Consider the following 1,153,433-nt stretch of genomic DNA (forward strand, 5'->3'; position numbering starts at 1 on the left):
TGAACTGTTTTAAAATAGCAATGTGAACCCGACGGATGGATGCCAGGAGAAAGCTAAGGGAAGTGAATCCCGCATTGTGAGAAAACTAAGTGAACAGTGTTATTTTGGCAAATGTGAACCCGGCTGAGGGATGCCTACGAATTAGGGTGAAGAGTAATATACCCGTGAACATTGTGGCGACAAATGTGAGCCTGACTGAGGGATGCCCACAGTGAGGTGTTGGTCTGAGCCCAACAGAGGGAGGTTAATGTTGAGAGAAGGCTCGGACCCCGGCTGAGAGGGATTCAAGGGTGAAGAGTAATCGCCTGATGTGAAGATTAGTAGAAGGAACTTTTGTTTTGTTGTTTATGGCGAATCAGGCCCTCTAAAGCAAGAGACTTTGCATGAAAGAGACTTGGGCACAGAAGGCCTTGGTATTAAGAAAAGTAACAGTAATCTCATGCCGGAGAAGCCCAGGAGTGTGCTGGGCTCAAGAGTCCTGTCTTGTCCCGTGCTAAAAACGTACCCCGACCTTAACATCCTGACTTATCATTTTGTGAACACTTCATTCTTTTCTTGTGAACATTACCCACACTATTTTGTAGCATAACAGTAAGGATTGGCAATATTTTTTTTAGCATAGGCCCTTTTTATTTGACTAAGACTGCACTAGGACTGTATTATTATGATTTGATGGTTGTAGCTTGCTCCCATCTTAGATTAGGCGTTTATCTCACCCATTTTACAGTTTAATGAACACCCTTGAACAGTGATCACTTGTGTCTGTCTTACTGATACAATACCTTCCTTACAAAGGACAGATGAAAATGTCGGGGAGAAGCTGGATCCCCCCCCACCCCCAGGGCAGTGGGGGGCCAGCAGCCATAGCCTCACCAGCTATGGGAGGCCCCAACACCTCCCATATGGCCCCCAGAAATGCAACAGAGTTCCAAGCAGGCAGCAACATGTTTCAAACTGCTTTATTTCTAGGCACAGAAGAGAAAAAAAAGCCAAAGAAAAGCATCGTGTATCGCGAGTTCAGGCGCCGTCTCCCCCGGGGCTGTCTTGCAAGTAAGTTTTATAATCACACTGCAGGCTGACCTCACAAAATTGGATCAGCTCCCAGAAACCTATCTCCTCCTGTTATTGGCTGCAGAGTGGTGGGTTACATATGTAGCACTTATAGAGAGCCTGATAATTGGATATTTACCTCCTGCGTCAGTGGGTTGATTTAGCTGTGCCAGCCCCCCTTACCTAATTCTAATCATGTTGCAATGTGACTTTGTTCCCATAACTTTTTAGCTGGACAAGCAGTTCGCACCTGGTTCTGGCTTGTTACAAATTATGTTTCAATGTTGTGCGTGTCCTTGAGAAAATGTCTTTCTTTCCCAGAAAGAAAAAAAGCACACTGGGTTGCCGTGGTTTATTCGCATTTGTGGATAATTAAAAAATGTCTGTCTGCAGAAAGTAGTTTTATCTTGAATTTGCGGCCTTGGCAAGTCGGACTTGTTTTGCGAGGAATGTTGATAAGGCTCCCGCAGCCAGTGTTCAGTGTTCAGTGAGTGAAATGAACTTAGCTGTAATTTTCCTGAAACATCGCTTTACACTGTGCATTTAGACCATGTTAATTCATATAGGCATTTGCAAGCCTTTAAACAGGGATTTTTGTGTTTGTAGATTCTGATATTGCAGCGTTGATTCTAATGTAGCATAGAAGTTGCACTGTTGGTGAAGTGGGTGTGTTTCAGCATATTTGTCACCCATGGGTGCGCTGGGGCGCTTGGGGTGCGGGGGCATGGATTTGGTCTCCATTTTCCCTCTTCAGTCCCCCCTCTGGTCGACTTTTGTCGACCACACCACCAAGCAACATTCACCTCCTTCCGGTCTGCATATCTTTGCCAATTCCTTGAAGTGTCCATAATTTTCTGCATTGTTGTTGATCAACACTACATATAGGAGTGTTCCCCTTCTGTGTTCCACCACACTCACTCCCCTTCGTACTTCCTCTGATCACAGGGAGTGGCCACCTTTATTACTGCTGGAACCATGTTGCGCACCGCTATCTTAGTCCGGCTCTTCCTTTCACCATGTCTCTTATTTGCATTCCGATGTCTTCTTCTGTTGTTCTCTTGCAATGTATCTCTATCTTGCACAATGGTGCTGTGCTCGGTACTCGTCCTTCCGTTATCACCTTCAAGCAACCAGGCAGTCATGATGTCATCCATCACCATGCAAGCACTAGCTAGTTCTTTGCTTTCTCTTTTCAGATGCATTTTTTGCTGATCATTCTTTGGTATGCTGGTACTTCACCCACTCATCCTTCTGTCTCGCTCGAGAAGTAATTCCCCCCTCTTTTTACTTCTCTGTCTGTTTCTCTTCTTCCGTTGTTTTCCACCTTGGTGAATGTGTCACTCTTCACATCTTCCTTGGTCATCACCAACAAGGGCATGCTGATGCGCTCCAATGAACACTCTCCTCCCCAATTCAGTGGTAGTTTCTCTTGACCTTTGGATGCATGTGCTCAATAGTAGTCCATAAGCAGTGATGTTCCTGCTCTCATCTCGCAACTTCTCTCAACCTTCTTTCATCCAGCATGATTGTCCACTTCTTGTCACTGTTGTGCTGGTAACATAACGTTGGTACCTTAACAGTATACGTCCTTCTTCAGTGACCATCTTTGCTCTTTTCTCTCACTCTGTTAGGCACTTATCATATTTTTGTCTCTTATTATTTTATTTGTTCTTCTCTCCTTTTGTTTTTCTTTCTTCTTTTATTATTTATTTATTTATTTATTTTTTCAATCTCAATGTTGCTGTTTTCCCTTGCAATCTTCTTCGCACCTTGTCATACATGGGCGTCGTGCTTTGCTGTAGTAATTTCTGTTGTAATCAATTCTCTTCCGGCATATGTTAAAGAACAGTCAGGACAGCTCTCTCCAGTGGTGTCCCTACCAATTTTGTACACGTGTGCATGTTGTTGGTCACTTCTGATATGTGTGTTATGTGTATGTTTTACTCCCCTTGTGTCTGCCCTTAACTCTCTTTACTTTAGCAGCAGCTTTTCCTTACCCACTGACGCCGTAACTGTTCCTGCTTAGGTTAGGGAATGTTAGCAGGGGATACAGCGGTAATGCTCATTATTACAAATAATTTTCAAAGTACCACCCCCATAATTTCGTTCATCATTAATAGTCCCATCGTGAAGGTAAAAGTCCTTATTTGCGTGCCCATAACCACTTACGCTGCTGGGTCCTTGCAGCTGATGAGATGATAAAGTTGCCCGCCTGAAAATCGCAAGAAAAGCGTTAATACGTTAGTACATGTTAGTAACATCAAGCTCCGCGAACTAATCAATCACTAAGGGCAAAATCAAACCTCCCCCTGGACATTTCGTGTTTTCAAAATTTCTCAATATGGGTAGGGAAAATCTTGGGCTGTTTATTCAATGGAAGCAAGGAAATATACTTCAGGGAAACATGCTCTAAGGGGTCTGAGGTTCTTGATAGGGTGGGCAATTGAGTGGGGAATGCTTCACAATGTTTTACTAAGTTGACCTCACAGTTCCTAATGGAAGATAACATTAAGGAAATTTCCTACACATTTCTAACAGCATACATACGCAACAACCTGCATGTGCGGGGAAAAGAGAAGAAACAAAACAGTGTTACAGCTGTAGGTGCACAAAATGTAATATGAAACTCAATTAAACTTTGGAAATGCGTGTGTCAGTCCCTATTCTAGTTGCTAGTGTGCGCTGGACCATGGGATGGCCATGTTTCCCTAACTCGGGAGAGCTCGTGCTATTTTGCAGTTCATGAAAATCTCTTGCGTTGGCCCTGTCGATCGTTGCTCCCTCGTTGCCAGGGTGGCCACCGCTTTGTAGGGCTTGACGCCTTACACTTCTGACAAAGTCTGTCAGGAGGGGAAAATGTCCCACTGTAGTCCATAGCCATTGGGTGTTGGTTGTCCGTTGTCTTCAGGCCTGCCCTGGGTCCTTTGTATCTGGCGAGAAATGAAATGGAAGCGCTTGAGACCTGAGAATTTACATATTCTTCATTTTCTTGACCTAACCTCTCTGCACTACTCTCACATTATTCAGTGTCCTAGTGGGAGGAGCCAATGGTACACCTCTGCACCATCCTGTCACCACCTGGTGGCGTTCAATGGCGGTCTGACTGTAAATTATTACACAATTCGGAATGTACCCAGAAAATGGGTAGGCACTTAATTTTTGTGAAGATACTCATTACACACTTGGATCATATATATGCAAATTGGGTGCTAGTGTACAAATGGGCCTTTGGATCTTTGTATTTACTGTGCTTTTGTTGTAAGTTATTTATAGTGCGTGCCTTTGTCCCGTGGGGCATCAGGCACTGACAAGCTAAATAGGGAAACATCAGGGTGGTAAATTTGTCATATAGGGTGGCTGTGTTTCTAAATTAAGTGCACCATGTTACTTAGTTAAGATGATCGCAGGGTTTTAAAATCCTTTTTTTTTAATTTATTTATTTATTTATTTTTTTCTATGGCTCCTCTCACACTTCTCAGGGCGTGCCTCGCAGTGAACTGCAGGCACTTTAAGCTGGTACTAATGAAATCCGCTACCAATTTACTCTCATTCTCTCTATCCCACCCCATGTCCACTTTTTAAAGCTTACCTACTCTGTTAATTACTCATTTAATCTAGTATTTTATTACTCCACTACTGTAATTACTGTTACATTTAAACAATATATATTTCTAATTACTGTTACATTTAAACAATATATATTTCTAATTACTGTTATATTTAAACAATATATATTTCTCCCCCCAATATCTGCTTTCAAATTTTAATACAACCATCATTCTCCAGTTCGTGCAGCAATGACCTCTTTCCCTATGTGTGTTGGCTAATGCATTTGTGCCAGTGTTATTTTCAAAAGCGCTAGTGGCAGTACTACTTGCACTGTTATTTTGTCGCCAAATTAATTCTGTTGGGAACATGGATCATCCACTCTTTACCCCTATTTCTCTCCTCCTGTTGTGAACTGTCAATGAAATGTAGTCCTCCCCCCTCAAGTGCACCTTCTTCTACCTTGTGTGTCTCATTTAATTGTTCTGTGTTAATCGTGTATTCATGAGCCCAGTCTCCTCACTGAAAGATGTGTGCTCAAAATGTAGCTAAATGTACTCTCTTGTGATGCGCTATCATTATGCACCCCCCTCTGTATCGTGCACCCCCATTATTCTTAAACAATCTTCCTTACTTTCAACATGTGTATGTCTGGTGTTTAACAAGTTATGTATTTCTCTGTTAATAAGGTGGTCATATCCACATTGCTCATGATGTCACAAATGTCTCTTCCCTAATGCATGGCCTAGTCGCCCCACTGTCACCCAGAAAAGAAAATGTTTTGATACCTATCACCACCCCTATGCAATTGTCCTCTGCATTATTGAGTGTGCGTGAGTGTGTGTGTCGGCGCGCGTCTCGCCCGCTCTGTCGGTGAAGCGGAGCATGAGTGTGTGTGGCAGAGTGAGTCAAATCAAGTTTGTCTTGGGCTGTCCTATTAGCGGTATAATGTCAATCTATGTCCTTTGAAAGATTTGTTCCCCATCAGGAAGACCCCACCCAGTCATGTAACCGGTACCATTGCTATTGTGTCAGTGTTCTGTATGGGTGCTGGCTGCTGTGCAGTGCCCCTGTGTTGTTATTCTAGTCAGTCCTGGGGTAGTGGTGCTGTCATTTGTTGTGTCTGTACATGTAGTGGTGACAGTACCTGGATTGGTGCTTGTGGTGTCTGCTGAAATGATCCCATCCTGCCCCATGTATCCTCCCCACATGGGCGGTTCATATTGTGGTGATTGTTGACACTGCTATTGTGATTCTTGTGCGTGTGTGTTGAAGCTGTTTTTAACTGCCCCTCCCATCCCATGCTTTAATTATTTATTTTGTGCCTACTTGTCCTCATCTGCCTTTCTCTGCCCCTGTGTCATCAAATATTACACTCGCGGAGGTTCAGAAGGGTGAATCCCCTCTTCCCTCTGCTCGTGTTTGTTCAACATCAGCTGACCCCTCGCATTTTCCTTTTCCTTCGTGCACACAGTTCAACTGTAGCCATGTGCTTTTAAAGCTATTCCCGTGTAAGTGCTGTGTATGTGTGTCCTTAGCGATTGCTGCACATGTGCTTTTAAAGCTATTCCCGTGTAAGTGCTGTGTATGTGTGTCCTTAGCGATTGCTGCACGCTTCTGGAGAAGCCGCCTATGAGCAGCCATGGTCTTTTTAATTTACCTTCAGTACTTTTGAATCTTTGCACACTATGTTTTACTGACTTATTTCAGCATGGAAGCTGTGTGCTACACAACAAGTGAAGGGGAGTCATTTCTGTATTGTGTGATACATTTTACCTCTATTCAATTCGAAAATTTCGGTAGTCCGCTGTTCAGGGAGCAAAAGTTAGAAGATAATTGAACAATATTCAACTTCTGTGAGCCTTCTTGGCTCCGCACCTTAGCCAGTGCACTCCACGTGCAATCCATCTTCACCAAACCATTGCCTTCTCCGGCACACTCCCAAAATCTTGCGCATGTGTCTTCCACACACCGCCTCTTGGTCACCTATTCTCCAAATCCAAAACCACACCACTATCTCCTCACCATCAAAACTTTGTGTCCTTATGCATCAATCTGAAGGTGACGTCACCAAACTAAAAACACAATGCAAATGAAAAGACAAATGTGCATACACAGAACAATAACCCATTTCTCCCAACCCCACAAAAAATCCCAAAATAAAACCCCACAATCCCCACAGCTGTCTTCCTGTCTCAACTGGAACAAGGTAAACCACAATAAACTCTTATAATTGGACTGCACACACTGCGTCGCCTAGTGCATGATACGCTCCTCACCAGGGGACCTTAACCAGCCAACTATCTTCCGCACTCGGGAACAATGTAGCTACCTCCTGCGGGGAAACATCATCCACTCACTGAACTAAAACGCTCAATTAGCAGGGAACCTCATCTACTCATTGATCTATAACGTCAATTCATAGGAAATCCAGACCCCGTACATGAAATCACCATCCAGACCAATCAGCGCGGCAATCCTGTTCTAGACCAATCAGCGCGGCACTCCTGTTCTATGTGTAGGGAGTCACTACCCCACCCAATATGCTCAAAAACACAAGAAGGGACCACTGCCACCACCCCAGTCCCAACTACAATTCACGTGCCGATCACTACCAATGCGCTGAATTTTGTGACAATGTACAATCACCCACCACCCAATTTACAATCCCTCCCTAAAAAAAAATTAAAAAAAAAAAAAATTAAAAAAAAAAAAAAAAAAAAAACACTTTAACATTTCTACTTTAAACATTTCCCCCCCTCAGAGCCCATGTTGCTTGTTTACTTACATTTTCCTATGCTGCACTGGCAATTGCACCACTGCTGGACACTCCCTCAATGCACTTCACCGGACCCCTTCTCCTGCAGGGCTCTCACCTGCCCTCAAGCGGGGTATTTCCAAGTGGCCCCCGAAGCCTTTAGCCGGTTACGCGTTTTTCCGGTGGTCTTCAGGTGCAGGCGAGGGTCTCACAGCTTCCTTGAGTCGGCGGCAGGGAGCTCAGTCCATCACAGGGCTTGCGCAGGCAGAGCTCAATCACTCATGTTACAATGAGCAATGAGCCTCACAGAGGGCACCAACTTGTCGGGGAGAAGCTGGATCCCCCCCCACCCCCAGGGCAGTGGGGGGCCAGCAGCCATAGCCTCACCAGCTATGGGAGGCCCCAACACCTCCCATATGGCCCCCAGAAATGCAACAGAGTTCCAAGCAGGCAGCAACATGTTTCAAACTGCTTTATTTCTAGGCACAGAAGAGAAAAAAAAGCCAAAGAAAAGCATCGTGTATCGCGAGTTCAGGCGCCGTCTCCCCCGGGGCTGTCTTGCAAGTAAGTTTTATAATCACACTGCAGGCTGACCTCACAAAATTGGATCAGCTCCCAGAAACCTATCTCCTCCTGTTATTGGCTGCAGAGTGGTGGGTTACATATGTAGCACTTATAGAGAGCCTGATAATTGGATATTTACCTCCTGCGTCAGTGGGTTGATTTAGCTGTGCCAGCCCCCCTTACCTAATTCTAATCATGTTGCAATGTGACTTTGTTCCCATAACTTTTTAGCTGGACAAGCAGTTCGCACCTGGTTCTGGCTTGTTACAAATTATGTTTCAATGTTGTGCGTGTCCTTGAGAAAATGTCTTTCTTTCCCAGAAAGAAAAAAAGCACACTGGGTTGCCGTGGTTTATTCGCATTTGTGGATAATTAAAAAATGTCTGTCTGCAGAAAGTAGTTTTATCTTGAATTTGCGGCCTTGGCAAGTCGGACTTGTTTTGCGAGGAATGTTGATAAGGCTCCCGCAGCCAGTGTTCAGTGTTCAGTGAGTGAAATGAACTTAGCTGTAATTTTCCTGAAACATCGCTTTACACTGTGCATTTAGACCATGTTAATTCATATAGGCATTTGCAAGCCTTTAAACAGGGATTTTTGTGTTTGTAGATTCTGATATTGCAGCGTTGATTCTAATGTAGCATAGAAGTTGCACTGTTGGTGAAGTGGGTGTGTTTCAGCATATTTGTCACCCATGGGTGCGCTGGGGCGCTTGGGGTGCGGGGGCATGGATTTGGTCTCCATTTTCCCTCTTCAAAAACAAGAAAATAAATCAAATGTTTCATAGAAGACGAGCTTGAATGTATTGGCACTATTGTTAGTAATCCCAAAAGGGTAAATGAACCACGAGTCTCACTGAAAGTAACAGTAGATGTTACACTATCTCAAGCAAAGGAAGAATTTGAGGATATTGAGAAAAATATTAGAACCCTTCTTTAAGCAGCTATCATTTTACAGAGAGCCGTGCTAACTTGTGAATAATGGAAATTCACTGAACGTTTTGAAGAAGTGAATTTGCCAGATGTTGTTCCAAAGGAAGTTGCTCTTTTTTGCAAGTGGTGCTGTCAAGGACAGATGGATATGAAAGGTAATTCAGAAAAGCGGGATACCACTGTAATGAATAGGGCTCATAAATTGTGACAGATTTTAAAATATGAAATACTATCACCATGACAAGCTTCCTACGTGATCACTTCGACCACACGGCACACCCACAAAATGCCCTTGCAAGTGGCAGTTTGGCTCACGATGCACGCAGCTACCCACAGCATATTCATCTTTCAATTTTTGCATAGCATGGGAGCTTCTCTAGATTACGCCAGAGTCCTTTGGTTTGAGAGACAGATCGCCACAGAGGTAATTAAACACATGGATGAGCGTGGAGGATGTTACGTTTCCTCAGTATTGGTCAAAGGCAGAATTGTCTATTGTGCTGCTGACAACATTGACTTCCTCAATGGTAAAGGAACTTTGCACAGGACAGTTATGGTGGTCTATCAGGAGAAGGAGGAGTCAGATGTCCTACGCCCAATTGAAATATCAGGACCATCACCACTTCGATCACTGCATAAGATTCCTTAGTTCCTGTCTGAGGTCATGTCTTGCAACATTCCCAAAGAGTGTAGACCACATAATCCTGTAAGCAGTCAAATCACTGATTATACAGAGAGGAATAAGGTGTCAAACACTGTTGTTATAGGTGGGTTGTCAGCAATATCAATGTTCACCTCGCCTTCCTCCTCACCTGTATCCTCTGAGGAAACCTCTTGCCGGGTGAACCTCTTTTTTGATCTTTTCTTCTTGGAGAAGAGAAATGGTCATCCTCGGTAAGAAGCCACCCTGATTCCCTTGCAAACAGGGAAGCAGGGGACTCCCTTCCCGCGGAGATCAAGTAGGAGAGGAAAAAAGCAGCCGCTTAAAAAAACCTCTCAGTAGACGTCATGGTAGAAGACTTCCGGGTGTTTCTCACTGTCCAGGACCAGATTGGAGGAGATCCGTAAGAACACACAGAGAAGGTAGTAGAAGTGGGGGGAGTCCTTAACTTGAGCTGAAGAGTAGAAGCTGAACTGGATCGGTAGCCTTGGATGTAGATGGGCGCAGAGTAAGAGCAGAGTGCAGTGTTCAGGTAAGTCCAATGTGGCACTCAAGGTGAGGAGGAAGAAAGGGAAGCCAGAGAGAAAGGGAAACAGAATCAAAAAGGGAAAGCACAGAACAGGAAAAGACGAAGGCAGGGAAGCCAAGCAACAAAGGGGAAAGAATGAAGGGAAAGCGGGAGAAGCCAGGAGAAGTCCTGGAAGGGAAAAGCTTGGGAAACAAGCAGGGAAGTAAGATGGCAAGCAAAGGCAAGCAGAGAAAGTGCGAGGAATGAAACACGGGAGCACGGCAACAGAGCGAAAGTAACAAAGTTGCAATGCGCTGGCCCCAGAGGTGGGCGGGGCTAAATGCAGAACCGGCGCGGAAAAGCAAAAAGACTAGACCGATAAACCAGGAAGTGGAAAAAGACCCTGGAACAGTCTAATGGCGCCACCAACGCCAGGCGTTCCATAGCCGCCAGCGGCCACCGGCAGACGGCGGTGTGACATAAGGTTAATAAGATTGGAGCTGGGTTTGCCCTCTTTGATATCCGTATGGAAGTTATATTGTTGTAATTTTGCACTGTCTTTGACTTCCCCTTTACTAGACCATGATTCGCTGTTAGGACTCGCAGTAGAATATGTCTAAGCTTTTATTTTTTCTTCTATTTAACTAATGAAAATTTGATTTATTTATATTTTAATAGTGCTGTATGTTACTGTGTGCTAAAGGTTTGCTTAAACCAAATGTACTAAATAAACAAAACAAAACAATAAGCATATTTTAGATTCCAACAGGCATGAGGACCTGCTTTGGATGATGGTGGAAGTCTTTCTGCTGAGTGATTTTCAAGAATGTTTTGATGAAGAGTTGCTGGCTACACATTGTAATCTCATTGAAGAAACCAAGACTGATGAATGTGAGACAGAGTCACGCCCCCACACTACAGTTCCAACTTGGTCAGTTTACAATTCCATAATAAGTTTTCCACCAACTAAAGAAACTCGAGTTTGTGTACTTCCACTCAGAGATGCCAGCCCAACCAGCACACAAACAGCTCACATTCATGAAGAGGATGGAGAAAATAACATATGTTGTCACCCCAGAATCAAAAAAAGTTGTAACATTGGATCTTGGCCTTTACACGCCTGTTTTAAAATTAGCTATGGCTAAAAAGACTTGTCAAAGAACTGAATGCTTAGACCATGTGAGCTAACTATAAAAATGGTGATGCTTCGAGCTCTCGGGTCATTCTTGGATGGTACAGGGATTGAGGCTACCTTAAATGTACTTTATAATGCTAATGTTGTATCGAAGATTCTATCAGGGTAGTGCCTAAGGAGAGCAGTTGAAGCACACAAGTCACTAAGGCTTGCATTTTTCAAATGCATCATCGATAAATTCTGCAAAGAGCATTTTGAAATCAAGGAAAGGATAGAACCTGAGCTTTAGAAGTTACCTACAAGTTTACAAGTGGATTATTCCCTAGAAACCAAATACGCCCATAATTACATTGTGACAGTTCTGACAAATTTGAATGTGATGGCCAAAATGGAAGCATTTGAGGTTAACAAATCTCAAGAAAAACCAACACTGAGAGTTGCTCTTCAATACATTCATGTGGTGGGCACAATGCTTTTATTTATCAGATCTGTCCGATCTGCAAACTGGGGTTTACACCTTGCATCACTTGAAGAGTTTAAGCACTTTTTCGCCCTCAATTTGATAAACTGCGCAAGTATGATAGCATGGTACTTAGCAGAAATGAAAAATCTTGAAAGCAAACACCCAGAATTGTGGAGTGAGTTTCAGAAAGGCAATTGGGTAGTAAGCAAGGCAAAAGTACCCTTTTGTGCTATACGTTCAGATGAATATCTGAAACATCAAAACAGGGCCATGAACGTACTTGGTGGTGTGGTTAATATTACTCAAAAGAAACAGGCCATAGCATACTTTTTAGCCTCTCCTGAGCTGTCATGGCTGTCTACAGAAGCAAAAAGTGTAGGAATCACAGATTACGACTGGTCAAAACATCACCACCTAACAGCATTCAAAGCAACACGCCAGAAGGAAGATGTTCAACAGATCTTCAACTCGATCATGGCATTGATTAATCCTGTGAAATATGATGGATAAGAACTCATCAACATCTCCACAAAGGCAGTTTTCGATGAAAAACCTCTGAAGGACACATCAAGAATGACAGAAAAAGGTTGCCAAATGTACAACTGCTTTAAAGAAGACCGGATTGAATTAGACAGTTGCAGCCTGTGGGCACCAATGAAGAAAGAGAACCTTCAGCTGTGTAAAAGTGCACACAACGTTGTTAAGACAAAAGTATCAGGCACCATAGTGCAATTGAAGGTAGATCATTCTTTGTTAACACGTTTGCTGTTTGCTTCATGAAGACGAACTGACATTGATCTACAGGAATGCTTGAGTTATTACGAATTCTCTTTCAATGTTCAACTTGAATGGTAGAATGATTTTAGCTGCAAACAAAAGCAAGCTGATGAATATACTGGAAGATGAACAACACTCAGAGGATTCTAACAACATGACAGAGGTCTCTTCATTTGTTACTGAGGACAGATTATCTGTACCAGAGCAAATATGTACCAGAGCGACTGACCCTCAGAGTCAGTTGCTTCTCCAAGCAACGAGTTGGTGGTAGATCTCTTTCTTCTGCTGGGGCCTCCCTCTGGAACAGCCTTCCTGCCTCTCTGAAACTTGAGGAGAACCATCTCCGGTTCCGGAAGCATCTCAAGACCTTTCTCTTTGCTTCTGCTTTCTCTCCTCCTCTCCCCTGCTGATCTCCTGGTTGAAACTGAAACTGCACTGGTTACCTGGCTACCCCCTGATCTCGGGCCCAGGTCCTCTCCCCGCCAGTTGCACACCTGCACTGCCCCTCTGGCAACCCTTGCACTCAGGGACTGTTTTTGCATCCCTACAGCCCCCTTACCAGCACTTGACACCTTATGTCTGCCCTTACCCTTGCACTATTATTTCGGACATTGTTCAACTGCCTTGGTGGATGTTCATAAAAACAGAGATGCAAAATGAAAATCTGATGCCAACAAGATCCTCTCTAATACCATACATCTTAAAGACTTGTTGCCAGGTATTGGAGTGGCAACACACTGATCAACAACACCCGATTCTCTCAGAGCCATCACAATTTGGATTGGAGAAGTCAGATAATCAATATTCTCCTACTATGTGTACGCTTCCATGTACACCCAAACAATCATAGAGCTGGTACAGTGTGCATGCGTCAAGGGACAGTGTGCTGTGCATTACGAATGCCTAATTAAGTCTCTAAGGTGCACAGAATTGTGTAAGTGTGGTGGCGACGTCGAAGAGCTCTGTGGTAACTTCGATTTTGTAGATGATGAAAATGAACTCAGAAGATGCCTGTAACACCTTCATTTCTCTGTTCAAATGTAAGTAGCTATTGTAGTTTTAATAAATAGCATATTTCAACGAGAAAGTTGCACATTAGTTCTGTCTTTCAAATATAGCGAGTATACCGTAGAAGGTTTGCGATGAAGTACCAATTATTTACTATGCTATATCTCGGAAACGGAAAAAGATATAAAAAAATTCTGCATATGAACTTTTAGATTCATTTGATCATGTTTAACAACAATCCTACTTAGCACATTTTTCTTAGATCCACCCTAAAAGCAGTTAAAGCTTAAAAACAAAATGAGTGTCCGTAACAGTGGCCATCTTGGAATAATGACATCACACAGGCCCTCTGCCACAAATTCAGACAAAACCCCTGGTAGTGCATGATTGTATGCTTCATTATCAATGCATCCCAAGTAGGCATAGCCTCCCTTCATTCAAAATCCCATGGACTAGGTTATTGTAACAGATGCCCCTTAACTATAATATATAACATGGAAATCGGGACAGGCCCAGTTTTCCATGTTAGATTTACACCTGTGACAACACGAGTTGTAAAAGCCACCTGCCTTATGTGTGCATGGTATACAACATTTACATTGATTCCTATGGAACCCGTCTGTTTTTTTGCAGGTGCAAAAAATAACCCAAAGCACCTTCCTTCTAAATCAGAGGCTAACAGAGATGCAGTAGGATTTGGGAGCTGGAGTGGATTCAGGTGGCACATTCAATCGGTGCCCCTGGCTCAGGCTCACAAATCAATGAAAATCGCACAGTGTGCACGTCTTAGGACACTAAAGAAATTATCCCACTGTGCAATTTTCTAAATAATTCTTTGATCCAGAACTAGCTATTCCTGTTACCTCATTAGATTTTCAAATCTTTTCTTTTGTGTTGTTGTTTTGGTTGCAATGGGTATGATCATTACCATTTGATCATATTGACTAGAGCATCTCCCATCACAATTGTTAGGTAGATATTTATAATCGCTCTTTTAAGAATGCTTTCTGCCATTCAAAATAATTCCTCTGTCATCCAGATATGACCGCATTAGAGACATTTGACTATTTCCTACCTAACCAACTGCGAATAAATTGTTTGACTTCAAATAAAGTAAGAAAGTGACACTTTATTTTTATTTATTCTGTCATTTATTGATTATATCCACATTTTTATTGTAAACCATGTAAACTACATGCAATGTAGATGAAAAACAGTGATCAAGACACTAATTTTCATGTTCGTATTATTAAATGCCCTGAATGGGATTTTCAGGCAAACAAACATTACATTTGAATGAGTCTGTGTTTTTGATTGTCCAATGTACACAACATATTTTAAATTACATCAACATTAAACAATGGCCATGATAATGTAAGCTATGATATGTATAACCAAACAAACATTTATTTAGGATCTTTTCACCCAGGAAAGCCTGTGCCACAAAGGAAAGCTGCCTGCTGTGAAATCAGTACTTCACAATACACATAGTACTTTTATACAACACCCATTCTTAAGAAGATTGAGAAGTTGTGATGAATCACCTTCCGGGGTGCCAGTGGTCCTGGGGTGAATATCGGTTTTAAACCATCCATTAGCCCCACACCTCTAATACCCCAGAAGAGACCCAAACAGATTGGAATAACAAGCAAATTACAAACCTTCTTGTCCAGTTTTGGTAACATGGACGGAACAGCAGGCTTATCTCTGAAAGGTGGTGGATCAGTGGTTAGTTGCAACACAGCGAAAATACAATTATTACACAATGATAAAAGGGACTGCCCAGTCAAGGTTGTATCAACCATATCTGCTTTATTTATATCACAACAGACAGTTCTAGCAACACTAAGAAATACAAACCACCCTGTAAAGGAATGCCAAGGACAGACAGTTTCAAAGAAGGAAAGGGTATTCAATCTGGATTCTGACACGAGGGTAGTCAGTATGGTTAATAACCACAGCAGTTTAAGGTTACTTAGCTTCAGCACAAAGGGAGTAATGGGTCTTAACATATATCTAGGGGCCTTGCGGGAAGGACCAACGAGATAGAACCACAATGTACCTTGTGCCGTAGGCGTTCTTGATGTTTGACAGGGTTGAATCATCTTCAGGACACTTTGTAGGCTTCTAAGATAGAGTTCAAGATGGGAGTCAGCTGCGGGTATCAGGCGGCAAGACGGCTCAGTGAGCAAAGCTGGATCAATGGCTGCAGGCTGGCCCAAATGGCAGCTCTGTGTTAAGAATTGTTGTCTCAGTGCTGGTCAGTGGTTCTGAAGAACTGGTTGAGACGTCTCGGATGCCTTTAAGCAAATGGAGCTTGACAATTGGCAGTGTTGCATTCGGTTGCAGCTTGAGGCACTCGACTGGCTCAAAAATGTCCTTTAATGCAGACGTCATCCTTTAAGGCGGATGGCCCAAAGCTGATGAGTGTGTTGCAGGCAGCTGCCTTGTCCTTTGTTGTAGGTTCAGAGACCTTCTGGCGCGTCCTACCTAGGAAGCTTGCTGCAGAGCCTATTGGGGCACGCTGTGTGCTGGCTGGGTACTCTGAGATCTTTATCTCCTTTTGTTCCCTGGGAGATTTATAAGGGAGGGATCTTGCTTCCCTCTTTGGAGGTCCTGGAATTCCTTCACTGGTGGAAGATGTAAGGCAATGCACCTTCACCCAGGGCCCAATGATGAGTTCTTCTTTCTACTCCTTGCAAAGTCTTCAGATGATCTGTCAAAAGCCAAAGGGGCCACAGCGATTGGCGTAGGCTAAGCCTACCTTAATGAACCAATCCTGGGGTCCTCACCAACAATCTCCCATATTCATGAAGTCATAACCAGAGTGCTTTGCAACAGGAAAGGTAAAGGGGTGAAAACCTGTGATACTAAGTCCCACCCACCTTCCTGTCTGTTGCTGATACAAGAGTCTCTCTGGTTAATGGATCTCTCTGTGATTCCTGATTAAAGCGGCAGGTCTCCCTTGAAGTTGCAGCAAGACCTGACTCTCTGGCTCGTGCAATTCACATTCTCGTACCTGATGAATGGGGTCCCCTAACAGGGAGGCCTACTGCGAGGAGGGCTACTGTGGACACACAGTCCCAGACATGACAACTCATTGTCAATGATGCTGAGGGCGGGAGCTGGCTTCAGGTTGATACAGTTGCATATGGAAGGTTGTTGGGGTTTCCTGTCTCCTTTGTTGACCTCTGCAGCCAGGCCCCACATGGGCCTGTTTGAAGTACACGCGAATAGTATGATAATCGCTGCCACCAGCTGAATGGCCCAACAAATGAGCAGGGCAGATCCATGGAGCCTTTGTTAGTTAATCAGGCTGACCATGGCAGGGGGAATGGTGGCCCTCCTCCTTTCTGGAGAGGGCATAGTGTACTCTTGGCTGTCATATACCAACTAAATATGACAGGGTGGACTGTGCTTGTAGGCTGTGTCCACCCAGAGTACACAGGTCTATGCCTGTGTTGTGGTGTGAGCATAGGAAATTGTGTGTGGATTAGGCCCACACATGTTCCTGACGTTGATCTACCAACATTCCATTTAATAAAACATTTTGTAAAGCCCAGGCGAGCGCACAAACCACTGTGTGGATGGTCAAATTCCTGACAGTAGTGAAACATGCATTGCAGACTCAATTTCTGTGAGTTTCCACATCAAGTGCAGACACTGCCATTCTTTGAAGCTCAATCTGGCCTTGTTGCATAGTTTGTGATCCTCAATACTTTGATCTGCTTTTCTAGTGTCACAGCGCTGCTTCTTTTCGAAAGAATTTACACTGTCGCCTCAGTATTTCCTATGTTCTGTTTGTGAGGCGCAAGGCAGTTTGTTTATCTCTGTGTTTCTCAACATGATATTATCCTGTCTTCTTCCAGTCTCTAATGCTTCCTTCCTGTGACATTTAAGTCTATTTAAGACATAGGAAACTATCATTTTCAGAAAGTGTTTCATTGGGGTGTAGTTTTCGATCTGGAAGGCTGTCCCGACCCTTACTCTCATGACCTGCAGTTTCCCTAACGCAGGTTGATGATTTTTATCCCTTTCCCTGACTATGCCCATATATGAGTGAAGGGGTGAGGAGGCGGGGACACTCCACTGAATGACCTCGTTTTCCCCACTCCTAAACTCTTCCCTGACAACCTCTCACCCCTGCCCACTGAAATGTGTTAACATTAACAAATGGCATTTATCTGGAGCATGTTCCATGAAATGTCACTAGTTAACATCCATTCGGGATAATGACAGCATGATGCATCACATAATATAGCCTGGAAAAGTAGGCAGGGTAGTGGAGTATGAAATCGTGGTGTATTATGATTTGCAGCTGATATTGTATCTCAACTAAACAGCTAACTTCCTATTCGTCTGTACTAGCATAGAAGAAGAACAGCGAAAGAAGTTGAAGAGTGAACAACTTTGTGGTCCTGGCTGAGCAGCAGAAGATCATATTGTGGAAAGGAGTCACTAACACAGTGCAAGTGAAGTTATTTTTTATTATTATTATTGTGGTATTTATTGAGCGTGGATTTAGATTTGGAAAGCAAAGGTGCGCTTTATAATAATAGCTCACTTATTGCCAGAGACCACCTCACACTATGGTCATCAGCGTGGTCAGACTGCAATTGTATAATTATCAGACAAGCAAAGGTGCAAGATGCATGTGATGACATAGCAGAATTTAGTACATAAACGGTACACAACACCTCTACCCTGTTCCACATTGTAACAGTATACCAGAGGACAGTTTTATTTTTAGCATCAATAATACCACGAACCGGAACCTTCCCCCTGGCAATAATGGAGAACTCAGCAATGGGGAAAATTGATCCGCCTTTTATTCTCCAACAAACATAGATCATATAGCAAACAACAAAATCTCTTGCAATCTCAGCATTTGAGCCTGTGTCACCCTGTTTTGTATCATGGTGACACGCAACCATTAACACGATCCCCAAAACCTAAGGGGCATTCCCATTTGGTAGCTCGGGTGGTATTACCTATAGATGTCCCATGTGTTAGTTATCCCATTGGTTTACCATGTCAGGTGGCTTCGCCTGAGACTTCCCCAAAAACTATCTATTACTTTGTTGCACGGTCGCATGGAGACCATTGACCTGTGCAACATTTTACACCACCCCATGATCTGAGAATCTGGATTGGCTGGAGCAGGCTCACCCAGGCGTGGTACCCTGTTTTGTTCACAGTGCTCGGTGGACCTTTTCAAGGTAATGAGAAAGACTGTGTGTCCCCATTGTTGCCACTGCTCTGATGACCTAGCCTGAGAAATTGCCTGCAGGTTGCAATTATTGGTGGACAACGCATATATCAATCGTGTCTGCTTCGATGGGAACAGTTCCTCACCATGTGTAAATAGCCATTGTTCAGCTCTGCTGGGTCACGTGTACGAGGACCACTAAACTGAGCCTTTTTGTCTGCAATTATGAGGATTTAATTCTGCATTTCGCAGGTGGCTCACTGCCTCTGGAATCTGGAATCTTCCACCCGCCCTTTGTCCTTGGCTGTGAACACCGTCTCTGTGCTTTGTGCTGCAGAGACTGCACTTTTCCCTCAATGTATTTGAGGCCTGTGGTTTTATGTGTATTCACTGCAGTCATTCTACGGTTTCCCTACATGTCCTAATATCTTCTTAGAGGTTAGTTGTGATAGAGCCCTATAGTCCCCTTTTATGTTCCCGTAGCTCTTTATTATTAGTTGCGATAAATTGGTTGCAGACTTGCTCCATGTATGCTTGGCTTTCTTGCGTTTCTGCGTTTGGCTAATGAAAAGGAAAAGCTCTTGACAGTATGAACATGTATCTGTCCTCTATCTATAGAAGGTGTAAGCATGTCCTTCGTGTGTGTGTGTGTGTGTGTGCACGTATCATTCTGCAGAATGCGAATTTGCTTTGTGACTAACGCTGCTATGTTGTGTTGTCACTAGTGATGTCATCACAGTTGGATCTTGTCATCAGTCAACCTGATCCATTAATGAGGCACCTGTCTCTTCTAAACCGTCAGCTGGATAAGGCTTAAAGGGTCATCTGAGCGAATATCTCTTTGCATATGTGGGATACACTGGCGCACCTGGTGATTGGCCGAACAGTGAGTTGCATCGTTGGTTTGTCATCCTTCGGGCTGACATTCCCATAGGGGACACGAGGGCCCTTCCTAGGACCCCCTTTTCAGTCCTCCCTCTGATCGGCCTGTCAACCACTTCTCCAAACCTGTTCACCTTCAACTTCGGGAGTCAAATCTTTGTCACTCCCCCTAGGTGTCCACAGAATCTTGCATGGTCATCTAAGCTTAATGCCAGGTAACAGCAATCTCCTCCAGGGTTGCACCAAACCCATTTCCCCCACTAGTCTCTGCATTCTCTTTGTCGTCGAACACTACTCCCGTTGGGAGCAGAGGACAACTGGTTATCTGTGCTCTCAGGGTATCTCAAGCTACTATTATCTTGTTGTCTTCGGAAGTAGTTTCTGCTAGTACTTTCATGGCTACGATCTTTTCGGTCATCTTTCAGCATTGTGTAATGCATATTCTGATGATGCAGAATGTCAGCAACACTATTACTGATGCTACTAGTAATACCTTCAGTCCATTGGCAATCTATGTTGGTATTCATGAGAAGATGTATGACAGCAAGCCTTCATCTTTTCCTGTATCTATTGCTTCTGCTTCCATTTGGGCATGCATTTGTGATAGCCTGGTAACTGCTTCAGTGAGTGTCCCATTGTCTTTGTCATTTCCTGGAACTAATGTACAGCAAAAAGACCCTATCTTGGTGCATATTCCTCCCTCCATAGCCGTCATGAGGTCCAGAACATATCTATTCTGGTGTGCCATTAATCTTACTGCTTGGAACTCTGTCTTTATAGCATTGAAGCCCCTGACGGTCGAGTTTGTTGTCTGCATCAGCTCACACTGCATGATCTGGAGCCAGTTTGCATTCGTGTAGGCTTGCACTGCAGGAACAATAGTGCAAATAACATTTCCGTCCTGCTGAACAATCTATGCTCAGGCGATATCTAATCTAGGAAGTCCTCCATTGCTGATGATATATAGTTTCCCCTTTTCACCCTTGTTAGTTCTACAGAGCTCTTCTTCCATCTGTTAGAATCCATTTTGATGTCCTTCTGTGGCACTACTAATTCTGGTGTGTTGATGTGCACCAATGAACACAGCCCTCCCCAATTGGGTGGTAATTTCTCATACGCCTTGGATTTGCAGGCCCAATAATGATACATTAATACTACTGTTCCAATCTTCATGCCTGGAGCTTTTATTGTCTGCTTATACTCTTTGCTTTCGCCAATCTTTATTGTACCATTGTTCTGGAAACATAATGCTGCTCCTTTGAGTGGTACTATGGGCATGGGCCCAGCCTCATTCTTTTCCTATGTTAGTAGCTTTGCACTAGCTTCCTATTCTTGAAGCCATTTGTCATTCTCCTCTTGTACTGTATGAAATGGAACTGTTAGGAGCATATGTGCTTTGTTCCCCACCAACCCTTCTTTCCTTCCATCGGCTGTGAACACTTTACCATATACAAGCATCTGCAGTCTTTCCCTGCATCCTGGTTCTCCTCCTACCTCTGCTGGTCCCCTCTTGGGACAGGGCAATTCCTTTAATGTGATGGTTCTTGACTCTCCCTTTTGTGGGCCTTCACTTATGTATTCTATAGCCTGGTTATTTTTCCAGTATTTGTCCATGATGTCTAGGGTTTTTGTATAGTTATCTTCATAATGAAATGTTCTTGTCGACATCCACCGTAAGGTTGCTGTTTTACCTTGGAACCTTCCTCTTGTGGTGCACAACAATAGGTACATAAGGCACTGTGCTCGTGCTGTTGTGAGTTCAGTTGCCACAAACATTTGGGTACGAAAGAATACATTTGAAGATGGTCTTCTTTCTCACTTGGACCTCCTAACAAAATGGACAAATTGGCCTTGATAGGTCATGGGATGTGGGTCCCGGGGAATCATGGGACACTAGAGAAATCACAGTTGCTACTTTCACGATGAATACCTAGGTGTAAAGAAAGGAAAAAAACAAACAGACAGCGTGTCCTCACTCTGGATGTGTAGGAAGTCCTTTTCCTACCTCTGTCGCTCTAGAGCATGTAATCATTGGTTGGCCCTTGCTGGGCTGTGATAATCCTTGCTGATCTTTTTGTTCTTCTTCTTGCATGACGTTGGCCCCCTTCTCATCGCTGCTGGGAGAGGCCGCTGCTCCACAGGGCTTCACATCCCCAAGAAAGTTCCAGGCCTTCTTCCCTCTGATCTTAACGGCTCTTTTTGTTACTTCTTCGACAAAGTGGTGTCCCATGAACCTGGGCTTGTACCAGATCTGGGTAAAATTCCGTAATAGTACTAAGTTGCCCGGGTAGAGTTGTGGCTGCTTGAGTCTATTTTCACAGTTTTCTGTATTGTTATCTTCCTCGTTCCTTTTGGGCCTCTCCCGTTGTACTTGCGGTTGGTGAGAAATAAAAGACGCACTAGCCATCAAGGCAGCAATGAAATCATAAATTTCTTTCCCGAACACATTAGATGCTGCCTCTGCATCTGTTAAAACCCTAGTAGGCCTAAGCAAGGGGAAGTTGCATGCGCCATCCGGTTACCATGCCATGTGGGGTTCAGTGGTGGTCAGACCCTGGTTTATTGCTCAATGCGAACAAGGCTAAAGGCAGGCAGTGGAGCCAACTCTTATTCAGGATTACTTTTATTTTGGCAATGGTCTCCCTGAGCAGCCCGTTGAGGTGGTCGCAAATTCCGTTTGCTTGTTGGTGATATGCAAAGGAGAATTTGTGTTGAATTCCTAGCTAAGTGGCAATGCGCTGAAACATTTCATTGGCAAAGTGAGGGCCGATGTCAGACCGTAGGACCTCACACATGCCCCATCTTGGGAACATTTCTCTAACCAGGAATTTTGCCACTCTAAGGGCATCGGGATCGGAACAGGGACCAAATTCAATCCATCAGGATAATGGGCACACAACCACCATCATGTAGCGGTAGCCCTGGCATACTTGGAGCAAGTCAACATAGTTGACATGAAGGTGTTGGAATGCACGCAGTGGACGAGGTATGGCTCCTATCACTACCCTCAATGCATGGCCTGCTGTGAAACTCCTGCAGACAATGCAATTGGTCATAAACTCTGCCACATGTTCTGCCAGGTTGGGACAAAACCAATCTTCTCCAATGTGAGCAGCAAGTACATCCTTCCCCATATGAGTAGGATGGTGTAGTTGTGTCAGTGCTGTGTGTAACAATGATAATGGCATCACAACCTTACCCGTGTTTCCCTGTCGCCATAGGGCATCTGAGGGGGATATAGAACACCCCCTTTTCACCCACAACTCCTTTTCTTCCTTTGGCGCATTCCCTTCCAACACCATTTTTTGTGTCACTGATAACGTGTTCTACCCTTCCTCCAGTACCATAGTTTGTGCATAATTACGCACTTGGGGTGTGTTATCCATATCTAGGATGTCCTCCAAATATGCTGCATGCTTTGCTTCTGCATCTGCTGCTTCGTTGCGCCTGGAGACGGAATCCTCCCCCCTCATGTGGGCCTGGCACTTCGTGACTGCTATGCCTATTGGTAATCGGAGCACCTCTGTCAATATACCCAATAAGAGAGCGTGCTGCACTGGCATGCCATCAGTATGTCGGAAGCCCCTCCACAGCCAGCGTGACAGTCCAGAGTGGACTGTAGAAGTCAAATAGGCTGAATCCGAATACACTGTCACCTTCTGATTTTTTCTTTGTTCCAATGCCAATATAAGAGCCACTAGTTCTGCAGCCTGTGCTGAAAAATTTGACAGTAAGCACGCACTTATTACCACTTCACCTATCCCATCCTCCTTTCACCTCAGTAATGCCATCCCAGTATGTTTTTCTCCTGTGGTCTGGTCTATCGTGGATGAACCATCAATATAAAGTACATCTCCTCCCTCAAGTGGCTTCTCGCTCACTCTTGGGATGTCGTCGTAGGTTTCGATGTTTGTGGTGCAGTCATGTACATAATCTCCTGCTTCTATGGGCTTGGCGTCAAATGTCCCTGGGTTCACAGTTTGACATCTCACTATCTTAATAGCGGGATTGGACAATAGTATTTCATACCCTGAAGCTCTTTGTGTGGTAAGTGTGCACTTGGGCCGTCCTAGTATTGCAAAGAGAGCATGCTCCAGAAAGAGATTGGCACTGCTTCCCATGGTAATACTTGTTGACTTCTCTACCGCAAATGCGGCAGCAGCCAGTGCTTATTCATAGGGGGTGCATCCTCTCAGTACTGGATCTAGTGATCAGAGTGTATCCCTTACGGATAATCCCTATAGATCTTAGTTGGTTGCCCCTTGCATGTCAGGTTGCTGGCCTGCCCCTTCCCCAAGAAACTATCCATTACATTGTTACATTGTTGCAGGGTCGCAGGATTACAATTGACCCTTTGCTCCCTGCCATCCACCCCTGGATTTCTGGCCCCTGATTGGCTGGAACTGGTCTCCCCAGGCCTGGGACCCAGCTCTGTTCTCAGTGCTCTGTGCACCTCTTCAAGGTGATGAAAATGACTATGTGTTCCCAATGTATCTGTTAGCAGTACCACTTTTGCCTGTGAGATTGCCCTCAAAGTTGCAATGTTATTAACAAGTCCATGTTCCACTTCATGTATGTGTTGCTGAGAACCACCTGTCTTCCCACCGTGGGTGAATGACCATTTTCTAGCTCAGCTGCATCACGTGGTTGAGGACCAGGAAATCAAGCTCTTCTGGTCTGAAATTTATGAGGATTTATTTCTGGTTTTCTGCAGATGGTCCATTGTCGTTTTAGGTTTGGAATGTGTTGCTTGTCTCTGACCTTGGCTGCGAGTCCTGGTCTGCTGTTCTGTGCAGCCTTGTTCTGCTTTCCCTCGTCTCTTGTCCTGGGGCTTGTGGCCTCCCTTTAATCCTCATTATACTTATACTATGATTTCTACATATCTATACTGAGCTATAGTTTCCATAGGTTAGTCGAATTTGGTCCTTCCAGGCTCCTTATGTGATCCTGTAGTTCCATATTGTTAGTTGCCATAAGCATCTGCAAGCTTGCTCTGCATCTCTTCTTTGCCCTGTGTTCAGCGTTTCTGCACTTAGCTAATGAGAAAAATAATAACACATTTTCACTGAATGTACATGTATCTGTCCTCTATCTACAGAACTGTGTAAGCATGTGCTTCGTTTGTACACTTGTGTATTTGTGTAACTTTGTGCATGGTTGCAAGTGTACTTTGTGATTAATGTTGCAATGTGGTGATGTCAGTAATGAAGTAAGCACAGTGGTTTCTCAGCATTAGTCAACATCATCCATCGAGGCATTTGGGTCCATGGCTAATGTTGAAGCACCTGTATCCATAAAGACATTGGGACTCATTACAAGTTTGCCGGTCCGGAAACAAGGGTTCTGGTAAACTCACTGGTGCCCTTGTCTCCGGACCAGCAAACTAGGAGTCTGCCTGATGTAGGCATTGTGCCTGACAGGTCTAACCCTGGCAGGTGCAGCAGCCATGGTAGGCAGACCAGTCACGCAAGCGCTGGCACCGTTTACAACGATGCTGGTGCTTTTGAGTCCTGTAGGACTCTATGGGATTGGGGACCTACTTTTTTACCAGAGCCTGACTTCCCGGGCCACCGGAAGTGTACTCTCCTGGTGGCACTGGGAAGCCAGTCGCCGGTAAAATGTAACAAGTCTGGCGGCAACCCCCCAATAGCACCGGCAGGGTAACCACCAGACTCGTAATGAGGCCCATTGATTGGATAAAGTTTGAACGGCTGTCTAATAATGGGGCTCATTACGAGCCCTGCGGTGACCATGCCGGTACTACCAGCAGGTTGCCGCCAGACCCGTAAATATTTACCGGCGCAGGACTTGCCGGAAACACTGAGGTATTACAACTGGTAAATTGTAAGTCTCCATTTCCATGGAGTCTAATAGGACTCCATGGGAATGGTGAACATGGAAGCACCGGCATGCCTACTATTGGCCGATGTGTCCGGCTGGGTCTGCCGTGTCAGGCGCAATGGCTCTGGCAGGCAGACTGGTAGCATGCCGGTCTGGAAAACAACGGTGCCAGTAAGTTTACTGGCACCGTTGTTTCTGGACTAGCATACTTGGAAGGAGCCCAAAATCTTTCTGTATACGTGGACGTCACTGGTCTTCTTGGGGGTGTCCAAATAGTTAGTGGCTTTGTGTGTTCTTGACTCTCCAGGCCGTCCTGTTCAAGGGGGTGAAGAGGGGTATTCCAGCGACCCTCTTTTTAGTACATGTCACCCACCCCATAAAACCTCCTCCTATGGGTGGTGGTCTGTAATGCGCATGCGGTGTACCTGTACCTTCTGTGCTTGTTAACATCACCCCTTCCATAGCATATTTTGACAATTTCTTCTGCATTAACTTTGTCTCTTCCTGTTTTCTTTCCATTGTGCTTTTTCTCACGTTTTCTTGAATTAGCCTACAATAATGTACTATAGTGAGTTCAATTTCGGACCACGGTTTAGCCTCCATTCCCACTAACTTCTTCAGATGTGTTTGCACCTGCCCAGTTAACCCATGACATAATATATGATAGAACAACCCCACTGTTTTATCCCACAGTTCACCTGTCTCAAGTCGCCATTTCTCTTAAACAGCCTGAATATAATATAAGGGGTCTTCATCTTCCTCCATTTTCCGTGACATAATCGCACTTGTGTCTGAAGTGTCTGGGTACTGCACCCTTAGAGCGCACCACACAGATACATGACAGTTGTTAAACAGTGACCCATCATGCACCGTATTCTGTGTGGTTACTTCTGGGTAGCCAGCCCTTTTCCATACATCGTCCGCAACCTCCCTGAAAACAGCCCAAAGTAGGCTTTTCATCTCACCCAGGTCATCCATGCTGTCAATCTCTATCTCATATATCCAGTTCCCAGATCCTGCGGTCAACGAGGCTAACTTACACCTCAAGTTATCCTTATCAATCTGTTGCCATGGTATGTAATGAGGTCACCCCCCTCCCTTCTCTAATAGTGGATATTGTGTCAGTCCTGTCTTTCTACCTTGTCTCCCTATCTCTTTCGTGGCAGTGAACGCCCTCGGCAATTCTCTGAGATCTCTGAGCCTTTGCATGTATGGGGCAATGCTGTCTGCGCTTTGCGATATATCCCTGGAATGCTGCGATCTTTCGCCCCTGTCCTCCCTTAGTCTATCTGTGTCCTTATCGTCTCCCCACACTGTGTCTCGGTCAGGGCTCTTCCCTTGAGAATGATGGAAAGACCACCCTACCCCCTCGTCCTCACTTCCCACTAAGTCATCATCGGTTCCTGTATCCCCATCAGTACTGTCAAAGTTCTCCTGGAAGCTGAGCCTCCTCAACACTGCGCCTGCCAGCTGCCTCTCTTCTATGTTACTCGCATTTCCTCACTCCCCACTCACGGGCAACGCATTGTCATCTTTATCTATTCGTGGGGTAGCTCTGCTATGTTTTCCGCCTTGATCTTGCTCCTGCCTCCCCAGCGCCTCTGCTTCTTTGTCATTGTCAGGTTTCGTGGGATTTGGTTGAATGTGGTAGAATGAGGATATGATTAACATAAAGTATGGTTTGGGCCTTAACTTTCTGTGCAGAGTGTGGAGAGCTTCCCAAGTCAAAATGGAGACTTCCAAAAGGATCAGTGATTGGTCAGAAGTAACAGAAAGGCATTGTTGGAACATTCTAAACCGCCTTTCATTGTCAGAAGCCCAGCTGGAAGGTCCTATGTTTGAAGCTCTGAAGATTTAGAAAACTTTAGTTAGGCCCTTGTGCCTAAAATTAGTTATTTTGGTTCTGGAAAGTGTTGGAGATTTAAGAAGAAACTTAGAAAACGTTCCGGTGAAAGAAAGAAGCAAGCTAAGTGAATTCATTATCTTTTATGGATCTTTGTGATTTTCAAGCAGGAGTTAAATATTAATTCCATTAATTAACTTGTTCCTGTTTTTATTAGTTTTTGTTAAAATAGTAGTTCATTTCGTTCTTTCATGAATCTATTTTTGAACTTCTAGAACTGTATTTAAATTTACTGAACTGCGTCACATTTTTTGCAATTGGCTAGTTGGAGTGTGGAGGTCTGTTTATCATTTTAGCGTCGTGTGTTTTTTCGGCCGTATAAAATATTGAGTATTGTACCCTTTTTGGTAACAGTGCTTTTATTAGCGTCGGACTAGCGTTAGAAATCTTACACTGTCTGCGCAAGTGACAGTGTGGTAGCCATGCGACTCTGAAGCGTTATGTTTAATTTACTAACATTCTAACCTGGCGCGTGATCATCACTGGGCTGCCTCTTCAAGGATTAGTGTCCGGAACTGAGGACTTTCTCCTTCCTGTTTGAACACTTCATATTAAGAAGAGTGGAATACTATTCATTTACGCATGCGCCCATGCCAGTTTCAGTTTTGAACTCATTTCCTTGTTTTTGTGCGCTTCCATTTTAGAAGGAGTAAACAATATCTTCACGCATGCGCATATTCTGGTTAAAAGAACGCTTCTTTTATGAGCGATCATCTTTGCCAGCAAAAGATCCAATTAATGAACACTTTTATATATTCAGGAAACAAACCATTTTAACTTGAATAGCCAGAGTGTCATTTTTGGAATTGGTATTGAAGCAGCTAGAAATCATCAATACAAACTACATGTATAATATTTCCAGCGGGTTGTTTGGGTAAATGCCATTGGAACTGCTTGAAGATTAACTCATTAAACTGAGAGAGATTAGCAGCTTTTTCACAACCGAATTGAAGAAATTAGTAAGAGCATCTGAGACTCTATTTTTCTGTTTTCTTCATTTGAATTCACACACACGTCCTCTAAGTTATTCACAGAGGATAATCAGGTATGGTGGCGTGTTTATTTACTTAATATTATAACGAGAAGTCAGAGCCAAGGAATTCAAAGGTTAGTGACTAAAGTGAATTTGTTGTTATTTTCACCAACAGGTTGACAGATAAAGAAGCTGAGCAAAACCTGAAGTTTATTATTTTGTCCCATTTTCCCCCTTTCCCTTGGGGGTGCTCTCAACTGAACTGTTTGATACCAGTTAAGAGGTTAGCATCCAAAGGGGGCTGCGGGGGTTCAGCAGCTTCCGGGGACAACATCAGATTTGAGAAAGCCTGACAGTATGAAAGGCCTGAAAAAATAGTCCTCCTAAGCTGTCATGAACCCCGAGTTCTCAATGGAAGCGTTAAGTGTTTTAGTGAGGGAATTACAGGAAGAATTAAAGGTGGCATATCAAGAGAATAAAAAATTAGGACAACGAGTAGATGAGTTAAGTGAAAAGATGGCACAGACGCAGGGAATTGGGAGAGAAGAATTTCCCCCGGAATTGGTAAGGGTTGGTGAGGAGAGAGGTGTGGGTAGAGGTGATGGGGCAGAGGGAGGTTTTAGGGCATTAGTTATGCCAGTACCTTTGGCAGCTCCAGAGCGTTACTACGGAGATTCAAGTAAATTTCAGACATTTGTAACCCAATGTGAGTTGCACTTTCTTAGTAGGCCCGAACTATTTCCTTCTGATGCTTCCAAAGTTACTTTTATGATGTCTTATTTATCTGGAGAGGCTTCTACTTGGGCAGGTTTATTGGTCAGGCAGAAGAGTTTATCTTTAAAAAATGTTTCTCTTTTTATGGAAGAATTTAAGAAAATGTTTGATAAAAGACAACTGTCCTTAGAAATTGATGGTGAATTATTAGATTTGCGTCAAGGAAACAGAGACTTGGTTACATATATCACACAGTTTAGGTCTTTGGTTTTAGAATCCCAGTGGCCAGCAGAGAAGAGGTCTTCTCTTTTTTATAGAGGCCTCAAGGAGGAGTTGAAGGATGCCTTGTCCAGTGTAGTCCAACGCCCTTCTTCTTGTGAGGAATTGATTGATTTAGTAGTTCAGTTGGACTATCGTATAAGTGAAAGGAAAGCAGAAAGGCGTCGTTGTACTCAGGGGGAGGTGAGGTCAGTCATTAGAGGAGAGCGTTCAAAGCTTGAGGTGGGTAGTAAAGAAGTGAAACCAAGGGTGAATGATCAACAAATTAGAATAAAAGGTCCTTTATCAAAAGAGGAAAAAACTAGGAGGCGTGAGAATAATTTGTGTTTATATTGTGGTAGGGGCGGTCATTTTTTAGGAAATTGTCCCTTTACACCCAAAAAATTTTCATCAGCCGGAGGAAAAGCACAGCAGGTTGCAAATACAGTTCAGTCAGCGGTTCCACATATAACTGTAAATGTATCCTTGTATTTGAAGGAGGAAAAGAAAGGGTATGGACCGGTAGTGATTGATTCAGGAGCCACCGGGAACTTTATGGATTGGGGAGTAGCTAAGGCATTGGGAATACCACTAGTGAGGAAGGAAGTTGTGGAACAAGTTCGGGCTGTAGATGGAACTTCTCTTTCATCAGGTCCTATAACTCATGAAACTGGTGTCTTGGTTATGGAATTACTTGGAGGTCATAGAGAAGAAATCTCATTTGATTTAATTGATACACCAATTTTGAAAATAATTTTAGGCATGCCATGGCTAACCTTGCATAATCCTCACATTGATTGGAGTAGACGAGTGGTAGAATTACAGTCTAGTTTCTGTTTAGAAAATTGCCTTTTGAAAGGTAATCCTGGGAGGGAAGAAACACAAGGTTTAGTTTCCTCTTTTCTGACTGATGCAGGTATTACAGGACATAATATAGGAGCGGTGTTAGGACATCTTCCGGAGTGTTATCAAGGGTACAAGGAGGTGTTTGATGAAAAGGAGGCAGGAGAATTACCTCCACATAGGAGTTTTGACTGTAAAATTGATTTGGAGCCCGGGGCGGTTTTACCAAGTAGTCGAGTGTATGCATTAACTGAAAAGGAGAATGATTATCTTAAAGAGTACCTTGCAGAAAATTTGGCTAAAGGTTTTATTCGTCATTCTCAATCTCCAGCCGCATCTCCATTATTTTTTGTACCAAAGCCAGATGGGTCTCTCAGAACATGCATTGATTATAGAGCTGTGAATAGAATTACAATCAAAAACAAGTATCCTCTCCCTCTAATTTCGGAAATCTTGAATCAGGTCCAGGGAGCCACAATTTTTTCCAAACTAGATTTACGTGGTGCCTATCATCTGGTGAGAGTCCAGGAGGGTGATGAGTGGAAGACGGCATTCAAAACCCGATTTGGGCTTTATGAGTACTTGGTGATGCCTTTTGGTTTATGCAATGCTCCAGCTGCCTTTCAATTCTTTATGGATGAAATTTTAAGAGATTTTTTAGATATATTCGTAGTAGTATACATTGATGATATTTTGATTTATTCTCAGGATTTAGAGTCGCATAAAATTCATGTGGGAAAGGTTCTACAAAGACTCAAAGAGAATCATTTGTTTGCTAAATTAGAAAAATCTCAGTTTCATACTAATTCAGTGGAATTTTTAGGATACATTGTTTCTCCCAAGGGATTGGAGATGAATCCGAACAAAGTTCAAGCCATCACGGATTGGCCAACACCAACGAAAGTAAAAGAAATTCAAAGCTTTTTAGGTTTTGCGAATTTTTATAGAAGATTTATTGAAGGATTTTCTCGATTGATTACTCCCATAACAAAACTTTTAAAGAAAGGTGCCAAATTTGTGTGGTCGACAGAGGCAGAGGAGGCATTTCAAGAATTAAAGAAAAGGTTCAGTTCGGCCCCTATTTTAATTCATCCAGATCCATCTCAGCCTTTTTATGTAGAAGCGGATGCATCGAATCTTGCCATGGGGGCTGTTCTTTCTCAGAGACATCGAGAGACCGGACAACTTCATCCAGTGGCTTATTATTCTAAAAAATTCTCTATGGCAGAACAAAATTATACGATCTCAGATCGAGAATTATTGGCAATCAAGTTTGCTTTTGAAGAGTGGAGGCATTTTTTAAAAGGAGCAAGACATACAGTGACTGTGTTAACAGACCATAGAAATTTGCTTTTTCTGAAATCAGCCAAGACTCTCACACCAAGGCAGTTAAGATGGTCATTGTTCTTTGCTGATTACGATTTTGTAGTGACATTTAAGCCAGGTAGGCTTAATGGAAAGGCTGATGCTTTATCACGTCAATTTCCTGGAAGTGAGATGGAATCAGAAAAGGAGATGATATCCATTATCGATCCATGCTGTTTTATTTCTGCCGGAATACAGAAAATTGAGGATGTTGAGGAAGAAGTTCGAAAGTCCATGTCAATTGCACAAATGGAGGAATGGGTCCGAAAGGATCCGGTTCGAAAAATTGAGAAAGGATTGCCGTTCTTTGAAAATAAACTTTACTTACCTATTTTGGAATTGAGAGAGAGAGTAATAAGAGACTGTCATGAATCTATGCTGTCCGGACACCCAGGTTTTAGAAAGACGCTAGAATTGGTCAGGAGGAGCTTCTGGTGGGAAAAAATGCGTCAGGACATCTTAAATTTTGTAAAAACTTGTGCTATTTGCGCTCAAATGAAGAGTCAAACCGGAAAACCAGTCGGGTTGTTGGAGCCGTTGCCTATTCCACCTCGTCCTTGGCATACAATTTCCCTGGACTTCATTACAGATCTTCCTTGTGACAAGGGTTGTACATCTATTCTAGTTGTGGTGGACCTCTTGTCAAAAGAGGCTCACTTTGTTCCAATGGAGGGAGAGGTTACTGCAGACAATTTGGCCAAAGTCTTTTTGCGAGAAATAGTTAGACTGCATGGTCTGCCTAATCAAATTATCTCAGATAGAGGTCCTCAATTTATTTCTAGATTTTGGAGGGTTTTTTGTAAGGATTTGGGTGTGGAAGTCAGTTTATCATCAGGTTATCATCCCGAGACCAATGGACAAGTAGAAAGAGTAAATCAAGAACTGGAGAAGTATTTGAGGTGTTATCTACAGGCAGGGGAAGAATGGGTGGATTTGATTTGGCTTGCCGAATTTGCTTATAATAATTGTGCTAAAGATTCAACTAACATGTCTCCATTTTATCTTGGAAGAGGTTTTCACCCACGGTTTTTAAGTTTTGAAATTACTGAAGAGTCAGAAAATCCTGGAGTTGAGGTTCGATTAAAAACTATGAGAAAAAATTTGGAAAGAGCAAAAAGGGTACTTTTCGATAGTAAACAGAAGTACAAAAGATTTGCAGATCAAAAAAGGAGGTTGGGTCCTAAATATAAGGTTGGTGACTTGGTTTGGCTTTCGACGAGACATTTGAGAATTAAGGGCAAAAACAAATTTACTCCACGTTTTGTAGGTCCATTTAAAGTAGAAAAGATAATCAATCCAGTGTCAGTACGGTTAAAACTACCTACTTCCTTGAAAATACATCCAACTTTTCACATTAGTCTATTAAAACCTGTGATTCCGGGGACTAGAGTTGTACATCCACCTTCACCAGTTCAGTTAGAGAATTCATCCGAAGAGTTTGTGGTGAAAAGAATTGTAGATTCCAGGAGGTTAAGAGGGAAACTACAATATTTAATAGACTGGGAAGGTTTCGGACCTGAGGAACGTACATGGGAAGACGAGGTGAATGTGCATGCACCACAATTAGTCTCAAAATTTCATAGAAAGTATCCTTCTAAAGTTGGCCCTGGGACAGGGCATTAAGGGGGGGGTACTGTCAGGTTTCGTGGGATTTGGTTGAATGTGGTAGAATGAGGATATGATTAACATAAAGTATGGTTTGGGCCTTAACTTTCTGTGCAGAGTGTGGAGAGCTTCCCAAGTCAAAATGGAGACTTCCAAAAGGATCAGTGATTGGTCAGAAGTAACAGAAAGGCATTGTTGGAACATTCTAAACCGCCTTTCATTGTCAGAAGCCCAGCTGGAAGGTCCTATGTTTGAAGCTCTGAAGATTTAGAAAACTTTAGTTAGGCCCTTGTGCCTAAAATTAGTTATTTTGGTTCTGGAAAGTGTTGGAGATTTAAGAAGAAACTTAGAAAACGTTCCGGTGAAAGAAAGAAGCAAGCTAAGTGAATTCATTATCTTTTATGGATCTTTGTGATTTTCAAGCAGGAGTTAAATATTAATTCCATTAATTAACTTGTTCCTGTTTTTATTAGTTTTTGTTAAAATAGTAGTTCATTTCGTTCTTTCATGAATCTATTTTTGAACTTCTAGAACTGTATTTAAATTTACTGAACTGCGTCACATTTTTTGCAATTGGCTAGTTGGAGTGTGGAGGTCTGTTTATCATTTTAGCGTCGTGTGTTTTTTCGGCCGTATAAAATATTGAGTATTGTACCCTTTTTGGTAACAGTGCTTTTATTAGCGTCGGACTAGCGTTAGAAATCTTACACTGTCTGCGCAAGTGACAGTGTGGTAGCCATGCGACTCTGAAGCGTTATGTTTAATTTACTAACATTCTAACCTGGCGCGTGATCATCACTGGGCTGCCTCTTCAAGGATTAGTGTCCGGAACTGAGGACTTTCTCCTTCCTGTTTGAACACTTCATATTAAGAAGAGTGGAATACTATTCATTTACGCATGCGCCCATGCCAGTTTCAGTTTTGAACTCATTTCCTTGTTTTTGTGCGCTTCCATTTTAGAAGGAGTAAACAATATCTTCACGCATGCGCATATTCTGGTTAAAAGAACGCTTCTTTTATGAGCGATCATCTTTGCCAGCAAAAGATCCAATTAATGAACACTTTTATATATTCAGGAAACAAACCATTTTAACTTGAATAGCCAGAGTGTCATTTTTGGAATTGGTATTGAAGCAGCTAGAAATCATCAATACAAACTACATGTATAATATTTCCAGCGGGTTGTTTGGGTAAATGCCATTGGAACTGCTTGAAGATTAACTCATTAAACTGAGAGAGATTAGCAGCTTTTTCACAACCGAATTGAAGAAATTAGTAAGAGCATCTGAGACTCTATTTTTCTGTTTTCTTCATTTGAATTCACACACACGTCCTCTAAGTTATTCACAGAGGATAATCAGGTATGGTGGCGTGTTTATTTACTTAATATTATAACGAGAAGTCAGAGCCAAGGAATTCAAAGGTTAGTGACTAAAGTGAATTTGTTGTTATTTTCACCAACAGGTTGACAGATAAAGAAGCTGAGCAAAACCTGAAGTTTATTATTTTGTCCCATTTTCCCCCTTTCCCTTGGGGGTGCTCTCAACTGAACTGTTTGATACCAGTTAAGAGGTTAGCATCCAAAGGGGGCTGCGGGGGTTCAGCAGCTTCCGGGGACAACATCAGATTTGAGAAAGCCTGACAGTCATCACTAAAACGTGCTAATCCCATCTTCAATTGCCCTTACCTCACAGCATGCTTATCTTCTTCCCTGTGCCATTGCTCTGTAAGGAGCTGCTCAACTTCTAACTTCCTCTTGTCCTTCTTTATTTGCACTTGCCTTTCCCTCTCTTCTTCTGCTCTTCTTACCATGTCCTCATGCTCTCTCAACCTCTACGCTTCCCGCTCCTTGCGCTCTTGTGCTTCTGCCTCTCTCTCTGTGTACTCTTTCATTCTCTCCCTCCACCTCTTTCTCTCATCTCTCCACTTCTTCAATTACCTGTGCACATTCCCTTGCTTCATCTACACCCTTGCAACCTACTGCTTGTTGGTTAGGGGCTTCCATCTCTCCTGCTATCTGCCCATCTAGTTTAAGCAGTATTTGTCCGCCTACCCACTAATTCGGAATTATATGCTCTGCTGCGCTCCTTGCCCTCGCCGCCTGCACTTTGAGCTCCCATAGTCACTTGTTCAGTCTTGTCCTGCCTCTCCCTCTTTCTATACACTGGCACTGGAGGTGCGAATGTGGGAATGGTATACCCCCCTGCTGCTCTTAATTCCCTCGCTGGATATAATCCCTGGGCCCCCGCTGTCGCACCTTCCCTTTCACATACAGCAGGAGGAGGAGGAGGAGTTGGGGCCTAGGGCTTTTCGCCACTGCCTCCTGTTGGTTCAGCATCCAGTGATGCAGTGCCACCACCCATTGTCCTGAAACATCTTTCACAGCTCAAATATAGCCATTCACTTGCTCAGCTTTTTCCCCTTGTAAGCCTTGTGTATATCTGCGTGTAATGGTTGCTGCACACATTATTAGAAGTTCCCTCCTTTTGGCCATGGATTAGGCAGTTTACCCTCTGTGCATTCTGCCCATTCTGCGCTATACTTACAAATCTTGTTGTTATAGCGTGGAAGGGATTTGCACATGTGCTGTAGGGGCGTATACTCATGGTTTTACTGGAATACATTATTTCATTACTTACTTGACCCCAAATCAGGGTTTTCGACACTTCCGCTGGTACCAGACAAATTCACTTTATTTTACCTTAACACCAAACGTTCAGATAGTTCTCCGAGCCAAAAATATCACCAGCCTCTCTGGCTTTAAACCAGTGCCCTAGGAGTGCTCCGCGCACTGCCCTTGAGCAATTCTCTGCCTGCAAAGGCACACCCACCACTCCTGCACATGCACCTTCTGCGAACTGCCACAAAACACAACTCCTTTAATCCACAGTTGTCATTTACAACCGCAAAAGAATTCTGCACCCTTTGTGTGCTTCAAGTCCTATACAAAAACCTGATCAGTGATGTCACCTCTACAATACAGGAAAGAGATAGAAAGAGAGAATCACTGACACCTCTCTCTTCAGAGTTATCCCAACATTTCCCAAATGCACCAACATTTGAACAAAGACAAACAACATATATACGGCCATCCTCCTGCCTCCTAACAGGGAATACCAACATGCCACGTGTTCAATCTGTACATCAAGGTCGCCTTGTAGATAAAACGCCTCTGTGAAACTTAACCAGAAAAACACCTTCCACGATTCAACCTAGCTTCACCTGCTAAGCCCTATACATGAACCAACAGGAAATCCAATATTTACATAACCTCTGTCATCCGTACCCTTGAGCCAATCATCTAGGCCAACTGCTGGAAACTTGTCACCCAAGAAGAAATGTTGTCTAACCACAAACAATTAACATCACACCACCCCTGAAATATTCATCACCACCCAACATCTGGTTACCACTTCCCATTATTTGCCGTATGGCTGAGTCTATACTTACACTCTGTGATCAGCTGATGTTGCTTGGCCACCGGCTCTCCCTCAACGTGCCACTCCACGTTTCTGGTCTGCTGGGCATCCTATGGACAGTGGGCAGGAATTTCTCCGCGGCAGTACCTGAGGACCCCTACATGGAGTGCACCTCCTCTCCTCTCGGTCTCCGTGGGTCACCTCACAGCCCACCAGGCATTGCAACGAGATGGCTTTGTGCTGATCGAATGTAGCCAACCGTTGTCTACCACTTTGCAATAGTATAACAGAGGATGGGGGGTTGTTCGCATCAATAATACCACGAGTTAGCAGAGTATATGGGGCCCATCCGGAACCTTCCCACTGGCAATAATGGAGAACTCAGCCTTTGGACAAATTGTACTGCCTTTCATTCTCCAACAGGCAGGGATCATACATGAAACAACAAATTTGCTGTCAATCTCAGAGTTTGAGACTGTGTCAGCCGGTTTTGTATCATGGTGATGCACAACCATTAACACATCCCCGAAACCTAAGGGGCATTCCCATTGGATAGCTCGGGTGGTATTACCTATAGAAGTCCCACATGTTAGTTATCGCATTGGTTTACCATGCCAGCTGGCTTCGCCTGAGACTTCCCCACAAATGATCTATTACTTTGTTGCAGGGTCCAACAGATGATCTGAGCGTTGGGGGATATTTTGACCCATGCCGGTATGCCCCACTGCACCACTTTACCAAGGTGGAAAGAAACAGCCAAAAATGGATGCGCTAACCACTGTGCGCGCAAACATCTGCAAAACTGCACGTGGGTCACAATCACAAAAGGCTGCACACCCCTGCCACGCATTCAAAGTGGGGGTAACAACATAATTCTCACTGCAGGAGAATGCCAGTGGGTGCTGTTACATTTAACATGAACGAAGGCCAAAGAATTGGGCTAAAAACCAAAAATGCCTTTTAAAATGCAGCTTTGCAACCTTCAAAGTGCTGTTTTGGCACTAGATCCATTCATTTTCCAGTGAACCATTGAAATTAAAAGGGTACAGATCATCCAGTGTGGCTAGAGAAACCAGGCCTCATTGACTGACAGCAGCTAAGAAATGTACTGCATGAAAAAGGCAGCCCAGCAACATTGTTTTCAGTTCCACGGGAAAAATGCAGCTAAAAATGGCAAAACATGTAACAATTTCAGCTGTGCAGAGAAATATCCAAGCAAAGGCTGGATACTTACTTCCAGACTGCAAACAAATCTCATCATTTAAGAGAAGAACTGGCGCTGAATAAAATGTTGCTGCAGAGGAAACTCTGATGTAAAGGATTCAGTTTAAATGTGTTTTTCCCTGAAGAAAGTGCAAAATCGCCTGTTTAAAAGCTTATTTTTGTGAAAGGCCTAATTCTTTAAATGTCAAAATCCCTTATAAACTGTATACATTTGTATATGTTTAAATGTAAGATTTAGGTGAATCTTAAAGCCAAAACCCAGTCTGGAGTTAATTAAATAATTAATTCTGACTTGACAGTGCCCAGCCTGGGAAAGATGACACTTCATGTTGACACTCCTCTGCCAATAGGAAGCCTTAATTGCTGCAGGAGGTTCTCTCACATTGACAACAATGAACTGGTTAGGCATTCGTCTGGGGCCCAGCCAAGGAAACTGGCTGGCTGAACACTGATCCCTCCAGGAGAGGGGCAGGGAACTTCCCTCTGGACCCCCATCCTGATCAGAGGAATTTGACAGCTGTTTCCAGTTGAAAGAAGAAGAAAAACTGCTGAAAGATATTTGTGGTTTAAAATGCCTATTTGTGATTAAGCTATGACAACCTTTAACTTTGCCCCATGAAGGAGGACAAATCTAGAAATTGGTAGTTATAAATCTAATTTCATGCTCTTTCTGTAAAGACGTGAGTGAACCCTGCACCACATAAGGAACCAAAGTTACACAAAAAGAATAATTTTGGCAAAACTATTGATGCTGCAAATATAATATTGTATACCCGTGTTCTAGGGTTGGTTGCCCAGATATGTACTGAATTTGGAATTGGTAGGCCAAACCTTATGATTAAAATGGACAAAATTTCACAGAACGACAAAGATAGCTCTCACTGAGATGGGACTTAGATGTCAGGATAACTGACAAAATATGTAATGTATGTGTCCGATTTTATCAGAGGGCATAATTATAGAAATTAGTTTTTTTGTGTAAAAGTTATATTGTGGTCCAAATCGTTGTGGGAGTTCCCAAATCACATCATAAAATATGACAGCTCTTTCTGACTTCCAACCAGAAAGAGGCAAGTGCCTCTGACCTATCACAGCCATGGGGGTGTGGTTTGAAATTCTGCACCTACCATAAACTGAGTGATGCCACTTGGCATGATAAATATAGGAACTTTACCACATACACGGACACTGATTCCTGACTACATCCTGATTTCCACGTGACGCTCTGATCCTGAATTCTTCATCCTGTTCCAGAACTTTTCATCTTGTCCTGATTCCAGACTACTTTGCAAAACCAAGGCCCAGCATTTGCTGAACTCTTTTCAGCTAGGCCCAAATCCTAAAAACCAGCCAAAACCGAATAATTCTTACACAGTTTGGCTCGCTACCATCCAGGCTTGCTGGCTGAAACTCGCCATCATGCTAACCTACAGTGTCCAGTGCCCAGAAGGGCCAATCTAATCCAATCCAGTCTGAGTTGCTGTCCGATTGACCAGAACCGCCCAGCTGATCCAATTCCACCAGACATGCCCTGCTGCCTGTAGATTGATATGTGATGACCAGAACTTGACAGTCGAATCTGAAATTACAGTGGACTGTTAGTATCAATAGGAATCCTAGTGACCGATAGTATATTTGCCTTGTCCAAACCCATCTCTCAACCTATCCCATCTTTAACTTAAGAACATTTAACCTTGTCAGAGCCATTCTTGCAACCCTGTTTACAATGCCAAAGTAATTCCCATAAAGAAAACCTAGTATCCGCCACGTGAAGAGTTACAAGCGGCTGTGCGTAACTGTGGAGATTCACAGGTGGCATTCTCTTTTTCTTAGTCATTAATATGGTTTAAATAAAACCAATCTGTCATTTTAAAACCAAATTTCTGCTTTTCTCTGTTCTATTTCTTTCAAAAACAACTCTCATTAAAATTTACATAATTTCTTCATTTTTATAGCTAGAGATCTAATTTCAACTCCCAGTTAAACCTAAGACCTGTAGCTACATCCACACACTGAAACATTGTATTTGACCCATTTCTATTAAAAATGGCATAGTGAAATTTAGGCGCGAATTCGCATTTTTGAAAAGGTTTTACACATGTTTTTCCCATTCAAAGAGTTTCTTAACTTCCATTCTGATTTAAAGTGTGTTCTGTTGCTTATCTTGTAGCTCATGTTGGTTAGAATCTTTTTAGTATTGCTCCCATAGGAATTTCTATCAATTTAAGGATTTTTGCACACTTTTCATTGTTTCACACAGCCATTTTCAACTGTCATTTGAAAAAGTGTAAATTTCCCAAAAACAGTTTTCTCTCTTGTTTGGGGAGGGAAGATTGCATTCAAACTCTAGATAATGTTCTTTCATTCCTGAATACCTGCTGCTTGCTTACATCTGTGTAGAATTGCTCATTTGTGCATTAAGAGCTTTCCAGGGGGAAACTTTAACCTAAACGCTATCTTTTCACAGGCCAAAACTGTTATCTTTCCTGTGTTTCATCTTCTGTATTGCTATAAGTGAATTCAATTGCTTTACTTAATTTCTGAATTGTTTTTGTGTTTCATCTTCCGTATTGCTATAAGTGAATTCAATAGTTTTACTTACTTTCTGAATTGTTTTGTCACCACATTGGTGATTGCTGCCCCATATATATATATATATATATATATATATATATATATATATATATATATATATATATATATGTGTTGATTTGAATTTTAAATAAATATTTACCTTTACCAACCAGCCTGATTCCTGTTCCACTGTGACCTGGGGTATTTTGAGATGGGTGTGATATGAGTGGTATATTACTCAGAATATTGAACTTATAGACATAATAAATAAGTATTTGATCTGTGCATTACATCCTAGGCGAGACCCGGGTGTGTGCCTGACTGAAATCCTTAACAGATTTTGGGGGCTTGTGCTGTGATTCTGAGTTTGAGTTACAACCCGTGACAGTCTAACACATCATACTAGCCTGCAGGGTACAGACACCTTGCTGGTGTTGGTGTACTGTGCTACACTGTACAAGCACCGCTCAAAATAAATACTCCAAAATCAGGCCTTTTGTAAAAGTAAATTAACTCTAAAATAAGTCATAAGGAAATTGATATTTCCAAAATGGCGATCCCAGTTGAAATTAATATGGCTAGGGAACACTTCCTGCACAAACTGTTTGTCAGGGGTGGGTGGCCTGAACAGAACTAACAGGTATGGATGCAGGAAATCAAAGAACAAGTCACTGCCATGGACCTAGATACATGGCAGGACAAGGGCCCATTACACCAAGCTCTTAGTGAACTGTACATGGTCCCAAAAGTAAAAGAGGAGCAGAGCAAAATTGCCAAAATATTGGTCTACCTGTACCTCCACATAGGAGTAAAGCATGCAGAAAACATAGTCCTGGCAAAGAAGCAAATGGAAACACTAGAGAAAATCCAACTAATCTAGACTCTGCAGAGCAAAGGCTACGAAAGAGCCAAGAATCAGAGACAGAAGCTAGGCAGTATCTAACAAAACTAAAGGAAGATCTGGCTCTCCTAGAGCAAGAGAAGGCAGAGGAAGATACCCAAGTTCAGGCACTGAAAGATGAGTTTCAGGAAAGGGTTGACTCCTTACAACAGAGTCAACAAAAGCTGGCGCAACAATTATATTTTAATAGAGCCAGCGCGGAGCAGGTAGTCACCTTACAAAACCACATAGAAATCTTGAAAGAGGAAAATAATACATTGATTATTAAAGACATCCACTCTCAAGAGGAATTTGATGGGGAGTGCCAGAAATCCCATGCATTTAAAAAACAAAGGAACGACTTGGCTGAACAGAGGGGCACTCTAAGTCAGGAGAGGGACCCCTTACGCCAGGAAGTAAGCCAATTAAAAACTAAGCTAGAGGAAAGAAAGCTGGCCCTCCAGGAGCTCAGTGAAGTAAAAACCAAATATGAGAAGCTACTAGAGCACACCAGGCGGGTAGAGGATGCTCTGGAAAAGAATAACCAGACCAATGATGCTAACACCCAGCAGGTGAGTCTCCTGCAGCAGAAATTAGCCCAGTATTTCCAAACCAGGCAGGAAGCACAGAGAGACAATGAGGCTCTTTGTGAAATGATAGGCTCCACCACATTTTGAGTACTTCTCTTGACAAATATAGAACCAGCATGTGGTAAAAATGGGAGGGGCGCTGAAATAAATAAATGAAGTTGCGAAGATTTCGTGGAACAGTCGAGGCACCTTCTAAAGTGGATCACTGTCTGTAAATTGATATTGGAAGGCACGATATAACAGAAAGGCAAATGCATAACGATCGAGCCTTTAGTATAACAAGAACTTACATCACAGCCTAATACTCCGGTCTCTGTTACAGATAGAACACTCCAGGAGAGAAGAAAGGACTCTGCACCTTCCTCCCTCACACAGGACTGAATGTCTAAGACAGGTAAATGAACAAACTGAGCACTGTATACATACAAAGTGTTACTTTGATCACTTAAGTAAGCAAATGGGATTCTAGGATTGATTTCCCATCTCTTACAGAATCCTGCAAACAAGACATGCAGCTGAGGTCAAGATACCCGCAGCACATAGCAGGCATGAGAAAGAACTCTGATATATAGAGGTAAGGAGCCCTCTAACTATAAAGAGATGGTAGGACCATCTATTATACAATTTGAATAGGGTTTTAGTAGCACTTTGAGACTGATGCCAGTCCCACCTGTCTCTCTTGTCTTTTTCATCCTTTAGGATCAGGGACTATTCCATTAGAACCAGGTGGACCCTGGAAGATATCCTCAAAAACTTCATAGAATTGAAGATACTTATAGAATACTAGATCCACAAGTATTCGTCCTGAAGAAAGCGGCACCCAAGAATCCCGCTGAAACCGGTTGACTGTTCTTATAGAAGTACTGGTTGATAACCCTGACTCCGATACCCTTACATATTGAGAAAAGGGCTTGTAAAAATACATTTATTAAGTTATCACCACTCATTCTCTACCCTACATAACATAGTGGTGAGAAAATACGTTTTTTAAAAAGAAATTCTCTATTGATCATTGGTCATAGAGTTTTTGCTAGTTTGTTTTTTAATGATAAGACACATGCCTTGGGGGCGGAATAATTAAATATAAGATACCGACCTCCACCTTGTGTGCACTTACTTGTAGACACTAGGAAAGTGGTTTAGAGAGGATAGGGTCAGGATCTCAACATCCCCTTGTAGTCGGCGCAGCACCAATAACTATGGCCGTCAACATATGGATACGAGATTTTTTACAGATAGGGTCATTTAACTTTGTGCTAGGGACTCAGCGTTAGGAATAATTTTATAATAAATTAGCCTTCTGTTAGATATGTGTTACAATCCACCAATAGATAGCCATGCAAGAGCAAATCATTGAGACCAGTAAGGCCCTGACAGAGGAACAAAAGATCCAGATTCTGGCACATCACCAGGGAATAGGGGCGGAAAGAGAAGAGGTAGGGAGGGACAGAGAAACCCCCAGCATAACATCAGGACCCCTGTAATCAGGGACTCTAACCCCTTCAGTACCATGGACTCTGCCAGCTTCATGTCCACTGGCTCATATGAACCAAGGGCCATGGGGATGGTAGACTTCAGCAGAATTGTTAACATGGGACTGACAGACCAGCGCCTCCCAGAAATTGATGGACGGGCATCTCTGTACAGATCCCCAAATGTTAGGGCTAGCTTCTCTGATCAGGAAGATTCCTGTGAGGGGAGAGTCAGGGAATTGGATCCTCAAAAAAACTGCCTACCAAAGCGTCAGTTTGTAAAATTTGGTGGGGAACTACAGGAAATCACGCCCAAAAAGAGTATCCTAAAGACCTCTTCCCATCTAGGGCAGTAGGGGGGTACTCTGCCAATCCTGAGAGCAGGGGAGAGTCAGAAGACTCTTCTGAGCACCACATGCATAGGGAAAATAGGCCCCCACATTCTGCAAGCCCTTCTCAAGCTCGCAGAATCAGGGAGAGCCTAGAGGATCACATAGCCACCTCCAATAGTAGTGCTTCTGAGTCAGAGGACGAGTGGACTCGGGTGACTAAGACCAAAAAGGCCAACAAAATTAAGAGGGCTCTATTAAAAGATCCCCTGAAACAGATCAAGGCCATTAGGAGCGTTATAAATCCCTAGCACAAAAATGCAAAGTATTCAGTCTGGGAACATCTGGAATTATACGAACAGATGATGGATACTTTTCATCTGAAAATTAGTCAGAGTTGCATCCAATATGTAAAATGGACATTTTCCCCTGAGTACTCCAGCTTCTTTGCGGGGCTGGAAGATCAGAACCACTCAAGATGGTCCATCTACAGGGCGGCCATCTTGAAACATTTTTCTGTCCAGAGGAACCCCCAAGAGGCCCGCAAGGCGGCCTACAATCTGCAGTGTGGGGAAGATCAGGCCCCACAAGAATTTGTGCAAGAACTAAAACGTGCCTTTGCACAGACCACCAGGAGGGTGAGCACAGACAGTAGGGAGTTCATTAATATCTTTTTCCATGCACTCCCCAAATACATCATGACCCAGCTGGTAAAGCACTTTCACGGGAAGAGACCATTAGACTGGGTCATTGGACAAGCGACCCGTATTTATGAAGTGCAGAAACCTGTAGAGAACAAAAACACCAATAAAAACCCCAAACCATCCAACTCCCCTGCGGCTGCTAAGGTGGCGGAGGTGAAGGTTGCCCCCATTTTAGATCTGGAGATGGGGGGCCTAAAAATATACCTGCACAGAACCCATCCAATCAAGGAACCAGAAGGCCGTCGGGCCAATCCCAAACAGGTAGTCAGGGAGGTAATCCCACAAATGGGACGCCTAAATCCCCTGACTACATTAGCACCCGATAAAAGGGCAACAAACCCATCCTGGGGTATGTGTGGACTCCCCCAGCCCAAAGGGGGGGTTCCAATCAGGTAGGCACCGCCCCGGGAAACTTCACTCCTAACTTTCCCCAAGAGGGCAGTAATCCCCCAAATTCTGGGTTGAGCTTCTTTCCCAGCTACCCACAAAATGTTAACCCACAAAACAACCCTCCTTTCTTTCCCCCACTTTCCTGAGCCCAGACAGCCCAATCGGGAGAGGGGAGGACAAGGGTGGAGGGGTACCCAAACTATCCCAACGCAGGGTATTATGGGAGATGGTACAGTTACCCTTCCCATGATCCACCTAAGGGTCTGGTACTCTAGAGCAATGATGGGGAGAGAACCCCGACAACTCACCGGTTCCAAAGGAGGAGGCACGAGGGTAAAAGGGGTGTAAAGCCTTAGAGGAAGCTTCCTTCCCCACTTGTGAAAAGCCCCTGGAAATCCAGGAACCGGAACCAAAATCTCCTGCCCCCGAAAGTCTGCAACCTAAGGAACAGAGGGCGGGTAGGAGAAATAAAGGACCTAAAAAGACCCATTTTGTGGAGCAGGTTAGTATCCTCCAGTTTGAAGGAGAGGGGTCCTCAAAGGACTCTGGGAAAAAGATCTTCTCCTTCAGGGATGGCGGAACTCCTCCCAAAGAAATATGGGTCCCGAGAGATCCTAATCAAGACTGGATAAATGTGGAGACTGTGTTAGAATTGCCCACTATTGAACCCCAGAAGGATTGCTTGGAAAACCACACTGCGCAAAAATATTCTGTTGACTACCTTCAAAAAAGGGGGAGGGTGGGGGAGGGCGGCCCAGAATCAGAACCAGGGGAGCCCAAAACTCCCCCAATATCCAACTGCCATATTTTTCTTACAGATCCCCATGCTCCCACACAGAATCCTGCCCAAACTACCCCTGTGTCTGAAGCAAGAATCACAAAACTAACCCACCAACTGGCCCAAAATGCACATTATCTTTGACCCCTTGAGGAGAAGGAGGGAAGATTTTATGCCCCGGTCCAAGGACAAGGGCAATGTACATTTTTGGCTCTGGTGGACACTGGATCCCAAGCCACTCTTCTGTCAAAAAGAGCCTTTGATCAGCTGAATTCAGAAAGGGGGTTGAGATATCAGATCCCTCTCACCCCTCTTCCTGGACAACTTTAGAACTTCGATGGGAATGAAATTCCTGTCGAGGGGACTGCGGATTTAGAAATTAAAATTGGGCGACACAAGGTGAAACACCCGGTCATAGTTGTGACTCCGGTGGGCACACCATGTTTATTGGGGAATGACATCCTGCGGTAGATTGTCTCCCCTCCTAGACTGTGTAAACAAGGTCCTCTGGACCCAGACTAACTGACCCATAAAATTAAAACATAGTGTCAACCATGTTAGTTTAAATAGCAAATGCCACATGGTTGAACAAAAACAGGATCACATTGAGTTCCATTTTCAAAACAACCAAATCCCTGATGTGACTGTAATTGCAGTAGGACAACAAACTGGTGATGGGAATTCCTCTCTATTTCTGAAAATCAACCTTCCTTCCAGTCTCAAGTGGCATTCCACACTGGAGGGAAATACTCTGAAATTCTATACCAATTCACAATCAGAAAATCCCACTTCCATAGTCCAAAATGATGAGAAACCAGCAAAGAAATTAGCTGACGTTCAGAAAATTGGAGAACAGTTGTTTATCCCTATTCAATTAAATGAGGGGAAGGACTCTGTTCTCGCCCGAGTGTGCGTGAACAACAGTAAGAGCTTCATCAGCAAAGCCATTTTCCGAAAACTCCCAAAAGATCCAGCCATTCCCACATTTAAATTGATAGACAAATGGGAAATGGACCTGGAAACTCACAATTCCAAACATCTCCTACCTAGCAGGTGTATGCTCAAAATTTCCATAGGCAACAAGAGCATAGTACATAACTGTTGGGTCGTGCGAGAAGTCCCTGATGCATTTTATTTAGGCAATGACATTCTCAATCGCTTTGACATTAGTTTGGACCTGATAAACTTCAAAGCCTGGTCCCGATTAGGGGGTAATCCCACGGACTTTGATGATTCAGAAAAAGCATTTCGGTCAGCTCAATTGCTGCCGTATGCAGTTGAAATTCAAATTGAAGAGGAAGTCACTGTCCCAGGATGGACACGACTAGCTCCACTTAAAGTAAAAATTAAAAGAGGACAGAAACTGCAAAATCCTGACGCATATGTTCACCTCAATGCCCATCTCCAAAAGCAAGGGTTGGGTTAAACCCAACACCATTAGTCAATACAGAACACAACACCATTCCAATAGTGGTGGATAACAGCGACCTTAGGAGTATCACACTGGGTGCAGGCACCATTATTGGAATGGCGGTTGATGACCAACATTTCTCCATAGATTTAGGTAAAGAACTGATAGGACCAATCCCCAATGACTGTTTTGACAGTGATAGCGACAATGACACAACACCAGACAGGATCTTCACCCGGCATGGGTGGAATTTCCTGGTGTACTCTTCCTGCCCTTATGGTAAGGAAGAAGTGGACTGTGAGTTCAGGATGGAGGAGGTGATCTTCCAAGTCCACAAGGACTGCCTTCCGTGCCTGGAACCCTCAGTCCAGGTCAATACTTTAACCAGGCACTTCTCCACCCAGCTGGAGGAGGCCGCTGAGATAGCCAAACCAGAAGTCTTTCCGGGCTTCAGGCAGATGGTTGAAGAGAGAGTCAATCTTGCTGATGCCTGTGAGACTCTGGAGCAGAAGCAAAAGTTGAAACAAGTTTTCTTAGATTTTTAGGATCTCTTTGCAGTGGACTCATATGACTGTGGTCGCACTGAAATCCATACAACCACCATTCCCATGAACCCCGGTATGACTCCAGTGTTTGTGAAGCAATATCGCTTGCCTCTCGCATCCATGGAGTCCCTCACAGAAATAATTTAAAACCTGAGTCCCGTGGGATAATTCGTCCAGTCCACAGCACCTTTCATAATCCGGTGCTGGGGATTTTAAAACCAAACGGCCAGTGGAGACTCTGTGCTGACCTAAGGGAGCTAAACAAATTGGTCCACACTTCCCGATGGCCTCTTCCCTACATTGACCAAGGGCTGGCCTAGATCCAGGGGTCAAAGGTATACACTGCCATTGACCTGACCAATGGGTGCTGGACTGTATCTGTCAGTAGGGAGGACCAATACAAGCTGGCTTTTACCTCCGGGTAGCAGCAGTACACATGGACCCGGACTCCCTTCGGATATATCAACTCCGGCAATGAATTTAATAACTTCTTGCATAAGGCCATGCCCGACTTGGGTGAAAGGGGTAATCTGGCCTATGTAGATGATGTTCTGATCAAAAGCTCCACTGTGGAGGAACACATAGTGGAGATCCGTTATGTTCTGACACAGTTGAGGGCTGCTGGAGCAAAACTATCTTTCCAAAAGGCACAGTGGTGCAGGACCCTTGCCAATTGCTTGGGGCATGAGATAACTCCTCAGGGTCTCTGTCCGCAGGAAAAGAAAGTGGAAGCATTCCTGAAACTAAAAGAACCCACAACTCTGTGTGAGCTAAGGAGCCTCCTTGGACTGACTAATTACAGCAGAAAGTTCATTGAGGATTACACAGAGATCACAAGACCCCTGATCCATCTGTTGAAGGGGGGGTCAAGTGGGAGTGGGGTCCAGAAAAATCTGAGGCAGTAAGACAACTCAAAAGAAGCCTCTCACAAGCGCCTTGTCTAGCTTACCTGGTCAAAGAGTTCTTCTTGGAGACAGGGTTCTCAAATACATGCTTGACCGCAGTATTGTATCAAAAGCATGACAAGTTCAATAAAGTAATCTCCTATGCATGTAAGACTTTATCCTCTGTGGAGGAAAAATTCAACGATTGTGAGAAGGCACTCCTGACAACGGTGTGGGCATTGAAGAATTACCGCCCGTTCATCCAGGGGGAACACATCATAGTGGAGACTCCACACCAGCCTCTGCAATATCTTCAAAGTGACAGAATCTGGGCCGGAAATGTGAGTAATTCCCGAATTACTTCCTGGATTCTGTCAATGCAAGGCTTTCCTGTGGAGGTCAGATATGGCCAAAACAAGAAGAGTCCCCTCACGCAAGGTCTGGTTGACTTGCATGATTGTGCCACAGAAAACTGTCTCGAGGACGAAAGTTTTAAAATCAAAGACAACATGGAGGCATACCTCAATTCCCCACACAAAGTCTATGAAGAAGACAAGTGTGAGGGAATGCCCACTGTCTATTTGGATGGGTGCTCCTACCATGTTGACAAAAACAGGGAAGAGGAACTAGTGGCCGGTGTGGGGAATGCCTGGGTGAATGATGCCCCAGAACCCTCCGCTGGGTACAAAATCGGTCCGCATAGTAGTCAGGTGGCAGAGCTCATGGCAGTGCATCAAGCCATCCTCACTGCTGTCCAAAACCAACTCCACTAAGTGGTCATAATAACTGATTCAGATTATGTCCGGAACGGGTTCGTGGAGCACCTGGTTAATCGGAAAACCAGAGGCATGCTATATGCTAAAAACAAACCACTAAATCATGGAAAATTAATACAGAATATTGATGATCTGGTCACCTCTAGTGGGATGACCATCTACTGGAAAAAGATCAAGGGTCATTCTAAAGTAGAGGTACCAGACAAAACTGGAAATGACTTAGCTGATCAGCTGGCCAGAACCAGAGCCATCCAAGGGGATCTCCTTGAGATTGAGTCCCTGTTGGGGGAAATCCAGGTCACTGCTATCACTAGGTCCCAGACAAATGCTCACAATGCACTCTCAACTGCCCAGTGGAATAAAGAGACCCCAGATGCTGATTTAATCACGGCTCAAAAAGGGGATCCAATCATTGGTAAGTTTTATCAACACATTGAGGACCCTGAAAACTTTCCCTTGACGGTTACCGATTGCATTGGGAAAGAGGACCTCAGAGTGTTGATGAAATGTCCAAAAATATTCCGGATCCAAGACGGTTTGTTGGTGAGGAGATCCATGTCTGTCTGGGACCAGTGGGCGGCCTTACCTCATTCCAAAGCCTGATGCTAAGTCACGCCCATGATGCGGCCACAGCTGGTCATCGGTGGGGTTCATACTACATTAGAAATCTTGCGAGAGGTTGCATACTGGCCACACATGGGGCAGGACCTCGACCAATACTTGAAGGGGTGTCTTGTGTGTGCACAATTTCAGCCAACATCACTCACACACCGAGCTCCCCTCCAAAACAGGGGGATGACACTGCCTTGGTCAGATTTGCAAGTCAATTTAATCGGGCCCGTGATTCGCTCCTTTAGGGGGAACAAGTACACGTTAACGGTAACATGCTTGTTTACTAAGTGGGTGGAATGGCTCCCGGCCCCAAATTGCAAGGCAGAAACAGCAGCTGCCCTGATGATCAATCACATCTTCTCGCATTTTGGACTACCCCAAAGGATTGAGTCAGACCGGGGTAGTCACTTCACCAGCGAAGTAATGACAAAGATGTGGGAGATACTTGGGGTAAAAAGGAAATTACACATTGCATACCGCTATCCTCTAATGGTGGAGTTGAGAGGTACAATAAAACCATTGTGAGCACATTAAAAAAGTTTGTGGAAGACTCTGGGCCTAGTTGGGATATTCGATTACCCCTTGTCCTGATGGCCATCAGATCTACCCCTTCTTCTGCAACTAAAATGTCTTCATTTGAGCTGATAACTGGACGAAGGATGGTGCTACCCCAGCATCTGCTCTATAGAACCCAAGAGCAGACATTGATAAATGCCTCCACAACTCATGAGTATGTTGAGAATCTGAGAAAACACCTTCAACATGCTTTTGTGTACGCTCAGCGGAATCTAGAAAGATCTGCAGACTGTATGAAGAGCCGCTATGACCTTAAGACAACCAAAAAGGAATATCAAGTAGGAGACAGGATCTTCTTGTACAATTTCCAAAGGAACCAAACCAAGGAGCACACATTTTTGCCCAGCTAGCGGGGACCTTTTGAAATTGTGGACAAAATCTCACCAGTCGCTACAGAATCCGCATCACCAAGGGAAATTTGACAGAAGGGGAAGACAAGTGGGTCCACATAAACCAGCTAAAGAGTTGTCATCCCAGGCGCACTTTGCAGCAAATAGAAGAGCCTACCGAAAACCCAGAGGGAGAGAATCCGGACACCTAGGAAATTGTTAAATTTGTCATGATCTCTGCTTCCAAAAGATCAGGACTTGCCCGACTCCCTTGGAAGCAGACCCATAACCCCGGTTCTGAGTGCCAGCCAGTCCCAATTGGGACCTTTTGTACCCTGTCCTGGCGCCAGTGGCACCAGCCTCATAAAGATGCCCAGTCCCAGCGCTGGAAGCGCCGGGCTCATAATGCTTGGGTGGACTTACCTGCAGCAGACCATGCTGCTTACTTACCTGCCAGTTGAACCCCTGATCCTCTTCTGTTTGGGACTACTTTTCCTGTTGGGTGGGGCAGGAGCCACTCCCTAGGTTCAGAACACTGGAACTCTTCTGGAAAGCAGGAACTCTTTTCTTACCTAGGCGTGGCTGTGGAAGGAGACACCTAAGCACTACAGGAGGCTATTTAAACCACACCCGATGGATGAATCTTGCTTTGCGTTATTCTGCATTCTCTGCAGCAGAACGCTCATCGTGTCTTCTGCTTCTGATCCTGGGCCTAAGGGAACAAAGGCTTACCATCCTGGAATCCAGTCTTCAGCAGCACCTGTAAAGACAAAGAAAGAACAGGTTAGCACTACGGTCTTCAGTGGCAGTGCATCTCTTACCTGGTCCATCGGCTGTCACCAACGCCTCGTGCTGCATTCCGGCATCTGAAAGACAAAGGCTTACCTACTCTTCGCATGCTCCGGAGGTCTTCGCACTGCATTCCGGCATCTGAAAGACAAAAGCTTACCAGCTCTTCGCACGCTCCGGAGGCCTTCGGCGCTGCATCCCGCATCTGAAAGACAAAAGAAGGTGCGTTTAAAGACATTGGGCAACTTTATTACTCACGTGCCATTACTCCTTCCCACGCCGAATCCAGTGGGTATTCCAGCACCCTTCAGCTTCTCTAAAGCTCCGAACTTGTACCTGCAAGATAAAAGGGACAGTTAGTGCGCATTGTGAAGCAGGCTACAAGCGCTTACTTACGTGCTTCCAGGCGCTTCTATTCCTCACGCGGGTTCGATCCTCAACTCTCATCAGCCCGCCATCCGCCATCGCCGGAACCCTGCAAAACAAGAGATATCATTACAAAAGACTTTTAAGACATTTGAAGTGCCCAGAACTTACCGTTCGTGTAGTTAACGACGGACAGCAGTCCTCTGAGGTCAAGAGGCCTGCACCCTTATCCAGTGAAGAAACTGGTTACGGCACCCTGCCCCGAGGCAGATGGAGAGCTCGGCGTTCACTTACCTAAGGTGAGGGTGTTAACCTTTGGGGTTCTACAGGAGAAGAGAAAGGGAAGAGGAGAGAGGCACCCAATAACCCCAGTTCATTAATCCCATATTTTCTATCTGCAGACATCTTACTCTTCGAGTCAGACATACAGTGCACAGAGGTCCAGCCCAAAGAGCCAACCGTGTGTTACACATCACCTTTGAAGATACGGCATTCACCCAGTCAAGACCGGCGCCTCTGCGGGAATCAGGTGAGCGTTACAGAACGCAAAGCCAATCGCAAAACTCCCACCCAGGCGCTATGGAAACCTCGGATACCGACCAGCTAGCCCAGTTACTTGGGGAACTAAGAGCAGAAGTGCATGCAGCCCGTCAGGAAACTAATGCTCTAAGAAGGGAACTGATTATTTCCAAGGAGCGAACAGACAATCTCGCTAGACAATTGCTACAGTCACAAGCCGGACAAACTCCGTTACCCGCATCAGGGGCAAATCTTCCTTCAACATCCTCTACGAACCCAGTGCAGATCAACCTACCTGGGAATGTACCTCTGGCTCCGCCCGAACGATTTTCTGGTGACCCAAAGAGGTTTACAGTATTTATTAATCAGTGCCGGTTGCACTTCTTATGCCGGCCAGCAGCCTTTCCAACTGATCAAGCTAAGGTAGCTTTCGTGCTTTCGTACCTTAGTGGCAATGCGGCAGACTGGTCGATCCCTCTAGTTAATCAAGATGATCCGGTTCTCCATGATTTTCAAGCTTTTCAGCTCAGTATGGAAAAACTGTTTGCAAGACATTCACAGGGGCAGGCCTTGGACAATGAGCTCCTTTCATTGCGACAGGGTAATCAAGACCTTTTGGCTTATATTGCGTCTTTCAACAGACTGATAGTGGAAACTCGATGGCCTGAGGACAAAAGGATTACGCTGTTTTATAGAGGTCTATGTGGAGAGCTCAAAGATGTGTTAGCCCAAGTAGTGAGTCCCCCGCAAGACTGTTCGGACTATATTGACTTAGTCGTTCAAATTGACCACAGACTGCAGAACAGGAAGGCCGATCGTTCCAAGTTTGATGCTCGAGTATTTCCAAACCACCAACTCCTACCAAAGGAGTAGACTCCGGGGAACCCATGCAAATAGGGGGCCTGAAAGGACCACTAACACAAAAGGAGCGGGAAAGGAGAAAACAGCTGCAATTATGCCTCTATTGCGGAAACTCGGGGCACTTTCTTCGAGACTGTCCGGTGAAACCAGCCAAGAAGGCAGTAGGAGCTGCAGTTACCAGGGTCACAAACTCTGAGCAGGGAAACGACCTCGCCCGACAAGAATAGAGGTCCTCTTGCCGAGCGTTAAAACCAGTTCCGTGACCTCGCATTTCGTGATACCTATGGTCCTCATTAGCCCTGAACATCCGGATCGATTACATGCGATTGAAGCTTACGTCGACAGCGGTGCCATCGGCAATTATGTGGATCATGAAATGGTTTTGAGGATGAATCTGACTCTTTGTCCAAAGGCTGTAAAGGACGTCATTACTACGGTGGATGGTACGGAGATAGCCTCCGGACCAGTAACGCATACCACCCAAGAAGTGACGCTAGTAAGTCAAGATGGACACCATGAGAAGAGCGTGTTCGATGGGATCAAGGCCCCTCAGTTCCAGATTATTCTAGGAATTCCTTGGTTAGAGAAGCACAATCCTCGGATCGATTGGCGAGCAAGAACGGTTCAGTTTCCAGAATGTGTCTCTACTTGTCACCCTCGACCTGGTGTTGCACTGGCAGCAACTTCCTCGGAGGCTCCTCAGTTACCTCCTGAATACCTAGAATTCCAAGATGTTTTCCAGAAGGATCAGGCTAACTCTCTACCTCCTCATAGGTCTTATGACTGCCAGATAGACCTGATACCTGGATCTACTCCTCCTTGTAGTAGAATTTATGTCCTCACCGAGCCTGAGAATCTTCACCTCCGACAATACCTGGATCAATACCTAGCGAATGGGTTTATTCGTCCTTCCAAGTCCCATGCTTCCTCAGCTTTGTTCTTCGTTCCAAAAAAAGAAGGGGACCTTAGAACTTGTATAGATTATCGCGCCCTGAACCAGATCACCGTTAAGAATAGATATCCGTTACCTTTGATCCCTGAACTCCTGGACCAAGTCAGAAAAGCATGCATATATACAAAGCTGGATCTTAGAGGAGCCTACCACTTGGTACGAGTAAAAGAGGGCGATGAATGGAAGACGGCCTTCCGCACCAAGTATGGGCTATTTGAATATCAGGTCATGCCCTTCGGACTTTGCAATGCCCCGGCCGCCTTTTAATATTTTATGAACGATGTCCTCAGGGAGCTCATAGATGTGTGTGTTGTTGTTTACATTGACGACATCCTCGTTTATTCTTCATCGGAAACTGAACATCGGAAACACGTGAAAATGGTCCTCGAGAGATTGCGTCAACACAAACTTTTCGCTAAGTTGGAAAAATGTGTTTTCAACGTGACTGAAGTTGAATTCTTGGGATTCATATTATCACCTAGCGGAGTGCATATGGATTCAAAGAAGGTCGATGCAATTCTCAAATGGCCATCGCCATCCTCCGTAAAAGGTGTTCAAAGCATGTTAGGCTTCGCTAACTTTTACCGCAGGTTTATCCCCGAATTCTCTCGAATAGTCCAGCCCATCACCGCCTTGTTAAAGAAAAACAAACGTTTTGAATGGTCTACCGAGGCGGAACAAGCTTTCCAGAATTTGAAGACTAGATTTATCTCTGCACCGATCTTAAAACATCCTCGCCCAGAACTCCCCTACATCGTTGAAACTGATGCTTCGAGCCTTGCCATGGGGGCAGTTCTATCACAAAAGGACCCAGTAACCAATCAGTTGCATCCCGTGGCATTTTGGTCCCGCAAATTCTCGCCTCCTGAAATCAATTACACTATTACTGATAAGGAACTTCTAGCTATCAAGTCCGCCTTTAAGGCTTGGCGGCATTATCTTCTGGGGGCCCGACACACCGTTACTGTGATTACAGATCACCGAAACCTGCAATATTTGAAAACCGCAAAAGCTCAATCCTCTAGGCAACTCCGTTGGGCACTATTCTTTGCCGAGTTTGACTTCATAATTATCTATCGAACTGGTACAAAAAACGGTAAAGCTGATGCCCTTTCTCGGATGGGAGTGGAAGAACATTTGATCAATCCTAAACCTGTACCTATCATTCCCGAACAAAGAATTCTAGGTGTAATCGCCACACAATCCATAGAGGAAGTTAAGGATAAAGCCAGGCTACTGGTAACTCCAGCAGACATACAGAATTGGCATCTGCAGGGAAAGGACTTTACGGTGAAGGACAACCTATTATATTTCCAAGAACGGTTATACCTGCCCAGTACAGATTTACAGAAAAAGGTAATCTCTTGTTAACACGATTCTTTAATGGAAGGACATCCCGGTATGACCAAGACCTCGGAAAAGATCAAGCGCTACTTCTGGTGGCCGTCTTGGAAAAAAGATATCAGAGACTTTATAATGTCCTGTGGAGTATGCGCCCAAAACAAGAGTCAAAAGGAAAAACCAGCCGGCCTCTTACGCCCTATTGACATCCCGCCTCGCCCTTGGCATACGCTTTCTATGGACTTCATCACCGATCTACCTCCATGCTCCGGATACAATACGATCCTAGTAATCGTGGACCTATTCTCCAAGATGGCGCATTTCATTCCACTCAAAGGCTTACCAACAGCAGCAACTCTGGCCCGAGAATTTCTCGAAAACATCGTCCGACTGCACGGTTTTCCTTCAGTTCTAATTTCGGATCGAGGTAGTCAATTTATTTCTCATTTTTGGCGAAGTTGCTGTCGGTCGGCTCAAATTGATGTGAGACTTTCAACCAGCCACCACCCTCAAACCGACGGACAAACCGAGAGGACCAATCAAACTCTGGAACAGTATTTGCGCTGCATGCTACAACAAACTGAAAAAACTTGGAAAGATATCCTTTGGATAGCCGAATATGCCTACAATAACTCTGTCCACTCGGGAACTGGGAAGACCGCGTTTTTTCTTTTATACGGTAGTCACCCTCGAACCTCGGAGTTGGATCCACTCCAAGATCTTGGAACACCAGCAGTAGACCACCTGCATTCTACAATCACCCAAGCCTTTAAGGAAGCCGTTTCTCACCTTCAAAGGGCTAAAGAACAATACAAGAAAGGAGCAGTCCAACATCGGAAGGAAGCCCCCCAATATCAAGTAGGAGATCAAGTCTGGTTATCCACCAAATATCTACCTCTAAAAGGACCACGCACATTCAACCCAAGATACCTTGGTCCCTATTCCATCACTACCATAGTAAATCCAGTAGCGGTCAAGTTGGACTTGCCCCCTCACATGAAGATACATCCGGTCTTCCACGTCTCTCTATTAAAACCCGTGCAACCTCAAACCTGACTAACTACATCTCCAAAACCTATTCTAGTTGATGGAGAACTCGAGTTTGAAGTCAAAAGCATCCTGGATTCCAAGATCTCCAAATCTAAACTATTTTACCTGATTGACTGGAAAGGCTAGGGTCCCCAAGAAAGATCCTGGGAACCTCCAGAATATGTCCACCCGCCTCGTCTAATCAAAAGATTTCATCGAACATTTCCTAACAAGCCCAAACCCCCGGAGAAGCCCGGTTTGGGAGGGGCCTTGAGGGGGGGTGCTGTCATGATCTCTGCTTCCAAAAGATCAGGACTTGCCCGACTCCCTTGGAAGCAGACCCATAACCCCGGTTCTGAGTGCCAGCCAGTCCCAATTGGGACCTTTTGGACCCTGTCCTGGCGCCAGTGGCACCAGGCTCATAAAGATGCCCAGTCCCAGCGCTGGAAGCGCCGGGCTCATAATGCTTGGGTGGACTTACCTGCAGTAGACCATGCTGCTTACTTACCTGCCAGTTGAACCCCTGATCCTCTTCTGTTTGGGACTACTTTTCCTGTTGGGTGGGGCAGGACCCACTCCCTAGGTTCAGAACACTGGAACTCTTCTGGAAAGCAGGAACTCTTTTCTTACCTAGGCGTGGCTGTGGAAGGAGACACCTAAGCACTACATGAGGCTATTTAAACCACACCCGATGGATGAATCTTGCTTTGCGTTATTCTGCATTCTCTGCAGCAGAACGCTCATCGTGTCTTCTGCTTCTGATCCTGGGCCTAAGGGAACAAAGGCTTACCATCCTGGAATCCAGTCTTCAGCAGCACCTGTAAAGACAAAGAAAGAACAGGTTAGCACTACGGTCTTCAGTGGCAGTGCATCTCTTACCTGGTCCATCGGCTGTCACCAACGCCTCGCGCTGCATTCCGGCATCTGAAAGACAAAGGCTTACCTACTCTTCGCATGCTCCGGAGGTCTTCGCACTGCATTCCGGCATCTGAAAGACAAAAGCTTACCAGCTCTTCGCACGCTCCGGAGGCCTTCGGCGCTGCATCCCGCATCTGAAAGACAAAAGAAGGTGCGTTTAAAGACATTGGGCAACTTTATTACTCACGTGCCATTACTCCTTCCCACGCCGAATCCAGTGGGTATTCCAGCACCCTTCAGCTTCTCTAAAGCTCCGAACTTGTACCTGCAAGATAAAAGGGACAGTTAGTGCGCATCGTGAAGCAGGCTACAAGCGCTTACTTACGTGCTTCCAGGCGCTTCTATTCCTCACGCGGGTTCGATCCTCAACTCTCATCAGCCCGCCATCCGCCATCGCCGGAACCCTGCAAAACAAGAGATATCATTACAAAAGACTTTTAAGACATTTGAAGTGCCCAGAACTTACCGTTCGTGCAGTTAAGGACGGACAGCAGTCCTCTGAGGTCAAGAGGCCTGCACCCTTATCCAGTGAAGAAACTGGTTACGGCACCCTGCCCCGAGGCAGATGGAGAGCTCGGCGTTCACTTACCTAAGGTGAGGGTGTTAACCTTTGGGGTTCTACAGGAGAAGAGAAAGGGAAGAGGAGAGAGGCACCCAATAACCCCAGTTCATTAATCCCATATTTTCTATCTGCAGACATCTTACTCTTCGAGTCAGACATACAGTGCACAGAGGTCCAGCCCAAAGAGCCAACCGTGTGTTACACATCACCTTTGAAGATACGGCATTCACCCAGTCAAGACCGGCGCCTCTGCGGGAATCAGGTGAGCGTTACAAAATTGTCATGGAATACATGCGAGGAATACTTTAAATTGTTATTGAATACAAGCGGGAAATATTGTAAAATGTCATTGAATGCATGCGTCTATCCCACTGCTGAAATCCCCCTGGGAACAGTAGTGGTAAATGTTCATAACCGGGTTATGTTCTGTTTTCTAGTATTGCACCAAGTACACCTAATTACCAAGGAAGACTCTTCTGGAGTGTCGCTCCACACTGGAAAAGAAAGCATGAGAGAAGATGGGAGTATCTTCCCATTCCAACCAGAGCCGGCAAGGAGAGCGTGTCGCATCATTCGCTGACGGGAGAAGAAACCGGATTTCTTCACATGGATGGAAAGAAAAATCCCACATGCCCGACTTCCCCACGACTGGAAGTCAAGCCAAAGTTGTGGGGGGCTTATGTGAGATATTTTGACCCATGCCGGTATGCCCCACTGCACCACTTTACCAAGGTGGAAGGAAACAGTCAAAAATAGATGCGCTAACCTCTGTGCATGCATAAATCTGCAAAACTGCGTGTGGGTCACAATCACAAAAGGCTGCACACCCCTGCCACACAGACAAAGTGGGGTTGACAACATAATTCTCACTGCAGGAGAATGCCATTGGGTGCTGTTACATTTAACCCGAAGCAAGGCCACAGAATTGGGCTAAAAACAAAAAATGCCTTTTAAAATGAAGCTTTGCAACCTTCAAAGTGCTGTTTTGGCGCTAGATCCATTCATTTTCCAGTGAACCATTGAAATTAAAAGGGTACAGATCATCCAGTGTGGCCAGAGAAACTGGGCACCATTGACCGACAGCAGCTAAGAAATGTACTTTTTGAAAAAGGCAGCCCAGCAACATTGTTTTCAGTTCCACAGGAAAAATGCGGCTAAAAATGGCAAAACATGTAACAATTTCAGCAGTGCAGAGAAAACTCTAGGTTAAGGCTGGATACTAACTTCCAGACTGCAAACAAATCCCAGCATTTAAGAGAAGAACTTGTGCTGAATAAAATGTTGCTGCAGAGGAAACTGATGTAAAGGATTCAGTTTAAATGTGTTTTTCCCTGAAGAAAGTGCAAAATCGCCTGTTTAAAAGCTTGTTTTTGTGAAAGGCTAATTCTCTAAATGTCAAAATCCCCTATAAACTGTGTTCATTTTTATATATTTAAATGTAAGATTTAGGTGGGTCTTAAAGTCAAAACCCAGTCTGAAGTTCACTAAATAATTAATTCTGACTTGACAGTGCCCAGCCAGCAGGGAGGCTTAATTTCTGCAGGAGGTTCTCGCATATTGACAACAATGAACTGATTAGACAATTGTGTGGGGCCCAGCCAAGGACAACAGCTGGCTGAACAGTGATCCCTTCAGGGGAGGGGCAGGGAACTTCCCTCTGGACCCCCACCCTGATAAAAGGAATTTGACAGCTGTTGCCAGTTGAAAGAAGACAAAAAACTGCTGAAAGATATTTGTAGTTTAAAATGCCTATTTGTGATTAAGCTTTGAAAACCTTTAACTTTGCCACATGAAGGAGGACAAATCTAAAAATTGGTAGTTATAAATCTAATTTTATGCTCTTTCTTTGAAGACGTGAGTGAACCCTGTACCACCCCATAAGGGACCAAAGTAACACAAAAAGAATAATTATGGCAAAACTATTGATGCTGCAAATATAATATTGTATACCCTTGTACTGAATTAGGAATTATTGGGCCAAACTGTTATGATTAAAATTGACAAAATTTCACAGAACGACAAAGACAGCTCTCACTGAGCTGGGAGTTAAATGTCAGGATAACTCACAAAATATGTAATGTATGTGTCATATTTTATTAGAGGGCATAGTTATAGAAATGTGTATTTGTGCAAAAGTTAAATTGTGGTCCAAATCATTGTGGGAGATCCCTAATCACATCATAACATATGACAGCTCTTTCTGACTTCCAACCAGAAAGATGCAAGTGCCTCTGACCTATTTCAAACCACACCACCTATGGGGGTGTGGTTTGAAATTCTGCCCCTACCATAAACTGAGTGATGTCACTTGGCATGATAAATATAGGAACTTCACCACATACACGGACACTGATTCCTGACTACATCCTGATTACCGCCTGACGCTCTGATCCTGACTTCTTCATCCTGTTACAAAACTTTTCATCTTGTCCTGATTCCAGACTACTTTGCAAAACCAAGGCCCAGCATTTGCTGAACTCTTTTCAGCTAGGCCCAAATCCTAAAAACCAGCCAAAACAGAATAATTCTTATCCAGTTTGGCTCACTACCATCCAGGCTTGCCGGCTGAAACTCGCCATCATGCTAACCTACAGTGTCCAATGCCCAGAAGGGCCAATCTAATCCAATCCAGTCTGAGTTGCCGTCCAATTGACCAGAACCGCCCAGCTGATCCAATTCCACCAGACGTGCCCTGCTGCCTGTAGATTGATATGTGATGATCAGAACCTGACAGTCCAATCTGAAATTACAGTGGACTGTTAGTATCAATAGGAATCCTAGTGACCGATAGTATGTTTGCCTTGTCCAAACCCATCTCTCAACTTATCCCATCTTTAACTTAAGAACATTTAACCTTATCAGAGCCATTCTTGCAACCCTGTTTACAATGCCAAAGTAATTCCCATAAAGAAAACCTAGTATCTGCCACGTGAAGAGTTACAAGCGGCTGTGCGTAACTGTGGAGATTCACAGGTGGCATTCTCTTTTTCTTAGTCATTAATATGGTTTAAATAAAACCAATCTGTCATTTTAAAACCGAATTTCTGCTTTTCTCTGTTCTATTTCTTTCAAAAACAACTCTCATTAAAACTTACATAATTTCTTCATTTTTATAGCTAGAGATCTAATTTCAACTCCCAGTTAAACCTAAGACCTGTAGCTACATCCACACGCTGAAACAGTGTATTTGACCCATTTCTATTAAAAATGGCATAGTGAAATTTGCCAGCTGAAACTCATCATTATGCTAACCTACAGTGTCCAGTGACCAGAAGGGCCAATCCAATTCAATCCAGTCTGAGTTGCCATCCAATTGACCATAACCGCCCAGCTGATCCATTTCCACCATAGGTGCCCTGCTGCCTGTAGATTGATATGTGATGACCAGAACCTGATGTTTACAATCTGAAATTACAGTGGAATTTAAGTATCAATAGGAATCCTAGGACCCATAGTATATTTGCCTTGTCCAAACCCAACTCTCAACCTATCCCATCTTTAATTTAAGAACCTTTAACCTTGTCAGAACCATTCTTGCAACCCTGTTTACAATCCCAAAGTAATTCCAATAAAGAAAACCTAGTATCTGACACGTGAAGAGTTACAATTGGCTGTGCGTAACTGTGGAGATTTACAGGTGGCATTCTCTTTCCTGTGTTTTATCTTCTATATTGCTATAAGTGAATTCAATTTCTTTACTTACTTTCTGAATTGTTTTGTCACCACATATTTACCTTTACCAACCAGCCTGATTCCTGGTCCACTGTGACCTGGGGGGTATTTTGAGAAGGGTGTGATATGAGTGGTATATCACTCAGAATATTGAACCTATAGACATAATAAATAAGTATTTAATCTGTGCATTACATGCTAGTCGAGACCCGGGTGTGTGCCTGACTGAAATCCTTAACTGCATCTGGATTGGCTGGAGCAGGCTCCCCCAGGCCTGGCACCCTATTCATAATCTGTGTTCCCTTTCAAGGTAATGTCCCCATTGTTGCCACTGGTCTGATCACCTAGTCTGAGAGAGTGCCTGCAGGTTGCAGTTTTTGGTGGACACTGCATGTATCAATCTTGTCTGCTTCGCTGGGAACAGCTCCTCTTCTCACCATGAGTAAATAGGCATTGTTCGGCTCTGCTGGATCACGTGTGTGAGGACAACAAAACTGAGCCTTTCCGTCTATAATTATGAGGATTTTTTTCTGCATTTTGCAGGTGGCTCACCACCTCTGGAATCTGGAATCTTCCACCTGCCCTTTGTCCTTGGCTGTGAACACCGTCTCCGTGCTTCATTCTGCAGGGACTGCACTTTTCCCTCCATGTATTTGAGGCCTGTGGTTTTATGTGTATTCACTACAGTCATTCTATCATTTCCCTACATGTCCTAATATCCTCTTAGAGATTAGTTGTGATAGAGCCCTATAGGTCTCTTATATGTTCCTGTAGCTCCTTATGATTAGTTGTGGTAAAGCGGTTGCAAGTTCGGTCCATGCATGCTTGGCTTTCTTGCGTTTCTGCATTTAGCTAATGAAAAAGAAAAGCTCTTGACAGTATGTAAATGTATCTGTCCTCTATAGAAGGTGTAAGCATGTTCTTCATGTATGTTTGTGTGTGTGTGTGTCTGCATATTTCCATGCAGGAATGCAAATTTGCTTTGTGACTAACTCTGCAATGTCGTGTTTTCACTAGTGATGTTATCACGGCTGGATCTTGTCATCAGTCAACCTGATCCATCAATGAGGCACCTGTCTCTTCGAAACCGTCAACTGGATAAGGCTTAAAGAGTCGTCTGGTTGAATATCTCTTTGCATATGTGGGATACACTGGCGCGCCTTGTGATTGGCTGAATAGCAAGTTGCATAATTTGTTTCTCATCCTTCGGGCTGACATTCGCAGAGGGGCCATAAGGGCCATTCATGGGACCCCCCCTTCAACATCGAACAATTAATTTAAATATATAACCATTTAGCCTTACAGTGAAATGGCTTATTCTTGCAGTGGGATCAAGTTGAACATTATACCACCATGAACCCACAGATTATAGCAGCTCCTGACCAGTATTTCCACACTTCTGCTGTCCATCTCCAACATTCCTCAAGTCAGACAAACGCATTCCACCTCCATAATCCAACTCATTTCTATTTACATTTGCTTCCATCTGCATTTTCCCACCATCAACCTTGAATATCCAGCTCAGACTCCGTCTCGCTACATTCTCCAACACTACAAACCCCTTCCATACCTTCCCAACACAATTAGGGTGCTAAGGTTGACCTCTGGCCTGGAAGGATAGCTCAAGGGCAACACGTTTGTCTTGGAATCTCTGGTCTTAATCACGGTATAAAAGATCAATTAATTAAATAATACACAATTCAGTGAAACGCTAGATAAAAACATAGGGCCTTTGATTCTCAACAATTTACTCATTCACACATGGGATTTATCCATACTACTTTTCCTATTGTGGTACAATAGGTATTTATTTTAGCTCCAACTCCGATCCATGTTTTCTAGAACCTCCTGTCTATGCACAATGGACTCTCTCCATTTTTCTACTGCCATATGGGACACAACCTATGCCCTGCTGCTCTGTCTCACTTCACCACAAGTGGTGAATGTAATTTCACTGAATGCCGTGTTAATCTATGAGCTTTTACGACTTCTCTCTATGTACTTTGCATAGATAATTTCTGACAACTAATTTTATTGCCCAATTGTGTGAATTCTCTCCACCTTCGCATTTGCCTTTGAATTATACAACGTAGTGCAATAAGTGTCAACAGCTAACAAATTCAAGAAAACACACATTTTCTAAGAATATAACAGCATGCAGCTGTGAGCGACATGTCATTTGGTGCTACTTTAACCATCAAGTACTGCCATTTTAAACTCAATTATGCTGTCCTCGGTAATTGTGTCAACACATTTAATTTCTGTTTATTTCAAAGAGTAACCCACCACCAAATAAATTCTGCATATCCCTAATCTGGCATCATGCCCAGTTTGGGGCATGTGTTTCCGTTCAGAAGGGATGTGACCTAACAGATCCAGCTGGAATTCTCCTTGAGTGTGACCAGGCCTGATTGCCATATGGTCTTTCCCCTTCTGTAAGAGCATGCCAGGCTGGAAAACAATGGTCTGGACGGTTGTCCAGAGCAATTGCCAGGGTTTAAGATTCTTTCATAACCTTCCAGTCATCAACCTTTAGTTTTACATTTGTCACCCTGACTGGAACGGATATGCCCAGACGTGGGCCTGAGGCTACTGTGCCTAAAGCCCAAGACACATCACAGTGATGACACCCAATGAGGCTGAAACATGTCTTGGATTGTTTGTGATATTTTGAAAAAGGGATGTGACCCAACAATTCTGGCTGGTCTGCCCCTTTAGCGGTGGAACCATGCCTGATATGCATATGATAGCTGCCCATCTGTAATGGAGTGGCAGGCCTAGAAACGAGGATCTGGAAGTTTGCAATCTTTCAGCCATCAACATTCTGTGTTGGCTTCATCATGCGCACAATACCTGAAATCAATGGCTGATTATACACCACTTGATTCATTATCCTTGGCACACATGAAACACTGTTCATTGTCACAGGGTCAATCTGTGCATCAATTTTAGTTCAATTATATAATTGTCTCAAAACTTTGACAAGCTTTTTCCTACATTATCCCAGTAAGCCAAAACTGCTAGCTTTTCATCATCATCAACAGGTACCTCAACTGAGAATTCCCTAAAGCCCAAGTTTAACTCAAACAGTACCGTGGTAGAACAGACAATACACTCCTTATCTTGTGGCCAACCTTCAGTAAGGCCTTTGTGATTGACATTTTCCCCATAGCTCCCTTTTGTTTCATTACCCCACATTGGCGAGTTAACTACTCATTCCATTGAATAAGCTTCCTCTACATCTCTCTGCTAAATCGCAACTGTGACAAATAGTTTGCCATGAAATTGTTGTCGTCATGCACATACTACACCTAAAAGTTATGGGGCCTCATTACGACCCGGGCGGTAAGGGATTACCGGTACCGGTAAGGGCATTGGTGCCAGTAATCCCTTACCGCCCAATTCCGAGGTCCCTTTGCGGGTCCTCCCTTAACGGCTGGTTTTACCTTGGAGGTAATTACGGTACCGCAATTTGCGGTACCTTAATTACCACCTTCCCCTATGGGGGCAAACATGGGAATGGGGAAAGGCCATTGGTGAATGGGGAATTACCGCCCTGCCAACCTTGGAATGGGGTGGTAATTCCGCCATTCACCATGGCGGAATCGGTAAGGTCCGGCATCAACATTCGGCTTGTTACCAACACGTAAACAACGAAACCCTGGTGCAAGGAAACAAGGTCAGACAACTGCCTTTCCTAGCTAATTAGCCTATGATCTCTCATCAGTTAGGCCCTAAGCCAAGACTTCTTCTTTGTAGTTGACCTTGCTGCATGTTCTCTTCCTTAGAACTTTAAAGGGAGCGAAGGTACATTGCTATCATTGTCTGGAGCTGTATGAATAGGCCTTGTCTTCTGCTCCTGTACCATGTGTGAGGAGATAATGATTGTGTCCATCTGTCCTTTTATTTAGTGCTATTTAATTCAATTATATTAGGTGCTATTAATATAAGAGAAATATGTCTTACGTACAAGGCTCATCCTCTTTTGAGCCATGTAGTTGCTCTTGCTGCGGCATCCTTGATTCTGAGAAAACAAATACTTTGTTCTTGCACAAATTTATATTTCAGTGCCTGTCAGCACTGCAGCCTTGGTTTCCCTTCTCAAAGCTTCTTGCTTACTATTATACAATGCTGATGCACATTTTCTCAACATGGCTGCTTTACTCGCGTTCCATTTTCTACTTTAGCAAGCTTCTATGTTGTCTTATCTGCCTTGCGTTTCTGCGTGTATGAATCTATTATAACTCTTGTCACTTATCTTCTTAGTGTATATGGTTTTCCTTTTCCTTTCGTATATATGTTTACTTTGTGCCGCTATAACATTTTCATTCTTTAGATATCCATACATCAGGTTTAGTGCGTCCATGTATCTTCTCTCTTTAGCGTCACCTTTTATCTGTCAGACTTTACATATAGTTCTTCTATATCCAGTGGTGTCTGCAAGCGTATGTCTACCGCATCAGTTCAAGGGTACATACGATAAGGTTGTCTAGGCGCATAACGTCTCTCATATCTTTGATTGGTATTGGGATTATACTAGGTGTCATGCACAGTGTTCTCTTGCTGTTCTTCCAGTATGACGAAGGTGAGGGGGTGGGCTCTATAAATGACGTGTACATCTGCCTCTCTACAACTTACTCACCACCCCTCTCCTTAGGGAGCTGGCCCAATTAAAATAAGCCCTACAGTCCCACACTACGCAGAAGGCCTACTTTCCTATAGTCATCTGTGAATCTCACCTCCCTGCCGCCCTCCAATATACTTAGAACACTCCCAATCAGCGCTCTCATGCAGTCACTGACTCCCCTGTCACAGGCAGGATATTTAATAGAGAAACAATATTCTGCACTGTGGCTGTCTGGGTTCACCTGCAATGCCACCTGCGAAACTGCATTCTACTATTCACCCACACCATTAAGGTGTATAGGGCCACCCATGCCACAACTGTGTAAACAAACTGAGCAAATATTCATTAAACATGTGGATTAACACACATTTAGTTCCTTAGCTATGAAGCTGAATACAGACTGATTGCATAAAGCACACCTCCCTTCATACTGAACTTCTCTCTTCTCAGACTGGAACTACTGCCCAGCAAAATGCATCAACATCCTTGGGGTCCCACCAGAAGACACAGCATTTGTGCTCTCAACTCCATGCCCTAAACGTCTTCTTGCGCTTCAGCTGGCCGTTGTGCCACACAGTGCGTTCAGACACTCATTGGAATGCATTTACATATGCACACCCGACCAAACCACTGGGAAATATATGCCCTTCATGCAGTGTCTGTTTGAGAGACACCTTAAATCCCCCGAGCACTTAGCACGAGCTCCTAGATTTCTTCTAAGGAAACTGTGGCGAAGCTGTAACAGTCTATCTTTCGCGTTTGGCATGGAGTTCAATGAAACAACCTTTTTATTTAGCAATCTTTCTTTCAGTAATTGTAAGGATTGCAAATGTCAATAACAGTATAGTGTCTCGCATAGATTTGATATGTCTTCTTTCACTCAGACTCTTGGGCTCCTCACTTCCAGTTCCACACTGCACAGCTGTGTTACTTTGCTTCATTTTACTTTCTTTCTATATTTGTTATGCATGGATATCTCCATTCTAGTTACCAGAGAGCAGCATTATCTTACTTTGCTCAATCTTACTTTCTATCCACAGTTGTAATGCCTGGGACGTCTTACTCCTCTTTCCAGAGTGCACGGGTTTCCTTTTTTGTTCAATTCCCTTCTTCAGGCTTGTGGTGCTCTTGGGAGTCTCACTACAGTCCCATAATGCAGCGGGTTTACACTCCATTCCCTGCTCTTTTCCTTACTTGTTATGCTTTGGGATGTCTTAGTACAGCTCCCAGAAGGTAGAGCTTACAATGTCGAATTATTTTGTTGGTACTTGCAACTCTTTGGGATTCCTTGATAGAGTTGCCATAATGCAGTGCCTTCACGCTTGGTTAAATTCTCCCTTTTGTACCTGAAATGCTTTGGGATGTATTACTCTAGTTCCAGAAATGAAGCATTTTCACACTTGGTTCAGTTTTCTAGTACATATTTGTAATTCTATGGGATTTCCTAATACAATTCCCAGACTGCAGTGTTTTCACACTTGATTCATCTCGCATTTTCATACTTGTAATACTATGTGATTTCTTGCTACAATTCCCATAATTCAGCAGTTCACACTTGATTCAACTGTCACAGAATATACAACTGTATCTGTGATAAAAACGATTACTCCTCTGCAGGAGTACATGGATCAGTAGTGGTGCCTAAACTCTTTCTCAGCCCACACTACTACTAAACAAGAAGTGATCTCAATCTTAAAGCTGAAATAGGCAAAACATGAATGGTGCACCTTATTTGCCTCTTTAAGTTAGCATAGGCTGAGGGAAGACGGTTCTCTTCAAGAAGGGTGAGAACCAGCAAGGAAGCAACCTAAACAACAAAAGAACTGTGGCACAGTTGGGCATGGCAAAGTGGAAATGACCAGTGGTTTCTAAGCAGGGACCAGGGAATCGACCCTATGTTGCACCGTGTCGTCTTGTTTCCAAGGCGAGCATGTTGCCCAGGAGCTATCATCCCATAAAAAATCCTTTTATGCATGCATTTGTTTCGAACTATTATTCATTAACTTTACCTCAAATTCTTCAAACAAACCCTATGATTTATGATGTATTTTGTTACTGTACTCACATGGCTACTGAAAAAAGCTCTATAAATGTACATCATATAAGGAGATGACTCTTTCTTCAGCCACAAATCTCAAAAAAACTAAAAGTGAATCTCTGCCTCATTCAGACGTGTCAATATATCGGGCCATGCAGGCCATTTTTTGCTGAGATGAGGCCTTTTAATCCTTTCATGGAAGTTAATAATTTCAAATTACTGTAGTAGGATTATATATGGTACTCTTTTGAATCCAGAATTGGTGAAGTTGAAAGCCGGATTAGTGATATGGAAGATGCAGCTAAGTGGGTGTTGCAGTTGGAAAATTCTGCAGAGTTACCTGTTGAGGCCCTCTGGACATTGCTGGCTAGATGGCATTTGGAAACCCTACCACGTTTCTCGGATCTCAGCACAAGCCAACATTTGTGTGTGGGTTTGTGGCTTGGTGAAGCATTGTTCCTTTTACAATTCCAAAAGGTTTCACCAATCTGCACCAAATCTTGCATAGTTACCTGATAGGACCATTCAGACTTTACTGGCTACATGAGATTTGGATACCCTACACCTTTCCCTGGATTTCAGCACCTCCACACATAAGAGACGGTTGTCTGAAATCGGCGAAGCATCAATGTGGTCGTAGAAGGACCAGACCCGACAAGAGGAACAACACTTGAGGTCCAGGCCCTAAGATCAGATTTAGGATATGCTTCCGGTCACAGTTACAGAGTACTCAATCGATATGATGGTGGATGCCAACAAAGCCGTGAACTATCCAACCGAATTCCTCAACGTACTCAACCCCCGGGAATGCCACCATATCACCTTCGACTGAAAGTTGGGTCACCCATCATGCTGCTTCGCAATCTCGACCCACATAGGCTGTGTAATCGCACAAGGCTATGCATTAAAACATTGCTACCCAATGTAATTTAAACAACAGTGTTCACCCAGCAGGGAAACACAAACTGTTGTTTATAAACAAGCCTAATAATTAACATGTACTTTAGCAAGATTGAACTTTAGGTCCATAGTTGCTGGCACCATCAGCATCATGTCACCCATCATGCTGCTCAGGAATCTCCATGTTGTTGTCACATACAGTTATACGTTTCAGAATGACTTTTTAAGAAGAACAATACATTGTGATGTGTAGTCTTTATAAGAAAAATATTTTTAAATGAGAAATAATCGAAAGATTTAGTGAATTCTTCTTTTTACCTTTCTTATGGAGCCTTTCCGAAAAGTGTGAAGCTACCTTAGGGTGTCTCTAACAAATCGTACCTTTAAGAAAAGAAAATCTCGGGCAAAGCCGGGTATATGAGCTAGTGTTCTATATGTATCTGTTGTTATTAACATGAGCTTAATAAAATCAGTAAACCTAAAACATATATCTGTGGCATTGAAATAGAAGAAATATCCAATCAAGGTTCTATAATAACACAAGACTTTAATCAACTAAAAGGACAAGCAAACTAACAATCCACCCATCCCTGTAATGAAACACACATTATTATCCAGGCTTTCAGTTTAAAGGGGCACTCTGCATATGATGCCTGGGGTATCCAGGCAATTGTCTGTACAGCAGTGTTCAATGTTAGGTATATGTGTATTAAAAAGTTAAGGAGGGGGGTCTCAGTTGTCAATAGGACCCCTCGACCAAGGCCAAGGGGGCGGCAGAACCATTGAAGACAACTTAATATCGACAACTCAATATCTTCTTTCTGAGCCTAGCAGCTTCAAACCAGGCATCTGTGCACTTTCCGGGGCATCAAATCAAGGTTGAGGTGGTTGAGATGGTGCAACTGGATTCAGCAACCAGGTGCAAATCAACAATCAGCAAAAACACTGGATTTGAAAAAGCTTGGGACAGTCAGGCGTTGTTCGTGTCAGCATAGCTCTTGAGCACTTGAATCATTTCAAAATTGCAGAGAGAGCAACACACAGACTTTTTTTATTTACTCCTGTTGCCCTGTTGTAAGGCCCTGTTTGAGGTCTCTGAGGAAAGGTGAATCCTTCTTCTGACCCCCAGGCCTCCAGATAGAAGGTGGCCAGGGACATTTCACCCGCAGGCTTTGCCTGTTGAGCAAAGTCCTGGGTACCAGTGTTCAAGCAGCACACAGGCTTTCCAACAACAGAACCTTGATTTGCAGTGAGACCCTGCAGCTGGCTCCATTTTCTGCCCTTCCCAGCCAGGAAGGCTGCTAGGGACACTTTCAGAGTTGCAACTTCTGAAGACAGAGTCCTGGGTAGCGGAGTCCAAGAAGAAGGCAGGATGTTTACAACAGTAGGTCACTTCATATGTTCCCCTGAAGAGGGTCAGGAGAAGGCCTTTCTCCCTCCTTGGAAATCTTTATCTTTTTTTTTTTAAAACACTCTTTATTGGCATTTCAAATACCAATCCCTCCACATACTTGAACGTAATTAATCAAACAATTCAACGGATTCCCATTCCCACCCCCCCTCACCACTTCCCAGTGTCCCATCTAGTTCCTTTTGTCTCCATTGGTCACAGCACACCAGGCTTCAGTGTCAATTGTTCGTTGAGAATTGAGCCAATCCACCTTCTGGTCACACCTCCGGGCTACCTCCTCCCCCGTAACCTTCTCATATTCCCCCTCCTCGTCTGCCTCTTCACAGTGGACGTAAATCATTGTCCTTCACCTCCTCCCGGTCCTCTTCCGTCTCCCAATTCTGCAGCACCGTTAGTTCCGCTAGCCCCCACCTCCGTACATCCTTCCGCCATAAATTGAACATCGGGCCCTGGGGCGATTTCCACGCTATCGCCATTCGGCGCTTAGCCAATATGAGCAGAAACCAGCCCATTCTATTCCATACCTTGTTTCGCTTCCCCCCGGAGCTTCCCCCACAGACAGGTCTCCGGACACCGTTCCAGGTTGGTTCCCAATACCTCATTCACTACTTTAAGCACCTCGTCCCAGTATTCTACTGTAACCTCACATTCCTACACCATGTGCCACAACCCCGCCTGCTCCTAACCACATCTAGGACATTCGCCCAACCGATCCCCAGTCATCCCCCTGAGTGCCAGAAGGGTGACATATACCCTATGCAAAATATTGAATTGGAACAGCTGAAAGCGGGCATTCCTCGATGACTTCCGGACCAAGTCCCAGACCTGCCCCCATTCTTCACCTGATATAGTCCGCTCCATATCCACTTCCCACTTCTCCTTAACCTCCGGCTCTCCCTCTACCTCGCCCTCCCCCAGAGCCCTATATATCTGCGAGATACGCGCCCTACCCCCATCTGGTCAAGTAATACTCAAAGAACTGGACATGGCTCCGGCTCTTCAGGAATTCCTTCCCATAACTCTGCCATTCTGCGAACCACCGCCCCATATGCCAGAAAAACTCCCTGCGGCAAATCAAACTTATGACACCACTCCTTGCAGGTAAGAAGCTTCCCATGCTAAAAAGGGTCCCCACCTTCTCACATCCCTTCTCCCTTAACCTCTGTATCCCCACCCTCCCAATCGCCTGACGGAGCTTCTGGTCGGCCCCCCATGGGAGATTGCTCTCATAGCGGCCCCTCACCCATTTACCGCCCACATATTTTCTCCATGTCTCCCTTACCGCCATGAAGACCACCGATGAACCTGTAGCTCCCAGCGGGTGCCACAGGAGCTCTACCGCACTACGATCCGGCTGCAAGGGCCCTACCAATGCCTTAAGAAACTCTGCCCCCGGTTGATCCCACACCAACACCGACTGTAGCGGAAATCTTTATCTTTAACCCAATATCTGGGAACTTTGGGTAGACTTACCCCGACAAAGTTCCAGTGAAATACGCTTCAAGATGGTTCAAAATTAGTCGAAAGGATGATGATTCAACTAATGGGGGTGTTCTCATCCCCTTATATAGTCATTCTATCAGAGCGAATTGGCCGATTTGAACCCTTCTGTGAGGGACCAATCTCAAATTTGAAAACCTTCTTATGGTAGCGCCCAGTGTGCCTTGTCTGCAGGAAGTAGGAAAGGGACACAGGAAGGAGTGGGACTTAAACATTTCCAAAAGGCAGAGGCCCTTCCACTCGGGACAGCTACACTCATAAGCTCCTCTATATTCCCCTTGTTTATGTCTGTCTGATGAAAGAGACTATAGTAATTATTCCCCTGGAGCGATTTCCCCTTTGTGCTGGCACAGCTTAATTTGAGGCACTGTCTCCCACCCTGCTGGCTCAGGGTTTGTTCTGGTCTTCTGGGAAAGTGTGAAGCCTTCCCTGTAGAGAACAAATGGAGCCTCATGCTGGACCCAGCAACATGTTTGGGTGAACACCTGCCCCAGACAGTAATACACAAAAACTCTGCCAGCTACAGGAGTCACTGGAAACTAGTTGATATTAAAGTGGCACCAGATGAATGTTGGCAATTAAAATGATCTCTTTAGTGGCCACTATATCAAACCAAACATAGGTTTATATTTACATTTTACCAAAGTACTGCCGCCATGTCGTGGGGAAACACAGTTAATAATTGAAAACCTTCTAAAGCTGGCAGGCTAATCTAGGTACAAACCCACCAAAAACAGTTTTTAAAACGCAGAGTGCTGTCTGACATTGAGACATTTTTGGAGATCTTGGTGATTCCCCCTAGCAGATGGACATTCGTCACAGTGGCTTAACCTTTCTCCCTGGGGGTTTATTTTCAGCTTGCAGGAGACCCTAATTTGAGATCTGGTAATTGGACCAGTCTCTGCTTATGCTCTGTATCTTAGGCAATTTCAACACTTTCTTATCAGCTTTATCTTCACTTTCTTGCTCACGTCCTTTTGTCTCTCCTGGAATCATGCCTCACAGTCATTGATGGGCCCCTCAAGGTTCCATCCATTTCCCTCTTGCGATGTCCCCTTAGCCTAGGTCATGGAGGTTCTTCGTAGACTTTCGTCTAGTTTACCAGAATAATCTCAGCAGCCCACTTCCTTCAGCATATGGTTGTGTGCTCTGGGTGTTCCTTCACCATCTACACCATCGCAGCTTTGCTTCCTACAGTGAAGTTGGAGCGTTTCTGAAACTTGGGTCGACTGGCGTCCTTTGTGATACTTGAGCAATGGCTTCTCACTCTTTGTTGGGCAATCTCTCTACACTGACTATTGTTTAGGCATCCTACATTTTCAGCACCTGCCACCCTCCTCAACAGTACGGCATGATGCTCTTCTACTTGTCACTTGTTAGCCTTGCCTCCTCAGTGCTGCAGGGTCCATACCTCACTGCTCTCACTGATGTTCACAACGGTGTTCCACCAATGGAGTTCCCAACTCTCAACTTGACTTCCTGAATTTGTCTTAATGTTATTAGGCCTCTGCCAGGCCTGGTGCATCCATCACTGACATAGAGATATCATGTTTTCTACTCTTCATGGGTCAATTTGACAACCTGTAGATGGTGACTCACTACAGAACTCTCCCCATCAGTTGGCTCATTGTTGGCTACAGTTTTGCTGTACTTTGTGCTGACCTTCCACCACACCAATGGTCTTGCTGACACTCAAACAGAACTGCCAGAGTGGCCATAGGGTGCTACTGGCGATCTTCAGTTACCAGTGACATAAATTCCAGGAGGAAAGCAAGTTGAAAGGTATGCTTATCATCAGACAGCACCCAACACAGGTGTCATCACCATGGACAGACTTCAAGTGATTACCCTCAGAGATCTGTAAACAGAGATTCCAGAAGTGCAAGGTTCACAAGATGACATAACAGAATACAGTAATACAAGACCGTTAATTCAAGCTTGTTTACAAAATAACGAGTGATTCAGCTTTCAACACATTGGTTGACCAAGACAATGAAACTAGAGGCTTTACATTGAAGGATGTCTGAGGAGTTTAGGAAATTGTGCTAGCACCACTAACTACCCTATTCAGTTGATCTCAAGAGACTGGGCTTGATCTAGAGTTCTGGAAATAGATTAACTTGTTACGCTCCAGAAAGAAGTGTCAACCAGGAGGCTGCATTTATTTAAAGAAATGTAGCAGGCGCTCCTCTCCAGAAAGAACATGGCATGATAACCTGTTCTGAGATGAGAGTTTGCAACACACGCTTTTTGCTCACTGTACCTATCACAGATGGGAAATATCCATTTGCATATCAGTCTTTGTCCCGCCCACATGGGCAGTCCAGCACCGAAATGCTATGGCAATTCATCTCTGAACAAGAGTACCAACAGCAACCCCATACATGTGTTTCAGCCTTGTTGGGCCTCATCAGTGAGGTAAAGCTGTGCCTCTCTGAGCACAGTGAGCATGGAGTCCACATCTGTTTGCCCCGAGGTAACTTAGGGTGACCAAACCCAAGTTCCTTGCAAATATTTCAAAAACGGTAGCAGGCGCTCCTCTCCAGAAAGAACATGGCATGCTAACCTGTTCTGAGATGAGAGTTTGCAGCACATGCTTTTTGCTCACTGTACCTTTCACAGATGGGAAATATCCATTTGCAAAACAGTCTTTGTCCCGCCCACATGGGCAGTCCAGCACCGAAATGCTATGGCAATTCCTCTCTGAACAAGAGTCCCAACAGCAACCCCATACACGTGTTTCAGCCTTGTTGGGCCTCATCAGTGAAGCTGTGCCTCTCTGAGCACAGTGAGCAGGGAGTCCACGTCTGGTTGCCCCCAGGTAACTTAGGGTGACCAACCCCAAGTTCCTTGCAAATATTTCAAAGCCTGATATGCAAATGGATATTTCCCGTCTGTGAAAGGTACAGTGACCAAAAAGCGTGTGCTGCAAACTCTCATCCCAGAACAGGTTATCATACCATGTTCTTTCTGGGGAGGAGCGCCTGCTACCTTTTTTGATATAGGAGGCTGCATTCTAAATGAAAATTAGCGGGGTCTCATTTGTGAGAACATTAATGTATGGAATCAGAAAACAAATGGAGTAGCTTGAAATAAATGGGGTGCAAGATCGAGGATCTAGAATAGACCAAAGTAGAGTGAGGTATGTGTTCTTGTTAGATTTCAGTTAAGCATCCCATATAACTCTGCACAGAAGCTTGCAAACAAGATGAACACCTGGGGGATGGAATTCAAGTTGGTGAAGAGCATTAGAAATTGCTCCTTGATCAGAAGCCCAAACTACTGGTAAACAGTGTTTTATCTGGATCTATGAGCTTTCATTGTTTATTTTTTGCAGAATGCAACTTTGCTGAATTGTTTGGGCTGATTTACCACCAGACCCCTGCATCCACACTTTATATATACGAAACCCAAACTTAACATCTGTAGGTTTGTGGTAAAAAAAAAACGAGTAAAGTAATTGGCCAAAAATAAATTGTCAAAGTTACAGAAAAGTGAGAAATAACTTTTATCTGAGGAAAACATACATTGCAAGTGTGGAGCCACACTGATACATACATTCGCAATCTGATTCAGTTCAATACCATCATTTGTTTCCTTTTAGAGGAGCTGATTGGTAAGGTGCATATGACATTTTATAGATGATCTTTTATTTTTTTATAAAAGAGAGATGGGGCGGGTATGCTTTAAAAAAGCTAAAGGTGCCTTAAAGGAGTTGGCAACTTAAGTGCAATTCAGTAAAGTGCATGTCAGGATTTAATGACAAGAGAAAGACGGAAAGGGACAATGCTGAGAAATGCAGTTCAGACAGGTTGCAAGATATGACCCAGATGGAGACTGGGTGGAAAAACAGTAAGGAGACCAAGGGATCCGTTTGGTTTGGGATTAGGTATTCTTGGGAGCCAGTCACCAGTCCAAGATGGCCCACAAATAACATTTATAGGAACAAACATAGACAAAGGACTAGTCTTACTAGGTTATTGACTTGACTTTTAATAACAAGGACAAGTGGTAGAGAATCACTTGCCAGCGTCCTTCGGTAGATCTTTTCTTGTTTCCCATTTCAGAAATTATCTCACCAGTTCCTTTCCGGACGTATGGTAGTGGCCCAGCTTGCCTTTTGCATCCCACTGTCAGTGTTTTGATCTGTTCTTTTCTGTCTCTGGTTTCTTCTTCTCACCACCTACACCCACGCTTTGTTACCCACTTTTGCCTCCCATTTGATGCGTTACTGCATATCCCTCCCTGCCTTTGTGTTCCCACTTTGCCTTGCATCCCCTTCTTAACAGTATTTTATTCCCTGCCTGCGCCAGAACCCCTCAGCAGGGTAGAGGGTGGGGCAAATGGTTGCTTGTGGGGCACTGTGTCTTTAAGTCCTCTACCAGGGGAGTTCCCAGTTACAGTCTCGTAGTTTCTCTTTACTGCAGCTCTACGCTGATACCTAATTTGTGTGCTTTTGTACCACATAGGGATCTTGTGAAGAGCCTGCTCCTTACCTGCCCTTGTTTTGCCTTCCATCTTCCCTTGGGCAGTGGAATTCAAAGATGTACTATGAGGAGGAGAGGGTCAAAACATCAGCATCATTAATGCTTCTCTCACAGAAGGCTCTATCCCAGGCAACCACAAGAATGGTCTCATACGACCTCTTTTGAAGAAAACAACTCTAGACCCAGGTGACCTGGCTAATTGTCCAACCCATCACGAACCTCATTATTGGCAAAATCCTGGAAAAAGTAGTTGCTACACAACTACTTGCCAGAATTGAACATCCGCAACTCTTTAGCAACTATCAGTGGGTGTTCTGTACCAAGTGTAGTATCGAGACAGCCTCCATACAGGTGATAGATGATGCCCTCCAAATCATGGATATGGACAACTGGTGCCTCCTCGTCCTCCTTGGCCTAACGGCTGCAATTTACATCATCAAGCACCCCATCCTCCTCTTCCCTCCTCACTGACAGGATGGGATTCTCTGGCACTGTCCTGAACTGGTTTACCTCCTACCTCTGGGCCACACATCAGGCTGTCCAGATGAACACGTTGTGCACTAACTGACCCCCAGTCTCCTGCATAGTCTGCCATCGCTCCATCCTCTCACCAATCCTTTTTAATCTTTACATGGGGCCTCTGGGCACACTCCTTAAAGATCCCAAAATAACCATCCATCAATATGAAGACAATACTCACTTGTACATGAGAGTAAAAAGCCCACAGGATATCAGTCACCTCCATGATTATCTAGTAATCATCCACTCCTGGATGTCGACTGTCTACCTCAAACTTAACCCATCCAAAATTGAATTTATTTTCATCGATCACCCACTAAACAATAAATTGCCCAACCATGACTCAATAATCTGCGCCTAGACGGATTTGATCAGCAACTCTCAGATCCAGCAAAATCCTTAGGCTTCACCATTGACAGAAGCCTGTCCATCCAGAAACACATAGGGAACATGGCCCAAACGGGCTGACTCCAAATCTACAACCTTTGCAAAATCAAACCATTCAGCCCGCCACCAGATTTCTGGACCACAGTGCATGCCCTTCTGATCTTGCACATAGATAGGGGAAATCCTCTACTAACGTGGTTTGTAGATGCTCACTTGTCTCCCCTAAAAGCATTCCACCATGCTGTAGCACATCTTATTACAGCTGCACAGAAATTTGACTGAATCACCCCATCCTACGCAAACTACACTGGCTTCCTCTCCATGCTAAGATATATATATATATATATATATATATATATATATATATATATATATATATATATATATATATATATATATATATATATATACATATATATTTGGTTATTTATAACACGCTTAATACCTAGAGGTTTCTAAGCGTGGACCCAGGGGACGAACCTGTGTTGCTCCATGTCGTCTGGCTTCTGAGGCAAGCACGTTTCCCCTGAGCTATCCTCCCGAGACATACTGTTCAAGACTGCATATATCATCTACAAAACAGTCATGAGTAGCACACTAGCATGCCTGGTGGCTAAGCTCCACATGTCTGGTAGCACACACCTCTTGTGCTTCAAATTGACCAACTGACTCGAATCATAACTCGCCGGCAAAGCGAGGACCCGCAAATCATCCTTCTCTTGCCACGCACCTACCCTTTGGAACTCAATCCCAGTATTGGCTCGGAATGCCCTCACACTTCTCCAATTTTGTAAATCTTTAAAAACTTGACTTTTCTAACAACATCTGACCAAGGACTAATCCCATTGGATGTACAGACTGACACACAGACCGTAACTCACTGTACTGCACTACTGTTAAAAGATGCCAGTTCATAGCCTGTCAACCCACACCATGTACAGCGCTCCACTGCTCTCAATCTAGGTCTGCACTTTAAACAATAAAACACAAAAGATTAAATATAGCACTGAGAACCCATGTTCATTTACTAGGCATAAGGGAAAACCAAAGCAACGAGAACCACACGCGCATTTACTAGGCGCAGAGGAAGGCCAAAGCACTGACAACCACATGTGCATTTTATAGGTGGAAAAGAAGAATGTCAAAGCACTGAGAGTGCCATGTGCATTTTGTAGGCAAAGTAGAAGGCACAGCGCGGACAATCCCACATGCCTTTTGTAGGTGGAGAAGGCAAACACTGAGAACCCCATATGCTGCTACTAGGTGTAGGGAAAGACCAAAGCATTGACAAAGCCACATGCATTCGCCAGGCATGGGAGGGGGCCACGCCACTGAGAGCTTTGTGTGCATCATGTAGGAGGAGAGGGCCAAAACACTGAGAACCCCATGTGCATTTACTGGGCATAGCGGAAGGCCAAATCACTGAGAACCTCATGGGCATTTTGTAGGCAGAGAAGGTACATCCCTGGAAACCCTGTGGACATTGACTGGGAGTAGGGGAAGGACGCAACACTGAGAAATCTACATGAATTATGATACATGTTAGAAGTACAAAGCTCTAAGAAACCCACATGAATTGTGTAGGCAGAGAAGGCCCTAGCACTGACAGTCGCATTTGAATTTTCTTGGCATAAGAGATGGCCTAAGCACTGAGTGCCCCATATGCACTTACTAAGCGAAGGAGAAGCACTGAGATCCCCATGTGCATTTTGTTGGTGGAGAAGATAGCTAAAGCATTGAGAACATCATGTGCATTTTCCCCATGTGTATTTAGTAGTTAAAGAGAAGTCAAAGCACTGAGAACCCCCTCTCCATTTGAGAGGTGTTGGGTAAGACCAAAGAGATGCAAATCTTGCATTCATTTCGGATGCACAGGAGAAGGAAGTCCGAAGAACTGAGAACTCCACATGCATTCAGTAGGTGAAGGAAAAGGTACAGCAATACAACCCCAATGTGCATTGGGTGTAGGGGAAGACCGAAGCACTCAGAACCCCACATTCATTTACGAGACATGGGAGGAGGCCAAAGCACAGAGAAATTAACATGACATTCATAGGCAAGGAAGAAGGACATGGCACTGAGAACCCCATGTAATTGGTTATTTATAACGCGCTTAATACCCAGAGGTTTCTAAGCGCGGACCCGAGGATCGAACCTGTGTTGCTCTGAATTATCTTGCTTCCAAGGCAAGCGTGCTGCCCCTGAGCTATCCTCCCTAGACAAAGCGTAGGAAAAGCACTGAGAACCCCATGTGCATTTACCCCATTTTCATTTAATTAGCAGAGGAGAAGGCAAAGCACTGAGCACCCCATGTACATTTATTAGACATAGGAGATGGACTATGTACTGAGAACCCTAAATGCATTTATTGAAGGAAAGTGTGAGTTATATTACCATGTCTGAATCTACTGCAGGACCCACACTTGGTAGGGAAGAGTAAAGGACAAGAGAGGAATGCATCTGTTGAGTGTTTTGATGTACCAGCCTCCATGCACCCCTCAGCGTTAAGAAATAGACACATTTGCACAACCATTCAGCACCACTAAACCAGAGTATCTTGCTTACTGACAGATGTTCACAAGCTCTTTCACAACACAATTTTTGCCTGCTGATTCCACAGCACGCAGACGTATTATTCTCCTCTCACCGTGCCATCCCACTATTGCTGATATTTTTGAGTGTGTTCAAAAATATCACAAAAGACAGGAAGAGCTCTGTTATTCAATGGCAACTTTGGTTTATCATGTTGCCAATAGATTTACACCCTTTTTCATTGTAGAAAACTGTGGATTGAGATAGTTCCTGGCCTTCTTGATTCCCGCTGGTAAATCTAGCATTGATACTACTTCAAACAACTGTCAGTACCATGCCTCTATGATCATATTGTGGAACCAGTGGGCATGGCACCTAATAATGAATATGTGGCCAGTGCTCAAGGCACAGCTTTCATGACCAACAGTGGACGAAGGGTCATCTGGGGATATCTCTCATCAGCAAACCCAGGACAGCAGTCAGCAAATGCAATTTGCTAGCAGGTCACTTTGTGTGCAGAACGGTTTGACAGCATGTATCAGAGGGGAGTTGATCTCTTGGAGTTATGAAGGGAGGTTGTGGCATCTTTGCTTACTCCTTCCTGGTGGTTCAGTAGTAGGCTGTGGGCAGATGACAATGGATATAATGTTGTATCTGGCTTGAGGATAGATGAAACCATGCTTTTGGAACCATATAACCATGATGAAGAGAACTTAACCTTACTACTCATAGCAGTTTTCAATGTAGTAAGGAAGGGACCGTAGATGCTTTGGAGAGGATGGACAATGGGAAAATCTGGGTGCTAAAACCTTGCTTTTTCTTATTTCTTTTTTCTCTCTTTCCTTTCTCTTTCTTTTTGTTATTGTGAATTTCAGTATTATATGATGTTATGGATAAATAAAACGTTTTTTTAATAAAACTACAACATTTATAAAAAAAAAAAAAAAAGAAACCATGCAAATGTCCTGATTTGTCCATGTCCTTTACCTTGTGGTGTCATACTTCATAAACTGGTCCATGCTTAGAGAGCACATGCCAAGTGTGGCCCAGAAGGCCCACTTTACCCACTGAAATATGTTAGTAAATCTGCACCTGTACTATCATCTCCCTTACAACCAGCTGACAACTGCAATACTGGCTCAATGGAACTCACCCCTCCATTTGCTAGACCATCTGTAAAAACAGGGCAAGACATTGACTGGGTAACACAATTGCCAGAGCCAGCAATTGGACAGTGCCTACCTAGAATGTGCACATTGGCAAATATTGGAAAACTAGTGCAAAAGCCTGTGTACACGGGCCAAAGTGCGCAAAGTAGGCACGTTTTATTGGAAACCGTCTGCTTCTCAAAAGGAATGTTAGTTCAGTGTTGGCAGGGGCTACATCTATTCATGGGATAAACACCATCATGTTTTGAGCTGTTCCTTTGAGGACCTACACAATTATTAGATTGGCTTAAGATCATTAACTAACAATCTGGTTCCATTGCACAGACCTCTTTTTGTGTTAAGATTTCCAAGCAACATAATAATACTTCCAGCTTCAATTTATGAAGAGGCATTCCCGATGGATCCAACCCATTTAAAAATTCTAGTGGATAGTTTTGAGCATCTTCATCCGTCTGATCGTTAATGAAATCCGAACTTAGATATGTTTTTTCTTCACCAGCACAACCACTATGCATTTCCTAAGGCAACAGCTCCCTCCAACGGTGACAACAAGCAAAGCGTGCAGACTCTACTGCGCATGACTGCATCAGACAAAAATACATCTGGCCTTTTACTATATAGGATGTTTGCTCTTTGTTGGAGCCATTTGAAGAGTCGACCCCAAGGGTTAGCCTGTACTCTACACCACTAAGAAGGGTGCGGCCACTGGTTTACCTATTGGAATTTGAATTAGCCAACATAATACATGAACATGAACTGTCTGCTGATGAAGAAGCAAGGCATCTGTCTATGAATCTGCTCTCAACCTTTTGACAGATCCATGCATTTTTTGAGTTAAGGGGAATAAGACGTATTTCCTGGCATCTTTGCTTGATCCACGGTTTAAAGTCAAGGTGGTAACTTTTAAAAGGTGTAAGGTTGAAGATGTAAGAGGCTGACACACAGGTGGCATAGTGATTGATAAATACTTTTATTTAAATGAAAAAGAAAGGAAAAACCTATATGTCCCTATTACTAAAAGGGGTTTCCCTAACTCAACTAAACTACTAAGGAGTCTGTCAGGATGTCAATAAATCAATAGTCCGCCGTCCTCTGTCAAAACCCTATTTCTGTCCCTTACACTCCAAAGTAAACTAATGGTAAGATGGGCTTCCTTGGTCCAGAAGAATGACTCCCTTTTTCTGGACTGAGGGTTAGTGTTCACCTCCTGGTGATGAAATGTATTCTCCAAAATGTGCCAAACAAAAGTTCCAATAGTTCGCTTGGGTGGTTTCTTCATAAACAATAAAACATAAAAGAAAGTCTCCCTAAGTCACTTTTCCTGGTCACAATAGCGGGGGTCAGGGGAGTGACTCCCTCCCCTCTGGTTCTTTGTGTTAACAGTCAGTCAGGGAGAATCTCTCCTTCCCCTGACTTCCTCTGGGATGGTCTTTCCCACCAGGGGGAATAGCTTCCTTCCCCCCACTTTGCTTAGATTTACAGTTCACAATGTCAGGGGGATCACTCCCTCTCCCTAACCTTCTTCAGGTTTACTTTTTGCAGTTCTCATCACCAGGGGGAATGTCTCCCTTACGCTGTCCTTTCTCACTTTAGTTTCACACACACAGTTCCTAACTTCTCTTCTTTGATTGGGGTTTACTTGGTATCTCCCCTTTAACAAGTACTGCAATGAGGAAGATGACTCATGCTGTGTGCAATTTTCAGGTCCCATAAGCTGGTTTCTCTTGCTGTTTGATTCTGCCCACTTAGTTCACTTTCCTGCCAAGTGGGACCACTAGGAAGACATCTCACTTCCTGGTTTGGGTCCCAGACCCCTGGTTCTCTCCTTTTTATGTTCCGCTCCCTTAGCTTGCTCTCCCGCCAAGTACGGATGCAAGGGAGATGCCCAGCTTCTTGGTGGGGGCCTCTGGCCCCTATTTCACTCCTTCCTACTTCTCTTTGGCAGACCTCATTCACTATCCTGCCAAGTACTGTGACTTTTCTCACTTCTCTCTGGCAGAACTGATTCACTATCATGCCAAGTTCCAGACCCGTCTTTCTTTTTCCCAAAGATTTCCTTTCTCTCCCTAATTAGCTGGGTCAGGCTATCCCACTGCTCCCTTCTGCCCCTACCAATTGTCCCCTTCTCTGGCGTGCTGCAGCGGCTATGCAGTGTTCGGTCCCTAAATGCGAGCGCTTCTTCTCTCGACCAAGCTGTCCCTTGGTTTTGCATGCCTAGACAGCTTCTTCTCCCTCTGTCCAGAGTGTCCTATCACGTTGGACCAATTGGGCGCACCAACATAGACCTTGTAAGCCCTGGTTCTCTCGGCCCCTTCTGTTTGCCGACAGCTCAAGCCTCAAGCTTTCCCCATCCCCAGTTCTTCCACAGAGGGCTTCTCTCTGTTCCTGGTTTTCCCTCTTCTATTTTGTATTGGCCTCAGCCAATAGGAATTTGTGAAACACTGGATTGCTCAATCGTGTTTAGTGGCGTGCTCTTCATACCTTTGCACTTCCTCCCTCTCCTAGTACATAGGCATCCTACTGTGGTAGCCTCTACTCTTCTTTGTGTCAGTAGTTGTTAAGGGAGCCATGTCTACGTAGTCCCTACTCTTCCTCATCTCAGTAGTTGTTAAGGGAGTCAAGCCTAGGTAGTCCCTACTCTTCCGCATCTTAGTGAATCTTATTTTACTGGTCCTAACCAAATACATGGCATGGTTGGGCATTGTATTGTGATGCACCCTAGGTGTAGGCAAAAGAGAGGTAATTGGGAGGGTGTCATACCACGTTCTCTGGGTGTCTGTCCCTGCTCCCAGACGGAGAGTCACTCCCAATGAGATCCTCCCACTGTGTTACTGTGATGAATCAGAGGTGATTCACCCAGGAACCCTGACCTGGAACTCATTTCATGTGTCCAGGGAAAGTCAGACGCTTTATGATCCTGACCCTCGGGTGGTATTAGCCGGGAGGATCACATGGGAGGGGAAACAGGTCAGGAGGAATGGGAGACTCCCTTAAGTAATTTCCCCCAAGACCTTAGTCTCCTAATAGCCTATTGTAAAATAAAAGCTGTTGATTAAACTAACTTTTGTGTTAGGGACTTCAAGTCCCAGAATCCCCAGAGTACTGGGACGAAGAAGAGGACTGGAGAGGCACCATGTTGCAGAGTGCAGCCTTTTAAGGTTAATGACCCATACCGGAGGATCGCTGAGAGGTATAAAAGGCCCCATCAGGTGCAGGCCATGAGAACCAGCTGGAGGAAGGAGAGGCAGCCAAAGCAGCAGCAGGATGTCAGTGGTAGTTGTGTTTGGAGGAGTTTTGAAGCTCCCAAGAAGCAGCAGAGGAAGAAATTGCAGAAGAGCCAGGATGCCGTGACCAGATTGGTGAGATAAGTTGATGCCGGTCCTCAGAGGGTTGTATGGGCTTGAGATTTCAGCTGCAGAGGTCGCACAGCGGACAGAGTAACTTTGTGTGACTTTCATCACTGTAAAATGCTCAGTGGTGGCAGGCAAGCACCAGAGCACTGGGGAAGCCGTGAGGGCTGTTGCAGAGAGGTTGCACAGTGGAAAGCGTACCTAGTAGTGACTCTCCCCAATGTGAATCAGTCAACAGTGGCAGGCGAGCATCGGATCACTGCAGAAGCTGAAATGGCTCTGAAAGCAGCCAGTGCAGGACACAGGAAGCCGTGCAGGAGAGCTGGCCGGACTGTGTATGAGTACTGAAGAAGCTGTAAGTGATTTCAATCCAGCACATACCCAAGTCAACACCTAGCATGTAGTGCACAACTGAAATCCTTATTTATTTTTGTCTAAAAGTTCTTTATTCTGAACGATATGCCACTCATATCACGCCCTTCTCCTGGAACCCCCCCGGTCACACTGAACCAGGAATAATGGAAGAATCGCATGGATTTGGAATGCGGTTTTAGGTGCGATTGATAGATATGGATGTTAGCTACTAGCAGAAGTTGAAATTTTGTTTCTATCACAAGAACGGAGGAAGTTATAGACCTTTTAGTAGAGGTTGTTTTTTTGAGAAGGGAAAACAGGAATGCGCTTTTAAAATGACAAATGGGTTTTCTTAAGCTAGAGGATGACTATGAACAAAATGAATACCACACAGGAACACAGTCACTTGATCAGGGTGACTGGCTGCTAAGGAGACTCGCCTTCTTCAGATGAGAAAGGATCAGCGCAAAGATAGGTTTAACAATACTTGTTATGGAGGAAAGATAGGATGGTTTGGAAAAGAGGGTTCAGACAATGCAAAGATACTCCTAACAATACAGGTTCTGAATACAAGATAAGATGGGTCTAAGATTGGGAAAAGACTATGCAAAGTACATATGCTAGTGACACAATTCTTCCTATTTATACTCACTGGATATGTTTTTAAAGGGAACCGTCAGGATTCTGGACCGTCAGGATTCTGGACCTATCAGGGACTGACAGCTGGGCACATCGGGCTGGGCAGCGTCAGCAAGGCACTCTGGTCACAGCAAGGCACAGGACTGGACTGGATCTGCCCTTCTTGGTTCTGAGGATATTTATTTTCAGCAGGCAAGCAGTAACAGCACAGCCCGGCTGTATTATGATGCTTCCCCTTTATGGCTTGTGGGGTTCTGTTCTGGAATTTGAGGCCTAGCTGAGAATGGTTCAGCTATGCAGTACGCCTTTTGATTTGCCACGTTTCTGGAGTCTGGAGCAAGGAAGATGTAGAGTTCAGCGGCAGGGTGCTCCGCCAGCATCAGGATAGTGAGTGAATCTGTCTGTCCTTATGTGTGGTGAGCTGTCTCTATTTATGCTATGAACTGACATGATAAAGGGGGTGTGTGGGCCGGTTTAGCCTAAGCTTGCCCCTTTGAAAGATGATTGGGTCAGAGTCTGCACTCTGCCTTGATAGGAGGAGAGAAACAGAGAGTCATTTTTATGGTGTGATTTTATGAGGCTGAGAATCCACCCCTAGCCCCTGGAACACAAAATCTACCTTTGGCAAAATACATACTTCCACATGTGCAACCTCTCTAAAAATCACATATATAGATTACATATTTTACATAACAGCTATTGCTCAAAACCCCATAGCTTTGGGATCTTGTGTCCGCTTTTCACAGAATTCTGCCCTTTTCACTAGGAACACAATGTCCCATTTTTAAGCAAATTTCTGCACATATGCATGTTTAACATGGGAATAAGTGTCTGAAGCATTATAAACATGGGAATAAGTGCTTCAGACACATGGGAAACACTTCTAGCGGAAATACATTTTGCGTAAAATCACATTTCTTGCCATATCGGTCCAGAACATGTCACGCAGTTCTGGGGCCTCTTTACCCGTGCATCCAGAAATTACATTAACCATTCTGTTATTTTTATATTTTTCACAATTTTCCATAGTAAGTTATCAGTATTTTTAAAATGTGTTCTTTGTCCTTCTTAAGCAGCAAATGGTTGTTTGGCTCCACCCCTTGGTCTCTCCCTGGAAGCCCAGGAACCATCCCCCATGTTTGTTCCTTGCAGAGGCCATTTTTGACTGTCTTTGCACTTCGCATTTCCTGCTGCAGCCTGTCACTGTTCCCTTTGCCTCCGTAGGCCAGGTTCTTTCATACCCTGTAATTAACACTTCTCCGTGATTTTCTGCTGGGGGAAAGACCTTTCTTCTGTGAGAAAAACCTGTTATTCAAGTTCTGCAGCTTCAGCCAGGTTTAAATTAATTGTTAAATTCTGTGGCCTTTTCCTTAGCACAAAACACACGTGTTGGATCAAATAGCAGCTACAATTCTCATTCAAGATTTTAAATCATGGGATCAAAACAATTACACCATGAGTTACTATCAGTAACAGGCCTCTTAGATTGCAAACATTTGATTTTCAGTTTATACATGTTAAAGTTTAATCAGGCAGGCCCCTGACAGCTGTCATCACAGCAGCCCTCTGCTGCACAGAGATTTTTGACAGATCCAGAGACAGCCCAATTTTGCTGTGGAAATCTCCTTATGCTTTCAGCCTTTCAGGGCATTGTAAGTTCACAATGATTTCTTAAACTAAGTGAATTGTAGCACCCAGCAAGAATTTTGAATAGTTGAAGGTGTTCTGTACTGGCATTCTGAAGTTTCAGCAACAACGAAAAAGTGATTTAAAGCAATATTTAGAGTTTCATTTAGCAAAGCACTGCTTTTTCCTTCTGCCCTCCACTTTCAATTGTTGTGGAGCCCAGTGACACATTTCAGAAGTGAGAGCTCTGTTCCACCACTGACAACATGCATGGCAGATTGGGCAGCCATCTTTTTGTGCATTGAAATGCGCGATTTTCAGGGGTTTTGGCACGCACAGGTGTTTTGCGGCCCTTTTGCTGTTTCTGATCCCATCATAACAAAGTGATGCAGCATAGCAGAGCAAAAGCGGGTCAATACATCCCACAGAGCCCCCCCTCCTGACCTGAGTTTGACCACCCATCAAGAGGAAGTTGGGAGATTGGGATGTTCTTTTCTTCTTTGGTCCAGGTGGAGAAAGTCAGCTGCTTCTCCTATCAGTGCTGGAGGCGATCCGCTCTCCTCGCCGGTTCTGATCAGGAGTATTGCTGGTTCTGATTGGGATTATGGAGTGGCACTCCGGGCTCCCTGGTTCTTTCCTCCCGGTCCCCGAATGGTCCTCCTTGGTAATTAGAATTTCTTAGTTCCAATGCTAGGAGACAGAACAGTGCATGGTTATGGAAATTCCCCACTATTACTCCCAGAGGGTGTAGTGGGGCAGATGCATACATTGAATACAATTTACAATATTCCCCGCCTGTATTTACTAATGGTTTTACAGGTGGATTCTTCTAGGTTGCCGGAATTTCCCCCTCTGGGTTTCCGGTTGGCTCCTCTATTTGCCACAAAGTATGTCTGGGATGGCAACTCTTCAGCTGGTTGATGTGGACCCACTTGTCTTCCCCTTCTGCCAAACTGGCCTTGGGGATGCAGATTCTGTAGGCGACTGGTGAGATTCTGTCCCCAATTTCAAAAGGACCCCGCCAACTTGGGAGTCATTTGCGCTCTTTGGTCTGGTTCCTTTGGAAATTGTACAAGTAGACCCGGTCTCCTACTTGATATTCTTTTCTAGTTGTCTTAAGATCATAGTGGGTCTTCATACTGTCTGCAGATCTTTCTAGATTCCGCTGAGCGTAGGCAAAAGCATGTTGAAGGTGTTTTCTCACATTCTCAACATACTCATGAGTTGTGGAGGCATTTATCGAGGTCGGCTCTTGGGTTCTGTAGAGCAGATGCTGGGGTAGCACCATCCTTCGTCCAGCCATCAGCTCAAACTTAGATGTTTTAGTTGCAGAAGAAGGGGTAGATCTGATGGCCATCAGGACAAGGGGTAATCAAATGTCCCAACTTGGCCCAGAATCTGCCACAAACTTTTTTAATATGCTCACAATAGTTTTGTTGTATCTCTCAACCCAACCACTAGAGGATCGCCGGTAGGCAATGTGTAGTTTCCTTTTGACCCCAAGTATCTCCCACATCTTTGTCATCACTTCCCTAGTGAAGTGACTACCTCGGTCTGACTCAATCCTTTGGGGTAGTCCAAAACGCGAGAAGATGTGATTGATCATAAGGGCAGCTACTGTTTCTGTCTTGCAATTTGGGGCCGGGAGACATTCCACCCATTTAATGAACAAGCATGTTACGGTCAACATGTACTTGTTCCCCCTAGAGGAGCGAATCACGGGCCCGATAAAATCGACTTGTAAATAGGACCAAGGCAGTGTCATCCACCTCTTTTGGAGGGGAGCCCGGTGTGTGAGTGATGTTGGCTGAAATTGTGCACACACAAGACACCCCTTCAAGTATTGGTGGAGGTCCTGCCCCATGTGTGGCCAGTATGCAACCTCTCGCAAGATTTCTAATGTCGTATGAAACCCCTGATGACCAGCTGTGGCCGCATCATGGGCGTGACTTAGCATGAGGCTTCAGAATGAGGTAGGGACCTCCCACTGGTCATGGCCAGCTATGGATCTCCTTACCAGCAAACTGTCTTAGATTCGGAACATTTTTGGACATTTCATCAACACTCCGAGGTCCTCTTTCCCAATGTAATCGGTATCCGTCAGGGGAAAGTTCTCAGGGTCCTCAATGTGTTAATAAAACTTACCAATTATTGGATCCCCCTTCTGAGCCGTAATCAAATCAGCATCTGGGGTCTCCTTACTCCACTGTGCAGTTGAGAGTTCATTGTGAGCATTTGGTTGGGGCATAGTGATAGCAGTGACCTGGATTTCCCCCAACAGGGACTCGATCTCAAGTAGATCCCCTTGGATGGTTCCGGTTTTGGCCAGCTGATCAGCTAGGTCATTTCCAGTTTTGTCTGGTGCCTCTACTTTAGAATGACCCTTGATCTTTTTCCAGTAGATGGTCATCCCACTCGAGGTGACCAGATCATCAATATTTTTTATTAATTTCCCATGTTTTAAAGGTTTATTATTAGCACATAGCATGCCTATGGTTTTCCAGTTAACCAGGTGCTCCACGAACCCGTTCTGTACATAATCTGAATCTGTGATTAGGACCAGTTCGTGGAGTTGGTGTTGGACAGCAGTGAGGATGGCTTGATGCACAGCCATTAACTCTGCCATTTGACTACTTCGGGGACTGATTTTGTACCCAGCAGAGGGTTTTGGGGCATCATTCACCCATGCATTCCCTACACCGGCCACAAGTTCATTTACCCCGTTGTTGTCAACATGGTAGGAGCACCCATCCACATAGACAGTGGGCATTCCCTCACACTGGTCTTCATAGACTTTTTGTGGGGAATTAAGGTAAGCCTCCATGTTTTCCTTATTTTTAAGACTTTCGTCCTCGAGACAGTTTTCTCTGGCACAAGCATGCAAGTCAGCCAGACCTTGCGCGAGGGGACTCTTCTTGTTTTGCCCATATCTGACCTCCACAGGAAAGCCTTGCATTGACAGAATCCAGGAAGTCATTCAGGAATTACTCAAATTTTTCCTGCCCGGATTCTGTCACTTTGAAGATATTGCAAAGGTTGGTGTGGAGTCTCCACTATGATGTGTTCCCCCTGGATAAACAGCGGTAATTCTTCAATGCGCACACCGTTGCCAGGAGTGCCTTCTCACAATCGTTGAATTTTTCCTCCACAGAGGATAAAGTTTTACTCGCATCGGAGATTACTTTATTGACCTTGTCATGCTTTTGAAATAATACTGCAGTCAAGCATGTATTTGAGAACCCTGTCTCCAAGAATAACTCCTTGTTTTTGATGGGGTAAGCTAGGCATGGCGCTTGTGAGAGGCTTCTTTTAAGTTGTCTTACTGCCTCGGCTTGTTCTGGACCCCACTCCCACTTGACCACCTCCTTGAACAGATGGATCAGGGGTCTTGTGATCTCTGCGTAATCCTCAATGAACTTTCTGCTGTAATTAGTTAGTCCAAGGAGGCTTCTTAGTTCCCGCAGAGTTGTGGGATCTTTTATTTGCTGGAGGGCTTCTACTTTCTTTTCCTGGGGACAGATACCTTGAGGAGTTATCTCGTCGCCCAAGAAATTGACACGGGTTCTGCACCACTCTGCCTTTTGAAATGAGAGTTTTGCTCCGGCAGCCCTCAACTGTGTCAGGATATAACGGATCTCCTCTATGTGTTCCACCACAGTTGAGCTTTTGACTAGAACATCGTCTACATAGGCCAGGTTACCCCTTTCAACCAAGTCGGGCATGGCCTTATGCAGAAAGATGTTAAATTCATTGCTGGAGTTGATGTATCCAAAGGGAGTCCGGGTCTAAGTGTACTGCTGCCCCCCGAAGGTAAAGGCCAGCTTGTATTGATCCTCCCTACTGACAGGTACAGTCCAGTACCCATTAGCCAGGTCAATGGCAGTGAATACCTTTGACCCCAGGATCTGGGCCAGCCCTTGGTCAATGTAGGGAAGAGGCCATCGGGAAGTATGGCACGTTTGTTGAGCACCCTTAGATCAGCACAGAGTCTTCACTGGCCGTTTGGTTTCAAAATCACCAGCACCGGACTATTGAAGGTGCTGTGGACAGGACAAATTATCCCACGGGACTCAAGGTTCTTAATTATTTCAGTAAGGGACTCCATTGATGCGAGAGGCAAGCGATATTGCTTCACAAGCACTGGAGTCATGCCAGGGTCCGTGGGAATTGTTGTTGTGTGGATGCCGGTGCGACCACAGTCATATGAGTCCACCGCAAAGAGATCTTGAAAATATAAGAAAACATGTTTCAATTTTTGCTTTTGCTCCAGAGTCTCACAGGCATCAGCTAGGTAGACTCTCTCTTCAACCATCTGCCTGAAACCTGGAAAGACTTCTGTCTGGTTTGGCTATCTCAGCGGCCTCCTCCAGCTGGGTGGAGAAGTCCCTGGTCAAAGTACTGACTTGGACTGATCACTTCAGGTGGGGAAGGCAGTCCTGGTGGACATGAAAAATCACCTCATCCCTCCTGAAGTCACAGGTTACCATAAGGGCAGGAAGAGTACACCAGGAAATTCCCACCATGCCGGGTGAAGATCCTGTCTGGTATTGTGTCATTGTCGCTATTACTGTCAAAACAGTCCTTGAGGATTGGTCCTAACAGTTTGTTACCTAAATCTATGAAAAAATGTCTGTCATCAACCACCATTCCAATAATGGTGCCTGCACCCAGAGTGATACTCTTTAGGTCGCTGTTATCCACCTCTATTGGAATGGTGTTGTATTCTATATTGACTAGTGGTGTTGGGTTTACCCCAACCCTTCCTGTTGGAAAGCATTGAGATGAACATAGGCGTCAGGATTTTTCAGTTTCTGTCCTCTTTTAATTTTTACTTCCAGTGAGAATTGTCGGGTCCGTTCTGGGATGGTGACTTCCTCTCCAATCTGAATTTCAACTGCATATGACAGCAGTTGAGCTGACCAAAATGCTTTTTCTGGGTCATCAAAGTACATGGGATTACCCGCTAATCGGGACCAGGCTTTGAAGTTTATTAGGTTCAAACTAATGGCAAAGTGATTGAGAATGTCACTGCCTAAATAAAATGCAGCAGCGACATCTCGCACGACCCAACAATTATGTACAATGCTCTTGTTACCTATGGAAATTTTGAGCATACACCTGCTAGGCAGGAGATGTTTGGAATTGGGTGTTTCCAGGTCCATTTCCCATTTGTCTACCAATTTAAATGCGGGAATGGCTGGATCTTTTGGGAGTTTGCGGACAATGGCCTCGCTGATGAAGCTCTTACCGTTGTTCACACATACTCGGGCGAGAACAGAGTCTTTCCCTTCATTTAACTGAATAGGGATGAACAACTGTTCTCCAATTTTCTGAATGTCAGCCAAGCTTTCAGCTTATTTTTCATCATTTTAGACTATAGGAGTTGGATTTTCTGATTGTGAATTTGTATAGAATTTCAGAATGTTCCCTTCCAGTGTGCAACACCACCATAGACTGGAAGGAAGGTTGATTTTCAGAAATAGAGAGGACTCCCCATCACCAGTTTGTTGTCCTACTGCAATTACTGTCACGTCTGGGATTTGGTTATTCTGGAAATGGAATTCTATTTGGTCAGGTTTTTGTTCAACCATGTGGCATGTGCCATTTAAACTAACATGGTTGACACTATGTTTCAAATTTATTGGTCAGTTAGTCTGGGCTAGAGGACCTTGTTTACACAATCTATGAATGGAGATAATCTACTCAGGATGTCATTCCCTAGTAAACATGGTGTACCCTCTGGGGTCTCAACTATGACCGGGTGCTTCACCTTGTGTCACCCAATTTTAATGTCTAAATCCGCAGTCCCCTCAACAGGAATTTCATTCCCATCAAAAGTTCTGAAGTTGTCCAGGAAGAGGGGTGAGAGGGATTTGGTATTTCTCCCCCCTTCCCAAATTCAGCTGATCAAAGGCACTTTTTGACAGAAGGGTGGCTTGGGATCCAGTGTCCACCAGTGCCAAAATTGTACATTGCCCCTGTATTTAGACTGGGGCATAAAATCTTTCCTCCTTCTCCTCAAGGGGCAAAGATAATGCACATGTTTGGCCAATTGGTGGGTTAATTTCTTTGCTTTGGATTCTGACAGAGGGGTAATTTGGGCAGGATTTTGTTTGGGATCTTGGGAACCTGTAAGAAAAAGGTGGTAATTGGATATGGGGGAAGTTTTGGGCTCCCCTGGTTCTGATTCTGGGCTGTCAGCCCCCCCCTTTTGGAGTCAGTCACCAGAATTTGTTTGAACAAGGATTTTCTTGCTGGTCATTCTGGGGTTTGATGATGGGCGGTTTTAACTCGGCCCCCACATCAACCCAGTCCTGATCAGGATCTCTTGGGACCCATTTTTGTTTGGGAGGAGTTCCCCCATCCCTGAAAGAGAAGATCCTTTTCCCAGAATCCTCTGAGGACCCCTCTCCTTCAAATTGGAAGATTCACACCTCCTCCACAAAATGGGCCTTTCTAGGCTCTTTATTTCTCCTACCCAACCTTAGGTTGCAGATTTTCGGGGGCAGGAGATTCTGGTTCCGGTTCCTGGGTTTCCAGGAGCTTTTCACAAGTGGGGAAGGCAGCTTCCTCTAAGGCTTTACACCCCCTTTCCCCGTGTGCCTCCTCTTTGGGAACCGGTGGGTTGTCGGGGTTCCCTTCCCGTCATTGTTCTGGAGCACCAGACCCTTGATTTGAGGAGTTCTGAGTCGGCATGCTCATCTGGGGGTTCTGTTGAGCCATCAGCATGCGACCCAGATCCTATGCCAAGTTCGGGACCTGGCGCTCCAGTTGGGACACTAGCTCTGGCTGGTACGGGGTTCTCTGGTCTACCCCTGGTTGATCACGGGAAGGGTAACTGTCCCTTCTCCCGTAATACTCCCGGTTAGGATAGTTTTGGTACCCCTCCAACCTTGGCCTCCCCTCTCCCGGTGGGCTGTCTGGGCTCAGGAAAGTGGGGAAAGAAAGAAGGGTTGTTTTGGGGGTTGAGGTTTGGTGGGTTCCGGGAGAAGAAACTCAGCCGGCATTTGGGGGATTACCGCCCTCTTGGGGAAAGTGTGGAGGGAAGTTTCCTGGGTTGGCAGTTGCCTGGTTTGTTTGTTTGTTTGTTTATTACATTTATAAGGTGCATCAGACCCAGGAGTAGCAGGGCGCAGAAGGATATGCGAAGCTTACAAAGGTTACATAATATACAGGCAATATACGAAAGGTTGACATTACACACGAAATAATACAATATAATACAATATACAAGACTTAAGCTGCACGGAGAGGCAGAGTTATTTACATCTTGGTAGTTGAAGCTATACACAAATTACAATCTAGCAGCAGGTCGTGCTAACGAACCAACATTTCAGGGGAGAACTAATTCTCAGTCAGGTTGAGGTGAGTAATGAGGTTCTTTCTGAAGAAAGAGTAGGGGGGGTCGGCTCTCAACTGGTGTGGCAGGGAGTTCCAAAGTATAGCGGCTTTCATAGGGAAACTGTTGCCGCCAATCTTAGACAATTTGAATCTGGGTACGACCAAGCAATTAGTATTAATGGTTCTGGACAGTATTTTAGAAGTTCTTCTGGATATTCTGTCAATTAGGTAGCTCTGTGCCACATTGTGTAGTGCTTTATGTGTCAAGGAGGCGATTTTTAGTTGTATTTTGTTGTGGGTCGATAACCATTTGTGATGACGTCTGATAGCAGAGATATGCACTCTTTTGTTGATGCCTAGTGCAGCTCTAATGGCATTGTTTTGCAGTATTTGGAGTTTTTGGATAGTGGTTTTATTAGCACTACTGTAGAGGGCGTTGCAGTAGTCTAATCTTGATAGAATGAATGCTCTGGCCAGTACAAGGCAGCTGTCGTTAGAAAGGAAGGGCCTGCCTGCTCTGATCAGCTTGCAAGTGTAGGCTGTGGTAGAGGCCAGAGAGTTTAGTTGTTTAGTAAAGGACATCATTGCATCCAGGTAGAAACCAAGAGTTTTTGCCTCCTTGGAGACAATGGTATTATTACCGTCAATGATGAAAGAGGCATATTCATGCCCTAGTTTGGAGATGTTGGAAGGGGAGCCAAGGATTATCAACTCTGTCTTGTCATCATTCAGGCATAGGCTGTGAGTGGCCATCCATGCCTGAATGATGAGATAGATTCTATTCACCAACGCCAGGTCCCTGCCATGAACCCCCGGAAAGCGGGAGGAGAATCTGAGTGTCACCTGCGTAGTTAGTGTAGGTGACACCCAGAAGGTCCAGCTCATCGAACAGTGGCTTGGTGAATATATTGTAGAGAGTGGGGGACACACAAGAACCCTAAGGGACCCCACACATGATAGGGATGGGATCCGCAGCTACAGAGGGTGAGAATACTCTGCTAGTTCTGTTGCTCAAGAAGGATTCTATCCACTAAACAGCGCCTATAGAGAAATGGGCTGCTGTATCAAAATGCCTACAAAGGACCTAGTGATCGTCCAAGTCGAATGCAGCTGAGAGATCGAGTAGCAGCAATAATGCTGTTTTCCCTTGGTCTCTCAGCTCATCGATCTGTGTCTTCAGGTCTATCAGTGCAGTTTCTGTCCCGTGTAATGGTCGGAATCCTGATTGTCGGACCCCTAGGTGTTTGTGCTGTTCGAGGTGTTTTTGGATCTGCAAATATGCAATTTTATCCAAAATTTTGAGTAGAAATGGTACTGTTGTGATGGGGCGGTAATTGGTAGCGATAAGTGGGTCTAAGGTTTGCTTTTTGAGCAGCGGAAGCACCCAGGATTGTTTCAAATTAGCTGGGACGGAGCCGGAAGCAAAGGAGGCATTTATCAGTTTGGTGATGAAGGGTGAGAGGTCTCTGGCAGCCTCTTTTATGATATACGCTGGGCAGATATCTCCTTTACAATTAGACGGTTTGAGAGAGAGGATCATTTTTTCCACTTCGGGGATTGTTGTTTTAGTGAAGCAGAATGTGGAATTAGGATCGAAGGTAATTGCATTAGGTGGAGGGTGGTAGTTGCTTGGTTGAGATAAGTTCACAGAGTCTTTCTTGTTTTTTATTTTAGTTTGGAGGGTGTTGATTTTATTGGTTAGTGCTTGTTGTATCTCTGAGCACCAATTATTGTCTGTAATGCAAATATCGGGGGGAGAGATAGGGGACTCTAATTCTTTTAGAATTGTGAATAATTCTTTTATGCTAGAGTTGGACTTAGCTATCCGTTCATTGTAGGAGTTTCTTTTTGCCTGACAGATTTCTTTTTTATAGTGTGATGCAGTGGACGCTAGCTTCTTTTTGTTGTCATGGGAGGGGCAAAGGCGCCAGTCCGTTTCGCATTTTCTTTTTAATAGTCGCAGGTCCTTTAACTGTGAAGTGAACCACTTGTTGAGGTGTAGTGTAGCTTTACTAGCTCTCAGTTTGAGAGGGGCGACTTTGTCTAAGGTGGAGAGCATGATCTTGTTATATTCATGTACCATCGTACTTGGGTCCAGGTTGTCTGACAGAGAATTTAGGGTGGGTAGAATATTAGGGATCACACTGTCCACTGTTATATTCTTTTTTAACCTGGTTAGGCAAGGTGGCACTTCTTGGGGAGCTATGAGTTTTTGTCTAGTAGTGGAGAGTGTCAAGGACACAAGGAAATGGTCAGTCCAAGATAGGGAGGAGATAGAGGTAATGGTAGCTGTACAATTGTGGTCGGCTACCCAGTCCAGGGTTCTACCCTTGATGTGGGTAGGAGCGTTCACCTTTTGAGTTAATCCTAATGCATTGAGGGAGTTTACTAATTGCACAGCCTGATTGTCTGAGGGGTCATTCAGGCCTAAATTAAAATATCCAAGCAACAGTACTTGGGAGGTAGGTATGAAATTACTAGCAATTAGGTTATGCAGATCCTCTTCAAAAGTGCCAATAGGACCAGGGGGTTTGTAAACTATATGCATGGTGAGTGATTGGGAGTTCTTTAGTGGGAGCTTGATAGAAAGGGATTCACATGATTGCAGGTCATGTGGGGCTACTAGTCTCAACGACAAGCTCTCTCTAGATATGATAGCTATTCCGCCGCCTCGGGAACCATCTCTATCTTGTCTGAGAATAGTGTATCCTTCTGGGATAGCTAACGTGAGTGCATGTCCTGCAGCCTTATGTAACCATGATTCGGTTACGGCTAGGAAATCTAGGCTGTCTTCTGTGATTAGGTTGGCTATGTCGATAGCATGGGCCACTAGAGACCTAGCGTTAAGGAGAGCTCCTTTTAGGGGTGGATTATCTTCTTTAGTTGTGGTTAGGCATGTGGTAGGGCTAGTGGGGGCCGATGCCTTGGAGATGAGTATGGGGATCTGCATATCAGACGTGCTACACATGGGTAGAGTAGTGGGCCATTTGGCGCTAGTGGTTGTCATAGTGTGGTAACAATTAGTTTTCTTATTGGAGGGTGGTAGCGATCTGGTAAGAGGCTCGTAGATTTTAGGGAGTCTGCTACGTAATTTAAGATTTCTAATGTACGTAGTACAAGGGGTCATAGTATATTCTCCTGTGAACTGGTAGTTGGGATGGGCAAGACTACTAGGCTTGGGTATCATATTAATGGAGGTATGAGGGCGTGATTTCTTCTCAGCTAGGAGGGTAGCGTTAGGGTAGTCTACTAAGCAAATGAGCAGCTGAAGAATGATAGGTCTCATAAGGATATAAAGGATGCGGCGGCCAGGCATATTAGTGGTAAGAAGTGGGTCACAGTAGGCCAGTTCAACTTTAGCTAAGTGGACCTGAGAGACAGTATGCACGGTGCGCAGAATGTTCTAAAACAAACCAGAATAGTCAAATTCAACTTTGGCTGTGAGGACCTGTAACACTGGATACAAGAACACAGAGTGCTCTAGGACACAAAACATAGGGCTATTACAGCATAGGGCAATGAGGCTAGGTAGCAGTGCAAAGCTCGGGCTAAATTGACATAATGGTTATAAGGCTGCACAAGAGCTAAGTAATGAATGCAATGGTATCATGGTAAGCAAGTCCATATGGTACAGCCTAAGTACAATTCGTAAAGCAATACATACATAATCAGGAAGGTGCATTTACAGTGCCAGAGTGGATACGAGCAGTCTAGGCTGAGAGGAGATCAAACTACAGACAATGAAGAAAGAGCAGGGACGGTTATGGGTGATTGAAAGGTCAGGCACCACATGAAGGAGATTAAGGGGAGAGTTTGTGCCGCTAATGTTACTGGACAACAAAGGTAGCTTGGGGGGTCAGCGTACTCACGTGGATCAACGAGCACGCTTCAGACAGGGAGTCTGGCCGACAGCACAGTACCTCCTTACAAAGTGACTAGGCAGGCAGTGTGCAGGTCCGAAGTATGTGGCTGCAGTTGTCGAGAAGCAAGTTCCGGGTTGTTCCAGCAGGCCGCGTGTGCGCAGGGTGTTTCAAGAGTTACTGTTGCGGTGTGTGGATAAGGCAAGTAGGATGATGTGAGAATTGGCTACACAAATTGGTCATCTGGTTATGTGTGCCAGGAGATCATTAGGAGCTCTGCCAGGATAGCGGATGGGTGGTGCAACTTACAAGGTTTACGAACGGATGCAAGGAGGACTGACTGCGGAGCAGTGTCCTGCACCGTAGCGCAGGTGCGGACAGGGGCAGACAGGAAGGGGCCTTAACTTCTGTGGGCCTTAGAGGATGTGGGCCGGCTTCCGCCTCCGGTTTACATTTTCTCTTTTTGGCCGCACTCGTACGATGGTTGCTAGGCAACCGGAGTAAACAAATGGCGTTCGGGGTCGAAGGTGGCCATTTTGTGCACAGCTGATGCACGGCTTTGGTGGCTTCGTCGTGGCGTGATGTTGGGAACGAAGCGAAGGTGCTGAGACCAGCAGGGCGCAGGGGTGCTTGCTGGTTGCTGGCGTGCAATTATTGCAGATAGCAGGATAGCAGGCGCGGATCATCGGGTGCACGGAGATCAATTACGTGGACGTCTGGTTGCCGGGTGTAGCTGCTCCTGCAGCAATGGTGGCGAGCCTCAGGAGGACTCGGATGGGGCTGTGTTCGGGCTCCAGCCCAGAATGAGATTGGAGGCTGAGGGGCAGACAGGAAGGGGCCTTAACTTCTGTGGGCCTTAGAGGATGTGGGCCGGCTTCCGCCTCCGGTTTGCCTTTCCTCTTTTTGGCCGCACTCGTACGATGGTTGCTAGGCAACCGGAGTAAACAAATGGCGTTCGGGTTGAAGGCGGCCATTTTGTGCACAGCTGATGCATGGCTTCGGTGGCTTCCTCGTGGCGTGATGTTGGGAACGAAGCAAAGGTGCTGAGACCAGCAGGGCCCAGGGGCGCTTGCTGGTTGCTGGCGTGCAATTATTGCAGATAGCAGGCGCGGATCATCGGGCGCACGGCGATCAATTATGTGGACGTCTGGTTGCCGGGTGCAGCTGCTCCTGCAGCAATGGTGGCGAGCCTCAGGAGGACTCGGGTGGGGCTGTGTTCGGGCTCCAGCCCAGAATGAGAGGGGGGCCGAGGGGCAGACAGGAAGGGGCCTTAACTTCTGTGGGCCTTAGAGGATGTGGGCCAGCTTCCGCCTCCGGTTTGCCTTTCCTCTTTTTGGCCGCACTCGTACGATGGTTGCTAGGCAACCGGAGTAAACAGATGGCGTTCGGGGTCGAAGGCGGGCATTTTGTGCACAGCTGATGCACGGCTTTGGTGGCTTCCTCGTGGCGTGATGTTGGGAACGAAGGGAAGGTGCTGAGACCAGCAGGGCGCAGGGGCGCTTGCTGGTTGCTGGCATGCAATTATTGCAGATAGCAGGCGCAGGGAGATCAATTACGTGGACGTCTGGTTGCCGGGTGCAGCTGCTCCTGCAGCAAAGGTGGCGAGCCTCAGAAGGACTCGGATGGGACTGTGTTCGGGCTCCAGCCCAGAATAAGAGGGCTGGACCCCCCTCTTGAGCTGGAGGAGTCCACACATATCCCAGGATAGGTCTGTTTCCCTTGTAACGGGGGCTGATGTAGTCTGGGGAGTTAGGGGTCCCAGTTGTGGGGTTACCTCCCTGACTCCCTCTTTGGCATTGGCCCGAGGGCCTTCTGGGTCTTGGGTTGGTAGGATTCTGTGGAGGAATGTTTTTAGGCCCCCCCATCTCCAGATATAAAATGGAGGCAACCTTAACCTCTGCCACCTTAGCAGCAGTAGGGGTGTTGGTTGGTTTTGGGGTTTTATTAGCACTTTTACTTTCTACTGGTTTCTGTACTTCGTAAATGTGAGTTGCTTGTTCGATGACCCAGTCTAGTGATCTTTTCTCATGAAAGTCCCTCACCAGCTGGGTCATAATGTATTTAGGGAGTGCATGAAAGAAGGTATTGACAAATTCCCTACTGTCAGTGCGCACCCTCCTGGTGGTCTGCGCAAAGGCACGTTTCAGTTCTTGGACAAATTCTTGTGGGGCTGGTTTTCCCCACATTGCAGGTTGTAGGCTGCCTTGCGGGCCTCTTGAGGGTTTCTATGGATTGAAAAATGCTTTAAGATGGCCGCCCTATAGGTGGACCATCTTGAATGGTTCTTATCCTCCAGCCCCGTAAAGAAGCTGGAGTATTCAGGTGAAAATGTCCCCTTGACATACTGAATACAGCTTTGGCTGTCCTTCAGGTGGAAAGTCTCCATCATTTGCTCAAACAATTCGAGGTGCTCCCAAACTGAATATTTGCCATTTTTATGGTAGGGCGTTATGACGCTCCTAATAACCTTGATTTGCTTCAGGGGATCTTTCAATAGGGCTCTCTTAAATGTATTGGCTTTTTTAGTTCTGGTCACCCTGGTCCACTCATCCTCTGACTCAGAGGCACTGCTACCTGAGGTGGCTGTCTGTTCCTCTAGGCTCTCCCTGATTCTGCGGGCTTGGAAATCACTGGCAGAATGTGGGGGCCTAGTCTCTTGAGACCTGTGGCGCTCAGAAGAGTCTTCTGACTCTACCTTGCTCCCAGGATTGGCTGAGTACCTCTCCACTGTCCTAGCTGGGAAGAGGTTTTTAAAATGCTCTTAGTGGGCCTATTTTCATGGAATTTTCCACCAAATTTGACTGACTGTTCTCTAGGTAGGTGATATTTCTGAGGATCCAGTTCTCTGATTCTCCCCTCACTGGAGTCTCCCTGATCAGAGAGGCTGGCCCTAATATTTGGGAACCTGTACATAGATGCCCGCCCATCCATTTCTGGGAGGCGTTGATCCGTCAGTCCCATATTTCCCATTGTGTTGGAGTATACCATCCCTATGGCCCTTGGTTCATATGAGCTAGTGGACATGAGGGTGGCAGAGTCCATGGAGTTGAAGGGATTAAAGTCCCTGATGCCAGGGTTCCTGAGGTTATGCTCAGGGGTTTCTCTCTCCCATTTTACCTCATCTTTTTCAGCCCCTATTTCCTGATGACATGCCAATATCTGACATTTTTGCTCCTCTTTTAAGGCCTTATTGGTCTCTATGAGTTGTTCTTGCATGGCTATCTGTCTATGGAGCCTGTCATTCTTTTCACAGAGAGCCTCATTGTCTCCCTGTGCTTCCTGCCTGAGTTGGGAGTATTGGGACAATGTTTGCTGCAGTAGACTCACCTCCTGAGTTTGGTCCTTACTGGTCTGATTATTCTTTGCCAGAGCATCCTCCACCCGCTTTTCATAATCCATTTTGATTTCCTGAAGGGCCAGGTGATTTTCTTCTAACTTTGTTTTTAAATGGCTGACTTCCTGGCCTAAGGCGTCCCTTTCCTGACTTAGAGTGCACCTCTGCTCAGCTAGGTCGTCCATCTGTTTTTTAAGGGCACCCGCTTTCTGGCGCTCCTCATCAAACTCTGTTTGGGATTCTAGATCTTTGATAATTAATTTATTATTTTCCCCTTTTAAGGATTCTAGGCGGTTTACTAAGGTGACTATCTGTTCTGCACATGCTCTGTTAAAAGTTAATTGCTGCGCCAGCTTTTGTTGACTCTGTTGTAGGGAGTCCAACCTTTCCTGACACTCTTTTTGCAGTGTCTGCACCTGTGTAGGAGAGCCAGATCTTCTTGGAGTTTGGTACCATATTGCCTAGCCTCTGTTTCAGATTCCTTGCTATCTTGGAGCCTTTTCTCTGCAGAGTCCAGATTGCTCTGGATTTTCTGCAGGGCTTCCCCTTGCCTCTTAGCGAAATATACCTGGTCTGCATACTTTTCCTGTATGACTCCTATGTGGAGGTACAGGTAGGCCGCTATTTTGGCAATTTTGTATTGCTTCTCTTTTATTTTAGGGGTCGTATACAGCTCACTGAGTGCTTGATGTAATGGCCCCTTGTCCTGCCAGATATTAAGGTTGGTTTCAGTGACTTCTTGTTTTATTCCCTGCAGCCATACCTGTTCGTCCTGCTCTAGCCATTCAACCCAGACATACAATTTGTGCAGTAGGTGTTCCCTTGCAATATTGATTTCCACTGGGGTCGCCATTCCGGAAATATTTATTTCCTTCTGACTTATCTCAGGGTTACTTTACTTTTGCAAACAGGCCCAACCCCTTTGAGTATTTCTTTTGAGGGATGCTTATACAGTGTAGCACAGTATGGTAACCCAACAAGGTATATGTACCCTGTCAGCTAGCACGCTGTGTTAGACTGTCACGAGTGGTATGTCTAATTCAGGATCTAGCCACAAGCCCCCAAGCTGTAAGTGATTTCAATCCGGCACACACCCAAGTCAAAGCCCAGCATGTAGTGCACAACTGAAACCATTATTTATATTTTGTCTATAAGTTCAATATTCTGAACGATATATCACTCATATCACACCCTTCTCCTGAGACCCACCCGGTCACACTGAACCAGGAATCAGGCTTGTTTGCAAAGGTAAATATTTATTTATGTATTGAAAATTTTATCACAATATCTTTTAATAGATAAACAACAATCACCAATGGGGTGACAGAATACAGAATAACATCTTTAATACCCTAGGAATAAGTAATAAGCAAAACAAATGCAGCACAGAAATTAATACTTTTGTGTTAGTTCAGATCAGATAGCACTATGGTTAGAGGCTCCCCCTGCAACACCCCTCAACCCCCAATGGGCAATTCAAAGAGATGGGAGGAGATAGCAGGTATTCAGGAAAAGCACAAATCAAACAGAATATCAGTGCCACCTTCCCCCCATAAAACACAAGAGAAAAACAGAATTGACTTTTCAGCTTTCAGGATTGGCTTTTACAATTGTCTTTAGAATTGACTGGGCAAAAACACAAAATGTGGTCAAAAATACTTAATTTGTTCTAAATTCTTATGGGAGCCACGTTGAACAGTTGCACACAATCACAAGCAATGATTTAGTCCAAAGAAAACATTTGAAATCTTAAAATCCAAGTTGGAAGCAGTTTAGAGCTATTTTACATGTGTAAACCTTTCAGATTTTTAAAATCGCGGCAAACTTTTCATTGCGTGATATTCGCGATAACGGGAGAATCACACTGATTGTGCAGTTTTGGGTTCTATGGATAGCTACAGATGTCAGGTACAAGTAGGAGTAGAAATTTCGTTTCTATAACAAAAACCGAGAGAGTTATAGAGGTTTTAGTAAAGGTCGTTTTTGCGAGATAGGCGCGAGAATGGAAAACAGAAATGCACTTTTGAAAATGACAAATGGGTTTGCTTACACTAGAGGATGACTATGAAAAAGTGAATACCACATAGGGAACTTACAGTCACTTGATCAGGGTGACCCACCTGCTAAGGAAACTTGACTGCTTCAGATGAGAAAAGGGTCAGCGCAAAGATGGTTCTAACAATACTGGTTCTGAAGGAAAGATAGGATGGGTTTGAGATAGGGATAAGGCAATGCAAAGATACTCCTAACAATACCGGTTCTGAATGAAAGATAGGATGGGTTTGAAATAGGGATAAGACAAAGTAAATATACTATGGGCCACAGTTCTTCCTATTAATACTCACAGAATACGTTTTTTTTTAAATGGACCGTCAGCTCTGCTCATAGGATTGGGTCTGGTCTAGGAAAGACAGCACATCAGGCATGGTACTGGAACAGCTAGGCCGTTTGCCGGATTTGCACAGGATCTGCCCTCCTAGTCTGTGGGTATTTGAATCAGCTGGATGGCGAGTTCCTCAGGCAAGCCTAGTGGTGGCAAGCCAGAGGATTTCAGGATACTGGTTCAAAAGGCCTTCTCACACCACCCAGCGCTTTACTGGGTGGAGAGAATACATTTGAGGATCTGGGCCTTGCTGAAATCAATAGTCTCTGTTGCTTGCAAGAGTCTTGGCATCTGGATCTGGAAGAATAGTAAAGCTGCATGTAGAATGCTGGATTAGAGTGCTTCGCCGGAATCAGGAAAGTGGCTGGATCAGTGAGTCCCTATTTGTTGTCAGCTGTCTCTATTTATGCTATAGAATGACATCACAAAGGGGGTGTGTGGGCCGGCCTAGCTAAGCTTGCCCCTGTGAGCTGGGATAGGACCACACTTCATCCCCGCCTTGCAATTTGAGTGATTGGATCAAGGCCGGATGATATCACATTTTATGATTTGCTTTACAGTCCTCAGAGACCTCCCTTTAGCCACTGGTCTCAAAATCGGATTTGATACTAAATGTACATTTCTACATTGGTCACCTTCATACAAATCACACACAAAGATGCCATATTTTAAGTCACAGCTATTCCTCAAAACCCCGCAGCGGTGGGATCTTGTCTCAACTTTCTAAAGAATTTTGCCCTTTTTGCTATGAACACAATTTCCAAATGGTATGCAAATTTCCACAAATGTGCGTGTTTAACATAGGGATATGCGTGCACATTTTCAGAATTCTAAAAGTAATACATTTTGCATAAAACCACATATATTGCCATTCCTGTCCAGAACATGTCACACAGTTCTACCGTCTCTTCACACGTGCAGCCAGATATTAAATTAACAACTCTGTCCTTTTTATATTTTTCACCATTTTGAATAACAAGTTATGAGTCTTTTAAACATTTGTTCTTTGTTCATGTTTAGCAAGAGATGGTCCACCTCTTTTTGTCTCCCTGCAGTCCAGGGCATCCCCCTCCTTGCTTGTTCCTTCCAGAGGCCATTTACTACCCCCTTCACACTTCCAGTTTCCCGGGCTGCAGCTTTGTCATTGTTCCTTCGCTTTCTGTAGACAAGATTCTGTTCTAACCCTCATTTAACACCCTCCAGTGAGTTTCTGCTGTGAGGAAGGCCCTCCTTCTGGGAGAAAAAACTGCTTTTCCAGTACTTGCAGCTTCAGCCAGGCTAATTAACTTCTTAAACCCAGCAAAAACCAAATTTGTTACACCAAATATAAATACATTTCTTTCTTGGCCTTAAAATGTGTGGGAAAAACACAACTAAAATCTGTATTCCTTTTTGGCAACAATCCTTTTTATGTTTGCTAATCCAGCAGACATTTTAGTTTTAGGTCCTTTTAGAGTTTCCTCAGTACTCCTCTGACAGCTGTCATTCATGTACTGCAGCCAGAGTTTGGCCTATGCTGTCAGTTTTCAGACAATCCAGTTCGTCTGAAGAATGTTTTGCTCTTCACATTGGGACTTTGCATGTTCACAATGTTTCATTAGATACTTGAATTTTAGCACCAGGCAATATTTTGAAATTTGAGAAGCGTTGTGTATAGGTATTTGGGAGTTTTTAGCAACAAAGCAGATGTCATTTGTAGGCACATTTTTGGGTTTCACTTGCAAAGTGCTGCTTCTCTCTCTGCACTCTGTTTGCTGGTCATGGAGCCCACTGGCACATTTTTTGCAGGGTGTGCTCTATCCCACCACACATGCACCATGGGTGGCAGGTTGTGCATCCCTCTTTTTGTGTGCTGAAGCACACGGTTTTTGTAGGTTTTTTTTAGCTTTTTGGCTCACGCAAGAGTTTTGCCATCATTGTTGCTGTTTCTTTCCCCATAACTGGCAGGGTGATGCCGCATAGCATAGCAGAGTGGGTCAATACATCCCACAGAGTACGATAGTTGATTTCACATCCTTACTGTTCATGGCCTGTAAGAATGTCATTGTATTTTCTCTTGTTCTTGCCTTGAAGCGCTTTGAAACACATTGTGTATAAGCGCTATATAAATAAACGATCTTATCATATCATACTACAAATATCAACGAGAATATTTATTCCCTGCTATTAGTGAAGCTTGGAACATTGAACAAATGTCAATTGAAAGGACATTCTGTGACAAACAGTTCAGGCTTGCTGGCGATGGACAGTTTGACAGCCCCGGAGTTTCTGCAAAGTACTGCACATACCACTTTCAGGACATGGAAGCTAAATAAATTGTGAGTTCGGGGGTCGTGCAGGTGTCCGAATATAAATCCTCAGTGGCCATGGAGAAACATGGTTTTATAAAATCCCTGGAAGATCTCCAATTGAGGGGAATGCAAATAGACCTCATGGCCACCAACAGACATGTTTCAATAGCCAAGGCCTTGCGAGAGCAGTTTCCATACATTCACCATCAATTTGATGTATGGCACGTTACCAAATCAATCAATAAAAAAATCACAGCTGCTGGTAAAAAAAAAGGTTCTGAAATTATTTTACAGTGGTCCCAGTCTTTGAGCAACCATATTAGGTGGAGCTCCAAAACTTGTGGTGGGTCTGTGGAAATTCTACTTGAAAAATTGCACTCATTGATGCACCACTGTTCCAATGTTTACTCATGGACAGAGAACCAACATTTTCACCAATGTGCACATGGACCTTTATCGGAGGAGCTCGAACGCAAGAAGAAGTGGTTGGTTCCCTCTTCACCTCCACACAAAGCTCTTGAGGAGATTGGGTTTGATAAAACTCTATCAAGAGATCTGAAGGGACTCACAGAATTCTGACACACAGGAGATTTGGAGGTGTTCCACAATATGTGCCTAAAGTACAGGCCCAAGAGGTTGCATTTCAGCATAGACAGGATGCAATATCGGACATTACTAGCGCATAATGAGAACGTAGGGAAAGAACAATCGAGGACTCCGGGAAACTTTGGAATGCTTGGTTACACAATGGCCTTTACGAAAAGAAGCAAAAAATGGGTGGTCAAGCCAATATACCAGGAAATGGAATTCGATTTTGTGAAAGATCTTACTTTGACTGTGTTGGACATAAATACTCATGGAATCGCTCATGATTTTGTTCCTAGGACACATACATGCCACAAAACATTGCAAACGTGCCCTGTCCACCGGAAGCAGACCTCGTGGAACAGTTCACTTCCCGGTTCAAATGATTAGCAACAATTTATTTGTTCAGCAATGTTTATATAAAGTGTCAAAATAAAGTGTCCAAAGTGCCTTTTGAAATGTATCCTCTTTGTCCATTCTTTTTGCAAGAAGTGCCTTTTGGAGGATGCCATACAGTGTAACGCTGTGCTTTCACACTACCCGCTTTCGTCACGCTTTTGTGGGTCCTTCACTGATCGGGGGAGGGTCAGATGGATATCAGCATGAAAGCAACTTTGGGGATCTGCAGTTGCCTTATGTATCCAAATAGCTGAATAAATACGCTTCCCACAAAGGAATGAGACCTAGGCTACATAAAAACTTGGCACGCAAGAACTATTGACTGTAAGCAAAACAACGCATCAAACATCAACGCATCAAAGGGTTGGTGCATTCTGAACTATATTTCTATGGGGGCGTGTGTTAGGGGTCATGCTATGGGATGCCTTAACAGATGGGCCAATCTTTGATTTGCGGCCCTCGGAGTCTAACAATTTCAAACGCAGTGGGGATAGGTGTCAAAGTTACCAAAATATATAACCGCTCCTGATTAGGTGTATGGGAGGTGAAGTTGAGGTGGTGCGGGGGTAGGGTCTGAGGACCAGATGCATTCAAAAGGAACAGGGGTCATGTGGTTCCCAGGACCGCGGCCTGGCAGGAGGGGGTTGGAGATGGCATGAGTCAGTGAGCAGATACGGATTGTGCACTAAGGTTGGAGGAGGGCTTGTTCTGATAATCTCGTATGAGCACATTTTGTCAGGGCTCGAGACTTGCTACTTGGAAAAATGATTAGCTGATTTGCTGTGAGAACAGGAGATGGGCTGAGCTGACAGGTGGTGGTGGCTTGCTGTGCGCGGCGCTGGGAAAGTGAACAGTTCACCAGAGGTACACTAAAAATAAGGCATTTGGAAGTAAACTAACTGTAACTGTTTTCATTTAAAAAAGTAAATCACTAGAAATTTTGCGCTGCATTGGTGGATGCCAGCAAACAATTTGTTTGTTTTTCAAAAATATTTCAGGTGCCGCTGTTCGCTCACATTGGAAATAAAGGTCACTGCGTTTGAATTTTGCTTGTGAGCTGTGCCCACACACGCATCCTACACAGTATAAGGTTCGATTGTTTTTCGTCCTTGCAATAAAGGGAGGATTCCGTATGGAATGAATGAAGAGAGGTGTGTAATATCGCCAAATATGATAAGGTTCACCATTTCAAAACTGGACAAAGGAACATTTAATTTAATTTTATGAAAATTTGCCGATCTGTACGGAGTCTCTGCGTTACACCGAGAGAATGGAAATGCTGAATATTATGTACGTTTTACTGTAGATGATTTTATAGACGAACGAGTCAAGGTTTCATTATCTGACCATTATTGGTTTACATTCTAATGGGTTGTTATTTGTGGCATATTGCAACGACACGCAAAAAAACCTGTGTCTATTTGTCTTTGTCCCGGGCAAATGGGCAGTCCAGCACCAAAATGCATGTAGTTCACATCTAGCTTCCCCCAGGTTGCACCAACACCAAATTCTACGCTACTATTCCGTTAAAATGCCGTCTATCTGTTCTTCGAATTCTTCCATCAGCTTCCGTATCCTATAGCGAGCTAAACATACTCTCCATAGAACTAACCTCTCAAGCACATCGTGGACTCCAACTTTCCACAATGTTTTCTCTTTGTTTCCATTCTTTCACGTTTGTGTTCATCATTAGTTTTCACACGGTCCAGAATTAATGGGTAAATTGATACATTAGAATAAAGAACGGCTACTGAGACACATTTCTGTTATGTTTTCTACACAGCTACATCCTGCCTTTCTGTGAATGTCATCTATTCCAGATACCAATTGATGGCTTCTTTAGCCGGCAGCTGCAGGTACACTTAAATGGCTGGATTACAATGACGCTGTTTTGGGACGATCGCACCGGGCCCATATGCCCTTTCACGTTACCAGCCATAAGGAGCAACCTGACATCGTTTATGGTGGCCTAGCACCAAGCTGATGCCGAAGCCTTGCGATTCACTGTGCGTCCAATGCGCTTATTATCTCACGATAAACATTTGTGGATCGAAAACAAAGAAAGAAATTACCAATGTGGTTGAATAAGGCAATCGGCAGATGTTCTCGGAGCGTTTATTGTGAAATAAAAGCACATTATAAATTAAAGTATTGCGGTTTTCTTTAAAAATTATGTTTTGTATTCAAAATTGGGACATGCTGTGTTGTGAGAGGATGTGTGTTGATATTCCGGGTTCTGCGTCAACTGATGTCCACACATAGGTGATGACTGGGCGCATTTGGCTACGCTGCCCAGTAACGTCATAGAGATAGGCAGAGAATATCGCTTGGAATGGTGATGTCAGACTCAGGGGCGGGGGATATGATTTAGAGACGCCAGGGCAGTTCACCTTAGGGCGATGCAGCATCGGATAAGATTAGCACAAGATGGCCGCGCCCTGCTGCCTGATTTCTTGTGTGTAAAAGTGAGTAAACTACGATAAGGTGCATAGGAAATGTTTGTACGATCGATCAACGTATGCTTAAAAACACATACCGAACTCTCGGTATTGTACGAAATTACTGATTTTAAAAGTCCGACCCCACCAAAAGACCTAAAACACACACCACGAAATGTTCTAACTACCAAAAGTTTGAACTTTTTGTGGTGTGTGTTTAGGTGTTTCGGTGGGGTCGGACTTGGGGCTTGGGGGGTGTTCCTACTACAGTGAGCGAGGGTTGTGGGGACACCCCTCCAGCCCCCGAAAAATAAAAAAAAAAAGCTGGGGTCTGCTGGGGTGTACCCCGCAATACCCTGCTCACTATGCTATACAGGATAGTGAGTGGGGTGTTGCGGGGGACACCCCCGCAGCACACCTGAGGAAAAAAAAAAATGGGGGCTGCGGGAGTGTCCCCCGCAACACCCCACTCACTATATTTTATAGTATAGTGAGTGGGGATTGCGGGGCAAAACCCCTGCAGCTGCCTGGAAAAAACAAGAAGAAAAAAGAAAAGGACTCTGCGGCGCTGGTTCCTGATCACGGAAGTGAAAGGGAACTGGTGCCACAGGGACTCAGCTCGTCTTCAATGGTAAGAAGTGTGGGGGTATGTTGGGGTTGTGGGTGGGTGTGTGTTGTGGGTGGGGGTGTGGGTTTGTAGGGGTTTTTACTGTATGTTTGCATGGGAAATGTACAAACCTTTTGTAGTACGTACATTTCTCATGCAAACTTTTCCGTCGCAGACTTTTCCACGATGGAAAATTCACGCAGATCCCGAACTCTCGAGACAATAATATTTTTGAGCGCACTATTCCTTTAGGTAACCCAGAGCCAGAGTGTGTGTTTTTATTTTACTGTGACAGCTTACACTCTTACTTTTTTGCTGTTGCCCTCTGACTGTTTGGTTCTCCTTTTTGGCATATTGAACATGCATAATAACGACTATTTATGTAGTAATTCTGTAACTGATGAGGAAGTCAAGGAACAGAGGATCTGATTTTTAAGATCACTGAATCCCTTATGAAAGGGGGAAAGATGAATGGTGGGCTGGGGATGATCAAGCATAGACAATTAAACTCAGCCCTAATTACTGAACAGAGTGGTGGTACGGGCCTAACTGGCTTGTTTAAGGACTCGACCCCCGTTGAACAGTGTACGGGAACACTGGCTGCAACACTTAGGAGAAATAGAAGGAGAGCAGTACTGAGTTGGGCACCCGCAATGCTTCTATGACGTGTAATATGGGTTGCTCTGTGAATTATAGCATTACAGTAACAATTACTTGGCCATTCGAACAATGGGAAGGTGGGCTATTGAGACGCTGGCACCCATAGCCCTGATGCTAAGTATGCAGGGGTCGGAAGCGGATGTGGAGGTTTCTAATCCTCTGCCATCCGATGAAGACAGCGCAATTGGAAACCATGTTGTAATTTTAGATGCAATGTCTGTATCGACAGGAGAGAGCATAACTACAAGCTACATGCCCCTCGTAGATTAGCTAGGGGAACAGGATTGGCCTGTGAAACAGAAGTAATTGTATTGAGCAATATTGTCCCTGAGGAGTATATCAAGCACAGTTTGAACATCGAGATTAGTTAAATCTGGAGAATTCAGTGGATAAGTGGATAAGTGGAACCGAATGAGGGCATGGGCATAGTGGGATTGTTGAGTGGCGATAAGCCTGCTGCTATGCAAGAAAACTATTGCAGCTGCTAGTGGACTGTCAACCTAACATAGCTTTGTGATTATGTAAGCATTCAAAATAAATGTCAGGACGCTGCATGAAGGCAGGGGCACAACTAGAGGGGAACAGCCAGAGGCTGCCATTACACTCCTTTACGAATGGGGTAAAGATATTGAGCCCCGCTGTATGCCCGCCTACTAGAAAACCATCTCAGATTATTACAAGACAACAGGCCCACTGGCAAGTACGGACTTACACCCCCAAGCAGCGGCCATACATGGAGAGAAATGGTGGCCTTGTGTGAGAATGTTATTGGTGACCAGAGCTTATTGGACCTGGGCTCACCTGTGGCCCCATTTACAAATGATGAAACATATTTTAAGGGACCTGAGATCCTGAATGCCCCTTTTGAGATTGATAATTTTCCTTCCTTCTTAACTGAGCACCCAATTAGTCCAACTAATTCATTGGTGGAGGATACCGTTGGAAAAATGATTGCTCTGCAGCCACAACTTCACAACTTGCTTAGAGAGCTGGATAACTAGGTTAGGCTGGGAGCTCCTGAGATTTCAGCTATTAACATGCTTTTAAGCTGTCTCTCATCACGGTATAATAATATCCGACTGGAATTGATGACTCACACCCTACAACTCAGTCAAGATAAATGTGTAAACGGTTCACAATTTTGTCACTTGTTTGATCAATGTTGAGGATGTGTGGGGTCATAACACCTGAGAAAGTGTCCTAGAATTGACAGAGAGCCATGTACAGACTGATTCTATGAGTGTGGCAGTGTTAGCCAGTATGGACAGAGAAAGGGTCCAAGTGCGGACTGAGACCTAAGTGCAGACGGAACCTACAAATGCAGCAGTGTTAACCAGTGTTGAGATGCAGGACTGGGAACAAAAGCAGAAATCCTGTAGATCAAATTCTAGGAAGCTCATGTGCAATATTCATCTAACAGAAGTGAGTTGTGGCCAAGCGAGGGAGGATGCTGCTCGGTGTTCTTTCACATGAAGGTGTGCGAGAGACATCAGAGTTGGAACAGGAAGCTTCGGTGATTGAAGAGGAAAATGGTTTTATTGACCAGCATTCTCAAATACCCCAGGAAATGCTGGGTGCAGTTACATCTGGGGATGAGCAGATGGAAGGCAGTGTGATTAGAGGTATAACTGAATCCAGAGAGGTAGTGATCATGAGGGACATGGGCTCCCAATGTGATAAGCCCAGTGACGTGCAGCTAATACAGAGAATTGAGTATTACCTAATCTTTGGTTTGGGACGCTGCAAGTCCAAACAGCAGTTATTGACAGCAGAGGGGGGAAATGCAAGTAATAACGTGAGTTCACAAAGCAGTGGGCAAATATTGTCTGAAACGAATTAAGTAAGACTTGAGAGAGTGCCTAAGCGAGAGAGTGTTGAGGCTATTCTTGTTAAGGCCCCTGTAGAGAAAGGAAAGGAGCCAAACAGTTCAAACCACTTGGAAATTAGAAATAATGTTATGATCTATAGAAAAGATTGCCATGATCAGACTTCTGATGGATTCCGGTCTGCTCTTTATGAATTCTATTCCACTCGGGACACAAACAAAGGGAGCCTTGAGCGGTACAATCTGCTATTTGAGGGATTTGTAAATAACAACATAAACGAAGAAAGTCGGCTGTGGGTTTGTAACTAGAACACAGTTATTTGGTGAAAGTAACCTGCTCGCTGGGCCAAAGTATTGGCAGGGTGGTGGAACATATACAACCTGTACAGTCAAATAACCCGGATTGGAAGTGGAAGTGGCTTGCAGAATCTCTTGGATGGCCATTTAGGAAGCTTGGCGATTCTGGCACAGGGCTTTAGTCACCTCAACTGCTCCAAGGAGTTTGGCTATACTGAACTGGAACTACGGAGGTTACAATAGTTTCCTAGATACAAGGGAAAGGACTCAAGTGTTACACAGCTTTGATATAATCACAATCAAGAAGGTGTGGCTGTTTGATCCAGTTATATTTGATGGTTATACACTTGTGCAGAAGAAACCGGTTAAGGGAGCGAAGGGCCGCTCATCTGGGGGGTTGATAACCGCAGTGAGGAATACTTTATTGGTAAGCCTGGAGTTAATATCTAATGATGTGTATGGCCTGATGGCTGTAAAAATCAAATTGGAGGAAGAAGTAATGTCTAAACCCATTCTCTTGGTGAACATTTATAGTAACCCTTGTGGGCTGACTTCCTGAGTGACGGTAATGAACGTCACATTATAATCATGGGAGACCTAAATGCCAACTGTATTGCTGCATCACATAATAATAACTTGGCTAGGAATAACTACCCTAATCGACATAATAGACCAAAAAGGGGTGTAGTGAAATAGATAGATTTTACAGGTGCCTGGAATCTTAAGATGGTAAATGGTGCGATACCTGGAGATGTTCCTCCAAATCATACTTGATCTTTAGGGGAGAAAACGTAATTTATGGACTATATGTTCTTATCCTCTGAACTGTTTGATCGTTGCGTGGAAGTAAGAATTAGAAACACTGATCTAAGTAACCAAAATGTTAACAGCCCATCCGAATTACTTGGTAGTTAGTGGTGGGTCTAGCGAATTTGGTAACATTGTGGTAAATGAAGGTTTAAATCCATTGTCCTGATAGGTAGGAAACATTGATAAGTATAAGGCTAGAATTCTTTCATCATTTCCACAACTTTGGAAGAAAAAAGCAGTAGCACCTATAGCTTTTCAGGCATTTGTTGATCAATTTAAAGGGTGTCAGTCGGCAACAGATCGACAGTCCGACCAGTGTCGCACTATTTTGATCCAATAATTCAAGAGAGGAAAAAAATACTGAAAAGAGCTTTAACTGGTCTAGCTAGGCTGGGCCTGAGTACGGTTAGAGAAAGGGTGGGTGCAAGAAAGCTTAAACAAAAGCATACAAATTTGATAAAATGCTGTAAATTCACCTTTGCACAAAACGAAGGAGTAAGAATGCTGGAATTCTTAATCAGGAATGATTCACGCAATCTCTGGGAAATGATAAATAGGATGAATATCAGCAAAAGTATTTGATGAGTAACCCTGTTGCCGAAAACATCTGGGTAAATCACTTTCAGCATTTACATGGAGAATCAGACAGTTTAGTTCCCTTTGAGAGACAAAATATCCCCTGGGCCGTCACCCACTCTGTAGATTTAATTGAGGCTTAAAAAAGAAAGCCTCTAGTTGTAGGGTATCAGGCCCTAATGGGTTGTCCAACGTAGTCCTGAAGCGGGACCCTTGCTTGTGGGCAAGTGTTCTTGACATTTCAACAGGCGTCGCACCTCCATTCTGGGACTTGGCGGGTTATAGTGCCTATATATAAGAAGGGAGATAGGAACAGTCCTCTTAACTACTGTCCTATCTCCCTTCTTCTCTGTCCTGGTTCTGAGAAATTTGGAGAGCTGGGCATCTTCTACTGGTTGTTTGAAGAAGTTCCAGACGGGCTTCAGAAGAGGCATAGGCACTGACTTGAACAGCTTTATAGTGGACTGCCTGAAGGAGGATTCAAAGAGGGTGGGAAGTCGTCTGGTTTTTATCGCAGCCATCGATTGCTCCCAGGCATTCCACTGTATAGACTATAACCTATTGTGGCCAAAACAGAGGAATTGGTTGATTTCCCCGACTCTTCATGTCATTTTGGTACACCTGTATGACTCAACCTTTCTCCAGGTGCGATTGAACAGGCAGGGAGCCCTTATGGAAGGCTTTGAATCAAAAACAGGCCTCCGCCAGCGCTGCGATTTGGCTCCCTGCATGTTTAATCATTATTTGTCAGGCCTGGGAGTGTTCTTGAATACATCCTGGTTTTCCCCCCAAGGCTGTCAACTTTGACAGTCCCCTATCCCACTTATGCTGATGATGTCCTCCTACTGGATTCAGCCCCGGTGGACTTGCAGAAACAGCTTGAGCTGATCCGAGAGTACTCAGTGAGGAATAGTCTCAGCATAAATGTGAACAAAACCAGTATCATCAGATTCCATCACAAGTTCAATAAACGCATGGGCTTTGGTTGGTCATTTTGAAATTCGAAGATAATTCCGACTCGTGGTTTGGTGTATCTTGGCTTTGGAGTGGATGTGGTTGACAATGAGGGGATTTTGTCATCGCGTATAATTGACAAGGCAAAGCAATTATCCATTCAAATGCGTAAAATCAATGCTCGGCTCTGCCGCTTTTTAATATGCCCTCTCCTAACCTTTTGTAAGATGAAAGTAGTTCCTAAACTACTGTATGGTATGGAGATTGCCATTAAAACTAGGTCTATTAAATTTTGATAAGGTAGAGTCTATAGTGTGCAGAGGGGCCCTGAACTTCCCAATTTTCGTCCAAACAAAAGCCCTACGATTTGAAGTGGGTTTGGTATCATTGCGCTGTCAACTGGAGGCGAAGATCTTGACGATTTATACAAAACTGTTGGTTCCACCAGAGGGTCCCTATTCACAGATATTGGTGAGATCATGATGTCCCCTTTTTTGTTGTTCGTTGGTGAACTTCAAAAAACAAGCAGATGAGATTTTGTTCTGATGTGAGGAAATATTGAATGCTCTCATCTCTAATCAAATGCTGGTAAAAAAATGATTGCTCGAGTATGATTGGATACTGACAATGGGCCTCATTACAAGTTTGGAGGTAGCCATGCCTGTAATACAGGCAGGCTACCTCCAAACTTGCAAAAAAATCTGGCACCCGCGAATGGGCAATTAATGGGGTATTCCGGCCCTGCTGGACTCAGTAATTGCTCTTTTGCGGGTGCCGGAATCGGGTGATCCCCATTCCCATTTGAGCCCGATAGGGTTCAATGGAAATGGGGATGCCGGTAGCACTGGCACCAATCATCACGGTGCTTGTGCTACAGGCATGCTGTGCTCGCGGGTGCCTTTCATTCCGCCAGGTCAGACCTGGCAGAATGAAAGGTATCCGCGAGCACAACTCAGAGTTTGACGGTCCGGATACAATGTTGTATCCGGACAGGCAAACTCGTAATGAGGCCCAATGCCTAAAATGAGAGCCTTGACATTCTATACTAGCTTGTTCCCTCTTGACAAACCTATGGGGGCTATTCCGAAATATTTTTAAAAATTCCCCAATGTATATTAATGTGTTTTTGAGGTATAGGCTAAATTCGCTCCAAATGGGATTAATTAATAGTATTAGGTCGTCTCTGGAACAGGCCAATGAAGGATGAAGCCTCTGTAATAATGTACAGGTGGTTCAGGCTTGAGAACATATTCTGGTGGCCTGTCCCTCATTGCAGTCCCAAGGATGGTGGCTGTTAGGACGATTCATTCATAACCAAGAACATGTAATAATGGGGAATCTTTTCTACAGAATCTCCAGTGAGGATGAAGCGGCCGTGACTATCTCAGTTGCTAAACTCTTGTAAAAAGCAGGTCTGATTCGAGTGACATGGCGACGAGGGTGCACCGTAGTGATACGGAATATGTGGGTGTTGTAGAGTCTTGCCGGTCTTAGTTTGAGGCTCTCCTCCTTCCGGCTAACCGTACTCGCCCTCCTTCCTGTTTACAGATCCGCCAGAGTGCATGGGGACCAATTCCGTTGGTGACAGTGCGCTATGTAAGTACCTTCAACATAACATAACATCAATTCTGCTTTGTTATTTTATTGTATATTTTAATGTTTGATTTTAAGAAGAATTGTATTATGGAAAAGTTATTTTGTAATATGGGTATTTGTGTAAGATTGTCCTTGATTCATTTAATGTGTAAGGTTGGGTTTGAACAACGAAATCACAAATACAAAATAATAAATATATATATATATATATATATATATATATATATATATATATATATATTACCGTCTGTTGGTCTAAATAAAGGGTTACAATTCACCAAACTCCGAATGAGACCCTGCTATGGTTGGCTTTACGCATGTATTTAAAAAGCTATTTTCGGCTTGGTTTACTTAATATATGGTTCCTCTATCCAAAGGAAGATACTTAGGCTTCATTTCCTTTTAGGTCTTGGTTCGGATCCCATCATAGAGACTTCAGCCTCTTTCGCTGCTGACTTTTCATCTCGAGTCCTTTCCGGAAATACAGTAAGTAAAGAAAGAGTTATCCCTGCTTTTCATGTGCTCCTTCTCATAATCTCCCCAATACAGCCGCCCTTTCCTTCCATCTCCATACATATGTTTCAAGTAGGATTTGGGACGTCAGGCCTGTCATAACGTTACATTACACTTTCCATTTTTAGTAGAGTGGACATGTTTTCTTTTTCCTCGGATGGAGTACTTCGTGATACCCACTACATGTATTTGAACACAGCAAGTCTAATTTTAGACGGCAAACAGTAAACGGACTAAAACGCGGTTTTCGTTTGCAAAGTAATTTCTCTGCGCCAAATCACAGATCAGCCATCGAGTTCACGAGCAGGCGAATAAAGGGGCTCCTATACGCTGAATAAATTGAATCCGCCTAATCGGAGGGCGGCGGGTCGCGAAGCACCTTCAGACATCAAAGTGCTGGGCCTAGCCTGACAGCCATTCCTTTCTCTCCAGTAAGTACATTTGTGAAAGCAGGAATGAAGGGAACTGCGTTTGATGTTTTCTGCCCTCAGAGGCTTGACACAGCTGCCAGTTTTTTTGAACATCTGAGGGGAGATTTTTTTGTTTGTCACTGCAGCATATATTTCCATTTAATATGAGATCAGGTGTGAAGAGAGCCACTCCTGCCCTTCATAACAGAGGAACCACTTTAAAGCAAATGTACGCGCGAGGAAAATCGTTTTTCAGGCAGCCGTTCCAAGTGTAGCAGACAATCATCCATCGCTAGCGTTTCAGTTGTATGGCTGGACGTTAGGGACCCTTGACTGAGCTCTGCTCTGATTTTTTTAATGTTAGGTTCAAAATTGGCCATTTCTGTGTGGAGATTGCTTCTGTGCTAAATACAGACCCCAGACCCCACACCAATCCAGGTGACACTATCTACTTTCTTTTCTCATCAACTTTATATTTAATCCCAACCCTTTGTTGCTTTCTGTGCTCCACCATCTCAGGCTCCTAGAATCATACTCCCTCAGCACAAACTAGATTTCGGATGTTGCTCACGGCCAATGTGCCCTTTACTTCAGCGTAGATGCAGCACCAAGGCACCGACACACTTCCATTTTCATCGCTTTGACGTGGGCAGTGAGGTGGTGGAAGCACCCAGGGTGTAGTCACTCTGTGGTAAATGCCTACAGTTCGTATCTATGTGAAAATGTCTCAAAGGGGATTCTTAATGCATTGAATGCGGGAGCACCAATGGAGTGGCTTCCCCTATGATCATGCCTATAGCGAGCTTCACTGGGACACTGGTACTTCTCTGCACTTTATAGCAAGTAGGGATGGTGTGACGACCTCTAGGCTGCAGCCACCCCTGTGCACAAGCCTATAGCGGGCATCGCTATGACACTGACACACTGGCACTTCTCAACACTTCAGAGTGAGCATGGATGGTGCAGGGCTCCCTGACATGGCCCCTCCCAAGCATAAATACCACTGTGCCACTGATGTACTTGCAGTTCTCAATCATTGGTAGTGGGGTTGTGATGGGATGTAGCCTCTATGGTGAAATTAGCACACTGGTCTTTCTCAAACCTTTGAAGAGCGCAGTGTGGGGGTGGAACCACCAGGATGCATCAGCCCTAGGCACATGCATACAGTAGCCATTGCGCAATCTAGCACTTCCTGTCATGAATCCTCCAGCCAATTTGAGTGAAGAACTCTATCAAACAGCCTAGTTTGTGAAGGCCATTTCTCAAAGTTTCCTGCTTGGCAGTTGTGCTTGGACATTTGTAATCTTGGGCTACAGTGTTTTTTATACTGTACCAATCACCACCACAGTGGTCTTACAGCACTGAGATCTTGTCTAATAAATTGTTGCAAAATGATCCCTTTAGAGATGCCCAGACCATAGTCTAGACTAAGGAAGATTAGTAAAGATAAACAAAACAATAGAGACAGGAATAATGTGGTCTCAAGGTACATTGAGACACAAGAGGATGAGAACAATGAGGATTTGGGAAGAGGTGGGGTTACTATAGTTAGACATACGTAGGCACATTGTGGGTTGTTGGAAAAATAGTCATGATGCGGAAAAAGGAAAATGTGGCTCCTTGTAGAGACACGTATTTTCCCATGAAGGCAGTTTTTCTAAAAAGACAGAGAGAAGTGTTTGGGAAATTATCGAAGCATAGGTGTATGATGGGCTGAATATGCCATTTTCCACGATATGATACCCTGCATCTCGGTGAGCAAACTGTTACGCATTTCTTTTTTCCCCCTCTCATGATTTGCCTAAAAGAAAACTAAATGCACAGCTCTGCTCCATCAATGGTGTGCTGCTAGACGCTAATCTCACTGCCCCTGTGCCAAGGTTTAGTCATACTAAACATAATGCATTATATACTGTCCTGCAGCACTCAGAATTTCTCTTCTTCTGATGGTGCATATGTTGACCTCAATCTAGGGGGATGTGGATTAGGGAAGATGCCCTGCTCTGGGGGTGGAGGCAGATTATTCCAATGTGGTCTGTTAGGCATTCGTTCTACAAATGGCCCTCCTGTTTACAATAATTACAACCAGTCTGGCTGGAGAAGTCTATTGGCTGCCTCACTTCTTCTGGGGGCACCCCTGCCCCTTCCTCATCCCCTTCCACAGAAGTGACCTCGGAAATAACCCCCCCACCACTAGAGGGGGCTGCCCATGCAGATTCTCCAGCTCCATATTCTATTCCTATTTTTCTTGATAAGCGACATAGTGGTTTGCCACCATCAGTTCAGACCGGGATAGTGGTTTGCCACCATCAGTTCAGACCGGGATGTATCCTCCCATACAATTAGATCCTTTTCAACGGGCCCTGGAGTCTGGGCTACAGTCCTCTGACAAATGCTTTGGCTACTGCTACTTCAGTGGCCCTTGGTTTTTACTATGCCTGAATGTTGGTTGTATACTAGCTTTAAACGTTGCATATAGTCCTCTGGTGACTCCTCTTCATGATCTTTGCAGTTGTTGATTTTCCCTGATCCATCTTGCTCACACACACCTCTGAAATAGTGGTTAGTGTCTATTTCGAGTTCGTTCTAGTTCATTTCCCCCTCCCAGGCCAGCAGTTGGCTGCTGACTCTAACCTCAGCTGGCATTATCACCCTCATATGCTGATTTATATCAGTATAAGTGTGGTTGTAACTATGGAGGACGGTTTGAAGCTCCTTGACAGATATCCGAGGTTCTAATCTTCGGTAATTGACCAAGTTCCTTAGGTTTCCAGGAGACCACAGCACATATATCACCAGGGTTTTCTCTTCCCCATCAGTTCATGTTGTCCCATTCCCGGCATCTGTCCTAACGATGCTTGAAATATCAGAGGGCCTCTTCCGTAATTCATTCCTCCTCTTTTAGAGAGACAGTGAACAGCAATGAAACATGTATATGCGAGAATCTGGGAGCAGCCATCTCCTCTGGAATCAGTATTCAGGTTTAGGATAGTTATGGCCACTATGTCTTGGGTCTCTGAAGGTCATGCAAGCTTGCAGATAGCTGCTGAGGAGCAGTTGGTCTTTGGTCGGGCATGGGCTGCTGAACAATTAGGGCCCGAGGTCTCTGTTGCCTCACTGCTTGTGAGTACATGGCAGTCATTGTAATGGTTGAGGGTGTGGCAGTCGCAACATCCATGTGTGTTCCTTGGTAAACAGACTTATGAGCACTTGTGAAATATTCTAGTAAATCCTGTGCAGCTTCCTCATAAAAAAAATATGTATTGATTTTGATAATATAGATGGCATAATAACCTACAGATTACCAAAACAACCTGGATCATGTTTCAGCCTTTGACATTCAGTCTCCTCATCCTACGTATCCTCTACCAATTGAGGGTAAAGCAGAGTGGCCCATGGACCCCTTTATTCTCTCTTCTCCCCTTCATTGCTTTTTTTTTCTTTCATTTGGTCTCTTAGCCTTCTTTCTTTCTAGTAGTTCAACCCCCTTATTTTAGATGCATTATATCTTTTGTATGCCACCTCGTTTCAAGGGGCATAGTCCCTCCACTGTTTTGTGCTAACCTTTACCCTACTTGATTCTAATGTACACTTCAAATTGGCTAATCGATTGAAAAGAAAGGTACCTTCAAGCAGGAACTGGCTATGCTAATTCTCCATGTTCCTATGTATTTGCACGTGACACTTACATTTCATAAACATCAAAAGACATGAAATGAGCCCGGCATCCATTTAAATGGTATGGGGACTTGCTTAGACTGTCTGTTCCCATCTCAGTTCCTGTTTTAGTTCCTCTCACATAGTTCCCAATTGCTCATTGTGCAGGCACACAACACAGCTTTCCTTCCTTCCAGGTAAGGAAGAGTTTTGCGTACTTGACACTCTTCTAAGTAGTCCTGTCACGGATAAACAGTCCACCTCTATGTGCACCAGCCCTATTTAATTCACACCTGATTTATTACCAGTTTTATAGTTATTGTTTGCAAGACATACATTTACCTGGGGGCCCATATTCCAGATTACATTATTCCGTTTTTTTTAGTTAAACAGACACTGTCCATACTGTTACTTTGTTTTACAAAATATCTACCAGAGAGTACCAGAGAAAACGTAATAGCCTGTATCATGTATTCCTCCTGAGAGAAAGCCCTTGGCCACCCTGAGCGGTTATGCAAATGCAGCAGAATTGTCAGAGAAACACTACACACTACATTTGAGTTGAAGCAAAGACAGGGCAGCTTTATTTGACTTGAAAGATACAACTTGACCTGCCTTCCAGACTGCCACTTTTATAGGTCTATGTCAGGTGACAGACACAAAACCTTCCACAAACCTTCTAGAATTCATGGATATTGGCCTAAACAGTGGCAAGAGGGTCTGCCACATCAACAATTGCCTACAAACCTTACTACAACAGTCTGTCATCGATGCAGGTGACAGATCACATGACGAATCCCTGTACCTGCTCTTGTCGGAGGGACTTACCGACCCTGCCTATCATGACATAGCCTCATATTTCCAAACACAGTCCCTTTATATGTTCATGTTTGCCTTTTGGGTTTGTACTTGTTCCCTGCGTCATGTGCTCACACGAGTCCTTGGCAAGGAAAAGTGCCAGACAGTAGTTTTTTGGGTCCACGTCCAATATTTCTTTTTCAACAGCGAACGCCGCGGAAGGAAGCAGTCTACTCACATGGTCAAGACAGGTTAGAAGCTCAGGCGAAGGAGGGTATGAAGTACTACAAAAAGCTACCTCCCTAAACAGCGAGAGATCTCTAACTGAATGGAGACTTATTTGTGTGGAGATACTAAATAGTCTCGCACTGAATGAAGAGACCTTATTGAGTAATCCTGATCACGTTAAGAAGAAACTTTATGATCAGGATTGGATAGACACATGTGAATGGATCCAGAGCATGAAAAGTGGTGGGGGCATAACGAAAGACTTCAGGAAACGTGGTCAAATTCCAAACTACCTGACTAAGTTTCCCTGTCCCACAATTAGACAGGAATTCATGAGGTTCCATTTTAACCTGTTTCCTACAAAAGAGGTTCTCGAGAGACGCATAGTACCCTTGGAGAGAAACTACACATGGCGGCTTTGTAATGGCTCGCTTGAAACTTTAAAACACTTAACAACTGAATGCGAGTCATTGAAGGACCTAAGATCACTATACCTGGGACACTTGTATCAGAAGTCAACAGCATTACTTCCGAACTCATTTTGGGATAGCCTGTGTCAAGGGAGAAGAAACACCGAGATTCTAGCTCTGATGGCCTATGTCAAAAAAATCTTTGAGAGATTGAAGACAGAAGAAGATGTGGAAAAAGCTTCAACAAGATGAGAGGAATGAAATAGATGATGCAGGAGCGATTTTAGACTTGCAGGATGGGAATTGGGTTTTTTTTCTTTTTTTTTCATTCTTTCTCTTCTTTTTTCTCTCCCCTACTAATTCTATGAGCTGAGAGGAACATCACAGACGACGTTGGAGCGAGTTTAGACTTTCAGGATGGGAACTGGGCCTTTTTTTTTTTCTTTTTTATTCTCACTCCTCTTTTTCTTTTCTTTTTTTTTTTAAAAATTTTATGAGCGTTGGTTTTGTTTTGTTTTTAGTAAAAAGCATAAAAAAGTTTTTGATAATATAGATGGCATAATAACCTACAGATTACCAAAACAACCTGGATCATGTTTCAGCCTTTGACATTCAGTCTCCTCATCCTACGTATCCTCTACCAATTGAGGGTAAAGCAGAGTGGCCCATGGACCCCTTTATTCTCTCTTCTCCCCTTCATTGCTTAGGTTTTTCATTTGGTCTCTTAGCCTTCTTTCTTTCTAGTAGTTCAATCCCTTTATTTTAGATGCATTATATCTTTTGTATGCCACCTCGTTTCAAGGGGCATAGTCCCTCCACTGTTTTGTGCTAACCTTTGCCCTACTTGATTCTAATGTACACTTCAAATTGGCTAATCGATGGAAAAGAAAAGTACCTTCAAGCAGGAACTGGCTATGCTAATTCTCCATGTTCCTATGTATTTGCACGTGACACTTACATTTCATAAACATCAAAAGACATGAAATGAGCCCGGCATCCATTTAAATGGTATGGGGACTTGCTTAGACTGTCTGTTCCCATCTCAGTTCCTGTTTTAGTTCCTCTCACATAGTTCCCAATTGCTCATTGTGCAGGCACACAACACAGCTTTCCTTCCTTCCAGGTAAGGAAGTGTTTTGCGTACTTGACACTCTTCTAAGTAGTCCTGTCACGGATAAACAGTCCACCTCTATGTGCACCAGCCCTATTTAATTCACACCTGATTTATTACCGGTTTTATAGTTATTGTTTGCAAGACAGACATTTACCTGGGGGCCCATATTCCAGATTACATTATTCAGTTTTTTTTAGTTAAACAGGCACTGTCCTATACTGTTATTTTGTTTCACAAAATATCTACCAGAGAGTACCATAGAAAACGTAAAAGCCTGTATCATGTATTCCTCCTGAGAGAAAGCCCTTGGCCACCCTGAGCGGTTATGCAAATGCAGCAGAATTGTCAGAGAAACACTACACACTACAGTTTGAGTTGAAGCAAAGACAGGGCAGCTTTATTTGACTTGAAAGATAAAAAATAAAACAGAAAGACATCTCCACAGCATTGTAACTGACCACAACAACTTGACCTGCCTTCCAGACTGCCACTTTTCTAGGTCTATGTCAGGTGACAGACACAAAACCTTCCACAAACCTTCTAGAATTCATGGATATTGGCCTAAACAGTGGCAAGAGGGTCTGCCACATCAACGATTGCCTACAAACCTTCCTACAACAGTCTGTCATCGATGCAGGTTACAGATCACATGACGAATCCCTGTACCTGCTCTTGTCGGAGGGATTTACCGACCCTGCCTATCATGACATAGCCTCATATTCCCAAACACAGTCCCTTTATATGTTCATGTTTGCCTTTTGGGTTTGTACTTGTTCCCTGCGTCATGTGCTCACACAAGTCCTTGGCAAGGAAAAGTGCCAGACAGTAGTTTTTTGGGTCCACGTCCAATATTTCTTTTTCAACAGCGAACGCCGTGGAAGGAAGCAGTCTACTCACATGGTCAAGACAGGTTAGAAGCTCAGGCGAAGGAGGGTATGAAGTACTACAAAAAGCTATCTCCCTAAACAGCGAGAGATCTCTAACTGAATGGAGAGTTATTTGTGTGGAGATACTAAATAGTCTTGCACTGAATGAAGAGACCTTATTGAGTAATCCTGATCACGTTAAGAAGAAACTTTATGATCAGGATTGGATAGACACAGGTGAATGGATCCGGAGCATGAAAAGTGGTGGGGGCATAACGAAAGACTTTAGGAAACGTGGTCAAATTCCAAACTACCTGACTAAGTTTCCCTGTCCCACAATTAGACAGGAATTCATGAGGTTCCATTTTAACCTGTTTCCTACAAAAGAGGTTCTCGAGAGACGCATAGTACCCTTGGAGAGAAACTACACATGCCGGCTTTGTAATGGCTTGCTTGAAACTTTAAAACACTTAACAACTGAATGCGAGTCATTGAAGGACCTAAGATCACTATACCTGGGACACTTGTATCAGAAGTCAACAACATTACTTCCGAACTCATTTTGGGATAGCCTGTGTCAAGGGAGAAGAAACACTGAGATTCTAGCTCTGATGGCCTATGTCACAAAAATCTTTGAGAGATTGAAGACAGAAGAAGATGTGGAAAAAGCTTCAACAAGATGAGAGGAATGAAATAGATGACGCAGGAGCGATTTTAGACTTGCAGGATGGGAATTGGGTTTTTTTTTCTTTTTTTTTTCTTTCTTTCTCTTCTTTTTTCTCTCCCCTACTAATTCTATGAGCTGAGAGGAACATCACAGACGACGTTGGAGCGAGTTTAGACTTTCAGGATGGGAACTGGGCCTTTTTTTTTTTTTATTCTCACTCCTCTTTTTCTTTTCTTTTTTTTTTTTAATTTTATGAGCATTGGTTTTGTTTTGTTTTTAGTAAAAAGCATAAAAAAAGTTTAATTGTAAACTAGAAAATATGCTAAAAAAAATAAAAATAAAAAAGAAGCTCATAAGAGCAACAAGGCCGAGAGATAAAGCCCTAAAGCTGGAGAATCGCTCTGAAATGCATAGGCTCGCTAGCCATGTTTAGGCTTGGGAAATGCTTCCAACTAATTAACTTATAATCAAAGGACCCATGATGAATAAATAAAATTAATTTTTGTAACTAAGGAAACACAAGAATCACTTGTTTTTTGACTATAGAAAATGGTTGTATGATAAATGGAATGAATGAACCTGAAGGAACTTGCATGGAATCAAGTATAATATTGATGTGAGCATTGTGAGAGCACCGGATTTAGCTGGGTGAGCCCATCTAGCTTTTTTGTTAGATTTCTTAATAGCACAATATAAACATAAATAATCATTGTCAAAGCCAAATACGTAGATGATACACCATGCAATCGAATGAGTTTGATGAAAAGAAAAGACTGTTAGGAAATTGATAAAACAAGATCTTGCCATCCAGAAATTCACTTTGACTTTAAGACAAAATCTATCTATGAGCAATTTATTTTACAAACATTTGGAAAACCGACATGTTGAGTGTTCTTAAGTGGGGATATTAGCCTTAATTGGCACAGGCAGTTTGGACACATATTTTTATTGTGGCATAGGCTTTGTATTGGCATTATGGGAACAGCCAACTGGATGTGTTTTCTTCCATTCGGACATCCAGTTGGGCATGTTTTCTTGCAGTGGAATAGCATTTTTACTTGCTTTACGGGTAGAGCCAACATGATGAAAGTTCCAAAGGGAGGACAATATTCTTCATTGGAGCAACCATTATGGGCATGTTTTCGTACAGTGGCATATCATTTTTACTGATATTATGGGCAAATTCAACATGATGAGTGTTTTTAAGTCAGTAAACTGGTCTACTTTGGTGCTGGCAGTTTGACAATGTGTTCTTATGTGGCATAACCTTTTTACTGGCTTTATGGGCAATGATAACATCACGTGTGGTCTTAAGTGGGATTGCTGACCTAAATTGTGCAGCCAAAACATAGATGTGTTCTTACAGTGAATTAGCATTTTTATTGGCATTGTGGGCAATGCCAACGGGATGATTGTTCTTATATGGAGACATTGGCCTAAATTGGTGCTGTCAGTGTTTGTATGATGTCCATATTAACAGCACCAATTTAGCCTATGCTTTCTTACAGTGGCGTATCATTCGTAATGGTATTTGGGCAAAGCCAATCTAATGGTTGTTCATATGTAAGGAAAATTGCCTAATTTGGATTTTCTAAAAATGGCAGCAAACATGACGTGCTACTGTAAGAAAACATGGCCTACATTGCTTTAGCTAGTATGGATATCATGTCCATACATGCTGCAACAACGCAGGCCAATATCCCACTTAAGAATACTTATCATGTTGGCTTGCTCATAATGCCAGTAAAAATGATTTGCCAATGTAAAAAAAAATCTATGTTTTATCCACCAATGTAGACCAGCATCCCTTCTGAAGGTTTACATGCAGGAACGCCGAACGCAGCATTATGTACCTGACTAAGGACATCTAGAATGATGGTGCAATGAATTGAGAGAGATTAACACACTCACAAAGCTTCATGCATCACCAATGGGTATGCAACAAGATGTTCCTGAAATAGGACTTCTAATATATTAGATTTAAGGGCTTGAAAAAGAAATTGACACCAATGAAAACACAGAGTTTATCACCATAGTTGTGAGGGGGGATATCATTGACCTATACTAGGTATTCAGCTCATTAACAGAGTATACACTGATTAAGTGAACATTAGAATCTACTGACCATAGTATGAAAATTGAGGAATGTTTGAAGTTAAATTTAAGCCTTGATAAGCACTAAGGGCGAAACACATGTCGGCTTAGATGGTTAGGATGTTCATTTTGTGTTAAATAAGGATCGGCTTAAAGGGTTAGGATGTTAAATTTGTGTTAAATAGAACCATAAGCCTCCGGTTGCTTGCAAGGATATTTTGTAAACTATTGTCAAATGTCAATACAAAAAAATATTTTAAAAAATGGAATTGAATTTTTCTTTTTTCATAATCACTATTCATGGGTGAGCTCATTCCTTTAGGATTAACATATTGTTAAAGTTTTTCTGATTGAGGCTTTGGGCAAGGCCTTAGTTAATCCTTTATGCAGAGAAACCCATCTGAAGGAATACACTATTGAGCCCAAGCACACTGAAACCCGGATCTGCCCAAATATTGTACTCCCCTCTTAAGAAAATTCATCATGTTGACTTTGGCCATAGTGTCAGACAAAATGCTATGCCACTGTAAGAAAATATGACTTGCAGTGGTGCTTCCAGTATGGACATCATGTGCCCATAATGCAAGGAGAAATGCTACGGCACTGACAGAAAGAAAGCACATACTGGCTGCACCAATGTAGGCCTGTATTCCCACTTAGGAATACTCAACCAGTAAAAATGCTATGCCACTGGAACACATAGTTCCATATTAGGTACACAAAGTAGGTCAGCATGCCCATTTAAAAACTCTCATCATGTTTGAGGTTGCCTATAATGCCAATAAAAATGTTAATCCACAATAGGAAAACATATCAATTCTGACTGCATCAATGTAAAACAGTATCCCCCCTTAAGAACACTCATCATGTTGGCTTTTCCCATAATGCCAATAAATGTTATATGGCAGAACTGTGGACTTTGGCTAGTGAAAGCCAGCGGTGTGGGTTGCACACCCTTACTCTAGATAAAGAGCCAGAGAAATGTACGTCGAAATTTGTAAAACAGAATTAGGATACAGTTACAGCCTTGAAGAAGCTCATTAGACTAAACTAGGAAGATTGTGTTCAGTCCAAGCGAAACCCTTGTTGGCAAATTGATATCAATATTCCTTGTTTCATTTGTACTGTGACAGTGTGAAGATATTTTGCATCACTAAGCAAAAGTCGAATAATGAAGCTTATATCATGATTTATGTGTTTTGAATAAATGTTAATTGAAGGGCGCAAATAGGGTTTAATGGTGTTTTATTGATTGTAATTGGGAGCCCCTACAGTACATCCCTAGTGGACAGAATAACTATGAATCTGTATATTATGTAGGCATAGTTATAGCGCAAAGAGTGAACTACACAGGAAACTGTATTTTTATTTTATTGTGTTTCTTTCAGTGTCTTAGCATTTTTAATGGCAGTATGGGCCAAGATAATGGGGGTCATTAGGAGTCTGGCAGTAGCCGCACCGGTAAATACTGGCATGGCTGCCACCAGAGTAGTTTTTTACCAGAAAATATTACTCCTCATTCCCTTTTGAGTCCCATTGGACTCAATGGGAATGGGGAGGATGGATGCACCTGCACCATTCACTGATGGTGCCGGTGCATCCATCAAGGTCTGCGAGCGGGTGCCGTTCTGCCCGCCAGGTCAGACCTGGTGGTCGAAAAGGCACCTGCTCGCAGAAAACGTAGTTTGCAGGTCCGGAAACAACAGTACCAGCAAGCTTACGGGTACCGTTGTTTCTGGACTGGCAACCTTATAATGAGGCTCAATGAGTCTACTTAAGTGGGGATATTTTCCTACAGTGGTGCAGATAGAGTGGACATGTTTTACTGCAGTGGCATAACATTATTAGTGGTATACTAAAGCAAATATGATGATGATACTTGCCTACAATTTTGCAGCTTGTATGCTCATGTTTTCTTAACTAGCATAACATTTTACCTGGCATTAAGGACAAAGCCATCATGATCTTTGTAGGATACTGTGGGGGATAAAAGAGGGACTACCTTTGTGTACCCATTATGCATATGTTTTCTTACAGAGTCATAGCTCTATCAACATTACAGCAAAACAACCATGATGAGTGTTCATAAGATGGCAAACAGGCCTTTGGTACAGCCATTTGGACACATATCTATAACAGTGACATAACATTTTTACTGGAATTATGGGCAATGACAGCACGTTGAGTGTTCTTAAGTGGAGACACTAGCCTACATTTGTGCCTTGAGCATGGACATGTGTTCTTAAAGAGACGTAAGATTTTTACTGGCATTATGAGAAAAAATACAGGATTGGGTTTTTACATGGCGAAACTGGCCTGCTTTGGTACATGAAGCCTGGCAATGTTTTTTACAGTCGCATAGCATTTTTAAAGGTATTAAGGGCAACTCCAACATTAAAATTGACTGTTGTACTACGCGCACTCTGTTTCTTTCTGAATGTATATGTCTCATCTGTTTGTCCCCGTCAAGGACTAAACTAATACAATGGAGTAACACAGCATTTGTTGCTTGCTGTCAGTGAGGCAAATTACCATGTAGTGGTGTTTGGCTGCCTTTGTTCTCCAGAAAATTCAGTCAATGATTTATGTGATTCAAAAATGAATTCTTTAAATCTCTATATTAATTGAAAGTGCAGAACTTCAAATAGGCAGTTTACATGTTATCTGCCATGACATGCACATGTTTTAATCCTACAGATAGTCTTCAGGTGGCTGATAATAAAAAATTCCCGTCTTCCGTTTAATTATAATTGTTCTTTTATAATGCGCTTAATAGCAGAGATTGGTTTCTAAGCGCAGGATCGGGACTCAAGCCTGTGTTGCGCTTCATTGTCTTGCTTCCAAGACAAACGAGTTGCCCCAGAGCTATTCCCCGAACAACCGAATACTCAAATAGTCTTCTAGTTGAAATGAATAAACATGCACATGTCATGTCAGATAACATGTAAGCAACCCATTTGAAGTGCTGCATTTTAAATTAATATAAAGAATTAAAGAATTCATTTTTGAATCACATAAAACATTTGAATGTATTGTTGGAGAACAAAGGTGGTCAAACACCACTACTTGGGAATTTGTCTCACCGACAGCAAGTTTCAAATGCTCAAAACACCTGATTGCAATCAGGTGTATATTGAAGATCACAAATGGAATCAAAACAACACATCATAATCACTGGGTCGTAAAAGATGCTATTTTGGATGATCATATAAGTAATGACATATGACATACTGCATTGATTAGCAATTAGTTAGGATGTTATAAACAACAACGTGTAGTCCAGATTCGGGGTAAACCTGGTGGATTTTGTGATCTCGAGAAAACATTTTGGTCTGCTCAATTACTACCTATGCTGTTGAAATCCAAGTAAGTGAACGCGTTATTTTTCTTGTAAATATACAACATGTCTTGCCTATAAAGATCAGAAAAGGAAAAACCTTTTTTTGATGAAGATGCTTTTATTCATTTGAATTATAATTTTTAACAACAAGGACTTTCTCTAGATCTGCCTCTATTTCAAAGATGATAACATTTGAATACTGGTTGACAATAATGATCCTCAAAGTGTGGGTCAAGATAACTCTAATGGAATGGAAATTGATTACAATAATTATTTAATTGACACATGATTTGCTATGGGCCCGATCAGCATGTAAATGGGCAGGGCTGCATATTGTTTTGGTTACAGGTTCAAATACCTGAGCTCAAAAGAGCTAACATGAAAATATTATACAGAAATAGTGCACAACAACTTAGCCAACAATAAACAATGACGACTATTTTCACATAAGGAAGACCTGTGGGATTCACCCCTTCCCACTACACAATCACCTGCTGTTTGACCTGTCCCCATGCAGACAGGAGGAGAAGCATGCGTGCCTGGCACTGTGCTGTAATCAAAGTGTCAGCCCAGGGTCAGCACGCACTCATGTGTGCACCCAGACCTGAGTGCTCCTTCCCATGGCTGCTTTACATGCTGGTGGGGGAAATGCCAATCATCACTGAAGCAAATCGGAACTCTTTAGGTAGGAAAATTAGCAGGGTGATCCATGTCATATCTATTGAGTGGGGCAACATGAACTGGGGTGCCATTATGAGGCTCACATTATAAATGACATCATTATAAATGCGCTGTTTGTATATTCCTTTTTTTCTGTGATACAACGTGTTGAGGGGCCTCATGATCTGTTCAACTAGGATGAAAATATTTCTTTTTTTAAGCCCAATGGTTGGTTAGGTCTCACTCCTTCATTGACCGCACATTGGGAGAACGAGATCCTCAAACCCCCCTAAATAAATCATAACTCTTTCCATTGTTTGCCCCTCCCCACTCTGGTCATGCTGGATGGTCCCCAATCAAGCCCAATGATGGGGCAGTCCCGGGGAATGACCTCTGTCACCATCACTCTCAAGGAGGTGGCAGCCATGATCTCATGAAGAGCTAGGACCATTGAGCTGGTTGACACGACTGGACCTGTAAGTGCCTTTCATCAGGGACGGACTGGGGCATAAAATTGTCTCGGGCACCAATGAAAAAGTGGCCCACAGTTGCAAAAGGCAATTTATTCCTCTTGTAACCAACTGTTTGAATAGTACCCAAGGGGGAGTTCTTTGATAAACTCATAGTTCTCCACAGACCACCTTCCTTAATTACAGATTTTAACGATCAGCTGAACACCCTAAAGGGACCCAACACAGGCACACTGTTATTGGGAGACCTTAATAGATGGAAAGGAAACCCCCAACATAAAGACACGATCTCTCTCGAAAAGGAGCTAATCTCCATTGACTACCATGTTCTCAACTCCAAGTCCACCTGCACTAGCAGAAACCTACTTGACTGTATTATTTCCAACAATGTAAATACCACTAACCTTGAGACATATCTCTGCATGTGATCCGACCACCATAAAATTGAGCTGAACCTCATCCCCAAAGAAAACACACAAAAATTTCATAATACCCCAATCATCACTGTAAGACTTTAAAAAGATTACACAAGTCCACCTTCAGCTAGGTATTGCTCATATACTGAACTCCAAGAAGGAAGAGGATTCATGCGAAAAACTAATAGCCACCTACAACGACCAATTCATAAACATCCTCAACCAATACACTCCTCTCAAACAAAAACTAGTAAGGCCCAACAAAAACCATCAGCATTGGTTTAATGCTGAAACCAATAACCTCAAAAAAGTGAAGAGAAAAGTCGAAAGTAAATGGTCTAAAGACCCCTCGGTTAGTAAAAAAGTGTGGGATATTTTAACCCACTAGGCTCTGCCCTGCGACATCCCTGTGTGCTGATGGTGCAGGAATCATCAAAATGGCTGCAAAGTCCTACGCGCGCTAAACCTATGAAAATTGCGCTTTCAAACCGAAAAACATGGCTGCCAAATCTACTTTGCCTGTTGTCAGTGTTGGAAGGAGACCACACTGCTGAAACATGCCACTGGGCTGCCTACCAAGGAAAAATGAAAACTGCAGGAAAGGCAGCGCTTTATTGCAAGAAACCCAGAAAGTGCTCTTAAATCCCCTTTTTCTAGCTTGCTGAAAATACAAAATACCGGACCAAAACATCACAAAACATCCTATATCTTTGCTTGGTGTTACCTGCCACTTAATTCAAGGAATCAATGGGAACACACAATGTCAGGAAAAGTGGAATCTATCATGAAAATATCCACAGTAAAAAGTGTGCTCGCCTGTGAAAATCTGTCAAAATATGGGCACAGTACCAGCGACCGCCTGTGACTGTTTCAAAAGCCTGCATTTAAACTGCAAATCTGCACCATTAAGATCCAATTTCTTAAAATCTAAGTGATCTGTCATTAAGAGGAATATAGGTTATACCTATTTAATCTCCATGATTTAGAGACTGGAATCAGAGTTCTAGCTGCTTGATTAAAAATTCCAAGTTTTATTTTAAATTAAGAAAAATGTTATAAATTCACAGTGGATTTGGCTGAACTCAGAGTCACCAAATCAGTTTTCCCCAGCTTTCCCCTAACAAAAGGCATCTCCCCTGCTTCCCACAAAGACCAGGAACTCACATTCAGGTGTTGATTAAGAGGGGAGGCGATTTTGGGCTGCTGCTCCTGGGAGAGACAAAGAACCTTCCTTGGCTGAAAGGATATGTGGATTGTAAGTGTCAACAGTGGCCTCTGCCAGAGGAAGAAGGCGGGGATTGCTCTTGAGCTAAAGAAAGCTTTGGAGGCAGGGATTGACATTTTTGTTGATTCTCAATGGACAGAAAGCATATTTTTGGAAAAGACTGATAAAGGAATGTGCGAATTTGTAAATAATAGAGAACTAACAGCATTGTGAATGGGATTTTTTTGTGCACATTTTAAAAGGAGCCAGAACTCTGTGCGATGTTCTGAGAAGACACAGTGAAAATTCTGGTTTTGTAACAATTGTATTTATTTCAGGAGCATGAAACTTCATATGATTATGCCCAGATATCATGCGCACATATGTACATAATTGTGGACAAATCAGATGTTGTGTCCTGGACAAAAAGTGCGAAAACTTGTCAAATCCAGACCCAAGATCCCACCGCAACGAGGATTGGAAGAGGGTTTGCTCCACAAAATATGTGATCTATGTATGTCATTGGTATAAAGATTGTACACATGTAAAGATGTATTATATGAAAAATAGATTTTATGTGCAAAAAGTCAAGGGGAGGTTTTCCCTGCATCATAAACTACATCATCATGATGACACTCTGTTTTCTCCTCCAATCAAGGGAGAGAGCAGACTATAGCCAATAGACTACCTAGGGAATGCGCCTAGGATAATTCAGCTTACCCACCCATTTATGAAACACATACATAGAGACAGCTGAGGACATAGAAACACACTGATCCACCCACCATACCGAATTTGGCGACGCACTCTGACGGAGATCCATCCATACTCCTTGTTCCAGACTACATAAACTTTGCAAGCAGAAAGGCTCAGAGCATAGCTGAACCACTTTCAGCTGGGCCTAACTTCCAGAACCCATCCCTCAATTTAAAGGGGAAACCAAGAAGCAGCCAGGCTGTGCTGTAACTGCTTGCCTGCCAAAGAATCATTTTCATAACCAGAAGGGCAGATTAAACCCCGTCTGGTGCAGTGCTGTGCAGACCAGAGAGCCATTGCAGATGCAGATCCAGTCCAGTCCTGCCGTGCGGTGTCCAGAGGGCCTTGCTGATCGCTGACCCGCCCAGTCCGGTGTGCCCAGCAGTCTGTCCAAGAAATCCCTGACCAGATTCCCAGACGGTTCCATTCAAAACATTGGTAGTGAGTATCCATATATAAGATTGTCACTAGCCTATGTACTGTCCATAGTCATCCCTATCCAAATCAAATGTATCTTATATCCAGAACTGTATTGCTGAACTCTCTCTCTTATCCCATAATCCTTCTGTCATAATATTGTTAAAATAATCTTTGCGCTGATATATTTCATCTGAAGAGGTCAAGCGTCTCGACAGGCAAAAACGTGATCAGTGACGTCCTAATCTGGTGGCTGTGCTGTCGTGTAGTTTGTTTTTTCATAATCCATCCCTAGTGTAAAGAAGCCTTGTTTGTATTTTAAAAGCGCATCCTTGTTTTACATTTTTGCCTCTTTCTGAAAAAAACGTTCATTACTTCTTCATACTTTATGCTAGAAACGAAGTTTAAGTGTCTACTTGAAGCTTATAGTTATTCCGCAATCGCGCTTACTGCGTGCGGAAACGTTTGCCACAAATTTTTCATTTGGCTCAAATCTATAATGTGTGAAATAGCTTTTCATTGCACCCGACCAAAAATTAAGTTGTCAACTTGCTTATTACTCTCAAATCATTGCTAGTGTTTGTCTGAAACCATACAAAGTGGCTCCCATTAGAATTTGAACACTTTCAGTGAATTAAACCATTTTCAGTGTTTTACCCATTGCATTCAAGCCAACTTTAAAACCATTTTTGACAAGTTTGCCAATCAATTCTGTTTTTCTCTGGTGTTTGCTGGGGGAAATTGGGATTGATATATTGTATTGACTTCTGCATTCCTGAAACCTGTTCTCTCTCCTTCTATCGCTGTATATTGGATCTTGGGGGGATTGAGGGGTGTGCAGGGGGAAATAGTAACCACCTTGCATTTGATTGAACCCACACAAAAGTATTATTTCTGTGCTGTAGTATTTTTCCCATCATTACTCCTTGTGATTAAAAAGAATGTTTAGTGTAACATTACCCCATTGATGATCATTGTATACCCATTAAAAATAGTGTGATATATTGTGCAATCCACAAATAAATATTTTAACTTTGCAAACCAGCCTGATTCCTGGTTCAGTGTGACCGTGGGGATTCAAAGAGAGGGGCGTGATATAAGTGGCAAATCGTTCAGAATAAAAGAACTTATAGACACCAATAAATAATGAAGGGTTTCAGTTGTGCATCCCACGCTAGGCATTGACTTAGGTGAAGTGCCGGATTGAAATCACTTACAAAAGAAAACTGGAAAAAGTTAGACCTGGCAAACAGAGAAAAACTGACGTCAGCAAAAAAAGCTACTATAATGACCAAATGACCTCAGCATCCAACTCTACAGGCAAACATTTTCAAATTCTCAAATCAATTGACAAACCTGCTACCCTATCTCCCCCATTCCAGCAATCTCAGGGAGACTGAGATGGTACAAACGTCGTTTCACAACAAAGTCTTGAAAGCCCGGGAGAAAATCCAGACATGCACTACAACAAATCAATCCTTCACTCAACCCAACTATGAAACCAAGACCATCCACCCAGATTTGACTAAATTTCAGTTCTCGAAAACCACAGTTAAAGAAATAATCAAAGTCCTTGCATCCACTAAGTGCCCCTCCTGTACAGAAAACACCCTCCCACCCAAAATGATTCTTGACAACACTGAGCTCTTTGCCCCTTTTTTGTGCAGAATGGTTAACTCATCCTTTAGATACCGCAAGGTACCCACATCCATCAAAACAGTAATGGTCACACCATTGTAAAAAACCCTGGCAGTAATGGTGACACCATTGTAAAAAAAAACCCGGCTTAGACAAACGTGACCCAATCAATCTTCGACCTATCACGAATTGCAACTTTCTCTTAATATTCTAGATAAAGTTGCTACAAGCCAGATGCAAAAATATATCGACCAGAATAATCTATTACATACCCAACAGTCAGGATTCATGGAGGACTATGGCACAGAATCCTCCCTACTGGACCTCCAGACCAAAATGTTGGGTACAATGGATAAAGGCAAATCAGGACTACTAATCCTGCTGGACCTCTCGGCAGCTTTTGATCTGCTAGATCATCGGAAGCTCCGAGAGGCCCTAGAGAAGTCAGGCAATTGTTCACTAGATGCCATCGAATGGATAGCCTCCTTTCTGGGAAACAGGAGTTCCAGGATCCAATGGGGTGACCACACATCAGCCTCCCAGCAGGTAGATTGTGGTGTCCCCCAAGGAGTCAGTTTTTCACTGCTGTTATTCAACATCTATATGCACTGTCTCTGCACCCTTCTGACCAACTTGGGCATATTTTTCACAAACTTTGCAGATGATACGCAATTGGTATTAGAACTAACTGGCTGCCACACCACGGACAATAGTAGGCTTGACTCGATCTACAACTCCACTGAGGCGTGAATGACGATCAACTGGATGTGCCTCAATGGAGGGAAAACTGAACTCATGGTGTTCGATTCCCCTCAAGCACGAGCGGAACTAGATCCAGCTTATGCGACCTTTAACATTAAAAAAGTGGTCTCAGAAAAAGTGAAGACTCTTGGTGTGTACCTGCAGGCCTCCCTGGGAGCAGAAGCACAGGTGGCATACCTCAAACGGACATGCCAATACCACCAAAGACTGTTAAAACGAATCAAACCTTATTTGAGTCAACAAAATAGCTCCAATATCGCTAGAGCTATTATGCTATCTAGACTAGATTACGGAAACTCCCTAATGCTAGGTGCCAATAGAAAGTGCCTTAAGCAATGTCAAGTCTTTCAAAATAATGCCATAAGGACAATCACTGGCAAATCTAAAAGAGACGATATTACTGAAGAACAAAAAACCCTTCACTGGCTCTGTATTGAAGACTGTATTACTTTCAAGTCTTTGGGCCTCATCACGAGTTGGGCTGTATTCCCGGTTGTAATTCCACCAACTGTAATAGCCCTAGCACCGACCGGCCTGGTGGTATTACCACCAGATCGTGGGTTGGGCCTTAACGGTAAATCCCCATTCCTGATTGGCTCCATTGGATCCAATGGGAACTTTTCGGTACTAATACTGCGGTCTAATACAGCCAGATGTAATACCGCTGAAAACAAGGATTTTCACCTCCAAAAAAAGCTGAAGGTAAAACAGCCGATTTAGCGCCCAACTCGTGATAGGGCCAGCCCTTAAAGGCGGCAGTAATACCGTTATTACGGCACCTTCCACGCTTCTAAACTCCTAATATCCTCCCTTATTTTCTCCTGCCTTTTCTACTGCTTCTCTCTTCTCTTTGGACTCCCTGTCTCTCACCTGACTCCCCTAAAGTCCATTTACCACTCCTCTATCCGTACTTGGGCCTCATTACACGTTGTGCGCTAAAAATCGTAAATTAGCGGCATGGCGCAATTAACGTGTCCGCCCTCGCAAGAGGGCGCTAATAGCGTGACATTACGAGTACGCGGACACAAGCATTGCGCCATGCCGTTAATGACCCTACCGCCATGCCGCTAAAGTGACCAAAAAGTCCCTTACCGGCCTCCCCGAAGGTGCAGATAGCACCTCCGCCCTCGCGCAGCATGCAAATATCGGTGACCGCTATTAGCGGTGACCGCTAAAAAGCGGAAACGGAAATAGCGTCATCGCACAGGAACGGGAAAGAGCGCGGCGGCCATCTTTAAAAACACAATCCATTGCCATCCTCTGCCCCCTGGACCTGTACGTGTTACCTTGCTGCCTGGAAACCATCGTCATACCCTTACCATGCCCAAGGCACTAAAGAAATCCACAGACAGGCAGCGAAAGGAGAAGTTCTCCACTGAGGAGTTAGTCATGCTAACTCAGACATTAGTAGACAATGCAGGAGTGGTCTTTGCTAATGACATGCGGAGGGAGACCCTCCTAAAGAAGAAGGCCATCTGGGAGGAAGTGTCAACCAGAGTGAGTGCCGTTGGCAGCAGCACGTACACCGTACGCGACTGCCAAAAAAGATGGGACGACCTGAGACTCCGGGTCAGGATGATCCTGTCCGAGAATCACAAAACTGCCACTGCTGGAGGATCAGGGTCTCCCATCAAGTTGAAGGAGTGGGAAGAGACTTGTGCAAACCTCATCGGGGTAGAATGCATTGAGGGTGTCGGAAGGATGGAGCACGGCGTGCAAGACACATCTGATGGAGGTAAGTGCACTGATGCAAGCATGCAATGTGAATGTACAAGTCCCCACAAATGTCAGCCCGGGATCACTGCATGTTTGGCCCAGCACCCACACATGCATACATCAACAGAGCCAAGTGCCACACACAACACTGCATGGATGAGGCACTGAAATGACACCTCACCTGCATCCTCCACAATGATTTTGAAATGGGCCCAAATATAATCATGATGTAGCTTGCATTGAGTAAATGCGACCATAACCAATGACATCCCCCTTCTTGTCCCCGACAGGGTCGCATTCAGACAGGTACCCCCTGTGCAAAAGAAGCGAAGGCCACAGCCCCGCAAGGATGCCCCAATGACATCCAGGGGAAAAGGGCCAAGGCCCCGATTGCAGCCTCCACAACAAGACCTGCGCGCCACCGCCAGTCCCAAGCAACACCCTACTGCCCCGGCTCACGAGGTCTACTCCCCCCCCAAAATCCCAGCCACCGAGGGTCCACCCTCAGCTGCAGCCAGTTCGGCAGGGAAGGCTGCAGCAATTGGGCCATTGTCCGACGTGGATGAGCCCACGTATCTAGATCTGCCCATGCACACCCCAAGCCCTGCTGTAACCCCAGAGCAATCCCCCGCCCCCACACCTGGCTCACACGTCACTGCTGACGAGTCATTAGAGGCCTTCAGTAGCCCCCCAGAGGCGGCATCTGCAGACCGGCAGGCATCCAGATGCGCAGCAGACACACCACCACAGGCCGCCACTGCCCTTGACCTGGCCACCGTCATCCAGCGCCAGCAGGCTCTAACAGTGCTTGTCGGTCAACATGTGGAGGAGGCTGCCCGTCTCAGGGCTGACCTCGCTGAGACATCCAGGCACTCCATGGAGGGGATGGAGTCCTGCACGGACAGGCTGTGCGGCGAGCTAACACGCGTCCGGGAGGTGCTGACCCGCATCACAGATGCAATGGAGCGCCAATTCACACAAGGACAGTCTGCCACCTCTTCAACCTGCAGTTCGCGGCAGACGAGTCCACTGAGACGGTCTTCACGCACCACCAGGCGCACCTCCAGCCAGCCCCCAAATGCTGGCCCTGGTAATGGACAATAGGGCGTGAACGTCCATTGACCTTGATGCATGCCAGAACACATGCATTGTTGAAGACTTATGAGGGACAGTTGTGGGGGGTGGGGGGAAGGGTGTGATGGGACAGTTGTGGGGGGTGGGGGGAAGGGTGTGATGGGACAGTTGTGGGGGGTGGGGGGAAGGGTGTGATGGGACAGTTGTGGGGGGTGGGGGGAAGGGTGTGATGGGACAGTTGTGGGGGGTGGGAGGAAGGGTGTGATGGGACAGTTGTGGGGGGTGGGGGGATGGGTGTGATGGGACAGTTGTAAGGGTGGCGGGATGGATGGGGAGTTGCACATTTTTCTGTTTCTGTTCATTAATACACAGTTGTTTGAGCAAAACACAGGCCTGGACTCCTTCATTGTGTATGATCAATTTATTGACGCCAAGGTCCATTGTGAGCTAACAAACCGACACCAGTGCCCCACCAGCCATATACAGGTGACAGTATGACTACATGTAACTCAGAACAATTGGTTGATCAAATGCTGTCTCACAGCGCGTCCCTCCTGGCCATCCCCTCTTGCATGACCTGCATCCCCTTCACCTCCATCCTCATCCCCATCATCATCCTCATCAGGTGCCTCCATTTCAACCTCAGGGGGCAGTGGCACATTCCGTCTCATACACATATTGTGCAGCATGAAACATGCCGTGGTGATCTTTGCCACCTTCTCACGGCCATATAGGAGTGCGCCACCAGACCTGTTTATGCACCTAAACCGTGACTTCAGAAGTCCAAAAGTCTGCTCAATGACAAGGCGGGTACGGATATGGGCACGATTGTATTCTTCTTCATGCCTGTTCTGTGGGTTCCGTACAGGTGTGAGGAGCCACCTCTTCAGGGGATAGCCGGCATCACCTATATGGGGGGAGGAATGGGTTCATGTTACTTTTCGGCACATGTGTGGCCTGTTCATGTCACATACTTTGACCTATCATTGAGAATCATGTGCACATTCAACTGCATCAATGAATATGGTCTGTGTGACTGCTTTGTGCAAAGGTGAGCGCAAGCATGCAAGTAGACATGCCCCATTGATGCCTCCTACAGTAATTCCCATGTCCTGGGTGAGGCCAGGTAATTGGTGTCCCTGTGGCCAGGCAGATTTGGTACCACACTGGTGGTGTACAGTGCTTCCGACATTGATCTTGCCATGCTGAGAGGCAACGCCTCAGAGGTGCCATGTGTTCGTGGTGCATTGCCATGGCTAGGGGGGTCCCAATGCATGCATCCAAGGGCACAATGCATTGTTGATGTTGTGCTGTAGGAATGCTGCATGACTATGTTGATGTCATGGATGTCATATGTGCATTCCATGGCGTGGAGTGTCGTGCAATGTGGATGAGGATTGGTCTTTAATGTCAATGGGTTTGGATTGGCAGCTGTGTCGTGTGCCATATACTTGCATGTCCGTTCATCCCAAGTACGTTGCTGCCCTCACAGATGCCCATTAGCGTACATCTGTATGTGCATTTGTGCAACGGACTACAGGCCACACCCAGTTGGAGGATCTCTCTACACCCCCATGCACACCCAGTTGGAGGATCTCTCTACCCCGCCTGCACACCCAGTTGGAGGATCTCTCTACCCCCCCACACACCCAGTTGGAGGATCTCTCTACCCCCCCATGCACACCCAGTTGAAGGATCTCTCTACCCCCCCTGCACACCCAGTTGGAGGATCTCTCTACCCCCCTGCACACCCAGTTGGAGGATCTCTCTACCCCCCCTGCACACCCAGTTGGAGGATCTCTCTACCCCCCCATGCACACCCAGTTGGAGGATCTCTCTACCCCCCCAATCACACTGCCATGTGCTTGCCCTGCTACTCACCAAGTAGCCACGAACGTTGTGCCGTTGGTCGCACCATGTAGCGGGGGATAGTTGAGTTCCGCAGGACCATGGAATCATGGGTAGATCCGGGAAATCTGGCACAGCAATGTGTGATTATATTGTTTGCGTCACATACCATTTGGACATTGATTGAGTGGAATTGCTTCCTGTTTCGGTACACTAATTCATTGTGATGTGGTACAACCAATTCCACATGTGTACAGTCGATGGCCCCAATGCAACTTGGAATGCCTGCCAGTGTATAGAAGCCAACTTTGGTGTTTGCAATCTCCTGGGCAGTCCGTGGCATGGATATGTGTTCGGGTGCATGCTTCAGGAGGGCATCGAGTACCTGGTTCAGTGTGCGTGAGAATACTGGTTGGGAGATGCTATGCATCTGCCCCACTGTATGCTGGTAGGTTCCTGTGGCCAGGAAGTGGAACACTGACACCACCTTCAGTAGAGGGGGGATGGCAGTTCTGATGTCTATGAGGCTCACAATGTCGTCGTGTATCATGTCCACGATGCTGGTGATGGTGTCCCGGTCCAGACGGTACAGGGTGTGTATCTGCTCAGGTGTTAGGTTGAATGGACTGGCTCTGATCCTGGGAATTGGTGGGTGCCTCTGTGGTATGAATAGGTGGCGTGGTGGTGCTTGCTGTGCCTGTCTGGCCCTCCTCCTCCTCCTGCGTCTCCTTTGTGCAGCCTGTTGTTGTAGCAGCAGCACTGCAATGAGGTCCTCTAGGCCATGCAATTCTGCCAGTATTGGAACCATCTTGGTGTGGGAAGGGGTGTGGGAAGGGGTGTGGTGTGCTCCTTTTGAGCTGCCACAGTGTCCATTGCCTCCACCTGTGCTGATTGTGTCCACCTGTGGCAGGTGGGAACAATGCTCAGTTCTATTAACGGGTGGTTCGCGATGCCGGTATTAGCATCATGGCGGTAAGGGGTTTGGGGGCCTTTACCATGCCGCAATTACCATGTCCGCTCGCCTTGTGATGGTGTGCTATTAGCGGCATGGCGTTATTTACGGGATGGAGGGTCGCGCGCACGCGGCCTGACCGCTATTAGTGGCACCGTACTTAGCGGTGCCGCTAATAGCGGTGAGCCAGGCCGTGATTGGCATGGGGATTTAACGTTACCGGTATTACGTTACCGGTAATGTTAAATCCCTACCGCCTACCGTGTAATGAGGCCCTTTGTCTTCTCGGCCCTCGTGACTCTATTTCTACCTCGCTTTCTCAACTCGGCTGGCTTCCCTTCCTCTCACAATTGAAATTTTAATTCCTCTTTCTTGTCTACAAATTTCTCCATGACCTTCGCCCCCCATCTCTCTTCTCTCCTCTCATTTTACTACCCCTCCCGCTGTCTCCGATCCGCCGATCTCTACCTTCTCACTGTACCCCCTGCTCCTTGTGCCACCTCACGCTTCCGCTCCTTCCAACTCTTGGCCCCCCTCCACTGGAACTCCCTACCTCTCTCTATCCGCTCCTCCCCCACCTACTAACTAATCCTTCCGCTCCTCCTTGAAAGCCCTTCTTCTCCACTCCCCTCTGACTCTCCTCACCTTCCTCTCTCCCCCTAAAATCCCTGCCCCCCCCTCCTCTCACCTCCCTCCTTTCCCCTCCTCCCGCTGACGTCATAATGGACACTGCTACCAAGAGGCGTAGGAGGCCACCTGGGGTACCCCCCCTCCTGTACCCCTCCTCCCCCTTTCTGCCACTCCCGCTGACCTCAAACCTGACATTTATACCCCTTAACCTACCTCCTCTCCCCTTCCCTCCCTCCTTCTTCCCCGCCCTTTGAGCAGTTCCATATACTGTACTTCTGGTTTGTTTCATGTTTGTAAATATGCTTCTTTCAATTCTGTATCTTGTTGTTACTCTGTAAAGCGCTTTGGCATAAAGCGCTATATAAATTCAGTAAACATAAACATAAACATAATAGACCAGAGGTTGTTTGGGTCGTCCTGCTCCCTGCAGTGTCGTGATAATCAGCACAAATGAATGTTACTAGGAAAGGGATTGTGTTGCATGAAGGAATTAATAGTGTCAGAGCATGTCTTTGCAGCGGACATGACCCAAAACCAGTTTTATATGATTTAAATCTGTTCATTTTCATGTATGAATTCAAGATTAAAATAACAATCCTCTTGTGGATAAGGATAAGTGAGGTCGGTTGTATCGGTGTGCCCAGTGGTTTAAAAAAAATAACAAACTTTCTAAGTGAAATGAGTTTCCAGAAAGCACAAGCCAGGTTGATGTAGACTACTTTCTACATATACCATGTTTCATTTAATTACTGAGTTCAGGCTATTAACCTTCCACGAGAAAATATTGTACGTTTCCACACTGTGCTATCTCAATGAGTACTCATCAAGGTTTCTTTTTTGGAAGCTACTTCGAGTTTGTATTTTTCAGGTTCTTTTTCAAGTTAGCAGTTTCTGCTGGAATTACCTGCCATATTTGCTTTGCGTTTGACCATTTTGTATTAATGTCCTTTTTGCTAACAGCACCTATTTCACTTTGTATTTCGAAGTGGGTGAATAGTTGAAGAGTGAGACATTTTATGTCAACTGTTCTGGCATCTGCCTAACTTCCTCTTCCTCCTCCTCCTGCCCCCCCCCCCCAGCAGTTGTCTCCCACCCCATTACATTCTCCAGTACCTTCAATGCTGATCGTCGCAGTAGTATGGAGGGCTGCCGGGCGCTGCTGCCTTTCAATTTTCCCAGACTTCAAGAAAAGGCCTATTGCACCACGGAGTTTCAATAGAATCAAACGCTGTACTAGAAATAGAGAAGGGGTAGAGTTGAACAGTAGTAAGTTACAGTTGGTGAAAATAATGATAATACGGTTTTATTTGTTTTGCATTTGCAGTAATGCAGCACATGTAAACTTATGATATGATATGATATGATATGGTATTTGTAACGCGCCTATACACAAGTGTTTCAAGGCGCGACGAGGCAGGGAGGGAGGGAAACAAGGGGAAAACAGACAAACGATCCTACTAGGCCAGGTGTCATTCAGATCGGGCAAGTGCAGAGGTAAGGGGAAAAGGAGGAAGTGCAGGGGGGAGGAGGTGGGGGGGGAAGTGCAGTACAAGGTAAGTAGCGTAAAAAAAAATAAAATAAAATAAATAATAATAAATAATAAATTGTACCAAGTAATACAATGTTACTATTATGAATGAGTCAACGCACATAATGTACATGTAACCTAATCTGTGCGGCTGATACCTGGCCATTTTGCCTTGATCACCAACCATTTCTGACACCCTCAACAAAGGACAGTCCCATATCTCCTGAAGAGAGCAACTTTCTCCTGAATATAATGCATAATTAATTCATAGGTCGGAATCAGTAATAATTGAATAATTGAAACATTGAGTTGATTCTAAAAACTGATAAAAAAAGAAATCATCAGTTTACTTTGTCATTCTGATTGCCAAATTCAGACAAACAGGAGAGCTTCTGGTACACATGACAAAAGATTACAAAATGTATGCCTAATAAAAGTACTATGTCTTAGCATATTGACTTGTGATTAAATATTTTCCACACTCTGAAATTCCAGCAGATCAGATAATTCTTGAATATTAGCCAAGCCCAATTTTCTCTTGTTATGGCTGTATACATTCCATGAATGAGATTTTAGCATGTGCAGGTTCCTCAATAAGACGTGCGCTGGTTTTGGATATGGTTTTCCAAAGAAAGTCACAAACCCTGAAAATACTCGACCAGTTTAAGAGAATGAACTTGACATATCTCTTTACCTGTTTTACACCATGAAGACGATGAATTTACTACAGTGTTACCTACACCCATTCGCTATAGCTTCATGATTTTATTGCTTGCAGATTTGTTTGGAATTTCGAAGCATAATCGCAATGGTATAGCGATACACTGCCACTGATCATAAGCCATGTTTATAGAAAATTGAGGTGACAATTCATATAAAGCCGGTCCCATAGCACAGCGAGTAGAGTGCTCGCTTTGACATCTTTGCAGAACCTGCTGACACAGGTTCGAATACTGGCGGGGCCAAACTCAGCCTTTCATCCTTCCGAGGTCGATAAATGACCACCACTCACCGTGGGTAATACAAAGCAACGCTCAGATACCTGAGGGTTCATAGCGCTATATAAATACTAAATGCTAAACAAGTAGTGTTTATGTTCGTCAGGGACTACAATGGGGTTGGACGAATATTCATTATTTTATGCACACACATTTTATCATCCAAGTGGCCTTTCACCTCCAGGCACACTGCTGCTCTCCCATGCATCAAAGGGGTGAGAATGTGGGCATTTTACATGCCTGTATTCTCGCTCCTCTGGGGTGTCCATGCGTCTTTGAGTCTGATAGGCCAACTTACAGGACAAATGTTATTTAAGGTGGGGAGATATTTTTATTTTTCGACAAATCGTGTGGTTGTAAAATATGCGGTAATCATGACTTATTTACTGCATGTGATGTTCCTGAAATAGAACATAATGAGTGTAGTTGGTAAGAAGGCTGCATTAGAATTATCACCTGTTTTTATCATTACCTTCACACTCATTATTACCATCTTGGTCTATTTCTGTGCAAATCCCTTCCACTTAAAGACCTCGGGTGGTGTGGTAAACCTGCTCAATCTAAAACTCTACCAGATTTAGTTTGCTCTTCTTGGTCTGAGCTTCCTCCTGGGAATCAGAAACAGTGATAGTTCAGTGTATTGGGGGCTTGAGAGGGTTATTCATTATTTGGAGTCTCTGTAGCCATACTTGAGGATTATTAAGACAGGAACACGATTGTGTGCTTGTTTGCAAATATCCAAATAAGACAATGAGAATGCAAATGTATTCTGTACTACAACTCAGTTCTGTAATTGGATTATTTGCACGCCCTCTGATATTATATACCTATGATCTGTCAAGTTCAAGACCCTTTGCATTGTTCACAAGGCTTTCTGGGGCCTGGGCTATCTGCAACGCTCTCTTCCTAAATACTCTCCTTCCCGAGCCCTCCGCTCGTCTTCCCCCAACTCTCTACGGGTGAGCCTCTTCTCCAAGCAGAGACTTGAGGGGAGATCTTTATCCACTGCAGGTGCCTCCCTCTGGAACAGCCTCCATGCCTCTCTCTGCCTTGAGCCGGATCTCCTTAAGTTCCGGAAACTCCTCAAGACTTTCTTCTTCACCTCCTCCTTCTCTCTCCCTCTCCCCTGCTAAGCACCTCTTTCTGCACTCTTGCTCTCCCTCCTCTACTTCTGCTCAGTTTCGCTGACTGGCTGCCTGGTGTACCTTCAGATGCTCACAGGTCCCAAGCTTCCTCACCATTCTCCTGCACTTACCCCCAGGCCTTGCACTTGCCACAGCACTTCAGTTACGACCCATAGAGTGCTATCTCTGCACTGAACCCATGTTCTGACAGGACTGGGTGCACTTGGTCCCTATTGCCCCCCCACATGCACTTTCTTTTCTGTTCTCCTGCATGATTTGAATGTACCTTGCCTAGTAAGATTGTTTGTCTTGTCTTCCCCTCCCATGCATGGTTGCGCTTTGAAACCCTTGTGTATAAGCGCATAATAAATAAATAATCAATCAATCAAAACTCTGATCTCTCAGAAGATGGCTTATTATATGAAGAAAGTGTTAGGTGCTTCTTTTCAACAAAATACGTTGTTCAAGATTATTCACGCATTTCATTCACCGTCATTATGAATGGGATATTTAAAATGCAGACCATGTGATGAATCAACTTCCGGGACAACAGTGGTCCAGGGATGAATATCGTTTTCTAAACCATCAATCAGCCTCTCACCTCTAGTCCACCAGAAGGGATCCGAAGAGATTGGAAACACAAGCAAATTATAAACCTCTTTGTCCAATTCTGGTGACATGGACCGAACGGCAGGCTTATCTCTGCAAGGTCATGGATCATTGGTTAGTTGCAACACAGCGAAAATACAACTATTACCCAATGATAAAAGAGACTGTTCAGTCAAGTTTGTATAAAAATATCTACTTTATTATTATCACAACAGCCAGTTCTAGTACACTACAAAATACAACCCACCCTGTAAAGGAATGCAGAGGACAGACAGTTTCAAGAACACAAAGGGATGCACTCTGGATACTGACAGTAAGGTAGTTAGTAAAGTAATTACATTTTTTTTCTTTTTTATTTATATTTGGTTCAACAATTTTACTAGTTTTTCCAGGTTATGTAGGCTTTAAATCGTGTTTTGATAGTTTCATCTAATAGTTTGTCTTGGATCTTCTTCAATCATTTAAAAAGTCTTTAGTTTCACAATTCATTTTTTTGGGTCTTCTTCAATGCTTTACAAAGCCTTTCATTTCACAATGCATAGTCCTTCGTGTTTCAATGAATTCCTTGTTTCTTGACTGTTATATTGCCTGACAACTATCTATCTACGGCCAGTTTGTTGTCCAGGTCAAGGCTCGCCAAGAAGTTTCCCACAGCGATCACAGGTTTGATATTTTCTCCGTTCATGAGGCACGTCCACCAATATTCCTCGTCCAGGCTGCAAAAGTGTGTGTAGAGGTGGGCGAGGTGTGTTCCTCTGTTGGCCGACAGACCCTTGCAGCTAAGGAGTAAGTGTTTTAGTGTTTCAACTGATTGGGCTTCCTCACAATATCGGCATTTGTTGGACTTAGTTTTGTCTCTGATTGCTTGAATTTCTTTAGTCTTCAAAACGTTCAAACAGGCTCTCATTAATCACAATACTTCAAGGCTACTTGGTTTCAACACAAAGGGAGCAAATGGTTGTAAAATGTCACTAGAGGACCAGGGGGACAGAACCACAATGTACCTTGTGCTTGTATAAATTCTTGGTGCTCGGCAGTGTAAAGTCGGTTTCAGAGTGCTTTAGAGCTTCTGCGACAGTTCAAGGCGGGAGACAGCTGCAGGCGTCTGGAATTTTGGTAAGCGAGGCTAGACGAACAGCTTCAGGCTGGGCTATACGCTGGCTCAGGGTCAGGAATCATTGTCTCAGTGCTGGTCTGCAGGTCTAAAGCACTGGTTGAGGCGACTTGGATGGCATGATCGACTGCGGTGTAACAACAGTCAGCAGGGCAGTCGTTTGCAGTTCGAGGGGCTCAACTGCCTCGAAAATGTTCTTTAAGGTGGATGTTGGTGGATGCTTGTCGATGTATTCCTCCTAGCTTCTTCACTTGTCTTGTGTAGTCCGTTAATGGAGATGGCCCAACGCTGGGGAGAGTGTTGCAGGCTACTACCTTGTCCTTGGTTTGGTTCAGAGACTCTCTGGCACTTCCCACCTCGGAAGCTTGCTGCAGAGCCTAGCAGGTCATGCTGTGTGCTGGATAGGTACTGGTTCTGGAGCTGCTGGAGGGTCTTCTGTATTCAGTATCTCCCTCTGTTCCCTGGAGATGTTTAGGGGAGGGATCTTTCTACCCTCTTTGGAAATCCTGACCTTCCTTCACTGGTAAAAGCTGTAAGGCAGACTGTACCTTCAGCCATGGTCCAATGGCGAGTTTCTCTTGTTACTCATTGCAAAGTGTTCAGATGATCTGCCAAAAGAGGGGCTCAACCCTCTGTTAAAGCCAAATGGGCCCCAGTGATTGGTGTAAGCTAAGCCTAACTTAATGAACCAATCCTGGGTCCCCACCAACAATCTCCAACATGCATGAGGTCATAACCAGAGCACTTTGTGAAAGAAAAGGTAAAGGGGTGAAAACATGTAATACTAAGTCCCATCGATCTTCCTTTCTGTTGTGGATCAAAAGGTCTCTCTGGTTAATTGAGCTCTCTTTTGTTCCTGATTAAAGTGGCAGGTCTCCCTTGAAGCAGTGGTGAGACCACACTTTTGGCTGCGACCAAATCACATACTCATACCTTCTGAATAGAGTCCCCCTGCGTGGGTGACTACTATAAATACATAGGGCCTCATTACGACCCTGGCGCTCGCGTAATGAAGGGTGCCGGTACGGGACCGGCACCCCTCATTACAGGAGCACCTATTACGAGGTTCCCTTTGCGGGACTCGGAAAAGACGTCTGGTAAAACCAGACGTCCTTTCCGGGTCCCGCCAGGGGAACAGGGAGCTAATAACGGGCCATTATTTACGTGCCTGTAATTAGCTCCCTCCCCATTCCCAATGAGCGCTATGCAGGCTCAAATGGCAATGGGGAATGGTTCCTTCAAGGAGGAATTAAAGGGTCCTCCAATGTTGGAATGACCCGGTTATTCCTCATTGAAGGAACCCGGTTTTGGAGCCCGGTATGGAGGCAGCCATGGCGCTAATAGCACCATGGCTACCTCCATATTCGTAATGAGGCCCATAGTCCCAGACATGACAGGTCACTGCACTTGCTACTGAGAGGTTGGAGCTGGCTTCAGGTTGACACAGTGCATATCAAAGGTTGTTGGGGTTTTCCTGTCTTTTGTTCACCTCTGCAGCTAGGCCCCATGTGGGCCTATTTGTAGTATAATTAGTGTGCTAATTAAGCTCATTGTTGCCACCATTCTGCAGGGCATTCACAAAAGGACATGGCGGATTCATGGACCCTTTGATAGTTAATTAGGCTGTACATGGCAGGAGGAAGGTCTTGCCTTCCCCCTTCTGAGATGGCTTGATGTACTCCTGGTTGTCATATTCCAACTAAATATGACAGGGGGTCCTGGCGCCTGTACGTTGTGTCCACCCAGAGTACACAGGTCTATGTGTATGTCATGCAGTGAGCATAGGAAAATGTGTGTGGGTTAGCCCCACACATTTTCCGGAGGTTGATCTACCATCATTCAATTTCATTTAATATTTCAAAAAAGCCCAGGCGAGCGCACACACACACCATGCGGATGGTCGATTTCTCACAGACTTAGCTGGGAAGCAGCAGAGCACTGTACAAAGGGGTTGCACCCAAGGGTTACAAATGTGGTTCAGGGTTAGCAGAGTTGCTGGGATGGATAGGGGAGTATGAGAGGGGGTATCCATGGGAGTAAAGCAATCAAAGATTGGCAAGATGTTCTTTGAATAGTAGGGTCTTTAGGTCCTTCCTGAAGTGTAGGATGAAGGAGGCCAGTCTTATCAGTTGAGATCTTTATCTCTCCATCTCAAGAACATTGAATGATACCATAATTTACTTTGTCTCCTAATTGTGAGTTGATAACTTCTCTTTCCTGCACATTTGTTTTGTTTAAGCCTTTCAACCAAGATAGTGTGAACCTGCTGCTATAGTCTTGCAACACTTGATGGTCACACTCTTCACATCTGCCCACCCTCTTCTGCCATTTGAAGCCTACAGAATAGCACCCCCTACTGCCCTTACACGTGTTCATCTGTTTACGTTTCCTTTATTGCTGGGGAGGCCCCTACATCTCATTTCTGCAACCACCCCCAAACTTGCAGGGAAGAAGTACAGAGTCAGATCTTAGAACTAGATGACCTCCTCAGGGAGGAAGATCAGGTATAGATTATGGTTGAGTCTCTGAATTCCAGGGATCATTAATGTTGTTGCTGTTCTGTGCCTTGTAATTTATCTGATGCAATCTCATGTCACGTTTTTGCATAATAATTCTCAGGGATCTGAATACTTACAGTAACTGTCCTTGATATTTTTGATATCAGCCGACACGCACTGAGCCTTGTCCCCCGATGTGAGGCCCATTGCATCATTGAGTGACCAATAGCTGATTGATTTCTTTTATCCTGCCACTGATATTCCAGAAGAGTAAGTAACTGCACCCCTCCACTCTCTCCACATTGGGGTGCCAGACAGAAACCGCGCTTTGCATGTGCAAGGTTTGCCCGAGCTGAATACATGGATAGCCTTCCAAATGAGGAACAGCCGTGAGAGCTTGGTTTAAATACCACCTCTGCGAATAACTGGGCTGCAGCGACAGTCATATGGTAATTGCGACACCCTTCTTTTTCGTTGATTGCAAGGCATGTCAAGACAGTGGCTTTCTATAGTTACATTATCCGTTCAGTCCAGTATTCTATTTTATGTGATGTAGAGGGGGAATTGCATTGCAGTGGTCTGTGGCCTTCTCACTTGATGAAGGACATCTCTGCCCCACTGCGACCATGCAGCTGGCATGGACTGGAAACCTTCAGCAATCTTTCTTAAATATTGACACAGGAATTACATTTATTTAAGATTCAAAATAATTGTAGATTTGCCTACTTGGTAATCTCCTGCGTTCAGCCCCTCCAGAACTTTGGAGTATGAATCCTGCTGGCCCGTCATGACTTATATTTCTAGAGGACCCAGACGCTTCGAGAAATTATCCTTCGATAACTACAGCGCCAATTGTAAATTCTGATACCGAAAATCTCTCTCCAATGGCTAACCCTCAACCTGCGATTAGCAGGTGCACTTTTATTTCTTTTGGTGCCTACATTTAAGAAATCTCACCTGGAAATCTCACTTGGGAGGATGAGTCATTTCCAATCTGGTGCTCCTTCTTTGGAGCTCTTCTCTCATTCTTTTTCCCTCAAAATGGTAGAAAATAAAAGGATCTTCAGAAAACAGCTTGACACCTGGTTATTTCTGGAAGTCTGAGTTAGGCTCAGAGGATAGCTTAGGGGCAAAAGACTTGTAAGCAATGCAATACAGAGCATGCGTTTGATACTGAGTAATGTTCTTGGAGGCTGGACTCCGGTGTGAAGGACGGTATAAATAGAAATTACATTTTTGTTGACGTGTTACATTCCATATTCCTATTTTACAGGCAGCAATATTTCAAATTAAGGGTGCTACTGCAATAACAAACTCTCGGTTAAAATAACATACATTTTTAATTCCAAATGCTTAGCTAAAATGTCCCTCTAGCCAAAAGAAGACAAACCAGTTAAGATGATGTGGTGCATGCTTGAAGTGTTAAGTTACTGAAAAATAACAGCACTTCATACATGAACATTTCAAATGGATTTCTTTTTTCATTCAAATTGGAACATACATAATGTAATGTCTACATTGACATGCTTGTGATTTGATCATAGGTTTAACTTCTTGTAAGGTGTCAATTCATGTAAGTGAACACTGTTCCAAGCAGGGCTAGCACCTATCAATTGTATGCAGGATTTTAACATGAATCCACACAAGAACATCAACATCAACCACAAAGGGCCTGATTTACAAATCGTTTTCCAATGGAGTTTTCCCCATAGGAAAAGGCTTTTGTAAATCAGGCCCAAGACGTCTCCAGACACAGACAGGACTACCCAAGAGGTTTTAAATGCAGGGGATATTACCAGATACATCTTGCACTCATTACACAATTGTTTAAATGACAAAGATTAGCAGCTATGGACAATGAACTGCCAAGAATGTACGAAAGGAAAATGTTGCTTTTAGATTTATTTTCAATTTGTTGGTAAAAAATCAAATTTGTGCAATGGGAAACGCAAAATTCGCAAATGGATCATGTGTGAAACTGAAGAGTAAACCCCAATGAGCTATAGCCAAAATAGCCCAATAAATTTGAAATGTTATTAATTTTCTGATCATTTATTAGGTGCCAGTTGTGAGACCAGTCACTTCAAAGCGCCCGTCAGAATAAAGGTAAATGCGACAGAGCATCTGCAGGGTAGAGGGAAGGATACTGCCAGTGCTTTAAGTGGGCGCTGGCCAGCTTAGCCAGGCCCCCACAGACTTCTAAAAGTGGGGATGAGGTGAGGCCCTGCAGGGGCCCCCCAGTCCCACCACTCCATAGCGGGATACATTATCCCGCCGCAGCAGTAGCTGTGACGGGAGATGCGCCTGCCATTTTAAAGTCAGACAAGCTGTGACTGACAGAAGTGCCAGCCAGCCACAGCATCACTGAAACTGGAATATTTCAGCAACACTGTGGCTGGCTGGAACTTCTGTCAGTCGATGTAACTTCCTCTTGTGACCCCTCACGTGAGGGGTCATGAGAGGAAGTTATGGTCCCTTTGTTTCCCAACCCCCTCCCCAGGTCACTGACCCTCGGTGAACCTGGGAGCTCCGAGATCTAATCTGTAGATTAGATCACACAGTCCCCAGGTTCGCCGAGGGTCAAAGACACCTCGGGCTAGGTGATGTAATCTGCTCTGAAGAGCAGAGCACAGATCACCCAGCCCGAGGTGTCTTTGTCCATTGGCAAAGCTTTATAAAAGATGGCTTGAATTGCGTACTTTTCAAGCCATCTTTTATAAAAATAGAAACCATAGTAAGGTACGCACACAATTATATATATTTATATAGTTGTGTGCGCACCTTACTATGCTTTGTGTACTTTTCAAGCCATCTTTTATAAAAATAGAAATCCGTAACATATTTATTTATAAAAGATGGCTTGAAAAGTACATAAACCATAGTAAGGTATGCAAACAAATATATAAATGCTTACATGCATTTATATATTTGTTTGCGTACCTTACCATGGTTTGTGCATTTTTCAGGCCACACCCATCATGGAAGCCATTCTCCCTAATGAGGACCCTCCCTCAATCCTCAATTTCTTTCCCCACTTAAAGCACTATATACTGTAAGTGCAGAACAATGTTAACAGCTGAAAACAGCATTAACAGCAAATAATTAAACACATCATTGTTCGACTGGCAAAGCATAAGGGTAGTAGGATAAGTGCAAGGCTAACCACCAACACAGTTTTAGACAGGGGCATAAAACAGAGAAGTTGAATGTCCAGTTTCCTTTCAATCCGGATGAAAGCGTCAAGGATTCTTTAAAAAGAAATATGTTAAACTAGTATTTATTAAGCACTGGGTATTTCGGAGTACATTACAGAATAAAGCAGCAGTAAAGCGAGTAACAAAGTAAGAAAACGTAAGAAAAAGCATAATGTGGACAACACATTATGGTTGATTTGCGGAAACAGTAATTATGGCCCATTTGAAGACGCCATATGTTGGACCTGATCATCTCTTAGCAGGGTGTGCAAGCAGTTCCGAAAGGCCAACCAAATGTCCTTGGGGCGCCAGCCCAACCGTAGCATAGTGATATACAGTTCCTCCATGTCATTTGCCCATACCATACTGGACATCAACGTATCCGGCGAGGGGGCCATGCAGCTCTTCAATCTCAGCAATATACAGTGTTTGGTCAATAACAATCCCAGATTGATAAGTCTGTGATAGACATTTTACCAGTAACACCCAACATGCATGTACGTGGAGTTGCTAACACATGAAGACCCCAAGCCCACTTTAGCCTGACAGTAAATGCTACTGCCAGTGCGTTTTGTTGCATTTACCCATAAAGGGTGGGCCTCCCACTCATTGTCTCTGCAGAGTTCAATATGTGAGTTAGGCATGCGTGGTGCGGGATCTCATCTGGGAACAAGGGCTGGTGGTAATACAGTAGTTGCAGCAGACCCCCCCCAAATCTAGGCTTAGCGCTATCCCAATCTATGAAATGCCCCTCCACAAACATGTCACCCAAAATGTAGTAACGGGCTGCCTGCCAGGTTTTGCATATCCTGTTGTCCATGGTAGTATTCAGAGCAGGGTTACACCATATGGGCAGGTTCCTATCAAATGGGGTGGCGAGCGACTTAACAACTTCTTCCAAGCAAGAAGCATTGCTCCCACTGGGTCCTGAGGGTTGTCTGGTTTATACCATCCACCTAGTATTAAGGTTTGCAGCTCGACACCGTTCGTCAAGCCCCTCTTTAACCTAAAATGGGGGAAAGCCGGCTCAGCTCCATACCAGCATGATGCAAACTGTGCTTGCCCAACTAAGTAGTATAGGCCAACCTTTGGAGCTGCTAGGCCTCCAGATTCATATGGTAGTGCTAGAGCCCACTCAATTTCTGAGCAGAGCTTCACAAGCTTCTTGAAGAAGGCTCTGCCCAGCTTCATCGGTATATTCACGAACATATGCAGCAGTTTCAGCATTATGGTCATTTTAAGTGGCAAAACTCTGCCCATCAATGACATTGGCAATCCCCTCCTTGACAGCAGTGACCACAATTGCACCAAATACGTTCTATAGTTACAGTCAAAGGTACGGTTGTCCAAGCACAGGAATATTACACCCAAATATTTAATTGCGCCATCTCCCCATTTGAAGCCCTTGATCCCACAGGTCGTGGTGTGTTTCTTGTTCGTGGGAATACCTCTGACTTTACCCTATTGATGCATAACCCTGACAATCTACAGAAAGTAGTCACCTCTTGAATTATAGGTTCTATGTTTTGCTCTGGGTCGCTAACAATTAGGAGAATGCTGCACGCATCTAGCAATATCTTCTCAGGGAGGCCTCGCAGTCTAATGCACATGTTCTTGAATTTGCCTCTGATGGCATTGGCCAAGGGCAAACAAAATTAGGGAGAGGTGGCAGCCTTGCCTCGTACCCCTGGCTAAGGGGAGGATCGGAGATTACTACTCGTTCGTACAAACTCTAGCGTACGGTTGTGTGTACAGCAATCTAATCCATTCTACATATTTAGAGCCAAAACCACATGCCTCAAGCTCTTTAAATTGGAACAATAGCAAAAGAAAAGAGGTTATGGCTGGAAGGTTTAGAATGAATCTTAACCTCTGGCATTGCTGTGGGCAACCCTCCAGACCATCATTCTTCGCCTGCCAAGCCATTACAAAAGGGGAAAGACCATATGCAAATCAGGCTTGGTCCCACCCCCAAAGGAGTAGTCCAGCCCGAACTGCTAGGTCACATCCCTTCTGCACGAGACCACAAACATCCGCAGACATGTTTCAGCCTTGTTGGGCGTCATCAGTGAGGAGTAGCTTGGGTCTTTAGGCCCAGCAGGCACGGCACCCACGTCTGGGCAAAACATCTGGAGGAATGGTCGTCTTTTATCAGTTTGGTACTTGAACGATGCGCCGAAACAAAGAGTCTTCCTGTCTCCTGGACGTCCTCAGTAGTTGTCCCGATATATAAAAAAGGCAACAGGGACAACCCCTCAAATTTCCGCCCTATCGCTTTACTGGATGTGATTGGCAAAGTTTACGGCTCTCTACTTTTAAGGCGATTCCAAAACTGGGCACGAGAATCAGAATGTGATGACCCCTTCCAGTCGGGTTTTAAGAAGAACATGGGCACCACAATAAACATCTTGACTCTCAGTATCCTAAAGGGAAAGGCGATGGCGCAAGGAAATCGACTTTATATGGCTTTTATAGATCTAAGCCAGGCTTTTGACCAAGTCGATAGACCGACCCTGTGGAAAAAACTGCGTGCTTGGAAATGCCCGGAAGAGATCCTGCAACCAATTATTTCATTACACAAAAATACCACGATGCAAGTACGACTTAACAACCAAGGGCTGTTATCGGCAGCGATACCGACAAATCAGGGAGTAAAACAGGGTTGCCCTTTGGCCCCAGCTCTTTTCCTGTTATATATGGGAGACTACAAAGATTCAGAACACGAAGTACGATCCTTTCCTCCACAACTAGGCAAGAGTAACATTTCTAGACTGCTTTATGCTGACGATGTCATCTTACTGGATCAGGCAGCTGTTGGTCTCCAGAGGCAATTGACCAACTTTGTGAAATACATTACCAATAATCATCTGGAGATTAACAAGTCTAAAACTAAAATATTGATTTTAGGAAAAAACAGAGAAACCTCGGACAAATTCAAATGGTACGTGGAGAGTGTACAGATTGAAAAAGTGTCCGAATTCAAATATCTAGGAGTTACGTTAGATAACTCAAAACAGGAAAAGGCGATGCAATCAGTCTTACGATTAAAAATAAGAAGTCTGGGCGCCCAGGCACAGGCTGTGGACATAAAATTTGTCTGCTTCTCTCTCGCACCAGTACTAAATTTCTATAAAGCAAAGGTTGTTCCCGCCATCTCCTATGGAGCAGAAGCCATGCTATTTCTACCAAATTCGATATGGACGGAACTGGAAAGTTACTTCTGGCGAAAAGTTCTCAACCTTCCAACTTCTACTCCTATCTCGCTTATAAGACGAGAACTAAGTTTGTTGTCATTGAAGGGAGTAATAGAGCGAAACACCCTCATGCTCTACAGAAAGACTCTCTTAGAAGACCGTCCTAAACTTCTCAATGCCATGTATGAAGAACAAATTGGTGCTCAGTGCTCCCACTTAAACCGTTGGACAAAAGCTCAGGAGGAAAAACTGAAAGAGATCCAAAGCTCGCTAAAAGGACTACTAGAGAATCCTGTAAAAACACAAAAAAGATTAAATGAGCAAGACTGGATCCAAACTCTGGACACGGCAGCAGCATATAAATTGCAGGCTCACTTACCTCCACAGGCGTGGAAGCTTAACGAGCCGCAGCCTTTCTTGGCAAAGTATCCAAAGAAGAAACTTCGAAATCTATTTTTAAGGGCTCGACTGAACTTGCTTCCCACTAATGAAATCTTACGTATTAGAAGCCAGTCGGAATCCAACATTTGCAGATTCTGCAAAAATCAATCCGCGGTGGAGACCGTCCGACACCTTCTATTACTATGCCCAGCTGTTGATCATATCAGAAGACCTTACTTGGAAAAAATCTTCGCCTCGTCGTACATACAAGACGAAGATCTTTGGTGGTCTCGTCTGATAGGAGGAAAGAAAACATCTTGGGTAACGGCCACAGCAAAAATTTTGGACTGTGTCTTTGAACGTCTCCGAACGACAGAGGGACAATAGAGAAACTTTGCCTCCTTTGTTCTTTCGTCATTCTCAGTTTCTTTTGTAAAAACCTTTGTAGGTTAAAAACAAAAATAAAAAAAAAAATAAAAAAAAATAAATACCCGTCCCACTCGGGGTGACAATAGCAAAACCAAAGAGGTGATGGCTGGAAGGTTTAGAATGAATCTTAACCTCTGGCATTGCTCTGGGCAACCCTCCAGACCATCGTTCTTCGCCTGCCAGGCCATTACAAAAGGGGAAAGACCATATGCAGATCAGGCTTGGTCCCACCCCCAAAGGAGTAGTCCAGCCCGAACTGCTAGGTCACATCCCTTCTGCACGGGACCACAAGCATCCCCAGACATTTTTCAGCCTTGTTGGGCGTCATCAATGAGGAGTAGCTTGGGTCTCTAGGCCCAGCAGGCACGGGACCCACGTCTGGGCATACCCGTCCCACTCGGGGTGACAATAGCAAAACAAAAGGCAAAAAAACAAGGCCGAAACATGACTGGGGTTCCTTGGTTTTCTGTGCAGAGGGGACCTGGCCTAGCAGTTTGGGCTGGGCTGCTACCTTCGGTGGCGGCAGCTGCTAACTGATTTGCACATGGCTAGTCCCCTTTTGCAATGGTGCAGACGGGCTAAACAACGGTGGTGTGGAAGGTTGCCCAGAGCAATTGCCAGTGGTTTAGATTCATTCGAAACCTTCCACCCATCACTTTTGTGGTCACTTTAAATTGGAAAGGCCAGAACACTGAACTGAAGACCTACTGCACGTCCACAAAGACTGGCCATTTGGTCTAAATGAGACATCCTATTGTAGAGTGTGCATAAATTGAAAGACGTGGACCGGCCTGGGATGAACCCAGACTGATCTGGGTGTATTAAGTGCAGCATGAGAGGTAAAAGCCTGGACACTATTACCTAAGCATTAATCTTAATGTCCACATTGATAAAGAACAATGGGCGATAAGATCTGCAGCTCTCTGCCGGTTTGTCGGGGTTGAAGAGTAGGTTTATGATAACTTCCCTTAATGTGTCAGGTAATGTCCCTTTCAAGAGGGATTCCTCCCAAAGCTGCAACAAATATAGGGCTATGAGTTCTCAGTATTCTTTATAAAACTCTGAACACAGGCCATCCAACCCCACTGCCATGACATTAGGTAGGCCTCAGATTGCTGCTTTTACTTCTTCCAATGCCAAGGGAGTCTTCAGTAAGGAGCTGGCCTCTCTAGCTAGCAGAGATATGCATATATAATCCAGATACAGCGACATTTCAATGTCTCAGATGACCTGCAGAGGGCTATAAAGATTAGAGTAAAATTGATCAATGGCATCGTTTATACTTGATTTTGTGTGCAGCACCACCCCCTCATGATTTAGTACACATGGGATTGCATTAGTGCCCGGTCCCATGTTGACCAGCCTAGCCAACAGCCTGCGTGGCTTCTCAGCTTCACCACATCGTCTAGCCCTTTTCAGCCGGCTGAGAAATTTTAATTCCCTTTGTGCTCTCTCCCATAAGGTATCTAATTCTGATTTTAGATCTAGCTGCAGCTGAGGTGTTGGCCCCCTAGCATATTGACTTTCCAGCTCGTTAAGCCTTTTATCAGCATTGCGGATATCTTTCTGTATCGCCATCAAAATGCAGAACTTAGTCGACATGGCAATACCACATACAAATACCTTGAAGGTCCGCCAAAGGGTAGCTATAGAGGAGACCGGCCCTACATTATGTTTCAAAAACAGTGTAATCTGGACATACAAGTTAATCAAGAATGCTGTGTCCAACAGCGCTGCATATTTGAACTGCCAGGGGGTCTCGTGAACCCCTGACTGCAACATTTCTACTACTAGCTTGATGGGAAGAGTGGTCCGAGAGAGTCCTGGGGAGGATGCCACATGACTTAACCACATTCAATAGGCGGGATGACAGCAGCCACAAGTCTATTCTGGAATGCGTATCATGCACAAGGTGTATTCCCTATCTGCACCACGGGGAACCCTCCAGGCATCCAGGTAATCTTCCTCCTCTATGCCCTGTAGAATGGCAGAGGCCACATTACATAATGATCCACCAGATTTGCCTGTGTGGTCCAAAGCTATATTCAAAATAGTATTAGTGTCCCTTCCCCAGATCACTGCCACCGTGGGGTATCCTAGGCAATAGTCAAAAACCTTCTTTCATTAATAATAGGGCCATACATATTTACTAACATGACTTCCACCTGGTTAAGGTTACCATGTATAATAACATAGCAGCCCTTCATTTTAGCCGTGTCATTCAGTGCCTGAATGTGTTGCTATCTTTGCACTAGGGTACTAGGCATCGTACCGGATAACCTCAAGGAAGCGTGGGTCATCCCCGTACTCAAAAAAATGTCCTTAGACCGGAGCATCCCTACTAATTACAGGCCCATCACCACCGTCCCCTTCTTACTTAAAATCCTGGACCGAGCTGCTTACCTGCAGATCCAGGAATATCTAGAATCCAATAAATTCCTCTGCCTTAGACAATCTGGCCTCCGACCGAGGCATGGAACAGAAACAGCCCTTATCGACTTAAAAACTCAAATTGAGGACCTTAAAGATAATGGCAAGCTAGCCCTCTTACTATTGCTATACATATCGGCAGCATTTGATCTGGTTAACCATCAAATTCTCTGCCACCATCTCAAATTTGTAGCCCACTTTTCCGACAAAGCCACCACTCCGGCCTCTGCTGAACCCTCGCCAGTCCTGTGTGGGGTCCCTCAAGGATCATGCGTTTCACCGACACTCTACAACGTGTTCACGAAATATTCTAGTCAATATTCTTGACTATTTGGGTGTCACCTACGCTAACTATGCAGATGACACCCAAATACTCATCCCTATCACTGGTGACCACACAGTTGACTCCAAAGCTCTAAAGGACGTCTATTAGGTCATCCAGGCATGGATGGCACAACACGGGCTCTGTCTTAACGATGAAAAGACAGAGCTACTCATTCTTGGGTCCCACCACAGACTCAACAGATTAGATCCAGCATTCAAATCTTTTATCATTGATGGCAATACCATTAAGGTATCCAATGACATGAAAATCTTACGCATTTATCTTGATTCAACCCTGTCTTTTACAAGACCAACCAATGCCCTAATCTCTTCATCATCCTACACATGTAAACTTATTACAGCATGTCGACCTTTCCTTATCACTGCCAACTGCACCATCCTTGCCAGAACCCTCATCATGTCGAAACTTGACTATTGCAATGCGCTCTATCTAGCGACCAGTCAACTGAACCTTAGCAAGTTACAGGTAACTCAAAACAACGCTATCAGGGCAGCACTAAATATTCAGAGGAACCAGCACATCTCTGACACCAGATGTAGCCTACACTCATGCACAAATGCCTGGCCAACCAGGCTCCAAAATATCTGGTGAACCGTTTCACACCCCACACCTCTATTCGCCCACATAGAGCAGTCCATGCAAACTGTCTTTCACTACTGAGGTTCAAGCTTCAAAAAGCACGGGGTGGCAGTTTCCCGGTCCGCGTCACTAAGTTGTGGAACTCGCTACCCAATCCACTCAGATCTGAATCCTCCTTCCACACCTTCAAGAGTAAAGCTACAATGTGGCTCATAGCACAGGACTCTTACAGCTTCCACCTGCCACATTGCCCACTTTGACCATAACAACCTACACAGCTTTTCTGCTGCCTGGTGTTGGTAGGCCTTGCCGTTTTCACTAACATCTTTGTAAATTTCTTGTAAATATCTTGTAAGTATTGAAATGTGTATTGTTATATGTTTGTTGTATATTATGTTACTGTAACCTTTAAGAAATGCGCTCAGATATCATTGGGCCAGGCGCGCTATATAAATAAACAAAATACAAATACAAGTCTCTGGCCCGGGAAGAGTATGAAGTGATATCTTTGATCTTTGGCAAGGACAGCCCTCCTGCTGTGACAGCGAGGCTGGAATGAATGGGGGAAAACTGTTTAAAATCAGGTCTCTAAGACTTGGAAAGCAGAGTCAACCACTTGAATGAAAGAACCGAAGACGAGCTGAAGGAAGAGGACTGCTGCAACTCCTGGATGACAGGTGAAGCTCTGCTGCAGGTCCGAATTGCTGGAAACTCCATCGACAGAGAAGCCCTTCAAGGTTAACCTTTTCCCTTGAGTTTGGTGGGAACAACCAACTTGTAAGCCGCCTGGACACCGTCCCCTCCTGGTTGAATTTTCTGCACAGTGCTGTGGAAAACCGGATAGCCAGTGGGAAGGATACCATTTTGTGGACTTTAAGGCACACACACTTTAAAACTGATGTTTTGCTAAGCTTGTGGCCTCATCCCTGGGCAGTGCAGGAACTTCCCAACGTCCTCCTTCTTGTCCCCATGACAGAAGCTCAGGAAAAGCGAAATCTGCTCGAACTGCCAGGAACAACTGCCTCATCTACAGCTCTTCTTCAATACAAAGGTACTGTGCAAATGTGGTGTGGAAATCTTTTCGGCCATTGCGGAATTTCGTGGAACTTTCCCAAATTCAAAGGTTTGTCCTTCCCTAAACATTCGTAAAACTTTTTGCCTAGCCAAATTCCTCTAAACTCTGTGGGAAAGACTTTACCGTTTTCTACCAAAACTGTGCTATCCTATACAAAGACTGTGAACCCTTGAATTTGGCCCAGGCCTATGAAGTGAATTGCTGGTTGTAGTTTACTGAAACCCTTTGACCTGCCTATGAAAGTATCTGGGCTGTCTATTCTTATAACCTTGTCTTTTTACCCCTTTGTAAAGTATCTGAAGTGCCATTTTGCTCCCACTTCAGGGGAGCTGAACTTGTTCAGTAACTTATTGGTTGAGTATTTGTAGTATACTAGTGTCTGATATTGAGCTGCTCTTGCTAGTGTAATGTTTTCAAACTGACTGTATAAATAATTGTATATTTTTTTCCCAAGAAACCTTGAGTAAGTGCATATTTGAATCACTGTATTTGTTGGTCCTATGTGTAACTTTTTCTACTGCTCACTCAACTCTTGAGATAAGTCTAGCTTCTCAGCGACTGCTACCACATAACTGTGTAGTACAGGCTTGTACCAAATGTGCCATTTTGCTGACACTTGTAGTCTTAATTGCTTGTAGTGTTCCCAAAGGGTACTGCATGTGATTCTGCCTAACACTGGTGTACAGTGGTGAGGATAAAGTATACTTGTTACATTTAGAGTACTGCTCTTAACTTTGTTCAAATAACCCTCACAAGGCTAAGCAACACTAGAGAAGCAATTGTTTTATCATGACTGATATGCAAAGCTACAGGCAGGAGACCCTAGCCACTTTAACAGTTGATCAATTGAGAGATGTGTGCAAAGCTAGGAATCTCACTTTAAAAGGCAAAAAGGTTGAATTGATAGAAATGTTGTTAGAATACCAAAGTCTGAAGAGTGGGTCTGAAACCCCCAACCCGGCAGCAAATGTGGAATATGCTGATAAGGTTGATAATATGTCAGAGCCCAGCTCTAATATTGGGATGGGTTAGATGAGGCAGAAGAGTCTCAGAATGTAGGCCCTGTCTTACCTCTACCTGCGCATAGGCCTCAAACTTTGACAACAGGGACCCCATCAGGTCCCTGTTGTCAAAGGTTGAGTCCTGAATCTGTCACTTCAGAAAGAATGAGACTTGAGTTAGAGTTGAAAAGAATCCAAGCTCAAACTGAAAGCAAACATCAAGAACTTAAACTCAGAGAAATGGAGTTAAACCATGCACTTGAAATGAAAAAGTTGTTTCTTGAAAATGGTTCTCTCCCAGAGTCTTCTAGCTCTTACATTCCTAAGAGGCCTTGCATGCCCAAAGATGCAGTAAGTATGTATGAGGTTAATCTTGATATTTTGTATTGGTTGGCTGCTTTTGGATATAACCATGGGATTCAAGACATTACAGGGAATCAATTAATTCCTTGGCTTTTTTCTAGGCTACCCCCTTTTGCAACTGATGTAGTAATGGAGTTGGGGGATATAGACAGAAAGGAGTATGAAACTGTGAAGCTAGCTTTGATAGCTAGATTTGGGAAGACCCCTTCTCAATACCTTAAGAGGTTTAGAACCCTCAAAAAGCATGATGGTACCCCTTGGGTGACTGAATGTTTGAAAAACGTAGATAGATGCGTTAAGGGTTATAGAGTTAGCACTTATGAAGGTATGAGAAATCTGTTTATGTTGGAATCTATTTATGATGCCTGCTCTCCTGAGCTGAGACAGCACTTGGCTGAATCTAAGGAAATTGATCCAAAGAAGTTAGCAAGGGCTGTTGACTTGTGGGCTGCCAACAAGGCTACACACAAGGATTCTGGGGTAACTCAGAAGAAGGATGAGAGAAAGCAGCACAAGAAAGATAACAAAGAGAATTCCAATACCTCTGCTCCAAAAGAGGGGCCCAAACATAACAAGGGCAAGCCACCAGGGAAACCGAATCAGGCTAGTGTACCTCCTGGTGCCAAACCAGAAGGAGGTCAGAACAAACCCCCATTTATGAAGACATTTGGAAAATGTTATGATTGTCGGCCAACTGACCATGTGAAATGGGATCCCAGATGAATTGGGTAAACCTTCAGGGGTCCACACTCTCTCCTTAGCCTTCTCCCCAGAGGATGAAGTACCAATGGCAAGTGGAAACTTTCACTTATTGGCTGAGGAACCCATGAAAGTCTCAGCCAGTGTTTCTTTAGTATCCCTGGGTCTGTGGGAACAACAGAACTTAGATGTCTACAATTCCATCCCAGACAATACTAAAGAGCATTACAAAGACAGTGTTCTTGTGAATGGTCAGGGGACCCCTGCCATCAGAGACACTGGGGCCAGCATAACTGTAGTTATTTGATCATTTTTCAAGGTTGAGGATGTTGCTAAGGCACCCGAATTCCTAACTAAGCTTGCTGGAGGTCCTGTCAAAATGCTTCCACAGTTACCAGCTCTCATCCAGTGCAATGACATGACTGTCAAGATACCTGTAAGTGTGCAGAGTGAAGTACCTGGGAGAGTCCTGTTGGGGAATGACTTAAAACTCTTGGTGTTGTATCAAGCACCCCCAGGCCTCCCAGTAAAAGTAAACAGGAGCAGACTAGGAAGGCCAGAGAGAGTACCTTAAAAGGCTCTCAAGAGGAGATTATAGAAGAAAATATAACTCCCAGTCCACAGGACGTACTGACTGCAATTTGAAAGAAGAAGGAGGAAAAGGGGAAACCTAAAACGTCCAGAAAGAAACCAGCTAGCACTCCTGTGCTACCAACAAGGACATCCTTGAGAGGACTGTCTGAAGTCACACCTGTGACTCATCCACCAGCTCAGGCTGAGTGTGTGGAACAACCTTGTGTGGTTGAATCAGCTGCTGAGGAATCAGAGCTGGAAGAGGACCTTGCTCTTGTTGGAGATCTGGATCCTGCAGACCATCCTGAGCTGCAGTCGTTACTGGCAGAAAGTGGACCCTGTAGGGCAGACTTTAGCAGAGGTCAAAGAGAGTGTTCTACTCTTGAAGGTGTTTGCCAACAGGCAGCTTCCCAGCTGGATGGGCAAGAGCCAGGGGAAGCATAGGTTGTACTGGGAAGATGGCCTCTTCTACAGTGAACCGACTGAGTCTATCCCAGGGGACTACATAAGACTTGTAGTGCCTCTTGAAAGTAGACTCCAGTTCCTACAGTTAGCCCATAAAATACCTTTGGCTGGTCACTTTTAGATTTACGAAGACCAAGGAAAGGCTCTCTTTATATTTCTACTGGTCTAAGTTGGGGTCTGAAATAGATAAGTTCTGTGGGAGCTGACACACTTGCCAAATCTCTGGCAAGAGTGGAGCCAAGAATGTGGCACCCTTGGTGCCTCTCCCAGTGGTGGGAGTCCCTTTTGAGAGAGAGGGTAGGAATCAACATTGTTGGTCCCTTAGACCCTCCAGAATCTTCAGGAAACAGTTTTATCCTGGTTGTAGTATACCATGCTACTAGGTATCCTGAAGCCATACCTATGAGAACTGCTACAGCTCAGGCTGTTGCTAAGGCCCTACTTGGTATTTTTACCAGGGTAAGTTTTCCTAAGGAAGTTATCTCTGACAGGGGATCCAATTTTATGTCCCACTACATGCATGCCATGTGGAAAAACTGTGGAGAAACTTACAAGTTACATCCTCAGACAAATGGATTGGTAGAGAGGTTCAACCATACAATGAAGAGCATGATAGGTACTATAGAGGTACCCCTTAGAAGAAAGTGGGACCTTCTACTGCCATTCCTTCTATTTGCTTATAGAGAAGTCCCTCAGGAGGGAGTTGGATTTAGTCCCTTTGAACTTCTCTATGGCCATCCAGTTGAGACCCCTTGGCCCTAATTAAGGAGGGGTTGGAGAGTGCTCCTTCCCCCAAGCAGTGAGAGTCACTGACTATGTGATAGGTCTCCGGAGAAGAATGTCACATATGATGGCAGAAGCATCAGATAACTTGAAAGCAGATCAGGCTCTGGTGAAGCATTGGCACGACCAGAAGGCCAACATGGTTGTATTTTCTCAAGACCAGCTAGTTCTAGTTATGGTACCTACAAGGCACAGGGCCTTACAGGACAAATGGATAACCCTTCAAGGTTGTGGATAAACTTGGAGAGGTCAACTATCTGGTGGATTTAGGCAATCCTAAGGAGGCTCTCAGAGTCTTTCACACCAACCGTCTAAAGGCTTATGTCTCAAGAACAGAAGTGGGAGCTTTGCTTCTAGCTTCAGCTCAAGAGGAGGAGGCGAGTGAAACTCTACCTGACCCACTCAGAGGCCAACCTTTAGATGAGAACATAGAAGGAGTCAATCTCTCTTCTAACTTGACACCTGAACAACAGGATGAGTGCAAGTTTCTGTTAAATCAGTTTGCCTCCCTGTTTTCACTATCACCGGGCTTGACCCCTTGGGGCCAGCATGATATTCTCACTGGTGACTGCTTACCTGGTAAAAGCAGAGGTTACAGGATGTCAGATCATGTAAGAACCCACATCAAGGAAGAGGTCAACAAGATGCTTGATCTCGGGGCAATAGAGCCCTCTACCAGTCCATGGTCTAGTCCAGTTGTTCTAGTGCCAAAGGCAGGATCCAAGGAGTTGAGATTTTGTGTGGACTATAGAGCTCTTAATGCAGTCACCAAGACGGATGCCCACCCCTTACAGAGGACAGATGAACTGGTGGATAAACTTGGTTCAGCCAAGTACCTCAGTACATTTGATCTCACTTCAGGCTATTGGCAAATAGCACTGACTGACCATGCCAAGGAGTAAACTGCATTCCCGACCCCAGCAGGCCTCTACCAGTTTAAGGTAATGCCTTTTGGACTAAAGAATGCACCTGCTACATTCCAAAGGATGGGATGGAGGACTTCTGCATGGCATACTTGGATGACATTGTAGTGTTCAGCCCTACTTGGAAAGAACATGTTGACCACTTAGGATATGTTTTGCAGGCTCTTGAGCAGGCCCATCTGACCATAAAGGCTAGTATATGTCAAATTGGTGTGAGTAAAGTGGTCTACCTTGGACATGAGGCACAGCATGTTTTTGTATTGCCTCTGGGGCAGTGTGTCTGGAATGTGGGCCTCCCCTCAGTGCAAAAGCAGGGTGGAGATATGATGTAATGGCCACGGGAGAGACATTGCAACCAAAGAACTTTAGGCCGCACCACCTGAGTGACAACACTTGCGCCCCCCAGCCCTGTACAGCCACACCCAGATGCTAGCAGACGCCTCAGTGCCACATGTTGGGGTGATCCAGCAAGTCTCCCAACAGGGCCAGGGACCCACGGCAGTACAGATCTTTCCTCCTCCCCACAGCAGGCTCCAGGCAAGCCTCACACCAGGCAGATCGCGAGTGACAGAGCCGCAAGGGGGCTCACACCATCATGGAGCAGAGCCAGAGCAAGAGCAGAGGCTCTCTCTGGTTGCACTGCTAGGAATCCTCCAATGTTCAGAACGGCGGCTGGGGTCCTCTCCCAGGGGGACGCCAGTAAAGGTGTGGGGAGGCCCTTTACAGAGCCGTCCCTTCTTGCAGCCACGTACCTGCTCCCAGACGAGTCCCCAGCCACCGGTGCCATCCACTGCACCAGTCACAGATCAAGGCCATCTTCCCTCACCAGGCCTACAGCAGGCATGAGCGGCGTCTGCCAGCCACCCTTGCAGATGGACTGGCTAGCCCCCAGTGCAGACATGTGTCTCCCAGGGGAGCCCACAATGCCGGGCCGTAGATACAGCACCAAGCTCGACTAGGGAGCCGCCATCTTGCACGCTTCCCCGACAGTGGCCTCCATGTGCAAATGATCTTTGAAAGAGAAAAGTATTATGTTTTTTAAGAAATTGGAGATGGTTCTCTTCAGATATGTAGGCCATTGCAAGTTCAGTCCTGGAGATTCCACAGCAGTGTTTAATGCTTTGCCACTCTGTTTTGCTTTCCGGGAGGTTGCTTCTAAATGGGGCTTGCAGTTGAGGGATCTGTGCTGCCTGGGTGGACAGTATTTTTTCACTTTGTAGGTCAAGTATCAGCGGGCATCGTTCCAATAGGCTCTAGGCATGATAAATAGTATCTTGAATTCGATGTGAGCTGCTACAGGGAGCCAATTAAAAGCAATCATTGTGAGTAATGTGGTCATGAGTTTTGAACTCAAGGACCATCTGCCCATCTTACTTTGTATTGTCTATAGCTGTTTGTTAGGCATTTATGAGATTCAAGTAGAGACTGTTGCAATGGTCTAGGTATGTCATTACCATCAAGGTTACTTGCAGTCACTGTGACACATTTAAAAGATGGAGGATCCTTGGAAGAACATTGAGGTGAAAGTGGGATTTCTGTGTGAGCTCAGGCATCTGCTGAGTAAGGAGCCCATTAATTACCCTATCCAGGCTTTTTGCTGTGGATCAGAGGGTGGGGCAAGCATTGATGGCTTTGAGAGCAAGGGTGAAGGTGGAATGGAGGAACCACAGTGGATGGCCTCAGTTTTTGATGCATTCAGACAAAGGCTGTTGTTGATCATCCAATACTGGATTTTAAACTGACAGGTGCAGTTGCACTGTAGGTCCAGTGGTGAGCCAATGAGTTTGACTGTTCTCTGTGTATCGTCTGCATATGGCCGAAACATGGCAGCAAAAGGAGATATGATGGCTGCTAGAGTTTAAAAGTAGAAGTCAAGGGGAGAGGATGAATCCTTGGGTTGTCGAAAGACATCATTTATGAAGAGCTAAACATTCAAATCAATATGGAATTATTCAATTGGTGTTTAAGCAGCCAACTTGTGAAAGAAGGAAATATTGGATAAAGAAATAAGAACCATTATGATAAAATAGTTACATAGCTCAGGGGCAACGCGTTTGTCTTGGAAACAAGACAACACAGTGCAACACAGGTTCAAAAACCTATCCTGCGCTTAGAAACCACTTGTTGGTATTAAGCGCATTATAAATGAACAATTATTATTATATCACTTAATACACTTTTACACCAGAGTAGTAATTGAAGATTTCCTTAGTAAAATGGCCAAAATAGATATGGAAATCCAAAGAATTTTGAATGTTGAAAACCAGAGCGAAACAAAAGTTACTAACATATTAATTTTGAATTGTTGAATTGGTGCTCAAGCACACTGTCAGTGAGATATTAAAAACTGTGGCTAAATACAGAAAATGAAGCAAAAATGTGCACGATTAGGATGAGGTATATCTCTTAATAGTCTTTCTCATCAGAGCGAACCACTATTTCTGCGCCAGGTGGATGATTTGACTGATATACCATGACTGATCAGCCCTGTTAACAACCTATTGGACCGCTTCAATGAAGAAGCAGCCGTCGCCACACTTCATCCTACCAACACCAATGTGGAAACACCACGACCAGACAACTACAAACTTGAACAACGAATAACCACAAAACAAAATCACACCCCGAGAATCCACTGTAACTTAATAAACACAAGGTCAATGTCCAAACATTCAACGGAAATATATATGACCTCCTACCAGAAGGAGGCATGGACATCTTATTTGTAACCGAAACATGGCTAGACGACAACAACAAGATCACCCTCAACAACTGCCTGCCTGAAGACTTCAAATGCATCCAAGCAAACAGGAAATCCAAACGAGGGGGGGGGGAACTAGCGATCATCCACAAGGAACAACTGGCCATCAAATTGAAAGATTCACTAAACAGTGATAAATGTGAATCCTTAATACTACAGCTATCAGTAAATCCCAAAACTACCCTGAAATTCATACTGATATACAGACCACCAACCTACGATGCGACTTTCATAGATGCATTCACGGAAGCAATCACCATCCTAGCCATCAAGTACAATCATCTGATCATCCTCAGAGACTTCAACATCTGGTTCGACGAAGAAACCACAACCACACAAAAATCCTTAACTGCCCAACTAGCAGCCATGAACCTACAACAACTAGTCAAAGAAGCAACACACTCAGCAGGGCACAAACTTGACGCAATCTTCGCCTAAAAGGATCTCATCACCACAGCACCCCCAATTCAAATACTCTGGAGCAACCACCTCATCATTCCATTCATAATCATAACGGCCGCTCAAACAAAAAAGCAACAAGAAAAACCACTGATCATGATGAAAAGAAACTGGAGAAGCATAACAAACTCCAACCTAACCGAGCTCAAACCACAAGCATCAACCATGGAAGAAGCAGACCTAGACAAAAAAGTTGCCCTGATCCACACCTGGATCGCAACAACTCTAGACAACATCGCCAAAAAAAAGCCCTTCACCCCATCACGTAAGAAAACAACAGCGAAATGGTTCACCTCACTACTCAACGCCATGAAAAGAAAAAAAACGAAAATTAGAATCTGAATGAAGGACCAACAACACCACTGCAAACAAATTGAAATTCCTGCAACAGATCCGCTCATAAAAAAAGGAAATACAAAAAGCGGAGAGGAAACATTACGACAACCGAATCTTCAGAGCACCAAACGCACAAAAAGAACTCTTCGAAATCATAAACGAAATAAAGAAAACACCGGGCTGCAACAACACGCCAATTCCATCAATGAAACCTTGCGATGACCTAGGAGACCACTTTAAAAACAAAATAACCTCCATCCAACACACCATACAAAACAGACCAAGCAATCACAGCTCAAACCCCAGCAACACCGACGAGGAACACCAAAACAAGTTACGAAGCTTCACAGAAATATCAGTTGAGGCTTTCGTCAAACTGGTAAACCAAAGCAACAAATCAGGCTCTCCTGAAGACCCTTGCCCCGCGGACATATACAAAACAATTCTCAAACAAGGAACCCCCGTGGAATACCACAGGAATCTCCTCAACCTCTCAATCTCAACAGGTAAAGTACCACAGGCCTTCAAATCAGCGTACATAAAGCCACTACTCAAAAACACAACGGGAAACGTAGAGGATTTATCCAACTACAGACCCATCTCTACACAGCCACTACCCTACATAGCCAAATTGCTAGAAACGTACGTCTACAAAATAACCCAAGAATTCATAGAAGAGCACTGTTGGGTTCAGACCAATGAGAGGAACAGAATCAGCTCTCCTCTCAATATGGGGCGACTTAAAAACGAACGCAGACTCGGACAACAGCACCGCCCCGATTCACCTTGATCTGTCCGCAGATTTCGACACTGTCAACCATGACATCCTCATAAAGAGATTAGAAGGTCTAGGGATAACAGACACCCCGCTACTATGGATCAAATCCTTCCTAACAAACAGAACCGAAACCGTTTGAATGAAATCTTTTAAATCCAAACCTAGAGACTCCATGTGCGGAGTACCACAAGGATCCTCCTTCTCGCTGCTTCTATTCAACATCTACATGTACCTATTAATCAAACTCATCAAAAAACACAGCCTCACATGCTACAACTACGCTGACGATACTCAAATAATCTTCAACATACAAGACACCCGAGAAGAAAACACTACACTAGAGAAATGCCTTTTTGGGATATTCAACTGGATGAACCTCAACCACCTCAAAATCAACCCAGGCAAAACAGAGATAATGATTGTTTCAAAAAAGGGAGGAGACATCAGCTACATCCCCTGGCCAAGAGAGCTCGGCACCACACCAGAACCATCATCAACTGTAAAAAACCTAGGGGTCCTGATGGATAACAGCCTCACTCTAGAGCCACAAGTAAACTCTCTACTCAAGAAATGTTTCTTCCCCCTGTGAACAGCAAAAAGGATCCTACAATTCCTGTCGTTTGCCATAGCAAACACTTACCATCATCGCTCTGATCATGTCCAGAGTAGACTACTCCAATAGCCTATACCTGGGCATGCCCGAACGACCTCTAAAAAAACTACAATGCATACAAAATGCAGCAGCCAGACTCCTCCTCAAGGTACCCAGAAGAGAACACATCACACCCGCGCTAAAAATACTTCACTGGCTACCATTAAAACAGCGAATAAAGTTCAAGTCCATATGCATCACGCACAGAGCAATACACAAACAAGGCACAGAATTCCTTAGCGATAAACTACGCCTACATCAACCAACAAGAACACTGAGATCAAGCACCAACATCCGCCTGTAACCAAAACCCTATAACAGAAGAAAACTCAGAGGATCCTCTTTCTCTCACCAGGCACTAAAAACATGGAATGACCTACCTAAGAATATACGGAACACAACAAACCACCTAGCATTCAGGAAACTCCTCAAATCATGGCTCTTCACAGCGTAACCACAACAGTAACACACTAGAATGCCCACCCCATTAAAACAACAACGAAAATAACACCAACCTCAGCCACTCTCAAATGGGCAAACACTGAACCCAAAGAACCAACCACACGACAGACCATAAGATATCATGGGAAATAACCACAAAAGGAGACCTCCAGAGACTGATCACATACTCAGACCCAGACAAAAGCCTAAATGTCTCACCCACTCCCCCCGGACATACCATATCCAAACAGGCAGATGCATTTAGATAGAAAGTATGAGAGGAGTCTGCTACACCAGCCCCAGCACCCAATGAGGAGAATAGACACCCAACCCACATTAATCAATCCATCAGCATTAGAACACCTACAGAGCTGGCTAGAATAGAACGGCGAGGTGCAATCATAACACTAACAAAGCACGTTAGAACAGCACAGGGGGTGCCCCACACAAACCAAACCCTGCCAGGCTTAGCCCTTTTTCCCACCCCGATGAAATTGGGTGGATTGGCGAGTGCCACACTCTGACAGATTTCTGAACTTCTCTTAACCTTCATACAACCGACAAACAAAAAACTCAGCATTTCTGCAGACTTATCTGACTCAAAAATCTCACACAACCATCTCTCGCACAACAACCCGCATGCACGTTACAACACCGCAACAACACATACGCAACACCAACAGCACACGAGGACTGACATCAATCCAATCTCACTATCCTACTCCCGCTTCACCTACTAACCCATCCCACCTTCTCATTTGCAGATCCGCCAGAGCGCCTGGGGACCAACTCCGTTGGTGACGGTGCACGGTACAAATACCTTTAACATATAACATTTAACATATACTTATAGTAAACATGGACATGGTAGAATCAGACTCACATAGAAAATATGGGGATATGTCGGAAGAATACACCTGATTTTGACTAGAACAGACAAAGACACTCAAGCACGCCTTGGCACATACTTTACACTGCAACTACCATAGATCTGATCAAAGGGATACACAGGAAATAGAAATGGGACTGTTCAGCCCAAGACACAATCCACATGGCTGATGGTGGCTATAGAGCATGGACACAGAAATAAATAGGCAACGATGGGTAAGTAAGTAAGGAGACGTGCATACAGAATAAATGTATCCGTTTACACCTAATTCTAGAATAAGAAACAACAATAGTTGGTTGTTTTTTTTTACCCATCCTTCTATGTTCTCAATAAAAATAACTACCAAGTGGATTTAAAATAACCCATCATGAAGCAGAATATAAAAGTAGAGCAATGATAATCTCCTTACCTGCATGTGGAAGAATAAGTGTCTGTGGGTAGATGTTAGGGTAAGATAGAATATCTGTGACCTCATTCACTCATAACTGGGGACCCTCGGGAAAATTCTTCATAGGGCTGGCAGTGAAAAGGTCAAGGTACATATCCCCAATCAGCAGTACATAGGCTACATTTCAGAAGCAACTATACGGGAAGAAATCAACAAGTCATGAGTACAAGCGGACCTGCTAGCTGAAAAGCCTTACTTGGACCATTTTCTAGTGTTGGTTACCAAACCAAAAATGTATTCAATATGGCCAGATTCAACTAAATAGACCAACGTTTGGGGTCGTTCAGTCCAGGTTGTTTTGAGTTGCGAGTAAGGTTTCTTTTTTCCTGTTGTAGTTTCAATGAGGAATTAAACTTTGGGACCGACCTCGGTCATGTCCCTCTCTTGATAAAATAACAGAAAACCTTCTTGAAGGAGTGACTATTACATTATGTTTTTCTCTGGCTTTGTGGCCGTTTGTGCAACAGTCATATGAGTCTCAGAATGATCTTTTTAGCATGAAAACGCCGCGTGACCATTATTACACAGGCAATATAACCACCTTTGTAATATATGAGTGCAGTGGTATCCTGTGGGTACTGCAGCCAGGCGTACTGTGGGCAGTGCCATGGCAGAAGGCATTGCCCTCTGTTAATTCAGCCATGGTTATTGGTCAGCGAGTTCGGTGGCACAGACCCTGCTTGGTTTGGTGTTGTGTGGTATAAATATTGTCTGTTTTTCGGTTAAATACCGTTTGATGTCTTAATGCTTAATTGTTCATTTATAGTTTGATTTGCGCAACTCGTGATATAAACAAATGAGACTTGTCTCATCAACAGAATATCGAAGAGTGATTCCTTCTTTATACATTGCAGAGTTTGACAAGTTCTAGGAGTTTTGTTTTTTGAGCGCAGTGTTCTTGGACCTATTCAATTGTCATTTTTGTTTTCTATTGAACCCTCCTGGGTAGAATAGGCTCCAAACCAGGAGGCCAATTTTTGAATCCCTTGACCTCTGATGACATCACATGGAGTGATGTCATTTGACCCCACCCCAAAATGACATCACAGGAAACGATGGAACACAACCTTTCACCCCTTCATAAAAGAGGAAGTGGCATCACATAGCATTGTTTCTAAGCACAATACGAAAAATATGGTTACGATATCACTGTGAAGTAATATATATTTCATACAAGAACGGATCACCATATGTATCGTTAACATCAGTGAGAATAGACCCATATTGCCAAAAGACTGTGAATGGAAACAGACGTCGAAGACCAAATGATAATGATGTGGCATTATATAGCACTTATGCTTAAGCGCTTCATATATAACAAATATACATATCATATCAGCCAACCTGTGTTGGTACTCATTTATCAACCTCAGCTGAATGAAAGGCTGATTTGACATTGCTGGGAGTCCAACCTGCAACCTGCAGATCACACACACAGTGCATCAGTGAGCACTCAACCCAGTGAGCCATCTTACCCACTATAGCTATCAGAAAACCAGCCACTGCCAAAACAAAGAGCCACATGCTGCTGACCATAGCCCAGGAGCCTCAATTTAAAAAAAAAAAAAAAGTGTTCTTTTTCTTTTTTTTTCAGGGATAGCAAGGGAGACCACAGTGGTAGCAAGAGAGACCTCAGGGATCGCAAACGCGACCCCTGGTGACCACCAAATGACGTCCCTGCCCACAGCACACCCACTTCTTTCTAGAACCGTTCTGTCTTTTTAAGTATAATATACCCCCATAGCCCGCTCCGAGGCCTCCATCTTCATAAAATGCAGATTAAAGGCATTTCTTAGGAGGTCGTAAGTCTGTCCATGTTGTGACTGTGGTGCTTCTAACAATCTTTCGCTGGAACACTGGAAAAACCCCTGAAATTATGCCCCTTCCGGGCACAGGTGTGTTGGAGACAGAGAAAATCCTGTGACTGCAGCCACTGATCCCAATGCAACCCATTCGTTTTTGAGTTGCATATGGCTCTCATTCGGAATTTTAGCAACAGATCCTGAGTGCGTTGTGCATCAGCAAGGAAGAAAGCCTGATCGAAGCATTATTATTTTTTTTTTAAAGATTAAAATTGGGAACACCTGCTTAACTCATCAATAAGCTGCTATAAAAAAAACTCTTCTGGTATTTCTACTTCTTTTGTCACAAGCTTTAATAATGTTATTAATGTTTAGTTTGCATAATTAAGGGTAAGAGAGTTGGATGGAATCAGAAACATCTTGGAGAATAAAACATGGTGGCCTCCCAATAGATGGTGAATAGGAAGGAACATCTAAGCAGCCAGACACATTTCAAAATGTAGTCTGAATTCATAGAGCCAAAGGCCCTCAGCAAAACCCTATGGTAACACTGTGATAACCCCTTTATTTTTCATCACTAAATCGGAAGAATTGGCGGTGCCATTTGCTCTTTTTTAATGTTTTCAAGTCCAGAAATAGCAAATAAACATCCCAAAAAAAACATCTGCATTCCACTGAAGGGGAGGGGTGCCTACACCAGTTAATTAAAAAAATATGTTTTAATGTTTTGGCCAGGGGCTTCAAGGAAGACAGCAGGGGTTGCAAGGAAGACAGCAGGGGTCGAAGCTGCGACCACTGGCGACCCCCAAATGACATCCCTGCATAATATGTATATGCAGAGATGAAACATTACACGCGCAGACATATCATTGCTAACGCAGACAAGCGTGAAACACATTTTGGAATATGCGAACACAATGGGCCTACTGGCCCTGCAACCCCACATCTACACACCTTTACCCGCAGGGTATCACCTCCTTCCTTTTCCCATCACTGCGAGAGCCCGATGGGCTCTCACTTGTCCAGTTTCAGTCACTAGAGCTTCCACTGCTCCAACATTATGGAGTGTGTGGCTAGCCATTCACGCAGTGGGCTAGAATCCATTCTCCTGGTAGTCACATACTGGGGAGTGAGTGAGCGGATGGGGACGTTACAATGCCAGGGCTCTGGGAATTGGGTAGTGCATCACTCTTGGTAGATGCGTTGCTTTATTCGGATGCTCTGGATTTGTAGATTTGGAGAAGGCCAGATCTCAAACATGATAAGGTAACCACAGTGTCAGGAATGGCCTTAAGGCAAGAACATGAGCATGAATCGGCGACACTAGGGCCTGATTGCACATTCAGTTTATGTGTTGCAGAAATACAAATGGCAGTGAGTTCCATTGAATAGCACAGTTGCAAAGTTTGCATTGAAATGGATTGCTTTCAAGCGAGCCAGCTACCTTCATTGGGGGTTACAAGGACAAGTATGTGAGCTAGCAAGAGGCTAATATTAGGAGACCTACAAAGCTGTGATCATCAGTGGCCAAAAGAAAGGTATCCGGTGTGGTTACCAGAGATCTCTGAATGTTGGGTAATTGAGACTGAAAAGTGTATGGCGATGGGGGAGGAAGCAAAGGAGCAGAAGGAAATGGCAATGCTGGGATCCCTGGTTCTGTTAAAGGCGAAGGCCTGCAACCATGGTGACGGGCAGAGGGCTAGAGTATGAGGCACACATGGAGAGGCGAGGATTGGTACAATAAAGAGAGTGTCACCGCAGTGGGATGAACAGAGGATTCAAAGTCAGGGTATCAGGCGTTTTAGTGCAGAAACACAAACGAAGGGAGTAGGCTTAAATGAAGTCACTGAATGACAAGTCAACAGAACACACCAAATGAGGATAGTCTGTAGGGCCATGGTTCTCAGTCCTTTCCTCTACCCCTGGACTCTGCCTTCCTGGACGAAAACAAAAATAAGTCCGTCTTTTGCATTCTAAGTGCCTTCACAATTCTTTCTGGGCGGTTTTAGGTACTTGTTTGCATCACACAGGTGTTAGGTTGTTGCCCTTAGCCTTCAAGAAATAACAGCACCACTAATGAATGCTAGTGTCTCCTTCATCTGGATAGGGTCCAGGTGCAAGACTCTTTAGAATCCCATGCAGGGCAACTTTGGGTAGTTGTTTATCCTAACCGCTTGACCTTCTTGGTTACTGCTCTTCACCAAGCTAGGAGCCGCCCTAGAGACTTGGTTGTCGAACATCCCTCTTTAACTGTATCACACTATTTGGCAACTTTCACCTGATGGCCTCTCTATCCTCCTTTCCCCCTGGAACATCTGCAATGCTCTATTAATGTCTTCCTCCACCAATCTCTCTCTCTCGTCATCTCTGTCACCCTTTCAGTGGGTTAGCAGATTCTCCTCTCGCTCCCTGTGTAGTAGCCAGCTCCTACCGTTTATTTTTTGCTTCCCCATCTTCTCCTCTTTATGATTCTCTCTCTTTTACTTTCCCTCTCTAATTTTTGCTCCACCTTCACCTCTTTCTTCTCCACTCCTCCTATTCTTTCTAGTGTTCTTTGCTCCTTCTACTGACTTCTCCTCATTACTTTTGTCTCATCTCCTCCCTTCTTATGGTCTTCCCTCCTCCTCCTCCTCCTGACTGCTACTCCGTAGATTCCTCTCCTCTTCTTTTTTACTGAGAGTCTCCCCATGACCTCTGTTGTGCTCCTCTCTTCCTTCACCTTCACCAATGATTCCAACTTTCTATGATTTTCCTTCTCACTGGTCGGCCCTTTTCCTCTTGACTCCAATTCCTCACTACAACACTCCTCCTTTCTTCCTTCACCTATGTATGCACCCGCATAACAACCTGTGGCCTGCTCCTGTGGTTGATGATTTTCAACTGGTAGCCACTTGTGAGTGGATGCTGACATTGCCACTCACCTTGAAGGTCCATACATCTATCACGAGTGGCTAATCCAACACCGACCGACTTGATATGTTTTAATTATGCTCAGACTCAATCTTGAACTCAGATGTATTGTCTCCAAGTTCCCTGATATTGTTCCATGCCTTTTACATTCCCAAATTGGTAAGCGTGACTGCCTCTGGTGCGCGCCATGCTTTGCAGGTTCTCTGTGACAGAGCTAACGCGCAGGCAGACAAATAATAACTGTTGATTTTTGGTGTTGTGCATGCAGTGTCTCTGCATCTGAATCCTGAGCTCCATGATCACCCGCGGCAGCCATCCTCAACCCACCAAGGCCAAAACATCACCATGTGTAAAATTACATGGCCTAAGCATACTACAATTAACATCACAGTTGTTTTCTTTGAAGTCCATAATGTTCCCTCTTATAGTCTTACAATCTTCTTAGAGGTTTTTAGGTTGAGTGAAATATTGTGCCCTCCATAGCTTCCACAAAGGCCACCTTCTCTAATTAGCAAGGCATTCTGAAAGGACATTAAAGGAGTCTGTTGATTTGGCACTTCTCTCTGCTGAATAGGCATCACTAAATGAAGTTTACTGCTTCTTTGTATCTCGGAAAGGATTATCCAGGGTTCGGGAAGATCAGTGACTTGGGTTTCTGGATTTCTTTCCTCCTTATGTTTATGTTTGTTTATTTAAATCCTATAGCGCCTTCGGCAAGAATCACCAAAAAGACAGAAACGGAATAGTTCTGTGCCAATTTCAGCATAGCAACTGCCCGTAACAATGGCTCTAAAAGGACCTGAAACATAGCCTCAGATGGAAGTCAATGCTGGTAAACAAACGAAGTCCCCAGATTGAATCCAGGCACTTGGAACCATGGCCTCCCCCAATCTCAGGACAGCCACTGGGAATGCCAGACCACCACCAACGGCACATGGAGTTTGGGGGCCTCCTTAAACATGCAGGAGCACCGGCTTCTACTCTGGCACCATCTCCAGAGGCACCTTGGCAGCTGTCACAGGCCACAGATCGCAGCAGCAAAGCAGCCTGCCCCGGCTAGTTGCTTCACCCATGTCCTCCTTGCCGCCCCCATGTCCTCCTTGCCGCCGTCATCCTCCAGTGCGCAATGTCCAGAGCCGACAGTCAGCAACCACAACTTGATTCTCCAAGGGGCCATGACCCTCTGGTGCTGCAGACGCACAGACCGGGATAGTGCATCCCTTTGAGGCCCACTTCCAGAGCGTGGATTGCAACGCCAGGGATCCAAACACTGCCATCGCCACAATGGATGAACTGCGCTGGAGGGCCAGTGTCGGTCAGATGAAAGGACTCATAATTTAGCCCCTTTTGTTCTTCATATATATGATATGATATGATATGGCATTTGTAACGCGCCTATACACAAGTGTTTCAAGGCGCGACGAGGCTGGGGGGGGACAAGGGGAGACAGACAACGATCCTACTAGGTCAGGTGTCATTCAGATCGCGCAAGTGCAAGGGTAAGGGGACTGGGAAAAGTGCAAGGGGAAGGGGAGAGGGGGGAAAGGTGCTGTACATGGTTAGAAGAATACAAGATAAATAATAGGGCCAGGTGGTGGCAAGTGCAAGGAAAGTGCAGTACATGGTTAGTAGAATACAAGATAAATAATAGGGCCAGCTGGTGGCAAGAGCAAGGTAAGGTCCGGGAGAAGGGGCTGAAGGATACAGAGACAGTCCCAAGTGCAGGTAGGCAGTGCAGGGAAGAGTGGCTGGGCCAAGGACCGAGATCAGTAAGTGGCCCAGTAGCAGATTCAGTGCAGGTTCAGTGAATTTAGCAGGGGAGAGAGGGAGAGAAAGCGGAGGCAAAGAGGAAGGTTTTGAGGTGCTTCCGGAACCGGAGATGGTTCTCCTCAAGTTTCAGGGAGGCAGGAAGGCTGTTCCAGAGGGAGGCCCCTGCTGCGGAGAGAGATCTACCCCCAGCTCGTTGCTTGGAGAAGCAGCTGACCCTGAGGTAGTTGGAGGTGGATGAGCGAAGATCTCGAGAAGGAAGATATTTCGGAAGAGAGAGTTGAAGGTACTTTGGCCCAAGGCCCCCGAAGGCCTTGTGGACAATGCAGAGGGTTTTGAACTTAATCCTCGCAGCCACTGGGAGCCAGTGTAGTGATTTCAGTCCTGGAGAGATATGGTCCCTGGGCTTGAGGCCAAGGACAAGTCTCACAGTCCTGTTCTGGATGAGTTGCAAAGGGCGGAGAGTAGAGGCAGGAAAATTTAGATAGAGGCTGTTACAGTAGTCCAGCTCGAGAGAACCAGGGCTCTGGAGACAGTGAGCTTCTGGGGGAAGGAGAGGAAAGGAAGGAAAAGAAGGATACCCCTGAGGAGGTGTAGCTGGTAGTGTGCCTTCTTGGAGACGTCAGATATGTGAGGAGAGAAAGAGAGTGTGGAGTCAAAGATGACCCTAAGGTTTTTTGCCTTGCAGGTAGGCGCAGGAAGAGGGCCCAGGGAGGCCGGCCAGAGAGCTGCAGGGAAGGAGGGAGTGGGTGTGCCGATAAGTAGAATCTCAGTCTTACTAGCATTAAGGCAGAGGTCGTTGGCGGCACACCATTCCTGGATAGCAGAGAGACAGTCAGAGATGAGGGAAGGGGAAGAGGAGGCCGAGGGTAGCCTGAAAATGAGCTGGGTATCATCCGCGTAGCACTGAAAGTTGGGACAGAGAGCGATACTGTTCTGGAGACCCCACATTTTCTGCTCATCCTCCGACAATAAGGTACGTCAAGTTATATGATGGGAATGGTGGATTTAAGGCAGGTGACGGACTTTGGAGCTTGGGCGATCCTCTGTGTGCCTCTTCTGGGGCTTGCACAATGGAGAGGGTGTGGGCACCAGGTCTCCAAGTTAACCTGAGCCCCATCACACACCACATCACAGAGGGGCATCCATCACTCTTGGTTTCTGATTGATAGGGTTTGGAGGTGTGAACCGGTGCGAGTTTATGGAGGGGAAGATGGCATGCCTGCATCTCAACCTGTTGACTCTCCAAGTTGGGAAGTCAGGAAGGCAGTGGTGGTGGCAGGATAGTGGACGCTCGAACAGGCACATGGAATACTGGCGTAAAGTGCATCCCATTTCGCACCCCCACTACGCCTACACAAATATTGAAAACAAGGTGTTTAAACCTTTTATGCAAGGATTTAAAATCTATTTTTGATCCATGGGATTCAAAATGAAGTCCCATAATGTTTAGACAAAAATTTAGTTTGCATCCTTTGGGCTTACATTTCCCATATGATGAAAACCTCTTTGTGTAAGCAACTATATGCAAACTCTTGTAGTCCATATTTCTTTTATCACGATTCCAATGTACATTTGTTTCTTTTCCGAAGGTTTACCCTGTAATTTGTGTATTGGAATTAATGATCAGAAAGTGTCTGTTGTGACAAATAGGCAGGGGGTGAAGGTTGAAAGGTATTGTTCGTGTTTTAACTGTGTGTGTGTACAGTATGTATGTTAACTTTGGATGCCTAAACTGCGCATCTAAAAATGAAATTTAGTGCAACGGTACACTAGAAGTAATTTTAAAGCTGTTTCAGCAGTGTGATGGAACTTGCAGTGATGGTCTAGTGGAGCTGTGATTCAGAGGAGAAGTCGTGTGTACTTTGGTGCAAATCTTAGCCCTTTTTTATGCTTTTTCACTTTTGACTCAAAGGCGTTGGTTTAGCGCCACTTTGCCAAAACTATTGGTATGGATTGCCAAAGGGGACGTTTGCATCCAGTGTACTCACTCCACATGCCTGGAATTGTCATCCTATACTAGTCGTGTGTGTATGGTAGTTTATATTGACGCGTTTGCTGTTAATCTGATAGAAAAAGCTATTTTGCCACACAGGGGATTTCTTTTCTTAAAGACTGTTATCTCACACTTTGTCACATTAAAACCGATGGGGCACACAGTTTATTTTGCTGGTTTATGCATCAGTTCTGCGAAGTGCTACATCTGTCCCAAACACAAATACATGGCTAATTACTCAGTGGAGTGGAATGCAAAACAAGAGTCAATAAATAGTTTTTGCTCTGGCACTCGTGCCAGTGTTTTCATGGCTTGTCGGTTTGTGGTGCATTGACATTTAATATGAGGTTTTATTCTTGTAGTCCGTACCATAATTGACGTACAAGTGTGTATGCACCACAGTTTAAAAATAGTAAACAAACAATAGTTTTTGGAAACACAGACATGCATTACACACATTTCGAGGTACTGCAGTTGTATGAAGGCTGTACTATACGTAATACAATGTGCTTCATGGTATAAAAAATGCACATAGGTTAGTTTATAATTATGGTATTCAATTTGACATTTTTGTTGTTGCAGGTGTCGAGTTTGTCCCCTGTTTCAAAGCACATTAATACCAGGTGTTATTATTACACTATGTAATGGTGCTCAATAATTTGACATCAGAAGTGTGAAAAGTCATGCCCAACATCAAATGCTCTAACGTGCAGGATACACACATATTTCTGCAGCAAAGTCTCAACACACTGAGCTAATTTAAAGGCAAACAATAGGTTGCAACATACAACCTAGTGCCAAAGTGCTCTCCTTTACCAAACGCTCTAATTATCGTCTGTAACGCAGTGTAAGGATCGCCGTGTGGACTGCCCTATCAGGTGCCAAGAATGCCATTACTCATAACACAACGCCTACCATTCCCAGATGTGTAATCCTTTTACAAAATAGTCTGGCATAGCCCAACAACCTGCCTGACAAATTGTGCCAACACAAGTGTTCTACAACAAAATGAATACAAGAAAAAGGGTAGAAGCATAGATCCGCATTTTCACTTACAAAGCAAGTATATATCTGGCGCCCACATAGGGTCTGTGCTAGGAGTAGGCAAGGAAATATGCATCAGTGTTACTACTGCACTCTTTCGTGCCTCTCAGTTGCAAAGTTTGCCTTAGAATCACTTGAGAATCGGATCTGGCATAAGGATGGCCACTTAGGGAGCAGTTTGCATACTAGTGTAATGCTTTTGGCGCTCGAAAAAGTGTTTTGTTGTTGTTGAAACTATACTATTTTTCTAGCAAAGTACTTTTTTGATTAGAATCGTATTTTAACCTTTGCTAAATTGGCAAGGTGGCCATATTAGCACCCTTGAATAGCAAGCAAGATAGATCAATGGATCAATGCAGAACAGTTGTGCATCTGTGATGAATTGCCATCTGGCAAAGGTGTTAAATAATAAAATGATGCAGGTAATTCTATCTCTGAAAGGGAAATCTGCTAATCAGATCCCCCTTTCATAAGCTCCATGCCATAAGCATTGTGTGTACTTGTGATTTGCTGCATCGGAATCCTGATTTTCAGTGCCTGCTCTACCAGTGGCAAAGAGCAGGTTCAGAGGCCACAGGTGCTCTCTTGACAACTGCAGTGACACTGAAGTTTCTGCAGCACAGGGGCTGCATTTAAAGACGTTGTCCTGGTGGCACACAGAGCTGTAAATATAAGCCATACCTGAGTAAGGGTATGGTGGACAGCATCTTTTGGAGTTATCCCAACCACATTAAATTGATTTCGCACATGTGTTAGCCCTGGGCTGAGTTCAGCTGTGAAGGATTATGTGTATTTCTCCCAGACAAGGCCCACCCCTAACCACTGACAGGACTAGCTGTGGAGGATTGCTTATCTTTTTTACTTTGTAAGGGTAGGTAACACCCTTTCCTCCCCAAGGACACCTACCCTACAGGATGCTGGCCTGGGAGCCAAAACCAAGAGGCATAGCCATTCACAGCGAGTCACGCCTCACAACAGGGTGCAGCATTTCTAAAGGTCCTTTGATGCTATTGAGGAAGGGATGTGGTGGAGGTAGGATAGCCAGAGAGGGGTCTGTATAGTCCTTGGAAGATCCTTCCATCTTCTATCTCATATAGCAGGGCCAGCGTTCCCTCACATTTTGGTTCCACAGCAATCCAGCCCTTCTTCCTTGCTAACCTTGACAGACCAATATACAACAGGAATTGTCCCTTATGTAGGCCATATTCTGTCATAACATCCGGGAACCTCATCAGTATCCCATCTCGAAAAAAGTCCCCCCACATGGCTCGTCTCAGGTCCTTGGGAAATACCATGTCTCGCCTAGGTATGTCTCACTCCCAATACCAAATGACCCTCCACCCAGGTGATTCTCCCTCGCTTCTCCACCTCGAGGGTCAGGATCCAAGAGCGATGGCCTTTCCCTGGCTACCTGTGCAGAAGGTCTCAAGGGAGTGGAAGTGACAATACCCTCAGGTTTCTCACACCACACAGCAGACAAATTCAATTAATTGTAGAAAGAAATTAGAAGCACCCACTGAGATTATGCTTTCAACTGCCCAAGGCTGATGTGCCTGAACAGCTGCCAAAATTAAACTATATATTTCATCTAGATTTGCATATTGCAAAATCATTAATTAGGTCTGAAAATTCTACATCTTGAAACATTCCAGACTCAATGCTTAACTAAATCCAACAAATTAAATCTGGCCTCAATCATAAAGGTAAAACAGGGACAGTTAAGAGATATACCTCCTTCACCTTTTGTCGTATCGTGGGCTGAGTGAAGGCTGTGAAGGTGAATGAGTAGGAACCCAAAACAACTCAGGATCACAGTCCAAAATAAAGGGACCGTCCAATCAAGGGTCTATAAAAATAAATATACTTTAACTTAACACACCACCTGTAATAGAATGAATAAAAAATAATATAAAACATTCCACCCTGAAGGAAGAACAGAGAAGATTTAAGAATAAACTCCCACTGTGAACGTGGTTCCAGGGGTCGTAGGAAAATTACTAGGCACAAAAAGGATATGTCGATGTTGAAAACAGGTGCAGTCGAGACCTAACCAGTCTCTAGGTCCCAAGTGGACTCAGGGGGCAGTTCAGGGTCAACAGTACCTAGTTTCAGTTCTTGGTGGACGCCGAGTAGGGGCAAATGTGGTTGCTCTGTGCAGCAGAAGGGGAACTCTCAATGACTGAGGTCAAAGCGGTCCAAGGATTGCTTTGCAGTTGAACCAGGTTGAGTCAGGCTTTAGCCACTGGATGGGGTAGATGAGTGACGCTCCAGTGGTTCAAGTTGGTGGACAACGGTCATCAAAGTGGTCACTTTGGGGATGTTAATGTGTAGGTAGATGAGACGGCCGTTCAAGGGCTAGCTGGGTTGAGACATGGTTGTAACCTCTGGTCAGAGTTGGTGTGTGACTCACCAATTATTCAGATCGGTTCCCGGCATCGAGCAATCGATTTGGGCATAGCAGGTGACAGGCTTAGATAGTGCATGAGGCAGCGTCAAGCTAGTTCAAAGTGCAAGCAATAGTTTGACTTGGTGGAGGAGTACAAAAGCCAGCGCCGACACCTTCTTTCTCATTCATGGTGCAAGAAACATGGAGCGACCAGTTCGGTAGAACAGAGAGCTTCGACTGGTCTGGCTCTACAGCTGCTGTGATGGCCTACTTAGGGGGATCGAGGACAGGATGGCTCCAGCTTCAGGAGATTCTGGCACAGAGTGGTAGGTCCTGATCCACCACAAAGGTCACTACTGATGTGCCCTGGCAGTGGGTAGGGTGCAGACCTTCTTATGCCTTGGAAGGCTCCTTCTTCACCTCAGGCTGAGGGCTTTGGAAAGCACAACTTTCCTAAAGGAAGTCCAGTGAGTTCTTCTTAGGTGACTTTTCGTGTCTTGCAAGGATCTCAGAGGATCTGAGAGAATCTAAAGAATGGGTGGGAGGCCCCGTCTTTTAAAGGCAAACGTCCTCAGGTGAATTCACTAAAGCTAGCCTGACTTAGTGGTCCAGTCCCTGTTCTTGAATGGAGTGGACTTTGCCATTCTGATGTCACACCCAAAGTGCTTTGATCCAGAGGAAGTGCAGGGGACAGGAAAGAGAAAGAAACAGGGACAGAGAGAAGCAAGATGGTGTAAGTCTCCTTCCATTAACCAGTTTACTTGTGCCTACTCTAATCCCACGCCTTATCCTTCTCTCTGGGAACAAATGCCTTTAAATATGCAGCACCCTGGTGTGGGGCTGCTCCTTTTGAATGGTTGTGCTCCTTTGATGCTTGCGCCCATGACAGCTGCCTGCTGTGCAGCTGTCTCAGGTGGAGGGTATTACTTGCCCTCACAAAGAGATCAAAGAAGAGGCCCGGTTCTCCAGGAGTCCCATCATCTGGCAGTCTCTGCCCTGCTCACCAGAATACACATCACCTTCCACAGCAGAGTTGCCTCACAGGAGTTGACACATGCGCGATATTAATTGGGATGTGGCAGCCATGATCATAAGTAGTACCATGCCTAAACTCAGGCATAGCTTTATTTAGAGTTACCCTGCCACCATCATGGGTTACTCATGAGCATAGTAGTTTCAGTATGGGTGTTATATCTTAAATGCTGTCCTTGTGCGGCATAAACTTGGCTGTCACTGCAGCTGTCAAGTGGGCATCTTCTAACCTTTGAATCAGCTCTATGCCATGAGCAGAGCAGGTGCGCGGATCAGGCTACTGATTCAGCAGGGGTACTCTATGATTTTAGCATGGAGTTGACAAAAGGGGGAATCTGGTTGGCAGGTTACCCTTTTGAAGATAGAATTACCTACATCCTTTTATGTATCAACAAAAATAAAAAGCCAGGGCTTTGCACACTTCACAGATGCCAATTCTTCACACTTGGTACATTCTGAAATGTGACATACGTCATGCTCAGGAATTGATTAATAAAAACAGGGCATTGACCAAAAGGGACCCATAATATGAAAGGTACGTCTCACAGAAAGCACAAATTAAGGTAAAGTAAAGAGATGAAGAGGGCAATTATAAGGGGGCTTTTAGAAATGCTAATATCACTTCCCATTGCACATAAACCAGTAGATGGGCGAAACTGAGAAATGTAGCAGCTATAATTTATCTTACAATGCTGTTCTTGCTATAACAAATGTTGGCGTAAGGAAAGACAGGCATCACCGCTAACAAGACCAGCACCCTGATAATGCTACATAACTAGTTCTTTTTATTGCAGGTATGTTGTTTAGTAGCACAGTAAGTGCACCTATAAACAGCATGAATGCACACAAATATGAACCCCACCTCATGAACGCACATCTCTGCAACAAGTGTTTAACACACTGAACTATCTTCTTCACCATGGTGGAACTCAAACTTATCAATATTAATTTCAACTTTGATTAGTGCATTCTATTAATATATTTCCCAAAGAAAGATGGAATAGCCACAAAGGTTGTGCTGTACTGAATGCACAAACTGAGCATTTAGAGGTTTGGTTGGTCTGATGTGAACTTGGTTGCAATACCTCATAAGCACACTATGCATTATCATGATGTGTTTAAGTCTTTTAAAAAAGTGTAATAACTTCTTTGCTGGATAGCCAGGTGCAACCCACAGTGCAACATCTTAGTGTATGCAGACAAATAGATCACACTTTTCCTGCCTGTTATGACTCTCATTGTGTTGTCAGCCATCACCTTAGCTAAGCGCTGATTGAGATTTACAAGGGGCTAATGGCTACGGTGTGGATGCCAGCCCTGCATCAAAGATGAACTGGAACAGGCATTCATGGAAGCTAGCATGTCAGTATGTTTTGCATTTCAAAATGATTGCCAACATTAACTGGCAGGGACTAAGGCGATATTACAACCTATATCTGTTTATTCTAATTTTTACAGCTCCTCCTACAACAGTATGACACACATATAATTGCCAGAGAAAATATTCTCAACGAAGGTCTTTACACATTAAAACATATTTAACAACAAAATGTCCATTACTATTATGTTCCTGTTAAATCTGGGGATGCAGCCCATCTGTCACCTGCTTTTGTTTTCTCTTGGAGACACAGGCTCCAGGGAGGTTACCCTGGCCAATAACGACTGTGAATCAAATGTGCCATGGCTTAGAAGTAGCCCCGTATATGACTGGGATAGCATTTTCCCGGCCTATGTGTGGCACAAGGCGCTATACAAACAATTCGAAGACAAAGACATAATTGAACTCGTACAGCATGCTGTGCGAAAACTGTACCCAGTTGCTTTCAGAATGATTGCCCTCTCGGGCTATACATCTCTGCTTTCTGAAACAATACACTTATTTATGGACCCTGTGGATGGAGGAGTCCCCTCACTGTGTGCCTCACCGAATCAAGGGCTCAGGGTGGGCTGCTATGCTGCAAATACTTTCCACTAAAGTGAAGACCTGCCAATGCCTTCCTCAGCCCGACCCCCAATATGACTAACTCATTTCTTCCTCAGACAAGCATTTTTTTTAGATCTATGAGTCATGCTATTTTGGGCACTTTAAACTAACCTGGCACTTAAGTAATCAGGGCTTTCAATTCTCAGCTAAATGGTAGTCATTTGATCCACCTCTGAAAAGATGAAAGCTCAGTCTGCCCTGATGGGTTTCAGAAAAGGCGTCTTGCAGGTTACAGAGTTTAGCGCTCCATTTCTATTCCCTGTATATGTCTTTTACTCTGTGCACATTATTACAAATCCAACGTAATGTAAAAGGCGATCTTTTCCTGCCCGTCTCCCATATCCTGTGGATAAAAGCTGATATTTGAGATAGATGGTGGCAGGGCCCCCCTCAAACATACGCTACCGCCCGCATAACAATCTGGCCTTGGGACTGTGGAGGCCAAGTTAGAGAATCATAGAGGTGATGGGACGATATTGCACACCGCAGCACAGCACCCGAAAGCTACATTTTCTCATCACATTTAATATAATTGCACTTTTAGACATGGTGAGATGCAGAATAACACAATGCTGATCAGGTACTGAAGTTAGGATTTAAATTGAAGTGTCTGCATGCTAAAGTCAGCAATGTGGACACTAGTCCACACATCCCAATTATTTGTCACTGGGACTTGGCTGCAGGTGCCAGAAGTGCTCTGCAGATAGTAACCTAAAATACAACATGTGAGGTACCCCCCATCCAGCAAGGCTGCCCTGCGAGGTTCGGGGCAGTTTGTTCCTCTGACTGGCACTCCCCTTTGAATGGCCATGCATGGATGATGAATGTACGTGCCACCCCCCATTTGAGACCATTAATCTCCCTCGCCCCAAGCCTTGAGGACGAGCGACACAAGGAAGAGCTCCTCAGGGTCCTGGCTTGCTGTCCTTCTGTGGGCTGTAGGCTGTAGGCAGCAAAGTGAAAGTGCTGATCATAGGGGGGCAGATAAACAGTAACATTGGTGGTGACCTGCTACACCACACACATAGGGAAGGCAGAGCAGCCGCCTCAGGCAAGATGCTGCAGCGTGCCACCCTCATAGGAGGGGGGAAGCATCTGATCCAAGGCAGGCAGGAATCTGGATAGATGCCAGGGCCTGCTACCTCTCAACGCGTGGGCCCTCGTGCTGCTTGACTCTTGAGGTTCATGCAGGTGCGCTCCCTCGCTTTTGCACCTATGGCCACACCCAGCAGTCAGGGAAGGCAGAGAGAACAGTGACACATTATTGCAAGGAGGGGTGGAGCCATCAGACAACACAAACACCTCCATGTCAATCATCATTACTGTTTTTTTAGTTTGCAGTATTAGGTCACGCTATAAGCCAAAACGATTGCATTAGATCCCAGATAAGGTGGGACACGAAGCTTGAAGGTGTTGTTTGGCTATTTGCCCGCCCATTGACTGGCCATGGCTATGCTAATCCCTATGGCCATTGCCTCCCAATTCCTGCCCCGCCCCACCCAAAGCACATCTTCATGGGAACTCTTTCAGCTTGTTTAAGTAAAGCATTACCATCAAACGTTGCTCTCAAAGTGCCTGCCAGTGTTTTTTCAAAGCAGTCGTCTGAAAGTTAATGACTTAATCTGAGTTGTAAGAACGCTATTGGCATAATAAAAATGTCAACTTGGTCTGCCTTGAGCCACTTGATTTATAAGCACTATGCATGTCCTTCACTGAAGTCCTATTAAACACAAGCATTGGCAAAGCCAATAGCTTTTGCTTGTTTATAAGTATTAGGCATTTGCCAGGCGCTGCTATTAGATGCCCATGTACTCTCACCATTTTGCACCTGATACCATCAATGGCCAGTTAATAGTCCCACACAATGCCTGGCAAGTGCCTTTCACATGTCTACACAAAGCTTTTTTTTGTGTCAAATGTACATGCAGGCATGCACGCACAGAGCATATGTTGTTTTCAGTGTCTAAATGATGATGTAAATGTGAGAAAGAAACAAAGAACACAAACATGTTTCTGGCCTTGTAACTTGGCCACACACCATAAAGTTATGACCCCCCAAAGCAGTGCCACCCCAAACCCCTCATAGCTGGGCAGCAGGTGGACCCCCCAAAGGTGGGGGCCTGGGTCACATGCCCTATTTGCCCACCCATACAATCGTTTCTGTCTGTATGATACACAAAGCTGCTGCAGTTTAACTGGCTTAAGGATCAGGACAATCAATAATTCCTGCTAATGTTGGGGTAGGCAGTTCTTTTCACATGTAGGCTCAAAAACTTTAAGCAATTTAGGCACCATCACATTTCCATATGCTTTATACCACTCGGCTAGGAAGCCGTCCCCTTGGCGTTTTCCCGGCTTTTAGGAAAGTAATCACAGCCCTCACCTCTCCTTCCATCAGTCGAGCTCCCAGTATTTTTGCCTGTTTTGGCAATAATTAGGGCAACGGTATCTGCGATAACATATATTGAACTTCTTCCTGATCCACCTTGCTCATGAATTCATATAACTTATTGTTATATCTGCCTAATGTCCCATTAATCTCCCCGGTGACCTCCAGTGCTCCCCACACTTATCTACAATTTCAGAAATCATGTCTCTTGAGGTCTCTCTTCGACATAGCCACACCAGCAATTTACCTGGTGTATCCGCTTACTCATGCTGTCTTGATGTGTACACCTCCAAATCAAAGTTACATAGATATTCCCATGCTCCTCTGCATTGTTGCCTGGGAGTAACCAATTTATCCTACCCATCATTCTTGCACTGGTCTTCCTTTCCCTGAAAATTCTGTTCTATAATCTCCAGCGCTTTTCATAATTCCCTTCGGATTCCCCCGCCTTAGCTATGGCTTCCCCTTTCATCACCACCTTAAATGCATCCCAAAGGGTGAAACAATCATCCACACTACTTTCATTGATCTCAAAGTATTCTACTATTGTATCCTCGTGACAGTTACTGAAATACTCGTCTAGCAAGGATTCTGTGTGCATGCGCCATGTGGGGATTGTAGGGGAGCCACCCCACGAAATTCACTTCACTGCCAATGGCGAGTGATTAGAGATGGACTGACCCAGGTACTCCATATCAACAAACTCACTCACATAGTCTGCACCAGTGAACATGTAATCAATATGTGTATGCATCTTTTGATGAACAGAATAATATGATTACCCACTACTATCTGCATTATTCACCCGTCATATGTCTTCTAAATATAAGTCACGCAATATATCCTGCAATGCTCCACTGACACTGATGGCACTGTGTATTTGTTGTCTGATAGATCTAATTTAGGCTCTAGGGTACAATTGAAATCCCCCCTCACAACCAGAACATATCCCTCATGCATGCCAGTTCAGCATATAACGACCAGAAAAAAAAACAGTTGCATGGTTCGGGCATACGAATTCATGATATATACCTCCCTATGCTCCACGAAACCGTGTACTGCAACCATCCTTCCTCCCTTGTTAGTGTGGACTGTGACCGTTTTAAACAGGTGGAGCCCGCCAACCATATGAGGATCCCTCTGGCATAGGTTGAATAATTAGAACAAAAACTCTGCCCCCCCAATTTCTCAGTGACTGCATGTTATTTCTCATCTATCAAATGGGTTTCCTCTAATAAGGCTATCTTCACCTGTTTCCCCCAAAGAAATTAGCCCACCATGTTCCTTTTAATATGGTTGTTTATCCCCCGGATGTTCTATGTCACTACCTTCAGAGTAGTCACCATTCTTGCATATAACCGTGCTCACCCACCTCCCGGTTAGATATCCATGGTGCTATCCGTGAGGTCTCCTTGCCGGCAGAACCTCCCCAGCACCAATGGAACACTCAGTATAATTTCTGTAACACTTGTTGACGAGCTTAAGCAACAGTAAAACCATAACACATAACTAAACAAAGCCCTCAACAGTGTACCATCATTCGAGGGAGGCCGCCTTCCTCGTCCATTTCCAGGCAAACACCCAAGTGGGTCAGTATATACCCAACTATGGGTAGAGTGCTTAAATAAACAGGTTTTGCGATAGTCCACCACCATCCATGGTTACAAACTGTACACATGAATACCGTTGTCACGGTTTGTGAATGGAGCACTCGCTTACCATATAAAAGGCGCCGTCCCTCACAATTCACCCTGCACTCCTGTCGGTTGCCGTGACGCTTGTATAAATGCCCTCTGTTTACCCCAAACATTGCTCATCGATTTACAAGCTCTTCCCCTGTTGCCATAGCTACGTGGCGTACAGCTAATATGCGACGCACGTCTATACGTCACTCCGTGATACGGAAAGACAGAAGTATAAAGTAATGAGCGTCCATACCACCAGCCCTTCTGATCTCAGTAAGTCCTCCTTGATTCCCTTTCCTGTATTCTTATTACGTCCTTGACTACCGGTGGGGACTCCTGCTTTGTGTCTACTCAACTTCCCTTTGATCACATCTTTGGTACCATACTGACATCTTGGTTGACCGGACCCTTCTTCTTTTACTTGGATTGTCTCCTGGATTGCCCTCATTGGTTTTGTTTACTTTGGCCCAGACTGCACAGGTCTTGTGGGATCTATTGGCCTTTTGCTCAACAGTATGCACTGGACTTTGGACGCTACACTGTGACATAGAGTGCATCCTGTCAACCGTTAGTGCGTCCTCGTGTCACCCGTCAAACAGGTCCCAACTAACTCTATTAATTTTCCTCTCCCTTTGTGCCTAGCCTCCTTCCCGTCCTTTTCTTTATTCTTTCTTCACAATCATATTCAACCAAGCTAGGAGTTTGTATTGCCATCACCTAGTTCCTTACTTTGAAGCTCCTTCCCAGTGCAATTCAGGTTAGTGCCTGTCACTCTGTTCAATTTACTTTTCATTGTACTCAGACACTAAAACTTGTTCTTTGTTTTCCTTACAGCCTGGTGAATACCTGGTGGTATTTTTTGCTCTTTCATCTGAACCTCAGTCCTGTCCAGATAAGGGACAGCGCAGTGTTTCACAGGAAAAGTCCAACTCTTTGAGGAGGCCCACAGTGGGCTGGTCAGCTGCAGCATAATCAACGGCAGATTCTTCCTTATCGTTCAAGGGTTTGTTGTACCCACACATTGGTCACGTGAGTACTGACAACCTTTGAAGATTCGGACAAGTGCTCCCGGGCATATCTTACACCCACTTGTGTGCGTCCCCTTGTCAAGTGACCCTGCACCTCCATAATTCAACCAGTTGAATTCAACTCTAGCCACTTCAGGCCTCTTTATCGACTCATATTTCCGTCATCCCTTTGCTATCGATCCATTGATGTACCACTTCCGGAGTATCAAAGAAGAGAGCCTTCCCATTCTGCAACACCTTCAATTTAGCAGGATATATCAGCATATACTTTAAGTCCTGTCTCCATAGCCTTTCCTTTGTGGGGATGAACATGATGCGTCTTCTCTGCACTACTGCCGTATAGTTGGGGTATATCGCCAATGTGTAAGATCCCCTCTTGATGTTACCATCTTGATGTTGCTTCTGCTTTTCCTCCTCCTCTCCCCTGCTGACTTCCTGGCTGAAACTGAATCTGCACTGGTTATCTGTTCTCGGGCCCAGGTTCCCTCCCCCGCCAGTCGCACACCTGCACTGCCTTCCTGGCAACCCCCGCACCAGGGACTGTTTTTCTGTATCCCTACAGTTCCAATACCAACACTTACACCTGTTGTCTGCACTTACCCTTGCGCTTGTCACCTGATGTCTGCACTTACCACCAGCTAACTGTACTCTACTTACTTAATTATTCAATTATCCCAGGTACTGCACTGTCTGTTGTATAGTGTCTGTCTGGTATGATGAAGCTAGTGATGTCACATGGAATGTTGACAAGTGAATGATGGAATGTTCTGAGTGAGAGTTCTGAGTGGAGGCAGCTGGCCTGCCTGGGTGATGGGAGGCAGTGTTGTCCTAGCTAATGTCCTGTGTATTCCTTATTGTCTCCATGTGGAACTGTAACTAAGAAGCATGTAATAAATCTACATGAAGTAATCCTAAAGGGCCTGGAGACAGCATCTTTTCATTGGCGACGAGGCGGATTAGGAAAAGGGAACCTATGTGAAGCAAGGAGAAAAAGACACTGAAGGACCCTGCTATGTGGGTTGCAGGAAGGACAAGGACAGCTGCATGAGGAAGGACAACACCGCACCCAAAAACCAGTAAGTCCCATCACAAAGGGTGCAGAGAGGAACAGAAAACAGAAAACATGGCCCCATAACTAAGGGATCAGAAGTTGGAGTAAGAAAAGAGAGCTGTGTCCCAGGGGCTGGAGAAGAAGCAGGACCCTGCCAATGTAAAGTAAATGTGCCCTTCCTGCAGCGTATCAGCAGCTCATAGGTACTGGGAATGCTTGATCCGAGGGTTTAAGGGTGCCCGCAAGTGAATTTGTGTAGGATGGAGCATAACGGGGCAAGAGGAAAATGCTGATGCAATGGAAACTTGTTTTTATTTAATGTGAATTGCCCTGTACTGAAGAGTTAGCTTCAATGGAAAAATATGCTTTACATGAGAAGCTCTGGTAGTGGCTAGGGCATAAGGGACTGAAAATGCCGTACTTTAGTGGATTGAAAGATCCAAGGTGATGGTAAGACTGTCTCAGTGTCGGTGATCTTACTTGGTGTCCGTTGGTCAAAGAGAGCTCTAAACTGCTCCGTGAAGCATGTGTGACTGATGACATCACACAGCTGTTTGGGGGAGATGGCGAAGGAGAGGAACGCGGCTCCGCTTACATTCCATCCAGCGAGCCCATAATGCCTAGGCAGTTCTTGGTCATGCGAATGCTGAAATGAGAAGTGAAGTGCCGGGTTGTGAGTAAAGGACCCATCTTGCTTTACGCAACACGATGAGGACATCAGGAGGAAGTCATAGTTTGAATATTATGTTCGGCTGGTGATGCCGCTCCACCTCAGTTTTGTGAGGCGTTAGCAAGTGGCCAACATTGGGAATGTTCTCTTTGATGGAATTGGAAGCCTGGAGGAAATATGAGAAAAAGGTCGCCGCTCCGCCCAGATTATGGCCCTCATTACACGGTAAGCGGTAAGGGTTTACCGGTACCGGTATTTTAACGGTACCGGTAAACCCTTACCGCCTTACTACGAGGTCCCTTTGCGGGTTGGTACATTAACGCCTGCTTTTAGCAGGCGTTAAAAAACGAACCCGCAAAGGGACCGGGGTGCTAATTACGGTACCGCAATTTGCGGTACCGTAATTAGCGCCTTCCCCATTCCCATTATGCCCTATGGGGCAAAAATGGGAATGGGGAAGGGCAATGGAGGAAGGAGAAATTACCGCCTTCCCAACCTTGGAATAGGGCGGTAATTCCCCTTTCCTCCAAGGCGGTACCGATAAATTACCGGCATGAACCATGGCGCTAATAGCGCCATGGTTTACCGCCTACCGTGTAATGAGGTCCACTGAGGCGTACTGCAGCGGCAGGCATTCACTAGATAACACTCCATTTCAGGCAGTTGGGTGAACAGATGCCGCCGACTGTCAGGTGTAAGAGTGGCATTTTTTATTTATTTGTATTTTTACTCCACTTGATGTGCTACTTATGCTTTAGTTGCGCATCAAGACTAGGCATTTGGATGTAGAGTAATGCCTATGTATGTGATGTAATAAGGGTCAAGCATATCACATGTGGAAGAGAACATATTTGGTTAAGAGTAACGTATTCTTAGTATATATAATCTGTTTGGGCATAGGGCAAAGATGAAGGTATGAGGTTGCTCTATATGGTTGATTATGGTATGTGTGAGTGCTGCAAAGTAAACAAATAGACATGGTTTGAGTATGTCTGTTTAACACTGAGGTAGGGATTGAGGTATATGGTTACTGCAGAAATGTAACTAACTTTCAGGATTTGCAGGGATGTGGACTATGCGTAAAAAGGCTATGGACTATGTGAAAAGTTTTGAAATGTTTATAAATCTGACGAGCTATTAGTTTGGATGCAGGGGTTCAAGTATGGAGCTTAATTGAGTGAATGAGCTAGATTAACACTTTGAGGAATTCTTGGTGTTAGGTTGTTGAGAACAACAAGGACTTTTAGGTGTTATAAACCTAATCTTCGTACGGAGTTGTAGCGAATAGAGTTGCACGATGCAACGTGGACTGGTATGTTAGAAATGGCATGTTTAAAGTAGTGCTCATTCGGGTTTATGGACTGTTAGGTATGTTTGAGAACCTAAAAAGGTTATGGACCTTTAGGCTCATAAAAGTGTAGGTTTAGGTGTTGTGCTTTTCTTTGAGCTGAATATGGTTATGGCACTTCATTGTTAAGATGCATATGTTTCACTGTTGTTTCACTGTTATGTGTTATTTGCAACACAACATATAGTTACTGCATTCAATGGTTTTAGAATGCATGATAAATCAGACTCTGTTGATATGGAGAGAGAGTCAGTTAGAGCCTGGTGATGGATTGTACTCACAGTGTGCATGGATTATGTGTGTGAGTCTTTCTGAATATGCAAGGTAGCAAATGCGTATGGTATGAAGAAGACTTGTACAAGTGGAGCGCAGTGCAATGCATGGGTCGTGTTGTTTAGGTGATGTATCTGGGAGTCATTGTCTTCCTGTTTGGGTATTGGTCTGGTTTATGGATTTTACCTGACTTGGTCAAAGTTGAACAGCCACGTGGTTGTTCTAGAGCGAGGTAGCGCCTTGGCTCTTTTAGCTTTAGGAGGTTTGGTTTTACTCATTTATGTTGGATATTGGTTTGGTTTATGGAGTCTAGATGCTTTTGGTAAGGGTTGAACAGCGATGTGGTCGTTCTGAGGGGAGGTAGCGCCTCCTCTAGGGCTTTGTTACCCTTCTCATCACTGGGGACAAGATGTAGTTGGAGGTAAGGGGTGAATGTCTGGGGACGCCTGGAAATGACCATTGGAATGGAGTGTGCTGGTGTCCTGAGGTGATGAGACAATTGTTTTTCATGTCACTTGTGGTGTTGAGTTGTGGACCTGTTTTATATTATGGGTCCAATGTTCCGACTTGTGTGAGAATGTCATCTGAGTGGATTGGAGTGTTTAGCTATACCAGTAGTTGTTGATGGAATTGGGAGTGTGTGGCCACCATTCCCAATGTGTTTGGTAGGTTTTTACAACATGGTCTGGTGGAATGCTCTTGGTTTGTCGAGTCAATGGGTGTGTGTGTACTGAGTGATGTGTTTCCACTGTGTGTCAGTTTCTTGCAGGTGTGTGGTTGTGGTTGGCTTTTTGGGGGGGCTTTGAGGCCTGATTGTGCTCTAGAGTGGCAGTCTAGAGGCCTGCTGGAGTTCCAGGGTGGCAGTTTGGAGACCTGCTATAATGTAGGCGGGGGCGGGTGGTAGGTGGCGAAGACATTTTGTGGTGGTGTCAGTACGTAGGCGAAGTAGCCCAGTCCCTGGGTGGGTTTGGCCCTGGGGTGAGAGCTCAGTTGTCTGTTTGTCGCGGGAACAAGCGAGGGAGTATTGTTGTCTTGATGAAGGGTTTTCGAGAATGTAGGATGTTTTAGTTTGTTGTCTTGATGGTGGGGAACATGCTATGGAAGTGTTGGTCTGTGTGTGCTGTGTCGTGTGTTGGTGTGGTTTGGCAAAGGAGGGAGGTGTGTTGTGTAGTGCCTGTATGTTATGTGCTCAGTGTAAGTGTGGTTAGGTAAAGGAGGGAGGTGTGTTGTATAGTGTCTTTCTGGTATGATGAAGCTAGTGATGTCACGTGGAATGTTGACAAGTGAATGATGGAATGTTCTGAGTGAGAGTTCTAAGTGGAGGCAGTTACAGCTGGCCTGCCTGGGTGATGGGAGCCGGTGTTGTCCTAGCTAATGTCCTGTGTATTCCTTATTGTCTTCATGTGGAACTGTAACTAAGAAGAATGTAATAAATCTCCATGAAGTAACCGTAAAGGGCCTGGAGACAGCATCTTTTCACTGTCCCTTCCCATGCACTTGGCGATCTGAATGACACCTGGCCTAGAAGGATCGTTGTCTGTCTTCCCTCTGTTCCCCCGCCCTTGCCTTGTTGCACCTTGAAACACTTGTGTATAGGCACGTTATAAATGCCATATCATATATCATATGATATCATATCATATCATACCACCTCCCCTTAAAAATGTAAGGATCTTTTCCCTATCCCTAAAGTCCAGGACTCATGCAATTATAGGGAATGCGAGTGCTCCCGACAATGGCCTCCTCAACAGAGATCTATGCACCCTCTCAATCGTGAAGCCTTGCACCTATTGCAGCAGTGGGTTCCCAATGAAAATTGTGGATCTTGTCCCTCCTCACCTTCAGGCAGCCCGAGGATTCATACATTTTTGCGCCTCATCCCCCCCTTTGCATCCTCCACCTTATATTCCTGGGTCTTATTTTGCTTCCTGAGTTCCTTTGCCAGAATCTTTAGCATCTCTTTGGTGTCTATGTTTTCTGATAGGCTAGTTTCAGCAGTTATGACTCTATTCGATAAAGAGCAGACATCCCAATGCAGCAAATGCACATCGATCTTGATCTCCTTAATTTTCAGTTCCACAGAGGCTTGCAAGGCCACAATAGCTTCAAGCATCTTATCCTCACCTATCCGTTTCTGCCCGTCCACTCACTCATAACCAGCTTTGCCCACCCTTGCAGCAAAGGTTGCATGCCCATCGTTCTTGCTCATGAAGGACTCCATTTTGGTTTGTTTCTGGGCCCCGTTGGGCTTGTGGTTCGGAATGCCCTGTTTGTGGGTTAACCACTTGGCCATATTCATCGGCTGCAGCTAGTGTAGCCACCTCTACCCCTTATGGGTCGCACATCAGTCCTGTGCTCCGTTCCCTTCACTGGCTGCCAGTAGCAAAAAGCATTGAATTTAAGTCTATGTGTCTGGTGCACAAAGCTTTTTACCATCAGGGTGCGGAATATGTTCCAGACAAGTTTCAACTCTTTGTGCCTGGCCGGGCCCTTTGTTCCTCAACTGTACACTTATTTGTCATCCCCAATTCCTGCCGTCTAGGGTCTGGGGGGAGTGGGGCATGCCTTCTCAGTTTTGGTGGCTAAATTATGGAACAATTTACCCATCGCTCTTAGGCAGGTTGAGAATCACTTACATTTTTGCACTTTCTAAAAAAAACTCGACTCATCTAGGTTATTGTTAGCCATTTGCCGATGGTGTCCTTCGCACCATGAAGCCCTTGGATGACCGTGCACATTACACATTCTGATAACATAACATAACATAGCATAACATAACATAACATAACATAACATAACATAGCAGGAGGTCGTACAGAGGTCTCTAAAAAGTCAAACTTCCTACTACACCTCCTCAGAGGTACTCTCCCTTTCCTCTCCTCTCCTTCCCCCAGAAGCTCACTGTCTCCCAAGCTCTGGTTCTCTCTAGGTTGGACTACTGTAACAGCCTCTTTCTAAATTTACCTGCCTCTACTCTTCGCCCTCTGCAACTAATCCAGAACAGGACTGCAAGACTTGTCCTTGGCCTCAAGCCCTCGGATCGTATCTCTCCAGCTCTGAAATCTCTCCATTGGCTCCCAGTGGATGCAAGGATTACATTTAAAACCCTCTGCATTGTCCACAAGGCTTTCTGAGGCTGGGGCCCAAAATACCTTCAGCTATCCCTCAGCAAATACCTTCCCTCTCGAACCCTTCGCTCCTCTACCTCTAACTCCCTCAGGGTCAGTCATTTTTCAAAGAAACAAGCTGGGGGGAGATCTCTGTTTTTGGCTGGGGCCTCCCTCTGGAGAATAGCCTCTCTGCCACTCTAACACTTGAGGAGAACCATCTCCGGTTCCGGAGGCACCTCAAGACCTTCCTCTTTGCATCTGCCTTTGCTACCCCTCTGCCCTGCTGATCTGCTCTCTTGGCACTGTGCACCTGGCCACCTTCTGTCCCCTGGGCCCAGGTACCTGCTCACCCTGCCACCCTTCTGCACTGCCTCCCGGCCACCCCTCGCGCTGAGGACTGTATTTGTAACCCCTACAGTCCCCCACACCCCATTTTTCTTCTTTTATGCACGTATCAGACTTACCCAGTTCTGCTGGCGTAAACACAGCTCTTGCCACTTGCTGACCGCACTAAACCTGTTTATTGATTCATTATCTATTTATTTGTATTTATTATTATTTATCTGTTCTCCTCTGCTTTGCACTTTCCACTCTCCCCCTTCTAGGCACTTTTCCCCTTTCCCTTTCCCATGCACTTGCACGTTCTCAATGTCACTGGGCCATAATAAGATCATTGTTTTTGTTCTCCCCTGTTTCCCCTCCCTTGCCTTGTCGTGCTCTGAAACACTTGTGTACGAGCACGATACATATAAAATATCATATCATATAATAGCAGGTAATGGATAGCTATAGCCAGATGCACTGTTACCCGTAATCTCCAATCCTCCCTCGTCCCAGTCAGCTCCTCCTTCCTCCCCCTCCTGGTCATTGTGATTGGGTTGTTGAATGTCCCCATACTGCAGTGGCAGCAGGGACAGAGCCTCAGGCGGCTATGAACTCAGCAGCCTCAAGGGCCTCTCCCAGGATCCCGGCCCTACAAAGTATGTGGGTGTGTGTTGAGCTGCAGGCTGCACACAGTGTCCCCCAGAAGACAACTGATCCCCTGCAGTCATGGCCCACTGTCAGCCCCTCAGGACATCTGACTCTGGGGGCCAGGCTTCCGATGGCAGTCCATGGGCCCCCACAGGGTAGAATGTAGTCACTCAGGTCTCTCCCTCGATGCTGCAAAGGATAATGCTGCTGCCAAGATCCAGGCGGCAGGCATTATTGGCAGACATAGTCTGCCAGTAATGGTTTCACAGCTGACCCATAAGACCACTCTCCTTAGACTCTGAGGGCCAGTTGGATGCCCACAGTCATAACAGTGACCCACCTATCATGGATGGTACAGAGGTCAGTGTCCTCAGTAGGCCTTGCTGTCCCCCTGCAGGGCTGTGAGGTCCGCTCTTCAGAAGCGCAGTTCAGTCCAAAAATCAGAGCAATTCCTGCTAACATGCACCAGTTGGATAATGTTGGGAGGAGCAGCCAAGTACATTTCTGGCAGCGGCGGGTCTGCCTGTGGACTTCAGCACCGACCCAGCAGGAGCGAGATCACAGGACATCGGCCATAGTCAGGGCACTCTCCGGGCATCCTCTGTGGTCCACCACCAATGAGTCATCTCGCCACCAATGGACTTGCGGCAGTCTCTGCTATCTCGAGCGCTAGCTCTTCACTGCCGGTGAGCAAAGTGCACACCACACCAGCCTGGCAGGCCCACCTCCAATGTGGGGAGCCCCCAGCAGCTCTGGTGCCCCCACCAGCCGCCACAGCTCTTCCCTGGAGCTGCTGTTCCACTTATGCAATATGACCCAAGTTGGCTGTGCATCCCCTCGCCCCCCTTCACACCTACTGGTCGCCTCATCTTGTGAAAAAGGCCAGCTTTTCAGTGAGCCCCCATATCCATTTACCCCTCTAGCTCTCCTCTATCCAGCGGATTTCAGGCTCCCCAGCGGGCTGCAAGCTCCTCTTGCCCAAGGTCCCTGACGGCCCAAGGAAGCCATCCAAAGGATAATTTTGTAGCTTCGTACAGGGCACAAAAAAGATCACCCCCGGGAGCTTTGATCTTCTAGGGCCTCATGCCATGACAGTTGGCCACACCTCCAGTATCTACAAAGCTATAACAAAGCAACCTTATCCAGCACACTCCTCACTAGCCCTTTGCAACTCTGTCAACAAGTAAGAAATAATCCCTCATTCCTTCAAAAGTGCCTACATCAAGCCCCTGCTAAAAAAAAGAACCACCGCAGATCCACACAATCTGGCAAACTACTGCTGAATTTCCAACACACAATTAATTGCTAAAATCCTTGAGAAGTTTACTTATGAACAGTTATAGGAATGCATGAAAGCAATAGCCTCCTTTAACTGTCACAGAGTGGATTGAGAACAGTGGAGGAACAGACTGCACACCAGGTTCAATAAGTATAAAGAACATGAATTCCAGTTAGTCTAAATCACTTATTTTCCCCCTTTTCTGACAGCCTTTGCCTATAGCTCCAAAACTGTACCCACTCAGTATGCCACAAATAGTCAAAAACAAAGCAGATAGACTTTTTCTGAAACATTGACGATAAGAAAGCATCATTACATCCCTATAGACACTGAACGGGTTCCCGATCAAATGGAGGATTCATTTCAATACTCTGTGAATTGCCCAATGCATCTTCCAGAGTAGAGGCCCAGAATCCATTACAAGTAAATTAATTTGCTGGTAAGAGTTGAGAGTGCTTCGATACAGGAATGGTGCCCTAAAATGGTGCCAAGCTTCAACCAGAAATGCCTTGGGGATCTTCCTTCTCCTTCCACTGAACCAAACTCTGAAATTCTCTGCCAATAATCTACATACACGTCACCTGACCTTTAGAAAACCTGTCTATTCAACTACCACCATAATGAGGTCAGCGCTAACACCTCAATCAACAGATTACCACTTGTGATAACATCGACCTGAGGGAAACTCCACTAACAAGTTATACAATCAAACCATGAATTCTGACATGCAAATCATCAATTAAAGGCCTATGAGAGAACTGACTCAATTGGGTTGGGTTATATGTGGCCTTAAATGGAATTGAACCAATACTGTTGCGAATGTGCAATGGACCAGCACACAACAGGTTATCCAGGGGGTACTGAACACTGATATCATTGGGGTAGAACTCTCCTCATAACCGTTTCAGCTAAATCAGAATGTCAACAACTTTCACCAACACGTTTTTATAAGTCAGTAATTACACAAAACCAGACCAGCTATATGAACTGACTTTAACAGAAAATGAGTATTAAAAAACTCATCCAACTTGTGTCCATGGAAGTTAACACCATCCAGACATGACCTCAAGATTATTAAGAAATACCCCAAACCAACACTCAACTGACCAGGAAGGGACTTTATGAGATAAGATTCATTTGAGTTGTTAGGAGGACCCCCAGGCGGGCAGAGCCGTGCTAGGAGTCTGTTGACACCCAGTTTACGGAAGGCCCTAAACCCTTCCATTGTCCCCAAGAAGTTGAGGTCCACACAAGTTGCAAAATGTCACTGTGGTTTTATTACAGACACCAAAACACACAGGGGTCACATGCATGGAGGGAAGTCCAGGCACATCTCGCCGCATTCAAGCTCGCAGGCCAGTTTTCTTACATTGTGACATCACAAGTGGCATCACTAGTTAGGTGCTTCCCTAAAACCTATTGCCACTCAGGATAGGTCGCTTGGTGGTAGTCCCTGTATGGGACCCTATAGAGAAATGATGTGTTTGGACGAGGCTGTGTCAGATGGTACGCTTGGATCATCCCTCAAAACTGTTACATAAAACTTGTTACAGTTTGCGGACCCTGTGATTGGTCAATTACCCCGCCATCTGCCCCTAAACCCAAGGGTTCTGATTGGCCAGGCCACGGGCCCCCATGCCTGGAACAAACTCTGTTCCCAGCCCGAGAGACACCTGTTTGGAATACATGTATACTATGTGTCAGCAAGTTGCAACTATGTGTTAGCATTTACAATAGTGTGTAGAAGGGTATCCGGTTAAATTCTCGAATACATATTTTCGAAGTGTCATTTCTTCGAAAACAAAATGCCCAAAAAGTTTTTTTGAATGTTTTTTTTTATTTTATGTTTTTTTTGTTTTGTTTCAAAAATAAAATAAAAAAGAAACCATTTTGAAAAAAAAGAAATTCAGCAAAATTGTGTCGAGAAAATGCCATTCGAAAATATTACATTCGAAAATATCACTATAAACCGTGTAGAAGACTACTGCCATGAGAGCGCTCCATTCCCATCGTACAAGAGTATCTGGAGAGTTGCGAATTTTGTTGCAACCCGCTGTCTGGTCGTGGGACAGTTGCTTTTTCCCAGCCTCCGAGTCCTAGCCCAGTATCAGCTTGGCTGTGTCATGTGTTTGGATACCATGCAATTGCTTCGAATTAATGTGTATTTTGCAGGGAATATTCCTTGCTTCAGCCAGAGTCACCTTAGATCTGTGTGTGGAATTTCATTTGCAACATTGTGGCCTTGGCAGTTCCGTGGCTTGCGCAGCATCTTGTGAGCCTTGAGATTTCTCTTGAGACGATCATGGCCTGCTGGATTTCCTAAGGCCTAGTCTGGCTTCTAACATGTGTTATCCATAGTGTCCATAGGTTAGTGCGTTATGGCTGCCAGGTCCCAGGTCCCTTGAGTGCTCCTGTCACGCCATTGGTTTAGTTGCATCTAAGCATCTGCAAGCATGTACACAAGCTCTTCTTGATTCTTGCGTTGCTGTAGCAAGCCTAAATGGCAAAATAATAAACGTGCAGACAGTATGTACATGTCACTGTCCTCTACCTCATAGAGCTGTATGCATGTGTTCTTTGTGTAGGTTGGATGTGTGAGTGTCCCGAATGTGCAGACTGCACGTCTGCTTCCTGTCTAACGTGGCTGCTTCGTCGTGATGTCTCCAATGACTTGAGGCATGGCTTCTAGGTACTTTTAGTCGATTCTGTCCATATAGCTATTTTCAGCTCTGTCTTGTGTGTCCTCGTCCACTCTGGGTAGAGTTCGTATTACTGCATTCTTATAAGGTCAGATGACAGGGTATCTTTCATGGTAGTTGTCCATCGTGGGAGCAGTGGGAATTGCTGTGAACTTGTACGATCAACGGCCATATTGTCGTTGGTGCTTCTTCTGGCTGGGGCGTCTTTCGGGACGGAAGGCATATTCTGATTTTCCCTCTTCAGTCCTCCCTCTGGTCACTTGTCGACCACACCAACATTATTTCTTCCATCGTCTACCAGGCGCCACACTTTTGTAATTCTAGCCATATGTCCATAGTTGATAACATGATCTACAAATGACCAGTACATGTAGACGTATCCACGTCCAGGTTTGCAGTAAACCCGCTTCCCTTCATACTTCTTTGGGTTTCGTGGGTTCTCTACCTTCATTCCTGGTGGGAATATATTGGATTATCCTATCTTCTGTCTTAATCTTTCTCATTCCCTCAATATTTCATCCAACGGCTCATCGTTTTCCATTGTCATCAGTAACTTCATTCCCACAACTTCTTCTGCTGTCGTCTTGCATTTTGCCATGCATATCTTTATCCAGTATAAAGATGCTACTCCAGTTATCAAGCCTCAGGTTATCACCTTCAGACCGTCAGCAAGCCAGGAGGGCATTCATGACCGGAGGTAAGCAAACTAACGCCCATATTTCTTCATACCCTTCAATTCTTCTTCTATTTTAGCATGCATCTGGGCCAATTGTGCTACTGCTTCTGACAGCATCCCATTGTCCTTGTTGTTGGCTGGAATAAAGTGCAGCAGGAACTTCCTATCTTTGAGCACACTCCTCCTTCCATCACAGTGAAGAGGTCAAGAACATATCTGTTCTGTAGGGCCACTAATCTTATTGCTCTTATTTCTTCTTTTGTTGCGTTGAATCCATTGACTGCCAAATGTATTGTCATCATGAGCTCCCATCGAGTAATTTGGGGCCTTTTTGCATTTGCATATGCCTGTAATCCGGGATGCAGCAGTGATACAAAGAACATTTGTGTTCTGCTGAATAGTCTGTGTGCTGCCGGTACATCATCCAGCGCAACTTCTGATCGTCCCCATAAGTAGATTCCTTCTCTGTTTATCCTTTTCAGCCCCTCTTTCTTGTCAGTGCTGTTATGTCATGGGCATGTTGGCTGCAGTGACCTCTTCTTTCTCTTAATTTCTTCGTCTATTTTGAGGAACTCATCAAACTTGACATCTTTTCTAGGTACGACCAATGAGGACATGTTGACGTGCGCCAGGGAGCATATTCCTCCTCAGTTCAGCGGGAGCTTGTCATATGCCTTGGATCCACAAGCCCAATAGTGGTCCATGAGCACTGCAGTTCTTGTTTTCATTTCAGCGATTTTCTCTCTTCGTCTGCAGCCTTCATTTTCTCCTACTTTGTCTTCGCCATCATGTTGGTAACACAAAGCTGGTGTTGTTAGGGGAATGATAGTGAGTTGTCCGTCTTCCTTATCCACCCACATTAATAAACGTGCACTTTTGTCCCATTCTTTTAGGCACTTATCATTTTCTTCTTGCACCTTGTTCACTGCGCTTTCGTTAAAGTCAGTGCCTTACTTCCCAATACCCCCTCCTTCCACCCAACCTTTGTATACACCTTTCCATTTATCAAGATTTGTGGTCATTCCCAGCAACCAGTTTCTACTCCTGTCTTTTTCGCTTTCCATTTGCATAGCAGGTAGTCTAACTTGATACTCTTTGTTTCTCCCTTTTCTGGACCCTCAGTAATGTATTGTACAGCACCTGTGTGCTGCCAGTAGTTGTTCATCATCAGTAATGTTTTAATGTAATTATCTTCATAAGGGAAGGTTGCCCTACACATCCATCTTAAAGTCGCTGTCTTCCCTCGGAACCTTCCTCGTGACTGGAACATTGCAATGTATAGGAGACATTGGGCCTCATTACGAGGTTGGAGGTAAAAAACTGTTTTTACCAACATAGAGCAAATACTGTGTCCGTGTAGGTAAGAGGCCGCTAACAGTGGCCCATTAAGAGTTTGCGTGCACGAGTGTAGCGGCATGCCAGTAACGATATTACCGGCATGCCGCTAAAGTCCCAAAAATGCCCCTTAGTGGCATCATGGGAAGCGCAGACAGCATTTCCGCCACCGTCCACTACTAAATAACGGGCCCGGCATCAAAGGATATGGCATTAGCGGTCACTGCAAATAGCGGAACCGGAAGTAATATCATCGCGCCGGAACGGGAAAGGGCACGGCGGCCATATTTAAAAACACAATCCATTGCCTCCCTCACTACACAGGACCTGGAGCCTCATTCCGACAGAAGAAAAACATCTACTCCACCAGCATCATGCCAAAAGCACTGAAGAAAGGGGCATCGCGGCAGCGTAAGGACCGGTTCTCAGAGGACGGGCTCACAATGCTAGCAGACACGCTGGCTGAAAATGCTGAGGTGGTCTTCGCAAATGACCTCAAGAGAGCAGCCCAGCTTAAGAAAAAGGAGATCTGGGAACTAGTAGCCCATAAAGTGAGCGCAGTTGGGAACACCCCCTCACAGTGAAGGACGTGCGTAAACGTTGGGACGACCTGCGCCTCAGAGTGCGTAACATAATGTCAGCCAACTGGAGCCAGGGCATGGCTACTGGCGGTGGCCCGAGCTCTCCTATTAAACTCAGCCGCTGGGAGGAAACCTGCGCCAGCACTATTGGCATAGAGTTGATTGAAGGTGTGGGCGAGATGGAACAATGCGCCACATCATTGACAGATGGAGGTGAGTGTCCTAAGAAAACACTGTAATGCAAAGTATGATGATAGTCCACCAATGTGACCGTGCCATGAGGCAATGCATGGCCCATTACAGACACATGGACACATCCCTGCATAAATGCCGTCCTCAGCAGTGACACATCCACATGCATGCAGCATGCCAATGCCATACCTGAGAAACATCCCACAAACATGGAAATGGCATTTGTCACACTGTACGCAGTCCACAACAAAAAAGCCTGTCACACAGCATAAACCACTTCAAGCATGTGTTAACCTGACGTATGCCTGCATGCTCCCGCCATAAAGCAAGCAACCTGAATGTCAAAACTCCAATACCTAATCCTCTCTAATGTGTAGAACAGCAATAATACCAATGTATGCATGATGCATGTAGAACCATCACTGATGACATCCCTCTCTCGGTCCCCCACAGGCTTAGATCCTGACAGCGAGGCCCGGACTCAGCGGTGCAGGCAACAACTCCTAGGAAGAAGGCCAGTGGCATGGAAGAAGGCAACAGGCCTGCTACATCAAAAAGCCCAAGCAACCACAACTGCCACAGAAGGGGAAGGCACCACAGGATGCTACGTCACTGGGGCGGCCAAGAGCCACTGCCACAGCAACTGTGCCCACAACTGCTGTGCCCACTGCACAGGAGCCAGTGGGCGATGGTGTCCTTTCAGCTACCAACAGCTCTGTCGGGGCAGCCACGGCCCCCCACAGTGATGAGGATGTACAGAGCCAAAGCCAGGTGTGTGTCCCTGTGGAGGATGAGTCATCAGATTTACCTGCCACACCCAGCCCCCCACCATCACCCCTGATCACCCCATTCAGCACCACCAATTACAGCACACAGGAGCAGTCTGAAGGGGAGCCAGGGCAATGGCGATGGAGCCCCACATTGGAGGTACATAATCTGGGACACTTGCCACATGCAGCACCCACCTCCACTGGTGGCCGGGATGGGGTGCAGCAAATGGCACACACGGAGAAATGCCAGGAGGAGTTGACAGGGCTCGTCAGACATTTTATATCGGACGGTGCCCAAGCAAGGCAGGAGGGCCGGGACAACACAGAGTCTTTGAGACAGGCCATTGAGGCGAGCACAACTCGCATATGCGGGGAGTTGTCTGCATTAAGGCAGGTCCTTTCCCGAATAGCGGATGCCTTTGAGGCAGAGCGTCACGCCCCAAGACTGGAGCAAGTGGGCACAGCCTCCTCCTCGAGCTCCACTCAGACCAGCCCCCTTCGCCAGTCTGAGCGCACCTTGCAGCGCTCAGACATGCCGCCACCAGATGCGGGAAGTGGGAAAAAGTAGCAGGGGCAGCCTGATTATGGCAATTGATGCTGCAACCTGTAGCATCCAATAGAACACCATGTTTGGGGGAGTTGTGGGGGGAGAGGGAAGGTGGAGATGGTGTGTGGGGGAGTTGTCAGGGAGTGGGGGGTGTGTTAGAGGTGGATGGTATGAGCACTTTTTACTATTTACAGTTTAATACACCCGTTGTGTACCTGAAAAAATACTTGAGTGGACATTCCTTATTGTGTGGCCTCTTATAATTATAATGTCAGCCGCAGACTGAAGCCAGAGTGAACAGTTGTATTCAGATTATGGCTTTGTAGGCACAGTCTGTCAAGGCGACAAATATAAGTTATAGACACAAATATTTTGAAACAAAAGTAACGTCTGTGTCACGTCTAGACTGAGTTGTGGTTGAAAAAGCCAATTAAACCACTGATATAGGTTGCATAATTCGAATAACTCAGGTTAAAGACGGTGCCAAATCCAGTTTTGCAAAGAAAAAAAGGTTTTAATTATTCATATTGCCCTTGTATGACACGTGTTTCGGCTACATCCACTAGCCTTTCTCAAATCAGGGCCTTAATATAGCAATAACAAAACAGAAAACAATTAGGAGTGAAAGAGTGGAAAAGGAGGAAGGGAAAGGGGATGAATAAATTAAATTTGCAATTATTTAGCTCATAAGTCATATTCATCACAATAAAAAACAAAAGATGGAATAAGTCAAAGGATCAGTCATATTCATCACAATAAAAAACAAAAGACCTTTTGGAGAAGAATTTAAACTGCAGCTCGAAAAAGATGTTAGAACTCCTGATAGAACATGCTACGAGGGAACACAAGAGAGTAATCAAACTAATTGATAAGACAAAGAGTGAAATTAGTGAGAAAAAAATCACTTGAAGCCACAAAGGAAAAGAATTATAACACAATGCACGACATTTTGAAAAATTACCAAGATGAAATGAAATTAAATTGAGGAAATTACGGAACATTATAGAGATGAGAGAGACTATACAGAAGATAGAGTTTACACCTTCCAAACTAAATACAATCAATATACAAAAGTGGGATCCAAAACAAGTACACCAAACACATCCTCAGCAAGCTCAGATGCAGACTCTGAAGGTGAAGCAATCAGCACAGATAAAGGTACTACAGAAGAAACAACTAAAAATAAAAATCAACAAGGCTATATGAACCAAATAAAATGTTATAAGAAAGGCAACAGAAACCAAATACCCAAGCAGGTCCGTTTTCAATTACCAACGAACATGGCTCCTACGCCACTTACACAAGGAGGAGAGGAAGGAGGGGGGGTACAAGACCTAACAAATCAAGAAGCACAAGGAAACACAAACAGAAAATTTACCCGAGCGAGTGCGAAAGAATACAACAGGAACAAATAGGACAAGACCTTGTTATCAATTTATCTAAGAGAATACTGACCGAAACTGAAAATAAACTATTAAACAAGGGATTATCGTTTGCACCCACCACCTGGTTCAATGACATTGATATACATATCGACCTATTTAAATTTGTGCCCAAACTAATACCTAAAAAGTTTTTTGCAACTAGGGTACCAACTAACTATGATAAGTCAATACAGATAAACGAAAGTGAACATATGATTAAAGAAATTGAAGAGATACTCCTTCTAAGATCAATTGGTGAATCAGAAGAGTATGAAATACCAGAAGTCCTTCGTGAGCTAAACATACAACTGGACATGTTACCAAGCCAAGAATTGAAGCCTAAATCGAAATTTGTGCCTCAACTAGCACCGGATAACATCAGAGACACTTTTTATAAAGCTGTCACAGAGGACTTTTACAAACTTAAGAATAAGAAAGCTCGAAAGACCCCGATGTATAATCTGTCGCCTCAAGAAGAGAAAGCTTTGCAGGATCTAGCATCAGACTTCTCCATAGTAATAAAGGAAGCAGACAAAGGGGGCAACGTTATCATCATGGAGAGACAGGATTACCTAGAAATGGCCATGCGACATTTAGAATCATCTGGCTGCTACAAGACACTCTCGACTGATCCAAAAAAATTAATTTTGCAAAAACTGGAGCAGGAAATACTGGACTGGCACAAGAAAGGTCTTTTGACTGACGAAGAGAAAACTTTCCTGTATATTAAGGAACCAGTAATTCCCACCATGTATATTTTTTACCAAAAGTACACAAGGACTATGACAGAATACCTGAAGGCTGGCCCATCCTAAGTGGCATTGGGTGGGCAACGGAAAACATCTCACAATACCTTGATAACATCTTGAGACCAAGAGCAAGCAAACTGAGAGCGTATCTTAAGGATACCACCAATGTTATTCTTAAACTCAAAACTATTGAATGGAAACAAGATTATCAACTGGCAAGCCTGGATGTCAAGGCACTTTACACGTCCATTCAACATCATTGGGCGATCAAGGCCATAGACCATACCTTCAAAGGGGACTCATCATCACTTTATCTCCAAGTGGAAATGATCAAGGAAATGCTCAAACTAACATTTTATTGCAATATATTTACCTTTAACAATATCTTCTACCAACAAACAAAAGGTGTGGCAATGGGCACAAAATATGCCCGGCCCTGGCAAACCTCGTTATGGGCTATCTGGAAGACATCGTCATTTATCAGGACATAGCTTATCAGAAACAACTACTCAAATGGATGAGATACATAGACAATGTCTTAATAGTTTGGAAGGGCACAATACTGGAATTCAATGACTTTGTAAACCGCATCAACAATAATGTATTTGGAATAGAGTTCTCTGGAAGCTGTGACGCCTACTCAATCAACTTTCTTGATTTAACAATTTATGTCGAACAGAATGAACTGAAGATGTAACCATACAGAAAACGTACTGAAATCAATTCCATACTACACGCCAAAAGCTGTCACCGAAAATCCACCATTCTCAATATACCCACAGGAGAGTTTATCTGACTGAGACGAAACTGCCAAACCTCTGCAGCTTTTGCCAAAGAATGTACCCTATTAGAATCCAGGTTCATCGCCAGAAGATACCCAGAAGACTGTGTGAAAAAAGCTATAAACAGGAGTAAAGTACTCACACAACAACAGACCTTAACACCAAGCACCAAACGGACAGAACAACCCAGAGTGGGGTTCATTAACAACTTTAGTAGCAATCACAAATGATTGAATAAAATTCTTTACAAACATTGGCATCTCCTTAAACTCGATGAAAACATTAGAAATAACATTGATCCCAAACCACATATGATTTTCAGAAAGGCAGAAACTCTGAGGAACAAGTTGAACCCCTCATTATTACAGGATCCTGGAAAATGACCACCTCAAATTGGTTATAACCACCTATGAATGGATTCAGAAAATGCGGAAACTGCATAATGTGCAAATATGCTTATGATAAAGCTAATATGTTTAAAGATTCATTCAACAACGAGTTTAAGATCCAACAACCAATTAATTGCAGAACTAAATGCTTTGTCTATGGCATTATCTGTGTGTGTAATTTGGTATACATTGAAAGTACCAGTAGAGAACTTAGGATACGCATTCAAGAACACTTAGCCAAAATTGGGAGCCAAGACCAGAGAATCCCTCTGACCAGCCATTGGCAAGACAAACATCAAATGGCAAACAAAGCAGACATCAGATTTATAGGTTTACAGAAAATTACAATTGGCAGAAGAGGAGGCAATAAGGAGAAAAAGTTACGCCAAGCTGAGGCCAGGATCATATGCAAATTTATTTTGACTGTCCAAGGCCTCCACAAGGACAATGAAATGGTGTCATTTTTATAATCGCTTAACTTTTGAACTAATGTGCATGGTATAACTACCCTACTTATATACACCAATGTCGAGGTCAACACATAAGCACTTAGTGGTTACTCAGATAAGTATAACAAATACCCATGAGTTTGCCTCCTCACTGAGATTTCACTCAGAAATCATACTCCTGTGATTAACTACGAATATAACCATGTACTTTTGGAAATCTACATACAATAGGGGTCGTATCACGCCAGAAAGCACCTTCCGTATTAATATATGCAATATATTCATTAATAACCCTAGATTGAGAATTGATATGGAAAACATGTATCACGTAATATACTAGAATTGCGTTATTGCAAACATCGAATTAGGCACTCAGTAATAGTTTTTCAATTTATAAACAGTGAATTGGGCAATTATAATCAGTAAACGTAGATACTACGATGAACCGATTCCCAAAAGATGGCACACGCCGCGGCGCCCACAGGGGAAATAGTAGAAGACTGCCGTCGTCATGAGGATGATGGCAACAACAAACATCTTAATACAGACGCCATTCGGCGCCTCATAGATTAGACCTAAGCGCGAGAGCGCATCGAGGAAATGGTGCGGGTAAGAGACCGTCTTTAAATTACAATCCTTAGTGAGCATCTATTTAACGCAGTACCAATATGTAGCGAGTATAGTCTACTCTGTGACCCCACATCTGTAATGTACTTTCTGAACGTGTTACGCGTTTTGACGCATAATTAGAAGTTAGATTTTTTAACTCGGATGACTTGTGAAAAATGATATACTGATGAACAGAATGCAATGAAGCAGCGCTTGCATTACGAATATAGACTTTTCTGTTACCGCATACCTGCAGTAGATATACTGATGAACAGAATGTAATAAAGCAGCGCTTGCATTACAAGTATAGAGTATTCTGTTACCGCATACCTGCAATAGATCATTAGAACGCATTACGCGTGTAACATATAATTACAACAATAGAATATGTAACTCGGGTGTTTTGTAAGAACGATTTACGAATACATAGAAAGGAATGAACCAGCACTAACATTGTGAGCACAAATTACTTTGTAAACATATCACCTGTTAACATTGTAAGAGACCTTGAGAACGCATTTTGCGCAAGACACACTAATAGAACCTAGAGTCCCTAACTCTGGAGTTTCTTTTCTAAAATGATTTGTTGATACACGGAAAGGAACGCATTAGTGCTTGTATTGCGTAACCCTAATAAACATCATTCTTTAGAAGTCCGAGGACGTAAGTACACTAGAATTCACAAGAATACAGAGTCTTTGCACTTATTATTTTTTTCAAAGGGATTGAACCCATATATCCGTGAACTTGACTTAATACAGATATTTCAGAACATACAGTAATAAGGTACAACATTTGCACAATTTTATAAAATGGCTAAGCAATTTGTAAAATGGACTTTTAAGGAAGTACCTGGACTAATTAAATATCTTTCTTTATGTTGTTTCCCTTTGTTCTTGATATACTGTTTCATATTTGTTCTTTACCCCATGAATCCTCCCCTTTGCCAACCCCTGCTTTTCTGTGACTACTCTTTTAACTATTCCGTCTTTTGTTTTTTATTGTGATGAATATGATTGATACTTTGACTTTATGCGCTAAATAATTGCAAATTTACTTTATTCATCCCCTTTCCCTTCCTCCTTTTCCACTTTCTCACTCCTAATTGTTTTCTGTTTTGTTATTGTTATATTAAAGCCCTGATTAGAGAAAGGCTAGTGGATGTAGCCGAAACACGTGTCATACAAGGGCAATATGAATAATTAAAAAAAGGTTTTCTTTGCAAAACTGGATTTTGTGCCGTCTTTAACCTGAGTTCTTCGGATTATGATTCCTTATTGTGTATGTGTCATTTATTGGTTTACAGTGCATAGTGTCCATGTACTCCCACACCCAGTGCCCTCAGTCCCACTTTCATGGCACCCTCTGCACCCATGTGTCTCAGAAATATTGGCCAATCACAGACTGGCGCATGGCACGTCCCTCCTGCGCATCACCACCGCGATGATGTGCGCCCAAATCTTCTTCATCTTCTTCATCATCACCTGGTGGTTGCTGTTCAATGTCAGGGGGCAGGGGCACGTTCCGTCGGATGCACATGTTGTGCAGCATGACACATGCCATGATAATCTTGGCCACCTTCTCATGCCTGTAGAGGAGTGCCCCACCCGACCGGCTGAGACAGCGAAAACATGCCTTCAACAGACCAAAAGTCTGCTCGATGACCACACGGGTACAGTATGGGCACGATTGTAGTCCTCTTCGTGCCTGTTCTGCGGGTCTGGACAGGGGTGAGGAGCCACGTCTTCAAGGGATAGTCACTGTCACCTGCATGGGTGCAAAATAAGGTATGTGTCAGTCAAATCATGATGGACCGCTTTACTTATCACACATGCCTGTAGATATTTGTGGTTCACATGCACATGTCCCTGGTTGTATGCACACATTTTACCTTGCCACAATGTGTGCTGTGCCATGGACTTATGGTGTGGATTGCATCTTCAAGTTGATACACAGTGTACACTGCCTTGATGTTACTCATGCACTGTGAACGCATACCGCTGTGTTTGTTTTGAATATGTGATGTTTAGTGTTCAGTATGATTTACTGACTGGCAGCGTTGGCAGTAGTCTCTGCATTATTTAACATTCAGCGCTTATTATTCCCATGGTGACATGCTGCACTACTGTGGTGATGGCCCTGTGACAAGCAGTGGATTCCCTTGGTGGTTTTGATTTGTGCACTCTCATGGATGCTTGTCCTGTGTAGTGATTTGCTGCAGACATTTACATTGTGCATACTCACAGCATGTTGCTGGATTGTGTTACGGAGGGTGAGGACTGATGATGGGTGGTGAACGTGTTGTGGGATCTGGGGTGGTAGGAAGTTCGTCATGTTGTGCTTGGTGTGCAGCTTACATCATTGCTATGGGGATTGGTTGTCATGTTCAGTTTGGGATGCTTTGGGGCACAGTGTTTTGGAATGTGGACACTGTGCAGTCACCACAACTATGACACCATGGTGGTGTGTGCATCTCTCCCCCCATTATACTGCCATGTGCTTGTCATGCAATTTACCAAGCAGCCAGGCACGTCGTCCTGCATGTCGCTCCATGTAGCATGGTAGCATGGAGTTGCGCAGGACCATTGAGTCATGAGTTGATTTGGGATATCGGGCACAACAATGTGTGATGATCTTGCTGGAGTCACATAGCATCTGTACATTGATGGAGTGATATATCTTACGGTTGAGGTACACAACCTCTGTTGCATGCGGGACCACCAATTCCACATGGGTGCAGTCAAGTGCACCAATATAATTTGGCATGCCTGCCAGTGCATGGAAGCCAACTTTTGTTTCAAAGATCTCCTGGGCAGTCCATGGTAGGGATATGTAGTTCCTTGAGTGCTTCAGGAGGGCATCCAGCACTTGGTTCAGCATTCGAGAAAATAAGGGTTGTGATATGCCATGCATCTGCCCCACTGTGTGCTGGTAGGTGCCTGTGGCCAGGAAGTGGAGCACAGACACTGCCTTCAGTAGAGGTGGGATGGCGGTGCGTATTTCAATCAGGCTGACAATGTCATTGTGTATCATGTCCACAATAGTGGTGATGGTGTCCCCGTCCAGACGGTACAAGGTGTGGATCTGCTCAGGGGTTAGGTTGAATGGACTGGCTCTGATGCGAGGGATTGGGGGCTGCCAACGTGGTACCACAGGCTGAACTGGTGGGGCTTGCTGGGCCTGTCTCATCCTCCTTCTCCTCTGTGGTGCCTGTTGTTGTTGCTGGTGTAGCAATGCAAGCATGTCCTCCAACCCCAGTATTGCTACTACAAGTGGAACCATTTTGGTGTGGAAAGGGTGTGGTGTGTGGGTGTGCTCCTTTTGTGTTGGACCAGTCTCCATTGCCCCCACCTGTACTGATTGTGTGCACCTGTGGCAGTTGGGAACACTGCACATTGCTGTTTGTGGGTGGTTCACGATGCCGGTATTGCCGGCATCCCGGTGCCCCTTTTTACTGCCTTCATGATGCTGGTATTTGCATGTCCGCCTGACTTGTGATGTCCTCCTGTTAGCGGCATCCCAGTATTGCCGGACCGAAGGGCCCCGTGCCTGCGTGCATGCCTGTACGGTGGAGCACAGTATCAGCGGTGCCGGTAATCCCTCACGGGCATCGTTTTTCCATTACCTCCAACCTCGTAATGAGGCCCATTGTGCTGTTGCCACTGGTACTTCAGTTGCTACGAATGTTCTGGAGGTACTCATGGCATAGGGAATCAGCGAGCTGTGGGATATATTGAGCCACTCAACAGGATTTCTCCACATCACCAAGCTGCATTTGCGCAAGAAACAGCAACCTGACTGCGCTGGCTCCTGTGCGCACCAGGACCTCAAAACTGCATTTTTTCAGCAACAAATAAAATGGCTGCACCGTCCTGCCAAACACACTTCAGGCAGGGTAGAACAAGGGGACACACTGAAGGAGCGTGCCAGTGTGTTCTGAAACCTATAAATGGAATAAAGTGAAAAGGCAGCACTTCCTTGCTGGAAACCCAAAATTCCCCTTCAAAATGAAACTTTTCCACTCTTTAAAATGCTGTTTTGACGCTAATACCATCAGTTCTGTCTTAAACTACTGTGATTAAAAAGGCCCTGCCATGTCCAGGATATTTCATCGTGCCTCAGCAAAACCAGGCATAATTCCTGAATGACAGGCCCAGTCAAACCACCTCTGAGAGAAATCAATAAGCAACTTCACTTTCACTCGCACAGGAACACGCGTTTATTTCTTTCCAAAAGTATCCCGGCTCAGCAGTTCAAAGAGACTTTAACTCTCTGAGCCAGATCAGTGTCAATGTATCTATGGTTCAGATAAAACTCTTGCATTCAAGGAAGTGACTATAGCTGCAAAGACAGTGTGGGAATCTGATGGAGCTGCCAAACCAAATTTAAAGAAAGAAATGCTAGCAGTTTTCAACACATGTGGACAAATGGGCTTTTGCAAAACTAAAGGAAAAAAAAATGGCCTGTTTAAAAATAAACAGTTGCATGAAAGCCTGCTTATTTAGCCATGTAAAGGGGTTTTGTTGCTGGTGAAAAGACATACATGGGATATTTCTTTCACAGGTTTGTTTAATCCAGGACCAAAAATAAGAAAATAAAGGTTTTAAATCACATGGGCCCTCATTACGACCCTGGCGGTAAGTGAAAAATGATGCTGGTAATCCTTTACCGGCATCGCTTACCGCTCCGGCCGATTATCACCTGATAAAGCGCTACTAGCAGCACCGTACTTAACGGTGCCGCAAAAAGCGCCAAGGGCGCGGGCACGCGACCCTCCATGCCGCAAATACCAGCATGGCGCAAAGTGGGGAACATTACAAGTCGTGCGGACATGCAATTAACGCCCTAGTGAAGGCCGTAAAGTACCCTACCGCCATGGTGCAAATACTGCCATTGTGGACCATCCGTAAACGGCCATGTGCAGTGTTCCCAACTGCCACAGGTGCACACAATCAGCACAGGTGGATGCAATACAGACTGTGCAAGCACAAAAGGAGCACACCCCACCCCTTCCCACACCCAGTCACACTCCACAATGATTCCAATACTACTAGCAATGCTGGGGCTGGAGGACCTGATTGCAGTGGAAGTGCTACTACATCAACAACAACAACAATAACAACAACAACAAGCAGCACAGAGGAGACGCAGGAGGAGAAGGAGGGCAAGGCAGGGCCAGTATGCCCCACCAGCACAGCCAGTGGCACCACGCAGGCAGCCCCCAATCCCACACATCAGAGCTGGTTCATTCAACCTAACCGCTGAGCAGATCCACACTCTGTACCGTCTGGACCGGAACACCATCACCGCCATTGTGGACATGATATATGACGACATTGTCAGCCTGATTGAAACACGCACCGCCATCCCACCCCTACTGAAGGTAGTGTCTGTGCTCCACTTCCTGGCCACAGGCACCTACCAGCACACAGTGGGGCACTTGCATGGCATTTCACAACCATTATTCTCACGTACGCTGAACCAAGTGCTTGATGCCCTCCTCAAGCACACAGACGACCACATTTCCTTACCACGGTATGCCCAGGAGATCTCAAACACCAAAGTAGGTTTCCATTCACTGGCCGGCATACCTGGTTGCATTGGCGCCATCGACTGCACCCATGTGGAATTGGTGGTCCCACATGCCATGGAGGTAGAGTACTGCAACCGTAAGCTATACTACTCAATCAATGTGCAAATGGTATGTGACTCGAACAGGATCATCACACATTGTGGTGCCCGATTCCCCAGATCAACCCATGATTCAATGGTCCTGCGGAACTCCACGATACCACGCTACATGGAGCGACATGCAGGGCAGAGATCCTGGCTTCTCGGTGAGTCGCATGTTATGCCCATGGAAATGTGATATGGGTAGGTGATTGAGGTATAGATGCATACTTCACCTGGCTGAGATGGGGGTGAGAGATGCATACTTCACCTGGCTGAGATGGGGGGGAGAGATGCATACTTCACCTGGCTGACAATGGGGGGGAGAGATGCATACTTCACCTGGCTGAGATGGGGGGTGGAGAGATGCATACTTCACCTGGCTGAGATGGGGGGGAGAGATGCATACTTCACCTGGCTGAGATGGGGGGGAGAGATGCATACTTCACCTGGCTGCGAGTGCTAGAGGGAATGGCGCATGCTCATACCCCAAAGCAGCCTGGACTGGAGCTGACACCTGACCACATAATGCAAGATGTAAGCAGCCCTACCATGTAAATGAAGCAGTGTCACAACCATTCCACAGCCATCTGCATGTGCACTGTACCAAATCAGACCGCATCCCCCTCAACAAAATGCAGCTACAAGCAATGGCTATAGCAAATACACAGCACCAAACACCATCAACTGAAAGGACAGTCCCCCATTACTGCGTCCAAAGGAATCACATGAGGGTCAAATACATCAATACACCACTACACTGACACAGAGGCCCAACTGAATTGCCTGACACCATTTGGTGTGCGTAGTGAGATCATCATGAGGCTGACATCAACGGTGCCAGGATGCAAGCATACAAATTACTGGACATCTGCCAGATCACAGAAACACCCGTTTTGGACTAACACAGTGCATGAGCACTCACAAGGAACTGGACCCCCCTGCGCCCACTAGTTGATGGCATGCAAACCAGTCCATAAGAGGAATACACACATAGCAGTCACATCGTGTGTCTCCATTCATGCATGGAAATGGGGTTGAATTTAAGAAATAAATGCATGCCACGGTGTCACTTAATGAGGTCAAATATGATGTGATAACTTACACATACATTGTTGCCCACATGCAGGTGATGCAGGCTATCCCTTGAAGCGGTGGCTCCTTACCCCAGTCCGGAACCCACAGAACAGGCACAAGGAGGACTATAATCGTGCCCATACACGAACCCGTGTGGTGATTGAGCAAACATTTGGCCTCTTGACGGCACGGTTTCGCTGCCTCAGCAGGTCTGGTGGGGCACTCCTGTACCGCCATGAGAAGGTGGCAAAGATCGTCATGGCATGTGTCATGCTACACAATATGTGCATCAGACGGAACGTGCCCCTGCCCCCTGATGCTGAACTGCAACCACCTGACGAAGAGGATGAGGAGGGTGGGGATGGGGCAGCACCTCAGGGAGGCAGCGATGCACAGGAGGGACGTGACATGCCTCAGACTCTGATCAACCAATGTTTCTAGCACACATGGACGGGGGGTGTTACATGGAGATGGCACTCGGGGCACTGGGTGTGTCAGGGACATGGACACTGTAGACTGTTAACCAATAAAGCACACTTACGCAATAAGCAATGTCCACACATGTGAATTATGAGTAACCAAAATGTGTATTGAAGAAGCATAACTAAGTGAACAAGCCCTCCACCCCACACACCCACTCCCTCTCCCCCCTCAACTCCCCAACACACACTCTCCCCCCTCACCCCTCCCCTCTAAACTCCCTCACACACCCACTCCCCCTGCCTCCCAAGTCCCCCACACACCCACTCCCCCTGCCCCCTCAACTCCCCAACACACCCACTCCTTCCTCAACTCCCCAACACACCCACTCCACCTTCCCCCTCAACTCCCCAACACATGGTGTGTAGTACTGACCACCAGTGGACCACATGGCACCAGTATGCAAGGCTGTGCCTACTGGCATCCCCCTCTTCCAGCACCAGGTGCCCCCCTGTCTGATCGGCGTAGGTTCCTGCCAGACCTGTGCACTGGGCTGGTCCTGGTGGAACTAGCAGCTGAAGATGTACTTGGTTGCTCGGATGACTCTGGTGGACGCATGTCCTGCATTGCTGCCACCATCTCAGACAGTACGTGTTGCACTGCGGCCAGTTCTGCACATATGTCCTTTGAGGATGACTCTATTTCTGACTTCAGGGAAGCAGCACATTCATGGATGTCGTCCCTTACACTACCCCATTCAGCAATGTGCTGCGTCAAGAGGCCAGTGAGCTGCTGCTAGCGCCTTACAATGTCCTGGATCCTCTCTTGGGTGTTTGGGGCTGGGGTGGATGTTTGAGGGGTTCCCGAAATACTGTGTTCCTCGGGCACAGTTGGGGTGAGGCTGGGAGTTGCCGGCCATGAGTTAGCCGGAGACAGTCCGTGCATGCTGGTGTCGGGCAGGCTGCATGGGGACGGGAGTGAGGAATGCAGGGGGCCAGTGGGGGGAGTTGCAACATGCAGCACATCGCCTTCCTCGTCATCCGAGATTGCTGCTGTGGCAGCTGTTTCCCCAATGGTGCTGCTTGCAGCCGATACAGTCCCTTCTGCCGCCGACACTTGGGGGATGGTGGCTGTTGTGGGCACCATAGTGAGGGACGTAGAGCACATTGGTGCTGTGGCCTGTGTAGTGGTCTTGGCCTTCTGATGTCGTGCCGGTTGGCCTATGCCCCTTGAAGTGGAGGGGCGGTGTTGTCCCTCCTCAGCCCTGGCCTTCTTCCGTGGTGTGGCACCGGTGTCCTCATCAGCGCTGTCAGATTGTGTGCCTGTGGGGGACCAAAGGAGGGAGAGGGTTAGTGATGGGTCTACGCGCATTGAGCATGCATTGGGGTGGCTGCATTGGTATGGATTGGTAGATGAGTCACATTGGGGGGAGTGACATACAGGTTGCCTCACTCTTGGGTGGGTGATGCATGGAGGCATTTGGGTTGCAACACAAATGGGGTGCATCATGCATGTGGACAAGGTAATGCTCTGCACTGCCTGTATGCAGTCTTGTGCTTATGTGTCTGGTGGACCCTTATATACATCATTGCACTGTCAGTTCATGTGGACATCATCATGGTGCTGCATCGGCTGATGACGGGGCTCCTCTCTCCAGGTCCCCGACTCCCTCTATTGACTCGGTCCCTATGGTGGAGGCACAAATCTCCTCCCATGGTTGGAGTTTTATGGGCGACTCTGCACCTCCCCCTGTCGCCATCCCAAGGTTTCGGTTGGCTGACAGTATGCTTCGCACACGTAGACGTAGGTCGTCCCATCGCTAGCGGCATTGTTTTGGTGTGCGGGGTGTGGGGGCGACAGCACTGACCCTCTGGGCGACCAATGCCCAAATCTGCTTTTTACGCAGCAGCGCTGGTCCGACATGTCAATTGCAAACACCACGTCTGCATGCTCCTGAAGTGTCTCAGCCAATATGGTGAGCTCCTCTCTGGAATAGCGCTCCTGGCGCAGCCGATCTCCAGTTTTTTTGACAGCTTTTGGCATCCTAAATTCAGACAGGTGGTAGTTGAGGTGTGTGGGAATTCTGGGGGTCAGATGAATCCTGGTTGTGGTGGATGGCAATGGATTGTGTTTTTAAAGATGGCCGCCGTGCTCTTTTTCGTTCCTGTGCGATGACGCTACTTCCGGTTCCGCTTATTTACGGTCACCGCTAATAGCGGTTTCCGCTATTTGAGGTGACCACTATTAGCTGTGACCGCTAATGCCGATGGCTAGGATGCCGGAGGTGCTATTTCCACTGCAGACGATGCTGGAAAGGGGGATTATTTGGGCTTTTGCGGCATGGCGGTGAGTTTATTACCGGCATGGCGCAAAACGCGTGCCCTCGAACTCGTAATGGGCCGCTTTTAGCGGTCTATTGCCAGCACGGACACGGTAATTGCGCCATGCCGGTAATGACCGGTACTTACCGCCAGGGTCGTAATGAGGGCCATGGGCTGAACTTGCAAGCTCTCAAAAACCAGTTATTCCAGTTGTCAGCCCTGAAACCTCCCCCTGAGGAAGGGAATCACACCATAAACTCAGCAGAGACTAACAACCCACTGATAATCACGGGGTGGAAAGATTCTAGTCTAGAGAAGCCCACTGACAATGGGACTCCCAGGGCAAGGAAGTTGGAAGTGTGAAGGGGCAATAAAACCTCCAATCAAGATGAGAAACCCCCACCTTGCCTTGAAGGAAATGACAGTTGGTTGCAGTTGAAGGAAGAAAAAAAATGATCTAGTGACAATGGACTGCCTTTTGTTTCCCAAGACTATTTCATAAATAAACTGTATAGACTTGTATCTCAGCAGCAAGCTTTTGTAAAAATGTAGAATTTTTGAAGTGTAAAAGTGAATTTTTGGCCTTTCTTTGGTAGAATTCACTGACACCTTGGGGACAGAGATGGGAGAATATGGTGGATTACAGGAAAAGCATCCAAAATGCAAATATTTGTACATACACCCTGATTATCATCCATATCCATGTATAAAGTCATAGACTGTTGAGTAATATATATCCCAGTGAAAAGCGCGAAAAACTGGTAGAAGGGCGAAACAACAATTTGCTAAGAGATTGCAATTGTATAAATGTATGTTTGTGGCAAAATCAGATTTTAGTTAAAGTAACTGTGGGAGGTTTTTGGACATTGTAAAACTCACATCATAAATCTGACATCATTTTCCTGCAATCCAACCAACTGAGAGTGAGGCGGAGACTATCACCCTTGTCCAATCCTGTTGTTAGGGGTGTGTTTAGTTAAGCCTGTCCCAGTCATTTACTGTGATGATGTCAATAGGCATTATAAATAAGAGTCCCTGACATGACTCTAGGGAGACACACAGAGACAGACTTCCTGATTTTCCTGCGCCGGCGTCCTGTTCCGGTTCCATCCATCCAGACTCCAGATCCCAACTACAAGGTCCTAGCATTGCTGACCATACTGCAGGGCCCACTGCATAACCCAAGCATTGCTGATCCTGCTCCAGCAAGGCCTCAATTCTTTAAACCACTAAAATTCCCAAATAACCAAAGGGGAAAGCTGTGGTGTTTTTGGGAAGCATCCTGATCCCACTAACTGCATCCAGAGGTACCTGTGCCATCCAGCTGATCTGTAGTATCCAGTGACCAGAATTGCCAGTCCAGACGTTCTTCCTGGTGACCAGAACTGCCCAGCTGTTTGCCAGGCACCCTGCCGTGTAATGACCTGAACTGTTGACTGTCCAAAATCCAAAAACTAAAAAGTGGACTGTGAGTATCAATTGCTACCCCATCTAAACCCATAGCCTATCTTGTCTTTTTCCTCATCGCACTCTCTAAGTCATCCTATCCTTATCCTGATACATTGTTCAAACTGTCAGAATGATTCTTGCAACCCTGCCATTGATTTCTAGTGTTAGCGCCACGTTTCCCTTCATTTCTGTCTTGCATAGATTCTAAGTCATTAGCGATATTGTGTTTAAATGAATACATTTTCCCTTCAGAAAAGAGGTCCACTGTATGAAGGGTTACAACTGCAGCATAACTTTTGTTATTCACGGGTGTCGTTCCTCTTTTCTTACCCATTAAATCTAGTTTAAGTAAGATTTGCCTTTCAATTTTAAAACCGATTCCTCTTTTAACTGCTATATTTTCCTAAAAACTAACCTCACTCTACCTTCCATATCTCTCTCAATTTACCCGCTAGAGACTTACTTTCACTTGCATATCGTACCTGTATTCTATAGCTACACCCGAACCAAATGACTGCACTCCAAATCAGTGTATTTCACCCATTTTTATTAAAAACCGTTTGGGTAATTTCAGGTGGGAATTGCAAAGTTTACAAAGTTTCAAATGTGTCTTTTTGCTGCAATCTGTTTTAACCCTGTCATTCATTTTCGAACTGTATGCTTTTTGGTAATCCATTCTTTGTGATTGTTAGCGTATTTGCATTGTGGCTTTAGTGAGGAATTATATTTACTTCCAGGTTTTTAACACACATTCATTATCTATTTGTCCGTTTCTGAGTGTCATTTTATAACATTGCACGGGGTTTAAAATCCGTTTTTCTCTCTTATTTGGGGAGGGAAGGTCAGATTTGAATTATGTTTCCTATTTGTCATTCCTGATTACCTGATGCTTCTGTTCATCCACTCAGAATTGATTATTTGTGGGTTGAGGGACCATTCTGGGAAATTCTAACTTAAGTGCTATCGTACCTAAACCAAAACTGCTCCTATTCTTCTGTGCTGTGTATATGTTCCACTAGCAAGTTAAACACATTGTATTGCTCCCAGTTTCATTGTTAGTATCACCCCACTGGTGATTGCTGCCCCATATTAAAATGTGTATGATTTCTTATGAATTTTATAATAAATAAATAAATATTGTATTTTACCAACCAGCCTGGTTCACGGTCCATTGTGACCCGGGGTATTTGAAAAGGGGGTGTGATATGAGTGGTGTACCATCTCAATATTGAATCAAGATAAAAAGATAAGCATTTCAGTTGTGCGCCGCATACCAGGCTGGGACCAAGGTGTGTCGCCTGATTGAAATCCTTAACAGAGCATACAAAGCAGCTCTCCCCTGTAGTGTCCCTACCAATTTTTGACATGTGCTTATACCACATGTTGTTTGTTACGTGTGCAGTGTCAGTGAGGTATGTGTCAACGGCCATAATGTCTGTGTCAACACTGTGCTTACCTCTCCTTACCTTATCAGCCGCGTCTTCTGTACCACCTGACACAGTAATCCTTGCAGCTTGGGCAGGGGAAGTGTTAGAATTTGATACAGCAGAAATATGCAAAGCGTGCCAGGCATAACTGCCAGAGGGCAGTAGCTAAGAGGCCAGTAGATAGCAGTAACCACACAGTTATTGTATGCAATTTTATGAACAATGTCATTCTTATTGTACTTACACTGCCTGTTGAGAAGCTGATGAGATGATAACGTTGCCCGTCTGAAAATTGCGATAAGAGAGCGTTATTGCATTCGTTTTTGTAAGTACTCTTAAGCTCTGTATACTAAATAATCATGTAATGCCCATACAAATATCTGTTTCCAAATGTTCTGTATAAAGGAATCTCAGCGTGTGGGCAGGACAGGATATGCACTTTGGTCAGGTGGTGGGTATGTTTGGGCCAAATACTCTATGAATACTTGGTAGTACATCTCAGGTGATTGTGCTCTAAAATTTCTGGGCCTCCTGATGGCGTGGGCACATTGGTTGGAAAATGGTTCAGGACGGGCAACATTGAGCACCTCAAGCAACTTTAGGTAATTACAAATGTTCCTTACTAATTATATAACAGTCGCAGAACCCTGTATGTGTGAATAAGAAGAATGTTAAGACAGTGTTAACACAGTGTTGTGAACAATAAAAACTGTGCGTGCGGAATGGTCAAGTTAACTCAGGGTGCTCCAACATATTTACTATGATTTGTTTGAGGCAGTGGAAGAGATGTTGGACAGGATAATATATTCCTTTTTGATTATATACTGTTGTGGGGATGGGGACCATGTTCTTTTACTGGTCAAGTTGCACCAGCGTTGTAGTGGGAACATCAGGCCCTTGGAAGCATCTGACCATTGGGTGGCCAGTAGTCTCTTGTTCACCTTTACTTGGGAAATTATCAAGTTCAGAAGTGGTTGGGGTACTAGTACTTTCTTGTATGTTGTTTGTTGCTGTAGCATTGACCCTGTCGATTTCTGTTGTGGCGCGCTGGGGTGAGGCCGATGCTTTGTAGGACTTGATGTCTTGGGAGTGGTACTAAACCGGCTTCCTTTCTAGTTTGACTGCTCTCTCTGTGACCGCCTCGACAGTGTAGGGATCTGTGAAACGAGGCACGTTCCAGCGTCTCTTACATTTTTTTAGGAGAACCTGATCCCCTATTGTAATGGGCGGTTCCTTATGTATCTCTGGGATATTGTCGTCTACTTTTATACTGTCTTCCGACCTCACCTGTGTTTGTTGTTTCTGGCGAGAGATAAAAGAAGCGCTAGAAATAAGTGAATTCACATATTCATACATCTAATTTCCAAAAATATCAGATACTGATTCACAATCCTTGATCGCCCTCGTGTGTGGAGCCAAAGGGAGATGCATACAGCATCCTGTTACCACCGTGTGGGGTGTTAAATGGTGGTCGGACCCAGGTTTATTTTGTAATTCAAACAGGGCATGGGGCAGACAATGGAGACAATTCTATTTGATGCTCTGCTGAGTTTTTGCTATGCTTTCTTTTAGGAGGCCGTTGAGGCTTTCACATACTCCATTGCCCTGTAGGTGATATGCACAGAAAAGTTTGTAGTTTATTCCTAACAGGTCCATTATGTGTTGGAACAGTTTATTGGCGAAGTGAGGACCGTTGTCAGATTGCAGGATCTCACATACTCCCCATCTTGGAAACACTTCTCGGACCAGGAATTTTGCGGCCCTGAGGGCCCGCCTCTACCCATCTTACAAAGGGACAGACCACCACAATCATGTATCAGTAACCTTGACATATGTTGATCGTATCCATGTAGTCAATGTTGAGATGTAAAAACAGGCCTTCGTGTCGGGGTATCGGTCCTCTTATTACTGTTAAAGTGTGTCCAGCAGTGAACTGTTGACACGTTAGGCAATTGCTGATGAATTTAGCAACGTGTGCATTTAGGTCGGGACAGAACCATGATTCTCCAATGCGTGTTGCAATGACCTCCTTCCCTGTGTGTGTGGGATGATGCAGTTGTGTTAGTGCTGTTTTTAATAGTGCAAGTGGCATCACTACCTTCCATGTATTATTTTGTCACCATAGGGCATCACTAGGAGACATTGAACATCCTTTTTTTACCCAGAGTTCTTTTTCATTCATTGGTGCAGCTGCCTGTAATTCCGTTATTTGAGTTTCTGGTAAATGATTGTACCCCTCTTTCATAAATATTTGTCTAACCCCTCCTCTTTCTTTTTATTTTTCTTTTAAATCCCACATTTCTCCAAAATATGATGCACACTTTACGTGATAGTCTGCTGCTTCATTCCCCTTTGAGATGGGATCCTCCCCGTTAGTATGTGCTTGGCACTTCACTAATGCTAATTCCACTGGATATGGTACAACCTCTATTAGTTCTCCTAACAGTAATGCATGCTCTACTGGTGTCCCATCAGCTCTCCTGAAGCCTCTTCTTGGCCATCGTGCTAGTCTGAATGAACTTTTGACGTCTCGTAAGCGCTGTCTGAGTAATTTGTCACTTTCCTCCCTTCACTGAGTGTCTCTGTGCCCCCCTCCATCCCCCATGCACCCCGTGAGTGTCTCTGTGATCCCCACCCACTCCCATGCCCCTGTGAGTGTCTCTGTGCCCCCACCCCCATGCCCCTGTGAGTGTTTCTGTGCCCCCTCCCACCCTCATGGCTCCCATGAGTGTCTCTGTGCCCCCTCCCACCCTCATGCCCACACTCTGTGCCCCCACCCACCCTCATGCCCCCTGTCAGTGTCTTTTACCCCTTCCCACCCCCATACGCCCCGTGAGTTCTCTGTGACCCCACCCACCCCCATGTGCCCCGTGAGTGTCTTTTACCCCCTCCCACACCCATGCCCCCTGTGAGTGTCTCTGTGACCCCCACCCACTCCATGCCCCCTATGATGTTTCTCGTAGCCCCCCTCCTATCCCCATGTCCCCCTTTGAGTGACTCTGTGCCCCCCTCCAACCACAATGCCCCCTGTGAGTGTTTCTGTGCCCACCGCTCACCACATCCCCCATGAGTGTCTCTGTCTCCCACTCACCCCCATGCCCTCTGTGAGTTTCTTCTACCCCCTTCCCACCCCATGCCCCCCTGAATGGTGTTTCGCCCCTTCCCCCCTTTTCTCTGTCCTCCCTTGTTGTGGTTTCTTCCCTCCTTCTCCCCCTCTCCCTCTCCAGCACTTTACTTTTCATACTTGTCTATTTATTTGACCTGTATGAGGGTTGCATGTCTATGTCTGACCCCCTCCTCTTGTTTCTTCTCCTCCCCCACAGCATGACTTGATAGGTCTTCTGACCTAGTAGGTTGTCGCTTCTGCCCTTCCCCTTCTCCTCTCCTCTCTTCCCTTACCTACCCTATTCACTCCACCCCTCCTCCCCACCCTTTCACCCTCCTGTTAATTTCTGGCACTACCTCAATTGCTGTCAGGCATAGTAATCATAACGGCCAGCTTTTTGCAGCCACCTGCCCTCTCTTCCCCCTACCCCTCCCCCCTGCTTGTTAAAGTCTGGCACTACCGAAATTGCCATCAGGCATAGTAATCGTAGCCGCCTGTCTTTCGCAGCCACCTTTGCCCTCTCCTCCTCCCCCTCCCTCTTCATGTCCATCACCACTTACTATTGTCATTTGTCCCGTGACTTTTTATAGCAGCTTGTCTCTCTCCCCCCTTCCCTCCTTGTCGTCTCCTCCCGCTCCCCCTCTAGCACTATTTTGAATCATCATCTGACCTAGGATGATAGTTGCTTGTTTTGTTCCTCTCCTTTCCCCCTCACTCCTTACCCCCTCCCCCATCCCCATCCTCTTGTTATACTCATGCACTACATCAATTGTCGTCAGGCATAGTAATGTTACTGCTTGTTTTGTCTCTTTCTTCCCTTCCCCTCTCAACCTTAATTGTTCCTTGCACTTGCAAGGAACATCAGAAATGTTGCCAGGCTGATTATGATAGTTATTTCACATTCTGAATTGTTTCAAGGACTTGTAAGAATGTAAGTGTATTCTCCCATGTTCCCTCCCTCCTTGAAGCACTTTGAAACACATTGGGCCTCATTACGAGTTTGGAGGTGGCCATGCCGCTTTTAGTGGCATGGCTACCCCCAAACCGGGTACCGGGTACCGGGTCCGGCTTCCGGAAATCGGGAATTACCGGCCATGCCGACTTTGGCAGGCCCGGTAAGTCCCATTCTCGGTACCCGGGCCCGGTACATCCCCATTCCCATTTGAGCCCTAATAGGGCTAATAGGGCTCAAATGGGAATGGGGTGAGTTTTTTAAGTTATTTTTGAGGATCATAGAGATGTCCTCATCAAAGGTTCCTATGGGACCAGGTGGCCCATAGATGAGGTGTATATTAATGGAATGAGAGGGTGAGATTAGGAGTTTGGCAGTTAGGGATTCGCAAGATTTGGTATTAGGTGGAGTTTCTATTTTTAAGGTGAGATTGTTTTTAGCGATAATGGCAAGGCCGCCTCTTCGAGAGGTGGTTCTTTCTTCTCTGAGAATGTTGTAGTTTGGGGGCAGGACGAGCATCAGAGCAGGCCTTGCTGCTTGATGGAGACAAGTTTCTGTTAAGGCTAGGAGGTCATAATCACCTGTTTGGATGAGATCAGCAATTTCAGTGGCGTGTGCTATTAATGACCTAACGTTAGCGGGGTGTCTGGTTTAGGTGTCATAGGCGTGATGTGGTTTTTCTTTTTAGTTGACCTGTTGCTTAATGTACAGTAAATGTTAATAGGGCTGTTCAGGTGGGCCTCACTCTTGGAGGGGGAGGTAGTTATTTTAGTCGCGTTGAGTTGGGAGTTTATTTTGTTACTAAATTCAGTGACTAGTCTGGCTGGAGGTTCATAGATTTTAGGTAATCTTGAACGTAGTTTAGCATTTCTGCTGATGGTGTCACACGGGGAGTTTGTTATGGAGTAGGGGATAGGTAACTTAGTAGGCTGACAGTCAGTCTCTAAGGTGCGTGTCAGAGGGCGCTCCTCAGAGTATGTTGATACAGTGGGCCTGGAATGCGGTAAGATATTTATTATTGTCATTTTGGACCAGAGAATGGTCGGATAGAGGAGGGTGGGGTTCATCCTATCCTAAGGATAATTATTTGTGTCTGGTAGTGGCCACAGTCATGTCTAAGTGATCACTGATATAGTGTGGGGTTTATAGTTTCTGGTAATATAGCAATACTGCTGACAGTATTGGTAGGCAAACCTAAATCAAACTATCAGAAGGCAATCAAGTGAAGGCTAGATGCTAAATACAGCTATCAGGTGGCAATGCATGTGAAGACTAGATGCAAAATACAGCTATCAAGTGGCAATGCAGATAGGGCTAGATGCAAAATACAGCTATCAAGTGGCAATGCAGATAGGGCAGGATGCAAAGTACAGCTATCAAGTGGCAATGCAAGTAAGGGCTAGATGAAAAATACAGCTATCAAGTGGCAATGCAGATAGGGCTAGATGCAAAATACAGCTATCAAGTGGCAATGCAGATAGGGCCCGATGCAAAATACAGCTATCAAGTGGCAATGCAAGTGAAGGCTAGATGCAAAATACAGCTATCAAGTGGCAATGCAGATAGGGCTAGATGCAAAATACAGCTATCAAGTGGCAATGCAGATAGGGCAGGATGCAAAGTACAGCTATCAAGTGTCAATGCAAGTAAGGGCTAGATGAAAAATACAGCTATCAAGTGGCAATGCAGATAGGGCTAGATGTAAAAAAGAGCTATCAAGTGGCAATGCAGATAGGGCCTGATGCAAAATACAGCTATCAAGTGGCAATCAAGTGAAGGCTAGATGCTAAATACAGCTATCAGGTGGCAATGCAAGTGAAGGCTAGATGCAAAATACAGCTATCAAGTGGCAATGCAGATAGGGCTAGATGCAAAATACAGCTATCAAGTGGCAATGCAGATAGGGCAGGATGCAAAGTACAGCTATCAAGTGGCAATGCAAGTAAGGGCTAGATGAAAAATACAGCTATCAAGTGGCAATGCAGATAGGGCTAGATGCAAAATACAGCTATCAAGTGGCAATGCAGATAGGGCCCGATGCAAAATACAGCTATCAAGTGGCAATGCAAGTGAAGGCTAGATGCAAAATAAAGCTATCAAGTGGCAATGCAGATAGGGCTAGATGCAAAATACAGCTATCAAGTGGCAATGCAGATAGGGCTAGATGCAAAATACAGCTATCAAGTGGCAATGCAGGTAGGGGCTGGATGCAAAATACAGCTATCAAGTGTCAATGCAGGTAGGGCTAGATGTAAAATGCAGCTATCAAGTGGCAATGCAAGTGAAGGCTAGATGCAAAATACAGCTATCAAGTGGCAATGCAGATAGGGGCTAGATACAAAGTACATCTAACAATGGCAATGGAAGTGATGAGAAGATGCCTGGTAGGTACATTCTGTTATGTATAGGTGAAGTGCAACAGTCAAATAGTATAGTGCGGCCGCCATTGTCCGCCTGCTCCTCGTGTCTCAGCGAGTTTCAGGAGCTCAACCTGAGGCAGAATACGGATACTTGCGTGATCGGGGTGGGGTGGATGGGTCTCCAGGGGTTGGGGGTAAGGTGTGGGGTGCTTGGAGATGCACTCTTGAGACACCTTACCGCAATGGACGCTGGTAACTGCTCCAGGTGACTCCTTCTTCCTGCTGTGTAGACGGAGCAGGCTGGGCTCCTGCCCACCTGAACATCGCGGGTGTAATGAAGGTGTAGGGCACAGACAGGCCTGTGCCTTTGCTGGGTGCCTTCGATGGAGGGCCGGCTGACGCCTTCCGGCGCGGCTGTAGGCAGGATGTGCGAGCGGGGGCCAATGAGCAGCAAGCTCGTATGGTGCTGCTAGGCAACCAGATGCACAACAAGTGTGGCTGTCATTTTCCGCCTGCTCCTCGTGTCTCGGCGAGTTTCGGGAGTGCCTTTTCATTACTGGATCTAATTGCCCAATGTAATAGGCAATTGGCTTGTGGCCCATGCTTGTATTTTGTGTCAGTACTGCTTTGATGACCACACCGTCCGAGTGCAAAAACAGGAAGAATTCCTTTTTATAGTCTGGCGCCCCTAGAACTGGAGCTGCAGAGATCGCTTCCTTCAGCTCATTTAATGCTTCTGTCATTTCCCTAGTCCAACCTAGTGGCTTTCTTTCCTTCTGTGCTTCCTTTAGTGCTGTAAGAAGAGTACATGTGTTATGCAGTCAAAGACCCATGCTCTACAATAATTGCATAACCCTAGGAACTGCTGTAACTCCCTTACTCTTTTAGTTTGTGGTGTGTTAAGTATAGTCTGTGCTCTTTTTGGCGCTATGTGTCTGCCATATTGGGCTATCAACTGTTCAATGTACAGTACTTACTTTTGACAGTACTGTAGTTTTGTACCCCTTTTCTGCCAGCACAGTGAGTGTCATGATGCCTACCCCCGGAGTACCAGGCCAGGCCCAGCACCCCGGGAGCAGGCATCACGCCCCCGGGTAAAAGCCCAGCGGCCCTTTATAGGGGCTCTTTGGACTCTGTCCTGGCGCCGTTGGCGCCAGGCTCATGTTGGACATCAGTCCTGGCGCCATAGGCGCCAGGCTCATAAGGGGAAGTGTTTGGTGCACTTACCTGAAGCAGACCATGCTGCACACTCACCTGATGCAGACCATGCTGCATGAAGAACCAAGCCAAATGAGGCTTAGGAGGGACTATTTTTCTGAGGGAACTATTTTGTTACTTGGGTGGGGCTGTGGAAGAATACTCACCTGGAACTTCTTCCAAGGCTATTTAAGCCACGCCCGGACAGCCACACGTGCTTCGCGTTGTTCTGCATCCCAGCAACTGAACGCTCACCATGTCAGCTCCTGCACCTGGACTCCAGCCACGCCCGCCTCGAACCTGGAACACCTGTAAGGAAAGAAGAGAAGAGAAAGGTGAAAACCAAGAACTTATTCAACCTTCTTACCTGCATCCGGAATCTTCACGCCAGCATTCCTGAAGGAGGACTTCCATTTAAAAGCACCTCGTTGCTCGCTGCAGCGCCGCACTTCACTCACCTGTTCCCGAGACGCCGCCCGGCTCCATCGCGGCTCTCAGCACCAGTCGCCACATCTCTGCACCTAGGGGAGAGAAGAAGAGACAAAAGGTGAGCAAGGGAACACAAGAGGAAGGACGAAATTTTGAGCCATATTACTTACAGGCTTTTCTTGGTGAACCATTCCACATCTCGGGTCCGCGCCGCATCTTTGGCAGGTACCGCACCCCGGCCCCTATGGGGAAAGGACAAAAGACATTACTGGGGAATTATAAAGACATTTAGAGGGGTCGCCCTCATCACTAACTCACCTGATTTTACCACTGGCAATTTAACCCCTCAACGCATCGTCTTGGTTCTGCACCTGAAATAAAGGACAGATCACAGGTTAGGAGAAACAACATAAAAGGAGGCTCACACTTGAACTTTAGCATCTTCATACTTACGGTGTATCGCTCAGAAAAGTCAAGTGGATTTGCCAGCGCCATTCTGAAAACCAGTGAAGTAACTGGACGAAACCGCGCCTCTGCACCAGAAGCAGGATGGAGAGTTCATCCTTCCAAACCATAAGGTGAGCTTAAACCGGGGGGTTTTGGAGGAAGTCAGAGGAGAACGAAGGGGGAAAGGGGGGAGCAAGCACACTATTCAGCAGACAGTTAATCCCTTTTCTCATCTGCAGAAGGATATTCCTACGGGCCAGACAAGCAAGATTTGGGGGTCCTGTTCAATCGGTGGTCCGAATTCTGCGCATCACGCTTGAAGAGGCCACAGCAACCCAGACCATACCAGCGCCTCCGTGGCAGCCAGGTGAGCGTTACAGTGAGCATGTTCCTTTTGAAATAGAAATATAGGGAGAATGATGGTGAAATGTTCACTAGATTATGCTCCTGCTGTGCTCCATTATTTATTTATTTATTCACATTTGTAGAGCGCACAGCATCCGTTAGGCATCGTGGCACTTCTTATAGAAGGTGATCTCAGCTTAGTTACAGTACCAGCATATATACATTTTGAAATGTTTGATAATATACAAGAATTAAGGAGAGGGGAGACGTACAGGGTATGATGTAGGTGTGGAGATATGACGGGGGAGTGTTAGTTGAAGAGTGATGTTTTCAGATTTCTCCAAAAGGCAGAGAGTGAGGTTTCAGCTCAGAGAGCATTAGGGAGTGAGTTCCAGAGCTTCGGTGCTATGTAGGGGAAGCCTAACCCTCCTGCTTTGGCCCTGTTGATGTGTGGGATAGTGAGTTGATTGGTGTAGCATGTTCTAATGGGTCTTGCTGAAGTGGTTCTTGTAAGTGTTACTGATATATAGGAAGGTGAAGTGGAGTTGATGCATTTGTGGACTGTGGTGAGGATTTTAAAACTAATGAGGACTTTGACTGGAAGCCAGTGGACTGACTGTCTGGCTTGAGAGATGTGATTTCTTCTTGGGATGCTAAGTGCTGCTTTTGGCACATTGATTTGAGTGTTTTGAAATCTGTTTACATGTTTTATGGAGGTGCCTGCTAAGAGAGCATTGCAATAATCTAACTTGGCACCTATATTGACTCTGGCTATTGAGAGGCAGTTCGACTTAGTTAGGAACAGTTTAATGGCATTGATGAGTTTGGTGCTTAAGGCGGACGCCGAAGCTATGGCATTGACTTTCTTATTCATAGATAGCGTGGCATCAATGTGAAGCCCTAATGTCGTGAGGGATGAGAGGACCGGGAGGATGGAGGTGTCAATGCTAAAGTTGGAGTAGAGACAGTCTAATTTGGTTAGTGTGGTTTTTTGACCAAGGATGAGAATCTCTATTTTATCTCCATTGAGGCATAGACCATTTTCCACCATCCAAGCCTGGACGGTGGCGTAGATTTGGTTTAGAGCGGCCACATCTTGGTTCTATGAGCCGGTTAGTGGTAGGAGTACTTGGGTATCATCCACATAGTTGGTATATGCTATCCCAAGTGCATCCAGCTTGTCAAAAAGGGGCATGGTAAAAAGATTGTAAAGCGTTGGCGCAGTACATGATCCCTGTTGGACTCCACAATGAATGGTAGTAGGTGCTGCGTTTTCTATGTTTGAGAAAACTTAAATTGCTCTTCCTTCTAAGAAGGAGGAGATCCAGGAAGTAACTTGTTTGGAAAATTGTGCTGTTTGAGTGAGGTGAGCGGTGAGAGTTTTATGGTCAACCAGGTCGAAGGCCGCCAATAGGTCTAAGAGGAGGAGGAGGGCAGGCTTACCTTTGTCTAAGATTTGGGTGATTTGTTTTTTTAGGTCTAATAGTGCAGTTTCTGTGCCATGCCCTTTGCGGAATCCTGACTGTCTTTTTACTAGGACATAATTATTCTCCAGGTGTAGTTGGATCTGGTTATGAGCCGCTTTGTCCAGTATTTTAAAAAGAAACGGGACTGTGGTTATGGGCCAATAGTTGTTAGGCTAGGCAGGATCTAACAGGGGTTTCTTCAGAAGAGGGCACACCCAAGCCTTTTTAAGGTTGGCGGGGATGATGCCTGTTGGCCATGAGGAGTTGATGAAGGCCGTGAGAAGAGGTGCAAGGGCCTCGGCACAGTCTTTTATGATTTTAGGAGGGCGAATGTCTTCCTTGCAAAGGGATGGCTTAAGGTGTTTGAGAATGTCTATAACTTCGAGTTCTGTGACATACTTAAAGAAGAATTTGGGGAGGTGTTGTAGTTTATGATCAGGTGTTGTCTGTGTGGGCCTATTTTGGTTTTGTAGTGCTTTATAGTGAGCCTGGATTTTATTTTATTTTGGAGGAGGTCTCTTTTATTAAGCAAAGCCGCTTGGATACTTGTGCACCAAGCTTTGTCCTTAATGATTTCGTCAGTGCTGGTAGGAGGAGCTGTGACTTTAAATATGGTGAATAATATGGTGAATAATTCTTTAGTTTGGGAGCTCGCATTAGATATTCGAAGATTAAATGAGTTGGATTTTGCAGAGAAGATGGCTTCTTTGTATGTCAAAGCAGCCAGTTTAAAGCTATCTTTGGTAGAGTCACATGGGTTAGTTTGCCACATTTTGAGAGCATGTTGTTTGTTTGAACGCAGTGTTTGTAGTTCATCTGTGAACCACGAGTTCGAGTGAAATTACTTTTTTTCTTTCTTGCATTCTAGAGGTGCCATGGAATGCACTGCCTTAGAGAGGTTGTCTCTAAAGATATCCGCTAGGATGACAGGGTCTTGTGAGAAGGGAGGTTCTAGGCATGGGTTGTTAAGGTGTGGACGGGTGTTATCTGCTGTAGGTTTTTTGGACCTTCTTGCTAAGCTGGTAGGGGCGGACATTGTGGTTTTAGTGCAGGAAGCTGTGGGGATGGTAAATTGAATGCAATTGTGGTCAGTCCATGGATAAGAGATTGGACGTGATGGAGGAATTACAGTTGTGATCGACAATCCAATCAAAGGTGTGACCTTAGGAGTGGGTAGGGCTAAGAATTTTTTGGGTGAATCCTAAATTTTAGAGTTCCTTGGAAAGTGTGTTAGCGGCTTTGTCTTTGGGGTCATTGAAGCCTAGATTCAGGTCCCCTAGGAGTAGCGTTTTAGTGGATTATTTGAGGTTGTCACTAAGTATGTGGATGATGTGTCCCTGGAAGTCTGCCGGGAATCCTGGTGGCCGGTAAAGGAGATGGATATTGATGGTATTGTTAGGTGAGAGTGATAGTTTCACCGATAAAATATCTACGCCGCCCTCCCAGAGGTGAGGTGTGGACTTTTTGGATAGGGTATCTTTGTAGATTATTGCAACCCCCCCTCCTATTTTTGTGATCCTATCCAGTCTAAGAATGGCATAACCTGGTGGCAAGTCTAACGTGATAGAGGGGCCTGATGCCTCATGTAGCTACGCTTCAGTGATGCCTAAAATGTCTAGGTCTTGACTAAGTAGGAGATCATTTATTTCCAGTGCGTGGGCGTGGAGAGTGCGAACATTGAGCAGGGCGCATTGAAGATCAGAAGATTGTAAGGTTTTGTCTGATCGCAGTTTAGCATGGCAAGCTTTGGGTGGTGAGTTAGGGGGCTTGGGACAAGAGAGTGAAGGCCAAGTGTCCTGAGGCTGTGTTGACTTTACTTTGTGAGTAGATGTGTTGGAGATGTGCTTGGGGTGTCTGATCGTGGTACGGGGTCCGAGTCTAGAGTTCCTGCAGGTGGTGGTTGTGGGGAGGGCGAGAATGAGCATCGGCTGAATGCGTGTTCTAAGTCTATGGTGTCTGGTGGGGAAATTGGGAGAGTGTGTAGAAGAATGTACTGGTTCCGTTGTAGTGTGAGAAGAGCCACATAAGTCAATGATGTACTCAGTAAGGAGCAATACTGTGGTGTTAGATGATGGGGTGAGCGTGTGAGTGGAGGAGGTATTGGTGGGTGGTTGGTGGATTGTGTCAGTAAACGCTAAACATGCGAGAAGTATGGGGAGTATGAAAAAGTAAGTAGCGTGTTGTCTAAGAAGAACTTTCAGCTTCACGTGAGAAGTGTGAGAGTAGTAGTGTATCGTAAGATAGTAGTGCGTGTGATAAGATCACAGTTGGCTGGTATGAATAGGCAGTTAATTAAGAGATGATAGCAGTACAGTGGAACTTGTACAGTTTGTTAACGATATTTGGCAGTAGAGTTTTACAGATATCACAGAATAAGTAACGCCTTACCGTACAATTTAAGAGGCACAAGATGCAGCATAATACAATTTTGTGAACAGATGAGACGGCGCAGTGAATTAATATCATTAAAGAAGGTACACGTGTGTATGCCAAAATGGCGGAGTTAGATGCGTGCAACCATACAATAATGTAACTATTGGTAATCAGGATGGCGAAAGAGTGTTCCGGTCCATTGATCCTGACTCAGAGTCAATCCATGTAGGGTTGGGGGACTAGCAGCATGCGGCAGGTGCGGAGTCACATAGAGTTCACAAGAATTAAAACAACCTCTGCAATACAGACGTGAGCAAGTACAAATGCAGGTAGGAGGTAAGAGACCGCAGCAAGTTTAAGGCGAAGAAGTGGTAGTGCAATGGGGGTCAATCAGGCGGTGAGCCTTACCGCATAGGTATATTGTGCGAGATGCAGCGTTTCTGGCCTACTGGCCCCAACAGGCCATGACAGGCTCAGGACAGGAGCCTTTTGCAGTGCCCTCTGCGCGGGTCGGCTGCGCCTGCCGGTTCGCCCTGATTGGATTTCTTACTGTTGGATGTCCTACTGTTTCTATAACAGGGTGCCACTTTGCTTGCATGGGTTAACTCAACTCTGTGTGAAAATTACATGGTTTCATTTTGAATATTGTGCTTGCCAACCTCAGTCTTTAGAGATGTATTGCATATGTGCTTCCTCAGTTAAAGAGCACAGAGGACTCCCTATTGGATCGTTGAAGTGTAAATACTTGAGGGTAATAGAAATAGAAATGTATTTTCCCAAAGTATTTTTCAAACTCTAGTAGACCCCAGCATCCCTCTGACTTGCCATTGTATCATTTGGAAATGTAGCTCAAACATAAGAAAAAGTTGAGCCTCGGAAGAAGATGGTAATTTTCCCTTTGCAGCCAGAAGGTATGATCGTGAAAGTTATGGCATAAAACACTGTATCCAGAATACAAAGTTTACCTTTAAGTGATTACCGATAGATGTGGATATTAATTAGAACATATGTTGGGTTTCCTTTTCATACACATGTTTTTCCATACGGGACTCCCCTGCATTCAACCCACTGCCATTTAATTGTTTGTCCAGAAGGTTGGTCTTGATAATCGTTATCAATAGCTAAGAGATTTTCGGCACTAAAAAGCCATACAGATGTTAGATTGGTATGGTTAATTGCAGGTTTACATCCAACTTTATGTTCTTCAGCAGCGGAACAAGAATGGTCCTGTAATACCTTTTCCTCGCTACTATATGCATGCTAGAATATGAGAAATGTAAACTAGTTAGAATACTTAGCTGTGTTAATAATAGCATTCGCCATATTCGTATGAAGATCAGTTTGCTATGGACAGCAGTGTAAGTGTTGCTCGGTGTCGGGTGTGTCCAGGAGGGTATCTGATACTGGCCCTCATTACGACCCTGGCGGAGGACCATGGTGCAATTTGCACCATGGTCCATGGCGCTAAGCTGCCAACTCCGCCATGGTGGTTGGCGGACTTACCGCCCCATTCCGACCTTGGCGGGGCGGTAAGTCCCCAATCCCCATTTACCCTTCCCCATTCCCATTTTTGCCCCATAGGGTATAATGGGAGTGGGGAAGGCGTTAATTACGCCACCGTAAATTACGGTGGCGTAATTAACAACAAGTCCCGTAGCGCCATGGATTTTTCCGCCTGCAAAAAGCAGGCGTAAAAATCACCATGCCGCTACGGGAACTCGTAGTCAGGCGGAAAGGTGCGCCATGGTTTACGCCGGCGTAAACCCCTTTCCGCAAGGGTCGTAATGAGGGCCACTGTGCTGTGACACTGTTGAAATGCCTGGTCAGAAGTTCAATTACATGAAAGGAATGACTGCAGCAAGTCATACGAGTACTAAACTGCAAACTTGTTCCCGCAGCTTCTTATTGTGTAACATGCGTAATGTATTCCTATATAGTGCTTTGAAGTTCTGTGGGTGATTTCATGTTAATTCCCGTTGAAGGTTTTTGATGCAGCACAACACCCTATGGCCCTCATTACGACCCTGGCGGTAAGTATCGGTCATTTCCGGCATGGCGCAATTATCGTGTCCGTGCTGGCAATAGACTGCTAAAAGCGGCCAATTACGAGTTTGCGGGCACGTGCTTTGCGCCATGTCGGTAATGAATTCACCGCCATGCCGCTGAAGGCCGAAAAATCCCACTTACCGGCATCGTATGCAGTGCAAATAGCACCTCCGGCATCCTAGCTATCGGCATTAGCGGTCACCGCTAATAGCAGTAACCGCAAATAGTGGGAACCGCTATTAGCGGTGACCGTAAATAGGCGGATCCGGAAGTAGCGTCATCGCACAGGAACGGGAAAGAGCATGGTGGCCATCTTTAAAAACACAATCCATTGCCATCCGCCACAACCAGGAGACATCCGACCCTCGGAACTCCCACACACCTCTACCAACACCTATCTGACATCAGGATGCCGAAAGTTGTGAAGAAAAGTGGAGATGGGCTGCGCCAGGAGCGCTTCTCAAGAGAGGAGCTGACCATGTTGGCTGAAACCCTTCAGGAGCATGCAGACGTCGTGTTCTCAACAGAGATGACCTGACTGGCGCTGCTGCCGAAAAAGCAGATCTGGTCAATGGTCGCCCAGAGGGTCAGTGCTGTCGGCACAACACCCTGCACCCCAAAACAATGCTGCAAGCGATGGGACGATCTACGTCTCCGTGTGAGGAGCATACTGGCGGCAAACAGGAATCTTGGGATGGCGACAGGTGGAGGTGCTGAGTCGCCCCTAAAACTCCAGCCATGGGAGGAGATATGTGCCTCAGAATTTATCAAGTTCAGAAGTGGTTGGGGTACTAGTACTTTCTTGTATGTTGTTTGTTGCTGTAGCAACATGGAGTCCATAGGCATGGAGTCCATAGAGGGAGTTGGGGACATGGAGAGAGGATCCCCGTCATCAGCTGATGCAGATAGGTGTCTCAAATCTAACTATGCCAATACCACCACAATGATGTCCAGATGAATGGGAAGTGCAATTATGCATACCAGGGTCCACCAGACACATAAGCACAAAACTGCCTACTGGCAGTGCAGAACATCACCTTGTCCACATGCATAATGCACCCCATTTCTGTTGCTACCCACATGCCTCCATGCATCACCCACCCAAGAAGGAGACAAACTGTATGTCACTCCCTCCAATGTGACTCATCCACTGGTCCATATCAATGCAGCCACCACAATGCATGCTCAATGCCCGTAGACCCATCACTAACCCTCTCCCTCCTTTGGTCCCCCACAGGCACACAATCAGACAGCACCGATGAGGACACTGGTGCCACCCCAACTAAGAAGACCAGGGCCACCAAAGAGGGACAACACCAGCCCTCCACTTCAAGGGGCATAAGGAAACCCCTACGACACGAAATGGCCAAGAGCACACCACAGGCCACAGCACCAATGTGCTCTACGTCCACAACTTTGGCACCAACAACAGCCAGCATCAGCCAAGTGTCGGGGCCAAAGGAACTGCCTCGGCTGCAAGCAGCACCATTGGGGAAACAGCTGCCACAGCAGCAATCTCGGATGACGAGGAAGGGGATGTGCTGCATGTTGATACTCCCCCCACTGGCCCCCTCCATTCCCCCCACCTGTCACCATGTAGCCTGCACGACACCAGCATACACGGACTATCTCCGGCAAACTTGTGGCCGGCAACTCCAAGCCCAACCACACCTGTGCAGGAGGAACACAGTATTTTGGCCACCCCTCAACCATCCACCCCAGCCCCAAACACCCAAGAGGGGATGCAGGACATTATAAGGCGCCAGCAGAAGCTCACTGGCCTCTTAACACAGCACATTACAGAATGTGGTAGTGCAAGGGAGGAGATGTGTGAATGTGCTGCTTCCCTGAGGTCAGCTATTGAGTCCAGCTCAAAGGACATATGCGCTGAACTGGCCGCAGTGCGGCACGTACTGCCCTAGATGGTGCAAGCAATGCGGGACATGCGTCCATCCGAGCAACCAAGTACATCCTCGGCTGCCAGTTCCACCAGGACCAGCCCCGTGCGCAGGTCAGGCAGGAACCTGCGGCAATCAGACAGGGGTGCACCTGGTGTTGGGAGAGGGGGATGCCAGTAGGTACAGCCTTGTGTACTGGTGCCACGTGGTCCACTGGTGCACAGAACTGCACCCCATGTGTAGGGGAGTTGAGGGGGTAGGGGGGAGTGGGTGTGTTGGGGAGTTGATGGGGGAGGGGGGAGTGGGTGTGTTGGGGAGTTGAGGGGGAAGGGGGGAGTGGGTGTGTTGGGGAGTTGAAGGGGAGGGGGGATTGGATGTGTTGGGGAGTTGAGGGGGGAGGGTGGAGTGGGTGTGTTGGGGTGGAGGGCCTGTTCACTTAGTTTTGCTTATTCAATACACTTTTTGGTTAATCAGCATTCACATGTGTGGACATTGCTTTTTTCCCCATAGGGGCCAGGGTACGGTACTGCCGAAGAAGCGGCGCCGACCCGAGATGAGGAAAGAGTTCTCCCAACAATAATCAGGTAAGTTTTATGGCGAAAATCTGGCTTTCCTCAATATGTTCCTTTTGCTCACCTTTTGTTCTTCTCTTCCCCCTCAGGCGCAGGTATGCGGTGGATGGTGCAGATGGTCGCTAAGGAGCACGGAGATGCCTCGTGAACAGGTGAGTGGAACGCGGTGCTGCAGTGAGCAACGCGATGCGTTTTTTAAAATAAATGTCTTCCCTTAGGATCGCCGGCGTGATGACTTCGGACTCTAGGTAGAAGCAGGTAATATTCTTCTGTTCACCTTTTCCCTTCTCTTCTTTCTTTTCAGGTGTTCCAGGATGGAGGCGGGCGTGGCTGGAGTCAGGATGCAGGAGCAGACACGGTGAGCATCCAGCTGCTAGGTGCAGAACAATGCGAAGCGTGAGCTGCTGTCTGGGCGTGGCTTAAATAGCCCCCAAAGTAGTTCCAGGTACGTATTCTTCCCGAGTGGCAAAATAGTCCCACAGGTAAAATAGTCACTTCAGGCCTCAAAGAGGTCTGGATCTGGCAGAACGGTCTGCATCACGTAAGTTCATGTAAGTCTTCAGGTAAGATCAGTAAACACTCAATTTATGAGCCTGGCGCCTATGGCGCCAGGACTGAGGTCCAAAATGAGCCTGGCGCCAAAGGCGCCAGGACAGTGTCCAAAGGGCCCCTACTAGGGGTTGCTGGCCTTTTCCCCGGGAACATGATGTCTGCTTCCGGGGACGCTGGTCCTGGACTGGTTCTCCGGGAGTAGGCATCATGACAGCACTCCCCCCCAAGGCCCCTCCCAAGATTGTTCTCTTTGGGGGTTTCAGTTTGTTTGGGAAATTCCGATGGAATTCTTTTATTAACCGAGGTGCATGTACATGGTCACTAGGTTCCCAAGACCTTTCCTGAGGCCCGTATCCTTTCCAATCTATTAGATAGAAAAGTTTTGACTGACACCTTGGAATCTAAAATGTTCTTCACCTCGAATTCAGGTTCTCCATTTATTTGGATAGTTTCTGGTGGCTTGATTAATCGGGTTCCAGGTTGTACTGGTTTCAAAAGTGATACATGAAAAACAGGGTGAATCCGCATATTAGCTGGTAGGTCGAGTTTGACGGCCACCGGGTTGATTAAAGCCGTAATTGAGTAAGGCCCCAAATATTTTGGGTTAAAAGTTCGAGGTCCTTTGAGTGATAAGTGTCTGGTAGCCAGCCATACTTGGTCTCCTATTTGGTATAGAGGTGCCTCACTTCGATGGAGATCAGCATTCTTCTTGTATTTTCTCTGGGCTTGCTGTAAATGTGTAGTTGCTTCTTTGAAAGCTTGAGTTATTGTAGAATGCAGATGGTCTACTGCGGGCATTTCGAGGCTTTGAGCCAAGTCAAGATCTGAGGTTCGAGGGTGATGCCCATATAAGGTATAAAAAGGACTTTGCCCAGTTCCAGAATGTACCGAATTATTGTATGCATATTCGGCAATCCAAAGAATATCCTTCCAATTACTTTCAGATTGATGCAACATACACCGTAAATATTGTTCAAGGGTCTGGTTAGTCTCTCTGTTTGACCATCGGTCTGAGGGTGGTGGCTGGTTGATAATCTTACGTCGATTTGTGCCAGCTGACAACACTTTCTCCAAAAATGGGAAATGAATTGGCTTCCCCGGTCAGAGACTAGTATGAATGGGAATCCATGTAAACGAACAATATTTTCAAGGAATTCCTTGGCTAGGACAGAAGCTGAAGGTAAACCTTTTAATGGAATGAAGTGGGCCATTTTGGAAAATAAATCCACAATAACAAGAATAGTGTTATATCCATAACAAGGAGGCAGGTCCGTAATAAAATCCAGCGACAAGGTGTGCCAAGGTGCCGGTGGAATGTCTAAGGGTTGAAGAAGGCCGGCTGGTCTTTTTTTTTTACCTTTATTTTGGGCACAAACACCACAGGACATCACAAAGGATTTAATGTCCTTTCGCCAAGAGGGCCACCAGAACTGTCGTTTAACCTTTTCTTCCATCTTGGCAATACCTGGGTGCCCCTCTATTAGAGTTTCATGATAACGAGAAATAACCAGTTCTTGTAATTCTTTGTGTGGTAGAAATAAGCGCCCTCGGAAGTAAGGTAGATCATCATTGATAGTAAAGTAAGACCCCTTTTGAATCCAATCCTGCAAGGCTGTAGGGTCCAGGAGTTGTTTAACTCTAGCTTGAATGTCTTCCAATGTTTGTAAAGAGGTCATGCCCAGAATTCTTTGTTCGGGAATTATCGGTACAGGTTCTGAGTTTGTATCTGTTTCTCCCATTCCTATTCGGGATAGAGCGTCCGCTTTGCCATTCTTGCTGCCAGGACGGTAGGTCATTACAAAATCGAATTCAGCAAAAAACAAAGCCCATCGGAGCTGACGTGATGATTGAGCTTTGGCAGTTTTCAAATATTGTAAGTTCCGGTGGTCAGTGATCACCGTGATGGTATGTCTAGCGCCAAGAAGATAATGCCTCCAAGCCTTAAAAGCGGACTTAATGGCTAATAACTCTTTGTCGGTGATTGCATAATTGACCTCAGGTGCCGAGAATTTTCTGGACCAAAATGCTACGGGGTGCAATTGGTTAGTTTCGGGATCTCTTTGAGACAGGACAGCTCCCATGGCTAAGCTGGATGCGTCGGTTTCGACTATGTATGGGAGATCTGGATGCGGGTGTTTCAATACAGTTGCAGAGGTAAATTTAGCTTTTAATTCCTGAAAGGCCTGTTCGGCTTCCTCAGACCATTCAAAGCGTTTATTTTTCCTCAAGAGTGCATTGATGGGTTGTACAATACGTGAAAATTCCGGGATAAATCTGCGATAGAAATTGGCAAAGCCAAGCATGCTTTGAACGCCTTTCACAGAGCATCCACTTTTCGCGAATCCATTCGGACTCCTTTAGGTGTCAGGATGAAACCAAGAAACTCGACTTCTGTGGTATGGAAAACACACTTTTCAAGTTTTGCAAACAGTTTGTGTTGGCGCAATTTCTCAAGAACTGCCCTGACGTGCTTTTTGTGATCAGATTCCAAAGAGGAGTACACAAGAATGTCATGGATATATACGACAACACAAACATCGATGAGTTCCCGAAGGACATCGTTCATGAAGTTTGGAAGGCAGCAGGTGCGTTGCACAATCCGAAAGGCATCACCTGGTACTCGAATAGTCCATATTTGGTGCGGAAGGCAGTTTTCCATTCGTCGCCTTCCTTTACTCGCACCAGATGGTAAGCCCCCCGGAGATCTAACTTGGTGTATATGCAGGCATCCTTCACCTGGTCAAGAAGTTCAGGGATCAGAGGCAAAGAGTAACGGTTTTTAACAGTTATCTGGTTCAATGCGCGGTAGTCGATACAAGTTCTGAGGTCGCCTTCTTTTTTTGGCACGAAGAACAAAGCCGAGGATGCAGGAGACTTTGACGGGTGAATGAAACCATTGGCTACGTACTGATCTAAATATTGTCGCAAATGAAGATTCTCGGGTTCAGTAAGAGCATAAATCCTGCTACAAGGGGGTTGTGCACCGGGCATCAGATCGATTTGGCAATCGTACGACCTGTGAGGGGGCAACGTGTTGGCCTGTTCCTTTTGGAAGACGTCTTGAAATTCTTGGTATTCCGGCGGTATTTGCAAAGTGGCATGGGTTACTGTAGCCAGGCCTATATTTGGATTTCCTGGATAACAGGTTTGTGCACAACCCGGAAGGGTTATCCTCTTCGCTCGCCAGTAAATTTGAGGATTATGTGTTTCTAACCAAGGGATTCCGAGAATAACCTGAAACTGTGGAGCCTTGATTACGTCAAACACAACAGCCTCCCGATGCCCGTCCTGACCCACTAGTGTCACCTCTGCAGTGGAATGTGTTACCGGCCCAGAGGCGATTTCGGTTCCATCTACTGTGGTGATGACCTCTTTACTGGTTTTAGGACGAAGAGGGAGGTTGATCCTGGAAGCCAATTCACGATCCACGTAGTTTCCTACAGCCCCACTATCGATGTATGCCTTTATTGCATGCAACCGCCCAGGCTGTCCCGGATCTACGAGGATCATTGGCATGATGAAGTGCGAGGTCTGAGAGTTAATTTTCAGGCTCGGCAAGCGGACCCCTACGCTTGTCGGGCGTGGTCGTTTCCCGAATAAGGTTCCATATGGTTCTTATCCGCGGCTCCTACCGCCTTCTTGGGCGGTTTTACTGGGCAATCTCGTAAAAAGTGTCCAGAAGCCCCACAATAAAGACATAATCGCATCTGCCGTCTTCTTTCACGTTCTTTTTGAGTTAAAGGTCCTTTAACCCCTCCAATTTGAATAGGTTCAGAAACATCGGCACCCTTGGGGTTAACGTGAGTCTTGACCAACACCCGTGTCTCCACTTGGACCGATCTGCCTTTCTGTTTTGGAGCCTGTGATCTAATTGGACCACTAAGTCTATATATTCCATGCAGTCTTAAGTTCTCCACGTAGACCTCGATGAAATAACGTGATTCTTTTATCCTCTGGCCACCCAGTCTCCACAACCAACCTATTGAAGGTTGCGATATAGGCTAAGAGATCCTGGTTACCCTGTCGTAGGGAAAGAAGTTCGTTGTCCAGGGCCTGTCCCTGAGAGTGCCGAGCAAATAATCTTTCCATGCGTGTCTGAAAGCCTCGAAAATCCCGGAGTATTGGGTCATCTTGAGTAACCAGTGGAACTGACCAATCGGCAGCACAGCCGCTGAGAAATGATAATACAAAAGCTACTTTGGTTTGGTCGTTAGGAAAGGCCCCAGGTCTGCAGAGGAAGTGCAATCGGCATTGATTCATGAATACGGCAAATCTTTTGGGGTCCCCGGCAAAACGTTCAGGTGGGGCCAACGGCATATTTCCAGGTAGATTAATTTGCACTGGGTTACTTGAAACCACTGGGGTGGGAATACCCCCTGAACCTGGTAGGGGAGTTTGTCCAGCCTGACCTTGCAATAGCTGCCTGGCAAGGTCATCAGTTCGTTCCTTAGATACAATTAGTTCTCTCCTGAGAGCGTTAGTCTCCTGACGAGCGGAATGCACTTCGGCCCGTAATTCCCCCAATAGGTGGGCCAACTGATCAGTCTCGGAAGTCTCCATAGCGCCTGGGTGGGAAATTGTAGAAAGGCTTTGTGTTCTGTAATGCTCACCTGACTCCCACGGAGACGCTGACCAGGTCTGGACTGCTGCGGCCTCTTCTAAGGTGATGCGCAGAACTCGGAAGACCGACTGGACAGGATTAAGGGGATTAACTACCTGCGGAGTAGCACGTCGGCCTCCCACTTCCCTCTTTCACTCTCCTCAGACCACCTCCGAAATTCCCCGTTAACTCTCACCTTAAGGTTTGAAAGGATGAGCTCTCCATCCTGCTTCTGGTGCAGGGGTGCGATTATATCCAGTTACTTCACTGGTGTTCGGATTGGTGAGGATCCAAGCTTACTTGACTTTCCTGGCAAGGTGCCGTAAGTATACTGTTGTAAAAGTTCAAGAGTTGGCCTCCTTTTCCATTTGCCTTTATATTCAGTAGTCTGTCTCCTATCCCTTTTATCACAGGTGCTGAGTGAAGATTTCGCGTAGAGGAAACAATTCGCCCAAGGTAAACTCAGGTGAGTTTATGATGGGTGGTTCCTTTAATGTCCTTATATTCACCCACTAATGCGTGTGTCTTTTTTCCCCATAGGGGCCGGGGTACGGTACTGCCGAAGAAGCGGCGCCGACCCGAGATGAGGAAAGATTCTCCCAACAATAATCAGGTAAGTTTTATGGCGAAAATCTGGCTTTCCTCAATATGTTCCTTTTGCTCACCTTTTGTTCTTCTCTTCCCCCTTAGGCGCAGGTATGCGGCGGATCGTGCAGATGGTCGCTAAGGAGCACGGAGATGCCTCATGAACAGGTGAGTGGAACGCGGCGCTGCAGCGAGCAACGCGATGCGTTTTTTAAAATAAATATCTTCCCTTAGGATCGCCGGCGTGATGACTCCGGACTCCGGGTAGAAGCAGGTAATGTTATTCTGTTCACCTTTTCCCTTCTCTTCTTTCCTTTCAGGTGTTCCAGGATGGAGGCGGGCGTGGCTGGAGTCAGGATGCAGGAGCAGACACAGTGAGCGTCCAGCTGCTAGGTGCAGAACAACGCGAAGCGTGAGCTGCTGTCTTGGCGTGGCTTAAATAGCCCCCAAAGTAGTTCCAGGTACGTATTCTTCCCTGGCCACGCCCGAGTGGCAAAATAGTCCCACAGGTAAAACAGTCCCTTCAGGCCTCAAAGAGGTCTGGATCTGGCAGCACGGTCTGCATCAGGTAAGTTCACATAAACACTCCCTTTATGAGCCTAGCGCCTATGGCTCCAGGACTGAGGTCCAAAATGAGCCTGGCGCCAAAGGCGCCAGGACAGTGTCCAAAGGGCCCCTACTAGGGGTTGCTGGCCTTTTCCCCGGGAACATGATGTCTGCTTCCGGGGACGCTGGTCCTGGACTGGTTCTCCGGGAGTAGGCATCATGACAATAGCCTGCATCATCTGCATGTGGCCAATGATGTATGTGTAAATTACCACATCATATTTGACCTCATTGAGTGACAACATGGCATGCATGTATTTCTTATTTTCAAGCCCCTTTCCATGCATGGATGGAGACACACGATGTGACTGCTATGTGTGTATTCCTCTTATGGACTGGTTTGCATGCCATCTACAAGTGGGCGCAGGGGGGTCAAGATCCTTGTGAGTGCCCATGCACTGTGTTAGTCCACAGTGGTTGTTTCTGTGCTGTTGCAGATGTCTGGTGATTTGTATGCTTTCATCCTGGCACCGTTGATGTCAGCCTCATGATGATCTCACTACGCACAACAAAAGGTGTCGTTCAATTCAGTTGGGCCTCTGTGTCAGTGTAGTGGTGTATTGATGTTTTTGACCCTCATGTGACTCCTTTGTACGCAGTAATGGGGGACTGTCCTTTCAGTTGATGGTGTTTGGTGCTGTGTATTGGTTATAGTCATTGCTTGTAGCTGCATTTTGTTGAGGGGGATGCAGACTGATTTGGTACAGTGCACATGCAGATGACTGTGGAATGGTTGTGACACTGCTTCATTTGCATGGAAGGGCTGCTTACATCTTGCATTATGTGGTCATGTGTCAGGTCCAGTCTGAGCTGCTTTGGGGCATGAGCATGCTCCATAACCTCTGGTACTCGCAGCCAGGTGAAGTATGCATGTATACGTCAGTCACCTACCCACATCACATTACCATGGGCATGACATGCAACTCGCCGATAAGCCAGGATCTCTGCCCTGCATGTTGCTCCATGTAGCGTGGTACCGTCGAGTTCCGCAGGATCCATAAATAATGGATAGATCCGGGGAATCAGCCACAACAATGTGTGCTGATCCTGTTTGAGTCACATACCATTTGCACGTTGATGGAGTGGTATAGTTTACGGTTGCTGTACGCTACCTCCATGGCATGTGGGACCACCAATTCCACATGGGTGCAGTCCATGGTGCCAATGCAACTAGGTATGCCAGCCACTGAATGGGAACCTACTTTGGTGTTTGAGATCTCCTGGGCAGACCGTGGTAAGGAAATGTGTTCGTCTGTGTGCTTGAGTAGGGCATCAAGCACTTGGTTCAGCGTACGTGTCAATAATGGTTGTGAAATGCCATGCAAGTGCCCCACTATGTGCTGGTAGGTAGGTGCATGTGGCCAGGAAGTGGAGCACAGCAACTACCTTCAGTAGGGGTGGGATGGCGGTGCGTGTTTCATTCAGGCTGACAATGTCGTCATGTATCATGTCCCCAATGGTGGTGATCTTGTCCCGGTCCAGACGGTACAGGGTGTGGATCTGCTCAGCGGTTAAGTTCAATGGCCTGGCTCTGATGCGTGGGATTGGGGGCTGCCTGCGTGGTGCCACTGGCTGTGCTCGTAGGGCAGGCTGGCCCTGTCTTGCCCTCCTTCTCCTCCTGTGTCTCCTCTGTGCTGCCTGTTGTTGTTGTTGTTGTTGTTGTTGTTGTTGTAGCACTTCCACTGCAATCAGGTCCTCCAGCCACAGCATTGCTAGTGATATTGGGATCATTGTGGAGTGTGACTGGGTGTGGGAAGGGGTGGGTTGTGCTCCTTTTGTGCTTGCCCAGTCTGTATTGCCTCCACCTGTGCTGATTGTGTGCACCTGTGGCAGATTGGAACACTGCACATGGCCGTTTATGGTTGGTCCATGATGGCGGTATTAGCACCATGGCGGTATGGTACTTTACGCCCTTCACAATGGCGTTAATTGCATGTCCGCCCGACTCGTGATGTTCCCCACTTTGCGTCATGCCGGTATTTACGGCATGGGAGGTCGCATGCCCGCACCCTTGGCGCTTTTAGCGGCACCGTTAATTACGGTGCCGTTAATTGCGCATTGTCAAGTCATAATCGGCTAGAGCGGTAAACGATGCCGGTAATCCTTTACTGCCATCTTTTGCCACTTACCGCCAGGGTCATAATGAGGGCCTATATGTTTTAAATGATGTGAAGTGTATACACTGTTACAGATATGACATATGTTATAATGAGTACCACCATTCACAAACAGGCAAAGCAGAATCTCAGAATCAGTGTCTTTTCTTCTCTTTTAAAAAGACGCAGGCGGCGGTCACCGATGCACAGACAGGGGAGGAAGGCCACACTTTTTCCTCTGCCTCAGGAGGAAGGCAACTCTTTTTCCTCCACTGCCACTTCCTCCAGTGTCAGTGCTTCAATGTTGTGTTCTTTCTTGTGCAGCCTGCAGCAGCAATACACTAAAAGCGTAAGCGTATTGCCTGCTGCAGCCTTCCCTGCTCTGCTACTTTCTATGACTGGCCATCACCAATCATAGAAAGAGGACTTTGGCTTTGAAAGCACTCAAGCATGTATTCTGCTGAAGCACTAGAGCTGATTTGCAGCCGAACTTTGGCCGAATACTTACTCGAAGCCGAAGATCGGTACACCCCTACCCAGAATGGTCCTCCTCACTCATCCATGCCTCTCTACACAATACACTCCTCAAACAATCAACCTCCACATATGCAAGCAAGCTGCTAACTTTCAGACCAATGGAGCGTCACTGCAGCTTACCTCTATAGCCCTATCGCCATCCCTCTCCCCCACACCAGTGGCTAACATGTTCCTTGCATCACTGATCAACCTTTTCAGGGCACTAGGTAGGGCTGGTTCAAGGGACGATCGAGTGGTGCAGCCACAGAGGGGCTCCAAGAAAACCGGGGCACACAGTATCGTGCGCTCTGATTCCAGAAAGAAATGAGCTCACTTTTTTCTGAAGTCCGAGTGCATGCGCTCAGACTTCAGAAACGTTCTAGTTGCAGTGCACTGCAACTAGAATATTACTTTCTGCCCTCCCCCACTGTGCATGATAGGAAGCTAGGAAGATCTCCCTGCTTCCAGCATTCCTATCTGCTTAGTGGCCTCCCTATCGCTGACACCTACACTAATGCCTGCTCTAAGGAAACTCTCACTGACATCCTCTTTTTCGTGCCTTCGCCTGACCTATGGACCCTTCATATGGTCTCTGTGCTCTCTCCTTTCTCCTCCTCTCCCATTAATGGTGGCACCCGTTGGGATGTCCTATTGGCCCCCTTCCGCTCCTCTAAGGCCATCATTAATGTCTACGCTAATGGGACCATCTTGGTCCAAGGCCCCCAGGCCAACCTTCACCTCTTCGATAGACGCTTCCCACACCTCATCAACTTCCTCTCCTCTCCTGCTGTCCACCCTCCTCTATCCTTGGCTACCTTGCCTCTAATCTCCCTCCCTGCCCCCTCTCGTGCTCCTTCTTCACCTCCTTCTTCAATACCTCCGCAGGGCGTACCTCTGATCTGTACCCCTCCCCGGAAGTTCTTCAAGGATGGCAGCCTTCTCCACATTGCCACTCTAAACACTCGCTCTGCCATCAAGCACTCCTCCGATATCTGTCACCTTCTTGAGGAACTGGACCTCGACGTCCTCTGTCTCACTGAGACATGGTTCACAGCCAGCTCTGCCACCAGCTTTGACACACTCCTACCTGACGGTTACAAGATCCTCTCCATGCCCAGGCCTAACCGTGCAGGGGGTGGTGTTGCCCTTATCTTCCCTGAGTGGATTCCTGCCACTGTCACTCCTACGCAGACCTACTCCTCTTTTGAATGTCTTGTCTGCCGACTCTCTCTCTCTCCTAGCCATTCCCTTACCGTGGCTACTATCTATCGGCCACCTGGTCAAATTTCCTCCTTCCTCTCTGAGTGGGCTGACCTCTCCTCCTCACTCCTGTCCTCAACCACTCAACTCCTCTTTCTTGGCGACTTCAAAATCCACCTTGATGCCTCCAGTCCCCCCACTGGTCTCTTTCGTGACCTCTGCGACTCTCTCTCACTCTCTATTCTCCCGTCTGGGCCTACTCACTCCGCTGGGCACACTCTTGATGCTCTGATCTCTTCTGACCTTCCCCTCTCTGTCCCTCTCTCCACTCCTCTCTCCTGGAGTGATCACTTTCTCCTATCCTCCCACCTCACCCTCCCTACCCCACAGGCAAAGCCACCCTCTTCACTGCCACCCACCTTCTCGGTCATCCGACCCATGAAGCGTGTGTCAGTTGAGGCTTTTGCTGCTACCTTCTCGCCCCCCCCTGCCCCTTCGGCTGACTCCCACCCTGACACAGCCCTCTCCATGCTCCACTCTGCTATATCTGTTACTCTTGATATCCTTGCCCCCGTCATGAGAATCCGCCTGAAGCCCAAAGCCAAATGTAACTCCTGGTATGACTCGGATCTCGTCACCCTAAAACGCAAGTGCAGGGTTGCAGAGAGGAAATGGCGTGCTTCATGTTCATCCTCTGACAAACTGGCCTGCCGCCTGCTCCAAAGGCAGTACCGGCTCTCCGTTCTCACCAAGAAGAGAGCCCTTAACCAAGCCCGCATCTCTGCGGCATCAAACAACTCCGCCGAACTCTTTAAAATCTGCAAGGAGCTGGCCAACCCTGTTGCAGTCTCTACCTCTCCTGTCCCCTCCCAGGCCCTCTGCACTGCACTGGCCTCTCACTTCATCTCTAAAACTCAGGACATCCTGTCCTCGCTCTCCTCCTTTCACCTCCCTCCCTCCCTACCCGGCTCTTCCTCTGGCCCTTCTGCGGTCAACCCTCCTCCCTCTTTCTCTGCCTTTCCACCCTTCTCTGCTGACGAGGTTTCCAGACAAGTCCGATCAATGAAAGTCTCGTCTAAACAGGTTCACCCCTGTTCCTCCAAAACTATCAAGGACCACATCGACTCCCTGGCTCCCGCCCTGGCTGACTTTTGCAACCACTCCTTCGCCTCTGGAGTCTTCCCTTCCCCCCTCAAGCACTCCCTTGTGCACCCTCTTCTCAAGAAACCCTCTTCCGACCCCTCCTGCCCGGCTAACTATCGCCCCATCTCCATCACTCCCTTCCTGGGCAAGCTCCTGGAGAAACTGGCCATCTCCCAGCTTAACCTCCATGCTGAATCTGTTGGTAGTCTTCATGACCATCAATCTGGCTTCAGAGCTGCCAGAAGCACGGAAACTGCTCTCCTGAACATCCGTGAAGACCTGCTCTTGAACCTCGATTCCAACACTCCGTGTGTTCTCATTCTGCTCGATCTCTCCTCTGCCTTTGACACTGTCAACCATGCCATCCTGCTCAACCGTCTCCGGGAAAACCTGGGTATCACTGGTCAGGCTCTGGCGTGGCTGACCTCTTTCCTTTCAAATCGACCCTCCCAGGTCCAACTGGGGTCCTTCCTCTCCGACATCTTTTTCTCTACCTGTGGTGTCCCCCAGGGATCTAATCTCTCTCCCTGGCTGTTCAACCAGTATCTGGCACTCCTTGCCCACCGCATTGCCGCTCTCTGCCCTAATTTCCAGTGCTATGCGGACGATACCCAGCTCATTTTCAGGCTACCCTCAGCCTCCCCCTCTCCTTCCCTCATCTCTGACTGTCTGTCTGCTATCCAAGAATGGTGTGCCGCCAATGACCTCTGCCTTAATGCCAGTAAGACTGAGATTCTACTCATCGGTACTCCCACTCCCTCCTTCCCTGCAGCTCTCTGGCCTGCCTCCCTTGGCCCCCTCCCTGCTCCTACCTGCAAGGCAAAAAACCTTGGGGTCATCTTCGACTCCACACTCTCCTTCTCTCCTCATATTTCTGATGTCGCCAAGAGGTCACACTACCAGCTGCACCTCCTCAGAGGTATTCTTACCTTCCTCTCCTTCCCCCAGAAGCTCACTGTCTCCCGAGCCCTGGTTCTCTCGAAGCTGGATTACTGTAACAGCCTCTATCTTAATCTGCCTGCCTCCACTCTCCGCCCTCTGCAACTCATCCAGAACAGAACTGCGAGACTTGTCCTTGGCCTCAAGCCCAGGGACCGTATCTCTCCAGGACTGAAATCCCTACACTGGCTCCCAGTGGCTGCGAGGATAAAGTTCAAAACCCTCTGCATTGTCCACAAGGCCTTCTGGGGCCTGGGTCCTAAATACCTTCAACTCTCTCTTCCCAAACATCTTCCTTCCCGAGCCCTTCGCTCATCCGCCTCCAACTCCCTCATGGTCAGCCGCTTCTCGAAGCAACGAGCTGGGGGTAGATCTCTCTCCGCGGCAGGGGCCTCCCTCTGGAACAGCCTTCCTGCCTCCCTGAAACTTGAGGAGAACCACCTCCGGTTCCGGAAGCACCTCAAAACCTTCCTCTTTGCTTCTGCTTTCTCTCTCCCTCTCCCCTGCTGAACAGCCAATAATATTCTTCACTAAACTGCACTGATCCTGCAACTGGACCACTCTAAACAGCCTCGGTCCTGGGCCCAGCCACTGTTGCCCTGGAACCCCTCTGCACTTCGGGACTGTCTCTGTATCCCTACAGCCCCCTCCCTTCCCCAGCACTTGTTCTGCACTTACCTTGCACTTGCCTCCAGCTGGCCCTTTTTATTTATTACCTTATGCCACTTACCTTTACTGCACTTCCCCCCCTCCCCTTCCCCTTGCACTTTTCCCCCTCCCCCACCCCTGCACTTGCGCGATCTGAATGACACCGGGCCTAGTAGGATCGTTGTATGTCTCCCCTTTGTTCCTCCCCTCCCTGCCTCGTCGCGCCTTGAAACACCTGTGTATAGGCGCGTTACAAATACCATATCATATCATATCATATCATTAGTGGAGAGTCGGTTGCAGTGGAGGCCTTCCTGGCTAAAACGGAGCAGGTAAGAAAAAATAAAACATTTGTTTATGTCTGTGTATGCATGTTTTCGTGTTGTGTGTTTATGATGTATGTGGAGTGAACGTTGGGTGACTGGGTGTGTGCGTGTGCTTTTCTCTCTATCCCAATAACTAACTAACACACACACACGCACGCACGCACGCACCCCCCCCTCCTAAATGGCAGCGATACACTGTACACGATGGCTTAACATTGCAATGGTACCATGGCAGTCGAGCAGTGCTGACCTAAGTGGCAATGCAGACTAACAATGCAATATGATGTCATTGAATAGGTGATTTGGAAATATATTAGTAAAAAGAAATAGCTGGCAACAGAAGCATGAAAGAGCATATCGCTGCGTGAAACACCTCTGATAAAAGGGGAGTTAATTCTGCTCCTCTCGGCCGCATTCTATTTTGGTTGAATCACTTTCCGATCAATGGAGCCACCGGGAGCTTGCTGTTCATTGTGTTGTGAGCAGAGCTAATTGGCAGAAGCCATCCCCGCTTGCGAATAATAGTCCTTAATTAGCTGCTACTTCTTCATGAAAAATTATAACCATTGATCTGGGGATCCATGAGAAGTCCCTCTTAATTAATCCCAGCTACTTAAAGAACCAAGAGGCAAGACGCCATGCCTTACTATCAGACAATGCTGTTACTATGCGCTTATCACACTCAAGATTTAATTACTCACCACTTGATGGTAATTCAGGAACATATGTGTTTGATGCCAAGTGCGGTCTGTCGGGTAATATTATTCAAAGTGAAATACGAGCTTAGTGGGAGTCTGTTAGGGTTTATACTGTAACGAGAGGAGCATTTTTCTGCTAAGTGTGATACAATACACTCACCGTATGAGTGATTTTCAGCATAGTAAAGATAGTAAAGGTACCCAGGAGATTTCTCCTTCTGCATATATCAGCAGGAACATAGGGAGTGATTCCGTGTGAGGGATCGATAAGCATTGTGGAAAAGGTTGGCCTTCCTAATATGAATGAATCTGGTTCAAGCAAAGGGTGGCTTCCACAGTTAGAACCAGGGGTGGACTGAAAGAAGCCTTGGAAATAATGTTCAAAGTGGCCCCATATTACACATGTTCAGCAAACCCAACCCTTTTACTATGGGAAGATTTGGAAATTCCACGCAAAGAGGCCCAGGATGCAGAGGCCTACCAGGAAATCTTCAGAGTTCCCTACAGGCCAGTCCAGCCCTGGTTAGAACAAAGGGAGGGTCAGGGGGCACATCGCTGATCTTCTACCTCTTAAATGATGCAGTACCAGTGCTTGAGTTTCCTCCACTGAGGCATTCCTTTGGGTAATCTCTCCACTAGAATGTATCCATTTCCTGAGATGAACTCTCCACTAGCATGCATGCATTCACTGGGATGAGCGCTTCGCTGAAATGCGTGCTTACGCTGGGAAGAACTCCCCACTGGGATGCGTGCATCCACTTGGATGAACTCGCCACCAGGATACATGCATTCACTGGAATTTATTCCCCACCAGCGTGCCTGAATTCACTGGGATGAACTCTCAAGTAGAATGAATTATTTAACTTGAATGGACTCTCCACTAGAATGCATGAATTCATTGGGATGCACTCTCTACAAGCCCATATGCCCTACTTTACTAGCAATCATGCATTCACTAGGCGGAACTCTCTACCACAATGCATGCATTTACTGGGATTCACTTTTTACTAGAAAGAATGCATTGGCCACCAAAGGTTTTGGGATGTCCCAGCTAAGCGGACTACAGATCTCAGCAGTGAATATTTGACACTCCTACTAAGTGAACTGTTAGATACTGACACCACCTGTGTGCAGATTCAGCCCATATTTATTGACAGATGTGATCATGTTAACTGCATAATCACGTCTGCACTGGGTCATGCATGCACACTTGCTGTGACCACATAACCTCCCTCCCCAAAAAGAAGAGGTAACCACATTTTGCAGGAAAAGTTAATTTCCAACACGCTTTTGATCATAAACTACAAAGCCCTTCTCAGGACCACTCTGGTAGCTCATTTTTGTGTTCCCTTGGATGGTAGGGGAGAACCTCTCACTACCAGTCCTCTTGCTACTACTTCTGCTGCATTCTCTCCCAATGCAGCTGGTTCTACTGACCAGGGATGCCCCAAGGGATGCCCCAGTTGACTACTTCATTGTGTATTGCTTACTCATCCTCTTCCATCTACAATGCCATTGTCTTTACCCCCCTGGTCTGACATTGGGGACTCTTAATCCTTCCTGTCCTCAGCCATTCTTGTAAAGAAACTGGACTTCCTTGTCATTTGTTGTGCCCCCTTCATCGCAGTTACCATGTTCCCTTTGACAGTGACTAGTGACGATACAGAGTCTAGAACATCATGCATAACTTGTGGTTGCGCTGCTGATTTCGAAGGAGCACTTTGTTCAGCGCTTGCAATCCTCCAGGTGCTTTGCACCTTCTCTAGCTGTTCTTTTTATTTGTCGTTTCCTACAGGGAGACTTCTTGATGAGTGCGACAGTAGTGGTCCCCTAAAGTGATGCCCCATGGGAGCTTCTGCTGGACCCACTCTCACGGATGCATGTGGTGTGGTGTAGTATTCCTGCAGGAATCTGTACAGGGTTACTTACTTGACCTCCTTTCAATCTAACACAAAGTAGAATGTCTTCTTTAAGGTGCACATTAACCTCTCAAAATGTACACTGACTTAATTAATTCTTTGACGAGATATGTATAGGTTCTTCAAGTACTTCCTAAACTCGAGGATGCATGTTAGGGAGAATTCTCAGAAATGTGCTAATTCCTCTCTACCTTAGAGACCGTCAGCAACTTTCCTGGATTTTGAATACTTGAATTTTTAACCTGGAGAGAGTGAGACCCTTTTTCCCACCCTCTCATGTATTTTAATGTGAATTTGAACTCTGTGTTTCTTTTGGTTATGGAGTCTGACAAACTCCATAGGCATTATCTTTTACATTGTGGGCAATGCCGCAGGGCCGCCCAAGGCGAGGCAGGGTAACTGATGTTACCATTCAGCAGGCCAGGTGAGGGGCAGCCTCCACTCCATGCCTGCTCCTCTCCTCCACAGCTGCAGAGACATGCAGTCTCTGCTACACAAAGCCGAGGAAGGGTGATGTGTGAACAATCACCTCACCCTTCCTCTAAGCAACAAGGTGCTAAGCACCTAAGAAAATCCAACAGTCAGACAGGGCTTAGGTTCAAAGACCTGCCCCCCCTCAGGGGGTCAGACATTTGGCTACCCGGCCTGGGGGCTGGCGCACAGCCCCCACTACTATACACATCAAAGAAAAAAGAGCAGAAAGCTCTGAGAAAACACAATGTGTGGACCCTGAACGGGGACCCAAACAAACAGGAGGTTCGCTGTTCACTCAGCGTCTTCCACACTTTGCTTCTTTAGCAATCTTTAAAAAGTTCTCTGCATCCGCAGTGTCTTTTTTCCCTCCAATCCGAACATTGTCACTGTTCAGAACTTTCCATTGTGCAAAGCGAGCAGCATCAATCGTGGACGAAAGAGAAAGAGACTCCGGGATTTACGAGCAGAAACGGGACTCCAAAGCAGCCCGAGCAAGTGAAGGAAAAACAAACAAGGCACCCGGCGTAGGCGGCCGTGTCAATTTCAACAGTTTTGAGGTGAGCCGCTACGCCGGGTTGCGAGGGAGGGGAATGTTATTGTTACAAAGCGGACACTAGTATAAACATTCCACGGGCAGCAGGTGAAAGGAAGATCCCTTTAGCCGCAGAGCACCCGTTTTACTCTGGTCAATTACAAAGTAAAAGTAGCAGGTTTTTTCAGCCCCCGACAGCCGCAGAACGCACGCTGTTTTTTGTCAATTACTAAAGCGAAAGTAGCAAGTCTTTGAGCCATGCCGCTTGGGATTTAACAGTGCAAACCTCTCACTTGAGACCATAACTATACAATAAAAAGGGCCCTGAGCAAGAATAAGCAGCGCTCGGATGCCCAAGACCTTTATGCAGGCTCTAACAAGTATATCCTTGACAAACTACAAACTCTCCAAAATAACGCTATCAGAGCAGCTTTAAATATTCCTAACAGAGCCCACATCTCCACCTTTAGGAAAAATATCCATTGGCTAAAAATCAAAGACAGGATCACCCTCAAAATACTCTCCCTCACATCCAAATGTCTCAACAACATTGCCCCCCCTTATCTGGCCAACAGAATCCACAAGAGAACCTCTAACCGTCCCACTAGACTGACCAACGCCTTCACCTTAGTGGTGCCTAGATTCAAAAAGAGTACAGCCGCCGGCTCTAGTTTCCCAATCATAGCTGCGCAAACTTGGAACAAACTCCCCTTGGATCTCAGAATGGACCAACCTTACTCTAGTTTCAGGCGAAAAGTCCTCACTTGGATCCGTGCCAATGACACTTAGCTCGACCTCCCCCTCCCACATAGATACTAGATGCCTGCAACCAGCTGAATGACATCCGATCAACTAGACTGAACCGTAGTTCCGCATTTCTTTATTTCGTTGATCTAACGTGAACTGTATAAACTGCACTTTTCTTGATTTAATTGCGAACTGCATAACGTGTATTTCTCCTGTAACTAAGTTCTTAAGCAATCTTGTACTGTTTGCGCCCAGCTACCCCTTCGGGTTTGGTTCTGCGCTATACCAAATAAACAAACAAACAAACCTCATAGCACTATTTAAAGGCGGAAATGTTAAAAACCAGATAGCGGATCACAAGTTTACATCGTCCCTGGTCTTTTGAACTAATACACGATTTAGGTGACCCGGGAAAGGGTCCAGGGTAATAATAAGCATCGCTAAGACACCCAATTTTTATAACCCCCCAAATAAAAAATGTTTTGAGCTTAAAAGGGCCTCCAAGGGGCCACAAAGAGGCAGGGAATCAAGCCAGCTCAGGAGCAACAGGGGCCCAAAGCTAGCAACCACCGCACAGGGCAAAGAATAAAAACGCCCAAGGACAAAGGGGCTGAACCAAAATTACTGGTCACGCTAAAGATTTTTCTTGTAATCAGACAGGCCGAAGAATCATGGGCCCCAAGTGAAAATCACAGGAACCTCCAACACCTGCCCAGAAGCCCAAATCACCCCGCCTATTAGCTGCCATGGAGGCAGCTGAGCACTATGGCTGGGCCTGGGTCAGAGAAAATATGTATGGCCTACCAAAAGAAGGGGTGCCCATATCATCTGGTTTGGAGGATGACACAACACCGCCAAAGAGAAAGAAGTCAACAGAAAATACGGGAAAAGGTAAAAAAAAACTGTCTAAATTATGCAAGAACATGAGTGAGATGCAGCAATTATTGCTAGAAATCAGGGGCAAACAAATACTTCCCACAGCCGAGACTAGGCCCACAAACCCCACCATACCTCTAGAACCAGACATCAAAGTGACCACCCCCCCACCAGCAGCAACTACAGCAGCACCAATCCCAGCAACACCATTAGCACAAGTGCCAACAATACCAGCAGCAGTCAACACATGGGTTGTATACGAATTGTTCGTTTTACAACTGTTCAAATGACAATTGACCTTTTCACAATTGACCAAATTGTGAAGGTCAATTGTAACATATATGTGGGGGGAATCCCCCACAACCCCCCACCCAACGCCAAACCCCCCAAAACCACTATATGTATACGGTTTGTTGACACCACTGTTATTTCTCACATTAGCTTGTAGGTTTTAGAGTCTATCAATTCAATATTCCAAAGACAGTAATTGAATGAATTTTAGATCTCCTCTTACTTTCAGCTATCTAATTTTAATGTTTTCTTTCTTAGTTTTATATGTAGGGTGAGCAATTTTGTTGCTATGTTATCTAGGAACTTCATTTTAAACCCGCAGTTATATTCTATCTTAGTGATTTTTAAAGTGTTCCTCCTTTTAAAATGCACATTAGACTAGTTACGATTATTGCTCAGGTATGATTGATTTTTTAATTCGGGTTTTATCCTTTGTCGCAGTCTTGTATTTCAATTTTATCATCATTTGTATAGTTGTGTGTATATAATTTGTTGTCCCTACATTAAGGCTATGAATGCACTAAGCACTTTATATATCCTTGTATAGGATTTCTATGCTGCTATTTTGCTATTTGCTCATTACCCGTTGGGGTTAGTTATTGCGATTTTGCACATGCACTTGCACTTTATGCATCCCTATATGCGGTTTATGCAAAAAGCAGCCCGTGATGCATTATGGCACTTGCACTTTCATCACATAGCCTATCAACAATATGATGTATGACAATTTCGAATATATGTCACTAGCCACATTGACACATAGCTTTTCGCAATTCATTTATGAATTGCAGGAATAATATTTTGCAAATTATCCAGGATTGCGACTAGTGAACAGTATGTAATACATTGGTATTTTGTCTGCATGTTTTTTGACATTAGACAAACGTGTTTTAGACTAATAAATAAACACGACACACGCAGCACTACACATACATATAGACCTGACTTAATACACACTTTAAATCACACATTTGTTTAAAAAATAATAATACATTTATAAAAGTAACATGTGCAATAGGAGGACACTTACTGAAGTTTAAAATGTGTGGTTTACATGTTGAGAAAAGCGATATATCGCCAGCCAGTTGGATCTGCCTAACAAATGTATTGCATGCAATTCAATGCTTTTTAAGGTAACCCACTGTGGGTTTAAACACTTTCAAACATGGCAGATTTTGTGGGGAAAAATGGCTACCATTGTTTTGGACAATCTATCCATATATACCATAGAGAATATATGGGTTTAAATTATTCATTCAAACAATTGTAAAAGAAGAATTTGGGTAATACCACCACATGTTTACTTGCGTCAGCAGCGGCAGCCACAGACACAACAGGTGCATTAAAGGCTTGGTCAACCCCCAATACAAGCACACCGGGGCAGACAGGGGCGAGCAACAACAACTCACCAGACATGGTAATGATTAGCAGTACCCAATTAGACCTAAAACTTAAATCTTTTCAGACAGAAATACTGAACAGATACAAAATGCTTAGCATGGAATATTGACATTACAATCAAAGAAGCAATATGGTCCAAAGAGTTCATCGAAATCTTTTCACTTATAGAAGCGCAACACAAGGGGAGAGATGCTTTTAGGGATCCCAAAAACATAGAGGAGAAAGCCATATCCAGAAACGCACAAGTAGAACAGAGTTGGGACAACTGGCTACAAGCCTTTGCCATCTTGGCAACTATATATGAAGAAAAATTCCCCAATGATGGCACAAAACTATGGGCATACATGTATAAAATCAGAGAAGTAAAAATCGCTCAAAAAGGGAAAACCTGGCTAGCTTATGATATAAGATTTAGGAGAAGCATGTCAGAGAGGCCAGCCATAGAATGGGAAGTGGCCCAGAATGACTTATACATGCTTAACGCCGAGCCTCCAACAGAGGAAGAGGCCGCACAAGCAAACCTCAAAAATAGCAAAAATACACAGGGCCCCAGATTTGCTGACAATGAAAGCACAAAAAGGGGGAGCAGCCCTTTTGGAAGAATCAGCCATGGCCGGCTTAATCCAACAACCACAGACAAAACAAGAACCACTCCCCAAAAGCCAACATCCCATGCAGGAACTTTGGAAAAAACCTTTGCACCTGGGGGAAGGATTGCTGGTACAAACACACTTGCACAAACTGCAACGGTGACCACGCAGCAAGCAAATGCACCAGACTCCCAGCCAAAAATACAAAGGATTAGCACCAACCCCGTCCCGCCAACCCCACGGTTAGCACCAGGCACAACCCCCATCGACCCAAACAATTTCAGAGAAGCACTCATGAACTACCCAGACCGAGAAACCAGCGAGGCAATATGGCATGGTTTCACCAAGGGTTTCACCATCCCTTTCAAGGGCACAGGGTCCCAGAACATCCCTAAGAACCTGAAGTCAGCCAGGGACAACCCACAAATTGTGGAGAGCAAAATCAAGAAGGAATTACTACTAGGGAGGATTGCAGGACCCTGGGACCACATGCCCCTCAAGGATTACATAATATCCCCGCTAGGACTGGTCCCCAAAAAAGAACCCGGAAAATGAGGCTAATTCATCACTTGTCCAATCCTAAGGGCAATCACTGAACGACGGCATTCCACACACGGAATCCGCGATATCCTACATGCATTTCCAGGAGGCGGTAAGACTCGTACAGGAATGTGGCAAGAACGCCCTGATGGTCAAACTGGACATTGAATCCGCTTTTAAGTTACTGCCAGTCCACCCAGACTCTCAACAATGGTTAGGTTTCACTTTTAAAAACAAATTCTATGTAGACAGATGTCTCCCCATGGGGTGCGCAGTATCCTGCGCCCTCTTCCAGAAATTCAGCTCGTTTTTTGAATGGGCTTTCCAAAGACAGAGACCAGGGACAAAAATAGTACATTACCTTGATGATTTCATGGTAATGGGGCAAGCAAAATCAGAAGAATGCAGCAGAGCCCTGGCGAAGTTAGAAGAAATGGCCGCACAGTGGGGCATCCCCTTCGCAACAGAAAAAACGACCAAACCAGCCACCAAAATAATTTTTCTGGGGATTGAGATAGACTCTGCAAAAGGTCTATGCAGAATCCCAAAAACAAAAATAGCAGAACTACTGGAGAAAATACAAGGCCTGACAGCAAAAGACAAGGGCACAGTAAAAGAAATACAGTCATTGGCAGGAGGTCTCAACTTCGCAGCTAGAATACACCAAACCCCACCTGCACATCCAGCTAGGCTCAGAGGTGAAACAAGATCTGGAAATTTGGAGGAATTTCCTTAAAGAGTTCAACGGGACCACACTTTGGCACACGCCATTGAACACCTGGACAAAAAGGGTGCTTTTCACTGATGCAGCCAGGAGCAGGGGGTTTGGGGACATACTAGACTCAGAATTGGTGGCAGGACACTGGCCCAATTCTTGGCAATCTGCAGGGTGGTCAAAAAACATCACCATCTTAGAAATATTCCTCATTTGGCTAATCTTACACACCTGGGGCAGGCAGCTAGCTAACACGGAACTCTTGGTCTGGTGCGACAACATGGCCGTGGTAGGCTCCATAAACAGAAGGTCTACCAAATGCCCTTTAGTGCTGAAAGTCCTACGAGCCATCACAACAGTCACAAATCAAGAAAACAGTGTGGTCAAAGCAAAGCACATCTCGGGGGCGGATAATAACATTGCAGATGCTTTATCTCGTTTTCAGTTGCCAAGATTCCGGGAGCTAGCAACACACGCCTAGGATCAGATGACGCCAATACCAGCGCAATGCTGGGCAATAATGGGAAAACAAGAATAACGGCATCAACGCCAGTGCCAGAGAGCCCAGGCCGGGATGCCCAACAAGAACCAGGCACCTCAAAAACGGGTGCCAACAACTTGCTGCCCACAGAAAACAGGAACCCTAGCTTGGGGGGTTCTTAACAGAGATGGCAGAGAAAGCACTGGCAAGCACTACCGCAGCTCAGTACAGTAAGTGCTTACAAACAGTATTTAGAGCCACAGGGTTAAACCATGTCGAGTTAATAACAATTAAACACATAGAATTTTTTTTAAATTGGGCGCATGAGCAGGGCTTTAAGAGAGACTGGGCAAAAAGACACCTAGTAGCAATCTTATATTTCTCAAAAATACGGGGTGACTCAGATCCCACCCAGAACACCCTCATTTCCTATGCCATGAAAGAATGGGCCAGAATAGAGGGCCCCCAGGTAGACACCCGCCGCACCCTTGATTTCAACAAACTGGTAGAAATAGCAGGCGAACTGGAAGCCATATACTGGCATCCATTCGAGATCATATTATTCAAAACAGCATTTTTTGTGGCCTACTTTGGGGATTTCCGGGTTGGAGAACTTATCGCCTCCAGCACCAAGGCCACAAATGGTTTAGGCGTCATGGAGGTCAGGGTCAGACAGGACAGCGTCAGCATAGAAATCCAACAGTCAAAAACTGGGGCCAAAAGAACCATCAACATTTGTTGTATTGATGAGGCAACAAACTGCCCAGTATGTATTGCCAACCTTTATTACGCACAGAGGCCCAATGTGGGGGGGGGGTTTAATCCACAAGGACGCCTCGGTACTAAGCCGCTACCAATTTAAAGGGGTACTGATGAAAGCAATCAGCAAAGCAGGGTGGGACTGGGACCCACCCACTCCTTTAGAATAGGTGCAGCCACCGCTGCATGGCAAGGAGGCCTGGCACCACAACGGCTAAAAAACATAGGGGGATGGAAGTCAGATTGTTACAAAAGATACATCAGACTGCAGCTAATATAGCCATCCCTCCTCAACTTTCTTTCTCCCCCCTCCTGCAGAAACAACAGGCGAAGGGAGGACTTCATTCCAATCAGCATAGATAGTCGGCCACTCATTCGTCTTCAGGACAGGCCGATGGGCAGAAGAAACCAAAAAAGGGCCACCCTTCAGAAACACCATTGCGTCATGGTGGGGATACAGAGGCCTAAGGTGGGCCGACATCCACGAAACACTAGCAGAGCTGGTCGCATACAGAGACCCGCCAGAATTTCTGATAATACACCTAGGGGGCAATGATCTGGTTACCACAGGAAGCAGAAATGTATTTGAGGAAATTTGCTCCTCCCTAGCGGGTATTTCACACAACTGGAGGGAAACAGAAATATACTTCTCGGCCATCCTACCCAGAAAGAAATGGCAGGGGGCCAACTGTTACAAATCTGTAGACATTTCTAGAAGAAAACTCAACAGGGGGCTAGAGAAATTCTGTACAGCAAGAGGCCTGGGCTTCATAAAGCATCCAGCCATCACCCTGGGTGACCCAGACCTTTTTCTGGAGGACGGCACTCATTTATCAAACCAGGGCATGGAACATTTCTTTCGAGAAATTTCAGCAACCCTAGCCTCCACGGGTTGTCACTAGGAGATACTTTTGGGGGAACACGGTCAGCCGGCAACCTGCCCGTGTGTGGCGGCACGGGCCAGAGGGGGTAACCTCAGGACCCGTGCCCAAAAGTATGATACTTTTATGATATGTGATTATTATTATCTCCATAACCATATCTGCACAATAAAATCCTTTTATTGCTAACACCTGACAAATTTTGTGAGCCAAATTATTTCATGTGAAGGTAAGGGGTCGGCCAACATAAGTGCATGAATATGGGTTCCGCAGTTATGTCACACAGGGAAGTCTTTCAGATTTCCTAAATGTTTAAATACCTTCTCTTGGATAAACTACTATTTCCAAGATCAGTAAAGTGACATTGACTTTACTTACATTTGTAACTTTCTAGACCCAGTACACACTATCTTACAATAGGGTGCTGGAGGGGTTACTTAGTCTCCCCTTTTGTATAACTTCTCATGTAACAATTTTATGTTACCCTTTCCTCGATGAATGGTTAGTGGCAGTGGTTTAGTTTTAGCTACCGTGGTGTGCATTTACCGCGGACTACGTTCGCAGCTGCAGTAAAGCACCCAACGGTGCCATTTTTGTCAAAATGGCCCCGGTCTTCTTTTTTCGTCATTTCTTTGTGGAAAGGTCCTTCTTGAGATTTAATCTGCGCGCCAAATCAGGTTTGGTCCCTTTGTTTGTTTTGCCTTTGGTGGGATTCACGAGTGAAGCCCGCCTCTGGCTCCAGGGTGTCTGGCGGAGGCAGGAAGCAAGGAGGTGCCCAAAACTCCCTGTGCTTAGCCTGCTGCAACTCCTGGACCGTTGGTTTGCCTGGTGAAGCCCTACTGCTGTGCTGAAACTCCAATTTTGTTGTGTAACCTCACTTGTCCTCGTTGGAGACTTGTCTTAGATGCATCTGTAGAGTTGCTATCAGCTTCTTTACCTCACAAGCCTAATCAGCTTGTGGCCCTACTTTGATTTCTTCTATCCTACAAAGACTTTTTAAACATTGTGCAAGACTTTCTACTTACCTGCAAGAAGTGCTTCAGTTCACCTTGACTTTTGTTAACTTAACATTGGCGGGCCTGGCTCCCTGAATGACTATTATCTCTTCTGCCTATGTGTTTTGCCTCCCTTCCAGGAAAGGGTTAACTGACTTTGCATTGGGGGATTATTTTGAAAGTACTTAACCTGCGTAAGAATAATTGTGTGGATACTTATCTATTCTGAAACCTCTTTTCCTTGACACCCCTCTAAAGAATATTCTAAATGCAACAGTGATATATTAATGTCACCAGCCCCCTAACTATTGAAGTCATCTGAGGGTGTAGGTAGTGTCCGTGGGCAATCCCAAATGGGTATTTGCTGATTTAGAAAACTAAGAGTGTGTTTTTTTAAAGTGTATTTGTGTGTTGCTTTATATTGCTCCCTTCTGAAGAAGACTTACTCTAACTGACTGTTAAATAAATTAATAATTGTTTAATCAAGAAACCTTGTGTAAGAGTTTATTTGAATACTTGCCACTGTGAATCTATGTGTAACTCCCCTACAGCTCACATTGACCCCTGTTGAGATAAACCTGGCTGCTCAACACGCTACCAACCTGTGTAGTACAGACTTGTACCAAAGGTTGGGTTCCTATTGCCAGGAGGTCAGGGTTGTTGTAGTTCACCCAAAGGGTACTGCATACAATTTTGCCTAACAATGCCATGTATGACAAATATTTCCAGTAGAGAGAGACCCACAGTTGTTGCTGTTCTTAGTACTAATTCCGCTTTAGGGGAGCGTGACCATTCGTTCACCGCCACCATGAGCTGCATTTCTTACAGAAGTATTCCAAATTCTATACTCACACATTGCCAGGGGACTGTGTTTCTCAGAGGTGTGTTGATCAGAAGAGGTTGTTCAGTGTTTGGGTGCTCTGGCACCACACACCTGCAGACGGCCTACTAAACCTTTGCTTCTTATTCCTGAAACCACACCTTCTGGCACAGCTCGGCCATAGTCTTTGCCATGCCCTGATGGCTAATGTGAGCAAGGCTGAACAGCAGGGATGGTGGGCCTAAGGTTTCACCCCCTCATGATTCAACAGTATCAATCCAGCTCTCACAGTCCTTGGATTGGGGCACTGGCTGCAGTCTTCCTGTGTTCTTTTGTCCATCTTTATGTTCTTGCCAGCAGACTTGGCGCTGTTCAATTCAAGATCCGGATAAGTGGTTTGTGGTCAGCCACCTCCAATATTGCATGTCAATGTTAGTTAATGTGGAAATGATGGCACCCCCAGTGAACCAGCAAAGACTCTCTTTCAATCTGTGAATAGTATTGCTCGTCGCAGTCAGCGTTCTGCTAGAATAGGTTATAGATTGGACGTTTTCCCATTTCTTTCACTAATCAAATACTGCACCCAGTCCGTAGGCACTGGCATCCAACAGCACTTGCATGAATAGTAAGTGGTTGCAGAATGCTAATGTGTTTCCTTCTACCAGTAACTGTTTGGTGGCCTGAAAGCTGTCCTTCCAGAGCCCTTCAGGCCCACGGACAGCCGTTTGTGAGCAGTTTCTCTGTGATTGCCATCCCCAGAAGCTGCATACTTCTGAAGGGTTAGAAGGAGCAATATCCACCTTGATATCTTCCAGCTCCATTTGCTCAAACAAGAGACCAGCCTCCTTGAAGACGTATCCAATAAATACAATCCATGGATTGAGAAACTCACATTTTCAGAGTCAAGCCTTGTGCACTTCACAACATAGAACACTGGACAGTCTTTCCACGATTTAGACCTTTGATGTTGCATATATCAGAATCTTATCACTTGCTTATCGGTGACATTGGGGCTTCTCTGAGTCCCAACAATATGCTATGTGTTGTGTGCTGCAAGACCTCTGTTGCGGAAACTCAATAGTTTATAACAATATAGACCTTTGTGTGGTGAAAACATATCAATATACCTTGAGGTCCAATATGGAAGGACTGGGCGGTATCCCATTTTAAGGTCAATATTAGAAAACACTCATGCCTTGGAGATCAACCGTAATATTGTCAATTGCAGTAGTTGTGTGTTTTTCCCTCTGAGCACTTTATTCTGGAGGCGCATATCCACACAGATGCACAAAGAGACAGGCTGCTTTGGCTTTGCTGATTTCATGATTGGGGAAACCCAGGTTGTTGGTATTGACACCATCTCAATAATGTTAACCTTTTCCAGTTTATCTAGCTCCTGTCCAGCTTTCTTTCATAAGTGAAACTGCACCCTCCGGTGATGCAGAGTGACAGGCTTGTCCACAGATAGGAAAACCTGCTGAGCCTTCAGGCACCCGAAACCTTGGAAGCATGGTAATGTCCTCCTCATACATCCCAAATGCAGAGTGAACAATTGCTAGTGACCATGCAGTGTCACATCCTAGTAGGGTGCTTAGCCATCGGTGTGGGCCGCACACCTATAATTACCACGTGTGGTTAAATGTTTTGTATTATACTTTGTCAAAAAATAAATAATAATTGCCAACAAAGTTCAAATAGTATTAAGGTAATTGTCTTTAATCCACTAAATTGTGAATTAATAAATGCTTATCATTGGTTAAAAAGCACCAATTTGCAATATGCCGTTTTTTAGGCAAACGAAAACCCTATCGCTAATGCATTTCAGGTCCTAAATGCATTAGCCATAGGGTTTTCGTTTGCCTAAAAAACAGCATACTGCAAATTGGTGCTTTTTAACCAATGATAAGCATTTATTAATTCACAATTTAGTGGATTAAAGACAATTACCTTAATACTATTTGAACTTTGTTGGCACTTATTATTTATTTTTTGACAAAGTATAATACAAAACATTTAACCACACGTGGTAATTATAGGTGTGTGGCCCACACCGATGGCTAAACAGCCTAGGTCCTTTTTCTACAGTCCAATACGAGAGTCCAGCACAGAGGCACTTTTTAGTGGGCTGCACCCTACGAAGCAACTATTAACTAATTAGAAGTTAGCACGAAGAAAGTTACAAAATCATTCAATACATAGCTGTGCACCCTCTCCCTTCTCAAAACATCCTAGTAGGGTGCCATTCCATCGCGATATAGAACCTGGCATGCACCTGTTATAGGCTTTGGCCCACTGTGGCTACAAATTGCCTTTCAATAAAGATGCTATCAAATCCTCAACTTTGAATTCGAAAACCCTGTTGTGTTTTGAGGGTGAACTGCTGGAAGTGTGCCTGAGTCATCATGTTCACTCATTGAAACGTACTATACATGACAAATACCTCTCTGTCCCGTTTTGTGACAGTGCACCAGCATTGTCATCTCTTGTGCAAACCTGTGCCTAGGACTTTGGATATTCCAAATAGCGACTCTTCGTCTGCTTCGACCTGATCCCCACTGTGTGTGGCTAAGGGGTGCTACACCTGGGTCCCCTCGGGCTAGATGGTGGCCACTCCCTGCGGTTGTCTTCCCTGGGTCTCATTTTCGAATTCTGACTTTGTGTAAATGGTTCCCTGCCACCGAATTTTTCTCATACGCTAGAGTGCAAAAGCAGAGTGTAAGAAGGCAGCATACACTCTTTTACAACACCCATTTGCACTCCGCCATACAAATGAAGTAAACGCTGCCTGCCATGTAGGCATGACAGGCCGCGTTTACAAATGATTCCTACGGGACTGCCCGGTTTGGTCCTGGTGTAAATAGAATGTGCTCTCCATATAAACACACAGCATTTGCGCCAGCATGAAAATCCATACTGGTGCAAATGCTGTTTTATAAGTATGGCAGAAAGGAAGGGGCGGTGGAATCAGAAGTCACAATCCGCCCCTCCTCTCCGCCATATAAATGAATTGGAATGGGGCATGGCGTGAATGAAAGGCATAAAAGGCTTAAGCAAGGCGTTTGCATTACACCCAGCTCAAAATGGCCTCACTGGGTTTCCTAGTTCTGAGACCTGCACACCCTTTCAGAGTGGTTTCACTTTTGGCATCCTGAGTGCCTGAACATCTTCTACTTGGAAAGCCGGTAGAGCTTCTTCCGTAGGCTAGAAACACTTGTGTTCAGGCGCGTTATAAATGCCATACATCATATTATCAGTGTAGCCCTTGACTATGTGAGCTCATTGGAGAAACCCAGTGTCACTATTCTCTGCAGCATTAGACCTAACTTGATTCCCTCAGGATTTGATGTCTCACACGTGCTGAAAAACATCTTTGAACCAATTATGCACATACTTAATCATGCTTCACTGTCAATGTGGCATCGAATGCAAGCTGGTGCAGCCATGCGTGATATACCATCAAGCATTAGGTTGGATCTTGATGCGCTTATCTCAAGCTGAAATCGTTTAAAGGATGTTGTGTAGTGCCACTTTAGCAATAGCAAAAGAGTTCTTTGTCAGGCAGAAGGTTTCGAAAGTCTTATGCATTGCTCCACCAGACTTGTCGAAGAGCGCCACACTGTCTAATACAATTCAAGTCTTTCCAGCGATGGGCAAACATAAACATGGGACACTAACTGGCACCTGGTAGAGGCACTTGTCACATCAAAATTGCTCAAGGATTAATGTGCACTTTAGATCTGCTCACCCACAACATCATCGTCCTGATGAGGCGAACTAATCAGGACCCTAGATCTCACGGCCATTTACTGTTTCCCACATTTAGACTCGCCTGAGACTCGCCTGAGATGCTGGGGACGGCCTCCCTTGACCAAAGCAGCACTGGCAGTGCAAATCCACAAAGGACTGATGACTCTCAGCTTCTGATGAACAGCCCCATTTCACAAGGGCAGGGAGGCCAGAATACTATGAATCTGCATAAAATATATCCCCTCATATCCTCCTCCAGGCGCTGCTATTCGTTTTATGGTGTGAACTCTTTCATTCTGCGTTTATTCTTTCATTTTTTTTGGGTGTACCCTTAATCAGAGAATTTACAGGAGCACGGGGTGGATGGGCTCTGCCACAGCTTCCCCCAACTCAACGTTCCATCTGGCACCACACATTGATGACTCTCTAAGAGGCACTGCAGAGTGAGCAGACTTCAGACCCTCACATGCATAGAGTCCGCCCACGTGACAGACGGCTAGCATTGACTCTGACCGAACTGCAGCTGATGTATGTTGAAGCACAATCACTTTGTCAGCATTTGTTGTGACTGGACCTCCAAGGGAGAGGGGATTCACTGGCCAAGTGTGGCACAGTGAACCGTTGGACACTGACTCTACCTTTCTGTGGGTGTGATAGAATGACCAACTAGGAGGGTCGAATAGACAGAATTTTTTCATTTTTAGTAAAAAAAAAACAAATACCTGTTTCTGAAAGGGAGGTCTGCTAATCAGACTGCCTTTTTTTTAATAAAGGGTACATGCCAAAAGTGTAGAGCAAACATGTGTCTTTTCTGGATAGTCTAGTGACACCCTCAGCACCAATCCTGCAGTTGCACATGGAAGGTTCACAGATCACTTGTGCATGTGTGACAGCTGCTGGAACACAAAACAGCAGGCAGAGATAGCCTTTTAACTGTCTGCATCTCTGATTCAAAATATAATAATTGGGAAACTTAGTCAGCCTGGTGGCATATTAATCTTTAAAAGAAAGCCATGACTAGATGTGACATGGTGGCTACTAAAGTCACATAATTAGACAGTCATAGTAATTTCATATCAGACGATTGTCAGATCTGTAAGTAGGGTTTCATCTATGACAGGGCTTACATGTATTAGCTGTCTGATATGGCTGTCTATACAACTGACATGTAGGACACAGGCCAGGAAGCTGCCTCATTGATCCTCCTGCAGGAAAGGAAACACCTTTCTCCGGGGCCCAGAATCCTTCCGCAGGAGATCTTCAGAGTATCTGCTTCAAAGGAAACACTGACATAACAAAGCCACACGGACACCAGGGTGCTGACCACTAGAGTATCTTTAAAGTCAACAGAACAGGGAAGAGGACGGAGTTATAGTGGCAAGAGGAAAAGGGGTTCCACCATCTTGTTTTCTGCTAAGGCTCTCTGCAACGCTCAGTTCTCCCCATTTCCCATAGGACTATGCATTCTGTGTATGATGTCAGAGTGCACCAGCAACAACAGTCTGGATTGGACTCCATAAAGCAGGCTTGATTTTTGTTACCAATCCCCTGTGTGATTTTGCAGTTATAAAGTCGATAATACCTCCTTTGTTGATTCGCTTTTGACCTCTCAAGACAAGAAGAAGGATCAACTGGACCTCTGTTGCTAATACAAAGTCCTCTGCCAGAGAGGAGAAGACAGACGACATCCAACATAGAGGCAAGCTCTGCTCCCTAACCAGCTGCAAGGAACAGTGGGGTATACTTCTATGGACCAAGGTTTCTATGTTGGCTGTTGCACTGGAACCAGGACAGAGCTCACTCGCAGTGATGGACCTTGTGTAGGTGCCAACCAACTTCCTGGATCAGGTGTGCAGAGCTGAATGACCCCCCCAGTCCTGGAGAGCCTGGTCTGGGCCTCTTAGTACCCCAGAGGTCCAGAAGCAGGTTGCAGCGTGCAACAGGGAATTGTAGTGCTGCTTTTGGCACTCTACCTTCGAATCGCTTGCTGCACTTGGAGCCATTCAGAAAATAGCTCGACTCACTGCTGCAAGATTGCATCGATCAGCCCGATCGCTGAAAGCAACTAATTTGCTTGCTGGAAGTCATTGACTCGCCCGTCTTGAATGTTGACTCGACACAGAATTGTCTTGCTGACGACTTGACTACTGTCGCAAAAAGTTAGAAGCCATTGACTTGACCATCACGAAAGTCGACTGGAACCAATGTGAAAACGCACATTGAATCGACTTGACGTTGACTCACCAGTGAGAGCGAACGACTCAAAACCTCTCAACATCAGTTCAACAACAGTGAAAGAACCTAGAAGCCCAGCTTGATGCTGTTGAGCACCCACAGATAAGAACTAAGGTATTTTGAAGAGGCCCTGGCCCCCTATTCTGTTTGAAAGGATCATAGTGACTTTTACACCCCCCTAATATACCTTCCAAAAACACACCCTTGAACAATTGACATTGCTGCTAAGTCTCTTGCCTGAACACCCCTGCTTTACGACCCAGAGTGCCCTCTCACATCAAAGTTCTGCATTATCTGTGTTTCATTTACAGGGGCGGGTTGCTAGTGTTTTTAATTAGTTTGCATTGATTGTTTTATTAAATTTCCTATTTCATTTCCTATGTTTCACGATTATGATTGGCATCACTGCTGATTAAGTAGCAGTGTGGGGCTGAGCAGGCAATTTACCCACTACTCATCTCTGTACTCCTGCAGAGGAGTAGTCATTTTTCATGCTGGCGGGCAACATTGGAATTTGATACTGACTGCATCTACAGCTTAGCTATTCAAAATAAAAGTCAGTACATTTAACGTTAGAAACACAAGGCACATTTGTGATCTAGCACAGTGGAATTGGACATGACCACCGTGGAGGGCCTGAAGGTCAGAGCCCTCCATGAGCTATGTTAGGAAAGGGGACTCTCCTATGGCTGTAAGTTTAGTAAAACTAAATTGCTTAAGAACCTCCAAGCTTTGTAGAAGCTAGTGAGGCAGAGGAGAACCAGGAGTGATCTGGAGATCCAAACAAAGTGCCTATTTCACTGGGGGAGGTGTAGTAATGAAGGGGACAGTGATAGGGACAGTTGTTCCCATCATTCTTCCCAGAGGTTGGGTAGTATGAGTTTCCAGACGTCCTGTGTTTCAGTAAAATCCCCAGCTTCTTTCTTCATTGTCTGTAGGCTGTGCCTCCCAGAGGCCGATGTGCGGAAGGCTGGAAACATATGCTGCCTCCCGCAAGTAGACCTGTAGGGGGTGGGGCCTATACGCGAGTCAGAAGAGTGGAGCAGGCAGCCACTGGAGCGGTTCAGGTAAATGGGGTGGGAGCGCAGGGTATGGTCAAGGGGCGGAGGATGCACAGTGGAGACAAGAAACAGGGGAGCCACGAAAGGGACCGGGCCGCAAATAAAATGGCAAGCTTGCAGGTGCGGCTTTTTTGGCCAACAATCTGCATGTATGGCCTTTTGTTTTCAGCCCACGGACATAGACCGCTTCATGTAGGCCCAGATCTTAGCCAAGATCCATGGTAGTCCCATTGGTGCCCCTTTGAGCTTCAGTTTGGCTATCCTATTAGGGGTCCCACAAGTCTGGTGGCAGGGTAATCGCCAAAGTTGTTCCCACAACATATTGGATCATGTTCTTGGGCTCAGATCCAGAATGGCCAAGTACATGCAACATAGCAACACAAACCGAAGGCTAGTCTGTAGATGATGAAGCACTGGAATGGCAAAAAGCCATTATAATGCAGGACAGATGGTCTACAGTATGGAACCTGTCGAACCCAACAGCCTTCATGATAATGTACTGGGCCCTATATGGTCCTGGAGAAGATTAGTGATGTTAACTAGCTTCATTGATACAAAGGCCCCAAGATAGACTCACTGGATCCTTCATGTTCAACGCTGAAACCACATTACAGCAGAAGTGACTTGGCTCTAGTGGCAGATGATGAGAATGAGGATGCTACTGATCCGCTCCCCGATTTATCACACACAGTGTCAACAGATTGAGCTCTGGAGGCAGTACAGAACCTGTCAGAACAGCAATTGCATAACTGGTAACAGCTGCTGAGCTTGTTTGTGGGTCTGTTATCACTGATTCCAGGCCGAATAGGCTGGTACTTCCATGTTATTGACACTGGGGAACAGTAAGCTAGTGAAGAGAAGGGTTCACGGATGTCTGACAATGTAATGGGCAACATAAAGGAGGAAGTCTCCAAGATGTTGGATCTTGGGGTTATTGTGCCATTTCATAACCCATGGGCTGGTTGGTCCTGTAGTGCCGGTTCTTAAAAAGTCTAGTAATCAGATAACTGAAGTCTGCTTTTGTGTGGGTTACAGGGGGCTCAACTCTGTGGCAAAGACATATGCTCACCTCATGTGTCGTTCAGACAAGCTTGTTGACAAGTTAGGCTTTGCCAAGTACATGAGTACCGTTGACCACCCAGCTGGAAACTGGTATGTTTGCATGACTGAGTGAGCAAAAGGAGAGGTCAGCATTTCCAACACAGAGCACTAACAGTTTACTGCCATGCCGATTGGGTTAAAAAATACCCCAGCCTCCTCTCAGAGGATGGTAAACCAGGTCCTGTCTGTGCTAGTATAATTCAGCATCATCTATTTAGATGATGTAGCTGTCTTCAGCCACACCAGGTAAGACCAGTGACCCCTTTTGGAATGCATACTCCAAGCCATGCAGGACTCTGGTTTAACTAAGAAGACTTCCAAGTGCTAGATAGTGCAAGGTAGTGTGACTTATTTAGGCAACCAAGCAGGTGGTGGTAAGCAACAGCCTCTTCAGGCATGGGGTTACAAAGCAAACTGAGTTTATTCCATCAAAATGTCATAAAAAACAACTTTTTGGCCAATGGGAGCAAATCAAAAGTAGTGATCTTTGCTAACAAAATGAAACCAAAATCTAGTGGTGGTCCTTCGGTAAGGAGAGAATTGAATGTCTAACATCAATATTTAGGCTATAACCATGTGAATTCCTTTTCCAGAGTCGTGTGTTTGGATACTTTACAGGAAGCTTTCTCCATATATTGCTCATATGAAACATTTGATGTCTAAATTGTGTACATTTTCGATTTCACCAGCATTGAGTTATTACTTGGGGAAAATAGAGCCAGTTCCTCTGTACGGACTGGACATGTCTACAATGGCCTTTGGGGATTACTTCTATGTTTTGCAGGGTATTCAATGGAAAAAGGTACAGAGACTGGCTCTCTAAGTGCCAAACACCATTATCCATCATGAATTGGCCCTGGTCTCATTGAAAGCCCATTATCTATGAAGACAGCTGTTGAATTACACAGAAACTGGCAACCTCCAGATAATTCTTTATATATTGATCTGCACAAAATGATAAATGAGTCTTCTGTTTATTCATTAGATCTTTTTAAAATGTAAGATGCAGGATTTATTGTTAAGTATTGAGTCTTCAGAAGAAGAATTAATTCATCTTCCAGGCATGGTCAAGTATAAATATTTTACATATGATTGGAGGTTGACACTTGAGACGATGCCGAATTACTCTTTGTATTCGGAATATGTGAAATTCTCATATGGAAGAGCCCAACTTCTGATATACTTGATTTGTTTTCCATGCAATAAATTGTGCACCAAATATGTGTTTTAGACTCAACCAACTTCCCACTAGAGATAGGATTAAAAATTGGAATTTGCCTGACACAGTGTTGAAAGTGGAGATTTGTCGTTTCTGCAACATCAAAGATCAGTTGGCAACTGTACGCCACTGGTTCATCGAATGTCGGATGCTACATTCGATAAGGCAAAAAGTATTCCACAAAGACATTGATTTCCTTGGCACTGATTTCTTGCTGAATTTATTTGGTCCAGGCTCATGTGAGGAGAGAAGACAGAACAGATACCGAGTCTTTGGAGGACGATGGACCTTCAGTGACTATGCAAACCCCACTGATCATTGCAATAGATGGAAAGAAAAAAGTGTTATGGCCAACTGTGGATCTGACCTAACCATATTGCCAGTAGATGCCTACAATACAATGGTAGAACAATGGCACAGTTAACAAGACCAAAGAACAACTAAATGTTTTTGAAGGAGCCTGCATCCAGTTGCTAGGATACATCACATACTGGATAGGGTTTAACGGAAGAAAGGCCAGAACATAAGTATACTTTATGAGAAAGGACCAACTGTACAGGGGTAGAATGATTAGGCAAAACAGAACATCAGCATAGATCCAGATGCCCAAAATAAAGTGCTGTCTATCAAGCATGAAGTCGATACTTTTTCAGAGAAGGATTATCCTGTATTTTCTTCTGATTCCTTAGGATGTCTCACTCAGAGGTTATGTGTATTGGGTACACGTGAGGGCCAGAGCATTCCTGTGAAACACAAAGCTTATCCAGTCCTGGTCAGTGTTCACGGTGCACTCAAAGAACAGACACAGAAAATGTTAACGAGAGGGCACCATTGAACCTGTGGAATTGTCCTAGTGGTTGTGTCTGGTAGTCTTAATTAAGATATGCCAATCGAAGGCATTGAGGATGTGTATTGACTTGCATAGTTGAAATCAGAAGATAGGCATGGATAGCTACCCGCCACCCAGCATTCATAAACTAATCTTGATGATGAAGGATGTCAAGCTCTTCTCCAAATTAAACATGAGAGATGCATAGCACCAGCTACAACTACGTAAGTCGCTGAGGCCCCTAACAACATTCATGACACTAGTTGGAACTTTCCAATTCACTTGCATGTCATTTGAGTAGTCCTCGGTGGCTTTGGTATTCCAGAGGATGATGGACTTATTGTTGAGTAAGATGGGGAATGTGTCGTATTTTCAGGAGGATATCTTGGTGTACCCAGCGGATGAAGACATATATGACAAGCTTCTTTGAGAAGTACTATAAAGTTTACAAATAGCAAGGATCACACAGTGTATAATACCAATGAAGTGGAAAATCTGGGGTACACCATATTAGAAAGTGTGATAAAGCCCAAAAGCAACCTTTTATAAGCAATTGTGGATATGCCAGCCCCCAAGAATAAAGATGAGTTTGCATATTTCCTGGGTTTGTCCGCGTATTATGTGAAGTTTGAAAAACAAGGGTTTGGTCTCAATCTAACTGCACTCACAACGCAGTATACAGAAATACAGAATTTTAACGTGATATTCCTCACTAGATAGGCTCAATATGTAATGTCGAACATTGCTCAATTTGTCCAATTATTGCATAACAATTTAATTGCCCAGACGTTAATGTTTGATGTTCCAAGAAATCAATCTTGAAGTGACACAAAGAAGTTTAATCTGAATGAACAGCAAACCAGACGACATGTGTTTCGACCTGAAAGGTCATCTTTATGGCCAACCTCCGTTATTCAACAATTATTCATATGTGTGAATGACATTACATGTTCTGGCCACTCCTATTATGATCAATATGATTTGTATCAGTGATCAGTGTGTACAAAGGAAATGTCCAACTTTCCAGTTTTACAGCAGGCAAGTACGCAAATGCACACATCTTGTGGGTCTCTTAGAGCCTGCGTCCTCAGCAGGCAGAGTACAGCGTTCTGTAAGTTGACTTACGGCTGGTTTGCTGTTCATTAATATTAAACCTCTATGGGCCTCATTACGACCCTGGCGTTAAGGGTTTAACGGCGCCGTAAAAAGGTGTCGGCGCCGTTAAACCCTTAACGCCTCATTACGAGTTCCCTTTGCGGGACCCGACCTTAACGCCTGCTTTTAGCAGGCGTTAAAGTAGGGTGCCGCAAAGGGACCTTGGTGCTAAGTACGGTGCCGCAATTTGCGGCACCGTACTTAGCGCCTTCCCCATTCCCATTGAGCCCTATGGGGCAAAAATGGGAATGGGGAAGGGCCCATGGTGAATGGGGAATTACCGCCCCGCCAAACTTGGAATGGGGCGGTAATTCCGCCATTCACCATGGCGGACCCCGGCATGGACCATGGTTCTAATAGCGCCATGGTTTAGCGCCGGGGTCGTAATGAGGCCCTATGTGTCACATCAAGATTGATTGTTTGGAACATCAAACATTAACGTCTGGGCAATGAGATTGTTATACAATAATTGGACAAAATGAGCAATGTTTCACATTGCGTATTGAAACTATCTAGTGAGGAATATTAGGGTCAAATTCTGATTTTTATATTCTGTGTCGTGAGTGCAGTTGGATTGAGACCAAACCCTTGTCTTTCGAACTGTCTATGAGTGACCTTGGGCCTGGGTCACTAAGAGTCTTTTTCAATGCAGCTTGCATTATATATAAATGATGATTAGCTAGCTTGTACCTAGGCAGGTCTGTTACTATTTTCATGTGTTATGTGAAGTTTACTCCACAGTTCTCAACACTGAGAGTCAACATGAGAAACTTAATGAAAAAGATATGGGGCCTCATTACGACCCAGGCGGTAAGGGGTTAACGGCGTCGTAAAAGGTGGCAGCGCCGTTAACCCTGTTAACCCTGTTACCAGCCATTAAGGAACGGGCCCGCAAAGGGACCTTGGAGGCAATTATGGTACCGCAATTTGCGGTACTGTAATTACCACCTTCCCCATTCCCATTGAGCCCTATGGGGCAAAAATGGGAATGGGGAAGGGCCAATGGTGAATGGGGAATTACCGCCCCACCAACCTTGTGATGGCAGCCGTAATTCCGCCATTCACCATGGCGGATTCCGGCATCAACCATGGCGCTAATAGCGCCTTGGTTAACGCCTGGGTCGTAATGGCCACATGTAGTTTAATGGACATCGACACAAAGGTTGAAGTTTGAAGGTGTGAAGAGGATGATAGTAGATGCACCTTGCTTAAAACCATTTATATCCAGATGGAAAACATAAATCATAATGGATGTCAGTGCATATTGGATAGGAGCTAAACTGACCCAAAGGCAAGGGGATACTGAACATGTGGTGGCCTGTGCACTCAAAGCACTGTCAGTCTCAGAAAGAACTTACTCAACAATAGAGAAGAAAATGTTAGAGTGCGTGGACAGTGTAACATTTCTGAACCTATGTGTGGGGGACAAAGTGCTGGTTGGTTACAGACCCTAAACCTTTGATTCACATGTTAAACCCAGGAGGTACCAGGCCATCTACCACCAGACAAGCTTGCATCGCAACCAATCTGCAAGAGTACACTTTCACTGCAGTACATAATCTATGCAGAAAATTTCCCAGACAGATTACATGTCCCGGATGCCATTGAGTATTAAAGATCACAACACCCCGCTATGAAATGAGTGTGCAATGGCATCTCTAGAAGACATGCGAGAAGATGAGTTCCTGGAAATGGGAGAGGAGCTCGGCAGAGCACTGCGAAAAACACCTGCAGAGGTAGGAGACTCAGTATAGATAAAGATTCCATATAAGGATAGGGTCACAGTATCTAAGGACAGTGTCACAGATGGTTCAAGAACCACACAAGTCTCTGAGGATTCAATCTCAATCGCTCAGATGTTTTACTCCTCCCACTCCACTCCTCTCCTCCCCTATCTCTTACTGCTCTCCTCCTCCTCCCACTACTACTACACTCCTATTCCTACTACTACTGCACCCCTCCCACTACTAATACAACCTACACAAGCACCCTCCTTCCACACAGTATCATTCCCTTTAACTTCACTCGGAAACTCAAACTGTGGTGCCCTTGCACTGAAAACACCAACACCTTACCTTCTGCAATATTCGACTACACACTCCGCCATGTTGTCCTTCCTTCTTCTGGTCTCTTGGTTTTCCTGCTCCTTATCTGACCTGACTTGAATGACCCACAACTTCCATGTTTCCTGTCCTGAGCTTTACAACGCATACATTACTTTTCTAAAATTGTTTAGCAGAGATTGCTAAATAAAATGTTCCTGATTAGCAAATAAACTCATTTGATTAGCAATTTTGAACTCATATTTTTTAATGTGACTGGATATTATTTGTAGCCAAAAGCTAAAATGGGCAACAATACAGGATTTGGTGTGTCTCTGAAATAAGACACTAATGAGATGAAAGTCTGAAAATGTTTACCTGCATGAAAGGACACACAAAACCCACAAGATAAATATAATACAAATGCTCGGAAAAGAGTTTTCAATGCAATTCTCTGTCCAACAGGAGGCAGTCTCTGTTGTACAGGGAAGTGTCACCTTATATTTTAGGTTCATCTCATTGTTTGCTGTGTAAGGAGAAGTTTAGAAATGCAGCAAAACAAAAGAGGGGATGGCTGGAAGGTTTAGAATTAATCTTAACTTGTGGCATTGCTATGGGCAACCCGCCAGACCATTGTTGTCCACCTGCCAACCATTACAAAAAGGGAAAGACCATTTGCAAATCAGGCTTGTTCCCACGCCAAAAGGGGCAGTTCAGCCCAAACTGCTTGGTCACATCCCTTCTGCATGAGACCACAAGCATCCACCAAATATGTTTCAGACTCGTTGGGCCTCACCAGTGGGGAGTAGCTAACAGGACCCATGTCTGGGCATACTCGTCCCACTCAGGGTGACTGCAGCAAAACAAAAGAGGTGATGACTGGAAAGTTTGGAATTAATCTTAACCTCTGGCATTGCTCTGGGCAACCTCTAGACCATCGTTCTTCGCTGCCAAGCCATTACATAAGGGGAAAGACCATATGCAAATCAGGCTTGATCCCACCCCACAAGGGTTTTAGAAAATCACAACATTCATAAGGTTAGAAAGTCACAGCTGAGACCAAGTACAGAGTATGTGGTTGCAGAAGGGAGGGTAATAGGCTACTTCCGATGGCCAGATGGACAAGATGGGCCTTACCTTTTATTGATAAAACTGATTTCAATATAGCGATAAATGCTGCTTTCAGGGGCGCAAAGAACCGATATCGGCCAATCAGCATGAGCCAGATAGGCCTGTATGCAGCATTCTACCCCTATGCACCCCCAAAAGTGGTATTTATGAGTATTTGCACCCCAAGTGATGATCATCTCTTTCGTTTTTAAGGGCAGTTCTTTGCTAGATTACCCTTACAAACAAACTACAAATATATCCATGTTTGGAAATAACTTTTTCCATTGCCTGGTGGTGGATCAGAAGGTGCACAAGTGAGTGGGCAAGGTGTGCGTGCTAGGGGGACTCTGGTTGGTGGTACAGGTGAAGGACACCAGTTGAGACTGGATCTGGGATCTGGCACCAAGGTGATGGCCAGTGAAGGGGCACAGAGGGCTGGAATAAAATGCAGGCAGTCATTTGAGAATTATGCCTGCATTGCCAGCCTTCCGATTGGTCAGCAACACTTTCCTGGTGCTAATGTATGAGTCATAATCAAAGGGAAAAGAGGAGTCAGTATAGTGCATGGTTTTTCAGTGGTTCTGTGATGTATAAACTGAATGGAAGACCTTCCAAACGTTCTGCATGATTCACCAGTCTCTCCGGTGGCTTTGTCAATGGACGATGAACTGAACCAAAACTCATTAATAACATCTAACACAAGTGCTCAAGACTTTATGCCAAGAAAAGCTAAGAGGAAGTCTAAAAGACGGAGAAAAGAAATGCAGATGGACTCCAGAAAGTTCATGCAAAACCTAACCGTTGTGGAGGAAATACAATCGCACATGATGTATTACAATCAGAAGACATTTCAAAGTAAAAACAAAGGTGAAAAATTATAAGAGTTAAAGGCTATTATGCCTTCTAAAACGCAGTGTAGAATGAGAACCAAATCACCGGCAAGAGATACTTTGTAATTGGACTCAGTTGTGTTATGTCAATCAATGATGGTATCTGGAGTAGAAGAGGACGACGGACCCGCTGAACAAGGTCCTTCCAGATCGAGTAGCAGGAGAGGGAAAGACGCGACTATGCAGACTGACCCCTGCAAGCATCCATCAGAACCCCCAGAGGCAAGGAGAGCATGGAACAAAAAGAAGAGTGTGACATCACAAACACTGTCGAATGAGAGAAATGGAGATGGTAATTTCCCTCTATTTAGTGACAAGGTAATTAATAAGGAAAAGGAATGCTACAGCCCAAACGAAGACGAAAAGCGGGCTCTGTAACACTCTTTGACACAATACAAGGATTCTTCTCATGAAAGAAACACACTTTAGCTGGGCAATGGGGAGTCCATTTTCTAATACGGAACAAATAACCCCACAGGACAAGGTACATTGGCAGTTACATCGCAAATCAGATTAAAGTTGATTTAATTTCAACTCGGAGGAATGACATCCAAAGGAATATATCAAACTCAAGTACCAGCTATTGCACATGAAATGACCAATATTAGGGACACAAATTTGGCGGATCAAGTACCTCACTTACAGGCCGATTCATGGAATAATTAGCGCGGCGCAAGTGGGAAAAAACGTGCGAATCGCAGTGGAATAGCGAAAATCGCAGTGCAAGTGCGAAAATCGCACGAAAAGCAGCGCACATCGATTCATGGAAGTCCGTGCGCGAGAAAACCAGCGGATGTGAGATAAAAAAGTGCGCGGCGCACGTTGGCGCACAGGCCATCTAACAGCGTGCGCCAGGTCACAGCGAAAATCGCACAGGCCACAGCGAAATTCGCACATAGCGCGGCGCACGCAACAAAAGTAGGCGGAACACGGGCGTAACACTCGGAATGAGGAACAACTTGCCAAAACGTGGGCGTCACGGGGGAAGTACAGGGCACAAGTGCGTGGAACGCCCACACGCTCGGCTACAACACGTATTCATGGAATAGAATAGGGCAAAAAAGCGCACGCTCAAACCAGCGCACAGGCACAAACACGACCGCCACAAGAAAGCAGGCGGTAGCGTCTCTGCGGCTGTAAGAAATGTGTGCCAAAAGGTGCGCCAACAAATAGCACCTATATACTGGCATGATGAATGTCCTATACTGTGGCCCTCCAGGACAAATGACGTGCAAAGGGGTACCCACAAACACGGACACCCGCTGACAAAAAATACGTGTGCGTGTATACCGGGGTGCGCGGGAAGTCTCACACGCGATTTGGCCGGGTACGTGGATTTCAGGGGTGCGCGGGAAGTGCCACACGCGATTTCAGCAGGGTACGTGTATTTCAGGGGTGCGCGGGAAGTTCCACACGCGATTTCATCAGGGTACGTGTATTTCAGGGGTGCGCGGGAAGTTCCACACGCGATTTCAGCAGGGTACGTGTATTTCAGGGGTGCGCGGGAAGTTCCACACGCGATTTCATCAGGGTACGTGTATTTCAGGGGTGCGCGGGAAGTTCCACACGCGATTGGCCCAGTGTGAGCAGGGTACGTGTATTTCAGGGGTGCGCGGGAATTTCCACACGCGATTTCAGCAGGGTACGTGTATTTCAGGGGTGCGCGGGAAGTTCCACACGCGATTTCATCAGGGTACGTGTATTTCAGGGGTGCGCGGGAAGTTCCACACGCGATTGGCCCAATGCGAGCAGGGTACGTGTATTTCAGGGGTGCGCAGGAATTTCCACACGCGATTTCAGCAAGGTATGTGTATTTCAGGGGTGCGCGGGAAGTTCCACACGCGATTGGCCCAGTGCGAGCAGGGTACGTGTATTTCAGGGGTGCGCGGGAATTTCCACACGCGATTTCAGCAAGGTATGTGTATTTCAGGGGTGCGCGGGAAGTTCCACACGCAATTTCATCAGGGTACGTGTATTGCAGGGGTGCGCGGGAAGTTCCACACGCGATTGGCCCAGTGCGAGCAGGGTACGTGTATTTCAGGGGTGCGCGGGAAGTTCCACACGCGATTTCAGCAAGGTATGTGTATTTCAGGGGTGCGCGGGAAGTTCCACACGCGATTTCAGCAGGGTATGTGTATTTCAGGGGTGCGCGGGAAGTTCCACACGCGATTGGCCCAGTGCGAGCAAGGTATGTGTATTTCAGGGGTGCGCGGGAAGTTCCACACGCGATTTCAGCAGGGTACGTGTATTTCAGGGGTGCGCGGGAAGTTCCACACGCGATTGGCCCAGTGCGAGCAGGGTACGTGTATTTCAGGGGTGCGCGGGAATTTCCACACGCGACTTCAGCAAGGTATGTGTATTTCAGGAGTGTGCGGGAAGTTCCACACACGATTTCAGCAGGGTATGTGTATTTCAGGGGTTCTGGGGAGTACCACACGTGAATTGGCCGTGTGGGCCCTCCCAGGTGTACGCTCCACAACCTCCACGGACCCTGCAGGCAGCCCACACCACGGGGGACTACCCTGCACCCATGCTCATGTCCCGCAGGCAGCCCATCCACCATGGGCATGCCCCCCAGCCAACCCACAATGCATGTCTACCACCACCCCCACCCCCCTGCCACCATGGGCATCCTCCACCAGGCCCCCACTCATGTCTCCCACCACCCCCACCCCCCAGCATCCAGGGTCACCCTCCACCAGGCCCCCACTCATGTCTCCCACCACCCCCACCCCCCAGCAGTGCAGGGGCAGCCTCCACCAGGCCCCCACTCATGTCTCCCACCACCCCCACCCCTCTGCCACCATGGGCAGCCTCCACCAGGCCCCCACTCATGTCTCCCACCACCCCCACCCCCCAGCAGTGCAGGGGCAGCCTCCACCAGGCCCCCACTCATGTCTACCACCACCCCCACCCCCCTGCCACCATGGCCACCCTCCACCAGGCCCCCACTCATGTCCCCCTGCACCCCCACCCCCCAGCATCCAGGGTCACCCTCCACCAGGCCCCCACTCATGTCTCCCACCACTCCACCCCCCAGCCACCAGGGGCAGCCTCCACCAGGCCCCCACTCATGTCTCCCACCACACCCACCCCCCAGCAGTGCAGGGGCAGCCTCCACCAGGCCCCCACTCATGTCTACCACCACCCCCACTCCCCAGCATCCAGGGTCACCCTCCACCAGGCCCCCACTCATGTCTCCCACCACCCCCACCCCCCAGCAGTGCAGGGGCAGCCTCCACCAGGCCCCCACTCATGTCTACCACCACCCCCCAGCCACCAGGGGCAGCCTCCACCAGGCCCCCACTCATGTCTCCCACCACCCCCACCCCCGTGCCACCATGGCCACCCTCCACCAGGCCCCCACTCATGTCCCCCTGCACCCCCACACCCCAGCATCCAGGGGCAGCCTCCACCAGGCCCCCACTCATGTCTCCCACCACCCCCACCCCCCAGCCACCAGGGGCAGCCCCCACCAGGCCCCCACCCATGTCTCCCACCACCCCCACCCCCCAGCAGTGCAGGGGCAGCCTCCACCAGGCCCCCACTCATGTCTCCCACCACCCCCACCCCCCTGCCACCATGGGCAGCCTCCACCAGGCCCCCACTCATGTCCCCCTGCACCCCCACCCCCCAGCATCCAGGGTCACCCTCCACCAGGCCCCCACTCATGTCTCCCACCACCCCCACCCCCCAGCCACCAGGGGCAGCCTCCACCAGGCCCCCACTCATGTCTCCCACCACCCCCACCCCCCAGCAGTGCAGGGGCAGCCTCCACCAGGCCCCCACTCATGTCTACCACCACCCCCACCCCCCAGCATCCAGGGTCACCCTCCACCAGGCCCCCACTCATGTCTCCCACCACCCCCACCCCCCAGCAGTGCAGGGGCAGCCTCCACCAGGCCCCCACTCATGTCTCCCACCACCCCCACCCCCCAGCAGTGCAGGGGCAGCCTCCACCAGGCCCCCACTCATGTCTACCACCACCCCCACCCCCCAGCCACCATGGCCACCCTCCACCAGGCCCCCACTCATGTCCCCCTGCACCCCCACCCCCCAGCATCCAGGGGCAGCCTCCACCAGGCCCCCACTCATGTCTCCCACCACCCCCACCCCCCAGCCACCAGGGGCAGCCCCCACCAGGCCCCCACCCATGTCTCCCACCACCCCCACCCCCCAGCAGTGCAGGGGCAGCCTCCACCAGGCCCCCACTCATGTCTCCCACCACCCCCACCCCCCTGCCACCATGGGCAGCCTCCACCAGGCCCCCACTCATGTCCCCCTGCACCCCCACCCCCCAGCATCCAGGGTCACCCTCCACCAGGCCCCCACTCATGTCTCCCACCACCCCCACCCCCCAGCCACCAGGGGCAGCCTCCACCAGGCCCCCACTCATGTCTCCCACCACCCCCACCCCCCAGCAGTGCAGGGGCAGCCTCCACCAGGCCCCCACTCATGTCTACCACCACCCCACCCCCCAGCATCTAGGGTCACCCTTCACCAGGCCCCCACTCATGTCTCCCACCACCCCCACCCCCCAGCAGTGCAGGGGCAGCCTCCACCAGGCCCCCACTCATGTCTCCCACCACCCCCACCCCCCAGCAGTGCAGGGGCAGCCTTCACCAGGCCCCCACTCATGTCTACCACCACCCCCACCCCCCAGCCACCAGGGGCAGCCTCCACCAGGCCCCCACTCATGTCTCCCACCACCCCCACCCCCCAGCCACCAGGGGCAGCCTCCACCAGGCCCCCACTCATGTCTACCATCACCCCCACCCCCCAGCATCCAGGGTCACCCTCCACCAGGCCCCCATTCATGTCTACCACCACCACCACCCCCCAACCACCATGGGCAGCCTCCACCAGACCCCCACTCATGTCTCCCACCACCCCCACCCCCCAGCAGTGCAGGGGCAGCCTCCACCAGGCCCCCACTCATGTCTACCACCACCCCCACCCCCCTGCCACCAGGGGCAGCCCCCACCAGGCCCCCACCCATGTCTCCCACCACCCCCACCCCTCAGCAGTGCAGGGGCAGCCTCCACCAGGCCCCCACTCATGTCTACCACCACCCCCACCCCCCAGCATCCAGGGTCACCCTCCACCAGGCCCCCACTCATGTCTCCCACCACCCCCACCCCCCAGCCACCAGGGGCAGCCTCCACCAGGCCCCCACTCATGTCTACCACCACCCCCACCCCCCAGCAGTGCAGGGGCAGCCTCCACCAGGCCCCCACTCATGTCTCCCACCACCCCCACCCCCCAGCCACCAGGGGCAGCCTCCACCAGGCCCCCACTCATGTCCCCCTGCACCCCCACCCCCCAGCATCCAGGGTCACCCTCCACCAGGCCCCCACTCATGTCTCCCACCACCCCCACCCCCCAGCAGTGCAGGGGCAGCCTCCACCAGGCCCCCACTCATGTCTCCCACCACCCCCACCCCCCAGCATCCAGGGTCACCCTCCACCAGGCCCCCACTCATGTCTCCCACCACCCCCACCCCCCAGCAGTGCAGGGGCAGCCCCCACCAGGCCCACACCCATGTCTCCCACCACCCCCACCCCCCAGCAGTGCAGGGGCAGCCTCCACCAGGCCCCCAATCATGTCTCCCACCACCCCCACCCCCCAGCAGTGCAGGGGCAGCCTCCACCAGGCCCCCACTCATGTCTCCCACCACCCCCACCCCCCAGCCACCAGGGTCACCCTCCACCAGGCCCCCACCCATGTCTCCCACCACCACCACCCCCCAGCAGTGCAGGGGCAGCCTCCACCAGGCCCCCACTCATGTCTCCCACCACCCCCACCCCCCTGCCACCATGGGCAGCCCCCACCAGGTCCTCACAATCCCCAATCATGTGCGTAATGGACAGCCTCCACAGCCAAAAAGCCCTACCAAGTAACCCATTCACCCACATGGAAATGGAAATCACATGTTACACCCCCAATATTTATGAAGCCAATGAACCCATGTCCGTCACACACAATGGTTGCAATTGAATGGGAAAACACACAACATGACATGCATGAAACCAATGAGATGATACCACACAGTGAAGTATGGAAAAAAAATTGTATTGAAAAAAATAAAGAATGCTAAAGAAAGAAAACAAACTACAATGTGAATGAGAAAAAAAAACCTGCATGTCCGTATAAAAACACAAAACTGCAAATCAGAATCCAAAAAATATTTGGCCAAAGTCAAAAGTAAAAAATTCTCCATGCAATAAAGAACTATGTAAAAAACTACCAAGGGTCCATGAGCCCAACTGAACAAAGGAAACCTACTAAAAAACCTATCTAAAAATCAACTATATACAAAAAGTGGAGCAGTGTCCGTCGACTCCAAATCATAATAAGAAAGAAAGGAAATATAAAACTAAAGAACTATATAGAAAGGCGGTGGGCAAGTCCAGCGGCTCACTCCGTGGTGTCCCGGGCCAGGGCATCATCGAACTCCTGTTCGATGTCCCGGAGGCGGTCCAGTTCCATGGCCCCGAGGGTCCGCAGGGACGACGCCGTGTCCTCCTCCAACCCCCTGCGGATTGCCTCGAGGCACTCGGCCCGCCTCAGGGCCCTCCGCATGGAGTTCTCCGCCCTGACCATTGTGTGCCGCGCCTCTTCCGCCCGCCGCCGCTCCGCACCTATGGCGTGGCCCAACCGCTGCCACACGGAAGACACTCTCTGTCCTGGGTCCCCCTGCCCTCCGGCCGATGCCTGCCCCTCCGATGTCGAAAGCCCCGAGCCTTCATGTCTCCCACCATGTTGCTGCTGCTGCTGCTCTGCCTCTGCCCGTGCACTGCCTCCTCCTGCCTGCACATCCTCCGCCGGCTGGGGTGCAGTTGTTGATGTGGCCACCCCTGCTGGACCTCCGACTCCCGACTGTGGCAGGGATGCCTCCTCCACCAGCCTGGCCGCACCGTCAGAGGCAGCTCCACAGGGCACCCAGGTGACTGATGGGTGGGAAGATGGCACAGAGGACAACTGGCGCGTAGGGGGTCCAGTTGAGGAGGGGGTCGGAGCAAGCCCCATCAGACGGAGGAATCCGGCCTGGGTGACCCGTCCCAGCAGGCTGACGTGGTCAACGAGCCATTCGAGATGACGTGCAGTCTCTCCATGAAAAGACTGCAGGTCACCTCGCATGGCCCGTTGACGCAACGCCACACCAGCCAGGACAGGCTCAACCCGGACCTGGATGGCCACGTCCGCAGGCAGAGGAAGGCCAGTTGACGTCAGCTCATCCCCTGCCTGAAAACGGGTCTGGACGTAGGCATCCCTGCTGGTGCAAGATGATGCAGGGACAGGATCGGGGACAGGATTGCACACAGGCACCTCCGCGTCCGCCTGTGCTGCCTCCTGTCCCTGGTCCTGCACTGCACCACTAGCACCAGTGGGATCCCCACCTCCAGACCCCGTCTCTGGTGCTTGCACGGCCCCCTCCTCCACCAAACCCCCCACCAACCTGGATGACTCTGTGCCATCTTCCCCTGTTGGGCCCTGTGGGGTCCCAGCTGCCCCTTCTGCTGCCGAGGAGTCCAACTGCAACCTCCGCCTCTTGGACCTCCTCCCGGCAGCTGCGGCCTGGGACGCGGCACTGGACTCCTCACTCCCCGACGAGATGACAACACGGGAGGGGAGCCGGGCCTTGCGTCTCCGGCTGGCGGTCGGATCCCCGCCGCTGTGCTCCACAGCACCTTCTCCGCCCTCTTCATCAGTTGACGCTGCAGACAGGGAGAAACAAAACACAGGCATCAGGGCACTGTACAATGGACACATACACGCATGACAGTTGCACATGAGTGGCATTGGCAAACCTCAGACATGTCATCACAATCCCCAACACACATGTCATTGCAACTCGCACACATGAGCCATACCACAGCCATATCGCAACTGCCACCACCATCCATACACATACAACAGCATCAGCAGCCAAAGGGGAGCCAGACATCACATGCAACACAGGAAGTGCACCACACATGTACACACACCACCACACTTGCATGCATGTCTACACCTCTGCCAAGTGTCGCACTGTTCAGACGGGCATCCATGTCACATCTGCCAATCAGGCTTCCACATACCGCTGTCACATGCATCCATGTTGCATCACTGTTGCACCCTTGTCAAATACACACACATGCACATGTACACAGTGCTCATACATGCAGCCGAAAACAACATACATGCCTGACATCACGGGCATGTCTACTTACATACACATTCATCCAAACATGTGTGCACGCACAACTGCATTTGCCATGCAAGCCCACACACACAAGCACCATCCATGTCTCACACATTACAGCCCTCGCATGTGTCAGCCCCACGGCCCTGTACACCCCCACCCATACTCGACCCCATACAAACAGATGTGCAACCGGCACAATGCCGAATAATCACCACACGCACTGCTCACAATCAGGATGCATGTACACTCACCGCTCGACTCCAGACGGGTCTGCTTCTCTAGGACCTGGACGTGGAGCGCTGGGGATATGCGTTCCAGGACCCCCATCTGTTCTTCCGACAAGTGGCCCTGGCGCCCCTTGGCATCCGCTGCCTTCAAGAGGCGCCGGGCCTTGTTCAGGGTCCTGGACCTGAAGTCCTCCCAGCGCTTCCTGACATGTTGTAAGTCCCGGACTGCCACCCCCTCCGCGTTGATGGCAGTCACGATGTCAGTCCAGATCCGAGTCCGTCCTTCCTTGTCGGCGCGGGAACTTCCGAAGAGGGCATCATACTGCCCCAGGACTTGCTCCACCAGGACACCAACTTCGGTGGCACTGAAGCTGGTGCCCCTCTGCCTCTCTAGCCGGGGGTTGTCAGTGGTCACAGATGGTGTTTGCCCCGACATGACAACCCCAGAGGCAGGAGTGGGTGGGCAACTGGGTCCTGGGGCTGGGCTGTGGAGCGATGGAATTCCAGTCGGGAGTCTTCGGTTCCAGCAGGGGTGGTCACAGCAACAGCACCCCTGGCTGATGTGCAGGCAGCAAATGGCAGTGCACGTGGGCAGCAGGTAGTCAGGCAGCAGCAGATGGCAGGTGGGAGCGTGCTCGGGGCTCTGGGGGGCAGTAGTTCGGCCTTCTGGGCAGGAGCGTGGTCTTCCGTGTGCTTACGCGTGGCCAGCTTGGTACGGAGTGATTTGGCACGTGAAAATCCTGCACGTCAGCGTGAAAACCGAGGAAAGGCCCTTAGCGCGTAAGCGCGTCAGCACGCATACGCGATTCTATTGGACCAAAGGCCCTCAGCGCGTAAGCGCGTCTGTGACGTGACCCGCACGGGTGTTTCCCACACAGCACGTGATGACAGAGCACACGTGGAAAGACTGCACGTCAGAGTGTCATCGCGTGTAATTGGACAGCACGGCAGAGTCTCATCGCGTGTAATTGGACAGCACGGCAGAGTCTCATCGCGTGTAATTGGACAGCACGTCAGGGTGTCATTGCGTGGAATTGGACAAAAGTGCGCGTACACGCGATTGGCCTATGTACGTGTATATCAGGTGTGCGCGGACACTTACACACGCAAGTACGTCAGCGCACCTGTATCCCGGTGTGTGCGGGAATTTTCACACGCTATTGGACTGGGTACTGGATTTCAGGAGTGCGGGGGTCACACGCTCGCCTACAACACGCGCAACGCATTAATTTGCGCGCTAACAAAATAACAAGCTCAGACCCAGGATGAACATACCGTTCCTAGCAGCAGTGGGCGTGGCCTACCAAAGGAGGAGGAGGAGGATAGTCAGGGCCAGAATATTCACACCCAGAACCAGCCTTTTCGGGATGCCTGATGACCAGGTGCATGGGAGGTACAGGTTTCCACCACACATCATACTGGACCTGGTGAGTGAGTGGGAGGATGACCTCACATCACCCACCCTGTGCTCCCAAGCACTCAGCCCCCTGGAGAAGGTCCTCAATGTACTGCACTTCTTAGCCACTGGATCATTTCAGCGGACAAGTGCCATTGTGGGTGGTGTATCACAGGCCACCCAGTCACGCTGCCTACACCAGCTCTTGAACATCATCACTGCACGGCCATCAGTCCGCAGGCACATATACCTGCCCAGAACCCCTGCAGAAAGGCATGCTGCCGCCCTGGATTTTTACGCTGTGGCACGATTCCCCAAAGTGGTAGGTGCCATCGACTGCACCCATGTGGCTCTACGTCCCCCCAGGGCATCTGAGCACATCTCTAGGAACCGCAAGCACTGGCATTCCATCAATGTGCAGGTAGTATGTAATGCCAAGGGAATCATCACCTCAGTATATGCCAACTATCCCGGGTCAACCCACGACAGCTTCATTTACCGAATGTCCACCCTAAGCCGGGACCTAGAAGCTGGGCGGCATGGGGATACATGGCTGCTTGGTGAGTATGAATGCCACTGCACATGCATGCATGTCAGATACTGAGCAAGGTCACAACCCCACCAATGATACCAATCACCACCTCCACAGGGGACAGTGCCTACCCTCTCAGCCCCCACATGATGACGCCATTTCGGAACCCCACCATGCCACCCCAGGTAAGATATAAGGCAGCCCACATTACAACCCGGGACATAGTGGAGCGCACATTCGGAGTGCTGAAGTCACGCTTTCGTTCCCTTGACCGTTCTGGCGGGCAGCTGTTGTACGCTCCCCCAGTAGTGTGCAGGATCATAGTAGCAGCATGTGTCCTGCACAACGTTGCAACACGCCGGGGCCTGGCCGTGGACATGGTGGTGCCCCCCCATCCCCAACCACATGCACAGCCGCTGCGCATGGGAGGGGAAAGGGCACAGGGGGAGGCAGCCCGTTCACAGCTAGTGGCTAATTACTTCACATAGAAATCACACCCTCGTGGAGTGCACACTGCCCTGGCACATTCCATCTGACAATCAATGATGACTCAACCTGACACTGATCCTGAATGTCTGGAGAAAGAACCGTGAAAACCATATCAGCCTGAGATTGTTCACCTGGAAGTGTCACAATGTGAGCATCCCTACCCACACAGACAGCACCAATGCAGTTTTGTGAAGTTACACATTCAAGCAGCTAAAATGAATACCCACTTGCAAAATGCAACAAGAGGACAGTGCCATGTCAGCCAACCCAACCCCAGCACCGCCACACGACACACCGTGCCATGTCATGCTATTTGCAGGTAAACAAAGTAATCCCCACAACATGACACTAGTGTCACAATGTACAGTGTCCCTATTAGAAACTTGCAACACCTGAAATGCTCACAGTAATGCCGGACCAACAACAAACTTGAGCACGTACTACCATTAACATGACATCACTAATGTTAAATATTAGTAGTCTCACCACCTGGAAATGCCCGCACTCCCACCACTACCAACTGTGCAGTGTTGGCGCCATGTAGAGTTGTAGGTGCACTGCTGCCAACATGGACCACATCTCCAGACTAGAGGTCCTTGTGTAGACATGAGGAAGGGACCTGCAAATTGGGAGGTAGACACAGAAGATGAGTTACACATCAATGCAACATGCAGTGTACAACACAACAGCAATATGCACTAGTAATGTATACACAGTATTGACTACAGACTGCCCACACAGCTCATGGGAGTCCAACGTCACTGTGTAATTCACTGTCACTTGGGCACACCCTTTGCAAGCCCATGGAAACGGGAAGCAGGAGGGGTGTGTGTGACTCAAACCCAAGCATCTGAACCAAATACATTACAAGCCTGCATGTGCCCAGCCACAATGCAGCGTATGCCCACAGGAACCACGGAAGCCAACAAATCGTCCCAAAAAATTGGGAATAAAATAAATAAAAATAAAAATAAAAAAAAAAACAAAAAAAAACAAAAATGGCCATTGAAGGGCCCGGGGGTGTTGGGGAGGCCACCCAGGAGGTCCGAGGACAGGATGCACACCAGAACCCACCTGCGTGGATCCTGGGAAAAAAAAAACACCTCCATGGGCTCATGGCCCACACGGCTACCCTATTATGGGAGTATCACTGCTGTCACTATTATCACCCTGTGCAGCTGCATCCGGAGGTGGTTGCACTATGGGAGGCAGCCCACGCAAGGCCCTAGTCTGCTCCTCCATGGCTGCAAGCATGCGGGTGTGGTAGGTCTGGTTCTGGAGGATGAGTGTGCGGAGGTCCCCATGCAACAACTCACGGGATGCCCGGACCTCCGCCCTCGTTGCCTGCATCTCAGCTGAGAGCGTACGGGTGAGACGCTCCAGCTGCTGTTCTGTCCTTTGGTGTGTTGAAGCCTCAAGCTCAACAAGAGTCGTCCTGAGGTGAAGGAGCTCCTGCCTCAGGGCTTCCCTGTGGCCCTGGGACTCAATGGAGATGGCCTCCTGCAGAGTCGCCAGTGCCGCCCGCCTGTCCCTGTTGGACCCCAACATGTCCTCCCTGTGTGACTGGCAGATGGAGTCGGTTGCCTGCTCTAGTCGCTCCATCAGCCTTTCAGGGGGGACAATGGAAGTGGCCACCCTATCCATGGCCTGAGCCATCATCTCGGATGATGCTGCCTGTTGGGTTGCCATACCGTAAATAGATTGCTCCCATGCGGTATTGCCAGGTGGCGTACGGCCACCACGTCGGCGGGCACCACACCTGTCTGGGGCAAGGCGAACTGCGCCTTGCTGTGCCGGCACTGCCTGAGGCTGCAGGACTGCATTCCCCCTCTGATCTGCTGGCCCAGGAACAGGATCAGATATCGCGGAGTGTGACCCTGCATCCATAACTACCAAAGGCGTAGCTGCCAACACTGACATCCCCATTGAGGGTTCTGACCCTGGTGCAGGTGGGTGAGACAGAACAGAATCCCTCCCTGGAACACTCACCTGCGACGGCACGTAGGTCTCATCCGAATCAACACCTGAGTACAGCTCGGGGGAGGTGCAGCCAGAGACACCCCTTGAGAGCAGGACCTGCAGCACTTGTGGGTTCTCACCCACCACCACACCACGTCCCTCACTGGTGGTTGGTCGGCCCTCGGACCCCTCCTGGGTCTGCACCATCTCCACAACCCCAGCAGTATCAGGTGCGTCTTCCCCTGCAAAGACATAAAAACAAAGAAATGGAAACAGGCATTAGCACCATGGCACACAATGAGGGCTGAGAAGCAAGAGAACCAGTACTTGTTTGACACATGTCCCACATGACTAAAACCCTCCCATGCATGCTCCCTCACTGCGTATGAAGGGCAGGCAAATGCCCTACACTGATGACACCAAGATGGAAGATGAACACATTTTCTGCATGCTGCCTGGCAGTGGCATCACACATTGGCCTGTGATTGCCAGGTGAAACACACATGCCATCACACAGATGGCATGTACCATTGCTATTGAGTGAAGATGGAGAGGAGGGCAGCACCTATTCATTCAGTCCAGTTCCCGCATGTAATAGCTTTTCTAATTCAAACAGGTCAGATTCTTCACCTGGAGCTGCCAGTCCGAAATGGTGCAATTGCACAGGGACATGTTTGAACAAATGATATCCAGGTAACAAAGTCACTCCACTTTACCATAGCCATGTAAGACATGTGACTAGAGGACTGCGACATGCCTAGTAAAAGTGGTGGAATGCAAACAATCTGACTAAATGAACAGTGAAAAATTAAGCAACAATGTTGTGGCAAGGTGAGACTTCAAGGGCAACTGGCGTGCAGTTGGGCTAGATGTCTACTGTTGGCAGAAGGGATACTGCTATGGCCAAATGCAGCTGCGCAGGATGTATTGCATGAAGCACATGGCTGACCCATACGACTCAGGCGCACACACTCTCACCTGTCACACAAACAGAAGCCCTCACACACACCATGCACATGGATGACACACACATGCATGTGCACTCACCGGACAATGCCTCGTAATCAGCCAAATCTCCCACGTCTTGGATCTGTTCCTCCGTGACGTAGGTCCCAGCGACTGACTCATGTGGAGTGAGTTCCATGTCTACTACTGGAGACCCACCTCCAGTCACTAGAGTTGCGGCATGACTTGAGGCCAGCTTACTCTTTGCCCTGCGCTTTAGGTCATTCCAGGGCTTATAGCAATCATTGGCTGTGCGCCTCACGATTCCAAGGGCACTTACGATGTCCGCAACGGTCTGCCAGTGTGCCTGGCGTTGTGCAGGTGTGGTCTTGGATCCTGCAACAATGACCATCTCGTTGTCATGTGCGGACACATACTCGACAAGTGCATTCAGTTCGTCATCCGTGAAGCTGGGCTTCCTGGACGGGCCGGACTGTGTAGCCGTGTCTGGGGCATCAGCCTGTGCCGGACGGGCACTCTTCCTCTTCCGCTTGGAAGGTGGTGGTGATCCTGAGTGTCCTGCGCCGCTCTGGACACTAGAGGGGCAGGAGCCCTGGTGGACTCTGTATCAGGAGTGTGGGATTGCACACTCAGCATGGGAGTTGGTGCAGGCATTGGCTCTAGTGTGATGGTGTCAGGGGGAATATCAGCAGCATGGACTAGGACCGACACTGTCTGGGCTGGGTGTGTGAGGGCTGGGGTGGATGGAGCCGCAGCTGCCCCTGCAGCCTCTCCACCCTGCCTACTTGGTGCAGCAGATGACCTTGCTACCCCAGATGCACGTGGCATGGTGACATCAACGTGCACCAGCGCACGTGTCATAGGCCTGCTGACCTAGAAGTCAGCCATGGAGTCAGCCAGGTCTGGTGCCACAATGGGCTGGTCCAACAAGGGCTGAGCATGGATGGTGTCAGCCACATCAGCCTCAACGGGAGGGGGGGGGATTATGGGTGCCCTTGACTGGTCCTCCACACATGGGGGGACAGGCTCACCCTGCAAGTAACGACCACGTCCCCTACCGGATCCACCACGGCCACCACTTGTGGCTCTTCCACCTTTGCCACCCTTACGGAATCCTCGCCTCCCAGCCATGGCACTGATGTTAATGTGCGTATGGGAGTGGCTGTAAAATATTGTCCTGGGCAATTGGGGGTCAAAGGGGTTGGGTACCAGATGGTAATTGTACCCTAGTGCTCTTGCAAGGCTGATTGTAACCCCTGGGGAAAGATGACGGGTCACGCTACGCACAGGAGCCCCAAAAAAGGGAGATGACGTGCACGCAACCCCTCCTAGACCACGTGTGCAGAAAGAAAAACCTGCACTACGCTGTGGCACCCAGTAACACAAGAATGAACATATGCGTGTCACACGCAGCCTAGAATGACCTCTGAAGGGGTAGGCTACACACGGGGCAAGCACAGATTTTAGATACGTGCGTGACTCACCGTCTGCCAGGTAAAAGAGCGTGAAAAAGGAGCGCGTTTGGTTGGCAACACCCCCGCCAAAAGAAGATTTGTACGCTGTCTGAGGAGACAGGACAACAGTAGAAGGGAACACTGTTTGAGGGAACAGGCCCAGGTAAACCAGTAAAAGAGAAAAAAGAGAAAAAGCTGTCAGAGGTAACAGGGAATACGAACTTGAAACGCCGTGAAGTAAATCGCGTGTGAAACGACAAGAAGTACAGAATTCACCCACTCGCTCTCTGCGAAAAGCACGTACAAGGAAATGGTGTTCTACGCGTACCTTTTATACAGGCCCACACGTCCAGCGTCACTTACGCGGCGTGTACGCGCTAGGGCCATTTCCACCAATTACACGCTTTGTCACTTATGCGTGTAGGGCCATTTCCACCAATTACACGCTTTGTCACTTATGCGTGTAGGGCCATTTCCACCGATTACACGCTTTGTCACTTCTGCGTGTAGGGCCATTTCCACCAATCACACGCGATGACACTCTGATGTGCAGTCTTTCCACGTGTGCTCTGTCATCACGTGCTGTGTGGGAAACACCCGTGCGGGTCACGTCACAGACGCGCTTATGCGCTGAGGGCCTTTGGTCCAATAGAATCGCGTATGCGTGCTGACGCGCTTACGCGCTAAGGGCCTTTCCTCGGTTTTCACGCTGACGTACAGGATTATCACGTGCCAAATCACTCCGTACCAAGCTGGCCACGCGTAAGCACACGGAAGACCACGCTCCTGCCCAGAAGGCCGAACTACTGCCCCCCAGAGCCCCGAGCACGCTCCCACCTGCCATCTGCTGCTGCCTGACTGCCTGCTGCCCACGTGCACTGCCATTTGCTGCCTGCACATCAGCCAGGGGTGCTGTTGCTGTGACCACCCCTGCTGGAACCGAAGACTCCCGACTGGAATTCCATCGCTCCACAGCCCAGCCCCAGGACCCAGTTGCCCACCCACTCCTGCCTCTGGGGTTGTCATGTCGGGGCAAACACCATCTGTGACCACTGACAACCCCCGGCCAGAGAGGCAGAGGGGCACTAGCTTCAGTGCCACCGAAGTTGGTGTCCTGGTGGAGCAAGTCCTGGGGCAGTATGATGCCCTCTTCGGAAGTTCCCGCGCCGACAAGGAAGGACGGACTCGGATCTGGACTGACATCGGGACTGCCATCAACGCGGAGGGGGTGGCAGTCCGGGACTTACAACATGTCAGGAAGCGCTGGGAGGACTTCAGGTCCAGGACCCTGAACAAGGCCCGGCGCCTCTTGAAGGCAGCGGATGCCAAGGGGCGCCGGGGCCACTTGTCGGAAGAACAGATGGGGGTCCTGGAACGCATATCCCCAGCGCTCCACGTCCAGGTCCTAGAGAAGCAGACCCGTCTGGAGTCGAGCGGTGAGTGTACATGCATCCTGATTGTGAGCAGTGCGTGTGGTGATTATTCGGCATTGTTCCGGTTGCACATCTGTTTGTATGGGGTTGAGTATGGGTGGGGGTGTACAGGGCCGTGGGGCTGACACATGCGAGGGCTGTAATGTGTGAGACATGGATGGTGCTTGTGTGTGTGGGCTTGCATGGCAAATGCAGTTGTGCGTGCACACATGTTTGGATGAATCTGTATGTAAGTAGACATGTCCGTGATGTCAGGCATGTATGTTGTTTTCGGCTGCATGTATGAGCACTGTGTACATGTGCATGTACGTGTATTTGACAAGGGTGCAACAGTGATGCAACATGGATGCATGTGACAGCGGTATGTGGAAGCCTGATTGGCAGATGTTACATGGATGCCCGTCTGAACAGTGCGACACTTGGCAGAGGTGTAGACATGCATGCAAGTGTGGTGGTGTGTGTACATGTGTGGTGCACTTCCTGTGTTGCATGTGATGTCTGGCTCCCCTTTGGCTGCTGATGCTGTTGTATGTGTATGGATGGTGGTGGCAGTTGCGATATGGCTGTGGTATGGCTCATGTGTGCGAGTTGCAATGACGTGTGTTGGGGATTGTGATGACATGTCTGAGGTTTGCCAATGCCACTCATGTGCAACTGTCATGCGTGTATGTGTCCATTGTACAGTGCCCTGATGCCTGTGTTTTGTTTCTCCCTGTCTGCAGCGTCAACTGATGAAGAGGGCGGAGAAGGTGCTGTGGAGCACAGCGGCGGGGATCCGACCGCCAGCCGGAGACGCAAGGCCCGGCTCCCCTCCCGTGTTGTCATCTCGTCGGGGAGTGAGGAGTCTGGTGCCGCGTCCCAGGCCGCAGCTGCCGGGGGGAGGTCCAAGAGGCGGAGGTTGCAGTTGGACTCCTCGGCAGCAGAAGGGGCAGCTGGGACCCCACAGGGCCCAACAGGGGAAGATGGCACGGAGTCATCCAGGTTGGTGGGGGGTTTGGTGGAGGCGGAGGCCGTGCAAGCACCAGAGACGGGGTCTGGAGGTGGGGATCCCACTGGTGCTAGTGGTGCAGTGCAGGACTAGTGACAGGAGGCAGCACAGGCAGCCGCGGAGGTGCCTGTGTGCAATCCTGTCCCCGATCCTGTCCCTGCATCATCTTGCACCAGCAGGGATGCCTACGTCCAGACCCGTTTTCAGACAGGGGATGAGCTGATGTCAACTGGCCTTCCTCTGCCTGCGGACGTGGCCATCCAGGTCCGGGTTGAGCCTGTCCTGGCTGGTGTGGCGTTGCGCCAACGGGCCATGCGAGGTGACCTGCAGTCTTTTCATGGAGAGACTGCACGTCATCTCGAATGGCTCGTTGACCACGTCAGCCTGCTGGGACAGGTCACCCAGGCCGGATTCCGCTGTCTGATGGGGCTTGCTTCGACCCCCTCCTCAACTGGACCCCCTACGCGCCAGTCGTCCTCTGTGCCATCTTCCCACCCATCAGTCACCTGGGTGCCGGCGGCCAGGCTGGTGGAGGAGGCATCCCTGCCACAGTCGGGAGTCGGACGTCGAGCAGGGGTGGCCACATCAACAACTGCACCCCAGCCGGCGGAGGATGTGCAGGCAGCAGGAGGCAGTGCACGGGCAGAGGCAGAGCAGCAGCAGCAGCAACATGGTGGGAGACATGAAGGCTCGGGGCTTTCGACATCGGAGGGGCAGGCATCGGCCGGAGGGCAGGGGGACCCAGGACAGAGAGTGTCTTCCGTGTGGCAGCGGTTGGGCCACGCCATAGGTGCGGAGCGGCGGCGGGCGGAAGAGGCGCGGCTCACAATGGTCAGGGCGGAGAACTCCATGCGGAGGGCCCTGAGGCGGGCCGAGTGCCTCGAGGCAATCCGCAGGGGGTTGGAGGAGGACACGGCGTCGTCCCTGCGGACCCTCGGGGCCATGGAACTGGACCGCCTCCGGGACATCGAACAGGAGTTCGATGATGCCCTGGCCCGGGACACCACGGAGTGAGCCGCTGGACTTGCCCGCCGCCTTTGTATATAGTTCTTTAGTTTTAGGTTTCCTTTCTTTCTTATTATGATTTGGAGTCGACGGACACTGCTCCACTTTTTGTATATAGTTGATTTTTAGGTAGGTTTTTTAGTAGGTTTCCTTTGTTCAGTTGGGTTCATGGACCCTTGGTAGTTTTGTACATAGTTCTTTATTGCATGGATATTTTTTTACATTTGACTTTGGACAAAATTTTTTTGGATTCGGATTTCCAGTTTTGTGTTTTTATACGGACATGCATCTTTTTTTTTCTCATTCACATTGTAGTTTGTTTTCTTTCTTTAGCATTCTTTATTTTTTTCAATACAATTTTGTTTGCATACTTCACTGTGTGGTATCATCTCATTGGTTTCATGCATGTCATGTTATGTGTTTTCCCATTCAATTGCAACCATTGTGTGTGACGGACATGGGTTCATTAGCTTCATGAACATTGGGGGTGTAACATGTGATTTCCATTTCCATGTGGGTGAATGGGTTACTTGGTAGGGCTTTTTGGCTGTGGAGGCTGACCATTACGCACATAATTGGGGATTGTGAGGACCTGGTGGGGGCTGCCATGGTGGCAGGGGGGTGGGGGTGGTGGGAGACATGAGTGGGGGCCTGGTGGAGGCTGCCCCTGCACTGCTGGGGGGTGGGGGTGGTGGGAGACATGAGTGGGGGCCTGGTGGAGGCTGCCCCTGCACTGCTGGGGGGTGGGGGTGGTGGGAGACATGAGTGGGGGCCTGGTGGAGGCTGCCCCTGCACTGCTGGGGGGTGGGGGGGTGGGAGACATGGGTGGGGGCCTGGTGGGGGCTGCCCCTGCACTGCTGGGGGGTGGGGGTGGTGGGAGACATGAGTGGGGGCCTGGTGGAGGGTGACCCTGGATGCTGGGTGGTGGGGGTGGTGGGAGACATGAGTGGGGGCCTGGTGGAGGCTGCCCCTGCACTGCTGGGGGGTGGGGGTGGTGGGAGACATGAGTGGGGGCCTGGTGGAGGGTGACCCTGGATGCTGGGGGGTGGGGGTGCAGGGGGACATGAGTGGGGGCCTGGTGGAGGCTGCCCCTGGTGGCTGGGGGGTGGGGGTGGTGGGAGACATGAGTGGGGGCCTGGTGGAGGCTGCCTCTGCACTGCTGGGGGTGGGGGTGGTGGGAGACATGAGTGGGGGCCTGGTGGAGGCTGCCCCTGCACTGCTGGGGGGTGGGGGTGGTGGGAGACATGAGTGGGGGCCTGGTGGAGGCTGCCCCTGCACTGCTGGGGGGTGGGGGTGGTGGGAGACATGAGTGGGTGCCTGGTGGAGGGTGACCCTGGATGCTGGGGGGTGGGCGTGCAGGGGGACATGAGTGGGGGCCTGGTGGGGGCTGCCCCTGGTGGCTGGGGGGGGGGGGTGGTGGGAGACATGAGTGGGGGCCTGGTGGAGGCTGCCCCTGCACTGCTGGGGGGTGGGGGTGGTGGGAGACATGGGTGGGGGCCTGGTGGGGGCTGCCCCTGCACTGCTGGGGGGTGGGGGTGGTGGGAGACATGGGTAGGGGCCTGGTGGAGGGTGACCCTGGTGGCTGGGGGGTGGGGGTGGTGGGAGACATAAGTGGGGGCCTGGTGGAGGCTGCCCCTGCACTGCTGGGGGGTGGGGGTGGTGGGAGACATGAGTGGGGGCCTGGTGGAGGCTGCCCCTGCACTGCTGGGGGGTGGGGGTGGTGGGAGACATGGGTGGGGGCCTGGTGGGGGCTGCCCCTGCACTGCTGGGGGGTGGGGGTGGTGGGAGACATGAGTGGGGGCCTGGTGGAGGGTGCCCCTGCACTGCTGGGGGGTGGGGGTGGTGGGAGACATGAGTGGGGGCCTGGTGGAGGGTGACCCTGGATGCTGGGGCGTGGGGGTGCAGGGGGACATGAGTGGGGGCCTGGTGGAGGCTGCCCCTGGTGGCTGGGGGGTGGGGGTGGTGGGAGACATGAGTGGGGGCCTGGTGGAGGCTGCCCCTGCACTGCTGGGGGTGGGGGTGGTGGGAGACATGAGTGGGGGCCTGGTGGAGGCTGCCCCTGCACTGCTGGGGGGTGGGGGTGGTGGGAGACATGAGTGGGGGCCTGGTGGAGGCTGCCCCTGCACTGCTGGGGGGTGGGGGTGGTGGGAGACATGAGTGGGTGCCTGGTGGAGGGTGACCCTGGATGCTGGGGGGTGGGCGTGCAGGGGGACATGAGTGGGGGCCTGGTGGGGGCTGCCCCTGGTGGCTGGGGGTGGTGGGAGACATGAGTGGGGGCCTGGTGGAGGCTGCCCCTGCACTGCTGGGGGGTGGGGGTGGTGGGAGACATGGGTGGGGGCCTGGTGGGGGCTGCCCCTGCACTGCTGGGGGGTGGGGGTGGTGGGAGACATGGGTGGGGGCCTGGTGGAGGGTGACCCTGGTGGCTGGGGGGTGGGGGTGGTGGGAGACATGAGTGGGGGCCTGGTGGAGGCTGCCCCTGCACTGCTGGGGGGTGGGGGTGGCGGGAGACATTAGTGGGGGCCTGGTGGAGGCTGCCCCTGCACTGCTGGGGGTGGTGGGAGACATGAGTGGGGGCCTGGTGGAGGCTGCCCCTGCACTGCTGGGGGGTGGGGGTGGTGGGAGACATGGGTGGTGGCCTGGTGGAGGGTGACCCTTGTGGCTGGGGGGTGGGGGTGGTGGGAGACATGAGTGGGGGCCTGGTGGAGGCTGCCCCTGCACTGCTGGGGGGTGGGGGTGGTGGGAGACATTAGTGGGGGCCTGGTGGGGGATGCCCCTGGTGGCTGGGGGTGGGGGGAGACATGAGTGGGGGCCTGGTGGAGGCTGCCCCTGCACTGCTGGGGGGTGGGGGTGGTGGGAGACATGGGTGGGGGCCTGGTGGGGGCTGCCCCTGCACTGCTGGGGGGTGGGGGTGGTGGGAGACATGGGTGGGGGCCTGGTGGAGGGTGACCCTTGTGGCTGGGGTGTGGGGGTGGTGGGAGACATGAGTGGGGGCCTGGTGGAGGCTGCCCCTGCACTGCTGGGGGGTGGGGGTGGTGGGAGACATTAGTGGGGGCCTGGTGGAGGCTGCCCCTGCACTGCTGGGGGGTGAGGGTGATGGGAGACATGACATGGGTGGGGGCCTGGTGGGGGCTGCCCCTGCACTGCTGGGGGGTGGGGGTGGTGGGAGACATGAGTGGGGGCCTGGTGGAGGGTGACCCTGGATGCTGGGGGGTGGGGGTGGTGGGAGACATGAGTGGGGGCCTGGTGGAGGCTGCCCCTGCACTGCTGGGGGGTGGGGGTGGTGGGAGACATGAGTGGGGGCCTGGTTGAGGGTGACCCTGGATGCTGGGGGGTGGGGGTTCAGGGGGACATGAGTGGGGGCCTGGTGGAGGGAGACCCTGGTGGCTGGGGGGTGGGGGTGGTGGGAGACATGAGTGGGGGCCTGGTGGAGGCTGCCCCAGCACTGCTGGGGGGTGGGGGTGGTGGGAGACATTAGTGGGGGCCTGGTGGAGGCTGCCCCTGCACTGCTGGGGGGTGAGGGTGGTGGGAGACATGGGTGGGGGCCTGGTGGGGGCTGCCCCTGCACTGCTGAGGGGTGGGGGTGGTGGGAGACATGAGTGGGGGCCTGGTGGAGGGTGACCCTGGATGCTGGGGGGTGGGGGTGGTGGGAGACATGAGTGGGAGCCTGGTTGAGGCTGCCCCTGCACTGCTGGGGGGTGGGGGTGGTGGGAGACATGAGTGGGGGCCTGGTGGAGGGTGACCCTGGATGCTGGGGGGTGGGGGTTCAGGGGGACATGAGTGGGGGCCTGGTGGAGGCTGCCCCTGGTGGCTGGGGGGTGGGGGTGGTGGGAGACATGAGTGGGGGCCTGGTGGAGGCTGCCCCTGCACTGCTGAGGGGTGGGGGTGGTGGGAGACATGGGTGGGGGCCTGGTGGGGGCTGCCCCTGCACTGCTGGGGGGTGGGGGTGGTGGGAGACATGGGTGGGGGCCTGGTGGAGGCTGCCCCTGCACTGCTGGGGGTGGGGGTGGTGGGAGACATGAGTGGGGGCCTGGTGGAGGCTGCCCCTGCACTGCTGGGGGGGTGGGGGTGGTGGGAGACATGAGTGGGAGCCTGGTTGAGGCTGCCCCTGCACTGCTGGGGGGTGGGGGTGGTGGGAGACATGAGTGGGGGCCTGGTGGAGGGTGACCCTGGATGCTGGGGGGTGGGGGTTCAGGGGGACATGAGTGGGGGCCTGGTGGAGGCTGCCCCTGGTGGCTGGGGGGTGGGGGTGGTGGGAGACATGAGTGGGGGCCTGGTGGAGGCTGCCCCTGCACTGCTGAGGGGTGGGGGTGGTGGGAGACATGGGTGGGGGCCTGGTGGGGGCTGCCCCTGGTGGCTGGGGGGTGGGGGTGGTGGGAGACATGAGTGGGGGCCTGGTGGAGGCTGCCCCTGCACTGCTGGGGGTGGGGGTGGTGGGAGACATGAGTGGGGGCCTGGTGGAGGCTGCCCCTGCACTGCTGGGGGGTGGGGGTGGTGGGAGACATGAGTGGGGGCCTGGTGGAGGCTGCCCCTGCACTGCTGGGGGGTGGGGGTGGTGGGAGACATGAGTGGGTGCCTGGTGGAGGGTGACCCTGGATGCTGGGGGGTGGGCATGCAGGGGGACATGAGTGGGGGCCTGGTGGGGGCTGCCCCTGGTGGCTGGGGGTGGTGGGAGACATGAGTGAGGGCCTGGTGGAGGCTGCCCCTGCACTGCTGGGGGGTGGGGGTGGTGGGAGACATGGGTGGGGGCCTGGTGGGGGCTGCCCCTGCACTGCTGGGGGGTGGGGGTGGTGGGAGACATGGGTGGGGGCCTGGTGGAGGGTGACCCTGGTGGCTGGGGGGTGGGGGTGGTGGGAGACATGAGTGGGGGCCTGGTGGAGGCTGCCCCTGCACTGCTGGGGGGTGGGGGTGGCGGGAGACATTAGTGGGGGCCTGGTGGAGGCTGCCCCTGCACTGCTGGGGGTGGTGGGAGACATGAGTGGGGGCCTGGTGGAGGCTGCCCCTGCACTGCTGGGGGGTGGGGGTGGTGGGAGACATGGGTGGTGGCCTGGTGGAGGGTGACCCTTGTGGCTGGGGGGTGGGGGTGGTGGGAGACATGAGTGGGGGCCTGGTGGAGGCTGCCCCTGCACTGCTGGGGGGTGGGGGTGGTGGGAGACATTAGTGGGGGCCTGGTGGGGGATGCCCCTGGTGGCTGGGGGTGGGGGGAGACATGAGTGGGGGCCTGGTGGAGGCTGCCCCTGCACTGCTGGGGGGTGGGGGTGGTGGGAGACATGGGTGGGGGCCTGGTGGGGGCTGCCCCTGCACTGCTGGGGGGTGGGGGTGGTGGGAGACATGGGTGGGGGCCTGGTGGAGGGTGACCCTTGTGGCTGGGGTGTGGGGGTGGTGGGAGACATGAGTGGGGGCCTGGTGGAGGCTGCCCCTGCACTGCTGGGGGGTGGGGGTGGTGGGAGACATTAGTGGGGGCCTGGTGGAGGCTGCCCCTGCACTGCTGGGGGGTGAGGGTGATGGGAGACATGACATGGGTGGGGGCCTGGTGGGGGCTGCCCCTGCACTGCTGGGGGGTGGGGGTGGTGGGAGACATGAGTGGGGGCCTGGTGGAGGGTGACCCTGGATGCTGGGGGGTGGGGGTGGTGGGAGACATGAGTGGGGGCCTGGTAGAGGCTGCCCCTGCACTGCTGGGGGGTGGGGGTGGTGGGAGACATGAGTGGGGGCCTGGTGGAGGGTGACCCTGGATGCTGGGGGGTGGGGGTTCAGGGGGACATGAGTGGGGGCCTGGTGGAGGGAGACCCTGGTGGCTGGGGGGTGGGGGTGGTGGGAGACATGAGTGGGGGCCTGGTGGAGGCTGCCCCAGCACTGCTGGGGGGTGGGGGTGGTGGGAGACATTAGTGGGGGCCTGGTGGAGGCTGCCCCTGCACTGCTGGGGGGTGAGGGTGGTGGGAGACATGGGTGGGGGCCTGGTGGGGGCTGCCCCTGCACTGCTTGGGGGTGGGGGTGGTGGGAGACATGAGTGGGGGCCTGGTGGAGGGTGACCCTGGATGCTGGGGGGTGGGGGTGGTGGGAGACATGAGTGGGAGCCTGGTTGAGGCTGCCCCTGCACTGCTGGGGGGTGGGGGTGGTGGGAGACATGAGTGGGGGCCTGGTGGAGGGTGACCCTGGATGCTGGGGGGTGGGGGTTCAGGGGGACATGAGTGGGGGCCTGGTGGAGGCTGCCCCTGGTGGCTGGGGGGTGGGGGTGGTGGGAGACATGAGTGGGGGCCTGGTGGAGGCTGCCCCTGCACTGCTGAGGGGTGGGGGTGGTGGGAGACATGGGTGGGGGCCTGGTGGGGGCTGCCCCTGCACTGCTGGGGGGTGGGGGTGGTGGGAGACATGGGTGGGGGCCTGGTGGAGGGTGACCCTGGTGGCTGGGGGGTGGGGGTGGTGGGAGACATGAGTGGGGGCCTGGTGGAGGCTGCCCCTGCACTGCTGGGGGGTGGGGGTGATGGGAGACATGAGTGGGGGCCTGGTGGAGGCTGCCCCTGCACTGCTGGGGGGTGGGGGTGGTGGGAGACATGGGTGGGGGCCTGGTGGAGGCTGCCCCTGCACTGCTGGGGGGTGGGGGTGGTCGGAGACATGAGTGGGGGCCTGGTGGAGGCTGCCCCTGGTGGCTGGGGGGTGGGGGTGGTGGGAGACATGAGTGGGGGCCTGGTGGAGGCTGCCCCTGGTGGCTGGGGGGTGGGGGTGGTGGGAGACATGAGTGGGGGCCTGGTGGAGGCTGCCCCTGCACTGCTGGGGGTGGGGGTGGTGGGAGACATGAGTGGGGGCCTGGTGGAGGCTGCCCCTGCACTGCTGGGGGGTGAGGGTGGTGGGAGACATGGGTGGGGGCCTGGTGGGGGCTGCCCCTGCACTGCTGGGGGGTGGGGGTGGTGGGAGACATGAGTGAGGGCCTGGTGGAGGGTGACCCTGGATGCTGGGGGGTGGGGGTGGTGGGAGACATGAGTGGGGGCCTGGTGGAGGCTGCCCCTGCACTGCTGGGGGGTGGGGGTCGTGGGAGACATGAGTGGGGGCCTGGTGGAGGGTGACCCTGGATGCTGGGGGGTGGGGGTTCAGGGGGACATGAGTGGGGGCCTGGTGGAGGCTGCCCCTGGTGGCTGGGGGTGGGGGTGGTGGGAGACATGAGTGGGGGCCTGGTGGAGGCTGCCCCTGCACTGCTGGGGGGTGGGGGTGGTGGGAGACATGAGTGGGGGCCTGGTGGAGGCTGCCCCTGCACTGCTGGGGGGTGGGGGTGGTGGGAGACATGAGTGAGGACCTGGTGGAGGCTGCCCCTGCACTGCTGAGGGGTGGGGGTGGTGGGAGACATGGGTGGGGGCCTGGTGGGGGCTGCCCCTGCACTGCTGGGGGGTGGGGGTGGTGGGAGACATGGGTGGGGGCCTGGTGGAGGGTGACCCTGGTGGCTGGGGGGTGGGGGTGGTGGGAGACATGAGTGGGGGCCTGGTGGAGGCTGCCCCTGCACTGCTGGGGGGTGGGGGTGATGGGGGACATGAGTGGGGGCCTGGTGGAGGCTGCCCCTGCACTGCTGGGGGGTGGGGGTGGTGGGAGACATGGGTGGGGGCCTGATGGAGGCTGCCCCTGCACTGCTGGGGGGTGGGGGTGGTGGGAGACATGAGTGGGGGCCTGGTGGAGGCTGCCCCTGGTGGCTGGGGGGTGGGGGTGGTGGGAGACATGAGTGGGGGCCTGGTGGAGGCTGCCCCTGGTGGCTGGGGGGCGGGGGTGGTGGGAGACATGATTGGGGGCCTGGTGGAGGCTGCCCCTGGTGGCTGGGGGGTGGGGGTGGTGGGAGACATGAGTGGGGGCGTGGTGGAGGGTGACCCTGGATGCTGGGGGGTGGGGGTGGTGGGAGACATGGGTGGGGGCCTGCTGGCTGGTGCCCCACAGTGCTGGGGGGTGGAGGTGGTGGGAGACATGCATTGTTGATCAGTAGTGCAAGGTGACATGTGGGTTGGCTGGGGGGCATGCCCATGGTGGATGGGCTGCCTGCGGGACATGAGCAGGGGTGCAGGGTAGTCCCCCGTGGTGTGGGCTGCCTGCAGGGGCCGTGGAGGTTGTGGAGCGTACACCTGGGAGGACCCACACGGCCAATTCACGTGTAGTACTCCCCAGAACCCCTGAAATACACATTCCCTGCTGGTATCGCGTGTGCAACTTCCCGCGCACCCCTGAAATGCACGTACCCTGCAGTAATCGCGTGTGGAACTTGCCGCGCACCCCTGAAATACATGTACCCTGCTGAAATCGCGTGTGCAACTTCCCGCGCACCCCTGAAATTCACGTACCCTGCTCGCACTGGGCCAATCGCGTGTGGAACTTCCCGCGCACCCCTGAAATACACGTACCCTGATGAAATCGCGTGTGGAACTTCCCGCGCACCCATGGAATACACGTACCCTGCTCGCACTGGCCCATTCGCGTGTGTAACTTCCCGCGCACCCCTGAAATACACGTACCCTGATGGAATCGCGTGTGGAACTTCCCGCGCACCCATGTAATACACCTACCCTGCTCGCACTGGCCCATTCGCGTGTGGAACTTCCCGCGCACCCATGTAATACACGTACCCTGCTCGCACTGGCCCATTCGCATGTGGAACTTCCCGCGCACCCCTGCAATACACGTTCCCCGCTTGGCGTTTGCTGTTTGCCAGCCCGGTGAACTGGTCCAGGGTTAGCGCAGCCCTTTGTGATGATTTAGCGATTTTGATGGCTTTTCCTTGCGCGAGGGCGTTCTTGGGGGCGTTACTGGCGCTGCTGCAGGGTCGCTGCGATTCTCTGCGCCACGGCTGGTTTGGAAGCGTGAAATCCATGAATACGCTGTGCGCGGAAATTGGTTTTAGCGCACGTGCCTGGCGCAGTCAATCGCACGCGGACACTCTGCGCCACCCGCTTGCAACACTTTTCTGCGAAATTCTATGAATTACCCTGTTAGTTCCTGAGCAAGATGGTAGGAGGAAGGCAACTACATTTTCTCAGCCAACAATATGGATTGAAGGAAAGGCTGCACTAATAGATCAGCAAATCCTGAAAATTACAAGAGCAATTTACAACCTCTACCTCCTTTCATCCCAGGACATAGAATACATTCATTTTCCATATGATGAACACACAAATATAGCAGACATTGGTCTAAAATCTGGTTTGGGAGAAACGACATTTCTAGGGGTTAGAAAAGATTTTCATGACATAGGATACGAAATTCCAACTAATAAACCAGTATTAAAAAGGAGAGCCATATTCAAGAATGCTTCTGCTAGGGGTGGAGGAGCACGTACTAGCCCTCCAGACTCACATGGGCCTCATCACGAGTTGGGCTGTAGCCCTTAAATGTGGTGGTAACGGTATTACCGTTGCATTTAAGGGCTGGCCCTATCATGAGTTTGGTGCTCAATCGACTGTTTTACCTCCAGCTTTTTTCTGGAGGTGAAAATTCCTGTTTTCAGCTGTATTACAGCCAGCTGTATTAGCCCGCAGTATTAGCACTGAAAATTCCCCATTGGATCCAATGGACCCAATCAGGAATGGGGATTGACCGTTAAGGCCCAACCTGTGATCCAGTGGTAATACCACCGGACTGGTCGGTGCTAGGGCTATTACAGTCAGCAGTATTACAGCCGGGAATACAGCCCAACTCGTGATGAGACCCACAGTGTGCTTCGTATGTGGAAGAGGAGCAAAGGACAAATCTAGAGAGGGGAGCATGCCCTCAGTGTTCCTCCACATAAGATATCCATGTAAAAGTTCTTCAGAAACTGATGGAGAACAAAACGTGTCTTTAGTAAACAGTGAAATAAATATGTTGAATTGGAATATGCAGGGATTCAAATGTTTTAATAATAGTACAACCAGTACTGAATTATTTGGGAACTATGATTTGATATTACTACAAGAGACTTTGCTAATGAATAGTGTAAAAATGGATGGCTTTTTGAAAATACATCGGCATGAAACACGGGTTAATAGAGGTAGACCATCGGGTGACTTGTTGATTGCAGTGCGGGACGCCAAAATAAGAAAAGTTGAGCTATTGCAAAATAAATACCTGGGTATTTTGGCTGTTAAAAAATGTAATTGTCATCATGGTGATGGTACAGGAGGGATAACTTTAATCAATGTTTATTGGATCCCCACAAATTCCTACTTAGCACTTTTTCTTTCACGATTATCAACAGTTTAATTGGAGGCACTTTCACAGGATGAAGCAATGAGTATAATTCTTGCAGGAGACCTAAACTCTTACTGCCTAGCATTGATAACCAGCAGATGAAAAATCAAACCTCGAAAATAGGAAGGTGTGGAGGTCACATATAAAAGACTGGGGTTTGGGGATAGGGAACGGAAATGTTAATGGAGATCTCCATTTATCTCCAACAAGGAAGAACGGTGTGGCGAAATCTGTCATTGATTATCTGGTACTAACAAAAGATATGTTTCATCAATGGACATTTATAAAGATTAAGAATACTGTTAATAGTGATCACAATATGTTAACAGCAACATTTCTTTTAACAGTTATTGAGACTGGAGATAGAATCAGATAGAAACGTGTTGTTCACCAGGATGGAAATAAGATCATAATGTTTAGAGCGGGTGGAGTCTAAACTAAAAAAGATTTCAATTAATTCATAACAGATATGAAAGCAGATCAATTTGAAGCAGTCTGTACTCCTGCTTATTTCTTGAATTTGATTTGGGAGCAAGAAAATCCTATACCTATGGGTGGAAAACCTCGGCCAACACATCAACGTCTAACCATGTTTTTGATCAGGATACCTGGCTCAAAAATAAGTATTTGAGAAAAAACATCAGGAAAAGAGTGTGAATTAAGATCAGAATTGATTTAAACAAAGAACAAATTGATGTCAGAATATAGAAATTGGGTGATAGGAACCAAATATATCAAACACCAAAAAGATGGTGAATGAATGCTGAGGTACTTGGTGTCCAATAATTCGAAAATGTTTAGCTCACTAGTAAATCAAGATCAGGGCACTCAAATCCAGTTCCAGAGCAACTCAGTGTCAGAAGGCGACTGGATAAAACATTTTGACAACCTTCAAAACAATTCTGGATTTAATGAGAATGAGTGGAGGGACAGTGGTCATTACATCTGAATACCGAAGTTATAGTGGAACTACACGTTGGCCCCAAGAGCCGCAGGACCAAATGGTCTCACAAATGTCATATTCAAGTCAAACATAGCTCCATGGTCACACGTTCTGCTTGCCCTGTTTAAAAATATACTTTTTCACAAATGCTGTCCTTCTAGTTGGAGTACAGCCATCATTATTCCATTTGATGGGAAGGGCATTTGGGCAGATGTGTTAAACTATTGCCGATTGCCCTGCTGGATGCAGACAGTACAATGTTTGCCAGTGTCATGCTCCGAAAACTGGAAAGGTGGGCTAAATCCACTGGTATCCTGTGCAAGGCATACATAGGGTTCAGGAAGGGAATGTCCACCTCATTGAATGGCATGATTACAAATATAACGCATGGCAAGTCTTGGGCAACAGATAATACACCTATATACACCTATATATGTCGCCTCAGTGGATTTGTTGAATGCGTTCGACACTTGTTCACAGAGGAAGACTCTGGTGTAAACTAAGAAATTGGGGAATTCCATTGGGTCTATTCTTATTAACAATACACGTGCATAAGAACTCATATGTACAGGTCCATTTGGATGGCCAAGGTTATCTTCAATACCTATAGATAGCGGGGTGAGGCAGGGGTGCATTCTAGCCCCCTGCCCCTTTAACCTCTATCTTGCAGATCTAAATGATGCTTTAGAAGATCAGGCTCTAGCCTGTCCTAAAGTGGGTTTGTATAAGGTTGTTGGGTTGCATACGCCAACGACATCCTACTATTGGATTACACTCCATGAGGTCTCCAGCGTTTATTACATAGACTGGAGGTTAATGCAGATAGGAATTACCTAATTATTAATCAAACAAAGTTGTGTGTAATATGCTTTAGCAGTCCATCCAAGAAAACAACATGCACAAAATGGTTTCTAAATGGTGAGACATTAGAAAGAATCTTTGAAATCAAATATCTGGGCTTTTTGTTGAACTCATACCCAAATATAGCAATAGTTGAGAATAGAATGCTGGGGAAAATTGATCAGATGATTTGCCAAATAGAAAACCTACTAGGAAGATATTGTAGGTTTTCTATACCACCACTAAAAATATTCTGCAAGGGGAAGGTTACTCCGACACTACCACATGGAATGGACACAGAATCACAGGCATGGAAGCTGAACTGGACAAAGCTGGAGAGCAGACTATGGGAGAAAGTCCTGAATCTTCCACAGTCGTTGCCAATGGCCTCTCTGCTCTTGGAATTAACTCATTGAGCATCTATTTGGAAATTAGTTCAATTATATGGATCGATCCAGGTTCCTTCTGCTAACTCCTTGTATGAGGATGTACATTTTATGTAACAGAAGGCTTCTAGTATTTATCTTGGAGCTCTACAAAAGGTAGTGTTGGAAATGTTGTTTAAGTGTGGCAGATCACTGGAAGACTTGGCAGTGAATCCTTTAGGTGTTAAAAGAGCACTATTCAGAACAGATTGGATCATGATGATCAATGCCACACGTAACTATAAGTTACACAACTGCTTCTCAATTTTGGACAAACCTAGGGGAATTCTGCCATGGTAATTACAAAAATTCCCAAATGCCAAAAGAAGAGGCAACATTTTGAGATTTTCTTTATTGCCTAGCGGAAGGAGAGGGGACGTTCCCCCATAAAAAATGGGACGATGCAGTGAACCATGTAACCATAACCAGTTTCATTCTCTGAACGGGTACATCCAATTGAGATAAAAGTTAAGATGTACACCCAGTGTGAGGATTGCAGGTTCTGTTGAGGTGGTCAAGGAGAGTCCACATTATTATGAGGGATTCATGTTGCACACACCATATTGACAAAGGGGGGATTGCAGCAAATTGGGGCAATGTTGCAAATCCATATGAATTGAATGGAGTTAATTAAATGTAACTTTTTGTGTTACGATCGTTTAGAATGAATACATATTAGATCTTCATGCATGTATACAGATACAGTATTAAAACTGTAAATGCAACACAAACAATCCACACAATGGGGTGCTTTGCTCCGCAGTTAGCTGTTTCACATGAATTTTAAGTAGCAGGGACATTCTTGACAGAAAGAAGAATGAGTTACTTAGTAAGAAGGTCAGCATACAAACAGGACAAGGTTAACAGTCCCGCAAGGGAACAGATGTTATCTTGCCCATCGTATTAAAATCGTATAGTGGCGGTTAGTCATTTTTTGGTGGTAATAAACATGAGGCCTGAGGCCAGGGTTTAAGTGTTTTCACAGGTCATCAGAGGTTGAATGTAGTCGCATAAATTAGAAGGTCTTTTAGAGGGGTCAGGAGTCTGGGGATTTGCGAACACAATCAGTAGTTCAAAGAAAATCCTGTTTATGCAGAACTTCCTCTATTTGATAAAATATGTAAGCAGAATATGTGCAATGAAACTTAAAGTTAAAGACCTTAGGCCAGTTATTGCTAGCAATGAATTATGTTTTCATTACCAATGTTTAACCATGTACTGATGTCATGACCTACTACGGATGAATCCCAAGAAGAGGTGTGTTTTGAAAATTATCTGAAGATGATAATCAAGACTGGCCAATGAAAATTTAAGATTTGGGAAAAAATGGGATTTCTTTGAAGAGGTTTTGTCCAATCATATTTGGGGGGTGGATTGTAACAAAGTAACTGGGAGTATTTTAAATTGTTGCAAAAAGTATCTAAGATGCTAACTGATGTTGTATTGTTGAGACTTGGGTTAGTTTGGTCCTGAAACACCATCTAACCACTCCCGGAGCTTTGTACAATACATTTTCTTTATGTAAAACCATGTTCTTCCTTCTTAAGTGGTGGGCCTGTTTTGGGTTCAGTAATTAAAGGCCCATTCCGACAGTTCAAAAATCAGTACTAGACATTGGCGTAGAGGTCAGGTCGAAAGTAAAGAAGGCAGCCTAGAAAGGGAGTGGCTGTGAGAGTCATGTATTGCATGTGCTTACATTTAGATACAGAACAATCTAACTTGTGAGCAATATGCAGGGCGGAATGGGGGAGGTTTCAGGTTTTCATCAGCACAGTGTGGTAGAACTACATTTAGTTGGAGTAGGGCCATTTTAATGGTCATGGGGGCCTCTGACCAAATCAACTTCCCCCAACACACCATGTCAATCAAGGACTCTAATGATTTCTGCTCTCCGCCCTCACAACCTATGACCCAATATGCTGCAATGGCAGTGCTCAAAACAAGAACGAAAACACCCTGCACACCTCAGCTGGAATCAGAATACCAAAGTAAGTGACATTTTAAGGGCAAAACTAGCAGACCATGATGAGGGCACCTATATTCTAGCACACGTACATGGCATGCTTAAACAATAGCAACTAGGAAGACACACTGGCAGTGGTCGAAGTGTACAAAAAGAAGTAGTGGAACTATGTTCCCGCTGGCCCATTCCCACTCCCCACAAACCTCATTGGTATGGCCCCTCCCACACACATTACAAACCCCGTACCTGGGTCCCACCTTTCATCCATTCCACCCCCACCACTGTGTAAAGGCTGAAACAAACACAGCGAAAGACAATGCAAAATGCCTTTTAAATGGTCCCCAGTACCTTTATTCATAATCCCCCAGAGCATGCAACTTTGCAGACCCCCCCTTTCTAATCACCCACCATTCGCACCTCTTCAGACGTATGCTAAAGATTAAAGCCACCCCTCCCACCAACCCATTAACTGCACGTACAGTTGCATCTGCAGTATGTTCACGGTTAGTTGTTTAAATGCAAAAGAAACATCAGATTACTGCAGAAGCAGGTCTATGATGGGGTTTGGGAATCGTCTTTCTCCCAGGCAGGCAACTGAAAAAATAACAGCAACCTAGCAATTCCATGTTAGCTCACCGTGATTTGAGGTTGGAGCTCATCTAGCAGGTCCCAGATTCTAAACCCAGTAAAGTGAAAACAAAAAACAAACTTGTGGAGACCACCAGGGGGCACAGGTGACATGGTATCCTGATCTGTCACCTCCCTGGCCCGACCGCATGTAATGGCAGATAACAAGCGACAAACTCATTGCTAACAGCTCATAAGCGAGACAAACGGCAGATGAAGGTGTTGGGGCGCCGCAGGGCGAATAGCAGCTCCCGTTGATTCTTTACCGCAAGTCAATTTTGAACTTCCCGATGGGGCACCACAGTCCGAAGAACTTCCAAAATGGTGCCCACTTGACATTGGCAGCCGTGGCCAGCACTGTCATGCCGGCTAGCACATCATAGGGCCTCTGCTCCCAGCGATCGCCCCCACCCCTGGCGGGTGCAGATTGTAACTCTGCGAACTGCCCGGCGAGTTCAACGGACAGTCATGGAGCGTAACATCTACTCTGGGGCTCTGCAGACCGCGGCCAGGCACAGAGTGCGCAAAGGCAGGTGAGGCACACCCCAGCACATCTCAGCATGAGAGCCACTAACGGGCCCCGGCTCAACCCGATTCTTCCCCTGTGTCGGCTTAGTACAGTGCGAGGCCCAGGGCATGGTGACTCTCTCTCTCCCTGTGTAACAGCTGTGCAGTCTGGGTGGGAGTTGAAGGGCAGGCAGCAACAGAGAAGTGAGGGACTCCTGGCTCTATCGAATGAAATACTGTCCTCCTAGGATAGCGACAGAATACCTGGCCACGTGTAGACAGAGCACAGAGGGGGTGGGGGCTTCTCCATATTGGTGGCAGGCTACGGATAGGCAAACCCCCAGCGATACCACCGAGGAGACAATCCACTGCAGGGCGACCCTCTCCGTATCCAGGGGGCCGGCACTGAGGAGGGAAGGGAGCGGGTGTGGCCCCTTTCATACCACTATCCCCCCTTTTAGCTTTAAACCCATCTCCATCATCGACACTGAAAAGGCCATCCTCTCACTGAAGCCCTCTAACTGTAAGGGCGACAGCTGCCCAGCTCAAATAATAAAGGACGCTGCCAGAGACTTAGCCCCTTTCATCTCAAAGCTTATCAACTCATCCTTCAAATCTAACACAGTGCCAGCCAACTTAAAAGAATCCTGGGTCCTCCCCCTTCTCAAAAAACAAACCCTCGATCCTTCTATCCCGGCTAACTACAGGCCCATTACCACGGTACCCTTCCTACTACAAATTATCGACAGAGTAGCCTATCTCCAAATTCAAGAGTACCTAGAAGCTAATCATCTACTAGGCTCGCGCCAATCGGGCTTCCGCCCTCTCCATGGCACGGAAACTGCCCTGATAGATCTCAAAACCAAAATGGAGGAATTTAAGGATAATGGGAAAACAGCGTTGCTACTCTTACTGGACTTGTCAGCAGCTTTTGATCTGGTGGACCATGCAGTCTTATGCAACCACCTCAAGCTGGCTGCCAACTTCACAGGAGATGATATAGCATGGGTCCAATCCTTTCTAGCCAACCGGACTATGAGAGTGTTCTCCCCCACCACCTGTGCTGACCCCATCCAAATCACATGTGGAGTCCCACAGGGCTCCTGTGTCTCACCCACTATGTACAATATCTTCACCAAGCCATTGTTCGACAAGTTGGACAGACTGGGCGTCACCTACACTAATTACGCAGATGACACCCAGATCCTCATACCCCTTTCGGGCAACTATGAAGTGGACTTGGCTCTGGTGAATAAAATTTACATCCTCATTCAAGCATGGATGGCCTCACATGGCCTCTGCCTGAACGACGATAAAACTGAAATCCTGCTCCTCGGTTCAGACCACAAACTATCCAAACTCACCCCGGACTACACCTCATTTAACATTGATAACAATACTATTAAGGTTATGCGCGAGGTCAAAACGCTGGGTTTTTACCTCGACTCAGCCCTCACCCTCAAAAAGCAAGAGAATTCCCTCGCCTCCTCAACCACCTACACGTGTAAACTCATCCGTGCCGCCAGACCCTTCCTGTCCAGTGCCAGCTGCCTCACCTTGGCCAATGCCCTTGTCATGTCCAGACTCGACTATTGCAACGCCTTATACTCAGGTGCCAACAAGTCGGTTACTGACAAACTCCAGAGATTGCAAAATAACGCTCTTAGAGCAGCTCTGAACATCCCACGCAGAGAACATATCTCCAAACACCGGACAGAAGCCCATTGGCTAAAGATAAAGGACAGAATCCTACTTAAAACTATTTCCCTCACTTCTAAATGCCTCAACAATCAAGCACCCCCCTACCTAGCGGAAAGAATCAACTGGAGACCCTCTAACCGACTGACGAGATCTGCCAACACCTTCCTACTGGAAGTCCCCAGATTCAAACTTACCACAGCGGGCGGTGCAAGCTTCCCAGTCAGAGCTGCACAATCATGGAACACACTCCCTTCCGACCTTAGATGCCCTTTACCCTACACAAGATTCAGATCCTACGCTCTCAAATGGCTGCACAACAACGACATGCAACGACCCTCACCCTAGTGGAAACGGCACAACCTGTTAAAATGTTGCTCTTATGCGCTTAAACTTGATATTTTATATGCATTGTATCACCTACTGTAAGCAACCATTGTTTTTCTGTAATAGCCTGTGTCAGGCATTGTAACTAAGTCTCGAGTCCTCTTGTACTGCTGCGCCCAGATGCCCACGGGCTCGGAGCGCATTACCAAATAAACAAACAAACAAACAAACAAACACCTTGGTGGCACATAGAGCAACGCTTGGGGAGTCGCTACAGCCGAACAGCCTAGGGAGGCGCAGCAGCAAATGCTCCACCCGGCCACAGCCTCCACACTACAGAGCTTTCAGCACCCACCTATCATGGCAGCCTCCACACCCTCGGAAGTGATGTTTGCACCTACGTGACATGATCATGAAGCCTCCCCAAAGCAGACATCAGAATGATCCTGGAGGACATCAGATCAGTGGAGGCGGGCATAACAGTGTCAGTACTGGAGTTTAAGGGAAGATTGGACAAAGTTGAGGACAAAATTTAGTCACTGGAGGATAACCAACTGTCTATCAACTTTATGGAAATGCCAGTAGATGCACGCTTGCTGGACCTTGACCAGAGGGAGCAGGACCTGATGCTGAAGGTAGATGACCTGGAGAACATCAAGTCAAGACCCTAATTGGGAATCTGTTCACAGGCTTGTGGGGCCCTGAGATCACTTTTGACTGAATTCACCAGGGGGTGGAGGGGGGAGGAGGGTTAGGGGAGGACGTGAGGGCGGCCCACGCTTTGTACTTGCTAAATGCTACTTCTTCAAGCACAAAATGGACATTCTCCAGAAAGCTTGGGGGAAGGGAGAAATTGTATTTGAGGGTTCAAGTATTCAAATTAATCAGGACCTCTCTGCAATGATCCTCCAGAAGCGAAATGACTGCAGGCCCCTGATGCAGTGACTCCAGGAGAGGGATATCTGCTATCACTGGGGGTTTCCCTTTTCACTCATGGGAGGACTACAGAATTGTCTCTAAAGATGAAGTCCAGGGTGCATTGTCTCAATTGATTGCTGAAGACAGTAGCTCTGGCATTAAGGGCAATGACAGAATCCTTGGTTCGTCAAAAGGTCTGATGAGCCCACACCCACACAGAAGCCACTCCCATAACCCCAGATAATTCCGGAAATTCAACCCTCCATGACCCATTCCTGTAAAACTTGATCTCTCAGTTCAACAGTATGGCCTTCACAGGGGTCCTCTGCACGGAACAGCACTGAGAGGGTTCCCTGCCAGTCGTCCTGGACCATGATATCCTTTTGTATTTAGAGTACAAGTTGAGTTTGCCTTAAAGCTCAGGAGCTTGTTGCTCGTTGTTTTACTGCTTGGGGATGCTTGATATAGGCTAGGGGTCCCTTTGCGATGACCCTTTCTTTTTTTCAGGGTATCTCCATTCTAGAAGGGTGGTCATCCCCTGCTCAACTGGTTGGGGGTGGGGATTTGAAACCAAGGGAGGGAAGTACAAGGAGGGTAGCGGGGGCGTGGTCTTTTTTCTGTAGTAGAGAGGGGGAATGGGACACGGGCGGGTGGGAAGCGCACAGTCTTCTTTTTTGGTCCACACTGGTAGGTCAAGGCATCCCTCTGGAAGAAGGCACGATCAGGCAGAAAGACAAAACACTTATTGAAAACACATAGCACCTGAGTGAGGCTGGGTTCCCTTAATGTAAAGGGCTTGAACTCCCTGTAGAAGAGGTCATGGTGCACTGAGAGTTCCAACAATCAGGGTTGGAAGTCCTATTTCTGCCGGAAATTAAGTTGAAGGGGGAGGAATACTCCCTTAGGTGCCGAGAGTTGGGAGCAGCCTACTAGTCATCTAACCTGAAGAAAAAGGCAGGGGTGGGGATTTTGATCCGCAAGTCTCTGGAGTTTCAAATCCTACAGCTCAAAAGGGGGATGGAGGGCTGCCTGCTCGGCCTCAATCGGTGGATAAGCATCTTGACGGTGACTCTTTGTCCACTATATTCCCCCAATCAGAACCAATTTCAATTTTACAGCCAGGTCCTGGTGCTAGTCAATGGGTGGAAGACTGCCATACTGCTGTGTGGGGGTGACCTTAACTGAATTGTTGATCCAGCACTTGATTGATCATCACTGAGAGATGGGGCCACACCGCCGGTGATGCATGAGACTAATAACCTGGGATGTTCCCTCGTCAAAAACTTTCTCATCGATACATGGAGGGGCACACACCCGCAAACACAGGCATTTACATTTTACTCCCCCTGCACAATACTTGGCCCAGAATTAACTATATTCTCCTTGAGGGAGCACAAGAATACAACTTAGTCACATCAGGCATTTGGGCTGCTGGCCCCGTTGTATGTGGGACAGCAGGAGGAGTAGCCCCACCTAGGCCTTGACCAACAGATGCTGAAAAGCATACGACGGCAAAACCTGTCCTAAGCCCGGTTTGACACAAGTGAGTAGGAGGAGGTGTCCCAACTAGCCTGTGACAATCAGACTCTGAAAAGCATTGGGCAGCGAGGCAACGTTAAGGGCACTCCTGCTGTTGTCGCTGTTGGGCTGGAGGCTGCCTGCTTACTAGCTTATAAGGACCTGCTGCAAAGAGTTGGTAAGAGCTTGGGGTGGGGGGGCTCAATACTTTACATATCCTCTCTAAAGAGCTCATCCCTTTTTTATTATCATCAATACAACATCCTTCCAGTACCTTGGGACGACCCAATGACGACGCTCAAGCAGGCATAACAGGCATAACATTGGGAGAAAAACCCTCTAAGTAGGGGTTTTGTAAAGCCCTGATTGTGAACCCTTGCCGAGCCCTGCTGGGCCTTGGCTTAAAACTGGCGGTTTTCTTTGAGGAGATGAATACTCAAAAGGAAAAATGTGGTCACAGCCTGTTATTGCACCCCATTTTACAACCTTTTTGGAACTTTTCTTGCTGTTGGTGCAAGGGCTGGGGAGTAGGACTAGGTGTGCCCCCCAAGCAGTCAAGCATTCCTTGCACCTGCTCGAGTGCTTCATAGCCTTTAATGCAGAGCACACGAAGTAACAGCAAGTCGCCATTGTTGTGGCATATAGGGAGGTCACAGTGGTTTATATCGGCGGTACTCAGGGACATGGTCGCCCCTTAAACTATCGGGTGTACCCAGAGAACCATGGGCCAGACTCAACCCCTTCAGAAAAACATGAAAGTGGAAATCTCTATATCGGATCTAATTTAAATCTGAAAGAGCACTTTTGCACTTTTTTCTTTGAGGCAGCTGGATTGTATTGGTTTTTTAATTATTATATCATAGGTAGTTGTTCATGTATTAGTAACTTTTTTTATATTGTACAGGCTTCAGAAACCTGCTCATATAAGAGGATCAATTGTTTTTTTTTATTTTGAACTGATACGTTAATCATTGTGCACATATTGATTGAAGCTTGAGACATAAGAGGTCAGGCGCCTTTGTACTGTAAAATTATATGAACACACTGTTGCACTTTATAGTAATACCAAACTAGCTTAGAAAATCTATATCACAAGAGTTTCTACTGGAAGTTGCACTAGAAAGCTTGAAATTAATAGGGGTTTAATGATTCTTTGCTCAGGTTGGTTGATCACTCAGCCATCATTCTCATTCCTTTACTTTTGTGGCCAGAGTTTTTGCTCAATTGATGAGGGTGAGACTAACTAATACGACGGCGAAGAGGAAAGTAACAGCCGATTCGTCTACATGGAAATCAGCAAAAAAGTCCACACAATCTAGCAAACCGATAGATGAAGTTAACGTGCTAATAAACAAAATTACAGGCCTCCTCAAAGACTTGGATCGACAAAAAAGTAGCAATAGAGGCCCTCTTGACCACCCTGACAAAATAAAATCTAGCGCCAGGAATTGTATTACACATTTGACTAAATTCCTGTTATCCATTTGCTCTCACAGCTCTCAAGTGGTATTGGGGCCTATAACGTCCGAACAGGAGGGGAAGAAATGGGAGATGGTACTACCCCAGAATACCAAGGCCCAGTTAACAAAATAGACTAACACTACCTGCTCTGTTAGATAATGGGGACTTGATAGTTAATTCTGAAGTCACAAAAAGTACAATGTAAATTGGTCGGAAACATTATGATGTATCAGCAGAAATGCATTATAGCCAGATTGAGAAGTCAGTTCAAGTTAAGGCTAAAGTGAGTTACCATCTATATATTGTTAACTCAAATAGGTTTGAGGTGCCTGCTGGAGAGGTGTATGCCGACCCAGCAACTACAGGTGCATTGACTAAGTATAATATCAACACGCCTACAGGAGAGGGAGTTAATGTGGGTCAAGAGAGACTGATGAGGAATTGGTTTGTAAAGCAGAGAGAGGAAAAGAGGGGTATAGAGTCATTAAAATAGAGAGACAGGAGAAGGGCGACCTCTGCAATTGCTGCATGGAACTACAGTTCAAACTAAAGGATCTGAAGGGAGCTCTGCTTTCTGTGTTTAAGGAATTGAAGCACATTACAATGAAACAATCAGAATTCACATGAATCCAAAATAGGAAAAAGTGGGGGTGGGATCAAATGAGGGAGAGAATAGAAGGCCTAATCCTACACATTTGAGCTGTCCACTTACCAAGAAGATATCAAGGGTAATAGATTCCTTGTAGTAACTAATCCCCATGTGGAAGACAGAAGTTACTTTGTCAATAAGGGAAATGAGGGGGTGGACTCCATAGCCTGTAACAAGTTATCAGGGAGAAGGAATAATTGGGTTGATGGAATCAGAGAGACATCATGACCCCCAGTCGCAGCCAACAAGGTTAATATGCAGCGACCACTCAAGGGAAAATGTGTGTAGTTGGCGAATGTGCCAAAACTGAGCAGCCCTTACAAAGAAACTTGGTATGCGTTATCGAAAAAAAGAATGCAGTGGATGAGCTCCAGAAGGGGATGCTTCTCAATTATTTGGGAAGACATTGTGGGATACAAATGTATCTCAACCCCAGTCAATAGTGGCCCTAACTAAATACAATTGGAATTGATAAAGGAGGACCTTGTAGAAGGTCAATTGATTTAAGAACATATCCCCCTATAACCTTAAAATATTAATGGACCTATTCCCTCCATGCCCAATTTTGTCTTCCGTTACAAATATTAATAATTAAATAAGTCAAGAGTGCAACCAACTTATATGCTTACAGAATAGCAGGTACTGCGCAACCTAAGGAGTAGCCAATTCCCACTCAACTCCTGGATAAGGTGAAGTGTGGTGGTAGCTGGCAACCAATAAGAGAAAAGTCAATGTTCGATCGACTAGGCCCCATGGATAAAGGGTTGAAAGTAACTCCCACTTTAAGACATGCAAGGAAATTAGCCTAGATGCCATAGGCTGATGGACCGTGCACCTAAAGTGCAGGAGGCCAGAGTCTCTTTGTTATACCAAGGAATCCCTGGCACTAGAGGTGCGCATTCTATCATGGAATATCGCGGGAGTAGCCAAAAATATGCCAGATAATGAGTGGATGGAATTTGTAAGATCTTACCAGGTTGTATGCCTTTAAGAGATGTGGGAAAAAAAGAGGTAGATATCCAGGGGTTTGCTACATTTAATGTCCAGGCACACAAAGTTCTGTCAGGGTGACAGTGTGGCGGTATATTATTAATCTGGAAACATGCCTCATTAAGGGCGATAGCTCACATGGCAAATATTGTAAACAAAGATATACTGGAATTACATTTAAAACTAATTGATGGACAAGAATTATTACTAATAAAAGCCTATAATAGGCCATTGAATAGGAATGGTCTGACCATCCCTGCCCAACTCCAGTCAATTAAAGAATCTTGGAGGAATACACACCCACTAGAGACTAATATGATTCTGGGTGGGGTTTTCAACATGCAATATGAGCCATTATAATTGACAATAGGGTTGTTTGATGAGGAAGATAGGGACTGGGATGTCCCCAACTTGGAAGCAGTACCACAGAAAAGGCAAAACAAACATGCTCTGAAATATGCAGAAATATTTGCCTCCTTTAAGCTTAGGGGTTGTAACTGGTAGAGGAAGTGGAGACCAACCGGCAAAGCCAACTTCTGTCAACAGGGGTTGCCAAACCCACAAATACTATGTACTAATTAATCTTGAGATGTGGGCTGACTTAAAAATGTTCTTGATAATAAAGAGGCATGAGAGTGACCACCACCTTCTCCAACTGACATTAGAGGTGGTCGCACCATAAGTCAGATGCCGGACTCAGTAATGTGGGGAATGTACAAATATATACTACAGGGCGCAACAGGCGTGTAGTTAAATTGGAAGCTTTTGATAAAGAAGTGTCCCTACCTAATCTTTATGAAGGAATACTATAATTAGTGGAAATCATGTTAGGTGATACTGACCTTCAAAATGAGATGATTATTGGGGGGGTGCTGTTGAGCAGATGGCCGCCTAACCTCGGTGCTCCGGCCCCGTATTATCCTAAACGCATATTAATCCTTCCCTATCCACTACTTGAAGGTTTTGCAGCTTTCCAAGCTAGGCATAGCTGAATGGACACAGCACCTGCAGACCAACACCCAGGCAAAACCGTGGGGTGGCCGCAGCTCAGACGACATCTGAATTTGGGCCCGCCTCTGCATACTATGTGACCCACGTGGCCTGCCACTGGACCAGCCTACGGACGCTGACTGATGCCTGGCTACAAGCGGCTGAGGCGGCTCATGTTGTGAGCGAGGACAGCAAACCTCGCTGACTCCTTCACCGTATACCGAGCCCCGGGGAATATCCTAGTGATAACGGGAGGAGAGACAGTGATCCGTTGCTGTGCGGATCCGACACATCAGCACCATCCCTGCCCTGGAGGTCTGGCGAGACGGCACCCTACCCCGGGAACTACTGTATCGTGTGGGATGCCACACATGAAAATAAGGAGCGCCCACCGGGACGCAGGAGAGGTTCCTGTGCCCCCTGTACCAGTGCTGCTGCTGGGCGCCGAGGCCGGACTTATGACCCGACACCCTCGAGTCCTTCACGGACTATCTGACCTCGGCTCCCTGCTGGGGGAGGCAGTTTCTGGCAAAATCACTGCAGCCCGTCCTCCGAGCATCTCACTGTGGTGCCCACGGTCCGACACGGGGGACCTAGCTGGTGATGCTGGCGGCATGGGGGACCAGACACCGGAGTCCATCACACTCCGCTTCATGACCCCAGAACTTGCTCTGCACAGGGCGCTTTGTCTTTAGCCACATAGCTTACCGTGAGTGCTGGATGAGGCGCTCCCAGCCCAAGTCTACAATCCCACGAACCATAGCCCTTGAAGCAGATCCTGCTTGCTTCGGGTGCCCTAGATACTGACCCACAAATCCCCAAAGCTCGACTCTGGTGCCATCCGCCTACTCTTCTACTACAAGCTGCACCCCATGGTGTGGCCTGACCTGCATTTCGGGGATCTCCTGTGCCCGATCTGGATCCTAGCGGGCCCTACTCATACGCAGCATGCTCCCCTGTGTGGCTCCTGGAATGAAACTGCTCCATTGTGCAACTGAGGCCGGGACAGCTTAGTGTTGCCCTCGCCTTTCTTTGCACTGCCGGTGTTGCAGGATAGCCAGGCGATATGGAACCGTTGGATGTGAGTGGAAGCAGCCTACCATCAGCATTTAAAAGTTGATATCCTGAACTGGGCATCCAAGGCCGCGTGCGCTTGAGCTGCATAGACTTTAGTGGGACCTCCCACTCTGGCATTACCCCACGGCAGGACAGATTGGACTCATTGCCCAGAAGTGGTATGGGTCATGGAACTCTTGGCTGACTTGTGGTCTTGGAGGGTGGGAGACAGACAGTGGGGCCCTGGTGTACTGAAGGGCCCTTGGGCATTGCTAAATATTACTCCATATCTACACAACTACCTAATATATATGCTGCCTACACTACAAGTAATTCAGTAGTGAGGCGGAAGTGCTGGGCACGAAAGGGGGAAGGGTTTATCGCCGATCATAAGGTGGAGGGCCCCTGAGCTGCCTCCCACCTTAAAGGATCCTTGGTTTGGAGGAGAATCGACGGCCATGACCCAGTGAGTCCGGGCACACCCCTATTACCCACCCATGTGGATTGGTCACTTTGGGGCACATGGAAACATCTGGCATAAGTCCCAATCAACACAGCACTGTTGGGCGAAGAAGCTCTTGTGGTAAAATAGTACTTAGGAGTTGGCCCTGCCACACTACGTCAACTAATGGGGCATAAGCAGCCACTACCCTCTTGATGCACTAGCAAACATACTAATAGGTTGACTCTGTACTGGGAGATAACTGAGGCGATATCACATTGGCATGGATCCTCATGTCAGACTACAATGAAGAGCTCTATGCCTCCTATATCCCTGGAGCATCCCTCACTTTGGCCCTACGACAAGGCAACATGACAAAGGGCTATGGAGGAAAGAAAAAGGGCCCCATGGACTCCTACACAAACACCCATGCCAAAACCCCAGGGACAATTGACCCGACAACTGGGGATGAGTAACCCTCAGCCTACAGATCTGCAAGAGACGAACACTTACTGTACCGCTTTGCAGAGCAGATTCATGAAATCCAAGTTAGAAAAGGAGGGTGCACGTATAACAGAAGCTGAAATGAGGATCGGCAAATCGGAGGATACAATCATCAAACACGATCTGTATATAGCTCAGCTACAGCAGGAGATGAACAAGTTCTGCAACAAATGTGAGGACTTGGATTCGCGCTCACAGCACAATAATATCTGTATCATAGGGATCCTAGAGGCGGCCTGCAAGGGCCCGATGGAACAATTTGTGGAAAACCTCTTGAAATCAATGTTTGACTCCTCACAATTCTCCCAACACTTCCTGGTGGAGAGGGCACATTTTGTGTTGGCTCTCATCCCCAAACCAGGTGCTCCCCCTCGAACAACCCTGGCTAGACTTCTTAACTACTGAGACAGGGATCTCATCCTTCGCCTAGCAAGAGAGAGAGTAGCCCTTCGATACGGATCAGCTGACATACACATTTACCCAGATTTTTCCGCCACTGTTCAAGCTCAACGCAAGTCATACGATGCCATAAAAAAACTGCTATGCATGAGACAAGTCCCATACGTACGTCTGTTCCCAGCAAAACTGTGCATCCAGCATGGCTGGTGTGCCCACTTCGTTGAGAATCCTGCAGAGGCAACGCCTACATTGAGGCCTCCATTTCCATACCGCTCCCGAGGCGAGACAGGGATGGCGGTGTTAGCCCCTGCCACGCAGCAATGAACCAGACATCATAGAAAACGACTGATCAATACACTTCGAGCTGTGTCCTCTCATTCTACTAATTGTGGATATATAATTCTTTGCAAATGGGGCCTGCTGCAGAGTTACAGCCGTCTCAAGAGTTCCGATACCTGCTCACGGTGTCCCCCGTGAGGTGTTCAAATATGTTTGTTGGGTCAAGGTTATAGCATACATCAATCGACAAGCCCCAAAAGTAATAATGCTTCAAGAGACACACACCCAAGGGAAAACTAACAAAGGGTTTGCTACTAGCTTGAGGCCACAAAGGATACACTGATTTTACTCCTCACAATTTATTGGTGTGTTGACACGTATATATCGCTCTATTCCTTTCCTGGAGTCCAAATGCTGTATAGATCTGCTGGGGAGATATGTGATACTGGTGGGCGACATGGCAGGTATTAAGACAACAATGGTAAACACGTATGGCCCTAATATTGACGCCCCTGAGTTTTATGGCCAAATAATGGGCATCCTAACAAGGGCAGCCAACACACATATCATTTGGGGTGGAGATTTTAATTTTATCCTGGATTGCATGCTGGATCGGTCCAGGACGACTCAGCGAGCCTTTACGAATGCTGGACGCACTGTGTTGCCGGTCATGCCGCACCTTGAATTAGTGGATGCTTGGAGAGATTGCAACTCTGATACATGCGAGCACACTTAGTACTGCTACTCGACAGTACATGATGCTCACTCCAGGATCGACTACTGGCTGACCTCGGCCACGCTAATGCCCCGAATACACGAATGTAGGATTTTCCCCCGAACAATTTCGGATCATTCCCCCATTATACTCACTGTGAGGTGAGAGGGATCACCCGCTCATCAAACCCCATGGCGCATGCCCCCAATATGTCTACTAAACCAGGTTTTTCTAGATAAGCTCAGCAAGGGAGTGACATATTTTTTACACATAAATGAAGGATCGTGCAGTATCATCACACAGTGTGGGAGGCCTTTAAGGTATGGGTTAGAGGGGAGGTGATATCCATATTCTTGGGCACCCTCAGAGAGACACGACGGGAACTAGGTAGTTTGGAACTGGACCTCAGGAAACTCGAAAATGAGTACGGGTGCACTTTTTGCAATCTGTCAAAGTTCAAGGAACTGGCAGATAGGGAGGTTAAACTGATGTACTTATCCATTCAGGTGAGACGATACGGGGAGTCAGATAGACCAGGTCGGCTCCTTGCAAACGCTGTCCGGTCTGAGAAAGAGATACTGCACATAGCGGGCATTAAAAGGCCCTCTGGGATTCTCCACACTGCCCCGGAAGCTATCAACAATGAATTCCGACAATATTACAAATCTTTATACTGTAACTGGGATCAATGTACTAAGGCAGAATTGGAGGCATATCTGGAAGAGATGCCTTTTCCGGTAGTGTCACAGGAAGCGCAGCTAGCACTTAACCAAATACTGACTTCGGCCAACAAGTCACTCCTGTCTGGCAAGGCCCCGGGCCCTGTAGGCTTAGGCATTGAATTTTATAAATAATTTTGTGATATTCTCGCCCCCAAAGTATTGCAATTATGGGAGGCGTCCCTCCAACTTGGTCGACTACCCCCTTCTCTTTCAGAAGCGGTGATCACACTGCTACTGAAGCCAAATTGACCCGCCGTAGAGATGACCTCATATAGTCCTCTCTCCCTGATCAATTCTGACACAAAAATCTCCACTCGCCTCCTCCCGGTTCCGTGTAATAATGTCACCACAAAAATCTCGCCATGCAAAAATATCGCCGAAAAATTGCTGTTTTTTGTGGCAACATTATTGCATGGAACATGCGGGAGAAACACCCTGCAACCCCCAAACTTTATTTTTCGTTTTTAAAAACAAAAAAAAATTCTTTTTGCCCCTGTCCCCATATATATGGTCACCCATATAATATTGCCGCGACCTTTTCCCGGCGATATTATTTACGGCGAACATATATATGGGGATAATATTACCTGATACCCTCCTCCCCTATATGTCGTATCTAGTACATCAGGACCAATCTGGGTTCATCCCTGGTCGCTCAACGGAGGTCAACCTATGCAGACTTTTCGGCATACTGTCCCAAATTGATCCAAAAGAACAGGCAGTCGCTGCCTCGCTTGATGCTGAAAAGGCTTTCAACTATGTCTCCTGGTAGTCCTTATTTACAACTCTGAGACGGATGGGCTTGGGTGGTGATTTTCTCCAGTTTGTGTTTCTACTATATGCTTTCAATGCTGCTAGCCTCTGTACTGGAGGTGTCCTGTCATCTCTTTTTTTGCTAGGACGCGGTACAAGACAAGGCTGCCTGCTGTCCCCTCTGCTGTTTGCACTCACAATAGAGTCACTCGCTTGTATAATGTGACTTCAACATGCACACTGCGGCCTGCACATACAAGGTCCACCACAGTTTATCTCATGCTATGCCGATGACACACTGCTCTGTATACATAATCCAGCCCTAAATTTGGTTCCTGTATTGGAAGAGGTACGTAGGTTCTCCGTCTATTCTGGATACCGTATTAATGAATCCAAATCAGAACTGTTTCCATTAACCGAGATAACTCACGCCCCGACAGACCTGGCTTGGTTTATATGGGTCCCAGATAAATTCAAATATTTGGGCATAATGGTATCGTGAGCACATCCTTCCCTATTGGCCGAAAATCACAAGGCATACCTACTGACACTAGCGGACAAAGTGCCATTCTGGGCTAAAATCCCCATCTCCCTGGCTGGCACGCTCTCTATACTCAAGATGATTGTGGTCCCTAAACTGCTATCCTACTTACATCCCTGTCTGGATGAGCTACACCATCTTTGTCAGGTTGCGGTCCCTGGTGGTTGGTTTTGTGTGGGGGCACTGGGCCTCGAAGATGAGCTGGGAGGGCTTTACCAGACCATACGAATAAGGTGGCACCCAAGTCCCTGATTTCGAGCTATACTACAAGGTATCGCAGGCACAATTTGCCGGGCACTGGTATTCCGCACCGGGGAATCCGATGCACACGGCCCTAAAGAGATACAGCGCTTCTCCCTCTGACCTGAGAAATGTCCTCCTCACATTCGACCCTGTCTGCACAACGGTGGATGCATGGGCCAGACTGTTTAAAAGGCTAGGTGTTGCGACCCCTTATTGCAGTGCGCTCCCATTGTGGAATTGTCCAGGCCTCCCTCTGACGTATGACAAGGATGTCCAGAAAGCATGGGACCCTGATGGAACACTTACATTTCACGATCTCTTTAATAATTGTTGCTTTGTCACGTGCCCAGACTTCTCCGAAAAGCTGGGCAGCAACCCAACCCAAACACTACAATATTATAGGATGAGAGCAGCCACTGGGAAACTATGACCCTCTTTCCCTACTTAGCCCCTTGAATGTGAACTATTGGCAATAATGGTCTCGGGCAGATACCCATGGGGGCTGGTGTCTAGACTACATATGACATGCCAAGGCACCCATCTGTTTACCCAGGGTGTTAAAACAAAGTGGGAACTAGATTTAAATAGCCTGATAGATGATGAGTGGTGGCTTCACTGGTGCAAGCTTTTGAAGGAGGTCTCGCTGAATGCAAGGTACAGATTAATACAATTGAAGATGCTGAACCACCTGCACTACACCCACAAACGTGTGGCTCTGTTCTCACCTGAGGTTGCTGGAAGCTGCAGAAATTGTGGCGCTGACATCGCTGACTCTATACATATGTATTGGAGCTGCCCACTGATCGCGCAGTTTTGGCAACTGGACACAGATGGCTTACACACATTTACTGACATACCCCCCACGCTCTCGACCCCCAAATATTTCTTTGGCGACATTGGGAAAGTGTCAATTAAAATATGTCGCCTCTTCAACTTGGGATGTCTGATTGACAAGAAATGGATACTGAATTGTTGGAAATCAAAATTTGCCCCAGACATTAATGTTTGGCTCCGAGATCTGACCTATGCAAATGAAAATGAGGAAAGATACATCTCCCTCGAGGTACCCAGCTGCAGGCCTAAGGACAAATGGGCACCCTTTCAAGAATATTTGCAAAGAATAAGGTATGTCACGTACTGTACCCACTTATTGAATGCTTAGTCTATGATATATATGATATGATCATTTATTTATATAGCGTCTATACACAGTGTGTTCAAAGCACTTGAAGGCAAGGGAGGGAACAAGGGAAAATAAAATGACATTCTTACAGGCCATGAACAGTAGTGATGTGAAATTAACTATCATACTTGACCTGTCGACATTTCAGATAGTGCAAGAGCTAAGAAATAGATAAGGAAGAGAGGGGGAGAGTGCGAAGGAAATGGAAGCAGACAGGCGACTACCGTACTAGGCCTAACAATATTTCTGGTAGAGCCAGAGAAAAAGAAAAGGTGAGGGTGAGGGGCGCAGAAAGGGAGGGGAGGAACAAAACAAGCGACTATCATACTAGGCCTGACGACATTTCAGATGGTGCTGGAGGTGGAAAGGGAAACAAGTAAGGGGAGGGGGAGAGGAAGGAGACAGATGATGTTGCTATCATACTAGTTCCAGGGACAAAAGTGCATAGAAGAAAGTAAGGGGAGGAGTGGAGTTGATAGGAAAAGGGAGAAAGGGAGAGGAGGAGAGAACAGAGATTAAGTCGTCAGTGTTAGGGAGAATTCTCTGTTAAGGCTAATTTCCCAAACCTAGTGAGTCCCCCAGCAGCTTTGCTGGATTTTTGGGGTTTATTTTTTTCTCCTGCTAAGAGTGAGACTCTTTTTCTCCCACTCTTAGACATGATTTGAGGTGTTCCTTTGACTTTGAATGTGTTTGATGGGCTATGGGGTCCTTTACCCCATAGGGCTTCATGTGTTTTTGATATCTGGGTTACAGAGCACCCTCCGTGCAGTAACCCAGGGGTGTCGTAGTGACCCCCAAACATAGACTCCCTACCCTGGGACTGACTACTGTCTCCCAGGGCATGTAAAGTCACCATTGGCTTTACTAGTCTTAAATTGTGAGAAGAACCAGTACAAACCATCATATTGTGGACGTACTGGTCGGGGCAATTCGATTGGCCCGGGGTCTGTTGTTCGAGGGGGCACTGTCCAGTCCCCCCTGACTGAGTTTTGGCTGGTGGCAGTGGATACTACTTTTTATATTCGACCGCGAATAATTCCTATGGGATTTCCCATTGTTCGAGGCTACCACTTTTTAAAATAGCCTCAAACATACCGCTGGTTTATTAAATTAATATAAATTCACTGGTTGGTATTTTTTGCCGAAACTTGGTTCCAAAATGGCATTTGAGTTTGCTTCTGTGACTCCAACCCAAATCGAGCCCTTTGTTCCACTTTTTGCGGGCTTCTCCACAGAAGCCTCCAAAAGTGGTGCCACTCTGTCTGGGTACCACAGGGGGTGTGGGAGGGGGTTTAGGCACCCTGGAATGAGTTGCCTCAGCAACTCAAGTCGCACTCTTGTGTGATTGGCCCAAGTGGTGAGCCGTCCGGCTCACCACTTAGCATGTTTGAGTGACAGCTAGGCTGAATGAATGGGGGTTTTCTGCATAAAAGCAGGGCTTTGGGGACTGGAACTTCAGAAGTCGCCACAGGACCTAAAGGATCCGAGGAGACAGAAGCCGAGCTGACCTGCAACAATGACACCACCGGTGGAGCCCTGCTGAACCGTCTCACCACTTTTCCCGACGACAGAGGAGATCTCCAGTCCCGAGATTCTTCTTCCTTTGACTGGTGGGGATAACCAGTTTGCCCGTCTTTTCACCTTCCTGGACCATCTCGTGGCCACCTTGCCCGTGCCAAGCACCCCGGCAACCGGAATACCACGGTTTACCACTACTGTGAAGAAACGGGTAGTACCTTGTAACCAGAAAACTCAGCGGCTGGTTTCTTCCCTGGCAGTGCAACAACCTTCATCTTTCCTCCACGTCGAGACCTCCTCTTCCTCTGGACGAAACACCGACTTGCAACCGCTGCCAGGAACAACTGCCCCCGCTGGAGCGTTCTTCCCATTTCAGGTACTGTGTCCCACCTGGCTTCCCTTGTGACAGATCGTTCGGGGTGACAGTAAATCCTCGGCTTTCTAACGTGGGTTACCTGGGGCCTGTTAACTAACTTTTCCTGACTTGATCTCAATCTTTTGCGAACTATCTACAAAGACTCTTTGGGCATAACCCCACTGTGTGATCCTGGACACATTTCGCTTGCTCTCTCTAAGAGTTGGCCTGGCATTTGAACTTCCTTGCTCTCCAGTAGACTTTGCCTAACCTGCCTCACTGTGGTTCTTTGAAAAGTATTGACATTTCTGTGCTTTCATAACTTTTCCTTTTCCCTCCCTTTTTCTATAACTTATTAGAGTGCCATGTTATGTTAAGCGCTCACCTCTGTCTGAAAATAAGCGGTGTTTCTCATTAAGACTTGTCTAATAAGTAATTAGGGTTGTATATATATAGTAGTGACTGTGTGTTGAATTTACTTACCTCTTTTTGTGATAGTGTAATTTACAAGTGTGTCTTTAAATGAATAATGATATACTTTTACACCAAAGCTCTGGTCAGTGTTTGCTTGTGCTACTGTATCTCTGTACCTATTGTGTATACTCTATATACTGCCTAACTCATCTTGAGAGAAGTCTGACTGCTCAGCCACAGCTACCAGGTAAATCTGGGTGGTACAGACTGCTACCAATTGGGTTTACTGCCAACCACCTGTAGTCCTAAATCTTTTGCAGTGGTCCCTTAGGGAACTGCACAGGTTTCTGCCTAACAGTCAAAAAGAATGGAGAAGCAAGAGGGGAGAGCGAATACAATTACAGAAGTTAGTATTAACACATAATGTTGCAAGGCAGGATACAAGATGAAGATGGGAACAGCATGATTCAGGGCCACCATGAGTACAGGATGCAAAAGAAGTCCAGCATGAGAGTTGAGAGAGGGTGACGCACTGTGAATCAATGAAGTCTATAAAAGTCAAATTCAGCATTGGCCACAAGACAGTGATGGTGAAACCAGAATATATCAGGACAGACTCATGTAGAAGTAGGCTGGCGGGGTAGTAAGGGCCGAGGGGGAGCAGGGTAGAAGAATCAAGCAAAACAGGCAACACCTGTGTGCAAGAAGGGAGGGGGGCACAAGGGAACATCCCAGGGGGACCAGAAGGGGGCGGGGATTGCCTGTGGGGACAGAGGAGTAAACACATGTTGGTGCATGCTTACCTGCTGCTACACAATTTGTTTATTTGTTTAATATGCTCAAAGTCAATGATGACATTTTTTTTATATGCTTTTGTGTTTCCGAGGAAGTATTTCTGCTACTGCACAAAATAAAGTTTAAAAAAATGAGATGGAAATTAAGTTACATGATGAGGTAGCATCAAGAATATCACAATTGTTTATAAAAATCAAGTGCAAATATCAACAAGAGAACAGTAAAAAGGACCCCATGGTTTGACAAAGAGTGCCGAGAAGTCAAAGAACAACTACTGGCATGCAGCAAAGTAGGGTTTGGGAAGGATATTGTTGAAGTTAAAGTGACACTTATAAAGAAATATTGAAAAAGAAGGAGAAGGAATACTCTGAGCCACTATGGGATCCATGATTGACAGCCATAAAGGAGAAAGACAGTGTACAATTCTGCAGGTTAATAAGCAAAGTTAATACACCTACTTTTTGTGAATGTATTCTTGTATTCACGTGTAACCAGTCAATATCAAGGTTGTATTGTATGAAATTGTTTCCTGCATTCCTGTTTACTTGTAAATTTCATCATGTATACACCACAGCCTTCACCACCCTGCATTGCTTGTTATCTGCAGCCATGTACATTTAAGAAATGCACCCAGGTGCCTTTGGGCCAGGTGCGAAATACAAATAAATAAACTAAACTAAACTAAACTAAAGGAAATATGGAAGATTGATCAACAATCCAGGGTAATATACCAGAACCTACATGGCATGTCCACTTTAAAGGATTAAATGCAGAAGCGGGTTTGAGTAATCATCAAGTTGAGGCCAAGGGGATCTTAGAGGGTTTAACTTCTACGCATTTAGTTTTCTCGATAAACAAAGTTAATGTGGCCATGGAGGCTAAAAAGAAAATAAGGCACTAGGTCCAGAATGCAGGTAGAATACAGTGGATATTTGTAAGAAAGAATCTATTATTTAGGCCCCTTATTTAACCAGGATGTTTGATGCAGTAAATGCCAGTAGAATAGCACCTGAATCCTGTACAAAAGCAGACATTGCCCCGAAGTATATGAAGGGTGGGAGCGAGGATCCCTTAAATTATTGTCCCATCTGCCTAATCAATGCATGGTGGAAGATTTACGCAAGAGCAATACTGGCTCATCTAGATGCCAGGCTACGGGATGGGCAGATAACTCATTTGCAAGCAGGCTTTCAGTCTGGAAGTAGCACAGTGGATCAATGCTTTCGACTGCAGCTAATTGTCAAAAAATAAGTGTAAAGGAGGAAAATGTACCTATATGTCATGTTTGTGGACCTGCAGACAGCTTTCGATAGCATCCCACGTGCTACCTTAAAGGTCTAGGAATACCTCCTGGATTACTAACAGCATTGTTGATATTATATTCTAATAATGAAGCTTCCATAAAGTGGAACACAAATGGAGAAATTTAAAGATCTTTTATGATACAGAACGGTGTGTGACAAGGCTGCTTTTGGACCACAAAATTGTTCTGCATTTTCATTAATGGTGCAATTAATCAAATTATGGCAACACCAACGACACCCCAACAATCGGGGGAGAGAAATATCTGATACTATTGTTTGCTGATGAAGTGGCATTAATTTCCCTGACACCCACAGGTCTAAGCAAATAATGTTTGCTTTTTGATGTATTCTATTGGGATAATGGCCCAAAAATAAAAACTCGGGAAACTAAAACAATGGTTTTCAGGGGGAACTGCTGAACTAATTGAACAATTTACATTTTATAATTATTTGGGAAGGAGAAAGACCAAAAAGGGGAACTGGGCTAGCCAGATAGAGAAAGCAGGGGTTGTATTGTTGAGCTACAACAATGCCACTCCAGTCTTTACCAGCCAAAACTGAGGCAGCGTTGTTAGGGTATCGAATGAGGTTTATATTTTACAAGCACATCAGGCCTGTCTATTTGGGTCAGATCTATGGGGCAATGCAAATTTTATGACACTACTGCCAATTGAAAATAGATTCTTAAAATACATATTAGGCCTCTCAGTAGCCATGCCCATAGTACCTTTGCACATGGAATTAGGCATAGAGGGCATAGACAAACATAGACATGAATCCCCTCCTGCACTGTCTGAGACTGGAGTGTGCCATCCTTGGCGATGTACAGGGGCACACTTAATGACCTTTTATCTCAGAAGGGTGGGCATACTGTAAATGGGTGCCATTACATGAAGGACGCACCGTGTCGAATAAGGTGCAAGGATTGCTGGTATAGCCCAGAAACTATGAATAATGCCTCCAATGGTGTAGACAAAAGAATATATTAACAGGCTGGAGAAGCTAGAATAAGAGATAGGGTTATGAATTCCCAAGGCTTCAACCTGTATTAGAGCAGGAGACCTATATTTGGGTTGGAATGGTTGTAGGGTAAACCTTTAACAACCAGAAACTGAACGACAATCCTCTAAGTAAGAAAGCTCAGTGCGCCCTTTTGTGAGACGAACAAGAGCTTTATATGTATCCAAAATGGAAATGGTGACAGGGTATTATAAGCCCACTGTCGCAGAGCTCTCTCTTTGTCTCAAATCCAACAGCACATTATAACTACAAAATCATCTGTGACGCACACGATATACAGTGATCATCCCCCACCCTCATTGGCAACTTCTCCACACGTGGGTTTCAATCTCTTCACCTTGGGATGCTATTAGGTGATTGGTTAGGTTACTGAAAGCACTGCCCTGAGGCCTAATCACGTGATGTGCACTTGGCTGTCAACATGAGCTCAGTAGATAACTTTGAGGTCAGTCTGGTTCTTGCAAGTATAGCAACTCTTTTCTCATCCCAGACACACAGGTGCACCCACCATGCCACATCTTAGCATTCTTATAAGAGTTGGCATCACCCTTTGCTCTCCCTGGTACAAATTGCAGGCCACGTTGTCCTCTGCTGCCCCCTTATCGACTGCTCCTCCCGGGTGGCAAGCCTGGATTTCCTGCGGGTCCTACTAATCAGTGTATTTTGTGAAGGATTTAGGTGGTTTGCTCACAGACATCTGGTAGTTCAAATGGAATGGCCATTTTCCTGGGGGTGCTAGTGCCCTAAATCTCATTGAGTGTAGTGCCAGTTTAGGACCTCTGTCCTGGCACCCATGGGTTTGTCCTTAACTGCCAGCCATGGCCCTACTCATATTAGGCCGCTCACATTCTGTTCTAATATCACAAAGCTCTGACAAATATATTTGTATGTGTGTACGTGTTCCCTATCTCGCCTGGGGTGGGGTTGAAATATTCAAGCACAATGCCTTGTTGTTCTGTGTTTTCAACACGGCCTGCGAGGATTCAGGCCCACCTTCGTAGAGGGTGTCACTTCTATATTTCTCGTCATTGAACAGCGATTTGTGCCATGTGTGATGTGTGCATGCAATGTATATACCTAGCACTGTATAGTGCTGTTCTTAGTTTAACTTCAATATATGTAAGTCTCTACAATGAACCTGCCCGCACTATTCATCTATACCCACAGGACTCCCCCCTGTAGCCACTCATGTGTATTTCCCATGTATTAGTATATTTTCCGCAATCTAAATTGTTTGGGTGTGGCAGGGACATGAACGTGCATCCCAACATGGTAATTAGATGTCCTGAAATCAAAATTTGCACCGTAGTGACCAACAAATGCCAATTCTAAACCACAGCAATTGAGAATATTTCTTTTTATTGTGTCTGATGTATTCGAAATTAAGGCAATTGTATCTTAAGCCAATATTTTTACAATATGAAATCAGAAATATTGCTGATGCTCAGGCATGCGGTTCTAGGACAGATGATGATATGCAGTGGCTAAATAGCTCTGAAGAGCATGGCTAATGAGGCAGACAGTACTGAATATGGCCACGTGACGGTCTGGCTGATATATTAGAGAGAAAAACTGTTTGACGGATATCGTTATGCTCTCAAGACCCATAAATTACCCTGAAAAAGAAATCTTTATAACGATATGATGAAGATAAAGTGCTATAGGAATATGTTAACCCTCTGTTTCTTGCTTTAGCTTTAATCTTATAAGCAAGATATTTGTATTGCACATGTTCATGTTTTACCATGATTAACGGATGAAAGACAACTTAAAGTGACTTGTGATTATACGTCCCTGGTGCATTTTAACTATTTTTTATTTCTTGTATTCAAATTGTTTTAAATAATGTTCTTCTTGATGCTTTACTGTTATACGGGCATAAATAAATGTGTGTATCCATGTATTGCTCTGTTTCTTTGAAGGCATTCACCCAAAATAAAGTATTTTGACTGATAAAGACATTCACATCATCACGAACACGTTTTATACATGTTGGTGTAGTTTATTCTGTTATTCTATTATTAGTATGGAAACAGACAGAGAGAAAGGTGGATAAACAGAGAAATGAGGAAGAAGGAGAGACAGAGAAGAGGAGACAGAGCAAGAAAGGGAAATAGAAAGAGGAGGAAGAGAGAAGAGAGAGAGACATTTTCAGACTGACATCTTTCATGTGAAAATGCGAATCAGTGATTCCCTTCCATATACTAGACTAGTCTTGATCACATCTTTATAGTACCATGTGTGGACAAGGGTACTTTGACAGATGGAGATGAAAGGGACTATGACACAATCTACTCAACTGAGATACAGGACAATGTTTTCCAGCTGAAAACGTCCATATTGGCCCTTGCTGAAAGGAAACTGGCGAGAGGAAGAATGGGTGTGGCATGGCAGAAAGGAAGGGTGTTAGTGCCTATCTTGGGACAAAAGGAATTCTAAAAAGTGGCAAATTCACAACTACTGCATATGATCATTCCAACCATACAATACACCTTATTACGTGTTTGGCTGTCTTTTCAAAGGAAATGCAGCCAAACTCATTTACATGCATTCATATTGGCTTTAAATCTGCCAGATTACCCATGGTGTGGTGTTAGTGTTAATCCCCATTCATGGAGTCCCATTGGACTCCGTTGGGGATTTGAAGCATTAATCATGTGTGTTAACTCAGCCAGCCCCAAGTCATCCATTTTCTTGTTGTAATGTGTAGACAAACCTACAGCCAGGGAGGTTTGCCCTCCACACCAATTCCAATCTCTGAACATGGGGGCTGCAGGTTAGGTTCTGGTAGTGCTGTTACCAAGGTATATTTTACAGCACTACCATACTCGTAATGAGGCCCAAAGTGTCATGTTTCCCCCAATGTGGATCACCTGGCCAGAATGCCACTGGCAGTGGGACTGTGTGTTAAAACAACCCAATCTGCAGCACACAGTGAAGCAGAGGCTGGCGACTTATCCAAAAATGTGTTGCTGAGAAACATAAATGTTTATATCTCTCAGTGAGCTGCCATCACTTCATACTGTGCATATGAGCAAAGTTTATTGCATAATCTTCTAGAGAAGATGTTCCCTTACTATGTCAGTAAAACTCAAATAAACATTTGCAATTTCAAATGATTTGGCTTTTGTGAAGTGAAGATAATTTCTGTTGTCAGATTTTGTCATCATATAACAAGTTGCAATTGCCATTTGTTAGCATGTGCCATCATATGACCACATGCTACCATCATTTCACGGTATTAGGCTTCATTATGAGTCCAGAGGTAACCCTGCCAGTGCTACCGGCGGGTTGCCGCCAGACTTGTAACATTTTACCCGCGCCTGACTTCCCGGTGCCACCGGAAATTGGAAGTCCCGGCAGAGCGGGAACTCAGGCGCCACATTTAGTAACTCCACCATTCGCAAAGAGTGCCATAGGACTCTATGGGAGTGGGGAGACGGAAGCTCCATCACTGTTGCTATTGGTGTCAGCGCTTCTGTGAAGAGTCTACCTACCGTGGCCACTGCACCCGGCAGCGTCAGACCTGTTGGGTGCAGCAGTCCCAGCAGGCAAACTTGTAATTTGCCGGTTCAGAAACAAGGGTAATCCGCTTATCAATGACCAAGGAAACAACTGGGACCAATTCATCCACAGTGTTCTGTTTGCATATCACACTTCTGTGCATGCATCAACCAATATTACACAGCCACGTTAGTGGCTGTGTAGTTATGGTTAAATTGCTGTTTCCATAGGAAGAGCACTTTTTGGGCGGCTTATAACTTCGCTCCCCCTGGACGAATCCTCACCAAACTTTGCAAAACAAGTATATGGCCCACTCTGAATTTTCTTTGCAATGTTTGGTGAAGATTTGTCCAGGGGGGGGAAAGTTATAGGGGGGGTCCCAAAACTTTTTTTTTTCCCATAGACTGAATGGGAAAAAACTTTGCGCACGGCTACAGCCCGAACCGCTGGACGGATTTACACCAAATTTGCGGCAGGAGCGGCGGCCTGGTCCCGAAAGCGTGCTTTTGCAAATTTGGTGTAAATCCGTCCAGTAGTTTTTTAAAAAATGACCAAAATGTAAGGCAAAAAAATTAGTGATATCTGTGTTCGCTTTGCGGACGGACTTCCCTGTTCGCTCCGCGGACAGCACCCCGATTGGCCCATGGCCTTGCGTCATGTACGCGGACATGCGACGTGTTTGCTGATTGGACGGCGAGAGGCGTGGAGCGCGTCAGATTTTCTGTGGCACCCGCCATCTTGTATTCGCCGTCGACCGCGTACAGCGCAGTGAAACGTGGATAAAAAATTGTATTTAGTGCCGTGTGTTGGTGTGTAAGAGTGTTTGGGGAGGGTGGGGGACTATGAGATAGGTTCAATGTTTTCTTTTTTTATGTGCTAGACGTTTTTGTTGCGTTCGATTTGTCCGCAGAGAACACGGCTGTTCTGACATTTTGTAAATAAACTAAATGGTGGGGTGTTTAGAGGACGGAGTATGTGTCATTTTTGTTCGCAAGGAAGGTAAAAATGAGCTATGAACACTCGCGGTGTACTTAATTGTTCGTAAATACACAAACTGGGGGTGTCCTCAGGACGCTGTCCGTATTTTAATCTGTCTAGTTGAATGTGTTCTAAGAACACTCGCGGTGTCCCGAAATGGTTGCAATTACACAAAATGGGGGTGTTCTGAGAACGTTGTTTGTATTGTTCGTTGTCAGGGTGAAAGTGTTTTAAGACCACTCCTTTTGTGCGCTAATAGTACAATTTCGTATGGGCGTCAACTGACTTTTTGTCCACTAAAGAAACGATAAATCCGGCTGGTGTGCGCCGACATTATGTGATAATCCTATGACTGGCGCTATTGACCTGGCTGAATTGCTTTTGCGACACTAAATCATATCTCCCGCCCCTAAGCCTGATATTATCAAAGCATTCATATTCCCCGCCTCTCTCCGTGACGTTACAGGGTGCGTCATCAAACGCGCCCAGTTCTCTGCAGTCCTAAGTGACTTTACACGGAACCCGGAAGACAACACATATTATGTCACAACACAGCTCGCCACAATTCGGAATATGAAACAGTGATTTAAAAGCAAACAGCAAGATTGTAAATTTTGTAAAGTACATTTATTTGACATCAAATGTTTAGAGAATATTCAGCAATTTGCATTTGTCTTTGTTGTCGATCCGCAAAAGTTCATGTTGAGGCACGCGATGTTCCTTTGCGTTACAGAGGGTGTTAGATCAGCTTACAACTCAGTGCTCCACAATTCGGAATATGAAACTGTGGTTTAAAAGTAAACAGCAGGATTGTACATTTGGTAAAGTACATTTATTTCACATGAAATGTTTAGTGAATATTCAGCGATTTGCTATTGTCTCTGCTGTCGATCAGCAAAAGTTTATTTGGAGCCACGCGTTGTTCCTTTGCGGTATATAGGCTGTTGGTTTATGATAAAAGCAGTAAATGGTTGCTCTGATAATCGGAAGGTTGCTCCAACAACGAGCCATTAGACCACTGTAAGAGGATTCAATTCAACACTACAGCTAAGTCAACACCTAGTCTAGAATACTGAATGAAAACCCTTATTGATATATCTTTATGTCCAGTTCATGCGTTCTGGATGACTACCCCTATATAACACCCCTCTCTTGGAATCCCCCTGACCCCACTGAGCCAAGAAGTAGTTCTGTTTTGCAAGTTTAAAAGGTTTATTTGATAATTTAAACAATAGATATATATATCACACTTTATAATAAATTAATAATTGAATATCACACTTAGTCTGAGCAGTAATCAATAATGGATAGTCAGGCACTAGCACACTTCTTTATAATCAATGATGAGTGGTTATAGGATGGATAAGATAGCAACACTGGTAAATAGGGACAGGAGAATAATGTGGTAGAGAATGCTTTATAGGGTTCAAATGGATGCAATGTTGAATGAAAATGCAATACAGAAAATACTCAATATGATTTCAACAAAACAATGTAATCACTTTTCTCTGGCAATCCCCTCCCCCCCTTTATGCAATGCAAGGAAATGGAAGGAAAGCACACAGTTCTCAGAAATGCAATCAAATGTAATTCAGTTCACCGCAGCAAGCTTACACTACAGAAGTTGGAAACACAGGCCCAAAATGTTTTTATATGTGCTGGCAATGAAGTGAAAAATATGCTAAAATGCTTTTATATCCCTCTAGAGGTTCAGGGTGAGTGGTATCAAGTTAATATTAGTCCAGGCTCACTCTAGCAATGATTCAGGGATGGTTCTTAAGAGGCAAACTAATTTTTAGCAAGGAAACTGCTGTTTTCACACGTAGAGAAATTTGCAAATCGCGGCAATGAAAAGCCAAGATTCTAAGCTTTCAGAGGAAAGTTACTGCAAGTTCCTAGCCCAAACGGTTACTGAGTTATGAACGATTAAATAAAGGTAGTTTTTCGGATTTGGAATGTTAAAATTCAAAAAGACAATTGACAGCTAGCAGCTAGAAATGACAGGTGACAGTTTTGCAAAATGACAGGTGACAGTTCTGGTTAGATTAAAATAGATTGAATTATATTATTTTAACTAAGAGATTGGTTCTGCACAGTTCTGCTGGGTACTCACAATATATTTTTGAAATAGAATGGGCCTCGCCACGGATCTGGTCAGGTTTTAGACTGGACTCTGGTCTGGTCTCTGCACTTCACAGTGATCTGGGTCAGCTCTCTGGTTCTGCTAACAGTGGTCTGGGTCAGCTCTGCTCTCTCTGGTCTAGCCTCTCTGGATTCTGGAGATTGATGGATTTGAAGTCTGGATCTCTGGATGTTGTATGGTCCAGCAGAGCGCGTTGCAGCAAATGGAATTGAATGTCCCTATCTGTCCTGACTGTCTGCTTTTATGTGTTTTGAAAATGGGTGTGTGTGCAGCATCACTAGGCTCTACCCCTCTCCACTTGTCATTGGCCACTTCATCCTCTTCCCCTTGATTGGGGGAATGAAATGAAGTGTCATCATGATGAGGTCTGTTTATGGTACAGAGAACCCACCCCTGTCAAATTACACACAATCTATATTTTGACCCAAAAGACATATTTGCACAGGTACACATTTGTTAAAAATTACATGCACCCATCACATATCACAGGAGGTATACCCTGTCCAAATCTGCTCTTCCTGGGAGCTTGCATTCAGAAATGGCAACATATTTCACTTTTTGGTCAGGTTACCAATATCAGATTCTTACTCAAATTTATACACATGTGCGCAAGGAGTATGGACATTACTTGATGAAGTGTCAGATTTTTAACATGCATACATTTTAAGTAATACCCTCCTAACTGCTAGTTTGCCCCCAGATCATGCCACCGGTTCTAAAAACCTCTTAAAATGTGGGCAGAAAAATCACAAGAATTATGGTATCATTTAAATAATTTTCACAAGTCCGTACTATGAGTTATTCATCTTTTTCTAAAACCATATTCTGGCTACAGGGGTGTGGTTTCCCCCCAGCACAAGGTTGAATTTCTGGTTTTTCCAGTTCTGCCAAGCCAGCTTGCTCTCACAGGCAGTGCTCCTCCCCTTTCCTTCCAGGAGGAAGCCACTTTTTACGGCCCCCATAATAAAACATTTGCCTGAGTCAGGACAGGGCTTTGTTCAATTTCCTGCAGAGCCCAGGTAATTCAATCAGGGAAGTGTCATATCCCTTTTGGTGGGAGCAGCAAAAGGGCAGCTAGGCCTGGGAACACAGCTGTTGTGCAAGTCTCATCTCCTGTCGGGGGTAGCTGGTGGGCAGAATTCAGTTCCTTAAGCCAGGCTTCAGATAAAATGTCACTTTTTGTTACCCAGTTTAAGTCAAGACAATGTTTACATATGCAGCTAGAATGCTGATTCTAAGTTCAAAACTATGGCATTTCAACAGTGACAACTATGTGCCACTCAAAAGTAGGTCACTCAGTTAATTTAAACATTTAGATTTTTAGTGTCTTTCAGTCCAAATTTACTTAAACTGCTGAAATCCACAGCTCAGCCAGTCCTGTTATAAACCTTCAAGTCACTTCAGAATATAACTTTACATTGTATCCACCTCTCAGTAAGTCTTTCTTTGGCATGCTTTGGGTTCATTTATTCAGTTTTACACACAAAAAAAAATCTGGTGGTTTTAAAACGCCGGCTTTCTGATATTGGTGAGTACTGGTAATGCACCCATTATTGGGATTTAAGAAAATGAATTCCCCACAATTCTAGGTTGCTTTTGGCAATCAGCATTGCCATTCCCAATGGTTTCAGGCTACTGTGTGGTAGTCCAATGGTGGTTTTAGGCAGTGCCCTTCTGTGCCCATAACATCGGCAAAATGGGTGGCAGCCTATTCTTCATGCACTTCCCTGGGCATTTTCTGGGAATCTCTGGCCATCATGATGTTTTCCATGTCAGTACTGCACAGTTTTGAGGTAGGGCTTGGATGCGTGGATAAAAACATCCCACACCACCCTATTGGTTGGTATGTTGTTTGTAGCCGCTAGTACTGCGTAAGGGCATATTGGTCCTTGGCGATTGTACCATAAAATGGTGAGGGTCATGAAGTTGCATATTTGGACCTGCACCTGCCAGTTGAAGACCCCATCCGCTGGAGTCTGTAAATCGTGACATAGGCAAAATGGGACCACATACCTGTTTTAAAAAACATAAATTAGTCTCACCAGCCGATCTTCATTAAAAATCATAATTTTATTTATTAGGACGTGAATCTATTTGCTATCGAAGATATTGCAATGGAGTATTTTAATAATAAAATAATAATATTTTCCCATTCATATAGCGCTAAAAACCGTGAGGTATCTAAGCGGTGCTTATTATTAACCACGGTGTGTGGTGCTCATTTATCGACCACGGAAGGATGAAAGGCTGAGTTTGGCCTTGCCGGGATTCGAACTTGCGTTAGCAAGCTTTGCACGGATGTCAAAGCAAGCGTTGTACTCGCTGTGCCACTTGACAGGCTACAGTGAAGTGGCACAGCGAGTAGAGCGCTTGACCGCCTATAGACCGGTTAAATTATTTCTATTAACCCACCCTGTGTCGTCTGCCTTTTTCAGAGCCCTCTAAACGACAGGGGATCAATTCGGCGGTGATAGTGTGCAGTAGAAAACATTATGCCACTTTCAACTAACAAGTTCAACTTGAGCGGTCTTTAATGCTACGCTATTGTAATTATATTTGGTATGTAATAATCTAAAGGGTTACTTACAGTACAATTGCAATTTCCATTGTCTACGAGTGGTGCAGTCCCAAAATATGACTCTGCGTGTGCGAACAATCGTTCGCATAGTGATATAATATATAAAAGTGGTTTCGTTTCAGAAATTTCATCTTTATCTTCTCTTACGTTTTAGCAACACTCCTTCAAGAGAAGTCTTTCATCACAATCTCTGTCTGTCAAGGTCAAAACACAATACAACCTTATAGTCCGCTTCGTGAGCCTCTCCGGGGCCCGAGAAAAAAATGGAAGCAGCTGACCTTCACTGTGAACAAGCATAAATTCTTACTTTGCAACATTCTGTGTAAAGCCATCTGTAGAAGTTGGTTTTTGCATGCCATGTTTGTATATTGTTTGCGTGATATTAAAAAAAGTTTGTTTAAGGGACGTTATGATTCTAAGTACAGCCGAAAGACCCCTGAAAATCGCAAGTTATGGTAAGCTATGAAAAATAACTCGCGCCACCACCGTGCACTGCTAAGACTAACACCCAGGACATCAAAGATGACATCGCAAATGTCATTGATGAAATCACTGATGACATCACATGTGTATGTACTTTTCATGGAATTTGGGGATTTTTATTATAATGTTGCGAAAAAAGTGTCAAGGATATTGCAATAAATATCATACCGTTATTAGTGCTTTGAACGATGCATTGATATAAATAGCATTGTATTATGGGATTCTATCTAGTATACTGAGCTACTAATGGAGAAACATAGCATTGTGTGCAGAGTACAAGATGAAAGTATAATATTTGTAATGTTAATATGTTGAATAATGAAATGATAATTGTCCTGAAATGTTGGAAAATTCACAAAATGGGGGTGTTCTGAGGACGTTATTCGTATTGTGTGATTGCTTAGCTGTATGCAATGAGGGAATGGCACAGAGAGTAAAGTGGACGCCGTCCGCGGACACCGCGGCTGTTCGTGGACAGGGCGTGCTACATCCGGGTTTTTCCAGGAAATCCAACATGGAAAGAAGACTGTACGGATCAGCCAATCAGATGTCGACGTTGTGGATTTGTGTTGAAAGAGACTGTGTGTAGTGAAGATGGCAGAAGTAGAGAAAGTCAGGGTGTTGGTGCTTGGAGATACGTTTGTGTATGGTTTACAACAGTACGCTCAATGCAGGCATGTTGCAAAGAACTTTGATGTGAAAGGAGTGGAGGTGGTGTGGAGCACTGTGCCTGATTGCAATGTACAGGGAATTGTACAAGTTTGTGAGGATATGGCCACGATGAACAGTCCGCATGTGGTAGTTTTGCACTATGGTGCTTTCCATTTGGGCAACGTCAGTGCCCCTACTTTGTTGGCTGATTTGGAACGCTTGGTTCAAGCCGTAATGAAGATCATTCCAAATGCGAAAGTAATTTTTTCTGGATTACTACCTAGGGCAATATGGGACAATAGTTCAGTTTTTTGTCCTCAGCAAAACATTGCTAGGTGTGTCATCAACCGAGGCATGTGTGCCTTCTTGCTTAGAGCTGGTATGTTCTTTTGTAATAATGGGAATATTGATGCCAGTAATGCTGTTAATTTTAAAGAAGATGGCATTTCTTTATCTTTTACAGGAAATGCCTTTCTATTTTGGAATGTAAGGTTTGCTTTGGAAAAGGTTATGTGAAGATTTTAGGAGTAAAGTAAGAAAAAAAAACAAGAAAAAAAATACAAAATAACAGGTGTCTGCCAAGCATCTGTAAAAAAAAACAAAAAAACGGCTCTTTTCAGAGCCAACTTCAAAGGGGAAATGGGGCACACTATTTAAATTTACATTCACCACGCTCAGATTTTCGATATGTCCGCTGACATGGCGGTAGTCCGCGGACATGAAAATCACTACGAGGGGTTAGTATGTTACATGTATATGAAGTCAGGGATATTATGGTTAAGTTGTGCTACTAAAAACCTATGAAATTCAGTAAAAAAACTTTGTTAAAGGGACGTTATGGTTAAGTTGCGCTATTAAAACCTATGAAATTCAGTGAAAAAACTTTGTTAAAAGGACATTATGGTTCAAAGTAAAACCGAAAACCCCCTGAAATTCGGCAGTTATGGTAACATAAGCAACCATAACTCGCGCCACCGTGCACTGCTAACACTAACACCAAGGACATCAAAGATGACATCACAAATGTCATTGATGACATCACTGATGACATCACATGTGCATTTACGTTTCACAAAAACTCTGTACAAGGGATTCTTATAATGCTGACCAAAAACTGTCAAGGATCATTGGGATAAATATCATGAGCTAATTAGTGCATTAAGCAATGCATTGATATAAATAGCATTCTATTATGATGTTCTATCCAGTATACTAAGCTACTCATGCAGAAACATAGGCAGTGTGTGCAGCATACATGATGAAGGTGCCATATTCATAATCTTGCCATGTTGAATACTGAAATGATAACTGCTTTCTTATTAGAGTTTTGCGTACTGTGAAACATGTAATAAGTAGATAATAAAACCCACTTAATACATAATTATTACAGACAAAACACAAAGAGACAACAACACATACAAATATGAGTATATACAGGGACAGTGAAGTAAACAAAAAAGCAGAAGTAGTAGCAGAAAGAGTTCATAACCTAACTGATTGTCTTTATACAGAGAAACTATTGCTCTGTTTCAAAGCTGCTACTTACCATATGTATGTGTATCACATGATGTGACTGCACCCAAAGGAAAGGAGAGTGAGTATAATGTATACAAATATGAGCATATACAGGGAAGTTAGAGTAATAAAAATAAAACTATGAGAAAGTGCTGATAACCCTAATGATTATCTTCATGCACAGAAAGGATTGCTCTCTTTGAAGCCTGTGTCTTCCGCTATGTATATGTTTCACATGATGTGACTTGACCCTAAGTCTACAAATATAGTACATTTTCAATTTTTACTTCCTGACTGTTACTGAAGAAAACTATGTGGCTTCGATATGTCAGTAAAGGATAAAAAGGGAGAGCCAGCCATGTGATGTCATCAGTGATGTCATCAATGACATTTGTGATGTCATCTTTGATGTCCTGGGTGTTAGTGTTAGCAGTGCACGGTGGCGCGAGTTATGGTTGCTTATGTTACCATAACTGCCAAATTTCAGGGGTTTTTCAGTTTTACTTTGAACCATAACGTCCCTTTAACAAAGTTTTTTCACTGAATATTAAATATATTGTAAGTTTGTAATTGTACCTTTATGTAATATTGTAAATTTTATTAATTGTACATTTTTATTCATGTAACATTGTAAGCCTCGCATATACTTTCTGCTGCGCCCGGTAACCTCTGGTTCTGGAGCGCATTATAAATAAATAAACAAACAAACAAACAAACAAGTGCACTCCATCTGAGGTCATGTATGGATGGAAGGCCAAGCTTCTCATAGACCTCAAACCATCAGAAGATGAAACTCTGGGCCCAATGCTACTTTCAAATGATGCCACATCTGATGTTCTGTTTATGTTGACAACCATCCAGGACAAGCTCCGTTCAACCGTCAGTACCAATATCCACTCTGCCCAGGAACACCAGAAGCGTGCCTTTGATCGTCGACACAACAGCAACGAAGACATCACTGCTGGTTCCACCGTTTATATAAAGAATCAGCGCTCTATTCATTGCATGGGTTCAAAGATAGAACCACGCTGGATTGGACCCTACACAGTTGTGGAATTCTCAAGGGATGAGTTAAATTTAAGAACAATAAGACCAACATGATATTGAGCAACACCTACCACGCCAGCAACCTTATGATTTACTAATATGCAGAGGCTTCTACACCACCCCAGTCCCTTGATGATTATCCCAGTGACTCTGCCGATGAACGCCCAAAGCAAAAGACACTCAAAAGACAACTCGAACAACCAGATTATTATGACATCTTTATCTTAAAAAAACACAAACAGACCAAGGGCCTCATTACACGGATGGCGGTAAGTAATTAACGGTACCGGTAAAATACCGGTACCGGTAAATCCTTACCGCATTACTACGAGGTCCCTTTGTGGGTTGGGGGATTTAACGCCTGCTTTTTGCAGGCGTTAAAAACCAACCCGCAAAGGGACCGAGGGAGCTAATTACGGTACCGTAATTTGCGGTACCGTAATTAGCGCCTTCCCCATTCCCATTGAGCCCTATGGGGCAAAAATGGGAATGGGGAAGGGCAATGGTGGAAGGGGGAATTACCGCCCCGCCAACCTTGGAATGGGGCGGTAATTCCCCTTTCCGCCAAGGCGGTGCCGGTATTTTACCGGCATGAACCATGGCGCTAATAGCGCCATGGTTCTCCGCCATCCGTGTAATGAGGCCCCAAGACTTTCTACCAACTACCAAGTTCCGGAAGAAATTATCTTAGCACCACTATTGGGCTTACTATTGGTAATGCTGTATACTTTGGAAGAACTAGGGACCTTGGACAACCATGACATATATAAAAGCAAAGGTAATGGTAACTGCTACTTCTGAGCCATCACCTACATCTTGACAGGATCAGAAAACAATGACTCCCTTCTCAGAGATAAAGTCATTCACCACGTGAAAACTGCCTTGACAAAAGAAAGAACTACAGGACTTCTTGAACCAAGATGTGAATGAATATATAAACACCTCTGGCATCTCTTGTGATAGAGTCTGGGCAACAGATGCCGAGACCATGGCCATAGCGAATCTATTGAGTTGTGACATAGTCATCCACACAAATGTCAGTGGGGGTCATTACGAGGTAGGAGGTAACCATGCCGCTATTAACAGCATGGCTACCCCCTTATCGGGTACCGGGTCTGGGTTTCTTGAATGAGGAATTACCAGGCCATTCCAACCTTGGAGGGCCCGGTATTTCCTCATTTAAGGAACCCATCCCCATTCTCATTTGAGCCCCCATAGGGCTCAATGGGAATGGGGCAGGTGCTAACAACGGGCCCGTTAATATTGGGCCCGTTGTTAGCACCCTGGTCTGCTCGCGGGAACCGCTAAGGACGCCTGGTACTACCAGGCGTCCTTAGCGGGTCCCGCAAGCAGAACTCGTAAAGAGGCGGTAAGGGGTTGATGGCTCTGGCAACTTTACCAGTGCCGTTAACCCCTTACCGCCTACCTCGTAACCCCAGTGACTTCATGGATTGGTTGACTTATTCCTCAAGCTTCAATCTGCATTTAACAACAGAACATGCACTTTATCTTGAAAACAAGCATGATCATTTTGATGTTGTTATCAGTGTTGAACTTTGAACAGTTAGACTAGAACGAGCATTATAGAGTGTTATATATGTGCTTTTATTTTAATGTGTAAACACTACTCAGAAGTATGGTACTAATGTTTGATCTTTGTGTGAAGTTTATTATTTTTTCTGATTCCATTTTTTATGGTTAAAGCAATCACAGTCTATGTGTTTACAGTTTAAAAATAAATATTGACAAATGTATTAATTTACCTGTATATCGTTCAACACTATTGATATCACAGGGGTATAATTTGGCCTACAGGGGTATAGTTTGGCCTATGCCATAATATACCAGTGCGTATAAATTGGCCCAGGCCATAATATACCGGGTATAATCTAGCATGGGGGTATACTTCAGCCTGTTACACCGGGACCACTGTTTTATATCGAGCAGGTCCTGAGAGGGTCTCTTCTCCTTTAAACCTTCATTGCCGATGTTGCGCAGCAGGAAACATTGACGTTGGAAGCTTTCCCCTTGGAGACCTGAATTGCAGAGGTTGCACGGCGGAAAGCGTAAACTTGGTAAGCTTTCTCTGAAGTAAGGCAGGCTCTGGTGGCAGGCGAGCACCGGAGAGCCTCTGGAGGAAAGAAAGCTCCTTTTTCGAGTGGTACCGGTCGCAGGGGACCGAAGTAAGCAGGTTACTGGACCGCGTTAAGCAACAGAAGCAGAAGACCTGGAGGTAGCGGAGCGAGCGGGCACCCACGTCAGACCCGGTGAGTTCACTATTGTGCTGTGACCCCAGAGCGCTCCATTATCCCCCGCTGGCAAAGCCGGGGTGCCCTAATCCAAGACCTATTACAAAGAGAGTGAAGGGGCAAGAAATCTCTGATTTTGAGTACGGAACTGATGTAAAGCTGAATAATTATCCATTTGAAAACCATGCTGATGCAAGGAGGAGGGGGGTGGCAAAATAAGAACTTAACAAACAAACCAGAATAGTATGGGCGTATTTATGTGGGTCAGGATAAAAGACAGCAACAAGAAAGGGAAATATTTAAATAAACCAATACAAACAACTATTGCCAAAGCCAAAAGAGAATCATACCTAGGCAAGTTAAAAAGAAACAGCATTGCCAAAGCCAAGAGGAGGCCATTAAGAGACCTACATCAGGGGTTGGGCGGAGTGGTAAAAATGCAGCAGTAATGTTATTAGTGCCACATTACTGCTCCACCCAATCCCTAGTTTGGGCGGAAAGTGGAAGGGTTAATTCCAACTTTTTGCTGGAGGTAAAAATCTCCCCTTTCTCTGCATTTTCAGACCTATTACCGCTGGCACTATTACCACGAGTGGTAATAGTGCCGAAAAGCCCTATAGAGTCCTATGGACTCCGAATAGTTGTGGTGGCGCTGTTAGTCCCCAGTTACCGCCAAGATACCGCCAAGGACGTGATGAGCTAGTGTTTGTAAAAAATATTGCCCATATGTAAAGGAGGTCATAAGAGAAACTGGCTTCAAGTTACACTGCCAAAGCCAAAGAACTGTAAATGTGGGAGAGAATTATTGTCAGCTTTTGGTTAATGCAGAAGTGGGGAAACAAGAATGGCAGGAGGGCTTTCCTTCTGAGAGGAGATATTCTGGAGGCGTGGAACATAACCTGCATTGTGTCTGGAATTCACAGGAGTGTAGCAAACAGCACCAGTGTGTTTTTTGTTTTCTCAGAAAGAATATTTAATCCTGATGTTGTGTTAACTGATGCAGAATAATCCTGAAAAGACGATTCCTGTTGATCTTAATGAACTATGGAAGTATTCTTGGTTTATGAGAAGGAAATGTGTTGAGCTCCAAGTGGAAAGAGGAAAACCTTGTTGAGGAGAAGTGGTTGTTTAAAGCTCTTTATAACAAGTGGAAAGATATAAACCTTGTTGAACAATTTAGAATTGTCTGTGGAATTCACGTTGAAACAAACAGAACTGTATTGGAATTTTTGTTGTCAAGTTGAAACTTTATTATAAAACTGGATTTCCTTATCCTTTTAGAACCGTTGAACAGAATCCGGCTAGAATCTGGGGAAGTGGAATTCACCTAGATTATAAGGAGAGACGTCATCATACTGTGAACTTAATTGTTATAGTTGTTGTTTTTGAACTGCCATATATTATCTTGTAGTGTTGGTGTATATACAAGTGTGAGAGAAAGAAACATTTTGTAATAGTGTTTCCTTTAGTTTATCTTAGGCAGTGAGCTCCTCATCAGGGTACTGCTACTGAGGCTTTTATCCAACCATTCATGTTAATAAAATGGTATCTGTTGAAAAATCTTCACAAAGTTGTCTGCCTATCATTTCTGACCCCTAACAGGTGCTGCAAGCAAAATACCATATGCCCACATTGTTTCCAGGTGTTGTAATCATCTCCCTTGGTAACCCTATTGTTTGCCAGATGGTTCCATGATATGACCAGGTATTCACAACAAAAGGGGTCATTACGAGGTAGGAGGTAACCATGCCGCTATTAGTGGCATGGCTACCCCCTTACCGGGTACTGGGTCTGGGTTCCTTGAATGAGGAATTACCGGGCCATTCCGACCTTGGAGGGCCTAGTAATTCCTCATTCAAGGAACCCAGACCTGGTACATCCCCATTCCCATTCGAGCCCCCATAGGCCTCAATGGGAATGGGGAGCATGCTAACAACGGGCCCGTTAAAAACGGACCCGTTGTTAGCATGCTGGGCTGCTCGCGGGACCCGCTAAGGCCGCCTGGTAAAACCAGGAGTCCTTAGCGGGTCCCACGGGCAGAACTCGTAATGAGGCGGTAAGGGGTTGACGGCTCCGGTGCTGTTAACCCCTTACTGCCAGGGTCAGAATGACCCCCATAGGCTTATATTGCCACCATATTGAAATATAATAGCACCATGTGCTGGTTATTGCCATAATGTAACCTGGTATTTGAATTTCGTAGAAGATATTAATATCACACACCAAGTATAGCTGTCAAATGCATATCTACCCACAATATTGGCAGGTAGTTCCATTAGATGGCCACATATTCACACCATATGCTACCTAGGGCCATTGTATTCTCAAATACTTATAACAAGTGTTAGATTTAGGCTTCACATACCCAGCAGCCTCATCATTAAACTGGCAATCCCATCACATGCCAGTCACTACCATTATAGGCCCAGGTGCTCACAACATGTACCAATTACTTCTGTAATATATATCTGAAATGGTCATATTACCAGGTATTCACATCATATCTGCCAGGTATTGCAATCATTTGGACATTTTTCTTTCATATGCCAACATAATCTCACCATTTGCCAGATATAGGCATCATGAGATAGGTGTACACACCACATGCCTGGTTTGCCTTTCAATGCCAAGCTATTCACATACTATATCAGGTTTTTCCATTAAACCCCCCACATACTAACACCATTTGCAAGGATGCCCCACATTGTGGCAGGCACTCACACCATATGCCAGGTTTTTCCATCATACACCTAGGTGCTGACAGGGGCGTAGGAGACACATACAATCTGGGGGGGACAGGGGACATCTTGGGAACTTTGCTTTATTTATTTATTTATTTATTTATTTATTTATTGTGTTTTAGTCAAAGAACTCGACTTTTCACAAAATTAGAATTAAAATAGCAGTACGTATTAAATTGTAAATACAGAAGAAAATTAAAGGATGCAGCAGCAAAGAACATGTCTTTGTATGTTGCATTTCTGGATTTATCATCGGTCTATGAGCTCATGGTAAAAGAGAGGAAATAACAATTACTTCTAGTGGGCCACAGCTAGGACGCCAGCTCGTTAAGAGGCCGATCACCTGTGAGTGGACTCCTGCCAAATAAAGGAGTTGCAGCCTTTTCTAGCAACTGCAAGTTGCTACTTTTTTTTGTGTGGGGCAAGGAGACGTGTGTGTCTCTTAGAATGGAAGGGTGGGGGTTTCAAAGAAAGAGGAAATCTTGTTTGTACCTCTGAGAAAGCCCTGTTATGGGAGTAGAGGGACCAGGTGTGTGATGTTGCTGCTTTGTCTGTGCTTCTTCATCGTGGGGTGAGGGCAGGAGCCCCCCAGCCCAGCAGAGGACCCAGGCTCCGAGCGAGCATCACGAACAGGGCCTGCCTGACCCTGTCCCCATACGGCGCCTGACTCGCCCATGCCGGGCGCTGCGCGGCGCGAAACCGAGGCTGAGCCTCGATTCCATCAGCTGGATCCGCCGGCAGGCGGAATCGCCGGCGGCCAGTACGAAGGCCATACAAAGGCCTGTTCCTGCGCCTGTTCGTAGCACTGTGAGCCTGGGCCACAGATGCTGCCCCTTAGTTCTGGCAAGTAAAGGCTCTGGAACACTCGCCACCCCGTCTGCAGAACTATCCTGAGACTCCATTAATTGCTTTCTCGACCAAAGTGGCATCACTGATGTACCAATGTTCTCAAGCCTCCTTATACCCACCTGGCCATGTGAGTAAACTAATCTTAAGTGCTATAGCGTCCCACGGGGACCCTGAATCTAGCAGACATTCTAGCCATAGATTGCAGCCTACCTGGCCTTGGTTGCTAAGACGCACAATATATCACTCTATCTTCTACTCTGTTTCCTTTTGCTGCCTCGCTCTGCACTCGCCCGCTTACTCCGGTGGCAAGTGTTGGTCTTTCTATAGAGCCTAATACCTGCTTGGCTAATGAATACTAACTGACCTCACTGTCTGTGCTGTGCTTTATGGTCACTAGCAGACCACTTTTAGACTGTGTTGTGCCTTATGGTCAATAACCGACCACTTTTAGACTGTGTTGTGCCTTATGGTCAATAACTGTCCACATTCAGATTGTGTTGTGCCTTATGGTCAACAGCAGACCACATTCAGACTGTGTTGTGCCTTATGGTCAATAACCGACCACTTTTAGACTGTGTTGTGCCTTATGGTCAATAATTGTCCACATTCAGATTGTGTTGTGCCTTATGGTCAACAGCAGACCACATTCAGACTGTGTTGTGCCTTATGGTCAATAACCGACCACTTTTAGACTGTGTTGTGCCTTATGGTCAATAACTGTCCACATTCAGATTGTGTTGTGCCTTATGGTCAACAGCAGACCACATTCAGACTGTGTTGTGCCTTATGGTCAATAACCAACCACTTTTAGACTGTGTTGTGCCTTATGGTCAATAACTGTCCACATTCAGATTGTGTTGTGCCTTATGGTCAATAACTGTCCACATTCAGATTGTGTTGTGCCTTATGGTCAATAACTGTCCACATTCAGATTGTGTTGTGCCTTATGGTCAACAGCAGACCACATTCAGACTGTGTTGTGCCTTATGGTCAATAACCGACCACTTTTAGACTGTGTTGTGCCTTATGGTCAGTAACTGTCCACATTCAGATTGTGTTGTGCCTTATGGTCAATAACTGTCCACATTCAGATTGTGTTGTGCCTTATGGTCAATAACTGTCCACATTCAGATTGTGTTGTGCCTTATGGTCAATAACTGTCCACATTCAGATTGTGTTCTGCCTTATGGTCAATAACTGTCCACATTCAGATTGTGTTGTGCCTTATGGTCAACAGCAGACCACATTCAGACTGTGTTGTGCCTTATGGTCAATAACCGACCACTTTTAGACTGTGTTGTGCCTTATGGTCAATAACTGTCCACATTCAGATTGTGTTGTGCCTTATGGTCAATAACTGTCCACATTCAGATTGTGTTGTGCCTTATGGTCAATAACTGTCCACATTCAGATTGTGTTGTGCCTTATGGTCAATAACTGATCACATTCAGATTGTGTTGTGCCTTATGGTCACTGCCTTAGTCACTGCAGCTGCCCAACCACTATGACAATTGTACTCAGAACTAATCCTCCGCACACACTGCTCACAACTGCACACCTCTCTCAAACCATACTGTGATGCAATGCAGACATACACAGACCACCAGAACTGAGTTGTGCCCTATGGTCGCTAACAGACCCTCTGATATATGCATTTTAGTCAATGTCAGGAATTGTCACATCTAGGTGCCCTGTTGTATGCTCCAACCTTACAACTAGTTGTATCCAACCTAGATACTATAGTGCACAGCCTGTACCTGACCGATTCTACCCGATTCCAACCAGCCACCATCTATCTTAGTCTGACCTGCTCCCCTCCAGCGCCACCAGACTCCATCGCTTTCCACAGGCCATGTTCTTCTGGCTCGCCCTAACCATGTTCCCTTTCTGCTTAATACAGGACAATGTACCTTGCAGCAGCAATAGCTACATAGCCCTTCAGGACGGCCTGGCTAAACTAGGGTGCCCCAGACACCACCCCATCCCCTGCCCCACTCAGTTCCTACCCTCCACACCCCCTTTCCCCTCCACTTACCACCACCCCCTCACCTCCACATCCATCGCCACCCATGGCCTACCCACCAACAGCCACCACAGTCCCACTGCTAAGTCTAACAAAACCAAATCAACCACCAAACCTCTCACCCGCTTTAAGCCGCCCGGACCAACTCCCCTCTCCCTTATTCCCAACATCACAACCCGCAACGAAAGATTAGGCTCCAGGCTCCCCACCACAAACTCTAAACCTTACTCCAGACCTTACACCAAAACTAATACAAAGCACATTGCACCAAGCAATCCCACTCCTCCCCCACTAAAAGGCGCCCTTCTCAACGTCAGATCCCTGGCTGCCCACCCCACAGAAATTGCAGACATCATCCTTACCAATGACCTTGACTTCTTAGCCCTAACAGAAACTTGGCTTCATGAGGCGTCCGGACCTTATTTATCGCTAGCCATCCCAGACAAATACACTATCCTCAGAGCGGACAGACCTAACGCCAGAGGTGGAGGCGTAGCAATCATTTCCAAATCCGCTCTAGGCCTCAGACTAACCGACACAGTCGCATTCACCTCCTGCGAGCTACTCACAACCAAACTACAAACCTCCCCCACAGCCACGATAACTATCCACCTCATATACAGACCCCCAGGTCCCCCTGGGACCTTCGAAGAAGACATCACATCCCTCATCACCAAAATCTCCAAACCAACAGCACAATTCATGATCCTCGGAGACTTCAACCTCGGCTACCAAGACCCAAAAGACGCACCCGCTGCTTCCTTGGCCAATGCCCTAACCGATCACGGTCTCACTCAACTCATTGTACTCCCTACCCACCAAAAAGGCAGAACCATTGATTGGGTTGCAACCCACAATTGGAACACTACCTGCAAAGACCCCCAACCTCTGGCATGGACCGATCACCACATGATCCCCCTTGAGGTTAACACCAATCAGGTACTGCCCAATAAGCACCCCATGGCACCAGCATACCCCACCAGGAACAAACGCAACATCACTGCTGAAGGCCTACTACCACTGGTCTTACCTACCCTCAATGCCCTCCCAGCTAACGCTGACTTAAACCTGCTGATTGACACCTTCAATGACTCCATGGCCAAAGCAATGGACACCGTTGCCCCCTTGAAAATACGCAAAGCTAAACCCAAAGCTCATCTGAACTCATGGTACACCCCTGAGCTCACACTACTTAGAAAAAAGAAAGCTAAGGCTCACCTCACCTGGAAGACTAACCCCACTGCAGTAAACAAATCCGACCTCACTAACTTATCCTCACTTTACAAAAGCGAGATAATCCGGACCAAAAAAGATAATTACAACACCAGGATCACTCAGGCAGGATCCTCCACTAAAGAATTATTCAAAATTCTGAAGGAACTAGAAAACCCTACTTCGCCCCCGGAAACCTGCCCGAAAGACAAACCCTGGTGCACCAACATCCAGAACGCCCTCATCAATAAAATTTTAGGACTCCAAACTAAAATCGAAAACAAACGGCAACAACTCAACAACAATGTCACCAACCTTAGCCTACCCACACCTGTCTACACTAGCGCAGGCTTCTCGTTCAAAAAAGTCACCATACCGGAAGTTCAAAAAATCATCACATCCCTGAAACCCTCTAAATGTAAAGGAGACAGCTGCCCGGCTCAAATCATAAAAGATGCAGCCAGAGAGCTCTCCCCCTTCATCACCAAACTCATTAACCTATCCTTCACCAGTAGCTCCATCCCCAGCAACTTAAAACAATCATGGGTTCTCCCCCTCCTGAAAAAACAATCCCTCGACCCGGCTACACCCACAAACTACAGGCCCATCACCACAGTCCCCTTCCTACTGAAAATCCTGGACAGAGTCGCCTACATCCAAATTCAGGAATACCTAGAATCCAACCAACTGCTAGGAATACGTCAATCTGGCTTCAGACCTCAACACGGAACTGAAACCGCCCTTGTTGATCTCAAAAGCCAGATTGATGAAATTAAAGACAAAGGAAATGCCGCTATCCTACTCCTCCTAGACCTCTCAGCGGCCTTTGACCTGGTCAGCCATGAGGTCCTCTGTAATCACCTTGCCACCGCAGCCCACTTCTCCTCCCCTGCCATCACATGGATACAATCCGTCCTGGCTAACAGAACCATACGAGTCTTTTCCACCACAGCTGCAGCAGACCCCACCCCCATCACATGCGGGGTCCCACAAGGTTCCTGTGTATCCCCCACTTTGTATAACATATTTACAAAGCCTCTATTTGACCAACTGGATCATCTGGGTGTCACGTACACTAACTACGCAGATGACACCCAGATACTCCTCACTATCTCTGGTAATTACCAAGAAGACTCCGCCCGGATCAACAAAATATTCTCCATCATTCAGGCATGGATGGCCTCCCATGGTCTCTGCCTGAATGATGAGAAAACAGAGCTCCTAATTGTTGGCTCCCCCAACACTCTAACTAAACTTGACCCTTGCTATAATAACATCACCATCGATGGTCATCCCATTCCCATAGCCAAAAGCGTAAAAACCCTGGGTTTCTATCTAGATGCCAACTCCAACCTCAGCAAACACACCAATATGATCGCCTCAGCCGCTGCCTATACCGGCAAGCTCATTAGGGCCAGCAGACCCTTCCTATCACCCAACAGCTGCCTCACCCTTGCCAGGGCCCTAATACAATCCAAACTGGATTACTGTAACAGCCTGTACCTAGGTGCTAATCAATCCGTACTCAATAAATTGCAGGTAATACAAAATAACGCCTTACGCGCAGCCCTCAACATTCCCAGACAAGAGCATATCTCTGCCACTAGGAAAGCCTGCAATTGGCTCTCCATACGCCAAAAAATTGATCTAAAAATCATCTGCCTCACGTACAAAGCCCTCAATCACCTAGCACCACCTTATCTAGCTAATAAACTCACCCTGAAACCTGCCACCAGACTCACCAGATCCTCCAACACTCTTTGCCTACTAGTGCCCAGGTTCCACTTAAAAAGAGCGGGAGGGGTAAGCTTCACAGTGCTGGCCCCCCAACTCTGGAACTCCCTACCGCTTAACATCAAAACTGTCGAATCCTTCCAGATCTTTAGGAAGCAGGTCATCGGATGGCTGCTAAACAAAGAATAACACCACTAACTCTAGTCCCGTGCGGATACTGGCTTAAACACTGTATTTATTCTGAAAATTGTATATTGTACGCACTGCATATGTTCTGTTTATTAACCACTGTATATATATGCATATATTATAAACCTGTACGAAGTATGCACACTGTAACCATATTCTTAAGCGCCCGTCTACCTCCGGGTTTGGAGCGCCATACAAATAAAATAAACAAACAAACAAACAATGAGCGATCGCAAGCCCACCCCCTTATAAGCACTCCCGAGGTCTGAGGCCGGATGTGTCGGACCCGGGCGATGCCTAGTAGGTGGGGTGTATGTGGAGCCAGGGGGGTGGCCAGAGGGGCAGCCCGCCATGTGGGCTGCCCCTCTAGTGCCCCTGCGAGGGCCGGGCCAGCCTCTCACGATGAGTCTGGTCCCTCTTATTCCATCTCATGCTGGCTTCAGAGCCTAGCCTTTCTTTGCCTCTCCCTTGTCTCACTGCTTGCTTGCTTAATATATACCTCCTTGCTTGAACACTCAACATATTCTCCCTAAAACAGCAATGGCAGCTGCAGTCTGTCTTAACTTCTATTTGTTCCGTATCTTGAATTTGCCTCTTATTTCCGCTTTTCTGTCTGCAGGGGAAAGGCATTTGCCAGTCACTGCCATGATGGTTCTACCTGGCCATAAGAGGGCAACAGCTAGCCAATATTGGAAGAACATGGGCATATTATGCCAGAGGCTGGCAACTGCCTTCCTAATGCCTACAGACAACTCTTGCCTTTGTTTCTAACAGTAATTCAGTGGATGAAGAAACGCGAGCACACACACATTGCTTATAAATGAAGGGGATGATGTCACACTTGGTTAAGGCATTTTGATCACGCCAGGAGCTAATTTCCAGCTGCAACTAAGCAATTACCTTTTAGACCTCTGGCTTTAAATAACGTTAGTATCACCTGGAAAGCTCAGAGGTTGCTCAACAGGGTTCCTGGAGCATAAGGGGTACCCTGCTCGTGGGCATGGATGATTGGAGGGCATTCTTGCCCTGGTTTGGAGCCTGGCCCCTACAGGCATGATGGGAGAGGGGAATATTACTTTTGGTTGTACGTAGCCTTTGAGGGTGGGCAGACATTGCCTCCTGCTTTAGCCCACTAACAGCTCTGCTTTGCAACTTTATCACACATACCTGTCAGGTGGCAAGTAACTCAATGCTACTAATGTTATCAGCCTCAGAAGTCTGAAATCCTTTGCCACATCAACTAGGGTACAGGCTTGCTACCTGAGACTTACCCATGTCTGAGTCGGCATCTGTCGCCCTGTGGGGAAGACACATGCAGAAAGAGCAGGGCACAGTGCCCTTGGGGGGTTTTCACAATACTTCCTCAGGGTGGGCACAATCACTCGGCAGAGAAAGTGGCACGTGCTAGGCAACATTCTCCCACTTTGACAATTGCACCCAAAGAGCGAAATTGGCCATTTGAAATACCTCTGTCGACTTATTATTGCACAATCCACACTGATGGGTTTAAGCACCTGCTTAATGCGAGATGGCAATTAAGGGCATTTGCCAACACACTCAAGAAGCACAGGACACCCTCTTACCAGCGACATGCCATGCTCACTCATTCTGATCACGAATTGACATTTATCTGGGGTCATGTTAAATGTATTTATTTATTTATTACATGTGTAGCATCACGCAAAACCCCCAAGCATCAAGGAGCAAAGTAAACTGCATGAAGTGGACCACTTCCATTGGCGCACGTTTTTACTTTTCCCCCACAAAATGGAAGATTTTAGCGTTAAAGGCAGGTGAAATCACATTGCTTTTCCACTTTGGAAGAGTGTAAATACCTCGCGCAATTAGCGATTGCTAGCAGAATTGACAATGGCTTCCTCTGGACTGTGCCCACTTTTACCAGGTTTCATTTCCAAGCAGATCCCAGAGGAATCCCTTTCCTTATTTCCAGCATGAGAATCCATGCTGGCAGTAAGGCTGCATTTGTCTGGTGGAGCGGGAAATACAGGGGGTCCTGGTATGTCCACTCGGCTCCCGAACTCCACCCAGAAAATGCAGGGAAATCTAGCTAATTAGAAAAAGCGACAGTAATAGTGTTTTCCACCACTTTTTCTGAACCAATTGACCTGGAAAATGCTGTGTTGCATCGGAAGCTGAATGCATTCACTCTGCCTATTATCCCACCAGAAAATTAAGCCTGGAAGCGAACACAGGTGTTACATATTCCTGTGCACAATCTGCATTTGAAGCATTAACTAACTGGGCTACCTTACAAATGATATCTCCTCTGGGGCTTTACCGTCTTAACCCCTTACCTGCAATGGGTATTTCCCCCCAGTGCCAAGGCCTTTTTTGGTGATTTCGGTATGTCGCCATTCAATCACTTGTAACTTCTTTGTTGCATGAGATATCTCAGCCAAAGTTGGTCCCTTTTTTCCCACATGTTGGCGGTCATAACGCCACCCAGGAATCCTAGTTTGCTATAGGGGGTGAGAGAAAATAACCAAAAAGGAGAACATTTGGTTTTCTTTTCAGAAAATGCCAATAAAATGTTGTACAAAGAAGCTTGTGGTGTTTTCCTTGTAAGAGCTAGAAACAAGTGGTTTGTTGTGCTGGATTAACCATTTTCAGGCTTTCAAGAACAGATTGAGTGGAAACCAAAATAACATATTTTGATATGCTTATCAGCCGTTTTGTGAGAGGTAGGCGTTTTTGGTGTTTTTTTGTCCAATAGGACATGCGTGGATGGAATCGAAGAAAAGGGTAGGAAAGCTGAATGTGAAGCCAGAAAGGCATACATTTCTGAAAAGTAGACAATATTCCAAGTTTAGGAAGGGGTGATTTGCCCAGGTCAGGCAACAACTATGTAGGTAAAGATTCCATAGTTTGGGGGGAAATCAGGAAAATGACAGAAAAAAAACACAATTTCTGTACATTTCACTCTGGTCACCCACCGAAACACGCAGCCAACAACACATGGCCTACCTTCCCGCGTTGCCACATGTTTCCCGACGAAAACAGTACCTCACATGTATGGGTGCACCTACCTGGGTGCAAAGGGAAAAGCCTAAAACACTGGTAGCCCCAAGTCTTTTCGCACAGCAGATTTTCAGGAATTTTGTCATGTGGACAACCTACAGATTTGGGCCTAGGGTGTCGAAGCCACAAAGGAAAACAGGGAACCTCATGCATTTCCAAAAAGAAGACACCTGTGGGAATCCACAGAGGTCTGACTTGTGCGAATCACCCCATAATTTATGACCCACAATCCCTGACAAAGTCTGAAATTTGGTGGAAAAAACACAATTTTCACTTTGTTTGGGATTGTGGGTAATACATTCTGGGGCGATTTGCGCAAGTCAGACCTCTGTGGATTCCCACGGGTGTCTTCTTTTCAGAAATGCATGGGGTACCCTGTTTTCCTTTGTGGCTTCGACACCCTAGGCCCAAATTTGTAGGTTGTCACCCCAAACCCTTTGGGGGTTACCAGTGGTTTAGCCTTTTCCCTTTGCGCACAGGTAGGTGCACCCACACATGTGAGGTACTGTTTATGTGGGGACACCTGTGGGAACGCGGGAAGGTAGGACATGTGGAGTTGGTGGCGTGTTTCGGTAGGTCACTAACACAAAAAGGAGTTGGCGTGCCCTATTGGGGAGAAAAAAATATAGACAGCAGCTGGGCACCAAGGATACTACATTACATAACAAGGTACTGCTGCAGAAAAGAAGAAAATGTACTCGACACCAAGCCTAGTGTGCTGAATTAGCGGAGTACTTTTCAATAACTGGGGTTCTCTTGTATCAAATCTCACCCCTAATTTTGACCATATTCATGCATGGTGGGTGTAAAAGGTAACCACATATAACATTTTCAGTGTATAGATGATACTAATTTAATGCTATAAAAGTTGCAAACAAGGATTACAGAAAATGTTCAGTAGCAAATTCGAACCAAATCGTAAACATGTGAAAGGGGTAATGAAACAAATATTTGCATCATTCATCAATCATATGGTTAAACCAAAGTGAAATGGTAGCGAAAGGAGAAAAATAATAAATAAAAAGATGAGAATGCAGGAACCCAGTGCTCAAAAAAGAGGGGAGAGGGAAAGGGAAAAATATCCTCTAGTTAAAAAAAGAAGAAAAAAAGAAATAAATGAAACAATTTCATAGTAGCAGTTACATATATTCAAATTGTGGAAGAAACTAAACAATTCAAATGGAGGTGAAGAATCCCTCAATTCATTGATGTCTGCTGCTAAATATTTACATACAATTAGTTCTAAACGAGTCCTAGAGTGTTTTAGTTGTTTTTAAGAAATCTTTTTTACAGGACTCTTATGGATGGAAAACCCCCACTGGGTTTGCCTATGCATGATAGGGGGAACAAGGAGCATAGGTAGAGATACCAGATTGGACATAAACAATTTTTAGTCGTCTGATGCCAGAATGTTTAATATGTTCCAAACAAGGGAACAGATGCCCAAATGTTCAAAGACTGAAAATCTGGAAACCAATCCCCCTTATCCTTTTTCGGGTTTCGGTGGTTGTATGTTACCCCCTTCATCGGGGCAAAATCATGATATCCTATTGGGAGAGAGAGAAAACACAGAAAGAAAAAAACTAAGTTTACAACTGAAAATATTGGGCTTCAGTGGTCAGGATGACTAAATCGGAAAAGGACACAGACCTTCCCGACCCGAGAGGGCAACCCCCAGGGCAATTGGACGGGTGACACCGGATAGACTGGAACACAGGCGGTACGCACGGAAACTGAGTCAACTACCTCAGACAATCGCACCAACACTTTCGCCCGCCCCTTAGTTGCCACCAGGCATCACAGTGATGTGGAATTGTCGAGATATTAGCAATCACCACACACTACCTGAGAGGTTGACATTGGCAGGGGCAATGGACGCAGGAGTATGAAGGGCGGATAAGGGGAGCCATGAGAGAGCATTGTAGAGGTGGGGGCCAGAGGAGTAAGGAACCTATATCCCAGTCGAACCAAGATCAGAACAGAGCCGCATCAGGGGAGACCACGCAAGCTGAGCGCCACAACTCAGGATAGAGACGCAAACTAACCAACCCTACTAACAATTTCCCTTTCTGCATACACCTGTCAAACTCCAAACCAAACACAGCCAAAACCTACAGCACAACAAACCACACAAACTTCACTACGTCGCAACAACAAAACAATAACACACATAGTCCTGCACAACAGTACACAACGACTACCGGCCGCAAACACCCCAGGCCCAGGCAACGGACCCACCGGGCTGAGGCCGCCAACAGCACATCACTGCTCTCTTGCACTTTTCCTGCTTCCTGCCACTAACTCAACTTCCCCTACTCTTTCAGAGCCGCCAGAGCGCCAGGGGACCACTCTGGTGGTAAAAGTGCGTGGTACAAATGTCCTTTAACATTATCATTAACATTAACAATGCAGGCTTGAGTATACATCTGTAATTACAACACAAGCTTGCTTTAAACATTTTAAAAATATATATGAAAGGTTCTGCCTGGATCACACATGTATATCACAAAAGGAAACCCCCATGGGGAGGAGAAAATAAAATTGTCCATTCCTCACCTAGAGGGGTTAAGTTGAACAGTCTTCAAAAGTGTAGGACTGAAAAAAGTAGCGTGCTGGTCCGCGCCAACTCGATGTCCTCGCACCGGTGCTGCCAAAGGTACACACGGCAAGTCTGAGTCAGTGAAGCATGAAGGTGCAGATGCTACGGTTCGGCATGTATACTCAGAATCTGTAGCGAGATGAGTTGCAAAAACAACCTCCATTAAGTTATTTAAGCAAACTCACAGGAGTGGACATATTTCAATTAGTGCTATACTGAAACACTAAAGGTGGATAGATGAATAATCAACCTACCGGGATTACTTCAAAATGTGAGCCAAATAAACGAAAAATGACTGCTTTGTGAGGCGTGGAGGAAGAAATCCCAAAGTCACGCAAATCCGGTTGTTAACACTGAGAATTTGGATAGAAGACGAAGAGTGGGTTAGACTCAGTACATATATTAAAAAATAATAAATAAGATAGAGCTTGCTATAAAGCATAAAGTGTGAAAAAGACCTCACAGTTCTACAGGGAACAGGATGTATATTGCATACCTTTTAGTAACGGTGGTGCAGCTGACGGCTCGCTAGCGGCTACACAGAACGCTGAGTCATCCTGCAGCGAGGGCAGAGCGGAATGCCTGTGGCTGCAAGCTAGACTAGCCGGGGCTGGTTGCTAGGTAATGGAGAAAACACAGGGCGTCACGTCCCACGTGACCCGGAAGTGTCGGATTTGCGGAACGGGAAAGTAACCCAATCAGGGTCCTAGGTAGGGCGTAGGGAACAATGGGTGGTGCCCCCAGAGCCATGCCTGATTGGTCTGCCATGGGGAGTTTTGAATGCATACAGACGTCCCTCTAAGTCAGAAGCGGCTACCGGAAAATCGATAAGAGCATTACAATGTGTGGGCATTGTAGAGCTAATTTGATATGTAAGCATATTACATCTTTTGTTTGGTGTATAGCCCCTGGAATGAAAAATGCGGTCCAAAAAAAGAGGGGAGGTAGGGTAGGAGGACGCGCAAAAAATGTTTTTTCTTTTCTTTTTGCTGTTTAAGAAATCAAAACACGGACTCCAAAAAGAGAGTCATATTTAAATGCTACTCCTGCTGGTTTGGAGCACAGAGCCTGGTGTGTACTTGCACATGGGTCTAGCATCAGAGTGCTGCCCATGTGCAAACAGCAGTAGCTGCAACAAGTTGTGAAAACCACAATCGAGTATGTGCTCGCACCTAGGTCTGCTTACCAGGAGCTGCACGAATTCCATAGCGAAAGGAAAGAAAACGGCTTATAACTGCGGCCGGACCCAGCAAGCAAAGTGTTGAGTATTAGCCGGTGGCGCCTGGGTCCAGATAGGTATGAGCCAGTTGTATACATGAGTGGATCTATAGATGGACTGTCAGAGTGGCGTCCGCCTCATAGGTCGGGACCTTCTGGTTTGCTAGGCTGGGGATAATACAGCAAACCCTGTTTTGTTGAAAACTTCTGAGGGTGTAGACCTAACCGACAGTATCTGAGGTTAAAATTCCAACAGAAAGGTTTTAACTTGTTAGAACAAACATAAACTCTGAGGTATCTAGAGTGGTACAAATTGTTCATTTAGGCCATTGTTACAGCTGTCCAGCCTATGAATCCATCTGCTTCCTAAATTCAAAAGGCGCTGTTGTGTGGCACTACCCATAGGTAATTTCTCGAGGACCCACCATAGTAGGTCCTCTGGTGTGTGCTTTAGGTTGAGATAGTGCTGGACCAAAGGTGAAGTTTCCTTTATACAACAGATTCTGGATCTATGTTCAGAAATCCGAGTATTGATTCTACGCATAGTCTGTCCAACGTACCGTAGACCACAAGGACATTCGATACAGTATACTACTTGTGTTGATTTGCAATTTGAGAAATGCCTGAAGGTCCAGATTTTGCTCCCAAAAGTGAAGCTTAACATCTTCTTGGTATATTTACAAGCTACACATGAGCCACATGGGTGGTGTCCTATTAGAGGTCTCAAATTCCAAGTCCCACCACGGGTTGTTTTTTCAGTGAAACAGGAGTGAACCAAGAAGTCTCTGATGTTACGTGATCTTTTAAAGGCAAAGCGAGGTTCCCTTTCTTCCGGTAGGTTGAGTTTGGCTAAAGGCCAATATATACGAATGATCTTTTTAATGTTAAATGTGTGCGGACCATGTGTGAGTACACACGTCAGTCTTATATCTTGGTCCGCATTTTGCTGATAAGCTTGTGGTGTCAAAATAGACTCACGGCACGTGAATCTCGGTCGTTTTTTATATTTGGTTACTAGTTTCTTTGGGTAGCCTCTGTATCTTAAACGTTCACTTAGATCAGCCGCATTTTTGTAAAAACGCTCTAGTTGTGTGCAGTTTCTACGTAAACGTAGAAACTGACCGTAAGGCAAATTTTCTTTTAAGTGTTGTGGATGGTTGCTGGAAAAATGCAGCAGTGTTTTACGATCCGTTGGTTTCCTGTACAGATTACAACTTAGTTTTTCATCCCTGTTTCGGTGGGTGGCAAGAGGGAAATGTCTGAAAATTGTAGTTTTTTCACTAAATTTCAGACTTTGCCAGGGATTGTGGGTAATACATTCTGGGGCGATTCGCACAAGTCAGACCTCTGTGGATTCCCATAGGTGTCCTCTTTTTGGAAATGCATGGTGTTCCCTGTTTTCCTTGATGGCTTCGACACCCAAAACCTGCTCTGCTGAAAGGCTTCGGGTTACCAGTGGGTTAGCCTTTTCCCTTTGCGCCCAGGTAGTTGCACCCACACATGTGAGGTACCATTTTCGTCGGGACACCTGTGGGAATACAGGATGGTAGGACATGAGTTGTTGGCGGTGTGGTTCAGTGGGTGGCCAGAGTGAAATGTCTGAAAATTGTGTTTTCTTCCACCAAATTTCAGAGACATTTCCCTCTGCCCACCCACAGAAACACGTGCCAACAACAGATGTCATACCTTCCCGCGTTCCCATAGTTGTCCTGATGAAAATGGTACCTCACATGTGTGTATGCACCTACCTCGGCGCAAAGGGAAAAGGCTAACCCACTGATAACCTCAAGCCTTTCGGCAAAGCAGATTTTGCTCATGTGGACAACCTACAGATTTGGGCCTAGGGTGTCGAAGCCACCAAGGAAAACAGAGAACCCCATGCATTTCCAAAAAGCAGACACCCGTGGGCACCCCCTTTCCACTGAAAACATCCATGGTGGTTTAGTGATCCCCACACCCACTCAAAACAAGTTATAATTTTTTTTATTTTTGTTTTTGTTTTGCCTCTTTCCTAGGGGCAGATTGTGCTAGCAATCTGCCCCCAGGGAGGGCTACATGTGATGCCCCCCATCCATTTGGGGTGGGGGGAGAGGGCCACCCCTTTTTCCACTGAAAACATCTATGGTGGTTCAGTGGCCCCCACACCCACCCAAACAAGTTATAATTTGTTTTATTTTTGTTTTGCCCCTTTCCTAGGGGCAGATGGGCACATGTATGTGGCTATCTGCCCCCGGGGGGAACACGTACTGCCCCAGGCTTGGGGGGTGGCTCTACCAATATTTTCAGTGGTCTCCCCCACCCCAAATGGATGGGGGCATCTCATGTACCCCTTCCTAGGGGCAGAAATCTGCCCCCAGGAAAGGCTACATTAGGTGCCCCCATCCACTTAGGGTGGGGGGAGAGGGCCACCCACCCTTTCAAACACAAAACATCCTGGTGGTCTAGTGGGCCCTCCACCACCACCCAAAACAAGTTATAATATATATACATATTTGTTTTGCCCTTCCCTAGGGGAAGATGGGCACATGTGTGTGACCCTCTGCCCCCAGTGGGGTGGAAAAACGTACTGCCCCAGGCTTGGGGGGTGGCTCTGCCAATATTTGCAGTGGCCTCTCCCCATACCCCAAATGGATGGGGGCATCTAGTGTACCCCTTCCTAGGGGCAGAAATCTGCCCCCAGGGAGGGCTACATAAGGTGCCCCCATCCACTTAGGGTGGGGGGAGAGGGCCACCCACATTGCAAAAATCCCTGGTTACTAGTGGTCCCACCCACACCCACTTCACCCAAAACTATGTTTTTTAAAAAAAATCATTTTTTTTGTTTGCCTCCCCTTGCCTGGGGGCAGATGATCACCCATCTGCCCCCGGGGTATTGCCCCCATGCTTTGGGGGCCAGGGGTGAGAGGGCAGCTTACATAGTAAGCAGCCCCTCCCCCACTTCAAAAACAGATCCCTGCACGACACATCAAACACATATTCTGGAGGGGGATAAATGACATTACACCCCCCCCACTTAAAATTGTGGGGGGGATTTGTCCCCTCTGTCCCCCCCATGTCCTACGTCCATGGGTGCTGACACCACATGTCAAGATATGCCATCATTTTGCCCGGCTACAACATGACTTTTACCAGTCATTGCCATCATTCACCCAGGTATTTACATTATGTGTGGTATTTGGGCATACATGGCCTAGATGCTGATATCTCAAATCTATTTGGTCATAAAAACAGTACATGGAAAAAGTATGTGATGCGATGAATCTGATTGTGTCATCACTCTTTTCCTGGAGGTAGCCTCTTCCCATGGGGCTAGGGACAGTACCACATGGGGGGAAGCGACCCTCAGGGGGAGGACCTGGCATCATAAGATAATTATAATTATCATAATTAGTTATTTATAACATGCTTAATACCCAGAGGTTACTAAGCGCGGACCTGGGGATAAAACCTGTGTTGCTCTGCATTGTCTTGCTTCCAAGATGAGCGCATTGCCCCTGAGCAATCCTCCTGAGACCGACAACACCAATACCCCTCTGCCCCTTTAGGGATATCCCCTCCATTTCTCATGCCTTAATGGCATACTGTGACAGTCCCCTTCAACTACTCAGAAAACCTACTGATGACATCTTTCCATATTCTGTGAATAGAATGCCAAGGACTGCCTATCATTCCCATGCATATAGAAACACTGGGGCGAGGAGGCTGAATGGAGCAATGATGATCGGTGAAGCCGATATGCCCAGGATGCACTCTAGTGGTTCCGAGCGTATGTTAGGTGCAAGGACATTTAAAAACCATGACCAGCATGGAGGAGAGAAATGCTGTCTGGATAACTTTCATCACTGCCAAGGCGCATAGAACACTGTGGAGCCTGGAGACTCTGGGAGACAGCAGAAGGAGAAGGACTGCTGGAGCGGGTTCGCCATGCTGTGACCTTAGCAGAAAGAGAAGGAAAGTCTTCCTGATGGCCACGGGAACCGAGAATCAACACCGGTGCCGTGCGACAACAGAGAAGTGCTCAGCAGCAGAGTTGGAGCAGCGAATAATGTGGAAGCCACTATGCAAAACCGGTGAACCCATGAAGTAGAGAAGGGACACCCCAGCATTGCTTCATGTTGACCATGAGAGAACCGCAGAATGCCAAAAAAAGCCAGTGAGTCCTGAGAAGGGAAGCTGGGACACCGGGGCGCTTCAGCAACACTATCAAGGACAGATAAGACCCAGTGAAGTGAATGAAAAGGGATTTTGAAACCTGATATGTCAAAAGAGATAGTAACAGAGGATCCGGGGATGGCTCACATATGAGCCCTTGATTATGTTATTGCAATTATTTCAACTTAAACAGGGGAATGTTGTGTTCTTGTGTTTATGGAGAACTGGTTGGTTGTTCCTTTTAGTTTTTTCCGCCTTAATCAGATGATCATGGAAATTCTTGCCTTTTTTGGAGGCAATGATTGGTGGGTTAGGCAACAGCTTATTAAGCCGTCTATCAAGCTGGATGAGTCTGAAATTTTTCTTAATGATCCTCGATATATGGTGGCTCTGACTAGAATATCTCATGGTGTAAATGAACGGCATCTTGCCACAATTGTGCTTGGGGGTCAGTAAATCATCTCACGTTCTGGTGTTTGCTTTCTTGCAAGCCTCTTGTAATATATAGATAGCGTATCCCCTCTCCTGATATTTCAATGTGAGTTTGTCACATTCCTCCTCATGTGTTTCTGGCTTTGAGATGACTCGACGTAGTCTCAAGAACTAACTATATGGTAAATTGTCCTTAAGATGTCTAGCATGTTGATTTAGTGCAGAGTATTATTCACATCTGTGGGTTTTCTAAAGATGGTAGTAGATAGTGCATTATTTACTATCTCAATCTCGGGTCGCCTATCTCCATTGTGAATTTTATTTGGTCATGTATTGAACTAAGATATTCTAGAAACATTTCCAGTTGTTCACTAGTACCACTCCATATGGCAAAAATATCACCACTATCACCCATTCCTGGGCCTTGAACCCAGCACTGGAAATCTTTGTGAGGGTCTCTTCTGGCATCCTCTGGAGTAGATTTATGCTTTTCTTACACCTGCGGGATAGACTTCAGACTTACCTAACTTTTCCTTATAACCACAACTCCGTGTACAGACTTTGTTCCGTTTCTTCCTATGGTAAACCTTTGAACTCATCTGAAACGCTTTTTAAGTGACTTAGAAGGTACTTACCTGTTGATTGACATTTTACCTGTGCCTCCTTTGTGTCTTTGGAGGTTTAGGCCAAAGAAATTGAATTTTAGCATGTACCACTAATGGTAGTCCTACATTACGTCATGGAAATGGCTTGTTCATTGACATCAAAAGCCCAGGTACTCACACAGTCGACAGGTATTGCTCTTAAAAGCCCATACACTTGCATCATTGACGGTGTTGCCATTATGAAATGTGGTACTCCTATTTTTTCCATTTGATTTAAGGATATGCTGTGGTACCTATGTCATTGCCAGGCTTTGCTATCAGAGCCTTAGGAACTTGCATCCTTTCCAAGTATCGCCATTTGTCACCATATGGCAAGATGCTCTCATCAATTGACAAGTAATTCCATGATGTTGCCAGGTAGTTACACCATTGCTACATATTGCCATTAAATGACCTGGTACTCCTACTGTATGCAGTGGGCACAGTCCATGTTCTCCCCCTGGTCCATCCATCTAGCTAGCCTATCTGCCTTCTGTAGCCTGGCAAAGGCAGCTGGGGCAGGACGGCTGCTTTGATACTGAAATATACTGTCTCTGCCCTATCTCACCCTCCTGCAAAGGGAGGGAAGGTGCAGGAAAACACTAATCAACCATTGGGCACCAGCATTGGGCCCAGTCAGATCCTACAGCCATGTTGTCAAAGGCAGAGAGGCCGGGAAAATTGATGGGATAAGGCGAGTTGTGATCCTCTTGCAGTTGTCAGGGAGGAATCAATGGGACAGTAAGGGGTCGAAGAGCACCCTCCCACTCTTTGCTTACCGCAGTGCGGTGGGGAGCAGAGTGTCCGTATTGTACTTTTTGGCTCTCACATATTCTTCGAGGTAAACTTTTTTATTAACCAAAACACTAGGGGCCGTATTATGAGTTTGGCAGTGCAGTAAAAAGAGCGTGGTATTTCGGTCTATGCCACTTTTTGGTGGAGTTAATGGAAATACTGCAAGGTTTACTGCAACGCTTAATTATGATTTTTACCTTACAGTGGAGAATGTACCTCTAACTGGATATAAATTCTGCACTTATTGGCCAAAAATCACCAGATTCGTTGAGTGGAATTACTGCTCATGTTAAACCCGCCAAAAATCACCATGGTGTCTTATGGGCTCCACAAATGGGGACTAACACCACTGTGCCACCACTCATAATCCCGTGCTAAACCGATGAGTCCGACTGGAGATAACAGAAGTCGATTTTGGCAGTAAATCAGCAGGTTTGCCGCTGATTTACAGCCAATCTCTTCAAGAGGTCCTATATGCCCAAGCAAATCCATCCATGTGAAGCAACATTAAGCCGAGAGTCAGTAGTGTGACATCAGATTTTGAATCTACTAACGAGCCTAAAATAAGATTACCACATGAATTCATGATCTATCACACTCAGCGAGGGAGTTAAGGACTCATTACTAGTTTGGCGGTGTGGGAGAAATTAGCAGCAACATGGCAGTAAGGAAATGACCACCACTTTGGCCACTTTCCTGCACCAATGAATTCCAAATGTACTGGTGAAGTGGATGTCTTACCCCCAGTTTACAACTGGAGGTAAATCCTACACTTCACCTGCAAAAATTGTCAGATTTTCAGCAGCAGAATTATAGCTTGAGGTAAATCCGACCAAATCCCCACGAGTGCTCCTAAACTGGGGACTAACACTGCCATTTCCCCACTCATAATCCTGTGGTAAATTCTAGGGACCAAGTGACAGCAATGGTAAAGGAGGTTGTCGGTAATTAATCTGGAATTACTGTCAAACTCAAAATGAGGCAGAAAGAGTCACAGTACAGAGCCATTTACTGTCATGTGTGGAATGCCAAAGGAGCAACGTCAATAATAATTTTAATATACCTTGCATGGAGCTGGGCCAATGGGAGGAACAGGCTGGAGTGACGTCGGAGAAAGAGGATGGCAGCCGTCCCAAGGCACGTTAATGTCCCTCAGCAGCTACAAACCATCTTGCCTGGCTATTGTTTTGGTTCAGTTCAAGAGCATTGGTCATGGCACATCCCAGAGGGTCTGCACCACTTTATTTATCACTTTCTAATGAAAGGTCCACGTGAAATAACCAAATGTATCTCGGTTTTATTCTGTGTTAGGTGAGTAGCACAAATTGCAGAATCCAAATAGGCATGAACTCATTTTTCAAGAATTCTGTTTACAGTACCAAGAGCTAATGCTCCTATGGTACAGAATAAAATGTTCGTGAGAAAACCATGCATATGTGACGCCGCCTATTGATTATGCACCCCCAAACCGCTGACATGTCTCAATAAAAAAGGACAGTGCGTTTGATTAAAATTGCATCAGCCGGATATTATGAGTGATTGCGCCGGTCATATCAAAGCTACAAAAATGATTGAATACATCAATTTTAGATCTATTTTTGGAAAGCAGAACAGGGCAGCTTGGCAGTAATAAAGGGACTGTGTGAATAACGACGTCCCTTCAACCTGCAGTGGACTCATGACTAGGCTTCAGCCTGCCTCGTGCTTTAGAAGAACTCGAGTACTGCTTTAGGTGCTCGCCAAGATGCAAAGAAAGTGTACCTTTCAGATTCTATACTGCTTGTCCCCGATGCAGAGCTCACACGTCACTACTTTTTCTTTGAATTGCCAAAATAGTGACTACCTAGGCATGATTGGAAGAATGATGCAAATCTTATAATTATTAGCGTGGCTAAAAAGGTTGCATGCATAATTATACTATGCGTGTATTTCCCCGGGTATTCGGCATATTGAAAGCTACCTTCTTTTCCTTATCCTTATTTGCATGGGAATAAATTACTTAACAATCAAACTATTATCAGAAGGGACAAAGGCCGGATCTTAGTCCATTGTCTATGTTTACTAGATTGCTTTTTACCTTGACCCCAATAACCTATTACCCTCCACCTTCCTGCAGTGGGCATATCTCGGCAGAAGGGGAGGCTGGAGAACCTTTCCAGCTTCGGCGGATGAGAATGCATTTTTTATTTAATCTTTATGTGTTGTCATGCTGTCTCATTTGGGATTGGCCAATGAAGGAATTTATGCCTTTAGGGCTGTTACATTTTGGTACCTGCCAGGTAGACCAGATTCTATCTGACGTGAGCGTAGGTACTTGAGGACTGCAAAGCGGACTCTGTTCTTATTCAAGGCACAAGTTCATTAAAGTACAGCTGGAGCACTGAAGGGCAGGCTCAGGCAAGGGTGCAGCCATCTGATTAAATTGGAACAGCAATGAGGGCCAGGCCTACATCCAAAGTATGCCATTACTGATATTTCTAGAGTACTGCAGAGCAGGCCCTGTCTGCCATTTGTTATCGAAGTGTACTGCAGAGCAAGCTCGAGACCCACCCCACCTGTACCTGACCATGGGCAGCAGTCTAGGTGCTCGATGCCCTAGTGGGCATCTGTGCTTCTCTCGAGCTGGCTGGCTCTGGTCTCCCTGGACAGTTGCTTAACAATAAAATGGCACCAGATACATGTTCCGCTCCTCACTGGTCACCTGAGCTGGCTGTAACCCCTGAAGGGGAGGGTGGTTTGGTGTGAGTGATGCTTCCTGAGGGGAAGGCAGAGGGATACTCCAAGTGTTCTACCCCCAATGTGATGATTGCAATGGGCAACAGGGACATCACACCGCGTATGATGGGTGCACGTGGAGCCTGGAGAAGCTGGTGTTCCTCTGCTTCTGAGATTTGGTAGCAGTCCGGGTCTTGTTGCATCTGATGGCTGCGTACTCCCACTAGTTAAATTATTGATCTTGTAAAGAACTAATGGTAAGTGCACAGTGGCCAGCCTGGTGAAGGAGTTAGGAGACGCCCCGAAACCAGCCAGCTTCCGTTAACCCTGTATGTGTTCCCCTCCTGCTAACATCCCCTCACAATGTAGAAAGGGGGAGGTGGGGCATGGAAGGCTGCAGCCATAGACTCACATAAGTGTCATGCTTTGTAGCCTGACAGCCACCTTCAGCTTCTAGACTGTGAACCCGCTGTGCTGCCTTTACACACTCTTCACTGAGCAACGCTACAGCACAATCACGTTAGGTAGGCAGTTAATACATGCAAAGATGGCGTGCCTACAATACAACGTATCGGCCACCCGAGCCATTGTTGCAGAACAGGCTAGTGATGAAATTAATTGGGCATACATGGATTACACCCTGGAGAAATTTGACGTTGACTCTAATTTTAGAACAATATTTAGAGGGCAATGCAAAAGCATGAAGGCCGCAGTGTCTACTGATGAAACATGCTCAGAGCAGATCCCCTTTACCTCCTCTGCATTTTAACCTTGCAATAATATTTATTAATTTAATTTATGTATTGCATTTGTTGTACGCCCAAACCTTGAGGTATCACGGCGTAGTTACAGACATCTTAATTATAATTCAGAAGCATTACAGTAAATACATGTACAATACAATAGTACAATAGAATGCAAGATGTGAAAAACGTTAGTTATAATTACATAGGTCAAATTAGCTTATTTAAATATTCTGGTTGCGGTCGTCATATAATTGGCGTCGTTTTAGCTGTGTATCATTTGGCTAAAATTGGTTACATAGCCATGTTTTTAGTAGCTTTTTGAAGCACTGGAAGGAGTCTTCATTTTTCATGTTTAACTGGAGTGTGTTCCAGTCTTTAGGGGCCATGACTAGGAAGCTGCTTCCCCCTGCTCTAGAACTTTTGTAGCGCAGGACCACGAGGAGCGAGTTTTTCTTAGATCTAAGCGTTCTATTAGATTCTTTTTTGACTACTGATTTATTGATATATATATATGGGTGCTTTCTTAGCGAAACATTTATGGGTAACACACAGTGCTTTGAAGATAATTCTAGCCTTAATGGGTAGCCAATGGGTCTCCCTTCTGATGTTGGAAATGTGGTCTGGCTTTTTTAGTCCTAGGGCTGCTCGTAATGCTTTGTTTTGCATTAGTTGAAATTTGGCCAGGTTGGTATTAGAGGTACCTAATAGGAGTACATTGCAGTAGTCCAGCTTGGATAATATCAGCGCCCTGGCTAAGGTAGTACAATTTCTGGGTGTAAGGAACTGGTGACTTAAGGCAATTAATTTAGAAGTGTAAGAGGAAGCTGATAGTGCATTTACTTGTTTCGTCATGGTTAGGTTGGCGTCTAAATAAACACCTAAGGTTTTTACCTGTTTAAGAATTGGGATGGGAGTACCATCAATGTTAATAGTTGTATAATCCGAGTGGAGGGCCTTAATTTTAGTTGGGGAGCCCACAATGAGAATCTCAGTTTTCTCATCGTTGAGGCATAGACTGTTAAGAGCCATCCAATTTAGAGCCATCCAATTTTATATTATTGTGTACATTTTGGTAATGAGCAAAGTGTCCTGGTCATAGTTCCCTGAGATTGGTATGAGGATCTGAGTGTCATCTGCAAAGTTGTTATAGATGACACCCATGGCATCCAGTGCCGCAAATAAGAGTTTAGTGTATGCATTGTGTATGCGACAGACATGACCCTTGAGGTACCCCTATGGGGACTGGGATGGGATCTGCTGCCTCTTTACCAATGGATACTCTGGAAGTGCGCTCGGCTAAGAAGGATTTCACCCAGAGGGTGGCCTCCTTTGAGAATCTGAAGTCCTTTGCTAGTGTAGCACAGATTTTGTTGTGATCCACTAGATCGAATGCGGTAGATAAGTCTAGCAGCAGAAGTATACAGAGTTTGCCTGTGACCCTGATGGTGTCCATCTGGATTTTCAAATCAAGGAGTGCCGTTTCGGTCCTGTGGTTAGGCAGAAATTCCGATTGTCTATCTCCCACGAGCTGGTTTTGTTCAAGATGGGCTTGAATTTGGGGGTAGGCAATTTTATCTATGATCTTGAGCAAGAACGGGACGGTGGTTATTGGCCGGTAGTTCAAAGGGACTGTCCAGTCCAGGGAAGGTTTTTACAGAAGTGGGGTCCCCCTTGCTTCTTTTATACTGGCTAGGACCGTATTCATATTAAACGATGCATTAACAAAGTTAGTAATGATAGGAGTGAGAGTAGGGTGCACATAGTTTGACTAAGTGGGCTGGGAAATTGTCTTTTTTACAGTTAGACGCTTTTAGTTTAGATATGGTATCTAACTCTAGATCTTGGGTCAACGGAGTAAAGTGGAAGGGCACCTTGGCATTGTCATTAGTTATGTTAAGAGTAGAAGAGGGGATGTTTTTGTCAGCTTAGAGCTTTCTTTTTGGGATGATTTATTTTTGTAATAGTTCAGTTTTGGAGGCTAGTGTGTTTTGGATGGTGGTACACCACACTTTGCTAAAGTTAACCGGCATTGTAGCTGGGATCGCTTTTTCCAGTTCTCTAAGAATAGAGAAGAGCTCCTTAGAGTTTGAGGTAGCATTGCTAATGCAAGTGTTGTATGCTTTGGCGTTAGGGGTTATGGTTGCTGCTTTTTATATTTTGTTAGCTACTATGAATGCATTGGCCGAGTCTATTGCAAGAGTTTTTTTGTGGATGTATTCAAGAGATCTTTTGGTGCGCCCGAGCAATACTAGTTCATCATTGAACCATAAACTCGATCGTTTGTCAGCACAATGTGTTTTGGTTGTAAGGGGTGCTACTGAGTCAATGGTGGATGTGAGGCAGTTAGGCTAAATGTCTGCAAGGTGGCTGGGGTTGTCGCTTGTTAAAGCATTGGTTGACAAAGTTCTCTTAGGATGGGGGAGAGGTTGTCTGATGTTAGCTTCCGGATGTTTCTTGTTTCAAAGGTATCCATTATCTTAGTCAAGGGGGGGCATTTCACATTACTTATTAGTGTAAAATTGACAATATGGTGATCTGTCCAATCGAGGGGTACAATGGAATCGATAGATAGCTGGGAGCTAAGCGTGAGTATCCAATCGAGTATTCTACCCTCATTGTGGGTGGGAGCATTCACTAGTTGTGTAAAGTTCATGTTTTTGAGTGCACCATGGAGGGCATCTGCTTTGTGGTCCTGTTTATCATTAATCCTAATAGGGGAGGGATGTCTAAATCCGGATGGGTGTTGTTGTTAGGTGATCTGTAGATGACCAGAATATTGATTGTTGTTTTACGGTTAGATGTGACTTTGGCTAGAAGAAGTTTGTATCCTTCTAATTGTTCGATGGGGCAGGATATGATTTGTACGTTGGTTTTGGCAATTATGGCCATGCCACCTCCCTGTGCATTAGGTCTATCAGTCCTGAGAATGTTGAAACCTTGTGGGATGGCAAGAGCTACTAGGGGGCCAGATACTTGGTGCAGCCAGGTTTCTGTAACAACTAAGAGGTCCAGTCGTTCGTCACTGATGATGAGATTGTGTATCTCGATGGCATGGGCTCCGAGTGAGCGGGCATTGATAAGAGTGCTTTTAAGGTTGAGTGGGGGTTCTGGAGGCGGCAAAGGGGATGTTTGTCCGCAGCTGTGGGTGGTATCTTAGGTTGTTTGATGTCAGAGGGAGGGTTGAGTTTGTATTGATTATGGATGGCCGGTGACGGGCTGGAGCTCCAATGGAGATGTTTCTTACGTGATCTTAATCTACTCAGTCTAGTATTGCCCTGGATGGGATTAGTGTCAAAGGTATCCACATTAGTAGGTGCATGTTCTTGAGGCGTCATCGAGGTGATGCTGATTGGCGTCTAAAATATTGATGATTCCTGTGGCGCTTTGAATACTTTTGTGGTCCTGGATGGGCAGGAAAGGAGGGCTAGAGGGTAGGAATGGGGTGGGGCAAGGGATGGGATGATACCGGTAACAGCCAGTTCTGGAGAGGCCATTTCCCTCGGTAATAAAGAAACCTCCTGTGCAGGGTAGGGAGTCCTTAATAATGCAAAATGGGTACATAGCAGTGATCAGAAATCCTAGCATGATTGTATACTGAATGGGAGTGGAAGCGTATCAATTCTCAAGCTCTCAGATCAAAGGAAGTGCCTAGTTTGTGGATACAATAAACCTTGATCATAAAATCAAACTACCATTAAGCATCCCTGTTAGAGGATAGAGTGAGAGTTTGCACAGCACATATCACATTAAAAATAAAATCAAGCTAACACAATCCAGTGCATATTAGATAGTAGAACAGAGTTGTCACGCATTTGACATTCTGAATAGAAATGGTCTAATGTTGGGCAATGTGTACCTATAGATAGAGGGCCTGTATACTATTCTAAGGGTCTATACGCCACAAAGTTTAGGCACTAAACACAGGGATAGATGACTATCAAGGTAAATGCTGGAGGATAATCTTTGCTTTAGGTAAGCCACTGGTAGGATACTAAATGCAAGGCCAGTGGTCTATACTAGTCCCAATTATTACACTCTTAAGGCAATGCTATGGTTCATAAGGAAAGAGCACTGAGGGTGATAAAGATTGTGGCTAAAATAGTACCATTTATCTGACTATGATCCATTATGCCAGTAGGGAGGGCATCATTTGGATTAGGCCGTTGTAGGCGACGGGCGACATACTGGTAGGGCGGCACAGTTGTTATATCAATGCTGATGCAGAGAACCATGAGGTCCTTCACTTAATCAAGAGCAGAGGCATACATGGGTAACTCATGTAAGGGGGCGTAGTGTCCTTTCATAATATGTAGTAGTACAGGCTACAACGAGTGAGGTGACAGAGCAAGATACAATGGGTAGAGTGATATTCTACTTACGCCGCGGCAGAGCCGGTGTAAGTCTATGGCAGTAAGTGTGCCCAAATTTAGGAATTAGCAGTATGGCAATAAGGCAATTGAATAGGCACAGCGGTAAGCATCTACAACAATGAGAAGTGCACGCAGTCACGAATGAGAATTCACACGTGTAAAAGTTCATCATGGGGCAAGCACGTGATACAATGTGATTGACTTGGCTGGCAGGCAGGTGCGTGCCGTGCATAACAAAATACAAAATACAATGCAGATCGACTGCAAAGAGCGAAGAGCGTAGCCAACTGGCAGGTAGTGTCAGCAACTGAGGGATTGGATGCAATAGTTACAATGATTGCAGGTAGGTTAAGAATAATTAGAGCCAATCATTGAACCATCACTGATACTCATCTGCAAAAACCTGGTAACTTGAAGGGTATTTTCACGTGATGTGCAGGTGAAGACGACTTCCTATGGAGGTGATTCACTGATCTCAGACCCTCAAAGTACCCTGCCCACTTTTTTTTATTTGACAGACAAGTGTGGACCCATGCTGCGGTGTTAGGTTAACTGGTCCATGTCACAGGTTCTGCCACTGGCGGAAACATGTGTTAAAGAGCATTGTATAACTCGCAAGGGCAGATGAGCTGGGGGAGGCATTACATATTTTGGAGCCTAAGTTGACAGTGAAATAAAAAGCCTCTTGGCAAATAAACGCTGCAGAGCCTGACACAGCATGAAGGAAGGCATGACCAATGGGAGCACTTGCTTGCAGTTGACTTCGTGGAGCAAAAGTCGGACTGGTAAAATGGACATTCTCCAAACAATACTTAAACACTTATCATTGCCTCTGACAGTTTAATATCTGAAAACACTATATCAACACTGGGGCACTCTACTGTTGAGGAGGGGAAAAAGAACAAACTGGGCAGCAACATCCTCTATTTGACCGCAAACATCCTCTGTTTGAATTTTGTTACCATCTTGTCTCTGTTTCCCCTTCTAATGCTAAAAAAACAAGACTAGTTTTTCAAAAGAGAAGTAATAGAGGACAGATAGATATATATATATATGTGTGTGTGTGTGTGTGTGTGTTGGGTACCTAGATAAAAAGAGGCCTGTTGATGCAGCCTCCTGTTTTATATATTTGATGATGGCAGTTTGTCCTCCATTCTTGACAATAAATAAACAACCCTAAAAATGTTACCAATCCAATCAGTATCTTCAAAACCTAGTCTGAATCTTCTCATCCAAGCCTGAGTCCTGAGCAAGTTTGGCGCAGCTGCAGTTCACAACATGCTGCCAGACTGGCTTCTTCACCCGCACCTGTCCTGTGCTCCCCTTACACCACTTCCCAGCCCTACTGCTGTCCCTGCCCTCCAATACCCGGAGCCTCACTTACTTCACCTTCCAGTCACCTCCTCATCTCGTTTTCAGCACTGCTCCAGCGCGCTAAGGCTAGATATGGACATTTCCATTATGGCCTTCTACAGAGTAATTTTTGGTCTTGAACAATTGACCAAATTCCCACTGTGTTATGTTATTTCAGACACAATTATTCTCAGCACCCGGCAATCCACAAGGAATGAAACCATTATGCAGAGTTAACACTATAGGTCCTCATTTGAGTATGCCATATTAGTATTGAAATGCCTGACTGTATTATAAAACATATAGCATCACAAAAACTGATTTTGTTATGCCCAGTTAGCACTTTGAGGTTGGATTCCATTATGCCCAGTAGCCAAAGTGAAATGAAGCTTCACTTCTCTCTCTAAGGAGACATTCCACTCACAGCCACTGCCAATAAAGAGAAGTCACATTCAACATATTGCTCCCAAGGGGAATCACTCATTTTCTAAATGTAAACCCTCAACTGTTATCTACCTTGTGTGGTATGCCAGAAACAGTAGACAGACAGGGAGGCATTGTAAGTAATTTCCTTTATTCTTTACACCAGAAACCTGAGCTGTACCTATGCCTAAGATTGTACTCTATAAAGGAATAGATATCAAAAAGGGTGCTTGTCAGGATGTCTGTCCAAAGTTTAGAAAGTCTCCCTTCCATAAACCTTTCCTAATCAAGCCATTGTCCCTACCACAATTAACAAAACAGAAGAAATCCAACATAAAATACGCTGAGACTCCTGATCCTAGCTATGGAATTGTGGCAGGTTTCTGACCCCAACCCTGGTGTGGTTTTCTCCGTAAACATCCAAAAAGCCAGCAAAAAAAAGCCTGAATGGGTGATTTGGCCGAATATCAGCGTTCAAAAATTCCGAATGGCTGAAAATTTCGACCAAATCCCCCATTCGGTCCTAAGGGCTGCGGGGGATGCAGGGGTGTCCCCCACACCCTTGTTCACTATATTGTGAGTGGGAGTTGCAGGGTGTCTCCCGCAGCTGATTCTAAAAGTAAAAAAAAAAAGGAAAAGACCCAGTGGCGCCAGGAAGTGAAAGAGAACATGTGTTGAAAATACAAAGCAAGTCGGCGCCACACAGAGAAGGGGGCTGGGGACGGGGCGGAGGTGTGGGTCAAGTCGGAAATGTTCAGAGGAGAATAGAAAAAAGGTTATTTTCAGAAAAATTATCTTTCGGTCTTTTCTCCCTCAAACATTTCCGTCACAGGATTCTAACCTCAATCAGTTTGCTCCTTGGGGCTCTGTGGCCCGGTTGCACAGTCTATAGCTGAAAGTCTTTTCAGTCTTTTGTCTTTTTCATAGTAGCAACAAGTTTCGCTGTGCCTTGGGGTGTGGATTTTCACACCCCACCATGGGGTACTTTTTTTCTCACCCTACCCTGGAGTATGGTTTCACAAAAGTTCATCTTGGGGTCTTGCTCCTCTCACCCACCTTGGGGATGGCTTGTTCTCGCCCCATCTTGGGGTGTGGTTTCGTTCACCATGCGTTGGGGCAACGGTCTCTTGTAACCTGCCTTGAGCTGTTGCCTCTCTCGTCCCTGCCTTGGCATTTAATTTCTTTCACCCCATCTTGGGGTATGGTCTTGTTTGCCCCATCTTGGGGTATGGCCTTTTGCAGGCCGCCTTGGGCTCTCATCTCTCTCACTCCACCTTGCACCAACGTGTCAAACCAGGAGTTTGTGAGAACAAGGGGAAAATTGCCTCAGCAAACCTTTCACCTCATCTTGTTGATCAGAAGTCAGGTGAGGGCCAATTCAACACCCTAAATGGAGCTATCTGAAGGACTGCCCTGGAACAGGTCAGCAAGAGGTTCTGACTCCTCCTCCTCAACATCTGAAGCCAGCAGCAGTGCAGTGATTTCAACTCTTGGGATGAAAGCCTTCAGTATATTTACATGGAACACTTTTGGAGCCTGTCCAGCCCTTCCAAAGTCCACTAAATAGTTCACCTCACCCAGTGACTCCACCACTGTGTAAAGGCCTGACCACTTGTCTTGTAAAGCTCTAGGCCTTATAGGATTCATGATCAGGACTTGATGACCTGATGAGAAATTGATGAGGGCAGCTTTCTGGTCATACCAATGTTTCACCAGTGCTTGCCCTGCCTTCAGTTTCTCACTAGCCAGACCCATCAGGAGTACCATACTCTTTCTGAGCCCTAACACATAGTCTACTACATTGGTAGTGATGGGGGGAGTGGGCATCTCCCATCCCTCCTTGACTATTACCAGGGGTCTTCTCACAGGGTGATCAAACAGAGGTTCGAAGGGGCTGAAGCCAACACGCTCCTGAGGTACCTCTCTGTAGGCAAACAGTAAGTTTGGCAATAGAAGATCCCATTTTCTTCTTTGGGGCTCTTCCAGATCATTCTCTTTAAGGTTCTGTTAAACCTTTCTACGAGACCATTGGTTTGTGGGTGATATGCATATGAAAACTTACATGTGACACCACATTCCTTCCACATGGCCTGCATATACTTTGACATAAATCTGCTGCCTCTATCAAACAAAACTTCTTTAGGGAAGCCACCCCTAGTAAATATGCCAAGTAAAGCTTTTGCAACTGACTTGGCAGCCACAGTTTTTAATGGGATGGCCTCAGGATCCCTGGTGGCATGGTCGACCAGCACCTGTCACAGGTTTCCCCCCTTCTCACCTGTCTTTGTTGCCTGATGTCCTTCTTAGGTGGAGTCTTCTTTCGTATGGTTCGGGACTTAAATAAGCCCGCTCGGCCGTCCTCGGCTTCCAGATTACGTTCAGCTTCGATGTCCAGGATCACGGGAAACTCCAGGAGTGTTCAAGAAGGTGTTGGGGGCGCGCAGAAGCGGCACAGGGACTCCGGGAAGTAGAAAAGAGGGAAGAAGTCGGAAGAAGGGAATCCAGGGGCCAGGGGATAGCAAGTAGCACTAGAGAAGGTTCGGAACACACGTCCGATCACAGCTAGTAGCAGCTTTGAGTCGCGCGGGGCCGCGAGGTGTGGCTTCTTTATAGAGGACGCTACGTAGAACGTGAAGACTGGCGAGCAGCGGCTGAGCTTGCCGCCATGTTGGTAGTATTATGGAGTGTAAGGCCTGACGTGACAGGGACCAGGAAGCCCAGAAGGGGCGAGTTTGATGGCTCATGACAGCACCAGGGTAAACCTATTGCCTGAGGATGTTTCTGGGTCAAGGGGACCAACAATGTCGATCCCTACCCTCTCAAACGGTAGACCCATGTTAGGGAGAATTCTCTAAGAATGCTAATTTCCCTTACCTACCTTACCTACTGAGTCCCTCAGCAGCTTTGCTGGATTTATAGGATTTATGTTTTCACCGGGTAAGAGTGTGAGCCTGTTTTTCCCACTCTTATATGTGTTTTGCTGTGTGTGTTTAACATTTTCTTGTGTTCATAGACTGTGGAGCCTCACCTACTCCACAGGCATAATCTTTTTACTGTGTGTTACACAGCACCCTCAGTGCAGTGACACAGGGTTGTCTTTTAGACTTCCCAACTCAGACTCCATTTTCTGGGACTGACTACTGTCTGCCAGAACATGTAAAGTTGCCATAGACTTTGTTAGTCCCTTTAAATCCACAGACCCAGTACAACCTATCTTACATAGAGTACTGGAAAGGGTTACTAGTTATCACTTTTTGTCTGTCTCTCATGGAACTTTGTTTCATTCCCTTTTCAAAAAGACTTGGCTGGTTGCAGTGGTAACTACCCTATTTTTCCTACCGTGGTTATTGTAAATAGTCCTGGTATTGTTTTAGGTAGCCTCGAACTTAAATCTGCGGGACCATATTTGTTTTAATTTGGCTCTGGCTGGGTTTATTCGCCCTTTTCCTTTTGTAAAAGTCTTTCTCGTGTTTTTGTCTGCACGCCAAACCAGGTTTGGTTCCTTTGTTCACCGTCCTTTCGCTGGCTTCTGCACAGAAGCCCTCCTTAAGCACCTGAAAGTCTGGGTAGGCTGGATTTGAGGGAGGGGTTTTAGGACCCCTGCCATGGGTTCCCTTGGTACCCAAGTCACACTCCTGTTTGATTGGCTAGGTGACTGTCCTGCCAGGACTGCCACCCTGCTGTGTGATTGACAGCCAGGCTATGTGAATGGGGGAAAACTGCATAAAAAGCAGGTCTCTGGGGCTGGAAAGGCAGAGTCGCCACTGTAACGAGAGAACCGAAGAGGAGCTGACAGAAGAGGACCCCTACCATGACTGAACCGGCCAGTGAAGCCCTGCTGCAGGTCCAAATCTTCAGACTCCAACGACAGAGAAGATCTACCAGGAATCTTCTTTCCCTGAGCTGTGGGACCAACCAGTTCACCCAAACTGCAAGCCAGGTGTCCCTCCTCTGGTCGAATTCGCTGTACAGAGCTACAGTGAACCGGATAGCCAGGAAGGTCGGACCCTGCTTGGGTTTTAAGGCGCGCACCTTTTATTCGTTGCTCTGCTGCTGGCTTCTTCCCTGGGCAGTGCAGCACCCTCCAGTCTCCCTACTTCGTGTCAGTCCGACAGTCGCTTCAGGAACCGTGAGCCTGCAGGACCTGCCAGGAACGTCCGCCTCAGCTACAGCAACTTCTCCTTTTTAAGGTACTGTTCAAATCCGGTTGTTCGTTTCATCCAGCCGCGGTGAAAGTGCGTGAAACCTTTCACCAATTCGAGGGCTTGTCCTTCTCATTTCTTTAAACTAACTTTTCTGCTGACCAACTCCGTCCAGAACTCTTGGCAAAGACTTAACCGCAAACTACTCTGGACTGTGTGATCTTGAGCAAAAGACTTTTGTCCTATTGAGTTTGGTCCCAAGCCCTTTTGATTTGATTCCCTCACTTTAGTTCCTTTTTCTAGATTGCCCTGCGTACTTACCTGCTCAATTTTTGTCTAACTTTGTCTTTCCCTCCCTTTTAAATGATTGGAGTGCCATTTTTCTCACACTTCATATTGAGCTTAACTTGTCAAGAATCTATTGGGAGTGGTGTGGTGTATTAAGAGTGTGATTTTTCAACTGCTTTACTTTAGTGAAATGTTTTAAAACTGATGTGTAAATAAATGTATATTCTTTTACTCAGAAACCTTGAGTCAGTGTTTGTTTGAATCATAGTAATTGCTGCCCTTTGTGTAATTAATGATACTGCTCACTTGCTCTTGAGATAAGTCTGGCTGCTCAGCCATCGCTACCACTTTACTGTGTAGTACAGGCTTGTACCAAAGGTGAATTTGTACTGTCACTTGTAGTCTTAATTCTGTGTGGTGTTCCCAAAGGGTACTGCATATAATTAACACCCTACCACTGGAAGTAGTAGCAATGAAGATTGGATTGTTGTGCCACTCTTCCCAGATAACTGGCAGGTAGCATAACTCCTGCAGTGACTTTCTACTTGCACCCCCATCTTGGACCAGTAGAAATGTATGGATAACCTTTGCTTGGTTCTCTTGATGCCAAGGTGATGAGCAAGGGGCACTTCATGTGCCAACTGCAGGAAGAAGGGTCTTACAGCAAAGGGAACCACCAACCTCCTATGGTCTCCTTCTGTAGTCTCTGTAGGCTCACTGTAGAGGAGCCCACCTTCCCAATAAATCCTATGCTTCACAGGAGGCTCACCCTCAAGCTGGGAGCAGGCCTGTCTTCTTAGGCCTTCCAGAGATGGGCACTCACGGTGGCCCTGACTGAATTCAATCCTGTCAGGACCACCTTCTACTAACCTTCTACTAACAATCCTTGTAATGCAGGATGGTCATTAGGATGGGCATTAGGATCAAATACTTCAGATAACACCTCTTCCTCATCAGGTTCAGGTGTTTGACCAACTACCTCCACCTCAGTGTTAGGTGAGTTAGGGGGAATATTTTATTTCCCTCTTCTGTCTTTCTTGACTCCTTTAGCCTTGGGTTTCCCCTTTGGCTTGGGCATGGCTTTGGACTTGGCCAGTGCAGCCCTTGTTTGTGACCTTGTGCAGGGTCTCTCTGCTGTGTCTCCCACAAGCCCTAAAGCTCTGAGATCATTCCCCAGCAAGACCTTTCCTGGGACATCTCTCTGAATGCTCACTGGTATCCTGACCACTGTACCATTTATAGTAAGATTTACAGGCACAACTGGGAACTTGAGATGTGGGCCATCAGCCAACTTAGTGGGTAACAAAGGAGCTTTTGCAACTTCCTCTGGGTCTACCAAGGTAGAATCCACTACAGTTCTGCTGCACCGACTATCCCTCCCTAAGGGCAGGAGTATCTACTCCATTTATCAGCACACTGTCCTTAAAGTAGTGCTTGGTATTATCAGGAATCCTAGCATAAGCCTCTGAGACTTTAAGCTCCCATGAACTCAGGGAAACTAAAACTACCTCAGAATCCATCCCACTGGGGAAGGGGCCTGAGGAGAAGGATGCCCATGTAATCTCTTTTTCCTCATAGGAGGAGAAGGCCAGATTAGCAGAGTGGACCCCAAAGTTTTGACCTTACATCTGGGGTCCCCTTTCACACGGTCACTTGCTCCACAAGCCACATAAGATCCTCTGGGTCTTGGGGCATAGGAAGGCTTATTGTAACCAGAGTTCTGTTTTGGAGGATAACCTCCACTACCCTATGTGTTCTCTTGTGACCTATCCTTAAACTACTTTTTGTGGCTCTTTTGGGAGGAAGTTTTATCAGATACCCCACCCTACCTATCTTTGGACTTTTTTGTACTCTCTAAACCTCTTCAAGTATTGGGCAGGAGTCTTCCCAAACTTTAAGATGAGAGTTTGCTTCAACACTGCAACATCTACTCTTTCACCTTTTGACATTTTCATAATATCACTGCAGCCAGAATGGGGTAGCCTAGTGAGCAACCATGCAATCTTATCAGCATTTACAACCTATTGAACTTCACATGCATACTCAAATTCATTCAACCAGTCCATAATGTGATTCTTCTCATCATACACACTTAGCAGATCTTTAGGAAATCTTGGATGAGAGGACGACCCAGACCCATGTTCAGATACCTTGGATCCATTTGCAACTTGAAGCTTGGCCAGTTCAAATTGGTGATCCCTGTCCTTCTCTTTTTCTGCCTGCTCCACTTTCAGCTTAGCCATGTGAACTTCAAGCTCATTCTGCCTAAACAGCAGCTCTTGCTTCTTGAATTCCAGCATGGACTCTGCATCAGAGCTTGCAGAGGACACATTGGACATTACATCATCCAGGTCCTCATGGGCACCATGAATGAGGGCAGCGGCAGAACTGTCAGTTCTGCCAGTGGAAGCAGCTCCACCTCCTTCTGCACTCCCATCAGAGGTTATGGCACTGAGTTGCATCTCTTGCCATTGCATAATTTTCTAGATAATTTCCAATGTTGTACATCTCTCAATACACATCTTTCTCAATGTTTGTGACTTAGAAGAATTTAAGGTTATAAAGGTACTTGTTTCTATTATATTAGATAGGTCTATGGCCTTTACAGTTATCACTAGAAAGTGACTATGTGTCTTGGGTGGGGGTGATCTAAAATGCCTTTACTACTGTGCAACACTGGATACCTTCAGTCCTATCCCACCGGTGTACACAAATTTGTTAAGACGGATTTCTGAACTCTGACCTGGGGCAGAGGTTCAGAAGGCCAGCCTAGTTTCTTGGAACAGGTTAACCTTCTGGACAAGCCAGACCAATCAAGGTAGCATTGGCGGTGGTCAAGACTAGGTCTCAGGAGGTGTGAGGGTGACTGAAAGACCTCGATGAGCACACAGAGTAAAGGACACTTACAAATCACGCCCAGTCATTTATTTCAAGGCCTTTGAGGTTCAACACACAATAATAATCACAGTACTACTTCTAAGCCAACACAATCCTATCACGATACATATATACAAGACCAAAGGGGCCTAATGGGTTAATGCACGAAATGGGTCCACAACCTAAAAAGGGAAGAAAGCAGGAAGTGCAAATAGTCTTTAGGCAGTTCTGCATCAAACACAATCCTAACTGAGAGCAGCCTAGTGCTCAAATGTCATTTTTTAGGGGCTGTAGCAGCTCAGGAAGGTGGGTGAGGTGATGCAGAATAGGTTCCCACTATTTGTGGAGGGTCTCCCCTTGAGGGCAGAGCAGGTTCCAAGAGTTGGGAATAGTTTGCTAGTTCGCACTGGCAGTGGAAAGGAAAAGAGCCCTCAGGGATCCACTCATGTGTAAAAATGTATGGATGCGCTAGGGGCCACCGGTAAGGGTTGCAATTACTCACTGACCGCCGGCAGTTGCAGGTTCAAATGTGGGAATCTCGCGGCTCTGCAGCTTTCAGCAATAAAGTTACAGCGTTCATTCCCAAAAGGGACAGTGGTGATTCCTCCAATCCTGGTGGATGGATCAGGCCAGTTCTGCTGTAGCAGGCTTCAGGGCACAGAGGGGCAAAGCTGCAATGAACTTGCAAAGTTCATCACCACGGCTGGGGGACACGGTAACTGCGTATACTGCGGTTCGGGCACTCTCTCTTTACTCCAGACCTGGGAACACTAAGTGTACCAAATTCGGTGCAACAGTGCCGTGAAGACAGCTTGCGATGTACCTAGTTCCAAGGGCCTCCTCGAAATGGCAGCGGTATCAGAGCACAGGTCCTGTGCAAGCTGGTCAGCCCACTGGTTGGCCCAGGGACACTTCCGAGAAAGCTTACTTGCAGGGTTTGATGAAGGTGCCGAGAGTAGTTGGTCCCACTATTCCAATGGGTTGAAGCGTCTTTGCAGACCTTCTAGGATGACCAGATGCAGAGGGGTCCAGCAGGACGACAGCGGTCTCAGGGTGCCAAACGTTCCAGCGGGTCACCAGCGGTTCCTTGACTCTGCTTCTTTGTTTCAGGATACTTGGATCCTATCCTTCGTTCAGTGAGAACTCCAGAGATCGACATGGCATGGGACTTTGGAGCCTTCTCTTATCCACAATCTCCTTCGGGCCAAAACGAAGAGGACCCAATGTGAGATCGGCTCACATACAGGCATACCATACATGGACCAATCATGGACCACGGTGGTCCCAGGCATTCACAGCAAACCAGACTCTCTGGCACCCAGGATGTATATTGGAACCAGACAGTCTATCCCACATCCTGGAAGCACACACACAAGGCATGCAGAAGCCTGCAAAAGCTTGGCGTTTCATGGGAGAAGATACCTCGTGGCATGGCCATTTTGGAGCCAGGCCACCTATTTGTGCCAAATGTGGTAACCCCGGTTTACCTGGCAGGAAAGAGTTAGAAATATATGAAAAGATAAGCTGCCACCAGCCCTGTCCAAGGCACACCTGCACTTCTCCTAAAAAATCCTTGGAGAGTTTCTAGGGCCTTTAGAATTGACAGGAAGACCCAAGTGCACTATACTGGAAGGTACATTGTGCACATGTTGCAACATTGACAAGGACTAAGGGAAACAAAGTTTCCCAGTACTGACTGTCTTTAAGGGCATGTCAGTTTCCCCATAACAAAGTGAGCGAAAAGCCCAGGGGAGTGGAGCAGAAGGCTGCGCTCCTCTGGCAAAGTCAGACTATAGTGTTTAACAACAGCAAAAAGTTGGGTGGTACACAACTGGAGGGAAAATTACACATGAAATGGAAATCCTCCCTAACAAATGCATACTATTAAAAAACATCACACAAATAATCCAATTATTACAATTCTTCTCACACACTACTAATCTAATTCATTACATACATTCGTCCAAAACACATAATGATTGGTCATGAATACAACAATTAATAATCAATAACCAACAATACTTCATAATGAACATGTTATGACACAAAGAGATAAAAGAAACATTTAACATGGGCTACCAGATGTGGTTTTTGACTACTGGGTTAACAATTTATAGTGCCCAGCCTCCCTCAGTACATTTTATTTCTGTTTTCCCTGCTTAGCCTACTGCCTACTTTCATTAAAAAAATCAAAAACATATTTCTTGCTATTAATTCATCAAGCTTAGTACACTCATCATAATGACATCAGTTACTATTCTCATGAATAGTGGAAAAACAACAAGGAATCTCCATTTCACAAATCCATTACGATCCTCGTCACGTGTTGTGTTATTATTCACAACAATAACACTATTATTTCCTAATGACAAAGTCCTGACATTTGTTAAATATTTATACTTTCTAATTTGGGAGGGAACATTGAATTCTACCTTAACCACGCCAAGATAATATTCACAATTTCATCAAATGCTTTTTTTGAAATGATATTGCAATCAATAAGTCTTGTAGCACCAGAATAACAACAGGAGTTAGTTATGCAATGATTGCATTGCTTTGTGTACCGCTCAAATTGCAACAATTGTTGATCTCAAATCTCTACTTTCCCTTCTAGCTAGTGTAATTCAATTATAACATTGGAAAATGCATACCACTGAGAATGTGAAAAACCTAACTGTGCATAATTGGTGTGAAAAAATGTATCCTTTCCTTCTCAACCTGTGTAGCTTTAACTCTAACATTTTAGAATTTGTCTACAATAGCATTACAGGTTTTTATGCTGGGTTCTACTACTTAGATGCCATCAGTCCGATTCGCAGAATATTGCGCAGAAATCTTGCAAAACCCTAGCCCACCGAGAACGAATCTGCGCGAGCCTGTGCACAGGCGTTTTTCTGTGGGCTCTGTGTATTCATGGAATTGTTTGCACAAAGTTACCGTATACGCAAGCCGCGGCCAGAACGCCGCTGCCACGACCCCGTGGGGGTGGGGGTGTGTTGGGGGTGTGGGTGGGGGTGTGTGTTTGTATGGATGTGGTGTTTTTTTAATGGAGGCCCGCTTGGGAAATGTACGAACAATTTTGTAGTTCGTACATTTCTCATGCAGACTTTTTGTATGCAGTGATTTCCGTTGCGGGAAAATCACGTAGATTCACAAAAACAGCCAGGACCAGCTACCTTTGGGTGCTGTCATGATGCCCGCTCCCGGGGAGCCGGTTCAAGCTCTGCGTCCCCGAAAGCGGACATCCAGTCCCCAAGGAAGGACCCAGCGACCCCATATAGGGGCCTATGGCGCCAGGCTCATAAAAGACATCAGTCCTGGCGCCATAGGTGCCAGGCTCATTATGGGAGTGCTTGGGTGCACTTACCTGATGCAGACCATGCTGCAGGATCCTGGCCTCCTTGAGGCCTGAAATGAACTACTTTACCTGTGGGACTAATTTACCATCCGAGCGTGGTCGGGAAGGATACATACCTGATTGGAGGAAGGATACATACCTGGAACTTCTTCCAAGGCTATTTAAACCCCACCCGAACAGCCACACGTGCTTCGCGTTGTTCTGCATCTAGCAGCTGGACGCTCACCGTGTCTGCTCCTGCATCCTGACTTCTGCCACGCCTGCCAGCATCCTGGATCACCTGCAAAGGAAGAGAAGAAGAGAATAGAAGAAGGAAAAGTCCTTACCTGCTAAAACCGCATCCCGGAGACATCTCGCCGACAATCCTGAAAAGGAAGACTTTTATTTAAAAGCTCATCGCGTCGATCGCTGCAGTGCCGCATTCCACTCACCTTTACAGGGCGCCTCCATGTTCAGCAGCGATCATCCGGATTCGCAGTCACGCCCCAGCGTCTAGGGAGAAAAAGACCAGAACAAAAGGTGAGAGAGAGAAGGGAATAAGGAAAGCTAAATCTCCATGTTAAGACTTAACTGCTGATTCATTCCCTCTCCATTTCGGGTCCGCGCCGCATCCTGGCATTTCCGGACCCCGGCCCCTAAAGGGAAAAAGAGACATCAGCGTTAATGAGCAAATGAAAAGACATTACCAAAAAACGCTCATTAAAGACTTACCTGATTTCTACAAGGATTTCACCTCTCTTCTCGGGTCGGTGCCTGTTCCCCGGCATTCCGTACCCCGGCCCCTATGGGGAAAAAGACAGGGGAAAGTGGGAGGCCGATTGCTTTACCCCGCAGACAGTTAATCCCCTATTTTCGCCTACAGAAGGATACTTCTGCGAGCCAGGCAAGCCAGATTTGGGGGCCCGGTCCAGTCCGTCTTCCGAACCCTGCGCATCACCTTAGAAGAGGTCACAGCAGCGCGAACCAGGCCAGCGCCTCCGTGGGAGTCAGGTGAGCGTTACAGGTGCTCTCTGCATGCGAATACATGCACCCTGAAAACAATGTATGGGGTCCCCCGCAAGTAGGCCTGCATCTCAGGGACCCTGAGTGGGGTCCCCCGTAACTGTTACTGGCACCTCGACAACATGCGTACGATTTATTATAACTCAGGTAAAACTCCCATAAACCGTTCCTGCACCCCGCTACACCACGTACGTGCACTCCTAAGTTGGATCTGAACCCCGGCGGGATGCACATACCCCTAAATCTGACACCCGATCTTACCCCTGCACAGTGAATCCTATGCGCAAGTGCCTGTACGCCTGCCTTCGGGTGGCGAATAGTATGAGGGCTTTGTGTGGCCATTTCCCTGGCGTGAGGTTGCACAGTAGGATCCCTGAATACGTTTTGTTGCGTGCAATAGTGGGCTTTCGATGGATGGCCTGCGGGCCGTCCCTCGTAACGTCCATATTTTATCTTGTTCATTCTCATTTACCGTGTTCCGCACCCTTCCCTGTTCTCTGTGCAAGCCACACCCACGCTCTCTGCAGTGTCTCAGTCAAGGCACTTGGATGCTCGCAGAGACAGGCTGAGTCTGCGCAAAGTCACCGCAGGTTATGAAAAAGTGCTGCGCAGTCGATTCCATGGATTGACAAACAGGATTTTGCATGCTGTTTGGCACGTAAGGTCCCTATTTGCCAAACGAATAATTCCATGAATCGACCCTATGAGTTTAAATGCTTGGACACATTACGCACTGCAAAACATTTTCTTGAAATGTAACTTCTCATCGAGGAAAACTGCCTCCCAGTGTTTGAGCATGTGTCTGTTTTTGTTTGCAATTGATGGCCCTTTAGATCAAGGGGCCTTGCAAGACTGAATTCCTGGCATAAATGTTTCCTTCCACCAATGAAATATGAAGTGGGAGAATGCCTTGCCTTTTTTTCCTCATGAAAAGGTGATGTGCAGCTCTGTGTGTGTTTTCTTTTCTTTTCACCAAACTCTTTCTTGCACATTTGTTGTCTCAAAAGCAATCCTCTCCACAAGTTCAATCACATCTCTTGTATCTGATGCAAACCAGATTCTAGCACTGACCCACACCCAAAACGTATTCGGCCACCAGGGATGTCTGGTTTAACATTGGGTGGGGTGGGTTCCGCCATTGCCCATGCGTCTTATCACCAACTTGAAAGTCTTCCTCATGACCATTCGTGTATCACTTTCAACAATTTCTAGACTAGATGGATGTTATTTGTTGGTTTTAAAAATCTCCATGATTCCTAATGTGATTATGTGCTCAAATGACAATCTTTCCGGAGGGATGCTCCTGTCAGGGAGAGTAAAGGTGGATTTAGCTCAATAGCCAGTATCGTAGGTTTTTGGAAAATATGTTCTTTCTCATAAGAATATCGTACATTTTATATTCCAAAGGACTATATGGATTTCAATCTCCATCTGGGATACTGAACACATTTTTGTTCAAGTGACCTATGGACTATTGGACCATTAGTCAAGTAAGAGATTAGTGCTTTACATAAAGTTAAAACAGTCAGGCTAAACTAGGGCTAGTCAATGCCAGTGGGTCTTCCTCCTCATTTGTAAAGCTCCTGGGGTGACTTGATTCAGGCATCCCTGTCCTTGATGGAGCTCAAATGACCCCAGCATGCCTCTTCCTAAAGTAGGCCTTCTGTTTTGTATCTGTTTTGTATCTTGTTTCTACCGATGTTGCAGGGAGTATTTTCATCTTCAGATGCCCCCTAGTGAATGATTCAGTAACGTTGACCCATTTCCTTGCTCTTCCTCTCTCCAAATCCTCCTTTGGGGACCCGTTGCATCCTATTCGGTTTGACCTGATCAGCAGCTGGACAATGGATACACAGTAGCTTTTTAAATATTGTTTTGAATCGTGAATTTTTAAACTCCTCAATCTCTTTAGTGATTTCACTTACTTTATCCTTAATAACAGGTGGCAAATTATTAGTCACACATGTTTGCTCTGCTTCCACGTCTAGTTTTATATAGTTGTTCTGGCGTGGTGATGCTATACGCAATAAGATCAGAGCTGCATTTCATCATTACTTGGTTTAAACAGTGGTATAATCATTGTCATCTAGGAACAGGCATAGTTTGTTTCACAGCTGTAGGGACTGCAATTCTGGTCCCAAAATGCACAACTGGACTAAGGCCTGATTTTATGTATTCCACTTTGCTCTGCATGGAATGATTTTATTATGGCCAGTAACCACAGTCCAAAGGAGCTTGGCTTCTCTTTCTAGCCGATCACCCCACAGGCTTTACGCAAAGCGACGGGTAATGTGCCTGCACAGTGATGGGGAGATAGACGTTGAACATCTGCACACCCATATGCAGCAGCGTGGGAGAGAGCAGAAGTGAGCTGCGGAATGAAAGGGATGCTCTGGTACAGTATTGACACGCTCCTGGAACCACACCAGCCTTGCTGAATTTGACAGTTGGACCTGGCAAGAAGGTAGTGTGGATGAAGGGCCTACAAGCTGAAAGATTGCAACTCTGTTTAACCTGATTTAAAAACATACTGTCGACATTACATGGACGGTTTCCATTGTGCAGTGCCAGGGCTAACTCCATATTATCTGACAAAACACAGCAAGTCATGCTTACATTATGGCCAATTACCACAGTAAACCCACATTTAAACAGTTCCTGTGCACCTGGTTAGCACCTCAATTCCATTAGGCCTTTTATCACAGGAGTTCCAGAATTCACTATTGGCATGGGAACAGCAAGACCACATTAAATGAGGACAAATGAGCGCATGGAACACGCTATAAGGCCCAAATGACAGCGCAAGGCTGGGCTTGGGTTGGTTTTAGCCACTTAGTACAGATTGGTGAGATATTATGTCCAATTAGCGTTGCAAAGTCAAATTCCTCAACGTACAGTTAGCACGTCAAGGCCTGATTCCACAATTCCCAGCTTCCATTATGGCCAGCTAGCATTGCATTTCTAGATTCCATTATGTCCAATTATCAGTAAATGTCCTGATTCCATTATGTCCAGTTAACCATACCTGGCCTGATTGCATTATGCCAATGAGCACTGGAAAGCTTTTAGTTATCTATATCTATCTATCTATCTATCTATCTATCTATCTATCTATCTATCTATCTATCTATCTATCTATCTATCTATCTATCTATCTATCTACCTGTCTGTCTGTCTGTCTATCGATCTATTTATACAATGCACAATTTAAACTCTATGGTATGGAAGCAAAGAACAAAAGATAAACAAATCATTCATAGTAAAGGGCAATTTAACACAGTTCACTAGGAAGTAGAAAGGTTTGTATTTATTTCTGAAGGCCAACAGAGATGGAGCCAGTCAAAGATCAATAGGAAGGCTGTTCCAAAAGGGGGATATGAAGAAGGAGCAGGCTAGGTTGGAAGTTCTGGCAAGGTTGGCTTTAGACATATTTAGGTATAGAATATCCTTGCTTCTAGTGGCGTGTGTGCAATCTTAAATTTGAAACTTCTCAGCTAAGATGAAGGTTGATAGAGTATGATTGCTTTGCAGGCCAAGCACGCAATCTTAAAACAAATCCCAGCATCCATCGGAATCCAATGGAGCTTGGGTGGAATGGTTGAGATATGTTCAAACTTTCTTTAGCCTAGTGCAGGTCATAGCGGGGCCTCAAATGAAGATCGAAGAGGGTGCCAAAGAGTAATGCTTTAGTGCCATCAATGTGGGAAAGCACCAGGGAGCTGTTCCACAGTATGAAAGAGCTCTGAATGAATAAATACTTGATTTGTCTAAGTAAATAAAGTTGAAAGTTACTAGCTTGTGATTTCTTAATAATATGATCTTTCAGAGTCCATTTTTTGTTGATACAAACCCCAAGGGACTTTGCTATATGGGAAAGGGTAAATGATAGATCAAAGAAGGATAAAGTAGGTAGCAAGGAATGAATAAGGCGCAATTATTAGGATTAGCGAAAAGAATGTATTTAGGTTTTGAGGCATTGAATTTAAATTTGAAAGAGACATCCAGGCTTCGATATCACAAACACTGCCAAAGATGGATATATCACCTCACCTGGGGAGATCAGCATGTTGAGGAATATTGATTTTGGATTTTTTGGGCAATGCCACCTAAAGGTTTGAGGTAAAGATTTAAGAGAATATGAGAAATAATTGACCCTCCAGGGACACCTCTTGGAACCAGAAGGGTTGAAGACTCTTAGAGAACCAGAGTAAATAGCACTCTGCCTGGGTGGCACACAGGAGTTAAACCACTTCTGGTATAGGCCACCAGAGACTTAAGTGACATAGGTACGAATGCTGCAGATAACTCTAATAATGCCATTGATCAAACATCATTAGAGTCAAGGATATGATGATGACTATCATATAAAACATGCAAAGCTGCTGATTCATTACTATGATGACAATAAAAAGCAGATTGGTAAAAGGTTGTATTTTGACATGTGATTATATAACTCTTCGGCCACATCCGATAACATAACCTTTTATCGACTTTGGTTGAAATTGTATCATCCGCATAAACATTCGTTTTCATCACATCCAGAAGAGAAGCCGGGGACTTGCTATATGAGGAAGATAAAGCAGTCCAGGGAGGGATCTTAAAATTCCTACAGACAGGAGAAGAGACAGTTTCAGCTTTGGGAGGGAGTTCAGATTCAATTATGGCTGCTGTGTCCAAGAAGTTATTCACAAAAGCAGCAGATGAGCCAGAGCCCCCCTTGCTCAGTGGGCTGGGTCCTATCCAGTCCTGGATGATAATGTGACAGATCCATTCCGATCGCCCCCCTTCCTGTGGTGAAAAAACAGATGATAAGATAATTAATTAAGCCGGCAGCAGCCAGCCAGGCCCAGTCTGCAGGGCATGGCTGAGGGCTCAGGAGTGCATTGCCTGCAGTGCAGAGAGTTTGATGCTGGGTGGTGGCCTGTTTGGCCCCCGCCAGCGCCGGCCTGGGAGTGGCTGTGCGAATGTGCAGGAGGAATGCTAATGCCCACACATCAGGCCTGCCTGACTCAGGCCCACCGGCCCACCCGTGCCCCAGACATTATTGGGAATGGATTCCAGATTCATATATTCATGAAATCCCACTTCCGATGGATCTAACTGAAGCAAGAGGGTGCATTAACCTTCCGGCTGCCATTGGTTCTCGCTTGGCCTGCAAATACAGGACTTAGTTACACTTACACTGGGCCCAAGGGCCGCGGCCCGCATTTTCGCCGAGCAAACGTGGTAAATTGAGCCGGTGACCATACTTATTATTTCTGCCCTTGTCAAAGTTGGAAGTTCTGCAGCAGCTCTCTCTCTGGGATTTCATATATAAGCTACTGGGCGGGGACGCTGATGATATGCTGTGACTTCGCTCGAATCGCTATTTCTTTTACCATTAATCTAAAATAGCGATGTGTTTTAATTTGAGCCTGCAGTCAAACTCCCAATTGCTCTCGTATTTATAATTGTCCGTGCACTGTTGTAAATGATGCATCCATGATGATGCCAGCCAGTGGCAGGTGTAAAGATGGCACGGGTGAAAGGGGCGAACCTAGGTCGTTTGGAGAAACGTCCTTCACGCACGGGTCACAGAGCACACAATCATTTGAATCCCTGCGGACATACTGCTTCATAGTGGCCGGCTTCCAGGTCCACGTTCCAATAGCGCAGCAAGCGAGCGCACAGCACAGGCTACACAGCACGGCTCAGGCAGGCTGCCCCACAATGCACTGGCGCTGTTGAAATCAAAGTGACATTGAACTTGAGCTGGACTAGCCTTCCGTTCCAAATCTCTCTCAGAGAGAGAGAGAGAGAGAGAGAGAGAGAGAGAGAGAGAGAGAGAGAGAGAGAGAGAGAGAGAGAGAGAGAGAGAGAGAGAGAGAGAGAGAGAGAGAGAGAGAGAGAGAGAGAGAGATAGCTGCCAGGCTTGATTGACTGTCCGACCGCATTGTTTACATTTTAAGTGACTGTCACGAGGTAATGTGCATGTGCAGTGACCGTGTCACTGCCAGTGACCATCACTAGACAGGTATGCATATGGATATATTAAGTGACAGATGATCATGTTTCAGCCACGGTAGTGAAACTCATTCCCCAATTGCAGTTGCAAATGCTAATTCATTCCTTTTGTGAAAGACTGTTTGAGTAGTATCCAAGGGGGAGGATTTTAATTACATTTTTATGTAAATTGTGCATCTTAAAGAATATTTATTCTGTAATACTGGTCAAAACTTTAAGCCACATGGTGTAGTAACTTATCAAACTGGCCCACAATAAAGTGTCCCAATTTGACCCACACAACTGACACAAACTGTCATTTTGCATTTTTGGTTTGCCCCTTACCTATTGCCCTATGACTATAGGCCAGTCCGAGCCTGCCCTGCCTCTGCCAGTGCCGGTCTTGTAGTGCTCTCCAGCCTATTTACCTGGGAGGGCTTGAAGCTGGGAAGTAAGCATTTTTCAGGTCTTAAATGTTAAGAAAATGAACAGGGCTCAAGTCCTAAAAAAATTAAGTTGTGCCATAGCATGGGGGGACTCATTAGTATATGCATAGATAGGCACCCAGTATATGTGGGCAGAGCCGGGGCATAGACGCACCCGTTCTCCTTACCATGCTAAGCTAAATCACTGGTTGAGAGGCAGGGTTTCTTTCTCCTTGCCTGCTGGCATGCTTGGTGACGTGTTACTATTACTGCAGGTAGAAAAATGTGCAACTGCTTCTCATTTCATAATTGGAAAGGATCCTCATTAACCACTGACCTTTGTGTGGAGGGGTGGGCAGGGCCTAATCTGCTTTGGGAAATGGCTCAATGAATTTAACATTATGTTTATCTCATCACTTTATTAGAGAGAGACGATCTTGTTGCAGTTCAACTAGAATCATTGGTAAGTCAGCTATGTAAACTTAATGACGACGGGCACTAATCTGTGTTGCTTTCCTTCTCTTTCTGCAGAAGCGGGGAATAGAGCAACATCTTGAATCCAGAGTCATCAAAACCAAAAATGTCCGGTGCCACGGGATGAAAACAGGTCTGCAAACAGAAACTTGCTGAAACAGCAAAATGTTCTCAAGGTATTTTGTCTGCTTTCAAGATCCAGCCCAAAGTTTCCACTGACAAGCAGGAGCAAAGATAAGTTATTGCCCATTCAGGTAATGCCAACGTTTTTAACCACTGAATGATGTTGTTGTAGTTGCAAGATTCTGTCATTCCTTGCTTTCAGAACTCAGCAGGAAAACCTGCTTCATTCTGTGCCTCAGGCTTCTGGTGATAAACATCTGTCTACGGCTTCTGCTCCTATCACGATACATTCGACAGATCACCCATCATGCATTGACAATCCTGAGTATCCACAATGCTCTATTGAATATACAGAGGAACTGACTCCTGATCACTCAACCGCCACTGTTACCGAGTCTGAAATTATGCTTGAGCGCACAACTGGTGATTGCACTAAAACTCTTGAAGATACCAATGTTGGCACACAAGTAGTACGAGAAGATATGGATACTGAGGACATTGGGGAATGCAGTGGCAATGTAAAAATGCAGATCACATGTGGCATGCAGCAAGATTACCCAACAGATCCATGCCTCTTGCAGAGCAGGGCAATGTTGACACCTTTAGTTTGAGCACTTCATGCGGCTGGTCCATGTCAGCCTGGATTAAAAGATGGCTATACAAAATTTCTATATGACTCAAATCTTTGAGGATTTAGCCCAGAGTAGTATAAAAAAAGTTTCAGGTGGATTCTCTGTAGTAAGGCAGTGGTTAGTGTATTCACCTAGAAGTAACTGTTTTATTTGCTTTGCATGTTAGCTATTTGCTGATAAACAAAATGAGCACTTTTCAACGGTTTGGTTTGATCCTAACTGTGGTTTTTCTAATTTTAAAAAAAGGAATAGAAACAATTGTAATACATGAACATTCCAAGATACACTGTGAAGCTGAAAAACAGCTACACAAAGGCACATTTAGAATGAGCCAATTTAGAACTATTGTTTCAGAGCTAGTAAAAGCTGAAAGCGAACAGACAGAGAAAAACCGTGGTATTCTAGACACATTAAATATGGTAAAATCCTTGTTTCTCATACACCAGCTCATAATGGTGGATTTTGTCATGAAATTATTCTTAGGGGCTTTAGCCAAGGCTTACGAATCCTCAGTTTTCTGTTGCATCACACAGAGTTGGATTGAAGTTTTTTTCGTACTGCGGTTATGGTCTGGGTAAAGGACTAGATAACACTCATGTACTTGAACTCGATATGCGGACAATGGGCAGGGCACGTGACTTTGTTTCTTAAATTACTCTTTTAGCAATCTTTTAACCAGGCATGTATTGATTGTCTTTCAAACTTTGTTCACAGGATTTTGTTGTTTAATACAGATGTAACTGGTTAGTCTACCTGTGATGGTTCTAAAGACTTGGCAATTAGTTCACATCGCTTGAGGGTTATTTGATTTTGGCCTATTAATCTATTCTCTTCTTTTTTTGCTCCATTATGGAATTAAGGTGTTACATGTTGCATCAGGACTAACTCACCATTCGGGATATTTAATTTTCCTTGGCAACATTAGGCTGGGCTTGGAAAACATGAGGCACCCCATTTCAATTTAATACGATGTTCATATATATATTCCTCACACTATGCATTCGGATTTCCCACCAACATGCATGTTCCACCGACTAACCTCGGAGATTAAATGTTGAATATTTCATATCAATACCAATGTTTTTGTTCTGTTTTTGCACACTTCTGCAATACCCTTCTACTGACAAATTTCAGTGGGTATGTATTCCTGATGATTGATTACATTACTCACATCCAGCTTCCCAGCTCTAGCCTCACAACTATGGAATACCATTCCACTGGATATCAAATCCACACCCACCTTCCAACCCTCCAGAACTAAGGTCATCACCTGGTTACTCAACAAATAAGCAACCATGTATGTATGCATACCTAATGTACGAATGTATCCTTTATTATGTTTGCCTATTATTATCTATGTACTAACTGCTTTCTTGTCAACTATACATATGCCTCACTACTGTACTATTGTTCCCTAACGTTGCCTGTAACTTGATGTTCAAAGCGCACATATACCCCTGGGTCAGGAGCGCTATACAAATAAATAAACAAACAAACTATTCTCTAAATTATACATGTTATGCAACAAATGTGTTTCAATCTATTTTTTGATGCTGCTTTGGTTTATCTGTGGCAATAATATGTGCCATTTGGATTTCTTCACTTTTTGTAAAATGTATGTCCAATGTCAGCCTTGAGGACGACCAGGATAGGATCGAAACACGTGTCGGCTGAACAATTTTCTATGGGACAATTAAACACTCTTGAAATCGTGCATATTTTGTCAATTGCACTAAATTAATTTTATGTAACAAGATTAGCAGATATCTTTTAGGGTAGAGCGCTGATATCCACGACCCCACCCCTTCTTTTGACTGTAGGATAAACATTATAGGCCTGTACGGGTGGTCTATGGGTTTTGGATTACACATTCTCCCATCTTTACGCACTTAACAAGGCCCTAGCACCTTCTACCAAAGGATTGTACCTGTACATTTTTTTCTTTTTTTTTCTCTATTTTATTTTAAGTTCAAATGTCTGGACAAATGGCTTGTTTGTGCCAGGCAGTCAACCTTGCGTAATGTGCCAGAGAATCTAGGAAAATTATTAAAACATGTTTCCATTGCAGTCTGTGGTTTTGTATTGTATGGCCTGGTTACCACCAGCACGGTATGGTATATTGCTTTTGAATGTTTATTAAATTGTTCTCTTTTGCCTTGCTGATGGATGGATCTGCTTTAGATCTGTAGATTTCACTGTCACATTAAAATAACATTTTAATTGGATGCTCCCTCCATAATAAATGTGTGTTGTGTAACTGATAATAGATGTGGCTTGTAGTGTAAGTTTTTATAAATGAAATATATATCAGGTAAATAACCTTGCCAGTTTTTCCTTGAATACTAAGCGTCAACAGTTCCTAGTTATTATACCCACAAAATTAAGCAAATGGTAGTGACCACCGGCCTGACCCCAACCACTCTGTGACCTAACCAGTGCGCCGCATGGGGCGCAGCGGCGCCCAGCCCCCTGAGCGGCGATTCACCCCACCTGGCACCAAAACCCGGATCCTCTACTAATGGGCATAGCTTCCCCCATGCACTTTTCACCACTATCAAGAGATGGGCAACATTGTGCCCCCTCGCCATACACATGTTTGTGCTTCTGAATGCCCTAATTTCTATGGGACTCTACCAACTGAATACTCTTTGCAAATGCACGGGAGCTAAATGAGTGCTCACTGGTTCCATTTTTAAGAAAAGTCACACAAACAAGATACCATTGTTTCTGTAATAGGAAATTGAGGTTATAGCACGAAAACGACCACACACGCCCATACAGTTTCTACAAATTGACCCAGGAGAGTTTAACATAAGTAATGTTGGCTTGAACAATGCATTTTAAATATACTTTAGAGATGTCACTGTTATTAATGACCAAAAACTGATGACAGCAAAAAAGAGCTATCCGTGTGCGTTGCTCCGAACAAGCTTAAATTAACTGAACGAAAGAACAAGAACATTTACAGTGCATTTAATGTCAAGGCTTCAGTTCGGGGTGTGCAGCAAGCAGAGGGGATAGTGAAGCTATGCAATTAGTTGCTAGTCTCTCAAACCCTTTGCTTATGCTGGACCAGGTAAAATTCAGAAATGCATTTCAACATGTCTTTTTCCAAAATAGCTATCGTTTGACTCCATGAGGACACATCAATGGGATGCAGGTTATACACAAAAGATCAGCTTTATGCAATCATTACCTTGTGTGGTTCAAAGGCCAAGATGTTCTCTTCCATCAGGTACAAGTGAATATCATATTCTCAAGGAAGAGCACAAAGCCTTGCTTGCTCTCAGCGGTCAATCGACCCTGCTGCAGCCTTTGCTAATGTGTAGATCATAATGCACCAGAGTGAAAATCCTGTGACTTCTGATGGCATCTGCACGAGCGCATGATTTCAAACAATACCAGCTGCATATTGCCTTGGAAGATAATGATTGGAGTCAATTTAGGTGCGCTCTGGAGATACTGTCCTTCAGCCATCTTATCCACTTTGATTGTCAAATCTTTAAGTCGACCGCATTAGGTGTAAAGGGTGGGGCGGGGGGTTGGGGGGTTTAGGCAAGCAATATACAAGTCTTCTGCCCAGTGAGGTGGGTGTTAGCAGTGTAAGAAATGGGCCAGAACAAGATGAAGCAGAGCTGCTGGAACGCTGCTCTGTCCCGAGGCCAGGGGCATCCTAGGAAGGCACGTGAGACTGAATTCAGGAACTGTGTAGATGACGTTTACACTGTTCCTGAATATATATATATATCTTGCAGTTTACAGATATATTTCTGCTAGGGTGAAAGTTGTGACCAATAAAAAATGCAGAGCAGAACTTCTATTACTCTGTCAAAGTGTTTCTTGCTGAATCACTATCACAGAGCTATTTAAAAAAATCTCTTCGAAAACGTCTGCTTTCTTTTGTTCCCAAATGCTATTTTCTTTTGTGGTTTTCCTTGAAGAGATAGAGTGCTTTGTGATATGCCTGAGCCACGCCCCTTCACCCCCTTGACCACGCCTGTGTTGCCGCCCCTACTGTTCCACACAAGAAGGAGGGCGTTCACAGAGTATTCTTTTTCCATTTCCAGCACTGACTGTTAGTGAGCCCAAGAGTGTGGTAGGGAATTGGTTTACTTTGCATGGAGGTGGCATTTACTATGCACAGCTCCTAAAAGCCGGCAATAGTTTTGCTTGGGGAGTTTCATGGTCAGCTGCTTTACTGTGGCCTGAGTTGTTGTTTCTGGTGGGGAGGGATACTGCAGAGTTGAAAGGGTCATGGAGTAGCAAAAGACTGTACTGAGGTGAACGTGTAGGGCTGGTCCAGTTGTTGATGTGGCCGGGAGAGCACTGCTGGGAAGTACAATGCAAAGACTGTGCAGGGGTGTGGGTTTCAGGCCTGGGTGGCTGTATTGAGTGTGCAGTGGATAGGTGCAAAGCAGAGGCTTGCAGTTTTCTTGAAGTGCAATGCGGGTACCAGCAGGCGGTGTTTTGGAAATGGTCCAGTGGCCCAGTCCGCAAAGGACTTCCTTGCTGAGGCTTTGCCTCCAGACTTACGTGTGGATTCCTGCTGCGGCCGCCGACATTCCCAGGACGAGGGTTGCAACCTGAGGTCCTCTAGCTGGCCTCCTCTAGCCACAGCTGCTGCCGCTCGGACCTGTCCTGCTCCTTTTCACCCACAACTACATCAGCACTCATGTGAGGGATCATGTGACCGCAAAGGACTTCCTTGCCAAGGCTTTGTCTCTGGACTTACCGGTGGGTTCCTGTTGCTGTGACCTGCCCAGGATGAGGGTTGTAGATCGAGGTCCCCATACCATCGTGGCTGCAACTGCTTGGACCTCCCCTGCTCTCTTTCACCTAGGACTACATCAGTGGTCACATGAAGGATCACGTGTGTCCCTGCATGCCTATTCGTTCCACCCTAGTGGGCGTCCTCGCACTGGGTCCCACTCAAAAGGTGACCCTCGAAGGGCATTTTCCATTCCTGTTTGGCCCTGTTTGTGACTACTCGTCCGTGGTAGGGATAGGTTAAAGAACATGGGGATAAGGCATCCAGGAGTCAATCCTGAGGCATGGGACGATGCCTAGAGGAAGAGGTGGAGGCTTCGGAGTAAATGTAATTGGTAGATAATGGTATGTAAATTGATGACAAGTGGGCGGAGAGCAGGTTGCCTCACTCCATTAAGAAGTGGGAAGGTACTTAGGCTTCACCCCTCACTAATGGAGATGAGAATGTGGCTGGACACTCCTTTGACAGTGGACAATGGATATCCATAGACAGGTGAGATGGTGAGGAAGGAATGGTACATGGTGGAAAAGATCATGTTAAGATGGAGTTTAAGTAAAGACAAAGGACAGGGGAGAGGAGGTCTGGGAGTATGAAGGGGAGGCTATAGCTGCAGAGGGTGTCAACATTACAAGAGATGGGTGGGAAGGTATGAACAGGGTAGTGGGATATGGGGGCATACAGTTGCCAAGGAGCAGCAGCAGGGGAGCGGTGACGGAAGTTAGGGTGGCGTTTGGAGAATTAGTCTGGATCAGATGGGGAAAGAGGTGAGAGGTCCAGGGTTTAAGCAACAAATGAGAATGGCACATCAGCATGTATAATACATGAACGTGTTTACTGAGCACTACCGAGGAAGGTACACCTTAATCTAGTGTGAAAAGGTACATTTATTCATCTCAAACACTAGAAAGATAACATATGTTTGCTTTATATAAAAACATTCATTTCAGATTGCCTGGTATATTTTATTTAAAGTAAGGGTAGCCAATGAAGCCTAGGGATTACAACATGAAGGCTATGCAAATTAATGGTCAAGTAGGCAAAAACTGGTAAAAAGTCAAAACAAAAACACTACTGTCTTTATAACCATCCTTCACATACAATCATAAGGATTGTATTTGAAAATAACATTGTGTTGTGTCTTCATTTTCAGCAAGGAAGCGATTGAAGTCAATGGCCAAGTAGTCAAAAAAATCGTAATCAAGGCATTTATAGGTATACTTAACACTTTCATAACTTTCTTCCCAGCAAAGAGGCCAATGCCGCGAGTGCTCAAATTGGAAACCCTGTTTAAAAGTCAAATTTAGCTGAACTGTTGGTCTTAAAAGATCATATCGTTAACTCTAGAACATCAAGGGAATGCGATAATTAAGAAATGTTTTTTCCATCTTCACATGATCAAAAGGAATCTACTCTTCCCCTCCACGTACAAAATTTTGGCCATCATCTCCCTCATCATGTCAGGACAGACTACGCCAACAGCGTACGTGTCCCGGAATGCCGGACTACCTACTGAGGAAACTGCAACAAATACAGAATGCAGCTGCCAGACTTCTCAAACTCTCATGTAGAGATCCCATCACACCAGGGCTACGGATGCTACATTGGCTCCCAGTCAAAAAACAAATCACCTTCAAAACAATGTGCATGACACACACAGAGCAATCCACAGCCCAGGAGAGGAATTCATACAAAAGAAAATCCTCATCTACAAGCCAACAAGAACATTTAGATCCAGCAACAATGTTAGCCTAGAACCTAAACCATAAGCGAGGAGAAAACAAGTGGTGAATCAGGATTCTCTTGCATAGCTCTAAAACTTTGAAAGTCTCTCCCCCAGAGAAATATGTAAATCCAAAATTCAGAAAACCTCTAAAAACCTGGCTCTTCATCTCTGAACAGATGAAAACGACAGAACAACATCCATGCACCATGAAACAAATTCACAACAGAGAGTAGGCTAGACCAGAGTGGAGGGCAGGGAAAAGAGAGGCGTCTGACTGGGAAAGGTGGTTTGAGTCCTGAAGCTTATCTCATCCCATTAAAGGGCCAAAGGTGGAAAAAGGGGAGGGAGATGTTTCCCACTTAACCAGACCACCGAGAGGGAGAAACTCGTCATACATAAAGAAATGCGTCTCGATGCAGAAACTGTGCAACCTGCGGACGGACCGTGGGGCACAGGGAACAAATCATTCAGGGAGGAATGATGGGGGGTAATTGCTACACATTAGAATGAACAACAGGGGAAGGGGTGTGGGTCGCAATTAGTCAGAACAGCAGAAGTAGGGAATGTACTGCCACTAACTAATCATACTAAAACCTCACTCTTCTGCATACACCTTCTGAAACTCTGAACTAAACAAACCACACCTCTAAAGCACCACACACTTCACAACACCACAACAACGAAACAAACCATACATTGTCTCGCACTAACACCACATGGCGACTGCCAATCGAAAAACACACCTATGCTCAGTGACCGGTTTCTCCGAACTGAAGCTACCAACAGCACATCATTTTTCACGCTCAGTCCTACTAACACACCCGCCACCCTCCTTGCATTACAGATCTGCCAGAGTGCCAAGAAACCACACAGGTGGCAACAGTGCGAGGTATAAGAGCCTTTAACATAACATAACATTTATATAATGTTGATCTATTGTCACAGGCCAGGGGATCAACAGACAAATTGAAGCTTTTGTGGGTGGAAAATTGCTGGCGTGTTCACTCCCAACATAGCGCCATAGCAGTAAATATTCAAACATTCAAAAAAGTGTAAAGAACAAAACTACCACCACCTCTGGTCTTTAAAGGATCACTGATATACATTCACGTCATTCTTCATGGGAAAAAAATAATTTTACGTATCTTCATTTCTAGCAAAGGTACCTTGAAAATGCATGGCCTTTTCTGGACATATAGAACTTCATGCTAGATTCATCCAACTTCTAAGTGTTTTATTCCATCAGAACAAATATAGTAATAGCCTCTTCAGGGCCAACTAACACACACCATCCTAGGCATGCCAGGGTGTGGCCCACACACACAAGTGGCGAGGAATAGAGATCCTGCTGGCTTCTAGCTGGAGGCCGGTGGAAAGGTGCAGCACTGTGACTCTATGCAAAACAATATAACCTTCAAAAGCAACGTCACCTTTGATCTTGAACCCATCTCTCGATTTTATGTTTCTGGATGAAAATAGCTGTTTGTGTTTTTATTCTGAGCAAGAAGACATACAAGTGAAAGTCAAGTAGACAGAAAATGTTGCACAAGTTAATAGTAACGTATTGACTGGTCTTAAAGTGATTCCTAACATATGATAAATACTCGTTTAGGTGAACGTCACATTATTTAGTGAATTTATTCTCAGCTAAGGGGCCATCAAAACAAATGGGCAAATATGCAAAACTTGTTCAAAAGTCAAAACTAAGACACTAACTGTTATTAAAATGGTATATAAGTAACTAGTCTTTAGATACAAATAGCATGTTTTAGGTGTCACCTCGTTCAAAGAGGCCACATCAGTGAATGACCAAAAGTGACAAATAGCATTTCAAAGTTAACATTAGCACTGTAACTGGCATTAAGGAGATCTCAAGGGTGTCAGGTGAAAACAGAATCCATTGTGTTCATTCTCAGCAAAGCGGATAACGAATGGTCAATATGCAATGTTATTTATAATCCATGGGTTCTTAGGTGAGCCCAAACTCTTAAGGGCTCGGACGAAAAAGAAGTAAAGAAATCACACAAGGAGAGGACACATGTAAACTGCTAGATTGAAAGCGGCTGACCAAGAAAAGGTGGCACATGGGTACAGGCACGCACACACATGAGCTGCAGTGTTCCTAATAGGAAGGGAAGGGCACACAAAAGAAGCTCTGTGAACTAGTCCCTTTTCACTTTTGCTGATGAAACAAAAGGAGAAATAAAACAAATCAGAGACTGCTTAAAAGACAAGTAGGACCCGAACACACAACTCTCTCCCAGTCATACGGGATCTCCCATACCCCTCAAACACACTTCAGCATTTTCGAAAAAATACAAATATCAGGCTTTCATATATAGCACTTCATGCTAGATTCATCTGGCTTTTAAGTGTTGTAATAGATCAGAACACATGCAGCAACAGCCTCTGCATAGGCATGTCAGGGCGTGATTTTGCAAATTTGGTGAAAATCCGTCCAGTAGCTTTTTATAAAATGAGCAAAAAATAGGTAAAAACAAATTAGTGATATCTATGTTCGGTCCGCGGACTGTGTCCTGATTGGCCAACCGGCTTGCGTCATATCCGCGGACATGCAACGTGTTCGCTGATTGGACGGCTAAGAGCATGAAGTGTGTCAGATTTTCGGGAACGCCCGACATCTTGAATTTGCAGACGTCCGCGGACAGCGCAGTGAAACTTGGTGGAGAAATGCTATTTAGTAGAGTGTGTTGGTGTGTAAGACTGTTTGGGGAGGGTGGGGGAGTAAGATTTGGGTTAAACGTTGTATTTATTTAGGTGGTAGATCTCCTTTTTGTGTTCGATTTGTCCACGGACAACACGGATGTCCTGAAATGTTGTAAATAAATGAAATGGGGGTGTTCTGAGGACAGTACGTCCATACGTATGGTTCATAGGCAAGTTGAAACTGTTCTAAGAACACACGCAGTGTACTGATATGTTAGAAAATAAACTAAATGGGTGTGTCTTGAGGACGGTATGTCTGTCTGTACTGTTCGCAAGCAAGTTGAAACTGTTGTAAGAACACATGAAGTGTCCCGGGATGTTCGTTAATAAACAAAATGGCGGTGTCCTGAGGACGGTATGACTGTCCGTACTGTTCGCAAGCAAGTTGAAACTGTATTAAAAACACATGAAGTGTGCTGGGATGTTCGTCAATAAACAAAATGGGGGTGTTCTTAGGACGGTATGTCTGTTCGTTTTGTTCGCAGGCAAGTTGAAACTGTTCTAAGAATACATCATCTGTTCTGGGATGTTCTTCAATAAACAAAATGGGGGTGTCCTGAGGACGGTGGATGTTCGTCAATAAACAAAATGGGGGTGTCCTGAGGACGGTATGACTGTTCGTACTGTTCACAAGCAAGTTGAAACTGTTCTAAGAACACATGAAGTGTCCTGGGATGTTCGTCAATAAACAAAACGGGAGTGTTCTGAGGACGGTACATCTGTCCGTATTGTTCGCAATCAAGCTGAAACTGTCCTAAGAACACTCGCGCTGTCCTGAAATGTTCATAAATAAATTAAATGGGAGTGTCCTGAGGACGCTGTCCATATTGTTCGCTGGCAAGTTGAATCTGTTCTAAGAACACTCATCATGTCCGTGGACATTAAAAGTGCCCATATGGCATAGTCAAAATGTTTGACTCTATGGGTGTGATATGCTGCAGTGGTTGTGGCCAGGGCATAGAGTCTTGGGAGCATGGCCATATATGGCCATGCTCCCAAGACTCTATGCCCTGGACACAACCACTGCAGCATATTTCACCCATAGTGACTTATAAATTTGGGATCCAAGAACAAATTTATAAGCAACAAAGTTGTAAGCCACTATGGGTGTGATATGCTGTAGTGGTTGTGGGCAGGGCCTATAGTCTTGGGTGCATGGACAAGACCAGATTTATAAGCACCGAAGTGATAAGTCAATATGGGTGTGATTTGCTATTATAATGTAGTTATTAAGTATATTATAATTATTATTATAATATACTTACTGTTTGGTTTAGTAACTGGAATACATGCATTTCTTTTTCATTTCGGTGATAAAAGAAAAGATTATGTTAGTATTGGTATTTTGTAATGACTTATAACATTGAATAATCAACATTTTATTTACCCTCATATTTAGTAGATTACAAACCAGTGTACTGTGCAATTTGCACAGTTTCTGTGGTTGTTGCTAAAATCATTGGGTCTGTGGCAGAAAAAAAAATCCATGTTGGATTAAAAAAAAACTTTTTTTGTTATGCTACAGTCTATTTGTTTGTTTGTTTTCAGAGTTCGCTTGTTGTTCTGGCTAATGCTCTAAGTATTGGCTTGTTGCAGAATTTTGGAGCAGTTAGATACCTGTTGACATATTGTAACTGTCTATTTTTTGTTATAATGAAGTGGTATTGATTTATCTGTTTGGATATTGTACACTTTTGGGGCAGTTAGATACCAGTTGGTGTATTCTAGCTGTCTATTTTTTTTATATAATTTAGTGGTATTCATTTATCTGTTTAATTGTTGTATAATCTTGGGGCAGTTAGATACCTTTTGGCATATTCTAACTGTTTACAGTTTTTTTTTATAATGAAGTGGTATTGATTTTCCAGTATTAATCGTTAATTCGTTTGTTCCCATATATTGGCTCAGGGCTGTCAGCGTAGCTTGTAATCCAGTTGGTGTTTTATCTAGTAAGACGATATCGCCTGCATATGCCATAGCCGGAACTGGAATCAAATCGATTTTTGGAGGGTTGGTTTTATTGGATGTTAGGTGCTCTTCGATGTCAGCAGTGAACAGATTGTAAAGTGTTGCTGCCAGAGGACAACCTTGTTTTAGACCGTTTGCTGTTGATATGGCAGATGTTGTGGCTCATTGTTTTGATAGTCTTACTTTTATAGTGGTTTTTGAGTACAGTAGAATAATCAGTTCAAGAATGTTCGGTGGACAATTCCATGCTCTAAGTTTCGACCATAGTTTTTCACATGAAATTGCATCGAAGGCCATCTTTAGGTCAATGAATGCTGCATATACTTTAGAGTTGGAATTGATAGCTTCATGCTTGATTAATTGCAATAGTATCAGATTAAGGTTTGTTCCAACGTTAGCTGTAAAACCTGTTTGCCTAGTCGAGAATTTGTTGTTTTTTGTGGCCCACATGGTTAGTTGTTTTAGTAGTACTGCTGCAAATAATTTTCCTAGTGGATCGAGGAGGGCAATCGGACGGAAGTTTTGGGGATCTTCTCTTGATCCTTGCTTGTAGATTGGTACAATTATTGCTGATCTCCATGAGTTTGGTATTCAGTGTAGTGTATTGATCAAAGTTGTGATCTAACACAAGAAGTTCGCCCAGGCAATCGGGTCTTGTTTAATGACAGCATTAGATAGACCGTCAGGGCCTGGTGCTCTGGAGGTGTTAAGCTTTTTGATCAGTTGAATGAAGTCTTCGAATTCCGCATGTACTTTCCATGTTGGTTCTATTGCAGGCAGTGTGTTCTGTAGATCTGTTCTACGTGATGCGTAGATGGTGGCAAAGTGAGTTATCCAAGTTTCTTGTGCTACATTGGCTGTGAGTTTATGTTGTTTTTGATGGTTTTCGTTGAGCAAATTCCAGAGCTCTCTGGTATTGTGAGTCTTGTGGAGTTTCAATATGTTTTCTGCGTCAGCTTGTTGAATGGCGCTTTTTTGAGCTTTCATCCAATTGGAGTACTTCTGTTTCAGAGATTTGATCTGGTTAATGTTCTCTGCAGTTGAGGTTTTCTTTAGTTGTCGTATTGTTCGATTTAGGGATTTTTTCCTTTCAGCAATTTCTTGATTATATGAATGATGGTGGTCTTTATGAAGACGGTTTTTAGTGGTTTGTCGGAAAGGAACTAAAATCCATTCATAGTTAAGTTTTGCAGAGTCTGTCAGGTTGGCGTCTTGGAATTTTTTCGGTAAAGTGGCTATGGTTGGTTGTGGGATCCTTAATCTTGATGTTGTACCATTTAATTCTAGCAGATTTTATATTGCTGGGTCTCTTTGTTGTAAAGAAGGTTGAGAGTGGACAGTAAGTTGATTATGATCACTCCTGTCGGTGTGTACCGTTTGTACTTTTGTGACTGATTGATGTAGGCTTTCAGATAGAAATATGTAATCGATAATTGCGTGGGATGAACCTCTACTCCATGTAGAGTGTAGAGGTGCTTTCATGATTCAGAAGTATTAAATTTTGTGTTGTGGTTTCTTTTATCCATCTCCTTGCATTTGGAGAGAGTTCTGAGTTGGTTTCAAGACAGCCATTCTTGTTGTATAACTTAATATTCAGGTCGCCACAGATTATTATTTCCAATGTCTGATATTTTGTTGTAGCTTTGTCAATTGAGAGGAACACTCCATCTAGGAAGGCATCCGTTGTTATTGCTGCTGGGTTCCATTAGAGGTTTACAATTAGGATTATTAAGTCATTTTTACTTTCTCCTTTTTTGTCAATCTTTGTGGAGGTTAGTGTGATAAGTTGGGTCCAAGGGTTTATGTTCTCAGAGATTGTTATTGTACGGCATGGGTTTATCTTGATTAAAGTGAGTAACCCAGATGCGGGTCTTCCTTGTTTTTGAACGATGGCTGGGTTGAGAAAGGTGATAAAACCATCACATGCCGGTGGGTCGCTGAGCCAGGTTTCTTGAAGGCATATAATTTGATATTGTTCTAGTTGATTAGATGGATTTGTAAAAAGGTGTAGGTTCCCTCTAGTGTTCCACAAGCATAGTGACCACGTGAACTCAGGATTAATTGATTGTTATGAGTTGGTCATCATTGAGTCTTCTGCCGATACGATTTCTGCAAAGGTCGTTTCAGGCTCGTAAATTCTTCTGATCGGTTGTACATCTCTGTAGGGATGGCGTGTTCGTGTTGAGTCTTCCATCGATGCAGTGTCTGTAAAGGAAGTGTCAGAGTCGTAGCTTCTTCTACTTCTGCGTGACTGGCGTGTTTGTTGCGAGTGACTTAGGCGTCTGTCATCGCTAGTATAATCAGGTGTCTGCTTTTCCTTGTATGATTTTATTTGCTCATTGATCTTTCTCTGGTATGTTTTTGTTTTCCAGTACTTGTAGTAAGTAAATTCTTGTGGATCTTCCTGTGAGTTTATAGTGAATTTCACCATTCCAGCACAGTAGTCCAATTGTTGTCTTATTCCATAAATACTATATGTGTTATTAGGATTGTTTGTTGAATTTCTATGAAGTACTAACATTTGCAAACACAATTGGTCTGTACTGTGTAAGTATATATTGTCAACAATTGGTGGTAATTGAAATAGAATATTCATTGCTACATTTGCGTAGCAATTTACACCAATTATATTTGAGAGTTTAAATGGACCAGGTAATTCTGGAGGATTTGCAGTGATATCCTGTTGTATTTCTGCTTGATTTAGTTTTCTTTTACAATGTTTTACTTTTTGTGGAACAGGATATGTTTTTAGATGGGGTGTATAGTGAACGAAGTCTATTGTATTCTAAAATGCAAGGAATATCAGCGTTTACTTTACTTGCATCAAAGTTGATTAGAAATAGACCGTCAAGTGTACGTAAGCCTGATAGTGCTACGTAGCTCATGCCTTCTTTAAAGACTTTGTTACCAATGTCTATTAATGCTTTGGCTAGGGTAAGACCTTGTGATTTATGAATGGTGACTGCGTATGCAAGAGTTAGAAAAAATTGTTCTCTGCATACATACATGTCTTTGAAGAGACTGAATCGAGCTGCTGAGCGTCCTATCCTTTTTACTTCTGAAAGTTTGTCGAAGAGAATATTGACAAACTGAATGTTGTTGTCACGTGGGTATGTTTGAAAGCCAACAACTGTACCCAGTTCTCCATTAACTAGTCCTGGTCCATGTCAATGTTACGTTTAAGCATTACTCTGCAATTTAAGGATCATTTTAATATTTTTTCCAATCCAGCTGTGTTGGAGATTGAATTTTCTAAACTATTTAGTCTTGTTGTGGCTTGTTCACACATGGGTAGTGCCATACCAAGTACGTCTAGTTTGTCTGTGGCGCTAATTTCCAATATTGGTTGAATTTCATTTTTTAACATTGTTTCATTGAATTTGAAACAGCTTGCAAGAGTTGGCATTAAGGCCATACAATTGACATTTTTGTGGGCTAATTCTTCCATAACATCTGTAGCACATGCATTATCGCCATAAAGTGCATGAATGTGCCGGGTTTTAAATATTGATTGTGCTTCTTGAGCTAGTATACCATCTCTAATACTTCTTAAGATGTTGGCATAAGTGAGATCTGCAGATTGCCGCATGTTTTCTGTTAATTTTCTGTATTTGAAATGTTGCCAAAGGTTGACATTTCCTACGCTGCCAACAGTTTTACGGCAGAGTTTGTGTCCTAAGGTTTTAAACATAGGCTCACCTTTCACTGGTGTCAATTGAAGAAGATCTCCGAAAAACAATAATGTGTTTTCCTGCAAAGAGCTCTTCGTAGTTTGTTTTGAGTACTTCTTGTAATCTGAGGTGAATCAAAGCCAACATTAGGTTGGAGACCATGCTCACTTCATCTATTAGTAGCATTTTCATTTGTTTTACTACTCTGCATAGTTCCATTGCAGCTTCTGTAGAAAGTTTGTAATAGACTTATTTGTTTTGGTGTAAAGTGACACCGCCTATGTTGTAGGCAGCTAAACCTGTGGGGGAAGTGACAACAGCTGACAGTTTGTTGTTTGTCAATTGTTGAAGGAACTTACTGATGATTTTGATTAAGAATGTTTTGCCAGAACCAGCTTCACCACTGACGTACAGTAGTATAGGTTTGTAATTTTGACAGGTGCATTCTTTGTTTTCATGTTGTACACCATGTGCAATTTCTTGTGTTACTTCTCAAAAAATGCTACGTTGCTCATTGTTTAGTTTTGATTGTAGTATAGTTAAGTCTTCTTTATCTTCATACTGACACATGGTGTTTTCTACTTCTGTCATAGCTAATTCTGCCTCATTTGTTATTAGTGGCTCTCCCACTGGTTCTTGGCTTCCTGTTACAGAAGGTTGACTACTGTCAGGAGTGAAGTTCTTCTTCGTGTTGCTGTTCATTGTGCAACATTGTTTTGTACTGTGTAAAATTTACATCAGTTATAGTGCTTTAATTTGCTTTGAAAGCGTCTTCATATGAGTCATAGTTATCTAGTATTTCTTCTTCTTTCCTCCATGGTTTGAATAGTTGTAGCAGGGACATGTAATATAGTTCTTTATGTTGAGGAGTCTTTAATGACAATTTGATGTGATTAATTACATTTCGTTTGGTGAGTTTTACTAAGCTGCCTTCATAATTTGTCACTCTGTATTTACCTTTTTTTTCATCAGGTTTTATATTATTTTTGTATGTGAGGTTTTGGGCTATGTGGTATAGACACATGGATGGTTTCCAAAGTGTTACTTCTGTTTGGGTAGTATGTGTCCAGTAAATTGTTTTTTAAAATGTCTTGGCTGTTGGGATCATGTTTGGCTATTGTTTCTATGGGCCTCATTACAACTCAGGCGGTAAGGGGTTTACGGCAGCGTTAACAGCGCCGACCCTTACCGCCTGATTACGAGGTCCCCTAGCGCCATGGTGCTTTTAACACCTGCTTTTAGCAGGTGTTAAAATCCATGGCGCTAAGGGACCATGGAGTTAATTACGCCACCGTAATTTACGGTGGCTTAATTAACGCCTTCCCCACTCCCATTATGTCCTATGGGGCAAAAATGGGAATGGGGAAGGGTAAATGGGGATTGGGGACTTACCGCCCCGCCTAGGTCGGAATGGGGCGGTAAGTCCGCCAACCACCATGGCGTAAACGTAGTTTACGCCATGGTGGTAAAGTCACGGCCCAGGCGGTAACTTACCGCCTGGGTCGTAATGAGGCCCAATATCTTCGTATGATTTTAGAACTCTTTTTCTAGATTTAGCAGGACCAAGACTTAGCCATACTATATTTTCAGATTTTCCATACAAAGCAGTACTAGTTAAACAATCTGCTGCTTCATAGAAGCCACATTCTCTATCGGAGAGCATTTTTATGCCCAAACTGTATAATTTCTGAGACAGCTGTGTTTTTTTTGCTTTTGTTAAGTATGCTGTAACATATCGTACAACTGCAGTGGAATTGTCTGCAATGTACTGCACATCTATGTTTGCCTTCCATAAGTGGGCAATGATTGCATTGTAATCATTGATATAATTTTCTTCTCCTGTTCTTTTTATGTAATATGTATTTTTAGGTGGTTTACCTTTAACACTATGTCTAACTGAAGACATGAAGTTGTTCACTTGACCTGTTTTTGTAACCGGTCTAGGGAAACCAAAGCGGCATTTGGTGTGATAGTTCCCTTTGTTTTTGTATTTGCGACGACAATATTTGCCACATTTGTGTCTTTGAAATTGTAAAATTTGTGCATGAAGATCTCTATTTGTTGCTTCTGATGGAATTTCACAAGTGACATATTTCTCAATAAACTGTAAAACAGTGGCATCACTGTCTTGACCAAATTTAGGAGCATCTTTAATTCATAAAAGCATGTGGATATGTGGTGCTCCTCTGGCTTGGTATTCTTTTCTCCAAAAGAAGTGTCGCACTTCTCCGAGGGGAGGAGCAGTTTTATTACAAATAAAGTGTAGCATAGCAATGAAGCGATGGTGAAAATATCTTGAAACATTAACAGGATCTAGAGAACAATGTTCTCCAGGTGTTAGTATATCTATGTTTGTTTTGTTTTTGATTGATATGCGTAGGAAATCATGTACATCTTCCCATGCATATTCTGCACAACTTAATGTAACAAACCAAGTGGGTGAGCCAAGGTTTCTTATCATACAACGTACATCTCCATGACATCGAAACCAGTACTCTTTAGTACCACGCATATTTGCTAATAGATTTGTAATATTTGATTGTAAAACCTCTTTTTGTTGCACTTTCTGTAATAATTTTGTAGCTGACATATTTTGAAAGTGGGATCCTGATTTTAATGTGTGTGCAACTCTGTAACATAAAGTTGCTAGTTCGCTTTCAAAGATGTATTCCACATTTTCCCTAAATCTGGGATCTTCAGAATACATCTGTAATGAGCGGTATTCTGATGCTGTTATTTGAATAGGTCTATCATCGTACCTTCCTCCTTTGCCAGTAGGAAAGAGTAGAGGAAAAGCACGTGCTTCTATACTTTTTTCCCATATGCTGATTGGTGATCCTTTTGTTTGACGCATTTGATACGTTTCTAGTGCATCTTCTACGGTGTCATTAGAGTGCAATGGGTGAATTGTATAATGGTCTAAAGTATTGGATATTGTAGGAGGATCTAGGAGCTCAAATTGACCAGCTTCTTGTGTCTCTTGAATTATTTCAGTGGTATCTTTCAAGTTTTCTTCAATATTAATTTCTTGAAGTATTCATTATTGTCTTTTAGATATTGCAAGGCTTGTCTAACTTTATGTAAATCTACCAGTTGTTGCCAATTTTTTTTGTCTTTTGTAGGTACACCATTTAATAAGATAATTAAAGATTGCTCCATTGGACGTTGCACTCCTAGAGTGTGCACATTTTCTTTTAGATCTAATGGTAAATACACTACTTTTCCCCGAATACCTTTCACTAATTCAGAGGGATGTAATTTTGCTGTTTTTGGTTGAAGGTGTATTATTGCTTGAAATTTGTGCACTGTTTGAATTATGATGCTCTCATATAAATAGAGTTGTTGTAGAGGTTTTGGTAGTGGAAATAATTCCAAATTATGTGTGATAGCACATGAAGGAGTTTGGTTGTTGTCAAGTTTTGTAGTGCAGTAACTGCAAAGTATTAAGGGGTCAGTTATTTCGTATTTGTTTTTTGCTATAAGGTAGAGAGCTAATTCAAACCATTTAGAATCTTCATTCTCTTCTATTTTGTATGTTACGTCTACAGTTTTTGTGTTACTTTTATAAAAAGTTCTACGGCAACATACACACACATGGTTTGGTATTTCAGCAGATGTACTTTTAAATTTCAGTATTTCTTTTTTGTATGTGTGTAGTAGAAGGTTGCCATTCATAGAATTGTTGCTAATTTGCTTTAAAGCTATTTCATTCTGTAAGTGGCTTTCACTTCTAAAATATTTGTTCTGGATATAGTCGATTTCTTCAAGTAGGTCTTTTGCTGTATCATGTAGAAGAATGTTATTTAAATTGGCTAGTGCTAGAGCAGGACTTTTAGCATAGTACAGTTTATAGACTAGATTTCTTATAGTTGAATGATGTGTTGATATCATTTTGATATAATGGAAGGTGGTTTTGCAAGTAGGTCTTGAAATGCAGGCCAATGAATGTCCTTGTAGTCCTGTGTACTTGCGCACTGGACAGGTATCCATATTTTGCAGTAGTTTAATTTTGATTTTGTCACATATTGATTGAGGAATTGGCGTAAAGACTTGACAGATTTTTTGGGAATATTACACATTGACGTGGATGGCCATTGTATACTAGACGTTCTGATTCAGTTGAATGGAGAGGTAATTCTAAGTTTTCTGGGGATATTTTTGTAAGCAGTATTTCTTGTTCCATTATGGTATTATTAAATTTTTCATAACCTCGTCCACTGCTATGTATGGCAATTGTATTTGTTTGCTTTTGTTTGTATGCTTCTTCATTAAAGTATGGTTCTGTGCTCGTAGTGTGACTCCATTCACCTCCACAGATACTTAAGAAGTTATTTCTGTTGACATTTCGTTTATTGAGAAGTCTTTTTTGTAATTTAGTCATTAGTTTTGTTAGTGGTTTCATTTTGTTTAACACTAAAATAAATAACTTTCTTTTGAGAAGGATTGCACTGTCTATCAACGCTTCTAAAATTAATTCCCTACGATAGGTTTTAAGGGTTGAGCCTGATTTCTCTCCTGTTTTTATAAGATTTTGAAGGACTCTGTGACAGAACATTTTTGCTAAAATACTTTTTTTGGTATGCTTACTTTGTACTATATCAAGAATTATAGGAGCAGTTTTAACTGTAGTGGTAGCTGATTTTTTGTTAATTGTTTTGTGGTTCGTTTTACATTTTGATAGAAGAGGAAAAGTTTCTGTAGTTGAAGCTTGTTTTGTTTCGCTAAATGACTGTATTAACTGTTTTGTTTTAACTTTTTTACAAATTCTGCTGGAGATGGATGCTTGTTTTGGACACTTCTATTTTCATTTGCTCTGCTTCCCCGTTGCTTTCTACGGACTTGATATTTGATAGGCATTCTTTAGGGTCTGTTGTAAAAAATAAAGAAGGTATGGGTTGGGGAGTTCTTAATGTATGTGTGCTGTGTGCATGAGTGTGTGAGTAAGATAATACAGATGTATGTAATGGTGTGTGATTGTGCATTGGGCAACTACAACTAATTAGGATGGGTATTCTTGAATTTATGTGCTACTAAACTGGGGTTCAGATGACCGTAGAAAGTAAGCTGGTGGTGTGGAGAAGTAGAAATAGTAAATCTAATGGTATACAATTAAAACAGTTGTTTGTTCTATAATATCAACATTCTAGTGGTTGAGTTGGGTCATTTGTGTGTCGAAAAATATGAAATTGTGCGCCATTCTGCCTGTAAATCTCTGTTTAAGAAACGGGGATTTGTAGACAGAATGGTGCACAATCTCTATTTTTAGGCACAGAAATAGCATGAATTAACCTTACAGTGTGTTTGAATAATAGTACAACTAATATGGTGGTATTCAACTTACTTTTTTTCTGAAATGAGCAGGTTTCTTCTTAGTTCTTCTTTGTACTTCAAATTCGGTTGCTTCTTTCAGGAGAATCGTCTTCACTGAAATTGTAAAGGAAACAAATTAGTAATTTTGTTTGTATATAGCACTGTTTTTAATTTAGACATTGATTTTTTTAATTGACATTGACCCTCAGCGCCTTCCTCAAAATCATGAAAACTATCTTATTCACATAAGATGCGTCGCACCAGTTGAATACATATCATATGTTCTTAATGCATGAACTGTATTGTAATGACTAACTGTACCAACCAAAATATCATTTGTATGCCTTGTGGAATTCATAATGTACCACTGAATACCACTATTTCTGTAACTAAGCTCTTGTAAGTAACAGCGCCTCAATGCCATGGGCTGCTTTCTGTGCATGAAGATAAGCAATAGCCTTATCAGCACTTGATAGTTCTGTTGTTTTTTTATGGCTGTACTTTCCCTGTATATGCTCATATTTGTATACATTGTACTCACACTACTTTCCTTAGGGTTCAGTCACATCATGTGATACATATACATAGGTAAATAGCAGCTTTGAAACAGAGCAATCATTTATTTGCATGAAAATAATCAGTTAGGTTATGAATTGTTTCTGCTACTACTTCTGCTTTTTTGCTTAGTTCACTTTCTTGTCTCTTTGTGTTTTGTCTGTAGTAATGCAATTATGTAATACATGGGTTTTATTAGATACTTATTACATATTTCACAGTACACAAAACTCTAATAAGAAAACATTTATCATTTCTTTATTCAACATATCAACATTATGAATATTATACCTTCATCATGTATGCTGCACACAATGCTATGTTTCTGCATGAGTAGCATAGCATACTAGATAGAACCTCATAATAGAATGCTATTTATATCAAGGTATTATTTAATGCACTAATTAGCTTATGATATTTATTGCAATGATCCTTGACACTTTTTTCTCAACATTATATTAAGAATCCCTTGTTTAGAAATTTCATGAAAAGTAAATACTCATGTGATGTCATCAGTGATGTCATCAATGACATTTGTGATGTCATCTTTGATGTCCTGGGTGTTAGTGTTAGCAGTGCTCGGTGGCGCGAGTTATGGTTGCTTATGTTACCATAACTGCCGAATTTCAGGGGTTTTTCGGTTTTACTTTGAACCATAACGTCCCTTTAACAAAGTTTTTTCACTGAATTTCATAGGTTTTTAGTAGCACAACTTAACCATAATATCCCTGACTTCATATACATGTAACATAGAACATACTAACCCCCTCGTAGTGATTTTCATGTCCGCGGACTACCGCCATGTCTGCGGACATATCAAAAATCTGAGCGTGGTGAATGTAAATTTGAATAGTGTGCCCCATTTCCCCTTTGAAGTTGGCTCTGAAAAGAGCCGTTTTTTTTGTTTTTTTTTTACAGATGCTTGACAGACACCTGTTATTTTGTATTTTTTTTCTTGTTTTTTTTTTTCTTACTTTACTCCTAAAATCTTCACATAAACTTCTCCAAAGCAACCCTTACATTCCAAAATAGAAAGGCATTTCCCGTAAAAGATAAAGAAATGCCATCTTCTTTAAAATTAACAGCATTACTGGCATCAATATTCTCATTGTTACAGAAGAACATACCAGCTCTAAGCATGAAGGCACACATGCCTCGGTTGATGACACACCTAGCAATGTTTTGCTGAGGACAAAAAACTGAACTATTGTCCCATATTGCCCTAGGTAGTAATCCAGAAAAAATTACTTTTGCATTTGGAAGGATCTTCATTACGGCTTGAACCAAGCGTTCCAAATCAGCCAACAAAGTAGGGGCACTGACGTTGCGGAAATGGAAAGCACCATAGTGCAAAACTACCACATGCGGACTGTTCATCGTGGCCATATCCTCACAAACTTGTACAATTCCCTGTACATTGCAATCAGGCACAGTGCTCCACACCACCTCCACTCCTTTCACATCAAAGTTCTTTGCAACATGCCTGCATTCAGCGTACTGTTGTAAGCCATGTACAAACATATCTCCAAGCACCAACACCCTGACTTTCTCCACTTCTGCCATCTTCACTACACACAGTCTCTTTCAACACAAATCCACAACCTCGACATCTGATTGGCTGATCCGTACAGTCTTCTTTCCATGTTGGATTTCCTGGAAAAACCCGGATGTAGCACGCCCTGTCCACGAACAGCCGCGGTGTCCGCGGACGGCGTCCACTTTACTCTCTGTGCCATTCCCTCATTGCATACAGCTAAGCAATCACACAATACGAATAACGTCCTCAGAACACCCCCATTTTGTGAATTTTCGAACATTTCAGGACAATTATCATTTCATTATTCAACATTAACATTACAAATATTATACTTTCATCTTGTACTCTGCACACAATGCTCTGTTTCTCCATTAGAAGCTCAGTATACTAGATAGAATCCCATAATACAATGCTATTTATATCAATGCATTGTTCAAAGCACTAATAACGGTATGATATTTATTGCAATATCCTTGACACTTTTTTCGCAACATTATAATAAAAATCCCTAGTACACAAATTCCATGAAAAGTACATACACATGTGATGTCATCAGTGATTTCATTAATGACATTTGCGATGTCATCTTTGGGTGTTAGTCTTATCTGTGCACGGTGGTGGCGTGAGTTATTTTTCATAGCTTACCCTAACTTGCGATTTTCAGGGGTCTTTCGGCTGTACTTAGAACCATAACGTCCCTTAAACAAACTTTTTTTAATATCACGCAAACAATATACAAACATGGCGGGCAAAAACCAACTTCTCACAGATGGATTTACACAGAATGTTGCAAAGTAAGAATTTATGCTCGTTCACAGTGAAGGTCAGCTGCTTCCATTTTTTTCTCAGGCCTCGGAGAGACTCACGAAGCGGACTATAACGTTGTATTGTGTTTTGACCTTAAAAGACAGACATTGTGATGAAAGACTTCTCTTGAAGGAGTGTTGCTAAAACGTAAGAGAAGATAAGGATGAAATTTCAGAAACGAAACCACTTTTATATATAATATCACTATGCGAAAGATAGTTCGCACACGCGGAGTCGTATTTTGGGACTGCACTACTCGTAGACAATGGAAATTGCAATTGTACTGTAAGTAACCCTTTAGATTATTTTATACCAAATATAATTACAATAGCGTAGCATTAAAGACTGCTCAAGTTGAACTTGTTCGTTGAAAGTGGCATAATGTTTTCTACCGCGCACTATCACCGCCGAATTGATCCCCTGTCGTTTAGAGGGCTCTGAAAAAGGCAGACGACACAGGGTGGGTTAATAGAAAGAATTTAACCACTCTATAGGTGGTCAAGCGCTCTACTCGCTGTGCCACTTCACTGTAGCCTGTCAAGTGGCACAGCAAGTACAACACTCGCTTTGACATCCATGCACAGCTTGCTAACGCAAGTTCGAATCCCGGCAAGGCCAAACTCAACCTTTCATCCTTCCGTGGTCGATAAATGAGCACCACACACCGTGGTTAACAATAAGCACCGCTTAGATACCTCACGGTTCTTAGCGCTATATGAATGGGAAAATATTATTATTTTATTATTAACATACTCCGTTGCACTATCTTCGATAGCAAATAGTTTCACACCCTAATAAATAAAATGATGATTTTTAATGAAGATCGACTGGTGAGACTAATTTATGTTTTTTAAAACAGGTACGTAGCCCCATTTTGCCTATGTCACGATTTACAGACTCCAGCGGATGGGGTCTTCAACTGCCAGGTGCAGGTCCAAATATACAACTTCATGACCCTCACCATTTTATGGGACAATCGCCAAGGACCAATATGCCATTACGCAGGACTAGCGGCTACAAACAACATACCAACCAATAGGGTGGTCTAATGGCTCGTTGTTGGAGCAACCTTCCGATTATCAGAGCGACCATTTACTGCTTTTATCATAAACCAACAGCCTATCTACCGCAAAGGAACAACGCGTGGCTCAAAATAAACTTTTGCTGATCGACAGCAGAGACAATAGCAAATCGCTGAATATTGACTAAACATTTCATGTGAAATAAATGTACTTTACCAAATGTACAATCCTGCTATTTACTTTTAAACCACAGTTTCATATTCCGAATTGTGGCGCACTGAGTTGTAAGCTGATCTAACACCCTCTGTACCACAAAGGAACATTGCGTGCCTCAACATGAACTTTTGCGGATCGACAACAAAGACAAATGCAAATTGCTGAATATTCTCTAAACATTTGATGTCAAATAAATGTACTTTACAAAATGTACAATCTTGCTGTTTGCTTTTAAATCACTGTTTCGTATTCCGAATTGTGGCGCGCTGTGTTGTGACATAATATGTGTTGTCTTCCGGGTTCGGTGTAAACTCACTTAGGACTGGAGAGAACTGGGCGCGTTTGATGACGCACCCTGTAACGTCACAGAGGGAGGCGGGGAATATGAATGCTTTGATAATATCAGGCTTAGGGGCGGGAGATATGATTTAGTGTCGCAAAAGCAAGTCAGCCAGGTCAATAGCGCCAGTCATAGGATTATCACATAATGTCGGCGCACACCAGCCGGATTTATCATTTCTTTAGTGGACAAAAAGTCGGTTGACGCCCATAGGAAATTGTACTAGTAGCGGACAAAAGGAGTGGTCTTAAAACACTTTCACCCTGACAACGAACAATACAAACAACGTTCTCAGAACACCCTCATTTTGTGTAATTGCAACCATTTCGGGACAACGCGAGTGTACTTAGAACACATTCAACTAGACAGATTACAATACGGACAGCGTCCTGAGGACACCCCCAGTTTGTGTATTTACGAACAATTAAGTACACTGCGAGTGTTCATAGCTCTTTTTTACCTTCCTTGTGAACAAAAATGACACATACTCCGTCCTCTAAACACCCCACCATTTAGTTTATTTACAAAATGTCAGAACAGCCGTGTTCTACGCGGACAAATCGAACGCAACAAAAATGTCGCGGCACTAAATACAATTTTTTATCCACGTTTCACCGTGCTGTACGCGGTCGACGGCGAATACAAGATGGCGGGCGCCACAGAAAATCTGACGCGCTCCACACCCCTCGCCGTCCAATCAGCAAACACGCCGCATATCCGCGGACATGACGCAAGGCCATGGGCCAATCGGGGTGCTGTACGCAGAGCGAACAGGGAAGTCCGTCCGCGAAGCGAACACAGATATCACTAATTTTTTTGCCTTACGTTTTGGTCATTTTATAAAAAACTACTGGACGGATTTACACCAAATTTGCAAAAGCACGCTTTCGGGACCAAGCCCCCGCTCCTGCCGCAAATTTGGTGTAAATCCGTCCAGCGGTTTGGCCTGTGGCCGTGCGCACATTTTTTCGCATTGTCTATGGGGAAAAAAAAGTTTTGGGACCCCCCTATAACTTTGCCCCCCCTGGACGAATCCTCACCAAACTTTGCAAAAAATTCAGAGTGACCCATATACTTTTTTTTGCAAAGTTTGGTGAGGATCCGTCCAGGGAGCGCAAAGTTAAAAGCCACCCAAAAAGTGCTCTTCCTATGGAAACAGCAACTTAACCATAACTACATGGCCACTACCGTGGCCATGTAATACATATACATATATATATATTCAACGAAAAAATCTTTGTTAAAGGGACGTTATGGTTAAGTTGCACTAATAAAAACCTATGAAATTCAATTAAACAACTTTGTTAAAGTGACATTATGGTTAAGTTGCACTAATAAAACCCTATGAAATTCAATGAAAAAACTTAGTTAAGGGGACGTTATCGTTAAGTTGCACTAATAAAAACCTATGAAATTCAATGGAAAAACATTGTTACAGGGAGGTTAAGACTAACACCCAGGACATCTTTTGGCTTCTTATGACCATATTCCATCCCATCCTCATCTCCCCCACATCCCCAGAGATTGTTTGTTGAGTTTGACAAGTGCAATGTTGCTTTTTTTAATGTTTTTACTGCGCTGTCCGTGGACCCCAAAAAAGTCAGCGAATCCAAGATGGGGGGCATTCCAGGAAAACTGACGCATTTCACGTTTTCACCTCAAACAATCAGCGGCTGTAGACAAAATATGACAATGTACGCAAAGCTATTCAAAAGAAGGCAGAGGCCAATGATGAAAGCGCAGGTCTGACTGAATCAGAATTAGAGGAGGATGCCAGCACTTCCACAGATGTCTCAAACTCTAGTAGTGAAGATACCCCTATTAGGTTAAGTTTTTTAGAGGAAATGAGACTATTACACCAAGTGGACAAAACAACACAAGTGCAAAATACAAACAAAGGCAAGCAACTCCAAAACACAATGTCAGCAAAAGGAGGTCAACAAGGGGGTGTCGGGGACAGAGGAAGATAAAGAGAGCAGTCGACAGGCCATCTGGCACGCTGTGGAAAAAACAAGAAGAACACCCAGTAAAAGATGCAATGCAAGTAATTAACTTATCAGATAGAACCTTGACTCAATACCAACAGGAAGTATTAGGAAAGGGTCTTTCTTTTTGCCCTACTGCTAATTTTGACCATTCCCAAGTAAGAATTGATCTATACTGTTTTATCTGCAAATTGAGATTGACCAAATTTCATACCAATCTGGATAATGTATCAATGCCTGGTTTGAACACCATTCCTTCACCTTTGAACATAAGGGATATACCGGCATTGAGAGATATTGCAAATTTAGGAGAAAAGGAAACCACCCAGATTCTTCTCCATGCAGCACAAGATGAGTGGCAAATTGAACTACCAACAGAAATAGATACTTGCATGGTGGTTCCTAGTGGTATGAAAAACAAGTCCAAATTCAATCCCTCCAATGTATTTTGTCCTACAATAGACCTATTTGAGGACCTTGTCACGGATGACCTAAAAAAACTGATGATCAGACCGGGAATAGCCCAGAATTCAACAAAATTACAATATGCAGCGATGGAAAATTTACAAGCAGATACATCAATTATTATAAGATCTACAGACAAAGGTGGAAATGTGGTAGTCCTTAATATCAAGGACTACCAAAAAGAAGCAGAAAGGCAATTGAATAATATGAGTAATTATGTCAAACTACCCTGTAACCCCTACCCGGAGTATAAAGTGCAGTATGATACTATGTTGGATAAATGGTATGGTTTAGGACTCATTACCATCAAAGAGAAACACTATTTAACCAAAAATCATCCTAAGACTCTAATCATACACTTTATACCAAAAATCCATAAATCGATGACTAGACCTATTTGAAAATACTTCGAAATTTGTTGATAATTTCTTGTTTCCTTTTGTGGAAACTTTACCGTCCTATACAAAAGATGCAACAGCATTTTTGAACCAAATAGCACACATTCCTTGGCAATCTAACTTTCTTCTGGTCACGTTAGATGTTGTTTCTCTTTATACTTGTATTACCCATTCTAAAGGTTTACAAGCAGTTAAAAGATTTCTGTCAACAAGATCTTTGAGTTACCGAGAACATTCACTTATGCTTCTGGATATGCTTTATTTTATTTTGACTCACAATACTTTCATGTTTGATTCCAAATATTATAACCACATTTGTGGAATGGCAATGGGCGCAGCAGGGGCTCCAACTTTTGCAAATTTGTACATGGGTGCGTGGGAAGAATATCTTTTCTCCAATGACAACTATAAGGAACACACAGACAAAGTAATTATGTGGCAAACATATATTGAAGACTAATTTATCATTTGGAGTTGGACGATTACTGAATGGGCATATTTCATGTTCTGAATCAAAATCAGCAGAACTTACAATTTACGAAACATCACAGCAAAACGGAAATAGTCTATTTAGACATAAAGGTGAAAGTTATTGGAAATTATATAAGTACAGAGCTGCACAGAAAAGAGACGAGCACCAATACATTATTACATGCTACAAGTTCACATCCACAATGTCTTAAGGATAGTATTCCGTATGGTGAGTTCCTGTGGGTGAAAAGAAACTGTAGTGAGAATGAAGTATGGGAAACCAATGCCAAAAAGACTGCGGCCAGATTCCTAAGGCGAGGCTATAAGAAAACAGTTATAAATAAAGCTTATAACCAAACCTGTAATAAAACCCGGGAGATGATTTTGGCCAAAAAAAACATACTTAAGGATCAAACAAAGGATCAACCACATGAATATTGCCCACTCAGATTTATTACCACATTTAATTCTGGAGCCAAAGAAACAAAACAGATCTTAAAACGACATTGGCACCTTTTGAAACAAGATCCTGATATCAGTCCACACTTGCCAACACATGCCACTGTGACATACAGAAAACCACCTTCTATACAAAATAAACTTTCACCTAGTATGTTCCAGTCACCCAAACAAAGTACTAACACTTGGTTAACAACAAGAATAACAGGTTTCACACCTGTGCTAAATGCAAAGCATGCCGTCATGGGATGAAAATCAAAGTTTTCTCAAATCCTCGAACTAAGAAAGAAGTTAAAATCAAACAAGATCTGAGATGCTTTACACAATTTGTTATCTATGTGATCACCTGCGATTGCAACTTGTGGTATGTTGGTAGCACGAAGCTGGAAGCTAGGCTACGAATATTGCAACATTTACGTGCAATCAAGAATCATGATATGTCCTACCCACTTGCAATACACTTGGAGGAGGTTCATCAAAATTACATTAGATATTTTAAATATTTCATCATTGACTCAGTGGGAATCCATCCAAGAGGAGGGGACAGATTGCGAACTCTAAGACAAATGGAATCTAGATATATAGTAGATTTTAACACCAAATATCTGGGAGGTCACAATCGTGACAAAGAATTATATGTATTCCTGGGATCTTGAAGTTTTAAGATCATCATTATTACATTGTGTTGTATTATATGATGACACAGTTCTTTCTGTGATTGTACAAACTCTCTGAGTACCCTCTATCTCTGTATCTCTGGTGTGCAATCATAACAAATTAAGGTTTCTAGTATATTATGTTTGATTTGGACGTTCATGCATCAGTTTGCAGTATTTTGGTATTTATTTTTTATTTTTTTTCCTTATTTAGTAACAATTGTAAATCACTATTCTAGCACACATGTTTGGAAAATAGGAGAGGATGTTTTATATGCATGAAAATCGTGTATTGTCTGCATTACTATGCAAAATGTACTATCATTAAGTTGTGGATTGTATGGAAAGTTTAAAATCTTTTACAAATTGCACTGATTGCTTCCAATATAACCAATGGGATTGTGACCTATATTCTTAAGAAACCTTAGATACAATATATTAGTATAGGATTGTAACATCTCGCACCCTGCACTTTGATTTTTTAGCTGTAGATTTTATCTCATTAAGTGACATATTTACACATTGTGGATCATTTATTTTTAATATGTTTGTATTTAATTCATGAGATGTGATTCTAACATATAGTACTAAGCACTTTAACATATCAGATATGTCATTATAATAATGTGAAAAAGTAACATATATTTTTTTTGTATTTACATTTGTTACCCTTTCTAAGATATGGGTTGGTTAAGTCATAACATATAGGCGCCCGCAAGGGTAACACACTGCCTCCATTGTTACATTAGATCGACTCATGTCTTTTATTATGAATACTTATAACATATATTTTTGATCTTCATGTTTCTTTCTGTATACTCATGTTGAAATGCGTATGATAGAACATACCATAGAGGCACCCGCAAGGGTTACATACAGCCTCACAGGTTTATGTATGAATCATACGTGGCTTTACAACATTCACTTTTATGATAGTACTTAGCACTTTGTTATTCAATAGTCCATTGATGTTTACATAGCACATAGCACTTTAATACATATGAATCATCTGTATTTTTAATAGTAATTTTTGCAATATGTACTTTGTAAGCACCAGACACTTTATTGTAGTGTAAGTTATGGCATTGTGTTTGCCTACTTGGGCTGAGAAAATCTGGCCGATGTAAAAAGGAAAGGTTGAACAATTATTCCTTTAAACAATTTTTGTAACGGTGGAAATCAGAATGGAACATATATGAAACTAATAATCCCGTGCTAACTGTCCACCTTTAACCCACTAGGAAAATTGGTATTCAGGACAAATGCAAGGGGAATTATAATATTGTATTTTTAACAATATGCTTCAAATGAGGGCACTAAAAGAGTGGTCACATAGTTCCAACATGGCCGTGTTTTTGTCTGACAACTGCTATTTCACCTAACTGCTAAACACTGAAAATGGACTTACACACCATTGCCTATAATACTATAGTGCTCTCTCTCTGTCACATACCAGACGAAGCCCGAGTAGGGTGAAACGCATTGTTCTTCTTTGCACTGACACTGTTGCTGCCTCCTTTGTCCATGCATTTTTAATTAATAAAGGATACTTTGGCTGCACGGTACACATTGACTGTCTGTGGAATTGTTTGTGATATCCAGTTTTTCATCAAGAGCATAGCCGGAGTGCCGTTGTGCCCCTGATTGGCTTCCAATCTTCCTTTTTTGTATATATATATATATATATATATATATATATATTCAATGAAAAAACTTTGTTAAAGGGATGTTATGGTTAAGTTGCACTAATACAAACCTATGAAATTCAATGAAAAAACTTTGTTAAAGTGACTTTATGGTTAAGTTGCACTAATAAATACCCATGAAATTCAATGAAAAAACTTAGTTAAGGGGACGTTATCGTTAAGTTGCACTAATAAAAACCTATGAAATTCAATGGAAAAACATTGTTACAGGGACTTTAAGACTAACACCCAGGACATTTTTTGGCTTCTTATGGCCATATCCCATCCTCATCTCCCCCACATCCCCAGAGATTGATTGTTGAGTTTGACAAGTGCAATGTTGCTTTTTTGAATGTTTTTTACTGCGCTGTCCGTGGACCCCAAAAAAGTCAGCAAATCCAAGATGGCGGGTGTTCCAGGAAAACGGACGCATTTCACGTTTTCTCACCAACCAATCAGCGGCTGCGTCCCGATGTCCGTGGACTACGCAAAAGTCTGTGAATTTTCCTGGCCAATCAGAGGCCAGTCCGCGGACCAAACAGGGAAGTGAGTCTGCGGAGCGGTTATAGATATCACAAAAAATGTTTGCCTTATATTTTGGTCATTTAAAAATAAACTACTGGATGGATTTACACAAAAACCAACAAAAGCACACTTACGGGACCAAGCCGCCGCTCCTGTCACAAATATGGTGAAAATCCGTCTGGCGGTTTGGGATGTAGGTGTGACAGCCATTTTTTCGCCATTCAGTCTATGGGAAAAAAAAAAATGTTGGGACCCCCCCTATAACTTTGCCCCCCCTGGACCAAACCTCACCAAACTTTGCAAAGAAATTCAGAGTGGGGCCATATACTTTGTTTGCTAAGTTTGGTGAGGATTCGTCCAGGGAGAGCAAAGTTATAAGACGCCCAAAAAAGTCCTCTTCCTTTGGGTTTAACAACTTAACCATAACTACATGGCTGCTACCGCAGGCCATGTAATATATATATAGTAATTATAAGCCGCCTAAACAGTGCTCTTCCTATTGGTTATAAACGTAACCGTAACTACACAGCCGCTAGTTCGGGCCATGTAATATATATATATATATATATATATAATTTTGCTCCCCTGGAGGAATCCTCACCAAACTTTGCAAAAAAAGTATATGGCCCGCTCTGAATTTTTTTTTCCATAGACTGAATGTGCAAAAACTTTGCGCACGGCTACAGGCCGAACGGCTGGACGGATTTGCACCAAATTTGCAGCAGGAGCAGGGACTTGAGTCAGAAAGCGTGCTTTTGTGTTTGTGGTGGAAATCTGACCAGTACTTTTTGTTGCAAAGAACTGAAATGTATGTTTCAAATAATTAGTGATATCTGGCTCCGCTTTGCCGACCCATTTTCCTGTTCGCTCCACGGACAGAAGGCTCATTGGCCCTCATTACAAGTTTGGCTGTAACCATGGCGCTATTGGTGGCATGGCTGCCGCCGAAATCGCATCAGGGTCCGGGTCCTCGGAATGAGGACTTACCGGGCCATTCCGAGTTCGGAAGGCCCGGTAATTTCTCCCTCCAAGGACCCGGACACGGTCCTTCCCCATTCCCATTTAGCCCCCATAGGGCTGAATGGGAATGGGAGACGGAGCAAACAACGGGCCATTGCGAGATGGCCCGTTGTTTGCTCCCTCTTCCCCTCGCAGGACCCCGTAAGCACGCCTGGTTTTCCCAGGCATGCTTACCGTGTCCCGCGAGGGGAACTCGTAATGCGGCGGTACGGGGTGAACGGCGCTGGCACCTTTTACGGCACCGTTCACTCCATACCGCCAGGGTCGTGATGAGGCCCATTGGCTTGTAGTATGCCGTCCTCTCTGCGAACTTTGGACGCAGCTGGTGGTTCTAGGGAAGCATGCTGTGCGTCAAAGTTTTTGGGAAATTCCGCCATGGTGTATTGGAGGAGAGTGTTGTTGTGTGTGTGCCAAGCCCCTATGGTATTGTGTGCATGGCTGGGGCTTTTGTACGTAACAGAATGCCCACTAAAGTTAGTCATATCTGGCTCTGCTCCGGCGTCCCATTTCCCTGTTCGCTGCGCGGTCGAAAATGTGATTCCACTGCAGTGTGCAGTGATGTGCTGTGCGTCATAAGTTTTTGATACTGCCGGCATGTTGTTTGCAAGGATAATACGGTGGCGAAAGGGCTTGGAAAACAAACTTTACGGCATCTGGTGGTGGGAAGAAGGGATGGAAAGTATGGGGGAGTGAGAAGTGCTTCATCTGATATATCTCATTAGAACAAGACGGTGCTGTGCCAGCGGTATCCATGCATACTATGCCAATTCGCGGTTACCTCAACAGGAAACCACCTTGTGTGGTGATTGCAGGCAGCCTTCATTATGGAATGAGAGCTCTAGCGGCAATCTCTCTCTGTGATGAGTGGTGGCAGGCTGAATTGCAGAATGGGAGTGCATTCCACATGACATGAACATTTAAACATAGCGTGTACTATGGTGTGTTCACCATCTGCAAAAATAACCAGATAGAAAAACACTACACAAAACCCACCCTTGAGGACAAAACATATAATAAGCAAAGATAGTAGGCTGCACTCTAGGTAATGAATCAGCAGTGAAAGCAAGTAAAAACCACTATGTTCTTTTAAAGGATTTGTTCATGGGTGCAAAAAGGTATTAAAGTGACCTAACCAGTCTCTAGGGCCCAAGGTGGACCAAGGGGACAGTTAGCATTCAATACTACCTTTCTGCAGTTCTTGACAGTTCGACTTCCTTGAGTCAAGCTTCTCTGTACTGTTTATTCGGATCAGGCTTGAATGCATCAGTCATGTTGTTCCGAAGAGAGAGCAGGTGTCGAGCTGAAGTTCTTTTGTGGTTTGAAGAAGTGAGGATGCTGAAGGACACCTGGGTCAGTTCGACAGCTGACTCGGCAGCGAAGATGCTGGTATATGGGTGGGAATTGTACGATCGGACTGAAAAAAAAGGTCCGACTGCACAAAAAGTAAAAAAAATGCTACCACCAAAGATTCGAACAACAAAAGTTCAAACCTTTGGTGGTAGCATTGTAGGTAAGTATACAAAAAAAGACTGCAGGGGCTGCAGGGGTGTCCCCCGCAACACCCCACTCACTATACTGTGTGGTATAGTGAGCGGGTGTTGTGGTGGACACCCCTGCAGCACACCCCAAATAAATAAATAAATAAATAAAAGGACCCTAGGACGCCGCAGGGACTCAGCGTGTAAAAAAGGTAAGTAGTGTTTGTTTATGTTGAGGGTGTGGGTGGGGGTGTGTTGAGGGTGGGGGAGTGTTGTGGGTATGTTGTGGGTGTGGGTGGGGGTGTGGGTATGTAGGGGTTTTGAATGCGTGTTCGCATGGGAAATGTGCAAACCTTTTGTGATTCGCACATTTCACATGCAAATTTTTCCATCGCTGACTTTTCCGCGACCGAAAAATCACGCAGATGCTCTGGATGTGTAGTTTGAGACGAGCGGTCTGATGCATCGTTAAGGGTCGTGGTTGAATGACACCACTAAGGTTGGTTTCGCTGGAGATGAAGATCGGCAGAGAAAATGCTGGTGGTTCGAAGTGCGGCTTGAAGCGATGTTCAGCGAAGTTTGGATCTGGTGGGCCACCAGGGTGAGTTTGATGTTTGGGTCAACAGTCGGTTCAATGGTTGGATAAACAGCAAAGATGATGGAGACTGGGTGTGCAGTTCAAGTCATGTTGCTCCAATTTGATATTCAATGGTCACAGTTCGAAGGATCCTCCAAGGTCTGGTTAACTGTTAATGAAGACCGGCAACGAAAATGCTGGCGGTTCAAAGGAGGTGGGTGCAATGATGAGCTTCAAATTCGAGCTGGGGTAATGACACTCTCAGCTGGTGTGGCACAACAGTGAACTGGTTTCAAGAGGAGAACAGTGCTTTGAAGACTGGTCGATTCAAGCAGGCAGCAAGGGTCATGTTGGCTCGATGGGGTAAAATTAGTACAAATCAAAGTTAAAATCGATTTAAATCAATTTGAAGGGGAAAACATAGGGGTCCTGGTTGTCATGACTCTCAGGTTGCTGTGAATCACAATCTAGGGATTCAAGGAGCAGATTAGCCCTTGTTCTCGGGCTCCCAGGCACAGTGGAGGCTGGCACACAACTGCAGGATTCCTTTAAACAGTGAGGTCCTTGGGACTGTTGTGGCTGGAAGAGATGCAAGTCTTGTCCCGGTAGCAGTTAACCATGCTTTGGGGAGGAAGGATAGCTCAGGGGCAATGCGTTTGTCTTGGAAGCAAGACAACATGGTGCAACACAGGTTCAAATCCTACTCCTGCGCTTAGAAACCACTCACTGGTTTTAAGCACGTTATAAATGAACAATAAAGAAATATAAAAAAAATAAGGGACAGAGCTTGCCTCTACCTTGGACACTGAGTCTTCACCTCACTGGCAGGACTTTGTAAAGATCAAATCTCCCAACAAGTGTTTCTCCAAAGGTGAATCAAACTAGGAGTGCCAAACCCCTTCTTTTAAATACAAAATTCTACAGCTGATTGAACAAAAGTAAGCCTGCTTTCAGGGTCCAATTCCTGTTATTGAGCCAAGAGGATTTTGCTTTCCGACATCACACCCAAAGTGCTTTGTGGTACAGGAAGTGGAGAGACCGGAAGGAAAGATAAAGGCAGAGAGAAACAAGATGGTTGAACCTGCCTCCAGCTGTAATGTGCTCCCTCCATCTATGCTAATCCCACCCCCTCCCTTTCTCAAAGACCCTTTAGGTGTGCAGCACCTTGGTGTGAGGCTATTCATTTTGTGAATGGGTGTACTCTTTGATTTCTGTTCCGAGGAGTGGCTGTCTCTGGGGCAGGGTGCTACCTGCCTTCAGAAAGGAACAAAGAGAGGCAAACCCCAAGGCTACAGTCTTGCTGCCATCAGCAAGACAGTCTGGTTAGGGGGATTACATGTTACCCTTCCACTGCTGAGCTAGGCTCACAGGGCAGGCACATATGTGATATCAAACTGATATGGTTTGGATAATTATGAAAAATGCTAGCCACCATACCTCATGATCATTTATTGCTTATATTTAAAGTTTAACATGCCACCAGGATAGCAGTCTCATAGTTATGTCGTTTTTGGAACAAGAGTGCATATCTTAAATGCAGCCCCAGCGATATAGAGACTTTGCTGTCATTGCAGCTGTCAAATGAGCACCTGTGACCTCTGAACCTTCTCTGTGCCACTGGAGAGAGGGCACTGCAGATCATGCCACTGATGTAGTAGGGCACAGGTGTACACTATGCTTTTAACATGGAGCTTATGAAAGGGCAATCTGATTGGCAGAATGATCTTTTGAGCTAGAAAAGCATCCTTACATGCAATGATGACAAAGAGGCCACAGGGGAGAGGGTGTGCTGAGAGCCAGGGTTCTTGGGAGACTCCTAGAGTGGTAGTGGAATAATACCAAGGGGGCACCACGACAGCTTGCCAGGAGGTTAAGCCTGACCTGACAACCCCAGTACCTAAGACTAGCTGGAAAAACATCCAAAAGTGCCTCAGGTCTGGCCCATGTCTAGACATCCATGGACAACTAGTGTGTTGGTGCTGATCTTGCCTGAAAAGAAGTGTGCCAGTTTGACATCATCATCAAGCATGTTTTATGGCCAAGAAAGAAGATAGGAGCACTTACGACCCCAAAGACTGTGAGTGACTTTGAACTGAACAGGAGGCAGATGCTGAGGGAGAGAGGAACAAATGGAGGATCACCTTCCTGTAGAAGAGCCTGCCTTGTTTATGTTTTGCTGATTTCTCACTAGGTGACTTCATTTAAACCCAATCCTTTAGTTTACTGTAAGCACATTAAAAACCCCCTTGTATCTTAGAATGAAACTTTGTGCCATATGTATATCGCCTAACCATGACACCAGAGATGGAGAGGGCAGTTTTACAAGGCTATTGTCATGATGCCCGCTCCCGGGGAGCCGGTTCAAGCCCTACGTCCCCGAAAGCGGACATCCAGTCCCCAAGGAAGGACCTAGCAACCCCATATAGGGGCCCTTTGGACAGTGTCCTGGCGCCTATGGTGCCAGGCTCATAAAAGACATCAGTCCTGGCGCCATGGGCCATGGGCGCCAGGCTCATTATGGAAATGCTTGGGTGCACTTACCTGATGCAGACCATGCTGCAGGATCCCGGCCTCCTTGAGGGCTGAAAGGAACTACTTTACCTGTGGGACTAATTTACCATCCGGGCGTGGTCGGGGAAGGATAAATACCTGATTGGAGGAAGGATACATACCTGGCTCTTCTTCCAAGGCTATTTAAACCCCACCGAACAGCCACACGTGCTTCGCGTTGTTCTGCATCTAGCAGCTGGACGCTCACCGTGTCTGCTCCTGCATCCTGACTTCTGCCACGCCTGCCAGCATCCTGGATCACCTGCAAAGGAAGAGAAGAAGAGAACAGAAGAAGGAAAAGTCCTTACCTGCTAAATCCGCATCCCGGAGACATCCTCTCGCCGACAATCCTGAAAAGGACGACTTTTATTTAAAAGCTCATTGCGTCGATCGCTGCAGCGCCGCGTTCCACTCACCTTTACAGGGCGCCTCCATGTTCAGCAGCGATCATCCGGATTCGCAGTCACGCCCCAGCGCCTAGGGAGAAAAAGACCATAACAAAAGGTGAGAGAGAGAAGGGAATAAGGAAAGCTAAATCTCCATGTTAAGACTTACCTGTTGATTCATTCCCTCTTCATTTCGGGTCCGCGTCGCATCCTGGCATTTCCAGACCCCGGCCCCTAAGAGGAAAAAAAGACATCAGCGTTAATGAGCGAATGAAAAGACATTACCAAAAAACGCTCATTAAAGACTTACCTGATTTCTACAAGGATTTCACCTCTTATCTCGGGTCGGTGCCTGTTCCCCGGCATTCCGTACCCCTGCCCCTATGGGGAAAAAGACACTAGCATTAGTACATTAATGCATGGACACAAGGGGAACCTCTTATCAAAAAACTTATCTGGAAGCCAAGCAAGTTTGGTTCTCACCAATCCGAAAATCCAGTGAAGTAACTGGATACCAACGCGCCCTTGCATCAGAAGCAGGATGGAGAGCTCGTCCTTCCAGACCCTAAGGTGAGACGCTACGAGAAATCACAGAAGGGTTTCGAGGAGGGTGAGAGGGGAAAGTGGGAGGCTGATTGCATTACCCCGCAGACAGTTAATCCCCTATTTTCGCCCACAGAAGGATATTTCTGCGAGCCAGACAAGCCAGATTTGGGGGCCCGGTCCAGTCCGTCTTCCGAACCCTGCGCATCACCTTAGAAGAGGTCACAGCAGCGCGAACCAGGTCAGCGCCTCCGTGGGAGTCAGGTGAGCGTTACAGAATGCAAAGCCTTCCTACAAATTCCCACCCAGGCGCTGTAAGAAGATTCAATTCAACACTACAGCTAAGTCAATGCCTAGTCTGGGATACTGAATGGAAACCCTTATTGATATATCTTTATGTCCAGTTCATGAGTTCTGGATGACTACCCCTATATAACACCCCTCTCTTAGAATCCCCCTGACCCCACTGAGCCAAGAAGTAGTTCTGTTTTGCAAGTTTAAAAGGTTTATTTGAGAAATAAGACAAAATATAGATACCACGCTTTTATAATAAATTTATAATCGATATCGCCCTTATAAATATAATGTTAATCAACAATTGGTAATCGGACACTAGCACACTTCTTTATAATCAATGAGGAGTTAGTATAGGATGGATCAAGTAGCAAAAATACTTTTATGATTTCAAGGGAAAAGCAATGAGGAATAAAATGCAGTACAGAAATACTTGAGATGATTTTAGCAAAAGATAATATAATCACTTTTTCTCTGGCAATTCACCCCCCTCCCCATTTGTAAGAGGAATGGAAGGAGATGGAAAGAGGAGCACACAGTTCTCAGGAATGCAATCAAATACAATACGAAATTCAGTTCCCCCCCCCAGCAAGCTTAGAGAAAACCGGTATGAGTTTTAAAACACAGGCCCAAGTGCTTTGAATGTGCTGGCAATGAAGTGAGAAATATGCTGAAAATGCTTTTAATTCCCTTTAGGAGGTTCAGGGTGAGTGAGAGATACTTGGGAAGAGTTCAGGCTCACTTTAGCAATGATTCAGAGATGGTGATTAAGAGGCAAACAAATTTTTAGCAATGAAAGAAATGACTGCTGACGGTTACACGTGTCTGGATTTTTAACCAAATTGCAAATTGTTGTAAATCGCGAGTGCGTGAATCGTGATTGCGGAAAAAGTATAAGGCTTGTTGGAAAGCATAGATCATAAGCTTTCAGAGGAAAGTTAAACCAAGTTCGTAGCCCAAACGGTTCCAGAGATATGAACAATTTTGTAAAGGTTGTTTTTCGGATTTAAAGTAAACTCAAAATGACAGGTGACAGCTTTGCAGCTGCAGAATTGACAAGTGACAGTGGTGCAGCTTTACAAAATGACAAGTGACAACTTCTAGGAGGCAGTTCTGGTTAGATTAAAATAGTTTGGATTAGATTATTTTAAACTAAGAGCTTATTTCTGTCACAATCTGACCTAAGTACTCACAATATATTTTGGAAGGACTGGACCTCGTCACGGATCTGATCAATCAGGCTAGCGGAACTTCACAGCGATCTGGTCTCTGGGTCTGCGGTTCTGCATGGTCTGGTCTGGTCTGGCACTGGTCTGGTCTGTCCGGATACAGCGGTCTCTGCACGGCTCCTGGATCTCTGCACTGGTCCTAGCAAAGGTTCTTGGCAAGGGATTCAAGCAGCTCGCCCGGGTGGGAGTAGCTTGCAATGATTTGAGGCCTGCTGCAGAGAACTCAGCTTGTGGTTTTAGGCCTCTGATTTAGGTTCTAAAGTATAAGTTCTAGGTTCTGGAGTATGTAGCTGGAGTCAGTCTGGAACTGGTATCTTCTGGATGTTGTGTGGTCCGGCAGAACGCTCTGCAGCAACTGGATTTGACTGTCCTCTCTAGCTTCCAGTGCCTCTTTTTATGTCTTTTGAAAGTGGGTGTGTGCGCAGCATCACTAAGCCAGCCCCTCTCTCAACTGGTCATTGGTCAAGCTTTTCTCTCTTCCTTGATATGGGAAAGGAAATGTGAGTCATGGTGATGCTGTTTTTTGGCCTGCAGAAAGGACACTCCCCTGTCAAATTGCACATAAATCTATATTTGACCCAAATACGTATTGCACAGATACACAGTTGTTTGAAATTACATGCACCCATCACATATCACATGAGGTATACTTTGTTCAAACGCTGCTCTTCCTGGGGGCTTGCATTCAGAAATGGCAACATTTTGCGCTTTTTAGTAGCTTTCCCCATATCGGATTTTTCTCCAAATTTATACAATTGTGTGCAAGGCATGTGGGCATTTAGATAAGGAAGTGTCAGATTTTTAACCTGCATACATTTAGAGTAACGTCCTCTTTTCCGCTCGTAAACCCCCAGATCATACCACCGGGTCCTAAAACCTCTTAAAATGTGGGCAGAAAAATCACAAGAATTATGGTATCATTTAGATAATTTTGACAAGTCCGCACCATGAGTTATACATCTTTCTTAAAATCATATTCTGGCCAACAGGGGTGTGTCTTCCCAGGTCACATGGTTGAGAAACCAGTTTGCCCACTTTCTTTAAGCTCAGCCTGTTCTCAGAGGGGGCTGCCCCTCCCCGTTTCTACCAAGAGGAAGCCACTTTACGACCTCCCCTATAAACCATCTGCCTGAGTCAAGGAAGGGCTTTGTTCAAAAGGAAGCCATTTACGACCCCCCAAATAAACCATCTGCCTGGGCCCTTTGTTTAGTTTCTTGCAGTCCCTTGGTAATTCAATCAGAGAGTGTGTGACCTCCTTTTGGCAGGGGCAACAGAATGCAGCCAGGCCTGGGAATGCATTTGTTGGGCAAGCCCAAACTCCTTTTGGGGGTAGCTGTCTTGGAGAATTCCAGTTTCCTTGAGCCAGGTTTCAGCTAAAATGTCACTTTTTGTTCTCCAATTTAAGTCAATACAATTTTTACATATGCAGCTAGAATGCTGATTCTAAGTTCAAAACTATGACATTTTAACAGTTACAAACTATGTGCCACTCAAAAGTAGGTCACTCAGTTAATTTAAACATTTCGATTTTGGTGGTTTTAATCTAGTTTCAGTTAGGCTGCTGACATGCATAGCTCAGCCAGTTTTGTTATGAACATTGTTTTGGGCTCTTCATCTTCCCAGATTTTGTATGCACACATCATTCTGCCAGATGTCCGCTGGTGTTCAGTGAGATTTTTGGATGTGTTGCAATGTTTGAAAATAGGCATTTTGAGCTGCCATTCAGAGAAACCAAAGGTAATTTTAAAGCGTTTTTGAGCTAACAGGCGCTGCTGTTTTACCTTTGGCACCCCTTCCACTAATGGCACCCTGGCCCATCATGCTCACGCTGGTGGGTGGCAAGTTAGGCAGCCATTTTGGTGTACGCACAAACTGCGTGGTTCTCCTGGATTCTGGCGCACATGTGGGCTTTTTGGCCATCTTGGATTTTCTAAGCCCACAGCACCAAATGTTGCAGCATGATAGCTCAAACGTGGGTCAGGACACCCAACAAGGCCCCCCCACGCGACTGCACTTTGAATTTGAGTCGATGGGGAGTCGGGTGCACAGAAGGTTTTGACCCACGCACTGGTATGTCCGCATAATCTTCTTCCAATTCTGCAAATGGCACAGTTCAGCATCTTTTCCTCCATCCGGTACTGATCGATCGGTTCTCCTCGCCGGTCCTGATGGGAATATTGGGCGGTACCCCGGGCCCCTTGGGTCTCTGCTCCCGGTCTCCGGATCGTCCTCCTTGGCCAGTCTCCAGGTTTTCTTTCTCCTAGGACGACAAAGGAAAAGTGGCAATACCTATTCATGGACATTTCTCCCCCACTATTGATATAGTGGGGTGGCATATATATTTTAGAACTCAACAGATATGAACATGCACATTTTTTTAAATTAAGAGACAGGAACACATAAACTTGAGAAACACAGAATTTGATAGGCTATATGTAGGATATTTTAGGGTTGGAATTGAATTACTCTGGAGCGGTACCCTCTGGGATTACAGAGGACTCCTCTAGTTGCTGCAAAGTGTGCCTGGGATGGCAACACTTCAACTGGTTTATGTGGACCCGCTTGTCTTCCCCCTCTGCCAAACCACCTTTGGGGATGCGGATCTTGTAGGCCACAGGGGAGATCTTGTCTATAATCTCAAAGGGTCCCTTCCATGTAGGCAAAAATTTGCTGTCTTGCCTGGTTTCTTTGGAAGTTGTATAAATAGACCCGGTCCCCCACCTGATATTCCTTCCTGGAAGTTTTCAGGTCATAGTGGGTCTTCATACTCTCGGCTGATCTTTCTAGATTCCGCTGAGCATAGGCAAAAGCATGCTGAAAGTGTTTCCTTAAATTCTCCACATACTCATGAGTTGTGGAGGCATTTATCAACGTTTGCTCTTGGGTTCTGTAGAGCAAATGCTGGGGAAGCACCATCTTGCGTCCAGTCATGAACTCAAATGGTGACATTTTGGTTGCAGTTGAAGGGGTAGATCTGATGGCCATTAGGACTAGAGGTAATCGGATATCCCAACTTGGCCCAGAATCTGCCACAAACTTCTTTAATATGCTCACAATGGTTCGGTTGTATCTCTCCACTGCTCCAAAAGAAGCTGGCCTGTAAGCAATGTGTAGCTTCCTTTTAACCCCCAGTATCTCCCACATCTTTGTCATTACTTCACTGGTGAAGTGGCTACCCCTGTCTGACTCAATCCTTTGAGGTAGACCAAAACGGGAAAAGATGTGGTTAATCATCAGGGCAGCTGCTGTTTCTGCCTTGCATTTTGGGGCTGGGAGACATTCCACCCACTTGGTAAACAAGCATGTAACGGTCAACATGTACTTGTTTCCTCTAGACGAGCGGATTACCGGGCCTACAAAGTCGATTTGCAAATCTGACCATGGGAGTGTCATTCCCCTCTTTTGGAGAGGTGCCCGGTGTGTGAGGGACGTCGGCTGAAATTGTGCACACACAAGACAACCCTTCAAATATTGGTTGAGGCCCTGGCCCATGTGTGGCCAGTATGCAACCTCTCTTCAGATTTACAGTGTTGTGTGAAACCCCCTATGACCGGCGGTGGCCGCATCATGGGCGTGACTTAACATCAGGCTTCGGAATGAGGTAGGAACCACCCACTGATCATGGCCAGCTTGGGATTTCCTTACCAACAAACCGTCTTGGATTCGGAAAATTTTTGGACATTTCATCAACACTCTTAGGTCCTCTTTCCCAATGTAATCGGTATCCATCAGGGGAAAGTTCTCAGGGTCCTCAAGGTGTTGGTAAAACTTACCAATAATTGGATCCCCCTTCTGAGCTGTAATTAAATCAGCATCAGGGGTCTCCTTACTCCATTGTGCAGTTGAAAGATCATTGTGAGCATTTGTCTGGGACCTAGTGATAGCAGTGACCTGGATTTCCCCCAACAGGGACTCTATTTCGATTAGATCCCCTTGGATGACCCCGGTTTTGGCCAGCTGATCAGCTAAGTCATTTCCAGTTTTGTCTGGTCCCTCTACTTTGGAATGACCCTTGATCTTCTTCCAGTAGATGGTCATCCCATTCGAGGTGACCAGATCATCAATGTTTTGGATTAACTTCCCATGTTTCAGGGGTTTGTTATTAGTGCATAACATGCCTCTGGTTTTCCAGTTGACCAGGTGCTCCACGAACCCGTTCCGTACATAATCCGAATCTGTGATTATGACCAGTTCGTGGAGTTGATGCTGGACAGCAGTGAGGATGGCCTGATGCACAGCCATCAATTCTGCCACCTGACTACTTCGGGGACCAATTTTGTATCCAGCGGAGGGTTCTGGGAACTCCTTCACCCATGCATTCCCTACGCCAGCCACCAGTTCTTTCTCCCCGTCGTTGTCAACATGGTAAGAGCATCCATCAACATAGACAGTGGGCATTCCCTCACACTTGTCTTCTTCAAAGACTTTGTGTGGAGAATTAAGGTATGCCTCCATGTTGTCCTTGATTTTTAGACTTTCGTCCTCGAGACAGCTTTCTCCGGCACAATCATGCAAGTCCGCCAGACCTTGCGCGAGGGGACTCTTCTTGTTTTGGCCATATCTGACCTCCACAGGAAAGCATTGCATTGACAGAATCCAGGAAGTAATTTGGGAATTACTCACATTTCCGGCCCGGATTCTGTCACTTTGGAGATATTGCAGAGGCTGGTGTGGAGTCTCCACTATGATGTGTTCCCCCTGGATAAACGGGCGGTAATTCTTCAATGCCCACACCGTTGCCAGGAGTGCCTTCTCACAATCGTTGAATTTTTCCTCCACAGAGGATAAAGTTTTGCTCGCATAGGAGATTACTTTATTGACCTTGTCATGCTTTTGGTATAATACTGCCATCAAGCACGTATTAGAGCACCCCCGTCTCCAGGAAGAACTCCTTGTTTCAGACAGGGTAAGCTAGGCAAGGCGCTTGTGAGAGGCTTCTTTTGAGTTGTCTTACTGCCTCGGATTGTTCTGGACCCCATTCCCACTTGACCCCCCTTCAAGAGATGAATCAGGGGTCTAGTGATCTCTGCGTAGCCTTCAATGAACTTTCTGCTGTAATTAGTCAGTCCAAGGAGGCTCCTTAATTCCCGCAGAGTTGTGGGGTCTTTCAGTTTCTGAAGTGCTTCCACTTTCTTTTCCTGGGGACAGAGACCCTGAGGAGTAATCTCATGCCCCAAGAAATTAAAACGGGTTCTATACCACTGTGCTTTCTGAAAGGAAAGTTTTGCTCCGGCGGCCCTCAACTGGGTCCGAACATAACGGATCTCCGCAATGTGTTCCTCCACAGATGAACTTTTGATGAGGACATCATCTACATAAGCCAGGTTACCCCTTGCACCCAGGTCGGGCATGGCCTTGTGTAGGAAAATGTTGAATTCATTGCCGGAGTTGAGGTATCCGAAGGGAGTCCGGGTCCATGTGTACTGCTGGCCCCCCAAAGGTAAAAGCCAGCTTGTATTGGTCCTCCCTACTGACAGGCACAGTCCAGTATCCATTGGTCAGGTCTATTGCAGTGAATACCTGTGACCCCTGGATCTGGGCCAGCCCTTGGTCAATGTAGGGCAGAGGCTTTCGGGAAGTATGGACCCGTTTGTTGAGCTCCCTGAGGTCGGCGCAGAGTCTCCACTGGCCGTTTGGCTTCAATATTCCCAGCACCGGGTTATTGAAGGTGCTGTGTACTGGAGATATTATTCCCCGGGACGCAAGGTTCTTAATTATTTCAGTAAGGGACTCCATGGAGGCGAGAGGCAAACGATATTGCTTCACAAACACTGGAGTCATTCCAGGGTCCGTGGGAATTGTTGTGGTATGGATGTCGGTGCGACCACAGTCATATGAGTCTACCGCAAAGAGATCTTGGAAATCCAAGAAAACTTGTTTCAACTTTTGCTTCTGTTCCAGAGTCACACAGGCATCAGCTAGGTTGACCCTCTCTTCCGCCATCTGCCTGAAGCCTGGAAAGACTTCTGGTTTGGCTATCTCAGCGGCCTCCTCCAGCTGGGTGGAGAAGTCCCTGGTCAGAGTGCTGATTTGGACTGGAGGCTTCAGGTGGGAAAGGCAGCCCTCATGGACCTGGAAAATCACCTCATCCCTCCTGAAGTCACAAGTCACATCTTCCTTACCATAAGGGCAAGAAGTGTACACCAGGAAGTTCCCCCCATGCCGGGTAAGAATCCTGTCTGGTGTTGTGTCGTCATCACTGTCACTGTCAAAACAGTCCTTGGGGATTGGTCCTAACAGTTAATTTCCTAAATCAATGGAAAAATGTCGGTCATCAACCGCCATTCCAATAATGGTGCATGAGGCTAGAGTAATACTCTTTAAGTCGCTGTTATCCACCTCTATTAGAATGGTGTCATGTTCTATGTTGACTAATGGAGTTGGGTTTACCCCCAACCCTTGCTGTTGGAGAGAAGCGTTTAGATGTATGTAAGCATCAGGGTTTTTCAAATGTTGTCCTCTTTTAACTTTCACTTCCAGGGACAATTGTCGGGTCCTTTCTGGGATGGTGACTTCCTCTTTAATCTGAATTTCAACTGCATAAGGTAGCAATTGAGCTGACCTAAATGCTTTTTCTGGATCATCAAAGCCCATGGGATTATCCGCTAATCGGGACCAAGCTTTGAAGTTTATTAGGTCCAAACTAATGGCAAAGCGATTGAGAATGTCACTGCCTAAGTAAAAGGCGGCAGTGACGTCTCACACGACCCAACAATTATGGACTATGCTCTTGTTGCCAATGGAGATTTTGAGCATACACCTGCTTGGCAGGAGATGTTTGGAATTAGGTGCTTCCAGGTCCATTTCCCATTTGTCTATCAGTTTGAATGTGGGAATGGCTGGATCTTTTGGGAGTTGGCAGAACATGGCTTCGCTGATGAAGCTCTTACCGTTGTTCACACACACTCGAGCGAGAACAGAGTCCTTTCATCATTTAACTGGACAGGGATGAACAACTGCTCTCCAATTTGCTGAATATCAGCCAGGCTCTGAGCTGATTTCACATCTTTCTGGACTATAGGTCTGGACTATAGGAGTGGGAGTGTCTGATTGTGGATTAGTAAAGAATTTCAGGGTGTTTCCTTCCAGTGTGGAATACCACCTTAAACTGGAAGGAAGGTTGATTTTCAGAAATAGAGAGGACCCCCCATCACCAGTCTGTTGTCCTACTGCTATTACTGTCACGTCTGGAATTTGGTTGTTCTGGAAGTGAAATTCTACTTGGTCAGATTTTTGTTCAACCATGTGGCAGGTGCCATTTAAACTAACATGGTTGACACTCTGTTTTAATTTTATTGGTCTGCTAGTCTGGGTCCAGAGGACCTTGTTTACGCAATCTATTAGGGGTGACAATCTTCTCAGGAGGTCATTCCCTAGTAAACAAGGGGTGCCCTCTGGAGTCACTACTATGACCGGGTGTTTCACCTTGTGTCGCCCAATTTTAATGTCCAAGTCTGCAGTCCCCTCAACGGGAATTTCCTTCCCGTCAAAGTTCTGCAGTTGTCCAGGAAGAGAGGTGAGAGGAATTCGGTAATTCTCCCCCCTTCCTGCATTTAGTTCCTCAAAGGCCCTTTCGGACAGAAGGGTAGCTTGGGATGAAGTGTCCACCAGTTCCAAAATTGTACCCTGCCCCGGGGCATAGTATCTTCCCTCCTTCTCCTCAAGGGGGCACAGATAATGCACATTTTGGACAACTGGTGGGCTAACTTTCTGGTTTTGGACATTGCTAGCGAAGAGATTTGGGCAGAATTCTGTGCAGAGCCTTGGGAATCTGAAAGACAAAGTTGGCAACTGGAGATCAGAGCCATTGTGGGTTCCCCTGGTTCCGGTTCTGGGCCACCCCCCCTTTTTGGAGGCAGTCACCTGGATGGGTTTGAACCAGGGGATTTTGGTATTGTCGGTTCTGGGATGAGATGATGGGCGGCGGTAGCTCAGTCTCCATATCTCCCCAGTCTGAATTGGCCTCCCTTGGGACCCATTTTTCCTTGGGAGGAGTTCCCCCATCTCTGAAGGAGAAGATCCTTTTCCCAGGATCTTCTGAGGATCCCTCTCCCTCAGATTGGAAGACCTGTACCTCCTCCACAAAGTGGGTCTGTTTGGGTCCTTTGTTTCTCCTACCCCCCCTTTGCTCCTTGGGAGGCAGGCTTTCAGGGGCAGGAGATTTTGTTTCCGGTTCCTGGTTTTCCAGGGGCTGTTTACAAGTTGGGAAGGAAGCTTCCTCCAAGGCTTTACACCCTCCTTCCCCTTGTGCCTCCTCCCTGGGAGCCGGTGCGTTATCGGGGTGCTGCCCCCGTCATTGTTCTGGAGCACCAGGTCCAGAGTTTGGGGCGTTCTGCGGTGGCATGCTCATCTGAGGGTTCTGTTGAGCCCTCAGTATGTGACCCAGATCCCGTTGCATATTTTGGACCTGGTGCTAAAGTTGTGAAACCAGCTCAGGCTGATACGGGGCTCTATTTTCTCCCCTGGGCTGATCCCGGGAAGGGTAGCTATCCCTTCTCTGGTAGTACCCCTGGTTGGGAAGATTTTGGTACCCCTCCACCCTTGGCCTCCCCTCTCCCAGATTAGGTTGTCTGGGCTCAGGGAATTGGGGAAAGAAGGATGGATGATTTTGGGGCTGGAAATTGGGCGGATACCTGGGGAAAAAGTTCTGCCCAGGATTTGGAGAATTTCTGCCCTCCTGGGGGAAGTTAGGAGGGAAGTTCCCCGGGTCAGGTGCTTGGCTGGATCCCCTCCCTTGGGCTGGAGGAGTCCACACATAACCCAGGATTGGTCGGTTTCCCTTATAGCGGGGACTTACATAGTCAGGGGTGCGGGGGACCCCATTTGTGGGACTACCTCCTCGACTCCCTGTCTGTGACTGGCCCGAGGGCCTTCTGGGCTGTGAATTATTTGGTGCAGGCAGGTTTTTAGGCCCCCCATAACCAAATCTAAAACGGGGGCAACCTTTACCTCTGCCACCTTGGCAGCAGCAGGGGTGCTGTTGGTTTTGGGGTTTTTCGGCGCATTATTTTTATTTTCGATGGGCTTCTGCACCTCATAGATCCGGGTAGCCTGTTCAATGACCCAGTCTAAAGATCTTTTCTCATGAAAATCTCTCACGAGCTGGGTCATTATGTATTTGGGTAAGACATGGAAAAACGTATTGATATATTCTCTGCTATCCGTGCGCACCCTTCTGGTGGTCTGCGCAAAAGCACGCTTTAATTCTTGCACAAACTCTTGTGGGGCCTGATCCTCCTCACATTGCAAATTGTAGGCTGCCTTGCGAGCCTCTTGAGGATTTCTGTGAACAGAAAAATGTTTTAAGATGGCCGCCTTATAGGTGGACCATCTTACATTTTTTTGGTCCTCCAGCCCCGCAAAGAAACTGGGGTATTCTGGGGAGAATGTCCATTTGACGTATTGGATGCAGCTACTGCTGTCCTTCAAATGGAAAGTCTCCATCATTTGCTCATAGAGCTCCAAGTGTTCCCAAACGGAATACTTGGCGTTCTTATGATAAGGAGTGAGGACACTCCTGATTGCCGTGATCTGCTTTAAGGGGTCCTTAAGCAAGGCCCTTTTTGCCTTATTGACCTTTTTGGTTCGGGTAACCCTGGTCCATTCATCCTCTGACTCAGAAGCACTGCACCCAGAGGTGCCCGTCTGATCTTCCAGGTTTTCCCGGATTCTGCGGGCCTGGGAATGGCTGGCAGAATGTGGGGACCTGGTCTCCTGTGTCCTGTGACACTCAGAGGAGTCTACAGATCCCTCCTTGCTACCAGGATTTGCTGGGTATCCCCCCACTGACCTAACTAGGCAGAGGTTTTCAGGATGCCCTTAATGGGCCTACTCTCCTGGGGTTCCCCACTAAATTGCAATGTGCTTGGGTGCCCATACCCGGATACCCGCCCATCCATTCCTGGGAGGTACTGGCCTATGAGCCCCATACTTCTAGCTGGATAGTAATCTGCCATCCCGTGGCCCTGGGCTCATGTGCGCGAGGGGACATGGGGGTGGCGGAGTCCAGGGACTGGGGGAGATGAAGGCCTCTGGTACTAGGACTCCTGAGGTTATGCTCGGGAGTTTCTCTTTCCCAGCGAACCTCATTTCTATCCGCCCCTGCTTCCTGTTGCAATGCAAGAGCCTGCGCTTTCAGTTCCTCAGTTAAGGCCTTACTAGACTCTATCAGTCTCTCCTGCATCGCTACCTGTTGCTGGAGCCTATCATTGTGCTGTAAGAGAGCCTCATTTTCTCTATGTGCCTCCTGATTGGTCCTGGAGTACTGGGCCAGTCTCTGCTGCAGGAGGGTTACCTCCTGAGCTGTGTCCCTATTGGCCTACTCCTTTCTTGCCAGAGCATCCTCCACCCTCCTGGTGTGCTCTAACAAGTTCTGGTGTTCTTTTTGGAGGTCACCCAGTCCCTGGAGGGCCAGGTGATTTTCTTCCATTTTCCTTTTTAAGTGGCAGACTTCCTGGCCTAAGGTATCCCTTTCCTGACCAAGAGCCTGCATTTGTGATGCCAGGTCGTCCCTCTGCCTTTGAAAGGCACCAGCTTTCTGGCGTTCTTCATCAAACTCTGCCTGGGTATCCAGGTCTTTCAAAATCAATGTATTGCTTTCCTCTTTCTCTCTGTCTAGTTGGATTTGCAGGGTGGCTACCTGCTCTGTGCATGCCCTGTTGAAATTGATCTGTTGCTCCAGCTTTTTCCTGCTCTGCAGCAAGGAGTCCAAACTGTCTTGGTGCTCCTTCTGCAAAGCCAGAATTCTGGTATCCTGGTCTGTCTTTTCCTGTTGCAGTATATACATGTCCTCTTTTATTTTAATGATATACTGCCTACTATCATTTTCTGACTCCTGGCTCCTCTGCAGCCTCTGCTCAGAAGAGTCCAGATCAGATTGGGCCTTCTGTAATGCCAGCAGTTGCCTACTCGCCAGATCTTGGCCTTCAGCACATTTGTCCTGCATGGCTCCCATATGTAAATATAAATATGCCGCTACCCTGGCAATCTTGTTGTGCTCATCCTTGGCCTTAGGGGACATATATAGTTCACTCAGGGCCACATGTAAGGGACCCTGGTCTCTCCATATATCTGACCCTATTTCAGTGATCTGGGGTGTGATTGCCTGCAACCAGACCGTCTGGTCCTGATGTGTCAATTCGCCATTCACAAATAGCTTATGTAAGAAGTGCTCTCTGGCTATTTTGATGTCTACCAGTGCCGTCATTCTGGAATTTGAGTTCCTTCCTGACTTACAGAAGTTTGTATTTTATTTTTGCAAAACAGACCGTTTCCTTAGAGCGTTCCTTTGAGGAGTGCCTTACAGCGTAACACAGCGTGGTGATCCGACCGGATGTATGTATCTTGTCAGTTAGCACACTGTATTAATCTGCACAAGTGATAGTTCTAATCCGGAATCCCCAACTACGAGCCCCCAATTTGTAAGAAGATTCAATTCAACACTATAGCTAAGTCAATGCCTAGTCTGGGATACTGAATGGAAACCCTTATTGATATATCTTTATGTCCAGTTCATGAGTTCTGGATGACTACCCCTATATAACACCCCTCTCTTAGAATCCCCCTGACCCCACTGAGCCAAGAAGTAGTTCTGTTTTGCAAGTTTAAAAGGTTTATTTGAGAAATAAGACAAAATATAGATACCACGCTTTTATAATAAATTTATAATCGATATCGCCCTTATAAATATAAAGTTAAACAACAATGGGTAATCTGACACTAGCACACTTCTTTATAATCAATGAGGAGTTAGTATAGGATGGATCAAGTAGCAAACATACTTTTATGATTTCAAGGGAAAAGCAATGAGGAATAAAATGCAGTACAGAAATACTGGCAATTCACTCCCCTCCCCATTTGTAAGAGGAATGGAAGGAGATGGAAAGAGGAGCACACAGTTCTCAGGAATGCAATCAAATACAATACGAAATTCAGTTCCCCCCCAGCAAGCTTAGAGAAAACCGGTATGAGTTTTAAAACACAGGCCCAAGTGCTTTGAATGTGGTGGCAATGAAGTGAGAAATATGCTGAAAATGCTTTTAATTCCCTTTAGGAGGTTCAGGGTGAGTGGGAGATACTTGGGAGGAGTTCAGGCTCACTTTAGCAATGATTCAGAGATGGTGATTAAGAGGCAAACAAATTTTTAGCAAGGAAAGAAATGACTGCTGATGGTTACACGTGGCTGGATTTTTAACCAAATCGCAAATCGCGGTAAAATTCTAAGGAATAGGCTTGTTGGAAAGCTTAGATCCTAAGCTTTCAGAGGCGAGTTAAACCAAGTTCGTAGCCCAAACGGTTCCAGAGATATGAACGATTTTGTAAAGGTTGTTTTTCGGATTTAAAGTAAACTCAAAATGACAGGTGACAGCTTTGCAGCTGCAGAATTGACAAGTGACAGTGGTGCAGCTTGACAAAATGACAAGTGACAACTTCTAGGAGGCAGTTCTGGTTCGATTAAAATAGTTTGGATTAGATTATTTTAAACTAAGATCTTATTTCTGTCACAATCTGACCTAAGTACTCACAATATATTTTGGAAGGACTGGACCTCGTCACGGATCTGATCAATCAGGCTAGCGGCACTTCACAGCGATCTGGTCTCTGGGTCTGCCGTTCTGCACGGTCTGGTCTGGCACTGGTCTGGTCTGTCCAGATACAGCGGTCTCGGCACGGCTCCTGGATCTCTGTACTGGTCCTAGAAAAAGTTCTTGGCAAGAGATTCAAGCAGCTCGCCCGGCTGGGAGTAGCTTGCAATGATTTGAGGCCTGCTGCAGAGAACTCAGCTTGTGGTTTTAGGCCTCTGATTTAGGTTTTAAAGTATAAGTTCTAGGTTCTGGAGTATGTAGCTGGAGTCAGTCTGGAACTGGTATCTTCTGGATGTTGTGTGGTCCGGCAAAACGCTCCGCAGCAACTGGATTTGACTGTCCTCTCTAGCTTCCAGTGGCTCTTTTTATGTCTTTTGAAAGTGGGTGTGTGCACAGCATCACTAAGCCAGCCCCTCTCTCAACTGATCATTGGTCAAGCTTTTCTCTCTTCCTTGATAGGGGAAAGGAAATGTGAGTCATGGTGATGCTGTTTTATGGCCTGCAGAAAGGACACTCCCCTGTCAAATTGCACATAAATCTATATTTGACCCATATACATATTGCACAGATACACAGTTGTTTAAAATTACATGCACCCATCACATATCACATGAGGTATACTCTGTTCAAACTCTGCTCTTCCTGGGGGCTTGCATTCAGCAATGGCAACATTTTGCGCTTTTTAGTAGCTTTCCCCATATCGGATTTTTCTCCAAATTTATACAATTGTGTGCAAGGCATGTGGGCATTTAGATAAGGAAGTGTCAGATTTTTAACCTGCATACATTTAGAGTAACAACCTCTTTTCCGCTATAAACCCCCAGATCATACCACCGGGTCCTAAAACCTCTTAAAATGTGGGCAGAAAAATCACAAGAATTATGGTATCATTTAGATAATTTTGACAAGTCAGTACCATGAGTTATACATCTTTCTTAAAATCATATTCTGGCCAACAGGGGTGTGTCTTCCCAGGTCACATGGTTGAGAAACCAGTTTGCCCACTTTCTTTAAGCTCAGCCTGTTCTCAGAGGGGGCTGTCCCTCCCCGTTTCTGCCAAGAGGAAGCCACTTTACGACCTCCCCTACAAACCATCTGCCTGAGTCAAGAAAGGGCTTTGTTCAAAATGAAGCCATTTACGACCCCCCAAATAAACCATCTGCCTGGGCCCTTTGTTTAGTTTCTTGCAGTCCCCTGGTAATTCAATCAGAGAGTGTGTGACCTCCTTTTGGCAGGGGCAACAGAATGCAGCCAGGCCTGGGAATGCATTTTTTGGGTAAGCCCCACTCCTGTCGTTGGTAGCTGTCTGGCAGAATTCCAGTTTCCTTGAGCCAGGTTTCAGCTAAAATGTCACTTTTTGTTCCCCAGTTTAAGTCAATACAATTTTTATATATGCAGCTAGAATGCTGATTCTAAGTTCAAAACTACGACATTTTAACAGTTACAAACTATTGACACTCAAAAGTAGGTCACTCAGTTAATTTAAACATTTCGATTTTGGTGGTTTTAATCCAGTTTCAGTTAGGCTGCTGACATGCATAGCTCAGCCAGTTTTGTTATGAACATTGTTTTGGGCTCTTCATCTTCCCAGATTTTGTATGCACACATACTTCATTCTGCCAGATGTACGCTGGTGTTCAGTGAGATTTTTGGATGTGTTGCAATGTTTGAAAATAGGCATTTTGAGCTGGCATTCAGAGAAACCAAAGGTAATTTTAAAGCGTTTTTGAGCTAACAGGCGCTGCTGTTTTACCTTTGGCACCCCTTCCACTCATGGCACCCTGGCCCATCATGCTCGCGCTGGTGGGTGGCAAGTTAGGCAGCCATTTTGGTGTACGCACAAACTGCGTGGTTCTCCTGGATTCCGGCGCACATGTGGGCTTTTTGGCCATCTTGGATTTTCTAAGCCCACAGCACCAAATGTTGCAGCATGATAGCTCAAACGTGGGTCAGGACACCCAACAGCGCTATGGAAAGTTCTGAGACTGATCAGTTGGCCCAATTACTGGGGGAATTACGGGCCGAAGTACATGCCGCTCGTCAAGAGACTAATGCCCTCAGGAGGGAATTCATAATATCAAAGGAAAGAACTGATGACCTGGCCAGACAGCTTTTGCAAGGTCAAGCTGTGCAAACTCCTCTACCCGGTTCCGGAGGGAACCCCGCTCCTGTGGTTACCAGTAACCCTGTGCACATTAATCTACCTGGAAACATGCCGCTGGCCCCACCCGAACGCTTTGCTGGGGACCCCAAACGATTTGCCGTATTCATGAATACACTTCCTATGCAGACCTGGGGCCTTCCCTAATGTTCAGACCAAGGTAGCCTTTGTATTGTCATATCTCAGTGGCTGCGCTGCCGATTGGTCAGTTCCACTGGTTACTCAAGATGACCCGATTCTCCGTGATTTTCAAAGGTTTCAAGCAAGCATGGAAAGGTTATTTGCTCGACACTCTCAGGGGCAGGCTCTGGATGACGAACTTCTATCCCTGCGACAGGGCAATCAGGACCTCCTATCCTATATTGCAACCTTTAATAGATTAATTGTGGAAACGGGATGGCCAGAGGATAAAAGAGTCACGTTGTTTTATCGAGGCCTACGCGGAGAACTTAAAGATGTCTTGGCCCAAGTTGTAAATCCGCCCCAAGAATGCACAGAGTATATAGACTTAGTGGTCCAATTGGATCACAGACTTCAAATCAGAAAAGCAGATCGGTCCAGGTTTGAGACCCGGGTGTTGGTCAAGACCCATGCTAATCCCAAGGGAGTTGATGTCTCTGAGCCTATGCAAATTGGAGGGGTTAAAGGACCCTTAACTCAAAAGGAACGTGAAAGGAGGCGGCAGTTAAAATTATGTCTTTATTGTGGGAATTCTGGACACTTTCTACGAGTTTGCCCGGCAAAACCGCCCCGAAAGGCGGTAGCAGGCACAGATAAAAACCATGAAGACTCTGTTTCGGGAAACGACTCCGCCCGACAAGTGTAGGGGTCCGCTTGCCGAGCTTGAAAACTAACTCTCAGACCTCGCATTTCATTGTGCCAATGGTTCTCGTAGATCCAGAAAAGCCTACGCGGTTGCATGCAATAAAGGCATACATCGATAGTGGGGCTATTGGAAACTATGTGGATCGTGAATTGGTCTCTAGGATTAACCTCCCTCTCCGTCCTAAAACCAGCAAAGATATCATCACCACAGTCGGAACTGAAATTGCCTCTGGACCGGTAACACATTCCACTACTGAGGTGACTCTTATTGGTCCCGACGGCCATCGGGAGGGTGTTGTGTTTGATGTAATCAAGGCTCCACAGTTTCAGGTTATTCTTGGAATCCCTTGGTTAGAGACACATAATCCTCGAATTGATTGGCGAGCTAAGAGAATAACCTTCCCGGATTGTACACAAACCTGCTACCCAGAAAACCTGAAGATTAATCTAGCATCTGTAACCTCAGCCTCCATGCAACTACCTCCGGAATACCAAGACTTTCAGGACGTCTTCCAAAAGGAACAGGCCAACACGTTACCTCCTCACAGATCGTACGATTGCCAAATCGATCTGGTGCCCGGTGCACAACCCCTTTGTAGCAGGATTTATGCCCTTACCGAACCTGAGAATCTGCATTTGAGATAATATTTGGATCAATACCTAGCTAATGGTTTTATTCGCCTGTCAAAGTCCCCGGCATCCTCGGCTTTGTTCTTCGTGCCCAAAAAAGAAGGCGACCTTAGAACTTGTATCGATTACCGCGCATTGAACCAGATAACGGTTAAAAACCGTTATCCTCTGCCTCTGATCCCTGAACTCCTTGACCAGGTGAAGGACGCTTGCATATACACCAAGTTAGATCTCCAGGGGGCTTATCATCTGGTACGAGTTAAAGAAGGCGACGAATGGAAAACTGCCTTCCGTACTAAATACGGATTATTCGAGTACCAGGTGATGCCTTTCGGATTGTGTAACACGCCGGCTGCCTTCCAATACTTCATGAATGATGTCCTTCGGGAACTCATCGATGTTTGTGTTGTCGTATATATCGATGACATTCTGGTGTACTCCTCTTCGGAATCTGATCACAGAAAACACGTCAGGGCAGTACTTGAAAAACTGCACCAACACAAACTATTTGCTAAATTGGAGAAATGTTTTTTCCATACCACAGAAGTCGAGTTTCTAGGTTTCATCCTGACACCCAAAGGAGTCCGAATGGACTCAAGAAAAGTGGATGCCATCCTCAAATGGCCATCACCTAGCTCTGTAAAAGGGGTTCAAAGCATGCTCGGCTTTGCCAGTTTCTGTCGCAGGTTTATCCCGGAATTTTCACGCGTGGTACAACCCATTACTGCACTCTTGAGGAAAAATAAACGTCTTGAATGGTCTGAAGAAGCCGAGCAGGCCTTTCAGGATTTAAAAGCTAAGTTTACCTCTGCACCTATATTGAAACACCCGCGTCCAGATCTCCCTTATGTCGTCGAGACTGACGCATCCAGCATAGCCATGGGAGCTGTTCTGTCCCAAAGAGATCCCGAAACCAACCAACTGCATCCCGTAGCATTTTGGTCCAGAAAATTCTCGGCACCCGAGGTTAATTATGCAATCACGCACAAAGAACTGTTAGCCATTAGGTCCGCTTTTAAAGCCTGGTGGCATTATCTGCTTGGCGCTCGACATACCATCACAGTGATCACTGATCACCGTAATTTACAGTATTTGAAAACCGCCAAGGCTCAGTCATCACGGCAGCTCCGATGGGCTTTGTTTTTCGCTGAATTTGATTTCGTGATTACCTATCGACCTGGCTGCAAGAATGGCAAAGCAGACGCCTTATCCCGAATTGGAATGGGAGAATCTGATACAAACTCAGAACCAGCACCAATATTTCCCGAACAGAGGATTCTAGGCATGACTTTGTTACAGACGCTTGAAGACATTCAAGCCAGAGTGAAACAACTCCTGGACCCTACAACCGTACAGGATTGGATACAAAAGGGATCAGACTTTACCATAGATAATGATTTACCTTATTTCCAAGGACGCTTATTCCTGCCACATAAGGAATTACACGAACTAGTTATTTTCGGTTATCATGATGCATTAATAGAGGGACACCCCGGTATTGCCAAGACAGAGGAAAAGGTGAAACGACAATTTTGGTGGCCCTCTTGGCGAAAAGATGTTAAATCTTTTGTAATGTCCTGTGGTGTTTGCGCCCAAAATAAAAGTCAAAAGAAAAGACCAGCCGGTCTCCTTCAACCTCTAGACATACCGCCAGCACCCTGGCACACCCTATCAATGGATTTTATTACGGACCTGCCTCCTTGTTCGGGGTACAATACTATTCTGGTAATTGTGGATTTGTTTTCCAAAATGGCCCACTTTATTCCTTTGAAAGGTTTACCTTCAGCTTCTGTCCTAGCCAAAGAATTCCTCGAAAATATTGTTCGGCTACATGGATTCCCATCTATACTAATCTCTGACCGGGGAAGCCAATTAATTTCCCACTTCTGGCGCAAATGTTGTCAAATGGCGCAGATCGACGTAAGATTATCGACCAGTCACCACCCTCAGACCGATGGTCAGACCGAGAGGACAAATCAGACCCTTGAGCAATACTTACGGTTTATGTTACAGCAAGCTGAAAGCAACTGGAAAGACATTCTTTGGATAGCCGAATACGCATATAATAATTCGGTACACTCTGGAACTGGCCACAGTCCTTTTTATACTTTGTTTGGGCATCACCCTCGAACCTCAAACCTTGACTCACCTCAGAACCTCGGAATGCCTGCAGTAGAACATCTGCATTCTACAATTACCCAAGCCTTCAAAGAGGCAACTACGCATTTACAACAAGCCAAGAGAAAATACAAGGAGAATGCTGATCTACATTGGAGTGAAGCACCTCCGTATCAGATTGGGGATCAAGTGTGGTTAGCTACCAGACATTTACCACTCAAAGGGCCTCGAACTTTTAACCCAAAATATCTGGGACCTTATTCTATTACGGCAATAATTAACCCAGTGGCTGTTAAACTTGATTTACTAGCTAGAATGCAAATTCACCCTGTTTTTCATGTGTCACTTCTGAAACCAGTGGTACCCGGAACCCGAATACTCAAACCTCCAGAACCTATTCTAATAGATGGGGAGCCCGAATTCGAAGTGATGAACATTTTAGACTCAAAAATGTTTAGGTCAAAACTGTTCTACCTAATTCATTGGAAGGGGTACGGACCTCAGGAGAGTTCGTGGGAACCCAGCGACCATGTGCATGCACCTCGATTAGTCAGGAAATTCCACCGACTCTTCCCAGACAAACCAAAACCCCCGGAGGGAACAACCTTGGGAGGGGCCTGGGGGGGGGAGTGCTGTCATGATGCCCGCTCCCGGGGAGCCGGTTCAAGCCCTGCATCCCCGAAAGCGGACATCCAGTCCCCAAGGAAGGACCCAGCAACCCCATATAGGGGCCCTCTGGACAGTGTCCTGGCGCCTATGGCGCCAGGCTCATAAAAGACATCAGTCCTGGTGCCATGGGCGCCAGGCTCATTATGGAAATGCTTGGGTGCACTTACCTGATGCAGACCATGCTGCAGGATGCCGGCCTCCTTGAGGCCTGAAAGGAACTACTTTACCTGTGGGACTAATTTACCATCCGGGCGTGGTCGGGGAAGGATACATACCTGATTGGAGGAAGGATACATACCTGGCTCTTCTTCCAAGGCTATTTAAACCACACCCGAACAGCCACACGTGCTTCGCGTTGTTCTGCATCTAGCAGCTGGACGCTCACCGTGTCTGCTCCTGCATCCTGACTTCTGCCACGCCTGCCAGCATCCTGGATCACCTGCAAAGGAAGAGAAGAAGAGAACAGAAGAAGGAAAAGTCCTTACCTGCTAAATTCGCTTCCCGGAGACATCTTGCCGACAATCCTGAAAAGGAAGACTTTTATTTAAAAGCTCATTGCGTCGATCGCTGCAGCGCCGCATTCCACTCACCTTTACAGGGCGCCTCCATGTTCAGCAGCGATCATCCGGATTCGCAGTCATGCCCCAGCGCCTAGGGAGAAAAAGACCAGAACAAAAGGTGAGAGAGAGAAGGGAATAAGGAAAGCTAAATCTCCACGTTAAGACTTACCTGTTGATTCATTCCCTCTTCATTTCGGGTCCGCGCCGTATCCTGGCATTTCCGGACCCCGGCCCCTAAGGGGAAAAAAAGATATCAGAGTTAATGAGCGAATGAAAAGACATTACCAAAAAACGCTCATTAAAGACTTACCTGATTTCTACAAGGATTTCACCTCTCATCTCGGGTCGGTGCCTCTTCCCCGGCATTCCGTACCCCGGCCCCTATGGGGAAAAAGACACTAGCATTAGTACATTAATGCATGGACACAAGGGGAACCTCTTATCAAAAAACTTACCTGGAAGCCAAGCAAGTTTGGTTCTCACCAATCCGAAAATCCAGTGAAGTAACTGGATACCAACGCGCCCCTGCATCAGAAGCAGGATGGTGAGCCCGTCCTTCCAGACCCTAAGGTGAGACGCTACGAGGAATCACAGAAGGGTTTCGAGGAGGGTGAGAGGGGAAAGTGGGAGGCTGATTGCATTACCCCGCAGACAGTTAATCCCCTATTTTCGCCTACAGAAGGATACTTCTGCGAGCCAGACAAGCCAGATTTGGGGGCCCGGTCCAGTCCGTCTTCTGAACCCTGCGCATCACCTTAGAAGAGGTCACAGCAGCGCGAACAGGCCAGTGCCTCTGTGGGAGTCAGGTGAGCGTTACAGCTATGGGTTCAATTTAGTTTTAAAGTGGGATAGAGAGGACCATGGTTAAGTAGGTGATTGGGGATTTTTAGATTGTCTGAGAAGGTGGCAGAAGTGGATTGAGGTCTGTCAGTCCAATACAATTTCTGACTTAGAAATCCATGAAGAGGTGATGGGAAAGTCCTCCGGTGACACAAAAAAGAAAGGGTTGAAGAATCTTAGAGTCTGTTGTCTCGATGACGCAGAACATCTTGCTGTCACGGAAACGTGGGTACATGCAGCAGCTTGCCCATCCTTGTCCCTTGCCATTCCAGACAACTGTGCCTTCATCAGATGTGATAGAAACAGCAACCAAACTAAAGGAGGTGGTATTGCCTTCATCTTTAAGAACTCTATAGATATTAGAGCTATTCCTAACCTTCAAATCCAATCTGATGAATCTCTATCTATCAAATTGCCTCTTTCACCAAACCATATGGCCACAGTACATCTTATATACTGGCCACCTGGCCCTATCTCTACATTCTCGGAGGCCATTGCAACGCTCCTTGCCGCCAATACTAAACCTAACTCGCAAATCATAATTCTAGGAGATTTTAATCTTGGCTTCAAAGACCCCAAGAACACCAATGCCTTTGATTTAGCTAGTACACTGTTGGATCTAGGATACATCCATCACATTCACAAGCCTACACATATCAAAGGAAAAACCCTTGATTGGCTCGCAGATCTCAACTGCACAACCAATCTGCTGTCCATCACACCCTGCATCTGGTCTGATCACCACAAAATAACCTTCTCTATTAAAACAGCCACCCTACACAGCCCTGATCTGAACATTGCCCCGGCTATTCATACCCGAAATAAGAAGGACATTACAACAGAAAAAATCCTCCCACTTATTCTTCCCCTCCTCAACAACACTTCTACCTCCCACTCAGACCCTACAGTTCTAGTGGATATTTACAATCACACCATTCTAAAAGCCCTAAACACTACAGCCCCCCCCTAAAACTGCGCAATCCCAAACCACAATCTCACCTCAACTCCTGGTTTACACCACACCTACGAGATCTGCGCAAAGCCAAGAGAAATGCTGAAGGACACTGGAAAAACTCCCCTTCTAAAGCCAATAAAATTATCCTGACCACAGCTTCTTCCAACTATAAAGAAACTATCATTCTAGCCAAAAAAGACACCTATAATAAACGAATCATACAAGCTGAAACCAATACAAAAGAGTTGTTCAAGATCCTCAAAGAACTTGAATCTCCTATTGACCCCATTGATAATTGCATCACGGATTCCTCATGGTGTGCCAACATCCAGAAGGCTCTTCTTGACAAAATATCTATGTAACAAACTCAAATTAACTCCAAAAAATGTAGTCTACTTGCTGATTCAGAATCCAAACCAGCTATGTACAATATCACCCCTCCTGAGCCTTCACTTAAATCATTTATTTTCTCACCTTTGTCCACGTGGGAAGTGGAAAACATGAGGAAGCTCAAACCATCCAATTGTCAAGGTGACATATGCCCCGCATCTGTCATCAAAGCGGCCGCACATGACCTTGCTCCTTTCATTACCAATCTCATTAATGTCTCCTTCAAAACAGGAATTGTGCTTGATAACCTTAAAGATGTTTGGGGCATCCTACTAATCAAAATACCTACCCTTGACCCCAGTAACCCCTCCAACTATAGACCTATCACAACGGTGCCCTTTCTACTAAAAATACTGGACCGGGCAACCTACCTGCAAATACAGACTTACCTAGAAACAAACAATCTTTTGGGCCTCAGGCGATCAGGCTTCCGTCCCAGATACGGCACGGAAACGGCCTTGATTGACCTCATAACACAAATCCAAGACATAAAAGACAAAGGTAAATTAGGCCTCCTACTTTTGCTTGACCTATCGGCAGCTTTTGATTTGGTCAACCACCAAACTCTCTGCTACCACCTGGAAACAGCTGCCCGCTTCTCAGATACAGCTACATCTTGGATTAAGTCCTTCCTTGCAAATAGAACTATGAGTGTCTTCTCACCAACTGCCTCTGCTTAACCTCCTCCAGTACTCTGTGGGGTCCCGCAGGGGTTGTGTGTCTCCCCCACTCTTTATAATGTGTTCACTAAGCCTCTCCTTGATTATCTGGGTGTCACGTATACCAATGATGCGGACGACACCCAGATACTTATCCCCATCACTGGAGACCATGCAACAGACACAAAAGTCCTTAACAAAATCTACTCAATCATCCAAGCCTGGATGGCTCATCATGGTCTCTGCCTAAATGATGAGAAAACTGAGTTACTAATCCTCGGCTCTCACATTAGACTCAATAAGCTGGACCCAGCCTTCAAATCCTTCACTATCAATGGCAACACTATCAAGGTCTCCAATAATACTAAAATGCTATATATTTACCTTGATGCCACACTATCCTTCACCAGACTTACTAACGTCCTGGTAGCAGCGTTGGGCGTACACTTGCAAACTAATCACTGCGTGCAGGCCCTTCCTTACTACTTCTAACAGTATTACTCTTGCTAGAACCCTAGTTATGGCCAAAATTGATTACTGCAATGCCCTCGATTTAGGGACTAGCCACAGAAACATCAATAAGCTCCAAGTAACACAGAACAATGCCATCACAGCCGCCCTCAACATTCCAAAGAAGCTCCACATATCAGACACAAGACGTACCCTTCATTGGCTGTCTGTGGCGCATAGAATCTCCCTTAAAACCGTGCCATTAATGCACAAAACAAGGGCGAATCTCGCCCCAGTATACCTCACCAACAGACTCTCTGCACACACCTCTACAAGACCCCTAAGAGCTGGTTAGGTTCACACTTTGTCCATCCCTAGATTTAAGCTCCAGAAAGCCGGAGCTTCCAGTTTTCTTTTCCTAGCGGCCAAGCTGTGGAACGCGCTTCCTTCCTCCCTCAGATCCGAACCTTCCTTCCAACTATTTAAGAGTAATACTAAACGTTGGCTCCATGAACTGGATTTTGCTGGGCAGCAGTCATCAGTTCAGCTATGCCTGAATTATTTCTTTGCACCCACTGTATAACCTGGTGCACCTTTGTTAACCTGGCACTAATTCAAAACTGTGCATTGTCCTGACTGCATTTTGTAACCAATGAACAAGATTGTCTATTTTTTATATAATGCTATTTTCTGTAAGACATGCACCCAGATGCCTCGGAGCTAGGAGCGCTTTGCAAATAAAATAAATACATATGTAACATTTGTCAGTGATAATAATATTTCTGTTCCACAGAACAAGAGGTATGAGCAGGAGGAGTGGCGTGGGCCCAAGGAAGGTAACAGGTGCTGCAGTACACAAAGGATTTTTCATTTGTTGGTCAGGGAAAAGAAGGGTAAAATGCAGGTCATTGTTGGGGAGCTTTGTGCATCTGATGGGAGAACTGTGGGGTTCTCTAGTATCCTGAGAAGACAAGGGTCTGGACTCCAGTTGATGGGTTTTTACTTCTGGGCCTCGAGCTGGATTCTAAGGTGATGTGTTCCAGGTTGTCTAGGGACAAAGTGGATGTCATTGTCAGCTCTTTATTAAGGGGGCATTGGCTAAAAAGATGGATCTGAGGGTGGTATTGAAGCTAATTGAATATTTGAACTTTGCTTGTTAGTTGGAGCAAAGCATGGGTGATATCAGATGATAGGGTCAGCATCACAATTCTGTTCATCTGGAGCATTAAGGGAGGGCGTGTGAATGTGTTTGATGTTTTTGCAGAACCTAAATGGAGTTTTTATGTGCCTACAGGTTGAAAAGCTAAAGTGGGGAGAATAGATATTTTCAGATGCTGCATATGTTAGCTAATATTGACACAACAAATAGTGTGCAGAGACGTAGCCAGACAGCTGAGGAGCTCAAAGGTTGTGCACTGCTTTTCAAGATTATTTTCTGTTTATGGTTGCCATGAAATTGTTGAAGCTCCTTAGAATGTTTGTCTTGGATGGCTTGCCACACAATATTCATTTTAGCCAACACATTATTTAATACTCAGTAGCAGAGACTGTGGATTGGTACCTACAGCATAGGCTTCGCCGACAAAGACACTGTAAGGTTTATGGCAGCTGGGAGAACGAGAGCATTGGCACTTCATAACCAATTGTTGGTACTGACATATGGTGGCACAGCAATGGAAGGGTTTCGGCCATGGAGATTGAAGTGCCAAGGCTGAAGCACAAAACTGAAGGGTTTCGGCCATGGAGATAGAAGTAGCAGGGCTGAAGGCACACGACTGATACTACATGCGATACACAGTCTAGAAACCTTATTATTGCATTCTGGTCACATCTTAGTTCTGATTGGTAAAGCTCTTCAAACAATCCCTTAAATATTTCATTTAAATTCTTTTGATGCACCACCAGGTTGTCAAAGAGGTCTCTTGTCACAGTAATGCATTGTTCACTCTCTGCAACCTCCAGTCTGTGTGCCAACAACCTTCCAGCCTTTTCCCCATGTTCAAAGTAATTGATTTTACTCCTGAATTATGCGTAGTCCACCTGGTCTGATAACATTTTGTTTTACTCATATTTCTTTTTCCTGAGTTCAGACCTTACATTCTGGTCCTGATTCATTGCATACTTTCACATCTCGAGTTAATCTTTTCAATCCTTTCTCTTTCATTTTCCGGTATTTCCCTGATTTGGACATCAATACTCCTTGCATATAGGAATTTAACATCTCACAGACTGTTCAAACAGCGATGTCATTGGTTATCTTGATTGCAATTGTAAGGAAAGGCATAGAGATATTGGGAGCATGATCAGAAACCCCAGTGATTCCTATATCAGTGTTATAGCAGCTTGGTGTTACGCGTCCAGATGTCAGAAAAAAATCAATACGCCAGTACACATCATGACAGAGTGGAAACTGTTATCTCACCCAGATGGCTGTTCTAGAGGCTGAATATCAGCCAGCTGAAACTCATCAACCAAATTTCAAAGAGATCTTCTACTTTTCTTTGGTATCCTAGATCTATCTCCATTTGAGCGATCAAGTAATGGGTCCAAAACCAAATTGAAATCTCCAGGTAAAATTACAGAATATATTTTACTATTTTGTATATATTGTGCAACTTCATGGAAAAAAATTGGATCATCTTTATTGGGCGCATATATACTACATAACAATGTCACAGAGTTTTGTATCTTAACAGTTACTAACACAATTCTCCCTTCTTTGTCAGTGCTTCTAGACAATACCTTTATCTGTAAGTTTTTTTAAATTAAAATTGAGACACCCCACAACTCTGCCTACGTTTTGCTGCTAAATCATCTATGAGATGAGTCTCCTGGAGAAAAGCAATATCACAAGGAATAGATTTTAAGCAAGACAGCACCTTGGTTCGCTTTACAACATTATTAAGTCCATTTACATCCCAAGTTACCAGCTTCAGGTGTTCCACAGAGCTCGTTTTCATATTGCAACAGTAAAATGACTGTGCAATTTACATAACAAAATATAATTAATAAGAAAAAGAAAGAAAAAAGAAAAATCCAAACCCAAGCGGACCATGGATGAACAAGAAACCCTGCTTATAGTTACAAGAAGATAAACCACCAACATATAGCAGGACAGTACAGAGAGAACAATCCTGTAGAGAACACGTGAAAAATACAACCATACATAAAGCCCACCCACCACCCATCAATTGCGCCGCATATTTGCCAAATAAGTTTCATGAAAGTTATAAGCACTCCCAAATCTCACCAATAGCATTTAAGCTACATGCACTTTTGGCTTAGTTTAATGTGAAGTCTAAGCCAGATAACCCGAATACACAAAAATATGTGATAGCTCACAATATTCGGTATGGAGTCATGTCATCTTGCAATACCCGTCGATTGGTTGCATAACTACTCCCAAGCCCTTCCCCATATAGGGTTCTCCACATGCAAATATTGTCAGCCCAATTCTTGGTATTCCGGTTCTATGCAACACCCCTCCTGTCACAAATGGGAAGGGAAAACTCAATAACTCGGCAATCAGCCCAAAGCTCTTTTGTCAAGTCAGCTTGATCAAAGTATCGAAAACAGCAGAATGATCAGACTGGATAACACATTCCCTTTATTTCTGCTCTTCCGCTCTTCCCTGGGCTAGCGTAGCCGATCTCCCGATGAAAAATTACAAGAAAAAAAGATGGCGGCCGCCATATGGAAAAGGGACTATTTATTTATTTATTTTGGCATTTGTAGAGCGCACCAAGTGGGAAGGCATCCCCGCAGGTAAGTGGATAGTGGAGGTGGTGGGGAGGGAACAGAGAAAGGCAAGAGTCTGTGTTTTTTAATGTACTGTATCGCCCGACGTTCCGGACTATCTATTTGTGGCAGTCAGTGTTTGGGGTAAGCACCGTATGTCAAGCTCTCCCATTGCCACGTTAAATCATGACTGTGCATCTGAGACTTAAAGCTGGAAGTTCGTGCAGCCTGCTCAAGGGGCGATCAAGTGGCGAGGTCGTACAGCGAGCGGTGCTGCAGATAAAGGCCACCGCCAGCACACACAATGCAAGTGTCAGTCAGTGACTTTCTATTAGTGAGTCCCTCATTAATAGAAAGTAATTGACTGACACTTAAAATGACAGTGAGTGACAGAGGCGTGGAGTCAGTGCCTATTCAAGAATCACGTCGCGGCTCTTTGAAATGCAGCAGCACCCTGCAAACTATGACCCCATGACCCCAGACAAAGATATTTGTTTGTAGTGTACAGAACGTTTGGGGGCAAAAATCATGCACAGGGTGCTGGTAGACCTGGGGCCGGCACTGTGTGCAGGCCAATGCATTTGTGAGGGGATTTAACCTCCCAAACTTGATTGATTAATTGATCAGAAGGATATCTGACTCACTCGCTCAACTCACTCTGAAAGACAATAGGAGAGACACCCTCCCAGTGGGGATCTTTCAGTTGTGATCGATTACACGCGGGGGACAAATAACAGACATTTTGCACTTGTGCAACCTTTCTGTAATCTGGCCATAGAGCCTGAACAATGAACAACAATTGCCCTTCTTTTCCTGCATTAACAAAGAGCTTCATGTTGGAATAGACTGTCTGTGCCAAATGTCTTTCAATCCCCCACACACTCAGTCAAACTGGCCCTTCCCAGAATAGCACTACCTCGTCATACAAATAATGGAACACAATAGAATACCAGGATGAATAGCTGACTGCAGACATGAGATGGAGGCTGCGTGAGAGTCAACGCGGCCGTAATCAGCATCACATTCAAGACCTATGGCGCATAGTGCCGGCCGCAAGACACCCCTTCTTGGACCCGTAATTGGAGGAACGTCACTACAGAGCACTGGGGAAATGCACAGGAATTGGAAATGGATTCCGTGCACATGGAGACTGCAGATAATATGAAGTCTGCGGTCTAAATGGAAAGCAAGCATGCTGGCTTCTGTGTTATATTGCCCCTTCGGGTGAATGCATGGAGCTTGCAACTTCTACTGCAAGTGCATCCATACAGGCAGAAGGAGGTTTCACTACGGCCGGCGCAAAAGGGGTGACATGCATATTGCATCCCCGAAGGCCTCGATCACCAAATCATTAAAAAATACACACGTATGTTATAAACACAAACAGTTTAATGAGGAATTAGCAATCCCGCTTTTAGGGTAACCCTTTGAAGAGCATGTGTTGTCTGCCGCCAGCCTTTCTAAAGGGCGCAGGCGTGGGTAATTAAAATAAATAAATTGCGGCGGCGAAAGAGAGAGTTGGAAGCACATTTGAAAGACCTGGGGCAGACTTAAAACACGCATTGGGAAAAGCCTACAGCTTTGGCTTTTGTGAAAGCTTCGTATAAGCATGTGTCTGGCGTGCCTGTGTGTCTATGTTCCGCATGAGGGCATATGTGCAGCGTAAGGGTATATGTGCAGTGCAACGGCGTGTTTGTGTGTATGAACAGTGTGTCTGTGCACAGTGTGAGCATGCTTGTGGGTGTGTATGCAGTGTGTGGGAATAGACACAGTGTGTGAGTGTATGTACAGGGTGATCACATATGTTCTGTATGTGTATGTGCATTGTATGGGTGCACGTGCACTGTGTGTATGTATTTGCAGTGTCAGCAGGCATTGTGAGGATTCTTGTGCAGTGGCAGTGTGAATGTGGATGTGCATTTTGTATGTGCATAATGAGCTTGTGTGCAGGTGAACATGCAATATGATAGCGTGCATGGAGTTTGTGAGTGCACGGGCATGGCGTGTGGGTGTGCTCCTGCATGATCTACCAATCCGAAGATCTCTTAATAAAAGATTCAAGAAATGGTTGCATGCAACTTCTGCCTTATATGCAGAGATTTCTTGTACAGCTGTGCTTGTTAAGGATGATTTAAAAATAAGCCAGTGCCTTACAATCAGGGACCGGTACAGTCCATCATACGTGCACATTCGGGTCAGAGCTTAATGCAGCCCATGTGCCAAATCTCTGTCATTGAGCGCACATGGGCAGTGCGAACATTCCAATTGTCCAGTGGAAAAACTGCTGTAACAGAGCCAAGCATTCGAAAGGGACCCCTAGAGCTGCCTTATCTCCTGCAAGTGTTCATTTGTATGTGTACCCACTTCCTTGTTGCTTGGTGGTAACACACAGTATTCAATCGGCATTGCCACAGATAGTCACTACACTTCTTCTACGAATTGAATGCCATTAAACATAAACATTGGCAAAGCCAACAGAGTGGGAGTTTTCAGTTCATTGCATTACACATTCATAGGCAAGAATGCAGCAAATGTTTAAAAATTGGTGACAAGGCAGGCGCTCTGTTGCCAGACAAGTTTTCCTGCATTAGCTTCTCCTCCAAACGCACGTTTTCATGACTCCATCAATCTTCAGGGAGGCTGTGTTTCTTTGCTTTTTCAGGCGTGTCTTCATTTCCTTTTCAGGTGTGGCAAGTAATTGACTCTAAGTATTCTGGTACTTGTATTGTTCGCACTTAATTTTTCTCACATGTGGCTGGAAACAACTCCCACCATAGCACACATCTTCCCCTTGATGGGGGGGGGGGGAAAGCCATGGTTGTGGCTCTCCATTGTAAGGCATGATGGCCCTGCTGCTGCTGCCTTTTGAGCCCGGGACTCCTGGAACAATGTTTAAAAATTGGTGACAAGGCAGGCGCTCTGTTGCCAGTCAAGTTTTCCTGCATTAGCTTCTCCACCAAACGCACATTTTCATGAATCCATCAATCTTCAGGGAGGCTGTGTTTCTTTGCTTTTTCAGGCGTGTCTTCATTTCCTTTTCAGGTGTGGCAAGTTGAATCCTTATAGTCAATTAACTTGCCACACCTGAAAAGGAAATGAAGACACGCCTGAAAAAGCAAAGAAACACAGCCTCCCTGAAGATTGATGGAGTCATGAAAACGTGCATTTGGAGGAGAAGCTAATGCAGGAAAACTTGACTGGCAACAGAGCGCCTGCCTTGCCACCAATTTTTAAACATTGTTCCAGGAGTCCCGGGCTCAAAAGGCAGCAGCAGAAGGGCCATCATGCGTTACAATGGAGAGCCACAACCATGGCTTTCCCCCTCCCCCCATCAAGGGGAAGATTTGTGCTATGGAGGAAGTTGTTTCCAGCCCCCTGCAAGAAATATTAAGTGTGAAAAATACAAGTACCAGAATCCTTAGAGTCAATTACTTGCCACACCTGAAAAGGAAATGAAGACACGCCTGAAAAAGCAAAGAAACATAGCCTCGCTGAAGATTGATGGAGTCATGAAAACGTGCGTTTGGAGGAGAAGCTAATGCAGGAAAACTTGACTGGCAACAGAGCGCCTGCCTTGCCACCAATTTTTAAACAAGAATGCAGCAAATAATCATCTAATTCCTCAATTTACAAATTAATGTGCAGTACATCAAAGTACACCCTCCTCCTTTCCCCCAAACTCTCAATGTCATGAAGGGGTGATTTGAATTAAATAAATAAATAGCAGCATTTGCCCACCAATATTTCAGCAGTCAAAGCCCTAATGCTACATTTTTGGAAGTGTGTATTTTAATAACTCCTGCCAGTGGGTACTACTAAGATGTCTTAACGGTGCAACGTCCTTTCACACTGTATATTTCAAAGCCTGGCTTTTAAACGTGCACATTATAACGAAAAGGTCCATCAAACTTTTTAGGGAGGAGTGGGAGTGGGAAAGGGCAGATAAGGGTTTGGGTGGGTAGAGAATAGGTAAAAATGAGCAGAGTAAGGAAGGTTTGCGGGGGCGAAACCCCAAAAAAACAAAACAAATTCGATTAACATTTTTGTTATAATGTACCTGTTATAACAACCAAATACAGTTCTTGTTTGCACTCTCATAAGTATTATTTAGCTATTTTGTTTTACTTTAGTGAAGGAGAACTAAGGAGGCCACTGTTTATTTGAGAAAAAAAAGACTTCAGCCTTTATCACGTGAATGGCAGTTTTATACTTTTAACATGAGACAGTTTAAAGTACAATGTGGATGGGAGACAGTGTGAGGGGAAGTGAGGCAGTGTCTGGTAGGTTAATGCCATGCGATAAGAATGAGCACCAAGCGTCACGGCAATGGGAGGCAAAATCATGGGGATGTGTGGTAGTGTGAGGAGAAATTAGGAGGTGCAGTGGGACAGGAACCAGGTGGAGGTGGTAGGGCAGTGCGTAGGCATGTGAGGCAACATCATTGTGATGCAAGGGGGTGTCTGAGGATATGGAGAATGCATGGGTGGCACTGGTGGCCTTACGTGAGGGAATGGACAGCAGGGGCAGGTCAACAGTGCTTTACAGGCGCAGAGGTGAGGTTGTATCAGCTAAGCAGCCACAGGGTTAGGGCAAAGGGAGTCTGTTTCTCAGAGAAGGAGACACAGAGTTAGGGCAAAGGGAGTCTGCTTCTCGGCGAAGAAGCCACAGAGTTAGGGCAACGGGAGTCTGCTTCTCAGCGAAGGAACCACAGGGTAAGGGAAAAGGAAGTCTTCTTCTCAGCGAAGGAACCACAGGGTTAGGGCAAAGGAAGTCTTCTTCTCAGCGAAGGAGACACAGGGGTAGGGCAAAGGAAGTCTTCTTCTCAGCGAAGGAGACACAGGGGTAGGGCAAAGGGAGTCTGCGTCTCAGCGAAGGAGCCACAGGGTTAGGGCAAAGTGAGTCTGCTTCGATACTGTGCTGCAGGGAGGTGATGAGTGGATGATGAAATGTAGGTGAAGTTTGTGGTGTTGAAATTTCAACAGAAAATAATTGATTGTAAGGCACTGTGATACACCAAGGGGTGTGCGTCAATGTGAAGGTGGCGTGAGGCTGTGTGGTGATGCCAGTGAGGAGATGGGAATCAATTTGATAGGGTGGGAGCTAGTTGCAGGGCATGGGAGCCTTTGTGAATACATATGAGGCAGAGTGTAATACAATCTGAAGAGCTGTGATGAAATGTGAAGGTGTGTAAAGATGCATGAGGGCTTGTGAAGCAAATGATGGAAGTAAGACTAATGTGATGGGAAGCGCCACACGATTGCAGATCAAGGCGTATGGGATGTGAGTCAGTGTCATGTTGAAAACAAGAAGGACATTCTTGTGACTTGTGAGGATGAATGAGGGGTTTGAGGCAATGTGAGAGATGCATGGGGATCGAAGAAGATTCTGGGGCTAAGAGGTATTGTTTAGAGGATGAGAGGTGGTGAGGAAGTGGGGCCAGTGTGAAGAGATATGAGTGTATGAAGCTCTATTGGGCCATGTGTGGCCAGAGGAGTAACTTTTCTGAAAATGTTGGGGGGGGGGCATCATGACAACTTAAAGAAAGAGGCGGGGGGAGTGGGCGGACGTTGCACTGAGTGATATGACTAAACTACTACACGACAAGAGTCCATTGCTGATGCGCTCGGTTACAACTTTCATGAGACTGATGGGTATCTTTAAAATTAAATTCTAAAGACAAGCCAGACTTCGGAAACGTACATCACGGTTCACAATACCCTAACATTAAATTGTTTGTAAGCATGAACCATAGATGCTCATTTAGACAGCTTATGTTTTTGGATGCGAGTATAAAATGGCTGCAACATCAGCCACTCAAATGGGGGTACAAGGGCCCTTTTGCTTATTGTTACTGAAGAATTTTAGAGGAGGGGGACTAGGTCTCAGTGTGGGCATGCCAACCCCAATACAGAAACATCTATAGGGAATTATATCTACATACAGGGCAGGATACTGCACAAGCGAGACCCAATTACCAATGCACAGAAAGCTTGTAGCTTTTTCAAACTTTATCTTGACCAGCAGGGCTGCTGCTAGGTCTGTAAAAGATCCGGGGCTATGCAAATTCTGGGAATGTCAGGACTGGGGGCTAGCTAGTCTTTTTGGTTGTAACCCTGAACTTCTATGCTGGGCTACAACCAAAAGACCTGGGGCTATAGCGCCCTCAGCCCCCCTAGCAACGTCTCAGCTGACCAGTAATAAGCTGATGAAGCGTTTTGAACAAAGCTGCCTTCTAATGCAAGGTAAAGAGTCCACAGTTCCTCAGCCACTACCTCCTCCCTATTACGCAGGCCTCAGGGGTTATTTCGGCAAAAAAGAGCAGGCACATGCCTTATCTAACAGTGCTGTCATTAGCATCTCTTATTAGTGCTGGCCTGCAGCTAGTGAAAATCATGGTGCAGCAGTGTAGAAAGGGTGTTTGGCCTAGTGGATTTACAATTTCGGCAACTTCTTTGCTTTATGTGTTTAAGTGTGGGCACAGTATGGCATGCTCGTCAGAGTCATATACTCAAAACATTCCAGTGTGCTCTTGTATGGACATTGGGCACATCAGAAAAAAACAGTGCTGTTACATAAGGGAGCACCACGTAGACTCCATTAACCAACTGGGTGGTGACTTGTGCAGCGCACAAACCATTGTTGCAAACATATCACTGCATTGATTTGCCATTGGCTACTGTCTGCTTGGTGACAGACAATGAACTCTACTTTCATAATCAAGGTTCACCTTGATTAGGATCCAGGAAACGATCACGATGGAGATTACAAACTTAAGAAAAATGGTACAATTTGGGCCAAATCCCCAAGACAACAGGCAGTACCAGGTGGTAATCGTCATTCCCTCAGTGCTTTGACTGGACCGGCCCTACCTGCACTCCCACATGACCACCCACCCACCGATTTTATAGTTATTATCCATAACATTTATATGATCTGTACCACTGGCTAGGTTCATGCTATATTAAAACGAATACATACATGCATACCCTCCCCACACACAAATCCCATGATTCCCCCATACACGCCCTCTGCCCCCCCAACATACGCGCATCTCATGTCGGCCAAATGAGAACCCTCAAATTCAGGGTGTTTTGGGGGTGGGGCGTGGATGGGAGAGTGCCCCAACAGGCGTAATATACTTATGGAAACTCCAACAACTTAAACAGGAACACACAACAGGTATTACAGCTCCCTCAGTCTCGGGGCAGGGTCATTAAATGCACAAAACGTATGAATTTATGGACTCCCCGCTTTTCACCCAGACCCTCCAACATCAGCCTGCATGCCCTTTCTGGTTAGCCCACACCCTCTTACATCCCTTAATGTGCAGTCTCTGACCTTACAACCCCCCCCCTCCCACGCACTGGCATGTTTCTCCTCACCATGTCTATCACGCAACACCTGGCCTTGCCCTGCACATGACTCACCACCAGCTCACTCAGCTGTGCCACCTCACATTTCCTGTGCCGTGCAATTCCCCTGCTTACCCAACCCCTGACCCACTACCTCACTAGACCATGGGCAGTTCTCCTCTGCTAACTCTAGACCCGCCTTATCATCCCCCACCCCTTCAGAATGACCCCTGAGGCGTTGCTAGACCCTCGCCCACTAGTTTTCTCTGTGCTTTCCTGTTCTGCTTATCACTGCCCTTTTCTTATCCCCTTACATGCCCCATAGAATGTTCCTAATCGTCAAGTACCTATCTGCCCCATCTCAGATTCTCCTATGTATGTGCCCACTCCCCATCACAGCTCAACCCCCTTTTTTCCAAATTTGAAGTTACACTTCACCCAGAACCTCGCCCTTGCAATACCCCACACTTCCCTAGCCATGACTCGCTTCCTCCCCCCGAAGTCCCTCTTCCATCACCTCACCTACCTATCTACCCCTGGTCTCCCCTCCCACGTGGCACCTCACATCCGACTGGACAAGTTTCCCATCACCTCATATTCACCTGTTCACCCCTTCCACACGGCGCCACACCCGCCCCCACTTGTCCCCTTCTCACTATGCTGCTGCCTGTCCCCCATCACCTCACCTACCCCTGGTATCCCCTCCCACATGGCACCTCACATCCCTTGTCCACTTCTAACTACGCTGCTGTCGCTACCCCTGGTATCCCCTCCAACGCTTCACCTCATACCCCTCTGGACAAGGGCCTGCTTCTCATTGCGCTGCCTCCCATTACCCTTACCTTCCCCTGGTCTTCCCTTCCACACAGCACCTCATACCCCCTTACCTAGCTATCCTTTTGTTCCCAGTCTTCAGTGGGTAAAACTGATCATTTGCAGCCACTTTCTTTATGGAGTGCAGCTGTTGCTCAAAGAGGGCCAACAAGCACAGACGTGTTTTTTCCCTGATTAGGGTTTATCACGAGTAGTATGGAAAATGCACTCCCATCGCCGTTTTTCTCTGCAAGGAAACACCTATTTGTTTCCCTATTAATCATAAAACTCCGGACCAATGCTTCAGCAGTAACATGCACTGATTCAATTACAAACAATGGAGGAAAAAAAACAAGCAGCGCACAGCGATTTATAATCTGCTTTTAAAAGTTTCCTAACAATACATTTATTAAGAACACATTCACACGCACACAACTCAAATTACGCATTCATTATCAAGTCAAATTAAGTATCAGGCGGTCACAATGCGGCCCCTCGGCCCTCCTGCCAAAAGAAGGGGGGGGGGCAAAAAGGCATGACACATAAGTTGGGGGGACAAAGACCCCCTTCCCCCCTATAATAACGCCCATGTGTGTGGCAGTGCCGGGGGAAGGGGCAATGTCAGTGACCCATGAGGTTGTGTGGAGAAATTAGCAGCCTGATGAAGTGCTGATCAGCGGCAGGAGGTGAAACGCAGTGTTGCAGGATCTAGGGCAGTATGAGACGGTGCGAAATGACAGGCATAGTCTATGCATGTGAGGCAGAATGAAGCAACGTCCCGGCTCCTTCGAGGCCGAGGCACTCTCTAGTTGCGTGACGGGTGACGACGATAATTGCAATCTGGTGTGTATTAGAGAGCTACCACTATGCGTTCGAGATAACGGTTACTTGCTGGCATAGGAACTCATCTGACTGGTTTGTGTCTGTACTGATCTGGTACATTATATGAACATGTGTTGCCGTGGCCAAGTAAAGCAGCAAATAGGTGCAGTCTAACACTACAACACAAAGGTGTCATACCAGCGTGACTGCCCTCATCCGTAGATAGGAAGACTGGTGAATGCTAAGGTCAACTTGGGACTGGCCATATGATCTCTACAAATACCAGGGCCCCCTTGTCATCTACTGCTTCGAGGAATCATGTCAAAAACAAAAGACACTAAAGTGATGCAAGCTGCCAAAGAGGGAAACAAGTCCCTTGATGTGCCAGGAGATATGATGTTGGCTGTCAATAACGATGAACGGTGTGGTCCTTTTATACTTGTGCTGGTTTTACTTGTGCACACATAATGAGAAGTGTTGTAAAAACAGTCAAATTACACAATTTAGAAACACCACTTCGAGCAGTTTTAAAGGCAAAGCCATATCACTGCATTGGGCATAAATGTATAGGTCTCTTGGAAGCAAGCTTCGACATTTACATATATCATGATTCGTCGTTGGAAGGAGCAGGCGGGTGCATTGAGTTGTCATTAGTGCTCAAAATAGTAAATGTGCCTAACAACACCTTTGTCAAGCTCTAATGGCACCACATTTGAATAGCCAGGATGAGCGAACACCAAAAGGGGACATGCGCACTTCGCTACATATCCTAGTAAATACATGTGTAGTTATCTAAAGCACAGTGCTTGCTTTATCCATCACGTAACAGTGCACAAAGCTAAAATGCAGGGTATTAGTGAGATACCCTTTACATCGGTGCACCCCAGGCCCGTTTCTTGGCCTAGGCGAGGCGGGCGACTGCTGTGCGCGATTGCTCGAGTAGAGGCAGCAGGGGCTGGCGCTGCCTCTGATGTGCTCACGTTAGGTGCTGGGGCAGGCACCCAGGGGCGTAATTATAGGGGAGACAGTTGTGTTTGTCCCCCCAACTTCTGTGGCATACCTTTTTGTCCCCCCCATCTTTTGGAGGGAGGGCAGGGGGGCCACAATCATCAATTATGTAATTGAACAGTGCAAGCCTGGCTGGGGTGCTCAGCAAGGCTTGCACTGTCTCATTACATAATGCAGAAATGTCTGGCAGCCGCACTGCAACACATTCAGGGCTGGGATGCCCTGTGTGGCTCAGTCCCTCACCCAGGCTGGCCTGACTCAAAGTCAGCAGCCAGGGTGCTGAACTGGTTGTTGCAGGGCCTGGCGCCTGTGCTGTCAGGCTAGCAGCAGCACTTCCGGGGGCCAGCAACACAGAGCCTCGCTTTCCGGCTTCGTGTTCGTGCGACACACAGACAGGAATTAGGAAGCTCATTCAGCTTCCTTGTTTCTGTGTGGAGGCGCATGAGTGCGAAGAGGTTAGGTCGGTGTAACATGAGACGTGGCCCGGGCAGCATTTGAAAGCAGAGCAGAGGTACTTTTATTTTTAAAAATCATTTTTAATTGTGTTTGTGTATGTTTGTTGGGGAGCTCTGTCCAAGCCCTCTGAGTCAAAATACATGCAAACTTCCTAATTAGCATATGGATTGCACCAACAGAAGTGACTTCACAGAAAAGGACATTGGAAGGCACATCATCAGTCTTTGATACTTGGAGGCACCATGGATGAGACTTTAGAATAAGTTGCCATAAATAAGCCAAGTGACAAATAACCTTGTGGTGCAAAATACCTACATTGCATTATTGTTATATGTGGAGAGACTCTATAGTCATTAGACTTTTCCATTATAATAGCATGATACATTAACATACGCTTTGAAGTGAATCAGAATCACTTAAAGAGCTGCAGAAAAGGCACAATGTGATTAAATAATTTGCTCAGGATCACACACTTAGTTAAATGGTGAAACTGGGATGTGGACATTTAAGCAACTGTGCACATCTTTCCAGGCTTAGTTGATATAGATATTTATTAAGGTTTTGCTTTATATTTCATGTGCTTATTATTTATATAATACATATAACATATAATTATGTATAGCAATGCATTGGAAGCAAACCACATTACATAATAAACTATTTCATAGTAAACTAACCATACACTATATACATTGTCATAGAAATATGTTGAGCAATGGGAGTATGGCTTTAGTTTCATTCTCCCCATTCTGCATGCAAAGTCACAATAGCATCATGCAGATTAATGTGAGCCTAACAAATCCTCCTTGGGTTTTAAAGCCATAGTAATTATTTCTTAAAACATGCTACATTATGCACCCTTCTAACTTCTGATCACTCCCTCCCATTCCCATTTCTAAAGGGACAAAATATCCTGCTAATAGTACCCCCATCCCTCCAGTCAGTGCCTTATGGCTCACATTGTAATACTCTATTGATACAGAGCAATGTGAGGACCCTCTGCTGCCCGGAGTTCCCTGGGACATTGTCCTGGCAGCGGGACACCTCTACCATTCGAACGGGTAAGGTGTCCTGCTGCCAGTACAATGAGCGTGCTGCACACTTTGTCCTGCCAGCGGGACACTTTTGGCGGTGGGCACCCTCTTTGAAGTGCCGAATGGGAGAGATGTCCCAATGACAAATGTCCCGGTCTGGCTATTAAAAGAGCCACTTGGGGGCAGCTTGACAACCCCTTACGACTCTCCCGCTCGGTACTCCACTGCTTGGAGCCATTTGAACACAGGAAAACATTATTTTTAATCAGTCAGAATCTTGCACCCACTGCACTGCATTAACCAATAGTTTCTGCCTTTGAATGAAAGCAAAAATCAGGCAAATTGCTGACATTGCAGTGAATCTGGTCCTTTCAGCCATGGCTTTATAGTTCAGCTAGGTCAAGTCAACATAGCCCAAACTTTCAGGTATCAGGGGTGATAAAGTCTGGTCTACTCAATGGACTTTCCACCACTGTTTCCATGTGTTATTGTAAATGTACATATAAATGTTGTCTGCACACAGTGTATTTCAGTGGAGGTGCTGAGTGCATTTGTGTGTGAGTGAAAGTGTGTGCAAGCATATGTGTGTTGACTTTTGTGTCTGAATTTAATGATAAATAATGCATTGTTTTTATGTTCTAGTGGAATTAAGTTTGTGAATGTTATGTTGTGTCACTGGGTGCATGGCAGGCCGGCTGAAGATGTGTGGGGCCGAATCGAATTTTAAAGATACGTCACCAGTCTTATGAAAGTTATAACAGAGAGTCAGCAATGGACTCTTGTGGTGTAGTAGTGTAGTGTTATCCCTCAGGGATTTAGGTTGTTTGACCGACGTATAAAATCACGGCGGAATTAACCGTAGTCGTTTTCGCCGCAAACATGTTTTTACCTCGGTACAAAAACCAAACCCATGTCCCCACAAACTGCTAGTACATCCATAAACCCCCCAATTACCTTTTCTCCATTCGTAGCCTCTCCTGTAACCTGCAGCATCGCATTCATCCCTTTAATGCGGGTTGGATCTGATGCTGCCACCAATGCTGAGGAAGCGGGGGACAACCCCGCAACCGCCGCAGCCAAAAATACTGAACATGGGCTGAGGGGGCCGCCCCTGCAACCACTGCTCTTCATGTTCGTTATCGGCTTCAGTTTAATGGTAGTGACCAAATTCGGCCAAATATACCATTCGACCACATTTCTTTAAACAATTTGGCTGAAACGATCACTCAGAGCCACCATCCCCCCCCCCGTCGCCACCCCTCTCCTACAGTTGTCATGTCCCCCCAACATTTTCAGCAAAGTTACTCCACTGTTCGGCCCCAGTGTTGGGTTGCTTCATTGTAGCTGCCAGCCAGAGCTGGCTGCAGTTAGGTTCGTACAGGTGGATTGCCAGGCAGGGGGGGCGTGGGGGGGGTGCCTCTTGTATTCTGCTCGGCTTCTCTCAGCTACTGGACCTTTGGTGTTTGGTGTGCTTTCTTACAGACTTCTGTCACATACGACTGTTTTATTTCTTAAACTGCCTACAGGCTTGGACATGAATAGATTTATTTATGCATTTTCTTTAGAGGGCGTTGTTTTAACACTGCTTTTTAACATGCTTTTAATATTTTGTTAAGGTGTTTGTCTCATTGCAGAGATTATAGTCTTTTAGCACTTCATCCTCCAGCAGCTAGTTTTCACTCATTATGGTCAAACGTAAGGCTAAAGATGACCAGTTAACTGATAGAATTGCTAAGAAACCGAAGAATACTCAGGGGAAAAAGAAGGGGAATGGATCTCAATCTATAATGTACTCAAACCTGAAACAGATGGCAGGTAAAGTCGAGGAGCACATCTTAAGAACCAAAAGGGCAATCAAGACAGTTTCACAAGACTGGGCAAGTGTGGGCAATGCTGCTCCTAGCCCAACTGCACTGCTATATCTCCTTGCATTCCCTGTTTAGAGTCACCAATTCAGGGGGACATAGAGAAGGTGCAAGACACAGCTGCAGTTATCACTACAGCTTCCCATCTTGATTTATGTCAGGAGCCTTTAGAACAGGAGAGGATGAATAGGGAACAGGTAGAGAACACGTCTGCACTCTCTAGTGTGACATTGCAGGCAAACTGCTGAGCAGTGATGTTAAGCTTTTGGAGGATGTTCTGGACAGGAAGTTGAGCCCTTTAACTGATGGTATACACTGACTTATAACCTGATTTTTGACTGCTCTTACAATCATGGATGACACTATCAGAGAGATACAAATCGACTCAGTAGAGTGAAAATTGTCCTTACAGGGACCGACGATATGTCTATTATTCCGGCTGTAACCAGTGGGAAGCTTCAGTTCAATATTATAAAACATCTCACTACGTCTGACTTAAAACTCCTTTGTGTTCAATCTGACTTGTGCCCTTGCAATAAGGTAGCTTTGCCAATTAGGTCGGAGCCAACCCCTTCCGCTTTCAGTAACCTCTATTGATTCACTGGTATGCCCGGGAACAACCTCCTATATTGAATTACCAGCCCTGCAAGCTCTAGCGACTACATCTATCCAAGAGGTGCCGAGCACACTCTGCTCTGCAGAACATGTTGTGCAAATAAATGCTCAAAATAATCCACTACTTCCCCTACTTTCCTCGCCCCCGGTCCCTCCGGTGCCTCCAATCTCTTCTCCCTTAATCAGTCCTGAAGTACGTAAGGCTATTGATGACTTCAAAAGCTGTTCTGAGTCCCCCCTGGTCTCCGGGACTGATCAATGCCAATTCGATCTAACCATGGCGAAAATGGAGGCATTGGACAAGGCTGTTTGTCGTTCGATTGGCACCCTAACACCAATAGTCTTTAATTGCGTAAAAAACCGCATGGTTTCCCAATCTCATGCGCCTCACGATCCCAAAACTTTTTTGGATATGAGTGCTGGTTCGGCCAATGTTATCAATAAAAAACTCTCTTTTCCGCACATATTGCTCTCACCTGAATCCACTTTCTTGGATAACAAAGCAGACCCTTCCCTATTACCGCCTGCTGATTGTCAAACCCAGCACTCCTGTGAGGGGAATCAATCCCAATACTCTCCTAATTCGTTTCCGGTGATCATCCGTATCCTAGATCTCTTGGATAAAGGTCATGATTTGACCCATCTTGCACTGAGGGAGATCAAGTCAACGCAATCACTGTTAACCTCAAAGATGGATCGGATCGAAGGCTTCATTGTTGCAGCCGAAACGCTTAAAAATCTCCACAATGTATGCCCCACGACCCATCCACCTGTTATTAATTCACCTATGAAAAATAAAAGCATTCAGTGCTGCCTGGACTTGACTCCCATTCCGCCTGCTACGCCCGTGCAAACACCAATAGATTCTGCCTTGTGCAAATGTCACAATTCTTCCTGCGACCTGAAATCTGCCATAGAGAAAATGAATACTCTCATGGCTCTATATTCATCTGTAGTTCCAACCTCTTTGAATGGTTCTGACAGCCCTTCTGTTCTTCTGACAGCTCTCGAACATATGCAATCTGAACCTCCGGTCCCTGCTTCCAGTGGTAATGATACTGGTTTCATGTCACGGAGAGCTAAGAAACTTCACCAAAGAGCTGTCAAAAGAAATGCTAAAAGAAAGAAGAATACCGACATAAAAGAACCAAATCCTGCAACTGATTCGAATATTAAGATCTCTGTCGAACCACTAATAGATGAGGATCATATTGACCTTAATCAACTTTCGAAAGAAAGTCAAGATGTCCTATTTCCACTTATAACATCAGATATGTCTGCTAGTTATGTTGTAGCTCATTCTTGTGAGACGACTGGGCTACCCGCCACAATACCCACAACTGATGTTGCTAGATTGACCACTCCTGATACTAATCGAGTTGAAAAACAGCAAATTGACTCTACTGAAATATCCACCTTAAAACGTAAAACGAAAAATAATAATGTAATACCAACTAACTTAGTGCTCAAAGGACAAATATCATCACCATTAGTAGGAGCTAAATCTAACCTGGCCACCTACTTTCCGGTCTGTGGGAGAAATCGCACCACTCGGCATGATGAAATCGTACTTGTTGATTGTCCAACTAATTCCACTTCCAGAACATATAGTGAAGTATGTACTTCATTCTCTGGAACTAACGGAAATGTCACCACTAGCAATCCAATGAACGATGTCAAGGCTCGGGACAATGCTCCAAATACCTCCGGTTCACCATCTGTGCATCTAGCACCTGCACCTTCGACTGATTTACAATCTAGCAGTAATAAGGCGACATTACCAGCACTCTCTCATATGTGCAATGATTTTAATTATTGTCCTACCTTGCACGACAATATAGATCTCCCCAGTAGAACTATCTCTGTGATGTCCGGTAACGGACTAGGAAAGGTAACATTGTTGGCTCTCCAACCTGTTATGGAACCTTCTATTCTGCCTCCTAACGGTCAGCCACAATGTACCATACTTCCATCTCATGCCCAGAACTGCACCTCGAAGCAGGGCCTTCTAACAGGTAACTGCAACTTTGATCCTCGAGCTACTACCATGCTATCCCATCATGAAATTTTAGATATCCTTAGGAAGGAACTTAATGAAAGACCACTGAAATTTAATTCTTCCAATGTAACTTTTCATCAAGATCCATCTATGATCTCTCACCATGTTCCTTCCAGTGAAATTGCCTCTGATCCTCTCCCAAAATCATTTGACCAGTCATCTGACACTAATGAACAAATCATCCCAGAAAAGCACCATCTATTAGGATTTGAGGGGAAAAGCGATCTACTTGGTACGAACCGGATTAATCGGGCCTTCATTTTGGCACTATTCAATCGCATCCCTCAACTACGGATGTTTAAATCGGCTGACATTCTGAGAGTGTCATTAGCCACGGACAATAATTATCGTGCTGTAATCCAATTAGCTTCGGAGACTGTAAAGAAATATCTATGGTTCAATAAAGAAGGTATCTATGAAGAAGGCCTCACTTTGAATTCACTGGAAAACGAACAAGAGGCTACCAAATTCATTCAATTTAAATGTCCTCAGGCTCTGAGCCCCGAATCACACGCTTCATTGCAATCCCAAAATCACGGGGCTGCCAATGATGTAATCACCGAGCTCCTGCTTAAAGTAGGCATCTCTCATGACCTACCATGGCTTGCCCCCATGCTTAATTCTCTCTTAAAAACCACGGACCGCTCTCCCACTTCATAGCCGTCTTCTAAAACTCTACTCTCTTTTCAATCGTGGAATTCATGTGGCTACCTTAACCTTATGAAATGGCATTCAACCCTTGATTGCCTTAGTCGTCCATCAATACTTATGTTTCAGGAGACTATGAAAACCACTTCCCTTTTCTTGCCTGACTACTCAACGCATCATATTCCCGCTATACGAGCTCCTGCCGGTCGTCCATCTGGTGGTATTATGATAGCTATAGACAATGCCCTCATGTTTAATTCAAAAATTGTTTGGCATGCTAATAACCTTCTAGCAATATTACTGGAAACCAACAGTCACAATTATCGTCATTTAATTGTTATGACCATTTACTGGAATCCGTCTACTACCCCCATTGATGAGATGATTGAGGCAGTTGAGAATTGCTTAGAATTTGTAACTCACAAATACGATAATATTGAAATCATCCTTGGTGGTGATTTTAATTGCGATTGCAGAACCCCCAATGAAACTGGTGGATCTTCTAGAAACCTACTTTCGAAAACCAGAGGTAATATATGGAGGTCCTTTTTGAAAGATTGGGATCTAGATCTTGTTCCCCCCGTTGACCCGTCAAATTGGATCACATGGTCAAGGGATGGAAAAAGGTCAACAATTGACTTCATATTTGTTAGTCACAATTTGCTTCTACGATCATCTCCTCTAAAAATTTCCATGTTGCCTTTTGGTGACCACGCTGTGTTATCAGGCAACTTGAAATTCGACATTTCCATTACTGGTGTTGATCATGCTACTGCATTGTGCGAAGTAGATCGTTCTATGACTTCTATCAGATGGTCTATGACACTGTGCAAGCAATTCACTCAATTTGTAAAGTCAGCCATAGTACTTTGGAACAACTCGGAACGAATGCACACGACTGTTCTTGAGCAGCGATATGCTGAAATAACGCATGCAGCACTAATATATTTTAGCAAAAAGAAAAGAACCGATATTAAAAATCGTCACTTCTTTGATCCTCTTTGCAAAGCACAGAAGCGGGAGAAAAACAAGGCTCTTAGAGCTTTGAAAAAATCCATTGATCTTTCGCGGGAACGGTATCTCGCGCGGCGTAATTCTATCGTGTCAGCATATAAACGCAGCTTGAAGCAGATAAGGCTAATAAGATACAATGAAATAAATTGCAGACTTGTTAGAGCCATTGTATCCCACGATACTCGTACTATATGGCGAACGATCAAGAGTCACACCTCCCAAGTATCGCTTTCTACGCCGAATGTTATATCAGAATCCACCTGGTATGAGTATATCAGACACAAATTTAAGACTCCTGTGCGATTTTCGAATATAACGATCTCTGCTTTAAGATATCATGACCTGCCGCGGTTGGTTTGGACCATCGCTGACATCAAGTGGGTGATATCTAAACTCAACTATTCTAAATCATCCGGCCCCGATGGCCTGCCTCCCTGTCTATACAAAGATGACCCGGATTTGTGGGCATGTATCTTAAACACCAAGTTTCAGTTCATCCTTAATACAGGAGCTATTCCTGTCTCATGGCTAACTGCCAATATCATCCCGATCTTTAAAAAAGGAGATGCTGCGCTACCGCAGAATTATCGACCTATTGCGCTAATTGACACTGCGGCTAAATTATTTGCCTCTCTCCTTCTTCACGACCTGGAGAATCACATTGGAGTACTAGGACTATATTCCAAATACCAAACTGGCTTTAGGAAAGGTATGTCCACCTCGCTTAATGCCATGATTATGGCCTTTACCATCGCAGAAGCTAAGAAATTAACATCTAATCCTGTTTACATTGCCCTCATCGACATGTCCTCAGCCTTCGACACAGTGATTCGTAACTTATTATGGGCCAAACTTACCAATATGGGAATTCCATCTGTCCTTATTTACTGGCTCAAAGCCTTACATACTAACACCTCTTATAGAATTAAGCTCACCTCAGAGGGACGTATTACTAAAGCTATCAGCACAGAGGTAGGCCTAAAGCAAGGTTGTAACCTCGCAGCCACCCTTTTCAATCTATACCTGTCCGATCTCGATAAAGGTTGGGATGCAAAAAATCTCTTCTCTGTTAAAATTGGCTTGATCCGTCTCAAATGGCTCGCCTTTGCAGATGATATTATTCTATTCGATCCCACCCCGTCAGGCCTCCAACTCAAACTACGGCTATTTGAGGAATTTGCATTAGCACACAATTTGACGCCTAACCCTGCCAAAACAGCAGTAATGCAATTTGGTGTTCGGAAGCGAACTGGCAAGTCGCAATGGCACATCATGCAGACTCCCATCCCTCTCATTACAGAAACGATTTATTTGGGTTATCATCTAACAGAGAAAAATTCTATCTTAATGTGGACTGACCTACTCAATAAAAAGATCAGACCCCTGATTTCACAATCCAAGGTAATTTATGCGAAATACTGTAAGTTTTCACTAACTCCCCTCATCGAGTTTTTAACTCTAAAAATTGAGAGTGTAATTCTGTACTCTCTCGACATATGTATGGGTGAGATGGGCCCAATTCTGGATCAATTGCAAGGAACTGCCCTGAAACGTGCCATGTCGCTTCCGATGTCCCTACCTAACGTAATCTTGAGGCATGAATTAGGTTTAGTCGCTCTATCCACTCGTTGGAAATGGCGACTTCTAACCAATTTCGCTAAGATTGGACATCCTATAGCGAACTCCCTATATGTTGAGCTGAATCGTACCATTAACTTGTTGCCCACGTCCTCTATGGCTCTCTATGTGACAAAAATGGCTGCTATACTTAAGATGGCCAACATCACTGTGGATGATGTTCACTACAGACCAGGATATGCCAAAAAAAAACTGTTCGAACTCGATTGGTGTACCACCCTCGATAGAATGAGATCATACAAACTTTACAAAGAATATCACTTATTTACACGCAAACGTATCCCTAGATACGATTACATTGAGCTTTTTCCCTGTAACTCTACTCGGAAGCTGTTCCTTTGGTTTAAATTTAATTTGTTCCATACCAAAGAAAGAGTAGTAAAATGGGTTGGTCATAAGTTGTATGCATCGAGTCCTCACTGCAGATTTCCTATGTGCACCGCAACCATTGAAACATTAAAACACCTGGTTTTATATTGTCCCCATTTTAAGAATCAAAGAACGATTTTACTAACTGAATTTGTAAATATTAACTTTACTGATTGCCTTCCTTTCCTTTGGGCTAGAATGATGCAAGGCAACCATAAACCGCTCATATTTGCTCTAACCAAACTATGTAATGTAATTGCAAGAGAATTGGAAAAAGACTGTTACATGAATACGTCATGAATTATTCTTTCCCTTTCCTCTATCCTTTGCAAATCTGTATAAGATTGATGATGCACGCCCATTTTAATGAGTAGATATTTTAATGAGTAGATATTTTTATCGTTTATTTCCTTTTTTTTCCTTTTCTCTCTTTTCTTTTAGCAATATGTCATAGGAATTCTTGGTCTGTAATTTTACTTGAAGGATAGTCACTTTCTATTTCTTTTTTATGATTATATATTGTAATGTTCCATGTTTGTAGGTACTTTATGTAATGTGATTGTATTCATCTTCCTTTTGTAAAGATTCTCCTACTTGTTAGGAGAGTCAAATACAAATAAATAAAGAAAAAAAAAATATTGGGCTGCCAGTTGTGCAAGTAGTTATTGATCTACCTCCAGCTGCAGCCCCTTTAGTTGTGGCCATTATTGATGTCCCTGCATTATCGGGTGAGCAAAAGGAATCTTCCATGTCCTTGATTAACAAAGCAAGTCACTGGATCGATACCCATCTGGGTGCTCCCAAAATCAATCCCCGGTTTATTCTAATGGCCAGAAGAGTGCCATGGGTCGCCCAGACAGTTGAATCTGTGAAAGGGGATTGCATGGTGGTAACACTGGCTTCGGCAGCAATATTAACTATCTATCCGCTTCACTTAACCTTGGAGGCATGATCATTAATGGCCAAGCTCACAAGAGCAAATATGTTCTGTTGCCCTTTTATCCACCACACCAAGCCTGTAGTAAGTCAATTTTACAGCAAAAGGGGGCTCATGAAAGCCTTGATGCTAGCAATAACATTGTGGAGAGATGTAATGAGTTGTCCACTGTGAGAAGCAAGAACTCTCAGAACACCAAAGGGCTAGAACATGGTACTGTGCATACCTCACATTCCATCTCATACAAATATGCCTTTCAAATTCAAAAGAAGACAGTTACCTTTACGTTTAGCCTTTTCAATGACCATTAATAATTCACAGAGACCTACACTCCCTTCCTGGAAGCGATCAGTGGTAATTCTGATATTTAAGAAGGGGGACAGACATGACCCCATGAATTACCAACCGTTATTGTCTTTTAAAATCTGCTAGAACGGCGTATGTTACGCTGGGACTGGCTAGTGACATTGAAATTGAGTGTTAAAGATTGGAACCAAGCCTCATGGTCAGACACTAAAAGCTTTAAAACCCCTTGCTGCTGGGCAGCACCAATAGGTATGTAGCCTGATCAATATTTATGCACCCTCACGGTTGTAGGTCAAAGGATCGAATCAAAAGGATTGAAATACCGAAATACAATAGGGTCGAATCAAAAGGACCGAAAACAAAAGGGTCGATTTTATTTATTTATTTTTTATTTTTTTGGGGGGTCCCTCTCAAATCCCCTATTTTTGTGGTAAAAACCAGTTTCTTATCCAATACGGAAACCGAAAAAAATATATATATAAAAAAAAATTCAACCCTTTTGTTTTAGGTCCTATTGACTCGACCCTATGGCATTTGATCCTTTTGGATTTGAACCTTTGACCGGACACCCACCCTCACCTATGCTTACAGGACATACTACCGGTATTGCCTACGTTGGCAGGCATTAACACTTACAATTCTGAATACCCAAAATGTTATCATAAAACAAAGGGGCATTATCACTTTTTAAAATGTTTTTTATTGTTCATTTATAACACGCTTAATAACAGCGAGTGGTTTGTAAGCGCAGGATTTGGATTCAAACCTGTGTTGCACCACGCAGTCTTGCTTCCAAGACAAACATGTTGCCCCTGAGCTATCCGTCCTCAGCTGTAACTGTTGGTGAATCCTCTGCTAACAATGGGCTTGGAGTGGGCTGTAACAGCGGTTACAGCCCCGAACCCATGCTCTTCATCAATATTCAAATGTTGTTCTGTATTACGCTGCCATTCTTTGAAGAGTAGGCATACTTTTAACAGTGAACACACAGAGATATGGTTGTCCTATATCTTTTTACACATGCTGGGCTATGAAATCACAGGGGTAGAATATTAGAGAGGACTTCTAGATTGTTATGCCTGTACTGTAAACAAATTGTTGCCCTCCAATGCCAAGCTCTGCAGCAACTTTTCCGCCTTTACAACGTATTTTCCCCAGTGAGTCAGATTTGGAGTGGAGCAGGCTGGGTGGGATGTAACACCTCTGTCTTTTACCCTCATTATCAACACTTTGGGGCTCATTACGAGGTGGGCGGTAAGGGATTACCCGCACCGGTGCCAGTAATCCCTTAACGCCCTACTACGAGTTCTCTTTGCGGGTCGTCCCTTAACGCCTGGTTTTTCCAGGCGTTAAGGACGGGACCCGCAAAGGGACTATGGAGCTAATAACGGTACCGCAATTTGCGGTACCGTTATTAGCGCCTTCCCCATTCCCATTGAGCCCTATGGGGGCTCAAATGGGAATGGGGAATTACCGGTCCCGCCAACCACGGAATGGACCGGTAATTGCTCCATTCACCAGGGCGGAGTCGGAACGAGTTTGGAGGCAGCCATGGTGCTAATAGCACCATGGCTACCTCCAACCTTGTAATGAGGCCCTTTGTTTCCTGTTGTGCCCTTAACTTGGATGATGGCCACTAAGGCCAGTTAGAGCAGGCTGTCTTGGGGTCGAACGCATCATTGAGTACCCCATGTTGATGTTGATTACCGATGATGGATTTATTTAGATTTGAATTGAAATGGCTTACTTTTTTGTAGATAGTCTCTAAAACGGCATAGCCCAGGAAAATATAAGAGCACAGAATGCAAAGTACGGAGAATACCCACTCTTGGCCCTTGCACGGCACTTGGCATTGGGAATATCGCTGATACGCAGTGCACCTTTTGCACTGATGAGATTCTTTGGCTCATTGAGTGGCCTCTGGGTTAAATGCACATTGCTCGACCGTCGTCTATAGGTCTACCGAGAAACAAACGTCACCTCTCCGCTCTCCATGGTTTAGCACTCGATGCAAACAGCACTGCTCATGAGCAAAGGTTTATCTCGGTGGGTCATAGCATGCTGCTCTTAACGGTCATTGGTAGTGAAATGGAATGACTGCTCACTTCTGAAAAAGGTGGCTACCTTGGAAGCAGCTTCAAAATCTCACCTCCTCCAATACCTTTTTTTATTTGCCTTTCTTTAAATTTGATTGTGTTGGTTTTGTTTACCTGCCGGGAAATAGTACAAACATACACAGCAGATATGGGTTCAAAGGTTGTGCATGCTAGGGGCAGCAATTAGCTTCATGTCTTGGCAGCCAGGAGGATCTGATGCTGCGTATGTAATGGCTTCTGACAGCTGGGGGTTGTCTGTCCATGGATGAGCGTGCCCAGGCTTGGGGCCCCTCGACAACCAGTGCTGCTTTCTTTCTACAAAATACTAATAATTAAAAGTACTGTGTCTTTCATTGTGTTTATGAGCACAATAACACCCACCGCACTAAATTTTTGTATTAATTTTTTTGTTGTTGTTTTGTTTAGGCCTTCACTGTCTAAAATGCATATAGTATAGAGAACTGGGGCAGGGCCGGGCCCACCAAAGGTTTATAACGGGCTACTTTAAACCACGTGCTCATTGTTCAGCACTCTCCATCGCCCCCTGCAACGTCCAATGCCTTGCTTGATGGGTCAGTGTGTTGTCTCAGGTTGTGCTGTCACTCTCGTTTGCAACTGTTGTCAACTGGCTGATATGAAGTCCTGTGTCAACCTCCTCCAAAGCATCCGGTGCTTGAGGTCAGGGACCCTCTGGCCATTTGCCTCTTGCAAAGGAGAGAATTTGCATCCTTTCCATGGGTGATTTCAGTTTGCCGGGAACCCCAGGTGCTTTGAGCAATTATTTATTTATCATGCTGCCATGATCATTCGCTTTCTCCTACTCTATGGTGCCGTGAAGTGGTAATGCTGTCCCCGGGATGATATCCACCCTTTGTACAGTCAAGAGAGAATTCAGTGTTAAAGTAAAACATGTACATGCAGTATGTTAATGTCAGAGACCCACACAAAAGAGGATTATAAAACACATAGTACATTATCAACTTCTACTGCAGTATAAAACCCTTCAAATGTGAAAAGAAAATGATTGACACTCTTGTGATGGGAAGATCACAAGAGTACTGTCCCCACACAGAATTGGGAAATGACATTGTTTTACAACAGAGGATGAGACAGGAAAGAGGCACAACGTACAGTGCAGCAATTTACCCAGGCTGGTGAAGAGGACTTTGGGCGTCATTACAAATTTGGCGGTAGCCTTGCCGATAAAACCAGCAGGCTTCCGCCAAACCTGCAAATTTTTCCGGCAACTGGCAATGGGGAATTTCAGAATGGTGCCGTTGCATCCAACATGCTCTGCTTGCGGGTGCCGTCCCGCCCGCCAGGTCCGACCTGGCGGGTGATAAGGCATCCACGAGCAGAACTCGTAGTTTGCCGGTCCGGTAACTACGGTACCTGCAAGCTTACCAGTACCCTAGTCACCGGACTGGCAAACTTGTAATGAGGCCCTTTGTAATTTGCAGGAGGTGATCAGATTATATTGATCTATGTGGGTACATTCTCTTTCACCTTCTGATGTCTCTCTCTTTTCATGGCAGATACATTCATGTCCCAACACTGGTCTATCAACAAAGAAAAGCCTTTTCAATGGCATGGTCCACTTCTTCTTTTATACCTTGTTGTTTTCCCTTTAGAGTACGGTGGTATTTTATTGGCTCGGGTCTTAGCAAATATTGAGTTCCTACTTTTGCAATGCCACTCTCAATTAGGCTTGTGCTTCACGCTGCAGCTATTATCACCGTTCTAGGGTAAATGGTTTAAGCAGCCCTAATAACGGGAACTGAATTCAGGAGATGAAAGGCAAGATGGCCGGAAGACGCGTCCCGGAATCGGTTTCAGTAATCCTTCAGAGGAAACGTAAGTGCTATTTGGGTCCCGCTTTCACTGATTAGGTTCTGCAGCTTGACATGACAAGGGTGCTAAAAATAGTAACCCATTTGAAACTTAATTGACAGATTATTTAATGTTTTTTTTCACTGAATCAGGCTCCCTTTCAGGATCCCTATGAGCCGCAGGATTGGGCCTGATTTACGCAAATGGCTTTCATATACACGCTGGATAGAGATTCTATTAAGAAGACATACTTTCTTTGCCAGCCTTGGACCCTTCTGCTAATGGCACATACGTATTCATATTTGACCCACTGCATAATGCTTCTCTGGGACTTATAGTACATACCATAATAGGTTTATACCTTTAATTTTCTTCAGCATTCCGACTTCCAGTAGAAGGTTGCCCTAATTGCCTAAGGGGGGGCAGAGAAGATGCCATTAGGTGAAGAAGAGGGCTCCTGTGTCACATTAAAGTTCTCATGAAGCTAAAAGTTGCACCGCTAAAACCTGCATAAATTGTTTTTGGTTCACTCTAGATCAAGGAACAGGGGAATTTCAATGGCTAATGATATGCATTCATTATCCGAATTCACCAACTTGTAGAAATTGGCTGCTGTACCACTCTAATTGTTTGCATACATTTTGCCAAGGTGAGCCTTGCTTATTTTTATTTCAATCCGCTTGCTACAAAATAAGTAAATTAGCATTCATAAATGCAAATGGATCCGTAAGATGCACGTATGTCTTTTGAAACTTTTATAAATGTTATGTCGGGGAGGAGGGAACCTCGTCCTGGTGAGACACCCCTCGGTAAATGGAGCCCAAATCATGGAATTTCTGCGCGGTTCAAAGTGACTTTGCACTGCTGACGCAAACCCTGATTCATGGAACTGCGCAAAGTGTATTTTTGCAGTGCAAAGTCAGTGCACAGTCATGTTGTACTGCAAAAATGACCACTTGCACTGACTTTGGACTAACCAGTTACTCCCACTGGGGCCCCGTGCTCACAGATGCCTTGGGAGCGCGGAACAGCCCTTTTTATTAACTACACGCCGTGACATGCTACATCACGGCTACATTAAAGGGGAATACACCTCAATAAGGAGGCTGGAACGACTTGACTGATAGTAGATACGGATACAGACCTCCTTATATTGATTAGTACCTAGTCAAAAAAATGCGCCTCGCGGGAGACTGCAATTTTCACACGGGTAAGGCACGGCGGATGCACGGTGACATCAGAGTGCACTTTGAATAAGAACATCACTAGTTGTCCGTAACGTCTTATGAAAGGCAAACCAGCGATTTCAATACAATGGCAATCTGCAGCAACAGAGCGTTATTTGCACAACGCGTACGGCGTAATGGCCGCATACGACCCACCTGCGTCGGCAGCATAGGTGGAGAATATGCCCAAGAAGTAGGTTGCAGATTGCTCTGATGAACAGAAATCGAATGCATATGTGTGTTACCAATATAAAAGAGATAGAGGTATTGCTTATGACATTAAATGGGATATTTTTGATTAATAGCATCTCAAAGTTAGCCAATATCAAATCATTCAACAAAATGTTTAATTCGTTTATAACTTGTCTCTAAAATATGACTCCTTTATTAATACCATATCCATGTTAGCAAAAAGCAAACTCTTCACTGACTTAATTATTTTGTAACATGTCCTTATAGTGTAAGTTAGGCATGTATTTCAATGCTTAGGTGTGCAGAGAAGGCGCAGCTCATGCCAGGGTCAATTGCGATCCTTTCATGATTTGTTTTTGATGTGTGTCATTCGGGGCTTAAACCGCAGCTGTCACACTAGCATGTCCATCCCCCAAACGGGGATGGAAATGCTTTTTTTATTTTCTGAGTCATTTCATGGAGAGGGGCCCTTTAACATCCCTTCACTGTGAAAAGCGCTCCTAGCAGCCACCTGGCTGCCGGTAGCCTGTCATACATTAGTATTGGGAGTAGCGGGACATCTTTGCACTATTGTCCAGCCCCTCCTGGAATGCTCAGTTCACCTTTGCAAATAAGGTGACCTGAGCCTTTCTACAATGAGCGCAAATTAAAGGAGCACATTCTCTGTGCTCCTTTAATTTGTGCGCAGTTCTGAGAATCTGGTCTTCGACTCAAAAGTTCCAGGATGCAGTGGTTCTCTTATTATTTACTTTTTCTATGTGCTTTAGGAACTTTTACTACAAGTTCCAGTGATTCTCTTAATGTTCACTCTCTGTGCTCTAGGAAACCTTCGCTCCATGTTCCTGCATGCAGCATTTCTCTCTGCATTCACTTTCTCAATACACTCTATGAAGTCTGACCTCATGTTCCAGTATGCAGTGTTACTCAAAATGCTCACTTTCTTAATGAACTCTAGGAACTCTAACCTCGGGTTCCAGCATGCAGTGCTCCTCTTAATGTCCATTTTCTGAATGTGCTCTAGGAACTCTTATCTCTTGTTCCACCACGAGCATCAATCTTAATGTTACCTTTCTTAATGCACTCTAGGAACTTTGATATTAAGTTCCAACATGTTGTGTTTCTCTCAATATTTAACTTCTCAATGCACTCTATGAACTGGAACCTCAAGCTCCAGCATGCTCAATTTCACAATCCATTCTAGGAGCTCTGACTTCAAGTTACACCATGACAACTTCTCTTAATGTTCACTTTGTCAATGCAGTCCATGAACACTGCCTTAAGTTCAGGCATGCATCATTTCTCGTTGTATATTTCTGCCTTCAATGGTTTGCTCTGTTGGCGTTTGACTCCACACACACCTCATCCACCCTTTCGTCTTCATCCCAGTTTCTCCCACTTGTCACTGGTGCTTGTCCAGGAACCTCTGCTCCCATTTTGGTTCATCCATTGCCTTCTTTCTGTCTGCTCTCTTTTAACACACTTTCAGATCTGGTCAAGCTATTGCAGCACGATTGGGCTCCAGCATCTGGTGTTGCCCCTCTTGCCTCTCTTCCTAATCCCTTCTCCATTTTTGTTCCTTCCCAGGCTCTCAGTGTTTAGCTGTCATTATTGTCTTGTCCTCACTCAGGGACATCATTTCACCAAAATGCCAGGGGTACAGGAAGTGATGTAATTTGACCCTTGCCCCCAAGTGACATCACAGGAAGTGATGGCACATGACCTTCAGATGCATCTAACACCCGTGTTTCCAAGTGCTCTCATTTCAGCCAGATATAAGAACCGAGGCACAGAGGGAGGCGAGATTTGCCCACGATCACACATTTGGGGAACGTCATTTTCCAGATTTGATGCGAAGCCTATATGGAAATCATGCATAATGCAGTATTTGTAACCAGGACATTTAAATCTCCAATGCAGGTTACAGCTAGTGTATGAAACATCTATAGATCAATGGAAACAGAAGTATTCTTTATCTGTGGCATTGATGTGTGGAACAAGCCAAAAAAGCACTGACCTGGGGAGGCGTGCGCTGTCTGTTTACTGAGGAGCAAAATGCTGCATGAGCAGGGCCTGAAAATTAAACCATTGATGAGGATTTAGTATCAACACAATTCCCCAGTTATAATTGTATCTATGGGTCAGCTACCAGTAGGATAGAAGAAACCTATTGTGCTGGTGTAAGCTAAGGTCATCTGTCTCTGTGTGTATATGTCTTTAAGTTATGTGACAAGCAACCATATGTTGTCCCCCACAACCCAGAGCCAAAGATAACTCCTTAATGTGCTAGGCTTTGATACATGACTCTTCTTCAATCTTTTTTAATATGGGGTGAGGTGTGGGGAGTGGCTGCACTTGCCTCAAGAGTGGGGCTCAATGCATGTACGATTTTCAGAGCTCTTTGTGGGAGGTGCAGTGATGGCTGATGAGTTGTTTTAGTGGAGGGTGTAAATATTTGGCACAAATATGCGATTGCCACCGAGCAGCTTTGGGTGGCAGGGGACCAGAGGGATTATTCCCCCTCACATGAGAACATATTTTGAATAATGGGTTTAAATGGTGCATTGTAGAGGACACTTTCTGTGAAAAATTTGGGTAGAATGCCAGGCAGTTTGCAATCGGTTTTGTAAGGTGTAGGGTAACTCATGGAAAAAGTACAATACATGCAAGTCATCAAAAGTTCACAAGCACATTTCACAATGCATTGTCATCCTGGTCCCTTCAATATATGCCAGTATAAAAAAGCATTTGCTGGCTGTGCCCATACATTTCCATGCTGGCTCCACAAACATATGCTAGTATTCCCATATATGAACATACTTATGTTTGCTTTGAAATGTTTTTTTTATAGTATCATTACTGGCACTAGGCACAAAGATGGCCCTGCCATTACATGCCAGTACTCCTATTTAAGAAAATACCCCAGTTGGTTTGGCCATTAAAAGTGAAATGTCACAATAAGAAAACATGTCCAAACTGGTTCCAATGTATGCTAGTCTAAACCGATAAGAACACTTATCATCCTTGCTTCATCATAGATGGTCAGTTAATAAAACGTCTATGTAAATAAAAATAATCTAGCCCTAGGCGGCTACCCATTTGATTGTTGCATCTAGCCATAGGTGGCTCCCCATTTGATTGTTGCATCTAGCGCTAGGTGGCTCCCCATTTGATTGCTGCATTTAGCCCTAGGTGCCTCCCCATTTGATTGTCACCATCATACTAAGCTTGGCACGAGGTCCAAGCTCTGACTTTACCTCTTAAGAGTGATCATCTGCCTCCATTATTAATACCTCTATTATTTGCCCCTATTCCAGTTCATATTCCATAGAAAGTTTATCTCCACCATTTACTAGTATGATCCCAACAGCTACCAGCCAGACTGACTACATCACAGTCCTCTTACAAAGCATTACTTTCTACATCATGTTACTCCACTCACCAACCCTTGGGTCTCCACCCATCTTGACGCCTTCCACTATTTCGATTAATACCACTACTAAATTATACATAGAGATGAAAGATTCTAATAATCCCATACCAATTAATCCCTGCCCAACCACGGCTGGCTAGGAACACACACCTTAGAGCTAGGTTAGCCAAAATATACAAGCCTCCTGTCAGCTCTCTCCCTAACATTACAGGAATAAGGACTCCTAAAACTCTGCCTAGCCGAACGACCACAAACACAAACCTAGTTCACTACTGTGGCCCTAGGTCAATAAACAGTACAGCCAAGCACAGCAAACCCAAACCTCCACAGGCTTCCCAACCGACAACAACAATCGCTACGAGCCCTCAGATCAAAGGAGCTCTAATAAACTCCAGATCCCTTGTAGCACATGCCACGGAAATTGCTGACCTGATCCAGAGAGATGACCTAGATTTCCTCGCCATCACTGAGACTTGGCTAAACCCCGCTGCAGGCCCTATGCTTATGCTAGCAATCCCTGACGGCTACTCTATTTTGAGACAAGACAGACTAAAATCCAGAGGTGGTGGCATCGCTATTATTTACAAATGTAGCCACCCTTCCTCAAAAACCTAAGGCAACAAAAAAGAAATTGTGAGGCTGCCTGGAAAAAACATCCATCCGAAGCCAACAAACTTGAACTCTCCAAACTGTCTTCCCTCTATAAAAATGAAATATGCCTTGCTAAATAAATCTCCTTCGACACGCGTATATCCCAAGCCAAGTCCAATATGAAGGAGCTATTCACCATTCCTAAAGAAATAGAGACCCCTATAGCATTACCGGACACATGCACTAAAGATAAAAAATGGTGCTTAGATATCCAACATGCTCTAGCCAATAAAATATCCACCTTACAAAACAACATTTCCTGTAAAAGCGCCTCCTTAAATGACCCTCATCCATCTAAAATAACTGGGAATACCAATGCTGATGAATCCACCCGATTGAACTTCACCAAAGTTTCTATACCTGAAGTGGAAAGAATTATTCTGTCCCTCTAACCTTCCAATTGTCAGGGCGATCTCTGCCCTCCGCAGCTCATCAAGGATGCGGCCTGCGACCTATCACCCTGCATAACAAAACTTATCAACGCGTCCTTCTCTACTGGTATCATCCCCACCAACCTTAAACAATTCTGGGTACTCCCACTCCTAAAAAAACCTACTCTCGACCGACCTACACCTACCAATTATAGGCCAATTACTACAGTGCCCTTCCTTCTAACAATTCTGGACAAGGTTGCATATATACAAATACAAAAGCACCTGGAAATATACCACCTACTAGGAACCAGACAATCAGGCTTCCGTCCCCAACATGGAACGGAGACAGCCCTCATCGATCTTAAGACCCAAGTTGATGAGCTTAGAGATAATGGCATATCAGCCCTACTCCTCCTCCTAGATCTCTCGGCTGCATTTGACCTGGTTGACTACACTATTCTTTGCAACCACCTTGACACAGCAGCACACTTCTCTGACGATGCTGTTACTTGGATCAGATCCTTCTTAAATGGTAGAACTATGAGGGTCTTCTCGCCGCTAGCAGCTGCCAACCCCATACCCATCATCTGTGGTGTTCCTCAGGGATCTTGAGTCTCGCCCACACTCTACAACATTTTTACTAAGCCCCTTTTTTGATGATCTGGATCATCTTTGTATCACCCACACTAACTATGCAGATAATACCCAGATCCTCCTCCCGCTTTCAGGGAATTACGAAAAGGATTTGACCTTGGTAAATAGAGTGTACATCATCATCCAGGCATGGATGGCCACGCATGGTCTATGCCAGAAGGATGATAAAACTTAGCTCATCATCCTGGGAACCACCTCTAACCTAAAAAAACTAGGATCTGATTAGTCCTCATTCATAATCGATGGCAATAGCATTAAAGTAGAGCACGAGGTAAAAACACTAGGCTTTTATCTTGACTCATACCTCTCTTTTGCCAAACAGGTCAATTCCTTTGCATCCTCCACGGCTTACACGTGCAAACTCATTCGCACTGGCAAGCCATTTTTATCTGACAGTAGCTGCACCATCCTGGCCAGAGCCCTCATCCTGTCACGCTTGGACTATTGCAATGCCCTCTATTTAGGATTGACTAAAGGTACTATCAGAAGAATCCAAACATTACAAAATAATGCCCTTAGAGCGGCATTAGGCATCTCCAGAGGAGATCACATCTCCGAGACCAGCCGTCAGAACAACTGGCTCCCAACCAATGACAAATTTCTTCTAAAAACCTTGTTGCTCACCCACAAATCTCTCAACAATGCTGCCCCCATCTACCTGGCCGAGAGATTCCATAAACAGACCTCCCTGAGCCCACCTAGATCAGCCAACAGAGATCGCCTCTCGAAGCCTAATTTCAAACGCTCTACAATCAGAGGCAATAGCTTCCCCGTGAAAGCAGCCACATTGTCAAACTCCTTGCCTCCCACACTGAAAATAGACCAATCTTACCAAAACTTCAGATCCAACATCATTATGTGGCTTAAATCTAATGACCAGTAATACAGTACCTTATGCCTATTGGAGGTATCCTTCCCTGCTTCTCTCCACCTGCTACCCTTGTGGCAACCACAACTGCCCTACTTAGTGCCTGTACACTTGAACTTTTCTCCGCCCACCCGGTTATACCTATAAACACCTTAAACCTTGTATATATTGCCTCTGTAAGATGTCTGTATCATTTGTATATACCCCTCTTGTATCCTAGACCTGTAAATAGATACCATCTGTATAAACCCTCTTGTAATTAATGACTGGTATGTAGATTTCATGCCTTTTTGTGTAACTAAGCCTTGTATATACTTGTAACTGCTGCGCCCTGTTACCCCCGGGTATGATGCTCATTATAAATATTAAAACAAACAAACAAACAAACAAGTCATGGTTACAGAAGAAATATACAGGTGGCTACCCCAAAACGTCTAGCAAGATAATCAGGGCTTTAAGTGGGCCAGGGCCTGCCGGGGCTGTGCCCCGGCAGGCTCCGAAATTTCACTTTGAGGCTGGACCGTGCCGGGGCCCACTAATCTCCCCTGTTAGCCCTGGCCACTACACGAAAAGGCATTTTTTTCTACAGCCAGAAGCTCTCGCTCGTGTGTGAGAGCTTCAGGCTTCAGAAAAAAATGCCTTTCAGCAGTAATGGATGCACCGCACCTGCGAGGCATCCCTTTAATCAAGTGATGCACGTGGGCCGGCGCCACCATTATGGAGAAAACGTGAGGCCACTGGAAGCAGAGGCCTTGCTTTCTAAATACTGAAGCTCCCGCGGATTCGCGGGAGTTTCAGTCTTCAGGAAAAAGGCCTCTGCTTCCAGTGGCCTCACCCCTTCAGCCTTAATGGTGACGCTGCCCCTCCCCAGCTGGCGAGGGGCAGCACCACCATTAAGGCTGAATAGGCGAGGCGCTGTACCCTGCCAGGCAAGCCTATACAAAATAAATGCAGAGATCAGCACCCTCTCTCCCATAGGGGAGAGGGTGCTAATCTCTACAAAAGGCTGCCTTGCAGGGGTGCCAGTAGCCCATTGAGCCGGGGCTCGTCAAGGGGGCATGGCCTAACGGGCCATCAAGACCCCCGTTGTTAGGCCACCCCCCCTGGATGAGCCCCGGCTCGATTTGTAGTGCCACTTAAGGCACTGAAGATAATCCTACTTATGCTTGCTTTATCAAAGATGACGAGTAATAAATATCATGCCACAGTAAGCAATGGCTAGACTGGCTGTAAACAAATCCCAGTCTAGCCAGGTAATGACACACCTGAACCTTTATGCTCGGAAATACAGCAAAATATGAAAATTCAATAAAGGAAGTGTCAAAAATGATCCCCAGTCTCCTAAGTCACCCACCATTCACTCACCCATAAACATTTTCTCTTGTTCACTCAAACTGCATTCTCCCCACAGACACGTACCCATCCAGAACATTGAACCACACTATCACACTCACATTCCTACTCATCACCCACCAGTCACTCACTCATACACCTTCTCTTACATCCACTATCAATGCATTCTCTACACAGGCATACACCCACCCAGCACATTCAAACACACACACACTACCACATTCATAATCAGTCACTTACGTATACACCTTTTCTTACATCCACTCTCACTGCATTATCTACACAGGCACCCATCCAGCCACCCAGAACATTCAAACACACACACTGTCACATTTCATCTCATTCACCCGCCACTCACTTACCCATAGCACATAAATACATCTGACACACACTTCACACATGCAGAATACACATCACATTTAAAAAATAAAGCTTTCTTACCTGTTTTTCCAACTTTGGTCCATCACTCCAGGCCAACCTCGGCTTCCCCGTGCTGCTCACAAATATGAACCAGGAAGCTGGGAGAGCATCCTGGTTCCTGTATATGAGCCGGGAGGAAGCCGGAGGAGAAGGGGTTGGAGCTGAACATGGCACGTGACACGTGCCACATGTCACGGTCCCCTCCAACCTCTACTAAGCGCTTCCTTCTCGCACTGCAACCCCCGGTCCAGACTTCACCCTGATGGGGGAACACTGCCCTGGGCCACCCCCAGACCTTCTGTTTGTTTAAAAAGGGGTAGCAATGGAGATTGCAGTGGTAGCTAGGGAGAACACAGGGGTCGTGGCTGTGACCCCTGGAAACCCCCAAATGACATCCCTGTCCTCACTGATGCTGAGTGGCTTTATGTTTGATATCGCTGACTCTCACTTGCTTACTTGTTCGGCCTGTACACCTTAGTTATCAATGGTCTTTCTACTCACACCTGCAGTGAAGCATCCCTTTAATGTCAGAGAAAAGGTGTATTATGGCTCTTAAACGGATGCTTCTTGCCCTCCTATTTACTTGGATTACAGAGATAATATATTTTAGGACATTGCTTATCAGGGAATCATGAGTTTTGTAAATCGATTCTGAGTTGATGCTAAGAATGTTTGAACACCAAGTTCTGCGGAAAGTGTGCACGCGATGGGTCAGCGAGGAGTGAGATGTGCATGCTTTAAATGTGTGTTCCTGTGAACTGCCATTAAAATCAAAGCAGTCTATATATTTGTTGTTAAATTTAGTCATTGTGATACGCTGAGCCTTGTGATGCTTGGTAACATCATGGAGTGTGTTCTCATTGGTGCGCAGAAACTAGTTTATTTCACATGGTCTAGAGCGAGCGCTCTTATCAGGAGTGTATGAATTCAGGTAGTAAATTGATCTATAGAATTTGCAATATAAATATGTTATTATAACGTAGATTCCCTAAAACTTTGTGACGTGCTCCCCAAATGTCTCCTCCACTGGTTGCTTGTAGATCCCTTACTGCCAATTGCCCTCCCTCGCCCTGCCCTGTTAGCTCCCTGCTCCCCTTTTCTTTGCATCCCTCACTGTGTTCTTCCGCCTATGATTGTAAAGCGCTCTATGGCTTCCCTGAGCTTGGTCCATGCTCAATAAATACCCTAAAAATAATAACCCTAATAATAAAAATGTGTTTTGTCACAGGTCACATGTTAATATGGTTCTATACTGACATACAGTGGGTTCGTGCTAGCCCTACCCCCCAAACCGTGCATTAACAACCACCATACCTAGTTCAATCTTTCCATCCATTTCACACAGGACATAAAAGCACATTATATGCTCGCAGGGGTGGCAGGGTGATTGCTGTGAGGAGGGAGGGGAAGAAGGACTGAAAGTCCCAGCATAACATTTCTCGCTCACCCTGCTCTTACATATTCCCAATTGGTTGTGACCAGACTATAAAATGCTCGGATTTCACTAGGTGGAGAAGACATCATATACAGTACTGGCTCTAGGAAAACAGGCCTGATCCTCCTTAGATACCTAAGGAAGACACCTATCCAGAAAACTAAGCAGCCTGCTTGCACTGTATGGATTACTGGCACATGTCTGATTATTTCAGTCCCTCTAAATCAACGTGTGTGAATTGGTGAAGCTTAGATTAATCAGATCTAGGTCTGTTGTCATGAATGTATGGTAAACATTCTAAAGAGAGCTGTATTTTCATGTCGTCTTGCATGATAAAAACACAACATTTCTATTGCAGAAGTACTGGGACCACCAAAGTCCCCATACTTTTGTGTGCCAGAAATGATAGTGTTGATAGCCTACGGCAGACCCTATTACACAACCTTTGTGATAACTAATTAGGGCTTCCTAGGTGATGCCAATAAAAAGCAAAAATGCAAGAATGAACAATCAACTAAATTAATGATTAACTTGATGTATCATGGCTCCCTAAAGCACAAATTGTCTGACGCAAGGGATAATCTATAAGAAAGTTAACTTGCTTCCTTTTTAACTTTTCTGAAGCTTGGCTCTCTATGAACATATGTCAATAACATGGCAAAAACCACTTTTCAGGTCCTCTGTTCTTTCTAATATCTTCTCTAAAGTTCGTTTTAATCAGCAATGGTTCTGTCCCTTGGTTGGATACTATTTTCATATTAATCGTTTCTCTAATTTTATTTATTCTTATTTTGTTTTAATTCTGGTTGGACTGTTGCCATTTCAATAACTAATGTTTTAAACATAGTTCCTCTGAGTATATTACCACGATGGTGACAAGTGGGACAATTGATTTAAACTCCCATGAAATAAATTGGATTTAGACCATGATCAGTAATAATTTCCAGAGGTAGATAGTTTTATTTTGTTGGCACATATATGTGAACCTAAAGATTAGATTTAAAATAGATATGCTTTATATGGTATGGATGTGATATTTATATATATGACATGTGCAATATCTGTTATACATTACATGTGTATGCAATGGACATTTGGACATGGCGCTATTTTCTCTTGACCAAAACACCTGTATCATCGCCATATAGCACCATTATTTTGACACCAAATTCTTCCTGATAACCAGTTGAACTAACTGTGTACATGGCTGTCTATAATTTTACCACTAGATGTCTCATTGTCATCATTCAACAAGGTCAAAATGCCTACACATGCATGCTGTACCCAAAACGTACAATGGCATAAAGGTACTCAAAGCACTCAATATTTCTAGACCATTGGTGGACTATAGGTTAGAAAACTCACCTAGGGAAGCAAGCTACCAAATGTACAACATTTGATCCCTAGCTCCAATGATCAATCAAGTCTTCTTGATATTTATTCAAAGCCAGCTGGACAAGAGTCCAAAGGATGCACTGTTCAACCCCTTTACATACATTCGTTTCATGAGAGGCTCCTATCACCCATATGTTTGTTGGGAGTGCATTTCACAGAGTCATGCGAACAAAAAACATATTTCTATCCCTGTTTGAGGGATAGAAATGCAAGTTTGGCAGAAACATACTCCCCTGCTGTCATACCTTAAAGAACATAGATGGCAGGGCTAGAAATGACCCTATTATGACTTGCCACCCCCCTGCACCTGTAACAATCAGGCACAGGAGAATGTGATCATTTGCTGCACATTTCAAAGCATATCATTTGTGGATTCTGTATGAGCATTGAAATGTGCAGAAATGCCACCTTATTTGCGCAAATGCACAAACGGGATGAAAAAGGGCATCTTAAGGTGAGCATGGCTTTTGTGGATTGTGCTTGCATTTTTTGATTCAAGCGATGATCTGCACTAGCACATCTCATCACTTGTGCCAAAAGGTTTTTGTACCAGTGTACTGTTGTTAGGGAGAATTCTCAAAAATGTGCTAATTCCCTCCACCTTAGAGACCCCCAGCAACTTTGCTGGATTTTGAGGACTTGATTTTTTTTAGCCTGGAGAGAGTGAGACCCTTTTTTCCATTCTCTCATGTATTTTAATGTGATTTTATAAACTGCGTTTCTTTTTGGTTATGGAGTCTAACCAACTCCATAGGCATCATTTTTTACAATTGTGTCACAAAGCACCTTCAGTGCAGTACCACAGGGAAGTCTTCCAGATTTCCCAAGGTTTAAATACCTTCTCTGTGATCAACTACTGTTCACAGCTAGACCCAGCACACCCTATTTTACAATAGAGTATGCAGGGGTTGCTTTTATCCCCTGTGTCTAAATGCTCATGTAACATTTTTTATGTAACCCTTTCCTCCATTAACTGGTTGGTGGCAGTGGATTCCTTTTGATCAACCTTGGTTTGCATTTACTGCAACCGTTTGCGGCTCTGGTAAAGTAACCGCAGGAGCCATCTTTTTCAAAATGGCATCCAGCCATCTTTGCTAAAATGGTGCCCGGTCTTGTTTTTCCGCCAAGTCTTTGTGGAAAGGTCTTTCTAGAGAGTTTCTCTGCGCTCCAAACCAGGTTTGGTCTCTTTGTTCATTTCGCCTTTGGTGGGGTTTCTGAGAGAAACCCACCTCTGGCACCCGAGTGTCTGGGGTAGGTGGGAGGTGAGGGAGGTGCCTGAAACACCCTGTATTTAGTCTCCTAGGAGACCCAAATACACTCTGTGGTGATTGGCTGGCTGACTGTCCGGCAAGGACAGCCACCCAGCTGGGTGAGTGACAGCTAGGCTGGAATGAATGGGAGAGAACTGAATAAAAGGTGAGTCTTTTGGCTCGGAAGGCAAAGTCAACCACTGGACGAAGGAACCGAAGAAGAGCTTGAAGAGGACACCTGCTGCAATTCCAGGACCGTTGGTTTGCCTGGTGAAACCCTGCTGCGGTGACTACTTGCCAAGTTCGCATCGACAGAGAAGCCACTGCAAGGACGACTTCTCCCTTTGAGTTGGTGGGACCAATCAACTCCAAAGTAAGCCACCTGGACACCCATCTCGGAGCTGGTTGAAATAACTCAGAGTTGCTGCAGGAACCGCATAGCTAGGGAGAGGGACAGCAGATTGTGTGCGTTACTCCCAGGAAGCAGGACTGACCAGGCCTGAGCCCCCTCAGCAGAGTGTTTGACCCCAGACGTGAGGACAGTCCACCTTGACAGCCAGGAAGTGCGCTTATTGCTATTTGCTGTACCGCAAGGAGCTGAAACGCGAAACAGCCGCTGAAAGTAAAGTTTGCCGATTGCCAGTTTTGACAGTGCTGGTGCAGTGCCGGAGTACCCCAACGTCCTCCCTCTTGTCCCCACAACTGAGGCCCAGGAACAGTGAGACCTGCAGAGCTGCACAGGAACAGAAGTCACCAGCTGCATCTTTTCTTCTTTACCAAGGTACTGTAAAACAAGTCTAAGAGAACTTACCTCTTACTGTAGAAGTGCTTATAACTTCCACAACTCAGAAGTCTAATCAGCTTGTGGCCGTACATTTGATTCTTCTTTTCTTCAAAGACTCCTAAGAACTTGTGCAAAGACTTTTCCATTACTTACCAGAAGTGATTTATCCTATCCAAGACGTTTGCCCTTTGACTTTGGCTTAGCCTATTGAATTAAATGACTCTTCTAGTGAACTCTAAAAGTATCTGCACTGCTTAAGAATATTTGTGGTCTCTTGTGTTCTAATAACCTTTGCCTTTTACCAACATTTAAAGAGTATTCTGAATGCCAACAGAAATGTATTAGTGTCCCCAGCACCCTTGTTACTGAAGTCACCTGTGGGTGTAGCTTGTGTGTCTGTGCCATCCCAAAAGGGCCAGGTCTGATTCAGAAACTCAAAGTGTACAGTATTGAAGTATATTTGTGTGGTACTAGTCTATTGCTCCCTTCTGAAAAAGGCTTTATAACTGACTGATAAATACATTATTCATTGTTTATGCAAGAAACCTTGAGTGAAAGAGTTTATTTGAATACCTGTAACTGTGAATCTTTGTGTAACTCCACTACAGCTCACATTTTCCCCCTTGAGATAAGCCTGGCTGCTCAACACGCTACCAAAACTGTGTAGTTCAAGCTTATACTAAAGGTTGGGTTGCCTATACATGTAGTCATGGCTGTTTGTAGTGTTCCCAGAGGGTACTGCATTCAAACTTTGCCTAACAACTGTATTATTTTTAATGTTTTTATTTATTGATGTCGCAGTGACCCTTGCCTCCTTTTAATTGACACTCGGTGGGAGCATGTTCAGGAACTGCTCTTCCGCCCCTCAGTAATGTTGAAGCTCTGAGCACGACCATTAAGTGCAGCAAACCTTCAGTAGCTTGGCCCACTGCTGATCCACTACCTCACACTGATGTTAACTTACACCACCTAGGACAGATTGTTGCATGATCACGGCCGCTTGGTGTGCTCTGCTTTCGCATCAGTGTCACCTGCAAATAAGGTCACTTTGTGGGTGCACTGCAATGTTCATTGCTGAGCAGTGAATGAGTTTCACTTGTGCATTGCAGACCCTGCATTATGATATTCTCTTTACACTTCCGACGTGGACGGATGGCTTTGGTAATCCTGGCCACATGCCAGTGGTTCCATGTGATAATATACCCGCAAAAATGTTGCCATACAAGAATGCTGCAGTTTATTTGCGGTGATTATTACCCCATGGAACCTGCGGGGGACACCCCCGCAAATCCCATATTTTTTTAAAGGGACACCCCCACTCCAATTTACCCCATAAATTATCCCCATAAATAATGTCGCTTATGCCGTTTCCCGGTGACTATAAGCATGGCAACATTATTAATGGGGATAATATTACCTGCTACCATGACAGCTGCGTTTACAATTCAGGTTACACTACTGTAATATAGGTGGGAATTAGTCGTTTAGAGGTAAGCACCTTCCACCTCTTTGCAGTCTTTAATGACTGTACTGAAAAGGGTGGAACAGTGTTGGGATGGAGGGTAACAGCGACCTTGACTGTACATAGCCTGAAAGAAGGCATTTTCCTCTGGGTACATTGCTGGTATGTGCCCTCCTTTTCTTAACGTGGGGACAACAACATGAAAATCAGAATATATATTATTTTCAGTAAATAAAGCTCCTTCATAACCTAGTGCTCCACACTGTTTTGCTTTAATACATGTTAAGTTCCCTCTTCATAATCAGTATAAAGTATTTCCAAAGGGTGAAGGCTCTGGTCTTATTTCTTAAAGGGTGCCTCAAGTTCCTGGCTCCAACAGACGGCGTTGTAGTATGTTGTTCCTTTTCTCTACAGGGATGCCTCATTTCAACTCACTGCTGAGACTGTGACCCTCTATACCCTCACCCAAAAGAGAAGCAGTGTCCAGATTTGAGCACAGCTATCAGGCCACTTTTTTTTGGATGTCATATGCATCCGACGTAGACTGGGATGACCGTCCTGTTACATCAGATCACCCAGGTGAGGTCACATGCTGCGGCAACCCAACCGATCCACAGGATGATGTCATGCAGAGGCGTTGCAAGGGGGCGGCTAAAGGGGCTATAGCCCCCGGTCTTTTGGTTGTAGCCCCAGATAGAATCTCAGGAGCTACAACCAAAAGGCTAGCTAGCCCCCAGTCCAGACAGTCCCAACATTAGAGTAGCCCCGGATCTTTTCCAGACCTAGCAACACCCCTGATGTCATGCAAAACAAGAGAATAACTTGCATGGCAGAAAGACTTCTGATGCGATAATGCACCTTATAGCAATCCAAAGGTCACGTTTTGGACCATTACGGATGGTTCTAGTCTGTACACAGTATTTGCCCAGACTGCATCTGGTGACCATACTGAGCACAACCGTCAGCGGACCGTTCCATGGAAACAGGTGATGTTTGTGAATAGAGCGTTGTTTGGACATGACGTGTCTAACTTCAAAAGTAAGGTAGCAGAGAAAGCAAAACTCCTCTTACGGAAAAAAAAAGCTTCAGTGCTTGCGAGAAAAAAGAAAAGTTTACTGTATGTATGTTCTATTTCACACTGCTAATCAAACCTTACTGTGTGTTTCTCTTAACCTGTGTCCTGTGCAAACTATGTCCATGACACTAACATACTATATATTTGTTTATTTATTTATTATGTATTTATTATTTTATTTATCGAAGCACGCTTAGCCCCCGGGCATCTAGGTGCTGGTTACAGACAGGAGGAAACAGCAAGTAGATGTAGCAGGTAAATATGTGTCCAGGTTAAACAGGTGTGTCTTTAGATTTTTTTCTGAATAGCTGGTAGCAGGTCTCAAATCGTAGGCGAAGTGGAACATTGTTCCAGAGGTTGGCCACTGCAACTAGGAAGCTGGAGCCCCTGCCTCATTTCCGTCTGAATCTTGGGGTCTGGAGGCAGTGACTGTGGGAGGATTTGAGTGGTCTGAATGGCAGGTATTTCTTGATCCTCTGGACTAGATAAGACAGGGCTGTGTGGTGGAGGCAGCGATGGGCAATTGAAAGGGTTTTGAATTGGATTATTTCTCAGATGGGGAGCCAATGGTCTGATCTCCTGGCTTCTGAGAAATGGTCGGACTTGCTCCTATCCAATGCTGCTCAAAGAGCATTATTTTGGATAACTTGGTGCCTGTTCAAGTTTTTTTTCCGAGGTGGCACTGAGTAGGGCATTACAGTAGTCCGGCTTGAACCCCACCAGAGGGCAGGCTACAGTGAGTCGGTTGGCAATGGAGAGGATAGGTATACTTGTGCCTATGTGTTTTGGAGCATAGGATGCTGTAGAGGTGATATTGTTAATTTGGCAATCCATAATAAGCAAGTAAACGCAAATGTTTTTACTGCGGCAGAAACAGGGATCTTGTGGTCATCTATAATGAAAAGGTGGTATGTGTTTTGAGTGCCAACTCGTAGGGGCATCTAGCAGTGGTACAGCTAATTCCTGAAGATGCTTTGGACAATGGATTACGTAGGAAGCTGCTGGAGAACACTATGGGCGGGAGAATGAGCAAGAGACCTGAACATCTTGCCAATGAACAGCAAGCCAGATGAGAATGCTTCCAGTGCAAGGAACTCCTGGGGGTTCATTAAATAGCCCAACTCTTGCAGAATCCACACTCATGGGTGAAGCAGATGTACAATGAAATTGCACATTCCAAGGGACAGGGCCTATCTACAAAAGGACTCTGTGGAAACAGGGCATGGGAACATGGTTGCCAAGCTAGAGCAGCCAGATTAAACACTGCATGTTCTGGCAAGTATAACATTCATAATTCATTCATAATATTCATTCCATATGAGCCAACAAGACCCCCATGAGGAACTACTCATACCTTCTAACCAGGCACCATCAAAGAGCAGTGACATCATGCATCAGACTTCATATTTTCCACACCTTTGCCTCTTGTACCCGCAGCTGCAGCACACATCTCCCTGAACTTAACACAATGCCTATCTGTCATGATTGTACAGTTTGAAGCCTTAACAGCATTCTCCATGACAGCATCCCTCCAAACCATCACTCTTGTTCACCAGACATAGGCCTAATGGTAACTCAACTGGATCCTTCTACCCTACACAAATGATCACCTGTCCCACCCTCTGCCTGTGGAAGCGCATGTCACATGCCCACACCTAATGGCCCCAAGGACGAAAATGACAGTTGCACCTTTACCGAATTACCATCCCAGAACCATCACTGCTGCAGGCGTGCATGTGATGCTTAGCATCTGCTGTCGCCTTCCAGCTGAGGTGGTCTGCATTCTGTTAAAACCTTCAGTCCGTTTACAACTGCTCAACAATTGTTTAAGAAAAGTTAACTCCGACATGTCAGGCAACAAGGAATGCCTGACTCTTAGTCTGAGGACCACCATGTTATGCTATGTCCACTTCAGGTGCTTAGGAGACCAGTCCCATACAAGTGAGATAAACGAGTTCTTCATTTTATTTATTTATTATTAATGTGGTTAGTTAATATCTTTTTTTTTTTTTTTTTTGCATTTCTATCTTGATTAGGTAATTTCGAACACATATAAAACATATAAATACAGATGCACTAAACACAATTTATCATAAGACACACAAATCCATAAACAATAAAACTACTGTCTACATCAACCTCTAATAACATTGAATACATTAAGTTCAGTGCAATATTAGTTACAGTACATTTCAATTTCGTCTTAAAAACACATACATTTCCATTTACATCAGTTACATTACTTGGGTTGATACCAGTCATGAGAATTTATTCATCTCATTTTTAACCTCCTGCCATATATGGTACAGTGCAATGTGCAGTGTGCTATTCTCAGTATTTATACAGTACTGACAACACTCGGCATCTCTGATACTATCAGAGTGGCTGCCAAAGTGACCTGCAAGACACATATACCGCGACCCTCTTTCCTTGCACTCAGTCAGTACGTGTCTGGCAGTTTCCTTTTTAGCAGGTATTTTACAGATAAAACAGTAACTATCTTCTTCCAGCATACCCAGTTCTGGCCCTATTACCGTCAGCACTGGAGCCTGTTTATACATAGCAGCAACAGAAATGGGTGTAAAGGCAATGCCGGGCACAACATTAAATAGCACAGAGGAACCTTAAATGTATGTTTTACACCTGCAATCTCGCTGTAGCACTTCAATTTGGCCATGTGCATGTAGTTTGCCGCCCAGTCCCAGATTTCAAGTTTGTAAACAAATTATTTTTTAACAATATGATTTTTGGTCTCCATTCAATTACTTCACAAGTAATTTTTGCCAGGTCAGCAAACGTAACAGAATCCTTAACATTGGAGGCCTCAACAAATCTAGGAGTGGACATTTAGGCCTAGTTCTGGACTTTATATAAATGAGACACCTCCTCTTAAGAGCCAGAGCTGGTAAAGATATGAAACCCAGCTCTAATCTTAATAGCTCTATCGAGACCGAAGGTCACATTCCCAAGATCTTCCTCCAGAATATATCCTCAATTACCTTTGGCCAAGTAAGGTCCCTCTATGGAACAGCATATCATAGCACATCACTGGACAGAAACATTAGAATAAAGCCTGTTGTCTCACCAGCAAATGTAGCTATAGGGAGGTAAATGTGACAGCCTTCCTACGCTTAACTGCAATGATCTCTCCATAATCGCCCTGAGATGTTAACTCGATTCCCAAGTATTTATAGCTGTTGAAGTTCCAGAGAATAACAAGTTTAGGTTTATTGACTTTTATATTAGTGTACTGCATCATTTTGGTTGTATCAAAATTGATAAACACCCCATTTTCACCTGCATCCATATTCACTGTTCTTTTGAAATGTGCGATGACAAGTTACAAGATCATCCACGTACGATAACCAGATGATCTTTGTATGATTGATTTTAGGGGGGCAATTAACTATCTTGCTTAATGCAGCTGGCAAGTCCACCGGGCAGATGTTAAACAACAGGGGGCCAGCATGCAGCCCTGCCTAACACCTCTACTAGTAGCTATGGGCGCCCCCAGCTGTCAAGCCTAACCTGGACACTTGTGTTTTCATGCAACTTCCGAAATGCGCACAACAGGCTCTTAGGGCATCCACCGTTTTCCAACTTGCTCCATAATCTCTGATTATCAACTTAGTCAAACGCAGGTCGGAAGTCTGCAGGACCGCATAAAGGCAGGGGTTGCTATTCTAATTTGCTTGCACAATCAACTTGCCCGTTAATCTCAAATTGTGAGTCACCCCAGAGCCGGGTCAAATCCCTGTTTGGAATCTATTTTACAACTGCATAGAATCCACCAACTTCTGCATTTCATCAAGTTCAAACTAGGTGAAAATCTCACCTGTAACAACAAGCATTGACAATAGCTTGAAGTTTGAGGGCTCAGTTAGTTTACCTTTTTTAAATACCATACATTTGTATTATCCAAAATCCATTATTCCAAGAACAACTCTGTGCTTGGGCCCTCCTCATCTCCCGGGATCCCCAGCACCCTGACATTGCACCATCTGGATTTCCCCTCTGCATCCTCTGCTCTGTGTTCTAAAGTCCTGGTGGCCCGAGCCAGGCCCATGACTTAATTATGTTTCTTCGTCAGAGCATTCTATATATCCTAACTCTTTGTTTCTTCGTTGTGACCCTCTCATTTACTTTTTGCAGGTTGGCCTGCATTAGGGAAACATCTGATCCTGCTGTCAGGATCTTATTCTCTAATGACTCCCTAGAGTCTTGTATGGTGAGAAGGAGGCTCACCATCATGACTCTCTCTGAGGTCAAGGTCGTTGACGGGCCAGGAACTTGCGTGGCTGAAGTCTGTCTGTGCAATTTACTTTTGTAGCCCACAAATTGCTCCATCTTCTGCTGGTCGTTCACCCTTATACAACCATCCGTGTCACCACAGAAGATCAGAAACTCACTCCTGGTGACCCCCTCCATCCAATACCCTCAATACATGTTTGGCACGGATCCCTTCAGTGTCTTAGCCAATGACCAGGATACAGCCATTCCACTCCATCTTATACCACCCAGTGAAAGGCGGTTCTCCACAGTCCACTCATCCAAGTCCATCTCTGCTTGCTGCTCCACTGCAGCGTCGAATCCCCTTTATCAGGCCTCTCCAATCCCATCCTTGAGGACCCTTGGCAGCCCACCCAGATCGAGCGCTCACACCGTGCCAATACTCTTGTTTATCATCCAGCGGAGGAAAGCTATCCACAACCCTTGAGCCCAATTCCACCTCTGTGCTCTACTGTAGCATCTAATCCCCCACACAGCAATCAGAGAATCCACCAGGCCTCTCTGTCCTCCGGGGCCTGCACAGCCTGTCCAGATTGAGCTTGCACACCCGTACTAGTGTGCCCCGAGTATTTTTCAGTATCACACCCTAAGTTGGCAACAGGCAATACGTCCGTGTATGCCACAGAGAAACTCCAGTGTCTCTCCGGTGTCTCTCCAATATTATGAACACTTCCTCTCCACTCTCGCAGTATCCTGCCCAGTCCAAAATGGCGGCTCCCCTTTGCAAAGATGGGTGGAAAGATCGGTCTTCCTGGATTGTAGCATCCATCGCAAACAGATTCAGTCGCTTTCCCAGCTCCAACGTGGCTAACAACCTCGTTACGTATGTCCAGCTCCTTGCATTTCAGGATAATATAATGGATTTCGGGTTACTGGGCGAGGAGCTCTTGGCTCTCACGTGCTAATCAGTTGGCTCCAAGCCCCCCGCCTGTATATATTTTAACAAATGATTGTACACCAGAATGTACCAATTTTAACTGTACTTTAAATTCATTACTAAGCAATTACCTAACAGAAAAAAAACAGAAATTATTTTTAAAAAAAACATTTTTACAGCAAAGTGTTAAGGTTAAATCAGCAAAAAGTTAAAGTCTATAAAGATTAGAAATAATAACATTAAGGTAACACAATAATTTAAATATTTTCCATACATTTATACAAATACTTATATTAAAATCAAATATCATGGTAACCTTAACTCACCCAAAAATGTAAAATACAATCATACAATTCAATAAAATGCCAGATGTATTTTTGTCCTATACAGTCAGGTGCAGTAGAGACTGCCCAGTTTGCATTTTATCACCACTACAGGGAGCTATTGCCTTAGGAAATAAATAGTGGTCCTACTGTGTTAGTGAAAATCTAATAAATATTTTTTTTCTATTAACATGAATTACAATCAATTACAAGCAAATATACCACACAGCGTATTAACACTCAGACAATTTCTCTCCTCACTTTCTCACTTTTACTTTCTCTCCACACTTTGGCCCGTGTACAAGGGCTTTCACACTAGTATATTATATAAACATAGTTTAAATCGTATGCATAGTAAAAAGTTATTCTGAAATATTTAAAACTATTAAAAAACTATTAAAAAAGTAATTTAACTGTACACTGTTACAAATAATTCTTACAACAACTTTCAAATAAAAATAAAAAATAAAAATATATATTATAGTACCTATAATCCATCTACAAGTGTTCAATTAAAAATTGTAAAACATCACTACCTATTACAATTAAAAATATTCAGAAACATTTCTTAAATATTGTCATTCACATTACAAAATACAAATACATTTTACAATTACAAATATATAACTAAGGACATTTTAAACATAAAAACATAGAGTATGCATACTAATTAAACATACATTAAATAACTAAAATAAATGACGTATTAAACTTATTTATTAATATTGGCTTTATCAAATAACATGAACATATACACATCTTTAAACAGTTACAAACTTACAAACATTTAAATTACAATAGTTATACTTTCAATAAACTAAAATGTCATGTCATTTATACTAATATCTGCTAAATAATGCATCAATTAAACACTATAAAAATCAGCACAAATGTAATGCACATTAAAAACATATATATATATACATATATATATATATATATATATATATATATATATATATATATATATATACAATCTCACATGTTTAAGTATTCCTTTTAAGTATTCCAAACACATATTCATAAAACAAATTACATTGCTTTCACTGTAAAAACCTTTTACAACCACACCTAAATATTACTAAACACAAATATGGTTACTTAATGCTACCACCTTCCCTAAAACATGTTTCCAACCCAACTGAAATAATACAAAACAAAAACAGGATGAGTTAATATTACCATGATAATTGATTTTATTATAATTATGTTTAGTTTGGGCTATTAAGTGTCATTTTCAACACCTATAAGCCTAAACTATCGCAATAGATTACAGATAGGGAGGAATGGCATATGAAGAGGGATGGCTATGCTAATCAGTATGGTAATTACCACCCATTCCAGCCTCTCCCTGCCCAAAGCTCCTCCTGATGAAAACTCTTTGAGCTCGCTTTAATCAAGCCTTACCATGAGACTTTGCACTCAAAGTGCTTGACTGGTTTTTTTCAAAGCAGTCTTCTGATAGTTTACTTAATTGCAGTTGTAAACATGCTGCGACATCTTACCAGGCATGCCTTCAGCTACATGATTTATAAGTACTCTGCGTGTCCTTCACTGAAGTCCTGTTAAAAAGCCAAATTAACCAGAGCTGGCCAAGCATCGGCTGTAAGGAATGGATGTTCAACAGGGAAGCGCCGCATCCATCACCTCCACCACCATTCTTACATGTTGTGCAGGAGGGACAAGTGGGGCATCGGAAAACAATGGCTGGGGACCCTCTTACCTAAAGCTGTGAACACCTGCCTGTATATGTTCATAATAAAAAGGTATTGATCTGGTGTAGTCTTAGGATTTAAAATGCAAAAGGCAAGTTGAAAAATGGTTAACATGTTTTTTAGGGCACAGGCAGTTTCAGTTGGTTATTTGTGTTCTTTTTGAAATCCCAGGACCACATCTCTGATCACAAAATCCATCTATCATAAGGAATGGGAAGAGTGAATTCAGTGCAACCGAGGTGAAGGACTTCTGTTAGGGGAGGCAGCTGTGGGGTGCATAGATCATAATAGGAGAATATGGTTCCTTATGCTAATTGAATGAGTCATTTTCCCTGGTTTTAGCCTTAAGGTGGGTTAGCTTGATGAGTTCCACTGCTGAACTTTATTAATTTCCAAGCATATTCCCTGTGATTATTGAATAGTTTGTTGTAAAGGTCTATTTTAGGCCAACAGTGCACAATTAAAGTGTACCAGCCTTTCAATTTGTGAGGATTCATGTTTCTTTAGGGCATATGTGCATACATTCCGTTTCACCCAGTGACCTCATCAACCCACAGAGAGCAGAGTCCCACTGAATAGCTTAAAAGGCCTTCTCACCAGGCCTGACTGTAAATTGCCTTATTATTCCATTTTATAATCTTCAGACTCTGATTTCCAGAGTCTAGCAATTCATGATGCAGATTCCCAGAATCCCTACGCTTCCACTATGTCAGAGTCATGCATCATCACCATGTGACTAACCTCACAAGGTTGGTTGATTGGCGACTGAGCATAGCTGGTTTCGGGAAGTAGTGCTAGTGTTTGGAGTATAGTAGAGGTTGTTGCTGGTGCAATGGAGTCTCTAGGAAGGGCTGGGTGGACTCCATCCATTAATCCTGCCCTCAATCCCTTTATGCGTCCCTGCAATAAGCAACAAGTGGCCTGATGCTGGGGGCATGCAGCACACAGAAACTAGGTTTGTGACAGATTCTAGTCAGGTGAAATGTGTGCAATTTACATTTAATGCTGGCTGCAGTTTGACATTCGCACCACATTTCCTCCTGCGAAGACCCTTCCAAATTTCACACAGATTTTGACTGTCTTTCATTGGCTAATTTGCTTTTTTTCCCAAGGTTACAGGTAGAGAATAGGGTTTGTCTATTCAGGGCGGGCAGAGTGAATGTTCCACTTCAAGAGCTTCTTACGTAGAATCAGCTTGACTGCCTTATCTTTCTATAGCCTATCATTGTGGGCATGCCACAATACTGCATTTTGATGCTACTGTGGTCTAGCGTTTCCCTAATGCTGCGAGAATATATTATATCACGTGTTTATGTATAGTGCTTAATGTTTGAACCCTCCCGCTTTTAAGTGCTGTAGCAATGGTGGAGTTACTACCAAATGTAATAGTACCCAATTTATCAACCTCAGAATGATGAAGGGCTGATTAGGAGGTGCCAACATTTTAACTTGGAAAGTGCAGACAGGCACATGTCACATTTTAGCAATTAACTCTCTGAGCTATACACTTAATGCAGATAAAAAGAAGCATTTATCATATTTGCCCTGCACCCTCTACTGACCCCTGTTACCTCCATTATTTTTCAATAGAAAATATAACATTAACATTATCGCATTTATAAGTAGTCTGCCATGGCATATTTGCCCTGTGTAATATCCTTTCATCATTTCATCACGAGAACTTGCGCGAGCTCTCGTGATGGAAGGGTGAATAGAATACAATGATGTATGTTTGGAATGCAAGTTTCAAACTCGCTTCATGTCAGTTGCTTTCCGCGGTCGGTGGGGCCAAATCACTATCACTTAGCTATTAATGTAAATAAATAGCATATTAATCAATCACGTCTTCCTGCGTGTATTTGGTCACTTCAAGTGGCGACGAGGATCTTCATGCCCCACCGCCCCTTTGTGTGCCCCAGGCTTTCATTTTACCTGAATCTGTCTACCATCTTCGACGCTCGTTTTGTCAGCCGTGATTTATGTGCGTGAGCAGGCCCTGCAGCTGTCATAAAAGCTGTGGCCGCTCCGCTCCACTTACAATCAACTCGACTTCCAGCGACGCCAGTCAAGGTCAATTAAGTGAGTGATTTCCTTTAACCCTGCTTGTGTTTACTTTCAATGTATGTCGTCCGGACATCTTGGCCTGTGCTGTTAATCTTACCGTATTTCACAGAATAGAGGTGCTTTTTGCCTGTTAGATGTATTTTTCATCTGCCGTAACTCCCAGTATAAAGGCGCAATCACATGGAAAGTGAAAGTATACATAAAGTTGAACTGACAAGCGTTTAATCTGCAGGAAGTCATATGTTTGGCTGATAAATAACTATTTTCAAGCCTCCAATCTAAAAGAGACAATAAAAGGACCAGAATTCGCAATTTTGGTCAATCCTTTCCAATTTTGTGACACATACACATTTTAGTCAGCATGTCTTTCAATAGTTTACCACCGCCAATGTTCTTCCTTTCGGACGTTGGTGATCCAGCTATTCCATGGAAAAGATGGATTAAATCATTTGAACATTACGCTGGTGTTGTGTGTGGTCAGAATTGCAGCGTGGAGAGGAAGAAGTCCCTTTTAATGCATTGTTTGGGCCCGGCAGGGCAAGAAAAATTTGAAGATCTACCAGATCTGCCTTCCGATGAAGATAATGACTTAAATGAATATGAGCGGTCAGTGAAGAAGATGGGAAAATATTATGAAAAGAAACTGAGTACTATTTTGGAACGTTATAAATTCGGGAAAAGAACTCAAGGAGAGGGTGAAAGCATAGAACAATACATCACTAGCTTGAGAAAGCTAGCCAAGACATGCAATTTCAATGCTCAGTTGGATGAGAGGTTGAGAGATCAATTCATGCTGGAGTGTAGGAGTAGCAAAGTAAGAGAAAGATTATGGGCTGAGGACGACCCCAACTTGGACACTGTCTTACGTGTGGCCAAGGTAGTGGAGCACACTGAGAAATGTGTTAAAGAATTAGAAAGCAGGATACAAACTACTGATATTAAACATGAAATTTCCAAAGAGAAGAATGCAACACTTACCACAAGTAAAGAGAACGAACCCATTGCTCAATTTTCAGGAAATCCCAATAGGAGATACAAATCAGAAAGGAACGGGAGATTTCCTTGGAATGATGATAGAAAAAAAAACCAAGTTCCAGAGTTAATAACAATGATGTGAGAAAGAAAAGTCTGCATAGGCGAGGAGACGATCCTAGAAGGAAGAATACAGGGAGATGTTTTAGATGTGATAGCATGGATCACTGGGCGGATAACCCGGAATGTCCTGCTTTGAAAATTATATGTGGAAAATGCAAAGGCAAGGGGCATTACGCCCGATGTTGCAGAATGCGAAACACTTCCACTAACTGGATAGGAAGCGATGAAAATAGTGATGAAGATGGAGAAGAATGCGTGTTTGTCGTGACTGACGATGAAAATGAACAAGAAATAGAAAGCCCCAAGGCTGTAGTTTGTGTTGATGGAACCAACATGCACATGATGATTGATTCAGGTGCAAAATATACTTTGATACCACAAATCTTCTGGGACAGGAAGAAACATGAGTACCTGCATGAACCAGACATAAAACCCAGGCCATATGGCGAAGTTAAAATAGATGTCATTGGATGGTTTTGGGGAGCACTCAAGGAGAGGAAAGCAAATGGGAAAATATACATAACAAAGAAGGGGAGAACGCCTTTGTTAAGTTGGACTCACCAATGCAAACTCAAAGTGAAGTTAGATGCTGCGTCGGATGAGTCTGTATATTCGGTTGAAAGCAACGGTGGAGGAATTCAAGGAAACAAAGAAATCACCATAGAAGCTGATATGATGAAAGAAATTGGATGTCTGCGTGGGTTTGTTCATGAGATCAAAATGAAGCCAGGACATGTTCCTGTTGCACAGAAGTTACGCAACATTCCGCTCTCAATGAGAGAAGAAGTAAGAAAGGAGATTAAATTATTGGAAGATCAGAAGATCATCGAAAGAATAGATGCCAGTGAATGGGTTTCACCATTAGTTGTATTAAGAAAAAAGTCTGGAAAATTGAGAATATGTGTAGACATGAGAGAACTAAATAAGAGCGTGATCCCGGACAGACATTCACTCCCCAATATTCAAGAGATTGTATCCACTATTGGACCCTCAAAGTATTTTTCCACTCTGGATCTAACATCAGCATACCACCAGGTTAAACTCCATAAAGATTCTAAGAAAATGACAACCTTTATCACGCAAGATGGGCTGTATCAATACAGAAGATTGCCATTTGGGTTGGTGTCAGCTGCTTCAGTATTTCAGAGAATCATGCACAAACTATTTGAAGGTGACGAAGGGATTATTTGTTTTCAAGATGACATATTGGTACACACCGTCAAACAGAAGGTGCATAATGAAAGATTACAACATGTCTACAAGAGGTTATATGAAGCAGGTATGACCCTTAGTAAAGATAAATGTAATATAAATAGTAGCGAAATAGAATATTTAGGACATACCATATCTGCTAGCGGCATAAAACCAAAGAAGCAACTTGCTGATGCCATAATGAACATGCCAAGACCAGAGTCAAAGGAAGGCGTGCGTACGTTCATTGGAATGGCGGAGTACTATTCTAAGTTTATAAAGGATTTTGCCATACATACTGTTCCGCTGCGTGAACTTTTAAAGAGGAAGTCATTTGAATGGAACAGGGAGTGCGAAGAAGAATTTGAAAATATCAAATCAGAATTAAACAGAGCACCATCCTTGAAGAATTGCAAGAGTGGGAGGAAGACTATAATAACAACAGATGCAAGCAACCTAGGGTTAGGAGCTGTTGTCACACAAGAAGTCGAAGGAAAAGAAGTTCTTATCGCATTTGCATCTAGATTGTTAAAGGGTGCAGAAAGATCGTATGCTGCAATAGAAAAGGAAATACTGGCCATCAAGTGGGCAACAGAAAAGTTCAGGAATTTCATCTGGGGAGTGGAGGTGGAGATTCGCACTGACCACAAACCATTGATACATGTCATTATGAATAAAGGTTTGGACAATGTATCTAACAGGATTAAAAGATGGGTTGTACTTCTGCAAGAGTACAACTGTACAGTACGATATGTACCGGGAGTGAAGAATCGTGCTGCTGATTGTCTGTCACGACTTACCAACAATTCTGAGGTAGATAATGAAAGTGAAAACAATCCAGAGGTTGTTTTGAATGTTGAAGCACTATCCATATCCAAAACTGAGTGGGAAGAAGCAGAGAGACAAGATGAAAATATAAAACAGTTGAAGCAAATTATACAAAGCAATGGAAGCCTAAAGAAAGTTATATTTGAAAGGTCCGGTCTCATCGAATACTGGAGAGTTGCAGATGAACTCAATGTAGCAAATGACAGAATTATGAGAGGAGATCGAATAATTCCGCCTACAAGTCTGAGACAAAGAATCATCGATCTGGGCCACGAAGGTCATCAAGGAATTGTCAAGACTAAACAGAGAATACGCGATGATTTCTGGTGGCCAGGATGTGACCTACAAATCGAGAGAACCATCAGAGAATGTATCCTTTGTAATCAGAGTGACAGGGCGTGTGTGAGTGTGAAATACCCTATGGTAATAACGAATATTCCAGGAAAAGTATGGGATGAAGTAGGCATGGACATACTAGGGCCTATTCATTGTGATGGTAAGCAACAATTTTGCCTGGTGGTCATTGACCTTCTGACCAGATGGGTAGAAGTCTTAATCAAACCTCATATGAATGCTAAAACAGTGATAGATTTTTTTGTCAGAGATATGCACCAGAGAGGGTTTCCCAAGAAGCATATTAACTGATAATGGTGTCCAATTTAGGTCAAAAGAGATGGAAAGGTTCTGTACCAGTAATTCCATTGTACACAAAACTAGCGCAATATACCACCCACAAACCAATGGGATGGTTGAGAGATTCAATAAAGTACTCAAGGATGCCATTCGGTGGGCTTGGTCAAATGGGCTCAACTGGGAAGAAGCGGTGAGAAGAAAAATAATTGCTCACCGTTTTACTCCCCATAGTACAACTGGTCTATCACCTTTTGAGTTAAGTAGAGGGCGCAGAGCAAACACCAAATTGACACCATCTTGGTTGGAGAGAGAGACTATAGTAAGAAAAGATTTTGGAGAGGCAGTAGAGAGTATCAGGAAAATCCAGTTGAGGAATAAGGCAGCTCATGATAGTTTAATGAGCGGAGGGAAAAGAAACAAGGTTCCCAGAGTAGGGGGTCTAGTGAGAATTAAACTACCCCCTGTACTAAGAGATGGACCCTGCAAATGGTCCAAACCAGTGAGTGTGATTGAGGTATTTAGACATGCGGTGAGGGTGCAAGATGGTAGAGTCTGGAATATGGAGAGAGTATGTGTGATGGAGTCAAGTAAGGATGTGAAAACTGGTGAAGTGGAACACAAGGAGCAATTCAGTAGAGGTAGTAATGAAAGCATGAAGAGAAATGGTAATGAAAGCATGAAGAGGAATGTTGAGCATGTGAGATCTAGGTTGAATAGAAATGTAATATCAAAAATTTCCTTGCCAACATATAAACCAGATTCTCTGCATATGTCAAGAACAGGAAGAGTAATCTACAAACCAAACCACATGAAGGATTTTGTCTAATATTACGGAACATACAGAAGAAGCATACTAGACTGTGTTCCATAAACAGCAAGAGACTAAGGAGGGGAGATGTGTAATATCCTTTCATCATTTCATCACGAGAACTTGCGCGAGCTCTCGTGATGGAAGGGTGAATAGAATACAATGATGTATGTTTGGAATGCGAGTTTCAAACCCGCTTCATGTCAGTTGCTTTCCGCGGTCAGTGGGGCCAAATCACTATCACTTAGCTATTAATGTAAATAAATAGCATATTAATCAATCACGTATTCCTGCGTGTATTTGGTCACTTCACCCTGCTTCTAAGCACTGTAGTAAGAAGGCAAATAATAGGTGTTATACTAATAAGAAATGTAATCACCACAGTCAACGCATTACCAAACTTTGTGGGTATGCAATTGTAGCGAGAAATGTCTAAATGTTAGCATCAATAAGTCCATACAAAGACTAAGAATTATGTCATAGTCTCAAATGAGTGTCGTCGGTGTTGATTTAAGCGTGACTGCTGTGATTCTTACTAACTTTAAACATGCCCCAACAACAATCATATCCCAAGCAGTTGCTTTGCTTCCATGAGATATGTACTAATCTAATTAGTTTAGACTATTAGGTGGCACTTGTTCCACCTATAAGCTAAAACTATTGCATTAGCGTATAGATAGGGTGGTATGCATATGAGGAGGGACACACAGCTTGTAGGTGTTGTTTGGTTATGTGCCCATCCATTGACTGCCCATGGCCATGCTAACCCCTATGGCAATTTCAACGCAGTTCCTGCCCCTCCCTATCCTAAACACCTCCTCATGGGAACTCTTTGTGCTCGCTTTAGTCAAGCCTTACCATCATACTTTGCAGTTGAAGAGCTTGACAGTCTTTTTCCAGTGCAGCTTTCTGAGAGGCAAAGCCTTAATTGGGACTGTAAATGCGCTACTATTGTAATACAAATCTCATTACCTGGTCTGCCTTAAGCCACTCTTTTTATAAGCACTATGTGTATCCTTTATTGAAGTGAAGTTAAAAACAAGCAGCGGCAAAGCCAAACGTTTTGGCTCGTGAATAAGTATTAAGCATGTGATAGACACAGCTATTAAATACCCAGGTACTTGCACCATTCTGCACCTGCTACCATCAATGACCATTTAATACCACTATGGCAGTGCCCACAGAAAAGCCCAAACCGTTGGCATTGCCAATGCATGTTTATAAATGTATTGATAATATTTCAATTATGTTGTTACCTAAACATAATTATTTCTAATGTTTTTAGACCTCAACTTTTTGTTGGTTTAACCTTAACTCTTTTGTATAAAAATGTTTTAAAATAATATATTTACACACACACACACACACACACACACACACACACACTAAATGCCATATTCATTATGAACAACACGCTTATTTCAGATTATTTATGTGTAGAATACCACACATCAAATGCACACCAAAGGTGCAGTGCAACGTGTGTATGCAACAGGAGAACAGGAGAATGTATGCCCAACTAGATAATGCCTCCATAGCATCACAGTCATTGCTCATAGGCATTTGCCAGAAGTCAGAGCATCAATAATACTCCTTGTGACATAAGACCACGCTGATCTAGAGAATTCAATGTGCCCCTCAATATACATGTGCTAGAAACATGCATCAATCACAATTCCCATTCCAATAATAATAACAATAATACTACTAATACATTATAGCAATAATAGTAATAATAATAACATAACATTCTGAAGTACCATTTCCTGTTGACATTCTCTCCCTTCTAATTTAAGTAGTAATAGGTGTTACTATTATCTAAAGTAATAATAGTCAATGGGCCTCATTACGACCCTGGCGGAAATCGAAAAACGATGGCGGAAATGCAATACCGCCATCGAATAGCGCTCGGTGCGATCATGACCCGTCACCGCAAAGTACGATGCCATTAGCGACACCGTAGTGAACGCCAACGCTAACTGCACCAAGTACGCGCGCGCGCGCCATGCCAAACCGTAATTACCACCATGGCGCAACGGTACGCGAATTCCGACCCTAGCGGACATGCACCTAACGCCATCAAGCACGGCGGAAAGTACCATTCCGCCATGGTGAGAAGTACGGCATCGCGAACCAACCGTAAACGGCCCTACTGAGTGCTTGTACACCGCTCCCTGGCCACATTGTACAACCCCCCGTAGGTGCAATGAAGTCACACAATGCAACCAGTGAAATGTACTAGTCATCCATGCCTGCCAACGAACAAATGAATCTCAAGAGGGCCCAATGGGAGCTGCAGGGCACAGATGGCACGAATACAGAAGCTATACAAATGGACATGACCTCAGTCTCCCACCAAGAAACGCACGCAAACACAGGCACCTGTGACCAGCAATATTCCGATAATCACATCATTCCACCAATCCAACTGGCTGACCGGCATCTGTTACACAAAAGCTAATCCCCCGCCCCTGAGCATGACATCATCAAAACAGTCATAATGGCAGCCCTTATCCCTGACCTCACTGGGCTTCGTAGGCAAACGCGCCCTGCACAGTACCACGCAACTATACTCCGAAGCTGGAACCCAATGCAGATCTCCTCACAATACATCGCTCCCCAAATAGGAATATGCCACATCACTCGCAAAGAAGAACGCTACACGGTTCATATCAGAATAGAAATTTAATGCACAACAAATTCACCAAGCCCATGCAGCCATTAGGCCATGAACTCCAAAATATATTTCATTATTGTGGGCTGCATCCGCAATAAATGACCATCTACTTCTTGTGTGACGCCCTGTTCCTTCATGGTACACAGGGGCTACATTCCCGTACGAAAAGGCAACATGGAAGCGCCTAGAACCGCAGGGCCGTCCCAATAGGGAGGCACTAGTCCAGCTGAAAGGCCGAAATGTTGCTCCTAGCCACTAGTTCTGCGTAAGGGCATGTGGCCCATTGGCGATCGTCCCATAAGATCGTAATGCTGCTCCACTGATTAACACGAAGCAGCAGGTGTCGGGAGTAAAATCCATCTGCAGGAGTGGCATACAGATGGCAGTGGCAAAAGGGGAGGAGATACCTGTCAACCAAATGAAATGAAAAAGAATAGTATGGCCATCAGAACTACATTTGAATTACTCACTTCAATGATCACACCAAATCCACAGCCATATGCATGCTAGCCCACTCCAAAGGATCATCACCACCCAAAAACCACTTGCGAATCATAACTATCTATATCGAGGTGAAAACACTATCACAAACGAGTGTACCTGTGCATGCGTCTGTTAAAACAGAATCCATCTGATGGGATTGGTAACGTGCATAGACACAAGTGTCTGAAGGCGCGTCGAGACAGGGAGGGCTCAACAAGGCCAGATAGACGATGGTCCCACTATGGCAGCCCTGCATCACATAGCACAGGGGAGGCGGATAGATTCCAAGAAGCCCTGTACATGGCAAACTCTGTATCAAATCATCTGTCCATGCATCCATACATCATTCCCTCATCCCGTAATGAAAACGCCTGTTTCCATACTCACATAACATGTGAAATTTCCATTGAGTCTGTGCGTTATGCAGCCTGCAAAATCCACTGTGCCCCAGCCCGTTATTCCAGTGTTGTGAAGTAACATGTATTTGGGAACGTCCGGCCTCATCGCCCACGTCGCTATTGCGCATCCCAAACTATTCATATCAATCATTGCATCCTCGCCATGGCCCCTGTCCCAAGGACATTGAACAATAGAACGTTATATTTGCAGTCAGACCTGTGGGCATCTCCTCGCCGCTAGCTGAAAACCGAAAGCGCCGCCCTTCGAATTCCTCATTTGCAACATCACATCGAAAAGGCATCTGTGGCCGCTTGAAACCACAAATTAATCCATCTAGTGCGGCTGTGTGTGAAAATGGCAACTGCCTTCACTCACAAATGGAACGCCCCGCCCGTCGGTGAAGCTCGGTACAGTGTTGCATGAGGGTCCACCGTTACTCGAGTACTACGTTCCACGGACCCTTCACAAGTCTGTTCGCGACTGCAAAGATTGTATGTGAAACAATGGGACCATAGCCGAATGAACATATCAACCAATGTTACACTGCCATCGGGTACAAATACATGATTGCAATAGCAAGATGCCATTCGTCGAATTGCAGCGTTGTGTGCGGGACGTGCTCGCCCAAAGGGGAGTGCAGCTTGCACAGGTGGAATGAATCACCACAGGTGGAGGCCATACAGCCTGAAAACACATAAATTGCACACCCAGTCTCCTCCCACAACCACACCCACTCCGAAATGCTACCGGCAGGACTAGCCATGTTGGCCCTGGGGGACCTGATAGCACTGCAAGTACTCCAACTTCAAGAAGAAGACGAACACCAACTACAACCGGCCGCACGGTGGAGACGCAGGAGGAGGAGGCCAAGGCAGGGCCAGCAAGGGCCGCCAGCACAGCCACTACCACCACGCAGGCAGCCCGCAATCCCACGCCTCCGAGCACATCCGTTCAACCTCACTGATGAGCAGATCCACACCCTCTACCGTTTGGACCGGGACACCATAACCGCCATTGTGGACATGACACAGGCTGACCTTGTCAGCATGATAGATAGCCCAACCGCCATCCCACCCCTACTGAAGGTGGTGTCTGTACTACACTTCCTGGCCACAGGCACCTACCAGCACACAGTCGGACAGTTGCATGGCATATCACAGCCACTGTTCTCACGGACACTATTGCAAGTGCTCGATGCCCTCCTGAAGCACGCAGACGACTACATCTCTCTACCACGCTCGGAGCAGGAAATTACCAACACAAAAGTGGGATTCCATGCACTTGCCGGCATACCGGGTTGCATTGGTGCCATCGACTGCACCCATGTGGAATTGGTCGTCCCACATGCCATGGAGGCCCAGTACCGCAACCGAAAACAATTTCATTCCCTGAATGTACAAATGGTGTGTGACTCCAACAGGATCATTACACATTGTTGTGCCAGATTCCCTGGATCAACCCATGATTCTATGGTCTTGAGGAACTCTACTATACCACGCTACATGGAGCGACACGCAGGGAACAGATCCTGGCTACTCGGTGAGTCTCATTTCATGCATGATGATGTGGGGTATGTGATGCGGCAATGACCTGGCAGGAAGGGGGGGGGTGCGTACGTAGCAATGGCATTCCTCAATATTCCTTTCTTGTCCACATACAGGTGATGCCGGGTATCCACTGAAGAGATGGCTCCTCACACCAGTCCGGAACCCACGGGACCAGCATGAGGAGGACTACAACCATGCCCACTCACGTACCCGTGTAGTCATAGAACAGGCATTCGGCCTACTGAAGACTCGTTTCCGCTGCCTCAGCAGGTCTGGCGGGGCACTCCTGTACCGCCATGTGAAGGTTGCAAAGATGGTCATGGCATGTGTCATGCTCCACAACATGTGCGTACGTAGAAATGTGCCCATGCCCCCTGACGCAGAACTGCAAGCACCTGATGATGGTCATGATGAGGGTGGGGATGTGGCAGCACCTCAAGGAGTCTGCGAGGCACAGGAGGGCCGTGACATTCGTCAGCATCTCATAGATGCATGCTTCTAGCACTCACGCCTGGTGGCTGATACATGGACACGGGACTCGTGGCACTGTGTGTGTCTGGAACATGCACAATATGGACTGTACGCCTATAATGGCCTCGTACACAAAGATCAATGTCCACACATCTCATTGCATGATCGTGCATTGTTTATGGCATATGTGATATCATGTTAAACACCCTATCGACCCGCCACCCAAGTGAGCCCAACACACCCCCTCCACCCTCCTACCTCCCCCCCGAACACCAGTGTCCAAAGATGCTCATTGTCAGTGGGCTGCCTGTGGAGCGCAGGTTCCTCCCAGATCTACGTTGGGGGCTGCCCTGGACGGAACTTGCAACGGATGATGTCTCTGCCTGCTCACGTCCATGCATGTCCCTAAGGGTTTGTGAGAGCTCAGTGAGCACACGGCGCACTGCGGCAAGTTCGGCACATACGTCTTTGGACGTCGCATGCAGTTCCCCCCTCAGGCTCTCGGTGCTTCTCTCCATTTGTACTCTCAGGCTCTCGGTGCTTCTCTCCATTTCTACTCTCAGGCTCTCGGTGCTACTCTCCATTTGTGCCCTTAGTGTCTCTGTACTTCTCTCCATTTCTGCCCTAAGTGTCTCAGTTGATGTTTCTATGGCTGCCTTAGTGCCCCCACATTCATCGGCATGGTCCTTGAGGAGCGTGGCCAGTTGCTGCTGTTGCACGATTACCTGGTCGAGGGACTGTTGCCTCTGCTGGGCCATGGCCATTTGCGGTGGTGTCACAGAGGGGCTGATCACCTCATGTTGCCTTGCCACAGGGCTTGTGGGGGATGGCCAGTCGTCGTCTTGTGGGTGCCCCTGCGTGGTATCCTCATGGTGTACGGGATGGAACAGACAGGGGGATTGAGACAGGTCATGGATGGATCTAACTTCGACATCCCCGTTTTCTGTGTCGGAGCATGCTGCCATTAATGCAGTATCACCTATGGTGCTGCTGCCACCAGAAGCAGTGCCTACTGTGGCATCCATTGGGGGGACCTGTGGTGGTGTTGTTGTGGGCATGCTGGCTGCTGGGGTGCCTGTTGGAGTTCCCTCCTGTGTGCTGTCACTTGATTTGTGCTGCTGCCGTGTCTTGATGCGTGCAGCTGAGGTGGAGGGTCTTTGGCCGTTGGTCTTGGCCCTCTTTGCAGGTGTGCTGGTAGGGGTGTCCTGGAGCTCGTCGTTTGGATCGGACCCTGTGGTGGAGTAAAGGAGGGTGAGCGTTATTAATGGGTCTGTGGGAATTGGAATGGCAATGTATCACATGCATTGGGGTGGTACCTGAGGGTGATTTGGGTCGGGGCCTTGGAGGTGGTTTCATTTGTGTGTGGAGTGAGGGTGCAGTTGTTTGGCATCCTGCAGTTAGGGTGTGCCTGCTGCACGTGTAGAGGGTGTTTTTAGGATTTTTAATTATTTATGTATTTGATGTGAGTTTTAAAGTGTGCTATCAGGCCTATGTATGTGGACGTTCTCCTGGACATGTGTTCCTGTTGCACTATGTGGGCACGTGGTACTTCACATGATTGGACATTGTGGTTTTGGCATTGTTTTATTTGGGACACCTACCTGAATCTTCGGATGTCTGCACTCCTTTCTCCATCCCTCCGACTCCCTCTATGCTCTCCATTCCAATGGTGGAGGCACAGATTTCTTCCCAGGGGGTCAACTTGATGGGTGATTCCGATCCTCCCCCGGTAGCTGTGGCAATGTTGCGGTTGGCGGAAAGTATGCTACGGACGCGTATCCGCAGGTCGTCCCATCGCTTTCTGCATTGCTGTGGGTTGCGGGGTGCGGTCCCCACCGCACTTACACGCTGTGCCACCAGGGCCCATATGGCCTTCTTGTTCGCAAGTGCCGTCCTGGTCATTTGCGTGGAGAAGACGACGGCAGCATTCTCCTGGAGGGTCTCCGTGAGCACCGTGAGTTCCTCACGGGAGAAGTGGACCTGCCGCTTGCGGTCGCACGCTTTCTTCGCTACTTTTCCCATTTTTCTTGGTTTCACTAGGGTGGATGACGGGTTGGGATGTGTCTCAGGGTAGTATTTTTTATGGTTGTGTGGATTTTGTGGTTTTATAGGTGTACGGCGGGATGTTTCCCGTTCCGGGACCATGCTTTTACTTCCGTTTCCGTATATTTACGGTCACCGTACTTTCCGGTTGGCGCTCACTGCGGTGTCCGCTGAGATGGGTGGCGGTATTGCACCTAGGGCGCCGTACGGCGGCGGTGTGGGCCGTTTTGGGGTCATTTCCGCCATCGCGGACTTTGCACTTCCGCCATGGCGTGGTGCTCGTGCCCGATGGGTCGGAATGAGCCGCACTTTGCTCCATCGTGCAATGGCGGAAACGCTATTTACGCTATGGCGGTCCGGTCGGTTGATTTCCGCAAGGGTCGTAATGAGGGCCAATGTGTCGAAGTTGCAAGGGTAACTGTCATCAGCCTTACTGGGCTCCACATATATTACTGCAGGTTGCATACTGATCTTTGAAGCCGGAAGCAGGGGTCTTACTCTCTGAGCAATTTAAAAGGTTCTGCAATATAAATGCCAATTAGTGTGTCATAAAAGGGCTACCCATCAGTTGCTGAGCCACAGGAGGCCTGCCTAGCATCTATTGTGCCGGAGAAGTTCTGCCAAACAACAACAGTATTAAGCATGAATGAGCCTGTGATCCCATCTGTGCACAGTATTGGCTTTTTTTAGGGAATAGTTGTTTTATTTGCAATGTGAAAGTGTAGAACGTCTGGGAGCATTTTTAAACAAGCATTGGCACGGGAGCTAGGCTTTGTCGATCTTATGTCTGGTGCACCCTCCAATGCCCCAAACAATGGCATCATATGCCAAGGTACAACTGCCTGCATGCAGGTTTTGAGATCATATGGGAAGTGCTGCATTGAATGTCCCCACAATGATATACATGTGTGAAGTGAACCCTAGATTCAAGTGAACCCTAGATTCAGCACAGGGAAGGGAAATGAAGAAAGAAATAAAGAAAGACATACAGGCTTCAAAAACAAACAAAAAGGCTGTATGTGATTTAATATAGTTACTACATGCCTTAGGCCCCAAATGGACTTTCTAAAAGTATGAGTAAGATGGGCGCTTCAGCAAATGATAAGTGATTTTTCACTTCAAAACATTGGAAGCGGAATTTGACTGCATTATTTCATATTTGATTTTCTTTGAGTAGTGCAAGGCACACATTAGGCAGTATCAGCTCACCATGCAAACCTGTAGGCCTTCTAGGGACCTTCGCTTGTTTAGCGTTGTTGGCCATTACTGCCCACTCTCCAAAGAAAATGCTGCTCACGCTGTCACCACCTCCTTCTCTCCTCATTTATTTGTTTCCTGTCTTTTTTTCAGGTCACATGTTCAGCGTGGGATGGACAGTGAGGGTCTGGTGTAGAGTGCGGCAGCATTGCCCCGTCCATCCGATGAAGGGAATGGCAAAGACAGGGCATCATTATCATGCTATCCGTTCAGCCTTGCCTGGTTCAACTTCTTCTGCATGGAAACAGAAAATATACAGTGACGAGCAGTTGAGCAACACCTGAAAGTGCCCACAGAATAACTATTTGCCACGTAAGGAGAACTAGAACCATCTATTCTGTTCATGTCCACGCTCCCTGAAACACCACGAATCCCCCCTACTCCTCAGGTTTTAGCTATTAGTTTGTGAATGGATCAATAGTAAAGGTGATGTTGCCTGTTTTTACTCCTTTTGTTTGAACTTCTTGGGGCAAAAGGCTAAAAAAGTTGCACTGGGAGGACATTTTTGCGTGTAATTGCAAATTTAACAGATCCCCTTCGTGAAATGTACACATATTATTAAAAATGCCTCCTCTGTGTCTTTCCTTCTCTATTTTACAGGAACTGGAAATTTGGATTGGGGGTGAGTAAGATGAACTTACACAGTATATAATAGCAAGTTGTTTATTGTAGTTAGAGGCAAGGAAAGACCCTCTCACGGCGGAGAAGGTCAACACAATATGACAGTTGAACTGTCATTAACGTCCTGTGACGTCACAGCCTCGGTGCGCGAGACTACCTGCATCGAATAGCAAGCCGTCTAGCTATTGGAATGGTGAAACACTTGTGAACACATGTGGAGTATCGTGATGGGCCATTAACATTTTGCGCATCCCACTTTTCCACTCTAAACCACTTGCACTAGACAATTGTAAAGACGCTTTAATTATGCGGTTGGTGCGTTCCACTAATCCATTCACCCTTGGGTTTATATAGTGCAGTACAATGGTTTTCAATGCCATGCTGCAACACGTATTTCCTCATTTCATTGGACACAAGCTGAACTCCATTGTCCAATAGGATTATTTTGGGATATCCTTCCCTTGTGAACAACTTCTCCATATAATCAATCACCACCCGAGTATATATAATCACGTCAAAACTCCACCTCAAACCACCTCGAAACATAATCAACAACCACTATAGCAAATCTATTCTCATGCCCAACATGCTCATAGAGCCCATGAAAACGATGGAAATTGTTTCCCATGCCTTGTGGGGTATATCCACACACCCTGTTTCCACCATCTGAGTCTTTAGAGATGTGTCACTAACTGAACAGGGAATACAGTGCCCCACCTCCAAGTCTACCATGGCGTCCATCCCGGGCAACCAACATTTTCATCGCAGTCTCCTCTTAGTTAAGCTTTTTCTCAAATGACCTGTGGGGGCATGCCTTGTCAATTCACACCGTAATGACACTGGAGGAACTACTCTCTCACCCCGTGCTAGACCCCATTCTGAACTACTTAATTCATCTCTGAACTTATAATAGGGAGATTTCATGGAATCTTCCCATTTCCAACCCTGCTCTGTATACAACATGGCCAATCTCATTACCTGGTCTTCCTTTACTGCATTCAACCACATTTTCATGGAGAAAGCATCACCCACAGTGCCTTTAATCTGTGCTATCCATTCCTCACTTTTGTCTTCAAATGATTCAACATCAACCAAAGGAGCACTAGACAGACAATTAGCCACTGGGTTACAGTAGCCAGGTATGTACTCAAATGTAGAATTGAAACCCTGAAGTGCCACCAACCATCTAGCTATCCTGGGGGGGTCGCAAATCCAGAACCTCTTGTGGAAAACAAATGAACTAAATGCTTGCGGTTGCTCGTGATCTTGTACGGTATGCCCCATATGTACGTCTTAAAATACAAAGAGGCTCAATAACATGCAAGACTTTCACGCTCAATAGTAGAATGTTTAGATTATGTGTCAGATAAAGACCTCGATGTGAATGTCACTGGTACTTCTTTGCCACATCTAACATGACATAATACAGCGCCTAATCCTAAAATACTAGCAGTCACAGACATAATCGTTCCTGCCATGTGATCAAATATGTATAATGTGGGAGCATTAGCAATCTCCTCCTTAATACACTTAAACACAGACTCTTCTTCCTGCCCCCAACAAAACTCTCTCCTTTCCTTCAACAAAGCCTGCAGGGGATGACTCCTCACCGCCAGATTTCCCACAAACTTGGAGTAAAATTCAATTAACCATAAGAAAGATCTCAACTAATCTTTGTTAGATGGGGTATTCACCTTTACAATGACATCCACAATTTCTGGATGTGGCACCATCCCTTCTTTATTTAACATGTATCACAAATATGATACCTTGTTGACTTTAAATTGGCACTTGGCAATTTTCACTGTTAACCCTGCCTTTTCAAGCCAATGTAGCACTTCATGTACTCTTCTGTCATGTTCACACTCACTCTTTGCACCAATTAAAATATCATCCTGAAATCACTTCACTCCTGGTATATCACCCAACAAATCCTTCATAATATTTTGGTGCCGATGCCAGCCCAAAAGGCATTCTTTTGAACTGAAATGCCCCCATCCGAGTGATAAATGCCATCAAGGGACGAGATAAGGGATGAAGATCTATTTGGTAATATGCAGATGAGAGGTCCAGTCTAGTATATACCACTATGCTTCTTCCATTGTTATGAGCATTTCATTAATCTTGGGCAACGGACGTCTATGAACGCAAATTGATCGCTTGAGATCCCTTAAATCCACACATAATCTTATGCATCCATCAGGACATTGAGTGACTACTACTAGAGACAACCATTGACTGCTCTCAATAGCTTCAATTAGCCATTGCTTACATAATCCTCTTTACTCCTCTCTCGCTTTCTGCCTCACTCTCAAAGGAAGATTACGTACTTTGTGTACACTCGGTTTTGCTCGGCCTGACAATTGAATCATGTGACTGTATCCCCTCAATTTCCCAATCCCTTGGCCAAACACTCTCTTGAATCTGTTGCCGACCTCCTTGGCAAATTTATCTGCCCTGCTCACCCCTCTTGTTTTCACTTGTAACTCTTTTCCAGGATGTATTTCCATCCCTAGTGTCCCTTTATGACGCCATCTCAATAAGCAGTCACCTTTCACAGGCACATAGACCTTGGACCTTATGTTCTTTTCACCATAAGTAATGTCCCTCCACACAAAACCCTTGATGTCAATTCTGCCCCCACCATATGCCCTGGTATTTATATCAGTATTGTGTAGGACCTGACTCTTTACCCGCAAATGTCTTTATACTTTCCTTCAGGAATTATCATATGTGAAGATCCCGAGTCAAAAAATGCCCTTAACGACATCCTGACATTATGATCTCCACTTCCGGGGGGATATATTCCTCATCTTCATCATCTTTAATTCCCCCTACTATGTGGACTACTTTGTTAGACCATTCACTTTTCTCCTCACCCACGAATTGCACATTCCTGTCCCCTTCCATGGGCCTGTTATTAAACTTGCATAAACTTGCAAAATGTCCCATCTTCCCACAATGCCTGCATTTTACCCTCATAGCCGGACACTCCTTGGAATATATGGCGTGTTTTTCAAAATCACATCTGGTACATTGTCCCTTGCGATTATCTTGTGCAGGAGAATTAGTCCAACCAACCGATGATGACCCACTCTCCCCTTTGTTCCACATGTTCGATCTGTTATTCTTTTTTACCACACAAACCTTGTTTTCATCTTAAACATTTACCTTTTCTACCTCATCTTCAACTATGGCATGCACACATTCCTTGTGATTTTTTTAATGTACTTCCTTAAGTCACATATTAGTCAATCCCATGCCTTTTGGTATTGCTAAAGCATCTAGTAACGGTGGATTCTTTGCCTGCCACAACCGTTCTTGTATTTTGGGGTTAGACGTGTGTATCATAAGTTGGTCTCTAATATACTCATCCTCATTACCTGTGAATTTACATGATGCCAATAGTACCTTTAAGTCTGCTACAAAGGAATCAACAGCTTCCCCTATTCCTTGTCACCTGGAGAAAAATGTGTATCTTTCCAGCACTATGTTTATCTGTTTACCAAACTGTGCTTGTAATATTTTCATTGCTATACCATAAAGACCCTCACCATCACCCCTACCCCCCTCCCCAGTCCCCTCCTCCACTACATCCGGTAGTTTCTTTATTATTCTAACTGCTTCTGCACCCAAACAGCACATTAATGTTGAGAATTTCCTTTCATCAGAGTACCGTTCACCCCCAGATGCAACAAAATAAAATTTAAAAAGGTCTCTTCAATCTTTCCAAGGAATGGCAGGTGCCCCAGGTGTTGCCAACAATTTGGGTGGAGGTTCCAGTTTTTGCATGGTGGACACAATGCTGTTATTTAATGTTCCTCTTCCCAGAAATCTTCAGACAGGAAATACTCCCACTGTCACTTCTGGATAGTGCTGGGACAGTCCCACTGAACCTGACTAAACTTTACCAATGCTAATGCGCTTCCAAGTGATATAGTCTCTAATCCTGAGGTAGTTGCTAAATTTATAAAAACTGTGGCAGCCTTCAGGTTATATCCGGAAAAGTGAGTAACTCCAACAAAAACCCACAGCTCACAGAGTGGGTAAGCACTGTGTCTAGTCTAGTGTGCTTCCCCAAGCCTTGCACTGAAGTACAGTATATATTTATGCTTCACCAAGTCTTGCACTGCTGAGGAAAAGAAACGGCTAAGAACTGCGTATAATGCTCCACTCTCAGGGATCTACCTGGCCATGTGGCACGTGACCGCGCTATCTTTGCAGATTAGTGAAAAGTTCCAAGTTACTTATAGTCCTAATACTCGACTGGCGAGCTCGCTCAGATGAAAAGCACCGAAATGTGTATTTTCCCCGAACCGCCACCGGGGGAGCTGGTGTGCAGATATAAAGGAGGATTGCCACCCACGTCAGGCAACGCGTTGATTATGCGACTAGCCTGTCGCATTTCACCCCTTCCCTCTTGAACGTATCTCTCCCACCCCAGTGGCAGCCTGCCCGGAGTATTACCACTCTCCCCGTGCCCACTGTATGTACGCCACCCTCCTGATAGACACCAGCAGGGAATGATCACTCTCCGGACCTCCATTCTCTCCTGTCCACGCTCATCACCTTGATAGCAGTGGGGTTTGCTCTCACCTGAACAGGCTTCTATTAGATGCATTCAGATATATCACCACACACTCCCTCAGGAGGACTGGCAGACAGGATAAGGCAGGTGATACAAACCGGAGCTTAAGCAGGGTCTTTCTCCTCTTACGATCCTTGTCGCCACTTGAAGAATTTGAGGTAAGGTGAACTTACACCGTATATAATATAATGTTGTTTATTTTAGTTAGAGGCAAGGAAAGACACTCTCACGGCGAAGAAGGTAAACACAATATGACAATTGAATTGTCATTGATGTCCTGTGATGTCACAGCTTCGGTGCGCGAGACTACCTGCATGGAATAGCAAGCCATCTTGCGCATTGTACATTACAACAGAGTGCAAATGCAACATGTCCTTAGAAAAAAACCTCTCACATTAAGGCCTTCTTATTAGGCTGGTTCAGGAAAGGGCTCTCTGCTCATAGGTCAAATCTCTCTGTCTTTAGATTATACCATAAGTAACCTATCCCACCTCCCTCTGTTTTAGGATTAGTGGCGTAGCAAAGAATCATTGTTTTTTATAATGGCCAGAAATGGATGCTTCCTAACCCCCTTTCCACTTCCATCTCTCTTTCTCTATTCCACTCCCCTAGCCCATCAGCTCTTACCAGGCAAGATCATACTGCCGCTAGTTTTGTATTAAATGAACATGGCCGAATCTCTCCAAAACCACTTAGCTCAATCGCTAGTTTCAAGTCAATCCACTTAGCCTGTCAAAGAATTGCAATGTCAGAATTTCTCTCACAAGTCTGGTCGAGATAGGGACGCCTTCATGTGGATTCAGGCATTGTGCGATAATTCGGCTGACAGCGTGTCATTGTGTTGTTGGATTCGGGTATTCGCATATGGATTCGGTTAAGATGTTAGGCAGAAAATGAGTTCAGGGGGCGATATAAAGAGCCACCATTTTCCTGTATCATTTATCGCTTGAGTTTGGCTGCAGAAATGGGAGGCAACGTTCATCCACACCAGGAGTTGGAGGAACAGAGACATCTTTGAGGGGCTGCTTGCCCCTCTTTCCTACTTAAGGAGTCCTCTAGCATCTTTTCTTTTGCAGATGGGGAGCAGGTGCAAGTGGATCTAGATCACCTGGCCTAAGTCCCGCCCACCTGGTGCCTTCCTGCCTGCCGCTCTTTTTCACCACTTAGCAAGCCCCGCCCACCTGGTGCCTTCCTGCTTGCCCCTCTTTCCTACTTAAGGAGTCCTCTAGCATCTTTTCCTTTGCAGATGGGGAGCAGGTGCAAGTGGATCTAGATCACCTGGCCTAAGTCCCGCCCACCTGGTGCCTTCCTGCCTGCCGCTCTTTTTCACCACTTAGCAAGCCCCGCCCACCTGGTGCCTTCCTGCTTGCCCCTCTTTCCTACTTAAGGAGTCCTCTAGCATCTTTTCCTTTGCAGATGGGGAGCAGGTGCAAGTGAATCTAGGTCACCTGGCCTTAGCCCCGCCCACCTGGTGCCTTCCTGCCTTCCGCTCTTTTTCACCACTTAGCAAGCCACACCCACCTGTTGCCTTCCTGCTTGCCGCTGTTTTTCCAACTTAAGGAGCCCTCCAGCCTCTTTTCCTTTGCAGGTGGGGAGCAGGTGCAAGTGGATCTAGGTCACCTGGCCTAAGCTCCGCCCACCTGGTGCCTTCCTGCCTGCCGCTCTTTTTCACCACTTAGCAAGCCCCGCCCACCTGGTGCCTTCCTGCTTGCCGCTCTTTTTCACCACTTAGCAAGCCCCTCCCACCAGGTGCCTTCCTGCTTGCCGCTCTTTTTCCTACTTAAGGAGCCCTCCAGCCTCTTTTCCTTTGCAGATGGGGAGCAGGTGCAAGTGGATCTAGGTCACCTGGTCTAAGACCCACCCACCTGGTGCCTTCCTGCCTGCCGCTCTTTTTCACCAATTAGCAAGCCCTGCCCACCCTTTTCCTATCTCCTCCCCTTACTTTCTTCTATGCACTTACTGTATCAGAATTGTCCCTGGACCTAATATGATAGCAACCTCGTCTGTTTCCTCCGCACCCCCACTCCAGCACTATCTGAAATGTCGTCATGCCTAGTATGATAGTCGCTTGTTTTGTTCCTCCCTTCCCTTTCTGCAATCCTCTCTCTCACCTTTTGTTTTCTCCGGTTCTGCCAGAAATGTCATCAGGCCTAGTACAGTAGTCGCCTGACTGTTTCCATTTCCTTCCCACTCTCCCCCTCTCTTCCTTATCAATGTCTTAGCTCTTGAACTATCTGAAATGTCGTCAGGCCGAGTACGATAGTTAATTTCACATCCTTAATGTTCATGGCCTGTAAGAATGTCATTGTATTTTCCCTTGTTCCCTCCCTTGCCTTGAAGCGCTTTGAAACACATTGTGTATAGGCGCTATATAAATAATCTATCATATCATATCATATCATTTGCTTTCAGCTGAGAAACCTTTACTTGTTTTGTTAATTTATGAACAAGGCGCCCAGCCAGTATATTTGGGAAGACATTTTTTTGTTTGTTTGTTAGGGAATCTTTTACTTTTGTGTTGTGATTTGAAGCTGAAACCTTTGTTACATAAATTGGGCAAACCTTTGTGTTTTTCTTACTTTTGAAGACAGTTTATTTGGTAATCTATTAGCTTTTGTTTGTGAAACCTTTTAGTTGAGAGAAAATGTCCTTTTTTGTCTGTTTAGGAGAACCTCTTTTTTTATTGGATGTAATGTCAGGGATGCAGGGGGATCTGATCTAGTGCTATCTGTGCAGGAGGGGTCTTCATGGTTCCAGTGGACATACATCTCTTAGACTTCTACTTGGAATCTGAAGGGGGAGGCACAGAGAATCAGAATTCTCATAATTCTCATCACACAGACAAGCTGCCTCCTCCGGTGGATGCTGCTGCAGAAGTTGTTTGTGGGAATGGGGGTGGAGATGAGGATGATACTGAGAGCAATAGTGGGAATAGTGGTGACACACAGGAGGGGGAAGCACCTGGGATGGTGGCACAGCCAGTACAGCAGGGGTCAGGAGAAAATGAAGTACCACTGCGGTCAGAAGAAGGGGAACCAGTACCGGAGCATGCATGAAGCCCATTGAGGGATCGAAGAAGGTCCAGGAGTCCCTCTAAAAGTACAGGGAAGGCAGAAAGATAGCCCCCAAACCCCATTTGCCATCCTCTTGGGCATGGGATTACCTTAAGGTGCCAGATGGTATTCAGCAGGATAGGCTGAATAAATGGAGTGCACCTTGCGCATGGGGTCTAGACTGTTTAAAAGGGGAAGATCTCTGCTACTCATTATTGGGTACCAATGCCCACCTGAACCGCCTACAGTGCGGGCATTGGAATGTGTGCAAGTTCCAACCACCCCAAGCCCAAACAAGTGCTGCTGATGAGACTGCAGCAGGGACCCCCAGGAGGCCACAGAGGAATGCTGTTGTCTGGAGCACAGACCTGTCCATGTAGTGAGTCCTGTTCACACATCGATGGGAGTGTACCTACCCTGCGGCCGGTGTTGGGGTATTTACTGCACCCTGCTGTATTTTCCTTCCAAGTCCTGCAGCACCGTCCTGCTGCCCATGGCTCTGCTGAGCTTCTGTAGCAGGAACTGTGCCATCATTGCAGCAGGGTCCTCCTTGGCCCCACCGCCATGCTCCAGGTAAGAAGGGAGTACGAGGGGGTCTGCCTGTATTCAGGCACTGATTGGAGTGCTGGGGTGGAGCGGGACTCGCTCACTCCCTTGAAAGGGCCCGAAAGTAGGCCGTGTCGCAGAGCTCCACCATTGCTTTACAGTTCATGGGCCTCATTACAACCCAGGCGTTAAGGGTTTAACGGCGTCGTCGGCGCCGGTAACCCTTAACGCCTGATTACCATTTTAACGCCTGCTTTTAGCAGCCGTTAAAATGCAAGGCGCTAACCCGCCTTGGTGCTAATTACGGCACCGTAATTTACGGTGCCGTAATTAGCGCCTTCCCCACTCCCATTATGCCCTATGGGGCAAAAATGGGAATGGGGAAGGGTAAATGGGGAATGGGGATTTACCGCCCCACTCACCTTGGAATGGGGCGGTAAATCCGCCATCCACCATGGTGTAAACAGAATTTACACCATGGTGGTAAAGTAGGGAACTTACCGCCTGGGTTGTAATGAGGCCCCATGTCTTAGGTTTCCTGTCCTTGCTTATCATCTACCTTGCTGGGTTTGTGTCATTGGACCGGACCTTATTTAGTAAAGCTAGGCTTTCTTGGTGCTGAAGTGACATAGGGCCTCATTATGACCCAGGCGCTAAGTGTTTAACGGCGCCGTAAAAGGCTGCGGCGCCGTTAAACACTTAGCGCCTAATTACGAGGTCCCTTTGCGGGACCCGACCTTAACGGCTGGTTTTACCAGCCGTTAAAGTAGGGACCCGCAAAGGGACCTTGGTGCTAATTACGGTACCGCAAATTGCAGTACCGTAATTAGCGCCTTCCCCATTCCTATTGAGCCCTATGGGGCAAAAATGGGAATGGGGAAGGGCCATGGCGGCATGGGGAATTACCGCCCCACCAACCTCGGAATGGGGTGGTAATTCCCCATTCCGCCATGGCGGACTCCAGCATGGACCATGGTGCTAATAGCACCATGGTTTAGCGCCGGAGTCCTAATGCGGCCCATAGCCTTTTAGGTCTCTTTATGGATCTCCAGTAGCTCTTCCATAGTAGTTTTATTAGTTCTAAAAGCGATTTTCTCATTTTGGCAACTGCTGGTTGCTACCTTGGTTTCCATCACTCTTCCTAGCTGGTTCTTTAAGGCTGGAATTATGGGTCATTTCGGGCACTGATAAGATATATGTCCTCTGCCTCTGCAAGCATAGCACTTAGACCTCCAAGTTATCCTAGGTACCCTGGACTTTCCTGTGGGTCCCGGAAAGCATATGGAAGAAATCCACTGACTGAATGTCGGGAACCTCTTTCAATAATGAGGTCCTCAGGAAGGTCTGGATTGACCAAGACCTTGGTTTCCCAAACGTATTCTCCAATTTGTATATGTAACCCAGTCACCATGGACACAACAGGTTGCTCTAGGACTTCCATCAAACTGGCGGTTTGCAGGTAAAAACTCTGGGAGGATGCTGCTGTGAGTGCTGCCAGAATCTAAGAATGCCCAGATGGCCTGCTCAAGCACCGTCACATGGATACAGTATCCATCTTCTAGAAAGTCACCCTGAGCACACAACAACTGGCCCAGGAGAATCTTTTGGGAGTTCATTCCTTCTTCCTCTGTCCTTTAGATTTTCCCTTGGGTTTCTGGTTTGAGAGTGTATCCTTGGTGCTTGGGTCCCAGACTGTTGTGACCAACTCATTCTCCTCCTCCTGCATAAAGTCTTCTGGACATTCTTGGAACAGTACGTTCCGCAGCTGGGCTACCTCTTCTGGATAGGTACCTTCATCTGAAAACGGGTTGAGACTCTAGGCTGGGGTCTCGGGTTTTGCTTTTGGTTTTGCTTCTCGGGAAAGGCCATTTTCTTGTGGTGCTGGAGTCACTGTATGGTATGACCCTTTTGAGATCGCTTCTCGATATCCTGATAAGCTTTCTTGCTGGATTCATACCCCAAGGGATCATCCGGCTTTGGACATCTGGCTTTGGACATACTTGCAGGCTTGCAGACTTGTTCTCTGGTTGTTAGAACTCGCCTTAAGTGAGCTCTGACCCTGCTGCTTAGAGAGTACAGGACTTTAGTCCTCCTTCCCGTTAGCTTCTTCCAGAATGGTCATCGAGGTTGGAGACAACCTTAGGGAGTTTATTAGCATTTCTCCCTGTGGTTGGGTATCCCTGCCTCCAGTTTCATTTGGAACATTATGCCCTTCTACCCCTGATTGGCTGTCAGTCTTCAGCTCCGGCTTGGATCCCCTTAATATGAATTCTAGGTCTAAGGGTCCTGATTTAGCGATAGAGCCTGCTTCATCTCTGGATAGGGTAGCCTCACTGTTGTTCCGGTAGCTATGAATCTGTCTTTCCGGATTTGAGTTTGCCTGCTTTCTGATTCCATATCAGGTAGTTTACATGGCACACTTTGGGTTTTCTCCACTTCAGCTCCCCGTAAGTGTAATTCAGTCTCCCAGACAATATCCAAAAAGAAGTGTCTGACTATGCCCCATGCTCGAAGGTGGAGAGGTTCTGTGGACAGATTAACTAAGAGGGCTTGGATGTTGGCTGGATACTGCGCATGACTGAGTACTGTCGAATTGTTGTACTGGGGCGTTGTTGGGACTAATAAACTGGAACAAAATATCCCACACAATCCTGAGGTAGGTGCACTCTCAAATCTGTCTCGAACAGAGCATACTCATTAGCAAGAATATAATGCTCGTAGGCACTCTGGACCTCGTAGGAATCCTCCCAAGGTGAACTCTAGGTTGGTACATGAGCTCAGGTGGGTAATGGTTGAAAAACCAACCTGACAATCTGGTACCTGGTGATAGGTGCTGAAATGGGTCTTGCTGGGGATACATCTCCTCTGTGTGTGTTGTCTTCTTTTGATGGTTGTAGGTAATCTCAGTTTTGGGATCTGGGCAATCCCACTCTGATATCACATGTAATGGGGTGGTCCGCCACAAATAACCACACTGAATCGAATAGTAAGTCCAAGGGTGTTTATTAGGACTTTACATTAACTTTGGGCCAGGGAGTCTTGGGTAGGTCTCAGGGCTATAGGATTCTGTAGAAATGTGGAGATAGGGGCATCCCTCTCTCTATCAACGTGTCCGGTCATCCCCACCTCCCTAACCCAGGCATTCTTAACAGGAGCTTAGCAGGTAGCACAAGGTGACCCCTACTGTCTCTTTTTGGTTTTAAGACTAAGTGTGACTTCCCTAAGGTGTTGGCTACCTGACTCCCTAGGGGTCTTTAAACTTGCCCTCTCCTAGGCCCGCTTTGTACTCTAGGGGTGTCATGGGGTGGTGCCTCCTTCCACCCAGATCCACCAGCTAGTCTTGCACATACTGTTTCGCCTGCCCCTTCCCTGCGCTATATTCCAAGATGCTCTTCTCCCATTGTATTACTGTCCCATACGATCTCTCACCCTGCCTTTCCACTTCCACCCTTTGATCTGACTTCTCTTCCTTCTCAACTCCTTCACGTTTTATTGTTGCTACCTCCTGTTACCTCTGTTGTTATATTCTCCTCTTTCCTTCCTCCTACTCTACCTCATTGCCTCTCGCTATTCTCCCTTTGTAATCTCTGTCTCACTCTTTTTTAATAGTTACTCCTATGCTCCAGTCACTGTCGCTCTTACTATTCTGTTGCTCCTACTTTTCTACTCCATATTTAGCCCTCACTATCACTCTCTACTACCTACTACTGCTCTACTACTTGTCCTACTCTAAATTTATCCTTCACACCCACTATCACTAGTACTACTTACTGCCAATCCCTCACTCGCTACTCCCATACTCCCACTATCTTCACTTCTAACTACTACAACCTCCACCACTACGCTGCTCCTACTCTATCTCTACATCTCAAATGCTGGTCTCTCACACACAAATACTCCACAGACCATCTCACTCCTTCCACTCTCTCCACCTCTTGTCTCTTGTACATCCTCCTGTCCTCACCCAACTAACCCACCCTAGACCACTCACACAGTCACTTAAATACACCACCACCCGCCCCCCAGGATTGGCTACTTACCTTAGTGAATCAGTTATCTTCCCAGCCTTCTAGGAGGCCATTTAATAATATTTTCCCTGGTGGCATAGTGGGTCCCTAAACCCTGCATGGATGTTTTTAAAATTAATAATTTCCCTGCTGGTTTACTGGAGTAAAGGCCTTGCAGGAAGCCTTTATTTAATAATTAACAAGATCCCTGGTTGGTTAGTGGGGGCTCCCTATTTACGCAAGTTCTAACAGACACGGTGTTGTAGTTGACTCGGCATACCCCGGTGCTGCGTCCATGATTGGCATGTCCTGCAGCATGTGTTGGGGCGTTTACTGCAGTACGTGCTAACGGGCAGCTTGGCAACGTTGCTCTCGCCGAGTCCCGCTGCCCCGTCCTGCTGCCCCTAGCTCTGGTGATCTTCTGTGACAGGAATGCTTCCATCATTGTGGCGTGTCCTCTCTGGCCCCGCCTCCATGCTCCAAGTAAGAAGCGGGTGCAAAGGGATCTGAATGCATTCAGGCACTGGTCAGAGTGCTGGGGTGGGGAGGCTCCCTCCCTCTCCGATAGAGCCTGACTCCCTGTCACAGTGGATGATTCTGCTCAATCTGCTTATCTTGCTCTGATAGTAGACACACATAATACAGTACACTCAGCACTTTATACTCTGGGTGGGTGCACTACTATAATTGCTGTTTATCATTACCTCCATCACAGCCATCCATCACCACCACCATACAATTTAATTTTCGGAGCCTGATAGTATAAATGGAACACAGACAACAACTCTCAGCCCCCTCCAGTGCCATTTGCCATGTTCACTGGGACACAGCAAGTCATATTCTGACTCACCACTGATCTTCTGCTGTCTTTGAGGATCCTATTGCTGTGCTTGCAACAGCAACAGTATCTTGCCATAGTCAACTGTGATATGGTCCTTATTCATTTTAATGAACATCAGTTATTCCACATGAGCTGCAGACGAGTGCCACCTGTGGTCAGAGGCAACAGCTCCAGGAGCCTTAAAAACATGCTCCGACTGTATACTGGATGAGTAGATGCTTAGGCTGTCAATGGCTACATTGATAAGTGCTGCTTGCCACACCTGTTTGGAGAACCAGTACTGCAGTGAATTATCAACCTTGCCGAGCTGGCATGTGTTACCCAAATACAAGAGTTAGGGCATAATACTATGATTTTGTGTATAGAAATAATAGTGGTTTCTGTGTAAATTTGGTATTAGTCATACTAGATAGCTGAATGCACAAAAATGGTTCACATTACATTTATGAAAATATCTCTGTTGTAGGTGTTTGGGCACTTCCCATGTAATGTTGTGTTTTCATGAGTATGTTGGTTTTTGTATATCTTTGGGTGTATTTGTATGTTTTTTAATGTTATAATAAAATATGGATTTTTATGATCTACTGATTTGCGCTCTCCTTTTACACAATTGCCTTTTGTTATTTATGATCACTCAAATATAAACCATCCGTGTAGCTGTAGGCCCGATGCTCATATGTGTTGCTTTGACAAGTCCCAGGCACATTGAGGAGTGCATAATCTGCAAGTGAGTCCCACAGAGATGAATGTTATTACACACCTTACATGAGGTGCCCTGCACTTGACACCGTTGCAGTGGGGAGAAGCTGCCAGATGTACACAAACCTCTTGCATGTTTTTGGGGATGCTCAGTTTTTGTTCTTGCTTATCCTTCAAGCCTCTGCTATGCAAGTAAATTATCTTCAACATTCACCTTAAGTGCAGCGTTGTTCATTCCCAATATATTTTCAGATTGTGTCCTCCTGCTACCCACAGTCTAGAATGCTGCCAGTTTAATCTTAAAACAGAGGTCAGGGAATGATTCCAAAAGATATAAAATGTTTTTGTTCAAGTATTTCATACTTGGCAGAGGTTTTCTCATCACCTATGCAATGTCTGACCTGCCATGTTATCATACTCTGGGCAGTTTGATTTTGAGCAAGTAGAACAATGGAAGCGTCTCTTTCAGTGATGCGGAGCTTTGGCTCACATGCTGTGTGGCTTCCTTGAAGGGCCGTAGCAAACAACAGACATTATGCATGTCCTGCCACTGAGTCAGGGTTGAAGAAGTTCCAATGCAATGCTTCAATGTGACTGTACCTGTTGTCACTCACAGCCTTGATGTTCTCACACAGCCGGTCAAGCATATGCAATGTTGAATTCCAGTGGGTTGGAACAGAAATGCTTAACTGGTGGTGTGGGAATTTGTGTTTTGCCTGAAATTAACATTTTTCGCACTGTATGACCAGCTGAATGAGAGCAGATCTTGTTTTCTACAGAAGCATATCATGAGCAGGGGGGCAATTGCTGAAAAAATCATGTCGCCACAATATGGGGAACATTTGGAAGCATGGCAAATGCATTATGGTCCCCAGTCTTAGTGCCACATCGAAATTGGAGCCATTATCTGTTACCACTAAGTCCAATGCTAGTTTCTGTAGAATTAACCACTCAGACACCACCTGCTCCATCTTATCCCACATGTCTACTCCTGCATGGCTCCTTCCATCAACACCTTGCACCCACAAAGTGGCTTTTTGGAGGACAGCCTGCAGCTGCTCAGATTTATTTATTTTCTACCCACTAGATAAGAACTTGACTCAATGCACTGTTACAGCCATGTAATCAATGATTTGTCCACTTGTTCAGATATCATGGTGAAGTTGACTTTCCCATTTTCTGACCTGTTCATGGCCTTTCTTACCACAAGAACTACCTCATCAAACAATGCATGTGAAGACTGTCCGACTGTAATTGTGACAGCGGGCCTCAGCATTTGCTCATCAGCTCTCTGAAACCTTTGCTTTCAACATGCACACTGCTTTGCTGCAGGACTTACATGCCTCCCCATTCTGTGTTCTTGTTTCACCATGCAGGGCAATGCCAGCAAGCTGCAGAGTGTGTACTGGCTCTTGCAGGTAATATGTTTGACCCACTCTTGTTCATGAGGTCACTTTTTTAATGTTATTTTATTGGACATTTTGATGGCACCCATACACAAGTGTTTCTAGGCGACACAAGGCAAAAACGAGAGGGGCAAGGAGAGCAATAGCAATAAGCAATAAATTGTTCTACTAGGCCTACTGTGCAAGTGTCATGAGCAGGAAGTGGGGGGTGGGTCAGGGGGTCAGGCTGGGATGAGGGGGGTGGAGAGGGGAAGTGTGAGGGGGTAGTGGTTGGGCATATGCAAGGGGTAGCCCAGCAAGGGCAAGTGCCAGGGGGAGCCCAAGGGGCAGTCGCCAGGGACAGTGCAAGGGGGGAAAAAGGGGGCAAGTGCCCGGGGGAAAAGGGAAGGATAGTGCAAGGAGGGATGGACCATATTCAGGCTAGTCAGGAAAGGGGGCCCAAGGGCAAGTGCTGGTTAGGTGTGCTGGGGAGGACTGGTCGAGGAGGGCCTTGTTCCTGTAAGACTCATAAGGGGCTAGGCACCAGTCGCAGTGGCAGGGGGAAACATTAGCAAGCTTCTGGAACTTAAGGAGGTCCGGCTCAAGTCTGAGAGGGGCAGGGAGGCTTTTCCAGAGGGAGGCCCCTGCTGAAGATAGAGATCTACCCCCATTCTCTGCTTAGTGAAACGTCTAGTCTGCAGAGAGTTGGAGCTAGAGGACTGAAAGACTCTAGCAAGGAGGTATTTAGGCAGAGAACGTTGGATGGAATTTAATCCTTGCAGCCACTGGGAGCCAGTGGAGAGATTTTAGGGCTGGAGGGATGCAGTCCCTGGACTTGAGGTGAAGGATATGTCTTGCAGCCCTTATCTGGATAAGTTGAAAGGTTGAAGATTACCCCAAGATGTTTTGCCTCACAAGAGGGTAAAGGGAGGGGACCCAAGGAGGGTGGCCAGAGAGTGGGAGAGAAACAGGGAGTGGCATCCCAATGAGGAGGATCTCTGTCTTACTGGTATTAAGGCAGAGATCATTAGCAGAGAACCATACCTGAATAGCAGTCCGGTAGTCGGGTATGAGAGAGGAAGAAGAGGCGATAGAGGGGGGAATCTTAAAGGAGAGCTGTGTCGCATCTGCATAGCACAGGAAATGAGGACAGAGGGTGGAGATCAGGTGGGCAAGTTGGGCAAGGTAGATATTGAAGAGCCACTGTGATAGGAAAGAGCCCTGAGGGAGGTCCCTGGTAGAGAGGGCCTCATGCCTCAAAAATGATTACATGCCCAGATGAGTCCCTGCCTTATTTCCCAATGATTCTCCAATGTCAAATCAACAACAGTGCATCATACATGAATGTTGTACCAAACATTAGTACATGGAATGTACTGTTTATGAGGGTCCAAAAAGTAAATGTATATGTAAAATTGTATGCAATTAAAGCTCTTAAACTATTGCTTAAACAAATATACTGTTTATTCCACAGAAAAAGAACCAGGGATTCCAACTTCATTAACAAAGCATAAACCAATACATATTCCATAAGCACTATTCTCAATTGTACTACAATTATAAAAACACACTTTATACTCCCCCTATATTACCTATAAATACTATACACGTATTACTACTGTGGTGGTTGTGGCCACCGGCCAGATTCTTGGGGGCATGACCTTTGGCCACTGGCCACAACAACCACAATAGAATAAAACCATGTAACAAGTACATAACAAAACTCACCCCGAACTCCCAACAGTCCAAATGATGCCCGTGGACACCAATTTTTATCGAGGGCTCAGCAGCATCTGAAAACCCTTTTTCACATATAAAAACAGCGCCATATTATCTTTATTCCACTCGTCCACCCTTTCCAAACCCTCTTTCAGCCATCAAATAGCCTCAAATGTGTTTTCATTCACAGCGTTGTTTGCGGGCTACTGTGGTGTCCATGGAGCGAGCGGTACCCGTGTCCACTTTTTTCACTTATAAAAAATAGCTCCATATCATCTTTATTTCAATTCGCCACCCTTTCCAGCGCCTCTTTTGAACACCAAATAACCCCAAATGTGTTTTCCAGACTTTTAAAAAAATATGACGCACCTCATGCTTTTCACCATCCAATCAACAGGTGCGTCCAATGTCCGCAGATATTATGGTGGCCCCTGATTAGCCCAGAGGGGTGTGCATGGACCGAATTGGGAAGTAAGTACCTATTTTATGCCCATTTAAAATAAATACTTGTAGGACTTACACCAAATTTACAAAAGCAAGCTTTCAGGACCAATCAGCTGCTCCTGCCTCACATTTGGTGAAAATCCATCCAACCTATCAGTGAAAAGAAGACTTTGTTAAAGGGACGTTATGGTTAAGTTGTACTAATAAAAACCTATCAGGTTCATTGAAAAAACATTGTTAAAGGGACGTTTTGGTTACAAGTAAAACTGAAATAAAAATCAGAAATTCATATGTGTTGTTTATAATAGCACAAGTGTGTAGAAGTCTTGAATTGTTAGCTAGTTATTGTATGTTTAACATAACTCTGATAAGGTAGCATTCATTATTTTACTATCCAAAATTACAAGATTATAAATATTGTACTTCTATGGTGCAGGGTGCAGCCATTGCCTATGTTTATGTATGATTAGGTTCCTGTATTAACAACAACACTCCAATACAAGGTTGTTTAGATGATTACATTCTTTAATAGATTAAGTAGTTCATGATAGGTCTCCTGATCACCTCTGACATTGTGTTACCAACATTATAAACACAACCCCTTGCAGGGACTTTTCTTCACAATTAAGTTCACATGTGAGGTTATCAGTAATGTCATCAATGACATTTGTGATGTCATCTTTGATGTCCTTGGTGTTAGTTTTAGCAGTGCAAGGTGGTGGTGCGAGAAGTGGACACATTAATGTAAAGTGTTTCACGTGTCACTAAACCATGGTTTTCTGTTTAACAGTGCATAGTGCAAATGAAGACAGTGGCCCTCAATTACTACATAATAAGCAACAAGATGGCTACAGACAGGCCCAAATGCTGCACATGACCTATTGACTCTGTCTACCAAAATAGATGATCTAACCGCTAATTTTACACTAATGATGACATTTGTGAAAAGTCATATTACAATGGTCGCTACCACTGCCCCACTTGTACCTGTGCCCCTTCCACCTGTACCATCCAATCAGCCTCACCGAATTCATGCAGCTATCAACGACGTTATGATGAATCCTTAATCCCTTCCTCGCCTCATGAACAATCTGTAGAAAACCCCTATTCCCATATACATGTTTCTCATTCTGTTACCCCTTCCTAATTTATTGTATTTCTGTGTGTAAATACATATCCATGTATGTACTGTTGGTGTGTGTGTTTTAAAAAAAAGAAAGCCTTGTTTGGAGTCCACGGACAGAGCAACTGTCTGGGCTGTCCGTAATCAAAATGGAGGTGTCCTACGAACACTGCAACTGTCCCGCCTGTCCGCAACCAAAATAGAGGTGCACCACGAACAGCGCGCCTGTCTGGACATGTCCGCAAAGTCACAATGCACCTTTAATTAGTTTGGGGAGCCCACCCCTGTCCGGCAAACACCTGGGCGCATGTACACCTAATCTCCAGTGTCCTACGAACACTGTGCTTGTCTAGAGATGTCCGTAAAGTCGTGACACACTTTTAATTAGTTCGGGGCGCCCAGCCCTGTCCTGTGGACACCTGGGCGCATGCGCATCTGATCCCATATGTCATATGAACACTGCGCCTGTCTGGTACTGTCTGCTCTCACGTGTCACACTTTTAATTAGTTCAGGAGCCCACCCCTGTCCTGCGGACACCTGAGTGCATGCGCGCACCAAATCCCAATCAATAGGTGTCCTATGGACAGCCATCCTATCCGTGGACGTTCGGGGATGTCACCATGTGACCGCACCCGCGCTCAGTGTCGGAAGTATCTGCAGGCTCTGTTTGTACCCCAGGATGGTTAAAACATGCTTTTTTGGCCAATCGTCACCCTTGCAGAGGTCCTAGACCATGCCCTGGTCGATCTACAGACATTTTGTAACTTTTTGAGCCCAGTCTGGGGCACAATGTGTCTGCAGAGCATGTGACTGTCCACGATGCGCGCCACTATAAAAGGCCACACTCCCCTGCTGCTCCTCATTGTGATTCTGGCTGACCAGGACTGAGCACTTGCTGGAGATTGGTGTTGCTGGCTTCCTGCTTATCCATACAATGGCATGCAGGCTTGCTGCAGCTGCCTCATCACCACCACCACCATCACCATCTGGAGGGGAACAGGCATGGTGATGCACAGGGGGATCAAGAAGAAGAAGAGGATGATGTAGTGGAAGTCCCTACTACCAGCTGCCAGTGTTAGTCTTGGGTGTGGGGGCTGTTTACCACTGTTGGAGGGGTACCCAAGGCGCATACAGCCGAGGTTCGATGCACTGAGTGCAGTCAGTCACCAAAAGCCTGGGCTGTATAGCTACGGGCCCACCTCCATGCAGCAACACCTGAGGTCTACCCGCAATGCAGCAGTTTGAAGGGTCATCCCTTTCGAAGGCGGTAGCAGGTTGAGTTCCTCTGTTGTACCCTCAACATCTGCACCTGCCACCACAAGAGACACTCCTGTGGGGCAGTGGATCCCCGAGGATGCCTTGCAGGCCATATATGATGCAGTCAACCCTTACCTTTCAAGGGTCACTGTATTCTGTATGTACTGTGACAGACCACTGTGCAGGGGTGAACAGTTTTGAAGTGCTTTTGAGGCTACGGTCCGGTAGCACGAGAAACACTGCCCCTACCTAAGTAAGGCCCACCTAACATCTTCCTCTCTCCACCTGCTCCTTTATCTCTTTTTTTGGTGCCCCTTCTGCACCCTTTTGTGTCATGTTTAAAAAATCCCCAAAAATCACAAAGGGATAAAATAAAAAAAGGCTCTTTTCAGAGCCACCTTTCACAGTTCAAAAATAGAAGTAACAAAAAAAGTTGAAGGCACCTACGACTACTTAGTCCGCAGACAGCGCAGTAGTCCATGGACATCTAAACAATGTAGGTGGTGGCGGCATCTAAACCATTGCACTCCTTTGCAGGAGAAAGTGGTGGCTCTGAAAAGAGCCTTTTTTATTTTTTGTTTTTGGAAGATTTTTTCAAGTTTTAGAACAAGGTAGGCAACACCTACTGCAAAATGGTTGCTATATTAGCAAAAAGGGCTGCAAAGCATTTAGGATATTTTTCAAATAAAGCAAATTACCAGCATCGGTAAGATGTACTCCATCTCTGCGAAAAATGTTGGTGCTGTTGGATTTTCGTTATGGAAAGAGGTCATGCAAACATCTCTCAAAAATGCACAAACAGCCTTGTTAACATTGCACCTCACTTTCTCCATTTGCGGTCCAAATGAACTAGAGCGCAGCCACATCTGTCTCTGGGCAATGCGACAAAAATTTGGAAACATGTCCATCATTTTCCCAAATGTTTCCTTCATTGCAAACAGCAGTGAAATTCCAGTTACATGGCCTAAACTGTTCTCTCCAAAATGAACAATAATAATGGCCGGATGTTGGAGTCTCACCAAAGTGGAACAAAGCACGAGCAAGTCCAACCACTTCATGCTGTGCACTCCATACCACTGCACATCAACATGATCAATTCCAAGATGTGCAGCCACTCCACACTGTTCTGCATACACCTGCAACCAATGGATCCACACGTTCCCCAAAATCCACACTCCTCTCAGCAAACAGAACTTCTCCCACACTCTCTCCTTGCATACCACACCCAAGAAACCTTATTGGCCAATCCCCTGGGCTCCACAGTTCAAGTTCTATGCCTGCCATCCTCAAATGCCATGGATATGACACGTGCTATCCGTGAATAAGCATGCTGTATGTGGATAATTTGTCCAATTCAAGAAGGTGGGGATAGAAATGTAACGCAGGGTAGGAGATTGTCTCTTTAGTGGTGGCTTTTTAAGGTGCTTGGACACAAACACCTTTTTTGTCATTTGTTTTGCTTTTTCTCTTGTTTTTTTCTTTACAGCCTTACATGAACCTCTTCAAACCATTTCTTAGATCATAAAGGAAAGTGGCATTTCCAATGTCCGACAAATGAATGCCATCTGCAGTAAGAAAATATTCACACAGACAACTAATGTTCTCATTCACAAAAGAGAACATCCCAGCACGACACAGAAAGGAAGATATGCCTCTGTTCATCAGACACCTTCCTGCATCTTGCTGAGGACAAAATACATTGGGGCAGTTCAATAGTGCTCTAGGTGGTATCTGTGAAAATAGCACCTTGGCACATGGAAAAACAGCATTATTTTGTTCAGCGAGTCATCCAGTGCACTCTCCAAACTTACTGCAATGCTGTACCCCAAATGCAGCCCTCCACAGTGTACCACAAGAACATCTGGAGTATTGAAAGTGGCCATATCCCGACAAAGTGCAAGCACACCTTTCAAATTTCAGCCAGGCACACCACACCACAAAGCCTCCACTCCCTCAAATCCAAGATTGGCAGAAATTCCACTTCTCTCTGCATAGCTCTGCAGATCACTCACAAAGAAATCTCACACCATCCACACACTGACTCTCTCCATCTCTGCAACACAGCCATCTTCACTACACACAGCAATGAAATAAAGTATTACCCTACCTTCCTATAAAGCACAACTTGAACACCTGATTGGCAAATCCCCACAGTTCCATTTCCATGCCAGACATCCTGAGAAGACCCGGATGTGGCACGCCCTGTCCACGGACTACTGCGGTGTCCGTGGACCCTGTAACACAGGACAGCCCTTCTTTCCTTTCCACTTCACTCTTTGCAGCACTCCCTTATTAGCTACTGTTAAGCAGTCAGACACTCATCCACCAATCTCATCCAAGAACTCTACATCTAACTCTGTCATTTCAGTTCAACACATCATATATACTGCTCAACACTCAGAGTACAGGTCTCCTGTTACTTCCAAGCACCTGCATCAAAAACTAGTGTAAAACTCTCCAAGATTTCTACTTCCAGATCTATCCACATCTGCATCTATCAACACAAACTATAGGTATGCATATATTTTTTTAAAATACATTTCCAACCTTTTACAAATACTTCTGAACAGGGTTCCTGCCATTTACCCTGCATATCCTACTCAATAATCATACTCTCATTTGCCCCATCTCCTGACATCAATTGGCAGTTACTTGCAATGTTGTGTGCTTAGAGAGTTTTCTTTTAATGAGCACTTTCATAACAGTTTCAAAACACATATTTCAATTTTACCAGCAAAAATAAAAACACATTGGGAACATTTCCACAGCATGTTTAAGTGCCATATCCTATGTAAAACGTCAATATATTACCACAACATGCATGCTTGCCCATATCACCCATTAGATTGTGCAAACTAGTGCTTCGTTCTTTCATTCTGTCACTTTTAAAGCCACTTTTCCCATTAACAAAGCTGCACTTAAACTCCCATAATGCACACTGAAAACGAAAACTGGATGTATGTTACTGATGCATGCCATGTACATGGAATGAAAAATGACAAAATCCAATGCATTTAAAACTATTCATTGCAGCACCATTTGAAGGAAACCTAATAAATAGATGTGTACATTTACAGCTGTGCTGTCTGTAATTATTTTAATAAATAAATGAAAGGAAATGGAACATATTGCAATAGCACTCACATACCAAGCATGCATCTTTGGGAAAGTTAATAAAACTGCACACACTGACATTCTCCTTTCTAATCTGTACATGCTTCTTGGCATCTCCATTTTACTCGGCATATGGGGATTTGCAGTACTCTGTTTCTAATACAAAGAGTGCAACAACAACTCTCACACTTTCAAAACTCCAGCCCCATAGAGCATACTTAGTTATGCAACCACTGGCACCAATACCAATGATGCTGGTGCTCCCATGCCACCATTCCCATACAGTGTGATGCAACTGCACAGAAATAGAAAGTAACATTTTCCACCACCTGATTTACAGTGTGATGCAACTGCACAGAAATAGAAAGTACAATTTTCCACCACCTGACTTTCCAGGCCAACATGTCCTGTAATGTCCTAGTCACACTGGGAAGGTAGCTGCCAAACAATTAATAAGAATCTGGTGGTGACCCATCTGCAGCAACAGCAGTGTTACAACCATACTTGTAATCACTTGCAATGTTACTAACTCTTCTTCCCAACAACTCCTCCTACAGTGTACAATAATGTATTTTTGGACTACAATTATGTTGCCATTACCACATATACCCATTAATTTTCTTCTTTCCCAATTACAGTGAAGAACAGCGTCCCGAAAGACAGCAAGGTCTACCCTAGAAGATAAGAACCGGAAGAAAACTACTCTTCACATCCTAGTGCAGTAGTGTAGTATTCTTTCTGTTACTCATACAGTGCTGTGTAACTGTATAGTAGCCTACAAAATTCTATCCGAACCAACAGAATTTACTTCACTCTTACTCATTCACTCTTTCTATTCTCATCTGAACACCAGTATTGTAACATGCACTAGTATCATGAAAACATCATAATGTCTTAACTTATTCATGCACATTACACTGTCTTATGCACTGAACCAAGCGACTCACACATCTACACACATAGCTACTATTACAACCTTCCCAACCAGAACTAACAGCCCATTCCACAATCATGCAGTCCTCTATTTACGCCTGCCCTTATATTGACAAACTCATTCACATTGCACACAAATACATTGCACAACTTTCAAACCCACACTTTCCTTTTTTCTCCAACAGACAGAACAGAATGCCTTCCAAAAAGCAACTACATAGAAAACAATGAAAACATAGAGCAGATAAAACTAAAAGCATGCAAAATACTCATCCACCACTAGCAGAATTCATGGCAAATGTGCAAACAAAACCTCTAATACAGTCAATCAACAAAACTGAACCAGCTAGCAGTAAAAAAAAAGTATGGCCCCTCTTCCAAAAAGAAAAATAAATGTATTAAGAAGAATAAAAATACTTCACAATCTTATAAAAACAGCAGAGAAATCACGCTGAACCCTTAAAAATTACAGCGGAAGACTAATCCTGTAAGCTCACATTGACAGTACAATGCTCCTCAAAAGAAAATGGTTTATATTAATTTTAAAAAGAATGAAACCACTAACTAAATTAATGAGTAAACTACGAAAAGTACTTCTAGACATGTGCAATATCAACAGAAATACCTTTGCAAACTTCTTTGCATGTGAGTGGATTCACGCAACCAGCACAAAAACATATTTCAATGAAGAGGCATACAAACAAGAACAGAAAACCCCAATTTCTATACATAGCAGTGGCCGAGGGTATGAAGTGGTGGACAACTCCATTATGGCAGATGAAACCCTCATTGAAAAAATGTCCCCAACAAAGTTACCATCAACTCTCCATTCCACCAAACCAATCCGTCCAGTCTATAAATGGCCCTGCACCTCAATGTGTAATGTATGGAATGTATGGAAGCAATCCTTCGAATCTTAATGCCAATTCCTCAATCACTATGTGAAAGTAAAAGAGAACATTTGAATAAAAACTTGGACTCCTGGACAGTACGCAGTTGCACTAGACTGTGAGGACATTAATTAGCCTTCATTTCAGGACCTGCTTGCAAAAGCACCTTCCACCACATCAAAATGTTGGCAACACACCATTCCACTCTACGGAGACTGTAGTATGCAAAAAGTCCTGCTTTATAACTGCAACATTTTAATAACATTCTCCTACATGGCACAGCCAAATAACTCCTTGAAGAAATAGACCACATCCAAAACAAATATTTTGGAAGTGAAGATCACTTTGAAAATCCAGTAACTTTAGAAAACAGTAGTGAGAACCTTACAAATGCCAAACTTCTAATAAACACATACAGAAAAGAAATAGCAAAGCTTAAAAGCACATCTGCTGAAGTACCAAACCAAGTATGTGTGTGTTGTCGCAGAACTTTTTATACAAAGTGCACCAAAACTGCAGATATAACGTACAAAATAGAAGACAATGAGGAATCCCAATGGTTCCAATTAGCTCTCTATCTTGTAGCAGAAAACAAATACAAAATTACTAACCCCTCAATACTTTGCACATACTGCAAGACAAAGCTTGATAAAAACCAAACGCCTTCATGGGCTATCACTAATAATTTGGAAATATTCCCACTTCCAAAACCTCTCCAACTGTCATGCATAGACTGCTGCGAGATGGGTCACGTGTTCTTAGCTCAGCGAAAACAACAAGGAAACCAACAAGGAGCCACAACCGAATAAACCTTGGGCCACGGGGTTTATTAGCACAGAGCGCGGCTCGCCGCAGTGAATGGAGGTTACCATGGAAGCTACGTGATTCATTGCTAAGGGGAAGCAACGTCGTTTGGGATCACGGCATTAATCATGTGATCTTGGCTAGTTAGCCACGCCTCTACTTTTGCCTAGTGCTTCTGATAGAGCTTTTTTTGGTGTTCGGTTTTTGGCCTTTTTCTTGTTCTGACTACTTTAATACTTTGACCCGGCTTTTGGACTTGACTTGACTTGCTTTTGGATTACCCTTAATCTGCTCAGTTAACGTCTGTCCTCCTGGTTACGAACTCTTGCTCTTGTCCCTCGATTACATCTGGTATATTCTCCTTTTGTTCCGGTTACTGCCCGCTTGGTTTTCAACCCAGTTTGAACTTGGATAACTCTTTTGGTTAACGATTCTATCTGTTGAAGTAGCACTTTCGAGACAGTGTTCACCTCTCCGCGTGACTGCCTCTGCGGCACCGTGGGACAGCCTCCGCTGCACCGTGGGACAGCCTCCACTGCACTGTGGGACAGCAACCGCTGTACCATGGGACAGCCACCGCTGCACATGGGACAGACTCTGCTGCACCGAGGGAGATCCTCCGTTGTAACGCCGGAATCAGCACAACTCCGTGTTACCAGAGCGAACCAAAAGCAGCATCTGTCTCTAAACAGTAGAACAGTTACTTTTGAACCCAATCCTTCCTGGTGGACTCTCCAGCTGAATAAAGGCGTCCCGCATTTCTGTGCCTAATTTAGGGAATTGTCCGGAACATCTGTTGGATACCACCCTAAAACCAGTTGTGTTAGTCATTCCAAGTCTATTATTATTATTCAGGTTAGTGGGATTAACACTTGTGAATTGTTTTCTGAAATCTTAATCAGAGCTGTTCTAATCACATATCTCTTTTTGTTTATTTTCTACAGCCACAAGGTCTCGGTGGGAATCCAATCTTTCAATTAATAGATTGCTTTGTATGTTTAATTCTACATTCAAAGTGATACATTAGTGGGAAGAATTCTTCTTCTACACTACGGGGTCAAGTCTTGTCGGATTAAAAAAACCTTTATTTGCTATGCTACAAACTATTTCTTTGCTTTCTTCGAGTGTTTACTTGTTCTTTCTGATTAATGTTATGTTTGTTGCCTTGTTGCTATTTTTAACAGCAGTTATACCTGTTGGCGTATTCTAACTGTGCATTTGTTGTTATGGTTCTGTGGTATTCATTTATCTGCGTCGTTGTTATACACTCTTGGGCAGTTAGATACCTGTTGGCGTATTGTAACTGTATGTAGTCTTTCACTTCATTTTTTGGTAATGTTGAAGTACACATTAGTCATTACATTTTGGCTTTAAGAAGATTAAATACGCATTTTTAAGATTAGCTGGAAATCTCTGCTTTAGAGTAATGGTGCTATCATTACATTCCACCCTTCCACATTTATTTTTAATGTATGCAGTGTAGTGACCTGCATTGGTTGTAGCTCCTCTATGGTAGGTTATACCTACTGTTGTAAAGGTTTTCTTTCCAAGTGACACTTGACCGCGTGTGAATCCAGTGAGCTTGCAGTTGTTTTTCATACCATCTGCATTATAAAGTAGCAGCAAAAGTATTATGTACTTACTATGAGTTTGCATCAGTAAAGTGGATCAATTTTCTGAATTGCACATAGCACATAATCTGCCGTGGTTTGCATTCTGTACAAGTTGCTGAAAGAGAATGGATTCACAATTAGGTATGGATACATACACAAATCGCTCATTTGGGATTTGTTCCTGATGACATTGCTACAGAGAGTGCATGTATGTTTCCGCATGTATGAAATCTGGAAGGTATGCTTTTGTTTTCCAATACTTGTAGTAAGTACATTAGAAATTCATGTGGATCTTCTTGTGTGTTTACAGTGAATCTCACCATTCCAGCGCAGTAGTCCAATTCTTGTCTTATTCTGTGAACACTGTACGTGTTGTCAGGATTGTTTGTTGCGTTTCTATGAAGGACTAACATTTGCAAACACAATTGGACTGTACTGTGTAAGTAAATATTGTTAACAATTGGTGGCAATTGAAATAGAATATTCATTGCTACATTTGAATAGCAATTTACACCAGTTTCATTTGAAAATTTGAATGGACCAGCTAGTTCCGTATCTGAGTGCTTTTTTCAGAGTTTCTCTTCCTTCTTTGAAGAAGTATCTGGTTTACTTTCCCTAATAGGTTCTTCTTTGCTTGTGGTAATTGATGAACCTTTTCCTTCTTTTGTTTTCTTTGAAGGATTTGCTGTCAGATTCTGTTGCATTTCTGATTGAATTAGTTTTCTTTTACCACGTTTTACTTTTTCTGAAACAGGATATTGTTTCAGATGGTGGGGTCTACAGTGAACGCAGTCTATTGTATTCTAAAATGCAAGGAATATCAGCGTTCACTTTACTTGCATCAAAGTTGATTAGAAATAGACCGTCAAGTGTACGTAAGTGTGATAGTGCAACGTAGCTCATGCCTTCTTTAAAGACTGTGCTTCCTATATCTATCAATGCTTTGTCTAGAGGTAAGACCTTGGGATTTATGAATGGTGACTGCATATGCAAGAGTTATAGAAAATTGTTCCCTACGTACATACATGTCATTGAACAGAGGTACTCGAGCAGTTGAGCGCCTTATCCTTTTCACTTCTGAAAGTTTGTCTAAGCGAATATTGACAAACTGAATGTTGTTGTCACGTGGGTATGATTGAAAGCCAACGACTGTACCCAGTGCCCCATGAACTAGCCCTTGCTCCACGTCAAGGTTACGTTTAAGCATTAATTAATAATTCTAATATTTTTTCCAACCCAGCTGTGTTGGATATTGAATTTTCTAAACTACTTAGTCTTGTTGTGGCTTGCTCACACAGGGGTAGTGTCATACCATGTACGTCTAGTTTGTCTGTGGCGCAAATTTCAATTATTGGTTGCATTTCTTTATTTAACATTGTTTCATTGAATTTGACACTGCTTGCAAGAGTTGGCCTTAAGGCCATACAATTGACATTTTTGTCCGCTAATTGTTCCATAACATCAGTAGCACATGCATTATCGCCATAAAGTGCATCAATGTGCCGGTTTTCAATATTGCTTGTGCTTCCTGAGATAGTACACCAACTCTAATACTTTTTGTGTTAATTCTCTGTATTGGAAATGTTGCCAAAGGTTGACATATCCTATGCTGCTAACAGTTTTGCAGCAGAGTTTGTGTCTTACGGATTTAAAAATAGGTTCACCTTTCACTGGTGTCAATTGTAGAAGATCTCCGAAAACGATAATGTGTTTCCCTGCAAAGAGTTCTTCGTAGTTGGTTTTAAGTACTTCTTGCAATCTGAGGTGAATCAAAGCCAACATTAGGTTGGAGACCATGCTCACTTCATCTATTAGTAGCATTTTCATTTGCTTTAATACTCTGCGTAGTTCCATTGCAGCTTCTGCAGAAAGTTTGTAATAGTCTAATTTGTTTTGGTGTTCTACTGGAAGAAGTAGTAATAGGTGTAAAGTGACAACACCTACGTTGTATGCAGCTAAACCTGTGGGGGCAGTTACAACAGCTGACAGTTTGTTGTTTGTCAATTGCTGAAGGAACTTGCTGATGATTTTGATTAAGAATGTTTTTCCTGACCCAGCTTCACCACTGACGTACAGCAGTATTGGTTTGTAATTTTGGCAGGTACATTCTTTATTTTCGTGTTGTACACCATGTGCAATTTGTTTGTTACGTCTTCAAAAATGGTGCGCTGTTCTTTGTTAAGTTTTGCTTGTTGTACAGTTAAGTCTTCTATATTTTCTTGATAGTAACACATGGTGTTTTCCACTTCTGTCATAGCTAATTCTGCCTCATTTACTTTTAGTGGCTGTCCTAGTGGTTCTTGACTTCCTGTTACAGAAGGTTGACTACTGTCAGAAGAATCCTTATCTAGTTGGGCCTGAAGTTCTTCTTTGTGTTGAGGTTCATTGTGCAACATATTTTTGTACTGCGTAAAGTTCACATCGGTGATAGCGCTTTCCTTTGCTTTGAAAGCATCTTCATAGCAGTCATAGTTATCTAGTATCTGTTCCTCTTTTCTACATGGTTTAAAATGTTGTAACAGAGACATGTAATATAGTTCTTTCAGTTGAGGAGTTTTTAATGACAATTTAACATGATTAATTAAGCTTCGTTTGGTAAGTTTCACTAATCTGCCTTCACAATCTGTGACTCTATATCTGCCTTTGTTTTCATCAGGTTTTATATTATTTTTGTATGCACAGTTTTGAGCTATGTGGTATAGACACAAGCTTTCCAAAGTGCTACTCCTGTTCGGATAGTATGTGTCCAGTAAATAATTTTTTTAAATGTCATGGCTGTTGGGCTCATTTCTGCCAATTGTTTCTATGTCCTCATATGATTTCAGAACTCTTTTTCTAGATTTAGCAGGACCAAGACTTAGCCATACTATGTTGTCTGATTTTCTGTACAAAGCAGTACCGGTTAAACGATCTGCCGCTTCATAGACGCCACATTCTCTATGAGAGAGCATTTTTATGCCTAGGTTGTACAATTTCTGAGATAGTGTTTTGTCGGCTGATAAGTCATCTCAGAGGTCTTGTAGCTCTGTTTTTTCTGCTTTTGTTAAGTAGGCTGTAACATATCGTGCAACAGCAGTGGAATTGTCTGCAATGTACTGCACATCTATGTTTGCATTCCATAAGAGGGCAATGATTGCATTGTAATCATTGATATATTTAGATTCTTCCGTTCTTTTTATGTAATACGTGTTCTTAGGTGATATAACTTTCACACTATGTCGAACTGAAGACATGAAGTTGTTCACTTCACCTGTTTCTGTAACTGGTCTAGGGAAACCAAACCGGCATTTGGTGTAGTATTTCCCTTTGTTTTTGTATTTGCGCTAACAATATTTGCCACATTTGTGTCTTTGAAATTGTAAAATCTGCCCATGCAGGTCACTATGTGTGTGTCGTGAAGGGATTTCACAAGTGACATATTTTTGGATGAATTGCAAAACAGTGGCATCAGTGTTGTGACCAAATTTAGGTGCACCTTTGATCCATTAAAGCATGTGAATATGTGGTGCTCCTCTCGCTTGGTATTCTTTTCTCCAAAAGACGTGCTGCACTTCTCCGAGGGGAGGAACAGTTTTATTGCAAATAAAGTGTAGCATAGCAATGAAACGATGATGGAAATATCTTGACATATTAACTGGATCTAAAGAGCAAAGTTCTCCAGGTGTTAATAAATGTATGTTGGTTTTGTTGTTGTTTGATATGCGTAGGAATTCATGTAAATCTTCCCATGCATATTCTGCACAACTTAGTGTAACAAACCAAGTCGGTGATCCAAGGTTTCTGATCATACAACGTATGTCTCCGTGCCATCGGAATCAGTATTCTTTTGTACCAGGCATGTTTGCAAACAAATTTGTTATACTTGATTGTAAAACCTCATCTTTTTCTTGTACTTTTTGTATTATTTGCGTAGCTGACATATTTTGAAAGTGGGTTCCAGATTTCAAAATGTGTGCAACTCCGTAACATAGGGTTGCTAGTTCACTTTCAAAGAGTAGGTGGAATATGTATTCCGCATTTTGTCTAAACCTGGGATCTTGTGAATACATTCGGAATGAGCGGTATTCTGATGCTGTAATCTGAGTGGGTCTATCATTGTATTTTCCACCTTTGCCAGTAGGGAATAGCAGTGGAAAAGAATGTGCCTCTATACTTTTTTCCCATATGCTCATTGGTGAACCTTTGGTTTGCCGCATTTGGTAAATTTCTAGTGCATCATCTTTGCTTTCATTGGAATGCAATGGATGAATTGTGTACTGGTCCAAAAGAGTGGATACTGCAGCAGGATCCAGAAGTTTGTATTGTCCAGTTTCCGATGACTCTTCAATTATTTCAGTTGTTTCCCTTAAGCTTTCTTCAATATTTATTTCCTTGTAGCATTCGTTATTGTCTTTTAGATATTGCAGTTGTTGCCAAATTATTTTGTCTTTTGTTGGTACACCATTTACCAAGACAATTAAAGAATGCTCTATTGAATGTTGCACTCCTAGAGTGTGTACATTTTCTGTTAGATCTAATGGCAAATAAACGACTTTGCCACAAATGCCTTTCACCAATTCAGAGGGAGGTAATTTTGCTGTTTTTGGGTGTAGGCGTATAATTGCTCGAAATGGGTGAACTATTTGAATTATGATGCTCTCATACAAATTGAGTTGTTGCAGGGTTTTTTGTAGTGGGAACAATTCCAAATTATTTGTGATAGCACTTGAAGGAGTTTGGTTGTTGTCTAGTTTTGTATTGCAGTAACTACAACATATTAGGGGTTCACTTATTTGATATTTGCTTTCGGCTAAAAGGTAGAGAGCTAATTCATACCATTTGGAATCTTCATTGCCTTCTATTTTGTATGTTATGTCTATATTTTTTGTGTTCCATTTGTAAAACGTTCTGCGGCAACACACACACACATGGTTTGGTATTTCAGCCGATGCACTTTTAAATGTTAGTATTTCTTTTTTGTATGTGTGTAACAGAAGGTTGCTATGTGTAGAAATGTTGGTAGTATGTTCTAAAACTATTGGATTTTGTAAGTGGCTCTCACTTCCAAAATATTTTCTCTGGATACGGTCAATTTCTTCTTGTAGATATTTGGGTGTACCATGCAGAAGAGTGTTATTTAAATTGGCTAATTCTGAAGCTGAACTTCTAGCATAGTATATTTTATACACTAGACTTCTTACATTTGAATGATGTATTGATATCCTTTTGATATCATGGAAGGTGCTTTTGCAAATAGGTCCAGAAATTCAGGCTAATGAATGTCCTTGTAGTCCTGTGTATTTGCGCACTGGACAGATATCCATATTTTGCAGCACTTTCATTTTAATTTTGTCTTTACCTATCACATACTGATTGAGGAACTGACGTAAAGATTTGAAAGATTTGTTAGGAATGGCACACATTGACGTGCACTGCCATTTGTATACTGGACGGTCTGGTTCAGTCGAAGTGAGAGGTGATTCTGAGTTTTCAGGGAATACTTTTCTAAGGAGTGTTTCTTGTTCCATGATGCTATTATTGATTTTTTCATACCCTCATCCACTGCTATGGATGGCAACTGTGAGTGTTTGATTTTGTTTGTATGCTTCTTCATTAAAATATGGTTCTGTGGTTGTTGTGTGACGCCATTCACCTCCACAAATATGTAAGAAGTTATTTTTGTTCACATTCCGTTTATTGATATGTTTCTTTTGTAGTTTGGTACTTAGTTTTGTTAGTGGTTTCATTCTATTTAACACTAATATAAACAACTTCCTTTTGAGAATGATTGCACTGTCCACGAGAGCTTGTAGGATTAATTTTCTACGGTAGGTTTTAAGTGTTGAGGATGATTTCAGTCCTCTTCTTATTAGCGTCTGAAGGACTCTGTGGCGAAACATTTTTGCTAAAATACTTTTTTTACTATAGGTTCTTGTTACTATATCAGGATTAATAGGAGCATTGTTAGTAGTACTGGTAGCCGATTTTTGTGTTTCATGCCATAAGGTACAGTTAGCAAAAAGCGTGTGCTGCAAACTCTCATCTCAGAACAGGTTATCATGTCATGTTCTTTCTGGAGAGGAGCACCTGCTACCTTCTTTGAAATGTTTGCAAGGAACTTGGGGTTGGTCACCCTGAGTTACCTGAGGGCAACCAGACGTGGACTCCCTGCTCACTGTGCTCAGTGAGACAAAGCTTCACCTCACTGATGAGGCCCAACAAGGCTGAAACACGTGTATGGGGTTGCTTTTGGTTCTCTTGTTCAGAGAAGAATTGCCATAGCATTTCGGTGCTGGACTACCCATGTGGGCGGGACAAAGACTGATATGCAAATGGATATTTCCATTCTGTGAAAGGTACAGTAAGCAAAAAGCGTGTGCTGCAAACTCTCATCTCATAACAGGTTATCATGCCATGTTTTCTTTCTTTGAAGTGATTGGTGGATGGTTGTGTGACTGCTTAGCTCTGTCCAATGAGGAAATGGATTAGCGAGTGATGTGGAAAGGGTAGAAGGACTGGGTAAGAGTTATGTGCCGCACATAGACAATGCTTGTCCGTGGGTAGGGCGTGTCACATAAGGGTTTCTACAGCAAATCCAGCATGGAAAGGGTACTGTGGGCATCAGCCAATCAGATGTTCACATTGTTCTTTTGTGTCGAAAGACGGTGCGTATACTGAAGAGGGTCAGGGTTTAGGTTCTTGGAGATATTTTTGTCCATGGTTTATAGCACTATGCCGAAAGTAGGCATGTGGCACATCATTTTGATGTGAGAGGAGTGGAGGTGGTGTGGAGCGCTGAGACTGATCGCAATGTTGCGGCAATTCTCCAAGTTTGCATCGAGATGCGTACAATGACCACTTCTCATGTGGTATTTTTGCACTACGGTGCTTGCCATTGGGGCTACGTGAGTTCACATACTTTGTTGAAAGATTTGGAATAGTTGGTTCAAGCAGTCAGGAACATCTTTCCAACTGCGAAATTAATTTTTTCTGGGTTACTCCCTAGAGGAAAATGGGACACAAGTTCTGTTTTCTGTCCTGATCAAAGTATTGGGAGGTGTAACATAAATCGCGGCATGCGTGCTTTTATGTTGCGTGCTGGTTTGTTTTTCTGCAGCCACGAGAACATTGTTCCCAGTAATGCGGCTTATTTTGAAGCAGATGGTGTTGCGTTATCTTCTTTGGGAAATGCCATGTTCTTTCGGAATGTGAGGCTTCCTTTGGAGAAGGTTCTGCAATGGTTGTAGGAGTAAAGTAAAAAAAAATATTTTAAAAAAACCAAAATAACAGGTGTCTGTAAGGCTCTTTTCAGAGCCCACCTTAAAGGGGAAAAGGGGAATAATATTTAAATGTACAGTCGTCACGCTCTGATCCTCTACGTGTCCGCGAACATGGCGGTAGTTTGCAGGCGGCGCCTATTACCAATGGGGATTCTGGGGTGGAGATGCATGCAAATGAGAATGTGCGAAGGTAGGGATCGGTCATTAAAGGTCAGTGGGTGTGTTCTGTATGGAGAAATTTAGTGAGAACATCTTTTCCCTGACAGGAGACCAGACAGCCATGGCTCTGTGTGCTCGATAACAGATTATCTGGATTTTGGGAGACTCATGGATATATTGGTTGAAGGTGCATGCAGAAAGTTGCGGTCTAGCTGCAGATCTTGGATTTCCTCATGTGGAAGTGCACTGGCATGGCGTGCGTGGAATGAGGTGGCTGGACTTGGTACCTCTCTGCGCTACTTTACAGACAGAGCGTCATTCTGATATACTTATCATTCATTGCAGAGGAAATAATTTAGGCCATGTCTCTGGAATTTCTTTGTAATGAAGGAAGGACTTGCGAAAGTCATGGACATGTTTCCAAATTGCCAAATAGTTTTTTCCCATTTTGCACAAAGACAAAAGTGGCTGCGTTCTTCTGCATTTGGTCCACAAATGGAGAAAGCAAGGCGCAATGTGAATAAGGCTGTTTGTGCCTTTCTAAGAGATGTTGCCATGTCCTCATTTCACAATGAAAACATTTTGTTTCGGAGCTCTTTCATTTTTCGCAGAGATGGATTCCATCTCACATATGCTGGCAATCAGATTTTTCTTCGCAATGTACAACATGCAATGGAACTTTTTTTGGAATCATAGTCACCTATTTGGCAATCTGTTTTCTCCAACCTACAGTTTTTGAAGCACACACAACACCACTGAAAGGCTCTTTTCAGAGCCACCACTTGCTCCCAGTGAAAAGTCCATTGGTTTTGCTTTGCTTGCACCCTACATTTTTGTATGTCCTACGACTGTCTGCAGACTTTTCCAAAAATGTGTGAGGGCCTACGACGGTCACTTGATAGTTCTATTGTTAAACTGAGAAAGGCGGCTCTGAAAAGAGCCTTTTTTGTAGTTTTTGTAATTTTCCAGTTTACTACTTTTATGGACACGACACACTGGGAGTGGAGGGCAAAGGAGGGTAAGGAAGGGACACCAACCACAGGGATAAGAAGGTGGAGAGAGAAAGAGATAGTGTGGGCTTTACTTAGGTAGGGAGAAGTTCTTCTGGTGCTCAGTGACTGTAGCCTCAAAAGCACTACGAAGACTCTCCCCTCTGCAGAGTACTGCGTCACAGTACACACACAATATTGTGACCCTCGAAAGGTAACGGTCAACAGCATTGCAAATGGCTTGTGAGGCAGGTGGAGGGATGCGCTCCCCCACAGGAGTGTCTCTTGTGGTGAGAGGATCGGACACAGAGGATGCTGTGGAGGAAATCAATCTACTACGTTCTTCACATGGCACCACCTTGTCCGCACTGTGGAACGAAGTTAGGTGTCGCTTCATGGTTGTCGTACCAAAGCTGTACCCACCAGGTCTCCCACGACTCAGCACCAACTAGCACTGGTTGCACCTGACCAGGTTCACACATGCTTTCGATACATTCCCAAAAACAGAAAAACAACCGCCACACCCATGACTCCCGGCAAGTGTTTGTAGTGTGGAGTTCCTCCACCTCATTCTCTTCTTCCTCTTCTTCCTCAATCTCTACATCCTCACCCGTATATTCCTCTGCAGGCCCTTGGGGAGGTGGTGGCGGTGGAGGGTTTGGGGGTGGTGCTGAGGCTAATGAAGCAACAGTAGCCATGGATGCCATAAGGATTAGTTGCCTAATGGTCGCTACAGCAGTAAAGGCAGCACAACTCTAACTGCTATACCCAGAAGCACAATGAAGATGAGCTTGGGGGTGTGGCCATTTATAGGGGTTGAGGGGTGCGGCTCGTGACCATATTGATCACTCAAAAGCGCTGCAAATATTGTAAATGACAAGTTCACAGGTAGAGCTATTGTATGGGACTTGTCAAATGGTGATTTTATGCTGAAAAATAATTTCCCATGTGTGTATAAGTTATTTTGCAATGTTGCGGAAGCAGACAAAGTGCGTAAATTAGTCCACACGCTCACATGATGACGTCATGAACACATCCGCGAGAGAAAAGTCTGCCCGCTGGACAGCAAATGCAGATTAACAAATGTGCGCATGCGTGCCACTGTTCTACGGACAGTGTTCGGGTCCTCCAACTAATTAAAAGTGCAACACAAGTGAGACGGACCGTTAGGGACAGGCAGGATGTTCGCAATACTTATGGGTGTACTGCGCATGTGCGTACCTGATCTGATGACTGTACGGACAGGTCCAGTGTCCTTAGGACACCTCCATTTTGTTTGACAACGAACATGCCGACCACCGCGCCTGTTCTACAGATGGTTCCATCTTGGCTGCGGACTATACGGACAGGTATAGTGTCCTTAGGACACTCCCATTTCGCTCATTTACATACATCCCGCACACCTGGTGTGTTCTAGGAACATGTTTTATCTCATTTGTGAGTGGCACAGAGAGGTATAATGTCCTTAGCACGCCCCATTCTGTTCATTTACGCACATCTTGTGCATTGTAAGATCAGTTCCATCTTGGTTGGCATTGGTACGGGTAGGTGTATTGCCGTTAGAACATTCATTTTCTATTGTTTACGGCTAGCTAGAACAGGCATGCTGTTGGCGAACGTTTTAAGTCTTTTTTAAAAAAAAGTTTTTTTTACTCAATCCCTTCCTCTACAACAAATTTACAAAAACTTTCTAAAAACACACACACACTTCAATCAAGAGAAATACAGGGGGATGCAGATACTGACACGAATATAGGGGAATTAGGGTTCAACACAGGCTGATTGTGAGGAGATGATTTGTGTGGGGAGGAAGGGATGGATGTTTCATCAAAACGTCTATTTTCTTCTTGAAGGTTTGGGGACGGTTCACTAGGGAATGGAGAAGGGGAGCAGGTACAGGTGGCACAGTGATAATGTATTTTTCCTCTCACAAATTCCTCCACAAATTGCCTTAAACTGTTAAAATTGTCATTTAGTGTGTCAATTTTCAGTTCTATCCTTTTCAGCCTGTCTTCCTCTGTGTCATTTGTTGGCCTTTCTTCTTTTTTGTCCTGGTCTGTTAAAAATAAATATATATATATATATATATATATATATGTTAAATGCCCATAAAATACTGACCATTATTTTGCTTATTCAGAGCACTGTGTAGCATTACTATCACTATCTTCGGACATTTCCTCATGCAGAAAATTCTCCTCCAGCCACTCCAAAGTACTGCACATTTCTGTATCAAAAGAACAGAAAGAAATTATTTTTTCTGCCCCTCATATCAAAAAAAGTACACACACATATAAGAAAAATGAAGTTCACTTACTGTTTTGTTGTTATTTGTCTTCGTTGTAGTGCGTGCATGTACTGTCGGTCCTGGCTGCAGAGTTTCTGTGAGGTAATTACGTTGGAGTCATACTTTCTTTTTTTTATGGTATAATCCATTTCATTCTACATGGTCATTAAATGCATGGTTTTTGTTTCAGACGTTTAGGTTTCCCTATTTATTTACTAGTACTTATAATGTCTTTATGTGTTCTTTTTTTTTAAAGTTGAGCATTTTTTGTGTAACACAATAGTACAATTTCAGATACTCCCTGACTGTTTGGGTACTGTTGACCTTGTCCGCGCCCGTCCGCAGACAGGCGCTCAGTCCGTGCCTTTCCAATATCGATAGCGAGGGGGTTCTATATGGTCTATGTTATATGTCTATAAAGTAATCAAATTATACTACATATCTCCCAAGATCACATGACGATAGTGTATATTCAGCAAAAAAACTTTATTAATGTGATGTTATGATTAGGTTCCCTTTCAGAAAACCGGTGAAATTCAGTAAAAAAAAAGTTGTTAAAGGGAGGTTATGGTTAAGTTTCCCTACTAAAAACCCGTAAAATTCACTAAAAAAAAACTTTGTTAAGGGGACGTTATGGTTAAGTTGCGCTACTAAATCCTGTGAAATTCACTAAAAAAAACTTTACAAACGTGACATTATGGTTCAAAGAAAAACCAAAAACCCCTGAAATTCGCCAGTTATGGTAGGCTAAGCAACCATACCTGCCCGCACCACTGTGCACTGCTAACACTAACACCCAGGACATGACAGATGGCATCACAAATGTCATTGATGACATCACTGATGATATCACATGTGTAGCCCCTTTGTTTTTGTTCACTGCCATATATATATATGTATGTATATTCAATAAAACAACGTTGTTAAAGGTACGTTATGGTTCAAAGTAAAACCGAAAAACCCTTGACTTTCGCTAGTTATGGTAAGTTAAGCAACCATAACTTGCGCCACCTACATGAATTGCTAAGACTAACACCCAGGACATCAAAGATGACATCACAAATGTCATTGATGACATCACTGATGACATCACATGCGTATGTACTTTTCATGAAAAGTCTGCACAAGGGAGTCTTATTATGGCGCACTGAGTTGTAAGCTGATCTAACACCCTCTGTACCGCAAAGGAACATCGCGTGCCTCAACATGATTGCGGATCGACAACAAAGACAAATGCAAATTGCAGAATATTCTCTAAATATTTGATGTCAAATAAATGTACTTTACAAAATTTACAATCTTGCTGTTTGCTTTTAAATCACTGTTTCATATTCCGAATTGTGGCGTGCTGTGTTGTGACATAATATGTGTTGTCTTCCGGGTTCTGTGTAAAGTCACTTAGGACTGCAGAGAACTGGGCGCGTTTGATGACGCACCTTGTAACGTCACGGAGAGAGGCAGGGAATATGAATGCTTTGATAATATCAGGCTTAGGGGCGGGAGATATGATTTAGTGTCGCAAAAGCAAGTCAGCCAGGTCAATAGCGCCAGTCATAGGATTATCACATAATGTCGGCGCACACCAGCCGGATTTATCGTTTCTTTAGTGGACAAAAAGTCGGTTGACGCCCATAGGAAATTGTACTATTAGCGGACAAAAGGAGTGGTCTTAAAACACTTTCACCCTGACAATAAACAATACAAACAACGTTCTCAGAACACCCCCATTTTGTGTAATTGCAACCATTTCGGGACACCACGAGTGTACTTAGAACACATTCAATTAGACAGATTATAATACGGACAGCGTCCTGAGGACACCCCCAGTTTGTGTATTTACGAACAATTAAGTACACCATGAGTGTTCATAGCTCATTTTTACCTTCCTTGCGAACAAAAATGACACATACTCCGTCCTCTAAACACCCCACCATTTAGTTTATTTACAAAATGTCAGAACAGCCATGTTCTCCGCGGACAAATTGAACGCAACAAAAACGTCTAGCACATAAAAAAACAAAACATTGAACCCATCTCATACTCCCCCACCCTGCCCAAACACTCTTATACACCAACACACGGCACTAAATACAATTTTCTATCCACGTTTCACTGCGCTGTACGCGGTCGACGACGAATACAAGATGGCGGGTGGCACAGAAAATCTGACGTGCTCCACGCCCCTCGCCGTCCAATCAGCGAACATGTTGCATGTCCGCGGACATGACGCAAGGCCATGGGCCAATCGGGTTGCTGTCCGCGGAGCGAACAGGGAAGTCCATCCGCGAAGCGAACACATATCACTAATTTTTTTGCCTTACGTTTTGGTCATTTTATAAAAAACTACTGGACGATTTACACCAAAGCCCCCGCTCCTGCCGCAAATTTGGTGTAAATCCGTCCAGCGGTTTGGCCTGTGGCCGTGCGCAAAGTTTTTTCCCATTTTCCCATATTGGGACCCCGCTATAACTTTGCCCCCCCTGGACGAATCCTCACGAAACTTTGCAACCCATATACTTTTTTTTGCAAAGTTTGGTGAGGTTTGGTCCAGGGGGGGTAGAGTTATAGGGGGGTCCCAAAATGTATTTTTTTCCCAAGAATTCAGAGTGGGCCATATACTTATTTTGTAAAGTTTGGTTTGGATTCGTCCAGGGGGATCGAAGTTATAAATCGCTATAAAAGTGCTCTTCGTATGGGTTTTGCAACTTAACCATAACTACACGGCCACTACCGTGGCCGTGTAATATATATATATATATATATATATATATATATATATATATATATATATATATATATATATATATATATATATATATTCACTGAAAAAACTTTGTTAAAGGGACGTTATGGTGGCTATGTTGGACTAATAAAAACCTATGAAATTCAAAGAAAAAACTTTGTTAAAGGGACATTATGGTTTCAAATAAAATTGAAAAAACTCCAGATATTCGCCAGTTATGGTAAACTAAACAACCATAACTCGCGCCACCACCGTGCACTGCTAAGACTAACACCCAGGACATCAAAGATGACATCACAAATGTCATTGATGACATCACTGATGACATCACATGTGAAATTCATTTTGATGAAAAGTCCCTACAAGGAGATGTGTTTATATTGTTGGTAACAAGATGTCAGAGGTTATCGGGATACCTATCACAAGCTACTTAATCAATTAAAGAATGTACTCATCTAATATCATTGTATTGGAGTGTTGTCGCTAATACAGAAACCTAATCATGTAATAACTAGCTAACAATTGAAGACTTACGGCACTTGTGCTGGTACAAACAATACATATGAATTATAAAAAGAAATGCACAGTTAGAATACGCCAACAGGTATCTAACTGCTCCATGATTTTGCAACAAACAAACAGATAAATCAATACCACTAAAATATAACAAAAAATAAACAGTTAGAATACGCCAACAGGTATCTAACTGCCCCAAGATTTTACAACATCCAAACAAATAAATCAATACCACTAAAATATAACAAAAAATAAACAGTTAGAATACGCCAACAGGTATCTAACTGCCACAAAATTCTGCGCCAAACAAAAAGATAAATCAACACCACTAAATTATAAGAAGAAATAAACACTTAGAATACGCCAACAGGTATCTAACTGCCCCACGAATCTGCAACAACCCAACAGGTATATTCGCAAAGTTAATATAATATAAAACTATAATCAGTTACAATTCGACATCACGTATCTAACAATCTGCAACAACCAACAGATAGAACATTAGCCAGAAACAACAAGTAAACACTAAAAACAAACACAAAAATGTACTATACCATAACAAGAAAAGTTTTTTTTTTAATCCAACATGGATATTTTTTCCCACAGACCCAATGATTTAAGCAACAAACACAGGAACTGAACTAATTGTAAACTACTAAATGTGAGGGTCGAAATAAAGCAGAAATGTCTATTATGCAATGTAATAAGTCTTTATAAACTACCTACACTAACATTATCTTTTCTTTTATCACAGAAATTGAAAAAGAATATCTGCTCCAATTACACACATCATGAAAAAAATATATCCAATCACAAAAAATCAAACAGTAAGTATATTATAATAAATACAACTCATAAATACTGCTCCATAACACAACCATTGAAGCAAACATCTAACCATACACCACAATACAAAATGTTTACTTCCATGGATATGTTATACTGCAGTGCTTGTTACCAAACTCTACAATCTTAATGACATGACATAGCCAAAACATCACATACAAACTATACAAATCAAACACAACACAAACTGTATATTTGCAAATATTTGATAGATGTTTGATTCTATGGGTGTGATCTATGGGTGTGATATGCTGCGGTGGTTGTGGCTAGGGCCTAGAATCTTGGATGCATGGCCTATGGCCTTAGGCCATGCACCCAAGACTCTAGGCCCTGGCCACAACCACCGCAGCATATCACTTATATATAATCAAACTGAGCTATATGGGCTACTTATACAGGATATTGATTACAATCAACACTGTACTAACAACCCAAAACCAATATCATACTAAAGTAAAATAGCCAGAAGCACATTTTTTTATGCCTGCGGACATGGCGAACACACCAGGGGGTACCTGCCACCTAAACAAATACAACATTTCGCCCATCTCTTACTCCCCCACCCTCCCCAAGCACTCCTGTACACCAACACACTAGCCAAAGGTGTATTTCTCCCTGGTTCGTCACTGCGCTGTCCGCGGATGTCCATGGATCCAAGATGGCAGACGCATCAAAACAATACGACGCACCTCACGCTTCATTCCAGCCAATCAGCGAACACGTCACATGTCCGCAGACATGACGCAAGCCGATTAACCAATCGGTGTCCTGTCCGCGGAGATAGATATCACTAATTTTTGGTACCTACTTTTTGGTCTTTTTTTAAAAAAAACTACTGGATGGATTTTCACCAAATTTACAAAACCACGCTTTTGCGACTAAGCCGCTGCTCCTGCCACAAATTTGGTAAAAATCCGTCCAGCAGTTTGGGCTGTAGGCGTGAGCAAAGTTTTTTCCCCATTCAGTCTATGGGAAAAAAAATACATTTTGGGACCCCCCCTTATAACTTTGCCCCCCCAGACCAAACCTCACCAAACTTTGCAAGAATTCAGAGTGGGCTATATACTTTTTTTTGCAAAGTTTGGTGAGCATTCGTCCAGGGGGAGCGAAGTTATAAGCCGCCAAAAAAGTGCTCTTCCTATGGGATTAGCAACTTATCCATAACTACACGGCCACTACCGTGTATTACACAGCCACGTTTGGCTAAGTTAAGTTGCTGTTTCCACAGGAAGAGCACTTTTTGGGCGGTTTATAACTTCGCTCCCCCTGGACGAATCCTCACCAAACTTTGCAAAAAATGTATATGGCCCACTCTGAATTTTTTTTTGTTGGTGAGGTTTGGTCCAGGGGGGGGCAAAGTTATAGGGGGGTCCCAAAATTTCTTTTTTTCCCATTGACATAACATCTACAGCCCAAACCGCTGGACAGATTTACACCAAATTTGCGGCAGGAGCGGCGGCTTGGTCCCGAAAGCGTGCTTTTTTTTATTTGGTGTAAATCCGTCCAGTAGTTTCTTTTTAAATTACCAAAATATAAAGCAAAAAAATGAGTAATATCTTTGATATATACAGGGACTCGCTATCCTGTTTGGTCCGCCACTGATTGGCCGCACTGTACGCGGACTGGCCTCTGATTGCCCAGAAACATTTGCGGACTTTAGCGTGGACCGCAAAAACCGGGACGCACCCGCTGATTGGATGGTGAGAAAATGTGAAATGCGTCTGTTTCCCTGAAACGCCCGCCATCTTGGATTCACAGACTTTTTTGGAGTCTGCGAACAGCGCGGTGAAAACTTTTTTTCAAAAAGCAGGATTTCACTTGTCAAACTCGTCAAACAATCTCTGGGTGTGTGGGGGGGGGTGAGGATTCGATAGGATATGGCCATTAGAAGCCAAAAATGGGTTGTTTCACCCCCCAAAAGTCCACAAACACTCTGGATGTTCTGGGGCAGTCCTGCGGTGTTCGCGGACACATCTGTACCTATTCCTGCATTACAGGGTTGGGGAATAGCAGTTTTTGGATGGCTTATAACTTTTGCGCCACTCAATGAAACTGCATGTAATTTTGCAATTTGATTCTAGAACTAATCCTGAATGGTTTTGCAAATTTTTTTGGGATTCTGCAAGAGGGGGCAAAATTAGAGGGGGGGTCCTAAAATATTGTAACTGCATATAAATGTGGTGTCATTTGACGAATCTGCACAACATTTGGCAAAACGATTTTTAATCTAGATATAAATGGTTTTCTGAGTTTGGTGGGATTTTCTCAAGAGGGGGCAAAATTAGAGGGGGGGTCTCAATGGCTTACAACTTTGTTGCTATTCGACAAATGTGGACAAAAGTTTTGAGAAAGATTATAGACCAAACCTTAAATGTTTGTGTAAAGACTGAATGTATTTTGTCGAGTGGGGGCTGAGTTATATGTCTATTGTATGTACATACATTTTGACACTTTTTAAAAAATAAAACATGGGCGATTTCGAGCAAACTCGTGATGAGCATTGGCAAGGACATTAAAGCATGGTTTTGCAAATGTGCCCGTGTTTTATTTTTTGAAAAGTGTAATAATGTAGGTACAAAAAATAGTCATATACCCTTGGTGACTGCGGTATAGCCTGTGGCCGTGGGCAGTAGCCAGATTGTCTGGGTCATGGCATAATGTTATGGCACAGACAATCTGCCTACTGGCCATGACCGCTAGGGACGAAAAATGGTGTTAAAGTGGCTATGTCTACCTGGGACCGGCTATGTGGTAAAGTTATTTGAAGGTAGGATAGGTTTGAAAGGGGAAAAAAGTGCTTGTGGTAATATGTTCATAGGGTTTTGTGGGCTGCCATGGCAAGGGAAGAGGGGCTGTGTAAGGAGGCCCGCCTTCTCTTTCCATGTTGGCTATCTTGGAAAAGGATTTTCCTTCCTACAGCGGGACGTAGGAAGAATAATCCTTCCTTATTTACAGCGGGACGCCGCAGGCATCCCGCTATAGGATGAAAAATCTATGTTTTAGCACCCTGGGTTCCCGCTTTGGGAACCAGGGGTGATATGATATGATATGATAGGTTATTTATAACATGCTTAATACCCAGAGGTTTCTAAGCGCGGACCCAGGGATCCAACCTGTGGTGCTCAGTATCGTCTTGCTTCCAAGCTATCCTCGGCCTTTGCCTACTGAGCTATCTTCAGCCTTTATCCACCATTTCCGGGGCTGCAATGGACAATAATGGTCCATAGCCCTCCTTATTTATTTATTTATAACGCACCAATGCCCGTAGACATCAGGATGTGTGGTTACAGTATTTGTTGAGGAAGATGAGGTGGAGGAAGACAGCTTACTACTTGCTGTTTTCATTGAATTTCATAGGTTTTTATTAGTCCAACTTAAACATAACGTCCCTTTAACAAAGTTTTTTCAGTGAATTTCATAGGTTTTTATTAGTGCAACTTAACCATAATGTCCCCTTAACAAAGTTTTTTCATTGAATATATATATATACAACAGAGAAAAAAAAAGAGGAAAAAAACGCCATGGATATGGACTGTTCAACCTGCACTCCAAGTCATGCAAAGAAGCAACAAGGTCCCTTTCATGGATAAAAAGAGCCAGAAACTTTAAACAAATTACTTTCAAGTTTATTAAAGATACAAAAGTTGCATCATGTTTAAAAACAAACCGCCATAGACCCCAAAACAGAGGCAGGACACCCAGAGAGCAGTCCTGTATGGACGCGTTTCGCGCTATACACAGCGCTTGTTCACCAATAGGGAGGAGGGGCTAAGCATAGTATAAATAGAAGGGTAAGTCTCTTCATGGTTTCTACACCTCGGCAAGTGGATACCTGTATAGGTAAAAGAATGGCAGACATCTTGTAACGTAATGGCAAAGTGCTTGTACCTAGAAACAAATAAATGACATTAGGACACAACCCGATCACAAAAACACAGGGGTAACAGAATAGGTAAAATTCCCCAAGCTAAAATTTGTAAAAGAGTCAAAATGGTTCATACAGTTGCATGGGTTATAAAACATACAGTGCAAAATCAAACCAAACAGTGCAAATGCTGAATGTCAATGAAATAATAGCAAAATGCAATCGCTTCAATATGACATGGCTAAAAATATTAGAATAAGCTAAAATCATCCACCAATTGTGTCGATCACAGATAAAAGCAAAGTGCAAGTGCTTAATGGCAGCATATTGTTGGCAAAGTGCAAGGGCTTAGTAGCAGCATAGTGTTTTGCAAAGTGCAAAGCTATAAAAGCAGCATGAAAAATAGCAATAAGGTGCAAGTGCATTTAAATGACTGAAAAATTCATCGGTCACAATAGCAACCTGAAGCAACAGTTAAAGCACAAGTGCTTAATTACAAAACAATAATCGATAACATTGATGGATGATAAAAAGATCAATAGGCTCAAAAAGTGCAGATGTCAATCCAAAATTTAAAACCTAAAGAAGCGAAATTGCAATTGCACTGCAGCAACCGGACAAGATATGCAAAAGAAAATGACAGGAGTGTCCAAGGTCAGAAAATGGATGACGCCAAAAGGAACCTATAAATAATGACCATGAACCATCCCCAAACTCTCCCATTGGCACAGAATCCAAAAACAGCGAATCAATGTATAAAAATAAAGATTATAAATGAGAAAATAAGTTAACCTCATGCTGGCAATTGAAGAACTAATACAAGTGCCAGTCAAATGAGCAAGAAAAAAGGTTAACTCAAGCAGACACTGCCACTGGGCAACAACTATATTTGACCAGTGTGTACATTCCGGTAAAAACCTGTGTGATACCACATGAAATGACGCTGAAAAGGAAAAAGAAAAAAAAAAAGTCCTCATACATAGAAAAATCCTCTATGAAAGCCAATTTAAACTCCCAGAAAGGTATATAACTCATCGTCAACATTGTGACCATTTGGTGTCTTGGTGTCAAAGTCCAGTATATATTTAGTTTCAAGTTGTCATAATTTCAAGACATGGTCATCACCTCTGGGGTTCTTGGTCACATTTGCCACTGCAAAAAAAGTGAGCAGCCGAAAGACATTATCATGTGTCTCTTTAAAGTGCTTCGCCATTGGGTAGGCCGGGTCCGAATTTTTTATGGCCCTTAGATGTTGCAACACTCTCAGCTTTAATTTACAGGTGGTGCTGCCAACATACCATTTCTGGCTAGGGCAGCATAAGACATATACCACAAATGATGTAAGTCATGAGAGGCTTAATGTCATGATGAATAGAAGTCACATATATATTACCGTGGGCGTGTAGTTATGGTTAAGTTGCTGTTCCCATAGGAAGAGCACTTTTTGGGCGGCTTATAACTCCGCTCCCCCTGGACGAATACTCCCCAAACTTTGCAAAGTATATGGCCCACTTTGAATTTTTATGGAATGTTTGGTGAGGTTTGGTCGAGGGGGGGCAAAGTTATATGGGGGTCCCAAAACTTCTTTTTTTCCCATAGACTGAATGGTGGAAAAAATTTGCGCACGGCTACAGATCAAACCGCTGGATGGATTTTCACCAAATGTGTGGCACGAGCAGTGGTTTGGTCCCAAAAGCGTGCTTTTGTAAATTTGGTGAAAATCCATCCAGTAGTTTTTTTTTAAACAATCAAAAAGTAGGTCTAAAAAAATGTGTGACATCTATGTCCGCTCCGCGGACACTCTTCCCTGTTCGTTCCGCGGGCAGGAAACCAATTGGGTAATCGGGTGCGTCATGTCCGCAGACATGTGATGCGCTTGCTCATTGGATGGTGAAGGGCGTGAAGTGAGTCAGATTGTTCCGATGCGCCCGCCATCTTTGATCCGTGTTTTGGTGTCCCTGGACATAGCTGCAAAAATATATAAAAAACACAACATTGCACTTGTTAAACTTATGAAATACTGTCTGGGGAGGTGTGGGTTGATGAGGATGGGACGGGATGTGGCAGCAAGAAGCAAGAAAGTGGTGTTTTTTTGTCATGAAATTCATACGGTATATTTCGAGTGAGGGTGGGCAACTGTCTCGCGGGATGGTCTCGCAATTGGCGCCTGTTTTGCACAGTTTGCAGAGTGGTTCTGCAGGACGCGGGTTGTCCCGACTTGTTTTGTTCGAGCACAATTTGTGAACTAACAGAGTAAGTTAGGAGTCACAATTAGTCATGATGGGGGTTAGGGCCGAGCGGGAGGGGGTCATATACATACATTTCCTGTCTATCGGAATAACAGTGGCTGACAAGTGGCAGCTAATCTGTAAATAAGAGTCCTATTGTATTGCATTGCAACCGCAGGTACTGACATGACAGGCTTGCAGGCCGGTCATGTCAGTAGCTTCGGGTGCAATGCATTGATTCTGGCAGGTGAATGGCGCCATGACATCATCACCACGTTTTGTCCCACAAAGGGATGTGACAAAGCTGGCCAGCCTATTGGAGGTATTCCTCAATATATTGTGGGTAAAATACCGGTGAAAGAGTAATGTGCCTGTGTTACAATGTATTTAAAATAATATTGGAGTCACATTGGTGCCTCCTACAGTTTGGCATCTGAGGCAGATGCCTGCAGTGTTTGATGGAAACAGCGGCCGTGCATTTGTATGACAATACAAGTTCTCATGGATTCCTTGAGCCGTGTTGTTGCAAAGTGAGAATGTTTTTAGATTCTGACTGAAGGTCACCAGCTTTGATTTTTTTGGTTGCGAGCTAAGGGAGCCCACGCATGGGACAAAAAGTAGAAGGGTCAATTGTTTTTTGACCTTGAGAGAAAGGGATTTTTTCAAGAAGAGTCAGTGAGAGGAGGTTTGTAATAAAGAAAATTTGATAAGGTTATGTATTCCAAAAGTGTGTACGGCACATGTGAATTCAGTTCATGAAGATTATTTGATGCAAGCGGATTGAGCATTACAGACTGATTTTCGCAAATACAATGGAGATTGTCAATATTATGTGAGTTTGCTTTTGACGACTGTATACCGGAACGAGCTTTAACCTATTATTATCTGAAGATTAATTTTGGCACTGTAACTCAAGTACTATTTTTCTGTGTGGTTTTGTTTATGTGGTTATGGGTAGTGCAGAATGTAGGTGTATGTCGACTATAACTAGATTCACCCAGGTTCAACACTAATATTTCTTTAAAATGTCATGTATGACTATATGGAATTGTGTATCAGTTACTAGGTTCTTTTTGTCTTTTTTGAGATTTTTTGATGTGTTTGCTAATCGTTAATTTAAACTCTATGCCTAATTAAGAAAATAATACATATATTTTAATAAAGTGTAATAAAGGTCGGGTATTGACACATATTTTCTGTTATGTTTTCCAAATAGGTACATGGTGCCTTACTGCAATTGCCATGGATTCCAGATGCCAACTGATGGCTTCTTCAATCGGCAGGTGCACGTAATCGTCAACAGCTGGATTACTGTGACTGTATTTTGGGACAATCACGCAGGGCCCATGTGCCCGTACGCTGCACTAGCGATTAGGGGTCACATAAGATATTTTATGATGGACTAGGCGTAACTTGATGCCCTGGAATTCACTGTGGGACCGAAGCGGTTCCTTCATCAAAAATGAACACTTTGTGTATGGAAAATGAAAAACGTGTGTCTCACATTTAACATTTTCGCTCACGAGCGAAGAAACAAATTTGCAAATTGATTCAATATGGGAACAGTCGGATGTTCTCGGAGAGTTTATTGTGAAATAAAAGTACTTTACAAATTGTATACTGTTATTGTTTTTTTTTAAAGAGCGGTTTCATAATTTGAATTGCGACGTGGTATGTTGTTAGTCGCTGTGTGTTGATTTTTGGGTTCTGCGTCACGTCACGTAGGTGGTTATGGGCGCATTTGGCTAAGCTGAAGAGGAACGTCACCGAAAAATGTGTTGAATATCACTAGGGTTGGTTATGTGAGGGTCAGCGGCAGGGCATATGATTTAGTGACGTCAGGGCAGTTTATCTTAGGCAGATGCGGCAATGGATAAGAATAGCACAAGATGGACGCGTTCTGCTGCCAGATTTCGTATGTTTCCAAAAGAGGAAAAACGAGGTAAGGTGAATTGGAAATGTTTGCGATAGATCAACGTATATACAAAAATACATGGTCGAACCCTCAGAACAATAATATTTTCTCAGCGTTGCACTTGTGAAACTTATGAAATAATGTTTGGGGATGTGAGGGAAAATGCTGATGGGTGGAATATTTCTGATGTGATTTCGAATGAGTTTAGAAAGTTTGTTGGGATTTTGTGCACACCTTATATCACAAATCATTTTGTATTCTTTTGACAGTTTTGAAAAAATAAAACGTGGGTGGATTTCCAGCAAATTTGCGTAAGGCTCATTGGCAATGATCGAAAAGCATGGTTTTGCAAATGTGCCTGTGTTTTCTAAAAGAAAATAGCAGTATAGCTTTAGTGCCTGAGGGCTAGGCTGTAGCCATGGGTAGTAGCCAGAATGTGGGGGTCATGGTATAAGGTCATGATCTGGACAATGTGGCTACTGGCCATGACCAAAAGGGACAAAACATAAGATTAAAGTGGCCATGTCCACCTAGGACTGGCTTTGTGGTAAAGTTATTCACAATTAGGATAGCAATGAAAGGGAAGAAAAATGTGCTCATGTTCATATGGTGATAGGGTGGTCTTCTTGCCTTCTGCAGGCTACCATGGAAATTGAACAGGGCCTCTGTATGGAACCCCCGCCTTCCCTTTCTATGGTGGCCATCTTGGAAAAGGATTTTTCTTCCCTTCCTAAACCGGGACACCACAGGCGTCCCGGTGTAGGACGAAAAATCGTCTTTGTTAGTACCACGGGTTCCTGCTTTGGGAACTTAGCCGGCTAATGGCCTTCCAACCCCATTTCAGGGGCTGGAATGGGGGGATTATGGTCCAGAGACCTCGTTATCCACCCTCGCTTCACTTGGGCTGATAACTTGGACTGCTGGGCCGGTATCAACCGTTACAGTCCATGGAACGGAGGATGAACACTGCAATATTGCCATTAGCATAGCGTGACCAGTTAAAAAAAAAAAACGGACAGGCCATTGAACTAGAAGTAGGACTAAATTAAATGCACATGTAACTTTAGTCATACTTCTATGTCGCTGGCCCGTTGCGCGGGGAGGGGGTCTGCTAACATGCACACTCCTCTCATTGGAGGAGAGCGCCAGGGAGGGGAAGGGGAAGGGGGAGGAAATAGGGGCATGAAAAGCATTTCACACCCCCATTCACGCAGGAAGAGGTGCGCTGAGACCCGATTTCAGCATTCCCAAATCAGGTCCTGCAAAAAAAGGGCATCTTTGATGTCCTGGGTATTAGTCTTAGCATTGCACGGTGGTGGCGCGAGTTATGGTTGCTTAGCTTACCATAACTGGTGAATTTCAGTTTTTTTTTGGTTTTGCTTGGAACCATAACATGCCTTTAACAAAGTTTTTTTACTGAAAAAAAAAATATATATGTATATATATATATATATATATATAAAACAAAGGGGGGTCTAGGAGTCTCTCTATCAGCACGAATACAGCCCAATGACCTGTTCTTGGGTGAATAAATAACCCCTGGGAGAGACTCTACCAAGTCCTCTCTGTTCTCAGAGAGGCACAGCTCCACCTCACTGATGATGCCCAACAAGGCTGAAACACGTGTATGGGGTTGCTGTTGGTACTCTGTTCAGACGAGAAGTGCCTAGCATTTCGGTGCTGGACTGCCCCTGGGCAGGACAAAGACTGATATGCAGGGATATTTCTTCTTTGTGGAAGGGACAGTGAGCTAAAGACTTGGTTGAGACTCTCCCGGGGGCCATCCACCCAAGAACAGGTCAATGGGCTGTGTTCGTGCTGGTAGAGAGACTCCCAGAACCCCCTTTGTTTTGCATATTAAGTAACGTTGGGTCTCACCCAAAGTTACCAGGGGAATCCAGATGTGGACCCCTTGCTCACTGTTCTCAGAGAGGCACAGCTTCACCTCACTGATGATGTCCAACAAGGCTGAAACACGTGTATGGGGTTGCTGTTGGTACTATTCGTCAGAGGAGAATTGCCTAGCATTTCGGTGCTGGACTGCCCCTGGGCAGGACAAAGACTGATATGCAGGGATATTTCTTCTCTGTGAAAGGGACAGTGAGCTAAACACTTGGTTGAGGCTCTCCCGGGGGCAATCCACCCAAGAACAGGTCAATGGGCTGTGTTCATGCTGGTAGAGAGACTCCCAGAACTCCCTTTGTTTTGCATATTAAGTAACTTTGGGTCTCACCCTAAGTTACCAGGGGAATCCAGACGTGGACCCCTTGCACACTGTTCTCAGAGAGGCACAGCTTCACCTCACTGATGATGCCCAACAAGGCTAAAACACATGTATGGGGTTGCTGTTGGTACTATTGGTAAGAAGAGAATTGCCTAGCATTTCGGTGCTGGACTGCCCCTGGGCAAGACAAAGACTGATATGCAGGGATATGTCTTCTCTGTGAAAGGGACAGTGAGCTAAAGACTTGGTTGAGACTCTCCCGGGGGCCATCCACCCAAGAAAAGGTCAATGGGCTGTGTTTGTACTGGTGGAGAGACTCCCCGAGCCCCTTTGTTTTGGATATTAAGTAACTTTGGCTTTTATCCTAAGTTACCAGGGGAATCTAGACATGGACCCCTTGCTGACTGTTCTCAGAGAGGCACAGCTCCACCTCACTGATAATGCCCAACAAAGCTGAAACACATGTATGGGGTTGCTGTTGGTACTCTTGTTCAGAGAATTGCCTAGCATTTCGGTGCTGGACTGCCCCTGGACAGGACAAAGACTGATATGCAGGGATATTTCTTTTCTGTGAAAGGGACAGTCAGCTAAAGACTTGGTTGAGACTCTCCTGGGGGCCATCCACCCAAGAACAGGTCAATGGGCTGTGTTCGTGCTGGTAGAGAGACCCCCAGAACCCTCCTTGTTTTGCATATATATATATATATATATATACATATATTTATATTCAGTGAAAACAACTTTATTAAAGGGACGTTATGGTTAAGTTGCGCTACTAAAAACCTATGAAAATCAGTAAAAAAAACGTTGTTACAGAGACGTTATGGTTCGAAGTAAAACCGAAAAACCCCTGAAATTAACAAGTTATGGTAAGCTAAGCAACCATAACTCACGCCACCACCATGCACTGCTAAGACTAACACCCAGGACATCAAAGATGGCATCACAAATGTAATTGAGATAAATGAAGATCCTCTCAAACGAATGCAACTGAAAATGGATTTATTACTACACACTTCAATCAACTAATAGATTGTATTGTGGACCACATTAAAGAAAACATTAAATACCACTGTCCCACATGTACCTGTTCCCCCTCTCCATGTCCCAGCCAACTATCCCCAAACCCTCCCCACCAAGTAAAACAGTGCAATGAAACCTCCATCCTTTCCTCCCCTCCCATACATCATGTCCAAGCCCCTAATTCCCCTGTATTTGTTTCAGTTTCTGCTTCCCCCTCTCTTTCCTAATTGTTCTACTGTTAAACAATAATACAATTTAAAAATGTGTTCTTAGTATATGCCCCTGTCTTATTTTATTTTTTTAAAGGCAGTCAGGGTGTCCACGGAGAGCAGGGCTGTCTGGGGTGTTCTCAATCAACCAACATGGCCGTGTCCTAAGGACATAGTACCTGTTCGTACTGTCCGTAATTAAATGGATGTGTCCTTAGAACACACAAGATGGCCGCCTGTCAGTAATTAATCAAAATGGGGGTGTCTTAAGGAAAATATACCTGTTCGTACTGTTCTTAATTAAAATGGAGGTGTCCTTAGAACGCACAAGATATCAGCCTGTCTGCAATTACCTAAAATAAGGGTGTCCTAATCACCCCCCCGCTGTTCGTAATGTCCGCAACCAGAATTAATATATCCATAGAAAACATATCCGGTCCGCCTGTCCGCAAAGTTTTGACGCACATTTATTTTATTCGGGGAGTTCAACATTGTTCGTAGAACACCTGCGCACATGCGAATCTCACACTTGGGTCCTAGGAACATCGCACCTCTCCGCAACTGTCTGCCGCACGTGTTGCACTTTTAATTAGTTTGGGGACCTGAACACTGTACGCAGAATACCCACGCGCATGCGCACAACCGGCACTGCACATTTGGTGTCCAGCGGACAGCCGTCCCATTTGCAAACGTGTCCGCGACGTCATCATTTGACTGCACCCATGCTGAGCATCTGTCCTTATTTCTGGATACTGTCTGGGTCCCCTGACATTTAAACAAAAGTGCTTTTTGAGCAATCCAAGGTGTTTTACAGTAAACGTTAACCACTGCACATGTCCCAGACAATGTCCCAGCTGATCTACATACTTTTTGGAACTTTTTGAGCCCGTTCTTAGTGTTCTAAGTGTTCGAAGACAGCGCAGGTGTTCGTGAAGCTCGTCCCAGCACCCCTATAAAAGGTCATACCCCAGAGCTGATCCTCATTCTGCTTTTGGATTTCCAAGATTTACAACAGGACAATTGTGCAAGTTGCTGTTCTTGGTTCCTAATCCCTAATTGCTTCTGTTGCTACTGCCTCGGCATCAGCACCCCCACCCCCTCAACCATCACAATGTCCCCAAGGGCCTGCAGAGGGGAACAGGTGTGAGGATGCAGAGGAGATGGATGAAGAGGATGAGGTAGTGGAAGTCCCTACTACTAGTACTCATCGTGAGTCTTGGTTGTGGCAGTTATTTACCACCGTTGATGGAAAGTCAAAAGCTCAAGTGAACAAGGTGATCTGCACTCAGTGCAAGCCTGGTTCAAATAGCTTTGATACTACATCAATGAAGTGACACCTAAAGTCATTCCATGGTGGGGCTAGTCATAAGGTTGTACCTTGCAATAAATGTAGTAGGTTGAGTTCCTCTGCAGCATCCTCTGTTTCTACTCCTGTCACCACAAAAGACACTGCATCCCTCCAGCTGTCTCACAGGCCATTCATGATGCTGTTGACCCTTACCTCACAATATTGTGCATGTACTACAATGCAGTACTCTGCAGAGGGGAGAACCTTTGGACTGCTTTCGAGACTGCGGTCACAGAGCATGAGAAGGTCTGCGACTTACCTGAATAGGTCCACCCTACATCTTCCTCTCTCCACCTGCCCTTTCTTATCCCTGTGGGTGGTGTCCCTTCCTTACCCTCCTTTCCTCTCTTTTCCTTGTGTGTTGTGTTTAAAAAAAAACAAAAAATATAAAACAAAAAAAAGTCTCTTTTCAGAGCCGCCTTTCACATTTTAAAAACAGAATTGACAAATAAATAGTACAGGGCCCTGTGCATTTTCTAGAGGTCCGCGGGCATCTAAAATCTGTGCAGTGCTGCCCTGCCACAACCATTGCACTTTTCTCTGGGAGGAAGTGGTGGCTCTGAAAAGAGTTTTTTTGTGGTGTTTTTTTGTGTTACAAAAAATTCAAACAGTCAACACGTACTGCAAAATGGATTGCTCTAATTCCAAAAAAGGTCTCAATGCATTTCAGAGAAAAATCTGATTGCCGGCATAAGTAAGATGTACTCCATCTCTGCGAAAAATGTGTGTGCTACAAAACAATGTTTTCATTATGAAAAAAGGACATACCAACATCTCTCAAAAATGCACAAACAGCCTTGTTAACATTGCACCTTGCTTTCTCCATTTGTTGACCAAATGAAAAAGAACCCCCATTTGTCTCTGCACAATATGGGAAAAAATTACTCTGAAGTTTGGATACATGTACGTGACTTTGCCAAGTCCTTCTTTCATTACAAATTGCAAAGAGATTCCAGACACATGTCCTAAACTGTTCCCTCCACAATGAATAATAATAATGTCTGGATGACACTGTGTCACCAAAGAAGAACAGAGAGGTACCAAAGCCACCCACTTCATTCCACACACCCCATGCCAGTGCACTTCCACATGAGAGAATCCAAGATGTGAAGCCACTCCACAGTGATCTGCATGCACCTGAAACCAATTTATCCACAATTCTCCCAAAATCCAAACAATCTGCCTTCTGAAACACACAGCCATAGCTATTTGCTCTTCTATCGGGAAAAAGACCTACTGAAAAACTCTCTTCTTGCACAACAAACCCAGTAAACCTTATTGACCAATCCCTTGTACTGCTCAGTTTCATTTGCATGCCACTCAACCCCAAAATCCCTGCATGTAATACGCATTGTCCGCGGACAACCGCTCTCTTTGGGCAAATCGAAAAATCTGAGCGTGGGGGATGAAAAATTAAAAAAGTTGCCCCATTTCCCCTTTGAGGTTGGCTCTGAAAAGAGCCTTTTTTGCTTTTTTGCGGATGCTTCAGAAACACCTTTTATTTTCTATTTTTTTTGTTTTTTTTTCTTATTTTCCTCTAAAAATGTTCACATTAGCTTCTCCAAAGCAACCCTTACGTGCCAAAATAACACAGCATTTCCCATAAAAGATAAAGAAATGCCATCTTCCTTAAAGTAATCAACATTACCAGACTCAATGTTGTCATTGTTGCAAAACAACATGCCCGATCTAGTCATAAAACCAAACATGCCTCGGTTGACTAATCACCTAGCAACATTTTGCTGAGGACAAAAAACAGAACTATTGTCCCATATTGCCCTAGCTGTCAACCCAGACAAAATAACCTTCACATTTGGAAGGACTTCCATGATTGCCTGAACCAAATTTTGCAGATCTTGCAACAAAGTAGGGCCACTGACATAGCCCAAATGCACAGTACCACAGTGTAGGACAACTACATGTGGACTATGAAACCTAGCCACATCCTGACAAACTACTACAATTGCCTGCAAATTCAAATCAGGCATAGTGCTCCACCCGACAGACGGATGTAACATGTCCTGTCTGCGAACAGCCACGCTGTCCGCGGAGCACGTATGTAACACTAAGGGCAGCCCTTCTACCCTTTCTACTGCACTCTCTGTACCATTTCCTCATTGGCTACTGTTAAGCAGTCACACAATCATCCACCAATCACATCCAAGAACTCTACCTCTAACTCTATCATCACAGATCAGCACTTTAGATGTACTATTGATCACTCTCAGTACAATTCGGCTGTCACTGCAGAGGACCTACAGCAACAACTACTATCAAACTTCCCAAGATTTCCACTTGCAGATTCAAGCACATCCAGATGCAAGAACACAGACTACAGCTATGAATATTTTCTACACAGTACATGTACACCTCTTCTAGATATACAATACATTCCGGGAGTATAGCTCAGCGGCAACATGCTCGCCTTGAAAGCAAAACGACACGAAGCAACACAGATTCGATCCCCGGGTCCACGCTTAGAAACCTCTGGGTGTTTAAGCGCTTTATAAATACGCAACTAAGACAAAATAATTACGCAACTAAAAAACAAACAATTCCTGCAACAGCAGCTCGATGCCCACGGGTTGTGTAAGCACTTTACAAATGTAAAACAAAATAAATAAAAATATTAACAGAGTAAATGCCACTGACCATGTATAAACTGTAAAATGAACTTACTGTCATTTCTCCCATCTGCTATGATGAAGTGTAACTTCCAAACCTTTCAGCTCTCCAATGTTTTCTTTACACACACCTATCTATAAAAATATTGTTTCATATTATAAGATGTGGAAAATAACAGTATAATTATGAAAAAGGCTCTCCAGTGTGTTATAAAATTACATGCAGCGAAGATGAGTACATACATCTGCATTCAAGCACGCACACAGACAATGGGGGTCATTCCGAGGTTGGAGGTAAGGAATTACCGGCACCTGCAAGGGCACCTATGGCGGTAATCCCTTACCTCCGTATTCCGAGTTCCCTTTGCGGGTCCCTCTTTACCTCCTGCTTTTAGCAGGAGTAAATTACGGGACCCGCAAAGTGACCTTGGAGTAAATTACGGCACCATAATTTACGGTGCCGTAATTACCTCCTTCCCCATTCCCATTGAGCCCTATGGGGGCAGAAATGGGGATGGGGAAGGGCTATGGTGAATGGGGAATTACCGGTCCATCCAACCTTGGAATGGACCGGAAATTACTCCATTCACAATGCCGGTATTCCATGGAGTAAATAGCTCCATGGTTGCCAACCATGGAGCTATTTACTCCATGGTGTAGTCCTAACTCGGAATGAGGGCCAATATCATTAGAAAGGCTCCCAGATCAAACACCACCACTGCCTCTATATCAAATCCTTCTGCTTTATTACCCACACCTTCACAACGGCATGCATTGAATGCTTTTATGTACAATCTCTGCCATTTACCCTATAAAAACAGCACACAATGCATATGAATATTTCTTCTAACTTGTAACATCCATTAACATAACATTAAGAAAACAAATGTGCTCTATACGTTTACTATTATACTCATTCAAAAAACATATTCAACTAACAGATTCTAATTAAAATATACAGGATGCACATAGGCAAAGAAAAGTGCAAAACAATGTCTACATTGACAAAAGTGCTATAAATACAGATATGCACTAACTTCTCTCTTTTACACTTTCAGTGAACACCAGTCTCCTGAAAAGCAGCAGCGTCTGAAGTACGAAGAAGGACTTAGAAGAAACCTACCCTTTCCATACAAAAAAAGTAAGTACAAAACTAAGATAATGTTCTAACTGTTACTCAAACACACTAGCATTTTAGTGTTCTAGAAGAAACAAATATATTAACCCTTTACCATTAGATGTAGTATTAGTGCTTCCCCTTGCCAGCTACATACTTTATATTGTCATCTGAAGCCCAGTATAGTAACACACAAATACAAGAATAGCTTTCCCAACTTGATGTACCTGCCCATTGCAAAATCACACACCTCTACAATCATACTTACCATCATACTCAGACACTCATGCACAAAGCATGCATACACTACACAGCAGCCCTACCCACACTTCCTTTTTTTCTCCAACAGACCCCAAAGAATGGCTACCAAAAAGGGACTCCGTAGAAAGCAACACAGAAGTAGAGCAAATCAAAATAAATGTCCAAAATAAACATCCATCTCTAGCAGATTTTGTAAAAAAAGATCAAACAAAACAGTTAATACAGTCATTAAGCGAAACAAAACAAGCTTCCCGTTCAGAAACTTTCCCTCCTCTATCAAAATGTAAAGCCAAACAGAAAGTGATTAACAAGACTTCAACTACCACTACTGCTAACACTGGACCTATAAATCTTGATGTAGTGGCAAGTAAGCATACCAAAAAAAATGTTTTACAATAAATGTTCCACCACAGAGTCCTTCAGAACCTTTTAAACACAGGAGACAAATCATGGAAAACCCTTAAAACATACAGTAGAACACTAATCCTAGAAGCTCTCGTAGACAGTGCAATCCTTCTCAAAAGTTATTTATTTTAGTTTTAAACAGGATGAAACCACTAACAAAACTAACTACAAAACTACAAAAAAGGCTTCTCAATAAACAGAATGTCACCAAAGATAGCTTCTTAAACATCTGTGGAGGTGAATGGAGTCACATCACGACCACAGAACCATATTTTAATGAAGAAGAATATATACAAAGCAAACACGCCCAACTGCCATACATAGCAGTGGCCGAGGGTATGAAACACTTAATAACACCATTATGGAACAAGAAACTCTGCTCACAAGAATATCCCCAGAAAACTCAGTATCACCTCCCCAATCTACTGAACCAAAACGTCCAATCTACAAATGGCCGTGCACATCAATGAGTAACATTGCCAAAAAATCTTTCAAATCTTTACGCCAGTTCCTCAATCAGTATGTAAAGAGCAAAAACAAATTAAAAATGAAACTACTACAAAATATGGATGCGTGTCCAGTGCGCAAATACACAGGACTACAAGGATATTCATTAGCCTGCATTTCAGGACCTATTTGCAAAAGCACCTTCCATCATATCAAAATGATATCATCATTCAACTATAAGAAATCTAGTCCAAAAACTCTACTATGCTAAAAGCCTTGCTTTAGCAGTAACCAACTTAAATAACAATCTTTTACATGGTACAGCCAAGCAACTACTCGAAGAAATAGACCACAGAAAATATTTTGGAATTGAAAGCCACTTACAAAATGAAATAGATGTACAACAAACTAGCAACTACTGGACGAATAGCAACCTTCTATTAAACACATACAAAAAAGAAATACTAATGTTTAAAAGTACCTCCGCTGAAGTACCAAACCATGTCTGTGTGTGTTGCCGCAGGACTTCTTATAAAAGTACCACAAAAACTATAGACATAAAGTACAAAATAGAAGACAATGAAGATTCAAAATGGTTCCAATTAGCTCTCTACCTTATAGCAGAAAACAAATACGACATTACTGACCCATTAATACTTTGCAATTACTGCACTGCAAAACTTGACAACAACCAAACACCTTTACGTGCTATCACAAATAACTTGGAATTATTCCCACTACCAAAACCACTGCAACAACAATGCTGCCGATTCATGGAACAAACGTGCGCCGAAAATCTTCACGCAAGCAGGCGCAAGCAGGCGCAAGCGCAAAAAAACAGGCGCACGCGTACGCGTGCGATTCATGGAAGTCCCTGCGCGTGTTTACCTCAGGATGTGCGCCAAACCCCTGCATGGCGCACAAGTCACTGCAACATCCCAAAAGGCGTGCGCGACGCGCAAAGTGAAAGCGCACAACCTCGGCGCATACACCAGAAAGTGGGCGGGACACGGGGTGTAACGCGCGGAATGGGGAACAACGCGCAAAAATAAGGGCGTAACTGGGGATGTACTGCAGGGAAGCAGACGGAACGCCCACACGCACTCGAACCACACGTATTCATGGAATCGAATAGGGCAAAGCCACGCACAGCCAAAGACACGCACAAGCTGAAACACGTCCGCCACACGAAGGCAGGCGGTAGAGTCCCAGGTCATCACAAAAGTGGCAACATACAGCAATTGGGCCTGTGTGAGCGGGGCACGTGTATTGCGGGGGTGCGCGGGAAGTAACACACGCGATCGAGCGGGGTATGTGTATTTCGGGGGTGCGAGGGAAGTTACACACGCGATCGAGCGGGGTACGTGTATTTCGGGGGTGCGCGGGAAGTTACACATGCGATTGAGCGGGGTACGTGTACATCGGGGGTGCGCGGGAAGTTACACACGCGATTGAGTGGGGTACGTGTATTTCGGGGGCGCGCGGGAAGTTACACACGCGATTGAGTGGGGTACGTGTATTTCGGGGGTGCGCGGGAAGTTACACACGCGATTGAGCGGGGTACGTGTATTTCGGGGGTGCGCGGGAAGTCACACACGTGATTGAGCGGGGTACGTGTATTTCGGGGGTGCGCGGGAAGTCACACACGCGATTGAGCGGGGTACGTGTATTTCGGGGGTGCGCGGGAAGTTACACACGCGATTGACCGGGGTACGTGTATTTCGGGGGTGCGCGGGAAGTTACACACGCGATTGAGCGGGGTACGTGTATTTCGGGGGTACGTGTATTTCGGGGGTGCGCAGGAAGTTACACTCGCGATCACATCAGGGTACGTGTATTTCGGGGGTTTGCGGGAAGTTACACACGCGTTCTCATCAGGGTACATGTATTTCAGGGTGCGGGGGAAGTATCACACGCAACATCAGCAGGGTACGTGTATTCCAGGGGTGCGCGGGAAGTTCCACACGCAATTCCATCAGGGTACGTGTATTACAGGTGTGCGCGGGAAGTTCCACACGCGATCTCATCAGGGTATGTGTATTACAGGGGTGCGCGGGGAGCACCACACGTGAATTGCACGTGTGGGTCCTCCCAGGTGTTCCCTCTACACCCTCCATGGCCCCTGCAGGTGGCTCACACCACAGGGGCCTACCCTGCACTTGTCCTGCAGGCACGCCATCCACCATGGCCATGCCCCCCAGCCAACCCACATGTCAACTTGCACTACTGCCCACCAACGCATGTCCCCCTGCACCCCCAGCCAATAGGGGCAACCTCCACCAGGCCCCCACCCATGTCTCCCACCACCCCCAGCAGTGCAGGGGCACCCTCCACCAGGCCCCCACCCACGTCTCCCACCACCCCCACCCCCCAGCAGTGCAGGGGCACCCTCCACCAGGCCCCCACCTATGTCTCCCAGCAACCCCACCCCCCAGCCACCAGGGGCAGCCTACACCAGGCCCCCACCCATGTCTCCCACCACCCCCACCCCCCAGCACTGTGGGGCACCTGCCAGCAGGCCCCCACCCATGTCCAACTCATGTTCCCCACCACCCCACCCCCCAGCACTGTGGGGCACCTGCCAGCAGGCCCCCACCCAGGTCTCCCAGCACCCCCACCCCCCAGCTGTGCAGGGGCACCCACCACCAGGCCCCCACCCATGTCCCCTACCACCCCCACCCCCCAGCCACCAAGGGCAGCCTCCACCAGGCCCCCACCCATGTCTCCCACCACCCCCACCCCCCAGCAGTGCAGGGGCAGCCTCCACCAGGCCCCCACCCATGTCTCCCAGCACCCCCAAACCCCAGCCACCAGGGGCAGCATCCACCAGGCCCCCACCCATGTCTCCCACCACCCCCACCCCCCTAGCAGTGCAGGGGCAGCCTCCACCAGGCCCCCACCCATGTTCCCCACCACCCCCACCCCCCAGCACTGTGGGGCACCTGCCAGCAGGCCCCCACCCATCTCCAACTCATGTTCCCCACCACCCCCACCCCCCAGCAGTGCAGGGGCAGCCTCCACCAGGCCCCCACCCATGTTCCCCACCATCCCCACCCCCCAGCACTGTGGGGCACCTGCCAGCAGGCCCCCACCCATGTCCAACTCATGTTCCCCACCCACCAGGGGCACCCTCCACCAGACCCCCACCCATGCCTCCCACCACCCCACCCCCCAGCAGTGCAGGGGCAGCCTCCACCAGGCCCCCACCCATGTCTCCCACCACCCCCACCCCCCAGCACTGTGGGGCACCTGCCAGCAGGCCCCCACCCATGTCCAACTCATGTTCCCCACCACCCCCACCCCCCAGCACTGTGGGGCACCTGCCAGCAGGCCCCCACCCATGTCTCCCAGCACCCCCACCCCCCAGCAGTGCAGTGGCACCCACCACCAGGCCCCCACCCATGTCTCCCAGCACCCCCACCCCCCAGCCACCAGGGGCAGCCTCCACCAGGCCCCCACCCATGTCTCTCACCACCCCCACCCCCCAGCCACCAGGGGCACCCTCCACCAGGCCCCCACCCATGTCTCCCACCACCCCCACCCCCCAGCAGTGCAGGGGCAGCCTCCACCAGGCCCCCACCCATGTCTCCCACCACCCACACCCCCCAGCCAGCAGGGGCACCCTCCACCAGGCCCCCACCCATGTCTCCCAAGACCCCCACCCCCCAGCACTGGGGGACACCTGCCAGCAGGCCCCCACCCATGTCCAACTCATGTTCCCCATCACCCACACCCCCCAGCACTGTGGGGCACCTGCCAGCAGGCCCCCACCCATGTCTCCCAGCACCCCCACCCCCCAACAGTGCAGGGGCACCCACCACCAGGCCCCACCCATGTCTCCCAGCACCCCCACCCCCCAGCCACCAGGGGCAGCCTCCACCAGGCCCCCACCCATGTCTCCCACCACCCCCACACCCCAGCCCCCAGGGGCAGCCTCCACCAGGCCCCCACCCATGTTTCCCACCACCCCCACCCCCCAGCCACCAGGGGCAACCTCCACCAGGCCCCACCCATGTCTCCCAGCACCCCCACCCCCCAGCCACCAGGGGCAGCCTCCACCAGGCCCCCACCCATGTCTCCCACCACCCCCACCCCCCCAGCACTGTGGGGCACCTGCCAGCAGGCCCCCACCCATGTCCAACTCATGTTCCCCACCACCCCACCCCCCAGCACTGTGGGGCAGTGCCAGCAAGCCCCCACCCAGGTCTCCCAGCACCCCCACCCCCCAGCAGTGCAGGGGCACCCACCACCAGGCCCCCACCCATGTCTCCCACCACCCCCACCCCCCAGCAGTGCAGGGGCAGCCTCCACCAGGCCCCCACCCATGTCTCCCAGCACCCCCACCCCCCAGCCACCAGGGGCAGCCTCCACCAGGCCCCCACCCATGTCTCCCACCACCCCCACCCCCCAGCCCCCAGGGGCAGCCTCCACCAGGCCCCCACCAATGTTTCCCACCACCCCCACCCCCCAGCCACCAGGGGCAGCATCCACCAGGCCCCCACCCATGTCTCCCACCCCCCCCACCCCCCCAGCAGTGCAGGGGCAGCCTCCACCAGGCCCCCACCAATGTTCCCCACCACCCCCACCCCCCAGCACTGTGGGGCACCTACCAGCAGGCCCCCACCCATCTCCAACTCATGTTCCCCACCACCCCCACCCCCCAGCAGTGCAGGGGCAGCCTCCACCAGGCCCCCACCCATGTTCCCCACCACCCCCACCCCCCAGCACTGTTGGGCACCTGCCAGCAGGCCCCCACCCATGTCCAACTCATGTTCCCCACCCACCAGGGGCACCCTCCACCAGGCCCCCACCCATGTTCCCCACCACCCCCACCCCCCAGCACTGTGGGGCACCTGCCAGCAGGCCCCCACCCATGTCCAACTTATGTTCCCCACCACCTCCACCCCCCACCCACCAGGGGCACCCTCCACCAGACCCCCACCCATGCCTCCCACCACCCCACCCCCCAGCAGTGCAGGGGCAGCCTCCACCAGGCCCCCACCCATGTCTCCCACCACCCCCACCCCCCAGCACTGTGGGGCACCTGCCAGCAGGCCCCCACCCATGTCCAACTCATGTTCCCCACCACCCCCACCCCCCAGCACTGTGGGGCACCTGCCAGCAGGCCCCCACCCATGTCTCCCAGCACCCCCACCCCCCAGCAGTGCAGTGGCACCCACCACCAGGCCCCCACCCATGTCTCCCAGCACCCCCACCCACCAGCCACCAGGGGCAGCCTCCACCAGGCCCCCACCCATGTCTCTCACCACCCCCACCCCCCAGCCACCAGGGGCACCCTCCACCAGGCCCCCACCCATGTCTCCCACCACCCCCACCCCCCCAGCAGTGCAGGGGCAGCCTCCACCAGGCCCCCACCCATGTCTCCCACCACCCACACCCCCCAGCCAGCAGGGGCACCCTCCACCAGGCCCCCACCCATGTCTCCCACCACCCCCACCCCCCAGCACTGTGGGACACCTGCCAGCAGGCCCCCACCCATATCCAACTCATGTTCCCCATCACCCACACCCCCCAGCACTGTGGGGCACCTGCCAGCAGGCCCCCACCCATGTCTCCCAGCACCCCCTCCCCCAAACAGTGCAGGGGCACCCACCACCAGGCCCCACCCATGTCTCCCAGCACCCCCACCCCCCAGCCACCAGGGGCAGCCTCCACCAGGCCCCCACCCATGTCTCCCACCACCCCCACCCCCCAGCCCCCAGGGGCAGCCTCCACCAGGCCCCCACCCATGTTTCCCACCACCCCCACCCCCCAGCCACCAGGGGAAACCTCCACCAGGCCCCCAACCATGTCTCCCAGCACCCCCACCCCCCAGCCACCAGGGGCAGCCTCCACCAGGCCCCCACCCATGTCTCCCACCACACCCACCCCCCCAGCACTGTGGGGCACCTGCCAGCAGGCCCCCACCCATGTCCAACTCATGTTCCCCACCACCCCACCCCCCAGCACTGTGGGGCAGTGCCAGCAGGCCCCCACCCAGGTCTCCCAGCACCCCCACCCCCCAGCAGTGCAGGGGCACCCACCACCAAGCCCCCACCCATGTCTCCCACCACCCCCACCCCCCAGCCACCAAGGGCAGCCTCCACCAGGCCCCCACCCATGTCTCCCACCACCCCCACCCCCCAGCAGTGCAGGGGCAGCCTCCACCAGGCCCCCACCCATGTCTCCCAGCACCCCCAAACCCCAGCCACCAGGGGCAGCATCCACCAGGCCCCCACCCATGTCTCCCACCACCCCCACCCCCCAGCAGTAAAGGGGCAGCCTCCACCAGGCCCCCACCCATGTTCCCAACCACCCCCACCCCCCAGCACCGTGGGGCACCTGCCAGCAGGCCCCCACCCATGTCCAACTCATGTTCCCCAACACCCCCACCCCCCAGCAGTGCAGGGGCAGCCTCCACCAGGCCCCCACCCATGTTCCCCACCACCCCCACCCCCCAGCACAGTGGGGCACCTGCCAGCAGGCCCCCACCCATGTCCAACTCATGTTCCCCACCCACCAGGGGCACCCTCCACCAGGCCCCCACCCATGTTCCCCACCACCCCCACCCCCCAGCACTGTGGGGCACCTGCCAGCAGGCCCCCACCCATGTCCAACTCATGTTCCCCACCACCCCCACCCCCCACCCACCAGGGGCACCCTCCACCAGGCCCCCACCCATGTCACCCACCACCCCCACCCCCCAGCAGTGCAGGGGCAGCCTCCACCAGGCCCCCACCCATGTCTCCCACCACCCCCACCCCCCAGCACTGTGGGGCACCTGCCAGCAGGCCCCCACCCATGTCCAACTCATGTTCCCCAGCACCCCCACCCACCAGCACTGTGGGGCACCTGCCAGCAGGCCCCCACCCATGTCTCCCAGCACCCCCACCCCCAGCAGTGCAGTGGCACCCACCACCAGGCCCCCACCCAGGTCTTCCAGCACCCCCACCCCCCAGCCACCAGGGGCAGCCTCCACCAGGCCCCCACCCATGTCTCTCACCACCCCCACCCCCCAGCCACCAGGGGCACCCTCCACCAGGCCCCCACCCATGTCCCCCACCACCCCCACCCCCTCAGCAGTGCAGGGGCAGCCTCCACCAGGCCCCCACCCATGTCTCCCACCACCCACACCCCCCAGCCAACAGGGACACCCTCCACCAGGCCCCCACCCATGTCTCCCACCACCCCCACCCCCCAGCACTGTGGGACACCTGCCAGCAGGCCCCCACCCATGTCCAACTCATGTTCCCCATCACCCCCACCCCCAGCACTGTGGGGCACCTGCCAGCAGGCCCCCACCCATGTCTCCCAGCACCCCCACCCCCCAACAGTGCAGGGGCACCCACCACCAGGCCCCCACCCATGTCTCCCAGCACCCCCACCCCCCAGCCACCAGGGGCAGCCTCCACCAGGCCCCCACCCATGTCTCCCACCACCCCCACCCCCCAGCCACCAGGGGCAGCCTCCACCAGGCCCCCACCCATGTTTCCCACCACCCCCACCCCCCAGCCACCAGGGGCAGCCTCCACCAGGCCCCCACCCATGTCTCCCAGCACCCCCCAGCCACCAGGGGCAGCCTCCACCAGGCCCCCACCCATGTCTCCCACCACCCCCACCCCCCCAGCAGTGCAGGGGCAGCCTCCACCAGGCCCCCACCCATGTCTCCCAGCACCCCCACCCCCCAGCCACCAGGGGCAGCCTCCACCAGGCCCCCACCCATGTCTCCCACCACCCCCACCCCCCAGCAGTGTAGGGGCAGCCTCCACCAGGCCTCCACCCATGTCTCCCACCACCCCCACCCCCCAGCACTGTGGGACACCTGCCAGCAGGCCCCCACCCATATCCAACTCATGTTCCCCATCACCCACACCCCCCAGCACTGTGGGGCACCTGCCAGCAGGCCCCCACCCATGTCTCCCAGCACCCCCTCCCCCAAACAGTGCAGGGGCACCCACCACCAGGCCCCACCCATGTCTCCCAGCACCCCCACCCCCCAGCCACCAGGGGCAGCCTCCACCAGGCCCCCACCCATGTCTCCCACCACCCCCACCCCCCAGCCCCCAGGGGCAGCCTCCACCAGGCCCCCACCCATGTTTCCCTCCACCCCCACCCCCCAGCCACCAGGGGCAACCTCCACCAGGCCCCCAACCATGTCTCCCAGCACCCCCACCCCCCAGCCACCAGGGGCAGCCTCCACCAGGCCCCCACCCATGTCTCCCACCACCCCCACCCCCCCAGCACTGTGGGGCACCTGCCAGCAGGCCCCCACCCATGTCCAACTCATGTTCCCCACCACCCCACCCCCCAGCACTGTGGGGCAGTGCCAGCAGGCCCCCACCCAGGTCTCCCAGCACCCCCACCCCCCAGCAGTGCAGGGGCACCCACCACCAAGCCCCCACCCATGTCTCCCACCACCCCCACCCCCCAGCCACCAAGGGCAGCCTCCACCAGGCCCCCACCCATGTCTCCCACCACCCCCACCCCCCAGCAGTGCAGGGGCAGCCTCCACCAGGCCCCCACCCATGTCTCCCCGCACCCCCAAACCCCAGCCACCAGGGGCAGCATCCACCAGGCCCCCACCCATGTCTCCCACCACCCCCACCCCCCCCAGCAGTAAAGGGGCAGCCTCCACCAGGCCCCCACCCATGTTCCCCACCACCCCCACCCCCCAGCACCGTGGGGCACCTGCCAGCAGGCCCCCACCCATGTCCAACTCATGTTCCCCAACACCCCCACCCCCCAGCAGTGCAGGGGCAGCCTCCACCAGGCCCCCACCCATGTTCCCCACCACCCCCACCCCCCAGCACAGTGGGGCACCTGCCAGCAGGCCCCCACCCATGTCCAACTCATGTTCCCCACCCACCAGGGGCACCCTCCACCAGGCCCCCACCCATGTTCCCCACCACCCCCACCCCCCAGCACTGTGGGGCACCTGCCAGCAGGCCCCCACCCATGTCCAACTCATGTTCCCCACCACCCCCACCCCCCACCCACCAGGGGCACCCTCCACCAGGCCCCCACCCATGTCTCCCACCACCCCCACCCCCCAGCAGTGCAGGGGCAGCCTCCACCAGGCCCCCACCCATGTCTCCCACCACCCCCACCCCCCAGCACTGTGGGGCACCTGCCAGCAGGCCCCCACCCATGTCCAACTCATGTTCCCCAGCACCCCCACCCACCAGCACTGTGGGGCACCTGCCAGCAGGCCCCCACCCATGTCTCCCAGCACCCCCACCCCCAGCAGTGCAGTGGCACCCACCACCAGGCCCCCACCCAGGTCTTCCAGCACCCCCACCCCCCAGCCACCAGGGGCAGCCTCCACCAGGCCCCCACCCATGTCTCTCACCACCCCCACCCCCCAGCCACCAGGGGCACCCTCCACCAGGCCCCCACCCATGTCCCCCACCACCCCCACCCCCTCAGCAGTGCAGGGGCAGCCTCCATCAGGCCCCCACCCATGTCTCCCACCACCCACACCCCCCAGCCAACAGGGACACCCTCCACCAGGCCCCCACCCATGTCTCCCACCACCCCCACCCCCCAGCACTGTGGGACACCTGCCAGCAGGCCCCCACCCATGTCCAACTCATGTTCCCCATCACCCCCACCCCCAGCACTGTGGGGCACCTGCCAGCAGGCCCCCACCCATGTCTCCCAGCACCCCCACCCCCCAGCCACCAGGGGCAGCCTCCACCAGGCCCCCACCCATGTCTCCCACCACCCCCACCCCCCAGCCACCAGGGGCAGCCTCCACCAGGCCCCCACCCATGTTTCCCACCACCCCCACCCCCCAGCCACCAGGGGCAGCCTCCACCAGGCCCCCACCCATGTCTCCCAGCACCCCCCAGCCACCAGGGGCAGCCTCCACCAGGCCCCCACCCATGTCTCCCACCACCCCCACCCCCCAGCAGTGCAGGGGCAGCCTCCACCAGGCCCCCACCCATGTCTCCCAGCACCCCCACCCCCCAGCCACCAGGGGCAGCCTCCACCAGGCCCCCACCCATGTCTCCCACCACCCCCACCCCCCAGCAGTGTAGGGGCAGCCTCCACCAGGCCTCCACCCATGTCTCCCACCACCCACACCCCCCAGCACTGTGGGGCACCTGCCAGCAGGCCCCCACCCATGTCCAACTCATGTTCCCCACAACCCCCACCCCCCAGCACTGTGGGGGACCTGCCAGCAGGCCTCCACCCATGTCTCCCATCACCCCCACCCCCCAGCAGTGCAGGGGCACCCACCACCAGGCCCCCACCCATGTCTCCCAGCACCCCCACCCCCCAGCCACCAGGGGCAGCCTCCACCAGGCCCCTACCCATGTCTCCCACCACCCCCACCCCCAGCCCCCAGGGGCAGCCTCCACCAGGCCCCCACCCATGTCTCCCACCACCCCCACCCCCCAGCCACCAGGGGCAGCCTCCACCAGGCCCCCACCCATGTCTCCCAGCATCCCCACGCCCCAGCCACCAGGGGCAGCCTCCACCAGGCCCCCACCCATGTCTCCCACCACCCCCACCCCCCAGCAGTGCAGGGGCAGCCTCCACCAGGCCCCACCCATGTCTCCCACCACCCCCACCCCCCAGCACTGTGGGGCACCTGCCAGCAGGCCCACACCCATGTCCAGCTCATGTTCCTCACCACCCCCACCCCCCAGCTCTGTGGGGCACCTGCCAGCAGGCCCACACCCATGTCCAACTCATGTTCCCCACCACCCCCACCCCCAGCACTGTGGGGCACCTGCCAGCAGGCCCCCACCCATGTCCAACTCATGTTCCCCATCACCCCCACCCCCCAGCACTGTGGGGCACCTGCCAGCAGGCCCCCACCCATGTCCAACTCATGTTCCCCACCACCCCCACCCCCCAGCACTGTGGGGCACCTGCCAGCAGGCCCCCACCCATGTCCACCTCATGTTCCCCAGCCAACATGTCATCACAATCTAGATCCCTGGTCCCTATGGTCAGCCTCCAAATGCAAAACACCCACCCGAGTATTGCATCCACCTACTCATGATTTGCAATTACATCACAGAACACCAATTGCAAGTTCCGAAACAAACACATTTCCCTCACATACACCCAATGGGCGTCAGTGAATCTCAAAACCCATATCATGAAATGCATGAAACCAATGAGATGCCACACATTGAAGTTCACCAAAAAAAATATGTATTAAAGGAAACATAAATAGAATCAAAAATGAAGAAACAGAAATGTGAATGTACAAAAATTAAAAGAAGCATGTCCGTGAAAAAAAGCAAAACCAAAAATAAAATTCCAAAGTAACGGTGTCCAAAGTCAATGTCCACAAAACAAAATCCAATGGGAAATAAAAAAGAAAGCCATTGCTCCATGGTTAAAATGTGAAAAAAAAATACAATCCAACAGTGAACTATGTACATGGGAACAAGCCAGGGTCCATTATCCCAACAAAAGAAAGGAAACCTATCTAACTACACTAACTAATAAAATAAACTATATACAAAAATGTGGCCAATGTCCGAAAGGTCCAAATAAAATCAAAACAAAAATGAAACCTAACATTACCTACATAACTATGTACAAGGGCAGCGGGCTAGTTTCACGGCTCACTTGTGGATGTCCCGGGCCAGGGCATCATCGAACTCCTGCTCAATGTCCCGGAGGCGGTCCTCCTCCATGGCCCCGAGGGTCCGCAGGGCCGTCGACGTGTCCACCTCCAAACCCCTGCGGATTGCCTCGAGGCACTCGGCCCGCCTCAGGGCCCTCCGCATGGAGTTCTCCGCCCTGACCATTGTGAGCCGTGCCTCTTCCGCCCGCTGCCACTCCGCATCTATGGCGTGGCCCAACCGCTGCCACACAGAAGACACTCTCTGTCCTGGGTCCTCCTGCCCTCCGGCCGATGCCTGCCCCTCCGATGTTGAAGGCCCCGAGCCTTCATGGCTCCCACCACGTTGCTGCTGCTGCTGTGCCTCTGCCCGTGCACTGCCTCCAGCTGCCTGCACATCCTCCGCCGGCTGGGGTGCAGTCGTAGATGTGGCCACCCCTGCTGGACGTCCGACTCCCGACTGTGGCAGGGATGCCTCCTCCACCAGCCTGGCCGCACCGTCAGAGGCAGCTCCACAGGGGACCCAGGTGACTGATGGGTGGGAAGATGGCACGGAGGACGACTGGCACGTAGGGGGTCCAGTTGAGGAGGGGGTCGTAGCAAGCCCCATCAGACGGAGGAATCCGGCCTGGGTGACCTGTCCCAGCAGGCTGACGTGGTCAACGAGCCATTCGAGATGACGTGCAGTCTCCTCATGAAAAGACTGCAGGTCACCTCGCATGGCACCTCCGCGGCGGCCTGTGCTGCCTCCTGTCCCTGGTCCTGCACTGCACCACTAGCACCAGTGGGATCCCCACCTCCAGACCCCGTCTCTTGTGCTTGCACGGCCTCCTCCTCCACCAAACCCCCCACCAACCTGGATGACTCCGTGCCATCTTCCCCTGTTGGGCCCTGTGGGTCCCAGCTGCCCCTTCTGCTGCCGAGGAGTCCAACTCCAACCTCCGCCTCTTGGACCTCCCCCGGCAGCTGCGGCCTGCGACGCGGCACCGGACTCCTCACTCCCTGAGGAGATGACAACATGGGAGGGGAGCCGGGCCCTGCGTCTCCGGCTGGCGGTGGGATCCCCGCCGCTGTGCTCCACAGCACCTTCTCCGCCCTCTTCATCAGTTGACGCTGCAGACAGGGAGAAACAAAACACAGGCATCAGGGCACTGTACAATGGACACATACACACATGACATTTGTACATGAGTGGCATTGGCAAACCTCAGACATGTCATCACAATCCCCAACACACATGTCATTTCAACTCGCACACATGAGCCATACCACAGCCATATCGCAACTGCCAGCACATCCATACAAATACAACAGCATGAGCAGCCAAAGGTGAGCCAGACATCACATGCAACACAGGAAGTGCACCACACATGTACACACACCACCACACTTGCATGCATGTGTACACCTCTGCCAAGTGTCGCAGTGTTCAGGCGGGCATCCATGTCACATCTGCCAATCAGGCTTCCACATACCGCTGTCACATGCATCCATGTTGCATCACTGTTGCACCCTTGTCAAATACACACACATGCACATGTACACAGTGCTGATACATGGAGCCAAAAACAACATACATGCGTGACATCACGGACATGTCTACTTACATACACATTCATCCAAACATGTGTGCCCACACAACTGCATTTGGCATGCAAGCCTACCTACACAAGCACCATCCATGTCTCACACATTCCAGCCCTTGCATGTTTTAGCCCCACGGCCCTGTACACCCCCACCCATACTCGACCCCATACAAACAGATGTGCAACCTGCACACTACTGAAAAATCACCACACGCACTGCTCACAATCAGGATGCATGTACACTTACCGCTCGACTCCAGACGGGTCTGCCTCTCAAGGACCTGGACGTGGAGCGCTGGGGATATGCGTTCCAGGACCCTCATCTGTTCTTCCGACAAGTGGCCCCGGCGCCCCTTGGCATCCGCTGCCTTCAAGAGGCGCTGGGCCTTGTTCAGGGTCCTGGACCTGAAGTCCTCCCAGCGCTTCTTGACATGTTGTAAGTCGCGGACTGCCACCCCCTCCACGTTGATGGCAGTCACGATGTCAGTCCAGATCCGAGTCCGTCCTTCCTTGTCGGCGCGGGAACTTCCGAAGAGGGCATCATACTGCCCCAGGACTTGCTCCACCAGGACACCAACTTCGGTGGCACTGAAGCTGGTGCCCCTCTGCCTCTCTGGCCGGGGGTTGTCAGTGGTCTCAGATGGTGTTTGCCCCGACATGACAACCCCAGAGGCAGGAGTGGGTGGGCAACTGGGTCCTGGGGCTGGGCTGTGGAGCGATGGAATCCCAGTCGGGAGTCTTCAGTTCCAGCAGGGGTGGTCACAGCAACAGCACCCCTGGCTGATGTGCAGGCTGCAAATGGCAGGGCACGTGGGCAGCAGGCAGTCAGGCAGCAGCAGATGGCAGGTGGGAGCGTGCTCGGGGCTCTGGGGGGCAGTAGTTCGGCCTTCTGGGCAGGAGCGTGGTCTTCCGTGTGCTTACACGTGGCCAGCTTGATACGGAGTGATTTGGCACGTGAAAAATCTGCACGTCAGCGTGTAATTCGAGGAAAGGCCCTTAGCGCGTATGCACGGCAGAACGCATATGCGATTTCATTGGACCAAATGCCCTTAGCGCGTGAATGCGTCTGTGACGTGACGCGCGCGGGTGTTTCCCTCATTGCACGTGATGACAGAACACACGTGGATTTCCACCAATCGCGTGTGAAAGTTCCCGGCACCCCGGAACACACGTACCCAGGCTAATCGCGTGTGGAACTTCCCGCGCACCCCGAAACACCCCTCCGATCACACGCGATGACACTCGGACGTACAGTCTTACCACGTATCCGAATACGGGAAACCCGCGCACGGCAAAAGACGTGCACAGGCGTCAATGCGTCCGCCCACACGAAGGCAGGCGGCGGCGTCCCCGCGCACAGCATAAAAGTGCGCGCAAACAACAAACGCGTATATACAGCTACGATGAATGCCCCATTTGTCGCTGCACTGATCGTGGGACTCCGCAGGAGGAGGAGAATAGCCAGGGCACGCATTTTCGCACCACGGACAAGCCTTTTTGGGATGCCTGACGGCCAGGTCTACGGCAGGTATAGGTTTCCACCCCATATCATCCTAGACCTGGTCAGGGAGTGGGAAGATGACCTCACACCCCCCACCCTTTGCTCCCAAGCATTGAGCCCCTTGGAGAAGCTGCTCAATGTCCTGCATTTTTTGGCCACTGGGTCATTTCAGCAGACCACTGCCATAGTGGGGGGGTCTCACAGGCCACGCAGTCACGCTGCCTACACAAGGTACTGCCAATCATGACCGCGCGCCCCTCAGTCCGCAGGCACATATACATGCCCAGAACACCCGCAGAAAGGCAGGCCGTTGTCCTGGATTTTTTCAGGGTGGCACACTTCCCCAAAGTGCTCGGTGCCATAGATTGCACCCATGTGGCCCTATGTCCACCTAGGGCCACTGAGCACATCTATCGAAACCGCAAGAACTGGCATTCCATCAATGTACAGGTGGTATGTGATGCAAAGGGAATCATCACCTCTTTCTATGCAAACTACCCTGGCTCCACCCATGACAGTTTCATATACAGAATGTCCGCCCTGAGCCGGGCCCTGGAAGCTGGGCAGCATGGTGACACATGGCTCCTAGGTCAGTACAAATGCCCTTGCACATGCATGCAAGTCACACACAGACAAATATCCAAACCCTAATAATCTCAACTATTATCACCTCCTCAGGGGACAGTGCCTACCCTCTGAGCAACCACATGATGACGCCAATCCGGAACCCCACCACACCACCCCAGGTAAGATACAACGCCGCCCATATTGCAACCAGGGGCATAGTGGAGCGCACATTCGGAGTGCTCAAGTCATGTTTCCGCTCCCTTGACCGCTCTGGTGGGCAACTACTTTATGCACCACCAGTAGTATGCAGGATCATTGTGGCAGCATGTGTCCTGCACAATGTTGCAACATGGCAGGGTGTCCCGGTGGACATGGTGGTGCCCCCACATCCCAAACTACAGGCACAGACGCTGCCCATGGGAGGGGACAGGGCACGTGGCGAGGAAGCCCGGACCCAGCTTGTGGCCACATTTTTCACCTAAACTCCCACCCCTGCGGAGTGCACACAGGCCTGGCACATACCAGGTGACAATCGATGATGACAAAGAGACAGTCAACTGTCACAACCCTACCACCCTGAGATAGTTGCCATGGAAGTGCCACATCGTCTGCATCCCTAGCTACTTAAACACAAGCTATCCTGTGTGACCAAAAGGCACACATATGACATGATATGGCCCATACACAAGTATTTCAAGGCGCAATGAGGCAGGGAAGGGGGAACAAGGGAAGACAGACAACGGTACTACTAGGCCAGGTGTCATTGAGATCGTGCAGGGGTAGGGGGAAGGGAAAAGTGCAAGGGGAAGGGTGGGGGGGAGCCCAGTACAGGGGAAGTAGCCCAAAAAAATAATACATAGGTCGGCTGGTGGCAACTGCAACGGTAAGTGCAGACAAGTGCTGGGAAGGGAGGGCTGTAGGGATAGAGAGACAGTACTGTAGTGCAGGGGTTGCCAGGGAGGCAGTGCAAGTGGAGAGTGGCTGGGCCAGGGACCGAGGTCGGTGAGAGTGGCCCAGTTGCAGCTCCTGTGCAGTTCCAGTGAAGAATTCTGCAAGGGAGAGGCAGAGAGTAAGCAGAAGCAAAGAGGAAGGTCTTGAGGTGCTTCCAGAACTGGAGATGGTTCCCCTCAAGTTCAAGTCAGGCAGGAAGTCTGTTCCAGGGGGAGGGCCCTGCCACGGAGAGAAATCTACCCCCAGCTTGTTGCTCTGAGAAGCGGATGACCCTGACATGCAAGGTGTGCATCACACACACCTGCAAAACAGGCCATGGCCATCACTGTCATGTCACTCAAACCCTCCCAAACATCAACATGACATGGCAAGCAATACCCATACACCAGCACAGTAACGATAAGGTACACATTGCCATGTCCTAAATGTACAGTGGCATCGGACAATGATGCCTGACCCGGAATCAGATGAAATGACAGACCAACAAAATCTCCCACCCAAAATAAGTCATTTCCAAATGCATTACAACAGTTGTAGACGTAACATAACAATGAATGCATGTCTACATGCACATTATGCATTGCAAAATCAACACTGCAGCTCATGTGTGCAGTGTCCTACTCCTGCATCACACTGCTCAGCGCACAGCACAGTGAACAGCCATTGTGTGTGATGCACACCCTGAGCATCACATCTAAGTGACAGACCACATCAAACATCAAATTAGGCATGTACTGGATACATAATCGGTCACAGAACATGTGCTGCAGGGACACAGTGGGCACCAGAAGGCAAACAGTGTACACGTGGATATGCAAGGGTGGGAGTACATGTAGTGCATCAGAGTGCAAGTGTGTGGTTCTGCAAGGACATGCACTCCACATATGCATGTGCACTCAAGTGACCATCAGTGTTCCCTACACATCACATGTGAACATTCACCATGTGTACACCCCAGCATGTCAAACCACAACTATCCCCTCGCACCTGAAAGGAAAACACAACACATGAACAGGCATTGATCAGCAGAACACAACATGTACATAGGATACCACCATTACAATGTCAGAGTTGCCATCACACTGCAGGGCAAGGCAACTATCAACAACAACCTACCCCTCCCCCACAAATGACCATGACCCACTGAACAACTGCACCTGGGTCATGGAGTCTCCAACCCTCAATTCCACCTGGCCACAGGATCACCTTTACCCTTCGTCACCATCTCCCACCTTGTGTGTAAAAAGATGCCTGAACCCTCAGAATCCACACTCATTTCCAAAATCACAAAATCCAAGGCATAAAAACGAACCCGAACACCCTCCAGTAGATGACTTGACGTAGCAGTACCTCACAAAGGCCAAGTACTACCACAATGATGCAACAACCAAGGTAGCACAGCAAAACAATGTCACGACAGGATGTGAGACATGTGTGGTACATGACATAGGATGATGCACCATGAATGGATGTGTACTGTCACAGGTCCCCTGTACAGGCGCGGGAGTGTCACGAAACAACCACCCCCACCATGTCCCGGGTGCCTGCAAGGTCAAACTCACACAGGCCCCTGAGACCCTGGTGGGGAAGGAGGTTCAGGGATATGCAGTCGGGACAGGTGTTGACACACTGGATGACTGGAATGAGTGGCAGGAGAGGGGAGGAGGAATGACACATGAAACTAGGGCATGCACGAAAATGTACAACCTGCATGAACACATACACAATCCAAACAAACTTGGACATCATTGTCATGGCCTTCTGTAGTCCAGGCTCAGGAGTGGTACGAACCAACCACCCCCTCTAGGGTTTTGGCGCCTGCAAGTTCGGGGCTTACACAGGCATCCGCAACCCCAGCGGGGAAAGAGGGTCAGGGAACGTTGCTTGGATAGGTACGGGAAGCAGGAACACCGGGTAGAGGGTACAGGTTTCAAAATTGCATAGGATCACGGGTGATTAGGGAGAAAAAACATACCAAATTGAACCACACATACATCCATGCATCAGTACACTCCCCAGCAAGCCTATGCAGAGCAGTTCGAAAGAAAAAACAACAAGACACTTGGCTCTGGTTTTGAGTGCTGGCCTCCTGCCTGTGCACTCTCAGGTCCGGTTACAGGAGCACTGCAATGCTGCAAAGAGAGCCACAGTCAACAACCTGCCAATTACACAAAAAAACAACACGAAACATGCCCCATAGCAACAAACTACTCTACAAACAGACAATCTGGGGTCGATGCTTCGTACCCATATATAACATCACCCCTGTGACGGGTCATACACAGTCAATGCAGTAAGTCAGCCGCTGGTGGGTGCGTGGCAAATGGAACACCAATGTGTCACAATTCACACAACATGCAATGTTCCCCGGGTAAGCAGACAGACCCATATAGCAAGCCATGACTACATAGCAAGTTGCGTACCACCATGACCGAAACAAAGTTGGCAGTGCATTTATCATAAAGTACATGGAAAAGACATGCACTGCACCCGAGTATGTCCCTTGCTGTATGTCCCTGTGAGCTGCCCCTTTCCATGTCTCGGAAGGCTACATGCTTGATACAAGTGCCTCAATGGACCTTGGTGTACCGGAGGGTATGTGCCACTGCCCCTGCATGTGTCCCAGACAACCCTACTATCAACAGCCATCAGTCCACAAACACATCTGAGCTGCATTGTGTGCTTCAACACCAATATTCGTCTAAGCTCAACCTCAGTGCTGTGACTAAGCCTGCATGTGCAACTCGCCTGGTGCAAGCTTTGCTGTGTCGTGGCCCCCCTGTGATGCTCACCTTGCCTGGAGTTCCTTGGAACATGTCAGCAGTTCTAGGATGTGGGTCTGCAATCACTGTGCCTCTGCTTGTGCACACATGTGCATGTGGGCACCAACAAACGGGTCCAGAATTCCGTCGTCCAATGGGCCATGTCTGCTGGCAAAGGTGCTCTGGAGGCTCTTCCCCCTGCAGAAAGGGCATGAAACACATGATTAATGCTTCAAAGTCATCTGTGTGTGTCTCATCAGGCATCTCATTACTTGACCATGTCAGAGAGTCACATCACAAATCACACCATCAGTCCGTCTTTCACATCCAAAGTGTGGAACACTAGCTACTGCATGAATTGTAACAAGCACGTGTACAGGAAAGATATGAAACATACTACACAATGCATAGCAATCAATGTACACATTAATCATGACACACCCCATCTAGCAAAAGGTGAACAGTGGACAATAACACCTAAATCATCCCCACTAGGGGTGTCAACACAAGTCACACAACACCAGACATGCCACAGATATGACAGTCCAAAGCCCTTGTGTAATATTCTGTAACACCGAACCATCCTTGCGAGCCCATGGATAAGGGAGGCAGGAGTGGCATATGTGAGTCAAGGACCCCAAGCAGCAAACACATACACAAGACAACCATGAAGGGCCCAGCTGGAACAGACAGTGGATGCCTTCAAAAGCCACAAAGCACTGCACCGTCACATGAAAGCACAATAGACTAGCAATTTTAAACTAAATCAACTATTAACTAATTACACTAACAATGGAAAACCTACATTACCTATTTAAACTAACTATCAAACAGAAACTTAACTAACTAAACTAAAAGAAAAATCAAAAATGGCCACATACGACCCGGGGGGGAGGGGAGGCACCCAGGAGGGGGGAGGTACAGGGTGCTGCTCAACATCCACATGCAATGATGCTGAGCCAAAAAAAAACCCTCCATGGGCTCAACGCCTGCACAGCCCGACCTATGTGGGAGATAGATGGTCGTCCGAGTCTGGCTCATCCTGTAAAGGAGGACGTGGCATAGTAACCTGGCCACGCCTAGCCGCAGCTTGCCCCTCATCGGCAGCAAGTCTGCCGGACGGGTGAGCCTGGTTCTGTGTGGCGATGTGACATAGGTCTGCATGCAGAACCTCACGTGATACACGTGCTTCCTCTTGCAAGATAGCACGTGTAACACAGAGTTCCTCCTGCAAGGCCTGGCTGGACAACCGCTGCACCTCCCGGCAAGCCTGTAGCTCAGCCGAGATGGTACGCTCAAGCTGTGCAAACCTCTCCTCTGCCTGCTGCCTCTGGGACATCATAAGGACACCCAGAGTGGATCTGAGGGAAGCATACTCCTCCCTCAGGGCATCCATGTGCGCCTCTGCATGAGCAGCAATTGCTTGATGCAGAGATGACATTTCAGCCTGGCGTGCCCTGTCTGAGGCCGCCATGCCCAGCCTGAGCAAGCGGGCCGTGGACCGTGCCACCTCCTGCTGGAGAAGCACCTGCCTAGCAGGGGGAGCACAGATCGGGCCACACGCTCCATGCTCTCAGCGATGTTCTCCATTGCTGCCCCCTGCCGTTCGGAATTGGCATCCATGTTTTGCTCCCACTCAGTATACAGCGGTTGCGCGCGGCGACCACGTTGACGGGCTTGACCCCTGCGGGACCCAAGGACTGGGGGTCCTCGCTGTGTTGGCACCGCCTGCGGCTGCACGACTACATGCCCCCGTCGACATGATGTCCCAGGCACATCAGTGACTGGTGTGGAGGGTGACCTTGCGTCACGGGCGGAGGAACCAAGACCGTCTGATCCCTCAGTGCAGGTGTCGCAGACAGAGGTGTGTCCACATCAGAATCACTCACCCCTGACACATGGACTTGATGCTCATCCAACTCAACATGGACGTCAGAGTCGTCATCAAGGCTGGACTCATAGGCAGCCAGAGACAAGATGGACTGCAGCACTTGGGGGTTTTCGTGGCCTACCACCCCACGACCCCCACTAGTGCCGGGTTGATGTGGTGTTACCAACCCTGTGTCTGGCATGACAACACCATCCTCCGCCTCCATTGCATCATCACCTGAAAAATAGAGCGAACAAAGGTCACTACACATGTCAGAAGCACACGACACACACACACACCGACAGCAAAGGCATCCGTCAGACATGTGACACACAACATATGACCTGGCATGCATGCTGGGTCTACTTTGAATAGCTTCTGTGATCAGACCTGTTGAAAGGTGGCAGTTTCCATGGAAGTGGGTCTATGCAGTGCAGAAAATGTGTACGCCACTCACTACCTACATGTACAAGCACTCCATGGTGTGTGCCAGGAAATGTGAAGGCAGTGCAATGTCAAATTCACACATTACGTGCATTGTGCATTCAATGTGTACCATGTCTAGAAGCCAAGCACCCCTCCACCCCAGTACCAAAGCAGGGATGCCTAGCATGGTTTAAAAAGGCTGACCATACACCTGTGTATTGACAGGCAGTGTTGACTGGCATCAACAGCTTAATGTGATTCACATTACAACACTGCAAATGATGCTGGGACAGTGGGCAGTACACATGATGAAAACTTCGGAGGCCGCCCACGTGTGAAGAAGACACAACAAGAGTTGGACAGAGTCATTGGCCATTGAACAGGCTGAGGCCTGTGAGCCACACAGATTGTCAGAGCCTAAACATGTGTGCAACGCAGGACTGAACCACAGTTGACATGGGGAGGCCGATGAGATGGCAGGCAATGTATGTAACCAAGGACTCATATTACAGTGATCATCCAGTCAAGGACACATAGGGGCATGCGTGCAATGCACATGGAGCATGAATGGGCACTCATGTCCCTGCGGGACATCTGACCCATGCACAGTACAAGTGAGATACCCTGCATCGAGAACTAAGGCTGTACCACACGGCATATGTCTGGCAGTTTCTACGCTGGAAGTTAGCATCTACACAGGACACATGAACAAGAAACTACACATTGGCAAGATTGAAGCAGACCAGTGCAAAGGTGGAACTGGGGTGCAGAGTGGCGGATGAGGGGCAAGGGAGCATGCCCACATGGAGTCCCGCATGCAGGCAGAGGAGACATGCATGACGGAAGCATTGCATTACTTACACTTCAGAACCATGTACACGTCACATGTAGCAGCAATCATGCACAACACATCCCACAAGTGAAACACACACGTCCTCAACAAACACGCATCAACACTCACTGGACTGGGCATCAAAGTCCAGCATCTCTCCCACTCCTTCGACCAATTCAGGTGGTATGAACTCCGCAACGATAGCCTCATGCGGAGTGAGTTCTTCCTCCTCTGGTGGAGGCCCACCGCCAGCCACCAGAGTCAAGTTGTAATTTGAGGCACACTTAGCCTTAGTGCTGCGCTTGATGTCATTGCAATGCTTTTTGCACTCCTGCGCCGTGCGCACCTCATGGCCGAATGAACTGACATGTTCCGCAACATGCTTCCAGTGGGTGTCACGTTGGGCAGCGGTAGTCTGACTATTGGCACCCACTAGCATGTCACGGCTGTGGCCACGCACGTAGTCCACGAGGAAGTCCAGTTCCTGCTTACAGAAAGGCTTCTTCCTCGACGTGCAGGAGGTCGTGGCTGTGTGTGGGGTCCCAGCCTGTGCTGCAGGTGCAACCTTCCTCCTCTTGGACTGTGGCGCAGACCCTGGCTGGCTAATGCCGCCCTGACCAGTATGGCCAGTGGGTTTGGTGGATTGAGTCAAGGGAGTGGCAGGTGGAGGGATGACCAAAGGCCTGACTTGTGTCCGTGGCAGCTGGGTGCCCACTAATGGATCCTGCGCAGCAACATCAGCTGTGGCAGGGTCATTGACCGCAACGGTCCTGGTTGGCAGACTCACAACTGGGGTGCTCTTGGGTGCATCTGCCCCTGCACTTGCCAACACCCGGCTGTTCGGGGCAGCAGATGACATGACTGCCCCAGGGACACGTGTCTTGGTCTGAGCAGCCCGGCGTGCCCCTATGGTTTCCCCCCTGGCCTGTTGGAGATCTACCAAGGGCTCTTCAAGTGCCAACGCAGCCTGCGCTGGCAGACCCTGAGCCTGGGTGGCGGTGTCCACAGCTGCACCTGCAGCTACCACTACCCTTGGGCCCGTGGCAGTCAATGGAACGGACTGCAGGGTCATACGGGTGCCAGTGCCAGACGCAGGAGCTGCATCCCCCGGAACCACAGGGGGTGGTGGCATGGCTGCACCGACACATGGCACAACATTGTGCTCAAGTGGCGCACCCCTGCCTCTTTCCCCTCTGTGGCTGCCCTGGACACCCTGGAGTCCCCCTACTCCCTGGTCACCACGGCCACGTCCCCGACCACGCCCGCCACGAGGAGGACACCCAGCTGAGGCTTCCCTCACCTTTGGTGGCCTCCCAACCATGGCACAGATGTAGTAGTGCTGGCACAGATGGAGTGGTGCCAATGGGAGGTGTACACCACAATTGACCTGGGCAATTGGGGTGAAGGGGGTGGGAAGCAAGATGTTAACAGCCCCCCTGCACCTGCAAGGCTGTATGTGACCCCGGTGATGTGGTGACAGGTTACGCAACGCTCAGGCACCCCAAAACTGCAGTAAAACCGTGCACGCAACCCTGCAGCCTACGCGCGTGGATTCAACCTCCCGCAGTACACGGTGGCACCCCGTAACACGAATAACGCATACGCATGGGACACACAGGCTACTATGACATCGAAAATGGTTGCGATACACAGGGGCACGCGCAGTGGGAAAAAGAGCGTGTGCGACTCACCGTCTGACTAGCGCGATGCAGAAAAACAGGCGTAGCCAATACCCCCGCCAAAAGAAGAGATACGTCCTTGATAGCTGTGAAGTTGTGATGGCGCGCGAAACAACAGGAAGCAGCAACACACGTCGGTCTCCACGAAAGGCACGTACAGCGAACTGCTGGGCCCGCTCACCTTTAACCCGTGCTGAGGGAAACGCACGCGCGCGTCACGTCACTTACACGCATGGGCCCTTTCCTCGTATTACACGCGGACGTGCAGTTTTCCACGTGCGCTTACGCGCATGGGCCCTTTCCACGTATTGCACGCGGACGTGCAGTTTTTCACGCGCGCTTACGCGCATGGGCCCTTTCCTCGTATTACACGCGGTCGTGCAGTTTTTCACGCGCGCTGAAATGCCCATGCACGTCTGTACGCGTCACGTCACAGGGGCGCTTGCGCTTGAGGGGCCTTCTGTCCAATGAAAATGCGTATGCGTGCAGACGTGCTTACGCGCTAAGGGCCTTTCCTCGAATTACACGCTGACGTGCAGATTTTTCACGTGCCAAATAACTCCGTATCAAGCTGGCCACGCGTAAGCACACGGAAGACCATGCTCCTGCCCAGAAGGCCGAACTACTGCCCCCCAGAGCCCCGAGCATGCTCCCACCCGCCATCTGCTGCTGCCTGACTTCCTGCTGCCCACGTGCCCTGCCATTTTCTGCCTGCACATCAGCCAGGGGTGCTGTTGCTGTGACCACCCCTGCTGGAACCGAAGACTCCCAACTGGGATTCCATCGCTCCACAGCCCAGCCCCAGGACCCAGTTACCCACCCACTCCTGCCTCTGGGGTTGTCATGTCGGGGCAAACACCATCTGAGACCACTGACAACCCCCGGCCAGAGAGGCAGAGGGGCACCAGCTTCAGTGCCACCGAAGTTGGTGTCCTGGTGGAGCAAGTCCTGGGGCAGTATGATGCCCTCTTCAGAAGTTCCTGCGCCGACAAGGAAGGACGGACTCGGATCTGGACTGACATCGTGACTGCCATCAACGCGGAGGGGGTGGCTGTCCGCGACTTACAACATGTCAAGAAGCGCTGGGAGGACTTCAGGTCCAGGACCCTGAACAAGGCCCGGCACCTCTTGAAGGCAGCGGATGCCAAGGGGCACCGGGGCCACTTGTCGGAAGAACAGATGAGGGTCCTGCAACGCATATCCCCAGCGATCCACGTCAAGGTCCTTGAGAGGCAGACCCGTCTGGAGTTGAGCGGTAAGTGTACATGCATCCTGATTGTGAGCAGTGCGTGTGGTGATTTTTCAGTAGTGTGCAGGTTGCACATCTGTTTGTATGGGGTCGAGTATGGGTGGGGGTGTACAGGGCCGTGGGGCTAACACATGCTAGGGCTGGAATGTGTGAGACATGGATGGTGCTTGTGTGTGTAGGCTTGCATGCCAAATGCAGTTGTGTGGGCACACATGTTTGGATGAATGTGTATGTAAGTAGACATGTCCGTGATGTCACGCATGTATGTTGTTTTCGGCTGCATGTATCAGCACTGTGTACATGTGCATGTGTGTGTATTTGACAAGGGTGCAACAGTGATGCAACATGGATGCATGTGACAGCGGTATGTGGAAGCCTGATTGGCAGATGTGACATGGATGCCCGTCTGAACACTGCGACACTTGGCAGAGGTGTACACATGCATGCAAGTGTGGTGGTGTGTGTACATGTGTGGTGCACTTCCTGTGCTGCATGTGATGTCTGGCTCACCTTTGGCTGCTCATGCTGTTGTATGTGTATGGATGGTGCTGGCAGTTGCGATATGGCTGTGGTATGGCTCATGTGTGCGAGTTGAAATGACATGTGTGTTGGGGATTGTGATGACATGTCTGAGGTTTGCCAATGCCACTCATGTACAACTGTCATGTCTGTATGTGTCCATTGTACAGTGCCCTGATGCCTGTGTTTTGTTTCTCCCTGTCTGCAGCGTCAACTGATGAAGAGGGCGGAGAAGTTGCTGTGGAGCACAGTGGCGGGGATCCCACCACCAGCCGGAGACGCAAGGCCCGGCCGGCTCCCCTCCCATGTTGTCATCTCGTCGGGGAGTGAGGCAGAGGTTGGAGTTGGACTCCTCGGCAGCAGAAGGGGCAGCTGGGACCCTACAGGGCCCAACAGGGGAAGATGGCACAGAGTCATCCAGGTTGGTGGGGGGTTTGGTGGAGGAGGAGGCCGTGCAAGCACCAGAGACGGGGTCTGGAGGTGGGGATCCCACTGGTGCTAGTGGTGCAGTGCAGGACCAGGCACAGGAGGCAGCACAGGCCGCCGCGGAGGTGCCTGTGTGCAATCCTGTCCCTGATCCTGTCCCTGCATCATCTTGCACCAGCAGTGATGCCTACGTCCAGACCCGTTTTCAGGCAGGGGATGACCTCACGTCAACTGGCCTTCCTCTGCCTGCGGACGTGGCTATCCGGGTCAGGGTTGAGCCTGTCCTGGCTGGTGTGGCGTTGGGTCAACGGGCCATGCGAGGTGACCTGCAGTCTTTTCATGAGGAGACTGCACGTCATCTCGAATGGCTCGTTGACCACGTCAGCCTGCTGGGACAGGTCACCCAGGCCGGATTCCTCCGTCTGATGGGGCTTGCTACGACCCCCTCCTCAACTGGACCCTCTACGCACCAGTCGTCCTCCATGCCATCTTCCCACCCATCAGTCACCTGGGTGCCCTGTGGAGCTGCCTCTGACGGTGCGGCCAGGCTGGTGGAGGAGGCATCCCTGCCACAGTCGGGAGTCGGACGTCCAGCAGGGGTGGCCACATCTACGACTGCACCCCAGCCGGCGGAGGATGTGCAGGCAGCAGGAGGCAGTGCACGGGCAGAGGCACAGCAGCAGCAGCAACGTTGTGGGAGCCATGAAGGCTCGGGGCCTTCAACATCGGAGGGGCAGGCATCGGCCGGAGGGCAGGAGGACCCAGGACAGAGAGTGTCTTCCGTGTGGCAGCGGTTGGGCCACGCCATAGATGCGGAGCGGTAGTGGGCGGAAGAGGCACGGCTCACAATGGTCAGGGCAGAGAACTCCATGCGGAGGGCCCTGAGGCGGGCCGAGTGCCTCGAGGAAATCCGCAGGGGTTTGGAGGTGGACACGTCGACGGCCCTGCAGACCCTCGGGGCCATGGAGGAGGACCGCCTCCGGGACATTGAGGAGGAGTTCGATGATGCCCTGGCCCGGGACATCCACAAGTGAGCCGTGAAACTAGCCCGCTGCCCTTGTACATAGTTATGTAGGTAGTGTTAGGTTTCATTTTTGTTGTGATTTTATTTGGACCTTTCGGGCATTGGCCACATTTTTGTATATAGTTTATTTTATTAGTTAGTGTAGTTAGATAGGTTTCCTTTCTTTTGTTGGGATAATGGACCATGGCTTGTTCCCATGTACATAGTTCACTGTTGGATTGTATTTTTTTTCACATTTTTAACCATAGGGAAATGGCTTTCTTTTTTATTTCCCATTGGATTTTGTTTTGTGGACATTGACTTTGGACACCATTACTTTGGAATTTTATTTTTGGTTTTGCTTTTTTTCACGGACATGCTTCTTTTAATTTTCGTACATTCACATTTCTGTTTCTTCATTTTTGATTCTATTTATGTTTCCTTTAATACATATTTTTTTTGGTGAACTTCAATGTGTGGTATCTCATTGGTTTCATGCATTTCATGATATGGGTTTTGAGATTCACTGACACCCATTGGGTGTATGTGAGGGAAATGTGTTTGTTGTTTCGGAACTTGCAATTGGTGTTCTGTGATGTAATTGCAAATTATGAGTGGGTGGATGCAATACTCGGGTGGGTGTTTTGCATTTGGAGGCTGACCATAGGGACCAGGGATCTAGATTGTGATGACATGTTGGCTGGGGAACATGAGTTGGACATGGGTGGGGGCCTGCTGGCAGGTGCCCCACAGTGCTGGGGGGTGGGGGTGGTGGGGAACATGAGTTGGACATGGGTGGGGGCCTGCTGGCAGGAGCCCCACAGTGCTGGGGGGTGGGGGTGGTGGGGAACATGAGTTGGACATGGGTGTGGGCCTGCTGGCAGGTGCCCCACAGTGCTGGGGTGGGGGTGGTGGGGAACATGAGTTGGACATGGGTGTGGGCCTGCTGGCAGGTGCCCCACAGTGCTGGGGGGTGGGGGTGGTGGGGAACATGAGTTCGACATGGGTGTGGGCCTGCTGGCAGGTGCCCCACAGTGCTGGGGGGTGGGGGTGCTGGGAGACATGGGTGGGGGCCTGGTGGAGGGTGCCCCACAGTGCTGAGGGGTGGGGGTGCTGGGAGACATGGGTGGGGGCCTGGTGGAGGCTGCCCCTGGTGGCTGGGGGGTGGGTGTGCTGGGAGACATGGGTGGGGGCCTGGTGGAGGCTGCCCCAGCACTGCTGGGGGGGTGGGGGTGGTGGTAGACATGGGTGGGGGCCTGGTGGAGGCTGCCCCTGGTGGCTGGGGGGTGGGGGTTTTGGTTTGACATGGGTGGGGGCCTGGTGGAGGGTGCCCCACAGTGCTGGGGGGTGGGGGTGCTGGGAGACATGGGTGGGGGCCTGGTGGAGGGTGCCCCTGCACTGCTGGGGGGTGGGGGTGGTGGGAGTCATGGGTGGGGGCCTGCTGGCAGGTGGCCCACATTGCTGGGGGGTGGGGGTGGTGGGAGACATGAGTTGGACATGGGTGGGGGCCTGCTGGCAGGTGCCCCACAGTGCTGGGGGGTGGGGGTGGTGGGAGACATGGGTGGGGGCCTGCTGGCAGGTGCCCCACAGTGCTGGGGGGTGGGGGTGGGGGTAGACATAGGTGGGGGCCTGGTGGAGGGTGCCCCACAGTGCTGGGGGGTTGGGGGTGGTGTGAGACATGAGTTGGACATGGGTGGGGGCCTGCTGGCAGGTGCCCCACAGTTCTGGGGGGTGGGGGTGGTGGGAGACATGGGTGGGGGCCTGGTGGAGGGTGCCCCTGCACTGCTGGGGGGTTGGGGTGCTGGGAGACATGGGTGGGGGCCTGGTGGAGGGTGCCCCTGGTGGCTGGGGGTGCAGGGGGACATGCGTTGGTGGGCAGTAGTGCAAGTTGACATGTGGGTTGGCTGGGGGTCATGGCCATGGTGGATGGTGTGCCTGCAGGACATGTGCAGGGTAGGCCCCTGTGGTGTGAGCCACCTGCAGGGGCCGTGGAGGGTGTAGAGGGAACACCTGGGAGGACCCACACGTGCAATTCACGTGTGGTGCTCCCCGCGCACCCCTGTAATACACGTACCCTGATGGAATCGCGTGTGGAACTTCCCGCGCACCCCTGAAATACACGTACCCTGATGGAATCGCGTGTGGAACTTCCCGCGCACCCCTGAAATACACGTGCCCTGCTGATGTCGCGTGTGATACTTGCCCCGCACCCCAAAATACACGTACCATGATGAAATCGCTTGTGGAAATTCCCGCGCACCCCGTAAAATACACGTACCCTGCTGCAATCGCGTGTGGCACTTCCTGCGCACCCCTGAGATACGCGTACCGTGCTCGCACGGGCCCAATCGCGTGTGGAATTTCCCGCGCACCCCTGAAATACACGTACCCTGCTGAAATTGCGTGTGGCACTTCCCGCGTACCCCTGAGATACACGTACCCTGCTTGCACGGGCCCAATCGCGTGTGGAAATTCCCGCGTACCCCTGAAATACACGTACCCTGCTGAGATTGCGTGTGAAACTTGCCCCGCACCCCGAAATCCACGTACCCTGCTGAAATCACATGTGGCACTTCCCGCGTACCCCTGAGATACGCGTACCCTGCTTGCACGGGGCCAATCGCGTGAGGTACTTCCCGCGCACCCCAGTGATACACGTAGCCCGCTTGCCGTGCTGGTACAGGTTTAGCGCAGCCCTTTGCGCTGGATTGGGTATATTGATGGCTTTTCCCTGCGCGAGAGGCGTTCTTGGGGGCGTAACTGGCGCTGCTGCAGGGTCGCTGCGCCACTGTGCGCCACGGCTGGTTTTGGTGGCTGGAATCCATGAATACGCTGTGCGCGGAAATGGATTTTAGCGCAGGGATTCGCACGCGCACACGGTGCGCCAGCCGCGTGCGCCACTTGTGCGCTGAATTCTATGAATTACCCCCTAAATTTATATGAGAGCATCATAATTCAAACAGTGCACCTATTTCAAGCAATAATACACCTCCAACCAAAAACAGCAAAATGACCACCCTCTGTATTAGTCAAAGGCATTCGTGGCAAAGTAGTTTATTTACCATTAGTTCTCACAGAAAATGTAAACACTCTGGGACTACAACACCCAATAGATCAATCTTTAATTGTCTTAGTAAATGGCATACCTACAAAAGACAAAAGAATTTGGCAACAACTCGTGGACTTACATAAAGTTAGACAAGCCCTGCAATAGCTAATAAACAACAATGAATACTACAAAGAAATTAATATTGAAGAAAACCTGAGAGAAACCATTGATATAATTCAAGAGTCACCAGAAACTGGTGAATTTGAACTTCTAAATCCTATTACAGAATCCAATATTTTACACCATTATACAACTCAGCCTTTATACTCTAAAGACGCTATAGATGATGCACTTGAAACGTACCAAATGCGACAAGCCAAAGGATCTCCAATCAGCATATGGGAAAAAAGTATAAAAGCACAGCCTTTCCTCTACTCTTTCCTACTGGAAAAGGAGGAAGGTACAATGATAGACCCACACAGATAACAGCATCAGAATATTGCTGTCTACGAATGTATTCTGACAACCCCAGATTCAGATAAAATGTGGAATACATATTCTACCTTCTCTTTGAAAGTGAACTACCAACTCTATGCTACGGATTTGCGCACACACATTAAAATCAGGTACCCATTTTCAAAATATGTCAGTTATGCAATTATTACAAAAAGTGCAAAAAGTGCAGTTTAATTTTCACTCAATCACAGAAAGTGAGCTGTTAAAAATTGTAGAGCACATGAAACCTTCACAATGTAGAGGTGATGCTTGTTCTGCTATGATTATAAAAACATGTCCACCGCAGCTTATTAAAGCAGTTTGTAACTTTATAAATGCCTCTCTGAAGGCAAGTAGTGTTCCAAACAAACTAAAAGCAACCATGGTCACCCCCATCTTAAAAAAAACGGGATTGCCAATGGACAATCCTCTAAATTTCCAACCCATCTCCAACACACCCTTCTTACTTAAGATTTTGGATAGAGTGGCTTACAGTCAGCTCGCAGAGCACTTAGATCTTCATACTATACTCCATCCAAATCAGTCGGGTTTTACGAAGAAATATGGGATGGAAACTTCTCTTTTGGAACTGAAATCTAAATTTATGGGGGAAATAGATAGAAGTGGTCTCTCCCTGATTATCTCTTTAGATCAATCTGCGGCTTTTGATTTAGTTGAGCACTCAATCCTTATTCCAAGGCTACAGGAGGTGGCTAATCTCTCAGAATCAGCAGTTCTGTGGATCGCCTCTTTCTTAGAGAATAGAACAAGTAGAGTTTGCTCTGCCACCGCTGAAGCCAGCCCACTTTCCGTTCTTTATGGGGTCCCTCAATTGGCAAGCTTGTCCCCATGTCTGTAAAACTTGTTCATGGCCCCATTCCTCTTTATGCTACAGGAAGAGGGGGTCGTGTTCTCCAATTATGCAGACGACACCCATTGTGTTCTTAACTTACCAGGACACCACAAAAAGGATGAGGCGGAGGTTAATAGAATGTTCGCCCTTATTGAAAAATGGATGCTGGATAACTTCCTAGCTCTTAATCTCAGTAAGACAGAGCTGCTGAGAGTATGCAGCTCCAAGGCGATCAGCAAGTTAAATCAAGACTATAGCACTTTCAAACTGGGAGATGACATCCTCACACCCTTATCAAAAACTAAAATCCTAGGAGTAATACTGGACTCAACACTAAACATGAAAGGTCATGTTTCATCAGTGGTGGTGGGGATAGTCTATTACATCAGATTATTGGCTCATTTGAGGCCCATGATCTCGCAGGAAAGTGCTGAGACAATAGCCAGGGCAATTATAGGTGCCAAATTGGACTATTGTTGCAGCCTCCTGCTTGGCATTAACCAAAGAGAGCTGCACAGACTGCAGGTAGCCCGGAATTGGGCAGTCAGAGTAGTTCTCAGACTTCCTAGGCACAGTCACGTAACTGCGGCCAGACGATCATTACACTGGCTCCCTATTGAAGCCAGGATTAACTTTAAAGTATTAGTTATAGTCTTTAAATGCCGGCTCCAAGTAATGCCAGAGTATTTACAAGAGCATATAATTTCTAAGAGTAATTCAAGATCTCTGAGATCCGATTTCTCAAATCAGATCATACAGCCAAGATGCAAGACATCAAAGGTGGAAAAGGGAGCATTCAAGGTGAAGGCCCCCTCTCTGTGGAACAATCTTCTTACAAGTTTGAGGAGCCACTCCCCACTCTTATCTTTTAAGAAGGAATTGAAGACCTTTCTGTTTGTTTGACTTACTGAAAAATAAGGATTTCTCCAACAGCGCTGTATCTTACTATCGGGGATAGCGAAATAACTTCCGTGGAGCCTTATGATCTGTTATCTTTAAGGACGGCGTCCTTTGTGCTGTATGTTTTCTGTTTTCTTTGCACAAGGGTCAATAGCATGCATAACAAATGTAATGTAATGTAATATAAGAAAAATATGAGGTTTTACAGTCAAGTATTACAAATCTTTTAGCAAACATGCGTGGTACAAAAGAATACTGGTTCCAACGACACAGAGATGTACGCTGTATGATAAGAAACCTTGGCCCACCCACTTAGTTTGTAACATTAAGTTGTGCAGAATATGCATGGGAAGATTTACACGATTTCCTACGCATAGCAAACAAAATTAAAACAAATATAGATACATAAACACCAGGAGAACTCTGCTCTCTAGATCCTGTAAATGTATCAAGATATTTCTATCATCGCTTCATTGCTATGCTACACTTTATTTGTAATAACACTGTTCCCCCCCTTGGAGAAGTTCAACACTTCTTTTGGAGAAAAGAATACCAAGCCAGAGGAGCACCACACATCCACATGCTATTATGGATTAAAGATACAGTGATGTCACTGTTTTGCAGTTCATCCAAAAATATGTCACTTGTGAAATCCCTTCACTAAAAACACATAGTGACCTTCATGCACAAATTTTACAATTTCAAAGACACAAATGTGGGAAATATTGCTGTGGAAGATATATAAAAAAAGGGACATACTACACCAAATGCCGCTTTGGTTTCCCTAGACCACTTTCAGCAACAGGTCAAGTGAACAACTTCATGTCTTCAGTCAGACATAGTGTCAAAGGTAAATCACCTAAGAACACATGTTACATAAAAAGAACAGAAGAATCAAAATACATCAATGATTACAATGCAATCATTGCCCTCCTATGGAATGCAAACATAGATGTGCAGTATGTTGCAGACAATTCCACTGCAGTTGCATGATATGTCACAGCCTACCTAACCAAAGCAGAGCTCTGGGATGACATATCATCTGACAGAACACTATCACAGAAATTGTACAGCTTAGGCATAAAAATGCTCTCCCATAGAGAATGTGGCTGCTATGAAGCTGCAGACCGTTTAACCGGTACTGCTTTGTATGGAAAATCTGACAATAGAGTATGGTACGTCTTGGTCCTGCTAAATCTAGAAAAAGAGTTTTCATATCATATGAGGACATAGAAACAATAGCCAAAAAGGATCCCAACAGGCAAGACTTTTTGAAAAACAATTTACTAGACACATACTCCCCAAACAGAAGTACCACTTTGGAAGCCATGTGTCTCTACCACATAGCCCAAAACTTCACATACAAAAATAATGTTAAACCAGATGAAAAGAAAGGTAGATACAGAGTGGTAAATTGTGAAGGCAGATTAGTGAAACTTATCAAACACAGCTTAATTAATCATATCAAATTGTCATTAAAAACTCCTCAACATAAAAGAACTGTATTACATGTCCCTGCTACAACTTTTTAAACCATGGAGAAAAGAAGAAGAGTTACTGGATACATATGACTCCTATGAAGACGCTTTCAAAGCAAATGAAAGCACCATAAAAGACGTAAACTTTACACTGTACCAAACAATGTTGCACAATGAACAGCAACACAAAGAAGAACTCCAGGCCCAACTACAAGTGGACACTCCTGAAAGTAATCAACCTTCTGTAGCAGGAATCCAAAAACCACTTGGACAGCCACTAATAGCAAATGAGGCCGAATTAGCCATGACAGAAGTAGAAAACACCATGTGTCAGTATGAACAAGCTACAGAAGACTTTGCTGTACTGAAATCACAACTGAACAATGAGCAGCGTAGCATTTTCCAAGAAAAAATAAAACAAATTGAACATGGTGTGGAACATGAAAATAAAAACTGTGCCTGCCAAAGACTACAAACCTATACTTCTATACGTGAGTGGTGTAGCTGGTTCAGGCAAAACATTCTTAATCAAAATCATCAGTAATTTCTTCCAACAATTGACAAACAACAAACTGTCAGCTGTTGTAACTGCCCCACAGGTTTAGCTGCCTGCAACATAGGCAGTGTCACATTACACTGATTACTACTCCTTCCAGTAGAACACCAAACAAATTAGACTATTACAAACTGTCCATGGAAGCTGCAATGGAACTACGCAGAGTTTCCAAACAATTGAAAATGCTGCTAAAAGATGAGGTGAGCATGGTCTCCAACCTAATGTTGGCTTTGATTCACCTCAGATTACAAGAGGTCCTCAAAACAGACTACGACCAGCTCTTTGGAGGAAAACACATTATTTATTTTTGGACATCTTCTTCAATTGACACCAGTGAAAGCTGAACCTATTTTTAAAACTTTAGGGTACAAACTTTGCCGTAAAACTCTGGGCAGCATAGTAAATGTCAACCTTTGGCAACATTTCCAATACAGAGAATTAACTGAAAACATGCGCCAGTCTGCAGACCTCACATATGCCAACATTTTAAAGTATTACAGTTGGTGTACTATCTCAAGAAGAACAATCAGTATTAAAAATCAGGCACATCCATACACTCTGTGGCCATAACTCATGTGCTACAGATGTAATTCAACAATTAGCACACAAAAATGTCAATTGTATGTCCTTGATGCCAACTCTTGCAAGCTGTTCCAAATTCAATGAAACAATGTTGAAAAAAGAAATACGACCAATAATTGAAATTTGCTCCACAGATAAACTGGGCGTACATGGTATGGCACTACCCATGTGTCAACAAGCCACAACAACACTAAATACCCTAGAAAACTCTATCTGCAACACAGCTTGTTTGGAGAAAATATTAAAATTATCTTTAAACTGCAGAGTAATGCTTAAACGTAACCTTGACGTGGAGCAAAGACTAGTTAATGGAGCACTTGGTACAGTTGTTGGCTTTCAAACATACTCACGTGACAACAACATTCAATTTGTCAATATTCTCTTTGACAAACTATCAGAAGTTAAAAGGATAGAACGCTCAACAGCCCACTTCCTTCTTTTCAAAGACATGTATGTATGCAGAGAACAATTTTCACTAACTCTAGCATATGCAGTGGCCATTCACAAATCACTTGGTCTTACCTTAGATAAAGCATTAATAGATATTGGTAGCACAGTGTTTAAAGAAAACATGAGCTATGTAGCCCTATCACGCTTACGTACACTTGATGGGCTATTTGTAATCAACTTTGATGCAAATAAAGTAAATGCTGATATTCCTTGCATTCTAGAATGCAATAGGCTGCATTCACTCCACAGCCCCCATCTGAAAACCTATCCTGTTCCTCAACAAGCAAAACGTTGTAAAAGAAAACTACTTCAAACTGAAACGATACAGGATATCACTACAACTCCTCCAAAGAAAAAAAAAGAAACTAATACTTCATCAAGTACCACAATCAAACAAGAATCTAGTGGTCAAAGTAACTTAACTACTTCTTCAAAGAAGCAACACACACTCCAAACAAATGACTTCCACACCAAACTATCAGGTCCATTCAAATTTTCAAATGTAACTGCTGTAAATTGCTACGCAAATGTAGCAATACATATTCTATTCCAATTGGCACCAATTATTGAGAACATTTACTTTCACAGTACAGACCAATTGTGTTTGCAAATATTAGTCCTTCATAGAAATGCAACCAACAATCCTGACAACACTTACAGTGTTCATGGAATAAGACAAGACTTGGACTACTGTGCTGGAATTATCAAATTCACTATAAACTCACAAGAAGATCCACAAGCATTTCTAATGTACTTACTAAAAGTACTGGAAAACAAAAACATACCTATAAATTAAATCTTTCAGATTTCATACATGTGGAAACATACATGCACTCTCTGCAACCATGTGGCACAGGAAGAAGTCCCTAATGAATGCTTTGTGTATGTATCCATATCTAACTGTGAATCCATTCCATTTCCGCAACTTGTACAAAATCAAACCATAGCAGATTATGTACTTCCTGCAATTCGGGTCATCGTCCACCTTACAAATACAGACACATAGTAAATACATAATAGAAATGCTTTTACGTTACAATGCAGATGGTAACAAAAACAACTGTAAGCTGACTGGATTCACACATGGTCAAGTATCGCTTGTTAAGAAAACCTTCACAACAATAGGTATAATCTACCACGCAGGAGCCACAACCAATGCAGGTCACTATACTGCATACATAAAAAAGAATTGTGGATGGTTCAAATGTAATTCACCCTAGCCAATCGGCGAACACATTGCATGTCCGCAGACATGACGTAAGCCAACTGGCCAATCGGTGTCCTGTCTGCGAAGCAAACAGGGAAGTGTGTCCGTGGAGCGGACATAGATATCACTAATTTTTTTTGCCTTACGTTTCGGCCATTTTAAAAAAAAAACTACTGGATGGATTTACACCAAATTAACAAAAGCACTCTTTCGGGACTAAGCCGCCGCTCCTGCCGCAAATTTGGTGGAAATCCGTCCAGCGGTTTGAGCTGAAGTCGTGCGCAATGGGAAAAAAAAATATTTTGGGACCCCCCTATAACTTTGCCCCCCCTGAACCAGACCTCAATAAAATTTGGTGAGGATTCGTCCAGGGGGAGCAAAGTTATTAGCCGCCCAAAAAGTACTCTTCCTATGGGATTAGCAACTTATATATTCAGTGAAAAAACTTTGTTAAAGAGACGTTATGGTTACAAGTAAAACCAAAAAACCCAGGATATTTGCCAGTTATGGTAAGCTAAGCAACCATAACTTGCGTCACCACCATGTCATCAATGAAATTTGGGATGTCATCTTTGATGTCCTGGGTGTCTTAGCAGTGCACGGTGGTGGCGCGAGTTATGGTTTTTAACGTAAGTTTTTTCCAGCATAAGTAAGATGTACACCATCTCTGCGAAAAATGTGCATACTACGAAACTTAATATTTCCATTGTGAAAAGAGGACATGCCAACATCTCTCAAAAAGGCACATACAGCCTTGTTGACATTGCGCCTCGCTTTCTCCATTTGTGGACCAAATGAAGAAGAACGCATCCACATTGGTCTCTGCACAATACGAGAAAACATTTCTCAGGACTTTGGAAACATGTCCATGACTTTCCCAAGTCCTTCTTTCATTGCAAATTGCAAAGAAATTCCAAAGCCATGTCCTAAACGGTTCACTCCACAATGAATAATAATAATGATGGGATGACGCTGTGTCACCAAAGTAGTACAAGGAGGTACCAAATCCAGCCACTTCATTCCACACACTCCATGCCAGTGCACTTCCACATGAGGGAATACAAGATGTGCAGCCACTCCACAGTGATCTGCATGCACCTCCAACCAATGTATCCACGAGTCTCCTAAAAAGACACAGCCATAGCTATCTGCTCTCCCCTCAGGAAAAAGACTTTCTGACAAAGTCTCTCCTTACACATCACACCCAGTAAACCTTATTGACCAATCCCTTGCCCTGCTAAGTCTCGTTTGCATGCCTCTCAGCCTCAAAATCCCAGTATGTAATACACGCTGTCCGGGGACAAATCGTAAAGTCTGAGAGTGGGGAATGAAAATGTAAATAGTGTGCCCCATTTCCCCTTTGAGGTTGGTTCTGAAAAGAGCCTTTTTTGTTTTTCTTGAAGATGCTTCAGAAACACCTTTTATTTTGTAAATGATTTTGTTTTTTTCCCTTATTTTCTTCCAAATATCTTCACATTAGTTTCTCCAAAGCAATCCTTATGTTCCAAAACAGTATGGCATTCCCATAACACATAAAGACATGCCATCTTCTTTAAAGTAAACAACATTACCAGAATCAATGTTGTCATTATTGCAAAAGAACATGCCGGCTCTAATCATAAAAGCAAACATGCCTTGGTTAATTAAACACCTAGCAGCATTTTGCTGAGGACAAAAAACAGAACTATTGTCCCACACTGCCCTAGGTACCAAAGCAGAATAAATAACCTTGGCATTTGGAAGTACTTTCATGAAATTTTCCAGATCTTGCAACAAAGTAGGGGCACTGACATAGCCCAAATGCACAGCACCACAGTGCAGGACAACTACATGTGGACTAAACCTAGCCATATCCCGACAAACCTCTAGCATTGCCTGCAAATTAAAACCAGGCACAGTGCAGCACACCACCTCCAGTCCTTTTATGTCAAAATTGTTAGCCACATTCCTAGATTCAGCATACTGCTCCAAGTCATTCACAAACATATGTCCAACCACCAACACCCTGAATTTCTCCACCTCTGCCATCTTCACTACACACAGCCACTCTCAATACAAAGCAGAACCTCAACACCTGATTGGCTAATCCCCAAAATACACTTGCATTTCATGCTCAGAATCCACGGATGTGGCATGCCCTGTCCGCGAACAGCCACGGTGACCGCAGAGCGCGTAAGTAACACTGGGGCAGCCCTTCTACCTTTTCCACTTCACTCTCTGCACCATTCCCTCATTGGCTACTGTTAAGCAGTCACACAACCATCCACCAATCACATCCAAGAACTCTACATCTAACTCCATCATCACAGTTCAGCACTTTAGATGTACTGTTGATCACTCTGAGTACAATTGGGCGGTGATTGCAAAGCATGTACATCAACAAGTACTGTAAAACTCTCCAAGATTTCTGCTTGCAGATTCATCCACATCCTTATGAATTAACACAAACTACAGGTATGAATATTTTCTGCACAGTACATGTACAGCTCTTGTATAAATGCATATAAATGGGGTAACTGCTACTTACCCTGTATAACCTGTAAAAAAAAACGTACTGTCCTTCCATCTGTTATGTTCAAGTGTCCCTTGCAAAGCTGTCTGCTCTCTAAATGTTTATTTACCCATATTACTAACTGTATTGTGCACACTGTTATTCTATTCATTGATTCTTTCATTTGTGTAACCACTGCCACCTATTTATCCACATTTAACTATAATAGCATTTAATGCATGATAGTGCATAGGATGTACATACAGTTTCCTTTCTACACAATCTACCATTTGAACTTCCTTTAGAAATGATTATAATAGTAATCAGACACAACACATACCAGCTGTCTAACAAAGTGTCATTTCATGTTAAAAGATGTGAGAAATAACAGTATAATTGTTGGAGAAGGCTTGGTAGTGTGTTATAAAATGACACACAGCCAGGATGAGTAGATGCATCTTTATTCATGCACACAGAAAGCCAATATCATTTGAAAGGCTCCCAGCTGAAACAACACCACTGCCTCTACAACTGTTCTTCCAATCTAGGAAGCTCTCTCATTCCAGCTGGTTCTCCATTCCGTTTTGGAATTTACCACAGCATTCAACTATACACAGGTGCAGTCATGTCTATCACATCATGTACAACTATGTACAGTGTAGTAAATCAACACATACACCATCTCCCCCATCCCTTCAGTCTGCAACACAAGCATCACACCCTTCATTGCAACCCCTACTTTGTTTCAGAGTCTCCCATCTCCAAGCACCACAGGATCACCCAGTAATTTGCTAATCACCTGCAGTCTGGTAAACTTTCTTTGTCTTATTGCCACTTTTCCAGATTTTCTTATTTGAACCTTCTCCCCTACAACTATACTGGAGAGTAATAAGCTGCTGAACCCATCAAATCCTTTTGCTTTATTTCCCACACCTTCACAAATGCATACATTACATGCTTTTTCCCACAGTTCCTGCCATTTACCCTGTATAAATAGCAAGGAAAGCTTACAGTTATTTCTCCTATCTCCTAACATCCAATAACACCGCCTTAAAAAGCCAAGTGTGCTCTGTGTGCTTACTATTGTAATCATTTCTACAGCACATTAAACTGACTGATTCTAAATAAAATATACAGAATGCACATAGACAAAGGAAAGTGCATCTACATGCTATGCACAGTTATCAGAAAGCATTGCTACTGCAAAAGAACAAAATCATGTCTAAATTAACAACAGTGCTATTAACACACATATTTATTAATTTTGTTCTTTCACAATTGCAGTGATGACCACTCTCCTGAAAATCAGCAGTGTCTGAAGTACGAACAAGAACTCAGAAGAAACCTACTTTTTCCATCCAAAAAAGTAAGTGCAATACTGCCATAATGTTCTAACTGTTACTCATACATTGTAGAATTCTAGTATTGAAGAACAAACAATTGTATTAACCCTGCAGCATTAGATTCAGTATTACTACTTGCCCCTCAGCAGCAGCATACTTTGTATTATCATCTGAACACCAGTATAATAACACATAAATACGAGAATAGCCTTCCCAACCTGAAGTAACAGCCAATTGCACAATCATACACCTCTACATACATGCTTACCATTATACTCAGACAATCATGTACAAAGCACACATACACTGCACAACATCCAACCCACACTTTCTTTTTTTCCTCCAACATACCCCAAACAATGCCTACCAAAAAGCAACCGAGTAGAAAGAAATGCAGAAGTAGAAAAAAATAAAAATAACAGTGTCCAAAATAAGCATCCACCTCTAGCAGAATTTGTACAAAAAGTCCAAACAAAACAGCTAATACAGTTGATAAGCTAAACAAAAACAGCTTCCAGTAAAGACACATTGCCTCCTCTTTCAAAATGTAAAACACAACAGAAAGTGATTAACAAGACTGCAGCTACCACTAGTGCTAACACTCCACCTATAAATCCCGATGTAGCCACAAGTAAGCATGCCAAAAAAATTATTTTACAAAAAATGGTCCGCCACAGAGTCCTTCAGAGCCTTATAAAAACAGGAGAGAAATCACTCAAAACCCTTAAAGCCTACCATAGAAAATTAATCCTAGAAGATCTCATAGACAGTGCAATCCTTCTCAAAAGTAAATTATTTATTTTAGTTTTCAACAGAATGAAACCACTAACAAAACTAAGTACTAAACTACAAAAAAGACTTCTCAATAAACAGAATATCAACAAACATAACTTCGCAAACATCTGTGGAGGTGAATGGACTCACACCACCAGCACAGAACCATATTTCAATGAAGAAGCATACAAACAAAAGCAAATAAACCCAATTGCCATACATAGCAGTGGACGAGGGTATGAAAAACTTAAGAATACCATTATGGAACAAGAAACGCTGCTAACAAAACTATCCCCAGAAAACTTAGTATCAACTCTCCATTCCACTGAACCAATGCGTCTAGTCCTCAAATGGCCGTGCACATCAATGTGTAACATAGCCAAAAAATCTTTCAGATCTTTACGCCAGTTCTTCAATCAGTATGTGAAAGGCAAAGACAAATTGAAAACAAAACTATTACAAAGTATGGACTCCTGTCCAGTGCGCACACAGGACTTCAAGGACATTCATTAGCCTGCATTTCTGGACTTATTTGCAAAAGCACCTTCGACCATATCAAAATGATATCAACACATCATTCAACTATAAGAAATCTGGTTCATAAACTGTACTATGCCAAAAGCCCTGCTTTAGCACTAGCCAATTTAAATAACAATCTTATACATGGTACAGCCAAAGAACTAGTCGAAGAAATAGAGCATATCCAGAGAAAATATTTTGGAAGTGAAAGCCACTTACAAAATGCAATTGCTTTACAACAGACTAGCAACAACTTTACAGATGGCAACCTTCTACTACACACATACGAAAAAGAAATACTAAAGTTTAAAAGTACATCTGCTGAAGTATGAAACCTTGTGTGTGTGTGTTGCTGCAGGACGTTTTATAAGAATAGCACGAACACTGTAGACATAATGTACAAAATAGAAGACAATGAAGATTCCAAGTGGTTCCAATTAGCTCTCTATCTTATAGCAGAAAACAAATACGAAATTACTGACCCCTTAATACATTGCAGTTACTGCACTGCAAAACCTGACAACAACCAAACACCATCACATGCTATCACAAATAACTTGGAATTATTCCAACCACCAAAACCCTTGCAACAACTTAACTTGTATGAGAACATCATAATTCAAACAGTGCACCCATATCAAGCAATAATACGCCTTCACTCAAAAACAGCAAAACTACCTCCCTCTGAATTACTGAAAGGCATTCGTGGCAAAGTAGTTTACTTTCCATTAGATCTCAAAGAAAATGTACACACTCTGGGAGTGCAATGTCCAAGAGAGCAATCTTTATTTATCTTAGTAAATGGCGTACCTACAAAAGACAAAATAATTTGCCAACAACTAGTGGACCTACATGAAGTTAGACATGCCCTGCAATATCTAAAAGACAATAATGAATACTACAAATAAATAAATATTGAAGAAAACCTGAGGGAAACCACTGAAATAATTCAAGACTCATCAGAAACTGGTCAATTTGAACTTCTAGATCCTGCTACAGAATCCAATATTTTAGACCATTATACAATTCACCCATTACACTCTAAAGACACCATAGATGATGCACTGGAAACGTACCAAATGTGACAAGCCAAAGGATCTCCAATCAGCATATGGGAAAAAAGTATAGAAGCACGTACCTTTCCTCTACTCTTTCCTACTGGAAAAGTAGGAAGGTACGATGATAGACCCACACAAATAACAGCATTAGAATACTGCTCTTTATGAATGTATTCTGAAGACCCCAGATTCAGACAAAATGTGGAATACATATTCCAGCTTCTCTATGAAAAGTGAACTAGCAACTCTATCATACGGAGTTGCACAGTAATTGAAATCAGGTACCAATTTTCAAAATATGTCAACTACGCAATTACTACAAAAAGTGCAAGAAAAAGATGAGGTTTTACAGTCAAGCATTACAAATCTTTTAGCAAACATGCGTGGTACAAAGGAATACTGGTTCTGACGTCGCAGAGATGTACGCTGTATGATAAGAAACTTGGCCCACCCACTTGGTTTGAGACATTAAATTGTGCAGAATATGCATGGGAAGATTTACACGATTTGCTACGCATAGCAAACAAAGAAAAACAAATATAGATATAAAAACACCAGGAGAACTCTGCTCTCTAGTCTAGATCCTGTAAATGTATCAAGATATTTCCATCATCGCTTCATTGCTATGCTACACTTCATTTGTAATAAAACTGTTCCTCCCTCGGAGAAGTGCAGCACTTCTTTTGGAGAAAGGGATACCAAGCCAGAGGAGCACCACACATCCACATGCTTTTGTGGATTAAAGATGCTCCTAAATTTGGTCAGGACAGTGATGCCACTGTTTTGCAGTTCGTCCAAAAATATGTCACTTGCGAAATCCCTTCACAAATGACACATAGTGACCTTCATGCACAAATTTTACAATGTCAAAGACACAAATGTTGGAAGTATTGTCGTTGCAAATATAAAACAAGGGAAATACAACACCAAATGCCGCTTTGGTTTCCCTAGACCAGTTTCAACAACAAGTCAAGTAAACAACTTCATGTCTTCAGTTAGACATAGTGTCAAAGGTAAATCACCTAAGAACACATATTACATAAAAAGAACAGAAGGATCAAAATACATCAATGAAATCAATGCAATCATTGCATATGGAATGGAAATATAGATGTGCAGTACATTGCAGACAATTCCACTGCAGTTACACGTTATATCACAGCCTACTTAACCAAAGCAGAAAAACAGAGCTCCAAGACCTCTGGGATGACATATCATCTGACAAAACACTATCACAGAATTTGTACAGTTTAGGCATAAAGATTCTCTCCCATAGAGAATGTAGCTCCTATGAAGCTGCAAACCGTTTAACCGGTACTGCTTTGTATGGAAAATCTGAAAATATATTATGGATAAGCCTTGGTCCTGCTAAATCTAGAAAAAGAGTTCTGAAATCATATGAAGTCATAGAAACAATAGCCAAAAATGATCCCAATAGCCAAGACATTTTGAAACACAATTTACTAGACACATATTACCCAAACAGGAATACCACTTTGGAAACCATGTGTCTATACCACATAGTCCAAAACATCACATACAAAAATAATATTAAACCAGATGAGAAGAAAGGTAGATACAGAGTGGAAAATTGTGAAGGCAGCTTAGTGAAACTTACCAAACAAAGCTTAATTAATCATATCAAATTGTCATTAAAATCTTCTCAACATAAAGAACTGTATTACATGTCCCTGCTACAACTTTTTAAACCATGGAGAAAAGAAGAAGATTTACTAGTTACCTATGACTCCTATGGAGAAGCTTTCAAATCAAATGAAAGGACTATAACAGACGTAAACTTTACACAGTACAAAACAATGTTGCACAATGAACAGCAACCAGAAGAAGAACTCCAGGTGCAACTAGATGTGGACACTCCTGACAGTAGTCAACCTTCTGTAACAGGAAGCCAAAAACCACTTGGACAGCCACTAATAGCAAATGAGGCAGAATTAGCCATTACAGAAGAAGAAAACACCATGTGTCAGTATGAACAATCTACAGAAGACTTTGCTGTACTAAAATCACAACTAAACAATGAGCAGTGTTGCATTTTCCAAGAAATAACAAAACAAATTGAACCTGGTGTGCAGCATGAAAGTAAAAATTGTACCTGCCAAGACTACAAACCTATACTGCTATACGTGAGTGGTCAAGCTGGTCAGGCAAAACGTTATTAATCAAAATCATCAGCAAGTTCCTCCAACAATTGACAAACAACAAACTGTCAGCTGTTGTAACTGCCGCCACAGGTTTAGCTGCCTACAACATAGGCAGTGCCACGTTACACCGTTTACTACTCCTTCCAGTAAAACTCCAAAACAAAATAGACTATTACAAACTTTCTCCAGACACTGCAATGGAACTATGCAGAGTTTTCAAACAAATGAAAATGCAGCTAATAGATGAGGTAAGCATGGTTTCAAATGTAATCTTAGCCTCATTCACCTCAGATTACAAGAGATCCTGAAAACAGACTATGAAGAACTGTTTGAAGGAAAACCCATTATAGTTTTTCAGAGAGCTTCTTCAATTAACACCAGTTAAAGGTGAACCTATTTTTAAAATCTTAGGGCACAAACTATGCCGTAAGACTCTTTGCAGCATAGGAAATGTCAACCTTTGGCAACATTTCCAATACAGAGAATTAACTGAAAACATGCATTAGAGTGCAGACCTCACATACGCCAACATTTTGATAAGTATTAGAGTTGGTAAGCTATCTCAAGAAGCACAATCTATATTGAAAACCAGGCACATCCATGCACTCTATGGCCATAACCTATGTGCTACTGATGTCATGGAACAATTAGCACACAAAAATGTAAACTGTATGTCCTTGATGCAAGCTGGTCAAAATTTAATGAAACAATGTTAAAAAAGAAATGCTACCAATACTTCAAATTTGTTCCACAGACAAACTGGACGTACATGGTATGACACTACCCATGTGTCAACAAGCTACAAGAAAGCTAAATCCCTTAGAAAACTCTATCTAACACAGCAGGTTTGGAGAAAATATTAAAATTATCTTTAAACTGTAGAGTAATGCTTAAACGTAACCTTGACGTGGACCAAGGACTAGTTAATGGAGCACTTGGTACAGTTGTTGGCTTTCAAACATACCCACGTGTCAACAACAGTAAATTTGTCAATATTCTCTTTGACAAACTATCAGAAGTTAAAAGGATAGGACACTCAACAGCTGCTTCCTTCTTTTCAAAGACATGTATGTACACAGAGAACAATTTTCTCTAACTCTAGCATACGCAGTCACCATTCACATATCATAAGGTCTTACCCTAGGATAAAGCATTGATAGATATCAGTAGCACCATGTTTAAAGAAGGCATGAGCTATGTAGTACTATCACGCTTACGTACACTTGACAGACTATTGCTAATCAACTTTGATGCAGGTAAAGTAAATGCTGATATTCCTTGCATTCTAGAATGCAATAGACTGCGTTCACTCTACACCCCCCCATCTAAAAACCTATCCTGTTCCGCAAAAAGCAACATTTTGTAAAAGAAAACTACTTCACTCTCAAATTATGCAGGATCTCACAGCAATTCCTCTAACTAAATTAAAAGAAGCTACTACTTCATCAAGGACCACAACCAAAGAAGAATGTATGCCCAAACAAAGTCAACTACCTCTTCTTTGTTACGCAAATGTAGCAATCAATATTCTATTCCAATTGCCACCAATTATTGACAACATTTACCTACGTGGGACAGACCAGTTGTGTTTGCATATATTAGTCCTTCATAGACATGCAACAAACAATCCTGACAACACTTGCAGTGTTTCTGGAAAAAGGCAGGAATTGGACTACTTTGCTGGAATGGTCAAATTCACTATAAACACACAAGAAGATCCACTTACTTTACTTACTACAAGTACTAGAAAACAAAAACATACCTATAAATGACATCTTCCGGATTTCATACATGTGGAAACATACATGTACTCTTTGCAGCCATGTCGCACAAGAAGAGGTTCCTAATGAACACTTTGTATATGTATTCATACCCAACTGTGAATCAATTCTATTTCAGCAACTTGTACAAAATGCAAACCATAGCAGACATGTACTACCTGCAATTCAGATAATCGCTCCACCTTTCACATACAAACACATAGTAAATACGTAATAGTAATGCTTTTACGTTACAATGCAGATGGTGCCAAAAACAACTGCAAGCTAACTGGATTCACACATGGTTAAGTATCACTTGGCAAGAAAACCTTCACAACAATAGGTATAATCTACTATGCAGGAGCCACAACCAATGCAGGTCACTACACTCCATATATAAAAAAGAATTGTGGATGGTTGGAATGTAATGATACTACCATTACTCTAAAACAGAGATTACCAGCAAATCTTGTAAACGCTTACTTTATATTCTTAAAACCAATATTTAATAACTAATCTGTGTATGAACATTAACAAAACTTCCACTTCAAAATTATGCATAGTAAGAATATGCTGCCCCAAGATTATTCAATAAGCAAACAGATAAATCAATACCACTAAAATGAAACAAGAAATAAACAGTTAGAATATGCCAACAGGTATCTAACTGCCCCAAGATTCTGCAACAAGCTAACAGATAAATGAATACCACTAAAATGAAACAAGAAATAAACAGTTAGAATACACCAACAGGTATCTAACTGCCCCAAAAACTCTGCAACAAGCCAACAGATAGATGAATACCACTAAAATTGAAAAAGAAATAAACAATTAGAATACACCAACTGCTATCTAATTGCAAAAATACTACCACCACATCCAAATCAAAAACCATACACCTATTCAATTCCTCCTACTAAAATCAATGAAAGAAATATATTGTACCACAATTTAGAACTTTTTTTTTAATCTAGCATGAACTTTTTTCCCACAGACCCAATGATTTAATGAACAAACACAGGAACTGAGCAAATTGCACAATACACTGGTTTGAACTATAGTACTTCTAAAGTACTAACTATGAGGGTTGACAAAATACAGAAATGTGTTTTTTTCTTTTATCGCAGTGATTGAAAAAAAAATGTCTGCTCCAACTACCCATGTCATTAAAAAACTACATACAACCACAAAAAGTTAAACAGTAAGTATACAATGATTGAACTCACAAACAGCACAGCATAACACACCCATTCAAGCAAACACCTGACCATAGACCACAATCCAAAATGTTTGCTTCCATGGGTATCTTATGCTGCAGTGCTTGTTGCCAAACACTAAAATCTTGACTGCATGGCCTGGCCAAAACTCAACATACAACCTTAACAAAGGAAACAGTAAGTGTATAATAATTAGACTCACAAACACTGCAACATAACACATCCATGCAAAATACAACCCAAAATGCTGACAGTCTTCACTACTAAAATTCTGAACAAACCAACAAACATAATCTCACTATCCTATAAACACTATTACACTACTGCCAATCAGCACTCACTTTTTTTAAAACATATCCCCTAAGCAACCCACATACCACAGTCAAAATGTTTGGTAGCATTGGTGTGTTATACTGCGGTGGTTGTGGCCGGGGCCTAGAGTCTTGGGTGCATGGCCAAAGGCCTACAGCCTACAGCCTTCGGCCATGCACCTAAGACTCTAGGCCGGGGCCACAACTATCGCAGCATAATACACCCATAGAAACAAACACCTACGAAATGACCACAACCCAAAAACATAACACATCCACCTCAAAACCTATCCACTTCAATTAACATTCTTAAATAATCATTACAACAAACGCACAAACTAATCAATACATACCCTCTTCACCCAATGCTCTACTAACGACCCAAAACCAACAACATAGTAAAGGAAAATAACCAGTAGTGCGCCCAGTGTTTAGTATGTCCGTGGACAACCGCGGTGACCGCGGACACCGCAAACGCATCACAGCTTTCTGCCACCTAAACAAATACATCATTTGACCCATCTCTTACTCCCCCAACCTCTCCAATCACTCCTACACACCAACACACTCCCCAAAATTGGATGTATGCTCACTTCCAGGCTGTGCTGTCCGCGGATGTCTGTGGATCCAATATGGCGGGCACATCGAAAGAATGTGATGCACCTCACGCTTCACCCCAACCAATCGGTGAACACGTCATGTGTCTGCGGACACAACGCAAGCCGATTATACAATCGTTGTCCTGACTGCGGAGCGAACAGTGAAGTGTGTCCACGGAGCAGACATAGATATCACAATTTTTTTTAGACCCACTTTTTGGTCATTTTAAAGAAAACTACTTGACAGATTTTCACCAAATTTATAAAAGCACGCTTTCGGGACCACGCCGCCGCCCCTGCCACAAATTTGGTGACAATACGTCCAGCGGTTTGGGCTGTAGGCGTGCGCAAATTATTTTCTCCATCCAGTCTATGGGGAAAAAAGAAATTTGGGACCTCCCCTATAACTTTGCCCCCCCTTGACCAAACCTCACCAAACTTCAGAGTGGGCCATATACTTTATCTGAAAAGTTTGGTGAGGATTCGTCCAGGGGGAGCAAAGTTATAAGCCACCCAAAAAGTGCTCTTCCTATGGGTTTAGCAACTTAACCATAACTACATGGCCGCTACCGCAGGCCATGTAGTGTGTGTGTGTGTGTATATATATATATATATATATATATATATATATATATATATATATATATATATATATATATATATATATATATTCAGTGAAAAAAACTTTGTTAAAGGGACGTTATGGTTCCAAGTAAAACTGAAAAACCCCTGAAATTCACCAGTTATGGTAAGCTAAGCAACCATAACTCGCACCACCACTGTGCACTGCTAAGACTAACACCCACGACATCAAAGATGACATCACAAATGTCATTGATGACATCACTGATGACATCACATGTCTGTCTCCCTCTTTTATCCTTTACTGACATATGTAGGCCACATTGTTTTCTTCAGTAACAGTCATGAACTAAAAATTGTAAACGTACTATATTTGTAGACTTATCCTTTAAGTATGTTCTTACAGTAATTCCCTTAGGGTCCAGTTATATCATATAAAACATATACATATGGGAAGACACAAGCTTGAAAAACAGCAAGTATTTCTGTGCATGAAGATAATCAGTAGAGTTATCAGCACTTTCTGATAGTTCTGTTGTTTTTTTATTACTGTATTTTCCCTGTATATGCTCATATTTGTATACATTGTACTCACACTACTTTCCTTAGGGTCCAGTCACATCATGTAATATATGTGCATAGGATAAATAGCAGCTTTGAAACAGAGCAATCATTTATTTGCATGAAGATAATCAGTTAGGTTATGAATTATTTCTACTACTACTTCTGCTTTTTTGCTCACTTCACTTTCGCTGTATATACCCATATTTGTATGTGTTATTGTCTCTTTGTGTTTTGTTTGTAATAATGCAATTATGTAATATGTGGGTTGTATTAGCTACTTATTACATATTTCACAGTACGCAAAACTCTAATAAGAAAACAGTTATCATTTCATTATTCAACATATCAACATTATGAATATTGTACCTTCATCATATATGTTGCACACAATGCCTATGTTTCTGCATGAGTAGCTTAGTATACTGGATAGAACTTCATAATAGAATGCTATTTATATCAATGCATTGCTGAATGCACTAATTAGCTCATGATATTTTTTCCAATGATCCTTGGCAGTTTTTTCTCAACATTATAATAAGAATCCCTGGTACACACATTTCATGAAAAGTAAATACACATGTGATGTCATCAGTGATGTCATCAATGACATTTGTGATGTCATTTTCGATGTCATGGGTGTTAGTCTTAGCAGTGCACAGTGGTGGCGCGAGTTATAGTTGCTTAGTTTACCATAACTGGCGAATTTCAGGGGTTTTTCGGTTTTACTTGGAACCATAACGTCCCTTTAACAAAGTTGTTTCACTGAATTTCATAGGTTTTTAGTAGCGCAACTTATCCATAACATTCCTTTAACAAAGTTTTTTCACTGAATTTCACAGGTTTTTAGTAGCGCAACTTAACCATAATGTCTCTTTAACAAAGTTTTTTCACTGAATTTCATAGGTTTTTAGTAGAGCAACTTAACAATAATAACTCTGACTTTATGTACATGTAATATAGAACATACTGAACCCCCTCTACTGATTATGATGTCGACAAACTCTTTTTAATGTCCGCGGACATGTTCGGACAACAGTCTGGGGGGGTATGTTTAATTGTTATGTCATAACATATGAACATTTTACAAATTCACAAACCAGCACACATACACATTATATTTAGTAATAAATAAGAAGTGTAACCCATATATATATAAATATAACACACTAACCATTCATTTAAATACAATATTTTCTAAAATTGAATATACCAAAAGAAGAAAGATAGGCTTCCAACATGATTACCTCACAGAAACTCCACAACTAAGAACAGCAGCAGATCACAGACCACTCAGAACACACCTTACCTGAAATAGTAAGTGTACTGCATTTTACTCATATATTTGAGGCTGCGAGTCTATGCTTGGCTGAACAAGATGAAGGTGAAGATAGCCATGCTTCAGGAGACGCATTTGACACCAGAAAAACAGACTAAGGTTGATCAGAAATGGGGAGGACAAGTATATAGTGCCGCATACTCAAATTATGCGCGAGGAGTACTAATATGGATCGCTCCGGGGGTCCCATTCCAGCTTATAAAACAAGAGACTGATTCAGAGGGAAGGCTGGTGCTGGTACACGGCATATTGGAGAACAAGGAGGTGTGTCTAGTTAACACCTATGGCCCAAACCACGATGCAACAGAATTCTTCAGGAAGCTGGCACCCAAGCTAGCCCAATACAGAGAAGCCACGTTTGTCTGGGCTGGAGATTTCAACTGCACCCTGGATCCGCTCCTGGACAGGTCGGACGACAAGCACAAGAAACCAGCACCCCCTGCCAGGGAGCTGCACAGAGCCCTCAACCGTCTGGAGCTGGAGGACGTTTGGAGACAGGTACATGAAGGGAAAAGAGGGTACACACACTACAGCACACCCCATGTAATATTTACACAAATAGACTGTATAGTCACGGGCATTGAGACACTGCAGGAATTTACAATGATTGACATCAAAGCCCGAACACTTTCAGACCATCCCCCGGTGCAAGCAACATGGGCACATACGCACCCGAGAGCCCTGATACCAACATGGCGGCTCCGGGCAGAGGCTTTGGGAGAGGGAGAGTTTGAGGAACACCTTCGGGAGGTGATCAAAGACTACTTCGAAAATAATGAGGGAAGCCTAGGAAGCAACGCTACACTCTGGGACGCATTCAAAGTGGTGACATGGGGGGCGGCTATTGGCAGGATGGGGGGACTGAAAGGCGCAGCCATAGAAGAACTGAACAAACTGGAGAGACAGATAGAAACAGAGGAGCACAGAGCGGAGGCGGTGGGGGAAGAGCCTAGGGAACTGATGGAGTTGAGGATGAGATGTATAGAACTGTGGGAGAAACTGGGAAAGCTGAACTATGCGAGATATGTACAACAATTGCATGCAGAAGGGGATAAGCCTGGTAGGCTCCTAGCATGGCTCACCAAGCAAGAGACCAAAAGGGACCCCATAATAGTCATAGAAGACGAAACGGGGAAAGAGGTCAGGGACCAGCAACATATCAATCAATCATTTGCCCGCTTTTACGAGCAACTGTACGCCCCTAACCCAGAAATTGACCCAGAGGACATCACAGATGCGTTGGCAGAGATAAGGTTGCCAAAGTTAGCAGAAGAGCATGCGCAAATACTTGATGCCCCACTCACGGAGGAGGAGATAGAGAGCGCAATCGCTGAACTCCCCACCGGCAAATCCCCAGGCCCAGACGGACTCCCGGGAGAGTTTTATAAAAAATACAAATGTACCATCACCCCGAAACGATTAGAGACATACCAAGACGCGTATGAAAGCGGACAGTTACCGATTAGCATGTCGGAATCAATAATTGTACCGATCCTTAAACCAGTTAACCGCCCACGAAATGCGCCTCATACAGGCCGATTTCCCTCATCAACCAGGATGCCAAGATACTCACGACCGTCCTAGCCAACCACCTGAAGCAAGTAATCCCCGCCTTAATACACTCTAACCAGACGGGACACGTCCCAGGGAGGAACACGTTGTGGAACCTCCGTAGATTACATCATGTGATAGATAGGACAAACCAGAAACAGGGGGAATGCACTATAGTGTCCCTGGACGCCATTAAGGCATTTGATTCGGTGAATTGGGGGTGGCTACTGAGGGTCCTCGCTCATTTCGGCATTGGTGAAGGCTTTCTTAGATGGATTAGGCTATTGTACAGGGACCCCAGAGCAAGGGTAAAGACTGGGCGTAACATTTCGGGAGAATGGAGAATATACAGGGGAACCAAACAGGGGTGTCCACTGTCACCAATGTTGTATATTTTGGCCATTGAACCGCTGGCAGTCTTTGTCAGGGCGGAATATGGAGACACAGGGATAGACATAGATGGAGTACTGCATCAAATCTCGTTATATGCAGACGACATGCTGCTTTTTGTGGGAAATCCGCCCGCCAACCTGCCTGCCTCCTGGAAGCAATCGGGGCATATACCAGACTCTCCGGCATAGCAATCAACAAAGAAAAATCCCTGATTTTTCCCCTCGCTAGCCTGCAGCGGGTTCCCCTGACAGAGCTCCCAGACCTGGGCCTAACCAGGGCACCACGCTCCTTCCGATACCTAGGAATAGAGATACATCATGACACCGCAGACTCTCACCAACATAACACGCAAGCAGCCCTGAAAAGGACACAGAGGTCTATGAAATTCTGGGGAACACTACCACTGGGAACGATGGGTAGAGCGGCCCTCTTGAAAATGGTGGTACTCCCACGTCTATCGTATTACCTCACGAATATCCCACATAGGATCCTCAAGACCTTCTTCACCAAGTTAAATTCAATAGCAGGGAGCTTCTTGTGGGCTGAGGGAAGAAGCAGAATCGCGCTGAAAACCCTACAGAGACACTACGAAGAAGGGGGCATTAGGCTGCCGGACTTTGAGAAGTACTACTTAGCAGGGCAGCTCCAGTTCGCAGTCAAGTGGCTAGGAGAGGATGAGACGATCGACACAATTATCTTACAACCAACACTAAAAATATATTACCTGAGAGAAATACTATGGCTGGACAACCCCCTACTCAAGACCCTGCCACGTCTGCTTGGTCTCGCAGTGGGGTTGTGGAACAGAGCGTGGAAGCTACAGGGGATACAGGACCCCCAGTCGGCACAGATCCCTCTCGCGGGACTGGTGGGCACGGACAAAAACACATTAGCAATCTACCAAACCGAGTGGGAAGGAAAAGATGTGGCACAAATTGGGGATCTGCGGAAAGAAGGGAGGTGGGCGGCCTTCCAAGAAATGGCAGAGGAATATGATATACATGAAGGCCAATTCATCCTCCATAAAATAATGATCCTCAAAATCAAGAAAAGATGGCCGGAATGGGAGGACCAAGAGGAAGCCATAAGGGAGCTAGACATGTGGTATGATATATCTGAGGGAACGCACACAACCTCCAGGTTATATGACCAGATACTAAAAGCCAGTAACAGGAAAGAGCTTCATATAAGACAGAGCTGGGAAGAGGAACTCCACAGGCCCTTTAGCGATCAGGAATGGAGCAGAGTGTTAAAATATCCAAAGAATGTGTCCAGGAACGCAAGATTCAGACAGGCACAGCTGTATGTGACACACAGGGCGTACCTCACACCCAAGAGGATGAACAAAATGTATGAGGGAGATCAAAATAAGTGCCCCCGATGCTCGGCTGATGAAGCAGACATGCTCCACATGTTCGGGGCCTGCCCAACCATACAAACCTTCTGGGAGGGCATCAGAGCCAGAATAATAGACAGCGGATTCCAGATACAGATGGAGCACCCAGAGAGGTACTTGCTGGGCCTCTTCCCGAGAGGGGGCAGACATGGAACGCATCTAGCAAAGATGAAAGACTTGATATGTATATTAGCCAAAAGAAGGATAGCAATGGCCTGGAAAACAAAAGAAGGCCCGGCCGTAGAGTCATGGTGGTCGGACCTCCGCAAGTGGACTTTGGGGGAAACCGCGGTGTGGATAAGAGCAGTGCAAAGAGGGGAAGGAGAAACAGCAGAGAAAATAGCAGCATGGAAATCCCTGGTTCAGGACTTATTTGGCCAAGAGGAGGAGGGTGAAGAAGATGAAGGCCCAGAGGAGGCACGAGAACAATGATGGATATAAGACAGTGAAGCACGGGCACTTAACCAAATGGACAGTATAAATGGGGGGGTAGAACCTGCCCACACAAACAGCCAGCAACAAGATAGCAAGGCTGCCAGAAAGTGCCGAGGAAATTAACCCATTAAAAGAAATTTGTAGAAGTGCCAACATGCCAGTTATGTTATGCGTTTGTATGTTGTATTTGTGGGGGTTTTTTCCTTTCTTTTTTCTTTTCTTTCCTTTCTGGAAAAATAATAAAGATATTTAAAAAAAATAATATTTGTAAACTTTATGTATTAAATACAAAAAATAATGATATTATGTTTTTTTTCTCATAGAAATGTCTAGTACTCTGGAGTGGCTAGAGGAGCATTTGCCACGTGAGGAAATGTCAGAAGATAGTGAATCTAATGGTAGACACTTTACTATATAAACCAATTAATTAATATTATTTTATATACATTTAACATATATATATATTTTTTGTACAGACCATACAAAAATTGAAAATACTAATGAAAAAGCTGTATTGGATGAGACTCTTCAGCACATAGAGGAACAAATGGACCTACTCTTGGCAAATTTTAATAATTTGAAAAACTTTGTGGAGGATCACTTCAAACAAACAACTACATACCATTGTCCCACATGTACCTGTCCCCCTCACCATATCCCAGTCAATTATCCCAAACCCTCTCCATGAACCAAAACGTTTTGATGAGACTTCCATCCCTTCTTCACCTCATATAAATCCTATTAAAACCCCTGTTCTTGTTTCAGTTTCTGCCTCACCTTCTCTGTCATAAATTTAACATATATGTAAAATAAATAAAATAAATAAAGTAAAATTATTATGTTGTGTCATAATTCATTTCTTGTTTTTTTTAAAAAAGCAATTCAGGTGTCCACGGACACCGCGGGTGTCCGGAATGTCCGTGAAGAAACGAAAATGGAGGTGTCCTAAGAACACTATATCTGTCCGTACTGTTCGCTAGCAAGTTAAAGCTGTTCTAAGAACACCTGCGGTGTCCTGAAATGTTCATCAATGGACGAAATGTGGGTTTGCTGACGACGCTGTCCGTATTGTTCGCTGGCAAGATGAAAGTGTTCTTAGAACATATTATGTGTCCTGGGATGTTTGTAAATAAACAAAATGGGGGTGTCCTCAGGACGCTATGCCTGTCCGTATTGTTCGCAGGCAAGTTGAAACTGTTCTAAGAACACACCCGGTGTCCTGAAATGTTCATCAATGGACGAAATGTGGGTGTCCTGAGGATGCTGTCCGTATTGTTCGCTGGCAAGATGAAAGTGTTCTTAGAACATATTATGTGTCCTGGGATGTTCATAAATAAACAAAATGAGTTTATCCTGAGGACGCTATGCCTGTCCGTATTGTTCGCAGGCAAGTTGAAACTGTTCTAAGAACACAGGCTGTGTCCTAAAATGTTCATAAAGAAACAAAATGGGAGTGTCCTGAGGACGCAATGCCTGTCCGTATTGTTCGCAGGCAAGTTGAAACTGTTCTAAGAACACAGGCTGTGTCCTAAAATGTTCGTAAAGAAACAAATTTGGGAGTGCCCTGAGGACGCAATGCCTGTCTGTATTGTTCGCAGACAAGTTGAAACTGTTCTAAGAACAAAGGCTGTGTTCTAAAATGTTCATAAAGAAACAAAATGGAAGTGTCCTGAGGACGCTATGCGTGTCTGTATTGTTCGCAGGCAAGTTGAAACTGTTCTAAGAACACAGGATGTGTCCTAAAATGTTCATAAAGAAACAAAATGGAAGTGTCCTTAGGACGCCATGCCTGTCCATAATGTTCGCAGGCAAGTTGAAGCTGTTCGTAAAACACACGCAGTGTCCTGAAATGTTCGTCAATAGACGAAATGTGGGTGTCCTGACAACACTGTCCGTATTGTTCGCTGGCAAGATGAAAGTGTTCTTAGAACATATTATGTGTCCTGGGAAGTTCGTAAATAAACAAAATGGGGGTGTCCTGAGGACGCTATGCCTGTCCGTATTGTTCGCAGGCAAGTTAAAATTGTTCTAAGAACACAGGCTGTGTCCTAATATGTTTGTAAAGAAACAAAATGGGAGTGTCCTGAGGATGCGCTGCCTGTCCGTATTGTTCGCCAGCAAGTTGAAACTGTTCTCAGAACACATCAAGTGTCCGGGAATGTTCGTAAATAAACAAAATGGGGGTGTCCTGAGGACGCTATGCCTGTCCGTATTGTTCGCAGACAAGTTGAAACTGTTCTAAGAACAAACGCCTGTCCGTAACTGTTAGTTTCACTTGTGACGCACTTTTAATCACTCCAGGACCTGAACAATGTCCGTAGAACACCAACGGGCATGCGCAAAATAGTTTCAATGCATTTGGTGTCCTGCAGACACCCTCTCGCTATGCGGACATGTTCGCGAAGCTATCATGTGACCACGCCCACGATCAGCATATGTTCTGATTGTGAACACTGTTCGTGTCCCCGAACAATTTAAAACTACATTTTCAAGTAATCTACAATATTTTCCAACAAAAACTCACCATAGAACAAGTCCCACATAGTAATCCTGAGTTTATACATACTTTTTGTGACTTTTTGAACCCTTTTTTCTGTTCAATCTGTCCGCGGACAGTGCGCATTTCTGCGAACCACGCACAAGCACCCCTATAGAAGAACACGCCCTAGAGCTCATTCTCATTGTGTTTCTGGCTATCCTACAGAGCACAAAGAATTTTGCTGCCAATTTGCAGATTTTCAACGCCAAGCTGATGGCTTCCGTGGCTCCACTACTGCCACCTGGCGCTGCATCTGCCTCAGCCAGCACCACCCCCACCCCCTCCACCACCACCACCTCCCCAAGGGCCTGAAGAGGGTAACAGGAGTGACGATGCACAGGAGGAAGAAGAGGATGATGAGAATGAGGTAGTGGAAGTCCATACTACCAGCACTTGGCGTGAGTCTTGGGTGTGGCGGTTATTCACCATGGTCCTAAGCCGCGTGCAAACCAAGTCACCTGCAATGAGTGCAAAATGGTACTCAGTCATGGGAGGCATGGTTCATACAGCTTTGGGACAACTACCATGAAGCGACACCTAAAGTCATTCCACTTGGGGGCCGTTCGCAAAGTTGTACCTTGCGGGGAGCGTAGCAGGTTGACTTCCTCTACTTCATCCTCTGTTTCCGATCCTGTCACCACAAGGAACACTCCTGTGGGACAGCGTATTCCTCAAGCTGCCTCACAGGCCATACGCAATGCTGATGACCCTTAGCTTTCGAGGGTCACAGTTGTGTGTATGTACTGCGATGCAGTACTGTGCAGGGGGGAGAGACTTCGTAGTGCTTTTGAGGCTTTTCAAGAGCACGAAAAAGTCTGCTCACTACCCAAGTGAAGCCCACTCTACATCTTCCTCTCTCAGCTCGCCCTTTCTTATCCCTGTGGTTGGTGTCCCCCCTTACCCTCCTTTCCCCTCCTTTCCTAGTGTGTCTTGTATAAAAAACCAAAAAATGTAAAACAACAAACATTTTAAAAAAGCTCTTTTCAGAGCCGCCTTTTACAGTAAAAAAAATAGAAGTGAAAATAAATAAAGCAGGACTCTGTGTATTTTTTAGAAGTCTGTGGACAGTCCGCGGACATCTAACATTTTGGGGTGCTACCCTATCACAGCCATTGCAGTTTTATCTGGGAGGAAGTGGTGGCTCTGAAAAGAGCCTTTTGGTATTTATTTTGTGTTTGAAAAATTTGAAATGCTCAACACCTACTATAAAATGGATGCTGTAATTCCAAAAAAGGACGCAATGCATTTTGTACATTTCTCAAAAAAATCTGATTGCCAGCAAAAGTAAGATGGACTCCATCTCTGCGAAAAATGTATGTACTACGAAACATAATATTTTCATTGTGAAAAGAGGACACGGCAAAATCTTCTTATTGACATTGCGCCTTGCTTTCTCCATTTGTGGACCAAATGAAGAAGAACGAAGCCACATTTGTCTCTATGCAATCCGTGAAAAAATTACTTGAGAATTTGGAAACATGTCCATGACCTTCCCAAGTCCTTCTTTCATTGCAAATTGCAAAAAAATTCCAGACACATGTCCTAAACTGTTCCCTCCACAATGAATTACAATTATGTCTGGATTTTGCTCTGTCTCCAAAGTAGCACAGAGAGGTAGCAAGTCCGACCACTTCATTCCACGTACTCCATGGAAGTGCACTTCCACATGTGGGAATCCAAGATCTACAGCTACTCCACAGCTTTCTGCATGCACCTTCAACCAATGTATCCACAAGTCTCCCAAAATCCAAACAATCTGTTTTTTGAAACACACAGCCATAGCTATCTGTTCTTCTCTCAGCAAAAAGAGTATCTGAGAAACTCCCTCCTGGCACAACACACCCACTAAACGTTCCTGACCAATCCCTTTCTCTGCTCATTCTCATTTGCATGGCTCCCCAACCCAAAAATCCCTGGATGTAACACCCGATGTCCGCGGACTACCGCCATGTCCGCGGACATATCATAACATGAACAGTCCTTCTACCATTTCCTTTTCACTTTCTGTGCCATTCCCTCATTGGATATAGCTAAGAAGTCACATGAACATCCACCAAACACATCCAAGATCTCTACATCTAATTGCATCATCAGAGATCAGCACTTTAAAAGTACTGTTAATCTCTCTGAGCACAAGTGTCATATCATTGGAAAGCACCTTCTACCAGAAATACTGTACAAGTCTCCAAGATTTCTATTTGCAGCTGCATGCATATCCATATGCATGAACACAAACTACAGGTATGCATATTTTCTATATAGTACATGTACAATTTTTATAGATTCATATAAACAGATTAACTGGGCCTCATTACGACCCAGGCGGTAAGTTACCGCCTGGGTCGTACCTTTACCACCATGGCGTAAACTATGTTTACGCCATGGTGGTTGGCGGACTTACCGCCCCATTCCGAGGTGAGTGGGGCGGTAAGTCCCCATTAACCCATTTACCCTTCCCCATTCCCATTTTTGCCCCATAGGGCATAATGGGAGTGGGGAAGGCGTTAATTACGCCACCGTAAATTACGGTGGCGTAATTAACAACAAGGTCCCTTAGCGCCATGGATTTTAACACCTGCTAAAAGCAGGTGTTAAAACTTCCATGGCGCTAAGGGACCTCGGAATCAGGCGGTAAGGGTCGGCGCTGTTTACGCCGCCGTAAACCCCTTACCGCCTGGGTCCTAATGAGACCCACTGACTTTTAGCTTGTATAACCTATAAAATGAATTTACTGCATTTTTTCCATCTCCTAAAATCAACTGTCACTTCCAAATCTATCTGCTATTTAATTTCTTTTTACACACACATTTTCAAAGCATGTTGAAATAACATATTTAAAGTACAATATGAAAAGACTGGACCTCCCTTGGTTCTTACTTGGCTGCGAACAACACAGATGTATACTGCTTTAGCACTAGCCAATTTAAATAACATTCTTACAGCAAAAGACCTACTTGAAGAAATCGACTATATCCAGAAAAAATATTTTGCATGTGAAAGCAACTTACATAATGAAATAGCTTTAAAGCAAATTAGCAACAATTCTATGCATGGCAACCTTCTACTACACACATAGAAAAAAGAAATACTGAAATTTAAAAGTACATCTGCTGAAATACCAAACCATATGTGTGTATGTTGCCGTAGAACTTTCTATATAAGTAACACAAAAACTGTAGACCTAACATATAAATTAGAAAACAATGAAGATTCTAAATGGTTTGAATTAGCTCTACCTTATAGCAGAAAACAAATATGAAATAACTCACCCCTTAATACTTTGCAGTTACTGCACTACAAAACTTGACAACAACCAAACTCCTTCACGTGCTATTATGTATAATTTGGAATTATATCTACTACCAAAAACCCTACAACTCTATTAATATGAGAGCATCAAAATTAGTTAGGAACTCCCGTCCCCTGCACACTATTTACTGTCTGAACATCAGACCAAACATTCAAATGGGTAGTCAAACCATTTGGTATACTTTCAAACATAAGCAACAATTTGATATACGAGGTTGTTATAAGAAAAACCATTTTTTCAATTTTTCAGCAAAACATAGCATTTTATTATACAAATGAAAAGCCCAACGTGTTTCGAGTTACAAACTCTTCTTCAGGGGCAATGTAACAGTTCTTCTAATTTCTAAAGAGTAAAGATAGAAAAGAACACATCTTAGTATATCATTTCTAACTTAATTTCAATAATCAAACAGGTATTTCATTACAAATGAACACATTTTTTAGAGCAGATGAACTAAGCTCCTCTTCTAATCAGAGGAGGTCTCCCCTACTGTAGTGCATCCTCAGGTAAATATGATAATTACTCAATTTTTAGATACACCTAATGGTCTTCATTACAACATAATAATAAGTGAATTTAGCACAGTGCTAACAACAGGAGGTTGTAATCATTAAAAGAAATCATAACACTCAATCCAACCAAAAGAGTCTAGAGAGAATACTGTCAAATGGTCTCGGTCTGTTCAGTCAGTAGAAAAAATGGGGGAACATCACTTACCCCAACGGGTGGGTGTCTAGATTGAGATAAAAGACTAAAGGTGCCAATATTCATCAAGTAAATGATTCCTTAGGACATTACGTCCGATAGTGGAAAAATACCTAATCGATAACAAAAAATAAATATAATCAGAATAAAGTGCTCAACCTAGGTATAAAAGTAGAGTGCAAGAAAGTCTGCACTTACATTCAAAATGGTGTCCCACTGGAAATCTGTAGTACAAAGAAGGGTTCCTAACAGCACAAAGCTGCAAGTAAAGATGGAAAAAGATAGAAAAATGAGTTCTATCACTGTTACTCATTAAGTTGGCCAAATAGTCAAAACAAGGATCCTTAAATACTTACAATATTCGCCTTAGTCCAGGCAATGTAGGCGCCATGGAAGCACACATCTCGCCATTGGAAGATGTGTTGTTCCCATGTAAGCCCTTCATTTATACCCGAAGGCGTAATGGGGTGCATGCGCAGCAGCAAGCGATTGCATGCGCATGCATCTGAAGATAGAAAATCACGGCGTCATAGAGCTGATGCCATACGATAGCATGTGCGTAAGCGTTAGAGTAGGATAAACAAGATGCTATGAAGTGGCGTCAGACTTGTCGAATCATCGCGTATGCGTGAAAGGGTGTATAGTAAAGGTAGCACCGTCATCATTATGATGCCAGCTGTGTGGAAGCGTGATGGCGTCAGTCAATTAGTAAACAAAGAAGGAAAACGTCCTCTTGAGTATAAAGAGTGAATCTAAAGCTGTGGACTAATAACTATAAAAAAATAGATAACAGTGGATGTAAACAAAAATAGATATAGATAGTAAACCGAGCCAAAAAAAGCAAGGTAAATAGAAAGAGTGGTTAAAACAAAGAAGTGAAATAAAGTCATAAGTTTCTAATGGGAATGTAAGTCCTAAATGTCGAGATCTACATAGTACTTTAAATATCCTACCCACCTTGGGACGTACAGTCTTTTATAGCGGCATGATCCAACATACATAAAATAAAACAAATAATAAGACATCATCACATCTTAATCAAGGAAAATAAATCAAGGGGCATATTATAAAAATGGGCTCAGATAGTAGTCTTCGTTCATCCCCAGGGGAGAGAGGGAGTCAAGGCAGTGAATCCAAAAAAGTTCTCTCTGGGATAGTAATTTCTCTAAGTTACCGCCTCTAGGGAGTGGATGTATAACTTCCAATATTACAAATCGCATTTGTGCTACTGTTTGCTGGTGATCTCTGAAGTGTCTGTATATTGGTGATTTGATATTTTTTGTGCGATATTGGACTTATGTTCTGTCCATCTTTCTTTTGCTTTCCTGGTGGATTTACCAACATAGTATTTGCCACATGGACAACGTAACGCATATACAACATTTTTAGAATCACATGTAGCATATTGTTTCAGAGGTATCTTTTTGCCAGTGTTACCATGTCGGATGTGATCGCCTTTAATCACATTTGAACAGTGTTGGCAATTAAGGCATGGAAAAGTCCCATTTTTAGTTTTGCACAGTACAGTTTGATTGGAAGGTTGGCGTTTTTCTGCCTTGATCAGTTTATCGCGAAAGTTTCTGCCCCTCTTGTAAGCCAGCATTGGTGGTTCCGGAAAAAGGTGGTTTAGTTGTGGGTCTGTTTTAATGATCTCCCAGTTTTTGTGTATAATCCTCTTAATTTGAAAACTTTGACTAGAGTATTTCAATGAGTGGATTAAGTTAGTTTTCATTGTTTTTGCTCTTGGGTCCAAGAGGTCCTCCCGGCTCTGTAGTTCTGTTCTAAGTATGGCTTTGTCAATCAGGTCTCCAGGGAAACATCTGTCTATGAATCTCGATATCATGATAGTATATTCCTCCTCCAGTTGTCTGCTTCTGAAGTAATTCTTGTAACTGAGAAGTTGACTATGAGGTAAATTTTCTTTAAGATGTTTTGGATGGAAACTTTGAAAATGGAGACTGCTATTAAAATCTGTCGGTTTCCTGTATATTTGTGTCTTTACACCTTCATTGGTGATTTCAATGGTAACATCTAAAAAATGTACTGATGGTTTGTCAATGTCCATCGTCAACTTGATTCTGTCGTTGCACTTGTTGAGATATTCCCAGAATTTCAGAAGTTCTTCTTCGGTGCCCTTCCATATGCCAAAGATATCATCAATGTATCTAAACCAGGTCTTAATTTTGTCTTTCCAAATAGTATTGTCAAGGACATAAGTATGTTAAAAAAATACATAAATATATTAGCATATGAGGGTGCTACCGATGACCCCATCGATGTTCCTGAGGTTTGTAAGTAAAATTGTCCATTGAATCTAAAGTAATTGTTAAAGAGAATGATGTAAATAAGTTCTATAGCAAAAACTTTGTGGATTTTGACTTCCTCACGTTTTAGTAGGAACCATTCGAGAGCATTAATTCCCTGGTTGTGAGGAATCGAGGTATAAAGACTAGTTACATCCATTGTAAATAGTATAAGGTTAGGTTCCCCCAAATTCAAGTTTTTAATATTCTGTAGAAAATGAGTTGTGTCCTTTAGATAGGTTTCTGTTTTTTGAATTAGAGGTTGCAGTGCTGTGTCCAGGTATACTGCCAAAGGATGGAAAATGCTTTCTGTAACCGCGACAATTGGCCTCAACGGTGGGTCCATTCTATTCTTATGAATTTTGGGGAGTCCATAGAACACCGGTGTTACTGGATTGTTGTTAATCAAAAATGTGCTTGTGTTCTCGGATATCCAATCTGCATTCTCGGCTTTTTCAATGGTTTTTTTGATAGTGTCCTTGATATTAAAAATAGGGTCACTGTCAAGTTTGAGGTAGGTATTTTGATCCGATAATAGTTTCAGGCAACCTTCGTTGTAAAATGAGGTGTCCATAATGACGAGAGCACCTCCTTTATCTGCTTTTTTGATAGTTATGCTATTATCCTCAGCCAGATATTTAATAATTTTCAACTGGTGATTTTTGATATTTTGTTTACTTGAGGTAGTGTATTTTAAGCATTTAAGTGCTCTTGTAGTCTTCGTTTTGAACAGGTTTATCAGAGGGTGATTGATTTGCGGATGAAAGTGAATTTTGTCTTTCATTTCAAGATATGGACATTTCTCTTTTGTACTTGTTTCTGTCGTTAGATTATCGAAAAAGACTTTCAACTCCATTTTCCGAATAAGTTTGAAAAGGTTAACCTCTTCTTCAAATAAACTTGTATTGTTAGTTGGTATGAATGAGATACCTAAGTTTAGAGCATCTATTTGAGACTGAGAAAGCGATTTGGAAGAGATGTTAACTATTAAAGGTTCCTTCAGTGTTTGTTCTTCTGACGGGGTTTTCTTTTTCCCTCGTCTGGTTTTTCTCCTCCTCCTAAAAAAATCTCAGGTGTTGGTGTTGGTGTTGGTACAATCCCAATTGATGGAGTAGGGACTTTGCTTGGAGTAACTCCAACTGTTGCTAATGTAGCCCCACTAGTGGAGGGACGATCCTCAAGCTCGCCGCTGGTGACTTCACTGCTATCCGTGTTGTTATTAGTTGGTCGTGGTTTTGGTTGTCTTGATGTAAAGTTAGTTTGTTTGTTGTTATAGAACTCCTGCCAAGATTAAACAATGTCCCGGGCGTAATCAAGAGTATCACGTCTGAATTTCCTTATTTTTTGCTGTTCTATTTCTTTTTTGTAGTTGTCAAGTTTATTATTTATATCTTCTAAAATGGATCCTAGTTCAGCATGCTGTCATAATTCAAACAGTGCACCCCTTTCAAGCAATAATAAGCCTTCAACCAAAAACATCAAAATTACCTCCCTCTGAATTAGTGAAAGGTATTCGTGGAAAAGTAGTGTATTTACCATTAGATCTAAAAGAAAATGTGCACACTCTAGGAGTGCAACGTCCAATGGAGCAATCTTTAATTATCTTAGTAAACGGTGTACCTACAAAAGACACAAAAATTTGGCAACAACTGGTAGATTTACATAAATTTAGACAAGCTTTGCAATATCTAAAAGACAATAATGAATACTACAAAGAAATTAATATTGAAGAAAACTTGAAGGATACCACTGAAATAATTCAAGAGACACAAGAAGCTGGTCAGTTTGAGCTCCTAGATCCTGCTACAATATCCAATACTTTAGACCATTATACAATTCACCCATTGCATTCTAATGACACATAGAAGATGCACTAGAAACGTACCAAATGCGTCAAACAAAAGGATCACCAATCAGCATATGGGAAAAAAAGTATAGAAGCACGTGCTTTTCCTCTACTTTTCCTACTGGCAAAGGAGGAAGGTACGATGATAGATCTATTCAAATAACAGCATTAGAATATCGCTCATTACGAATGTATTCTGTAGATCCCAGATTTAGACAAAATGTGGAATACATATTCCACCTACTCTTTGAAATTGAACTAGCAACTTTATGTTACGGAGTTGCACACACATTAAAATCAGGATCCCACTTTCAAAATATGTCAGCTACACAATTATTAGAAAAAGTGCAACAAAAAGATGAGGTTTGACAATCAAATATTACAAATCTATTAGCAAATATGCATGGTACTAAAGAATACTGGTTTCGACATCACAGAGATGTACATTGTATGATAAGAAATCTTGGCCCACCCACTTGGTTTGTTACATTAAGTTGTGCACAATATGCATGGGAAGATTTACATGATTTCCTACGCATATCAAACAAAAACAAAACAAACATAGATATACTAACACCTGGAGAACTTTGTTCTCTAGATCCTGTTAATGTTTCAAGATATTTTTACCATTGCTTCATTGCTATGCTACACTTTTTTTGTAATAAAACTGCTCCTCCACTTGGAGAAGTGCAACACTTCTTTTGGGGAAAAGAATACCAAGCCAGAAGAGCACCACATATCCACATGCTTTTATGGATTAAGGATGCTCATTAATTTGGTCAAGACAGTGACGCCACTGTTTTACAGTTTATTGAAAAATATGTCACTTGTCAAATTCCATCAGAAGCAACAAATAGTGATCTCCAAGCACAAATTTTACAATTTCAAAGACACAAATGTGGCAAATATTGTCGTTGCAAATATAAAAACAAAGGGAAATACTACACCAAATGTCTCTTTGGTTTCCCTAGACCGGTTACAAAAACAGGTCAAGTGAACAGCTTCATGTCTTCAGTTAGACATAGGCCCTCATTACAACCCAGGCATTAAGGGGTTAACGGCACCGTAAAAGGTGGCGGCGCCGTTAAACCCTTAACGCCTGATTACGAGGTCCCTTTGCGGGTTGGAGACTTTAACACCTGCTTTTGCGGCACCGTACTTAGCGCCTTCCCCATTTCCATTGAGCCCTATGGGCCAAAAATGGGAATGGGGAAGGGCCATGGCGGCATGGGGAATTACCGCCCCACCAACCTCGGAATGGGGCGGTAATTCCCCATTCCGCCATGGCGGAGTCGGTAAGTTACCGGCATGGGCCATGGTGCTATTAGCACCATGGTCCAAGCCAGGGTCGTAATGAGGGCCATAGTGTTAAAGGCAAATCACTTAAAAATACATATTACATAAAAAGAACAGAAGAAGAAAAATATATCAATGATTACAATGCAATCATTGCCCACTTATGGAATGCAAACATAGATGTGCAGTACATTGCAGACAATTCCACTGCAGTTGCTCGCTATGTTACAGAACACTTAACCAAAGCAGAAAAAACAGAGCTACAGCACCTCTGGAATGACCTGTCATCAGACAAAACACTGTCTGAAAAATGATACAGCTTGGGAATAAAAATGCTCTCCCATAGAGATTGTGGCTGCTATGAAGCAGCATATTGTTTAACTGGTACTGCTTTGTATGGACAATCTGAAAATATAGTATGGCTAAGTCCTGGTCCTGCTAAATCTAGAAAAAGAGCTCTAAAATCATACGAAGATATATAAACAATAGCCAAACATGATCCCAACAGCCAAGACATTTTAAAAAACAATTTGCTGGACACATACTACCCAAACAGAAGTATCACTTTGGAAACCATGGGCCTCATTACGAGTCCACCGGTAACCGCAGCGGTAAAACCACCTGGTTACCACCAGACTCGTATTACCATTCCGCCTCCATGAGTCCCGGAATTACCAGGGCATTACAGCCCCGGTGTCCCAGGAGTCACGGAGGTGGAATGGTGTTAATCCCCATTCCCATTGTGTCCCATAGGACTCAATGGGAATGGGGAAGTGGAAACACCAGCACCATCTTGTGATGGTGCTGGTGTTTCCACGTCTGCCTGCAGGTGGGAGGTGTTCAACCCGCCAGGTCAGACCTGGCGATGAAGATCACCTCCCGCCTGCAGGACTCGGGATCGGGCGGTCCGGAATTAACAGTGGCGGCGGGTTTACCGCCACTGTTTTTTTTTTTTAACTCTTTTTTATTGTTCAACAACAGTGGTCTCGACAGCTACAGCAACTCTCTCCCACCAATTCACACAAATCGACAAGCAGAAAAAGAAAAAGACATTTACAATTGACATTATACAGATTCATCTTCATCTGAGAGCAAATCACATAGATACATATGGAAGGGACCCCATATGGCCTTAGGCCGGCTTGCATAAGAGAGTCAAAACATATTGTTCCTCACACTCGTTGACATATGTCAGTTTGCAAAGGAAAGTGGTCATGCTTGGCGGTGTGGACATTTTCCAGGTTTGTAGGATACATTTCTTCGCCACTGCGCATGCCACATTAAATAGTCTCCTGGTTTTCTCCGAGCACTTGCCAATGTCTCCAAACAAGTATTTGTGAGGGGTTAATTGTGGGGGTATCTGCGTGATTTCAGCCAATAGCTCAGCCACCTCCCCCCAGAATTTCAGAAGGTCAGGGCACTCCCAGTACATGTGAAAGGAGCCCGCAGACTGAGCCCCGCATTTGGGGCACTCCCCCCCATACTCTGTCCAAATTTTGCCAGCTTAGCCGACTTGTAATGCAACCTGTTTAAGAGTTTAAATTGTATCAAGCGTAGACCCGCATTTAATGAAACTTTTTTCATCAGTGCACAATATCTGCTCCACTTATCTTCCGAGATGGGCATTTGCAGGTCCATTTCCCATTTGTCTTTGACATGGTTTATTGTAGGGCTGTGGGTTTGCACTGCTGCATACAATTTAGAGATACCCAGCCCGGCATTCATGGTGATGAGCTGTGTGCAGGGGTGTTGGGGAAGTTCATCTGGGAACATTGTCACCTCTTCTGAAACGCGGCCCTTACTCTATATTATTGCAATATTTTGAGTGGTCCACCCCCCATCGCTCTCATGAAGTCCTCCTTAGTTGCAAATTTGCCATCTATGAACATATCGCCCACCCTCATTTCCATGTGGGGGTCCCAGACCTCCTGAATACTCACATCATACGTGGGGGGAATACCTGGAAAGTTCCACAGGGGGACCTCCGAGTTATATGGTGTCTCCAGCTTTAGCCTCTTGAACAATGTGCCCCAAGCACGGACCGTGCAGCTGACCGGGTCATAATCGCAAGTGTCCCTGTGTATTGTATTAAATATGACTGACCTAATGTCCACTGGGGATATAGTGTGTGCCTCCACCCACGTATGTGGTGTTTTCCCAGAGTCCTCATATCAGTACTTCACAAATTGCGCCTGGGCAACCAGGTAATAAAGCTCAAAGTCTGGAGCAGCCATACCTCCGGTGTCATAGGGTTCTGTCATTTTTTCCCACCCAATTCTCGCCGCCATTCCATTCCATATGAAGGTTACTATTAACGACCGTAGCTTAGCAAAAAAGTCGCTGCCGGCCATATTGGTATGTTTACAAAAAAATATAATAGTTTGGGGAGGTCTATCATTTTGAGCAAGGCGATTCGGCCATATAAGGATATGGGGAGGCGTACCCAGATCTGTATCGTAGTGCTCAAAGTCTGCAGCGCCTTTTGGTGGTTATTCGCGTAAAGGGTTTTCCTATCTCTGGACACTAGAACCCCAAGGTATCTGATATGCTGTTCTGACCATTTCAGGCCGCACATATTCGTAGGGCATACAGTGGAGGGCGTGAGCAGAAATACTTCCGACTTGGCTAAGTTGATGACATACCCCGCATACTCCGCAAACTCATGTATGTCTGTCATAATGGGCTGTATGTTTTTTTCTGGTTCGCGGACGTATAGGAGCGTATGATCCGCATAGAGCAAAATCAGTTGGATCGCGCCTTTCATGTTTATTCTCCTGTCTCTATGCCTTAGTCTAACAGCAGCTGCCATTGGCTCGATAGTTAAGGAAAACAAAATGGGCTAGAAGGGGCATCCCTGTCTTGTGCCCCTCCCTAATTGAAACATCTCAGAGATGGTTTTGTTGGTGCATACTCTGGCTCCTGGAGCGGCATAGAGCAGCCGCAAATACCCAATGAAAGTAGGTCCCACCCCAAATGTTTCCAATACACTAAAGAGATATTTCCAGGACACGGAGTCGAACGCTTTTTCGGCATCAAGGGCAACGGCAGCTGCACTCCTCCCGGGATCAATCTGGGCCATTATACCAAATAATCTACGGAGGTTCAATGCAGTGGATCGCAGGGGAATGAACCCATTCTGATCAGGATGGATCAATGTCGAGACCAATGGTGCCATCCGGTTCGCCAGAACCTTGGCAAATATCTTGGCATCGACATTGATAAGTGATAAGGGCCTGTATGATGACATGCCGCTAGGTGGGCGTCGGGGGTTTAGGTAATACGGTTATGATGTCAGGGGTAGTATGCCTCCCTCTAGGGCTTCCTCCCAGGTCCCCAGTAGCACGGGAGTTAGCTCCTTGCGGAACTCCTTATAAATTTCAGCCCCCAGCCCATCGGAACCCGCTGCGTTGCCTGACGCCAGCCCCATGATTGCCTCTTCCATTTCCTCCACAGTGATTGGTTGATCTAGGGCCAATTTGTTTTCAAGTGGGAGTTGCGGGAGCCCTAACGATGTTAAGTATGCCATTATCTCAGTGGTCGTTTTGCTATCCCTATTGGAATACAGTGTTTGATAAAATTGGGCAAATTCACCATTTATGTCCACCTCGCTTGTTTTGACCTCGCCATTCACATCTTGAATACTAGTAATAGGTTGTGGCTGTCGCCCCTGCTTAATCAGGTTAGCCAGTGTTCTACCCGCCTTATTGCCCTCGCCATACCTGCGTGCTCGGGACGGGGCTGCCATATACTGTGTTTCTCTGGTGGGCAGGTCATTGGAATCACGGATGTGTTCATGGATTTCGGCTAGGGTGTTCCTATCGTGTGTGCGACTATAGGTTTCCTCAAGGTTGTTTAGGGCGTTTTCCACCTCCTCCAGCTCCCTCCTCACTCCCCTCAGGAGGCCAGTAGATTTCGACAGGAGTGCCCCTCTAGCCCAGACCTTGAAAGTCTCCCAGACAGTGGAGACCGGCGTCACCGACCCAAGGTTATTAGTAAAGAATTCTGTTATTTCCTTGCGTTGGGATTCTACTACCCCAGGGTCCCCAAGCATCCCACCCGGCATTCTCCATCTCCTAGCTGGTCTGGGAACATCTCTCAACCAAAGCTCCAGTGTGACTGGGGAGTGGTCGGACAGTGTACGAGGTAAGATCTCACAGCTGTGTAGCGTCTCGGAAAGGCCCTGTGATGTAAAGAAATAGTCTATTTGCGACTCACTGTTGTTGACGGATGAATAGTAGGTGTATCGTCTAACGTCTGGGTTTAATGTGCGCCATACATCTATTAGTGCCATTTGTGAAAGAAGCTGCCCCAGCATCAGCGCCATTCTAGTTGGTGTCCTTATTTTTACACTAGATCTATCTGTTGTAGGTCCAGGGCCATGTTAAAGTCCCCCCTCCATATTTTGGAAGAAGCGTCAAGTTTGTTAAAGGTTTCATATATATTTAAGTAGAAGTCTGGGTCGTCTATGTTAGGGCATATGTGTTCACCAATGTAACTTGTTTCCCAGCCATTTCCCCCCATACCAGAACATATCTGCCCTGCACGTCCACCTTGTGCCCTGCTACCCGGAACCCCAGGGAGGGATGCATGAGAGTGATAACCCCCCTGGACTGAGATGAGTAATTTGTATAATACCGTGTCCTCCCCCATTTGGGCATCACATTTTCGTTCACTGCACCTATTGCATGAGTTTCTTGCAGCATCACGACTTGAGGGTGATGTCTAGAAACATAATTGCCAACCTTCCTGGCCTTCATTGGGTTGTTCAATCCTCTTACACTCCAAGACAGAAATGATATCTTCAGCCCCCCTGTACTGTTATTTCCATATATATTAGTACCTGCCATGTCATCCACCGTTCCCAGTATTCACATTACGGGAGCAGCAATCACAACCGCGAGACCACATACTCTTCAAACCAAACTTAAGAACAATGCAACTTTCCCCCTTTCCCCACTTTGCCGATAGCTCAGCATAGCTAACTGTTACCTGGTATCTTGGCCCCCACCCGCATCATCTCCCCCAACTTGACGATGCTGCCCATTAACATTCAAAACTTGCCCGATGGGCTTTTTAACTGAGCTTGTTGACCTTTCCATAGGGTTGGCTAATGTTGCCATCTGGACACCCACGGAGGAGGATCCACAGCCCGACAACAACGGATCTTGCTCCAGTTCAGTTGTGCTGACTTATGAAGACATAGGGCCTCATTACACGGATGGCGGAGAACCATGGCGCTAATAGCGCCATGGTTCATGCCGGTAAAATACCGGCACTGCCTTGGCGAAAAGGGGAATTACCGCCCCATTCCAAGGTTGGCGGGGCGGTAATTCCCCCTCCCATCATTGCCCTTCCCCAATCCCATTTTTGCCCCATAGGGCATAATGGGAATGGGGAAGGCGCTATTTACCGCAAATTGCGGTACCGTAATTAGCTCCCTGGGTCCCTTTGCGGGTTGTTTTTTAACGCCTGCAAAAAGCAGGCGTTAAATTCCCCAACCCGCAAAGGGACCTCGTAGTAAGGCGGTAAGGATTTACCGGTACCAGTAAAATACCGGTACCGGTAAATCCTTACTGCCATCCGTGCAATGAGGCCCATATAGTCACTGCAGGGAAGGCACAGGCTCTTCTGCCCGCCAAATCAGTTCAGTCCTCACCAGGATCGGGTCTCGCATTTTGATCCTTCATTCAGTCTCTAGGCGGCAGCGGAATAGAGGCCTCCACATACGCCATGGCCTCGGAAGGGTTTTCAAAGAAGTGGGCTCTCCCTCCGTGTTGAATTCTCATTTTCGCTGGGAAAATTAAAGCATAAGGGACACCACAGAGCTGTAGTTGTTTCTTAACCATTTCATAGGACCTGAGTATTGTGTCCCTATCCCTGTAGTTTAGAAGGCGCGCACTGATGGTGGGGGGTTGAGCTCCCAGCTTCGGAGGAGGTGCAAGCGTGCGGTGAGCTCTCTCGACGAGGAAGTGGTTTGAAAGGGATTCCGCTCCCAGCATCGATTTCAGTAGTTCTTCCACCTGTCTTTCCATGGAGCACTTGCCAAACGATTCCGAGACCCCAACAATGCAAATGTTATTGCTGCGGGACCTAGATTCAAGATCCTCGCACTTGCTCTGGGTTTTGCACAGTTGGGTCTGAAGCAGGGCTATATCTAGGCCATGCTGAGAAATCACATCTTCATTTGAGCTTATTCTGTTTTCCGCCTCCGAAATGCGTGTGCTTTCCTTTTCCACCCCGGCCTTCAACGATCCAATCATCGCCACTATATCGTCCAACTTGACGTTGACAGCCAGGAACCCATTTTGCACAATTGTTGCCAAGCGGTCCAAAGGGTCTGCGTCTCAATTTTCAGATGTTTATGCTGCCCCTCCTGATGCCTCCTGTGGCCGGGAGCTGGTAAAGGAATCCATTGGGCCGGTCTTTCTTCCCCCTACAGCTTTCTTCTCAGTGCGGCCCATTAGGCAACATTGTCACTTTTGGGGTGGGCTGTGCTCTCCCACGTATGTATGCTGCTGGCGACCAGTGTCAGATTATGCTGTATGGTGGCAGCACAGCCTGTGCCCCCCATCCAGGCTCAGGCCGCACCGCAATGCAGGTGTGGGGATAGGTTCAGCCTCACCCCAGACGTACACTCTCACCCCCAGGGGTGTTTTTGTTAGATTCCCGCAGTATTCGTCCACAGCGGCAAGTAATCTTTATCCCCGGGAGGTACGGGGGGCAGGGTTTACCACTTCAAAAAATGATCATCGGCGCCAGGCTGCGCTCCCTCCCGCCAATGGTGCTGTGGCGGCAAGCTTCTTCTATATCAATATTGTAATGTTCTCCCCCACCCGTGAGGACCCAGATGTATCGTGCACAGAGGCAGTGGTCCCTGGCATTGCCCTTCCCCAGCGGCCCACTTACTTCACCAGCAACGTCCCAACTGGACTTAGCCGTGGGGGGATCCGAATCCGAGGGGGAAGACGTTGCCATCACGGCGCACCCTCGAACACTTGGCAGGATATTTTCGCCCGGAGCCTGGTGCAGGAAGATCGAAGTACTTGTCTTCGCACAGGCGAGAAGGGAAAGCAGAGCGCCGCCGCACTCCGGCAGCGCTTGTGTGTTGGCGGGCTGCCCCTCCCCCACCTGGCCTACCCGCCGTTGCGAGCCCCGGGCTCGAGTGGAAGTCGCCTGGAACCCACGGGTGGTCACTCCGCAGCTCTACGGCCGCTGCAGCTGCAGATATCTCTGTCGGCCCGGGGTCCACGTGCTCCGTTTTCACAGGGTATCTTCTACGAACCTTCCCTTGTGATATTCTGCAACCGTTTGTCTGCCAATTCAGAACTGGAAGGATTTATAGATGAAAGGATTTCGATCGAGCCGGAGCTCTCCACCTAGGCGTCCATCTTAGATGTGGCCAACAGCGCCGCCCGGGTTTATCGCCATTGTTAATTCCGGACCGCCCGACCCGTAATCAGGCCCCATGTTTCTATACCACATAGCCCAAAACTTCACATACAAAAATAATATAAAACCCGGTGAAAAAAAAAGGTAAATACAGAGTGTCAAATTGTGAAGGCAGCTTAGTAAAACTCACCAAACCAAATTTAATTAATCATATCAAATTGTCATTACAGACTCCTCAACATAAAGAACTATATTACATGTCCCTGCTACAACTCTTTAAACCATGGAGAAAAGAAGAAGAAATACTAGATAACTAGGACTCCTATGAAGACGCTTTCAAAGCAAATGAAAGCACTATAACTGATGTAAACTTTACACAGTACAAAACAATGTTGCACAATGAATAGCAACACGAAGAAAAACTGCAGGCCCAACTAGATAAGGACACTTCTGACAGTAGTCAACCTTCTGTAACAGGAAGCCAAGAACCACTGGGAGAGCCACTAATAACAAATGAGGCAGAATTAGCTATGACAGAAGTAGAAAACACCATGCGTCAGTACGAAGATAAAGAAGGCTTAACTATACTACAATCAAAACTAAACAATGAACAACGTAGCATTTTTGAAGAAGTAACAAAAGAAATTGCACATGGTGTACAACATGAAAATAAAGAATGCACCTGCCAAAATTACAAACCTATACTACTTTACGTCAGTGGTGAAGCTTGTTCTGGCAAAACATTCTTAATCCAAATCATCAGTAAATTCCTTCAACAATTGACAAACAACAAACTGTCAGCTGTTGACACTGCCCGACAGGTTTAGCTGCCTACAAAATAGGTGGTGTCACTTTACACCGATTACTACTCCTGCCAGTAGAACACCAAAACAAATTAGACTATTACAAACTTTCTACAGAAGCTGCTATGGAACTATGCAGAGTATTAAAACAAATGAAAATGCTACTAATAGATGAAGTGAGCATGGTCTCCAACCTAATGTTGGCCTTGATTCACGTCAGATTACAAGAAGTACTCAAAACAAACTACGAAGAGCTCTTTGGAGGAAAACACATTATTGTTTTCCGAGATCTTCTTCAATTAACACCAGTGAAAGGTGAGCCTATTTTTAAAACCTTAGGACACAAACTCTGCCGTAAAACTGTTGACAGCATTGGAAATGTCAACCTTTGGCAACATTTCCAATACAGAGAACTAACAGAAAATATGCAGCAATCTGCAGATCTCACTGCAGATCTCACTTATGCCAACATCTTAAAAAGTATTAGAGTTGGTATATTATCTCAAGAAGCACAAACAATATTGAAAACCCGGCACATTCAGGCACTTTATGGCCATAATGCATGTGCATGGAACAATTAGCCCACACAAATGTAAATTGTATGGCCTTAATGCCAACTCTTGCAAGCTGTTTCAAATTCAATGAAACAATGTTAAAAAAAATGCAACCAATAATTGAAATTAGCGCCACAGACAAACTAGACATACATGTTATGACACTACCCATGTGTGAACAAGCCACAACGAGACTAAATAGTTTAGGAAATTCAATCTCCAACACAGCTGGATTGGAAACAATATTAAAATTATCCTTAAATTGCAGAGTAATGCTTAAACGTAACGTTGACATGGATCAAGGACTAGTTAATGGAGCACTGGGTACAGTTGTTGGCTTCCAAACATACCCACGTGACAACAACATTCAGTTTGTCAATATTCTCTTTGACAAACTTTCAGAAGTGAAAAGGATAGGACGCTCAACAGCTCTCTTCCTTCTCTTCAAAGACAAGTATGTACGAAGAGAACAATTTTCGCTTCCATACGCAGTCACCATTCATAAATCACAAGGTCTTACCTTAGACAAAGCATTGATAGACATTGGTAACACAATCTTTAAAGAAGGCATGAGCTACGTAGCACTGTCACGCTTACGTACACTTGACGGTCTATTTCTAATCAACTATGATGCAAGTAAAGTAAACGCTGATATTCCTTGCATTTCAGAATACAATAGACTTCGTTCACTATACACCCCCATCTAAAAACATATCCTATTCCACAAAAAGTAAAATGTTCTAAAAGAAAACTAAAACAAACAGAAATGCAACAGGATGTCACTGCAAATACTCCAAAGAGATTAAAAGAAACTAATACTTCATCAAGTACCACAATCAAAAAAGAACATATTAGGGAAAGTAAACCAGGTACTTCTTCAAAGAAGGAAGACAAACTCCAAAAAAAACACTCAGCTACAGAACTACTTGGTCTATTTAAACTTTCAAATGTAAATGGTGTAAGTTGCTACACAACTGTAGCAATGAATATTCTATTTCAATTACGTCCAATAGTTGACAACATTTACTTACACAGTACAGACCAATTGTGTTTGCAAATGTTAGTACTTCATAGAAACGCAACAAACATTCCTGACAACACGTGTAGTGTTTATGGAATAAGACAACAATTGTACTACTGTGCTGGAATGGTGAAATTCACTATAAACTCACAGAAAGATCCACACGAATTTCTAATGTACTTACTACAAGTACTGGAAAACAAAAACATACCTATAAATGAAATCTTCCAGATTTCATACATGTGGAAACATACATGCACTCTGTGCAACAATGTGACACAAGACCAAATCCCCAATGAGAGCTTTGTGTATGTATCAATACCTAATTGTGAATCCGTTCTATTTCAGCAACTTGTACAATATGCAAACCATGGTAGATTATGTACTACCTGCAATTCAGATAATCGCTCCACCTTACTAATACAAACACATAGTAAATACGTAATACTAATGCTTCTACGTTACAATGCAAATGGTACCAAAAACAACTGCAAGCTGACTGGATTTACACATGGTCAAGTATCACTTGGCAAAAAAACCTTCACAACAATAGGTATAATCTACCACACAGGAGCCACAACCAATGCAGGTCACTATACTGCATATATAAAAAAGAATTGTGGATGGTTCGAATGTAATGATAGTACCATTACTCTAAAGCAGAGATTACCTGCAAATCTTACAAACGCTTATTTAATCTTCTTAAAACCAAAATTCATTAACTAAACTTCTATTAGAAAACTATAAACTGTTACAATATGCCAACAGCCAAATAACTGCCCCAAGATTCTAAAACAACTAAACAGATAAATGAATACCACTAAATTATATAAAAAAATAAACAGTTAGAATACGCCAACTGGTATCTAACTGCCCCAAGATTTTCAATAACCAAACAGATAAATCAATACCACTACATTATAACAAAAAATAGACATTTAGAATATGCCAAATGATATCTAACTAACCCAAAATTGTACAATATCCAAATAGATAAATCAGTACCACTTCATTATAACAAAATAACAAAAAATAGACTGTTAGAATATGTCAACAGGTATCTAACTGCTCCAAAAATCTGTAACAAGCCAATATATAGAGCATTAGACAGAAACAACAAGTGAACACTGAAAACAAACAAACAAATAGACAGTAGCATAACAAAAAAAGTTTTTTTTTTAAACCAACATGGATTTTTTTCTCCCACAGACCCAATGATTTTAGCAACAAACACTGAAACTGAGCAAATTGCACAGTACATTGGTTTGTAATCTACTAAATATGAGGGTCAAAAACAAAATGTTGATTATTCAATGTTATAAGTTGTTACAAAATACCAATACTAACATGATCTTTTCTGTTCTCACAGAAATAAACAAGAAATACATGTACTCCAGTTACTAAACCAAACAGTAAGTATATTATATTAAGTACAACCATCACAGCAATCACACCCATAGTGACTTATAACTTTGCTGCCTATAAATTTGATCTTGGATCCAAAAGTTATAAGCCACTATGGGTGTGATATGCTGCGGTGGTTGGGGCCAAGACTCTATGCCGTGGCCACAACCACCGCAGCATATCACACCCATAGAGTCAAACATTTTAACTATGCCATATGGACACTTTTAATGTCCGCAGACATCTTGAGTGTTCTTAGAACAGTTCAACTTTGCTGCCTATAAATTTGATCTTGTCCATGCACCCAAGACTATACGTCCTGCCCACAACCACCACAGCATATCACACCCATAGTGGCTTATAACTTCATTGCTTATAAATTTGTTCTTGGATCCCAAAGTTATAAACCACTATGGGTGTGATATGCTGCGGTAGTTGTGGCCAGGGCATAGAGTCTTGGGTGCATGGCCATATGGCCAGGCTCCCAAGACTCTATGCCCTAGCCACAACCATCACAGCATATCACACCCATAAAATCAAACATTTCAACTATGCCATATGGACACTTTTAATGTCCGCGGACATCATGAGTGTACTTAGAACAGTTTCAACTTGCCTACGAACAGTACGGACAGACATAGCGTCCTCAGGACCCTCATTTCGTTTATTTACAAACATCCCAGGACACATGATGTGTTCTAAGAACACTTTGAACATGCTTGCGAACATGTGTTCTTAGAACAATTTGAAATTACTTGTGAACAGAACGGACAGGCATACCGTCCTCAGGACACCCCCATTTTATTTATTGACAAACATCCCAGGACACATGATGTGTTCTTAGAACAGATTCAACTTGCCTGCGAACAAAACGAACAGGCTTACCGCCCTGAGACACACCCATTTTGTTTATTTTCGAACATTTCAGGATACCGCCAGTGTTCTTAGAACACTTTCAGCTTGCTTGTGAACAATACAGACAGGCGTAGTGTCCTCAGAACACCCCCATTTCGTTTATTTAGAACATTTTAGAACATCTGAGTTGTCCGCGCAGAAAGTGAACACAGCAGGGGGGTCTACCACCTAAATAAATAAAACATTGAACCCATCTCTTACTCCCCCACCCTCCCCAAACACTTTCACACAACAACACACTGTACTAAATAGTATTTTTCAACAAAGTTTCACCGCGCTGTCCGCGGACGTCCGTGAATCCAAGATGGCGGGCGTTCCTGAAAATCTGACGCGCTTCACGCTCTTCACCGTCCAATCAACGAACACGTTGCATGTCCGCGGACATGACGCAAGCCGATTGGCCAATCAGGACATTGGGCCTCATTACGACCTAGGCGCTAAGTGTTTAACGGCACCGTAAAAGGCTGTGGCGCCGTTAAACACTTAGCGCCTAATTACGGTACCGTAATTGCCGCCTTCCCCATTCCCATCGAGCCCTATGGGGCAAAAATGGGAATGGGGAAGGGCCATGGCGGCATGGGGAATTACCGCCCCGCCAACCTCGGAATGGGGTGGTAATTCCCCATTCCGCCATGGCGGACTCCGGCATGGACCATGGTGCTAATAGCACTATGGTTTAGCACCACAGTCCTAATGAGGCCCACTGCCCGCGGAGCGAACAGGGAAGTGTGTCCGCAGACCGAACATAGATATCGCACATTTTTTTTGACCTATTTTTTGCTCATTTTATAAAAAACTACTTGACGGATTTTCACCAAAATCCGTCCAGCGGTTTGGGCTGTAGACGTGAGCAAAGTTTTTTCCCCATTCAGTCTATGGGAAAAAAAGAAGTTCTGGGACCCCCTTATAACTTTGCCCCTCCTGAACCAAACCTCACCAAACTTTTAGAGTGACCCATATACTTTTTTTTGCAAAGTTTGGTGAGGTTTGGTTCAGGGGGGGCAAAGTTATGAGCCGCCCAAAAAGGGCTCGTCCTATGGAAACAGCACCTTAACCATGGCTGTGTAATATATATATATATATATATATATATATATATATATATATATATATATATATATATATATATATATATATTCAGTGAAAAAACTTTGTTAAAGGGACGTTATGGTTAAGTTGCGCTAATAAAAACCTATGAAATTCAGTGAAAAAACTTTGTTAAAGGGACGTTATGGTTAAGTTGCGCTACTAAAAACCTATGAAATTCAGTGAAAAAACTTTGTTAAAAGGACGTTATGGTTCCAAGTAAAACCGAAAAACCCTTGAAATTCGCCAGTTATGGTAAGCTAAGCAACCATAACTCGCGCCACCACCGTGCACTGCTAAGACTAACACCCAGGACATCAAAGATGACATCACATTACTTGGAACCATAACGTCCCTTTAACAAAGTTTTTTCACTGAATTTCATAGGTTTTTAGTAGCGCAACTTAACCATAACGTCCCTTTAACAAAGTTTTTTTCACTGAATTTCATAGGTTTTTAGTAGCGCAACTTAACTATTACGTCCCTTTAACAAAGTTTTTTCACTGAATTTCATAGGTTTTTAGTAGCGCAACTTAACCATAACGTCCCTTTAACAAAGTTTTTTCACTGAATTTCATAGTTTTTTAGTAGCAAAACTTAACAATAATGACGTTGACTTTATATGCATGTCATATGGAACTGACTAGATCTCTTCTTATGAACGTGATGTCCGCAAACTTATTTAATGTTCGCGGACATGTTCGGAGAACAGTACCACTACCTAAAAACTGAGGGAGGGGGGGTGGTGGGGTATGTTTGATTGTTATATCATAATATAGGAACATTTAACAAATTCAAAAAGCAGCACACAAACACATTATATATAGTAATACATAAGAAATGTAACCCATATATGTAACACACTAACCATTCATTTAAATACAATATGTTCTGAAATGGAATATACCGCAAGAAGATAAATTGGCTTCCAACATAATTACCTCACAGACACAACAGAACTGAGAACAAGACCAGATCCACTGAATACATAGGACTTATCTTACCAGAAATAGTATGTGTACTTCATTTTACTCATATATTTATAAACTTTCTCTATTATATTAAAAAATATATTATCTTTTTTTTTTCTCACATAAATGTCTAGTACTCTGGAATGGCTAGAGGACAATTTCCCACATGAAGAAATGTCACAAGATAGTGAAACTAATGGTAAACACTTTATAATATAAACCATTTAAATATTATTATTTTGTATACATTTAACATATATATATTTTTTTTGTACAGAGCATAACAAAATAGAAACTACCTCTGAAGAAGCTGTTATGGAAAACACGCTTGACAACATAAAAGAAAAAATTGATTTACTGTTGACCAATTTTAATAATTTGAAAACTTTTGTTGAAGATCATTTTAAAACAAAAATGTCATACCATTGCCCCACATGTACTTGTCCCTCCTCACCATATCCCAGTCAATTATCCCCAAACCCTCTCCATAATCCAAAACGTTTTGATGAGATTTCCATCCCTTCTTCACCTAATACCAATCATGTTGAAACCCTAAATTCTCCTGTTTTTGTTTCTGTTTCTGCCTCACCTTCTCTGTCATAAATTATTAATATATGTTAAATAAAGTTTAATTTTTATATTGTATTGTGAATAGTTTCCGTTTTTTTTTTAAAAACAATAAAAGTGTCCCCGGACAGTGCGAGTGTTCTGAAATGTTCGTACATAAACGAAATGGAGGTGTCCTGAAGAACACCACACCTGTTCGTACTGTTCGCTAGCAAGTTGGAACTGTCCTAAGAACACAATTGGTGTCCTGAAATGTTCGTAAAGAAACAAAAATTAAAGTGTTCTAAAGAACACTATATCTATCCGTAATGTTCGCTATCAACTTAAAACTGTCCTAAGAACACAATTGGTGTCCTGAAATGTTCGTAAATAAACGAAAATGATGTGTCCTGAACAACAGTACAACTGTTCGTAGTGTTCGCTAGCAACATGAAACTGTACTAAGAACACACGCGGTGTCCTGAATTGTTCGTAAACAAACAAAAATTAAAGTGTCCTAAAGAACACTATACCTTTCCGGTACTGTTCGCTAGCAAATTCAAACTGTTCTAAGAACGATATTGGTGTCCTGAAATGTTTGTACGTAAACGAAAATGGAGGTGTCCTGAAGAACGCTATACCTGTTCGTAGTGTTCGCTACCCGATTGAAACTGTTCTAAGAACACAATTGGTGTCCTGAAATGTTCGTACATAAACTAAATTACACGTGTCCTGAAGCACACTATATCTGTCCTTACTTTTCGCTACCAAGTTTAAACTGTTCCAAGAACACATGCGGGGTCCTGAAATGTTCGTTTCACGTGTGACGCACTTTTAATTACTTCAGAACCAGAACAGTGTCCGTAGGACATCAATGCGCATGCGCTAACCAATCTCCGTGCACTTGGTGTCCTGCGGACAGGCGCTTCCTTCGCGGACTAGTTCGCAAACGGATCATATGACCGCACCCATGCTCATCGTGTGTCCTGAAATGCGGACACTGTTCGTGTCAACGAACAATTTAAAAGTACATTTTCAGTTAATCCATAATATTTTTCAATAAAATCTCACCATGCCACAAGTCCCACATAGCAATCTTGAGTTTCTATATACCTTTTGAAACTTTCCGATCCTTTTTTGTGTTCGATCTGCCCGCGCACAGTGCGCATGTCCGCGGACCGCGCACAAGCACCCCTATAAAAGACCACGCCCAAGAGCTTATTCCCATTGTGTTTCTGGCTATTCTTCAGAACACAGTGATTTTTGCTGCCACCTGCAGACTACACCATCATCAAGATGGCATCCTTGGCTGCTAAACTGCCACTTGGTGCTGCACCTGCTTCAGCACCACCACCAACCCCTCCACCACCACCACCTCCCCAAGGGCCTGAAGAGGGGAACAGGACTGAGGATGCGGAGGAGGAAGAAGAGGATGATGAGAATGAGGCAGAGGAAATCCCTACTACCCGCACTAGGCGTGAGTCTTGGGTGTGGCGGTAATTTACCATACATGGGAATGGTCCTAAGGCTCGTGTGAACCATGCTACCTGCAATGAGTGCAAAATGATACTCAGTCGCAGGAAACACGGTAACTACAGCTTTGGGACCACTACTATGAAGCGACACCTGAGGTAATTTCACTCTGGGGCTATTCTCAGGGTTGTACCTTGCGAAGAACGTAGCAGGTTGATTTCCTCTACTTCATCCTCTGTTTCTGATCCTGTCACCACAAGGACCACCTCTGTGGGACAGTGTCTTTCTCAAGCTGCCTCACAGGCCATACAGAATGCTGATGACCCTTACCTTTCGAGGGTCACAGTTGTATGTATGTACTGTGACACAGTACTCTGCAGGGGGGAGCGACTTCGGAGTGCTTTTGAGACTATCGTCTCAGAGCACGAGAAGACCTGCTCACTACCCAAATAAAACCCACTCTACATCTTCCTTTCTCAGCTCGCCCTTTCTTATCCCTGTGGTTGGTGTCCCCCCTTTACCCTCCTTTACCCTCCTCTCCTAGTGTGTTGTGTCTGAAAAACTAAAAAAAATACAAAATTACAAAAATTTAAAAAAATAAGGCTCTTTTCAGAGCCGCCTTTCCCAGTTAAAAAATAGAAGTGAAAATAAATGAAGCAGGGCTCTTTGTATTTTTTAGAAGTCCGCGGACAGTTCGCGAACATTAAAAAAATTGGGTTGCTACTCCATCACAAACATTGTAATTTTCTCTGGAAAGAAGTGGTGGCTCTGAAAAGAGCCCTTGGGTGGTGTTTGTAAGTCAAAAATTGTAAATGCTTAACATCTACTTCAAAATCGTTGTTGTAATTCCAAAAAAGGTTGCAATGCATTTTGTACATTTCTCAGAAAAATCTGATTGCCAGCATAAGTAAGATGGGCTCCATCTCTGCGAAAAATGTATGTACTACAAAACATAATATTTTCATTGTGAAAAGAAGACATGCCAAAATCTCTTAGAAAGTCACAAACAGCCTTATTAACATTGCGCCTTGCTTTTTTCCATTTGTGGACCAAATGAAGAAGAACAAAGCCACATTTGTCTCTGTGCAATCCGTAAAAATATCACTTGAGAATTAGGAATCATGTCCATAACCTTCCTAAGTCCTTCTTTCATAGCAAATTGCAAAACAATTCCAGTCACATGTCCTAAACTGTTCCCTCCACAATGAATTACAATTGTGTCTGGATGTTGCTCTGTCTCCAAAGTAGCACAGAGTGATAGCAAGTCCAACCACTTCATTCCACGTACTCCATTCCAGTGTACTTCCACATGTGGGAATCCAAGATCTACAGCTACTCCACAGCTTTCTGCATGCACCTTCAACCAATGTATCCACAAATCTCCTAAAATCCAAACAATCTGTTTTCTGAAACACACAGCCACAGCTATCTTTTGTTCTCTCAGCAAAGAGAGTATCTGAGAAAATCTCTCCTGGCACAACACACCCACCAAACTTTCCTGACCAATCCCTTTCAGTGCTTATTCTCATTTGCATGACCTCTGAACCCAAAAATCCCCGGATGTAACTCCCGATGTCCGCGAACTACCGCCATGTCCGCGGACATATCGTAACATGAACAGCCCTTCTACCATTTCCACTACACTCTCTCTGCCATTCCCTCATTGGATGTACCTCACAAATCACATGACCATGCACCAATCACATTCAAGATCTCTACATCTAACTGCATCATCATAGATCAGCACTGCAAATGTACTCTGAATCTCTCTGAGTACAAGTGTCATATCATTGGCAAGCAGCATCTACCAGAAATACTGTACAAGTCTTCAAGATTTCTACTTGCAGCTCCATGCATATCCATATGCATGAACACAAACTTCAGGTATGCATATTTTCTGTATAGTAGATGACATAGCTCTCAACCATTTTTGTTTTACAGGCGGGTGAAATCACCCGATTTTGTTTTTGGCGGGTGAGGTGCCCATTGGAATGAATGGGCGTGCAGGAGGCTTGGCGGGTGAGTCTGCCCTTTACAAGACGTGTGACACCCGCCAAAAGCGTGTGAGTTGAGAGCTATGGTAGGTGAACACATTTTCAAACAGACTTTTACCTTGTAAAATCTGTAAAATGAATTTACTGTACTTTTTTTCAATTTCCTAAAATCAACTATCACTTATAAACCTTTATACTTTTTACTTTCTTTATACACACACACTCAAATCATGTTAAACTAACATTTTTTAAATGAAATATATAGACTACATATATTCAAACAAAATTGCATGCAATCACAATCTATGTTTAAACCTTTATAAAAATACTTATACAATTTCATATTTTTAGTTTTAATTTATTTATTTACTTAATTACTTTAAATTAGACATGACATTGAGGCGCTATTACCTAGAACAGTTTACTTACAGAAATAGTGGTATTCACTAATATATTATAAATTTCACAAGACATAGTAAAGATATTTTTTTTTTGCTACAGTCATTCAATACAATTTGTTCATTAAGAACATATCATATGTACTGAACTGATGCAATGTATCTTATGTAAATAAATTAGTTTAATGGTTTTACAGAAGGCACTGAGGATTTCAATTAAAAAAATCAATATCTAAATTAAAAACAGTGCTATATACAAACAAAGTTACTAATTTGAAGCGTTTACAATTGCATTGAATACTAGTTTCCTGAAAAGAAGCAGCCGAATTCGAAGAAGAAAGAAAAACTAAGAAGTTAACTGTTAATTTTAAAAAAAAGTAAGTAAAATATCACCATAATATTTATATTATTAATCAAATATACTATAACATTAATACGAGCTATTTTGGTTTCTTAAAATAGAGATTTTGTACCATTTTGTCCAAAAATTTCCATGTCTTAAACAGCGATGTACAGCCAGAACGGCCCACAAATTTCTATTTTTGGACACACAAATTAGCCAACTGAACCACTACAATTTTCATATTATAGAACAAACAACTGTTTTAATTGTATACATTAGATTTACTATTTGTACTTTTCCACACCACTAGCTTACTTTTTTTTTGTCATCTGAACCCCAGTTTAGTAACACATAAATTCAAGAATACCTAACCCTACTAGTGTTAGTTCCCAATGCACAATCACACACCATTACATACATCTTTACCATCTTACTCAAACACTCATGCACACAGCACACATACATTCCAGAACACCCCAACCCATATCTTCTTTATTTTTTTCAACAGACCCTAAAGAATGCCTACCAAAAGACAACTCCGTAGAAAGCAACGCAAAATTAGAGCAAATGAAAATAAAGGTGTCCAACATAAGCATCCATCTCTAGCAGAATTTGTAAAAAAAGTTGAAACAAAACAGCTAATACAATCATTTAGTGAAACACAAGAAGTTTGAAGTACAACAACTTCGCTCCCTCTATCAAAATGTAAAACAAACCAAAAAACAATTAACAGAAAATCAGCTATCAGTACAGATAAAACTACTTCTTCAAATTTTAATATAGTGCAAAGTAAGCATAGCAAGAAAAGTATTTTAGCCAAAATATACCGTCACAAAGTCCTTCAAAATCTTATAAAAACAGGAGAGAAATCAGGTTCAAAGCTTAAAACCTATCATAGGAAATTAATCTTAGAAGTATTGATGGACAGTGCAATTCTTCTCAAAAGAAATGTATTTATTTTACTGTTAAACAAAATGAAACCACTAACAAAACTAATAAATAAATTACAAAAAAGACTTCTCAATAAGCGAAATGTCAACAGAAAGAACTTCTTAAGTATCTGCGGAGGTGAATGGAATCACACTACGAGCACAGAACCATATTTTAATGAAGAAGCGTACAAACAAAAGCAAACAAATACAATTGCCATAAATAGCAGTGGTCGAGGTTATGAAAAAGTGAATAATACCATAATGGAACAAGAAGTACTCCTTACAAAAATATGCCCTGAAAACTTAGAATTACCCCTCCATTCAACTGAATCAGAACGTCTAGTGTACAAATGGCCATGCACGTCAATGTGTAACATTCCCAAACAATGTTTCAAATCTTTACACCAATTCCTCAATAAATATGTAAAAAGCAAAGACAAAATCAAAATTAAATTACTGCAAAATATAGATACCTGTCCAGTGCGCAAGTACACAGGACTACAAGGACATTCATTGGCCTGCATTACAGGACCTACTTGTAAAACCACTTTCCATGATATCAAAAGGATATCAACACATCATTCAACTATAAGAAATCTAGTCGATAAACTGTACTATGCTAAAAGTCCTGCTTTAGCACTAGCAAAGTTAAATAACATCCTTCTACATGGTACAGCAAAAGACCTACTTGAAGAAATTCAGTATATCCAGAAAAGATATTTTGGAAGTGAAAGCCATTTACAGAATGAAATAGCTTTAAACCAATTAAGCAACAATTCTACACATGGCAACCTTTTGCTAAACACATACAAAAAAGAAATACTAAAATTTAAAAGTACATCAGCTGAAGTACCAAACCATGTATGTGTATGTTGCCGTAGAATTTTTTATAAAAGTAACACAAAAACTGTGGACCTATCATACAAAATAGAAGACAATGAAGATTCTAAATGGTTTGAATTAGCTCTCTACCTTCTAGCAGAAAACAAATATGAAATAACTGAGCCCTTAATACTTTGCAGTTATTGCACTACAAAACTTGACAACAACCAAACTCCTTCATGTTCTATCACAAATAATTTGGAATTATACCCAGTACCAAAACCTCTACAACAACTTAATGTATATGAGAGCATCATAATTCAAACAGTACACCCATTTCAAGCAATAATACGCCTTCAACCAAAAACAGCAAAATTATCTCCCTCTGAATTGGTAAAAGGCATTCGTGGAAAAGTAGTTTATTTACCATTAAATCTAAAAGAAAATGTGCATACTCTAGGAGTGCAACGTCCAATGCAGCAATCTTTAATTATATTAGTAAATGGAGTACCTACAAAAGACAAAAAAATATGGCAACAGCTGGTAGATTTATATAAAGTTAGACAAGCCTTCCAATATCTTAAAGAGAATAATGAATATTACAAAGAAATTAATATTGAAGAAAACTTGAAAGATACAACTGAAATAATTCAAGAAACACAAGAAGCTGGTCAATTTGAGCTCCTAGATCCTGCTACAATATCAAATACTTTAGACCATTATACAATTCATCCTTTGCACTGTAATGACACCGTACAAGATGTACTGGAAACTTACCAAATGCGTCAAACAAAAGGATCACCAATGAGTATCTGGGAAAAAAGTATAGAAGCACGTGCTTTTCCTCTACTCTTTCCTACTGGCAAAGGAGGAAGGTATGATGATAGACCTATTCAAATATCAGCTTCAAAATACCGCTCATTACGGATGTATTCTGAAGATCCCAGATTTAGACAAAATGTGGAATACATATTCCACCTACTCTTTGAAAGTGAACTAGCAACTTTATGTTACGGAGTTGCACACATATTAAAATCAGGATCACACTTTCAAAATATGACAGCTACACAATTATTAGAGAAAGTGCAACAAAAGGATCAGGTTTTACAATCAAATATTACAAATCTATTAGCAAATATGCGTGGTACTAAAGAGTACTGGTTTCAACGTCATGGAGATGTACGTTGTATGATCAGAAACCTTGGCCCACCCACTTGGTTTGTTACATTAAGTTGTGCAGAATATGCATGGGAAGATTTACATGATTTCCTATGCATATCAAATAAAAACAAAACAAACATAGATATTCTAACACCTGAAGAACTTTGTTCTTTGGATCCTGTTAATGTTTCAAGATATTTTCACCATCGCTTCATTGCTATGCTACATTTTATTTGTAATAAAACTGTTCCTCCCCTTGGAGAAGTGCAACACTTCTTTTGGAGAAAAGAATACCAAGCCAGAGGAGCACCACATATCCACATGCTTTTATGGATTAAAGATGCTCCTAAATTTGGTCAAGACAGTGATGCCACTGTTTTACAGTTTATTGAAAAATATGTCACTTGTGAAATTCCATCAGAAGCCACAAATAGTGATCTTCGTGCACAAATTTTCCAATTTCAAAGACACAAATGTGGAAAATATTGTCGTCGCAAATACAAAAACAAAGGCAAATACTACACCAAATGCCGATTTGGTTTCCCTAGACCAGTTACAAATACAGGTCAAGTAAACAACCTCATGTCTTCAGTTAGACATAGTGTTAAAGGTAAGTCACCTAAAAATACATATTACATAAAAAGAAAAGAAGAAGAAAAATATATCAATGATTATAATCCAATCATTGCCCACTTATGGAATGCAAACATAGATCTGCAGTACATTGCAGACAATTCTACTGCAGTTGCATGATATGTCACAGCATACTTAACTAAAGCAGAAAAGACAGAGCTCCAAGACCTCTGGAATGACCTGTCATCAGATAAAACAGTATCTCAGAAATTATACAGCTTGGGCATAAAAATGCTCACCAATAGAGAATGTGGATCTTATGAAGCAGCTGATCGTTTAACTGGTACTTCATTGTATGGTAAATCTGAAAATATAGTATGGTAAGTCTTGGTCCAGCTAAATCTAGAAAAAGAGTTCTAAAATCATATGAAGATATAGAAACAATAGCCAAACATGATCCCAGCAGCCAAGACATTTTAAAAAACAATTTATTGGACACATACTACCCAAACAGAAGTAATACTTTGGAAAACATGTGTCTATACCAAATAGCCCAAAACTACACATACAAAAATAATATGAAACCTGATGAAAAAAAAGGTAAATATAGAGTGACAGACTGTGAAGGCAGCTTAGTTAAACTCACTAAACCAAATTTAATTAATCATATCAAATTGTCATTGAAGACTCCTCAACATAAAGAAGTATATTACATGTCCCTGCTACAACTCTTCAAACCATGGAGAAAAGAAGAACAATTACTAGATAACTATGACTCATATGAGGATGCTTTCAAAGCAAATGAAAGCACTATAACTGATGTAAACTTTACACAGTACAAAACAATGTTGCACAACGAACAGCAACATGAAGAAGAACTCCAAGCCCAACTAGATAAGGATACTCCTGACAGTAGTCAACCTTCTGTAACAGGAAGCCAAGAACCACTGGGAGAACCACTAATAACAAATGAGGCAGAATTAGCTATGATAGAAGTAGAAAACACCATGTGTCAGTATGAGGATAAGGAAGATTTAACTATACTACAATCAAAACTAAACAATGAGCAAAGTAGCATTTTTGAAAAAGAAATAACACAACATATTGCACATGGTGTAAAACATGAAAATAAAGAATGTTCCTGCCATAATTATAAACCTATACTACTGTACGTCAGTGGTGAAGCTGATTCTGGCAAAACATTCCTAATCAAAATCATTAGTAAGTTCCTTCGACAATTGACAAACAACAAACTGTTAGCTGTTGTCACTGCCCCCACAGGTTTAGCTGCCTACAACATAGGTGGTGTTACATTACACCGATTACTACTATTACCAGTAGAACACCAGAACAAATTAGACTATTACAAACTTTCTGCAGAAGCTGCAATGGAATTACGCAGAGTATTGAAACAAATGAAAATGCTACTAATAGACGAAGTGAGCATGGTCTCCAACCTGATGTTAGCTTTGATTCACATCAGATTACAAGAAGTACTCAAAACAGACTATGAAGAGCTCTTTGCAGGAAAACACATTATTGTTTTTGGAGATCTGCTTCAATTAACACCAGTAAAAGGTGAACCTATTTTTAAAACATTAGGCCACAAACTCTGCTGTAAAACTGTTGGCAGCATTGGAAATGTCAACCTTTGGCAACATTTCCAATACAGAGAATTAACAGTAAACATGCGACAATCTGCAGATCTAACTTATGCCAACATTTTAAAAAGTTTGAGAGTTGGTATACTTTCTAAAGAAGCAGAAGCAACATTGAAAACCCGGCACATTAATGCACTTTATGGTGATAATGCATGTGCTACAGATGTTATGGAACAATTAGCCTACAAAAATGTCAATTGTATGGCCTTAATGCCAACTCTTGCAAGCTGTTTCAAATTCAATGAAATCATGCTAAGTAAAGAAATGCAACCAATAATGGAAATTAGCGCCACAGACAAACTAGATGTATATAGTATGACACTACCCATGTGTGACCAAGCCACATCAAGACTAAATAATTTAGAAAAATCAATCTCAAACACAGCAGGCTTAGAAAATATGTTAAAAGTATCCTTAAATTGCAGAGTAATGCTTAAACGTAACCCTGACGTGGACCAAGGACTAGTTAATGGAGCACTGGGTACAGTTGTTGGCTTTCAAACATGCCCACATGACAACAAAATTCAGTCTGTCAATATACTCTATGACAAACTTTCAGAAGTAAAACGGATAGGACGCTCAACAGCTAGATTCCTTCTCTTCAAAGATATGTATGTACGCAGAGAACAATTTTCTCTAACTCTTGCATACGCAGTCACGATTCATAAATCACAAGGTCTTACCCTAGACAAAGCAGTGATAGATATTGGTAACACAGTCTTTAAAGAAGGCATGAGCTACGTAGCACTATCACGCTTACGTACACTTGACTGTCTATTTCTAATCAACTTTGATACAAGTAAAGTAAACGCTGATATTCCTTGCATTTTAGAATATAATAGACTTCGCTCACTATACACTCCCCATCTAAACACATATTCTGTTCCACAAAAACTAAAACGTTGTAAAAGAAAACTAAATCAAACAGAAATGCAACAGGACGTCACTGCAAATCCTCCAAAGAGAGTAAAAGAAACTAATACTTCATCAAGTACCACAAACAAAAAATAATCAATTAGAGAAAGTAAACCAGGTACTTCTTTAAAGAAGGAAGACAAACTCCAAAAAAAGCAGTTAGATACAGAACTACCTGGACCATTTAAATTCTCAAATATAGTTGGTGTAAGTTGCTATGCAAATGTAGTAATGAATATTCTATTTCAATTACCACCAATTGTTGACAACATTTACTTACACAGTACAGACCCATTGTGTTTGCAAATGTTAGTACTTCACAGAAATGCAGCAAACAATCCTGACAACACGTATAGTGTTTTTGGAATAAGACGACAATTGGACTACTGTGCTGGAATGGTTAAATTCACTATAAACTCACAGGAAGATCCACAAGAATTTCTAATGTACTTACTACAAGTACTGGAAAACAAAAACATACCTATAAATGAAATCTTTCAGATTTCATACATGTGGAAACATACATGCACTCTCTGCAACAATGTGACACAAGAAGAAATCCCCAATGAACGCTTCATATATATATCAACACCAAATTGTGAATCCATTCCATTTCAGCAACTTGTACAAAATGCAAACCATGGTAGATTATGCTCTACCTGCAATTCAGATAATCGCTCCACGTTAGTAATACAAACACATAGTAAATACGTAATACTAATGCTTCTACGTTACAATGCAGATGGCACCAAAAACAACTGCAAGCTGACTGGATTCACACATGGTCAAATATCACTTGGTAAGAAAACCTTCACAACAATAGGTATAATCTACCACGCAGGAGCCACAACCAATTCAGGGCACTGCACTGCATATATGAAAAAGAAATGTGGATGGTTTGAATATAATGATAATACCATTACTCTAAAGCAGAGATTACCAGCAAATCTTACAAACGCTTATTTGATGTTCTTAAAACCAAAATTTGATAAATAAACTGTATTTAAACCTTTAAGTAAATTTGTGTTAAAAAAATATAAACTGTTAGAATACTCCAAAAGCTATCTAACTAATTGACTCTTTAGAACACCCCCTAGTCAGTTTATTTAGAACATTTCAGAACACCCGTGATGGCCGCAAACAAATCGAACACAAAAAGAACGTCTAACACATAAAAAACACAACTTTCATCCTATCGCATACACTCCCACCCTCCCCAAACACTCCTACACACCAACACACTCTACAAAATACACATTTTGAACAAAGTTTCACCGCGCTATCCGGGGACGTCCGCGAATCCAAGATGGCGGGCGCTACCGAAAAATCTGACGCGCTTCACGCTCCACGCCGTCCAATCAGCGAACACTTTGCATGTCCGCGAACATCACGCAAGACGATTGGCCAATCAGGACACTTTCCGCGGAGCGAACAGGGAAGTGTGTCCGCAAACCCAACACAGATATCACTCATTTTTTTACCTACTTTTTAGTCATTTAAAAAAAAACTACTGGACGGATTTTCACCAAATTTGCAAAAGCACGCTTTCGGGACCAAGCCGCTGCTCCTGGTCCGAATTTGGTGGAAATCCGTCCAGCGGTTTGGGCTGTAGGCGCGAGCAAACATTTTTTCCCATTCACTATATGGAGAGTGAGTATACTGTATACAAATATGAGCATATAGAGGGATGGTAGAGTAATAAAAATGAAACTATGAGAAAGTGCTGATAACCATAATGATTATCTTCATGCACAGAAAGGATTGCTCTCTTTCAAGCCTGTATCTTCCGCTATGTATATGTTTCATATGATGTGACTGGACCCTAAGTCTACAAATATAGTACCTTTTCAATTTTTACTTCCTGACTGTTACTGAAGAAAACTATGTGGCTTCGATATGTCAGTAAAGGATGAAAAGGGAGAGCCAGCCATGTGATGTCATCAGTGATGTCATCAATGACATTTGTAATGTCATCTTTGATGTCCTGGGTGTTAGTGTTAGCAGTGCACAGTGGCGCGAGTTATGGTTGCTTATGTTACCATAACTACCGAATTTCAGGGGGTTTTCGGTTTTACGTTGAGCCATAACGTCCCTTTAACAAAGTTTTTTCACTGAATTTCATAGGTTTTTAGTAGCGCAACTTAACCATAACATCCCTTTAACAAAGTTTTTTCACTGAATTTCATAGGTTTTTAGTGCACAACTTAACCATAATATCCCTGACTTCATATACATGTAACATAGAACATAATAACCCCCTCGTAGTGATTTTCATGTCCGCGGACTACCGCCATGTCCGCAGACACATCGAAAATCTGAGCGTGGTGGATGTAAATTTAAATAGTGTGCCCCATTTCCCCTTTGAAGTTGGCTCTGAAAAGAGCCATTTTTTTTTTTACAGATGCTTGACAGACACCTGTTATTTTGTATTTTTTTTCTTGTTTTTTTTTCTTACTTTACTCCTAAAATCTTCACATAACCTTCTCCAAAGCAACCCTTACATTCCAAAATAGAAAGGCATTTCCCGTAAAAGATAAAGAAATGCCATCTTCTTTAAAATTAACAGCATTACTGGCATCAATATTCTCATTGTTACAGAAGAACATACCAGCTCTAAGCATGAAGGCACACATGCCTCGGTTGATGACACACCTAGCAATATTTTGCTGAGGACAAAAAACTGAACTATTGTCCATATTGCCCTAGGTAGTAATCCAGAAAAAATTACTTTTCCATTTGGAAGGATCTTCATTACTGCTTGAACCAAGCGTTCCAAATCAGCCAACAAATTAGGGGCACTGACGTTGCCCAAATGGAAAGCACCATAGTGCAAAACTACCACATGCGGACTGTTCATCGTGGCCATATCCTCAAAAACTTGTACAATTCCCTGTACATTGCAATCAGACACACTGCTCCACACCACCTCCACTCCTTTCACATCAAAGTTCTTTGCAACATGCCTGCATTCAGCGTACTGCTGTAAACCATGCACAAACATATCTCCGAACACCAACACCCTGACTTTCTCCACTTCTGCCACCTTCACCACACACAGTCTCTTTCAACACAAATCCACAACCTCGACATCTGATTGGCTGATCCGTACAGTCTTCTTTCCATGTTGGATTTCCTGGAAAAACCCGGATGTAGCACGCCCTGTCCACGAACAGCCGCGGTGTCCGCGGACGGCGTCCACTTTACTCTCTGTGCCATTCCCTCATTGCATACAGCTAAGCAATCACACAATACGAATAATGTCCTCAGAACAACCCCATTTTGTGAATTTTCGAACATTTCAGGACAATTATTATTTCATTATTCAACGTATTAACATTACACATATTATACTTTCAACTTGTACTCTGCACACAATGCTATGTTTCTCCATTAGTAGCTCAGTATACTAGATAGAATCCCATAATACAATGCTTTTTATATCAATGCATCGTTCAAAACACTAATAACGGTATGATATTTATTGCAATATCCTTGACACTTTTTTCGCAACATTATAATAAAAATCCCTAGTACACAAATTCCATGAAATGTACATACACACGTGATGTCATCAGTGATTTCATCAATGACATTTGCGATGTCATCTTTAATGTCCTGGGTGTTAGTCTTAGCAGTGCACGGTGGTGGCGCCAGTTATTTTTCAAAGCTTACCATAACTTGCGATTTTCAGGGGTCTTTCGGCTGTACTTAGAACCATAACGTCCTTTAAACAAACTTGTTTTAATATCACGCAAACAATATACAAACATGGCGTGCAAAAACCAACTTCTACAGATGGCTTTACACAGAATGTTCCAAAGTAAGAATTTATGCTTGTTCACAGTGAAGGTCAGCTGCTTTCACAACTTCTACAGATGGCTTTACACAGAATGTTGCAAAGTAAGAATTTATGCTCGTTCATAGTGAAGGTCAGCTGCTTCCATTTTTTTCTCGGGCCCCGGAGAGGCTCACGAAGCGGACCATAAGGTTGTATTGTGTTTTGACCTTGACAGACAGAGATTGTGATGAAAGACTTCTCTTGAAGGAGTGTTGCTAAAACGTAAGAGAAGATAAAGATGAAATTTCTGAAACGAAACCACTTTTATATATTATATCACTATGCGAAAGATCGTTGGCACACGCGGAGTCGTATTTTGGGACTGCACCACTCGTAGACAATGGAAATTGCAATTGTACTGTAAGTTACCCTTTAGATTACTTTATACCAAATATAATTATAATAGCGTAGCATTAAAGACCGCTCAAGTTGAACTTGTTAGTTGAAAGTGGCATAATAATAATAATAATAATAATACTTTGACATTTATATAGCGCTACGAACCCTCAGGTATCTGAGCACTGCTTATTATTACCCACGGTGTGTGGTGCTCATTTATCGACCTCGGAAGGATGAAACGCTGAGTTTGGCGCTGCCGGGATTCGAACCTGCATTCGCAGGCTCTGCACTGATGTCAAAGCGAGCGCTCTACTCGCTGTGCCACTTGACCGGCATATAATGTTTTCTACCGCGCACTATCACCGCCGAATTTATCGCCTGTCGTTTAGAGGGCTCTGAAAAAGGCAGACGACACAGGGTGGGTTAATAGAAATAATTTAACCGGTCTATATGCGGTCAAACGCTCTACTCGCTGTGCCACTTCACTGTAGCCTGTCAAGTGGCACAGCGAGTGAAGCGCTCGCTTTGACATCCGTGCACAGCTTCCTAACGCAAGTTTGAATCCCGGCAAGGCCAAACTCAGCCTTTCATCCTTCCGTGGTCGATAAATGAGCACCACACACCGTGGTTAATAATAAGCACCGCTTAGATACCTCACGGTTCTTAGCGCTATATGAATGGGAAAATATTATTATTTTATTATTAACATACTCTGTTGCACTATCTTCGATAGCAAATATTTTCACGCCCTAATAAATAAAATGATGATTTTTAATGAAGATCGGCTGGTGATACTAATTTATGTTTTTTAAAACAGGTATGTGGCTCCATTTTGCCTATTTCACGATTTACAGACTCCAGCGGATGGGGTCTTCAACTGCCAGGTGCAGGTCCAAATATGCAACTTCATGACCCTCACCATTTTATGGGACAATCGCCAAGGACCAATATGCCCTTACGCAGTACTTGCGGCTACAAACAACATACCAACCAATAGGGTGGTCTAATGGCTCGTTGTTGGAGCAATCTTCCGATTATCAGAGCGACCATTTACTGCTTTTATCAGAAACCAACAGCCTATCTACCGCAAAGGAACAACGCGTGGCTCCAAATAAACTTTTGCTGATCGACAGCAGAGACAATAGCAAATCACTGAATATTCACTAAACATTTCATGTGAAATAAATGTACTTTACCAAATGTACAATCCTGCTGTTTACTTTTAAACCACAGTTTCATATTCCGAATTGTGGCGCACTGAGTTGTAAGCTGATCTAACACTCTCTGTACCGCAAAGGAACATCGCGTGTCTCAACATGAACTTTTGCGGATCGACAACAAAGACAAATGCAAATTGCTGAATATTCTCTAAACATTTGATGTCAAATAAATGTACTTTACAACATTTACAATCTTGCTGTTTGCTTTTAAATCACAGTTTCATATTCCGAATTGTGGCGCGCTGTGTTGTGACATAATGTGTGTTGTCTTCCGGGTTCTGTGTAAAGTCGCGTAGTACTGGAGACGACTGGGCGCGTTTGATTACGCACCCTGTAACGTCACGGAGAGAGGCGGGGAATATGAATGCTTTGATAATATCAGGCTTAGGGGCGGGAGATATGATTTAGTGTTGCAAAAGCAAGTCAGACAGGTCAATACCGCCAGTCATAGGATTATCACATAATGTCGGCGCACACCAGCCGGATTTATCGTTTCTTTAGTGGGCAAAAAGTCGGTTGACGCCCCTAGGAAATTGTACTATTAGCGGACAAAAGGAGTGCTCTTAAAACACTTTCACCCTGACAACGAACAATACAAACAACGTTCTCAGAACACCCCCATTTTGTATAATTGCAACCATTTCGGGACACTGCGAGTGTTCTTAGAACACATTCAACTAGACAGATTACAATACGGACAGCGTCCTGAGGACACCCCTAGTTTGTGTATTTACGAACAATTAAGTACACCGCGAGTGTTCATAGCTCATTTTTACCTTCCTTGCGAACAAAAATGACACATACTCCATCCTCTAAACACCCCACCATTTAGTTTATTTACAAAATGTCAGAACAGCCGTGTTCTCCGTGGACAAATCAAACGCAACAAAAACGTCTAGCACATAAAAAAACAAAACATTGAACCTATCTCATATTCCCCCACCCTCCCCAAACACTCTTACACACCAACACACGGCATTAAATACAATTTTTTATCAATGTTTCACTGCGCTGTACGCGGTCGACTGCGAATACAAGTTGGCGGGCGCCACAGAAAATCTGATGCGCTCCACGCCCCTCGCCGTCCAATCAGCGAACACGTCGCATGTCCGCGGACATGACGCAAGGCCATGGGCCAAACGGAGTGCTGTCCACGGAGCGAACAGGGAAGTCCATCTGCGAAGCGAACACAGATATCACTAATTTTTTTGCCTTACATTTTGGTCATTTTTAAAAAACTACTGGACAGATTTACACCAAATTTACAAAAGGGACCAGGCCGCCGCTCCTGCCGCGAATTTGGTGTAAATCCGTCCAGCGGTTCGGGCTGTAGCCATTCAGTCTATGGGAAAAAAAAAGTTTTGGGACCCCCCATATAACTTTTCCCCCCCTGGACAAATCCTCACCAAACTTTGCAAAAAAATTCTGAGTGACCCAACTACTTTTTTTTGCAAAGTTTGGTGAGGATCCGTCCAGGGAGAGCGAAGTTATAAACCGCCCAAAAAGTAGAAAAGCAAACACAGACCGCGAGGTCGGGTTTCTTTAAAAGCTGCACTCCCTCCAATTAATGAAATCCATTAGTGTCCATCAGCAAGTGCTCGCCGAAAATGTCTAGTAAATAGGAAAGCAGACCACTGCACAGCAAGAAAAATTCGCTTAAGAAGGTTTCAAACTTTAATTCAAAAATTTATTTGCAGTAAAAAAGACGGCTTCCCAGTGGCAAGAGGAGGCTACCTGACGCGTTTCGCCACACTCCTGTGGCTTGTTCACAGTAGCTCCACCCTGTAATGGGAGCTCTTTTAACCCATGGCATACCAAATGAACACAGAAAAGGTGACTTTAGAAAATATTGGTTTTACATTCGGCTATCTTTTACAGTGCAAAAATGCAAAATGTAATTCTAGCCCCATGTCTACTTTACAACACTAGATAGATTTCACCAGATGTTACATGTAAAAATCTACGTTCAGTCTCAATTTTAAAATAATTTAGAAAGTCAAAGTGTTTCTCTAGTTTTTGTGCGCCTAGTCAGATTCGAGCAATAAACATCAAATAGGCATCATAGTGATGCTAATCATAGTAACACATATATAGATCTAATATTATATGAGGAGTCCTTTAACAACAAAAACCCATAAGTAAAATGTTGTTATACACGGTAATGGTGTGGCTTTATGTAGTTTCTGATACTAAAAAGAAGATTTTTAATCAAAGTGCAAGTGCATAGCAGCTTTTAGCGATAAAGTGCTGGTGCATAGTGCAATATTTTAGCAGCATGATTCGATGACCAGATCATCGTCTTACAGCCATCAATTAAAGTGCAAGTGCTTTAGTTAAAATCAATGCTCCTACATAGCACGACATTGTGGGCATATATATATGCCTTACTTTGAAGTGCCACACTGTGGGCTACTCCCCCATTCTCATGGTAGGTGGTTGGGCATGAGCAGGTTTCCTGAAGACCTAATCACTTCAGCTACCATAAGTCCTTGCAGCAGAATCAACATTGATTGATTACACCTGCACTGGCTTTTGGCTACAAGTGAGCCTGCCTCCCTGATGACATGAAGAGCACAGAAAGGAATTGGAGGAGACCATCTGTAGCTGTTGAGGTGGATTGTGCAGGGAACCAGACTGCGCCGTTCCATCCAGTGCTATATTCAGTGAAAAAACATTATTAATGGGATGTTATGGTTAAGATGCACTAATAAAAACCTATTAAATTCAGTGAAAAAACTTTGTTAAAGGGACATTATGGTTACCAGTAAAATTGAAAAACCCAAGAAGGCATTGTGAGAGAGCCAGTTTGGCGAGGGCGGCATGGTGAGCTTGAGCCCTCCTCCTTACCCGGTTGACACAACATTCCCAAAAGAGAAAACCGAATCTCCAGTAATTTACGATCAGCAAGAGGCTGCAGTAGAGGGATGTCAACCTCTACTTATGGTCTGAGCAGTGGAGGAAGGCAAGTGTTTCATCAGAAGGTTGTGACGTGGAGGAGGACGACGCAGAGACAATTTACCGAGGGCTTGGTGGTGACAAGTAAAGAGCTTAGTAATGAAGTTGCTTGCCCTGTGTACAATCCTGAGGGCAGCTTCAAGCCTCTTTCTTTATGCCTACCATTCTTGCTCACTAACACTGTGATTGAATCTTGTGTTGGAACAGCTGACGGGCCCCTCTGTTGTTTCTGCCCCTCCCGTTTTGTCGTCTCAGAAAGTTGTCTCTTTTCAGGCTTCCACCTCACCTCTTTCTTAAAAATCCTTGTCAGGTTTTGCGGGCTCCTACAGTGAACTCTGAACCTACTGATACTATTGACACTGACATTGTCACCTCTGGGGCATTTGTCCAGCAAGGGGCAGTTGCAAAAATGATGAAACCGGCAGTGTTTATAAGGTTGTAGTAGGGGCAGTAGGTTTTCAGTCATGATGTTTTTGTTGTTTCTGGTTAGGGCGGCAGGAGCCAGGAAGCTGGTAGAGGGCGGGCATGAGCAGGGTTGCATGGTGAAGATGATCGCATGGTGGTCAGTCCATGCACATGGTGCATTGGCAAGGATGTTGGTTTTGCAATTGAGGTCAGCTATTCAGTCGCAAATTCTGCCTTTGACATGGGTAGGTGTGTGAATGCAGTGGGAAAAGCCTAATTACATTATTCTGTTGGCTAAGGACAAGGCAGGACTGTCTTTAGGGTCAAGGAAGCCCAGGTTGAAGTCACCAAGCAGTAATATTTGTGAGCCAGGTTTGGTGTCTGTGGCAAGGAGTTGTTGTAGATCTTCCTCGAATGTGGAGATGGGACTGGGTGGTCTGTAGATAAGATGGATCTTGAGGGTGCTTGAGGCGATAGGGGAGTTTCACAGAGAGGAGTTCAGCAGAGGTGAATGGAAGGTGGGGGCGGGCTCTGAAGCCAAGGTCAGTTTTGCTGATGATGGCGACACCACCACCTTTGGAGGATTCTCTGTTCTATCTCGTGATTGGTGTATTTGTCAGGGCAGCCAAGTCTCAGTAATGGCAAGGAAGTCTAGTTGATTGGCAGTGATAAGGTCAGCCACTTCTAATGTGTGGGATATTAGTGCTCTGGCGTTAATAGAGGCACTTTTGATGGACATGTTTGGATTGGTATGATTGCTGCAGCCGGCAGCACTTTTCTTGGTGTGGGGAGTGTTCTTGCTAGTATCATTCTTGTCGGTCTTCCTAGTACTGCTAGTAGAATTGGTGGTAGTAAGCTTAAATGAGATGTTAGTAGTCGGTGCAGAGATGTGAGCTTTAATGAATCTGGATCTTCGACTCGATTTCTGGTTGTTGACTTATCTGGATTCAGTGTATTATTGGTAGTGGTTTTAGGCTTTCTCAGTGGTTTGGTAGTATAATGGTATTGTGGTTTCAGTCTCGATCCTAGTCTGAGATTTCTGATGACTAAAGTGCAAGGTCGATTGGGTGTGGGTCTAGAGGCATAACGTTGTAACCATAAGGCTGGTGAGATCGTATCAATGCAATTTATGGGTGAGGATACATGGAAAGGATGAGGAGTTAAAGGAGGCAAAAACTGTGTGTGTGCTATACAGTTGTGGCACGGGAGGGCAGTAGACATAGAGAGTGATACGCTATTCTTAATAAAGGAAGCATAGTCAAATGTTGTAGTGCTAGTAATGCATTCCATCTTGCGAGGGGTTAAAGCTATGGCTTGTAGGAGCAAGAGGTTTAGTATACTTGAGTTAAGGTAGGATGACAGAGGCTGCTTCTGCAAGGTGGGGCTATCATTGTGCACGGACATGGCTAGTTGTTTGGTAGGGGGGTCTAAACGCAGAGCACAATAGCTCGTGTGCCAGGCACTAGATGCTAGCTGGTTCCATGATTGGTCATAGGCTGATGTAATTGAGTAAAAGTGGTATCCGCGTAGGACTTAATATCATGTGGGCCAACTCATGGTGATGGATTATAATACAGTTGGGCACAGCTGGTGTGTCTGGATATAGGGATAGGCAAGAAGCCACTATCAACAGAGACACAATTGCACGTGCACTGCTAAGGACCGCAGTGAGGTACAGGTAATGCAATTAGACACAGCAATCACAATGGGATACAGGTAATGCACCAGAATGAGGTACAGGGAAAGCAGTTAGGCACAGCAAACACAGTGAAATGGCAGGGTATAGGCATAGGCAAGATGCGACTATCTTCAGGGACACAACAGAAATTAATTTAGAAATACTGTCAGGTGTTAAACCCACCCTTTGGTGGGAATTGAGACAGTTGATATGCTATGATATGGCATTTATAACACGCCAATGCACAAGTATTTCTTGCTGCGACAAGACAAGGAGGGGGAAACATAGGGAGGACAAAACAACAATTTTACTAGTCCCTGTGCCATTCAGATCGTGCAAGTGCAGGGAAGTGGAAGGAGAGAAGTGCCGAGGATGGGGAGGGAGAAGTGCAGATAACTCAATATCTTTCTCCATAGAGTGGTTGCAAGTTCTGGCTAGAACATTGGGATAAAACCATTGAGGAGGGTTACAGAATCAGTTTTCTATTGAGTGACCAACCAGTGGCAAGAATTAGAAATGATACAAGAGTCCAAGATGACTTTATGGACCATGGATACTTCCAAGGTCAGTAAAATGCATATGTAAAGTGTCCCAAAATCCATTCTAGATATAGTGGTGTTCACTTTGCTATTGAGATAAACTTAGGACAAACCTGTGTTTTTTGTGAAATTTATTGTAGGACACAGAGAATTGAATCACATCAGCACCTGAAGAAGGGGTCAAGATAACCCCGAAACGTGTAGTGAAGCAACATCTAATGATTGTGATTGTGGAGGGAAAATAAATCCCTTTTCCTCAAATCTGTATAGAAAACGAGACATTTTGAGAATTTATTTGAATTATCTGTGGATGATACTGTTTTTTGTTAAGAACTTGTTTGCCTTCTGATTTGGCAAAGATTTTGATGTGAAAAGTTCTATAAACTTGTATAATGAATTATATAATTCAGGTTATTAAGTATATTGTATGAATTATAAATACAAATTGTCTTTAAAAGATACTTATGAATTGTGTTTTTCTTTGTTGCTCTTTGAGATTTTGATTTAAATGAAGTAACATTTCTTTGATCAGCACTGAATATTTTAGAAGAGATTTCGTTCTCGAGTAGAGTGACCAGGTACATGTCTCATAGGTTTCTTGAGGCATACATTTTATTGGCACTTTCCATATTGCACCATTCAGCTCCTTAAAATAACCCAGTAGCCACATCTTTCAGCCACACCCATTATACCCCACCTCACTGTAGCTGTAAAATTCCTCTTTTGTGTAGTAATCAATTTTTTTAACTCTCTCTTTTCCTTCGTTAAACTTTTTTCCTATAACCGCGGTTATATTTGAACCAAAACAGGCAAATGCCATGTTGCCAGGCTTACTATTAGATACACCAACCTGGGAGACTTCTGATTCATTTGAATCACAATAAATTGATTACAAGTATAATTAATTGATATTGATAAACCATTACTGAATGTGAAACGACTTACTTTTGTCAGAGCCGTCATTTTCTCCCCGGCACCCTAAAATGATTCAAGATACCCACTAATATTAATTTGAATCTAACTTCAAATAGAGGTGCAGTTTAACCATTGGATAACGTACAGATTATATTTATGCCCAGTTCCAAGCTCATTGTCATCATTGAAGATGGTTCACACTGCCCGAGAACTGAACTAGGTGCAGGACCAGGCTTTAGTATCTGTGATGGAAAGATCCTGGTGATGGTTAGTCTGAGCAGAATTATATAGGTCTTGAATGGAGCTGTCACGCAATGCTCTACAATGCTAAAGGATGTACTGTTAGGAAATTAAGTTTTAATGTAACTAACTACACATATCATAGTGACTTGCCTGTATAAGGCTCATTGTGTTAAGGTTTATAAAAAGGCTGAGGTTTCTGTCCTAGTTGGTCACATTATTTGATCACATTTATGGGATGGGGAAACTATGCCAGTTTATCTGTCCATTACTGCAATACACCTGCACTATACCGCATCACCACCTTTGCTGCCTGGTTTCTAATTGGATTTTTTAGTAATGAGATGCAGGATTCTAAAATGTCATACTTAGATATTTGTGCCACTCTCTTATCTTTACTAGTTTTTTAAACCTATCGGTAAAGAGATTTTAGTAACAAAGCAATGTGCCTCATTACGAGGAATGCGGTAGATGGTTAACAGCGCCGGTAGAGCTGCCGGACCTGTTAACCCTCTAACGCCTTATTACGAGGTCTGCTCGCGGGACCCAGTAAGGTCGCCTGGTAAAACCAGGCATCCTTAGCGGCACCCGCGAGCAGACCACGATGCTAATAATGGGCCCATCATTAACGGGCCCGTTGTTAGCATCCTCCTCATTCCCATTGAGCCCTATGGGAATGGGGATGTACCACGGCCTGACCCCTGCGTGTCACTTGGCCTGCCCCTGGCGCAAGCACAGAGGACTGTGCTGCCTCTCAAGCAGAGAAACAAGATGAAGAGCGGCAGCCTTCGCTGGCCAAAGGCCATTTGCTGCTGCTCGATCGGGATCAATCAGGCGAGATATATATGGCCGACTGGCCTAGAGCGCAAACCTGTGCTGCTCAGGGTGGGGATGTACCTACTGGGTCCAGGTTCCTTGAATGGGGAAATACTAGGCCCTCCAAGGTCGGAATGGCCGGGTATTTCCCCATTCAAGGAACCCGGACCTGGTACCCGGTATGGGGGTAGCCATGCCGCTAAAAGCAGCATGGCTACCTCCATACTTGTAATGAGGCCCAATTACTCAATTCTCGTTTCTGAAATGTGCCTCGTTTTAGGAGTGTATGCATGTCTATGTTCATTAGTGCTTTTCTTGCCGAGATGTCTTTTTTCAAAACACTGCTTCTCATTTGTTGAGTACTTATAACGCACATTTGTAACCAATATGAAGTCATGCACCCAGAAGATAGTGCACTTTGCATATTTACATGAAGCATACAGTACACCCATTCTTAATGTAATCACGGGTACATTGTTGAATCTACAATACACAAAGTAGTTACTCATCTTCATGTCAGAGATGTATCGTGAAACACATGCTGTAAAATATATCTCCTCATTTTCAGAGCTTTTCATTACTGCAGGCGTCCAGCTATGAGAAATGGACTCCCCTTATCTCCTTCACCTGAGACAATGTTTTAATTTCACATGGGAAAGCAAGGTCAGTGAAGCTTGGCAGGTTTTTCACTGCAGCAAAGCAATGAAGATAAACTGTAAGATAATGCAATAGATCTAAACCCAGCATTCATGAACCAGTGATCTTTTTACAGGGCAACCTTATTTGTTTAATGATGTGTTGTAGCCGAAAAAGACCACACATGCAAGGCATTTAATTAAACATAGGTTTTGTGCTATAAGGTAAGCGATTTGACTTCACACAATGGTTTAGTTAATATTGCTATTCAAACATAAACAATTAACTAGGCTGGATATTTTCATTCACTGCTTGCATTTCTTTGGCTGTAACTTAAATGTTTTCATTTGCCAAATGCTTTAATTCATAGAAACCACTGTCAAACTGAAGCACAGCCCTCTTAGCAGAGGCGCCGCTGGAGGGGAGGGGGCATGGGAGGGATGTAGCTCAGCAGCTACAACCAAAAGATTAGCTAGCATCAACAGTCCCGACATTAGCATAGCCCCAGATCTTTTCCAGACCAAGACCTCTTAGAAGGGTGCAAAGGATTGGACAATTTGTCATTAGACAAATCATGCATCACATGACACACCAGGGGTGCTGATGGGCTGACAAGGAAGATGGAGCATCCCAGGGTAATGAAGAGAGGTGCGGGAACAGCTGAATGGTGATCAAGCTAATGACATTTTAGGTCTAGCTAGAGAAAGATTTGAGACTCCCTGACAAACCCATTGATTTATTTTATTTTTTCGTAAACCTTACATTTGGTCATGTTAAAGCAAGCAATCCAGATATCTTTTTAGGTCTTGCTAGAGGAAGCTTCGGGCTCTTTGAAAAAAACTTATGGATTTATTTTATTTTGTTCTTATCACTTGCATTGTTTATTTTAAATCAAGTCGTTTGGATCTAGATGAGCAAAGAACAATTCACCAGTTTGTAAACAATTGCACGATGTTGTATTTGTATTTATTTTATTTGTAGCACAAACCAGGCCCAGGGGCATCCGAGATGTTCTATCTATTTAGTTGTTTGTCATACTTTGATACGCAGAGTGACATTGTAAGGTTGAGATTTTTAAATATACTTGGATTATTTTATGATCCAAATAAACACACATATGAGGATGACATATACTGACATGAACAATGACTGATATTGAATATTGCTAACCTACCCTTTACATACAAAATATTGCATACACATGCTCTTGTTGGGTTAAGGTGGCTATACAAACTAAATTGTTTTGTAACCAAGAATTATGTTTAGGCCTGTGTAATTCTATTTTAATATCCTGTACTGGTTTTTCGGGGCTTGCAACCCGGGTTGTTTAAAACCTTACGAGCTCATGAAGCTTGCTTGAGTAGAGGTTCATTTATAACACTTGCTAGCATATGATGCCTATATATTACAGTCAGTAGATTTGACACCACTATCTAGGAAATTGTGACCATTCTATTCCATATAAAGATGGTGTTCTAGTGAGATTAGGACATTCTGAAAAAATCATATTAAAGTGGTACTATTGTTGAAATGGGCCAACAGGCCAAGTACTTCGTTTTTAACAAAAGAGATACTATGAGAGGCTGTTTTAATAGTCAGTTGTCTTTATGCTTTTATTTTTCTAAACATAAAGTGTGAAATATCAAGAAGATGTTAATTTGCCAGTAGCCTCATTACGACCTTTACCAGACGTCCTTACCGGGTCCCGCGAGGGGACCAGGTAGCTAACAATGGGCCGGTCGTAATCGGCCCGTTGTTAGCTCCCTGCACCCATTCCCATTTGCCCTATGGGGGCTCAAATGGGAATGGGGAAGGTCCGCGCCCGGGTTTCCTGTAGGGGGAATTACCGGGCACTCCAAACTCGGAATGGCCCGGTAATTCCCCATTCAGGGAACCCGGGCCTGGCCAAAGCCGTAATGAGGCCCATTGGCATGTTATATGTGATTTGTTCCATAACAAGTGTCATTATACAATACAATGTAACATACAACTGTTTATGCATACATTCAGGTGAGAGATGCATGTCTAGTCACTTAACAAAACAAAGTTAGTGCTCATGTGCTTTTTTCTGACGTATGGCCATATGTGAAATTGAACTTTTGTTACCTCTAATTCACAAAGTACTCTAGTACCCGTTCAATCCAATGAATGGAGGAAAAATCTAACAATATCATAAAAGGCCAGATGTATGTTTGTCCCTGTATGTTTGTCTGATGCATAGCATCACCTGTTGTCACCGGTAGAGGGAGTATTTGCCTTAGGATATATAGAGACAATGCTCATTTGCATAGCTTTGCCTGTTGTCATCACTAGAGGGAGCTGTTGTCTTAGGATAAATAGTGGTCCTACTGTAAACTCTGGCCTGCTCTTCGGCCCAAGTACAGGGGATTCTACAATAGTGTTAGATAAAGGAATACTCTAATGTTTTCACTGAGCACCTTCTCTTGGAGGGGAGGATCATTCACTATGACGAGGGAGTTGAAAGGCCCCGTTTTTTAAAACTATCACAATGATGTATAATGATAACAAACTCTAAATGAGCGGGCACTACTTTTATTTTAATATTACTACAGTTGAATAAAGTATTTGCTTTCGTTATCTGGTATAAAATCCTGTTGCCAAAGAGTCCCACCTGCACTGTGGGACAAACATACAATGTGGAAACTGTCCTTAGGTGCGTTGTCCCAAGGTGTTGGAAGAACCGCTTGTGTGGCAACTGTGAAGGCCTATCTGTCTCTATCCTATTAAGAATGTCCCTACCTATGAAAATAAAGATAAAGCAAGCTGACATTGTGTCCAAATTGTGTCTGACCCTCACACTAACATATAGAACAATAGGTGTACAGTAAATGTCTCTGGTTCCAACTTAACACAAAGAGTGTGAAAGTTCAAATAGGTAATTCCAATAAAGTCCATCCTTGTGTTCAGGAGTCCGCTCCCTGCCCCTGAATCAATTCAGAAAGCCTGTAGGAAAAATGTTGTTCCAATAAAGTTCTGTCAAATAAATGAAAAATGTCTTTTTCACAAAGCACCCTCTTTGTGAAAGAAAAATGTCCCATTAAAAGAATATTGTTGTCAGAATAACCAAATATTTATATTTTCCACTAAACACTGTTCTTAGGATGCCAAAACCAAATGTCTCTTTCAAATAACACTTTTCTCAGGATGGCAAAATGAAAGGTTTCCTTCATAGAATACTTTTCTCTGAATGGCAAAACCGTTGATATCCTGGTATACTCTCCTGCTAGGAATATCTATTTAACTGCACAAAGAAAACCTCTAGATATCCTGGTTGACTGTGCTGTCAGGAATATCTCTTTAACTTCACAAATAAAACTTCTTGATAACCTGGTTTACTCTCCTGCCAGGAATGTCTCTTTAATTGCACAAAGAAAACCTCTGGAAAGCCTGGCTCACTCTACTGCCAGGAATATCTCTGCACACGTATGTCCTCTTTAGTTATTCAACCATACCTCTTCAATGACACAACCTGTTGACTTTAGTGGTTACTTGCATCCATTTCCCCCATGCAGACATCTCATATATGAGTGGGTGTGCAAGTTCTGTTTGTCAACATTTCTTTTAATTTCTCCTGGCTCTGGGCAATGCTTGTTTCATATTTCCCCCAACTGACTTCTTAAGTCAGGAGAACTGCACAACTGTTGTCTTTTTCTCACAATGTCTCTTAAATTATGGCAATGCTGGCTCCAGTTTTCTCTCAACTGACATCTCATGCCAGGAGAATTTCCCCATATCTGCCTCAAAGATATCAAAATGCCTACTGGCTTATGGCACTGATGGTTCCAGGTTCCCCCAACTGACATTTCATGTCAGGAGAATTGTACCATGTTTGCCTTTTTAGTCACTTTATTCGCTATTCAAAATTGTCCTTTAAATATTCTTCATCAATCTTGCACTTCCCGGGGCCCCTCTCCCTTACAGGCCAATTCACGGATGTGGCGTTCTGTTGCTGCCAGAGTTTGTCGCAGGACAGCTTCCCCTATGAGCAGTGACTCCTTTGGTTCCCATGCCAGTGTTCGCTTCCCCCAATGATGGGACCTGCATGGCTTTCCTAGACCTCATCTCCCCTGCCTTTGCTGCGCTTTGTTCACTGTTTCTGTACCAGCATCTCTCCTCTCCAGTCAGAATGCCACCACTCTGCTGCAGGTGAACATTTTCTGCTTGCTCCACGGTTCCTTTCCTCTGGACTGCCTCTGCTCCCAGTCTCACTTCCTGCTACGCGTACTCTGCAGCTTCACTCCTTTCCTCCTTCCCGCTTCTTTAGCTACACGCAATATTGAGGTTTAAATGGTCCACACAGCTGATTTAGCCTTGGACAACTAGTTTGCACTTCACGTTCAAAGTCACATTTCCTTGACATTGACACGCTGTTCTTCTTTGTCTCAGTATCCCAATGGTGAGAGGGAATTGGAGTCCATATATTTTCTAGGCTTCTCAGGGCATTGAGGTTTTAAATACTTGTAATAGCGATCATCAGAGTCAGGGGAAGTTATATGAACATTATGTGTAGTTATGGTTTGTCCAGAACCTGTATCCAGATATAACTCTTTATGATCAGGAAATGTTGAATGTAAACTATGCATACCTGAGCGATGAATGTTATTCCGGTGGGGTGGGTTATTCATACAGAAGCGTTTGGGATTTATCATGGGACGGACTGGTAGAATACAACATGACATCCGGTATTTAGGGATTATGGGGGAATCCTCTTCACCTAGAGTAGAATACTGCATCTCTCCTACAGAGGTCATCACATCACCCGACAACCATCTTCTCCCACAAGAACCTCCCTCATAATGCCACCCCAAGGTTAGGATCAGGTAGCGGCTGCTTTTGCCAGGCCACATGGAAGGAGGATTTAGGCTAGGGGTCAGTGATGACTCTGCATGATTCATCATACACCCTTCCCCTAAAGATCTAGCTTCCCGCTTTAGGGTTATTGGTTTGATTAGAACCAATAACCTCCTGCATACAAGAAGAAGTTTCTTGGGCTTGTGTTTCCCAATACCAAACAGGACCTGTTGAGGGAAGTCCTTCTTTTTCCTGTGACTCAACTAGGGAATAAGAAAAATATGTTGTATTACGGTTTCATTGAGGTTTCTCAAAGTTAGGGAAATCTGTGCCAATAATACATTGTTCACGAAGTCCTGGAACGATAGCAGCTTTTATTTATGTAGCCTCCCGTTGAAGTCCAATAGAAACTGGGGTTTGGAGATATATCTCTTCATCTCTGTGGACACAAATAACTTTAATTGGGTGTCCTTTCTATCGGTCTCTAGGAGATATTAAATTAGACCTTATAGCTGTTTGTTTACTTCTAGAGTCAATCAAGGCTTTTAGTGGAACCCAATTGACTATTGCTGAATCATGTGTTTTAAAGGATTCACTACCAAGGAATAGATTATGAGTAACCTCTACTTCTTCATCTGAATCTTCCTCCTCCCAATACTGTCCCATCATATAACCAATCTCCATTGGTTCTTCTCTTTTGTTGGAAGGACAATGTCAGGCCAAATGTCCAGATTGTCCACAAGTAAAACATAAGATTGATATAGGCCTTTGAACGCTACCCCCTCCAGATTTTAATTCACCTCTTTCCTTAATTAATCCAGATTGTATCCCCCCCGTAAAAGTTTCTTTCCCTAACAGTTTCTAGGAACTATCTTGGTTTCTATTTTTAACTACCAAAGGAGTAGGATAGAGGGACCCTTTTAGATCACTTTTTGACTCTTCCCCTTTTTGAAGACTTCTCACAAGACAATTGGTTTCTATACAATTCTGAGCTGTTTCAACAACCAAAGATACACTGGTTCTATTTAATTGAAGAATAGCTTTCTGTAAATAGGGGGTTACTGAATTTATAAATTGTTCTATGGTCACAGTCTCTAAGATATCTGGTAATGATTTCTTTCCTATCCATAGAGACAAGTCATTCTGTAACCTCACAGATAATTCTACTGGTGTTTCATCTGGATTTAATCAAATATTTATATTTTTTGGTTTATAAAAATGTTCGGTTTGCCCCAATTTTTTCAATAACCCATCCTTAAACACATTAAAAGTTGTTTGTTCAGGATTCAATAAATGTCAGGAGTTCTGAATTTATCATGTCAATATGGTGGCTAGATAACACATCTTCAATTCCTCTCCCTAATTAAACTGGCAAGTTAAAAATTCAAAAATAAGAAAGGAATTTCCCAGCTCTTCCCCTTCTCGATAAGGTTGTACATTTCCTTGGGGTAATATTGGTCTCTGTGAGGTTGCAGCAATTTGATCTAGCCCCATGTGGAATCTTTCTTCTGCTCGAATTTGATGGACAAGCAACTGGACTACAAGATTTTCTAGGGTTGCCATCTGTTTACTTCCTTGAAGATCTTCTTCTGCAATGAAAGAAATATCTGGTTCGAATTAAATTTCATCAAAATGTTCAACTGTTTGATCAGTTAAGGGAGTTACCTCTTCCTCTAATTCAAGGGATGGATCTACCTCTATTGGTTCTGGTAACTCCTCCAGATTGGTAGGGACCTGTGTAGATTCCTGAGACAAGGATTGATGTGGCTAATTGTACTTGAAGTTAAATTTATTGCTGCTTTTACCACCAAAATTAGTTTACTATACTGTTTTAACTTATAATCTGACACCCTTTTAATGTCTAAAAAGGTTGATTATGAAAAGAAAATAGTTGCTTAATCCTAAAAACAGTATCATGAGGATTCACTTCAAGTGTAAAATACTCTTCCTATAACTGCTGTACGATAAGTTTCATGGGAAAGCAGAAATGTAGGTAATGGGTTCAAAGGTAGTATCAACCGGTTCAGCAACCCACTTCTGACACCATATATGAGGGGTCAGAAATAAGAGACGGACCTAAAGTTGTATGGTTCGGGGGGTGCTAGAGAACCCGACCAAGATGGCCGTGAGCCTGTGAGCTCTAGCACACCTAACAAGATCTGGAATGATATCTGGAGGTTACCCGTGACAAAACTTATTTTTGAGATGTGGTGCCGTGAGGGGAAGAACCTACAGCATCCGCGGGGCTCAACTCTGGTGAAAATCGGCACCGCAAAACCCTCCCCGCTGTTGATACGCAGGGGCCTACAGAAGTGCTGGGGAGGATGATGGGGAAGGGAGGAGCCAGAACCGACATGGGTCCTGGCATCTCCCACCCTGACACTGGCCTTAAAAGCACTCTGGAAAGAGCCGATGTGGAGAGGTGCATGTCAGGGAGCACCGAACACCTCTAGTCCTAGCCCGCCGAGCCGGAGGTCAATGGGCGCTTGTGACCAAAGATACACTGGGCCAGTAATTGAAGAGCCCGAAGATCTGAAGAATTTGGCAACTGGAGCCGTGTTTGGCTAGCAGCGCTTCCTGGTCCGATAACACAGCTGCATGGACCCCGGGAAAGAAGACGAGGTTGCACACTAATGACTGGGGGGTGAATGAGGTACCAGCGCAGCGTGTTGGCGGCTGCCAGGGGCACTGGACCCGTGGCATCAGAAATGTGATACGCTGATGATAAGAGAAGGAAAGGAGCAGCAGCGGAACTAGCAGGAGGCCCAACTGTGTTCATTTGTGCCAAGCTGCAAGGGATCCAACAACCGACCTCGACCCGAGGGACGACACGGCAACGAGGCAGAACAAACTGCACAGCTGGAGGATACAGCCTCATGCAATACACCGAAACTCAAGTGAGTCTGTACATAGTAGCAATTAATACCACAGGGGGGAGGCGCGCAAAGAAAGGCGCGGTTCCACCCTACCCAAACTACTACTGGAACAGAAGAGATAGACTACGGTGGCAACTCAGAAGACTGGCTAAGTGGGATCCGAGGGGCTGTAGTGGTTTTGGCCTACCTAGCACTGCTGATACAAGGGCATGGGCCCAATGTGAACCGAACACTAGAGGTGGGGCTCAGATCTGGTGGAAGGGACCCTAGCGGGATAGATCACCTATACCCAGATCTGCGATTACAGAATGCTGGGGCAGGCCTGTGTGGCTTAGGGGGAGTTGTGCTGAGGGAAGAACAGCAATCATTCCAGTCTACGCTTCTGTCCTGGAATAATCACCTGAAGAGGCCTACGCACTATGCAAGTCAACCCAGAGAACAGGGAAGCACAGTAACAAGAACACAGCACATAGAGACTGTGGTGGGGACCAACGCAGTGCCTCACTAAAAATAAAGTGGTTTACACCTGCCACACTGTAAATCGATCAGGGCCACAACCAGCACGGGAGGCCACCCATTAGGACAGATAAATGTGGGGATGAGACATTGCAGCCAATATGCACTAGCTCCACCCGAGGGCTTGTGCAGAGACCGCTGCTGTGGAAGAGTCACCAGGAAAACTGTGAAAGTGGTGCTGTGACACATAGCAACCATAGGGCTGCTCCATCTTGGTGACACCCCCACTGCCGCAGAGCCCACCTTGGTAGAACCTTCTGTGCAGGACACCAACAGAGAAGTCCCGGGCACTCTCCCCGGAGGACAATACAGAATCACACAGAAAGGAAGAACCGGCATAAAGCACCCGCGGACACAGCACGCCCAAATCGCACAGACCCCAGAGCAATGGCAATGTCTAAATCCGGCAAAGGGGGCAAATAGCAGTCAAAACTGTATTTTGACACATCCTCGCAGATCAGAGCTGGCAGAACTATGGAGGACTCTCCGGAAGGGCGGCCTCAGGTACTGCCCCAAGACTCAGCAACGGCTTTCCAAGACATTAAGGAGATGTTTACTCAGCTGCAAACTGGTATATAATCTCTAGATGGGAAACTGGACTCTGCAAGTTGATCACATGCAGGTCCAATTAGACAAACATGGTGAGAGGCTAGATGAGGCGGAAGGGAGAGTGTCCAGGGTGGAGGATGAATCCGCCACCGTTGACAGAGAGATGACAGGAGTGAAAAGGGCATTGAAAGAACTCATGTACAAACAGGAAGACTTAGAGTCCAGATCAAGAAGAAATAATCTCAGGATTATTGGTGTCCCGGAATCAGTGGAGCAATGTAACATGGAACCCCTCGTGGAGGAAATTTTGCAGGAGGCGTTGGGACCTGAGGGGTTCTCTGCGGTATGTGTGGTCGAAAGGGCACATCAGATACTGAGTGGGAAGAAACTGATCCCGGGAGCACCACCTCACCCAATTATAGCACGTTTACTGAATTACCGGGACTGGGATGTGGCTCCCCGCAAGGCTCGTGAAAAGGGGACAGTTTTCTACAAGGGTGATGCGATCAAATTCTTTCCAGACTTCTCGGATAAAGTGCAGGCATCCAGGAGGACATTCATAGAAAACAAGAAACAGTTGTGAGATAGGGGCATGAAATATGCCATGATGTTACCGGCTAAAATGCGGGTCAAGCACGAAGGACGAATGCTCGTCTTTCACACCCTGGAGGAGGCATCTGCTTTCTAGAAATGTTACCAAGGATCCCTCAGTAGTGGGGAAACAACGACTAACACTGCACCCTGAAGACCACATCCGCTACTGAGGCACAGCACTAATGGCTGATTCAGTCAGATCTAGGTATGACCAGGGCGACCATGTATATATGTAGGTGTGACAGAGGGTCGGGCTCACAGCCACCCCCCAAAGGAAGCTCAGTTTGTATATGGCAAGGGGGATATGGGGAGCTGAAGAGTTGGGGTATTCAGTGGGGGGGAGGTGGTTCAAGAATTGGGTGTGTTGGGATCCTTGGCTAGGAACGGGGGGCTGGGGTGGGTATGAAGCTGGCGAATTGGGGTTGTTGGTGGGGCTTTGGGGGTCCATTACTGGTATGGCCATACGTGAGGGCAAACAATCGAGACTCAAGTACACTCAGGGCGATGCAGGGCGGTCTGACCCTTGAAAGGTTCCACATGGGAGAATAGTGTATTCCATATCAGCTTTATCACCTAAGGGACTTAACTGCCCTTACAAGATTCACAATGTTCTATTGTATATGCAACGCCACAAGGTGGAAATAGTCTTCCTACAAGAGACTCATTTGACAACAGACGTTGAATCTAAATTTTGAAAATGTCGGGGTTGGGGTTGCCACAGATATTTTTCATTGTACTCCTCATACGCAAGGGGAATGTGCACTCTCATACACAGTTCTGTGGGGTTCCGCCAGACTAATGTAATTAAAGATCAGGAGGGTAAGTTACTTGTGGAACAGGGGATTATTCAGGGGAAAACATACACTTTGGTTAATTGCTATGGCCCAAACTAAGATACGATAGAGTCATTAGATTGGATAGAAAATCAGCTGGGGGGAATATCCGAAGGGGAGATAATCTGGACTGCCGACTTCAACGCGGTTATGGACCCGGCACAGGATCGAACGGGAGGGACCCAACGCCCAGGAAACAAGGGCACAAGCAAACTACAGGGTATGCTGCTAGTATGGGAAATTGAAGATGTGTGTACGGTGAGAATCGAGCCATGAGTCAATACACACATCACTCTGCACCTCACAACTCAGCATCGCCGTTAGATTTCTTTTTGGTATCACAGTCGATTCTGGGACAGGTCAAAGGGGTGGAAATACAAGCTCGCAATCTATCAGACCACGCCCCTGTGCTGCTGACAATCGATCTGGCTGGACGTAGAAGGGAAAGACCCCCCTGGAGATTCAAGAGTGAAGTGCTTACTTAAACGTTTTTTAGAGAAGGGCTGACAGTGGCTATAGACGATTATTTTGAGACCAATGAGGGGTCAGTGGAGTTGGTGGGGACACTGTGGGAAGGGTTTAAATGTGTGATCAGGGTGAATGTATAACCAGGGAATTGGGGATCATTAAACAAATCAGGAGAGAATTGGCTAATAAAGAAAATGACATTCGAGTAATGCAAACGGCTGCCCCTAACCCCTCGAACTCTGAATAAATTGAGATTCTGCAACGGCTTCAGGAATTCCGGGACTTGGCTCAGAGGGAAATTAAGTACCTATGGGGTAGGACAGCACCCCACCAGTATGGGGAGGGACAAGCACCGGATCGGACATTAGCTAGGGCCACTAAGATGGATAATGTCAAGGGAAGAATCCCGGCAATATCTGATGAAAACTGGTGGACCAATTTGAAGACCGGGAGATAGTTCAGCAATTTTTTAAGTTCTATAAGCACTTGTACTCTTCCCAATTGCTAGCCTCTGAAGCTGAAATAGATCCATGTTTGAATCAGGTTGGACTCGGGTGAGCAGAGAGAGTGGCTGAACCGTCCACTGACACTGGAGTAGGTCTGAGGGGCAATCAGATCCTTGCCAACTGGGAAATCAACATGCCCCAGCGGATTTACAGCTGAATTTTATAAGTACTATGCCGAAAAACCCACCCCCTTCTTACTGCACATGTATCAGCATAGTATGGCGGTGGGACAACTACCAGATACCCTGAGGGAGGCGGCGGAAGTTGTGTTGCTTCAGCCAGATAAGCCCGGTAATAAATGCTCATCCTGCCACCTGATTTCGCTAATTTGTAACAAGATACTGGCCAAGATTCTGGCGACGCAATTATCGCCCTTAATACCCACTATAGTTTAGAGCGGTTCAAGCAGGCTTCATCCCAAGCCGGTCCACGTCATATGAACTTAGGCGGATGTTTGGCTTGATGGCGTCGGTGCCAAAGGACGACCCCATTATAGCAGCCTTGCTGGATGCCACAAAGGCGTTCGATTCTGTTGAATGGCCATTCCTGTTCTCAGTGTTACACTGAATGGGCATGGGGAAACAGTTAATCGCCCTGGTGTCCTTCCTATCCGATAATCCTACAGCTAAGGTAAGGGTGAACGGACAGGTAACATTGCTGATAGCACTCGAAAGAGGAACGCGTCAGGGGTGCCCGCTCTCTTCTTTATTATTCACTCTGGCGATCCAACTGTTAGCAGAGAAGATAAGGGAATTGCATATCCACCGGGAAATTCAGCTACACACCCATAGGGTGGTGATATCACTGTACGCAGACGATAAGCTGCTGTTTATACGAGACCCTGCCACTAATTTGGACCCTGCCATGCTAGAAGTCCAATGGTTTGAGAACTATCAGGGTTAAAAGTGAATACCAGCAAATCAGTCATATTCTCTCTGACCAACAAGGTGAGACAATTTCAAGACACGTGGGGGTTCCAATGGCACATGGTCCCGACCTGTTACCTGGTCATCACTATAGCGAGAGACAGGAGGGTTGTGTATAGCAGTAATTATATAAATGGTTAGATGGAGGTCTCTCCCTCTTAACCTATACAGTAGGATATCTGTGATTAAGATGACACTTCTTCCTAGATTTCTGTACATCTTCCTGAATGCACCCATAGCGGTTTGCAAAGGATACTTTCGGACTTAAATCGGCAGTCACACAATTCATATGGATGGGCAAACAGGCGAGGGTCTCCTGGGATAAACTGACAGCACCTATACAGGACGAGGACCTGGCACTGCCAGAGTTTGAAATGTATTATAATGTGGCACAGGCCAGGTTTCTTCTACACTGGTATGGGGTGAAAGGGGACCGGCAGCACGTGGAGGTGGAAAGAGCACTTGCGGTGCCGGCACTATTAAGATCCGTGATCCTCACAGGCCCGAGCAGGACGCATAGGGTGTGCAATATGGTGGATCTGACCTGCAAGGCATGGGTTCACCCAAACTCCCAGTCACGCACATTCCTGAAGTCCCTCTTTCTAGCGAGGTGGGTTTTGTGTCCCTGATAACAAGACTGGGTGTGGCGTACTTTGGGGAGCTGTTTCCAAATGGGAAGTTTATAATGTTGGACCTATTGAAAGAGAAGGGGGAACTATCAGCACTGAACATGTTCCAATACTACAGGCTGAGGATAGCCCTGCATCGACTGTTCCCTACTTTCCCCAAGAAACCTCAGATTATGGAAACCCTGCATAAGCTGATTCAAGGAATTCTCAGGCACCGAGTGACATCGAGTTTATACACCATGGCCATGAGCTCTCAGCCCGAGGCGACAGCTTCCCCCCGGAAAGCATGGGAGCAGACTCTGGGTAGGGAGGTGTCAGAAGAAGTGTGGAGATACTGGTGTGAGATGAATAGAAAGGGCACTATTAACACGAGATTCAAGCTGATTCACATTAAATACCTACATCAATATTACTACACCCCGGCTCAATTGAAGACATTTTTTCCAGAAAGTTCAGGTAAATGTAACAGATGTAATAATGCACCAGCAGGCTTCCTTCATGTTGCCTGGTGCCAGGAGGCTTTGGGAACTATTATTCAAGGTGATTATTGGGATTACTGGGCAGGTGATGGATCCGGATCCAGTGATAGCTCTACTGGGCTACACCAAATCAATACCCAAGCATGCTAGGAAACTGGTGGGACTACTTCTGATCCTGGCTAAGCGAAGAGTGGCGATGCTGTGGGGCGGGAAACAAAGCCCACAGAGAACCCAATGAAATGCAGATATTCTGTATTATAATGACATGGAAGCCAGATGGGGCAGTATGATGGGTATCCGATGTGGGGAAAGGAAAATATGGGAGGCATACACACAAAACTTAATGGGATGCTCTGATGAAGGGGGGACGGAGCCTCCCACACCATGAGTTGGCACTAAGTAAGGGAGGGATTATTAGCAGATGGATATGAACATATGAGGACTCCTCTGGGACCACTGGATATGCAAACAGATGAACAATGTCCCCAGCATACTATTGTCCACTGTAATGTAATTCCCAACATGCATAGGAACCATAAACTGTTAGCGGTGGAGACCCCCAGCAACCCGTTTAAGTGTAACAAACCAATGTACATTAACCTCACATAAGCAACTCACAGGACTGTCATCTGGTGAAATGTAAGAACCGAATTAGGCAATTACTGGGAAGTACCAGGCGGAGGGTGGAATTGTGTATTGTTCATGGTTGGCACATGGTGCCTGTTGTTTTTAAATGACAATGAAGAGAAGTTTAAAAAAAAAAAAGTTGTAGAGTTCTCAACATTCTCCATTTGTAATAAAGTAAAAAGGGTGGGACGAAGGCCTGTCTGTCCTTATCCTAATGAGAAAGTCTGTACCTATGAAAATAAAGCTAAAGCAAGCTGACCTTGTGTCCAAATTGTATCTGACCCTCACACTAACATTTACAAAGATAGATGTAGGGTAAATGTCTCTGGTTGTAACTAAACAAAATGAGTGTGGACGTTTAAATAGGTAATTCCAATAAAGGCAGTCATTGTGGTCAAGTTTTGGTTTCCTTCCCCTGAATCAATTCGGGAAGCCTGTAGGAAATATGTTGTTTCAATAATGTTCTGTCAAATAAATGAAAAATGTCTTTTCCACAAAGTGCCCTCTTTGGCAAAGCAAAATGTCTCATCGATAGAATATTGTTGTCATAATAACCAAATATTTATCTTTTCCACAAAACATATTTCATAGGATGACAAAACCAAATGTCTCTTTCACAGAACACTTTTCTCAGGGTGGCAGTCAAATATCTCTTTAGTAGAACACTTTTCTCTAAATGGTAAAACCAAATGTCCCTTTCATAGAATACCTTACACTGAATGCCAAGACCAAATGTATCTCTTTCATAGAACATTTTTCTCTGAACGGCAAAACCTTTAATTTCCTGGTATACTCTCCTGCTAGGAATATCTCTTTAACTGCTTAAAGAAAACCTCTTCATATCCTGGTTTACTCTCCTGCCAGGAATATCACTTTAACTGCACAAAGAAAACCTCTTGATATCCTGGTTTAATCTCCTGTCAGGAATGTTCCTTTAATTGTGCAAAGAAATCTTCTTGATATCATGGTTTATTCTCCTGCCAGGAATATCTCTGCAAGCTTCCATCCACTTTAGTTACCACACAACCACACTTCTTCAATAACACAACCTGTTGACTTCAGTGGTTGCTTGCATCAATTTTCCCCATGCAGACATCTCAAATATGAGGGGTAGTTCAAGTTCTGTCCGTCAACTTTTCTTTTTATTTCTCTTAGCTCTTCCAGATTTTCCCCAACTGACATCTTATGCCAAGAGAACTGCACAACGGTTGTCTTTTTCTCACAATGTCTCTTGACTTATGGCAATGCTGGCTCCAGGAGTCCCCCAACTGACATTTCATGTCAGGAGATTTGAACCATGTCTTCCTTTCTCTCGCACTGTTTGTTGGCTTATGCCAGTATTGGTTCCATATTTTCCCCAACTGGCATCTCATGCCAGGAGAAGTATACCATGTGTGCTTTTCAATTCGATTTAACCAGTATTCCAAACTGTACTTTAAATATTCTTCATTAATCTTGCATGTCCCGGGACACCTCTCCCTTAGAGGCTGATTCATCGGTATGGTGTGCTGTCACTGCCAGAGTATGTCACGGGCCAGCTTTGCCATCTGAGCAGATACTCCTCTCATTCCCTTTTCAGCATTTGCTTCCCTCGACGATGGAACCTGCCTGACTTTACAGGACCTAGTCTCCCCTGCCTCTGCTGCGCTTCATTCACTGTTTCTGTACCAGCATCTCTCTTCTTCAGGTTCATAATGCTGCCACTCTGCTGCAGGCAAACGTTTTCCGCTCTCTCCATGGTTTCTCTCCTTTAGACTGCCTCTGCTCCCAGTCTCACTTCCCGAGACGCATACTGTGCAGATTCTCTCCTTGCCTCCTTCTCTCTTCTTTAGCTGGAAGCAACATTCAGGTTTAAACGGCCCGCACAGCTAATTCAGCCTTGGACAACTATTCTATACTTCAAAGTCACATTTCCTCCACATTAACACTCTGTTCTTCTTTGTCTCAGTATCACAGTGGTGTTGGAAATTTGGAGTCCATATATTTGTGAGGCTTCTCAGGGAAATACTTGTTGGAATAGCAAAGATCAGAGCCAGGAGAAGTTATATGAACATTACGTGTAGTGATGCTTTGTCCAGAACTCCTATCCTGATATAACTCTTTATGATCAAGAGATGTTGAATGTAAACTATGCATACCTGAGGGGAAAATGTTATTCCTCTGGGGAGGTTTTCCTTACAGAAGTGTTTGGGTTTTAACATGGGAAGGACAGGTAGAATGACAACATGCCAACAGGTATTTAGGGACTATGGGCTTTTCTTCTTCACTAGAATACTGCGTCCCTCCTACAGAGGTCATCACATCCCCCTGACAGCCATCTCCTCCCATGTGATTCTCCCTTCTAATGCCACCCTCAGAGTTAGGATCAGGTAGCAGCTGCCTTCCCATGGCCACAGGAGAGGAGGTTTTTGGCTTGCGGTCAGTGATGACTCTGCAGGATCAATCACATAACACATGAAATCGTTCAAAAGATATTCCATTAACTTGATGATTCTTCATAATGATCATCCAATTGATTAACAATGATTTTACATAGTAAGGTTCATAATAAAGTTCAATTCTCTCAAATTTGTGTTTTCTTATAAAGATGTTTTAATCCAAAGACACAGGCAAATTCTGATGTCCAATGCATTTCAATCCTACAACCATATTCACGGACCATACTCTACAAAATAACAAATAAACATAATTGGTATAGCAACATCATGTTTTGTTATCCTGTTTAGCAATTTCTTTCTCAAAAAATAATTGCAGTCAGAAAAAGTCAAATCTTCCTATCTGCCTGTTTTACTGTATCCATATCTAAAAAATATATATGTGACATAATTCACTATTTTCATAAGAACTACGTAAAACTGAAAATGAAATGAAATTTAAAAAAGTTCTTTCAATTGTGTTGTTCCTACCTGGAGTATCATATGGCTGCATGAGTTTTTCATAGAACCAACAAATGAATCCACCAACACTGTCCCTAGTCAGAAGCACACCATATCCCTGTAGGGTAGTGCTGTGCCTAGGTCAATGGTGATGAGCCAGCTATCTAATAGAATAGAGGGAGAGAAGCTGTCCCTATCTAAACAGTGTGCTAATCACACATTATCTAAAAACAATTCAGCCAATTTCCAACCTTTTAACATTCTGGACATTTCAAAGGGGAATTTTGTCCTTTGGAACCAAGCCAATCTTTATTCACCCACAATGAAGTGTGTACGCCGAGTGCAAGATCTGGGACCAAAGGTCAATTTGGGATACAAACTATAAGTGAAACGAAATGAAACCAAATTCGGGTGAAACAAATTAATTGATAAAATAACTGTTCACTATTCCAGCTGAAATATAATTCTCACGGGAGTAGTTAAATCAACACAGTATCGTCAATGCTACATCAGCAAGAGAGGTAGTTGATTCAAACACATTGTATCCCAACATATTTTAAGTATATCATCGCAGGAAAAAGATCGACCAGTTTCAATGACACAATTATTGGGTTCATCTTCTTCAAGACCAGTAATTTAAGTTGTGCTATCAGTCACTATTGTCCATCAGGTAGAGTAGAGCATCCAGGCCAGACCTAGAAGAAAGTTGAACAGATGTTCAGCTAGGTATTGTGTAGTGGATAATACTTAATGTGGCAAAACATACCGCAAGCTAATGTTCAAAGACATATGCCATAATTGACGACATAGATCTCTTTCCCAAGAGGGCTGTGCCCCCCTAAAACACTGGCCCCCAGTGATTACCTCCTGTGTGAACCATAACAGTCAATTCTGTATGTCAATCATTTATCCGAAATCCCAATCGTTAAGTGGTTAAATAATTTGTGTAGTCTTGTGGTCTGTTTGTATAGTCCACATAAAAGATTACCTTAAAACCCAGTTCCAGGGCTTAAGGGCGTAGGTGGAGAATGATGTACAGGATATGAGCAGTCCTTTTCTTAATGATCTGTCTCGCTGTTTTCCAGGCAAGGCACACATAAAACGGGCACAAACAAAACAAGGGATTTTTAGAGCTGGATTGTAATCTAATCCATTTGCACTCCCCACATTCCACATGTATTTAATATCTATCATGCCGTCAGTTTCTTGAAGTGGTTAGACTGCAAGCCATTAACCGACAATCAGCGTGCATGCTCTTTCATAAACAGTACAGCTAGAGGTCCACCGAGACCCAATCGGTCCGCCATTCCCTTGTGGCTGTGGCTATGTAGCGTAGTGCTCCCCATTGCCGTAGTGTCACCATGGTGCGAATACACACAATGAGGAGATACATTCAGAATCTTGTTATTAGTTTGTATAAAAATCCTTAACTCCGGAGGAAAACTTCCTTGTTACTGATGTTGTCTCGCCTGTCGCAGGCAGTTCACATGAGCCGCGAGAAGGAGTCGTTGCTAAGCAACTACGACCGTGGGCTAATGAAGCCGCATCTAGAGTGATGGCATGTCACAAGCACTGTGTGTGCATATCTAATATGGCGCCCATTTTTAAATTGCCATTTCTGAATCGCACAAGGTGGAGAATCTCTCCATACTGCAATATTCCATAAGACCCAGTGTGTGTACACTGAGTTCAACATCTAATTTGTGCTCCCTGGGTCAGGGGACCAAACGTGCTGATGCTACTCTTGTGTGCATCCACACTAAGCCTATCACTGCAAAAATTCGTGCTCACATGGGATGTTAGCAGTCTCTTTTAGACCACAACAGTGGGTGTGTGATGGGCCTCTCAATCCTGCTGATCGTACTTGAGTGTACAGTTTTCTGTGATGACCAGTTTTTGCTGTCTGCTCTGGGCAATACCACGACCACAGATGGTAGTCCATCCACTGTGTGGCAGACAGTAGCTGTTTCAGAATCGCATGGGGTATATTATCACTCCATGCTCCGTTATTCCATGTAGTCCATTGGGTACAATGTAAGGTGGGCTTACTACTTGTGGTCACAGAAGTCTGTGGTCCCTAAGTGAAAGGACAAGACGTACTAATGCTAATCTTTTTTGCAAGCGCACTTCAGCACGCTGCTCGGGAGATGGCCATTCTATTTAGATATTCACACTCACTTCTAAACCGTATACCAAAGTGTGTGGGGGGGGCCTCTCGGCCCTGCTGATGACTCTTAGGTATTCAATGTGTCCATGGCTGGTTCTAACTGTCATGTGTTTATCTGTCTGGTTTGAGCGCACATTGTGCAGCCGACACACGGTGCATGACCAGATGGTGGACTCATCCACCAAAGGGTATGCTGATTGTCCACACCATTTTCATCGTCATTTGTCTATGGAAGGGTATGGACTAGCCGATCCCGTAGATTTTGTCTGCGCTTGATTGCAAGCATGCAAGCATTTGGCTGTGCCAAAGTACTGGATCCAGTGGTGAATATCAGCCATAGTTGTTTTTATTTCTCTTTTCAGCACATTGAAGAGCAGTGAATAACTAAATACTGCCATGATACAGTCCTGTGTACCAACTTGAGGGTGTTGTTGGAGAGTGATGTCCCTAGGGTTATGCAGGTCAGAAGGCAACAAAACTGCAACATACCCATGGTTCTTGTCATGTTTTAGTGTGCATGATAGGATTTTCCTCCCTTTTACACAATGCAGCTGCAAGTTAGCCTTTCTTTTTTCCTCTTCCTCACATTGTTTACACCAGGCCTAGAACTGTCCTCCTACTGCCTAATTCTGATCACCTGGGATGTGTAATCTAGAATACTGGATGTAGAACAGAATTCCTCCATTTAATGAGGGTATTAAAGTAACTTCGTTGGTATGCAACCTGCGTTTCTCCAGATGTTTTTGACTATAACTCCGATGACCCTTCACCATTGACTATTGTGGCTAGCAGTTGCAGTCCAAAATGTCTGCAGAACCAAAGGTTCAAAACCCCTGTGTTAACCCTTTGTTTCAGCACTCCAGAATATTGCAAAAGGAATGTTGAACTCACAGTCCTGACTTAAATGACCATTTCATTGATGAAAATGGAATAAATAGAATTGCACTTGTTAATGAGAATCCAAAACGTTTATAACATATTTTCCAGGCTTGTCGTTTAATAAACGTAAGTTGTATTAGTATTTGTATACCCTACGTGAATACTACAAGCCAGCTCCTGCTAAATGTAATTTTAGGACCCGTTCGTGCCAAACATTCTTGAAAGAAAGTAAAAGGTTACATAGTGTACATCATCTTGATGGGCACGTGTAAATAATGTTCCTGAGGGTTGAAAAGATAGAACTCCAAATGTGGCCATTGTTAACACTCTTTCTCTCTCGACATTATGAAAATACAATATTGTCATTTTCCAAAAGAAACACATTACTGCCTGCTTTGTCTATTTTCAAAAACCAGATGAAAAAACGTTCAATTCTTTGGAACCATTACAAACACCATCTTATGAGCAAGAAGGTTGCAATTTGGTCTTGGTCTTTATTTCACCCAAAAAATGAAAACAAATGATCCAAGTTTAAAACTAAACATTCCCAAATGTAAAAAACGGCTCAGCGTTGAGAGGTAAACCCCTTAATCACTGCATCATAGGTTTTTGGCGTCGGGACTGAAGCTTGGTACCTTCGACTGAAATGTGATCCTGCAAACTATGACTGATCCTTTTGGTAATGAGTTGGACTTTTTTATTTCCCAGCTTCATGGAAGGTGGTGGCTTCTGGGAATGATGTATGTAAGTCATGGAATTAAAAATTATGCTAGCTGCACTCATTCATTTGAACCACATTTTCCCGGGATGCCTACGGAATTGCGGGAGAGGGATTTATGTACACATTATTTCCACATTTACAAGGAGTCTCTCTCTCTCTGTCTTTCTCTTATACCCAATCAATTGCCTTCACTTCCTCTCTTCCCCTTTAGTAGCATCCACCTTTCATCATAATCTGCAATGCATGCATTTCACAGCTGTACCTACAAATGCACTGCACCCACATGTCACCTACGGTTTTAAAGTTCAAAAACATTTTCACAAAGCCATGCAGAACATTTTGCTTTTTTGACTAATCAGGGACCAGATTACAGAAACTTTGCACCGTTGGAAGTGCAAACTTGCACAGTATGAGCACTAGGACAAAGTTTGCCCTATTTCTAAAAAACACTGGGACATATAAGAAAACTATTTCCCCATGACAAGTGTAGTTTGCCATGGTATAAGCACCATTCTGCAAAAGAAAGACATTTTTAATGCATTTTTTCACAAGGCCAAAGTTTGCCCTAGTACCATTCCATATTAGCACTAGAGCATACTTTGTGATGCCACCATATATCAGGCATTCACATCATGTGCCAGGCATTATCATTAAATGCCCACAAACTCAGACATGCAATACTCTTTACCCAATAAATAAACATGCAGTAGAAACAAAGGGCAACCAACCTTGATCAGGTACAGCACACAATGAAATGGAAAGTCTCCCCAGGGCCCCTGCCCACCTCCTATCCTTGGTACAATGAAATAGGCAGAGGCAGAGGACCCTAGGGAAACCCTCTAAGGTAAGAAAACCCTAATGCCTAGAACTGAAGTGTTGCAGCCGCTGATTCCACCTCACGTACTGGGTCAGGAATATGACTGGAGAGCCATGCGGTAGGCTGTCTGTGTCTTCCTACATGATTAACAGTGTATGGGTTCTGGTGCAGAATGCCTGGCCATGCCGCACTGGGACAGAAGAATTCAGAAAACACTAGAGAAAGGAAGTGCGTGACACAAAATATATTCCAGGTATGGCGCATGTGTTTCAAGGACGTACTGATGCGTTCTTCTATGGAGACACTATGCGCGGGACCGGAGATACTTTCTACGAGCACCACCAGGATATAGCTAATGTAGAGAAAGGAACAGAGTAAGTATATAGACAGAGTCTGAGAGCAGTGCTAGAAAGGACATTGAGTAATGATTTCGAACTTACGGAGCATCGAGAGAGAAGAGTAGCGATGCACCAGGGTTCCCATGGAGACTGCATATAACCATTTCTGTCTCTGGATTGCGAAGGAAACAGAAAGAAGGAAGAATCGGACCCAGACACTAGACCAGCACCCAGCACAACAGGTGCCATCTTGGAAGAAGAAAGGTATACAGTGTGCCCCCTCCAAAGCAGGGAAAGGCCCTGCTTGCCGGGATGAAGCCGATGGAACAGGCAAAACAGTCTTGGAGCGTGAACGGCAGAGGCATGCTCCTAAATCCGGTCAGCTGGGGAGTAGCTCTTCCAGTCCACCAGATACTGGAGGTGACCACAGTAATAACGGGAGTACAGATGGGGTTTGCAATTCAGAATTTTAATGTGTCTGATTACAGAAAGCTTAGGAGTGCTATCGGAGAGATTGATCTAGAGACAAGGCTAAATCTAGACTTGTTCACAAGGAGGGCATTGGTGGGATAAGGGGGTTTAGCCAGCCGTGTTCACAATATGATCGTGGCATAGTACAACAGTAATGATTCATTGAGGGAGGAGTGGAGTAGAAGAGTTGGTTCTGAAATCACAGTGGATTTGTGGACACGTATGTGTGAAAATGTCTGGATGTGCTCTCTGGGACTTATGAAGAGATCACGACGGATTCAAATTTTGAATATGGTCTTTTGGACCCCTGAGAGATTGTGGAAGAAGGGTCTGTGAGAAAACTCTGATTGTTGGGCATGTATCCATGAAATAGGTACCTTTCAGCACAGGTTGTGGGATTGTAGGAGGGTGAGAGTCTTATGGATGGAAATAGGTGCAGTTTGTTTAAAGGTGTTTGCGAAGAAGATTGTATTTGACTTCAAAACATTGGTGTTGGGTAGTGATGAAATCTTAGAGGACCTTACTCAAAGTCAGAAAAAATGGTTGTTTAGAGGGGCTATGATCTGGAAGAAAATTATCTTGAGCAATTGGATGTCTGATACCATCATTGAAATAGAGGTGTGAATCTCAGATATGCACGCCCTGGCAGATGTGGAAGAGTACAGAAAAGATGGGAAAAACTTGTTATTTGAAAAGATCTGGGAAAGTTAATTTCTATGTGCTGAACTATATTATATATGAATGTGAACATAGGGTGTTCGGGGTGGGGTCGGGGGTGGGTGAGATGAGAAAGAAGACTCATTTTGAGCAGGGTGATGCTTGCTAATACATCAATTGTAAATAGTTGCACTGTTTATTTGGTTTGCTTGATTTGTTTCGAAGATTGCTTAGTTCTATATTCTTCTGTATTTGTAAAATGTAAATAAAGAGTAAAAACAATAATAATAACGGGAGTCACAAATGCTGGAAAACCTCATTCTCCGGACCGGACACAGTGTCAACCGGAGGAGGACAATGAACTGATTGGCAAAGAAAACGGTCTGATACATCCAGTTTCAGCTGAGACACATGGAAGACAGGATGGATCCTGGACCAAGATGGAGAGAGTTGAAGTAAAAAGGCAAAGTCCCCTATTGTCCAGAGCCGTAAAAGGACCAAAGTATCTTGGAGACAGTTCAGATGGCACCAGGTGACAAGGCAAAAAACGAGAAGTGAGCCAAACCTTATCACTCGATGGCAATCAACTATTGACTTCACCCGATCTTGAACCTTCCTCAAGGCCACACAAGCAGCCTTGTGACCTTGTTGAATGTCCGACACCAAGGCATCAACATCTGGGAACTTGGCAGAAGTCTTAGAAATCGATGGAAAACAAGAAGGGTGAAATCCATAACTACACAGAAAAGGACTGGAACTCAGGGTCGAGTGTTTAGCATTATTATAGGCGAACTCTGCTAAGGGCAATAACTCAACCCAATTATCCTGAGCCGCAGATATGAAATACTGTAGATACCCCTCAAGGGTCTGGCTCAACCGATACGTCTGTCCGTTGGTGTGAGAGTGATAACCAGAACTTAAAGCCCTTTTGATACCAAGAATAGAACAGATCTTCTGCCAATAACAGGAAGTATATTGTGGGCCCCAATCCAAAATTATAGTGTCAGGCAGCCTGTGCAATGAAAAGATGGTATCAATAAATATTCTGACCATCTGGGCAGTAGAGGGCACCTTAGGCAAAGCGTGGAAGTGAGCACATTTTATGAAATAGCCAAACGTTACCATAATAGCAGTGAACGCCTTAGAAGGAGGCAAATCCACTACACAGTCCATTGAGATGAGCTACCAAGGCTTGGTGGAAATCGGCACCCACACTAGGTGGCCTAGGGGAGGCTTCCAAGGTACTTTGGTTTGAAGACAGGTGGCGCAAGCAGCAATGTAGTCTTGAACTTCATGGGCCATGATAACCCACCAAAACTGTATCAGTATAAGATCCAAAGTGTAGTGATACCCCGATGGCCAGCTGCTACAGAGTCAGCCCACATGCAAAGAGCTTCCTGTTGAAGTGCAACTGTGGGACGGTAGATCTGATTACCATGGAAGTAATAGCCCCATTCGAACAACAAGATGAAGCCGGCGACAGAAAACCGACACAAGGCATCATTATTTTCCATCTCACTATGTATAGTGCAAAGAAAATCAGTAACGACATGGATGAATATGGCCTTTGGCAAAAGGCGTTCTGACTGAAAATGTAGAGTAAATTGGATATCCTTTCTTGACAAGGCATACGCCTGGAGGTTAGCCTTACAAGGAATAAAGGTAAATATAACATTGTAGGGAGAAAATAAATGTGCCCACCTAGCTTGACGGTTGTTTCTGGTTTCTGCCTATTGATATGATATATGATATATGATATGATATGATAGGATATTTTTATATGATATTGTAGGCTTCTTAGATTTTGGTGGTCCGTCCTGACCACTACGGGATATTTGGCACCCAAAAGAAGATGTCTCCACTCTTGGAAGGCTCTTTCACCGCTAGGAGTTCTTTTTTCTAGAACAGTATAATTCAGCTCTGAGGGTGTTAGAGTCTTGGAGAGAGTCCTTGTTCAGACTTCTGTAACAATACAGCCCCTAAAGCATAATGCAACACATCCGTTTGCACTTTGAACCCTCTATTGTGGTCACATGTTTTCAAAATGGGAGCCATGGAGAATAAACTCTTTAGTTCTGTGAAAACGTGTTGCACCTTGTCTGTCCAGGAAAAGGAAGCTCCTCTTTTCTAAAAGAGCAGTCAAGGGAACAATAGTGAGTAGTGGGGTATGAATTTCCTATAGAAATTTGCCAATCCCAAAAACCATTTTAATTCTTTCACTGTGGAAGGAGGAGGCCAATCTAAAATGGCAAAAACCTTTCCCAGGACCATAGAGATACCGTCAATGGAAAGAACATATCTGAGATGTAATACTTCAGATTGGTTAAACTCACATTTCTCCATTTTGCAGAACAGGTGGTGCTCTCGCAGTCTAGACAGTACCTTTTGGACATGAAGGATATGATCTGCAGGGTTATGTGAAAATACGAGAATATCGTCAAGATAAATGATGACTGAGTGTAACAGCAGGTTGGAAAAGATGTGGTCCATAAAACATTGGAAGATGGCAGGGGCGTTTGATAATCCAAAAGGCATCACCCCCTACTCATAACGTCCAAAGGGAGTGCGGAAAGCTGTTTTCCATTCCTCACCTGCTTTGATACGGATGAGATGATAGGCGCCCCTGAGGTCTAACTTGGTATATATGGATGCATCCTTGACTGCTTCCAGGATATCTGGGATTAAAGGCATGGGAAAATCTATACAGGAACGTTCCATGGAGACTGCATACAACCTGTTCTTTCTCTGGATTGTGAAGGAAACAGGAAGCAGGAAGAATTGGATCCGGACACTGGATCCGCACCAGGCACAACGGGTGCCATCTTGGAAGAAGGAAGGTATGCAGCATGAATCCACTTCCATCGGTTCAAAACAGAGAGTTGCTTGAACCCGAGATGTAACAGAATGCTATTTCCATCAAGTGCCAGGTACTCACATTGGATGCAAGTTACTGCTATCAAATGACTAGATACTAATAAGTCATGTCATTTATGAATGAATGTTCAAGTACTCATGTTGCACGTCAGTAGTGTCATAAAATAATCATTATAGAGGTATACCAATTTTTCTAACAAATTCCAGATACTCATATTGTAGGGCAAGTATTTTCATAAAATGCCTGGTCTAAACATCTTTAGCCAGTTATTGCCGTCAAGTGTAAAGTGCTCACATCATAATACAGATGATGTCATCAAATAGACAATGACATTGCATAGGAGGTAGTGTGATTATGTACTCACTAGACATTTCAGGTATCTACATACAGAGGATTTCAGTGATGCTGTCCTCTTCCTGACCCGTGTAGATCTCCTGTACATGTACAAAGGAAATGGGATTCGATGGGTGGTGAAAATGAGGTAACGAGGGGCAAATTGGAGATGTTTATATAATTTATTAATTACGTTTCATAAAGATAATTCTTATGTTAATATTATGAATAAACAGGGGACACGATATGTGCGTCTTCACAGCTTCGCTTCTTCTCCAACTGTAGTTTCCCTACGTTCCATCTCGTCACTCCCATTCTCCCGCACGAGCATACTCTCGTGCAGATGCACGCTATTTCACATGTGAGGATACTACACATCTCCCTTCTTTATATAGAAGACCTCTTTGGTATAGTTCTCATTATCCTACATAGTCACGAAGATATCTTGGTGGTCTGCATTCTCTTCCCGTCCTGGATCTTATCCTGTTTCTTCTTTCTTGATACTCATCTGAATCTGTTGCCAAGGAAGGAACTCTCTTAGAGATTCTGCTCAACGCTTCACTCTCACCTCGCACATTCTTATCATCAATGTCAACAGTTGTATCAACTCTACTTCTCTCACTATCCATTTCACCCAAGCCATCAGACTTACTCCCCCAACATTGATCACTTATATCCATTACCCTTTCATTGTTCCATACTCTGCCATCCTGGGTCCTAATAGCATGGGAATATATCTCTACCACTCTCACGGGCTTGGACCATTTGAAACCATCTCTTCTCAAATTCACAGGTAGTTTTATCCTCACCCAACCACCCACTTGAAATTCAGGTAATTTCCTAAAGCGTTTTTTATCATGCATTTTTTTGTTGTCAATTTGCCTATGTCTAATATTCTTCTTTGCTATCTCTATTTTATTCTCACTTCTCACAAGGTCATTCATCCACCCTGGAGACATGTTTGTATTGGCTTTCCTGCCTCTATTGAGTTCAAATGGCGTGACTCCAGTGGAACTGTGAGGAGTGAATCTGTGGGCTAACAGGATCTCTTTGACTGCTACCTTCCATTCCTTTCCATTGGCCCATGCCAGTCTAATAGCATCTTTTATTACTCTGTTGAACCTCTCCACAATACCATTGGTTTGTGGATGGTAAATGGCGCACAATTTATGGTTGATGGCTTTACCTTTCAAATATGTTTCCATTTCCCCAGATATAAATTGTGAGCCATTATCTGTGAGAACTATTTTGGGATAACCTTCTCTTTCACACACTTCTTCCATGAACCTTATAACATCACGTGTGGTAACTTGAGGTAAGAATTTAATTTCAACCCACCTGGTTAACATGTCAATTATCACTAAACAATACGTAGCACACCCATCACTCCAAACGGGACCAATCACATCCATAGCTAATTCACTCCACGGACTCTCAGGAATGTCTCTCAAAACCATTGGATATTCTGCACCCTTGCACACTTTATCACTCTTGGAGCAAAGGATACATTTTCTAACTTGGTCTTCGATCAGCCTATCACAACCGGGCCACCAATATGTGCTTCTGATTCTTCTTTTAGTCTTTACAATGCCCTGATGTCCTTCATGAGCCATCATTATAATCTTTCCTCTTAGGTCGGTAGGGGGTATTATTTTGTCTCCTTTCATGAGATAATCACTTTGAAGATATAATTCTTCTCGTACGTCCCAAAAAGCCTTTACTTCTGGAGAAAGTACTTCATTTTTCCTCCACCTCCCTTCTTTGACCATCTCCACAACTTCTAATAGAGTGTCATCCTTCACCATGCTATCGCTCCAATCTTCCTTGGACACAGCTTGGCTCGATATTTCACACACAGCTTCTTGATCTCCAAAATCTTCTTCAACATCATTAAGATTGGTCAAACGAGACAAACAATCCGCTGTAATGTTCTTTGAACCTGGAATGTATATAACTTTAAAATTGAACTCTTGAAGTCTTGTAACCCATCTCCTAATTCTGCTGGATACTCTGTCCAGGCCTTTGGTACTGAATATTTCCACTAAAGGTTTATGATCTGTGTGTATGGTCAATTGCACCCCCCAAACAAAAGATCGGAATTTCTCAATGGCCCACTTGATTGCCAAAGCCTCTTTCTCAATTGTGGCGTAATTCTTTTCCGGTCCTTTAAGTAACCTTGATGCAAAAGCAATTACTAATTCTTGTCCATTATAATATTGCGATAAGGATGCGCCTAAACCCACATCGCTTGCATCAGTGGTTATTACAGTCTTCCTGCCTCTAACATAACTCTGCAGTGCCGGGGCTTGGGCTAAAGCCTTTTTTATGAACTGGAATTCTTTCTCACTCTCCTTATTCCAGATGAATTTCTTATTCATTTTCATTAGACTCCTCATTTCAACAGTGTGGTCTGAGAAATTCTCTATAAACTTGGCGTAATATTCTGCCATTCCAAGAAAGGTTCTTAGTTGATCTTTGTTGTCTGGAGTATTCATGGATCTGATAGATTCTGCTAAGTCTTTCTTGGGTCTAATACCATCACCAGATATTACGTGTCCTAAATATTCAATCTCTTTTCTATTGATTTTCGATTTGGCTTCACTCAACACCATTCCAGCCTGGTGTAGTTTGTGCAAAACTCTGTTCAACCTCATATCATGTTTGTCTTGATCATCTGCAAAAACCAGTACATCGTCTTGAAAAAAAACTACACCTTCCATATCACCAAGTATATTCTGCATTATTCTTTGAAAAACTGAAGCTGCTGATATTAACCCAAATGGCATCCTGCGAAACTGATAGAGTCCCTCTGGCGTGATAAAAGCCGTCAAAGATTTAGAATCTTCATGTAGTTTAATTTGGTGGTATGCCGCTGTGAGATCTAGTGTGGAAAAAACCCTTGCAGGGCCCAAAGTGGATATTAGTTCTTGTATATTGGGTAATGGGTGTCTGTCGGGAATCACACATTTATTCAACTCTCTCATGTCGACACATATTCTTATTTTTCCTGTAGTTTTCCTAACAATGACCAATGGTGAAACCCATTCCGCTGCATCAATTTTCTCAATAACTCCTTGCATTTCCAATTTGGTTAGTTCCTCTTTGACTTCTCTCTTGAGAGCCAACGGAATATTTCTGAGCTTCTGGGCCACAGGTCTTGAATCCTTCTTTAGCAGTATGCGATGTGAGAATCCTTTTAAACATCCTATTACATCATCTCTAAATATTTCGTTCTTTATCTTCTGAATGTCACCAATGTATGATCCATCGATTTGGTAAACAATTTCATCAGCATTAGGGTCTAAACGGACTTTGAGTAATTTCTGGTGTGTCCAACTGAGTAGTGCAGACTCTCCGCTTTTAGATACATAAATGCGACCACTTGCATTCCTCCCTTTGAAGTCTAAGTTTGCAACAAACCACCCAAGCAATTCTATCCTGACTCCACCGTATGCTTGGGGTTTTACATCAACTTCATGTAAATACTCTGGGCCACATTTCCTCCACATGTCTTCTGGTATCAGGGTATACTTTGCTCCAGAGTCAACCATCATATTGACTGGGAATCCATTCACAACAATTTCAGTTCTGGGGCTCTCTATGTGTGTGTCTTCATCAGTAACCATGAATACACATTCCTCTTCATCGTCATCATCTCCAATCCAGTTAGAGGATTGTTCTAGTTCACCATTTGGGTTGGTCCTACAGCACTTTGCTATGTGACCTTTTCCCCCACACCTTCTGCAAATCATCTTTAGAGCAGGGCATTCCTTATTGTCAGCCCAGTGACTTGGGCTACCACATCGGTAACATCCTCTTTGTCTGGTCCTCCCTCTACCATCCTGGGGAAACATGCTCCTGTTTTGACGTTCTCCTCCTGACGTAGACGTCCTTATCATGTCGGGTCTATTCCCTCTCCTAGATTCAACTCTGCCAGATCTTCTTGTATTGGCTTGGTTGTTGTATGTATCTCTACTCTCAAAGGATCTTCGCCGTAAATTGCTGGTGTTGGGTATTGTTCCGTCTCTTTGTGATCTCATTTTCTTTTTCTTGTTGCCTCTAATTATTCCAATTTCTTCATCTTGGTCTGATTGTACAAGACTGATCGATGATTTGATTGATATGTCCTTCATTCTATTTTCTAAGGTAGAAACACACGTTTCCGTATGCTCCACTTCCTTGGCTAATCTAAGTACAACATCGAGTGTGGGATCATCTTCAGACCAAAGTCTCTCCCTGACCTTACTGCTCCTGCACTCAAGCATAAGTTGGTCTCTGATCCTTTCATCGAGTTGTTGGTTGAAATTGCAATTCCGGGCCATTTTCCTCAAGGCAGTAACATATTGTTCTACAGATTCTTCTTTCTCTTGAACTCGCTTTCCGAATTTGTATCTTTCTAGAATGGTGCTCATTTTCTTGTCGTAATGTTTATTGAGTTTGGCAATGGCAATTTCATACATCTTCATGTCCCCTGTTTCATCTTCTGTGAGATCCGGCAAATCCTCAAATTTCTCTTGGCCGGCTGGTCCTAAACAATGTAATAGTAGAGACTTCTTGCTTTCTATACTGTAATTCACTCCACAAACTACATGTGCGTAATGTTTAAAAGCTTTAAGCCATCGTTTCCAGGGAAGTATAGGTTCACCAATTTCCGGTAAAAACATGTGTGGTGGCTGCACTCCTTGCATGGCCATTTTTGGTTGTATTTAATTGGTTCAAAGATTAAGTCTGAAGTCTGTATTTTGTACAATCTCGCACTCTTTATTTTTTTCTTTTTTTTTACTGTGAAGAGGAAGAGTGTGAGGAGTAATGAGGATAGCTGACGAGTGTCGAGTGTAGCGTAGAAAACTTCGTGAATTTATTATTTTTATTTTTTATTTTTCCACTGTGAAGAGGAAGATCACGAGGAGTGATGAGGATTACTGATTACTCGACGTGGAGTAATGTTAGAAGCCAGGATGGTTTCGCCGGAAACACACGACGTAGTGTGCGTAGATTAAGGCAGACAAAGGGTGGGCACACGGCAGGGAGCAGTGAATAAATTAACTGGGTCAACAGTTGGGCCCGCCTCCTCTGAGAGCACGTAATGTTTATTGTGCGTAGGACGCAGCGGTGAATGAGGCCAAAAGTCAAACTGGGCCCGCCCCCTCTGAGAGCACGTAACGCGGTGTGCGTAGGACGCGGCGGTGATTGGGGCCAAAGCAGTGAATAAATTATCTCGACCGTCAGTCTGGAAATGAGCGCTGCAGGCGATCGCGGCTGAGATGCGAACCGCGTTCCTACCTGCAGTGCGGCCGGAGATCCTTCTCAACGGCCACTATTGTGTCTTCCTTTCATCCTCGTCGCCATTGAAGTAACGAGGGGCAAATTGGAGATGTTTATATAATTTATTAATTACGTTTCATAAAGATAATTCTTATGTTAATATTATGAATAAACAGGGGACACGATATGTGCGTCTTCACAGCTTCGCTTCTTCTCCAACTGTAGTTTCCCTACGTTCCATCTCGTCACTCCCATTCTCCTGCACGAGCATACTCTCGTGCAGATGCACGCTATTTCACATGTGAGGATACTACACAAAAACAACATTCCTGCGGTCCCCCTACTCCATTCACCTTTATACTTCCACTTTAATAGGTAGAGGAGCCAGGAGGCGGTGTGGATGGTAGATGGCAAGAATACAGCTTCCCTGCTCTCCCTCCACCCTGCAATGAGTAGGAGTGTGTTTGAAGTTGGAGAGATGCAGAGCACCCATAAAGTCCTCCTGCAACACTCAAGTCCAGGCAGGCCAAGAGCAAAGTGATCCACCATGTCACTCTGAACCTCTGATACTGGGCATTGCAGGGCACGGGAAGTGTGCCTTTCTCTCTACTACAGGCCCCCACTCTGATAGGCCCTTCTTTCTCCCACTGTTCTGACCATGGTGTGACATGGATAGCTAGATAAAACAGTCTGCATATAAAACCTTCCCACTGAGAGGAGCCTGCAGTCAGCCCTCGCTTTACACAAAATCACAGAAAAGGAATGGATACAAGCATTTCTCCTTGTAATGGAAGGCTATGATGGGCAAGTGGTCTGGCGTCTATACTCGAGTGCCCAGGGTTGTAGAATGCACCAAAAGTGTACAGAAAATATGCATCATTTGAGCCTGCGACCTTCCTCTATGACATCTATACTATTAGCCTTGGCTGCCCATGGATGGTGTAAAGGGCCACCTATGGTCCGAAACTGATGAGCTACTTGTTAGTGGCATACAGAGTAAGTAAACGGGTGTTTGCTTGTCTATTTACTTGTGCATTGTTTCTTCACACCCATGCTAACAATGACACTTAGACATTGTACACAGCATCGAAGTATGAAGATCCCTAAACCAAAGACATACTCACATCACTATCAGTAGTCGAAGTGTATGAAATGAAGTAGTGGAACTATGCTCCCTGCTGGCCCCCCCTTACCCGCTCCACACAAACCATATCCCCCACGCCCACTCCCACGTGCAATCCAAACCCCCAAACACACCTGCTATTTAAGAGAACGTTTAGTGCAGTGCACTGAAGTGCACGTTTCAACTTCTTCCTACACTCGTATTTTAAAACGAAACCATTCCGGAACGGTTTCTTTTTTAAATAAAAGTATAGGAACAGTAAAACAAAACAAAAAGGTAGAGGAGCACCGCTCCCAACCGCTCCCGCCCACGTCGACCACTGATCACTAGTATATTTCAAATAAAAGGTTGCCAGAGGATCACTACATATAGAAGGATATTCCTCTCCACTCACCCTGTTAGTCTTCATCCACATTCACCTTTCTCAATGTCTACACTTGACTTGTCCACTCTAGGGCACAATGCTTGACAGTTCCAGAAGTACACTTCTCGAGTTTGTTCTGTGGGAAAAATGTAACATTCCCCAGCGCAATAAAATCTGACAAACTTCAAGGGTCTGCTTGAGCACATCTCAAGTCCATCACACGCACACACACTATTTTAAATAGCGAATATGTCTGGCTCTGAAACTGCCCTCACATCATTTCCCCCTGTAGTCGCTTCTCCTTCAATCACCTTTAATTTACACGCCTAATGTCTGCAATTGAGCTTCTTTGGGTGGACTGGCATGCAGCAGAGGTGTGGCACCAAATACCATTCCTCCTTCAACCGGTCCCACCTGCCTTTGCACCCCAGGCTTGTTTTATCTGTACCCACTTCCCCCCACTGCATCACCCCTTCACTTTGGCTTCTCTTGGCAGACTTTGCTCTAGACACCACAGGTGGGGCATGGTACGCCAGGTCCCAAACAAGCCTCAGCACGTTGAGCCCATTATGGTGGTGATTTGGTGGAGCATAAATTATTTCTAGCATAATGTGTTAACCCAGCAACCAGTCAGTCATTTGGAACAGTGACAAATACAACCCTGGGGTCTAGAGTCTGAATCTTGGTTCATACCATTCAGCTCAGTGAGTATATTCAATCCGAAGTGGGCTGTCTGTTCTTTAAAGCTACATGAATTGTAAGAGTGAATTAACAAATGCATTTAACCTCCAAAGGGGCTCGATTTTGACAGGCGGAGACAAGCAGTGCACCTGTTTCTTATGTTCTGTGCCATTTTAGATTAATGCAGTCCTGGAGGGATGGTCTTCCTGTCAGCCCTGCTCTGAGAAGGGAAGCCGCAGGAGCCTCTACATCTAATTTTGAGGACACATGGAAAAAGCAGTTGGAATCCACGGGGAGGGTTTGTGATTTGGCTGCCGTGCGCATACACATGGCGACCACTGTACCTCCTCTTCTCTGGGGGGCGAGTAAACAAACATGGGAACCCGGGAGCACTCAGAATTATGTGCTCTTTGTATAACCCCAAAAGGAAAAAACACAAAATGACAAGGAAAAAATGAGGATACACAACTGTTAGTCTACAAAGACATTTCCATGGGATTTGAATCGCACTTAAAATGATGTGCACAATTTAACACTTGCGTTTTTTTCTTGTAGCATCAGATGGAGGTGGGACAAGCTTACACTTGGAAAGGTTGAATCCCACCAGGGATGTCTCAGTCAAACCATCATCCTTTAAGAACCATTAAACTGGGTAATAATAATTGCCATTATTAGAGTGCTTAGAGATGAGATATTTCCACCGTGGAGCCACACATAAACAATTCTTATTCCATCACATTATTATTATGTTTCAGCCAACACGTTCTTAGACTTAGAAAAATAAATACGCACACCTACCTATTTTCTGTCAATGTTTTCCAAGTGTATAGATGCTTTCTGGCTGAGATTCACTGGGCTTCACTGTTGATCGAATGGAATCATTTAAATTTCCCTAAAACTATGGAATCCAGCTTTTGGTGCCTGATTCCCTTCACCAATGAAATATTCCATTGTGAATGGAAGCATTTGTGTAGAATGGCAAACCCAATGTAGCATACAAGTAGGTTTTTCGCTGGAGGACACTTAGCAGGTTTCTGCGAAAATGGGCACCATGGTGGTGTGTGGGATGGGCAGTGTGCAGATGGTCAGATGGGAGTTGACGGGGGTGGGGAGGGTATTGTAGGGAGGGAAAGGCAAGGGCTGGCGATGCACCTACCGCAGAGGTGGCCGAGACACCAATAATCAGTGCGGAAGTCAATGACGTGGCATAAGCAGGCAAGGAGGAGTGTCAGGACGCGTACTGGGGAGATGAAGGTGTGGCCTGATGGTGCGGGAGGGGTGTATTCAACAGTAAATGCATTTCAGTGGGACAGTGGTGAAAAAAAAGACGCAAAGCTTGATGACAACGGCAGGGAACCCAGACACATCTGAGTGAAGTTTGCACTAGTTGGGAGTCCGGCGAAGAATCTTCGTTTTTGTCGTCTGTCGACATGGTAGAGTAACAAGGCAACACCAAAGCTCTCCTATTATTTGAACAAAAGAAGGGACTGAGAGAACAAGACACTGAAAGCAACTTGTGTCCCTTATCTAATTATAGTAGAGTCTAAATCAAAGCTACACCATGAATGTGCAATTGTGTATGAAGTTGATATGTATATGAGTTCTAAATCAATTTGTTGTATTCGCAGGCAACTATATTTCATGGCCACAGTAGTGGCCATGTAGTAATGGTTAAGTTGGTGTTTTCATAGGAAGAGCCTTTTTTGGGCTCCTTATAACTTCGCTCCCCCTGGACGAATCCTCACCAAACTTTGCAAAAAAAGTATATGGCCCACTCTGAATTTCTTTGCAAAGTTTGGTGAGGATTCGTCCAGGGGGGGACAAATTTATAGGGGGGGTCCCAGAACTTTATTTTTTCCTATAGACTGAATGGGAAAACATTTTTGCTCGTGCCTACAGCCCAAACCGCTGGACGGATTTTCACCAAATTTGGACCAGGAGCAGCGGCTTGGTCCCAAAAGCGTGCTTTTGCAAATTTGGTGAAAATCCGTCCAGTAGTTTTTTTTTAAATGACCAAAAAGTAGGTCAGAAAAAATTAGTGATATCTGTGTTCGCTTCGCGGACACACTTCCCTTTTCGCTCCGCGGACAAGACGGTGATTGGGCAAGCAGCTTGCGTGATGTCCGCGGACATCTGATGTGCTTTTCTATTGGCTGCTGTGAAGCGTGCTGCTGTGAAGAAACGCCCGCCATCTTCGTTTATCGGAGCGGGTTTTGCTGCCTGCACAGTTTTGATGTGGGCTGCGTCGGACACGAAAAGGCGGTGAGGCACAGGCCCTCGTGTCTCTCTCTTGTTCCCCCCAACCCCCGCTCATGGCCCGTGTCTCCCATGCCCCCCTCGCTGATTCTCTGTGTGTTCCTCCCACCACCCGCTCATGCTCCATTTCCCTTTTCCGTTCCCCCCACTCATGTCTCGTGTCTCCCTCCTTCCCCCCACCCCCCACTCATGCCCTGTGTCTCCCTACTGTTCCCCCCACCCCCCGCTCATGCCCCGTGAGTCTCCCTCCGTTCGCCCCACCCCCCGCTCATGCCCTGTGTCTCTCTCCCCTTCCCCCCCACCCCCTGCTCATGCCCTGTGGCTCTCTCCACTCCCCCCCACCCCCGCTCATGACCTGTCTCCCCTGTTACCCCCCACACCCTGCTCATGCCCCGTGTCTCCCTTGTGTTACCCCCACCCCCAGCTCATGCCCCGTGTCTCAATTGTGTTACCCCCACACCCCCTGCTCATGCCCCATGTCTCCCTTGTGTTACCCCCCACCCATGCCCTGTCTCCCCTGTTACCCCCCACCCCCCACTCATGCCCCGTGTCTCTCCCCTTCCCCCCCACCCCCACCCCCCGCTCATGCCTCGTGTGTCTCTCTCCTTCCCCCTCACCCCCCGCTCATGCCCCGTGTGTCTCTCCCCTTCCCCCCCACCCCCGCTCATGCCCATTGTCTCTATCCCCTTCCCCTCCCACCCCCGCTCATGCCCCGTATCTCTCTCCACTTCCCCCCCACCCCCCGCTCATGCCCCGTGTCTCCCCTGTTCCCCCCCACAACCCGCTCATGACCTGTCTCCCCTGTTACCCCCCACACCCTGCTCATGCCCCGTGTCTCCCTTGTGTTACCCTCCACCCCCAGCTCATGCCCTGTGTCTCAATTGTGTTACCCCCACACCCCCCGCTTATTCCCCATGTCTCCCTTGTGTTACCCCCACCCATGCCCTGTCTCCCCTGTTACCCTCCACCCCCCACTCATGCCCCTTGTCTCTCCCCTTCCCCCCCACCCCCACCCCCCGCTCATGCCCGTTTCTCTCTCCCCTTACCCCCACCCCCCCTCATGCCCCATGTCTCTCTCCCCTTCCCCCCACCCCCGGCTCATGCCCCGTGTCTCTCTCCCCTTCCCACCACCCCCCGCTCATGCCCTGTGTCTCTCTCCCCTTCCCCCCACCCCCCGCTCATGCCCTGTGTCTCTCTCCCCTTCTCCCCTACCCCCGTTCATGCCCCGTGTCTCTCTCCCCTTTCCCCCTAACCCCCGCTCATGCCCTGTGTCTCTCTCCCCTTCCCCCCACCCCCCGCTCATGCCCCATGTGTCTCTCCCCTTCCCCCAACCCCCGCTCATGCCCCGTGTCTCTGCCCTCTCCCCACCCCCGCTCATGCCCCGTGTCTCTCTCCCCTTCCCCCCACACCCGCTCATGCCCCATGTGTCTCTCCCCTTCCCCCAACCCCCGGTCATGCCTCTTGTGTCTCTCCCCTTTCCCCCCTAATCCCCGCTCATGCCCCGTGTCTCTCTCCCCTTCCCCCCACCCCCTGCTCATGCCCCATGTGTCTCTCCCCTTCCCCCAACCCCCGCTCATGCCTTGTGTGTCTCTCCCCTTCCCCCCGACCCCCCGCTCATGCCCCGTGTCTCTGCCCTCTCCCCACCCCCGCTCATGCCCCGTGTCTCTCTCCCCTTCCCCCCACACCCGCTCATGCCCCGTGTGTCTCTTCCCTTCCCCCACCACCCGCTCATGCCCCGTGGCTCCCTCCTTTCCCCCACCCCCACGCTCATGCCCCGTGTCTCTCCCCTCCCCCCCACTAATGCCCCGTGTCTCTCCCCTTCTCCCCCACCCCCTGCTCATGCCCCGTGTCTCTCTCCCCTTCCCCTCACCCCCGCTCATGCCCCGTGTCTCTCTCCCCTTCCCCCCACCCCCCGCTCATGCAACGTGTGTCTCACCCCTTCCCCCCACCCTCCGCTCATGCCTCGTGTGTCTCTCACCTTCCCCCCACCCCCGCTCATGCCCCGTGTCTCCCTACTGTTCTCCCCACCCCCCGCTCATGCCCTGTGTGTCTCTCCCCTTCCCCCCACCCCCCGCTCATGCCCCGTGTGTCTCTCCCCTTCCCCCCCACCCCCTGCTCATGTCCCGTGTCTCTCTCCCCTCCCCCCTAACCCCCCGCTCATGCCCCGTGTCTCCCTACTGTTCCCCCCCACCCCCTGCTCATGCCCATGTGTCTCCCCCCTTTCCCCCACCCCCCCTTCATGCCCCATGTGTCTCTCCCCTTCCCCCCACCCCCCGCTCATGCTCTGTGTCTCTCTCCCCTTCCCCCCCACCCCCGCTCATGCCCCGTGTGACTCTCCCCTTCCCCCCACCCCACTCATGCCCCGTGTCTCTCTCTCCCCTTCCCCCCCACCCCTGTTCATGCCGTGTGTGTCTCTCCCCTTCCCCCCCAGCCTCCGCTCATGCCCCATGTCTCCCTACTGTTCCCCCCCACCCCCCGCTCATGCCCGTGTCTCTCTCCACTTCCCCCCTAACCCCTGCCCGCTCATGCCCCGTGTCACCCCTGTTCCCCCCCACCCCCGCTCATGACCTGTCTCCCCTGTTACCCCCACCCCCCCGCTCATGCCCTGTGTCTCCCTCATGTTACCCCCCACCCCCGCTCATGCCCCGTGTCTCCCTTGTGTTACCCCCACCCGCTCATGCCCCTTGTGTCTCCCTCCTTTCCCCCACCCCCCGCTCATGCCCTGTGTGTCTCTCCCCTTCCCCCCCACCCCATGCTCATGCCCCGTGTGTCTCTCCCCTCCCCCCCACCCCCAACCCCCCTCATGCCCGTGTCTCTCTCCCCTTCCCCCCACCTCCCGCTCATGCCCCGTGTCTCCCTCCCCTTCCCCCCACTCCCCGCTCATTCCCTGTGTCTCCCTACTGTTCCCGCCACCACCCGCTCATGCCCCATGTCTCTCTCCCCTTCCCCCCATCCCGCTCATGCCCCGTGTCTCCCTCCCCTTCCCCCCGAGCCCCCGCTCATGCCCCATGTTTCTCTCCCCTTCCCGCCACCCCCCGCTCATGCCCCATGTCACCCTCATTTCCCCCCACCCCCCGCTCATGCCCCTTGTGTCTCTCCCCTTCCCCCCACCCCCCGCACATGCCCCGTGTGTATCTCCCCTTGCTTCCCACCACCCGCTCATGCCCTATGTCTCTCTCCCCTTCCCCCCACCCCCCGCTCATGCCCCGTGTCTCTCTCCCCTTCCCCCCCACCCGCCCGCTCATGCCCCGTGTGTCTCTCCCCTTCCCCCGCCCTCCACTCATGCCCCGTGTGTCTCTCCCCTTCCCCCCACCACCCGCTTATGCCCCATGTCTCCCTCATTTCCCCCACCCCCCGCTCATGCCCCGTGTGTCTCTCGCCTTCCCCCCCAACCCCCGCTCATGCCCCGTCTCTCCTGTTCCCCCACCCCTGCTCATGACCTGTCTCCCCTGTTACCCCCCACCCCCCGCTCATGCTCTGTGTCTCCCTTGTGTTACCCTCACCCCCAGCTCATGCCCCTTGTGTTACCCCCCCACCCCCCGCTCATGCCCCGTGTCTCCCTTGTGTTACCCGACACCCCCCGCTTATGCCCCGTGTCTCCGTCGTGTTACCCCCCACCCCCCGCTCATGACCCGTGTCTCCTTTGTGTTACCCCCCACCCCCCGCTCATGCCCCGTGTCTCCCTTGTGTTACCCCCCACCCCCCACTGATGCCCCGTGGCTCCCTTGTGTTACTCCCCCCCGCTCATGCCCCGTGTCTCCCCTGTTCCCCCCACCCCCGCTCATGACCCGTGTCTCCCTCCTTTCCCCCCACCCCCGCTCATGCCCCGTGTCTCCCTTGTGTTACCCCCACCCCCCCACTCATGCCCCGTGTCTCCCCTGTTCCCCCACCCCCACTCATGCCCCGTGTCTCTCTCCTGTTCCCCCCACCCCCACTCATGCCCCGTGTCTCCCCTGTCCCCCCGCTCATGCCCCGTGTCTCCCTTGTGTTACCCCACACCCCCAGCTCATGCCCAGTATCTCCCTTGTGTTACCCCCACTCATGCCCCGTGTCTCCCCTGTTCCCCCCACCCCCGCTCATGCCCCATGTCTCCCTCCTTTCCCGACCACCCCCCGCTCATGCCCCGTGTCTCCCTTGTGTTACCCCCCTGCTCATGCCCCGTGTCTCCCCTGTTGACCCCACCCCCGCTCATGCCCCGTGTCTCTCTCCTGTTCCCCCCACCCCCGCTCATGCCCCGTGTCTCCCCTGTTCCCCCCACCCTCCGCTCATGCCCAGTGTTTCGCTCGTGTACCCCCCACCCCCGCTCATGTTCCATATCTCCTGTTGCCCTCCCACCCTCCGGTCATGTTCCGTGTCTCCCTCCTGCACCCCCACCCCCCGCTCATGCCCCGTGTTTCCCTCCTGTACCCCCACCCCCCGCTCATGCCCTGTGCTTCCCTCGTGTTCCCCGCACCCCCCCTCATGCCCTGTATTACTCCCCCACCCCCCGCTCATGCCCCGTGTCTCCCTCGTATTACCCCCACCCCCACTCATGCCCTGTGTCTCCCTCGTGTTCCCCCCACACCCCGCTCATGCCCCGTGTCTCCTGTTGCCCCCACCCCCCGCTCATGCCCCGTGTCTCCCTCGTGTGCCCCCACCCCCGCTCATGCCTCGTGTTTCCCTCGTGTTACCCCAACCCCCTCCCGCTCATGCCCCGTGTCACCCTCGTGTTCCCCCACCCACTCATGCCCCTTGTGTCTCTCCCCTTCCCCCCACCCCACGCACATGCCCCGTGTGTCTCTCCCCTCCCCCCACCTCCAGCTCATGCCCCGTCTCTCCTGTTCCTCCACCCCCGCTCATGAGCTGTCTCCCCTGTTACCCACCACCCCCGCTCATGCTCTGTGTCTCCCTTGTGTTACCCCCACCCCCAGCTCATGCCCCGTGTCTCCCTTGTGTTACCCCCCTAACCCCCGCTCATGCCCCGTGTCTCCCTTGTGTTACCCCCCACCCCCGCTCATGCCCCGTGTCTCCGTCGTGTTACCCCTCACCCCCCGCTCATGCCCCGTGTCTCCCTTGTGTTACCCCTCCACCCCTCACTCATGCCCTGTGTCTCCCTTGTGTTACCCCCCACCCCCCACTGATGCCCCGTGGCTCCCTTGTGTTACCCCCACCCCCACCCCCACACTCATGTCCCGTGTCTCCCCTGTTCCCCCCACCCCCACTCATGCCCCGTGTCTCTCTCCTGTTCCCCCCACCCCCGCTCATGCCCCGTGTCTCCCCTGTCCCCCCGCTCATGCCCCGTGTCTCCCATGTGTTACCCCACACCCCCCGCTCATGCCCCGTGTCTCCCTTGTGTTACCCCCCACCCCTCACACATGCCCTGTGTCTCCCCTGTTCCCCCCACCCCTGCTCATGCCCCATGTCTCCCTCCTTTCCCGACCACCCCCCGCTCATGCTCTGTGTCTCCCTTGTGTTACCCCCCGCTCATGCCCCGTGTCTCCCCTGTTCACCCCACCCCCGCTCATGCCCCGTGTCTCTCTCCTGTTCCCCCTACCCCCGCTCATGCCCTGTGTCTCCCCTGTTCCCCCCACCCCCTGCTCATGCCCAGTGTTTCCCTCGTGTACCCCCCACCCTCGCTCACGTCCCATGTCTCCTGTTGCCCCCCCACCCTCCGGTCATGTTCTGTGCCTCCCTCCTGCACCCCCAAACCCGCTCATGCCCCGTGTCTCTCTCCCCTTCCCCCCACCCCCCACTCACGCCCCGTGTGTCTCTCCCCTTCTCCCCACCCCCCGCTCATGCCCCGTGTGTCTCTCCCCTTCCCCCCACTCCCTGCTCATGGCCCGTGTCTCCCTACTGTTCCCCCCACCCCCCGCTCATGCCCCGTGTCTCTCTCCACTTCCCCCCCACCCCCCGCTCATGCCCCGTGTCCCCTTTGTGTTCCCCCCACCCGATCATGCCCCTTGTGTCTCTCCCCTTCCCCCCACCCCCCGCATATGCCCCGTGTGTCTCTCCCCTTCCCTCCCACTCCCCGCTCATGCCTCATGTCTCTCTCCCCTTCCCCCCACCCCCCGCTCATGCCCCATGTCTCTCTCCGCTTCCCCCCACCCCCCCTCATGCCCCGTGTGTCTCTTCCCTTCCCCCCACCCCCTGCTCATGCCCCGTGTCTCTCTCCCCTTCCCCCCACCCCCCGCTCATGCCCCGTGTGTCTCTCCCCTTCCCCCCGCCCCCGCTCATGCCCCGTGTCTCGCTACTGTTCCCTCCACCCCCCGCTCATGCCCCATGTCTCTCTCCACTTCCCCCAGCCCCCACTCATGCCCCGTGTGTCTCTCCCCTTCCCCCCCACCCCCTGCTCATGCCCCGTGTCTCTCTCCCCTCCCCCCCAGCCCCCCGCTCATGCCCCGTGTCTACCTACTGTTCCCCCCCACCCCCTGCTCATGCCCCATGTGTCTCCCCCCTTCCCCCCACCCCCCCTTCATGCCCCATGTGTCTCTCCCCTTCCCCCCACCCACCGCTCATGCTCTGTGTCTCTCTCCCCTTCCCCCCACCCCCGCTCATGCCCCGTGTGTCTCTCCCCTTCCCCCCACCCCCGCTCATGCCCCGTGTCTCTCTCTCCCCTTCCCCCCCACCCCTGTTCATGCCGTGTGTGTCTCTCCCCTTCCCCCCCACCCTCCGCTCATGCCCCATGTCTCCCTACTGTTCCCCCCACCCCCCGCTCATGCCCGTGTCTCTCTCCACTTCCCCCCTAACCCCTGCCCGCTCATGCCCCGTGTCACTCCTGTTCCCCCCCACCCCCCGCTCATGACCTGTCTCCCCTGTTACCCCCACCCCCCTGCTCATGCCCCGTGTCTCCCTCGTGTTACCCCCACCCCCGCTCATGCCCCGTGTCTCCCTTGTGTTACCCCCTCCCGCTCATGCCCCTTGTGTCTCCCTCCTTTCCCCCACCCCCCGCTCATGCCCCGTGTGTCTCTCCCCTTCCCCCCACCCCCTGCTCATGCCCCGTGTCTCTCTCCCCTTCCCCCCACCCCCCGCTCATGCCCTGTGTGTCTCTCCCCTTCCCCCCGCCCCCGCTCATGCCCCGTGTCTCCCTACTGTTCCCCCCACCCCCCGCTCATGCCCCATGTCTCTCTCCACTTCCCCCACCCCCCACTCATGCCCCGTGTGTCTCTCCCCTTCCCCCCCACCCCCTGCTCATGCCCCGTGTCTCTCTCCCCTCCCCCCCAACCCCCCGCTCATGCCCCGTGTCTACCTACTGTTCCCCCCACCCCCTGCTCATGCCCCATGTGTCTCCCCCCTTCCCCCCACCCCCCCTTCATGCCCCATGTGTCTCTCCCCTTCCCCCCCACCCCCCGCTCATGCTCTGTGTCTCTCTCCCCTTCCCCCCACCCCCGCTCATGCCCCGTGTGTCTCTCCCCTTCCCCCCACCCCCGCTCATGCCCCGTGTCTCTCTCTCCCCTTCCCCCCACCCCTGTTCATGCCGTGTGTGTCTCTCCCCTTCCCCCCCACCCTCCGCTCATGCCCCATGTCTCCCTACTGTTCCCCCCACCCCCCGCTCATGCCCGTGTCTCTCTCCACTTCCCCCCTAACCCCTTCCCGCTCATGCCCCGTGTCACTCCTGTTCCCCCCCACCCCCCGCTCATGACCTGTCTCCCCTGTTACCCCCACCCCCCTGCTCATGCCCCGTGTCTCCCTCGTGTTACCCCCCACCCCCGCTCATGCCCCGTGTCTCCCTTGTGTTACCCCCTCCCGCTCATGCCCCTTGTGTCTCCCTCCTTTCCCCCACCCCCCGCTCATGCCCCGTGTGTCTCTCCCCTTCCCCCCCACCCCATGCTCATGCCCCGTGTGTCTCTACCAACCCCCCCACTCCCAACCCCCCTCATGCCCGTGTCTCTCTCCCCTTCCCCCCACCTCCCGCTCATGCCCCGTGTCTCCCTCCCTTTCCCCCCACTCCCTGCTCATTCCCTGTGTTTCCCTACTGTTCCCGCCACCCCCCGCTCATGCCCCATGTCTCTCTCCCCTTCCCCCATCCCGCTCATGCCCCGTGTCTCCCTCCCCTTCCCCCTGACCCCCCGCTCATGCCCCATGTTTCTCTCCCCTTCCCGCCACCCCCCGCTCATGCCCCATGTCTCCCTCCTTTCCCCCCATCCCCCGCTCATGCCCCTTGTGTCTCTCCCCTTCCCCCCACCCCCCGCACATGCCCCGTGTGAATCTCCCCTTGCTTCCCACCACCCGCTCATGCCCTATGTCTCTCTCCCCTTCCCCCCACCCCCCGCTCATGCCCCGTGTCTCTCTCCCCTTCCCCCCCACCCGCCCGCTCATGCCCCGTGTGTCTCTCCCCTTCCCCCCACCCCCCGCTCATGCCCCGTGTGTCTCTCCCCTTCCCCCCACCCCCCGCTTATGCCCCATGTCTCCCTCCTTTCCCCCCACCCCCCGCTCATGCCCCGTGTGTCTCTCCCCTTCCCCCCACCCCCCGCTCATGCCCCGTCTCTCCTGTTCCCCCACCCCTGCTCATGACCTGTCTCCCCTGTTACCCCCCACCCCCCACTCATGCTCTGTGTCTCCCTTGTGTTACCCTCACCCCCAGCTCATGCCCCTTGTGTTACCCCCCCACCCCCCGCTCATGCCCCGTGTCTCCCTTGTGTTACCCCCCGCTTATGCCCCGTGTCTCCGTCGTGTTATCCCCACCCCCCGCTCATGCCCCGTGTCTCCCTTGTGTTACCCCCCACCCCCCGCTCATGCCCCGTGTCTCCCTTGTGTTACCCCCCACCCCCCACTGATGCCCCGTGGCTCCCTTGTGCTACCCCCCACCCCCTGCTCATGCCCCGTGTCTCCCCTGTTCCCCCCACCCCCGCTCATGCCCCGTGTCTCCCTCCTTTCCCCCCCACCCCCGCTCATGCCCGTGTCTCCCTTGTGTTACCCCCACCCCCCCACTCATGCCCCGTGTCTCCCCTGTTCCCCACCCCCACTCATGCCCCGTGTCTCTCTCCTGTTCCCCCACCCCCGCTCATGCCCCGTGTCTCCCCTTTCCCCCCGCTCATGCCCCGTGTCTCCCTTGTGTTACCCCACACCCCCAGCTCATGCCCCGTATCTCCCTTGTGTTACCCCCCACTCATGCCCCGTGTCTCCCCTGTTCCCCCCACCCCCGCTCATGCCCCATGTCTCCCTCCTTTCCCGACCACCCCCGCTCATGCCCCGTGTCTCCCTTGTGTTACCCCCCTGCACATGCCCCGTGTCTCCCCTGTTCACCCCACCCCCGCTCATGCCCCGTGTCTCTCTCCTGTTCCCCCCACCCCCACTCATGCCCCGTGTCTCCCCTGTTCCCCCCACCCCCCGCTCATGCCCAGTGTTTCCCTCGTGTACCCCCACCCCCGCTCATGTTCCATGTCTCCTGTTGCCCTCCCACCCTCCAGTCATGTTCCGTGTCTCCCTCCTGCACCCCCACCCCCCACCCCCCGCTCATGCCCCGTGTTTCCCTCCTGTACCCCCACCCCCAGCTCATGCCCTGTGCTTCCCTCGTGTTCCCCGCACCCCCCCATGCCCTGTATTACTCCCCCACCCCCCGCTCATGCCCCGTGTCTCCCTCGTATTACCCCCACCCCCACTCATGCCCCGTGTCTCCTGTTGCCCCCACCCCCCGCTCATGCCCCGTGTGTCTCTCCCCTTCCCTCCCTCCCCCCGCTCATGCCTCGTGTCTCTCTCCCCTTCCCCCCCACCCCCCGCTCATGCCCCGTGTCTCTCTCCGCTTCCCCCCACCCCCCTCATGCCCCGTGTGTCTCTTCCCTTCCCCCCCACCCCCTGCTCATGCCCCGTGTCTCTCTCCCCTTCCCCCCACCCCCCGCTCATGCCCCGTGTGTCTCTCCCCTTCCCCCCGCCCCCGCTCATGCCCCGTGTCTCCCTACTGTTCCCCCCACCCCACGCTCATGCCCCATGTCTCTCTCCACTTCCCCCACCCCCCGCTCATGCCCCGTGTCTCCGCTCTTCCCCCCCTCCCCCCGCTCATGACCTGTCTCCCCTGTTACCCCCCACCCCCCGCTCATGCCCCGTGTCTCTCTCCCCTTCCCCCCACTCCCCGCTCATGCCCCGTGTGTCTCCCTCCTTTCCCCCCACCCCCGCTCATGCCCTGTTTCTCCCTCCTTTCCCCCATCCCCCACTCATGCCCCGTGTGTCTCTAACCTCCCCCACACACCCCGCTCATGCACTATGTGTCTTTCCCCTTCCCCCTCACCCCCCGCTCATGCCGCGTGTGTCTCTCCCCTCCCCCTCACCCCCCGCCCCGTGTGTCTCTCCCCTCCCCCCCCTCATGCACCGTGTGTCTCTGCCCTTCCCCCCACCCCCGCTCATGCCCTGTGTCTCTCTCCCCTTCCCCCCACCCCTGCACATGCCCTGTGTCTCTCTCCACTGCCCCCCCGCCCCCCACTCATGCCCCGTGTCTCCCCTGTTCCCCCCCACACCCCGCTCATGACCTGTCTCCCCTGTTACCCCCCACCCCCCGCTCATGCCCTGTGGCTCCCTTGTGTTACCCCCCACCCCCAGCTCATGCCCCGTGTCTCCCTTATGTTACCCCCCACCCCCCGCTCATGCCCTGTGTCTACCTTGTGTTACCCCCCCACTCCCCGCTCATGCCCCGTGTCTCCCCTGTTCTCCCCCACACCCCGCACATGACCTGTCTCCCCTGTTACCCCCCACCCCCCCTCATGCCCCATGTCTCCTTTGTGTTACCCCCCACCCCCAGCTCATGCCCCATGTCTCCCTTGTGTTACCCCCCACCCCCGCTCATGCCCCATGTCTCTCCCTTCCCCCCACCCCCCGCTCCTGCCCTGTGTCTCCCTCCTTTCCCCCTGCTCTTGCCCCGTGTGTCTCTCCTCCCCACCCCCCGCTCATGCCCCGTGTGTCTCTCCCCTTCCCTCCCATCCCCCGCTCATGCCCTGTGTGTCTCCCCTTCCTCCCACCCCCGCTCATGCCCCGTGTGTCTCTCCCCTTCCCCCCCCACCCACACCCCCGCTCATGCCGTGTCTCTCTCGCCTTCCGCCACCCCCGCTCATGCACATGTCTCTCTACCCTTCCCCCCACCCCATGCTCATGCCCCGTGTCTCTCTCCCCTTCCCCCCACCCCCTGCTCATGCCCCGTCTCTCTCCCCTTCCCCCCACCCCCCGCTCATGACCCGTGTCTCTCTCCCCTTCCCCTCTACCCCCCGCTCATGCCCTGTGTCTCTCTCCCCTTCCCCCCACCCCCAGCTCATGCCCCGTGACTCTCTCCCCTTCCCCCAGCCCCCCAGCATGCCTCGTGTGTCTCTCCCCTTCCCCCCACCCCCCGCTCATGCCCCATGTCTCCCTCCTTTCCCCCACCCCCGCTCATGCCCCGTGTGTCTATCCCCTCCCCCCACCCCCCGCTAATGCCCCGCGTTTCTCCCTTTCCTCCCAACCCCGATCATGCCCGTGTGCCTCTCCCCTTTTCCCCCACCCCCTGCTCATGCCCCGTGTGTCTCACCCCTTCCCCCCACCCTCCGCACATGCCTCGTGTTTCTCTACCCTTCCCCCCAACACCCCGCTCATGCCCCGTGTGTCTCTCCCCTTCCCTCCCACCCCCCGCTCATGCCCGTGTCTCTCTCCCCTTCCCCCCCAACCCCCGCTCATGCCCCGTGTCTCTCTCCACTTCCCCTCCACCCCCCGCTCATGCCCTGTGTCTCCCCTGTTCCCCCCCACACCCAGCTCATGACCTGTCTCCCCTGTTACCCCCCACCCCCCGCTCCTGCCCTGTGTCTCCCTTGTGTTACCCCCCACCTATGCCCTGTCTCCCCTGTTACCCCTCAACCCCCGCTCATGCCCCGTGTCTCTCCCCTTCCCCTCCACCCCCACCCCCCACTCATGCCCATGTCTCTCTCCCCTTCCCCCCACCCCCGCTCATGCCCCGTGTCTCTCTCCCCTTCCCCCCACCCCCCGCTCATGCCTCGTTTCTCTCTCCCCTTCCCCCCACCTCCCGCTCATGCCCCGTGTCTCTCTCCCCTTCCCCCAGCCCCCGCTCATGCCCCGTGCCTCTCTCCCCTTCTCCCCTACCCCGGCTCATGCCCCGTGTCTCTCTCCCCTTTCCCCCCACCCCCCGATCATGCCCCGTGTCTCTCTCCCCTTCCACCCTACCCCCCGCTCATGCCCTGTGTGTCTCTCCCCTTCACCCCCACCCCCCGCTCATGCCCCGTGTCTCTCCCCTCCCCCACCCCCCGCTCATGCCCCGTGTCTCTCCCCTCCCCCCACTAACGCCCCGTGTCTCTCGCCTTCCCCCAACCCCCCGCTCATGCACCGTGTCTCTCTCCCCTTCCCCCCCACCCCCTGCTCATGCCCTGTGTCTCTCTCCCCTTCTCCCCACCCCCTGCTCATGCCCCATGTGTCTCACCCCTTCCCCCTCACCCCCCGCTCATGCCTCGTGTGTCTCTCCCCTTACCCCCTCCCCCGCTCATGCCCTGTGTCTCCCTACTGTTCCCCCCACCCCCCGCTCATGCCCTGTGTGTCTCTCCCCTTCCCCCCACCCCCTGCTCATGCCCCATGTGTCTCTCCCCTTCCCCCACCCCCTGCTCATGCCCCGTGTCTCTCTCCCCTTCCCCCCACCCCCCGCTCACGTCCCGTGTCTCTCCACTGTTCCCCCCCACCCCCCGCGTGTCTCTCCCCTTCCCCCTACCCCCCACTTACGCCCCGTGTGTCTCTCCATTTCTCCCCACCACCCGCTCATGCCCCGTGTGTTTCTCCCCTTCCCTCCACTCCCTGCTCATGCCTCGTGTCTCTCTCCCCTTCACCCCCACCCCCCGCTCATGCCCCGTGTGTCTCCTCTCCCCTTCCCCCCCACCCCCCACTCATGGCCCGTGTCTCCCTGCTGTTTCCCCCACCCCCCGCTCATGCCCCGTGTCTCTCTCCACTTACCCCCCACCCCCCGCTCATGCCCCGTGTCCCCTTTGTGTTCCCCGCACCCGCTCATGCCCCTTGTGTCTCTCCCCTTCCCCCCACCCCCCGCATATGCCCCGTGTGTCTCTCCCCTTCCCTCCCACCCCCCGCTCATGCCTCGTGTCTCTCTCCCCTTCCTCCCCACCCCCCGCTCATGCCCCGTGTCTCTCTCCGCTTCCCCCCACCCCCCATGCCCCGTGTGTCTCTTCCCTTCCCCCCACCCCCTGCTCATGCCCCGTGTCTCTCTCCCCTTCCCCCCACCCCCCTCTCCTGCCCCGTGTGTCTCTCCCCTTCCCCCCGCCCCCCGCTCATGCCCGTGTCTCCCTACTGTTCCCCCCACCCCCCACTCATGCCCCATGTCTCTCTCCACTTCCCCCACCCCGCGCTCATGCCCCATGTCTCTGCTCTTCCCCCCCTCCCCCGCTCATGACCTGTCTCCCCTGTTACCCCCCACCCCCCGCTCATGCCCCATGTCTCTCTCCCCTTCCCCCCACTCCCTGCTCATGCCCCGTGTGTCTCTCCCCTCCCCCCACCCCCCGCTCACGCCCCGTGTGTCTCTCCCCTTCCCCCCCACCCCCCCTCATGCCACGTGTGTCTCTGCCCTTCCCCCCACCCCCGCTCATGCCCCGTGTCTCTCTCCCCTTCCCCCCACCCCCGCACATGCCCTGTGTCTCTCTCCAATGGCCGCCCACCCCCGACTCATGCCCTGTGTCTCCCCTGTTCCCCCCCACACCCCGCTCATGACCTGTCTCCCCTGTTACCCCCCACCCCCCGCTCATGCCCCGTGTCTCCTTTGTGTTACCCCCCACCCCCAGCTCATGCCCCATGTCTCCTTTGTGTCGCCCCGTGTGTCTCTCCATTTCTCCCCACCACCCGCTCATGCCCCGTGTGTTTCTCCCCTTCCCCCCACTCCCTGCTCATGCCTCGTGTCTCTCTCCCCTTCACCCCCACCCCCCGCTCATGCCCCGTGTGTCTCCTCTCCCCTTCCCCCCCACCCCCCACTCATGGCCCGTGTCTCCCTGCTGTTTCCCCCACCCCCCGCTCATGCCCCGTGTCTCTCTCCACTTACCCCCCACCCCCCGCTCATGCCCCGTGTCCCCTTTGTGTTCCCCGCACCCGCTCATGCCCCTTGTGTCTCTCCCCTTCCCCCCACCCCCCGCATATGCCCCGTGTGTCTCTCCCCTTCCCTCCCACCCCCCGCTCATGCCTCGTGTCTCTCTCCCCTTCCTCCCCACCCCCCGCTCATGCCCCGTGTCTCTCTCCGCTTCCCCCCACCCCCCATGCCCCGTGTGTCTCTTCCCTTCCCCCCACCCCCTGCTCATGCCCCGTGTCTCTCTCCCCTTCCCCCCACCCCCCTCTCCTGCCCCGTGTGTCTCTCCCCTTCCCCCCGCCCCCCGCTCATGCCCGTGTCTCCCTACTGTTCCCCCCACCCCCCACTCATGCCCCATGTCTCTCTCCACTTCCCCCACCCCGCGCTCATGCCCAATGTCTCTGCTCTTCCCCCCCTCCCCCGCTCATGACCTGTCTCCCCTGTTACCCCCCACCCCCCGCTCATGCCCCATGTCTCTCTCCCCTTCCCCCCACTCCCTGCTCATGCCCCGTGTGTCTCTCCCCTCCCCCCACCCCCCCGCTCACGCCCCGTGTGTCTCTCCCCTTCCCCCCCACCCCCCCTCATGCCACGTGTGTCTCTGCCCTTCCCCCCACCCCCGCTCATGCCCCGTGTCTCTCTCCCCTTCCCCCCACCCCCGCACATGCCCTGTGTCTCTCTCCAATGGCCGCCCACCCCCGACTCATGCCCTGTGTCTCCCCTGTTCCCCCCCACACCCCGCTCATGACCTGTCTCCCCTGTTACCCCCCACCCCCCGCTCATGCCCCGTGTCTCCTTTGTGTTACCCCCCAGCTCATGCCCCATGTCTCCTTTGTGTTACCCCCCCACTCCCAGCTCATGCCCCGTGTCTCCCCTGTTCTCCCCCACACCCCGCTCATGACCTGTCTCCCCTGTTACCCCCCACCCCCCGCTCATGCCCCGTGTCTCCTTTGTGTTACCCCCCACCCCCAGCTCATGCCCTGTGTCTCCCTTGTGTTACCCCCCACCCATGACCTGTCACCCCTGTTACTCCCCAACCCCCGCTCATGCCCCGTGTCTCTCCCCTTCCCCTCCACCCCCATCCCCCACTCATGCCCGTGTCTCTCTCCCCTTCCCCCCACCCCCGCTCATGCCCCGTGTCTCTCTCCCCTTCCCCCCACCCCCCGCTCATGCCTCATTTCTCTCTCCCCTTCCCCCCACCTCCTGCTCATGCCCCGTGTCTCTCTCCCCTTCCCCCAGCCCCCGCTCATGCCCTGTGCCTCTCTCCCCTTCCCCCCTACCCCCCGCTCATGCCCCGTGTCTCTCTCCCCTTTCCCCCCTAAACCCCGCTCATGCCCCGTGTGTCTCTCCCCTTCCGTCCAAGCCCTGCTCATGTCCCGTGTGTCTCTCCCCTTCCCCCCACCCCCGCTCATGCCCTGTGTCTCCCTACTGTTCCCCCCACCCCTCGCTCATGCCCTGTGTGTCTCTCCCCTTCCCCCCACCCCCTGCTCATGCCCCGTGTGTCTCTCCCCTTCCCCCACCCCCTGCTCATGGCCCGTGTCTCTCTCCCCTTTCCCCCTAACCCCCGCTCATGCCCCGTGTCTCTCTCCCCTTCCCCCCCACCCCCCGCTCATGCCCCGTGTGTCTCTCCCCTTCCGTCCAAGCCCTACTCATGTCCCGTGTCTCTCTCGCCTTCCCCCCACCCCCCGCTCATGCCCATGTCTCTCTACCCTTCCCCCCACCCCCTGCTCATGCCCCGTGTCTCTCTCCCCTTCCCCCCACCCCCGCTCATGCCCTGTGTCTCTCTCCCCTTCCCCCCTACCCCCGCTCATGCCCTGTGTCTCTCTCCCCTTCCCCCCACCCCCCGCTCATGCCCCGTGACTCTCTCTCCTTCCCCCAACCCCCCGGCATGCCCTGTGTCTCTCTCCCCTTCCCCCCTACCCCCCGCTCATGCCCTGTGTCTCTCTCCCCTTCCCCCCACCCCCCGCTCATGCCCCATGTCTCCCTCCTTTCCCCCACCCCTGCTCATGCTCCGTGTGTCTATCCCCTCCCCACACCCCCCGCTAATGCCCCGTGTTTCTCCCCTTCCTCCCACCCCCGATCATGCCCGTGTGCCTCTCCCCTTCCCCCCACCCCCGCACATGCCTCGTGTGTCTCTCCCCTTCCCCCCACACCCCGCTCATGCCCCGTGTGTCTCTCCCCTTCCCTCCCACCCCCCGCTCAAGCCCCGTGTCTCTCTCCCCTTCCCCCCCACCCCCCACTCATGCCCCGTGTCTCTCTCCACTTCCCCCCCATCCCCCGCTCATGCCCTGTGTCTCCCCTGTTCCCCCCCACACCCAGCTCATGACCTGTCTCCCCTGTTACACCCCACACCCTGCTCATGCCCCGTGTATCCCTTGAGTTACCCCCCTCCCCGAGCTCATGCCCCGTGTCTCAATTGTGTTACCCCCCACCCCCCGCTCATGCCCTGTGTCTCCCTTGTGTTACCCCCCACCCATGACCTGTCTCCCCTGTTACCCCCCAACCCCCGCTCATGCCCCGTGTCTCTCTCCCCTTCCCCCCACCCCCGCTCATGCCCCGTGTCTCTCTCCCCTTCCCCCCACCCCCCGCTCATGCCCCGTGCCTCTCTCCCCTTCCCCCTACCCCCGCTCATGCCCCGTGTCTCTCTCCCCTTCCCCCCCTAACCCCCGCTCATGCCCCGTGTGTCTCTCCCCTTCTGTCCAAGCCCTGCTCATGTCCCGTGTGCCTCTCCCCTTCCCCCCACCCCCCGATCATGCCCCGTGTCTCTCTCCCCTTCCCCCCTACCCCCCGTTCATGCCCTGTGTGTCTCTCCCCTTCACCCCCACCCCCCGCTCATGCCCCGTGTCTCTCCCCTCCCACACCCCCCGCTCATGCCCCGTGTCTCTCTCCCCTTCCCCCCACACCCGCTCATGCCCCGTGTGTCTCTTCCATTCCCCCCCCCCCGCTCATGCCCGTGTATCCCTCCTTTCCCCCCACCCCCCCGCTCATGCCCCGTGTCTCTCCCCTCCCCCCACTAACACCCCGTGCTCTCGCCTTCCCCCCACCCCCCGCTCATGCCCCGTGTCTCTCTCCCCTTCCCCCCCACCCCCTGCTCATGCCCCGGGTCTCTCTCCCCTTCCCCCCACCCCCCGCTCATGCCCCATGTGTCTCACCCCTTCCCCCCCACCCCCCGCTCATGCCTCGTGTGTCTCTCCCCTTCCCCCCACCTCAGCTCATGCCCTGTGTCTCCCTACTGTTCCCCCCACCCCCAGCTCATGCCCTGTGTGTCTCTCCCCTTCCCCCCCACCTCCTGCTCATGCCCCGTGTGTCTCTCCCCTTCCCCCACCCCCTGCTCATGCCCCGTGTCTCTCTCCCCTTTCCCCCCTAACCCCCGCTCATGCCCCGTGTGTCTCTCCCCTTCCGTCCAAGCCCTGCTCATGTCCCGTGTCTCTCTCCCCTTCCCCCCTACCCCCCGCTCATGCCCTGTGTGTCTCTCCCCTTCACCCCCACCCCCCGCTCATGCCCTGTGTCTCTCCCCTCCCCCACCCCCCGCTCATGCCCCGTGTCTCTCTCCCCTTCCCCCCACGCCCGCTCATGCCCCGTGTGTCTCTTCCCTTCCCCCACCCCCCGCTCATGCCCCGTGTTTCCCTCCTTTCCCCCCATCCCCCCGCTCATGCCCCGTGTCTCTCCCCTCCCCCCACTAACACCCCGTGTCTCTCGCCTTCCCCCCACCCCCCGCTCATGCCCCGTGTCTCTCTCCCCTTCCCCCCACCCCCTGCTCATGCCCCGTGTCTCTCTCCCCTTCCCCCCAACCCCGCTCATGCCCTGTGTCTCCCTCCTGTTCCCCCCACCCCCCGCTCATGCCCTGTGTGTCTCTCCCCTTCCCCCCACCCCCTGCTCATGCCCCGTGTCTCTCTCCCCTTCCCCCCACCCCCCGCTCATGTCCCGTGTCTCCCTACTGTTCCCCCCCACCCCCCGCGTGTCTCTCCCCTTCCCCCACCTCCCGCTCATGCCCCGTGTGTCTCTCCCCTTCCCCCCCACCCCACGCTCATGCTCCGTGTCTCTCTCCTCTTCCCCCCCACCCCCGCTCATGCCCGTGTGTCTCTCCCCTCCCCCCACCCCCCGCTTATGCCCCGTGTCTCTCTCCCCTTCCCCCCACCCCCCGCTCATGCCCCGTGTCTCTCTCCACTTCCCCCCACCCCCAGCTCATGCCCCGTGTCTCCCCTGTTCCCCCCCACACCCCGCTCATGACCTGTCTCCCCTGTTACCCCCACACCCTGCTCATGCCCTGTGTCTCCTTTGTGTTACCCCCCACCTCCAGCTCATGCCCCGTGTCTCAATTGTGTTACCCCCACACCCCCCGCTTATTCCCCATGTCTCCCTTGTGTTACCCCCCCACCCATGCCCTGTTACCCCCCACCCTCCACTCATGCCCCGTGTCTCTCCCCTTCCCCCCACCCCCGGCTCATGCCCGTTTCTCTCTCCCCTTACCCCCACCCCCCACTCATGCCCCATGTCTCTCTCCCCTTCCCCACCCCCCCCGCTCATGCCCTGTGTCTCTCTCCCCTTCCCCCCACCCCCCGCTCATACCCCGTGTCTCTCTCCCCTTCCCCCCTACCCCCTGCTCATGCCCCGTGTCTCTCTCCCCTTTCCCCCCTAACCCCTGCTCATGCCCCCTGTGTCTCTCCCCTTCCCCCCACCCCGCGCTCATGCCCCGTGTGTCTCTCCCCTTCCGTCCAAGCCCTGCTCATGTCCCGTGTGTCTCTCCCCTTCCCCCCAACCCCCGCTCATGCCCCGTGTCTCCCTACTGTTCCCACCACCCCACCGCTCATGCCCCGTGTCTCTCTCCCCTTCCCCCCACCCCCCGCTCATGCCCCGTGTGTCTCTCCCCTTCCCTCCCACCCCCCGCTCATGCCCCATGTCTCTGCCCTCTCCCCACCCCCGCTCATGCCCCGTGTCTCTCTCCCCTTCCCCCCACACCCGCTCATGCCCCGTGTGTCTCTTCCCTTCCCCCACCACCCGCTCATGCCCCGTGTCTCCCTCCTTTCCCCCACCCCCCGCTCATGCTCCTTGTCTCTCCCCTCCCCCCACTAATGCCCCGTGTCTCTCCCCTTCTCCCCCACCCCCCGCTCATGCCCCATGTCTCTCTCCCCTTCCCCCCACCCCCCGCTCATGCCCCGTGTCTCTCTCCCCTTCCCCCCACCCTTCGCTCATGCCCAGTGTGTCTCACCCCTTGCCCCCACCCCCCACTCATGCCCCGTGTGTCTCTCCCCTTCCCCCCCACCCCACGCTCATGCTCCGTGTCTCTCTCCCCTTCCCCCCCACCCCCGCTCATGCCCGTGTGTCTCTCCCCTCCCCCTCACCCCCCGCATATGCCCCGTGTCTCTCTCCCCTTCCCCCCACGCCCCGCTCATGCCCCGTGTCTCTCTACACTTCCCCCCCACCCCCAGCTCATGCCCCGTGTCTCCCCTGTTCCCCCCCACACCCTGCCCCGTGTCTCCCTTGTGTTACCCCCCACCCCCAGCTCATGCCCTGTGTCTCAATTGTGTTACCCCCACACCCCCTGCTTATTCCCCATGTCTCCCTTGTGTTACCCCCCACCCATGCCCTGTCTCCCCTGTTACCCCCCACCCCCTCTCATGCCCCGTGTCTCTCCCCTTCCCCCACACCCCCACCCCCTGCTAATGCCCGTTTCTCTCTCCCCTTACCCCCACCCCCCGCTCATGCCCCATGTCTATCTCCCCTCCCCCACCCCCCGCTCATACCCCGTGTCTCTCTGCCCTTCCCCCCTACTCCCCGCTCATGCCCCGTGTCTCTCTCCCCTTTCCCCCCTAACCCCCGCTCATGCCCCCTGTCTCTCTCCCCTTCCCCCCACCCCCCGCTCATGCCCCATGTGTCTCTCCCCTTCCCCCCAACCCCCGCTCATTCCCCGTGTGTCTCTCCCCTTCCCCCCCACCCCCCGCTCATGCCCCGTGTCTCCCTACTGTTCCCACCACCCCCCGCTCATGCCACGTGTCTCTCTCCCCTTCCCCCCCACTCTCCCTCATGCCCCGTGTGTTTCTCCCCTTCCCCCCACCCCCCGCTCATGCCCCGTGTCTCTGCCCTCTCCCCACCACCGCTCATGCCCCGTGTCTCTCTCCCCTTCCCCCCACACCCGCTCATTCCCCGTGTGTCTCTTCCCTTCCCCCACCACCCGCTCATGCCCCGTGTCTCCCTCCTTTCCCCCCACCCCCCGCTCATGCCTGTGTCTCTCCCCTCCCCCCCACTAATGCCCCGTGTCTCTCCCCTTCTCCCCCACCCCCTGCTCATGCCCCGTGTCTCTCTCCCCTTCCCCCCACCCCTGCTCATGCCCTGTGTCTCTCTCCCCTTCCCACCCACCCCCCGCTCATGCCCTGTGTGTCTCACCCCTTCCCCCCACCCCCCGCTCATGCCTTGTGTGTCTCTCCCCTTCCCCCCACCCCCGTTCATGCCCTGTGTGTCTCTCCCCTTCCCCCACCCCCCACTCATGCCCCGTGTGTCTCTCCCCTTCCCACCCACCCCCCGCTCATGCTCCGTGTCTCTCTTCCCTTCCCCTCCATCCCCGCTCATGCCCCGTGTGTCTCTCCCCTTCCCCCACCACCCGCTCATGCCCCGTGTCTCTCTCCCCTCCCCCCCACCCCCGCTCATGCCACGTGTGTCTCTCCCCTTCCCCCCACCCTCCGCTCATGCCCGATGTCTCCCTACAGTTCCCCCCACCCCCCGCTCATGCCCCGTGTCTCTCTCCACTTCCCTCCCACCCCCGCCCGCTCATGCCCCGTGTCTCCCCTGTTCCCCCCCACCCCCGCTCATGACCTGTCTCCCCTGTTACCCCCACCCCCCGCTCATGCCCGTGTCTCTCCCCTCCCCCCACTAATGCCCCGTGTCTCTCCCCTTCTCCCCCACCCCCTGCTCATGCCCCGTGTCTCTCTCCCCTCCCCCCCACCCCTGCTCATGCCCTGTGTCTCTCTCCCCTTCCCCCCCACCCCCCGCTCATGCCCTGTGTGTCTCACCCCTTCCCCCCACCCCCTGCTCCTGCCCTGTGTCTCTCTCCCCTTCCCCCCCACCCCCCGCCTCATGCCCTGTGTGTCTCACCCCTTCCCCCCACCCCCCGCTCATGCCTTGTGTGTCTCTCCCCTTCCCCCCACCCCCGCTCATGCCCTGTGTGTCTCTCCCCTTCCCCCCACTCATGCGCCGTGTGTCTCTCCCCTTCCCCCCACCCCCCGCTCATGCTCCGTGTCTCTCTCCCCTTCCCCCCACCCCCGCTCATGCCTCGTGTGTCTCTCCCCTTCCCCCACCACCCGCTCATGCCCCATGTCTCTCTCCTCTTCCCCCCCACCCCCGCTCATGCCGCGTGTGTCTCTCCCCTTCCCCCCACCCTCGGCTCATGCCCGATGTCTCCCTACTGTTCCCCCCACCCCCCGCTCATGCCCCGTGTCTCTCTCCACTTCCCCCCACCCCCTGTCCGCTCATGCCCCGTGTCTCCCCTGTTCTCCCCCACCCCCACTCATGACCTGTCTCCCCTGTTACCCCCACCACCCCGCTCATGCCCCGTGTCTCCCTCGTGTTACCCCCCCACCTCGGCTCATGCCCCGTGTCTCCCTTGTGTTACCGCCCACCCATGCCCCGTGTCTCTCCCCTTCCCCACACCCCCCGCTCATGCCCTGTGTCTCTCCCCTTAACACCCACCCCCCGCTCATGCCCCGTGTCTCCCTCCTTTCCCCCCACCCCCCGCTCATGCCCCGTGTGTCTCTCCCCTTCCCCCCCACCCCATGCCCCATGTGTCTCTCCCCTTCCCTCCCACCCCCCCTCATGCCCGTGTCTCTCTCCCCTTCCCCCCACCTCCCGCTCATGCCCTCATGTCTCCCTCCCCTTCCCCCCACCCCCCGCTCATGCCCCGTGTCTCTCTCCCCTTCCCCCCGACCCCCCGCTCATTCCCCGTGTTTCTCTTCCCTTCCCGCCACCCCCTCTCATGCCCCGTGTCTCCCTCCTTTCCCCCCAACCCCCGCTCATGCCCCTTGTGTCTCTCCCCTTCCACCCACCCCCCGCACAAGCCCTTTGTGTATCTCCCCTTCCCTCCCACCCCCCGCTCATGCCCCGTGTCTCTCTCCCCTTCCCCCCACCCCCCGCTCATGCCCCGTGTCTCTCTGTCCTTCCCCCCCACCCCCCGCTCATGCCCCGTGTGTCTCTCCCCTTCCCCCCACACCCCGCTCATGCCCCGTGTCTCTCTCCACTTCCCCCCCACCCCCTGTCCGCTCATGCCCCGTGTCTCCCCTGTTCCCCCCCACCCCCACTCATGACCTGTCTCCCCTGTTACCCCCACCCCCCCGCTCATGCCCCGTGTCTCCTTCGTGTTACCCCCCCACCTCGGCTCATGCCCCGTGTCTCCCTTGTGTTACCGCCCACCCATGCCCCGTGTCTCTCCCCTTCCCCACACCCCCCGCTCATGCCCTGTGTCTCTCCCCTTAACACCCACCCCCCGCTCATGCCCCGTGTCTCCCTCCTTTCCCCCCACCCCCCGCTCATGCCCCGTGTGTCTCTCCCCTTCCCCCCCACCCCATGCCCCATGTGTCTCTCCCCTTCCCCCCCACCCCCCTCATGCCCGTGTCTCTCTCCCCTTCCCCCCACCTCCCGCTCATGCCCTCATGTCTCCCTCCCCTTCCCCCCACCCCCGCTCATGCCCCGTGTCTCTCTCCCCTTCCCCCCGACCCCCCGCTCATGCCCCGTGTTTCTCTTCCCTTCCCGCCACCCCCGCTCATGCCCCGTGTCTCCCTCCTTTCCCCCCACCCCCCGCTCATGCCCCTTGTGTCTCTCCCCTTCCACCCACCCCCCGCACAAGCCCTTTGTGTATCTCCCCTTCCCTCCCACCCCCCGCTCATGCCCCGTGTCTCTCTCCCCTTCCCCCCACCCCCCGCTCATGCCCCATGTCTCTCTCCCCTTCCCCCCCACCCCCCGCTCATGCCCCATGTGTCTCTCCCCTTCCCCCCACACCCCGCTCATGCCCCGCGTGTCTCTCCCCTTCCCCCCACACCCGCTCCTGCCCCATTTGTCTCTCCCCTTCCCCCCCCCCGCTCATGCCCCATGTCTCCCTCCTTTCCCCCCACCCCCTGCTCATGCCCCGTGTGTCTCTCCCCTACCCCCACCCCCGCTCATGCCCCGTGTCTCCCCTGTTCCCCCACCCTCCGCTCATGACCTGTCTCCCCTGTTACCCCACACCCCCTGCTCATGCTCTGTGTCTCCCTTGTGTTACCCCCACCCCCAGCTCATGCCCCGTGTCTCCCTTGTGTTACCCGCCCACCCCCCACTCATGCCCCGTGTCTCCCTTGTGTTACCCCCCACCCCCCGCTCATGCCCCTTGTCTCCCTCGTGTTACCCCCCACCCCCGCTCATGCCCCGTGTCTCCCTTGTGTTACCCCCCCACCCCCCCGCTCATGCCCCGTGTCTCCCTTGTGTTACCCCCCACCCCCCACTGATGCCCCGTGGCTCCCTTGTGTTACCCCCTACCCCCCGCTCATGCCCCGTGTCTCCCCTGTTCCCCCCACCCCCGCTCATGCCCTGTGTCTCCCTCCTTTCCCCCCCACCCCCCGCTCATGCCCCGTGTCTCCCTTGTGTTACCCCCCACCCCCCGCTCATGCCCATGTCTCCCCTGTTCCCCCCTGCTCATGCCCCGTGTCTCCCCTGTCCCCCCGCTCATGCCCCATGTCTCCCTTGTGTTACCCCACACCCCCCGCTCATGCCCCGTGTCTCCCTTATGTTACCCCCCACCCCCCACTCATGCCCTGTGTCTCCCCTGTTCCCCCCACCCCCGCTCATGCCCCATGTCTCCCTCCTTTCCCCCCACCCCCGCTCATGCCCCATGTCTCCCTCCTTTCCCCCCACCCCCGCTCATGCCCCGTGTCTCCCTTGTGTTACCCCCCTCTCATGCCCCGTGTCTCCCCTGTTCGCCCCACCCCCGCTCATGCCCCGTGTCTCTCTCCTGTTCCCCCCACCCCTGCTCATGCCCCATGTCTCCCCTGTTCCCCCCCACCCCCCGCTCATGCCCTGTGTTTCCCTCGTGTACCCCCCACCCCCGCTCATGTCCCTTGTCTCCTGTTGCCCCCCCACCCTCGGGTCATGTTCTGTGTCTCCCTCCTGCACCCCCACCCCCCGCTCATGCCCCGTGTCTCCCTCGTTTTCCTCCCCCCGCTCATGACCCGTGTCTCCCCTGTTCCCCCCCACCCGCTGCTCATGCCCCGTGTCTCTCTCGTGTTCCCCCCACACCCGCTCATGCCCCGTGTTTCCTTCCTTTTCCCCCCACCCCCTGCTCATGCCCCGTTTGTGCCCTGTTCCCTCTCACCCCCCGCTCATGCCCATGTGTCTCCCCTGTTCCCCCTCCACCCCCCGCTCATGCCCTGTTGTGTTCTCTTTATACACCCCGCCTTCCCTTTCCATGGTGACCATCTTGGTAAAAGATTTTCCTTCCTACACCGGGACGCCGCAGGTGTTTTTTAACACCCGGGGTTCCCACTTTGAGGACCTAAGATGCTAGTGGTCTTCATCTATTGAAAAGGATGTTATGGTGACGTTGCACTAATAAAAACCTATGAAATTCAATGAAAAAACTTTGTTAAAGGGACGTTATGGTTAAGTTGCGCTACTAAAAACCTATGAAATTCAGTGAAAAAATTTTGTTAAAGGGACGTTATCATTAAGTTGCGCGACTAAAAACCTATGAAATTCAGTGAAAAAACTTTGTCAAAGGGACGTTATGGTCCCAAGTAAAACCGAAAAACCCTTGAAATTCACTACCATGCACTGCTAAGACTAACACCCAGGACATCAAAGATGACATCACAAATGTCATTGATGACATCACTGATGACATCACATGTCTAGCTCACTCTTTTTTCTTTTGCTGACATATCTAGGCCACATGGTTTTCTTCAGTAACAGTCAGAAACTAAACATTTTATATTTTATTTGTAGACGTATCCTTCAAGTAGGTTCTTACAGTAATTCCCTTAGAGTCCAGTCACATCATATGAAACATATACATACGGGAAGACACAAGCTTGAAAGACAGCAATCCTTTTTGTGCATAAAGATAATCAATAGACTAATGAGCACTTTCTGATAGTTCTGTTTTTTTATGGCTGTACTTTCCCTGTATATGGTCATATTTGTATACATTGTACTCACACTACTTTCCTTAGGGTCCAATCACATCAAGTGATACATATACACAGGGTAAATAGCAGCTTTGAAACAGAGCAATCATTTATTTGCATGAAAATAATCAGTTAAGTTATGAATTGTTTCTGCTACTGCTTTTTTGCTAACTTCACTTTCCCTGTATATACCCATATTGGTATGTGTTCTTGTGTCTTTGTGTTTTGTCTATAGTAATGCAATTATGTAATACATGTGTTTTATTAGCTACTTATTACATATTTCACAGTACACAAAAATCTATTAAGAAAATCATTATTTCATTATTCAACATATTAACATTACGAATATTATACCTTCATCTTGTACGCTGCACACAATGTTATGTTTCTGTATGAGTAGCTTCGTATACTAGATAAAACCCCATAATAGAATGCTATTTATAACAATGCATCGTTCAATGCACTAATTAGGGTATGATATTTATAGCAATGATCATTGACACTTGTTTTGCCACATTATAATAAGAATCCCTTGTACACATATTTCATGAAAAGTACATACACATGAGATGTCATCAGTGATGTCATCAATGACATTTGTGATGCCATCTTTGATGTCTTGGGTGTTAGTCTTAGCAGTGCACGGTGGTGGCGCGAGTTATGGTTGCTTAGCTTACCATAACTGGCGAATTTCAAGGGTTTTTCGGTTTTACTTGGAACCATAACGTCCCCATGACGTCCCTTTGACAAAGTTTTTCACTGAATTTCATAGTTTTTTAGTAGCGCAACTTAACCATTACGTCCCTTTAACAAAGTTTTTTCACTGATATATATACATATATATATGTATGAACGAGAATAGTTCAAAATATTTCACATTACAAAAAGTAATCACTATTCAAACAATATTACATCACAAAATACTTGTCACAATATTGACATGTAAACAACATCACAAACACACTAACAAGCTCGTCATGCAACCACTACTAAGTGTACAGTAGTCAGTATAGTTCAAACAGCAAGAGCCTATGAAATAAGCCACCATGTGGTCACTGGACAAGAGCATCCAGTCAATATTTCTTTGGACAGAAGCTGTCAAAATAGAATATCGCGCCTGAATGCATTTGTGTCTGAATTCATGTCACAAACATTACCCATTTATTCTAATGAAGTCCAAATTTAACTGAAAAATGAGTTGTGTCTCCTTAAGTACACTTAACTTTCGGCCATACAACACATTAAAGTTTTAGTAAGCCTTCCTCAGGACGCAAAGAGGAGACTGCCTGTGGACTCTTGCAATGTTTCAATTTGAAGTACGCCCAGTAGGGAAGTATTCTGAATGGATACACGTTTATACTGGCTTCTGAGCTTCATCCATATAGCCCTATTCAAAAAGTCAAAGAAGGGGTGTTCGTCAAAGAAGGGGTGTTCGTTGAGGTCCCATGACCACCTGTGATGAAGCAAAAATACTCTCTCACGTGCACAATGGATCCTCTGATTAAGTTTGCCCACTGGGGCCTAATATTACACTAAATGCATGATAGGCCTTTGTGGAGAAGGAGGTCCGTGAGGTATCGGATCTCTGAGAGGTAGCGTGGCCTGCAAATGTATACCACTGGAAATGATGCGCGTGCAGTGATCCTCTACATTCCCGCCTGAGGTCGAAATGGTGACAGGTAAACACTTGTGCCATTTATGTTCAATTGGCAAATGCACCATCTCAACAATATTTCATTAATTTCATGCTGCGTTCAAATTATTGCTGCTATTACAATAAAATATGACACGGCTTTTATACAGTGTTTCATGAGGGCGTCCCCCTGCTTCTAAGTGCTGCTAAATAGGTGTTGATATTTCACATTTAAATGATACTCAGTTTATCGATCTCAGAAGGGTGAAAGGCTGAGTCGACCTTGCTGAGATTCAAGCTTGTGAAGTGCAATCCTTCAGATATACATCTAGTAAACTCATCTGCTGTGCCCCTTGTTTTTTGTTCTGCACATTGATACCATTGGTTACAGTAGTTGCACACTTACACAATTGTGAATATGTCATCTGATGTTATGTTATTAACACCAGGCACTGCTGCTTCTTCATTGTCGCCAGGTACTCTGGCAGACCTGAAAGAGATGGTGGGTTAGCTTAGTGGGGAGAGAGGGAAGGTCCTCTTCTATAGGGATCCTGTGTCGAGAGCATACAGGCATTTGTGTCCAGAGGACAGCCTTGCATGCCCATGGTGCTAGAATGCATTGGCCGTGCATTGGCTGTGTAGCATTTTTATGTTTGATGTGTAATGTAAAGTGGTCTTAAATGGCGTGCGTCTGCTATAATGTTGCCCTCGCTGTGCACGGCCGTGTAAGAAAAGAGTGTAGTGCGTGTTAGTCGGATAGCGGTAAGACAGATGCAGAAATCTTTGGTTTTGATGGATGCATGTCAGACATACCCGTTGCCTGTGTACCAATATGAAAATCTTAATATTTGTGGGTCTTTTCAATCGGGCACGTTATAGATATAGTGGCCCCAAGATTATGGAGTGCAAAGATTGACAGCATGGTTGTTGATAGAAAATGGATAGCATTTGAACTGGTTAAGCACTAGACCTGGAGGTCATCTGAAGGAGTATGGTAGCTGGATACAAGATTTTATTAGTGAAGAGTTTGTTGAGGTATGTTTGCCTGCGAGGGTTATTCAGTTTCTCTGTGCAAATGGCTTAGTTGCAATGAGCATAGTAGTGCTTGAGCGTAGAGGTTGACAAGGTTATTTCAGGGACAGCCTATCTCTCAGTGGATAGTGTGCATTGACTGGTCCTTTATAAGAGTGGGGGGAGACAGGGAGGAGCAGAAGACGTAAGGCACGTGCAGCAGTGAGTACTGAGTAGTAACAGAGGGTATTTCAGAATAGGGATTCAAGAGAAGGCAGAGTTCTGCTGGGATCCCTAGGGACCACTTAGATTTATATGAGGACAAGGGGAGATATCTAGGATCTGGTCAAGGGAGGACATTGGGCACCAGAGTGAAAAACAGCATTGATTGAACTGTGCCCCGGGTGTCAAAATCACTGTAGGAGAACACAGAGCAAAACCTCTGATGGGCAAACTTATTTTGGGAGCACCTAGTAAGCAGTTAAAACACAGTGGGGGGCCTGGGAGTACTAGTACTAGGTAGAAAGAAGACTTGTGAACAGGTTTGATGGGCGCAATCAGTCAATCTATGTATAACAAGGCATAATATGGCCTAGCAAGACATAAGGAGGGTATGCCAAGGCATAACAAAATATAAGAAGTTGTAGCAAAACATGAAAAGGCCTTACAAGGGAAGCAGCCTGTTCTCCAGGCCTCACTACCACCACTGGGCTATGCATTCAATTATTCAATTGCTGACTGTTTAGGACAGTTTTATTTTATTTTCAGCCTGTAAACACGAGGTTTGAAGAATTTAGCATTGTATTCATATATTCATCCTAATTATAGTTAATGTCCACCAAGTTCCCAACTGTCTCCATCACACCATGTCACATCGCATTAGGAACATGCATTTGTTATGCGATGGGCCATAATTGCAAATGACAAAGTGAGACTACAGGACTCATAAGGCAAAGTGCCATTAGGTAAGAAGCCAAGCAACTATACAGGTGTTGCCAGTGACAATGGGCCAGACACCAACTTTGGGGCTAGAATATGGGCACTGGCTCTGTTTGTCAGTGGTTGAAAATAAGTTTGCTGATATTTTACTTTCTGCAGAACATGAACATTAGAAGAACAATATAAACTGACATCACCAAATTAGTTTTGTATTAAGTACAGTCCGTTGTCCGATATTGTCCTTAAATGGCAAGCTATTCACACCTTTTGCCAGCCATTGCCCACATGAGCAGAGGCAGTGATCTGAGGGGCTAAATGGGCATGAGGGGAGTAATGGAGTAATTTTGGTTACAATTGGTGTGAGGAATTTGAGCATCTGCACGGGAAGAGTGCGCTCACCTGGGCTTTATTTGTTTGTTTAAAAGAATAAATGCTGGGGCCAATCCCGCGCACATTTTCCACGCTCACAGCACAGCAGAAAAATAGTCATGTACTCTGGGAGGACAAAGCTTACCAGCGCCGCCCTACCCTGTCATGTGTAGCTGACACTTGACAGCCATCAAAAGCCTTTGGCCATGGGCAGCAGGATTAGAATTTCAAGGACCAATGGATTTGCATCTCCATTGTCAAACCTTGCTGGTGGCGGCGAATACTGAAGAATGTTAACTAGCAGGCCTCAGGGAAGGCGTGGGTGCAGGAAGTGACAATGGAGACCAGACACCAACACCTCTTTGTAATGTAAAGTGTGAACTTGGTACTAACACCCCTGTCTGGAGCCACTCCTTTCAGAGCAGAGAAGTATGTGAATTGTATGAGATGAAAGTCTGCCTGCAAAACCCTACTTCAATGGAGGCCCAGGTTCTGATCAAGCGTGCATAGGACACACTTAATTAGGGAGACATTTTGATGTACAGCAGACAGGAAGATGGGTGGGATTTAGAAGTATATGTTGTCATCCTTCTCCTGTCTATTGCCAAGTGCCCTGGTTCTGACCTGAAGCATCACTGAAGATTGTTGGTGGAGACCCAAGATTGGCTCACTTAAGTTAGGGTTGGCCTACACCAATCCCTGGGCCCCATTTGGCTTTAAAAGTGGGCTGAACCTCTCACTGATGAGATAATCTGAAGGCTTTGCAAGGAGTAAGAAGAAGGACTCATTCGGACCCGAGCTGAAGGTACAGTCTACCTGACATCTTCTGCCAGTGAAGGAAGGCACAGGAGTTCCAAGAGGGAAGCAAGATCTCTCCCTTATACATCTTCCAGGGAACAGATGGAGATACCAGACTCAGAGGACCCGTCCAGCAGCTCCAGAACCGGTACCCAGATAGTAAACAGCATGCCCTGCTAGGTTCCCACAGCAAGCTTCCTGGGTGGGAAGTGCCGGAGAGTCTCTAGACAAAAGACAAGGCTGTTGCCTGCTAACACCTTCCTGAGTTTTGGGCCATCCACCTTGAAAGGACACAAGCCCTGCGAATAAGCTAGGAAGTGTGCCACACAAGCATCATCCAGTGTCCATCTTTTTAAGGACAATTTTGAGACTGTGGAGTCCTCGAACCGCATCCGGCTGACCCGCTGACTGTTGTCATGCCTCGACTAGCATTACAGATCCGCCAAGCAGCACAGAGACAATGGTTCTTGGCCCCAGGCCGCCGCACTGGCCAACCTCCAGATGTATGTCCAGCTTGTTTGCCGAACTGCCTGCAGTCTGGTACCTGCAGCTGTCTCCCACCACTAACTCTGTCTCACAGGCTGCAAACCGCTCTGGAACCGCCTCAACACCGTTGAGCACCAAGAACTTCTTCAGCATAAGGTACATTGTGGCTCAGCCCCCCAAGTCCTTCTCTGATGGCCCCTACAGACAGTCACGACCCTTTGCCCATTTGGTCTTGAAACCAAATTACCTTGAACAGTAAGACTGATTGCTTTACCAACTACCCTCCTGTTAGTATCCAGAGTGCATCCCTTTTCTTTCTGAAACTGTCTGTCCTCAGTGTTCCTTTACAGTGAGGGTTGTAATTGTAGTGTGCTAGAACTGTCTACTGTAGTAATAATAAAGTAGATATTTTTATACAACCTTGACTGTAAAGTCCCTTTTATCATTGGGTAATAATTGTACTTCCGCTGTGTTGCAACTAACCAACGATCCACGACCTTGCAGAGATAAGCCTGCCATTCCATCCACGTTACCAAAATTGGACAAGGAGGTCTTATATTTCACTTGTATTCCAATCTGTTCGGATCCCTTCTGGTGTACTAGAGGTGTGAGGTTGATTGATGGTTAAGAAACTGATATTCATCCCTGGACCACTGGTGCCCTGGAAGTTGATTCGTCACATTGGTGGCAAGCGATCAGATCAGTTGGAGCCTTGCGCACAGCTTAGTCACCCAATGATAAAAGTACTGTTGCAGGCAACCTCGGTCACTGCTAGGTAATTGTAATAATCATGAAGCTTGACATGGATATTATAAAAGGCATGACCAAGAATGTCCTGCACGTCTTATGTCAAGAGAGGGGACTTCCCCACAGCAATAAGATTAATAAACCTGAGTTGCTGACCAGCCTCCAAGCTTGGGTAGAAGCAAGAGCGATTGGAGAGAAGACATAAGGGGACGGACAAAACCTTCCTTAGGGGGTAAATGATGAGGGTGACCTCATGAGCAGTGTTTCTCGCCAATCATCCGGCTGGGGGGCAAGTGTGGTTTCTCAGCAGTCGAGACTGTCAGTGAGGACATAGGCTAGTGCGGCATCCCGCAGGTCCCAGTCCTCAGCACAGTCTCTAAGGGACCCAGTAATTGTTCCGGCTGTAAATGATGTAGTGGTTACAAAGCTGCTGCTCAAGGAGAGGAGACTAGTGCTAGAGGAACAGAATCAGTTGTACAAGGTCGCCATTGAGTGGTAGAGGGCCGCCATAGAGCTGCGCAAGCTGGCACTTGAAGAGAAGAAAGAGGCCAACAGGTCCGCCTCTAGTGAAGGCAGCGTAGTGGCTAAAACCAGAGTGCCTGGGATAAGCCCCAATGGCACATCCCCAAAGACTTAGTACAGGCTTATGAAGTGAGTAAGGATATTTTCGACTGGTTTGAATCACCCGAGCTGGCATTCCAGCTGCAGGTGGTAGATGAGGTACTGTGGGGTGCAGCCCTGATGAGTCACTTACCGACACCAGGGACTGATGCAATTCTTCAGTTAACTCCTGAGGAAAAGCCGGTTTATGAGGGCATGAAGGCAGCCCTCCTCAGCAAGTTCTATAAAACCCCAGAATGGTATCTAAAGAGCTTCGGAGAGCTCGGAAAGAAAAGCAGGCAGTCATTTGAAGCATTCACACACTGATCATTAAAATATCAGAGAGGGTGGGTGACTGGTAACAAAGTTGACACATGTAAACAGATGTACAATTTGATTGTGTGTGAGCATGTGTTGAAAAATTGCGATTATCACAGATCCTAGTATGCTTGCAAAGGCTGCCAACAGGTTTGTGAGTACTGAAGTACAGGAAAAGGCTCAGGTGAGCACACCCAAACCAGAAAAGAAATCGGCAGACAAAAAAGTAGACAAGGATTGGAAGGACAAAGCTCCAACACAATCCTCTTCAAAGTCAGATCCTCAAAAGAGCAGAGGGAAATGCCAAAACTCTAGTTCAGCCGTGCAAACCGAAAAGAAGAGTGCAGGCACCCTTAACACTGGGGCACCTGCGTTCTCACCACCCGAAGGTTGTTTCGTGTGTCAGGACCTGGGCCATAGGAAAGGGGATCCTGCTTGCAAGGGTTTACCCAAGCAAGCCATAGTGAATCTTGGACTCATGGAAGAGGCCATCATTAGTGTTGACTTCTCAGAGGAGGATTTCCCACTAGGCCAAGGAGCAGCTGAATGTGGATTGGTTACACTGAGTGGGAACCGTATCGGATCTCCAGAATAGACCCCAGTTCCCAATAATACTCAACTCCATCCAGAGAATGTGTATGTCAATGGACGCAAAACTCCTGCGGTCCGAGACACCACGGCTAGTGTCACCTCTGTCACCCAGCAGTGGGTACATCAAGGCCAGTATATTGATGGGCCTGATTTGTGCGCAAGTGGATTTGATGGTAAGAGTAAGTGCCCCTTGGCGATGGTAGAGTTCAGCTGGCAAGGTGTAATGACCCAGCGTTGTGTAGCGGTGTAAGACTCCATGCCTGTCCCATGTCTGTTGGGTAATGATCTTTCTGATTCTGAAATAGTCGCAGCGGCTACAAGATCGATGGCCAAAGAGAACGCCAGATTGAGTGCTCTGAAAGCCTTAGGGCCTTAAGTGCTTCCAGAGGGCTTGTTGGAAGGACCAGTGTAGTAGAGGAGTCAAGTACCCCCACCTCAACCGTCCCGCCCATGTTACCTGTACATTGGAATCCAAAGTATGTGACAAATACAGAGCAGTTGAAAAGACAAGGGTCAGAGTATGAAAACCGTTCAGTACCATTAAGAATACTGATACCTAGGAGAAAATATGATAATTGTTTAAATGAGATTCCTGAAGAAGCAGAGCAAATGAACGGTAGGGGAGAATGGTGACGTCACACAGAGCTGAACTGACATATCTAGAAAAGATGCAGAGCCCAAATAATGCAGATATTCTATAAGGCATCAAGAAAGTATCAAGGATAAGTGACATCATGGCATCAAGGTGAAGAAGCTTCTGCTACAGAATTGATGAAGACATCAAGCTATTTTACATGTGTACAGATGCAAAAGAAAACCAAGCAGGCAAAGTAATCATGAAGCTAGCCTCAAGCTTTATAGTGAATAGATTGTGGTAAGCGCCAATATATATATATATGTATATATGGACGAGTGAAGGATGGATGTTTCCACTACGCATTATAGCAGTGGTGGACTTTAACAAGAAGGCAGAGAAAACCTCATTTTTAGAGTGTCGCAGTTGAAAAAGCAAATTGAATTACAAAGTGAATCTCAGCCAACAAGGCTGGATGAGCCAAAGATGCCAAGGTCTTATCAAACTGGAGTGAAGTGACATTGGATACAAATCGTGTGAAAGAACAAAACTCCTGTTTAGAAGGCATGCAAAAAATAAGGAAGATGTCTGAGGTCTATTAAAAAATAGTATTTTAAAACACTAGAAGCTCGATCTCATGGTCTACAGTCATGTGGAAGGATGAAGTTGGACGAACGAGATGGTCACACCTACGCATGAGGTCAGAGCGTGCCTTCACTCCCTGAATTTCTCAGAGCTAAGAACACTCTCAAGGCCGAGCTTCAAAGCCTAATTGACAGTGGACTGCTGAGGTGGTGATGGATTGATATGCTAATTGGTGGGAAGCAATGGGTATAGGCGAGCTCACCAGCACCTGGATGGCCAGCCTGCATGTTGCTAGACGTAGGTGGAAAAGTACTGACGGAGGTTAGAGTGCCAACCAATTGTAGAGGACCACATAATTAGGGGTCCTATCATTGTGTAAACCAATGGGACGTCGTGTATTTAGTGACGTTAGTAGTGGTCATTTTTAGGGGAGGGCTCAGTTGCCCCACCTGATGTTAAGTAACCAATCATATATTCACATTTCTTTGGACTAGTATGGATCGTATACTTAGATGTTCACTCAGAGCCAATCACCCATGCTTATATGTTTTTGTAGTTTGCCACATAGGATGACATTAGTTCATACGTAGGTTAACGTCATTGATGACAAATTTCTTGCATAAAGTCTCAGTTTTTACTAGAATGCATTAAGTAAGAGGATTGAGCGAGTTTGTAGATGTTCGTTATGCTCCCTGTTTTAGATAATTGATATTGAAACAGTCTTCCTTTTGCCAATTATCTGGTTATTGATGTATGAATACAAATGTGCATCCCCATCCATCTCCAGGGTAATTGCTACTCATATTAAAGGGCTGGTGACTCCAGTTGACTTGGCAGCAGGAGAGGATGGTTAAAAATCCATCGACATAAGTAAACTTTAAAGTCCCGGAAATATCGAACAACCTTTGCCATTCGGCTGGAAGGACGTGAGCTCCCCGTAGATGGTGGTTAGTGTAATTACCAAAAATGTCAAGTTGGGTGTGACGGGTCCCCTGATTTCAGACAGAATCCCCTCCCACGTCTACTAGAAGCTGATCGAACGGAAGGTTGAAGAGGCATTAAAAGAGGCGTCTGATCCTGACAGTCCGAAGACGAAGATGTGAATGGTGAGTGAAAACTGAGAGATTTGTCAAAATGCATGGGGGATGAGTGAAGAAAAAGAAGTGAGATAAGGGAAAAAAAATGTGAGTACCAGAGGGAGGTGGGATAAGCAAAACGTAAAAATAAGAGTGCTATAAATATATATATATTCAGTGAAAAAACTTTGTTAAAGGGACGTTATGGTTAAGTTGCGCTACTAAAAACCTATGAAATTCATTGAAAAAACTTTGTCAAAGGGACGGTATGGTTGCAAGTAAAAAGAAAAACCCTTGAAATTCGCCAGTTATGGTAAGCTAAGCAACCATAACTCGCGCCACCACCGTGCACTGCTAAGACTAACACCCAGGACATCAAAGATGACATCACAAATGTCATTGATGACATCACATGTGTACGTACTTTTCATGAAATATGTGTACAAGGGATTCTTATTATAATGTTGCGAAACAAGTGTCAAGGATCATTGCAATAAATATCATACCCTAATTAGTGCATTGAACGATGCATTGATATAAATAGCATTCTATTATGGGTTTCTATATAGTATACTAAGCTACTCATGCAGAAACATAACATTGTGTGCAGCGTACAAGATGAAGGTATAATATTCGTAATGTTAATATGTTGAATAATGAAATGATAATTGTTTTCTTAATAGATTTTTGTGTACTGTGAAATATGTAATACGTAGCTAATAAAACACATGTATTACATAATTGCATTACTATAGACAAAACACAAAGACACAAGAACACATACCAATATGGGTATATACAGGGAAAGTGAAGTTAGCAAAAAAGCACAAGTAGTAGCAGAAACAATTCATAACTTAACTCATTATTTTCATGCAAATAAATGATTGCTCTGTTTCAAAGCTGCTATTTACCCTATGTATATGTATCACTTGATTTGATTGGACCCTAAGGAAAGTACAGCCATAAAAAAAAAACAACAGAACTATCAGAAAGTGCTCATAAGTCTATTGATTATCTTTATGCACAAAAAGGATTGCTGTCTTTCAAGCTTGTGTCTTCTCGTATGAATATGTTTCATATGATGTGACTGGACTCTAAGGGAATTACTGTAAGAACCTACTTGAAGGATACGTCTACAAATAAAATAAAATGTTTAGTTTCTGACTGTTACTGAAGAAAACCATGTGGCCTAGATATGTCAGCAAAAGAAAAAAGAGTGAGCCAGACATGTGATGTCATCAGTGATGTCATCAATGACATTTGTGATGTCATCTTTGATGTCCTGGGTGTTAGTCTTAGCAGTGCACGGTGGTGGCGTGAGTTATGGTTGCTTAGATTACCATAACTGGCGAATTTCAAGGGTTTTTCGGTTTTACTTGGAACCATAACGTCCCTTTGACAAAGTTTTTTCACTTAATTTCATAGGTTTTTAGTAGCGCAACTTAACCATAATGTCCCTTTAACAAAGTTTTTTCACTGAATTTCATAGGTTTTTAGTAGCGCAACTTAACCATAACGTCCCTTTAACAAAGTTTTTTCATTGAATTTCATAGGTTTTTATTAGTGCAACTGAACCATAACGTCCCTGTAACAAAGTTTTTTTTACTGAATTTCATAGTTTTTTAGTAGCACAACTTAACAATAATAACTTTGACTTTATGTACATATAATATGGAACATACTGAACCCTTTCTACTGAATTTGACGGTTCGCAGACATGTTCGAACAACAGTACCACCACCTAAAAACTCTGGGGGGGGTATGTGTAATAGTTATATCATAACATAGGAACATTTAACAAATTCACAAAACAGCATACATACAAAGTATATGTAGTTATACTTAAAAAATGTAACCCATATATGTAACACACTAACCATTCATTTAAATACAATATGTTTTAAAATGGAATATACCAAAAGAAGATAAAGCGGCTTCCACCATAATTACCTCACAGATGCTCCACAACCAACAGCAAGACCAGACGTATAGTTTACTGATTACATATCTCACCAGACATAGTAAGTGCACTTCTTTTTACTCATATATTTATAAACTTTCTATATTAGAAAAAAAAAACATATTACTTTTTTGTTTTCTCACAGAAATGTGTAGTACTCTTGACTGGCTAGAGGAGCATTTCCCACGAGAGGAAATGTTAGAAGATAGTCCACCTAATGGTACACACTTTACTATATAAACCAATTAATACATATTATTTTATATACATTTAACATATACATTTTTTTTATTACAGACCATACAAAAATTCCAAGCATCTCACAACAACCATCAGAGGATATCACTCTACAACAGATTAATCAAAAAATGGACGACCATATGCAAAATATTATGGATTTGAAAAACTTTGTGGAACATCATGTGAAACCACCAACAGCACACCATTGTCCAACCTGCACTTGTCCCCCCTCACCCTATCCCACTCAGTTAACCCCAAACCCTGTCTATGGACCAAAGCGTTTCGATGAGCTTTCCTTCCCTTCTTCACCTGATCCCAGTCAGTTATCTAGAAATCCCTAATTCTCCTGTTTTTGTTTCCGTTTCTGCCCCACCTTCCCAGTAATAATTGTATATATATATGAAATAAAGTTACTTTTCTTATATTCTGTTGTAATTACTTTCAGTTCTTTGTGATGAAACCAATTTAGGTGTCCACGGACAGCTCTGTTGTTCCGAAATGTTCGTAAAGAAACGAAAATGTAACTGTCCTGAGGACACTACATCTGTCCGTAATGTTGTCATGCAAGTTGAAAATGTTCTAAGAACACTCGGAGTGTCCTGAAATGTTCGTAAATAAACGAAAATGGAGGTGTCCTTAAGAACACTATGCCTGTTCGTAGTGTTCGCTAGCAAGCAGAAACTGTTCTAAGAACACTCGTGGTGTCCTGAATTGTTCGTAAATAAAACGAAAATGGAGGTGTGCTTGAAACGCTATGTCTGTCCGTATTGTTAGCAAATAAATTAAACTGTGCTAAGAAGAAACGGCTGTCCGTAACTGTTCGTTTTACATGTGACGCACTTTTAATTAGTTCAGGACCCGAACACTGTCCGTAGAACATCAACACGCATGCGCAAAACAATGTCCGTACATTGGGTGTCCTGCGGACGGCCACTACCTTAGCGAACAGGCTCACAAAACAATCATGTGACCACGCCCACGCTCATCTCGTGCTCTAAATGCGGACACTGTTCGTGTCCCCGAACAGTTTAAAAGTACATTTCCAAGTAATACACAATATTTCTCATTAAAAAATCACCATACCACAAATCCCACATACTAATCCTAACTTTCCACATAGTTTTTGTGACTTTTTGAACCTTTTTTGATGTTCGATCTGTCTTGCGGACGGCGTGCATGTCCGCTACCTGCGCACAAGCACCCCTATATAAGACCACGCCCTAGAGCGCATTCTCATTGTGTTTCTGACTATTCCACAGAGCACACTGCATTTTGCTGCATACTTTGCAGATTTTGAGATTTCCATCTCCAAGCCTATGACATCCATGGCTCGACTATTACCACATGGTGCTACATCTGCCTCCACCACCACCACCATTTCCCCAAGGGCCTGAAGAGGGGAACAGGAGTGAGGATACAGAGGAGGAAGTAGAGGATGACGAGAATGAGGTAGAGGAAATCCCTACTAGCCGCCCGCGGCGTGATTCTTGGGTGTGGCGGTTGTTTACCATTCATGGGAATGGTCCTAAGGCTCGTGCGAACCGTGTCACCTGCAACGAGTGCAAAATGGTACTCAGTCACAGGAGGCATGGTTCGTATAGCTTTGGGACTACGACCATGAAGCGACACCTGAACTCATTCCACACTGGGGCCATTCGCAAGGTTGTTCCTTGCGAATGGCCCCAGTGTGGAATGAGTACTACACATCGCAAGGTTGTACCTTGCGAAGAGCATAGTAGGTTGATTGCCTCTACTTCATCCTCCGTTTCTGATCCTGTCACCACAAGGAACACCTCTGTGGGACAGCGTCTTCCTCAAGCTGCCTCACAGGCCATACAGAATTCTGATGACCCTTACCTTTCGAGGGTCACAGTTGTATGTATGTACTGTGACACAGTACTCTGTAGGGGGGAGCGACTTTGGAGTGCTTTTGAGACTATCATCTCAGAGCACGAGAAGACTTGCTCACTACCCAAACAAAACCCACTCTACATATTCCTCTCTCAGATAGCCCTTTCTTATCCCTGTGGTTGGTGTCCTCCCCCGTTACCCTCCTTTCCCCTCCTCTCCTAGTGTGTCGTGTGTAAAAAACCAAAAAAATACAAAATAACAAAAATACCCAAAAAAATAAGGCTCTTTTCAGAGCCGCCTTTCGCAGTTAAAAAATAGAAGTAACGATAAAGAATGCAGAGCCCTTTCTATTTCTTGAAAGTCTGCGGACAGTTCGCGAAAATAAAAAAAATTGGGGTGCTGCCCTACTGTAACCATTGCTTTTTTCTCTGGGAGGAAGTGGTGGCTCTGAAAAGAGCATTTGGGAGGTGTTTCAAAAATTATAAATACTTAACACCTACTTCAAAATAGATGCTGCATTTCTAAAAAAGATCGCAATGCATTTTGTACATTTCTCAGAAAAATCTGATTGCCAGGATAAGTAAGATGGACTCCATCTCTGCGAAAAATGTACTACGAAACATAATATTTTCATTGTGAAAAAAGAACATTCCAAAATCTCTTAGGAAAGCACAAACAGCCTTATTGACATTACACCTTGCTTTCTCCATTTGTGGACCACATGAGAAAGAACTAAGCCAAATTTGTCTGTGCGCAATCCGTGAAAAAATTACTTTGGAGTTTGGAAACATATCTATGATCTTCTGAAGTCCTTCTTTCATTGCAAATTGCAAAGAAATTCCAGACACATGTCCTAAACTGTTCCCTCCACAATGAATTACAATTATGTCTGGATGTTTCTCTATCTTCAAAGTTGCACAGAGAGGTAGCAAGTCCAACCACTTAATTCCACGCACTCCATGCCAGTGCACTTCCACATGTGGGAATCCAAGATCTATAGATACTCCACAGCTTTCTGCATGCACCTTCATCCAATGTATCCATGAGTCTCCCAAAATCCACACAATCTGTTTTTTGAAACACTCAGCCATAGCTATCTGTTCTTCTCTCACCAAAAAGAATATCAGAGAAAACCTCTCCTAGCACAACACACTCACTAAACTTTACTGACCAATGCCTTGCTACGTTCAATCTCATTTACATGCCCCCCCCAAATTCCCCGCATGTAATACGCGGTGTCCTGGAACTACCGCCATGTCCGCGAACGTATCGTAACATGGACAGCCCTTCTACCATTTCCACTTCACTCTCTGTGCCATTCCCTCATTGGATGTAGCTAAGAAATCACATGACCATCCACCAATCAAATCCACGACCTCTACATGTAACTGCATCATCATAGATCAGCACTGCAAATGTACGGTGAATCTCTCGGACTACAAGTCTCATACCATTGGCAACCACGATCTACGAGAAATACTGGACAAATCTCCAAGATTTCTACTTGCAGCTTCGTCCATATCCATATGCATGAACACAAACTACAGGTATGCATATTTTCTATACAGTACATGAACACATTTTCTAACCGACTTTTACCTTGTATAATCTGTAAAATGAATCTACGATCATTTTTTTCATTATCCTAAAATGAACTGTGACTTACAAACCTTTATACCGTTTAATTTCTTCGTACACACACACACGCAAATAATGTTAAACTAATCTTTTTCAAATAAAATATATAGACTACATATAATCAAACAAAATTACATGCACACTCTATGATCAAATCTCAAAGAATAATATTTGTACAAACACATATTTGGTTTTACTTTTTTTAGTTTATATAATTACTTACATTTATATAGGACAAGCAGGCTATGACATTCACTCACTATTACGTGGAAAAGCAGGCTATGACATGGACTCACTATTACGTGGAAAAGCTTAGTTGCAGGAATAGTGGTATACAGTGGTACATTATGAATTTAACAAGCCATAGTGAAGATATTTTCTTTCCTACAGTTAGTCATAAAATAGTTTTAATGGTTTTAAGGAAGGCGCTGAGCATTTCAATTTAAAAAATCTATGTCTAAATTAAAAAGAGTGCTATATACAAACCAAATTACTAATTTCTTTCTTTTACAATTGCAGTGAAGATCATTCTCCTGCAAAGAAGCAGCCGAATTGGAACTACAAAGAACAACTAAGAAGCAAACTGCTCATTTTAGAAAAAAAGTAAGTAGAATGTTACCATAATATTTGAATTATTACTCACACTGTAAGCTTAATTCATGCTATTTCTGTGGCTAAAAATAGAGATGCTGCACCATTCTGACCAAAAATCCCCCCGTCTTAAACAGTGATTTACTGGCAGAATGGCCCACAAATTCCTATTTTTCGACACACAAATTACCCAACTCAGCCACTAGAATTTAAATGTTGTTGAAAAAACAACTGTTTTAATTGTATAGCTTTAGATATCCTATTTATACTTCATCACACCACTAGCTTTCTTTTTTCTGTCATCTGAACCCCAGTTTAGTAACACATTAATTCAAGAATAGCCGTCCCTACTAGTTGTACTTCCCAATGCACAATCACACACCATTACATGCATCTTTATCACCTTACTCAAACACTCATGCACACACCACACATGCATTGCAGAACACCCCAACCCATACCTTCTGTATTTTTTTCAACAGTCCCTAAAGAATGCCTACCAAAAAGCAACTCCGTAGAAAGGGACGCAGAAGTAGAGCAAATGAAAAGGAAAGTCTCCAACATAAACATCCATCTATAGCAGAATTTGTAAAAAAAAGTTGAAACACAACAGCTAATACAGTCATGTAGTGAAACAGAAGAAGTTTCTAGTACAAAAACTTTCCCTCCTCTATCAAAAAGTAAAACAACCCAAAAAACAATTAACAGAAAATCAACTATCACTACAAATAAAACTTCTTCTATAAATCTTGATATAGTACAAAGTAAGCATACCAAGAAAAGTATTTTAGCCAAAATGTTCTGTCACAAAGTCCTTGAAAATCTTATGAAAACGGGAGAGAAACCAGGTTCAAGACTTCAAACCTATCGTAGGAAAGTAATCTTAGAAGCGTTGATAAACAGTGCACTTCTTCTCAAAACAAAGTTATTTATTTTAGTGTTAAACAGAATGAAACCACTAACAAAACTAATAACTAAATTACAAAAAAGACTTCTCAATAAACGAAATGTCAACATAAATAACTTCTTAAATATCTGTGGAGGTGAATGGAGTCACACTACAACCACAGAACCATACTTTAATGAAGAAGCCAACAAACAAAAGCAAACAAATACAATTGCCATACATAGCGGTGGTCGAGGTTATGAAAATGTTAGTAATACCATAATGGAACAAGAAGAACTCCTTACAAAAATATGCCCTGAAAACGTAGATTTACCCCTCCATTCAACTGAATCAGAACATCTAGTGTACAAATGGCCAGGCACGTCAATGTGTAACATTCCAAAAAAAATGTGCAAGTCTTTACGCCAATTCCTCAATCAATATGTGAAAAGCAAAGACAAAATCAAAATTAAACTACTGCAAAATATGGATGCTTGTCCAATACGCAAGTACACAGGAATACAAGGACATTCCTTGGCCTGCATCACAGGACCTACTTGCAAAACACCCCTCCATGATATCAAAAGGATATCAACACATCATGCAAGTATAAGACATCTAGCTTATAAACTGTACTATGCTAAAATTCCTGCTTTAGTACTAGCCAATTTAAATAACATTCTTCTACATGGTACAGCAAAAGACCTCCTAGAAGAAATCAACTATATCCAGACAAAATATTTTGGAAGTGAAACCCACTTACAAGATGAATTAGCTATCAACCAACTTCATAACAATTCTGCACATGGCAACCTTTCACTACAGACATACAAAAAAGAAATACTAAAATTTGAAAGTACTTCAGCTGAAGTACCAAACCACGTGTGTGTATGTTTCCGCAGAACTTTATATAAAAGTAGCACAAAAACTATAGACCTATCATACAAAATAAAAGACAATGAAGATTCTAAATGGTTTGAATTAGCTCTCTACCTTATAGCAGAAAACAAATACGAAATAACTGACCCCATAATACTTTGCACTTACTGCACTACAAAACTTGACAACAACCAAACTCCTTCACGTGCTATCACAAATAAATTGGAATTGTATCCACTACCAAAACCCCTTCAACAAGTTAATTTATATGAGAGCATCATAATTCAAACAGTGCACCCATTTCAAGCAATAATACGCCTTCAACCACAAACTGTAAAATTACCTCCCTCTGTATTAGTGAAAGGTATTTGTGGAAAAGTAGTGTATTTACCATTAGATCTAAAAGAAAATGTGCACACTCTCGGAGTGCAACGTCCAATGCAGCAATCTTTAATTATCTTGGTAAATGGGGTACCTACAAAAGACAAAAGAATTTGTCAACAACTGGTAGATTTACATAAAGTTAGATAAGTCCTACAATATCTTAAAGAGAACAATGAATATTACAAAGGAGTTAATATTGAAGAAAACTTGCAAGATACAAATGAAATAATTGAACAGACACAAGAAGCTGGTCAATTTGAGCTCCTAGATCCTGCTACAATATCAAACACTTTAGACCATTATACAATTCATCCATCGCACTCTAATGACACCATAGAAGATGCACTGGAAATGTACCAAATGCATCAAACAAAAGGATCACCAATCAGCATATGGGAAAAAAGTATAGAAGCAAGTGCTTTTCCTCTACTCTTTCCTACTGGCAAAGGAGGAAGATACGATGATAGACCTATTCAAATATCAGCATCAGAATATCGCTCATTACGAATGTATCCTGAAGATCCTAGATTTCGACAAAATGTGGAATACATATTCCACCTACTCTTTGAAAGTGAACTAGCAACTTTATGTTACAGAGTTGCACACATATTAAAATAAGGATCACACTTTCAAAATATGACAGCTACACAATTACTACAAAAAGTTCAACAAAAAGATGAGGTTTTACAAGCAAATCTTACAAATCTATTAGCAAATATGCGTGGTACTAAAGAGTACTGGTTTCGACGTCATGGAGATGTATGTTGTATGATCAGAAACCTTGGCCCACCCACTTGGTTTCTTACATTAAGTTGCGCAGAATATGCATGGGAAGATTTACATGCTTTCCTACGCATATCAAACGAAAACAAAACAAACATAGATATACTAACACCTGGAGAACTTTGTTCACAGGATCCTGTTAATGTTTCACGATATTTTCACCATCGCTTCATTGCTATGCTACATTTTATTTGTAACAAAACTGTTCCTCCCCTTGGAGAAGTGCAACACTTCTTTTGGAGAAAAGAATACCAAGCCAGAGGAGCACCACATATTCACATGCTTTTATGGATTAAAGATGCTCCTAAATTTGGTCAAGATAGTGATGCCACTGTTTTACAGTTTATTGAAAAATATGTCACTTGTGAAATTCCATCAGAATCCACAAATGGTGATCTTCATGCAAAAATTTTACAATTCCAAAGACACAAATGTGGCAAATATTGTCGTCGCAAATACAAAAACAAAGCGAAATACTACACCAAATGCCGATTTGGTTTCCCTAGACGAGTCACAAATACAGGTCAAGTGAACAACCTCATGTCTTCAGTTAGAGATAGTGTTAAAGGTAAGTCACCTAAAAATACATATTGCATAAAAAGAAAAGAAGAAGAAAAATATATCAATGATTACAATGCAATGATTGCCTACTTATGGAATGCAAACATAGACGTGCAGTACATTGCAGACAATTCTACTGCAGTTGCACGATATGTCACAGCATACTTAACCAAATCAGAAAAGACAGAGCTCCAAGACCTCTGGAATGACCTGTCATCAGATAAAACAGTGTCTCAGAAATTATACAGCTTGGGCATAAAATTGCTGTCCATAGAGAATGTGGATCCTATGAAGCAGCTGATTGATTAACTGGTACTGCATTGTATGGTAAATCTGCAAATATAGTATGGCTAAGTCTTGGTTCAGCTAAATCTAGAAAAAGAGTTCTAAAATCATACGATGATATAGAAACAATAGCCAAACATGATCCCAACAGCCAAGACATTTTAAAAAACAATTTATTGGACACATACTACCCAAACAGGAGTACCACTTTGGAAACCATGAGTCGTACCACATAGCCCAAAACTACACATACAAAAATAATATAAAACCTGATGAACAAAACTGTAAATACAAAGTGACAAACTGTGAAGGCAGCTTAGTAAAACTCACCAAACCAAATTTAATTAATCATATGAAATTGTCATTGAAGACTCCTCAACATAAAGAAGTATATGAAATGTCCCTGCTACAAATCTTTAAACCATGGAAAAAAGAAGAACAATTACTAGATAAGGACACTCCTGACAGTAGTCAACCATCTGTCACAGGAAGCCAAGAACCACTGGGAAACCCACTAATAACAAATGAGGCAGAATTAGCTATGATAGAAGTACAAAACACCATGTGTCAGTATGAAGATAAAGAAGACTTAACTATACTACAATCAAAGCTAAAAAATGAGCAACGTAGCATTTTTCAAGAAGTAACAAAAGAAATTGCACATGGTGTACAACATGAAAACAAAGAATGCACCTGTCAAATTTACAAACCTATACTATTGTATGTCAGTGGTGAAGCTGGTTCTGGCAAAACATTCCTAATCATTCCTAATCAAAATCATCAGTAAGTTCCTTCAACAATTCACAAACAACAAACTGTCAGCTATTGTCACTGCCCCCACAGGTTTAGCTGCCTACAACACAGGTGGTGTCACTTTACACCGATTACTACTCCTGCCAGTAGAACACCAAAACAAATTAGATTATTACAAACTTTCTGCAGAATCTGCAATGGAACTACGCAGAGTATTAAAACAAATGAAAATGCTACTAATAGATGAAGTGAGCATGGTGTCCAACCTAATGTTGGCCTTGATTCACCTCAGATTACAGGAAGTACTCAAAACAAACCATGAAGAGCTCTTTGCAGGAAAACACATTATTGTTTTCGGAGATCTTCTTCAATTGACACCTGTAAAAGGTGAGCCTATTTTTAAAACATTAGGACACAAACTCTGTCGTAAAACTGTGGGCAGCATTGGAAATGTCAACCTTTGGCAACATTTCCAATACAGAGAATTAACACAAACCATGTGCCAATCTGCAGATCTCACTTATGCCAACATCTTAAAAAGTATCAGAGTTGGTATGCTTTCTAGAGAAGCAGAAGCAATATTGAAAACCCGGCACATTCATGCACTTTATGGTGATAATACATGTGCTACAGATGTTATGGAACAATTAGCCCACAACAATGTCAATTGGATGGCCTTAATGCCAACTCTTGCAAGCTGTTTCAAATTCAATGAAATCATGTTAAGTAAAGAAATGCAACCAATAATGGAAATTAGCGCCATAGACAAACTAGATGTACATGGAATGACACTACCCATGTGTGACCAAGCCACAGCAAGACTAAAGAGTTTAGAAAAATCAATCTCAAACACAGCAGGCTTGGAAAAGATATTCAAATTATCCTTAAACTGCAGAGTATTTGCTGAAACGTAACGTTGACGTAGACCAAGGACTATATAATGGAGCACTGGGTACAGTTGTTGGCTTTCAAACATACCCACGTGACAACAAAATTCAGTCTGTCAATATACTCTTTGACAAACTTTCAGAAGTAAAACGGATAGGACGCTCAACAGCTCGATTCCTTCTCTTCAAAGACATGTATGTACGCAGAGAACAATTTTCTCTAATTCTTGCATACGCAGTCACCATTCATAAATCACAAGGTCTTACCTTAGACAAAGCAATGATAGACATTGGTAACACAGTCTTTAAAGAAGGCATGAGCTACGTAGCACTATCACACTTACGTACACTTGACGGTCTATTTCTAATCAACTTTGATGCAAGTAAAACAAACGCTGATATTCCTTGCATTTTAGAATACAATAGACTTCATTCACTATACACCCCCCATCTACAAACATATCCTGTTCCACAAAAAGGAAAATGTTTTAAAAGAAAACTAAATCAAACAGAAATGCAACAGGATGTCACTGCAAATCCTCCAAAATGAGTAAAAGAAACTAAAACTTCATTAAGTACCACAATCAAAAAAGAATCAATTAGGGAAAGTAAACCAGGTACTTCTTCAAAGAAGGAAGACAAACTCCAAAAAAAGCAGTCAGATACAGAACTACATGGTCCATTTAAACTCTCAAATATAGTTGGTGTAAGTTGCTACGCAAATGTAGCAATAAATATTCTATTTCAATTACCACCAATTGTTGAGAACATTTACTTACACAGTGCAGACCCATTGTGTTTGCAAATGTTAGTACTTCACAGAAATGCAGCAAAAAATCCTGACAACACGTATAGTGTTTATGGAATAAGACAACAATTGGACTACTGTGCTGGAATGGTGAAATTCACTATAAACTCACAGGAAGATCCACAAGAATTTCTAATGTACTTACTACAAGTACTGGAAAACAAAAACATACCTATAAATGAAATCTTGCAGATTTCTTACATGTGGAAACATACATGCACTCTCTGCAACAATGTGACACAAGAACAAATCCCCAATAAACGCTTTGTGTATATATCAATACCTAATTGTGAATCCGTTCCATTTCAGCAACTTGTACAAAATGCAAACCACGGTAGATTATGTTCCACCTGCAATTCAGATAATCGCTCCACGTTAGTAATACAAACACATAGTAAATATGTAATACTAATGTTTCTACATTACAATGCAGATGGTACCAAAAACAACTGCAAGCAGACTGGATTCACACATGGTCAAATATCACTTGGTAGGAAAACCTTCACAAAAATAGGTATCATCTACCACGCAGGAGCCACAACCAACTCAGGACACTACACTGCATATATAAAAAAGAAATGTGGATGGTTTGAATGTAATGATAGTACCATTACTCTAAAGCAAAGATTACCAGAAAATCTTACAAACGCCTATTTAATGTTCTTAAAACCAAAATTTGATAACTAAACTGTACTTAAACCTTAAGTACACTTGTAGTAAAAAAATATAAACAGTCACAATATTCCAAAAGCTATCTAACTGCCCAAAGATGTTACAACAACTAAACAGATAAATTCAGACTACTCAAATAAATAAAAAAATAGACAGTTAGAATACGCCAATTGGTATCTAACTGTCTCAAAATTTAGAAATATTCAAACATAAAAATCAATACCACGAAATTGAATACAAAAATAAACAGTTAGAATACACCTACTGGTATCTAACTGTTCCAAAACTGTACAATATGGAAACAAATACCTAATATCTTACTGCTCCCAAAAACTGGAACAATCCAATGTATAAAGCATTAGCCAGAAACAACAAGTAAACACTGAAAACAAACAAACAAATAAACTGTAGCATAACAGAAAAAGGGTTTTGAATCCAACATGGATTTTGTTTCTCCCACAGACCCAATAATTTTAGCAACAAACACAGAAACTGAGCACATTGCACAGTACTCTCGTTTGTCATCGACTAAATATGAGGGTCCAAAAAAAAAATGTTGATTGTACAATGTAATAACTCTTTATAAAATACTAATACTAACATGCTATTTTCTTTTATCACAGAAATGAACAAGAAAAACATGGACTCCCGTTACTAAACCAAATAGTAAGTAAAACATCATAAATACAACCATCGCAGCATATCATACCCATACTGGCTTATAACATTGTTCCTTATAAATTTGTTTTTGACCCAAAGTTATAAGCCACTCTAAGTGTGATATGCTGCGGTGCGTCTGGCCAGGGCATACACTCTTGGGTGCATGGCATATGACTGTGATATGCTACAGAGCTTCTGCCCAGGGCATAGACTCTTGGGTGCATGGCATATGACTATGTCACACCCATAGATTCAAGCATTGCAACCATTTTAATGTCCGCGGATACAAGGATGATCCTAGAACACATTCAACTTGCCAGAGGACAATACGGACAGCGTCCTCAGGACACCCCCATTTTCTTTGTGTACGAACATTTTAGGACACCGCGACTGTTCTTAGAACACTTTCAGCTTGCCAACAAACAATACAGACAACGTCTCCAGGACACCCCCTGCGAACATTCCAATACCCCACGAGTGTTCTTAGCCACTATGAGTGTGATATGCTGCTATACTTGTGGCCAGGGCATAGACTCTTGGGTGCATGATATATGACTGTGATATGCTACTATACTTCTAGCCAGGGCATAGACTCTTGGGTGCATGGCATATGACTGTGATATGCAGCGGTGGTTGTGGCCAGGCCATAGAGTGTTGGGTACTTGGACAAATGGCCATGCCCCCAACATTCTATACCCTGGTCACAACCACCGCAGCATATCACACCCATAGATTCAAGTATTGCAACCATTTTAATGTCCTCGGACACAAGGAAGGTCCTAGAACACATTCAACTTGCCAGAGGACAATACAGACAGCGTCCTCAAGACACCCCCATTTTCTTTGTGTACGTAAACACTGCGAGTGTTCTTAGAACACTTTCAGCTTGCCAACGAACAATACACACAACGTCTCCAGGACAACCCCTGCTAACATTCCAAGAACCCACAAGTGTTCTTAGAACACTTTCAACTTGACACCGAATCCATTCTGTTTATTTACGAACATTCCAGAACAGCCGTGTTGTCCGCAGACAAATCGAACACAACAAAAGCATCTAGCACATTAAAAAAAATACAACATTGAACCTATCTCATATTCCCCCACCCTCCCCAAACACTCTAACACACCAACACACGCCACTAAATACAATTTATAATTCAAGTTTCACCGCGCTGTCTGAGGTCCGCAGCGAATTCAAGATGGCGGGCGCGACAGAAAATCTGACGCGCATCACGCACCACACCGCCCAATCAGCGAACACGTTGCATGTCCGCGGACATGACGAAAGCCCATGGGCCAATCGGGGTGCTGTCCGCGGAGCGAACAGGGAAGTCCGTCCGCGAAGCGAATACAGATATCACTAATTTTTTTGTCTTACATTTTGGTCATTTTTAAAAAAACCTACTGGAAGGATTTACACCAGATTTACAAAAGCACGCTTTCTGGACCATGCCACCGCTCCTGCCGCAAATTTGGTGTAAATCCGTCCAGCGGTTCGGGCTGTAGCCGTGCGCAAAGTTTTTTCCCCATTATGTCTATAGGAAAAAATAAAAGTTTTGGGACCCCCCCTATAACTTTGCCCCCCCTGGACCAAACCTCTCCAAACTTTGGAAAAACATTCAGAGTGGGCCATATACTTTTTTTGCAAAGTTTGGTGAGGATTCATCCAGAGGGAGCGAAGTTATAAGCCACCCAAAAAGTGCTCTTCCTATGGAAACACCAACTTGACCGCAGTAGCGTCCATGTAATACATATATATATATATATATATATATAGGAAATAAATTTAATTGAGTGTGGCCAAGCAATAGTATATCGTGAGAGAGGTCATAATAATAGAATACGCCCTGGCCTGCGTTTTGAAGAATGTATCAGAAGAAATCTTAATCTAGAGTCCCATAGCGGATGACGTAGGAGACTGATTCGGTTAAAGACAAATCTAAAGAGATTGATTTAAGTTCCGTATGGAACATTTTTAGAGGGTAAGACAGGTCCCAGAGAAGGGCTGTAGAGAAGATATGTGACCCGTCGAGTATGTTTGTTTGTCTGTTTTTTTATGTGATTATGAAAATGATGATGTCATAAATAGAAAAAAAAACTAATGCAGAAATTCTATAAAAAAAAATACTAATTGATTATTTTGAATTGAACTTGGTGGTTGGTTATTAGCAAGATTAAAAGTAAAAATTGTGGTTAATGGGATTGGAGCCTGTGACGAGTGGTGCATGTTCATATTATTTTCTTTTTCTGAAACATACTTTTAAATCTGTGATTAAAGCAAGCGAGTGTCAGACAGGTTAAGAGTAAACGAGTTGAGAATGGAGGATATTACTCCACTTGTACATCTCTGCAAGCAGTTGCCGAAACATGCACCCAAGCTTAGACAGTATAGTGCAGAATGGGTGAAAGGAACCGCAGACAAAATGTGTATGCCGTGGCACCAATTAGGGTCACTATCGAAGGCAGTACTGCAGCATATGATGACATATTTGCATGCAACATATATGGATAATATGCTAGAAAAGCGACTAACGAGCTTAGAGCTTTGGAAAATGTACCAGGAGGACCGAGATGAGCCGCCTCCTGTAGATTGGATACTTAATGTATGCAAAGAGGGGAGTGAGGTGCCCTCTGCTCTCCCCGCCCCAGCTGAAATAGAAGACAGTGGGTTATAACCCTTAAGGGAGCTTAAGGCAGCAACAGGGTATAGCAACACGGCATATGGATCTCCTACTCAAAGCAGTGACAAAGGTCCAGAGAAAAATACTCAGAGAGATGTATTTTCTAAGGTGCCGAGAGACAAGGATAGACTCGATAAAGAGAGAAGTGATTGAGCCAGCATATCTCTAGACATAGGAAGAGAAATAAAGGGATGGAAGGGAGAAAGAGATAAAGCTGATGAGTTAGCACTCTTACAGAACCAGTTGATGGGTTTGCTTAAACTCGATGGTAAAGGCATTGAGCACATAAGGCCACAGGAAGATCAAGACAAGCAAGAGCAAAAAGGAAAGATAGACAAAGACGAGAGCAGTTATATCAAGACGAACAAGTGAAAAAACAAGAGAGAGCAGAAAAGCAAAAAAAATGTGACAATAGACAAAGAGCGATTGATGAGCAGGAGAGGCTAGAATGGAAAAGAATAGAAGAGGAAGAACAGAAGTTGCGGGACAAGAGAATACAAGACGAAAGTATGAGGAAATACGAAGGGCAAACGAGAGAAGGGACATGAAGAAAAAAGAGGAAGACAGTGTAAGAGAGGAAGCAAGGAAGCAGAGAGAACTTGGCGATGATATAGAACGAAAAAGAAGGCAAAGAGCATGCGATCTTGATCGCTTGGAAAAAGAGATAAGGAATCTCGAGCCAGAAGTAGCATGGGAGGACATAGAGGAATTCTTCCCAGAATACGAGTCATTACCAGGCCCGTCCAGTGTAAATCTGAAGGATGAGTTTGAGTCCAGGAGTATTGGGGAAGTGATCAATAAGGTTTATCATGACATATGGACCCAGAAAGAAGGGGAAAAAATGATCGACTTGAGAGTAAACAGTTATATCAGATGGAAGGAGCGTCATGTAGTACGAGGCAAAAGGAGCTGTCTTTAGATAGACTGACTCTGAACAGAGACCAAAAGGAGAGAAGTAGTACGAGTTGGGCACAGGAAATGTCAGACAAAGACAGAGACACTTTTAGTGGGGAAGAGAGAGATGACATGTGTGGTTCTGAGGGATGTTTTCCAATTGAGAAAGAAGTAAGATGGTCAGATTTAGATGCACCTCTGCCTAGGGCATCAGAACCATTGACACAGTCAGACCAACCTAAAGGGCAACCCCATGGTGAGAGGGTGAGTCGCCATCATATCATATTAAGATCGCTACCAGGAAGAAGGCGGTGTGGGAATTGTGTCCCTGAGGTGGCCAGACAAATGATGAGAAATGAGAATGAGTCTGGGGCTTTGCAGTTTCCCTTGTTAGAGAAAGGGGGGCCAGACCACAATATATACCATGGCCCCAGATGGACAAAGTTAATTTAAGGTGTAAACTCCTGAGTTTAACTCCTGGCGCTGGAAAGTGGATACATGAGTTAGAGAAAATGACGGGAGAATACACATTGGCCATAGGGGACATTAAGGGTCTCCTGATTGCCATACTTGGTGAGAGAACTGATGACATTTGGTCAAGAGCAGGATATGTTGGTGTTATTACAGTTAACACTGCTCACGATGGAGCACCATTTAATAACTTTATAGTGGCGATCTGGAAGCACTTAGAGTACTGTATCTGGACACGTCCGATATGGGAGCTATAATGATGAAAAAGATGCAGGAAGGGGATGATCCGCTTGTTTACATTTAGAATTTCCGAGAGCAGTGGACCTTGGCGACACGTAAGGCTTGGGGAAAAGCTATACCAGTGTTCTATCATATATTGTGCCAAGGGCTGCCAGACCATGTACAGAAGCATCTCAAGAAGTTAGTGGGTATAGAAGCCAAACCGTGGTCGGAAATTCAGCTGACCATTGTGCTTTATTGTAGACTTTTCCAAGAAAAGAATCGCAAGAAAGAAGATATTAGGAAAGGCAAAGAGGCGAAGTTAGTACAGAAGAATGTATCCAATTATGCCATTTAAGGGGCAATGATGACTAGTGTAGATGGATCGAATTCACAACAGATGGCGAATATGCCGCAGACAAATAATCAAAGACACTTTGATCAGGGCAATAATGGGTTTACTCCACGAGGAAGGGGAGGATTTTGAGGAAGAGGTTTTCAGAATCATCAAGAGAATTGTCAAAACAATCAGGGAAGCTTCCAGAATAATCAAGGTGGGTTTCAGAACATGCAGAATGATATTCAGAACATACAGGATGGGAAAATTACGACGACGCCAATTTGTTGGACATGTGGTATGACAGGGAACTTTGCTTGCATGTGCAGAAGTCAAGGTTCATGCAGAATGGCCAATTTTTAAGAAAAGGGACTTCAAATCTGCCTGCGTATTCACAGCAAAGTGGAGACAGGTTTTCTCAGAATAGGACGATGCTGCAGCAACAAGCGCCAAGAGTGCAGCAAGGCTTGCCAACGCAGCAAGCAGCAGTAAATCTACCACAAGGGCAGTCGCAGCATTCGCCCATGCAGATTCAACAGAGTACAAGCAAAGTACAGCTAATGACTCTTAGAGTAGGGGGTGTCACTGTCGATGGAGGGAATCCTTTTACAGGTAATGGAATGAGGCGCCGAATCCTCATGAGGAACCGAGCGTAGACGTCAGTGTAGGAGGCAAATCTTTTTCATTTTTAGTAGAAAGGGGTGCAACACGCTCATGTATACGAGAGGGACATTTTTCGATGTCTGGAGATGCCATGAATACTCAGGATTTTTCAGGAGCTACAAGCAGAGTTCCTTTCACTGAAGAATTACCAGTCTCTATAGGAGAGTGTGACAAGTTGTTGCCATTGCTATATTTGAGGCAGACACCTGTCAACATAATGGGTTGAGATTTAATGACAAAGTTGAACATGACAATTTTGTTCACGGATGAAGGCATTGTGTGTTCAACACCAGGAATGCATTATTTAAACGTATGTGAAATTATTATGGCATTTGCAGGACGAATAGCCATGAGAGCAATACCTTTATTATTTCATTATGGAGTATGCATTCTGTTGACATGGTACCAGGCCTAGTAGGCAGGACTATGCGAATACCTGACGAGTTTCTGTTCAGACCAAAGTTACCTATGCTTGAAGAAGAGGGACCAGTTTTTCCCTTAGAGCTACAAGCAGTCATAGTGTGAGGAGAAATGACTTTGTTTCATGGGAATGATGATGAGGGCAGATGCTGGTGTGCAGTAATTGCCATTGGGGAAGGTTACAGATTGACTGACGGCACTGATGAGGACATATTTGGAAAACATCCATCTGATGACAAAGTCATATTTGAGATGAGTATTACTTATTGGGTAAAAGCAATTAAACAAGAAGTGCCTCAGAAAATGATGTTAGCACAGAAACGTCCTGAGTATTTTGATGAAGACATGGCGAAAGTACAAGCTTCATCATGGACCACAGGCCTGTTCAAGGGGGTTGGAGAAGTAAAGATTAAGTTGAAACCAGGAGCAATTTTACCTCGAGTATGACAGTATCCATGTCTCAAGAGGCATATGAAGGTATTTTTAAGACAATTTCTGCCATGATGGATCAGGGCACCTCAGTGATGTCAGAGTCACCATGTAATACTGTGGTGTACCCTATCAAAAAATCTAAGGGGGGGTCTTGGAGACTAATTCAAGATTTACGCCCGATAAACCAGATTGTAGAGTCCGAGTTCCCTCTAGTTCCTAATCCTGCTACAATCTTATGTAATATACCTGTTGAAGCACAATATTTTACTGTGATTGATTTGAAAAATGTGTTTTTCTCAATCCCATTGCACAAAGACTTGCAGGATCTGAAGTCATTTACGTTCAGACAGACTAAGCTAAAAAGCACTCGTTTACTACAGGGGTACTGTGAGTCTCCATCGATTTTCAATTGAGTCCTTCGGATGGACTTGAGCAATATTGATTTAGAAAGTGTTGCCTTGCAATATGTAGATGACATTTTGGTTTGTAGCACCACAGAGGAAGAGTGCAATTCTGTTCAGCTGATGATTACACTTGCTGATAAAGGATATAAGGCTGACAAAGAGAAGTTACAGTATTGTCAACAGGAATGTTGTATATTGGCCAATTGATTTCACATGAAGGAAAGAAGGTTATTCCTGAGAAGGCTGAGGCTATTTCGAAAACCACAAAGCCACACACGATAAAACACATGCAGAGGTTTTTGGGTCTATGTAATTATGTCAGAGCATGGGTCTTTGACTATAGCTTGTATGCAAGGCCTTTATTGCAGTCTTTAAAGAAAGCACAGGTCACACAAGAAAAGATTGTATGGACTGAGGAAATGGAAACAGGGTGTAAGGAGTTGAAAATGCAATTTGCACAGCTCCTGTTTTAGGGATTCCTAATTATGCTGAGGGATTCTTTTTGTTTTCACACACAGATGGCACTGCTATGACAGCAGTCCTTACACAGAGAACCACATTGGGGTACAAGCCCCTTACATATTACAGTGGGATTTTAGACCCAGTAATGAGAGGTCATTTTCCGTGAGAACATTCTTTGGCTTCCACCGCATTTGCCATAGAGAAGGCTGCAAGTATATGAATGGGATGCTCCATAAGGTTATTTGTCAAACATGCATTGTTGGCCATTTTAGAGAAACAAAAACGCACGTTGACTTCTCAAAGGGCTTCTGCCTATGAAGTAGTCATATTGAATCCAGCAATCAAAATAGTTTGATGCACAACACTTGAAACACTTGTGTATAGGCACGTTTTAATGCCATATCATATCATATCACAATAGTGAATCCTGCCATGCTTGTAGCTGAACCACTGGCAGAGTACAAGCATGCGCACGACTGTTGAAATTATGAAGAGTTCTATGATGAAAATCCTAGGATAAAAGAGAATTGGCTTTGGCAAGTGGAGAAATTGTTTTTATTGATGGTTTGTCAAGGATCGATCAAAATGATGGACAGAGATATACAGGTGCTGCTGTGATAAAGCACATGGCTAATGGAGAGTTTCAGAAATTGGTAAGTGAATGATTACCGTCTCACTATTCAGCACAGGCTGCAGAGTTAGTGGCGCTGATAGTCACGCTCGAGAATTATGCCGACCAGGAAGTAAAAGTGTACAGCAACTCTGCCTATATGACATCAACGGTGCATGCGGGGTTAGCACATTGGAAAAGGAGGGGCTACCTCCAAGCGGATGGCACTCCAGTGCAGCGTGCCACCTTATTGAACAGGCTTATTAAGGCACTGCAGCTCACAGTAGCCATTGCAGTCGTTAAATGCGCGGGCCATACTAAAAGGGCAGACTTTATCTCATGCGGAAACCAAGCAGCAGACAATGAGCCCAAATTTGCTGCATGTTCAGAAAATGTGATGACATTTGATACGTCTAATGTAAAAGAGAAAATGGTCATAATTATTAATGTGTCTGAAAAATGTAGTGATTTGCCTAAAACACAGTTAATAGAGATACAGGGGAAGCACCTCAAGATGAAAATGATTTATGTAAGCGAAAAAAAAGGGTGTTCTTTAAACCACTCTGAAGCATTGTGGCAACAAGACAGCACTGGTGAACCGGTGATGCCTGTAGCCTTATTAAGGGTGGCACTGAAACAGCTACACTACCCTGCACACACAACTAGAGAGAACCTAGTGCAAACTATTGCAGAGGATTGGTGTGTTCCAAATATGTTCGAACACATTGCATTCTATGTAGTGAACTGTTTTGTGTGCAAAACAATCACGGCTGGGCATACACTGCGCACAGGTAGGGGAGTTATTGCAAGACTCACTGGCCCCTTTCAGAATTTGCATATTGACTATGTCGACATGCTGCAAGTATGTAATGAATACAGATATATGATTGTAGTAGTCTGTCCCTTTTCACAATGGATTGAGGCTGGTCCGTGTCCATACCCAGACTCTACCTGTGCAGTCAAATTCTTAGTGTGAGAAGTCTTTCCAAGATGGGGAGTATGTGAAGTAATGAGGTCAGACAATGGCCCACAGTTTGTGAATCAGATATTTGAGCAGATCAGCTTGTTGCTTGGTATAAAGCACAAGTTTTCTTCAGCCTATCATCCACCAGGAAATGGGATCTGTGAACGGCTCAAAGGCTTGCTTAAATAAAGGATAGCCAAGTTGAAGCTTGCCTTGAAGAAAGGGTGGTTGCATTGCTTACCACTGGCATTATATACATTGAGGAACCAACCAGGTTCAGACCACCATCCCACCCCCCACGAGATAGTGACAGGGAGGCGGATGTGGATGTCCCTCATGCTTCCACTTAGAGTTAGAAGTGATGCTCAGCCTACCTCTGAAATGTTAGGAATGGAGCTATGTGACTATCTACATATATGACTCAAAGTAGTTCTGTCATTTCAGGTCAGCTACGGCAAAAAGGGTGTGGGGAAACTCAGAACACAGAAGGAGATGTTTCAACAAATCAACCTCAAGAAATACGTCTTCTCCAACTATTCCCTAGAGATGCAGTCCTAATCTGGAATTTTACAAGGAAGTGGCATGAGCCCAGATTTAATGGCCCATTCATAGTGGAAGACGTCACGCCTTCTGCAGTCAGAGTACAAGGCAGACATGCTTGGACTTTTTTAGGAGACATGAAAATCTATTCTGGAGAAACCCCTTCACCCCTGCACCCTTCGGAGCAAGCATCAGGGAAGAACCTCAGCAAATGCAGAAAAGGTCTATGACGAGGAAGAAGGACACAGAGGCTGTCGAGTAAAAGAAAAGATTATTTTTTGGACTGTGGCTTGGTTCGGGACACTCTTTTAAGCCACTAGTAAAAGAGTGAAGAAAAGCTGATTTGAACACTGTGCAGTCATTTCAGTGTGAAAGGAAGATCTTTGTTCTTAAAACCACAGACGTTATTGACATTGGACTAAGGCATGCTGAAGCCTTGATGAGAAGAAAAATATGCCAAATTCTGAGTTCATTTTCGACAAGTGGAAGAGGGTGCAGTACCCTGAATAATTTCTCACTGAGTTCCTGTTCGGAAGCACATATGGTGTTGCCCAATGACAATGTTTCAAGGATCATATTTGAAGTTTTTCCCTTCATTTTGTGCACTTTTCCAGCTATCGTGCAGAGAACTACTAGTGTATATGTTTTCCTGCAAGATCCTAAGAATGGTCCCATTGTAAGGAGACTACTTGCAGCAATCATCGAGCAAGTTTTGCAGTTACCAGAATATAGTGGGGAAAGTGCAAATGCCCCTGTCAACTAACGAGGCATACAGAATGGTCAGTGTGGTTTTCTTTCGTCTGATTGAAGAATACCCGCATCTTGTTGGAAGGCACACTGATCTGCACAACTTCCTAAGAGATCCAAGAAACAATGCAGCATTAAGTGAAATCTTTAGAGGCGTCATACTGCAGGTGAACGCTCATGCTGCGAGAACTCTAAGGTCAGAGTGAAACTTTCCTTTGAGGGACAGATTGAGAGGTTGCTGGTAAGATAGAACTTTTGTTTCATGCTGAAAGAATTTCATCATGTGGTCTGATCTAAAGCAGATTTGTGGCATAGACTGGGAGCTAGTGTACATCGTTGAACTTATTTAAACCATACTGTAGTTGCTTTTATTCTTGCTGGAGAGGCATCCACATTTTTTATCTGGTTAAAAACTGGTTCCAGGAGGTCATTGAGAAATGTGTTATTGGTATCCAGTAAGCAGACGGCTGATCGAGGACAAATTGCTGATCCAAAATCAACAGTTTCCAGAAGCAGTACATAATGGCGCTGTATTAAAAATGTAATTTTCCTTCCTTAGGCAATAAAGATGGGTGGGATTAGTAATGACATTATAATGCCAAACGTGTAGAGAAGTCCACGTTGTCCACAGAACCGATGCTGCAAGATATCCTACTTGTGTATGATTTATGCTTGCATTCTGTTTATCATAGTGCTGCTTTCACTCAAAGTGCGTATATCATACTATATAGATCATACTATATAGACATGCATGGAGCTAAGACTCTTGTGAAACTTCCTAAGTAGAAGGAAGGTACAATCGTGGCAACTACTAGGCATCCAAGACCATATGTAGTAATTCCTGTTCCAAAGAAAGATTACAAATTACCTGAGTCTGAGATAAATGTCACTAACAACCATTCACATGCAAGAAGTGTCTTACAGACTCTTTTAGGATGGAAGAGCAAGGGTTGGCAGGACAGGCAGGAGAAAAGTTTGGTAGAAGGTGAACCCACACAGATGATGCATGCAATTACACCTGGTCCTGTGATAAAACACCCTAGGATGATTCCGAAAATAAAGACACACATGGAGATTTTGCTAGACTTTTTCATGCCTAAAGGGTATGCTGAGGATGTGGTGGAACCTTGTCATGGGACCCAGGCATGTAGTTGGGGCAAGCTGGGTGGAGGCCTGGCAGGCCTGGCATCGGCACACAAAAAAAACCATAGCAGATACCTTCTTTTAATTAATTTCTGGTGTTTGTGGTAACTTCCTGGTTACCACTTCCTGTTGCCAAACAGGAAGTGCATTACAGTCCATGAGCTCTCTAGTGTTTGGGTGTGGCTGGCTATATAAGCCACAGCCAACATTTTTCCAGTGCTTTGTGTTGCTTCTCTAAGCTGCAACAGCAACACACTCACTGTGCTTATGCTTACCAACTCCGGATCATCCTGCTTCTGTTTACCTGCTCCGGATCATCCTGAATCTGCTTACTGGCTCCGGATCATTCTGCTTCTGCTTACCTGATTACCAGCTCTGGATCAATCTGCTTCCGCTTACTGTTTTGGATTGTCCTGATTCAGCTTTCCTGCTTTCTCCACGCCGCAGCTTTCTCCGGTCACGAGGTGAATCCTACACCAGCACCTGTAAGCACAAAGAAGAACTGTGTTAGCGCGCGCACTCCAGTAACGCTGCACATACTCACCGAATCTTCCCGCTACGCTGGAATCCAGGTTCGTAGTCCGAGTGCCCAAAGTCCTGCAAAAGAAAGAAGAGACATTATTCACTGCGCTCGCTCCAATAACGTGGTGCACACTTACCGAAGCCTCTGTGCATACTTACCAGACCACCTAGTCTCCAGTAGCACTGAATCCTGACTCGAGGCGCTAACACTCCATAATCCACTCCTGCAAGGGAAAGGAGAGACATTACCAGGTGCGCTCAAACCTATGACGCTGTGCTTTCCTACCAGTGGCTCTGTCTTCTACACGCAGCGCTACTCACCCAAAAATACCTTGGCAAAATAAAGACAATACGGACAATTCCGGACACTCAACATCCACTGTGCAAAGTTCACTTTGTGGAAAGGACTTTCTAGCTAGTGAAGAAACTGGCACACCGAACACTCTGCCTCGCTGTGAAGGCATATAACAGCGTGTGGCATCAGAACTCAGCCAACAGACATTGGCATCATCCCTATGAGTGAATCGCGCCCCTGGGAATACAGGATGGAATGCACACCCAACTAAAAATCAAGGTAAGCCCTTAGGGGACATCACAGCACACAGTAAAGAGAAGGGAAAGGCCCAGGGGAATAAGGAAAATTGAGGTCTGAGTGTATATCTTGTATTTGACAGGTGTTCCTCCGGGTGAAACAGGGGAAGTGAGAACTCGGAGTCAAAGGAGGATCATTCATCGCTCCTGCAGAGACACAGGTGACAAACCTCTTGAACTTTCTCCTACTCAGGGAGCACTGATAGGTGTGCCTATAATTGATCCAGCTGGAAGAAGTTATGCTAACATACTTCATGAAATGATTATGGAAAGTCACATGAAAAAAATAAGACCTAAAAGTAGCACTGCAGAAGACGATTTTGAGCTAAATGATTACCTGGACAGTACAGCTCACCAGGGAAATAACATTTGGTGTCAACATATAATAGAAGTGGGAAGAAGCACTTCAAAGGAGGAATGCTTTGTGTGTGCACTCCAGCCTTACAGTATGGTAAAATCCAAGATCTTCATAGCTATCAAAATAGATATCCAGACAACACATTGTCTTTTTCACATAGCACTTTGCAAAACAAGAGGCCAGTTCATGGGCCGAGATGCCTATTTTAAATGGGCAAATAAATGGACAGATCAGATGAAGATGATTATGTACAAGATACAAAGACAAGAGACAGAGAAGACACCAAGAATCATGTGATCAGATTTGAGAAACCTGGAGTAAAAGGAGCTGGTATCAGATGGGATGTTAACAAGAAACTTGACAGTCCAGGGAAAACTGAAGAACACATCAGGCACTGGAAGAAGCGAGGCCAGATGCAGATTTGTGGATCAGTGCTATCTCCAGATGGATGGGAAGAAGGAGTGGTTATCTGCAGAGCATGGATGTTGTATGACCATCCGGAATCAACTGTTTGGAATGCACAGGTGCTATGTAAGTTCCTGTGGAAAAGCATTGCCAAATTTCTAAATTGGGTCGAATATAGAGGAGGACCCTTACAGATAGTACCATTGGAGAAAACAAAGCTGTGCTTCAGAAACAATGGCACAAGAAAAGTTGGAAAGAATGAAACCTGTTATAGAATCTTTGATGCACCAAAAATGAGCATTGGAACTGCATTGATCATGGATCACTATTGGGCGTGTGGAGCCAGAGCTTATATAAGATTAACTGCAGATGGGGGAGGAATTTGCTCCATAGTGAATGTTCATGTTCCAGCATTGGTGATTGCAAAAAAGTGATCTGAATCTTGACAGTTTCCCGAAAGCAGATGTACACCTGAGGAAGAAGAGATCTGTGGGACTAATGAAGAGTGAAGAGAGAGAACTATTTTTCAGAAAAATCCATAGAAGCTTTTGATGCTATTCCATATGAGCACAGGCTGTTCTGCCAGACCTCTTCAGTGTTCACATTGATTTTCATACCAAGTATCCACGTTGGAGAAAATACCAAGTTGCTACAGATCACCAGATGGGAATTGCTACAGGCAATCAACACTACTATAAAGGGATTCAATGCAATCAGAGAAGAATTGAGAGCCATAAGATTGATAACTCTCCAGAACAGATAGGTCTTGGACATGATTACAGCAATGGATGAAGGTGTTTGTGCAAAAATTGGAGAATCATGTTGCACATTCATACCTTCTCATGATGACAGGAATGGAACCTTGACAGAGGCCAAAGACATGCTGACGAAGCTCCATTGTCAGATGATAGATGAAGTTGAAGACATCGCTGATACCAGCTGGTTTGGATCACTGTTTTCCTGGGTTCCACAATGGATGGCAGACATTTTCAAGTTCCTTGGAGCCCTGATAGGGATGATATTACTTGGATTTTGTGTGATCAAGTTGATAATCTTACAGTGCAAGAAGACAGCAAAGAAAGCCATAGGGATTAAGATCATGATCGATATTGAATCCGGATGGAAGCCCAAAGACCTGACAGATGAAGAAATCAGAGACTTTGAGAAGGCTAGTATCCATGCAACTGAGGGAACAAAGTTCTTATACTTCATAAGAAGTATATAGGAAGATGGATCGATTGCCGTCCAAGTGGACAATGCCAGTTTATGACATGGAATAAGGATGAGCATGTGAAAACAGCAGGATGCCTGAAAGGTGTCATAGAGATGTGGATTCCAAAGAAGTTCATATTCTGGCCAGGATGTCTGGCTACAAAGGATGATGCAAGAGTGTTTGATGCATCGCCCATAGGGGGGAGTGTAGTGGAGGAGCCAAGTACCCCCACCTCAACCGTCCTGCCCATGTTACCTGTACATTGGAAGCCAGAGTATGTGACATATACAGAGCAGTTGAAACAACAAGGGTCAGAGTACCATTAAGAATACTGTTACCTAGGAGAATCCTAGAGGCAAGATTCCCATTGAGAAAACCATACCTGCATACGAGAAAATATGATGAGTGTTTAAATGATATTCCTGAAGAGGCAGAGCAAATTAACGGCACAGGAGAATGGTGACATCACGCAGAGCTGAACTGACGTACCTCGAAATGATGCAGAGCCCAAAGAATGCAGATATTCTATAAGGCATCAAGGAAGAATCAAGGATAAGTGACATCTTGGGATCAAGGTGAAGAAGCTTATTCCACAGAATTGATGAAGACATCAAGCTATTTTACACATGTACAGATGCAAGAGAAACGCAAGCAAGCAAAGTTATTGTGAAGCTAGCCTCAAGCTTTATAGTGAATAGATTGCGGTAAGCGCCAATATATATATGTATATATGGACCAGTGAAGGATGGATGTTTCCACTACGCATTATAGCAGTGCTGGACTTTAACAAGAAGGCAGAGAAAACCTCATTCTTAGAGTGTTGCCGTTGAAAAAGCTAATTGAATTACAAAGTGAATCTCAGCCAATAAGGCTGGATGAGCCAAAGAAGCCAAGGTCTTATCAAACTGGAGTGAACTGACATTGGATACAAATTGTGTGAAAGAACACAACTCCTGTTCAGAAGGCATGGGCAAAATAAGGAAGACGTCAGAGCTCTATTAAAAAATTGTATTTTAAAACACTAGAAGCTCAATTTCATGGTCTGCAGTCACGTGAAAGGATGAAGTTGGATGAACGAGATGGTCACACTTACACATGAGGGCAGAACGTGCCTTCACTCCCTGAATTTCTGAGAGCTAAGAACACTCTCAAGGCCGAGCTTCAAAGCCTAATTGACAGTGGACCACTGAGGTGGTGATGGATTGATATGCTAATTGGTGGGAAGCAATAGGTATAGGCGAGCTCACCAGCACCTGGATGGCCAGCCTGCATGCTGCTAGACATAGGTGGAAAAGTGCTGACAGAGGTTAGAGTGCCAACCAATTGTAGAGGACCACGTAATTAGGGGTCCTATAGTTGTGTAAACCAATGGGACGTTGTGTATTTAGTGACGTTCATAGTGGTCATTTTTAGGGGAGGTCTTAGTTGCCCCACCTGATGTTAAGTAACCAATCATATATTCACACTTTTTTAGACTAGTATGGATTGTATACTTAGATGTTCACTCACAGCCAATCACCCATGCTTATAGGTTGTTCTACTTGGCCAAGGGCTGTGAACTCCAGCTGACTGGCATTGCGGATAGACCCTAGTCCAGTTACACAGACTACTGAGTCGCCTACCCCTGTGGGAGAGGGGCTAGTAGCCATGGAGGACCCCACTTTGGTAGCAGCGGATTCAGTGACTTCAGAGTTGCATGGCGCAGTGCAGGAACCTTACGTGGAGGACCAGGTGGGGGCAGTTCTGAAGGGGGTGCCTAACCTGGATGAGCTTGCACCAGCTGGGTGCCCAGATCAGACTGACTTCTACACATCCCAGAAAGAGTGCCCACTCTAGCGGGTCTGCAGAAGCATGCGGAGGAGCAGGATAAGAGGAGGCCCCTGGACTGTCGAAAGCGTACTGGGAGGCTGGACCCCTGTACACTGAGTCAAAGGATTCTGAGGGTGAGGACACCAGAAGGTTGGTGGTTCCCCAAAGCTACAGAAAGTTCCTTTTGGATTTGGCTCACTAAATTCCTTTAGCGGGTCACTTGGGAGTGACTAAGACATCAGACCGGTTGTCTGCCCACTTTTACTGGCCACAGTTCGGCGTCAAAGTTAAGGAATTTGTCCGGTCCTGCCTGACTTGTCAAGCTTCTGGCAAGTCAGGTGGTGCTGCAAAGGCCCCCTTAATTCCACTACCTGTGGTTGGGCAGACTTTCGAGAGAATAGGCATGGATATTATGGGTCCTTTGGATCCTCAGACCAGCTCATGGAACCAATATATTTTGGTGGTGCTGGACCATGCCACATGATACCCATAGGGTGTTCCTCTGAGGAGCATCAAAGCCCCTGTTGTTGTGAAGGCTCTGATTGGGATGTTCTCCCGTGTTCGATTCACCAAGGAAGTAGTTTCTGATAGGGGATCAAACTACATATCAGCATATATAATGGCTATGTGGGAAGAGTGTGGAGTCATCTACCGGTTCTCTACCTCCTTTCATCCACAAACCAATGGGCTTGTTGAGCGGTTCAAGGTGGCTTGGAAGAGCACCTGAGGAGAAAATGGGATATTCTCCTGCCATGCGTCCTGTTCGCCTACAGGGAGGTGCCACAAAACGACATAGCAGTGGGAAAGCATACCCTCATCCCTGTAACGAGATGTGGGGGACTATGTACTCTGCCTTCGATCTAGGATGTCAAAGTACATTGAACAGTCAACAAAGAATCTAAATGCCAGTTAGGAGTGGATGAAGCACTTGCATGACCAAAAGGCCACAGTGACAGTCTATTCTTCACTCCAGTAGGTGTGGATTATGGAGCCTATCAAACCCAGTGCCCTTAAGGACAAGTGGACTGGGTCTTACTGTGTGCTTGAAAAGTTCAATGAGGTGAATTTTCTCATTGATGTGAAAGGACCTAAACAGATGTGCAGGGTATTTCATGTCAACCGGCTAAAACCCCATTATAGCTGGGATGACTTGGCCATGACCTTAGTGACTGATGGAGAGATTGAGGAGGAGACCGATCCCCTCCCAGACCTCCTGCACACTGAAGCCACAGATGGGTCAGTTGAAGGTGTCAACCTTGCAACAGACCTGTCAGAACAGCAACTGACAGATTGTCGCCAGTTACTGGGACAGTTTGCGAGTCTGTTTTCACTGACTCCCGTTCATGCAGATTGGTGCACCTATGATGTGGACACTCGAGACAGTAAGCCAGTGAAGAGTACAATTCTCTGGATGTTCGATACGGTCAGGGACACCATCAAGGAGGAAGTCTCCAAGATGTTGTCACTAGGAGTTATAGAGCCATCCCACAGCCCGTGGGCTAGCCCAGTGCTACTGGTCCCTAAAAAGACCACTAGTGGTATGCCTGGAGTTCGCTTTTGTGTGGACTATAGTGGGCTCAATTCTGTCATGAAGACAGATGCTCACCCCATTCCTCTGGCAGATGAGCTCATTGATAAACTTGTCGCTGCTAAGTACATGAGTACTTTTGACCTCACAGTGGGGTATTGGCAGGTCGGCTTGACAGATGGCGCAAAAGAGAGGTTGGCATTCTCAACCCTGGAAGGACATTATCAGTTCACTGTGATGCCCTTCGGATTGAAGAATCCCCCTGCCACTTTTCAGAGGCTGGTTAACCAGGTTTTGTTCAGACTGGAAAACTTCAGCGCCACCTATCTAGACGACATTGCTGTGTTCAGCCACACCTGGGCGGTTCATCTATCCCACCTGAAACAAATGCTTCAGCAGAATGCAGGCCTGACTATCAAGGCCACAAAGTGCCAGATAGCGCAGCAAACCGTGACTTACCTAGGCCACCCGGTCGGTGGAGGTAAGAAACAATCTCTTGAAGTGAAGGTACAAGCTGTGAAGGATTGGGACATCCCCACCACACAGACGCAGGTCGCAGCCTTTCTAGGTGTCACCGGGTACTACCAGTCATTCATCAGAGGGTATGGGACCATTGCCATGCCCCTGAATGATGTAACATCCAAAAGATGCCAAAGAAGGTAACTTGGACCCCCACCTGTCAAATCTCCTTTTCACGATTTAAAGGACGGATTGTGCAGGGCCCCAGTTCTGAAAGTGGAAGACTATGGTCAGGAATTTGGTGTTCAGGCAGACATCTGTGAATTTGGGATTGTTGCAGTGTTAGCGCAGCTGTACTGTGAAGGTTTAGAGCAACCTGTCACCTACATTAGCAGGAGGTTGACAAAAAGGGGAAGGATGGGCTGTTGTAGAAAAAGAGGCGTATGCGGTCATGTGGGCGGCAAAGAAGCTGAAACCCTACATCTTTGGGTCTCACTTTATGATCCAGGCGGACCACAGGCCTCTGCGATGTTTACTGGTCATGCAAGGGGAGAACCCTAAACTTTTGCGTTGGGCCATATCTCTACTGGGATTAGATATGGACATCCAGCACAAGCCAGGCTCCCAGCATGGAAATGCAGATGGCCTCAACCGGTACTTTCGCCTTGATGACGAACCAGACCCTCACTAGGGTGGTGGTTCATATGTTGAGGCTAGGGGGCATGGGAAGAATTTGACCATCCGCATGGGAAGAGTGCGCTCACCTGGGCTTTTTTTGTTTGTTTAAAAGAATGAAAGATGGGGCCATTCCCATGCACATTTCCCACGCTCACCGCACAGCAGAAAAATAGTCATGTACTCTGGGAGGACACATCTTACCAGCGCCGCCCTTTCATGTCATGTGTAGCTGACACCTGACAGCCGTGGGTGCATCAAAAGCCTTTGACCATGGGCAACCTCATGAGAATTTCAAGGCAAAATGGATTTGCATCTCCATTGTCAAACCTTGCTGGTGGCGGCGAATCCTAAAGAATGTTAATTAGCAGGCCTCAGGGAAGGCCTGGGTGCAGGAAGTGACAAAGGAGACTAGACGCCAACACCTCTTTGTAATGCAAAGTATCAAATTGGTACTAACACCCCTACTTGGTATGAAAGGGCAGTGAACGTCCTGTCTGGAACCACTCCTTTCAAAGCAGAGAAGTATGTGAATTGTAAGAGACGAAAGCCTGCCTGCAACCCCTACTTCAAAGGAGGCCGATGTTGTGATCAAGCCCTGCATAGGATTCAGTTAATTAGGGAGATATTTTGATGTAAAGCAGACAGGAAGATGGGTGCGACTTATATGTTATCATCCTTCCCGTGTCTGTTGCCAAGCGCCCTGGTTCTGACCTGAAGCATCACTGAAGATTGTTGGTGGAGAACCCAGGATTGGCTCACTCAAGTTAGGCTTAGCCTACAATAAATCCCTGGGCCCGTTTGGCTTTAAAAGAGGGCTGAGCCTCTCACTGATGAGATCATCTGAAGACTTTGCAAGGAGTAAGAAGAAGGTCTGTCTGTTGTAATAATAAAGTAGATATGTGTATGCAACCTTGACTGGACAGCCCCTTTTATCATTGGGTAATAATTGTATTTTCGCTGTGTTGCAACTAACCAATGATCCACGACCTTGCATGGATAAGCCTGCTGTTCCGTCAGCGTTAACAAAATTGAACTAGGAGGTCTTATAATTCAATTGTATTCCAATCTGTTCGGATCCCTTTGGGTGTACTAGAGGTGTAGGGTTGATTGCTGGTTTAGAAACCGATATTCATCCCTGGATCACTGCTGCCCCGGAAGTTGATTTGTTCAATTGGTCTTCTTGGTGAGGAAGAAACAGACCATAAAAACAATGTTATGATATTGTGCAGAAGTCTGGAACGCATCACCCGTCATGGTAACAAGCTTGGGATACTAGATTCACGAGATGCAGTGGGGAGCAGGAATGGGGTCTCCGACACCCACTGGTTTTCGGTGCATGCTGATTCAATCAATCAGCATTGAATACTGTATCCTTTCTCTGGATGTCGGGTTGCCAGGACTACAACATCGAATACTGATTATATAAATGCCCAAACCTCCTCTACAGCATTATTTTCGTGGCAAAGTAGTGCAAAGGCCCTCTCTCAGCATGCACCAATGAAAGCATATGATAACTCCATGCCCTTCCATTCTGCTTACTTCAAGCACACCCATGCTGTTCCTCTTCTCCAGCTTGCCCGTTGCTTTTGCAGCGATAATGCTTGGCTCGCCTGGGTTTTTCTTAAATCGAGTAACTCATTTTCTCTTGAGTTGATTGCAAGAAATCACTACTTTCTCGGTTAAAGCACATGTTATGGTAATGATGTGCGTCCCTCAGCCCCCACCCTCCTTCATGGGGAAGGAGACAGAAGTGAGTAAGCAGTGCTCTCATATTGTGACAATGCGCACCTCCTGTACTGTGGTGATTTCGCCATTGCCCCCTTGCCATCACCTTCAAGGGCCTCTCCAGTATCAGTATTGGGCACTGGCCAAACGGGTTGATACTGAAAGGGCGAACACATGAGACTATTTTTAAGTGTACATATACTTTGAATGTTTGTGCCATTGAAATATGTAATATATAATTTATTCCGTGTTTACCATCAATAGAGTGGCTTTGCCGTAGCAGAGACAAGACAACGTTTTGGGCCAGATTCACAGAGCGTTTTCCTTTAGGATTGAGCCATCACAAAACGCTTCTGTGAATCAGGCACTTTGTTTGTGGTTTGCATTATATAAGCACTAGTGAAAACCTGGCCTGTCAATTAACGAGATAAATACTTCTAGTTGTGGGACCTAAGATGTGAAACTCGTTCTCATGTTCCCTGCATCTAATGCGTTCCCACACGTGTTTTACCCCAAAGGTCTATTGAGCATCAAACCTTCTTTTGCATAATCAGACTCAAGGAAACGCCTAGAGGCGATGTGCTTTTCAGAAGGGCTATGTACACAGCTGTACTTACATGCTTCATAAATGAGTAACACTATAGATGATGACACCATCCAGAAACACGGTTTTGGTATAGGACACGCTTTCATCATAACCACTTCTATTAATCCCAGTGCTGACATGTAAGGAATGAAAAGGATATGGGGGTGGATAATGATTTGCTTAGGATCACACAGTTTGTTCAAGTGGGGAAATAAGGATTTAATGCCTACCAGAGTGATTGATTTTACTCCACTGTATGATGCTCTGTTATAGTTATCGGGGAGAGCCAAATTAGACTTGCAAAGTATTCAAATCATGAGATAGCTGCCTGATATTATACGATGAAAAACCTTCATTGTTTTTTATTTCACACAAAAACACACAAAACAAAACCAATATAAGCAAAATGAAACCATTGCTATCCATGTTTAACCTTTTCGAAAAAATCCTTAGCATTATCAAAATTCTTTGTTTAAAAACATTTGTGGTTTATACCAAATACAGTTTTCTGGTGTCATTTATAATGCACCATGCGCAGTTCGTATGTCACATTGCATGGACACTGGTTTTACATGTTTTTCCTGCACATTCTCAAGATATAGTAGGTTAAGCAAACCGGACATTGCAAAGAACTTGCAAGAATAATGCGTAGAGAGGCCAAGACCTTTTGTTAAATGTATTTTTCTCAGGTGTCCATAGCTTATTTCATATATAGCTGTCCCGCTTTAAAATTCAGATATTTATTTATTTAATGTATTTACTTTTTTATTACTAGCGCTTGCAAAACCCGGAGGCATCTGGGCGCTATACAATGGTTACAGTAAACACAGTAGGCAAGAAGGACATTGTTGCTCTATTTAAAGAGCCGCGTTTTTAGACTTTTGCATCTTCTGACGTCCATACAGTATATTTGTGTGAGGAACTATAGAGCTGTTTGCAGTACTACTTAAATATTTTGTGGAGGTTGTGCAAGGAATTATGCCCGCTTTGCAACCGGCTTGTGTTGCATGTTGTGGTAGCAGTTTGCTTAAACCCGTTTTTATGCCAATTTACCGCAGATGTTGTGGCTTCCCCTTTAGTTGACCTGTGCAATTCTCCACCAGGTTCATAAAAGTTACTTTTTTCATAAAGGTTTTTTTTCTATGTACATAATCAATCATTATCCCCAAAATGAAATGCCTTAACCATCTGCGTCTGTAAATTAGAATGTGAATGAGGTGCGGAAAACCATTCAGGAACCTTTCCGGGCCAGTCTTGTTAGACCTTGTTCCAGGAGAATAGATGGAACTGGAGTTGGTGCCGGATTTGAAGATAGGACTCCACTGTTTGCTTTCTGATCTGCCTAATTATTCAGATCTGTTCGATTCAGACATGCTATGCTCTATGGAAGTAAGGGTGGGCTCTTACTCTCTTGTTTAAGTAATGTCATGCTCTTTGAGAATTGGTGCATGCCTTGAACGTGCATTAGACCTTGACGCAGCTACAATGAAACATATTTGTTCTAATTTGGCAGGCACTGCAATCTTATTTCTCAGTACTGAGAGCCATTCTCAATTTCTATTTTACTCGAGTCAATAAACCCAGCATAATTAGGGTGTATGTTTTTTTTAGGAAACAGTGCCAACTTTCCTTTAGGAAGACTGGGTTTCGCGTGGTTAATTATCCGTGCAGTGTATTGTTATATCTAAAAGTGATGTAGTACAATCGGAATATGGTCAGGGATAACAGTACTTTCTCAGCATAAAACACTTTACATTGGGTTATTCGCTGTGGAATGATCTTACTGATTTTAGGGCTTGTGGATAGTCTGAAACATACAGTGAAAATGGCAATGTTTACAAGAATATATATGTGCCTTAATAATTTGGTATTTGTATCTTCCAAGCCAACTCACCTGAAGCCCACCATTTTAACATATGCAATAGACTGTAGCTGCTATATTAGTTTGAAGAGAGGGTCCCAGGACTGTTCCCCTTCATTCCCATGAACATGACAGCCTAAAGAGTGAAGAACACATAGAGCCACTCATTATTTGGGCAAGCCCGAGGAGCACCAATGACTGACGCGTATGCAGCGAGATATTCTCTCAGACAGCCATTCCAACTTTCACCAGTAAATGTCTTTATGGATACAGGTGCCTCCAGAGTACTTATGGATCCAAATGCCATAATGGATAGCATTGACTCAGTGCCACAAAACCACAGTGCTGACGTCATTAGGGACACCATGACAAACCACATTAGTAATGAAGCACACTCGCAGCCATACACAGCTTTACACGAACACACACTCATGTACACGAATAACATGTTTACACAGATCTGTAGATAGAGGATAGATACATATACATACTGTCAAAGCTTTTATAATTTTCGCATTAGCAAAGTGTAGAAATGCTGAACGCAAGGCAACAAAGAGATACAGAGTAAGCTTGCAGATGCTTATGGCAACTAACCCTATGGAACTGCACAAGTACATCAGGAACATAGTAAGACCAAATATGACTAACCTATAGGAAATGTCACACAATGTAAGTGTGTAGAAATCAAATTATAAGTCTAATGAAAATCACATAAGGCCTTAAGGCACAGGACAAAGGGAGCAGAACCAGGCTGTACTGAGCAGCAAGGCCAGAGCTCACAGCCGAGGTCAGAGATAAAAAGCACATTCCAAACTCAAGGCTACAAGGAGCCACCTGCAGAAAAATAAAATCATTCCTCATAATTACAGACCCAGAGAGCTTGATTTTGTGGTACACAACTACGTGATGCGGCTGGGCTAGACAATGGGTATTCACCTGTGGTGGGAAGATGAACAGTTCTCAGAGACCCAGACGAGAAGTGAAACAAATGTTGCAACGTGCAGAGCACTCCCATAGGCAAATGTGGGTTTGCTACTAGATACATTGGGAACACATAGTCATTTCACATCACCTTGCAGAGGTGCACAGAGAGCTGAGAACCGAACTGGGTCCCTGTCCCGGGGAGACCAGTTCTAGACAAGCAGGGGACAGAAATCCAGGGGTGGATGGCAGGGGGCCAGGGCCAATAGTAAGTCTGCGATACTGCAACAATGTAATAGATAGTTTCTTGGGGACGGGACTGGCCAGCCACCTGATATGGGAGGAGCAATAGAGTTAGATGTATATGGACCTTCTATAGGGTCTACCACTCCGAACACCCAATAAACGTGAGTGATAGGTTGTTGGGAGAGTGGCCAGGTGCTGACACAATTTTACCTCAAAACGGGGAGACATGTCTTATGGAATTGGAGAATCTGGAGATCTTTTGAACGTCCTGTATGATCTCTGTCAGTTTTTGTAATAAACGACACTTCTAACTTGCCCTTGGCTGATTCCTCCGTTTGTTCTGGGGAAAGGGTGGTTGGGCCCTTAGGAGTTGAACGGGTGAGCTCATAGCAATCCCCAGACCTCTAGCATGCCGTGACCTCTCCAACAAGTTGCAAAAGATTGTGAAGTATACCCAATCTATATATCAGAAAATCCACAAAAAACTAGATCGTGAATTTGGACCCCTCATATATTTATCTATCACGAGTGTAAATGCCATGCAATTCTCTTTCATTGATGTTACATGGTGTTTTAAATTGTTCTGCAAAAAATTTGAAAAATAAAACTGTTGACCATAACAAAAACATTGTTTTTTGCCTTTTGTAATAAACATTCAATTGCATCATGCATATTTTGTATATCACATTGCATGGAAACCGGTTGTAAGCTACAGTAGGGCAAACAATCTGTTTTGCAGTATCATGAGTCTCCAACTTGTACCACACTTCCATCATTCCGAGCCAGTTTATTCATTGGTGTTGGATTATGGGATTAATAGTCCAAAATGTCTGGAGAAACACAGGTTGCAGACCCCTGCAAGATAGCTTGTTTTTTCGGTACACCAGGCTTTGGAGGTTATACAATAAGTGATACGCTAACACCCATCAAGCATTCTGAGTCCAGCATAGGGAAAGATCAAAGGTGACACTGTTTCTGAAGCTTCCAAAATGATGTAATATGGCATCCATCTTGGAAATGATTTACCTTAAAGTTTTCATATTGGGGATTTGGATCTGCATACCTAATGTATAACATTAGCTGTGCAAGCATTTTTCCCAATTTGAAAACATTCAACTTGCTCACAGGCAGAGGATAACCACATTAGAACCCATGTGCTTGGGCCCTAATGGGAATTAATGGCCCATAGTCCTCATTAATGGCCCTCAAGTTGCTCTGTACTGCAAATCTTGATTGTAGGCAATTAGGTCCTAAGGTTGGGGCCGAACCTTTTTTACTTTAATTGTGTTTTAACAAAACAATGCATTCACAGAGGCTTCATTAATTCTGCCCCTGAACAAAAGTGTTCCATATTTTAGGCCTGCAAAATAGGAATATGCTGTGTGTTCTTTTTGTTGTTTTTGGAAGCCCGCAGCTATGCCAGCACCAGTAGCAGAACAAGATGAAAGGGGCACAGTATGAAATAGAAGTTCTGAGGAGGCATACCTCCATAGGCCTTATATACATACATACATATGAGAAATGTCAAATTTGGTATGACCATGTCTTTTAGTTAACCTATGTCTAATCTATCCTTTGTAATCCATCCTGCGTGAAAATATAACATGATACATTTTTTTAATTTTTTTTTATTGCATTTGGTTAGATCAAACCTTCACAAAATGAAATTCATTGTTATCAAAATACAAAGAAAATCAACAAATATTTCACATCACAAATAAAAGAAATACCACCATAGATAAAAATACCAACAGAGAAGAAAGAAAAGAAATAAACAAAAATTAGACATAACATTAACCATAAAATGTATCTGGTGATAAATCAGGTAAACTACTTTCTAAAATCAAACAACCAGGGATCCCAAAAATTATTTGGTCAAATACAGAGGATAATAATGGGCAAAAAGCACAAAAACAGGGAGGGATATGGTGTAACAGAATATGGCATATCCCACGTCTGCGATTGGATTCTTCCAGCCTAAAGATGCAGCGAGTTGATAAAGCCAGCCAGTGCCAGCCCTTCCTGTATATTATAGTTCTCGAAGCAGTGTTTCTATAACAGATCTTCATCATATAGATAGGGAGACATTGCCAATGGTTTTAGGAAGTTAGCTGTAAGGCCCTGTAATGAGGGGCATTCAAGGACCAGATGCCTTAGAGTTTCCAGTTTAGATATACAGAACCTACAGGAGGCTTGTTTCATCGAAATTAGGGATCCTGAGTTGGATTTCTCTAGTAGGTAGCAAATTCCACCTCACCCTCAGCAGTATGCCTCTATAGAACCGATTAGGGAATTGTAGCAAGATCCTAGTCAAAGTTCTTCTTCGTTTATGCTCATGGGTCAAATGACTCATCGAGGGATAGGAATGGAAAAAATCCATATTCTGCGCCCAATCATAATCGAATAGTGCCCGCTTAGTCCTCACCGGGTTCTTAATCAAAGTTTCTACCATCATCCCAATCTCCTCCAAAATGAGGACTGCCTGGGCTCTAAAGGCCTTTAATACGGGCGATTTATCCAAGTTTCGACTCATAAATTGATAAAGTGAGTTAGGAATGGGAGAAATAATTTTCGAGTACAGGACAAGCGAAGCTCATTGGACCCGAGCCCCCACCGATACAGTTCCCAGCTCAAAACGAATTGCTGAGATCGGTACCGCATTAGGTATGCCCAAAATACACCTCCACATTTTCCCCTCAATTCTATTCAGGATATTACATAGGTTATCCAATCTTAACTCTAGGCCATATATCAATTTAGGCACTATTTTACCTTCATAGAACAAAATCGAGGGTTTAAGAGAGAATCTGCCAAACTTCTGATTGATTTGGATAACTTGGGCTTCCAGAGGTTTCACTTTATGTAGCAAGTTCTAATTCACTGTTTTAGTACATCTCGAGGCAGAGAAATGGAAGCCCAAGTACCGTACAGAGTCTGTCAACATCAATGGCATGAATCCCACAGTGTACACAGGACCTTTAATTGTCCCCTTCTTTTTTTTAATGCAAGAATCTTTGTTTTAATTGGGTTGATAACTAGCCCGTTGTCGTTGGCAAAGGTTTCAAAATTCTTTAGAGATATTTGTAACCCAACTTTAGTGCAATCAAATATTAATACGTCATCAACGTATATTAGGCAGACAATTTTCTCATTGCCGAGCCTTGGGGCAACCAATCCCTCTTTAGCCAACGAAATTGTCACCTCTGAGAAGTACTGGATAAATAACCAAGGGGCCAGGACACACCCTTGTCTCACCCCCAATAAGATCGTATTCTCCTAGATAGATCCCCCTTTCGATTTAATCGAACCTGAATAACAAAGTTTTCATACACTCCAGAATTAAGTCTTAGCAGCCCGTCAGGCAGGCCCCATTTGGTTAATTTGGCCCACAGTTTGCCGCGATAGATAGAGTCGAAAGCTGCAGTTAGGTCAATCGAGGCCATATACGTGCAGCCCCTTGGTTGCAGCCAGGCCTCCCCCTGTATACACTTCAGTGCCAACCCATTGATGTTAGTGGAGTGACCCTTTCTGAAGCCAGTCTGGAATTGATTGAGTGGGTGGTAGATAGATGCACACTCCTCCAAGTGTGAGGGCAGAAATGCCAAAAAGATTTTGCAGTCAGTGTCAATGAGTGAAATTGGACGATAATTACTAGGTTCAGTTCTGCCCCCGCACTTGACGATGGGAGTCACATGTCAAATAATTCAGGAGCTCGGAGGGTTCCTGGTAGGCATGAAATCTTTAAATTCCAGAAGCAACAGATTAGACCACAGATTACGGTCTTCCTTAAAGGAAGAATTTGGGAGTCCATTAGGGCCGGGTGCACGGGAGGGCTTGGATCTTGTTATTAGGCCCTGGATAATAGCCAGGTCTAAATGGGTATCCCAAGTATCATTTCTCTTCATGGGGGATTCAATCAGGGTATTGTTCATCTGGAGCCCAAATCTCTCTTCATTATATTTCACCCCGGCTTGTTCAGAGATGGAATTAACCTGAGATATGGCATAATTAGGGTGTTGCCCATTAATAAGGTACCAGAATGTTCTAACATCAGCGCTAATCAGGATGCCATCAATTCTGCATCTCGTTGTAGGGTGATATGCCTACGGGATTTACAGAGATTCCAAAAGGCCTGTCTCACCTTTCTAATCAATTCATTGCAGATTGCCTGCTGAAGAATGTTGGACCTTATTTTACGAATTTCCCTCCTCATAGACCTTTTTGCTTCCGCTGATTAAGCACTGAAGCCATGGGTATGTCTAGATAATGGCTTACGCCTGCTGCCCTGGGCTGCCCCAATGCCTGTCACTATTTCCCCCACAGGTTTTTGGAGTTCATTGAAACATCTAATCTTCCAATCATAGGAAGACTGATCAAGTGCACTTCTTACTCTTGCATTCAGCAGAAGTATGTTCCAGTTACACTATTTGACAGCAGTCCCAGCCACATTAGCGATTACTCGAGGTTGGATCAAAATCTCCCTGGTGTTTTGTAGCAAATCGAATGAGGCTATCAAGATAGAGTGGTCACTCCAATCAGTTTTCCTCACCTCAAAAGACTGGCAGCGGTTCATAAGGAAGGAGTCCACAAAAGTATAACCAATCATGGAGGAACTTAGGCCTCTGTGCCCCGTATTCCATTCTAATGGGTTAGTTTGATTGGTGGCTCTTCCCACCAGTTGGTGGAGACCACGACCCTCCAGCCCTACCTTCCACTTACTGACCCGCGATCTTTTTGTTGAGACACCCCCGCTTGAATCTCCCCAGTTCCATTAGTCACAGTCAGCATTAAGATCACCAAGCACCATTATTCTTCCTTCAGATTTCCCTCACTCCAGGAATCTATGATGTCACCAATAGTGGTTAAGTGGTTAGGAAGTCATCTAAAGATGCAATCCCCCTTATGCCAATATATATTAATGAGAAGGTGCTTAACCCTATCATCACAGGAGCAGAGTTCAATTCACAATGCCCCAAATGGGAGGTTTTCAACTTTCTCCCCAATTAACCCTGATGAGTTATCAATTGAAGTCAACAATCCCCCTGAGGGTCTACCTCCAGTGCTTTCTTTCCCAAGTTGCATAAATACAGTGAAGCCATCTAGGATAGGGGCTGAAGTAAGCCACGTCTCCTGTAGACAGACACAGTTGGCCAATCTTAATTCATTCACACATTCCTGATAGGTGAATAGGTGTGAGTTACTTTGGGAGTTCCAGGATTTTACCGTAAATTGGATCTCCTCCCGGGCAACTGTCGCACCAAGACACTTACCATGTAACCAATTTTTGCCACAATGAGGAGATTATCGTTGCCCAATCTACATCATTCATTTCTCCTATTTCCTCCTTGTTTAAAGGCCCCGATTTGCCCAGGATACCTAGGGTAGATTTTATAGTTTGGTGACCAATTGTCCTCTTCTCCTCCTCCACCCTCTGAACATCTATGCTAATCGCAGAAAGAGCCTCCCTCTGAGTTAGTATAAGTTCCCCCACCAGTGGAGATTCCTTGTCAATGATACAAATACCCATTTAGCTCTTCACTGGAAATGCGTCTCTTTGTATATCAAACCCCAGAGGTTGCGGGAGTTGGGGACATGGATGGGCCATCTCCATGCCACCCATCCCCTCCCGCACAGCACCAGGTATTCCCAGACAGACCTCTGTTCTCAACTCCTCTAATTTAAACATAACCTCAGTCAATACTCCATTAGTTGACTTCAGATCGGCCCACACATTGTCATACAGGGAGACAAAATAACTCAAAACCACATTTAAAACCGATACTGTAGGATGTGTCATCCGGATCCGTTCATCAACATCCCTCAGAGTGTGGTGCAGCGCCGAAGAGTCATTCGGACCCTCCTGCCCCCTTGCTGGTGATAGTTGGTCATTGTCAAGTTGGTCAGATTGAGGAGAAATTCCAGCAAGCATGTCCACTAATGGGGTTGGAGAGTCCATGGTCGGTACATCCGCACCCTGCTCAGCTGAGGGCACCGGCGTTAATGGTGGATCAGACTTCAGATCTTCTTCTGCTTGGTCCACCACCTCAATAATACTAATATCAGTAAGGGCCTTCATGCCTGAGAAATTAGGCTGGGAGATCCTAACCGTGTGATCTAACATGGCCTTACATTTCATTCTTCGAAAAGCTTTGAGTTTGGTACTAGTGATGATAGATTTGGGGAAATAATGGTCCATAACACGTTGACCTGAGATAGGTTTTGGGCCCGGGGTAGAATTTGGTGTTTGGACCGAAGGGCCCGCGGTCCTCTTTCAGTGTGGTGACATTGGACTTGATGTACCCCATAGGAGGAGACATTGGTGGTCATCACCTGTTGAGAAGATTCATCTATTGGGTGGGAGGATACCAATTGATAGGGTATTTATGCATGGCCTGCCAGTTGTTCGGTGCCCAGTTCATGGACATTCTGGCTATGAGGCATCTTGGAAATGGGCTCAAGGGGATTAGTCAAATTGAGTGTGAGTAAGGGCAGGCAACCTTCAATTGATACACATGACAATGACCTCCCCAGCCTTAGGGCCATGTATCCCACTTGAGGTATATCCACAGATTGGAGAATAGTAGGTACAGTTAATAGGGTTTGGGTAGCGACTGTGTCCGGGTCTCCTCTGCTGCGTAAGCCAGAACGCATGGTGGTTTTGAACAACTGTGTTTCCGCCAATTGGACCACTCCTAGGTTAAAGGGGAATGCCAAATCCCTAGGATCGCCCAATCAGTTTCTTCACGGTAGACCCAGCTAGTAATCAATAATAGTACAGAGGCAGACACCAATCAATGCAAGATCCAAGAACAAAAAAGGTAAATGCCGTTATTTAGGGAACACGGTTCAAAGGTACAGGACCCGCAGTCACCGAAGTTCCAAGTAAAAGGACTGCAACATCAAAGTTAATTACGGCTCCCTCTGTAGGTCTGTACCAAGACCTCTAAGGGTAGTGTCTCACTCAAGATGCAGTCAGGTTACAAGCCGGTTAAAGTGCAGCTACAATGTAGTATGATAAATATCAAGTACTAACAATGGACACAGGGGATTAGAGAACTGCAGCTCCGAGGCACCCGCCCAATAAACAAACAGTTGCCAGCCACGTTGTTTATGGATAAATAAGGTTTTTCCACGGACTGACAAACCCAACCTGGATGAAAATCGATACAGTTTACCGCTTCTAGTAGTAGCCGACACTGTCTAGTGCAGTCGGGGATGGTGCTGGCCACTAAAGATGGGCTCACGGGGGTGGCATCCAGTGTCCAGCAAACAGCAAAACAGTAATCCAAAATGCGCCCTTGACTAACGCGGGCTTCAAGCTGCAAGCGTGTCAATGCCTTCCTTTTATTTCCACTTCCTGGATGGGTGGATCTACGTGTTCCGTAGCCCTTAAGGCAACAGTGCCTTATTCTGTTGATGTTGGTGTTATAAGTTCAGCCCAAGGTTTGCACAACACGAGGTTCCAGTTGTGCTCAGGAGGCTCTTGGCTTCAGGAGAACACAGGAGGCAGCCACAGCAAAACAGCACAGCAAAACAGTAATCCAAAATGCGCCCTTGACTAGCGCGGGCTAACATGATTAATTAGAAGAAAGCAAACTTTGTAGGTATGCAACTGAGACCCTGGCTGAATACTGGAGGATGCATTGTAGACCATGGTCAGAGAAATATAAATACAGTTAATGCTGCATAGCAAACAGGGGGCTTCCCAATCTGGCATAAGTTTGGAGGGTGAAGCACTGAGAAGTCTCTTTGATGGGAAACCTATGTAGAGGAGCAGCCAAGTACCTCCACCTCAACCACTTTACCCATATTTCCTATATTTTGTGAGCAAGAATGTGAGACACGTGCAGTACCAGTAAGAATACCGATACCAAAGTGAATCCTAGAAGCAAGATTCCCATTGATAAAACCATACCTGCATACAAGAAAATATGATGGCCATATGAATGAAATCCCGGAAAAATCCGAGCAAATGAATGGTGACATCATACAGAATTGAGCTGATGTATACAGAAGAGATGCAGAGACAAGAGAATAAAGATATTCTATAAGGCATCAAGAAAGAATCAAGGATAAGTGATATCTTGGGATCAAGGTGAAGAAGCTTATGGCACAGAAATGTTGCAGATGTCAAGCTGTTTCACACATGTACAGATGCAGTGAAATGCAAACAGACAAAATATTCTTAAGGCTAGCTAAGTAGTGAATAGATTGCGGCATGCACCAACATATACATATATGTATAAGTGAATGAAAGATGGATGTTTCCACTACATGTTATAGCAGAATTGAACTGAAAAAGGAAGGTTTCATCTTCAGTTTGTCACAGTAAGAAAACAAACAAATTAAAAGTGATCTCAGAAAGGTGCGGTTGGATGAGTCGTGAAGCCAAGCCAAGAGGCCAAGGTGTTATCAGGGTGGAATGAGCAGGCATTGGATACAAATTGTGTGAAAGAACAAAACTCCTGTTCAGAAGACATGAACTAAACACGGAAGATGTCAGAGGTCTATTATAAAATAGTATTTTAATACGCGAAAAGCTCAAAATCATGTCTACAGTCACGTGGACAGATTAAGTTGGACGAACAGGACTATAACACCTACGCATGAGGGCAGAGCGTGCCTTAACTCCCTAAAATTCTCCAGAGCTAAGAACACTCCCAAGGATAAGTTCAAAGTCTTAATTGCCAGCAGACCGCTGAGGGGATGATAGATGGATATGCTAATTGGTGGGAAGCTCTGTTTTAGACGAGCTCACCAGCACGTGGAGGTCCTATCTGCGAGCTGCTAGACGTAGTTGGAAAAGTACTGACGAAGGTTAGAGTGCCAGTCAATTGTATAGTTGTGTAGCCAATGGGAAGAGAGGGCTTAGTTGCTCCACCTGATGTTAAGAAACCATACTTATATAGCTCCTTAGACCCAATCACTTTCTTCAATAAGTTTTTGTAGTTTGCCACATAGGATGACGTTAGGAATACGGAGGTTAAACGTCACCTATGATGATTTTTTTCTATATAAGATTGCTTTTTTATAATGCTTTGAGAGATTTGTGCTGAGATGTCTGTTGATGTCCGTTGTACTCCTGTTTTAGATATTTGATATTAAAACAGTTATCCTTTTTGCCAACTACCTGGGTTGTTTTGATTATTGATGTATGAATAAAGTCTGCATCCCCATCCATCTGAAGGGTATTGCTACTCATCTTAAAGGGCTGGAGATCACCCAGTTCACCTTTAATAACAAGCATTGGCTAACCCAACAGATCAAGCATTGCCAATATAAAAGCCATGCAGCAACCTTCAACCATGCTCATCAGTCACTGATGCAATTGATGTAAATGTGAAAAAAGGTTGAAGATAATTTCCTATCGTAACTCTTACATATGTTCTCTAATTAATAAACAACAACTTCAAAAAATAATAGCAGAGGATTGTTTATGCTTGTGATAGGTACAACTTGTTTACTTCAAAAATAGAAAGGGTTCATGCTTGTAAACAATCTATATTTGAAACCCTATATGCATTGTTAGGCTTTTACTTATCTCTCTGCTTACTGAGCATCACCATCTTTCTCTCTCAGCCTACATATACCCTATCACCTAGTTCTCCTACTTCTACCTTTCCCTCAAAACCCTCAACCCCTCACGCTACTGCTCACTCTGACCTTACCCGCTCGGCTGCTTTTCTCCCCTCATGCCCTTTCACCTTGATATGATATGATATGGCATTTGTAACACGCCTATACGCAAGTGTTTCAAGGCGCGACGAGGCAGGGAGGGGGGAACAAGGGGAAGACAGACAACGATCCTACTAGGCCAGGTGTCATTCAGGCCGTGCAAGTGCAGGGGTAGGGGGAAGGGAAAAAGTGCAAGGGGAAGGGGGAGGGGGGAGTGCAGTACAAATAAGTAGAATAGAAATAAAATATTAAATAAATAGGGCCAGCTGGTGGCAAGTGCAAGGTAAGTGCAGACAAGTGCTGGGGGGGGGCTGTAGTGATACAGAGACAGTCCCGCAGTGCAGGAGTTGCCAGGGAGGCAGTGCAAGTGAAGAGTGACTGGGCCCAGGACCGAGGTCGGTGAGAGTGGCCCAGTTGCAGAATCAGTGCAGTGTTGGTGAAGAATTTAGCAGGGGAGAGGGAGAGAGAAAGCAGAAGTGAAGAGGAAGGTTTTGAGGTGCTTCCGGAACCGGAGATGGTTCTCCTCAAGTTTCAGGGAGGCAGGAAGGCTGTTCCAGAGGGAGGCCCCTGCCGCGGAGAGAGATCTACCCCCAGCTCGTTGCTTCGAGAAGCGGCTGACCCTGAGGGAGTTGGAGACGGATGAGCGTAGGGCTTGGGAAGGAAGATATTTAGGAAGAGAGAGTTGAAGGTATTTAGGCCCCAGGCCGCAGAAGGCCTTGTGGACAATACAGAGGGTTTTGAACTTAATCCTCGCAGCCACTGGGAGCCAGTGTAGAGATTTCAGTCCTGGAGAGATACGGTCCCTGGGCTTGAGGCCAAGGACAAGTCTCGCAGTTCTGTTCTGGATGAGTTGCAGAGGGGGGAGAGTGGAGGCAGGCAGATTAAGATAGAGGCTGTTACAGTAGTCCAGCTTCGAGAGAACCAGGGCTCGGGAGACAGTGAGCTTCTGGGGGAAGGAGAGGAAGGGAAGAATACCTCTGAGGAGGTGCAGCTGGTAATGTGACTTCTTAGAGATGTCAGATATATGAGGAGAGAAGGAGAGTGTGGAGTCGAAGATGACCCCGAGGTTTTTTGCCTTGCAGGTAGGAGCAGGAAGAGGGCCAAGAGAGGCCGGCCAGAGAGCTGCAGGGAAGGAGGGAGTGGGTGTGCCGATGAGTAGGATCTCAATCTTACTAGCATTAAGGCAGAGGTCATTGGCAGCACACCATTCCTGGATAGCAGACAGACAGTCAGAGATGAGGGAGGGAGAGGAGGAGGCCGAGGGTAGCCTGAAAATAAACTGGGTATCGTCCGCATAGCACTGAAAGTTAGGGCAGAGGGCGGCGATGCGGTGGGCAAGGAGTGCCAGATACTGGTTGAACAGCCAGGGAGAGAGATTAGATCCCTGGGGAACGCCACAGGTGGAGAAAAAGATGTCAGAGAGGAAGGACCCATGTTGGACCTCGGAGGGTCGATTGGAAAGGAAAGAGGTCAGCCACGCCAGAGCCTGACCAGTGATACCCAGGTTATCACGGAGACGGTTGAGCAGGATGGCATGGTTGACAGTGTCAAAGGCAGAAGAGAGATCGAGCAGAATGAGAACACACAGAGTGTTGGAGTCGAGGTTCAAGAGCAGGTCCTCACGGATGTTCAGGAGAGCAGTTTCCGTGCTTCTGGCCGCTCTGAAGCCAGATTGATGGTCATGGAGACTATCAACAGCTTCAGCATGGAGGTTAAGCTGGGAGATGGCCAGTTTCTCCAGGAGCTTGCCCAGGAAGGGAGTGATGGAGATTGGGCGATAGTTAGCCGGACAGGAGGGGTCGGCAGAGGGTTTCTTAAGGAGAGGGTGCACAAGGGAGTGCTTGAGGGGGGATGGGAAGACTCCAGAGGTGAAGGAGTCTTCACCCTCCTATTACTATCTACCCACCTTCCCTGCCTACTTCCTGCATCCAAATTAACAAAAACTTCAGGGTGAGAGCTCACATAGTTCCAACATTATAGCAAATATAACAGTCACTTCTTACTGCAGTATTCTTCACAAAATGTATTTAATGAATAATGTTGGTGGGGATAGAGCACCCAGAGATGTTTAGAAAAAAACAATACATATGGGTATGATCCAGTAAGACAGGCTGGATCTCAATGCAATAACAACAACAACTTTCAAGGCATTCGTGTCCAGAGACTTCGTGTCCAGACACGCTGCGCCTCCTCGCCTAGCCCAGACGAACACATTAAGATACTGTCACGTTTGGACGATCTGGGATAGGAACCACGATTCACAGTGGGTGTCTCCACCATTTTGAACCAAGAAGACACATCTTACCATTTGAGGTAAACATTTATTCCCTCAATGACTCATTGAATGCCCCAAAGATATCTATACCTAAGATGGATTATCTTACTTACCCTTACACTGGATACGTTTTTGATAGAGACCCCGGGACTACCATCCATTCCATCACACATCCTGATGAAGGCCTGCTCATAAAGCTGCACTATACAGCACCTCGAGGCCAAAGACCTTTGTGTCGACGATATCACCATTTGAACAGTGCGCATTTGAAGCATTGTTAAAGTGCTTTTTGTATATATGTCCATTGATGTGGGTTTATGTTTATACTTGTGACTGCACAATTGAAATGATCAACCAATAGTAGCAGTTATCTGTTGTTGTTATTGCATTGAGATCCAGCCTGTTTTACTGGATCATACCTATATGTATTGTTTTTTCTAAACATCTCTGGGTGCTCTATCCCCACCAACATTATTCATTAAATACATTTTGTGAAGAATAATTCAGTAAGGAGTGAATGTTATATATGCTATAATGTTGGAACTATGTGACCGCTCACCCTGAAGTTTTTGTTAATTTAAGTATACCCACCTGGGTTTTTCAGGGCTCTGCCAGATGCCCTAATCTTCAATCTACTTCCTGCACCCACCATTCTTTCAATTCCCCCAGGGTTTTCACCTCCTTTAGCTTCTTCATCTGTTTTGTATTTTCTCTTGCCATGTTCACGCCACTAACCCATCCAAACTCTGCTACTAGCACTCAACCTTCCCCTTGACCCCCACCATTTGCCGTGCACCTCCTTTCTCCTCCTTTTCTCCCATATTCATTCTCTTTTCCTTCCCTCATTGTATCTGCCCACTTCCCCGGTTTCCTCATGCCTCTATTTACTCTTGTCTCACTCCTCATCGTACCACTGCCACCCACCCCTTACTTTTTATCCCCAGAAGCTCACGGTCTCCAGAGCCCTGGTTCTCTGCAGACTGGACTACTGAAACAGTTGCTTTCTCAATCATCCTATTTCTACTATCCAACCTCTTCAATTTATCCAGAACAGAACCTCAAGACTTATCTTTGGACTCAATCCCATGGACTGCATTTTGTCGGTGCTGAAATCACTCCACTGGCTCCCCGTGGCTGTAAGGATCAAGTGCAAGTCCCTCTGCATAGCCCACAATGCTTTCTGGGGTCAGGGCCCTTACTATCTACAACACTCTGTTCCCAAATACTCTCCTTATAAAGCCCTCTGCTCGGCCTCCTCCAACTCACTTCGGGTGAGCCGTTTCTCCAAACAGAGATTTGGGGGTAGATCCTTATCCTCTGCAGGTGCCTCCCTCTGGAACAGCCTACTTACCTATCTATGTCTTGAGCTGTACCTCCTTAGGTTCTGGAAACTCCTCAAGACCTACCTCTTCTCTTCCTCTTTCGCTCTCCCTATCCCCTGCTAACATCCTTTCTCTTTGCTTCTTTCCCTCCTTCCTTCTCTTTCCAAACCTGCTCAGTTAGCTGACTGGTCGCCTGGTGCACCTGCAGAGCCTCACAATTCCCAGGTTCCCCGCTAGCCCTGCACTTACCTCTTGGCCTATGCCTCATGCCTGGCACTACTGCAATATGCTCCATGAGAAGGGCAACCACTCTGCACTTAACGTAGGCCCCTGCTGGACTGGGCGCACTTGTCCCCCTACCCCTCCCTCGCACATCCTGTTCCGCGCACTTGCACGACCTTGACATTGAATGCTCTAAGCATTGCAAGTCTGCCCGGTCCTCCCTACATCTCCCCTACCTAGCTCGGTCGTGCTTGAATACTTATGCATAGGCGCATTGGATGACCAACCACCAAGCAAAATGAAATGTCGCCAGGCCAGTACTGCAGTATATTGATCCGCATGTTCCTCTCCGCCCCACCCCCTTCTCTACTCATACTTTGTCAAGCACTTCAGCAGTAGATATGCCTTAGGCCTAGTATGCTAGCTATTGTTGTTTGATCATTCAGAATCTTCAAGGCCTATGAATGATGACTGTATTCCCTTATACCCTTCCCGCCTTGAAGCACTTCACTTGTGTACAAGCACTTTACAAATAAACAATTACAAATAAAATTACAAACAATCCCTTCATAATCCTTCATCAAACCACTTTCTGCCTTTCCCTGTCACAGCCATTCTCCTCTCCTCACACTTTTACAATGACATAGGATCTTGAAATGCACTGTTAACTTGCACCGAAAACCTTGTGTGACACATGCAATGTAATACAAGGCAAAACCTAAGTGTGCAAAAAACACAGATCCCTCCAATCGCAATAACATTTGAAAAGATACCAATAATCATTTCAATTGAACCGCACCTTACATGTGTAAACATAAAAACATGTAACCATTTAGTTGTTTATTTGAACATATCCCCTTTCAGGACAGCTTGTAGAACAATACAACTATCGTTGGCGTAATGCTTAACATCCCCCACACGTCACATTCACTTCAGGGGCATCATTTGGCAATATTTATTTCCTTACTAAGTCCTCCAAGTAGGACGCCAACAGTACAGGATTTAGTGTCAGCATTTTGGCACATTCACCAATGTTTCCATCCATTCAATGTTTTAAAGCGGGCAATGGTTGTATTTTTTTCTACATGGGTAAACATTAACTGATGGATAATATAATAATAATAATAATTTAGCATTTATATAGCGTTATGAACCCTGAGGTATCTGAGTGCTGATTATTATTACCCACGATTTGTAGTGCTCATTTATCGACCTCTGAAGGATGAAAGCCTGAGTTTTGCCCTGCTGGTATTCAAACCTGTGTCAGCAGGCTCTGCACAGATGTCAAAGCGAGCGCTTTACTCGCTGTGCTATCGGACCGGGATTAGATTAGAAGCTGTCCTGATGAAGCCTGTAATGAAAGTGGGGCAACAATCTGTTTAGCTCAAAGAAGTCCAACACACTGATTGGTGATGCTGCCAACTTGCAATTATCTTTACAACAAACACAATTAGTGTGTGATTTATAATTGGGGAAAGCTGCACCGTGAACATGAATGTGGAATTATTTGGAGTAAGACAGAACTTGTTTGTTTCAATGTCAAATTTGACTATTCCCATGTAATTGTTGTAATATATTTTAATAGATATCAATAAAATGTGAAAACTTTTCAGATTGTGTATGGACCTAATAGATTGTTGATAATATATGGTCTGTATTCTACCTTTTAAATGATTCGGTGGCCAAGTGGCTCTTGTTGTCCAGCCTTGTCAATGTTGTTGATTGATCTTTTTGTGAGGAGAATGAAAATGAGTGAAAACAAAAGAAATCATAGAATTGTTGGTTGGTAGGGATTACATTCCATGAGTAACCCAACTGTTCTTGGCAGTGAGTGTGCCCAAATCCTCCATAGCGCTGTTTCCGTGATCAGAGGCTGTTAGAACGGTGTGTTGGCCTACTATCTCTGTACATACTGTGGGTGGCAGAGAGAAAAAGCACTCTTAATTTATCTTAATACTGAAATCTCAGAGCTTTCGCTCCATGCAAACTACATTTCCCAGGTCCCCCTCGCCCGCATTTTGGGAAACGTCAGGCGTTTCAGCGCTAGAACTTCCACAGCAATCCGGTCTTCGCAGGTGTGTAAAGGTCTGTGCTGACTGCCCCAACTTTCAGGTACTGACAATCTTACTGTGTGTGTGTGCTTGCTCGACTCTGTACCCAGCTTTTCTTGGCAGTGTGTTTGCCCAAATTCTTCAAAGTGCTGTTACCGTGATCCGTGAGTTTTATAACAGTGTGTGTTTGCCTGCTATCTATGTGCATACTGTGTGTGGCAGAGAGAAAATCACTCTCAATTTCTCGTTAGGCCGAAATCTCAGAGATTAGCTCCATGCAAACTACATTTCCCAGGTCCCCCTCACCCGCATTTAGTGAAACTTCAGGCGTTTCAGCGCTAGAGCTTCCGCAGCAATCCAGTCTTTGCAGGTGTATAAAGGTCTGTGCTGACTGCCCCAACTTTCAGGTTGGAAGTGAGTTTGCCCAAATACTTCAAAGCGCTGTTAACATGATCCGTGAGTGTTATAACAGTGTGTATTTGCCTGCTATCTATGTGCATACTGTGTGTGGCAGAGAGAAAAGCACTCTCAATTTCTCTTTAGGCTGAACTCTCAGAGCTTATCTCGATGCAAACTACATTTCCCGGGCCCCCCTCGCCCGCATTCAGGGAAACGTAGGTGCTTCAGAGCCAGCGCTTCCGCAGCAAGCCGGTCTTCGCTGGTCCATGCCGGGTCACAGTGTCTGGGCGCCCGACCTTTTATCTTTATAAATGTGAACATAGGTAAGATCTGTTTCTTTTTTGTTTCTCAGCTTCTTACCCAGGTTTGTGGCACTACAGGCTATCTGGATAGCCTGAACCTCTTAGTAGCCGCACAGAAAGCCAGGCAGTTGTCAATAGTTGATAAATACCTACATATGAAACTTGGTACTTTAACTGGTCCCTTATCAGAGCAGCCCCCATTTATTTCATTTGAGCACCACCAAACGACACTCTACATTTGAAACATGTGACACAAGCGTTGCAGTCAATTCTGACGTTAGCCCACCATGGGAGGGGGTGGCAATTATTGCCAAAAACACTTAAATCTCTTCCAAGGACCATGTGAATGCCAAAATTGTGAAATCCTGCATTTAAAAATGACCCCCACCACCCGTAGCTGTGTCAATATAATATTGGCCTACCATCCGTTGGCCGACATGCCAAGTTTTAACGAAAAACGTACACACATCCTTAGCGGCTGAAATGGCCCAAATTCCTCTACCCTTTTGGTTGGGGACTTCAATCATGGTATAGCAACAGCACAGATCACGATGCCAGTGCTTTAGAAGTAGCCTTAACTAATATGGACTATTTTGTTCTTAATAGTGCTCCCACCCATGACAAAGGGGATACTCTTGAGTGTGTAGTTGCTAGAAACTTAAACATGCAGATTGATAACACTTTACCTTGCATTTGGTCATACCACTATTGAAAAATCCACATGCATGGGCAAACCTGATGAAAAATATTATAATACTCATAAACAACCTCAACCAAATTCCAAAGTCATGGAAAACGGCAACCATTGTTCCTATTCATAAGCAAGGTCCAAAAGATGACCCGACCAATTTCCGTCCAATAGCACTACTAGATCCATTAGGAAAGTTGTTTGCCTCAATCCTCTTGAAAAAACTGAACCAATGGGCAACTCAAACCAAACACTTTGCCACAAGACAAACGGGCTTCACCGCAAATGTCGGGACTAAAATCAACCTCCTACTACTAAACTTGATAAAACACGAAGCCATCAATAGCAAAATAAAAATGTACGCAGCGTTTATAGATCTCCATATGGCCTTCGATGGGATCTCTCGACAAAAACTTTGGACCAAACTGGAAACATGGGAATGCCCTAACGACATACTGGGCCCAATCAAACAACTCTACACAAATACCTCTATTACAATAAGACTCACACGAGAAGGTCATACATCATCTAAAATAAATGTCATAAACGGACTAAAACAAGGGTGCCCCCTAGCTGCAACTCTATATAACCTCTACACTGCAGACATTGAAACCCACTTGCAGACGGACGCGCTCAACCCTCCAAAAATCAACTCAACTCCGGTCAGAATTATGACATATGCAGATGATATAATCCGACTGGACAAGACACCGTCAGGGTTACAACACAGTCTCAACCAACTAAGTTCTTATATGCTCCTCAACGAACTCCCTGTCAATACAAAAAAAACCAAAATCATGTAACTAACGAGAGCATCAAACATCAAAAATGAGAAACAACTGAAAATCTATCTCAATTCAAAGCAGCTAGAAGAAGTAACAACCTTCAAATACCTCGGCATTCTAATAAATCAATCAAAGTGCGAAAAAGAGTGGACATTAAAACTGGAAGAACGAACTCAATCCTTAGCAAGACAAGGATGTTCAATACAGCGCAAATTTGGGAAATACTCTTTCAAACCGATAATTTCATTTTACAAACAAAAAGTAGTCCCGACAATAGTTTACGGAACAGAGGCAATGATACATGCAATAGACCAGACCTGTTGGACAAAACTAGAGGCACTCTTCTGGCGTAAAATCCTACAACTTCCACCTGCATTTCCTATGCCAAGAATCAGGCATGAATTAGCTCTACAATCCATCGGCTCAACAATTTTATGGAAACAGCTGGACTTATACCGAAAGCTCCTTACTGACGAAAAACACCGGCAATCGAAATCCTGAGAGCCAAAGAAGGAGCATTGAACAATACAATCCTGAAGAAGTGGAAAGCCAGCCTAGAACAGCGAATGCAAACAGAAGATATTTCATATGAAATGCTAACACTCCGCCCTCAGCATGCGAAAAAGAAAATAATGGACAACGACTGGATAAAAACACTTGAAGAGAAAAAAAAAAAATATTCACTGAATTTACAATGCATAACAGACCTCAGATCTATCAACGAACTCCCGGCATACCTGACCATCTTCCCTGACGCCAAAACTCGAGCAACATATCTGAGGCTCAGAATGAACATACTTCCAACCCGCTACTACCTAGCCAAAACAAGACAAATTCCATCATCTGATAATTTCTGTCGATTTTGCTCAGATACCGAAAAACCTGAAACAATCTTTCACCTAGTCATGGAATGCACAGCCCTATCTGAGGAAAGAATAAGATTTGGCAAATACTACAAGATCTACGAACAAACAATGATAACAGAGGAAAGATGGACGGAGATATTGAACGGCAGATCGCGAAAACTCATCCTGACAATATGCCACTTTTTACAAGAAATTCTCAATCTAGAAAAACCACCACATAATATCTAAAACAAAAGAGAAACTAATTCCTTCCTATTTTAAACTGGCAGATAAATGAAAAGTTTAAAGAAATTAAACTATATCATTTAAAAAAAATATATATATATATTTTCTCTTTTTTCAGAGAAAAAACAAAGGAGAAGGGTGTAAAAAGATCATAAAGTGAGTGCCATGCATAGGTTTTCACAGGGGTTTCTAAAAGAGTTTATTTTTCCTTTGTTTCTTTTTACATGAGAAAGAGTAAATATGCGAAAGAGATTAAATAAGGAACCATCCATCAGGGGTTTCAGAAGGAATTTCTCAAAGGAGGGTAAGAAATGAAGGAGCTTCACAATACAAGCACATTTAAAAATAAAATGCAATGAATGGCTGCGACACAAACGCTGCCTCTCTTGGTATAGACCAGCCTTGTCCCTTCTCCTAAAAGCCAAATGCAACCCACAGAAAGCCAGGAAGTGAGATGGGCCATTTACAAGCCCAGCAAACTTTGGGAGGTTTGGTGCTTTGGGTTCACCTGTCAAACATGAGCTTGTTGAACATGCATATGGGTAAAGGCGAGCCTTCTGCCTGCTGGTGAAGCTCATGAGAACTTGCAAGTTTCCAAATCCCAAATATAGTATAGGGTTTGATTTGCAAGATGGCCAAACAAGAAATTTGTAGTACACACTTCAAATCTCTCATTAGAATAATCTTAGATAATTACGTTTGTAAAGGACCAGGCGATATACCCAGCATTGGCCAGCTTTCATTCCCTCATAGGGATGTTTGTGATGTCATTGTTGATGTCCTGGGTGTTAGTCTTAGCAATGCGCGTAGATGGTGCGAGTTATGGTTGCTTAGTTTACCATAATGGGGGAATGAGCAGTGTTTTCTGATTTCGCTGTGAAGTATAACATTCCTTTAACAAAGTTTTTTTACTGAATGTACATATATATATGGCAGGGAACGAAAACAAAGGGATTGAACATGTGATGTCGTCGGTGATGTCATCAGTGACATTTGAGATGTCATCTTTCATGGTCTGGGTGTTAGTGTTAGCAGTGCACAGGGGCGGTGGCAGGTATGGGGGCTTAGGTTACCATAACTGTTGAATTTCAGGGGTTTTTCGCTTGTAATTTCAACCACAAAGGAGGTTGAAATTATTTTTTTAGTGAACTGCACAGGTTTTTGGTAGGGCAACTTAACCATAACATCCCCTCAACACATTTTTTTTGTAGTGAATTGTACAGGTTTTTGTTTGGGAGGGCAACTTAACCATAACGTCCCCTCAACAAATTTTTTTTTGTAGTGAATTTTACAGGTTTTTGGGAGGGCATCCTAACCATAACGTCCCCTTAACAAAGTTTTTTTTGTAGTGATTTGTACAGGTTTTTGGAAGGGGAAGTTAATCATGACAGTGTGTCAATGAAGGTGTTGTGTGGAATATACACTGTGATGATGTGATTTTGGGAGATATGTAGTATAATCTACGTACTTGATACACATTTAACATAGAACATACAGAACCCCCTCCCTATTGATAATAGAAAGGGACGGACTGAGCGCCTGTTTGCGGACGGGGCGGAGAGGATCAACATTACCCAAAGAGGCGGGGGGTATCTGAAAATGTACTATTGTCTTACACAAAAAGTGTACAACGTAGAAGAAGGACATAAAGATATTATAAGTAGTAATAAGTAATTATGGAAACCTGAAGATGTGAAAAGAAAAGTACACATTTAATAAGCAAATAGAATGAAATGGATGGTACCATAAAATTAAAGGATGCCTCCATCGAAATCACTTCACAGAAACTCGGCAGCCTGGAACGACAGTGGACGGATGCAGTAGGAAGAAGGGAGATTACATCAAAAGAGTGAGTGGAGGTCATATTTTTGCATATGTTTTTTTTTTTTTTGTATGTGGTGCAGAAATAATTTCTTTCTGTTGTTTTGATTCAGAAATGGCTTGTACTTTGGAGTGGCTGGAGGAGTATTTTCCGCATGGGAAAATGTCTGAAGACAGCGACAGTAATGGTACACATTGCTCTGCATATGCAAAATAATGACCAGTATTTTATAGGCATTTAACATATGTATATTTTTTGTGAACAGACCAGGAAAGAAAAGAAGAAAGGACAACAAACGAGACAGAAGAAGATAGGATAAAAAGGATTGAGCAGAAAATTGACATATTGAAAGAGAATTGTAAAAGTTTACGGGAGTTTGTGGAGGACTGTGTGAGAGGAAAAGTTTGTTACCATTGCCCCACCTGTACCTGCCCCGCTTCTCCATTCCGTAGTGAACCTTCCCCAAACCTTGAAGAGGAAAATAGACGTTTTGATGAAATATCCATCCCTTCTTCCCCTCACAAATCTTCTCCTTAGAACCAGCCCGTGTTGAATCCTAATTCCCGCATATTTGTGTCAGTGTCTGCTTCCCCCGCTATTTCTTTGGATTGAAGTGTGTGTGTTTGGAATGTTTTTGTACAGTAGTTGTAGTAAAAGAGTGTGAGTAAAAATATTTTTTTTAACAAAGACGTAAAATGTTCGCGAACAGCGCGCCTGTTCGACCTATCTGTAAGGAATGGAATGTGGGTGCTGTAAAGGCAGTACACCTACCCTTACGAATGTCAAGTAAGATGGACTTGATGTTTGACCGCACCATCTGTTGAAGTTGTGCATACATAAACAGAAAGGGGCGACCTAAGAACATTATACCTCGCTGTACCGCTAGCAAACAAGATGAAACATGTTCATAGAACTCACCAGATGTCCGGGATGGCTGTAAATGAGCAAAATGGGAGTGTGTGAAGGACAGTATACCTGTCCGTATCGGGCGCAGCCAAAATGGTGCCGTCCGTCGAACAGGCGTGGTGGCCGGCAAGTTCATAGGCAAACAAAATGGAGTTGTCCTAAGGACACTGGAACTGTCCGTACAGTGAACATATCAGGTATGCACCTGCGCAGTACAACCGTAAGTATAGCGAACATCGCGCCTGTCCCCAACTGTCAGTCTTACTTGTGTCGCACTTTGAATTAGTTTGAGAACCTGAACACTGTCCGTAGGACACTTGCGCGCATGCGCACGTTTGGTACTCTTTGGCGCGGATGTGTTCAGGATGTCATCATGTGACCGCACTCACGCTGAGCGTGTGGACTAATTTGTGCAGTTTGTGTACTTCCGCAACAGCCCAAAAGAACTTGTAGACACAAGGCAAAGTATTGTAGAGTGTAAAAATATAATTTCACACATCCCAGACAATAGCTGACCTGAGGACTTGGTGTGTAACATTTTTGTACCGCTTTGGAGTGATGAAGATGGTCACGAGGCACACCCCTCCATCCCTACAAATGGCCACACCCCCGAGCACATCTTCATTGTCCTTTTAGCTATAGCAGATTGAGTTGTACTGCCTTTACTGCTGTAGTGACCAAAAGGAAACTAATCCGTATGGCTTCCATGGCTGCTGTTGGCTCATTAGCCTCTGCACCACTCCCAAACCCGCCACCACCACCACCTCCCCAAGGGCCTGCAGAGAGATATATGTGTGAGGATGTAGAGAGTGAAGAAGATGAGGAAGAGAATGAAGTGGAGGAACTCGGCACTAGGAGCACTCGCCAGGAGTCGTGAGTGTGGCGGTTGTTTTCCGTTTATGGGAACGTACCAAAAGCATGTGCGAACCTGGTGAAGTGTAACCAGTGCGAGGTGGCGCTGAGTCACGGGAGACTTGGTTCGTACAGCACTGTGGACATTCGCAAGGTGGTGCCATGTGAAGAGCGTAGTCGATTGAGTTCCTCCACAGCATCCTCCGCGTCCGATCCTCCCACCACAAGAGACCCTCCTGTGTGGGAGCGCCTCCCTCCAGCTGCCTCACAAGCCATTCGCAATGCTGTTGACCCTTACCGTTCAAAGGTGACAATAGTGTGTAAGTATTGTGACACAGTACTCTGCAGGGGGGAGAGTTTTCAAAGTGCTTTTGAGGCTACGGTCACAGAGCACCAGAAGATCTGCTCCTTACCTAAATAAATCTCACCCTATATCTTTCTCTGTTCACTTGGCCTTTCTTATCCCCGTGGCTGATGTCCCTTCCTTATCCTCCTTTGGCCTCTTCTCCTAGTGTGTCATGTGTTGTGAAGCAATAAACGTGAAAACAACAAAAATTACAAAAAAGGCTCTTTTCAGAGGTGCCTTCCTCAGTTTAAAGATAGAACTATGAAGTGACGTTCGTAGACCCCTGCGGAGTGGTGGAAAATTTGGCAGACAGTTGTAGGGGAAAAAAGGGAGAGTGCAAGCACAATGAAGTGTACGCTGGGAGTAAGTGGTGGCTCTGAAAAGAGCCTTTTGGTGGGGTGTTATGTGGGTCAAAATCTGTGGATTGGAGAAAACGGATTGTCAGATAGGTTAGTGTGAATTCAAAAGAGGTCGCAATGCATGTTGTACATTGCGAAGAAAAATCTGATTGCCAGCATATGTGAGGTGGACTCCATCTCTGCGGAAAATGAAAGAGCTGCGAAACAAAATGTTTTCATTGTGGAAGGAGGACTTGCCACCATCTCTTAAAAAGGCACAAACAGCCTTATTCACATTGCGTCTCGCTTTCTCCATTTGTGGACCAAAAGCAGAAGAACGCAGCCATATTTGTCTTTGTGCAATACGGGAAAAAAGTATTTGACAATTTGGAAACATGTCCATGAGCTTCGCAAGTCCTTCCTTCATTGCAAATTGCAAAGAAATTCCAGAGACATGGCCTAAACTGTTTCCTCTGCAATGAATGATAAGTATATCTGGAGGACGCTCTGTCAGTAAAGTAACACAGAGAGGTACCAAGTCCAGCCACCTCATGCCACGCACGCCATGCCAGTGCACTTCCACATGAGGAAATCCGAGATCTGCAGATAAACTGCAGCTTTATGCATGCACTGTCAACCAATGTATCCATGAGTCTCCCAAAATCCAGATAATCTGTTTTCGAGCATGGAAAGCCATGGCTGTGTGGTCTCCTGTCATGGAGAAGACGATCTTACTAAAGTGCGCCTTTCAGAACACACCTACTGAACTTTATGGACCAATCCCTAGCTCCGCTCATTCTCATTTGCATGCGTCTCCACCCCTGAATCCCCGTTGGTGATATGCGATGGCTGCAAAGTACCGCCATGTTCGCGGACATGTATAGGATCAGAGCGTGACGACGGTACATTAAAGTGTTATTCCCCTTTTTCCCCTTTAAGGTGGGCTCTGAAAAGAGCAATTTTTTGTATTTTTGGCCAGATACCGTACAGACATCTGGTATTTTATTTATTTTTTTGTATTTTTTGTCCTTGCTTTACTCCTACAACCATTACAGAACCTTCTCTAAAGCAAGCCTTACGTTCCAAAAGAACACAATTGCATTTCCCAAAGAAGATAGCGCAACACCATCTGCTTCAAAATAATCTGCATTGCTTGAAGCAATGTTATCGTGGCTGCAGAAAAACATACCAGCTCGTACATGAATGCACGCATGCCGCGATTGATGATTCATCTCCCAATACTTTGATCTGGACAGAAAACAGAATTGTTGTCCCATTTTACTCTAGGGAGTAAAGCAGAAAAAATGACTTTGGTTGTTGGGAAGATGGTCATGAGTGCTTCAAGCAACTGTGCCTAATCTGCCAACAAAGTACGTGAACTCACGTATCCCAAATAGGAAGCACCGTAGTGCAAAATTACCACATGAGGAGTGGTCATTGTACGCATGTCTCTAAAAACTTGCAGAATTGCCACAGCATTGGCATCAGTGTCAGTGCTCCACACCACCTCCACTCCTCTCACATCGAAAATGGTGTGCCACATGCCTACTCTCGGCATAGTGTTGTAAGCCATGCACAAAAATGTCTCCAAGCACCAAAACCATGACCCTCCCCACCTCTGCCATCTTCAGTGTATGCACCGTCTTTTGACACAAAAGAGTAATATGAACAACTGATTGGCTGATGCCTACAGTCCCCTTTCCAGGTAGGATTTGCTGTAGAAACCTGTATGTGACACGCCCTACCCGCGGACAAGCGTTGCCTACGTTCGGAATGTAACTCTTAACCAGTCCTTCCACCCTTTCCACAGCGGTAGCGAGTCGAGTCCCTCATTGGACACAACTAAGCAGTCACACAACGATCCACCAATCACATTGAACATCGCTAATTCTAACTCCGTCATCAAAATTGAACACTTCAAAATTACTGTTGATGATTCTGAATGGAAGTCGCATATCATTGCAAAGCACCTACTTCACAAGCTACTGTGCAAGTATTGCAAATTTGTACATACAGCTCCATGCATGGGCACATGCATGAGTATAGAATACAGGTATGTATATTGTAATCAGAGAACATGTGCAACACTTATGATTTAATTTAGACAAATTAATGCCGCTAAATGTGCATAGGCAATACATACCAATGCTCCCCCTTTTAAGTGCATGATGTCTGATATATCATTGACAAACCGCACAACTGCTTACTGTCTTCCGCATAACCTATACATACGTTGCTACGTTGCAAGCATGCCTATTTAGGGGGAACTCAATTTTGTATGTGAAAATGTCGGAGTTGTGTACTGTGTACGGGCTACAGTAATGGTACTTGCCATGTAATCGTATGAGAAAAGTAAGCGCTCCCGATGGCTGTGTTGACATCTCCCTCTAAAGTCTCCTGATTTCTCGTCATTGTGCTTTTAATTTGCAAGTAGAACATTTTTCCCCATCTACTACTGTGCCCTATTGCTTACAACCCTCTCTCCTATACATAGTACACCATGTAAAAAACAAGGCTATTCCATAAACTTAAAATTGTTAGCAATTTTGAAGGACTTTCAAGTACCATATTGCAAATACCATGCAAAGACTGCACAGAGTGAAGTGAAATGCACACATGCACTGGGTTGAATTATGAAAGTAGGATGCTGTGACGAAAGAAGCACAGTTAATGTGTGCAGTATCAATACTGCTGTAAACACACAAAGTAATTGATTTTGTTTTTTTGCACCGCAGTGAAGACTACTCTCCAGAGAATCAACAGCATCTACACTGCAGACGACATATCCAAAGAAACCTGGTTATTTTGCAAAAAAAAGTAAGTACAGTACAACCTTTATATTGTAACTACTCCTCAAAGAGTCTGTGTGGGTTATTTGTTTATTTTGGGCGCCAAAGCAAACATTGATTTCTAAGCCATTCTACCTACAAATATCCATTTATTGAACAAAGAATAACAGGCAGAATGGCTCACAAATCCCTGTGTGTTTGGAACTCAACTAACATACGTAATCCTTAGAAGGTTAGATTTAAAAAAGAAGTTGCTGTTGCAAGTTTATGGCATTTCGTTTATTAATAATGGTTCTCGTCACAAGTAGCCCACTTTGTACTCTCATCTGAAGCACATTGTAGCAGTATACAAACAATAAAGTAGCCTTACCAAATCATTGCAAGAGTCCAATGCACATCGACACACCATGACAAAGAGATTCCCCATCAGACTCATGCACACATGCACATGGACATTGGACAACAGACCAAAGTATACCTTTTTTTTTCAACAGACACCAAAGAATGCCTACCAAAAAGCAACTCAGTAAAAAGGAACGCAAAAGTAGAGCAAATAAAAATAAAAGTGCCCAATGTAAGCATCCACCTGTTGTAGAGTTTGTAGAGAATGTTGGAACAAACCAGCTAATGCAGTTGGTTAGCAAAACAAAGGAAGTCTCAACTACAGAAATTTTACCTCCTCCATCAAAATGTGTCACAAAACACAAAAATGTTGTCAAAAAAATTACTACCAGTACAGCTAACAATGCTCCTAATAATCCTGATAGTGTAACAAGAACGCATAGTAAAAAAAGTATTTTATCAAAAATGTTTCATCACAGAGTCCTTTCAGAATCTACTAAGAAGAGGACCAAAATCATCCTCACCCCTTAAAACCTACTGTAGAAAGTTAATCCTACAAGCTCTCATGGACAGTGCAATCCTTCTCAAAAGGAAGTTGTTTATATTAGTGTTAAATAGGATGAAAGCACTAACAAAACTAAGTACTAAACTACAAAAGAAACTCAGCAATAAACAGAATGTGAACAAAAATAATTTCTAACATGTTTGTGGTGGTGAATGGAGTCACACAACAACCACAGAACCATATTTTTATGAAGAAGCATACAAACAAAATCAAACAAACACAATTGCCATCCATAGCAGTGGACAAGGGTATGGGAAAATCAATACTACCATCATGGAACAAGAAACACTGCTTACAAATGTATTCCCTGAAAACTCAGAATTACCTCTCGATTCAGCAGAACCACACTGTCCAGTATACAAATGGCTGTGCACATCAATGTGTACCATTCCAAACAAAGCGTTCAAATCTTTACGTCAGTTCCTCAATCAACATGTAAAAAGACAAAAGTCAAATGAAAGTGCTGCAAAATATGGATATTTGTCCAGTGCAGATAATACACAGGACTAAAAGGACATTTATTAACCTGCATTTCTGGGCCTATTTGCAAAAGCACCTTCCATGATATCAAAAGGATATCAATACATCATTCCAATGTGAGAAGTCTAGTGTATAAAATATACTATGCAAAAAGTCCAGCTTCAGAATTAGGCAACTTAAATACCACTCTTCTGCATGGTACACCCAAATACTTACAAGAAGAAATTGACCATATTCAGAGAAAGTATTTTGGAAGTGAGAGCCACTTACAAAATGCAACAGTTTTAGAACATAGTGGCAACATTTCTGCACATAGCAACCTTCTATTACACACATACAGAAAAGAAATAGTACAATTTAAAAGGTCCTCGGCTGAAGTACCAAACCATGTGTGTGTGTGTTGCCGCAGAAAGTTTTACAAAAGGAACACAAAAAATGTGGACATAGCATACAAAATAAAAGACAGTGAAGATTCTAAATGGTTTGAATTAGCTCTCTACCTTTTAGCAGAAAACAAATATGAACTAACTGAACACCTAATATGTTGCAGTTACTTTAGTACAAAATTAGACAACAACCACACTCCTTCACATGCTATTACAAATAATTTGGAATTGTTTCCATTACCAAAAATCCTGCAACAGCTCAATTTGTATGAGAGCATAATAACTCAAACAGTTCACCCATTTCAAGCAATTACACGCCTTCATCCAAAAACAGCAAAATTACCTTCCTCTGAGTTGGTGAAAGGCATTCGTGGCAAAGTAGTTTATTTGCCATTAGACCTAACAAAAAATTTAAACACTCTAGGAGTGGAACGTTCAAAAGACAATTCTTTAATAGTCTTGGTAAATGGAGTACCAACAAAGGACAAAAAAATTGGCAACAATTAGCAGACTTTCACAAAGTTATACAAGCATTGCAATATCTAAAAGACAATAATGAGTACTACAAGGACATAAATATTGATGGAAGCTTAAGGGAAACAACTGAAATAATTCAAGATCCATCAGAAACTGTACAATTTGAACTTCTGGATCCTGCTACAGTATCCACTCTTTTCGACCATTACACAATTCATCCATTGCATTCCAATGAAAGCATAGATGATGCACTAGAAACTTACCAAATGCGACAAACCAAAGGGTCATCAATGAGTATATGGGAAAAAAGTATAGAAGCACATGCTTTTCCACTGCTATTTCCTACTGGCAAAGGTGGAAGATACGATGATAGACCCACTCACATTGGGGCATCAGAATACTGTTTATTATGAATGTATTCGCGAGATCCCAGATTTAGACAAAATGTGGAATACATATTCCACCTACTCTATGAAAGTGAATTGCAACACTATGTTACGGAGTTGCGCACATTCTTAAATCTGGTACCCACTTTCAAAATATGCTATGCAGTTAATACAAAAAGTACAGGAAAAAGATGAGGTTTTACAATCAAGTATAACAAATTTATTTGCAAACATGCGTGGTACAAAGGAATACTGGTTCCGATGGCACGGAGATGTGCATTGTATGATCAGAAACCTTGGACCACCGACTTGGTTTGTTACGCTAAATTGTGCTGAATTTGCATGGGAAGATTTACATGAGTTCCTATGCATAGCAAACAGCAACAAAAACAACATAGATATATTAATATCTGGAGAACTTTGCACTGTAGATCCAGTTAATGTGTCAAGATATTTCCATCATCGTTTCATTGCCATGCTACACTTTATTTGCAATAAAACTGTTCCCCCCTTTTAAGAAGTGCAACCATTCTTTTGGAGAAAAGAATATCAAGCGACAGGAACACCACATATTCACATGCTGTTATGGATCAAAGGTGCACTGAAATTTGGTCACGACAGTGACAGCACTGTTTTGCAGTTTATCCAAAAATATGTCACTTGTGAAATCCCTTCTCAAAAGACACATACTGAGCTGCATGGGCAGATTTTACAATTTGAAAGACACAAATGTGGCAAATATTGTCGCCGCAAATACAAAAACAAAGGTAAATACTACACCAAATGCTGCTTTGGTTTCCCTAGACCAGTTACAAAAACAGGTAAAGTAAACAACTTCATGTCTTCAGTTCGACATAGTGTTAAAGGTAAATCACCTAAGAACACGTATTACATAAAAAAGGGAAGAATCAAAATATATCAATGATTACAATGCAATCATTGCCCTCTTATGGAATACAAACATAGATGTGCAGTACATTGCAGACAATTCAACTGCTGTTGCACGATTTGTTACAGCCTACTTAACAAAAGCAGAAAAAACAGAGCTTGAAGACCTCTGGGATGACATAGCATCAGACAAAACATTATCACAGAAATTGTACAGCCTAGGCATAAAAATGCTCTCTCATAGAGAATGTGGCGCCTATGAAGCAGCAGATCGTTTAACCGGTACTGCTTTGTATGGCTCAGTCTTGGTCCTGCAAAACCTAGAAAAAGAGTGCTAAAACCATTTGAGGACATAGAAACAATTGCCAGAAATGATCCCAACATCCAAGACATTCTAAAAAACAATTTACTGGACACATACTATCCGAACAGGAGTAGCACTCTGGAAAGCATGTGTCTATACCACATAGCTCAAAACTTTGCATACAAAAATAATGTAAAACCTGATGAAAGCAAACGTCAATATAGAGTGACCGATTGTGAAGGGAGCTTAGTGAAACTTACCAAACGAAGCTTAATCATGTGAAATTGTCATTAAAAACTCCTTAACAGAAAGAACTATATTACATGTCTCTGTTACAACTTTTCAAACCATGGAGAAAAGAGGAAGACATACTAGATAACTATGACTGCTATGAAGATGCTTTCAAAGCAAATGAAAGTGCTTTGACCGATGTGAATTTTACGCAGTACAAAACAATGTTACACAATGAGCAGCAACAGGAAGAACAACTTCAGAGCCAACTAGATAAGGACTGTTCCGACAGTAGTCAACCTTCTGTAACAGGAAGTCAAGAACCACTAGGACAACCACTAATAGCAAATGAGGCTGAAGTAGCTATGGCAGAAGTGGAAAACACCATGTATCAGTATCAAGAAGATAGAGAAGAGTTAACTGTACAACAAGCAAAACTTAACAACGATCATCGCACCATTTTTGAAGACGTAACAAAACAAATTGTACATGGTGTACAACACGAAAATAAAGAATGTACCTGCCAAAATTACAAACCTATACTGCTGTATGTCAGTGGTGAAGCTGGGTCAGGGAAAACATTCTTAATCAAAATCATCAGCAAGTTCCTTCAACAATTGACAAACAACACACTGTCAGCTGTTGTAATGGCCCCCACAGGTTTAGCTGCCTAAAACATAGGCGGTGTCACTTTACTCCGATTACTACTGCTTCCAGTAGAGCATCAAAATAAATTAGACTACTACAAACTTTCTGCAGAAGCTGCAATGGAATTACACAGAGTATTGAAACAAATGAAAATGCTACTAATAGATGAAGTGAGCATGGTCTCGAACCTAATGTTGGCTTTGATTCATTTCAGATTGCAAGAAGTACTTGAAAGTAACAACGAAGAACTCTTTGCAGGGAAACACATTATCGTTTTCGGAGATCTTCTACAATTGACACCAGTGAAAGGTGAACCAATTTTTAAAACCTTAGGCCACAAACTCTGCTGGAAAACTTTTGGTAGCATAGGTAATGTTAACCTTTGGCAAAATTTCCAATAAAGAGAATTAACTGAGAACATGCGGCAATCTGCAGATCTCACTTATGCCAACATCTTAAAAAGTATTAGAGTTGGTGTATTATCACAAGAACCACAATTTGAATTGAAAAACCAGCACATATATGCACTTTATGGCGACAATGCATGTGCAACTGAAGTTATGGAACAAATAGCGCACAAAAATGTCAATTGTATGGCCTTAATGCCAACTCTTGCAAGCTGTTTCAAATTCAATGAAACAATGTTAAATAAAGAAATGGAACCAATACTGGACATTAGCGCCACAGACAAACTAGACGTACAAGGTATGACAGTACCCATGTGTGAGCAAGCCACAACAAGACTAAATAGTTTAGAAAATTCAATCGCCAACCAGGCTGGGTTGGAAAAAATATTGAAATTATCCTTAAATTGTAGAGTAATGCTTAAACGTAACCTTGACATAGAGAAAGGGCTAGTTAATGGAGCACTGGGCACAGTTGTTGGCTTTCAATCATACCCACGTGATAGCAACATTCAGTTTGTCAATATTCGCTTTGATAAAGTTTCAGAAGTGAAAAGGATAGGGCGCTCAATTGCTCGATTCCTTCTCTTCAAAGACATGTATGTACGTAGCGAGCAATTTTCTCTAACTCTTGCATATGCAGTTACCATTCATAAATCCCCAGGTCTTACCCTAGACAAAGCATTGATAGATATAGGAAACACAGGGCCTCATTCCGAGGCTGGAGGTAAGGGTTAACGGTCACCGTTAATGGCAACGGTGACCGTTAACACTTACCACCATATTCCGAGTTCCCTTTTGCGGGTTGGCATTTAACGCCTGCTTTTAGCAGGCGTTAAAAATCCATCCCGCAAAGGGACCTTGGAGTAAATTACGGCACTGTAATTTACGGTGCCGTAATTTACTCCTTCCCCATTCCCATTGAGCCCTATGGGGCAGGAATGGGGATGGGGAACCGGTATGGTGAATGGGGACTTACCGGTCCCTCCAACCTTGGAATGGACCGGTAATTACTCCATTCACCATGCCGGATTTCCATGGAGTAAATAGCTCCATGGTTGCTTACCATGGTGCTCTTTACTCCATGGATAGCTCCAGCCTCGGAATGAGGCCCACAGTCTTTAAGGAAGGCATGAGCTACGTAGCTTTATCAAACTTGGCGGTCTACTGCTAATGAACTTTGATGCAAGTAAAGTCAAAGCTGATATTCCTTGCATTCTAGAATACAATGGATTGCTTTCACTGTACACCCCTCATCTGAAACAATACCCTGTTCCATATAAAGTAAAACGTGGTAAAAGAAAACTAAATGAAACAGAAATAAAACAGAATCCAACAGCAAATTCCAGAAAGAAAAGAAAAGAAGCTAAAGTTTCATTAATTCCCGCAAACATAGAAGAGCCTATTAGGGAAGGAAAACCAGGGACGTCGGCAAAGAAGCAACAGAAATTCCGAAAAATGCACTCAGATACAGAACTTGCTGGACCATTCAAATTTGCAAATGAAAGTGGGGTAAGTTGCTATGCAAATGTAGCAATGAATATTCTATTTCAATTGCCACCAATTGTTAACAATATTTACCTGCACAGTACAGACCAATTGTGTTTGCAAATGTTACTCCTTCATAGAAATGCAACAAGCAATCCTGACAACACATACAGTGTTCATGGAGTAAGGCAACAATTGGACGACTGTGCTGGAATGGTGAGATTCACTATGAACTCACAAGAAGATCCACAAGAATTTCTAATGTACATACTATTAGTATTGGAAAACAAAAGCATACTTCTAAATGAAATCTTCCAGATTTCGTACATGTGGAAACATACATGCACTCTCTGTAGCAAAGTGATACAGGAAGAAATCCCAAATGAGCGATTTGTGTATGTTTCCATACCAAATTGTGAGAGCATTCCATTTCAGCAACTTGTACAAAATGCAAACCATGGCAGATAATATACTATTTGCAATTCAGACAATCGCTCCACCTTACTGATACAATCACATAGTACCTACATAATACCTATGCTTCTATGTTATAATGCAGATGGCACCAAAAACAACTGCAAACTGACTGGATTCACACACGGTCAAGTGTAACTTGGAAAGAGAACCTTTACAACAGTAGGTATAATCTACCATGCAGGAGCTACAACCAATGCAGGTCACTACACTGCATACATTAAAAAGAATTGTGGATGGTTTGAATGTAATGATAGCACCATTACTCTAAAGCAGAGATTGCCAGCTAATCTTACAAATGCATATTTAATGTTTTAAAAGCCAAAATTTACAAAATAATGTGTACTTCAAGATTAAAAAAAAAAATTATGTGAAAGACTACAAACAGTTAGAATACGCCAACAGGTACCTAACTACCCAAGAGGATGTAAGAATGACACAAATAAATGAATATCACAGATGGTTGGGGACAAATGCACAGGTAGAATACGCCTACAGGTATCTAACTGTTGTTAAAAATTGGCAGGAAGGCAACAAACATAACATTAATGGGAAAGATGAAGGAAACAGGATATAACGACACAAATGAACGAATATCACAAAGCTGTAGGAACAAATGCACATTTAGAATACGCCTACAGGTATCTAACTGTTGGCAAAAATCGGCAGGAAGGCAACAAACATAACATTAATCAGAAAGATGAAGGAAACAAGGAAGTAGTTAGTACCATAGTAAATGAAGGTTTTTTTTTTTATCCGACAAGGATTTTTTTTCCCCAGACCTAAGGATTAGAAAAGCAAACACAGAAACCGAGCGCAATGCACAGTACACTGGTTTGTAAACTTAATATGAGGGTAAAAAAAAAGGTAAAATGTCTATTAAGCAATGTAGTACATTTTCAAAAAATCCAAAGACTAACATACCTGTTGCTTTTATCACAGAAATGGAAAAAGGGATACTTCCGCCAAGTACGATAACCATTTACAAATTGTATGTGGATTCTGAACAAAGTAAGGAGTAAGTATATTGGCAGTCATTTTCTACACATGCAAATCTACACGTCTAATCTATGGTACTAATATGCTGCAGTGACTGTAGGCTGGCCCTTGCATCTTCGGTGTGAAAACTACCATCTACGCCTTACGACCAAGGTCCAAGCAGTATAGGTCCTAGCCACAACCATCACTGCATATCAAAACCATGGTCCTTGTAAATTAGATACTTATAAATTTACTTTTCTGACCATCATCTGCAGCCATGCAGGCAAGACACTAGGGTGTCCCCACAACTAGCGCATTACACCACACCCATGTTCACTTGTAACTCCACTGCTTATGACTTCAGTCTTGGGTGCATGGCCTTTGGGCATGCAGTCAAGAGTCTGGGTCCTGGCTAGAAACACTACAGCATATCGGAACCATTGTGCCTTGTCATTTTACTATGTACAAACTTGGTTTTGGGAGCATGGCCTTTGGCCATGCTCCCAAAATGCTACGCCCTCCCCACAACCATCTTAATGATGTTGCATAGTACAAGTGTACCAATAGCTGTGATATGGTGCAGTAGTTTGTAGCCACAGGCTACAGAGGTGATTTTGAGTCCATAGCATTTTGAATGTATGGGTATACAGTATTTAAAATGCATAGTTGCTTACAACGTCAGTGCTTATTACTTTGTTCAAATACTCTGCATCCTGACCACTACTACCACACCATATGACATCCATTGTGGCATATAAGTACACTACAAACAAATGTACTTTTGGGGGCATGGCCTTCGGCCATGCACCCATGATTTCATCCCCTCCCCACAGCCGCCAGTGATGCACTACCACACCATATCGTACCCATTGTGCCTTGTAAGTGCACTACATATAACTGTGCTGTTGGGTGCATGGCCTGTGGCCATGCACTCATGACTGCAGACTCTCCCCACAGCCATCTGACTGATGTTCAATACTAGGGGTGTCTCTGTAGCTCTGAAATGTTGCACTGTTTGTGTCCAGGGCCTAAAATTTTAGGTGTATGGCCATACATTTCAATATATGGTTGTGAAGTGTCTTATAACTCCAGTGCTTACAAGTTTCCTGTTGGGTGCATGCTTGCGTGTATGACATACAGCCTGCAACCATGCACCCAAAAGTAAACATCTTGTCCACAACCACCGAACTACATGAAACCCATGTGGGCTTGTAAGTGAAGAGTTTATAGCTTTGTTGTTGGGGGCATGGCCTTCAGCCTTGCACCCAAGAGTACCCACACTCCCCACAACCAGGCAATCGATACGCATTAGTAAGGGGGTATCCATGGGTGTGACATGCTGAAGTGTTGGTGGTCAGGGCCTAGAGTTTTGGAAGTAAGGCCTTTGGCCTTTGGCCGACGGCCATGCATCCAAGACTCTAGGCCCTGACCAGAACCACCGTAGCAGGTGCCACCCGTGGTGGCGAACTGATGAATACAATAACCATAGGAAAAAGTATTGCAATTACGGCATGGTGTCAATTTCAATGTTCCCTAACACCACATATGTCCTTACAACTGTTACAAGTTCCCCGTGCACTGCACGAACTGAAATACTGCCCTTATTGGACTCCTCATTTTCTATGCGTATCAGGAGGCCATAGAAAATACATCATGAAGAAGGTATAAGTGTGTTATTGGGCACATGGCCTTCGGCCATGCACCCAAGACTACAGAGTCTCCCCACAACCACCGCAGTGATGTGTGGCAGTGGGGGTTTTTCTATAGGTGTGGTATCTTTCAGTGTTTCTGGCCAGAGGCTTCACTCCTAGCTGTATGTCCATAGATCTTACATGGGATGGGTATGCAGTGGCTTCCACGTCTAGTACTTATAACTTTGTTCTTGGGTGCATGGCCTTTGGCCATGCACCAAGACTACACGCACTTCCCACAACTTGCCAATCGAAACGCAATACTACGGGTGTATCCATGGGTGTGACATGCTGCGGTGGTTGTGGCCAGGGCCCACAGTCTTGGAAGTAAGGCCTTCAGCCTTCGGCCAACGGCCATGCATCCAAGACTCTAGGCCCTGGCCATAACCACTGAAGCATGTGACACCCATGGCGGCGTACTAGTTGTCAATTTCAATGTTGGCTACCACTACGCGTGTGCTTTCAACAGTTAGAAGTTTCCTGTCCACTGCATGGACTGAAATACTGCCCTTATTGGACCCCTAATTTTCTGTGCGTACAAGGTGGGCATAGGAAATACATCATGATGAGATTATAACTGTGTTATTGGGTGCATGGCCTTTGGCGATGCACCCAAGAGTGCAGGGTCTCTCCACAACCACCTCAGTGATGTGTGCAGGGTCTCTCCACAACCACCTCAGTGATGTGTGGTAGTGGGGGTTTTTGTATAGGTGTGGTATCCTTCAGTGCTTCTGGCAAGAGGCTTCACTCCTAGCTGTATGTCCATACATATTACATGGGGTGGGTGTTAAATGGCTTCCACGTCTAGTACTTATAACTTTGTTCTAGGGTGCATGGCCTTTGGCCATGCCCCGAAGACTGCGCACTCCCCACAACTTGCCAATCGAAACGCAATACTACGGGTGTATCAATGAGTGTGACATACTGCGGTGATTGTGGCCAGGGCCTACAGTCTTGGAAGTAAGGCCTTCGGCCTTCGGCCGATGGCCATGCTTCCAAGACTCTAGGCCCTGGCCACAACCACTGTAGCATGTGACACCCATGGCGGCGTACTAATGAATATAGTAATAGCCATCGGTAAAAGTAATGCAAACACGGCATATTGTCAATTTCAATGTTGGCTACCACTATGCGTGTGCTTTCAACAGTTAGAAGTTTCCTGTCCACTGCATGGACTGAAGTGCTATTGTTATTACACCCCTCATTTTCTGTGCATACAAGCTGTCCATGGAAAGTACTTCTTGAAGACCGACCCCCAGAACAAATGTATTGATCACCCATATCTTACTGTCTGAACCTTTCCCAATGGTCTGTGACACAGAAAAAGAGTTTTATAAATAGAGCATATGTACGCTGGTTGTTGCTCCGCTTTCGATGGATCCAAGATGTCAGGCGCATCCAAACAATATGGCGCAGAACACGTCTCGCAGCAGCCAATGGGCAGAGACATTGCGTGTCTGCGGTCATGACGCCAGCCCCTTAGCCAATCGGTATCTTGTCAGTGGACCGAACAGGGAAGTGTGAACGCGAAGCGGACATAGATATCACTAATTTTTTCAGACCTACTTTTTGATAATTTTAAAGACATGTACTGCACAGAAGGTCACCAAATTTACAAAAGCATGCTTTCTGGACCAAGCCCCTGTACCTGCCGCAGATTTCATGAAAATCCGTCCAGCGGTTTGAACTGTAGCCGTGCGCACATTTTTTCCCCCATTCAGTCTATGGGAAAAAAAGACATTTTGGGACTCCCCTATAACTTTTGCCCCCCTGGATCAAACATCTCCAAACTTTGCAAAATAATTCAGAGTGGCCCATATACTTTCTTCGCAAAGTTTGGTGAGGATTCGTCCAGGGGGAGCAAATTTATAAGCCGCCCAAAAAGTGCTCTTCCTATGGAAACATCAACTTAACCATAACTACACGGCCACTACGGTGGCCGTGTAATATATGCATCTACATGTACATTTTATTTAGTCTAATTCGACCAAAACTGCACGAACAAGAAGAAGAATTTTAAAACACGTATTACGCAAAATTTACAAGTAACAATTATGCTTTTTTACATTTTTGCAGGGACATTTAGATAGTTTATTACTTGATTGAGTGTTTGACAAACAGATTAGCGAAAAGCTTAATATTAAACATAATATAAGGTTATATTAAACATAAGGTGGCCTACCTCTCTTGGCCGCTTTCAACTTGATCAATCATGGCCTATTAGCAGAGAGATTGTCTAAGATCTGGAAAGTGTTCAATTAATTAAATCATTCCTTTGTCCCAGGTTTGCAAGGGTGGTTTAAGGAAGATTTCCAGTCAAAGCAAGTGCCAATGGTTTGTGGGGTACCACAGGGCTCCTGCCTCTCTTCTCTGTTATTTAACATTTACTCTACACCATTATTTGACCTCCTGGATGACCTGGGTGTGAAATTCACTAATTATGCTGATGATACCCAGATCATCTTGGAACGAACGGGTCGTATGCTGATGACTCAGCAAGAGTAAGCAGGGTTTTTGAGGCTATCCAATCTTGGATGGAGATGAATTCACTCGTCCCTAATGATAAACAAAAAAAACATTATAATCATGGGTACACGTACATTAGTGAACAATCTGGATGCTCAATATAGTCCTTACTCTATTGCAGGTAACACCATCGAGGAGTCTGGGTCAGTAAAAACACTTGGAGTCTTTTTTGACTCCCAACTAACTTTTAAGAAGCATGTTTCTTATCAAAGTTCTTCCTGTGCTTATATGACACATCTGCTATTACAAATATTCCTGTATCTCTCAGAAAATAATAGGGGGTTGATTGCCACAGCAACTATTAGTTCAAAATTGGATTTCTGTAATAGCCTTTTTGTTGGTACCACTCAGGCAAATATAAAGAAGCTCCAGGTAATTCAAAATGGGGCGGTTTGTGCAGTGTGTGGCCTGGACAGGCAGGCACATGTACACACGGGGAGCAGGAAATTACACTGGCTTCCAATTAATCATAGAATTTCTTTTAAAGCATCAAGTACTGTTTATAAGTGCCTGTCCGGTGATGCCCCAAGATACTTTAGATCTCGGATTAAGGGCGCTCCCATTAGGCACTCTTTATGCTCTAACAATCAAGAGCTCCTAATTCAACCTTGCACCTTATCAAAAAAGATTGGTGAGTCCAACTTTGATTTCTGTGCACCATCTTTGTAGAACCCCCTTCCTCTTCTGCTTAGGTCACTTCCAAAAGAACTTAGAGAACGTTCCTTTTTGATGGAGGAGTTGACTAATCGCTCTGCCACCTGTTCATGATTAGTCGCTCTGAGGTATCTATTGATGCCACTGGCATGTTTTTGGTCTGTTCTATTTCTGGGAACACCCTGAGGCCTTCAGGTGCGTGGCACTATATAAGAACCTTTCAGAATAAAATAGAATACAATAGATTATGCACTGTAGAGAGTTTGGAGCCCAAGGTGTATACATTCAAGTAATGAAATAGCACAAATGTGGCTGTCTAGTATGCCATTAGACAGCCACAAGTGTGGACAGTGCAAAGCGTGTCCAGATGCCTTAAATAAACAAAAGAGATCAGATCATGAAGTGGAGAAATGCATGAGATTAACACTTTAATTGTGAAACACTATTCGTGATTTCGTACATTCTGTATATGTGGACAAAAGTATGTAGATAGTACAGTAAGAAAACTCACATACAGGATGAATATGCATCTTTGGGCATCAGTAGTCTGTAGCAAGCAACAGGCATTCATTGCAATGAAAATAACAAAGGTGGCAACCTTGAAGACATTTACAAAGGTGGCAACCTTGAAGACATTTACAAAGGTGGCAACCTTGAAGACATTTACAAAGGTGGCAACCTTGAAGACATTGGATTTACAGGAATGTATCATGAGAAATCAAAAGACAGAAAAGAGATAGAGAATTGTCCCTTGGGTAAAGAGTGGCCTATTGAATGTTTACACGGCACAGACCTTTTAATGGTTTCATCACCAAACATGAACAGTATAACTTTCTTTGAGGAGATGAGCAATGACATGTGTGACGTTTCTTTGTCATTAATATTACAATGTGCCTGGTTTAACCTAGTGGGCTAATGCTCAGACAGCAATGTGTGTTAATTTAATATATGTGAATGCTGCATGAAACAGTTAAAAAGAGCATTAGGCACATTTTGTGATATATCATATACCAACAGAAAGAATTTGTAACAATGAATACTTTTTTAGAATTCTAGTATTAAGATATTAAGTCTGTCATAAAATGTACTTACACTTATTTTGGATGCCCATACTGCTTCACCTAACAAGTGGGCATCTCGTAATGTGTTATATTATTTAATAAACATATATACATTCTCTTTGTTGCTCTAGACTTGTACATAATGGGGGAGCAAAGACAGAAATGCAAATAATCTTCAGTGTCTACCAAGAGTAAACATACATGATAACCATGTAGATGCAATAACACAGACAAGTGTTAGTGTGTGCTGGATGTCCACTAAGACCCATTGCAGGTGCTGATGATGCCATGACATAGGCACTTGAGTCTGTTTTCAATAAGGGCTAATAAGATAAGATTCCACTTTGCTAATAAAGATTTAGATACACAAGTAGATGCATCAACCTATCCTTATTTGTTATCGAAAGTCCTGCCAGGAATAATAGCCATTAGAAGACAATACCATTTCTTTACAAAATAATTGGTCTTCTGGAAATTAACAAAGCAGCACATAAGTAGCGGGTGATACATTTCCTGTAACAGGGAATGAATATCTTTGCAAAAGAAAAATACAGTGTTCACCTGGAGCTATAAGACTCACCCATCAAGTATACTATCATAATGTATTGTAAGTTCTGTTGTCAGGCAGCGGTCCTGTCTAGTTTTTTTAGCTATTGTTTTATTGCATGTTGTAAACATGTCATGCGTGGGTTTGCACTATCCTGCTGTTCATAGCAACAGATTGGAATCTAAGCGTGTTTATTTAACAAATCATAAAGAGCTTAACGTCGGGTGCCGAGATTCACTTTAAGATAAGGAATGTTTTTCCTCGATGCACAAGTGCAACATCCATAGGGCATGTTTAATATGTTCGTGATTTATATGTGTACGTACATGTCAGTGTGAAATTGCACTCAAACGCACACTTCCCACAAACTCCCTTTTTGTTCATTTGAGAAAAGTGACCTTATTTTATTGAACGGGGAAATGCAGTAAACGTACTGAATATCAATGCTGGAGTATTCAATACATGCTACTTAATTCATTCTATGTTTGTGCCATTTTAGCCTTGAAAAAGCATCAAAAGGTGTGAAACACGCGTTGGCTATATTCGAAATTGGAAAATAAAATGATCAACAAAAGAATAAAAGGTTGTGTACTGAATTGAACAAATCATGGTCTGAAAAGAGGATTGGCTAAAAATGATAACACATAATGTGGAATAATGCCATTTATTGGATACATGCCTATACTTTAACAATGTATGAAAAAGAACCTGGCACACTGCAGTTAAGGTTTAGTGACCACAATTATTCTTGTTAAGTATCGTTAGTGCCCTGTTCTTTACCAAGTGGTATATTTTCAGTGTTTATTGTAGCACCTCTGCTTTCTTTATTGGGTAGCAACCACTTTTTTGATTAGCCAGCTATTGCAATTTACCCTGGTACCACGTCAACAGCAGAGGCTCCAACCTGCTACTTTACATCTGCTAAAAAAACACCAACAAGAGTACACATTTCGCCGGCTTAATACATAATGCCAATTTACAGAACTCTGCAGGGTTCATCTCGGCTACTATGGGCACGGGCCACCATTCTTTAGGAAACGGGGCGCCAGGCAGCCCTTACTGATAGGCCAACGTTCACCCACAGCCCTACAATGTTCTGCACCCACATGAAAAGAAGAAGACTTGTAGGTGTGCGCTTTCTCATATGTTGCTCCTTCCCTCTGCTAGCGACTCAGACCAGAGGCCTGGCTTTACTAGAAGGCAGGTTGAAATTAATCAACACCATTAAGAGGCCACAGGTGGAAAACAAGGCCGGTTTAAAAAACCTGGTTACACACTATCAAAACATGAAACACTGCATAACCCCATACTTTTTGAAATGTTACAAAGCGTATTGATAGTGCTTAGTTCTCTCTGCCACAACAAACATGTGCAATCTTCTAATGCAATGCTTTCTTGCCGTGCGTCGGTTCTTGCAGGCTAATGTAGACGATACATAGTGTTGGATCCAGAGGCATCGCTAGGGGGGGGCTAAGGGAGCTATAGCCCCTGATCTTTTGGTTGTAGCCCCGGATAGAATCTCAGGAGCTACAACCAAAAGGCTAGCTTGCCCCCAGTCCCGACAGTTCCGATATTAGCTTAGCCCCGGGTCTTTTCCAGACCTAGCAACACCCCTGGTTGGATCTAACTGATGGTGAAAATGTACAGTTTGCTGCAAGCTCTGAAATGGTGTGCCAATATGCAATGTCAACTGAAGCCACATGCTCCATTTTTAATCACAAAGTCAAAACTACACCTTGGGACCATGAACCATTTGGATTCCTCACCTGGACAACACAGATAAAGCCAAACACAAAGCCCACCCTAACTATGAACATAAAAGACGCCACAAAGATAACGTGCCTTGTTATGCATTTCTGCTAGTGTAGTGATACATAATCTTGAAATGTACGATTTTCCTTTTGCGGTGTGTCAGACAATGCTTCACCAGTGAGCAAGAGTCATCAAACTATGTACTTCTGCACAGCCAACAAAGCCATGGAAAAGGCAGCTTAGCCAGTTTCAAAGGGCAAATGACATTTTAAAAAATAATAATAAATAAGCTTACAACACAAAAAAGAACTGCAAAGGACATGCTTCTGGTTTAAGACGCCTCGTTCTTCACCTGCTTTGACTGCAGCTGCTGGCCAGACCACCCTCAAACCTCGAGATTAGTGTCAGCAATCCAATCCAGGCACTGAGCCTTCCTGGAACACCGTCAACCACCAGCTCCCACTAGTGCAATCTTTGTTCTCCAAAGCCATCTAGGCATGAAGGTACTTTTGGCCTGATTCACAAAGCGTTTTCCAATGGGATTTCCCCTTTGTTTTCACTTTATTTATTCTGAGATGCTGCCCCTAAATCCCTACTGGTTTTGATAATGATATGATATGTAATTTAATGAAGATAGTGCCATTTATTATATGGCCTAGAAGCTAAACTGCAATTGTGGGACTTGAACTGGGTTAAAGTGGAGGGTAGAATTTGGAAGAGAGCCTAAATTTACCATGGAGTACACCAGGAGGACAGTTGAGATTTGAACTGGGATTAAGGTCTCTGAACTGCCTAGTAGAATGGAAGCTGTTGTCCTTCTACAGGGAGATTGCATACCTAAAAAGCAGCTCTATGTATGAGGATATCAAGAATCATTGAAACCAACTGAAATCTGGGATCCTACAGGGACTGGAACTGAAAACAAAAAAAGCATTAACCAGAGTGGGCCAAAGCCTGGAAATATCAGAGAAAAACCCTGAGAAGGTAAAAAAAAAAGAGTCGGAAACCTTAGACTGGATAGAGACAATTGGGAAAATAAGATCATCAATCCCAAAGAACACCTTTCTGGTTGTCATAAAAAAATGGGAACCCTCCCCAGATACCTAGAAAAATTCCCGGACGAAAAAATCAGGAATAATTTTCTCAGAGCAAGACTAAATCTATTACCCACAGGGGAAATATTGGAAATGCAAAATCAATCTGATCAGGCAGTGCAATATTGTGAGGGATGTGCAATCCCAAGGAACTGCTTGAATGCAAAGGAACCTGGGCTCGAAGAGTAATAATACTAGGTGGATTTGTAGAAAGAACTGACTGGCTACTATCAGAGAATACCTGGCATAGAATAATAGCAGGACATGAAATACAGCTTACAGCAGTAGTTGCACGATTTCTCCAATCAATACACTTGATGGATTGTAACATTCCAACAAAGAAGAAGGACTGAAGAAAATAAATACAGACGAGCAATATTGGAAATTTAACGAATAGATAGAAAGTAGGGTTTTGAAATATTATAGGAACTATATTCCCGCTTGAAGGGGAGAGGGACACTTAAATAAAATTGTATGAAATAGTTGTCTCAGTAGGGAGATCTGCTAAAACCTTGAACAAACATATGTCCTTAATGAACTATGAAAGAGAAAGGAGGAAAGTTTGGACTCCAGAGAAGCTTAATTGCCATAATTTTGTTTTTTCCTCATTTTGGTTTTTCCTCTCCTCATTTCCCTTTTCTGTCTTTTAACTCCCTTGTACGCTTTCTTTCCCTTTTATTTTATTCTACCATCATAATTTAGCATGCTAAAAGGAAATGATTTGTAAAATTTATATATATATATGTCATTTATAATGCATCTGTACACAAGTGTTTCTAGGCGCGACAAGATAAGGGAGGGAAGACAGAGGGAGAACAAAACAAACAATCCTACTAGGCCTTGTGTAATTCAATTGTGCAAGTGCGAGGGAGGGGAAAAGGGAAAGTGCCAGGGGGAGGGAAAGGGGAAGTGCAATCAGGGCAGTGTACTCTGAGTAAGTGCAGCCAGGGCAGCGCGGCTCAAGGTAAGTGCAAGGAGGCAGGGGACTGTAGGGTTGCAGTTTCAGCCCCTAAGTGCACGGTAGACCCTGTGGCAGTGCAGGGGGACTAGTTATGGAGAAGCCTGGCACGCTGTGAGACTCTGAGGGTAGTCAAGCATCCAATCAGTGCAGCAGATAGGTAGTTCAACGAGGGAGAGAGAGAGAGAGAGAGAGAGGGAGAGAGAGAGAGAAAAGGCAGAAGAGAAAATTAAGGTATTATAACCCTATTTTACCCCAGGACAGGCATCTTGTTAATTCATTCTTGCAGATTTTGGAATTTCGTTTGTCTGGACTGAGCATTTGCTTTATCTATTGAATGGTTATAAATATGTATGTCGTTTGTAACCCATTGACCTGTGGCAAGGATGCCTCAGAGGGCTGGCGGTGATTTTATCGGATGTTGCTTTTCGATGGTCATTATCTGAGCTGTCCATTTTCCCCTTCCAGGGATAGGTTGCCTTCCTACTGTCCAACGGGGAATTTCATTTTTTGCACATTCTCGTCCTGCACAGGACCCCATATACCTCTTTTTTTATGATAAGCTTTTGTCTTGGCATGCTGTGTGTAGCGGTTGCCTTAGGAACCTCCATTACACTTTAGTCCACGTTCCATTGTGTTTCTGCCATTTCATATGGCACTGCACACTTAGCATTTCAGAAATTGTGTTTATTTAGCTCTATGTGTGTTTAGTTCCGTGAGGTGTTGTGTTTGTAACAGAGAGATAAAACACTCTCAGGTTTGCATGGTCTGGTGATTGTTATTGTGAGTGTTTTGTGTCTGGGAACTATATTTCCCAGAAACCTTTTGTCATTATTTTTTTTTTTATCTTTATTTGTTTTGGTTTCGAAAAACCTTTACAAAAAATTCATTTTCATCACATAGTTACAAGAAAAAAGAAAATAACATTATCAAAGAAGAACCCAGTTAATTCTCATACATAATACATAATAAAAACTTATACCAAATTCAGACAATTAATTTTCATAACATAACTTCGCGAAATCACTTAATCAAAATCCAAATTAATCGTCATAGCTCATACATAATAAGAAAGCCAAAAACACAGATAAGAAAAATGTAACGGTTTAAAAATTATCTCTGAAATTTAAAACAAAGCACAAATATTTCTCAGAAATGTTGCAACCCTGATATTCAAATTGCCTTTGCCATTATGTAGCATTTTGTACCAAATAAATTCTCTGTCCACTTCCGCCGTGTTTTGAACATATTGATCTAAATATAGGAGTCTTTTTTCCCAAAGCGCCGAGCATACCAAAAGTATGTGTTTCAGGTCCTCCACCATACCTACTATACAACAAAACCTACACCACGGCCATGCTAGCTGAACAGTTGATCTGATTGAAACTATTTGATTAGTAGGCAATACATTAAATCTAAAACGCATGAAGTCATTTCGGATTGTTTTGTTTGGGTACTTGATTAAGTAACTTTCCATACCTGGAAGCCATTTATTTAAAGCACACACATGATTATACAGTTTTGTGTTCAAAATCGCATTTTTTGTGTAGATCCAATCAAAACCCAACACACTTTCTTTCACCCTACCCACGTTGTTCCTCAGAGAGATAACTGAGATACCCATTAGCTTCAAACTTTTTAGAATTTCGTCATTCAATTCGACTATAAATGGATTACCTGTATCCCGGCCTGCATAAGAATACAAAGAGTTGGTCTGTAAAGAATTGCATTTCCTCCATAACATCATTCTTTTCCAGGTCACCAACGTCTGGAGAGAATTTAGACCCATTTCATACTTGATAAGACGGTACGGAATACATTTCGGTAAGTAATACATTACTCTTTTCCAAATGTAACTCTCTATCAAGGACCACTCTCCTTCACAACTTGAGGGTTGAAATTCTGCTCCGTATATTAAACTGGGGATTACTTTTTTTGTGTAGAATTCTCTCAGAAGGGTCATTGAAAACTTCCCAAATTTGGCATCTAAGGTGCGCATTTGAGAGATGGCAATGTCGGCCTTGAGTTTTAATTGAGTCTTGAGTAGGGGTCTAGAATGAGCACCTGCTGTTGAAAAACCAAGGTATTTAAACTCCGATTTTGCTTTGAGTCTGGTGTTACCAGATAACCAAGATAGCATATTTGATTTCTTATTCTTCCTACCTAGGCGAACTATCTCTGTTTTGTCTGGATTAATCTTTAATGCTATTGAGGCTATGAAACCCTCAAAGGCTCTAAGCATACGTTGGAGTCCCACCTTTGTGGTGTCTATAAGGAGAAAGTCGTCCGCGTATGCTAGCCAGGCAATATGCGTGTTCAAAACTCTAGGTGGTACTAGGCCATGTTTGCACCACTAACATATAGGTTGAAGATTGTGCAGGCCAGTCGACAGCCTTGGTGCTTTCCATTATGGCTGGTAAATTGATCAGAAAGGGTACCTGCTGAATCAAGTCTAACTTTCACATCCGTCTGAGAATAGATTGCCCTTACTATATCTAACAAGATTGCCAGCATGTTTAAAGCTCTTAGTCTTATCCACAATATATTCCTATCCACCAGATCGAAAGCGGAACTCAGGTCCATAGAAGCAACAAAGACCGAAGTATCCGCCTTCTTCATTACTTCCGCTCTAAAGCAGTGCAAGATCAGCCCCCCACATTCCATACCCATGTTTTTCCTAAAGCCGAAATGTCTCATATCCAAAATCTGTTTATCATCTATCCATTTCTGGATGTCCCTTAGAACAAGTGAAGAAAACAGTTTGGATTCTGGGTCGGCGATGGCTATTGGCCTGTAGCTCATGGGACATAACCAGGAACCTTTTTTGAATATAGGTATAATAAAGGATACCCTCCAAGACAGTGGGAAGGACTTGGTGGATAGTATGTTGGAAAACAAAGTGGAAAGTATTTTTGCCCATAATTCGGGATCTGTCTTGAGGATTTTATTGGGCAAATTATTTGGGTCCGGTGCCCCAGAATATTTGGATTTTACAATTAGATTTTTTATGTCCCATGTGGTAAAGTTCAAGAGCCATTTTGGGTAATGTTTCCATGAGGCCAAAGCCCTGTCGTTATTCTGACGGTACATATTAGAGAAGTGACCCTGCCACATTGATTCATTAATGGGATTCAAAAGTAACTCTTTCTGGGGTTTGTCCCAATTATTAATTAGATACCAGAAGTTTCTTGAGTTAGCCCCCCCTTAGGGAAGTGAACATTTTTTCCACATCACGCTGGCATCTGTTTATTCGGTGTTGTATAGACCAATTTTTATAACTTTGTTTGATTTTTTTAATCATATCCAGCATGTTTGATAGAGTAAGTCCCGATTTCTTGATCATTCTGATCTCTTTCCTCATACTCTGCTTTTTGTCTCTGATTTCCCAATCAAAATTATGGGATCTATCTTTCCTAGGTAAGTTATCCCTAATAGCCGAATAGGTCTTTATCCTCTGCTGTTCTGAAAAGTTGTCAAGATCTGCTACCATGGCAGCGGCAAATTGACTACTTTTTTTCCCAGTCCATGAAATTCGGTTCCCTGTGTGTTGTGATTGAACACAATTTTTTGATCAATAGTTACAATGTTACATATATCCCAAGCCAATATACAATGATCACTAAACGCGGTCTCAATGATGTCCAGTTTCCCTGACCGATTGAACATATCCCCTGAGCATATGATGTAATCAATTATCGAATGATAGCCTCTAGCTTTCCAGGTTGGGAGGAGATTTGCCAATATTTCCAAGCCCCACATCTCTGCGAAATGAGACGACATTCTCCCCTTACACTTCGAGTTACCAACAGTTTGGGATTGTTCCCCCAACTTACTAATCAGGACATCCCCGTTAAAGGAATCCTCATGAATGACTGCATTGAGATCACCTGAAATCACTATCTGGCCCCCTGTATTTATTTGCAACCAGTTCTGCAATAAGGACCCTAAATTACATAATTCCAACCATAATTGCCTGTCCGAGAGTTCAGCCTGATTCCAATATATATTGACTAACAGAAAGGGTGTGTCCCTATTATTGAACAACAATGAGAAGCCCACAGCTAAAAAATGATAAGCAAATGCCCATTCCCCCATGTTTTTGGGATTCAAATGATTTTTTACCACAATTATGAGGCCTCCTTTAGGACGGCCTCTGACTCCCCCTTGTGCACATAGAAAACATACTGTAAAACCCTCCCAACTTAAGGGGACCTTTGACCAAGTTTCTTGAATGAAGAGTAGATCATATTGTGCCAATTCCCCCATTAAGGTCAAATTATGTATTTAAGGAGACCTCAGGTGCTTCAGCACCGGCGCTCCTGCAGTGAACCGGTCTTTGCCGCACATCGCCGGCACTGGTGGGGCACTATGTTGCTTTTCCTGTTCCTCCTGCCTAACGCCCCTGGGTTTTTGATACAGTCCATTGTTGAGTCATTTTCTGGAATTGCTTCTTGTCTGACACACGGCTCGTTGCTGGCAGCTGCAGCTCCAGTTTGCACCATGTTCGTAGTGCTCCTGCAATGTGCTCGGCTTTGTGGTTTACTTCCTACTGTCTGCTGAGTTGCACGGGAAGGCGCAGTTAACTATTCTTCTCCTTATCTGCTTTTTAGCCATTATGTGTAACCCTCAGTAACTCACACCAACAAATCTGCCTTAGTACAAGATGCAGGGGCCACCATTCCTAACGGTAACTCAAACTCACATGGCCCCAGATTTAAAAATATTGCCCCTATGCTGGTTCTCTCACTCTCTCTGCTAAATACACGTTCATTAGTCAAACACAGAGTGGAGGTCGCAGACTTTGTGCTTGAACATACCCCCGACTTATTTGGCTCACCAAAATATGGCTCAATCCCCTCCTACCAATAAAGGCCACACTTTGCTCTACTGAGGATTATGTGACCTCTCGGACTGATCGGATCCATGGAAAAGGGGGTGGGGTAGTGCTTATGTGTAAACAAACTATGGATTGTCACACCATTCCCCATGCCGGCATCCTCATGGGTCAAAATAAAAACGTCACCCAAAAACTTCTCCCAACACTTCCTTTCACGTATTGACCTTTATAGACCACCTAGGTAAATGACTCTGTTTGAAGAGCAGCTGTTTGAATTAATTGCTCTTATATCCAAATCCACGAACCCTCTCATTATAATGGGAGACTTCAATTACTGGGCAAACGACCCTATGGACAAGCAGGGGAGTGCACTGCTGGATTCTTTTTTATCCACAGGACTCAAACAATGGGTAGAAGCACACACTGGATTGGTTTATGTCTCAAAATCTAATGGCCTCTCAATTACTTGTGTCACCATGTGCTTGGTCCGATCACTCGCTGATCCAGTCCATAATAACTCTCCCAGCTCCCCCCAGTCAAATTGTGTTTGCTACCTCACATTCGCAAAATGACATGTAATTTAAAGAACATTACGGCTGTTTATGAGCAGGACCTGTGTGCCATAAACAACATCTATCATGCCATCGAGGCATAGATGCCATGTAATTCTTTAGCCCTTCATTGCAAGAAAACAGAACTCCTCATTGTCTCTACTAAAGCATGCCTGAGCAAATTGGCGCCTGACAACTCTAACTTTCAGATTGCTGGTAACATCATTGCTGTTTCTAGGAAGGTCAAGACCTTGGGGGTGGTCCTTGATGAGGAACTATCCATGAGGCCACATGTGTCCCACATTCACTTCACATGTAGTCTCATTACCAGACGCATAAATTACATTTGCCCTTTTTTCACCGCGGAGAACTGTGCTTTGCTCACCTCTGCTCTTGTTAACTCAAGATTACACTACTGCAAGAGCTTGTTGGCAGGCACCACAGCGCTCAACATTCAGGCACTGCAGGTGACCAGAACAATGCTGTTCATGCAACCCTGGGGCTATCTCGGTGAGCACATATCTCTGTTGCCAGGAGAGCATTACACTGGGTGCCAATTAAGCAGAGGATCACGCATAAGGTCTTGACTCTTGCCTTTAAATGCCACTTCAAAACCTGTCCGGTTTATCTCTCGGATCATGTCAAGATAGATCTCAACATAAGGAACCTTCGTTCCTCCAAGGCTCCCATCTTTGTCCAGCCCAGATTCAGAATGGATCGTCTTGGAGGGACTTGTTTTGATGTTCAGGACCCCCTACTTTGGATTTCTCTTGCTGCTCCTATGCGTTGGTTGGATAATCTGTCCACATTCAAGAAGACCATCAAAACTCATCTCTTCAATATTAACCCGGACTAATCTATGATTCCTTTTCTGACTGTCTGCGTTACTTCTGATTCTTGAGCTCCCTCACTTTTGTTTTTTCGTCTCGTCCTGTTTGATGTGCACTCTGAGGCCCACGGGCGTGTTGCTGCTTTATACAAATTCAAAATAAATAAATAAATACATAAATAAGGGTGTTCGAGAAATGCTACTTACCCTAACATGAAGCGTTACCATCTCAGAGGGACTTTATCTCTGACTAAGTATGGATGAATCCATGTGTTGGAGGAGTGTGGGTTTATACTGATGAGACTCTATGCTCTCGCCTGGAGGACGTCAACAACTTCCTCACAAAAGCTTGAGACAGTCTTTCCCCCAACGGCGTCACAGATTCAGAGAAGAATACGAGCAACCACATCTGAGGCAAGAGCAGACATGTGCGCAGGGCAGACTGCGTTTCAGCGCGACTAAAATCACAAACAATACGTAGACATACCAGTTTCCTGTTCAGTCTTACACGATCTTTTAAAAGAATACAGTGAAAGGTCACTTTTAAAATGACCACTTTAGGTAAAGATCTGCGTTGGCCCCTTCACCTAAACCAATTATGAACGGTGGCAAGAGATTTTCATTTTAGAAAAAAATAAAGATGTTTAAAAAATATATACTTAGAACCACCATTAGTCATTATAGAGAGTAAGAAAAACAATGTTCACAATAAAGCAATCAATGTTCTGCTGTAATCTGTAATAGCATCGGTTAAAGTCATTGTATAACAAAAATGCACTATCCCTTCAAACCTCTACGCCCGCGGCCAGTTTCTATCTTGCGTTCAAACTCAGTAACTCATTGTTTGTGGCAATGAGGTGATGGAGACGCAGTGCCTGATCGACAGAAGGGCGTGTGTACGTCACCCATAACACCACTCAGTATCAGGTACCACTAATTAGTAAGTGCTGTTTCAGAGTCACCTATGAGCAGAGGTTTTTGTAGTGGAGTAAAGATAGAAGGGAGACTGGATTTGAGGAGGGATATACAACGCATGGCTGTTGTTTGATTTTGGACCCACCCATTAACCATTTATGACTTTATTATAATGCATGTGGCCATTGCCAGCACATTCTTGCATCTCCCTGCCCAAACTGCACCCTTCTGGGATCCCTTTGAGCTTGCTCTAAAACACACTAACATCAAACGTTGTGCTGCATAGGGACTACCAGTGTTATCTCTTACCAGTCCCCAGATACTTAATGGCTCAATTGCAGCTGTAAATCAGATTCGGGGGTAAGATAACTGGCTTAACCTAGTGCTTCTACAGTCACTTGATTTAAAAGCCATTTGTGTGTTTTTGCATCAGTTCCTTGCGCTGAAGTCCTATTAAAAACAAACACTATCAAAGCCAACAGAGGCATTTGTATAGGTATTAGTCATTTGCCAGCCTTGACATTGTATGCCCAGGTACTCAAGCCACTCTCCAGCTGTGGTCATCATATGGTCAGGTAGTGCCATTAAAGCAAAAAGCGAAAATTGGTGGAGTAGCAAATGCTTGTTTTTCTATCCTGATGAAGATATCTGGAGGAACAGCACTATAAAACTGGCACTTCATACCAGCCTAAATAGCACAGAACTATGTGAAAGAGAGGGCACTTAAGCAACGTGTCAATGTGAGTGTAACAATCTACGGCACATTAAATTATTAATTTATTCATTCACAGCTTCTTAAAGAAAATACACATTTCTACAAAACAGAAGTGTTTCATTTGGGTGCGTGCAGATTTAAGGTGCTGCAACCCAGGTAGCAGGCACTTTCTTACTACTTTCCAAGAACCCTCATGACTTCGAACATATATTTCAGGCTCTATTGTGCAATAGGGATGGCGACTGCAAGTTGTTCAGAAGCCTGGGTGTGAAGCTTTCTTTATTCCAAATGCCTCTCCACGTGATGCAACTCTGTGACATTCTCTCCCAATCAGAACTTTCCCTTTGCTCTGCTGCATCACATGCAATTCTCAGGATCTTGGCAGCACATAACTTGACAAGGATGGCACCAGGGACAATGCCCATTGCCTTATGGGTTACTAAAGCTGTCCGTGTTGCACGGAGGGGTGGAGAAGGTCGGGTCCTTCGTAGTCGATTGGGGTGTTTACGTCTTCCAGATGGTGATCTGTGGTTTCGTCAACCACACTTACCTTGACTACATTCGGTCATATCACCGACATATGTTTTAAGTGTATGTTTGTGGGGGGTTTGAGGCAGGTAGTGAGGGCAAGATGGGGGAGGGAGAAACGTCGGGTACGGGGGAACCCCATTAAAAGAAGAAATGTGTGTAGGACTAACAGGAGTCAAACTAAAGGTATTTGAGGTAAATGTGGCTGATGAAAGGGCATAGAACCAAAATTCCTGTGAACAATAAAAACTGTGCTGAAGCACATTTGAGACATGTGTAAGTTCCTGGGTGAGCCTCGTGTGCACAGATACCTAACCAACTACTTTGCATTCACATGGCCCTACATAAAGCAGTGCCCAGTGCAAGGTCTACAATGGACACTGAGTGCTCAGAAAGCTGCCACTTCTACTCTTGCACTGGACACTGCATGATATAGGTAGATTATGTTTCTGGCCAAAAAAACTTCTTCCAGGAAATTGCATGTATCCTAAATTGAGTCTACGCATGCTTTATTGTTTGCAGGTCTATTGAATGAGAAATACCGTGGTGTCATCAATGCGATTTTTATTTCCTCCCGGTCCTAGAGCAAGTCCGTGGTCTGTGCGAGGGAGGACAAATACCATTGACTTACCACTGATACTATTATGCAGTGATGGAAAATGACACTGGCTCATGCAACATCTATGAATCTTCCACAGTTGTTAGTACAGGGTTCGAAACTGGGAGGAGCTACGAGCTATTTTGCTCCTGCTTCTAGTTAGCTTCAAAACAACAGCTACCAGCAGCTTCTTTTGGCTCCCCAGGCCAACTGTTGCCTTAAAAGCATATCTGACATTACTTCTGAGTATTTCAGAATGCTAATAAAGGAGAACTGGGACACATCTAGAACACATTTAAACATAATAAGTCATAGATAATGGACAAAAGGTTCAAGTGTTCATTTCATGAGGAAGTTAGATTCGCTGCGCGCCTGGTACACACTCCTGGCTTGCCAGCGATAGCTCCAGTCTACTGGGTGATGCCTGACACCCAGCAGCTAGTTTTAGCTCCTGCTCACCAAATCTTAATTTCGAATCCCGTTAGTAAACTGGTTCCAAGCAGCCACACTAGAAACTTTTGTTTGCACCCTTGGGTAAAAGGGTGTTGCTCAGGTGCTTTGAGAGTGCCACTAGCATGCAGAAAAACGAAAAATGGCAGGAACTTAGAGTCAAATAGTGAACCAAGCAGAAGAAGAGTGCGGGCGGTGTGCTGGGAGGTGGCGGTGCTGAGTAGTGGGCGTAGGTACACAGCAGAGAGAGGGGTGGAAAGGCTGCATGAGGCAAGATGTGCCTAAAACAATGCATAGAGTTCCCGTTCTGGGCCCCTCCAAGACTGAGCCCCTGTACTCAAGGGCTCAGCCCACCAAAATTCTTTCAATATCTATAGCCATGTATGGCTTTGATCAGTCAGCCAAACCCACCAAGATTGATAATGTCAGCCGTCTGGTTTTGAGTCCCGGGTGATCAAATTGGGTTGCAACAAGACAGAGGCAGAAGCCAATGAATTCATTAGAAAATCTTCAGAATGATAAAGCTAAACACACGGTTGGTATATGTACCATCTGGGCAGGGTGAAAGACAGACCTTACAACTGGCAGGGGTGGTTAACATGCAGTTTAGGAAACCGGGATAGTAGGGCTTATGGATACAGTGAAATGCTGGTTCAGAGGCGGATGGCATTGCAGGGTGTCCGATAGTGTTCATTAGTGGATCTTATATGGCCATGGACAAGAAGACTAGGCATCAAGTGTATTTATGCACAACCTAGGATGAAGTTCATGGGGCGTATCAGGAGACGGCCGGGATACTGATTAAGGGTATAAGAGTGTTGCTAAAGTGTAATACAGGCAAACACTAGGCAAATGCTAACTACTTGCGTTAAGGTCAGAAGACAAAATAGAGTAACGATCGTATACTTTAATGAATGAGAGAAACTGAAATAAAACTATTGCATTCAATAGACACACATCAATGAAAATTCATAAGCTGCAAAACAACATTGCAGCCAACCCACTGTTACTAACAGAAGGCATACATGCATGCCTATTTGGAGAGCGAAAGGGGGAAGGCCTGCAATGATCTGTTCCATCGCATCTCTGATTGGACAGACATTATTGAGTGTAGCGTGAGCTTTTCCAGTGTTGTTCTTGTCTGCCTGGAGAACCCTAGATTTGGGTGGAGGTATTGTGTAATAAGTTATCTCCAAGTTAGGAATGTGAATTGTAGTGGGGAATGTGAGTGGGTGGCATATGCGAAGAGACCCAGAGACTGTGGCTCCAACAGCAGAGTCCCTGTCTCTTGTTTTCTTCATGCAGGTGTGAGGGCCAAAGGTGGGAAGTGTGCCCTCTAAGTGGACTCATCTTCACCATCCCCCCCAAAGCCCTCTCAGTCGTGGTAGCCAGGCTGACTGAGGGTGACACGCCCACTGTTGCCCTCCTTCCACTTCAGAAAGATGGGGGAGGACAATGATGAGGGGAAGGAACTGTACCAGATGGGTGTGCAAAGGAAAAGTAGCTGTTGGAAGTGCGGGAGGGACCTTGACCTCCTTCGTGCCCACTTATTTAATCAGAAAGCACAGGAAGGCAGTTAGCAAGGCAAATTGCTTACCCGTCTATCTGATACACATTTTATGTGCAAACCAACAGTTTAATCTGGTTATGGACTCCTTAGAAATTGTTCGATTTCGGAGACTATCGTATCCAGACACTGCTGCCGAACTATTTACTGCCTTCCAGACACTGGGCTGGTAGATGATACTACGATTTAATTGTAACATTCAGATATCTCAAGCAAATGAGAGGCCAGGTAGCAATTCCCAAACTCCCCCACGTCCCTAAAGGGATTCTTTACAGTGCAGTGGGATGAGGGGCCCAAACTTATAGCTGGCATGTGAATCAAATACTACCAAATGAATCATCATCAGGCCAGATGCTTACTGGAAGTCTTCCCTGACTGGGTCGGACTGGGAGGTGTTGCATATAACAAGAACGCAATGGAACGCTGTACAAAATATGTTGGGAGATTACAGACATAGGAGGACAGGGTATTGAATGGGCAGGGAGTGCTTTTTTTTCGGCCCAATGAACTTTGAGGTTGTCCTTAAAGGGCAAGGTCTTTTTTTCATTCTTGAAGTGCAGGAGAGTTGAGGTCAACCTGGTGTACATGGGTAGTTCATTTCAAATCTGAGAAGGGGAACCAGCGGCTGCTAAACACATCCCTCCAAGGCAACCCAGCCTGCATTAAATCCAGCAGACCCCATGCTTCATGGTAGGGTTGGCATTGGGATGGGAGGACTGAAGTGCGGCTGGTGAGCCCCTGTACAGCGTATCTGTTTCCTTCCTAGCCTATAGAAGGTGGTCTAAGACACCAGGACGGCAGGAAGCTACTGGTTCCTACCAGCCTATTGAAAGTAAGAGTCAACCCACCGCATGTTAGTACAAAGGCCGAGAGAAGTGTGGAAACCTGTTGACCTTTCGCCAACAGGTGCAACCTGAATACACGAAAGGAAAGCATGATAGACCATTCAGTAAAGGGCTCTGGAAATGAAATATCTGTATAAAATCTGTCAGAATCTCTGAACAGACACGAAACACCAAAACACTTGCGAAATGGCCCTAACCCCTCCCCCCCCCACCAAAAAATCCCCCTGTGGTCCACGATTGCCCTAAATAACTATCAAATCATAAAATTAAAGGTGCCCCATGTTCCAGCGCTTCACCTGGGGTGAACTTGAGGATTCCCTCCTAACTTCCCTTCTGCACGAATAATCCTCAGCCAACGTATCATTCATTCATGAGGGGACTACCGGCAAGACGCAGCACCATCGTACCTGAGTGGGCGCATACTACGTTACCCGTTTTTTCTGCCCACAGAGACTCAGCTATTGGGAAGCAAGATGGAGTACCGAGACTCAAGGAGTGTGGCTGACTGTAGAAGGTTTTGGTGGAGAGCTGCAGCAAAAGGTGGCTAAGAAGAAAAAGTGGAGGCAGGATGTTGTGGGGTTAAAAAAAACATGCGAGACTTCCAAGCCATGTGGGCTTCTTGACGAATAACAATGCAGATTAACACCAGTGGTTCCCATTGCTGCCCACCAATGCCATTGCAATCTCTCTCCCACATATAAATTGTTTGTCAAATGGTGGTCAAAGTCCCCCTTGGATTGTCACAGATTGTGACACTGGGGCTTAGTTATTTCCCCTGCATAGCTGTGTGCCCCTGCAGACCCGCCCCTTTCCCATATACGAGGCTCTCAGTGGCTTAGTGGCTAATGAAATACACGTCATAACATGACTTCTGGGACCCCCTTTTCCGAGGAGCAGTGTGTGTTAGTGGTGTGGGGCTGCAGATGGCATGTGTGCTGGCTGTTGCATTGTTCACGCATATGTCTACCTGCTTCAGAACCTCATGTTTCCATTCTCATTGCAAATCAATGCATCAGCCTGTCTTTGCTTGTTTACCCCGAACCAGCACATTCTGATTCCAATTGTGCCGAGCAACATTAGTCTTCAAGCTACCCTGGCACTGCTTCTCGCCCACTGCTGAAATGCATTGCAAGGCACTCACCCGTGGCTGCCTCTCAGTCCTTGTGTCAAATCGTGCATTTTCTTGCTTCATCCTTTTGTTATGAATATAATTATGTTGGTCTCTTTGGAGTCGTCTTCACCCGCGCACAGTGGTGCTGCCTGTCATTGAGGAGGGCAGCAGGCTACCCCCTCCCTCTGTGCCTCCCACTCCAATATATATTAACTCTTGCTTTCCCAGAATACCGGGCTGCGTCTCCGAGCAAACATGTTATGCACGTAACTATCTGCTTAATGGCATGAGGACTGATGGCTAGTTTCCATCGCGCGGAATACAGCAAAGGAACATTCAGAAAATATTGCTGCCCAGTGATTTCTTTTGCCATCAGAGTGGAGCCAGCAGCATGGGGCATGACGAAAGAGACATGGCAATGTTGTCAATCCCGTATTTAGCAGGCACAGGGCAGTAGTCTGAACTGGGTTGAAGTAAGAGGGGATGCTTTGCAGCACAGACCATGAGACCTGATGCACGCGTGTTATACCACTGTTACTCAACACAGTAAGACATGAACTAACAACGGTTAGTTGCTGACATTTATGTAATGAAAAATTCACTTCACTTTCAAGCTTGCGGATGCATGATCATGGATGGAACCGTACACTTTTTCTTGTTATTTCTTGTTTCTGCAGATGCAAGGAAAACACATGCCTGCAGCGTTTCTGCCCCAAAAGCTATATGTACTCTACATCATTTCTAGATCCATAGGGGTCTACAACCTTTTACTCTCCAGATGTTTTCGACTACAACTCCCATCAGCCCTAGCCAGAATAACAACGGTGAGGGATCATGGGTTTAGTAGCCCAACACATCTGGAGACCCGCATGTTGAAGACCCCTGATGGTGTGTCCGCATGCCCATGGATTTTAACAGGCATGCAGAGACACACAAGAGTGTGCAATGCATGCAGGCTGTCGGGATTTTCTGTATACCAGTGGACATCCTACACCCTGCAATGTTTTGTGTGGTTCCATGGGAACCTTGTTATTGGTGATTCAATGTTTAGCAACGCCACTTCATTTTATTGGAGGACCAAGGGCATGCACCTGTGCCCAGGAGTGGGTCAGAAGAGAAAAGAAAGACATCTGCATCTGTTTTCCCTCAGTCATGCAGAACCTGGATCCACCACACAGGTGCATGGACACTGGGGAAAGAATGCTGAAAATGCTTGTTCCTGACGACCACAAGATGCATGTGGTGAATCTGCGGGAGTCCTCAGGCTACACATGGCAGATTCTCCACTACAAAATGAATGAGGGCCCATGTCAGAGCTATACTTTTACTGTAGGAAGTGAAAAAGGAAGACTGGATGGTCTCCTTGCTGACTTTATCTCAAAGTCCAAGGCAATGCTTCTCTGATCACAAACCTCTCTCCAAACTGGCTTGCATAATAGCTGCACAGATAGCGACTTTCTCACACCCTGATTAGACGGCCCATCCCTCTTCTGTGATTTAATGTACATCCATTCAATCAGAGAAGGTGGTGGTACCAGTCCGAATTCCGTATCACAGGCAGAATTTCAGCAAGGCTGGGTTTCACCTGCAACCCACCAATTCGCTGTGCCCCTCAGCTGGGTCTTTGGCTCAGCCTTTGCCATCTTATGTTATGTTAAAGGATATTTATACTGTGCACTATCACCACTGCAGTGTTCCTCTGGTGCCCTAGCGGATCTGAAAAGGAACGAGGGTGAGATGGGTTAGTAAGGCTGAGCGGGAAAAAGAGCAAGAGAGCTGTGATTTGCTGTTTGCAGCCTCAGTTCGGTTAACGCCGTTCGCTGAGCTTAAGTGTGCTAAGTGGTTGGTAGCCGTCATGTGTTGTTGTTTGAGGCTATGTGTGGTATGTTTTGTTGTTGCGCTGTAGTGAAGTGTGTGCGGTTTGTAAGTGACTCCGATCAAGCAATCCCACTAAGTCAGTGCCTTGTCTGGGATGCCCAAGGGAAGCCCTTATTTATGTATTTTTATGGCAAGTTATAATCTGGATGATGAACCCTTGTAAAACACCGCTCTCTCAGAATCCCCCCGACCCCGGTGAGCCAAGAAGTAGGTTTGTTTTGTAAATTTAAAAGGTTTATTTGAAAATTAAACAATATATATATATATATCACACTTTTATAATAAATTAATGTTTGATAGCACACTTGTGAAGATGATAGTGATCAACAATGGATAATGTTACAGTGGTACACTCTTTTTAATTGCTTAGGAGTTGATATAGAGATGATAAAGTAGCTGAGAATGCTTTTATGGCTTCAAGGAGAATGCAATGATGAATGAAAATGCAGTACAGAAAGTAAACTTGATATGACTTCAACAAAAGACAATGTAATCACTTTTCCTTGACAATTCACTCCCCCCCTATGCAATGTAAGGAGATGAAAAGGAGAGCATACAGTTCTCAGGAATGCAAACAATATAATTCAGTTCCCCCCTAGCAAGCTTAGAGGAAAACAGGTATGAGTTTTAACACAGGCAAGATACTTTGATGTGGTTGCAATTAAGTGAAACATATGCTAAAAAGGCTTTTAATTCCCTATAGGGGGTTCAGAGTGGGTGATATCTAGTTTATATTAGTTCAGGCTCACTTTAGCAATGTTCTATGAGTAACTAGCAGGTTAAAACGAATTTTAGCAAAGGAAAGCAAGGAGCTGCTGATTTTTACACGTGGCTGAAATTGTGCAAAATGTTAAATCGCGGCAAATTTAATTGCGTGCGTCGAGCGTAATTACGGAGGCCCTATAAGGTTCGTTGGAAATTTCGCTCCTGTCCCAAACTGTTCCGGAGATACGGACGATTTTGTGAAGGTAGTTTTTCGGATTTGAAATTTAAAAGTTCAAAATGGCAGATGACAGTTTCCAGTTTTAAAAATGACAGAATGACACGATTTTAGGAGGCAGTTCTAGTAGGCTAAAATAGTTTGGATTAGATTATTTTAAACTAAGAGATTGGTTTTGGCACAGTGAGTACTCACACTATATTTTTGAAATAAGCCGTCAAGGTCTGGTCAGGTTGGATGGGACTTTCAGCGGGTGGTTCTGAAGTCCCGGCTATCTGGGTCAGCTCTGCTCTCTGGGTCTGTCAAGCACTGGTTCTGCTCACAACGGTCTGGTTTGATACTGCTACAGGTTTTTGCAAAAGTTCTTGGCAAAAATTCAAACAGCTCGCCCGGCTGTTCAATAGTTTGGTTGGTTTTGAGGCCTGCTGAAGAGGATTCAGCTTGTGGATTCAGGCCTCTCTGCTACAAATTCTGGAGTTAATTTCTGCTACAGGTTCAGGAAATTGATGGATTTGAAGTCTGGATCTCTGGATGTGAAGTCTGAAGTCTCCCGGCAAAGCGTCCCGCAAGAAAGTGGAAAGTGAATGTCCCTACCTGTCCTGCACTGTCTGCTTTTATGTGTTTAGAAAGTGGGTGTGTGCGTGGCATAACTAAGCCTGCCCCTCTATACTTATCATTGGCCCAATTCTCCCCTCTCCCATGATTGGGGAAGGAAATGGATTGTCATCACGATGAGGTCTGTTTTATGGTCCGAGGATCCTTCCCCTGTCAAATTGCACACAAATCTATATTTGATCCAAACACACATTTATCTATGTATCATTTTTCTAATATTATAGGTCCAGTTAACATATTTTCTGTAGTACCAAACCATCCAATCCCTGTCTTTGTACGATGTCGTGCCCAGTTTTGACAGAATTCTGCCCCTTTTCATCCGGATAACGACCTTTAAACCTTTCCAGATTTGACACAACTGTACACCCCCCTTCTACACACATTCCAGTAAATGTTCATTTGTCTAGCTTAAACACAGTGTCTGCAATATCAATAAATAGCGGGGTCTGCCTCAGAACATGGTACAGAGTCCTAACGCCTTTTAAAATGTGCACGGAAAAATCCCAAGAATAATGATATTATTTATATAATTTTGACCAGTCCGCACTATGAGTTATCTATCTTTTTAAAATTATGCCCTGGTCAAAAAGGGGTGCGGCTTCTCATATCACATGGTGGAATAACTGGTTTATCCACTTCCCCCAAGCTCAGCTGTCTCTCACAGGCACTGCCCCTCCGAGTTTCTCCCAAGAGGAAGCCATTTTACGACCCCCCCAATATAACATTTGCCTGAGCCCAGGACAGGGCTTTGTTCAACTTCCTGCAGTCTGCAGGTACCCCTCCCTTAATTCAATCAGAGAGGTGTGATCTCCTTTTGGTGGGGGCAGCAGGATGCAGCCAGGCCTGGGAAGAGTTGTTGAGCCAGTTCAACTCCTGTCTCCTGTAGTTGAATTCAATTTCTTTAAGCCAAGCTTCAGCTAAATGTCCTGTTTGTTCCCAGTTTAAATCAAACTTACAATTTTTACACATGCAGCTAGAATGCTGATTCTAAGTTCAAAACCATGACATTTAACAGTTGCAAACTATGTGACACTCAAAAGTAGGTCACTCATTTAATTTAAACATTTCGATTTTAGTGGTTTTAGTCCAATTTCACTTAAGCTGCTGACATCCACAGCTCAGCCAGTTTTGTTATAAACATTGTTTTGGGCTCTTCATCTTCCCAGATTTTGTATGCACACAAGAATACATTCTGCCAAATGTCTGCTGGTGTTCATTGAGATTTTTGAATATCTTGTGATGTTTAAAATAGGCAGTTTGAGCTTGCATTCAGGGAAGCAAAGGTGATTTTAAAGTGCTTTTAAGATAACAGGCCTGTAATTTTTCCTTTGACACCACCTTTCACCCCTGGCGCTTCCGGTCCATCATGCTGGCACTGGTGGGTGGCAGGTTAGACAACCATTTTGGTGTGCGCACAACCGTGCGGTTTTCCTGGTTCTGGGATGGAATGATGGGCGGCGACAGCTCATCACCACATCCACCCAGTCTATTGATTTAGTTTTGTTCTGGGATAGAATGATGGGCGGCGACCGCTCATCCCCACATCTACCCCGTCTAATAATTCAACATGGGTCAAAACCCTTGACAAACCCCCGCCCGACTGCACTTTGAATTTGAGTCGAGGGGGAGTCGGGTGCAAAGAATGTTTTGATCCACATGCGGGTATGTCGTCATCATCTTCTCCCAATTCTGTAGATGGCACAGTTCTGCATCTTTTCCTCCATCCGGTTGGATCGATCGGTTCTCCTCGCAAGTCCTGATGGGAATATTGGGCGGTACCCCGGGCCCCTCGGATCTTTGCTCCCGGTCCCCAGGTCGCCTTCCGTGGTCAGTCTCCATGGTTTCATCTCTCCTAGGATGATAAAGCAAAGCGGCAATACACATTCCTAGACATTTTTCCACCACTATTAATGGTGTGGCGAACATATACATTTTATAAATCAGAAGATATGAACATATACATTTATTTTTTTTTAAATTAAGAGATAAGAACATATATATTCAAGAATCACAGAATTATATATGCTATATGTGGAATATTTTAGGGTTGGAACTGAATTACTCTGGAGCGGCCCCCTCTGGGATTCCAGTGGATTCCTCCAGTTGTTGCACAGTGTGCCTGGGATGGCAACACTTCAGCTGATTATTATGGACCCACTTATCTTCCCCTTCCGCCAAATTACCTTTGGGGATGCAGATTTTGTAGGCAACAGGGAAGATCTTGTCTATAATTTCAAAGGGTCCCTTCCATGTAGGCAAACATTTTCGCCGTTCGGCCTGGTTCCTTTGGAAAATGTATAGATAGACCTGGTCTCCCACATCATATTCCTTCCTGGTGGTTTTCAAATCATGCGTTTTCATACTCTCAGCTGATCTTTCTAGATTCCGCTGAGCATAGGCAAAAGCATGTTGGAGGTATTTCCTTAAATTCTCCACATACTCATGAGTTGTGGAGGCATTTATCAGTGTCTGCTCTTGGGACCTGTAGAACAAATGCTGAGGAAGCACCATCTTGCGTCCAGCCATCAACTCAAATGGTGACATTTTAGTTGCAGATGAAGGGGTAGATCTGATGGCCATTAGGACCAGAGGTAATTAGATATCCCAACTTCGCCCAGAATCTGCCACAAACTTTTTTAATATGCTCACAATTGTCCGGTTGTAGCGTTCTACTGCCCCCCAAGAAGCTGGCCTGTAAGCAATATGTAGCTTCCTTTTGACCTCCAGCATCTCCCACATCTTTGTCATTACTTCACTGGTGAAGTGGCTACCCCTGTCTGACTCAATCCTTTGCAGTAGACCAAAACGGGAAAAGATGTGGTTAATCATCAGGGCAGCTGCTGTTTCTGCCTTGCAGTTTGGGGCCGGGAGACATTCCACCCACTTGGTAAACAAGCATGTAACGGTCAACATGTACTTGTTTCCTCTAGACGAGCGAATTACAGGGCCTACAAAGTCGATTTGCAAATCTGACCATGGCAGTGTCATCCCCCTCTTTTCGAGAGGCGCACGGTGTGTGAGGGATGATGGCTGAAACTGTGCACACACAAGACAACCCTTCAAGCATTGGTCGAGGTCCTGGCCCATGTGTGGCCAGTATGCAATCTCTCTTAAGATCTCAAGTGTTGTGTGAAACCCCCTATGACCGGCGGTGGCCGCATCATGGGCGTGACTTAACATCAGGCTTCGGAATGAGGTAGGGACCAACCAAAGATCATGGCCAGCTTCGGAATTCCTTACCTACAAACCGTCTTGGATTCAGAACCTTTTTGGACATTTCATCAACACTCTTAGGTCCTCTTTCCCAATGTAATCGGTATCCGTCAGGGGAAAGTTCTCAGAGTCCTCAATGTGTTGGTAAAACTTACCAATTATTGGATCCCCCTTCTGATCTGTAATCAAATCAGCATCAGGGGTCTCCTTACTCCATTGTGCAGTTGAAAGATCATTGTGAGCATTTGTCTGGGACCTAGTGATAGCAGTGACCTGGATTTCCCCCAACAGGGACCCTATTTCTATTAGATCCCCTTGGATGGCCCCGGTTTTGGCCAGCTGATCAGCTAAGTCATTTCCAGTTTTGTCTGGTCCCTCTACTTGGGAATGACCCTTGATCTTTTTCCAGTAGATGGTTATCCCATTCGATGTGACCAGATCATCAATATTTTGGATTAGCTTCCCATGTTTCAAAGGTTTGTTATTAGCACATAGCATGCCTCTGGTTTTCCAATTAACCAGGTGCTCCACGAACCGGTTCCGTACATAATCCGAATCTGTGATTATGACCAGTTCGTGGAGTTGATGTTGGACAGCAGTGAGGATGGCCTGATGCACAGCCATCAATTCTGCCACCTGACTACTTCGGGGACCAATTTTGTATCCAGCGGAGGGTTCTGGGGACTCGTTCACCCATGCATTCCCTACGCCGGCCACCAGTTCTTTCTCCCCGTTGTTGTCAACATGGTAAGAGCATCCATCCACATAGACAGTGGGCATTCCCTCACACTTGCCTTCTTCAAAGACTTTGTGTGGGGAATTAAGGTATGCCTCCATGTTGTCCTTGATTTTTAGACTTTCATCCTCGAGACAGTTTTCTCTGGCACAATCATGCAAGTCAGCCAGACCTTGCGTGAGGGGACTCTTCTTGTTTTGGCCATATCTGACCTCCACAGGAAAGCCTTGCATTGACAGAATCCAGGAAGTAATTCGGGAATTATTCACATTTCTGGCCCGGATTCTGTCACTTTGGAGGTATTGCAGAGGCTGGTGTGGAGTCTCCTATGATGTGTTCCCCCTGGATAAACGGGCGGTAATTCTTCAATGCCCACACCGTTGCCAGGAGTGCCTTCTCACAATCGTTGAATTTTTGCTCCACAGAGGATAAAGTTTTGCTCGCATAGGAGATTACTTTATTGACCTTGTCATGCTTTTGGTATAATACTGCTGTCAAGCACGTATTAGAAAACCCTGTCTCCAGGAAGAACTCCTTGTTTCTGACAGGGTAAGCTAGGCAAGGCGCTTGTGAGAGGTTTCTCTTGAGTTGTCTTACTGCCTCGGATTGTTCTGGACCCCATTCCCACTTGACCCCCCCTTCAAGAGATGAATCAGGGGTCTGGTGATCTCTGCGTAGCCCTCAATGAACTTTCTGCTGTACTTAGTCAGTCCAAGGAGGCTCCTTAGTTCCCGCAGAGTGGTGGGGTCTTTCAGTTTCTGAAGTGCTTCCACTTTCTTTTCCTGGGGACAGAGACCCTCAGGAGTAATCTCATGCCCTAAGAAATTAACACGGGTTCTACACCACTGTGCTTTCTGAAAGGAAAGTTTTGCTCCGGCGGCCCTCAACTGTGTCAGAACGGATCTCCGCTATGTGTTCCTCCACAGATGAACTTTTGATGAGGACATCATCTACATAAGCCAGGTTACCCCTCCCACCCAGGTCGGGCATGGCCTTATGTAGGAAAATGTTGAATTCATTGCCGGAGTTGAGGTATCCGAAGGGAGTCCAGGTCCATGTGTACTGCTGGCCCACAAAGGTAAAAGCCAGTTTGTATTGGTCCTTCCTACTGACAGGCACGGTCCAGTATCCATTGGTCAGGTCTATTGCAGTGAGTACCTGCGACCCCTGAATCTGGGCCAGCCCTTGGTCAATGTAGGGCAGAGGCCATCGGGAAGTATGGACCCGTTTGTTGAGCTCCCTAAGGTCGGCACAGAGTCTCCACTGGCCGTTTGGCTTCAATATTCCCAGCACCGGATTATTGAAGGTGCTATGTACTGGACGTATTATTCCCCGGGACTCAAGGTTCTTAATTATTTCAGTAAAGGACTCCATGGATGCGAGAGGCAAACGATATTGCTTCACAAACACTGGAGTCATTCCAGGTTCCGTGCGAATTGTTGTTGTGTGGATGTCGGTGCGACCACAGTCATATGAGTCTACCGCAAAGAGATCTTGGAAATCCAAGAAAACTTGTTTCAACTTTTGCTTCTGTTCCAGAGTCACACAGGCATCAGCTTGGTTGAGTCTCTTCCACCATCTGCCTGAAGCCTGGAAAGACTTCTGGTTTTGCTATCGCAGCGGCCTCCTCCAGCTGGGTGGAGAAGTCCCTGGTCAGAGTGCTCATTTGGACCGGAGGCTTCAGGTGGGAAAGGCAGCCTTCATGGACCTGGAAAATCACCTAATCCCCTCAGAAGTCACAAGTCACATCTTCCTTACCATAAGGGCAAGAGGTGTACACCAGGAAGTTCCCCCCATGCCAGGTGAAAATCCTGTCTGGTGTTGTATTGTCATCACTGTCACTGTCAAAACAGTCCTTGGGGATTTGTCCTAACAGTTCATTTCCTAAATCAATGGAGAAATTTCGGTCATGAACCGCCATTCCAATAATGGTGCCTGCGGCTAGAGTGATACTCTTTAAGTCGCTGTTATCCACCTCTATTGGAATGGTGTCATGTTCTATGTTGACTAATGGTGTTGGGTTTACCCCTAACCCTTGCTGTTGGAGAAAAGCATTTAGATGAATATAAGCATCAGAGTTTTTCAATTTTTGTCCTCTTTTAACTTTCACTTCCAGGGAGAATTGTCGGGTCCTTTCTGGGATGGTGACTTCCTCTTTAAGCTGAATTTCAACTGCATAAGGTAGCAATTGAGCTGACCTAAATGCTTTTTCTTGATCATCAAAGCCCATGGGATTATCCGCTAATCGGGACCAAGCTTTGAAATGTATTAGGTCCAAACTAATGGCGAAGCGATTGAGAATGTCACTGCCTAAGTAAAAGGCAGCAGTGACGTCTCGCACGACCCAGCAATTATGGACGATGCTCTTGTTGCCATTGGAGATTTTGAGCATACACCTGCTTGGCAGGAGATGTTTGGAATTGGGTGTTAACAGATCCATTTCCCATTTGTCTATCAGTTTGAATGTGGGAATGGCTGGATCTTTTGGGAGTTGGCGGAACATGGCTTCGCTGATGAAGCTCTAACCGTTGTTCACACACACTCGAGCGAGAACGGAGTCCTTCCCATCATTTAACTGAACAGAGATGAACAACTGCTCTCCAATTTGCTGAATATCAGCCAGGCTCTGAGCTGATTTCACATCTTTCTGGACTATAGGAGTGGGAGTGTCTGATTGTGGATTGGTAAAGAATTTCAGAGTGTTTCCTTCCAGTGTGGAATACCACCTTAAACTGGAAGGAAGGTTGATTTTCAGAGATAGAGAGGACCCCCCATCACCAGTCTGTTGTCCTACTGCTATTACTGTCACGTCTGGAATTTGGTTGTTCTGGAAGTGAAATTCTACTTGGTCAGATTTTTGTTCAACCATGTGGCAGGTGCCATTTAAACTAACATGGTTGACACTCTGTTTTAATTTTATTGGTCGGCTAGTGTGGGTCCAGAGGACCTTGTTTACACAATCTATTAGGGGTGACAACCTTCTCAGGAGGTCGTTCCCTAGTAAAAAAGGGGTGCCCTCTGGAGTCACTACTATGACCGGGTGTTTCAACGTGTGACGCCCAATTTTAATATCCAAATCTGCCGTCCCCTCGACGGGAATTTCCTTCCCGTCAAAGTTCTGGAGTTGTCCAGGAAGAGAGGTGAGAGGAATACGATAATTCTCTCCCCTTCCTAAATTCAGTTCATCAAAGGCCCTTCTGGACAGAAGGGTAGCTTGAGATCCAGTGTCCACCAGCGCTGAAATTGTACCCTGCCCTGTACTTGTAACGGGGCATAATATCTTCCCTCCTTCTCCTCAAGGGGGCACAGATAATGCACATTTTCGGACAACTGGTGGGCTAATTTTCTGGTTTTGGACATTGCAGGAGAAGAGATTTGGGCAGAATTCTGTGGAGAGCCTTGGGAATCTAAAAGAAAAGGTTGGCAACTGGAGATCAGAGCCATTGTGGGTTCCCCTGGTCCATTCATCCTCTGACTCCGAAGCACTGCTCCCAGAGGTGCCCGTCTGATCTTCCAGGTTTTCCCGGATTCTGCGAGCCTGGGAATGGCTGGCAAAATGTGGGGACCTGGTCTCCTGTGTCCTGTAACACTTGGAGGAGTCTTCAGATCCCTCCTTGCTGCCAGGATTTGATGGGTACCCCCCCACTGACCTAACTGGGCAGAGGTGTTCAGGATGCCCTTAATGGGCCTACTCTCCTGGGGTTCCCCACTAAATTGCACTGTGCTTGGGTGCCCATACCCGGATGCCCGCCCCTCCATTCCTGGGTGGTACTGGCCTATGAGCCCCATACTTTTGGCTGGATAGTAATCTGCCATCCCTGTGGCCCTGTGCTCATGTGCACCAGGGGACATGGGGGTGGCAGAGTCCAGGGACTGAGAGAGATGACGGCCTCCGGTGTTAGGGCTCCTGAGGTTATGCTCAGGTGTTTCCCTTTCCCAGCGAACTTCATCTCTGTCAGCCCCTGCTCCCTATTGCAATGCAAGAGCCTGCGCCTTCAGTTCCTCAGTTAAGGCCTTACTAGACTCTATCAGTCTCTCCTGCATCGCTACCTGTTGCTGGAGCCTATCATTGTGCTGGCAGAGAGCCTCATTCTCTCTCTGTGCTTCCTGATTGGCCCTGGAGTACTGGGCCAGTCTTTGCTGCAGGAGGGTTACCTCCTGAGTCCCATCCCTACTGGCCTGCTCCTTTCTTGCCAGAGCCTCCTCCACCCTCCTGGTGTGCTCTAGCAAGTCGTGATGCTCTTTTTGGAGGTCACCCAGCCCCTGGAGGGCCAGGTGATTTTCTTCAATTTTTTCTTTTAATTGGCAGACTTCCTGGCCTAAGGTGTCCCTTTCCTGACTAAGAGCCTGCATCTGTGCTGCCAGTCGTCCCTCTGCCTTTGAAAGGCACCAGCTTTCTGGTGCTCTTCCTGAAATTCTGTCTGGGTGTCCAGATCTTTCAGAATCAGTTCATTGCTCTCCTCTTTTTTTCTATCCAATTGGCTTTGCAGGGTGGCTACCTGCTTTGTGCATGCCCTATTGAAATCTATCTGTTGTTCCAGCTTTTTCTGGCTCTGCAGTAAGGAGTCCAAACTGTGTTGGTGCTCCTTCTGCAAAGCCAGAATTCTGATATCCTGGTCAGCCTTTTCCTGTTGCAGGATATCCATATCCTCCTTTATTTTAATGGTGTACTGTCTACTATCATTTTTGACTCCTGGCTCCTCTGCAGCCTCTGCTCAGAAGAGACCAGGTCAGATTGGGCCTTTTCTAACGGCATCTGTTGCCTATTTGCCAGATCTTGGCCTTCAGCACATTTGTCCTGCATGGCTCCCATATGTAAATATAAATATGCCGCTACCATGGCAATCTTGTTGTGCTCATCCTTGGCCTTAGGGGCCATATATAGTTCACTCAGGGCCACATGTAAGGGACCCTGATCTCTCCACATATCTTACCCAGTTGTAGTGACCTGTTGTGTGATCGTCTGCAACCATACATTTTGGTCCTGTTCAGACCATTCACCTCTCACAAACAGTTTATGTAAGAGGTGCTTCCTAGCTATCTTTATATCTACCAAGGTCGTCATTCTGGAATTTGAGTTCCTTCCTGACTTACAGAAGTTTGTATTTTATTTTGCAAAACAGACCGTTTCCTTAGAGCGTTCCTTTGAGGAGTGCTTTCACAGTGTAAAACAGCTTGGTGATCTAACCGGATATGTGTATCCGGTCAGTTGACACACTGTATTAAGCTGCACAAGTGGTAAATCTAATCCAGAATATCCCGGACGAGCCCCCACTCTGTAAGTGACTCCGATCAAGCAATCCCACTAAGTCAGTGCCTTGTCTGAGGTGCCCAAGGGAAGCCCTTATTTATGTATTTTTATGGCAAGTTATAATCTGGATAATGAACCCTTGTATAACAGCCCTCTCTCAGAATCCCCCTGACCCCGCTGAGCCAAGAAGTAGGTTTGTTTTGCAAATTTAAAAGGTTTATTTGAAAATTAAACAATATATATATATATATATCACACTTTTATAATAAATTAATGTTTGATAGCACACTTGTGAAGATGATAATGATCAACAATGGATAATGTTACAGTGGTACACTCTTTTTAATTGCTTAGGAGTTGATATAGAGATGATAAAGTATCTGAGAATGCTTTTATGGCTTCAAGGACAATGCAATGATGAATGAAAATGCAGTACAGAAAGTAAACTTGATATGACTTCAACAAAAGACAATGTAATCACTTTTCCTTGACAATTCACTCCCCCCCCTATGCAATGTAAGGAGATGAAAAGGAGAGCATACAGTTCTCAGGAATGCAAACAATATAATTCAGTTCCCCCCTAGCAAGCTTAGAGGAAAACAGGTATGAGTTTTAACACAGGCAAGATTATTTGATGTGGTTGCAATTAAGTGAAAAATATGCTAAAAAGGCTTTTAATTCCCTATAGGGGGTTCAGGGTGGGTGATATCTAGTTAATATTAGTTCATGCTCACTTTAGCAATGCTCTATGAGTAACTAGCAGGTTAAAACGAATTTTAGCAAAGGAAAGCATGGAGCTGCTGATTTTTACACGTGGCTGAAATTGTTGAATAATGTCAAATCGCGGCAAATTTAATCGCGTGCGTCAAGCGTAATTACGGAGGCCCTATAAGGAGTAGCAAGTCGGTTCTAGGTTTGTTGGATAGCCTAGAATCTTAGCTTTAAGATAAAAAAAATTTCGCTCCTAGCCCAAACGGTTCCGGAGATATGGCGATTTTGTGAAGGTAGTTTTTCGGATTTGAAATTTAAAAGTTCAAAATGGCAGATGACAGTTTCCAGTTTTAAAAATGACAGAATGACACGATTTTAGGACGCAGTTCTAATAGGCTAAAATAGTTTGGATTAGATTATTTTAAACTAAGAGATTGGTTTTGGCACAGTGAGTACTCACACTATATTTTTGAAATAAGCCGTCAAGGTCTGGTCAGGTTGGACGGGACTTCCGGCGGGTGGTTCTGAAGTCCCGGCTATCTGGGTCAGCTCTGCTCTCTGGGTCTGTCAAGCATCGGTTCTGCTCACAACGGTCTGGTTTGTGGTTCTCTCTGGTTCCGGACAAAGCACTGCTTTCTGGATACTGCTACAGGTTTTTGCAAAAGTTCTTGGCAAAAATTCAAACAGCTCGCCCGCTGTTGAATAGTTTGGTTGGTTTTGAGGTCTAGTGAAGAGGATTCAGCTTGTGGATTCAGGCCTCTCTGCTACAAATTATGGAGTTAATTTCTGCTACAGGTTCTGGAGATTGATGGATTTGATGTCTGGATCTCTGGATGTGAAGTCTGAAGTCTCCCGGCAAAGCGTCCCGCAAGAAAGTGGAAAGTGAATGTCCCTACCTGTCCTGCACTGTCTGCTTTTATGTGTTTAGAAAGTGGGTGTGTGCGTGGCATAACTGAGCCTGCCCCTCTCTACTTGTCATTGGCCCAATTCTCCCCTCTCCCATGATTGGGGGAAGGAAATGGATTGTCATCATGATGAGGTCTGTTTTATGGTCCGAGGATCCTTCCCCTGTCAAATTGCACACAAATCTATATTTGATCCAAACACACATTTATCTATGCACCATTTTTCTAATATTGTAGGTCCAGTTAACATATTTTCTGTAGTACCAAACCATCCGATCCCTGTCTTTGTACGATGTCGTGTCCACTTTTGACAGAATTCTGCCCCTTTTCAACTGGATAATGACCTTTAAACCTTTCCAGATTTGACAAAACTGTACACCCCCCTTCTACACACATTCCAGTAAATTTTCATTTGTCTAGCTTAAACACAGTGTCTGCAATATCAATAAATAGCGGGGTTCTGCCTCAGAACATGGTACAGAGTCCTAACGTCTTTTAAAATGTGCACGGAAAAATCCCAAGAATAATGATATTATTTATATAATTTTGACCAGTCCGCACTATGAGTTATCTATCTTTTTAAAATTATGCCCTGGTCAAAAAGGGGTGCGGCTTCCCACATCACATGGTGGAATAACTGGTTTATCCACTTCCCCCAAGCTCAGCTGGCTCTCACAGGCACTGCCCCTCCCAGTTTCTCCCAAGAGGAAGCCATTTTACGACCCCCCCACTATAACATTTGCCTGAGCCCAGGACAGGGCTTTGTTCAACTTCCTGCAGTCTGCAGGTACCCCTCCCTTAATTCAATCAGAGAGGTGTGATCTCCTTTTGGTGGGGGCAGCAGGATGCAGCCAGGCCTGGGAAGAGTTGTTGCGCCAGTTCAACTCCTGTCGGGGGTAGTTGTCAGGCAGAATTCCATTTCTTTAAGCCAAGCTTCAGCTAAATGTCCTGTTTGTTCCCAGTTTAAATCAAACTTACAATTTTTACACATGCAGCTAGAATGCTGATTCTAAGTTCAAAACCATGACATTTAACAGTTGCAAACTATGTGACACTCAAAAGTAGGTCACTCATTTAATTTAAACATTTCGATTTTAGTGGCTTTAGTCCAATTTCACTTAAGCTGCTGACATCCACAGCTCAGCCAGTTTTGTTATAAACATTGTTTTGGGCTCTTCATCTTCCCAGATTTTGTATGCACACAAGAATACATTCTGCCAAATGTCTGCTGGTGTTCATTGAGATTTTTGAACATCTTGTGATGTTTAAAATAGGCATTTTGAGCTTGCATTCAGGGAAACAAAGGTGATTTTAAAGCGCTTTTAAGCTAACAGGCCTGTTATTTTTCCTTTGACACCACCTTTCACCCCTGGCGCTTCTGGTCCATCATGCTGGCTCTGGTGGGTGGCAGGTTAGACAACCATTTTGGTGTGCGCACAACCGCACGGTTTTCCTGATGCTGGGATGGAATGATGGGCGGCGACAGCTCATCCCCACATCCACCCAGTCTATTGATTTAGTTTTGTTATGGGATAGAATGATGGGCGGCGACAGCTCATCCCCACATCTACCCCGTCTAATAATTCAACATGGGTCAAAACCCTTGACAGGTTTGTAGTGCTTTGGAGGTATGATTGTGTTTGTGTAGAGTGTGAGAGGTGTATGCAGAGGGGTGAGATTGTTTAGTGGGGTTGGTTAGTGGCATTGCTATTTAGAAGTGACACATGCTAACCTTCACAATCCTGTCTAGATGTGGCACAATGCTAATCTTTACAATTCTATCTAGATGTGATGCAAGCTGACATTCACATTTCTGTCTAGATACGACAGAAGCTAATCTTTACAATCCTGTCTAGGTGTGGTGCAAGCTGACATTCACAATTCTGTCTAGGTGTGACGCAATCTAATCTTCACAATTCTTTCTAGATATGACACAAGCTAGTATTACAATTCTGTCTAGATATGACGCAATGCTAATCTTCACAATTATGTCTAGATATGACTCCAGCTAACTTTTACAATTCTAACTGGATGTGATGCAAGCTAGTATTATAATTCTGTTTAGTTGTGATGCAAGCTAATGTTCACAATTCTGTCTAGATATGACACAAGCTAGTATTATAATTCTGTCTAGATGTGACGCAATGCTAATCTTCACAATTCTGTGTAGATGTGATGCAAGCTAATCTTTACAATTCTATCTGGATGTGACGCAAGCTAGTATTACAATTCTGTCTAGATGTGACACCAGCTAATCTTCACAACTCTGTCTAGACATGACGCAAGCTAGTATCACTATTTTGTCTAGATGTGACGCAATGCTAATATTCACAATTCTGTCTAGTTGTGACACAAGCTAATCTTCAAAATTCTGTCTAGATATGATGCAAGCTAGTATTACAATTCTGTCTTGATGTGACGCAATGCCTTCCAAACAAGGGTTTTAAAAAATGACCTAGCTTTCCATTTAATAATGCTACATTGCGAATGGCTAATTAACTTATCGATATTTCCACAAGTTGCCCACAGTGTGCTGAAATTCTTATGCACTGCAAGTTAGATGTGGGTGCTCATGATGAGGGTGGTTTCTAGTCATCACCAGCAACTATATCAGTTCACTGTCTGAGGGGTTGAGGCCAGAGGTCTTAACCAATTGTTTTCACTCATAAACTCTGTAAAATGATAGAACGATCAAAATGACTGTGATTGGTGGTTGGGTGTGTAGCTGATCCTGTGGAAAAGTAGGTGCGGTCAGTACCATGGCACAGCAGAGCAGTAGAGAATCAGGAAAGGGATCTGACCGAAGTGTTTGCAAATAATTTGAAGGCTTTTGGTACTTAGGGAGAGACTTTGTTGCTCTGGTCATGCTGAGAAGCAGAGCTCCTAGTGTTGTTTTTGAAGCAACTCTTGTGGTCAAACAAATTCTAGAGTGAGATATATGATATGGCATTTATAACGTGCCTATACACAAGTGTTTCAAGGCACGGGATGAAAAAAGAAGGTAAATGGTGTTGAGAAGCAGAACATTAGATTGGCATGGCAATAAGCAATACCTGGGGAATGTATTAGCTGCAATACCAATTGTTATTTTCTGTGTTTCTGCCTTAACAACCTATGAGGAGTTAGAATGTAGAAAGTGTCTCTCTTCCCTGAAAGTTGTTGTACGTGCTCTCCACTGAAACATCTCTGATGGGAGTACTCTGGGGAAAAGTACACATCACTAGGGTCCGCTCAGCCCACGAGAGCACCTGTGTAGCCTTGATTTCTGGCTGGAAAATCAAGGCCCTACAGAACCTACTTCTTTCCCCAGCTGAAAACACAATATTAATTGCCATCTATCTGAGGAACCACCAGTCTCTGTGTCAGTGTCATTTACCCACTCGTCTACTGTGCTGCTGGTCATCCTTCTGTTGTTTCAGTGCCATGCAGTAAACTCTATTGATTTCAGCTCTCTGGTTCCAGGCTCTTCAGCTCCTGACCTGTGATAGACTCAACCTGTCTCACATGGCCTATACACCAACACCAGTAATCGCAGTAGTAGAGGATCATGTCAGTGTATTACAAGGAGTGGAGGGTTATATGTAACAATTGGCTTTCCTTATTGGCTCCTGCCATTCAGTGCTTGTAGAGAAAGCCCCATTTGAGCAAGGCTCCCAGGGTAGGGGCTTCATGCCATCCATAATATTGTCATGGTCATGAAGTCAGGGGCACAGGCATGGAGGGGTCGCATGCACAGGAGACCTGGGTGGACACTGTCCTTGCGCCTTTGGCACCAGGCTCATGAACAAAAGTAAACAAGAACATCCATTTAACACCAAAAAGCTTTTATTATGGACATAGCACTTCAGATGCATTAACCTTGAACATTCCATCCATTAAGCAGGATGCATTAACCTTGAACATTCCATCCATTAAGTGTATTCTTGGGTGTGGCTGCTAATGGATTGCCTTTGCACTTGCTCACTCTCTAGGAGTGGCAGGGCGCGGCTGGTAAACCGGCCCTAATGGGCATGCACACTATCTCAGCTATATTAGCTGCCCAAATCCTCAAGACAGACGCTTTGCGTTATTCTGCACTTGCAAGCAGCATAACGCTCACCGTTGCCTGAGGTCAGACTTACCTTTGAAGATCCTGCTTCCTGGACATCCTGCTTCCTGCCAGCATACTTACCAACTGGGGGAAGCTGTTCTTACCTGTACATCTCTTTCGGCTAACCAAGTATTCATCTTTACACTTTCCGGAAGCCGAAATCTTCATCTTGGCACCTCAGCACGACACGCTCTATCGTCGACAGCAGTGCCTGCAAGGAAAAACAGAAGACAAGGTTAGACATCGAAAAAACAGTCAGTTTAAGTTTGCGCTTCGCCGTACTTCGCGCTTTCCTTAATCCATCACTTACCTGCTGTCGAACATTGCGGTAGCATCAATCTTCCATCCAGCGCATCTCGCGTCTCACAGCTGCATTGAGGCAGCATTTCCATTTAAGGGAAGAAAACAGAAGAGAGACATTATTGCAGGCATAAAAAGGAGCAACATATAAAGACATTAAACAGAACGAACAGCATCACAAGAGCTCAAGAAAGACTTACCACTCATAAGGAGAAGCATAGTCGCAGCTGGACTGGACTAATCCTTATCAGGGATCAATGAAGGAACTAAATCCCATTTGAAGCGCCCCTGCCAGAAGTAGCAGGACGGAGAGCCTATCTTCCATAATTCACAGGTGAGCTTTATGGGCCGACGTATGCTCACAGAAACCGTACTTTGGGCTGAAGGGTTCGAGAGGTACAACAATCACAGATTGTCGCACTCACACACTCTTATAACCACGCAGGAGCAGTATCACCACGTTCCACCCCTCACAGCTTTTCTACTCAGGGAGAGGACAAAAGGGGGTGATTCAAGTTCAGGGAGGGCTGCAGCCGTGCCCCAACGCCTCCGCAGAGAGCAGGTGAGCGTGACAAATATAAGGGTGTGCACCGTAATCTAGAATATGAAGGCAGGTGCTGCATCATCCAGGCTTCTAGGGCAGTACCCCTTTTTTGGGTAGTGGAGCGCCATCATCAGAAATAGGCATGTAGGGGCTCCATCCAGGCATTGAAGTAGTAACATTGTGGTTTGTGGGCTGGGGCTTCGTGCCATCCGGAATATGAAAGCAGGGTTTCTCTCTATTATCTGAAAGGAGTGGCTCTGCTATTTGGAATATTAGGGAATCGCATCCCTCAACAAAGCCCTATGGGCGTGGGCCCCATTGCCAAGACTATCAGGGCACACCTCACCCAATCTCACCTATGTCCAACATAGCTCGCGTCTGACAATCCCCATTCACTCACTTTAGCTGATCATTGCCTGCATGCTCACACCTTCTTACTAACAATCATAGTCCTAGCTCATCCATGGCTACTTAGCTTGCCCCTATTCTTAGTCACAGTGTCCTTGTTGCTTGGTACTTGTAGCTTCAATCTAAGTGGCCATTTTCTGCCAGGGTGCAGTGTGTCTCTTGCCTTATACATTTTGGCTTGCGTACATCTCAGCACACTACTTCGCTCTCACCAAACTGTGGCCTTCACCTTCACTAGTGTATAAGAACATTATTTGTTATAATTTCTCTTGTGCAAGGCTTGATAACCTACTTCGCCCTACGCTTCTGACCAATCCATGGATGGCTTATCCGCTCCTCCTTCAAGGGCTCTGACCTTCTCTTTTGCAGCATCTGAGGCAAGCAGATATGAAGTGTATTTTACCAAAGAAAATCTAAATGCTTCTCTGCGGCCTAGTTTTAAACTACCACAAATCCTTTTTGAAATGCAAGTCATTCTAAAATCCACGAACTTCAGCTAATAATGACCAGCTTTCCAGCACACATTTCGATATGTTCCCTACAATTTTCTATACTATTCTCTATCATACTTTTACAGTTTTTCATCTGCTGGAAGTGCCATATGCCCCTTCCTCTGCGTACATGTTTTTTCTATTTCTAATGTACTGCTACTTACTAATCACCTCCATTCCTCTACATTCTCAATATGTTAAATAGTTCACGTTTCTACTCTGCCTTTCTTCATTGACTGCTCTCAGAAAGCTTCACATAAGGCCTAAATGTCATGCACAATTGCAAGGTGGATGACCTCCTGTGTGGCCCATATCTCATGCTGCAGGGATCTTCTTAACTTGTACTTTCTCTCACGCTTGACATGCTGGATTTTGATCTATACATATCGCTGTTCAAGTAGCAGTGCCTTGGAAACATCGACTCGTGAAAAAACAAGCGCTTTCACAATTTGCTTATCAAAGGTTTAAATGGCCCAAAGAATAATCCACTCTCTAATACCAACAAGCACCTTCGAAAATTGTTTCCCAAAATTGAAAAGGTCTAAAGAAAAACCAACTTGGAAAAACTTACATTCCAAACCGCTTTCCAGGTATACTCTTTTCTGTCTCTTCAAATGTTAGCTCCCTGGTCCACCTCCTACCAGCCTTCTAGCTTTGCCCCCAGCATAGTGCCACCTTCTCCTGGTTCCAGAGACCCCTAAAAAATGCTTATACACTGACTCCTTTATAGCAGTCTGTAAAGTTGCCACACACAGTGTCACGTGGACACATTTTCCCTTTCGGGCGCTGTTCCTCATGTAATGTCTTTAATTGGAGCCAGCATCATCTCTCCTTGCGACGTTCCAGACTATGGTATTCTATCTTGACAGGAACATCTTTTGCATTTCTGACTTACCTTGGCATTCTCGCCTGTGCATGCGTAATGTAAGACATTCTTGACTTTTGTACAACTAGAGATCTTAAGACCACCTGTGTCAGCAGGATAGCTCAAGCAGCAAGACAACACAAACCAACACTGGCTCGAATCCCGGTCCTGTGCTTAGAGACTGGTCTCAGGCAATAAGCGCGTTATAAAAGATTAATTATTTTAATGTAATTTTCTCTTCTGGTTGGCATCCAATTTTCCAGTCAGAAAAATGATCAGAGACTGCTAATGTTACAGAACCGCGGGTGAAATTGATAAGGACATGTTGCGGCCTTCAGCAATTTCCAGACCTCCCATTCATCTACAAAATAAACACATACTTATGTTAAATACATTCTCATTACGGTTTACAATTATGAAATCAAGCATGCATTTAATAAAATAAATACTGCCCTGCGCTGTTAGGACATGCTTGTTTAACCATTGCGCACTTGATAAAGTGACCTTCTCAATGAAACTGGAATCATAATTTAGAAGCCTGCCATAAACGCAATGTTCAAGGACACAGTGGAACGTGGTTTTATTAAACACTTGAGAACAAGGTCCGCCTGAAGCGCTGTTCAGTTATAATGTGTTGCACTTTAACATATTTAGAACACCGTATTGGTGAAGGACCGTGCCACATGGACATGCTGAGGCCAGTGGTCGAAGTGAGCGGGAGCGGCGCTCCTCTAATTTTTTAAATTACCTTTCACAGTTCCTATACTTTCATTTAAAAAAAAAAAAGTTCCGGAATGGTTTCGTTTTAAAATAAAAATGTAGGAAGAAGTTGAAACTTGCCCTTTCAGTGCACTGCACTGAACCTTTCCTTAAACAGCTGGTGCAACTGTTTGGTGGTGTGTATTGTGTGTGGGAGGGGACGTGATGATGGGGTTTGTGGGGAGTGGGTGCAGGCCAGCAGGGAACATAGTTCCACTACTTCTTTTCGTATACATCAACAACTGGCTGAGGCTTAGCAAGCGTAAACGTTCACAGGTTTCTAGCACTCCATTCTAAGAAAACATGGCAATCTCTCCTCTCCACCTTTTTGCCCCCACATTCTGAAGCATTCTTGCAGGTCATTTTGCACGTTCAGATTAAATTTAAGGCAAGAGCAGGTTGACATCAAGTTAACATAAAGCCTAACAAGGCATTTAGTCTTACAAAACTTTCAATGTTCATTTTTAATTGAACAAATATTTTGCCATAATTTGTTGTACTGTAGCTTCAAATGCATTCATTAAAAAAATACATAAACAAATGACAATAACAGTCTTATGGCCCATCGTTCTCTTTAATTAGGCGCCCCGAAGCTCACCCCCAGAGCACTGTGTATTACTCCACAGTAAGACTTACACATTACACATTCAGCATGACTTGAGATAGGTCTGTTGGCTTCTTTAAAATGCCCGCTCTGTGTTTTGGAACAGCATTTAGGTATACAAATAACTTTCCCAATATTACAAGTATGATGATGATAATAATAATAATAATAATAATGTTTTTATTATACCTCATGGCAGATTCCCTATGCTTCTTAGCTCTGAAATAAGTTGTATTATTACTCACTTTAAGAGTTATCAATGTATTGATTTCTGATATACGACAGGCAGAATCATCCCTGCCAGAATTCAAATCTGTCACTGCAGGTTGTACATAGATGTCAGAGGTGGACGCTTAACTAGTCCAAAATCATGCAGCCAGAAGTATCCTTGGTTTAAAATATTCGGACCACACTGCTCAGCCGTCACTCTACTGGGTCCCGACGGAGCGACGAATCGTCATTCAAACATTGTGCTAGACTATCTCACAGGAATAAACTTGTCCCAGGGATGCAAATATCGTTATACGCGTTTAAGAATCTAAGGTCCTGTGTGAAAGGAAATATCCCACCGGCATCATTTAAGCATAAACCTTTTCAAGGCAAGGCATCTTGTGTAGTTCATTAACCTGAATAGGAAAAAAAACATTTGCCTACAACTGATATTACAACTAGGGAGAGTGAGTGAATGAGAGCGTGAGTGAGTGAGTGAATGTGGGGGGCTTGCACTTCCTATGAAAACACATTTGAAATCCACTGGTTTAAGTGAACTTTAAAAAACAAGAGGGCTGATTACAAGTGTGGCTGTGCAGGAAAGAGTAGCGGTAACAGAATTTCTGCCACTTTTCCTGCTGCGCCATACTGAAAAATCTGCAAAATCGCAGAATTACCACAGCGGTAATTCCACCAACTGGAATTCTGCCGAAATCCCCAATGGAGTCCTATGGATTCCAAATTAGAGGGGACTAACACACTACAGTGGGTGAGTGGGAATAAACCTTAACCTGCGCTTGCAACCTGGAACTGTCACTGGGTTGTAGTCGCAGTTGTGATTTGTGGGAACGCTCCCTAGGATCACCCCAAAAAGGATAATGCACAAAAACGCACTTCAAATCCCAACAGGCACCTCGCTCCTAGAAATAATGGCAAATATTCATAGACTTGTTCGGATAAACATTCAAACGTGAATTGAGTGTTAGAAACAAACAAATGGCCAATGTAGATGGCCTGAATATCCAATATTAGTTTATGGATTAACACACAAATGTTCTCTACAAACAAATAGCACAGTTTCTGGGTTAACACGCAATTGGACTCTGCAAACAAATAGCCAACACGTGTTTCGAGCTTTGCTCTTCCTCAGGACTGTGTTTCATTTAGTCAAAGGCATGAAACATGTATGCTGTTCATAGTCACATATAACGATGATAGAGATGAATGACGAACAGACAAACAAGAGAAAAATATGTCTGCATTAATAATGAGCCACTTCCTCAAAGAAATCCTGCACGAGTGCAAGCTACACATAACATTTCTGATTAAATTTAAATTAAATTAGGATATAATAAACAGTGATAGCCTAAAATCTTTCAGAATGGTGTAGCTGCCGTAGGTTTTGTGAATACAGAGAAGCGATTTTAGCGTACTTGTATTGACCATGTCCATGTTGTGATCACATGCCATGCATAGTTTGTGAGATATTTAAATGTGATATAAAGATAAATGGGTTAATCGAACGTGGAAATGAAGCTTGGCACTGCCCCCAGTTGCATGCATAAAGGCAGACCATGCCTAAGGTGTGCTAATCTGTCTGTGTTATGAAGTGGTAGGGTTTGGAAAATCTCAATTAAGGTGTTTCATCATACCTGGATCCTTGTACCTTGTATTTAAAGAATTCTGACCCTGAACAAAGAAGACATTGCAATTTCATGATTGCACCAATTGGATACATTCATTTTACTAGTCCACAGTGAAATCGGATACGGATGTGATACAAAGGAAAAGGCCTCCAACTTACACAGTGTGCTCAGGGGCAGATACACCCCTGGTAAGTGCTCAAGTTTTAATTCGGTGGGAGCTCATGATAAAGCTTGAATCCCTACCTGTTTACCGAATCCCTTAAAGTAAAAACAAATGTTCGTGTTGCGGCACCATATACTATTTAAATCTGGGCCCTAGAATAAGTATAAGTGCTTCTAGAATTATGGCTCCTTACCCGTGCTGCTAGATCGGTGCAAGAGTTCCTTGCGTTCTATATGCGTTGCTCGGTATGATAGTCGCCCACCGCTTGGAGTGAGTTGCGGCATAAATATAAGTACCGGTTCAGAGAAAGCAAAGAGGGACCACTCATTGTAATGGGAAGCATCCCAAAGTAATGGACACCGTATTGGGGTGTGTTAGTACATGTTTGTGGCCACCCAGGTGGTCCTACACTAACAAACGGTATCAGGTAATATTATCCCCACCAAACATATCGCCATACATATGGTCGTCGGGAACGGCCATAGGCGATATTTTTCGTGCGGAAAATGTATGGGGTAAATGGGTGGTGGGATTGCGGGGGTGTCCCCCGCTCCCTTTTAAAATATATGGGGGTTGTGGGGGTGTCCCCCGCAGGTTCCATGGGGTAATATTGCCGCAAAAATATGGCGAAATTTTTGTATGGCGATATTTTTGCGGGGATATTATCACATGGAACCTAACAAACTAGTCTTGATTGTATAAAACAGCAAACACCATAAATATTATTGTAATAAATTGTGTTATTGTGTACTGCTGGGTTCGCTTGATATGGTGATGATATTATTATAATATATTTAAAAAATGTGTATACCTATCCAAGTTCATTTATACAAGTGAGTGAACTGGAGGTTCAGAAGTAATGGGAGACATGTATAAGTCTCAGGTCAAATTCTGCTGGACTAATGTAGCAACCAATAGAGAGCAAAACGGGGCAATACTTTGGGTGGTATTCTGGCGAAATGTACTGCTGGAATACTGCCCAACTCGTAATAAGGACCAAGGTGTGTAGAAGCTGGAAACAATTGTATCTGCACATAATTCAACCTGAAATGTAAATAATACAAAACATTATTTAGTTAATGACCATACCCCAGGAGAGGCTCCTTATGCACAGAATGGTGTCCATCATTTAGTTTACATTTCTTTCAAAGAGAACCCTGGCTCCAAGTGATTTTGCCATGAGTGAACTAAGAGACAATTCATCCCGTTGTGTACACTACATAAGTGGTCAATACTATTTGTATTACATATTAAGCCACACTGTAGTCTATTAAACCATCTATATATGAGTCTTTTGTGTAGTGCTCACTCCTAGGTGGATGCCAGTTTTGACAGCGAAAGAGCATACAACCTTTTTTTTTAGAGTGATTTGTGCGGGATAACACATTCCTTAAGAGCCCATGTTTCTTTTTTGCACCGTTTGCAATTTTTTAGCATCAGGATACACAACTTCCTATCCTTTCAGAAGACTTTGAAAACCCACCCATTTGAATAAATAAAAAGGATATTTTTTCTTCCTTCCCGTGATCTGTCTAATGTCTCGTGTCTCTATGTTATGTCTCTTGTGTCTATATGTGATTCACGCCCTGATGCTTGTCGAGTTACCGGCGTGCAATACAACAATTTAAAATAAAATAAAAATACACATCGTTACATTGCATCTTTAGTTTTGTAACGTAACACCATACAGTGTGTTCTACTTAGTGCTTTGTGCATCGGTGACATGTTAAATGTTAAAGGTATCTGTACCGCGCACCGTCACCAATGGAATTGGTCCACAGGCGCTCAGGCGAATCTGCAAAATGAGAAGGCGGGGTGGGTTACTAAGGTGAAGAGGGAGTAGGATAGTGAGAGAAGTGGTATCCTGTTGGCAACTTGAGTTCGTTTTACATTGTTTGCTGAGCTCTGGCGTGAGTATCTGATCAATGTCAGTCCTCGCGTGCTGTCGGTGTGTTTTATGTGTTGTTTGTTGATCTAGACATCATCTAGATTTTCTGTCTTGTAGAGGGATGACTGACTAAACATGCAGCCTTTGATGCAGCTGAAAGTGACATCACTGTAAAGCGGTGACCGGACCCAAACAAATTGCTTTGGTGGGCGTGAAAGGGTACCGTAGAAAATGATATGTGCATCAAAGTCTGGATGAATCGTTATGGGGACGAAGAAATAACCCACTTCCGACTATTTACAGTATTCTGAAAAATATATGTAGAAACCAACCTCTCGAGTTTTCTACAGTGAAGTATCCGATGTTTAAGTCCTGAGATTTAGCACAATTCATTCCGAATTCTTATGTAGTACTTGTGGTTCTATTTCCCTACTAAAAAGTAAAAAATACAAGTACCAGAATGAAAAGTAATAATCAGGACGGGTTAAGCGTGTCAAGCCTCACATGGGCCAACTTGCGATATTACTAATGTTACCTAATTCCGTGTAATACAATCACCCACACATAGGGCCTCATCACGAGTTGGGCGTTAACGCGGGCGCTATTAGCGCCGGCGCTAATAGCCCTACCACCGAACCACCCGGCGCTAATAGCGCCGGATCACGGGTTTGGCAGAACGGGTATTGCCCATTCCCCATTGAGCCCATTCAGGAATTCCCCATTCCCCATTGCGCTCAATGGGGAAATTTCGCACTCTTACTGCTGGCGGATTTCCCGCCGGCGGTAAGAGCGTGAAATTTCAGCAGATTTCCCGCCAGCTAAAAGCTGGGGGGAAATCAGCCGAAGCCGTAATTTGGCGGTCCCTTAAATACGGCGGTAATAGCGCTACCGCCACATTTAAGGGTTACCACCAAACTCGTGATGACGCCCATAGTTATTGAAGCAAGCATGCAGCTTGTTGTTATGCATGTTGTGACTAGCAAGCAAGAGACAGCACCCAGAGCATACCTTTAATTAAAAGAGATATCACTCACTGCTCGGCTTTAAGTAATATTTAGTGAGAGATAGTAGGTTTTTCAAACAGGCATCATCAGCCACAACTCAGTTTAATAATGACAACTTATTTATTTATTTATTTACTCACAGCCGAGTGGCTTTGTACATACAACATAAGACATTAAAAACATACACAACATAAAACAATGCAAACATTAAGAAGAGCTTCCATTACAAGCTATACAAATACATAGGGCCTCATTACACGGTATGCGGTAACCATGGCACTATTAGCACCATGGTTGCACCGGTATTTTACCGTGTCCGCCTTGGTGGATGGCAGAATTACCGCCCTACTCCAAGGTGAGCGGGGGCGGTAATTCCCCATTCACTAAGGCACTTCCCCATTCCCATTTTTGCCCCCATAGGGCTCAATGGGAATGGGGAAGGAGCTAATTACGGTACTGCAAATTGCGGTACCGTAATTAGCACCAAGGTCCGTTTGTGGGCCCGTTCCTTAACGGCTGCTAAAACCAGCCATTGAGGTCTGGTCCGGCAAAGGGACCTCGTAGTAAGGCGGTAAGGGTTTACCGGTACCGGTGCCCTTACCGGTACCGGTAAACCCTTACCGCGTTCCGTGTAATGAGGCCCATAGTATAAAAACCAGTAATACGGACTTAAAAAGGATAATACCTAACAACTATCAAAACACATACTACAATTAACTCAGGTTAAAACTTATCGATCTTTCAAAGTGCATTAGAACAACTCGAAACATTAAAATGATAAGAGTTTACGAATTTCGGCACATTTCCAGTAAAACTTCACCATATGAAAAACTAAGTTGTGATCATTAAGAGCAGACAAGTTATTACAATTACAACCATTATCATTGGATTTGAAATAGCTGAGTCGTATTTGTTGCAGACTCTCACACTAAATCAAGAGGTGGCCTAGAGTTTCAACAACTTGAGTACCACATAAGCGACAGGCTCGCGCTTCTCGTTCTATGCCAAGTAGCGCTCCTTTAGTGGCCAGAGCACCGCTGATGTTAAATTTCAGTAACAGGTATTGTCTAGCTATTGCGTTACTAGGATAGGGAGTATTGTAGGACGGTTTTGCCAGGCATAATGACAGCTTCAAGACTAGGGAAGCATTTAACTTCACTTGAGAAGTTTGACCAACCAAGGCCTTCTTTCGGTGTCCTGGAATAAGATACCCAAAGGAAGGGCGCCAAAAGAGGGTCTGGAATGTGTTAAAACATGCACACAAAAAGCACAAATTATGGAAATCATCTTGTGGCTTACAGTTTAAGAAATCGTTTTGCTGTTTTATTTTCAATATTCATCCAGAATTTGTTACATTTGAAGACTGAGTTTTACTCTATGCTGGCATTCTACCTCTTATTATGGTTTTCAATTAATTCCTTGTTCTAGTTGGCCCATTAGGATTCTAGAGCCTTCCTGAGAATATTAAGCATGCTAAATTGAAATAAGCCCTTTAGTATCGCCCCATTTAATTCTTCTTGACTAGTACCATTGTGCAATTCGATGGCTTGCTCTATGTTTGCCAGGTGCATCCCTGACTTCTTTCCTTGCCCTTTAGAATGTTATTGACTGGTTTGCCTTGCTTCCACCATCTAATCCTATCTGCATTCCCGACTGCCTTCTTTGCCCTTTTAAAGTTTCTGTCATTTATATGCACATTGTGTTTGCAGTGTTTTTGACATTTTCTCATGTGCCCTAAAAGTAGATTCTGCTTGTGACACTAGTGTGTACATACTGCACCCCTGATCTTGAGACCCGAAAGCTCGTGTAACAAAATGGCTTTTCTGTGGACCCACAGTGGAAGTAACTCTATCCCAGCTCCTGATGCATCCCCTCGGGTTCAAGCTGATAAAAATCATTCCACTGGGTTTCCGCCTATGTTGTACTAATCCACTGCATTATTTCCGTGCCTGTCCTTAGCCATCCTTCTCTGGCCCCTCTAGGTGCTGCTTGTCATTTCTTTCTCTCTGCTCCTTTCTGGCCAATGATCCTTCAGAGATATTTCCTAGCAGCTGTACTACTTCCTTGCCTGAGTACTGTACTAAAACTGCAAAACAATCCCTTAAGGAACACATTCTAAAATGCAACCCTGGCCTCCCAAATGCCGATCCTATATAAACGCCCCCTCCATGGAAAAGGTTTCAGATATCCTTTTGTTCTTTTATGACTCGCCAGTTGGGAAACCCACGTGCAACACCCTCTCCTCTATTGGATATATATATCGATTTGAATGGGAATAAAAGATGGTGCATTTTTTAAAGATTTCCCACAACTCTTGAAACGTAGTAGCAATGCATATAGGAACGGCGCCATCATGACAGAAGGCATGTACAGTGACCTTATCATGTTTCATACATTTCTCCTTCTTGTTGAACTTCCCCTACTAGAAGTCATCCAAGCCCTCCCACACCACTCTTCGTCTGATGCTTGTCAACTCCCCCTCTCTGCAACTCTTTACTTGCCCTCTACGTTCCTCCCGCCCTTTCTCACCCAGCGATTGTCCCTGAGCTTCTCACCCTGTAATGTCCCCTCCAACTAGACCATCCATCGCTCACGCCAACTGAAATCCCCTTCCTACTGCCCTCTCCTTCCCCTCCTAAACATCACTCTGACAGTCCTCATGGGAGTATTGCCACCCTCCATACCCCCTCTGCTAATAAACACACAATTAATATTTATGACCTATTAGTTGACTCCGATTTATATTTTCTTGCCCTAACAGAAACCTGGTTCTCGGATAGCTGCACAACACTGATTGACATACTGCTCCCTAAGAGGGGTAAGATCCAGGCTTGTAATGGTAGGCTGAGCAAGACTGGTTTTTTTTTTATCTATCCTGCTTCAATCCACATTACGTAATCTGCACCATTACTTTCTCCATTTTCGAACATTTGCTTTGGATACATCTTGTAGAAGCCTCAATCCGTTTGACACTTGCTAACATCTACTGTCCTCCTGGGGATGCATTAATGTTTCCAGATAAATGGTCAACATGTATTTCTGACTTAAAACAACATCGGCCTTCATACTTGTTCTCAAAGCAGAAGTGGCAGACTGAGTTGGCACTATAAGGGTGAATGTGGTGCATATAAAGAGGAAAGCAGGAAGAGGAGGAAGAGATAACTTCACAACCCCAAGATCCTTCATCAAAATATTAATCAGAAACAGCACAGAGGGTCATCTTTCTCCCTCCAAACAGCAAAACCCTGGAACTCCTTACCCAAACACCTCTGCACAGGAGAAAACCACTTAACTTTCAGAAAATAGCTAAAAAGCTGGTTATTTAATCAAATAAGAAACCAGCACCCAAAACCCATCCAATTGTATACCAGCTTTCCTCACCTTCATTCCTTGGAATGCACCTCTAGAAATATAGAAAATGCCAGGAACCCACATATAAACGACTGATGAAGTTTATCCGGAATGTACTCAGTTGGTCAGACCACAGAATGCCTTATTCACTTCAGCAGGTGGCACATACCACCTCACTACAAGAGGGGCCCTAGAACATGTTTCACTCACCTTCTGAACATATCATGCCAGCATTACCTATTCTCCACTGGCAAAACATCAAAAAAGGGTTAATTTCAAAAGCTTGTGCATCGCCTATCGTTCCTACCACGGAGGGGGGCCCTCCTCCTTCAGAAGTACGTTTCAATGCTACACTCTTCCCAGAACACTTAGGTCCAGCACTGCGGCACCATTACTAGACCCCACCTTCAACAAGAAACGCCAAAGAGGATCATCTTGTTCAGTTCTGACCACAAAACTGCACAACACCCTGCCCAAACCTCTTCATTCGGAAGTAAACCACCAAACTTTCAGGAAACAGCTAAAGACGTGGCTTTTCAACCATCCACTTTTAAAGAAATGAAAAATAATATCAACTGACTAAAAACTGTGCACCAGAAATTTGAGCTAATTTACGATAAACCATTTTCAGAACACTTGGCACTACCATCTGTGGGAAAACAATTTGATTCATGAAACCTTTGTGACACTGGTTCACACCATAATCTCAGTGAAATCTACAACCAACAACACCCTCACTCTCCTACCCTCATCGCTCTCCGACCCCCACATATCTCAACAAAGTCCACACTCCTAAAATCTTGCACCCTTATACCTGCCACACTCCTTCAGACGGCATCCAGGCCTAGTGTACTTAACAGATTCAGACCCTATTAATCTTCTATCAACAGCAAGGCTGTGATGCTTTGCACTCCACAGTACAAGGGCTGCCTGTTGGCTAATCTGCCAGGTTGGTACCAACCGCACACAACATAGTGGTGTTCATATCGGCACACAGGTAATGGGTACATCCAACCGGCATCCATCAACACCAAAGGTTTTGGCATCTGCCTTCCTGCTATCTAACACACCCTGCCCTCCTTTCTTACAGAGCCATGCACAGCGAGACCAACATTATTGCAAAAGGGCGCTATATAAGACCATTTTACATTACATTAAATACATTCCCCTCCCTACTCATACCCCCCCATTTGTCTACTTGCCTCATTTCCTCACTAACTAAAATATCTTACTACCTTACACTGCACACACACAACCCCCCCACAGATGGCAACCACAGTTATAGCCTGTACAACATGAAGACTAAAATAGCTAGGACTACGTCCTATTACACACCCCTAAATCAGCAAAATTGGCAAGTAACTTTGCCCAAGGTACTTTAGCCTCTTGGGCTCCACCATTTGGTAAACATACACTCAAGTGTCTCTGCCAAGCCCCTAGAAGCATACCAGCACACAGGACCCAGGTACTTCTGACTTGCACCCATCGGCATGACAGGTTTTGTGTATGCTTATCCTGCTATTCAACTAACAAATCCCTTCTGACTTTTCTTGCAGTGTCACATGCAACAAAGCCAAATAAAATGGCAGAAGGGCACTATGGAAGACCACATTACATAACTGCTAAGCCAACTGATGTGTGACTAGTTTGGGTGATCAATGTTAGGTACTGTCACTAAAAACTTAAAGATGTATAAACCATCTATATAAGAAGAATATACACAATGCTCCCTATTCAGTAACAAAGTTATATCCATTATATCATCAAGAGGACAACTAAAAGCATGTCCACAGCTTTTCTAGGAGATGTACACCTATGTGGTCTATTCTATTGTATACAAAACTAGTATACCCAAACTACAAAAGTGCAACAATGGCACAGCTGCTTCATGCATTACAATAAAGGTACATGGGTTAAGCGTTGGCAGCTATAAAGCGTGTCATTGATGGCATGTCAAAAGGAAAATAGATGCACAAAGGAGCCCAAATCTGTGTTAAGTATTAGATTAGCTTTATGGTTATACAAAGAAGATATGGGCATTAAACATGTAGACTGTTCGTAAAACGTTTAAGGAAGTATGTCTTTGTGACAAATGGACTTCTGCCCCGCCCTGCCGGTATACAAGGATGTTCAAAGGCTAAATGCCAACTCAGCCCTCACACTACTACAGACAAAGAGCCAACACAATCATAAAGGTAAAACAGGTACAGTTAAGATATATACCTCCCTTGCCTTCTGTGGTAATGTGGGCCAATATTAGTCAATAATACCTTAGCAACTGTCTTGGCAGTTCAACATAGTTGAACCCCGCTTCTTAGCATCGTTTGCGGGTTCTTTTCAGTTCGAGGATGAGGCTGTCACAATAGCCCAGTGGCAGTGGCTGGTGTCAAGTCGGTGTAGAACGGAAGATAGCTGCATTTTCTAAACTTCTACTTGGGCTGTGCAGATGGGGCAGTCACTAGGTTTGTCGGCAGTTGAAGTTTGATGGTGGTGAGCTGGAACCAGGATGCAGAGGAGAGTCAATTCGATGCAGAAGCTTGGAGGTAGCTGTTCAGGGGACAGCAGGGTTGGGTCGATTGACATATGGGAGCGTTGATGAAGAAGCTGGTGCTTTGTACGGTGACTGATGCAACCAGCGCATTCAACTGGTGCAGTGGCAAACAGTGTCGAACAGCAAATGGTGGTTCAGAGAGCGAGGAACACCAAAAGGTAGCTTTGAAGGGTTCTGCAGGTTTGCTCAAAATCTAATACATTCAAATCTCAGCTTGCAGCGCGTCAGTGTCGAAAACAGAATTTTCTTGGGTGTTCAGGCTTTCAGGAGCTGTAAATCCCACTCGAGAGTCTCTAGGGCCAAAGTTAGTCCTTTTCTCTGGCCCCCAAACACGGGTAAGGCTGACACAAACCTTCAGGGGTCCTACAACACAGTGAGGTCCCAGGCAACAGGGTGGCTGACAGAGATGCAGTCTTGGTACAGCAACAGAGTTCTCCCCCAGTGGTCCCTGGGAATGTTTAGGGGACAGAGCTTCCCTCTGCCCTGGAACAACTGTCTTCACCTCACTAGAGGACTTTAGAAAGGACTTCTCTCTCAGCAGGGTCTACAGAAATCTTCTTCCAGGGTTGGATTCCAGAGATAATTCACAGAAGTGGTGACAGACACTTTTTTTAAAGGATGAATGCCCTCAGGCAATTGGACTAAAGTTAGCCTGTTTTAGGGGTCTAATCCCTGCTCTTCAAATGAGTGGACTTTGCCCTTTGGACATCACTCCCAAAGTCGTTTGTGCTACAGGAAGTGGAGGGGACAGGAAAGAGAGAGTGAAGCAGAGAGAACCAACATGGCAGAATCTTCCCCAAACTGTACAGATGTCTCCCAGTGTACACTACCCATGCTCTTTCCCTTCTCTGTTGAAGCAAAGGCCTTTAGAAATGAAGCACCCTGCTGTGAGTCCTCACCCTTGTGGACGTGTGTGATCTTTGATTCCTGTTGCTAAGCCAGCTTCCTGTGGAGTGGCTGACCCTGGGAAAGGGTGTTACCTGTCCTTCTAAAGGAACAAAGAGAGGCAATCCACCAAGGTTATAGTCGTGCTAGTGGGCCAGGGTAGCTTTGTCTGGAACAAATGCACATAACCCTTCTGCTGAACTGGGCACACAAGGCTGACCCATGTGTGATATGAATTTAATGTGGCTGGGTTAACTATGATATATGCTGGCCACGATACCCTAACTCAGGTATAGCTCATATTTCCAGTTTAACGTGCTACCAAGGAAGAAACCTCAGAGTTGTGCCATTATTAGAACAGGGCTGCAGATTTTATATACAGCCCCTGCGATGTAGAGACTTAGCTGTCACTTCAGCTGTCATGAAGGCATCTGTGACCTGAACCCGCTCTGTGCCACTGTATTGCATACGCTGCCATCAGGTTACTGAGCCAACAGTGCACAGATGTACACTATGTTTTGGCATGAAGCTTAATGAAAGGGAAATCTGATCAGCAGATTTCCCTTCCTTCGAATCATTTGATTACTTAATTAAAATAAAAAAAAGCCAGGGCTTTCACACCCTTGGCTAGATGGCAATTCATCACAATACCCCATGTATGGTATTGTAAAACACTTATAAAGCACAACATCCACATTGAAAAGGCTCATGGCACTGAACAAGAGAGAAGCCAAAAAATAAACTCAGGATACAAATACTGCCTGCCAGCCCAGACAAAAGAAAAACAACACCATGGTGGAAACAAGAGGTCTTTAATTTATGTTTAAAGTCGAGGTAGTTAGGAATGCCCTGAAGTGCCACCGACAGTGAGTTCCAGAGTTTTGCAGCCTTCGCAGGCAGCGCTCCATCTTTCAAATCTAAATTCGGGGGTAACAAAGATTCACTGAAGCAGACCAGAGCCAGTGGTCGAAGTGGGCGAGAGCGGTCGGGAGCGGTGCTCCTCTACTTCTTTTAATTAAGTTTTACCGTTCATATACTTTTATTTTAAAAGAAACCATTCCGGAATGGTTTAGTTTTAAAATAATAGTGTAGGAAGAAGTTGAAACTTGCACTTTCAGTGCACTGCACAGGACGTTTCCTTAAAGAGCAGGCACATGTGTTTTGGGGGGTTTATTGTGTATGGCAGAGGGCGCAGCGATGGGGTCTGTGGGGAGCGGTGCAGGCCAGTAGGGAACATACTTCCACTACTTCTTTTCGTACACTTGGACCACTGACCAGAGCACTCTGGAGAGTAAATACTTTCGAACTGTACTACTCATAAAACAGGGGCTGCATTGTAAAAGCCTTTATGAGTGATACAGAGCTCCTTGAATTGTATACAATCGTCAACTGGTAACCAATGTAAAACACGCAATGCGGTAGATTTATAATCTCAATGGCCCAAATTCAACAACATCTTTGTGGCTGCATTTTGGACCCTATTATGTTTACGAATAGATGATTTGGGAGGTCCCAGATGGATTGTGTTACAGAAATCCAATCTGCTTGATATAAAGGGATTCACCAATAGTATCCTATGTGAAAGAGCAACTAAGTCTAGTAATATCTTTAGAGAACGCAGGTGAAACAAGGAAAAACTAGAAACTCGAGAAATGTGGGCATTGAGAGATAGCGACACATACAGCCAAACACCCAGATTCCTGTTCTTTGGGACAGGGATAGGTCTGATGCCTAAAGAGGAGGGCCATGTCTGAGAAAGTCAGATCGCTGCTGAAGAGCCTCCTGTTCGATGGACCCCAGATTGGATGTAACAGAGGATCACACAAGCATCTCGTTTTTTTAATGTTAAATTTGAGTCGAATTTGATACATCCACAGACTGACCTGTTTCAAATATGTCCTTACATTGTCCCATTGAGAATCTGCACCCTCTCCAACATGACAAATCAACTGTGTATCATTGGCGTAGGTGTAAAATCTGACACCAAATAAACTAATAAGATCTGCTAAGGGTCCCATATACAGATTGAACAAAAGCAGACTCAGGGTACAGCCCTTTGGAACACCACAAGTCATAGGCTTTGTGACTGATTGAAATGGTGCGCAAGCCACTGACTGGGTTCTATCAAAAAGGAGAAAAGCCAGGCCACGGCCTTATTTCTGACCCCATACTCACTAAGACGAGAAAGGAGAATGGAAAGGTTGACTGTGTTGAAGGCAGCAGAGAGGCCCAACAAAATCAACACCCTGAACCTCTGCGACCAGCCGGCCATCTCAAGTCAGCAACTGCCTCAAACACTACTATTTCTGTGCCGCACCCAGGTCAAAAGTCGGCTTGAAATATAACAAGCCGATTCTGCACTTCCTCAGAGTGCTGCAGTCAGGCTGATACTACCACTTGCACCAATGTACTTACATATGGTTGCAAAGGATGTGGGCTGAGAGTTAGAATATTGATTGGTATCTTGGGAGGGTTTTTTGAACAAATGGATCACTGCATTCCTCTTGAGATGTAAAGGAACTAGGCCCTATCAAAGGAGCTATTTATCAGAAGAAAGAGGTCTTGGGTGATCACAGTTTGGACATTCTTTAAAATCCTCGACGGACACGGGTCTTGTACTGAACAGGATGGCCGGCGATTCCCCATCACCTCAAGCGAGGAAGAGATGATAAGAGGAAAACAATTCTGTCGGGCTGTCCTTACCTGCAGAGAACCTGTCAAGAAGGCGGGTAGGGAGGACCCCAGATTTTGCTGCGTTTAAATCCTCCTGTATTTTGGTAATTTTGTTCATAAAAAATTGTGCTGTCGCAGCGCAGAAAATGTGCCATGGAGTGATAGACTTCCTTAGCACCAGCAGGGAACAGAGCTCTGATAATACTTTTAAAAGTTCTTTTGCAATTTTTGGGCTAGCGGGAATGCGGCTGGGGAAATATCTCTGTTTTGCCCGAGTATAATTATTTTGTAAATTTGCAGGTTACGTTTATACGCACATTTAGCCTGTTGGTCATAATATTTCCTCCAGAACCTTTCTAATACTCTTAGTTTGCTTTTTTCAGCTTTTAGTGTGCTGGAACCCCCCTCATCATGCTTACTGCCTACACCCCTTCCTCTTCTCAGAACCCTTGGGGTTAGAGGTGTTGGGTGTTCTGACCCACGTTTGGACTATTAAGCTGCAACATTTGGTGCTGTGGGCTTAGAAAATCCAAGATGGCGGAAAAGCCCACAGTTGCGCCAGAATCAGGGAAAACCGCGCAGTTTGTGCGCACACCAAAATGGTTGCCTAACCTGCCACCCACCAGTGCAAGCATGATGGGCCAGGAGTGCCAGGAGTGAAATATGTGCCAAAGGAAAAACAGCAGTGCCTGTTAGTTTAAAAGCGCTTTAAAATCACCTTTGTTTCCCTGAATGCAAGCTAAAAATGCCTATTTTAAACATCACAAGATATTCAAAAATCTCAATGAACACCAGCAGACATTTGGCAGGATGCATTCTTGTGTGCATACAAAATCTGGAAAGAGAAAGAGCCCAAAACCATGTTCATAACAAAACTGGCTGAGCTGTGGATGTCAGCAGCTTAAATTAAATGGACAGAAAGCCACTAAAATCGAAATGTTTAAAATAAATGAGTGACCTACTTTTGAGTGTAACATAGGTTGCAACTGTTAAATGTCATAGTTTTGAATTTAGAATCAGCATTCTAGCTGCATGAGCAAAAATTGTCAGTTTGATTTGAATGTAGAAAACTGGGAACTAAAGTGACATTTATCTGAAGCCTGGCTTGAAGAGAGTGAATTCTGCCCGGCAACTACCCCCGACAGAAGTGAAACCTGCTCAGCCACTCTTCCCAGGCCTGGCTGCATTCTGCTGCCCCTCCCAAAAGGAGATGACACCTCTCTGATTGGATTAGGAGAGGAGCACCTGGGGACTACAGGAAACTAAACGAAGCACTGTCCCTGGCTCAGGCAAATGTTATATTAGGGGGGTCGTAAATGGCTTTCTCTTGGAAGGAGAAGTGGGAGGGGCACTGCATCTGTGAGAGCAAGCTGAGCTTGGGGAAGTGGATAAACCAGAAATTCCACCATGTGCTTTGGATAACCACACCCCTTTGGGGCCAGAGCATGATTTTAAAAAGATGGATAATTCATAGTGCGGACTTGTAAAAATTATATAAATAACATCATCATTCTTGTGATTTTTCTGTGCACATTTTAAGAGGTGTTAGGACCCTGTGGTATGTTCTTGGGGATAGTAGCGGAAAAAAAGGTTGTTACTCCAAATGTATGCATGTTAAAAATCTGACACTTTATCATCTGAAACCCATATCCCTGGTGCACATTTGTGTAAAATCTGGAACGATGTAGAGGTCGTTATCTGGATGAAAAGGGGAGAATTCTGTCATAAGTGGACACGACATCGTACAAAGACAGGGATCGGATGGTTTGGTGCTACAGAAAATATGTTAACTGGACCTATAATATTAGAAAAATGGTACATAGATGAATATGTATTTGGATCAGAAATAGATTTGTGTGCAATTTGACAAGGGGAGGATCCTCTGACCATAAACCTACTTCACCACTCTGACTCACAACCCCCAATCAAGGAAGAGAGGAGGAACTGGCCAATGATAAGTTGAGAGGGTTGGGCATGCAGAATGAGCCGACCCACCCACTTTTTAAACACATAAAAAGAGCCACTGGAACACAGGTAGGGACATTCACTTTCCACTTTCTTGCGGGACGCTTTGCCGGGAGACTCCAGACTTCAAATCCATCAATCTCCAGAGACCAGAGATCCAGAGAGACCAGAGATCCAGAGAGACCAGAGATCCAGAGAGACCAGAACTGTGCAGTGCTGAGAGCAGAACCAGAGACCAGACCGCTGTGAAGAACCGCTAGCAGAAGTCCAGCCAATCCTGACCCGATCGGTGACGAAGTCGCATTCCTGTCCAAAATCTAGTGTGAGTACCCAGCTAGCACTGTGCCAAAACCAATCTCTTAGTTTAAAATAATCTAATCCAAACTATTTTAGCCTATTAGAACTGGCTCCTAGAATTGTGTCATTCTGTCATCTTTAAAGCTGAAAACTGTCATCTGTCATTCTGAGCTTTAACATTTCAAATCCGAAAAACTACATTTACTAAATCGGCCGTATCCCCGGAACTGTTTGTGCTAGGAGAGTTTTAACTGTCATCTTACTTAAAGCTAAGATTCTAAGCTTTCCAACGAACCTAAAACCGACTTGCTACCCCTTATAGTGCCTCCGTAATTGCGCTCAACGCACGCAACTAAATTTGCCGCGATTTGACATTTTGCTTAATTTCAGCCACGTGTAAAAATATTTGTCCTTGCTTTCCTTGCTGAAATTCGAGTGCAACCTGACAATCATTCATAGAGCATTGCTAAAGTGACAATGAACTAATACCAAGTAGCTGTCACCCACCCTGAACCTCTAGAGGGAATTAAAATCATTTTAGCATATTTTTCACTTCTTTGCATACCACATCAAAGTATATTGCCTGTGTCTAAAACTCCTACCTGTTTTCCTCTAAGCTTGCTAGGGGGGAACTGAATTATATTGTTTGCATTCCTGAGAACTGTATGCTCTCCTTTTCATCTCCTTACATTGCATAGGGGGGGAGTGAATTGTTCAAGAAAAAGTGATCATATTATCTGTTGGTTGAAATCATATCAAGGTTATTTCTGTGCTGCATTCTGTCTCACCTTGCCTTTCCTTGAACCATATAAAGCATTCTCTGCCACCTTATTCTTCTGTTCCTATTCATAAGTAACCAAGAACTGTGCTACTGTAGGATTACCTATTGCTGATTACTGCTCATATTCACAAGTGTGCTATCAATTATCAATTTATTCATAAAGGTGTGATATATAGATATATTGTTTAATTTTCAAATAAACCTTTTAAATTTGCAAAGCAAACCTACTTCTTGGCTCAGCGGGGACAGGGGGATTCTGAGAGAGGGGTGTTATATAAGGGTTGTCATCCAGAGTAAATGAACTGGACATAGAAATACATCAATAAGGGCTTCCATCAGCATCCCAGACTAGGCATTGACTTAGCTGTAGTGTTGAATTGAAGTCGCTTACAGAGTATTGATTGCAGCAGTGATTATGGAGTAAAGCATTTTTTCAGAGGATGCAGTTCCCCAATCACAGCCCCCCAAAAATTGGTAGTAGACTCTCCATGTTGATGTTATCTGAATTATGAGGACTATGCAACAGGCCATCCACCCGTGCAGTGGGCGGATTAGCTTTTATTCTGACAAAAAAAGAATACCAACATGGTCTGTCCAAGGAAAGAGGGTTGAAGGGGCTACCGATTCAGAGTTAGAGTGGTCTAAAATGCAATCTTAGGTAGGGCCAGCTGGGTGTTAACAGACACAAGTTGGGTCAGATTTCACATGGATAAAGACTCACAAAAATCAGCGCTCGAGAGTTCTTAGCCTCATCTACACAGAAATTAAAGTCACTCACAACAATTATCAGCAGAAGCAAAAAGTGGTCAGTTGTGACACCACATCCACAACAAATATATGGAAGTGGAAGTTGGCATCTGGGGGGCGCTATACAATTAACATATCCACTGAAAAGACAGCACTATAAAGCAACTTCACATGCAAAATCTCAGTAGAATCTATGACTATAGGACCTTTAGTGGTTATATTAAAAGAGTCTCTATAAATTATAGGGACTTCACCACTGTGTCCCACTTACCAGCTAGCTGTAATAACTAGATGACTTGGGGAGGGGGGAAAGAGGGGTCCAAACATTCAATGCTGCCATTGAGTGCTCTGCTAACCAGGTTTCGTGATACAAAGAATATCCAGTTTTAGCTCTACAATCACCTCATATAAATAGAACAGTTTCTTAACCACCGAACGAGTGGTTAGCAGTAAGGCTCTGCTATTGGCAGAATCGTCAGCTGCCTCCCACACCACTGTGGTCAGATACAGCAGAGGAGTTGCCCAATGCACAGGAAAAATACATGGAGAAGCGATTGGACTTGAGGAGGTTTCGACGGTGTATGAGAATCCAGACCCCCTGGTGTACTACAGTCCTTCTGACCAAAGAGGAACCAAGACTCAATCAGGACAGGGAGCTTTTGGTAAAGGACCACTGTGAGCCTGATTGCTTGCATCGCAGCAAGCAATCCTCCAGGGCCAACAATGGCACCGAAGCGGGACTTGTTAAAGGGAGAGCAGGTATCATGGCCTGGGGAAGTGGCAACTCACATGAGTGATTAACTAAAGGCCCAAGCATGGAGCAGGCCAAAACGTCCTCCTGTGGGAGATTCAACTATTTCTCCAGTGACCTTAAAACACTAGGAGACAAAAAAGAGATAGATTGCACTACAAACACCCCCACCACAGTAATTCCCTTACCAAACAATGAGAAGCGACGCAGAGAGGCAAAGTGAAGAGGGCGTAGGTCTTGTGCAAAATGCACAGCATGCAAAGCCCCCAGCACCCCAGGTACAACAGGCAAAACAGGGTTCGCTGATGCAAGTCTTTTATGCTTGCTCGACCCCCGGTGATTCAGCGCACCCGAGCGACGCTGAGCAGCCTCATGGGAAATGTAGTGCTGGTCTGTTAGACACGGGTCAGCAAATGCACTTAGGGCCAGCTCAATCGAAGAAAACAAAATGTACATTTTTAAAAAAGCCCCTACACAATAGAAATGCAGGTTACAATGGATAAAATCTATTAATGGTTAAAAGCTAATATCACAGATCACCATAACAAAATCACACCGATTGGTCCAGCCACATGGCCTGAGGACAGGCCAATCAATGCACAATGTATTATCCAACTATAAAAGAACAGAACCTGAACTCCCCAGCCAGGCTGCAGAACATAGCTGCCACATGCATTGCAAGAGCAGAACATTGACTACACATTAGCAATCAACCTAAGCACAACTGTTGCCATTCCTATAGTTGCTGAAAGGGTATTGTACAAAAAGACTGTATCCAAATGGTCGCATGAACAAAAAGTTCTACAAATGCTACCACCAAAGGTTTGAATATCAAAAGTTCGAACCTTTGGTGGTAGCATTGCAGGTAAGTAAAACAAAAAAACAAAAAACAGGGGCTGCGGGGGTGTTCCCCACAACACCCTGCTCACTATACCACACAGTATAGTGAGTGGGGGAAACCCCTGCAGCCCCCGTAAAAGAAAAAAAACCAGCAAAGAACCCTCCGGTGCCGGTTCACGATCACGAAAGTGAAAGGGAACAGGCGCCGCAGGGACTCAGCGTGAAGAAAAAGTTAGTGGGGTTTGTTTATGTTGGGGGTGTTGGTGGGGTGTGTGTCATGGTTGTGTTGTGGGTGGGGGTGGGGTGTGGGTATGTACGTGTGTTCGCATGAGAAATGTTCAAACTTTTGGTGGTTTTGCACCTTTCTCATGCAAACTTTCCGGCTGCGGTAAAATCAGCTGCGGTCGGATCACGTAGATCCGCTGAAAGGAAAACAGATGTGCAACATAGTACAAAAGAGGTTATGCAACAATTAGGGAGTAAAATATTCCAACTTCAAAATATTAAAATATGATTCAGTTCCTTTCTGGCAACGTAATCAGAGGCACAAAATACATGACCATTGTCTTTCTTTAAAATCTGTGTATTGAACAGTATGCACATTCACAAAGTGATTAGAAAAACCTTGGCTTCTTGCGTTTCCGCATCACATCGCATCCACATAGCCAGGACATCAGATGTCACATACTGTAACCCCCTCCTCACCTCATCTATTCCCTCAACATCATGTGCAGCACTCCATTGCTTCCTAATTAGGTTTCCATTATAGAAAACCCCAAAACATAATACAAATGCAAAATACAATCTAAAGAAGGAACCCGCCGAGACCATGCAATACAATGGAAGGTGTGAAATAAGTGTAGCTCCATAGTTATCATGAGAGGAAATAGGCATTAAGCATGCACACTGTGGAATGATAAACACCTTATGAAATACTCTTAATTTTTCATTTCCCTAGATCTTTTTAGTTAGTCTATGACATTTTTCTGCATGTAATTTTTCACTTTTCCCCTTTTCTGTCTTTGTGACCCCATTTTGTTCACCCCACGGAACAAGGTCTGGCTGTCACCTCCTGGCGGGGTCACAATTTGCCTCTACACAGATAACACTTTGTACTGAAGTGCACAGTGCAAAAAAGAACACAAATCACAGGGGCAGGACTGAGAAACGGGTAAGAGCAAACGGTTGCATGGGGGTGGAACCCAATCATAAAGAAAATAAACGGGAAAGCATTGACGAAATAGAAATCAAAAATGCACAAATCACATTTATGACATACAATAAATCACATCTGTTTTTACTAAAAGGGTTTCCAAGTGACTGAAGCCTGTTCAGTGCTGTACAAACTGAACCCTTTTCCAGTTCACCTTACTGCTGTTAACATAACTAGGCAACTACTTATAGCCCCTTTCAATTTTTTGACATACCGTATGTTTTATTATTCAAGCACATATGTTGCACACATAGCTTGTTGGCAAATGAAACCCAATGTGCTGTGGTTAGCTATATTTGGCCTTTCTTTGACAATGGCCTATGGCTTGCAGGTTAGCTTGGCATATTAAACAGACATGTTTTTACTACTTTCCTGAAGGTCAGGTGCTGCATTGTGCATATTCCCTTGAGGAGAGAGTTTCAGGATTTTGTTGAGATGTTTTAAAATGCTTATTCGCCATATTTCACTTTCAAATAACAATTAGGTTCAAGGCATATGTTGCTGCTAGACGTAGGGTTGTGTTTGGTCTGTGCATTTCTTTCTTGCAGAAATTCTGCTCTTTGGCAGTCAATTGATATGCGAAGAATACAGAGCATTTTGAAATATATGCTTTTCTTGGCAGGTAGCCAGTGTAGTGATCTTAGTACTGGCATGGTGTGTTCTCTCTTGTCGAGTCTTAGAAGGAGTCTTGCTGCTGCCTTCTGGATTTGAGGTTGTTTTTTGGTGAGATGCCAAAGTAGATGTTGTTGGCACACTCTATTCTTGAAATGGCAAGTAAAATAATGGCGAGTGTTCTGTGTGGAAAACTGAGAAAGGGTAATAGACACCTGATAGATCATAGGTGGAAGAAGCATTTCATTATTGCTGAGTTAACTTGAGGTTCCTCATTTAACTCACTGTCCATCACAATTTTAGATTTGTAACCACATTGGTGGCTTCTGGTCTGATTCCTAGGCCATGGTATGGGCAATTCTTTTTTAAAATTGTATATGGTTAAAATATATCAACCTTTACAATATCAATTAGTTAATTGTATAAATACATACGAATTATTATCATGACATTAAACAAAATGTATATAAACACAGAACACATCACAATACATCATTCCCACACAAATCTTACTAAAACGTAGCAATAATAAAAACTCTATCCTACCACTTAACAGTAAAACCCTCTAAGACATCTGCTTCAAATACTAAGGCCATTGTATATCTTCAGACTATTGATTGAACCCCATACTGCAATAGCCACCGATGTTGGGGCTAAACCCAATAGCCTCTGCCATAGTCTATCATTATCAATGAAATTCACATTATGCACAAACTGTCTAAGGTATAAAATCTGATTAAAGATTAGTGCGGGACAAAAGAGAAACACATGCTTCCATGATTCAATTTCATTTACGTTATTACAATAACGACAATAAGCTTGGAGTTTGGGGATTGTACCACGCCAGGCCAGCACGTCTCTTGTGAGGAGGAGATTAAAACGAAACCTTATAAAGTGGCACATGCATAATTATTAGGAAAGCAGTGCAAATATGGGGCCAAAAACCCTAAATCTGTTTGTTCCATTCTTAAATGTTCCAGAGATTTATACACATGCAGACTCTCGTTAGTTACAATTCAATCAGCTCTATTTATTGCAGCTTTCACACTGTCTGGTCTCATAATTAAGTCAATCATTTTAAAATTAAGATCGTTCATAAAGTGCATACAATAGCTTACTAGTTGCTTTACTGTTGCTACCTTATCTTGTTCAATTAACTTACACATATCTCTTACCATCCAGATCCAATTTCATTTGGATATTATAGTCCCCGTGTAGTCTAATCAGAATCTTCAGTAGGCCCTGTGGAATATTGCATCGGGATAACCACAGGAGGTCCTGATCAACTAAATCAGATGCAGCTGAGAGGTTGATTGACACAAGAACCATGGATTCATGTTTCTAGCTCCAAGCCAGATCTTGTAGACAACGGAGCAAGAAACCATTCAGACATGTTGCATGTAATTTACGAAGGCTGGTTTGATGTTTTTTTGCAAAACCGTTTTCCGTAGCCCATATATCAAGATGTTTTAGTGACAATAATGCAAAGATTTTACTGTCAGCATCCATTAGCATAATGGGCTGGTAATTCTTTAGGTCTGAGCGTAGACCTTTTTTATATACTGTCATTACATAGGATGTTTTCCAAGATAGCGGAAAACAATCGTATTCCAGAATATGCCTCAAAAAAATATCTAGCAACAATACCCATAACTCAGGGGCTGCTTTAAAAGGGAGTATGATAGCATATTAGGAACCATTGTGTGCGATGAGTTTGCTCTTTGAATTACAGTCAGGATGTCATTGCTTTTAAATTCCAAGCACCACTACCTATACCCCGACTTTTCAAACTATTCTCATCATTATATATCCTATCCCATACGGATTTGCCATCATACGATGACCATTCTGATTCCGCAATCATATTTGCTTGCATAAATGCCTGGTTTACTCCGATCTTATTTATTATTTTCCAAAGGTTTGTGGCATTCTTATTTCTTACAACTTCTATAATTTTTCACAATTTATTTTAAATAGGTGCCAACTGCTGTTTTAAACCCAATGGTGGTAACCTTGTGTAGCTTTTTTGATAGGTAATAGACGAGTGGCTTCATCCGCTGTAGATTTTTTTTCAATTCACATAGTTCCTTTCTTAGCACATTTTTCTTGGCTTTCTCTAATGGATGAACTACATGCATATGGCTACTCCAACTAACATTATCCAATTTCCTCTTCCGGTTTACACATGAATGATCATTGTCTCATCAATAAAAACATGGAAAACCTCTGGGCTAAGATTCTGTCATTTCCATATATAGCTTGTTTCTTCCAAATTCCTTGTAATTTTGCATTAAAAGAAACAACCCACTGTTTATTCCATCGCACTCTATTTTTCCGTGCATTTAGCACAAACTCTCCCTCTTGTTGAGTAAACAATAGTGCACACATTAAATCAACTGATATCAATTTATGATCACTCCACAGTGTATCCAAGACACAGAAATGTCCACATTGCCTAAACATTGAGCTAATCTGCAAATAAATAGTCTAATATGGATACCGAGGTCCCATTTTTCCAAGTCAAGTAAATGGGCATGTCCCCCTTCATATTACCATTAAGTACTCTTAGTAATGAGGCTAGAGCATTCAACCATTGCCTCCCATTCCGTATCTTCTGAGGAAGATTATCAAGCCGTCTAAGTCATTCTTCCTCAACATTCCTCCCTCTGTAGACACTCTGGAAGAATTGAAGTCCCTGGCCACAATAATTTGCCCCTGCCTATACTGCACTTCCCAGTTCTCTATGAAACCTCGAAGCAGCTCTAGGAATTGTTTGAGGTGCTCTACCCCTTTCTGCCAATAGATGTTTTTATGAAATATTGTCCTACGCCCCTTGTCCATATTCAATTCTACCTCAAAGTTCAATGCACCTCGTTGGATCACATAGGACCTTTTTGCGGATAAGAAGGGGCCAAAACTGACTGCTGATAACAGACCACATAAGGGACAGCCTCGCCTACTTGGCCTAGTGGCGTGGAAGGCTACAGAGTATCCCTCTGTGACCAGCCGAGTAGTCAACCAGCACTCCATCAAGAGTATAACCTTGTTTGAATTTAGTACTTTTCCCAATTCAACATTAACAAGCAAATGCCTGAAACCCCTAGAATTCCAAGCTGGCCCTTTGACCCGATCTCAACTTTTTTTGTGCATAAGGCTCTCGGTCAGTGGCGGCTGGTGAATCTTTTAACTGGAGGGGTGTAAATATTTATCCGCGATATGCCTCAGCGACCGAGCGTAGCGAGGGAACCGAACCAGTCAAGCGGGTTTTGGGGGATTCTCCACCCCTAGACATATTTGAAAAAAGGGTTAAAAGTATGGATTTTACAGTACCGTTTTCAAACGAAAAGTCTAAACATGTATTGGTTTTACAGGCAGTTCTTGAGAAGAAGAACAAAGTATTGCAATACACTTACTTTGTAAAATGCTACAAGCAATCACAAACATGCCTTTATGTCACATGAAGAACCACAATTAAATTGTTTTTCTTACCTGTAAAGTAGGTCTGGCTCGTTTCTGTGTCAACTGATGCAAATGAATCCTGAGGTCATTGTATAGCTGAAAAAATACTGAACATGAATGTTCTGGAAGCTAATATTGAATGTCAGCACTGGCACAATTATCTCATGAAAATACACCTTAGTATTTAGTCAAAAAAGTTTAACTATTGAAAGCAATTTAAAGGTTTTGTTGTGATATACAGATGCATCTCGTATGTATAAACATAACACACAGACACCCATATTATAAAGACAGAACAATCCAAAAGTGCCCTTAAGTCCCTGACCAAAATAACATGTACAAAAATAAACTTTAAGGGCAGTACATTTACGTTATGTTATGTCACTTGGCATGTATATATCGCCTTATGCATCATTGGTATGACCTCAAAGCGCTGGTAGGTTGAACGCCCTCGGGACCCCCAGTTCAAGTCAGTAGAGAGAGTGTTCTATGGTGCGTGGACACACCAGATATGTGTGCAGCTGGTGTGGTTGTTGCATGATAGCCGCTTCTTAGCCGTAGGTGTGGTGCTGAGGAAATCAGTTGGATGTGTTCAGTCTGGAGGGTGGACACCCAGACTGAGTTCGGGCTGCGTTAGGCCTGCGGAAACGCCTAATCTAGCTGGTATGTGCTCAGCTAGCTGTGTTTTATCAGGATGATGTGTTTGTGGGGACATGTTAGTTTGAGAACAGCTAAGCCGAATGTGTCATAGCATAGCTGTGTTCTAGTTGAACGATGGTGTATAGGAGAGAGTAAGCATAATAGTGTGATATGGTGGTTATGAGCAAAACGCCTGCGACCAAGCACGAGAGCATGACCGGGCGCGTAAATAGCAGCATACATATATAAAGCGACAGGATGGATAGGGTGAACATGTGATGCAGATAACATGGGGATACAGGTACATAGCATATACATAGCATAAATAGGCAATACAGAGATATATAGAGATATATCCACTCCATCCACTAAACTTTAGCACAGTGATGCTATTAGGCACACTTTCTAGATTCAACTATACCACAGTGACGCTATTAGGCACACTTTCTAGATTCAACCTCAGCACAGTGACACTATTAGGCACACTTTCCAGATTCAACTATACCACAGTTACGCTATAAAGTACACTTTCTAGGTTAAAACTTTGGCACAGTGACGCTATTGGGCACACTTTCTAGATTCAACTATACCACAGAGACGCTATTAGGCACACTTCTAGATTCGGCTCTAGAACAGTGATGATATTAGGCACATTTTCAATGTTCAAACTTTGGCAGAATGACGCTAATAGGCACACTTTCTAAATTCAAACTGTGGCACAGTGGCGCTATTAGGCACACTTTCTAAGTTCAACTTTAACGCTATTAGGCACACTCAATGATGTTGGGAATACCTTCTAAATTCCACTATAACACAGTGACACTATTAGGCACACTTTCTAAGTTCAAACTTTGGCATAGTGACGCTAAACAGGCACACTCTCTGATGTTGGGAGCACAGTCTACATGGAGGGTTCAGTATAGTGATGCTATTAGGGTACGTTTGTCCTTGATATGTGGCTGTACAATGTAAAACAGTAATACTTTTAGGGAATTTTAGGTGCGAGTCGTAGGGATTTCTGGCGAGAAATGATTGCTTCAGTCCCCACCCTTGTCAGCAACATTAAGAAACAATATATGAAGAAGCTTTTTTCGAAGGGATTTGCTCTGTAAAAAGCCAAATCAAGATTTCACATGTACAGAGGCTGCTGGCATAATGAAGAATTTATGGGCCATCCAACACATTTTAAATACAACTGAAAATGCATTGCCTGTTAGAAATCACTCTTGCTCACTTCTTGTAGAGAAGGGGGGGGTGGTGTGTGTGTGTGTGTGTGTGTGTGTGAGTGTGTGTGTGTGTGTGTGTGTGTGAGTTTGTGTTACTATCCTTGTGGGGACTTGGGTATGAAAACACACACACGCTGTGGGGACTTGATTTCACTGTGGGGACCTAAACCCAAGTCCCCACATGGTAATGCCTTCCAAATGATTTAAAACAACTTAAAAGTCATCTGTGCCAATTTTTATAACTTTTTAAAAAATGGCCTTGTGGGGACCTGTGTTTATTTTGGTGTGTTGATTTTTTTACTCAGCTCTGCCCCGGCATGCTGGGTGTGGTATTGCAGTCATCAACACACGGACAGGAATTTAAACACACTTGATGAATCGGATGCCCTACATGCTTAGGCAACAGACAGCAGATTCATGGGAACCATTTATACACAAATACAATTATGTTTTAAATGGCCTAAACTCTGCATTTAAATGTAAAATAATGAAATTAAGCTGTTTTTTGTGTATTTTGTATGTTTACAGAATTGGATATAATTGATGTGCAATCAATGAGGGAACACTTACATTGCATAACACACTTCCAGATTCATTTCAAACATTGGCTACTTTTGTAACAAACGAATCACAATGTGACTTACTTTACTTCCTTATTTTTCTGTGATTTTGTTGAAGTGTGTGATGATATTGAATTCTACACTGTCAAGACAACACATTATGTGCACTGATGTCATCTTGTCTATAGTCTGATATGTGAATTAATTGAATGTTGGCATCACATTTTGTCTGATTATTCAAAAAATATTCACAAGGTTGATGTTTAGTTGATACTCATTTGGTTTCATTACAAGTTGATCTCCAAGGGGAAAAAGTGGCAGTAATGGAATTGCCGGCACTTTGATAAATATGCTGATAGAAGGGTTATTGAAAATGGACGCTAATTCCTCTGGTGGAATTAACCCTGAAGAAATTAGCGCTGGAGGAATAAGCAATGAAAACCAGTGATAATTCCCCCGTGGCTAAATCCTCCAGTGGAATTAGCGCTGGAAATAAAAATGCTAATTCGATCCTATCTTCAAGTTAAAATAGCAAACGAAACACTGCCAAAAATAGTGGCCAAATGAACCAAAAATAACCAAAAGGTGACGGAAAATGCATTCAGGTGATGCAAATGAAGCCACAGATGCACCCAATTGGCCATACAAAGGTATGTGAATACGAATAGTATGTAATGATGCTGGAGTCCCCATAGAGCTGATATGATGGTACTAAGTCCACCAAAAGGATGGTGTGTGGTCATGTTGAGGTCCCCACTGGGATGTTGTTTGATGACATAGAGGTATTCATAGAGATGGTGTGTCATGGCGAAAGAAGGCCCTATCAGAATAGTATGTAGTTATGCTCAAGGTCCCATAGAGATGGAATGCAATGATATTGAATCCTCCAACTGGATGGTGTGTGCTGATGGTGAGGTCCCCACAGGGATGATATGTGATGATATTGAAGTCCTCACATGGATGGTGTGTGCTGATGGTGAGGTCCCCAAAGGGATGATATGTGATGATATTGAAGTCCTCACATGGATGGTGTGTGAAGATGGTGAGGTCCCCACAGGGATGATATCTGATGATATTGAAGTCCTCACATGGATGGTGTGTGCTGATGGTGAGGTGCACACAGGGATGATATGTGATGATATTGAAGTCCTCACATGGATGGTGTGTGCTGATGGGGAGGTCCCCACAGGGATGATATGTGATGATATTGAAGTCCTCACATGGATGGTGTGTGCTGATGGGGAGGTCCCCACAGGGATGATATGTGATGATATTGAAGTCCTCACATGGATGGTGTGTGCTGATGGGGAGGTCCCCACAGGGATGTTATGTGATGATATTGAAGTCCTCACATGGATGCTGTGTGCTGATGGTGAGGTCCCCACAGGGATGATATGTGATGATATTGAAGTCCTCACATGGATGGTGTGTGCTGATGGTGAGGTCCCCACAGGGATGATATGTGATGATATTGAAGTCCTCACATGGATGGTGTGTGCTGATGGGGAGGTCCCCACAGGGATGATATGTGATGATATGGAAGTCCTCGCATGGATGGTGTGTGCTGATGGTGCGGTCCCCACAGGGTTGATATTTGATGATATTGATGTCCTCACATGGATAGTGTGTGATGATGTTGAAGTCTCCTTAATGAAGATGTATAATTATTTTAAAGTTTGCATATGTGGGCTCTTTGACATTACATGCCTTACAGATATATAATGCTTCAAGGAAGTAAAATAGAGGTTTTGTGAAGATGTTGAAATAATTTAAGAAAGTATTTATAGGCCAAGTGTTTTTTATGTTAACTTGAACTCATCTAATGGTAACGTTACATCAAGCTCTGCTTAGTACTTGACCAAATCAGAAATCGAACAAAATCTCACCTGACAATGGGGGTCATTACGAGTTGGGCGGTATTCCATCTGTAAATCCACTGGACTTTCTGTTACTGCCACTTGATCTGGCAGATTTACCGCTGGATTACATGTGGTGGAGTATGTTCCCATTTTTTCAGAGTCCATTGAACTCTATGGGGCATTTTTGGCAGAATTACTGCAGCAGTAATTCCGCTGCAGTAATTTCACTGAAAATGGATAGAAGGTCAGCAGATTTACCTCCAGTTCATAGCTGGAGGTGAATCCTTTACATTTCTGCCAAACGTCTGCCACATTTCACCAACTTCACTGTGCCCATTTATTTAGCATGAAATTCACGACTGTCCTTTACCGGCATGTTGAAGCTGTCCCTCAACTGTCCATTTAGGAGATTTGTTGTTGCTTCAGAGACCACAGCCCAAAATTCAAAAGATAACTTGGCGAAGGTGCAGGATGCATTTAGTGCTTTGAGAGCAAGGATGCCTGTAGTTAATATCTTGTGCCCCTAAGCATCCATGCCCTTGCTACCCCTGTCAGGAGACAAAAGGGAGAAAATTTGGTTTGGAAGCTAGCCACGATGACCTTCACCACCAAACCGTATGGGGATGCATGGGTGGAGCGCAGGAACACCACCCCCCTTACATTTCTTGCAGGCACTGCTGAGCTCACCTCTGGTGTGCCTATACCTATACTACCCTACCTACTGACCTAGGCATACCTACCCTTTCTCTTCTCAAGGTTAGTGTACATATTTCTAGTGTAAGTTTCCATTTTTCTTTCGTGTAAATAGGATTTTGTTCACATTTGTGGATTAGGATATGTTTATATTCTTGTAATATTTGTGATTTGCCACCACAGCAGATAGACAGGCACCATCTTCATATATCGGGTTCCAGTAGCCAGCTGGGCTCAGTGTGAGGGGTTTAAGACTGACCATTAATTCATTATAGGTGATGTTGCATGGAGCACACCCCTACAACAGGTGCTCAAAATGACGGTGTCCCTAGAGTCCCTCGAGTCCCTCACAGGCTAGGTCAAGTGCCTGGGTAAAGACCTTGTCCTAGCAGGGACCAGTACCCTGGTCTGCCATGGCCCTAGGAAAGTTGACCCTGAGACATTGCCCCTTACCATCCACAGGTGTGACTCAATAGTGTCCAATCCTCTTTGGGCATTAAACACCTGGCCAGTGTTAAAGGCTAGCTTATCATCCACACCAGCTATGCCTAGCTCAAGCCCTGCCCTGCCTTGACCAACACTGCACACATTCAGCCTGCAGTGACCACTGTAGGTGTCATCCTAGCTGCACCCACAAGCAACCCTACTTCACCTGCGTGTAGCACGCACCAGTTCTACACCAGAGGATAGAGGCACCATATTGAACGATTCCCCCATGGCGAATGCTTTCAAGCATATGTTGAATGAGGGTATCATGTCACCAGCAGAACATGGACCCTATATCTGCCCAAGACCATTCTCAGGTGAGAAACCAACCCTGAGATGTGAAGAGGAATATCGGTTAAGGGTGAACCAGACCAGCAGATAATCCACGACTGGAGAGCTCCTGACAGGGAGACAAGGCATTGCGCTCTGAGAACGGATCCCGAAACCACCTTCCTTTGATGAACTGGCCCGGAAGGAGAGATGAAGGACACAGTGTATAGTCTACCTAGTCAACTGGTGTCTCCTTACACAGCCCCAGGATATGATCAGAGACATCAAGTGGTGAAATTGCATCAGACTAGCTTGGTGATGGAGTTGCAGAAGGCACCGGCCAGGACACTGCCTTTAGGGTCACCCATGCTACCAGAGCTTGGAAGAGACTCTACACTATCCTCCCAGGAGAGGAAATGCCAGCTCTTCGAGCTCAAGAGCCACGGCTGACCCAAGAGTACCAACGGTGAATAGCACCACTGCAGTCCGGGCAGTTCTGCCAAAGGTGTGGACAGCCAAGCAGCACTTTCTGTATGTGCACAAACACTCCAGATTACATCTGAGTTGCAGAGATGTTCCAGGCCTTGAACATTCCAACATGCGCAATGGTGGGAAATGCCAGTGAGGACCAGAAGGAGGAGCAACTGAATCCTCACAACTATTATGCACCGACAGTGTAAAGACAGACAGAGACAGGTCCAAAGCTGCAGTGGCACCACTGGTGGGCAAGTCATCTGAGAACCAGCATCCCTCCAGACTGGGTAGCCCACCTGAGAGGTAGATCACATGTAATCTAACTAACATCAAGAGCAGCACTGGAACACTTTGGGGAGTACCTAAAGGGCTCACATGACCACCAGCCACTGTGACAGTTACCATTGATGGATAGCAGGCACAAACGCAACTGCAAAGCGGCTCACAGATGACCATTGTGTATGAATGCTTCTACAGAAAACCCCTAACTGATATCCCATTGGATCCCTTGACTGGACTGATCCTCCTCTGCAAGAGAGACCACCCCTGCAAATTTCTGGCATACATCTGATGCAGGCTGCAATTTCCATGCAATGTAGCTGGAGTCAGCACCTCCATCGTCTCCATGGTTTCGTTGTGCAGCAACCGGAGTGAGGAACCCACTCACTGGTGGTGATTAGAACGAATTCCTCGATGTTCAATGCATTGGCTGCACTATGTCGGGAGATGTCCCAACCACGACATGTCAGTACATTGTCCATGCACCCTATGTGCCAGTAGGCATGCTTGCAGATAGATATTCGGTCTGATGGACCCGTTGGAGCTGTTTGCAACAACTGGTTCGGGCAGATCACAATCCTGGCACACATCACAGTGTGGGGTTCCTGCCAGAGTGCGACTCAGCAGGGAGAAACGGCCAGGATGTCTGCAGATGGAGGCACTGGAATGTGGGAGATCCCAGGGGGTTTACTTGTACAGGAGACCCTGGTGACAATGGATAGCATGGACCTGTAGACCATCACGGTATTGGTCATTAATGTGGCCAATAGAACCATTTGATTACCAGGGTGCACCATCATCATACAGTTGCAACTGACCCCTTCTTTGGCCCCAGCAGATGTTGCTACTAGCCCATCTGACACGGTACTGGATTTGAAGACCTTGGACTTTAGATACTCCCTGATCTCGGAAAAGGACTAGGACCACCTGAGAGAACAGCTCGCCATGAGCTTCAAGGCTTTCTCTACCAGGGGACATCGGCAAGGCCCAAACAGTGGAACACTGCATGAGTGAGAGCGACGAGACACCCTTCAGGGAGCGATCATGATGCCTGGTGCCAGGAGATGTGGAGGATGTACATCACCACCTGGACGATAGTCTGAAGGCAAGGATCATCCAAGAGTCCAAGAGCCCTTAAGCTTCTCCTATCATCATCACCCGGAAGAAGAACGGGGATGTCTGGATGTGCAGCGAATATCCCACGCTATTAGGGAGCAATACACCACGCCCCAGGTGGATGATACATAAGATTCCCTGATGGGAAGTGCATGGTTTTTGTTTGTTTGTTTGTTTGTTTGTTTGTTTGTTTGTTTGTTTATTTTATTTGTAATGCGCTCCTCACCCAAAGGTATCTGGGTGCGACAAGAATGTACAGTTTCTTTATGTACAGAGTATGTTGAATTGCAGGTAAGCACAGTCATTACAGTGCATGCATATAATAAGTAAAGCACAGTATTATAATACAAAAGACAAGAGTGTAGATACAGAGAATGGTCCTAAAACTTGGGAAGGTTTGGTCTTTTCGCAGGTGCAGGGGTAGTGCATGCCAGTAGGGGGCGGCTTGGACTCGGAAGCCGTTCCCCCCACCTCTTTTCCGGTTAAATCTGGGCATCGTTATTCAATAAGATTGGGCCGCTCTTGTAGGGCGAGATGAAGATTTTCTGCTGATTTTTTCTTGGAGGTACAATGGGGCGCATCGTTCAGACATTTGTGGGTGATTGAAACTAGTTTGAATAGAATCCTATCTTTGATGGGAAGCCATTTGGTTTCTCTTCTGGCCGCAGAGATGTGTTCTCTATTAGGAATGCTTAGAGCGGATCTCAGAGCATTGTTTTAAAGGATTTGTAACTTGTTAGTGATTTGTTTGCTGGCTCCTGCATAGGGGGTATTGCAGTAGTCGTGTTTCGACATAATTAGGGCTCTCGCTAGGGTGGAGTGGATAAGTAAGGTTTGCAGGCATGTATAAGCTTACAAGTGTACGCTGTGGCGGATGAAGTGGCGTTGACTTGTTTTCCCATGTTCAGTGTGGAGTCTAAGTAGAAGCCTAGGATTTTAGCTTCTTTAGGCACTTTGATGGTGATGCCATCAATAATAAATGCAGAGTATTGTACATAGTTTATTGAGTTGGGCTGGAGCATTTAGGATTAGGATTTCTGTCTTTTCGTCATTCAGGCATAATCCGTGGACCGCCATCCATGCCTGAATGACTTGGTAGGTGTTGTTTAGGAAGGCTAGATCTCGGTCATAGTCGCCTGATAGGGGGAGTAGTATCTGGGTATCTTCTGCATTGTTGGTGTAGATGACCCACAGACGGTCCAGTTTGTCGAATAGCGGTTTAGTGAATATATTGTACATGGTGGGGGACACACAAGATCCCTGAGGGACACTGCATGTGATTGGGGAGGGATCAGCGGCAGCTGCCTGAGAGAAGACCCTCATCGACCTGTTAAGACAGGATTGGATCCAATCAGTGGCTTTGTGCGAGAAGTTAGCCTCAGTGGAACGGTGCTTGCAGAGAAATTGGCCTGTAGTTTGTGGGGATGGTTGGGTCTAGGGAGGCTTTCTTTAGCAAGGGGAAGACCCAGGCGTCAATCAGGTTGGTTGGGAATTTGCAGGTACGAAATGAAGCGTCTATTAATTTAGTGATAAATGGGGCAAGGTCTCTAGCAGCTTCTTTAATTATTTGAGGGGGGGCAGATGTCGCCTTGGCATCTGGAAGGCTTGAGAGATGTAATGATTCTTTCCACCTCTACGATTGCAACTTGTGAGAATTTGAATTCAGGAGTGCATTTCAATTGGGGTTTTGCTGGTTCTGGGTCTGAGTCAGGTTTGGCAATATTGAGCCTTTTGGCTAAGATCTTTTTTTGGAGAGTGTCTATTTTGTTTGACAGAGCGTTTTGCATGTTTCTTCACCATATTTTATCCTTGTTACAGGGATATTGAGGGGCTGTGGGGGATTTCAGTTCCCTTAGGATCGTGAAGAGTTCCTTGGTCTTGGAACTGGCTTTGCTGATCCGGTTGTTGTAGGTTTCTCTTTTAGGTCGAAGGATTTCAGCTTTGTATTTACTTGCTGATTCGATTAAATTTAGTTTATTTTCTTTGGATGGGAGATTTCTCCATAAAACTGAGTTTTCTTTTTTCTGCGTTCATGATTTTAACTGGGGCGTGAACCAGGTGTTGAGATGGGCTTTGGGTTTGCTTTTACGCAGTTTGGAGGCACGATGGCGTCTAGCGCAGAGGTCATGGTGGCGTTGTACATTTCAACTAGTTCGGCTGGGTCCGCTGATTCTGAAACGGTGTTCAAAGTGGATAGTAGGAGAGGAAAGAGCCTCTCGGTAGTTATATTTTGTTTGCTCCTCGTAGGGAGGGGCAGAGCTATCTGATTGGTTTGGCTTCTACTTGTTTGGTCTGAGTGGTGAAGGAGATGAGAAGGTGATCTGTCCAGGTTAAGGGTAAGATAGATGATATGGGGGTCTCTGTATTGATGTCTGCTACACAGTAAAGAGATCTACCTTTCTCGTGGGTAGGTTGATTGACTCTTTGAGTAAGGCCCAGTTTGGTTAAGACGTTGGATAGTGCCTTGGCTTGTGTATCGTTAGGGTCATGAAGAACCCAAATTGAAATTACCAAGCAGGAGGATTTGGGATGAGGGCTTGGTGTTGTCTGAAAGTAATGTCATGACGTCTTCTTCGAAGGTACCAATAGGGCCAGAAGGTCTTTATATTAAGTGAATGGTGAGGGTGCTAGTCTTGGACGTGGGAAGTTTAACTGTAAGTAGTTCACAGGACTTAAGAATAGGTGAGGGTGTTGCTCTGAGCTCTATGCTAGATTTGGCGATAAAGGCGATGCCGCCCGCTTTGAGACGAGACTCTGTCAGCTCTCACCATGGTGAAGTTGTCAGGTACAGCCAACGCGAGGGAGGGACCAGCTGCTTCATGTAGCCAGGTCTTGGATGCATCTAGGAAGGCTAGGTCACCTGTGGTGATTGGATAGGCTATGTCTGTGGCATGGGCCACCAGAGATCTGGCATTGATTAGAGCACCTTTTAGCTGGGGGATAGTCACGGCCGGGGGGTTGGATCGATTTGTTTCTAGAAAATCTCTATTTTTCTTGGGTGTCTTTGAGGTTGTGAAATTTGTCAAGTTAGAAGTGCAAGGTTTATTTTGCGGGTTATACTGTAGGGCGAGGTTATTGTTAAGTCTAGAGCAGAGCCTGGCATTTCTGACCATAGTAGAGCAAGGTTGGTTATGAGTGCGTTTCCTGGCATATAGATTAATCCATTGTGCTGGTGTTAGGGTTGCTACTGTATCTGGTTTGGTGTTGGTGTTGACCTTAGAGGCCTTAGGGGTTTTGCACAGTTCAGGTAAGAATGTTGTGGGTCTGATGTTGAGGTGGTATGCATTGGTGTTAAGGGAAGGTAGGAATTTTGAAGGTTTGATCCCTAGTGAAGGGGGTAGGGTCATTATGGCTGTGACTTTGGGAAGCTCTGAGGTCGAATGATGGGTCAGCGTGAGGTGATGGCGAGCCTGAGCTAGACTGAACAGTAAGGTAGCTAGGAGGAGACAGGCAACATGCATGTTGTGGTTGGGAGCTATAAGAGGGGGGCTGTTCCCCATGGGGTGATAACGTGTGGTATACAGTACACCGGTAAGATTGAGCTCAGTAAAGTTGGCAGAAGCGCAGCATTTGAGGCGTAATTAAAAGCAGTACAGAAGGAGTTGTGTATGACATGCTGTGTGGTATGCTACTGTGCCAGGAGAGCTGTCCCACAATCAGTGGTACGATTCGAATGGCAGTATAAAACCTTTAGAAATAGCCATAGAATACAGCAATACAATAGGTAGATGCTGGGCACACCATATAGTATCACAATGCACTGTCTCGATGCAAAGCAACTATAGAATATAGCAATGCAATGGGCGAATGCAGTGCTCACCATAGAATACAGGAATGTAGGGCTCAAAATGCGAGGCTCACTAGGGAATACAATAATACAATAGGCAGATGCGGGGCTCTCCCAGGCATACAGCAATACACTGGGTGAATGCTGGGTTCGCCCAGGAGTACAATAATACAATAGGCGAATGCGGGGCTCACCCAGGAATACAGCAGTACAGTAGGCAAATGTGGGGCCCACCAAATAGTACAATAATACAGTGGCTCAGTGCCATGCACCCTAAGGAATACAGCAATTCAATGGGCAAATGCGGGGCTCACCATGGAATGGCAAGGAATACAATAGTACAATAGGCAAATGCAGGGCTCTCCCAGGGATACAGTAATACAAAAGGCAAATGCGCGGCTCACCCAGGAATACAGTAGGCAAAAAGCGGGGCTCAATCAGGATCACGCTGGCTAGGTATCAAGAGGTTGGCTATAAGATGCTGAATGCAACCATTAGGCGCAAAGAAGTCAATGTTCCTAAAGGGGTCCTTCTTGGCAAAGAATCCTAGAAAGTGGAGACCAAGGCTAAGATCACTCAATACATATGGCTTGATATTGGTTGTCCTAATGAGAATGGAGTAAAGTAGACTCCCTAAGGATTGATCATGCAAATATACATTCACATGCACAAGAATCAGCAATTGTGGGAAGGTGTAGAAATAACAGTAAGCGGTAAATACCAGTAATATGTTCAACGTGGCCGCAATATTACATTGATAATTGCATGTATTTTCATAACTCAAAGAGGTGGCAGGCAAGCTATAAAACACATATGGTTATGTTACAAGTACTGGCAACATTTGTCATTAGTTCCATCAATAAAGGCTATGGAAAATATTTCGTATGATGAGCTATATTGATATTAAAAAGGTAGTCCTATGTGACGTTCTAGGCGGACATCAGGATGGGAAAACTGATTTGGTCATGGACCTGCAGAGTGGGTACTACCAAATCCCAATGCATCCAGCGGATGTTGAGAAAGCAGCATTCACCTGCTTGCTTGGATTGTACAAATTGATCAGGATACAACAAGGGATTTCCGGTGCACCAGCACATTTCCAACACCTCATGTAAAAGACCGTCAGTCACATGAACCACCTGAAGGTAATGGTATATATGAATGATTTCATTTTGTTCGGAAGGACCCTGGAGGAACACAACAAGAGACTCCTGAAGGTGCTTGATCACCTAAGGGAGCAAAGGCTAAAGGTCAGTGTGAACAAGTGCCAGTTTTGCTGGATAAGCATCAAATACAGCGGAAACATCATCTCTGCAGACAGCATTCCTGTAGATCCCGCAAAGACGGAAGCCCTCCTCACCTGGTCAAGACCTCAGAACTTGAAAGACTTACAGAGTTTCCTTGAATTCTTTAACTGCTACTGGAGATTTGCTGTGGATTATGCCAACATTGTGCAACCACTTGTGGTCCTTATCAAAGGATACCTGCCTAACCAGATGAGCCACAGGATTACCATCAACTCTGCAGACCATTTACACCATCCACATGAGCCCTTTATTGATAGGTGGACTGACTAATGCCAAGAGGCATTCAAGGAGCTGATGCGGACCCTCACTACTTGACCTCCTCGAATCCTCAAACCAATTCTCAGTTGCCTTGCATCTTGCACATTGATGCAAGTATTCTGCCTGGTGATTGTGTGTTGATCCACAGCCTGGGAAAGAGTGGACAGAACAAGCTTAGTGACAAGTGGGAGTCTCAACCATTCATCATTGAGCATCAATTAGGAGTGCTGCCTGTCTACGGACTGTGGGTAGGAGGACAGCCAAGAAACATCAAGACCTTGCACCAGAACCATCTGCTCCAAGTCCAGGAGTTTTAGCATTTTAGCTGACACATGCAATGAGAAAAGAAGACGTGAACCCGAATCTGAGAGTGTTCATTCGAGACTATTCCTGATCACATTGCTCCTGCTAAGTTGGATGTGGCAGGGAACCCTTACCCATTCCTCCACTGTAATATAGGGACCCTGACTTGGTACAGGGTTGATCGCCGGGTCAGGGAGAAACCCTAGTTGAGGCCCCGGCTGATTTCCTCCAGCCACCAGGGAGAGACGGACTGTCACGAAACAAATTTAGGATTCACCAGGCGTCCAGTGTGAGGTTCCCATTGCCTGATCCTCAGTTTTCCAATCTTTCTTCTTTAGTGCAGGTGTCTACGAGTTTAGGGGTACTGTGGCAGGTGGACTGTAGATCTAAATCGTGGCTCAATTATTTTTTATATTATTATTATTATTATTATTATTATTATTATTATTATTATTATTATTATTATTATTATTGTTAGGGTATTCAAAGGGGGAGGGTGGGAAAGGGATCTCCAAACAATCAGGGTAGGAAACAGTGAGGAGCAGATCACCCAGTCTCAGGTCGGGTGGGGAGTGCTGGGTGTGTGGAGCTAGTTGTTAGCTAGATAGATTCATAATTCAGGCCAAAGCTATCCTCAAGGATGAGGATATTTTAATGGGGGGAAGCATGCAAATAAATTAGAGTAAAAGACATCCGCACGTGATGCCACAAAGGGATTCTTTAAAAAATGGAAAGGTGTGCGGCATGAGCAGAGCACCTTTGGGACAGTTGGTCTCAACCTTCACTGAAGAGGGTTGAGCAGCACTCCTCCCAGCACCTTTGCTAGTTCTTTTTCACCTCTGTGGGCCCAAGCTGAAAGGGTGATTCTCCCCAGACAGGTAGGGGTGTGCCAGAACCCACCACTGCCTCCTGACACTCCTGCCACTGCCGTGGCCAGCCCCACATAGCTCTGTGAGCAGGGAACACCCCCAGTCATTGCCCCCCCTCTCGCCCTCCTCTGTCAAGCGTGGCGCACTCCGGTAGAGAGATGAGCGCTGTGCAATGATTTAAGGCCTGCCCCCTGCCAAGACAGGCCTCCTAGATTCTTGGGGCTGCATCTGGCAGATGCAGTCTGGGTGGAGCATTGGTTTGGGCCCCCGCCCCCAGGCTGCCATCAATGCCGGGCTGCAGCTGGCATAAACTGCCCATCCAAAAGAAACTTTGGGGATGCATCACACATGCTGCTGCTGCTAGCCTGCCAGAGAACCATCACAACACAGAGGAAGATAAATACCCACAGCAGAAAGGACCTCATGACATGGCTGGCTCCGAAGTAATGTTGTTTTATACATAGGTACAGCACACTGTACAGAGACTTTAGCACACATTTCTAAGGACTTTTATATTTTGGAAGAACTGTTTATATTTTAAAAGGACTGTTTTCTGCTCTGTTTTTAGTAATTCAGCTGTTTAGTTAGGTTAATAATGTAAATAGTATTGCGTGATTGCCCCTTTGTATTTACAAATGTAAAAATCTTCTGGTGTACTGGGAGAAGGGAAAAAGCATAAGATCAACTAAACAAGCCATACACCAGCATTTTGCTGTCTGCCTTTACTTTTCTGTCTGCTACAAGTCATATCCCTGTGTTTCTTACCAAGAGGTTTTTGGGGAATCCCATCCTAACCTTTGCATTTGTATCCCAAGTCCACTTCCCACTGTGGTGCACCAAGGCAGGCTCAGACTGGGACATAACATTAATCCAGGCACCAATGAAAAAGGGGACCACAATCACACATTACAATTCATCACTATCCAGAACAGACTGTTTGTGTATTAACCAAGGTGGTCTTTTTGGTAAGATATGCTGCAACTAAAATGTTTGAAAACATATTTGCTTAGTAACATTGGTTAAGCCTAGTGTAGTAACTTATGAAACTGGCCAACTCTGACCAAAACAGTTGTCCATTCTATTAAAAGATAACTGGCCCCTTCTAGAATTGGCAGATCTTAGGCAAGTTGGGGCTGCTGTAGACAGGTAAGAGGTGGGTTACATTTTTAAAGTTAAAAGTTAAGTGTCATAAACGTATATTGCTGAGCCCGTCTACACCTGTCTTCCATTCAGCGTGGTAAGACTATCCACCCACTATAAAAATGGGGGATCCACTCAATGACAGAGCTTTGGGAATCCTAGCACTGAAGGGAAGGATGCACTGGATGTCACGGGTGGGTACACATCAGAATGGGTATGTACTGTAATATGCAAGGTTTTGGCATTATATGCTATGTTATGTTATCATGGTTTATACTGTGCCAAATTGCCAGCACAGTGGTATGCACAGTAGAACACATAGGCTTGCCCATGGGGTGGCGTACCATTACCTATCAAAGGTATGCAGACCTTAATCTGCTGGAAGAAAGAAAATGAGCACAGGTAAGAGAAAGGGATGGGAAAGCTGCAAGTAAATGTCAGCGTTATCTACGTTTTAGATTTTGCAATTAAATATTTTGATTCTATCCTTAGTGATCATGTTTTTGTAATAAACTAATACAACACTATTCTGATTAGTGCATGTCAACAGTTTTCTTCATACTGTGAAAAAGTCAGGGTCCTGACCCTGTTCCTTGAGATAAAGGGTACACTAGGGACAGTGGTGGCTGGTAAGAATTTTTTATTGGACTGGTGTATGTTTCCCACGAATATGGTGGAGTGAAGGAGCATGAACTAACAAAGGGGGACTTGTGTGAGGTCCTTCCCTGATTTTTTTTTATATAATAGGCTAAAATAGTGCATTTTACAGTACACTTTCTGTAAAGAAATTGGGTAAAAAGCCACACAGTTTGCATTCAATTTTGTATAGTAGCACATGGAAACTTCCAATGACTGCAAGTCACCAACAATGCACAGAATAATTTTCCAATTCATTTCCATGATGCCTTTGTGCACAATATTTGCAAGTTTAAAAAATGTTTCATGCTAGCTGTGCCCATACAAGTCCATGCCGACTGCACCAATATATGCCAGTATTACCAGATAAAAGCATACTTGTGTTAACTATGACAGTAAAAAAATGCAATGTCACAATGAGAGACTATATCCATCCTGCCTTCACCAATGTAAGCTATTATTTGAACTCAAGAACACTCATGTTGGCTTACCTCCTTATGCCACTAAGAAATGCCATGCCACACTATTTCTATTTGCAGATTGGTATCACTAATGTAGGGAAATCTAGTCATATAATAACACTGATCATGATTCTTTAACTTTGGTGCCCGGCACAAAATGCCACACCACAATAAGAAAAGATGTTCAGGTGGGTTGCACCAATGCAGGCCAGTCTAGCCACACAATAACACTTATCAGTTTTGCCTACTGGGCGTGCTCACTAGGGTACTGAAAGCTGTCAAAGGGAAACTATGCTTCTTTTGACAGTTAAATCCAGACCTGGTTTACTTACTGAGCTGCTTGCCGCAGCTGAGAAAGCACTCAGTCCTGTCACGGGCTAGCTTCAATCCTCCATAATGTGTGGTGGGCCAGTTCCATGCTGCCCACTATCTATGAGCCACACCTGCATGGAGACCAGGAAGTCCAGCTTTTCAGGACCCTTAGGCCAGTGGCTTTATTTACCTGGAGGAAGGCTGAATAGGGTTTGTCATTGGTCTCTTCCCCATACCCACCTACCACCTTCTAAATTCATTAGGGACAATGCCCTTGCAAAGCTGCTTCCTCATTTTCTCCTAGTATGGTTCCCAAACATTTTATGAGTGCAGTAACAACAAAGTATGGTGAGAAAGGCACAATAGGTACAATGCTCCAACTGATCTCATCACAACCAAACTCAGGCTCCACCTAAGACACTTCCTGCTTAGGTTAGACATAGACCCAAACCTGGAATTTCCCTGAGTAAGCCCGCTCACTGTTTTACCACAGAAGAGGTAGACAGAATCATTGACTGAGAACCGCTTGACCAATTGAGCTACTAGAGCCACCAGAGCCAGATGGGACGTAGACAGAGTCACACAGAGGAGGCAGGATTTTCTTGGGCACTGCACACCAGCCAGCCAGATGCACATATTGAATTAGCCCCATTGATACAGAGCAACTCATTCAAAACAACCACAATTCAATAGGGTGAGACACACCCAAATAGGCAATTGGGGTTATGTGGATTTATTTTCTTTACATTGAAAATAGTATCTTGTTTGTAAATCAAAAGGTGCTTTCCTTGATGGGAAAATGCCTCCTTTGACCACCAAACATATGCAATTATGCTACAGTATTCAGTAGGAATTAGAATCAGAATGACATTGAAGTCCCGACAGAGATGGTGTGCTGTGATATGTAAGGCCACACATGGATGGAGTGTGTTTTCACAGCACTGTTGTATGATAAGTCTCCACAGAGTGTATGGTGATATTAATGTCTTCATATACTTCACATGAATTGGGTGTGATACTGATTTACATACTGCATGAATTGGGATTATATTGAGAATAGTCCCAACATTATGTGCAATTCTAATGAAGTCTCTGCAGGTTTGCTGTGTCATGATATTGAAGCCCCCACAGGGGTGGTGCAATGGTGATACAGAGGTCAATGTAGTGATGGGGTGTGAGGATATTTAAGTTGCCAATGTTTTTTTAATGTTGATGCACCTTACATGGTTAGTTTGTGATAATATGGATTATCTTCACAGTGAAGTTGTTCGAAAATATTGAAGTTTGTATGGGCTTAGTTTGGTGGTGTTGTAGATGTCTCTCCCACTGAGGTCCCACTTGCCTCAACCCCTAGGGAGGGCCTTGCGGTGTGGGCTCACATCACTAGCCTCACAGTGGGGGGGGAGGTCTCCCACTTGGGGAAAAGGGATGAATACCTGTGATTTGTCACATACCCTTCCCCTTACAGTGGTGGGGTCCCCACCTCTATTGAGAGAATCAACCTAGAAAATACATTTCCACTGTTCTTTCCCCTTCCACTGTTTTACGGTAAAGGAAAAAATGTTGGTGTTCCAGGAACCATCTCATTACTCTTGGGTTAGTGTCTTTTCTCGGGCTCCTCCAGGTTAATGGTGAGTGGTCAGTAAGCAACCTGAAATTCCTTCCTGTGAGGTGGTACCTCAGATGTACGATGGCCTATTTGATGGCTAGGGCTTTGAGCTCCATGGTGGCATAGGACTGCTCTCAGGAAAATAGTTTTTGGCTGGTATATAAGAAAGGTTGGACAGTACTAGCAATGTTATAGTATTTGGGTGTTGCAATTCAGTGACAGAGCTATGTGATACATATCACTGGAGTAAAGAACGAAGAGTGCACATCAGGATGAAGGTGCATTGGCATGTGCCAGATTTTACCATCATTTACTGCGTAGTGTTGTTGAGTGGGGAGACAGACTTGAGCTAAGCCCTTGGAGTCAGTCAGATGTGCCGCTAACAGACTGGTGGACTGACTACATTGTCTAGCTCCCTTCTGACCTCCATTGATAAATAAACACAGCCAAAACGCAAAGCCAGCATTTTAGAACTGCTAAATGCTTCATTTATAAAGAGGCTGTGGCATCAGCATAATCTGTCTCTCAAGCTACAGTACTTATCAAGGAGACTGAATCTTTGCTTACAGATTGTACGAACTCTGAACCAATTCTAACCTCAAACCTGGCTGTACATAATGACAACTTAACAATATCCAGTGTGGATATCCAACAAACACATCCACGAGTTTACCCCTGGTCCTACCTGGGATTTATTGAAACCTCCTTTGTATATCAATCATAAGGTCATAACCCCTGGTATGAAAGAAGTTCCATGTGCCCATGGGCAAGAAGGAGGCCAAAACTGTAAAATGTCTGCTAGAACCCCCAGTACTGTCCATCCAGATATATTCTGCTCAAATTGATTTTCTATTTTACAAAAGAATTAACAAAACTTGCACTAAACTGATGCAGCATCTCTAACATATATCAAAGTTGCTCGTACTGAACAACCCATTTTCGATAATTCTATAAACTACCTACCCACAGTATGCATGTATTGAATCTTATTCTCTTCACTCTATTGAAAGTTGTACTAAATGGTGCAATTAATGGTTTGATAAGTGATGTATCTATTCTCAAAACATACTTAGTAAATGCTGTAGCAATATTAAATACCATCATGGAATTGAGCATGGATGCACCAGCACTATTTACTGAGGTATTATTACAATCTAACAATCATAAGGTTCCAAACATTAGTGCACATCACCTTTTACCTGCCCCTGGAATCGTCCAAACTACCATGTGCACCTGATGTCTAATTTAACATTGATCCCATCCAAATAGCAAGGCCTCCACTGTTTCACCCACACCTTTCCTTAACATTCAGTACCACATCGCCAATATTCCCATCTATATAATTATCTTCCACCACCCATGTTCCCTAGAAACTATACATTTTCCTATTCCTGATGTATTTTCCCCATCCAATATACTCTATGTGTTATCTTTGGTCTCTGTAACCAAATCAATAAATTCATGTTACATCTTAGAGGGTACACCTGAGGCCAATATGGGCTCAATGACGGAAATGACAGTTTCCTGGTTGTGTGATGTACATGTTCTCATAGTATACTGAGTGGCCTCAACTGTCTATATTTCCTCCACATTCATGGGTCTATAGTTAGCAGAGTGGCAGTGGAAAGTAATCCTGACTATAGGAGATTGAATGCATGAACCATCTGTTTGTGGAGATGAGTTATCAAATATTAGAAATGTATCTGCAAATAACTCACTGGCCATGAAAATATGATGTAATCTTTTTTTTTTTTCTCCCATGTACAATCTGGAATCATTGCTGATGACTGTCCAGCACCCCCTTACTTATAGTATCCATTCTTCTACTCCCCTACTTTTTCTCTCTCACTTCCTCCTTCCGATTCTCCAGTTCCGTCATCCCCTCCTGCTGTTCACTTCCCACCAGCACCTCCATTGTATCCTTGTTCTCATCCTTCAACACCACTCATGTTGTTTCCAACTCTTCCACACCTCCAAATTCTCCAGCACCTATGGGCTCCCCTCCTTCTACAGCCTCTCTTGCCTCACATTCACCTGTTCACATCCACCATCTTCTGCACCTTAAAATATTTAATGATGGCTATCTTTGCTTCCTAGTTCTTCTTGATATCTCAGCAGCATTCAAAACTGTAATCGACAAACACTCACCAAAATCTACATCTGCATATGGGGATCCTCATTGTCATCCTCAGCTGCTTCAAATCCTACCTTGCTAATTGCCACCAGTTGATACAAATGGATTCCTCCAGATCACCAACTCTTCCAACCACCTTTGGAGCCTCGCAAGGATCTGTCCTTTCCCCTGTGATCTTCAATCTTTAGATGGAACCACTTGGAACCCTCCTCGCTTCACACAACATCCACACCCATCAATAAACAGATGGTACGCAGGTCTACCTCAAGAATTCAAAGTCATTCACAGGCTTAAGGCCAGCCTCACGTTGTTCCATTCATGGATGTCCAGTGCTTACCTGTAGCTGAATCCCTAGAAGACTGAATTCCTACTGCTGACCAACAACTCCTAACACCCTCGCATCCAGAACTTGCTCTGTGCTGTGCATCTCAAGGAATTCAAACCCCATCTGGCCACCTGCGCCCAATCTCTCAGGTACGACACTGGCAGACACCTCTCCTTCATACATCACATAGCAAGAAGGACACACACAGCTTGGTACCAACTCGCTCTCCTGTGGAAAATCAAGCCTTTCATCCCAGAAAACAACTTCAGATTTACTGTCCAAGCCTTGGTCCTCTCCCACCTAGATGATGGCAATGCCCTTTTGGAAGGCCTCCCAGTGACTGCCATGGCACCCCTTAGAGGTGGTCTGCATGCTGCTGCTTGTCTTATCAAATCACTCTGCACATTCAACCATCAACCACATCACCCGACACTCATCTTGCTGCATCATCTAAAAGGCTGTTACACTGAAGTACCCAATCTACCTCACTGAGAAACTCAGTATTTCCAGAGGCCTACAATCCTCAAGAAGTAATGATATGTGCAGACTTGAACTCCGGAGGTGCAGGAAGGAGAGAACCAGAAGACAGGTCTTCTGTGTCTATGCCCCAAGACTCTAGAACCTACTACCATCAACATGAGAGTGTCCCCCTCACTTCTAAAGTTCAGGAATAAGCTCAAGATCCTCCTCTTAATAATAATAATAATAATAATAATAATAATAATAATAATAATAATAATTTGGCATTTATATAGCGCTACAAACCCTCAGGTATCTGAGCGCTGCTTATTATTACCCACGGTGTGTGGGATTTGAACCTGCATTAGCAGGATCTGCATGGATGTCAAAGCGAGCGCTCTACTCGCTGTGCCACTTGACCGGAATTGAGGAAGAGAGAGTGGACAGGATGTCCTGAATTATAGTGGTGAAATGAGATGCTTATCCTCTTCAAGGAATGGCTCCCCCCTAACACCTGGGTCCACGCATCAACCACTTCCCTCCCTATCAGAGACTGGGTGAACTGTCCCCCACTGATTCCTCCCCAGTTGCTTGCAGATCTCTTGCTGCTAAATAGGTCATACTCCCCCTCCCCTATTATCTGCCTGTTCCCTTGTTTTTCTGCTTCCTCAACGTTTTTCTCCCCTTACATCCAACGGTGCATCTCGGCAGCCTCTAACAACTCCAACGTATTTTTCAAAATCTGCAAGTAGCTGGCTAATCCTTCTGCAGTCTCTACCTCACCTGTTCCCTCGCAGGCCCTTTGCACAGCATTGGCATCTCATTTCACCACTATAATTCAGGACATCCTGTCCACTCTCTCTTCCTCTACCTCCTCTTCCTCTACCTCCTCTTCCTCACCCTCTAACTTTCCAGGCCCCTCGTTGGCCAGTTACCCTCCTTCCCCCTGCTCACTCCCAACAATGTTTCTAGACAAGTCTGATCTATGACAATCTTGTCAAAGCAGGTGCTCCCCTGCTCCTCCAGAACCATCAAGGACCACATTAACACCCTTGCTCCAGCCTGGCCGATTTCTGCAATCATTCTTTTGCCACTGAAACCTTTCCCTCCCCCTTAAGAACTCCCTTGTGCACCCCCTTCTTAAGAAGCCTTCTGCCTAGCCTTCCTCTCCAGCAAACTATCGCCCGATTTCTCATCCTGGGCAAACTTCTGGAAAGGCTTGCCCTCTCCTAGCTTAAGCTACATACTGAATCTGTTGGCTGTCTCCATGACCACCAGTCTAGATTCAGAGCAGCAAGAAGTACTGAAACTTCTCTCCTGAAAACATGTGAAGACTTGCTCTCCAACCTTGACTCTAACCTATGTTCTGTCCTCATTCTCCTTGATCTATCCTCTGCTTTCAACACGGTCAACCATGCCATCCTGCTCAATCTTCTCCGAGAAAACCTGGGTAATTCGGGTCATGGCCTTGCATGGTTGACCTCCTTTCTCAATGATAGACCCTCCCAGGTCCAACTTGGGTCTTACCTCCCTTCTAACACTCTCTCTACTTGTGGTGTTTCCCAGGGGTCTAACCTCTCTCCCTGGCTATTTAACCACTACCTGGCACCTCTGGTCCATTGCATCTCTACCTTCTGCTCTAACATTCAGTGTTATGCAGATGACACCCAGCTCTCCTTCCGTCTCCCCTCAGCCTCCTTCTCTCATACCAGACCGTCTGTCTGCTATTCAGGAATGGTGTGCCTCCAACGATCTCTGCCTTAATGCCAGTAAGACTGAGATCCTGCTCATTGGGACTCTTGCTTCCGCCTTCCCTCTCTCACTCTGGCTGCCCACCCTGGGCCCTCTACCTGCTTCTTCCAGGGAGGCGCAGAACCTTGGGGTCATCTTCAACTCCACCCTCTCCTTCTCTCCTCACAGCTCTGACGTCTCTAAGAGGTCACACTATCAGTTGCACCTCCTCAGGGGTATTCTTCCTTTTTCTAACTTTCCCCCAGAAGCTCACTGTCTCCAGAGCCCTGGTCCCCTCTAAGCTGCACTACTGCAACAGTCTCTTTCTAAATCTGCCCGCCTCTACTCTTCGCCCTCTACCACTTATCCAGAACAGGACTGTGAGACTGGTCATTGGCCTCAAGCCCAGGGATCATATCTCTCCAGCCCTGAAATCTCTCCACTGGCTCCCTGTGACTCCCTCCGGCTGTGGGGATCAAGTTCAATTGTCCACAAGGCCTTCTAGGGCTGGGGACCACACTACATCCAACTTTCTCTTCCTAAGCATCTTCTTTCTCGACACATCTGCTCATCCACCTCCAACTCTCTGAGGGTCAGACACTTCTCTGCCCTCAGTTGGGGCCTCCCTCTGGAGCAGCCTTCCTGCCTCTCTGAAACTTGAGCAGGACCACCTTTTCGATTCCACGTTCTCTCTCCCCTCTCCCTTGCTGTTGTTTCTCTCTGCTGTGCATACTGGTTACCTGGCCACCCACTGAACCTACGTGACCAGGCTCCTGCACGACCGGTTGCCCTTTCACTGCATCTGGGCCCCCCAAACACTTAAGGCACTGTGGCTGCAACCATACAGTCCCTGACTCTCTGCACATATGAGTAGCCTGCCGGCTGCACTGACTAGCTGCTTGCACTCTCCCCTCCCACCCTGGCACTTCATCCCCTGCATCCCCCCACACTTGTGCGATGTGAATGACACAAGGCCTAGTAAGATTGTTATTTTGTCCTCCTTCTGTCCTCCCTTCCTTGTCTTGTCGCGCCTAGCAACACTTGTGTACAGATGCGTTATAAATGACTTATCTTACCATATATCATATCATATCATATGATAGAAAAGCGCTCCATTGCATCTTGAAGAAAGGTCTGCGATCAATAAATACCCTAATAATAGTAAAAAGGTTTCAGTTGATGGAGCATAATGCATTTTCAGATTATTTTGAGGGACTTTATTTGTTTATGACAAAGGGCTTTATTAGGAGTTGGGATATTATTCCTTTGGAAATATTGCCAAACAACAATGCTACATGGTATAAGCATGCAGTAATGGGAGGGATATGCATGATTCAATAGTTATTACCCGTTTTGGAGTGTCATTGAATTTCACTGTGGAAAAGTGGTATTACCACATGGTAACAGTATATGCCATAATGCACAGTGCAACAAAACCCGTAATTTGGTGGATGTCATATGTGTAAATGTGTGTCTTCACATAAGTGCTTTCATGTCCAGATGCAGCCCTACTTATTACTCTACACTCCACTCACATTTCTCCACCATCACACACTGGGACTCCTTACGGGTTTGGTGGTAATTTGATAGTAATCAGCCAAATTACCACCAAACTTGAGTACCATTGCCACCACTTGGTCTCATGGGTTTACTATTGTTGGCAATTCCCCATTTTTGGAGTGCTTAGGGCTCCATAGGGAATTTTGTTCTATATACCGCTGGCAGAAGTACTGCATGTTAAATATGTCGATTTGAAAAGGTAAAGTGACGGTTTTACCTTCAGCTTGTTGCTGTAGGGAAATTGTCCACTTTGCCTCAAAAGTTATAATTCGGTGGTGCGAGAAAAACTGGTAATTTCGTTACTGCCAAACAATGGCTGTAACGGAATAACCACAATGTTTTCCCTGCGCAGCTGACCTTGTAATGAGATCCAGTACACAGGGTTTACCCCAGTGCCCCACATCTAAAGATATGCGCTAAAATTGAGTGCCATGAAATAAGTGCAGTGAAATGCAAATAGGCTTCCCTGTTTCCATATAAACCTTTTGCAAAGCATTGGTGCACAAAATGTATAAAGTTTAAGCATAGTGAACGCACAAGTACACTGCAATTAAAATGGGAATATCTGCCTTTACCATTTGCAAAACAATTTCAGTAGGAAACATGACAACAATATAATGACAAAGATTAAAAGTGGAACCAATACTTTAGTGTTGCTTAACTTTATAAAAATCATTATTCACTTTGAGACTCAAAATACTGTGCAGCTTTTAAACAGTTTATACGTTTGGTGTTTCCCATTTTAGAAAACGGTGAATGCGAGGTTTCACTTGCAACTGCATGTTTTGTGTTCCCTTTGGCAATGATGATGCCAGTGTAATCTAGGGAGCAGTCACTTCCAGCCCTGGAAGGGCTATTGTAATGCAGATGCTCCTGGGCTCAGGGGAATTTAGCACCTCATTACCACACCCTTGGCTTTGAATTCCTTAGTGCTGTGGAGGAGGGGGAATGGTTGCTGCAGCCATGGCCCTAGTACAAACATTTGCAAACTTGCCTGTTCTCAAAAATGTCAGTAAAGAAGGCTCTTTTGGTGTGCACCAGCACTGGCGTTACAGGGGCCCCCGCAGCCCCCGTGGTGCAGGGGGCCCCCGCTAGCACATGTCCTGGGAGGGAGCCCCATTTGAAAAAAATATATATATTTTTTTTAATTTCTTTTTTTTAAATGTTTCTTTTTGAATTCACTCTGCATTCATAAAGAAATTATTTCTGTAATAGAAATAATTTCTTTATGAAGGCAGAGTGACTACAAAAAGAAACTTTCTTTTTGAAGTCCGAGGGTCCCCCAACCCCATGACATTGAAGACCCCCGGCTGAAGGCTTTCCTGTCATGGGGCCTGGGGGAGCACTATGACTTCAAAAAGAAATAGTTTATTTTTAAAGTCACTCTGCCTTCTTAAAGAAATTATTTTTCCATTATGGTGCGGTCCTTAACGGAAATCATTTTTTTATGAAGTCAGAGTGACTTCAAAAAGAAACATTTTTTTTTTAAGTAATAGGGCTCCCTTCAACTCCATGATGTATGTAATGTATGGGTGGCTGGGTGTGCATGTGCGTGTACGGTGAAAGGGTGCACACTTAAATGTATGGGTGGCTGCTTGGGTGTGCCTGCATGGTGAAAGGGTGCACACTTAAATGTGTAGGTGGCTGCCCATGTATGTGAAAAGGGTGCACCATTAAATGTATGGGTGGGTGCCTGGGTGTGTATGACTGTATGGTGAAAGGGTGCACACTTAAATGGCTGGGTGTGTGTATATGGTGAATGGTGTCCGTGCTTGTGTTCAGGGGCGCAATAAAACCTACATTTTGGGGGAGCTAATCCTTCAAATGTTGGGAGAGGTGCTAACTTCACGGGTGGTGGGGGAGGGGCAAACTTATCTGTGTGGGGGCATTTAACTTTTTTATGCATTGTAATGAGACTATTCTAGTGCAGCTTCAATGTTACAAGCAGTTAACTCTCCTCTTTAAGTCTGAAAGCACCCACTTATGGACTGCTGTGAGAATGAGCGGTCTCCTGTTCCCTCTCTACCCTTCCAATCACTATGCTTGCATGCAAGTACTAAACCCACATCACGATGTAAATTGCTTAAAACATTTGGCATTTGAATGCAGGTACTAACAGTGAAATGCTTTACGTTCGTAAATGCTGGGCCCTTGTTAACAGCGAAACACAGGTGCCGTTTAACATCTGTGTCCTGTTCTCTCCGCAACTTCCCTGAAGGTCAGCCAGGTTGAGAGACAACATAACCCAAAATTTCAGGGTGGGAGTGGGGGGGTGCTGAAGCCCAGGCAACTCAATGGTGCTACTTGTGTTCAATGCCTTGATTACTTATTGGTAATCGTCATTACTCCTAGGCCTATTCTTCCTCGTCCCTGTACTTGTGTATGAGGCAGTACTTGTGTATGAGGCACTCTGCCTCATACACAAGTACTGGGATAAGGTAGAGGTACATGGAGGTAATGCCTGACTTAGCTACGTGTAATGTTCATTACTTGAAGTCCCACTCTTCCTCATCCCAGTACTTACCTATGAGGCAAGGAGCCTCATACGTAAGCTATGGGACAAGGAAGAGGAACATGAAGGTAATTCTGGGCCAATGAGCTGATTTTGTGGTTGGGGGTATGGGGTGGGTGATATGTGGGCGGCAGGATTGTGCGATAAATCATAATGGTTGTCCATGCCCAGGCTAAGCAAGCATGATATTTGGTATTAATGGCTAGAAAGGCATTTTGGTGCAGCAAGTCTAGTCAATCCTCAGTTTGGAATGACTTTTTTTAACTGCACATTTCTGATAAAGCAGTCCTGCTAAGTGTAATTACCTGGCTATACTGGCATTTGTTTGTTGCCAGTCTAGCCATTTCTAACTGCGGCATTGTATATTTTTGTGGGTATCTGGGTATCTGTGATAAAATGATATAAGTAATTTACAACCCACCTGTACACAAGTGTTTGTAGGCGCGGCAAGACAAGAGAGGGAAGATAGAGAGAGGACAAGACAAACAATCTTACTAGGCCTTGCGTCATTCAGATCGTGCAAGTGCGAGAACGAGAAATGCAAGCGGAAAGGGAGGGGGGAAGTGCAAGGAAGAGGGGGATGGGAAAACAGGGCAGTAATGCTCTGAGTAAGTGCAGCCAGGGCAGCGCGGCTCTGGGTAGTGCAAGGAGAACAATGGACTGTAGGGTTGCAGTTACAGCCTCTAAGTGTGTGGTATGCCCGTAGGCAGTGCAAGGGTGACTGATCAAGAAAGAGCCTGGACTCATTGAGACTCTGAGGGTAGCCAAGCAACCAGTCGGTACCTCAGACAGGTAAGTCAGGTAGGTCAGCAGGGGAGGGAGAGAGAGAAAGCAGAGGAGAAGAGGAAAGGTTTGAGCTGCTTCCAGAACTTCAAGTGTTCTGCTTAAGTTTGCGAGGGGCAGCGAGGCCATTCCAGAGGGAGGCACCTGCAGAGGAGAGAGATCTACCCCCCACTCTCTGCCTGAAGAAGCGTCTAACCCTTAGAGAGTTGGAGGTAGCTGGGTGAAGGGCTCGAGAAGGAAGGTATTTTAGAAGAGAACGTTGGATGTAGTGTGGGGCCCGACCCCAGAAAGCCTTGTGGACAATGAAAAGGGTCGTGAACTTGATCTTTGTATCCACCGGGAGCCAGTGGAGAGATTTTAGGGCTGGGGAGATACGATCTCTGGGCTTTAGGTCAAGGATACGTTTCGCAGTCCTGTTCTGGATTAGTTGCAGTGGGCGGAGAGTAGAGGAAGCAGCTTGAGAAAGAGGCTGTTGCAGTAGTCCAGCCAAGATAGAAACATGGCTCTGGAGACAGTGAAATTCTGGGGGAAAGTGAGAAAACGAAGAGTCCCTTTGAGGAGGAGCAGTTGGTAGTGGGACTTCTTGGCGATGTCCGAGATGTGAGGAGAGAAAGAGAGAGTGGAGTTGAAGATGACACCAAGGTTTTATGCCTTGCAGGAAGGCGAAGGAAGAGGGCCAAAGGTGGGAAGCCAGAGTGAGAGAGGGAAAGCAGGGGCAGGGGTCACAAGGAGAATGATCTAAATCTTAATGGCCTTCAGGCAGAGAGCGTTGGAGGCGTACCAATCCTGAATCACAGATAGACAGTCAGGAATGAGCGAGCAAGGAGAGGAGCCTGAAGGAAAGCTCAGTGTCATCTGCATAACACTGAAAGTTAGAGGAGAAGGTAGAAATCAGGTGGACAAACTAGTCAAGTAGAGGTTGGAAAACCAGGGTTAGAGGATAGAGCCCTGGGGAACGCCACAGGTAGCGAGAGAGATGGCGGAGAGAAGGGGACCAAGTTGGACCTGGGAGGGGCAGTCCAAGTGGGTGGAGGTCAGCCACTCCAGGGCCTGATCTGTGATGCCCAGGTTGTCACATAGTCGATTGATCAGGATGGAGTGGTTGACTGTGTCGAAAAGTAGAGGAGATATCAAGGAGGATTAGGACAGAAAGAATGCTGGAATCAAAGTTAGAGAGAAAATCTTCACGGGTTTTCAGGAGAGCAGTTTCCATGCCTCTGGCAGCTCTGAAGTCAGACTGATGGTCATGGAGACAACAAGCAAATTCAATGTGGAGAGTAATCTGGGAGATGGCCAGCTTTTCCAAGAGTTTGCCCAGGAAATGGGTGATGGAGATTGGGCTATAGTTTGCCGGGCAGGTAGGGTCGGCAGACAGCTTCTTGAGGAGTGGGTACACAAGGCAGTGCTTAAGGGAAGAGGGGAACATTCCAGTGGCAAAAGTGATTACAAAAATCGGCTGAGGGTGTCAATATGGTCCTTGAGGGTTCTGGAGCAGCAGGGAAGCACCTGTTTGGCCGACACTTTCATAGATCGGATTTGTCTAGAAACCTTGTCAGGTGTTGTCAGAGAGAAAGAAGAGAAAGGAGGAGGAGAGGTAGAGATGGCCAAAGGGGGGCAGAGAGAGGAAGCGGAGATAGAGGACAGGATGTCCTGAGTTTTAGCACAGGGTCCAGAGCCATACAGATGTCCTGGGAGGGAACAGGAGAGGTAGAGGCCACAACAGGATTGACCAGTTCCTTGCAGATTTTAAAGAATATGGCCGTGTTATTAGAGGCCGCAGATACCCGAGCTTGAATGTGTGCTCTCTTCTTGATGAGTGTTATTGCTTACACTGGCATTTTGGTGCAACCCATCTAGGTATGTCTAAATGTGGCCTGCCATGCTTTACTGTAATGTTATTACGGGTCTACACTGGTCTACATTGTGTGGCCAGTGGGACATGTTTTCAATGTGGCATGGCATTTTTAATAGCAAAACATTAATGTTCCTGTGCACTGTTGTTGATTTGCATGTATTGGATTGGTGTTACCCTACAAAACAATTGCAAAAACTCTGGCTATGTTGGTTTCATGCTAATAAACTTAAGAATTTGGTTACAAGTAATGCAGATCACAGATAGAGCATGCTTAAGAGTATGGTTACAGGAATTGCAGGTTTAAGAATATGGTAACATATTTAGCAATCTTAAGATCTTGGTTACATATTCAGAAAGCTTAAGAATTTGGTTACCGGTTATGCCGATCACATAAATGTATACTTAAGAATTTAGTTACAATGGCTGTGAGGTCTGGGTGATACAAACTGCTGGCTTTTGTTTCAGATAAAGTCGATTTAAGAGTGTGGTTGCTAGGCTAATAGTCACTTACATGGAAGGGTAGGTCCTGCTAGGTTACTTGCAGGTGAGGTGAGTGTCACTAGGTGTCACTAGGTGTTCTGTGTGAAGAGTCACGTTTTTAATTTTTTGCGGAAGGATAGTAAGTCAGGATCCAATCTAGTGGCATGTCATTCCAATAGTTAGCTGCCATGACGGGTAAGCTTGAGCCCCCTGCTTTTTGAATCTAGGCTTAGTTAATTGGCCGAGATAGGCAGCGCGTGTGGGTCTGGCAGTTTGTTTTTTTGTTATTAGACAAGAGAGATAACATGGGGCAGTGTTAGATAGACATTTGTGAGCTAGCGTTAGTACTTTGAATTTAATCCTGCCCTTCACTGGTAACCAGTGAATGTTTCTTCTGACGGTGGAGATATGGCCTGATTTGGGAATATTTAGTGTTGCTCTTATGGCGTTGTTCTGCACAATTTGGAGTTTCGTGATATTTTTAGTTGAAGAGCCGGCAAAGATGGCATTGCAATAATTGATCCTGGAGAGGATCAGAGCTCTAGCCAGGTTGATGCGGTTCTCTTCAGTAAGATATGGTCTACAGGCTGTGATGCGTTTAGATGTGTAAGCCGATGCCGATGTGATAGCATTAACTTGGAGTGATAAGGTAAGTGAGGAGTCGAGACTCATAGGGTCTTTACCTCTTTGGCGGTTGTGATGAGGTTTCCATCAATGTTGAAGGATTGGCTACCCATGATGAGGATCTCAGTCTTATTGTCATTGAGACACAGCTCATTCTGAGCCATCCAAGCTTGAATTGTGAGATAGATAGTATTTGAGGCATTTGTGTCGGTCGTGTAGTCCCCCGTTAAAGGGTTTTGTATTTGGGTGTCATCAGCATAGTTTGTGTATGTGACACCCAAATTGTCCAGTTTGTCGAAGAGAGGTTTAGTAAATGTGTTGTACATGGTGGTTGACACGCATGAGCCCTGAGGCACTCCGCAGGTGACTGCAGTAGGTTTAGCTGCTGCGGCCACGGAGAAGACTCTCATCGTACGGTTTGACAAGAATGATTGATCCATGCTTTGGCGTCATTAGAGAAATGGGATTCACTGGCAAGGTGGCGGCATAGGATGTTGTGATTTACAAGGTCAAATGCCGCCGAAAGGTCCAGGAGGAGGAGGATGGCTGTGTCACCTCTGTCCCTGATCTGGTCCATTTGTGCTTTAGGGTCTACTAGATTGATACTGATACCCAGGATGCCAAAGGCTACGCTCTGGTCCCAAAATTCTACCCAGATGAAGTCATATGCATTCTCCCCCTGACAGTGAAGTCTAATGCAATTTGAGATGCCCTCTCGGGATACGAATAAACAACCGTGCATAGTGCAGAGCCAATACAGGCTTTTGTTTATCAGTCCCTCCCTGGGTTCTTGTTGGTTACTGGACAATTTGGGGACTTGATGGAAATGCAGAATACCTCTCCCTGGGCCCCACCCATTGTGTTTTCTGTGGGCCCTGTGATAAGTCAGATAGATGGAAACACGTTGTGCCACTAAATCAGCCCAGGCGGTGACTTCTTGGTCAATGGTTTGGATCCTGGTTTCTGGGTGGTCCCCTGCATCTAGACTCTTCAGACCCCTGTGCCTCATGGCTCAATGTTGGTACGGCCAGCACAGGGTCCTCAACCTTGTGTGGTGCTGGGGGCATCCGGATAGGCATGGCCCCAACACACCCAGTGAGTTCTACACTTCTGCAAACTACTCCCATCCTCTTTCTACTTGAGTTCATGGCACTACTGGAGATGACCGGGTTGGGGTGGTCTGCCCCTGTACCACGCTCCATTCCCGTTAGAGGCTCCCCAAGATGGCCCCTCTCTCCTGTACCTGAATGAGGACCAGGAGTAAGCTCTTTACTTCATAGAGTTCCGACAGGACAGCTCTGCAACCACAGCTAAAGGATGTACATGCTCCAGCATCGACTGGGACATCAGTGGACTGGATGGGTGATTCAGAAGAAGTTGGGGTACATGGATAATGAAGGCCATCTGACATGATGTTCTCAGGGTAATTCCTTCTTTTGCCAGGACCTGCAAGGGGACAGCTAATTGTGGGCACTGCATTTTTGGCATGATACTGTTTGACCTCCACAGCTTCGGGGCCAAGTCCGACAGATCCAACACATTTGTGCTTGGGTTATACCCCTTTATGGATGGGGTCATGATGTCTTTTTCCTTTGGGGTCATAAGGTTTTTTGGTTTATTCATCCAGGTTTCCTGGGCCGCACTCCCTCCCCCAAGTTTAAATGCAGGTTACAAGTAGTAGTGTAACTATGGTCGTAGTTGTGGTCCAAAGCCCCCAGCTGTACGAGAAAGTCAGGTGCAGGCATGGGCGCTGAATTGGTAAAGTCTGTAATTCGGCCCCCAGAGGTCTTATGGTTCATACCCAAATATTGGTGTATTGCTTTAATTGGAAAATAAGCTCCCCCGTAATTTGTGTAGGACTTGAGAGATGTTTTTTTCCAAGGCAAACACCCGGGCTCGGGGCCCCCACCATCTGGTGCTTGGCTGTCAATATCCTTCGCTTATGGGTTGCTTGCTCTATCCCCATCGGCTTTTTTGTAAACATTACTGTTTGGACATGAGCTCCAGATCTGATGCTCAGTTTGGCCAGGCTGTGCTGAAGAATCTCTTTCAGTAGGGGTTTTCCATTCACCCATAGTTCCTGTGAGGAGTGCTTGGGAATCTCCCATAAGTATGGAGGAAAGGGGACAGGACGTAGGAGTATAATAAGGTTACTCACCGTAGTGACCACCTTTACTCCTAGTCCATAGTCCCCTTTCCTCCATACGCCTGCCCGCCGTCCCCTCTAATAAGGTTCCTCTGTTATTGCTTAAAGGTCTCTGACCTGGCGATAGAAAAGGACTGATGGGCGATGCGCTTGGCAGGGCTAAGGAGGACGAGGTTATGGCCGTGTGCAGTTCCCCGCGTAAAAAGAGAGGAAGGACACATTTTTGAAAAATTTGATGCTTTTTACAAAGTGCTCCGGTCCCGTCCCACAGGACGGAGGAATGTCCCATAAGTATGGAGGAAAGGGGACTATGGACTAGGAGTAAGGTGGTCACTACGGTGAGTAACCTTATTATTCTCTTCCCTTCGTGCTGTGCCATACACGGCAGCAGTGAGCCCTGATGTAAATTGTTGAAATGATTATCAAAGTGAGTTCTTCAGAGGACCGATTCTTTGGTATTGTATTGATTTAAAAGGAAACCAGAAAATGTTTAATTAAACTAAAGAAAAAGATGCCAGTACTGTGCGTTTAAATGTTTCCTTGTTCTTTCCTACTTCATTCAGGGAGGTCAATGGTTGTCTTATCTCCCTGCAATCTAACCTGGCCTATGGCCAGTGGCCGTGTACTAGAAGTAGTGGTTATATGAGGGTTGAGCGCCTTTCTCTGTGACCTTCCAGGACTGGGTACTGCTGTGGGCATAGGATCTGCTCTCCTTGGATGCAAAGGACTGTCCTGAGATCTAACTTGCACCTCAATGATTGTGCCCCTGCTCACTCCCCTCCTGATGGCTGGTAATTACCTACGACCCCATGCTTGAGTTCCACAATGTCGTTCTTAATCCCTCTTATTAGGTCATCAAGAATGAAGAGTGAGGTATTTAGAGAGTGCTTGAACTGGGAGATACTATGCAGTATTGGAACAAGTTTCCTTTCTAGGATCTCTTCTAGGGTTTCGAAATCGCTGGCTAGTGAATCCAGACTATTCTCCCCACATGAATGCAATTAGCCACTGTTCTCGATATCCACCTGTCTAAAGACCGTAGTGCCAGCCCTACCATGTGCCATAGCAGGCAATGGCAGATCTGCAGCAGTTCTGCATGTGTTGGGCTGGTTTCTATCCTATTAATTATGCCTGGAAGTTTCGCTTTAGAATGGACAGCTCTACAGCTCAAGGAATATTCCACAGTGTTTGCTGAAAGTAGCAGGACGATGCCCCCACTTCTCCCCTGATTCCAACAGACCACAAGAGACCACTTGCCTCTCGTGCCGGAATGGTGATTATATTGCAATGCAAGCAGATAGGGAACAGCTGACTCCTCCTCATGGCCAAACAATGGGAAAATACTCTGTTCGCAAGGGGGCTGGGAGAGAGCCACAAGAGACCACTTGCCTCCCCACTTCCTGTGCCCAAAGACCACCAGTCCACACAGCATCCTTCACCTCATGGAGTCAGCTCCCCAGAGACTTGGGTCTTCTGCCACGCACCCTCAGACAGCTTCTTTCTGCTTTTCTCGGCGTCTCGGCAATCCCCTCTCCTCAGCTCCAAACGCTCTCCCTTTTCTGTTGAGGTCCACACCTTTTAAACACCTGCCAGTCACACGTGTTTTGTCGAATAGTATTCCTCAATAGCTCTCATCCTCGTCCAAGTGCTAAACTGGTGTTCTCTGTAGGAATTCTGCATTACTCTTGGTGGCTTCTTCCTCTTCTCAGTATCTGGTGGAAGTTTAGAGGGTGGGATGGGATAAGACTGGAAATATTTCATGAAGGTTGAGAGAGGATAGGGTAAATTAGTGTTTGGAAGGGGGGGATATTATGTTTCACCTTTTGACATCCTCTCCCCTGCGCAGTACTGTGGGATTTCTAGGACTTGAAGTCCATTTTCTCAAAATCAGGGTTCTGTACTGTATCAATATTTATAATGGACTAGCTTCCCCTCTCTCATTGATTTTCTCTTTTCCCTTGATTCAAGATCTCAGTTTCCTCTACCCCTTCTGTTCCCCTTATTCTTTCTCACTCCACCGCTCTCCCCTGACACACTCTCATACTCTTATACTTGACTCTCATCTACTTGTCCCCATTGTAAACCTAACTTTGTTCATGTGTGTCCTATAGTTGTCCTCATCTCTGTTTCTCTCTTTATTTGTGTCATCGTCTTTTTTCTCCGTTTATGCCTATATGTTGTGGCTCTGCTCTCTATTTTTGTACCCCTCTCCATTTGTGACAGTCTGTCTCTGTGGCCCTACTGCCTCACTCTCTTGTATGTGGGCTCCTACATCTATCCCACTCTATACAGAGACGTCATTTGGGGGTCGCCAGGGGTCACACCTTTGACGCCTGAGGTCTCTATTCCTGCCCCCTGTGGTCTACCTTGATACCTCCCAAAAAAGGATTTTTTTTTTTTTTTAATGGAAATCCTGGGCTGCGGCAGTGCCATGTGGCTCTTTGTTTCTTGAGTGGCTGGCTTTCTTCTTCAGGCTTCTTAAAAACAACAGGGGGTTCCACAAGTGTAAGCAGTGACCCTAAATTTTAAAGAATAGGAATAACAAATAATTTGTCTTTCTGGAATGCTATACAATAATTGTTAGACTCATTAAAGGTTTATTTCAGGCACGCTTCAGGGGATGAGTCGCTGATTTAGTCTGCTCTTAAACACCTCAAATTCACAAGGCAGACAAAAACTTCCAAAAAGCATTTAGAGTATAATAAGTATCCATTTCGGACCATATATTTTGTTTTATTTTATATTTTGCTTTTCGCAAGTTGAAGTTATAGCATGTTTTTTTCCTGCGTGTCACGATCATCACAAGACATTCCATCTCGTGTCCTCAGCCACTTCACAAAATCCTTGTGCCTAAATACTTGTGTACAGTGTAGAAATGTTTGACCACAGCACATAAAGGGGCCCTTAATTTCATTGAGCCACAATTAATGCTTTGTTGTAGTGTGCCTATCTTTATCTCCCTGGGATGCTGTTTTGGACGTTTGTTGAAGCGTATGAGGTAACGAGTGCCCAGAGTATGAGATGCCGTGTCAGTGCGCTACTTTCCCTGCGCTACTGTAAATTATTTTATGCACAGTTATGAACCCTCTCAATTGAATGTATTTTGCCAACCTCTGAAGCCTGAAAAGTAGATCCACACAGGCTTGACATTTGGCCAACTTTGCACCAGACCGCAGATGAACTGGCCTGCTGTTAAATCTCAGTTACCAGTTTAATGGTATCCACTACAGAGTGTAATTTGCTTTCTGACTTTGAGAACATGCAGACATGTAATTGCTCATTTTACTATAGCTGTTAAATAGCTAGAGCCGGTAAGATAGCTCAGTGGGTTGAGCACTTGCAGCTGCAATGTGTGTGTTATTTGGAGGTTCGAATCCTGGCAAGGCCAACTCAGCCTTTCATCCTTCTGAGGTTGATAAATGAGCACCAACACAGGTTGGGTGATATTGCATATTTGTTATATATAAAGTGCTTAAGCATAAGTGCTATGTAATAACACTTCATTATCATTTGGCCTTGGACATCTGCATTTACAGTAATTTGGTAATATAGGCCTATGGGGATCCATTCTTGAATGAAATGTATATCACAATACAGTGATATAGTAACCATAGTTTTCATAGTCTACCCCTGGCATTTTGGTGAAATGACGTCCCTGACTCTATAACTTGCTATTTGCAATGCTATGTGTATCTCTCTAGCACGTTCTTTCATTCACTTTGCCTCATTTTATTCTCTCTGTTTCACACTCCTTGCCCTGTATCTTGAACTCTTTTGCCATCCATTTCCAGTATTTCCACCCTCTAGCTTTCCTTGCCTCCTCCCAGTCATTTCCTCTTCCCGTTTTTATTTCTGTTGGAAATACCCTCTTGTAAGTCGAGCACGCAAAACTGCAAACATGCTGTGTAGATCGGTGCAGCCAGCCAAGAGAGAGACATGTGTAGCCCTGGAGATTATTATTATCAAGATAACATTTTTGGAGTAAATAGGGCTCTTTTGCTTGCTATCAGGTCAGCAAAGAGTGACTGCGGGAGGAGCAGATTCACTGGCACTCCTCTTGTTATGGAAAGTCATGAAAGGTGGAGAGAGGCTGGGGAAGCGCGCTATGAGTTAGAAGGAAAGAAAAACGCGAGCACGGCTTTGCACAGGATCGTTTGGGGAGCTTTTGCCATCCTTGCGCAATGAATAGTTTATATATTGTTAGAGGCCGCATATTTTTCTTTGGCCACAAATATTTATCTTTGGACAATCACAGAACAAACCCGTTTGTGAACTAGAGACAGTTTGCAGTTATTTCCGGTTAATCAGGCCGCTGTTGCATGGTAATTTCCCCTCCTCCACACCAGTCCTGCTGGTGCTGAGCTCGAGGGTGAAAGAGGTGTGAAGGGCGGGCACAACATGTTCAACATGACAATAGCTCTGGCTTTGGAATTTGATCTCCAGTCTCAGAACCCAGTGGCATTCCGGAGCCAAACAAGTGGGGATAATCTGCATACTTAGGATGTTAGGAAAATGCCAAGAAAGAAAATTGTGCTCACTTTAGATGACAATACATTTAGAGAGGGCAACGTTAATTGTTCGCCTTTACATAAATTACATGATTTCATGGCTTCTTTTTCAAATCTTCAATATACTTTTTTTTTTATACTTTGGTCATTTAAACAGTTTTGCATTTTGTAGGTGGCTTTCGAAATAACCACACATAGCAATGAGTCTAATGCGTAAAACTGTTGTATAACCATGGTTCAATTATTTTCCTTCCACAAACTGAGCAGCCAAATACTCGCCTCTCTTATTTATATATGTATTTGTTATTGGTTCATTTTATTTTCTCACTAAATATGACACAGTTAATCTACAAACCTGTATTCAGAAAAATCTATTGTCTCAGAGGGTTCAAGACACAAAGTGCTGAAGGGGCAGATGGATATATTATAAGCAACAAACCAGCCTGTGCTATACTTTGGCATTAGGTGTCATGTCGGGTGAGGGTTACTGGAAAACAGCAAGTGGTGGCTGGCAGTGGTTGGTAGTGGAAGCAGCTAGTAATGGGTATCAGCAACAATCTTGTCATACCCTGGATTAGTAGTGCGTGCTAAGTTGTGCCGTACTACTTACAAAACAAGGTGTTTGAACTATAATGTGTTCATTGGAAGTATACATTCAAATTGTGCCTTTTAATTGTAGAAGGATAGACTGGACATGGAAAAAGTAGCATCCTTGCACTTTTTATTAATAACATAAGATAATGTGTCTCTATGTCACTAAAAGGCAAGGAAATGGGCAGACAGGTTCTGGACAGATGTCTTGAAGGTTGGTCAAAAAGGAGCCAGGCCCCAACCATTAGAGAGCAGCACCCCCACAACGTTCTCCCTCTGCTTGATGAAAAGAATGTGTTCACTTTTTCTTACACAACATAAATACAACATTATAATATATTGTAGAGTGGTGCTGCGACTCTGGACCTCCTGCATAGCTTTTGTCAACCACTAGGTTCTGATTATTTAAAATGGCCGGTGTTGCCGCTGTGACACTAACACAGTCTCCCTCCCCCGCTTTGGCCGTTTTACTGACCCAGAATGCTCTTCTGTCCATCAAAATATCACAACGGTTAATTTCTCTACTGGGTAGATGGGTATTAATCCAGTGAGCTGTTTTATTCATTTAGGAAGCAGTGGACTCCTCCCCTCCTGCTAGAAGAACTGGAACGCCAATGATGACCCCCACCAAAGAGGCTGCTTCAGGCGGGAGGTCAATGGTTGCCTTATCTCCCTGCAATCTAACCTGGCCTATGGCCAGTGGCCGGTGGCCGTGTACTAGAAGTAGTGGTTATATGAGGGTTGAGCGCCTTTCTCTGTGACCTTCCAGGACTGGGTACTGCTGTGGGCATAGGATCTGCTCTCCTTGGATGCAAAGGACTGTCCTGAGATCTAACTTGCGCCTCGATGATCGTGCGCCTGCTCACTCCCCTCCTGATGGCTGGTAATTACCTACGACCCCCTGCTTGAGTTCCACAATGTCGTTCTTAATCCCTCTTATGAGGTCATCAAGAATGAAGAGTGAGGCATTTAGAGAGTGCTTGAACTGGGAGATACTATCCAGTATTGGAACAAGTTTCCTATCTAGGATCTCTTCTAGGGTTTCAAAATCGCTGGCTAGTGAATCCAGACTATTCTCCCCACGTGAATGCAATAAACCACTGTTCTCGATATCCACCTGTGTAAAGACCGTACTGCCAGCCCTACCATGTGCCATAGCAGGCAATGGCAGATCTGCAGCAGTTCTGCATTTGTTGGGGTGGTTTTTATCCTATTAATTATGCCTGGCAGTTTTGCTTTGTAATGGACAGCTCTACAGCTCAAGGAATATTCCACAGTGTTTGCTGAAACAGCAAACCAGCCGTGCTATACTTTGGCATTAGGTGTCATGTCGGGTGAGGGTTACTGGAAAACAGCAAGTGGTAGCTGGCAATGATTAGAAGTGGAAGCAGCTAGTAATGGGTATCATCAGCAACTATCTTGTCATACCCTGGATTAGTAGTGCGTGCTAAGTAGTGCCGTACTACTTACAAAACAAGGTGTTTGAACTATAATGTGTTCATTGGAAGTATAATTTCAAATCATGCCTTTTAATTGTAGAAGGATAGACTGGACATGGAACAAGTAGCATTCTTGCACTTTTTATTAATAACATAAGATAATGTGTCTCCATGTCACTAAAAGGCAAGGAAGTGGGCAGGCAGGGTCTGGACAGATGTCTTGAAGGTTGGTCAAAAAGGAGCCAGGCCCCAACCCTTACAGAGCCGCACCCCCACAACGTTCTCCCTCTGCTTGATGAAAAGAATGTGTTCAGTTTTTCTTACACAACATGAGTACAACATTATAATATATTTTAGAGTGGTGCTGCGACTTTGGGCCTCCTGCATAGCTTTTGTCAACCACTAGGTTCTGATCATATGAAATAATACTGTGTAACGTTCTTTGTGCATTGTAGGACCTACAGTTTGTGTCTTCACTATCGCACAAACCTTGCAGCGTATTCACTGTTCTCTGGGGAATATATTAATCAGATGCAATAACCAAAGTTGAAATGCCTAGTGATAGATTTGAGTTCCAGATGATTAAGAAGATAGCTCAGTGTGTTAAGCAGTCTTCTTTAAATGTTAGCATAATCGTTTCACCAATCCATTCCCTTACCTTCTGTTACCACGAAAATTCCTTTTTATACGCTGTCTATTCTTGAGTTCCCCACTCCTGACTGAAGCCTGGCAGTCACAGAATTAACCTTCTAGAGTTTCAATTGAGAGACAACATATAGAGCTGCCCAGGAAAATAAGCCAGCAAACCAACAGGATTGCTGAAGCCCTTTCTCAAACCCTTCATGCTTCCAACATTAAACTTTGTACTAAATTACAATTCTTTAAACTCACATTAAAACTGTGCGCAACCTGAAGGTGTCTCACCCGCTAGTCCCCAGAGATCTGTCACCCACGTGGCCAGGACATGGCATCGCTATTGGATCCACTTCCTGGGGTTGGACCAGTAGGGGAGGATTACATGGATTCTGCGTCTTTGGGTACTGGGAATGGAAGTGGGACACCGACGGGCGAGACACGCTACCCGCTTCCTTGTAACACCTTTTCCCATCCTATTCTGTAGGACATTTAGAAGCTGTATCCCCCCATTTTCCAACACAAACACTTTCTTACACTGTAACAGACAACAGACTTACACCAGAGCCATTTATCTGACATGTCCCCACACACAGGTCAGGCAGAGTCAGGCAATTGACAATAACCACGCACGCCTGACGGCCCTTTAACTTCCCAACAGGAATAAAAGGTGGAGCACAAGAGCACACTACGAGCAAGGCCGAATGCACAAGGAAACAGCTATAACGGACCAGCAGTTAAAACGGAGGAGGAAGGCGGCAAGACCTGGAGGGACGACGAATGGGGAACTGCCCTTGACAGTTTCAACTCAGACCTGCAAAGCCTCCAAATGGGAAATCATAAGAGCGAGAGTCACATCAGGCATGCAGAGGAATAGATGTCAACGGTGCATGGGGGCCTCCTGCATTTATAACATAGGCGGGGAGGCGCACTGGTTACCGTGGTACCGTCCTTGACTCCAGGAGCAAGACAAGCCAACGGGTTCAACACAGCCAGTGAGTCAGAGGAAGCTGATCGCAAACGAAACTGTGTTGAGCCCAAGGTTGCAAGTAGTAACATTTTATGAACACAAGGAACTCGAGAAGAAAGAACCTGTTTGTGTGTTTGAACTTTTGGGAAAAGCCCAGACATGGGCCAGCTGCAGAGTGGTCAGGTGCTGCAGGAGTGCTCATTCGAAGGACTCTCACTGGACCCTTGTGTTTTGTGTTGAAACTGCAAGAACCAGAAGACCCTAGGAGAGGGCAATGTGAGATGCCAGAGTGGCCCTACAAGGGTCATGTCAAATCCCTTGTACAATAGAAAGTCTCTGACAAATTGCAAGAGAAAACTAGGGGAAGGGAACCCCACTTTCTGTTAAGATTGTGAACTGTGGAATAAAGCAAGTGTGAACCCGACAGAGGGATGCCAAAAGAAAGCTAAGAGAAGAGAACCCATGCTTTATAATGAAAGTGAGCAAATCATGAACTGTGTTAGAAATTCATGAACTGTGATAAAGAAGCGGTAGTGAACCCGACGGAGGAAGGCCCATTTTTGCTAAGAGGATCTGAGCCTGGTGGAGGGAGGTACTACAGGCGAAGAGCAATTGCCCAATGGTGCGAGACCACCAAAGGAACTTTTGTTTGTTGTTTTGACCCAGCAGGCCTTCTAAGGCAAGAGCCTTAGAGGAAAGACTTGACCCTTGAAGATTCTGGTAGCGTGAAATAGACTTGTGGACCTTGTGCTGGAGAGGCCCATGAGTGTGCTGCGCTCAGGAGTCCCGCCTTGTCCCGTGTCCCTGCCATACCATTCGGACTTATCATTTTGTGAACACTTCTTTCTTTTCTGGTGAACATTATCCCAAACTCCTTTTGTAACTTTGTGGTAAGGATTGGCAATAGTTTGTATTTTTAGTACAGGCCCTTTTTATTTGACAACACGCTACTAGGACTACCTTATTATTATTTGATGGTCGTAGCTTGATCCCATCTTAGCTTTAGGTTTAGTTTAGCCATTTTTCTCACCCCTGCATACAGTTTAAAAAACACCCTTGAACTCGAACTGTGATCACTTGTGGCTGTCTTTACTGTTGACATAATGAGTTCTTTACATATGGTCTCAGGAGTGGGATGTGACTCAATTTAAATAAATTGGGAAACCCTACATTTTCAAAAATTTAGTAATCAAGCTTCTAACCCTTCTGTCGCCGCAAGAGAATCGATAGGCTTCAATATTTGTAGCAGTAGGGAAGCTGGCATTCCCCTTGGAAAAGAGGAATGATTCCTACCGAATTGGTTCTGATACCCCCTCCAGGCTGTTACATCAGGTTAGCCTCAAAATCTGGCCTAGCATGCAAATTCGGTAGAGACGTTTTAGCAGGCCTCATCGACCCTGACTTCTGAGGGGGAGTAAGGGTTCTCTTACAGAATCATGGCGATGTCCCATTTGAGGTACATCGTGGGGATCAAATTGCTCAAGGAATTTTAGAAAGGGCACAGTTCCCTCAGTTTAAAGAAAGCAAACCAGACAAAACAGAGAGCTGTGCATTGGGCTTTGGGGAAGCTGATAAACCTTCTTACATCGATGAAACGAAGGGAGAGGAGTCTACAATCTATCCCGATCTAGCCTTCGCCCACTGAACAATCCAGCTCTTGCTGAAGCCTTCCTACAGGCTATTCCAGAAGGAGAAGGTATAGGAAAAGGGAACCCCTTTTTCTTCTTAAAGCATGGATTGTTGTATAGGAGGAAAACATCGACCGAAGGGTTAATACATACACGTTGTTAGTCCCAGAACTCGCGAAAGGTTTAACTGGAAATTGCCCATTCCCATCTTACCAGGGGCCACCTAGGACAATCCAAAACCCAAGCACACATCAGTGGGAAGTTGTACTGGGCAGGTATCCATGCCGATATAAAGACCTTTATCCAGATATGTGAAATATGTAAAAAAAAATAGCACCCACGTCCCATTGCCTGCCCCTTTGAATCCATTAACAATCACAGAATGTCCTTTTTCAAGGATTGGAATGGACATTATCGGACCTCTAGAAACATCTAGATTAAGCAGCAAATACGTCCTTGTGATTGTTGATTAATGCCACTAGATACCGCGAAGTATTCCCAATGCAAAATAATACCACGCAGCAATCCTTAAACACTTCCTACCATATTTTTCCAGGGTTGGCTTTCCCAAGGAAATATTGATCGATCAGGGTTCAAATTTTATGAGCAAGCTCATGGCAGAGGACAAAGAGCTACTTCATATTATCACCTTACAAACTTCTGCGTACCATCCCCAAACCGACAGCTTGATAGAAAGATTCAACAAAACCATAAAATGAATCCTGCAAAAATTGGTAGACAAGGACGGGAAATACATGGACCGAATTAACCTGTGGGCTCTATCTGCAGTAAGGAAAACTCCACAGGCCTCTATGGGGATTTATCCCTTTTGAATGATTTTATGGCAGAGAGCCAATAGATGTCCTGGACATGCTCCGGGAAACCTGGGCTGAATGAGAAAAGGGACCCATTCCTATCTGGCAAACGGCTACATGAATGCGAGAACATATGAGACTTGTTCGAGATCTAGACAGCACTCATATGGAAAAGGCCCAGAGCCAACAAAAATCTAATTACGATTACAAAGTGAGCTTAAGATCATTTTCTAAAGGACAAAAAGTATTGGTCCTATTACCCACCTCTGAAAACAAGCTTGTTTTTAAGTGGCATGGGCCCTATGAGATATTAGAACGAATGGGAAACTTCACTTATAAAGTAGCCCAACCGGACAGAAAACAGAAGGTCCACTTATATCATGTAAATCTCTTAAAGGAGTGGAAAGAGAATACATCAGACACCCGTGCCAAAGTACAATCTTGTTTGGTTCCAGAAGATATCGACATCAGTAACAAGAAGATCTAAGAGATGTAATTACATCATTCCCTGATGTATTTTCAGATAAACCAGGAAGAAACCAAAGGCACTTACCACTATATTAGAACACCCAAGGGAAAATTGGTACATTTAAAACCATATAGACTCCCAGAGGCCCATAAACAGATAGTGATCGAAGAAGTAAACAAAATGGTGCAAGCAAATATTATCGAGCCTTCTTTGAACCCAAGGTCCTCCCCTATCATATTGGTTAATAAACCTGACAGTTCATGGAGGTTTTGTATAGACATCCTTCAAGTTAATATGATTTCCGACTTCAATGCCTATCCCATGCCACGGATCGATGACCTAATTGATAAACTCAGAGAACCACCTTTCTATCCACTCTGTACTTAACAAAAGGGTACTGGCAGGTAAAGTATATGGGCCAGATACAAAAAAACTGCGTTTTCTACACCCTTATGACTGTTTCAATTCATAGTCCTCCTTTTTGCCTTACACGGCACGCCAGCTTCTTTTCAACACAGAATGGATAAAATCTTATGTCCCTATTCTGATTTCTGTGGAGCTTATATTGATAATATCATCATTTATAGTAAAACATGGGAAGACCACCTTTTCCATATTAATACTATCCTGAGAGTCCTCAGACAGGCCAGCCTAACTGCTAATCCATCTAAATGCAGATTGGCACAGTCAGCCATAAAATATCTCAGGTTTTTTGTAGGGAACGGAAACGTACAACCCCAACCTGAGAAACTGAGTCATGCTAGATACACCCATACCCAAAGGGATCTTAGAGTATTTCTAGGGTTAATAGGATATTACCATATGTTTATCCCAATAGTTTGAGACAAAACAGCTCAAATGATGCCAAATCCCATAACCCCAGAAACTTCATTGGTCTGAAGAGGATGATATATGTCATAACACCTTAAAGCAAACTCTGTGCCAGAACCCAATCCTGAAGGTAGTAGACTTCTCCAAAGACTTCATATTGCAGATGGACACCTTCCATACCAGGTTAGGAGTGGTTCTATCTCAAGTTTGCGACATCTCAAGCTCTTCCCACGTGAACAATATTACTCTGTGCTGGAATTAGAGGCCCTGGTCATCAGGTGGGCTATTATCCATTTTAGGTCTACCTATTAGGCAGAAAGTTTACATTAGTCACTGACCATCCGTACCTAGTTTGGATTAGCCAATGCAAAGACTCAAACCCACGTATCATGCAATGGTTTTTAGACCTGCAGCCCTACTGCTTCACAGTGGAACACCAGAAAGGAAATGTAGATTACCTGTCCTGATTCCCATGTGAAACAGATGAAGCTACATCCCATAGAGGAAGGGTATGTGAGAAACCTGAAGGTGTCTCACCCATTAGTCCCCAGAGATCTGTCATCCAGGTGGCCAGGACATGGCCATCACTATTGGATCCAGTTCCTGGGGTGGACCAGTAGGGGAGGATCACCTGGATGAGGGGTCTTCGTGTCCCACTTCCACTCCCCGGACAGGCAAGACGCAGTGCCCCCTTCCTTGTAACACCTTTTCCCCATCCTACTCTGTAGGACCTTTAGAAGTTCTACCCCCCTTTTCTGTCGCAAACACTTTCTTACACCGTAACAGACAATGGACTAACACCAGAGCCGTTTACCTGACATATCCCAACACACAGGTCAGGCAGAGTCAGGCAATTGACCATACCCACGCACACCTGACTGCCCTTTACCTTTCTGACAGGGATACAAGGCAGAGCAGACAAGCGCACTATGAGCAAGGCTGAGCACACAAGGTCACGGCTATACCGGACCGACAGTTTAAATGGAGGAGAAAGGCGGCGAGACCTGGAGGGATGATGAAGCGGGAACTGCCCTTGCCCTTTTTAACTTAGACCTGCGAAGCCTCCAAAAGGAAAATCGTAAGACTGTGAGTCACAGCTGGCGTGTGGAGGAATAGATGTCAACGGTACACAGGGGCTTCCTACATTGTTAACATAGGCGGGGAGGCACGATGGCTACCGTGGTACCAGCCTTGATTCCAGGAGCAAGTCAAGCCAATGAGTCAGAGGAAGCTGATAGCAGATTGAACTATGTTGAGCCCAGGTTTGTGAGTAGAACAAGTTACTTACCCCTGGTTCTTTCAATTGGATGTTCCTCCCACGTATTCCTCATCTTATGATAATTATCTCTCGAGCTTCAGCTGCTTCAGCAACCTTTTGTCCACAGAGGGCGCTGTGTGCAGTGTCATCAAGTCGATGTCACTCAGGGGCCTCCACTCGATGTCATCATCAGTATAAGTAGCGCACGCAGTGCCCGTTGGCTTAAGTTCTGTTTTCCCCCTCCTGAAGAGGAATTACTAGGCGTACCCCAGAACATAGGCAGCAGAAAGCATAAAGTGTATTAACACGTAAATTGTAGAGCGGGGTAGGCTGAGAGGGGCGATGAGGAATGCGTGGGAGGAAAATTCCATTGAAAGAACATTACCAGGGGGTAAGAAACATGTTCTTCAAATTGATTTTTATTTCCCCATGTATTCCTCATCTTATGATAGACTCCCAAAGCAGTAATAATTTGGAGGTGGGAGTACCAATTACATTTAAATCTAATCATGGACTGAATGAAGGACTGCTTTTGCAAATTGTCCTCCCTGACTGGAAGATGAATCCACGCAGTAATGTCTTACGAAGGTATGGATAGACAACCAAGTGGCCGCTGAACAAATATCAATGATTGGGACACCTCTTTGAAGAGCAGCAAATGTTGCCATGCCGCTTGTGGAATGTGCCCTTAGGCCTTCCAGCGGGTCCTTACCCGCTAACCTATAGCATTCGCCAATAGCAAGGATGATCCATCTGGATATGGTTTGTTTAGTAACCGCAAGACCCAACATGGGACCAGTAGAGCCAGTGAACAATTGGTCATCCTGGTGAAATTTAGCCGTTCTGGATATATACAAACTGAGAGCCCTTTTGGGGTCCAGTCTATGCAACCTCTCCTCCTCCTTTCCTCGATCAGACGGTGGATAGAAAGTTGGTAATGTAATGTTTTGTGACAAACGGTAGTTGTAGACTACCTTCGGTAAAAAAGAAGGCTTTACCTTGAGAAGGACATGACCGGACAAGAGAAGGAAACATTGGGCGAAAGAGTAGAAAAACACATAAGCAAGTAAATATGGGAGGACGGAGAAGAACCACCCCCACCGTCTGTAGGTGCACTCATCCTTCCTGTTCGGGTCAAGGACGAGTCTTGGCGTTTCCCGCTGGCTTTATTGGTCGTTTAGAGCACACACGAACGTAATGACCTGCTTGGTCACAATAGAAGCACACGTTATTAGTGACCCGTCTTTCTCGCTCGGCTGCGGTTAGAGGGCCTCTAATGGCCCCAATTTGCATGGGTTCCACATCCCCCACTGATGTGGAAGCATATGGGAATGCTTTCATGGAACGCAAGTCGGGCCATCTGCGTTCTCCCCGTCTTTGTCGAAGGCGTGCGCCTACCTGTAGGACCAAATCCACAAATTCGGAAAACCCTGAGGCAATGGATGGCACAACAGCTAATGCATCCTTTAATTCCTCAGACAATCCTTTGTAGAATACTGCAGCTTTCTTTTGTTCTGGCCATGTCGTCTCTGCAGCCAGTTGGTTAAAGCGAGCGAGATATGGTAACAGTTGCTGTTTGCCTTGGGTTATAGCAATGAACTCTAGGTCGGATGCCTGAGCCTTGTACCGGGCATCAAAGACAGCATTCATAGCTTGTATCAAGGCATCAAAGTCATATAGAGCTGGGTCATCAGCCTCCAGGAGTGGATTTGACCAGGCCGCAGCTGTGCCGCCTAAATGCAATAAGACAAAAGCTGCCTTGGTTGTTGCATCAGCTAAGACCAAAGGTCGGCAAAGGAAATGTAATCGACACTGATTGATAAACGTCCGGTACATTCTAGGGTCTCCCATAAAACGTTCCGGTGGAGCCAAGGGAAATGGTCCAGGAAGGACCAACGGAGTGGTAGCAGTGGCCGGAGTGGGTTGATTCCTCATCAGGAGGAAGAGGTTGTACAAAACTCTGTAAGACATCCATACACTGATGTAGCGTAGTATGAGCGGATGCCATGTCCGTACGGAGGGCAGAAAAAGCCTGCAACAGTGCAGCCAAGGGAACTGCCGCGGTTTCCATGCCGCAAAAGTGGGCTCCTTAATCTGCCGTGATCTCAATGGCCAATGAGGGTGAGCCGGCTCAGAACTGCCAACAACCATGGACCGAAGACAGAAAAACCTTTCTCCCAAGAGCGCGGCCTGCAGGGTAGTACAAGTACCTGCCAGGCCAGGGGTAAAAGTGAGCGAAAAGTGAAGGAGCGAAAAGTGAAGGAGCAGCAACAGTGCTAGAGGGAATAAAAACAATAGCACAGCATAAATACCAAAATACACTGGTCCAACACTCTGCAACACCCCCAAATGACCCCACTCTTACCTGCTGTGTTGGAAGATATTGCGGTGAACCTACGTGTCTTGTGAGTAGAAGTTGCAGTAAAGAAGAACCAAGTTCCCAGTGGGCGTGTTCCCAGTGCATATGTCCCAGAAAGCCTAATCCGAATGGCACGAGGGCGCATCTAAGAAGTCCAAATAGAAATCCACGTGAAGTAGAAGCCACGAAGACCAAATGGGCTGCCGAGTAGTGACCCAGAAGAAAAAGCAGCACAGCATCCAGGGGTCACCTTGGTTCCTTGTGGCAGCAGGTGGGTAACCAGTGGAGAGTACAGCAGAGCGTCCTAAGGTTACCCTTTGATGTTATATGCCACAGTTGTGATCGGTCGGCGTTGAGGGTAGCAGTCTCGTCCAGTGGAAGGAAAGAAGAGTACACCAAGGTAAGTGAGAACAGAGACTCTTTGTCTGAACGCAGCGGTTATTCCCAAATAGATGCCGTAGACAAGTCTTGAAGGGGGAGAAAGGAAAGGAGGGAAGGACCGCGCACAAGGCGGGAGGAATACAGGTAGGAATCGTGTTGAAATAGGTGAGTCAAAGTTAAAGCATAAACAGCAAGGAAGCAGGTACTAGAGTATCTTGATGCAATGAGCAAAATCCCTGGAGGGGGCAAGCAGTAAAGCGGCGTTGGGTTGCAGTCCAGAGGTTCGGTAACCAGGGGTGGCAGCCAGAGGGAAAGGGGAACCAGGCGTCAGAAATCAAACAGGGAACAGACGTAAATCAATCCTTAAGCAATTCCAAAAAATCGAAATACCAGGAGTTCAAGAGTAAGTGCGATTTAACAAGACGAGGGTAACTCAGTTAAGGAGCACCAAAGGATCGTTTCTCGCTGTTACAAGTAGTGTTCGAGGCTGGAAGCCGGGAGGTACGGCGCTTCCGTATCACGTGACCATGTACAGGTAGGGAATGCTGGATGCTGTAGTTCGTTTGCGCTTTCCATTGTTACAAGCGCCACGGGAGTCTCCATTTGTATTTGTCCCCATGGCTATGCGAGGAAAACAAACACCGGGGGAATGACAATCACTGTGGTGGGCTCCCCACCCCTGAATGAGGTGTCCATCACTACCGTTATCTCTGGCCATGGCTGCCAAAAAGATTCTCCCATGAGAATATTGTCTTTGCAAGCCCACCACAGAAGGTCCTGAACAACTCTGTTCGGAAATTGTAGGTGGTCTGACATTCTGCCTGAGAACTGGGACCACTGAGTCCTGAGAACCCATTGGAGGGATCTCATTTTCAGGCAAGCCTCTGGCACCAAGAAAATGCAGGATGCTATGAGACTGAGCAACCTCAGAAAATCGAATACCAGAGATGCTGGGCACTCTGTAATTTGGTAAACATCTGCAGAATGTGTTGAGCTCTCACCTCGGGTGGCAAGGCTTTCCCCAAGGAAGTATCCAGGACTGCTCCAATAAACTGGAGTCTTTGGGATGGTATCAAGTGAGACTTCTTGCAATTGACGGAGAAGCCCCGCTTGTGAAGAGAGTGGTAGGATACGCTGAGATGTTCCTGGGCCTACTCGGGTGAACGAGCCCTGATCAGCCAAGTGTCCAGGTAGGGGTAGACGTGACTCCCCCCTGTCCTGAGACTTGCTGCCACCACCGCTATCAACTTGGTGAAAACTCTTGGGGCGGAGGTCAGCCCGAGTGGCAGAACTTGAAATCGATAATGCGAACCGTCAACCGTGAACCTCAGGTACTTTCTGTGCTTGAAATGGATTGACACATGAAAGTAAGCATCCTGAAGGTCCAATGATACCAACCAGTCTTTGCGTTAGAGAGCCTGAAGGATCTGAGAAAGGGTAACCATCTTGAACTTGTCCTTTCTGAGGAACTTGTTCAAGTTTCTTAGGTCCAAGATGGATCTCAACCCTCCGTCCTTTTTGGGGATCTGAAAGTATGGGGAATACCAACCCTTGTTCCTTTCCGCTAAAGGTACATGTTCTATTGCACCTTTCTCTAGCAGGGTCAAGATTTCCTGAAGAAGGAGCGGATCCAGAATTTTGACAGAGTTGTTCCGCAGTGGATGATCCTAAGGCCTTTTTTGAAAAGAGAGGCAGTAACCTTGGGCCACAGTTTCCAGTGCCCAAGCATCTGAAGTAATGCCCCGCCATCCTTTCAGATGCTAAGTAAGTCTGCCTTCCACCGGGGTCTTGTGGGTCAAGGCCTCAGAGTGCTTTAGAGGTTTGCTGAAGCAGGGGCTGAAGGTAAGGCTGATGCTGCTTGTGCTGACTTAGCACCTCTCCCTCATCCACCATGAGGGAATCTTCTCTGACCTCTTTGACCGGCTTGTCCTCTTACTCTTCCAAATGAGTAGAATCGAAAGGACTTACCGCTCCAGGAAGATGAGCCCAAATAGGGTTGTTGAGGCTGTCTAATGGTGGTACTAAGGGATTTAGCCGCCGCCTTTGTGGTCTGCCGCTTTTCCAAACTCTCATCCGCCTTGCTACCAAACAACCTCAAGCCATCAAAGGGCATGTTGAGTAATCCTGCTTGCACATCTGGTGCAAACCCAGACTTCCACAACCATGCAAGTCTGTTTAACACTGTGCTAGCCGCAATGGATCTGCTGATGCTGTCTGCAGTATCCAAACCTGATCGGAGACATTCACCCATTGCCTCCTTACCATCCTTGATGATTGTCAGGAAGCCGTCTCTTTCCTCTCCTTCTGGGATGTGGTCAGCTGCCATAGCAACATAGTCCCACAGGGTAAATGTAAATCTAGATAAAGTGCAAGTCCCATTTGTCGACTACAATGCCATACTACCCGCAGTAAAACACTTTCCTTGCCCAGGCATCCACTCTCTTCTCATCCCTGTCAGGAGGGATGGATGTGTACGCTGACTACTTTGTGGATGTATCAGCCTGAACCACCAAGCTTTCTGGTGTGGGATGGTTAGTGAGATACTCTGGGTCACTGCTGGATGGTCTGTACTTCCTTGCAAAGTTTTTATTTACTGCAGCCGCAGTTTCTGGTCTCTCCCAATTTGCGGAGACCCTTTTCTGTAATGCCATGTGAAAGGGCAAAATTGCGTCTTTCTGAGGACCCTGGTCCAAGATGTCTGTCATGCCATCTTGCTCAAAGATGGAGTGGGCCTATTCCATCTTAAGAATTCGATAACCTTTTCCATACGTTTTCTGTATGATGAGTCAGCATGCTCAGTAGGGTCTGGTTTGTCAACTCGAACTCTGGCGAAGTATCCAACCCACTGGCTGACTGAAGGTTATCGTATACATCTCTTAGCCTGGACTCATCACATATTAGTTCCTTTGGCACCTTGGGGAGCCAGACTGTAGTCCAGAAAGTGGTGTATCGCCATCAGAGGGAGGTTCCTCCTCAAATATGACTGACAGAGACTTAAAATAGTCCTTCTTAGGTAAAGGTTTGTAAATCATTTCCTGTACCACCAGAGGCTTTAATATCATAATCATCACATAGCATCACTGTGAGGACTTTAATATCAAGATAATCACACACTATCTCTGTGGGGACTTTAATATCAAGATAATCACACACTATCACTGTGGGGACTTTAATATCAAGATAATCACACACTATCGCTGTGGGGACCTTAATATCAAGATAATCACACACTATCGCTGTGGGGACCTTAATATCAAGATAATCACACACTATCCCTGTGGGGAGCTTACTCTCAAGATAATCACACACTACCTATGTGAGGACTTTAATATCATTATCATCACATACCCTCAATGTGGGGACCTTATTATCAAGATCATCACATACCCTCAATGTGGGGACCTTATTATCAAGATAATCACACACTATCTATGTGGGGACTTTAATATCAAGATAATCACACACTATCTCTGTGGGGACTTTAATATCATTAGCATCACATACCATCACTGTGGGGACCTTAATAACAAGATAATCACACACTATCTCTATGGGGACCTTACTCTCAAGATAATCACACACTATCTCTGTGGGGACTTTAATATCATTATCATCACATACCATCACTGTGGGGACCTTAATATCAAGATAATCACACACTATCTCTGTGGGGACCTTACTCTCAAGATAATCACACACTATCTCTGTGGGGACTTTAATATCATTATCATCACATACCATCACTTTGGGGACTTTAATATCAGTATAATCACACACTATCTCTGTGGGGACCTTACTGTCAAGATAATCACACACTATTTATGTGAGGACTTTAGTATCATTTTCATCACATACCATCAATGTGGAAACTTCAAAGTTATTATAAATGCACACCAGCTCTGTGGGCACCATAAGACAAATATCACACACAATCTTTTTGAGCACCTGGATATCAGTATCACAACATACAATCTCTATTGGGACTTTACCCTCCCCAACATCACACAAGGGCCTCATTACAAGGAGGGCGCTAAGAGATTACCGGCAACGGTAAGGACGTAAGGACACCGGTGCCGGTAATCCCTTACCACCCTATTCCGAGGTCCCTTATCGGGTCCCTTCCTCAATGCCTGGTTTTGCCAGGCATTATGGAAGGGACCTTTTAAGGGACTTCAGAGCTAATAACGGGCCCGCTAATAGCGGGCCCGTTATTAGCCCCATCCCCATTCCCATTGAGCCCTATGGGGGCTTGAATGGGAATGGGAAATGGTTCCCGGAATGGGGACTTACCGGGTCCTCCAACGTCAGAATGACCTGGTAAGTCCCTATTCTGGGAACACGGACCCGGAATGCGGTAAGGGGGTAGCCATGGCGCTAATAGCGCCATGGCTACCTCCTACCTCGTAATGAGGCCCAATGTCTATAGGAGCCTTAACATAATGAAAACAACATACCATCTATGTGAGGACTGTAACATCATTATCACATACCACCTCTGTGGGGACTTTAACATAAACATCACACACCATCTCTGTGAGGGCTTGGACATCAGTATCATGACATAAATATATATTGGTACTTCAACATCACCAACATAAAACACCACATCTATGGGGATTTAACATCATGATAATCACGCACCATCACTATGGGGACTTTAATATCAAGATAATCACACACCATCTTTGTGGGTATTTAATATCATTATCATCACATACCATCACTGTGGGGACTTTAATATGAAGATAATCACACACTAACACTATGGGGACTTTAATATCATTATCATCACATACCATCACGGTGGGGACTTTAAAGTTATTATAAACACACACCTGCTCTGTGGGGACCATAACACAAATGTCACACATCATCTTTTTGAGGACCTCGATATCAGTATCACAACATACACAATCTCTTGGGACTTCACCAGCATCAAACCCCATATATATGGGTACTTTATCATCATGTTAATCACACACCACCTCTGTGTGGATGTTAACATCAGTATTGTAAAACAACATAGGTATGGGGGCTTCAACATGATTATTTGTACACAGCATCTCTGTGAGGACCTGAAATCAGTATCATGACAGACAATCTTTATTAGGACTTCAACATCCCCAACAACCAACTCCATTTTAATGGGGACTGTAACATCTTCATCATCAGACCAATCATAGAGAGGAGATGTGTTTCGGTGGACAAGATGGTGACTGTGAAGAAATGAAACCTGTATTCAAATCTCTGCTTCTCCATTTGACCATAGAGTGTGATCCTGAGCCATTCACCTAAACTTCCTGTGCCCAGTTCTTTTCTGAAAGATTTGGAGTGTTTTATAATATGGTCTCATGCCGGATTTAGTACATTTTACGTGAATTTCTTATGGAAAATACAATACCATTACAACACAATTACAATCTATTGTGTATACCAACGGTGCGGGCATATACTCATATATAAAAATTGAATAGTGTAATTTACAAAGATGTCTATGAAATAAACATTTAGCTATTTGCATAGGGATACATTCAATTCCAAATAAGAAAAATGAAGTAAGTCCTCACAAGGATGGTAACACACGTTCAGGTCCCCACAGAGATGGTACCATACACGCGATTATAAAAAATTGCATTTTTGCATATTTGAAGCTGGATCCTCTATTATCATTATTTTCTGAATATATTTCTGCTGTTAGTATATTTTTAAAACATTGGGAGTGTGTGTGTGTGTGTGTGTGTGTCTAGAAGTCACAGCTAGTCATACACACCATACACAGAGTCTGTGGCTATGCAGGTCGTTAAGGTGCTCAATTTGCAAACCCATTTCTTTTATCAGTGGCAGAGCCTTTCATATGCATAATGAAACATTTCCAACTCAAAGAGCTCACAAAACACCAGTTACCTTGCAAATTTGTGATAAAGTGAGTAACACAAAGCGCCCATTTAAAGATTTGTTTATAACCATGTTGCCTACTATCCTGACATGCAAAACAATTAAGTTGCTTTAAGTCACTAATCAAATTTTTACATCATGAATAACAACGAGCTGGAAGTTCGTGGCAAAGAATCTGCATAAATATCTTTGTTTATTACAAAACTTCTTTTAATACATGTCTTAATGGACTGAAGGTACAGTGGGTTAACTAGATTTTTCAGGTTGACATTATCTTGCATTCTGGGACTTAAAGTTAACCATTCAGGATGTGAAAATTAAATCCAATCCTTATAGCAACATGTAAAGCCAAAAGAATATAATTGTGGCTTAAAGACACAATTATATCTTCTTTACATGTTGCTATAAGGAATTACATTTTGCAAATGCTATGTGGCTTTATTTTGCAATTGTGTTTTTGTAAGTAAACTCTATAAAGACATTACTAGTTCACATTGTTTGATTTCAAGGTCAACAGTAGGACTGTAGACCTTGAAATCAAATAATGTGAGCCAAAACACTGCCACTCGTACCCTCTTCACCCCCCCACTGATCATTAATGGCCAGGTGGGGGTGGGGGTGTCTATGTGGCCAGAAGAGCTGGGCAAACGGTGTGGCCTGCCATCAGCATTGTCTTAAGTTTCGTTTTTGTTCCCTGAATCCCCAGACTCAGGGAACAAAAACGATACTATTCTGTCTGATGGCAGGCGCAGGCCCGGTTGTGGGTATGTGAATACTCTGAGGTGTAATATTCATAATTGGCATGGTTTTCGTTTTAATCTAAAATGAAAACCTGCATGGTTTTAGTTTTAAACTAAAACGAAAATCATGCCAATTATGAATACTCTGCGGCGGAGTATATTCATAATTGGCATGAATTTCGTTTTTAAAGACCTGGGCTCCCCGGGCCGGGGGAGCCCAGGGCAGGCCACAGGCCACAAGGAGGAAGCTTGAAGCCCTCAGCCCAGGGGAGCCCATATAACTTGGAGAGGCCATCCCTCCCCAGATTATATGGGCACCCCTGGACCGGCAGAGCCCGGAATTCAGAAACTTAAAACAAAATCTCATGGTAATCATAATTGATATTTTCATTGAAAATGGCAATTATGATTACCATGATTTTTCTGAGGGAGGTCACCTAACTTGGAGAGTGCCTGGAGGTCGAGGCCAAAAAGAATAGACTTACCTGCAGCAGATGCGGGTCAATGCGTGGTTCAGCTTCAGGCGTCACGTCTTCGAGTCTTCAAGTAGTGGATTCCAGAAGCTGCTTCATGCTGTGGGTGGCCCCGTCCTCTATCGTTGCCCCTCACATGCTGTGGTGGGATCAGCAGCTCCTGACCCAACCCCAGCTAATGATAGGCATGTATAGAGGGCGGGCCATGACTTCCAAGGCCTCGCCCCGCTGTGTTCATTGCATTGACTCCCAATGCAATGAACACGGCGGGGCGAAAGCAAGGCCTCGGCACGCTATGGCGTGATTTTGCACATCTCCCTGGGCCTTTTGTGCATGTGGGGCTGGGGGGCGGGCTGCTCCGAAAAGTGCCCTTCCAACCCCACATGCACAGTCAGAAAATAGTTGGAGGGCATTGCTCCTCACGCTGGCTGCTGGCATGTACTGCATGCAGCAAGCAAATGCAGTGGTGGCTCGTTATTGAGAAGAGAGAATTAAAGGAGGGGCTCCGCCCCACAAGCCCTCAATAACAAGTCGCCACTGCTCTCAATATCCATGACCAGTCTTGCCCCATTGATTCGAAGACATATGATGGACACTTCGCGCTGCCCTTCTTGTCCCTTATTTAGGGCTATGACAATGTCCTTTGGCCAAATATCTGCAGGGTATAATTGGGATTCTAATACCGTGTTCAAACAGGGTTATATCATAGCCGAGTTGTCTCATCAAGCTTGCTTCCTTAAGTATCACATCCTATACTACTTTGGATTATATATCCAGGTTGACTAAATCAACACCTATTATCTTCCATAAAGTCAGCTCTTGCTATGTTTTGGTGGCTATAGCCCTCAGGTTTGGCACCTCCGTAAACAGTGCTAGCACATTCCTTCGGTTCAGCACCACTGGCTGATCTTCCAGAAATATACATTCTAATCGCAGTCTATTTTCTCTGCAGGGTGCCAAAATCAGTGGCTTTTTCACTGTACTTATTGAATGTCCTTCAACCTGTAGGTTGGCATGCTGCAAGCAACTACCAACCATGCCACATAGTACATCTGACGAGATAGCACCTCTTAAAACACAAAATGCTTGTCAGAGGAGACCTTAGGATCCATTAGTGAGCCCCCTCTATCAAATGCTGCCACCATAACAACCCCCTTTTTATTTGCCGAGCCACGTGCCACAACCACACTCTACTTTGTGCATCTATTGTTTAATACTATCGGTACGTTACTTGTCACCTGCTCACCTTTGCTTGTAGAACCAAATTGCTCAGTTAGATCTATCAATAGTTTCTGAGAATTTGACGCTTGCAGTGCCGACCGCAGTAATTGTTGCTGTTCTTAATGTTGGCTTTGTAAAATTGACGCCATCCCACATTGTAACTTCTTGCACAAGTTGTCAACCAAATCTTATGTGGTCTCCACATTACTTTTAGAGGCCTCAACATCAGTTTATCCACGTAGCCCCGTTTACACTCTTGCTCCAAGGTCATCGCCCATAGTTCATCGTGGGAATTATCCGTGCCTTGTGTGTAATCCGGAACTTCAGGAGTCTGTTGTGGTATGCCACTCTTAAGTTTGCAATTTGCATCAACCCCCCCTTCCAAACCCCCCCTTCCAAACTGAATAATGGCTGCAATAGATTTCTTAGAAAGGTCCTCAAGGCGTGCCTATTATCGCGCTTTGATTTGGCATTTTTAGATTTTTGTTTTCCTGGCGCTGTGCACTTCCCTTTTCCTTTTTTCCCTCCTGATTCCTCCCCTTCAATGCTAATAGCCTAATAGGGGCTCTCTCAATGTCCGGAATGCTAATAATATAATTCACTATAACCAGAGACACTGGGGGACCGCTCCTTACATCTTCCAGAGCCCTATTATCAGTCGGCGCTAACTTGTCTATTTGTAGTATCTCAACTGGTTTGGAGACTGACAGGGTCCTCCGCCCCCTCTCGTGGGACCTTTTAGGGCTCACATGATTTTCACAGTCCTGTCTAGGGGGTATTTTAAAGTGACCATACAATTTTTCCACCTTTGCCATATTGGCAAGTTTGTTGATTACTGAATCCAATATCACTGTATGCAAATTCACCTCCATTTTAATATCTTCATAGAGGGAGATGAACGAAGAAAACACCAGTTTAGTGCATGCAGAATGGATCGCTCATGCTCCTCCCCCGGTGGCTCAAACCGCTTTAAAAAGGAGGTATAGTCATCTCTTCTGATTGATCTTGGTTGTCGCGTTTAATGAACTTGTGGAACTCAGATTTCCATGTAACTCATGTTTCTGACAAAATGAACACTCTCCACAGGCCTGTCAACAGTGCTGTCAACACTCTCTGCACTCTGCAGTGCTCTGCACCTGCCCAGAGTGTTTGAGGACCACAGGTGTCCCCTTCAGAAAGTCTGCGCAGCAACACAGAACGAAACTCACTCGTTCCTTCACCACAGTGCTGTCAGCACTCTCCGCACTCCGCGGTGCTCTGAAACCACACAGGGTGTTTGAGGACTGCAGGTGTCACCTTCAGAAAGTCTGCACAACCACACAGAACGAAGTGACACTCATTCCTTCAACAGAATGCCGGCAGCACTCTTTGAAGTCTGCGGCACTTCGTGCCCACCCAGACTGTTTGAGGACCGCTGGTGTCACCTTCAGGAAGTCTACACAACAACACCGAACAATGCTCACTCGTTCCTTCACCACAGGTCTGTAAGCACTCTTTGACCTACAGTATGGGCAATTGGATAGACAGGTTATTGGGCGTGATCATGATTTCAGTTTTATCCAGGTTGAGTTTAATATTGCTGTTGTTCATCATGCATTTATTTGTGAAAGGCAATTGATGGGGATTTGGTCTATGTCTGTGCGGGTGATGATTTTGTAGATGATTTGAGTGTCATCTGCATAGTTGCAGTATGTATGCTTGTGTCATTTGATGTGTTTCATGAGAGGGGCTATGAAGATGTTGAAAAGTGAGAGGGATGAGCAGTATGAAACACCACATGTGAGTATGCCTAAGGTTGAGCTGAAAGTAGATAGTCATGTGGTTTTTATTATGGGCTAGTGGGGCATTGGGTTAAGTCACAGTCATGCACGTAGCCTGTTTGGTAACTGAAACCCAATGTGCGGTGGTCAGCTATGTTTGGTCTCTCTTTGACAATGGCCTATGGGTTGCGGGTTAACTCGGTATATTAAACAGCTCTGTTTTTATGGTTTTCCTGAAAGTTAGGTCTTCCTCTATTTGTTCATTGTCCATCAGGATTCAGAGATTTCTAACCGCATTGGAGGCTTCTTGTCTGGTTGCTATTTCCAGAGACCAATGGCATGGGCAGTTGGATAGAAGAATTGTCGTGCACGATCATCATTTTAGTTTGATCCCGGTTGAGTTTAGTGTTGATGCTCATCCATGCATTGATTTGTGAGAGGAAAATAACAACGGTTTGGCCTATGTCCCTGCTGGTGGCCATTCAGTAGATGATTTGAATTTCATCGGCGTAGTTGTAGCATGTATGCCCATGTTGTTCGATGAGTTTAATGAGAGGAGCCATGTAGATTTGACAAATAGTAGTGAGATGAGCGAACATTGTTGAATCCCACATGTGAGTATGCATGTGGTTGAGCTGAAAGGGGATGCTCAAGTGCGTGTCAGTAAGGATGTTCTCCATTGGAGTGTGATGTTTCTTAGCCCTGTTTCGTCTATACTTTTATTGGGTGTTGCATTGTTGACTGTGTGTAAAGGCACTGAAATATCTTATAGTATCAATGCAGAGGTGATGTTGGAGTCTGAGCTCATTTATAGGTTGTCCAAGAGGGAGAGGTCTAAAACCGACTTGTGCCCAGTCCCGTAGATTGTTGGTTTCTACTTGTGTTAGGATTTGTCCATAAATACATATATATATATAATGTTTCTAGGAGTTTGGCCAGGTAAGGGGTGTTTGATATTGGCTAGAAGTTGGTGGGGTTGTTGGTGCTTCCTATGGGATATTTGAGAAGGGGTTTGCAGAGGATGCTGTTGTAAATGTCTAGAAGGCAGAGATCTGCTGGGGAACTTGCTGTGTTGATTTGCTGCACCAGTTTAGTAAGATGTTCTGTGCAGATTGCTGCAAAGCAAGTTCACCATTGTTGTTGCTTCTGGGGATGCGTCAGTGGTGATATTGTTGCTTATGTCTTTGGGCAAAGCACTAATGACTTGCTGGATGTTTTTTTTAAGTGGTTTGCAAGGTCATCACAGTGTTAATGATTTGTAACGATATATTGAGAGACCATGCTTAACCTGGGAAGTTCCTTCCCCCCAATCAAGGAGCCCCATGATCATTTAAGTTTTTAGGGCTAGCTCTATTGGCGACTCATATAGACCCACATAAATGATCCCCACCCCTGTGCCAACCGTGAGCTGGGAACCAGGTTGGGGTATAGAAAGAATATATATTTATTTAGATTATAAGATCAATGAATAATGACTTTAACTGACTACACATGCCACCTTCTCAGTGGCAGAAACAAAGCTTCAATTACAAAACACACTTTTTAGGATGTTACTTTTAAACACACTGTTTCTGCATTTTACTTTTGTCTCACATACATGGAACACAGGCTAAATAACCGGTTCAAACCTCTAGTCGCACGAACCCCTTTTTTCCCCCAAATTAAATCATACTCTGTAACATAACTAGATCTTAAACATCAGCACTTTTGATAAGGGTTTACTTTTAATTACATACACATTTCGATGTTCAGAGCAATCCTACAACAACATTGGTTTAGGTTCATTTCTCTGCATGCTTGAATTTGCTAGCAGTTTTAAATCCCACAATTCAATTGACAATGTTTGGGAATGATAGAAAACTCTTTCCTACTTCCCCACTGTCGGGTGCATTTAAAGGCCCTAAACAGAAGTGCCTTTAACATGAACAGCAAGATTTTAAAAACTGAAACAAAAGCGTTCTGGCTTTTGTTTTTGTTTTTCAAGTAAAGTTAAAGAGCCGTGTGGAAAGGGGCCTAACTGTCATTACCAATAGACAAGCAGCATTTTAATTTACAAAAGAAGGAGGAATCAAAGATCCCTGTCACATGGAAAAACAGGATTTTTAAACATTGAAAACAAAAACAGCCTGCACATGTGCGTGCAAATAAAAACGGCTTTAAGAAGCAAAAGTGGAAAAATATCACTCACTGCTCACAGAACATGTCAGGAAAACAAAACATGATGTGTTGACAAAAGCAATTTATATTATGTTTCACCTACAAAACTCCAGTGACATTTAAAGAGCCACTTTGTCTTCATGGAAAATGTCAGCCAAAGGCAGACCCTGTTTCTGGCTGTGAGCAAAACTTCACAAAGGAAAACTCCCACTTCCAGCCTGGATGTCGCATCTCCCATCTAATGACCACCCGCATTACAAATGTGCTGCCTCTGAAAGCAGGGACTTCAAGGAAATTCACCCTTGGCTGGAACATGACTAATATGTGTGAAAATGGGGGCACCCACTTCAAATAGCAAGTTTCCAACACAAAGACTGATGAAGGTACAGGCTGATCCGCTGAAAACAAAAGGCCGGAAGCCGAAATTACCATTTGTCCCACAGGAAGATTCACAATTGAGTTAAAAGGACTATTATCATTTAGGTCTTTTTCTCAGCAACCATAATGTGGATTGAGTTCATCTTTGTACCATTTTTAATGTAATTTCTAGGTGATTTCGGGGATATAAAATGCATCTACCTGTGACTCTGGGAACTCTAATGGCCAGTTAGACTAGGTTTCTGGCTGATCTGAACATGTTCCAAATGTGAGAGTTGGTGAGTGGGTGGAACATGAAATTAGGGATATGATTAATAACTTACATATTCATAACTGTTGTGCTTTTTATGGAAACTTCAGAAATGTGCCACATGGCCATGCTACATTGTACGGATTTGGTGGTCGGCTTATTCATTTCTCCATGATCAACTAAAACAGAAAACATGTTTAGTACGCCAGTTGCTAGTAAAATTATGAAGTTGTGATACATAACTAGTTTTTGCCAAAAAAGTTGAAAGGAGAACAAAGGGGCGATTACAAATAGCAATTGCCATATGTTGCTCCAGACACCTAAACCAATTCTGACTTGGAGGCTGGGTTGGGAGGAGAGAGAGGGGTAACTGCCCAATCCTAGTGGCAGGGATTATTGCAGGGTACTTCCCCAAGATTGTCAAATTGGTGATGTCATTTCTGCTATGTAAGGGGGACTGCACTAGGGCAGGGACACACACAAACATCTTTGAGAGTGGAGTGACCAGACTCCTGCCCTATCTTTGCAGAGTTTCCTGAGATGCAGCTGGCTTTCCTGAACCTTAAACATAAGCTTGCTATGTAAGTAGAACTAAGCCCTGGAAAACCAAAACATGGGGGCAGTCTGCTTGCCTTGAATCCTTTCCCTTAATAGTCAGTGGGGGTGGGGCAAAACTGTGTAGATCCTTAGCCTACATAACCAAAGATATGAATTTCAATATTTTTTTAGAACCCTACGGGATGAATTTTGTTATAATTCGAAATACACAAAGCTTACTTCCCAGTGTGCGCTGAAAACTATAGCCTATAATTTAATTGGGTGATGCTTGTTGTCCAGCTGACCCCAACTTCTTTAAGGAAAAGGGGTGTCTTTGTTCTTAAATTGGTTCAACCTTTTTATCCAGCTTCCCCAACACATGCCTTTCAGTAAGGGGGGTCTGAAATCAAAAATTTCCCAAAGCACTCCAATTTTTCTGTCTGTCTTCCCAACACAGATCAAAGCAAGGGTGTGGGGGGGTATGAAAAACAAAGCGATAAATCACACTGTTTATTTTAAACCAAAAGTGTGGACGGAATCATAATTGCCATATGTATTTGAACCAATCTCGAAATCCTACTGCTAGCCTTTTAAGTCTGCAGGAAAATCAAAACCGCAAAACAGTACACTGTCATTGGTCAGTGTAATTATTTTGTGAAGTGAAATATGCAGAAAGTAAGAATTGTGCCTGTGTTCTTTTTATCTCACTTCTGTGATTTATTTATGCTGAAAGAAGTTTAATTGTGTTGTGCAACGGATAAAGTGCTGTTTAACATTTTCGTGCTAATTTTTATTATTGTCAATTTAAATAAATACCAATATATTTCCCGTTCACCGCCTGGTTCTTCGCAAATTGTTGGCTCAGGGGAGAGGGATCCATGGGGCATGATATGTGCCTGAGATTGGGCTAAAAAAAATAATCTGTTAAATAGTTTGTTGCATAACCACTTGAGTGGGGAGGGAAGGAACTCTATGTTGTGTAGAGGGTGGCTGCTCAATAAATCAATACACCACGGAGCAAATACAGAATCTCTTCTGCTATCAATATCACTTACTCTCAGGAAATAGTGTATATTGTTCAATGGAAATTGCACTAGTTTCACTTTGTAAAGTGCCTCTTCTCCCAGCACCAAAAACCCAGGTATCAGTGATATGCAGCACTCCTTTGTTTGAAGGCCAGGTCTAGGGAGTGAGGACAGTCTAGGAATTTCGTTTTGGGACAAGGGCACCCTTTTTGTTTGAATACAATGTTTAAGAAGTGGGGACAATTGGGATTTTCATTTTGGGATAAGTATACCTTTTGACCTAAAAGCAAGTTTTGGGAAGGGGAATCAATTGAGATTTTCCTTTTAGGGAAAAATTACCTTTTTGTTTTAAAGGCGATGTTTGGGAAGTGATAACAGTGTGGAATTTCGTTTGTGGGAAAAACACCTTGTTGTTTAAATACATTCTTTAAGGAAGGATGACAATTGGGAATTTTGTTTTAGGGAAGGCAACCCCTTTTCATTAGAGAAATCAGGGGTGAACAGGAAAAATCAAGGCACCCAAATTACTTTAAATGACTATAATGTATTTTCCTGCTAGGAAAGAGTTTGGGGGTTTCGAACTCCTCTTGCATCAATCTATTTTGAAATTAATTACATTAATATTCAGTCAAATGTGCTAAGGGTGTACGTGATTTTCCCCCACCCACTAATAAGGGAAGAACATTAAGGCAAGCAGATCCCATCCACACTTAATTTTGTTTTGGGAGAGTTACGTGGGATTTCTTTGGGTTTGGTGCACAGGACAGTCAGCCAGGTTACAGGACCCTCTCTTGCTGGAACACTGTGATCTGGTCCTGATACTTCGGTCAAAGGCAGGCACCAGCTCCTCCTCTCTTTATGGCTCCCCTCTTCTTTAGGCTTTCCCAATGGGTGTTCTCCCAGACAAGGTTAAATCTCAATTCAGCTTTCAATAGTGGCACCCAGAAAATGTGTAGGCAGCCGACTTGGCAAGGTGAAATTCAGCTATCTCTCTTCAACTTTTCACCATGTGATTGTAGCTAAGTGTCCTTGGATGATTTGAGTACCTGTCTTCTGATGGATTTATTTTTAAGCAGCTACCCTGATGGCCAAACTCTGCTGTCCCCCTCCCCCTTGCATAAACCAAGTGCATTTTAATGTATAAGCGCAACCTCCAATGATTATAGTTAGAAGGTGCCAGTTTATTGGTGCTGTCTTTCCCATTGGAGGATCATTCTGTCTTCCACCTCCCAAGAGCCAACCCCTCACTTTGGATAGGCTAGGGGAGTTATGTGATTGAAGTGAAGTGAAGAGGTACCCACCTTCTATCATTTGCATTTTTTAACATGACAGCTTTTTTCCTCAAAAAGTCCCTACATGGCAAATTTTAGTAATTTACTGATTAATGCCATAAATATATATATTAATATTTCTCTCCTCATGATGGATCAGTAGAGGTTATTTTTATTTTCAACACGCTATAGTACGGGCACACTATGGTCTTTCGCCCTTTACTCTAAAACTAACATAGTTGGGAATGTGCAATTTACTAAGCAAATCTCTCATTTACTCAGTCATTAGCTCCCCAACTTTCAAATTCAAAACATTATCGGGGAAGCTAGAAATACTTTTTTGATTATAACTAGAGTCCCAAAAATCTCTTATGAATACAATCTGGGGCAGCACAATCGACATGAAATTAGCTTCAAAATGACATCTGCCCCACAAGTCTCTTGGTCTCAAAATGATCAAATAAACTAACGTTTGCAATAAAGGTCAACGCCCACATTAACATGGGTAAATGGTAGTTTCAGTTTTCCATTTCCCTGAACCCGTGTGGTTTAGGGCTGTTCATTAGGCTGTTGGTTCAGGCCTGCAATAAAATGATCAGTCACTCATGTGAAGCCCAACAGCTGAGTTATGGGATACAACAAAGATTTGGTTATTCTCTTTATGGTATACCATCCCCCAGTGAAGTCCACAAAATGTCATCCATTTGGGGTATTTTTCAAAGTTCAGCTTCACTTGATTGATTCATGGATGGGTTCACTGTTTATACAGCCCACCAATAAATACTGGCCATGCTTGGGCCACATCCTTCTGCTTGGGCCTGAAAGGTTCACAGCAATTGCTTATCAGTTGGGAAAACCTGAGCAAAACCAGGAGTGGAGGAAGTTCATTTTGTGAAATCAGCCCCACTCTCCATAAGAAATGTCATTTTGGCTAACCTAGAGTTTTTCTTTTCTTTGCACACAGCAATTTGTATTAATGTAGGACACTTTAAATGAAGGGCTGCTGTTCATTCGGATCACTAACAATTTTTAATGACATAATGTCCGGTGCTGAACCTGGACCAAAATTACAGAAATAAGGGCAGTGCAATGTTTTGATTTTTTTACCGACTGGTTAGTACATATTTTTTTGGTGTGTTTTAGTTCCAACTTTTAACACATTTGTGAGCACTACATCCTTAAAACAATTTTCCATCCTTTCCTCAAGGTTAGAGAAATCTTCTGTTAAATTACATTTGTTCATTGATTCAAAATATTAGTCATTTCTTATATCGTTTCCCCTCTTTTTCATCACTTCTTCCAAGAAGTTGATTCCAGCACAGTTAACTCCAATTTTTCCCCTGGAAGGAACTTTAACCACCATTTTTCTGACGTTTCCGTACTGTCGCTATTGACATGTTTCCCCAGAAACAATGTTCCTATCTCTGCCAGGGGCTTACAGTCTGTCACTAGGTGTTTTACTGTCTCAATTTGGTCTTTGATGCAACACATCCTGCAGTTGCCGTCTGTTGGTCTCATTTTTCCCGTTCTCCACAGATATTCATTAGTTTTATAGATGTTTAGTGTAATTCGAAGTAGTTGGTCTCTGTGGAATTTGCTGAGGAACTGTTGTAAATATTTTGGTACTTGATTCCGTTTTCTTTGCTAGTTAGCTGCGTTTGCCAAACTTGTATACGTTGATTTTTCCTCTTGTGTATTAATCCAGTCTATACATTTCAGTGTGTCTTTCACTCTGTCTGGGTTAGTCACTAGGGAGTCTAGTGCTGAATTTAATCACTCCAGGTGCCTCATACATTTGTTTTTCCATTCACTTAGCAAAGCGGTTCCTTTTCCCTTTTGATTTAAAAAAAAAAAAAGTAGGGTAATGCTGGCCTTTCTTGCATTAATATTCCACAATAGATTTAGTGATTTCCATACAATCACTGAGTGTAGAGACTGTAACCCCAGTTCTGATCTTATTGCTACTATAGTCAAACTATTTGGTAGCTTCAGTACTCTTTTCCAGAACTTACTCTCCAATTTTGACCAGATTTTCCAATCTACATTGATGATTCCTTCTCCAGTGTAAGTGAGGCATGGTACCACTTTTTGTAAGTAAAATACTCTTAAAAGGGACCATTGTGAATTTCCCGTAGCGTGCGTGCATAATCGCACCTTGGGCTGCTAGCACATTTGAGAAATGCACTAAATACCTCCCACTCCACCAGAGACAGGCTAGACTCGAGCTTCTTGCCTGTGTACTGCACGTTGTTCGCAAGCATCCTCGTTTGACTCAGAGGGCCCGATTCACAGTCGCGTTGTGTAATGGTGAATTCCAGTCGCAAAAACGCTCTGTGAAGCAGGCCCATCATTTGCTACTGTACTTTTTTTGCGTCGTTCTTGCCCGCATAGGATTAGATTGTGATCTGTCCCTATATAACCACATGTTACCAGTGAAACCACGTTTACAGTGACAGACCATATTGGGGGAAAATCCCTTGATGCAGGGGTGCCGCCAACAACAAGCACTTTCAAAACTCGTTCTTGATCTTACAGAACTGCAATAGATCCCTGTATTGATCTAAAACGCAGCCCACAGATCCATTGGCACATTTTCAATCATATCGCTCCTGACAGCCTAATCACCCTGACGTAATACATCAGGTTCCATATGTCTTTCGCATTCAGTGTGATTAACGCGCAGGCGAAGGGACGGGCTCCACGGCTGCGGGCGTGAAAGGGTTACGTCAGCACTGGAAGCAGCAGGCTGGGCTTGCCTGGTGTCAGCCCGATGCACGCCTCATTGGCAGAGCTGCGCTTGCACGAGGCTGCAGGAGATTTCTCGGAATGAGCACGCGGGGTGAAGGGATACCTGGGTCCCTCAAACGCCCGGGGAGGACTGCTGGGAAGGGTGAGTGCGTGTGGAGGGGCAGTCGCTGGGGGTGCTCTGTGGAGGGGCTCAACATGTTAAAACAAACAAACCCGTCAGCGGCATGATGTAAAAGAACGTAGGGAGGGGTCTTAGTCTTAACATGCCAGTGTTGTCGATATTAGGGCAGCTGGTCCAGAAGTGAACTCTGCGCAAGGCAGACTGCACGGGCACGGGTCACTTTTCATCTAGAGGAAACTTGGACCAACTGCAGAAGTTCATCCAAGGCTCCTGGCGAGTTCCCGTACCTAGTAGTAGTCACTAGGTGGGCGCCCGACAGCCAACCTCGCATTGCACATTGGCCGCCGCCCGATATGTTCCGTCTGTAAAAAGAACCGGTGCGTGATTTACGGTCTGGACTCGTGCAAGGTGGCGACGGAGAGCTCCCTCAGAAACGGGCAGCAGTCGAGGCGGAGGTAAGTTCATCTGAGGACCCTCAGGCGCAGAAGATATTATCAATTGGGGGAGGGGCTGTTTGGAGGCGCGCGCTCGACGTAAATATTTCGAAAGCCGGAGCCTGTTTCACTCCCGTTCACGGCTCCGAGGCGCGGTAGCTGGCTTGCTGGCCGAGCTCTCGTCTCGGGGCAGCCTCGTTTGCATTTCCCGGGCTAGGCAGGGGGTCGCAGCGCGCGCTCTGTCAGTTACTGCGGCTTACCAACGGTGCCTGCGCGAGCCACTGCAGGTGTTGCTATAGATTTCACGACGCGGTGGTAATTGAGGGTGACGTGTTTGGGCTACAGACTCGTTTAGCAAATTATGTATAGCTGGGTCGCAGCATTAAAGCTTCCACGATTAACGAGGATACGAGTAAATGCATGCTGTGCAGTTCGTGGCTGGGGGCAGCATTTACGATGCTGTCTAATGAATCGCAGACTAGTGTTTGATTTATGGACCTGGCTTTCTCAGTTCGTTCACTAATCGTTTTCTCTACTTTCAGCTGCGTGTCGTGATTAGCTTCCAATTAAGGACAGCGACTGTTATCCAGCGATCATGGCAGTCCTGGAAACTGGGTATTTGCAGGAACTTTGCGCCCACCCCATGACCGTTGCGCAGGAGACTCCATGAACTGCCACCACGCATGAAGAGCAACTTGCGAGCTTTGCAATCTACATGCGAGACTGAGTTCAAGTATTCGGTCTAGGAATGCTTTTGATATCAGTGTCTCCACGCACCACTTACCTCTGTACGGATATTTCAAGGTGGGAGCAAACCTAGGATGGAATGGAACATTACTGATTCAACCAATGGAAGTGCGGGATCTGGAGGCGTGAGCAGGCATCCCTTCTCGGTTTTCAGCGTGCTCATCCTAACTTTGCTGGCCATCTTGGTGATTGCGACTTTCTTGTGGAATGTCCTGGTCTTGGTGACTATCCTGCGAGTGAGGACTTTTCACCGCGTGCCACATAATCTGGTGGCCTCCATGGCCATTTCTGATGTCATGGTGGCCGCCTTGGTGATGCCCCTGAGCTTGGTCCACGAGCTGAACGGCAGGCGCTGGAAGCTGGGCCGGGTACTGTGCAAGTTCTGGATCTCCTTCGACGTCCTGTGTTGCACCGCCAGCATTTGGAATGTCACAGCAATTGCTTTGGATCGGTACTGGTCCATCACCAGACACCTCGAATATACTCTCAAAACCAGAAAAAAGATTTCCAACACCATGATTGGCATGACTTGGGTACTCTCTGCTGTAATTTCTCTCTCGCCTCTCTTTGGCTGGGGGGAGACATACTCTGAGTTCCACGAGGAGTGTCAAGTCAGTCAGGAACCCTCCTATACAATTTTCTCCACTTTTGGAGCATTTTACCTCCCCCTTTGTGTGGTGCTTTTTGTGTACTGGAAAATATACAAAGCTGCTAAATTCCGGATTGGATCGAGGAAGACAAACACCATCACACCCATGCCAGAAGTTGTAGAGGTTTGTGTTTTTCTCAGCATTCATGTCTGTGATCCTGTTAACTTAACATTTCAAGAGCGGAACCTTCCCGCTATGACTAAATGTATGACAGTTGGAGCTGGGCAGGTTCACTTAATGTGATTATGCATCTATCTATCGCTACATTTTATTTGTCTATTTTCCATATGTCTACTTATATACTCATTTACACACAATATACACAAATGTGGGACCCCCTCTACTGAGAATGAACACAGCTAAAATAAGCTGTTCCATGGGCTGTTTCCCACACGTTTTTGCTCACTGTATCTTTCACAGACAAGATGTATCTTTCACAGACGAGAACTAACCATTTGAATGTAAGTCTGGTCCCGCCCACAGGGACAGCCCAGCACTGAAGTGATAGGCAATTTGCCTCTGAACAAGAGTGACAGCAGCAAACCCTGACACTTGTTTCAACCTCGTTGGGCATCAACAGTGAGGTGAAGTTCAGCCTCCCTAGGCACCATGAGCGGCGCCAGGCATGGGCTTGGGAGGGCTGAAGCACCCCCACTTTGTGGCAGCAGCCATCACTCTGCTGTGATGCCCAGTCTGGCTCAGAGGGCAAGAACCTGTCACATTTCTCACCTCGTAGAGCAGTGTATTTACTTACTTTTAAGTAAGCAAGTACACAGCACTGCAAGGCGAGAAAACAGTAATTGAAGTGAACGTTGAGGCAGAGGACAAAAGCCTGCCCAGGGGATATCCGACCCCTCTGCCCCCCATGTTGTAGCTAAAGGCTTATTTGCTGGCCCAGCTTTGACATGGCCTATGCCTCCAATAATTAGCATTAACTAAAAAAAGCGTATTTGTGTGCATGCAGGGATTGTATGCATGCATGTGAGAATATATGTGTGCATCCATGTGATGGAGTGTATAAGTGTGTGTATTTCTGTATGCAAGGAGGTGTACACACATAAATGAATGCAGTGTGAATGGTGTACATGGGTGTGACTGCGCGTGTTAATGAGAGCGCAGTGTAAATGTTCTGGTGGTTAGTACTACAGTGGGTCTGGCCTTATGGTGGAAGGCATGTTTCCTTATTTATTTATTTCTTTTACCTGGTGTTAAGGTCGAAGGTAACATAAATGTTCTTACATGGGGGAATATAACAAGATGAGTGCAACATAGCTGTTCTTATATGGGGGATTTGTGTAATGATAATATGTTATTCATATAGTGCTTTCACCAAAGCGCTGTACAGAGAACATATTTACATAATATTTATCACCAAACCAAAGTTTGCACTCATTTATTGAGCTTTGTAGAATGAAAGGCTAAATTGGCCTTGCTGGGATTTGAACCTGTGAATCACACTCAGATTGCAACAGTGATCGCTCAGCCCGCTGAGCTATCTAACTGGCTAGCAGCAAGAGCATGTTTTCTCATCTTGGCATTGCAGTTTATTACTGCTGTTAAGGCCAAGGGCAACATAAGTGTTCTTACATTGTGGTGGGGACATTCGTGCAGCTTGCAGTCAATTTTTTTTTTTTGTTTTGTTACTGTAGCATGACATTTTCTACCGCCTTTAGGGACTAAATACAACATGATGAGAGTTCTTATATGGGCAGTGGGGGATTTGTGTAGCCTGCAAGGATATGTTTTCTTACTGTGACATGGCTTTTTTTTTACTGGCATTAAGGCAAAGCCAACAGGAGGATGTTCTTGCATGGGGATACTGGCATGTATTGGAAGAGCCAGCATAAACATGTTTTGTTATAATATCATTACTGGCATTATGGACGAAGCACATGAGTATTTTTTTTATGTGGGAATAGTGGTGTATATATAGGTGCACCAGAATTTACATGTGTGGGCACAATCGATATGAAAATACGTTTTACGCTTGCAGAGTACTGGCATATAGTAGGCAAAGGTTTGAAAATGCTCCTGTGCATTGTTGCTTACTTGGCATACAATGGACTTTTTATTTCTTACCCTACAAAACAGATTGTAAACTGTGTGCCTTTTTACCTAATTTACCACATAAAGTGTACTGTGAAATGCACTATTTTAACCCATTTTTTAAAAACCTTTACCAAGGGGACAACCTCCCTTGATTGGTTTGCCCTTCCTCCCTGCGCTGTCACTCCTGGGCATTTAGCTGGGGGCAGAACAAACCCCCTTCCTTCTGCTGGCTCTTCTTAGTGTAAGCCCTACTACATTACCTACAGGCTCCACTTGTTACACAATTGGGGCTATGTCTCTGGTGAGTTGGGCTGAAAGATGCATCTAATGGGCAACAGGGAGTCGTAATATCTACTCGGCCTCCTGGGCTTGGAGAGCGGGGCAAGGGGCATGTAGCAATAGCGCAATAGGTTTAATGTCCTGTTTCACTAATCGTTTTTAAAACTGCCGTTCAGCCCCACCAAAATGATGAGGCTGGCTCCGCCCCTGCTAAGCACTGTGTGCAAAGGGGACCATGTCTGGATTGTCCTTAGTAACACCCACATTTTCCAATACAGTTGCACACACCCACGCACGTAAGACATGCATGTATACATCTTGGTTGTTATGAAATTCCTTCTTGGTGTATATGTACATATTATAGTGTAAAGTGATCCTTTTATGAGTGCCAACAATTGGCTCCTTATTCCATTTAGTGGCACGATAAATTAGCAAAGTGCCTTAAGCATATCAGAAGTTATTTATTTATTGTTGCTTGTTAAGGTTATTGTTGCTTCGGAGCTCCCTGCGAGGAAGAGAGGGAGAGGGAAGTGGGCAGGCAGGGCAAAGGGGTGCCTGAACCTTCAAAGCTTTGGAACATTCCCGAACAGTTAAGAGCCACGGGTGAAAAGAGGAGAGAAGTGCAGTGCAATGGATAAACAGGGCATTCTGTAACTATAGCTGTCAGTAGGTGCAGATACAACAGGGCTGTTACCGCCTGCGGAGTGGCATAAGCCCAACAAGATGGCACTACTTGAACAGCTAGAGTCGTGAAAGTGCTCCTGTTCGAAGTACCTGTGGTGAGGTTTTATAAAACACATGACAGAAAGAAGTTGTTAGTGGCTTACTTTGATGCAAAACCCAAGTAATGACGAGAACGGATTGAAGTAGAAATGAGGTTAAAATCCAAACATATATAATTGAAGCAGAACATAGTGTTGCTTTCTGCTGAATGATTGCTGCTTGTCTTTGAACCCTATTTTGACCGGTGTAAAATGTGTGTATGTGATGTCGATTCCACTTATTAATTTTCAGTCTACACTGGGTAGTCTTGGCTGCCATTGCTTTGTTGTAGCTCAGTGCAGCAACATATTGCTTCTTGGACCAGTAACTGGATTATCAAATAATCCTTGTCTCTGCTCCTCCACCACCCGCAAAGAAGCTGCTGAACACACACTGGACACGTGCTAGGATTAGACCAAAGCAATGGGCACTGATTTCATGCCTAGTGGAAAGGAACAAGGCTAGACTGGAGTTAGAGACATAAGAATCTCCGACCCTTTCAAAGGCACCATTTTTACATCTAACGCTTTGGCAAAGAAATAACTTCCAGTTTAAAGAGCGAGTTACATTGGTGGCAGTGACATATCTACATAATGTAGTTTGGGTGTTAACTGGGACTTTTACCGAGCCAGGCCATGGTTTTCTTCTGGTTAATCAAGTGACCTCAGAATCACACCCGACCAACCTTCTGTCCTGGTAAGGGTCGGAAGATAACTTAGTCAATGTCATGAGCAGGTGCAGATTTAGTAATGCCAGTTCTGATGTTTTACAAACACAACTATTAACTTCCCCTTGCTTTGACTCACAAGGGGCCATTATGTATACATATGCACCATGGGGATAGATTTCAGACAACGCTTTCCGACTGTTATGCGCATCAATAGAGAAATAAAGGGCTTCAGTGTTGAACCAGAGCATCAGAATTGCATCCTGGGTAGTTCATAACAACAGAAACACATAAAGAGACTGGGCAGTGGCAAATGAACATTGTCAGTTGCATTTGTTTTCACAGACTATGGGCCTCATCTCGAATTGGGCGGTATCTTGGCTGGGATACTGCCCAACTTTATTAGCGTTAGGGCTCACCCCTCCGGCGGCATTACTGCCGGATCACGGTTTGGGCGCTGTTAGTCCTCATTCCCCATTGGCTCCACTGAATGGGTAATTTTCGGCGCAATTACTGCACAGTAATACCGCGAAAAATTTGAGTTTTTCCGGCGTGTTTACCCCAAGCTTGGGCGGACCATTAAATGCGGTGGTAACACTATTACCGCAGCATTTAAGGCTACCGCCCAACTCGTGATGACGCCCTATGTCTCATGTCATTGCTCTTTCTCCGACAAAAATCCAATGCAGAAAGCTCATTCTCCTAATGCAGAAATCCTATTCAAGCTGCTTATTCCATGGTCTTTCAACATAACCTTGACAAAGCTGAGTGGAGAGTGATTTCTCTCTATCTAATATGGTGGTCAGTCAAAAGGCCGAAAACAAAATCTCGAATGACAAAAAGCACGAAACAAAAATCTCGAAAAAAAAAATATCGAATTTTTTATTTATTTATATATGTTTTTGGGGTCAGGTAAGTAAAAAAAAGGGGTAAAATAAAAAAAAATGAAAAAAGGGGGGTTGGGGGGGAACCCCCCCATTTTGAAAAAAAACGCATTGAAAAAAAAATTCGATATTTTTTTTTTCGGCCTTTTGTTTTCGAGATTTTTGTTTTCGAGATTTTTTTATTCGGTATTATCACTATGAACCGAGATATACTATGAATAGCTAGCTATCTGCTGCCTTGCATGAGACTGTTACCTTACCCATCCCTGTGACCCATTGCAACTCCTCTCGACTGAAGGTGACCTCAATGGCTTGTGCTGTGACCAGGTTTTACATTCCTAGTGGATCTTCTGAATAACACCAGTGTTTTTGACTTGCAGGTGAAAGAGGCATCGCATCAACCGCAGATGGTCTTTACCGTGAGGCATGCCACAGTCACGTTCCAGACGGACGGGGACACCTGGCGGGAGCAGAAGGAAAAGAAGGCTGCCTTGATGGTGGGCATCCTGATTGGGGTCTTCGTGCTGTGCTGGATCCCCTTCTTCATCACAGAGCTGATTAACCCCCTCTGCTCGTGCAACATCCCCCCCATTTGGAAAAGCATCTTTTTATGGCTGGGCTACTCAAACTCCTTTTTTAACCCTCTGATTTATACGGCTTTTAACAAAAACTACAACAACGCCTTCAGGAACCTGTTTTCCAGACAAAGATGAAGCGCTACATTGCCGGATGAGCCCAGCAACAGGCACAGTTACCCAAAGATGTGCCATCAGAGCTTGCCAATGGATATCTCTGCGTCCAACAGATGCATTTTGCTTTTGATCAAAAGGAGTGTCCCCTGACATTACATTCTGCTCAGCGTTTCCCAGCGGTCACCTGGGGCCAGCCTCAACATCGCTTTCTTCAGATATGAGTTAAGTGAGGTTTGTTAAGCCTTTCTTGCGAAGAATGGATCAGGAAAAATTAAATGATGGCCTGGATGATACAAAAACATTTTCCATCAGAATGTGCAATGCTCTGAACCAATAGCGCCTTTAAATCTTTTTATTTTCCCCCACTTGCAACACACAATGAAAGGTGATGTGTACGTGTTGCTGGCTTTTTTGATGCCCTCCATTTTCTATGAGACATCACCGATCCGATTTTCTGGGGAAAAAAATTGAAATTGTTAAACGGATGAAAAAAAAGTTTGTACTGCCATGTAAATATGTATAAATAAAGCTTGCAGATCTATGAATGCAGCCCACACAAAGTCTAAATAATATATGACTGTGGTCTCCTCTGGGATATTAGGAAAACGATTCAAATCCTTCATGGTATTTTTGGAACATTTGCAGACTGGTTTTAGGGCAGGAACTATATTTGCATGCATGCTGTGCAGTGTTCTTTATAGGCACACCCTTTGGGAATTGAAATTATATAAGCAGCTTAATGGGGAAAGGGAATAATCAGGGAGTCAACAGCCTGTCTCTTCAGTGTCTGTGTGAAGCATTAGAGCTCATACTCTTGTTATATATTTTTTTGCAGTTGGAATAGGACAGTCAGTGTCGGCTTCATAATGAATATTTAGGTATGCAGACCTAAGGCTGTTTTTGTTTCTCTGCAGGGAACACGACTAATCCAATTTAAAAGAGAAAGGCTTAATGAGAGGATTGGCCTGGAGACTGCTAATATTTTGCAAATAATGTTGTTGAGGAATTCTGCTTCTCTTTAACATAGTGTTCCAGATGGACACACACAAGCACGCTGAAGCATGCAAACATGCAGAAACAAGCAGAGAATCGTGCATGCAGAACATACATGAAATAAGCACACATTAAGGACTAGTCTAATGCTTTTAATACGTGTACAGGTGCATTTTTCCACGCAGTGAATCAACTTTATGCACGACTACCCTAAATGGAACAGACTCTTGGGTGCATTCACTCTATTTTTGCAGCGAACGAAGAGTGGTTCAGCTAGGCAGGAGCATGCACTATCCTTACCTAAAGTCAGTCACGTGACTGGATCATTTATATATAGGCCAGGACCCCAGATATGAAGGGAACTATGGCTCCTGGGCTACTGAAGTGTCAGCTGGGCAGTGACTGATGAAAGGCAGTCAGACGTTTGGTGGTAGAGAGCCACACTCCATTTGGTTGCCTGCGGGCAGAACTTGGGGCTTCCAGCAGTCTCTTGTCAGATTTTAGTTGCACTGGCTTTCTAAGGGGTGTTAGGCTGTCACTGTGGTAGCCCGGGAGAGACCCTAGGCACCACATCTGACACCACCAGCAAGCACATTTGCTGTGATGTTTTTCTGTTTTTTGTTTACTTCATTTGTCCACAGGGAATCTGTTGAACAAATGTCCATGAGATGCCCGGCCAGTTATGAGAGGTGTGTGCAGGGAAAGACCATTTACAAGAAAATCCAGTTTATTTAACCAATTACAATAACTTGGCCCAGTTATGAAGCAGGATTGAAAACAGAGCAGCACAATCACAGCTGCTCCCCCCCCCCCCAGCCTCCATTTACGGGTGTAAACAGAATGAACCACATTCAACTTAACTGTGCCACAGAAATCAACCATGTATTTTAAGCCAAGCATTAAGACGATGACCACCACCTAAACCTGCACACGAAAAGGAAGCACATTATGGATTATGGCTCTTATTTTTCCAAAGGAATGAGCAGCCAGAAGGGGTGCCCAGGAACACACAGAAGACATTTCCTGCAACTGTCCCTGGATCACAATTTTCCCTTTTATCTAGATTCTCCCAAGTCAGCAGACTCACATCTTAATCACTCACAGTGACACTTGTATTGTTAATGATTAAGTTCTTATTTTTTTGGAAATGAAAAGCTTATCGTAGTTCTTAAGGAGACGCTTAAATCACGTATAAGCCTGATGGATGTGAACTGTGCACTGCTACAAGCCAGGGTTGGGGAGACAGCAAGGAACCTCCTATAGTGTTTCCCAGGTCAAAGGGCAATGTTGCAATTTGTTTGTCCACTGTCTCCCACAGTAGAAACACCTACTGCAGGGAGCCGAGGCCAGCATAGTGCGATGGTTCCACTGGCTGAAAACATATCCTGATTCTCTTCCCTGGGGGGGGGGGGCGTGGACACCTCATGAACAAGCATGAGGAAGCAGGCTAAGAAATGCAGGAACACATTGAAAACAAAGACGCCATAAGTGCTATTCGTCCCATAGAATGAAGCAGCGCATTGCTTTATTTGTTTCTCTTTGACTAGTTTTGATTTGAAAGGGAAATCTTGTAACTAAAAACGTGGGTGTATGCACCCTGCACCCCGGCCGCACATGCGGTTATGGGTGGTATTTCATTAACTGTTAAATTGCAACCGTTTATGCAAACAATATTTAAATGCCATCTAAAATGTGCAGAGGTGGGGTCATGAGTAGTCAATTGCATTATGTGTGCTAAATGTCATGCACATTTCAGACCATTCTCCCCTCTACTCTGATTCAGTTAACATATTAAGTCAAGGGAATAGGCCTTTGTGTCTTTTCCAGCCTTTTAAATGACAACAGACACAAGACTCAGATGTCAGCCACAAAACCGGCTGCCATTCCTGGCTTCCCAATTTGCATGCTATCAATTGCTACAAGAGGATGTTGTGGTAACAGCTATTTAAAATTGATTAATAAGACTACTCCTGAAAAGCCCACACTGTGCCTTGACATTCACAAACCATCGCCCTATTTACCGTTCATCCTCCCATATCTACAGTTCTGGTTCAGACCTGGTCAGGGCATGAAGTCGGCCCAGTTATATGTCTGGGACATCCTGTTCACTCTGGCTGATACAGGTGTTCTCTCAATGTTGGTGTTGCTAGAGTTACCCATGGCGACACAATAGAGTTTTCCATCTTACTGTCATGTTCCTATGAAGTCGCGGTTGTTGGTTCATAAACTCTCAAATGGTTCACATTGTTTCTGGATAAAAGGGTATCAGCAGATTGATTGGGAGCCATACCTAGAATTGGCCGCCCCTTTCCACCTTCACATCGTCTGTTTATCATCTCTAAGTTCCCCCTCCTGCATCTAATAAGCTCTTCCAGTGTGCCCTGTAATTTGTATGAAAACGACAACCAACTATATTTGGCAGTGGATGGTCAGCTGGACAAGAGTGTTGTCCATCTGCCTCAGTGCTGTTGCCTAGGGGAAGCAAGACAATTAGTTACTACTAAACTCAAGCACAAATGAGACAATTGTTTGAGGTGGGTTTAAGGTGATTTCACTATGTGATACTCACTGTATCTCCTTTCTGAAAGACATACAGATTAAGGCCAAGGGAAGTCATTTTGGGGTTATACTCCATGCAGACAGCCAGGCCCAAGGAGTGCTGAAAGCTGTCTTTTTCAAACTTCATCTGGTAGGGCACAGCCTTCAACTTGTTCCCAAATAAGCAAGATCACAGGTGGTGGGGGCACTTGCACATTCTCTCCTTGTCTTCTGCACTGCTCTTCATGCAGGAAAAGGCAATGTTCTGCTGACTAGACTACTAATTGCTGAGAACGCCGTAGTAAGAATAGTAAGAATAGTCACTGCCCTTAGAAGGAAAGGTCACGTTTGTGTTCTTCCACTGGGCCACTTTCAAAGCCTCTGTTCATTCCTAACTGGGCTGTTTAGCATATGGGGTAATTGATAGCCATGCTCTCAAAGACCTTAAAAAGCAATGTGCCCGATGTTCCCCCTCACGATTGTTTCGGTCACAAGAGTGGGGGGCTAGCATTCACCCTGTGATGGAATGGTGATGGAATAAAACATATCTGGGCCATAGAGATTTTCGAGTTCAGGCTGCCTTATTGTAGAGTAGTCTCCCAAAGAAATACAGCTAGTCCCACATTTAGAAAAAAGTTTGTGGAACATCTGTGTTTTTTAGTGGTTTCCCCTCTGTAGTTGAGGCTCTGAGCACTTCCTTCAGAGATGTCATCCTCCATTTTTATGCACCAATCGCCTAGCACGCATATAGATGAAAGCGTTGATCTCATTATTGTTTGCTGGGTACATTTGGTAATGGTGTGTAATAGACCTCGCCCAAAACTAATAAAATGAATATGTCCCATTCCAACATGCAAACATCATGGGGCATTGGACATCAAAACTGCATGTTGATTATTCAGAGCAGTCAATCAATATAACTCGATTTCATATAAGCAACCTTAGAAGTTCAAATATAGCAATATTATGTCAAAATTTGACTGTACAACGTATTGTGAAATAGTGATATAAAGTAAATTAAAACAGAACAATTTAAAATAACCATTGAAAATGTTAAAGTAGATTAAAATTGGTAGATTATTCATATATGTACAATTCAAATGCTGCAACATGGTTCATCAATTTCACTCAAAGTCCAGCAGGATTTGACAAAACAACAGATGATGCCATATGAAATGTGTACTTTATGTGCATGATCATAACGGAATATGCTTGAAGGGTAGAAGCAATGGTAATGTCTGGGATCAGCTGCAAAAATATAACTGCTGGCCTACCTTGGGGGAACACAAAAACAATCAGGGCACCTCATTTAAGACAATGGGTGGCCTTAAGTGTTAGGTAAGGTATCTGTTATATCACACAAAAACACTTTTTCAGAGCAAGCGACAAACAATTCTTGTGCTCCCAGCGCGAGCCAGACCGCTGCAGCAGCACAGACCGGCAGGAACGCACCCACAGTCACGGGAATCTGGTTGTGAACAACCTATCCGGAAAGTGTTCCACCACTATCGAGATGGATTCAAACCACATCTGGGCAAAAGGTTGGATGTGGTAACACTGCCACATCTGATGGGCAATGCGATCTCATCAGACGCACCCTAACTAGAGGTCCTGAAGAAGATGACTAGAACCAGCATGTCATTGAAACCGGTCGACCATATTGAAGCACGATATCCCTGAAGGAAACACGGGATACGGTATCTAAGTAAACAATTTGTAACAGATAACTCAGTATCGTCTTGTTTTTATTGGTTTCCTTTGCTAACTTTGATTGGGTGTTAAAAAAGAAAGAAAAAGGCTTTTTGGAAATAGGGTAACTGACATATATGAAATAGCAGGTCCCAAAATACACCCCCTCCTTTTCACTAACATTTAGGTTTTACATTCCTGTATCCTCTGAACCACTGGAATTGTATCTCATATATTTATTTATCAATTTGTTGAACCACACATCACCATCGGGTCTTTATATGCACACACTTCTAGGAAGGTGTGCATATAAAACCAATTATACTAAGAAAATACTTCCTTCATGAAATGTCCATGGAAATAACACAGACTTGGTTCAACCTTCTTATCTGTAAAAACTCTGCAATTAGTTATATACATTGTAGGTGCAGGGATAGCTAACCTCTTCTCTTTCCTATTAAATATGTGGTGCACCACCTCTGACTAAGGGACATGGACCCCCTACAGGGATAGGGTGTCCTTCCTAGGGATATTGGTAGCATACACATTTAATGAAAAGAAAATGAGCACTACTACGTTGGGGGAAGCCATGCACCTTTAACATAGGCGCTAAAGTGCAACAACAAATTAGGTTAACCTTTGGCCTAAAAAGTGGTAAACAGGTTCTTCATGCATGCAGCAAAAATCTCTACACCACTACAATACCATTGTGTCAATGTGACCCCAATTTATAAAAGATTGATCTTGAAACGGATTAGCTATTTTCTGGATTCGTGGCCCATTCCTAAACCAGGTCTTCTCCTTCGATTGAGCTAGTAGTCTTATCATCAAGTACTCTAAGTTCATTGTTTGACAACCTTCTATATTGTCCCGCTCTGATTATTAAATCTAGTTTTCCGGATTCTCTTAAACCTATCTATTTCAGATGTAATTGCAGGAGGCAAGTCATACCATTTGTCACAGTACATCTTACATGGTTCGCCTTTCACATAGGTTATCCAAAAATTTTTTAAGGATGACTCATACTCCCAGATATCTGTTAATAACTCCTATGTGAGGATGACCTTGGGGCGGTTCCAGATTGCTTACCAAGCATTTATTGGTTACCCTCAATAAACGCTTGATTGAGCCCCACGTTGCAAAGCTCGGAGTGGAAGCTTTAACAATGTCATAAAAAGGGATTCTAAAATCTTTACAAACAGGCAAACCTTCTCATTCCCCAGAGCTCTCCCCCATATCTGGCAATAATCGAGTCCCCAAAGATTCTGGAAATTGGAAAATAGCCCCATTTGCATGAGATATGACAATCACTATTTCAGTTGGGCAATACCACTTAAGGTTTTTCAGAATTTTATACCAACATATGCAAACTCCATGACTCTTTTGAACTTACTTCTAGCCACATGAAAAGTATATCTTTTTCTTTCATTGAACCTGCTATCAAAATTTAGTTTTTAGCATTGTTGACTGGTAGCTCGGAGCCAGTCAAATATTTTGCATATTTGTCAATAACCTGTTGTAGGGCAAAATCGGTGCTGTCAAGTATTACACTATTGTCCATATAACTTATAAGTGGAATTGAACCCCCACCCTGAGTATAGATCATCCGGTTTCTCCAACACCAACTCACTTTAAGGAGAGTTGGTGTAAAAATGAAACCGGGGTGGGCGGGTTGGGCAGGACACTGTAAGAGGGAAACAAGGTGTTCTCCCTCCCCACGCATGTTGAATCAGTAATGCAATGTAGCAATATGATATTCTCTTAAGATTCATGCACATATCCCCATGGCCTACAGGGATATCCATAACCTCGATCGATTGATCATATTAAAGGTTGAGGAGAACCGCACGAATGCCAAGAAGACTGGGTTTTTTTAAATGGAAGCAGTACATAACCAAGAGCAGGTAAAGATTCCCAACTTGGTCTTGGGTACTAGAACCCTCCCTAAAGCCACCCTGTGTGACAGGCATGATGTCAAAGTTATTCACGCATTCCACCAATCTAGATTATAATGAGCAAGAAAACACATTAGGAGTTGCATCCAGGAGTGATATTGGACTTTAAGAGGAAGCGACAAACAATCTCTCTTTGTAAAGAGTGGAACAATTATTGCTTTACAGCAAATCTATGGGATTTCACCCAAGTTGCAGATTGTGTTCAATCTGCTAGGAAGAAGCGGGGCACAAAGATCAATATGATTTCAAAAGAGGACCAGGCATTGTATTACAAGATTGGGATAATATGGCATGACTAATGTCCAAAATGTGAAATGTCCAAACATCCATAGTGGAACACAAAAGATACAGTGCAAAATGGCATCAAAACCACTGATGTTAGAGAAAATGTATAAATAGTCATAAAGTGTGATGTCCAACTCTGAGGAACGATACAAATCTCAATGTGCTAATGACAGAATTTCCAAGAGTAGTTATGAACTAATACATTTTCCAAGTAGGAACAGCACTGAAGAGTCCATTACTTGTTGGACCGTTAACACAATAGGTTGTCAGCCTGTCTTCTAGTACACACCAGAGGTCTATCCTTGGGATCTTTTTTTCAATGCAGCCAAAAGTTGCATGTTGGTGCTTTTTATTATGGGTTAAACCACCCTATTTTACAAATTCTTCGGACTGATTTAGTTGTTGTGGACGAAACAATGAAAATGGGCTTAATGTGTGTCATTACATTATTAAAAACACTTAATAAGACCAAAGGAGTGCTGCTTTTATTAAAACCCACAACTAGGTAATGCTCGGCTGTTTTAACAAATGTATTCACTTATGTCTGTCTCAACCATTGATTCCCATCTGAAATGTCTGCCATTAGTAGAATCAGAATTGGGACATGCCTGCAACATTGGCTACTGACAGTGGATGTTTATGTAGAACAACGGGACATGGTGAGTGGAGAATCATCATCTCCTCCCCTATATGGCAATCACTGCCATGAAAAATTAAATAACGTATGGCTACTTCTAAATCTAACATCATTCAATGTTGTTTTACCTGGACGGTCAGTACATGTTCACCCATTAACTGTTATCAGGCCCATTTAGTGAAATAAAATGAAAGTTTAAACCAAGATTATCGCATCTGGGGCTCAATCAGAAATATTCAGTGTAATTTAACTAATAATAAACTGTACAGCAAACAATGTGCTCATCTGGGACAGCAGTGCGGTTTAAAATCAGGACTCAGTGTCAGTAGAAGAGCGATGCCACATTTCCCAGAGCATCAGAATGTTGCCTTAAAATGTTGACTTCAGACTTGCCACTCCTAAAGCTTTTGAGGCCCTGCTGACTTCCAGGACAGGTCGATGTAATCAGGAAATCATTTGATGGGTAAAGGTGAACTGACTATTTTCCAGTGTGGCCTTTCATGCAATATAGGTCTCACGAGGGAAGGTGAGATTCCTAACCTCCTTCAGAGAGCCCCCCGCCCACATGATTGCCAGATGTTCAGGCCAGGCTCTACCTGAGAGCTTGCATGTCCATCCTGCACTCCACCTTCTCCTGCTCACCTGTCTAATCACCACCCAGCCCCCCACATATCACCCCAATCCCTCCAGCTTTGATTTACCAACTGTCTGTGGTGGGAGTAGCCCACACTGGCAGGCAGGCACTGGCAGCACTGTACTCTGTGAATTAACACAATTTAAAGCATGTTAATGAAGCAGACAGTGACAACAGTGACCACTTATGGATCAAGGTAATCTCTTCCTCTTATAGCTGCCCACTTTCTTCCTGAATTTTATAGGAGAAGGCAGGACTGTAAACCAGTAAATTATTCAATAGCGGGTTGAATCCGGGAAAGGCCTGTTTTCTAGTTTCTCTTTTTCATATTTCTTGAATTTCCATCTGACAATATCATGATGTCTGGTGATGTGTTGGACGAGATTACATTAAGTGATGTCTTAAAAATGACGTGTGCCTGTAGGGTACTCGGTGTAATTTCTTGAGAGTGGCAATGATGTTATTCAGTTTATTCAGACCTCTGACGCGGTGCGCTGCAAGTGGCTAGGTGTTTTCCAGAGGATGCTGGGTTCAGGCCATTTCACCTGTAAGGAGGGTGTTCTGCCTGTTTAAGTGGGATACGCCAGAGCGTACACTTTGATACTGAAGTCTGGGCAGGGCACAAAGAGTTTAATTGTTGGAAAGGAGTGAGAGTCTGTACCAGAGTGTCTGTATTTTCTTGTCTACGTGAACTTTGAAGGAGTGGCGGTGGCAGTCAGTGGTGAAGCCATCAACACTGATTTCTAACAGCATGCCCGAATGAATCGTCATAGTTATTCTTTCTCTTTGGGGATTCTTCCTGTTCCTGGTTTTTTTTTGTGATGCAAAATACTTGCCACATAGATCGCCTTTGTCAATGGATATCATATATCTCACTCTGGCATAAAAGTAGATGGCAGATCTGTGGCTGGCTGGAGATTGTCTAATGTCTGAGAGACTTAAAAGTAATATCAGGTTTTTATATAGTGCTTCACATTGGTTCCATCTATATCTATCTATCTGTCTGTCTGTCTGTCTGTCTGTCTGTCTGTCTATCTATCTATAAAAGATTTTATATAGTGCCGCTCGCCCAAAGGCCTCCGGGCGATTCTAAGTTTTGTACAAATAGTTACTATTGCTCATTGCAGTAATCCCCCATGTAGCAACCTTTAAGGTTTGACAGGCACAGTTGGACCAGCACGATTCGAACTTCTGAAGTGCATGTTGCCCCAGGTCAGTGGCAGACGTATAACCCTTGTGCCTTCAACCCAATGCCTCTCTTCAATCAAACCTACAGTTGTACTTTTGACTTCCCTATTGAGTGCCTAACTGATAGAAAACACGAGTCGGGCTTGCAAAATCAAAAATATAGAATGTGATCTAACACTACAAATGGTTGAAGAAAGTCCAATTGGAAGTAGTATTTTACTTGCAGTACTTTTGATTGATCTAGTACCTATAACATCCCCACTGTTGGGGGCCCAGGTAGGGTATGTAATATTTGAAGGGAGTAGCCATCCGGGGTCTGTGATGTGCTGTACCGCGTTTCTGAATCTGTGAGGAAGGAGCGGTAAGTTGGTATCTCTGGAAATGTGCCAGTGAGATTCTACCCCAGAAAAGTGAAGTGTCCAGAGAATGGATCAGGTTCCATTGCATTGAAAAACAGCTTTTTTTTGCATTGCTCCATATTGCACAATGCTCAGATGAAGGCCCTTCACTTTAGTGGCATAAAGCTGCATGAAAGTGAACATATATAAGAGAATCATCTAGTAACAGCATGCAATTGCTATGCTAATCCTATAATAGTGTCATGGTTGAACTGTTAACAGTACACACCACCAGGCTACCATGTGGGGATTATGTCAGAAGATGGAATGCTGAGATCCCGCTAGCACAGGCGCATGCATTTGGCCCCAAACCACATTCACCTCTTTAGTCAAATAGAGTTTGAATTTAGCTGGCTCAGCTCTGCTTCGATCTACAGAAATTGTAATCAGTTTTGTCCTCAATCAGCAAACTAGATTGACGGATCCGCATGGTCCCTGCAGTGGGAAAGGACAGTGCAGCTAGGTCAAGTGGGCTTCCACATCCAGCATGCATGATGTATGTATCTATGTATCTGCGTATGTGCTGATTTTCTTTATGGCACAAAAGTAGCTGTGAAATAACCGGGCATTGTTGAACAGGGAAATAGAATAATAGGAAACACAAATATGCTTCCAATTAAAAGGACCGAATATTAAGGATACAGGCACGGGATAGAGGTTACAGAAGTACACGGAAACCTGGTCTAGTTGAATGTTATTACCTTGCTAACTGCAGTGCCATGTCGCTATACATGTCATTATGTGTACTCGGTCTACATGAGCAATACTCTCCCGTGCACAAAGTTCATTCCCTTGTAATCCTCCCGGAAGATTTCAAGGGAACCACATCATTATAAACAACTCTTCACACGTATTCGAGTCCAAAGTTTACTGCCTTTAGAAAAGCGTCCCTGAATTACATTTGTCTCGCGATTTTCCCTAGGAATCCAGATTTCTAATCAAAGACATTTACTTAAATAGTTTTGAGTTGGATATAATCAGGACCTAAAATCCATCAACACGGAAGCAAGCACTCCATTGTAGGACCACTTGCATAGATAGGTGTCCAGTTGCCATTTTAAAATGGTGATTAGCCCCCAGACCTGGCTGGATGGCCAGGCATAACTCTGAAGTGAGCCTGCAATTACAGGTATGAAAAAGGAAATCGGTGTAGGTATGAAGATTTCCGGTGGACAACTATTAGAGTTACTCACTGGGACAGGCCCAAACTATATCCGCACAGGCTTCACAGTTGTTGTGCTCAAGTACAGGAAATCCAGCCGAAAACAAATGAAAACACAGGGGTAATAACTCGCTCCTGACTGGCCTCACAACACAAGGAAAGACCCTCTAGATTAGGACAGGCTGCAACAGAGGTTCCCAATTGTGTTGCTATGTAGGGTGACCCACTTTTGCCCCGGTGCAAGTACAACGTGGTTCTTCACCACAATGCTCTTGCAGCGTGGCAAATAACTGTGCTGTGGAGAGAAGTGTCCCTGTCAACGCTGGAAGGCAGGAGAGCAGTTAGCAGGTAGAGGGCATTTTAGGGCCAGGTCATTAAGGTATGGTTTGGGAGCGGAAGTGGAGGAAGCAGACCAGTGATAAGAGACACAGTGTGGGTGTGATGGTTCAGGGCTGGGGGTTGTTGGTGGGATTGGAGTGGTTGAATGGGTTGAAACCCCTCTTTTCGAAGGTACTAAAGTCTCAGTACTCTGTGTGGGAATCGGAGGGATGGGGAAGCCTAGTCCATCTGCGGACCCACTAGTCAGGAGGGGATGGTCAAGTGCCACTCGGAAAGGCCACTAAACATGTGTCCCCAGAGGAGTGGGTGAGAGAAGGGCGGAAAGGATGGATGCCAGCCCAGGGGACATAGTCAAGTCTGCCCAAACTGCTGAGATGCAGGTAAGTACATACAGGGGGTGGCACCCTGAGACGTGTCTGTTGGGGGATGGTTGTTCATTGTCCTGAGGGTATTGCTTGCTGGGGTGCCTGCTGATGCCGATGAGTAAGTGCAGTGTTGAGGCATAACACTGTTCGGAATGGACCATTCAGGCCTGGCTCCCATGGTATGTCTGAAATGCTGAGTTTTGTTTTTATGCAGCAAAAGATCCAACAACAATTGAAAGACAGGTGGGATTATTCAACCCAGACACTCGACCATGCACACTGGTCTCATAGGTATAGAACAGGCACTGGCTCACAGGTGGTGCACAGAGCCCACAAACAGCAGGGGGCATAGCCAACCAGAAGGACTTAAAGGTACATTTCTTAACAGCCACCTGATCCTCATTGGCCTACCAGATCTCTCGCTGTGAGGACAGTGTGCTCTTTGCCACCTGGATAGTGTTTATTATGCCATAAATTGACTTGGAAGCACTTGAGCACTTGCACTTGCAATGAATATGCTCCACAGCTGACTCGGACAAGTGTCAATGCATGTGGATGTCGGTTTGCATACAAGGACGGGAGTTTTTTGATAAAGTTGCAAACACCACCAAAAGTTGCAGGATTTGGCAAACATCATCCAACTTTGAAAATATTGCATAAAGGTACAATCTTCGCATAAATAAATCAACAAAGCACAGCACACCACTGAAAAGCAAAAGTGCGCACGGGGTGGCGGATTGTGAGAGGGAGGCATCATGTTTACAAATCACATCCATCACTTTCTCTCTCGCGTCCTCACTCCTTCTCTTTCTCACACACCCTCCTACATTCTCTTTCGCTCTCGCTCTGTCTGACACTTTCTCGAAAGTAGATACATTGTAAAGATTGCGCAACAAGGATCACGGATTTGCCTATAACTTGGAGGTCGGAATCCTGGCGATGCTCTTCTTTTAAGTGGCTTCCTAGTGGTTCTGTCAGCAATGGGCATTTGGGTTGGGAGAAAGAGCTTGCATGAATATGTAACAATGTCAGCCCCCTTTCTCTTTTTAGTTTGGGCTACTAGGTGGCACTTTAGCACGCCTTATATGCCGAAACTATTGCATTAGAGTACAGATAGGGAGAAATGGCATATAAGGAAGGACACAGAGCTTGTAGGTGTTGTTTGGTTATTTTCCCACTCATTGACTGCCCATCGCCATGCTAATCCCTACGGCCATTCCCACCCAGTGCTTGCCCCTCCCACCCCAAAACACCTCCTCATGGGAACTCTTTGAGCTTGCTTTTGCAAACCTTACCATCAAACTTCCATTCAAAGTGCCTGCCAGTGTTATTTTTTTAAAGCAGTCTTTTGAGAGTTAATAGCTTAATGTGAGCTGTTAACATGCTATTGGTGTAATCCAAATGTCTTATCCAGTTCTCCCTTCGGCCACTCGACTTGTAAGCACTATGCATGTCCTTCACTGAAGTCCTGTTAAAAACAAGCATTGGCAAAACCAACGCTTCTAGCTTGTATATAGTATTAGGCATTTGCCAGGCGCTGCTATTAGATGCCCAGTTACTCTCACCATTTTGCATCTGCTACCATCAATAGCCAGGTTATACCACTATGGCAGTGCCTGTCAAGTGCCTTTCCCATGCCTACACAAAAGCCCAAACTGTTGGCATTGCCAATGCTTGTTTTAAAGTACGCGAGGCAGCAAAGATGACTCCGCTGTCTGACACTACTTTGCACATGTGGGGCCAACTAGGCCTTTCCCATATTTGAGATTATTTTTGCTACTTTGAACCAGGTCGTCTGGAGCCCTGGTAGCATCAACAAGAAGGACAGGTGCCTCTGCTAACTGATGATGACGGTGAGATTAGACAGAACTGTGCGAATAAATTAATGCATTTTTATGTATGAACGCAATCTCTTAATATGGAAATGGGATTCCTCTCAGCGAGCTTCTGTGAGAAAGAATGACAGGTGGAACAGTGAATCATGTTTTCTCTAGACTAAATTATGTTCCAAGGAAGATCTATGTAGGAAACCGTGAATTAGCAAGAACACGGGAGGGAACAGTGCTTGATTTAGGTGTGTGAGGTGGCAGACGGGGAAAAGAGGAGAGAAGAAAATGAACCACCTTTCTGCAAGGGTAACGATCCAAGCAAACATTCTTGTATATGTTGGAGGGGGAAATGAAAGAGAAGTGATGTATTTGAGTATGGCCGGTTCTTGAATTAGCAATGCTTTGGTCAGCAATAGACATGCAAGCCCCCCAAATTTGCATATTTATTGGCATCGCCGAAAGTGACATGACAGAAAATTACATCACAGGAGTGACACCAGCCTTCGATTGTGAAGGGCATCATGAGAAGTTACAGTACAAGAAATGTCAATCAGTAAGCCAAGAGACAAATACCTTTGTGATGTGCACTATTTTTATTGTATAAGGAAAAAACTGTTCTCTATTAAACCTCAAGGGGGAGCTTTTATAGTGTGCACTGTGAACTGATTCACTTTTACAGAAACACAGTATTTGCAGATAAAACACAGTGAGATAAAAGGATTTACCCAGGATCACACACTTAAGTTAGATGGTGAAGCTTCGATTTAAACCGAGTCAGCAATTTAGGCCCTTGATCACATATCTTCTTAGCTATAGCTGGTACAAATATGTTACTGTTTGTCTCTCAGGAGATAAAACAATACTCTTTTCTTTAGAGATGTCTTGAAAATGACACAAATCAACATACTGAACACACCTAACGGACATCTAAATCCTTATAAAAGTATGTTGAGCAAGAGTATCACTGCATTGTTACAGTCATTCCTCCTCCTACTGGAGGGAAGACTATAGGTAAAGGAAAGTGAACCAACAAAAACTTTTCTTGGTTTTGAAATTGTACTTTTAAGGTGTAGAGATGCAACAAAATAATCTATGTGATTATATACATGATATTCCTGCAGTTACGTTGCAAGGGGCGCTCGGAAAGAAAATGTGTCCCACGAACCAAAGGTTGAAATGGGTTAATGAGAGAGGGTAAAGGAAGTAAAACACCCCCTCAAGAGGAGGGTAACACATGGCAAGTGTCAGGGAAGACATGTAACACTTTTTAGTTTTTCAAGCATTTTTTTGTCGCCACAGGAATTGACAAATGTTGTGTTATGGTGGCCATTGGCATATTCTGTATTAAGTCGGGAATTATTATTGGGAATGGCATCCAGAACAATAGAGGATTACTGCAAATTAGTTTTGCTCTGGGGCAACGCATTTGTCTTCGAAGCAAGACAAAATAGAGGATCGCAGGTTCGAATCCAGATCCCTTGCTTGGAGACTTGTCTCCAATATTGAGCATGTTACAAAAGATTAATGACTTAACATGAGAAATGATTGCAGGAATAAATAGAGATGGAAAAAGGGGATAATCGATAGTCTATGGACCACTGGGACTTGTTGATAGTCTTTTACACCTACACGGACTTGGGATAAAAATTACTAAGCAGACTTCTGACCAACACCTTTCAAGGTGGCTGCACGCCTCTCCTGAGCACTGGAGTTCTCCGCTGCCTTGCCCTCTGTTGATTGAGTTCCCCATCTATCGCTAGCCGGTAGGATGAAAGCCGGCCCCTGACACCAAGGCCCACAAACAAAGGCCCCTGTCTGTGCCCCACAAGGGCATTCTCTGTTTGGTGAGGGGAACCTTGCAGCAGCTGGCACGTGGCTGCAGGAGTCTGACTACATCAACGGCTGCATTAGGTAAGCCCTGCAGGGCCTGGACATAATTTTGCCCTGTTTATTTGCCATATGTGTGACGTACAGCGCTATATGTGCATTGCCCGCCTTGCAGGGCATTCCCTCATTGCCTGAGTGCTCCACATCACCTTCAAGGGTGGAGGCCTGACTAAAATCAAATCGTTTTTTGGCCATACTGCGAATTGGGTGCCTTCTGACCAGCACCTTTCAAAATAAGGAGTTCAGTATGAATATACAAAATTACCCTCCTAAGTGTCACTGGAGGGAGTGGTAGAGTCAGGTAGAGAGAATGAGGAGAAGGCAGGCGCAGTGAAGTTTAAGCTGAGTTATGATGAGATCCACAGTTGGAGTGCTTTGAGTGTGATGGGCAGTGTATTTCAGTGAAGGGGGGCTAGTAGGGAGAAAGAGTGTTAGGTAGAAGGGGCACAGAGCCATGGGGCAGTGAGGTATACTGTGGAAGAGCAGAGGGAAAGTGTAAGTGAATTCAATCCGGCACACACCCAAGTCAACGCCTAGCATGTAATGCACTACTGAAATCCTTATTTATTTTTGTCTAAAAGACCTTTATTCTGAACGATATACCACTTATATCATGCCGCTCTCCTGAAAACCCCCCCGGTCACGCAGAACCAGGAATCAGGCTGGTTTGCAAAGTTAAAATATTTATTTATGTATTTACAATTTAATCACCCTATGTTTTAATGGGTACACAATAATCACCAATGGGGTGATGTAACACTGAATAATCTCTTTAATACACAAGGAGTACTAGTGAGCAAAACAATTTAGTACAGAAATAATACTTTTGTGTGTGTGTGCAGATCAGATAGCACTGTGGTTAAGGGTTCCCCCTGCACACCCCTCAACCCCCAATGGGCAATGTAAAGAGATAGGAGACAACAGGTATTCAGGAATGGCAGAATTCAACAAAATATCAATCCCATTTTCCCCCATCAAACACAAGAGAAAAACGGAATTGACTGTCAAGCTGTCAGAATGGCTTTTAAAGTTATCTTGAGAATGGATTGGGCAAAAACACCAAATATGGTCAAAATTGCTGAAATTGCTATAAATTCTTATGGGAGCTGTTTTGGATAGTTGCACAAAAACACAAGCAATGATTTAATACCAAGAAACAATTTGAAATCTTAAAATTCGAGTCAGGAGCAATCAAAAGCTGTTTTACACATGTCAGAATTTCCCAAAAATGAAATTCGCTGCAAACTTTTAATAATCTAATCGCGATACCGGGAGAACCGTATGGATTTGGGATGCGGTTTTAGATGCGATTTAAAGCTGTGGATGTTAGCTAGCACAAAAACGGAGTAAGTTATGGACGTTTTAATGGAGGTCATTTTTCCCAGATAGGCGCAAGAATGGAAACCAGGAATGCACTTTTAAAATGACAAAAGGATTTCTTACACTAGAGGATGACTATGAACAAAACGAATACCCCACAGGAACACAGCCACTTGATCAGAATGACTGCCTGCTAAGGAATTGCCTTCTTCAGATGAGAAAAGATCAGCGCAAAGATAGTTTTAACAATACTAGTACAGGAGGAAGATAGGAAGGATTGGATAGAGAGTTCAGACAATTCAAAAATACTCCTAACAATATGGGTTCTGAATACAAGATAGGATGGGTTTTAAGATAGGGATTAACTAATCAAGGTACATATGCTAGTGACACAGTTCATTCTATAGATGCTCACTAGATATGTTTTTAAACGGAACCGTCAGGATTCTGGTCCATCAAGATTCTGGTCAGGGAATTGGATCTGGTTCTAGAACAGACGGCTATTCACATCGGATTGGATCTGCAATCAACAAAGTGCTCTGGTCACAGCACGGCACAGGACTGGACTGGTTCTTCAATGCACTCTGGTCACAGCACAGGACTGAATTGGATCTGCCTTTCTTGGTTCTGCTAATTATTTCAGCAGGCAAGCAGTACAGCACAGCCCGGCTGTATTTTGATGCTTCCCCTTAGGTTTGTGGGGTTCTGGTTCTGGAATTTGAGGCCTATCTGAAAATGGTTCAGCTATGCAATGGGTTTCTGCTTTGCCAAGTTTCTGGAGTCTGGAGCAAGGAAGATGTAGAGTTCAGCAGCAGGGTGCTCCGCCAGTATCAGGATAGTGGGTGAATCTGTCTGTTCTTTTGAGTGGTGAGCTGTCTCTATTTATGCTATGATAAAGGGGTGTGTGGGCTGGTTTATCCTAAGCTCGTCCCTTTGACAGGTGATTGGGTCAGAGTCTCCTCTCTGACTTGATAGGAGGAGAGAAACAGTGTGTCACCTTTATGGTGTGATGTTATGAGGCTGAGAGTCCACCCCTAGCCCCTTGAACACAAAATCTACTTTTGGCACCATACATATTTACACATGTGCAACCTCTATAACAATCACATATACAGATTACATATTTTATATGGCAACTATCCCTCAAAACCCCGTAGCTGTGGGATCTTGGCTCTGCTGTTCACAGCATTTTGCCCTTTTCATCAGGAACACAATGTCCCATTTATTAGCAAATTTCTACAAGTGTGCGCGTTTAACATGGGCATACGTGTATAAAGTTTCATACTTCTAGCAGAAATACATTTGTTGTAAAATCACATTTTCTGCCATTTCTTTCCAGAACATGTCACACGCTTTTGCCGCCTCTTGAAACGTGCAGCCAAAATTTAGATTCACAAATCTGTTACTTTTATATTTTGCACAATTTTAACTGGCAAGTTATAAGTCTTTTAAAAAAGTGTTCTTTGTGAAGGTTCAGCCACAGATGGTTGTTCGGGTCCGCCTCTTTCTTCTCCCAGCAGTCCAGGAGCAATCTCCTCCCTGTTTGCTCTTGGCAGAGGTCATTTACGACTGTCCTCACACCTCACATTTCCTTGGCAGTAGCTGTTCATTGTTCCCTTTTGCCTCTGTAGACCAAGTTCTTTCCAAACCCTTTAATTATCGCTTTGGTGTTGTTTCCTGTTGGAGGGAAAGGCGTCTGTGAGGAAACCTGTTATTCCAGTTTGGTTAGCTTTAGCCAGGCTTGATTTAATTGTTATTTCTGTTGCATTTTTCCTTAGCTTAAAACAAACTTGTGATTTCAAAGTGCAGCTAGAATTTTCATTCAAGATTTTAAACCATGGGATCAAACAATTACAACATGGGTTACTCTCAGTAACAGGCCTCTTAGATAGCAAACATTTGATTTCAGTTTATACATGTTTAAAGTTTAATCAGGCCGGCTCCTGACAGCTGTCTTCCCTGCAGCCCTCTGTTCCACAGAGATTTTTGACATCCACTGACAGGCCACTTTTGCTGTGGAAATCCCTTTATGCTTTTAGCTTTTCAGGACCTTGCAAGTACACAATGATTTCTTAAACTAAGTGAATTGTAGCCCCCAGCAAGAATTTTGGATGTGTGAGGGTGTTCTGTACCGGCATTCTGCAGTTTCAACAACAAAGAAAAAGGGATTTAAAGCAAGATTTAGGGTTTCATTTAGCAAAACCCTGCTTTTTCCTTCTGTACTTCATTTTCACATGTTGTGGAGCCCAGTGACATTTTCCAGGAATGAGATCTCTGTTCCACCACTGACAACCTGTGTGGCAGATTGGTCAGCCATCTTTTTGTGTGTTGAAAAGCGCGATTTTTAGAGGTTTTGGCGCGCACAAGGGTTTTGCATCCATTTTGCTATTTCTGGCACCATTATAAAACAGTGCTGCAGCATAGCAGAGCAGAAGTGGGTTAAAACATCCCACAGAGCCCCCCCTCGCGACTTGAGTTTGACCGCCTGCCAAGGGGAAGTTGGGAGATTGGGATGTTCTTTCTTTAGTCCAGGTCGAGAAATTCAGCTGCTTCTCCCATCAGTGCTGGATCGACATGCTCCCCTCGCCGGTTCTGGATGGGAGTGTGAAGCAATACTCAGGGTTCCTTGGGTCTTTCCTCCCGGTCCCTGAGTGGTCCTTCTTAGTAATTAGAAATTCTTGGTTCCAATGCTGTGAGACAGAACAGAGCATGGTTATGGAAATTTCCCCAGTACGACTCATGTAGTGGGGCAGATGCATACAGTGAATACAATTTACAATATTCCCTGCCTGTATTTACTAATGGCTTTAACAGGTGGATTCTTCTAGGTGGGTTTCCGGTTGGCTCATCTATTTGCCACAAAGTATGCCTGGGATGGCAACTTTTCAGCTAGTTTATGTGGACCCACTTGTCTTCCCCTTCTGCCAAACTGCCCTTGGGTATGCAGATTTTGTAGGCGACTGGTGAGATTCTGTCTACAATTTCAAAAGGACCCCACCAGGTTGGGAGCAATTTGCATTGTTTGGCTTGGTTCCATTGGAAATTGTACAAATAGACCCGGTCTCCTACTCGGTATTCTTTTTTAGTTGTCTTAAGGTCATAGTGGGTCTTCCTACTGTCTGCAGATCTTTCTAGATTCCGCTGAGCATAGGCAAAAGCATGTTGAAGGTGTTTTCTCAGAATCTCAACATACTCCTGAGTTGTGGAAGCATTTATCAAGGTCTGCTCTTACGTTCTGTAGAGCAGATGCTGGGGTAGCACCATCCTTCGCCCAGTCATCAGCTCAAATTGAGACATTTTTGTTGCAGAATAAGTGATAGATCTGATGGCCATCAGGACAAGGGGTAATCGAATGTCCCAACTTGGCCCAGAATCTGCCACAAACTTTTTAAATATGCTCACAATAGTCTTATTGTATCTCTCATCTCCACCATTAGAGGCTAGTCGGTAGGCAATGTGTAGTTTCCTTTTGACCCCAAGAATCTCCCACATCTTTGTCATCACTTCGCTAGTGAAGTGGCAACCTCAGTTTCACGCAATCCTTTGGGGTAGTCCAAAACGCGAGAAGATGTGATTGATCATCAGGGCAGCTGCTGTTTCTGCCTTGCAATTTGGGGCCGGGAGACATTCCACCCATTTAGTGAACAAGCATGTTACAGTCAACATGTACTTGTTCCCCGTAGAGGAGCGAATCACGGGCCCGATAAAATTGACTTGCAAATCTGACCAAGGCAGTGTCATCCCCCTCTTTTGGAGGGGTGCACAGTATGTGAGTGATGGTGGCTGAAATTGTGCACACACAAGACACCCCTTCAAGTATTGGTCGAGGTCCTGCCCCATGTGTGGCCAGTATGCAACCTCTCGCAAGATTTCTAGTGTCATATGAAACACCCGATGACCGGCTGTGGCCGCATCATGGGCGTGACTTAGCATCAGGCTTTGGAATGAGTTAATGACCACCACCTGGTCATAGCCAGCTATGGATCTTCTCACCAACAAACCGTCTTGGATTCGGAACATTTGTGAACATTTCATCAACACTCGGAGGTCCTCTTTCCCTATGTAATCGGTATCCGTCAGGGGAAAGTTCTCAGGGTCCTCAATGTGTTGATAAAATGTACCAATTATTGGATCCCCTTTTTGAGCCATAATCAAATCAGCATCTGGGTTCTCCTTACTCCATTGTGCAGTTGAGACTTCATTGTGGACATTTGTATGGGACCTAGTGATAGCAGTGACCTGGATTTTCCCCAACAGGGACTCAATCTCAAGTAGACCCCCTTGGATGGCTCGGGTTTTGGCCAGCTGATCAGCTAGATCATTTCCAGTTTTGTCTGGTCCCTCTACTTTCGAATGACCCTTGATCTTTTTCCAGTAAATGGTCATCCCATTCGAGGTGACCAGAGCATCAATATTTTGTATTCATTTCCCATGTTTTAAAGGTTTATTATTAGCACATAGCATGCCTCTGGTTTTCCAGTTAACCAGGTGCCTCACGAACCCGTTCGGTACATAATCTGAATCTGTGATTATGACCAGTTCGTGGAGTTGGTGTTGGACAGCAGTGAGGATGGCTTGATGCACAGCTATCAGCTCTGCCACTTGACTACTTCGGGGACTGATTTTGTACCCAGTTGAGGGTTCTGGGGTATCATTCACCCATGCATTCCCTACGCCGGCCACAAGTTCCTTTTCCCTGTTGTTGTCAACATGGTAGGAGCACCCATCCACATAGAGAGTGGGCATTCCCTCACACTCGTCTTCTTCATAGACTTTTTGTGGGGAATTAAGGTAGGCCTCGATGTTGTCCTTGATTTTAAGACTTTAGTCCTCGAGACAGTTTTCTCTGGCACAATCATGCAAGTCAGCCAGACCTTGCGCGAGGTGACTCTTCGTGTTTTGGCCATCTCTGACCTCCACAGGAAAGCCTTGCATTGACAGAATCCAGGAAGTAATTCGGGAATAACTCACATTTCCGGACCAGATTCTGTCACTTTGAAGGTATTGCAAAGGTTGGTGTGGAGTCTCCACTATGATGTGTTCCCCTTGGATAAACGGGTGGTAATTCTTCAATGCCCACACCTTTGCCAGGAGTGCCTTCTCACAATCGCTGAATTTTTCCTCCACAGAGGATAAAGTCTTACTCGCATAGGAGATTACTTTATTGACCTTGTCATGCTTTTGATATAATACTGCAGTAAAGCATGTATTTGAGAACCCTGTCTCTAAGAAGAACTCCTTGTTTATGACAGGGTAAGCTAGGCAAGGCACTTGTGAGAGGCTTCTTTTGAACTGTCTTACTGCCTCGGCTTGTTCTGGACCCCACTCCCACTTGACCCCCCCTTCAACAGATGGATCAGGGGTCTTGTGATCTCTGCGTAATCCTCAATGAACTTTCTGCTGTAATTAGTTAGTCCAAGGAGGCTCTTTACTTCCCGCAGAGTTTTGGGGTCATTTATCTTCTGGAGGGCTTCAACTTTCTTTTCCTGGGGACAGAGACCCAAGAAATTGACAACGGGTTCTGCACCACTGTGCCTTTTGGAAAGAGAGTTTTGCTCCGGCAGCACTCAACTGTGTCGGGACATAACGGATTTCCGATATGTGTTCCTCCACAGTTGAGATTTTGACTAAAACATCATCTACATAGGCCAGGTTACCCCTTTCACCCAAGTCGGGCATGGCCTTGTGTAGAAAGATGCTAAATTAATTGCCGGAGTTGATGTATCCGAAGGGAGTCCGGGTCCATGTGTACTGCTACCCCCTGAAGGTAAAGTACAGCTTGTATTAGTCCCTTCTGACAGGTACAGGCCAGTACGCATTGGTCAGGTCAATTGCAGTGAATACCTTTGACCAGTGGATCTGGGCCAGCCCTTGGTCAATATAGGGAAGAGGCCATCGGGAAGTATGGATCCGTTTGTTAAGCTCCCTTAGGTCAGCACAGTCTCCACTGGCCGTTAGGTTTCAAAATCCCCAGCACCGGATTATTGAAAGTGCTGGGGACTGGACGAATTATCCCTCGGGACTCAAGGTTCTTAATTATTTCAGTAAGGGACTCCATTAATGCGAGGGGCAAGCAATATTGCTTCACAAACACTGGAGTCAGGGTCTGTGGGAATTGTTGTTGTGTGGATGTCGGTGTGACCACAGTCATATGAGTCCACCGCAAAGAGATCTTGAAAATGTAAGAAAACCTGTTTCAATTTTTGCTTTTGTTCCAGAGTCTCACAGGCATCAGCTAGGTTGATTCTCTCTTCAACCATCTGCCTGAAGCCTGGAAAGACTTCCGGTTTGGCTATCTCAGCGGCTTCCTCGAGCTGGGTGGAGAAGTCCCTGGTCGAAGTGCTGATTTGGACTAATGGCTTCAGGTGGGGAAGGCAGTTCTTGTGGACTTGAAAGATCACCTCATCCCGCCTGAAGTCACAGGTCACATCTTCCTTACCATAAGGGCAGGAAGAGTACACCAGGAAATTCCCCCCATGCCGGGTGAATGTCCTGTCTGGTGTTGTGTCATCGTCGCTATCACTGTCAAAACAGTGCTTGGGGATTGGTCCTAACAGTTAATTACCTAAATCTATGGAAAAATGTCAGTCATCAACCGCCATTCCAATAATGGTGGCTGCGCCCAGAGTGATACTCTTTAGGTCGCTGTTATCCACCTCTATTGGAATGGTGTTGTTTTCTTTGCTGACTAGTGGTGTTGGGCTTACCCCCAACCCTTGCTGTTGAAAATGAGCATTAAGATGGACATAGGCGTCAGGATTTTTCATTTTCTGTCCTTTTAATTTTTACTTCCAGTGAGAATTGTCGAGTCCGTTCTGGGATGATGACTTTCTCTCCAATCTGATTTTCAACTGTATATGGCAGCAATTGAGCTGACTGAAATGCTTTCTCTGAGTCATCAAAGTCCATGGGATTACCCGCTAATCGGGACCAAGCTTTGAAGTTTATTAGGTCCAAACTAATGGCAAAGCAATTGAGAATGTCACTGCCTAACTAAAATGTAGCAGGGACCTCTTGCACGACCCAACAATTATGGACTATGCTCTTGTTGCCTATGGAAATCTTGAGCATACACCAGTTAGGCTGGAGATGTTTGGAATTGGGAGTTTCCATGTCCATTTCCCATTTGTCTAACTGTTTAAATGTGGGAATGGCTGGATCTTTTGGGAGTTTGCGGAAAATGGCCTTGCTGATGAAGCTCTTATTGTTGTTCACACACACTCGGGCGAGAACAGAGTCCTTTCCCTCATTTAACTGAATAGGGATGAACAACTGCTCTCCAATTTTCTGAATATCAGCCAAGCTTTGAGCTGATTTCTCATCATTTTGGACTATAGGAATGGGATTTTCTGATTGTGAGTTTGTATACAATTTCAGAGTGTTTCCTTCCAGTGTGGAATGTCACCTTTGACTGGAAGGAAGGTTGACTTTCAGAAATGGAGAGGACTCCCCATCACCAGTGTGTTGTCCTACTGCAAATACTGTCACGTCTGGGATGTGATTATTCTGGAAGTGGAACTCAATTTGGTCAGATTTTTGTTCAACCATGTGGCGTGTGCCATTTAAACTAAAATGGATGACACTCTGGTTCAAATTTATTGGTCTGTTAGTCTGGGTCCAGAGGACCTTGTTTACACAATCTATGAGGGAAGACAATCTATGCAGGATGTCATTCCCTAGTAAACAAGTTGTGCCCTCTGGAGTCACAACTATGACCGGGTGCTTCACCTAGTGTCGCCCAATTTTAATGTCTAAATCCGCAGTCACTTCAACAAGAATTTCCTTCCCGCCGAAGTTCTGAAGTTTTCCAGGAAGAGGAGTGAGAGAGATTTGGTATTTCTCCCCCTTCCCGAATTCAGTTGATCTAAGGACCTTTTTGACAGAAGGGTGGCTTGGGATCCAGTGTCCACCAGTGCCAAAATTGTACATTGCCCCTGTATTTGGAGCGGGGCATAAAATCTTCCCTGCTTTTCCTCAAGGGGGCAAAGATAATGCACATTTTTGGCCAACTGGTGGGTTAATTTCTTTGCTTTGGATACGGACAGAGAGGTGATTTGGGCAGGATTTTGTTTGGGATCTTGGGAACCTGGAAGAAAAAGGTGACAGCTAGATATGGGGGAAGTTTTGGGTTCCCCTGGTTCTGATTCTGGGCTGCCCTCCCTTTTTGGAGGCAGTCACCAGAATGGGTTTGAACAAGGGGATTTATGTGCTGGTCATTCTGGGTACTGATGATGGGCGGTTTTAACTCAGTCCCCACATCTACCCAGTCTGGATTTGGATCCTTTGGGACCCATTTTTCTTTGGGAGGAGTTCTCCCATCTCTGAAGGAGAAGATCCTTTTCCCAGGATCCTCTGAGGTTCCCTCTCCTTCATACTGGAATATTTGCACCTCCTCCACAAAATGGGTCTTTTTAGGCTCTTTATTTCTCCTACCCACCCTCTGTTCCTTGGGTTGCAGACTTTCGGCGGCAGGAGATTTTGGTTCCGGTTCCAGGATTTACAGGGGCTTTCCACAAGTGGGCAAAGAAGCTTCCTCTAAGACTTTACACCCCCTTTCCCCTTGTGCTTCCTCCCTGGGACCCGGTTGGTTGTCGGGGTTCTTCCTCGTCATTGTTCTGGAGCACCAGACCCTGGATTTGAGGAATTCTGAGCTGCCATGCTCATCTGAGGGTTCTGTTGAGCCCTCAGCATGCTACCCAGATCCTGTGCCATGTTCTGGACCTGGCGCTCTAGTTGGGACACCCGCTCTGGCTGGGTCCTCAGGTCTACCCTGGGTTGATCCCGGGAAGGGTAACTATCCCTTCTTGCATAATACCCCTGGTTAGGAAAGTTTGGGTACCCCTCTGCCCTTGGCCTCCCCTCTCCCAGATTGGGCTGTCTGCTCAGGAAGGTGGGGAAAGAAAGAAGGGGTATTTTGGGGGTTGAAGTTTGGTGGGTACCAGGAAAAGAAGTTTGGTCCGGCATTTGGGGGATTACTGCCCTGCTGGGGAAAGTGAGGAAGGAAGTTTCCTGGGTTTCCAGCTGCCTGGTTGGATCCCCCGCCCCTTGGGCGGAGGAGTCCACACATAGCCCAGGATGGGTCTATTTCCCTTGTAGCGTGGGCTGATGTAGTCAGGGGAGTTAGGGGTCCCATTTGTGGGGTTACCTCCCTGGCTCCTCGTTTGGGATTGGCTTGAGGGGCTTCTGGGTTTGGGGTTGATCGAATCCTGTGCGGGAAGGTTTTTAGGCCCCCCATCTTGAGATCTAAAATGGGGGCAACCTTCACCTCTTCCACCTTAGCAGCAGCAGGGGTGTTGGTTGGTTTGGGGCTTTTGCTAATATTTTTATTTCCAACGGCTTCTGTACTTCATAGATGCGCGTTGCTTGTTCAATGACCCAGTCTAGTGATCTGTTCTCATGAAAGTCCCTCACTAGCTGGCTCATAAGGTATTTCGGGAGAGCATGAAAGAAGGTGTTCACAAATTCCTTACTCTCAGTGCGCACCCTTCTAGTGGTCTGCGTAAGGGCGCATTTCAATTCCTGAACAAATTCTTGTGGGGCCTGGTCTTCCCCACATTGTAAGTTAAGGGCTGCCTTGTGAGCCTCTTGAGGGTTCCTATGAATGGAAAAATGTTTCAGGATGGCCACCCTATACCTGGACCATCTGGAATGGTTCTGATCCTCCAGCCCCGCAAAGAAGCTGGAGTACTCAGGAGAAAATGTCCACTTTACATACTGAATACAGATTTGGCTGTCTTTCAGATGGAAAGTCTCCATCATCTGCTCAAATAATTCAAGGTGCTGCCAAACCAAATATTTGGCATTTTTGTGGTAGTTCGAACAGCACAGCCTCGCCTCCCCAGAGGCACTGCTACCAGAGGTGGCAGTCTGATCTTCTAGACTCTCCCGGATTCTGCGAGCTTGGGAATGGCTGGCACAATGTGGGGGCCTAGTCTCTAGGGACCTGTGGCACTCAGAAGAGTCTTCTGACTCTTCCTTGATCCCAGGATTAGTTGAGTAGCCCCCCACTGTCCTAGCTGCACAGAGGTTTTTAGTATGCTCTTAGTGGGCCTAATCACATGGAATTCCCCACCAAATTTTACCGCCTGATCTCTTGGTAGGTTATATTTCTGAGGATCCATTTCTCTGATTCTCCCCTCACTGTAGTCTCCCTGATCAGAGAAGATGGCCCTAGTACTTGGGAACCTGTACATAGATGCCCGCCCATCCACTTCTGGGAGGCGCTGACCTATTAGACCCATATTCCCCATTAGGTTGATGTCTCCATTCCCGTGGCCCTTGGTTCATGTGAGCCAGTGGACATGGGGGTGGCAGAGTCCATGAAATTGAAGGGATTAAAGTCTCTTCCCTCTCCCATCTGACCTCATCTCTCTCCGCCCCTATTCCCTGTTGGCCTGCAAGAATCTGCCCCTTTTGTTCTTCTATTAAGGCCTTACTGGTCTCTATTAGTTGTTCCTGCATGACTATCTGTCTATGGAGCCTGTCATTTATTTCACAGAGAGCCTCATTGTCTCTCTATGCTTCCTGTCTGCTTTGGGAGCCGATTTTTGCTGCAGGAGGCTCGCCTCCTGAGTCTGATCCTGACTAGCCTGATTATTCTTTGCCAGAGCATCTTCCACCCTCCTGGTGTGCTCTAATAGCTTTTCGTAGTCCATTTTGAGTTCACCCAGTCCCTGAAGGGCCAGTTGATTTTCTTCCACCTTGGTTTTTAAATGGTTGACTTCCTAGCTTAAGGCGTCCCTTTCCTGAATTAGAGTACCCCTCTGTGCAGCCAGGTCACCCTTTGTTTTTTGAATGCACCAGCTTTCTGGCGCTCTTCATCAAACTCTGTTTGGGATTCAAGGTCTTTGATAATTAATTTAATATTTTCCTCTTTTAATTTGCCCATGTGGTTCTCTAAAGTGACCATCCACTCTGCACATGCTCTGTTAAAGGTTAATTGCTGTTCCAGCTTTTGTTGGCTCTGTTGTAGAGAGTCCAATCTTTCCTGACACTCTTTTTGATGTGTCAGTAATTTGGTATCTTGCTCTACCTTCTCTTGCTGCAGGAGATCCAGATCTTCCTTTAATTTTGTCAGGTACTGTCTGGTTTCTCTCTTTGAATCTTGGCTCTTTTGTAGCCTTTGCTCTGCAGATTCCAGATCAGTGTGGGTTTTCTCTAGGGATTGTACTTGCCTCTTTGGCAGAACTAGGTTTTCGGCATATTTTTCCTGTATTACTTCAATGTGGAGGTATAGGTAAGCCGCTATTTTGGCAATTTTACATTGCTCTTCTTTTACTCTTAGGGCCATATAAAATTTACTAAGTGCCTGGTGTAATGGACCCTGGTCCTGCCATGTATCTAATTCTATGGCAGTGATTTGTTGTTTGATTTCCTGCAGCCAGACATTCTCATCCTGCTCTACCCATTCACCCCTGACAAACAATTTGTGCAGTAGGTGTTCTTTTGCCATATTGATTTCCACAAGGGTCGCCATTCCAGAAATGTTAATTTCCTTCTGACTTAGCTCAGGGTTACTTTCTTTTGTAAGACAGGCCCAACTCCTTTGAGTATTTCTATTGAAGGGTGTTTTTACAGTGTAGCACAGTATGGTAGCCCAACAAAGTGTATGTACCCCGTCGGTTGGCACGCTGTGTTAGACTGTCACAAGTGGTATGTCTAATTCAGGATCTCGTGACGAGCCCCCAAGCTGTAAGTGATTTCAATCCGGCACTCACCCAAGTCAACGTCTAGCGTGTAATGCACAACTGAAATCCTTATTTATTTTTGTCTAAAAGTTCTTTATTCTGAACGATATACCACTCATATCACGCCCCTCTCCTGCAACCCCCCCGGTCACACTGAACCAGGAATCGGGCTGGTTTGCAAAGTTAAAATATTTATTTATATATTTACAATTTAATCACCCTTTGTTTTAATGGGTACACAATATCACCAATGGGGTGATGTAAAACTGAATAATCTCTTTAATACACAAGGAGTACTAGTGAGCAAAACAATTCAGCAAAGAAATAATACTTTTGTGTGTGTGTGCAGATCAGATAGCACTGTGGTTAAAGGTTCCCCCTGCACACTTCTCAAACCCCCAAATGGGCAATGTAAAGAGATAGGCGGAGAGAGTAGGTATTCAGGAATGGCAGAATTCAACAAAATATCAATCCCACTTTCCCCCAGCAAACACAAGAGAAAAACGGAATTGACTGTCGAGCTGTCAGAATGGCTTTTAAAGTTATCTTGAGAATGGATTGGGCAAAAACACCAAATATGGTCAAAATTGCTGAAATTGCTATAAATTCTTATGGGAGCCACTTTGGATAGTTGCACACAAACAGAAGCAATGATTTAATACTGAATGTGAGCGTCCCCCAAAAATGCACCCCCCTTAGTGAGAGGCAATAAAGGACACACCCCAGGAGGGGAATGAGACCAGGACCAAGTGCGGGTGAGATCAAAAGGGTTTTATATAAATCAATATTGGGCATGCAAAGGACTCAGCAAACTCCGAGAGCGCTCTGTCTGACAATAGCAAAGACAGTCCTACTTATTACAGAACTAACGTCACGCATGACACAAGCTATAGGGGGCACATAGTCTTAGGGATTGGGTGGTGAAGGCTAGGTGCTATACAATGTATACTGTTGCTGTTCCAGGATTGGCGGACGTCTGTGCGGTGCCACGCAGGGTAGACGGGTCAGCTGGGCTCTTCGGGGTGGAGCTGCGGGCCGGACATAACTTGTATTGATGATTGGTGGCTGCTCTAAAACTTGCCCTTGTGGCCACACATTCGCAATCATTTGTCACATTCTACAATGTCAGGTATCTGATAAATCCTGTGACACATTGACCTTAGCTCAGGGAGAGGACAGGGACATGGATATGTGATAGGGGGTATCCCTATCCATCTGTTGTAGTGCCAGTCAGGTTCAGGTATGTTAGTCCCACTAGTCCATGTGCAGGGTCAGGGGTACAGAGGGGGGGTTATTCGATCGCCCTGTCCTGGTGGCTATAATGAAGGACGGTATTGCGATCTGTTAGTACAAGGGTGGGCGCCCCCCTTCGAGGGCCATTAACTTGGGGTGAACAGGGATACCAATGGGCCGTGGGGGGCATGTAACCGGTGCCCGGGAGATGGTGGGATTTAGGACCAGGTAGCTCGTAATTCATAGAGTCAGGCTGTGGCGGCCTTTTGACATGGGGGAGGTGAATGCTTGAAGCAGGTCCAGCAAGATTGGGAGGAGAGGCGAGGCTGTGCTGTTCGAACACCAGCTATCTCTGGCGGGCCTGGGAGGGGGAAGAGGGGGGAGACGACCTTGCAGCTCTGGGCATGTTTCCATGCACGGGGCGACTTCCTGCACTACTGGCAAGGGTGGGTGACAACACTTGGAGCTTCTGGTATTATACACATATGTTTACATTTATATGGGAACACAGGCTGGAGAGGGTTTTGCCATTTAACACAGTATTTTGCATCAGTAGTTGACATACGAACATGAGGTAGCATTAGGTAGGGTTGTGTGTAAGAAAGAGCCCAATTTGCATATTACTGCATATTACATCACAGTACAATCTGGCTCTACTGCCTCGGCTGATCATCGTGCATTACAAATGTGCTTTGTTACATCATGTACAGGAGTGATCACATATTACTCTTAAATCACACGTCTCCAGAATAGCAGCAAACATTAGTCAACATGACATATATTACAAAAATGCTTATTTTGTTATGCAAGGTACCTCGGGGGTTGGTGGGGGTGAGGGTCACCACACAGTCCAACTTAGAGGGCTTGGTACAGGGTCAGGGCATGCAAGATTGGGCTGGTTTCAGTTACCTTCTAACAAGCCCGGTCACGGCTGGGGCAAATGATGTACTGCGGAAGGCCAAGTGATACAGTGTTTATTTTGTTTTTTGTTCGTGTCTGGTTGCTCGTGAGAACAGGCCTTCAGCGGATCTACCATTAGGTGGAGGCTGGGGGGAAGTGTATGCTCCTGTGAGCGCAGTCAAGCAGGGGTCAGGCTGCATCTTTCTGTGTGTGCGAGTGTGTGAGCAACTTTGCATGGACTGGATTTTAGCGCCTTTTTACACAAAATGGAGTTGTCTTAATACAAAATGGGGTCTATGTTATGTCTTATCCTGTAGTCGTGCAGCCTCACGTGTCGATCCGCAGCCCCCCCGCCTCCTGGGCCCTTAGGGCGAGGGGGCCGCCAATGAGTCATGAGTCTCCACCTGGGTTGGGGATGTATGTGAGGGGGGTCCTAATGACCTATCCTCCCCTACAATACCAAGAAACAATTTGAAATCTTAAAATTCGAGTCGGGAGCAATCAAAAGCTGTTTAACACGTGTCAGAATTTCCCAAAAACGAAATTCACGGCAAACATTTCATTGCACAATAATCGCGATAACGGGAGAACCGTATGGGTTTGGGATGCGGTTTTAGATGCGATTTACAGCTGTGTATTTTAGCGACAAGCAGAAGTTGAAATTATGTTTCTAGCACAAAAACTGAGGAGGTTATGGACGTTTTAGTGGAGGTCATTCTTTTGAGATAGGTGCAAGAATGGAAAACATGAATGCACCTTTAAAATGACAAAAGGATTTCTTACACTAGAGGATGACTATAAACAAAACGAATGCCCCACAGGAACACAGCCACTTGATCAGAATGACTGCCAAGCTAAGGACTCGCCTTCTTCAGATGAGAAAAGATCAGCGCAAAGATAATTTTAACAATACTAGTACAGGAGGAAGATAGGAAAGATTGGATAGAGAGTTCAGACAATTCAAAAATACTCCTAACAAAATGGGTTCTGAATACAAGATAGGATGGGTTTTAAGATAGGGATTAACTAATCAAGGTACATATGCTAGTGACACAGTTCTTTCTATAGATACTCACTAGATATGTTTTTAAATGGAACCGTCAGGATTCTGGTCCGTCAAGATTCTGACCAGGGAATTGGATCTGATTCTAGAACAGATGGCTAGGGACATCGGATTGGATCTGCAATCAGCAAGGCGCTCTGGTCACAGCACGGCACAGGACTGGACTGGATCTGCAATGCACTCTGGTCACGGCACAGGACTGGATTGGATCTGCCCTTCTTGGTTCTGATGATAATTATTTCAACAGGCAAGCAGTACAGTGCAGCCCAGCTGTATTATTATGCTTCCCTTAGGTTTGTGGGGTTCTGGTTCTGGAATTTGAGGCCTAGCTGAAAATGGTTCAGCTATGCAATGGGTTTCTGCTTTGCCAAGTTTCTGGAGTCTGGAGCAAGGAAGATGTAGAGTTCAGCAGCAGGGTGCTCCGCCAGTATCAGGATAGTGGGTGAATCTGTCTGTTCTTTTGAGTGGTGAGCTGTCTCTATTTATGCTATGATAAAGGGGTGTGTGGGCTGGTTTATCCTAAGCTCGCCCCTTTGACAGGTGATTGGGTCAGAGTCTCTTCTCTGCCTTGATAGGAGGAGAGAAACAGTGTGTCACCTTTATGGTGTGATGTTATGAGGCTGAGAGTCCACCCCTAGTCCCTTGAACACAAAATCTACTTTTGGCACCATACATATTTACACATGTGCATCCGCTATAACCATCACATACACAATTACATATTTTATATGGCAGCTATCCCTCAAAACCCCATAGCTGTGGGATATTGGCTCTGCTTTCCACAGAATTTTGCCCTTTTCATCAGGAACACAATGTCCAATTCATCATCAAGTTTCAACAAGTGTGCGCGTTTAACATGGGAATAAGTGTATAAAGTTTCATACTTCTAGCAGAAATACATTTGGTGTAAAATCACATTTTCTGCTATTTCCTTCCAGAACATGTCACACGATTTTGCTGCCTCTTGAAACGTGCAGCCAAAATTTAGATTCACAAATCTGTTACTTTAATATTTTTCACAATTTTAACTGGCAAGTTATAAGTCTTTAAAAAAAATGTTCTTTGTGGAGGTTCAGCCACAGATGTTTGTTCGGTTCCGCCACTTTCTTCTCCCAGCAGTCCAGGAGCAATCTCCTCCCTGTTTGCTCTTGGCAGAGGCCATTTACAACTGTCCTCACACCTCGCATTTCCTTGGCAGTAGCTGTTCATTGTTCCCTTTTGCCTCTGTAGACCAAGTTCTATCCAAACCCTATAATTATCGCTTTGGTGTGATTTCCTGCTGGAGGGAATGGCCTCTGTGAGGAAACCTGTTATTCCAGTTTGGTTAGCTTTAGCCAGGCTTGATTTAATTGTTATTTCTGTTGCATTTTTCCTTAGCTTAAAACAAAATTGTGATTTCAGATTGCAGCTAGAATTCTCATTCAAGATTTTAAACCATGGGATCAAACAATTACAACATAGGTTACTCTCAGTAACAGAGCAAACATTTGATTTCAGTTTTAAGTTTAATGTTTAAAGTTTAATCAGGCCGGCTCCTGACAGGTGTCATCCCTGCAGCCCTCTGCTGCACCGAGAGTTTTGACATCCACAGACAGGCCACTTTTGCTGTGGAAATCCACTTGTGCGTCAGCTTTTCAGGACCTTGCAAGTTCACAATGATTTCTTAAACTAAGTGAATTGTAGCACCCAGCAAGAATTTTGGATGTTTGAGGGTGTTCTGTACCGGTGTTCTGCAGTTTCAGCAACAGGGAAAAAGGGATTTAAAGCAAGAGTTTGGGGTTTAATTTAGCAAAACCCTGCTTTTTCCTTCTGTACTCCATTTTCACATGTTGTGGAGCCCATTGACAATTTCCAGCAATGAGATCTCTGTTCCACCACTGACAGATTGGGCAGCCATCTTTTTGTGCATTGCAAAGCGCGATTTTCAGAGGTTTTGGCGTGCACAAGGGTTTTGCGGCCATTTTGCTATTTCTGGCACCATCATAACACAGTGCTGCAGCATAGCAGAGCAGATGTGGGTTAAAACATCCCACAAAATACAAGGTAAGTGGACCAGAAGACAATCAGCAAGACCATGGATAGCTTTGCAGACTAGAAGGAGCTTAAAAGGGGAGGAGCAGTTGTGCATGATGAGCCACCCAGTGTGTTGTTGGGAGGTAGAAGTGGAGGAGGATCTGGGTAGTCTGTAGAGAGTGTTGATAGCAAATTTGAGGACTTTGTCTAGAGGGAGGAAGGAGCAGAGAGGAACAACAAGGAGCAGGCTACAGCAGTTGTCAAGTTTGCTGATCATGAGTCGAGAGATCCGTTTTTTGCAGAGTGGTTAGTGAGAAATTGAACCATTTTCAGAATTTTGAGAAGGTGAACAGCAGTGCCACAGATAGTTATGATTCTTTGCAGTCAGAGGTTTTTATCAAAGAGGACCTCAAGTTTTAGGTTTTGGGTGAGGGAATGACAAGGTCTGGTGGGGAGGACATAGGAGGGGGTAATGAGGGGAGGGATGGCTTTGGAATCCAGGAGAAAGATAGATTACATTTTTGATGAGTTCAGCATGAGGCAGCTGAGAGCACTCCAGTGACGATTGCAGTGAAACAATTGGAAATCAGTTCTGAGATGACTGGAGTGAAGAAGGGTGATGTGGGCGACATCATCAAAGAGGTGATAGTGAAAGCTAAAGGGCAAAATATATCTAGGGCAGAGTAATAGAGAGTGGAAATCAGAGGTCCCATGAATTATCCTTCAGGCCTGGGAGATGGCTGAAGTCACAGATTTTCAAGTTCCAGGAGAGTCTAAAGAATCGACCTTCCAGGTTGAGGTGATCCATGTGAAAGCAGATTTGTGAAACCAAAGTTCCTGTAGACTGAGGTGGAGATAGGAGTGGCTGACAGTGTCAGAAATGGCAGAATGGTCCAAAAGGATAAGTACAGAAGAGAGTTTGGAGTGGTGAGCGTCAGAGAAAATGTTGTAAATATACATTAGTGCAAACATAAAAGTATCACAATGAACAATCTTTCTTAAGGATACATATTGGGTACAGTTACAAACAATGACACCACACAAACTCGAAGTGATGGTTCCTGTATCGGCCATAACTTGGCCACCACTATGCACTCCTCATGAGCAGCCCAACTTAGCTCAGTGCGATGGCTTGTTATACACTGGCTTGATATAGGCAGTTCTCAAGTTCGAGTCCCATTTAAGACAAAAATATTTGTGTTAGCACCACATACCGTGGGTAATAATAAGCAGCGCTCCGATACCTGAGGGTTCGTAGCGCTATATAAATGCTAAATTATAAATTATTATTATGACTTCTCTCATTGTGCCGAGTGACATGACCAATCAGGCCTTCAGAATAATTCCTACAGTTCCTGTTTTTTTTGTGGGCCTCGACATCTCATTTAAGGTAACTCTAAACATTTGTGGATGTTTTTCTTTAGCTTTGTCTGTTGCTCATGCCATGTACAAACTGTGGGTGCATGCATGCCATTTATTTTGACATATGCGTCCGAACGAGAAGTGTATAGCTGTGGCTAAGTTATGGTTGTTTTGTGAGGGGGGGTTTGTCAGAGGCTGTACCGAATTTGGTACTGCCATATTAACTCTCCTTTCTTTGATGCCATAAAAGAGATCAAATGCCATGTCCTTGCTCCCAAAGGCTCTCAAGCTGCTCATGACATGTCTTTTGCCCAGACACCTCAAGCCATCTGCTGTGCCCACTGAGTATGGACTATGCATGTGCCCAGGGGCCTATTTGCCTTGGGCAATTGCTTTGATCAAACTCTTTTCCCCAAAGGCCATTTGTAGTAGTCTGCAGCCATGGCCAAGTGACCTCTTTGTCCATGTTATGGTCACTTGCCATGCCCCACATTTTCCAACCCACCTTTGGCCACTGACTATGATGCACCAAGCCAATCAACATAGCCACTGCCCATGGCATGTGTCCACAGACAGTGCTCCCTTTGCATGGGTAAAAGCCACCTAAATTGGTCACTGGACACTTCAGACAAGGCCCTAGAATATCATTTGCTGTGGCTGGTGGTCTATAATGTTACTCTGTATTGCCAAAGTAAATGTGCATGTCAAATTCAGATCCTGATATTGATAAAAATGATTGTTACACAGTGTGTGGTGAAAAAGCAGTAAAGTTATTAGTACAAATATTGCACAATGTGTAAGATTTGTTCCAGATCTTTCTTTCTTTACCATCAGAATCAGAGAGCAGTACACACGGTCATTGTTTTTTGGGTAGGGTATCCTAGAAGTGTGTCACCTGAGAGTAAAACCATTAATGCCCACCTTGCTTCCAAGAGTCAAGATAACAGTTATGTACCAAACCTTTGGGTTTTGTTTTTGGGGGCTCTTTACAAACCAACCTGTCGCACACTCAGTTTCTTATGGTTCAAGCACTTTTGGGGTTTGGTTGATAGGATTGACAGAGGTGTTGTTTTTTCTTTCCATGGGTTCATTAAAGGCCACCATTGGTCAGGGCCCTCTCGTGACTGATTGGGAGGTTAGAGTATGTTTCAGACTACCTCTGTTTGGTTGATGTGTCTAGACAAGAGGCAAATGGACTAAGGTGTTGGAGCGCAGGTACAACATGGATGACAATGCATATGCAGGAGCTATCTGTTCTTCATAACCTAGATCACAGGCTCTACCAGTTCCCTGGTGTTTGGGTCCTTTGCCCAAGAAGCAAGGTTATTCCCTTGACCTCAACAGGCATGATGCAGCAAGCACAATTGTTGAGGACTTTTTCCCAAACTGGCAATCTAAACAACGGAAGCGGGCACCAGTCTTCTCCAGCATGGGGTCTGGGATGGATTCACATGCTCATGTATATTCCCTGTTGTCAGGCTGGGAATCCTTGGTAAAAGAAAAACAGTTTCAGTTTTGTTTCTAAACTGTCTTTCTCCTATAAATAAATCAATGAGCTCTGGTTTATACTGCCCCCAGCCAATGACTGCCCTCTACCTAAGCCCCTCCTCTGGCTGCCATATTCAGATTTTTACTACACGTTCAAGTGTTGGGAGTCCTCGTGTTTTGCTCTTCGAGCTTCTCTGCGTTTTTTCACTTTTGTGATAGGAAAATTCTATTTTTCTGTCAATTGAGCCTGTGTGCTCCATCGCTTATCCTTCCGATTAACAGGGACCAGTTTTTCGGCATCTTTCATCACCCCACGAGGGCAGAAATTGTTGAGTGTTCTTCTTGGAAGTTTCCAGAAGTTCTTCAGGCCTACACCGTGCCAGATCATGCCGGAAGAGAAAAAGGACAGAGCTTCCCTCTTCAAGATGTGCACCAGCTGCGGTTTGCGGAATGTTTATTTGGATGACAAGTCTTCCCAGTGCCTGAATTGTCTACACCCGGTGCATAAAGAAGAATATTGTGAGATGTGCTGTGGGTTCTCCAAATGCACCATGAAGGATAGACACATCCGGTTGGTGGCGTGGCTCCAAGCCAGGGCCTCTGCCCCGGGTTCTTCTCAGGGGCATGCCTCTTCTGGATCCAGCCAAACTGAGCGGGCTTCTAAGTCCTTTGAGGGTGCTCCATCTGTGAGGGACCAACACAAGGCCAAGCACAGCAAGTCTGCTTCTGTTGGGGTCGCCACTACCGCGGGTCCCGTGATGGTCAGGGCACGTTCATCGTCTCCATCTGCCTCGATCTCCAGCCACTGTTCCAGCTCTTCATGTAAGAGGAAGTCAGCTACCCCTGGGAAGCTTTGGGAAAAGGGTAAGGTGTCTGAACCGCCCGTGAAGGAGAAGGCCAAGCAGGACAAGATGTCCGAGCTGCCCGTGAAGGAGAAGGCCAAGATGGCCGACCTGCCTGTGAAAGCCCAGGTGGTCCAGGCCAAAGCACCCCCCTCGATCGAGGTGTTGGTGGCCTCCCTTTCGAAGGCAAAAGGGGCTGACTCTGACCAGGGTGCCCTGGCAACAGCCAGAGTGTCTCTCCCGGCCAGGAGAGAGTCTTCGTTCAAGCCGATAGTTATCTCCACGGAGAAGAGGATGCCGGACCTCAGTCCGAGACCAACCCCTCAGGACCCAAAGAAATTGGGGGACTCCAGGGCACAGACATTTGTTCATCCGATGAGGAGGAGAGACTTTCCGTCCTCACCGCCCACGATGGTGACAATGATGGGAACTTGAGCAGATGCCCGCCGACAGCGACGATGACAACGTTGATACTGATGGGAACAACGACATGGGCACTGGGCCCAGTAACCCGGTTCCCCATGTGCCCCCTAGAGATTTGCACAGGATATCCTCTCGACACTCCACAGATTGGTGTCAGAGATTCAGAGGAGGTTGCTGATGACCCCGCCAGCACCGGTGGCACCGCTGGTGACCCCGTTGACACTGGGGCAACCACCAGCAAAGAAGAAGAGGAGACACCCTACACCTCCATTCCAACCGTCGCTGCCCTCCTCCCGAGGGGGACGGACATGGACACAGCACGATGATGCAGGACTGGGAGACCCTGCATCACCGGCACAGAGAGCCTCTCCACCGGACAAGGTGGTATCTTTTCATTCCATGATTGCCTGGGCATCGTAGCTCTTCCAGCTCACCCCGGAGGAAAAGAAGGAGGGCTTCCTGTACCAACGCCGGGAGGTGAAGGAGGAAGACTATCCTGTTGGTGCCACTCCTGGACAACCTGGATGAGGGGCTAGCATTACTGAAAAATCCTGCTTCAGCTCCAGCTAAGAGAGACCGGCTTGAGAAACAGTACCGGGTGTCGAAGTCTGCGCCCAAGTGTCTTCGGTCCCAACCATCGCCGGACTTGGTGGTCTCAGCGGCTGCCAGGAAAAAGTCGTTGAGTTCATCATCCTCTTCATATGTACCCCCAGACAGCGAGGGGTGCAGAAATTGGATGCCATGGGTAGGAAGGTAATCTACTTGGCGGCGACGACGGTGAAAGCGGCCAACGCCTTGGCAATCATGGGCCAGATATGACCAGGAGGTTTGGTTCGAGATGGCTCCACTCCTGGATTTTCTCCCCAATGACAAGCGGGTTGAGGCTTTGGAGATCCTCCAGGAAGGTGAGGTGGCGTTGGACCACGCCATCACAGTGGCACTGGACATTGCAGACACAGGTTTCCGCCAGATGGGCAACAGGGTTTGCCTTCACCTTCGTGGCTGGCACAAAGCCACCAATTTCCGGCAGGAGGTCCAGATGAGGGTCCTGGACATGCCATCTGACGGAGACACCTTGTTCAGGAAGACGTTGATGAATCCCTTTAGGCAGAGAGATGGCCCATGCCTTAGGCATCCTGCAACAACACAGGCTATCCTTTCGTTCCTCAGGAGGAAAATCTAGCAGGTCTTCAAAGGGTTTCAGTGAGGGCTCATCCTCTTCCCGCCAACCCTCTGGCTCCTCGACCCAGAAAACCAACAGGGGTCGCTCCAAAGCCTTCGGAGGTGGCTGCTGTCATTATCAAGGCTCCCAGGGCATCGCCCCTACCGCCAAGCAGGACTGAACCAGCTAAGATGTCGGGCCCCCACCGCTGCACCCCGGTGGGAGGCCAGTTGGCAAACTTTTTCAGTGTGTGGGAGACCATCTCCACCGACCGATGGGTGCTCGACGCTCTGGCCCACGGACACACCTTGGAGTTTCAACGAAAGTGTCCCTGAATACCACTTGTGGCCCGACAGGAACAACACATCCCTCAGCTGCTGCTGGAGGTTTGGGCCATGTTAAAGAAAGGGGCGCTAGAGCTGGTTCCAAAGCAACTCCGGGGCCCCAGAGTTTACTCAATGTACTTTCTCGTAAGAAAGAAGATTGGGGGATGGAGGCCCATTCTCAACCTACGATGACTAAACAAGTAAATAAAGTCAGAGAAGTTCAGGATGGTCATGCTGCAGAACGTGCTCAGCCAGCTGGAGGAGGGAGACTTTCTGTCGTTGTCGGAATTAGAGGACACCTACTTCCATGTCCCCATACACAAAGGACACTGCAAGTTTCTGCTCTTCATCGTTCAAGGAAAGCATTACCAGTTCAAGGCTTTTCCTTTTGGAAATGAAGTCAGCACCCAGAGTCTTCACCAAGTGCCTGTCCCTGGTGGCAGCCTATCTACGACTGCAAGGGATCCACGTGTACCCTTACCTGGATGACTGGCTCAACCGGGCCAGATCAAGGGACATCACCATCGACCACACAGCGAGGACCGTCCGCTGCTGACGGAACTGGGGTTCTCTGTGAATTATGCAAAGTCCTGGTTTACTCCATCGCAGGACGCGCTGTTCCTGTGATCCAGGCTCGACACAGTGTCCTGCCTGGTGTCACCGTTGGAGGAGAGGATATCGGCCATCCTTGGCAAAGTGAAATGGCTGGCCACGGTGAGAACCATTAAGTCTCTACTTGGCATGATGTCGTCATGCATATACCTGATTCGGCTCTGAAGGTTGTTGATGCACCCTCTACAGGAGTTCCTCAATGCCCATTGGGTACAGGTGTCCAGAGGCTTCCAGGACAGGATCAGGCTCGACTTGGAGTTCCGTCAAGTGATAAGGTGGTGGGGAGTGCGCTCCAATATCACCAGAGGCACGGATTTCCAGAGCCCCCGTACCAGGAGACGGTCACAACGGACGCTTCATTGGAAAGATGGGGAGCCCACACCAGACGTCTTCATGCCAGAGGCCTGTGGCTGCCGGAGGATAAGGCACTACACATCAACATTATGGAACAAGGGGCGGTGTTTGGGCCCTCAAGTCGTTTCTGCCGTCCCTCAAGGGCAAAGTGGTGAGAGTCTTCACGGACAATACCACCACAATGTTTTACATCTGGAAACGGGGGCACCAGATCCCCAGCGCTCTCCAAAGAGGCGCATGACTTATGGCACTGGGCCGTCTCTCCGGGGAAGTTCCTCATTCTGTTTCACCTGGTGGAAGTATAGAACACTGTTGCTAACTCTCTCAGCAGGGAGCTACGCTCTTTTGTACAAGTGGGAGCTTTGGCAGGACCAAGTGGACAACCTTTTCCTCAAATGGGGCAGTCCCCAGATTGATCTGTTTGCGACGGCGACAAAAACCAAGTGCTGGAGATTCGCCAGCAGGTTCCCCCAGCCAGGGAAGCATGTGGGATGCATTCTGATTCACTTTGGGAAGGCCTGTTTCTGTATGCGTTCCTCCTTTTCCGTTACTTCTTCGAGTCATTAATAAACTCAGATGGTTCCAGTGCAGGATGATCCTCGTCGCACAAGTATGGCCTAGGCAGATCTGGTACCCGGACCTTCTCAGCATGTCAGCGTCCCCGAGTGTCAAGATGGCAGTGGTCGCTGATCTTCTCGCCAGGGAAGGAGGTGCAATTCTGCAGCATGACCTGGTGGGGTCCCTAAACCTGAAGGCCTAGCTCCTGCAGCATTAGAGTTCGGGGGCTACGATCTTCAGGTGGACTGCAAGGAGATACTCGCCAAGGCCAGGGAGTCATCTACTTTAAAATTCTACGGACACAAATGCAAGCGCTTCACAATTTGGTGCTGTTCACAGAAGATCAACACTCTGCGGGTCACAGCCCCTCAAGTACCTCCGTATTTACTGTCACTGGCTAAATCGGGGCTGGCTCTCACCTCTGTTAAGGTTCATCTGGTGGCTATCTCTCGCTACACCAGATCTCCAGGACGGTCTTCACTGTGGTCGCACCGTCTAGTTTAGGAATTCATAAAGGGACTGTTCCTCTCGTTCCCGCTGATGTGGTGCTGACTATGCTCATGGGGGCTCCATTTGAACCTATGCATTTAGCTCTGTTCAAGTTTCTGTCGTGGAAGACAGCTTTCCTCGTGGCCATCACCTCTGCACGATGAGTAAGTGCGATCCAGGCCCTGTCATGCAATCGGCCTTACCTAGACTTTTCACAAGACGGGGGTGGTGCAGCGGATGCACCCCTCCTTCATCCCCAAGGTTCCATTGGAATTTCATCTCAACGAGCCCTTGGTGTTACCTGTATTTTTCCCGACGCCTTTGTCTCCGGCTGAAAGGACTTGGCACTCGCTGGATGTGGCTAGAGCACTGAAGTTTTATGTGGCCCGCACGGAGAGTTTCCGGAAAACTTTTCAGCTTTTTGCGAACTTTGGTCCTGTGAACCATCGGAAGGCCCTGTCTAAGGCTTCCATTTCCAGGTGGCTCTCTGGCTGTATCACTCACTGTCACCAGTCGGCAAACCGACCGCTGCCTGGCCGTCCGAGAGCCCATTCTACCAGAGCGATCGCTGCTACAACGGCGTTCCTGTCTGGTGTGCCCCTGCTGGACATTTGCATTCCTATGCGAACCCTCCCACCTGCCGCTCTGCAGCTCTTCTCTTGGTCCTACTGCCACTTTAAATGCTACCAAATCTGAAGATGGCTGCCAGAGGAGGGGCTTAGGTAGAGGGCAGTCATTGGTTGGGGGCAGGATGACCCAGAGCTCAGTGATTGGTTTATATGAGAAAGACAGTTTAGAAACGAAACTGAAACAGTTTTTTCTTTTACCAAGGATTCCCAGCCTGATGACAGGGAATATTCACAAGCATGTGAATCCATGCCAGACCCATGCTGGAGAACAACAGCTACAGGTAAGTAACTTGTTCATTAGACTCACTCTAGTAGTATTGAATCATGTTTCCCAAGGTACTGGCCAGAATTTCACCATCAAGAGTGTCTTGTAGCTTCAGTAGGGCTCCTAAGACCATTGCTGGTTCAGGTATCTTCTTTTATGAGACAATGAACTGAAGGAGGCCCTCTGTATTAATAGGAATAGGGGGCAAAGGGTCCAAACTCCAGGGATGGCATTCATTCAGACATTTTGGTGGCCACCCAATAAGTGAGGGTCACCTCGTTCAAGTATCGCAGGAAATTTTACAGGTGTACTTTCAGGATGTGGATCAACAAAGGATCTTGAGATACCTGGAATCATTCTTGACCTGTGCTATAAGTGGAATTTCTAGCCAGGTGACTCATTACTATAGATAGACATGTAACTCATAGTCAATTGGATCAATGCCCTGCTGCAGGGTAACCCTCATCTACACTTCTACGGGCTCAATGCGTACAGCGCTGGATATGATGTGGTTATGGCACTTGCCATCTAATGAGGAGGAGAAACAGGGTTCACATTCTACTTCTGCCAATGTCATTTGAAGAGCATTTTGTACCTTTTTTGCTTTTGACATTCACAAATAGATTTAGACAAAATGCTGGTTGAACATTGTACAATTGGAGTAGAAATTGCCCTTGGGGTGAAACTGGATGGGGCTTGTGTCCACAGACTTGTTATTTGGAGCTGGCTCTTCTGTCTACTAAAATAGGGTTTTTAACTGTTGGAAATCTGTGGCAAAGTCCCCTACCTTTCTTTGGGGGTGTTGGTTGGTCAGACACAGCGAAAAAATGGACTGGCCAGAAGCATTCCGACCACGTATGTGCATACGAAGATGTTGGACAAACATCAAATAAGTTTAATCCTTAGTACAGCCCTGCAGGCCTTCATTTCTGACAAGTGTACCAAGGCGTGGAAACCTGATACACCAATCACAATCCAGTCACAATTACACCACTTCAGCTACAGTTACTCTCAGTAAGAAAAACCAAGAGAGAGGAGCTGGAAGACAATAAAAGCAATGGGTGCCTTTGCTGTAAAGTGTGCTTTGGGAGTTAGCGAAAGAGAGCCTGAGACTATGGGAGATGAAGTCCCGAGGAGGAGAGCTGGAGAGTGGTGGTAGTGGAAGAATGAGGGAAGAGGTGGAAGGATAGTGCAGAGAGGAGTTGTGGGGAAGAAATCAGAGAGAATATTAGAGGGGGGTTGGAAGGAGCTACAAGGAAGAAGGTGCAGCTAACATCTGAGTGGAGAGTAGAGGAAGCATCAGGCAGGAGGTGTAAAGGAGAAGGTAGCTGGAGGACAAAGGAGAGAAGAAAGAGAAAAATATAATAAAGGAGGTTGAGAGCAAGACCGTAGAAAGGTGAAAGAGAAATAAGGGGAACAAGTGTGGGGAAATGTGATGGGAAGGAGAATGAGTGAGGAAGGAGGACAGAACCTTGTACACCAGGGAGGAAGGAACATCACTGAGAAAGAGGGAAGGAAACCCAGAGAGAAGGAGGGAGTGGGAGATCTGTTGAGAGAAAGGAAGAGAACATCAAGGACGAGATTCTGAGAAGCAAGGTTGACACGGGTGAGCCTATGTGGATTAAAGGTACAAGCCCGTTGTCTGATTTCAAGGAGAGATAGGGGAGAGAAGGGAGAGTTAAGTCAAGAAGAGAGGCTATTGCAAATAATCGAGGGGATGATGAGGGTGGGGTTGTAGGAACAAAACCATCACACTGAGCTAGGGAGGTGATGAGCAACATCGGACAGAGGTGGTCAGGTTCACAGTGTTTACATGGAAGCTATGATGTTTTACCAACCTTTACCGAGGCCCCTGCTTCTGCCATTAACAAACGCAGGCATGAAGGAGCACCTATGCCAAAGTATCCCTGCACAAAAGCAGAGCGATTGTCAAGGCAAGGAAACTCCTGCTATATTGAGCATAAGAAACGGGAGTACATAGTCTGGAGAACCAGGAGAAAAGAAAGAAGTTCCAGGGACACTTAAAAAACTCAGGAATGTGGGTGACTGTGGAATGATCCCCTTCTCTGGGACTGGAACCTAGATAGAGAATTGCAAAGTTAAGAACTGTTTAACTGAAGGAGAAGTCATCTTTTTACTGTCTAAACCTTCTACTTTACCTTGATTTATTTACTTTGGTTGAATCTTGTAATGACCCACAATGAACCTTCCCTAACTATACCTTTCCATGTCTGCCTTTTGTTGATCCTATTGGGCTTTGTGACCCATCCGTTGCTGTTTTTGTCTTTTTTAACAAAATAGTAATAATCAGCTGATTTACTACCAGCAGCGAGAGATTCCCAGGAGTATTGCGATTGGCTACCAAAACACATTGGTGAATGTTCTGCCACTCCTTGATTTAGCATTTCCCCATTGGATCGCAGTTCAAATTTCAATCTGTAACATAAGAAGATGTTTTGCTTTTATTGCTTAGTTTAAATCCCAAATGTAGACAGGAAGATGCCTTGCCGTCAATAGCTGCATTCCAGCATGCAAATTGTTTGTCAACTTTTATTATCAATTTAATATATCTTTCCCTCACTCATAGATTACGTCCTCGGTCATTAAAAGAAGCCATTATTATGCCACTTTTAAAATAAACTCCCTGGATCCATTACTTTGTCCTGGAAAACTGCCAGCCAAGGGTTTAGAACAAGTGATCACTTTCCAGGTGCAAATCCAAATTCTATTCTATTCTGTTCTATTTTATTCTATTCTATTACTTTTTTTATAAATCGCCAACTCGCCTGCAGGCCTCAGGGTGCTTACAAGACAGTACAAACAATAAACATAAAAAGCCAGGGGCGGCAGGGTTGCAGTGAAGTTACAGTTGCAGAGTCATCCATGATATTAGATATTCTGCAACGTGGCATCTGCCTTAGGTATGGGACGGAATCCACTCTAATGACTATATGGGGAAATGTTCCCGATTAGGGATACCTACCTCTGTTGGCGATGTTTGACCGCTCTGCGGCATTTGATTCCATTGATTACAGGTTCCTAGTTTCCCTGCTAATGACTGTGGTATTAGATACAGCACTTGCTTGCTCCAGTTCCCTCTTGTTCTGTAGATTTCAAGTTGTTAAACTTTGTTCTTTCTTTTCGAAATCCTTTGGAATTCATTACAATGTCTCTTAGAGATTTCTGGCCATAGACATGAATTACACAATTCTCCGTCTCTCTAAGCAAGGTGAGTGACTGGATGATGCAAAACGGTCTGCAATTAAATCTTTTTTGGACCTAAGCATTTTTTAAAGGATTCCTCTTGACCTACCCCCTTCCCAGTGGTAATTAGACTACTTATGTCTTATATTAAGTTGGAAATCTGAGGGTTTTATGGCCGTCAGATCTGGGTGTTAACTCTCAAGTGGGGGGAAGACTTTTTTCAGAATACGTCTTCTCCATCACATTCTTCTCTATCTGCCCTGATAAGAGTATGCAGTGGCTGTCCGCTATTTAGTTAATGCCAGGCTTGAATATGCTAAAGCTCTTAATGCGGGAATCCCAGATATCAGATACCTACTCGGAAGTTGTACAAATTGCAGCAGTTCGGATGATTTTTAAACCTTCTAAATCCTCTTCCATTGCTATTTACAGGCAATGTCTTCATTGGCTGCCTGTTTGCCATATAATTCACTTTCCTGTGCTATGTAAGGTATTCCAATTTACTATTTACACAGCAGTTTATGTTTTCACATATAGATGTATACACAACTGAAGAATGTGTCAGATGATAAAGCTTATCATTTTTTATTTTGTTCTTGTTTTCTTCCTACTGTATCAAAAATATTAAAATTCAAAAGCCCAGAAGAAGCTTGCACCTATAGATGCTATACACTAGACAGAGACAAAGAGAAACACTTTTAGGCTATTTGCCAAACTATACTTATATCTGTTATGTTGTTAATAATATAAATTGTTTATTGATTTGTGGTCTAACCACAGTATGAAATTTGTAACTTGATGTCAGGATGTGCAGATTCGAGGATAGGGCTGCGGTTTCTGGTGTGTGAATTTCTTATGGGTCTCGTGAAGGAAGGGGTAATCCAAAACAGATGCCCCCCTGCCAGAATGGTAAACAATCCAGCAAGGGAACCCCGGGGAGACAGCCCAATAGGCAGGAAACCCTCAGCGAGGGAAAACACCTGCACAAATAGTCCTTGGGAAGTCTTGAGAAAGGTAGAGGAGTCTGCAAAGAAGTTCGAGGAGTTCAGAGAGGCCGATGGCAATAGAGCATACAATGGGAAAGGAAACAGCCAGGAGTAAGGACCATGGAAGGAACGGAAGGCAGAGAAGGGGAGAGGAGGTAATGAGGAGTGTGCTGAGCTAGGCAGAGGAATAGCCGAGCGTTAAAACACAAGGCAACCCTGCAGTGCTAGCATTCATATGCACAGTCAGCTGATGGACCACAAGGAGTAGACCGCGTATGGAATCACCAGGCAGAATACGCGGCAGCCATCTTGTGAGGAAAAATGGCACCCGCGAAACGTGAATGGTGTCTCCAGCTGGACCAGAGAGTCCTGGGACGAACAAACATGACATTATGCCCCCTCCAAAGGATCCGTCCACCAGGTTTGCCAGGATGGAGACGATGGAAACTTCAGAGCAGGCGAGTAGCATTTATGTTGGTGGCAGATTCCCAAGAGGGTTCACTAGGTGGGTAGCCCTTCCAATCCACACAATAATGTAGACGTCCTCTTCGTTATCTCGAGTCACACAGTGTGGCCACTTCATATTCCACTTGTTAATTATCAGTGATCACTATAGGGGGAATGAGAGACCTTTTAGAGGAGGGTGTATAAGGCTTCAAACGAAGTGTGAAACACCGGATGAATGCGTTTCAATGACGTGGATAATGCAAACGAAAGGCCACTGGATTTATGACCTTGTTTACTGTAAAAGGTCCATAAAAGTGAGGAGAGAGTTTGGTAGGTCTCGGATGCTTAGGAAGATATTTGAAGGAGAGCCAAACCTTATCCCCCACAGAGTACAAAGGGGATTGACAGCGCTTCCTTGGCTTTCAACAAGCGTTCCTTGACAACATTGTGAGTGGTCTGTAAGTCGGATATCCAAGAATTGACCGAAGGTACTGATGTAACACCAACGGAAGTTGCAGGTAATAACGAAGGGTGAAAGCCGTAGTTGCAATAAAAAGGACTTGTATTCAAAGATGAATGGTTTGAGTTGTTATAAGCAAATTCAGCTACAGGAAGAAGCGCCACCCAATCAAAAATGTTAGAAATAAAATGTTTGCCATCTCATTGGCCAAAAGTAGTTTGGCTAAATGCGTGAAGTGAACCATACGTGAAAACAAGTATATGGTAACCATTATGGTGGTACAACCTCTAGAAGGGGGTAGCTCACTATAAAATATGTTGCAATAACCTACCAGGATCATGACTTTGGGTTTATGCAGCAGTCCAGATGGTTGTCGTGAGTCATGCTTATTCTGGGCACAGGTAGTACACGATTGTATCTAGGCCTTTACTGAAAGTGCCATCTTTGGCCACCAGAAATGTCTTTTGAGATTTTTTAGTGTAACTTTTTTGCCCCGATGTCCGGAAAAGTTGGTGTCATGACAAAGAAAAATGTCAGTTTCTCTTAAGGATTTCATAGGTATACACAAGGTATAAACAAGGCGCTGCCCCTGAAGTGCCTCCCTTCCTTTTCAGAAAGAACCAAAGCGTTAGCTCATAGATACTGTGGTATATATTGACCCACTTTTGATCTGCTATGCTGCATCACTCTGTTATGATGGTGGCAGAAACAGCAAGATGGCCACAAAACCTTTGTGCGTGCCAAAACCCCTGAAAAATGTGCTTTGCAATGCACAAAAATATGGCTGCCCAATCTGCCACGCATGTTGTCAGTGGAACAGAGCTCTCACAACTGAAATGTGTCACTGGGCCCCACAACAATTGCAAGTGGAGTGCACAAGGAAAAAGCAGTGCTTTGCTAAATGAAACTTCAAATCTTGCTTTACAATCACCTTTTCTCTGCTGTTGAAACTTCAGAATGCCGGTACAGAACACCTTTTAAATATTCAAAATTCTAGCTGGGTGCTACAATTCACTTAGTTGAAGAAACCATTGTGAACTTACAAGGTCCTGAAAAGCTGAGAGCATAAAGAGATTTCCACAGCAAAAGTGGCCTGTCTGTGGATCTGTCAAAAAATCTCTGTGCAGCAGAGGGCTGCTGTGATGAAAGCTATCAGGGGCCTGTCTGATTAAACTTTAACATGTATAAACTGAAAATCAAATGTTTGCAATGTAAGAGGCCTGTTACTGATACTAACCCATTTTGTAATTGTTTTGATCCCATGATTTAAAATCTTGAATGAGAATTCTAGCTACTATTTGATACAACAAGTTTGTTTTGTGCTAAGGAAAAGGCCACAGAATTTAACAATTAATTTAAACCTGGCTGAAGCTGCAGAACTTGAATAACAGGTTCTCACAGAAGGAAGATCTTTCCCCCTTGCAGGAAATCACGGAGAAGTGTTAATTACAGGGTAGGAAAGAACCTGGTCTACAGAGGCAAAAGGAACAATGACAAGCTGCAGAGCAGGAAATTCGAAGTGTGAAGACGGTCGTAAATGGCCTCTGCAAGGAACAAACATGGAGGATGGCTCAAGGGCTTCCAGGGAGAGACCAAGGGGTGGAGCTAAATAACCATTTGTTGCTTAACAAGAACATATTTTAAAAAGACTGATAACTTACTATTTAAAAGTGTGAAAAATATAAAAATAACAGAGATGTAATGTAATTTCTGGGTGCACGGGTGAAGAGGCGCCAGAACTGTGTGACATGTTCTGGACAGCAATGGCAAGGCATGTGATTTTATGCCAAATGTATTTCCACTAGAAATGTGAAACTTTATACACTTATTCCCATGTTAAACATGCACACTTGTAGAAATTTGCTTAAAAATTGGACAGTGGGCCTCATTACGAGGCGGGCGGTAAGGGATTACCGGCACCGGTAAGGGCACCGGTGCCAGTAATCCCTTACCACCCTACTACGAGTTCCCTTCGCGGGTCCTCCCTTAACGCCTGGTTTTTCCAGGCATTAAGGACGTGACCCGCAAAGGGACTCTGGAGCTAATAACGGTACCGCAATTTTCGGTACCGTTATTAGCGCCTTCCCCATTCCCATTGAGCCCTATGGGGGCTCAAATGGGAATGGCGAAGGGCCCTGGTGAATGGGGAATTACCAGTCCCGCCAACCTTGCAATGGACCGGTAATTGCTTCATTCACCAGGGCGGAGTCGGAATGAGTTTGGAGGCAGCCATGGCGCTAACAGCGCCATGGCTACCTCCAACCTCGTAATGAGGCCCATTGTGTTCCTAGTGAAAAGGGCAAAATTCTGTGAAAAGTGGAGACAAGATCCCACAGCTACGGGGTTTTGAGGAATAGCTGCTATGTAAAATATATATATTTTTTTTATTTGTTTTGGCTACACAGTAACCTTTACAAAAATAGAAATCTCAAGTAAAATTACATAAAAATTTCACTAGATAAAAACTGATACACATTGATCATAACTAAAACAAACATAGGATCATTACACGTTCTTCAGCAGAATATTTACAATCGAAGCATGATGTTTCATATTACATATCTCAATAAGACTTGACAGCTTTATCATTTAGATATTCCATACCTTCACAGTTTTCTACCGCATAAAACTAAAATTGCATCATATTACTTTTTTTTTGTACTTTTCTTTAACAATCAAATCAGATCCTAAAACCAAATTCTACCATATCGATCTAAATTAATGATCATCCATAATCCTTGCAGTTCGCATTTAGTTTTTACAAAACGTAACACTGCCAATTGCAATTTAACCCTGGAGCCATGTAGCATATCCAACCAAAGTGCTTCAAGGTTAACACATTCTGGATTAGTCACATATTTAAGAAAGTATTCAATACGTGCTTGCCTAAGTCCCACACATTGAGTCAGCAGGTGTTCCAGTGTAGCATCCCTGGAGTCTAAATTACAGAATCTGCATTCCGCAGTTGCAGCAAGCGGTCCTCGCCTTATACTCACAGTTTGACCAGTTGCCAAAACATTAAAACGAAATCTCATAAATTCCTGTCTAAGCACTTTGCTTGGGAATTTTATGAGATAAGGTTCCGTGGTACCCATTTTTTTGTTATTGTGAGCCAGATGCGCCTATAGTTTTTTGCTGTGAATTACACTGACCGTAGAATTCCAGTCCGCATGCTGCAGGAGTCTCTTAACCTTCATGGGATTATTAATAAGTAATTCTTTAGAGACCCCAACTTCTGCAAGGGATTCCTGAGCCTCCCTTTCCAATTTCCACAATACTGCGGACGAATCCTCGCCTGCTGCCAGGCATCGTCCCATGATTTCATACAAAGTGGAGTTCTTACCCACAAGCAATTTCCTGTATAGCGATACTCTACGCCACACAATTATACTTGATAATGTAAATAGCCCAAGTTCATAGCGTATCGCTGCAAGTGGGACACACTTTGGCAGGCACCAGACCAAAGACCTCATCAAGCGGGCCTCATATTTAGGAAATTCGCTCCTAAACCAGATGGGGGCCAATTCCAACCCATAACAAAACTGGGCAATCGTCTTGTTACACTTTGAGACAGGGTAACATTGAACATTTTCCATATTTATTATGAATTTTTCGCAGTTGGGAAATCAATGGAGTGATTTTCTTATCCAAAAAAGTGCATAAGTTAGTCCTAGTTATGAACTCAAAAACGGGGTAGCCTAGATAGCGAAAGGCATGGCATATTGAGAGTTTGGCATGATCTAAAAACCAAGAAAATCTAGTTGCACATTTCTTGTAGCTTAGTCGCATGATGAAAGTTTTTGTTTGATTAATGGCAAATGAATTTTCGACAGAAGGAGCATTTTTATAGCGCAGGTGACACTTTAATATTTTCTTTCAGCTTGCGAACTTGCACACGCTCTAAGGCTCCAAGGCAGCACTGCGAGCCCCCTGCTCTTGCTGCTCCAAGGGAAGGAAGGCGGAGCTTCTGTCCACGTGACCGCAACATTTGGAAGGAGGCTCTTATTCTGCACACAGCTGCCCGTGCGGCGTTAAGCCCTGGAGGCAGTAAGGGCTGGAGCTGCTGTTTTGCTGTTTGGCTGTGACCTGTGAGTAATTTAGACGGGGGTTTTAAGCTCCTATTTTATCTGCCTTATTACTAACAGTGCTAAGGGTAAGGGGTGGAGAGTCGGACTCCAGCAGCTCCTCAAGCTGTCGGGCGTTCCCTACCCTGAGACTGAGTGCTCCTTCTGGACTATGCTATCTCATGGAACAATTATTAATTTCATGACTTCATTATTAATGGAATAAAAGGACATTCTTATAATCCTTGATTTGTTGGACAGAGACCCATACCAACTTGTATTTTACTAAAAAGTGCTTCTGGGGCAGTGTTTGATGTGTTTTTAGCTGCCCCTTGTATTGAGTGCATTTTTAAATGTGTATGTTTGCTGTTTCATAGATTGCATTACAAACTATTTCTCTTTATTGTAATTTTATATATTAAAACTCAGTCTATGAGTTTACTGCACTATTTTTATTTTTATTTTATTTTGTTGTTAGATCTCTGGTTCCCTTATTATTTTTTCTTACGGGTTCCTGTCATATTTAAATGATACACAAGGGACTTCGGAGCCAGGCAGCTATGGAGGCTTCTCTCGATTTTACTCCTTCTGTTGAAGGGGTTCTATCTTCTGTCTCAACAATTTGTATCCAACCTGCTAACTCCATCTCTGCCTCCCTGAGAAACCCACAATCCACATTAGTGGATGGCTTCCAGGATTCTTTTCTCTTAAAATCTTTGGCCCAGGCCCAAATTCATTCAAGAGATAAGTCGGAGATACTTATCATGGGCATTACTTTACGTACACCAGCTAATAACAGTTGCATCTTTCATGGAAAACAAGATATTTCCATAGATGCACAGGAAGATCGCTTAGCAGCCACTATCGCCTTCAATCTGGAGGAAGGCGGTAGGCAATCAAGGGCAGGGGTACACTTGGATCACATTCACAATAGTATGGTGAACACTGTTTTTCCAACTCCCGTTCAATCACGATCCATGCTGCCCTCACCAACTTTAACAGCTAATGCTACTGTATCGCCTGGTATTCTAAAAGAGGCTACTGCTCAACAATTTTCCCCCTTAGAGGGTAGTAGGAAGTATGGTACTCCCCCTATCAAACCTCCACTGGAGGTTTCTTCCTCTAATAGGGGGGCTAACCATACTTCCTCTATCCATGTCAATCTTTCCGTTAACCCTGTCAGTATTTCCAACACTCCTACTGTTAAACCTATAGTCTTTAAAACTCCACTTAACAAACCTTTGAATCCTACCCCAAAAACAAAATCCAATTTGGGGAACCAAGGCAAACCAATCCAAGGGAAAAACATTTCAAATTTTTTTGTAAAGAGAACTGCCACCAGTACCCTTGTTAAACCTCCACAATCTCTTCCAACTGTGGCCATTTTGGATCACACATATCTAGTCAATGTAGTAAAGAAATTAGAGATTGAAGACCCCCCAGATAATGATAGCGACAATATTAGTATCATAGAATGTGCAGATGAGGCAAAAGCTGACAGCCATTTAGATCTCAACTCTACCAATGCAAATAATGTTACTCAACAAATCTGTGATGATTCTCATATAGGCTCTCCCTCTGAACTCACAGAATTTATTGACGAGTAAACAGAAAAACATAATTGGTTGAGAGAAAGGGGTTTACTCCCAGATCTAAAAAAGGATCATGCAAATGAGTCTAGTCTGCATCATACTCTTAAAGAGGCGGATGACAGGATAAAACTTACTCAACCGACACTCTCTGGACTGAATATGGTTTTCAGTTCTTTTGTGAGCCTGTATGACAATATATGGTCCGAGGTCAGATCACACACTCTTCTACTCTCTGAAATCTATTCTAGGTTAGAGAGACTAGATAGATTTGAAGAGTTAGTTAAAATTATTAAGGAAGACAACTACATAACGGCAACACAGTGCTCTGACCCTATCTATTCTAAACAACCGCACGTGGAATCCCTTTTGGCTGAAAAAGTCCCTAATGTGGAAATGCCCATCCTAGAAAGGGAAGCATTAGATATAGGCTTAGGCATCATTGTGCCTTGCTGCTCGGAAAAGGTTAATTGTGATCGTCCATCCGTGACTCCTTTTACGACCTTTGAGAGTCCCCAAGAGGTTCTTGCTATGGAGGTGAAATCCCTAATCCTAATACTAATGTCATTATTGAATCATTAGAGGAGAAAGTCCAAGAGGGGTCTACTGGTTATCCTCTATAGCTATTACATCAGAAATGGGCGAGTCACTCAAGGGTGATTATGTGGCCTTGTCTGTGGATTTCAAATCCGATTCCAAGTTATCTGATCTCATCGACCTTACTAAAGAAGTGATACACCAAAAGGTTTTGTCTGTACAGGGAAAAAAAAACTCAATCAGCAAATAAAGAAAACTAAAAATCAGAAGAATATGAAAAAAATTACTTCCTATACTAATCAATTTTTTAAAAACGTATTCTCGGCAAATGCGTTGGCCTCTGTTACTCCTTCCTTCGTCTCTAAGGGGACTGAGAACTCTGTGGAATTAGCGGTTTCGGTGATCCCTATTTCTAACACGGTGGGCATTCCTGCCGTTTCCATTTCACAACCTACTATTCCAGCTGTATCCGATCTTTCTGATATTCTGGTAGACCGTACTATGATCAATAATACTGTCCCTTCTTCAGTAGCAGGCAACACTGGGGGGGTTTAGGACACTTCGGTTTCCTGCCCTCCAAAAACAGCCTCAACTCTACCAGAGCTGATTAATATCAACGCTTCAACTAAACCAAATACTGATACTGTTATTAAGCCGCCGGTATCCTTTTCGGCCGCAGAATCTTTAAATATACCATGCAACTCTATATCTGGGGTAGACATTTCCCATCTAGAGATCACCACTACTCCGATTTCGGCCAATCTGGTCAATATTAATATGGTAAAACATCTATTCCAGGAGATTCTGGGTCCTAAATCTGCCAATGAAGTGGTCTTGAATCTTAACAAAACTTTATCTCAGGACAGGGCTCCCATTATCACTTCTTCTTCTATGGTTCCACACCTTTCTTCCCTTACTGTTGGTCACTATACCAATATTGATCCTACAGAGGGGGAATGTGGTGAGGGATTTAGACCAGTGGGGGGTCTCTTTGCCCCTAACTCACTTAATTTGGTTCATCCAATCTCAAATGTTGGTCCTCTAAATGAAGGTGCTCCTTCTGGGCCTGAATTTGCCCAACACAGGAATTCTTCCACATTGTGTGAAAGATACACTGTGGGACCAAAGGCAATCCAAAATAGGACTATACATAGCGGTGCAAGGGGCGCCGATCTGGAGGCTGACTCTTTAAATCAGTTTACCAAAAAATGTACTGATTCACTACCGCATTTGTCAGAGGCTAAAGATCTTCCTGTTATGCTGCAGCTTACTAGCCTCTGGGGTCAAGATATGCCCATTTGTCTTAATCGTGGCAATATCTTAAAAATCTTCCATCAACTACCCTTGCTTTCTCTTATCTCTAGCTATGATATGGAAAGTGTTTTTTTTCCCATCCAGGGTCGGGTAGATGTGAGTAATATTTCTCTCAAATCAAGAGTGGTATTGGAATTGATAATGGGGCAAAGGAAATGTATAAAGCAGCTTGGCTTTGAAGTTAACCTATTAGAATCTAATCAGTCCTCCGACAATAATGGAGGGTCTGAAGAATATAGGGGAAACCTCACTATGGTTTACCATCCGGAAAGAGTTCCACAGTACCAACGGAGGCAATTTACGCCAAGATTCAATGGAAATCTAAGAAACTGCACCCAGGTTACCTCAGGTCTGTGGAAATGAGTACTCTCCTAATTATTCTAAAGTGCCTACTCAGGTTCTTCCTGAGAACAGATTCGCTTTTTTTTCCTGGAAATCAAGGGGAAATTCTCACCTCTTTACGAATTCGGACACTGTAAGTATGATTAGGGCCTCTCACTGTTTCTTTCTACAGGAAACCTGGATGCTCTCAACTCCCGTCTTAGACGGATTTGATATCTATTCCCAAAATGCTAGATCCAGCTTGGGCGGGAGGGCCGCTGGGGGCCTGCTGATAGGAATTAGAACTTCTTTCAGTTTTAGGAACAAGGTTCTTCTGGATACGCCCTTTGGTATTCTGGCTTTGGAGGTTATTTCTCTTGATCAAATGGTTAATCTCCTTTTGATTAATGTATACTGGCATAAAGGGATCGTTGTAATTGAGCCGTTTCTGGAAAGTTTAACGGGTTTGCTACTCTCCTGGAGATCCCAACATCCTAAGGGGAAAGTGATTCTGGCTGGTGATCTTAATTCTGACTGTTCTATTTCTTCTGAAACCAATTCTGAAGATCTGGGTTTAGCTATAGAGGATGACATCCGTCAAGGTCAGAAATTTACATGGGGAGACTTTGGAATCTTGCCTTGGATTCGGTTGGTCTTATATGTCTTAATGTTTATTATGATGCTACCTCCTCACCATGTCCTACATGGCGTAGAAATGTATCAACGTCCACTATTGACTATGTTTATGTAGATCACTCTCTGTCTTCTCTTTCATCTGAAGTTGAGGTTTTCTTCAAGCCATGGAGTGACCATGGAATACTGCTGGTTTCGTTTCTCTGCCCTTTCCCCATGAAGTTTCTGCCCGCTGGGGGGCCATGCCATCTTAATACTGTGGGACAAGGGACAGGGGTACGTTGGTCATCTTCAAACATCAACCTACTTAATGGTAAATTGATCTCTTCTTTCAATCATACCTCTTTTTCTTGGAAATTAGCAGTTTTTAATACTGTCCACTTTGACAGCTTTCTTAACGCTCTTCATGGCAGTATTTCTGGTTTACTTAGGAAAGGTATTTCTAAAAAATCTCATTCACATAGGTTTGATCTAGAACTAGCCAAAGAAAAGGCCCACACCCAGAAACTTATTAGAGAGACACAAGCTCTAGACGTTGAGTGGGATAATAAAAAAATAAAAATCAAAGCTATCCACCAAAAATATAAAAATTACTGTAAATCAAGAACATCTATTATGTTACAAAATGATGCAGAGCATATGCTTGAAGTTTTAATGAAAAGATATTTGAGGGCATTTTGGTCTATCCTCTCTAGTCAAGATGATGTGCCGGAGGCTGATCAGCGGAATGCTATCCCAGAGGTTCAATGGGTAGAGCACTATACTGATCTGTTTGATACAGGGGGAGAGGGGCTAGAACTATGTAATCCTGGGAAGAATGTGTTCAATGATTCCTGTAAGCCTGTAATTGATTATGAGACAATATTTGGTCTTATTTCTAAAGCTAAGAACTCAAGGGCCCCGGGGCCTAATGGCCTAACTAACAACACATTAAAAGCTCAAGCAGAACTCTGGGCGAAGCTCCTTTTCCTGCTATTTCAAGATGTCGTTAACTCTAGCAACGTACCAACTAGCTGGCAGACCACACATATTCCTATTTTTAAGAGAGGTTTACGAACTTTGGTCAAACATTATAGACCAATCTCTCTTATTGATGCGGACTGCAAGCTTTTTGCATCGATGCTCCTTTCCCGCCTTAATGTTTGGATTAAGGAAAACCACATCCTCCCAAAGCCACAAACGGGCTTCAGGGCTGGCCATTCAACTAATCTTAACGGCATCATCCTAACTGCCCTACAGAGCACTGTTTGGGGCAAATATGATGGTTCTCTTTATGTTGCCTCAATCAATTTGTCAAATGCCTTTGATTTGGTAATTAGGTCAAGACTCTGGGAAAAGTTAATTAACTGGGGGATCCCGGCTGGTCTTCTCACTCTTATCATGGCAATGTATGAGAACTCGGGGGTCCATATTAGGATCGATCTGGCAGGAGCACTATCTAGAAGGATAAGGACCCGTATTGGGGTTAGACAGGGTTGCTCTTTAGCCCCTTGCCTCTTTATCCTTTACATGGCAGATGTGGGTGAATTTCTGGGAAATACTGGCATGGTGAGTGCAAAATTGGGGGATCTCAGGCTCTCATGGCTCGCATATGCCGATGACTTTCTTCTTTTTGATCATACTAAAGTCGGTCTGCAGAGGCTTATCTGCAAATTTGAAGAATATGCCACTCTTAATGGATTGAAGATTAACCCGAGTAAAACCCGAACAATGGTCTTCTCCAGGGGAGAAAAGGGAATAGCAAGGTGTGGAAAATAGGTGGTGAAAATATCATCAGAGCACATAAAACTGTCTACTTGGGCATTCTTATTCTGGCACAACCATCAGCGATTGAATTAAGACGATTTCTTAGACACAAATTGATCCCGCTCATTTCTTAATCCATAAGGTTAGACAATAAATATTGCATGTTTTCCCTTAAACCCATAGTAGATTTTTTCAAGGGAAAGGTTACCTCAAAGCTATTATATGGAAGAGAACTCCATTATTTAGCTCTCCCGACATTTTGGGACTCTCTTGAGGGTATCTATTGGAGAAAATCTTGAAACTGCCGAATTGTGTTCCAATAGTGGCCATAAGATACGAACTCGGGTTAGTTTCATTGCGAGCTTGGATTCTCTGGAGAGTGCTTACACTTTTATCTGCCTTGCTTTCTCCTAGATCTGATACCCTCTATGCTGATGTGGGACAAACGATCTTCTCACGGGGACCTATGGATCGTAACTTATATCTCACTAGATTCAGTGATCTCTGTGATAAGACCTTGTCCGATCTCTCTACTGACAAGGATACTTTGTTAACAAATCCCAATAAGGTTAAGGAGTCTCTATTTAGTCATGATTGGAGCAATACGTTGGAAAAACTGCATACTTATCCTTCTCTCAGTGACTTACAATTCGATCATAAGAAGAGAGGCTCATTGTCTTTTATCTTGACTCAATTCCCTAGTCGTTACTATCGTGCATTACTTCTCAAACCTAGATGGAATCTCCTTCCTACTAGGGAAGTTCTACATAGAAGGAAGGAGTTTATTGATCTGGACCCTACTTGCCGTTTCTGCAACACTCTTGGGGTGATTGAGTCATCTCGTCACCTCCTTCTAGAGTGTGCTGCCTTAAAAGACCTAAGGGATAAATACTTAACTAGATTTAACACATTGGGTCAATTGGGGGCAGACAATCTTATTTGGTCACAGTGTCTTGCCATAACTAATACTAAAGATGGGCTTGCCGTGGCGGGTTTTATTAAAGCTCTAGATTTGTATGCCCCTATTCTCTAATCAAACTGCTTGATGAATTTTATCTTATGTCAATTCTGCTTATAGGTATATACAGAATTTCAGTTTTCCGTGATATCTCTGTTAAAAGCTGTTTATAAGTAATTTGAAGATGTTCTATTAATCCCAAATTACTTTGCTGAAATCTAAATTGCATTGAATCTTTTCAAGTTTGTTTTCTGTGTTATGACTTTTAATCGTGAAAATGGGATCTGTTTTTTTTTAAATGTACTGTTTTAAAATGTTTCTATAAATGAAATTTAGCTGTAATGTATGTTTTTTTTTTCTTTGTAAAGGTTTCTTTTGTAAACCATATACAATAAAAGATTAAAAAGAAAAAATGAATTTTCAACAGTATATTTCTTAAAAGAGGACAACACACGTTGCAAACCTATGGGCGTCAAGTCAAAAAGTAGTACATCATCGGCATAGGCGGTCCAGACAATCTTGGTACCCTCCACTTTAGGAGCGGCGAAGGATGCACCTTCAAGCACCGGGCCAACATCAGATAAATACAGATTGAAAATAGTTGGCGCGAATATGCCTCCCTGTCTAAGACCGTTACTCGTGATAATTTCCTCCGAGAGGGTTCCCTCCGTATTAAGTCAGACCCTGATTTTAGTTTCGAAGTGGAGGTGATATATAATAGTTAACAGCTGTGCGGGCATATGTAGGGCAAATAGTTTGCTCCACAGAGTGGCTCTATTTACCAGATCAAAAGCAGAACACAAATATATTGATGCCAAGTATATTGGTTGGCTGCCTCTTGACCTGGTCTGTTGCTATATAATAGACAAAAGAAGGCCCCCAGCATCTGTGCCCACTGTTTTCCTAAAACCAAATTGCTGGGGTGAGAGTACTGCCTCTCCATCCATCCAGGAATGGATATGTTCCAAGACCAAGGACGCAAAGATTTTGGAATCAGCATCCAGTAGGGCGATAGGTCTATAGCTGGATGGTAAAGACCTATCGCCCTTTTTATAGATGGGTACCACATATGACAAGTGCCAACTTGTTGGAAATACCCTAGATATGACAATGTCCTTGAACAAAAGAAAGAGAATCTTTGCCCACAGATTTGGATTACCCTTAAACACTACGTTGGCAAGCATGTTAGGCCCTGGTGCCCGTGAAGACGAGCATCTTGATATGAGTCTTTGTATATCCAGCAGAGTAAAAGGGATATTCCATTGACATGTGAGGAGATGAGCCGGCACCGGCAAAGTGGCTATAGGTGGACAATATAGGGAGCCAAAGTGCCCTTCCCAAACAGCTAAGGAGATGCACACTCCTTGTTCTCTAGCTTGACTTTCACCTCAAATGTTAACTAGGGTCCATACATTTCTCGCATTTGTTTTGGATAATGCCTCTAATATACTTTCCGCATCCTGCTGAAAGATTTTTGCTTTTAGTGTACACGCTTTGGTTTTCCATTTATTTTTTACTTTTTTAATCACTTCCTCTAGTTTCGGAGTATACAGCAATTTTACTTAACGACGAATCTCACGATTCCTCTCTTTTTTGAGTTGGTACATAGTGGGATCAAAAACATGTGTGTGGTGAGGACCCGGTTTCTTGGGTATCCTGATCCCTTTGGGCTCAAGAATAACACCCTTGACATGACAGTTAAATTTACCATGTGTATACATGCTAATTTATTTTTCACAACCATTTTTATCGTAATCCTGAAAAAAGACCTTGTTTACTTTCTCAATATTATCACAATGCCAATTAATTTTGTTCCTAGCAATGTTAGGCTCCATCATCAATACATCCTTTAGGAGCGGCCACAGTTTGCGCCTGAATGGTCAGTTTGAGGACACTGAGATCACTAACCATAGAAGGTAATATTGTAAAGTCGGAAATACAATTAAATAGATGCATATTTACAAAAATATAATCTATAGTGGAGAACTCAGATCCATTCGTCCAGGTGTAACAGGTCACATCCTTACTCAAGCAGTCATTTACACAGCTTAAGCCCCAGTTCATTAAAAAATGATTCCACTGTAATCCCTGCACTTGTTTTCTAGAGGAACCATCATTTTTAGGACAAAGAATCAACTCCCCAAGCACCCCCTTTGAGCGCAAACCTGCTTCAGAATTAAATTCACCCAAGACCATGATATTCAAAACTTTACACAACATTTGGCATTCATGTATGATACGATCAATCAGGTTAATAAATTCCTTTGATCAAGCTCAGGATTCCAATAAACATTAATCAGTAGTTGACCGAGGGGAACGGGGGAAGAAATGCAACAGCATGGCAATGCAACCCTTATGAGGCGGAAAAAGCTTAAGACTCTTGAAGGGCAGCAAATTTTTAATAGCAATAAGCATGCCTCCCGAGGGTCTTCTCTAGATTTTTTTACTGCTGGTACTTGATGCATACAGTACCCGTCCAACACAAGGGGAGAGAGTGCCCATGTCTCTTGGAGACAGAAAATACTTGCTTCAATTAGATGACTAATGCTATCAGACGCCAACCTTAGAGCTTTATTTCCCCTTGAGTTCCAAGATATAACTGTATATGATAGAGTAGTCTATGGTTTCACATTTAGAGCTTGCATTTTATGGCTAATGATTCGCTCGATGTTTGTGCCAACCATTTTAAATCAATTTCTGGAGTTGATATTTGTGCAGTTACCCCCTCAGTCTTTTTTGAGTATAAATATGAAGTGGCATCCGGCAAACAGCTCCCCTCTACCTCAACCCCTCGACTAATCAGTCTATTATTAAATGCCTCAAGGTCAAAGCCGAAGCAGTGGAGTTAATCAATTTCCGAAGTTACTAATTCCATGATAGCCTGGGAGAAAAATACCAGTCTTACATAGTCGAACCTTAGTGGATGGATGAAGTCAACCAGTTTGATGTCATCCGATGAAATCATGCAGTCTTGGAATTTCACTCAAGAGGCATAAAACTCTAAGGTGATTTAGTGAACCAGGACCACCCTGCGGCAGCATGAAATATAACATAATGCTAGGGCAGTTAGTAAAATTGGGGGCTCTCCAGTCCATTCTATTGGGTATCTCCTTGTTTAAGGCTCGTTTGTTCGATCTATAGGGACTGTGATTCTCCCCCCTGTAGGGTATTCAAGACCTTCCCGATTCTCCTCTTCTTTCTGTAGATCATTACCAGAAACCCGTACGTCGGCCCTATGGGACTTACAGTTTTCCCCTTCTGACGAATGCGCAGCTCGTGCCAGATTCTCCCATTCTTTGGACGGGTGGAAGTTCATATTTCTTTCAGGAATGTTTCTCATTTCGGATTGTTCACACATAGAGTTTCACTATAATTTTGAGGAGTCTAGGCAATATAAATTGAGCCGTGCTGCAAGTCCCTCATTAGAGTGTGTTACGTAGTTAAGCAACGCTTGGTGCACATCACTAATGCCCCCATGCCTCCTAGGATTATTGGAACTATTAATCAAGTTATTTAGTTCACGACCCAGCCCAGTCATGGTCGGTAACTCAATTTGCTGTTTATCTATCCCAACGTAATCTTGAGGAGGCCCAAATACTTGAGCGGCATTAGAAGGTCCTTCTATATTATCATTTTTCTCAATTGAATGGTGTCTTGCTTCGGTCCAATTATAAGTGACTGGAAATCTGACACCCTGCCTGCTGGAATCTTCTAACAAATTCTTGAGGGCCTGTTTTACCAGTATTTTAATATCTTCACTAGGAACCAGGGTGGGTACCGAAGACGTGGACAAGTCCCCCTCCCTGATCCTTCTCAAAGGAGCTCTTTGGGCATGGGGTTCCCCTGCATTGATGGCCTCCCCTCCATTTACAGGGTTTTTACCTCCCATTGGTAATTCCGCAACCTCAGACTGCTCTTGGATTACAGGGGTGAGATTTCTCAATACTTGAGTTGGGAGTGTGGAGTGGGGAGCGGGTAGTGTACCCGTATTTTCATCAACACTACAATGAGTATTTTTAGATTTTGGTGTAAAAAAAGACTTAGGGGGTAATTCATAGAATTCAGCGCACAAGTGGCGCACGCGGCTGGCGCACAGTGTGCGCGTGCGAATCCCTGCGCCAGCCGCGTGCGCCAAAACCCATTTCCGCACACAGCGTATTCATGGATTCCAGCTACCAAAACCAGGCGTGGCGCACAGTGGCGCAGCGACCCTGCAGCAGCGCCAGTTACGCCCCCAAGAACGCCTCTCGCGCAGGGAAAAGCCATCAAAATCCCCAATCCAGCGCAAAGGGCTGCGCTAACCCTGTACCAGCACGGCAAGCGGGCTATGTGTATCACTGGGGTGGCGGGAAGTACCTCACGTCATTTCAGCTGGGTACGTGCATTTCAGGGGTGCGCGGGAAGTTTCACACGCGATTCCATCAGGGTACGTGTATTTCAGGGGTGCGCAGGAAGTTCCACACGCGATTTCAGCAGGGTACGTGTATTACAGGGGTGCGCTTGAAGTTCCACACGCGATTCCATCAGGGAACGTGTACATCAGGGGTGCGCGGGAATTTTCACACGTGAATTCAGCAGGGTATGTGTATTCCAGGGGTGCGCGGGAAGTTCCCCACGCAAATGTCCAGGCTATGTGTATTTCGGGGTGCGCGGGAAGTTTCACACGCGATATCAGCAGGGTACGTGTATTCCAGGGGTGCGCGGGAATTTCCACACGCGAATGTCCAGGCTATGTGTATTTCAGGGTGCGCGGGAAGTTCCACACGCGATTTCAGCAGGGTACGTGTATTCCAGGGATGCGCCTGAACTTCCACACGCGATTTCAGCAGGGTACGTGTATTACAGGGGTGTGCTTGAACTTCCACACGCGATTCCATGAGGGTACGTGTACATCAGGGGTGCGCGGGAATTTTCACACGTGAAATCAGCAGGGTACGTGTATATCGGGGGTGCACGTGAAGTTCCACACGCGAATGTCCAGGCTATGTGTATTTCAGGGTGCGCGTGAAGTTTCACGCGCGATATCAGCAGGGTACGTGTATTCCAGGGGTGCGCGGGAATTTCCACACGTGAATGTCCAGGCTACGTGTATTTCGGGGTGCGCGGGAAGTTCGACACGCGATTTCAGCAGGGTACGTGTATTCCAGGGGTGCGCCTGAACTTCCACATGCGATTTCAGCAGGGTACGTGTATTACAGGGGTGCGCTTGAACTTCCACACGCGATTCCATCAGGGTACGTGTACATCAGGGGTGCGCAGGAATTTTCACACGTGAAATCAGCAGGGTACGTGTATATCAGGGGTGTGCGGGAAGTTCCACAAGCGAATGTCCTGGCTACGTGTATTTCGGGGTGCGTGGAAAGTTTCACACGTGATATCAGCAGGGTACGTGTATTCCAGGGGTGCGTGGGAAGTCACACACGCGAAGTCAGCAGGGTACGTGCATGTCAGGGGTGCGTGGAAAGTATCACACGCGATTCCATCAGGGTACGTGTATTACAGGGGTGCGCGGGGAGCACCACACGTGAATTGCACGTGTGGGTCCTCCCAGGTGTTCCCTGTACACCCTCCATGGCCCCTGCAGGTGGCTCACACCACAGGGGCCTACCCTGCACATGTCCTGCAGGCACCCCATCCACCATGGCCATGCCCTCCAGCCAACCCACATGTCAACTTGCACAACTGCCCACCAACTCATGTCCCCATCACCCCCACCCCCCAGCAGTGCAGGGGCACCCTCCACCAGGCCCCCACCCATGTCTCCCACCACCCCCACCCCCCAGCAGTGCAGGGGCACCCTCCACCAGGCCCCCACCCATGTCTCCCACCACCCCCACCCCCCAGCAGTGCAGGGGCAGCCTCCACCAGGCCCCCACCCATGTCTCCCACCACCCCCACCCCCCAGCAGTGCAGGGACACCCTCCACCAGGCCCCCACCCATGTCTCCCACCACCCCCACCCCCCAGCAGTGCAGGGGCACCCTCCACCAGGCCCCCACCCATGTCTCCCACCACACCCACCCCCCAGCAGTGCAGGGGCAGCCTCCACCAGGCCCCCACCCATGTCTCCCACCACCCCCACCCCCCAGCAGTGCAGGGGCACCCTCCACCAGGCCCACACCCATGTCTCCCACCACACCCACCCCCCAGCAGTGCAGGGGCACCCTCCACCAGGCCCCCACCCATGTCTCCCACCACCCCCACCCCCCAGCACTGTGGGGCACCTGCCAGCAGGCCCCTACCCATGTCCAACTCATGTTCCCCACCACCCCCACCCCCCAGCACTGTGGGGCACCTGCCAGCAGGCCCCCACCCATGTCTCCCACCACCCCACCCCCCAGCAGTGCAGGGGAACCCTCCACCAGGCCCCCACCCATGTCTCCCACCACCCCCACCCCCCAGCACTGTGGGGCACCTGCCAGCAGGTCCCCACCCATGTCCAACTCATGTTCCCCACCACCCCCACCCCCCAGCACTGTGGGGCACCTGCCAGCACGCCCCCATCCATGTCTCCCACCACACCCACCCCCCAGCAGTGCAGGGGAACCCTCTACCAGGCCCCCACCCATGTCTCCCACCACCCCCATCCCCCAGCACTGTGGGGCACCTGCCAGCAGGCCCCCACCCATGTCCAACTCATGTTCCCCACCACCCCCACCCCCCAGCACTGTGGGGCACCTGCCAGCAGGCCCCCACCCATGTCTCCCACCACCCCCACCCCCCAGCAGTGCAGGGGCAGCCTCCACCAGGCCCCCACCCATGTCTCCCACCACCCCCACCCCCCAGCAGTGCAGGGGCACCCTCCACCAGGCCCCCACCCATGTCTCCCACCACCCCCACCCCCCAGCACTGTGGGGCACCTGCCAGCAGGCCCCCACCCATGTCCAACTCATGTTCCCCACCACCCCCACCCCCCAGCACTGTGGGGCACCTGCCAGCAGGCCCCCACCCATGTCTCCCACCACCCCCACCCCCCAGCAGTGCAGGGGCAGCCTCCACCAGGCCCCCACCCATGTCACCCACCACCCCCACCCCCCAGCACTGTGGGGCACCTGCCAGCAGGCCCCCACCCATGTCCAACTCATGTTCCCCACCACCCCCACCCCCCAGCACTGTGGGGCACCTGCCAGCAGGCCCCCACCCATGTCTCCCACCACCCCCACCCCCCAGCAGTGCAGGGGCACCCTCCACCAGGCCCCCACCCATGTCTCCCACCACCCCCTAGCACTGTGGGGCACCTGCCAGCAGGCCCCCACCCATGTCCAACTCATGTTCTCCACCACCCCCACCCCCCAGCACTGTGGGGCACCTGCCAGCAGGCCCCCACCCATGTCTCCCACCACCCCCACCCCCCAGCAGTGCAGGGGCACCCTGCACCAGGCCCCCACCCATGTCTCCCACCACCCCACCCCCCAGCAGTGCAGGGGCACCCTCTACCAGGCCCCCACCCATGTCTCCGACCACACCCACCCCCCAGCAGTGCAGGATCATCCTCCACCAGGCCCCCACCCATGTCTCCCACCACCCCCACCCCCCAGCACTGTGGGGCACCTGCCAGCAGGCCCCCATCCATGTCCAACTCATGTTCCCCACCACCCCCACCCCCCAGCACTGTGGGGCACCTGCCAGCAGGCCCCCACCCATGTCTCCCACCACCCCCACCCCCCAGCAGTGCAGGGGCACCCTGCACCAGGCCCCCACCCATGTCTCCCACCACCCCACCCCCCAGCAGTGCAGGGGCACCCTCTACCAGGCCCCCACCCATGTCTCCGACCACACCCACCCCCCAGCAGTGCAGGATCACCCTCCACCAGGCCCCCACCCATGTCTCCCACCACCCCCACCCCCCAGCACTGTGGGGCACCTGCCAGCAGGCCCCCATCCATGTCCAACTCATGTTCCCCACCACCCCCACCCCCCAGCACTGTGGGGCACCTGCCAGCAGGCCCCAACTCATGTTCCCCAGCCAACATGTCATCACAATCTAGATCCCTGGTCCCTATGGTCAGCCTCCAAATGCAAAACACCCACCCGAGTATTGCATCCACCCACTCAGAAATGGCAATTACATGACAGAACACCAATTGCAAGTTTCGAAACAAACACATGTCCCTCACATACACCCAATGGGTGTCAGTGAATCTCAAAACCCATATCATGATATGCATGAAACCAATGAGATGATACTAATATGTATTAAAGGAAACATAAATAGGATAAAAAATAAAGAAACAGAAATGGGAATGTACAAAAATGAAAAGAAGCATGTCCGTGAAAAAAAGCAAAACCAAAAATCATAATCCAAAGTAATGGTGTCCAAAGTCACTGTCCACAAAAGAAAATCCAATGGGAAATAATAATTGAAAGCCATTGCTCCATGGGTAAATTGTGAAAGAAAAATAAAATCCAACAGTGAACTATGTACAGACGAACAAGCCAGGGTCCATTATCCCAACAAAAGAAATGAAACCTATCTAACAACACTAACTAATAAAATGAACTCTATACAAAAATGTGGCCAATGTCCAAAAGGTCCAAAATAAATCAAAAAACAAAGGAAACCTAACACTACCTACATAACTATGTACAAGGGCAGCGGGCTAGTCTGACGGCTCACTTTTGGATGTCCCGGGCCAGGGCATCATCGAACTCCTGCTCAATGTCCCGGAGGCAGTCCTCCTCCATGGCTCCGAGGGTCCGCAGGGCCGTAGACGTGTCCACCTCCAACCCCCTGCGGATTGCCTCGAGGCACTCGGCCCGCCTCAGCGCCCTCCGCATGGAGTTCTCCGCCCTGACCATTGTGAGCCGTACCTCTTCCGCCCGCTGCCGCTCCGCATCTATGGCGTGGCCCAACCGCTGCCACACGGAAGACACTCTCTGTCCTGGGTCCCCCTGCCCTCCGGCCGATGCCTGCCCCTCCGATGTTGAAGGCCCCGAGCCTTCATGGCTCCCACCACGTTGCTGCTGCTGCTGTGCCTCTGCCCGTGCACTGCCTCCTGCTGCCTGCACATCCTCCGCCGGCTGGGGTGCAGTCGTTGATGTGGCCACCCGTGCTGGACGTCCGACTCCCGACTGTGGCAGGGATGCCTCCTCCACCAGCCTGGCCGCACCGTCAGAGGCAGCTCCACAGGGCACCCAGGTGACTGATGGGTGGGAAGATGGCACGGAGGACGACTGGCGCGTAGGGGGTTCAGTTGAGGAGGGGGTCGTAGCAAGCCCCATCAAACGGAGGAATCCGGCCTGGGTGACCTGTCCCAGCAGGCTGACGTGGTCAACGAGCCATTCGAGATGACGTGCAGTCTCCTCATGAAAAGACTGCATGTCACCTCGCATGGCCCGTTGACGCAACGCCACACCAGTCAGGACAAGCTCAACCCGGACCCGGATAGCCACGTCCGCAGGCAGAGGTAGGCCAGTTGTCGTTTGCTCATCCCCTGCCTGAAAACGGGTCTGGACGTAGGCATCTACTGGTGCAAGATGATGCAGGGACAGGATCAGGGACAGGATTGCACACAGGCACCTCCGCGGAGGCCTGTGCTGCCTCCTGTCCCTGGTCCTGCACTGCACCACTAGCACCAGTGGGATCCCCTCCTCCAGACCCCGTCTCTGTTGCTTGCACGGCCTCCTCCTCCACCAAACCCCCCACCAACCTGGATGACTCCGTGCCATCTTCCCCCGTTGGGCCCTGTGGGGTCCCAGCTGCCCCTTCTGCTGCCGAGGAGTCCAACTCCAACCTCCGCCTCTTGGACCTCCCCCCGGCAGCTGCGGCCTGGGACGCGGCACCGGACTCCTCACTCCCCGTCTAGATGACAACATGGGAGGGGAGCCGGGCCTTGCGTCTCCGGCTGGCGGTGGGATCCCCGCCGCTGTGCTCCACAGCACCTTCTCCGCCCTCTTCATCAGTTGACACTGCAGACAGGGAGAAATAGAACACAGGCATCAAGGCACTGTACAATGGACACATACACACATGACAGTTGTACATCAGTGGCATTGGCAAACCTCAGACATGCCATCACAATCCCCAACACACATGTCATATCAACTCGCACACATGAGCCATACCACAGACATATCGCAACTGCCAGCACCATCCATACACATACAACAGCATGAGCAGGCAAAGCTGAGCCAGACATCACATGCAACACAGGAAGTGCACCACACATGTACACACACCACCACACTTGCATGCATGTGTACACCTCTGCCAAGTGTTGCAGTGTTCAGATGGGCATCCATGTCACATCTGCCAATCAGGCTTCCACATCCCGCTGTCACATGCATCCATGTTGCATCACTGTTGCACCCTTGTCAAATACACACAAATGCACATGTACACAGTGCTGATACATGCAGCTGAAAATAACATACATGCGTGACATCACGGACATGTCTACTTACATACACATTCATCCAAATATGTGTGCCCACACAACTGCATTTGGCATGCAAGCCTACACACACAAGCACCATCCATGTCTCACACATTACAGCCCTCGCATGTGTTAGCCCCACAGCCCTGTACACCCACACCCATACTCGACCCCATACAAACAGATGTGCAACCTTCACACTACTGAAACATCACCACATGCACAGCTCACAATCAGGATGCATGTACACTTACCGCTCGACTCCAGACGGGTCTGCCTCTCAAGGACCTGGACGTGGAACGCTGGGGATATGCGTTCCAGGACCCTCATCTGCTCTTCTGACAAGTGGCCCCTTGGCATCCGCTGCCTTCAAGAGGCTCCGGGCCTTGTTGAGGGTCCTGGACCTGAAGTCCTCCCAGCGCTTCTTGACATGTTGCAATTCGCGGACTGCCACCCCCTCCGCGTTGATGGCAGTCACGATGTCAGTCCAGATCTGAGTCCGTTCTTCCTTGTCGGTGCGGGAACTTCCGAAGAGGGCATCATACTGTCCCAGGACTTGCTCCACCAGGACGCCAACTTCGGTGGCACTGAAGCTGGTGCCCCTCTGCCTCTCTGGCCGGGGGTTGTCAGTGGTGCCAGATGTTGCAGTGCCCGACATGACAACCCCAGAGGCAGGAGTGGGTGGGCAACTGGGTCCTGGGGCTGGGCTGTGGAGCGATGGAATCCCAGTCGGGAGTCTTCGGTTCCAGCAGGGGTGGTCACAGCAACAGCACCCCTGGCTGATGTGCAGGCAGCAAATGGCAGGGCACGTGGGCAGCAAGCAGTCAGGCAGCAGCAGATGGCAGGTGGGAGCGTGCTCGGGGCTCTGGGGGGCAATAGTTCGGCCTTCTGGGCAGGAGCGTGGTCTTCCGTGTGCTTACACATGGCCAGCTTGATACGGAGTGATTTGGCATGTGAAAATTTGGCACGTCAGCGTGTAATTCGAGGAAAGGCCCTTAGCGCGTAAGCGCGTCTGCACGCAGACGCAATTTCATTGGACAGAAGGCCCCTCAAGCGCAAGTGCCCCTGTGACGTGACGCGCACAGGCGTGCATGGGCATTTCAGCGCGCGTGGAAAACTGCACGTCCGCGTGTAATACGAGGAAAGGGCCCATGCGCGTAAGTGACGTGACGCGCGCGTGCGTTTCCCTCAGCACGGGTTAAAGGTGAGCGGGTCCAGCAGTTCGCTGTACGTGCCTTTCGTGGAGACCGACGTGTGTTGCTGCTTCCTGTTGTTTCGCGCGCCATCACCACTTCACAGCTATCAAGGACGTATCTCTTCTTTTGGCGGGGGTATTGGCTAGACACATGTCCCTGGGGCAGTCATGTCATCTGCTGCCCCGAACAGCCGGGTGTTGGCAAGTGCAGGGGCAGATGCACCCAACAGCACCCCGGTTGTGAGTCTGCCAACCAGGACCGTTGCGGTCAATGACCCTGCCACAGCTGGTGTTGCTGCGCAGGGTCCATTAGTGGGCACCCAGCTGACACTGACACAAGTCAGGCCTTTGGTCATCCCTCCACCTGTCACCCCCTTGGCTCAATCCACCGAACCCACTGGCCATACTGGTCAGGGCGGCATTAGCCAGCCAGGGTCTGCGCCACAGTCCAAGAGGAGGAAGGTTGCATCTGCAGCATAGGCTGGGACCCCACACACAGCCACGACCTCCTGCACGTCGAGGAAGAAGCCTTTCTGTAAGCAGGAACTGGACTTCCTCGTGGACTACGTGCGGGGCTACAGCCGTGACATGCTAGTGGGTGCCAATAGTCAGACTACGGCTGCCCAACGTGACACCCACTGGAAGCATGTTGCGGAACATGTCAGTTCATTCGGCCACGAGGTGCGCACGGCGCAAGAGTGCAAAAAGCATTGGAATGACATCAAACGCAGCACTAAGGCTAAGCGTGCCTCTAATTACAACTTGACTCTGGTGACTGGCAGTGGGCCTGCACCAGAGGAGGAAGAGCTCACTCCGCATGAGGCACTCGTTGCGGAGTTCATACCACCTGAATTGGTCGAAGGAGTGGGAGAGATGCTGGACTTTGATGCCCAGTCCAGTGAGTGTTGATGCGTGTTTGTTGAGGATGTGTGTGTTTCACTTGTGGGATGTGTTGTGCATGATTGCCGCTACATGTGACGTGTACATGGTTCTGATGTGTAAGTAATGCAATGCTTCCGTCATGCATGTCTCCTCTGCCTGCATGCGGGGACTCCTCTGCCTGCATGCGGGGACTCCATGCAGGCATGCTCCCTTGCCCCTCCTCCGCCACTCTGCACCCCAGTTCCACCTTTGCACTGGTGTTCTTCAATCTTGCCAATGTGTACTTTCTTGTTCATGCGTCCTGTGTAGATGCTAACTTCCAGCGTAGAATCTGCCAAACATATGCCGTGTGGTACAGCCTTAGTACTTGATGCAGGGTATCTCACTTGTACTGTGCATAGGTCAGATCTCCCGCAGGGACATGAGTGCCCATTCATGCTCCATGTGCATTGCACGCATGCCCCTATGTGTCCTTGACTGGATGATCACTGTAATACAAGTCCTTGGTTACATACATTGCCTGCCATCTCATCAGCCTTCCCATGTCAACTGTGGCTCAGTCCTGCGTTGCACACATGTTTAGGGTCTGACAATCTGTGTGGCTCACAGGCCTCAGCCTGTTCAATGGCCAATGACTCTGTCCAACTGTTGTTGTGTCTTCTTCACACATGGGCGGAATCCAGAGTTTTCATCATGTGTCCTGCTTACTGTCCCTGCATCATTTGCAGTGTTGTCACTTGAATCACATTCAGCTGTTGATGCCAGTGAACACTGCCTGTCAATACACAGGTGTATGGTCAGCCTTTTGATACCATGCTAGGCATCCCTGCTTTGGTACTGGGGTAGAGGGGTGCTTGGCTGCTAGATATGGTACACATTGAATGCACAATGCAAATGATGCCTGAATTTGACCTTGCACTGCCTTCACATTTCCTGACACACACCATGGAGTCCTTGTACATGTAGGTAGTGAGTGGCGTACACATTTTCTGCACTGCATAGACCCACTTCCATGGAAACTGCCACCTTTCAACAGGTCTGATCACAGAAGCAATTCAAAGTTGACCCAGCATGCATGCCAGGTTATATGTTGTGTGTCACATGTCTGCCTGATGCGTTTGCTGTCGGTGTGTGTGTGTGTTGTGTGCTTCTGACATGTGTAGTGACCTTTTTTCTCTCTATTTTTCAGGTGATGACGCAATGGAGGCGGAGGATGGTGTTGTCATGCCAGACACAGGGTTATTACCGTTACATCAACCCGGCACTAGTGGGGGTCGTGGGGTGGAAGGCCATGAAAACCCCCAAGTGCTACAGTCCATCTTGTCTCTGGCTGCCTATGAGTCCAGCCTTGATGACGACTCTGACGTCCATGTTGAGTTGGATGAGCATCAAGTCCATGTGTCAGGGGTGAGTGATTCTGATGTGGACACTCCTCTGTCTGCGACACCTGCACTGAGGGATCAGACAGTTTTGGTTCCTCCGCCCGTAGCGGATCGGGACGCAGGGTCACCCTCCACACAAGTCACCGATGTGCATGGGACATCACGTTGACGGGGGCATGTAGTCGTGCAACCGTGGGCGGTGCCAACACAGCGAGGACCCCCGGTCCTTGGGTCCCGCAGGGGTCAAGCCCGGCAACGCAGTCGCCGCACGCAACCACAGTATACTGAGTGGGAGCAAGACATGACTGCCAATTCAGAACGGCAGGGGGCAGCAATGGAGAACATCGCTGAGAGCATGGAGCGTGTGGCCCGATCTGTGCTCCCCCCTGCTAGGCAGGTGCTTCTCCAGCAGCAGTCGGCACAGTCCACGGCCCGCTCGCTCAGGCTGGGCATGGCGGCCTCAGACAGGGAACACCAGGCTGAAATGTCGTCTCTGCGTCAAGCAATTGCTGCTCACGCAGAGGCGCACATGGATGCCCTGAGGGAGGAGTATGCTTCCCTCAGATCCACTCTGGGTCTCCTTATGATGTCCCAGAGGCAGCAGGCTGAGGAGAGGTTTGCACAGATTGAGCGTACCATCTCGGCTGAGCTACAGGCTTGCCGGGAAGTGCAGCGGTTGTCCATCCAGGCCTTGCAGGAGGAACTCCGTGTTACACGTGCTACCTTGCAAGAGGAAGCACGTGTATCATGTGAGGTTCTGCATGCAGACCTACGTCACATCGCCACACAGAACCAGGCTCACCCGTCCAGCAGACTTGCTGCCGATGAGGGGCAAGCTGCGGCTAGGCATGGCCAGGCTACTGTGCCACGTCCTCCTTTACAGGATGAGCCAGACTCGGACGACCATCTATCTCCCACATAGGTCGGGCTGTGCAGGCGTTGAGCCCATGGAGGTTTTTTTTTGGCTCAGCATCATCGCATGTGGATGTTGAGCAGCACCCTGTACCTCCCCCCTCCTGGGTGCCTCCCCTCCCCCCGGGTCGTATGTGGCCATTTTTGATTTTTCTTTTAGTTTAGTTAGTTAAGTTTCTGTTTGATAGTTAGTTTAATTAGGTAATGTAGGTTTTCCATAGTTAGTGTAATTAGTTAATAGTTACTATAGTTTAAAATTCCCCGTCTATTGTGCTTTCATGTGACGGTGCGGTGCTTTGTGGCTTTTGAAGGCATCCACTGTCTGTTCCAGCTGGGCCCTTCAGGCTTGTCTTGTGTATGTGTTTGCTGCTTGGGGTCCTTGACTCACATATGCCACTCCTGCCTCCCTTATCCATGGGCTTGCAAGGATGGTTCAGTGTCACAAACTTTTACACAAGGGCCTTGGACTGTCATATCTGTGGCATGTCTGGTGCTGTGTGACTTGTGTTTACACCCATAGTGGGGATGATTTTGTTGTTTTTGTCCACTGTTCAGCTTTTGCTAAATGGGGTGTTTCATGATTAATGTGTACATTCATTGCTATGCATTGTGTAGTATGTTTCTTATCTTTACTGTACACGTGCTTGTTGCAATTCATGCTGTAGACAGTGTTACACACTTTGGATGTGAAAGACGGACTGATGGTGTGATTTATGCTGTGACTCTCTGATATGGTCAAGTAATGAGATGCCTGAAGAGAGACACACAGATGACTTTGAAGCATTAATCATGTGTTTCATGCCCTTTCTGCAGGGGGATGAGCCTCCAGAGCACCTTAGCCAGCAGACATGGCCCATTGGACGACGGAATTCTTGACACGTTTGTTGGTGCCCACATGCACATGTGTGCACAAGCAGAGGCACAGGGATTGCAGACCTACATCCTAGAACTGCTGACATGTTCCAAGGAACTCTAGGCAAGGTGAGCAGCACAGGGGGGCCACAACACAGCAAAGCTTGCACCAGGCGAGTTGCACATGCAGGCTTAGTCACAGCACTGAGGGTGAGCTTGGACGAATATTGGTGTTGAAGCACACAATGCAGCTCAGATGTGTTGGTGGACTGATGGCTGTTGATTGTAAGGTTGTCTGGGACACCTGCAGGGGCAGTGGCACATGCCCTCCGGTACACCAAGGTCCATTGAGGCACTTGTATCAACCATGTAGCCTTCCGAGACATGGAAAGGGGCAGCTCACAGGGACATACAGCAAGGGACATACTCGGGTGCAGTGCATTTCATTTCCATGTACTTTATGATAAATGCACTGCCAACTTTGTTTCGGTCATGGTGGTACGCAACTTGCTCTGAAGTCATGTTACCCAGGGAACATTGCATGTTGTGTGAATTGTGACACATTGGTGTTCCATTTGCCATGCACCCACCGGCGGCTGACTTACTGCATTGACTGTGTATGACCCGACACAGGGGTAATGTTATATATGGGTACGAAGCATCTACACCAGATTATCTGTTTGTAGATTAGTTTGTTGCTATGGGGCATGTTTGGTGGTGTGTTTTTGTGTAATTGGCACGTACAGGTTGTTGACTGTGGCTCTCTTTGCAGCATTGCAGTGCTCCTGTAACCGGACCTGAGAGTGCGCAGGCAGGAGGCCAGCACTCAAAACCAGAGCTAAGTGTCTTGTTGTTTTTCTTTCAAACTGCTCTGCATAGGCTTGCTGGGGGGTGCACTAATGCATGGATGTATGTGTGATTCAATTTTGTATGTTTTTTTCCCCCTAATCACCCGGAATCCTATGCAATTTTGAACCCTGTACCCTCTACCCGGTGTTCCTGCTTCCCGTACCTATCCAAGCAATGTTCCCTAACCCTCTTTCCCCGCTGGGGTTGCGGATGCCTGTGTAAGCCCCGAACTTGCAGGTGCCACAACCCTAGAGGGGGTGGTTGGTTCGTACCACTCCTAAGCCTGGACTACAGAAGGCCATGACGATGATGTCCAAGTTTGTTTGGATTATGTATGTGTTCATGCAGGTAGTACATGTTCGTGCATTCCCTACTTTCATGTGTCATTCCTCCTCCCCTCTCCTGCCACTCTTTCCAGTTATCCAGTGTGCCAACACCTGTCCCGACTGCATATCCCTGAACCTCCTTCCCCACCAGGGTCTCAGGGGCCTGTGTGAGTTTGACCTTGCAGGCACCCGGGACACAGTGGGGGTGGTTGTTTCGTGACACTCCCGCGCCTTTTCATGGGACCTGTGACAATACACATCAGTTCATGATGCATCATCCTATGTTATGTACCACACATGGTTCACATCCTGTTGTGACATTGTTTTACTGTGCTACCTTGGTTGTTGCATCATTGTGGTAGTACTTGGCCTTTGTGAGGTACTGCTACGTCAAGTCATCTACTGGAGGGTGTTCGGTTAGTTTTTATGCCTTGGATTTTGTGATTTTGGAAATGAGTGTGGATTCTGAGGGTGCAGGCAACGTTTTACACACAAGGTGGGAGATGGTGACGAAGGGTAAAGGTGATCCTGTGGCCAGGTGGAATTGCGGGTTGAAGGCTCCATGACCCAGGTGGAGTTGTTCAGTGGGTCATGGTCATTTGTGAGGGAGGGGGGTTGTTGTTGGTAGTTGCCTTGCCCTGCAGTGTGATGGGAACTCTGACATTGTAATGGTGGTATCCTATGTACATGTTGTGTTCTGCTGATCAATGCCTGTTCATGTGTTGTGTTTACCTTTCAGGTGAGAGGGGATAGTTGTGGTTTGACATGCTGGGGTGTACACATGGTGAATGTTCACATGTGATGTGTAGAGAACACTGATGGTCACTTGAGTGCACATGCATATGTTGAGTGCATGTCTTTGCAGACCCACACACTTGCACTCTGATGCACTGCATGTACTCCCACCCTTGCATATCCACGTGTACACTGTTTGCCTTCTGGTGGCCACTGTGTCCCTGCAGCACATGTTCTGTGACCAATTATGGATCCTGTACATGCCTAATTTGCTTTTTGATGTGGTCTGTCGCTTAGATGTGATGCTCAGGGTGTGCATCACAGACAATGGCTGTTCACTGTGCTGTGTGCTGGGCAGTGTGTTGCAGGAGTAGGACATAGCAGACAGAAGCTGCAGTGTTGATTTTGCAATGCACAATGTGCATGTAGACAGGCATTCATTGTTTTGTTACATCTACAACTCTTGTAATGCATTTGGAAATGACTTATTTTGGGTGGGAGGTTGTTGGTCTGTCATTTCATCTGATTCCTGGTCAGGCATCATTGTCTGATGCCACTGTACATTTTGGACATGGCAATGTGTACCTTATTGTTGCTGTGTCGGTGTATGGGTATTGCTTGCCATGTCATGTTGTGGTTTGGGAGGGTTTGAGTGACATAACAGTGATGGCCATGGCCTGTTGTGCAGGTGTGTGATGCAAACCTTGCATGTCAGGGTCATCCGCTTCTCAGAGCAACTAGCTGGGGGTAGATCTCTCTCCGCGGCAGGGCCCTCCCTCTGGAACAGCCTTCCTGCCTCACTTGAACTTAAGGGGAACCATCTCCGGTTCGGGAAGCACCTCAAGACCTTCCTGTTTGCTTCTGCTTTCTCTCTGCCTCTCCCTTGCGGAATTCTTCACTGGAACTGCACTGGATCTGCAACTGGGCCACTCTCACCGACCTCGGTCCCTGGCCCAGCCACTCTCCACTTGCACTGGCTCCCTGGCAACCCCTGCACTGCGGTACTGTCTCTCTATCCCTACAGCCCCCCCTTCCCAGCACTTGTCTGCACTTACCTTTGCAGTTGCCACCAGCTGACCTGTGTATTTGTTTTTTGGTCTACTTCCCCTGTACTGCACTCCCCCCCCTCCCCTTCCCCTTGCACTTTTCCCTTCCCCCTACCCCTGCACTTGCACAATCTGAATGACACCTGGCCTAGTTGTACCGTTGTCTGTCTTCCCTTGTTCCCCCCTCCCTGCCTCATCGCACCTTGAAATACTTGTGTATAGGCCATATCATGTCATATGTCATATGTCTGCCTTTTGGTCACACAGGATAGCTTGTGTTTAAGTAGCTAGGGATGCAGACGATGTGGCACTTCCATGGCAACTATCTCAGGGTGGTAGGGTTGTGACAGTTGACTGTCTCTTTGTCATCATCGATTGTCACCTGGTATGTGCCAGGCCTGTGTGCACTCCGCAGGGGTGGGAGTTTAGGTGAAAAATGTGGCCACAAGCTGGGTCCGGGCTTCCTCGCCACGTTCCCTGTCCCCTCCCATGGGCAGCGCCTGTGCCTGTGGTTGGGGATGTGGGGGCACCACCATGTCCACCGGTACGCCCTGCCGTGTTGCAACATTGTGCAGGACACATGCTGCCACAATGATCCTGCACACTACTGGTGGTGCATAGAGTAGTTGCCCGCCATAGCGGTCAAGGGAGCGGAAGCGTGACTTGAGCACTCCGAATGTGCGCTCCACTATGGCCCTGGTTGCAATATGGGCAATGTTGTATCTTACCTGGGGTGGTGTGGTGGGGTTCCGGATTGGCGTCATCATGTGGTTGCTCAGAGGGTAGGCACTGTCCCCTGGGGAGGTGATAATAGTTGAGATTGTTAGGGTTTGGGTATTTGTCTGTGTGTGACTTGCATGCATGTGCAAGGGCATTTGTACTCACCTAGGAGCCATGTGTCGCCATGCTGCCCAACTTCCAGGGCCCGGCTCAGGGCAGACATTCTGTATATGAAACTGTCATGGGTGGAGCCAGGGTAGTTTGCATAGACAGAGGTGATGATTCCCTTTGCATCGCATACCACCTGTACATTGATGGAATGCCAGTGCTTGCGGTTTCGGTAGATGTGCTCAGTGGCCCTAGGTGGACGTAGGGCCACATGGGTGCAATCTATGGCACCGAGCACTTTGGGGAAGTGTGCCACCCTGAAAAAATCCAGGACAACGGCCTGCCTTTCTGCGGGTGTTCTGGGCATGTATATGTGCCTGTGGACTGAGGGGCGCGCTGTCATGATTGCCAGTAGCTGGTGTAGGCAGCGTGACTGCGTGGCCTGTGAGACCCCCCCCACTATGGCAGTAGTCCGCTGAAACGACCCAGTGGCCAAAAAATGCAGGACATTGAGCACCTTCTCCAAGGGGCTCAATGCTTGGGAGCAAAGGGTGGGGGATGTAAGGTCATCTTCCCACTCCCTGACCAGGTCTAGGATGATGTGGGGTGGAAACCTATACCTGCCATGGACCTGGTCGTCAGGCATCCCAAAAAGGCTTGTCCGTGGTGCGAAAATGCGTGCCCTGGCTATTCTCCTCCTCCTGCGGTGTCCCACGATCAGTGCTGCGACAAATGGGGCATTCATCGTAGCTGTATATACGTGTTTGTTGTTTGCGCGCACTTTTGTACTGTGCGTGGGGACGCTTCCACCTGCCTTCGTGTGGCGGACGCGTTGACGCCTGTGTGCGTCTTTTGCCGTGCGGGGGTTTCCCGTATTCGGATCCATGAATACGGGTTGTTCGCGTGCGTGTGGGCGTTCCGTGTAGTTCCCTGCAGTACTTCCCCAGTTACGCCTTCTTTTTCACGCATTGTTCCCCATTCCGCGTGTTACGCCCACTGTTCCGCCCACTTTGGTTGTGTGCGCCGCGCTATGTGCGCTTTTGCTGTGTGCGTAGCGCACGCCATGTATGTCTGCGTGCGCCATGGCTGGATTGGGCGCACGGACAGCGGGAAACACGCGCAGCGTCTTCCTTGAATCGCACGCATGCGTGTGCACTGCATTTCTCACGCTAGCGCTCCCTTGCGCCTGCTTGCGCATGGATTTTCGGCGCACGTTTGTTCCATGAATCGGCCCCTTAATGTTATCACTCGTACCCGGTATTTTTTTGTTATTTTTTGTTTTGTTTGTAGTATTTTTTAGAGAGGTCTGAGCATCGTTACAGTATTTGAGGCCCTGAGGGGGCTTTCTCCCCATTTGACCCTCTTTTCTTATTAGTACATTTTTTCTTAGCATTTCTTTTTTTATTTGTTTAAGTGTCTGGGTACATCCCTTATGGCTCATAGCCTCAGTCAGGATATCAGATGCTTCCCCATAATAACTCTCCTTCAGAACTGTAGGCTCAGATGAACACAAGACGTGGTTATCGACTACAGCCAGGTTGATTTTTTTTGGAGTCCCCAGTTCTTTCAGTTCTAGGGCTTTTTTACTTTCCTCATCGAGTTGTGACAAGTCAATGCCACCTTCGACGGAAAGTCTGCATATATCTTTTATATTGGCGCTGGTGTTGGAAAATTTTAAGTTCTTGTTTTTTTTTCAGGATTTTTAATAGAACTATACGCCCTAGCCGCTCTACGCCTGATGGCCCTAGCCCTCATTTTTTTCTCCCTGCGGGAGGTGTGCTGATTGATGGTAGTTGCACATTCTGATGAAGAATCCCTGACCCTGGATCCCCTTTCATCGCCGTACTGATCCCCTCCTTCCTCCAATGCCCTTGGGAGTGCCGAGGGGCTGTCAGTATTAGTACTGTCTGCAAGACGTCAGAGAAGCTGTCGCTAGTTACCAGCTTCTCTTCTAATGTTATGAAGTTTGAGTGCACTACACCAATGTTCTCCTCCAGATTTTTGATCTGGTTACCATTTGTGGACACCAGAACTTTGAGTTCTGCCAGACTGCTCAGTATGGCGGGCAATGAGTCATTGTTCACTTTTGTAAGAACCTCTGTGTATGATTTAGGACAGTCCACTTTCCCGCATTCCGTTTGCGAGGTCTGATCGTGGTAGTACATTCGGCTTTGCACTTTACCTTGCCCCCCGTCAGAACACATCTCTCCATAGCCAAAAGATAACCCTCCAAATTACAGGTTTTCTCTGTATTAACTATTATCAAGGATCTAAGTTCCTGGATACCAAAATGGGTCCGCTCATGACCCTTATCCAGGAGATTTAGGATCCTTGTTAGCACTGGAAATGTGGCATATGTTGAGGCCGTGTCCTCAGGATTAATGCCTTCTAAAAGCTGTCTAATGAGAGGATCGGTTGTGCCGAATAACTGATATTGTATAGGGGAAGTGGGGCTAGAGGATTTTATAAGATTGGCAGCCTGACTACCCAGTCCGTCTCTATCCCTTTTAAATGGCCCTTTTTCCTTTGCCCCAAAGTTGGTGCCAAAAGATTGCACACAAGAAGTGGAGGGGCTTCATCCGGGGCTTCATGCAGGTGTACGTTATCAAATCCCCCTGCTCTGGGCATAGCATGAGTTGACGGCCCTTCCGACAAACGGACCCTTCTGTCTAGTTCTGCAAGTACCAATGGTGCCAAAAGGGAGGTGTCGGCCCCTGTTTTGAGTTTGACTCCCTCCTCTATTTGTCCCATAGAATAACTACCCAGATTTTCTTGTACACTTAATGTGCTCTTCTGAGATGGGGCCGTAGTTAGACCTGAGTTTGTCATTCTATCCCCTATAGTCTCTTCCACCTGTGGTGTAAGAGCAGAATCTGTATTAGTCACCATACACTTCCCAGGTGGGGATTCTCTGTATGGTAATTGTTCCTTTAATTCACCGAAGCCGATTGATGCATCTTTCTGTGAGGGTTCAGACGAATAGCCTCCAGTCTGATGGCTATTGATTATTAAATAAAAAACAGGTTTAGCCGAAGAGTAAAATATGTAATCTGTATATGTGATTTTTATAGAGGTTGCACATGTGGAAATATGTATTTTGCAAAAAGTAGATTTTGTGTTCCAGGGGCTAGGAGTGGATTCTCAACCTCATAAAAATGCACCATAAAGATGACACTCTGTTTGTTTCCTCCCATCAAGGCAGAGAGTAGACTCTGGCTCAATCACCTTTCAAAGGGGCAAGCTTAGGCTAAACCGGCCCACACACCCCCTTTATGAAGTCATTTCATAGCATAAATAGGGACATCTCACCACACAGAAGGACAGACAGATTCACTCACTATCCTGATGCTGGCAGAGCACCCTGCTGCTGAACTCTACATCTTTCTTGCTCCAGATTCCTGAAACTTGGCAAAGAGAAAAAGGCCCACTGCATAGCTGAACCATTCTCAGCTAGGCCTCAAATTCCAGAACAGAAACCCACAAGCATAAGGGGAAGCAACATAATACAGCCCGGCTGTGCTGTTACTGCTTGCCTGCTAAAAAGAAATAACCTCAGAACCAAGGGCTTATCCAATCCAGTCCTGTGCTGTGCTGTGACCAGAACGTCTTGCTGACCCTGCCCAGTCCAATGTGCCAAGCCGTCTTTCCTAAACCAGATCCAATCCCCTGACCAGAACTGATGGTTCCATTTAAAAACTTATCCAGTGAGTATCAATAGGAAGAATTGTGTCCCTAGCAATTGTACTTTGCATAGTCTTAACCCTATCTTAGACTCATCCTATCTTGTATTCAGAACCTGTATTGTGAGGAGTATCTTTGCATTGTCTGAAACCTCTCTCCAACCCATCCTATCTTTCCTCCATAACCAATATTGTTAAAACTATCTCTGTGCTGATCCTTTTCTCATCTGAAGAAGGCGAGTTTCCTTAGCATGCAGTCACCCTGATCAAGTGACTGTGTTCCTGTGTGGTATTCGTTTTGTCCATAGTCCTCCTCTAGTGTTAGCAACCCATTTGTCAATTTAAAAGTGCATTCCTTTTTTCCATTCTTGCGCCTATCTCAAAAAACGACCTCTACTAAAATGTCTGTAACTCCCTCCGTTTTTGTGATGGAAACAAAATTTCAACTTCTGCTTGTAGCTAACATTCATATCTATCACACCTAAAACCGCACGCCAAACCAATGTGATTCTCCCATTATTGCACAGTGAAAAGTTTGCGCGAATTTTCATTGTGGGACATTTTTACACGTGTAAGTGTAAAACCGCTTTTAATTGCTTCTGACTTGAATTTTAAGATTTCAAATGTTTTCTTGGGATTAAATCATTGCTGGTGTTTGTGTGCAACTATCCAAAGCGGCTCCCATAAGAATTTATAACCATTTCACCAATTTTGACCATATTTGGTGTTTTTGCCCAGTCTATTCTAAAGATAACTTTAAAAGCCATTTCGACAGCTTGATAGTCAATTCCGTTTTCTCTTGTGTTTGCTGGGGGAAAGTGGGATTGATATTCTGCCATTCCTGAAACCTGTTCTCTCCTCCCATCTCTTTACATCACCTATTGGGGGTTAAGGGTTGTGCAGGAGGAACCTCTAACCACAGTGCTATCAGATCTGAACCCACACAAAAGCATTATTTCTGTGCTGAATTGTTTTGCTCACTACTCACTCCTGGTGTATTAAAGATATGATTCAGTGTTACATCACCCCATTGGCGATTGTTGTGTACCTATTGAAACCTATTGTGATTAAAGTTTAAATACATAAATAAATATTTACCTTTGCAGACGAGCCTGATTCCTGGTTCAGTGTGACCGGGGGTGGGGGGGTTCCAGGAGAAGGGCGTTATATTAGTGGTATATCGTTTAGAATAAAGGACTTTTAGACAAAAATAAATAAGGATTTCAGTTCTGCACTACATGCTAGGCATTGACTTGGGTGTGTGCCGGATTGAAGTCACTTACAATACTGTTGTCAGTCTTCACAGGAAAGAGTGTCTTGGCATACACATTCCAGAACATCGTCAACATGGCAAATAAACACAGCTTCTGGGAACATCTTGTAAAAATGCTGAGTCATCTCCATGAGATAATCCGGACGACGGGAAAACGCATCAGCAATGACATTCTGTTGGCCTGGAATATAAGTAACTTGGAACTGGAATTGTGTGTAGAAGTAAGCCCAACAAGCCTGTCTGCTGTTTCTGCATTCCAACGACAGGAGCACTTGAGGGTTGCGATGGTCCAGGAAAATGGCACCTAACAGAAATGTCACCAGTCAAAGAAGTCTTGACGAATGGCTAGCAACTCCTTTTCCAGGACTGAATAGTGTCTACCATTTTCTGAAAGAGTCCTAGAAAGATATGCAATTGCGTGTTTCCACCAAGTCCTCTTGCAACTGTTTGAGCACTGCACCAATCGCTGTGTCTGATGCCTCTGTTTTGACCAAAAAGGACTTGGTAGTGTCAGGTTGACAAAGTATAAGACCCCCAGGGAACTTCTTCTTCAAAAGGCCAAAGTTTGCTTTGTGTTCCGTAGACCAAAGAAAGTGAAAATCTTTCTTCAATAGAGTGATGATGGGTTGCACTATGGTAGAGAAGTTGGGAATACACTTCCTGTAGAAATTGGCTAGGCCAAAACAGGATTGAATCTGTTTCACAGTAGATGTTGAAGGCCATAAAACAATGGCAGAGCCCTTGTTAGGATCCATGGATATTCTCTGTGGTCTTAGGACAAAACCTAAGTAATGAATGGTAGACAAATGGAACTGGCATTTCTCAGATTTGGCTAGAAGATGCTTTTCTCATAGACGAGCCAACACCCTTGTGACATAGTCCTAATGTAGAGTAGGATCCTTGGAAAATACGAGTATTTCATCTAAATACGCAATGGCACAATGGAATAGCATGTCAGAGAATATCTGGTCCATAAAGCGCTGAAAAACAGCAGAAGCATTGGTTAATCCAAAGGGCATAATCAAATTCTCAAAGTGTCCACAGGGTGTCCTAAAGGCTGTCTTCTACTCATTTGCAGCTCTTATCCGAATGAGGTGGTAAGCCCCCCGAAGATCTAATTTAGAGAAAAGGACTTCCCCTTGGAGAGCCTCAAAGATGTCAGAAATAAGAGGTAGAGGGTACCCGTCTTTCTGAGTGACTTGGTTCAACCCTCTGCAATTCAAACAGGGAAGTAATTCAGTTGTGCGAGCAGGTGGTTTGGATGCTCTGATGAGTCCGTATTTCAGGTTGATCTCAATGTTTTCTTTGAAGGCCTTCTTTTCTAGGGTAGACACAATATACATTCTTCCAAAAGGAATGATGTCTTGTTCGGCTGTTTCGATAGCACATTCTTCTGGTCGATGTGGAGGTAAGGACTGAACAATGGATTCCGAGAAGACATCTGCAAATTCATGATATTGCAGGGGTATGGATTCAAATTCGAAAAAGAGAGACTCTTAGTTCTTCTGTGCATCCTATCAACAGATTTTGTGAGAGACAATGGGAAGGCAATAGTCTAAGCCTAAAAATAGAGAGCTTGAAGACTAGTTAAAATAGGGGATATGTCTGGGTAGTCATGCCATACTCAAAACTACAAGGTAATGTGCTGCTTTAATGATGTCGAAACAAATACAGGAATCCTCTGTGCTTGTTGATCGTCAGACAAAGGTTCTTGGAGCGCTGTATGATTGGTCCAGATGACAAAGAACCACCATCAATGCCTTCAATGGTCTGCACTTGTCCTTTATTTTCACAAGGAATTTGATGAAGTCTGGCCCATTCATCATCCAGGAAGATGCCCATGGCCCCACAACTCACCAGCGCTAGCACAGACTGGATATCTCTATGATCAGATTGCAAGGAAACTTGTAACACCACCAGGAAAGAGCGTAATGGTGGTCCTAAACTGGCAGAAAAAAGGAGTAAGTAACATCCTCCTGACCCCCAGTTAGTAATCAATCTGCATAGCCATATCAAAGAGAGCCTGGGAGGACCCTGGTCTGGCAATCCGTGCCAGCTCATCCTTGATGTCTTCATTTTATCCTTTCCGAAAAAGGGTCAAACAAGCATTGTCCTACCATTCTGCTTCTTTGGCAAGTAGTTTAAACCTAGTTACGTAGATCAACATATCCTGTGACCCTTGTTGAAACTCGAAGTTACTTTTGAGTTGTAAAGACCATATTAGGTCGCTCAAACATGGCCTTAAGGGGATTCACAAACCCAGCATAGTCATCCAAACTCGTGAGACCACCAAGGGAGTTGCCCAAGTAAGCCCAAGTAAGAGCAAGTAAGAGCATTCCGCATTAGGTGAGATATTATGAATCCCCAAGTGAACCATGCAAGAATCCATGAAGGATCGTAGCTTCTTTGGGGGAGCCATCATACTTATCCACTACGCCCCCCGTAGTACCTTCCTGCATGTTGGCATCCGTGACAACACCAATTCTCCTAAGGCAGCATTTTTAGCTTTTAAGTTCCATACCTCAGTGGATAACTCCTGCATACCACACAACAAATCCTGTACCGGAGGATCCATGTCCGCAGATTCAAGGGTTTCTTGCATCTCAAACTGTCAGCATGTGCAGATTTGAGGAGAGTGCTCCCCTGTGGCTTCTGGTGTGTGGACTTCTTAGTTATTGTCTCCTTTGGAGTCTTCTTTTTTGTGCGGATCTCATGAAGGAAGGGGCGAACCTCCCCAGATGCCCCCCTGCCAGAATGGTAAAAAATCCAGCAAGGGGACCCCCGAGGAGACAGCCCAATAGGCAGGAAACCCTCAGCAAGGGAAAAAACCTGCACGAGAGGCCGATGGCAACAGAGGATACAACGGGAAGGGGAACGGGCAGGAGGAAGGACCAAGGAAGCGAGGAACAGAAGGACCTTAATGCCATTAAGACCGAGATTCTCCTCATCGGCACACCCGCTCCCTCCTTTCCTGTCACTCTGTGGCCGGCCTCTCTTGGCCTTCTTCCCGCTCCCACCTGTGAGGCTAAAAACCTTGGGGTCATCTTTGACTTCACACTCTCCTTCTCTCCTTACATCTCTGACGTCTCTAAGAAGTCATACTACCAGCTGCACCTCCTCAGAGGTATTCTTCCTTTCCTCTCCTTCCCCCAGAAGCTCACTGTCTCCAGAGCTCTAGTTCTCTTTAGACTGGACAACTGTAACAGCCTCTATATCTGCCTTCTTCTACTCTCTGCCCTCTGCAACTCACCCAGAACAGGGCTGCAAGACGTGTCCTTGGCCGCAAGCCCAGGGATCGTTCGCAGCCACGGTAAAGCACCCATGGCGCCGGTCTTCTTTTTTCATCATGTCTTTGTGGAAATGTCCTTCTTGAGATTTACTCTGCGTGCCAAACCAGGTTCGGTCCCTTTGTTCGTTTTGTCTTTGGTGGGCTTCACAAGCGAAACCCGCCTCTGGCTCCAGGATGCCTGGCAGGGGCAGGAATTGAGGGAGGTGCCTGAAACTCCCTGTGCTTAGTCTCCTCAGAGACAGGAATGCACTCTTAGGTGATTGGCTGGCTGGCTGTCCGGCAAGGACAGCCATCCTGCTGGGTGACTGACAGCTAGGCTGGAATGAATGGGAGCAAGCTGCATAAAAGGCGAGGCTTTTTGGCTTGGAAGGAAGAGTCGACCACTGGACAAAGGAATACGAAGAAGAACTTGAAGAAGATGCCTGCTGCAACTCCTGGACCGTTGGTTTGTCCGTTGAAGCCCTGCTGCTGTGCTGAAACTCCAAATTCGTATCGACAAAGAAGCTCCTGCACGGACGACTACTTGCTTTGATTTGATGAGACCAATCAACTCCAAAGTAAGCCACCTGGATATCGTCTCAATGCTGGTCGAGTATCCACTGCAGTCGCTGATGGAACCGAATAGCCACGGAGAGGAATACCAGTTTGTGTGCGGTGCTTTTAAGCTGGCCCAGAGCTCCAGGAAGATCCTCTGGATTCTCACAAAGCAGGACTGACCGATCCTGAGACCCCTCAACAGAGTGCAGGACCCCAGAAACAAGGAAAGCCCATCTCAACAGCCAGGAACCACGCTGTTGCTATTTACGGTAGTCGCGAGGAGATGAAACCCCGAACAGCCACTTGTTTGAAGTTTGCTGGTTGCAAGCGGTGACCATCCCATTGCAGTGCAGGAGTCCCCATAAGCCCTCCCTCTTATCCCCACAACTGAGGCCCATGAACAGGGAGATCTGCAGAGCTGCACAGGAACAGAAGTCATCTGCTGCACCTTTTCTTCAACCTAAAGGTACTGTAAAGTCTAAGAGAACTTACTTCTTGTTGTGTAGCCACTCGTCCTCGTTGGAGACTTTCTTGGTTGCATGTGTTGAGTTGCTTGCAGATTCTTTACTTCACAGGCCTAATCAGCTTGTGGCCCTACTTTGATTTTCTTCTATTCTACCAAGACTTTGTAAACATTAGAAAAAACGTTCTATTTACCTGCAAGAAGGGCTTCAGTTCACCTTGACTTTTGCTAACTTACCATTGGCTGGCATAGGCTCCCTGAATGACTCTTCTCTCTTCTGCTTATGTGTTTTGCCTTCCTTCCAGGAAAGGGTTAACTGACTTTGCATTGGGGGGTTGTATTGAAAGTACTTACCTACTTGAGAATAACTGTGTGAATATGTGTTTTATTCTAAACTCTCTTCTCTCTAACACTACTCTCAAGACTATTCTAAATGCAAAAGTGATATATTAATGCCAACAGCACCCTAGCTATTAAAGTCACCTGAGGGTGTAGGTAGTGCCTGTGTGTCAACCCAATTGGGTATTTTCTGATTGATATAACTAAGAGTGTGTATTTCTGAAGTATATTTGTGTGGTGTGTATAGTGCTCCCTTCTGAAGAAGGCTTATTCTAACTGACTGATAAATACATTAATAATTGTTTTATCAGGAAACCCTGTATGTAAGAGTTTATTTGAATACTTGTCACTGTGAATCTCTGTGTAACTCCCCTACAGCTCACATTGACCCCTCTTGAGATAAGCCTGGCTGCTCCACGCGCTAACAACCTGTGTACTGCAGACCTATACCAAAGGTTGGGTTTCTATTGCCAGGAGGTCAGGGTTGTTGTAGTGCACCCAAAGGGTACTGCATACAATCTTGCCTAACACTGGTGGCAGGCTGTGAGGATGTATTGTAGAGTTGTTACACTAAGAATTTGCTTTGCTTTTGTTCAACTAAAAACCTTCACAAGGCTAAGCTCTACTAGAAAAGCAATTGTATAACATGCCAAATATGGGTAACTTCAGTCATAAAGCCCTGGTCATTCTAACAGTAGAGTAACTGAAAGAAATGTGTAAGGCCAGGAGTCTCACTGTTAAAGAAAAGAAACATGAATTAATTGCAAGATTATTGAATCATCAAAGTCTGGGTAGTAGGCCTGTTGCAGCTACTAACCCAGGAAATGTGTAAAATTATATTGGAGATGATAATTCAGAGTCTAACTCTAATGGTTTAGAGGAGTCGGAGGAGGAAGAGGAATCTCAGGGAGAGAGCCACTCTTTGCCTCAACAGGCCCTTTTGCCTCAACCTTTAGCCACTGGGACCCCACAAGGTACATCACTGAATCCAGAATTTTTGTCTCTTGAAAAAATTAGACTTGAGTAAGAATTCAAAAGATTACAAATCCAAGCTGAAACCAAACATCAGGACATCAAACTAAGGGAAATGGAAATGCAACATGCTCTTTAAATGAAGAAATTGTCTCTTGAAAATGTTTCTATCCCAGAGTCTTCTAGGTCTTCCAATCCAAAGAGACCTTGCATGCCTAAAGAAGCAGTGAGTATGTATGATGCAAAGCTTGATATTTTGTATTGGTTGGGTGCTTTTGAATATAACGATGGGATTCAGGGTTACACATGGAATCAGTTTATTCTTTGGCTTTTGTCTAGGCTCGCTCAGGTTGCAACTGATGCTGTAATGGAGGTGAGGGAACTTGAAAGATTGAAGTATGAAAATGTGAAGCTAGCTTTGATAGCTAGATTTGGGAAAATTCTTTCCCAGTACCTTAAGAGGTTTCGGACACTCAAAAAGTCTGATGGTACCCCTTGGGTTACCTGGGTGTGTGAATATTTGAAAAACGTAGATGGTTGGGTTAAGGGTTACAGAGTAACAACTTTTGAAGGAATGAGAAATCTGTTTTGGTTGTTGGAGTCTATTTTTGATGCCTGCTCTCCTGAGCTGAGACAGCACTTGGCTGACTCAAGAGATTGACCCCAAGAAGCTAGCAAAAGCTGTTGACTTGTGGGTTGCCAACTAGGCTACTCACAAGGATTCTGGGGACACTCACAAACAGAATGAGGGATGCAGCACAAGAAAGATGACAAAGAGAATTCTAAAACCTCCCATCCAACGGAGGGCCACAAACAGAAAAAGGGTAAATACCATTGGAAACCAGGTCAGTCTAGTGAAACCTCTGGTGCCAACCAGATGGAGGTCAGCAGAAACCCCCACTCCAGAAAACATTTGGTAAATTTTATGCTTGTGGGTCTACTAACCATGTGAAATGAGATCCCAGAAGCAAAGGTAAACCTTCAGGCGTCCCCACTGCCTCCTTAGCTTTTCTCCCTGAGGGAGAAGTACATATGGCAAGTGGAAACTTTCATCTATTGGCTGAAGAACCCATTGGAGTCTCAGCCAGTGCTTCTTTAGTGTCCCTGGGTCTGTGGGAACAGTAGAATTTAGATGTGTATAATTCTATACCAGATAACACAAAAGAATACTACAAGGACAGTGTTCTTGTAAATAGTCAGGAGACCCCTGCCATTAGACATACCGGGGCCAGCATCACAGTGGTGGATGAAACCTTTTTCAAACCTGAGGATGTTGCTAAGGCACCCAAATGCCCCACTAAGCTTGCTGGAGGCCCTCTCCAGATGTTTCCAATACTACCAGCTCTCATCCAGTGCAACAATATGACTGTAAGAATACCTGTCAGTGTTCAGAGTAAGGTGCCTCCCAGTTAAAGGAAGCAAAAACAAACTAAAAAGGCCAGAGAGCTTGCTTTGTGTGACTCTCAGTGGGTTGTTACAGAAGAACCTAGAACACCCAGTCCACAGGAAGGGCACACTTCTACTTCCAGGAAGAAAGAGACAAAGAGGAAACCCATGGTTGCAGGAAACAAGAAGAGTAGCACACCTGTGCACAAAACCAGGACATCCCAGGGAGGACAGTCCAGTCACACCTGTGACTCCTCCACCAGCTGAGGCTGAGTGTGAGGTCCAACCAGAAGATGGCGAATCAGCTACTCATGACACAGAGCTGGAAGAAGAACTTCCCCCTCTTGGATATCTGGATCTTAAAGACCATCCTGAGCTGCAGACTTCTCCAACAGCAGCTTCCCAGCTGGAAGGGCAAGAGCCAGGGAAGCACAGGTTGTACTGGGAGGATGGCCCTCTCTACAGGGAACCTATTTAGTCTACCCCAGGGGACTGCAGAAGACCTGTAGTGCCTCAGGAGGTGAGACCCCAGTTTCTACAGTTAGCCCATGAGATTTCTGTAGCTGGTCACTTAAGTTTTAAGAAGACCAAGGAAAGGATTTCTCTTTATTTCTACTGGCCCAAGATGGGGTCTGACGTAGATAAATTCTGTAGAAGCTGTTACACTTGTCAGACTTCTGGCAAGAGTGGAGCCAATAACGTATCACCTTTGGTGCCTCTCCCAGTGGTGGGAGTCCCTTTTGAGAGGGTAGGATTCGACATTGTTGGTCCCTTGGTCCCTTAGACCCTCCCACATCTTCAGGCAACCGATTGATATTGGTGGTGGTAGACCATGCTACCAGGTATCCTGAACCTATACCCATGAGGACTGTTACTGCTCAGGCAATGGTGAAGGCATTACTTGGTATTTTTACCAGAGTAGGTTTTCCTAAGCTGGTTATCTCAGACAGGGGGACCAATTTCATGTCCCACTACATGCAAGCCATTTGGAAAAACTGTGGAGTGACTTACACGTTCTCAACAGCCTACCATCCTCAAACCATTGGGTTGGTGGAGAGGTTTAATAGAACTACGAAGAACATGATAGGTGCTTTAGGAGAACCCCTTAGAAGAAATTCGGACCTTCTGCTGCCATGCCTTCTCTTTGCTTATAGAGAAGTCCCTCACGAAGGGGTTGGCTTCAGCCCTTTTGAGCTTCTCTATGGTCATCTGGTCCATTGGCCCTAATCAAGGAGGGTTTGGAGAGTGCTCCTTCCCACAAGCCAGTGAGAGTCACTGACTATGTGTTAGGTCCCCGAAGGAGAATGACACACATGATGACAGAAGCTTCTGATAACTTGAAATCAGGTCAGGCTCTGGTGAAGCATTGGCATGACCAGAAGGCCAACATGGTTGAGTTTACTCAAGAACAGCTAATTCTAGTTATGGTACCTACAAGGCAAAGGGCCTTACAGGACAGATGGATAGGACCCTTCAAGGTTGTGGGAAAACCTGGAGAGGTCAATTATTTGGTGGATTTAGGCAATCCTAAGGAGGCCCCAGGGTCTTTCACACCAACCACATAAAGGCCTATGTCTCTATACCAGAACTGGGAGCTTTGCTTCTAGCCTCTGCTCAAGAGGAGGAGGAGTGTGAGCCTCTACATGACCTCCTCAGGTGACAACCTTCAGATGGGAAGATTGAAGGAGTTAATCTCTCTTCTGATCTGACACTGGAACAACAGGAGGAGTGCAAAGCTCTGTTAAATCAGTTTGACCCTCTGTTTTGACTAACACCAGGCTTGACCCCTTGGGGCCAACATGATATTCTCACTGGTGACTGTTTACCTGTTAAAAGCAGAGGTTACAGGATGTCAGACCATGTACGAACCCACATAAAGGAAGAGGTCAAGAAGATACTACTATGTACTAGTGCCAAAAGCAGGATCCAAGGAATTGAGATTCTGTGTGTACTATAGAGCTCTTAATGCAGTCACCACGACTGATGGCCATCCTTTACCTAGGACAGATGAGCTGGTGGACAAACCTGGTTCAGCCAAGTACCTCAGTACATTTGACCAAACATCAGGCTATTGGAAAATAGCTCTGACAGACTATGTCAAGGAGAAAACTGCATTTTCAACCCCAGGAGGCCTCTACGAGTTTAAGGTCATGCATTTTGGACTAAATAATGCACCTGCTATATTACAAAGGATGGTAAATCATGTTCAGAATGGGATGGAGGACTTCTGCATGGCATACCTGGACAACACTGCAGTGTTCAGCTCTACTTGGAAGGAACATATTGACCAGTTAGGATATGTATTGCAGGCTCTTGAACAGGCCAGTCTGACCATAAATTGGTCACAGTAAAGTGGTCTACCTTGGACATGAGCTAGGAGAAGGTGAAATAAGCCAATTGCCTAGCAAGGTACAAGATGTACCCGACTGTACCTCCCTTACTACTCAAACCCAAGTGAGAGCCTATATAGGCCTCACAGGTTACTATAGGAACTTCACTGAGAACTATGGGACCAAAGCTTCTCTCTTGCATGTGATCTCCTCACCCAAATTCCCCAGGAAGCTCAGGTGGAATGAGGAGTGCACTAAGGCATTTGAAGGACTTAAGAAAGCCCTTTTTCAAGCTCCAGTCCTGAGATCTCCTGACTACAACCAATCCTTTATTGTACAAACTGATGCTTCCAATACAGGTATAGGTGCAGTTCTGAGCCAGCTGGATGACAAAGGCAGGGAACACCCAATCTGCTTCATCAGTAGGTAACTGAAGGAACCTGAAACAAGGTGGGCAACCATAGAATGTGAATAGTTTGCCATTGTGTGGTATTTGAAGAATTTAGACCATACCTATATGGATCTACTTTTGTAATTCAAACAGACCACCAACCCTTGAGATGGTTAATGCAGATGAAGGGGGAAAATCCAAAATTGTTAAGACGGCCAATCAACCTACAGTGGTTTGATTTTACCATAGAACACAGGTCAGGATGTAATCACCGAAATGCTGATATCTCCCCAGAAAGTATGACCCACTGGAGTAAGGAGATTCATCCAGGGGTGGATTAAATCCTCCTCTCCCTTAGTCTGGGGGGGCGAGTGTTAGGGAGAATTCTCAGAAATGTGCCAAATCCCTCTATCTTAGAGACCCCCAGCAACTTTGCTCGATTTTGAGGACTTGATTTTTTTATCCTGGAGAAAGTGAGGTCCTTTTTCTCACTCTCTCATGTGTTTAAATGTGATTTTGTACACTGTTTCTTTTGGTTGTGGAGTCGGACAAACTCCATAGGCATAATCTTTTACATTGTGTCACACAGCACCTTCAGTGCATTGACACAGGGACATCTTTCAGATTTCCCAAAGGTTTAAATACCTTCTCTGGGATGAACTACTGTTTCCCAGAGCAGTAAAGTGAAATTGACTTTACTTACATTTGTAACTTTCTAAACCCAGCACAAACTATCTTACAATAGGGTGCTGGATGGTTTACTTAGTATCCCCTTTGTCTAGCTTCTCATGCAACATGTTCATGTTACCCTTCCCTCACTTAATGGCTGGTGGCAGTAGTTCAATTTTTACTACCATTATAGGGTTTTTCCAGCAGGCAGCGTTCTCAGCCTCGGTAAAGTACCTATTGGTGCCATTTTTGTCAAAATGGTCCGGTCCTCTTTTTTCGCCATTTCTTTGTGGAAAGGCCCTTCTTGAGATGTACTCTGCGCACCAAACCAGGTTTGGTCCTTTGTTCATTTTGTCTTTGGCAAGCTTCACGAGTGGAACCCGCCTCTGGCTCCAGGGTGTCTGGCAGGAAGCGAGGGAGGTGCCTGAAACTCCCTGTGCTTAATCTCCTAGGAAATAATAAAATGTTGGTACGTTGTAAAACATAACATCCTTGTTTACCATGATGGGCGTAACCCACATTTGTTTGAGAGATTGTGAACATGGGGTCAGTGTTTTGAGGTCAGGGGACACATTGTTTTGTATTGTTGATTAATGTCCTTCCTTGTGTTGATTATACATTACCTTAATAAACACCACAGGTTGAAACATGTGTTGGTAACCTCAATAAATGACAACATTAATTACCATATAATTGATGTTTATTAACCAATCATTATCATACAATTATTGTAAGATACACAATTCTCAAACAGAGAGATTATCTAACAAACTATATACATTGTTTGCAAAAAATGTAGTTATGACATTTTGCTACTAGATATTATGGAATTGTACAAATATATATTTGATTGTGATAGTGTTCTTTGCTACACTCCAACAGTCCTTCTTGTTTCACACCATTACAAATTGGTTGTTTTTCCTCAGGCACCCATGCATCTGAGACCAAAACCCACGTTAAAATAATATTAATGCACCATACCTCAAATTTTGGTGACTTGTTATTCTTGGTTCAGTATTAATGTTGCAAACAGGTAAAATTAAACCAACAGCATTAAAAAATAACCAGTTAAAAGGGAAGATGGAATACAAGATCAAAAAGCGTTATTTGCCACTAGAGGAAGTACTTTTGACACTTTTCAATCAAGGCTTCACAAAATGCAAACATTGAGATAAAATTTGTATACATTATAAAACTTTTCTAAAAAGAAAATATTACTTTGGGAAATAACTACACTAAAACAATATCAGGAACATAACATGATACCAAGAGGTTTACCTATTGGTATTTTCCATAATTTCAAGGAGAATAATAATCAAAAATTAGAAACATTATTGGATGAGAACTTAACTCAGTCTTCTGTGACTATGCTGAGATTGTCAATATACATACTGACATGATTTATCCCAGAGTAGAAGAAGACATTAGTATAGTAAGGAATAAATAGAGAGAATCTTTTTTATTTTTATTTTTTATTGTTACAGTTGATAAATCAACTTTTCAATATAAAATACAGAATAAAAAATACAAAATTAAAACATTACAGATCAATTCAGCCTTAACAGAATGACAACATAAATTATAACTTAAAAAGTAAAAAGAAGAAAAAGAAGAAAAACCCTAACCAATGCCACAGCCGACAACTAATCGACCCCCAAATCAAAACCAATCAAGAACACACTCCTTAGAACCACTGACTAACAATAATTTTCCTCTCTATGTACAATAACAACCGAAGGAAGGAAAAAAGAAAAAGAAAAAAAAGGAGGGAAGAAAAACTAAATTAGTAATTCCTTCCCCTTTTCCTTTCCCTTATAGAACAATTTGTTCTTCATTACTTTGGCAGCCGACGCCCTTATCCAGCAGCAGAGTTAAATATATTTAACAAGGTCAAGGCATTGGTTTATCACAATGTTGCTTGTCAACCATGCTCAGCTATCAACATCATACATCAAATCAATTGTTGTCATTAGTTAATTTCAAGGCCAAAAGATAGTTGACTACAGCATTTCTAACTTTGGTCAATCTGGTATTATACAAATACCACCACAATGATTCCATCGACAGTAATGTGTAATCTTCGAAGTGAGGTCTAAAGAACATAGTTCTTTTCTCAATTAGTGAGGGGCAGAATACTATTAGATGGTATAATGTTTCCATCATACCTGTGAATTTACAAAATCTACAAAATCTCAACTTTTCAGGGATTAGTTTCCATTTGGCTTGAACAACCCTATTGTGCCAGGTATTAAATCTATATCTCAAGAACAAATCTCTGTTTTGTACCAGGGAATTTCATTACATATGATTCAGCTGTTCTTAGATTTTTTATCTCCACCTTGTACACACTTCCATGTTTACTATATATGCATTGATCATAGGTGTTACACCAATCCCATAACAACTTTTTTGTCTTTGCCTTCACTGGATTATTAATCAACATATTATCAGACACATCCGTTTTTAGCAAGAATTCTCGCACCATTCGCCTTCACAATGCCATTGCATGATGCTCTGTTGTCAGAATATATGTTGACAATTTGACAATATGTACATGATTGAATTCTACGCTATGGTGATGAGACATTTGCGATATATACAGCACAGTTTCCACATATACATTGTGTAGAGTGAAGTCAACCCTAGTTCATATCGAATTAAATATATTGACACAGATTTAGGAAGTTTCAACAGCGATTTCCAATAGATACCCTCTAACACTGACCAAAACCTATCATCTCTCCAAGACCTAGTTTCGGCACGATAAATCACTGTAGGTACTGCTTTCTGGCAATAAAATATGATTATAGGTTTCCATGAGAACATTCCATATTTATAATTCAGCAAAGTAGCTTGGGCAGCAGCTGTTTTCATTTTCAGTCTGGTTTCCTTATAGTGATGTATGTCGGCCTCAATTGTATTCACATTGAGGCACAGATATTTATATTCCTTTACATCTTCTAACCGCTGAGCGTGCAAAAATCAGGACAGATGACCGGACTTGCTCTTGTGCCTATTTCCGATCTTCATAGTCTTTGACTTTGCTAAATTTATACTCAATTAATTTTGCTTGACATATGTACCTTCTACATCCAATAGCCTCTGTAACCCCCTGGCTGGTTTTGACAGCAGAACTAAATCATCCGCTTAAAACAGCCAGGGGACCACACTTGCAGCCAGCCATGGAGAGTCAGACATCACGGTTTTGAATTCCTCCGCCATGTCTGCAATAACAGGGAGGAGGCCATTCGGCACCTCTGCTTCAAACCTCTAAAGGTAAGAATGCAGCGAGTCAGAGTGCCATCAAGTGATGTTCTCACTTGAATCGAGGTATTCGTATGAAACTCCTGAATCCAATGCTTCACATGTTCTGGACACCTCCTGTGTTCTAACTTCTTAAACAACAGCGGCCTAGACACAGAGCCAAAGGCGGTTTTGAAATCTATGAAAGCCATATATAAGTTTTGATTCATCTGCAATTCGTGTTTTTTAATGGCATGGATGACCTGTAGATTAACTGCCGTTCCTAGCCCTGGACGAAAACCCGTCTGAAATGGGTCATTAATTCCAGATTTGATGGTCCATTGGTTAAATTCTTCCAACACAAAGCAAGCAAATAACTTCCCTGGCGCATCCAGTAATGCCACAGGCCTGTAATTTCTAGGGTTAGTTCTATCCCCTTTTTATAGATAGGGATTAGTATCGATTTCTGCCAGGAGGCTGGTAGTTTATTTGTGTATATTACTTGGTCAAATATTACATGCAGAATGGGGGCCCATGCTTCCGGATGATCTTTTAGCATGGAGTTTGAGAGCCCATCAGGGACAATTGCTCTTGAAGAGCTCAATTTCTTTATGTGATATAATATATCCTCCTCCAAGATTTTTAATTGTACTATTCCCTTAGGTAACTGGCCTGGTAGATGTTTTGCCCAAACACTACTCGCATATAGAGATGAATAATACTCTATTCAAACTTCCTCCAGCACCGCATTGACTTGGCAAATAGATTGAACAGGTACATATACATTTGTTATCAAGCCCCAAATCATAGCAGAGCTTTTAGTTGTCAATGAGTACAGCATAATTTTTGCATCTTGTGAAATCATCTGGGCTCTATGGTGTTTCATCCAATTTTTATAAAAGTTATTCAATTTGATAGTAGCTGATTTACGTAGTACAGGGTCCAATGTTTTAATGCTATGTATCTCCTTCCTGAGTTGCGTTTTTCTAAAGGACACCTCATTATCACTCACACGTCTATGAATGTTATGACTGTTCTGCCCCCCTTTGACGCTTTTCTTTTTGAATAAATGCAAAGCCGGAATGTAGTTCCCCTGTTGATATAATATGTTTGGCTCCAACATATCGTTTGGGTATGAGAAGATTTTCAGTAAATTTGATAACATAGGGGGAGTCCATCTGAAACGATTGCCCTTCGCAGATATCATTAAGGAGTTGTGATAGACTTCCCTGTCTTTATCCACCATATCGACAGTCCACTGCCAATTCATTGCCAATATGCTGTGATCACTCTGTTTAAGCTTTGATACTTTGAGCTCAGTTAGCATATTGAACATATTGTTATCCACAAAGGTGTAATCAATTAGAGACGTTGACTTGTCTCTACGCCATGCACCATCTTTGCACCATTCACCATATTAAGACCTCGTTCACTCATCAGCAAGTTTCATTGCCTAGCTGTTGCCTATAGTTTGCCCCTGTCACTCTCCAAACAATTCATATTCAAATCACACACCACAATAGTGTAGTTTATCGAGACATCTCTTGCTATTAAATCTAGACAGTCCCCCATATCTTTTAGAAAGGTACTATCTTTAATATCCAGATGATTCCAGTAGATATTCACACAGGCTATATTTTTCTTGCCATAAGTCATTTTGACTACTTGAATATGTTTATTTGGGGAGTGGCATGGCATCAACTTCCATCCATTTCCAGTCTTAAGTGCCACCAAAAGACCTCCCTTAGGTCTGCCACGACTTTTACTAGTCGCTGGTATCAATTCAAATAGGTGATTTTCCCAGACTGGCACAGTATCCAGCCAAACTTCTTGCAGCATTAATAAATCATATTGCTCCAACTGTACCCAAGAACAGGAGGTCAAATGAGCATTTCCTCTTGTATTCCAAGATGCCACCCTAACAAGTTGTTTTTCTGTGATGTTATTTAGCTATCACTTCCTCTGCATTACATCATTAGCTGCAAAGGTCACTACTCGTGATTGTTTGGCGGGCATAGTAGAATACGAGACTGACACTGGGTTTTGCTTCCAAGGTTTGCCATGAGGCATGCCAAACGATTTTGATTGAGTTAGTTCAATTCTTTGAGTATTCTCAGCCAAATTGAGCAGCATGAACCCATCTGGTAGATTTCCATTCTTTCCTGCCAGATTGCATCCTTTACCATATGTGACGTCATCCAAATCTTAACCACCGTTCTATCATATTCATGAATGAATTTAATTTGAGCTAGATCAGATGATTTCACTCCTTGCATTATTAAGCTTACATGGGTCAGCTAATTACAGTTACCATGTCTACCATTCATTCTCTCATTCTTTTCATTGTGTCTCCCATTAAAAGTTCTGTTAGTAACAAGAGTGTTCAAGGCAGAGGTGAGCAGAGGTAACCTTGACTCTACTTGCCTGCCAACAACCTCTCTATTCAATTCCACATGACTCAACAGTGCCCTCAAAGGCTCATTCATTCGGCCCTCTTTCAACCACTTTGGAGGATTTTCATCCATCTGTTTAGGGGTCACTGCTGTTTGTATCAAATATTGCCGCAATGATTTTTCAATCTCTTCTCTGCGCTCTTCTAATGTGAGATAGTTATCTGGACTAGGCGGTTCAAGTCGTCTGACATCTGAAGATTGTTCTACCTCACCAGTTCTAACCGCGGTTCTTTTAACCACATCCAGTTTCCCGTTCTTTTTACAAATTTCTAGCACCAAATTATCCAATGGTGCATATTTTAATTCAGATTGAGAAGTATCCGATTTTTCCATCAATACTGGAGTAAGTTGCATTGATTGTCCCTTTATTTTAGCTAGAGCCGCATATTTTCTCACAATTGCAGCACTTTTATCCTGCACTCGTTTATCAGGCAAGGTTAATAACTTTATAAATTGCCTTGAATTTTTACTTTTCTGTAAGTTCGTTATTTTCTGATTCTTTTCCTTTTTTGAGTTATCGTTTTAGGCCTCTGGATAGCTTTTTTAGAATGTGACTGCGGATTCTGGGCAGAAATATATTATAAACCAGAGTATCTGATGTCACCATCCTATGCACAGGGACATTGATATTTGTCTTATTTTGCTCTTTTTGATTACTTATATCTGAAACGTCCTCTCCCTTTTATTGCTGCATCGCACAGCCATTTGTTTGTGCTTTACATTTATTCGTTTTCGGTTTTCTAACTATTGCCTTTACCTCATTGGCTCAATCTTCCTTATCTTATTGCATTATCACTCGCACAACCTCTTCTATTTGAGTTTGTAGTTATTCATTTAGTTTATTGCCCCCTTGTATCTGCGGTACATTTGTAACCTCCCGTTTATCATTTATCAATCTTGATTCCACCAATTCTTTCAGTAAAAAGATTTGATCTGTAATACGAGAGTCTAAAGACTTGTATAGCTTGGCCAGCGTAAAAAGGGCAGTATTCATAGCCTTCAATGTATTTTCTGCCCCTAATGGTGAGTGTTGACCCCCACTTTCGTTTGTATCCATTGCTTTGGCCCTGCCTTGTCGTGGTGTGTAAAAGAAATTGAGAGTACTGAGGACTCATGTTGTGAGTCTGTAAACATCACTGGGGATTGCGACAAATGCTCTCCTTCATCCATTTCACCTGATTGCATATCCTGATTATTCACATTCAAATCTTGAGGCCTAATAGCCTCCTCTACACACATATCTCCAAATCCATTCTCAAATTCCTCATTCCCAACGGTCTCTTCCACTGCCCCATTAGTACCATCTTGAGGGCAAGCAGTTGCCGGTAAGTGTATCTGGACTGTGGTTACTTCTTTTAATGTAGGCAGTAAGACAAGCCCCGTTTTTGCCGGCACAACAAATTCACCCAATAGGTCCTTCTGAGAGAAGGCCATCATCAGGGAATCTGAGGGGGAACATAAGTCAATTGCAATGTTTACCTCACCCTCCAACTTATCCGTAATATTTTGAACTTCCCACCCAGCATTAGAGACCACATTTGTTGTAACACTTAAAGACATGCATTCTTGGTAGAATTTCCGAATATCCAGCATATTAGATAACAATCTGGAGCGTGAAGCGTTCCTGCGGGGCACGCTTGGGTTGATGTTAACTCGTTTGGGCTTGACCATTGCAGTATCAAAATCATCACTTCTAGCGCCCTTAGGCGGCATGTCTGTACATAAGGTAAACATTTATCAGATTTAGGGGAGGAAGGCTAAAACACTTCACTCGGAGCAACCAAGGCTAATAACTTATACAGTGAAATAAAAAATGAGTTAACACTTGTATGAACGAGTCTCCCCTCTCCCCTCTCCACTCACCAGCTCTAACAGCCGTAACAGCCCTTTCGAATGCCCTTAAAAAAATGCACGCGCGCAAATGTACGTGCGCCACTCCTAATGAAGGGTTGCTGGGAGCTGGCTGACTGAGAGAGACGGAGCCGAAAAAGTCACGTGACAACAGTGAAACGAACGTGTAGCTGAATCTTCACAGCAGCTTCAAAGTACAGGGGTCCTCAGCCGTAACAGCCCTTTCGAATGCCCTTACACAAATGCGCGCAAATTAGAGATAATTGTCAATACTATTAGGGAACTGTGTAAATCTGAGTAAGCTGTTGTAGAATTAAATCAAGTAATAGCTCACAAACAGCTCACCTTGGCAATCGATGACTCCAACTGGGAGGGTTGAAGCAGCTGTGAAGATTTCCCAGTGACAGCCCTGGCCACTCAGCCCAGGGTAATGTAACCCAGGAGAGCGGGCAGGACTCCCAGGGAAACCCTCAATGGGAAGAAAACCCTGGACGAAATCCCAGCTCGTGTAGATCAGGTTTTATGATGGAAGGTGGGATGTCTCAGACAGGAACCCCCGGGAATCACACAAGACACTGTGTCTGCAGGAATGAGAAGTGAAGAAATAGGGAGCAGGTTAGAGGAGGGAGCATAGAAGGGAAAGGAAAGAAATATCAATGGGAACACTCTCACCCAAAAAGGACTGGGGGAAAATTCGGATCTGGAACCTGGCTGAAAAGGACAGCTCCGGGCGAGTCGGGAGAGTCTGGAAGGATAACAGGAGATGAGGACCTGGTAGAATATACAAGGGAATCCTAGAGAAAGGGAACTTACTCAGATGGGGATCTGACCGGAATGGGAGACAAATAAGATGGATTCGCGAAGCCGGTGGAGAAGGAAACCAGCAAAGGCTGAGAGGAGGATCTGACAAGAGAAAGTAACACAGGGTAAGTAGGAGCCGCAATCAACAGAGAGAAATGAGAGCATGAAGAGAAAGGTTTCAGAAGCGAACTCACGGAGCGTCAAAGGCAGAAGCGACGCGAAGCACTGGTCGCTTCGTTTCCGGATAAAGGATCACGTGATCGGTCGTCCGCACATCAAGGGAGCGTGCAACCACTAGACCGCTGCCAGCAGGTCGGGAAAATTCACCAGCTTCCATCTTAGAAATGTTAGGAATCAGGACGCCGCACAAGCGGGTCGGTGCCCATAAAGACCACTTGCCGCGATGTGTAATAGTATGCCCTCTCCTCCGGGAGGGCGCCCCTGGTTTACCCGGATGAAGCAGGAAAAAACGCCTCACGAGACGGGGTGCATGAACCCCAGAAGCTGGTTCCCATGTTCTTTCAGCAGGAGTATAACCCTTCCAGTCAATCAGAAACTGCAATCGACCACGATGGAATCGTGAGTCACAAATAGCAGCTACCTCAAATTCAGGACCACTGTCAGTGAGAATCGGAGGAGGAAGAGAATCACTATTGCGAGAAAAACGATCCCGCACCACTGGCTTAATCTGAGACAGGTGGAAAACCGGGTGAATCCGAGACCAGGAAGCAGGTAAGGCAAGTCGGACAGCGGCTGCCCCAATCTTGGAGAGAACTAGAAAGGGACCAAAGTATCTGGGAGATAGCTTAGATGGGACCAAATGACGAGGAAGAAATCTGGAAGCCAACCAGACCGAATCCCCGATGGTCAGTTCCTTAAAGTCTCGACGATGGCGATCAGCATACTTCTTTGCTCGATCCTGAGCTTTCTGCAAGGACTGCTTAGCCAGTCTCTGTCCCTCATGGATATCCGCAATCAGAGAATCCACACCCGGACAGCCAGAATCGGAGGGAGACACACTCGGAGCAAAGGAAGGGTGATAACCATAGGTACAAAAGAAGGGAGTGGACTGGAGAGCAGAATGTAAAGAATTGTTGTACGCAAATTCTGCTAGTGGGAGCAGTTCCACCCAATTGTCTTGAGCCGCTGAAATAAAGCACCGTAAATATCCCTCGAGGGTTTGGTTCAATCGCTCAGTTTGGCCGTTTGTCTGAGGATGATATCCAGAAGAGAGGGCACGTTTAATACCCAGAATGCGACAGGCCTGTTGCCAAAAGAGAGAGGTGTACTGGGGACCTCTGTCCGACACAATTGTGTCTGGTAGACCATGGCGAGAAAATACATCAGAGAGAAAAATGTTGGCCATGGAAGGAGCATTTGGTAATCTTCGCAGAGGGGTAAAGTGTGCTAACTTGGTGAAGTAATCGATCGTTACCATGATAGTAGTCATATTCGCTGATGGCGGTAGGTCAGATATGAAATCAGTGGAAATGATTTGCCAAGGACGGTCTGGTATGGGCATTCTTGCTAATAACCCTAATGGTGGTGAGCGAGATGACTTAGCAATAGCACAGATCTTACAGGCGGCAACATAGTCCCGGACATCAGATCTCATGGAAGGCCACCAGAAATGTCGTTGGATGAGTTCCAATGTGGGAAGTACTCCCCTATGTCCTGCAGCTCGTGAGTCATGGCAGAATTTTAACACCTCCAGTTGTAAAGAAGGAATGGGAATCAAAACTTGAGTACCATGAAAGTAGTATTCTGTTTCCTTGGAGAGAAGATAAGTAGATGCCAGGTCTTCACAAAAATTCTTATTACGAGCGGTGGCTGTTCGTACCTCTTGCAGGAAATCAGTGAGTACCGCAATAAACCGAGCATTTGGGAACATCTTTTCTGGGCAAAACAAGGAATTTGGAGGATCCTTACGGGATAAAGCATCTGCTCTTAAATTCTGTCTGCCAGGCCAGTATATAAATTCTATCCGAAAAGGTAAAAAGAAGTAAGCCCAACGTGCTTGTCTGCTGTTAGTGGTATAAGCATTTTGGAGAACCTTGAGATTTTGGTGATCAGTACGCACCAAGACAGGAAAGGGTGAGCCCAAAAGCAAATGTCTCCATTCCTCGAAGGCGCGTTTGATAGCCATCAGTTCCTTCTCAAGTACTGAATAATTTATCTCAGCAGAATTAAAGGTCTTGGATAAGTATGCCACCGGTCTTTCTTCACCTTGTTCTGATGACTGTAACAACACAGCTCCCAACGCATTCTGAGAAGCGTCTGTCTCGACAATGAATTGTTTGGATTGGTCAGGGTTGATCAAAATTGTTGAGGAAGTAAACATTTCCTTCAAAATATCGAATGCTTTCTGAGCTGATTCATTCCAAACAAATGATACCCCTTTCTTAAGAAGTCGAGTCAAGGGGAGTATGATTTCTGAGAAGGAAGGAATAAATTTACGATAAAAATTTGCGAACCCCAAAAACCTCTGTATGTCCTTTATTCCTGTTGGAATAGGCCATTCCACAACTGCGGATATCTTCTTAGAGTCCATGGAAATGCCCCGGGAGGATAGGACAAATCCTAGGTAGGTAACTTGTCTCTGATGGAATTCACATTTGGATGCTTTGCAGTAGAGATGGTTGGATTGCAGGCGTTCTAGTACGGTGTTAACATGATGAATATGTTCCTCTTGGTTGTTGGAGTAAACAAGGATATCATCGAGATAGATGATGACGAACCGGAATAATATGTCGGAAAATAGATGGTCCATGAATCTCTGAAATATCGCAGGGGCATTAACTAAGCCGAATGGCATAACGTGATATTCATAATGTCCAAAAAGAGTCCGAAATGCAGTCTTCCATTCGTCTCCGGGTGCAATACGAATAAGATGGTATGCACCACGAAGGTCCAACTTGGTATACCAAGACGCCCCTCGAACCGCTTCAATAATATCCGTGATGAGAGGCATGGGATATTTGTCAGTAGTGGTTATCTTGTTGAGACCCCGATAATCAATACAGGGACGGAGCTCATCAGAGTCCTTTTTGGGGATAAAGAATAATGATGCTCCTGCAGGAGACACCGACTCAGAAATGAGACCATTCCGTAAATGGGTTTGAAGGTATTCTTTTAATGCCGATTTTTCTCTTTGCGAAAGAACGTACATGCGGCCAAAGGGAATGGGCTGATCGGGAAGCAGGTCTATGTGACAGTCATCTCTTCGATGAGGAGGGAGATTAGGAAATTCAGGGTTTTCAAACACTGATCGGTAAGGCTCATGACAGTCAGGAATCTCAAGTTGACTGATGGAAGATACAGTCGGTTTGAGTGTCTCATCTGAAGGTATACGGATCCCCACTGATTCTTGAGAAAGACAATGACGGACACAATATTCTGACCCTAGAAAAAGGGTTCCAGCAGCCCAGTTTATGAATGGGTTATGTAATCTCAGCCAAGGGAGTCCTAGGATAATTGGATAATGGGCAGTTCTGATTACATCAAAAACCAGGGTTTCTTTATGGCTAGATATTTTACAAGTGAGCGGAATGGTTTGCTCTTTAATGGGGCCCGAACTCAGAGGTGTACCATCTACTCCCTGAATAGGAGTAACCAAAGTCTTTGGTACCTGAGAGATACCGTGTAATTTTGCCCACTCCACATCCACAAAGTTACCAGCCGCTCCACAGTCTATTAAGGCTGGAATACCTGAGATGACATTTTCTGGTAGCAGGATGGAAAGAGAAACTACCACCATGACCTGGTTGCTGAGAGAGTTGTCAAGTGACATACTGGTCTGATACGGGGAAGAATGGTGCTGGGCACTTACCGGTCTTCCCCCAACGGTAAGGCTTTGAAGTTTCCCGACTTGGGAATCGGAGAGCGACGAGGAGGAACTAAGTGACAGTCTTTCAAAACATGAGTAGAGGACCCACAGTACATACATAGTTTCAAAGATCTTCTCCTATCCCTTTCAGTAGCTGAAATCGGTCCTCTAATGGTCCCAACTTGCATGGGTTCTTCAGTAGGAGACAGAGGTTTCTGAGGGGTTGAGGAATGATCCCACTGTGGTCGTGTTCCTTTCCCCTTTTTCTTTTCGCATGTCCTTTCATGCATTCGGTTATCAATCTGCATGGTTAAAGTGATCATATCAGCTAGATTAGCGGGACGAGGGACTTTAGAGACCTCCTCTTTTAGTTCATCTGTGAGACCTCTCCGAAAAAGAGTGAGGAGACCTTCATCTGGCCAGCCTAGTTCAGAGGATAGTTGTTTAAACTGAGTGATATACCAAAGTAATTCCTTGTTTCCTTGTTTTAAATCGAGAAGTCTCTCTTGTGTGGCAACCGAAATCTCCTTTCTTCCAACCATGGTTTTTAGGCTGTTAGTGAAGGCGGTGTAAGAATCGAGAATAACATTGTTGGAGGTTACTAAAGGAGTCGTCCAAGCTAACGCAGGCCCAGAAAGGTGGGAAATAATATAGCCTACCTTATCTTTATCGGTAGGGAAGAAGCGAGGTTTAAATGTAAATTCGACGGTACAACTGTCAAGGAATTCTTTTAGTCTGTAAGGATCACCGTCGTACATAATGGAATGTAAGGACGACGGGGGAGAGTCTGAAAAAGCTCTAGCTACGTGATGTCGTAGTTGAGCATTATCCTGTTTCAAGGACTGTACCTCTAATGACATGGCCTGCATGGCTGTCATTAGCTGCTGCATTTGCTGTTCCATTTGGAATCACGATTGCCAATATTCTTTTGGCGTCGCTTACTGTCAATACTATTAGGGAACTGTGTAAATCTGAGTAAGCTGTTGTAGAATTAAATCAAGTAATAGCTCACAAACAGCTCACCTTGGCAATCGATGACTCCAACTGGGAGGGTTGAAGCAGCTGTGAAGATTTCCCAGTGACAGCCCTGGCCACTCAGCCCAGGGTAATGTAACCCAGGAGAGCGGGCAGGACTCCCAGGGAAACCCTCAATGGGAAGAAAACCCTGGACGAAATCCCAGCTCGTGTAGATCAGGTTTTATGATGGAAGGTGGGACGTCTCAGACAGGAACCCCCGGGAATCACACAAGACACTGTGTCTGCAGGAATGAGAAGTGAAGAAATAGGGAGCAGGTTAGAGGAGGGAGCATAGAAGGGAAAGGAAAGAAATATCAATGGGAACACTCTCACCCAAAAAGGACTGGGGGAAAATTCGGATCTGGAACCTGGCTGAAAAGGACAGCTCCGGGCGAGTCGGGAGAGTCTGGAAGGATAACAGGAGATGAGGACCTGGTAGAATATACAAGGGAATCCTAGAGAAAGGGAACTTACTCAGATGGGGATCTGACCGGAATGGGAGACAAATAAGATGGATTCGCGAAGCCGGTGGAGAAGGAAACCAGCAAAGGCTGAGAGGAGGATCTGACAAGAGAAAGTAACACAGGGTAAGTAGGAGCCGCAATCAACAGAGAGAAATGAGAGCATGAAGAGAAAGGTTTCAGAAGCGAACTCACGGAGCGTCAAAGGCAGAAGCGACGCGAAGCACTGGTCGCTTCGTTTCCGGATAAAGGATCACGTGATCGGTCGTCCGCACGTCAAGGGAGCGTGCAACCACTAGACCGCTGCCAGCAGGTCGGGAAAATTCACCAGCTTCCATCTTAGAAATGTTAGGAATCAGGACGCCGCACAAGCGGGTCCGTGCCCATAAAGACCACTTGCCGCGATGTGTAACAATAATTGACAAACCAGATACCATAAAAAATGTAATTCATTGGATGAAATAGTGAAAGAAGTTCAGGGTGAGATTACACTTGCACATTTTTTAAACAATCAGAGACAAAAAAGATTATAGATTAGATTGCGTCTAGACCTGATATATGATTCCAATTCATGGCATAATATCACCAAAGAGAGCAGTGCTGGTACAAAACCCCTAACTTCAGATGTGCAGTGGGGAAAGTGCAGAAGAAAGTACACCTACAACAAGTACAAACACTACAACAGAATTACAAAATACCTTTTTTAGCAGAGATCAAAATATATAGAAGAGGAACTAAGTATCAGGCACATCAAAACATTTTTAGAACATAAATCCAGTCACAACCTAGAAAAAGGGGCTGTAAAGGAAAGGGACACAGTGATCAGCAAAAATGAAACAGACACAGAACAAGTAGCAAAAATGCAAAATCAAATGAGAGGAGAGAAACAAAGAAGATTGGTGGAAAATTGATCATGAACTTGTCTTCAAGAGAACTAACAGAACAGGAGGTACAATTATTGATACAATCATAGACAAAAAGATCATAGATTAGATTGTGTCTATACCTGAAATAAGAGCCTAATCCATGCCATAATGTTACCAAAGAGAACAGTGGTGGTACAAAACCCCTAATTTCAGATGTGTAGTGGGGAAAGTGCCGAAGAAAGTACACCTACTACAAGTACAAACACGACAACAGAATTACAAAATACATTATTGAGCAGACACCAAAATATATATAAGAGGAACTGAGTATCAGGCGCCTCAAAACATTTTTAGAACATCAATCCTGTCAAAACCTAGAAAAAGGGACTGTAAAGGAAAGGGACACAACGATCAGCAAAAATGCAACACACACAGAACAAGTAGCAAAAACGAATCTCAATTGAGAGGAGAAAAACAAAGATGATTGGTGAAAAATTGATCATGAACTGGTCTTCAAGAGAACTAACAGAACAGGAGGTACACTTATTGAATAAAGGTTTGCCTTTTGCCCCAAGCTCTAGACGTACTTCAGTCGACATATACATATATTCATATATTTTGTCAGAAACTAAAGTTACACTTTTTTTAGTAGAGTTAAAAAAAGACCAGCCGAAAGTATAACATTGCGACAGATCTCAGAACTCAAAACAAAAGTTATAGGCCTTCATTACGACCCTGGCGGAATTCGGAAAACGATGGCGGAAATGCAATACCGCCATCGAATAGCGCTCGGTGCGACTATGACCTGTCACCGCAAAGTACGAAGCCATTAGCGACACCGTAGTGAACGCCAACGCTAACTGCACCAAGCACGCGCGCGCGCGCCATGCCAAACCGTAAACACCACCATGGCGCAAGGGTACGCTAATTCCGACCCTAGCGGACATGTACCTAACACCATCAAGCATGGCGGAATGAACCATTCCGCCATGGTGAGAAGTACGGCATCGCGAATCAACCGTAAACGGCCCCACTGAGTGCCTGTACACCGCTCCCTGCCCACAAAGTACAACTCCCCATAGGTGCAATGAAGTCACAATGCAACCATTGAAATGTACAAGTCACCCATGCATGCCAACGAACAAATGAAACACAAGAGGGGCCAATGGGAGCTGCAGGGCACAGATGGCACGAATACAGAAGCCATCCCAATGGACATGACCACAGTCCCCCACCAAGAAACGCACGCAAACACAGGCACCTGTGACCAGCAATATTCCGAAAATCACATCATTCCACCAGTCCACCTGGCTGACCGGCATCTGTTACACAAAACCCAATCCCCCGCCCCTGAGCATGACAACATTCAAACAGTCATATTGGCAGCCCCCATCCCTGACCTCACGGGCTTCGTAGGCAAACGCGTCCAGTACAGTACCACGCAACTAAACTCCGAAGCTGGAACCCAATGCAGATCTCCTCACAATACATCGCTCCCCAAATAGGAATATGCCACATCACTTGCAAAGAAGAACGCTACACGGGCCAAATCAGAATAGAAATTTAATGCACAACAAAATCACCAAGCCCATACAGCCATCAGGCCATGAACTCCAAAACACATTTCACCATTGTGGGCTGCATCCGCAAGAAATGACCAGCCACTACTTGTGTGACGCCCTGTTCCATCATGGTACACAGAGCCACATTCACGTACGAAAAGGCAACATGGAAGCGCACAGAACCGCAGGGCCGTCCCAATGGGGAGGCACTAGTCCAGCTGAAAGGCCGAAATGTTGCTCCGAGCCACCAGTACTGCGTAAGGGCGTGTGGCCCATTGGCGATCGTCCCATAAGATCGTAATGCTGCTCCACTGATTAACACGAAGCAGCAGGTGTCGGGAGTAAAACCCATCTGCAGGAGTGGCATACAGATGGCAGTGGCAAAAGGGGAGGAGATACCTGTCAACCAAAAGAAAAGAAAAAGAACAGAATGGCCATCAGAACTACATTCGAACAACTCACTTCAATGATCACACTAAATCCACAGCCATATGCATGCTAGCCCACTCCAAAGGTTCATCACCACCCAAAAACCACTTGCGACTCATAACTATCTATATCGAGGTGTAAACACCATCACAAACGAGTGTACCTGTGCATGCGTCTGTCAAAACAGAATCCATCAGATGGGATTGGTAACATGCATGGACACAAGTGTCTGAGGGCGCGTCGAGACAGGGAGGGCTCAACAAGGACAGATAGACGATGGTCCCACTATGGCAGCCCTGCATCACATAGCGTAGGGGAGGCGTATAGATTCCAAGAAGCCCTGTACATGGCAAACTCTGTATCAAATCACCTGCCCATGCATCCATTCATCATTCCCTCATCCCAAGATTAAAACGCCAGAATATTTACTCACATAACATTAGAAATATCCATTGAGTCTGTGCGTTATGCAGCCTGCAAAATCCACAGTGCCCCAGCCCGTAATGCCAGTGTTGTGAAGTAACATGTATTTGGGAACGTCCGGCCTCATCGCCCACGTCGCTATTGCGCATCCCAAACCATTCATATCAATCATTGCATCCTCGCCATGGCCCCTGTCCCAAGGACATTGAACAATAGTACGTTATATTTGCAGTCAGACCTGTGGGCATTTCCTCGCCGCTAGCTGAAAACCGAAAGCGCCGCCCTTCGAATTCCTCATTTGCAACATCACGTCGAAGAAGCATCTGTGGCCGTTTGAAATCACTAATTAATCCATCTAGTGCGGCTGTGTGTGAAAATGGCAACTGCCTTCACCCACAAATGGGACGCCCCGCCCGTCGTTGCAACTCGGTACAGTGATGCATGAGGGCCCACCGTTACTCGAGTACTACGTACCACTGACCCTTCACAAGTCTGTTCGCGACTGCACAGATAGTATGTGAAACAATGGGACCATAGCAGAATGAACATATCAACCAATGTTACACGGCCATCGGGTACAAATACATGATTGCAATAGCAAGATGCCATTCCCCGAATTGCAGCGTTGTGTGCGGGACGTGCTCGGCCAAAGGGGAGAGCAGTTTGCACAGGTGGAATGAATCACCACAGGTGGAGGCCATACAGCCTGAAAACACATAAATTGCACAGCCAGTCTCCTCCCACAACCACACCGAAATGCTACCGGCAGGACTCGCGATGTTGGCCCTGGGGGACCTGATAGCACCGCAAGTACTCCAACTCCAGGAAGAAGACGAACACCAACTACAACCGGCCGCACGGAGGAGACGCAGGAGGAGGAGGAGGGCAAGGCAGGGCCAGCAAGGGCCGCCAGCACAGCCACTACCACCACGCAGGCAGCCCGCAATCCTACGCCTCCGAGCACATCCGTTCAACCTCACTGATGAGCAGATCCACACCCTCTACCGTCTGGACCGGGACACCATAGCCGCCATTGTGGACATGACACAGGCTGACCTTGTCAGCATGATAGATAGCCCAACCGCCATCCCACCCCTACTGAAGGTGGTGTCTGTACTCCACTTCCTGGCCACAGGCACCTACCAGCACACAGTCGGACAGTTGCATGGCATTTCTCAGCCACTGTTCTCACGGACACTATTGCAAGTGCTCGATGCCCTCCTGCAGCACGCAGACGACTACATCTCCCTACCACGCTCGGAGCAGGAAATTACCAACACAAAAGTGGGATTCCATGCACTTGCCGGCATACCAGGTTGCATTGGTGCCATCGACTGCACCCATGTGGAATTGGTCGTCCCACATGCCATGGAGGCCCAGTACCGCAACCGAAAACAATTTCATTCTCTGAATGTACAAATGGTGTGTGACTCCAACAGGATCATTACACATTGTTGTGCCAGATTCCCTGGATCAACCCATGATTCTATGGTCTTGAGGAACTCTACAATACCACGCTACATGGAGCGACACGCAGGGAACAGATCCTGGCTACTCGGTGAGTCTCATTACATGCATGACAATGTGGGGTATGTGATTCGGCAATGACCTGGCAGGAAGGGGGGGGGGGTGTGCGTACGTAGCAATGGCATTCCACATCATACGTTTCTCGTCCACATACAGGTGATGCTGGATATCCACTGAAGAGATGGCTCCTCACACCAGTCCGGAACCCACGGGACCAGCATGAGGAGGACTACAACCATGCCCACTCACGTACCCGTGTAGTCATTGAACAGGCATTCGGCCTACTGAAGGGTCGTTTCCGCTGCCTCAGCAGGTCTGGCGGGGCACTCCTGTACCGCCATGAGAAGGTTGCAAAGATGGTGATGGCATGTGTCATGCTCCACAACATGTGCGTACGTAGAAATGTGCCCATGCCCCCTGACGCAGAACTGCAAGCACCTGATGATGGTCATGATGAGGGCGGGGATGTGGCAGCACCTCAAGGAGTCTGCGAGGCACCGGAGGGCCGTGACATTCGTCAGCATCTCATTGATGTATGCTTCTAGCACTCACGCCTGGTGGCTGATACATGGACACGGGACTCGTGGCACTGTGTGTGTCTGGGACATGCACAATATGGACTGTACGCCTATGATGGCCTAGTACACAAAGATCAATGTCCACACATCTCATTGGTTGATCGTGCACTGTTTATGGCATATGTGATATCATGGTGTACACCCTATCGACCCGCCACCCAAGTGAGCCCAACACACCCCCTCCACCCTCCTACCTCCCCCCCGAACACCAGTGTCCACAGATGCTCGTTGTCAGTGGGCAGTCGCTATTGCAAGCCCCCTCTGCGGGTATCAGGGGCACCCCTGCCTGTGGAGCGCAGGTTCCTCCCAGATCTACGTTGGGGGCTGCCCTGGACGGAACTTGCAACGGATGATGTCTCTGCCTGCTCACGTCCATGCATGTCCCTAAGGGTTTGCGAGAGCTCAGTGAGCACACGGCGCACTGCGGCAAGTTCGGCACATACGTCCTTGGACGTCGCATGCAGTTCCCCCCTCAGGCTCTCGGTGCTTCTCTCCATTTGGACTCTCAGGCTCTCGGTGCTACTCTCCATTTGTGCCCTTAGTGTCTCTGTACCTCTCTCCATTTCTGCCCTAAGTGTCTCAGTTGATGTTTCTATGTCTGCCTTAGTGCCCCCACATTCATCGGCATGGTCCTTGAGGAGCGTGGCCAGTTGCTGCTGTTGCACGATTAACTGGTCGAGGGACTGTTGCCTCTGCTGGGCCATGGCCATTTGCGGGGGTGTCACAGAGGGGCTGTTGACCTCATGTTGCCTTGCCACAGGGCTTGTGGGGGATGGCCAGTCGTCGTCTTGTGGGTGCCCCTGCGTGGTATCCTCATGTTGTACGGGATGGGACAGACAGGGGGATTGGGACAGGTCATGGATGGATCTGTCTTCGACATCCCCGTCTTCTGTGTCGGAGCATGCTGCCATCAATGGGGTGTCACCTATGGTGCTGCTGCCACCAGAGGCAGTGCCTTCTGTGGCATCCGTTGGGGGGACCTGTGGTGGTGGTGGTGTGGGCATGCTGGCTGCTGGGGTGCCTGTTGATGTTCCCTCCTCTGTGCTGCCACCTGATTTGTGCTGCTGCCGTGTCTTGATGCGTGCAGCTGAGGTGGAGGGTCTTTGGCCGTTGGTCTTGGCCCTCTTTGCAGGTGTGCTGGTAGGGGTGTCCTGAAGCTCGTCGTTTGGATCGGACCCTGTGGTGGAGTAAAGGAGGGCGAGGGTTATTGATGGGTCTGTGGGAATTGGAATGGCATTGTATCACATGCATTGGGGTGGTACCTGAGGGTGATTTGGGTCGGGGCCTTGGAGGTGCTTTCATTTGTGTGTGGAGTGAGGGTGCAGTTGTTTGGCAGCCTGCAGTTAGGGTGTGCCTGCTGCACGTGTAGTGCGTGTTTTAGGGGTTTTTAATTATTTATGTATTTATTGTGGGTTTTAACGTGCGCTATCAGGCCGATGTGTGTGGACGTTCTCCTGGACATGTGTTTCTGTTGCACTATGTGGACACATGGTACTTCACATGGTTGGACTTTGTGGATTTGGCATTGTTTTATCTGGCCCACCTACCTGAATCTTCGGATGTCTGCACTCCTTTCTCCATCCCTCCGACTCCCTCTATGCTCTCCATTCCGATGGTGGAGGCACAGATTTCTTCCCAGGGGGTCAACTTGATGGGTGATTCAGGACCTCCCCCGGTGGCTGTGGCAATGTTGCGGTTGGCAGAGAGTATGCTGCGGACGCGTATCCGCAGGTCGTCCCATCGCTTTCGGCATTGCTGTGGGGTGCGGGGTGCGGTCCCCACCGCACTTACCCGCTGTGCCACCAGAGCCCATATGGCCTTCTTGTTTGCAAGTGCCGTCCTGGTCATTTGTGTGCAGAAGACGACGGCAGCATTCTCCTGGAGGAGAAGTGGACCTGCCGCTTACGGTCGCACGCTTTCTTCGCTACTTTTCCCATTTTTCTTGGTTTCGCTAGGGTGGATGACGGGTTGGGGTGTGTCTCAGGGTAGTGTTTTTAGTGGTTGTGTGGTTTTAGTGGTTTTATAGGTGTACGGCGGGATGTTTCCCGTTCCGGGCCCATGTTTTAACTTCCGTTTCCATATATTTCCGGTCACCGTACTTTCCGGTAGGCGCACACTGCGGTGTCCGCTGTGATGGGTGGCGGTATTGCACCTAGGGCGCCGTACGGCGGCGGTGTGGGCCGTTTTGGGGTCATTTCCGCCATCGCGGACTTTGCACTTCCGCCATGCCGTGGTGCTCGTGCCCGATGGGTCGGAATGGGCCGCACTTTGCTCCTTCGTGCAATGGCGGAAACGCTATTTACGCTGTGGCGGTCCGGTCAGTCACTTTCCGCCAGGGTCGTAATGAGGGCCATAGAAAGTACCAAATTACTTATGTCACTAAAAAAAGGAACGGAGCCAGACTTATTAACCATTCTAGAGGAAATTGGATAAAGGGAAATCTTACCCTAAAAACAACCTTACCCAGAAGGGACATAAAGCATTAAAAGGTCTCATGGCACATAACAGTGTAATAACATAACAATCAGATAAATCAGGAAATATAGTCCCACTCAACAGAAAAGGCTAACGATGTGGAAATTACCTTCACATACCGGATCCCTATGCAAAAGTTGATGTTGAATACTTGAATTCCTCATTCCTCATACATCATACTAAATGAGAAAGTGGAACACTGCTTTTTGAAGGAATGATTACAAGAAAACTTTAAAAAAATCTTTTTGAGAAACATCCTACAAATTCCAACTATGTATTTGCTTCCAAAAGTACACCCCGAGTTTACAGGTTTACCTTATGTAAGGCCTATTTTTAATGGAATGTCATCAGGCACTGAAAACAATTCAGAATTCACAGACAGGTTACTTAATTCCATGAAACAACCGTTACCATCTTATACCAATGATAGCATGCCCATAATTCAAAAACCTAGTGAACTGAATGAAGTGGCAGCAATTATACTTTGGTTACTATGGATTTATTGTATCTTTATACATCTATCAGACTAGATTTAGTGATAGAAGCAATACAACTGTTAAGGAAAGCGTCTCGTGGGCGCTGAGTACCTGAACTTCTGGTTGATGGTCATGGTGAAGTCGCCAGGCTGTCCGACTGATGATTGCTGAATGTGCAATGCGAGGAACTGGCACAACACCCACCCTGGAATCAACAGGGTCAGGGGTGAACTGGCTCCCAATGCCACAGATGCGCACTTCCCTGATTTACGTGACGTTGGGACAGTGCAAACATGGACAGGGAAGGCGGGTCTTGACTAAACGGCGATGGTCCACAACAGGATTCAGCAGCAAAGACTCCAGGAAGTTGCAGCAGACTGAATAAGAGAACTGGAGTAGGCAGGAGCAGTAGGCAGGCTTTGGAGGCAGAATAACGCTTGAGGAGGCAGGAGGACAAGCACTGAGCAGAAGGCTGAGAAGGTCAGGGGAATTCAGGAACCCAAGGGCAGCCAGAAAAGGGTGACTGGGAGTCAGGTAGGGAGCAGAGAAGGAGAACCCCAGGGAGAACCAAAATGGCAAGAAAGGGAGTTGAACACTACCCCCTCAGGAACTCGCAAGGGAAAACCAGGAGGGTAGGCAAGGAAAACATGGCTGAAGGCTGGCAAGGGTGTAACTCAGGGAGCTGCACGGGCGAGGACGCGATCAGGAAACAAACCGCGTTGAGACGCGGTTTGTTCCAATAAACTGGCCCTTAACCACCCGGGAGGCTTGGCACGCAAGCCGTGCTGTCCCCGGGTGCTGACGCGCTCAAAACAAGGCTTGGGAAGCAAGCTTGCGGCTTCCCAAGCGCTCTGTGGACGGCGCATGCACGGAGGGTGAAACACAGCCTCCCGCCCATGTGCGCAAACGGGAGACCCGGAAGCGGCAAGAGCCGCGGAAGACCCTGGTCCCCCCAACCTGAATCGGGGGTAGACACGCCAGGACGGGGCGCGCAGGGACCGGCAGGCACACCCCGCACCGCAGGTAAGTGGCGTGACAACAACATGTTCACTTAAAAAGATCTGCCAGTTATTTTAAAGAAGTGCAAATAGTGAAAGACCTATTGAACTGTACCATGGACAGCAATTTGTTTCTTTTCAACAATAGTTTATACAGATAACCATTGGGAGTGTCAATGGGCTCGAGATGTTCTCCCTCAGTGGCAAACCTGTTCATGGCCTCTCAAATTTCTTAAAAATCCCACTAGACCTGCATGGCAAATTACTTAATTTACATGCTCGACCTTAGATAAATGCCCTCGCTGCATTGTTATAGGTGACAACATATTTGCCAGTGCTTTCTGTAAAATTGTGCATATCGCCATAAACTCATTTCATATTTGGCTCACTACTGCCACACTAAGGCCAAAAATGCACAGTTTCACTTTTATTTGCCATGTATTGCAAGCAAAGTGTGCAGTAAATATCACATACAAGTTTTAAACATCCCATGATCGCCAGCAAGGTTGAGTTCCATATAAATGGTATTCGCCCTTCATAAAATCTCCTTGCCAATGCTAGTGGACTAGTAGATTTCGCAAGCCCTGCTATATGAAAGCAAAGTATATTAAAACAAGAGAAAACAAAGAAATAATTCAGTGTTCCAGGTATATTGACGGTATCTTAATGATATGGGCAGAGGCTACATAACCTCTTTCAGAATTTGTTGTGCAGGAAACAAGAAATAAAATGTCTAGACCTTGATATACGTATAGAGAATGAACAACTTAGTACTCAGACTTATCATAACAACACTGAGGTTAGTTTGACATTATCAATTGATAGTTGCCATAAAAAAGTATAATTTAAAACATTACTCTTGTTGAATGCACATTTTTCAAGCACAGATTCTTGGATAGAGGATACACGAAAGGTATAAAAAGGGAACATGCACTAGAAGATACATGCTTGTAAAATTGACCTACATTAATGATACCACACAAGACAAATAATCAAATTGTTGATGATGTATTTATTATTTATTACCCAATATAACTGAATGTGTCATATTGCACATACAACTCTGCAGAAACAGTGGAACATACTTAAGAAAGAGAAATAAATAAGTGTGTTTATTGAAGACAAACCTCTGATTATTTACAAGAAAGCTAAAATGTTGCAAAACGTACTTAGTCCAAGTTATTTTAACAAAGTACCATCAGAAAAGCATAATTGGTTGAGTAAACCCCTATCAGGATTTAATTGGTGTGGACAATGTAAAATGTGCTGATTTGTATGGGAAAACCTACAATATTAAACACTTTTTCAGTTGCAAAAGAACAATGGTAATTTACATGATTTAATGCATTTGCAACTTTGTACTTTGAGAAGCATGTGATAAAATGAGTACTCCTCTGCAGGATTACAGGGATGAGTACTGAATAAAGCTCCTACCGAGCCCCACACTTCTATTAAACCAGTAGTGATCGCAATCAGTAAGGGGAAACGGGCAGAACCTGAATAAAATACTTCTCCTGTAAAGGAAGCACAAAACAGTAATAGAAGGGAAAGATTTGATGCTGCACTTTCTTTATTCAATTGATAATGCTGCTTTGTACTTTCCAAGATTCGTAATATGGGCAGACTCTACACCATAAATGTCTGGTCTCTCTCTGTACTTGAGATTAGAGGAACAATCATCAATTGGTTATCTGGTTTGCCTAAGCACATATTTTAAAAAGGAGGCAACGTAGTTTTTTTTTATATCAAAGCACAATGTACACTTAAATTATAATATGAAAGTATATCTTTTAGCAGTAGTATTCTTTTAATATTGTATAATTGTACGGAGTCTCGAGGTTTAGAGTATGATGGGATATAATCATCATCATTATTTTGCTTAACATTTTACATTATCATTATTAAGAGTGGTGATTGTTTGATTAATTTGTTTATCTAACATTGTTGTAAGTGATACGTGATAAATGTGATATATGTGATATAAGAGACATATATGTGATTTGATATATTCGATATAATATGTATTTTTGATTGAAAATGTATGTGTAAAGTTCTTAATTGAACTAATCACAATAAAGATTATATATTTATTGAGCAATGTTAATTTCCATGACTTTCAATGAACACATAATAATTACAAGAAGTTGCTCAAGAAGCCACACTTGGTTTATTACACTTGCAGTGGAACTTACATTTGCTGTGCGCCAATCAGGATTGACCCTTTCCAGGGAATAGCTGCCAGCATGGTCAATGTTCATGGTGGCTCCCAGTAAACATGTCACATCTCTGGTGCCTACCAACTTTTCCTCCACATCCCCTCACTAACATCTCTGTAGGCCGCTCCTCTCCTCTCCCCTCCGGCTCCAGCTACCTCCTTCTCGACTGCTGTAACTCTAGCCTCCAACTCGTGACCAGCTGTAGATCTGCGGACTTGTCTTAATGTATTTATTTTTTTAACTGGGGCTTAATAAGGGCAGTTATGTGCCCTGAACTCTCCTTACACACCGTCACTTTGCTAGGGCTAGTGGAGGACTTGCAGGAACAGGCAATGCTTGATTCACCACTCTGAGGACTACAATCTGAACTAATGAAAAATGCTACAGCTCTGCCATCAAGCAACAGATCCTCATATTAATGTCACAATTCATAGTTTCCATCAATACCTGATATGATTCACTCAAGAAAGCATGGATTTCCTCACACATCAAAGAACATTCCTCAATCCTAAACAATTCCCAATTCTTCTTCTTTAGTCAATCTACTACTTGGGGATATAAACTGCCTTGGTTGATTTACCGAGTAGCTTTTAGTAGCAGTGGATGAAGGTTAGCTCCAATCCTCTTTGTATTCAGTGCATGGTCCCCAAAAGTGTTTTCTTGAACTGCAGAGTGAGAGTTTAATGGCAGAATGTCATGAACAGTACAGAAAATCTAATACTTCAGTTGCAGGTGAAAGGTTGAGCAACAGGGTATAAGATGTAAAGCAGATTAGAGGGAATTTCAAAAGGACTGTAGCAAACTAGAAAATGTATGTCCTTCACCCTGCAAGCCTGGTGAAAATCCTGGAACAGGAAGGCGAATAAGTTTGACTGAGCAAAGGTGTTGCAGTTGCTGGCAGTGGCCTAGTTTAAATTTAAAAATAATGGGTGCACTTTTGGCGAGACTGGAACAATCTATACACAATCCTCAAATAGTAGGCAGCAAATGCAATTTAATGAAAGGAGGTTTATTGTGGGCCCTATACCATGAGACAAGTTTCAGGACCAATGCAAAATTAAGGAGAATCTGGAGAAGCTCTGACTAGAAGCAAGTAGTCCCAGATGTAAACAAGTAACATAATGGAGGCACCATTAGATCAGGACTTACGTAGCAGAGATGTGGGCAGAAAGGATCCAAAAATGGAAAATCTGACACAAAAGTTGCAACTAGAAGTAGCATAAAGAGACCACGTGATTAATCTTGGTAAGGAATGAAAAACATCTATCCAATTTATACCCACGGTTATTAGCAACAGAGGGGTGGGTCCACGGCTAATGGTGTGGCCCTAAAATGAGCACCCAAAAGATGTTATCGTCCCATAAAAGCAGTCCCCTCCATATTGTCAGAGTTAAGCCTGAGCAAATTTGTGCTTATCCAGAGTAGAGATAATTTAACAGGTTTGACAGCATGAGACTGTGGCATTGAGCTGCTCATCCTGACAGATGAGGAGCTGGTTGTCATCAGCATTGGTATAGAAAGAAGAGCCAAATGAAGACACCAAAGTGGCAACGGTTGGACATGATAGGAGAAAGAGACACACTGGGAAAAACCACCTTTGAGACAAAGTAAACGTTGGGATAGAAACAGATTGGTCAGTGAGGAAAGAAGATAGCCAAGGCAGAGTGGAGCCTGCACTATATGCTCAGAGGGTGGTGCAAGAGTATGGCATTGTCCATGATGTTTAAGACCATGGATAGATCAAGCATGACCAGGCCCATAACAACAGAGACATCAATCGCCTTTCATAGATCTTAGACCATACATAGCAACTAGGAGAACAGGACTCTTTCCTGAGAAGACAACTGAACATCAGATTCAGCAGAATCTAGATGGTGGTCAGCGTGAGCTGATAAAGCAGTAGGGCTATTGCTGTCTGCAAAGACAAAAGATAACTCGTGAGGAAAGACAGAAGGCAGAGAAAGTTCATTCAGAATTGTAAAATGTTATTTGAGTGTTTCGAGCTTGCCCAGTACTAGAAGAGTAGAACATTAACTTAGCAAGGCTAATATTTGTTTTTGCTTTAATTCTGATGCTGACAAGAATATTTAATAAAAATCAGTTATTCTCCCAAAAAGCAAAGCACAAAAAAGCAAGTTAGCCAACACATGTTTTGAGTCTCTTGACTGTTCCCCGGGGCTACAGAACTTGAGTGATGTTAGTATCAGTGACTTATGTAAATTTTTCATCACCCATATCTTCTCTTTAGTAATATAATCTAGTTAACGTTTAGCAATTACACATGTGTTTACAGTGTTCACTCTACGTTAGTATATATGAGACAATAATACTAATATCACTTGAGTGTAGCCCTGAGGAAGAGTCAAGTGATTTGAAACATGTTTGGCAAACTTGTTTGCGCTTTTTTTTTTTTTAGAAAAATACTGATTTGAATCCAACTGAAGTGAGAGACTTGAAACATATGTTGGCAAACCTTCATTTTTGTTTTCTTTTTTTTATTAATACTGATTCGACTACAACAGTACTACTGTAAAGCATCTTGACATCTATGCACAATAACATAGAAATATATCAGTGCATAGAGAAGAATAAAGTGAACAACTTTTGTTTGCTATTCTCTTAATGCTTGAGGTGCAGGGGGAAGTAGCCTCTTTTATTCGGACTAGGACTGCAAACGGTTGTCATGTGCTAACATATACTGACAAGAGTGTTTTAAATAATTCTCTCTAAATCAATTTAGTAAAAATATTTAATAGCTGGAGCACAATAATGTCACCAGCAATTCTCAGCATATTTGGTAGCAATGTCGTCATGTGCTAACATATACTGACAAGAGTGTTTTAAATAATTCTCTCTAAATCAATTTAGTAAAAATATGTAATAGCTGGAGCACAATAATGTCACCAGCAATTCTCAGCATATTTGGTAGCAATGTTTAAGTCGCCGAGTTCAGGGGGTAACTGTTTTGGGTAGAAAGGATGGGTGGGGCACCAGTTTCAAATTAAGGATAAAAAAAAGCAAAGGCAGAGATGAGCTAGAGCTTAAACAGCATTGTAGTTCAATTGGACTTAAAAGGTAAGTGAGCAACCTTGATCATGCTGCCCTCCCTTATTTGCAGAAGGTGGTCAGGGAATCGGAGGCAGCTCAGAGTTGCTGTTATTTTCTTGAATGAGATAATTCATTGTAGGATGAAGTGCATTTGGTTATCCTGTTGGGTGTCCTGACCCACGTTTGAGCTATCATGCTGCAACATTTGGTGCTGTGGGCTTAGAAAATCCAAGATGGCCAAAAAGCCCACATGTGCACCAGAATCCAGGAGAACCACGCAGTTTGTGTGCACACGAAACTGGTTACCTAACTTGCCACCCACCAGTGTAAAGAAAGATCTTTGTTAAAGAAATCCACTGTTACTGATGTCAAAAGGTTGCTGAAATCGTGGCTCATCGGACCACTTTAAAGATTCAACCCTTTTGTGGGGTTCCACATAACCATTTTACTGTAAGGAGCCCCATCAAAACAATGTTAAGCAAGGATTATTTACTACCATGTAAGAACCATTCCTGTTTGGAATGCATTAATCCAAGAAAGATCCCAAAAATGGATGCAGTACCAACAAAATCCCCAAGACGGCGCCAGCGGTCTAAACTCTGACAGGAGAACTGAGTGCAGTTGCTGACAAAGGAATTTGACTCAGCTGACTTCAAAGGCTGCATTTTAATCAAAAATTAGCCACCTGCTGTTCCCAGAGGCCAGAAGCCTGGGAAACCCTCTCACCTCAAGAGATTCACACCACAGCCCAGGATATCACATGGTCATAATAACCAAATGCAAAGTGACCCCCTGGTCTGCTGACCTAAGCCTCCCAGAGACCACACAATAGGCTCTTGCACTTGAATAGAATATGTTGATTTTGACTGTTTCCTGTCAACAAAGGCCTGCCTGCCAGCAGAGGCATGGTTTCTGACCCACCCAAGTTTCTAGGAGGAGGAGACTAACGCTCTGAGAGCTGAATTGCAGTAAAAATACAGTTTATAAAAATACTGATAACTCTTTGTAATCAAACGACAGGAATGTATAACTTTGAGAGCCTTAATTTAAAAAATGTACCTTCGATTCAAGCCCAAACTCCAATTTGTGTGATGTTCTGGGGCAAAACCCCACTATTTATTGACACCACATACTCTGTGTTTAAGCTAGAGATATGGGAATTTACTGGAGTAGGTATGGACAGCCTGTGTATATGTGTATAACTTTTAATGAAGAACCAAGGTTGCATAACCCACTAAAATCGAAAATAAGTTGCCATTTCTGAATGCAAGCCCTCAGGAAGAGCAGATTTGGGACAGAGACTACCTCATGTGATAGGTAATATGTACATGCAATGACAAACCACTATGTATTTGAGAAATGTGTATTTTGATCAAATATAGATTTGTGTGCAATTTGAAAGGGGAGTGTCCTTTCTGCAGGCCATATAATGACATCGCTCTGACACTCCACTTCTTTCCACCAATCAAGAGAGAAAGGAAAGCTTGACCAATGATAAATTGAGAGAGGGGCTGGCTTAGTGATGCTGCGCACACACCCACTTTCAAAACATATAAAAGGAACATTGAAACCCAGGTGGAGAGATTGAAATCTATTTGCTGCAACGCGCTCTGCCGGACCACACAACATCCAGAAGGCACCAGATCCAACACTTAGACTTTAAAACTCCAAAGAACTTGATCCAGAACTCAAAGTAAGGGCCTAAACCCACAGACTGAGAACTCTTCTCAGCAGGCCTCAGCATCCAGCAAACCTAACCAACTATCAACAGCCGGGCGAGCTGTTTGAATTCCCTGCCTAGAACATTGCCGGGACCGGTATCAGTGTCCAGGAGCCGTGCAGATCAGCGCTGTGTCCGGAGAAAGCGGGACCAGGAGCCGTGCAGACCGGTGCTAGACCAGACCAGCAGAACCCAAAATCCAGGAGCAGTGCCGGTGACCCAGAAAGCAGAGCTGTACTCGGAACCGGAGACCAGATCGCTGTGAAGTGCTGTGCACAGTGACCGGATCCGTGACAAAGTCGCCTTCCTGTCCAAAATCTCTTTTGAGTACTCAGCAAAACTCAGAACATATCCCTTAGTTTAATATAGTATAATTCAATCTATTTAACCTAAGTAGAACTGTCACCTGTCATTTTCTAGCTGCAAGCTGTAACCTGTCGCTTTGAACTTTTAAAATTTCAAATCCGAAAAACAACCTTCACAAAATCGTTCATAACTCTGTAACCGTTTGATTTAACTTGCCTCTGAAAGCTTAGAATCTAGGATTTCCAGGGAACCTGAAACCGACTTGCTACTCCTTATAGTGCCTCCGTAATCACGATTCACGCACTCGCGAATTTTCCCGCGATTTGCGATTTGGTTATAAATCCAGTCACTTGTAACCATCAGCAGTCATTTCTTTCCTTGCTAAAAATTCGTTTGCCTCTTAATCACCATCTAGAGTGAGCCTGAACTAATATTAACTAGATACCACTCACCCTGAACCTCCTGAAGGGAATTAAAAGCATTTTCAGCATATTTCTCACTTCATTGTCACCATATTCAAAGCATTTTGCCTGTGTTTTAAAACTCCTATCTGTTGTATAAGCTGCTGGGGGGGAATTGAACTGAATTCTATTTGATTGCATTCCTAAGAACTGTGTGCTCTCCTCTTCATCTCCTTACATTGCATAAAGGGGGGGTGAATTGTCCAAGAAAGTGATTACATTGTCTTTTGCTGAAATCCTATCAAGTTATTTTCTGTACTGCATTTTCATTCCACATTGCATCTATTTGAAACCATAAAAGTATTGTTGCTATCTTATCCATCCTATACCCACTCATCATTGATTATAAAGAAATGTGCTAGTGCCAGACTATCCATTATTGATTACTGCTCAGATTAAGTGTGATATTCAATTATTAATTCATTATAAAAGTGTGATATATATATATATATATATATACTGTTTAATTTTTTTTCAAATAAACCTTTTAAACTTGCAAAACAGAACTACTTCTTGGCTCAGTGGGGTCAGGGGGATTCCAAGAGAGGGGTGTTATATAGGGGTAGTCATCCAGAACTCATGAACTGGACATAAAGATATATCAATAAGGGTTTCGATTCAGTATCCCAGACTAAGCATTGACTTAGCTGTAGTGTTGAATTGAATCCTCTTACAAAGTGGGGGCTCGAGCCGGGATATTCTGGGTTAGATTTCCATTTGTGCAGATTAATACAGTGTGCCAGCTGACCAGATACACATATCCGGTCGGATCACCACGCTGTTTTACACTGTAAAGCACTCTTCAAAGGGACACTCTAAGGAAAAGGTCTGTTTTGCAAAAATAAAATACTAATTTCTGTAAGTCAGGACAGAGATCAATCTCTAGAATGACAACCTTGGTAGACATGAAAATAGCGAGGGAGCACCTCTTACATAAGCTATTTGTGAGAGGTGAGTGGACTCACCAGGACCAAACGGTTTGGTTGCAGGCCATCGCGCAACAGGTCACTGAAAAAGGATCAGACATAAGGAGAGATCAGGGTCCATTACATGTGGCCCTGAGTGAACTATATTTGGCTCCTAAAGCCAAAGATGAACACAATAAGATTACCAGGATAGCGGCATACCTGTACCTATATATGGGAGACATGCAGGATAAATGTACTGAAAGCCAAGATCTGGCAAATAGGCGACAGATGGCGTTAGAGAAGGTCCAATCTGACCTGGTCTCTTCTGAGCAGAGGCTGCAGAGGAGCCAGGAGTTAGAAAATGATAGTAGGCAGTATATCATTAAAATAAAAGAGGATATGGACATCCTGCAACAGGAAAAGGCTGACCAGGATACCAGATTTCTGGCCTTGCAAAAGGAGTACCAAGAAGGTTTGGACTCCCTACTACAGAGCCAGAAAAAGCTGGAGCAACAATTAGATTTCAATAGGGTATGTGCTGAGCAGGTAGTCACCCTGCAAAGCCACCTAGATAGGGAAAAGGCAGAAAGCAATAAATTGATTCTGAAAGACCTGGATACCCAGGCAGAGTTTGATCAGGAGCGCCAGAGAGCTGATGCCTTCCAAAGGCAAAGGGACGACCTGGCGGCACAGATGCAGACTCTTAGTCAGGAAAGGGACACCTTAAGCCAGGAAGTCTGCCACTTAAAAAGGAAAATGGAAGAAAATCACCTGGCCCTCCAGGGACTGGGTGACCTCCAAAAAGAACACCAGAACTTGTTAGAGCACACCAGGAGGGTGGAGGAGGCTCTGGCAAGAAAGGAGCAGGCCAGTAGGGATGGGTTTGAGGAGGTAACCCTCCTGCAGCAGAGACTGGCCCAGTACTCCAGGACCAATCAGGAGGCACAGAGAGAAAATGAGGCTCTCTGTCAGCACAATGATAGGCTCCAGCAACAGGTAGCCATGCAGGAGAGACTGATAGAGTCTAGTAAGGCCTTAACTGAGGAACTGAAAGCGCAGGCTCTTGCATTGCAACAGGAAGCAGGGGCGGATAGAGATGAGGTTCGCTGGGAAAGAGAAACTCCTGAGCATAACCTCAGGAGCCCTAGTACCAGAGGCCTTCATCTCTCCCAGTCCCTGGACCCTGCCACCCCCATGTCCCCTCGCGCACATGAGCCCAGGGCCACGGGGAAGGCAGATTACTATCGAGCTAGAAGTATGGGGCTCATAGGCCAGTACCTCCCAGGAATGGAGGGGCGGGCATCCGGGTATGGGCACCCAAGCACAGTGTTATTTAGTGGGGAACCCCAGGAGAGTAGGTCCATTAAGGTCATCCTGAAAACTTCTGCCCAGTTAGGTCAGTGGGGGGGTACCCATCAAATCCTGGCAGCAAGGAGGAATCTGAAGACTCCTCTGAACGGCGCAGGACACAGGAGACCAGGTCCCCACATTCTGCCAGCCATTCCCAGGCTCGCAGAATCTGGGAAAACCTGGAAGATCAGACAGGAACCTCTGGGAGCAGTGCCTCTGAGTCAGAGGATGAATGGACCAGGGTTACCCGAACCAAAAAGGCCAATAAGGCAAAAAGGGCCTTGCTTAAGGACCCATTGAAGCAAATAAAGGCAATAAGGAGTGTTATCACGCCTTATCATAAGAACGCCAAGTATTCCGTTTGGGAACACTTGGAGCTCTATGAGCAAATGATGGAGACTTTCCATTTGAAGGACAGCAGTAGCTGCATCCAGTACGTCAAATGGACATTCTCCCCAGAATACTCCAGTTTCTTTGCGGGGCTGGAGGACCAAAATCATTTAAGATGGTCCACCTACAAGGCAGCCATCTTGAAACATTTTTCTGTTCACAGAAATCCTCAAGAGGCTTGCAAGGCAGCCTACAATTTGCAATGTGGGGAGGATCAGGCCCCACAAGAGTTTGTGCAAGAATTAAAGCGTGCTTTTGCGCAGACCACCAGAAGGGTGCGCACAGACAGCAAAGGTTTTGTCAATACATTTTCCATGCCCTAAATATATAATGACCCAACTCGTGAGAGATTTTCATGAGAAAAGATCTTTAGACTGGGTCATTGAACAGGCTACCCGGATATATGAGGTGCAGAAGCCTATCGAAAATAAAAATAACGTGCCGAAAAACCCCAAAACCAACAGCACCCCTGCTGCTGCCAAGGTGGCAGAGGTAAAGGTTGCCCCCGTTTTAGATTTGGAGATGGGGGAGGCCTAAAAACCTGCCTGCACCAAATAATTCACAGCCCAGAAGGCCCTCGGGCCAGTCACAGACAGGGAGTCGAGGAGGTAGTCCCACAAATGGGGTCCCCCGCTCCCCTGACTATGTAAGTCCCCGCTACACGGGAAATCGACCAATCCTGGGTTATGTGTGGACTCCTCCAGCCCAAGGGGGGGTATCCAGCCAAGCACCTAACCCAGGGAACTTCCCTCCCAACTTCCCACAGGAGGGCAGAAATTCTCCAAATCCTGGGCAGAACTTTTTCCCCAGGTATCCACCCAATTTCCTGCCCCAAAATCATCCATCCTTCTTTCCCCAATTCCCTGAGCCCAGACAACCTAATCCGGGAGAGGGGAGGCCAAGGGTGGAGGGGTACCAAAATCTTCCCAACCAGGGGTACTACCAGAGAAGGGATAGCTACCCTTCCCGGGATCAGCCCAGGGGAGAAAATAGAGCCCCGTATCAGCCTGAGCGGGTTTCCCAGTTAGAGCGCCAGGTCCAAAATATGGCACGGGATCTCAGATGAGCATGCCACCACAGAATGCCCCAAACTCTGGACCTGGTGCTCCAGAACAATGACTGGGGCAGCACCCCGATAACCCACCGGTTCCCAGGGAGGAGGCACAAAGGGAAGGGGGGTGTAAATCCTTGGAGGAAGCTTCCTTCCCAACTTGTAAACAGCCCCTGGAAAACCAGGAACCGGAAACAAAATCTCCTACCCCTGAAAGTCTGCCACCCAAGGAGCAGAGAGGAGGTAGGAGAAACAAAGGATCCAAACAGACCCACTTTGTGGAGGAGGTACAGATCTTCCAATTTGAGGGAGAGGGATCCTCAGAGGATCCTGGGAAAAGGATCTTCTCCTTCAGAGATGGGGGAACTCCTCCCAAGGAAAAATGGGTCCCAAGGGAGGCCAATTCAGACTGGGGAGATATGGAGACTGAGCTACCGCCGCCCATCATCTCATCCCAGAACCGACAATACCAAAATCCCCTGGTTCAAACCCATCCTGGTGACTGCCTCCAAAAAGGGGGGGGGGGCGGCCCAGAACTGGAACCAGGGGAACCCACAATGGCTCTGATCTCCATCTCCAGTTGCCAACTTTTTCTTTCAGATTCCCAAGGCTCTCCACAGAATTCTGCCCAAATCTCTTCGCTAGCAATGTCCAAAACCAGAAAGTTAGCCCACCAGTTGTCCAAAAATGTGCATTATCTGTGCCCCCTTGAGGAGAAGGAGGGAAGATACTATGCCCCAGTACAAGTGCAGGGGCAGGGTACAATTTTGGCACTGGTGGACATTGGATCCCAAGTGACCCTTCTGTCCAAAAGGGCCTTTGAGGAACTAAATGCCGGAAGGGGGGATAATTACCGTATTCCTCTCACCTCTCTTCCTGGACAACTGCAGAACTTTGACGGGAAGGAGATTCCTGTCGAGGGGACTGTAGATTTGGACATCAAAATTGGGCGACACAAGGTGAAACACCCGGTCATAGTGGTGACTCCAGAGGGCACCCCTTGTTTACTAGGGAATTACCTCCTGAGAAGGTTGTCACCCCTAATAGATTGCGTAAACAAGGTCCTCTGGACCCAGACTAGCCGACCAATAAAATTAAAACAGAGTGTCAACCATGTTAGTTTAAACGGCACCTGCCACATGGTTGAACAAAAATCTGACCAAGTAGAATTTCACTTCCAGAACAACCGAATTCCAGACGTGACAGTAATAGCAGTAGGACAACAGACTGGTGATGGGGGGTCCTCTCTATTTCTGAAAATCAACCTTCCTTCCAGCTTAAGGTGGTATTCCACACTGGAAGGAAACTCCCTGAAATTCTTTACTAATCCACAATCAGAAACTCCTACTCCTATAGTCCAGAAAGATGTGAAATCGGCTCAGAGCCTGGCCGATATTCAGCAAATTGGAGAGCAGTTGTTCATCCCTGTTCAGTTAAATGATGGGAAGGACTCTGTTCTCGCTCGAGTGTGCGTGAACAACGGTAAGAGCTTCATCAGCGAAGCCATGTTCCGCCAACTCCCAAAAGATCCAGCCATTCCCACATTCAAAGTGATAGACAAATGGGAAATGGACCTGGAAGCACCTAATTCCAAACATCTCCTGCCAAGCAGGTGTATGCTCAAAATCTCCATTGTCAACAAGAGCATAGTCCATAATTGTTGTGTCGTGCGAGACGTCACTGCAGCCTTTTACTTAGGCAGTGACATTCTCAATCGCTTTGCCATTAGTTTGGACCTAATAAACTTCAAAGCTTGGTCCCGATTAGTGGATAATCCCATGGGCTTTGACGATCCAGAAAAAGCATTTAGGTCAGCTCAATTGCTACCTTATGCAGTTGAAATTCAGATCAAAGAGGAAGTCACCATCCCAGAAAGGACCCGACAATTGTCCCTGGAAGTGAAACTTAAAAGAGGACAACATTTGAAAAACCCCGATGCTTACATACATCTTAACGCTTCTCTCCAACAGCAAGGGTTGGGGGTAAACCCAACTCCATTAGTCAACATAGAACATGACACCATTCTAATAGAGGTGGATAACAGCGACTTAAAGAGTATTACTCTAGCCGCAGGCACCATTATTGGAATGGCGGTTGATGACTGACATTTTTCCATCGATTTAGGAAATGAACTGTTAGGAACAATCCCCAAGGACTGTTTTGACAGTGACAGTGATGACAATACAACACCATACAGGATTTTTACCCGGCATGGGGGGAACTTCCTGGTGTACACTTCCTGCCCCTATGGTAAGGAAGATGTGACTTATGACTTCAGGAGGGATGAGGTGATTTTCCAGGTCCATGAGGGTTGCCTTGCCCACCTGAGGCCTCCAGTCCAAATCAGCACTCTGACCAGGGACTTCTCCACCCAGCTGGAGGAGGCCGCTGAGATAGCCAAACCAGAAGTCTTTCCAGGCTTCAGGCAGATGGTGGAAGAGAGAGTCAACCTAGCTGATGCCTGTGTGACTCTGGAACAGAAGCAAAAGTTGAAACAAGTTTTCTTGGATTTCCAAGATCTCTTTGCGGTAGTTTCATATGACTGTGGCCGCACCGACATCCACACAACAACAATCCCCACGGACCCTGGAATGACTCCAGTGTTTGTGAAGCAATATCGCTTGCCTCTCGCATCAATGGAGTCCCTTACTGAAATAATTAAGAACCTGGAGTCCCGGGGAATAATCCGTCCAGTTCACAGCACCTTCAATAACCCGGTGCTGGGAATATTGAAGCCAAACGGCCAGTGGAGACTCTGCGCCGACCTCAGGGAGCTCAACAAACGGGTCCATACTTCCCGATGGCCTCTGCCCTACATTGACCAAGGGCTGGCCCAGATCCAGGGGTCACAGGTATTCACTGCAATAGACCTGACCAATGGATACTGGACTGTGCCTGTCAGTAGGGAGGACCAATACAAGCTGGCTTTTACCTTTGGGGGCCAGCAGTACACATGGACCCGGACTCCCTTCGGATACCTCAACTCCGACAATTAATTCAACATTTTCCTACACAAGGCCATGCCCGACCTGGGTGCAAGGGGTAACCTGGCTTATGTAGATGATGTCCTCATCAAAAGTTCATCTGTGGAGGAACACATAGCGGAGATCCGTTATTTTCTGACCCAGTTGAGGGCCGCCGGAGCAAAACTTTCCTTTCAGAAAGCACACTGGTGTAGAACCCGTGTTAATTTCTTGGGGCATGAGATTACTCCTCAGGGTCTCTGTCCCCAGGAAAAGAAAGTGGAAGCACTTCAGAAACTGAAAGACCCCACAACTCTGCGGGAACTAAGGAGCCTCCTTGGACTGACTAATTACAGCAGAAAGTTCATTGAGGGCTACGCAGAGATCACCAGACCCCTGATTCATCTCCTGAAGGGGGGGGTCAAGTGGGAATGGGGCCCAGAACAAGCCGAGGCGGTAAGACAACTCAAAAGAAGCCTCTCAGAAGCGCCTTGCCTAGCTTACCCTGTCAGAAACAAGGAGTTCTTCCTGGAGACGGGGTTCTCTAATACGTGCTTGACGGCAGTATTATACCAAAAGCATGACAAAGTCAATAAAGTAATCTCCTATGCGAGCAAAACTTTATCCTCTGTGGAGGAAAAATTCAACGATTGTGAGAAGGCACTCCTGGCAACGATGTGGGCATTGAAGAATTACCGCCCGTTTATCCATGGGGAACACATCATAGTGGAGACTCCACACCAGCCTCTGCAATATCTCCAAAGTGACAGAATCCGGGCCGGAAATGTGAGTAATTCCCGAATTACTTCCTGGATTCTGTCAATGCAAGGCTTTCCTGTGGAGGTCAGATATGGCCAAAACAAGAAGAGTCCCCTCGCGCAAGGTCTGGCTGACTTGCATGATTGTGCCAGAGAAAACTGTCTCGAGGACGAAAGTCTGAAAATCAAGGACAACACGGAGGCATACCTTAATTCCCCAGACAAAGTCTTTGAAGAGGACAAGTGTGAGGGAATGCCCACTGTCTATGTGGACGGATGCTCGTACCATGTTGACAACGACAGGGAGAAAGAACTGGTGGCTGGCGTAGGGAATGCATGGGTGAAGGAGTTTCCAGAACCCTCCGCTGGATACAAAATTGTTCCCCGAAGTAGTCAGGTGGCAGAATTGATGGCTGTGCATCAGGCCATCCTCACTGCTGTCCAGCATCAACTCCACGAACTGGTCATAATCACAGATTCGGATTATGTACGGAACGGGTTCGTGGAGCACCTGGTCAACTGGAAAACCAGAGGCATGTTATGCGCTAATAACAAACCCTTGAAACATGGAAAGTTAATCCAAAACATTGATGATCTGGTCACATCGAATGGGATGACCATCTACTGGAAAAATATCAAGGGTCATTCCAAAGTAGAGGGACCAGACAAAACTGGAAATGACTTAGCTGATCAGCTGGCCAAAACCGGGGCCATCCAAGGGGATCTAATCGAAATAGAGTCCCTGTTGGGGGAAATCAAGGTCACCGCTATCACTAGGTCCCAGACAAATGCTCACAATGATCTTTCAACTGCCCAATGGAGCAAGGAGACCCCTGATGCTGATTTGATTACAGCTCAGAAGGGGGATCCAATTATTGGTAAGTTTTACCAACACCTTGAGGACCCTGAGAACTTTCCCCTGACGGATACCAATTACATTGGGAAAGAGGACCTAAGAGTGTTGATGAAATGTCCAAAAATGTTCTGAATCCAAGACGTTTTGTTGGTAAGGAAATCCCAAGCTGGCAATGATCAGTGGGTGGTTCCTACCTCATTCCGAAGCCTGATGTTAAGTCACGCCCATGATGCGGCCACCGCCGGTCATAGGGGATTTCATACAACACTGGAAATCTTAAGAGAGGTTGCATACTGGCCACACATGGGCCAGGACCTCAACCAATATTTGAAGGGTTGTCTTGTGTGTGCACAATTTCAGCCAACATCCCTCACACACCGGGCACCTCTCCAAAAGAGGGGAATGACACTGCCATGGTCAGATTTGCAAATCGACTTTGTAGGCCCTGTGATTCGCTCGTCTAGAGGAAACAAGTACATGTTGACCGTTACATGCTTGTTTACCAAGTGGGTGGAATGTCTCCCAGCCCCAAACTGCAAGGCAGAAACAGCAGCTGCCCTGATGATTAACCGCATCTTTTCCCGTTTTGGTCTACCTCAAAGGATTGAATCAGACAGAGGTAGCCACTTCACCAGTGAAGTAATGACAAAGATGTGGGAGATACTGGGGGTCAAAAGGAAGTTGCATATTGCTTACCGGCCAGCTTCTTCTGGGGCAGTAGAGAGATATAACTGAACCATTGTGAGCATCTTAAAAAGGTTTGTGGCAGATTCTGGGCCAAGTTGGGATATCCGATTACCTCTGGTCCTAATGGCCATCAGATCTACCCCTTCATCTGCAACCAAAATGTCACCATTCGAGTTGATGACTGGGCGCAAGATGGTGCTTCCTCAGCATTTGCTCTACAGGACCCAAGAGCAGACACTGATAAATGCCTCCACAACTCATGAGTATGTGGAGAATTTAAGGAAACACCTCCAACATGCTTTTGCTTATGCTCAGCGGAATCTAGAAAGATCAGCTGATAGCATGAAGACCCACTATGACCTGAAAACTTCCCGGAAGGAATATCAGGTGGGGGACCGGGTCTATTTATACAACTTCCAAAGAAACCAGGCAAGACAGCGCAAATTTTTGCCTACATGGAAGGGACCCTTTGAGATTATAGACAAGATCTCTCCTGTGGCCTACAAGATCCGCATCCCCAAAGGCGGTTTGGCAGAGGGGGAAGACAAGTGGGTCCACATAAACCAGTTGAAGTGTTGCCATCCCAGGCACACTTTGCAGCAACTGGAGGAGTCCTCTGCAATCCCAGAGGGTACCGCTCCAGAGTAATTCAATTCCAACCCTAAAAGATCCTACATATAGCCTATCAAATTCTGTGTTTCTCAAGTTTATGTGTTCCTGTCTCTTGATTTAAAAAAATGTGCATGTTCATATATGTTGAGTTCTAAAATATATATGCCACCCCACTATATCAATGGTGGGGGAGAAATGTCCATGAATAGGTATTGCCGCTCTTCCTTTGTCGTCCTAGGAGAGAGAAAATCTGGAGACTGGCCAAGGAGGACGACCTGGAGACCGGGAGCAAAGATCCGAGGGGCCTGGGGTACTGCCCAATATCGATCCGACCGGATGGAGGAAAAGATGCTGAACTGTGCCATTTGCAGAATTGGGAGAAGATTATGCGGACATACCAGTACGTGGGTCAAAACAATCTTGGCACCCGACTCCCCATCGACTCAGATTTAAAGTGCAGTCGGGTGGGGGGCCTTGTTGGGTGTCCTGACCCACGTTTGAGCTATCATGCTGCAACATTTGGTGCTGTGGGCTTAGAAATCCAAGATGGCCAAAAAGCCCACATGTGCGCCAGAATCCAGGAGAACCACGCAGTTTGTGTGCAGTTTGTGTGCACACCAAAATGGTTACCTAACTTGCCACCCACCAGTGTAAAGAAAGATCTTTGTTAAAAAAATCCACTGTTACTGATGTCAAAAAGTTGCTGAAATCGTGGCTCATTGGACCACTTTAAAGATTCAACCCTTTTGTGGGGTTCCACATAACCATTTTACTGTAAGGAGCCCCATCAAAGCAAGGATTTTTTACTACCATGTAAGAACCATTCCTGTTTGGAATGCATTAATCCAAGAAAGGTCCCAAAAATGGATGCAGTACCAACAAAATCCCCAAGGCGGTGCTAGCGGTCTAAACTCTGACAGGAGAACTGAGTGCAGTTGCTGACAAAGGAATTTGACTCAGCTGACTTCAAAGGCTGCATTTTAATCAAACATTAGCCACCTGCTGTTTCCAGAGGCCAGAAGCCTGGGAAACCCTCTCACCTCAAGAGATTCACACCACAGCCCAGGATATCACATGGTCATAATAACCAAATGCAAAGTGACCCCCTGGTCTGCTGACCTAAGCCTCCCAGAGACCACACAATAGGCTCTTGCACTTGAATAGAATATGTTGATTTTGACTGTTTCCTGTCAACAAAGGCCTGCCAGCAGAGGCATGGTTTCTGACCCACCCAAGTTTCTAGGAGGAGGAGACTAACGCTCTGAGAGCTGAATTGCAGTAAAAATACAGTTTATAAAAATACTGATAACTCGTTGTAATCAAACGACAGGAATGTATAAATGTGAGAGCCTTAATTTAAAAAATGTACCTTCGATTCAAGCCCAAACTCCAATTTGTGTGATGTTCTGGGGCAAAACCCTGCTATTTATTGACACCACATACTCTGTGTTTAAGCTAGAGATATAGGAATTTACTGGAGTAGGTATGGACAGCCTGTGTATATGTGTATAACTTTTAATGAAGAACCAAGGTTGCATAACCCACTAAAATCGAAAATAAGTTACCATTTTTGAATGCAAGCCTTCAGGAACAGCAGATTTGGGACAGAGATTACCTCATGTGATAGGTAATATGTACATGCAATGACAAACCACTATGTATTTGAGAAATGTGTATTTTGATCAAATATAGATTTGTGTGCAATTTGACAGGGGAGTGTCCTTTCTGCAGGCCATATAATGACATCGCTCTGACACTCCACTTCTTTCCCCCAATCAAGAGAGAAAGGAAAGCTTGACCAATGATAAATTGAGAGAGAGGCTGGCTTAGTGATGCTGCGCACAAACCCACTTTCAAAACATATAAAAGGAACATTGAAACCCAGGTGGAGAGATTGAAATCCATTTGCTGCAACGCGCTCTGCCGGACCACACAACATCCAGAAGGCACCAGATCCAACACTTAGACTTTAAAACTCCAAAGAACTTGATCCAGAACTCAAAGTAAGGGCCTAAACCCACAGACTGAGAACTCTTCTCAGCAGGCCTCAGCATCCAGCAAACCTAACCAACTATCAACAGCTGGGCGAGCTGTTTGAATTCCCTGCCTAGAACATTGCCCGGACCGGTGGCAGTGTCCAGGAGCCGTGCAGATCAGCGCTGTGTCTGGAGAAAGCGGGACCAGGAGCCGTGCAGACCGGTGCTAGACCAAGCAGAACCCAAGATCCAGAAGCAGTGCCGGTGACCCAGAAAGCAGAGCTGTACTCGGAACCGGAGACCAGATCGCTGTGAAGTGCTGTGCGCAGTGACCGGATCCGTGACAAAGTCGCCTTCCTGTCCAAAATCTCTTGTGAATACTCAGCAAAACTCAGAACATATCCCTTAGTTTAATATAATATAATTCAATCTATTTAACCTAAGTAGAACTGTCACCTCTCATTTTCTAGCTGCAAGCTGTAACCTGTCGCTTTGAACTTTTAAAATTTCAAATCCGAAAAACAACCTTCACAAAATCGTTCATAACTCCGTAACCGTTTCCGTTGCTCCTTATAGTGCCTCCGTAATCACGATTCACACACTCGCGAATTTTCCCGCGATTTGCGATTTGGTTAAAAATCCAGCCACGTGTAACCATCAGCAGTCATTTCTTTCCTTGCTAAAAATTCGTTTGCCTCTTAATCACCATCTCTGAATCATTGCTAGAGTGAGCCTAAACTAATATTAACTAGATACCACTCACCCTGAACCTCCTGAAGGGAATTAAAAGCATTTTCAGCATATTTCTCACTTCATTGTCACCATATTCAAAGCATTTTGCCTGTGTTTTAAAACTCCTATCTGTTGTATAAGCTGCTGGGGGGGAATTGAACTGAATTCTATTTGATTGCATTCCTAAGAACTGTGTGCTCTCCTCTTCATCTCCTTACATTGCATAAATGGGGGGGGGTGAATTGTCCAAGAAAGTGATTACATTGTCTTTTGCTGTAATCCTATCAAGTTATTTTCTGTACTGCATTTTCATTCCACATTGCATCTATTTGAAACCATAAAAGTATTGTTGCTATCTTATCCATCCTATACCCACTCATCATTGATTATAAAGAAGTGCGCTAGTGCCAGACTATCCATTATTGATTACTGCTCAGATTAAGTGTGATATTCAATTATTAATTCATTATAAAAGTGTGATATATATATATACTGTTTAATTTTTTTTCAAATAAACCTTTTAAACTTGCAAAACAGAACTACTTCTTGGCTCAGTGGGGTCAGGGGGATTCCAAGAGAGGGGTGTTATATAGGGGTAGTCATCCAGAACTCATGAACTGGACATAAAGATATATCAATAAGGGTTTACATTCAGTATCCCAGACTAGGCATTGACTTAGCTGTAGTGTTGAATTGAATCCTCTTACAATCCCAACAAATGGAACATGAGCTCCTGTTGAATGTCTTTACATATATGTTGCTCAATACTAGGACCTCATACTATCACATCACCTCTACGCTACTTCAGATTCCTACTTTTGCAAACACAGAGACCCATGGAGTATTCTTGTACAAAACTTTGTCAATGCAGAAATATATTAATAGCATTATGAGTCCAGTAATGCAACACAATATTACAAGGATGAACGCCTAACTCACAACACCTAACAGAGCAAAGACGTCATAGTGTCTAAATTAGATTATTTTGAAATCAGCAATGAAAAATAGCAGAGCAGTAATGGGGTCCCATATGAAATCAGTACTTCAGAGCTTTCCCAGCTCTCGTTCAAGCATGGGAACAATAACAATAATTCTACTGGAAGGACAGGCTCATACAACTCACTTCTAATTGCAAACTTATGTCAAGCAGCAATGATTCTCTGTTCAAGTAAGTAGTCTGGAATCAAAGCAGCAACAATGCTCTCACACTTCAAATTCACTAAACTGCAGAATTAATGAACCCTTGTGAACACTGAACTCACCTATAACTTGGGATTCTCTGCTTTTCAGGGGCTGAGTTGGCATCTGCTTTCATGTGTGTGTGTATACCTGTGTGCACATGTGGCATGCGTGTTTGTCAGTGTTCATATTGCCACTTGTTGCTGTCTACAGTGTTAAAGTTACTTCGGGCCTTGAAAATGTAATACTTTTTAGTAGAGTAAGGATCTGCAATCTGTGACAAACTGCCATGTGCATGTGATGGGCATGTGGAACACAGACACTTAGGGTAACTTTCAAAATATCTATTAAGGCTCTCCGAAATGGTCAAGAAAGGAGAGGAAGATGCTTACAGGAACTAGGGATTCAGCTATAACAAAATAGGGTGTGACTCTCATACAGGTGTATGCTTGGATAAAAGAACCGTGTCTCAGGGGTACCTACATAGAAGTCCTGGCCTTCTACTGGAACAGTCTTTCAAATAAAAAAAGCCCCAAAATCTAACTATACGAGTACGGATTATCTGCTCGACTACCTATCTAACAAGGAAAGCCAAAGCCTCTTTCTTTCAGCATCTTCTTATGATTGTAAGGCTTCTCTTCTCAACCAGTGCCAAGGTATCCAGTAATGTCCCTCTCCGGGGAGGCTGCCTTCTCACATTCAAAGTTCTCCTCTCATTGGACCAACCCCTCTTGAGGAGGACTACCGTCAGGTGCCAGGGCTCATTTTGTGCTTTCTTCGCCCCGCTTTTGAGGCTCGCCTTCAGGAGCCAGGGGTCTTTCCTCTCTTTTGTCTCACCCCTTGTGAGGCTGTCCATCTGGGGAAAGGGTCACATCATACTTACTAGTTTCTTAGTTAGGCTGAACTCTCCCATTCCAGCAAAAAGTTGGCCCTCCTAGGCCAAATGGTTTGTCGCCCCCTGGCCACTGTAGCCATAGGGCTAGCCTTACAAGGCAAGATGGTTTCCTTTCAAAACCCAGCTCTTGCCCCTCATGACTGGTTTCCCTCTTCAATAAGGGTCACAGCAGTGTGCGTATTAGGACCCACATATAGTCAGGCTGATCTCCAGTACCAGAATACCATCTTTTCCGCCTCTTCTTTCTGTCTTCTCTCCAGCTTGGAATCTTCCTCCTTGCATCTCTGAGACCAACTGATGTGAAAGCTGTTGCCTTGTATACATTCCTTGATTTCTGGGGACTCTTGGTTGGTTGAATTAGAGAGATGGGCTGCGGTAGGAATACCATTGTCTATGAGACTCTGCCGTTGGACAGAATAAGGAAGTATTTATAAGGGCAAGCCATCATCTTGAATTCATTTCATGCGCTCTCTGCAACCAAGCAGGGACACAGGTGTGGCTAGGTTGCTCCTCTGGGTTGTAGCTGACCCCCTTGGTATGAGGCTTGTGGAAGGGTGTACCCTACTCTCAAGAGGCCGTTTGGGATTGTCCTAATGCCCAAGTTGTCAGCCTGCATTACATCTTTTGTAGGTTTCCCTAGTGGGAAAACCGATTTTCCCTTTATAGGGTAAAGCAAGTATGGGTCCCTTTGACTTCAATGGGATGGAGTGTAACAAAGGCTTTCCTCTGTCTAGCGATATTTGAGGTATGGGGAAAATGATTCTTCATATCCTGAAACAGTGGCTTGATGTTTTCTTGCACATTGAGAGGTCCATTCCTCTCCAGTCCTCTATGTCTGGAGCTGCGGGCAGTGTTTCTCTGTGCCCCCCGCAGTCTTTGCATCTCAGGATATTGATACTGATACCACATTGTGGAGTGAGTAGATTTTTCTCTGTGTGTTCGGGCGTTTGGAGCAAGCAATCCTCGCCGAGGTTGCTTTCTAGGGCCGAAGGGGTGGACCTGAACTCCATACACTGCATCACAGGCATGTGCCTGCTGACTGCAGATTGTCCTTTTTGGAAGCCGGTACAGCAAGGCTCCCATTGTGTGTCTGGTGATGAAGGACCTGTTGAAAAGAAAATACTGTCTCCGTATCACATATCTAAAGAGCAGCAAACAAGTTCGGAACCCCACAAGAAGTCATATATGGATTAGCGGTGCACCCTGTTCTAAGAAAGGAGTTGGTGATATTAATAAAAAGGTTGTTACGGGCAAGCAACCTAAAATTACGAACTTTGTGGCCATGGTGCCGGTATTGCATCCCTCTAACAACTTACTTCACTCAGCATTTGCTCCTGACTTAATCAATCATCAATACGGTCAATACCCCCGATGGGTCATTACTGAAGCTCTGCTACACCCTCAAACGAAACACGCTACGTTATTCTCAGCATCATGCTGATAATGAAATTGGCACGTGTCTATCGTGTCTATCAGCAAGTCCAAATTAAGAGGCTTTGGTATACAGTGCAGAGGATTAATCTGCTTTCTGAGTCATCAGCCTCATTTAAAAACAAGGAAAATGCAAAATAGTACCCTGGAGGTCCATCAGCTAGCAAATCTAGAACCTGTGGATTGTGTACGCTGAGAAGAAGATGATGGTGCTCAGGCAGGTCACTGGATAAAATCCCCAGAAATGACGAATGAGTATTCAAATTGGAATCCCACACAGCATACTGGCACCTTGGGTACCATGGTCAATTTGGAGGAAATGGTGCCAACAGCTAGTAGTCTGTTCTTAAACCGAGCCAGGATATTGGCCATCTGGGAAAGAGTTCTGTGGCTTTCAACTATTCAGAAAAGTGATATTCATAGGGTAGAGCTACCAAAGTGGGATAGTGCCTCCAATTGAGCAGTGATCAATTTGGGATCGGTAGTCACTGCATCCCTGTTGTGTTTTTGCTCTGGGGCCCCCTGAGAACTGGGATTCAAGCTCACAGCTAGTTGTCTGATATATCGAATGCAGAAGGATGAGCAAAGATGTACATTACTGTACCACAGAGTCAACGGTCGGGGAGAGACAAGTCCACTGTACAGTAAGGCTTGGCCGGCATTACACGTCAGATGCAGATATCATTCCAAAAAGGGGGAGGCGACCAGTTCATATTATGAGAAAAACTACTGACATTTCCACCAACTGTCCTTCATCAAGATGCTCTCTTGGAATACCAGAGGGTTCAGGACACTTATGTCCTATCCAGAGGGCACCTTACTGTTATGATCTAAGGACTTATTTTATGCTGCAAGAGACTTGGGCCATCAAGGATGTGCATATTGATGGCTATAACATCATACCCCGTCAGGCCACACAAGGGACGTATGGATGCCCTTTTAGAGAGCTACTGATTGGGGCATGTTCATACATGGAATTGACACCCTTCTTAGAAGAAATTGCCTCTCTGTTTGTACTATCTGCTCTGTTTGTACTATCTGCTGTGATTAAAATGCAGTCAGGAGATATGTCAATTTTGATTGGTAACATTTATTCACCTCCCAATGGGGTATGGGTTAATCACATCTTGAACACTCAGGACATAATATTGAATTGTTGGTTTGAAAAGTCTCCTCATGGTAAAGTGATTGTAGCAAGTGATTTAAATGCTCCGCAATTATCGTAGTACGTGGTACCATTGGGTGCTGATTCCGGCCCTGGGTGTAATGATGACTAGATGTTGGCTAGTCAAGCCAGGCGTTCGTTATGGGCTAGGAAACGTGAGTGTTATGATTTAGTGTGTATGAATTGCAAAGTAGGGGAGGTTGGGTCCTTGCCTTATACATGGACCAACGGCAGCAGCTCATCATGTTTGGACTATTTATTTGTAGACAGAGCAACGAAAGCCATTTGCAGTATGGTCGCCACGGCTTTTACCCCTATTAGTGACCACTCTACACTCTCATTGTCTAATGAACTGCCTACTAAACAAAGAATTAGCAAGATGAGCTACTGTGTGACAGTTGGTGGTCAAGGTAATCGTATCATCTGGTCTAATAACAATATCCAGAAGACAGGCTCGCTCATTCATTGAGAATAATGAAAAATTGCTAATTGGTTGGTTTGATTAACAAGCAACCTGTCTAATGTAATGACGCTATTAAATAGACTGTTGGGACATCAGTTGGGGTTTGACAATCCAGCTCATTATCATGCCAATCGTTCTAATCCAATGATCCAACAAGCAAAAAGGCTCCTGCAGAAACAGATATCTGCAATAAAAAAGGATGGTCTTATTTCTATTGTGGGAAAACTGAGATTGAAGTGTTTGGCCACTAAAAAATATAAACATTTGCTAAAGACTCATACATTTTTCTTGAATTTTGTGAATTGGTGAACCTTTTTAACAATTATAAAAGGAAATGATGAAAAAAGATTTTGGGCATTGGCGAGAAGGTTCATGAATAGTAACCTAAATCTTGAATTAAATCCTATTGATAAGACAAAATGGCATGAAACTTGAAAATTGTACTCTGAGCTGGATTGTCAAACTCAGACACAGTCTTATATGTGCCTTCTCCAGATTTGGTGCACGTCTTCTTACAGGATGACATTATCATTATAATCAACTCAGTCAATATCTCAAGAGCACCTGGTCCGGATTTCTTATCTAATGCAGTCTTCAAGTATAATCCACAATTTTGGACGTTTGTCCTTGGAAACCTGTTTATTAGGATTATACTGGAAGGCGTCATCCCAGATAGTTGGAGGCGGTCAATCCTGGTACTTCTTCACAAAAAGGGTGACAAAGTTGACCCCTACAGTGATCGTTTGCTGGTTATGTTAGACGCAAGGCAAAACATTTTTGCAAAAAATGTTACTGGGAAAATGACAAAATTGACAATAGATGCCTGCTTGGTGCTTCAATTCCAAACGGGATTCAGGAGGGGTCACAGTACCCCTAACGATAGACTTTTTCTATGTTTTGTGGATTTTAGCAAGGCTTTTGATATGGTTTCCCGGCCAATGCTTTGGGCTAAATTGCATTCTTGGAGTATGGATGAGTCATTATTGCATATGTGTCAGTTTAAAGGGTGGAAATAATATAGAAGTTTTAATAGCACTATATTGGAAGAGCATATTACCTGGGATACTCTATGGCCTGTCTGTCCTATCTGACAAACTGTTTTTTTGGCTGGACAAGTTAGAGGGAAAGATACTGAGAACTATTTTGGGGGTTCCACAGACAGTGCCGGTTGAAGCACTGCGGTGTGAGCTTGGAGTACAATCTATAAATTCCCACTGGGCAGTCCAACCTTGTAGTTTGTATGTCAGGATTGTACAGTCACTGGATGAAACTAATACACTGTTTGGTCTTTTAGCGACTGTAAATTCTCAAGATGGCAACAACTAATGTTTGCAGCAATTACGTAAATCATCATTGGATCATCTTGCTTAATTCAACATCTCGGCAGACGATTTGTTAGCTTTCCCTAATTGGACGATTATATTAAAAAAAGAAAACAATAAATAATGATCTGTGCAAGAATGTTGATTGACTAGCTTTGATGGCCATGTATGCAGAGTATAGTAAGCAGGAATTAAAGAAAAGTGTGCCCTGTACTTACTTAACTAAACCTTACTCGGCATCCCTATGCAGATTTATAATTTACCTGTGATTAGGTACACTACCAACGTTGGAACAAACCGCTAGATGGGTTAAGATACCAAGAGACAATAGAGTGTGCTGTTTATGTAGGATGTAGATAGAGTCATCTCGTTGATATCTATGTATCAATATTATACTAAAGGCTATTCTCATCTCACAGTGAGGCTGTCTTTGGGCCAAGATGATCAATTATGGAGTGCAATATTTGGGGCAACGTCAGTGGTTGTTGTGGCTGCTGCTTTCTATGTATTGAGGGTAGCCCTCCATTTAATCAAGGAAAAGGAACCGATCCTTTCAATTGATTATAATTTAAATGTATATTTATAGTTGTTCTAGCAAATGTTCCCATCCTATTGGTATTAAGCCTGATGTTGAATATTGCAATGAGCGGAAAATGATCGCTAGTTGATTTCTCTTATATGTTCAGCGATACACAACGCTCAAACAATGTATGACTGAGCACCAGAAAATCTAGGAAAGAGCTCATATTATTTCCGAACCAAGTGGGTTTAGCTGGGGTGTCCCCCTGGACATAGCTATTAGCCACATTAAAGTCATATGTCCTTCCATTTTTTCCCGTTTTTATGATTAATCACAGACCCACATCCGTTATCATTGCTGGCTGTAATCTCAATGTTGTAGTCCGAAATTAAATCACCTGCCATAATTGGACTGGTCCCAGACAAGTCAACCATAATCTTATCGCATACATTCGAGACAAGCTTCAGAAAAGAATCCAGGTCGGAACATGATGGGTTTCAGTATGTATTAATCAGTGGATTCAGAGATGCCTTAATTCCCATATCTACTTTCACTACCATCAGACCATAGATTGAGTTTGAGATGACTTCGATAGATTTAAAGACAGAGTTTTTAACCAGAGTGATTAACCTCCCTGATGCGTGGCCCCTTTGACTAGGGGAAGCAAGCTGTTGGGTTGAAGTGAACCCGTCTAAATGCACTGCTTTTGTGATCCAAGTTTCGTGCAAAAAAGATAATATCGCTTTCGGAAATTATACCTTTCATCTCATTATTGCCCATGAAACTATTATGGCCCTCGTATTTCATATCAGGATCCTTAATCTCTGTATTTTTGATTTGGGACTAAAGACCTGTGCCCCTTTCACCAAGTTTTTTTATAAATTAGAAGCAATCCTTCCTCAAGCCATAGCCAGTCATTGGTATCCGCAATCGCTTTCAGTGTTGTAGGAGCTGCAAACTGAACAGTACAGTTTCATACTGGGAGGCAGCTACAACTAATTCTCAATGATTCACCCTTCTAAGGCTTATTAGTGTGAGCATTAATTGCTGCTAGATAATTTCTGCTATTCACAATGCACTGATTAGAGAATCAATTTTGGCCAATAACATTTTTGCCACAATTTTAGAAGGTATCATCAGTTGGACTCGATCAGTTTGATCATCATTGGCAAAATATATTCCCTCAATATCTTTGGTCAATTTGTCTATTCAGAGTTACGGTTTCCTCCGGCTCAAACAGTAGTTCCTCAAGAAACGTATAGGGAGCAGGCTCCTCGAAGAAGGCCTCATTCAAATTCTCTGAATTCAAAATAGACTGGGTGGTGCATTGCAGCACCGAAGATGAATTTCAGACACTTTGCGAGGATGCCGAGATGCTTGCATAACCGAGCCACCACCAACAAGTTGAGGGACACCTATATGTTTTCCCGGCTAGATATGATAAAGTTGGTTGGTGCTGCAGCCAAAAGTGTGATTGTTTTTGCTGTGGAATGTAAAGCTGGAAAACATTTCTTAGAAAAGCGTGACAGCTGGTGAGTTTGAGACTGATTCTTTTGAGACTGCATTGGCTCGTAAAAAACATGATGAGACGAGCTCACACCACTCGGGGCAACAGCAGAGTGGTCAGAAGCGGCCAGACCCTTAGACTATGAGAGAGCCTTCATTGGAACGCCAGATAACATCTGCACACTAGTGGAGACCACTCTAAAGAAAAAAAAAACCTTTCTCCTGGACTATTGGTATGGGCGCACATAAATAATCTGGCTCTTACCCTGTGGGTCATTGTCTGTCGGTGTAACACAGCTAATGACTGTGCAAGACACTGATTCCGCTGGGTCATTGGTTATCAGGGTACTGCCTGTATTAGAATACCTCAAACCACCAAAGTTTGTAACAGTTAGACACCTGGGTGATTCATAGTCACTTTTACTAGAGACCGGACAAGCATAAGGCGCAGATGTACTGGGACCTGTACCAACGTGGACAATACAGCTGATGGAGAATCCGTTCTAGGCTGAATTTCTAATATCTTTACCTCAAAATTTGGTTTCAAAGCTTTTTCCATAAACTGACCTTCCTTTGAGGCATCAAAGTCCCATAGCTCTTTTTCAATTAGATTGCTGAAGTCAGAAAGCGTGTATTATGGAGAAATGTTCTTGCGCTTGTCTTATTATCAGCTGCTTTTCAACAGTTTTTTGATTTGCTGGTTGCTTTAGCTGCAACATTATTTGGTGAAGGTATGTTAATAAAGCTTAAATATAAAATGATTAATTGTTGAACTGAGCCCGGCACTGTGGAAGGGTGATGTGACACACTGGTATTTAAAATTGGATTTAGGGCATCATTAGTATGATGTAGAATATTCACAATACCAACCACTGGAGTATTAGTAGATTCAAGTTGCTGGGCGGCATACTAATAAGATGCAAGAATGGGACACTGATAGACTGGGATGGACCCACTATGCCACTCTGGGACAAGGATACAAAGACGTCAAGTTTAATTTTAATTTCGCTGAACTGTAGTGTGTGATTAGCTAACTCAGATTTGATAATATCATATAGTTCAACCAAAGCACTCAGATCTGCATTAAGAGCTAACACTTCCAGGGCGATTAGTTTAATTTTACTTTCAAATTTGCTTGATGTATGATGCAAAGTTTGATTTGGTGCACAAACTGAAGCCAAAGCTGCAGACATAGCAGAATGATCACAAATACGATCAGGGGATCTGAGTATTCAGTTAAAGAAGAAATAGGTTCAACAGTAGTATTCATGGATAATAGAACAGCAAAGGAAACCTTGTCGATTGTTGCAATGTCACACAGTTTTCCGCTCAGGCTTGAATGGTGGTCACTTAGTTGTGCAGCCTTCCCTAACATACTGTCATCATTCATGAAGTGCATATCATTCAACTGGATAGCGTCAATGTTCGAATCAGACAGATAATTCTCCACTCTCCACTGTGATAAGAGCCAAGACTCAGTACTTGTAATCATATCCTGGTAGAAGTCATACATTTTTTTCTGGGACAAGGCTGCTGAGGTTCTGATCCGCATACTTTTGACCCGTGCACATGGTTGTAGAGGGGAGTTACGTAGAGAAAGCAACGCAGAGTCAGATGCGGTGCGCTGTAAGTGTAGTGAACACGATAACCATTGCAAATTTAGAGGAGCAGCACCAGCAGAGGGCAGGTTTGATGTGCGGGCTATCAGCACTTGCACTTGCAGGGCTTCTAATGTACACAGCCCCTCTAAGAGAAGATCATGCTCTTGGAGAAAATGCGTTAATGTTGACTGAGACCATTGTTTTGCATTTCAGACTTGTGTAATGACCTCAGTGCAAACCCTATTACACCAACTAAAACATACACCAACTAAAACATCTTGGACTCAGAAGGGCAATAATGTACACTTAGACCATTAGTTGGAAAATAATTGGCTCTTTACAGGCCCTTCATTCACATTCTTTTGGCATACATATTGCTACAAGATAAATGCAACTGGTTATACATGAAAACATGGACAAAAATAAACACATTAAGTATACATAACTGTTAGTGCACATCAACTAACGGGGTCTGGAGCGGAGCGTCCTCCCTTTCAGCGAGACTTCAACACCCGGGTTTCCAATTCTCTGTCTCCTTTTGGGATATCACTCTTCTTAAGGGGAACAAATCCCCACGCCTCATAAATTGCCGACTGTCCACAGCTGAATGACAGAAAGTAAGCATGGGAGGCAAGAGTGGAAAAATACAGACAGTAGTGGAAAAACCCAGCTCGTTTCCCGCACGCTTGTTCCCAGCACACTTTATCAATGCACTTGCACATCTCTGACTCCCCTCTAGGCCGGTCCTTGAGTGAACAATGCGAAAACTGTCCTCCATAATAAGCTCATGTGCTTCACACTAAAATATCACAAACTTTGCAGAAATTATGTTTGCCTTCTAACTGAGCTCACAGAAATGTAGACTTTCCTTTCATTTTGGAAGTGAATATCCAAAATGGGCGCGCACCGGCGCCATGTTGTTTGTCATTTTTGCACACGTACTACAACCACAGGTTGCGATGACTGGGGAGGTGGCGCAACTATCACATTACTAAGGTTGAAAACAGTGGCACAGTCTTCCTGAAAAGACCTGCTATGCAAGTCATACATTTTTGCCAGCAAGAAAAAGCAGAAGGAATAAATCCAAAGTGCGGACACTCGCCCACACCATTCGCCAAACGCTGACTTCCTACAATCCATTACCTTTAGGCTTGCAACCCACATCCTGTGTCACTGGAACACTGAAACACTTCCGCCACACATTTTGGGCATGCTTTGTGGGGAAGTGGGCTGTTTAGAGTACTTTCAGCTCCTCCACACACGAGGGTTAAAGGTATAAGTACCCTCGAGCAGAAAAAATTACAGCGACCACCTCCACACTGAAACACTTCTGCCACACTTCGCCTATGTTATTTGAAACGTGCTTCCTCAGAAATTCTGTGGCTGTAAATTCTAGCATCCGCTGATGTGCTTGTTCAAAGGTGTCTTTAGGAGCAAGGAGAATGTACTAGAAGTTAGTTTAAAAAAAGACACATACATATAAATAATTGTAATTTGTGGCTGTGGAGTTGATTTGGGATGTGCTCAAATGATCAACTTGAAGTGTGGATCCTTTTTGCTGTTAGGGAATGCAATCAAATGGTAATGCTAGGACTGCCAAGCCTAAAGTGCAAGACTGGCTAAACCAAGAATGGACTGTGTGCTAGGTGAATGTGATCAGAAATCGGGAGGCAAGAAGAGAGGGATTTGACAGGTGTCTGCCCTGGTATCCATGGTGTGTAGTTCTTAGTGGAAAATATTTAGGTGAATAGAATAAAGAAAAAGAATACCCAATAGAATGATGGCAACAATTGATAGGATGATGATGAATAAATTGTCTTTATTTTTATTTATTTACTTATTTTATTTATTGATCGCTTTCTAGGTGCTCATAAAGCAAGTGCATTCTGTTTGCAAGCTCCCACAAGGCAACGGGGAGCGAATGTGCAAGAGGAACACAGAGGAAAATACTAAGACTCCCCCAAGTGTGTTAGATAGTGTAACAATTTGTAGGCATAAAGTAAGGAGAATAAACTTTGGAAATTGAAATTGCTGGGTACCGTTGCTCAGTTATGGAACTTTACGCTACAGAAAGGCCACCTTGCAGTGCTGAGGGTGAGCAGATGGGAAGGAGTCTTTGAGGCTGCAGAATAACAATATAAACACCAGTGAGGTAGAAGATCGAGCACTGGCGAGCCCCTTAGATTTGAATAGCCACTAAGGGAAAGATCTACGGTATGGATAAGTGAGTGACCTTGAAGACCCTACCACATAAGATTAGCCTTCAGTATGCAGGTTTCACTGCTGAGAATTCAGCCTTAAACCTGCTGCCTGTACAGTCATTGTACCATGCCCACAAACATATGGGGATTCTAGGTTTTTGTGGAGACTTGGCCCATTTTGGGTAATTCCTGAGCAATTCTGAAAATAATCTAAATATGTGTAAAACTCACCCCTTTTCAACTCCTGCTCTGCACTGCAGTTGCCTAGTTAGAGTAACAAAGGCTATTGGGGCAAAGCAGATATCGTTGGTAAAAACATGTTCAGTTTACTGGACAACTTGCTTTTTGTCCATGATTGAACTGGACCTCTGTCTGTAGCGGAATTTCCGAGGATGCTGCAAAGGAGGAGGAAAGGCTTCAGTTTCAAAGTGGAGCAAATGGGATTGGAACAAAACGAAATTTTCTCAAAAATGGACAAATGGACTAATAGACAAGGCACATCTCGCACAGGCTAGAGAAATTGTGATGTACACAGCTTATTCACTTAGAAACTCTTCACATACCCTTTGAAACACAGGTAAGATTGCATTAAATCCTGTCAAAACACAAATTACTTTGACCCGAAAAGGACTTCTGAAAGTGTTACCTTCAAGAGCAGGAGAATAGATGTTATTTTATGTAAGGATGAAAGAAAAATACTAGAGGAAGTAGAAACGTGGGGGTCTTCTGTCAGGTCTATCTTTTCAAATTTGAGTAAATATGAAATATATATGTAAACTGGGTAACAATCAGGATATAGTGGTGAGACTGATGGACAAAGAAGGTGGCATTGTGATTTTGAATACTATTGACTATGTGGACAAATATATGAATTTGTTGTCTGGTGAAACTAGCTATCAGAAATTAACAGTAGATCCCAGTGAAGCACTCACTAAATTGATCAGTAAAGTGAGTCAAGCCCGGCAAATGGAGATGATGAAGCAAACAAGAGGCAGCATTTTTGTTGAGGGAGAATGGTAATATACCAATGTCCTACATTCTCCCTAAGATCTATAAGAGTCTAATGAAGCCCCTGGGTAGACCAATTGTTTCCGGGGGTTAGTTCTATTCTGGAACCATTATCCAAATTTGTGGACCGACATCTGCGACCTTTTGTGCTTAACAAGAAGAGCTATATTCACAATAAAAAATATGCCATAAACAAAATTGAGGGGCTAGATTTTGATCCTACCATCCATTTTTTTAGTTTTTTTGTTGTGTTTGGATACCTCAACAGGCCACACTCCAAGTAATTGAAGAAAATGTAATCAAACGGGAGGATGATCATCATTTAAGCAATTCCTTCATTTTGTGGTGTACTGAAACGGCACTGACAAATTATTTCTTCCAGTTTCATGGGCAGTTGTATCTACAAACAGAGGGTACCGCTATGGAGCAGCCACGGCACCTGATTGGCTAACCTCTATGTAAGGATGTTTGAAGAGACTGTAATATTTACAGAAACGAATCCATTTAAATCTCAGAAATGAATCCATTTAAATGTCATCTAACCAGTTGATTTAGATACATTGACAATATTTTGTATTATGGGATGGGCCAGAGACCATTGCCAATGAATTTGTTGGCTTGCTTAACCAACACAATTATTAACGTATGTTCACTGTTAGTCTGAGCAATCCTAAAATGAGTTATTTAGACATCACTGTATACCATCATGCAGGTACACTTCTGATGAAACCATATGAGGCACAGCAATCCGCACGCACTTCCCCATATTGCAACAACAGACTAACAACACATAAACCGGCACAACAGCACATGGGAATTTGCACCGACCTGAAAACCGCACTTAAACCCAGCAAACGGTGCAAACTGAACTGAAGTTGCCAACAGGACATCACAACTCATGCTTTCCTCTTCCCTCTATCCCCTACTAGCCTCCACTCCTCCCCTTTCTTCACACTCTCCTTTTCTGATCCACCAGGGCACCTGGGGACCACTCGGTTGGTGACGATGCAGGCTACAAGTACCTTTAACGTTAACATGAACATTAACATATAGTAAGGCAACAGATAAGAATGCCCTTCTCCATTATGAGAGTCACCATGCTAAGCATTTGAACGACAACTTGTTATTTGAGCAATTTTTAAGGCTGAAGCAAAACAGTAGCACTCGGGAGGCATATGAACTAGCAGCAGATAACCTTTCTGGGAAATTGAAAGCTCGCGTATATCCTTCTAAATTGGTTAAAAGATCGGCCAAACGAGCTTACAACAACAATAGGGATGCTCTGTTGGTTCACAACCCGAAGAGGAATTCAGACGATTCTTTGGTTTTTGTAAGTCAATTTACTAATCAGTCGTATAAAATCAAGCAGATTATCAGGAATTGGAAGTAATATTTTAGCAAGATAGTTCAATGTCCCATTATAGCTTTCAAAAGAAGTTACTACTAAAACATCAAGTGGGAGCAGACAAACCAATTTGTGGGTTTTGGACCCTGTGATTGGGCACTATCCATGTCAGTCTTGTGTCATGTGTGCCTTCACATTTAAAGCTCTCACTGTGAATATTGGATTGGAGAAACATTGAATAATAATGGAACATACCAATTGAAATACTGATAATGTAGTATACTTGATCACATGTCCTTGTGGCTTGCATTACATCAGTAAAACCAATAGAAATTGTAAAACAAGGCTCATCAAACACTGGAGTTGTTTTAAGAACAGGAATGAGCAGGCTCCATTTGTTAGACATTTTATGAATCATTCACATTCTTACATGGATATACATTAGGTTATCCTTAAAAAGATTAGGGGTACTAATCGAAATAAGATTAATCAGAAAGTACTTAATTTGGAAAAGAGTTTAATATTCTGTACAAAGAGTTATATCATTGGGAGAGATAACTCAGGGGCAACACGTTTGTCTTGGAAGCAAGACAACACAGGTTCGAATCCAATCCCACACTTTGAAACGCAAGTAGGTATTAAGCGTGTTATAAAAGAACAATTATATTTGAGAGTGTAGAATGGCATGATGTATCCCAATGAGCTTTTACAATATTACAGGTCCATGTTGGAGGAACCCTTGTTATTTCCATATTAACAATTATGTTATATGGTGGGTTCCTCACCATGTGTGGTTTTGTTTCTTGCACAACAGCATAGTTAAATTTTTCATTCAAATGACCGTCCAGTACACTAAAAAATAACACATTTGAGGCAGATCTGAGCCTTTTATTGTTCAAATTATGGATATTTTCTCCGAGATTGTGCATGTTCTTTAGAAGAATGTACCACAGAGAACTAAGCATTCATGACTAAGGATTGTATTATGTATTGACTAAACGTGATTCCTATGTCATCATTATGTTGTATTATATAGTGTGTCTAGGACAGTAATTTGAAATAAGAGAACTGTTGATGAACAATTCTAACATGTAATGTGAAGCAATAAAAACATTACATGTTGCGTGTCTCCTTGTATGTAGATTCTGCCCTTATTGTTCTACTTGGGGATATTTTCCCTTTAGTTCTGCATGTTTCTATAGGGATCAGCAGATTGAATAGGAACAGACTTCAGGTAACTATCCAAATTGACGTTGCGGGCCCTGGTTGACGCAGGGGTTGCGTATTATGTCATTGCGCTACGAGCAGCCATTTTGAAGCTTTTGCACACTTGTTAGCATTCATGGCTTTGTTGGCACTGGGTAGTAGCAATGATTAGGTCCTGACATTAAGCATTGTTAATGTTTTGATTTGGAGATTAACATTGCTGAATATGGAAATAGTAAAAGCTGCAGAAGATTTGGCAGTGGGGCAGACGTTGTTATTAATTGATATTCTCCTTTTTCGTCCCTCAAGAAAATTGTAGGCAACGTTTTTTATTACATTAGTTTGGATATTTGAGACACGAGTAAATCCAATTTCAACTAGCTCTGGTCATAAAGTGAAACCTGATATGGCTTTGGTTTGCAGAATAGCCAAGTGATCTACTTTAAAGATGTGGAGCAAACTATGATCACATGGAGTTAACATGGATTTTTGACCAGGTACTTTCACAATACTTGTGTTAAGGGGACTAACACCAGGTGTAATGATATTTAGATTGAGAGTCAAGATTGTTGGGACTAAGTCAGTGGACCTCTGTTTTTTATTTTCACAGAATATAGATGTGGCACTTCAAGTGAATGAGAAAAAATGCACGCCTCTAAATATCTTAGCCCCTGAGGAATGTCCAGTATTTGGTGACAGTATTGGGACAGAAACATTTACAGCATTTGTGAACACAGACTCTTGTATTTTCACCTGACTGAAGTTTAATGTTCAAGAACCATTAGTTATAATACGTTGTTTTGGTCGGCGTAGGATAAGCGTCCAATATAAATGTGCTACACAGTTATATGTATAATGTGAGGATTAAATGTTGTTGTGTCTATGGTTTTGATATTAATTTTGTAATAGTGTTCAATAAAGTATTTTTTTATTGCCTAGTATCCAACGAATAGGTCCATTCTTTCAAGACGTGTTAGGTAAATAGATTCAGAGAAACACTGTTAGACTGTAAAACCTGTTCCCTCATTAGGACCCTGGCGGATTTTTTCCGCCATCGGCGGACTTTTCCGCCATGGCGTAAAGTCCGTTTACGCCATGGCGGATGGTGGACTTACCGCCCCATTCCGAGGTCGGCGGGGCGGTAAGTCCCCATTGACCCATTTACCCTTCCCCATTCCCATTTCGGCCCCATAGGGTATAATGGGAGTGGGGAAGGAGTTAATTACGCCACCGTAAATTACGGTGGCGTAATTAACACCAAGGTCCCATAGCGCCATGGATTTTTACGCCCGCAAAAAGCGGGCGGAAAAATGACCATGGCGCTCTGGGAACTCGGAATTGGCGGTAAGGGGTCGGCGCAGCTAACGCTAGCGTAAACCCCTTACCGCCAGGGTCCTAATGAGGGCCGTTATGTCCCTTTCCATTGTTATGATGGTAAATGTTTTGTAAATGTTTTGTTATGTGGCCTTTGTAAAGTATTTCACTGCAATTGGTATGGACTGGAAGTGCAGTGGCAGGCTGAAACGTCATTGGATTAGACAAACAAGCAGCGTTTTGCATAATATGAATGAAGAGCCGTAAACGAGCATGACGCATTCAAACTAGTGATGCAGTGCGTTACAATAATGCATGAGTGATCAGTTAATTTAGCATTTCGTTATCCCAGTGCAGCAGCTGGTTGCAGCTGCATGCTCTGCAAAATAGAGTAACTCATATTAATTCATTTAAAAGATTTCCAAATATTTTTCACATTTAGGGTTTTCAAACCAAAGCCATTTTGAACACAAACATTTCTGTGTATTTGGTGGAGAGATAAAGCAGACAGAGGTTTAAATGAACTCCTCTCCCTCCCCAACACACAAACACCCACGTCCCATATGCCACATGTGCCACCAGTGCTATGTCCAGTCTTTAAAGAGAAGAATTGGAAGATTAGTTTGCTCTGAACTGTGCCGTTGTTCCATAGATGTGTTAAGTGGAGTTGTTAGATTTTTCCTTGTAAGTGATTGCTTGTGTTCTAAGAAGGACCCAGCACGTTTAGTGCAAGTATCTCTGGAGAAGCATTTTGACAAATAGGCATTTAGTATTTTTAGTATTTATTAATAAAGCGCACCAGGCCCAAGGGCAACCGGGCGCATCTCTTGGTTACAGGCATAATAAAACAAGGTCAAGGCATTAAATGTACAAATAAATATATAAACATATGACTTAAATATACAGATAGATACAAGAGATGCAGTGAATATACAGGTGCAAGATAGGAACATTTAAGGCAGTGGGCAGTAGATGCAGTAGCTGCTGACTCTTAGGTAGGGTCAAGTTAGGTCGTGGGTGGACAGCCAAGCTTTGGCTTTGCGTTTGAAAAGTGGGAATGAGGGTTCAGCTCTCAGGGGGTTAGGTAGTGAGTTCCATAGCTTGGCTGCTAAGACTGGGAAGCTACGTCCACCGGATCTTTGTAGGTTGAAACGTGAGATATCAAGGCATTTAGTTTGGGCACTTCTGAGTGGTCTGGAGGTGGTGTGTAGAGAAAATCTGCAGGCTAAGTAGCTGGGGGCTTGGTTAGCGAGGCTTTTGTGTGTAAGCGCCAATGCTTTAAGAGAAACTCTTTGGGTGACTGAAAGCCAATGGAGGTTCCGTCTGGAATCTGAGATGTGCAGGTTCCTAGGGAGGTTGAGGGCCGCTCTAATTGCATTGTTTTGGATGATTTGTAGTTTTTTTAGATTGCATTGGTTGGTACCCAGATAAAGTGCGTTACAGTAATCAATTTTGGAGAGGACCAAAGTCCTGGCACGTGTGGTGCAGTTGGCTGGTGAGAGGAAGGGGCAGCATGCTGTGATGAGCTTCCATGTGTAAGCTGCTGCAGAGGATACTGCATTAGTTTGTCTGGACAGAGAGAGTGTGGAGTCAATGTAGATGCCAAGTGTTTTGGTGTCTTTAGCAACTTCGATAGTGCTGCCATCAATAGTGAAGGATTTAAATGCTGGGTCAAGTTTACTTAGTCTTTGGTGTGAGCCAAGGATGAGAAGCTCAGTCTTTTCGTCGTTTAAGCACAATTCATGCTGAGCCATCCAGGCCTGGATGACTTGGTAAATGGCATTCATGGTAAGGGATTCAATTTTGTAGTCTCCTGTGATGGGGATGAGTATTTGGGTATCGTCAGCGTAGTTAGTATAAGTGCCGCCCAATAGATCCAAGATGTCAAAGAGAGGTTTTGTGAAAACTTTGTAGAGTGTTGGGGAAACACATGATCCTTGGGGGACTCCACAAGTGACAGGAGAGGGTGCAGCAGTGGCAGTGGGGGAGAAGACCCTCATAGATCTATTGTCAAGGAATGAGGTAATCCAGGGAGTAGCTTTGTCCGAGAAGTGGGCAGCAGTTTTCAGGTGACGGCATAGGATTTGGTGGTTTACTAAATCAAAAGCCGCAGAGAGATCTAGAAGGAGTAATAGGGCAAATTTGCCCTTGTCCTTCAAGTCCTCAATCTGGGTTTTGAGGTCCAGAAGGGCGGTTTCGGTGCCGTAGCATGGTCGGAAGCCAGATTGCCTTAGTCCTAAAAGATTATTGGTTTCCAGGTACTCTTGGATCTGGAGGTATGCGGCACGATCAAGGATTTTGAGGAGAAAAGGGACTGTGGTGATTGGCCGGTAGTTAGAGGGTATCTTGGCATCCAAGGTGGTTTTTTTCAGGAGTGGGATGACCCAAGCATCCTTGAGGTTGTTAGGGACGATCCCAGAACTGAATGACGAGTTTATAAGGGTAGTGATGAAGGGGGTTAAGTTATGTGAGGCCTCCTTAATGATAGTAGCAGGGCAGAGGTCCCCCTGACAGTTGGACGGTTTGAGAGTGTCGATGATGTGTTCAACTTCTAAGACGGAGAGAGGTGAAAAGCAAAATGGTTGCAAGAATTCAGTGTTAGTTTTGGGGTTCTCCTTGGTAGTGTTGTATGAACGATTAGACTGCAGGCGTTTTCTTTTCTCATTCATTTTAGTTTGGAGGGTAGCAATCTTGCCCAGGAGGGCCTTTTGAATGTTGGCACACCAGGTACTGTCTTTGGGACATGTGTCTGGTGGGATGGCTGGAGATTCTAATTCCTCAAGGATTTTGAAAAGCTCCTTGGTGTTGGATTGGGCTAGTTCAATACGTTTATTATAGGACTCTTTTTTGGCAGAGAGTATAGCTTCTTTGTAATTTAGAGACACTAGAGCAACACTTACTTTGTTAGCTTCCGTGGGGTGACTCTTCCAACGTGATTCAAGGAACCTTTTTTCCTTGTGAAGGGCTCTCAGCTGAGGGGTGAACCATGAATTGAGGTGGGCCCGAGGTTTAGGTTTCCGTAGTTTGGATGGTGCAATGAGATCAATCGCTTTTAGCAAGGTCTGATTGTAAATGTCTACCAGGACTGTGGGATCAGAGCAGGAGGGGGAGAGATCATTGAGGACGGGAAGGATGAGAGGAAGTAGTTTAGCACATGTTATATTACGCTTATTTCTAGTGGTAGTAGCTGGCGCAATGTTAGTGAGGGTGGGGGTGATTTTAGTTAGAATGCTGAAGGTGATAAGGTGGTGGTCTGTCCATGTGCAAGCTAGGTTAGAGTTGATAGTGGTGTCGCAGTTTAAGTCGGCTAACCAATCTAGGGTCCTGCCCTTAGAGTGAGTAGGGAAAGTAACACGTTGAGTGAAGCCTAGGTTGGATAATAGATTGTTGATTTCGAGGGCTGGGGCATCGTTGGGGTCAAGGTAGCCTAGGTTGAAGTCACCTAGAACTATAATTTGGGACTTAGACTTGGTATTGTCAGTGAGGACAAGAGACAAGTCTTCGGCGAAGGTGGAAAGTGGGCCAGGAGGTCTGTATATAATGTGTAATGTGACAGTCTAGTTAGGAGAGATAGCTAGCTTGGCTGTAAGTAGTTCAGCAGATGTGATTTGGCAGGGAACAGCGGATAAGCGGAGATTGATTGATGTTTTGTGGATGATAGCCACACCACCTTCTTTGGATTGATCAGTTTTGCGATCACTTCTGATGATTGTATAGCCATCAGGGATGGCTAGTGACAGAAGCAGTCCTGAAGCAGCATGAAGCCACGTTTCAGTAATGGCTATCAGGTCTAGGTCGTGAGTTACAATGAAATCAGCCATATCAAGGGCATGGGCCGTAAGTGATCTGGTGTTGACCAGGGCAGCCTTGATACAAGTTGGGGTGCTTTGGGCAGAGGGGGTGTCCGGCGTGGGGATGATAGCAATGGGTGTGGTTACGGGTTGTTGGTCCCGAGCTGCAGGCTTAGTAAGTGATGGTTTGGCTGGTCTGTTAGTGATAGAATAGTGGTGGGAGGTATGAGGGAGTCTGGACCCTAGTCTGGAGTTTCTCATAGATACCGTGCAAGGTTAATTAGGAGTTGGTTTAGTGGCGAAGTGTTGTAGCCAAATAAGTGGATGGTTGAGGGAGGGGTTGGCAGCTGGGGGGGTTGGGCATGGTAGACTGTATGATGTGAGGCTGCTGTGTGAGGCACGAGGCGATGCTAGTACTGTGCAAATGAGAGATGGAGTGCATGTTGAGAGCAGGATGTGTCCGTAGAGAGGCTGTGGTAGTAGTATTAGCACAACCTAGATGTAGTTCAAATAATGCCAGTAGCTGAACTAAAAGGTGGAATCTACGTTGGAGGCAAGTGAAAGTGGGACTCTGGGCAATCATAGCAACAGGTGAGTATGCTGATTAGGGTCAAACAGTATATGGCAAAAGGCATGGGATGGGGTAACAGCTGATGATAGGCAAAAGCGGTTTATCAAGTAGAGTGGGCACCCAGGAGGTGGGAGATGAGGCTGAGGCTAAGTTCTAAGGGCTAGCTGGATTTTAAAGGCTACCTAGAGCAGCAAAAACAGCAATGTGTCAGGGCATGGGTACACATGAAAGGGCTGCATACAAGCAGAATCAACAGTGCAGTAGGCATAAACACACGTGGAGCGGCTGCATGCAGAATAAATCAGCAATACGGCAGGGCATGGGTACACATGAGAGGGCTGCATACAAGCAGAATCAACAGTGCAGTAGGCATAAACAGACGTGGAACCGAGCTGCATGAACGTGTCCCCCACTGGCAGTAGAAAATTTGGCGAGAAACGGTGAAGAATTCGCCCAGAAACAACCGACTGAACAGAACGACCGCCCACGCAACCAGAAAGTGAAAGTAACCCTTCCCGCCGCCCCGCCAAAGTTTCATACAGGCCCTGTGTTGGAAACGAGGCCGCCCCTTAAGCAGGAAGGTGTCTCGACGCAGCGCCTGTTCTGCGCCCCCCCCCACGAAGCCCAAGATCCACCCGGCCTGGAGGCGGTGTAGCCCTGATCTTTCCTGAGTGGATTCCTGCCACTATCATTCCCACACAGACCTACTCCTCTTTCGAATGCCTTGTATGCAGGCTCTCTCTCTTGCCTAGCCATTCTCTTACTGTTGCTACTCTATACCGGCCCCCTGGTCAAATCACCTCTTTCCTCTCTGATTGGGCTGACCTCTCCTCCTCCCTCCAGGCCACTACCACTCAACTCCTCTTCCTTGTTGACCTTAGCATCCATCTGGATTCTCCCTGTCCCTCATCATTGCTTTTCCGCGACCTCTGCGACTCCCTCGCTCTCTCTATCCTCCCCTCTGGCCCAACACACACTGCAGGTCACACACTTGATGTCTTTATCTCTACTGTCCTCCCCCTCTCTATCCCTCTGACTACTCCTCTCTCCTGGAGTGACCACTGCCTCCTCTCCTCTCATCTCTCACTCTCTTCCCACCAAGACAAGCCCACACCAATACTGCCACCCACCTTCTCGGACATCCGACCTATGAAGCGTGTGTCAGATGAGGATTTCGCTGCCACCTTCTCCCCACCTTCTCCTCCTCTGGCTGACTCACACCCTGACACAGCCCTTTCCCTTCTCTACGCTTCTATTTCTGATACTCTTGATGCTCTTGCCCCTGTCATAAGGATCCGCTTGAAGTCTAAAGCCAAGTGCAATTCCTGGTTTGACTCCAACCTAGCTACACTTAAACAAAAGTGTAGGGCGGCTGAGAGGAATTGGAGGGCTTCTTGTTCATCCTCTGACAAACTGGCCTGTCGCCTGCTCCAAAGGCAATACCGACTCTCGGTCCTCACCAAGAAGAGAGTCCACATTCAAGCCCGTGCCTCGGCGGCATCAAACAACTCGGCCGAACTCTTTAAAATCTGCAAGGAGCTGGCCAACCCTGCTTCAGTCTCTACCGCTCCTGTTGCCTCCAAGGCTCTCTGTGATGCCCTTGCCTCTCACTTTATCTCAAAAACCCAGGACATCCTATCCACCCTTACTTTGCCTTCCCTTCCCCGCCCCTCTCCATCTATGCCTGCTGACCCTCCTTCTGCCACCCGCCTATCCCTTTATCGTCTTTTCCTCATTTTTCCCCCGATGAGGTTACTAGACAAGTCCGATCTATGAAAACCTCATCACAACAGGTTCATCCCTGTTCCTCTAAAACCATCAAGGACCACATTGACACCCTTGCTACAGCCCTTGCTGACTTTTGCAACCACTCTTTTGCCTCTGGATCCTTCACCCTCCCCCCGGAAGCACTCCCTTGTGCATCATCTTCTCAAGAAACCCACAGCTGATCCTACCTGTCCGGCTAACTATCGCCCTATTTTCATTAATCCCTTTCTGGGCAAACTCCTGGAAAAAATGCCCATCTCTCAGCTCAACCTTCATTCTGACACGGTTGGCTGTCTCCATGACCACCAATCTGGCTTCAGAGCTGCCAGAAGCACGGAAACTGCTCTGCTAAACATCCGTGAGGATCTGCTCTCCAACCTAGATGCTAACATTCCCTCTGTCCTCATCCTACTCGATCTCTCATCTGCCTTTGACACAGTCAACCATACCATCCTGCTCAACCATCTCTGTGATAACCTCGGTATCACTGATCAGGCTCTGGCCTGGCTGACCTCTTTCCTCTCTGACCGACCTTCCCAGGTCAAACTTGGGTCCTTCCTATCATCTATCTCCCTCTCTACGTGTGGTGTTCCCCAGGGGTCTAACCTCTCACCCTGGATTTTCAACCTATACTTGGCAACTCTCACCCACTGCATTGCCATTTTCTGTTCAAATTTCCAGTGCTACGCTGACGACACTCAACACATTTTAAGGCTGCCCTCTGCTACCTCCTCTCCCTCTCTCATCTCTGATTTCCTAACTGCCATTCAAGATTGGTGTGCCACCAATGATCTTTGTCTGAATGCCAGCAAGATGGAGATCCTCCTCATCAGCACACCTTCACCATCCTTTCCCCTTACTCTCTGGCCGGGGTCCCTTGGCCCTCCTCCTACCCCCACCTGTGAGGCTAAGAACCTCGGGGTCATCTTTGACTCCATCCTTTCCTTCTCGGCCCATATCTCGGAGGCCTGTAAAAAGTCACATTTCCGACTGCACCTCCTAGAGGTACTCTGCCTTTCCTCTCCTTCCCCCAGAAGCTCATGGTATCCCAAGCTCTGGTTCTCTCTAGCTTGGACTATTGTAACAGCCTCTTTCTAAATCTACCTGCCTCTACTCTCCGCCCTCTGCAACTAATCCAGAACAGGACTGTGAGACTTGTCCTTGGCCTCAAGCCCCGGGATCGTATCTCTCCAGCTCTGAAATCTCTCCAGTGGTTACCAGTGGATGCAAGGATAAAATTCAAGACCCTCTGCATTGTCCACAAGGCTTACTGGGGCCTGGTTCCAAAATACCTTCAGCCATCCCTCTGCAAATACCTCCCCTCTCGAGCTCTTTGCTCCTCTACCTCCAACTTCCTCAGGTTCAGTCGTTTTTCAAAGAAACAAGCTGGGGGTAAATCTCTGTCTTCGGCTGGGGCCTCCCTCTGGAACAGCCTCCCTGCCACTCTAAAACTTGAGGAAAACCATCTCAGGTTCCCGAAGCACCTCAAGACCTTCCTCTTTGCTTCTGCCTTTGCCCCCCCTCTCCTGTGCTGATCTGCTCTCTTGGCACTTTGCACTGGGACACCCTCTGTCTCTGGTCCCAGGTTCCTGCTCATCCTGCCACCCTACCGCACTGCCACTGGGCCACCACTTGCACTGGGGTTTGTATCTGTACCAATACAGCCCCCCCCTTTTTTCCCCTCCTGCACTTATCAGACCCACCTGATCTGCTGCATCAAACCTAGCACTTGCCACTTGGCTGCACTACCACTTTGTGCTGATTTTTTATTTATTTATTTTTCTTATGATTATTTATCCTGTTTCTCCTTTGCTCTGCACTTGCCACTTTCTCCCTCCCCTCCATGCACTTTTCCCCTCCCCCTCTCCCATGCATTTGCACGTTCTCAATGTCGCTGGTTCTAGTAAGATCGTTGTTTCGTTCTCCCATGTTCCCCTCCCTTGCCTTGTCGCGCTCTGAAACACCTGTGTATGAGCGCGATATAAATAAAATATATCATATCATATCATATCATCCAGACTTTCTGGAGCAGCAAAGGAGGGCCCGCAGGACACCAATGCGCTGGCTTCACACAGGCGCTCGCAAAACGGAAACCGGCGGTACCCGGAGGGCTCACAAACCATAGGCCGGCAGCAGGCAGAGACCATCGAGCCCACGTAACAACACCCCCGAGATTGGAAGTTGGCCCGGACGGCCGGTGCGCCCCCAACCCACTGATCAGCTTCGAAGACCAGACCAGCGCGCCTTCTGGAGGCCCAGGGGGCGTGATCCGAGATGCCCGTCGAGCCGGCGCTATCACTGCACAACCAAAGCAGTCGAAGCAGGTGGCCAGCACACGCAGTAAGTAAATGCTGCAAAGAAGGATGAAGAAGCTGGATGGTGGGTCCGCAGCACCACCATAGCCCGCACACGGGATCCTCGGCTTCCGGCTACACGTTGAGTTGGTCTCCAGGGAATGCTCTGATACCCCACGGGACTGCTGAAGATCCGAGGGTTGGGCCCCCAGGACCCGGGGCGTGTGCCCTCCTCGGACGTAGCAGGTGTGTCATTGATTCCCAGACTGAACGGCGAGAAGATCATCCACGCTCTCCATTCGGAGTCACCCTTGCACTGTACCCGGCCGGCAAACTCCGAATTCGCAAGACGCATCCCATAAATTGTGTTGGGAAATCAATGGGCCGATAGGCCATACCCAAAGGGCCTCTACTGCGACACTTCGGCCACTCCAGCTCGCTCTGGTCCCATCTGGTGGCGGCCAGAGTTACATCTACCGGTACGCCAGTGCCCCCCAGATTTATGGACGCTAAGCAGAAGTTGGCAAAGTACAAGTTTTCCCAAGCCCCCAACATACCGCCGACTCCTGACTGCACAAAAATGGCATCCAAAGGCCTTGAGGCAGCTTTAACCAGGGCAGATATCGCCGACCTCCTCACTGAAATGAAGGTAATGAGAGTGGACATAGGGAACAAGATTGATAAAATCACAAACAGAATCGATAAAATGGAGGAGAGGCTAGAGGAGGTCGAACATAACCAAACCTCATCGAGCAAGCTCGAAATGCAGATAGACCAACGTCTTGCAGAAATTGAACATATGGAAGAAGAGATTTGTCTAAAGGTCGATGACTTAGAAAATAGAGAACGTCGCAACAACATACGTGTATTTGGCATTCCGGAGATCGAGGGGGAATCCGAATCACACCTCAAAAAAGTTCTACACGATATCCTGAACGTACTCTTCAAAGATGACACAGTAGACGAGCCCAAAATTGACCGGATCCATCGAGCCGGGGGCAAACCAGGTGGCCCGAGAACAGTACTAGCACGGTTCCATAACTACGCAGACAGGGCTTGGATTCTGGAAAAGGCCAGGCTCACACCGCAGATATTGTTGCGGGAGGCGAATGTTGCCATTTTTCAAGATTTATCCTCCCTCACACTGGCGCTGAGAAGAAAATGTTTCCCAATCACTAAACTACTCAAAGACAAGGGCATAAGATACCGGTGGGGCTACCCATTCTCCAATTGCATCACAGAGCTATTGAGCCCTCAGGCAGACGGTGCTGCCATGAGTACACAGAGGAATGAGGTTGGAGAATGGCAACTCAAAGGCCCGCGAAGAAGGAGAATACAAGGATCCAGAAAGTTTAGGAGGATGAACACCTCCCCGGACATGGAACACTGACTCTGTCGCTAATCCGATCACTTCTCTCGCAAAGAAACTTTGGACGGTGATGTCGTAGCAAGGTAACACTGAAACAAAGGTGATCTTCGAATTACAGCCTACCACTGAAGAATGACAACAGGCCTTTGTGAACTGAGATACTGACAGGAAATAAGGGATCGTATGGCTATCTAAAAGCCACTGAAAACGTCGGATGGACACCCATCGAGTATCACCAGATGATGGGTGGGTTGTCACCCTCCTCACATCGCCCTACTCGACCCAGGTGATGTAACCAGGTAATGGACAATGGTATGGACACACACACACACACGATGTGCACCAATGCATTTCCATGGGCTCTGGAGGGGATTGGGGGAGAATGGAGACTGGGGGTGGCCCGGTGAAGCGAGAAATGGAGGTGATATTGAGAGCCAACATAAAACAAAAACTGCCCATACAATGTCTTATTTGGATTCTACTATTGGACTCACATGACTGAGATTCTATGGTTGAAACATGGTTCAGTTTGTTAATGTGTTTATATAATCTAGGGGGGGGAGTTGGGGGCTCATGGTTAAGACGAAATGTATATGAGATCGGGACCGTTCAAGGTGCGGTTCCCGCAGGTGGTCCGAGGTCGACTGGGTGAATATAACCCGGCCAAATCGGACGCCGCATAGGTGGAGGTGAGGGGAGGGCGGGGCAGTGCAACTCAAAGAGTCTGAGGAAACGGATGAGGAAGAGGGGGGACAGGGAGGCAAAGGCAAACTTCGAACTCT

The 1,153,433-nt window shown here is 45.3% G+C and overlaps 1 protein-coding gene and 1 long non-coding RNA gene across 5 annotated transcripts; one reads left to right on the forward strand and one right to left on the reverse strand.

Annotated features, from left to right (window-relative positions):
* Positions 1-140,615: 140,615 nt before the first annotated feature.
* LOC138569712 (uncharacterized) lies at positions 140,616-867,394 on the reverse strand. Of its 2 annotated transcripts, XR_011303305.1 has the most exons (4): positions 867,258-867,394; positions 426,309-426,391; positions 144,743-144,862; positions 140,616-141,106 (listed from the first exon to the last, which is right to left on the reverse strand). It is a non-coding gene; the product is annotated as an uncharacterized lncRNA (long non-coding RNA). The 2 variants fall into 2 exon arrangements; XR_011303304.1 differs by lacking the exon at positions 426,309-426,391.
* A 114,404-nt stretch (positions 867,395-981,798) lies between these two features.
* On the forward strand, positions 981,799-989,637 carry HTR5A (5-hydroxytryptamine receptor 5A). 3 transcript variants are annotated; one of them, XM_069647939.1, is made up of 3 exons: positions 981,799-981,945; positions 982,901-983,878; positions 988,777-989,637. In XM_069647939.1, the coding sequence occupies exons 2-3, from the start codon at positions 983,180-983,182 to the stop codon at positions 989,107-989,109; spliced, it is 1,032 nt and encodes a 343-aa protein (XP_069504040.1). In that variant the 5' UTR covers positions 981,799-981,945; positions 982,901-983,179; the 3' UTR covers positions 989,110-989,637. The 3 variants fall into 3 exon arrangements, with proteins under 3 accessions (XP_069504040.1, XP_069504041.1, XP_069504042.1); XM_069647940.1 differs by lacking the exon at positions 981,799-981,945 and adding an exon at positions 982,486-982,645; XM_069647941.1 differs by lacking the exon at positions 981,799-981,945 and adding an exon at positions 982,491-982,673.
* Positions 989,638-1,153,433: the final 163,796 nt, after the last annotated feature.

This window comes from Ambystoma mexicanum, chromosome 2q (assembly GCF_040938575.1).
Source record: "Ambystoma mexicanum isolate Mex_15411 chromosome 2q, UKY_AmexF1_1, whole genome shotgun sequence".
In the NCBI taxonomy this organism is placed as follows: domain Eukaryota; kingdom Metazoa; phylum Chordata; class Amphibia; order Caudata; family Ambystomatidae; genus Ambystoma; species Ambystoma mexicanum.

Coding starts and splice junctions, on each gene's coding strand:
- HTR5A (XM_069647939.1), top strand. CDS start 983,180: ATGGAATGGAACATTACTGATTCAACCAATGGAAGTGCGGGATCTGGA. Junction 983,879..988,776: donor CCATGCCAGAAGTTGTAGAG/GTTTGTGTTTTT, acceptor TTTGACTTGCAG/GTGAAAGAGGCATCGCATCA.